Source organism: Schistocerca serialis, chromosome 4 (assembly GCF_023864345.2).
Source record: "Schistocerca serialis cubense isolate TAMUIC-IGC-003099 chromosome 4, iqSchSeri2.2, whole genome shotgun sequence".
NCBI classification, from domain to species: domain Eukaryota; kingdom Metazoa; phylum Arthropoda; class Insecta; order Orthoptera; family Acrididae; genus Schistocerca; species Schistocerca serialis.
Genome location: NC_064641.1, coordinates 544747695 through 545901127, shown reverse-complemented (window position 1 = coordinate 545901127; position 1153433 = coordinate 544747695). Strand labels below are relative to the sequence as shown.

At 42.4% G+C, this 1153433-nt stretch overlaps 2 protein-coding genes across 2 annotated transcripts; one reads left to right on the top strand and one right to left on the bottom strand.

The window, feature by feature from the left end:
- Window positions 1-299536: 299536 nt before the first annotated feature.
- Window positions 299537-992336, top strand: LOC126474601 (uncharacterized). The gene is made up of 14 exons (XM_050102077.1): window positions 299537-299553; window positions 299640-299799; window positions 522889-523060; window positions 552419-552670; window positions 592374-592535; window positions 621309-621383; window positions 623475-623684; window positions 680118-680283; window positions 726944-727098; window positions 772914-772979; window positions 964911-965035; window positions 977373-977485; window positions 989447-989517; window positions 992272-992336. The coding sequence occupies exons 1-14, from the start codon at window positions 299537-299539 to the stop codon at window positions 992334-992336; spliced, it is 1809 nt and encodes a 602-aa protein (XP_049958034.1).
- A 126635-nt stretch (window positions 992337-1118971) lies between these two features.
- LOC126474600 (piggyBac transposable element-derived protein 4-like) lies at window positions 1118972-1120624 on the bottom strand. Its single transcript, XM_050102076.1, has one exon. It carries the CDS (start codon window positions 1120622-1120624, stop codon window positions 1118972-1118974), a length of 1653 nt encoding a protein of 550 aa, XP_049958033.1.
- Between the last annotated feature and the right edge of the window lie 32809 nt (window positions 1120625-1153433).

Sequence of the window (1153433 nt, the reverse complement as noted above, 5' to 3'; positions counted from 1 at the left end):
GCTGAAAATTTTGACGGTATTGATAATTAGAATTTTGCCTGTTATTAAATTTCTGGTAATTGTCGTTCCTAAAACGTCTGTTATCTTTCCGATTGGAATTACGTCCCTGATCATAATTGTAGTACTGTTGTTGACCTTGGTTGTTACTCAAAAAGTTTTTGTTTACAAAAGAATAATCAGATTGCTGTACTTCCAAGAGCTGTAAAAGATCTCTGAATGCTGAAATGTTTTCTTTTTGCTGGCCCGTTAGAAGTGACACTCGTAATGACCGTGGTAATTTAGAGATGCATAGTTGTATAAGTGCGGATTCACTGTACGGTTCACTTAGGTACTGGTTTTGTTGTACCATATGCTCAAAAAATTGCGTTACACTGGGAAAATTTGAGTTTTCATAGTTTGGCAAACTAATTAGTTGGTCTTTAATTCCGCGCTGTGTCGTCTTCGACCAGTACGCTGACAGAAAAGCATTCTGAAATTCCTCTACCGAGTAACACTGTCTCGCGATCGGTCTCATACGAGTTGCCGGTTCGCCTTCCAAAAAACTGCAAATAAATTCAAGTTTATGTGTTACAGGCCAAGTCGGTGGAAGAGCAAAACTAAACTGTTGAATCCAATCCAGTGGGTGAATCTGCGTTCTATCGTTTTTGAAAACCTTAAACTTTCTCACTGACAGAAAATGTTTGTAGTCGAAGTTATCATCTCTGCATGATGGAACAGGTTCAGGATCGTAAGAGTATCTATTGAACTGTGGTTGTTCGGAATCTAAGTCCCGTACTCTCTGCAGATTACCCAAATTATACGCGCTGCGTGAGTCTGACACATGTTCATAAAGTGGCGTCTGTTGCGGCATGTTATTAACTGAAATGTTTTTCATCTCTGTTACTTCTTGTTGTAAATTTGACAACTTCCTACGTAACGTGTTGTTAGACGAATCGATCTCAGTAATTGCCTGCTGTAAATTTTGAAATTCAGGTGTTTGGTTAAATGAAACCGGTGCAGTATCGTCTGATTTATTGTCATTAGTATTTTCGATAACTTCAATACGACTGGCCAATTCATCACATTTTTCAGTCAGTATTTTAACCTGATCATCGGTTTTAGAATCAGACGCATTAATCTGTTTTTGCAACCTGCGCGTAGTTTCGCTCAGTTTTTTAACATCAGCTTTGATGACATCGCAATCCTGTGTTAGATCTAGTTGTTCGAATCTATCTGTCATTGTTTGAATATTTACTGTGTGTGTATCTGTTTTTGCTTTAAGATCAGAAATTTCATCCCGTAATTCCGCGTTCAATTGTTCTATGGTATTAATTTTGTCGGACACTGTAGTAATATTATTGTCTACATACGTCTTCGCTTTCGCGAATATTTTACGTTTGTCCTCTTGTCTCTGTGCAGTGATTGTTTCCAGGACTTGTCGTTTTACTTTGTTTTGATCTTGAATAAATCTGCGGAAACGCGTATTACTGTTCTGTATGTGCTGATTAAAGCGCTCGTTAATCTGAGTGTTCTGCTGTTCGAATTTCGCGTCTATCTTTGCGTCCATAGTGCGCGAAAGTTCTACCGTCATCGCTTTAAACTCGTCCCGTAATTGTGCAGCTTTTTCAGAGCATTGTTTAGCGACTCCGCTAATTTCGTCTCTGAGTGTTTCTGTTGCGGCTGTTTGCATTTCTCTTAATTCTTGCGCAACAGACTTAATTTCTTCGCTATTTTTTTGAGAACAAGCCTCAATTTCTACGCGCAACTGTTCCTTAGTGTCATGGCACTGCGCGGCAACGTCTCTAATTTGTTCACAAAGCTGTCTGTTATCTTCCCTAAGTTGTTTGAAATTTTCACTCTGTTGTTTATTATCTTCCCTAAGTTGTTTGAGATTTTCGTCATTATTGTCAAGTTTCTCATTTAAGTGTTTGGAATCATTATCCTGTTTTTCAGCCATTTGTCGTAAAAATGCCATAACTTGATCCCACCCAAAAGTAGCTGTTGCATTCTCAGTACTGTGTGGTGGTATATGTGCAATTGTCACGTTCTGTGCGACCATTTGGTCATTCTGCATTTTAGAAAAAGGTTTGCCAGTCAAATGTACATTATCAGTCATTGTTTCGGAATTAAATAAATCTGTCCTACTTTGTGTGATCTGTTCATTTTCATTAGACAGATTTGTCTGTACATTACTTGAGTTTTCCGAATCGGGTGTGTTAAGCTGGGCAGCGCTCATTACAATAGAGCGTTCTGCGTCATCAATTGTCGTCAAATTAACAGACGAGACAATTGAGTTTGTTTGTTCATTATCAGGGAAAAAGTCATCACTAGTGGTTGGAATGCATTGATTGTCAGTGAACGCAGGATTGTCATCATTACACTGCGTGTCGCATGTCCTATCGGCAAAGTTGTTTAGGTCGGTAATTTCATTCATAATACCTCGCGATACACTATTCACAGTCTTTCGCGGCATTTTAACAATAGTCAAAATTATTCACAAAACAAATCAACACAATGCAAAAGCAACACGCAAATACAACAAAGCAACAAATTGCCGTTGACCTGTAGAGAGAAAGTCACAATATTATTAAAAGCGTTGCGCTAAATCCTAATTATATCTAAGCAAACAAGAGCAGATATCTGACTGTCGCTCAAAAGACTCTCAACGAAATTCGATCCTGGACTGGGTGTCGCCAAGTGTAACCTCCCCAGTGTAATTTTTTTTTATAAGAAAATAGACAATACTTAATAGAAATGGGGGCCGAGTGTAACCTCCCCACAAAAATTTGAAAGAAAGAAACACGACAATATTTAATTATGAATGCTAATGGACATGGCTCTATGCGTAACCTGCCCACAATGAAATGTACTGACAATGGCAACAAAAATGTGAAATTCGCAATCTGACTCAATTATAAATCCTTCAAAAAATTAAAGTCCATTCAGTGACAAGAAAATTCAATTAAACCGAAATATCGGTTTTTGGCCCTGTATAAAAACAATCAGAATTAAAGTCTTACCTCAGAATAAATGGATGTCACATATCTGCTCTTGTTGTTGCGCACCACTTGGAGGAACTACATTGCAAATAATAATATTCTCCTTTTTTTTGTAATTCTAGTGAAATTTTTCTTCAAAAAGAAGTGGAATGAAATGGGAAGTGCAACGAGATCTTTAGTTCAAAAAAATTAAACTTTTGAGAAAATGCTTTTGAAATAAAAAATTATTATTGGGAGACTTGTTGGAGAATAATTACAATAAATAAAATTTTTCATTATCTAATGATTATATTAATTAACAGTATACCTTATTCCTCATCTTGACCATTGTTGCCGACCGCCTACATCACACAACCGCACTGGGCTGCTACTACTGACCGACCGCTCTGCATGACGACTACAGACTGAGTACTGCTCTCAACTAGACAGAGCTACAGACTCGCAACGACTGACTGACTGCTACTCTGCATAGCGACAACTAACTCGCAAAGACTACTACTGACTGAGAACCGCTCGCAACACTCGCGCGGTCAAGCGCATACTCTCTGGTCACAGATGCTACAATGCCTCGCCATCGCTGCTGCGTTACATACGTGTTTCAACGGTGAAGATCAGTCTGGATTCCGTAGAAATGTTGGAAGACGCGAGGCAATACCGCCCCTATGACTTATCTTAGAAGATAGATTAAGGAAATGAAAACCTACGTTTCTAGCATTTGTAGACCTAGAGAATGCTTTTGACAATGTTGATGCGAATACTCTATTTCAAATCTGAAAGTGTCAGTGGTAAAATACAGGGAGCGAAAGGCTATTTACAATTTGTACAGAAAGCAAATAGCAGTTATAAGAGTCGAGGGGCATGAAAGGGAAGCAGTGGTTAGGGAGGGTGTGAGACAGGGTAGTAGACTATCCCCGATGTTATTCAGTCTGTATATCGAGCAAGCAGTAACGGAGACAAAAGAAAAATTTGGAGTACGAATTAAAATCCGTGGGAAAGAAATAAAAACCTTGAGGTTTGCCAGTGACATTGTAATTCTGTCAGAGACATCAAAGGACCTGGAAGAGCTGTTGAACGGAATGGACAGTGTCTTGAATGGAGGATACAAGATGAACATCAACAAAAGCAAAACGAGGGTAATGGAATGCATTCAAATTAAATCGGGTGATGCTGAGGGTATTAGATTAGGAAATGAGACCCTTGAAGTTGTAGATGAATTTTGCTATTTGGGAAGAAAAATAACTGATGGAGGTGGAAGTAGAGAGTATATAAAATGTAGAATGGCAATGGCAAGGAAAGCCTTATTGAAGAAGAGAAATTTGTTAACATCGAGTATAGATTTGAATATCAGGTCGTCATTTCTGAAAGTATTTGCATGGAGTGTAGCCATATAAGGAAGTGAAACATGGGCGATAACTAGTTGAGACAAGAAGAGAATAGAAGCTTTCGAAATAAGGTGCTGCAGAAGAATGCCGAAGATTAGATGGGTGGATCATGTAACTAATTAGGAGGTGCTGAATAGAATTGGGGAGAAGTGGAATTTGTGGTACAACTTGACTAGAAGAAGGGATCGCTTGGTAGCACATGTTCTGAGGCATCAAGGTATCACCAATTTAGTATTTGAGGGCAGAGAGGTGGGTAAAAATCATAGAGGGAGACCAACAGATGAACACACTAAGGAGATTCAGAAGGATGTAGGTTGCAATAGTTACTTTTAGATGAAGAAGCTTGCGCAGGATAAAGTAGCTTGGAGGGCTGCATCAAACCAGTCACTGGACTGAAGACCACAACAACAACAACAACAAATCCGATGTGAACTTCGGTATAAAATTTATTTCAGCTGTTTGTGTCGTCGTGGGAGTCTTCACCACTCGCTGAGTTGTATTTGCCAATTCGTGCAGACACCAGCCGAGGACCGCTGGATTCAGCTGTCTCGGTCCAGGCCGTGGCACGCTGTTGTCCGCCTTACAGCCCTGAATAGCTGAGGCGTGCGGGGACAATCTGTATGCTAATGCGCGGACACTCACCCAAATCAAATTTGCCGACGGCGGCCGGTGCCGCTGATGGGCTGCTGAGTGCTCCCATCTCTACCGGAAAATCACCGCAAAAAATGTTTTCTTAGCCCTCTGTGAAAGACACTCGCGGTGCTTTGCGTTGCAAAACTCAAGTTTTGGAAATATGCATTACAGTGTTGTCATACTCAAGAAAGAGGAAATCAAGTTTCACAGCGTACGTTTTCCTTCTATTTTTAACATTTATTAAAGAACATTCTCTATACACCATAAGTGGAGCCAGAAATGTTTGTTTCCATAAACCGGTTTTCAGGCTTATAACCCATCAGCAGCAGCATCAAATGCAGCTCATGATGTATTGAAGATGTCTTTTAATAAATATCTGAAAGCTGCGGAACACCAAACATTAAAGATTGTTGTACATTTATTCTTCTTGTATTTAAACAGCGCTAGCCTGCTAACTTGAATCATACTCACATCCTTTGTAGGTAAGATATCTACGCTTTACTGTGACAACAACAGTCCATAGTGAATGCGGTATCTCTGTATTACCTTTTGAGATCGATAGCAATGGGAGAATAAAATCATAATGATAACATTTGGCCCGCATCTCGTGGTCGTGCGGTAGCGTTCTCGCTTCCCACGCCCGGGTTCCCGGGTTCGATTCCCGGCGGGGTCAGGGATTTTCTCTGCCTCGTGATGGCTGGGTGTTGTGTGCTGTCCTTAGGTTAGTTAGGTTTAAGTAGTTCTAAGTTCTAGGGGACTTATGACCACAGCAGTTGAGTCCCATAGTGCTCAGAGCCATTTTTTTGATAACATTTGTGAAATATACTATGTGTCTCAGGAAGTATGGTCAGTATTCAAGGATACGACTTCGAAGCAAATGTCTAGTAACTATGGTCTCTAAAATACATTTCTTAATAGCTATGAGCAGTTTTTCATCTTCGCTACTGTGACACATATTTGTTGTACTTCAAGCTCTTTGATTTCCTTATTTTTGAAAGCTGGATCAAACAAGAAAAAAATTCCGATTTAACATGGGCTCTAAAGAACATACGTTAAGAGCTATGAATACCTAATCGTCTTCGCTATGTGAAGCATCTCTCTTCCACTGAACAAGTTCTCGTAAATCCTAAGGCATGCATTTTACAGTCCACGTTTACTAGACAATTTTTACTTATTTTTTTCCTTATTACTTCCTCCCCAAATATGGAAAGCAAAGAGTAGTAGAACAGACTTTTTTCTTCGAGGTAACGAAAATAAAGTGTTCATAGCTGTTAAGGTAAGGTGTTAGAGACCTTGTTTCTTTTTTTGCTTCGAGTAATCATTCGTGTCATGTCCCAGAATACTGACTATTCCCCCTGAGATATCGTTTATATGCGTGAGTATTTCTTTCGGGTTCCATAAATACGAGCTCTGTTGTTTCCTTCCCATTTCTCAGTCCAACCGAATACTCTTAAAGTTCGTTAAGACATTTTTATCCTTAGTAGAATTATGATACTCTCGAAACATGTTGGTTATATCATGCAATATTTAAACTTCCTTAGTAAGGTGGAGTTCCAGTTGAAACATTGGACACGCACTGGAGACATGGGAATTGTGACTATCGAGATTTAAGTATGTAATATATATTTCCATTACCTAGGCGGAAAAACGAAGACAGTTCCTTTCGAAAGGACAAGATAGATATCCTTTCGTTTATTTTTCCTTTCTTTATTTCCAATAAACAGTTCGGTGGCTGTACCTTACACGTAACAGTTTTCCACATCGATAATTTCGTCGTTGTGGCATTTTTTTTTTTTTTCATTGTACTTTATTCGTGTGACTAGAATTACGGGATCAACGTTTTGATCACGCGCTGCAGAGTTACATATAGATACAATTATGACTAGAACAGTGTTTCAAAAACATCATAGTTCCATTGGACTATAGGATTGGCAATATCCCTTCCAACATCTTATACCTTTCTTTACAAGAATCATCTTATGAAATCTTTGATCAAGTATAAACAGCGAGCAGTAGTATTTATCAACGTGGATACGCATCGAAACAGGACATGGCAAATTAAATTCACCATTGCTTACTTTTTACCGCTTATTTCTGTCGCTTCTTTTATGACGCTATCCCGAATTCCCTTTGTCCTCATAATGACACTTGTTTCGTCGACTAGATTTCGGTGTTGAATTCCTAAAGTATGTTCTGCCACGGCTGATTTTTCAGGATAGCGTAGGCCTGAGCACCTCTCGTTTTCCGCCCGGCGTTCCTCCACACTGCGAACTGTTTGGCCGACGTAGTGGCGGCAACACTGACCGGTATTTTGTCCACTCCAGCCGTTCTAAGCCCTAGATCGTCCTTTACACGCCTCACTGGCTTTCGTACTTTTTTTTCTGCTGGGGGCCTGAACACTGATGAAATGTTTTGTCGCTTCAGGAGCCGGTTAATCTCTCCCAACACTGTGCCAGAGAAAGGCAAAAACCCTAGTTTCTTGTTCCCTTCTTCGATGGTGCTTTTCCTGCGTGTGTCACCAGAAATAGCCTGTAATACCGGGCGTTGATTTTAGTCATTTTCCGGGAAGACTCTTCGGAGGTTTCTTAATTATAGAGGCAGGTATTCAGCATCAGAGACGGCCTTAGCATGGTGGACGAGGGTGTTCAGAACGTCACGTTTTTATGTCAGATGGTGTGTCCTATAATGGTGGCTATGAGCGCGCAGATACCGATCCGTGTGTGTAGGTTTCCTGTACACGCTGTGGGGGAGGTGTCTATTGGTTTTCGGGCCAATGAGGATATCAAGGAAAGGCAATGCAAGATCTGTCTCTACATCCATCGTAAACCTAATGTGGCTATGAATGCCGTTCAGGTGTTGTAAGAATGCTCCCAGTTTTTCACGTCGTTGGAGCTGTTAGGCGGCGGGTGGATTTTTTGTCGCTGTTTTTACAAGAACCTGAAAACTACTTTGGGCTCAGCCAGAAAACGATGGAGAACATACTGATCATAATTTCCAGTCTGCAAGTCCACATTATTCTTGTGCTTACCGAAAGAAAATGTTCCTACTTGCTATCTATGCAACGGATACACGACCTATGACTGTTAATTAAGTTTTGAGTTGGAATTAATTAACATAGCAAAAGTTCCCACGCACGGACATAAAAATATTCCTGACAACAGCAGTAATAATAATAATAATAATAATATAGTCCCTATTAGAAACAGGACTATTAGAAGTTTAGAGATGACCTCTACGTTAAATTCCAAGTAAAATTGTCTGTCACCCTGACTTCTAGCGATCAAAGTTAATTGCTCGGAACGGAGTTGGAAAATAATGCCAACACTTACTACGGTAGACACACAAACTGTTACTTCCATGAAATCTAAACGATCCAGGACGGTGTATAGCCCTCGCGAGTTCACTTCTTACTAATATCGAACACGCGTTTGGCTAGTGCCTAGCTCTGACGTCGTCCGAGGCAGAGCGTACACCGGCCTGTGTCTGACGCGGACGGATTGGTAGCTCGGTTCAGTATCCCATTTGCCTCTCTGTCTGTATTTATATAGGGGCGCAGCGCACCGCCGAGCAGAAAATCTATCAACAGACCTAGGCGCAAGCAGCAGCATCTAAATGGCCCCTTTCTCGGGCACGTATTAGTTAATATCTCTGTCGTGTAACAATTTACAAGCTTCATAATTTTTGTATAAATAAATTTAAGGTTGCTTTAGTTACTGAAAAAGTTTCAGCTCGACTGCGTTTACAATTTGACGGCTGTAATTTTTAGAACCGAATCGACAGTAGAACATTACCTCTCTTGTATTGATTGTTATTTACACTAAAGGGCTGAAACTTGGTATAGCTATGTTCTTCAATCAATTTAACCAAGTGCAGTAATTAGAAATTTCTATCATAAAGACAAATGATACTTAATCTATTATGAAATATGATGTTTTCATTCCAAATTTCGTTTCTGAATTGCTCTATCTGTGAAGCAGAAACTCTTTCTGCTGAATAATACTCTAATATTTCTGAAATTGAAATTGTTTATTTGTACATGTACATGTACACCACATCTATCAACTTCGGTCCCATTCGGATGATTCCTTTGCAGTGTGTCGCTTTTTTCCCTCAGTCAAAACAACCACGTAAAATCTCGTAAGTATGTCTAACTCGTATTTCTTGATAGCTGAATCTCTTTAGTTCAGCACGGTGCAACTTTGTAAAACTGTGGTGATTCACCGATTATATAGGCCCACTGATTAGAAATTTTTATTCATTGTTCACTGCATGTTGTACTCGTCATGGCTTTCTCTGTGTCCCACTGCCTGTTGCTGGTTAATAGAGCTACTGTACACAGCAGAGATGCAGTCTTGAGCCTTCTCTGACCAGTGTGTTTCTGTACGTTTGCAGTGACCAAGATGGCGCCGGGTCGGCAGGCTGCACCCGCTGCTCCTGACGCCTCCGCCGCGACGCCGCCAGACGAGAAGTCCCTCAAGCCAGAGGAGGTCTCCAAGCCGCAGTGAGTACCACCCAATTCGTGTGTGTGTGTGTGTGTGTGTGTGTGTGTGTGTGTGTGTGTGTGGGCGCGCTCCTGCATACACAACACAAGAGATAACGGCAACAATGTTAACATCCTGCCAGTGTCTGGAGCAGTCACAACACAGGGTCTCTCTTAACCTCCCTCGCTGTTCTTTTTCTTGTAATACAAGAAAACAGTTATCCCTTGCACCATTCACTGTCCAGTAGTCTGCTTCCTCCAGTGATCTAGATTGGCAACATTTCGTATCTGTTCTTCAGTTTGCATTGTGAGACATATTCAGGATGCGGCAACAAACTTCAGAATGAAACGGGGTGTTGTTAAAGAAGAGGCTGTATCAAGATTAATAAATGTTTCCTCCGTCGCTTTAGGTAAACACGCCTAACACTAATCGCCACCGAATGAGAAAAGTACCACGCTGTAATGCACTTTTCTAACTCAATAGGTCTTACTCTCAAATCATACCAAGTGCTAAAGTAATCTGTATTTAGATGAGAAACAATGTCTGCCGACCCTACGGGTATTATTCCTTAACGCTGGTTTGCTGCAGAATTCTTGAACTCATTGTGGTTTCGAATACATTTCCTTGGGACAGAAAATCTTTTGCCTATAAATCAGCTCTGATTTAGGAAGCATCGCTCTTGTGAAATCTCAACTTGCCCTTTTTTGTTTTACATGATGCCTTACAAAACACTGAAGAAGGGCGACATGGAGATTCATTATCCCTAGACTTCCCGAAAGTATTTGATGCGGTGCTCCACTGCAGATTGCTGATGACGGTACAAGAATGTGCCGTATATAATGAAATTTTCACTCTACAGCGGAGTGTGCGCTGATATGAAACTTCTTGGCAGATTAAAATTGTGTGCCGGACCGAGACTCGAACTCGGGACTTTGCCTCTGTGAAGTTTGGAAGGTAGGAGAGGGGGTATTGGCGGAATTAAAGCTGTGAGGACGGGTCGTGAGTCGCGGTTGGGTAGCTCAGTTGGTAGAGTACTTGCCCGCGAAAAGCAAAGTCCCGAGTTCCAGTCTCGGTGCGGCACACAGTTTTAATCTTCCAGGGAGTTTCAGTGCCGTTTAGGTTTCCAGATAAGTGAATGGCTTTACGACTATATTTTTAAGATATGGAAACTAGTACGTGGTCGTCGACGGCGAGTGTTTATCAGAGATAAGGTTATCGTCAGCAATGCCCCGAGGAAATGTTATAGGACTGCTCTAATTTTCTATATACGTAAATGACCTGGCATACATGGTGAGAGCCATTTACGGCTGATTGCTGAAGATGCTGTGGTGTGCGGGAAGGTATCGTCAATGAGTAATTGTAGGAATATAGAAGATTACTTAGACAAAATTTATAGTTGTTGTGATGAATGGCAGCTCGCTCTCAACGTAGAAAAATGTAATTTACTGAGGATGAGTAGTAGAAACGTTTCCCTAACGCTCGAATACGATATTCGTAGAGTGGAGCTTGACATAGTCACTTCGATTAAATATCTAGGCTTAATGTTGCAAAACCATATGAAATGGAATGAGCACGTCAAATTGGTAGTAGAGAAAGCGAATGTTCGACTTCATTAACTGGGAACATTTTGAGGTAGTGTAGCACATCCATAAAGAAGACGGCACTAGTGTAACACCTTCTTGGGTAGTGTCCGAGTGTTTGTTATCCCCACTAGGTCAGATTAAAGGAATACATCGAAACGGTTCAAAGTCGGGCTGCTGGATTTGTTATCAGTAGATTCAATCAGCACACAGGTATTACGGAGATGCTTCGTGAACTCAAATGGGAATCCCTGGGGGGAAGATGACGCTCTTCCCGCAAGGCACTGTTCCGCAAATTTAGAGAACAGGTATTTGAAGTCGACTGCAGAGCGATTCTACCATAGCAATGTACATTTCGCGTGGGAACCACAAAGATTAGATAAGAGAATTTTGGGGGCGTTAAGAGGCTTTTAGGTAGTGGTTTTTCCCTCGCTCTATTTGCGAGTGGAATACGAGAAGAAATGACTAGCAGTGGTACAAGGAACCCACCGCCACGCACCATAGTGTGATTTGCGGAGTATATACGTAGATGTAGGTATATGTTATCATTTTATAAATAGAACTCCACATAATAATGTGACGATGATTTATGTCGTTTGTTAACCCAGCTAGTTTTGTTTGTCTATATGTACCTTCACATCAGAGCAAAAACCTGTAACATGCAATCCAGTTCCTCAGAGGCGGCTTCGCCTCGATGTAAAACTACAATGTGTGTGCCGTCGCATCGGGAACAGTTCAGCATCGCGTCCTTGCGCCACTCTTCCATTGTATTCACTGAACCCATACACGAGGTGCATCTCGTCCAACTTATTACCAGTAAACATATCCGTACTGCTACGTATCGTGTAACACACAACTAACACAGCCACAGAAACTAACCCGAGAGACATATCCGTGTAGTACTAAAATCAAGCTTCAGGAGATCAAAAAGTCTACTTCACTATTATCGCCAGAAAGTACTGCAAGTGATAGAAACAAGCTTTTTCCAACATAGACACACAACGTGCACCAGCGACATTTTCACATTTGTGCACGTATACTCATTGCAATGCAATTACAAAGATGAAAGACGGTAAGAAAATCTAAATGCATTTGAGTCGGTTATTTGAGAAAGGACACATGTTCATATTCAACGAAAATGGATTTAATGCATATATGATACTAACAGATGTAGCTTCACGTTTCAGAAAGAAAGCGTACATGTTCGCCTAGTATTAACAGTATTGCCAGACTGGTGAAAATTTTATTCAATTCAGAAGTCATAAATGTCTAGGTCAAAAGTTGTTTCTAAATTAAAAGCTCTGATGATAACCATATGTACCCCTCTCGCATATAGCATATTTTCCCTATGAGGAAGACCTTTACGGAGGGAAGGATTACATATATCATGATGAGAACCATAATTTCAAACAGATGTTTGAGCATTTCAAGGAAATGCATCGTCATAGTTGAATTAAATGTTTCATAGCAGTAATCGTAGACATTCGATCGACCTCAGGTTTTCACCTGTAGTTTCCAAAAGGAAATTTCAAGCATTTTACGTTCAAAGACGATGTAACAGTATTACACTGACAGTGTATGGAATCATACATTTCGGCTGTCTGTAACATATTCTGATGCGTATTACCTGCTATGAAAACTTACTTCGAAGGGCCTGTACCAATCGATCTGAAAAAAATTGAAGATGTGAAAAAAGTAGAATATTATTTACCCAGTGAAGACAATGTCACAAGCTTCTGTGACCAGATATTCTCCTGGCCTGTTGATCGTAAGGAAAATCCACTTGAATATCTTTAATAAAATACTTCGTTAATAAAACTGAATGTTAATACCATCAAAATGTTGACATAATTTTGTTGTGTAATGGACGATTTGAATATAAAATTCAATTACCAATTACGAGATATGTGTTAGACTGGGCTGTGTTTAAAATATTTTGTTTGTACGAATTAAATAGAATATTAATTAATTATTTCATCTTTGCCTAATATATCTTTATTTATTTAAGAAACCACACATGTCTATACATTTCCGAACCGCAAATCACCATTGTATGAAAAAATAATTTAGAAGGAGAAAAGCAGAATCATTATGATGTGCCGCATCCTCCACCGAGGATGACACAGCGGTCGGATGGTCCCGGTAGGCCACTCGTGGCCTGAAGACGAACTGCTTTTTTTTAAGTCACTGGATAAAAATCATAGCAAAATATCAAACGCCATTAGGTGCAGACAGTTGTTTCTACTTTCCTCAAAACTACCGGTAGTGGAATTGTGTTGTTTCCCATATACTCGGTTCAATTATTCTATAACGAGCCACGGAAGTCCACGGGCCCCTGATACTAAAATATTCAGAAAATTTTTCTGGACAACCTCCGAAATTTTGTGTCAGCGGACGTCGGGTTCAACTTTCATATGTACGTGGCGTATGTATGAGTTGCCATATCGGTGGGTTTCCCTACACTCCTTCGTACAGTCATTCTCCGGCAACTAACTACGGCCAAGGATTATGTACTTCTTTTAAATGATCATGCTTATCCTTTTATGCAATAATTTATCATAATAATGAGACTACCATACGACTAAAACTGCCTTAGTCTAATTTTATTACATTTATTCGACATTCGACAGATAAAACGTTAATTTCAGGACTTGTCTAACCCAATTAATTACGGATTACAAAATGTTCATACAGCGGCTATGGATTTTCTTCTCAACCATTGGAGAGAAGACTAATCTCTCTAATGGATGACGAATGCCATAGAAATTCTCTGGTAAGTCTGTTTATGATTTATCCATCATCTTCGCGACGAACTGCAACCATCTAACTGAAAGAAAATCGTCTAAGTTATATTTACAAAATATGTGAAAACACAACGATGCACGTGTTTTCCGTAGATGCACACTACAACAGTTTCAAAGTATGCGTGTCTCTCATGTGAAATAGTCTTCTAAACCTCATACAAACTGAAATATGAAGAAACTCTTACGCAAGGTAGTATATCATACATGTTGCGCTCGATATCGACTTTACTCTGATACGGCTCGTTGTTAGGTGACCGTCTGCTTGCACACTGCGAACATCGTATTTCATGAAACTATATAATTATGTAAATATGTAGTTGGATCATATTTATTGTCTCTACAGCCCAGGGTTGTTGCCAGTAATACTTATTTTTAATATCCAGATGTTACTATAATTTGCTCGGCAACGTGGGTTAACAACAGTATCACATTAGATGTTCTTTCCCGCTGCAGCAGAGTCAACCAGAGATTATTTGTTTTACTCGTCTGCATTTTCGCTCGTTGCCACAGCCTCAACCAGAGCAGAATTTCTCTGCTTCTCGACACTTACTATTCAACTTACACATCTTACTTTCCTAATCTTCGATACAATCACTATTTTCATGTTACATCTTGCTTTCTTTTAATCAAACTTTTGATATTTAGACAACTTATAGGCCTACTTCTTATGTGTGATGGATTTTTGTGAGTATTAATAGTACAGTGATGTGATTTCTTTGCTTTATATGCCTTAACTGTATAAAACACTTTCTTTGATTCATTCATAGTTTCAAAACTTACAATAAAACATGGTCAATCTGTCAATTAAAATATACAGACACTACACCAATTAAACCTTTATTTTCACAATATACACTCAGGTTACAGACGTCACGGTGTACCTCCTAATATCGTGCGGACTTCCTTTTGCTCGACGTAGTGCACAAATTCGACTGCCATGATGACTCAATGAGTCGTTGGAAGTCCACTGCAGAAATAGTGAGCCATGCTGCCTCTGTAGCCGTCCATAATTGCGAAAATGTTTCTGGCGCAGGATTTTGTACGCGATTATGTCCAAAAAATGTTTGATGGGGCTCATGTTGGGCCATATGGGATGTCAAGTCATTAATTCGAAGTGCCCAAAATCTTCTACAAATCAATCGCGAACAACTGAAGGCCACGGTTTTCCAGTCGTTCAAGGTCCAACAAATATGGCTACGATCCAAAGAGAGGCGTTGGGGCGATGTCTTGTTGTTAGCAAAGGTACCCGCGTCGGTCTTCTGCTGCCATAGCCTATTAACACTAAATTTCCGTTGGTTGCTGCGGTTTTTCCCGCTTCGTTGCTCGTCTATTTCTATTGATAACCCTACACCAACGCCGCTGCTCTCGGTCTGTAAGTGAGAAACATCGGTCTCTGCGCTGGCTGCAGGGTCGACACACACGGTGATATCGATGTATGACAGAGCTGCACCGTTGCGGCGTCTATGTAAGATTATTACAGAAAGTGCTGGAGTCCATGATTTGTCAAAGCTGAAGATGCTATCTCTGTTAATTAAATTCGTCGGCAACGGAATTTAAATTGCTTCTTTCACTTTGGAGTCCTAGAAAGATGAAGTTGAGGCTAAAATTTCGACGTTTTCGTACACAATTGAGTGTCCAGTCTCGGTTTAGTGCTCTGCCACTTCCGATTTATTAGGTTGCACTTGCGGTGTTCTGTGCATCTCATGGACCGTACGTGTCATCTGTCCGATGTACGAACGGCCACACTCACAGAGGACATTGTAAATCCCAGACTTCGGAAGCACCAAATCATCTTCAACGGAGCCAAGGAGTGCTGATGTGTTTGGGGAAGAGGAAATATTACCTTAACTTTGCGTTTATTGAGATTCCGTCCTATTTTTGACGACAGGCTTCCCACGTATGACAGAAAAGCCATGGATTTAATCTTCCGTATCTTCTTATGTGTTCCTTCTGCCCATGTTTGGTTCTTTTCATAGTGCCTTACTTATCTGCTGTGGAGAGTACCCGTTGGCTTCAAAATCTCTTCTCAAGTATGGAAGGTCGTCATCTAGACTGCTTTCGTCAGCAATGACATGTGCTCTGTGTACCAGAGTTCTGAAGACACTCATCGCCTGCGAAGAATACTGGTAGCTATTTGCGCCTAAATATAAATCGTTATGAGTTTGTTTCCAATATAGTGCATGTTCAATAGTTACCCCATCTTTGCGTCGTACCACAACATCCAATAACTGAAGGCATCCATTTTCCTGAGACTTCCATTGTGAACTGAATTTGTCTCTGGATGCAATTCAGATAATTTACAAATTCTTTTAATTTATTTTCCCCACGGGACCACACTACAAACATCAACACACCTCCAAAATACTGTGGGCTTCAAGCTGTCAGACTGCACCGCCTTTTCCTCGAAGTCCTCCTTGAAGAAGCCGGCCACCAAAGGCGACAAGGGACCACCCATGACGACACTGTCAGTCGGTTCATAAAATTCGTTATTGAATAAAGAATATGTACAGGTCAAGACATGTTTAAACAAAGCTGAAATCTCTTTATCAAAGGTTGTACCAATGAGATCTAATGAATCTGAAAGAGCAACCCTTGTGAACAACATTACATCGAACCTAACTAATATATCAGAAATGATATACTGGTGACGAATTTAATTATATATTGGCGACGAATTTAATTAACAGAAATAGCGGCATCAGATTGGACCAATAAACTCACAAAGACGTCGCAACGGTGCAGCTCTCAGTGATACACCGATATCAACATGTTGATAGACCGTGCAGCCATAGGTCTAATTCCATGCGTATGTTGTACCTCTTTGCCGCCGATCATCGTCTCTGGCGCCTTGTGTTATCTGTGGCCGCATGCATAGTGGTGCGGTGCGCGGATTTGAAAGGGCTCACTCTGAAGATGGCTGGATAGTATGCAGCGGAAATATCAGAAGAAGAAATTAAATATATGCGTCTGTACACCAGAATCTTTATGAAGTAATCATTGCTCAAGGAAAATATCACAGTGCAAAAAGGCGGAGGCCACTCTATCTCAACGACGTCGCGAATGTCCGCTTATGAGGAAATATGAAAAGCGCTTTTACTCAGATTCCCTTTCGTTCAACACGAAATGTTGGAAACCAATATCACTTAACTATTTGAAAAATCATAATGGTAAAAAGTATGATTTAAAAAGAAATATTTGCCTTACGTCCCTCAGGTGGCAAAGACTGCAGTGTGTTCCAGAAACTTGTTGCAAACTACAGCTGTACAACTTAAAGAAAGTCGTCTACGATGTATTAACATGGTATGTGACAATATGCCTGCGTATGTCTTTTCTGTAACTACACATTAAAACAATTTCAAGAGTAACAACAAGAAAATACGGTTCTTTGCAATGCGTAACATTTTTCTAAATTTTATACGAGAAACTTGAACATGGCAGCAGCTTATATACACTGCATATGTCGAACACTTCATCGAATTTACACTGTACTTGGATAAATAAAACCACTTTCACGTACACTAGGCTTCCCAGTCTTAGTCTGCGACTTATCGTCTCAGAATTAAAAGAAAAAGTAATTTTAATATTGGTCAGGAAAACTGGCAACGGCCGGGAGAGAGATATTATGACCACATGCACTCTCAATATCTGCATCCAGTGACGCCTATTTTCTGAGGATGATATGGCGGTCGGTGGTACCGCTTGGCCTTCCGAAGCCTGTTCAGGCGGAGTCTTATTAATTATAATAAAAAGCATTTCAATATAACAGGTTTGTAAAACATACTAAGAAATATAAAATATTTTTTCCTAGCCCCACATAGATTCCTGACCCCTTAGAGATAGTCCTAAAGTATGGGCTTGTGAATTTTTAGTATCTATGGCAATACTTGGAAAATTAAAAATGTAAAACGTGTAATACATGCAATAATCTGCTGCATGAGCAGTGCACCGTAGTCACCAATAATTTTATTGCACAGCTAATGATATGAAATGCCTTGAAATTTACCTGAGTGACAGCTACTCTCTACACTCCCTACAGCTGTCTATTTAATGTGCCCCACTACTCAGGTTTTAAATCTCACAAGTATTGTCACAGGTATTGAAAATTCATAAGCACATATTTTCAGGAGTATTGAGTGATTTTAGGAGTCTGTATTAGGCTAGGAGAAATTATTATATATTTTTAGTCTGTTTTAATATTGTGTACTGTTTAAAACTTTTATTTGAATAATTATTTTCTGCTGTTTAGTCTTGCGTATGTGTGAAGTTTTTATATGAATTTCAAACATGTTGATATTACAACAGACGTGTGGTAAATTTCAGGTTTTTTATAGATTCCCTTCACCTTAGTCAGCCAATATACTGCTTCCATTAACTCGGATCTTGCGCAAAGATAAAATTAGAGAGAACTGAGCTCACACGGAGGCCTCTTAGCAATTGTTCCTACTGTAAAATATTCGTGAATAGTAGAGGAAAAGGAGAAATAGCATTATTAGACAAAGTACTCTCCGGAAGACACCAGACACGAAAGCAAGTCAATGTTCCATTGTCATCCATTTTTGTCCTATGTCGAAAGTTCGAAGTCCCTAGGTCATCGAGAAGTTAATTTGAAGTCAACTGCAAAATCTATACCGACCAGTCAAACAAAAAAGAAAGCGACGTAATAAAAACTTGATGAAATAGTCGCATCCTCCTGTTCCGATCAAGGTTTTCGAGAGGTTTTCTTTGTTTTTAAAGCAAGTGTCGTAAGTGGTAATCCTCTCACAGTTATCCAATTAGCGTACCCTGACTTCCAGCTTGCACGGAAATTGACTGAAGAGTATCGAGAGTCTCTGATGAGCGGCTCTCAGAGAATCTCCTCTACTCCTTGAAGAAAAGAATGAAAAGTGCAAAAGACTCTTGCTCACAACGGTTGGTAGACAGTTTATTTTGAGGAAGTCATCGACTAACCGAGTTATACGCAAAAGAGAAACTCGAACTCACAGTTTCCATACATTTGTACGGGTCGCATTGTCTAACAAATAGATTAAAAATTATTGTCTAACAAATAGATTAAAAACAGACCCCGTCACTCAGTGTCGGGCTGTAACGGAAATGCTCGATCGTGAAATCTCCTCCCAAATAATAAGAACTGGCATTCCCACTGCCCCACAAGTAGGTGGCCTAGAATTTATCTGCAATGACCAGTGATCTTCACTGTGTCCGACGGCGTACAGCTCGATCTACTCTTCTGCATAAAAGCAGCCTTTTAATTTAATAACAAGAGTTGCTTAAAGCATCAAACTTCGTCGTAGCCCACAAGTAATGCCCCTCTTCGGCATGTAAATAGCCAGGCAGTATTTAAACTTTTGTGCAATTTTACGATGGTTTTATGAGTCAGAACACACAGCATATTTTCGTGTAGAATTTATGCGACATTAAAAAGGAGTGCTTTGGTAAAACGTATCCTTTCTCAGGGCCAAATATCAAGTCATATTCAACAGTAAACATAAACTGACAGAAATGGACTGTGTTACATTAATAAAACCCTTTCCAGTATTTATCAAATTTTGTGGAGGGGACTATTAAACGATAACACTTCCATTCTTTTCGGAATTAATGTCCCTTATCAATGTGAGTAAGAGATGTGACCCTTTCGGGCACAAATACACAGTTTAATTCGTTGTAGCATGGAAGTAGCCACCGAATAGCAAGATGAGGAATTTCTTTCCATACATGAAACACAAGATGTCGCAGTTCATGATGACTGCTCCCGCTGGCTGGCCTGAAAGTATATGTTCTCATGTCGCATCCCTTAAATTCGGGTACTAGGTAGGCCAGTGAAAGAGCAGTATATTCCCCAAGGTTTCTTGTAGTGACAACTTCAATGTGGGGTTCTGAGTTACCAAGCTGGAATATGCCGTGAGGCCTCTGATCGTGAAGGATCTAACATCGGGGTTTACTCTCTCTACCGTATACAGAAGAACAGTCAGTCTACTTTCAACAATTACCAACACAGTCCTGTAAGTGCATTCCACACAACGCTTCCAAGAAGTATAGATCTTGAGAACAACTGCTTCCTGTGACCTATTGTCAGAAAATCTACGGTTGCTTTGGCCTCGATCTTAACATCACAAACAGAAGTTTGACTCAACGTTAGACACCCAGAATGCCATTCAATGGCCCGGTTGAGTATCGATCTCGGTGCTATGCAAGTATCTGTTGTCCGTGGTATAGTGTCAGCATTAAATGATGTATTGGCTACTCGAGAACTCCGATAAGCTGCACGCGGATATCCTATGGGCATCCTGTGTTACAATCTCCGCTTGAGAAGTTCCAGTACCGTTAGACACACCATCAAGTACTCCATACATTCTTCACCTGGAGGAATGGAGTTTTCTGTAACGAAAATTCTGAAAATATGCTCCTATAAGAACGTAATTTTAATCAAAATATCTCATATGCATATGAACCTTTGAATATCTTTTCGTTAGTGTTCGGTCAGAGTCTTCATGGTATGACTCCTTGCATTTCCGTCGGTGTATCTGCTGTTACATATTTTTCTGTCTATTTGTTGCTCAGCAAGCTTCTCATGTTGTACCAAGTGTAGTAGTGCTGTGTTCACAAAACATTGTTACCTGTGAAGACCTTAACATTGCAGAATGACTTGAAAATAGTTGTGCTATGTATGGCAGTATCACCAATATTAGAGTGGAGCTTGGAGGTCTAGTGGGCCAGGGGATACAAGGCATCGAATCAGGGCCATATGTCGAATTTTTTCACTCTGTCTTAACACAGACTTCAGATCTCAATGAGAGCGGATGATCATCCTTCTCGAGAGACCCCAAACAATCATGTCATGCTATTTCACACCATTGCATATCTACCAGTATTCGAACCACAAAACGTATGTCGAAAATTACATGGTGCTACTCTTTGCAACCGTAAAACCAAATCGATACTAACGTATAAACAGGAAAAGTCCTTATCACAAAGCTCAAAAGCTCTTCAGCGATACAAGCTGCGACATTGTCGCGAATTAAACACTGACCAGAATATGGACTAAGTTTCCTTTACTTTACGTTTATGGTCACAAACTTTGTCAATAGATTATCAGTTTCGGTCTATAATGACCATCTTCAGATCCGTTTTATAAAAACAATGTCCTAATGTACTGCAACCTTAGTGGCATCGTCAAATGTTAAAAGCAAAGTCAGCACCACGATCGTAAACTGTATATAATTAACAGCATATGTAAGATTCATCTTGTCTGCAGCACTACCGTTTAAAACAATCAGTGATTTACTTAAAATTTTTACTCGACACTTACATATTTTTTTCAAACTATGCACGGGTTTTTTATTAATGCCAAGTTTGATGAAGCAAATGTGTGCTGTGTAAATATACCACTTCATTTTCTTTCTAGCAGTCGCTTTCAGTTATGATATCAGGGCATTTAAACCGTTAAAAACGGTTCAAATGGCTCCGAGCACTATGAGACTCAACATCTTAGGTCATCAGTCCCCTAGAACTTAGAACTACTTAAACCTAACCAACCTAAGGACATCACACAAATCCATGCCCGATGCAGGATTCGAACCTGCGACCGTAGCGGTCGCGCGGCTCCAGACTGAAGCGCCTAGAACCGCTCGGCCACACCGGCCGGCATTTGAACCGTTAAACAAATTGCTTCTCTCACATATACACATAATTTTAAACAAAAATTTGCTGTTTTTTTTCTCTCGGAGTCGGTTTTAAAGAAAACCTGTGGACATCTTAGAAAAGTTGGGTTTACATCTAATTCGATTGTGAGTAGAATGCTACTACGTAATCTGCACCGTCGGAATCTTTGAAATGCTACCTGTTTGCAGATTAAAAGTATGCGAATAACGTCTATGAAGGTTCTATGCTCTCAGAACGCAGCTGGAAGTTTCCTCTCATTTCTCGTGTAGGAAAGCCGCCAATCGATTTACCCATTCATTTAAAGTGAATCTAGGTTACGTTTGCAGCAACGATAAAGAAGGCTCGAGTTCGGACATTCAGATACTTTGGAATTACATCAAAGACTTTTTTCGACTGGTCAGCTGTACGCTGCCGTTTCACGAACTGATAGTTCAGAAAACGAGTTCGCACAGTCTATCCAAAAAATTAAAAATATATATTCTAATTATTGTAATTGTATTGTGTACAAAGTTCAAAAAGTTCTTGAAAACAATACAAAATGAAAACGAAACTTTTTCACTGGCATTCTATACGGTTTATTGTAATACGGAGTTCCATAACTTCAGACTGGGGCAAGTCGCAAATATGAGTCGAAATGTGCGTACTGACACAATTCGCAGAGATATGCCAGATTATAACGTATATCAAATTACCATTCGTATTTAGCATATACGAAGCATTTGAGGGTAAGCTAGTCTTTGATAAAGTGCCTTTTACATGTTTTTGTCAAACGTTTAAGTTTATTTCAGGTAGTTGATGGCTCGTATCGCACATCGAACTGGTATGCTAATTTGTCCTTATGTAGCTCTCTTACTAAGGTCATCGACACTGTACATCCATTAAATACTGTATTTCCATGGTCCAAATTTAAATTTATTACTATTGAATCTTGGTTCCTTTTCTGCATTGCATTTATATGAGTTGTTTCTGGAAGACAGACCATCCAGAAGGTATTTTTACTTCTAAATCTACGAGGAGAATCAAATGAAATATCGACAACCGCCGCAATGGGCCCACAGAATGGGTCAATATAAAAGTAATCACTACACGCGTTAAAACATAGATCCACAGGGCGTTGAGAGGAATCAATTCGTGTTTCATAGACTGCAGTCGGATTCAACGTACCCACTCTCGCATTCCCTCGTCCGACTGAAACGACGTTCACACACGTCTTTTTTCAGGTCGCCAATGATGTGAAATTCAGGTGAGGAACGATCCGGGCTGTACAGAGGATGTTTGACGACCAATTTCTGAAAAGTAGCCCTAGTCGAATTGGCAGTGTGGGGGCGGTCGTTATCGTGCAACCGGATGATTCCATCCGATAACAATCCTGGGCGTTTGATTTTACGGCTCGTCGTAGTTTCTTTAAAGTGTGTTCAGAGCGCTCCACGTTTATACGCTCGAGGAATTTTACGAATGGAGGGCCCCTGCAGACCTCTTCAGCTGGTAGATCAGTTAGAATAATAACTTCAGTACTATTTCGCGTAGTTTTAATCTGCAAACGGATAGCATTTGGAAGTTTCGGATGGTTCAGATTGCGCATTATTATTCTACAGTATCCTCTATTACCATCACTTCATATGGTACCACCATCTCAAGTCGAAGGGCAAATGGCAAAGCCAACAGTGGGAACCCCACTTCTCCTCCTTCACTGAAGTCCACACCTGTTGAGACAAGTTCTGGTAAGTTGCACGATAACGCACGGCCCCACACTGCCAACCGGACGAAGGCTAAGCTGCAGCTATTTGGTTGGGAAACACTTGAAGATCCTCCGTAGAGCCAAAATCTTTCACCGTGTGATTTTCACATCTTTGGCGACCTGAAGAAAGTCGTGCTTGAACGTCGGTTTCAGTTAGACGGGAAAGTGCAAGAGTGGGTGCGACCTTGGATCCATCAGCGGCCGATCACGTTCTACGAAACGGGAGTTGATCGTCTCGTGTTCCAGTGGAACAAGTGTCTTGACGTGTGCGATCATTACTTCCGGACGGAACCACTCCATGGTCCCGTAGCGGTTGGTGTTCGGATGTCATTTGACTGCCCCTCATTGACTTAGAAGTTAAAATAAGTTTCTGCTTGGTCTGTCTTCGAGGATCAACTGCTGGAAAAGCAAAGAGCATGAAACCACAATGATTGCCCAGCGCTATGAAGACACTTTCCGGAAACTGCGACGAGTCATATAGTCAAAAAACGCCGAGGAGTGCCGTCGCAGGAAAACATCCTGTTGCACGAAATGCCAGCCCCCATACTGCCAGACGGATTAAGGCTACGCCTCGGTGATTTGGTTAGGGAACACTCCTCCATACAGCCCGGACTTTCAGAATGTGTTTTTCACATCGTTAGTGGCCTGAAATGTGTGTGTGCAGTAAGAGCCTATGGGACCAAACTGCTGAGGTCATGGGTCCGCAAGCCTACACACTACTTAATCTAACTTAAGCTAACTTACGCTAAGGAGAACGCACACACCCATTCCCGAGGGACGAATCGAACCTCCGACGGTGGAGCCGAACAGTGCAAGATGCCCCAGACAGAGCGGCTACCCCGTGCGGCTTTAGTGACCTGAAGATATACATGTGTAGATGTCGATTTCAATCGGACGAGGAAGTGGTATCGTGCATGCGTCTGTGGCTCGGCCGACGGAGTTCTATGAAACAGGAATTTATCGCTTCGTCTACCAGTGGGATAAATGTGTTAACGCCTGTGCCGATTGCTTTTGAATGGAATCATTCCATGGTCCCGTTGTCCTGTATATCCGGTTTTTAGGATACTACACATCAGTCAATAAGGAGGGAACCTTTATAGGATAACTTTGTTGTCTATCGGTCTATCTGTCCTTACACCCGATTGTTAAAAACCCTTTTTCTCAGGAAACGGCAAATGTATCAAGCTTATGTTATGTCAGATACTAAGATTTATAGTTTCTTCGTGGTGTAAAAACTTGATGTATATGAAGATGGCATCTGTTCTTTCGGATACTCACACACACACACACACACACACACACACACACACGTGTATGTGTGGTAAGTTCTATGGGACCATAGTTAAGGCTCACCGGCCATTTGACCATCTTCTTCTGTGCGGATGGACCAACAGTGCCCGAACTCTTACGGTAATCGGCAACAAGCCGCGATTAATGAGTATAATGGGCAGGGGAACTATGAATATAGTGCTGGCCAATAAGTTGGGAATGTGGGTCTCACGGGATGGATGCCAGAGATAAGTCCCTGCAGTCGCACTATCCTCTGTGTCCTCGGTGGCTCAGATGGATAGAGCGTCTGTCATGTAAGCAGGAGATCCCGGGTTCGAGCCCCGGTCGGGCACATTTTCTACTGTCCCCATTGACTTATATCAACGCCTGTATGCAGCTAGGGGTATTCATTTCATTGTAAAAACTTAAAGCTACTAAGTCAGTGCATTCAAAGGTACGGCCCTTTTATGTCACATATTATGATACTCCCAAACTCACTCATCGTAATCGATAGGATGCTTTCCGTCTACCTAGAATCATTCAATTTGGCAAGAAGATGAGATTCACAGTACATGTAAAGGAAAAAACCAGAAAATCGTTAATTTGTAATTATATCAAACGAAAAAATAATTTCTTTTGTCATTTGTTCTCCGACTTGAAACGTGAAATCAAAACTTTCTGGAAAGTCTTGAAATCATTGGGATTGAAATTTTTCCGTTGCCAATGTCGGTAACAGGCAAAGATTGTCGAGATTCTCAATTCCCGGAGCGGATGAGCTGTCTGTATACGTAATTAAATTTCTATAGAACGCACAGTGTGTGAGTCGCACTCACAACCGGCCTATTTTTTACTTGAGTGTCTCATAAAAATTTCGCCGAAAAACAGAAATATGCTGAGTTATTCTACGCGTTACATGTCTACGTGAGCCCACCTGCGCGTCACGAATTTCATAGCTACCTACCTAACGTCCGGCCAGCCATTGAGAGCCAGCGAAGCGCCAGCCCCGGGGGCTGCTACCGTCGCTCCCGATGTTACATGCTCGCCGACGGAGGGCGGACAAAAGGGGGTAAAAATCCGAGTGGCCGGCTGGCTGACTGGCCGGAAGGTCGCCGGGACTTTTCCGGCGGGTGGCCGCGCTGGTCGCGCATTGTGCGGCCTCCATTGTGCCCGCGACGGCGGGGTCCCGTCGGGACGCTAACGGCGCGCCCCACTCCCGATAAAGTCGATACCCCGCTGGCCACGGCGGATGCCTCGGGCTCTGCGCTGCTGTACTGCACTCGAGGTCAGTGTCGCACACCATATATAACAATGGCCTGGTTCCTCTACTAGCGTGGCGGCCATAAGCGTACTTTGCCTAGCCCATATAACACTCACTTCTGCTCGTAACCCCCGCCCCTCCCACCCTTTCCCCTCCCACACTCTCCTCCCCCCTTTCTCTCATTTACCCACTCTAATTTTTTCCCTCTCCAGCAAACCCCGATATTTTATATAGACTGATTAAAATTTTCTGTTCGAAGGTTCAAATGGTTCTGAGCACTATGGGACTTAATTTCTAAGGTCATCAGCCCCTAGAACTTAGAACTACTTATACCTAACTAACCTAAGGACATTACACACATCCATGCCCGAGGCAGGATTCGAACCTGCGACCGTATCGGACGCGCGGTTCCAGACTGTAGCGCCTACAACCGCTCGGCCACCTCGGCCAGCCTGTTCGAAGGCCGTACAATCCATGTTCAGGGCCTTGATTAAGGAACTGAAGGCATGATAGTCGTGTGGGCAGAGAGCAGGATCGTAGGAGGATGCTCGAGTGTCTCACACTTGAATTGGCGTAACTTTCGCTTTACGACGTCGGCGATATGGTGACGAACGTTATATGAACTTGATGCACCATTCCATAACGGTGGTTTTCGACATTCTCCTTTCTCCGATGGAAGCCTTCCAGTGTTTCTCCTTCAGCAGCCGAGAAAAGAATAATACGCTGGTCCTGTTTGGAAGCATTTAATAATAAAGTCGCCGTACTTCACGTTTCCGCATTAACCACATGAACACAGGAGGACATGAATGCTTTACTGACGACTTACTTACAAGTCGGTGCATATATACCCGTATCCGATATTAGCTACGTTGGAATTACGCTGGAACAACACCCTGTAACCGAAAACGTTTTGATCGCCTCCTACAATAACAGAAATAAAATAGGTAAAATGTTTTAGTACGGTATAGTCAGGAAGAGTGCTACATATTTTAGGAGCTGATAGCATACAATAATGCCAGATCAGGAGCTACTTGATTGCGAAGTAACTGCTCCAGGTCACGAAAACTGACACTGTCCGAAAGAGCAGTGTGCTCACGACACGCCCATCCATATCCGCATCTTTCGCCTTTGGATGACACGCCGTTCGGTAGGGGCCTTTGCCCCTTCCGAAGCCTTTCCGGGCGGGGTTTAGTATTTTCCAGACAGTATAGGGCACGGTTTCTGAACCAGAGCGTCGCAAACGCCAAGGGCGTCGGGTGATGTTAAATTGAGGGGGGAGGGGGGGTGTCGCGAAATTGCCTAGAAATAATAAAATCATTTTATGAGAAAAAATCATTTATCATAAACATTTTACCTATAGTAAGTACAGGTGAAGAGGAAAGAAATTCATGTGATGACTGGCAATTATTTCTCATTTATAAGTTTCATCATACGCGGATCTATATTAGAAACACACAAAACGAAATTGATTTCGAGTGATAAAAGAGGATTCCTGTATTTAGATTTAGCGCAGTCATAAAAGAAAAACCTTTTCACAAAGATAAGACATGACGAATAGGATTAATTCAATATTTTCAATGCTTCTGTAACTAAATTTCCATATTCATCTAGACGAATAAGAAGAAAGGGATTTAGTTCTACGGATGTAAATTACAGTCGCAGCGTTCTTTCGGGAAATATTTCGACAAGCTAATTCCGAATCTCAGTTGGTAACTTAGCAGCTGCAATAACGTTTTCACTTCAAATACACTTTTGTTCAGATGGCTTGATTTACAGACGGAAGCTTGTTGAATTCTCAAGGTATGCATTTACTTCAGAAAAATTACAATTACGAGCCGGACGTCGAGTTTCTTAGCGTCTAACTAATTTTGATTGCTTTACGCTTCTATCGGAGAAAACTGGGAAGCAAACAACGCACTGCGGCTTTCATCCATTGAGGTAAAACTATAATTAAAATAACTGTCATGGTGATCCTTCTGATCACGAATACCGCTTGGTGACTTTAGCAGAGGTGCAGTTCTGTTTTCAAGATAATTCGAAAGAGCGTTGAAGTCGGACGTGGGATTTACGGAAATCAACTTTAAACTCAATCATTTGCCCTTTTTTCATATGTGTTTGTGATGTATTCTAAAAATTATATCTCTGTAAAAAACAAAAATGGGACACATGTTACATGGAACGTTTTATTTGAAATGCTCTCTTCCGAAGTATGTACTGTTCCTCCTGAATCTAATAGTATTTTGTTTACGTCAGTTTTTACTACTTTGCCGGCCGAAGTGGCCGTGCGGTTAAAGGCGCTGCAGTCTGGAACCGCAAGACCGCTACGGTCGCAAGTTCGAATCCTGCCGCGGGCATGGATGTTTGTGATGTCCTTAGGTTACTTAGGTTTAACTAGTTCTAAGTTCTAGGGGACTAATAACCTCAGTAGTTGAGTCCCATACTGCTCAGAGCCATTTGAACCATTTTTTTAGTACTTTAGCATGACTTTGAAGAAACTGCAGTTCAGAGAAAACATTCGCCCGAAAATGTGAGAAGCGCACCTGTTAGGCAATCTCAATAAAGTCTGTAACGGTACCAAGCATTAACAACTAACAGCTTTCCACTTGGGACTATTGTTGTTAACTCAGGTCTGCAGACCATGACTATGATAAATATATGAACGTGAAGAAAGGAAAAGGGGGGGGGGGGACGGAGGGCTGGGCTGCAGTTTCTTCCAATCGACTGAGGAGGGTGTTCCACTTAAATTCTTCCTGTGGTCTCCTGGTTCTGCCTGTGGTCTTACGATTGGTGTTAGGCTTGCTGTTTGGAACATGTCTGAACACTACGTAGATGTACGCTGTATGGTTAGGCAGCTGGACACCTTCTGTTAGTCGTTCAATAAGTAATGCAACACATTATTTCTCCCACAATTGCGGTTGCAAAAAAGATATGATTTGTTTTGGGACATCGTGAAATATTGCCGCATCAGCCCCTGTAGTTTCATGAAGTTCTTTAAAAAAGGCTTCCGTAAACGAGGTGCGTTCCATGAAGCGAGCTATCATTGAGTTTCTTTCGACGAAAAACCAGAGCATCGCACAGTTTCATAGGCACTGGTGGAATGCCTGCGGAGACCTGGCAGTGAATAAAAGCAAGACGAATCGGTGGGCTGGGTGTCTGTCGTCATCGCAGCAAGGTCGCGCAAACCGTCCAATTTCCCGCTTGCCGACCGGCCTCTCATACCTGCTCTGCCCCTCAGGGAACTAATCAAACTACTTCGACTTGCTCGTCGCCACAAAAATAGAAACGAACTTTTCCGTCTCTATAACAACGCAAGGCCTCACACAAGTCAGCGCACACATCATTGGACTGTTCTTCATTATCCACCTTACAGCCCGGGTCTCACACCTGCGGACTTCGACCTGTTTGAACCAATGAAGGATGCACACTGCAGTAAGTAGTAAGTTGATGATGGGGAGCTTATTGAAGCGGCAAGACGTCGGCTCCAAGGTCGACGAACATAGCTGTACCAGATGGCCATACAGTCTCTGCCAAAAACGTTGCGTAAGGCCATCGCAATGAACGGAGATTTTATTGAAAACAGGATTTTTCAGCCAAAAGAGCGGGGACTGCATGTTGTATTGGAATCCCGAATACAACAAAACTGCTTCCCGAAAAATAATGAAATAATGTATTGCATAATTCATTGAACGTCCCTCGCATTTTGTAACAGTTTTAGAGTTTCCTATTTTAGAGAAGCTTTATTCTCAGAAAGCTAATTGAGAAATCTGGAAATGGGTGTGAAAACATAAGCGGCCCTACAGGAATATTCTTCGTTGAAGGAGGGTTGTGGCCCTCATGATTTTCGTCCCCCTCTTCCCCACGCCCCTCTGCCACCCCTGCGTAAGATAACTATCTTTAGGTATTCACCCAAATAGCCATCAGATTTTTTGTATACCGGAACTTTAAAACTGAGGAGGCAAACTTAATAGTTCTATAAATTGGGGAACTCGACATGTAATGCATGGTAAGATGATATACGGTCCCAAGTTTATGAGTTAAAGTAGTATCACCCACGCTATAATTGCTCCATTACGCAGATAAAGAGGTATATACTGGGAGATCATTCGTCTTTAGGGAGCCTGACTCCTGATTCTTTCGTGACTAAGCCAACAAAAGATGCTTCAAATATTCATCTCCCTCATACTCACATTCATACACACACAGCGAACAGAGAGTAACATTGTATTGTATTGTATTGTATTGTATTTTAACCGGAGATCTAGAAACGACAGAGTGGCTCTGTCCCCGCCGCAGCCGCGGTGGTCCACAACCCCACGACGACTACCGCAGTCCACTTCACCCATCCGCCGCCCCACACGGAACCCAGGGTTATTGTGCTGTTCGGCCCCCGGTGGACCCCCCAGGGAACGTCTCACACCAGACGAGTGTAACCCCTATGTTTTTGCGTGGTAGAGTAATGGTGGTGTACGCGTACGTGGAGAACTTGTTTGCGCAGCATTCGCCGACACAGTGTAACTGAGGCGGAACAAGGGGAACCAGCCCGCATTCGCCGAGGCAGATGGAAAACGCCTAAAAACCATCCAAAGAGTGGCCGGTTCACCTGACCTCGACACAAATCAGCATGGCGGAATCGTGTCGGGGACCAGGCGCTCGTTCCCGCCCGGAAAGCCGTGCGTTAGACCGCACGACCAACCGGGCGGGCATGAGAGTAACACACTTGTAAAATGGGCGATAAGAAAGTTTCATTTCGGAGTCCGTACTGTAGCTGTGAGCACTGAGGCGGTCGTGCCACCGACGCACCAAGTAGAAGATATCCTTCTAGTAAAACACTGTGTCCTGCACCGTGGAGAAGTCCGTAACTGCGTGTTGCACATCCGCGTCCGACAAGACACGTCCACCCTTCATCGCCTTTAAACGACCGAAGGAGTGATGATCGCATTGGGGGAGATCAAGGCTATAGGTCGGGTGCTCCAGTGTCTCCCACATGAGTTGGCGTAACTTCTCCATTATGTCAATTGGGATATGGGGGCATGCGTGTCGAATCGCGTCCAGCACGGAACTTGGTGCACCAGTCCACAACGGAGCTTATCGACAGACGTGCCACCCTCTACACATTCTTCATTCTCCGATGGACGTCCACCGGTGTTAGTGCTTTGCCAGCCAATAAAAAAGCAACAGCACGTTGGTCCTCTTTGGAAGCATTTACTTTCCGCATTTATTGCACGCACGTTGAAAAGAATGTCACACTCATCCATTGCCTAGATGTCGGTGCTTATATTCCCGCACAGAAGTCCTTCAAAAGGAAACTTTTTAATCACCCCTTGTAGGTCCGGTAGAATTGTATGTGGAAGCGCCCACTGAGAGAAACCACGGCGTAGTGTCCACAAAATTTCTATTGTATTCGCTCTTTTCATACCTTGGGTATTCTAGAAGCAATGGTACAGTTCACGTGGCTGACAACGTAAGTCTTCGTGGATGGAATCTCTTTCTTTTACTACCGGTTATATGGGTTAGAGAGAGACGTGTAATACAGATCCAAACCGGTATTGTAAATAAATCACAGTTAGTGAACCAGGCAATGCCTGTGCTTTCCTTCCTTTTTACTGTAGTTACAGAGGTCCAGATCCCCAGAGATCTAATAGGATATCACAAAATAAAACAAAATACCATACAGTTTATGACTGGATTGTGGATTTCTTGGTACAGGGGACTTAGTTTGTTATCTTGTGTAGAAAGGCAACCACATAAGTATCTCAGGAATGTGTTTTGGAATCCTTGCGGTTAATGTCGTATATTAACAATATTAATTGTAGCCTCAGATCTTCTGCGAATTATACATGTATTTATAATGAAGTATTATAGGGAAAAAGCTGTACAAATATCGTCACGAAGTTTCATATCAGTACAGAGACTGGCAAAGTGCTCAAAATGTATAGAAACATAAAATAGTGCCTCTCAGAAAACGCAGAAAAGTAGTGTCTAGTGACTATAGCATTCACGAGACTCAGATGGAGACACTTAATGCATACGAATACCTGACAGCAGTTCATGGGCAGGAAACTAGGAAAATGAAGTTAATCTACAAAGGAGACTGCGCCTAAACTTGAATAATTCTCATGGGTCTGGGATCCATACCAAATAGCAGTAATAGGGGGACACTGAACGAATACAAAGAAGGACGACATTAATGGTATCAGAGACTCACGAGAGAGCATCCGGTACACTCTTGAAGATAGATGTTAATCTTTCCGCAGAGGCCATCTTCCAAAAACTCGAGAACCTGTAGTAAATGAGGAAGTTTGCGAGGTGCTGGGGCTAGCAGTGTATTTAACACTAAATTCTTCTAGAAACCCTTATATGGTACTAATGCTCTAAGCCCCCCCCCCCCTCTTTTCTAACTCCGACTTTTGTTGTTGCCCATGGATTAGGAAGAAACGCGAACTGACTGTAATCGACCCTGCAAGTGGAGTAGAAAAGAGTTTGGCACCTGAAATAATTTAAATTGATAGAAATTAATTTGATAAAGGAAAGTTTCATTAATATAATGAGAAATGAGAGGGTTGCTTTACCGATCCACAGAATGAAAGTTCTGTCCAAAATAACAATTTGATTTATTATGACTGAACTCAAAATAATAAACAAAACACATGAAACATTTACAATACGTCAAATTGGGTACTCAAATAAATGCTGTGAAGGTGAAGTTGTCCATAAACTAGATTGTGACATTTATGACCAAGTGGTATGTGGAGCCAATTCGTTGCAACTCAAATCTTAAGAGAAACACCCAACCAACCCAACATTAATTGCTGCTACAGTAGTGAGAACTCAGACAATGAACACCCAAGAAAGAACCATGTTAGAAAATACGGGAACGGGAGCGCTCTGTTGAGCAAAATTCCTTGACTTGCCGGTGCTGCGGACATACATTACCAAGCTGCCTTCTTAACTGCAAGGACACGATCTGGAATACCGGAGGCGATGGCTGGTTGCTTCGACGTCCGGTCGTGGTGATGATAATGTCGCGAGTATAGCCCGAAACAAATTCTCCTGGTCTGGTTGTTCCAGACTAAAGACTTCCTAACAACACAAATACGCCTCTGAGGGAGACGAATAACGCTCTCTACACAATCACTGACGGCACAGTGAGTGATTTTAACAAGCGAAGTCACACAGTAACTCCGATACAGTCAAGTTTAGCCAAAACTGCTCAAGACGGACAAAATAGGCCGCTTGTACGCAGAACGCTCAATTGCCAACTGTACTCGGTAAGTTAAGTTGAAGTCGAAACTTCAGCAACTTCGTCAAACAGTTACATTTAAGTGAAAGTATAGTAGACAGCCAACGGAAGGCAGGCTATCCAGAGCAGCAAGAGCTCAGTCTTGTAACCTACACCGACCGAAAGGCGAGAGCTGACTCACTCAAGAGCACCTGTACAAGCCGAACATGGAACATTCCCGCCCCCACGACAGTGACCGTGGTTAAAGGTTTCAATCAGCAACTCGAAAACCGGCGGAAAATTCCACTCTATTGCTGAAGCACTACTGTTCCACCAATGGAGATACTTGGCGCCAATTCCTGCGCCGATTTTGCTACGTCACTAAGCTATCCCCTGAGCATGCCAATCACAGTTATGATTTTGAAGAACACGCGAGAATTTGCCTGCCAAGACTGCCTGGGAACCCAGGTCATTCCCACTCCTCACTGGTAGCCCATCAGAAAGTGTTTTCACTATGTTTCTGCGAAGTAACGGAATCTCTAGCCCCAGCTGCTACTTCAGGCCCCTGTGGGCGTGTCGCCCCCGCTCTTATGACAGTGTCGGCGTCTGGACAGCTTCCACTCGACTCTATCACACCCATCAGTATAACCCTTTCAAGATCAGCAGAATTCGCCTGTCACCAGACCACCCGGGTGACGAGAGATGCTGCGTGGGAAATCCGCATGTGAAGGAATAGCAACTTTTCACTGCATGCAATTAGAGAGGAAAATATTCATATCTTATGAGTTCTCAATACTAGCCTTGTAATGACCATACTCGGCTATACTTTCCCAAATCGAATTACTCAGAGTAAGATAGAAATATGGTTCAAATGGCTCTGAGCAGTATGGGACTTAACATCTGTGGTCATCAGTCCCCTAGAACTTAGAACGACTTAAACCTAACTAACCTAAGGACATCACACACATCCATGCCTGAGGCAGAATACGAACCTGCGACCGTAGCAGTCCCGCAGTTCCGGACTGAGCGCCTGAACCGCTACACCACCGCGGCCTGCAAGATAGAAATATGAGAGGGGGCTCATGCCACCTCTCCACCTGGAAATGTACTTCACCACCATAACTCTCAATCCAGTATTGATCGCAATCACAGGGTTACACAAATTACTGCAAGCAAAGAGAACTTGAAGTATTTTTCTCGCGCTCAAAACAATGGTTCAAATGGCTCTGAGCACTATGGGACTTAACATCGGAGGTCATCAGTCCCCTAGAACTTACAACTACTTAAACCTAACTAACCTAAAGACATCAGACACATCCAAGCCTGAGGCAGGATTAGACCCTGCGACCGTAGCGGTCGCGCGGTTCCAGACTGAAGCGCCTAGAAGCGCTCGGCTGCATAAACCGGCTTCTCGCGCTCCATGCGCGAATTAAACTGGGAGAAATCCTCATACCCGTATATTGCTAACCGATTATATCGAAACATGGAACCTAGTTGGTCGCGGTGGACGAACGGTTCTAGGCACTTCAGTCCAGAACCGTGCGACTCCTACGGTCGCTGATTCGAATCCTGCCTCGGGCATGGATGTGTGTGATGTCCTTAGGTTAGTTAGGTTTAAGCAGTTCTAAGTTCTAGGGGACTGATGACCACAGCAGTTAAGTCCCATAGTGCTCAGAGCAATTTCGAACCATGGAACCTAATAACAGCTGCAGGTTGGCTATCTCAAGGCTTCCAGAGACCAGAGTAGATTTGATTTTCAATATTTCATATAATTACTGACCCAATTTAGAAACCGAAATTGTTGTCCTAATCTACTCATTCAGAGATATCGTCTTAAGAGTTAACACAATAAGTCAAGTGTTATAATTAGAAAATGTGTGTGTTTGTCCTGAGGCAGAGTAACAGACGGCGCTCAAATATCCAGAATTTATTCATATCGTATTTGAGTATATGGGCACTTAGTGACATCCAGCAAACTTAACACATACTTCTAAATTTTTATGGAATTTTTGTCGCTGACAGCCCCCACAAAAACAAACTTCAAGCATAATTTCAAATCGTTTGTTTTTTTTCGTTTACATGCTTCAGATATTTAACATACTATCCTATTTGTAAGGTAAGCAGTCGTTCAGACGTTTGAAGCATTTTTATACACAGGAGTTCTATTCTTTAAAGAATCGGGGGGTTTCTGGTGCTTTTGTGTGCCAGATACCGAAGACTTGCTGTAGCAGATGGAGGTGGACGGAAGAACAGCTCATCTTTGTGGCGTCTCTAAATGTTTGCCTGCACTTACATAGAATCATTCTTTTACCACTCAAAGAGTTTATATCGCACACGACGATATAGCAAATAAAGGAATACTAATAACGAAATTTCCACATTCGTCACTGCAGTAGAAGAGTGCTTCTTATAACCTGGATATTAGTTAACGACAATTTCGATATCACTGCTGCGTGTTGTTCCATTATCCAGTGGATAATTAGACCCGATCGTACATTAGAGATTTCCTAAAAGCTATTTTTTTCCTTTCCGGTTACTGCTAAATACAACAATAGATACGTTGCATGACGAACAAAACATGTGTTTTCAGTTTACAGTATTTAACTTCCGCGCTGTCTGAATTTGGTTTATCTTCACTGTGTCCAGTTTACACCAATTTTTGTTCCTTACAATCTGTAAAATAATTTATGTTAAGTGATTTTTATCTAAGGAAAATTAAAATACACTCCTGGAAATGGAAAAAAGAACACATTGACACCGGTGTGTCAGACCCACCATACTTGCTCCGGACACTGCGAGAGGGCTGTACAAGCAATGATCACACGCACGGCACAGCGGACACACCAGGAACCGCGGTGTTGGCCGTCGAATGGCACTAGCTGCGCAGCATTTGTGCACCGCCGCCGTCAGTGTCAGCCAGTTTGCCGTGGCATACGGAGCTCCATCGCAGTCTTTAACACTGGTAGCATGCCGCGACAGCGTGGACGTGAACCGTATGTGCAGTTGACGGACTTTGAGCGAGGGCGTATAGTGGGCATGCGGGAGGCCGGGTGGACGTACCGCCGAATTGCTCAACACGTGGGGCGTGAGGTCTCCACAGTACATCGATGTTGTCGCCAGTGGTCGGCGGAAGGTGCACGTGCCCGTCGACCTGGGACCGGACCGCAGCAACGCACGGATGCACGCCAAGACCGTAGGATCCTACGCAGTGCCGTAGGGGACCGCACCGCCACTTCCCAGCAAATTAGGGACACTGTTGCTCCTGGGGTATCGGCGAGGACCATTCGCAACCGTCTCCATGAAGCTGGGCTACGGTCCCGCACACCGTTAGGCCGTCTTCCGCTCACGCCCCAACATCGTGCAGCCCGCCTCCAGTGGTGTCGCGACAGGCGTGAATGGAGGGAAGAATGGAGGCGTGTCGTCTTCAGCGATGAGAGTCGCTTCTGCCTTGGTGCCAATGATGGTCGTATGCGTGTTTGGCGCCGTGCAGGTGAGCGCCACAATCAGGACTGCATGCGACCGAGGCACACAGGGCCAACACCCGGCATCATGGTGTGGGGAGCGATCTCCTACACTGGCCGTACACCACTGGTGATCGTCGAGGGGACACTGAATAGTGCACGGTACATCCAAACCGTCATCGATCCCATCGTTCTACCATTCCTAGACCGGCAAGGGAACTTGCTGTTCCAACAGGACAATGAACGTCCGCATGTATCCCGTGCCACCCAACGTGCTCTAGAAGGTGTAAGTCAACTACCCTGGCCAGCAAGATCTCCGGATCTGTCCCCCATTGAGCATGTTTGGGACTGGATGAAGCGTCGTCTCACGCGGTCTGCACGTCCAGCACGAACGCTGGTCCAACTGAGGCGCCAGGTGGAAATGGCATGGCAAGCCGTTCCACAGGACTACATCTAGCATCTCTACGATCGTCTCCATGGGAGAATAGCAGCCTGCATTGCTGCGAAAGGTGGATATACACTGTACTAGTGCCGACATTGTGCATGCTATGTTGCCTGTGTCTATGTGCCTGTGGGTCTGTCAGTGTGATCATGTGATGTATCTGACCCCAGGAATGTGTCAATAAAGTTTCCCCTTCCTGGGACAATGAATTCACGGTGTTCTTATTTCAATTTCCAGGAGTGTATATGCACAGTCGATAGGTCGTATTTCTGCCGACACAGAATGTCATATTTTCCAGATCTTAGGTTTACGATAAAGTCAGACGTTAGTCCGATGGTAGCTTGTATGGGACTGGCGATGGGGGACTTTCTGAAGCGAGATGTTGCATTGTTATTTGACGATTTTTTTCCTAAAATATACCAAGAGAATGTTCAGAAAAATTATTTGAGTTCAGAAATAATGTTTTGTTTATTTTCGATCTTTAATGTTAAACTTTTTGTGCCATTGCAACAACACAGTTAGCTTTTGATTTCAAATATATCGTTAACTGGTATGGATTAGGTGTCGTTAAGGCTGATGCAACTAGCTTAACGGAGTTTTCTTCGGGTTAGTATCTTCCGATGCACTGTATAATTTACATGTTTGTTTCGCTAGGTGCTCAAACAGCAAGTCTTGTCCTAGGAAACCACCTCTCTTACTAGGCTGCAGCTGACAAGGACTTCTTTACGAGGATTCTTGATTCAGTTTATGGACAAGTTGACGATCCAGTTGACGCTACCAATCAGGGTCTGAGATAACGTTTTTGGCTGTTTATTGATGAGAAAATATATTGTGACGTAAAAAATGACGAAGTCCTTCATGGACAATTGACGACTTTAGGAAAACGATTTTTTACGCCGTTTCGCCAGTACGAGTGGCTGTTATTCCCAAAGATTCACCATCTATCCTTTGATGAGTAACTGGAGTCGAGTCCATGTGTGGGAGTTCATCGAACAGCATCTCTGTATTTTTAATTGTATCTCCTCATTTCTGACTGAAGGCCTTATGTAACTTTGGTGATCTCTGAGTTCTGTGTAAGTAAAGTTACGTGTTAACTGACTTTAAATCACTTTCTAATTACTCACATACATTTTCTGCTGCCGAAACTGGGGACAATTTTGGATGCCTATGACAAATCTGGTGTACTAGCGAATTGAATTCGAGCTACTGAACGGTGGTCTTTCTTCACGTAAAACAACGAACGCCCTCAGGTAAGTCATCAAAGCAATGCAATGGTCAGCTTAATTTCATTGATTATTTTAACGCATCATCTTTTTACACATACGCTAACTGTTACAGTAATTCTTGATGAGAGGGCATAAGAATAACAAGTACATATCTTTATTTATTTACTTTGCCTTCGGCATTATTGACCACACAGCTTGCAATGGTTGTAGTTGTACAGTGTTAGCTATGTGGATAGTACAATATTATAGGGATATTACATTACGCACAAAGCTATTCTTTCAGCTATTTCCTAAGGATTATTTATTTTATTTATTTATTTATTTATGCATTTATTTTACCTGGCAAGATTAGGGCCTTTAGGCCCTCACTCACACCTAAGCAGGCATACTCAGATTGAACGAATTTCAGTTTGTACAGAACATTATGGACATACCACGTGTTATACAGTATTAATGCTAAAGAAAAAAATAGATATTATAACAGTAATACAAGGATGATTATAAGAATCAAAAAAATAATTATAACAATCAAGAATAATAATAATATTAGTAATGACTATATATACGAAAGTAAACATATTTTTCTTTTATGAATGTCAGTCCTATTGCTAGTTGGGAATTTTCTCGTTATGTTCTTACAGCTTGTGAGTTATTCACATCGAGCAGAGACATAAGACGATAGAATGGGGTGAAAGAGATATAGAACAGGTAACTAGGTTAGAGGAAGAGAAATAGAATGGTAAAATTCGAAGCTATGATGGAAAGGAGAAAGAAAGAGATGAGAGGAATTATCTTCTTCAAGATCATTTGGACTACACATACACACGCAATTTCATTTACTCGTATAATGTACATAGAGGAACAACAAGTTGAGTCTTCGTAGAGAAATAAATCTACAAAAACAATACATTTACAAATACAGAACGCATTAATGTAAACAGACAATCTCCATAACATTACTTGAGCCACGTGGAGTCATATTACTATTTATGAACCTGTATTGCCGATTTTTAAAAATATTTCGCTATCAATTGCTCTTATTTATATCTGATATGTAAAGTAAGGATTGAACACATATTTGTAAGTAGAGGAAAACCCCTTGCGACCAGATTCCCGTACAGTACTGCTTGTGCCCCCTTATACTTAGCTCATGCCAGCATAATTAAAATCAGTCGCACCATTTTTATTGGATCTCAATCTGCGGGGTAACATCTGAGTCCCAGCCCCATAATAGTGATGGGTGTCGACATTTACTTGGGTTTGAAGTGCAAAGCTGAGCACCAGCTATCAGATTTGCCTTTAAGGCTTGTCAAGTCCTGCCACCGTTAACTGCGCTACAATTAGGGCTAAAGATGACCAACGATATTGAAACAGCTGATCGTTTCTTTGTGTTGAAAGGTAAATGAGGAACACAGCGTTCCATACCAACACGCTTTGTTAGTAAAATTACTTCTTTTGACTATTTAACACTCAAGAATGTGCCAGAATAAGTTAGCAAACGATTGCAGGAAACTTTCGCTAGTTTAATGACCTTGGACGATAAAAGCTTATTTCACCTTGCGGAATATGAGGCTGAGTCTTAGCCTTGTGCCCTGTCTGTGAGGCGTTTGATCGTGAATGTAAAATACAGAATTCAGATAAGACTTTCAGACGCAGGGGCCGACAGGACGGCTTCTTGATTTTTATTCAGTCATGCAGTGACAGTATTCGACAGCCACCGATCAAGTTAGAGCCTTTTTCCGATAACAATGACCTAGACTCGTTTACACGAACTTCCTGAATCCTCTGTTGATTCATGCCAGAGCTGACAACAATCAAGTAATGTTCGAAGGTATTTGTAGTGGGAAACTAAGGCTATGGTACAACGTATTGGTTTTACTGCACCTACTTATGGAAAAGAAATAAAAATGCGTGTACGTTACAATGATAGAAACAGAATTGTCCAGGCTCATCTTAACTGTATGGAATAAGTCACAACTGTAACGTCTGATTTCCCGAACTCTCTTAGCATCTATTGAGTGCAACTGGAGCATTAAAGCTCTGCAAACACTAGGGTCTTGTCAGTTCCAAACATACCTTTCGCTTTCCCAGAAGTCATCAATCGATGCTGGATAATTCATATGAAGTAAAAACTACTGTCAGAAGGGAACATTGTGAAACTGATCGAAATCTATTTAGAAAAGGTTGGTGGACCGTTGACGGCAGAAAGAATTCATGGGGATACATTTAAGGTTCTAATGGTTCAAATGGCTCTGAGCACTATGAGCACTATGGGACTTAACTTCTGTGATTTCCCTAAATCACTCCAGGCAAATGCCGGGATGGTTCCTCTGAAAGGGCACGGCCGACTTCCTTCCCCATCCTTCCCTGATCCGATGAGACTGATGACCACGCTGTCTGGTCTCCTTCCCCAAACCAATCAACCAACCAACTTAACTTCTGAGATCATCAGTCCCCTAGAACTTAGAATTACTTAAACCTAACTAACCTAAGGACATCACACATACCCATGCCCGAGGCATGATTCGAACCTGTGACCGTAGCGGTCGCGCGGTTCCAGACTGCAGCGCCTAGAACCGCTCGGCCACCTCGGCCGGCATACTTTTAAAGTCACCAACATTGTAACGTCTACAGCAACTTTCGATCTAAGTCAAGATGTGCAGTACTTAGGTACGCACGGAAGATGTAAGGGCCCCTATTTGCTTTTATACTCTCTTATTCTGGCGTTTTTTATGCCACATGACTTGCGATTATGATCGTAACTTTCTATTCTGTTAGAACCATCCGATTAGTTTTATTTAACTCACTGGTCTCATTTTATTTCTATCTTTATCTAATAAGATTTTTGGAATGAACTTTTATTAGCTATAAAATGATGTTCATGCAATCTATCCCTACTTTATCACAAAATTCAACAAGCTGCCTAGTGAAACAGTTAAAGTCCTTTTAAGCTGTGACCTATTCACCGATGGTAAATCAATAGTAAAGGAATCGAAATCTGAAGATTAATAACATACCTAGCAATGACTGTTCAATTTTTACTTAATGAAATTCATTCATACACAATAAGATACAAATTATAGCTTGGATAATAGGGTATTTTGCAGTCAAATAAACACTCTGGACACGTTACTTTATACATTATCAAGTTCTCGAAAAACAATGCACCATCTGCACATTCTCCTTTCCTACATACTTTTTTACTACAGTTATTATCCCAACAGCTGTAGTTGTTACAGGACACTGTTCCGGGGCTAGTAATCATTATCTTTGGCAGACTGTAGAATAATTGTGTCCGCTATAATATTTCTTCTTGCCTCCCACGCTGCCCAGAATCGCTATGTCTTTACAGACACACACACATTTACCAGTACGGACTGTATGTACTGAACTTCTTGCGCGGTCCCACCTCGTGGGGTGCTTTTCAAATTGTTGCGTTTGTATACATCCAAACATTTGTCCAATTATCTGGCTAACCCGGGTGAGATCGCATACTGTATTTGATAATTACAACTTCTTTTACGTAATTACTACACATTTCTATAGATACAATTTAAGTAAAAATACCATTCGTAGCAAAATAACAATAATCATAAAGAATCAATCTAAATCTACAGCTACACTCCGCTAGCCACCATATGGTGTGTACCAGAGTCACTTCGCCACTTTCCTGTTGCTGCCAAATACGGTTCGCGGGAAGAACATTAGCGGGTAAGCCTCAGTGTGTGTTGGAATCCCTCTAATTTTATATTCGTGGTCTTTTAGGGAGATATACATAAGAGGAAGCAATGTATTGGTTGACTGTTCCAAGAATGTACACTCTCGAAACATCAACAGCTGAACATAAAGTGATGCAGAACGCCTCCCTTGCAGCGTCTGCCTCGGGAGTTGGATGAGCATTTCAGTGACGCCTTTGCACTTACTAAGTGAATCTCTGAATCGTGCTGCTATTCTTTCGTATTCTCTATTTCCTCTATTAGTCTTACCTGGTATGGATATTCAAGTATTGCAATATTCAAGTGTTGCTCGAGCGAGTGATTTGTGGCTACTTCTTTCGCTGCTAGACTACATTTCCAGAGGATTTCTCCAATTAATCTCAGTCTGGCATCTGCCTTACTCGCGATAAAATTTATGCTGTCTTTCCACTTCAAATCGCTCCGTACGCGTACACCTGTACATTTAATGTCACTACTGGCTTCCAGTGTATGTTCTGCAATTTTGTAATCATACAATAAAAGCTATTTCTCACTATGTATTCGCAGAGTTATGGTTGTTGGGTTGTTTGGGGAAGGAGACCAGACAGCGAGGTCATCGGTCTCATCGGATTAGGGAAGGAAGTAAGCCGTGCCCTTTCAAAGGAACCATCCCGGCATTTGCCTGGAGCGATTTAGGGAAATCACGGAAAACCTAAATCAGGATGGCCGGACGCGGGATTGAACCGTCGTCCTCTCTAATGCGAGTCCATTGTCTAACCACTGCGCCACCTCGCTCGGTGTATTCGCAGAGTGTTACATTTGTTGATGCTGATGGTCAGTGGACACTCTCTGCACCAAGTGTGGATCCTCTGCAGGTGTTCCTGCATTTCGTTACAATTTCATAGCTCTGTATTTAACACTATCATCCGCGAAAAGCCTCGTGGAAATTCCGATGTTATCTACTGGGCCATTTACACCTATTGTGAGAAATAATGGTCCTAAAACATTCCCCTACAGCGCACTTACTACCACGTCTGAAGACTTCTCTCCATTCATAATAACATGATGTGTTTTGTTTGCTACAAACGCTTCATTCCAGTCGCACAGTTCATCTAGTATTCCGTACGGTAGTACTTTTTTTTTCACTAGGTGACCGTGCAGAACATAATACAATAAAAATATCAGACAAAAGAAGACAATTGGCAAAACAAATACAAAGCTGTGTTAGATGTGTGGGAGTTTGCTGCATAATTAGCTAGAAAGGCAGAAGTCTACTGTGTATTTTACGAACAGTGTATCATTGGCCGCAAGACTACGAGTAGCTGAATGGTGACCACCTCTTTGGCTCATCTAGGGTCACACAGTAAATGTATACAGCAAAGAAGAAAGTTTTGCAGGGAAAGCCACCGCTAGTCAGTCTGCGGCAATTCGGAATATTTTGCTTCATCAGCTCTTGCTGCCTTGCACAAATCAGTCCGTAGTGTAAATACCAGATGTTTAGCATTCACTTACCTCCAGATAGTGCGTGTGTACATAACAGCACCCGCAAGTGTAAGCAAACCGCTGCATTTTAGGTGGATGCATTTTAGATGGACAGTTCAAAAACGGATGTCGTTGCGGATCACCCAGTGGCAGGCGATGGCCTCGAGTCTGCGTTCAATACGTAACACTCACGTTGGTTGGTCCGCTTGAGTTCGTAAAACACTTGAAACTACACACATGTTACCACTTTCGAGAGTTTTCATTCGTTTTCGAGATAGTGGCAGTACATGAAGAGTTCAAAGATCAAGACAACAGTAATTTACAACCTGCTGGTCTCCAAAAGGATACCATGATTTCAAAAATAAGCTCTTAACTGGAGCGCATTATTAAGAAAAATTGTTGAAGACACTGAGCCGATACCCATCTCTCGATGATATGCTATACTGCCTTCGAAATTCGGTTGGATCTTTTGCGTAAATCACCCAGGAATTTCCATATATCACGATGCCGTTAACCTCATTAAACTACCGTACAATCGAATAACCACCAACGTAATCCGAAACTTCTGGGATTTAGAGACAATAGGAATATAAGAGAATCTGGACCCATAAGTGAAAGCGAAGGATTCACACGCTTCACTATATTACAGAGGTGTCTGGAGAAGAATGGTATCCTCATTGCATCCTGTTGGACATACATGTCAAATTACATCCGAAAGGGACACGTCCAACTGGATCGCCCCCTACTCCTAACCACCTACGCACCCACTCCTCTAAACCCATTTACGAAAAAGTCAGCCGGCAACTTTTATTTGCCCAATTAAACAGCGCTGAGAAAGAGATGGAAGCAATAGGGGCGAGCCATATTCCACCTATATTGTCAGAAAGAGAGTCTGCCTCTGTCTTGATAGAGGACCTAAACTTCTTCCTGAAGTAAGGCTCGGCCTGGAAAAATAATGGACGACGGCCCAACTATAACAATAGGACCACCAGCAGGAAGGTGTACAACTTTTTTGAAAATGTTAAAGAACATGCTTAGGTGAACCAACTAAGTTAAAGGGTTTTTACTCTATACACTTACACAGATGAGGAAGACGGGAAACAGCTCTCTGAGATCGGGAGAAATAGGGACGACTGAACACATGGAGCATCATTGTACGTTGCACCAATAGAAAAGGGGAACATACTGCATGATTTCAACTAGGGACAGAATCGGTCTAGATGCTGAAGGGTGGAAATTACGTACTTCTGCTGGCAACAAAATGCCGAAGGGTGAAAATTTCTTAATTCTGCTGTCAATAAAATATCAAAAATAGTGCAGTATTAGTTTTATAATACAAAAAGTAGGGATATTGATACCGAAGTACAGGACAGCGACCTAGTAACCAAATGGGTGAGATAAATGTGTTTTGGAGCGTATACCTACAAGAAGAATGCAGCAGCGGAACAACCTCGAGTAGGAGTTCAGCAAGGGGACACTGAAGAGGAAAATGGAAATGATCGTATGGAATTGTTAGCGGGGAGGCCCCCATTCGGGGGAGTTCGGCCACCGTATTGCAAATCCTTTTTAGTTGACGCCACGACCTCATCGGGCATTCTAAGTTCAGAAGGACATGATGATGAATAGAAATTGGATGCTGATGAATAGGCTAATCACCGATATCATGTTTTCAATTGGAGTGTACCATTGTTTTAATTGCACTAAATTATTATTTTTATTATTATTATTATTATTATTATTATTATTTAGCGCATGGCTACATCACAGAGAAATGTATATTTGTTTCAAATTACAGACTAATATCCAGATTAAGAGCGTAGTCTGTTGATCCCTCTATCACCACCAACAACTCCCTTGAATCGCCAGGAAAAGCTCCGGCGAACAGTTTGCTTTTCAGCTCCATAGTCACAACTGTGAGAATTTATTTTGTTCCACTCGTACAGAGAGTGGGTACTAATTCGGTTAACGACTGACCAGGACTTACGTGGCACTTCAAAACCAGATGGCTTGGTCGATATGCACAGCAACTTTAGTTGTTCCGTAGTAACATTAAAACATTACTCTTCCATGTGTGTTTCCAGTGGTCATTAATATTAAAGCCGTTGTCAACTAATATCCTCGTTGTTTTCAGAGTAGGGTGTCGAGAACGAAGCCTTCCTTTGCTAATGGGTGGAATGTCTGCGTGAACAGGGGGTTGAAAATTTTTCTGTAGATTTTTCCACTACCGTACAAGTACACTTCCCCGCCACCGAGATTGAGGTGGTATTTCACTATGTATGGGTAGCCAATAATCAGGTGTAGGTCTGATTGTACCTGTTACAAGCATGGTATTACTGAGCTATGTATTGACAAATCTTGTGTGAGTACTATTCATCCAAGACGTGGAGCAATATTCCGCAGCAGAATAAACTAATACCAGAGCTGAAGTACAGAGTGTCGGTACAGACTACCCCATGATGTGCTACAGAGTTTCTAGATAATGTTATATCCGACTTTTGACTGTGACAGCTGTTCTACACACAAGTTGTTATTAACTGAGAGTTCTAACCTGCGTAATCTCTAGATGTTTCGGGGATCTGTTATGTCTAACCAGCATTATTGCAACGTGGGCTCTTTGTTGGGTGACTTATTGTTTAGGTGAAACGACACTTGGCTGCAATATTTATTTTCGCAAAAATTCGTCATTACTTGATAAATCATTGCTCAACACAGACTCGAGTGCTGCCGAGCCACGCAGGATGGCAATAGTTCAACAGAGAGATAAACAAAGATACAGAAAACTGATGATAAGCAAACTTGAGCAGTTGTTGAGTACCATTGTAGTGTAATAGGGGCAGAAAGTCATTTGGTGACTTTCACTTCTACTTCACTCTTTTTGATTTCTATCATTTCTACAATGTTCTATTGATCAGGTTGTCGAATTTCGCTGTAGATGTTAAATATTATATATTTAATGTTGTACTGAATGAACTATAGAATGTGTAGAATATAAAACTGCGCTTTACAGCCACAAGACCGCAGAGTCAGATGTAACACCGATAAATAAAGAAAATAGTAATAAAATAACTGCAGTACTCATATATTTTCTAATGCAACTTTTGCCATCGCTGCAGATATTACCGAGGTCGTTTTGCAGTTAATTCTCCAGACAACCTACAGAGCCTTTATGAGGTTTTTATGGTAAGAGACCATCACCACAGAGGAAATTAAGTAATCAGTATACGAAGAAGAACTACTTACAGATTCAAACGACTTTACTTCGGGATTAAATGCTGTCCGTTTCTCGTTTCAGCTGCACTGGGGGAGTTGGTAGTCAGGTACTCTGCCGTAACACTTTGCAGCAAGAGCTGACGATGAAAATGGCGGGTTAGCTTTTTACTATGAACTGGCTCCACTCAGGAGTTAAATCGATCTGTCTTGGTCGAAATAGGAGACAAACTTCCAGCTACTAGTCGCAATTTGAAGTCAGAACGACGAGAGTTCACGTTAAATTCACACGTTTTACGAGTTCAGCGGAATACAGTAGATGATACATTTTGTGTTTATCTGTATCAAAACGTGCCGAAATGAGACAAACAATTGTCATGAAGAGAAGCTTGATACAAGCAACCATTAGTTTTACCATCCTCTTGGCTTAGTAATCCCACTATCCGTAACCAGGAAAAATTTATTTCCCAGCGCTTGACTAATGGGACTAAGATGTGGCATACTTCTGCCTAAGCACCTTCTCGCTCTGTGGCGCACTTAGATAACAGCCCTTCCAAGTCCATCACGCACTTATACATCGATAAAAACATCCGAAGAGGGAATGTTATGCACCCATGTTTTCTGTGATGCTTCCGAGAGAGCGTAAGTTGCGGTCTTGTACTTCAAGTGCACTGTGAATAGGGTGTCTTACGTTCAGTTGGTGTGTAGCAAAAACACACTAGCAGCCGTGAGGAGGGTTACACTGCCACGGATGGTACTACTGGCAGCGTTAATTGGGTTGAGATTTTTACATCACTACTGCAAGGTTAGCAACGTAGACAACGAGGTCACAGATATTCACAATAACATCTCATCATTCCAGAGCAGACGCTGTCCATGTGGAGAAAATGCTACAGCTCATATGGCAAGAGCAAATATGTCTCTAATTTTCATATAGGGGACATCTGGTGCCATGACCAGCCCTGACTTTCACAACATCCCTGTCGCTGGCCAAATGAATACCATAAGAATATCACACCTCTTTCTCTGCCAGAAATTAAGAACTTGCACCCATATGCACAGATCCTCCTTACAGACACACCTCAGCCGCTAACAGATGCTTAAAGACTTCATTTCTACTGCAAAATGCTGCCGTCCACACGCCCCGATTAGAAAAGAAATCTATTAACTAAATGAACTTGATAGTGAACTTACAGCATAAAAAATATCTGCATCTCGAAGATGCTCTAGAAGAACAATTTTTTTTTTACATGAAATCAACGCTTTGAAGAAAAACACCGCTCTGCCGAATACATCTAAAATAAACCGTCCAAATTCTTCATTGGATGAGGTCCTGTCGCGTTTAGGTGGTCGTCTCCATTAAGCCAAATCACCACTGAAGAACATCTAACTTACAGGGATGGAAACCAGCAGGACATAAATTCTTCTATATCCCCTGTGGAAGAAGATAAGTGTGCTGGACTTGAATGAGACTGATATGGAGCCACACGCACATCCTCAAGGTTAGAATTGTGCTTGTTTATTTTGTTCCTCCTCCTGGATAGTGCACGCCTGCCGCACCATATACGAGGACGTGCTGAAAAGTAAAGCCCCCGAAATCTTTACGTGAACACTTTTAAAGCTTTTTAAATAAAACAATCATTATTAATATTCTACATCTCTAGTCTACATATCTAAATATCTACATATTTTCAGGCCTCTGCCGCTAGAGGACTTCGAACTGTAGTGTGTAACATGGCGGTGTGTAACTTACCTGTCTTTAAGTCAGAAACAGTGTGCTGTAATCGAGTTTAGAGTTCGAAGAGTTCGTCTACACCTGGAGCATCTCTCTTTCAGCATGCCAATGCCAAACCACACACGAGCACTGTAACATCTGCAACTATCCAACGCCTAGGGTTCACTTTCATCGATCACCTCTATACAGTCACGACTTGTCCCCATCTGTTTCCAAAACTTAACGACGACCTTCGACGGCTTCACTTTGACAGTAAGGAAGCAGTGCAATTAGACGTGAGGTTGCGGCTCCGTCTACAAAGTCAAACATTGTATAGTGACACTACCAGCAAACTGCTCTCTCGTTGGGAGAAATTTGTTCGCCGCCAGGGTGACTATGTTAGGAAATACATATGTAGACATGAACAATAAAGATGTAGAATGTTAATAATTTTCGTTTTTTTAAAAAAGATTTAAGAGTTTTTAAATAAAAAATCCGGAGGCCCGCGCTGTAGAAGCTTAGTCATAGCTATCTCTCACGTAAAATAGCACTCCACCTCGCTGCAAGAAAGAGATGTTCCACTGGCAGCCAACAGAGTAACACTGCACACATACCCTTCCAAATAACTGAATTGTTGTTGCAAAGCTGTTTACACCGAAGTAGGAAGTATTACAACTTATTGTTTTATTGCACTGTACAGCTGTGCCATGATTAGTGTGCTCAGCTAGAGACGGACTGCATTCAAACAACAGATCGTTTTTTGTTGGTACCACAAAAATTTATTGGCAGATGAGGCATTCCACATACCACCTATAAAGCCAGTCCCCAAACATCTAAGCATCCAAGAAAAAGGTAATGAAACTGTGTACAGCCATCTCTGCTGATGAAACCGACAATATTTCGCACAAGAAGGCATCACATGGAAGTACACAGTTGTGTGTGCGACTTAGTGGGGACCATGTAGGGCCAGTTTAACCAAAAGATGACTCCGAAATGTACTGTGCCGTTCCATTATGGACGGTCAAGAGCTACAGATTCTGCCCACGTGTAATGAAGCCGCCAGTCATAAGAAGGATGATAGCAGAAATTATAATCCGTCAGAACACAGCAGAAAATTCCTGGACACACTGGAGAAGAGAGTCAAACGCCTAAATGGAAAATCGACGAGATCCAAGTCGGTGACATCGTACTTATGCAAGAATAAATTCTTCCATATCCCCTGTGGAAGAAGACAAGTGTGCTGGACTTGAATGAGACGGATATAGAGCCACACGCACATCCTTGACATTACCGATGGGAAACGTGTCACCAGGCCTCCCTAGCTGATCATATCCCCGGATGTAGACCAGGGAGGTAGAATGTGGGGGATCACAAAATGGCATCTCTGCATTTGTATCTGTATATCTATATTTGTAACTGAGTCATTATGTAACTTTCATGACCTGTAGTAGTACAGTTTTATGCTTACAGAGGTTAATCGATTTCTAATGGCTCACACACACTCATAGGGTGCAAATTTACTCCGCGTAACATCCACTGCATATGTTTTCATAGTGCTTATTGCTGTAACCATTGCTTTATCTTGAGGCTTTCTATTGCATATTTATTGGTTTCTTTGCGTCCCCTGAACAAACGTATGGGGTAGCTCCCCTTCACAGAACCTACGTACCTACGTGATCGCGAAATTTACTATCGAGCACACAGCACATGCTCCTAAACGACCTATTTCCCCACCTGATGTTCAATGATCCTGGTATTAATGGATCGTCCAGACGTTCCAGCTTACACTTTTCCACTTGTCCACAGTATGTGATACAAGCCCGAAATAGTCAATTGGACCCTTTGTCAAGCTGAGATACTCTCTTAACTCCTTGCTTTGTTTGTGTATTGTCCGTATGCCGTATTTGCGGAAAATAGGTCGATTCTGTCCTTCACCCTAGGGATGTATGGCAGAAAGGCCATACAAGACTTTTCTTTTGATGTCTCACTTAGCTGCGTGTTAGCTTAGGTGACATTCCTTATACGTAAGTGTTTCAGTAAGTGTTGTTCAATGGAATCCATTCTGAGGAATAATGAGTACTCTAACAGTAATATATTATATTAACGCACTTGTCATGTGAATTGAGTTTAGAGATTCTGCATATGTTCGATAATTTCACACATTCCGGCATGCCAATTCATCTCTAGGATTCGTAGCGTGAATCACATCCACACATTTTTTAATTTTCTGATGAGTACCATTGATCCATCTCTGTTGGTTACTGAATAAACTGTGCATGCTATTCAGTTCTACATTACATCTCATCTCACTCAGTGAATCAGTATCGCTTCTATTATTAAAAGCAGTTACTAAACTTTTCAGAAGTATCACAGTAATTTTGTGGCTCTAGAAAATATTATCAGTGTTGGTGTAAGAACGTACGATCGGCTCTTCAGAAGACGAGCCACGCGTATTCAGAGATAGTTGCATACTTGACTGATACTTTGGGAGGAATTCCGGTAATATTTCGTTAGTAAAAACCCGAACACATAATGGTTTTGTTTTCACAGATTCTTTCCCTATATTACCCTGTGTCTACGTAGTGACAACCAAATTTGGTGTTAAGTTTTTCGCTACTCTCATTTCTGCTTCTTCTCATTACTTTTGTCCTTTTACGGTTTACTCTCAATCCATATTCTGTATTCATTAAACTGTTCATTCCATTCAATAGATCCTTTAATTCCTTCTCACGTTCACTGTAGACAGCAATATTATTAGCAAATCTTTTCACTGATAGCCTTTCACCCTGAATTTTAATCCCACTTTTGAACCTTTCTTTTATTTCAGTTATTGTTTCTTCGATGTATAAATTCAGCATTATGGGCAAAGACTGCATTTCGGTCTCAACATTTTTTTTTTTTTTTTTTTAAATTCGAGCGCTTCGTTCTTGGTTTTCCAGTCTTATTATTCCCTCTTGGTTCACGTACATATTGTATATTCCTCGTCTTTCCCTAAAGTTTACCCCTAGTTTTACCAGAATATCGAATATCTTGCACTATATTACATTGTCTAACGCTTTTCTCAGGTCGACAAATCCTATGAGCATATCTTGACTTTTCTTCAGTCTTGCGTCCATTATCAATTGCGACGTCAGAGCTGCCTCTTTGGTGCCTTTACCGTTCCTAAAGAGAAACTGATTTTCATCTTACAGATTTTCAATTTTCTTTTCCAATTTCTGCCCATTAGATGTCAGAAACCTTGATGCATGAGCTGTTAAGATGATTGTGCGATAATTCTCGCACTTATCACTTCCAACTTTCGAAATTGTGTGAATGATACTTTTTGGAAAGTCTGATGGTATATTGCGATTCTCCTAGGTTCTAAAAGTTGAATAGCCGTTTGGTAGCCGTTTCCCCAATGATTTTAGAAATTCCAACGGCATGTTATCTACCACTTTCGTTTTATTTGATCTCAAGTCTTCAAGAGCTCTTTTAAATTCTGATCTCCTGTGTCTTCTTTATCGACTCCAGTTTCTTCTTCTGTAATGAGAGAAGTTCTCTACTGTATAGAGGCCTTCAGTGAACTCTTTTCACCCATCTGTTCTTTCCTCTGCCTTTTATAGTGGAATTCCCACTACACTCTTAATGTTACCACCCTTACTTTCAATCTCGCCGGAGTTAACTTTTCCTACATGCTTTGCTAGTGCTTTAGACGACTATTTCTTTTCAATTTCTTTCCTTGTTTTCCCGCAGATATGGCGCCTTGGCTGCCATGCAGTTCCTATTTATTATATTCTACTTTCTCCTCGATCAACTAAAGTATTTCTTCTGTTATGCATGGTTATGCAAAGTATTCGTATGGAGTGTAGCCATGTATGGAAGTGAAACATGGACGATAAATAGTTTGGACAAGAAGAGAATAGAAGCTTTCGAAATGTGGTGCTACAGAAGAATGCTGAAGATTAGATGGGTAGATCACATAACTAATGAGGAAGTATTGAATAGGATTGGGGAGAAGAGAAGTTTGTGGCACAACTTGACCAGAAGAAGGGATCGGTTGGTAGGACATGTTCTGAGGCATCAAGGGATCACCAATTTAGTATTGGAGGGCAGCGTGGAGGGTAAAAATCGTAGAGGGAGACCAAGAGATGAATACACTAAGCAGATTCAGAAGGATGTAGGTTGCAGTAGGTACTGGGAGATGAAGAAGCTTGCACAGGATAGAGTAGCATGGAGAGCTGCATCAAACCAGTCTCAGGACTGAAGACCACAACAACAACAATGCATGGTTTCATCGGAGTTACTTTCCTTGCAGCAATTGCCTATTGTACAATTCGTTATTACAGAATCCACAACGTTAGTAAACTTCAAACGCGTCTCAGCATTTATAAGTGCTTCAGTATATAACTTGCATCCACACTGATTTTTCCAGACGATTCACTTAAATTTCAGTCTACTCTTCATCATTGCTGAAGTGTGATCTGGGTCTACATCTGCTCCTGTGTATGCCATACAATTCAATATCTGACATCGGAATCACTGCACATGGTGTAATCCAGCCGGAACCTTCCCGTGTCTCTGGCTCTTTTCCAATTACACCTCCTCTTATAGTAATTCTTCAGTTGGATAATGCTTACTACCATCTGAAATTTACTGCAAAACTCAATTAGTCTGTCTCCTCTATAATTCCTACCGCTTAGCCTGTATTCTTCAACTCTACAACCCTACAACCCTACAACCGCTTTCCCATGATGAGTATTCTATTTTGTTCTCCCTACACATTCTGAATAACCTGTTCAACAGCCCCGTATACTTACTCTATCTCTTCATCTATTTTTTGCGGCTTCTGCATGCATACATTAACTGTCGTTGTCAGAGCTGGTTTACTGCCGAATATGATAAAAACAACCCTATCACTGAACTGAGTACAGTAGATCAATGCCTAGCCTACGTTCGTATTCATAACGAATCCTACTTCCTTTACACCTTTCTCTGTTGACATTATCTTATACTCATCCGGCCAGATGTCTTTATTTCTTTCCATTTCACTTCACTAATCCTCGCTATATCTAGATTGAGCCTTAGCATTTCCCTTTTCAGATTTTCTAGGTTCCCCATCAAGTTCAAATTTCTGACATTCCACGCCCCGACTCGTGGAATGTTATCCTTTCGTTGTTTAATCATTACTTTTCTCATGCTCACCCTCCCCCTAGCAGTCCCCTCCCGGTGATACTAATGGGAGTCTAATCTGGACTCTTTTCCCAATGGAGAGATCCTCATGGCACTTTTTCAGTTACAGGTCACACGCCCTATCGATATACGTTGTTATGCGTCTTTAATCCAGTGGTTTCCATTACTTTCTGCATCCTCACGCTCTTCATTGGGAAAGAGAATGCCCTGAACCTATGTCCGCTCTTCTGCCTTCTTTGACAAGGCGGCTCGCAGAACGAGGATATCTTCTTATGCCAGATGCCTTCGTCCACCATTGCTGTTGATTTTTTGTCCTAACAGTAGCTGTGTTCGAACCCGGGACTCAGGACGATTTGATTGATGATCTAAGATGCTACTTTTAGACCATGAGTTCTTACTAAGAACGTAAATTAATCGAACTTTTATTCTCCTGAGCTATACGTGGTATTTAGCATGATGCTGATCCAACTATGTTAGGCATAACCGTGCTTACAGCAGTAGAAAATCATATTTTTGAAGCTCAAACCAACACGATGTAGACATGTAGCCTACCACGATATCCATCGGAAACCTTTCCCAGAAACTTCAGTAAACCTTCAACAGGTGTAGTGCGAAATGCAGCGACGAGTCTCAGGCGTACGCTTCGCTGTCTACTGTATCGTCCCGCTCAAGATGAAGGCAATACCCCCAGACAAACAGCGTTGAAAACAGTTACGTGACACGAGCGCAAAACGTGCAGCGGTAATATATAGTCATATAACGATAACAGTGTTCAAACGGCAGTTTCTAGATATGCTGCTCTTTACAGCTATACGCTACGATTTGTTTCTGTCGTGCAGCTAGACGAGCCCGCTGCGCTAAATTGTCATCGCTGCTGTGTCTATTTATTTGTTAACTGACTATAAGTAAACATTATAATGTAGGAACACACAACCGTTCACAAATTCTTTCGGGTGTGGTTCCAATGCATGTTATCCTATTGACTTATTTCCTACAACACCAGTATTCTTTCCGTTTGTTTGTCTTGCCGCGAACGACGCATCTTCTCACGGGGTTACTTTCCGATACGAGTCAACAATTCTTGTAATATGCTTTGCTCGTATTCTCAAGGGGTTTTTCTCTTCGAACCGGTGACCTTTTTCATTCTGTTCTTTCTTCTTAATGTTACTCTAGGAAAAGAAGGGGAATTTGGAGTTCAGCATCCAGTCGATGACGAGGTCGTTCGAGAGGAAGGAGAAGGATGAAAATTGGCCGTGTTCTCTCAAGGAGTTCATACCGGCATTCGCCTTATTCGGTTTAGAGAAATCACGGAACACCTAAATCTGCAGTGTCAGACAGGAATTAGAGCCGGCGCCCCCTTCATCCACCCCCCCCCCCCCACCCCCCCAAATGCGAGTTCCGTGTCGCACCACCATGCCACCTCGCTCAGAGCTTTCCCATAGTTTCACCAGTGATATTTACCGTATCGATGAAGAAAATAAAGTGAGAGTGAACGAGTATAACATACTAGCGAACACAGCACTGCTTGGCTAGTGCTTAATATGTATGGTAATTGGATATACGCTATAATCTCCCTCTCTTTTCTCTCTCCATCCATCTCCTCGCCCCGTCTCTGAGTACCAAACTCTTTCTCCTCTCTTCCGTCTGTATCCACCACCTTCTTTCCCCCTCTTCCCGTCCATCACCTCCCTCTCCACTCTCTCTCCATATCGTCCTCCCGCTTCTCCCTGGCCATCTCCTCCTTCATTCTCTCTATGTCCATTTCCTCTGCCCTTCTGAGTCCATGTCCTCTTCACCTCTCTCTCTGGTCTTGAGATTCGTTTACTGTTATTGCAAATAAAACCTTGATTGGGAACTGAAGTCACTTAAAATAAATCGTTAAATCCGTTGGGAACATTGGTATGTGCTGTATGAGAGAAACTTCTACAGCTGCTGGATCGTGAGGATAGTGGCTTAGAGTATTTCACATAGTTTCCATGTACGAGTAGGTAGGACTTCAAAGGTAGTCACAAATACAACTTCCTGTTTTGTGTTAAACCAACCACGCAGAACGAAACAAAACAACAAATTGTTGTGTATGCAAGTTTTGTGTAATATTATATACAAGGAGAAAGGATATATATGCTGACTAGTTGCACCTACCTATAGATTTCATGTAACTCCTGATATCTTGAAAAACCACAAGCTTGATCTTCATATTCTCTGTCTCGCTATGCTCAAAATGTAAGTCCTAGATAAAAAATCAACAGAAAATTTTGTAGGAAATTTAGTGAAGTTCAATTTTGTACTAGGACCCGTTTTCGTTGCAGGTCATAATTTCGAATTATTCGAGAAAATCGTAAGAAAGTGACCTTCAAACGCGTTTTTCTTCGTTAACTCGAGCACCATAGCCTAATAGTTCATGCGTAGCGAGTGAGAGAATATGAAAATCTCACACATTGGTTTTGAAGACTTACAGGTTTTAAAAGCTCATACATAGGTGCAGCTGAATTATCCTGTATAGGAGAATAGTTGAGTTTACTATAGGAAAAGTAATTTTTATTCCACTATGCACACTAGCCTATTGCCCTCATTGATTTTCAGTTTTTAGAGACTGTTTTGGTATCCTGTTTCTCTTGTGGATGCCATTTGAGTTATATGACAGACATTTGAACAACATACGCATATCCGTTATGTTGCATTAATTCGGCGCAAAGAGTTTGGGCATTAAGCTTATTTCCTGTTCTCCCTCTGCAACCTGCCAATCAGTTTTGCCTTGCTTCTCTCTCTGCTCAAGAGAACGGTACCTATTACACCGATTCATTAGTCGTGGGAACACAGGAACATATCTAGGCTTGTGTACCAGTTGTCAGCTATACAGCAGTGTAGAATAATAAGTACACTTAAAATCCAGTTTCCCATCCCTACAGGAAAAACGTTTCTATACTGAAATGAATTCTTTTCAATGCCAGGCTTTCCTCAAAACATACGTTTAGAATATGGTGGAAGCATAAATTTCCTGTTACGCTTTCACCAACAGATCTTGTCTTGACATTTTTCAGTTCTTGAAACTGATATTGGAAATAAGAAAAACATTTTCTTGAGCTCGAGATGCTTACTGCACAGGATCGTCTGTAGCCACACTATCCTCATCCATAAAATGAAGAAACATTAAATTAATACGTTATACCAATATTCTTAAGTAACGAACTTGCACGTTTAGCACTTTTATATTTTCGAATAGCTTCGTAGCATGCTCTTGCATTGCAATCCCACCAAGAGGATAAAAAAGTTACGATCAACAACTGTACAAACTATTGAACTCACATCATACACTGAAGAGCCCAAGAAACTGGTACACCTGCCTAACATCGTATACGGCGCCCGCGAGCACGCACAAGTGCCACAACATGACGTGGCATGGATTCGACTAAAGTCTGAAGTAGTGCTGGAGGGCTCTGACATAACGAATTCCGCAGGGCTGTCCATAAATCGGCAAGAGTACGAGGGGGGCTGAGATCCCTTCTGAACAGCACGTTGCAATGCATCACAAATATGGTCAATAATGTTCATGTCTGGGAGGTTTGGTGGCCAGCCGAAGTGTTTAAACTCAAACGAATGTTCCTGGAGCCATTCTGTAGCAATTCCTGTCGCTTTGTCCTGCTGGAATTGCCAAAATGGGTCGGAATGTACAGTGGACATGAATGGATGAATGTGTTCAGGGAGGATGCTTACGTACGTGCCACCTGTCACAGTTGTATCTAGACGTAGCACGGGTCCCATATCACTCCAACTGCATACGCTCCACATCATTTGAGAGCCTTCACCAACTTGAACAGTCCCCTGCGTCAGGTAGCGTCCATGGATTCGTGAGGTTGTCTCCATACCCGTACACGTCCATCGCTCAATAAAATTTGAAACGGGACTCGTTCGACCAGGCAATTTGTTTTCAGCCATCAACAGTCCAGTGTCGGTGTTGACGGGCCCAGGTGAGGCGTAAAGATTTGTATCGTGCATCAAGCGTACACGAGTGAACCTTCGGCTCCGAAAGTCTATATCGATGATGCTTCGTTGAATGGTTCGCACGCTGACACTTCTTGATATCCCAGCATTGGAATCTACATTAGTTTGCGGAAGGGCTGCACTTCCGTCACGTTGAACGATTCTCTTCAGTCGTCGTTCGTCCCCTTCTTGTAGGATCTTTTACCGGCCACAGCAATGTCGGAGATATAATGTTCTATCGGATTCCTCATATTGACGGTAAACTCGTGAAATGGTCGTACAGGAAAATCCCCACTTCATCGCTACCTCGAAGATGCTGTATCCCATCGCTCGTGCGCCGACTATAACACCACTTTCAAACTCACTTAAGTCTTGATAACTTGCCATTCCAGCAGTAGTAACCGATCTAACAACTGCGCCAGACACTTGTTGTCTTATATAGGTGCTGCCGACCGCAGAGCCGTATTCTGCCTGTTTACGTATCTCTCATTTGAATACTTACACCTATACTAGTTTCTTTGGCGCTTCCTTGTATATTAATGTTGCGTTATAGCATTGAAAAATCTATATCCAACACTTACGCCTATGGTGGTATTGACACATGTCACATACACTATCTAATCAAAATTATATGGACAGCCGTTAGTGGCCATTAATAAGTGGTGTGTCCCCGCTTAGCCTTTATGACAGCTGGGACGCTTTCAATGAGTCGCTCTTTACAACATATCAATCGTTCCATAGCACTGGATATAGACAATATGGCTTATAAGGAACTTCCTAGCCGTTGTAACGCTTTCTTTTTAATTTCCTAGGCACAGGCTTGTGCTAGTTGGAGTACATGAGGACTGCCTGTTCTTGGTTTAGGCGCGGTTGTTTCTTCGCGTTTCCCCTTCACAATCATATTACCAAAAGTAGATATGGCTAGCTGTAGAAGGGTTGCAATGTCCCTGATGGTTAGTTGCTCACGTGACGTCTTGTAGACAGTCCACACTCAAAGTAAGGGAGCTCGCCTGATCCGTCCATTATGCTGTTACTGCATCTTTACTGACAACACAATACTCTCTTCCTCATTCCATTCTGACGAGTCGACCTCTCGTGACATGTAGTGGTCATTTACACATTATGTATGGATGCCCGGTTACTTTTCATCATAAATAAAAACATCGTTAGCACCTGAAGATTTGGTATTTACAAGCATAATGTGTTACCACCAGACCATGGCAATCTCAAAAGTCACTTAGGATCAACCTACATGAATGTGGTCAGAATTTTGTCTTTCCGGCGGTCCTTGATCAACACTTTTCCAATTTCATGCCTTGCTTCTTCGTCTCAAAGGACTCGTACATAATAGTTAGGACTCTGGACTGGTGCTACAGTTTCGCTGATGGCACCATTCGACGGGTTTCTGAAACAGTTTGTTCAAAGTTGCCGTATTATTAGCACAGAGCATCATTAGACTACAAAGACTAACAGTGTATGCCTACACATATTATTTGTTTGCTAGATATGTTTCGACATTTATGTTCTTCTCAGTAGATTAACAAAATGAAAAACTATACAGAAAGTCAACATTGCATCAAATGAACACTTACGCGAGATAAATAAATTAAAAGTGATACCATATTGCAAATTAGCCTCCACTGGCTATGGGAGAATCTGCAGCAATTGCTCACTGTGTCAGACAATAATACTTAGTCGTCGTACAGTATTAATTAGCTGTTGTGATATTCCACCTTATCAATTAGTTGTACAATTTTGTTCGGCTCCTGTATTGGAGTGCTAGTGTACTGTAGGGCAAGGTACCTGGAGTGCAGTCAAGTACTTGCAAACAAACAGAAAAATTGTTAGGTTACCTCAGTATTTCGAGGTTATAATTGGAACTTTGACTTCCCTTCATACAGCTTGTGCAAAATTTATTTTGGTGGCTGCTAAACCTGGTACTGACTGCTCATTCACGCTAGTCTCAAAGGCCAGAGCAACATGCTCACTTCTTGGATTTGCTCGTTTCTCGCCCCACGTAGCGGCTCGATACTGGAGCAGCGGCCGGGCGGCGCCCCGGGGTGTGTTGCGGGCTGCAGGCTGTCAGCTGTCAGGCGCAGCGCGATTGCCGCAGTCGCGGCTGCCAGTCCAGTCCCGTCCAGCCGGCCTTATCGCCGCCGGTCAGTGCCTCGTGACGTCACCTGTCACCTGGTGCCAGGCGGCAGCCGCGCCCTGATGCCGTAGGCCTCTGCTAGTTCATTCAGCCCGAACGCAAACGTGGCGAACTCTCTGTAGGGGGCGGAGTAAACGATGTGTCCAACAAGTGACGCGTACACCCGACTTTGCTCATCTTTTGTTCGGTTGTAGTAGATTCAGTTACAACCGATGATCTACTGCGATTAATTTACAGCGTTTCCGACAAATAGATTGAATTATGTTAACTGACGTTCATATACTGGCTGAATCACTTAAGACTTGCACCGCAAATATTACGGAAAAGGAAAGTGCTATTAATGTGCGGTTTTCACAGAATCGAGTGGTAGTCAGAGCTTGTATTGTTAGCCAGTGAATAGTGTGAAATAATACTTAGAAAGCGTATTTCTTGCAAACATACACTTATTGAAATTAAACAATGCCTATGGATTTTAAACTAAAATTACGGTACATTACAACGTCAGTGGTGTTGTTTGCAGGGCTCTAGTGCGAGTCGTTTACTAGTTATCGTATTTTAAGAAGTTCTCGCACCGAAACTTGTACAATACTGTACTAGCACACGCTAAAGAACAACACAAGTGCATACACTTTTTGTATGTATTGTGACCAATAACGAGACAACTGACCATCACAAGTCGCATTCATAATGACCACCGACAGCAGCAATAATCACTTCCAGCCTGATGCGGAACGTCTGCTGCTCACATGCTAGCGTTTCAGCGGAGATGTCCTAACAGGCTGCAGTAATAAGTCATTGCATTTCATCAGGTGTGGTTGCTACTCCGTCTTTCAGCCTTACTCAGAGAAAAAGGTCTACAGGTGCCAAACCTGGGGAACGGATCGGCAAAGGCACAGGTCCTCTGCGTCCAATCGAATGATCCGGAAAAAGTTCGTCAAGTCCTGCTGTAGCACGTCGTGCACTATGAGCTGGACAGTCAGCATGTTGATCCACCTAGTCTGAAGAGAAACTTCTTCTAGCATCCACGGAAGGTGGTAAATTAGGAGGGTGAGATGCTCGTAGGCGTTCAGTGTTCCGTCTGTGAAAAACGGGCTTGCGACTTGACGGTTCGCTATTCCTAACCATACGTTTACACCACTTGAAGAAGCCAGTAGCGCATGGTTTGGAGCTTTACCTGGCGGTTAATGGTAAATGTGGTTTCATCACTACACAAGTTACATGTTATATTTGGAGTACCGTCTCTTAATGACCATTTAAGGATGTTAATACGATTCTAATAACTGTTTTCGTGCTGCCTTTGATGGGAGGGATGTCATAGGGATGAAACCTATGTCAATCACGAAAGTATAGGACAATTGCCGACTCAGGGCATTTTCTCGTGCAGTTGCACGGGGACTAACGTGCGGATCAACTGCAACAGCAGGAAGAACGTTAATTTTCCCTCTTCTGTCGTCACTTATTTCTTCGGTTACGTTGTTTAGGTGTTGCACTACCACTTTCAGTAACTAGTTGATGAGATTCATAATTATTTGTACAGATGGTTGGCATCCACTGGGATATCTTGCCGCATACTCTGTACAAGAACGAACTGTATTCTTCCAACATTCTCCATACACCATGAGCATGTCGGATTTATGTGAATTGGTTAATTCCAATCGTCCACTCACGACCTATTGCTTGAGCTGCCACACACACTGACTGGTTTACTAGTCGCAGTGCACTCATGAAACATACAAGCACACTGTTACCAAACATAAGATCGTTTCACAAGCAAGTATCAGTGTCGGAACTTTTTCAAAATTAGATATGTCGTAAACGACTCGCATAAGAATCGTGCAAAAAACGCCACTGACTTTCTAATTTAACCTACTTTTAGTCTGTTAATGTCAATAGGCATTGTTCCAATTAAAAAAGTGTACTCTTCCACAAAAAATGCACTTTTTAAGTACTATGACAGTCTGTTTATTGGCTAACAATACGAGCCCTGACTATCATTCCATTTTATGAACACTGCACATCAATAGCACTCTCTATTCCGTTTCCGCAATATTTGCGGCGCAAGTTTTAGGTGGCTCATCGTATAAGAATATTGTTGATTATTTTTCTGTGTCGTTATGTCTCATGAACGCAACAGGAAATACTCGTGTCCAAATTTATTTCGCTTATCGACCAGCTTCTTTTGACCCTCTCCTCTCCAGTTCCAAAGACCATCTCTGTTTAATTTCTGTGACTGTGTGCCTGATACGACTGTAGGTGGAAGCATGGTCCTCTTGTTTTGTAGTATCGATCCTGTTAGCTTTTTCCAGAAGAGCATCCTAGGTCTCATTATCAACGTATATGAGTGCTTCCCACCTTATATCGACGAATGAGGGTGGTTCCTACTGTTTCGTTACCAAAGTTTTCAGCATTCCAGTCTCTACCCCCATAAAAAAGCATTCTCCGGCTCCTATCACCTCGACTTTGCATCTGAAAACGAAAAAGTGTTCTCCAGACGCTGAAGGGGGTAATACCTGTTGTTTCTTCAGAACGTAGATTAAGATATTCATGCTTAGATTGGGGCAGACGTGTGTTATTTGTACAGTAGAAATTCCTTCCATACTGTTTCTAGAACCTTATGGGGTATTTTTATTTCAGTTAATCGATTTAGTTAATTTGCGAGAGAAACATGTAGACGAACGCTTGTCTTCGTTCATATGGAGTCAATCACGTCCTCTTAGCTGGGATCGTTTACTTGAGTGACCATGTACCACGCTTCCTTCATTATCGCGTATCACCTTAACTCTCACAAAAATTACAACTCGATTGTCTTTCATTTTTCCACGCCTTTGAACGATCTTTAGTTTGTCCATGTCAACCATGTGAAAGTACCACTTCTGGTGTATAAGAATCAATGTGCGATCGCCATTGTGAGTTCGTTGCCATCAGCAATCACTCGAATATACATATATCTGTTATGCTACGTAGCTTGTGGAATGTTGGAGTGTAGTTGCCACCTGAAGCACGATTGTAAGCAGCTTCACTGCTACCTGCCCATGAGGTTTGTGAATTCCTAAACACCCCCACACCCCAACTATTTCCTCTTGGAGATGAATGTAGTGTTTCATGGCTGCTCTGAATCGTTTGTGAATCACTTAGAATATTAATGCAGAGTCATCATTTTCCCATATTTCTAACTCCTCCTCCTCATCCATTCATAAGAGTCGTAAGCCGATTTGTTCTCAGTAATAAATTTTATGAATTAATGAAATCCGATTGTCCAGAGTAACTCTACTTAATGTCATTTACTTTCCTCCCCCCAAAAGTATCTTCTCATGAAAAGAGCAATAGAAAACCTTGTGATAGGAACTAATATAGTGTAAGACCATCTTATACTTAGAAAATCTACGCAACCTATAAGGTCGATCAAAGGTGGATTTGACACTGCACGTAATGTAAATCAGGGCCCTTTTTAATTTCAAAGCCCAATCGACCGGAAACATCCAGGAAAGTGACGTCATGCAATAAAACTTCAAAGTTACTAGAGCCTGTTGAATACCATACGAGAGTGGCAGCTTAGTGCAGCTGGCTAATTAGGCAGGAAATTTTCCTTCTTTTTCCACCCAAACTTAAGCGAACACCTATATCCATACAACGAATCAAGTTTATTCGTAGAGGGACAGTAGTGTGTTGTATGAAGACTCGAAACTGGGATCTCTGCCATTCGCGGGCAAACACACTACTGATGGTGCTATCCAAGCACTACTCACATACCCCACTCACAGCCTCACTTCCTCCAGCAACCATTCGCAGTTGCAGATTATCGCACGCTTCGTTTCACAGTCGAAATTCATTGTCAAATACATTCCTCTAGGCGAGAGGTGCCCGAGAGTTCAGCTCGTGTGCCTTTTCATGACATGAGTGCCACTACGCTCAGCCTCGCTGCACACTTCCCAAACCGCCACGCTATACAACGAGGAGGAAGATGCATGGGGAAACTGCGAATGCGCTGCATTTAAATGGCGTTAAATACAACTAGGTTTTATACTGCACATTTCTAATCAATATACAGGGTGGTCCAGTGATCGTGACCAGGCCAAATATCTCACGAAATAAGCGTCAAACGAAAAAACTACAAAGAACGAAACTTGTCTAGCTTGAAGGGGGAAACCAGATGGCGCTATGCTTGGCCCGCTAAACGGCGCTGCCATAGATCAAACGGATACCAACTGCGTTTTTTCAAATAGGAACCCCCATTTTTTATTACATATTCGTGAAGTACGTAAAGAAATATCAATGTTTTAGTTGGACCACTTTTTCGCTTTGTGATAGCTGGCGCTGTAATAGTCACAGACATATTTCTCACAATTTTAGACGAACGGTTGGTAAAACTTTTTTCCGACACAGTCACAGGCCAATCGCAGTGATGTCGTATAGGGCTCCGAAGAATGTATATTGTATTTGCGATATGCGGATGAATATATTGATTAATGTTTGTTTCATCAAGATTCCCTTCACCAAAATTTGTTTTCTGATTCGCGTCGCCTTCCCTAAATTATTTTTGAACACCTTCGTCCAATTCTAGACTGTCAGTGCGAATTATAATTTCATTCCAAACGCATCCGTGTATTACAAATGAAAAGATTACAATGTAAACGAGTAAACGGACAGTATATAACTGAGATTCCATTTCACAAGTAGTGTAAATATGCTTGTGGGAGACTGAATAAAACAAATGCTTCATATCCAACATTTCATAAAAAGAACGATACTTAAATAATAATGGCAACTAAATCTAAGTGCTCCGTAGAGAACGGTGTAACATTATCGATGCACGAAGTGACCAATTATTTTCTGCGATATTGGGAATACGGCAGTTAATTTACGTAAATATACGTGGGGCTTGTGGCAATGTCATGGAAATGGAATTGATCACATAAATAAAACACGAACTTCATATGTATTAAACTTCATAATTCTATCAATGTTCGAATGTGAAATGTGTATTAGTTTACATGCTCCATCACACTTTGCGGAAGCAAATGTTTGCTCTGACTGTACCAGAAATGCACAATATGAATTCATTTATTTAGTTAAGTCCCTACACTCTGTTGCGCTTTGCATGCGTGCCGGTACCAGCCCAGTCTCCGCTAATGGTTAAAATGTACATTAATGGTCTACTGAACACTGTGGACATTTCTGAAAAAAAAATAGTTTCTTAAGATCGTTTGTACAACATAATAACAGCTAACGGTGCGTGTTGGCACTTCAGAAGGTACTACAAAATGTTGGCAGTGACAAACGTTGCTCTATGTGAAGTGTTTTAGAAACAACATTCCTAATCGGACCTATTACTAAGAAAGAACTTTGGTTTCTTGGACTAAAGGTGACGGCTGGCGAGGTGGAATTCACCTTATGTCGGTATTACGCTCAACAGAATTGAGGTCTGCAGACCTCGCTGATGGTTGTATGAGGTTGCAGTACCGCATCCCCGTATATTTCTGATTCTTCTCGCTTCACCGGCGACCACCGTCAGGGATGAAATTTATGATGGACGACTACCCAAGACGAAACCTCCGTTCAAGAGGATGCACCTAGTGAGAAAGCAGTTTCAGGAGGAGCACTGTTCGAGCTCCCACTCATTCATTCAAATGTAGGTTTCCTGTTTCGCCCTTAAAGGATTAAGGCGATTAATAGAATAGTTCCTTTGCAAACGTTGTTACCGGTTTCATTCCGTATCAAAGTGCTATCCGTGATTTCCTTATGTTTCTAATTATTTCTTCACTGACGAGACTTTAAATCTTGATCTTCCTTTGAGCGGTATTCCACCACCAATACTTCCCACGATCTTCCTCTGATTATGTAGCCGCATTATTACGTCAACACTCGCTAGGCTTCCTGGCAAATAAAAACTCTGTGTCTGACTGGGACTCAAACTTACGTCCATTGTCTTTCGTGACCAAGTGCTCACCGACTGCGATCTCCAAGCACGACCTACAAACTGTCCTCAAAGGTTTACTTCCACCAGTAACTTGTCTCTACATTCCAGTTTCCATCCGCGTAGCCAAAGATCCCAAGTTCGAGTCACGGACCAGCACTCAGTTTTAATCTTCCAGGAAGTTTCAAATCAGTTCACTCTGCGCTGCAGAGTGAAGATTAATTCTGGAAACAACCCCTCAGGCTGTGGCTAAGCCATTTTTCCACGATATCCTTTCTTCCAGGCGTGCTAGTCCCACAAGGACTGCAGGGTAACTTTTGTGAAGTTTGGGCGGTAGGAGATGATGTACAGGGTGATCAAAAAGTCAGTATAAATTTGAAAACTGAATAAATCACGGAGTAATGTAGATAGAGAGGTACAAATTGACACATATGCTGGGAATTACATGGGGTTTTATTAGAACCAAAAAAATACAAAAGTTCAAAAAATGTCCGACAGATGGCGCTTCATCTGATCAGAATAGCAATAATTAGCATAACAAAGTAAGACAAAACAAAGATGATGTTCTTTACAGAAAATGCTCAATATGTCCACCATCATTCCTCGACAATAGCTGTAGTCGAGGAATAATGTTGTGAACTGCACTGTAAAGCATGTCCGGAGTTATGGTGAGGCATAGGCGTCGGATGTTGTCTTTCAGCATCCCTAGAGATGTCGGTCGATCACGATCCACTTGCGACTTCAGGTAACGCCAAAGCCAATAATCGCACGGACTGACGTCTGGGGACCTGGGAGGCCAAGCATGACGATTGACATGCGCTGCCACTGACGATTTGTTGTCCAGCGCCATCTGTCGGACATTTTGTGAACTCTGTATTTTTTGTTTTGTTCTAATAAAACCCCGTGTCATTCCAAGCATGTGTGTCAATTTTTGCCTCTCTATCTACATTATACCGTGGTTTATTAAGTTTTCAAATTTATACTGACTTTTTGATCACCCGGTATTTTGAGATGTAAAGCTGTAAGGGCGGGTCGAGAATCGTGCTTCGCTACTTTAGTTGGTGAACAGATGTCCGCGAAAGGCGAAGCTGTTCGTTTCCGTATGCGGAACACAGTTTTAATCTGAAATTCATCCTGTTTAGGCTCTTGTTCCACGAGAACAATCAGCAAACCCAATAATGTCTGTAGTACCTGAATGTGAAAATCTTGCATTCTGGGTATGGAACTTCAGCATGCCTGCACATTCCTGCTGTCTACATAATCCGCCAAATTGCAGTAAAGCATAAGCTTTCCAGCCGTCTGCTCCTGACAATGGATTATTTATGGTTATGAAAGTCATGTCATTGTTTTAGTGTAACGATGTGAGGCGCAGGGAACTATCAGGTCGTCGCAACATTGCAGTACTTCATTAGAAGGTACCATTTACTCAGAATAATATCTTTCCATAAATCAACTACCAATTTAGAAATCTCTCTTAAGGTTTTGTGCCGGCCGCGGTGGTCTCGCGGTTCTAGGCGCGCAGTCCGGAACCGCGAGACTGCTACGGTCGCAGGTTGGAATCCTGCCTCGGGCATGGATGTGTGTGATGTCCTTAGGTTAGTTAGGTTCAAGTAGTTCTAAGTTCTAGGGGACTGATGACCACAGCTGTTAAGTCCCATAGTGCTCAGAGCCATTTGAACCATTTTTTAAGGTTTTGTTCTTGTAAATGGTAACAAAGTTTAGTGCTTTACAGACATTTCATGTCCTTTTTATGGTCTGTATATCCTGCAGAAAATTGAGAATCACTAGCTACACTACTTTTCATATCCATTGAGAGTTACCTTGTAGTATCTCACTTGCCAAAGCGCACGATTGTTATTTCTCAAAGATGCAGGTCATGGTCCTGAAAATTCGATTTTTTGCCCTGTTGAGTGAAATAAAATCTCTCGTTTCTAGTAAGTCGCTCCTCGACTTTTAATGATATCTTAACGAAGATATATGAATGCGTTTTAAATAACAGAACTCAGTACGTTGTCCTCGTCGACGAGTGTTCACCAAAGACAAGGATATCGTAGGCGTGCCCTAGGAATGTAAGATAAACCTGCTCATATTCGCTGTACAGATAAATTAGCTGACTGGCAGGTTGGCCAACAGTCTTCAGCTGTTTGCTGATGATGCCTTGGTGTACGGGAAGGTCTCGTCATTGAGTGATTGTAGGAGGATACAAAATGATTCAGACAAAATTTCTAATTGATGTGACGAGCATAAGCTTGCTGTAGATTTAGAAAAAATAGAAGTAAATGCAGATGAGTAGGGAAAAGAATCCTGTAATGTTGAAATACATTATTAGTAGTATCTTACTTCATACAGTCATGTCCATTAAATTTCTAAGCGTAACGTAGCAAAGAGGCATGAAATGGAACGAGCGCGTAATGACTGCAGTAGGGAAGACGAATGGTCGATTCGGAGAATTTTGGAAAGTATGGTTCGTCCCTAGCGCCCGCGTATACAATATCAGTGAAACCCACTTTTGAATATTGCTCCAGTGTTTAGGATCCCCGCTACGAACGATTTCAGGAAAACATCAAAACAAATCAGAGGCGGGCTACTAGATCTGTTACCGATAGGTTCGATCAATACCCGAGTATTACGGAAATGTTCCATTCACTCTACTGGAAATAACACTTTCTGAACTTCTCTTCAGCACAGCTCTGTTTACGCTTGTTATTAGTATGTTTCCTTTCAAAAGTCCTGTGTTTTATACTGGAATTCATGACATGCTCTACATATGAAGATGGCAATTATTTAAATGAGAGATATAGTGATGTGGCTTCGACTGTTAACTCTAATCAGTGAAGATGGTCGGTGACTGAAACCGGTCGATATTTGGGTTTAAAATTAAAGGCAGGTGATGGTCAAAGACGCATTTTATACATCAAGTGGGAATCCTTAGTGGAAATACGACATTCTTTCCGCGAAACTCTGTGGGGAAGTGTAGAGAAACGACATTTGAGACTGTCATCAACGTAAACCTCGCGTGGAGTAAGTGAAGATAATGGAAATTAGGGCTCGTATAGAGGCACATGGATAGTCACTTCTCCCACGCTCCATCTGCGAGTAGAAAAGGAATAGGAGTGACTAAAAGTAGCAAACTGTAACGTACACTATGCACCATACGGTGGCTTGCGGGGAATGTATGTAAATGTCTATGTAGATATTCTCAAACGATGGAGTGAAAGAAGTACGTAAAAATTTTAAATACGCATTTTTTATGTACTATCAAGCTATACATGTCATACATTAACTATAAGGTCCGGTCTGCTATTATTTAGGTATATTAAAGAAGCTAAATATCATAGTTTACTTCAGTAATATTCATTTGTTGAGGAGGATATTGCATCATTAACGTTTATTTTCCCTATGTCGCATTAAATGACATGAGAAACATGATGGCCCGCTTGTTTTTGTTGCTAAAACCATCCCGACACGGGAGGTGTTTCTCATCGTGAAACATCCCACACTAGCTCTTCAGTCTGGTTGGTGCACACCAGAAACAAGCTGGTACATCTCACACAACATGCTTCTCATCGTGATTTGCGACCACGACGCTGTCCGTTGTCAGCTACACCTGTTGCGCAAACCGCACAGTATGTTCACGAGAATGGACGCATAGAACTGTAAATTTACTCCCTTGTCCACAAGCTACCCTTGATGTCCTTTCTGTGGTATACAATGAATTTAATTCCTCGGGATCAGCCAGTGACAGAGAGCGATTTTGCAATTTGTACTTTCCAAAACATTGAATTAACTCACTCCTGAACGAACTGTTGTACATAACAGTGCACGTTTCAGAACATCTGTTTAATTAATAAGATAACCTAAGAATCTTTCGGAAAACATGAAGTTAAACAAAAAATGTCTGTATATAACAACACACGAACGGACAACTTTACAATCAACAATTCCGCGTTTGCATCCAGTACACTACAATTAACACGTGCCTCAGAATTCAACGCTTCTGATTTGACAATATCCTGAAGGATTTAACTACTGTTATGTAATTAACTCAAATTACATTACAACAAATCATACCAAAACGACGCGTTTTTGGTAACTCTTCAATACGTGTTTGTCTTGAAACTGCGTACTTTCGTAGCACACAATTTGTAATACGAAAACCACTAAATACAAAAACTCTTCAACCGCCATTATGTCATTTCCTACCGTTTCAGTATTACAAATCGTACCGAAAGGTGCGTTTTCGGGATATTCTCGATGGACGGGTGTTTTGTAACAGCACGTATTCATAGCATGTAAGCTCGATCCTGAAAACGAACAAATATGATGTAATCCTGTACGGCGTCTCCCATGTTTCGGTTGTGACGTAGAAAACAGCGTTTCGTCTCATTAGCATCGTTTCTCTCAACGAAGTAAAAATCTGACGTGCCTGATTCATTCATTCACATTTTTGAGAGCTTTTAAACGTGAATATCCACTTCGTGAGGTCACACAACTTTATAAACTCAACGGCCACAGATGATTTCGCATCTTACGAAATGACGGCTTCAGATAGAATTTCGTTACCTCATATATTGTTCATTTATGGATTACATCTAATCTTCAGTATATTGTTTCGCTCTCGAATATGATACCGATACAGTAACTTAGAATGTGTTAATACACAGATTCGCGGTACAGGTAATCTTTTGTCGCTTATAGAGTGTGTGTTTGCACAGTGTCTGTACCTTGACATTACAATGTACTTCATACATGCCTTCTTGTCTGAAGGGCACTGTAATGTGAACACAGAGTCACTGCATAAACAAAGACACTGTAACCATCAACAATGCCTCAACGGGCTAAAATGACGATGAAATATTGATATCTCTCTGTGCGGGAATCACGACATGTGCGAACGTAATGGTTGTGAACTACGTGACATATGAAAGTTTGGATCGATCCTGGAGGCGTGCTGGAATAGTTGAAGTAGTTAAGGCGACCGCTCGCGATAAGCGGCAAATCCGTGTTCGAATTCCGGTGTGGCACAAATATTCATCTGTCACAAACAGATGACAGCGTAAGAAGTGATCTAGTTATTTACTGTTGTCGGGGCAGAGAGGTTATACGGGCGAAGCTGAGGGCTCAACCTGAATAAATACTACATACGGTAAGCAGTTCGCTTACCTATACTAACTTGTCAGTCACACGTCATATTAGTCTGCTTTAACTGAATATTGTGTTTCCCAAATTCCTCTGGATACGTTTCGACTTCTTATACAGAGTGTGGTAAAAAGATCTTAGTGTTTTTCATTAACATAAGCTTGTTTATTATAAAACATCTCTTGATACAACACATTTAGGTATTAATGCCATTTAGGAGCTGTAAAAGTTAATTTGAATCAATGTATTTCGATCTGAAACTAACATAATTTAATGGTGCTTTCACTTACCGACGTTGTCAAGAACATGCCACAACACGTGGTATAGTATGGTGATATTTTCCTACGAAAACGACCTCTTTATGTTCATTCAGCATGGGTTGCTCACGTACAATCAAGATCTAAGGTACCTACGTTAAAAATCATGCATGCTACAAACTGAGGAATTATCGGCGTAAAGGAAGTCATGAAGAGAAATTAGGTTATCACGTAATTTAATCCTCAATCAATTCATCACTTTGCTAATGGTGTGAGCAATTGTTTCAATCTTCCAGAACATTATGTTGTGCTTTAGGTGTCTGCTTCATTACTTAGGGTACCTGGAAATTTACAAACACCAACAGGTATCGCTCTGCATTTAATATTACTGTACTTCACCATTCCCGCGAAGAAGCATACCGAGGGACGTGGCCCAGTGGTTACGACACTGGACTCGCGTTCGGATGGACGACGGTTCAGATTCGCGTTCGGTCATCTTAATTTCGCTTTTCTGTGATTCCCTAAATCGCGCCAGTTAAGTTCGTGGTTAGTTCCCCATTCTTGAAACAGTACGGGTTTGTGATTCATTTCTAATAACCTCGATGCCGGCGGGACTTTAAACCCTAAACTTGCTTCCTTCCTTTTTGAAGAAATATGACCAAACAACACACTTCTTCAAAGCTCCAAATCTCACTGTGACTGTCGCTGTGAAGAGGATGTTCATGCATGCCTTTAGGGTTTGTGTTTGACAAAAGTGCAAGTTCTAATAGTTAACCATTTAAATGAAAATGAAATTTGTCACTCAACGTGAGAACCAAGTATTCAATCATTTGTTCTGAAACTGTTAAGTGTTTTGCGTATGCTTGCACCTTCAGTTGCTGAACCATAACTATTTTGTAACGACGAACGTGTAAATTACAGTGAGGCATTCGCCTAACGCTACTATCAGAAAGCTGCATAGCAATAGAGTGTTACGAACTAGACAGTATGGAGTGAAATTCCACGTCGCGTCTTACTCACCTAGTGATTTCCTGCGCCGGCCGTTGTGGCCGAGTGGTTCTAGGCGCTTGAGTCTGGAACCGTGCGACCGCTACGGTCGTAGGTTCGAATCCTGCCACGGGCATGGATATGTGTGATGTCCTTGTAGTGTTGACAGATTGCCAACACTACGCACATTATTTAAGGGAGGCGGCCATTAAGCAAGCAGGCGGACTTGATGCTCTGAAACAGGATGCTCAATGAATTGCTATAAAGAAAAGTACGTAGCTACTGGAATACTTAACTTTAATCCACCATTTGTATACAGCGTTCTTGATGAGACATTTCATACGATAACTATCAAACTATGTAAGGCTAATGGCGCCTTGCTAGGTCGTAGCCATGGACTTAGCTGAAGGCTATTCTAACTATCTGCTCGGCTAATGAGCGATGCTTCGTCAGTGTAGTCGCTAGCAATGTCGTCCGTACAACTGGGGCGAGTGCTATTCCATATCTCGAGACCTGCCTTGTGGTGGCGCTCGGTCTGCGATCACACAGTGGCGACACGCGGGTCCGACATGTACTAGTGGACCGCGGCCGATTTAAAGCTACCACCTAGCAAGGGTGGTGTCCGGCGGTGACACCACAGTCCTTATGTTAGTTAGGTTTAAGTAGTTCTTAGTTGTAGGGGACTGATGACCTCAGATGTTAAGTACCATAGCGCTCAGAGCCATTTTAACCATTTTTTTTTCCTGCCTTCCGACTGACAACCGGCTTCCTGTGGAGATTCCTTTTATAACTGACCTCTTTTCCCTGAAGTTGGAACCTATAACAAAAGTTTGTTACATGATGGATCACGATATCTTCGACCATCGTTGCAGTGCTGGTGGAATTGCAAGAACTACCACCTTAAAAAGTTATTACCACGACAAATGCACGGCGCTTACCCGACCACAGCACCATGCTTCCTATAACGACAACGCGTACATAATAACGCGCCGCTATGGGGAAGTGAAATTGTTTTATAATACGAGAGTTGTTTTACACTTCTCTGTACTCAATACACGACAACTCTTTCTCCGTACGCGGGTGTGATAAGGAGCGCAACTTGTGCGTTACCTGCCCTTTCTACCCGATATCCTCTGAGACCTACACATGAACGTATCTTTCTGCTCTCGTCTGTGCCTTTGGCTGTGGACCAAATTTCTTGTACGCCCAGAGGATCTTCATGTTAACTCGCTGACGTGGATGTATGTTACATGGGTATCAACCAAGTGGACTATATCATACGTGAATAACAGATAATCAACAGACCGTTATGTAGGTTTGATAAAGGTTATCTTGCGTAACGTACCTCATTGACAACCAGCAACTTCGTGACATGTGGCAAGAAAACAATATTTTCAACTTTAGGAATACTTCCCACTTCCGAAAAGTTATCAATATCCCTATAAAATCAAGCCAGTGGTCTGGTCTCTTAACGCAGCGAAACTCACTTAATTTTACAATAAAACTAGGATTAATTAAAGTCTTATTTTATTTAATACTTAATTTACGAAAAGATATATGAATTTTGAATTGTGATGGATCTTGATAATATTTGTAAACGAAGAAGTTAGTCAATTTAAACAAAAGTTTTCAAAATTAAGTTCCGACCTTAATTTCTTGTTCTGCTCCCTCCGTACGGAATGTTACATTTCAAAAACAACCATAACTGCTAGAACTTAACGGATGTTTTATTTATTGTTAACACATTTGTGATTAAAATATTTTGGAATAACTTACACTGTCTAAAACAGAAAGGTCGCGTGACATTGGTTTGATACGAGGTATAATAATTTAAACATCGCCGGGAGAGGGGTGTGCTGACCACATGCCCCTCCATATCCGCATCAAGTGACGCCTATACGCTGAGGATAACACGGAGTTCGGTTAGTACCGTTGGGCCTTCATGGACTGTTCGGGAGGAGTTTAATTTAGTTTTATAAAAGTTTAATGATTCGCTAGTTGCCTGCGATATTACTGAATATAGAAGCACGATAAAAATGATCCTTGAATTACCCGTAAAACGGCTCATATTCGACTGTTCTATAACACAGTAATTGTACGTCTACTGAAATGTCAAATTTAACATACGGTTAACTTGCGTAGTTTACCTCATTGGAAACTGCCACGTTCGTGACAGACGCCAACATCTCATTGTTCAAATGTTATGGAATAAATTCAGTTTAGCCTAAAAATTAATAATTATCAGAAAGAGTCAATACTTACTAGGAAATTTAAAGATTGAAATAACACATAATTATCACGTATCAGGAATAAGCAATTCTTCTCACGATATATTGTTTCCAAAATGCCCAGTTCCCCATCGAAATGTTGTCCAGAAAAAATGGATCAAATGGCTCTGAGCACTATGGGACTTAACATCTATGGTCATCAGTGCCCTAGAACTTAGAACTACTTAAACCTAAGTAACCTAAGGACAGCACACAACACCCAGTCATCACGAGGCAGAGAAAATCCCTGACCCCGCCGGGAATCGAACCCGGGAACCCGGGCGCGGGAAGCGAGAACGCTACCGCACGACCACGAGCTGCGGACTGTTGCTCAAAACCGCATACACATACTGCATCAGTGTGGAGATGATCGTCTTTAGCGTTATAAGTTGAACAATATATATCCTACACAGTAATTTGATAGTTGTATTTACGAAGTAGATCAGAAAACGAAACGACGCTTTTTGAGACGATCATCCTATGTCCCTAACTATTATTGATTCTTTGACGTGATACATTGCAAAGCCAAATGTGTTTCGCTGGACTGCAGGATATTGCACCTGGCGACCTCTGACCTTTTTTACGGACCGCCAAGAGGAAAAGAAAGCACTGCAGTTGTGCTCCCTTGGGTTGCCGTGGCAGTTCGTAGAGCGAGCGGTTGTAAGCTTCCCCAGTCTGTTACGAATAAATCTAAGAGTAATGGAGGAAATGCACCAGGCACAGGCGAATACACTGTGTACTGCATCAGACGGAACTACGACACTTGAGTCAAATGCCACTGGCTAACGGAATGAACAGCTATTTTTAACTTGCAGAACGCACTGATTTTTTTCAATTCAAGTATCGTATACCTATCAAAAACGAACTACACTCGTATTCATATACAAGTTAGCTACTTAGTTTCAAGTACAGCAGATTATGTGTACGTTTTGTACAGAAACAACTCAGAAGAAGTAATTCACAAGCTACGTACACCTGATCTGGCTGTGTATGTGTGGCTCTACAACGACTCTGCAAATAACTTAGAGAGCGCAGCCGGATAACGTTTTGACCACCCCGACATTCTCACGGGGGAACTACAGTAAGTAATCGCTGTACAATGAAATTTAGAGCCTTGGGTTGCAGAGCAATTCCCGAAAGAAAACACCTTCCCCCCCCCCCCCCCCACACACACATACACACGCATACACGAATTGTAAACACTAGCGCCACCAAACCAAAGACGCCCTATTTCAGAAGTTATCGGTCTTGAAATTACTAAACAACAAGTGAGGTAACATTAAAATTGTCCCAGTGCTTTTTAATATTGGAGAGAGCAGGATTCCACGCAGAATTATACAAACAAACTCCCTCTCTGTTTTCAAGGTCAGTTGCTAATTTAATTTAAACTACTTCCTTAATAACACTATCCCAATAGCTGGAAGAGCAAGCCAGAATCTCCTTATTGTTAACTTCCATAGGATAACCGGTACCTAGACAATGTCCTGTAATACCAGAAGACTTGCTTGGCTGTTGTAAGAATGTGTCATACTTATGCCCTGTGCGCCGGTCCTCCAAGATCCTGACAAACTCTCATGATCTGAGAACAAAGTTCCTTTCATCAGAACAGTCAGATCAGACATGTGTTGCGCTATCGGTCTACTGTGTATCACGTGAATGACAATAATACCGAGATAGAGGCAAAGGCAGGGAATATTTCCAAAAAGATAGGTCATATTTCGCGGAAACATGATGCTCAATTTGTTTTCTGACCTCTATCTGTGATTAGGGTCGTTTCGATTCCGTTAAGGATGATACTGCTTTGGGTAAGGCAGGTGTCTATCCTATTTCTCACAGTTGTGGCATGCCATGTATTGGTCACACCAGCGCGATCATGGAGGACTGACATACTTGTACGGAGTGTAGGCGGCACACACGCTTATAACAGCCGAGCAAATCTGCTATTGCAGAATATTGCCTTGGGGCAGGTCAATCGGTGGAATATAACAACACGCAGATTATAAAGAAAAGAATCAAATTAAATCAGCAAGTGACGTTGTGAAAAGAGATGGAGGTTTTCGATTAAATTCTGCATGGAATCCAGATCTCTCCGTTGTCAAAAAACAGAAGGACAGAGTTAATAATACCTCACCTTCTGTTCAGTAATTTCACAGGCGTCAACGTCTGGCATCGGTGTCTTTCTGGAGTTGCTCTCCTAACCGAGGTTTTAAATTTCATTGTACAGCTCTTCCTTGCTGCAGTTATGCCTTGAGAATAACAGGCTGGTTACCTGATGAAATATCGAGGTTCACGGCGACATTACCCGACTGCATTCCCGTAAATTATTTGAATATCGTTCACGCTGGAAGAAATGAGGTCTCATGTATAAGAAATATTTGTAATTATAACAATGGCTGAATTTAAGTGAACGTCTTTTATATTACAAGTAACAACACATATCAAAAAAGTTTTGCATCACCTCGGTTCCGAGAGTTCTGGAACCTGTACAGAAAACTGGAACTGAGATCAACATTAACATCATTTCCGACCTTTTTATTGCTAATGAAAACCACACACTGCATGTTGTACCGTCATACAGCGAGACCTACAGAGGTGGTCGTCCAGAATGCTGTACACATTGGTACCTCTAATACCCAACAGCACGTCCTCTTGGAATGATGCATGCCTCTATTCGTCGTGGCATACTATCCACTATTTCATCAAGGACTTTTGTTCCAAATTGTCCGAAACTTCAACGACGATTCGGGGTAGATCCCTCAGAGTGGTTGGTGGGTCACGTCGTCCATAAACAGCGCTTTTCAATTTATCCCAGGCATGTTCGATAGGGTTCATGTCTGCAGAACATGCTGGCCACTCTAGTCGTGCGATATTGTTATCCTGAAGGAATTCATTCACAACATGTGCACTTTGGGGGGGGGGGGGGGGGGCGAATTGTCATCCACGAAGACGAGTGCCACGCCAATATGCTACCGATATGGTTGCACTATCGACACTTTCCATGACCACCAGCGGCGTACGCCGGCCCCACATAGTGCCCCCCCCCCCCCCCCAAAACAGCAGGAACCTCGATCGTCCTGCACTCGCTGGACAGTGTGCTTAAGGCGTTCAGCCTGACCGGGTTGCCTCCAAACACGTCCTCGACGATTGTCTGCTTGAAGGCATATGCGACACTCATCAGTGAAGAGAACGTCGTGCCATTCCTGAGCCGTCCATTCGGCATGTTGCTGGGCCCATCTGTAACGCGCTGCATGGTACCGTGGTTGTAAAGATGGACCTCGCCATGTACGTCGGAAGTGGAGTTGTGCATCATGCAGCCTGTTGTGCACAGTTTGGGTCGCAACACGACTTTCTGCATCTGCACGAAAAGCATCATTCAATATGGTGGCGTTGCTGCCACGGTTCTTCCGAGCCATAATCCGTAGGTAGCGGTCATCCAATGCAGTAGTAGCGCTTGGGCGGCCTGAGCGAGGCATGTCATCGATAGTTCCTGTCTCTCTCTATCTCCTCCATGTCTGAACAACATCGCTCTGGTTCGCTCCGAGACGCCTGAACACTTCCCTTGTTGAGAGCCTTTCCTGGCACAAAATAACAATGCGAATGCGGTCGAACCGTGGTATTGACGGTCTAAGCATGGTTGAACTACAGACAACACGAGTCGTGTACCTCCTTCCTGGTGGAATGACTGATCGGCTGTCGGATCCACTCCGTCTAATAGGCGCTGCTCAAGCATGGTTGTTTACATTTTTGGGCGGGTTTAGTGACATCTCTGAACATTCAAAGAGACTGTGTCTGTGATACAGTACCCGCAGTCAACGTCTACCTTCAGGAGTTCTGGTAACCGGGATGATGCAAAACTTTTTATCATGTTTGTATTGAAACCTAATTTCGAAGGGAAAATTTGGCAAAAAATCTAAAATCTTGAGCAGAATATAGCACGCTTTTTGAAACATTTATCTCTTTCCCCGATAGCTCATTCCCTTTAAAAATTGCAGACAGATTTGCTGTACAAATAAACAATGGATTTGTACACCTAACGGCGTCATGAAGGAGGAAACGGCAGCTGTATTGTAACGTGAAGGACAGTCACAGCCTTATTGTAGAATTTCACTGCATATTATAGTACAAAGTGCTGAAGAATGTGGTAAACCACTGCATTACACCAAGACAAAAAATACTCTCAAAAGACAATAGAAACTATATGGTCAATTGTGATAAAGGTATCGGGGCACAATGCGGATACTGAAACCCTTCTAGCGTCGGAATCGCACTTCAATGATACACCAGAGTGGTGCAAAATATTTAATAACCGCTTGTTTTCCATAGTCGGTAAATCAAATCATCATTTCATTCATACAACTAAATATGTAAGAAAACTATAGGAAACTAGTATTCCTAGAAGTTATATGTCATGCATCTATAGAAAACAAGCGATGGTGTAGTTTAATCAATTACTATGTTGTTCAAAAGTAATATCTCCCACACGTAAGATGAAATTTCAAGAAGGTTTATCAAGAGAAGTGCAAGATTTATTAGTTCTGTACTCAGTCAACCATGAAATGCATCTTTTAGGTGTGATTAATTCCCTGACCGATTAAAATACTCGATAGTGTAATCACTTTATATTAGAAGTTTTTTGAGAACACAATGTTTAGGAAAATTGCGGCATATATCAACGTATATAATTTGCTATCAGACTCTCAGTTTGATTGGAGGGAAACAATACCCACAGAAAATGTAGTGTATTACTCTGTGCGTAAGAAAGTAGCGGGGCTGAACAATAAGTTGAAAACAGTACGAATTTTCTATGCTTTAACGAAGCAAATTTGTTGTGCTCATCATGCACTACTTTTGCTTAAGTTCAAATGTTATGGTTGAAGGGGAAAAGTCCAACAATGGTTCACTTCGTACTTGTAAAGTAGGGAGCAGAAGGTTGTCTTCTATTGTTAAGAAAAAGGGGAAGCATCTGAATCTGACCCAAGCCACATGACGCTGTCGTGCCACAATGTTCTGTTCTGAGCCCTTAAATTTTTCTATGTTTTAAGGCTCTGTCACTAAACATGATGGATGCCACAAAAATGTTATTTTTGAGTGTGACGAAAGTGTTATTGCGAAAGACTTGGAACGTGATATAAATTGTGTAGCTAATGTAGCAATCAATAACGTCATCACATGGCTTTCAGAGAAAGCTCAACTGCAACAAAATGTAGTGCGATACAGAACTGTAGTAAAAGCGAAATTTTACTGTCCCAAGTTCCTCAAACTGTCAGTGAAGTCAACCTTTTTGCATTATTAGGAAAGAGAGTAGTTTTTCTTTCTTGGAAACATCATGTTCAAGACCTCGTGTAGAAACTGAATGCTACTATCCCGAATATAAAAATGATCTTCACTGCCGCTGACAATGACACACGACTGTTTGTTTAGCTTGCTTACTTTCACTCTATTCTGCGTCACCTCTGTGCACGCACTAAGAATATTCTTGGCCCAGAAAAGGGTGGTCTGCACTGATCTGCAATGTCAGTCAGCGAACATCGTGTACGCCGTTGGTCAAGTGTCTCAGAATAATGACTCTGCTAGCCCTGTACAAATACTTCTTCATAGGATTTATGTTGACAATATCGACTCATTTGCAAGGTGCCTCACTGCTGTCAATGTTAAACTGTAGTTTATTGCTCCAACTCAAGCTATCTTGTGGATAATTGTACAAGCTTTGTCAATGACAGGTAAGCGAAAATACTTCTTCCTTCATCTAACTAAAATTGTAAACATATACCCCCTTCATTTCTGGGAGTAAAAATTTCTCATAACTTGAGAGTAGAATTTTTGGTTGAAGACAATCTACATTTCTTTAGAAAAAGGTTGTTTTATGGATAGCGATTACACGTCCACAGTTTATGCAAACGGCTTCAGCACCGAATAAAAGTGTCAGTTTTGCTTCCAGTGTTTCCCTCAAATCTTCTGAGGCAATTCCCATTTGATTGTCTGCATATGCGATGACGCTATCTTCATCATCATACCCATGCAATCTCTGCCATAGAGATCACTTGTTTTTCAGACAATGGCTGTTAATGTATGTTCGCATAAATCTCATGCGTTTATTGTTATTTTTACTATGCCACTGCTTTTAAAGTCTGCTGTTAGCCCACGATAGCCAGTTTTCAACGTGCTCACAGAGCACACTATACAATCGCACGCTGGCTATGGACCCTTTAAGTTCTATAGCCTCAAGGACATCAACCATTACAGCCATTCTTCTGAAACAGGTAATAGCAATATAAAAGAAAATCTTCAGGCCTCTTATTGCCCTAACTTTTATTCGACCCCTTTTACCTGTCAAACAAATCTTTCTGCTTCCATGTTAGAGAAATTATGACGAATAAAAAAACAATTGAAGTTGTATGAGCTATCCGTGTGATATCACACTGACGGGATCTCTTTCTTGAAGCTTAATAACAGACGTAAATTTGGAAATTTTCAAAATTGAAATTTGAGATCCAATAACTTGACAATAATTATACACGGTTATATTGATCGAAAAGAATGAAGTTAACCACGTGGTCAGGAAAGCATACCGCCATATCATCACGAAGAATAGAGTAACTTGGTGCTAGAGTGCGACTAGGCAACGTCTTCTTGCCATCACTGGGGTGCCGAATTTAACTTTGAAAAAGCCCTGTACAAATGGGTACTAACGCACATAAGGTTTCTTCGTCGCTGAATAGCAGCTTGGAGGCGAAATTTCCATCCTCAGGAGCTTTCTGCATTGTGATGCAAAACTGAAGCCGCTGGTCACAACTTTCCATTGTAATTATTGCAGAACCGGCTAAGAGTGCTGGTTTAAAATGTAACAGCCATCGCAAAATCTTCTATGCAGTTTTCCGTGGTGTTCCAAGTTTATGGCTTGTACAGAGCGTAGATATTTTTTGGGCTGCGTACGAAACTTTTCCTATCTTCCTCACAGTTGCATCTGGGACACTGGCTCGAACGGTACTTTTCTGTTTCCAGAAGTAACCAGTGCTCATAAATTGTCGATATCGACGTACAATGCTCTGTTTACCTGACTGTTCTTTTCCATTATGTCTTTTGAATGTACGCTGCACTGTTGTAACAGATACCCATCTCGTATATTCCAACCACAAAAATTCTTATCTTCTTTTGTGGCCGTTTTGACGCAACACTACTCTGATAACGTCAAATGGCGGGCAGAATGCAAACTCGGCGAGTTTACTGTTCTTGTATCAGTCATATTTGTACATGTAACCCTTTGGCAAACACAAAAACTCGAAACCGAATGAATCTATTAGAGACACCCTCTATATACGCCTATTACTAGAAATTAATAATACCGCAATAGTTATATTAATGGCAAAGAGTGTTGGTGGTACAACGTCATCTTCTAGTGGCCGCCAAAGGAACTACTGGACTCATAATTCTATGTGTTTCTTTTTTTTTCTTCTTTTTCTCATGTCTTCCGTTGAATAATGTAATCTGTCATTTTTTTGCAGTTAATCTGGATAATAATTCCTTCGTTTTCAGAAATTTTCCAGCGATTGTCAATCACAGTCACCGACTCTTTTGGAAAATCACTGCTATGTATCAATGGTCTGCCACTAAACATGATGGTTGATTTAAAAAAAAAAAAAAAAAAAAAAAAAAAAACTTCTCTTTCTAACTGAAAAATCGGATGCTACAACTACCACCCCCTCCCCATAAAAATAAATAAATAAAATAAAATAAATGATAGAGCTCTTACAACGCGACGGGATCACTGGCGTACTTTCAAAAAACGAAAGTTCCAATATAAGACACATTTCTACGCGGGAGGATACAGAATCACACAGGCATCTTTTATTAGCGTTTACTCCGCCGTACGGGTTCCGCTGCTGTCATGATTTGGTAAACTTACTTTTCTTTTCACTTTGCCCTTACGTCGCCATGGTCGTCTATTAACGCCATGGGAGAAACTAGTGAGCACCATCTCTTTTTGTAATACCGTGGGTCTTTTGAATATTGTAGTTACAACAGTGTCTACAGTCACGATACATTTTTGAAGTGACATCTCGTTACCGCATTGGCTACTATTTTTAGAATTAAGCCATTTTTCTTCATTTTGTATATCTGAGTACCCGGCGTTGTCCTCCTCCCCCCACTCTCTGCCCATCAGCTGCTGACCCCTGTTCTGCTTCTGTTCATTCTCCCCTCCTTCCTTCACTCTGTGTCTCCATATCCTCCTGGCCCCTACTCTCTCCACGTTACCGCCTCCTGTAAGATGTTGCTGGTTCTTACCCCTCAACAGTATTTCTTCCAGTTAGCAAGTAATATCTATAACAAATTTGACTGAAATCATTGAGGAGATTTGGCACATACATAAGTGGACTTTTATAATATGTATGGACGAGATTATACTATTGATACAAGTGAATATTATTGGTTAAAGCAATAAATTATATTCTTGGGGGTAAAATATATATTTGTAAGAAGAAATGTTAAAATTTATTTATAGCTTTTGTTATGAATCTGTGAAACTTAAATAATACCTGTGCGTTTGACGGGCCATACTTTACATTTGAAAAGGGCTACACAACTGGAACTACATACATTGTCCAGCCACATTAAAGTAACCACCTGTCAAGGCTTGAATGAATACCTTTTGCAGCGCGAACCGCTGCGAGATCTGCGGAATGAAAGTCAACGACTTTCCGGCAGACCTCAGTAGCTGTGCCAGGTTTATCGGTTCAGGGTCGACGGCGCGGGCAACTCGATCGAGGTTGTCCCACAGATTTTCGACTGCGTTTGGATCAGGGGAGTCTGTTGATCCAATGTGCTTTGTAGAATGACGAGACCACCCAGAAACTGCAACGAAAACATTCCCAAACCACAACGCTACCTATTGGTTGCAGGGTGTTCGCTTTCAGACGTTTCACGCTGTACACTCCAAAGGCGATATGTCAGTTCGAGTAATAAACGTGATTCATCTGAAAAGGCCACCTGCTGCTTCCAGTGGTCGTCCAGTTGGGGTAGTTGCGTGCAAATTCCAGCCTTCGTCGCTGATGAACAGCATGGGTGCAACAATCAGGCAGCATCGTTCGCCGAAAAGTCGTTAAGAAGACTGTTGATAGTTCCTTCGTTCATCTGGATGATCACTTGTTCAACAGTAACACGTCTTCTCGCCCATATACATATACGCAGGCGTCGTTTACCCCTGTAATACAAGGCCCATGGTGCACCAAAGTTTCCTTAACGCAATTTTGGATAGCGCCATTTTGCTGTGCACGTTATACTTTAACCACTGCAGCATGCGAACGGTTTACAAACTTAGCCGCTTCGGAAAGGATGAAAGCCAATGACCACGCCCTTCTGGACGTCAGATAAATCGCTCCGTTTCCGGATTGCGAAATCGACTGCACTGTCTTCGCGTCCCCCGGACACGATTTATATAACCACCCCCCCTAGTAGTACTGCCACCTACCGTCTGTGAGCGGTTATTAAATACTGACGTCGAACGTAGGTGGTGGTCACATTAATGTGATTCGACCGTGTATCAGTGAAAAATATAAAACAAAAGTGTGATTTAATCTCAACAATAACAAGCAGCGTGTGTAGTCGTCACCATTCAAGTATTTTTCTATTGTGTGTCGTATTCTATGTGGAAAGAATTGAGAAACAGCTTAGCATTTACCTAAACGAGAGTGGAAATGCAGCTAAAAATCACACACAGGCAGGTTGATGTGTCAGAACAACGGACGTAAATCCGATGCTCGCATTCGAGCGGAGTCTGCCTAAACGTTAAGCAAAATTAGCGCGTTCCTCCATCCAGATTCTTGTAATGTCTTAGAAGCTGCATACAAATTACAGAGCAGCTGTTGCTGTTGCAAGCTCACGGTCGTCATATTGATGTAAGATCACTGTTTATCTGAAACTACTGCCACACAAAATGACGTAAGAAGACTAATAACCCGAGCGGTCTAAGGCGCTGCAGTCAAGGACTGTGCGGCTGGACCCGGTGGAGGTTCAAGCCCTCCCTCGCGCATGGGTGTGTGTGTTTGTCCTTAGGATAATTTAGGCTAAGTAGTGTGTAAGCTTAGGAACTGATGACCTTAGCAGTTAAGTCCCATAAGGTTTCACACACATCTGAACATTTTTTGAACTAATAACAAGGGTGCATTGAAAGACAGAAATGTAATACATTTTCTACACCTATTACAGTTACTGACGTTGTACGATCAGGGTGTTGGCGTTCACTGCCTACAGTTATCCAGCGGCCGCAAACGTAAATGACGTCATGTGGTTGTGTGACGCAGGGATGTACCTCGCCCATCAGCAGCCGGATATTACCGCCCCACTCCACTCCACCTCATTGCAGGAGCGACACCTTCCGAATGCAGTGCGCTCCACTGAGGCACCAAAGGTCTGACAGTACTCTCCCTCTGAAAGGCTCATTATGACCGAAGCACTTTCGCTGTCTCGTCCTGACTCAAAGACGAAAAAGTTTGTTTAGTTACTTGACTATTTGATACATAGCAATTTTTCAGAACGTACGAGGTAATGACACAAATAAGCAATTAATTTGACGTGGAATTTCTATAACATCTTGGATTTTAAACTATTTTGCCTATACGCTTTGAGATTCTAGGTCAACTTGATAAAGTTTTTGCAGTAGTTTATCTTATGTCACTGGAGCAACAAACTGCACCTTGCATTTGCGAAAAAGCACAGGGAACACACGATTTCTAATTACGGTCCTAATTCACTGACGTCAGTACAATATTATGCAACATGATTTATGATCACGTGTTATGACGTTCTTGGAGAACAAAAATCTCTTCCATGAAAATTATCATAGACTCCGCAAGCAGAGACGTGAAAATGAGCTCACTCTGTTAGTTTATGAAATGAACAGTACAGCACATGAAGGAGCTCATGTTGATGCCGTATTCCTAGACTTCCAGAACGTATCCGATGCTGATCTATGCTGTCATTTGTGGAAAACGTGTGTTGCTAACTTAATAAAATCGACAAATATAAAGCTAATTTCGAGAGTACTCCAAGAGTGTGTAACAGAGCAGTTACTATTTACAACTTGCATTAGTCATCTAGTGGGTACCATTGCAAGCCTACAGAGATGCTAAAAACGTGGAAAGACTGCAGCGGAAGACCTGAGCAGAATCCTCATTCTTTGCAGAGATTTTCAGTTGATCCTGAAAGTAAATGTGATGTATTGCTCATAAATAGGCCAAGAGATCAACGACTGCTCCTTTACATAATTGGTGACAAATCACTGGAACTAGTAACTAAGTACTATTAACTAAATACGTAGGAATAACAATTTGGAGCGAACTAAAGTGAAATGATCGCATAAAACTGATTGTAGATAAATCAGGTGCGAGACTGAGAACCATTGGAAAAACCTTAAGGAAATACGATTCATCCACGGAAGAAGTAGTCCACAAACACTCCTTCGTTCGACTTTTGAGTATTGCTCGTCAGTCTGAGGTGAAATAATAGAAACAGAGTAGATCCAATGAAGATAGGTGCGTTTCGACAAGGGATCCTTTGATCGGTGCGACAGCGTTTCGGAGATACTCAACACACTCCAGTAGCAGAAGCTACAAAAGCGGTGCTGTGCATGGCGAAAAGTTTACTGTGAAAGTGTACGTTCCAGAAAGAGTCGGGCAACATATTACTCTCTCCAACAAACGTCTCACGAAATGACCACTGCGAGAAAACCAGAAGAATTAGATGTCGTACTGAGGTTTACTGACAATCGTTCTTCCCACGTGCAACTCGCCTATGAAACACGAGATGCGAAAAATGTGTTACCAGAAGTACCCTCCACCACATACCGTCAGTTGGCTTGCGGAGTATAGATGTAGACGAAGAAATAGCGACCGACATTAACAAGCATGAAACGTGTCTACACAGTGGTGAAGCAGTGAACACAGCGCTGAATTCAAATTTCATATAGTCGATCCGGAGTGCTGTCGTTCACATTTAGTCATTTCTAATAAATTATCTGCTCTGTACATCTGCATATCCGTGATCACTCTGAAATTCATACTGATTTGCTTGGCAAATGGATTTACCGAATCACCTTCAGGCTATTTTCGGTCTCGAGCAGCAGGTGGAAAAGAAGAACGCATGAATCTTTTCACGCGAGCTCCCTCTTGTTGTGTCACGGTGGTCATTTTTCCCTATTTATTAGGCTGGTGCATAACTGAGTAACATTTTTGTTTTGAATGTTGATATGCCGGTTGCTGTGGGTTTATTTATCGACTGCCATTTTTCATTTGTACACTACTAGCCATTAAATTTGCGACACCAAGAAGAAATGCAGATAATAAACGGGTATTCATTGGACAAACTTATTATATTAGAACCGACATGTGATTAAGCTTTCACTCAATTTGGGTGCATAGATCCAGAGAAATCAGTACCCAGAACAACCACCTCTGGCTGTAATAACGGCCTTGATACGCCTGGGCATTGAGCCAAACAGAGCTTGGATGGCGTGTGCAGGTATAGCTGCCCATGCAGCTTCAACACGATACCACAGTTCAGCAATAGTAGTGACTGGCGTATTGTGACGAGCCAGTTGCTGGGCCACCATTGACCAGACGTTTTAATTGGTGAGAGATCTGGAGAATGTGCTGGCCAGGGCAGCAGTCGAACATTTTCTGTATCCAGAAAGGCCCGTACAGGACCTGCAACATGCGTTGACGTGTAACCAATGGCAACCTGTACCACCATGCTGGGTGATACGCCAATATGGCGGTGACGAATACACGCTTCCAATGTGTCATCACCGCGATGTCGCCAAACACGGATGCGGCCATCATGATGCTGTAACCAGAACCTGGATTCATCCGAAAAATTGACGTTTTGCCATTCGCGCAGCCAGGTTCGTCGTTGAGCACACCATCGCAGGCACTCCTATCTGTGATGCAGCGTCAAGGGTAAACGCAGCAATGGTTCCGTGCTGGTAGTCCATGCTGCTGCAAACGTCGTCGAACTGTTCGTGTAGATCGTTGTTGTCTTGTAAACGTCCCCGTCTCTTGACTGAGGGATCGAGACTTGGCTGCACGATCCGTTATAGCCTTGCGGATAAGATGCCTGTCATCTCGACTGCTAGTGATACGAGGCCGTTGGGATCCAGCACGGCGTTCCGTATTACTCTCCTGAACCCACAGATTCCATATTCTGCTAACAGTCATTGGATCTCGAGCAATGCGAGCTGCAATGTCGCGATACGATAAACCGCAATCGCGATAGGCTACAATCCGATCTTTATCAAAGTCGGAAACGTGATGGTACGCATTTCTCCTCCTTACACGAGGCATCACAACAACGTTTCACCAGGCAACGCCGGTCAACTTCTGTTTGTGTATGAGAAATCTGTTGGAAACTTTTCTTATGTCAGCATATTGTAGGTGTCGCCACTGGCCCCAACCTTCTGTGAATGCTCTGTAAAGCTACTCATTTGCATATCACAGCATCATCTTCCTGTCGGTTAAATTTCGCGTCTGTAGCACGTCATCATTGTGGTGTAGGAATTTTAATGCCCAGCAGCGTACTTTTGAGTTGCTATTTGAGTTTGACATTTGGAGATTGTGATTGGACATGTGGCTCTCGAAAATGGAGTGCCGATTGAAGAAATCTGAATATTTCAGAGATATTCTTCTGCTTGAATTCGATAGGGTCACGACAGCAGAGGAAGAATCCAGAAACATCTGCGCCGTGTATGTGGATAATGCCGTCGGACGCGGAACGGCAAGAAAATGGTTTCATCGTTTTAAGGAGGATCGTATTGAGATCAGTGATCCTCCACGTTCAAGAAGACTTTTGGGGTTTTATGAAGATCGTTTAAGCGCGTTAATCCACAATGATCGACGTCATTGTTGGGGAGAACTTGCAAATGTGATGAATTGTTATCATTCCAACATCATACGACATTTGCATACATAGGGGAAGCTTAAAAATCGATGGTTTGGGTACCGCTGCTCTAACCCAAACTCGCAAAAATGCCGTATGAGCATCTGTGCTCATCAGCAACTAACTTGTGAACAACACCAACATTCCTATCTTGCATCGTTACTGCTGACGGTATCACAATGCTAACATCAGGAAAAGAAGGGAATGGTTGAGACCAAACAAAGCAGCAATTCCCCGTACAAAGGCCTGCGAGCATCCACAAATGATAGTGTTATACATCTGAAGTACTACGAGTTGCTTCACGGGGTATAACCATCACTGCTGACATTTACCGTCACCAACTGAGACGTCTTGCAGACGCAGTCGAATAACAATGGCCAGGAAGACTGCATAAACTGACGCTACTCCACGATATGGAAGTTACTCCGCAACCACCTTATTCACGTGATATTTCGCACTCAGATTTTCAACTTTTCCGATCTTTATCGAACAACCTTCGAGGAACTTTCTTTCCGGATGAAAATGCGCTCTTAAGTGACTCGACGAGTTATTTGCGTCAAAACCAATTATTTTACAGTTGCAGCATCGAAAAGTTATTCCAGCGTTGGCAGATTGCTGTAGATACTGAAGGAGAACATGTTATTGACGACTAATGTCTCTGTTACGTTTATCTGTTGTGTTTATTAAGCTTACGAGAAAACGCTGAGAACTTATGCAGCAATCTAATAGTTGCAAGTGCGGAGAGCTCTCTTTTTTTATCAAAAAAAATGTGTGTGAAATTTTATGGGACTTAACTGCTAAGGTCATCAGTCCCTAAGCTTACACACTACTTAACCTAAATCATCCCAAGGACAAACACACACACCCATGGCCGAGGGAGGACTCGAACCACCGCCGGAACCAGCCGCACAGTCCATGACTGTAGCACCTGAGACCGCTCGGCTATTCACGAGCGGCCTTTGCTTTATCACGACGGTCATTTCTCCCTATCAAGTTGCGCGTCAACAAAATATTTTCGCATTCGAAGGAGAAAGTTGATGATTGATAAATACCTCGAGAAGATCTCGCTTCAACGAAAAGCGCCCGGTTCAAATATTGCCACGCCAACACGCGTATCGTATCCTTCACACTCTCTACATTACTTCTCAATAATACAAAACGAGCTGCCCTTCTTGGAAATTTTTCGGTGTCCTACATCAATCCTAGTCGTTTAGGATCCCATACTGCGCATCAGTACTGCAGAGGAGGACAGATGAGGGTAAAGTAGGCAGTCTCTTCATTAAATTTATTGTATCTTCTAATAGTACTGCTTATGAAACTTAATCTGTGGTTCGCTTTCCGTACAACATTTTCTGTGTGACAGTTCCAATTTAAGATGTTCGAAATTGTTATGTCAAAGTTGTTAAATCGACTGATATTAAATTCGTGTTATTTACTGTGTAACCGAAATTTAAGGCATTTGATTAGTACTTATGTGACGTACATTCTTGAGGGCCAATTGTCGCTTTTCTCTCTACACAAATATTACGTCTACAACATTCCTCATTTTATTACATTTCATTGAAAGTTTCACTGAGGTGACAAAAATAATAGGATACCTCCCAATAACGTGTCGAGCCTCCTTTTACCCGGGCGTAATGCAGCAACTCGACGTAGCATGGACTCACCAAGTCGTTGGAAGTAACCTGCAGAAACTTTGAGCTATGCTGTCTCTACAGTTGTTACTATTTGCTGTCAGTGTAGCAATTTTCGCACGAATTGAGCAGCGCGGAGTGGCCGCGTGGTTCGAGGTGCCACGTCAGGGATTGCACGGCCCCTCGGGCATGGGTGTGTGTGTTGCTCTTAGCATAAGTTAGTTTAAGTAGTGTGTAAGTCTAGGGACCGGTGACCTCAGCAGTTTGGTCCATAAGAAATTCAGACACACGCACACACACACACACACACACACACACACACACACACACACACACACAAACACGCACGCACGCACGCGTGAATTGACCTCTCGATTACATACCATAAATATTCGATGGGAATCATGTTGGGCGATCTGGGTGGCCAAATCAATCGCCCGAACTGTCCAGAACGTTTGTCAAACAAATCGCGAAAAGTTGTGACCCGATGATATAGCATATTGTCATCCATAAGTATACCATCGTTATTGGTCTATGAATGGCTGAAAATAGTCTGCTAGTAGCGGAAAATAACCATTTCCAATGAATGATCGGTTCAGTTGGACCAGAAGACCCGGTGCATTTCATGTAAACAAAACCCAAACCACTTTGGAGCCTCCACCAACTTACAGAGTGCCTTGTTGACAACTTGGGTCCATGGCTCCGGGTTGGTGGGGAGGTCGGGGGGGGGGGGGGGGGAGGAGGCTGCGCCACACTCGAACCCGACCACCAGCTGTTACTCATCTGACCAGACCACGGTTTTCCAGTCGTCTAGGGTCCAACTGATGTGATCATGAGCCGAGGAGACTCGCTGTGCAGGCTATGTCGTACTGTTAGCAAAGGCACCCGGTTCGGTTCGCTGCTGCTATAGCCCATTAACGCCAGATTTTACCGTTCTGTCCCAACGCATACGTTCCTAATACATCCGCAGTGATATGTGCGGTTATTTCACGCAGCGTTGCTTGTCTGTTAGCAGTGACAACCCTACGCAGATGCCACTGTTGTCGGTCTTTAAGTGAAGAACGTCGGCCATTGCATAGCCCGTGGTGAGAGATATCTTAGCACTCTCTTGACTCTGTGGATATTTCCTAACGATTTTCAAAACGGAATGTCTCATGCACCTAGCTCCAACTACATTTCCGCATCCAAAGTCTTTTAATTTCGACCATGTGACCATAATCATGTCGGAGACGTTTTCACACGAATCACCTGACTACAGATGACAGCTCCGCTAACGCACTGATACTACCGCCATTTGTATATGTGCACATCGCTATTTCATTAATATACTAGAATAAAAACAGCCGCTAATTGCAGAAGATAGCAGTTAAAAGCTCTTGACCTACGGTTCAACACACATAAATGGGCCTTCTTCACAAGTCTTGTTACGTTTTACATTCTAGCCATAATGTGCCATCAATAGCATGTAAAACATAATATGACTGTTAAAGAAGACTCATTTATATGTGTTGAAGCCTAGGTCAAGCGCTTTTGACCACTACCTTCCGCAGCTGGTGGCTGTTTTTATTGCCATATATTGCATTTGCACAAATGCTGCTGTAGCGATGCTTAAGATGCTAGTCCATTACCTTAGTCATCTCAGTGTATTTCGCCCAACCAAAATCCATTGATTACCATATAGTCACACTGAGGAAGGAAAATTCAGCCAAATTACTCTTATCAAATAGCTCTGAGCACCAAGGGACTTAACTACTGAGGTCATCAGTCCCATAGAACTTATTAGAACTACTTAAACCTAACTAACCTAAGGACATCACACACACCCATGCCCGAGGCAGGATTCGAACCTGCGACCGTAGCGGTCACGCGGTTCCAGACTGAAGTGCCTAGAACCGCACCGGCACACCGGCCGGTAATTGCTCCTATCCTCTGTGTATACTGTTGATGACCATGACAGGACATCGAATGATATACAGCCGTGGTTGTAACTATTCATAATGATGCGAGCTAGGGGTGGATGCACTGCGACAAAAAAGATAGGCAATACTTCAGCGTGGTTTTGGTGGAATCGAAAGTTGAATTTATTTACTGACTGTGGCAATATGGGTAGTATCTGTGTTAAAATCTCACTGGTATGTTTCATGTTAAACACTATACGCCGTCGAAAGTATTAGAAATTAGTTTTTGTTATTGTGTGAATACTGTTTGTCGTATAACTGCAGTACAATACAGAGATTTTTGTTGAAAGATAAAATTTTATGCTGTTATAACTCATCAGCGAGACAACGGCCTTGCCGCAGTGGATACACAGGTTCCCGTGAGATCACCGAAGTTAATCGCTGTTGGGCGTGGCCGGGACTTGGATGGGTGACCATGCAGCCGCCATGTGCTGTTGCCATTTTTCGGGGTGCACTCGGCCTCGTGATGCCAATTGAGGAGCTACTCGACTGAATATTAGGGGGAGAGCGGTGTGCTGACCGCACGTCCTTCCTATCCGCATCCTCCTCTGAGGATGACACGGCGGTCGGAGGGTCCGGTAAGCCACTCGTGGCCTGAAGACGGAGTGCTCTTTTTTATAACTCATCAGCATTATGCTGCGAATATAAATGTAAATATGAAGCTCACCTTAAAGTGATTCGAAAACTGCACTATCTGACGAAAAGTATCTGGACACCGCTATGTAATGCGGATTTGACCACTAGATGTCACGAGAGACGGATCTGCAAGAATAAACGGAGGCGTGAAGTATCGTATTGGCAGTAGAGAAGCAGAAACAGCAGGACGGCGCTGTCAGGAGAGCTGAGTGACTACGGACGTGTATCAGTAATTGGATGTCACATGAATGACAGATCCGTCAGGAATATATCAAGAACTTATAAAGTCGTACCAGTCGACTGTTGACAATGTGATAGTGAAGTGGACACGAGAAGGAAGGAACATAACTGAACAAAGATTGGCCAGACCTCATATAGTGACAGACGAGGACCGTCGGGCATTAGGGAAGGTGGATGTGAAATATCACGTGAGGTCAGCGGAACGAATCACTCGTGAGCCCCTCAGGGCAACCAGCTGCGCAGCTAACACCATGGCTGTGTGCAGAAAATGTGGGTGAAATAATCAAGCAGTCAGTGCTAAACAACGTTTCAGGTGGATTGAAATGCGACGCCACAGGACAGTGAATGACAAGAAACGAGTGGTCTGGAGTGATCAACAGCGCTGTTTCGTGTAGTAATCAGATGGAAGCTGCTGGGTCCGGCGAATACCTGGGAACGTTGCGTGCCATCATGTGTAGTGTCAACAGTAAAGTACGGAGGTTGCAGTGTTACAATAAGGTGTCATTTTTCGTCATTACGGTGTTGTCCCCTTACTGCTCTTAAGGATACGCTAACTGCGGAATGATATGAACGCATTTGACAGCATTGTCTTCTACATACAGTAGAGGAACAACCCGGAAACGATGATGTATTTATCAGCATAACAGTACACTGTAACATAAAACAGCATTCGTGAAACAGTGGTTTCCAAAGATTAGCGCTTTTGAAATGACTGGCCTGACTAGAGTCCCGACGTGAAACCAATGGAACACTTTTGTGATGAATTGAAAAGTCAGCTTCTCTTCTATCGCTAGAGTCCAACATCATTACTTCCTCTGGTTTCGACTTTTGAGGAGGAATGGGCTGTCATTTCTCCACAGACATTAACCCACCTTGTTCAAAATGTACCCAGCAAAGTTCAAGCCATCATAGAAGCGAAGGATGGATGCACCCCAAATTAATGTTCTGTAGTAGTTGTCTTGATATTTTTGATTAGACAGCATAGACGATGAAAAGGAATTGGTATTTAGTAAGTTGCAGCCGTCCGTAGAAATATTTCATACTAGTTTGGTACAGACTGGGAACTAGGGGAAGCGATGATGATGATGGCTGTATGTGATTCCATGCTCTTTATGAAGTTTATTCTACCTGATATTCTGAATATGGGCTGCCCTTAAACGCGTCAGTATAAAAAATCTTGAACGAAAATGAGTAGTTCATTTCTAGCAACCTAATGTGCATTGACATAAGTCCTGTTAAGAAAATCATACACGGCTATAGGTTTTTGCAGTATCTGGGGACAGGCAGAGCTAGGGTCGACGCATGTGGTGTCATTGGTGCTCAAGATGGAGTTGATAATCATAGAGTTCGGAGATTAAATGCATATGAAAAATATAACCATTGAAAAGCGACATAGTGAAGAGCAAATGAAGAACATGTAAAAAAAAAAAAAAGCAACGACCTCATACGATAACGTGGGCAACAACTGCCCCACAATCGCCGAGCCGTGTAGAGGTAACTGAGTTTCGCAGTTGGGTCGCAGCCCTCCACTTGTCGGTATGATCGTGTTAGGCGGCAGTGGCACCGCGGCGTGGCTTTTCTGGGACCGCCACGGCGCGACTTGCCCTCCTGCCGGCGTATCCGCAGGCCGCGCCAGTAATGGAATTAGCCCGGGTCGGCTTCCCCACCGCGACGCGAAGCGTGTGGCGTCTGGTAGCCCGACCCAGCCAATACTGCTCTGTCTGACTCTGCGTGTGCTTCCTCCCTCTGCCTCTGCCTGTGCCTCCCTCACTTCCCCCGACTCCTCCTCCACCACCACCTCCCACACCATCCCGCCGCCTGCCCACGGTACAGGGCAGCAGTCACCAACGCTGTCTGGGAGTTCTTGTAGCCGCTACCATCCTCCCCCTCCCTCATTTTTCTGTCTCCTCTCTCTCACAAGCCAACTGAACCAACAGCAGACGGCTACACTTTTTCTGTTTCCCTAGTATGCAAAACGCTCGGTGTTAAAGCTATTCGAGTATCGGAATTAGTATTACCAAATGCCAAACGGCTGCTTGAAGAGTATTATCTACATCTATATCTGTACTTAATATGATACCTTGTTCTGTGTAACAGGGGGGTACTCTGTGAACGTCACTTTTCCCTTTTAGTGTTCCAGTCCCATTGATACACGGGATGAACGATTGTTGGTAAGTCTCCGTGCTCCTCTCCAGGGGAATCAGTCACAGAGCACAGAAGTAAATGAGTGGCCATCGGATCGCGCACGGTATGTCAGACTTCCTTCTATCTCTGGGTACCCACAACCACAGAGGTGCTGATCGCTCCATGCGACTTACCATGCACAGAGAGTGAAATATCAAGTCACCGGATTTGCCTAAGAAAAATTGTTTCATGTAGATGAATCAAAGATACATCCGCCTCTGTACTTAGTTTCTCAGTAAAAGTTCTAGTTTGCGCGCAAAAAAAAAAAAAAAAATAAAAATCGCTGCTTCGGGATTCGGGCGTGTTCTCTGCTACGTTCATTCGATTCTGAGGAAACTTTACGGTAAGGAAATAAAAATCCTCATCTTGTAGCCGCACATTATAGTCTGATAATAAACTTGTTTTCCTTTCGTTTGTCCACATGGTTACTGTGATACTTCAGAGTAAAGTACATCACCGCGCATGTTTAGAAAACTTTGCATTGGAAAATGTGGTCGCCGGCGTTCTATGCCGTACACTAGTGCAAGCCATATATAGCTAACATATCGAAATTACTTTTAACGGTGGGTAGAGATTCGTACGCCTTTCCACTGCCGCAAAAATACGTGAGATACATTGGAGATGTCCGGGACGACGTCGGCACCTACATTCCACCTACTATGCTGACTGCGAAGCTGCCCCGTGTTTCTCTCCTTCGTACATTGCTAATGCAAACCGAAGCTGAAAATGAAAGAAAAACTTAACGCAATGAAAAGACACCGAGGAGTCATTAGCTCATTATTGTTCAAATGTTCAAATGTGTGTGAAATCTTATGGGACTTAACTGCTAAGGTCATCAGTCCCTAAGCTTACACACTACTTAACCGAAATTATCCTAAGACCAAACACACACACCCATGCCCGAGGGAAGACTCGAACCTCCGCCGGGACCAGCCGCAATGTCCATGACTGCAGCGCCTGAAACCGTTTGGCTAATCCCGCGCTGCAGCTCATGATTCTGACTGCTTGTGTTTAGAGTTCCGAACCTCAATCGGTGAAATGGAAACCTTACAGGCTACGGTATTTCACGTGATTATAATTAAAGTGGGCTGTAACTTTAAGCGTTAATGCGGAATCAGTACTTAACTGAAGTTCACGCATCGAAGCTGAAGTTGCCGCTTCCAAAGGGGGCCCAGATTTCGGCAGAGCGAAACTGGCTTCAACTCTCTCATCGGTGTGTCATGTCGCAGAGCTGGCTGGCCAGCCTAAGGCGCCAGCACAAGTGCTCGCCTTACTTACTGGGAGGACCTCTCACACTGTCCTCGATCCGTCACCACTCTCCAATTCGCCACGTCACAACATGCCTCGTCTCCATCAACAACCTCGAGCAAACACCTTGGTAGCCTCAAACCAGAGCGACATCACACGACAGATCCAGCAAGCGGCGCCAGGAATTCCAAAAGCGACACCAGCAACCCCGCCTCGGCTCATTTATGATGCGAATAATAACAGACAATGGGAACTTTAAGAAACTTCCGCGCAGGATACGTATAGAGAAAGAACCTCTAATACATACTATATGCTGAGGGAGATAAAACGGCATTTAATCTTCCATTGCGTATCGTTCGAGGCCAAAAGACACAAAACACTTGTGTCGTAAATTCCTGAACAGTCTCTGTCACATAAAGAACTAGTAAGGGTCTCATAGTACAATTTAAAAGTACTGTGTGACTTTACTGGAATGACAGAGAGAGAAATCGCAAAATAAATCCATTTTCGGTACCGTAATAACGGGCTAAGAACATTGTTCTTTTGTCTCAGTGTGCAAGTCAGGCACGCCTGAGAATTTACATTGCACACTACACATTAGGACCAGACAAACAAATTTCACACATGCAACATCCATGAATCCAGCCAGACAAATGATAAGACTTGCAGTAAGCAACTGACACTGTATCTCGCATGCTATACTACAAATACGCAGACACAAAACCTTGCATACGAAACAGACAGGTAACCGACCAAGACGAACCTGAAGCATGGGAACGAAAACACAGGTTCAGAATTGAAAAGCAAAATTAATGAGCGACGCAGTGTAAGAAAAGTTGAGTACATAACACTAGATTAATAACAGATTCACAATTAACTACGTGAAAACAGAAGGCACTATGAAGTAACACACGTACAGTAATACTAGCTGTGACGGTAACACACTTTGCCCTAAAAAGACGTGTTGAAACTCTAATAGCTACAGTGTAGAAGTAGTACCACTATATCTAACACGTATGTCAACTAGTTCATAGATACGGAAGTCACATCTGTGCCGGGATACGCGTACAGCAGGAATGTTAAACCAGACATAGGAATGAAATAAACTAACCACATAGAGGGTGACAATTATTGAACTACATGAAATAAAATCATCATAACTTCTGAACGGTTTTCGTTAGGATGTTCAAATTGCACTGTTCGCCGCGGGGCATAATGGAAATTACTATGCCCTATATGGTTTGGTTTAACGACGAAGCCCATTTTCATTTGGATGAGTTCTTCAATAAGCCAAATTGGCGCATTTAAGGGTCTGAGATTCCGCATTTTGCGATGGAGAAGTCTCTTCACCCTCAACGGGTGACTATGTGGTGTGCAGTGTCCAGTTACGGAATAATCGGTACGATATTCCTTGCTGAACTAAAAACAGCCATTCCGGAAGTCATGGACAGCATCGATGTTCCGACACTTCAGTGCGTCATGCAGAATTTCGCTATTCATCTGCACCACATCATCGTCAATGATGGCAGGCATATCGAACATGTAATAACACAAATCAGAGTATCTGTAGTGACCTTTACATGTTGAATAAAGTGTGTGCACGCTGTAGTTTGTAATTAATTTACTTTTTTCTTTCTTTCATGTACTACAATAATTGTCACCCTGTATGTAGAATAATACAAGGACTTAAATTACATTATAATAGCACTCCGTCTGCAGGCCACAAGTGGCCCATCGGGACCATCCGACCGCTGTGTCATCCTCATTGAGGATGCGGATAGGAGGGGCGTGTGGTCAGCACACCGCTCTCCTGGTCGTACATTATAATAGAGCAGAATAGAAATTAGAATGGAATACAACAGTATAGTAGAGAAGCTTAAGGTAGCTACTCCACGTAATTCGGAAATGGTTCCCTCTAGCCAGTCAATTACAATCCTAGCAATCAGCATTGCATACTGCCAGATGAGTACGACCGAGGCCCTTGCATTTGGAATTGAAGTACACATTCTATTCCATTTTTTTCCTACCTAATCAAATAATCTTAAGTTAAATAGTTCCCATTTCACCACAGAACATTATTTTTATCTTTTACTCGTTTGTTAAAGTGATAAGCATACGCTATTTTATGAATTTATTAAAAAAAACAATTAATTACAAAATGTAACGTGAGAAACGATCTTATCTAGTTGATGGCCCGTCAATAAGAGTAAATTTAAATGTAAATGTATCTGTGTCAATCTGAATCTTCGTAACTTTACCTTCACGCTCTTTTTGCGGGACATATATCATATGCCCAAAAAGTTCCGAGGCTGATTTTAATTCCTGGTGTACAAACGACGTCAGTAGTACAGTACCTACTGTGATGGCTTTGGCTAACAATTGTAAACAGCAAATGTGCATTCGATCTGTCAGCTGCGAGTAGGCACTGTTAAGAAGTGTAGTACGATCGCAGTGTGCCAACATTCTGTCACAAATCGCAATGAAGCAACATCTCTAAATCAAGTGTTCAATACATTCTCCAGAATGTTTTGATGAAGGGAAAAGTGTACACAACGTTCACGCCACACACCTTGCCTCCAGAACGGGACAACGACGCCTGGACCCCTGTCCCGATTTGATCTAAGTGCAATTTTTTTCATAAAATATTATCGCTAGTGTAGACACTTGCTATTATAAGTACGATCCAACAAAAAAACGACAAAGTGCAGAAATTCACATGAAGGGGAAACACTTTGACGACTTAATCGACATTCAAGTCAGTCTGAGGCTCAAGATGAACCACATCCCAAACAAGGACTTTCCGGATAATTTAACATGACTGTATGAACGTTATGTCCTTTGTACTCAAGTACGGGGAGACTATGCAGAACGCTTAAACCATTAAAACCACTATCATAACGTGTTCCTAGATATTGATTCTTCTAGGAAACTACTTACACGTAATTATAACGTAAATCAAACCGTGACGCACAACGCCTGTCTTCTAAATTCTGTCATTGGTGGTGGATGAGCTCTCCGTGACACTTTAGTCCTTTGTAAGGGCCCCTGAAACGAAACGCGCTGCTCTTCTTTGGGTATTCTGCGTTTCCTGCATCGAACCTATCTGATACTGGACCCCACACTGAAGAACAAACTTAAGCATTCATACGATGTTGCAGCGCCTGTGTTATTCCGATTTCCGACGTAAAGTTCATTCGGACATGCATTCATGTCCGTAGGAACTTTACATACAAATTCGGAATAACACAGGCACTGCAATCTCGTATTTATCCACCGACACCGGGAAAGCGGCTTTGAAGTAGAATGTTTCCGCTGTACGGGGATATACATAATGGATGTACGAGCATAAGACGTGGACACATAGTTGACATTATGAAGTTTTGGTCTGGTCGTGAGTCGCGTTCGGATAGCCAAATGGTAAGGCGACCACTCGCGATAATCGGGCTATCCGTCTTAGAGTTCCAGTCCGGCACAAATTTTCACTGTCGTCATTAAATTATACAGCTGACGAATGCGGAGACATTTCATGTATTTAAGCATTCAAATTTCAGTTTTCTTAGAACGTATCACACTCAATGAGAATGTTATTCGAGTCTGCTAAACAGTGTTTCATAATTATAACTGTCTAGCTGAATTGATATTATCAGCTTAACCATCTCAAAATTTTAGAAAATATGATGGATACGAACTCTGGCGAGAGATGCACGGGACGTGGAATGTCCCTCTCCATTGCAAAATCAATGTGTGCGCGAGCGTTAGGAGCTTTGAACAGTATGTGGCATAAAGAATTTTGAATGATTCCGGTAGTCCTGCGCTGATAGCCTACATGATTAAGGCGACATGCATGCCTGTCTGAAGGAACATTGTATAATGTGACTTGTAAACACAGACATTTCACAACAAATTAATGACATCACATGCCTATCACACCTATATTAAATGATACATTAATGAGATACCTTTGGACACATTTGCTATTCATTCAAAAGGTTATGGGTCTAGTAGTTGTACAGGATAAAAATTATGGACGAAGAGAGAGACTGGAATACATCCATCAAATAACTGAGAACGTAGGTGGCCGTTGCTGCTCTGAGATGAAAACTTTGGCACAGGGGAGGATTTCGCGGCTGGCCGCATCGAAAACTAATGACTGAAAAAAAAGTTGTACGCATCTTTATTCGTATTAACATAGTGTCGAATCTTCGGAGAATCTGAGATACACGGCAAAATATGTTGCCATTCTTCCTGAAACGTTAGAAATAGCTACTTGCTGACTCGATAGAAACAATTCCATCTTGAGACAGACTAGGATTAATTCCAAACTGTTAACCATTCTATTGTCTAAAATGTTTTTATAAATTATTGCATTCAACTTTCCATGAACCAATAATCAGATTACTTACACCGAATTTTCCGCCAGGACAACACAGTAAGGTAGAAGGCGTTGGTGAGACATTCACCAGGTCTGTACATATATCTGGGTACCCCATGATCACGTTATAACAACATCAAGAGACCATGGACACGTCAAATATTCTAATAAGAGGTAACACCTATTAACTGATTGGTAATGCACACATTAGAATTCAAGAGCGACGATAATGTCCTGTGGTGCCCTGACGTTGCCATTTCCGAACGATGTCACCAAAGGAGGACTGAGTACATGTGATTATGGGGAAACCACCGGGTCGGAATTAAAAATTTGGTGTCTCCGCCATTATTCCCTGTTCAAAGCCAGTGTCGTTCTTTGGTTAATTCACGCAGAATACCTGTCTACGACGAACTATGAGGGGCATTTAATAAGTAACCTAACACATTTTTCCTGAAAGTTGGTTCGTTTTATTCGATTCCAATACAACACTGTTTTTGGTACAAAGCACTATTTTTCAACACAATCTGCGCCCGATGCGACGGACTTACGCCATCCCTTACTGGGAGGGCCTCTATGCACACTTGGTACCACTCTACGGGTCAACGTTGAAGCCAGTATCTTTTTTGTTCTTGTAGCGGTACCATCACCATCATCCACGTACTCCTTTCTGCGGAGTGCATACTTCATTGGGTCAGACAGGTGGATGTCTGAAGTTGCGAGATGTGGGGAGTAGGGTGGCTGAGAAATAACATTCCAATGAAGTTTTGTATGCTCTTCTCGGATGCACAGACTTGTACGAGGCCTTGCATTGTCATGGAAAAGCAGAAGTTCGTTTGCATTCCTGTGACGACGAACATCCTCAAGTTGTCTCCTCATTTTCCTGAGGGTAGCACAGTGCACTACAGAGTTTATCGCTGTACCATAAGAAGGAGATCAAACAGAATAATCAAATGGATGGTTCAAATGGCTCTGAGCACTATGGGACTTATCTTCTGAGGTCATCAGTCCAGACTAATCCCTCCAGGCTCCCAGAAGACAGTCGCCATGACTTTATCAGCTAATGGCATTGCTTTGAACTTTTTCATCGGTGGAGAGGTGGTGTGGTGCTAGTCCCTGGATTGCCGTTTTGTTTCCAGTTTGAATTGATGAACCCATGTTTTATCGCCTGTGACGATGTTCGACAAAAAATTGTCTCGTTCAGCTTCGTAATGCGTCAGCATTTCCCCATAGATGTTCCTTCGTTGCTCTTTATCGTCTTCGGTAAGGCGGCGAGGAACCCAGCAAGCGCCGGCCGGGGTGGTCGAGCGGTTCTAGGCGCTTCAGTCTGGAAACGCGTGACCACTACGGTCGCAGGTTCGGATCCTGCCTCGGGCATGGATGTGTGTGATTTCCTTAGGTTAGTTGGGTTTAAGTAGTTCTAATTTCTAGGGGACTGATGACTTCAGATGTTAAGTCCCATAGTGCTCAGAGCCATTTGAACCCGGAAAGCACACATCTTTGAGCATTCCAGCTGGTGGGCGAATGTGTCAGCACAATAAATAGAGACGTCTAGTTGTACAACGAGATGTTTGATTGTGATCAATCGATTACCTCGATTGCACTGATTCCATGCAACTGTGTGACACATCCGCAACGCTTCACTGTCGTGACTAGCATTAGCGTCGAAGAGTCTCGCGCCAGCCTGTTACCAGATACAACCCATCGACAGCGCTTCAAAACAACCAGTCAGTTCTGTTATGGGTGTGACTAACACTTTCCCAGTGAGTTGTGTTGGTCTGCTATTGCTAGAACAATCTCTGACTTTTAACACTCCCCATTTGGAATCTACAAGATTGTGTTCAGAGTACGTATCCGGGCCTATTACTGGTTCTCAGTTTCGGAAGGTACTATTATTCCAGTTACAAATAATTTTACGATTTACGTTCGCTATTATCGGTATGTCCGTTCAGCGAGTATACGAGGGCGTGCTGGAAAGTAATGTTTCAGAATTTCCTAGGCCGGCCGCGGTGGAAGAGCGGTTCTAGGCGCTTCAGTCCGGAACCGCGCGACCGCTACGGTCGCAGGTTCTAATCCTGCCTCGGGCATGGATGTTTGTGATGTCCTTAGATTAGTTAGGTTTAAGTAGTTCTAAGTTCTAGGGGACTGATGACCTCAGAAGTTTAGTCCCATAGTGCTCAGAGCCATTTGAACCAGAATTTCTTAGGTGAAAAATCTTACTTTTTGAATGAAACAAACATTCTTAACACTCTAGATCTTTACGTCTACATATTTGCAACCCTCTGCCCGCTGAGGGATCCGAATTGTTGCGTATAACATGGCGACGTGCAACGTAACAAAGCAGGTGCGTGAGAAACAGCGTGCTGTAATCGAGTTTCGAATTCGAAGGGTTGGTCCACATGTGAGACACCCACTCTTTCAGCACGACAATGCCAGACCACACACGAGCTCTGCAACGTCTGGAACAATCCTAGGCCTTGGTTTCACTGTCATCAATAGTCCTCCATACAGTCCCGACTTGGCAGCATCCGGTTTTCATCTTTTTACTGAATTTAAAGAACACCTTCGAGGATTCCATTTTAATAGTGATTAAGTGTTGCTAGCATAGGAGAGGTTATGGATTCCCTGAAAAAGACAAACATCCTACAGCGAGGTATCAACAAAATGGTATGTGCTTGGGAGAAATATGTTTTTCGCCATGGTGACTATTTTGAGAAATAAATATGCAGACATGAAGAAAAAAGATGTACAATGTTAATAAGGCCTCCTTTATTTAAAAAGCCCTTACAGTTTTCACAAAAAACATAAGGAGGCATTACTTTTCAGTATTCCCTACATCAGGGGGAACGTAATATGTGCATTTCTACTCCTTTATACCACTTGTAATACAGTCAGAAAATTTCAAGAAGTTGAAAGAAAGAAATAATTTTTCTCTTTACAAAACCAATCGTTACCAAACGTATATCAATATCCTGGATTAAATAGTAGTAATACAGCAGCCAGTCAGATATTTGATTATATCGCATTTCATTTGCTATTCTCATATGAGTTGTGACAATCCATTTGTTGTCATATTATCTGGCCTCTTACTTTTAATTGATGAGTGGTGAAGCTAACGCTGAAATATTGTTCGTTTCTTGTTACGGTCGCACGGCACTGTCAATTTCTGCTAACATTGCGAGCAGAGTAGCAACTCACCATATTTCATAAATTGTAGTGTATCATAAATCTATGTACAATGAAGCAGAAGATAACGGCGTTCTGAAATGCATAGTGTGATGTAAATACAACATTCATGAAAGTTAAAGGCAACATGATTAAAGCAAAGTGAATGAGGTGTGGAGGGAAGCGTAAGACGATATACAATCGCATTTACAATTATCTAAATTGAGGACATTTCTGGTTATCGTAATTTTGTTTCGAAAATCTGATACATGTTATTTTTGGCAAGTGTGATTTGAGATGTATGAGGGGTCTTTGAAGAAAATGTATGAAACAGCGCTACGGTCATAATTGAAGTGTTTATTCAAAATTAATCAAAAGAGGCTTGAGAATAACTATCCTACAGTTTCACGAGTCGAAAGATTGCCTGTTGCAATAATTCATGTGGCTATGAGACGAGCCAGTCCTCCACTGTGTCCTTCTGTCTGTTGTCCGAGTTAAAGCGCTTCCCATTGAGATGCCTTTGAGCAGACCAGATACATGGAAGTCGCATGGCAACAATCAGAGAGTAGAGCGGATGCGCGAGCTGCCGCCGCTTGAGCTTGGCCATTACACTTCGTGTGATCTTGGAGACGTGTGGACGTGCATTATCGTGGAGTAGAATCACTCTCTCCGTGAGCAGTTCTGGCCGTTTGCTCTTCACTGACTGCAGAGACTACGAAGTGTCTCACACTACACGCCACTGTTAATGGTTTTTGCGTGCTGGAGGAATTCTGTGGGTATCGGACATCAGACGTTGAGGAAATGTGGGCGTCGCCTTACTTGCCGGGGGTGCAGCTTTGAATTTCTTAAACGAAGGTGTCGCCGCGTGCTTCACGTCTCTAGATGTCTCACTGCGTTATGTCAAAGAGTGTGGGTATCGGACATCAGACGTTGAGGAAGAATGTGGGCGTCGCCTTACTTGCCGGGGGCGCAGCTTTGAATTTCTTAAACGAAGTTGTCGCCGCGTGCTTCACGTCTCTAGATGTCTCACTGCGTTATGTCAAAGAGGCACATGCAGATATCCGCGGTTTAATTGTTACTTTCATTTCGTACCTTTTCATTTCAACACTCCTTAAAGTCATACGAAGCAGAGGAACATAATGGATATAACGATTACGACACAGTAAGCTTTAGAGCACTGAAAAAAGGACAGCAGCACGTTTCCCAACAGTGCGTAAAACATGAGATGAAAAATGTCTGGCGAAAAACATGGCTTTATTGGCGCATGACGCTGTTACATTGCATGTCTGCATACAGATAACATTTATACAGCACTGTATCTACAACGCATTCACGTTCTCCGAATTCAAATCTGACATTTGACGCTAATTTCAATAACAATAAATGTCATTGTGAATTGACAAACAGCACTAAATAAAAATTTAATTACTGGTGCTATTTCCATTTTTCCTACGTCGCAATAATGAAATATTCAGTTATTGATGCATTCAGTTTTATTTGTTTTTTTCGTCAATTTACTGTATGAAATGCGTAATTTAATAGCGAGATTTGACGTAATACACCTTGTATTTACAATTAGCGCCACGTAAGTATCTTGGAATAATTTCCTCTCTTCCTCTCTCTCTTCTGGTTAATCAAGGTCACGTAAATTATCTTACCTGAAAGAAACATGTTTCTCTTATAAACGACTGACCATTATCTAAGTTTTACCTTGTATTGCACATTCACTGTAATTCGTCTGGTACATTTTATTTGAATAGTATCCAAACCCTTTCTACTGGACGTAATATCGAAATACTGAGTTTTCACGATGTTTAAGTGTGTGTTCTCGGTTATTGTGACGAGTATCTTTACAAGACGATGGGATGGGGTAGTCAGTAAAATCCGTAGCCGGCGCGTAGCTTACTGTTTTCGAAATAAGCCAAGACAGAATTAACAATGTCTCCATTAGACATATCTCCAATATACCCAGGAGACGCCACAGTGAAATCCGGAATTTGACTCAGAATGCTACTGCGTTGTCTGGTTGTCAGAAACTATACCTATGCCGCAAATACTCCTTCTCTGAAAAGCCATTTCTAATCTTTAACGAAGTGTGTCCGGTGTTTGTGGCGTATTAGTCCAACGAACCTGGCCGGAAATCTTCATCTCAACATGCACGTCTTGAAACAGTAACAGTATGCTGCTCCTTCCCTTAGCCTTGTACATGTGAACCAGTTGTCATTCATGAATAATGTGGAAGTTGGAGAGACATTTAAATCTAATCAGTCTTTTTAAGCAACGCCATGAAGGTAGGATGCAAAAAACGTGAAACTGACATTAATTGTTGGCCTACTAAATCCTACTTATATAGTTAATAAACATGCCATCGCGACAACAGAAAGCAGGTAGAAAAGACGCAATCTACACTCTGTATATAAGGAAAGATTACGCAGCCAGTTTTTCGTTCGAAGGGAGAAGGAAGATTACCGTTATTCATTCGAAAGTCCAAGTTCTCATTTCAGTATCGCAGTGGACAAACCCCGGTATGGAGGCTCCGAGGAGAACGAATGCTATCAGATTGCGTTCAACATCGTCGTAGGACCAAAAACATGACGTGATGGTGCGACGTGCCGTTGTGTACACACAACGATTACCGCTTTGCACATTAGCCGTAACATTTCTGACGTCTTAAGACCAGTTGCTATTCCCTTTCTTCATTGGCACTGTGATATTATCTTTCAACAAGATAACGCAAGGTGGCATGTTGACCTTGATGTTCTGACCTATATCGGTATGGAAGGCGTTCAGCTCTTGCTCATGACCAGCATATTCTCGGGATGTGGTACACACTGAGAACGTTCGTCACGGGTTGCTGAGAGTCTGTCATGCCGCCACTCACCAGACATTCCTCTGGCACTGGTCGCCTAGTCTGCCATCAAGCTCACCTCAGCTCGATACAATCAGCTGGGTTAGATGAGCTGGCGCAGCGAGAAGTGACAGCCCCCATACCGGGGGCATTAAATAATAAATGCAACACGGTTTGTTCTCGGCCAGTTTCGGTTGAAAAAATGAGGAACTTGTTGTGGGAAAAGAGGAGTGTTCCCGCTTCAGCCCTCGTAGTTGCATGAAGTTCCGCTAGGTGACGGCGTCGTAGGTAGCCTTCCAAATGGAATCTTTAACGGAGATACGTTCCAAGCAGAGAGCTGTCATTAAGTTTCCTTCGGACGTACTCGTAAACCAGGGCATCGCAGATATTCATAGGCTCTTGTAGAATGTGGGACCTTTCACAGAACAAAAGAACGGTGAGTCTTTTGGCGGGGCGTCTGTCATGATCGCATCAAGGTCACACCAACCTGCACTATCGCCCACGTGCTGGCCAGCCGCACGCATCTGTGACTCCTCCAATCTTGGAACGTGCTCGACGGAGCGCAATCAAACACCTAGCTGATCAACTGGACGTCTCTGTTGGTAGTGCTGACGCACTCATCGACCAGTTGGGGTACGCAAAGGTGCGTATCCGCTGGATTCATCACCGAATAGCAGGAGATCATAAAGGGCAACGAAGGACAATCTGTGCCAAAATGATTGTTCTTTACAAGGTGGATGGCAACAATTTTTTGTCTACCGTTGCCACAGGCGAGGAAATATTTACTGATCACATCGAAGCAGAGACAAAGCGGCAATCCATGGAGTGGCGCCATACCATCTCTTCTCCGAAGGAAAAGTTCAAAGCCACACTGTCAACCAGTAAAGTCATGGTGACGGTTTTGAAGGACAACAAGGGGTTCCTCTATTTGATGTCCTCCCTCATTTCGTACCCTGTGGCTTGCATTTGCTTGGCCCAATGAAGCACACACTCCACGGGAAGCAGTACATGGATGATGGGGATTTAATTGATGCAGCAAGATGTTGTCTTCGTCATGAACCAGTAGCGTGGTACCACGCGGAACTGCAGGCCTGCCAGTCAGGTGGCATGAGGCGGAGATTATGTTCAAAATAGGGTTTTGTAGACAAGAGAGTGCGAAATAATATGGTTTGGTGAAGTCCTGAATAAAACCGACTTGCTTTCAGAAAAAATGTGTTGCGTTGGCCACTGCGTGCATATTTGCCGGCCTGAACACAAGAGTGACCCATATTCTTTGGCTACCGGATGTTGTATTATTAGCAGAGCACGAATGAATGAGTGAGTCAGATGTAGAGAGAAAAAGAGGGAGAAAGAGTGAGAGAGAGGGGGGGGGGGCAGTGGGGAGAGATCTCAATCGTCGGTGAGTGAGGAGCTTTGATGGTGGACGTGCCGTACAGAAAATTTGGGATAGAGAGCGATTTTATAGGGCGACACATCTCAAAAAAGGTTTCATTTGCTGCAAGCACTAGCCAAATAATTTTTGTTGTGTAAGGTTTTATTGCGCTTAACAATACTTACGTATTGGTATCCAGGTCGAATTATCAGTTGTGTGTTCATAATCTAAATTATTATTCTTCGCCGGCCGCTGCGGCCTAGTGGTTCTAGGCGCTTCAGTCTGGAAACGGGCGAGCACTACAGTCGCAGGTTCGAATCCTGACTCGGGCATGGATGTGTGTGATGTCTTTGGGTTTGTTAGGTTTAAGTAGTTCTAAGTTCTAGAGAACTGATGACCTCAGATATTAAGTCCCATAGAGCTCAGAGCCATTTATTATTCTTCACCCATAACTTCAGTTAAAAGATTTCATTAGAAAAGAAAAAGAGTAAGTCCGCCGTAATTTAAATCTTATAAGTAGCGCCACACATTTTTTTTTCTGAAAGTAGGTTGGTTTTATTCTGGATTCCAACAACTATTATTCCCCACTCTCTTGGTTCCAAAAGGCAATTTCTCAATATTATCTCCGTTCAACGCGGCTGCCTTCCGCCACATCTCTGGTAGGGCCTGTAACCCCTCGTTGTACCACTCTACTGGTCGACGTCGAAGCCAACGAGGTCGTCATCCACGTACTGCTTCCAGAGAACTACGTCGTACATTGGCCCCGACAGATGGAAGTTGGAAGGTGCGAAATCTGGGCTGTAGGGCTGATGAGAAAGAACAGCCCATTGAAGTTTTGTGAGATCCTCTCGGGTGCACAAACCTGTTTGAGGCCTGATGTAGCCATGGAGAAGGAGAAGTTCGTTTGAATTTTTTGGCGACAAACACGCTGAGGTCGTTTCATTTTCCTGAGGATAGCATAATACGCTGCAGAGTTAATCGTTGGACCCTGATGGAGGACATCAAACAGAATAACCCCTTCAAAGTCACGGAAGCCCGTCGCCATGACTCACCAGCTGAGGGTGCGGCGCCGGCCGGGGTGGGCAAGCGGTTAAAGACGCTACAGTCTGGAACCGCTCGACCGCTACGGTCGCAGGTTCGAATCCTGCCTCGGGCATGGATGTGTGTGATGTCCTTAGGTTAGTTAGGTTTAAGTAGTTCTAAGTTCTAGGGGACTGATGACCTTAGAAGTTAAGTCCCATGGTGCTCAGAGCCTTTTGAACCATTTTTTTTGAGGGTGCGGCTTTGAACTCTTTTTCTTCGGAGGAGAGGTGGTATGGCTCCATTGTACGAACTGCCGTTTGGTTTCCAGTTCGAAGTGATGGAGCCATGCTATCGCCTGCGATGATGTTCGACAGAAAATTGTCACGATGGGCTGAACTTGCTCTTTGCAGTCTTCTGTTAGGTGGCGAGGAAGCCTGTGAGCACACGCGTTTGAGTAACAAAAGTGGTTGGCGAATATGTCAGCACTACCAACAGAGAGGCCTCGTTGAGCAGCGAGGTGTTTGATTGTGATCCTTCGATCACCTCGACTGAAAGTGTCTGCATGTTGCAAAGTTCTAGGAGTCACAGCTGTGTCTCGCCCGTTAGCACACGGGAGATCAGATAGGTTCGCGCGACCTTAACTCGATGATGAGAGACTTCTAATCCAACGATTCACCGTGCTTTTGTTCACTGACAGGTCTCCATAGACATTCTTCAAGCGACTACGAATATCTGGGACACTTTGGCTTACGGCCAAAGGAAACTGAATGACAGCTGTCTGCCTGACACACACCCCCGTCAGAGATGCCACTTTGAAGGCTACGTATAGCGCCATCACCTATCAGAACTTTATGTAACTATAGGGGCTGAAGCAGGAATATTCTACGATGTCTCAAACCAAATTCCGCATTTTTTTCAACCGAAACACGCCGAGAAAAAAATGCGTTGCATTACTTACTGAACACCCCTCGTATCACGAGAAATTACAGTTTATTTGATACGTTTGTCATTATGAGCATCTTTGAATGCCTGGAAACATGAGTGGTGCGTATTCTTTGGCCACCTGACGTATTATTAGCAGAGAACGAGAGAGTGAGTGAGTCGGCTGTAGAGAGGGAGTGAGGGTGTTGAGTCGTCGCTGAGTGAAGTGTTTCCATGGTGGACGAACCGTCCACAAAACTAATTTTTTTGAGAGGGTCCTTGATGAGTAATTAAGGATAGAAAATGATTCTGGGAAGTTTTCGTACAGAGACGACACTTTTGGAAAAAGGTAATTTTTACTAAGTATTATTGCTGCAAGCACTAACCAAGTAATTATTGAAGCCTAAGGATTTTATTCCGCTTAACAGTGTCTATGTTTCGGTAAGCGGGGCGAATTATCAGTAATATGTTCAAAATCTTAATTATTATTCTTCACCTTCCATCTTCAGTTACAAGTATTATATTAAGAAAACAAAGAGTGAGTCTTATATAATTTAAGTATTAATTGTATTAGTTAATTTTTATAGTGTATGACAATGCTAAGGAAGGCTCATAGTTCATGGTAGTTCGGGTCACTTCTCTGTTATAAAAGTACATTGTATGAAGGCTTTCACGACCGGATGACATATCTTCTGGTAAACCTTCCAGGATGTAAGGTCGTGGTCCATGAAACTCTTCAGCCGATTAGGAAAAACAGATAAATCGGCTGTAGCAGAACACGCTTTTCAGCCAGGAAATCATCAAGTGAAGTTTTCCGAAACAAAAATTTTATCTACGACGACAAACTATTACCCACGGCTTTGTAGAGAAGCAATTGAAATATATAAACATAGGGATAATTTTAATCGGAAAGAAGAGACCATGAAACTTAGTGATATTTGGACAGTAGCACTACAGAATTGCTAGACAGTTTTATCCGTGACGAGATTACGATCGATAGTTAAGTTTTATCTCTGACAAAGGTTATCTCTGCATATCACGTGTAACTCTGGTCACGCCCACTTTCTACGATACATAAGTCGCTCTCAGACGTCCGACCCGTCAGTCGGCAAGACTCTCCGGAGGAGAAACACCCCTCTGAAGATGTCCAGCGCAGCTCTGGACGAAACGTTAGGAGCTGAAGAGTTTCATGGACCACGACCTTACATCCCAGAAGGTTTACCAGAAGATAAAAGTACATTGTTATAACTTGACCAGTTACATCAATTTCACTCAGTTGGTACTTGTATTGTAAAGTATCAGTTTCATTGTGCATGAGAACCAGGAATGTGTCCATGACTAAGTTGTTAAGCATGTAGGTATATCGTGAATCATGGTTAAGGCCGACTACTTAACAACTAATGGTCCTTTTAAGCATACGTCTGCCATATGAACGTTTAGAAATTTCTGTTCACGAGACGCACTGATGAGACTGATCACAGCGGATGCTTAAAGCCATAGGAGGCTACGTGCAACAAGTAGCAGCAACTACCGGTTGATTGAAACGGGCTGGGATACGGCACCGTTATCCGTGACAGACTGGGCTCAGAGGCGGGGATTAGTTGTGGTTGTCCGAGGTGATGAACGGCGGCGGAGCGCCTGCTGGTGGTTTCCCTTGGCTCTTCACGAAAATCAGCCGCCGGCTGCTAGGGCAATATGCGTGCACAGTGGACACGGATAAGTGTTTCTGTATTTCAATTCTTCGGATAGAAGATTTGAGGGACTTCGGCCGTTCACTTATGTATTAAAATGGAACATATGCAGGCGTCTTTTCGATGTTATTTATTAAATACATACCAGTTTCAGTTAAGGCTTGAAGAGGGTGTACTGAATCACCGAAACTGGTAGCAACATAATAATTAACATTTAAAGGACAGCTGCAGGTGAACCATTTTTATTACAAAAGGCTAAATAAGTTCGTACCGTCGATACACGCAAATTTCTCACTGTCAACATGTAAGTGCGCTCCGCTGGCAGCTGCCTGTTAGTAACATCCTAGCAGAACTCACTATATTTCACTATAGAAGTGAAAGAGACGAATTTACCACTATCTTAGAGAGACAGAGCTATAGTCATATGTTATCAAAAATAATATTGTTACGATGTCAATACCAACTCTCATCCCAAGCATTATGAGGTACATATGTTTGTTCGTGTGTGTGATGAAAATGTTTGTGGTCCCACCGGAGAACGTAGCATCAGAACTTCAAATTACTTATACCGTCTATATGGACATATCACTACCCGCTTCCGATTTTGGTCCATCAGCTGATGAGTTATTTGCTTAAGTCTAACACAAACTCTTCTATATACTAAAAAGTAAAATAAAACCTATCCAAAATTAACCTGTTGGAGAAGACTGCTGGTTGTTGCTAAGGTATGTCCTTTCATCAGAAGACAATACTTTCACGAGAACTTAGAATCTCATTAGAACTCACTCGAAATTGCTAGTTATACTGTCCTTTCACTCTACTGGCAAGTAAGGCAGTAATGCGCGGTCACCGTCGAAATATCTTCCTAAAATTTGTGTGTAGATTACAGTTTTGTCTCGTTCAGCCGAATTTGCTATAGTATTAACGCGCTAGATTTGTACTGAGACACGGTAACAACTAATAGTTTTTCTTGTTGTCTGCAGTGCTTATAGTTTAATTTATCCTGTAATAATTTGTTATTCATGTATAACCACAGAGAATTTCATAATAAACATGGATTAATGAAGACCAGAGGTTCATTTCATTGTTAGGTGAACACCCTGTTAGTTATCTTCTGTGAGTTACAGCACCCATCGCTTATGTTTGCTAGGGCGACCACGGTCCTTTGTTAGTTATCCGTTGCACGACACGTTTTTCATTAAGTGCACTTGATTCCATGGGGAGCGATCCGACTATCAGGCGGTCCAACCAATGTGGATAATTTTGCCATCCCCACAAGTATCTCGAAGGCTCAGCCATAACCTGACAAAAGGACAGCTGATTTCAGTAAAATATGGTTTTCAGATGAATATATTGCACATCGAAACGAGGTACAGGTGATGCTAGGGCTAGCAGCCTCCACATCGGTCATCGTACAATGCAATGAAGTGCCTTTATCTGTAGTCTGAGGTCATATCTATTTTTTCCATAATAAATAAATTCTCTTTGAAGTGGATCTTGCATGCACCCACAAAAATTCTTTTGTAATAAGGAAAGAGAGTATTTGAAATAGAAATCGTTAGAAATCCACCTAGCTCACCAAATGATGCAGCAGCTTCCTTTTCCCTATTCTAAAAAATGTTCAGATGTATGTGAAATCTTATGGGACTTAACTGCTAAGGTCATCAGTCCCTAAGCTTACACACTACTTAACCTAAATTACCCTAAGGATAAACACACACACCCATGCCTGAGGGAGGATCAAACCTCTGCCGGGATCAGCCGCACAGTCCATGACTGCAGCGCCTGAGACCGCTCGGCTTTCTCTATTCTACGAATAGCTGTAAAACATATTGTACAGTGAAGAGGGTGACAGTTACAGACGGGCATTTGCGAACCGTTCACAATCGACTTCAGAGATGAAATCTTATAAATTCTATGGGCTGAATGAATTACATAGAAAGCTAAGCCCTTTTGTATCGAAAAAGTTAGGCTTTTCACAATTTTGATTTTTGTCTAGTGAATATGAGTAAGTAAGCAGTAGGTCTGATCTGCCTTTTACACCAATATCATTTATCGAATGAAACAATAAGCTTACTATTACCAGTCACTGTTTATCCACAACACGTTTCGATGGTCTAAACCTCTATCATCAAGTGGATTTACATGTGCGTGTTGTGATACGGCTTTCGGGTAACCTTTGACACTGTCTCCAATGGTCACAGCCTCCTTTCTTTGCCGTAACACATAACATGTGAAGTGTCATTGACAGTTTACATGTCATGTGTGTCACTAGAGGGAACGGAGCCTGTAAGAAATGGAAACAGTGCTACAAGTTATCCGCAAATCCTATGACAAGAAACACACACATGTCGCCGGCCGGAGTGGCCGAGTGGTTCTAGGCACTACAGTCTGGAACCGCGTGACCGCTACTGTCGCAGGTTCGAATTCTGCCTCGGGCATGGATGTGTGTGATGTCCTTAGGTTAGTTAGGTTTAAGTAGTTCTAAGTTCGAGGGGACTGATGACCACAGCTCTTAAGTCCCATAGTGCTCAGAGCCATTTTTGAACACATGTCATAGTAACGCATGTAAGTCCACCTCATGATCGAGGGTTAGATCTTAGACACGTTTTGTGGATGTAAGTTAAGAGTGACTGGTAAAAATAAGCTTTTTCTTTCATTCGATATCAGTAACAGTCACAATAAAGCCTAACCTAAAAATGTTCGCATTTAAAATTATCAGTTATTATTTCTTGGCGTTTTATTTGGGTACAACGTGGCGCTAGTAACTTTTTGAAGTTGGTGCGATTTATTCCACCATTAACTAGCTTTCGAGTCACTGCAGACTCATCATCAAAAGGAGGTGGACCCCAGTGTCTAGCCGGAAATTGTTTCGGTGACACCGCCATCAGACGACGATGCTGAAGTGGCACAAAAACTAGTTGATGGCACGACAAATCGCATGAAATTGGAAAAGCAACTGGTTTAGTACTATGCCCACGTAATCTGCCAATACAGATCTGAACTGCAGTCCATCATGCACAATGGACATCACGAATTTATTATTACAACCAATATTCACTCTAAAAGTTGTGGAGGCCTAAAGCAGAATAAAACGTGTACCAGGCGTGCAGCACAGGAGAAATTTCCTGGAAAAAGATTCAATAGGTATGTAGAGGTGCTTTTGGAGATAACGAGTAGACCGCAGTTCCTTTGTGTCTGGATGAATACATATATTCAAGAAGCCGATAGGCCGCTGGCTGAGCAAGGCAATAGCTCCCACACAGTCCTTTAACCCCCACCGAGGAGAAAGCCGCCTCGAGGGACACACGGTGCACCCCTTTTAGACGGGTACAGTGTTCGCCGTTGCCAGGCAGCGGGTAACAAGCCGCCTCCCTTAACGAGCACGTTTGTCACGTTTCTGGGCGCCCAGCGTAAATAACTCGCGCCGCGTGCGACGATGGCTGGCGGAGCCCGGCTGCTGGTCTGTTCACAGCGGCCGCGCCGGGCACGTGGCAGGGGAGCGCCTTCAGCCGCCACATGCCATCCCGTCCATCGCCTTTAGCCCGGCATGCACGAGCAGCGACGCGTGAAGGGATAATTTGTGTTGGTGCGTAGCGAAGCGCTGTCCGAAACGCCGTGCCGCCAGCTGGCGCCACTTCTACCCGCGGTAGAGGCTGCTTTTTCATCTTTGAACAGGAACGGAACGAGGGAGCAGCCAGTAATAGAACGCTACCTGTTAATGAAGGTGCGGAGGATCTTAATTTGTTCCAGCTACGGAAACACGTATACGGCTTTAGCAAACTTTTTTACGTACCCTTATTAGAGTTACTATAAACGTAAGTAAATAAGGGTAATAATTACTTGAGAAAAAAGTATAACATGGCACAGGAGAAACGGGAAAGCATACGTAAGCGCGTGCGAGCGCGCAGCACACATACATTCATGCACACACACACACACACACACACACACACACACACACACACACACACTTCATTCATAAGGCAAGTTCAATGTTTGCATTAGTGGACCTGAATTTCAGAAAAGGGGCACGGTAGGAAAACCATTCAAGGTGGCCTGGAATATCTTTAGCTTGTATAACTTCACCGAAGATACGCAGAAAGCAAAGGAAAGTACTCGGCGCTTAAAGCTAATAGGAAATTTTTAAAAAAATGTTCAAATGTGTGTGAAATCTTATGGGACTTAAATGCTAAGGTCATCAGTCCCTACGCATACACACAACTTAACCTAAATTATTCTAAGGACAAACACACTCACCCATGCCCGAGGGAGGACTCGAAACACCGCCGGGACCAACCGCACAGTCCATGACTGCAGCGCCGTAGACCGCTCGGCTAAACCCGCGCGGCTATTGGGAATTCAAAACAAACAAAACCTGACCTAATTCATCTATGAAATATCATGTACATCGACAATTTTTGTAAGCACGTTCTTTAGTGAGGGCACTCAAGACACCCAAGAGTACTGCACCACAATCGATAAAGCGCACTCGAAACAGTGCAGCAACTGTTTGGGCAAAAGAACTACACCAAGGTCCACCAGGGAATGCCGCTGCCAACACAAGGGCATCACATCTTTGGATAGCAATTGGTGGATGCCTTGTTAAACACCAGTTTACTGAGCTACGGCGGACACTTCTCTTCAGTGTGCCGAGTCTACAGTTACCGCCGAGTGTACAGGCTGCAGTGTTCATCCGTCGTCTCCGAAACTTTGACTCCGTAGGCAAGCTCTGGGTTCTACGTACGCATCATTCAGAGGCTCAGAGCCAGGATTTTAATATTTTAGGGGACAGTTCTCTTCAGTGTGCCGAGTAGTGTACAGTCTACAGTTACCGCCGAGTGTACAGGCTGCAGTGTTCATCCGTCGTCTCCGAAACTTTGACTCCGTAGGCATCGTAGGCCAGCTCTGGGCTCTACGTACGCATCACTCAGAGGCTCAGAGCCAGGATTTTAATATTTTAGGGGACAGTTCTCTTCATTGTGCCGAGTAGTGTACAGTCTACAGTTACCGCCGAGTGTACAGGCTGCAGTGTCCATCCGTCGTCTCCGAAACTTTGACTCCGTAGGCATCGTAGGCCAGCTCTGGGCTCTACGTACGCATCACTCAGAGGCTCAGAGCCAGGATTTTAATATTTTAGTGGACAGTTCTCTTCAGTGTGCCGAGTAGTGTACAGTCTACAGTTACCGCCGAGTGTACAGGCTGCAGTGTTCATCCGTCGTCTCCGAAACTTTGACTCCTTAGGCATCGTAGGCCAGCTCTGGGCTCTACATACGCATCACTCAGAGGCTCAGAGCCAGGATTTTAATATTTTAGGGGACAGTTCTCTTCAGTGTGCCGAGTAGTGTACAATCTACAGTTACCGCCGAGTGTACAGGCTGCAGTGTTCATCCGTCGTCTCCGAAACTTTGACTCCGTAGGTATCGTAGGCCAGCTCTGGGCTCTACGTACGCATCACTCAGAGGCTCAGAGCCAGGATTTTAATATTTTAGGGGACAGTTCTCTTCAGTGTGCCGAGTAGTGTACAGTCTACAGTTACCGCCGAGTGTACAGGCTGCAGTGTTCATCCGTCGTCTCCGAAACTTTGACTCCGTAGGCATCGTAGGCCAGCTCTGGGCTCTATGTACGCATCATTCAGAGGCTCAGAGCCAGGATTTTAATATTTTAGGGGACAGTTCTCTTCAGTGTGCCGAGTAGTGTACAGTCTACAGTTACCGCCGAGTGTACAGGCTTCAGTGTTCATCCGTCGTCTCCGAAACTTTGACTCCGTAGGCATTGTAGGCCAGCTCTGGGCTCTACGTACGCATCACTCAGAGGCTCAGAGCCAGGATTTTAATATTTTAGGGGACAGTTCTCTTCATTGTGCCGAGTAGTGTACAGTCTACAGTTACCGCCGAGTGTACAGGCTGCAGTGTTCATCCGTCGTCTCCGAAACTTTGACTCCTTAGGCATCGTAGGCCAGCTCTGGGCTCTACGTACGCATCACTCAGAGGCTCAGAGCCAGGATTTTAATATTTTAGGGGACAGTTCTCTTCAGTGTGCCGAGTAGTGTACAGTCTACAGTTACCGCCGAGTGTACAGGCTGCAGTGTTCATCCGTCGTCTCCGAAACTTTGACTCCTTAGGCATCGTAGGCCAGCTCTGGGCTCTACGTACGCATCACTCAGAGGCTCAGAGCCAGGATTTTAATATTTATGGGGACAGTTCTCTTCAGTGTGCCGAGTAGTGTACCGTCTACAGTTACCGCTGAGTGTACAGGCTGCAGTGTTCATCCGTCGTGTCCGAAACTTTGACTCTGTAGGCATCATAGGCCAGCTCTGGGCTCTACGTACGCATCATTCAGAGGCTCAGAGCCAGGATTTTAATATTTTAGGGGACAGTTCTCTTCAGTGTGCCGAGTAGTGTACAGTCTACAGTTACCGCCGAGTGTACAGGCTTCAGTGTTCATCCGTCGTCTCCGAAACTTTGACTCCGTAGGCATCGTAGGCCAGCTCTGGGCTCTACGTACGCATCACTCAGAGGCTCAGAGCCAGGATTTTAATATTTTAGGGGACAGTTCTCTTCATTGTGCCGAGTAGTGTACAGTCTACAGTTACCGCCGAGTGTACAGGCTGCAGTGTTCATCCGTCGTCTCCGAAACTTTGACTCCTTAGGCATCGTAGGCCAGCTCTGGGCTCTACGTACGCATCACTCAGAGGCTCAGAGCCAGGATTTTAATATTTTAGGGGACAGTTCTCTTCAGTGTGCCGAGTAGTGTACAGTCTACAGTTACCGCTGAGTGTACAGGCTGCAGTGTTCATCCGTCGTCTCCGAAACTTTGAGTCCGTAGGCATCATAGGCCAGCTCTGGGCTCTACGTACGCATCATTCAGAGGCTCAGAGCCAGGATTTTAATATTTTAGGGGACAGTTCTCTTCAGTGTGCCGAGTAGTGTACAGTCTACAGTTACAGCCGAGTGTACAGGCTGCAGTGTTCATCCGTCATCTCCGAAACTTTGACTCCGTAGGCATCGTAGGCCAGCTCTGGGCTCTACGTACGCATCATTCAGAGGCTCAGAGCCAGGATTTTAATATTTTAGGGGACAGTTCTCTTCAGTGTGCCGAGTAGTGTACAGTCTACAGTTACCGCCAAGTGTACAGGCTGCAGTGTTCATCCGTCGTCTCCGAAACTTTGACTCCGTAGGCATCGTAGGCCAGCTCTGGGCTCTACGTACGCATCACTCAGAGGCTCAGAGCCAGGATTTTAATATTTTAGGGGACAGTTCTCTTCATTGTGCCGAGTAGTGTACAGTCTACAGTTACCGCCGAGTGTACAGGCTGCAGTGTTCATCCGTCGTCTCCGAAACTTTGACTCCTTAGGCATCGTAGGCCAGCTCTGGGCTCTACGTACGCATCACTCAGAGGCTCAGAGCCAGGATTTTAATATTTTAGGGGACAGTTCTCTTCAGTGTGCCGAGTAGTGTACAGTCTACAGTTACCGCCGAGTGTACAGGCTGCAGTGTTCATCCGTCGTCTCCGAAACTTTGACTCCGTAGGCATCATAGGCCAGCTCTGGGCTCTACGTACGCATCACTCAGAGGCTCAGAGCCAGGATTTTAATATTTTAGGGGACAGTTCTCTTCATTGTGCCGAGTAGTGTACAGTCTACAGTTACCGCCGAGTGTACAGGCTGCAGTGTTCATCCGTCGTCTCCGAAACTTTGACTCCGTAGGCATCGTAGGCCAGCTCTGGGCTCTACGTACGCATCACTCAGAGGCTCAGAGCCAGGATTTTAATATTTTAGGGGACAGTTCTCTTCAGTGTGCCGAGTAGTGTACAGTCTACAGTTACCGCCGAGTGTACAGGCTTCAGTGTTCATCCGTCGTCTCCGAGACTTTGACTCCGTAGGCATCATAGGCCAGCTCTGGGCTCTATGTATGCATCACTCAGAGGCACAGAGCCAGGATTTTAATATTTTAGAGGACAGTTCTCTTCATTGTGCCGAGTAGTGTACAGTCTACAGTTACCGCCGAGTGTACAGGCTGCAGTGTTCGTCCGTCGCCTCCGAAAATTTGACTCCGTAGGCATCGTAGGCCAGCTCTGGACTCTACGTACGCATGACTCAGAGGCACAGAGACAGGATTTTAGTATTTTAGAGGACAATTCTCTTCAGTGTGCCGAGTAGTGTACAATCTACAGTTACCGCCGAGTGTACAGGCCGCAGTGTTCGTCCGTCGCCTCCGAAACTTTGACTCCGTAGGTATCGTAGGCCAGCTCTGTGCTCTATGTACGCATCACTCAGAGGCTCAGAGCCGGGATTTTAATATTTTAGAGGACAGTTCTCTTCAGTGTGACGAGTAGTGTACAGTCTACAGTTACCGCCGAGTGTACAGGCTGCAGTGTTCATCCGTCGTCTCCGAGACTTTGACTCCGTAGGCATCGTAGGCCAGCTCTGGGCTCTACGTGCGCATCACTCAGAGGCACAGAGCCAGGATTTTAATTTTTTTTAGAGGTCAGTTCTCTTCAGTGTGCCGAGTAGAGTACAGTCTACAGTTACCGCCGAGTGTACAGGCTGCAATGTTCGTCCGTCGTCTCCGAAACTTTGACTCCGTAGGCATCGTAGGCCAGCTCAGGACCCAACGTACGCATCACTCAGAGGCATAGAGTCAGGATTTTAATATTTTAGAGGACTTTCAGACGTCTAATTGTGCTGGACATTTCACAGCAAGAAGCATCACTTATGTTGGGTCTTTACTCTTATTTAATAAATATCGTTTTATTACTGATTGTTGGGAATCTGTCTGCTTGAAGATAACCTACACCATTCTCCTGCAGACCCAACTTATTCAATACATTATCATAACGCAACAACAATCCAAATGACAGAAATACTGTGGTCTTCCCCAGAAAATAAAAGATAACGTAATAAATTCTTATACTCAGGCTGCTCAAAATTATGATACAATAAATACAGTGTACAACGTAACAGAAGCAAAGTCAGTTACTTTGGTATCAGATATTGATGGTACCCCATGGGCGTCAAGTGGACAGTGGAATTGCAAGGTTCCATGTGACGCCGATAGTGGCTGCATGATATGTGACAGAGCCAATGGTGCGCACATGCTGAGCCACACGTCCAGTGGTTCTGGACTACTAACGCCTCCTGCTACCGCAATATAGGACGACTGCCGCTCAGCCCCTCTTGCGCTTGGATTCTCATTGCTACAACAGCATCATTTGTGCTTAGTACAGTGCTACTGTACGTGTATGCCTGAAGAAGTACGAGTTAAGTAAATCTTCGGTTTCTTGTGTGTCCGCTATCATTTCTGCCCCTGTCCTGCTTTCTTATGGTGACAAAGGCCATACCACTCTCTAGCCCATCTCACCTTACTCCCTTGTATGAAGTCGTACACGACAGTTGTATTGCCTGAAGAAAACAGTGGAGCACCCATAAGACATGACTGAATGTCAAAGTAAATTTGTACACGTACATACAATTAGATGTTACGTAATGAACTAGAATTGCAAATCTCAGGGAGATGCAGAACAGCCATCAGAGATTATTGATACTGTTCATGTTTAGTATTGTTACCAGATCAGTTGGACTGTAGAGTGTGCATAAGAGCCTATCATATTGAGTTGTCACTGTGAAAGATAGGGAGATACCGCATACTCATGTGAGAGAGCATTATCAGCAGCAAACAGTGAGTATAGGAGACCAATGGCGGTGTCAGTGTGACTGCCTGTGCGAAAGTTCAATATCCACATTTGTGGGACATTCAGATGTGACAGTGGACCAATGATGGACTTCATGGGAATGTAACGTGAAGGCATGCATGCTTGTTGTCAAGGTGCCTGTCAGACCGCAAGGAAGGATCGCTGAATTTTGTACCAAGCACATGGCAACCACTTCACGTCGCTGCCTGCCACCTGAGAACAAACAATGGATCCCTTGCAACATTCTCTGCTATTCAGTACTATTTGTTGGGGACTAACAGCAACCAGAGTAGGTAAGTTTAATACTAAAACACGGACAGTTGCTTTTGGAGCGGTATCGTGACCAGAAGATATGGACTGTTTGTGAATGGCGGCGTAGTGTGTTCGCTGATATATCGGAATTCTACACTTCCTCGGGTGACACCATAGATGGGTACGGTGGTGGCCTAGGGAGAGGTACCATTGTTCCAATGTTTTGGAGCGGCACAGTAGTGTCTCCTTCTGGTATCGTGGTGTAGGGAGCCATCGGGTGTTTCAGATCACGACTGATGGCACAACGGTACGTAACGCACATCCTGCATCCTCAAGTGTTGCCTCTAGTGCGACAGTATTGTGATGTCATTTTTCAACACGATAACGCTCGTCCGCACGTGACACATATCTCTATGAACTACCTGCGTGATGTTGAGGTACTCTCTTGGCGAACACAGCCCACAGATCCGTCTGTGATACAACAAGTGTGGAACCAAATCGTACATAAACTCTGTCCCAGCATCAGTATCCACAATATCAAAGACCAGTTAAAAGAGCTGCGGTCTGGCCAACGTCAAGGGCCTTGACACCATTTCCAGCCGCATCAGTGCATGCGTTCAGGCCAGAGGAGGTACAGCGTCATACTGGTGAGTTCATACTGCCAAGTTATTTGTAAATTTGACTAGTTTTTGTAATCACTGAACTAACATTACAGAACCTCTCAACCAATGAAGTTTCATTTCGTTACATCCTCTCCTTCTGCGTTCTCCGCCTTTTTGTCAGGCATTGTAATATACACCCACTCAAGACACTTGAAAGATATAAAAAACTCCAACGCCACAGAAGCATCTAAAATCAGTTCTTTTTGTCAAATATTCCAGAACCCAGAATGGAATAGTGACGATATTATGAAAAGGATAGATTGGAAATGTTGAGTCGCAGACAGGCACAAAAAATGTCTAACAACTAAGATTTCAGCCAGAAAGCCTTCTTCTAAGTTAGATATCACACGCGTGCGCGTGTACGCGCGCGCACACACTAACACACACACACACACACACACACACACACACACACACACACATTTACACAAATGCAAGTCTCAGACAGATGGGCAGTGTCTCTGGCTGGCCTCGCCATTTATATTCACGTGAATGTACGTGTGGTTTTTGTGTACTTCAGCAGAAGCCTTTTTGGCCAAAAACTTACTTGTTTAGCAGCCTTTCTGTTGAACCACTGTGCGAGTCAACACTTCCACTGCCGGCCGCGGTGGCCGAGCGGTTCTAGGCGCTTCAGTCCATAACTGCGAAACTGCTACGGTCGCAGGTTCGAATCCTGCCACGGGCATGGATGTGTGTGGTGTGCTTGGGTTAGTTAAGATTAAGTAGTTCTAAGTTCTTGGGGACTGGTGCCCTCAGATGTTAAGTCCCATAGTGCTCAGAGCCGTGTGAACCGTATAGTTCATTCAGCCACAGTGACGTAATGAAAAATCATATAGGCCCTATTATTGCTACAACTAAGGAAACTACAACGGAAATACAAAATATTGCCATTACCTCAGTTTTCGCCACGTTTTCTATGACTGCAAATCAGCTGCATGAATGCAAAACACATTTGCACTGCTTTCGACTCTCTCTTCCCTGTGTGAAACTTTTATCACGCAATCGGCAAACATCATTACAATTGTAACTTCCAAATAAGTTTTATCACACCGTTTACAAATAAAAGGAATGACTGCATTCGTAGACAGTCGCATACAATGAACACAGTCAGCACACTGCTAAATACTGTTAATAATTTTGTGAAGTATATGTTGGACTACGATCTTGCTTCATTTTAAAATGACCGGTAAAGTTTCATTGTCATAGATGTTGTATTGTACCTCTTCGAGAAGGCATATTATCATACAAATATCACAGAACTTCTGACGAATGGTTCATCAGTGAACATTATAAGAATCGATATGAATGGCTCTGAGCACTATGCGACTTAACTTCTGAGGTCATCAGTCGCCTAGAACTTAGAACTACTTAAACCTAACTAACCTAAGGACATCACACACACCCATGCCCGAGGCAGGATTCGAACCTGCGACCGTAGCGATCGCTCGGCTCCAGACTGTAGCGCCCAGAACCGCACGGCCACTCCGGCCGGCCTCGATATGAATAAACGTTTTCCAAAACTGTTGCACACATAAAATTCCAACTGCCTCCTTGGGCGTTTCACACAATGGAGTTCGTGCAGACACCTGACAAACTCCTCTGCGCGAGTTCTGCCGTTTTTCAGAGTCGTCGCTGGCTCGGAATGTGAAACGTGCCATCCAACCATCCAGATATCTCACCTTCGCTGCCTCTGAGACGACAGGTTTTCTTATGTGAGCAGGTGATGCCTCGAGGGAATTCTCCAATCCCTTTTGAGAGACTTTCCGCGTGCACTCCACAGTCTTTTTATGATCTTTCCCCTCGGCTGTCGACACCCGTTACGTAAAAAGTGAAAAATGTGTGCGAGGCGCACGCGCCGCCAATCTCCACCTTCCGACGACAGGCATCCGCCATAAGGACGGAAACTACCTACAGTAGCATCATACAGGTTCTCTAAATATTCGGTTTCGCACATGAATTAAGATTTTCGTACCGAAGCTTATCACCTTAATAATTATCTTTCACTGTGGTCCTCTTTCGTCACGGAGGTCTGTCTTTTAATAGTCACTCGTCTTTTGCAAATGATTTTGTGGAGTTAACTACGCATTCTGCTTCGTCACCTTAAGATTTTTCGCCGAAATTTCAGTGTGACGATATAGAATTCGATTATTAGAGAACCACTTTTCTTTCTTCATTGAATGAATTACTTTTATTTTATCGAGAGCTCGAGAGACGCTTTTGCGGTTGTTTTTAAGAGCTTAAGAGAACAAGTCGGCTCAACCACATTTATAATGTTAGACTAAAAATGTGAACACATTAAAACTGTCCGTTTCGGAAGCTGAAGCTCTCATTTTCACACTCAGATAATCACAACACTCAAAACATTAAACATTTTCATTAAAAGTACAGTTCAGTCGTAAACGTTGGTACACTTTTGGAGAAGAAGTTGACTTCGTTTACTCCTCTTATCAGTCGTATTCTCGGTCACCAGCTCCGTTACGAGCGTACAACATGCTGAAATGTATAAATTGTTAGGGGAGCAATACTTGTCACTTCTTCGAAGTAATTGATTCAAAAAAGCAGCAAATATTCGGAGAGCATGTAACGTTGTAACAAATAACAGGTTGGGGTACAAATTACGAAACGTGTAACCATCCAGCCTCTTTCGCTGCTCCAGTATAGAGGTACTGGACTGCATACTCACTACATTTGTTCATTAGGGTACTGTTTAGAGTCTGTTTTTCTGTAAACGTCTCTCATAGTTATGTGACGTATAGTCTTCACCCGTAATCACAAGTTTTCATAGGAATTCCGCTAATGAAAAGACAAAACTTTTTGCCACTGAAAAAAAAAAAGTTCTTGTCTTCGATTCGGAGCTATGTAAACTATTTCAGTTTCCTGACATTGCCGCGTCCTGGATACTCCGTGTAGCGCATACTTCAGCCAACCTCTTACAAATGAATTTTTGATTTACATAAATTTTAAATTTCATTATATGCTTCGTTAGTACTCTCGTAAAACTGAACAGGTACTAATGTATAATTTGGAGCCTTCATTTCGTATCTATGACTGAAATTACTTTCATGTACGCAAAATCCAATTCACTGTGCATTTCAGTTTACGTAAAATCACATCTTCCGAGATATTCATTAATAGTTTCACAGTTATTTCCATAGTAAAATCTTAAGATCGTTTGCCATATCAAATAAGAAAAATCAAGAGTCTAACCTATACTGGGCCCTTCTCAATAAATAACAAGCAGTGTGACAATACCTTGTATCGTGATCAACGGTGAAAGTGTCAAAGTTACGAATACAGTGACAGTTAAAGGTTTATCGGAAGGAGGGTATAGACTGCCTCATTTACAGTATCATGCGTATGATAAAGTTAAAATGAATATTTGCATTTCTTTAATAATCTACAAGAATTAATTATCAGCTATACAAACGAGTGAAGCGGGATCTTCTCCTGTGTCCAGTAAAATATTTTCAGCGACCGTCGCTCTCAGATCCATCACAAACGAATCACGCGTTGCTGGGCTCCTGTGCTATCTCGCTCTGAGACATGAAACGGAAAACATAATCACAGTTATTTAGTTTACTTAACTACTTCGATGGTGATGCATTAAAGACACCAGTGTAAATGTTATAACACGAAATCTCCTAACGTCATCCAGCTTTCCAGGAACATAATTCTCGAGCACCACCCACAACTCGGATAGTGAAACGAACAGATGTGACAGAAGAGGTGTGTGTAAAATCTAGTATTTAGGTTTTGATTCTAAGTACAAGAGGCTTTAAACTTGAGATGTAATCAGCATAAAGGCGCCTTTAGGTTGATTAACCATGTGGCTATCCGATGGAACGGTCTGGATTTGTGGAATACTTGTAGAATGTTTAGCTTCCGCCGTGTGTAGTGCCAAGAGTGAAATAGGGGGGAGATGGTGCTACGGTATGGGGGTGTTTTTCGTGGCCGGCCGCGGTGACCGAGTGGTTCTAGGCGCTTCAGTCCGGAACCGCGCGACTCCTACGGCCGCAGGTTCAAATCCTGCTTCGGGCATGGATGTGTGTGATGTTCTTAGGTTAGTTAGGTTTAAGTAGTTCCAAGTTCTAGGGGACTGATCACCTCAGATGTTAAGTCCCATAGTGCTCAGAACTTTTTGAACCGTTTTGTAGCCGGCCGAAGTGGCCGTGCGGTTAAAGGCGCTGCAGTCTGGGACCGCAAGACCGCTACGGTCGCAGGTTCGAATCCTGCCTCGGGCATGGATGTTTGTGATGTCCTTAGGTTAGTTAGGTTTAACTAGTTCTAAGTTCTAGGGGACTAATGACCTCAGCAGTTGAGTCCCATAGTGCTCAGAGCCATTTGAACCATTTTGAACCGTTTTGTTTTTCGTGATTAGGGAGTGATCCCCTTATTGCGCCTAAGAAAATGCTAAATGTGGAAGTATACGAACACATTTTACATCATTGTGTATTGCTTACAGTAGAACAACCACTGTTCGACAAGGGTTCTACTTCTGGTGTTAAATTGTTTGCTTCTAAACCAGTTTGCCATAGGAAATTCAGATATGTAAGCAAAATATCTTTGTCAGGGATATATATATATATATATATATATATATATATATATATATATATATATATATGACAAACACATGAACGTTATAGAGAAATACGGGTATGTTGCCCCATCCAGTAGTGATGGAACGTGACAATTTTTTGTTCAACAGCAGGTGGGAAGATTCAGGCGTCATTGGGTTATCCCCCGCCACACCTATGTCATTAAGTTCACCTACAACAGCTCATTAACTCGAACGGCGAAAGCCGGTCGCTGCTTCGGCAGTAAACCTTCAGTCTTCCCGGAGGCAGGTGCACAGAGTCTACTACAGTGGTGTTAGCCATAATTTGTGGCAGTCGTAACGAATGGGTGTTTTGGCTGACAAGTAACCGTCTCTGTCATATTTCTGAGCACAGTTGAACTTATAAGTTCCTGTGTTTAAACTGATTTAGCCTGGTGCTGAAGGTAAATCGACTGCTTGTTTTTACAAATCAGCGTTTGTCTAGTTCTCTAGTATTAATGTGATACAGGTGTTATACTGAAAAGGTATTTTTAAATTTTCAGAAATGCCACGTCGTCGTGAATGTCGATGTAATCCAACTTCTGCTATATCTGTGGGAAGTTCGCCATTCCCAGAAATAGAAAAAAAGAAATTCAAATAATAAAGAAAGCATATAAACATTACTTTGGAGTAGAGATAGGAGACCAAGATAAAGAATGGGCACCACATTTGTGTAGTGCTACATGTTACTGCAAATTAATTTAGTGGTGGAGAGGTAAAGAGAATGTGCCGTTGTTCACTGTGCCCGTAGTGTGGAGAGAGCCCAAAGACCCGCGTTACTGATTGTTATTTCTGTCTAACAAAAATTAAGGGCTTTACACACACAAAACTGAAGAGGTACATTGTTTACCCAGACCTGCCTTCTGAGAGAATGCCAATGCGGCATTCTGACAGCTTTCCAGTATCTTCAGGAGCTCCAGGTCAAATTCGGAGTGACAGTGAAGTAAGTAGTAATGAAGAAGTCATAGATGATGATCCTTTATATCATTGCACAAGGGAGTCATCGCCACATTTGTTAACACAAGCAGATTTAAATGACTTAGTACGTGATGCAAGACTAAGTAAACAAAAGGCGCAGCTGCTTGGCTGGCTGGTTCAAATGGCTCTGAGCACTATGGGACTTAACAGCTGTGGTCATCAGTCCCCTAGAACTTAGAACTACTTAAACCTAACTAACCTAAGGACGTCACACACATCCATGCCCGAGGCTGGATTCGAACCTGCGACCGTAGCAATCGCGCGGTTCCGGACTGCGCGCCTAGAACCGCGAGACCACCGCGGCCGTCCAGCTGCTTGGTTCAAGATTACAGGAGCATAATATACTCTACCAAAGTACTAAAATGAGTGTTTTCAGGCACAGAGTCAAGCCTTTATTTCCTATTTTACAACTGACGGAGCACGGACATTTTGCAGTGACGTTGCTGGCCTAACGAAAGTGCGGAACTTCACCTATATTTCACAGGAGTGGAGACTTTTCATAGATGGGTAGAAAACAAGTCTCAAGGCTGTGTTGCTCCATAACGGAAATAAAATACCCTCTGTTCCAGTACCTTACGCCAGCTTGAAGAAAGAGAATTACGAATTCGTACAAAGGATGTTAAATTCATGTCAATGCAATGAATACAAATGAAAAATATGTGCAGGTTTCAAAGTAATTGCCATGGTACTGGGAATGCAACAAGGCTACACGAAGTATGCCTGTTTCCTTTAGGAGAGGGATAGTCGAGACAAATTCTCACTACGTGAAAAAGAAATGGCCTAGGCAGAGATGGAAAGTGGGCGAAAACAATGTACAACGTGAAAGTCTGGTAGCTCCTGAGGATATACTACTCCCACAGCTTCACATCAAACTTGGCCAAATGAAACAATTCGTAAAGGCCATGGATCTAACAGCCAGTAGGTTTGCATGTATAGCTACCAGATTCCCTCGTCTTCCAGTTGCAAAATTAGAGGAAGGTGTATTTGTCGGCGCACAAATGAAGGAGCTGCATAAAAATGCAAATTTCCAAGCAAGTTTAACTGTCAAAGAAAAGACAGCTAGGGACTGTTTCAAGATGATGTCAGAAAACTTCCTCGGAAGATGAGGAGCTACTAACTGCAAGGCAATGGTGAATAACATGATAGAAGCATATCAAGATCTGGGGTTCAATATGTCTTTGAAGGCGTATATGATGGACTCTCATCTTGACTATTTCACAGAGAGTTGTTGCTATGTATCGGATGAACTGGCGAAAGAGTCCATAAAGACATTTATACCATAGAAGGGCGTTATGAGGGAAGTGGGTACCGTCTATGTTAGCAGATTATTGCTGGAACATCATTCCAGAGAAGAAAGATTCACAATACAAGAGAAAAAAGTCATGTGCATTACAATACAGTGGCAAATTTTTTTGTCAACTCTCTGTAATTTCTCATGTCAAATAAATACTACAAAGCGTATACGCAAAGATTACTGTGTTATACGTTACATCTCACCCTTTATTAAAGTGATGAACTTATAACATCTTAAAAACATGAATTTGTTTATCGAATTTCACCTCATGTTTGCTACACTACATTAGAAACAGAAAAGAGAAGTAAAATTGCGAATACTCATAAACCATCCCTAACAGAAAAAAACTGAAAATAGTTTTGAATTCAGCACTCTAAGTACAATTAGGATCACAATCTATTTTTTCTGAAATGGAAAAAAGTTTTTTTTCTGTAGAACAGTGGATTCGGTGACGATGATAGTACCAGCACGACAATGCACCCTGTAATCAAGCAGCCTCCTTGAGGCAATGGTTAATGAACTGTGACAGTCCTGTAGTGGACTGGCGTACCTAGACACATGACCTGTACCCAGTGAAACACATTTGGGATGAGTTAGAACATCGACTTGTCTTCAGGAACCAGAGTCCAACTTCTTAATCAATCCAAATTCTTAACCTTCTGTGGCGTGGAAACTGGATAATTTCTTTTTTTTTTTTTTTTTTTTTTTCGTCTTTCTCAGTTGCACTGATATAAAATTGAGTTGAAGTGGTTACTGGTTTGGAGCTGACAAGCCCATTTTCTAACTACACATCTTGCTCTTAACCGTAATTATTCATGTATTCATGCAATATGGCGCCGAAAAACACAGCAAAGTACCCTCACTGATCTTATAATATGCATCTGTTGCTGCTGACTGATACAACCAGTCTCCAGCAGAGTTCAAGCTGCCGTAAAAGCGAAGAATGGACGCACCTCATATTAAGTCCATTAATACGTGTCTGGATAATTTTTATCAGTTATTGCGTAAAGAGTAAACGTCAAAAACTCGAGAACTTCGAAACGGAAATTTTTGTGAGCAGTACAAAAATTGAGAACTTTTTGAACAAATAGATTGCAGGTCAAGCAAGTTATTTCCTTCAAAGCTTCGTTGAGATGGTAGAAACCGATATTCTGGCCTCAGTGTGAATCAAAAATTGCACCACTACATTATGCAAGGCTCTTAAGTTTAACGAACCTAGGGATTACAACAGTGGCATACGCGGTACGGTTTACAGGTAATCCTTGACTAGTATCGTGTATAAGTCTTTGGGGTAGCTACCGCGTAATTTTGTAAAACATGAAGTGACGTAGTCGAATTGCGGATGTAGGCGTGTAGTGCACAATTTAGTGTGTGTACATTTGGCGCCAGATAAACAAGCTGCTGGAATCCTTGAATTCGTGACAAATGTTACCTACGCAGGACGCTTCACAGTTCATCATCCTGCATTGTCGCAACGTATGCGAAGCGGGCCAAGATGACTGTCACGTGAAGTTAGCGAAAGTAATTTAACCGAAAAGATTTTAGCTTTCCTTAAGAACTGATTTGAACTTTTATTCGTTGATGGTCTAATTCTTGTCATGATTTAAATGTGAAGGAAGGAATTTGTACTTCCAAAACTGATTTGCTCTAATATGTTTCACACAATGAATGCATTTAAGCTGAATTAGACTATTTAATCAAGAAAACTAGTGTGCACTACAGGTGTCAAGAATCTGTCCTAATTCTCAGGTGTTCTGCGATGTACACAGTTCTGTATTTTTGGACATCCGTGCTTCATATCCACAGCAAATTGCAACGACTTTCTGCACACGTGTGTCTCGCATATCTTTGGAAGGGGCGGGGTTTTTGGGTGATGTAGTAAAAATATTCGTCAAAATACGAAGTGATACGCACACACATACGCCTCCCAAAGCACTTGAAAATCAGAATAATTTCTGGAACTACCTCGTGCCTCACACAGAAACTATGAGGAGGATGGGCCACTCTTCTTTACAATCGCGGCGTTTACAGTGTAACAGTCTTCAGGTAACGCATTTACTGGCGAGTTAGGCTACATTTCTTTTACACGCTGAAAACGTAAGTCTTCTACATCCTTATTTTCGTTTAGATTTGCAGGCTACATAACCAGCGTTTGAAGTTCTTTATGACACAAATGGCGTGGGAAACCTTTAACCGCTAAAGCACACATATTCTACTGAAATTTGTAAATGTAAGCATTAGCCTCCTTCTCATGTTTCAGTTTCGAGTATTATACTGTACGTATAACATGGCGCAATGTACAGCAGTATCCGAAATGCTTTTCCCTAGGTTGACGTACTCCAAGACAGTTGGTAATGTATCCAAAACTGTCTACAGTACGGCGTTAGGGTGATTTTACTTTCACGTGTTTAAGAGAATGCTATTTATATCATACACTATTTACAAACAAGAATGTCTTACAGACCCACTCTTTCGTTATTACATCACCAAACTTGATTGAACATAACTTCTTTTTTTTTTTTTTTTTTTCTTCCAAGAGCAATAGTGAGCTACTGACATTAAAATGCCTGCTGGATTAATATGGCGATATCAAATTCATTCCGACGAAGTTAATAGTTGGCACCATTGACGATTGCATGGAGTTCTATTGGCTGAACGTGGTCTCAGAACATATGACAGTCACCAGAGGTCCTACTGTCTCAAAGGACTTTCTATTTCACACCAACATCCACAACGCTATTCCCACTGCTAAGATTGTTAGGAATGTCTAACCCCGACAGTATTTTTCTCCCAGTTACTGTAAGACAGGAATCAAGTTTATTGGAAATTTTCAGTTGCTTCACAATTAAATTTTCAAGTCGCGTACTTGCGAACCATACTCCTTCTCTGTCGACACCATGCGTACCTCACTGCTAAATCGCTTTCTGCCAATTAGTAACTGATGTATAACCCAAATGTCTTTTTCTTTTAAATAGAACACATGTTATTGGTTTTCCTTCTTCATTACAATTAATGGCGGCGTTTAACTCCACACGGTTTATTTTTATTTTTTTTCAGATAGAAAGTCGCATATAAGTTCCTAGGATTCCATTGCCAGTGTCATTATAAATGAAATCATTTTGTGTATTAGGGCGAGTCATTATAAAACACTAAAGCAACTGATTTACCGACCTTTCGACTGATATTGCAGCGTCCTTCTTCGGGACGGGTAATTGGGCCGTTAACTGTCCTAAAGAGGGCACTGAAAAGTAGGTCGAAATGTCGGCAACTCGGCTGCTTCAGAGTTTTATTACGACGCGCCCTAATACCTAAAATTATTTTGCAAGTATTCAGAACCTACAGGCTTTTCAAAATTATAGAGGCACATATTAAAACACTTTTCTTAATTCTTGTAAATATAATTAAATAACTAATTGTACATTTGGATGTCAGTTACTGACTTATTAGTGGTTTATAGCAGGAGGTAATGACAAGGTTGACAGTTGTAAGTAAATAGTACGCAAATATTTTATAAAACGAACGATAGGCGGGACCTCGTACAGTTACGTGATTCTAGCATTTCTGTTCCATCTCGCAATCTATACGTTACATTATCGAAGTAGCAGTATCACTTCAGAGAGTGTCCAGAATGTTAGCTCTTTGAGCTACCCCAAAAGAGTATTGCGAAAGTAACATCGGCTATATTTCATTGGTTCTGATTTAGGATAACACAGTAGGTAAGCTGTTATTGACTAAATTGAATTTATCACAAAATATCCGGATTTCTTCGGCCTCCTTTCGCATCTTCTTAAATTATTAAGGAAATATTTGTTTTATTCGCCAACTGCTAGATCAAGGGTATCATCAGTATTCTCATGATTAAACCATTCAAAAGGAACCGTCTTTTTGAGCTCCATAGTATTATAAATTTTATTGATAAAGGAAGAAAAACAATGTTGGGATAAGCTTCGATAACACTGCATCGTTTCCAGGCTGAAACCCTTGATCAAAGCGACTAAATTCGTCGGTAGAAGCGTGAGATACGCAATAACATTTTGACTGAGGCTCTTGCGCCGAAAGGCACAACACGTTTCAACGCATTCAGTTATTGCATTTCGCTGTCAAAATGACTGACATCGTCAAGCTCACTTCAAATGAAACTAGTTAAACCTCTCTGTTGGCAATACACACTCAAAGACATCAAAAGCTCAGTGGAAAGTTTCGGTTCGGGAAGCATTATAAAAGAACTACGAGAGTTATTATCTGCATCTGACAGATTTGTCACTTCAGCATAGGCATAAGAATGTAGGGGAAATTCTGTTAATTGTAAACGCAACGGCTAGAACTCTGTGGGTATTCACGCACTGTCTATGAAGGTCTTGGAGTAATGTTACGTCCCCAGACAAAAAGTTCCCGTCCTGCTGGTAGTTCTCACGATAGCGATGTTACGAGCGGTGCCTCATTACAGTTTCTTACGATATGAGGCTTTAGCTCGTCCATAGACAACGTTCGTATTTTGTTCCCAGTGACTGTCGCCGCACATTATAATAAAACTCGCACATTGCTCTACTACTGGGCATACATGTGAAGTAAATTATATGAGCCACAGTTTAATCATCGCAATATTAGCCCGGTTCTCTATCCACACTGTTTGAAAATATTGTAATCTATTAAGGTCTTTTCTATTTTAAAATTTTCAAAATAATATTTATTGTCTTAATGCAGTCTCCAACCAGAGTCCATATATGTTTTATATACTTCAATTAAACTTAACCTAGAAACTTAAGTATTTGTAGTACATGTGACTTTTCGAATATAATGACATATTCAGTATTTCAGGGTCACGACCCTACCTACACATTAATAACGTTTCAAAAGATATGTTGTGAATCAAAGTCAACAACAGTGATAAACGTCTGTCCTTTTTTTAAAAAATTCGATATTCATAAACTACGCCTCCCTTGCTAAACCACTTTATTGAAAAGTCGTTGTTATTGCTAGGGTTATAAAGTCCAACGGATACTTAAATAAATCCAGTTGATGTGGCTGTCTGTTCACACTTTAATAAACTGTGACTATTAAAAGTTTTTGTGACTCAGTCAGTGCATTACGCTCTGCTGCACTGTCGGGAGAAGGTGTAATCTAGGAAAATATTTTGGAGAACCCGTTCTTTAATAAAGCTGACTAAAAAGTCACTGGACCCTATTAAATTCACTTTCCAATAATACTTTACGTTGTATTAGTACTATTATTTCAATCCATATCCGAAACTCCGTTACCTATTACTGGTCGTTGGGTATGTATTGTTTCTTTCTGCACTAAATTTCGCCTTCTACATTAGTTTCACGGCACCCCATATGCGCGGACAAAAAAGTTACACTAGTTCATTCTAGTAATACAAAACAGACGTAACTGATGACAGTCCACGTATTTCATCTCGACGCTCAACGCAAGTGGTTTGTCAGTCCATAATTCGTTTGGAGCCAACTAACTTGACTTGACTCAAAGCCCAAAGCTCCTTGCATGCCAATGTCTCAACTCGCAAGGACGATGGGTATTAATACGAATCAATTACAACTCTATCTGTATTTATGGCATCCAACACGAACTAGGGAGACGTAGAGGGATCTGATATATAGATATCTGTGACGTAGAAAATATGTACACGAATATTTTGAATGTAAACATCAGAGTGAACACAGTGCTGTATATTATGTACTCATCCCCCAACCACACAGTCATGTTCTGTTGGATGCAGGAATTGCTCCGGATCTCAGATGAAAGCAATCCGCAACAACAGAGACATGCCGAGTTGTTTGTCCCAGAATCTATTAAGGTATGAGCTTATGTTTCGTGTTCGACAACAGGCCGTTGAACAGTAATCAATCTTTTGGTGTTCCTTGTTTCCCATGCTTCCACCCACTCAGGCTTTTGCACTCACCAGCAAACTTGAAAAGTTTCGAAGATCTTTAATCTGTCACTTTCATCTATAAATTTCAGATTTCATAATCAGTTTAAATACTGCACTTAGCTATCTGTACAGGAATTTCCATTTATCACAATTACCTTGTTTGATAACTGCGTTGTTGGCCTGATTTTTGTGTGTGGGGAGGCATTCTACGTTTCAATCAATAGCTTTTCTTACGTCTTGACCATACTTTTCTCATTTCCTAGTGTGGTCAAGACACAGGAAAAGTTATTAATGTGAATTCAAATGGCCGCTTCGACTCACAACATTTTCATGAAAATTTCAGCTACGTTGTACATGATACGAGTTCCTCCGTAGACCGGATTGAGTTTCCTTGCGCTGATTCTCTGTGCTGTTTTAACTCCTCTAGTAGGATCTCTCAATTAGGTACTTGAAATCTGAAGCTCTCTCAGTTTCACTATACTTCACGAACAGTTCACACAACGTGTGTCAGGTGGTTTTCTCTAGTGTATCAGCAGACATTTACGACTTAGTTTCAGCAAGTGTGCCGATAATACCAAACTTCAGAAATTAACTCTCGCTCCGTACAACATAGGGCCGACGGCCTTCACTTAACGACCGAGAGCAGTGGCTGTAGCAGAGAGGTGTCAGACCTTACAGACAAGCAACACCGCGTGAAATTACTGCAGCAATCAATGCGGGACGTAAAACGAACGTATCCGTTAGGAGAATGTGGTAAAATTTGATGTTGATGAGCTACGGTAGCAGATGAACGACGCGAATGCCTTTCCTTATAGCACGATACCATATGCAGCGCCTCACCTGGCCTCTTGACCATATCGGTTGGATGTTAGACAAATTGAAAACAGTGCGTTGGTCAGATGAGTCCCCTTTTCAGCTGGTAAGAGCTGTAGGATAATCGTCTGTGATTACTAGTAAAATCGTCCTCGGTCCCGCGTCCAAACACCACTTGAATTTTGAATAAAACTCATCAGCAATAGCTTCCGAAAATTTCCAAGGTAAGAAGCCACCCTCGTTCTGCCAACGGTCTTGTCAAAGAGGGTGGTGGAGCGGACGGAGATATGCGGCATCCTTTTGCCCTTGGGGGTCGGAAACTGCCCCTAAAGGTGGAAGAATTAGCAGCGATCAACGGCATGGGGATAGAGAAGGGAATGGAAACCACTACATTAAAGACACGTACAGTGTATCCACAGAAACTGTGCCCTGTAACTGAAAAAGTGTCATGATGACCTCTCCATTAGCAGCAGATTCCGGACTAGGCCCCTATGGCCGACCGCTGTGGCCGAGCGGTTCTAGGCGCTTCAGTCCGGGACCGCGCTGCTGCTACGGTCGCAGGTTCGAATCCTGCCTTGGGCATGGATGTGTATGATGTCCTTAGGTTAGTTAAGATTAAGTAGTTCTAAGTCTAGGGAACTGATGACCTCAGATGTTAAGTCCCATAGTGCTCAGAGCCATTTGAACCATTTTTAGGCCCCCATCCCCATCTCCGGGAGGGGAATGCCAAGGCGGAGCTGACCAATTAAAAAAAATACAAAAATAAAAAGCCAATAACCTACGAAAGGATAATGTTCTGTGAATCGGGGCGTGGAATGTCTGAAGTTTGAACGTGGCAGGGAAATTATAAAATCTGAAAAGGGAAATGCTAAGTCTCGATCTAGATATAATGGAGGTCAGTGAAGTGAAATGGAACGAAAACAAGGATTTCTGGTAGGATGAATATAGGGTAATATCAACAGCAGAAGAAAATGCTATAGCGCGATTGGGATTCGTTATGAATAGAATGTTAGGGCAGAATCGACAGCAGACCTATACCAACAATAATTCAGTATACATGCCGACGTCGCAAGCCAAAGACGATGAGACAGAGAAAGTATATGAGGATATCGAACTAGTAATTCAGTACGTAAAGGAAGATGAAAATTTAATAGACATGGGGAATTGGAATGCGATTGTAGGGTAAGAAGTAGAAGAAAGAGTTACAGAAGAGTATAGGCTTGGTACTAGGAATGAGACAGGACAATGGCTAATTGAGTTCTGCAGTAAATTTCAGAGTGATAGCGAATACCCTGTTCAAGAATCACAAGAGAAGTAGGTGTACTTGGAAAATCCCCAGAGATACAGGAAGATTTCAATCATATTACGTCATGGTTAGGAAGAGATTCCGAAATCAGATAGTGGATTGTAAGGCTTATACAGGAGCAGATATAGACTCGGATCACAATTTACTAATGATAACAGTAGGCTGAAGTTAGATTATTCACGGAACATTATTGCGCGAAGCGGTGGGATACGGAAATACTAAGGAATGAGGAGACACGCTTAAAGTTGACTGAAGCTATAGACCTGCGGTAAGGAATAGCTCAGTTGGGTAGCTCAGTTGAAGAACAGTGAACATCTCTAAAAAGGACAGTTACTGACACTGGAAAGAAGGACATAGGTACAAAGAAGATAACTGCGAAGAAACCATGGGTAACACAAGAAATACTTCAGTCGATCGGTAAGAGAAGGAAGTACAAATCTGTTCAGGGAAATTCAGGAATACAGAAATAAAAGTCACTTAGAAATGAAATAAATAGAAAGGCGAAATGGCTCCAGGAAATATATGAAGAAATTGAAACAGAAATGATTGTCGGAAGGACTGACTCAGTATATAGAAAAATTACCAAGGATGGCAGTATTAAGAGTTAAATGCAGAAGAGAGAGAGCAGATACTTGGGAAGAATACGTTGTAGGCCATATGAGAGGGGAGAGTTGGCTGATGACGTCTTAGAAGAAGAAAGAGGAGTCGATACAGAAGAGATAACGGATCCAGTACCAGAATAAAAATTAAAAAGAGCTTACGATCGAATATGGCACAAGGGATAGATAACATTCCATCAAAATTTCTAAAATCTTCGGGGAAACGACAACAAAACGACTATTCACGTTTTCCTGTAGAATGTATGAGACTGGCGATATACCGTCTGACTTTCCGAAAAATATCATCAACTCAATTCCGTAGATTGCAAAAGCTAACATGTGCGAGAATTATCGCACAAGCAGCTTAACAGCTGATTCACCGAAGTTGCTGACCAGAATTTGACACAGAAGAATGGAATATAAAATTGAGGATGTATTAGATGACAAACAGTTTTTCTTTAGGAAAGGCAATTCTGTTGTTGCCGTTGGTAATGGCAGCGCGACTGAAGAAAACTCAAGACGCATTCATAGGATTTCTCGACCTGGAAAAAGCGTTAGACTATGTAAAGTGGTGCAAGATGTTCGAAATTCACAGAAAAATAGGGGTGAGCTATAAGCAAAGACGAGAAATATACGATATGTACAAGAACCAAGAGGGAACAGTAAGAGTGGAACACCAAGAATGAAGTGCTCGAATGTAAGGCAGGGATGCAGCCTTTCACCCCTACTGTTCAATCTATACATCGAAGAAGCAGCGACAGAAATAAAAGAAAGATTTCAAGAGTGGGATTAAAATTCAATGTGAAAGGATATCAGTGATAAAATTCGCTGACGACATTGTTATTCTCAGTAGAAATGAAGAAGAATTACATGATCTGTTGAATGAAATGAACTGTCGAAAGAGTACAGAGTATGGATTGAGGTAAATCGAAGAAAGACGAAAGTAATGCCAAGTAGCAGAAATTAGATCAGCAATAATCTTAACATCAGGATCGCTGATCACGAAGTAGTTGAAGTTAATTAATTCTGCTACCTAAGTAGCAAAATAACAACGACGGTCGGAGCAACGAGGACACCACAAGCAGACCAGCTCTGGAAAAACAGGTATTATTTTGAGGAATAAATTTCTGACAATGTGTGTTTGGAGGATAGCGTTGTTTGGTTCTGGCACATGGACCGTGGGGAAACCCACACAAGAACGGAATCGAAGTATTTTAGATGTGGTTTATAGAAGAAATTCGAAAATTCTGTGGACTGATGAGGTAAGGAATGAGAAAGTTCTGTGAAGACTCACCAAGGAAACGAATCTATGGGAAACACTGAGAAGAGGGAGGAATAGAATTTAGGTCATCTGTTAAGACATCAATGCTTTTGTAATTATGGACGGATTTACAGGCAGCATGGCTCAATATTTTTGCAGTTGAGTGCTTTTTGCTTGTTGAGTGCATATCACGTCGAGTTCCTGCAAAAGGAGGTCCGACACGATATTAGACCTTTTCCACCTTATTGTAGTAGTGCTTGCCGAATTTACAGGCTGCTTCAAAGTCTTTGAGACAAACATCCATAGGTGTCAGAACGACGTGGCGAACAGCTTTTGTTTGAGATAAAATGTTCACTGACGATTATTGGCGTCTCTTGGCTTCGTGTACGTCTGGTTTGCACCTGGGGGGTGGCAGGGCGTAGGCACTATGTGACGTTCGTAAGCAATGTGTGTTTCTTAACATCCAGTCATCTGCTCCTCGTGAAAGCTGGTAGGCCACGCAAAATCGAAGTTTATGGCTCGCTTCTAAAATAATTTTCTCCCCTTAGAGATACAGAACTCGCTTCTAAAATAATTTTCTCCCGTTAGAGATACGGATTCGTGTTTTCTTGTTGAAAGTTATTCTGTCAGATTACTGGCCTTGGTAGTATAGTGCGCATCTGGTTAAGAGACTTGGTAGTTCGGTGATATCTGGTATCCCATGATTAGTGAATAACAACGGCCATCTAGTGTTGCAGGAGAGCGGCTGCGAACATTTTGTCTCTAGGAAATGTTTTTCCCAATGACGTGATCTATCACTCTTAGACGTTTTTCAGAAAGACTGAAACTCCCTTAATATCCGACATGCAGTGTGTAAGTAGACTGTTTAGGTTTTTATGTTGGTAACGTCAGGTAGCGCTCTGTATGAAAATCACCGGCTGTGCTGTGTGCAGTCTGTGGCTGGTTGGCATTGTTGGAGTATTCACTATTATAGTGTTGGGCAGTTGGATGTGAACAGCGCAAAGCGTTGCGCAGTTGGAGGTGAGCCACCAACAGTGGTGGATGTGGGGAGAGAGATGGCAGAATTTTGAGAGCAGACGATCTGGACGTGTGTCAATCAGAAAGAGTAAATTTGTAATATTAGATATCATGAACTGATAGGTATATGATGACTTTTGAACATTACTAAGGTAAATACATTGTTTGTTCTCTATCAAAATCTTTCATTTGCTAACTATGCCTATCAGTAGTTAGTGCCTTCAGTAGTTAGAATCTTTTATTTAGTTGGCAGTATTGGCGCTCGCTGAATTGTAGTAGTTCGAGTAACGAAGATTTGTGTGAGGTAAGTGATTCATAAAAGTTATACGTTATTGTTAGTCAGGGCCATTCTTTTGTAGGGATTGTTGAAAGTCAGATTGCGTTGCGTTAAAAATATTGTGTGTCAGTTTAGTGTTGATCAGAATAAGTAAAGAGAGAAATGTCTGAGTACGTTCAGTTCTGCTCAGCTGTTTGAAAATCAAATAATGTAAGAGGTTTATCAGCACAGTAACTCATTAATTTTTCGAAGGGGACGTTTCATATGGATCCTGGCAGGGTCGCCAGTGATTTTCATACAGAGCACTACGTGACCTTACCAACATAAAAACCTGAACAGCCTACTTAAAAGTGCAATCTCTTATGAGAACTGTCTGACTCTTGTGTGGTATCGGTAATCCATCCTGCGGAATCCTCGTATGTATACTACTTTTCCAACTCCAGAAGATCGGTTCAAAGTACCCCTTTGTCACAAACATTACACCAGTACGATAGGAACTGCTCGGTCCTGTTACAGGGGCAAAGCTCCTCTGAAGGGAGGCTCGCGTCCATTCCTCATTTTACCCTGGTTCGAATAGAACTGAGCTCGAGTTTCCGGCTGGGCCGCAGAAAGGACTCGTTTCTGTGAAATCGGAACGCGCAGCGGCAAGTTGGGCGGGGGCAGCACAAACACAATGGGCGCTTCCTGCGGCGCGGGGCGCGCCTGTTTGATCTGCTGTCCGGCAAACAAGGGCGGCGCGCTGCCTTCCGCGGTGGCCGGCGGGCCTGCGGGCTGCTCTGCGTCGCGTCGCGTCGCGGCGACCTGTTGTGCGCGGCGTGACGCGAGTCGGCTGGTCACCTTTAGTCTCCTCTCCTCCGGCGTATCGACCTGCGCATTCGATATTAAGTGGGGCGGCACGGCGCGGCCAGGGCGGCGTGTACACTGTGCGCTGAGTGCCTGTCAAAATAATAAACGCCGCACCGCGCGCGCACGTTCGCGTGCGCTCGCGGACTGCCGCTGCCCGCCTGGCCTTAACGAGAACCTCACCTCCCTAAGGGCGCACACCTGCGCACCACACTACCAACGCGAGATACGGCCGCGAAACTCTGTACAACACAAAAAGTTTCTGTAAGCAAATATGTATCACACGTTCCCCTGCAGGGGCTTGTAAACTATAAATAACCGTTGGCAGATAGGCTATGTACTAGAAGAGTGCGATGAAGCCCAAATCTCTATATATGTCCTGACTGACTGGCTCATTCTCTGACTCATCATCGCACAGCCCAAACCGCTGAGAAAAGGAACTTTAAATTTGGAGAGGGCGTTGGCATTATACTGTAGGCATCGTTTAAGAAGGGATTTTTGAAAATTTCTCCCCAAGCAGGGTTAAATAGGAGATCAACGGATTCTTGAAAATATGTCACTACTAAGAAAGTTTAGAAGCTATATCTGTCAAAATTGATATTTGGTTACTCAGTCATTAATAAAGAAAGCACTTGTTTCAGCATTTTTTTAAATTCAACTACTAAGGGGGTAAAAAAATTGGCTGAATTTTTTTTGAAAATAAATTTTTACTAAAACACTACTACAACATTTTTACATCTACATCTATGGCTCAGAAATGGCTCTGAGCACTATGGGACTTAACTTCTGAGGTCATCAGTCCCCTAGAACTTTGAACAACTTAAACCTAACTAACCTAAGGACATCACACACATCCATGCCCGAGGCAGGATTCAAACCTGCGACCGTATCGATCGCGCGGTTCCAGATTGGCGCAACAACATACCGAATCGACCGATCAGGACTGGCATCACGTTTTCTTCACCGATGACTGTTGCATATGCCTTCAACGAGACAATCGTCGGAGACATGTTTGGAGGCAACCTGGTCAACCAGAACGCCTTAGACACACTATTCAGCCAGTGCAGCAACGTGGATGTTTCCTGCTGTTTTGGGGTGGCATTATGTGGTGCCAACGTATGCCGCTGGTGGTCATGGAAGGCGCCGTAAGGGCTGTACGATACGTGAATGCCATCCTCAAACTGATAGTGCAACCATGTCGACAGCATATTGGCGAGGAATTCGTCTTCATGAACGACAAATTTGTCCCCATCGTCCTCATCTACTTAATGACATCCTTCGGGATAGCGACATCGCTTGACTAGAGAGGTCAGTATATTCTCCAGACATGAACCCTATCGAACATGCCTAGGATAGATTGAAAAGAGCTGTTTGTGGACGACGTGACCCACAAACCACTCTGACGAAATGGCAAATTTAGAAATTTGTGATAAGGTCTTATGGGACCAAACTGCTGAGGTCATTGATCCCTAAGCCTAGACACTACTTAATCTGATTTAAACTAACTTATGCTAAGGACGACACACACACCCATGCCCCAGGGAGGACTCGAACCCCCGGTGGGTGGGGGGGAGGGGGGGACGAGCCCCGCGGACCGTGACAAGACGTCAACAGACCGAGCGGCTACACCGAGCTGCCCAGTCTGAGGGATCTACGCCGAATCGCCAGGAAGGACTGGGACAATCTGGACCAACAGTGTCCTGATAACCTTGTGGATAGTATACCACGACTAATGCAGGTATTCATCCATGCAACAGGATGTGCTACTGGGTATTAGAGGCAACGGTGTGTACAACAATCTGGTCTATAACCTCTGAAGGGCCGGCCGTGGTGGCCGAGCGGTTCTAGGCGCCACAAAAATGGTTCAAATGGCTCTGAGCACTATGGGACTTAACAGCTATGGTCATCAGTCCCCTAGAAGAACTTAGAACTACTTAAACCTAACTAACCTAAGGACATCACACAACACCCAGTCATCACGAGGCAGAGAAAATCCCTGACCCCGCCGTAGGCGCCACAGTCTGGAGCCGCGTGACCGCTACGCTCGCAGGTTCGAATTTTGCCTGGGGCATGGATGTGTGTGATGTTCTTAGGTTTGTTAGGTTTAAGTAGTTGTAAGTTCTAGGGGACTGATGACCTCAGAAGTTAAGTCCCATAGTGCTCAGAGCCATTTGAACCATTTTTGAACCTCTGAAGGACTCGCTGTATGGTGGTACAAGATGCAACGTGTGGTTTTCATGATAAATAAAAATGGCGGAAATGATGTTTATGCTTATCTCTACCCCAATTTTCTGTACAGGTTCTGGAACTCTCGGAACCAAGGAGATGCAAAACTTTTTTCGAAGTGTGTATAAAAATTTTTAAACTTCAATTTATGAAAATTGATATTTCACTTCTCGGGTGGATATAAGAAATATATGGTAGGGAGCGAAAGCTTCTGTGGAAATGTTATAAACACACAACAGGCATGATTAACAGAAATCTTGGATTCCAGTAACTATAACCGGTTTTGGCGAGAAGTACATTCGAAAAAAGACCATGCATCTTTGGCCTTAATTAGGGTGAAATTTTCAAAAGGTGTTGCAATTTGTGAACAACATAAAAGTTCAATTAAAGGAAAACAAAAAATGAAAAGAAAAGCCGATGCAGACTATATCGTCTATGCGAGTGAAGCAGCGGGCACTCAGCTAGTGTCTTCTATACATGTAAGAAAAAGCCTATTTTTTTCGTTTAGGTCGCGAAACTGGATTCACAGAGAAAATCCGATGAAGCTTAGCGCTGATGTGTTGCGCAATGTCTCTAGTAGGCCCAGTCGATCACGTCACTTTTCAATTTTGACCACACAGTGAGCAAGCATAGATGCCTAGAACACTAGAGTCTCCCACCAAGTACTCATTCAGTTTCTTCCTGCTAAGGGTGCTGCCCGATTTCATGCAGCCCACATAGCATAACTGTCATGTGTGACAAGAAAACGCGGAAGTGGTGTAGAAGGACGTACAAACGTTCATGATGCAGGTGGTCAGGAAAGGAAGTGATTGTCAACCGACGGTCTTGTTCAGTGAGTCGATCAGGCGACTCGACAAAATCGACCATGAAGGGCAATTCAGAGCAAGTGAAGGGAAATGTTGTCATCAGGCATTGCGCTTCAGGACAATGTTCGGCCGCAGGCTGCAGCTACAACAAAGGCCCTCTTGCTGCGTTCTGATCACACACCTTACAGCGCGGGCTTGCCCTCCTCTGATTTTCATCCATTTATTCACAGGAACCGCTGGCTACGAATGCAGCATTTTGGCACAAACAGCAACCTGCAGATTAAAGTAGGGAATTTGCGAAAATCACACGCGGCTGCATTGTATGACAATGGTGCTGGAAAAGTGGTACAATTCTACGACAAATGTCAAAGTTTAAATGGCGACTATGTTGAAAAGTTACTGGAAAGTTTAGCTGAATGTTGCAAATAAAACACTGTTTATTTTCACTGTGGTTTCTATTTCATGACCGATTGGACGCACCTCGAGTTCTGTGTGTATCTAGAGTTTACCCTCAGGAACTGCTGCAGGGATTTTCACTAACTGATAGGTCAATTCAAGTGGAAAGTCTTTGTATATAATTTATTATCGCTAAGTAGTGATGAATGTATAATATAACTTTTGTTATCTATTCTGTATTTATTTGGAATTTGGGGTGACGTATGGTGGCAATGGTGATAGCTACGAGCTGGGCATCTACGGAGGACGTGGTATATGGCGGAAAAAACAGTAAAATAAACAGCAGCCTCAACTCCAGCGCGCAGTAAACCCTGACCAGAATCAAAGGTTGGCCTGGTGTCCAGCATTTTCGGAAAGGGGCTGACCACCCTTTATAATAAAGAAAGCTGAGTGAAGTTCTGGTCCGGGGAATTTGAAAAATGTCATGTCACATCCCCACAAACATATTTACGAAGAAACGGTGAAGAAACACATCGAACCACTGATCTTTAGCCTGTCTTTTAAGCTAGCACCCACCTCTCAGACAGAAACGATACATGGTTCGGTCTGCGCGTTATACTATAGGTCCACGTCGGTGGATTACTTTACTATGATGGGCTGAGGAACCACAAGTTGCCGATGACGCCTCCAGGTGAAAGACCTGCACCAGGTCGTTGAGCGACGTGAAATGAAAATTTGTAGTAAGTTCCGATGGGACCAAACTACTGAGGTCATCGGCCCCTAGGCTTAAGCACTACTTAATCTAACTTACACTAACTTACGCTAAGGACAACATACACACCCGTGCCCGAGTGAGGACTCGAACCTAAGACGGGGGGAGCCGTGAGAACCGTGGCAAGGCACCTCAGACCTCACGGCTACCCGACGCATCATCGAGCCACATGAAATTAATACTATTATTATTGTACCTCACGAAGTACTTCATGCTTCATGAATTGTGATACAGTTTGCACTATTAGTTACCTGATTCACAAGGAAGTTTTGTTTATATATTTTATTCCTCCTACACCAGAAAAGTCGTCTGACCGTAGATGTGAATGATGATAAAACAGTGTGTTTGAATTACACGACCATAATTTTGTTATGTGTGCGATTCCAGACCAAACACGTCAGTGACGTAAGTTCAAGCGTGGATGGCTGACAACCACACGTATTACACAGATACGCTTTATCACACAGATAAAATCGCGGAAGGTAGCACGAAATCGTTTTTATATGTTTTACGATACATTCCAAACCTAAACTGACCGCGGAGTGCACCAACGTAAACTGCACTGTCAAACGCTGCACTAGATACTGATTGCCGGCCGAAGTGGCCGTGCGGTTAAAGGCGCTGCAGTCTGGAACCGCAAAACCGCTACGGTCGCAGGTTCGAATCCTGCCTCGGGCATGGATGTTTGTGATATCCTTAGGTTAGTTAGGTTTAACTAGTTCTAAGTTCTAGGGGACTAATGACCTCGGCAGTTGAGTCCCATAGTACTCAGAGCCATTTGAACCATTTTTTAGATACTGATTACCTCAGAAGTTAAGTCCCATAGTTCTCAGAGCCATTTGAACCATTTTTTTTTCTCTTCTCGTTTTACCTTTTAATATTCTTCTTACTTTGCCATATGTATGTTGATCAACATCTACATTACACCTTGCAAGCTACCTAACAATGTGTGGCTGTGGGTACTTCTCGTACCACTAACTGATCCCCTTCGTCTTATCCACTCGCGAATGGCGCGTTGGAAGAACCATTGTCGATAAGCTCCAGCATTGACAAAAACTTCATTACGCGAGACATATGTGGGAGGAAATAATATGTTGTTCGACTCCATCCGGAAAGTCTTCTCTCAGAATTTCTATAGCAAACATCTCCGTGATGCACAACGCCTCTGGTAACGCCTGACAATGGATTTTGTTGAGCAACTTAGTAATTCTGTCGCGCCGACTAAACAATGCCGAGACGAAACGCACCGCTCTTCTTTGGATGTTCTCTGTCTCTTCTACCAGTCCTGCCCGTAAGAGTCCCAAAGTGATGAACAATTCTCAATAATCCGTCGAACAAGCGACTCATAACCCATTTCCTTCATGGATGAGTTACATTTCCTTAAGATTCTTTCCACGGAACTCAGTCTACCATCAACTTTTTCTACTACTTGTTTCATGTGGTCATTCCTTTTAAGGTCGATCTAGATAGTTGCCCGCATCTCGTGGTCGTGCGGTAGCGTTCTCGCTTCCCACGCCCGGGTTCCCGGGTTCGATTCCCGGCGGGGTCAGGGATTTTCTCTGCCTCGTGATCGCTGGGTGTTGTGTGCTGTCCTTAGGTTAGTTAGGTTTAAGTAGTTCTAAGTTCTAGGGGACTGATGACCGTAGATGTTAAGTCCCATAGTGCTCAGAGCCATCTGAACCATTTGACCTAGATAGTTACTGCTAGATAATTACGGTAGATTATTTTTTATTTGTGTCTTTCTTTGTTTAAATGTTTTATCGCTTCCTGGATAGTGGAAATGGGGAACCTATTCAATTATTATTCAATACTACTTATATTTAAGAGGATTTTCAATTGCCACCTTTTTCCGGGCAACGACTGACATACCGTCGCTCGTAATAAAGGATGCAGGGCTTTTATATTGGTTTGCAGTGCTGGGTACGTATGTTAAAAGCAGAGGAATGTTCAGGAGAACTGTCGCACGGACAAATTTGGAAAGGACGTGGGATGGAGGAGTAGGGGTGGTGGAAGTTAACCCAAGCATCTAGAAAGTTAGGCAGGAAAGAGGAGAGTAAGAGTGAAGTGTCGTTACTATATGATATGGACAGTGTGCAGATGTAGGATTTAAGGTGGCGGGTGGAGAGGGGCATGATATGTGTTGGTGGAAGTACGGCAGGTTACGAGCGTTGATGACAAAGGGTGAAACATTAGGGTGGCAGGTATCACTTTCTTTAGAAGTGTAGCATATCAGAAGGCGCTCAGCGCTGAAGAAGAGAGTGGGATAACTGTAGAACTGTGTATTCATACGAAGAACTAGATGGAGTTGTGAACAGTTTCCAAAGTGGGACTATGTCGAAACATATGTCGAAGTCCACGCCGGGACGTTTCCAGCGAACCGGCTTATTCCAGGCAATTTGACTCAGTGCTAGAGCTGGAGCTGCAGCTCCTCGGTTATGGCAGAGCGCGACGTGTCGCAGCCTGTTGCTCGCAGCAGCCGTGCTGAGATCGATGAGCCACCTGCTGGAGGCCGGACCGTGGCACTCGCCACCGCCGCGCTCGCCACACCTCGGCTAGACTGCGACTGCCTCGTCCCCCCGCGCCAGGGTCTACATTCTGTCTCATCTGTCTCTTGTAACTTCCCTTCTGTACGACAACTCGCACTTTCTACGACCAAGGAGACGAGAGCTTGTAGTGACACGTGTTCCAAGGCCCACATTTAAAGAATGTAGGGCGTATCATGAAAATTCCTGGCAGATTAAGACTTTGTGCAGAGCCGGAGATCGAACCTGCGACCTTTTCCGAAAAGTGCTAGTTCCGCGAGGTACGCAGGAGAACTTCTGTGACGTCTGGATGGTTGTAAATGAGATATTGGAGGAAGTAAGTCGTGAATGGGTAGCTCTGTCGGTAGAGAACTTACAGAGGTCCCAGGTTCGAGTCCAAATCCGGTAAACAGTTTTAATCTTCCAGGAAGTTTCAAGTCAGCGCACACTCCTCTGCAAAGGGAACATTAGTTCTGGCCTGTGTATTATGAATTAGGGACATTTGATACCAGCTGTATCCTAGGTAATTGCGAGTGTGTGGTTACGAGCCTCCTCCGACATCAATACGAAATATTGTTCTGGTCAGCAAAAACGTATTAGAATGTACTCTATTTGACTAAGCTGTCATTAAATTGGCTCAATTTTCACACATGGCGTACCTTAAAAGCATATGGTACTATCTTAGGACGTTACACCTTAAAAATTAGTGTTCGCTCATGCTTCTTAAACGAGGTGTTCCACAAGTCGTGCTCGCATTTTGATGTAACAATGCAATCATACCTGGAGACTGTTGCGAATTCCTTAAAAAACATCCCGAATCATGTCCCTACTCCAGTTCTTCCAATGCGTCAACATACGTGCCGAGTACATCACTTTTGGGATGACCTCAGACAAAAGTCTCGAGTAGACTGTGGTCAGGTGATTGTGCGGGTGAAGATGCAGGTCCCACCCGATCTACCTATAGTGGGCCATGTGGGTGCGTAGGATCTCGTCTTACATCAGCAGCAAAACGATGCCTTATTACGCACGTCCAGTAACGATGTACAAGTGGAAGATACTGCCAGGAAAATTCTGCCGTAAAATCCGAGAAAACGCTCATACATCGCTTTTAGTTGGAAGAATATGTGGCCAAATAAGACCGACACCTAGCACTGCTAACCGCGCATACAGTGAGGTACGTTGCTGTTGTGGTGACGTATGAACGTACAGTACTTGTCAGTCGCATTAAATGTGATCGTTTCAAATACATTTGTACTGACTAGGACAAAATTCCATACTCATGTCAGTTGCCGCTAGTAAGCATACAGTCGCAAATATTATACAAACAGATTGTTGTAGTACAAGATTCTCTTATTCTGCTCTACTGGCCATTAAAATTGCTGCACCACGAAGATGACGTGCTACAGACGCGAAATTTAACCGACAGGAAGAAGATGCTGGGATATGCAAATGATTAGCTTTTCAGAGCATTCACACAATGTTGGCGCCGGTGTCGACACCTACAACGTGCTGACATGAGGAAAGTTTCCAACCGATTTCTCATACACAAACAGCAGTTGACCGGCGTTGCCTTGTGAAACGTTGTTGTCATGCCTCGTGTAAGGAGGAGAAATGTGTACCATCACGTTTCCGACTTTGATAAAGGTCGGATTGTAGCCTATCGTGATTGCGGTTTATCGTATCGCGAAGTGGTTGCTCTCGTTGGTCGAGATCCAATGACTGTTAGCAGAATATGGAATCTGTGGGTTCAGGAGGGTAATATGAAACGCCGTGCTGGATCCCAACGGCCTCGTATCACTAGCAATCGAGATGACAGGCATCCCTGCGTCACCAGATGCGGAGGTTTCAGCAGCATGGACTATCGGCTCGCAGACCATGGCTGCGGTTACCCTTGACGCTGTATTACAGACAGGAGCTAATGCGATGGTGTACTCAACGACGAACCTGGATGCACGAATGGCTAAGCGTCATTTTTTCGGATGAATCCAGGTTCTATTTACATCATCATGATGGTCGCATCCGTGTTTGGCCACATCGCGGTGAACGCACATTGGAAGCGTGTATTCGTCATCACCATACTGGCGTATCACCCGGCGTGATGGTATAGGGTGCCACTGGTTACACGTCTCGGTCACCTCTTGTTCGCATTGATGGCACTTTGAACAGTGGACGTTACATGTCAGATGTGTTACGACCCGTGGCCCTAACCTTCATTCGATCCCTGCGAAACCCTACAATTCAGCAGGATAATGCACAACCTCATGATGCAGGTCCTGTTCGGGCCTTTCTGGATACAGAAAATGTTCGACTGCTTCCCTGGCCAGCACATTCTCCAGATCTCACACCAACTGAAAACGTTTGGTCAATGGTGGCCGAGCAACTGGCTCGTCACGATACGCCAGTCACTACTCTTGATGAAATGTGGTGTCGTGTTGAAGCTGCATGGGCAGCTGTACCTGTACACGCCATCCAGGCTCTGTTTGACTCAATGCCCAGGCGTATCAAGGCCGTTATTACGGTCAGAGGTGGTTGTTCTGGGTACTGATTTCTCAGGATCTATGCACCCAAATTGCGTGAAAACGTAATCACATGTCAGTTCTAGTATAATGTACTTGTATTTGTCCAATGAGTACCCGTTTATCAACTGCATTTCTTCTTGGTGTAGCAATTTTAATGGCGAATAGTGTACTTTGTTATTAATTCTTGACTTTTTTTCTCTACACAGCTTGTCCACTGCCACATACCTTAGGTTTCGTAGTTGTTTATTAATGGTCGACGAATTGACAGGTACGTCGCAGATATAGTTTATCATACATTTGAAGAAGCTTAACTTAAGTCGGTACAGGTGGCAAGAAGACGCATAAGTTATTGAGTCTCTAGTTGTAGGTTTGCGAAAAATATCAAAATCAATTAAGTTATTAGTAAGCTGAAGTTGCAGGTCAAGCTAATTGAGAATTCCGTTTTGGTTACATAAGGGAAAGGCATTTTTGAATGCAGATCACTGAAGCTGTTAGAAATGGAATACCTTAACATGAATAACTTCAGTTAACCGTTACAATCAACTTGGGGCTTAACGATCGAATGTTACTCCACCAGACACTAAGATAACACAACGAAGATACTGAAAAATCACAACTCACAACCCAGCGTGAAGACTGACAAAAAGTAGAACCAAACCTTCAATAAAGTTGTACATTACTAACGTTTTGGAGAAGAGCAGACACGCGTCTATTAGAACAAGCACTTGAAATTACACGAAAATGCAAAGTAAAGTGGGGTTCTTGATCACTCGACTATCCACCGCAGGCTTAGAAAATGAAATTAATCATAGTATCAAGTTAAATTAAATAAAACAAATAATTTTGTCCATGTTGGAGGATGGCCTGCACCTGTCTCCAGTACATGCAGAGCCCAGTGAAAAAGTGCTGGAAGGCGCTCTCGTTCAAACCATAGTTTCTGTGTTCAGTGGTCGTGGAAGTTCGCGTTACAACATGTAGTTACGACATAGTGAAACGGATACAACTGCCCCTTTCATACCGATTTCGTGTGTTTTTATTACGCTCTCTTTTATTAATGTTCCGTTACAGTTAGATAATTGCTGTGTGCGGTGATCATTGAATACCTTGGCATTAATTCGTAGTTACAGTTATTTTGTGGTATTTTTCGTACGTTAAAATCATTTTTCTTTAACACGCAATGTATTTATTATTGTGCTGACTGTAATCATCACATTCATTAAATGTTGAACATGTTTGATCGCAGTTTATGACAGTTTTCTTTAGGCTTAAGAAGTCTAGAATTCCCTACGACAACATTTACTCGTTTATTATATACTGTACTGCTACCCCTGATTTTAATGTACGATACAGCCATCGCCGACAGACAGAGCTATGCCCCGCTGTGCACCGCATGCCGCATTCGGCGACACACTTGTCACTGAGCAACGCGCCTTCTGGCGGTGAGCTCCCCCACTCTCAGAGTACGAGCTCGCAGGCGGAAGACTCAAATCTTTCTGCTCCTTAGGTTGCTAGCGTGAATTGGCTTAAATAGCAAAAAAATGGTTCAAATGGCTCTGAGCACTATGGGACTTAACATCTATGGTCATCAGTCCCCTAGAACTTAGAACTACTTAAACCTAACTAACCTAAGGACATCACACAACACCCAGCCATCACGAGGCAGAGAAAATCCCTGACCCCGCCGGGAATCGAACCCGGGAACCCGGGCGTGGGAAGCGAGAACGCTACCGCACGACCACGAGATGCGGGCCGCTTAAATAGCAGACAGCAAAATAGTTGTCCAGTCCATATCGAACAGGTTGTCTATATTCACTAAATAGGGTCAGTGGGAACAACATTGTCTTTATATCACCAATTCAAATATAAATTGCTCGAGAGTCTGTGCACATAGTAACGCGAATTCGTCGTTACTAATGAAATTGGTCGGCTGTATTTAATCCTGTCATAGAGACACAGTACATACCGACTGAAGCAAATTCACTAACAAGGCTACTACACTGCAATCGGATATTTGTGTAACTTTATACGGTATTATGGTAAGCGAAATTTAGAACTCAAATATCACTCGCCAAAAGCAATTCGATGCAACTCTCAAAAATTCTGGAAAGAATAGGTTTTCAAGTTTTCCGAGTAGTTTTAACATCCTAAACCAATATTGGATTTTTGATGGCTCTGTCGTAGAATTCTCGCTTACCACCTGGATTAACTGTGTTGACTTCCAAGCTGTGAGAAATTTTTAAACAAATGTGCATGTTCAATCAGGATTTCTGCTAAGTGTAAAATACGTAAGGATGAAAACAGTTTCGTTTGTAATGTTTCTTTTGTCTAAACAATCTTTATTAACAATCTTTTATAAAAGATCGGTAATTAAGAATTAACATTGGAGTGAAAACTTGGTTTCAATGTGTCATATGTAATTACAAATAAGAAGAAATGCATTTTTTATAAAAATTACAGTTACGTATATGTTAACCAGCATTTCTTTGATGGAATTTATATTTAAAAGACGTAGGTATTGGAAATGAACCAAAAATATAAAAAAGTAAAACATTAAAGGTCATTTTAAAAGTCTTTGGGACATCATCAACTGTTAGCCAAAATTATTTTGAGGCAATCATAATAATTATGGTTAAATTTTTTTCGCTCAGTCATTTAGGGGGACGGAACCTACTGGGTGATATCAGGTTTTTTCGAGTAACGCGAAACTTTACACTGACCAGAGATTTCACGTAAAATGTGAACTTAAATACGAAATTTAACAGTTGTTCCAGCAGCGCCTGCCACTCGTTCGCTTTTTAGCGGTTTAACTGCTATTCAGTATCCAGAGTGCTTATTTCGCTATCATATAAAATATAGATTTAAAATTTAGATTTTGTTTGTTGCCCTCTTCAGTTTCAATACGAGAGACCGAGTCAGGGGGTCTGATCCGTTTATTGATCTTACATGGAAGCAGAACTGGGGATTTTTCAGATCCCTGGATAATATCTGCGAGTGGAATTCTTTGTTACCTTCGAGACAGAAGCAAATATATTATTTGGAAATGACCATTAAAAATAAAAGAGACAGGCAATTGTTAAGCTACACTACAGTTGCCAAAAATCTTGCAACATCAGTTGCGCTCGAAACAACAAGTAGAAGATCTTTTCTTCAAGATGAAAGACATGTTTGACAGACCAGTAGTTGTTCCGTGGTGTGTTCTTCTCCGCAGTCGCAATTGGTGGTATCCACAGGGAAGTCTAATTCCTAGGGGTTACTCCTGGCTCTTCCGACTCCACGTCGAAGGCGGTTTTGGACCACCACACGTTCCAATCCTGTTCACGCCCAAGTGGGTTCGTTTCCGAACGGGATTGCCAGGTCAAGGTATTCCGAAGACATGAAATCCACATTGTAAGTCCTTTCTGTCGGTGTCGCTTCTTCTAGAAATTGAAACTGAAATTTTTGGTTGGATGGATTAGATTAGATTAGTTTTTCGTTCCATAGATCCGTGTTGAGGAGATCCTCGTGAATGTGGAACATGTCACTTCTTTTAAGCTGAAATAACAATACTAATAGCATGAATATACACAATACTTCATTTGTTTCTATTAAAAAATTCGTCAATGGAGTAGAAAGAGTTGGCCACTAGTAAGTCTTTCAGGCTCCTTTTAAACTGACCTTTATTTGTAACTAAATTTTTTAAGTTTGCTGGCAAATTATTGAAGATGAGTGTTCCTGAGTAGTGGACCACTTTTTGAACTGAAGTAAGTGCTTTTAAGTCCTTGTGCAGATCATTTTTGTTCCTGGTATTGTATGTATGAACTGAGCTGTTTGTTGGAAAAAGAGATACACTCCTGGAAATGGAAAAAAGAACACATTGACACCGGTGTGTCAGACACACCATACTTGCTCCGGACACTGCGAGAGAGCTGTACAAGCAATGATCACACGCACGGCACAGCGGACACACCAGGAACCGCGGTGTTGGCCGTCGAATGGCGCTAGCTGCGCAGCATTTGTGCACCGCCGCCGTCAGTGTCAGCCAGTTTGCCGTGGCATACGGAGCTCCATCGCAGTCTTTAACACTGGTAGCATGCCGCGACAGCGTGGACGTGAACCGTATGTGCAGTTGACGGACTTTGAGCGAGGGCGTATAGTGGGCATGCGGGAGGCCGGGTGGACGTACCGCCGAATTGCTCAACACGTGGGGCGGGAGGTCTCCACAGTACATCGATGTTGTCGCCAGTGGTCGGCGGAAGGTGCACGTGCCCGTCGACCTGGGACCGGACCGCAGCGACGCACGGATGCACGCCAAGACCGTAGGATCCTACGCAGTGCCGTAGGGGACCGCACCGCCACTTCCCAGCAAATTAGGGACACTGTTGCTCCTGGGGTATCGGCGAGGACCATTCGCAACCGTCTCCATGAAGCTGGGCTACGGTCCCGCACACCGTTAGGCCGTCTTCCGCTCACGCCCCAACATCGTGCAGCCCGCCTCCAGTGGTGTCGCGACAGGCGTGAATGGAGGGACGAATGGAGACGTGTCGTCTTCAGCGATGAGAGTCGCTTCTGCTTGGTGCCAATGATGGTCGTATGCGTGTTTGGCGCCGTGCAGGTGAGCGCCACAATCAGGACTGCATACGAACGAGGCACACAGGGCCAACACCCTGCATCATGGTGTGGGGAGCGATCTCCTACACTGGCCATACACCACTGGTGATCGTTGAGGGGACACTGAATAGTGCACGGTACATCCAAACCGTCATCGAACCCATCGTTCTACCATTCCTAGACCGGCAAGGGAACTTGCTGTTCCGACAGGACAATGCACGTCCGCATGTATCCCGTGCCACCCAACGTGCTCTAGAAGGTGTAATTCAACTACCCTGGCCAGCAAGATCACCGGATCTGTCCCCCATTGAGCATGTTTGGGACTGGATGAAGCGTCGTCTCACGCGGTCTGCACGTCCAGCACGAACGCTGGTCCAACTGAGGCGCCAGGTGGAAATGGCATGGCAAGCCGTTCCACAGGACTACATCCAGCATCTCTACGATCGTCTCCATGGGAGAGTAGCAGCCTGCATTGCTGCGAAAGGTGGATATACACTGTACTAGTTCCGACATTGTGCATGCTCTGTTGCCTGTGTCTATGTGCCTGTGGTTCTGTCAGTGTGATCATGTGATGTATCTGACCCCAGGAATGTGTCAATAAAGTTTCCCCTTCCTGGGACAATGAATTCACGGTGTTCTTATTTCAATTTCCAGGAGTGTATATTATTTAGGACAAATTTCATTAAGGAGTAAATATACTGAGAGGCAGTAGTTAGTATACCAAGTTCTTTGAAGAGGTTTCTACAGGACGTCCGTGAGTTTACTTCACAAATAGTACGTATTACACGCTTCTGGACTCTGAAAACTTTTGTTTGACTTGAAGAGTTACCCCAAAATATTATACCATATGACATTATGGAATGAAAGTAGGCAAAGTATGCAAGCTTTTTAACTTTTATGTCGCCCATGTCTGCTAACACTCGAATTGCAAATACAGATTTGTTAAGGCGTTTCTGCAGTTCTGTAGTGTGCTGCTCCCAACTGAATTTATTATCAAGTTGTAATCCCAGGAATTTAAGACTGTCAACCTCTTCTATCTGCTCTTCTTTGTACTTTATGCATATGCTGAGTGGAGACCTCTTACAGGTTCTGAATTGCATATAGTGAGTCTTTTCGAAGTTTAATGTCAGTGAGTTGGCTTAAAACCATTTATTAATATCCATGAAAATATCATTAGCAGATCTTTCTAGAACTACACTCGACATTCTATTTATTGCAATACTTGTGTCACCTGCAAACAAAACGAACTCCGCTTCTGGCAGTGTAACTGATGAGAGATCATTAATGTACACAAGAAAAAGTAATGGCCCTAAGATGGATCCTTGTGGGACACCACATGTAATTTCTTCCCATTCTGATGATGACTGATGACTTAATTCACTAGTCCCTTGCACTGACACCCTTTGTTTCCTGTTAGGGAGGTATGACTTGAACCATTTTGCAGCACTGCCCGTGACACCATAGAATTCTAATTTATTTAAAAGGATGTTGTGGTTTACACAATCGAATGCCTTTGACAAATCACAGAAAATACCTGCTGCTTGTAACTCGTTATTTAATGAATTAAGTACATTTTCATTGTAGGTGTAAACACCCTTTTCGATATCAGAACGCTTCAGAAATCCAAATTGTGTTCCTGATAATATGTTATTTGTGGTCCGATGGTTGAGAAGCTGCCTGTACATTACTTTTTCTAAAATTTTTGAGAATGCTGGCAAAAGTGAAATCGGTCTGTAGTTTGATGGCATCTCTTTATCCCCTTTCGTGAATAGAGGCTTAACATCTGCATATTTCAGCCAGTCAGGAAATGTCCCAGTTATAATTGACTGGTTACACAAGTAACTTAGAATTGTACTAAACTCACAAGAATATGCCTTAATTAACTTTGTTTATATTTCATCATAACCACTAGAATGCTTTGTTTTTAAAGATTTTATTATGGAAGTTATTTCTTTTGGTGAAGTGAGTGACATATTCATGTACCTGAAGCTATTTGTAAAGGCTAGTTTCAGATATTCAAGTGTATTATTTACTGATCCTGACAATCCCATTCTGTCAGTAACGTATATAAAGTACTTGTTAAATAGATTTGCCACACTATGCCCATCGGTTACTAATGTGTCATCTACCCTTAGTGCTATTTGCTCCTGTTCCTTTATGGTTCTACCAGTCTCCTCTTTCACTATATCCCATATTGTTTTTATTTTGTTCCCTGACAAAAAAATGATTCAAATGGCTCTGAGCACAATGGGACTTACCATCTGAGGTCATCAGTCCCATAAACTTAGAACTACTTAAACCTAACTAACCGCAGGACATCACACACATCCATGCCGGAGGCAGGATTCGAACCTGCGACCGTAGCGGTCGCGCATTACCAGACTGAACCGCCTAGAACCGCTCGACCACACCGGCTGGCTGTTCCCTGACATTGCTATCTTCATCTCGTAGTGCATTTGTTTAGATGTCTGAATTACTTTTTTAATATTTTACAGTATTCCTTGTATTTAGCTAAATCATTAGCATTGGAGCTATTCTTGATCGACAGATACATTTTCCTTTTTGTCTTACAGGAAATCTTTATTCCTTGTGTGATCCATGGTTTTATGATAGACTTCTGTTTAATTTGAGTAACTTCTAGAGGAAAACAGTTTTGAAACATGGTACTGACATTGTTCATGAATGTGTTATATTTTTCATTCATGTCATGAGCACTATAAACAATTTTCCAGTTCATATCTTTGAGCAGTTTTCTAAAACACTGAATTTTTGGTTGATTGAATACTCTCGTTTACTCAGATTTAGCAGTCTTGATAATCTGCTTGGAATTTACATCTAAAACAAGGAGCTGCATATCATGATCTCTCGCTTCCCGCGCCCGGGTTCCCGGGTTCGATTCCGGTGGAATCAGAGATTTTCTCTGCCTCATGATGACTGGGTGTTGTGTGATGTCCTAAGGTTAGTTAGGTTTAAGTAGTTCTAAGTTCTAGGGGACTGATGACCATAGATGTTAAGTCCCATAGTGCTCAGAGCCATATTTTTGTTATGATCTGATAGTCCATTTATTACAGGTTTTATGATATGATTTTGTTCCTTCGATTTGTTTAAAAAATGTTATCAATGGCTGTCCTTGAGGATTTAGTGATCCTAGTTGGAAAGTTTACTGTGTGAGTTAGATTGAAAGACAACATTACTAACTGCAGTAAATGTTTACTGGAAGATTGAATTAGAAAATCTGTATTAAAGTCACTAGCAATCAAAATTTCTTTGTTTCTTCCTGTTAAATAACCCAAAAGAGCTACTAGATAATTTATGAATAGATTATAATTTCCTGCAGGTGCTCGGTAAATAGTTACTATTATATAGGATCTGTTATGGAATTCTACTTCTGTTGCATATGCTTCTAGATGCTGCTCCAAACAGAATTTATTAATGTCAATGTTCTTGAATTTATGGCAATTTTTAATAAATGAACTCCTCCTCCATCCATATCTACTCTGCAGAAGTAGGAAGCTAGCTTGAATCCGGAAATGTCTAACATATCTATACCAGTGGTCACTTGATGTTCAGAGAGGCAGATTATGTCAATTTGGTTAGATGAATTCATTTCATCGATACAAATGAGTAGTTCATCTACTTTATTTCTGAGACCCGGAATATTCTGGTGTAATAAAGATAACTGATACTGCATACTAATAGGATTGTAACTGCTTTGGTGAAGATGAACTGGCAGTTTTTGATTACGTTCTGTTAAACATCGTTTAAATGGAGGCTGTATGCTGAAATCTGACTCCTGTTCATCTGTTTTCTCAAACTGAGTGTGTCTGCCAGTCTCTCTTAAAACTCGTTTTCTATCCCCCTTCCCTATCCTAAAAAGGGCATCCCTCTGACACATGTGACCACTGGTATTTTACCACCTGTGACAGTGTCCCCCCTTAAGTTTTCTGCAATCAACCCAGACAGTTTTCCCTTCCCTTTCCTATGGAGGTGAAGGCCATGCCTAGTGTAGTCCCACCTACCAATAGCATCCACAGGAATCAAACCAATATGGGACCCTATACCCATCCTAAGCAGCCACTTCAACTCCAAGTTCACCCTCCCTACAGAAGAGTTCAAATGAGGCCGATCATGGCGTCTCAACACAGACACAAATCCCACACTCGTATGCTTCGTTGCTGATGCTATCTTCACCAGGTCACTCTCTATGGAATATTCAGAGTCTCTGTCAGTGCTGTTTCCCGGACCACCCACTATAACCACGGCATCCTACTTCGTGAAATCCTTGCATAAAGAATCTATATCCTCTGTTACCTGACCCAGATATGCACTAGGCTTGAAAAAGTTTGTGACCTGGTACTCTGGACCTAGATTTTTTGAGACCTAACTGCTGAGTTCGTCGGTCCCTAGACTTACACACTACTTAATCTAACTTAAACGAACTTAGCCAAGGACAACACACACACACCCCGATGCCCAAGGGAGGACTCGAACATCCGACGGGGAAAGCCGCGATTGCCGCACGGCTACCTAATAAATCTACAAGTTTCGTTCAGTGCCTTGTCAACTTTGTTCACATGGGTAGATTCGTAACAGAATGGACACGCATACCCTGCAGCGCTGTAGCATATTGCTAGTGGCGTCGTTTTGAGGTTTTGTGGTCGAGAGCCCCAAGTGCTACCAGTGATCTTACAGAGGATGTTATTCCTAGCTTCCACCTTCATTTTTGTATACTCACAGTGCTGCTTGTACATCAGAGTATGATCCGGAGTGAATCCCGAATATTTGGGAAGGTCCGTATTTCGTAATAAAATATCCGTGGCCACGTGACAATAAGTGTACCATATGCCCGATTACACTTAAGATGAAGCGCCTACAGTTTCATTTTAGCTGTGTTCGAATGAAGTTAATTGTTAGCTTAATAGTCCCACAACTCTCTCAAAGCATCTGTCAGGTCTTTTTCAACATCTTCAACAGATTTCCCTTGACTCGCAAATGCCAGACAACTACTTGTGTTCGGTGGAAGTGATTAATCATTGATACAGACGTTGAATAACAATGGTGAAAAACATTTACTTGTGCTAAGTCCTCTCTTTGACATCTACATCCATTATGCCGGTCCTAGATTCACACATAGAATCTTCTGTTTTGCTGCAAAACTTTAATAAGCTTGTTGAAACTGTAATCTCTTGTGAATATTCTTTTGTTATCCGATAGATCTTCTGTGACAGTGCACTGTGATAGACAGAGAAATAAGCAGCCGTCAGTTCGATGAAAGCTATTCCTGTAATTTTCCGGATTTCAAAGCCATCCTCAATAATTTGCGTGAAATTGAGGACCTGAAATGTACAGCTATTTCCTGGTCTTAAATCTGCTTGTCTGGCTACATCATTAGTCACACGATTCAGCAAAATTTGCTCGACGATTTTGAGCAGATGCCACAACGATACTGGTCTGTAGTTTTCTTGCTCAGCTGACAATTTCTCTGGTTTTAAGATAGGAATTATTTACATTTGCTCCAGGTTTGGGGGAAAATTCAACTTTTCATACAATCGACATTGGTTTTAATAATCTAGTCCGACACACTGGTCACTACTCTAATCCGCAGATCCAAACGGCCTCTTTTGGCGTGATAGTCGACGGGTGGTACCGCAAGGTGTAGTTTTATTAATAATGAAGCCTAAATGTGATGTTTTTTTCAAATTTTCGTAATGTGCAGAGAACGAAAAAGATTTTTTACCCTATCAAGTATGCTACATGAGTAAATTTAAATCAAGTCAACGGTGAAAAATAAAACAGGAAATATTAAAATACAAATACTCGAAATTCCTGCCACTAACATCGCTACAAAACTGACACGCACAATAACGCAGCGGCCCGACACAGTCAGACAAGTTCACACGCCGGACAAACTTCCTTAGCCGTAGTTCCACAATGGTGGATTTGTGACCTGGTTATTTGCAACATTTGATTCATTTGGCATCGTCCACCCAACTATAGCCTCACCACTACTTTGTTTTTCTCCACACTGTATATGCCGGCAGTATAGCAATGGTATCTTCTTCCAAAGAATCAAGACGCAGTACCTATATCTGTGATGGGTAGAGCTGCATTTATTTGATATACACGTTGAGCTGATCTATCTTTATTCAAATTTCGTAAAAACAGTATGACGTACGTCGAAAATTCTGGAGTATCTTCTTTCCACCAGCAAGGACGTAACTGCCCCATATGAAATCACCTGTTAAAAGATTCTCGCGACAGGAACCAGTAGTGTGTTCTGAAACAAAGATCCGTTTAATTCGCAAGCTCTTAACTGTGAGCGCCAACAACAGCTTATTTTCTGTCACCTTTCTTAGAAGGCAGGAGGCAGCCTAAAGACATCTGCCAAAGATTCTGGAACTTTCAAACGTTCGTTTCAGCTTAAAACATCTCACTACTATAATTATGAAACATTATGTTCCTAAAATGATTGCGATATTTAAATCTGAATTTTTGGACTAAAAAATTTGTTACAGTAAAATGAATTCCAAGTCTACAAATATTTCGATATCTAAAATAGGAGCTCTATGGTTTGAAGGTATATAATAACACGACCTATAAAGCTGATCTGAATTGGCCACAAAAATACAGCACGACGACGTAACACAACGTGACTATACAGGTAAAGAGAGAACCATTTATACCAGCCACTCAAGTGACACCCAGTGTCTAGCTATTATATTTATCAATATGGACCGCTAGTAAACTTAGCCGCATCGCAGAGGCATTACTTACGCTGGATAGTGCGCCTTATGAATAACTTAGTACTAAGCAGCTTCCGGCTTGTGTGGCCGAGCGGTTCTAGGCGCTTCAGTCTGGAACCGCGCGACCGCTACGGTCGCAGGTTCGACTCCTGCCTCGGGCATCGTTGTATGTGATGTCCTTAGGTTAGTTAGCTTTAAGTATTTCTAAGTTCTAGGGGACTGATGACCTCAGATGTTAAGTCCCATACTGCTCAGAGCCATTTGAACCAAACTAAGCAGCTTCAGTTTTTGGCACTAGTTTTGGTACTAATAATCACTTAAGCAGGTAGAGACCCGTCTAGGCTAAGGCGGAAAAATCTCAGTATGTAATCCCTTAATTAGTAATCGGCCTTAGACTAGAACTAAAGAGCCGACTCAATCAATTTTAGGGTGGCCACGCTACTTATTGCTTACTCTAAGGAACCAGAAAGCTGACGCTTTATCACGAGTAACCTAATGCACAACTCCATATCAACGATGTCGTTAATTAATAAGTGATACACAAGTTTTTCTGCGTCGCCCGTGGTCGGCGAGAATTGCAACCTTAACCAGTCACCTAAGTCCGTAGTTACATCGTTGTCTGATTAGGACTAAGCATTATGCAGAACATCAATTCTCGTAGATGCAACATTATTAGCAACCCCATAGTTACCACAAGACTACAGTACTTTGTAGAAGGAAGGTACCGGTACCCAGAGCAAATAAGGTAATTAACAATTAAGTGAACAACATCATAAATTAACTGCAATTACATACATATTAATCAGCCTTTATTTGATGAATTTTATATTTAAAAGACGTAGGTATTGGAATTGAACTGGAAGACAAGAAAAAATAATGGCTGGGAACATTAATGGTCCTTCTAAAAGTCCCTGGGATATCTTTATTTGTTAGCCAAAATCATGTTGAGTCGATAATTATATGGTTATATTATTAACTCCTCAGTGATCTAGGATGACGGAACCTTGTTGATATTCGATTTTTACGAGTCACGCTAAGCTTTTCACTGCCCGAGTGATTCCACATAAATGTAAGCTTCAATACTAAATCTACAATTGTTCTGTTCAAATGGTTCAAATGGCTCTGAGCACTATGCGACTTAACTTCTGAGATCACCAGTCGCCTAGAACTTACAACTAATTAAACCTAACTAACCTAAGGACATCACACACATCCATGCCCGAGGCAGGATTCGAACCTGAGACCGTAGCGATCGCTCGGCTCCAGACTGTAGCGCCTAGAACCGCACGGCCACTTCGGCCGGCAATTGTTCTGTCAGCGCCTGCCACTTCGTTTATTGTTTAGTAGTTTAAATGTTATTCAGTATCAACAGTGCTTATTTGGCTACATCAAAAAAATTTAATTTAAAATTTAGATTTTGTTTGTTGCCCTCTTCAGTTTCAATATGAAAGACGGGGATTTGATCCGTTTATTGATCTTACGTAGATGGGGATTTTCGGTTTTCAGGTTTATGTTTTATATCAGACTTTGGAAAATGCTTTTCACCTCTTTAGCATGTCTCATATGCTGATTCATCAGTGTACTGGAGATACCTCACCGAATATATTGCCAATTTGTACGCCATTGTTAACGTCAAGCGTCACAATGAATAACTAAAGCCAAGAGCACTGCGTGCCTTAGGAGAGTACCTGGGGGGGGGGGGGGGGGCGGGGGGGATAGGCAGACACTGTAAATCCACAGTAAGGAAATGTCTTACAAAAGGCAGGATTGTTCCGTGTATGTGCAATAATAGAGCCTACCCATTACAGTTGTATATGCATCCAGAATATTATTATTTATTAAAGTTACCTGATATTATCATTAAGTTCAGGAGGCGAGCTACACTTTCGTACTGTAGTTTCCTTTAGAAAACCAATTTATTTGCCAAGATCGCTATGTTAATGCAAATACTGGATTACTAGTTTTGGCAATATGCATTCCCATTATCCATCGTTAGATGTATGCCGAATTTACAGGCTTACAATCATATAATAAATGGGATAGAGCGTACATAACAGATCAATAACAAATATTACATACCCATAAAGTTAGGCGGAGGTGATCACATTATATAACGCTTACACGCCAACGTGTCACATGAGGTCTATATAATATATTGAAAAATAGTCTCACAAAATTCCGCTCATATGGACGGATACAATCCAAAGTCAACAGATAATATCGAATACTTATAAGAAATAAAATTTTAAATATAAAAGTATCGTAAAAAGTCAAGTTATTACGCTTGTAATATATTGTATCTGTCCATATGAGCAGAACTTTGTGAGGCAATTTTTCAGTATATTATATAGTCCTCATGTGACTGGTTGGTGTAAGCGTTACATGAAGTAACCACGATTGACCGGATTCTCGGGTGTCTAACATTTATCATTGAGCTGCTATTTATGCGCTACTACATTTTTATATGATTGTAAGCCTACAACCTTGACATATTTTCTTGTCTTAGATCTGAGGTTGGCAATAAATATTGCCGAAAGTAGTAATCCATTACTAGGGGTCTAGTCAATTAATTTGTTTGTAAAACATGACTATGTGTTTTATTACTTGTGGCGCATCCTTAATACCTGTACTACACACACGAAATCAGGTAGGTGTCATTTCCAACACTGAACATGGTGCTTAAAAGACGCTGACAGTTTAAAATGTAGTGCGGGACATCAACTTGATCACTTTCCAAGAGAGTTGCAGGTGTTTTTTATACACCCTTATATTCATTGTTTTACCTGCAAATACGTTGCTTAGAACTCACTTCTAAATAATTTATTTTCCTTTATGTTTCCAGTGAAGAAAACAGTGGTTGAAGATCTTGGTTAACATTTAAGTTTCAATCTACGTATCCTGTAGTGCCGACAAAATTTTGCCATTAAAGAGATGCAGCCATTCAGAATCTACGGCACCGAAAAGAAAGTAAATCCAATTTATAACTTGGAGCATGTGTGTGTGTGTGTGTGTGTGTGTGTGTGTGTGTGTGTGTGTGTGTGTGTGCGCGCGCGTGTGTGTGTGTGTGTGTGTGTGTGTGTGTGTGTGTGTGTGTGTGTGTTTGTTCCTCGGCGTGCTTCCATGCGCCGCGCCCACTGTGAAATGCACGCTTCGAGGTTTCCTCTTTGCTTGGCGAGATTGCGGTAAGAACTCCGAGTTTTTGCTACCTGAAAGTTCCGCTCGTGCAAGAGGAAACTCTAGTGAAACAGTATGAGAAAGAACAACCGCAACCAGGCTCCGGCGCGCTCTCAAACGACGCTTGTTTGCTTCTGTGTAATGGTAGCCCAACGGCAAAACTAAATCATGCATACTCTGGAGATGAAAGGTATCTTATTCCTAGGAAGGGCCAATCGAAGAGGAAAAAGCTAGCCTGGATGCTGTTTTACTGTGAACCTTTCTGAAAGATTAAAGCTGTGTACCGTACTAGGACGCGAACTAGGAAAACAACCTAACATAGTTTTTGCTTATCTTTTATTTAGAACGGACTATACTTCCTTTACAAAAAGAAAGAGTGACTCAGGAATTTTATGGTACTTCGGATGACTGAAAAGTGTAATTATGTGTAACGCACTTAATCGGAACAAACTGACAAGAAAGAGAATAAATGCATGCTCACTACTTCCTAGAAAGTACACACTTAATTCGGACACGTACAGCTAAATAATATTCCCTGGAGAAATGATTTGATGAAAAAGATGCTGAACAAAAGACAATCTGGATTATGGACACATTTCTTACATCAGAGCTTTTCGGTTGGCTCTTCCACAGCTCTCGTAATTGCACTCGTGAGGCGGCCGATGTGGCCGAGCGGTTCTAGGCGCTTCAGTCTGTAACCACGCGACCGATACGGTCGCAGGTTCGAATGGATGTGTTTGATGTCCTTCGGTTAGTCAGGTTTAAGTAGTTCCAAGTTATAGGGGACTGATGACCTCAGATGTTAAGTCCCATAGTGCTCAGAGCCATTTGCACTCGTGAGATCTTTAATATTAGCACCAGCATGTGGTTAATAATTACGTGAACCATGTAAGTCAATTTTTCTACTTGAAAGGACACTAAACGTGACCCCTTTGTATTATTGGTTATAACGGTGCTGTTTTTCATGTTTATATATTGATAATTAGAACTACAACTGCACTTCCCCCATTCAACTCTCTCTGACTACGTACACTTTTTTAGCACATTCTAATGCAAATGCAACTGTGCGGCTAGGCGTTCGAGACTGTTATACTACTTCAGCCATACGTCTGTAGGCTGGAAACAAGGCCGTGGCGAGCAGCGTTGAACGTTGTTTTCCCGTAGTTGACGATACAGAAGTGTCCCGGCACCAAGCGTTTCGACGGGTGCGTGTAACTGGCAAGCGTGCAGCACAAACGACAAACGACTTCATGTTTCTAGTGAGCGCGGCGAGCGGCAAGCCAGGCCAAGAAACGTCAGAAATTTGGCAGTCCAGACATTCTTAGTATAAAAATAGGTCGAATCGAAGGAAGATACGGACTGAAACAGCACTGAAACTTCACACCGACCGTAAGCAAACATTTTTATTGTGTCATTCTCTTTTAACAAAAGTAATGCACGAACATATCTCACCCATTTACTGATACTTTTGATCTCAAAAGCAGTTATTTAAATTGTGTAAGACTATTTTCGTTTAAAATATAAGTAAATAAATTGCTTCGAAACTTAAAATTAAACGTTCCTGTGGCGCGTAAATTCCACGCAGATGACACTTTTTTGAGTGCACTAACTCGTGTTATTAAGGCCGAATTAGACTAGAATCGAACGCTGAAACAGCACTTGGATATCCATTTTAATAGCGTTTCACCACTAAGCGCTTCAGAGATGAAAGAAAATTAGAAGAGTGATACACTATCGCCTTGTGGAATAAGTGAGGTAAACCTTACTTACAAAGGACCTCAGCTCGGTCTCTTGAATTTTAAAGAAACGTAGGAGGGTTCTCTTGGTCGTTAAGGAATTCCTCATTTCTTAAAATTTAAATGTCTGCCCTGATTTCCACCTTGTTTCATTAAGATATATTAGAGAAATTTGATACTACAGCGTATATAATTTGTTACAAAGCAATTACTTTCAGCTGCCAGCTTAATTTCTAACCCTGTTCCCTTCGCAAGTAGTGATACTACCCATTTCCTAGTCAGCAAGTGGTCGCAGCGGAAATGTTCCCTTTATTTAATCATGAGAAATTGCGACAGCATTGACATCTAATCGCTGCAGGAAACCATTGACTGGTTGTGACAGCAGCAGCGGCGAATCCCCTGTGCTTCGTGTCGAGAGTCCATTTTGCAAGCGGCGACTAACAAGGTGTCCGTGACAGTATCGATTGTGTTTTGTGGTCGGCGGGCGAGGCTGCCACTCCGCGAGCTGTATCGAATGACGCCTCGGATCGATACGGCTGCTTGCCGAGGCCAGTAGAACACGTAGGCGCACAGTAGTAGCAGAGACCACCCACACATGTTCCACACATATTACACTGGAGCTATTATCAAGTACTCGGGATAAATGATAAAGTCTATCATCGTCCAGATAATGTTGAAAACAACCGATTTTTAAAAATTACAGCTCAATTAAAACAGAGTAATGTATAGATAGATATTCAGCGATCAAAGGACCTGCAGACCACGCGCTGCTTCCACAAACTGCCTGCATTCCTTCCTTTTTTGTGCCAGGTTCCACCACGTATCTTCAGTTCCGAGGGCTACTAGGTCCTTCGCCAGATCGTCCATCCAGCGTTGCCTTGGTCGTCCAATGGGGCTTTTGGTGTTTGGTTTCCTCTCTAGTGCCATTTTCGCCTGTGTTCCATTTGGCATACAGGCTACATGGTCCACCAATTGTATTCTTTTGCTCTTTGTCTTCAGTAGGATAGTTGGATGTCACATCAGAAGGTAGATTTCCTCGTGTTTCCTCCTCCTACATTCTCCGTTATCTAACACTGGTCCCTATATCTTCTTCATTACTCTTTTTTCAAATATTAATAGTTTCTCGCTTTCTCGCTTAGTCATGCATCATGTTTCTGAACCGGACATTACTGCTGGTCATATCACAATGTTGTAGGTGTTCATCTTAGTGCTTACTGAGATCGATTTAGAGTCAAGCGTCTCTCTGAGGGAATGCATGCATTTCATTCAAACTGCAATTCTTTACTTGATGTCCATTTTTATGTTGTTGTCCGTGGTAAACCAAGAACCCAAGTATTTGAACTGGTGTACCCTCTTGAACCTCCTCCCATCTATCTCAAGAAGTTCTTCCTGCTCTAGTCTTCTCCCTAATTGCATGAACTCTAACCATTCAGTTTGAGCCCTACCTTCTGTGCATAATTGTCCATTTTGTGGTATATTTCTTTCAACTCATGCTTTGATTCACTTAGTACTACTATGTCATCTGCATATGCGAGACAATCGAAGTTACCGTCCATCTCTACTCCAGCCCACTCCTGTTGCCTACACTCTTTAATTGCTTTCTCTAAGGTGACATTGAACAGAACACATGAGAGAGCATCCCCTTGTCTGAGGCCTCTCTCAGTCTCGAATGTTTCTGATGAGGCTCCTCGGAAACGTACTGCTCCCTCTGACCCTTTCATACAAGCTTGCACCATTTTCACTAGCTTCCCAGGGATTCTGAATTCATGAATTGCATTGTATAGGTCAGGCTCATCCAAAAATTGTGTCCGCCAGTGTAGTTCAGCGCCCCGTCCGCGACCGTGTGTCGCTAGTGTCGACATAGGGAGCGAGAGAGACAGCTGCGGAGCGAGTGAGATCGCACAGCACTGCTCTGCGGTGGACTGTCCCGCAGTCAGATCCAACGCAAACAAAATAACAGAGGAAGCACACCTCTGTAAAAGAGGCCGATGAACGGTAAAACAAGCAAACCATTTACCGTTTAGGTAACAACTAGTGTTCGTGTGGCAGAATTACAACGCAAAGCTTTAGACAACAATATCCAAAACAAGAATCGAAGACCGTCTTAGTTGTTTTTTGACCCACAAATGGTTCAAATGCTCTGAGCACTATGAGACTTAACTTCTGAGGTCATCAGTCGCCTAGAACTTAGAACTACTTAAACCCAACTAACCAAAGGACATCACACACATCCATGCCCGAGGCAGGATTCGAACCTGCGACCGAAGCTACCGTAGCGGCTAGAACCGCACGGCCACCTCGGCCGGCTTCTGACCCACAGATTCATTCTATTAGTACTGCACATGCACACTCATCATATGTACAATAGGCGTCTTCTGAAAAATATATCAGTTTCTTAAATGAACTAGAGTCATAAATATTCTATTTTAGAAATAACTTTATGTAAGGGATATAGAGTCTCATTCTTACTGTTAGCAGTTACAAGTAAATATTTTTTGTTATACTTCGGGCTACATCTCTTTGTATCCCTTTTCAGAGTTTAGAAATCGGATCCTTAGTTTGCTGTTTTGTACGCAATAATTTTAACCGAACAAGTTTGAAAATTTAATGAACATAGAATTAAGGTTATAAAGCTCGAATTCTTACAGTCAACATTTTTAAAGAAGACAATTAAGATTTTACAATTTTTTCTTTTTCTAGGAAACGGTTTTGTCAATGTTTGGTACAATATTCCCTGCGACTGATAACCTCAAAGAATTAGTCAAATTTTTATCGCCAAGTAATGAACGGTTCTTAGTTTTAGCAAGCTTTAAAAGAGAGAAAAAGCGCTCACAGATATACGTGGAACCAAACATTGAGAGAACTTATGCTGCGTGCTTGAGCAAAAGAGGATATTTCTATCGTGGAAGACAGCTGTAAAAGTCCTTCAGGCGGATATTGGACTGCAGGTGAATCAGCTCTAGTTGAAGCACTTGTGAGACGTCCTATGCCGAAGGGAAAATGGGTGAACAAATATATCTAAGGCCAATTGAAGCTCACTTATCTCCTAAAATTTGTTTTCAAACCGTTCTTGTTATTCGCAAATGATTGCAACATAATCTGAAGAATCCACATCTTCTTTAACGTTGTCTAGTGCAGGAAAGTGTCCACAATTCTTCTCGCGCAATTGTTTTTCCCACAAAATAAGTTTTTTTTAATGCTTGAATCGTTTGCACTAAATCAACGACATAGTGATTTTCGCGTTGGAGTGAAATGTTCAAAGTATTTAAATGACCAGTAAGGCACTCAAAAAAGCCAAATTCACCACCCACTTAGGATCACAAAATAATTCTTCTGGACGTCCTTTCATTTCCAAAAAGGTATTTATTTCGCCCCTCAAGGAGAAAAACCGATGAAACACCTTTCCTCTGCTCAGCCATCTTACTTCGGTGTGGTAGGGGATGTCCGGGTATTCCGCTTCGATATCAGCCAGAAATTCTTTAAATTGGCGATGTGTGAGTCCATGCGAGCGAAGATAATTAACCGTTAGAGGAACTGTGTCCATAACATTTTTTATGTTGACAATCTTCGCACAAAGTGCCTCCTGGTGTATCAGACAATGGACTGTCGCGAATAAGGAGCAGCCAACTTCAGCGTTTTTACCTCACGTAACTCAGAAATCCTGTGCGCATCTCTCGTAGCGCAGGGGCTCCATCCCTTGTTACACTGGTCAGGCGTTCCCATTTTAAACCCATTGACTGAAACACGTTTTCCACGGCTAGAAAGATTATCCAAACCCGTGGTTGTGTCTTTTAATGGTATAAGATCGAGAAATTCTTCGGTGACACGCAGATTGTCGTCGACAACTCGAATGAATATGACGATCTGAGATATGTCCGCAACGTCCGCGGACTCGTCAAAAGCGACAGAAAGTGAAATGAAGTTTGCCGCTCTCTCCATTAATTGCTGCTCCATATCTGAGACCATATCCTCGACTCTGTGAGTAACAATTTGAGGCGAAAGAGCTATTTTTTTTCAAATTTTTTCGCGAGGTCTGATGGACAAATACAAGCCGCCGTGTCGACCAGGCAAGCCTTGATGAGATTCCCAGCAGCAAAGGGTTTCCCTGCTTTCCCAGCGATCATTTGTAACTTGAGCACAAACTTTACCCACCTGTTTCCTGCTTGTACCACGCCAAAAATAGAACATAGAATTAATTTTGTACAATCCTGTTTTTAAAACACTTTTATCACTTTAACAATTACTTGTTTCATTCATTGAAACTCAGTTCCACTGAAAAGACAGCGATGTGTGGTCGCAAAATAAATTTTTATCTATTGCAATATTTGCGTACAGCGGCATGGCGAGGCTCGGCGGGCGGTCCGCACGGCCAACTAAGCCGCACGGCTCGGCCACTGCAGCAACACACGAAATCTGCCGGGCCGCTGGCCGCGGGCGATCGCGGGCGCTGGCGCCCCAGGGGCACAGTTTGGACGAGCCTGGTATAGGCTATTCCTGTGGATGCTGTCATATACACGTTGAAAATCGACGAACAGGCTGTAGATATCTTTATCACATTACCAATGTTTTTCAAACAATTGTCTTAGTGTGAAAATGTGACCTTTAGTCGATCGGTTTGGTCGAAAGCCAACTTGGTACTCCTGTATGTTGTTCTTTATGAATGATTGCAATTTTCTGAGGATACTGATGGACAGCACCTTATAAGTTACAGTCAACAAGCTGATTCATCTGTAGTTACCGCACTCCACTTTGCTTTCCTTCTTGTATATTGGGAATAATATAGCCAATTTCCATTCTTCTTGCAGTGTCTCCTTCTCCAATAACAACCGGATTAGTTTATATATCTCACCTCCCTCCTTGATTAATTCTGATGTTATTCTGTCCTCCCCTGGGGCTCTGCTGTTTTTGAGTCCTTTGATTGCGATCTTCACGTATTCTCCACTAACTTCCTATTCTTCTTCACCTTTCCTCCGTAGTGTTTTCAGGTAATGTATACGTATTACAATTTCAGCAAAATTAGGTGAGGGAGGGGGGGGGGGGGGGAAAGAAGAAGATTGTGCCATGTATCTTGCTACTGCCTGGGGGTTATACCGTCCCTGAAGATCTGATTCCAACAGTGACTCGCTACAGACCAGATCGCGCGTCAGGATGTGAATCCATCGTAGGAGATAAATGTGCTAACTGTGACTTGCATAGTATTCATGTAGCTGTAAAAACCACAACATAATAGCCAGGATATATTTTACTTGTTGCGAAGAACAGTGAACTACTCTGATGAGCCAGCACATCATGGGGAGTGCCCAACGCGGGACTGTATGCCACCTGATGATGCCGTAGCCCCTGCACGAGGTAGAGAAAGAATAAAAGAGGAGCAGAAACGAGTGGGGCATATTTCTTGTGGGGATAAAGATGGTAAATGGGGAAATCGCCTAACATCAGCAGCAAAGCAAAACTTATGTCACGGCGTCTAAAAACGAGTATCTCGAAAAGGTCGGCTATTGGTGTGTTAGTGTCGCGGTTATATTGGAAAAACTGTTAAGGACCAGTAAAACCAGGAGTCGGCGAGGTGTTAGGCGTTCACGTCTCATCACAGAACTTGGTGGTTGGAGTGTTGCCTGCTTTGTAAAGGAGGATAGACGACGATCTGTAACAGATCCGATGCCAGAGGACAGCGCTGGTGCGAGAGCTTGTGTTTCGGAGCGCACTGTTCAGGACACATTTTTCAACGTCCCCTAACGTGGTCCGAAGTTGACACAACGACATCGTCAGTTATGATTGCAGTAGGTGCGATTCTATCGCGATTTGATGGTGAATCAATGGAAACATTACCTCTGGAGAGATGAACTACGTTTTAGTTACACCAGGTCAACAGACGTGCCTGGATACACGGTCATCCAGGCGAATGACTGCTCGAATCATGCACCGCACCATGGACGCAGGCTGACTGAGGCAGTATTATGCTACGGTAGACATCCATCTGGTTTTCCTTGTTACCTTTGTTTGTAATGGAGGGTGCCATGACAGCTGTGGAATACGTGAACGTTACGGAAGACCATCTGCAGCCGTTCATGCTTGATATGTTCAGTGATGGCGGCGGCGTCTTCCAGCAAGACAGTTGTCCATGCCACAAGGTCAGAACTGTGCTATACTAGTTTGCGAAATATGTTAAATTGGTCGCCAAATTTACCTTATATGACTCCGATGAAACATACGTAGGATGCTGTCGGACCCGTCTCCACGCTGACAGACTACCAGCCCGTAACTTACGGAATTTTATGATCTGTTCGTTGTCATACTACCAGAAAAGCACCAAGGACTTGTCGAGTCCACGCCACACAGGCTCTACCGCTGAGCGTTGCGGAAATGAATCAGCGTGCCAGTGTATTTATTCACATAGATGTTTTTAATTACGTTTATTAATCGCTATCGTTTTGGATGGGTTCAAAAAAGACATACCACGAAGCTATCATCAGAGTTGGACGGAAATAGGGAGATGTGATGCACATGCACAGACAAACAAACGATTACAGTATCACAAAAGCTGCATGAATTGTTCAAGAGAAAGAGTTTCACAAAACTGAGCAAATCACTACCATGTTGGTCCACCTTTAGGACTTATTCAAGCAGGTATTCGTCGTGGCATTGGTTGACAGAGTTACTGCATGCACTCCTCAGAAATATCTTGTCAAATTCTGTCCAATTGTGAAAATCCGTCTGGTTAGAGGGCTTTGCCCATAATGGTCTAAACGTTCTCATCTGGGTTGAGATCCGACGACCTTTCTGGCTCTGAGCACTATGACTCTGAGCACGACGGGAATTAACATCTGAGTTCATCAGTCCCCTAGAACTACTTAAACCTAACTAACCTAAGGACATCACACACATGCATGCCCGAGGCAGGATTTGAACCTGCGACCGTAGCCGTCGAGCGGTTCTGGACTGAAGCGCCTAGAACCGCTCAGCCACAACGACCAGCACCTTTCTGGCCAAGGTAGGGTTTGGAAAGCACGAAGGCAAGCAGAAGAAACTTTCGCCGTGTCCTGACGTGCATTATCTTGCTGAAATGTAGGTCCAGGGTGGCTTTCCACGAATGGCAACGAAACGAAGGCGTAGAATATCTTCGACGTACCGATGTGCTGTAAGGGCATCGCAGATGAGAATCCAAAGGGTTCTGCTATGGAAAGAAACGGCATTCCATACCATTACTCCAGCTTGTCGGGCCGCATGGCGAGCGACAGTCGGGTTGGTATCTAACCGCTGTCCAGACCGTCTCTAGGCATGTCAACAGTCTGGAATGTTATTGACTAAAGTATTGTCTTCAGTGATGGATTCCGCTTCGAATTGAACCGCGATATCCAAAAAAATGTGCATCTTGATACGGTACTGGTTAATGACGAAGCGATTTGTTGACGGTTATGCGAACTTGTTTCATCAAACTTTACCGCTCACATACGATTCAGTTCCGAAAAGGTCTTCACAGAATTATGACAACTCGTCTACATCTACATCGTTGGATCGAATCTCTACAACGTATCGAATGAGGTGGTGTGGTGGTCAAAATCCTGGAACTGTATACGGGAGAAGCTCGCTCCAAATCTCCCTTAAGCCATCTTCTCTTATGCTTCCCATGGTTTTTCTAAATCGGCTTAACGAGGGAGCTGATGCAGCGATGAGACATTGGTTGTATATTGGGGAGAACGGTGGTTTAAATCACCTCTCAACCATCCTCGTTTAGGTCTTCCATAATCTCCATAAATCTCTAAACGAGTACGCAGGATACCTCGTTTGAAAGGCCTCGGTCGATTCCGCTTCGAATTGAATCGCGATATCCACAAAAATGTGCATCTTGATACGGTACTGGTTAATGACGAAGCGATTTGTTGACGGTTATGCGAACTTGTTTCATCAAACTTTACCGCTGACGTACGATTCAGTTCCGAAAAGGTCTTCACAGAATTATGACAACTCGTCTACATCTACATCGTTGGATCGAATCTCTACAACGTATCGAATGAGGTGGTGTGGTGGTCAAAATCCTGGAACTGTATACGGGAGAAGCTCGCTCCAAATCTCCCTCAAGCCATCTTCTCTTATGCTTCCCATGGTTTTTCTAAATCGGCTTAACGAGGGAGCTGATGCAGGGATGAGACATTGGTCATATATTGGGGAGAACGGTGGTTTAAATCACCTCTCAACCATCCTCATTTAGGTCTTCCATAATCTCCATAAATCTCTAAACGAGTACGCAGGATACCTCGTTTGAAAGGCCTCGGTCGATTTGCTTCAACATCCTTCCCAGAACTGAGGTCGTACTCAGTCTCAAATGACCTCGCTGTGACGGGATTTTCTACTATCCTAAGATAATTGAGACGATCGTCAGGATGGATCTATAGGGGAGACAAAAGGTGGTTTCCTGTACCACTCTTTTCCAATCGGAACTAGTTCACTGCCTCTAGCTTTCTTTCTGCCTGGTTGCGTAAGTGTATTTATTAGTTCTTCTTGAGTGGGGTTCACAGTTCAATAGAACTGATAATTAAGTAATTGTCGCCATCAATTGTTAATATTATTTGAAGTGATCTATCTCAGTTTTGGATTTTTACCTATTTTCAGATGAAACAAATCGAATATTTCGTACCTTAACACTTGTCAACATTAAAGTAGCAGACATGTACACACCAGTCTTAGGAAAGTTATTTTAGACATCGTGATTCAGTTTTGACTAAATGAGTTGTAAAAAAGTTTGCTGTAAATAACGCATTGCCTCTTTTAATATCAATATTAACTGCAGTATGTGGATAGATCTGTAGTTGAGCTGGCTAGATCGCATAAAATGTTTGTTATGTACGTAACATAAGATGTCAGACTACCCAGGTACTCTGTCATCCCATATTATGTACACAACTGATAACGCTTTTGTCTTTGTGCTACTTATGCAGATTGTCGTATCGAACTTGCTGAAGTTCTTTTGACTGTTCTGGGCAGCAGTGAAGAAGCCAGGAGTAACATAAATTTTGCGCAAATTCATAAACTGACAGCAAAACCTTGCGGTATTTTTGAATCGACTGTACGCCTAACTGAATGTACAGTAACTTCAACACAGTCACCAGACGTGACCATGTGTTTCTGTCCTCCAAGAATTGTAACAAAAAGTTAATGTCTACAGCTGTACTTTACTACGAAAGAGGAAAGGATCTGACGCCTATAAACAATACAGAGTGAAAAAAAGAAAAAAAATTATCATTCTGGCTTGGACACTTCCGTCCTTTGTCTCGTGCTCACTTGGTTTTGGGAGAGTAACTATGGGCGAAAATTTTTAATGGAATGCAGAGACATTGCAGGAGACGTAACAAACTTTTTAGGTGCAATTCTCTTATTCCGTGTTGAGAACAATTGGTTTGTGCTATATTTAGATACAATTTGATTTCATGAAACCATACGAACAAATATATTTTTCTCGACTTCAACGGACATAATGGCATGAATGTACCTACAATATCTTCAGTATAGTGTATATCGGCGTTTTGGATGATGGATCCAGGGACGAAGGGTCTGTAGCAGCTGCAAACAAAAAATTTTCAGAGTTTCTCCTGGCGTATGCAACTTTCAAATAACTTCCGGGAATTCAGCCAGGTAACACTTTCAGCGACCGCTGATATTCCGTTGCAGTTTGCCTTGAAAATGGCGGGGTGTTCTCCCGCCGAAATATCGGCAGTCGCTGAAAGTGTTACCTGGCTGAATTCCCGGAAGTTATTTGAAAAAAATTTCAGGTGGTACGGAATATTATCGATCCTATTAAGGCGAGTCGTCGGAGAAAAAATCCTGGCGGCAGCCTACAAGTACTCGAGCGCTGCCACGCAAGGGGCCCTTCGTAAGTAAACTGCATTCATAGGTGACTCGATACGATAATGATGTCTCGGATACTACCTAAATTAACGACTTTCTCGCCCGAAGTTTCTACGAAACGCAAATTCGTCATCGAGGTCATTTTTCATTACGCAGGCATATAACCTCAAATATGTTACGGTATTTGTTTTACCTCTCAACACTTTTATGTTTTCAGATAAAGTAAGTACCACATCCCGAGATTGTTCACATATTTATTTCAGTCCAAATACGTAAGTGGTTCTGTTTTTCTCCAAAGGTTGAGGTAAAACATTTTTCTTGGAAATTCCTCGTAACGTTCGTTTCTATTTATTTACTTATTTATTTTTAAGACGACGCGCAAGAACTTTCTTTTGGAAACTACTCCATCATATTCTAGACCACCGGTTCACAACCTGACGTACTTACCCTCTTAGAGGTAAAATGAAATTTTCTGTGGGTAAAAACAAAATGAGTCGAATGTACTTATACAATGAAAGTAAATAGTTTTAAAAGATCATTCCTTTTATCACTAGTTCGTAGGGCTGCAATACTGATTAAATAAGATACAAATAGTAACTTATTTTAAATCTAGTATTAACGCGTGACACAATGTGATAGAGGTACAGAAAGTGAAACGAATTTGTGAACTATATCTTCCTCGCGTATTCCGTCCAGTAGACACATACTTCCTATTTTTTCTGTGCATATACGACAGTAAAACTAAAATATATACATTCATAGGTTTAAATATCTCATGAAAATGCCTTGCAGTTATAATTGTAATTGTCATCAGCGACAGTGGTGAGACACAAAGCATTGGAAGAGTGAAGGCTACCAATTTCTGCCAGTTGTGAAGTAAAGAGTCAAGCAATAAAGAGATCTACAAATAATAAGAGTGATGCGAACATTTTAACTTTGTTACCTTTGGATGGGAGTGGAGGGTATGGGTGAAGCGAGTGTCACCAGGGAAAGGAGTGCAACAAAGGGAGCACGTTTTGTAACAAGTGTCTAGCCTGAATGTACATAGTAAGCTTCCTTTTATGAGAAGGGGTTGTGGGTAGCACTCACTATCCCTGAGAATTGCTTCATAACTGTATAACAAATGTTTGTTAAAAATAAGTCGTACCAACTGTCTCAGTGACTCATTTTTTCGCGGTTTCATAGAACAATAAAAAGCTAAATAAAAATTTATCTTTCGTCATTAAAAAAAGCAGAAATGTTCAAAGAAAATTCTTTTGCATCATGAAGAATTTTAAGATGCTAACGTTGATGAAGCTGCTTGGAAAAAGGGGGGAGAGGAGAGTACCAGCCCATACCTTTTACAGTTGGGGGTAATAGTCTCGAAAAGCTAGAAACCACTACTGTAGACTAAACTATAGATACCTAATATTCTTTTCGGAATTTTTACATACATTTCACATTATCATTAGCTGGCAGTGCTGTGAGACGGCGAGATTATCATTCTGCCTATTTTTGTGACTATTGCTATACCATCGTAATTCTGAAAGAGAGGAATTCAAAGGAGTTTCACTCTCCAACAACCAAGTAATCGTTTCGTAGAAATTGAATTATTTAGAACTTATTTATCTGTTTCGAACTTAACTCATATTACGGTCTTATTTTTAAGTTGCTTATACGGAACTGCTCGGTCAGGCTAATGGAGCGCTCCAGCATAACATAGACAATGGGGTCTAATTACAAAAGTAGCCTAGTGGAAAAATATCTAATTTATTACTTACGCTAGATGCGATTCTACCGAAGCACTAGCTGGAAGGGAAAGAACATGGCACCTAGGATGCCCTTACCTATTAACTACAGCAACTGTCCTTATCTTGTTTCTGTCAGATGCTTAAAGGTGCATGTCAGAATTGAATGGATTTGTAAAGTAGTGCTGAGAAAAAAAAAATTGTTACATAATAATATCATGTCACGAGTTTAATATCAACATAGACACTCTGCAAAATTACTTAAGAGCAACAACAAGGTGATTTGTAAAGAATGTTTAGGTGCCTTCTTTGCCACAAGCCATCAGTGTTCCAGGTACCGACTGTGGTGGTACTACATAGTATTTCAAGTGGTTCTTGCTTCGGGAGATCCAGTAGCACTTTAGTACGAAGTAATGCATATCTTTTACTGGTGCCGTTCCACTAACATTTGTTTACACTTTTCCTGGTCATTCCTTTTGGACACCATCAGTCAGAATACCTACAAGAAATGTTAGAACGCTACGCTGAGCAGAAAGAAAATACTCCTTTTAACATTTTTATTCACTACAGAGGCCACATTTAACATCAACAGTGATGAGCAATATATATATGACACAGGGCTAAGTTTAATAGAAACAGAAACAAATGCGAACCATTAATCTCACGGGAGCACACACATATGCAAATCAAGTTTCAGTTTCCCACAGGAGTCTTTCTTTTTTGTAAACAAAATTAGACACTTTGAACACTACAAATATCGGAGATTCGTCCCACTGGGTCTTACTGGGTCTAACAGTAATTTTGGAAACTTGGAGATCAATATTAAAATAACCACAATAACAACATTTTAAACATTTGTAAAAATTTTCACGATAGCAGACTAGGCAATTTCCACATATGCTTAAAAATAAGAAAGTGAGCATTAGCAAATCGGCACGGATAATCAAGTATTCACAAATGCAACCAAGTTTCAATCCAAACCATATGTGGGGGCTGAAACACCAACTTACGTTAACCAGCTTGAGCTAGGAACATGCCCCAAACAGCTGCTCGTTTCAGTACAGAGATTCTGAAACTTACACACGGAAATTACATTACATGTACATAATATATAAGTGGAAAATGGAAGCTGGGCCTCGAACCACAACGGAGAAAATGAAGGCAGACAGCTGAGTCCCTTTGACCTGCAACTATATGGAGTTAAATGGTTCAAATGGCTCTGAGCGCTATGGGACTTAACTTCTGAGGTCATCAGACCCCTAGGACTTAGAACTACTTAATCATAATTAACCTAAGGACATCACACACCCATACCCGAAGCAGGATTCAAACCTGCGATCGTAGCGGTCACGCGGTTCATATGGAGTTAACAGAATAGAATTTCCATAACTAAATAAGTGACAATATACAGATGCTAATGTTAATCTTAACTGAGAATGAAAAATATTAAAGACAGCTCAACCAGGAGAGAACACACACTAGGAGTGCAGATTAAGACAAAGCTTCCTAGATCAATGTTAACTGACAATGAAAAAATTTTAAAGACGCCTAAACCCAGAAAATTCACGCGCTAGTAGTGCTTTTAATGGCAAATGTTTCTAGATAAAAGTTAACAGACAATAAAAAGATAGATCACTAAACCTAGAAAACACTCGAAACACTAGTGCAGCTAATGACAAAGCTTTCTAGATCAGTGGTTCGCAACCGGTTTTAGACCATTACACCTGAGTACAATCAGATAATGTTCCACCCACCTTACCCTCTTCCTCTCACCACCACTCCCCACCGCCGACCCCTCGGCCCCATCGCCAACTTTGACACCTAAATGAGTTTTAGAATAAACTTTGAACACTTTTATTTTTAAAAAGATGAAAGCTAAAATATGTGCAGTTTCTGTGAGGGTTTTCTTAAGCCACGAACTTATGTGTCAGTAAGACAACTGGTCTTGCTTATGTCTAACAACCTTTTTTATATTTGGTTTGTCCTCAGTCAGTGCATCTACTTTATAGACCTTGACTGGCACATTTCTTTTCCATGTGTTGATTTTGCGTAGAGTGTATGTGTAAGCTATAATGATTGATTAGCAATTCTCCGTGCATCACGAGTGCAATCTACAGCTCCTTCTGAGGTAACAGAACTGTGTATACACCGTGGGACTAAACACTTGCTGCGAAACACCCCTACGCAATACTCGCCTCCCTGGCGGTATTAGTTTTGCCCGCAGCTAGCACCCCCATTTAAAATGACCCAAGTTAATATTGTGAACTATATTTACTGTTTCAACGTCACTTCATTGTTGGGCTCCTCCATCCGAACTGGCAGAAATTGGAAAAATTCAGGCTTTGAATGCTTTGAGGCTGAACTTTCTACTAATCATAATAATAACACTGTGTACAGCACTATAGTAGCCAGCTGGCCGCTGTCGTCGAGCGATTCTAGGCGCTTCAGTCCGGAGCCACGCGGCTACCACGGTTGCAGGTTCGAATCCTGCCCCGGGCATGAATGTGTGTAATGTCCTTAGATTAGTTAGGTTTAATTAGTTCTAAGCCTAAGGGACTGATAACCACAGATGTTAAGTCCCATAGTGCTTAGAGTCATTTGAACCATTTTATAGTAGCTCTTGTGTAGTCACTGTTGTGTCGTGCTGAGAGTTGGTTTATTTATGTTTCCCAAGTGAGTAATGAAGCATTTTCTGCTCCATTGCAGGAACTGTCTAAGACCTGGAGAAGAAATTGTAACTATATATTTATAGTTTGTTACAAATGTTTTGTAACAAAATAAAAATTAAAAGATTAATTTTTAGATTTTACTACTCACTCTTAAATATTGTACGTGGTAGGGATTTATTCAGCTATAACAATCAAATCCTACACGAAGCTAGAATGCGATCGTGCTATATCTTTGGCTCACAAAATGTTATCAAGAAAATTTTTTTATCTATAAAATGCTAAAGAGACTAAATATTATAATATTTCGTAATTTATGTTAATAAATGTCTTTCATAAAATAGTTCCACTTCAAGCCACGGTTCTGTGTGATTTCAACTTGAGAGATTTCAATAAGATCACTCAAATTATTTGAGCATGCTACCTATTAGGAAAATAATCGAACATCTTTAAAACAATGTCGAGAAGCACAGACTGCTTTTTCAGATATTCGGTGCAGTTAAATGCCAGTGAATCCAACTCAGAACTCTCCCACAAAAACCTCGTCTTCAATATATGTCACTTCTCTCACTTTCTTTTTAAATTATATTGTGATTGGGATTGAATTAGTGATACACACGACTTTGAATAACATTCTGCTTCCAAATTATATTTTTAACTTACACTTAATTCATTCAGTGATGAACAGCAGACAGAATCAGTATCAAATCAGAAAAGCAATGTGATATCAGGGCGAGTGAGAATGTTAGTAGTAATGCCAAGCCTACATTGCTTCGTCATTTGTGTATCAGTTGTGAAAAAACATTTGCGTCATGTTATGACATAGTTTGTATTATATCTCTACGATTTAGTTTCTCTTTGCTATTACACAATCTTAGCCACTGCGTTTAAACATTAAGTATTATTACTTATACATAACGAAGAAACCATAAAAAATACATAAAAACTCTCAAACTTAAGAAAAGAGGCGCCACATTGTCTCACTTTCACTGTAATAGATATACAGTATTGTAAGCACACAATAAGTGCGTAATGAGTAGACCATATGAGAAACCTGAAACTTTCAACACATAGTATCACATGTTAATGACATTAACTGAGAAAAAATTATTATTGGTAACTTATATAACCAGTACTAGAGTATTACAATATTGTGATTAAGATAATAATAAAAATAACTTAATTTCATGAGTGAAACACACTCAAACCATCTTGGCTTTTTCCCCCTCAGACAATTTCATATTATTTCTCAGATAGGAATGACCCCTACGCTTGGAACCACTGTTCTAGATCAAAGTTAAAACACAATAAATATATCTGAACATGGCTAAACCTAGGAAATACACACGAGGTGAAAATATGTCTTCCTAGTTCAGGTACTCACAAAAAGAATAATGTACAATGGGCACCCTCCTGCTGATCAGAGTTAAGAGATTCGGCCAAAAAAACGTGCAGCAGTCTACGCCAAATCACCTTAAGGTGAGAATATAAAAGTAAATTCAGTAGCAAAAGCACAGGGTTTTTCACGAACTGACGCAGACGCTTTACCGCACGCAAGAAGAGGTGATCACCGTTATTCCTGCGTGAGGCCTAGGAGAATTAGGAACGGGGATTGTGGCCATGTCTACCACCCAGGACATGATTAGTTCAACTCCAGTCTATGGCCCGCTACCGCAAGGCAGAGGGACGTGCCGACTATTCAGTAAGCATGGGCACGCTTCTCAAAGTAAACATCCGTCATCCGAACGAGGCGAGCTTACAGTTCGCGCAGGATACGGTGGCCGATGCGCAGTTTTCGTCCAAAGAGCTGGGCGCGTTCATTGGCTGGTTCAGAAGGGAAGGCCGACAAGCGTTTGCTACCTTTCGGTCGGTCAGCGATGACACAATCGACGCGCACGCCCTGCACTCTTTCTGAAACGATTTTACACAAACTGTTCCGTAAAATAATTTCATTTTTGTTTTAATTGTAGCTTTATACGTCAGGTTCATTATGATGTGCCTATCGTTACGTTAATGGTCATAGTTATTTTGATATTTACGTGGAAGTAAGACTCTTTGCAAAATTCGAAAATGCTTGCAATGGAAAATAGGGGTCCCTATGATTTTGGGTCTGGTGCATATCACATAATATGTTACTGCGTGTGAAATTTAGCTAACATAGTGAATTTTTCTTTAGACACCAATCATGAGAAAATTGATCTGAGTAAAGCACTCACTTTCAATCGCACCGCGCCAACGATATAGCCAGAGTGAAATATCTAAAACATTCGTCATATTTCATAAAGGGTTTCAGATATCGAGATGAGATTTTGTCAAATGATACCACACCAAGAGGAGAGTTCAGCCGGCCGGAGTGGCCGAGCGGTTCTAGGCGCTACAATCTGGAACCGCTACAGTCGCAGGTTCGAATCCTGCCTCGGGCATGGATGTGTGTGATGTCCTTAGGTTAGTTCTGTTTAAGTAGTTCTGAGTTCTAGGGGACTGATGACCACAGCAGTTGAGTCCCATAGTGCTCAGAGCCATTTGAACCATTTTTTTGAGGAGAGTTCAAATGGCTCTGAGCACTATGGGACTTAACATCTGAGGTCATCAGTCCCCTAGAACTTAGAACTACTTAAGGACACCACAAACACCCATGACCGAGGCAGGATTCGAACCTGCGACCGTAGCGGTCGCGCGGTTCCAGACTGAAGCGCCTAGAACCGCTCGGCCACCCCGGCCGGCCAAGAGGAGAGTATTTTGCTATATAGTTATCACGCAGAACTTCGTTATCTACCGTGTTATTCCACTAACTACAGACTTTTCCGATGAAAGAATGTAATTTTTAAGAGCCTTCGATAGCTCGTAAAACGAGAAATGCTATGGGTCTTAGAACAGCATAATTGAAGTCAATACACATTTATTTTGTACTGAGGATGCCCTTTTTCATAAGATGCTGACCTCACTTTTCCTCCGTTCATCACTCAATAAATTTAATATACCACTGCTTCAGAAATCTCTCGCAATTGAGTCTGCACATCATGTTCGTGAGGTGAGACCTGTATAAACTCCACTGAGATTTGGCAAAAAGAAAAATCTGTGAGTTATACTCAAAATTCCCCAATCGTGACTCTCCTCTAAAAGTTACATATGGTTAACAAATCAGGCGAAAGTTAATCGCTGCACTTTTCGGCAGAATTCCTGTAAATACTAACCAAAGGGGAGGTGACCAATTTCTCTGAATGGTCGCCATGCAAGCTTGGGCCTAGAGGAGCCAGCTTAATTTTTACCAATGTAGTGGCCAAGGCATTTTGCGCTCACTCTATCTCCTGAAAAAAAAATGGTTCAAATGGCTCTGAACACTATGGGGCTTAACATCTGAGGTCAGCAGTCCCCTAGAACGTAGAACTACTTAAACCTAACTAACCTAAGGACATCATACACACCCATGCCCAAGGCAGGATTCGAACCTGCGACCGTAGCGGTCGCCCGGTACCAGACTGAAGCGCCTAGAGCCGCTCGGCCTCACCGGCCGGCTTTACCTCTTGAGTTAGCAAGGTCAGGTCGCGATGCAGAGAGACTCATCCCAAACGGTCAACCCCCTGTAGACAGAACTAGTGTGAACTGCACGTGGCGTTAAATTCCGCTCAAAGCAAGGGCGCCAAATACCAAGGGTGAGTGACCTGCTTCCTCTATGTGCTGCTTGATGTCAACTGGAGATGCTACTTCGCTCTCATAAGCAGGATCTCTTTTTGTGGGGACAAGGAGAAACCTACTGGTGTTAAATATGACAACCGTGAGGGCCATTCCTAAGAACCCTGACGTCGTAACTATCTTCCAGGAAATCTATTATCATGCACAAAATGAGTTTGTTGACTACTGTACTGCATCCACATAAGGCCCCTAGCGTCTAATCTGACATTTTCAGGGAGAAGACCTAGACTGTCGTGTGTGAAATCTCTATACGACACTTGTACTAAAATTTTAAACTGCAAGTTGTGTGATACATACATGTACCTAAATTTTTATTACTCCTTATTGATTTATTTACCTTGTTAATCTTCCCAATCCCGCCAATTTCGAGACGAAGAGAATTACGTATGAAAGAACTTGTAGAATCCATGTAGAAATCGAATACATTTCCTCCGCACCTCAGACAGTTTCCCTAGCCGCTTGGCCAGTGCATCTTTCGTTGAAGGGCGTTCACCTTACGGCACAAAAGCAGCAGTCGTAAAAGTTTATTTTCTCCATTTCTTGATATTTGATCACGCGCCATGGAATTTACGGGTGGTTTTCTGAGAAAAAGATGTGTGGGTGAGCTATGTGTGCGTGTGTGTGGTGGGGGGGGGGGGGGGAGGCGGGGTAGTAACAATGTGACACTGAATATCTTCCTCCTTTATTTTAGCGACAACACAAGCAACCTGGCAAACATGAGCTGAATCGGTAGGCCATTTCTGGGGGTTTCCCTCGTAAGATATTAATCAGGGCAATTCTACTTACACATTTATTTATACACCACTCTAGGAGTTCTGGTATAGGGCAGAGGAGGCTGCGAGAACAAAGCTGATTGCCTGAAATATACTTCAGAAATATTTGTAACTGATTTGTTAAACATTAAACCAAAATAAGATAATTATTGTACTAGCCTTACTTATTCAAAATTCGAATTTAAACCTTTAAACAAATCAAAATATACTAACTCCGAGATAGTTATAAATTTCAATGGGCCGTATGACAACAAAATATCTTGGGCACAAGATCGCGTATGACAAAACATTAGTTACAAATATGCTTTATCTACAACCATGTCAAGGACTGCAGTGCCAATTTCGAAAACCTCATCAGCCGTGTTTTTGACTCTCTCTGTCAGTACCAACCATTGTTCACAAGCAAGGGGTTACCATATTCCACACTGTAGACAGAACCGTAGAACCGGCTGTTGCTGGTATATAACTCGATGACGACACTAGGTACAGCCACGTATAAATTGAAAGTAGGAGGTTTTCTAAGCTCTCAGTGTAAGCACTGATAGTAAGCACGGAAAATGTTTTCATGTCCCGCCGCGATGACCTATTGTTAACGTCATTACATTTGCTGACGGTGAAAGCCATGACAATGCTCACTTAAGTGACGGAACGTGAGAGCAAATGTTGCAAGAAAAAGTTAGGAAGACGGTGTGCAAATTACTGACGGAGAGAGACGAAGTGGAGCTGAACGGGTTTCAGGTATATTCTCCAAAATAAAGGAACGCAAATATTTCGTTGACATAGATAAATAATACGTTACCAGGCAGCAATTTATGCAATATTATGATGAATACACTCAATACCATTCACAGCTTTTGTCGTGAAGAACTGTATTTCCAGGCTAGCAAAGAGCTAAGAGGAACACCGTTCACTCTACGGAATTTGGTTCTGAAAGTTGGTAAAATAAGCGAGAGATTCTTTGCGAACGAGAGACAATAAGTCAGAAAGCAAACACAACAATAAATTTTTACAGAACAATAAAGCATCAGACAGCGGCCCGTGGTTTATTCATTAAAAAACGTGAATTCGTAGTCTTGTCAGCTAACTGACAGTATGAGAGACGTATTGTCAAACAAAATTGCCAGTCAGTGCTCGTTATGTGCAAGCAGGATCCTCTTTAGCAGCAAAACTTCGGTTATCATACAGATATGGATGCAACTTCTCTTTTTCATCTGCTCCAGTTTACTCCACTGACAGAATTCTGCATGAAGATTGTTCTTCTTCTACTTTCCGCCTTAAATTTTACATAACAGATCTGGGATCTTGCGAAGAATAATACTCGTAATCGTTTTTGTCAAGCATCTCGTTCAAAGAGTTGAAAATAATACCGGCTGCTAATAAAAAATTTTCGCTTGTCACTTATCCTGGTAGTAGCTTTCCTAGACGATGTCAATTCGACGATCTCATGCCTTAGTTTCGGTGCTTTTGTATTCAAGTAGTCTTCTGATACGCTAAGACCTTGACCATGTTTATTCTTCTTAATTAAAAATCTCTTATTGTGCTGAAACACAGAGAATTAATACAATGTTGTACAAATGTTAACCATTATCAACACATCTTTCAAATTATTTACATTGAGAAAGGAATTGAAAATATATGTATATGTAATTGTAACTTGCAACCTATATCACAGTAGGTTTTGCTAGTATCAGAAGACCGTCGTAAAACCGTATGCCACATACAAAGCACTAGAGGAGTGATACTTTGACGAACGAAGAAACTGAAAAGATAATAAAATCGGTCTGCATGGATTCTAACAGTCACAGTTATCGTCAACGACTGAAATGCGTATGTTCGGAAGAACGCAGCTGTGGAAGACAGTGTTATCACCGGAGCAGGTTGTTTTACTGCTACTGCCAGCGGGGCATCGTTAGCAACAAAGGTTGTAAATACTGTACGCCCTGTTTCTGTTCTAGTTCTTAATGAACACATGTTCAGACATGTAGCGTGTGGCGGTCCTACAGTTTCAAAAATACCGGAGTGTACGCTGTTACTGCATCCCGTCCCTGTTTCTATGGTGTAAATACGACGGTGCTGAAACGACTGCTAGGTCAGTAGTCAGCTTTGCTAAGTAATACGTCCGCAAATCGATGGTATTTCGAGCAGGAAGAATAGCTGGCACTGTCGTCTGAAACGACGATTCTTGCGTTAGGAGGACACGGACGTTATTACTTACGCGCATGCGAACCCGCAAAAATGAGTCGTGTAAATCACAAAGGAAAGACAGAAAAAGTACGGAAAAGAAAGTAGGGTAACGAGTGGGTGCAACGCTAGGCACAAAGTATCGTTGTTAAATACTCGACAGAGAGAATAGCTTTCGTCCCGCAGCCACCGGTATTATTGGCAGTGCAAAAAGGAGAGCTACCGCTCGAGAGATTTACTTTGCGAGCGTACTTTGCTCTCGCGTTGAACATTGTATAGGTTGCCTCTAACTTGGACTTTCGAAACGCCGCTACTTTTTGACGCGCAGGAAGATAAAAGAGTGAACACACACACATACACACACACACACACACACACACACACACACACACACACAGAAGCGCTGCACCGCAGGGGTTGCACGTCGCAGTGCAGTTGCGACTGCGGTGGCAGTTTAGATGCGCCGCGAGCAAAGCAGAGTAGAGAGGCGTCCCGTGCCTTTCTGTTACTTGTGAGCGGCGCGCATTTAAGCGCCGATATTGTCATTCAGAGGACGCGACGAGGCGAAAGCGACGCGGCTTTTAGCGAGATGATGAGCACGCGATGCCAAAGCGGGCGCGAGGCGCCGTGCTGGCAGCCCACAGGCGTCGTGGGCGCATTACGCGGTCTTCCCCTGGGGGCGGCGCGAGCTTTTGTTGGCCGGAATATAGTGCTGGGCACTAAAACTGTGAAACTATGTAACTAGCATGTAACAAGAGTCAAACCGACATTACATATACTACATGCTAACAATAGCATCTCAGTACAAGCACACAAAGTACGGGACATCCGTCTGTCTAGTCTGGTTGTATTGCACTTGTCCTGTTACCTGACGTGAATTAGACACCATCCAAAACAGTGAATAAGAAATTCAATGACTATTCGATTTATTACGTAAAAGTGGCTCATTCATCACCTGAAAAAACATAAAAATCATAAAATGAAACCTTGGCACACATGAATGAAAGGTCTCACAAGGGTCTAATAATCGTGTATAAAACGAAAGAACTGCAGTCACAAAGTTGTACCACGAATGTCGTGATATTAGTATATAAGATGGGCAATACATGAGTAGGGGATGCGTTGCGTCTGTGGCCGGAACACACTTTTCAAAGAGGTATTGATATCCAATAAGAGCCTTGAACCTGGAAATACTGAAAACGACACTCAGTGAAGTAAGTGACACCTAATACTGAGACCTAAATTTTTTGATTAAGTTTACTTGAAAAATTTAAAACATATTTGCAATCTGGTACAATTCACTAAAAACAAAAATTTTTTCAGAGTTTTGAAATATGAACTATCTGATTACATTACGCTACTTTTAAGAGATGGGCACTTCCTGTCTCTCGTACTGCGAGGGTTAACATATGCGAGGACCTCCGTCGTAGATTCAAGTTACACATACCAGGAAAGTTCTCAGGGGACACGATTTAATTGACAAACAGTATCTCAGTTCAGCCAATTTTCACGAAATATTTACATGGCTCAAATGGCTCTGAGCACTATGGGACTTAACATCTGAGTTCATCAGTCCCCTAGAACTTAGAACTATTTAAACCTAAGTAACATAAGGTCATCACACACATCCATGCCCGAGGCAGGATTCGAACCTGCGACCGTAGCGGTCGAGCGGTTCCAGACTGAAGCGCCTAGAACCGCTTGGCCACACCGGCCGCCAAATATTTATAAATTATACACACAGTCAATCTATCTGTTACTGAAAACTGTGAGAAAATCCTTAAAATAATTCTTTTTATTAAACTGGAAATGCAGAGAGACACTTCATTGAACCTATACACGACTGTTTATTCCAAAACTATCCTGTAACTAATAATGTGTGATGTACATGAAGCCATTTGGAAGCCTACTCGGATGAGCTGCCAGAACCTGAGCAAGTAGGGAGGCTCCATAGCCACAGACAACAGGTCAGTGCCACTCACTTGACAAAACTTTCGCTTTGAGTTGCTGCATCTGGATACCAGGCACCTCACAGACAACATAGATACGGTCTTCCATGGCTCCCATGGCTCCCATGGCCTCCAGTAGTGGCTCGTCTATGACTCGAAGGTGGAAAGAGGAGAAATGCTGCTTTTAGCAAGGTGCAAGAGATGCATTATTTTGGACAGAACGTAGGAAGGTGTGTTTCTTTGGGACGCACTGGATGTCACAGATAACACCTACAATATGCACTATTAGGGACATCTTCTTCAACATGAGACACTGCTAAAAGTTAGGACAACAAAATATAACAACTACCATGATTCACAAACGTAAATAAACTTAAATTTTTCAAGTTAGAGAGGGCAACTCGACAGTACTGCTGAGGTCCCACCCACTTTATTCGGCGTATATATAATGAGATTTTTCGCCACTAAATCGTAGGATGTGCTTAAGTGTTTATTGCCTGAAGGAAAACTCCGGGAAAGGGAGCAGAATCTTTTTACTCATTGGTGCTCAGAATACTCATAGCCAAGTGAATTCAAACAGAGTAAAGGACGGAAGAAGCAGAAATACTTTTCTTTTCTTTTAAGAAGTCGACTGTTCAACTTCTTCGTCACTTGAAAACCGGGACTCATCTCCTCCGCTAGCCTTCGTCGCCACCGTGGTCCATTCCAAGCACACGACCTGAGGGACGTAGAAAGGTTTTGGACTGACTCGAACTTTGCCACAGAGACGAGTAGTTTGTGCACCATCAGCAACTGACTCTATAGCTGTTTCAGCATCCACCTATGGACTAATATGGTGAGGTCGTGCAACGACACTGAGTAGGTCGGTAGGGACAGTAAAAACATTTTTGTAAAGAATTCCAGTAACCTCAAGCTTCACTCTCAAGACTTGGTTTCAGATACGATAATAGTCACTGGTGTGAAGATGATGTTCTTCAAAAAAATTTTTATGATTGTGAATCCCAGCTACAACATGTGTATTAATGCAAACTCATTGAACTATGATACTCATTGTCGACTCAGACGTGCGTCCTGAGAATTTTCATGGTACGCGCGCCTTAAATCGTTGAAGTTATATGAAAGTAATGATCTTTTAATTTTAACTCTACGCAGTGGCAAGTAAACAAAATTACTTCTAAGCCGCACAAGTCATCTGACCATAGATGTTTAATACTACCATTACAAAGCCAAGATAGGTCGCTAGTTCTCTATACGAAAAAATTTCCGAAGACAATCTTTTATTGTGAAATGTTGGTTAGTTGTCGTAAGTCTGAATTTTGCCTGGTGTAAGAAGGGAAAACGTCTACAGGTACCTGTCGGAAAGCAATAGCAGCCAGCCTACTGTCGGAACTGTGGTTTATTCTTCCACGATACTGCCGTACTCAGCACCATGCAGTATCTCTACGACTCCACACAATTAGTGTCCAAGGTGACGGACTAAATATTCAACGACGATGCAGGATCGTACAGCCTTGTCACGTAACTTTACTGACGAAATGGGCTTCTTAGCAGATAGGTAACAACTAATGAGTCTGGAGTCATTGTATCAGACTTTCGAGAAAAAAAGAATCATCCAAATACTTCCGAAAATAGCAAGTGAAAACTAGCGTAATTTCAAAATGAGCTTAACAGTTAATAGGCCAAAGTTGCTGAGAAGAAGAATATACAGAATGTCAATGAAAATTGGGGATATGTAAAATGGCACTAGAACCAGTTCTGATGCTCTTGTTCATGGAACCAAGACTTATGGAAAGTCAAGACATGGTTATACGATTCGTATACCTAGGAAAAGCGTTCGACAGTCTAAAAGTGATGCAAAGTGTTCGAAGTTCTCGGGACACTGCGAGTAAACTACAGAGAAATCGATTAATGTGCAATGTATACAAGAACCAAAGATTAAAAATATGAATTTCGGTCCAAAAACAAGTGCTCGTATTAAAAACATTTAATTCAGGGATGCAGTCTCTGATAATGAATGTTCAGTTTATACGACAAAGAAGCAATTACGAAAATAAAAGGAAGTTTCATGAGACGGGTTGTAATTCGGGGTGAAAGGATATATAAATTTCTGAACCCAGGTTGACGGTCGACGTTGAAGGTAGCTGTGGTTGTATGGCCGTAGGCTCTTAAACAGTAACGAATCAGTTCACTTAAATAAGGAAACAAAAACAAGGAACTGTTGCTCAGTTTATCAAATGATTTTTATACCTAGTGCAAATAAAGTTATGCTGTATTAAATTTTTGTCCCTTGGCAATAATTATTTTTACATAAGGGCCACTTACAAAAATGCAAAATCAGAATTCCTTGACGTAACACATAACATGGTGTAGCAATATTTCAACCCCCTAACATAAAAACCTTACAATAATGGGGTCAATAATTATCGGGTCAAGTATTAACACACTTACTAACAGGTAAACCGAGAAAAGCTAACTAAGGCCGACACAGGCGGACACCAGACAGAACAAATAAATAGACGAACACAACCTACATAAGCAAGTTAACGGTATGCATATCTTGTTGCAAAGACACAAGGAAAAGCAACATCAGTAACAGGCAAACGTGTCCCTAAAATACAGCTGGATTAGAGGAAGAATTGATCTACAATTTCCAGGTCTACACCAGCCTCGCTGTGTTCCACAGGACTCAGTTCAAAGATTTTGTTTTTAAAGGAAATAAACTGCCATTTGACCGTGTATTATTGCATTTATCTTCTGTACTCCCAAAAATTTGGCTTTATCTCGTTATCGAGTACATTGTACTCGACACTGGCATAAAAGCTGAAATCTAGCTAGTACAGAAGATAAATACAATAATACACAGTCAAATCGCGGTTTATTCTCTCAAAAAATATTTGCATGATTGTGGCTCAGTACCATCAAAAAGTTTTTAGAGTACAAAGACATATAGCACTCCCCCAGGCGGAACAGCAACTTTTCCATATCACACTAAAAATTCAATGAGACAAGGTACTGCTCCACAATTTCCTGGCGAAAAGCGGCCTCGTCATGTTTTATCAGCATAAACTTTTCTATCTGCAGTATACTATCTCAGGCTCAACGGAATGCATGACAAGATGGCACAATCACCGCTACAAACTGCCTCACACTTGCAATAGAAAGCACACTTCACTTCGAACTTCCTCGCTCCCAGCTGCACAGTGTCAATTCAAGCTGAACGGTGCCTCCGACTAACAGCAAGCCACACCCAGCCTGAATGTCTTGATGCTCTGCCAAGCTTCCAGCTCCGTCTCAAAATGGCGCCTCTCGAACACTATCTCGCTGGCTAGTTCTGCTTTCGCTGGCCATTTCCGTCTCCTTTGCCTTTCCTTGACGATGGCAGCGGCAGCCGATCCTCTTTCTCCACGGAGCCACCATCACATCGGCAGTTCCCTGGACCATTCATGCCGATACATAACAAACCTGGATAGCGCGTCATATATGGCTCATGTCCCCTGGTGCTGGCTGCCATATGCTGTTGATGTGACAGACACGATTCCGGCACTGAGACTGTCAGGTCTTTGCCTGCACGCCGCTTCTCGCCACCCTGTGGTTCTGTACTCGGCGACTGGAAGATAGGGGCTCCGTCTGTCACTCTGGAAAATATTATCAGCGCTGACACAACTGCCACGTGGGGTAGGAAAAATTGCAAATCATGACAGGGAGAAGGTACAGAATAAATTACAATACCCATTGTATGGAATGAAAAGTGTAATTATTACAGAACAGGGATCGGCTAAACCGAAGAAAGAGGAAAGTAGCGAGGAGTAAAAGAACTGAAATGGTTGATGAATTTAATACCAACATTGGTGATCACAAAGCAGCGGAAGAGAAGAAATTCTGCTACCGTGGAAGAAAATTCACACATGACGAATGGAGCAGATTGTCACATTCAAAGTATACACTCCTAACAAAAAATGTAATATCAAACATAGTGCTTAATTTGAGGAAGAAATTTCTGAGAAGGCACGTTTGAACGACAGCATTGTATGGAAGTGAATCATGGGCTATTACAAAACTGAAAAGAAGAGGAAGCATTAGAAATGCGGCTCACAGGTTAGAGATGCGGAGAGGAACGTGTAGAAAGCATTGACCGAAAGAAGAAACAGGATAAAAAATCAAGGAAATACTTCCTTCGTACTAAAGAGAGTTGAGGGTGAATACATAGATTGAAACAGATCCAGGAAATAACTGGAAACGCTGGACCGTATAAAAGTAGATGTCCCCCCCCCCCCAATACTCCACCAAAGGAAAAGGAAAAGGAATCCACACAGAGAGTGCGAGGAAGTATGGGGCACAACAAATGACACTATGGCAACCACTATTACGACTTCACTTGACACGGAAGGGGAAGGAAAAGCGCAGACAGTGGTGCGGACAACGGAAGCACGGGGGAAAAGAAATGGCACGCACTTGTCATTGCAATAATGTCCTGTTTTGTTGCACAGAAGAACGCACGTTACCTGATAGCACTCGTCATCGTGATACTGTCGCAGCCCCTGACATGGTCGTATGGGATGTCATTTGCTACACATGAGACTGAATTTACATAATTACAAGCGAGTTCGAAGCTGTTTGCAGCAAAATGTAGCACACACAGCTGCAGTCAGAACGGAGTCTAGGAATGGATACTGAGCGACAATTCAATGCTCAAAATACAGCATAAATAATCCTGCGGAGTAGATCGTACGTGATCCAAGCTGCTCAGCTCTATGACTAGGTTCACTGCTCTGTAAGTTTGCTGTTTCATGGCTCATTTGAATTCCTGCCCCACATAGCAGTTGTGACAGCACTGATCATGCAGTCTTGAGACACAGACGGAGAACATCTGCCAGTCGCCGAGAAGTGGCGTCGAGACAGAGCGGTAACAGTCTGGCGGCCGGAATGGAATCGGTGACATCTGCAGGATCTGGGAACCAGCACCTTGAGGCCAATTGGAGTAGCGTGAGCGCTGGCCAGGCTTATTACGTAACGGCGTGGATGACCAAAGAAGCTGTCGGTGATACGGTGGTTCCTTGAGGACAGAGGATGGGCAGCCGCTGTTTCCGTCAAGGAGGAGCAGAGGAGATGGAAATAGTCACTAAAAGCAGAAGAGATGGAACTCGAGAGCGGCCTTCTGGTGGGGCAGCTGGAAGCGTGGCAGAGCAGCGAGGCACTACGGCTCACGGTCGGCCAAGCCTGCGTGTGATTTGTTATCAGTATGAGACAGCGCTCCGATTGGAGCAACGGCTGGTGTTTGTGTTCGTATCTTCAGTAGGTACAGCGTAACTGGGAGTGAGGAAGTGGCAGCTGAAGTGTGCGTTTCGTTACGACAAAGGGAAGTGGTGGTAAATTGTGATACCTTGTAACGCTGTCAGTTGAGCCTGAATTGCTATACTTACGCAACCGAAGCTTTGTGCTGATGAAAGCGAGGCCGCTGTTAGGTCTCGAGTTTGCAGAACAAAATGGTTCAAACGGTTCTGAGCACTATGGGACTTAACATTTGAGGTCATCAGTCCCTTAGATCTTAGAACTACTTAAACCTAACTAACCTAAGGACATCACAAACATCCATGCCCGAGGCAGGATTCGAACCTGTGACCGTAGCGGTCACGCGGTTCCAGACCGAAGCGCCTAGAACCGCTTGGCCACTCCAGCCGGCTTGTAGAACACTAACACTGCCTTGTTCTCATTGGATTGTTTTTATGGTAAGACATGGCAAAGTTGCTGTTATGCCTAAAGATTGTAGAGCAGTGTCGCATCGCATCGAATTTTCATGAGTCGTAGATCAGCGAGCAGGGGCCAGCAGCAGCAATACATATTTCTGTTACGGCTATAAAGCATTCTGGACTTTTCGCTAAAGGCAACGGATTTCGTGTGATTCAGGAAAAACGTTCAAAACTTACATTAAAGGTTTGCTATCAGGGAAACTACACGGAACAGGTCATATGCCTAAATGAAGGTTTTTGGTCAGTATCACCAATAGCATCTGCCCTCAAACCATATTCCCTTCCTCCTGATTAACCCTGTATTTTCTTCTTCCTGAGTGATCCATGGCTTTTTTCTCCACTTTCTTTATGCGCTTGGTGTTGTGTCCTGCTTTAAATATATCCTTCTTCATAATATTCCACTATTCAACTTCTAGTGATCGATTTTCGATTATTTTACTTAGGCTCAGTTGCATCGAGCTGACCCAGAATGACGTACACGAATAAGAAGAAAATAAATGGAAGAAAATAATAATTACTAGTTATTTTAATATATTTAAAAAAGTTATATTGTTAACAGAGACAAATGCAGTTACTGGGCTATACTTATGCTGACGTGCCAACAGAAACTTCTTTCACCGATTGTATCATGTTCATTTAGACGATTTGATGACGTGTCCACTGACAAGTCGAAGCAACTAGCTTCACTTTCAAATGCTTTTACGACTGTTTACATAAACCGGCAATAATATTCCCGACCAATGTGTTTTGCAGCAAAAACATAACACGTGTGTGTGTTTGTGTGTGTGTGTGTGTGTGTGTGTGTGTGTGTGTGTGTGAAAGAGAAAGGCAGACATGTAAGCAAAGTTACAACCAGTACATGCCAAGGAAAAAAAATGTAGCAGCGCTTACACACTGACAAGGTGCGGCATGCACATAAACGACGTTATTATCATCACGTACTGCTGCGTTCCGAGGGGTCAGCGGTGTAATTATGGATACTGCTGTTTTATACGGCAATTGTAGAGCTGTAACGGTGGACGTTGAGTTCTAAAACACTGAAACAGCTGTACAATTGCAACTTTTTGGTCCCCGTATAGCTTTATTTACTCTGGGCTCTCTCGCATTAGGCACGCTCGATATCGAAAGAATTTTTATTGCTACGTGATTATAGCCACGGTTAGGTCTTTCGTTGGACCCTAAAGCCGATTTACTACGATATTGCTCCTGGTCTTACTATCAACGAGGCAATAAGCTCTTGTGGATATAACGTACATGTCACTTTAGTGCTGGAAATACTTCTTTTGTTTCACCAAACGGTTATTTTGAAGTAAGCGTGAAGACAGATTCGATTTACTTGCGATTTTTTTCAAATGGAGCTTGGCGTACTGTCTATTACAGAAAATCTGTGATAACTGAATTATAACAATGTCTTTCGATGCAGCCAATTCTACTTAGGAATGACTGGACCCAAATACCATATTTCATTCATTTAAGACACAGAAACAAGTAATAAAATTTCTTTTTATCATTTACCTAAACCGTACGAAGAGCGAGACTCTCAATATATAACAGCACATTGCAGTGATTCACACAGTCTCAAAAAATCGGTTGATTGAGATGCTGGAGGAGCCGGAAATTTTCGACCACTGCTTGAAATATCTAGATTAACTATTCACTGAAGTTTCAGGTGTACATCTTTTCTGGATTTTAAGAGGCATCTCATACATACCTGTACCCGCCACCACCGATATACACTGGAATCAGTTACGCCGCTACATTCAAACCGGCTAACGGGTCCACACAAGCGGCTATGAGACTCGCACCACTTTTGGAGAGAATTTTGGGCACTGAACTTAACGTGCTCCTGAGCCACAGGAAATATGGTTTCACAACCATGCAAATATACTTTAACTAGTTCTTCATTTATTTATTACTGCGTAAATTTCCCTTATCTCTTACAATTTAAGACGTCAAAGAAAATGTATGTAATGTCTGCATACTTATATATAGATCGTAAGTCTATCAACAAGTAGTTACATGTGGTAAAGTTAAGTAAACGGTAATTTTAAATTCCACATGGTTTCATACCTATTTAAATAGAACCCATTACATTGATAGATTTAATTCGCGTTTGAATGCCTTGGAAATACTTTTTCAGATATTGCATTACAAACTATAAACGTAGACACACAGTAATATAGTCATAATAATTTCACAGTAATTTAAAACTTTATGTAATATGTAGTGCACAAGATTATTGATAGCCCTGTAGATTTTTTTGATAGACAAGGCTGCACAAAGCGTTTGTTGACGCAGAACATGAACTGTTAGCGAATACAAACGCAAAGTCCGCGTAGTGGCGTAGTCGGCGCAGTCCAGAAAAATGTATTCGAAAAGATTTCCACACAAGCATGTAATCACAAGCCACATACACAGCACGCAGATAAACTGACCGATCGACAGTCCAACACTCATATCTCGTTACAACACGGTCCTAGTAGCTCTCCAATCGAGGTTACAGATGTGTCTGATCCAGGTGTTAACTGCAGATGACGGACTAAACGGCTACAGCACTGTTGGAGTACAAATACGGGTGTTATGCCTCCAGTCCCTTTATTAGATGTCCTTGTTTACGAGTGGTCCTATCATTTAGTTGTCTTTAGGTTTCTGAGCCTTCCCTCTAGAGCAAGAATGTGGCTCTTCGCGCTAACTTTGTATAAAACAGGCTCTGACAGATAATAAGCACCTGCAAGACCCTGTGCAGGTTGACGAACAGGAAGTCCCACAGTAGGTGCATCACGTGGCGGAGTGCTCAGTTTTGCAATCGCTGCAGGCGTTGCGTAAGTGTCTCCACTGTGTTGCCCCAAACCACTACTACCGGTATTCTACGAAGTTCCCGGACTGCAGCCAGATGAGAACGAGTTCTTGCCACTACATTTCCACTGACAACCATTCAGCCATCTTGAAGTGAGGGTTTAGCACTGGAGACTGACACTTCAGGTCGTAACTTTAAACCAAAATTTAGTACACAGATCCCTGCGCAAAGGCAGCCGCTACATGGGCGACCTCTGTCGAGTTTCATTCCCTATTCGAATGTAGCTCCAACTATGGCGTGCAGGCGTATAAGTAATAATGTAACACACGCAGGCTCTCTGTCGGAATGCGGGCTCGCGGAGCTAAAATTCAGATGTCAGACTGATAAAATTAACTCTTATTAGAAGTTTCATTATTCATAAAATGCTTTCTTTATGAAGATATTAAAACATTACCGAGTCTCACGCCGTATACAGTTGAAAGACTCCGTCTCCATTGTTCAGATGTTCCGCCATATATATTTCCATCGACTCCTTAATTACTGAATCCCAGAAGGATCCCCCCGAGACCAACATTTCCTTGGCAGAATAATTTGTAGAATTTCCTGTAGATATCTGGGATTTCGGAGGGCTGATATCTACAGAATATCTTGCCAGTGCGGCGTAGCCTACATTAGTCCGGCAACGCACCCAGTGAGTGAAAGACGCCTCGAACATGACCGCCACACTCGCCTTTCGCAGCCCAATAAGTCAGACATATCCGAGCATTGTATATCCACAGGACATTCTGTGGTGTCACCGCCAGACACCACACTTGCTAGGTGGTAGCTTAAATCGGCCGCGGTTCATTTAGTACATGTCGGACCCGCGTGTCGCCACTGTGTGATCGCAGACCTAGCGCCACCACAAGGCAGGTCTCGATATACGATAGAGCACTCGCCCCAGTTGTACGGACGACATTGCTAGCGACAATACGGACGAAGCCTTCCTCTCATTTGCCGAGAGACAGTTAGAATAGCCTTCTGCTAATTCCATGGCTACGAACTAGCAAGGCGCCATTAGCCTTACCTACTTTGAGAGTTATAGTATAAATGTCTCCAGAAGAACGCTGTATTCATCAACGAATAAAGTTAAGTATAAAGCAGCTACGTACTTTTCTTGCTACCATTCAATAGTTATCCTGTTCCAGAATTCACGCCCGTCTTCGTTAGATAGCGTACCTATCGGCCCCCTCAAAATAACACTGTGTCGGCACTTCTGTCGACACATCACATTCCATGGATTATTCTGCCAGGGAAATGTTGGTCTCGAAGCTGTCCTTCTGGGATTCAATAATTAAGGAGTCGATGGAAATACGCTTGGTGCAAGATCTGAATAAACTGTCTAAGGCGTCAGACACGGTGATTTCTTTAACATCTTAAGAAAGAAAACATGTTATGACTAATGACACACCTAATGACAGTTAATTTTACTAATTTGACAACCGAATTTTAGCTCCGCAATCCCGCATTCCAACAGAGAGCGCCCATGTGAACAACCAGTACACATGTGACTGCATGCCCAAGATGAAGCAACATTGGAAGTCGTGGAACACGACAGAGGTCGCTCATATAGAGACTGTTTTGTGCAGGTGTCTCTGTGCCAAATTTTCTTATAGAGGTAGGGAAATGAATTAGCAGTCTCCAATGCTAAGCACCACCTCAAGATGCCTGACTAGCTGTCAGCTGAAATATCGTAGCAAGGAGTCGACGTTATCCAGCTGCAATCCGGAAACTTCAGGTAGCACACTTTACGCCGGGAAAATTTCAAGAATCACGCTATCGCCCTTTCTGTCCGGCGGTTTCGCTTAAATCGATTCAATCGTACCATGGAATCAGGTCACGTGATATGAATGGTGCGCTTTCCGGTGGTGGTGTCGGGTACTAATTTCTCCGTAATATCTACAAGTGTTCCATTGCAGTAACTGCCTCTGGTTCGATGCCTCCTGTGTGAACAGTGAACTGCCTTCATTCTACAGTTTTGATACAAGGACTAAGGCAACAACATGGAATGAGTGTTCCACTACGCAGCACCTCATCGACTGCTGCTCCTTGCTTAATATATGTGTGTGCTGTAAGTTACACAATCAGCAATTTCTTCTTTAAAATTAAGATTGGAAAATGACATACGCCATTGCAAAGCGGTATGTGTGAGCTTCGGACCGCAGTTGGCGATAGCAGAGTTAAATTCGTTGAACTTTGAATGTCTACTTGACTTACGGAAGAAAAGGTCTCGCTTTGGAAGTGGAGTTAAAGGTTGACTGCCAGTCCAGGAGGAACAGTTTGCACGATATGAGTAGGTATCGAAGATACATAATTACGTTGCCTCGGTCTCCCAATAGGTCCGCGTCCTAAGTCTTGTGAAGATGGAGTTCACAGAAACCACTAAATGGAAGCCTTTATTGATTTACAACGGTCATCACTAAGAAGCAGACTATATCAACAAAGAAAACGTAATTTACTGGGGTTGTGTAAGCGTTGTAAAATCACGCAGTTCTGTGCGAAGGTCTTTATGTTTTATTCCACGTGTAGCAGCAAATGAAGCGCGAAAACTTTTTGTAAGCACAAAAAGGCGTGCGATATGAACAGATACTACAGTTTCAGCAATTGACGTTGAAGAATTACAGCAGCTTTTCAATCGAGTTTCCGACTTAGTAACATCGTTGCCATCACACAGAAGTGCTAAAAGGTAGCTGCATAGCATCAGGAGAAAATACAAGTGCTCTGCTCTCGAAGAATATTCTTTAAAGAAAACAATTTACTCATGAATTATGGCAGCAAATTTTTATTTCCAGATTTCAACAAGAGACTGAATGAGAGAACGTTTGTGTTGGTAGGCAAAAAGAGTAAATTATGTTTATTAAGCTGTGAATCGTCGTTTATGCATGGAACGTTCGACAGTTAGATCAATAAATTCAATAGATATTTAAACTTCAGGTCGATTTTACAAGTTATTTGGATGAAACGAACACTATTCCACCAGTCTACGTTTTGCTCAGGAACAAAAAGGAAAAAACTTACCACCTTTCTTTAACTACTAAGACCAATGTGCTTGAATGGAATCCAGCGTCTTTCACGATTAACTTCGAAAATGCTGTCATCGAATCAGTTAGAAGTTTGTTTCCTGAAAGAAAGGGCTTATGGATTGCAATTTTCATTTTAGTCAATGTTTGTGGGAACAAGTTCGATGTTGTAGCCTTGTCCCTGTCTATAAGGAAAACAAAAAAATACAGTGTTACTTAAAAATGTGTTCAGCTCTAGTATGTCTTCGCCTGGTAATAATAGACGACGTTTTGCTGTCTATTCAGGAAAGCGCGTCTGAAAACCAAATGCTTCAAGACTTGTATGACTATTTCTGGACCAGTGACTTGGTAACGACATACACCAAAAGATAAGTTCATTTTCAAAGGAAGAAACCGTAGCACTAGCGACGTCTCTGAAGGGTGGAACCGAAGGGTAAATTCATTAACTTCAGAAGCTCATCATAGTATTTACTCATTGGCAAAAAGGCTTCGAGACGACGCAAAGTACCATGGTCACCGGTTTCATCGATTAATTACAACTTTCGATAGGAAAACAAGGAAGGAGTTATGAGTTAATATTGACGAGACTACTGAGAAGGATTTGAAAAAGACTCCAAACTGACGGCGCCTAAAAATAATTTCTGAATTGTGTGGCCTACGGGCAGAAATTACAGTGAAGAAGGAAATATCACAATCTTGGAAATTATCTAAATATTGAAAAGTAGTTTAATGGATATCACACTCATTGCAGTCTTGAAGAAATTGTAAATATGTTTAGTGGGGGAGCGAAAATTCGTTGGTTCCCTTGAAAGCGGCACAATTCAGCTAAATATCTCTAGCAGTTTATAAAATATTCGCAAACGAAAACGCACAAGACTATTTCAAAGGCTATGCTTCTCGTAGGAAATCATCGCAACACTGGCGTTTGAGAGATTCTTACAATAAAAAACTGAATATGTGGTCACGAATAAAAAGGCGCTGCAGCGGAAACGCACATACAACTATGTCAAGTCATTCTCTACCCGTCTATAGACGTGTCGTAGACTATAGCCCACTGTACTTCTTTCAGAGACTTCTTACTTTGTCTGCACTGGAAAAAATTCGCTTATCCTAGCAAGAGCCTCAGGCTCATTAGAACTGTCACCCCGAAGAAGTGTCATTCCGTGGCCGCGTTGGGTAGCCGTGCGGTCTAGGGGCGTCTTGTCACGGCCCGCGTGGCTCTTCCCGTCGGAGGTTCGAGTCCTCCCTCGGGCTTGGGTGTGTACGTTGTCCTTAGCGTAAGTTAGTTTATGTTAGATTAAGTAGTGCGTAAGCTTAGGGGCCGATGACCTCAGCAGTTTGGTCCCATAACACCTTACCACAAATTTCCAATTTTTTGTCATTCCCTATGTTTCAACCCTGATATTTGAGCCAGCGAACTTGAAGTTGTTTCTCTTTCGTAGATCTATCGCTTACCTCGGCGGTGTCAGTATTATTTGCACTGTTGAAAGGTACTCAGTCTTCTTTGTACTGATCCGTAGTGTAGAACGATCAGGGTGCTTCTTCCATCCTTGCGCTCGTCGTTGAAGTTCGTGCTTTTCTTCATCAGCACACGCCAGTGCACAAGATACTAACGTCTGAAGGTCTCTGGTGACCGTATCCATCATTATGACGAACTGAACGGGAGAAAGAATAAATGCTACTCCCCTTTCAATAGAGTGTTAGGAGCAGCTGGACCCACTCAATTATTTCCTGTTCTCGCAGGGAAAACCGTATGAGATCACATAGTTTTTGGTGCAAATCTTCTTCCATATACAGGAAAACGAAGTGAAGAAGCTTACAATTCACGTACTTTTCTTGAATAAGCAAGCGAATTGTGTGGGAAACATTGGTGGTCCCACGGTCTTTCACAAAACCACATTGATTGGTGGTAATTTTGACAAACTTGTGTAATCTGCTGTCTATGATGGGCTCTAAGATCTTCATTGTACAGGCGGTCGACAAGAATATGGAAACACCAAAGACACGTTACCACGCCTAGCATAGTGTAGGGAAACTGTTGGAATTCAAAGCTACCTTTCGTCTGGATAAATAGAGGCTGCCTTCGGTTTTCATGGAAATCTTACACCATTCTTCCTCCGGTAAAATACTGGCATGTTGAGGTAACGATGATGGAGGTGGACAGCGATCACGCTCTCCTCTCACTAAAGTAGAGCACAAAGGCTCTTTGGTGGCCAGGGTGATGCGACAGTAAACCCTCGTGCTCACAAAACCACTCCTGCACGATGCGAACTGTGTGAGCAGGGTCCATGTATTCCTCGAACACAGCATCACCATTTGGGGACACACATTGTACCATGTGACGGACCTAATCAGTCTCGACCCCATTAGCCAAAATGGTCGCTTAATCATTTGTGGTAATTCGATCTTGCAGACTACCCACGGGAACATGAATTACCACAATATGGCTGCCAAAATAATCTCCGAATCCCCGCCATGTTTCACTCTTGTCACGTAAACTCGGCCATAAGTAGAAAACAGTGTGCTACAAGATTCAGCCGACCAAATAAGTTTTTTCCGTTGCTCCACAGCCCAGTTTCATGGCTTCTGGGCGACGTTTCCCTGTTTCGGCCATTGGGGCTTTTGCATAATTGATTTTAGAATTTCAGCATACCGTGCATTGCCCAACTTATAAAACTCTCTTCCTATTGTTTTGGTACTGAAGGGTGAGACTTTGAGGTCTGCTGTGAATTTTGCATTTGTCGTCCTCTTATTTTTAATCTTGAATGATGTTTGTCACGATCACACAACATACGCTTTGGTCGGCGTTGTGACTTAGCGGATGATATTTTGCCTGAATGCGGTAGAAATCTTAGATATGCTGTCTCTTGAAACACCAAACACTTCGGGCACCCACCATGCGAGTACCAACGATTTTCCCATGTCCGATGTCTCTTAGCTCCGACATAATGCAAGCACAGCCACACGGAAAACTCTTCTGACCGCGACTGACACTTGCAACGTATTGAGAACATTGCACAGGGACATTCGTTCTACAGTACAACAGCGTAACCTGCGGGCTTGGCCAGCATCTGCATATTTTATGTTCAAGCATACATTTCCCGCAGCCTTTCCGTATTTTTGTCCAGCCCCTGAATTCAGAGTGATTCTTGTTAACGTTTAAAAGCACCCGAAGTGACGTAGATTCCGCTGCGTCACACACGGGGCCGCTAATGTCGGGATATACCCCAGAACTGGATGACAAATGGTGAATACGTGTCACCACCAGACGCCGTGCTTCGCCACACGTGCAGCAGTTGCGTTTGTCGGTCCTACTCTCCCTGATACGGAGCAGTGCTAGACATCGCAAATTTGATCTGTTGTAAAAGTAGAAGTTACAAAATTACTGTCCTCGCAGTAACCAAGCAAAGAGGTTCTTATTTTGTGTTTCTTTCCTTCTGTCCATCCATTTTTTGTTTATAGACTTTATTTAGGAAAGAAACCGTAATTTACTGGTAACCGAGAAATTCGGAAGCTTATACTCATTTAATTGCGATGAAATACGGTGTTTTTTCTTTTTTTAGTTTTTTTGTTATAATATACTTTGCGATAAACCAGCGGAGACAGTGACACCGGTAAATAAAATGGTAAGTATTACAATCCAAACACACAATTGTCGAATGCAATGAAAAAAATACTGCCTGTAAGACGCAACACTCGTACCCCAAGACGCACGCACTAAAGATGCGCGCATAGGTTCGGAGCCACATCGACGTGAGTACCTGACTTGGTGCGACAGACCGATATGCTCAACCGCTGCACCTGTAACAACGCATATACGTCATCTGGCAACATCATCCGTTCAGCATATGTCATCCACTTATGGACTGTTTCCTGACTTTTGCGACGTCATGTATCTTATGCACTGAAGCGCTAAAGAAACTGGTGTAGACACGGGTATTAAAGTACAACGATATGTAAACAGGCAGAATACGACGCTGCCGTCGGCAAACCCTGTATAAGACAATAAGTGTCTGCTGCAGTTGTTAATACGGTTACTGCTGCTGAAATGGCAGGTTATCAAGATTTAAGTGTGTTTGAATGTGGTGTTACAGTCGGCGCACGAGCGATGGGACGCAGCATCTGCGAGGTAGCGATAAAGTGGGGATATTCCCGTACGGCCATTTCACGAGTGTATCGTGAATATCAGAAATACTGTAAAACATCAGGTCTCTGACATCAATGTGGCCGGAAAAAGATCCTGCAAGAACGGAACCAACGACAACTGAAGAGAATCGTTCAGCGTGACAGAAGTGCAACCCTTCAGCAAATTGCCTCGTCTGGGCCCGTCAACACCGATATTAGACTGTTGATGACTGGAAAAATGTTGTCTCGTAGGAAGAATCTCGTTAGAAATTGTATTGAGTGGGTGGAGGTGTATGGGTATGGAGACAACCTCATAAATCCATGGACCCTGCATGTCAGCAGGGAACTGTTGAAGATAGTAGAGGTTCTGTAATGGAGTGGGGCGTGTGCAGTTGGAGTCATATAGGACCCCTGGCACGTCTAGATACGATTCTGAAAAGCGACACGTACGTAAGCATCCTGCCTGACCACCTGCATTCATTCACGTCCATTGTGCATTTCGACGGACTTGGGAAATTCCAGGACCAGGCGACACCCCACATGTCCAGAATTGCTACAGAGTAGCTCCAGGAACACTATTCTGAGTTTAAACACTTCCACTGTCCACCAAACTCCAAAGACATGAACATTACTGAGCACATTTGTGATGCTTTGCAACGTGCTGATTGGAAGAGATCTCCACCCCGTCGTAGTCTTACAGAATTATGGACAGCCCTGCAGGATTTATAGTGCCAGTTCTCTCCATCACTACTTCAGACATTAGTCGAGTCCATGCCATGTCGTGTTGCGACACTTCTACGTAATTGTGGGGGTACTTCACGATGCTAGGCAGCTGTACGAGTTCCTTTGGTCCTTCAGTGTATTAATGTACTTGTCTCAGCGTCATCTACGGCGCTTCAGAGGTATTTATGTGTTAATATGTTCATTCTGTATAATAGGCGACTCTGGAGGTTAATGTATAGCTCATCAGTACCATTTACTTATTGAAGCACATATGAAGTGATAAGCTGTTGCTCCTCTGTTATCAGTATTCAGCTTTAACACTGTATTAACGCAAGAAATTTCTGTAGCGCTGTTCTTACATGCAGTTAGTCTACCACATTCATTGCTGTAATTTAACATTTTTTTTCATTTAAATAGATTCACCGACATAAACTCAGTGGTTCTTCTTTCTTAAGTTACTTTAGGTCATGTATGCACTTGCAACTTTGGGGTAGTATACTGTTATGGACACAGGAGTCTATTTGCTCTCGTCATATATTTAAAAAGTCTTGTTTTAGATCCTGATTTTGATTTTTGCTTGAGATACAAACGTGCGATATCGTATAATAGCAATCCGTCGGCCAATTTGATACTTAATTGTAGGTCACAGGCGGAAATTTAGTTTCTTAAATGTTCCATTAGTGGATGCTTTGAGGCGGACGTGCAATGGACGGGAGAAATGAGATTCTGGAGCCATAGTAAGTGCTTCCGCTGCGGGTGCTAAATTTACATCGCCGTCCCCCTGTCCCTGCAGGATAGGTGGCCGGACGGCGGCGTAATGGTCCTATCGGCGCGAAGTGGTGTGAGGGGACGCCAAATGGCCCTCTCGCCGCTGCTCCAAGGCAGGCGGCGGCGAACAACCGTAAACAAATTAGGAGCGCGATAAAAACTTTAGTTACCGCTAAACGACCGGCGGATTGCTGAGGGTGTGCGGAGGGCGGTAGAAGGTGGGAGGGGGAGCTCGGAGAACTGGCGAGGTGGTGCTGGCGACAGCAGAGGCCGCATTGGCACTTACTGGCTCCTTTCCCTACAGCGACAACAAGTGGATTTCCGCCGAAGCGATACACTACACTCTTACAGTGCGTAACTATTGCACCGGTGGACTTAACCGTTAGGGAAAGCTCGTGTAGCATATATAAGCTTTATCGAAATTATATTTTCTGGAGGTTGTATTGGAAGATTATACTATCGTACGTTACTTAACGGACGTATGTAAAAATAATAAATTTTGTTTGATTTCTTCACATTTTTCACCCTTTGCAGTTTGAGTGTTTAAACTGTTGGAAGGTTGTGTCGGAGAGGCAGTCGTAACTTGTAACAAAGGCCGCTCTTATTAAGAATGGGTGTGAACGTGAACTTTTGCATCCGCCCATTCGTCAAAAAAACTATCACTTTGTTTCTTGCTGAAACCTACTACTCGCTGCAAAGTCGAGGATTCAGCTGTCCCTAGTCTTAAGCCTTCATTTCTTTCCATAATATCATAGTAAAAGTCTTTACCCGGTTTCATTTTCGTTATATTGAGTCGGCCTTTATTTTTCACATCTATACAGTAGATATAAAAATTCTCCTTTACTCAAAGGCATACGTTGACTAAATTTTTAACGTCATCGTACCATAATGTTTTCTTTTCGTTATTCAGTGTTACCGGGAAAAACTTATTATTTCCTAACAGGTTTCATGGCCAACTCTTTTTGCTCTGCACAGCTTTGAGACTAACATCTAGCGCATTTCTAGGATATATATTATATTTCTCATCCGCTTTCCTGATTTCCATGTCAAGAATTCTGACTTTTCCTACAGCTTCGTTCATGTTATTTTCATCCCACTTATGTCGTGACCCATCCACATTGCCTGTTAAACATTAAAAACCCGTAAATGTCTGCACCGTACGTTAGAACCCGACCGTACGACTGTGGATATTCCAATAGTTATTACACGTGATAGACGCTGTCGCAAGCTACAGTATAGAGAATAATCTCATACATATGGAAGGACAGAATCAAGGTGTAACATTAATTACTTGAAAACAAAACCCAATACTGCAAAGTTAAACTGATGCACCGAATAGCTCACTAGGAATAAATACCTTGTTACCAGTCTGAAACACATTGCTGTTTTCATTCAAAATCAAATTAGTGGTCTTGTACCTCCATAGTTCACACCTCAGCGGCGTGACTAGCGGAGGAGTGCAGAAACGCCTCTTTGTTCCATATAATCCGCTGTCCGATATACACGACCTTCACCTACTCCCAATATGACAAACAAGACCGGTGCAATTCATTAACGTATCTATGTTGTTCGTTCTGGTTCATATCCGTGACTCAATTTAAACTTTTGCCGCTGTTTTAAAATTTTGTAATGAAAATCCTTATTGGAGTTGCTGCTCCCTCTTTTTGTGATGTTGTTGGTTTGGTTTCCAGTAGGAATTTTTGTACGCTAATCAATATTGTGTAAGTATCTTCCTGTCTGCATGTGTCGTGCTACCTACAGCCATTTGAAGCCCACCTACTGCCAACATTCGCCTCCTTTCACAGGGTTCGCTTCCACTCTTCCTTCCATTACCAAACCGAGTGCTCCTTGATGTCTCTCGATGTTTCGTATAAAATACTCTCTTCTTGTGCTGCAGTTGTGACTGAACTAGGTACAGTACCGCTACGCTGGGCACTCGCTCTACCCACCCCATCTTAAGCGAAATAATAACTGTAAGGCATCATTTTTCATGCTGTACACGCCCGCATCTCGTGGTCGTGCGGTAGCGTTCTCCCTTCCCACGCCCGGGTTCCCGGGTTCGATTCCCGGCGGGGTCAGGGATTTTCTCTGCCTCGTGATGGCTGGGTGTTGTGTGATGTCCTTAGGTTAGTTAGGTGTAAGTAGTTCTAAGTTCTAGGGGACCATAGATGTTAAGTCCCATAGTGCTCAGAGCCATCTGAACCATTTTTTTTTTCATGCTGTACGTACTCTTTGTCAGTCACATTTCACCTCCATACCGTGAAATATTCCATACTAGTACTTTCAGAATAAAATCCAATTCTTCCGTTGTATTCCAAATTTTAAAAAATCAGTTTTTCATAAAGTCCTTTCTTGGCATTGCCACTCTCCGTTTTATACCTTCTTTACTTCGGCCAACGTCACTACTCCTGCTACCCAAGTAGCAAAACCCATCAGCAAGTTTTATTGCCTCATTTTCTAACTTAATTGCCTCACCATTGACCACATTCCGTTACCACTATTGCATTTGTTGACATGTATCTAATAACCCCCATTCAAGACGCTGTCTATTCCGTCCAATTTATCTTCCAAGTCCTTTCAAGAATTAAAATTTCATAGGTAAACCTCACAGAACTTTCCATTTCTTCTCCTTGAACTTCAATTCCTATTCCAAATTTCTCCTCCTTTTCCTTTAGTATTTAGTCCAAGTACAGATGAAATAACATAACAGTTGAACTGCAATGAACTCGCACACCATGTTCAGTTATTGCCTCCCTTTTATACATTTTGGCTCGTTCTTTAACTGGCGTCGGGTTTCTTCCTGAAGACGAAGACTTTTGGTCCGTGTACTTTATACATGAAAACTTCTAAAATCCAGTTGTGATAATGAAGCCATTCTCCCATATTTCTGAGGCTTTCTAAGTGGAGAATATTCCAGCTACGTAAATGACGCTTTTGGTAACAAGTATGTGTTGAAACTGATAATTAATTGCTGATTACGGATGTTTCCAGAACGAATCGCTTCGCGGTGGACTGAGCACTGTTTTGAAGCGTATTGCAAAATGAAAACTGTCAGCCAGAGAGAAACACGAACACGAAATCTCGCATTTTGCAGGTCTTGCGAAATGAGCTATCCAGGGGCGACTAACGACGACCCCTTAAACTGTCACTTCTACCAGTACATGTCACCTACTTTGTGACATCTAAGAAATATTCCATGCCGGCCGCAGTGGTCCAGCGGTTCTAGGCGCTCAGTCAGGAACCGCGCGACCGCTACGGTCGCAGGTTCGAATCCTGCCTCGGGCATGGATGTGTGTGATGTCCTTAGGTTAGTTAGGTTTAAGTAGCTCTAAGTTCTGGGGGACTGATGACCACAGATGTTAAGTCCCATAGTGCTCAGAGCCATTTGAACCATTTGAAATATTCCACGACAACGTGACGGACCGTCTCTCGTGGAAGGAAGGATATTGTCATCAAATAGCTTAGTCACCTCTTCAGGAATGCTTCCAGAATGAATCTATCATCCTGCAATGGCGTGTGCGATATCTTGAAAGTCCTTGGCACATTAAATCTGCAATGCAAGATTCCAGGTCGGATCCCACGATGGTGCACAGTTTCCGTGTGCCCCATGTACAGGAGCCATCGGCGTTCGCTTTCACGCTCTTATGTCGTGTCTAGTGACTAAACTCGATGCTAAATCAACTGTCCCAAGCCGCGTGGAGCGGCCGCGCGGTTTTAGGAGCCACGTTACGAAGCGGGCAGCCACTCCCGCCGGAGATTCGAGTCCTCCCTCGGGAATGGGTATGTGTGTTGTCCTTAGCGTAAGTTAGTTAAAGTAGTGTGACCACAGCAGTTAAGTCCCATAGTGCTCAGAGACATTTGAACCATTTGAAAAGCATACTTACCGAGAACAGCTGAATGAGCCAGGTAGCGTTCGTCGGGCTCGCCGCGTAACAGGAGACGCACGCAGTGCTTGGGCTAAAGCGCACACAACACTACGCCATTTGCTGTAATCTGAGTGCTGTAGCTGTCGAGTTTGTGTCAGAAGTAATTTTTATTCGGTTCTGAGTATGGAGGTTGATGAAACGATGTAACTTTCAGCATCAGTTTCTATTTTTAAAGATAACAAGTAATATTATCGTACTAGTAGTAATATTTAAGTAGTCTAATATGCATGGTATCACAACGTCGAGGGGAGTAGTTCGACAATGCAATGAAGCGAGTGCTTTCAAGTCATTTGGAAGCTGGAACGACCGATAGGACTACTAACGATCGTTTTGACATTCCTAGAACTGCACCGTAAAGCAGACTTAAGTAAATTGTGAGGAATCAGCAAACGTTTATGCCACCTTATTTGGTGTTTTCCAAACCAATACTTTAATAAAATGATGAAGAAATCAAATTTATGGATAAAAATCCTACTCAAAATCGATAGATCACTTTTTTGATGACCCATCTTCAGTAAAAGTTATTATTAAGTTCAGTGTCTATCGTCCACCAAGCTTTAACATGGTCATATCTGTTGAGTTGAATCACTCTTGTTGTCACGTACACATTAAAGTAGGTCTTTATGGCTACATAATTTACAACGTTAGCCATAATCCCGCCAGTGCTCACACTACCACACTTGTGTTCAAATGCGAGGTGACTGGCGGTGGTAACTATCATACAGTCATGTGTGCATGTAAATTTGGCTTCTGACAGCCGTAATGCTGCTACTTCCTTGTTCTTGTAGCTGGCGTTGCGAGTGATATGCCATGTTTACATTCACTCATGGTCAATACGATAGTTGCCACTGTCAGTCACGTTGCTTTTAAATACAAGTGTAGCAGTATCAGCACTGGAGACATAATTATATGACTAACGTTATAAATTATGTAACCGTGACGTCCTATTTTAGCGCGTACATGACAAGAAGAGCGATTCAGCTCAACAGATTATGATGATCTGTAATGCCTGCTGGCTGACACACACTTTTTTGATCTGAAGATGGCTCGTAAATGAGCTTAAACTTACAATCAGTAAAGGAATTTTAGTGGTCTTGACAAAGCATTTTTGTCAGTATATTTTATCATAACAGCTCGAATCTCTTCAGATTTGACAGTGTCAAATAATAACGTACGAGCCGGCCGCTGTGGCCGAGCGGTGGTACGCGCTTCAGTCTGGAGCCACGCGACCGCTACAGTGACAGGTTCGAATCCTGCCTCGGGCATGGATGTGTGTGAAGTCCTTAGGTTAGTTAGGTTTAAGTAGTTCTAAGTTCTAGGGGACTGAGGACCTCAGATGTTAAGTACGACAGTGCTCAGACCTGTTACAACCATAATAACGTACGAATATTTGATTGTAGCACACATGACACAATTAAATTCCAGGTTAATGCAGATAGCTGTATTTGAGTTTCAAAAGTTAGCTTACGTTTTGGAAGAAAATTTAAAGACAAATCTGGTTTAAGTGGACCACACTAGTCGCCGTACCCCTATATAATATTTGAGTGTAGATGAACCAGCAAGAAAGTGCTCCTGTTGGAGAAAAATAAGGCGAATACGTACCATTTTAAAAAAACTTTGCCACAAAATTTGGAAACCAGCTGCGTCAGTCCTCATCCAGACTTCGTCACCAAATATTTTACACGCCAACAAATTCGCGCTCTCTTAACACAGATCATTCTAAATCCTTTTACGCAGTGTCTCTCCGTATTTAAGCCTCCATACAAATCCACTCTCAGTGTCATTATATATATGTCTCTTTCTCACTCACTCCTTTTTCTCCAACTGACTTACCGCATATCTCACTAGCACTGTCTCTTCTCTCACACTGCCTCTTTTTTTTCTCTCTTTCCCACTGCCACTGGTTTTACTATACCTTGGCAGTTCAAAAAGCCTGGGAGACCCTAATTATTCTTTCCCTCGACCAGCGCGTTTAATATTTAGGTCCAAAATGCACCCCTTCCATCTCCCCCATATTACCTATTTGTTAAAGCTCGCCGGATCCGGGCGCCCCAAACCTATGTATGGTCTCCATTCGTCTGCAGTTTCCATATCCACAGCCTCCGCTCACTTTTGTTCCACCTGCTTCTGACTCCATCCACCTCTCTTTCTCGCTGACCACCAATACCTAGTCTTTCTCTGGCTCCCAATGTTATTATCTTCTCTGTTCATCTATCCTTGCCAATTTTTCTCTCCCACTATTATTGTTCCTCCCACTGGAATTCCCTCCCTTCTCTTTTACGGCCACTGTCTCTCTGCTACTCTCTTTTAGCAAAAAAATGTTGCGAATATGTGCGGAACCTAAAGATTTTGTGAGGAAGGTGGATGAAAACTGGGGCAGCTGTTTCCCCACTTCTCTGCCACAGACGAGCATATTTGCCTTTTCTGTGCTCCAAAATGAGCATTATTCCGTTGGTTCCCTTCTTTTCTGAGGTACGACAGGGTGTGCTGGTGGTTACATAAAGCGAATTCTTAAGGTCAGATAATCTTTGAGAGTTTTTGTATATTCCGACACATTTATATAAGTTGACAAACATAAAAAAATAAGCACGCATAATGCAAGACCAACAGTAAATAGTTTGCTTACCATTTTTCTCGATACTTTGCTCGTCGATCGCAATTAATCGAACACGCCTGGCTTATGAGTTGTATCTTATAAGAGTAAAAGTATTATTAAAAACATTTTACCGAATTTGAAACATTTTCAGTTTTAAATATTTTTGGTCGTCATTTTATGTATTTTTCAGTCAAGTCTACGACCCATTTTAGACAATCTTTTTGTTCCTTTATTACAACTTCGTGGTATCTGCAGAGGCACGTAGTGCCCATTATACGGAGACATAGTGTTAGTAAGTTTTGCTGCAGCAAATATACTAACTAAAACCATAATCTAGAACCCTTGTGTTGGCCCTAGAACCGTTTTCATGCGTTCATTACGTCAGTTAAAACTACATTTAACCCTCAGACCGGATACTGCGTTCATATTTTACGTACGTAACGACGATAGCTTTGAACCTCTGGACCTTAGTGACGAATAATGATGGCAAAAAAGTTTCAAGGCTTCCTGAGAACATCATCTTCAGAGGTAATGGTATAGTTTTCGACGATTTACGATGAGAGACGTTACAGATGTGGCCATTCCTCACAAGTGGCAATTTCGGTATCCTAAAATCATGGTTTTTAGAGTGGGTATTGTTAACGTATGCCGGCCGGTGTGGCCGATCGGTTCTAGGCGCTACAGTCTGGAACCGCGCGAACGCTACGGTCGCAGGTTCGAATCCTGCCTCGGGCATGGATATGTGTGATGTCCTTAGGTTAGTTAGGTTTAAGTAGTTCTAAGTTCTAGTGACTGATGTCCTCAGAAGTTAAGTCCCATAGTTCTCAGAACCATTTGAACCATTTTTTGTTAACATATACAGATTTACTAAAACGGGAAACTGTTGTTTCCACATTAATGTCTGAATAATGTGCAGTCAAAATTTGATCCTTTATCTTTAGATGGGTATTTTGATAATTGCGACCCACGGTGCAAAAACGGTTAATAACCGGTTTTTGCGATTTTCTGCGTAAGTACGGTAACTTTGAACTTATGGATCTCGGTAATGGTCAGTGATATCGGAGAAACTTTTCGAAGTTCCCACAGAATATCATCAAAAGAAAATACGGTAAAAATTTTGACGATCTGTCATGAATAGAAACTATAGAACTAGCCATCCCCACAACTGGTACTTTTCGTATGATTTTTCGGGATTTCTCAGCAACTGCCTGCGAAGGAATGGTGCTCTTATAAGCCACCTAAGGTCCACGCTCGACTACATATAATGCAAAAGGCCCGACTGCATTGCTCAATTTTCCTCCGATGGACGAAGTGCGTAGTATTTAAATTTGACCCTTCACTGTGCGATAGCTACATCATGCCTGTTCACCCGAAAGGTGTACAAACTGTCGCTAGATCAAGGGCTGTCCAGAATACTTGGCCACTAATGTAAGTCATCAACAGAAGCCAAGGTATCATCCCCTGAAAAATTACATTCTCTCAAGCAGCTTTTTAGAACATTTTGGTAACGTGCTCTGTCGTGCAGGAACCGATAACCACTCCAGTTGCTAAAGAGTTCTTTATTTGATTCCACGATCTGTTTAGGTTTTTATATTGAAGCCATTTTTTGATGGAATATTTTACTCGGTTTACGATAAATCAGCACAGCAGCTGCGCTCTCCAAACATGGAAAAACTAATATGTATTAGAGTATGTCTTCCCGAAACGTAAACAGTAATCAGTTATACAGGGTGTGGCACGTGTTACTTCAGGAAATGATATTGTCCAAAAGAGAAGAAAAGTTCCTGTGATGATATGTTTAGAAATCAGTACCTACTGAGATATGGAGATATTCCTCTCATTCCAACCTGCCTGTTAATTGGATGTAGACTACTGCAGGCAGTGCTACACGTGGCTACCACGTACCCTTCCACATCCTTCTATGCACTGAATCATGCAGTCTTTCAGATATATGTGGCTCCGTGCGGACTGCGTGACTTGCCTCAGTCACATGCTCCTCTACCAATCCATCACCCATCAAAGTTTGCGATGAGGTGATGTCGTGCTATCCGTATTCATAAAACACAGTCGTAGTCTTTGTGCAAGAGTATCATTCTCCCATAGTGCTGGTAATTCATCGCGCAGGAATCAGTGATACACAGTAGCTGTCAATCTGGTGAAGTGTATGATCCTACGAGTCTGTCATCGACAATCCCTGCGTATTCACTAATTCTGAAGCAGTCTTGCTGTCCCACCTTCATGACTGCTCGAGGATTTAAATCTGTTACTGGTGCTTATTGTGGTCATTTACTATACTATCTCCTCTGAATCCTGCATACACCATCGCCTGCTACACGTTACTCGTCACAAGCAAAACGGCCCATATCTCAACAGCTGTTAGTATCCAGACACATGATTATCGAAACTTTTCTTCTAGGTTTGACTACTAGTTCCTCTTGTAGGAATATGTGAAACTTTTTTTAAACGCCTCGATGAGCCGCATTGATGACAAGTTTTTAAGTTCATGGTGGTGATTGCGGCGATGCTGCTGATTTGTGCACCAGGGTGCTGTTGCCTCAATATTGCACCTGGATTACTCTGAATATTACAGAACATGTGTAGCAGTAAAGTCAAAGCACTTCTAAGAAGGACAAATGCTAGTCAGACAATAGGTTAGAGAGTATGTGGTTTTAATTGACCGAATACAAAACAAGAAATGGATTTTCCCGTGCGACAACAGTTTAAAAGCCGCATAAGGTGTTGCTCAAAAGAAGAAATATACGAGTGCAAAACATTCTTTACTCTAACTTACTGTAGTATAGATATCAATGTAAAGTTTTGTAAATAACAGAAAAGCGTAACTGGTAGGACAACATCAGTTAATTCGGAAAGGCCATCGAATTATTTTATCCATGCACAAATAATCCATTACTTACCGCTAATGAAAATGCGTAGCGCCAGCAGCCAATGCGATTAATAGTGATTTGGATAGGGATTAAACTCATTTTGCCGAGCAATTATGCGCAATGAGTACGTTTTTCAGAGAAGTGAAGATGGAATCTTTGTCTAACCATCCATGATAACTTTGTTCTGGATTTCTGCAACAAAAGCATGAGCGAAATGTAACTTCAATAAGCTGCCGACGCTTTCAATTACTGCTTTAACGTGATTAACTGTTGCCAGATATGCAATTATATCGACGTGAAAAGTGGAGTGAAGTAACACCAAAAATTAGTTAATAATAAAATTGTTATGTGATTTAATACGGATCTTGAAATACTGGTCGTCGATGAGAAAGCACTCAATACCTCCACTCATTTTTCCATTCCATCTTTCAGGAAGAAAATTGTAACGTTTGTGCTACATATGAATATTTTTACTAATTGAAATTTCAAAATTGATAAATTCTTACTGAGGTGTTTAAAATTTTAAATTAATATCGTGTTTTTCGGTAAAAATCTTCTGCGTGTGCGCTTAGCGAGTTTTCTTGGAAAACTTACCTACGTTTCGGCTGTAGTTGCAGATTGCATTCAATGGTCCATGCACGACGTTCCTGAGAGATGTGCGCTAAAATACGGTTTTTCATGGCGTCATAGCTCAGGTTCTATTGATCACAGAGGCAAGGGGTAGATTTTTGGGGATGCTACTTGGCCTAGCCACCCATTGTACACCTACACTGTAGCTGCCCTACAGTAGAGGATCAAAATTTTAACATTACGCACTTCCTCCAGACCATGTAAATTGAGCAAATCGGTTGGTTCTTTTGCGTTAGGTGTGATCTAAAGTGGATCTTAGATGGCTTATAAAAGCACCATTTGTTCATGGGCAGTTCCTGAGGAAAACCCCGAAAAACCACGATTTTTGGGTATGTAGAGAACCAGTTGTGAGAGTGGCTACTTCTGCCATTTCTATTCATGGCATACGATCTAAGTCCTTACCATATGTTCTTAAGATGATATTCTCGGGGAATTTCGAAAATTTTATCGGGGTAAGTAGCCATTACCGAGATCCAGAGGTATAAAGTTACCGTACTTATGCCCGTATAATACGCATGCAGTATCCGAGCTGAGACGTGGTGCACACGCTACAAGGATCCTGCGGTCATCGCAAGGGTTCTGAGGTCATCAAGCTATGTTTTTCGTCGACATTTTTTACCGGTAAAACTTTATGGTGTGCTGACTCTTTATAACTGGCACTTCACGCATATAAAAACGTGTCCAAAGCAGTACTGCACAGACAAACAACGGACTAAAAAAGGATATCAGCATATCTGAAACACACCTAAAATGCCTACCAAAAATTACGTAGTCATTTCTAAAGACATTTTTATTCTTTTAAAACCCAAATCTTAAACTGGGTGTTTTCGATGTACTGCGATTGACTACCAAAGGATCCAGAAAAAAAATGTAAAAGGAATGATTTTGTGTTAACCTCGTATTTTGCATGCTTATTTGTTGTTTATATGTGTCAAAGTATGTAAATGTGTAGTAATGTGTAAACAAGCAGTCATAACTTTACTAACCTATAGACCTCGTTTTGCATAAGCACTACATCTTGCTATAGCAGAGAAAAGAAGGGAATCATCTGAAAGAGCTCCTGTCGGAGCACAAAACGAAGGCGAATATGTTCCTCTTTAAAAGACTCTGAACTAAAAGTGGGAGACCGGCTGCCTCAATCCTCATTCAGTCTTTCTCACCAAAAATGTTGGTATGCGAACATATTGGTCCCTTTACGCGCTGAAAGAGAGTACCAGAGAGATAGTGACGATGGAGAAGACAGGCGACATTATCAGTGGGAGAATAATAATAAATAATAACAACAATAGTAATTTCGTGTGGCTCAATGACCTGGTGCAAGTCTTTCTATTGGACGCCACTTCGCCGGCTTCTGTTTCCGTAACCGACCCCAGTTATTCATCCGTGGAAAGGTAACCTACAGTTTAACGTGGAATCCGAATTATGTGTTGTTGATGGAGACTCCTCACTTCGTTGAGAGGTCGCGGCTAGGGTAAAACGAAGACTGAAAAGTCCATGGTTCAACCAAGATTCGAGTCCACGGCTTCTTGGTTTCCAGACATGTGCTTTACCGTTTTTTGTTTTTTGTTTTTTTTTTGTTTTTTTGCCATATATAGGTAAAAAGACGAGGGCTAATTGAAATCCTTGGGTAACAGAAGAAATATTGAATTTAATTGATGAAAGGAGAAAATATAAAAATGCAGTAAATGAGGCAGGCAAAAAGGAATACAAACGTCTCAAAAATGATATCGTCAGGAAGTGCAAAATGGCTAAGCAGGGATGGCTAGAGGACAAATGTAAGGATGTAAAGCCTTGTCTCACTAGGGGTAAGATAGGTACTGCCTACAGGAAAATTAAAGAGACCTTTGGAGAGAAGAGAACCACTTGTATGAATATCAAGAGCTCAGATGGTAACCCAGCTCTAAGCGAAGAAGGGAAGGCAGAAAGGTGGAACGAGTATATGGAGGGTTTATACAAGGGCGATGTACTTGAGGACAATATTATTGAAATGAAAGAGGATGTAGATGAAGACGAAATGGGAGATAAGATACTGCGTGAAGAGTTTGACAGAGCACTGAAAGACCTGAGTCGAAACAAGGCCCCGGGAGTAGACAACATTCCATTAGAACTACTGTTGGCCTTGGGAGAGCCATTCATGACAAAACTCTACCATCTGGTGAGGAAGATGTATGAGACAGGCGAAATGCCCTCAGACTTCAAGAAGAATATAATAATTCCAATCCCAAAGAAAACAGGTGTTGACAGATGTGAAAACTATCGAACTATCATCAATAAAATTCTTCAGGGTATCAGACCGCATCGTCATAATTTAAAATGCGCCAACGTTTCGGCCAGCGTTGCAGCTAGCCTTCATCAGGGCCTTACGTTAACTGCTAAATGAACACACTTGATTCCATAAATAGCTGCACGAGAAAACCGTGTCGTTACTTGATTGGCTGTAATAGGAGGAGGAGGAGGGGTGAAAGGTATGCTTTATTGGTGTTTCCTTTATTATCTGTCATTGGCTGAAATAGCTGTTTTCTATTGGTCTTTATATTAATCCACCCCATTGGAGGAGACGGACGAATAGCGAACAGGTGATGGCTGTGACGTCACACTGTTTCCATGCTGTCCAGAAGCCGGCTGCGGCGTGCCATTGCTTTGTGTGCTCGCGACCACTACTGCGGCTCTCCGCGTGCCTGCATGGGCCGCCACGGCTCTGCCGCCGCTCCGCAGCCCTGCTATTGCAGGCAGCCAAGACCTCGGAAGCTTGTACCCGTCCTCTCTATTCATGTTGGCGGGTCTTTTGGCTATTTCTATCGCCTCTCTAATCTTTATTTTGAAAGTGAGAGGCTGTTTCGCCAGGACGCGGGCTTCTTGAAAAAATATTGGTTTCCCGCACTCGTCTCGGTGTTCCGCCACTGCTGACTTAGTGTGTTGTTTCAAGCGGATATATCTTTCATGTTCCGAGAGCCTTGTGCTAATCGGACGTCCCGTCTCACCTATGTAGACTAATCCGCACGCACAACCAATTTCATACACGCCAGCTGTGTGTAGTTTGTCAACTGCATCCTTGGTAGAACCGAGCATGTCTGATATTTTGTTTCTGCTTCGGAAAATTGGTTTGATGTCGGCTTTTCGTAGAATTTTGCCAATACGTTCGGTGACCCCTTGTACATACGGTAACACAGCAATGCTCTGTGCCTCCTTCTCCTCTTCCCTATTAGTCTTCTCCCTTATCGACATGGTGCTGTCTATCATCTGCTTCCCATAGCCATTAGTTCCGAAGATGGACCTGAGGCGTTCAAGTTCTGTCTTCAGATGTTCTTTGTCGCTTATCCTGTACGCTCTCTTCGTTAGCGTGTGCAGGGCGGACTTCTTCTGCGTGGGGTGATGGTGGGAGGAGGCGTGAAGGTACCTGTCCGTATTGGTTGGTTTCCTGTACACTTTGTGGCCAAGTTTACCATCAGGTTTTCGATAAACTTCCACGTCGAGAAAAGGCAGCACCCCATTCTTCTCTGTTTCCATTGTAAACTGAATTTTCCTATGCTGTTGGTTAAGGTGCTTGTGGAAGTTCTGTAACTCCTCTTCTCCGTGGGGCCAGATGACGAAAGTATCATCGACATAGCGGAGCCAACAATTTGGGCGTAATGGTGCGGACTGGAGGGCTGTTTCCTCAAATGCCTCCATGAAAATTTCTGCTGCGATAGGCGATAGGCGTGAGCCTACGCAGAAGAAGTCCGCCCTGCACACGCTAACGAAGAGAGCGTACAGGATAAGCGACGAAGAACATCTGAAGACAGAACTTGAACGCCTCAGGTCCATCTTCGGAACTAATTGCTATGGGAAGCAGATGATAGACAGCACCATGTCGACAAGGGAGAAGACTAATAGGGAAGAGGAGAAGGAGGCACAGAGCATTGCTGTGTTACCATATGTACAAGGGGTCACCGAACGTATTGGCAAAATTCTACGAAAAGCCGACATCAAACCAATTTTCCGAAGCAGAAACAAAATATCAGACATGCTCGGTTCTACCAAGGATGCAGTTGACAAACTACACACAGCTGGCGTGTATGAAATTGGTTGTGCGTGCGGATTAGTCTACATAGGTGAGACGGGACGTCCGATTAGCACAAGGCTCTCGGAACATGAAAGATATATCCGCCTGAAACAACACACTAAGTCAGCAGTGGCGGAACACCGAGACGAGTGCGGGAAACCAATATTTTTTCAAGAAGCCCGCGTCCTGGCGAAACAGCCTCTCACTTTCAAAAGAAAGATTAGAGAGGCGATAGAAATAGCCAAAAGACCCGCCAACATGAATAGAGAGGACGGGTACAAGCTTCCGAGGTCTTGGCTGCCTGCAATAGCAGGGCTACGGAGCGGCGGCAGAGCCGTGGCGGCCCATGCAGACACGCGGAGAGCCGCAGTAGTGGTCGCGAGCACACAAAGCAATGGCACGCCGCAGCCGGCTTCTGGACAGCATGGAAACAGTGTGACGTCACAGCCATCACCTGTTCGCTATTCGTCCGTCTCCCCCAATGGGGTGGATTAATATAAAGACCAATAGAAAACAGCTATTTCAGCCAATGACAGATAATAAAGGAAACACCAATAAAGCATACCTTTCACCCCTCCTCCTCCTCCTATTACAGCCAATCAAGTAACGACACGGTTTTCTCGTGCAGCTATTTATGGAATCAAGTGTGTTCATTTAGCAGTTAACGTAAGGCCCTGATGAAGGCTAGCTGTAACGCTGGCCGAAACGTTGGAGCATTTTAAATTATGACGATGCGGTCTGATACCCTGAAGAATTTTATTTAAGAAGACAACGGCCGCGGTAGCCTACGCTTACATTTACCGAACTATCAGTTTAATAAGTCACAGCTGCAAAATACTAACGCGAATTCTTTACAGACGAATGGAAAAACTGGTAGAAGCGGTCCTTGGGGAAGATCAGTTTAGATTCCGTAGAAATGTTGGAACATGTGAGGCAATACTAACCCTGAGACTTATCTTAGAAGAAAGATTAAGAAAAGGCAAACCTACGTTTCTAGCATTTGTAGACTTAGAGAAAGCTTTTGACAATGTTAACTGGAATACTCCCTTTCAAATTGTGCAGGTGGCAGGGGTAAAATACAGGGAGCGAAATGCTATTTACAATTTGTACAGAAACCAGATGGCAGTTATAAGAGTCGAGGGGCATGAAAGGGAAGCAGTGGTTGGGAAAGGAGTGAGACAGGGTTGTGGCCTCTCCCCGATGTTATTCAATCTGTATATTGAGCAAGCAGTAAAGGAAACAAAAGAAAAATTCGGAGTAGGTATTAAAATTCATGTAGAAGAAGTAAAAACTTTGTGTTTCGCCGATGACATTGTAATTCTGTTAGATACAGCAAAGGACTTGGAAGAGCAGTTGAACGGAATGGACAGTGTCTTGAAAGGAGGATATAAGATGAACATCAACAAAAGCGAAACGAGGATAATGGAATGTAGTCAAATTAAATCAGGTGATGCTGAGGGAATTAGATTAGGAAATGAGACACTTAAAGTAGTAAAGGAGTTTTGCTATTTGGGGAGCAAAATAACTGATGATGGTCGAAGTAGAGAGGATATAAAATGTAGACTGGCAATGGGAAGGAAAGCGTTTCTGAAGAAGAGAAATTTGTTAACATCGAGTGTAGATTTAAGTGTCAGGAAGTCGTTTCTGAAAGTATTTGTATGGAGTACAGCCATGTATGGAAGTGAAACATGGACGATAACTAGTTTGGACAAGAAGAGAATAGAAGCTTTCGAAATGTGGTGCTACAGAAGAATGCTGAAGATAAGGTGGCTAGATCACGTAACTAATGAGGAGGTATTGAATAGAATTGGGGAGAAGAGAAGTTTGTGTCACAACTTGACTAGAATAAGGGATCGGTTGGTAGGACATGTTTTGAGGCATCAAGGGATCACAAATTTAGCAATGGAGGGCACCGTGGAGGGTAAAAATCGTAGAGGGAGACCAAGAGATGAATACACTAAACAGATTCAGAAAGATGTAGGTTGCAGTAGGTACTGGGAGATGAAGGAGCTTGCACAGGATAGAGTAGCATGGAGAGCTGCATCAAACCAGTCTCAGGACTGAAGACCGCAACAACAACAACAACCCTCTGACCCAACACATTGATATAACGTGACAACAACCGCTAGACCACCAGGTCCGACCTGATGGGAGAGAAGAAGTAGCCCTGAGAGAAAAAAGGAGTTGGCTGAAGACAGTAACAGTGGGAGCTATAGAGTGGAGATAGTAATAGAGAAACTGTGATAGTAAAAGAGAAAGAGAAATGGATGGAGGTACAAGCTCGATCATATGAGGGATCAAGTTAAATTTCCGACTGGATTTTTTAACATGGAGAGAACAACGTGTTATCTTGGATAGAGTATCGTCATTAGCATCATAAATAGCTTTGGGTGTGCCCAGGGAAGTGACACTTGCTGTTGTGTATTAGCGACCTTCTGGACAATATTAACAGCAACGTCAGATTTTTCGCAGATTATGCAGTTATCTGTAATGAAGTACTGTCTGAATGAAGCTTCATAAATAATCAGTCAGATTTTACTAAAATTTTAAAGTGGTAAAAAGGCTACCAAATTGCTTTAAATATTCAGAAACGTAAAACTGTGTACTTCACAAAAGGAAAAATTGTAGTACCCTGTGACTGTAATGTCAACGAGTCACAGCTGGAATCGACGAAGTCATACAAATGCGTAGTTGTAACACTTCGTAGGAATATGAATAGAGAAAGTTTAGAGAACCGGCATTTGAAGCTGACTGCAAAACGATCCTGCTCCCGCCAACAGACATTTCGCGTAGGAAGCACGAAGTTAAGACACGAGAAACTTAGGGCTCGAAAGGAGGCGTATAGACAGTCGTTTTCCCCTGGCTGTAGCCGTGACTGGAACGGGAAAGGAAACGACTAGCTGTGGTACAGGGTACGCTCCGTGTGTTGGCTTGCGGAGTACGTATGTAGATGTAGATGCAGATGTAGATGACCATATAGGTAGTCCTGGCTAAAGCAGCTGGTAGACTTTGGTTTATTGGTAGAACACTGGGGAAGTGCAATCAATCTACAAAGGAGATAGCTTACGAATCACTCGCTGACTGTCATTTATTGCTTACGAGTCACTCGCTGACAGTCATTTATTGCTTAATATGAATTCGTGTGACCCATTCTAGAATATTTCCCGAGTTGTGGGATGCGTACCTAGTAGCACTGCGAGGGGATATTAAACGTATGTAGAGAGAGGCAGTACGAACGGTCAGATGTTTGTCTGACCAGTGGAAGATTCTCACAGAGATGCTGAAGAAACGGAACTGGCCGACTGTTGATGACAGGCGTGAAAAATCCCATTTATAAAGTCTCAAGAAGCAGCTTTAAATGCTGACAAGGAATATAATACAGCCCTTTACGTGTCGGCCACATAGAGATCGTGAGGACAAGATTAGAATAATCACAGCACGCACAGAGGCATTAAAACCATCATTCTTCCCAAGCTTCATGGGCGAATGGAACGTGGTAGAAAACCTGATAAAATGGAACGCACCATCTGCCGTGAATTCCACGGTGGTTTGTAGACTATAGATACAGATGTGGATCTAACAGCAGTGGGAAAAAACCAGAGAAGAGACAGGGAAAATGAAAAATGAAGGTGAGTGGTGACCACGCATACATTTGGGAGTTGCTTATGGAGTATTGTTCAGTTGAGCGACTGGATTCGTGATTTCCTGTCAGAAAGGTAACAGTGAAACAGAAGTAATATATAGGGTCCGCCAATGAAGTGTTATGCGCGCTCTGCTGTTCTTGATTTGTAGAAACGATTTTGGAGGCAGTCTGAGCATCTCAGAATTGCAGAATGATTTAGACAAGATCCCTATATTGGGCGAAACATGCCAGTTGATATTAAGTAAGGAAAAGTGTGAAGTCATCCAGATGAGTACTAAAACAAAAAAGCCATTAATTTCCGTTACACCGCAAATTACAAATATATAGGTTTCGGTTCAACATCCCTGGGGATTGCAGTTAAGACCATTTTAAATTCTAACCATCACGTAGGCAAAGCTGTGGGGAAGGCGATTCAAGGACTGCGCTTTATTGCTAGGACACTTGGAAAACGTAACATATCTACTAAAGAGGTAGCCTACACTACTCTTATAAGTTCTCTTCTGGAGTATGCATGGTATAGGAACCTTATTAGATAGCTTTGATGAGTGCCATCGAAAAACATGAAAGAAGAGCAGCTAAAATGACAAATATATGATATGCGAGTTGGGGTGGCAGTGATTGAAACAAAGCCGTTTTTCGTTGCGGCACGAAATTTCAGTCACCAACTTTCTCCTCCGAAAGCGAGAATGCTTTTTGAGTCCCACCTATGACCATCGTAATAATACTCATAGCTCGTACGAGAAGATTTAGGTCTTCAGTTTTGCACCGGGCTATTCGAGAGTGGAACGTTAGAGGAATGGTTTGAAAAAGGTTCCATGAATCCTCTGCGAGACACCTAAGTGCGGAGTGAAGAGTTATGTAGATATAGATATTTAAGTAGTGGGTGGCTCCTGACGTTTGCTGATCTCTTAGTAACTCTTTCTGTTCTAATTTTTATGAAAAGGTTCAACGACCTTTTCTCGTAGAGGAATGTTGTTTAGCGGCCCACAATACTCCAGAGTTTAGGAAAGTTGGCCCCTGACATTCGCGGCTATCTCTGTAAGACTTTTTGGTCCGCAGATAACGCGCTGGGAACTGGAGGATTACAGCAGAAGCGATTAACGTCCAAACTCGCACCTGGAGAGCCAGTGAGACCCGGGAGGTGATTTCCCGGTGCCATCTGCCCCTTTTACCGTTACAGTTAACGTGCGCAAGTTAACGTGCCGGAAGCAGCTCCGGGCGGCTTCACGCAATCACGGGTGTAAATCCCATCTGTGACTGTTATGCGATGTTCCCCCTGCAGGCTTCAGCGCAGCACGCGAGCCGTAGCGCGACTGTTATCGTTGGAGTGAGTGTTCTGCAGATTACCCCAGCGCTCTACGTTAGCCGTGCTAGCTGACTGGGCGCCGGTGTTCGACTACAATGCGTGGTAATTAACTTGTCCAAAGAACAAAGAATAGTAGCCCTACGATGACACAGCGTATAGCGCCTACTTTCGGCGTGAAGTCGTCGCCGGCACAACACGATTTCTGCGATACACGGGAGGCCATGCATCCTCACCCATAACCGTTCAAGCGCTACCACTACATCCCCCCTCCCCCTCCCCCCACACAACATCACACACCCCCCCCCCTCTCTCTCTCTCTCACACACACACACACACACACACACACACACTACATCGACATACATAACCCGCCGCAAGCCAACGTATGGTGCAGAGCGGAGGGTGCCTTGCACCGCTACTAGTCGTTTTCTCTCCCGTTTCATTCGCAGATACAGCGAGGGGAAAACACCTGTCTGTATGCCTCTGTACTAGCTCTGATCCCTCTAATCTTATCTTCACGGTCGTCACGCGAAATGAACGTTGGCAGCAGTAGAATCGTATTGCAATCAGTCTCAGATGCTGTTACTCTACATTTCATCAACAGGGCTCCTGGAAAAGAACATTGTCTTCCCTCCAGTGTTTCCTGTCTGAGTTCGTGGAGCATCTCCTTAATACTTCCGCGTTATTCAAACCAACCGGTAACAAACCTAGCAGCCTGCCTCTGAATTGCTTCGGCGCCTTCCTTTACTCTGATGTGATGAGGAAACCAAACACTCCAACAGTATTCAGCAATATGTCGCACTGGCGTCCTACAAGCGATCTCCTTTAAAAATGAGTCACACTTTCCTAAATCCAGTATATATGCATTATACAAGTAAGTGTACAATGTGCGTGCAGCTAAAACTCAGAACGAGTTACAGTAGGATCAAGGGAGTTATTTTGTGTGTTAGCCCTCTATCCCCCATCCGTGAAGAAGGCTCCCGCATCTACTTGAAGGACGCGCTTTTGAAGGAGTAAGGGCAGGGAAGTTACAACCTCTAGAAATTTATAGAACATTCGATAGTATTAGAGAACATTCCAGAACATTCGAGAGTATTCGAGAACATTAAACAATGTTCCAGAAGGCTCCGGAAGGTTCCACAATGATTCAGGATGTTAAGGAATGTTCCGGAATAACCTGCAACGTACGGGAGGGTTCCAGAATGTTCTGGAACATCCTGGAACATTCCAGATCTTGTGGAACATTCAAGAACACTCTCGAATGTTGGGGAATGCTCTGAAGCATTTTGGATCTTTCGAACCCTTGTTGGCTCATTCTGGAATTCCCCACTGGTGGGGCTACCCATTGACAGGGGTGTATAAAGCAAGACCCGTCGTGGGTACGAACGTCAGTTTCTTATCAGTGACGAACGGAGGAACCGAAAAAGTAGTGTAGTAATTGAATTAAAACAAACAGTGAAGTGTGAGTAGTCAAAGTGATACAGTGAATATAAATCGAAAATAAAGAGTGAAAAGTGCGAAAAGAGTATTTAGTCTATTTGTTATTAAAAAAGTTGATTTGATTTATACTGTAGACAATGCCCAAACGTAAAAGAGGATCAGATATTGCCAGTTCTGGAGCAAAACGCTGAAAACAAATAGAACAGCGAAAAAACGAAAGAAACGAAGAGTGGGAAGCACGTTCAAGATCCCAACGAAGGAGTATGAACACAGTGAGAAGCAGAAAAACCGAAGAACAATGAAATGAACGGACCGAGGAATCAAGAATTGTGAAAGAATCTTAAGATAAAAGAGCAAGCCAGCCATGAAGATATTACTCTACGAGAAGCACGGACAAGTAAACAGCAGAGTCTAGCAAATGAAGCATTCCACTACGACCCGACGAAAGAATATAACAAACACAAACACCTCGTAATCGGAAAAATGGATAACATCTGCCAATTTTGCAACGCGAAAAAATTGAGTAGACAAACACGAGGATTCTGTTTTATGAATGGAAGAATTCAGTTGCCACCAGAGGAAGCAACTCCGCAGAAATTTTTACATCACATGACCGAGAACACTCCAGCATCAGAACACTTTCTTCAAAATATAAAAGCGTACAACGCCTCCTTCCAAATCGCTTCTTTCGGTGTCACTGCGCTCAACACTAACACAGATGAAATCCATTATGTCGTTTTCTATCCAAGGACAAATCTGTCACAGCATAGGTTCATTACTACCACTACCCAAGAAGACCATAAGTTTCTGCAATATATTTAACCGGAAATGAAGAAACGAGAAGTAGTCCGAGATATATAGAGGATCATACATGAACAAAATCAAGTGATTCGCATATTCCAAACAGCACTAGACTGAGTGATTTTTTGATGACTATAAATATATAATTAGAACCAACAAAAGACCACGTGGAGAACACGAACAGCGATTTAATGCACCTGAGACAGACGAAGTGGCCATCGTCATTGTGGACAGTGAAAACACAAGCCGTGACAAAATTGTACAATGAAGAAGAGAAGGATGACAACGATTCCACAGATGCACCTTTCATATGATACCCTCCAATATGTAATAATATTTCTCCACGGAGAGGAGAAACGAAGGCAGCGACATGCCAGTATTTCAATTAGTCAAACACAGCGAACAACAAAAGAGAAAGGACTAAATCCTGAGATACCAAATGGGAAGATCCATCAACTGTAACGAAGCAATGTGGCAGATTTTCTATTTTCCCATACACGAACTCGAACCAACTGTATAACATCTAGTAGCACGTTTGGGGAATGGACAAAGAGTGTACTTCACAAAAGACACCACCAAAAAAATTGTAAGCGAACCATCTCGGAGTACAACTTTAACAGCTTTTTACCAACTGTGCCAAACGCATCCATTCGCGAAAACATCTGTCGTCGTCCCTATCTGTTATACATGGAAAACAAAAAAAAAATCTTTCAGTGACGAAAACAAGGAATTCCAGTAGAAGAACATCCAGGAATCACGAAAGCTGGTGCACGAGGCCGAATGTACAACGTAGGTCCGAACAACACCGAAAGTTTCTATATCCGGATGTTGCTACACGAAATACTGGAACTTACAAGTTTAACAGATGTCAAGACTGTTGACTGTTGCCTAAGCCAGACGTAGAGAGAAGTATTCAGTCGCTTAGGACTACCGAAAATGACAACCATTGTGATGTGCCACTACAAGAAAGCCTTACTAACGTCCTCAGCTGAACAAATGAGAGACTCATTTGCCATAATTCTAACAATATGCAAACCATTGAATCCAAAACAGCTGTGTGACTTCTTCAAAGATAGTATGAGTGATCACATACTGTACCAAATCCGACAAGCTCATCCTGAACTGACCATTGAATTCAACGACGACACCTTCATTAAAACACTCATTGGCCTAGAAGATAAATGTTTAGCAATAAACAAATAGTCCTTAGTACAACTTCGGATGCAAACACTACGAATTGATCCTATCAGTGTGCGAAACTCCGAAATTACAAAGGGAAAAAGCTATAACATCTACGAGCTACTTCATTACATTCCACAACAAACCACTTCTCAATCAAAAGGAAAATTACAGTGTTGCCATGGACGGGATCGACAACAGCGCTGGCGATATTATTTACTTGGACGCACCAGGCGGAGCCGAGAGAACATTTTTGATAAATCCATTGCAGATGGGAATACGTGTTGAACAACACATATCGCATTTACACTGGCATCATCCGGCACAGTAACGACACTAATTAAAGGAGGACGAACTGCCCATGCCGTCCTACTACTACAGCTGTATACAGCCGAAGAACAATGCCCAGCACGTAAAATATCAATAGCATCGGGACGGTGTGAACTTCTGAAGGAACCTAAAAGTATATTCTGGGATGAATGCACGAAGTCATATACAAAATCACTCGAGTGTGTGTGTGTGCGTTTGAGGTGTACGGGCGCTAAACAGCGGGGTCATCAGCGCCCAAAAATCACTCGAAGTCATGGACAGAATATTTCAACACATGTGAAAAAACTTATGGGAGGAGCTCTACTCATACTCTCAGGAGCTTTTTGACAAACGCTTCACTATCCTCAAGTCCACACCAGCAGATGAGATCAATGCATGCTTTAAAAAATCGCATCTCTGGGCATACATGCAAATACTACGACTAACAAAAAATATCGAAAGACGGAACAGGAGCACATGTTGCTCAACAGCTTTTACAAACAGGCGAAGGCACATGTCCTACAGACCACAAGCCTAATTTAACTCAGCAGTGATATCTGCAAGACAGCCACTGCTGAAAACACCCTCTTTGACTTTGTTGACGAACCACAACTTAGTCTCTGCTTCCACTGCTTCATCACTATCAAAGATGCGGTTGTCGAAGGTGATATTTAAGTTCCGGAAACAGATCAAAATCGGGTAAGGCTTAGTCGTGACTGTATTCAGATTGATCGATGATAGCCATCTTAAGGGATCGGACTGTTGAAGATGTCACATCGCTCATGTGTGGCCTGACATCGTCGTACTGATGGGGATGGTGCTCCACGTGTGTATGAATTATTCAGGTGCGAAACTCGATTACAGCACTTTGTTTCCCACGCACCGCCACGCTATACACTACAAATCGGAGCCCTCTACTTGTAGAGGGCTGCAAATACGTGGGAGCGAAGAATAAAGGTGTAGAATGTTAATAACATTTGTTTCGTTTAAAAATCTTTGAGAGTTTTCACATAAAAAACTTGGAGGCATTACTTTTCAGCACACACTTCTAAAATTAGGAACCTCGCAGTTGACGCAGTGAAAGGATTCTGCTACCTTGAAAGAAAATAGCTTATAATAAAAAAAGATAGGGAGCAGGAATCGGACCAGCACAAGCAGAGAGACCATTCCCCGCCAAAAGAAATATAGAGATATCAGTCATAGACATCAACAGGGTAAAGAAATTAACGACAATGCATGACTGGAGAACAGAAATATATGGAAATGAATCGTGAAGGGTCGTAAAATTGGAAAGAAAGACATTCAAAGCGTTTGATACATAATATGTATTCGCTGAAGTCTCTGAGGCGGTTATCTACACTACTGGACATTAAAATTACTACACTACGAAGTTGATGTGCTATAGACGCGAAGTTTAACCGATAGGAAGAAGATGCTGTGATACGCAAATCATTAGCTTCTCACAACATTCACACAAGGTTGGCGCCGGTGGCGACACCTACAACGTGCTGACATGAGGAAAGTTTCCAAGCGATTTCTCGTACACAAACAGTAGTTGACCCGCATTGCCTGGTGAAACGTTGTTGTGATGCCTCGTGTAAGGAGGAGAAATGCGTACCATCACGTTTCCGACTTTGATAAAGGTCGGATTGTAGCCTATCGCGACTGCGGTTTATCGTATCGCGACATTGCTGCTCGCGTTGGTCAAGATCCAATGACTGTTAGCAGAATATGGACTCGGTGGGTTCAGGAGAGCAATACGGAACGCCGTGCTGAATCCGAACGACCTCGTATCACTAGCAGTCGAGATGACAGGCATCTTAACCGCATGGCTGTAACGGATCGTTCAGCCACGTCTCAATCCCTCAGTCAACAGATGGGAACGTTTGCAAGACAACAACCATCTGCACGAACAGTTCGACGACGTTTGCAGCAGCATGGACTATCAACTCGGAGACCATAGCTGCGGTTACCCTTGACGCTGCATTACAGACACGACCGTCTGCGATGGTGTACTCAACGACGAACCTGGGTGCACGAATGGCAAAACGTCATTTTTTCGGATGAATCCAGGTTCTGTTTACAGCATCATGATGGTCGCATCCGTTTTTGGCGACATCGCCGTGAACGCACATTTGAAGTGTGTATTCGTCAAGCCGGCCGGGGTGGCCAAGCGGTTAAAGGCGCTACAGTCTGGAACCGCGTGGCCACTACGGTCGCAGGTTCGAATCCTGCCTCGGGCATGGATGTGTGTGATGTCCTTAGGTTAGTTAGATTTAAGTAGTTCTACGTTCTAGGGGACTGATGAACTTAGAAGTTAAGTCCCATAGTGCTCAGAGCCATTTGAACCATTTGTATTCGTCATCGCCATACTGGCGTATCACCCGGCGTGATGGTATGGGGTGCCATTGATTACACGTCTCGGTCACCTGTTGTTCGCAATGACAGCACTTTGAACAGTGGACGGTACATTTCAGATGTGTTACGACCCGTGGCTCTACTCTTAATTCGATCCCTGCGAAACCCTACATTTGAGCAGGATAATGCACGACCGGATGTTGCAGGTCCTGTACGGGCCTTTCTGGATACATAAAATGGTCGACTGCTGCCCTGGCCTGCACATTTTCCAGATCTCTCACTAATTGAAAACGTCTGGTTAATGGTGGCCGAGCAACTGGCTCGTCACAATACGCCAGTCACTACTATTGCTGAACTATGCTATCGTGTTGAAGCTGCATGAGCAGCTGTACCTGTACACGCCATCCAAACCCTGTGTGACTCAATGCCGAGGCTTATCAAGGCTGTTATTACAGCCAGACGTCGTTGTTCTGGGTACTGATTTCTCAGGATCTATGCACCCAAATTGTGTGAAAATAAAACCACATGTCAGTTCTAGCATAATATATTTGTCCAATGAATACCCGTTTATCATCTGCATTTCTTTTTGGTGTAGCAATTTTAATGGCCAGTAGTGTACTATTTCCAGCGCATGTAGTGACGAGGTTTTACAATTCCTCGAAGAATAATTTTCTCTTTATGTTGGTATGCACACTAATTTGCTAGTAGTATAAAAAAATACTTGTGTCATACGTAACATGATTGATGATTCGCTTTTTCCTCAAGTGTAATCCTTATTTCCTCTCCCTTCAAGAAACAATTCCAATGGGATACAGAAAACAATATTGATATCATTTGCAACACAGACTTCTGAACTGTGGACACTTTCATTTCCTGACAGACCACACAGATATTTACTCTTGGTTCTCACTCTCGGGTAATGTTGTTTAGTTTTTATATTTTTCTTACTATACCTAGGGAATTTCACTTTTTAGAAAAATTGTGAATATAAATGAGCTTGTTTTGGCATATGGTCCAAATCAACTGATGGAACCTCCTACTTAGGCAGCATTTTTAATTATTTGATTTATTGTTTGGTAGTGGAAAGTGACTGTAATATCTCAGCATGCGTCTCTTTTCATTGAGGGACTTAAATTCGATCGGAGGTAAGGTAATTTCACGTTACAGTTGTAAATCATTAATGCCGCTAGGAGCAACCCGAAAATAAGGGCTGCCATGTCTGTAAGCTTGGTTAAACAGCCGAAGCACTTCGGCACAATGACAATCGATTCATCACTGATGCGTATTATGACGGATTTTAAGAATTCTTTTGAAGGAAATGATAAGACTTCCTTTTTTGAAGTCCAGTTATCAATACTTTATCCAAGCCTTACGATGTCTTTTTCGATAGTAACACACGCCGAGAAATTGTTCCCTGACAAAGCCCACCCACATACCGTGTGACGTATTTCATCCACATCTATGCTCGGGATCACTCATAGACTAATCAAAACAGCGTACCAACATGGTCAATGCTTTAATTTCACTTTTCTGAGAAGCATCACACTTTCAACACCACATGAGCTGAAGCGGAAGCACGTTCACTGATCAAACAAATTCGATATCGCCCATTTACTCAGAGGTTTTTAATAATGAAAATACTTAATAAGAGAGAATTTCATTAACATCCCGATCTAGCATAGCATTTGAAAAATCTCTACAGTTTGATACAATTGAAGGGACGGTACTTGTGGAGAGAATCAGGGAGATTACATCTGTTAACCAGATCACAAGAACGACCTACCGCTCCTTTTGTCCCTTTCTTCCTCCTTCGTCGGGATAAAATATTGTCCTTTGAAATGGAGTACATGCGAAGAGGGACCGAAAGCAAGACTCATGTTAAATTCTCCGAGGGAAGCGAAGCCAAAGGCTCACTCCCATTTCGTGCCTCTTCAGGAAAGCAACAGGAAGCTAATTCCCCAGCACTCATGAAATAGGATTTCCAACCGACTGCTGGTTTTCTCTTTACTGCGCCAATCCGATGTGTAGGAGCTGCTCAAAACTTATCTCACTTAACGGTTAAACCGTTACTTAGAATCCGTCTTGATTGCAAATTTTTTATTCATATGACCGGTTTCGGTTCATTCAGAACCATCTTTCAGATTTGATATTTCAGTTACAGGAGTAACCCGTCCAAGTCCAGCAACTTTTACATGCTACGTCACATGTGAAAGTTGCTGGATTTGGACGGGTTACTCCTGTAACTGAAATATCAGATATGAAGATGGTTCTGAATGAACCGAAACCGGTCATATGAATAAAAAATTTGCAATCAAGACGGATTTTAAGTAACATTATAAAATCACTGATTGCTGTTATCCCGTAAGACATTATGTCTGTTTTTGTAACGGTTAAACGATTACTGTTTGGCAGTGTAAAAACGACGGCAGTGTATAACATTATTTTTCATTTCAGTAACCACAAATCAGTACTTTGAAATTAGTTCGAGATATGTCCACAAAATTTTGAAATGCTTTTTAAAGCAGCTGAGGCCGTATCTGTTGATTCGTCCATGACGATAATTTGAAATATGTATTCATTAGCAGATAAAGCAGCCGTACATTTATCATAATCAGTGTCACAATGGTTTTAGACTAGCGTTGGATGAGTCAGGCTGATAAACCAAACAGATCAGCCACTAAGTATTTTCTCTCTTCTTTTCCTGATTTCAGCTGCCTACTACGCTGATCTCCTTCGTTTTACATCTGAACTTGTGTTCCTTCTGTAATGATCTAGATATCGATGGGACACGAAACTGAACCTACCCTTTAAGGTCAGCGTTTTCATTGCGTATTGCAACGGTTGCAATAACATTAATGAAAACTTTGGAATGCACTTTATTTCAACAGATTTAATAAGGTAGTCTTCGATGGACCAGGACACACATTTTGCTGCGTACAAAATTAATCCACCAATTCTGAAATGTCTCAAACCCCACAAAAATATACATATTTCTTGGCTTGCCAATCCCATTTCTACTGAAATTGGAATGCCCCATGACAGTTCTAACACGTACTTACATGCAAGTGCGTTACACACACTGCGATGTAGTGTACTTGTAGTCGTGACCCAACACTGAATGGTTCCACAAAATAATGGATCTATACGCTCATGAGCTATTGAATTAGAGGCTGATATTCTGTTGGAAAAATAGAAAAGAAAAGAGAGAATCTCTAACGTGACGCTGAGTAAAGAGACAAGAGAGCCTTGTTGCCACGGCAATGGGAATATTTCGGTTCGCCGTGTGACCTGGATATTTCTCAAACTTTCCCCCCTGGCAGACTGATAACCGGGTGCAATATGGGCACAACGTAAATGATTTCAAAGCATCTGATCGCATCCGTGTGATGGCAGTTTCCGTGTCTGAATTCACACCGTTACTACATTTACTTCTATATTCTGGAAGCTACCATGCGGTGTGTGGTGGAGGAGAGGTGGGTGCCTCATGTACCAGTATCATATCCCCTTTTTCTGTTCACGTCGCGAATGTTTCGCGAGAAGAAAGAGTGCCGGTAAGCCTTCGTGTGGGCTTGAACGTCTTTAATGTTATTTTGACGGTCTTTTCGCGAGATATACGTAGAAGGAAGCAGAATATTTGTTAACTTTTCTAGAAACGTACGCTCTCGGGATAGCGAACCACACCGTGATGCAGAACGCAGTGTCTGCCTCGGGAATTAATTGATCATGTCATTGACGGCTTCGTGGTTACCAAATGCACCTCTGACGAAATGCGCTTCGTTGGATCTTCTCCATTTCCTCTATCAATCCTATCTGGTAGGGCTCCTATACTGATGAGAAATATTTAAGTTTTGGTCGAATGAATGTTTCATAAGTTATCTCGTTTTTCGACCGAGAAAATTTCTTTCGGGTTCTTCCAAATAATCTCAGTCTAGCATCTGACTCTTCGATTGATTTTAGGTGGTCGCTCCACTTCAAATCACTCCGTATGCGTACTCCTAGATATTTTATGGAAGTAAATGGTTCCAGTGATTATTCTCCAATCGTGTAATGATACAATAATGAGTCTTTTTGTCTGTCTGTGGATACACAATACGTTACATTTATTTTTATTGTGATTACCTGATATGGTCATTCAGTGCAGGAGGCGATCTTTAATTTTGTATTGCAGACTTCTTTTGAAAATAAATTTGATTGCTTTGATCACTATGTGTAACAGGATTACGGAGTTACTAGATTCGACAATATGTGTGGCAAATCCTCAGATCCATAAAACACAGTAGTAGTATGTACATCATACAATGCCTACAGCTGTTCGTCACATGAGGACAATACAATATGCACAAAAGAGTCGAGTACACGTGGCACGTTACTGGTGTAATCATTGTACGATGTAGCTTCCACTATCCTGTTTTATAGATCTGAGGATGGCAATACATACTGTCGAAATTAGTAATCCAGTAATTGTGTTCCCATAGCTATCTTGGCAAAAAAATTGGTTTTCAAATCAAGACTACAATAATTTATGTTGAGAATCAATTTCCAATACCTGCACCAAGTGCAGGTGATCTGCAGTTCTTCACGCACTTTCTAGTGTTGCGACTTTTATGTATGCAACACCATCATCCGCGGAAAGTGTTATGCAATTTCCAGTGTTGCCTATCATGTTATTTATATATACTGTCAAAAGTAACCGAACTATAACACTTCCATGAAGTACGCCCGAAATTACACTGGTGTCCAAAATTAAAGCAACAAACTGTTATTTCCCCACTCGTTCGACCTATACTTGAGTATTGCTCATCAGTGTGGGATCCGTACCAGATCGGTCTGACGGAGGAGATAGAGAAGATCCAAAGAAGAGCGGCGCGTTTCGTCACAGGGTTATTTGGTAACCGTGATAGCGTTACGGAGATGTTTAATAAACTCAAGTGGCAGACTCTGCAAGAGAGGCGCTCTGCATCGCGGTGTAGCTTGCTCACCAGGTTTCGAGAGGGTGCGATTCTGGATGAGGTATCGAATATATTGCTTCCCCCTACTTATACCTCCCGAGGAGATCACGAATGTAAAATTAGAGAGATTAGAGCTCGCACGGAGGCTTTCAGACAGTCGTTCTTCCCGCGAACCATACGCGACTGGAACAGGAAAGGGAGGTAATGACAGTGGCACGTAAAGTGCCCTCCGCCACACACCGTTGGGTGGCTTGCGGAGTATAAATGTAGATGTAGATGTAGATGTAGATCCTGTGTGTAATTCACGATATAATCATACGAACTGTCATCAGACGTCGTTACGATCATGTTCTGCACGGAAGATGGAATTCCGACCATCGGACAGCCATTCCAACAACGACGTCAGGGCACCTATTAAGTGGGACAGTGTTTACAGGGTAGTCCCATACCCACAATCGCTGTGTACATAGTCACAGACGGTGCAGTACGGCACAGAGAACGATGCCTGCAGACTCTCTGCTGTGGAGTGCCATAGGAAGAATGGATGCAGGAGAGTTGCTACCTGATGTGGCCCAATGGCTTAATGTGAATCGGTCTGTTGTTTCTCGCATGAGATGACAGATCGAAACTATATCCCAGAGACCAGGACAGGGCCGACTATACGTGACATCAGAAAGAGAGGACCGTTGTTTGGCTGTAAGGACACGACGGTACCGTCTTAGTAGTACACAGCAACTGCCATCTTACCTCTCAGCATCCTCTGGATGTGTTTCATCAAGGCAAGCTTGAGCAGAGTGGTCTTTATTGTTGGAGACCTGCTGTCTGTTTCCCTCTGGCGAGTCTTCACAAAAGGGAAAGTATAGAGTGGATCAGTCAACGTGCCACCTGGACCGTCGAACAGTGGGCCAATGTTCTTTTCACGGATGATTCCCGATTTGCTCTGGAGAGTGATTTTCGGCGGATACGCTTCAGGATGGCACTTGGAACACGATTTCGGCACCCAGACATTGTGGAAAGAGATCTATATCGAGGAGGATTATGTTAACCACTCGAACACGTGTTCGAGAAATTGTACTGGTGAATCGGCAAGATTTAACTGCTGTTAAGTACCTTAAGGAGATCTTGGGATCTCACGCGCGGTTCTTGCGAGGTGCTGTAGACCCTGACTTCGTATTGATGTACAATAATGGATTTTTTTTTTTTGAAAACGGAAGATATAGCACGCGTGGTGTGACCTGCTCACTCTCTCTATTTGAATCACATAGGACATGTCTGAGATGCAGTAGGGAGAAGGGTTGCATCATGTCAGCATCCATCTTAAACTCTCCAAGACTTACGAGCAGCTCTGCAGGAGAATGGGTGCTATTGCCTCAACATGATTGATGACATCATTCACAGCATGTCCCGTCGTTGTCAGGCCTATATTGGTACCAGAGCTGATCTCATCCCATACTTAGTGTATTAACTAGTTGTCAGATCCGTGGGCAAATCCGTTAAGTTCGGAAAAAAATGAATAATATTTTTTTCTAGCGTTATGCATGTTGCAGTTAATTACTTTCTGTATTTTTAAATTGTTTCTACTTTACTATCACCTCTTTATACTGCTTTGTGGGAAAATGAACACATCATTGGAAAATTTCCTTTTGTTGCTTTAATTTTGAACATCAACGTACTTAGAATGGTATCTGTTATTCTGTTTGTTAGAAAATTATCACACTAATCATGCAGTTGGTCTGATATTCCGTATGCTCCCATTTTGTTCATTAGATGGCAATGCGGAATTGTATCGAACGCCTGCCGGAACTCAAGGAACGCCACATCTCGCTCGACGCTGGCTTTCTGGCTCTCGTGGGCAAACCGAGCGAACTGGGCTTCACACGATTGTTGTCTTTGGAATCCAAGTTCGTTTCTACAAACGAGATTTTCGTTGTCCAGAAATGTCGTAGAACATACTCCAAAATTCTACAACAGACTGACACCAGAGCTGTATTTTTTTCCAGTCATCAGGAACAGTTCGCTTTTCCCGAGACATTGGTGCACTGTGTTACAAGAAGGCAAGTTATTTGGCATACTCTATACAGAATTATACTGGTATCCCGTCATATACAGTGATCTTCCCTCTGTTGAGCGATTTCAGTGACTTTCTATAATATGGTCCTTAACACGATACCAGTAATTTTGTCATTCGAGCGACGGTTTAAAGGAGGCAATGTAGTGCGATATTGTTTTGTGAAACATTTTTGAAAAAAGACGTTTAGTATTTCTGCCTCTTCTGTGTCGCCTCCTGTTCACTGCCAGTATGGTCACAGAGTATCTGGTAGATGGCTTCGATCAGTTTAGTGATGTAACAAAAGACCAGGACTTCTTAGGATTTTATGTCCAGTCGGTAGACACAATTTTATTTCCGAAGTTGTTGAACACCTCATGCATGGCTCTCCTTACACTAATTATGGCTTCGATTGATTTGTGTTTGTCTGTGAGGATTTGGCTACATTTAAATTTGCAGTAAAGATCTCTTTGTCTTATGCAGCACCTTTCTAATACACCTTTCTAATACGGCGTATCTTTCTCTTACAAATTTGGTCTGTCTAAAGTTACCCTGTGCCACTGTGGTAATGCTACCCCCGGAGTACCTCGATTCCACTGTCGTGGGTAACAACGCTGTTGCTATTACAGTCGCTGCCGACTGCAGCTTTAATTTAATAGTGGTTACACGGGACATAGCTCGGCGCATCAGCCGTCACGGCAGAGCTGGGCGTACTGCAACTGGTGAACATCGTAGCGACTCCGTGCCAACTCGCCAACTCTTCATTGTGGTGGATACGAAAGCACAGCGAAAACTTCTGTTCGGTGAAAAACCAGGGGCGCAGGTAAAAGAACTGATGTCGGGTCACCGCCGTACGAGACACGAGATACGGAAACAGGTCGCCCTCCGCATCCATTCTAAGATGGGTTGCATAAGTGTTTTTGTTTGAAGTCTTCTTTGTAGACACATTGTGTTTTCCTAGCTCCCTATCAGTTAAACACAGTCTGACCTCGTGCTTTACCTACAACTGCACCCATGTGATGATTCCGTTTCTGACCCCTGGACCCCGATATTTGTACCAGATGACTGATTTCAGTTGTGACTTATTGTGACTGCAATCATAGGTCACGTCGCTTTTTGCGTTTTTCGAAGAGCTTATTCATAAATTTCTGACCAACTGAAGTAAGTAGTCAATTTTTCAGCCACTTCGATTTTTGTCAGGAGAAAATATTTTGGCAGCTTCTATCAGCCAGTGTACCATTACCTGACAAACGTGTGCGTTACTATGAATATCGCGTGCCAGGTTGTTATTACACGTACCGAATACAGGCAGAACTGCACTTGCCTCTACATTGCGCAATTTAGACTGATGAGTCGAAATACTCGTTATCACATGTAGGATACGGAGGCATCGAAAAACACATGAAACCATCCTGCTTACGAACGTCCACCGTTCCCACAGCTGGGAAACGTAGTTTGGTGCAGTGCGAATTTAGATAGGGCGAGTTTAGACAGCCCGAGTTTAGACAGGTAAAAATGCAATTCCTACCATCATCTTACAGCAATGAAAGCTGCAGGAACCTACCTTCTAATTATGAGAATCAGTTTGTACGCACCCTGATGGTGACCTGTACTGTCAGAGAGACGTCCATCGCTGTAGGATTCAGCTAGAACGACTTGAAGTATACTCCAAGACGGAAGTGCTTGCGTGACGGGTTAGGTCACCTGATCTAAATCCTTACGAGTGTGTCAGGGACGCCATCAAGCAAAGTGTGCATACCTCGGACTCAACTACCAGCAAACACTCCTAGCTTTTGGGCTGCCGTTGATCGTCGATGTATCAGAGAGGCTCCATACACTTTTGGCATCTGCAGACCACATCGTGTCGTCGCCATCATCACGTCAATAAGCACAGGATTACTGAAAAGTATCTCCGAGGTTTCAGAAGATGACTACAGGATAAATAAATACGTTTCAGTAAGTAAAGTATCTCTCTAAGCTGGAATTCACATTCCAGGTATTCAATTCCGGCACAATTTGTGGTACTGAAAACGGCACTACGTGCATGAATTTGATTGGAGACGCCATTGCCTCATCCCACAACGATGTTCGGCCAGTGTGGGAATTGGTTCATTGGGTGGCTTATATGAAGGCGTTCACATTTATGTGAATTCATAAGGGACCAAATTGCGGAGGCCATCGGTCCCTAGACTTTCACACTACTTAAACTAACTTACGTTAAGAACAACACACACACACACACACATTCACACACACACACACACACACACACACACACACACACACACACACACACATGCCCGAGGGAGGACTCGAACGTTCGGTGGGAGAGGACGCGCACTCCGTGACATGCCACCTCAAACCGCACGGCCACCCTGCGGCTATAAAGGCGGGAACTTACTCAATGCAATACGGAACGGAAGATTTGTCTATACCGAGCGGGGTGGCGCAGTGGTTAGACACTGGACTCGCATTCGGGAGGACGACGGTTCAATCCCGCGTCCGGCCATCCTGATTTAGGTTTTCCGTGATTTCCCTAAATCGCTCCAGGCAAATGCCGGGATGGTTCCTCTGAAAGGGCACGGCCGACTTCCTTCCCCATCCTTCCCTAATCCGATGAGACCGATGACCACGCTGTCTGGTCTCCTTCCCCAAAACCAACCAACCAACCAAGATTTGTCTACGTGTTGTGAAGCGCCTGCACCATAGCGCCGCGTCTTGCAACTGCGCCACAGTGCTTGTGTAAGTAGTGTGAATATAAGGTCGCTATGCGCAAGAGGCGTTAAGCGCACTTTGAATGTAGCCTGATGGGTAAAAGAGCCATGAGCACTTTGAATAAGAAAATGCTGTCTGACATTGAAATCAGCGTAAAAGAATGGGTCGCCACCAACTCTAGCCACATGACAAGTAAGAGGTTGCGCTGAGTCAGAAAATTACTTAATTTATTCATAAGATAAACTCACAAAACAACATTCATTGTAAAGTCACTGATAAAGAATGGGATTTAATTATTAATATGATCCAGGCATTGTCACGTGAATCAAATATAGAATAAAGTGCGTGAACACTGTGCTAAGTGCAGCTTGCAGCAACATTCCTGAAAACAAGATCTGTTCCAAAGCATTTGTTTTAAATAACAAGGGACACTAATTATTAAACCTGTGCGCATGGAAACGCTATGGATGGTCTAACTAGGAAAACTACAAGGTAAATGGCGTAGGTAACGGAGACGTAACATCGGTACATTGGATAAGATTGGAGACAAAATTATTTATTCCTTAAAACATTGATGTAATGCATCTATAGAACTGCTGTTGCGTGATAACTAAGTATAATGGCTTGTGAAACGCTATACGTTTCACAACAGACTCGTGTGCCCTCGTGGTTGGCGGAGACATAATTTCTAAGTGCCGTGGCCAAATTTTAGTAACATCAAACCATGCAGACGCGAAAAATTAACATTTTACAGAGGACACATTTGAAGAGACAAATGATTATGCAGAGAGCCAACAAACTAATGTTAACACATGTGGATGGTTTCCATCGGAAATAAAGTAATGAGACAAAGAAGCAAAAATTAGCAAGATTCGGAAAAGATTAGAATGCACACACACGCAGTTGCAGGCACACAAACATTCACAGTGAACCGAGGACGCTTCAGCATATACAACACCTTTGTGCTACGTTCTTCTTACGGATCAAAGTCAAGTCTGCATTAGGAATCAAGCTGAAAGTCTGAAAAAACCTTGCATTCCTTGCTGCGACCCTGCAAATCAATCTTTATAAGATGAATCGCGAGGCCAAAAGCTAAAAGCTCCCCTCTTGCTATGAGACAACGCGCCACGCGGTTAAGTCAACTAACACTTCTTCGAAGAGACTTCGTCTGCAGACCCTCGGCGAGCTGGAAGCAGACTGGCCGTCTCACACACTCCAACGTCTGCCACCCGACCCCGTGGCCAGGAAAACCCAGAGATAAGGCTTCCGCCACCAACCTAACAGCGGTAACTTTCACACAAGGGGAGCAAACCTCTTTGCCTACCTGAAAACTGCAAGGGTTGGCCATTCTGTACGACTACCGCTGATTCTCGGCAGCAGACTAAATCGCCGTAAAGCAAAATGAAACACACCCACATTCACTCACTCACGCATGCCAGAGAGTTCTGTATAACTGGAGAGCAAATAAAATGATAATGAAAAGGGACTACAGGACCCTTTCAGTTGTTACAAATCGAAACTTACATGCTCTGTCCACTGATACGTGACAGTTTTCTTTATGTCTTACTGTTTTCGCATAGGCACCTTGCAAAATCACCTCGCACTACGAAACCTCCACACAAGTTTCTCACTTCAATTTTGATTCCGTAGAAAGTGGTAGAAGTAGAGTACAGGTACTGGTCAAGCCTTCCCTCCCGATGCTGTGCTGGTTAAGATGACCGTTTCACGAATTCTCTTGGTGATGTAGCGCAGTGGTTTTCCTCCTATCTGTTTCCTGTCAAGCTCTCGTTGACGTTATCCCTCGAAGCAGCTCTTGCAGCTTACTCGTTTTCTCAGAAGATGCAAGTAGGTGACCTGTCATTCTAAGTAGTGATGCGATGAAATAAGTTTCTGGGTTTATTTAAATACCCCATAATATCGCAAAAGTTTAGTATTATGAAACGATTCCTCGCAAGAAGTTCACAAAATCCAAGAGCATGGTAAAGCTGATCATCACCTAAGAACAAACTCCGATTACGTCCCATTGCCGACTGGCAACAATAGCACACAGCCGAAATCCCTTGCTTATACCGTAAAATTTCGAAACCTTTCGTACATATTCAGTACGTTAGTAATGTTCATTTTATTTTATTTTATTTTATTTTATTTATTTATTTATTTATTTTGCTGTTTAACTGCACAGCGCTATTATTGTAGTGAAGCTCTGATGAACCGAAGGGTTTTTCTAGCATTAGCTCTGTCAAAATCATTAATATTTAATAAACTGAAATCGGTTTTCGTGAAAATTCGGTAGCTACAGACGTGAAATGAAATTTGAGGTAGTTAAAAGCATCACTTGATCTTTTTGGGAGAAAAATACTTTTACACAAATAGCTTCATCGCTTTTGGTATGTTATGACAGTTAATCGATTTCAGTCTAATGAGTCATCATCAGAATGTCTTCTTATGAAAGTAACCCCTCATTTTTTCCTCTGCTTATTGAAAACAAGGGTAAAATCCACTCAGTTTGCGTCTCTGTAAGGAGGGCTAAACGAATTCATCATTTGTAACTGTCGTAATACATTATGATGATGATTAGAGTCGAAATTGGCTAACTTTTATACATAGCAGAAGTGAACTTCTATGATCTTCGACGCCCGCGCCAATTTATTGTAATATATTCCTTGTTGTGGTCATTCTGTTGTTCCCATTATCTTTTATAGACTTTTTTAATGCAAAGACGGTATGTTTCTTTCTTCTAGTCTTCATGGTTATCTGCCTTTTGAGTTTTGTTCTAAACTATTACTCGGTATGAGCAAATCCTTCCTCACTTGGGCTCTACGTTTTTCCTTTCGTGACTTTCATTCTCTGCTTCAAGGAATAGAGCAGGCTGTTTAACATCCTGCTCCTTAAAGCGCAACAATTATTTTCACCCGTACGTCCCAGTAGGCTATAGGTGGAGTGGAGCGAATGTCAAATCGTAATATTTGGGAAGGGACTCTCAGTTCTGGAATTGGCTGATCACCAAGGGAAAGCTAAGCCATGGTCGGATCGGGGGATTGGTTCTATTTCGAATTACTTGCGGGAAGCTTTTATCAGTTGTCCTAGACAAAAATAAGAAAGTGATGCCTTTGTGTGTGTGCTTTTCGGGGGCGCGCGCGGTTGTATGTCAATCAGTGTGGGGCTCTGCAATTTCCCTCTCGCGCCTGAATCTCTTACGCTTATGGGAAACTTTGCACATATGCACTGCAAACAGTAGGTGACTCTAGAAACTCTGTACAGCACACCAACCCGACCATATTGAACCTGCAACCTTAATCAACTATACAGCCACAAGAAACCATCATCCAAGATGTAATCAGAAAAAATGTTTTATCAGAAGTCCATGCTATTACAGACAGATTTAATCTCATTTTAAAATGTAATTTTCCTGTGGAAACATGACAAAATCGATGGCCCTAACGCCGTGCCAGTGACGCTGAATTGCTCCCCCCCCCCCCACCCCCCAACTAGCAGGTGGTGCGGCTCGGCAGCGGCAGTGGCTGCCCCGCTACCTGTTGCTGGTGCGTCACGGCCGCTGTCACCAGAGCAAACAGCTATCAGCCCGCGAGATGCGGGGTCACATCCCGGGCCGGGACAGCAAACACACCGTGTACACACCCAACTCCAATGACACCAGGCGATAGTCGTGCCATTCACGTTTATGTAATGGCGTCGTCAATACGTTACAGTTAACGAACGGCGACCGTTAAATAATGTTGGAGATTACGAATAGCTTTGCAAATGGTTCAAATGGCTCTGAGCACTATGCGACTTAACTTCTGAGGTCATCAGTCGCCTAGAACTTAGAACTAATTAAACCTAACTAACCTAAGGACATCACACACATCCATGCCCGAGGCAGGATTCGAACCTGCGACCGTAGCGTGCTTTGCAAATGTCAGGAGCAAAATTTGAGTAGTAATTATCCTCATACAACAGAGCTGTCTCATAACAATATATATTTTTGCAAACATTAGCTGGCGAAAACCCTTTACAGACTATCTGAACGATAGGGGAGGTGATACTTCACATCGCGTTCCTAATTAAATTTTCATCCAAATAACATCTACATCAACAGCACTAGGATTTGTAGTTATTCATAAGATTAGCATAATATGAAAGTTTAAAATCACCTATATCGGCAGTAAAACCTTCCTTAGATACCCAAGTGGCTTGCGATATACAGGGTGGTCGATTGACAGTGACCGGGCCAAATATCTCACGAAATAAGCATCAAACGAAAAAACTACAAAGAACAAAACTTGTCTAGCTTGAAGGGGGAAACCAGATGGTTCGCTAGATTTCGCTGCAATAGGTCAGACGGATATCAACTGCGTTTTTTTAAATAGGAACCCCCATTTTTATTACATATTCGTGTAGTACGTCAAGAAATGTGAATGTTTTAGTTGGGCCACTTCTTTCGCTTTGTGATAGATGGCGCTATAATAGTCACAAACGTATATGTACGTGGTATCACGTAACATTCCGCCAGTGCGGACGGTATTTGCTTCGTGATACATTATCCGTGTTAAAATGGACCGTTTATCAATTTCGGAAAAGGTCGATATCGTGTTGATGTATGGCTATTGTGATCAGAATGCCCAACGGGCTTGTGCTATGTATGGTGTTCGGTATCCTAGACGACATCATCCAAGTGTCCGGACAGTTCGCTGGATAGTTACGTTACTTAAGGAAACAGGAAGTGTTAAGCCACATGTAAAACGTCAACCAAGACCTGCAACAAATGATGATGCCCAAGTAGGTATTTTAGCTGCTGTCGCGGCTAATGCGTACATCAGTAGCAGACAAATTGCGCGAGAATCGAGAATCTCAAAAACGTCGCTGTTGAGAATCCTACATCAACATCAATTGCACCCGTACCATTTTCTATGCACCAGGCATGCGACGACTCTGAACGTCGTGTACAGTTCTGCCACAAGAAAAATTACGGAACGATGACAGATTTTTTGCACGCGTTCTCTTTAGCAACGAAGCGTCATTCGCCAACAGCGGTTACGTAAACCGTCATAATATGCAGTATTGGGCAACGGAAAATCCACGAAGGCTGCGACAAGTGGACCATCAGTGAACTTGGCGAGTTAATGTATGGTGTAGCATTATGGGAGGAAGGATAATTGGCCCACATTTTATCGATGGCAATATAAATGGTGCAATTTATGCTGATTTCCTACGTAATGTTCTACCGATGTTAGTACAAGATGTTTCACTGCATGACAGAATGGCGATGTACTTCCAACATGATGGATGTCCGGCACATAGCTCGCGTGCGGTTGAAGCGGTATTGAATAGCATATTTCATGACAGGTGGATTGGTCGTCGAAGCACTATACCATGGCCCGCACGTTCACCGGATCTGACGTCTCCGGATTTCTTTCTGTGGGGAAAGTTGAAGGATATTTGCTATCGTGATCCACCGACAACGCCTGATTGCATGCGTCAGCGCATTGTCAATGCATGTGCGTACATTACGGAAGGCGAACTACTCGCTTTTGAGAGGAATGTCGTTACACGTATTGCCAAATGCACTGAGGTAGACGGACGTCATTTTGAGCATTTATTGCATTAATGTGGTATTTACAGGCAATCACGATGTAACAGCATGCGTTCTCAGAAATGATAAGTTCACAAAGCTACATGTATCACATTGGAACAACCGAAATAAAATGTTCAAACGTACCAACGTTGTGCACTTTAATTTAAAAAACCTACCTGTTACCAACTGTTCGTCAAAGCGAAAAAAGTGGTCCAACTAAAACAGTCGTATTTCTTTACGTACTACACGAACATGTAATAGAAAATAGGGGTTCCTATTTAAAAAACGCAGTTGATATCCGTTTGACCTATGGCAGAGCCATCTAGCGGGCCAATCATAGCGCCATCTGGTTTCCCCCTTCAAGCTAGACGAGTTTCGTTCTTTGTAGTTTTTTCGTTTGACGCTTATTCCGTGAAATATTTGGCCCGGTCACGATCAATGGACCACCCTGTATATGTGTAAGGATGCTGTGTTCTTCTTGAACACTGTGAGGCCGCTTTTAGAATCTTCAAATAATTAAATGGAGGCTCTTATCAAATTGGGAATTACTTCAGCTTGTGTTCAGGAACATGAAACTCCCTAAGAAATTAGTGTGTCTGAATGGAACTTGAACGTGGGTTTGTGCCTTTCACAGGCAGTGCGGTTCCAGGTAACTAAACATTCTGCACAATGTGATGGGTACAGAATAGTGAGACGCGCAATAAAAATAAGGTAATTATATTCGATAATGATCAAGTGCACCCACCAAAGCACTCACATTATGAGCAGAATGTTGAAGACTTCTACGAAGTGTGGGAGAAAATGATAAATCATAGCAAATCCCACTGCTCGACGATAATGAAATATTTCAATGAAATGGCAGAGCAAAAACGAGAGAACGGTTCTTAAATAATCACACATTAGTAGAATTTGCCGAAAAGTAGGTATTTATAATCAACACATTCTCTTAGAAAGAAAACAAGATTTATTTACTTGTCAAACGTAAATGACACTAAATCTGAATTATACTACATAGACAAGGTAGAGAGTAAAAATTCATTCGAAGGGAGAAATAAACAGACCTATCAGGCAGGAATTCAGATGTCTAGACTACAGGAATTTATTTATTCCATGCTAAAGAAAGCAAAAAGTTCAACGTCTTACAAAATGAACCTTATGCAAATGAAGTGGAATGGAGGAAATTACTTAAAATGGTAATATGCAAACAGCAAAGAAATTTTGCAGCTAAAGTAAACTAAGGGTCTAAAATGACAAAAATTTTAAAAAATAACATCCCAAATAAATTTTAAAAATATATGAGAACACATAGTGAAACTTTAATAAAATAAACCGATGAAAACATTAACGGCATGAAGAGATCTTAAAATACAGCGTAGAAACTGCAGTTCATTAGGAGAGGTGGCAGATGACTCAATACCCAATAACAGAGAGGAAATCATTCATGCATTCGATTACTTTCTTAAAGTACGTCATTCGAAATATGAAGAAAGTGAAGGCTTTGGAGCTGGTGACGGTTCAATGGCAATGTGGTACAAAAGTGGGATGAATAGCACATGATAAATTATTTATAGAATGTTTTCTCAAAAAGACAGATCTCCCCAACTGTAAAATGCTGTAATTATATTACTTTAGAAAAAGGAGAGTGGCAAGACATGAAATGCTACAGACCTGAAGCTTCCTCTGGCGGTAAGAGCCCACTTATCAGTAAGACGTTTCACCCACTCTAACCTGTAAGCATGCACTGATTAGTTTGGGAAGGGTGTAATAAAAGTGTTGATCGTCTCCAGAGTCAAGCTGGCACACAAGTATTGTAACTGGTCCTTAACATCCTCGATACTGGCATTGGGAGACAGTTGACGTCCGAGCTGGTCCCAAACGTGTTCTATTAGGAACAGATCTTACTGACCACAGGAGTACCTCAACATCACACAGACAGATCACAGAGATGTCCTGTGTAAGGGGGAGTATAGTCCTGTTAAAAAGAGGCACAACGATACTGTCACATGAAGACACATGTAACGACGTAGGGTGTCCATGAAGTGCCGTTGTGTTGTCAGAGTTACCTCAGTCACTGCCAGCCATAACCTGAAGTCGTATCCAATTGTCAGCCACATCATGACGGTGGGAGTCATGGTGTGGCGGATATCACTGCGCGTCTCTCAAACTTTGTAAGAATGAGACCTCTCTCGCCATGCCCGCGGACGATGGCCAACTCGGTTGGCACAGAACCATAACCCATCGCTGCACACAAATCGATGCCATTCATCAGCAGTCCATGCTTCCCGGTCCAAAAGCAGCCGTTTGAGTTGTGGTGTTAACGGCAGCCTCCATATGGAGCTGTGTTCCGTAATCTGGCTGATGGTAGTGTCCGATCAATGGTACAGGATGACACCCAATTGAAAGGGAGCCCACTACCTGTTACCAAGTGACAGGAGCAGATGTGAAGGGGTTAAAATTTACTTGGTGCACAATATGGCGATCCTACTTTGTGGTGACCATACGTAGCGGAATGAAACCTTGACGATGAGTGTATATGCCCTAACATTTCCATGCGGTGCAATATCGAGCCACTGCCACATCCTAATGCCCAAAAAACCTGAAAACCACGACTCAACCAGTCGATCAAATGGAGACGCACAGTGAGGTCCCTTCCAAACAATGAAACACGCTCATGCAGTGTTACAAGAGTGAATGACGTCTAAGTGTTCATGACAATAATCAGTCAACATTCGGCGCCGTTCAGTTCCCTTACATACTCTAACAGGCCTAGTAAAACATTAAACACGAACAGCAGCAACGCTCTCTGATAGCCATTCTACCTGCCAGGGAGAACTGCAAAATCCAATGATTTAGATTTGTTTTTGGAGAGGGTCCACCTAGAGCAAAAACACAATTTTTGGTCTTTTATTTCCCAAGCATGTTTCGCTGAAACTTCAGCATCATCAGAGAGATTTTATTATCTTTCTGATTACACGTATTGTAGATTCCCTGGACTTTAACGGTTTTTTTTTTGCAGCTGTTTTCCTTCACAGTTCGTCATTTTTTCTGGTTTCCTCATTATACTCAATTTGAAGAACTGCACTAAGTAACTTCCACTGGCACTGTCACAATCACTGGCACTGTCACTAATACTGAAAGTTATTTACTGCAGGTCTTCACAGTGAAGGTAATGGGAAAGCCAGAAAAAATGACAAACTATGAAAGAAAACAACCATAACAGAAAAAAATGCAGGAAAACAGCATGTGGTAACCAGAGAGGTAACAAAAGCCCACAGATGATGCCAAAACTACAGCAAAACATGCTGGAAAATACAAGAAAAGATAAAAAATTGTGTTCTCCTCAAGGTGGACCCTCCCCAAAACCAAATCTATTTGTAACCTAACAAGGACAGAAGAGCTTCAACCTCAAGATGATTGTGTAATGATTTACATAGCCGCGGGTGGTTTGTACATGCACAAAGTTGCATTGACCTCCAGCCATGTATTCTGGGTGCTTGTATTTTTTATCTTTTTTTCTTGTTAGGCAATGTGTAAAGACATTTACTGTCCTTGTTACTAACAGACCACACTCGTAGCTGAGTCGTCAGGGTAGCTGACTAATATGTGGAGCTCGTAGGTTAGAACCCCGTTACTGTCAGCGACTTTTCTTTTGTGGGAGAACTAGAACAGGGTGCAGTAATTCTCGTGACGCGAAGTGTGAAGTGACTTGAATATAAAGCAGCAGGTCCAGTGCCAGCAAAACCGCCTATGGCCGTTAAAAGTACTTCCCTTAAGAAAGCCGTCGTATTGAGATCGACACACTGTTTTTAAAACTTATAATTAAATATATCATACAGTGATGCGGTACAACACCAAGAAAACGTCTAAAATTTTGTACGTGGCTGGAGCAGCAGCTGTAGGATGAAATATTCTTGTAGAAATAGCGAACAGCCAATCAGTTGCAAAAGAAATAGTTTATCTATGTTTATAATATGTATATAGGGCGCGGGTTACGTGCGCACCGTTCACTTCCCCGCCTAGCTTTGACGAATGTGCAGAAACATGCTAGGCGGCAATGGTGTATTATCACTGTCACTGACCCTCATTTTATCATGAGGGTTTATGTATACTCATGAAAAAAACTTGAACAACTAGAGATATTCACAGGACATGTACATTATTATGTTCCGCAGAAATGATCAGCATTTCAGTCACCTCGCTTAGACAGACCTCGCCTAGTAGACAGAAGGTCCGCCGAGGGGACTGATAACTTCTTAAACGTGTGATGGCATCGGCACGTGTAAGACGCGAATGGCGTCCTGCGGTACAGCCATCAAATCTGTATTCACCTTGTTCAAAGTTCATCTGTGGTGTTTGGCATTGGGTCACAGCTCTGCACCCGCCATTTCACCGTATCCCACACATTTTCAATTCGCGAAAAGTCCGGTGATCTGGCGCGACAGGGAAAAAGGCCGATATCTTGTGATACCAAAAACAAACGTGTTCATGCAGCAACAAGTGGTAAAGTATTGTCTTGCTAAAAATGGCAGCCGGCCACAGTAGCCGAGCGGTTCTAGGCGCTTCAGTTTGGAACCGCGCGACCGCTACGGTCGGAGATTCGAATGTCCTTAAGTTAGTTAGGTTTAAGCAGTTCTAGGGGACTGATGACTTCAGATGTTAAGTCCCATAGTGCTCAGAGCCATTTGAACCATTTTTGAAGAATGGCATCTGAAGTGTTGTGCAAAAAGGTTATGGTTACTGGTCGCAGCATGTCATTCATTAGGTCAGACTGGTCTTGGACACGCAGCAGGTGTGATTTACGGTTGGACCCAGTTGCACTCAAAACCCTAGGGCCATGAGTTAGCGCTGTATGTCTTGTGCGAATGTAGTCACTGTGATGCCGCTCCCCCACCTGCGGTGAACCAAAATGAGGCCATTATTTTCTTACAAGCAGGATCTGCATTAACCCAAAAACGCTATCTGATGCTATTCCTCTTCCCAGTGAAGTCGATCCAAACAGCATTGCCGCCTAGCATGTTTCTGCACATTCGTCAAAGCGAGGCGGAGAAGTGGACGATGCGCACGTAACCCGTGCCCTAATAAACGGGGACTGACTGTCAACCCTGATAGTGTACGATGTGTTACATTGTTTCCACTGTTGTGCCAGAGCAGAGGAGGAGGCGGATCTGTCTTGGAATGCCATTCGGATGAGATGCCGCGCCGGGTAGCCGTGCGGTCTGTGGATTTTCGTCACGGTTCGCGTGGCTCCACCCGTCGGAGGTTCGAGTCCACTCTCTGGCCTGGGTGTGTGTGTCGTCCTTAGCGTAAGTTACTTTAAGTTACATTAGGTAGTGTGTAAGCCTAGGGACCGATGACCTCAGCAGTTTGGTACCATAGTCCTTACCACAAATTTCCAATTTCTTTCGGATGAGATGCCGATCTTCCCGGGGGAGTGTCGAGGGTGGAGGACTGACTGTCAACCCTGATAGTGTACGATGTGTTACATTGTTTCCACTGTTGTGCCAGAGCAGAGGAGGAGGCGGATCTGTCTTGGAATGCCATTCGGATGAGATGCCGCGCCGGGTAGCCGTGCGGTCTGTGGATTTTCGTCACGGTTCGCGTGGCTCCACCCGTCGGAGGTTCGAGTCCACTCTCTGGCCTGGGTGTGTGTGTCGTCCTTAGCGTAAGTTACTTTAAGTTACATTAGGTAGTGTGCAAGCCTAGGGACCGATGACCTCAGCAGTTTGGTACCATAGTCCTTACCACAAATTTCCAATTTCTTTCGGATGAGATGCCGATCTTCCCGGGGGAGTGTCGAGGGTGGAGGACTGACTGTCAACCCTGATAGTGTACGATGTGTTACATTGTTTCCACTGTTGTGCCAGAGCAGAGGAGGAGGCGGATCTGTCTTGGAATGCCATTCGGATGAGATGCCGCGCCGGGTAGCCGTGCGGTCTGTGGATTTTCGTCACGGTTCGCGTGGCTCCACCCGTCGGAGGTTCGAGTCCACTCTCTGGCCTGGGTGTGTGTGTCGTCCTTAGCGTAAGTTACTTTAAGTTACATTAGGTAGTGTGTAAGCCTAGGGACCGATGACCTCAGCAGTTTGGTACCATAGTCCTTACCACAAATTTCCAATTTCTTTCGGATGAGATGCCGATCTTCCCGGGGGAGTGTCGAGGGTGGAGGACTGACTGTCAACCCTGATAGTGTACGATGTGTTACATTGTTTCCACTGTTGTGCCAGAGCAGAGGAGGAGGCGGACCTGTCTTGGAATGCCATTCGGATGAGATGCCGCGCCGGGTAGCCGTGCGGTCTGTGGATTTTCGTCACGGTTCGCGTGGCTCCACCCGTCGGAGGTTCGAGTCCACTCTCTGGCCTGGGTGTGTGTGTCGTCCTTAGCGTAAGTTACTTTAAGTTACATTAGGTAGTGTGTAAGCCTAGGGACCGATGACCTCAGCAGTTTGGTACCATAGTCCTTACCACAAATTTCCAATTTCTTTCGGATGAGATGCCGATTATCCCGGGGGAGTGTCGAGGGTGGAGGACTGACTGTCAACCCTGATAGTGTACGATGTGTTACATTGTTTCCACTGTTGTGCCAGAGCAGAGGAGGAGGCGGATCTGTCTTGGAATGCCATTCGGATGAGATGCCGCGCCGGGTAGCCGTGCGGTCTGTGGATTTTCGTCACGGTTCGCGTGGCTCCACCCGTCGGAGGTTCGAGTCCACTCTCTGGCCTGGGTGTGTGTGTCGTCCTTAGCGTAAGTTACTTTAAGTTACATTAGGTAGTGTGTAAGCCTAGGGACCGATGACCTCAGCAGTTTGGTACCATAGTCCTTACCACAAATTTCCAATTTCTTTCGGATGAGATGCCGATCTTCCCGGGGGAGTGTCGAGGGTGGAGGACTGACTGTCAACCCTGATAGTGTACGATGTGTTACATTGTTTCCACTGTTGTGCCAGAGCAGAGGAGGAGGCGGATCTGTCTTGGAATGCCATTCGGATGAGATGCCGCGCCGGGTAGCCGTGCGGTCTGTGGATTTTCGTCACGGTTCGCGTGGCTCCACCCGTCGGAGGTTCGAGTCCACTCTCTGGCCTGGGTGTGTGTGTCGTCCTTAGCGTAAGTTACTTTAAGTTACATTAGGTAGTGTGTAAGCCTAGGGACCGATGACCTCAGCAGTTTGGTAACATAGTCCTTACCACAAATTTCTAATTTCTTTCTTATGAGATGCCGATCTTCCCGGGGGAGTGTCGAGGGTGGAGGACTGACTGTCAACCCTGATAGTGTACGATGTGTTACATTGTTTCCACTGTTGTGCCAGAGCAGAGGAGGAGGCGGATCTGTCTTGGAATGCCATTCGGATGAGATGCCGCGCCGGGAAGCCGTGCGGTCTGTGGATATTCGTCACGGTTCGCGTGGCTCCACCCGTCGGAGGTTCGAGTCCACTCTCTGGCCTGGGTGTGTGTGTCGTCCTTAGCGTAAGTTACTTTAAGTTACATTAGGTAGTGTGTAAGCCTAGGGACCGATGACCTCAGCAGTTTGGTACCATAGTCCTTACCACAAATTTCCAATTTCTTTCGGATGAGATGCCGATCTTCCCGGGGGAGTGTCGAGGGTGGAGGACTGACTGTCAACCCTGATAGTGTACGATGTGTTACATTGTTTCCACTGTTGTGCCAGAGCAGAGGAGGAGGCGGATCTGTCTTGGAATGCCATTCGGATGAGATGCCGCGCCGGGTAGCCGTGCGGTCTGTGGATTTTCGTCACGGTTCGCGTGGCTCCACCCGTCGGAGGTTCGAGTCCACTCTCTGGCCTGGGTGTGTGTGTCGTCCTTAGCGTAAGTTACTTTAAGTTACATTAGGTAGTGTGTAAGCCTAGGGACCGATGACCTCAGCAGTTTGGTACCATAGTCCTTACCACAAATTTCCAATTTCTTTCGGATGAGATGCCGATCTTCCCGGGGGAGTGTCGAGGGTGGAGGACTGACTGTCAACCCTGATAGTGTACGATGTGTTACATTGTTTCCACTGTTGTGCCAGAGCAGAGGAGGAGGCGGATCTGTCTTGGAATGCCATTCGGATGAGATGCCGCGCCGGGTAGCCGTGCGGTCTGTGGATTTTCGTCACGGTTCGCGTGGCTCCACCCGTCGGAGGTTCGAGTCCACTCTCTGGCCTGGGTGTGTGTGTCGTCCTTAGCGTAAGTTACTTTAAGTTACATTAGGTAGTGTGTAAGCCTAGGGACCGATGACCTCAGCAGTTTGGTACCATAGTCCTTACCACAAATTTCCAATTTCTTTCGGATGAGATGCCGATCTTCCCGGGGGAGTGTCGAGGGTGGAGGACTGACTGTCAACCCTGATAGTGTACGATGTGTTACATTGTTTCCACTGTTGTGCCAGAGCAGAGGAGGAGGCGGATCTGTCTTGGAATGCCATTCGGATGAGATGCCGCGCCGGGTAGCCGTGCGGTCTGTGGATTTTCGTCACGGTTCGCGTGGCTCCACCCGTCGGAGGTTCGAGTCCACTCTCTGGCCTGGGTGTGTGTGTCGTCCTTAGCGTAAGTTACTTTAAGTTACATTAGGTAGTGTGTAAGCCTAGGGACCGATGACCTCAGCAGTTTGGTACCATAGTCCTTACCACAAATTTCCAATTTCTTTCGGATGAGATGCCGATCTTCCCGGGGGAGTGTCGAGGGTGGAGGACTGACTGTCAACCCTGATAGTGTACGATGTGTTACATTGTTTCCACTGTTGTGCCAGAGCAGAGGAGGAGGCGGATCTGTCTTGGAATGCCATTCGGATGAGATGCCGCGCCGGGTAGCCGTGCGGTCTGTGGATTTTCGTCACGGTTCGCGTGGCTCCACCCGTCGGAGGTTCGAGTCCACTCTCTGGCCTGGGTGTGTGTGTCGTCCTTAGCGTAAGTTACTTTAAGTTACATTAGGTAGTGTGTAAGCCTAGGGACCGATGACCTCAGCAGTTTGGTACCATAGTCCTTACCACAAATTTCCAATTTCTTTCGGATGAGATGCCGATCTTCCCGGGGGAGTGTCGAGGGTGGAGGACTGACTGTCAACCCTGATAGTGTACGATGTGTTACATTGTTTCCACTGTTGTGCCAGAGCAGAGGAGGAGGCGGATCTGTCTTGGAATGCCATTCGGATGAGATGCCGCGCCGGGTAGCCGTGCGGTCTGTGGATTTTCGTCACGGTTCGCGTGGCTCCACCCGTCGGAGGTTCGAGTCCACTCTCTGGCCTGGGTGTGTGTGTCGTCCTTAGCGTAAGTTACTTTAAGTTACATTAGGTAGTGTGTAAGCCTAGGGACCGATGACCTCAGCAGTTTGGTACCATAGTCCTTACCACAAATTTCCAATTTCTTTCGGATGAGATGCCGATCTTCCCGGGGGAGTGTCGAGGGTGGAGGACTGACTGTCAACCCTGATAGTGTACGATGTGTTACATTGTTTCCACTGTTGTGCCAGAGCAGAGGAGGAGGCGGATCTGTCTTGGAATGCCATTCGGATGAGATGCCGCGCCGGGTAGCCGTGCGGTCTGTGGATTTTCGTCACGGTTCGCGTGGCTCCACCCGTCGGAGGTTCGAGTCCACTCTCTGGCCTGGGTGTGTGTGTCGTCCTTAGCGTAAGTTACTTTAAGTTACATTAGGTAGTGTGTAAGCCTAGGGACCGATGACCTCAGCAGTTTGGTACCATAGTCCTTACCACAAATTTCCAATTTCTTTCGGATGAGATGCCGATCTTCCCGGGGGAGTGTCGAGGGTGGAGGACTGACTGTCAACCCTGATAGTGTACGATGTGTTACATTGTTTCCACTGTTGTGCCAGAGCAGAGGAGGAGGCGGATCTGTCTTGGAATGCCATTCGGATGAGATGCCGCGCCGGGTAGCCGTGCGGTCTGTGGATTTTCGTCACGGTTCGCGTGGCTCCACCCGTCGGAGGTTCGAGTCCACTCTCTGGCCTGGGTGTGTGTGTCGTCCTTAGCGTAAGTTACTTTAAGTTACATTAGGTAGTGTGTAAGCCTAGGGACCGATGACCTCAGCAGTTTGGTACCATAGTCCTTACCACAAATTTCCAATTTCTTTCGGATGAGATGCCGATCTTCCCGGGGGAGTGTCGAGGGTGGAGGACTGACTGTCAACCCTGATAGTGTACGATGTGTTACATTGTTTCCACTGTTGTGCCAGAGCAGAGGAGGAGGCGGATCTGTCTTGGAATGCCATTCGGATGAGATGCCGCGCCGGGTAGCCGTGCGGTCTGTGGATTTTCGTCACGGTTCGCGTGGCTCCACCCGTCGGAGGTTCGAGTCCACCCTCTGGCCTGGGTGTGTGTGTCGTCCTTAGTGTAAGTTACTTTAAGTTACATTAGGTAGTGTGTAAGCCTAGGGACCGATGACCTCAGCAGTTTGGTACCATAGTCCTTACCACAAATTTCCAATTTCTTTCGGATGAGATGCCGATCTTCCCGGGGGAGTGTCGAGGGTGGAGGACTGACTGTCAACCCTGATAGTGTACGATGTGTTACATTGTTTCCACTGTTGTGCCAGAGCAGAGGAGGAGGCGGATCTGTCTTGGAATGCCATTCGGATGAGATGCCGCGCCGGGTAGCCGTGCGGTCTGTGGATTTTCGTCACGGTTCGCGTGGCTCCACCCGTCGGAGGTTCGAGTCCACTCTCTGGCCTGGGTGTGTGTGTCGTCCTTAGCGTAAGTTACTTTAAGTTACATTAGGTAGTGTGTAAGCCTAGGGACCGATGACCTCAGCAGTTTGGTACCATAGTCCTTACCACAAATTTCCAATTTCTTTCGGATGAGATGCCGATCTTCCCGGGGGAGTGTCGAGGGTGGAGGACTGACTGTCAACCCTGATAGTGTACGATGTGTTACATTGTTTCCACTGTTGTGCCAGAGCAGAGGAGGAGGCGGATCTGTCTTGGAATGCCATTCGGATGAGATGCCGCGCCGGGTAGCCGTGCGGTCTGTGGATTTTCGTCACGGTTCGCGTGGCTCCACCCGTCGGAGGTTCGAGTCCACCCTCTGGCCTGGGTGTGTGTGTCGTCCTTAGCGTAAGTTACTTTAAGTTACATTAGGTAGTGTGTAAGCCTAGGGACCGATGACCTCAGCAGTTTGGTACCATAGTCCTTACCACAAATTTCCAATTTCTTTCGGATGAGATGCCGATCTTCCCGGGGGAGTGTCGAGGGTGGAGGACTGACTGTCAACCCTGATAGTGTACGATGTGTTACATTGTTTCCACTGTTGTGCCAGAGCAGAGGAGGAGGCGGATCTGTCTTGGAATGCCATTCGGATGAGATGCCGCGCCGGGTAGCCGTGCGGTCTGTGGATTTTCGTCACGGTTCGCGTGGCTCCACCCGTCGGAGGTTCGAGTCCACTCTCTGGCCTGGGTGTGTGTGTCGTCCTTAGCGTAAGTTACTTTAAGTTACATTAGGTAGTGTGTAAGCCTAGGGACCGATGACCTCAGCAGTTTGGTACCATAGTCCTTACCACAAATTTCCAATTTCTTTCGGATGAGATGCCGATCTTCCCGGGGGAGTGTCGAGGGTGGAGGACTGACTGTCAACCCTGATAGTGTACGATGTGTTACATTGTTTCCACTGTTGTGCCAGAGCAGAGGAGGAGGCGGATCTGTCTTGGAATGCCATTCGGATGAGATGCCGCGCCGGGTAGCCGTGCGGTCTGTGGATTTTCGTCACGGTTCGCGTGGCTCCACCCGTCGGAGGTTCGAGTCCACCCTCTGGCCTGGGTGTGTGTGTCGTCCTTAGCGTAAGTTACTTTAAGTTACGTTAGGTAGTGTGTAAGCCTAGGGACCGATGACCTCAGCAGTTTGGTACCATAGTCCTTACCACAAATTTCCAATTTCTTTTGGATGAGATGCCGATCTTCCCGGGGGAGTGTCGAGGGTGGAGGACTGACTGTCAACCCTGATAGTGTACGATGTGTTACATTGTTTCCACTGTTGTGCCAGAGCAGAGGAGGAGGCGGATCTGTCATGGAATGCCATTTGGATGAGATGCCGCGCCGGGTAGCCGTGCGGTCTGTGGATTTTCGTCACGGTTCGCGTGGCTCCACCCGTCGGAGGTTCGAGTCCACTCTCTGGCCTGGGTGTGTGTGTCGTCCTTAGCGTAAGTTACTTTAAGTTACATTAGGTAGTGTGTAAGCCTAGGGACCGATGACCTCAGCAGTTTGGTACCATAGTCCTTACCACAAATTTCCAATTTCTTTCGGATGAGATGCCGATCCTCCCGGGGGAGTGTCGAGGGTGGAGGACTGACTGTCAACCCTGATAGTGTACGATGTGTTACATTGTTTCCACTGTTGTGCCAGAGCAGAGGAGGAGGCGGATCTGTCTTGGAATGCCATTCGGATGAGATGCCGCGCCGGGTAGCCGTGCGGTCTGTGGATTTTCGTCACGGTTCGCGTGGCTCCACCCGTCGGAGGTTCGAGTCCACCCTCTGGCCTGGGTGTGTGTGTCGTCCTTAGCGTAAGTTACTTTAAGTTACATTAGGTAGTGTGTAAGCCTAGGGACCGATGACCTCAGCAGTTTGGTACCATAGTCCTTACCACAAATTTCCAATTTCTTTCGGATGAGATGCCGATCTTCCCGGGGGAGTGTCGAGGGTGGAGGACTGACTGTCAACCCTGATAGTGTACGATGTGTTACATTGTTTCCACTGTTGTGCCAGAGCAGAGGAGGAGGCGGATCTGTCTTGGAATGCCATTCGGATGAGATGCCGCGCCGGGTAGCCGTGCGGTCTGTGGATTTTCGTCACGGTTCGCGTGGCTCCACCCGTCGGAGGTTCGAGTCCACCCTCTGGCCTGGGTGTGTGTGTCGTCCTTAGCGTAAGTTACTTTAAGTTACATTAGGTAGTGTGTAAGCCTAGGGACCGATGACCTCAGCAGTTTGGTACCATAGTCCTTACCACAAATTCCCAATTTCTTTCGGATGAGATGCCGATCTTCCCGGGGGAGTGTCGAGGGTGGAGGACTGACTGTCAACCCTGATAGTGTACGATGTGTTACATTGTTTCCACTGTTGTGCCAGAGCAGAGGAGGAGGCGGATCTGTCTTGGAATGCCATTCGGATGAGATGCCGCGCCGGGTAGCCGTGCGGTCTGTGGATTTTCGTCACGGTTCGCGTGGCTCCACCCGTCGGAGGTTCGAGTCCACTCTCTGGCCTGGGTGTGTGTGTCGTCCTTAGCGTAAGTTACTTTAAGTTACATTAGGTAGTGTGTAAGCCTAGGGACCGATGACCTCAGCAGTTTGGTACCATAGTCCTTACCACAAATTTCCAATTTCTTTCGGATGAGATGCCGATCTTCCCGGGGGAGTGTCGAGGGTGGAGGACTGACTGTCAACCCTGATAGTGTACGATGTGTTACATTGTTTCCACTGTTGTGCCAGAGCAGAGGAGGAGGCGGATCTGTCTTGGAATGCCATTTGGATGAGATGCCGCGCCGGGTAGCCGTGCGGTCTGTGGATTTTCGTCACGGTTCGCGTGGCTCCACCCATCGGAGGTTCGAGTCCACTCTCTGGCCTGGGTGTGTGTGTCGTCCTTAGCGTAAGTTACTTTAAGTTACATTAGGTAGTGTGTAAGCCTAGGGACCGATGACCTCAGCAGTTTGGTACCATAGTCCTTACCACAAATTTCCAATTTCTTTCAGATGAGATGCCGATCTTCCCGGGGGAGTGTCGAGGGTGGAGGACTGACTGTCAACCCTGATAGTGTACGATGTGTTACATTGTTTCCACTGTTGTGCCAGAGCAGAGGAGGAGGCGGATCTGTCTTGGAATGCCATTTGGATGAGATGCCGCGCCGGGTAGCCGTGCGGTCTGTGGATTTTCGTCACGGTTCGCGTGGCTCCACCCGTCGGAGGTTCGAGTCCACCCTCTGGCCTGGGTGTGTGTGTCGTCCTTAGCGTAAATTACTTTAAGTTACATTAGGTAGTGTGTAAGCCTAGGGACCGATGACCTCAGCAGTTTGGTACCATAGTCCTTACCACAAATTTCCAATTTCTTTCGGATGAGATGCCGATCTTCCCGGGGGAGTGTCGAGGGTGGAGGACTGACTGTCAACCCTGATAGTGTACGATGTGTTACATTGTTTCCACTGTTGTGCCAGAGCAGAGGAGGAGGCGGATCTGTCTTGGAATGCCATTCGAATGAGATGCCGCGCCGGGTAGCCGTGCGGTCTGTGGATTTTCGTCACGGTTCGCGTGGCTCCACCTGTCGGAGGTTCGAGTCCACTCTCTGGCCTGGGTGTGTGTGTCGTCCTTAGCGTAAGTTACTTTAAGTTACATTAGGTAGTGTGTAAGCCTAGGGACCGATGACCTCAGCAGTTTGGTACCATAGTCCTTACCACAAATTTCCAATTTCTTTCGGATGAGATGCCGATCTTCCCGGGGGAGTGTCGAGGGTGGAGGACTGACTGTCAACCCTGATAGTGTACGATGTGTTACATTGTTTCCACTGTTGTGCCAGAGCAGAGGAGGAGGCGGATCTGTCTTGGAATGCCATTCGGATGAGATGCCGCGCCGGGTAGCCGTGCGGTCTGTGGATTTTCGTCACGGTTCGCGTGGCTCCACCCGTCGGAGGTTCGAGTCCACTCTCTGGCCTGGGTGTGTGTGTCGTCCTTAGCGTAAGTTACTTTAAGTTACATTAGGTAGTGTGCAAGCCTAGGGACCGATGACCTCAGCAGTTTGGTACCATAGTCCTTACCACAAATTTCCAATTTCTTTCGGATGAGATGCCGATCTTCCCGGGGGAGTGTCGAGGGTGGAGGACTGACTGTCAACCCTGATAGTGTACGATGTGTTACATTGTTTCCACTGTTGTGCCAGAGCAGAGGAGGAGGCGGATCTGTCTTGGAATGCCATTCGGATGAGATGCCGCGCCGGGTAGCCGTGCGGTCTGTGGATTTTCGTCACGGTTCGCGTGGCTCCACCCGTCGGAGGTTCGAGTCCACTCTCTGGCCTGGGTGTGTGTGTCGTCCTTAGCGTAAGTTACTTTAAGTTACATTAGGTCGTGTGTAAGCCTAGTGACCGATGACCTCAGCAGTTTGGTACCATAGTCCTTACCACAAAGTTCCAATTTCTTTCGGATGAGATGCCGATCTTCCCGGGGGAGTGTCGAGGGTGGAGGACTGACTGTCAACCCTGATAGTGTACGATGTGTTACATTGTTTCCACTGTTGTGCCAGAGCAGAGGAGGAGGCGGATCTGTCTTGGAATGCCATTCGGATGAGATGCCGCGCCGGGTAGCCGTGCGGTCTGTGGATTTTCGTCACGGTTCGCGTGGCTCCACCCGTCGGAGGTTCGAGTCCACTCTCTGGCCTGGGTGTGTGTGTCGTCCTTAGCGTAAGTTACTTTAAGTTACATTAGGTAGTGTGTAAGCCTAGGGACCGATGACCTCAGCAGTTTGGTACCATAGTCCTTACCACGAATTTCCAATTTCTTTCGGATGAGATGCCGATCTTCCCGGGGGAGTGTCGAGGGTGGAGGACTGACTGTCAACCCTGATAGTGTACGATGTGTTACATTGTTTCCACTGTTGTGCCAGAGCAGAGGAGGAGGCGGATCTGTCTTGGAATGCCATTCGGATGAGATGCCGCGCCGGGTAGCCGTGCGGTCTGTGGATTTTCGTCACGGTTCGCGTGGCTCCACCCGTCGGAGGTTCGAGTCCACCCTCTGGCCTGGGTGTGTGTGTCGTCCTTAGCGTAAGTTACTTTAAGTTACATTAGGTAGTGTGTAAGCCTAGGGACCGATGACCTCAGCAGTTTGGTACCATAGTCCTTACCACAAATTTCCAATTTCTTTCGGATGAGATGCCGATCTTCCCGGGGGAGTGTCGAGGGTGGAGGACTGACTGTCAACCCTGATAGTGCACGATGTGTTACATTGTTTCCACTGTTGTGCCAGAGCAGAGGAGGAGGCGGATCTGTCTTGGAATGCCATTTGGATGAGATGCCGCGCCGGGTAGCCGTGCGGTCTGTGGATTTTCGTCACGGTTCGCGTGGCTCCACCCGTCGGAGGTTCGAGTCCACCCTCTGGCCTGGGTGTGTGTGTCGTCCTTAGCGTAAGTTACTTTAAGTTACATTAGGTAGTGTGTAAGCCTAGGGACCGATGACCTCAGCAGTTTGGTACCATAGTCCTTACCACAAATTTCCAATTTCTTTCGGATGAGATGCCGATCTTCCCGGGGGATTGTCGAGGGTGGAGGACTGACTGTCAACCCTGATAGTGTACGATGTGTTACATTGTTTCCACTGTTGTGCCAGAGCAGAGGAGGAGGCGGATCTGTCTTGGAATGCCATTCGGATGAGATGCCGCGCCGGGTAGCCGTGCGGTCTGTGGATTTTCGTCACGGTTCGCGTGGCTCCACCCGTCGGAGGTTCGAGTCCACTCTCTGGCCTGGGTGTGTGTGTCGTCCTTAGCGTAAGTTACTTTAAGTTACATTAGGTAGTGTGTAAGCCTAGGGACCGATGACCTCAGCAGTTTGGTACCATAGTCCTTACCACAAATTTCCAATTTCTTTCGGATGAGATGCCGATCTTCCCGGGGGAGTGTCGAGGGTGGAGGACTGACTGTCAACCCTGATAGTGTACGATGTGTTACATTGTTTCCACTGTTGTGCCAGAGCAGAGGAGGAGGCGGATCTCTCTTGGAATGCCATTCGGATGAGATGCCGCGCCGGGTAGCCGTGCGGTCTGTGGATTTTCGTCACGGTTCGCGTGGCTCCACCCGTCGGAGGTTCGAGTCCACCCTCTAGCCTGGGTGTGTGTGTCGTCCTTAGCGTAAGTTACTTTAAGTTACATTAGGTAGTGTGTAAGCCTAGGGACCGATGACCTCAGCAGTTTGGTACCATAGTCCTTACCACAAATTTCCAATTTCTTTCGGATGAGATGCCGATCTTCCCGGGGGAGTGTCGAGGGTGGAGGACTGACTGTCAACCCTGATAGTGCACGATGTGTTACATTGTTTCCACTGTTGTGCCAGAGCAGAGGAGGAGGCGGATCTGTCTTGGAATGCCATTTGGATGAGATGCCGCGCCGGGTAGCCGTGCGGTCTGTGGATTTTCGTCACGGTTCGCGTGGCTCCACCCGTCGGAGGTTCGAGTCCACTCTCTGGCCTGGGTGTGTGTGTCGTCCTTAGCGTAAGTTACTTTAAGTTACATTAGGTAGTGTGTAAGCCTAGGGACCGATGACCTCAGCAGTTTGGTACCATAGTCCTTACCACAAATTTCCAATTTCTTTCGGATGAGATGCCGATCTTCCCGGGGGAGTGTCGAGGGTGGAGGGGGGGTTTCTCTGGGTGATGCGACATGACCCATCTCTTCGTGTTCTGCTGCCTTCCCTGAGCCATTCTGCACACACCCGTTGCACTGCCGATACACTTCGTCCCACACGAGCAGCAGGTTCCCGTATAGATCCATTGCGCCCTTTTTTCAGATTCACTGATTTGACAGAACGGTTAGCGCGTACGTCTGCGAGGCGTTCTGCACGTCTGTTCAAGTCACACTAATCCATTACGCCCGGCTTATAGCGGACAACGAGAGCGACATGCACATTTTACCGATAGCTGGTGTTGCACCGTGATATCAATGTTGAACTTGAGCTGGCGTGGTGACACGGTTCAAATGCTAATCATTTCTGCAGAACATACTAACATACATGTCTGGTGAATAAGGACATCCTGTCTGTAGTCGTTCAAGGCGATTTTTTTTTTCTGAACATGACTGTGTACATAATAATATCTCTTTATAATCTCTTTACCAATAGAAAAAGTTATTCAGACTTACTGGATTACACGTTGTGGCAGAGGCACGTTAAAATATATCCGAAAGGCGCCAGTCAAAAAAAAAAAAAAAATATCACATCCATAATAATTTAAAACATGCACAACATGGCTGTTGTCAATTGGTGTTTCGTCACCAACGTGCAGTAGCGTAACGTGCGCAACGCTTGGGCTAAAGAAAGGTTTTGCCAGAAGATATTAGGTAATTCCCATAGACATAGTGACCGAAATAGTGCTGCAATCCGGAAAACGCCTCGCAATGATCTTTGCTTTTGTTTCACTGTTTTCCATGTTTCGGAACACATTTCACTCATGTTAATATTCAGCACATACCGTATTAATGATAACAAAGCTCATGCTGTCTCCTCTGCAGCAGTCTTTAATCTTCTTGCGTTCTTTGTCCGCGTCACTGTCTCCTCAAACCTCAGAGAAGCTGCCGCGTAAGCGGAACTGCGAGACAAACAATGGGGAGAGGAGTCTTGTGAATTGTGCCAGCTCCGCGGCGCGCCCGTCCGCCCAGGCTCTCTTCGCTGTTTGTTGGTCCCAAACAATAGCAACCGGCGCCAGCCATTAGCCTGTCGTCTCCGCAGAGAGGCTCGTCACCATGGAGACGGCATGGACTCGCTACACCCGCCGAAAGAGCGCTCCGAATCTCGGCAAGATATTTTTCCTTTGCGTTTCGCGTGAATAAGGGCAAATATCTGATGGGAACTACTAGTATTAGTAGTGTGGTTTGCTAATGTGGCATTTGGAGATCAAAATCGCTAGTCGTCATTACTAGAAAGTTACTACAAGCGAACACTATATGATGTTCTTGAGATCAACAGTAAAATTTGTTGCTTCTTACTGTCATAACAATGTCAGATCATAAAATGGCCGATTAGTTTCTCTAGAAACAGTTATAAAAATGGAGACGACTATTTTTTTACCGTTTTCTTAAAGGCATAGCTCCAAAACAATAAATCTACATGTTTACATTTTAGTAATCCTTCAGAAAAACTGTTTACGATACTGTTTTGCAGACTTGCATCGTAGCCGTGATTCATCAGGAATGAACTTCGTGAAGGCCAACCGAATTTGTTGTTGTACCAGACAGACATTGACACTTCGGGCACAATGACTGAGGAGAATCAGCGTATGACTCCCTGCAAGAAAGAAGCGTCCTTATACACACCGAAGACTGCTGCCCGTTCTCTCGCTGCAGGAACGTTTAGCTATGAAAAATATCTGTTCTCCATCTGTTCCGCAGAATTTGACGGAACTTCAAAATTCACACTCGTGTCGATTGCCGTAAGAAAATGCTGATAAGATTCGATCTGGAAATGCAAAATCCTTATACAATATCGTAACAGAAGATGAAACTTAGAGATATACTTGAAACTAACCATCAACAATTTTATTGAGTGTTCTGAGATGAAGATAATTGAACAAATGTGTTTGAGAGTTTCAGGATGGACTTCCGCAAAGTCTCAAAGATTCTTATCATGAGAGACCGGAAGTTTAGACACTATAAAAGAATGAAATAGAATGTCAAGAATAGTTAAACAGCCAAAATAGGTAGTAAAAGGAAATTTACAGAAAAACTTTACACTGTGCTAGATTGCACTATTCAGTCACACGATGAGCGTGTTTGTTTTAACATCAAATGTTCCAATGTGTGTGAAATCTTATGGGACTTAACTGCTAAGGTCGTCAGTCCCTAAGCTTACACACTTCTTAACCTAAATTATCCTAAGGACAAACACACACACCCGTGCCCGAGGGAGGACTCGAACCTAGGCCGGGACCAGCCGCATTTTAACATCGTGTTGTATTTCATTTTTAAAATAACTTCCAGCTTTTAAACTAAATGATGATTGTTGTTTCTTGAAAGCCTATGCTTAATAGCGCATTATCGGGGTATTGGTTGCACTTAACAACCAAACGCCTTTCTAAATTCTCTGCTGTCATGTTGAGTCTCTCGTCATACAACATATTTATCATCTGAGAAAATGACTTCTCAACAACTGCAGAGGTGCTCAGAGCAAATCTAAAAAACTGAGCTATTGGAGACCCATTTCTGTTGCAATACCATTCTCAGCTTTTAGAATTTTTGGAACATTTCTAAGTTTGTAAAGAACAAGATTTTTTGTAACCACCGATCAACACTTTCTCTAACTAATAACTCTCATTTCCTTAGCCCACTCTTCAAGATTTGCGCTATATCATCCACAAATTCCACTGCTTTCGTCAAACGCCGTTCTGTTTCTTGAAGCTGCAGATCAGTTTTGGCATTAAAACAAATTGAGCAGCAATAAAAGTTAACTAATTATTGCCTGTCAAAGATTAGAGAAGTTTCTTTGCTGCCACATTTGAAGATGTTTCAGTCTCCAGACAGATGATCCCTTTAGTTCTACTCGTGAAATTTTAAGCGTGATTAACTGCTGTTGAGATGGACCCCATTTCGTTATGATAGTTTGAAGGGGCAGAGGTACATCGGGAGCAATGTCTTCAAGTATGTAAATCCTTCCCGGGGGCTTCACAAAGATATCTTTTATTACTAGCATTCAGTTTGTCGACATTCAGTTTGTCCACGTCCTCAATCAAACTGCGTATATCTTCTGACACTGTGTGAAAACCACGTGCTATGCAGGTGAAGCATCTTTGAAAATAGCAGTGTTAGCGTTCGAAAACGAAAACATAAACCCTAAAAGTTACTGGAGGTCCAAGAATTTGGAAGGGCATTATAATCGTTCCGTTCTATTCAGACTGTAATGAACGATAATAGGTGTTACTGAATCACTTATTATTCACAAGTAAGTTAATATTAACAAATCAAAATATACATTTTATCTGTTCAGTACATGACGGGCGGGATACGATCTTATGAGAACCGAGACTCCATTCAGTATTGGTCTCAGCCTCACAGCAGCTACAGTGGCGTTAGGCATCGTGGGCTTGTCGCCTGCTGACCAGGCACATGTCACTCCACAGAGGGCAGTACTCTCCAGAGAATCGATCGAATGCAGCGACCGAAAATATCGGACGCTAAAGAAATATTAATTACTTCCCGAAAACAGTGCAAGTAAAAAAGATGAAAGAGAAAGCATTGAAATGCAAGTATCATTCCGTCTCTCGACCAGGTAGTATATCAGCAGATAGAGTCTATGACTGGCACTGGAAAATTACGATCACGTAACCAAAAACAGACTGAAACAAAAAATTTGCCAGGTGTGTGTAACGGTCATGCTCTGAGGGTTCCTTAAAACCTTGGTTATGTATATGGGTAGTTCATCCAACCAGGGAATCGAGAAGCTTGAACTCCAATACTTTCACGATGTTTTAATTATAATTTAGGTTGGATAACAAATGGCCAAAGAAATACGAGGGCTGTACAATTAAGAATGATCATATTTTTTTGACACAATACCTTTACTCATCCTTATAATTTTGATTGTCCTTCTCAAAGTAGTCGCCCATGAATGCGATGCACTTGTCCCAGTCTTCAAATACATGCTGGGAACCATTTTTTGAGAGGTCCTTCAAAATCTCCTCTACAGCCTTCACCATTGAATCTGATGACTGATAATACCTCTCGCGAAGGCGGTTCTTCACGTTAGGGAATAGAAAAAGTCACATGAGGCTAAATCCGGACTATGGGTAGGCTGAGGGATGCACTTCACATTGATTTTTGCAAGATATTCAGCAACAACATTGGCAATATGCGGCCGCGCATTATCATAGTGCAGCATCCAGCCTGCTTCACGGAAATGTGGTTTTCTGATATGGACTTGGAATGTTTTCAAAACATCCCTGCAGTGTTGTCCACTTTCTGATGTGTGTGCAGGTACAACATGCTGATAAACCATTCCATGAAGATAAAAAAATTAGATGACAATAACTTTCCCAGCAGAAGCACCCACTTTTGCTTTTTTGGGGGTTGGAGATGAAGGAGATTTCCGCATTAAGCTTTGCTGTTTTTTATCAGGATCAAAATGATTTTGCCAAGTTTCATCAGCACTGATTACATTTGAAAGAAACTCCGATCTTCCTCTAACATCAACTTTAACTGCATGAAGACCTGCACGCGAATGTCCTTTTGTTCTGGAATAGACAGTCTTGGAACCCATCGCGCACAAACACGTGTCGTGTGTAATTTTTCTGTCACCAACGTGTGGGTGGCACCCAATGAAATGTTCAGCATTTCAGAAAGTGATCTTAAGGTAATTCGTTAATCCTCTCTCACAACGACAGCAACAGTGTCGATGTTTTCTTCCGTAAGAGCAGTAACTGGAGCGCCGGGTCCACCTTCCTTTGAAATTGATTGTCTCCCCTCTTTAAACATTTTAAACCACCCTCGAGCTGTGCTGTAGGGAAGAGCAGACTCTCCATAGTCCTCCTGTAACATTGTATAGGCCTGCGCTGAAGATTCGTTGAGACGAAAGCAGAATGCCAATGCCGCTATCGTTCCTCACATGTCTGACCTTGCCTGCCTCTCACATACGGGAACTAGGAATCCCAAGAATGAAACTACTATGTCGTGTTTGTTCCACATTAAGCTAACAGAATATCATACGATTAAATTTTAGCGTGAGAAATAATGACCATAAAAAATTATGATCATTCTTTATTGAACAGACGTCGTATTTTCGCATGTGATATAATTACAAATTAGCAACTTTTTGTTTTTTTTCCGTTACTTGTACTGCGAAACCTTGCTTCTTGACAAATTTCATGATTGTAGGTCAGTGGAAAGTACCCTATAAGGTTTAATAGTGAGGTTGCGAGTATCAAAATATGTGGCATGAATTCCGGTATCTTTTGATTGTACCGATTTATAACATATTATTTTAGACGTCGGGCAATCGCAGCCAAAATTTCACATGGAGAACAAAATCTATCGTAATGGCTGTTAAAATACTTTTATTAAGAAGTGACAACCGGTTTCGCTTCAGTAGAGATGATTCCTCACATGATAGACTTTTTAAAAGTCACTGCGCGGTGAAGTGTAAATAAAACAGACAGCTCCAAGCAACCACTTTGCGTGGCATGACTTTTTAAAAATCTGTCACGTGAGAATCCATCTGTACTGATGCGAAAACGATAGTCACTTTTTAACACAAATATTTTAACAGCCACAACCGTTCAGTCAGCACTGACTTGAAGCTTCAGTTTGTTTCGTCGCCAAAGAATCGTAGACCTTAGTATATGACATAAATTACAAAGTGACACGGCAACCCGTTCCTGAGTAACAGAGTTTTTAACAGTCAAAGACAGACAGACAGGTAGAAAAGTGATCCCATAAGGGCTCCTTTTTTACCAGTTGAGGTATGGAACATTAAAAACTACGAAATACACTGATTCTGCTGAAAGGTACGCAGCGAACAAGAACAAGAAAACATGAAAGATAAAACACACGAATATATTGTTGACTTTTGTATTACTTAAGACGAGAAAGTACATAGCTTGCAGACTCGTCTCTTATATCTCTTATATGCATCGCGCCCGGGACATACAACTTCACTGATGGCGATCTTCCATAAGGGTGGCAGGTCATCTTCCCTTAATATAACCAATGCACCAGGTTGGGCATTCTGACTGGGACTTCCCGCTCTGCTTGCTGCTGCACATGACGCAGGTAGTCAGATGAGAAGTACCGCCAGAAGATGTGTGAACCCTGCTGCAGCTGTTCCCACCTTCTGAGCAAGCTAAATGGCTTTACCTAGATCTTGCTAAGAGGTATTTGTGACTGAAGTCACAGTCAGGAAACGACCGGGATTGAGGACTTGAACGTCACTAAGACCGCGAGATAATGGTGTGAGATCACGATAATTCAAACAAGGCTCAGCTTGGAAACGAGGTTTGTCAGCTCTTCAATGTCACTTCCCATCGTCCATCATAAGTCGTGCTTGAGGGGACTCACTCCTGTTTCTCATAATACATCTCAGTGTCACACGGTATTAGCACACTTGAATACAATAAAAAAAAATCCTCATATACTGGACATACGATCACGTGCGGCAGAAGATAACAGCCTCGTTGCTCCATCGCTACCAGCAGTTACCTCTCAATGCATCTCGCTACTGGTATTTAATATCAAAACTCGTCTTTACGAAGGAATGATGTGCCAGCCGACGCATTCTTCGTCTTGAATTTCTCTGATAATGTGACATAGAACTTTAACTATTCCCTATCGCATCCTCTGATGTGCAGCAACGTTATAGGTATGTAATACAGGCCATGAAGTGACGTCTTTGATAAGCTAGGCTGTCCTTCCCATCAAAGGCTGTATTCCTTCAAGTTTGCTGGAGACACTTCCCTCCACTGTCAGATCAGCTAGGTTTATCACTCTAGACCATTGTAGACACATGATTCCACATTTCCTAAGTCTTCATTCACCCTCTTATACACTGTGTAGCTTTCCTTAAGCTGCAGTTGTCCTGCTAGTTCCCGGTCAATTTTAGAGAAGAGTGTTTTGGTAGTGTGAAAAGAATAATCACCTGTTTGACTTGGCTCTTCACGAAACGGAAGACGGACAACGAATCTGCCTCTCGAATCTTTCGTTGCGTGTTCGACAAGGTGTGCTTCGTATTGTTCCTCTTCGTTCGCCTTTATAACTTGATGTAGTTCTTCTATCGCCCAAAATTTTTGCAAGTTTTTGAATATCAGTGTCAGCTTTTACAAAATAGGACAGGACCGGATGGCGACTTGGTGTGCTCTACCAGTTGGTACGGCCCTCACATGAGCCAACCTAGTTCTGTCTCTTGGAGCACTGGATGATCCTCTCCTCTGGAGATGACCTTTGACATCTGTACTACGGACAAACTTCTGCTTCTACCAATACGTCGATCTTACCACTACCCACAATTCTGGATTAGCGAATTATACATTCGTCATGTTCATTTATTTGTTCCGGACAGGTGTCTGTTATTATCGGAAAAACTAAACATTCTATATACAATATAAAGTTGTTTATACAGTTGGGCCCACTTGTAGAAAGACGCGATGTTTTGTTTCTGAGAGGATTGGCCTTATTCCCTGAAGCGGTATACTGTTGTGATTCCTTTGAAATATGAAGCATTGTGCACATATCGCCGATAAAAAACATTACTGCAACCCAGAAACTAGAAGAGTACGACATGTCTCCCATTTGCCACAGCTGTCTTGCAGTTTTACTCTTGCTTTCGTAAGGAGTACTTGTCTGCCTGGGCTGTATTCCAGCGCACATTAACTCCATGAACTGGACTGATGTTCGCCAATGTTCCCATATTCCATGTTACTTGGAAAAGCCTTTCTTGTTCCATCTTGTGTTCTTCGTGATTCCAAGTGTAGTAACTTGTGGTATCGTTTCTCACAAGTATCACAGCTAATAGATTTACAGTTAGAAGCCCCGTGACCACTACTCGGATAATTGCAGCACAAACTGCTGCACATCACAACGTATTTGCGTTTGCTACAAGAGATTTTCTTGAATTTACCGCACTTGTATAACGCGTGCGGCTGGTTGCACATGATACATGCAGCAATAACACATAGTAATGTTAGTCTGTCTCGGATACCCAAACTGCTTGGCGTTGGAGACATTTTATTTTTATTAGCGGGTGTACCACGACATGATGGTATTTTAACCTTGACTATTTCTATGCTTTACTTTTGTTTTGGAGAAGAGCACATTTTTCATTGAAAGTTATGGAACTGTTCGAACTCAAAACAGCTTCAGACTTTACTCTTATGCTGTTCACCCCTTTCTGTAAGGAGCTGCGGCGCGGTTATGTCTTGAAAAGACACACCTATATGTTATGCCATCACCGCATGTACTTAGCTTGAAATATCGTTCACTAGAGCTCGGATTTCACTTGCACATGCCATTGTCATTGACGGTAGCGTTAACAGTTATCTAACATCCCGATGCAATCAATGGAGGATTGCTGTTTCTGTTAGAAACTAAAACAAAAGCTATTTTATAAGTTAGTGTAAATTACATTGTGAGCTTCACCTATTAATAAACTAAGCAAATGGTGATACTTAGCAAGTCTTCGAATTCCTCATTATTTACGACGAGACCCACAAATGTGTCGCAAAAATGTCAGAATTGCGATGCGTCACTGTTGAGTCAGTTGAGTGACAGTATTTTTATGGTGGGCTGCCTGATACTACGTTTTGATGCACGTATGACAGATCCAACACATGACGAATATTTATGTGCTGCGTGGCCATGATTCATCCGACGTCCTCTTTCTTTTTACGAAGGTTTCTCTGTCTTCGGCGTTTATTTCTATGTCTTCAAACAGTTCTAACTGTGACTGAGCGTCCTCATACATCTACACGATCTTCGACAGCTCTTCCAGCCTGACAGTAATATCGAAAGTGGGTCGATTTCCTTGTTACGTCGAATTCGTTTGCAAACTTTAACAACTGAGTGAGGCTATCTTTCGCCACCGACGGTGTAGTAACAAGTTTCTTCACTGAAGTTTCGACCATCATGGAAAACTAGATGTTTGTCAGCAACAACAGAAGCAGTGTTTAAAATGGGTAGGTATTATATCAGGGTAGGCAGATAAGGAACTTAGCTTATAGAGGCGCCGTGTCGATGCTGCTGGCTGCATTTACGAGCGTTTTCGTTGTCGCTGCCATTCCATCGATGAATAGCTGCCTCTGCACCTTAATTTATCAAATCCGTCACACTAAGGCCCGGAGGATTAAAATGTCAGCATCCGTAGACGAAACCGTAAACCACAAATGTTACCATGGCATCAGGAATCTCGGTCTGTATACTGTTTCGAATCCATTATGATTCTAATAAATAACGATAGATGTTGTTGAATCACTTATTATTCAGAATTAAGTTAAATTTCAGAACTCAAAATATAAGTATCGCCATTTAGCCTACATAGCGAGCAGGTCATGAGCTTACGACTGCTGAGCGGCTGGTGACCTGCTGGCCATTGTCTCTTACATACATATAATTCCAGAGAGCGCTGCACTCTGTAGTGACTCGGGCGAACGTAGCGAACAATCAAGCACTTTTGAAGTTCTCCCAGCCTTTTTCGAGTACTGTGCAGCACCTGAGATGAAAAGTAATACATTGTATTGGATTTATTCAGGCAACAATAATAACTGCAATGAAATCACAAGTAACTAAAGAGGAACTTTACTCTCTTGTTCGAAGATACAAAATCCATGGGACTACTAATCACTTCTCATCAAGATGCTGTCATAGCACAAGGACTGACTTCTGTGAAATTAATAGGAGAAGAATGAAGACTGATTTCACAGTCATCTGTGTCTGCAGCTTTATCAGAGGGATTTCCACCACATTCTCCGGCACGTAGAAAGTCGGTTAAACAAATATTTCTGTTCTTCTGAAAATGTGGCTATGTCGTTATTAGTACTATTAATCGCACATAGTTACACATTAACGAGATAGGATGCAATTTTAAGGATTGTAAATTCAAGTTATCATTTTTCTTTCCTTATGAAAGAGTATTCCATGGAATTTTTTACTAACAAATAGACACATTTAATTTGCATTCAAGTCAGATTAGCTACTTGCCAAGCGACGTGAGTTCAGTTACGAAAGACGTTTTAAAAGTTTCAGTCATAATTGCCATTCGATAGTATAATTTACTGTCTAATGAGATAAGTACATTCTTGCCGTTTGTGTAGGTAACCTTCTCAGTATCAGAAGCCTTTGGAAATCCGAACTATTATTTTGACAATAAGAATCCGATTGTATATTACCTTCTTGAAAGTTTTCGAGAATTCTGGCAAAACTGAAACTGGAAAGAAATTAGGTGACGTTTCACTATCTCCTTTCTTAAACAAAGACTTAACTTAAGCGTATTTCAACCACTAAAAAACGTTTCACTGCTTACACACATAACTTAATACGTTACTGAATTCAGAAGCTCTTTACTTTGTCGATGTTTTAAAATACCATTAGATTTTTTTTATTTCTAAAGATTTTATGGTGACAGTGCTTTTATTGATGTAGTGTGGGTCATATTCATATTATCGAAGTTATTTTATAATGACTTGTTTGAGATACTCGATGGCAGCATTTACTGAATCTGATAATCCTGTCTTTAAGTAACAGTTATGAAATGCCCGTTAAAATGTTGTGCAGCACTGCACACATCGCTTACCAATGTATTATTTACTCTTGATGCTACGTGCTCCTCTTCATGTCTGGTTCTAACAGCCTCCTCCTTCACATTATCCCATATCATCCTTGTTTTGATGTCCGAGAGCACCAGCAGCAGCGAGTACTGTTTGTATAAAGCGTTTATTTTGCATTTTGTTTACGACCTTCCACTAAGAAAGGGATTCTATTTGTGTTTATCTGCTCTGCATAGTAACTAACAGTTCTTGATAAAACTTTACGTAGTTTTCGTGTTAGATTTCTTAGTGTTTTCTTGATCGTTTAGAACAGAAAGCGCCCTAAAACCGTCTTTTGTTTGTTTCGCGGCCGTTAGCCACTAGTCACTTGAATCAGCAGTTGTCTTGTGACAGCCAGAGCGAGAGCACCAGCAGCGGCGAGTACTGTTTGTATAAAGCGTTTATTTTGCATTTTGTTTACGACCTTCCACTAAGGAAGGGATTCTATTTGTGTTTATCTGCTCTGCATAGTAACTAACAGTTCTTGATAAAACTTTACGTAGTTTTCGTGTTAGATTTCTTAGTGTTTTCTTGATCGTTTAGAACAGAAAGCGCCCTAAAACCGTCTTTTGTTTGTTTCGCGGCCGTTAGCCACTAGTCACTTGAATCAGCAGTTCTCTTGTGACAGCCAGAGCGAGAGCACCAGCAGCAGCGAGTACTGTTTGTATAAAGCGTTTTTGTACTTATTGCTGCGCTTAGCTTTTAAATAGTTTTTCTGGGAAAACCTAGCGTAGTTTTCGCGTCTCGTATTTCAGTGAGTGTTTCTTGATTATCAGAGTAGCTCATCAGAAGATTATCTTGGGAATTTGTCACCGTATAGAGTAGGGTAAACATAGTCATGTGTAGGGACTGTGGTTGTTGTGAGCGGACGCAAGGAGAATTGGCCACTCTTCGGGGGCAGGTGGAGGCTTTGTCTGTTAGGCTCATCGAGCTCGAGGCGCAGGCGTCGGCTCGTAGTGGCGTTGGGGCAACTGTGGTGAGACCTATGCCTACTTCGGTGGCCTTGGAATCACATGGAACCCCTGATGTCGCTGCGTCTTCCAGCAGTGAGCATCTTACCGGTCAGCCATCACTCCAGGGTGAATGGCGGACAGTGGTGGGCTCGCGCGTGCCTGGCCGAAAGGCGAAGGTGGGATCTGGCCGCGTGGCAGCTGCCTTACCCCTTTCCAACAGGTACGGGGTGCTTCCTAGTGGTGATGACATCGTTTCCGAGCCACCACAGGATGCCTCGCCTGTTGGGCCAGTGGCCGATTCTCCGGCAAGGTCCCGACAGTCACAGAGGGCGAGCCTATTAGTTATAGGGAGCTCCAACGTTAGGCGGGTTATGGAGCCCCTCAGGAAAATAGCGGGTAGGTCGGGGAAGAATGCCAGTGTGCACTCGGTGTGCTTGCCGGGGGGTCTCGTCCGTAATGTGGAGGAGGCCCTTCCGGCAGCTATTGAACGCACTGGGTGTGACCGGCTGCAGATAGTAGCACATGTCGGAACGAATGACGCCTGCCGCTTGGGTTCTGAGGCCATCCTTGGTTCCTTCCGGCGGCTGGCTGATTTGGTGAAGACAACCAGCATCGCACGCGGAGTGCAAGCTGAGCTTAATATCTGCAGCATAGTGCCCAGAGTCGATCGCGGTCCTCTGGTTTGGAGCCGTGTGGAGGGTCTGAACCAGAGGCTCAGACGACTCTGCGACTATAATGGTTGCAAATTCATCGACCTCCGTTATTGGGTGGAGAACTGTAAGGCCCCCCTAGACAGGTCAGGCGTGCACTACACACCGGAAGCAGCTACTAGGGTAGCAGAGTACGAGTGGCGTGCACAGGGGGGTTTTTTAGGTTAGAGGGACCCCCCCTTGGGCGAAACGATAAAATACCTGACGGCTTACCAGAGAGGACATTATCATCGTTGATAAAGAACGTCCGTCCTCAGAGACCAAAAACAGGAAAAGTTAACGTAATATTGGTAAACTGCAGGAGTATCCAGGGCAAGGTTCCTGAATTAGTATCTCTTATTGAAGGAAATAGTGCGCATATAGTATTAGGAACGGAAAGTTGGTTAAAACCGGAAGTGAACAGTAACGAAATCCTAGACACAGAATGGAATATATACCGCAAGGATAGGATAAACGCCAATGGTGGAGGAGTATTTATAGCAGTAAAGAATTCAATAATATCCAGTGAAGTTATTAGCGAATGCGAATGTGAAATAATCTGGGTTAAGTTAAGTATCAAAGGTGGGTCAGATATGATAGTCGGATGCTTCTATAGACCACCTGCATCAGCAACCGTAGTAGTTGAGCGCCTCAGAGAGAACCTGCAGAACGTCGTGAAGAAGTTTCGTGATCATACTATTGTAATAGGGGGAGACTTCAATCTACCAGGTATAGAATGGGATAGTCACACAATCAGAACTGGAGCCAGGGACAGAGACTCTTGTGACATTATCCTGACTGCCTTGTCCGAGAATTACTTCGAGCAGATAGTTAGAGAACCAACTCGTGAAGCTAACGTTTTTGACCTCATAGCAACAAATAGACGGGAACTTTTCGACTCCGTGAATGTAGAAGAGGGTATCAGTGATCATAAGTCAGTGGTTGCATCAATGACTACAAGTGTAATAAGAAACGCCAAGAAAGGAAGGAAAATATATTTGCTTAACAAGAGTGATAGGGCACAAATCGCAGAATATCTGAGTGACCACCATCAAACGTTCATTTCTGAGGAAGAGGATGTGGAACAAAAATGGAAAAAATTCAGAAACATCGTCCAGTACGCCTTAGATAAGTTCGTACCGACTAAGGTCCAAAGCGAGGGGAAAGATCCACCGTGGTATAACAATCATGTACGAAAGGTACTACGGAAACAAAGAAAGCTTCATCATAGGTTTAAGAGTAGTCGAATCATAGCTGATAAGGAAAAGCTGAACGAAGCGAAAAAGAGCGTAAAGAGAGCAATGAGAGAAGCATTCAACGAATTCGAACATAAAACATTGGCAAACAATCTAAAGAAGAACCCTAAAAAGTTTTGGTCATATGTAAAATCGGTAAGCGGATCTAAATCCCCTATTCAGTCACTCGTTGACCACGATGGCACCGAAACAGAGGACGACCGAAGAAAGGCAGAAATACTGAATTCAGTGTTCCGAAACTGTTTCACTGCGGAAAATCGTAACACGGTCCCTGACTTAAGCCGTCGCACGGACGCCAAAATGGAAAATATTGAAATAAACGATATCGGAATTGAAAAACAACTGCTATCACTTAGTAGCGGAAAAGCATCCGGACCAGACGAGATACCCTTAAGATTCTACAGTGATTATGCTAAAGAACTTGCCCCCTTTCTATCAGCAATTTATCGTAGATCGCTGGAAGAACGTAAAGTACCTAGCGACTGGAAGAAAGCGCAGGTCGTTCCCATTTTCAAGAAGGGTCATAAATCAGATGTGAATAATTATAGGCCTATTTCGCTTACGTCAATCTGTTGTAGAATAATGGAACATGTTTTGTGTTCTCGTATTATGACGTTCTTAGATAATACAAATCTCCTTCATCATAACCAACATGGATTCCGCAAACAGAGATCATGTGAAACTCAGCTCGCCCTATTTGCCCAAGAAATTCACAGTGCCGTAGACACTGGCGAGCAGATTGATGCCGTATTCCTGGACTTCAGGAAGGCATTTCATACGGTTCCGCACTTACGTTTAGTGAAAAAAATACGAGCTTACGGAATATCGGACCAGGTTTGTGATTGGATTCAGGATTTCCTAGAAGAAAGAACACAACATGTCATTCTTAACGATTCAAAATCTACAGATGTAGAGGTAATTTCGGGAGTACCGCAGGGAAGCGTGATAGGACCTTTACTGTTTACAATATACATAAATGACTTAGTTGACAACATCGGTAGCTCCGTGAGGCTATATGCAGATGACACGGTTGTCTACAAGAAAGTAGCAACATCAGAAGACTCGTACGTACTCCAGGAGGACCTGCAGAGGATTAATGCATGGTGCGACAGCTGGCAGCTTTCCCTAAACATAGATAAATGTAATATAATGCGCATACATAGGGGCAGAAATCCATTCCAGTACGATTATGCCATAGGTGGTAAATCATTGGAAGCGGTAACGACCGTAAAATACTTAGGAGTTACTATCCGGAGCGATCTGAAGTGGAATGATCACATAAAACAAATAGTGGGAAAAGCAGGCGCCAGGTTGAGATTCATAGGAAGAATTCTAAGAAAATGTGACTCATCGACGAAAGAAGTAGCTTACAAAACGCTTGTTCGTCCGATTCTTGAGTATTGCTCATCAGTATGGGACCCTTACCAGGTTGGATTAATAGAAGAGATAGACATGATCCAGCGAAAAGCAGCGCGATTCGTCATGGGGACATTTAGTCAGCGCGAGAGCGTTACGGAGATGCTGAACAAGCTCCAGTGGCGGACACTTCAACAAAGGCATTACGCAATACGGAGAGGTTTATTATCGAAATTACGAGAGAGCACATTCCGGGAAGAGATGGGCAACATATTACTACCGCCCACATATATCTCGCGTAATGATCACAACGAAAAGATCCGAGAAATTAGAGCAAATACGGAGACTTACAAGCAGTCGTTCTTCCCACGCACAATTCGTGAATGGAACAGGGAAGGAGGGATCAGATAGTGGTACAATAAGTACCCTCCGCCACACACCGTAAGGTGGCTCGCGGAGTATAGATGTAGATGTAGATGTAGATGATGGGGCTGCTTTTCCTCGTACTGCATTTCACTGACTTCAATATTTTATATTATGTCTTTTGTTGAGCTATAGCATCAACGAAAGACCTGTTTCTGACAGATAGATACAATTTCCTTAATATTTTAAAAGGTAAATAGAACTCATATAGCTGGCCGATGTGGCGGTGCGGTTCTAGGCGCTTCAGTCTGGAACCTCGTGACCGGTACGGTCACAGGTTCGAATCCTGCCTTGGGCATGGATGTGTGTGATGTCCTTAGGTTAGTTAGGTTTAATTAGTTCTAAGTTCTAGGCGACTGATGACCTCAGAAGTTAAGTCGCATAGTGCTCAGAGCCAGCCAGAACTCAAATTATCCAGATTAATTGGGACTAGACCCATTCAGATAATCGAAATTTCAGTTAATTGGGTGTTTTTCGGAAAAAGGGTCTACGTATTTTATTTACAGTAATTATTTACTGTATGTACAGTACTGTAAGTTGGAAATGCGAGAAAAAAGTGTTTTTAGAGAGAAAAGATTTTAATTATTAAAATAAGAACGTAACAAAATGGTTCAAATGGCTCTGAGCACTATGGGACTTAACATCTGTGGTCATCAGTCCCCTAGAACTTAGAACTACTTAAACCTAAATAACCTAAGGACATCACACACATCCATGCACGAGGCAGGATTTGAATCTGCGACCGTAGCAGTCGCGCGGTTCCGGACTGAGCGCCTAGAACCGCTAGACCACCGCGGCCGGCAAAAACGTAACACTTTTACGTACATGTTATATAGCGGACTGCACTGTACAGGTGCTGAATGTCATTGCTTGCTGAACATCTCAGTCAAAGTAAGCTGTTTGACTGTCTTCATCCGTTTTCGGGCAGCCAAGTCGCGCATCCACTTGACAGTGAGAAGATGCATGTGTTCTCACTCGGGCTGAGGCTTCATCCACTTCAACGCTATTTCGAGGCCGGCAAACGTTTCACTGGCTGATCGTCCCGTGTCTGCTACAGCTTCGACACTAAAGTCATCTCCTTGCTCGACACTTTCTTCTCTCACACTTGCAGTAAGTTCATCATCCTTTAGAATTTGAAACCCACCCATCCATTCTACTGTATCTTAAGCAGTAACTTGTCAACTGGCCATTACCTCTTTCCTACAATACTCCAGTGCGATGAGCTGGTGCATTTTTAAGCAATTTACTGCCTTTTTTCTGTGGTGTCACCTCCAGACACCACAGTTGCTAGGTGGTAGCCTTTAAATCGGCCGCGGTCCGTTAGTATACGTCGGACCCGCGTGTCGCCACTATCAGTGATTGCAGACCGAGCGCCGCCACACGGCAGGTCTAGAGAGACTTCCTAGCACTCGCCCCAGTTGTACAGCCGACTTTGCTAGCGATGGTTCACTGACAAAATAAGCTCTCATTTGCCGAGACGATAGTTAGCATAGCCTTCAGCTACGACATTTGCTACGACCTAGCAAGGCGCCATTACCAGTTACTATTGATGCTGTAAAACATGTACCGTCAAGAGCGATGTTCACCAATTATGGATTAAAGTATTCCAGCAGCTACGTACGTTTTTTGTTAGTCTTATTTCCTTGACCTGTTCCAGACCTCACGCCAGCCTGCGTGAGCTAAAACGCGTTCCTTTCGGCTTCCTCTCATAGTGGGTTGGCTGTCTTGCCAATCCACAACATTTTCCATTAGATTTTTGTTGCTTTCTTTTTCACTTCAGGGATCAAAATTTCGTCGTACGACTCAGTAAACAATGCTGCAGCCGTCCAAGCCTGGGACTGGTTTTTATAAAAGAGGAGGAGCTTTTTCACATTTTGAAATGCTCTTGGGCTCTTTGACTTCCCTGTCAACAGAAAGGGTACTTTCTGGCTTCCTGTAGAGGTCAACAGGTAAGCACCGTAACATGGTCTTCAGTAACTTTATGTCTTGTAGCACTACAATCCCTTTTAGATGCTAATGTTTACGTCCCGTTTTGTTGCGCTTCATGGCAAGCCGTACTTAGCTTATATTTCTGTAAGATAATGCCCGCCCGCACAGTGCAAGAGTTTCTACTGCTGGTAATTCAAGCTTGCCAATCTCTACCTCGACCAGCAAGGTCGCCGTATCTCTCCCAAATGAAGAACGTTTGAGCTATAATGGATAGGGCTTTCCAAACAGCTCGCAGTTTTGGCGATCTAAGACTCCAATTGGACAGATTTTTTCACGATATCCCTCTGGAGGAAGTTCTACAAGTCGAACAAGCTGAGTAACTGCTTGCTTAAGTATGAACTTCCAGCATGCTGGAGTACCTTGGGTCAGCATCTTCTGTTAATCAGTAGAACGAAGAAAAGCCAGTCCAAGTTGCAAATTTTTACTTTTTATTCATTCGATGTCTAGTTTCGGTCCGAGACCCAATTTCAAATCATCATAACAAAGTCGAAAATGGCATTTCTGAAGATGTTAAAAATGTTATTTGGACATTTTTGACGTCTTCGGTAATTCCATTTTCGACTTTTTACGATGATTTGAAAATGAGTCTCGACCTGAAAATAGTCATCGAGCGAATAAGAGGTAGACATTACCAACTTGGAGTGTTTTTTTTTTTTTTCGTTCTTCAGCTTGCTTAAGTGCCAGAGGTGGACCAACTCGTTATGAATTGCTCAAGTTGTGAATCTCTTTCTCTTCAATAAATCGTCACCGAGCGAGGTGGCGCAGTGGTTAGACTCGCATTCGGGAGGACGACGGTTCAATCCCGCGTCCGGCCATCCTGATTTAGGTTTTCCGTGATTTCCCTAAATCGCTCCAGGCAAATGCCGGGATGTTTCCTTTGAAAGGGCATGGCCGACATCCTTCCCTTTCCTTCCCTAATCCGATGAGGCCAATGACCTCGCTGTCTGGTCTCCTTCCCCATACAACCCAACCCAATAAATCATCCAATTTTTCTGAAATTGTAGTCCTTTGTTTGTCTGTACATGCACATCACATTTACTGGTTTCCGTCCCACTCTAATAATTCCTCCGTGATGAGTCGTTTTTTCCTTTGTCTTTGAGTGTATTTTCTGGGCCAGTTTTATTTTCTCAGCCCTGTACGAACATACCTGGAAATATTTGTGGAATATTGCGTCTGTACTTAGAGGTACATAGACATATTAAAAACTGAAATACACGGTATTAACGTTCGACAATAATATTTCTTTTACGCTTCCTTGTGAACCGGCTTTGGCTTTCTAATTCCCATCATATGATGGCCTAGAAAACCAAAAGCCAGTTTACAGCTATACATAGAATAAATATTACTGTGAAATGTTAATGCTGATGTTTTCCAATTTTAACAGCTGAAAATATTAAACAATATTTTCATTATATGCTGAAAACAAACGTGTATTTGAGAAAACTGATGATGCTTCATAAAAAAGATAAAGGGAAGCGATATGCGTAAGTTATATAGAAAACAGCCTCGTAGCTACATAAATGGATGATATCTGGAAGTGGATAATAATAATAATAGTAATAATAATACACAAGCAACAAAGGGAAGACATAAAACCAAAAAAAGACGATAATAATAAGTACTGAAGTCATAAGTTTTGGCACGCATGGTATACCCGAGTTGCCAACCAGGACAATCAGCTAACTGAAAGAGCTTACTGTACAGTGGGGCCAGATGCAAAGCGACACGTGGCAGCGTTTCGTAGTCACATACACGGATCAGAACTTTCTTGCACTGGCGTCGGCTACCTGCTGCAACACGTAAGACACTTTGGATGACAATAGAGTAATCACAGCTACAATAGGCCATGTTACAACCCGATTCACAATTTTAATTATGATATTGTCCCTGTGTTTGCTGCTGCATCCTAAAATCAACATTATTCAATATTTCGGCGATCCAGTTGCCCGCCATCTTCAGGAGAACATTGATGCTGCTGAGTGCCGCTGACAATTGACGCCAAGCCCCCAAATCATCGTCCTATATAGCCCTCCGTACCGTGCACTGCGCATGCGCCGCCCTTCACAGTTGCCACCCTCCAATACTCGACCGCTGGGGCCGCCCTTAGGAGAACACCGGCGGCAACGGTATATCGCACTCAAAGACTGTTTTCAAACACTTGGGATGGCTGCACCGAAGACGTTCCGATTTGATGCGAGGTAGTACGGGGTTCCACGTTCTTGTAAGAGGAGAGCCATTGTGTCTATTTACAAGGTATGCCAACCTCATATCCATAAACACTGTTCCAAAAACAAGAAGTGTTGGCAATTGTCACAATCTAGTCAAATTACATGCCGCTTGTGTAGTTTAGGCAATGTGGAGCTACCGCTGATTTTTATGGCTGTTGTAGTCTCGTATGACGGCGTTGTTTCATGCGTCTCTGGTGAACAGTGCGCATCGAACGTCCAATTTGAGCTTTTCTACACTGACACGGAATTTTATGTTAGGATTCCTGAGCCTAAAATGAGCTCTCACAGAGCCGAGTAGTGCCGTAATCTTGGAAGATGGACACACTCTTAATAGTAAAACGCCTTAATATTCTTCCAGCATAAGAAATAAAGGCCACTGATCTACTCTCCTCTTGATCTACCTTCCCGGATGGTACATACTCCTGGAAGTATCCACTTTCCTTAGAAACAGCTATTAAATATGCAAGTTTTTACATTAAACTATCTGCATCGTAAATGGCAAAGGTTCTGTCTACGAGAGTCTTAACGACGCCATTGTGTAGGTAAGGTGGACGGCAGCTTTTAGCATGTAGATACCGATCTGTACCTGTCGGCCCAATGTCCTGTCTTGTTTTTATAAACTATGACCTCTACAAATGGAAGCTTCCCAGCACTTTCGACGTCCATGCTAGATTTAATGTTGGGATGAAGACGAGATGGTGCAAGACTCTGTTGAGAGCATCTCGTCCATGAGGCCAGACATAAAAGATATCATCTACGTGTCTTCAGAAGCATGTTGGTTGCAAGGCTGGAGTCCTAAGAGCCATATCCTCGAAGTCCTCCATAAGGAAACTGGCGACTATGGGTGATAAACAGACCATGAGTTTGATTAATGAAAAACGAGATGAAGCTTTGTCGTCATGTGCTGACATCCAGGAGTTTTTCGTATAAGGGCAACATTTTCTAACAGAATGGCCCAAAGGCTGTGGGTAGCCTGACAGGGGCGGTTTAATCGAAGATCTTGGACATTTGATGGCTGTTTTTAAGAAAAATGGATACTCTGAGAAGCAGATTCGTCGGCTTATGGAGTTTGGACCGTTCCCGGGGGTACGTGAAGAAGATCTCTAACCTTGATCTTTATTACTTATGCTGGCGCATATTGATTAAGACTGGAAGAATTTTAACGACTTTTAACATTAACAGTGTGTTTCCTTCACCTACCGAGATTAGGCACTAGTCGGCACCTTGAAAGCTGATTTGAGGCTCGGGAAGTTTGGAATATATAAAATTTCATGTCAGTGTGGGAAGGCTTACATTGGCCGTTTGATTCGCACACTTCAGCACATGTGCGTGGAACATCCTCCCATATGCGGCGACAAAAGCCGGAGAAACTGTCGGTAGCAGAACACTGCCTAAACGACGGCCACGGGATGAAATTTGACCACACTGTGATAACTGCCAACAATTCTGGTTTTTAAAACAGTGTTTATAAAAAAAAAGCTATCGAAATTAGGTTGGGAGTCAATTTGATTAATAGACATAATTGTTTTCCTCTTAACAGGGCGCGGAACTCTGTGCTATCCCGGATCAAAACACAACGTTCTTCGTTGCGGCCAGACGAGCGTTTGAAAATAGCATTTGAGTGCGATATATCGTTGCCACTGGCGTTCTACTAAGGGCGGGGTCGCCAGCCTAGTCTTGGAGGGCAGCAGCTGTGATAGGCGGCGCAAGCGCCGTGTACAGTACGGAGACCAGTACAGGACGACGATTTACAGCCATGGCACATCAGTTTTCAGTTGGACTCAGCAGCAACAGCGTTGTCCTGAAGACGGCGGACAGATAGATCGCCAAAACACTGAATCATGTTGATTTTATGACGCGACAGCAAAATCGTGAAAACAATCAAGAATTATTACGCCGGGAAAGCCTACGAAGTCACACACTGTTAACCAATTACGGAGAGTACACCTGAGTGGCGATGGCATTGTTGTGGCGGGAGTAGGTGCGGAGGGTGGGGCAGCCGGTGGCTGGCAGCTCGCAGTGCTCAGACGCCTGGGCGCCGCAGACGTCCAGAGCGTCGGCTTTGTCCCGCGCCGGCCGGACGCACGGTTTAATTCAGCTGAGAGCGCAGCTCGGCGCTGCTGGCTGGCTGGCGTGCCTGCCTGGCCGCGTTAAAAGCTGCGGCCGCGCCTGCGTGGGCTGCCCGCTCCGGCTGATATTAACGGACCTCGGGCGGGCGCCGTCCGCTACCCACTCGCCGCCTATTAAACGCCTCTTGCTCTGCTCTGGCGTGCCGCCGCCGCCGCTGCTGCTGCTGCGACCATCCGCGGATTTCGCAGGCCACTCGTATTTAACTTTCCGAGAGCGTCACGTTTTATTAAACGCAGCTTCATTACTCTCGTCTGTCTTAATTTACACTGCTGTTCTTTTTTTTATTAGAGGCGAAAACAAGAGCGACAATGACGTCAAGTGTGTAGTGTCAACAATTTCAGTACAGATTTGAAAAGAGATCGGTGACGAAACGAAATGCGATAAAGGTCCGTAAGTGAACATCGAGATTTTTCCCAAACTGGAAATAAGTACTTCTGTAGCAGTACCGTTTAGAGGAAAATTAGACGAACATTTTCATAAGGAGCATTAAGACCATGTAAATTTCTTTACCTGTCTTTAAATGGTCTCCGTAGTTTCTATACATTTACTTAAAGTATTGTGCATCTTTCTATACATCTACTTAATTATCACATTACCATTGGAAAGCCGACCGCTGTAGCCGAGCGGTTCAAGTCGCTTCATTTCGGAACCACGCGGCTGCCAGGTTCGAATCATGCCTCTCGGCCATGGATGTGTGTGATGTCCTTAGGTTAGTTAGGTTTAAGTAGTTCTAAGTCTAGGCGACTGATGACCCCAGATGTTAAGTCCCATAGTGCTTAGAGCCATTTGAATTTGAACCATTGGAAAACAAATACGTATATTTTAGGTCGTCAGTCTTTTGAGTGATTTGATATGGACCTTGGTGGACTCATCTCCCGTAGCAACCTCTTCATCTCAGAATAGCACTTGCACCCTACGTCCTCAATTATTTGCTGGATACGTTCCAGTCTTTGTCTTGTACTACATGTTGTTCCTTCTATAGGTGTGAAGGACATTATTCCTTTATCTCTCAATACATGTCTCGTCTCAGAATAGCACTTGCACCCTGCCTTCTCAGTTATCTGTTGGGAGCATTTCAGTCTTTGTCTTTTCTTAGATGTTGTACCTTCTACAGGTACGACGGAAATTATTCCTTTATCTTTCAACACGTTTTGTCATTCTGGCCTTTACTCTGGTTAATATTTTTTTCTTTTTTCCTTGGCGATTTTGTGGCGAACCAGCTCACTTCATTTCTCATCAGTGACCATAATTTTTCAACGTCTTTCTGCAGTACCAAATCTCAAATAGTTCGGTTATCTCCTTATCCAGTATTCCCACAGTATTCACTTACATACAATGTGCTCAAAATGCACTTCTTATAAACATCTCCAAATTAAAGCCGATGTTTCCTACTAGTAGAATTCTTTTGGCGAAGAATTCTCTCTTTGCTTGTGGTAGTCTGCTTTGTATGTCCTCCTAGCTTCATCCGTAGCCTGCGGTTTTCCTTACAAAGAGGCAGAATTCCTTCTCTATCGCTGATCTCATTTCCGCTCCTCCTCTCTATTTTCGTCTTTCTTCGGTTTACTCTTAATCCATAAAGTGTGTTCATTAAACTGTTAATTATGTTCAACAAGTCCTGAAATTTTCCCTGACTTTCACTGAGGCTAGCATGCCAACAATAAATTTTCTCGCTGATACTTTGAACCTTTAATTTATTTCGTCATTTCTTCTTCAATGCAGAGACGGAACAGTTGGGGTGAAAAATTTCATCCCTGTCTTACAGCCTTTCCCTCCTTGGTTCTTACACGTATTACACATTTACCTTTATCTTTTAAGACAATTTCTTTCAGAGTTCACAACTTCTCTACATTGTCGAACACTTTACCTTGATTAACAAGCTCTATGAGCTCTCGGTTTTTCTTAAGTCTTGATTTCGTTGACATACGCAAAATCGGAACTGTCCCTCTTGTGCTTTTACATTCCCTAAAGTAAAACACATCTTCATCTAACATATCCTAAATTTCTTATCCGTTTTTCTGTATATTATTACTGTCAGCAACTTGGATATATGAGCTGTTGAGGTGATTGTCCGATAGTCATCACACTTATCTGCCCCTGCTATCCTCTGGATTGTATGCATAATATTTTTCGAAAGTCTAATGGTATGTCTCCAGATTGATAGATTATACAAACTACCATGCATAGACGCTCACTACCACATACCCAACGACTTCATAAGCTCCAAAAGAATGTTATATATGCCTTTCTCCTTACTTGATCACTAACAGGCAAAATCATTTAACACAGAACCTGGAACTGTTCTCCTCCTCATACTTCATCTCTGCCTCAAAACGTATCCCACAACCACTCCACTTTCCATTCCTCTCTACGTTTATATTCACTGATTATCACCTTCCACTCCACATTAACCCCCCACCTCATATCCTATTCAACTTTCTATCAACAACTGTTCACAACGCACAAACACATATATAAAAACTATACATTAACATGAATAAGAGAACGACGTACTCCGTAAATCAATGTCAAATGCATGTCGTGTTATGTTAGCCTCATATATTGTGGTCTCTACCCCTTCCATTCACTATACAGCGCGGATAGCTTCACTCCGCACGTTGTTATGAGTTATGAGTCGCTGGTGCATTAATCATAAAATATTACGTTTTGCGATTTTGGAGGTGCACAAGTTTACATTTATGATCATTGACAGTAAGTTGCCAATATCTGCACTACTTCGTATTCTTATGACTGGATTTGTAATTGCAGTTTTTTCAGATAGTATTTAACTGCGTACCGCGTCAGTAAATGGATAGTTCTGCAAGTGAAAGTGAAAGTATAGGAGTACCCTGTAAATGTTCATTATCAGTACACACATCCAAGTAAACAGAAAACTTAGAAAATGCAGTAAGTAAAAGAAATCACAAACGTTTTACTAAACGAACTGTTTGCTGGATCTACAAACAAAACAAAATTTTAAATACGTTTGATTCCAGACAACTGACATTTTTTAAATCAATAAATCTGAACTCGTGTTGTACAGTAAATACATAATTTTATTAGACGGGTAGACAGGCTGTTATTTCTTGTTTAATATGTTTCTAACTTGTGCAATACATTTTTATATCTCTGAATATTTGCAGTACTTCTTTTATTTCAGTTAACTCTTTATTATTTGGCAGTTCTACTGTTTCAATTTTTATGATTGATACTAACTGATATACTGTTTTTGTAACATTTAACAGATCAATACATTTCCTCCATTCAAAAAAATTATTGCTGTGATAGTGACTTCACAGCTAACAGTAGTCAGACATCTCCTACCATTACATTTGATTGTATAATGCACCATAATATTTTTTTCGTGACGAATGTGGGAAACATCGTCACTGCAGCATTAAAATGTACGAAATAAACGCAGTCAGTCAGATTTTCTACTGTTTATTTCGATAGCTCATATGACCATCTCGGTTTGTTGTACTCAATCTCATTCACTATTTTATAAACCTATTATACAGGGTGTTACAAAAAGGTACGGCCAAACTTTCAGGAAACATTCCTCTCTCACAAAGAAAGAAAATATGTTATGTGGACATGTGTCCGGAAAAGCTTACTTTCCATGTTAGAGCTAATTTTATTACTTCTCTTCAAATCACATTAATCATGGAATGGAAACACACAGCAACAGAAGGTACCAGCGTGACTTCAAACACTTTGTTACAGGAAATGTTCAAAATGTCCTCCGTTAGCAAGGATACATGCATCCACCCTCCGTCACATGGAATCCCTGATGCGCTGATGCAGCCCTGGAGAATGGCGTATTGTATCACAGCCGTCCACAATACGAGCACGAAGAGTCTCTACATTTGATACCGGGGTTGCGTAGACAATATCTTTCAAATGCTCCCATAAATGAAAGTCAAGAGGTTTGAGGTCATGAGAGCGTGGAGGCCATGGAATTGGTCAGCCTCTACCAATCCATCGGTCACCGAATCTGTTGTTGACAAGCGTACGAACACTTCGACTGAAATGTGCAGGAGCTCCATCGTGCATGAACCACATGTTGTGTCTTACTTGTAAAGGCACATGTTCTAGCAGCACAGGTAGAGTATCCCACATGAAATCATGATAACGTGCTCCATTGAGCGTAGGTGGAAGAACATGCGGCCCATTCAAGACATCACCAACAATGCCTGTCCAAACGTTCACAGAAAATCTGTGTTGATGACGTTATTGCACAATTGCGTGCGGATTCTCGTCAGCCCACACATGTTGATTGTGAAAATTTACAATCTGATCACGTTGGAATGAAGCCTCATCCGTAAAGAGAACATTTGCACTGAAATGAGGATTGACACATTGTTGGATGAACCATTCGCAGAAGCGTACCCGTGGAGGCCAATCAGCTGCTGATAGTGCCTTCATACGCTGTACATGGTACAGAAACAACTGGTTCTCCCGTAGCACTCTCCATGCAGTGACGTGGTCAACGTTACCTTGTACAGCAGCAACTTCTCTGACGCTGACATTAGGGTTATCGTCAACTGCACGAAGAATTGCCTCGTCCATTGCAGGTGTCCTCGTTGTTCTAGGTCTTCCCCAGTGGCGAGTCATAGGCTGGAATGTTCCGTGCTCTCTAAGGCGCCAATCAATTGCTTCGAACGTCTTCCTGTCGGGACACCTTCGTTCTGGAAATCTGTGTCGATACAAACCTACCGCGCCACGGCTATTGCCCCGTGCTAATCCATACATCAAATGGGCATCTGCCAACTCCGCATTTGTAAACATTTCACTGACTGCAAAACCAAGTTCGTGTTGAACACTAACCTGTTGATGCTACGTACTGATGTGCTTGATGCTAGTACTGTAGAGCAATGAGTCCCATGTCAACACAAGCACCGAAGTCAACATTACCTTCCTACAATTGGGCCAACTGGCGGTGAATCGAGGAAGTACAGTACATACTGACGAAACTAAAATGAGCTCTAACATGGAAATTAAGCGTTTCCGGACACATGTTCACATAACATCTTTTCTTTATTTGTGTGCGAGGAATGTTTTCTGAAAGTTTGGCTGTACCTTTTCGTAACACCCTGTATATCAGTGACCATGATTCATTTGTAAGCACCTAATATTAGGTGATGCAGATTCTCATTGAGATTTATGTGGATCATCTTTCAGAGAAATACCTTCCAGTTTCTCGATTCCTGCAAGTGGATGAGCGGACTCTTTGGAAATCATCATCTTTTGATTTATTTACGTTGATACTTCATGTACTGTCGCGATATTATGCGGAAAATTAACAACAGTCACAAGCTGCCACAGAGAATTAAATGTCAGTGTTTTATAAAAAGAAAAAGCCTAGAAATTTCTCAAGGAAATTCCATTTTCCAGTTCAGTGTGACCATTTAGGATAGTCTGTCGTTCCATATCTACATCGATACTCTGAAAACTATTTTGAAGTGCATGGAAATAAGATACCTTCCACTGAAAAGCATACTGGAGTTGAACTGCGTATGTTTCGAGGCCAGAGTTAGTTAACATGAAAGTTTTTCTATGTTCGGTACCGTGTCTTGTTGTAAATAACTACCACTGGTGACACCAACGTTTGGGCCACGGGTAGTAGCCTTCTTCAGGATCTGCTGGTTTCACCAGTAACTGCTTTTTACATTACGATGCTGTATTGTACCAAAAAAACTTCCGTGTTATAGTTTCCTACTGTTCGATTCGCGTATGGAGCGCGATAAGAATGACTTTAAATGGCTCAATGCGAGCTGTAACTAGTCGAGTAATCTGTAGCACATTTCTAGATTCCTCAATACTTGTTCTTGGAACATGATAAACCAGCTGTCAGGGATTCGTTGACTTGTGTCTTCAAGCGTCGACACAATCACCAAGCATTTACCTGACGCTTTCCCGTTGGCTAAATAAAGCACTAACTGCTCATGTTGTTCTCTTTTCTATTCTTTCAATGCCATGTGCTAGTCATACCTGGTGTGGGTCCAAAATACTTGAGTAATATTCTGAGTTGAGATACACGAGTGTTTTGTAAGCATTTTCCTTCGTAGAGCGGTTACATTTTCCAAGTTTCTTCCAACCAATAAACAGAAGTATGGTACTTGCTGTATCTATAACTGAGCCTCTGCTTGGTCGTTATGAAAGAAAAGTTTCAATTCTTTCATTAGGTACAGTTACTGCCTTTGTCTGCAAAATCATTAATATTAAATCGATACAATCCTCTGAACTTCTTGTCTGATAGGAAGGGGAAAATTTCGTGATCGCCTACTGCAAAGAAATATACAAGAAGATACCAATTAAATTATTATGATTTTGGTGCACGATATACCATGACACAAAAAGTTTACTTTTTGACGTTTCATCATCATCGTAAATAAATCAAAAATTTGTAGTTCCACTAGCAACCATTTCATTTGTTTTCAAGAAGATCCATCCAGAGACTGCAGCAACAGATTAAGACACCGAGAAAGTGCCCAGAGTGGCGTAGAACGATAGGTTGGTTGGTTGGTTGGTTGTTTGGGGGAAGAGACCAAACAGCGAGGTTATCGGTCTCATAGGATTAGGGAAGGATGGGGAAGGAAGCCGGCCGTGCCCTTTCAAAGGAGCCATCCTGGCATTTGCCTGGAGCGATTTAGGGAAATCACGGAAAACCTAAATCAGGATGGCCGGACGCGGGATTGAACCATCGTCCTTCCGAATGCGAGTCCAGTGTGCTAACCACTGCGCCACCTCGCTCGGTAGAACGATAGGTGAAAACGGTGGTATGGAGTAGCTTACGCCACAATCGTGCCAGAGGAAATAGTACAGAATATTTTACATGATAAATTAATCACAAATCTCTGTTGGAAATGGGTGCTGCATTTGCAGTATGGTGAAGAGGCGCAAAAACAAAGATGCAATATACCGACTGTTTTAAAAAGGAATAAACAAATTTTGTCAACTGATGTGCTGCTGCGTAAACGAAACAGCAATAACAGCGTAAAGTAGAAACAGGTTAATTGATGCTAATGAAAAAACTAAGTGAACGTCATCTGACGTAAAGCTTTTGTGGAGTGTATTTTCTTGGATCTAAAACCTATTGTTCCGATTAATTAAGTTGTAAAGATATATCATCATTCCTCAACTGCAATAGAAGACAGTATACGTCTAGTATCTTTCCTGTAGCTATACATGGTACTAAATATCTGTCTCTGTCTCCACTTTCCCCATACGAATCTAAAGGAAACCACCCGGTAACGTGTGTATCTTAAAAATAAGATAACGCTTTATGTTTTCTTATTGTGCTAGCCTCTCCCTCTGCATAATCCAACTGTCTTCCTTCTGTATAACACTGTACAAGTAACTCTGTCCTATTGTCAACTTTATTCCCTCTTTTCTCGTCCCATCCATTTCCGTCTTTTTTGTTCTTCCAGTGCATCTGTTAAATTCATCCTATTAAATCTAGTTCTTTCCCAGGTCAGTCTTTTTCTAATGATCTTTGGATTGAAGCTCTTCTGTCCGTGTTTGCTTACAAATAGATTGGTTTTTAGAGGTGATCCACCTCGGGAAAAACACAGTTTTATTCCTTCCTCTATTTCAAAGACATATTTGTGTCTGGTTCTTGAAGAGGGGCAGCAGCCTTTTCAGTAGTTGCAGGGGCAACGGTCTGGATGATCGACTGATCTGGCCCTGTAACACTAACCAAAACGGCCTTGCTGTTGTGGTACTCCGAACGGCTGAAAGCAAGGGGAAAATACAGCCGTAATTTTTCTCGAGGGCATGCAGCTTTACTGTATGATTAAATGATGATGGCGTCCTCTTGGGTAAAATATTTCGGATGTAAAATAGTCCCCCATTCGGATCTCCGGGCGGGGACTACTCAAGAGGACGTCGTTATCATGAGAGAGAGAACTGTCGTTCTACGGATCGGAACGTGGAATGTCAGATCCCTTAATCGGGCAGGTAGGTTAGAAAATTTAAAAAAGGAAATGGATAGGTTAAAGCTACATATAGTGAGAATTAGTGAAGTTCGTTGGCAGGAGGAACAAGACTTTTGGTCAGGTGAATACAGGGTTAGAAATACAAAATCAAATAGGAGTAATGCAGTAGTAGGTTTAATAATGAATAAAAAATAGGAGTGCGGGTAAGCTACTACAAACAGTATAGTAAACGCATTATTGTGGCCAAGATAGACACGAAGCCCATGCCTACTACAGTAGTACAAGTTTATATGCCAACTATCTCTGCAGATGATGAAGAAATTGATGAAATGTATGATGAGATAAAAGAAATTATTCACGTAGTGAAGGGAGACGTAAATAGTCATGGGTGACTCGAATTCGACAGAAGGAAAAGGAAAAGAAGAAAACGTAGTAGGTGAATATGGTTTGGGGCTAAGAAATGAAAGAGGAAGCCGCCTGGTAGAATTTTGCACAGAGCATAACTTAATCATAGCTAACACTTGGTTCAACAATCATGAAAGAAGGTTGTATACATGGAAGAACTCTGGAGATACTAGAAGGTCTCAGATAGATTAGATAATCGTAAGACATAGATTTAGGAACCAGATTTTAAGTTGTAAGACATTTCCAGGGGCAGATGTGGACTCTGACCACTGAAGAAACTGCAAAAAGGTGGCAATTTAAGGAGATGGGACCTGGATAAACTGAAAGAACCAGAGGCTGTACGGAGTGTCAGGGAGAGCAAAAGGGGACAATAAACAGGAATGGGGGAAAGAAATACAGTAGATGAAGAACGGGTAGCTTTGAGGAATGAAAGAGTGAAGGCAGCAGAGGATCAAGTAGGTAAAAAGACGAGGGATAGTAGAAATCCTTAGGTAACAGAAGAGATACTGAATTTAATTGATGAAAGGAGAAAGTACAAAAATTGCAGTAAGTGAAGCAGGCAAAAGGGAATACAAACGTCTCAAAAATGAGATCGACAGGAAGTGCAAAATGGCTAATCAGGGATGGCTAGAGGACAAATGTAAGGATGTAGAGGCTTATCTCACGAGGGGTAAGATAGATACTGCCTACAGGAAAATTAAAGAGACCTCTGGAGAAAGAGAACCACTTGCTTGAATATCAAGATCTCAGATGGAAACCCAGTTCTAAGCAAAGAAGGGAAAGCAGAAATGTGGAAGGAGTATATAGAGGGTCTATACAGGGGCGATGTTCTTGAGGACAATATTACGGAAATGGAAGAGGAGGCAGATGAAGATGAAATGGGAGATATGATACTGTGCGAAGAATCTGACAGTGTACTGGAAGACCTAAGTCGAAACAAGGCCCCGGGAGTAGACAACATTCCATTAGAACTACTGACAGCCTTGCGAGATCCAGGCCTAACAAAACTCTACCATCTAGTGAGGAAGGTATATCAGACAGACGAAATACCTTCAGACTTCAAGAAGAATATAATAAATCAAATCCCGAAGAAAGCAGGTGTTGACAGACGTGAAAAGTACCGAACTATCAGTATAATAAGTCACAGCTGCAAAATACTAACGCGAATTCTTTACAGACGAATGGAGAATCTGGTAGAAGCCGACCTCGGGGAAGATCAGTTTGGATTCCGTAGTAATGTTTTAACACGTGAGGCAATACTGATCCTACGACTTATCTTAGAAGAAAGATGAAGGAAAGGCAAATCTACGTTTCTAGCATTTGTAGACTTAGAGAAAGCTTTTGACAATGTTGACTGGAATACTCTCTTTCAAATTCTGAAGGTGGCAGGGGTAAAATAAAGGGAGCGAAAGGCTATTTACAATTTGTACAGAAAGCAGATGGCAGTTATAAGAGTCGAGGAATACAGAAGGGAAGCAGTGGTTGGGAAGGAAGTGAGACAGAGTTCTAGCCTCTCCCCGATGTTATTCAATCTGTATATTGAGCAAGCAGTGAAGGAAACAACAGAAAAATTTGGAGTAGGTATTAAAATCCATGGAGAAGAAATAAAAACTTTGAGGTTCGCCGATGACATTGTATTTTGTCAGAGACAGCAAAGGACTTGGAAGAGCAGTTGAACGGAATGGACAGTGTCTTGAAAGGAGGATATAAGATGAACATCAACAAAAGCAAAACGAGGATAATGGAATGTAGTCGAATTAAGTCGGGTGATGCTGCGGGAATAAGATTAGGAAATGAGACACTTAAATTAGTAAAGGAGTTTTGCTATTTGTGGAGCAAAATAACTGATAATAGCCGAAGTAGAGAGGATATAAAATGTAGACTGTAGACTGGCAATGGCAAGGAAAGCGTTCCTGAAGAGGAGAAATTTGTGAACATCGAGTATAGATTCAAGTGTCAGGAAGTCGTTTCTGAAAGTATTTGTATGGAGTGTGGCCATGTATGGAAGTGAAACATGGACGATAAATAGTTTAGACAAGAAGAGAATAGAAGTTTTCGAAATGTGGTGCTACAGAATAATTCTGAAGATTAGATGGGTAGATCACATATCTAATTAGGAGGTATTGAATAGAATTGGGGAGAAGAGGAGTTTGTGGCACAACTTGACTAGAAGAAGGGATCGGTTGGTAGGACATGTTCTGAGGCATCAAGGGATCACCAATTTAGTACTGGAGGGCAGCGTGGAGGGTAAAAATCGTAGAGGGAGACCAATAGATGAATACGCTAAGCAGATTCAGAAGGATGTAGGCTGCAGTAGGTACTGGGAGATGAAGAAGTTTGCACAGAATAGAGTAGCATGGGGAGCTGCATCAAACCAGTCTCAGGACTGAAGACCACAAAACAACAACATTTCGCTGAAATTTCAGTATCATCAGTGGGCTTTTATTTTATTTCTATAAAACAGGGAAACGTTCTTTTCTACTTGTACTCACATAAATATGCGTTTTTAATATAGTTTGTCCAAATTTGAAAAACTGGCATAGTTTTCTTTATATAAACATTTTTACCACATGCTGTTGTTTTCCTGCGTTTTTAATCTTGTTATTGCACTTGTATTCTTACACAGTTTGTCATACGCAACTATATAGAACTTAATGTTACATTTTAATGCTCTTCTGTGTTCTATGCATCTGGTATTAAAATTTCTGCTTGTCTGTCGTATATAAGCTGATTTGTGCGCTGGCAAGTCAGTTGGTAAATACCAGACGTGTTCTGTTTGTCTGTTTTTGTATTGGGAACTGGAGGGAAAGATAAAACTGTGGTTTGCTCAAGCCGAATCCCCTCCAATACAAATAAATCTTTTCTTCTTCTGCTCCTCCAAATTTGGTTCCTTATGTATCTAATCTGGAGCAGAAGGAGGAAAAGATTGATTTGTTTTTGAAATGGGTCCCATACATTTATGTTAGTATGTCGTTACTCCAAATTGACAGGAACATATGTGAAGAGCAAGATTGTTTAACGTTATGTTAGTAAGACTTACATTTCTGTAATACCATGTGTCCTGTACTACGACAATCACTGTTAGGTACAGTTCATTTACCTTGCATTGTGATACAACAGCACTGTGAAGGATGTCTAATTAGATGTTGGACAGGTCCTCAACGCCCTAATCTCCTCGCGCGAAACAGTAGCTGATGTATTCTATACTTCGGCTTTGGACCAAGTAGATGATAAAATATGGAAGAATAGTCTTAGACTGCAAATACCTGGAATGTTTTCTCGTAAGAATATGTTCGCTTGCAAGGGTAGGCCCTGTTTAGTTAAGGGATTTGGCTCTTCAGTTTTCACCAGATGTAACACCTCATGACTCTAACTTCATATATAAGACAGGGTGTGGCTTAAGGAGCGTTTAACCCATTGAAGACGTTCCAGCAGTCGTAAACCCATTCTGCAGACCTTCAGGACTCTCTTTAGTAATAAAGTTAATAAACGTGCTATCTCAGACTGCAGCCAATGAGGAAATCTTCCAATAAAGCGCTACAGCTAGCTTAATGTATTTTCATTCATTACGACGTTTCGGTTACTGACATTATCAAAACAAAATATAGATCTCGTAACAGAAAACTCAGTATCTTTTGCAATGAAACTAGGAACTTGGCAGTAAACGCCCTGCCTAATAAGTTTTACTGTAACCGCCTCCAAACTTTATTTTATGAGTTAAGTTTTAATCTGATGATGGCAGTACTTGAAACATCGTAAAAAATTAAAATATATTAAGTCATCTAGATGGATTTTATTCGCAAAACCAAATTTCAGGGACGGACTATACACTTTTTGACTTACTTCATTTAAATAAAAGCAGATCAAGCTGTAAAATAAGATAGTTTCTGACTTGAACATCACGGATTTTCATTACCGGGCCACAACGTCTTGACATTCATCTGCATCTACATGGATATTCTGCAAATCTGCAATCAGAGGGTTCATCGAACCACCTTCACAATTCTCTATTATTCCAGTCTCGTATAGCGAGCGGAAAGAAACGTACACCCATATCTTTCCGTGCGAGCTCTGATTTCCCCATATTTTATTATGGTGTTCGTTTTCCCTATGTAGGTCGGCGCCAACAAAATATTTTCGCATTCGGAGGAGAAAGTTGGTGAATGAAATTTCTTGAGAACACTCCGCCGCAACTAAAAACGCCTTTGTTGTAACGATGTGCACCCTAAATCGTGTATTATTTCAGTTGTATTCTCTCCCATTTTTCGCGATAATACAAAACGTGCTGCCCTTCTTTGAACTTTTTCCATGTAGTCTTCCAATCATATTTGGTAAGGATCCCACTCCGCGTAGCAGTACTCTAAAAGAGGACGGACAAGTGTAGTGTAGGCAATCTCTTTAGTAGATCTGTTACATTTTCTAAGTGCCCTGCCAATAAAACGCAGCCTTTAGTTAGCCCTACCCACGACATTTTGTGTGTGTTCTTTCCAATTCAAGCTGCCCGTCTTTGAACTTTTCCATGTAGTCTTTCAATCATATTTGGTAAGGATCCCACTCCGCGTAGCAGTACTCTAAAAGAGGACGGACAAGTGTAGTGTAGGCAATCTCTTTAGTAGATCTGTTACATTTTCTAAGTGCCCTGCCAATAAAACGCAGCTTTCAGTTAGCCCTACCCACGACCTTTTGTGTGTGTTCTTTCCAATTCAAGCTGTTCGTAATAGTTCTTCCTAGGTATTTAGTTCAATTTACGTCCTTCAGATTTGACTGATTTATCGTTTAACCGAAGTTTAACGAATTCCTATTAGCACTCATGTGGATAAATCGTTTGCCAGTTTGTTTTGATCTTCTGATGACTTTACTAGTCGATAAGCGACAGCGTAATCTGCAAACAGCCTAAGACAGCTGCTCAGATTGTCTACCAAACCGTTAATATAGATAAGGGACAGCAAAGAGCATGCAACACTACCTTGAGAAACGCCAGGAATCACTCCTGTTGTACTTGATTACTTTCCGTCAATTACTACGAACTGTCACCTTTCTAACAGGAAATCAGGAATCCAGTCGCATAACTGAGACGATATTCCATAAGAACGCAATTTCACTACAAACCCCTTGTATGGTACAGTGTCAAAAGCCTCCCGGAAATCCAGATATATATAGAATCTATTTGAAATCCCTTGTCAATAGCACTCAACACTTCCTGTGAGTAAACAGCTAGTTGTGTTTCACAAGGACGATGTTTTCTAAAACCGTGTTCACTGTGTGTTAATAAACCGTTTCCTGCGAGGTACTTCATAATGTTCGAGCACAATATATTTTCCAAAAACCTGCTGCATATCGACGTTAATGATCCGGGCTTGTAATTTAGTGGATTACTCCTACTATTTTTCTTGAATATCGGTGTGACCCGTGCATCTTTCCAGTCTTTATGTAATGGATCATTCGTCGAGCGAACTTCATGTAGTCCAGCCTGAACCAAGTACCACGTAGACTAGCTAGAAAAATTGATTTCCTAAACCGGATGGCGGTAAGGGGGTTGTAAGTGATAAACCTAAGTAAACACGCCAGCGTAGAGCTGTCCTGCCAGTGTCTCACGGGCCTCCGCCGTCCTTGGTGTGTTGCAGGAAACCAGAGCCGGGCAAGCCCGTGTGCCGCGCGGGTGCGTGCCGGGTCTGCCTCAAGAGCTTCAAGCCCGAAGACTTCTTCCGCACGTGCTGCGAGTGCACCCAGAAGGTGTGCGAGGACTGCGCCTCCTACTCCAAGCTCGACGAGAACCAGGACGAGGTGAGCACCGCCACACACTTGTTGTCTACGCTTCCTCCTGTACGCGCAGTTCCACGTTGTTTTCTACACTGTACCACTTTCATGGAAGAAAGAACTCGAGGTAGATGACTCTGCATTGCAGTTGTCCCAAGAAAACCTTATTTCAGAGAGCACAAATTTTAAAGGTAGTTTTTTGGATAATTACAGATAAGACTTTTCAGCTAGTTCGTATTTACCGTGCTACTGGTTGAGTTGACATTATGAGCGAGCACAAAAGTACAGAGTGTTTCAAAAAGAATATACGTATTTCGAATATTTATTAACCTTAAGACATACGAATATGAAACCTTACACACATATTTACGAACCTCTGAAGTTCAGATTACAGATGTTCAATATGTCCTCCATCAGTGACACGAACAATATCATATCGATTCTCAAATTCCTCCCATACTCGGGCAAGCATGTCCTTCGTCACTCATGTTACAGCAGTACGGATCCGGTTCTGCAACTCTTCCACGTTTTATGAGAGTGGTGGTACATAAACGTTGTCTTTAACGAATCCCCACATGAAGAAGACAGAGGGTGTCAAATCCGATGACTGTGAAGCCCAGCTGACACATGCTAAGTCGCCAGCTCCTTGACGACCAATCCAACAGCTCGGTAGAGTTTCATTCAGGTCAATTATTCAAAAACAGTCTTAATCGCATTTATTGTTATTATAGTGCCAACCGGTTTCAACCCGACGTAGGGGTCATCTTCTGGGCGTTTACACTGTGAAATTATAGATATCCATCTGAATGACTCCATTATACAACAGCTAATATTACGTAAATTTAAAATATGTTACCCATTGGTCGACTGCTGGTGGTGTCACCTTGGTTTAACATAAATTTAATTGACAGTAAATAACAGGAAAAGGAACCATTCCATTTAAAAAGATTTACAATTATAGTGTTAATTATAAAATACTAACAAATGTTCCGTAGTCAACTCGTAAAATTCGTAAAAGTATATTACATTATGTGCCATAATATAAAGTAAAACAATTTGTGACTAGTAATTACATATAATAAACTGTATCAAATGCCGTTTATTGCCGTCTATTCACGTGATCTCAGCACACTATTTAAGCCCATACGAAGGGTTAGTCTCGCATAGTTTCCTGCTGTTATGTAGACAGGAGTGACACCACCAGCAGTCAACCAATGGTTAACATATTTTAAATTTACGTAATTTTAGCTGTTGTATAATGGGGTCTTTTTGACGCATATCTATAATTTCACAGTGTAAACGCCCAGAAGATGACCCCTACGTCGGGTTAAAACCGGTTGGCGGTATAATAATAATAAATGCGATGAAGACTGTTTTTGAATAATTCATTAATCATACTAATCGCTGCTTCATCTCCACAACCATGTCGTCCAAATATTTTGTTCAGATATTCACGCACTTGGCGACTCCAGTGACGGGGAGCCCCGTCTTGTTGAAAAATGAAGTTGTCTTCGTTCAGTCTCGGAGACAACCAGTTCTGTAACATAAAAAGATACTGCTGACCGTTAACGTGTTTCCATCAAAGATGAATGGGCGTAACAGATGATCGGGATATCGTACAAAACACATTGACTTTGGGTGAAACTCGTACATGTTCTAAGGCTGTGTTGGGTTCTGTAGGCCCCAAATTCGAACATTGTGTTTGTTTACGTGACCACTAACATTGAAAGTCACGTCATCACTGAACACGATGCGTTGTCCGAAAGTGTTATCATTGTCAATAGCATCAAGAATCTCTTTACAGAATTCCACACGCTTGCGTTTGTCATCAGGCCTCAGAGCTTGTAACAGCTGTAACTTCTACGGCTTCATAACCAACCGACGTCTCAAAACACGCCAAATTGTTGTTGTAGACGATTGTAACTCCCGACTGGCACGACGAGCTGATTTTGAAGGACTACGTTGGAAAGCATTATGAATTAGTGCCATATTTTCTTCAGGAACACGAGGGCGGCCAGAACACTTTCCTGTATCTAGAAACTGCCGATATCATCAGCGAGTGTTCCATCCATTCGGAGGATCAAAATGGTTCAAATGGCTCTGAGCACTATGGGACTCAACTACTGAGGTCATTAGTCCCCTAGAACTTAGAACTAGTTAAACCTAACTAACCTAAGGACATCACAAACATCCATGCCCGAGGCAGGATTCGAACCTGCGACCGTAGCGGTCTTGCGCTTCCAGACTGCAGCGCCTTTAACCACACGGCCACTTCGGCCGGCTCGGAGGATCAATTTGGTACCTCAACTTGAAACGTCTTTGCACTGTAATCACGGAATTGCACTTTGCAAACTCGAGAACACTAAATGATTTCTGCTGCGGAGTGGCCATTTTAAACATACTACGGTTACCAAGAAAAACAGAAGACAACTGACATCTACCGGCTATTAATTAAATTAGATTCTGTATTCGTTTCTCCAATAGCCGATCCGCGGCGCACCGATAGATAATTTGGACTAAATAATACTTTGTAATACTTTGAAACACCCTGTATATTAGAAAGATGACTGTACAAATTTTCTAGATCTCCTCCTAAACCACTGGGTTGATTTCAGCTGAACTTGAGTGACATCGCGCAAACTGTATTGAAACATCCACTTCTTTGTTGAGGGTGGGGGTGAAAAAAACTGAATAACGCCTGAAGCAATTTTAACCAAGTTTTGTATCCACATGGCTCATTACCTATTTGATTATTTGTATAAAAATTACGGCGGGGTAATATGTCTCTGCCACTCCTAGAGGTGAGGTTGGAGGCGAAAAGCTGTGGCATGTAAAGATACTCGACAACGAGCAATATTATATCGAGTACTTAGAGCAGCATCTTCAGGTGCATCTGTAAGTGCTGTGAAACTGGTAGTGTCTCAGAACAAAAGGATTTTACGGGTGAAGTAGTTTTATGTCTCAATTTAATTTTTCGTGGTTGTGTTTAGTTGCTACTTCGGACACTTTTAATCAGGACATTACTTCTTTAACAATTCCCTATGACAGTCTCTTCTCTCAGTACAAAAAAAGAATATTGCTTTTATCACGTTTGCCCTGCTTTAGCCATCTTATAAATTTATCTCGTATTTCGTATCGATTACTATTCCACGTGACCAAGTCAAAATTCATCCCACTTTAACGACTCAGTAACTGCAAAAACCTTGTGTGGTCAATACTACGATGTCCAACCATTGTCTGCGAAGTTACCAATTAACTTTACCTCCACTTACATTTGTTACCGCAAATGAATTTCAATACCAGCTCCCAAATAATATAATGTTTCTAAAGAACCTGGTGTTCCACAGTTCGTAATGAGTACATTATAAAACATTTGATATTGTAACGTAGCTGCAAACGAAAAGTATATCAATTGTAGTATGTAAATACAAAGCGCGAAATAATCTTAGCCTCCTGCAGAACGTCAAGCAGCTGCGAATCTCTGTTCTGATGCCTTGAACCACTTTCAAAGAGACGTTAACGAAGTGGAGAAGTATGCCAGTTGGTATGGTCAAATGTGGCACAGCCAGCCAATAGCGACACACAAACAAACTTTTGATTGGTCAGTATTTGGGCGTCGAACAGCGACACACATCACCACTCAGTTCAACTTCAGAAACAGTTTCTGCGTTGTGACTTCAATAATATTGAAATTGATTTATCACTGGTAGGAAAACAGTGGTAAAAATCACACTCGTCGAAACAGAAAAGATTAAATACATGTATTAAGTTATAGTAATGCAGATTGAAGCATAATTACTCAAATTCATATTTGAGTGAACACCTTCAGAACGCTGTTATATATCGTAATTTCAAATGAATTCAGAATTTCCTATTACGGTTCCGAATCAGTTGCGGAAAATATATCGAATATGTATCGTGATTTGTCTGAACCTGAAACAGTATTCAGAGGATAAATTTAAGTACAGCCTGACGAGTATCCGTACATAGCAACCTCAATAACACAAATAATTAATTTAGTTGCAGATTCAATACGAATGCTGCACCGAACATTTACGATGTGGAAATAGCAGTCAGTTTTATGCAATTGTGAACCGGGAATGAAGGCAACTTGATTTGGACAGCATTGATTATTTTTACGGTACGTTTCCGAAATAGGAACTGCACACAGTAATTCACTTTCGGAGAGGAAATATTTGTGGTATGTAATCGCATGAGAACTTGCTGATGCCTCCAACAGCTCGTCGCTTCCAACGTATTAGGTTGCTACGTTATTTTACAATATGCCCATTATAATGAGCGTATAAACAGTTGGTGGTAATTATTCACGGTTATCCACTTGTCAACTTCAGGTAAACTACCAGGTTCTTTTCCCTCGTCATAGCAGCGGACGTTTCAGCCCACAAATACTATTACGTATATGCTCACAGGTACGTTTCCAATGCACATCAGTTATTGGAGAAGAAAAATAAAATGAAGTGTTTTACTCTATAGAAACGCCGAAAGTGGTTTTCATTTATTACTCCGACCAGTTAACTTTACATTACTCTCATCTAATCTGCTGCTGAACATTTTCTGTAGTCGATAAATGTATTATACACTGAACAGCGCTTCAACGCAAACTTGAGACTCCATGCTACCCAGGTAAGAACATACAGTTTCACACATTCAGCTATAGATGGGTCGTGAAGATCGTTTTTCGGAAAGCAATTATTACTTGCTTGGGAAAAAAGGAGAATTCTCAGCAGTAAAATAACGAATTTAAAATATCTTTATGTCAGAAACTGAAATATTAATAAAGCTCCTAGCTTAGCTTTTGTTATAAAAAATTAGTTCTTCTCTAATCTTTAAGTAGCTGAATAACGTATACCATGCAATATATTCTGTTTTTATCAAGCCAATACATGTAACAGAAATATCAACAGACGCCAGACACGAAGTAAACAGTGTAATTTGGGAAAAACCAGCAACAGACATTACAGTAACACAAGCGGCTCTTAATTTTCTGTCCACTGTGAATCCAAAATTGTGGCAGACACACGTTGTTGCTGGATGCAGATGTTCTAAGTCGAAGCAATTTCTTTAGATATCTTACTGTTCCACGCACCAGAATCCTACAGCTCTCACTGGTTCTGAAATACAGTGCCCTATCCTCTCTACTCTCGCACATCTGCTACTTTTGAAGAAAAGGAAACTCATACGCTTAGAACGTGCATCTTCAGCATGGGCCCAATATGATCGGAACACAGATACTGGAAAAGGAAAAATACTGAGTATTATCTCACCTGCGAAAAAGAAGCGTTTCTATAACTCCTTATTGCATGAAAGTATGAGTAGCACAGAAACGAAGCTGGAAAGCTTTGGATGATAAGCGAGGGGCTGATTTTACCACGATACATTGACGCCAGCATGTATTTTTCAGCCTTCGTCCACGTCACCAAATAATGAATTTCTTTAGCGTTCTGCTGTAGACGAAATAACCAACATTTTTTTTAACTTCAAGATTTTAGTTAGTTTTTAAAGGATCAGGTAAATTATTCGTACAGGTAAATTAATCCCTGTTAAGGCATTAAAAACGCAATCCATAATCCCTATTAGTCTATTTAAATTCTGAATATGCTAAAATTACGTCAGAAATCGCTTGGGAAAATCTATCTAAGAAGAATATTTACCTCTTTTAGGAGAGGTATACTTAGTGTTACGACAAGAGAATTATGTACAGTGTATGCAGGGTGAACCAGAATTCTACCGACAAACTTTCGGAAGTTGTTGAGGAATACCTTCTAAGTATTTTGGTGTAAAGGACACACATTCTCCAGCGGCTCGCTACAGAGCAATAATGCATTCACGGTTTATTCTGTTTGTTAACACAGTCACCCTTGTTTTTGGCAAAATACCTTCTCAGCAGTGAAGAAGCCTGTACTATGCAATAACCGAAACATACAACTCGCAATTCAGAGTAATGCAGAAACCCTCAGAGAAGTGAAGTGCTGCAGTCGGTGCGAAAACAGGTCCGCATTGCGTCGGAGCGCCACTCTTCCATTGCATTCATTGCGCACATCGATCTGTTCTTTATCAGTAAATCTGTCGATAATAATGCTGTTAGCATTTTCACTGTTCTACATAATTTTCAGTGTCATGCAGATACAAAGCGAATTGGGACAAGAAAGCAAACTAAATGCAATTAGTAAACGAAACTACATGGTTTTGCAGACCTTTCCGAGTCTCAGATATCTATGATGTACCCTGATATTCAAAACATTATGACCGTCGTCACCGGGAAGTTGGATGCCGCCCTGTAGCACTGCGGGCACGTAACGCGGTAACAAATTTATGCAATTAGTGCAGAGACGGTCGGAGGATCATCCTAGCCAAGATATAGGTTGCAAAAATGGAAATCCATGGAGAAAGTACCTTTGACAAAGGGCAGATTATTATTACGTGGAGTCTGTTAACGAGTATGTCGAAAACGGCGAAGCGGGTCGAATTTTCACGTGCTACTGTCGAGAGCATCCACGGAAAGAGGTAGGAGGACAGTGGAACTCTCACTAGGCGCTAAATGGTTGGACGTCAATGATTCTTCACAGAACGTGGGGTTTGAACGCTTGTCTGCTCTGTAAAGTATAATAGGTAGCGGTCTGTATCGTCTCGGGCGAAAGAGAACAGTGGTGGTGTTTTTGAGCACATCGTTCATCGTGCATTGTCCAACCTGGATCTCCGAAGTAGACCACCCTTACGTGTTCACATATTGACCCAATGACATCGTCATTTACGATTGCAGTAGACACGACAACACCGAGACTCGACTGTCGATCAATAGAAATGTGTCTGCTCTTCGGGTGAATCACATTTTTGCTACACCACGTCGGTGGCCGTCTCTACAAACACCGCCATAGAGGTGGACGGTGGCTCGAAACGTGCACCGTGCCATTGACGCAGGCCGGTGGGAGCAGTTTCATGCTATGGGAAACATTCTCCTGCGCTTACATGGGACCTGTGGTAGAAGTGGAAGACACGCTGGCAGCTGCGAACAGCCTGCCTATTTTCAAGCTTCATGTCTTTTCCGACGGCGACGTCATCTTTCAGCCAGAACCATACTACAGTGGTTTGATGAGCATAGTAACTGAACTCACGTTGATGTTTCGGCGTCGAAATTTTGCTGATATAAATCCTATGGAACCCATCTCGGTCGCTTTCTGGTGCCATCACCGCGTACGCAAACCAGCGGCCAGTTACTTACGCGAATTACATGATCTGTGCGTAGACATCTAATGCCTGCATAAACCTACCAACAAACTTTCGGATCCCTGAGACGCAGAATCAGTGATGTATATCGTTCCAAAGACGGACAAACAAGATGTGAAGCAAGTAGTCATAATGTTTTGGGTTATCAATGTATAAACACAGACTGAAGCGACATATGAAAATCTGTACCCAGGGTCTCCTGCCCACTACGTGATGTGCTAACTGCAATGTCACCCTGGCACAATTTCTTTGCACAACTGCACTAACAACCCCAGCATGCCTCCCTCTTCAGTCAAAATTCCCTTTTAATGGTGTTCGAGTTTGGAGGGAATGCCAAGTGGTTTGAGACGTGAATGGCAATTTGGATTGAGGTTGGATGGGGTAGTCCGACCAGCGGTTCGAAGGAACAGTGCCAGGGTGGCGCAGCTGTTAATGCATCTGCCGAGTGAGTAGGAGATCCGCGTGAAATCCTGACCTTGGTACAACTTTTCATTTGTCACTTCAGTCTGCATATATACATCATAGATGTTTGAGACTGGAGAAGGTCTCTGGAACCACGTAGTTTCATTTTATAAAAGAACTTATGCCTGGGTTTTAGACAGGATCCCCCGCCTTATTCGAAGCTGAAGTGCCATTCTGATAATGTTAGAGAACCTCTGCAATGTTGTTCGAATTTAAGGGGAATGCCAAGTTGGCTGAGGCGTGAATGGGGATTTGGATTGGGGAGGCAGGCGTGTTAGCATGGACCGGAAGTTGTGCAAAGCCGCTTTACGAAGGTGGTGCAGTGGTTAGTGTATCTCCCTGATGAGCAGTAGACCCAGTTTCGAATCTCGATATTCGTACAAAATTTCATTCGTCGCTGCGTTTATACATCACAAACGCAATTAGTCTGTAACGAGCTGCCTGAAACTGTGGGTCAATTACGTTAAAATAGTCGGAAGTTATCCTTGAACAACCTCTGAAGGTTCATCGACCCAGTACTGGCTCATCCTATATAGTGACAAAAGACTGAATCTAAGAAGTTTGGGATAATTTTTAGTTTTAGTTATTAATCATCCAGATTCAGTAATTACACATCAAATTGACATCATTTATTCCAAATTAACTAAAAGCTGCAGTTCCTGAAAAACATGGAATTAACATGGTGTACAGAGACACACAATAATTTCTCGTTTGTTACACTCCGCATTAAAGCTATTACTCTTTCATATATTAATATGAACAACAACGTGCCCACAATATCGAATTCTATTTTAGAGACGCTTTGTTTGGGGGATAAAGCAAGTTATACAAATAAGTGGTCGATGTACGTGACTTGTACAAGTGGTACCAGCTCAAGTGTAATAGATGTTCTATCAACCTGTTACTGAATGCTACACACAAGCTCGTGCTGTGGATACGCTTAAGAAAACGCTAACAGCGGAAGGACGTGAAAATGTTATCTTTACAGCACAGTGTAGTGCGTACAGTAGAGGAACAGTTCGCAGACGATATTGATTTGTATCAGCTCGACATTTTACCCTGTCATAAAGTAGCATCTTTGGAGCGGTGGGTAGTGGATAATAACATTTCTGAAATTGACTGGCGTGGCCAGAATCCCGACCTGAGCCAAGTAGGAAACGTTCGAGTTAGAATATTTTCTCTGTTGCAGACCCAATTTGCAACGTCACTACTTCTCTGGCTTCTTCTCTTGAGGAAGAGGTGCTGCCATTCCTTCACAGCAATTCAGATACTTCGCTGAAAGCGTTCCCAGAAGAGTTCAAGCGGTAATAAAACTGAAGGGCTGACGCAACGTATATTAATGTCCACTAGTAGGTCTGCGGATTACTTTTGAACAGATAGTGTGGAAGTTCCTTTCTTGAACACAGAACCAAAAGTTCATTTGTAGTCATCGTACAAAACCACGATATCTTAACGCCGCTCATAATTTGTTGAACTAAAATTGGCCAAAAAATATTACGACCTTGAATTGTGCGCTTTATGTTTCCGCCGAGGATGTTAACAGGCCGGCCGCGGTGGCCGAGCGGTTCTAGGCGCTTCAGTCCGGAACCGCGAGACCACTACGGTCGCAGGTTCGAATCCTGCCTCGGGCATGGATGTGTGGATGTCCTTAGGTTTAAGTAGTTCTAAGTCTAGGGGCCTGATGACGACAGATGTTAAGTCCCATAGTGCTCAGAACCATTTGAACCATTTTTTTTTTTTTATGTTAACAAAAACCGGTTTCATTATGAATGTGACAAAAGCATCGCTGGTGGAAGCACAAAGTCACCCACATTTAGTAACTTAAGATGTTTCGTGTTACTGATGTTTAAATCATTATTGTTATATATTTACCCCAACGAAACAGTTTTGAAAAGAAGAAAGAAAAGATATTTACTCCCCATCGACATAGCTAGCACTAGAGGTGGAGAATTAATACAGATAGGACGACAGCAGGGAAGGAAATCTGCTGTGTCCTTTTCAAAGGAACATTGACGTATTCGCCTCAAGTGAACAAAGGGTGATTTGCACTATACTGCTCTTAACGTAGTGTTCAGATTTCCTCTCATATGAGAATACACGTATTTCACATAAAAGAATACCGTAACGTGCACTACCGTGCATTAATTGCCGCCTTGTATGTCTTACCTTTAATTTTTCGTCTTTAATTACTTAGGGGGTCAGAATACACGGTTTACAAATTTGTATGTGCATGCGTAATTGTTTCACCTTAATCCGCACACAGCAGTCGGCAGTGTCAGAACACTGCAGCTGATCGAACACATTTTACGTCTAGTAAGTAATTTGTTGTAGGGAAAAGTTCACCTTCGGAGGACGACGGTTCAATCCCGTCTGCGGCCATCCTGATTTAGGTTTTCCCTAAATCGTATCAGGCAAATTCCGGGATGGTTCCTTTGAAAGGGCACGGACGATTTGCTTCCCCATCCTTCCCTCACCCGAGCTTGCGCTCCGTCTCTAATAATGACCTCGTTGTCGACGGGACTTTAAAACTAATCTTTCACCTTCGGAATAATAAGGAATCCGAATCACGTCTCATATTACAGCCGGGTGATAATCCTACGAGTAATTCTTTTTTTCACATTGTCTGTAGGTCGTGTAAATAACGCACGCTGTAGAAGCATTTACTTCAATCTGCTTGGACGATATAATCTTTTAATAACCAATCTAGGTTGCTTCGTGGTCAAGAAGTTTGATTAACATTTTAGAGGAGTAAAGTTCAATTCCCACACGTTCATCGTGATTTAGGTTTCCCCTGAATTGAAGAAGGCGAATTACGGGATGGTTCCTATAACACGGACGCAAGTGATTCCCTTCCTCTCTGTTTCTAAAGATCTCTTGTCGACTAGTGTTTCATATTTATCAGTTGTCATTGTACTTCCGTGAAAATATAATGAAAGTTTTAAAATAGTTAAAGGATTATTATTCAAGCCTAAATTAAAGCTGTGTATATACGAGGGCAGTTCAATAAGTAATGCAACACATATTTTTTCTCGGCCAATTTTGGTTGAAAAAACCGGAAATTTCTTGTGGAATATTTTCAAACATTCCCGCTTCGTCTCGTATAGTTTCATTGACTTCCGACAGGTGGCAGCGCTGTACGGAGCTGTTAAAATGGCGTCTGTAACGGATGTGCGTTGCAAACAACGGGCAGTGATCGAGTTTCTTTTGGCGGAAAGCCAGGGCATCTCAGATATTCATAGGCGCTTGCAGAATGTCTACGGTGATCTGGCAGTGGACAAAAGCACGGTGAGTCGTTGGGCAAAGCGTGTGTCATCATCGCCGCAAGGTCAAGCAAGACTGTCTGATCTCCCGCGTGCGGGCCTGCCGTGCACAGCTGTGACTCCTGCAATGGCGGAGCGTGCGAACACACTCGTTCGAGATGGTCGACGGATCACCATCAAACAACTCAGTGCTCAACTTGACATCTCTGTTGGTAGTGCTGTCACAATTGTTCACCAGTTTGGACATTCAAAGGTTTGCTCCCGCTGGGTCCCTCGTTGTCTAACCGAACACCATAAAGAGCAAAGGAGAACCATCTGTGCGGAATTGCTTGCTCGTCATGTGGCTGAGGGTGACAATTTCTTGTCAAAGATTGTTACAGGCGATGAAACATGGGTTCATCACTTCGAACCTGAAACAAAACGGCAATCAATGGAGTGGCGCCACACCCACTCACCTACCAAGAAAAAGGTTAAAGCCATACCCTCAGCCGGTAAAGTCATGGTTACAGTCTTCTGGGACGCTGAAGGGGTTATTCTGTTCGATGTCCTTCCCCATGGTCAAACGATCAACTCTGAAGTGTATTGTGCTACTCTTCAGGAATTGAAGAAACGACTTCAGCGTGTTCGTAGGCACAAAAATCTGAAAGAAATTCTCCTTCTTCATGACAACGCAAGACCTCACACAAGTCTTCGCACCAGAGAGGAGCTCACAAAACTTCAGTGGACTGTTCTTCCTCATGCACCCTACAGCCCCGATCTCGCACCGTCGGATTTCCATATGTTTGGCCCAATTAAGGACGCAATCCGTGAGAGGCACTACGCGGATGATGAAGAAGTTATTGATGCAGTACGACGTTGGCTCCGACATCGACCAGTGGAATGGTACCGTGCAGGCATACAGGCCCTCATTTCAAGGTGGCGTAAGGCCGTAGCATTGAATGGAGATTGCGTTGAAAAATAGTGTTGCGTAGCTAAAAGATTGGGGAATAACCTGGTGTATTTCAATGCTGAATAAAGCAACCCCTGTTTCAGAAAAAAAATGTGTTTCATTACTTATTGAACTGCCCTCGTATTTTTGCTGTAAGTTGTTCACCTTAACACTTATGATTTACTCCATTACTCAGAGGGTCATTTGTGTTGAGGAGATGAACAGCATTAGCAGGACTTACAGTTGAATGATTTCACAGTACCTTCGATATTACGGGAATATGCATTTTTCGTGTTTAGAGTTCATAACTATTAGATGACCAAGAAACTCGATGGAAGCAGCAATAAAGCCGCAGTCGTCTTTGTGTTGTCTAATGTTTGTTTGCCCATTATACAACAAGGAAGCAAGGTATCAGTAATATGATGCTTCCTACGGAAATATAGTATTGATAAAAAGAAACTGCGCAAAAGTTTCTCGCTTTTCTTGTCAAAAAACAGTCAATGACATTTGTTCTCCGATGAGGAGGCGTACTGTAAAGACTACCAAAAACTGCTGGTGTACAAATTTAAGCCACAAGACATTAAGTCAAAGACAACAACAAAAATTGACACATATTTCATAGTTTAACCCAAAATCAGATGCTTCGCCGGCAACTTAGTGCTATAATTAATTAAAGATTAGTTTCAGAACCAAAAGATCTAATTGCCCATTTACATTTTATAGTGACTGTGAGTCTTCTAGAAATGTAAATTCTGTGCGGTGTAAAACCGAGAAACAACGACATTACGAAACGCATTGCGGATTGAGTCCTGAGACATCGAACGCCACGTCGAGCTGACTGATTCTTCTTCCTCTGTAGTGCTAGAAGTCTCTTTTTTTCTGCGCAACGCCGGGCCCATTTTGCCAGTAATTTATCTTTCCACCAGGACAGCTGCTCTGCCACATTTTTCGCGCCACTCTTTCAGCAGTTAGAGTCGTTTTTTGGCACGCATTCTCTGGAAGCAGTTCGTTTCATCGGATAAAAGGAGCAAAGTACACCTGTAAAGACTGTTATAGACTGTGAGAAAATGCTTTTGTCGGAACACGAATGTGATAAAGGTTTATTTTGGCGGTATTCTTCCTCTTCTTCTTTTTCTTCTTCTTCCTCTCGTCTCTTCGTTATGCACACTTGAAGAGCGCGTTTGAACTTATTAGCTTGGTCTAACAGCTTCCTATCCTTCTTATCTTCCCAAAACTTCCTCATTGTTTTCCGCTGTTTTCTTTTTATTCATTTCCCTGCCCGCTGTTTTGCAGTGGTCTTTTTATTCTTCTTAGTGAGTGTGTGCTTAGCACTAAGTTTCCAAAGGCTTCTTGTTCTTCTAATTGTGTCTTCTATGGTGTTCATTTCTCGTAAGTCCTGCTTAATTTCTTCCAACCAAGTGGTTTCTTACTATTTTTTAATTTATTATGTTAAATACTTCTTCAGTTAATTTAGTGTTGTCATTCTCCAGATGTGACCACAGAACTTCGATCACCTTCTGCGTACGCCGTCCGTAAACTTGTTTATTGCTTTGTATAGATCTGAAACTGTTCTCTTAATCCATATGCCACTTACATTAATTGGACCATTTGTGGTGTTATTATTAGTTTATTATTATTATCATTATTATTTTAACATGGTCCATTATATTGTAATATTTAAGGTTAAAATAAAATGTTATCTGTAGAATTTTAGATTAACAGCAGGAAGTGCTACTTTCTCATCCTAGAAATAAAGATCTTAGGATACTTAGTTCATAAAAATGCAGTTCATACTGATGAAAGAAAAGTAAGGGCATAAGAGTTCGCCCAACTTCGCGCCACATTTGTGATGTGCGAATCTTTCTCGGAATGTGCTCACACTACATATTCTTCCATATCTTTTGAAACAATGTTCCTGGAAAAACAGCGATCAAAATTAGAATAAAGTTTTTAAAATAAAAATAGTATAGTATCGTGTGTAAGTTGTTAAAATATCAAATTTATTAAACTGGTGTCCGGTTCCGATTCTGTCACGATCATCTTCAACCATTAAATCTCATTCAAAATCGTTACACAAATTTTCAGATAACAAGACCTAGATATAAAATAATTTAAGCAGTGAAACTACTTTAAAGTGCACTTGCTTGTCCACGCATGAACAGGGCTGGAGAGGGTGCGACGAGAAGCAGCCCGCTGTATAGCGCCGAAACACACTGTTGGCTAACGCTTAAGCTCCGCCCATTTTCTCAAGCATAACGTCATTTACAGCCATTGGCTGCAGACGATCACATAATTTTGTAATAACACTGCAATAAACTGTAATTATTGAAGTTTTAGTAGCAGAAATTACAAATATGATACGATGTAATTATGAATTGTGCAACGAAAAGATATTTTATTTACAACAGAAAATCGAAAGAAAGGAACATCCCATAACATACACTGAGGAGACAAAAGTCATGAAATACTCCTTACTACCGTGTCGGACTTCCTTTTTCCTGTCGTAGTGCAGCAGCTCGACGTGGCATGGACTCAAAAATGTCGCTGGAAGTGCCCTGCAGAAATCTCATTCAGATGTGACCACAGAACTTCGATCACCTTCTGCGTACGCCGTCAGTAAACTTGTTTATTGCTTTGTATAGGTCTGAAACTGTTCTCTTAATCCACTGGTATTCTCGGCACACTCTTGACGCTATGGATCTCAGAATATCGAATTCCCAAACGATTTTCTAAATGGAATGTCCCATGCATCTTGCTCCAACTATTATTCAGCGTTCAAAGTATGCTAATTTTCATCATCTGCCCATCATTACAACGAAAGCCTTTTCATACGAATCACCTGAGTACAAATGACAGCTCTGCCAATGCACTTCTCCTTTATACCTTGTGTAATCGATACTACCACGATCTCTTTATGTGAATATCGCTAGCCCACGGCTTTCGTCATCTCAGGGTACGGTGTTTCAACGTGGACTGCTCTCTGTAGGAGACTGCAGTAGCTACACTAGTTCCAATATGGCTCGCAGGCCGCCATGTGATTACCTAGGAGATGGAACCTGGATCAATGTATACTGTTATCGAACAACGAAATTATGTAATTAATGGTGGCCTGTCACAAACTAAAAGGAAGGAAATGCGTCACGATTATACAGGGTGAGTCACTAACTACTGCCACATAGAATAACTCCGAAAGTATGATAATAGCTGAAAAGATTGTTGGACAAAAGTTGCATGGGGCAACGGGGACCGTAATATGACGTGTCAGAGATATGAAGGTCAACTTTTTTTTTTTTTAATGGGATGCTTTAGTTTTGTAGTCGCAGGTTCGAATCCTGCCTCTGGCATGGATGTGTGTGATGCCCTTAGGTTAGTTAGGTTTAAGAAGTTCTAAGTGTAGGGGACTGATGACCTCAGATGTTAAGTCCCATAGTGCTCAGAGCCATTTGAACCATTTAGTTTGGTTGTTATCTTCTGATAGCGGCTATTGAGACGAATCCAATGATGTGTAAGGTCTTTGAAGGTCAACGAAGGTTAAAAGTGTGGCATGAACGTCCATTCACAGAAGGTGTTCGAAGTGATGACCTTTGTTATCAATGTAGTGCTGCAATCTTCATATCATGGATTGAGTGGTATTCCTTATCACATCGGCACTTATCGAAGCACATGCTCTGACAATTCTCTCTGCAAATCGTAAGTATTCGCAGAATACGGCGTATCCATCTAACGTGCCATTGACGTTTAAACTCCATTCGACGGTTTCGCCATACTACATTAATAGGAACGGTAAGACTAGTATCATTGAATGAAGCGAATGTGAATGTGTATTCCTTCGAAGAACAAGTCGATATGCTTCTCATTTACGGAGAATGCCAAGAAATTCGGTGAGAGCTAGAGACTTATACGCTGAAAGATATCCTCAACTTACTCACCCTACATGTCATACGAAAATTATTAACGATGAAACAGTAATTGGTGCACTTGCCACTGTGGTTCGAGATCCTTGTGTTAGTTCGCGTCTAATCGTAAGGGAATCTGGCACGATTCAGAGTAGTGTTATTCGTCTTCTTCATAGCCATAAATGTCAATCTTACCATATCAGTCTCCACCAAGAATTAACTGGTACGCATTGTATGCGTGGCATTGCATTCTGCCGATGGGCTCAACTTCAGATTCAGAGGGATGGCTTTTACTTACTGACGGGGCTACATTCACGAACCATGGAAATGTTAATGTGCATGACTTACATTATTGGGCTGCGGCAAGTTTCACACCAAAAACCGCGGTCGGTGAATGTATGGTGTGGGATTCTGGAGGACACAATTATAAGCCCCTATTTCATCGAAGGAAATCTTAATCGTAGGAAGTACACGACATTTCTGCAAGAAACATTAAGGCCTGTTATTGGAAGAAATACCTTTAGGAACAAGGTACCACTCAATCCATGATAAGAAGATTGCGGCACTGCATTGATACCAATGGTCATCACTTCGAACACCTTCTGTAAATATACTTATGTGGATATGGTGTCTGTTCATTCGGACATGTCCGAAAGAACAGACACCATTGATAACCTGCAGCCGTGTCGAACTAGATTAGAATTATATACCTTCAGCTGCTGACGGGCATTGATATATATCAACGGGGACATGTGAAAATGTGTGCCCCGACCGGGACTCGAACCCGGGATCTCCTTCTTTCATGGCAGACGCTCCATCCATCTGAGCCACCGAGAGCACAGAGAACAGTGCGACTGCAGAGAGTATCTCGCGCACTCCTCCCGCGAGACCCACATTCTCACCTTATATGCCCACACACTACATTCATAGTGTCCCTACCCAACACACGTGGAAGACATTCTGACCAAGTCTCGTAGATTTCGGGTAATATGTGTGCATCCGCACAGAAGAGGAAGGTAATCGCCGGTATTTCCAGAACTATATACTTATATGGACATGGTGTCTGTTCTTTCGGACATGTCCGTTTCGGCCGAAGGTGGAAGCATTTCCGAACTGTTGAGCAACTGCCTGCTGTGTACGGGCCTAAGCAGCAGGCATCTTTCTCGTTCACCCATGCTGTTCATTAACGACGAAGGATGGAATTTGCACGTCAGTATCGCAACTGGACGTCCACTGAGCGACGACAGATGGACTTTTCAGATGAACCACGTTTTATGCTCCATCGACTGAGAACAAACACTCTGCAAGAATCGTTGGAAGCCTCCAGCCCAGAGATGGGAGTATTACGGTCTGCGGAATATTTTCGTGGCGCTCCCGCTATGGTCTCGTCTTTCTGGGAGGCACAACTAATCAGCACAAGGCAGCATCAGTCCTTGAGAATCATTTTCACCACTACATGTACTTTATTTTTCCTCGGTACGATGGCATCTACTTGCAGGACCGTGGAACGGTCACACAACTCGCATTGTATGTGCCCGAGGATGAGTTTATCCGTCCACCCTGGCCGCCAGATTCCCCAGATTTAAACACAGTCGAGAATATCTGGGACCACCTTGATCCGGCTGTTCGCACCATGGATCCTACACAGAGAAACCCAGCGCAGCTGGCCACGGTACCGGAGGCAGGGTGGCTTCACATCCCTGTCCCTTCCATAACCTCAATGACTGTCTTCCTAGACGTCTCGCAGTGTTCCGCTGCAGTAGGTGCCTATTCAAGCTTTTTAAAGATGGTCACATTGATGTTAATAGACAGTGTTTATTCTATCTTTTTTATGTGGCATATCGCAACTGGTTGCGGGCGCGAAAAGGGCACCTACTCTAAGTTCAAGTGAGAAGCCACGCAGTGACACAAGGGGATCCCGCGTTGAGAAGTCTGAGAGTAGAGTCTAGTTTCTAGAAAGTACTTGCTCACACTCGGAGTTAGAAAGTTTTCGGTGAGCTGTAGCTTACCTTGATAGGAAATCGAAGTCTTCCATCTGGCACTGTGCAGAGCAGAGGATTTCGACCATTGGCATCGGTGGCTTGCGGAGGCATACTAAGGTAGCAGCGTATCTGCGTACGCTACTCACAAACGAAGCGAGGGCGCGATCTCCAGCCCCAGCCCGTGTCTACAATCTCAGTCACTGAGCCAGCTGTGGTGGGAACCGCATGCAAGGCTAAATTTGGAGACAGCAACGAGGGGAAGGATGGTAGATTTCAGGTTATGCAACGTGGGGGTTAGATTAACAAGAATGTGTGTTTTGAGCCACTCGTCCGGGTCACTTTTATTTGCTCCACCCTGTATTTCTACAATATTTTCAGTTATTCCAAACGGAAACCGCTGGATGATTAGAGCAAACGTGTAGCGTGAGCATTGGAAAGCTGATAAAGGCTAACACCAGCAACTTCCATATAAACCTCATCTACGGATCCGGATACACCAAAATCAGCAAGCGGCAACCACCGTGCGTCATCAATGTCTCACTGCAGAAAAATACTATCCTGTAAGGAAGCTACAGATTCACTGTTTCCTGTCAGTCATCTGCTGGAATAGCTCGGCCAATAGCTACATTCCGTACAGAGACCCCTTCACAAGCAACGGGACTCACAGCTATCCGATAACATTCAGAGAAATGACATGGATTGTCACGTAAAAACAGAAAGTTCAGTTTAGCCGTCGTGAAGATGATCGTCACAGAAAAGGATGAAACGCTGGTTTTAATAGCGATTTTGGTTTAAAAATGAAGTTGGTAGGGTGCAAAATTATTTTATTCGTATGATCGCGGAAATCTTCACTTTAATACCGCTGATGAACCAAACATTATAATTGCCTTTTTAATAGCGTGTTGGTACACCTTAGGAGCCGAAGTCATAATCGATTCTGCCTGGCATGGATTCGAGAAGTATGCACAGGTACGTGGCCCTAGAAATCTCTACCCAAGTCACGGAATTCCCATAAATTACGGACCAGTGATCTGAGAGCGTGGAGATGGCAGTCACGTCTATCCGATCGGGTTCAGATCAGATAAGTTTGGTACTCAAGGCATGAAAGTAATTTTAGACACTTTGCTACAAATAACCAACAGCTGCTGCCAAGTGTTCCATTTTTATTATCTTTCAAATATTTTCAAGCTACAGAACTCCTAAAAGTCTCATGGTGAATTCCAGTACAATTTTAAAATTTGTAATTCACCATAAAAAATTTAAAAGTTCTACCAGATGATGGCGTCATTACTGACAATAATTGCAGTTCCATAAAAGTAAAACTCTTAGAGTATGGTGGTTATTCACAACAAAATGTCTTTTATGAAAGCTATGAGTTCACTATAATGCTCCTAAAACCACTGCAGAGCACTCTTCTGACCTTGTGACACAATTATCTTTTTGGAAGAAATCAATCCTCAAGCCAAACAGGTGGTCCGCAATAATGCTCACGTACACCACAGTTATCATTCTTTCTTTTTTTACTACCAATGGCCCCATGGAAGCACAAGTGAATGTCCCCTGTAGTATATTACTGTTCACAAAAGCCTGCGCCCGTGGAGTGGAGCACTTTTTCAGCAGCCCTTCACTTGAATGTCGGCGTAACATGACAACATCATCGGCCTTGTGTAAGAAGAAACGAGAAAAATGTGGCTTCGGGCATGATTCCACTGATCAACAGTCCAACCTCGATCAATTCGTGCCAAATGCAATCAACATTGACGATGTTGATAGGACAATCTGCTTTGGACCCCTACATTCAATGACGGCTAAAGATATACGTAAAATAGTTAAGCGAGTCTAAAGCTTCCATCCAGTCACTAGTCGAACAGTCTGGTTTGGTAGTAGAAGATAGCAAAAGGAAGGCTCAAGTTTTAAATTCCACGATTAAGAAATAGTTCACGCAGAAGAATCGCACAAATGTACCGTCGTTTGACCATCGCACAGAGTCCCGTATGGATGACATAGCAATAAGCATCCCTGGCACAGAGAAAAAACTGATAGAGGTGAAAACAAATAAATGGCCAGGTCCAGATGGAAACCCAATATGGTTTTACAAAGAGTACTCTTATTATTAACCCCGAATTTGCATTTATCGCGAATCTCTCGACCAGCGCAAAGTGGCAAGCGACTGGAAAAAAGAGCAGGCGACTTCTATATATATATAGGAGCGGTAAAAGAACGGACTCTCAAAATTACAGACCACTATCCTTAAAATAAGTTTGCTCCATAATTCTAGTTCATATTCTGAGTTCGAATATAATAAACCTCCTCGAAACCGAAAAGCTCATATCCACGAAGCTTTAGAATGCATCGCTCTTGCGAAATCCAGCTTGCTCTTTTCTCACATGATATAATACGAACTATGGATTAACGGCAATAGGCAGATTCCATATTTCCATATTTTCAAATTTCCGAAAAGCATTCGACATGGTACCCCACTGCAGGCTGTTGACGAAGGTACGTGCATATGGAATAGGCTCCCATATATGTGACTTTGTCGTAGACTTCTTAAGTAATAGAAACCAGTACATGGTCCTCGACGGCGATTATTCATTGCAGGCAGGGCTAGCATCAGGTGTGCCCCAGGGAATTGTGACCGGACTTTTGCTATTTTGTGTATTCATAATTGATCTGGCAGGCAAGCTGAGCAGCAATCTGCGGTTGTTCGCTGGTGATGCTATGGTGTACAGGAAGGTGTCGAACATGACTGCAGGTTAGTACAAGACGACATCGACAAAATTTTTTGATGGAGTGATGAATGGCAGCTGGCCCTTTATGTAGAAAATTGTATGTTAATGCGGATGACAGGAAAATCTAATCCTTAGTGTACTGCTTGACACAGTCACGTCGTTTAAATATCTGAGTGTAACGCTCAGAAGCGACATGAAATGGAAGGAGTGTGTCAGGAAAAAAATGTGTATGAAATCTTATGGGACTTAACTGCTAAGGTCATCAGTCCCTAAGCTTACACACTACTTAACCTAAATTATCCTAAGGACAAACACACACACCCACGCCCGAGGGAGGACTCGAACCTCCGCCGGGACCAGCCGCACAGTCCATGACTGCAGCGCCTGAGACCGCTCGGCTAATCCCGCGTGGCAGTATGTGATGACTGTGGTAGGGAAGCCGAATGGTCGACTTCGGTTTATTGGGAGAAATTTAGGAACTTGTATTTCATCTATAAATGAGTGCGACCTAGTAAGTACTGCTCGAGTGTTTGGGATCCACTCCACATCGGAGTGAAAGAATACATCGAAGCAATTCAGAGAAGAGCTGCTAGAATTTTTTCGGCAGGTTCGATCAGCATTCAAGTGTTACAGATATGCTTCGACAGCTCAAGCGGGAATCCCTGGAGGGAAGAAGAAGTTGATTTCAAAGAACACTACTGAGAAAATTTAGAGAATCGGCATTTAAAACTGACTGCCAAAGGATCCTACTGCCGCCAACATACATTTCGTTGAGAGGCCACGAAGATTAGACATGATAAATCAGGGCTCATACGGAGCCATACAAACAGTCGTCTTTCACTCTCTGTGTCTGCGAGCGGATCAGGAAAGGAAACGACTAATTACGGTACAGGGTAGCCTCCGCCACGCACCGTATGGTAGTTTTCGGAGTACTTGTGTAGATGCAGATGTAGACGTAGAATGTCCCTCACCGGTGCGCAGTAAAACACATACGCATGATTCAACACTGCCACAGATTTTCGTTTATACTGCACACATGGTCGAGGAGTAGCATCTTAGATTAGTAATCGAAACATCCTCGGTCCCGGATCAAAAGTCATCAGCAGTGGCAGCTGAAGACTTCAATCAGAAGCAGTTACCTTCATTCTGCCAACGGCCTGGCCAAAGACGGCGTGGGATCTGACAGAGGTTAAGGCACTCGCTTGTCCTTCGGGTGGGAAACTGCTCCGAAAAGGAGGAAGAATCAGCAGAAACGGCATGAGTATGCAGAAGGAATGAAAACCACTGCATTAGAGACACACAAGGTTTTTCCCACAGGATATGTGACCTGAAGTTAAAAAGTGTCGTGATGATCTCTCCATTGGCAAAAGATTCCAGAACAGTCCCTCATTCCGATCTCTAGGAGGGGACTGCCAAGGCGGAGCTCTCTATGAGCAGTGAGAGCATAAAAAGTAATGTTATTTACACTCGTCCACGTATCAGACATAAGGCCTTTGCGGTGGCCAAATCACTTTCAGTTTTATCGAATAACCCATAACACAGACTAGGATTTTGAGAGTTTGATAATGTTAAATTAAAATTTGCGCAAGCATGCTGGGAAAAAGCATAACAAATAAGCTGTACAGCCTGTGCTATAGGAGTTACGAACTTGTCTAGTCATGTTGCCACAGGTTCTACCATTGCGTCTGTACTATTACTGTAGAACATAGTTGGTCATCACTTTCAACTCATTTCGACGAACTCCGCCATACATTTCAGAATATCGACATCCATATCTTTCTTGTAACGAATATGTGCAGTCAAGCCAAGCATTCTCTCCTGGTCTGTAAATATAGACTCCATTGTCCTAAGACAGCAAAGAAGTAACAGATGAAGATGTGGAGTAGTGGAATACAAACGCTTTGACTTATTATCGACAACGCTACTGACATCCAACAGTAATGAAGGCTAACAAGTCGAATATACGTTCGGAAATATCAAATCCTTTAACAAAATTTGCCTAATCTGCGTCCTCCAGAGACCTCCGAAAGTAGGAGCGGTAGCCTGTTTCAAAACCGATCTTTTAAAATTCGTTTCGATTTAGGATTATAAAATTAATGCTAGTAACACATACTCTGCCCCTTTGCCTTGAAATTCATCTGTGTAGTTTCATCTTCAAATGTAACTGTATTTCAGCTTGCACCTAGACATAATGCAGCCTATAGTCACACTCTCATACATGTATTTCCCACGAAATCCACAAGCAAAGAAATTCGTACCTGGAATGATTTAACATCATCGTATTGATGACTTACTCTCTAAAATATCCAGCCACTAAATTGAAAATGAGAACATACAGTAGCATAGAGAAAAAAATGAATAGAATCTTTTTACAAGAAATATAATGTAGTTTAATTTTGTATTGCAACACTTCTTTGCTACAGCCCACGAATTCCGAGTTATTCAAGAAAAACATACAAAAGCAATTGTAAATGGGTTATGTCTCAGAACCTCTTTGGAGTAGGGCATATGTCCATATTTAGTTTTTTGCTTCATTCCTGTCACATCCCTGAATATTGAGGATTCCTCCTGAGACAACCTGTATACATGGATTATCATATGTTTTAAAATAATTATGTTTTACAAATACTGTTATTTTTATAAAAAGCTGAACTTGGATAGAGAGGGGTTCAGTCAGGAAAGCGAGTTGGAAGTTGTACCAACGTGGCAAGAGCACCACGTGACACCTCAAGTCGCTGTATACTCTGCTCCATGCGATCTCATCCGTGTGAGTGGTGAGGAGCAGCGAGCTACCCCGCAATCTGATCCAGAGAGTGGTGGGGAAAACTGAGCTAGCGACCTACCTTGTGGTCTGATCCCTTAGAATGGTGGGGAGCACTGAGCTAATGGACAACACATAATCCAACTGGTGAGAGTGATGGCAGCGCAGAGCTGTTGGAAGGAGAGTTATGCCTGGGTCACATTTCCAACATTCCTGGAATACATTCCTAACGTGTGGTGGCTGAAGAATGCAGCTTATATGATCGCTGACAACATTCAAAAGATAAGAAATAACAACTCAGTCGAAAAGTATGTAAACGCTTATTGAGCTTCTGAAATTTGAGATTTTCTTTTCAAATGAATCATGGAAACATGATGCTGAAAGTGTTTTCATCCTAGATGTAGTGTTCTACAGAAACAACCACTCGTCATTCTCGCACAGCATGGGAATTCACCTTCACGAGACTGAATCTTCATCTGGGCGACGGTCATTATCGCAAGGAGCTGCCCGTAGCCTTGACGTGCCATGAGATGATTATGATTATCCATGAAGACAAAATGAGTAATAAGTGAATGATTGAATATTTAACCTGTAATCAGTTATCTTCTGGTCACAATACAGTTTACATGTATGTTTAGCACTACTGTAAGTTTTGTAATACATGGCATTATTTTGTACTCTGTGTTGACGAATAAACCTGCTTGACACGTTAAAGAGAGAGAAAAAGGTAGCTGCACGGTAAGCGCGGTGGATTGCTAGCTAAAGAGACCGCAGCAAAATTGTCGGCTAGGTTGAAGCTTTTTTTCTCCTGTGGGGGACTAGGTGTTGTGTTGTGCTTACTTTCGTACCGTCATAATTGGCATTACTATTGAGATGGCTGAATGGATACGGCGTGACAGCCAATAAACTGATAAAAACAAACGGAGCTTTCTTTATTTTCTGTTGTTTTCCTGGATGAGAAAAGTTCCATGTACTAACAAGGTACGCAAATCCACATGTGCACATGATCTATAACACATTTTTTCTAGTTTGGGCAACGTTTTCTTGAGGATGTGGTGCGGGTCACCATTGCAGCAGCCTACCAGAGAATTTTCCTCTGCTCCTTACAGCCATCAGAGATGGATTTTGAAATCAGATGAGCTACCATTCACTTTTTTTCTGAATCATCCATCACCCAGCCATTAGAAGGATCTGGTCCTCTGTACCAATTCAGGAGCAGACAGCTCATCTTTAGTTCCCAAGCATTGTGCCGTAAATTATTGGCCTTTTTCGAAATCGGTTAGTGAGTTTCCTCACTTGAGGTTCGTATTGTTTCTAGACTGGTTCCCTGTTCGTCTGTGCTCCGCTTATGTACAACGGTGAGCAAAACTTGAGCTCAAAAGTAACTATCGCCGTATCTGTCAGTGCCAGGTAAGATAGCTAGATGACACTTGTTCCATACATGGAAAGAACTGCTATAGTGTAGTAAAAAAGAAGGTAACTGAAAGAAATACGGAATCAGACGAACAGAAGTATACTCTTACTCAAAGACAATAATGACACTGAAGCCACCACTACCTATGATAGGCTCCTGGACGTTACAAAAGGCGAGAAATAGTCCTCAATAGCGTGTGTGGTGACTATGGATAGCAATGCGTGCTCTTCAGTGTGCCTCCACCCTGGCCGTATGATGATAAGCAATGCTTGTAGCAGAGCGATCCATTCCTCCATCAGCGCAGTTGACAACTGCTGAATGCTCGTTGGTGCATGTGGACGTGCTGCGACACATCTTCCCACCACATCCGATAAGTGCTCAGTGTTTAAGTCAGTAGAATTAGACATTCGCCGTACATCCTCTCGTCTCTATCAGCGCTGTTCGATGCTATCGCGCAATGTCATTCATGAAAATGAAGTCTGGCAGAACTAAACCTTGAAAAGAGGCATATAGGAATGAAGTACATTGTTAAAATAACCCTGTACAGCTCTTAAAGATTTGGAAGACGTTAGGGCTAAGCAACATCACTCTTCCCAACAACGTTACAGCTGTACTTTCGAAACGACCATGTTTGACAATGTACGTTGGTGCATTACGTGTTCACATATGTCACAAGACGAGGGCATGTCCAGAATCACTACAGACTGAATCTGGTCTCTTTCCAGAAGAGCACTCAACCCAAGTAACATTCAGTTTTGTAGTGGGTAGTGGTGGTAATATTTTGGCTTATCACTGTATCCAGTTCGTAGATGTGCTACTGCTACTATGTGCAGTTGCGTTGGCATGTTAATGATATGTATACACAAGCGCGTGGTATAGTTCATTGCAGCTTCACGTTTGTCAGTGTCGCCTTTATAGTGTTGCGGTTTTAATGGCCGGCAGTGCATACGTGTGCCACAGAGCTGGTGGCCAGTACAGCACGTCACAGGAGAGTGGCTGCTCCAGCCTCCCCCGCGTGGTGGGTGGTAGTCAGTGCAGCCGCCTCAGCCGTCGTGTGTGCCGCAGTGCGTGACGGTCAGAGGGCCCTGACAGCGGCCACGCCCATGTCCGCGGGAATTACGTGCAGTGCTGTACAAACTCCGGCCCGGCTCCCACACGCTGTCCTTTCTAATCCAGCAGCGCCGCCCCGTTTAATGGCTACCTACGTTCTGTTAATTGCTTCAGTTGTGTGCCCATTTATCAGTTTATTGCGCTCAGGAATCGTGTAGTGCCTGTTCAAATGCGACGAGACTGTATCGGCATGTAGGCGGACGATGTAGTTTATACCCACAAGCAGCTCTGGAAAATACTGAAAGTCAAACGCACGCATGCATGGAAGAGCGCACACACACACATACACACGAACACAAACACACACGCACGAACGGAGAGAGACGGAGAACGAATTTTGGAGAAGATGGACACGTCACAAGGTTATGTAACTTAGAACTGACGCAAGTCCTCGCAGGTCTGTTGTAAACAAACATTCTGGAAAAAAATTATATAAGAAACTAGCTAATCCCCGGAATGAGGTGCAACACGTTTTCAGTTGTTTTCTAATTAAACGGAGAAAGCTTATTCAAATGCTTTGGGATATACAAAATTTTCGGTCTTTCCCTCCGGCACAAAAACATGGTTTTTGCCTGTCCACTCGTTCGAATGCAACAAATAATTTACCATGGATTTTGCGGAGTTAATCCACACACTTGAAGTGATTGACCTTGTGAAGTGGTGTTGGTCACTAAGAATGGTAAACCCTTGTACTTAGCGGGAGACACTATTGTTCTAGGTATCTTTATGTGCTCTCTGTGTGCTCAGAGCTAAAAAGAACGACGTAACGCGATCGACGGGCATGCTAGAGACACTGCCCAACACAAATGTGCAAAACTTCATCTGATTTTCATTGTGGTTTCCATTCGCGACCGATCGTTCCTTACTTTCTGAGTAACTCTCGTATATATCAACCACGTGATCAAAAACTCAGTATAAATTTGAAAACTGCATTAATCATGGAATAATGTAGACAGAGAGGTACAAATTGACACTCATGCTTGGAATGACATGGGGTTTTATTAGAGCTAAAAAAATACAAAAGTTCAAAAAATTTCCGACACATGGCACTTCATCTGATCATAATAGCAATAATTAGCATAAGAAAGTAAGATAAAGCAAAGTTGATGTTCTTTGCAGGAAATGTTCAATATGTCCACCATCATTCCTCAACAATAGCTGTACTCGAGGAATAATGTTGTGAACAGCACTGTAAAGCATTTCCGGAGTTATGGTGAGGCATTGGCGTCGGATGTTGTCTTTCAGCATCCCTACAGATGTCGGTCGATCACGAAAACCCCAAAGCCAATAATGGCACGGACTGAGGTCTGGGGACATGGGAGGCCAAGCATGACGAAATTGACGGCTGAGCACACGATCATCACCAAATCACGCGCGCAAGAGATCTTTCACGCGTCTGTCAATATGGGGTGGACCGCCATCCTCCATTTTGGTTCTAATAAACCCCATGTAATTCCAAGCATGTGTCTCAATTTTTACCTCTCTATCTACATTATTCTGTGGTTTATTAAGTTTTCAAAGTTATACTGACTTTTTCATCACCCGGTATATATATATATATATATATATATATATATATATATATATATATATATATATATATATATACCGGTCTGTTTATTCTTAAGTAAGACAGGAGGGTACCTGCATAGAGGAAAAATATACCGTAGATTACCTAGCCCTTTATACATTCTCACTCAGTTTCTCGCCAGCCTCCCATAAACCCGTCAGGAAATATTCTACTCAGTAGTTCATCATGATGAAGGGTAAGAGGTTCTTCTTATTACTGATGATTGCGAAAGTTGTTTATGACTAAAAGAAACATGTTTCATACAAGCTCGACGTAGTGTTGAAGCGATGTTTGTTACATTTTTGTTCTGCACTTTTTCTATTGTGCCTTTTTGTTGAGGAAGTCGTGTTTTCTTGCGCTATATGATAAATCTGTATTGCTCTCTTTATTTTTTACAAAAACATCCCTCTGTTTCACTTAAAAAATCACCAATTTTCGAATAAAATCTGGATTAGACCCTGACAATTTCAGTTTTGTTATAGGTACTGTTTATTCTTAAGTAACAGGAGGATACCTATACAGAGCAAAAATATTCCGTAGATTACCTAGCCCTTTATACATTCTCACCTAGTTTCTAGACCAGTTCCTCCGGTTTTTTAGGAGAATCTGGTAAGACGCTCGTCACATACGTTAAGAAAGCGATCGTTATGGGGTAGCACCCAATAGGTAGGCAGCACAACAAACATATAGCTAACACGGGGACGACCTTAACTGGGCAAAGTTACTAGCAAAACGATCATAGTTCACGCTTACTTATGATAGTGTACGGTAGCCTAAGGTAGTTTTGCAGCTCTACAATTTCACACAGCTAAGCGACTAATAAATTAGTCGCCCTATTAAAAGAACTGCGGAACGCTGTAGGTGGTGTAGAAATGGTTCCAGACGGTCATGTGACCGGCCATCGCTGACGTACGTCAAGGCAGTGAAATTGTCACTAAACTATAACAACGTGCAGTCGGATCGCAATGGTGTCACTGTTCACGGCATATCAGTCAAGAAAAAAAGCAGAAATGCAACCCCTGCTTAGAGATACTCACTACCAAAGAAAATATCTTTGAAAATAACTATCTCTCAACAAGCTTCTGCAAATAAAATTTACAAAAGTGCTACCGGTGTTTGCCTCGGCTGCAACGTTTGACGGTCTGTTCTCCTGCTCACCTTCATATAACGTATCGCGTCAAGCCTCACGACGCACCCCTAGAGGAAACGCCAGAGTCCACTGAATTTTTCAGGTGGCTCGCACTTACGGAAAGAACTTGTTGAATAAATGACACGGCCTTAAATAATTGAGGGACCGTTTAGTCAAGTGCTGTAGCACGGCTGCCGAAGAAAAGAAAGTGCCATAGTGCTTACATGTCTTTCCTGGCTCATAACCAATCGAACAAGACACATTATAATTAACTTACTGTCCATGATGGTAGGCCACAGCTAACGCCAGGAGGATATGTGTAACAGAGATGTAACAATTAGTCTACAACATTCCAGCCTAATGTTTCCCATTACACACAGAACATACTGAAGAAGCTTATCGTGTTTAATGTTCGCGTTTTTTAAGCGTAGTCGTAAAAGTGATAACTACCATATCGGAAAAATTCGAACTGTGGTCGTGAAAGCTGTAAAAACACCACGACGATAAGGCATTCGAGTTTCCAGAAAGTATTTATTTGGTTATAAATCCAGTATCGGACAAGAAATATTTAACACTCAGGTTATTAATTTCGGAATCAGGCCTGAAGATGGTCATCGTTGGTCGAAATTACTAACCTGAATGATAAACATTAGTGGTCTGTTACTGCCTCTGTTCATTCACCCATAAACGAAGCCTTTTTTCTCCGAATTGTCGATAACTTGGCAGAGACGTTAGTTGTAGGAATCTGCCTTTTGGGTGGTCAGGAAATGTTTCATCTGCGCAAGGAAAACCTCGTCTCTATTCTGGAAAAGCTTGCACAACAATGATTTCTTCATCCAAGAAAGAATAGGAAATCAGTCACGGGTTGTACTCTGTCGTTAAGGATGATGGGGGGGGGGGGGGGGAAAATTATGCAAAGTTCGGTAGCCCAGGGAAGCAGCATGAACTGGTGGACGTTGCCATGTATCAAAACCACGCCTTTGAACAACTGAACAACTACTCGCAACGCTCCATCTCCCCAGCCGCCCATAAACCTGTCAGGAAATATACTCTGATGGTTTGCCCTTCGAGCATATTCTGCGTAATCTGCTAGCACTATACTATAGCAGTCCTACAGAACAGGATGATGGTTAAGTCTTCATATTTTTCGGTGATGGCAATTCTACATGTTTTCAGAGCTTGGTTTGCTCCTCTCTCTCGGGGTCCGTCTGTACCTCAGCTTTCAAGCTGAGATATGTTCTTTATAACTGGCTACAACCCGGCAAACCAAACGTCAACAACAAACTAAAATAGGATAATTTGCTACTTTTTCCCCATGTACCACCCATTTCTGTTACATATTCTTAAACCCATTCTGTACTTTCTGTACACATGTCGGAGTATTTTGAAGCCTGACACGTGCTGAAGCAAAATGTTCTGCAGTACTAATTGAAAATGGCCGAAAGGTCGAAACTGCAATTGGAAATAAATAATTTTCACAGTAACGGCGAATATGGTGTTCTTTAAAAAATTCTACAACATTGTGAACACCTACCACTAGAAGTTAATCATTTCTGTAATTCGTCGACGGAAACATATATGTCAATATCGAATGATACTTGTTATTCGTTCTAGAAGCAGGTATCCATGCTAAGGTGATGGGTAAATGTAAGGCTAGAGATCTTCTTTTCCTTAGTCGTACGAGTAAATATGATTGTGACAACTATATAAAAACATTCGTCACAGGGGAGACGCTTTCATTTATAAGGCAAAGTGAATGATACCCATTGATACGCAAACAAAAGATTTTTGAGATGTAGAAAAGACTTCAAAGACGTAAATTTTGTTTCAGTACAGTAAAACAGAATGACTTCATAAATGACATTACACAATGTTATTTGGATTGAGACGTAATAGATTAAATTTAAAACTTCCTACGTATAAATACTTCTGAGTTGCAGAAGAAGATACCAAATGCTGATTGCATTAATACACTCTCAAATTCCACTGCATTAGACTCAAGATATTTTATATGGTTTGCCAGGTTACCGAGTACATGTTTACCCATGTACATCAAATATTTTCTGGTAACGTACACTCCTGAACTTTTATAGTGGAGAAAATATTAACTAATGTATGTGGATAGTCGTCAGAATACCAGTTATGTTCATTCCAGATATTCTCTCAGTGGTTATTTCATCAAGCGAATTCGCACAAAGATTAAGTCTGTATGTTAAAACCCAAGATAATTTGGGTTCAGCTTATCTCGTAGGGAACTAGGTTTCATAAGAGAGTGTGAGAGTAAGCTCAGATGTACTGAGGTAGAGCAGCAATAACATAAGGTTGCCAGTACTCTAAAACAATTTAATTCATAACGTATACTACCATTCCGTTAAACGCCATGTGTTACACTAAGTTGAAAATAAAATTTATTACGTTTCATTCTAGATGTGGAGACAGTGATTGAGTATCTTTGTTGACATACCTGTATGTGTGTACTCAAATCAAGAATTATTTCAAAGCAGTTTTCTTACAATTCGTTACACGTTGAAAAAATGCACCAATTACGTTCGGCCCATATGGAAAACATGATTAATATGCTTTCGTTTCAAACCATTTTGCATTTCCTTAATGAAACATTCCAGACGCGAAATAAGGATACGGCTTTTTCGTAATCTCTTATGGCTTCCTAAACAATTTTTTCAGTTCACAGAACTTCTTCAAATAGTGAAGAGTAAACTTCTGGCAAAATGACCAAAAATTCTTACAAGTTCTTGTATTTTTGTTGTTGTTGTCGTTGTTGCTGTTGCTATTGCTGCTCCTGCTGTGCTGGGCTCTCAGACACATAGCAGCGGTCTCATTTCAGATCCATATACCCGATACTATTTCTTCTACAAGTAAGCTAAACGCTACCACCAAAGTTGCAGAGCAGTAACGGGTATTTAATGAAATTTCTACATCCAGATAATATCGTAAACAAATTTAAAGTTCTGAAGGTGCTTCCACATTCAAAAGAATATTGTTTTCTGTCGGTCAAGGGAGATAGTCTTTCTTGTCTCTGTTCCTATTCTCTGCAGGATTTCGAATGTCTTACTAGAGAAGTATTCTGTTTCTTTCTGTATTCCAATGCAAGATCGTAGTTCCTTCTCCAACAAAGTTACTTTTACGAGACGAGGTTTATTTCCAGTGCGTATCCCATTTCTCTTTCTAGTTTTCTGTTTGTTATTACACCCAGCAATTCAACGGCCAAGCTTTTAACCTGTTAATCCAGTTGTTCTGTAGGCTCTCTACTGAAATTTTCTCATCAGCGGTATTATAATGCTATTCTGTAAATATTTTGCTAAGTATCGTGTATCTTTAATTTTGTACACCACTTGAAATAATGTAGCTTCTATAATTTCCATTAACTTAGAAGCTGTGCATAATCGATTGCTGCCCGTTTATTTGGGTTCAGATCATATAATCCCTGTCATAATATAGTCGTAATCCCAGATTACGTTCCCCTTGAATCTTGTTCGTCTCTTCTATTGCGCTGTTTGTCTCCAGTACATGATGACATTCGATGTACACCAGTCGTCAGTCATTACAACTGAAGTTACTCATCATATTTGTTTACTTCATCAAAAAAGTTGCAACCTACGTTTTTATTTCTTATTTCTTTAAAAAAATTTATCTGTTTGGATTTTGGTTCTTTTCGAGTACTGGTCTTTTCTTTCAAAGTGATTTGCATTATTTGCTTTCTTGCTCACTGTAGTTCTTTTTTCCCGATCAATTGATTGAAATACTTGTTGCTTTATTCGTAGCATTTTCGCTTCTTCTTTGGCTATACATGTAATTCTCTCTGAAGGCTTAATTGGCTCCAACCTTATTAGACGGCATGCCAGTTTTGTTCGAATACTCCCAACGTTTTAACTGCACTTAGAACCTGATGCCTCCTGTTACTCAACGTCGGCTGTCTTCTGCTGCTCGCCCCCGATTACAGATTTTCCGTTAGTTTCGTGTAATTTCATTGCATATTCAGAAATAATCTGTGTGCACTTGCTACGTACATGTGTAAGGACGCTACACATAAATTAAGTGTCTTTTTTTGAGAATGAATACCACGTTAACCCGTGTAATGTCTCCCTATTTAGAGCAGCTTCAGTATGACGCAACTTAAAGTATATTCTCTAATTTTTCAGTTCCTCATTCAATTTCTGGAAGATTATTTTAATGCAGATGTGTAACATTCTGGACGATTTTAAAAAGTAAACACAAAATAACTTTACAATCAGCCAGAAATGTTTCAAGAATTGTGGGTTCCTATAGAAAAAGTGAAATATAATCTACATTTCGGGACAAACAACTAAAGAGTGAAAGTGCTGATGTTACTCAAAATAGCACAAATGATATCGGTGAAGTACACGCACAGTGAAAGCATAAAATTACGCGTAAATATTAAATGTCGAGGAACCAGAATACTTCATTAAAATTTGCTAACATTCTATACTAAATCAGGTAAACTGTAAAATTCTATCGTTCCCTCAGAAATGGTACGCGTATTTGCACATTCAGATGAAACTGCAGAGAATTCAAAAAAGAAAAGAAGAAATGAACTAAGTGACATTTAGCACACCATGTGAGGTTCTTGAAGATTTGAAACAACAGACAGCGCTTTTGGTGCGAAATAAGCAATCACAGCAAGACCATCTGTAAAGGGATATGTGTTAGATCATATCAGACACGAGTTTTTTGTTTATCTTTTGTATTTCCTATTTATAGAGGTACGCTCCCGTCGTAAAGTTTCTAGTGCGCGAATGAGTTGTTTTGATCGGCCTGGCTGCTACCGTCAACGAAATTCTTTCCCATGCATTATGCGCAAAGGATACGGATGTGTGATTGCAAGACTATGAAGTAAATCGTCTCACTGACAGTCACAGGTACGCCTAGAAACAGTGATATGCGAATGAAAGAGGCTCGTCGTCGTGAATTCCGAACTGTATGAAACAATATGATTTGATTGTCTTCCTCGGCGAGTTGAACTAATGTGAAGTTCTAGGGAAGCCAGGGGAGTGAGTTTGTTTAAATGGCACGACGTTTCGATATGTTTCATCCCGTCATCTATACCACGAGATGATGGGAATGACAGTATTCTTCTGGTAAAGGTTATGGGAGTGACACACAATGTAATGTCGTGCCATTCCGACCATCGCAACTGTCTGCAAAGCCAAGACCTTTTCATTCATACGAAGAAAGTAACACTGGAAGACAGCAAAGAGAGTGTGTGTACACATGGTGGATACTTTGTGTCTTTTATTTGTTAATAAATGGCTAAATCAAACAAATTATTGTTGCCAGTTTAGGGGTACATGGCCAAAGTTGTCCGACCTTAGACGTAGCCAGATTTATGGGTTCTCCTTCGAACACTATTAGTGGAATACTTTGCTAAGAATACTGCCCGTCACCACCAGGTATGCTCAGTGAAGGGTGTGTAGTTTCCTGAAATACATGTTTATGGATGATCATTAGTTCCTCCGAAACACAGACAAGCAAATCCTGCGGTACAGATAATGAAAAAAAGTCCGAAAGGGACTTGAAAGCCCAACGGCACCGACCGGCCGTCGTGTCATACACAGACCTTATGTGTCACCGGATGCGGATGAGGAGGGGCTTGTGATCAGCACATTGGTCTCCGGACCGTTGTAAGTTTTCGTGACCTGTGCCACTGTTTCTCAATCAAGTAACTTCTCAGTTAGGCTCACAAAGGCTGAGTGCACCATGCCTACCAACAGCAATCAGCAGACCTGACAGTGACCCATCCAAGTTATAGCCATGCCCGTCAACGCTAAACGTCGGTGATCTGACTGGAAATGGTGTTACCAAGGTCGTTGTCACAGATAACAAACCAAAATGTAAATGGCAAAATACAAAATAAAAACTCGTTGCAGCGAGACGCCGCAAACCCTGCGTGTTTGCTGTGATGGCACTTCAGCCGTGATGTGTTCACTCGCATATGTACACTACTGGCCATTCAAATTGCTACACTACGGGGATGACATGCTACAGACGCGAAATTTAACCGACAAGAAGGAGATGCTGTGATATGCAAATTATTAGCTTTTCAGAGCATTCACACAAGGTTGGCGCCGGTGGCGACACCTACAACGTGCTGACATGAGGAAAGTCTCCAACCGATTTCTCATACACAAACAGCAGTTGACCGGCGTTGCCTGGTGAAACGTTGTTGTGTTGCCTCGTGTAAGGAGACGAAATGCGTACCGTCACGTTTCCGACTTTGATAAAGGTCGGATTGTAGCCTATCGCGATTGCCGCTTATCGTATCGCGACATTGCTGCTCGCGTTGGTCGAGATCCAATGACTGTTAGCAGAATATGGAATCGGTGGGTTCAGGAGGGTAATACGGAACGCCGTGCTGGATCCCAACGGCCTCGTATCACTAGCAGTCGAGATGACACGCAACTTATCCGCATGGCTGTAACGGATCGTGCAGCCACGTCTCAATCCCTGAGTCAACAGATGGGGAAGTTTGCAAGACAACAACCATTTGCACGAACAGTTCGACGACGTTTGCAGCATCATGGATTATAAGCTCGGAAACCATGGCTGTGGTTACCCTTGACGCTGCATCACAGATATGAGCACTTGCGATGGTGTACCCAACGACGCACCTGGGTGCACGAATGGCAGAACATCATTTTTTCGGATGAATCCAGGATCTGTTTACAGCATCATGATGGTCGCATCCGAGTTTGCCGACATTGCGGTGAACGCACATTGGAAGCGTGTATTCGTCATCTCCATACTGGCGTATCACCCGGCGTGATGGTATGGGATGCCATTGGTTACAAGTCTCGATCACCTCTTGTTCACATTGACGGCACTTTGAACAGTGGACGTTACATTTCAGATATGTTACGACCCGTGGTTCTGCCCTTCATTCGATCCCTGCAAAACTCTACATTTCAGCAGGATAATGCACGACCGCATGTTGCAGGTCCAGTACGGGCCTTTCTGGATGCAGAAAATGTTCGACTGCTGCCCTGGCAAGCTCATTCTCCAGAACTCTGACCAATTGAAAACGTCTGGTCAATGGTGGCCGAGCAAGGGACGTCTGGTCAATGGTGGCCGAGCAAGTGGATCGTCACAATACTCCAGTCACTACCCTTGATGAACTGTGCTATCGTGTTGAAGCTGCATGGGTAGCTGTACCTGTACACGCCATCCAAGCTCTGTTTGACTCAATGCCCAGGTGTATCAAGGCCGTTATGACGGCCGAGAGGTGGTTGTCCTGGGTACTGATTTCTCTGCACCCAAATTGCGTGAAAATGTAATCACATGTCAGTTCTAGTATAATATGTCTAATTAATACCAGTTTATCATCTGCATTTCTTCTTGGTGTAGCAATTTAATGGCCAGTGGTGTATCACCAGCAGGAGAACTGACCTCAGGTGAACTAAGAAAGGGAAGGAAGATTAGTTTTAATGCCCCGAGTCACAAGTCACTCAACGTAAAGTCAAAACTGGAAAGGCTGGAGAAGGAAAGTACCCGTGTCCTTTTAAAGGGAACCATTTGATATTTGCCTTAAGCGATTTCGAATTTCAAACTCGATGGCCCCTCCTGGATTGGAGCCGCCTGTCTAACCAGTGCCTCAACAACTACGTAATCTCGTTCGGAGATCATGACTGAAAAGTGAAGACGTTTAATCGACTTAACAGACTATGAGAAAGGGGATAAAATAGAAGACTATCCTACCGTAAGAATACATTCGTTGTATATTGTTTTGGAGTGTGTTCCTCGCGACATGTTTATTTAACGTGGGGTCCAACTACATACAATGCTCTACATTCAGATGTGTAGCACGATGAAGCATATCAAATAACGTAGTGTTACTCATTGTGCATATAGAGCAGAGGACAGAGAATACATGATTAAATTTTTAGCTGATCTGGTAGTATACAATGTCCCTCTGCCGGCGGCCACAGCTGCTCTAACTCCGCTGCGTTACGAAACAGATAGCGGCATTCCATTCCCTGCAGCTTCAGCTCAGTGGCAGAATTCATCATTGGTAGCGGCTGGTTTGCGGCAGCGTGCAAGACTTTAACTCATGACTAAATGTTTCCAGTGACAGGTCTGTAGATCCGACAAATAGTCCGACAAATCCTGTGTCAAGAAGGGTCAGGACAGCACGGATATCATACAGCCTGCCTTAATATGTCAATATCGCAACACGTGCAGTCCAAATCATCGGCTGTATGAAACAGAAGTGGTAGTATTGTGCGCTCAACAACACCAACGAGTTGACTGCCAGTCTCACATAACGAATGCAATCTGGCAAGGTTCCTCGGAGCGTTCACACAGAGACGACGCGTTGGGACTCTTTGTGTCTCGCCTCGGCGTTGAGAGCGTCTGTCGGCAGATCTCCCTCTGTTGCCGTGACAGCGGAAGCCGCAGCAATGGTTGCCGTGGTTACAACTGCTGGTGCTCCAGACGTGGTTTTAACATAGATCTGGATGCTTAAACAAGCCCATTTCCTGGCTCAGGGTACGGGATCCTGCACGACCGAGCGGACGTGTATGTCGTCTCAGGCACTAGTCGCATGAGGGCGTTGAGATCCTCTGTGACGTTGACTATGGATCTCGTGAAGACAGCGACTCCGTATCAGGGTAACAGTAGCGGGAACCCACGGGAGAAAAAAAAAGTCTCGATAATCCTCAACCCTTCTGTTTATAATTCCGACCCGCGCTAGTAAAAGCTGCGTCTTTTCTCACGAAGCATGGCACGATCTCTTCAGTAACAAATAAAATACAAATGCGATGCCATAATGAGAAATCAGCTGAGTAATCATTTCTTAATGGTTACAGCGCAGCTTTTCGAGGTGTTGGTGTTTGGATTCTAGTTGACTTTGTAAGTAGGCTGTTTAGTTTTTTTATTGGTAACGCCACCTCTGTATGAAAATCACTGGCTGTGCTGTGTGCAGTCTGTGGCTGCTTCGCATTGTTGTAATACTCGCCATTGTAGTGTTGGGCAGCGGCAGCTGGATGTGAACAGCGCGTAGCGTTGCGCAGTTGGAGGTGAGCCGCCAGCAGTGGTGGATGTGGGGAGAGAGATGGCGGAGTTTTGAAATTTGTCATGAACTGCTATATTTATATATGATGATATCAAGGTAAATACATTGTTTGTTCTCTATTAATATCTTTCATTTGCTAACTATCCCTATCAGTAGTTAGTGCCTTCCATAGTTTGAATCTTTTATTTAGCTGGCAGTAGTGGCGCTCGCTGTATTGCAGTAGCTTGAGCAGCGAAGATTTTTGTGAGGTAAGTGATTTGTGAAAGGTATAGTTTAATGTTAGTCAGGGCCATTCTTTTGTAGGGAATTTTGAAAGTCAGATTGCGTTGCGCTAACAAAATATTGTGTGTCAGTTTAAGCACAGTCATGTATAATTGTTCAAAGGGGACGTTTCAACCTACAAGGTGTATAACTTTTCTTCCGCCGTTTTTTCCCAACATTTGAGGCTTTAATGAACCCAATTGGCAACACATGGATAATTCAAAGGATTTTCCATATCTGGCCACTACTTTCCCCCTTCTTTCGGACAGTGTACGTATCCTGCGTCCATAAAATTGTTCTTCTTTTGAAGCGATCCACAAATCGATCCAATTTGTGACTTCTTCATGAGATCGGAAGTGATTATCAGCCAGGTCATGAGCCATTGATCAAAACAGGTGACAGTCAGAGGGAGCAATGTCTGGAGGAGAATACGGCGGGTTGGATAAGACTTCCCATTTTAACATTTCCAAGTACGTTTTGACCTCTTTTGGAACGTGGGGTCGAGTGTTTCCGTGCTGCAAAATCACTCTACCGTGCGTCTCGCTGTATTGCGGCCGTTTGTCTTTTAATGCTCTGCTCAAACGCATTAATTGCGTTCGATAACGAACACCTGTGATTGTTTCACTATGTTTTAACACCTCATAGTACACGAAGTAGAGCTGGTCCCACCAAATGCAGAGCATGATCTTGAAGCCGTGAATATTCTGTTTGGCCGTCGACGTGGAAGCATGGCCGGGATATCCCCATGATTCTTTGCGTTTGGGGTTATCCTAATGAACCCATTTTTCGTCCTCGGTCACAATGCGATGCAGAAAACCCTTCTGTTCTGTTCACAAACACTCAAACTCCGTTCAACGGAATGTAATGTGTGGACATTAAGTTGGGAATGTGGATCTCACGTGGAGCATGCAAGGGATAAATCCCTGCTGTGGCACTATCTTCTGTGCCCTCGATGGCGCAGATGGATAGAGCGACTGCCATGTAAGCAGAAAATCTCCGGTTCGAGTCCCGCGCGGGGCACACATTTTCAACTGTCCCCGTTGATGTATATCAGCACCTGTCGACAGCTTAGGGTCTTGATTTCATTATCATCTCTTGGTTTCAGCTCACACGGGACCCAAGTTCCTTCTTTCTGAATCATGCGCATACCCTTGAGACGTTTAGAAATTGCTTGCTGTGTCACTCCCACTAATAGTGCCGATTCTTCTTGAGTTTGACGTGAGTCTTTACTCAGCAATGTCTCCAATTCTGCATCTTCGAAAATATTCTCTCTTCCACCGCTATGTCGGACTACGACGTTAAAATCACAGTTCTTGAAGCGTTGAAACACTCACGACACGTTCTTTCACTGAGAGCGCCCTTACCATACGTACCTTAGAGCATTCGATGAGACTCAGCAGCTGTTTTATTCATACTGAAAGAAAACAGTAACACCTCCCGAAAATGACGAGAATTAGGCTCGTAAACTGACATTTTCAATCAAGAACAACTTTATGATGCAGACACAAACCGACTAATGTTTGAATGAGGTTATGCTGACCGAGGTACACCTTAACTGCCTGACGTCGGCGATCTGTTTATTTCGACCGATACTTACCGCTGTCGCCACCTATCGGCAAATGGCGGAAGTAAAGTTGTGCACCTTTTAGGGACATGAGGTAAAATTATTTGTTTTAGTGCGGACCAGCACTGAAAGACCTGAGTCGAAACAAGGCCCCCGGAGTAGACAATATTCCATTGGAACTACTGACGGCCTTGGGATAGCCAGTCCTGACGAAACTCTACCATCTGGTGAGCAAGATGTATGAGAGAGGCGAAATACCCTCAGACTTCAAGAGGAATATAATAATTCCAATCCCAAAGAAGGCAGGTGCTGACAGATGTGAAAATTACCGAACTATCAGTTTAATAAGTCACGGATGCAAAATACTAACGCGTATTCTCTACAGACGAATGGAAAAACTGGTAGAAGCTGACCTCCGGGGAGATCAGTTCTGATTCCGTAGAAATATTGGAACACCTGAGGCAATACTGACCCTACGACGTATCTTAGAAGCTAGATTAAGGAAAGGCAAATCTACATTTCTAGCATTTGTAGACTTAGAGAAAGCTTTTGACAATGTTGACTGGAATACTCTCTTTCAAATTCTGAAGGTGGCAGGGGTAAAATACAGGGAGCGAAAAGCTATTTACAATTTGTACAGAAACCAGATGGCAGTTATAAGAGTCGAGGGGCATGAAAGAGAAGCAGCGGTTGGGAAGGGAGTGAGACAGGGTTGTAGCCTATCCCCGATGTTATTCAATCTGTATATTGAGCGAGCGGTAAAGGAAATAAAAGAAAACTTCGCAGTAGGTATTAAAATCCATGGAGAAGAAATAAAAACTTTGAGGTTCGCCGATGACACTGTAATTCTGTCAGAGACAGCAAACGACTTGGAAGAGCAGTTGAATGGTATGGACAGTGTCATGAAAGGAGGGTATAAGATGAACATCAACAAAACCAAAACGAGGATAATGGAATGTAGTCGAATTAAGTAGGGTGATGCTGCGGGAATAAGATTAGGAAATGAGACACTTAAAGTAGTAAAGGAGTTTTGCTATTTGGGGAGCAAAATAACTGATGATGGTCGAAGCAGAGAGGATATCAGATTTAGACGCAATGGCAAGGAAAGCGTTTCTGAAGAAGAGAAATTTGTTAACATCGAGTATAGATTTAAGTGTCAGGAAGTCGTTTCTGAAAGTATTTGTATGGAGCGTAGCCATGTATGGAAGTGAAACATGGACGATTACTAGTTTGGACAAGAAGAGAATAGAAGCTTTCGAAATGTGGTGGTACAGAAGAATGCTGAAGATTAGATGGGTAGATCATATAACTAATGCGGAGGTATTGAATATAATTGGGGAGAAGATATGTTTGTGGCACAACTTGACTAGAAGAATGGATCGGTTGTAGGACATGTTCTGAGGCATCAAGGGATCACCAATTTAGTATTGGAGGGCAGCGTGGAGGGTAAAAATCGTTGAGGGAGACCAAGAGATGAATACACTAAACAGATTCAGAAGGATGTAGGTTGTAATAGGTACTGGGAGATGAAGAAGCTTGCACAGGATAGAGTAGCATGGAGAGCTGCATCAAACCAGTCTCAGGACTGAAGACCACAACAACAACAAGCGCAGACCAGCGACCATTTGTATAGCCTGTCTCACTGTAACGGCATTACAGTTGTATGAAACAAAGTTTGATCAGCGAACTGGAGCTGGCGTCTAGGCAAATTGTGCGAATTCAATAATTCCTTTTGCAAAAGATGTTAACAACGCTGAAATTAATGCTCAGTTAATGGTACCATTTCTATCTGCACCGTTCGGATTTGATGTGCCAATATGTGGGAGATTTTTTGAAACGCGCCACTTCTATACCTTAAACTTGTACGAATCGATTCAAACTATTCACTAAGTTACATAAACGTATCAAGTCAAAATCAGTTTTTTTTTCATCCAATAATTTCATGTCTTAAGATAGGATGATTTAAATTCGGTGTAAATCTAGTATGAAAAAATCATTTTTATTTGAACTGAATGCAAGATAGCGGTTTAAAGTGATTCGCATAAATAAAAAGAAATATGTTCTTGCGATAACTTTGAAAACTTGCTTTCAAAACTGTAGCTCATTTGGATTTTACGTGCAATAAACACGTTTGTTGTGAGTTTCTTTTAGGTACGCCACTTATGTGATTCATACTTGTGCGTATGAGATCAAATTTTGTAAGAAGGTAGACAAATATATGTAATTAATGGTCATCTTGTTTTGCGAACGCTTTATCCGTTGCCGCGAAATAGGCAACGTGGTCCGAAAGAGAATAAAAACCTTATGCCGTTTGAATTCTCGCCTGAGTCAACAAAAGTTTACATCGGTTGCCAAGCTATGTCGGTCTAATGTCGAAATTGTGGTGGAATAAAACTTAGCATCCAGAATGAAAAATTCTCCGTCATACCACAAGGAAAGGCGAGTAAGTCTTGGGCAGATTTAGAAATGTAAAGGAAGAGAACTACTTATTGGAGTTATCTGGCAGCTTCAGAGACCTTAAATCAAAACAATTGCATATTAGCACCTTTTTACTAGTTAATCCTCCACGCTCTTAGCTCCAAGATGTTGGCACACCTGCATTTTGCAATGTATGGACTGAATTCCCAGATCTTGAGTCCAAAATCCACAATATTCGCCAGCCATAGTTAACAATATATTATATCATATGGCTGAAGAGCATGAATGTAATACCCAAAAATGTTTTTCTGGGGGAGACGGACAAAATTTCTTAAATTTCTTGAATCCTGGGAAGAGGGGAGGGATTATTTCATGAAGCATGTTATGTAGCATATTACATGGATTGAGTGCTGACACTAACACGTAAAGAAGAGCGAACAGAGCACAATGTTGCGATTTAAATATCTTTGAAGCTGCCAGATAAGTTGAAAGGCTAGCTCCTTTCTCTTATATCCCAAGCCTTGTCCAAGACATATTCGCCTCTTTGTGCCAGATAGGAGCATTTTTCATTCTGATACAGAGTGTAGATGACTTTTTTTGTTTTTAAGGTTTCGTTACTCTGTTGGTAAAAACCGAAACCTTACAGGATCACTTTTTTGTCTGTCCAACTGTTAAGACTCCATTTTTGCTGACGAACAAGTTGAAATTTATCTCAGGTACTAAGGTCTATGGTCCCTTGACGGTGTTGACAATTTAATCCTCTAACTCAATGCGATGAAAAGATACAGCCATCTATCTCATATTTTGATACTCGCAAATTCATTCGCCAAAACCTGTAGATAAACTATCAACATACATGCCAGGCCTGGTGATTTAACCGGGAAGTGCGTGCCTGGGATCGAGAGATATTGGTATCAAACAGATTTTACCAAGGATTTTTCAGTCTTTGGTTTAAGCTAGCATTTAACTGTCAGCGATGTGAGGAGTCGCTAGAAATAACACGTGGTTAGGATTTCACGTTAAACTGTACGTCCCCTTCCCAAGGTTGGATAGCCGAGGTTGGTAATGGGCAGGCAAGTTGCCGTCCAATAGAGAGACCCGCACCAAGCCAAGTCACTGTGCCAATCCTCAGACCCTCAGAACACGAGTTATATTCGCACTTGTCTGGCCTTTTTTTTTTCTTTTTTCTATCATCAGTCTTCTAAGTGGTTCGCTTCCTAGGAACAAACAATCGATTGAAATTTAAAAGGGCTGTATGGAGAAAATCTTGGCAGTACTGTATTTAACGGTCTACCTGTTACATAATTACTGTACTACACACAATAAATAGTAAGTGAAAAAGTGAAATCAAACTAAGCAGAAGTATTAACAAAATCCGTTACAAGTTAAGTACCTTTTGATTTTTCTTTTTATGAACGGGAAACTCAAAGTTTTTTTTTCATACCTTTTCATAGTTGTTCAACATGCCCACCTCGAGATGCATGGCATATTCAAATTGTTCCCACACTGCAGCGAGCATGTTTTGAGTTATAGCTTCCACAGCTTCTGTTATGCAATGTCTCAGTTCATTCATTGTTGTTGTAAAGGAGGCACATAAGCAGCGTCTTTTATACACCCGCACAAGAAATAATCACATACCGTCAGGTCTGGTAACTTTGGTGGTCCGTAAGGCTGAATAATTTGGTCCAGAATAACCGACCCATCGTTGAATAATCGTTTGATTTAAAAATTCTCGCGCTCCAAAATGCCAGTGTGGCGGTGCCCCATCCTTGGTAAACGAAGTCGTTCGAATCACCCTCCAACTATAGGAAAAGAAAGTTCTCAAACATGTCGAGATATGTGCTTACTGTTAACAGTGTTCTCGGCCAAGAAAAATGAACCATACATCTTTTCCCGTAAAACTGCAGAAAATATATTCAATTTTGGAGATTCCCTCTCATGTTGTACTACTTCATGTGGCTGTTCCGTACCCCATATTCTCACATTAAGACGTTTCAATTTTCCACTTAAATGAAAGAAGAAAATTACCATCCTCCATCATTCCTAGAACGAAATTACAGAACTCCACACGTTGTTTTTTGTCACCTTCACGAAGACCTTGCAGTAACTGAATGTTGTATGGTTTCATGCGGAAACATCGACGCAACACACGCCAGACGAACATCGGGGGCCTTTTGAGCTGTCGGCCTGCACGGCGAACTCATTTCTGCGAACTCATTGTGAAACTATAGGGGATGCGTTAAACGTCTGTATCAAGAAACTCGGGGACGGTCCGGCGATTTGCCTTCAAACAAACAACCTGTTTCTCAGAATTGTTCATGGCATGGTCTAATGCCCTGTGCTGTCGGAGGATCCACACCATACCTAGTACGAAAGTCAGGCAGAACAGTTATTGGCTCTGAGCACTTTCTGAGGTCATCAATCGGCTAGAACTTAGAACTAATTTAACCTAATTACCCTAAGGACATCACACACATCCATGCCCGAGGCAGGATTCGAACCTGCGACAGTAGCGGTCGCCGGTTCCAGACTGTAGCGCCTAGAACCGCACGGCCACTCCGCCCGGCTGAACAGTTATTACTGACCCGCACTGTGCAAAATGTAGACAACAAAACACCTTTTGTTGTCCCGACACACCATTTTTACTAGAACTGAAGTGGGTGCACATTGCTGCTACCTAGCGGGAACCTTGTAAAACTCAAGAGTTTCCTCGTTCCAACAGTATGTTGTTCATGCACGTAACTCAAATAACATAATAGTTATATTTTTTTTTACATCTGATGATTCTTTTTGATACACCCTGTATTTACAAATGCTGTGCAGAACACAACCTTACAACGACAAAAACTGTAGAAAGTGGCGCAAACTGCTTGCGGCGGTCTCTAGTGCGCTTTTGTTAATGTAATTCTAAAATCAGTCACTAGGCTCAAGTACCGACCGAAACACGTCGTGTATTCCAAGGCATACCATCCTCTACGTACTACACTCTCCTCTGCTACAGAAATTATTCCCAGATGTCTTAACAGATGTTCTATCATCCTGCCCCTTCTCCTAGACAGTGGTTTAAGTACTTTAGTTTCCTCACCGATTCTGCGAATAACATCCTCCTTCGTTATTCTGTCAGTCCAAGTAATTTTCAAGACTCTTCTGCAGCACCTCTTCGCAGACGCTTGGGTTCGGTTCTTTTCCGATTTTACCACGTCCATGTTTCCATACCACACAATGCTGTGCTCCAAATGTACATTTGTAAAATATTTTTTCTCAAGTTAAGGCCGATGTTTGATACCAGTAGATTTCCTCCGGCCAGATATACTCTCTTTGCCTCTGCATGTCAGCTTCTTATGTCCTCCTTGCTTCGTTTTTCATGTGTTATTTTGCTTCCAAGGTAGAAGAATCCCTGCAAATAGAAAACTCCATGGTTACCAGTTTCGTTGCTACGTTTATCTCATTGTCGCCACTGCGCATTACTTTCGTCTTTCTTTGGTTTTCTCTCAATCCACGTTCTGTACTCATTATACTGACGATAGCAATGTCATCAGCGAATCTCTTAGTTTAAATCCTTCCATCCTCCATCTGAATCTCACTCTTGAGCCCATCTAAAGGCAAGTTCTCCTATTGACTGACTCACTGACTCATCATTGCCCAGCCCAAATCTCTGTAGGCAGGAGCTTGAAATTTGCTGAGGATGTTGATCTTATACTGCAGGCGTCGTTTAACAAAGGAATTTTCGAAATTCCACCTCTAAGGGCAGGGGATGAAACAGGCAATCAAAGGTTTTTTTTTCACTCTTAAGGCAATTTTGAAACTATATCACCGACCGCTGTGGGCGAGTGGTTCTAGGTGCTTCAGTGTGGAACCACGGGGCTGCTACGGTCGCAGGTTCGAATCCTGCCTCGGCCATGGATGTGTGTGATGTCCTTAAGTTAGTTAGGTTTAAGTAATTCTAAGTCTAATGGACTGATGACCTCAGACGTTAAGTCCCATGGTGCTTAGAGCCATTTTAAAACTAAACCTACGAAAATAGATTTTGGTATTTCGGTCTGAAATAAAGAAATAGGTGTTTGGCATTCTTGAGAGTTTAACCACTATGGGAGTGAAGCGGAGGTGAAAGGTTTTTAATAAATAATTATTAAACAACTACTGAAGTATTTTTAAAGTTGCATCTGTGATAATTGGTATTTGACTTCTCAGATACAAATAGAGAAATAAATGTTTCAGTATTCTTGGAAACTCAACCCCTGAGGAGATGAAATAGGGGAAAAGCTTTTTAAGAAAATATTTCGTTATGGAAGTAATTTTAAAGCTAAATTTACGAAAATTTAAATCTAGCTTCTCGGTAAGAAAAAGAAATACGTATTTCAATATTCTGGATGTTCGACCTCAATGGGGGTAAAATAGGGGTGAACGTTTTTATGGAAATGATTCAATACGCAAGCATTTTTAAAGCTATATGCATAAAAATGTCTATTTCAATTCCCTGTTAGACATTAAAAAATACGCATTTCACTGTTTTCAGAAATTCAACAACTGAGGTAGTAAAATATTTTTTGAAAGAATATCATCGTGAAAGCATTTTTAAAGCTAAGTCTTTGTTATTTTTGTGTGGCTTGTCGGTTAGAAATTAAAACAATACGTGTTTCATCATGTTTGGAAATTCAGCCGCTTACGGGGTGAAATAGTGCATGAAATTTCTTAAGAAAATATTTCGTTACCGGTATATCAAAACATTTTTTAAAGTTAAATGTATGAAAACTGGTATTTCACTTATCGTTTACATAGATACAAATATTTGACAGTGAATAAAGTATCTTTGGAAATATCTCCACAAGTACGCGAAAGGGACGATCAACAAATCCTCGAACTCCAGATAACAGAAGCCAGCCGCTGTGGCCGCGAGGTTGTAGGCGCTTCAGTCCGGAACCACGCTGTTGCTGCGGTCGCAGGTTCGAATCCTGCCTCGGGCATGGATGTGTGTGACGTCCTTAGGTTAGTTAGGTTTAAGTAGTTCGAAGTCTAGGGGACTGATAATCTCAGATGTTAAGTCCCATAGTGCTTAGAGCCATTTGAACCATTTTTTAGATAACAGAATCACCGTTTTGTCGGGAGGACATTCGGAAAAAACCATGCTTCCACGGCCTTAGTTAGCGTAAAAGTTAAGAAAGTGTTATAGTTTGTGAAGAACATAAAAATTCAATTAAAGACAAAGAAAAAAATCTGTGCAGATAATATACTCTGCGCCAGCGAAGCTTGGTGCCATTGCGCTGAATAATAATCATTTTCATATCCGAGCACGAATACACGTCATGCCAATTCATTATTTTTTCATGCCGTCTTCGTGGTGTAACTTCAGTGGCCGGCATTGTGGACGGATCATCCTCTTCGTAATCATCATCGTCTTCTTTTTTCAAGCTGACTGACGGGGGGAAAAAAGGATAGACATTGTCAGCATTATTGAATGATTTCTCATTCAGGTATTTGGGCCAGCTTCTCCATTGCATGCCATAAGTTTCCTCGCCCTTCAGCTAATTTGCTTCTGGCAGCCTGCAGCAAGTACGCGGGTTATTAAAATTCCAGTGCCGGAACGGGAAGTGGAAGTAATCGGCCCGCGTACAGGCTGGCAAGGCGAGACCGCCCCGTGCCCGGCGTGGCTCGCCTCATTTGCCGGCGTAACAGGCGCATCAGAGGGGTAAGGCAAGCGCGCGGCGGCAAAGGCCCGCAATCTGTGCGCTACAGCCACGCAATTACCCCGGCCTGCTAGCACAGCCTGCGCGCCCTGCCGCCTTTAATTCGGGTGCAGCCGCCGGGATCCCGCCCGGGATTGGGACCCTACGGAGAACGTCTTGCCCTGATTGGCTGCAACTTGCTCTGGTTTTAAGGAACGCCTCTTTTTCCGGCCCAGTAATGACTGATGAAACACTTGTCTCATGCAGTTGTTTCACCAATCACGGAAGAGATGAAACTGGATTACTACGTTAAGGTAGTTACGCGCAGTTATGTTTCATCAGTCACGGAAGAGATGAAACTGATTTACTACGTTAAGGTATATAATGCGCAAAGTTACCCTTTCTGTATACACAAATCATCAGACTGAAGCCAACGTCTTGATGATATCGCCAAAATTCTCTGCCCTCGCCTTTGGTAGTAGTTTCTTCGTTCTACCCATAACATAGGCTGCTGCAAAAGTACGATAAATCCTCAGTGCCTTACTGCACCCACGGTTGGCCTATGTGACCGTTTTTCTTTTTGAATTATCAGTCTTGTGGCCGGCCGTGGTGGCCAAGTGGTACTAGGCGCTTCAGTCCGGAACCGCACGACTGCTACGGTCGCAGGTTTGAGCCCTGCCTAGGGCATGGATGTGTGTGATGTCCTTAGGTTAGTTAGGTTTAAGTAGTTGTAAGTTCTAGGGGACTGATGACCTCAGATGTTAAGTCCCATAGTGCTCAGAGCCATTTAAACCATTTATTTTATCAGTCTTCTGAGTGGTTTGATGCAGCCCACCACGAATTCCTCTCCTGCGCAAACCTCTTCATGTCAAGAGTAGCATCTGCAACGTACGTCCTCACTATTTGCTCTCTTCTTCTACAGATTTTACTCTATGCAGCTCCCTCTAGTACCGTGTAAGTTATTACGTGATGTCTCAACAAGTGTCCTGTGCTCCTGTTCCTTCGTCTTTTAAATGTTTTCCGTATGTTCCTTTCCTCACCGATCCCTTACTTTATGAATCCATCTAATTTTCAACATCCTTTTGTAGCACCACATCTCAAATGCTTCGATTACCTTAGTTTCATGTTTTCCCACAGTCTACGTTTCTCTACCATACAATGCTGGGCTCCAAAAGTGCATCCTCACAAACGTCTTCTTCAAACTAAGGCCTATGTTTCATACTAGTGGACATTCTTGGGCAGTAATCCAGAACTCGTCTGCCTTTTATGTCCTCCTTGCTCCGTCCGACATAGGTTAATTTGCTCAGTGACCGAATGTATAATAACCGAAGAACAATACTCACAAAAAAATCACACACACACACACACACACACACACACACACACACACACACACTTCCTCACTACTCACCCTCACTCCAAACCCATCCCAACACTCGTCTCTACTCTCAGCTTTTGCAGTTCTCATGACCCCACAGGCAACTAGGGATGGGGAAAACTGACCGACTAGAAGCGATACCGATTTTCCAGCGTGTTTTTGTTCTCTATTATAACATTCATTTTATGAAATATTTTTTTACAAATGAGCGAGTAAGAAACTGAAATTTCAGTTAGCCATAGGATCAGTGCTGTAATTTTTTGTTTTAAGTACACCTTTTTTGAAAAAAGGGTAATTTTTATTCGTGCATTGGTATGAAATATTACCTTGTACCAGAAAATGAGAAATGCGATCGGTGCTATTTTAATAACAGTGCCGACAGAAACGAGCAACAGACACCTAGGATAAGAACTGGTACAGCATTGCTGGGACAGTAGTGACCATTTTGCTATGTGTCTTCCCTTAAGGTGCGCTCCTACGCGCGGTGTCCAAGACTTGTCACTACCCGGTCTACACGGCAGTTTCTCGTTATCGTCACCAGACATCCGGTGTACTGCACAGTTTCACCAACCCCAGTCTGGAAACGTCTTTACGAACGAAGTGACGTATCAATGATGTACAACGCTTCATTTGCTTTAAAATTTTTATCTGCTATGTCTCTGGCGAAATAAGTTATGGTAACAGTAGTAAGTTAAAAATTTAACAACAGCTCATTCATAATATTCAATAATAACAGGAATTAGCTGATCTGCTGCCTCTGTCTACATAATATGCCCCGTATCTGCTCGTAGCCCTTCAAAATGGAGAAATTAACATAGAAAACAGAGTTCTTCAACCTTAGTTTTCACCGTTTAGCAATGATTGTTCGTAATGCCCAAACAGAGGTAGGATCCCCGATTACAACATGATTTCGTACAAGAGTTTCACAAACTAAGAATCGGTGGTGCATACTGGTGATTTTTTTGTAGCATTCAATCGCTGATCACTCTTCGAGAAAAGCAGCTTGTGGTGAAGGGATGAAGTCTTCTTTTCTTTGCTTATTTCACTTAATATTTTAATTCTATATTTCTGGAAGCTGATTGAGTCAGCATTTTTCATTCTTTGTTCGATTTCTACGTATATTCCAGGAAATAAAAGGATTAAAAAACCAAAAATGTATTCTTTCCGAATGCAGTTATTTTGAGTGAGTTTAACATTCAGATTGTGGAAAGAAATCGATGTTAGCGACAACCGGTTGTTTCAGAGGTATCCGTCATCCCTACAGTCAATACCTAAAGCACGTAAGCGAGAAAATGTGCAGTGTGCTACAGTACACGTTACGTGCAGGGAAATGTTGAAACGTAACATATCAATTGAAAGTATCTAGCACATAATACAACAACACATGGATGCATGAAAAGGCATAAAATGAATGTACATGTGAAAAAGATCCCCATATATTTGTAAGTATAAATAGAGTTTAAAAAGCTGCCAAGAATCACTACAGATCTCCCACCAATAAATGTATAATTAAATAATTTTCTTTGCATTATAGACCACTGAAAATGTCAAGCCCGATTAGGCAAAATATATTTGATGCACGTAAGTAAAACAGTCCACTGCCAAAGAAGGAATTTCGCTTGTCTCTGTCACGCCTTAATTACTCTGTTTTCTCTTGAACTTCTTTAATATTTTCTCATTTTATTTTGTTTGAGTCCAGGATGTTTTTGTGGCTCAGTTCTTTTACTGTCCCCTCACACTGCGCTCTTCACAACTAGAGCTTGAGATACTCCGAATATACTTCTTGACAAATTTGTTCCTCATTTACATACTAACGTGGTAATTTGTTAATAAACTACTCTTTTTTTGAAAGCCTGTTTAGTCACTGAATTTTTCCTTCTAACATCTACTATATTTCTCTTGTCGTATATTACTCTACTTTCCTAGTAGCAAAATACGTTTATCTGCGTTATTATTGACTTTCCTATCTTAATGGTTGCCCGTTCGAACTATGTATAACCAATAAATTGTCATATTTTTTGTCCTTGATAGGAATTTGTGGTTGTCCAGTCAAAATTTTTAAAAAATATTTCATGTCCTTTTCGGAATCTACTAAGCCTACTACTTCATTTGAAAATCGAATACTATGTATTTGTTTATTTACGCAGCTGCAGAGAATATATTAATCGCAAGTGAACCCTGAAAGAGGTACCAATATGCGTTAATAGAAAAAATAAAGAAGTCCAGTAAAAATGGATCTGGAAGCCAACCGACTGAGGTTACCTGTCACCAGGGACTTCAGCATCAAGAATTTGCCTACTTATCAGTCCCCGCTCTTATCTGAGTGGTCAGTGCCTCTGACTGTCGTGAAGTGGGTCTATGTTCGAATCCCGGCCTGGTCGAAAATCTCCTGTCGGAGACTGAGTGTGGTGTCTTCCTCATCATCGTTTCAATATCATCGACAAGCAAGTCGCCCAATGTGGTGTCAACTGTAAAGACATAAAGACTTGCAACTCGGTGGCCGAACTTCCCCACGTGCGATCATTTCACTTTAATCCTACGTCGTATTAATGTACACGAAATACAAACTCTTCTATTAAGTCACCATATAAATTGGCAAAAGTGTTTTGAGGAGTGTGGCACATTCGTAATGGGACTCTGCACACGTTGCTGCTGATGTAAGAGGTGCCAATATAGTCTAAGGTGGATTACTCTGAACAGCGCGCGAACCTATGCCTCCAAGATCACTTGACTTCTGGATATTTATGTCATGGGTCATTAGAAAGCTGAAGAGTTCAACACTGCAGTTCATACGTTTGAAGTATTGGAGGAGGAAATTATGCATGATTGCCTAGATTCACTTGATGCGAGTGCAGTGTTTTATGGTCTTCAGTCCGAAGATTGGTTTGTTATAGCTCACCCCGCTTCTCTGTCGTGTGCAAGCATGCGCGAATAACTACTGCAATACACATCCATTTGATGCTGCTTACTATACTCCTCTCTTGGTTTCCCTCTGCAATTCACTCCACCCCCTCCCCCGGTCCCTCTATCCCCTTCCACAACTCTCACTCCTCCCCCTCATATACTTCCCTCAAATATTAAATTGACGATTCCTTGATGTCTCAGAATGTGTCCTATAAACCGATCCCCTAACATAAACCTTTTGTTTGTAGTCGGCCTAATAGACATTTGATATTAGTACTTCGTAAATTATAGTCGTGTTATAAAAATGACCATTTGTGCCAAAACAGTCTCGTTTATTTGGTGTGTGTTACAATTGCTGCAATATTAGAAAGGCCTATTTTGTTCTGACAGACAGTGGCAAAATAGACGTAATCACATCGGGAAACCATATCAGTCTTAGATACTATTTGTATTAACAGCTTTTACAGTATTTAGATTTTTCAAGTAGCGAAACGTTTGAGAAACTTTGATAAGGAAATAGATTCTTTCGCAGAAAGGAAAGCACGCCATGTAAAGTTGTAGCAAGATTAGAGAGAAAAAAATGCTAGGAGCTAAGGATTGAAGAAATGTGTACTGTCTTGTTTGTCTCTTGTCATTTCTGGTTTCATGTATCCTATATTTAATTTTATGTCACACAAAACAGCATGTTATTAGCTAATGGGCAATGATGAGTGGAATTTTTCTGAAGAGTTCTTGTTCTCCCGATTACAAATAATCCCATCCACTATTAATTGCAAGTTTTTCTTAAGAGGTCCAGGATGTCAAAGCGGCCGACTGGAAACAGGAGGGACACCACAGGACATTTTAATTTCCACTGTCCTGAATATAGTTTGATGGCATCCATTACAAAATAAACACGTTTCAGTTCCACAGAGCGAAGTACAGTGACTTTCGATAGAAGAATGCTGTGTAAAGAGGCGTGGCACTGCACTTTGACACACTGAAAGCCAAATAATGCGTATTAAGTTTCCTCGAACAAATGGCTCTCAGCACTACGGGACTTAACAGCTGAGGTTATCAGTCCCCTAGAACTACTTAAACCTAACTAACCTAAGGACATCACACACATCCATGCCCGAGGCAGGATTCGAACCTGCGACCGTAGCGGTCGCGCGGTGCCAGACTGTAGCGCCTAGAACCGCTCGGCCACTTCGGCCGGCTTCCTCGAACACCTTTGTTTTATGTATCAGACTCTTTAGAAAGATGTGCGCTATAAAAGGAACATATTTTTAAAAATTCGGCTTTTTTTTAAATTTTTTCGACCTATCTCTAACGCTATATATAAAGCTAACTATATAGTATTGCCCGGCTCGGAAATATAGTAGATCCGGGGTTGATGCGCAGAGCAGTCTGAGTTACAGTGGCGAAGTCGATTGTCTCCACGTGACCCGCGTTTACATTCAGTGATTTTGCTGTTTCCTCTTCGTTTACTGCTCTCAGATCAAATGAAAACAAAACGGATTTCTTTGGCCGCGAGCTATCAAGTAAATTAAAATACATTCACATAATTACGGAAGGCTAAAATTTGTTATTAGTTTCAGATTTTATTTTATTTCCACCTTTCTGATAGTCACGCATTAATCGCCTTGCAGAACAGTCAAGTCATTTTTGTCGATTTTCTGAAGAAATTGGGCTTTTATTAATCTTTTACACTGAAGCAGTTACTGTAATTGAAAGGAAGTGTTTAATTCCACTCTATTGGCTACTTTCAATTGTTCCCTGAATTTCAGGTGCACGTTTCCATCTTCTGGCGCGTACGGCATTACGCCATAATAAATAACCAAACATGAGATAATGCAGTACTGGTACTCCAGAAAAATTTACATCCCGAAAACCACACTGAAAAGCTTAATAACAGGTCGAGGGCTACTTATCAGGGAATCTGGACATACGAATCTACACCTTAAGTATGCACTTTAAGTGTGCACATTTTAGTATGGTTCACGAAATTCCGATGCTCATGGAGTATGTCTGATGTCTTTTTTCTTTTATGATATTTTGTAAGATCTTTTAATGTTTTACACATACGAACGCACGAGCTTTCTACGTCATCGTAACTATGCAAGCGTGGTGGCGCCTGATGTATGGCGCTCTCTGGGAACTACTGAAATGAACCTATTTCTAACAGGTCGCGTGATAATATTGGGAATGGTGGTTTGAAAAGCGTTACTTTCAGAGTAAATTACATTTTGCGCAAGTTGAACTATGAGCGAAAATGTACGATGAATTTCTTAAATCACAGAGCGTTTGACACTCATTTAAAAATCAACTCTTTGATGAAGAACCCTTTAGAAGAATTTCGAGCCCAGAAGACCAGCCATTTATGTCGTTATTAAAAATTTTACTGGCACGTTTGTGTGATATATGAGCACGCGCAAAAATGATCAACATTATATGTGAAAGATTAGCTTGTCTTGCAGCTTGTTAACCTTAGAGACTGGTATTATATGCGAAAGCCTTGCTGTTCTTGTAACAACACTATGTATATTAACTTAAACCATTAACTTTTCCTGTTTGTGTGTTCGAGCTATTTGGTGAGGTTGCTCTTGGCTGATTACATCACTTGTCCTATACTCTGAATATCCGCTGCAATCGGCTTGCGAGATCACTTGCTATGAACTATGACAGGCTTACAGAAGCCCATCGCAATCTCGATTTCGATGCTACCGAAAGAAACGTGTGGTGTTTGGTGGAATTCGAATTTATACTTTCGCAATACGAAAACATGCAGCGTACATTTTGCTGCACTGCAAAGATCTTTCTAAAACGTGTTTTTTCCCTGAGTTTCGTTATCTAAAGTGCCGGTAAATTCTACACCCGTGTATAAAACCATAACTACTCAAAGTATTGATAGGTTTTACAGTTCCGGGGGAAAAGATACTGTAACTTAACACGGAAAAGGTGTGTTTTCACCCAGAAAAAGTGTGTTTTTAACCGGGAAATCCGGGAAAAATCAGGGAATTTTTTTCTTGTCCTCGTATACACCCTGACGTAACACTTCTAGCAGGTGTGTGTGATGTGAGTGTATAGTTAACTGCAACATGCAAAGGGTTCGAAGTAGTAGAAGAGGTGTTTTTTTCAGAAAGCAAGTTGGTTTCATTCAGGAACCAGTACACCATGATATTCATCACTCTTTTGGCTACGAAACCGTATTTTCCAACATAATCTTCACTCAACGCGACGGCCTTACGTCACCTTACTGGGGAGGCCTGTATGCTCGCATGGTGTCACTCTAGTGGTCGACGTGCGTCATTTATCCACCCATCATTCACTTACTGCTTTCCATGGAGTGCATCCTTCATTGGGCCAAACAGATGGAAGGTACGAGATCCGGACTGTCCGGTGGATGAGGAAGACCAGTGCAATGAAGTTTTATTTTCGAGTACGCCGAGTTGTGTGAGGTTGTGCTTTGTCGTGGGAAAGAAGTTCGTTTGCATTCTTGTGGCAACTAACACGCTAAAGACGTTTCTTCAGTTTCCTGAGGGTAGCTTTATGCGGCCAGTCGACATGCTGGAGTTGTATAGGTTTGCGTGACCTTGTTGCGCAAATGACAGACGCCTCGCCCAACGACTCACCCTGCTTTTGTTCAGTGCCAGGTTTCCGTAGACATTCTGCAAGGACTATAAATATCAGCGATGCTCTGATTTTCCGATAACAGAAACTCAATGACAGCTCTCTTCTTGGAACGCATCTCCTCTACCGACCCCAGTTTGAATACTACGCATAGCGCCGCCACCTATCGGAAATTCATGAAACTATAGGGGCTGAAGCGTGAATATTTCACCGTGTCCTACAGCAAATTCCGTAATTTTTCAAAGGAAATTGGCCGAGGAAAATAATGTGTAGCATTGTTTATTCAAAGCCCCTCGTTAGTATATCTTGGTTGAAGACAATACACTGGAAACTTTACATGTGAAGTTTATTTGTACTTACTAGGCAATATTTCATACTGAAGTCAGTGGTGATTTGTAACCACAAATTTACAATACCTCGCGAACAGTTCTTTTGAGGACGCCAGGCCTATTGGAAAGTTTTTTCTCTGTTGTCATATGAGTAGGGACTTCACAAAGTAAGTTGCACGTAACTAAGCCTATTGCGCAACAAGACTGGCGTGCGTTCAGAAGAGAGTTTGTGTTACGGGCTCCTGCTATTTTAGGCATTCTCGGTGCGTCGCAGTGTGCGACTGAAATGGCGCGGGAACTGGAAACGTACCCTAAAGTTCATGTATCCGGAAAATCATCTAAATTGCGCACACGCTCGCCACGAAATTCTGGCAGTATAGGGACCAAAAGCAATGTTGCATCTCACCGTGGTGAAACGAAGCCAACAATTTGAGCCACGCCGCACAGACGTTGATGCTGATCAGGAAGTCCAGATCTTGCACGATATGATTTCTATCTTTTCGGCAAGGCTAAAAGAACATCTGGGGTGAAAGAGATTTTACAACGACGACGTCGTTCACACCGTGCTTATCGAATGGTTCCGTGGCCAGGGACTTTATTTCTGCCACCGACAAAGTGAACCATTGCTAGAATTTCCCACCGTTCTTTACAGGAACTTGGTCAGTATGTTGAAAAACAGGTTCATGTGCCTGTGTCACTTCGAAAGGTAGTGCGGCTCTCAGAATTGCTTGCTCAGTAATAATAACATGTAACTTATGTCCGCTTGTACTACCACCCGTGCCAGTACGGCTTTAGCGGCCGAGCTCAGTGGGCGTGCTGTGTGTTTCCGCCTGCAGCGTGGGCGCGCTCGCCTTTGTTACTTCCTTCAGTCGACAATAAGGTGACGCCGTAGCGTGTCAAGATATTGGCGAATCAACACCGAAAACTGACATTCAGATTCACTATTAGAAACGATTTTGCTAGACCAAAAGCATACGGTGTCGAGCGCTTTTTAAAGGAAGAGGCCAAGATCCAGGCTGCCGAAACCATCGCCATTCACTTTTCGATCGTTAGTAACACGGTCTATGTGAAACTTTCTAACGGCGCTACAGGCGGGAGGGTGCATCGCGACGTAAAACAAGGACTACGGATCTGCCACGCAGACAGAAATGTTGTTAGCGTCGAGGGTTATTCATGCCGGACTGGGATATCGGACTACGCGCATAGTCGAACTGCCCTTCGACATCCCTGCGCTCCTCCCGTATTCCTCGAGTTAAGACTTAAATTGGATACTAGCAGATTTCTCTTGGCCCGGAATGCCTTTTCGCCAGTGCTAGTCTACTTTTTATGTCCTCCTTGCTCCGTCTGTCGTCGATTATTTTGCTGCCGGGGTAGCAGAATTCCTTAACTTCATGTACAGCGCGATTTGGTGAAGACTGCCAGTCTCGCTAGCGGGATGAAAGCAAAGCTCACCATCTGCAGCATCGTCGACAGGACTGACTGCGGACCTTTGGTATAGAGCCGAGTGGAGGGTCTGAATCAGAGGCTGAGACGGTTCTGCGACCGTGTGGGCTGCAGATTCCTCCACTTGCGCCATAGGGTGGTGGGGTTTCGGGTTCCGCTGGATAGGTCAGGAGTCCACTACACGCAACAAGCGGCTACAGGGGTTGTGTGGTGTGGGCTGGCCGGTTTTTTAGGTTAGATGGCCTTGGTCAAGTACAGAAAGGGCAACAGCCACAACGGGTGCAGGGCAAAGTCAGGACATGCGGGGACCAAGCAGCAATCGGTATTGTAATTGTAAACTGTCGAAGCTGCGTTGGTAAAGTACCGGAACTTCAAGCGCTGATAGAAAGCACAGAAGCCGAAATCGTTATAGGTACAGAAAGCTGGTTGAAGCCAGAGATAAATTCTGCCGAAATATTTACAAAGGTACAGACGGTGTTTAGAAAGGATAGATTGCATGCAACCGGTGGTGGAGTGTTCGTCGCTGTTAGTAGTAGTTTATCCTGTAGTGAAATAGAAGTGGATAGTTCCTGTGAATTATTATGGGTGGAGGTTACACTCAACAACCGAGGTAGGTTAATAATTGGCTCCTTTTACCGACCTCCCGACTCAGCAGCATTAATGGCAGAACAACTGAGAGAAAATTTGGAATACATTTCACATAAATTTTCTCAGCATGTTACAGTCTTAGGTGGAGATTTCAATTTACCACATATAGACTGGGACACTCAGATGTTTAGGACGGGTGGTAGGGACAGAGCATCGAGTGACATTATACTGAGTGCACTATCCGAAAATTACCTCTAGCAATTAAACAGAGAACCGACTCGTGGAGATAACATCTTGGACCTACTGATAACAAACAGACCCGAATTTTTCGACTCTGTATGTACAGAACAGGGAATCAGTGATCTTAAGGCCGTTGCAGCATCCATGAATATGGAAGTTAGTAAGAATATAAAAAAAGGGAGGAAGGTTTATCTGTTTAGCAAGAGTAATAGAAGGCAGATTTCAGACTACCTAACAGATCAGAACGAAAATTTCTGTTCCGACACTGACAATGTGGAGTGTTTATGGAAAAAGTTCAAGGCAATCGTAAAATGCGTTTTAGACAGGTACGTGCCGAGTAAAACTGTGAGGGACGGGAAAAACCCACCGTGGTACAACAACAAAGTTAGGAAACTACTACGAAAGCAAAGAGAGCTTCACTCTAAGTTTAAACGCAGCCAAAACCTCTCAGACAAACAGAAGCTAAACGATGTCAAAGTTAGCGTAAGGAGGGCTATGCGTGAAGCGTTCAGTGAATTCGAAAGTGAAATTCTGTGTACCGACTTGACAGAAAATCCTAGGAAGTTCTAGTCTTACGTTAAATCAGTAAGTGGCTCGAAACAGCATATCCAGATACTCCGGGATGATGATGACATTGAAACAGAGGATGACACTCGTAAAGCTGAAATACTAAACACCTTTTTCCAAAGCTGTTTCACAGAGGAAGACCGCACTGCAGTTCCTTCTCTAAATCCTTGCACAAAGGAAAAAATGGCTGACGTCGAAATAAGTGTCCAAGGAATAGAAAAGCAACTGGAATCACTCAACAGAGGAAAGTCCACTGGACCTGACGGGATACCAATTCGAGTCTACACAGAGTACGCGAAAGAACTTGCCCCCATTCTAACAGCCGTGTACCGCAAGTCTCTAGAGGAACGGAAGGTTCCGAATGATTGGAAAAGAGCACAGGTAGTCCCAGTCTTCAAGAAGGGTCGTCGAGCAGATGCGCAAAACTATAGACCTATATCTCTGACGTCGATCTGTTGTAGAATTTTAGAACATCTTTTTTGCTCGAGTATCATGTCGTTTTTGGAAACCCAGAATCTACTATGTAGGAATCAACATGGATTACGGAAACGGCGATCGTGTGAGACCCAACTCGCTTTATTTGTTCATGAGACCCAGAAAATATTAGATACAGGCTCCCAGGTAGATGCTATTTTTCTTGACTTCCGGAAGGTGTTCGATACAGTTCCGCACTGTCGCCTGATAAAGTAAGAGCCTACGGAATATCAGACCAGCTGTGTGGCTGGATTGAAGAGTTTTTAGCAAACAGAACACAGCATGTTGTTATCAATGGAGAGACGTCTACAGTCGTTAAAGTAACCTCTGGCGTGCCGCAGGGGAATGTTATGGGACCATTGCTTTTCACAATATATATAAATGACCTAGTAGATAGTGTCGGAAGTCCCATGCGGCTTTTCGCGGATGATGCTGTAGTATACAGAGAAGTTGCAGCATTAGAAAATTGTAGCGAAATGCAGGAAGATCTGCAGCGGATAGGCACTTGGTGCAGGGAGTGACAACTGACCCTTAACATAGACAAATGTAATGTATTGCGAATACATAAAAAGAAGGATCCTTTATTATATGATTATATGATAGCGGAACAAACACTGGTAGCAGTTACTTCTGTAAAATATCTGGGAGTATGCGTGCGGAACGATCTGAAGTGGAATGATCATATAAAATTAATTGTTGGTAAGGCGGGTTCCAGGTTGAGATTCATTGGGAGAGTGCTTAGAAAATGTAGTCCATCAACAAAGAAGGTGGCTTACAAAACACTCGTTCGACCTATACTTGAGTATTGCTCATCAGTGTGGGATCCGTACCAGATCGGTTTGATGGAGGAGATAGAGAAGATCCAAAGAAGAGCGGCGCGTTTCGTCACAGGGTTATTTGGTAGCCGTGATAGCGTTACGGAGATGTTTAACGAACTCAAGTGGCAGACTCTGCAAGAGAGGCGCTCTGCATCGCGGTGTAGCTTGCTCGCCAGGTTTCGAGAGGGTGCGTTTCTGGATGAGGTATCGAATATATTGCTTCCCCCTACTTATACCTCCCGCGGAGATCACGAATGTAAAATTAGAGAGATTAGAACGCGCACGGAGGCTTTCAGACAGTCGTTCTTCCCGTGAACCATACGCGACTGGAACAGGAAAGGGAGGTAATGACAGTGGCACGTAAAGTGCCCTCCGCCACACACCGTTGGGTGGCTTGCGGAGTACAAATGTAGATGTAGATGTAGATCCTCAAATCCGATGTTTTGTTCCTCACTGTTCTCAGTTCTCCTACTTCTCGTTACTCGATTTACTCTCAATCCACGTTATCTTCGCATAAGACTGTTCATTCCATTCAGCAGATCCTGTAATTCTTCTTCACTTTTGCTGAAGATAGCTGTTTCGTTATCTAATCTTATGATTGACGTTCTTTCACCCTGAATATTAATTCTTGTATTTCCGTCATTGCTTCTGCGATGTGTAGATTGAACTGTAGGGGCGACAAACTACACTCCTGGAAATTGAAATAAGAACACCGTGAATTCATTGTCCCAGGAAGGGGAAACTTTATTGACACATTCCTGGGGTCAGATACATCACATGATCACACTGACAGAACCACAGGCACATAGACACAGGCAACAGAGCATGCACAATGTCGGCACTAGTACAGTGTATATCCACCTTTCGCAGCAATGCAGGCTGCTATTCTCCCATGGAGACGATCGTAGAGATGCTGGATGTAGTCCTGTGGAACGGCTTGCCATGCCATTTCCACCTGGCGCCTCAGTTGGACCAGCGTTCGTGCTGGACGTGCAGACCGCATGAGACGACGCTTCATCCAGTCCCAAACATGCTCAATGGGGGACAGATCCGGAGATCTTGCTGGCCAGGGTAGTTGACTTACACCTTCTAGAGCACGTTGGGTGGCACGGGATACATGCGGACGTGCATTGTCCTGTTGGAACAGCAAGTTCCCTTGCCGGTATAGGAATGGTAGAACGATGGGTTCGATGACGGTTTGGATGTACCGTGCACTATTCAGTGTCGTCTCGACGATCACCAGTGGTGTATGGCCAGTGTAGGAGATCGCTCCCCACACCATGATGCCGGGTGTTGGCCCTGTGTGCCTCGGTCGTATGCAGTCCTGATTGTGGCGCTCACCTGCACGGCGCCAAACACGCATACGACCATCATTGGCACCAAGGTAGAAGCGACTCTCATCGCTGAAGACGACACGTCTCCATTCGTCCCTCCATTCACGCCTGTCGCGACACCACTGGAGGCGGGCTGCACGATGTTGGGGCGTGAGCGGAAGACGGCCTAACGGTGTGCGGGACCGTAGCCCAGCTTCATGGAGACGGTTGCGAATGGTCCTCGCCGATACCCCAGGAGCAACAGTGTCCCTAATTTGCTGGGAAGTGGCGGTGCGGTCCCCTACGGCACTGCGTAGGATCCTACGGTCTTGGCGTGCATCCGTGCGTCGCTGCGGTCCGGTCCCAGGTCGACGGGCACGTGCACCTTCCGCCGACCACTGGCGACAACATCGATGTACTGTGGAGACCTCACGCCTCACGTGTTGAGCAATTCGGCGGTACGTCCACCCGGCCTCCCGCATGCCCACTATACGCCCTCGCTCAAAGTCCGTCAACTGCACATACGGTTCACGTCCACGCTGTCGCGGCATGCTACCAGTGTTAAAAACTGCGATGGAGCTCCGTATGCCACGGCAAACTGGCTGACACTGACGGCGGCGGTGCACAAATGCTGCGCAGCTAGCGCCATTCGACGGCCAACACCGCGGTTCCTGGTGTGTCCGCTGTGCCGTGCGTGTGATCATTGCTTGTACACCCCTCTCGCAGTGTCCGGAGCAAGTATGGTGGGTCTGACACACCGGTGTCAATGTGTTCTTTTTTCCATTTCCAGGAGTGTATATCCCTGTCTTGCACCTTTTTTAATTCGAGCACTTGGTTCTTGATCGTCCACTCTTATTACTCCCTCTTGCTTCCTGTAAATATTGTATATTACCCGTCTCTCCCTTTAGCTTATCCATAGTTGTCTCAGCATTTCGAACATCTTGCACCATTTGACAATGTCGAACACTTTTTCCGGGTCGACAAATCCTATAAACTTGTCTTGATTATTCATTCATTTGCTTTCATTATCAACTGTGTCAGAACTGCCTGCCTTTACCTTTCCGAAGCCAAACTGATTCTTTTCTAACGGATCTTCAATTTTCGTATCTTAGGTGCATGGTGCTCATCTCGTTGTTGCTGTAATCGGAGGTAGACGTTCAGCCGCTGAGTCTGTAATTCTTCCATATTTCGCTAGTAACCTTGATACAGAAATTGTTACTAACGTGGTCATGCGAAGTGCTCAGATTTCGCCCTATTCAAGACCAATTTTATCGGAAAGTCGAAGTCGAGTTTGTTCCATCCAAACTCAATCATTCGGAGTACAGCACAGTACACGGTCATCCATTTCGAGTTTGCGTAGCCGGTACGCCAGACGCAGCGGTAACTTATACACGATATTTCCACTCACCACAGCCAATGTCGACTTGCACTGCTAGGCAATGAGGCGGGTCGCTTCTGAAGACCATTGACTGCCCGAACGGAAGAAAAGACCGAAATAATATCTCAAAATAAGTTGAATCCTGTAGGGCAACTTCTGTGGAACGGTCGTTTCTAGGCAATTCATTAAGCCGAAGCCTACAATTCGGTTTCCCTACAGGTGAGCTTATGTTATCGTACAGGATGGTTTCACTTAAGCTTTCGCTATTTGAGAAGGTCCCCAAGAGAAAAGAGTGCGCAAAGGACAATGAAAAAACATTTTCGTTTCCACTTGAGAGGGTAAAATTTGTTAATTTGCGTACCACGTTTACGTTCCGGGCGCTGCATAATTTGACGACCGTTTGCATCTACGACAGCCTGGGACCGCACTAGAGACTGCTATACTGCTGCCAGGCAGCATCTTAGGTGGGAGGCTAGCTACCTCACTCTCTACACCCATCCTCAACCTCAAACGTGTCTTAGTGTCCCATTGATAAACACTATCCTTCAGACAACCCCACAGCCGAAATCACAAGGGGTTCAATTCTGGCGATATGGGTGGCTGCAGAGTTTGGAACGGTCAGCCAATGATTCGGTTTTCTTCAAATGAGTTAAGTAATAATTGAGTGACCTTACGAACAGTGCGTCGATACTGGCGAAGATTAGCTATACTGTTGCTGTTGTTTTGATAAAACACCTTTACGAGTACGGCCATGTTAACCCTGTTCAGACCTATGCTAACTGACTGCACACTAACACTTGTGTTTGAAGCCTATGTCGACCTATCACTATCGGAGCCTAAAGGCAAATCATGACACTAACAGCACTAAAAACGCAAATCCTGCAGCGCTCAGACTGAACGTCATTCGTATAAAGTTGGGTACCCATATGGTAAACATTTTTCCGTCCACACTGACTCCATTAGAAAAAGTTTAATTATAACCACCTGTACCTCAGTTCCCTATGGAGTCTTCCTTATACATATATTTTATTACATCTGATTTATACACCGTCAAAATAATTATTTTTAAGTAGCTCCGACCAAAGTGTTCACATAGTTTGATTTGTTTATTTGATTTGTTTACGAGGCATATTTGCAAATCTTCCCAAATGCTCGCCTGATATTTGGCTGAAGATAAGTGGGTTATAGACGGGTCCAGAAAGATGTAGGCACTGTTTGATAGTTAATACCTTTGGAAGAAAATGACATAACGTTGCAATTTTGCGTGGTAGGTAGTGTACGACAAATTCTGAAGGCTGAAAAGTGGGAAGTGCACATTTCAAGATCGCTGCACGCTATAAACGAGGAAGATCCGGACTGAAGGATGGAGTACTGCGAGTGGTTTCAAGACATGCTTCGCGAGGATGAACGGTTTGCAAAGATGGTTATCTGGTCTGACGATGCACAATTCAAACTGAGCAGTACTTACAGTGCTTACAACTGCTTATAATTGGCTCACCAGAATCCTCACATTTACGTGGAAAACATGTTAATCTACTGGCTGTTAATGTGTGGTGTGATCTGTCATCGCACAGTTTGATTCATCCATTCTTCTTTGAAGGTACCGCAACTGGTGGGGAGTATCTTCATATGCTGCAAACATCGATTTTTACCTGTTTTCCGAGTGGTGTTTGGAAATGCGAGATTTTATCTACAACAAAATGGCGCTCCGCCTCACTACCACAAAGATGGCCTATGTTGTTATTGTTGTTGTTGTGGTCTTCAGTTCTGAGACTGGTTTGATGCAGCTCTCCATGGCTACCCCATGCTGTGCAAGCTTCTTCATCTCCCAGTACCTACTGCAGCCCACATCCTTCTGAATCATCTCTTGGTCTCCCTCTACGATTTTTACCCTCCACACTGCCCTCCAGTACTAAATTGGTGTTCCCTTGATGCCTCAGAACATGTCCTATCAACCGATCCCTTCTTCTAGTCAAGTTGTGCCACAAACTCCTCTTCTCCCCAATTCTACTCAATATCTCCTCATTAGTTATGTGATCTACCCATCTAAACTTCAGCATTCGTCTGTAGCACCACATTTCAAAAGCTTCTATTATCTTCTTGTCTAAGCTATTTATCGTCCATGTTTCACTTCCATACATGGCTACACTCATACAAATACTTTCAGGAACGACTTCCTCACACTTAAATCAATACTCGATGTTAATAAATTTCTCTTCTTCGGAAACGCTTTCCTTGCCATTGCCAGTCTACATTTTATATCCTCAAACGCTTTCCTTGCCATTGCCAGTCTACATTTTATATCCTCTCTATTTCGACCATCATCAGTTATTTTGCTCCCCAATTAGCAAAACTACTTTAAGTTTCTCATTTCCTAATCTAATTCCCTCAGCATCACCCTACTTGGATGAAATTCTACCTGGACGACGGGTAGCTCGCAGAGGAGCTGTTGAGTACCCACCACGGTCTCCAGACCTTACACCTCTTGACTTCTACTTATGGGGGAACTTGAAAAATAAAATTTATCAACAGAAACCAGCTACACTGATCGAGCTACGAGAAACCATCGCGGCGACCTGTGCAGCTATCATTCTGTTAACACTGAAGCCGTATTTCGGTCTACAATTCACCGTGATTGATGTTGTTCGGATGCTAATGTGAGTTACTTCCAACACATGAGGTAGCCTTCCCCCCACCCAGTGCAAGAACTGTAACAGTATGTCAATTTGTTCCATTAATATTGGCTATCAAAATTGTCTACATTTCTCGGGACCCCTCTGTTTAATGTATTCGCTCACTATTCTGGGTAAAAAATGAAAACTATGAAAGATGATTTTACAACAATAGAAAAGAAGCTTGCGGCTGTAATGTATCATCTAGTCATCGATTGAAAGACTATTTTACTCTCTTCGTATATCTCTCACCACAAAGAAAGATTGTAAGAGCAAGAAAGGTATATAGATATTCCTCAACGTGTGTCGTAAACAGAATGGAAAAGACTATGATAATGTTTGTTTGAAGTGCTCTCTTCAACATGGGTTACTGTGTCTTCACGGGATAGATATAAATGCAGACGAAAGAGCCAATAACAAAGGGAAACTTCACTCTTCATAAAACGAAACTCGTATAGATCTAGGTTTCTGCCGTATAACATTCGCTGTAAAAGAAGCGAACGACCCATGTGTTATTTATGTTGCGACAGTAACGCCGTCCGTCCCACACAACCCCTTTCTCCGACCCCAGCTTCCCATGTTAACAAGTTCCAAGGATCATTCGCTGAGATGCTCACATTCACAGTGGAAACGGAGACGTTTTAATGAAGTCCATCCGTCCACACATGTTTGGCCTATAACTCGTCTTGCAAAGTTCATTGTTTGAAGCCCAAAATATATTTTTTTTAAAAATATTGTTTCCTTTTCGTGGATGTACTTCTAAATTGAAGTCCTACTGTAGGTAATTTTCACTGAAATAGTGTAAAGTACTTTTCCTGTTTTGAAATTTGTTAACCGCATTTGTTTTCTGTATGAGCTCTTCTTCTAGTGGATGTGGCTGCTTCTCGTAAAATATTCATGGAAATTTTCAGACCGCTTTCACTAAGTTCTTGGAGGAGATATTATCATGAAAGCGTTGTTAAAGCACAATTATTGCAGAAAAGCCGGAATTTCTGAAAACTCGTTACCCAGAATAATTGCGCCAGGCTTAACAAAAGCCGCTGATGTAATTATTTCTGCACGAACGGATTAGACTTATGAAGTGCAAACTGCAAACCTGAGAGAAACAGTGTTGTACTATTTAATAAATGCATAAGATTCGAATAAAGTTTATAAGACATTCCTGGAAAATGATCCATTCAAATAAGCCGCTTTTAGTCGCTATGTGTATCGATAAAAACAATTATCCATTAATTCCTGTTCGAGATATTTGTTACGCTTTGAGATGTCACTCCGTCTTCATATTGTTGATTACTTTCATTCATTAAAACAGGCTACAGAAGATAGTCGTTAAATTTCATTCTTCTATATTTTATTGAAGTTTTTTTTTAAATTTTTGTGGAATTCCACACCAAATTTTGGCTACTACTGAAATGTTATTTGTAGTTCACAACATGTAGCATCTCTCCGCATATTGGTGCTTATCTGCCAGTCTCAATCGAAAGTCCTTCCGAAATAAGTGTAGCTCTGTTTTGCCTCCATTTCATTAAGCAGTGTTACATAACACCTCCACTCTGAATATTTTCCTTTCATCTTTGTACTATGCAGTAAAGGAAGCGTGTGTCATCCCTCTGACATCTTCTTATCTTTATTCTCTGTGAAAGTGATCCCCCAGTCGTGACGATGGTTTTCTTTGACCGGAGTCGCTACTGTTCGCTCGAGTAGCTCCTCAGTTGGCATCACGAGGCTGAGTGCACCCCGAAAAATTGCAATAGCACATGGATGGTCACCCATCCAAGTACCGGCCACGCCCGACAGCGCTTAACTTCGGTGATCTGACGGGAACTGGTGTATCCACTGCGGTAAGGCCGTTGCCATGGTTTACGTAACTATGCCAAAATTTCTTCAACAATTTTCGCAACTGCTTGTGTCTAAAAAACTGTTTCACGCTACTTAAGAAGAAAGACGAAACACTGGTGCGCTAAATTTAAGGACGAAAGTAGCTTTCGTGTCATGCGTCACTGTAAAAAATTCAATAAAGTTACGGCGATTCGTAATGATTCCGTGCACATTAAATAAGCAGGATATTATTCTTAACAGGGTGTGTGATCACCACGGACGGCAGTACTTTCTCTATGCATGTGAACATGCTGCAATAGGTCTTCTCAACACATCCCTTACGTTTTCGCTAGGATTTAAGTCATGGGAGCCAAGACGTCATTTACATGCGCTGTAGGATGAGATCGGTCATTGTAATTCCTAAAAAGAAGTCAGGACCGAATGCATCCCCAAAAAGACGCACATGGGGAAGGAGCAAAAATGTTAACCTAGGAGTCTAGCATGTTCAATGATTTGGAGGTGAGTACGCCCATCCAGCATTATGCCTCCCAACACCATAATATCTGGACATAAACGATCGTGTTCGACAATGCTGCACGTACCCGAATATGGCGAGAGGTGGGAACACGTAATACACCCAGGAACATTGTCGAAGGTGATCGTTTTTGTGGTGCAGATGTTATGGGGTGGGCCGACATAATGTTGCAAAGGCATACTCACCTCCAAATCATTGAACACGTTACACTCACCGGTCAACATTACTGCGGCACGGTACTCCTTCCGTGTGCGTCTTTTTAGAGGTGCCTGCGCCACTGACCTCATTTTTACGAATGTCAATGCGCGACTACATCGAACAGTGCTAGAATAGGAGCAGCTCTTGGGGCGAGAGGACATTCAGCGAATGGACTGGTGTGCCCGTCCTCCCAACTTAAATACCGTCGAGCACTTGTGAGATGCGGTACTGAGACGTTGCAGTACGTCCACATGCACCACGGGCTTTCCAGTTGTTGTCAACATCGCTGGCGGAATGGAACGCCGTACCACAGTAAGTCCTTTATCGTCCTTGTTGGGATCATGGGAGCCGTCCGCGGTGATCACACATCCTATTAAGAACTATGTCCAGCCTTTTTTAATGTACAGGGGACCATTATGAATAGCGGTAACTTTAGTGTAATTACGGCAGTGACACATCATACGAAAGTTAGTTTCGTCCTTAAGTTTTTCGTAACAGTGTTATAGATACAAGCTCAACTAGAAAATGATCGTTAGTGCAGAGATGCTTGCGGCTCACATGAAAATAGCTCGCGAAGATTGGATGAATTTTACCTTTGGCACGCTGTTCTTCGAGTGCAGCGCTGTAACGTAGCATATCGTCTACACGTAACACAAGGCGACCGCTCGCGTGACATCTACGACGGGAACTGGTGGCGTGCGTCTGCACGGCGAAAATTATGCAACACGCAACACGCAAAGCGTGACCAGACTCTACGACTGCGGTGACTTTATCAGGTGACTCAGTTCCACGGTCGCCGGACTCGCAGCAATCTTGATATGTGGGAAGCGTTTTCCACCTTCGATGCGTAATCTATCAGCTCATAGGGTGCTGTCTCCTCAGTCGATGTTTTGGAGAATATTACGGCAATATTACACCATTACGTTGTCTTTGTTTTCCAACTTCCTCAATGTTCAGTTACCACCCACTTATTTCGCTCTAATCAACCATTCCGAACGCGTTTAGCTCAAACAAACAACTGGAAAGCGATCGTCAACTGTCAATTTGTTCTGATATTTCCGCGCCATACGTCTTTTTTCAGTTTTCTTTTGTTTTAGTTATTTAGATTTAAATTATTTGTAGATTAATTTAATTAACGTGTGTTGTGTTGCCAGTAGACTGTTATTTACTACTGTTAAGGTAACAAGCTGAAACAGTAAATATTTTCCATACGAACAGTTGACGATTCTCATCAATTACATTAGAAAGGTGTATATTGCTCAGTTAAAACTGTTATTATTATTATTATTATCAAAATAATAATTGTTAATTATATTTTATTATCTCGGTATTTTTAATAAATTTATGTGCTTGGTGCGAAGTGACTTATGTGACATTATGTTCCTACACTAATTCTCTCTTGGTAGCCGAGTTTATAATAAAATCAAGCTCAATGAATATCCCACCAGTTCTTCATACAGTTGCTACTTCTTACAACTACAGCAAGAAATACGGCCAGGCACAGTGACATTTTCCGGTTGTTTCCTTGATAAACTACAGCCAACTGGTGACGTCTTGGTCACCAGTGAATAGTTAGTCCAGACAGTATTTAATACAATATTGCAGAGTTTGTTTGCTGGAAAACATACTATCATATTCAGCAGTGTCTTCGTCAAGAGTGACGCAAATATGACGATCTTATTTGTTGTTGCATCGTTCATCTCATCTTCTTTTTTATTCTCTGGAAAGAAGCATTGATAGCCAAAATGGAAATCAGCTAAAAACTTCAGTTTACGAAAAATGTGTAGATATACAATGAAGTACATCGCTTCTACCAAAAGAACAACCATGACGTGAACCGCAGTTTATAAGTAGCGCCATTCACACTTTTAATCTTTCCCTTTCTTCCTTTATAAGATTTTTCTAGTTTTTTTTTCTTTCTGAATTTCTCCTATTGACTGTCTTCCTGTTAGATATATCCCTGTATATATCGAATATTCATACCTGTGTTAGATAGGTTTTCCTGAAGGTATTTTTCTACACCCTTGTATGCAAGTGCAACATGGGCGGTAAACAGTTCAGACAAGATGAGAATAAAAGGTTTTGAGATGTTGTTCTACAGAATAATGATGAAGATTAGATACGTCGATCAGACAACTAATGAAGAAGTACTGTATCTACCTGGGGATAAAAGCAATTTATAGCATGAGTGAAAGAAGGTATCTGTTGATAAGTTGCATCCTATAGTATCGTCAATTTGGTAATGAAAGGACGTCTGGGAGGGGAGGGGAAGTCAATTTGAGGGACCCAGTTCTTGACAGCAGAAAGCAGATTCAAGTAAATGTATTGTAGAAGCGACGCTTATATAAGTGGCTTGCACAGGATAGACTATATGCATCAAATCAGTCTTCTGACTGAGTACCACACCAACAGCATGAACTTTTTATAAGTTCACATGGCACTATAGAGTTTGTTGTATCAGTAGAAGGCAACATCGATTGGACACCAAAGAATTCCAAATATTAGCATGTATAAACACTTGAATGTATAGCAGCTTTGACTAATCCAGACTTGAGAAATATGATAATTTTGTTATTTACCGTATTTCCCGATGTTATTAAATATGAATACTGAGTAAGCATTGAAGGAAGACAAGGATAAATTTAGAGAGGAAATTAAAGTTCATAGAGAGGCAATGAAAACTTAAGGTTTGCATATAACATTGTAATTCTGTCAGAGACTGAAAATAACTTAGAAGATTAACTGAAAGAAATGGATAACGCCTTGAAAAGAGCTCATAAGACGACGAGCGACAGTAAAACAGAGAAACTTCAACATGATCGAATTAAATCAGAAGGTGCTGGTGGAATTACATTTGGAAATGAGACACTAGAGGTAGTTAATTAAGGCGGCAAAGTAATAGACGATAGCCAAAATAGACAGCATAAATGCACATAGCCAGTAGAGAGAAAAGCACCTATGAAATGAGACATTTCTAAACGTCGAATATACATCCAAGTTTTAAGTCTTTTCTGGTGATATTTGCATGACATGTAGGATGTTCCGAACTGAGCTGGGACAAAAAGTAATTTACCGCACGACTAAAGGAAGGGCACATCGGCTGATGGATCACATCATGTTTGGTAATGGAGGGAACAGTTGGGTGTAAAAATAGTGGAGCTTCCTCTCAAGGTACAATAAGCAGTTTCAAATCGATACATGTTGTATTAGTTATGCAGAGATTTAGAGGCTTACACAAGTTAGTCGACCGCGGAGAGTTGCATGATACTGGTCGTCAGAATGAATACCACAACAAAACAACAAAAGCATAGTTACTGTTTTTTTATAAGATATGATAGTGATTTGGATACATTTTGAGCAACATAGTGAGAATATTAGATTCTGTGGTAGGGGGCAAATTTAAATCAGTTCCAAAAGCACCCATTACGATGCAATGAAAAATTTAATTGTTACAGTAAGGGAGAGAATTGTACTTTCGTACACCTTCCTGATTTTCAGGTCTCTCCAGCCCTATGAGAAAGTTTAATACATTTTGTTATTACGTTTTTAAATGATCCTATTCCCCTTACATTACCAAAATTATTCTGGAAAATTATGATCGTCCTAATTGTGACAACATGTTAGAATGTACAACATTGTAGTACACAAAGAAACAAACATCTGTCTGAAATTTAAAAGTACTGCAGTCTAAAAAATATTGTCAATACTGTATTTATGGTCTACCTGTTACTACTCTACTACACGGTCATATTAGTTCCAGCGAACTAAGAGATTCTGGAGTGCCTGGCCTGATAAATGGTGTCTGAATACGAGATATTTTTGGAGTGCTCAGATGATGATGGCTGTGAATCCAACATCATTACTCAGAACATACAAGATATAACTCAGGATTTTTTTTTTTTTTTTTTTTTTTTGACAGGGGATGAACGCACACATGGATGTGTATCTAAAACAACTGTCATTCAATATCTACATGCCCCAAGTACTTGTAACCATTATGGTGATACTTTGGATGCTATTTCTTTAGCACACATGGTTGGTTTGGCACAGGAAAAGAAGAAACTAGAAGTAGTAAAATAGAAGTAGGACATGATAATGAAATGACACTCATGCAGAATAGTTAGTTAAAATATTGTCATTTAATATGTTTTTTTTTTTATCTGCGTTTCCAGGCTGGGTCCATGAGAATCCGCCTCAACATCTGTCCATAAATTTTAAATATGTAATGAAGTTATTATTTTTTGCTGTTGGGACTATTTGAAAGGGAGAACAACTATGCAAACACTGTTAGTTAGGTAGTTAGCTACTTAAATGTACCTTGGATCATTTGAATGGTTCTTTTAGCGAAATTATGTGTAACGAGTCTGTTTACCGGTTGTGTATATATGATTAGTGTTAACATTAATGAAAGCATTACTATTATAATCCTATTCGTGCAAGTACGATTAAAAAATCTCTTACAGGCCACCAGTTTCCACATGCAAATTTGTCAATGGAATAGAAGGAGTTGTCCAGGAGAAATGATTGTTGGTTTAAAACTTCCTATAGGCAAACATCTTGTGCTATTGACAAAAGAACAATTTTTTTTCCTTCAAATTTAAGTTCTTTCTGACCCACTGACTGCTGTAATAATAGGAAATAAATATCATTTTTTCGTCTGATGTAAGTAATACAGAATTATTTGTCTCAAATTGTGCTCGATTATTTATGAGAAATTTCGTTAGAGAGTACACGTATTGTGATAGAGGTGTTAAAATACCTTGAGGAAATATCTACATGACATTCACATATTATTCTTACTGCCCGTTCCTGTACCATCACTATTTTCTTTCTGTCTGATGATTTTCAGAGGAAATTATTCCATAAGATATTATTGAGCAGAAATATACAAAATATATCAGAAGGCTGATTAGTTTGCTTCCAAGATTAGCAATTATACAAAGAGCAAAAGTAGCTGAACTTAATTGATTGAGAAGCTCATTTTGATTTTTGTTAGATTTTTTTCCTAATTATGTACTCCCAATAATTTGGAGCATTCAACCCCATTTACTAACTATTGTTCCCATGCCACATCAGTTGTTGGTTTGAGTATTTGTTGTACACAACTGAATATAATATATAATCTAAAAATTTAGAGAGTATTTTTTCAGAGAACAATTTAATATTTCTTGAAGAACATCGCCACAACTCGTGGCGATAAGATATTCGACCTTCTGGTGACAAACAGACCCGAACCATTTGAAACAGTTAACGCAGAACAGGGAATCAGCGATCATAAAGCGGTTACTGCATCGATGATTTCAGCCGTAAATAGAAATATTAAAAAAGGTAGGAAGATTTTTCTGTTTAGCGAAAGTGACAAAAAGCAGATTACAAAGTACCTGACGGATCAACACAAAAGTTTTGTCTCAAGTACTGATAGTGTTGAGGATCAGTGGACAAAGTTCAAAACCATCGTACAATATGCGTTAGATGAGTATGTGCCAAACAAGATCGTAAGAGATGGAAAGGAGCCACCGTGGTACAACAACCGATTTAGAAAACTGCTGCGGAAGCAAAGGGAACTTCACAGCAAACATAAACATAGCCAAAGCCTTGCAGACACACAAAAATTACGCGAAGCGAAATGTAGTGTGAGGAGGGCTATGCGAGAGGCTTTCAATGAATTCGAAAGTAAAGTTCTATGTACTGACTTGGCAGAAAATCCTAAGAAATTTTGGTCTTATGTCAAAGCAGTAGGTGGATAAAAACAAAATGTCCAGTCACTCTGTGACCAAAATGGTACTGAAACAGAGGATGACAGACTAAAGGCCGAAATACTAAACGTCTTTTTCCAAAGCCGTTTCACAGAGGAAGACTGCACTGTAGTTCCTTCTCTAGATTGTCGCACAGATGACAAAATATTACATATCGAAATAGGTGACAGAGGGATAGAGAAACAATTAAAATCGCTCAAAAGAGGAAAGGCCGTTGGACCTGATGGGATACCAGTTCGATTTTACATAGAGTACGCGAAGGAACTTGCCCCCCTTCTTGCAGCGGTGTACCGTAGGTCTCTAGAAGAGCGTAGCGTTCCAAAGGATTGGAAAAGGGCGCAGGTCATCCCCGTTTTCAAGAAGGGACGTCGAACAGATGTGCAGAACTATAGACCTATATCTCTAACGTCGATCACTTGTAGAATTTTGGAACACATATTATGTTCGAGTATAATGACTATTCTGGGGACTAGAAATCTACTCTGTAGGAATCAGCGTGGGTTTCGAAAAAGACGGTCGTGTGAAACCCAGCTCGCGCTATTCGTCCACGAGACTCAGAGGGCCATAGATACGGGTTCACAGGTAGATGCCGTGTTTCTTGACTTCCGCAAGGCGTTCGATCCAGTTCCCCACAGTCGTTTAATAAACGAAGTACGAGCATATGGGCTATCAGACCAATTGCGTGATTGGCTTGAAGAGTTCCTAGATATCAGAACGCAGCATAACATTCTCAATGGAGAGAAGTCTTCCGAAGTAAGAGTGATTTCAGGTGTGCCGCAGGGGAGTGTCATAGGACCGTTGCTATTCACAATATACATAAATGTCCTTGTGGATGACATCGGAAGTTCACTGAGGCTTTTTGCAGATGATGCCGTGGTGTATCGAGAGGTTGTAACAATGGAAAATTGTACTGAAATGCAGGAGGATCTGCAGCGAAGTGACGCATGGTGCAAGGAATGGCGATTGAATCTCAATGTAGACAAGTGTAATGTGCTGCGAATACATAGAATGATAGATCCCTTATCATTTAGCTACAAAATAGCGGGTCAGCAACTGGAAGCAGTTAATTCCATAAATTATCTGGGAGTACGCATTAGGAGTGATTGAAAATGGAATGATCATATAAAGCTGATCGTCGGCAAAGCAGATGCCAGACTGAGATTCATTGGAAGAATCCTAAGGAAATGCAATCCGAAAACAAAGGAAGTAGGTTACAGTACGCTTTTTCGCCCACTGCTTGAATACTGCTCAGCAGTGTGGGATCCGTACCAGATAGGGTTGATAGAGATAGAGAAGATCGAACGGAGCAGCGCGCTTCGTTACAGGATCATTTAGTAATCCTGAAAGCGTTACGGAGATGATAGATAAACTCCAGTGGAAGACTCTGCAGGAGAAACGCTCAGTAGCTCGGTACGGGCTTTTGTTAAAGTTTCGAGAACATACCATCACCGAAGAGTCAAGCAGTATATTGCTCCCTCCTACGTATATCTCCCGAAGAGACCATGAGGATAAAATCAGAGAGATTAGAGCCCATACAGAAGCATACCGACAATCCCTCTTTCCACGAACAGTACGAGAATGGAATAGAAGGGAGAACCGATAGAGGTTCTCAAGGTACCCTCCGCCTCCCACCGTCAGGTGGCTTGCGGAATATGGATGCAGATGTAGATGTAGATGTTGTTGATTTCTCCCTAATGAGACTTATTGTGATACTAGACCTAGTATCGTCTGCAAAAAGTACCAGTTCTACTTGTAGAATGTTAGGTGGAATAACATTCACATATACAGTGTTTCAGACGAATGGTCAGTGACATGACAGAAGCGTTCATTTGAAGCAAAAAACTTCGTGTGGATATATACTGTATCCCGAATGGTTTCCGAGATGGAACACAGTATGTAATGTATTTCCTGCATTAATCAACACACTGTCAAGTTTATACATGTACAACAATTAGTAACCATTAAAACATGCGTTTTACAAAGTATAAGATTAAAAAGTACGTATTTTTAACACACCCACCTGCGGAAACTCGTCATGTCCTAGTGGTAGGACTACTCTGCACCATTTCAACACTGTGTCTCTGTTCCTGTACAGGTAATTGAGCTACTCATTCAGAAGGAAAAATGGGAACTTGGAAGAATACCTGTTTCACACAGAGTGATTAAAACTCAGGCAAACATTCAACGGCCAGGACTGCAACCAGTCATAAAATCGCCGACGGTATTCTTCGTCCGCAGCAGAAGCACGACCATCACAGAAACGGCTAACTTGCGCCACATCTGCATATTCTTCAGTAGGGAAGTTGTATGGCATTTTAGCCAGCGCGTATATAAACACAGTTCACCGATACTTAACTCTGATACATTCCAAATCCCTCGAACTACTCAACTCACAAAACACTATGGACACTGCGCGTTCAATTGGCTAGTTTATTGGTAGAAATACATCTCGAGCAAAGAGCTTGAAAACAATGAGGTAGGTTGGCCTACAGTAAAAAGTCAAAGAGATTGGTTGATTAAGACACACTTACTCGTCAGTAGCACCAAAAACAAATGCACATTAAATTTATTCTGGCTCGGCAACATCTCAGTATAGCCTATAACCAGTTGAAGTATTTCGCTTCAAAGGTTGGTTAAGCAAGACACACGTACTCGTCATTAGAGACATAAACAATGCACATTGTATTTATTCTTTCTCGGAACTATTCTCAACATAGTATGTAACCAGTTGAAGTATTTTACTTCAAATCAGCGTTCCTGTCATATCCCTGAATACTGACTGTTGATTTTGGGACACCTTTTAAGAGGAATAGGAGTGAAGCCAAAGCTGAACCCTGTGGCATTCACTTTGTGATTATTATTCTTTTTCCAGTCACCAAAATTGTCTGCCTTTCCAACAATGTTTCAATTATTGAGTTCAACATTTTGCATTACTTGTGTTCGCAGCTGTCTAAGCTGTCTAAAGACAGAATTTGTGACTCCACGTATTGAATACCGAGGATATTTTGTTCAGTGATGTAGCTTATTGCATGGGATTTGTTATAGGTGTGGGGGTGGGCGGAGCAGTCACGCACGACCTCGCGTGTGGCGGCGGCAGCGGCAGCGACTGCACAGCGCGACAGTAAACCCGTGGCGACCACCCACTGACATGCCGCTTCATGCAAAACGTGGCCCGCTGCCCGCTCCCCGTCTGCTATTTGCCTTCCGCCGCAGATTTATGTGACGCCAGCTCGGTCGGGAGAAATGTTCACGCTACGCGGTCGCCTCGTCCCTCTGTTATCTTCATTGCAAATTTCGTGGAACTGTGCTGCGTTGTTCATCCAATCCATTATCCCCCTTTAACCCTCTCACGGTGACCATCGGCACTCTGTGTTTGAATGGGTCAGAACAATTCTTCAGTTTGTCAGTTTCATGTGCGTGGGGGCACGTGCGCACGCGCCTGTGTTGTCCGTGTGTGTATTTTTGTGTGTGTGTGTGTTTGGTTTCTTTTCCTTTCACATATGGCTATGTTCCAAGGGTTCAGCATGGCCTTACATGATCTACAACGGAGAGTAGGCCGATAACGATCATGGTACGAAGGGTGCTTATAAAACCTTATCACCGCTAAAATAAGAAGTAATTATTTTTTGTTGTTTGCAGGTACTTGTCTGCAGTCTACGTACAACTTTTAAATCACGGCCCTATAATATGTGAATGTATTGTTCCTTGGTGTTCTTCTCAAACTTTCGCCTCCTTTCACTTTTCATGTGCTGAATTTTTTTCTGAAACTGCCATCTCCAGAAAATTAAAATTCTGCCATTTATGAAAACATGTTCCAATATCCAACTGATTTTAAAATGTTGCCGTAGAGAATATTTTATCAGCACTACACTCCTGGAAATTGAAATAAGAACACCGTGAATTCATTGTCCCAGGAAGGGGAAACTTTATTGACACATTCCTGGGGTCAGATACATCACATGATCACACTGACAGAACCACAGGCACATAGACACAGGCAACAGAGCATGCACAATGTCGGCACTAGTACAGTGTATATCCACCTTTCGCAGCAATGCAGGCTGCTATTCTCCCATGGAGACGATCGTACAGATGCTGTATGTAGTCCTGTGGAACGGCTTGCCATGCCATTTCCACCTGGCGCCTCAGTTGGACCAGCGTTCGTGCTGGACGTGCAGACCGCGTGAGACGACGCTTCATCCAGTCCCAAACATGCTCAATGGGGGACAGATCCGGAGATCTTGCTGGCCAGGGTAGTTGACTTACACCTTCTAGAGCACGTTGGGTGGCACGGGATACATGCGGACGTGCATTGTCCTGTTGGAACAGCAAGTTCCCTTGCCGGTCTAGGAATGGTAGAACGATGGGTTCGATGACGGTTTGGATGTACCGTGCACTATTCAGTGTCCCCTCGACGATCACCAGTGGTGTACGGCCAGTGTAGGAGATCGCTCCCCACACCATGATGCCGGGTGTTGGCCCTGTGTGCCTCGGTCGTATGCAGTCCTGATTGTGGCGCTCACCTGCACGGCGCCAAACACGCATACGACCATCATTGGCACCAAGGCAGAAGCGACTCTCATCGCTGAAGACGACACGTCTCCATTCGTCCCTCCATTCACGCCTGTCGCGACACCACTGGAGGCGGGCTGCACGATGTTGGGGCGTGAGCGGAAGACGGCCTAACGGTGTGCGGGACCGTAGCGGGACCGTAGCCCAGCTTCATGGAGACGGTTGCGAATGGTCCTTGCCGATACCCCAGGAGCAACAGTGTCCCTAATTTGCTGGGAAGTGGCGGTGCGGTCCCCTACGGCACTGCGTAGGATCCTACGGTCTTGGCGTGCATCCGTGCGTCGCTGCGGTCCGGTCCCAGGTCGACGGGCACGTGCACCTTCCGCCGACCACTGGCGACAACATCGATGTACTGTGGAGACCTCACGCCCCACGTGTTGAGCAATTCGGCGGTACGTCCACCCGGCCTCCCGCATGCCCACTATACGCCCACGCTCAAAGTCCGTCAACTGCACATACGGTTCACGTCCACGCTGTCGCGGCATGCTACCAGTGTTAAAGACTGCGATAGAGCTCCGTATGCCACGGCAAACTGGCTGACACTGACGGCGGCGGTGCACAAATGCTGCGCAGCTAGCGCCATTCGACGGCCAACACCGCGGTTCCTGGTGTGTCCGCTGTGCCGTGCGTGTGATCATTTCTTGTACAGCCCTCTCGCAGTGTCCGGAGCAAGTATGGTGGGTCTGACACACCGGTGTCAATGTGTTCTTTTTTCCATATCCAGGAGTGTATATTTGATATTATTACTCTACTACACACCAATTTCAGATTAAAAATGTAAGTGTAATTGTGGCTTCAATTCAAAGAAATAGTATCGAAAGCAATTGAGAGATTTATATCAAATAAATTAACAAGCGGCGGAGCTGATCCCCTTTGGTACACAAAACGGGCCAGAACACTGTTGCAGCCACAGCGAAAGAGGCATGTCAAATTGAAACGTACGCAAAATCCCCAGGACTGGCGATCTTTTATTCGAAACTTAGCGTTGACTTCAATGCTTGTAATAGTTTCCACAACGAAACTTCGTCTCGACATCACAGAAAATCCAAAGAAATTCTGGTTGTATGTGAAGTATGCTAGTGGCAAGACACAGTCGCTGCCTGTTCTGCGCGTTAGCTATGGAAATACTGTCGACACCAGTGATACTAAGGCAGAGCTACTAAACACAGCCCTCCGAAATTTCTTCACCAAAGAAGACGAAGTAATATGAGTAACTTAGAAGGGGATATCCTCGGCCTAGTGAAGTAATTTAAACTACTTACTAAAAACAAGTCTTCCAGTCCAGACTGTGTACCAATTAGGTTCCTTCCAGAGTATGCTAATACAATTGCTCCGTACTCAACAATAATATACAACCGCTCGCTGGGCGAAAGATCGGTACCAAAAGCTTGGAAAGTTCCACAGGTCACACCAGTTTTCAAGAATGGTAGTAGGAATAATCTGCTCAATTATAGGCCCATATCATCGACGTCAATATGCAGCAGGTTTTTGGAACATTATGGACTACCTCGAAGAGAAGCGTCTATTGACACATAGTCTACACGGACTTAGAAAACGTCATTCTTTTGAAACACAGCTACCTCTGTAATTAGACGGAGTGTTGAGTGCTATTGACAAGGGAATTCAAATTGATTCCATATTTCTAGATTTCCAGAAGGCTTTTGACACTGTACCACACAACCGGATGGTAGTGAAACTGCGTCCTTATGGAATATCGTCTCCGTTGTGTGACTGGATTCGTGATTTCCTGCCAGAGAAAAAACTGGTTCAAATGGCTCTGAGCACTATGGGACTTAACTTCCGAGGTCATCAGTCCTCTGGAACTTAGAACTACTTAAACCTAACTAACCTAAGGACATCACACACATCCATGACCGAGGCAGGATTCGAACCTGCGACCATAGCGGTCTCGCGGTTCCAGACTGCAGCGCCTAGAACCGCACGGCCACTGCGGCCGGCTAATACAATATATTACTGTTAGAATGGATTCCATGGAACAACACGTACTCAAACACTTACGTATAAGGAATGTCACCTAAGCTGACACGCAGCTAAGTGATACATCAAAAGAAAAGTCTTGGATTCGAACCTGCGACCGTATCGGTCGCGTGGTTCCAGACTGTTGCGCCTAGAACCGCTCGGCCACTCCGGTCGGCCCTGTCAGAGAGGTCGCAGTTCGTAGTAATTGACTGAAAAACATCGAGTAAAACGAAAATGATTTCTGGCGTTCCACAACGTAGTATTACAGACCCTCTGCTGTTCTTTATCTACATTAACGATTTACGAAACAATCTGAGCAGCCGTCTTGGGTTGTTTGCAGATGATGCTCACATTTATTGTCTAGCAAAGTCATCAGAAGGTCAAAACAAATTGCAAAACAATTTCAAAAAGAGTTCTGCGTGGAGCAAAAATTGGCAGTTGACTCTAAACAATAACTATCAGATCCTTACCAGATAGGATTAACGGAGTACATCAAGAAAGTTCAAAGAAGAGCAACTTTTTATATTATCTCGAAACAGGGGAGAGTCACTGAAATGATACAGGATTTGGGATGGTCATCATTAAAACAAAGGCGGCGGAACTTCTCACGAATTTTCAATCACCAACTTTCTCCTCTGAATGCGAAAATATTTTATTGACGCCGACCTACATAGGGAGAAACGATCATCATAATAAAATGAGGGAAATCAGAGCTCGCACGGAAAGATATAGGTGTTGGTTTCTTCCGCGCGCCTCTTCCAGGCACTTGAGTGTGATTTTCGGAGTATCCATGTAGATGTAGTTGTAAATAATCAGTACGTGAAATCAAATTACAAGTCAAATACAGTTACCCATAATAAACTGAAAAATATGGTATATTCATTATGAATAGGAAAGTAAAGAAAATGGTGAGTTACTACGAACAGTTCGGTGATGTGCTGGTTCTTATCAGAACCGACAGCAAAGCAAAGCTAACAAATAATAGTTCATGCACACACGGCGACGACACAGAAGAAGAGGAGATAGAGAACTCATATGACAATACTGAACAGACAATTCAGTACGTAAATGAAGATGATTAATAATCGTACGGGACTGGAACGCAGTAGTTTGGGAAGGAATAGAATTACGGGATAGTATGGGCTTCGCAATAGGGAAAAGAGAGGATAAAAATTTAATTCCGTAATAAATTCAGCTAGTAACAGTGAATAGACTGATCCGAAATCACAAGAGGAGGATGGATGCCTGAAAAAAAGCTGGGAAACAGAGGAGTATTCCAGTTGGATTACATTATGGTGAGACAGCGATTCTGAAATCAGATCATGTGTTGTAAAGTGTGCCCAGGAGACGATATAGATTCAGATTTTAAGAAAATCGTCAGGAAGGATCAAAGTGGATGCAAGTGAGATTCTAAAGTAGTAAGGAATGAGATGCGGCTAGCGCTTTAAAATCATTTAAAGACGCTGACCACGCCATCTGTGTTTTCACTTTTATGGTTACACTAACATATTTAGTTTGTTGCTTGATGGCACAGAGACGAAACCTGCATAAGAGAGGTTGTCTATCATTTTGCATGTGAAATTTGTGTCTGATATTGTATTTTGATAACGTCAAAGGGTACGAAATAAGCTAAATTGCTAAATTTGAAGTAAAGTGTTTATTTAATAGGAAAACAAAAGCGTGCGCACCTAAATGTCTTCTCTCATGAAAAAAATAATGTCGGGCTCTTTAATGATATAGTGAAAAGATAGTCTTGCGTTTCAATAAGTTCATGATGGGTGATGGCCAGTTTATAGTATGATGAGCACTAAGTTCTTTCGAGCGCTTCAGAAATGTTTACGCAATGTGAAGTGCACTCAAGCCCTGATTGCCATCGCTTCGCCTCTGTCATCTCTCTTCAGAGAACGGAAAATGGAGAAACACGAATATTCGCGACAGGATAGTAATGAATCTCTTTTCCTCCGACAGCTTAAGTAGAACGACGTGACACTCACCAGTATATTGATCACCAACATTATTGAAAATACATTCAGTTTCATGTGAAAACGCTGAAATAGGTCGAATCTAAGTTACGATAAACGGTGTGATTATACGAGTTCAGCTACGTTGATACTGGTAGGACGATTGTAATGCAAGTTTCTGTCAGAGTCGGGTCAACTGGACCATGTGATGATATAATGTTACGTTTCTACATCACTATTCGATCGAGAACAAAAATTGTCTGTAACTGTTACACGTGTCAGCAATCGTGCTGTATTGGCATTAATTGCCTTCTTCCTCGCTAAGATTCCCTCCCATTTTACAATTCGATTGTTTTATATGTCTAAGTTTTCCACAATAGCCTGTTTTGCTAGTGTGTTTTATAAACAATACAATAAGAGATTGCTGCACGTCATGGATGCATCAGCTGTTTCCCATATAGCCAATTTTGTGAGAGAAGCAGTTTATCGATTCGTCCACGTCACAGTTGACAGTATCGTAAACTTTCAACAGTAGGGTCTTATCTGCTGCTGAATCCTTTCAGCTCCAGACAGCAAATCTGAGAGTGCGTTGGAAGTAACTAGCACAGCTCGACAGCAAATGAAATTTTAGGTTTGTGTTGTACATTAAACACCTAACCAGACAGCAAACATCCGGAACGTATGTTATTAGTTTAAATGAAGGAACGTCATGAAGTAAGCCTGTAGTTGTTCTTAAAAAATTGTGCTTTTCCTAAAATTCCCTGTGTGGTGGGATTTTCGCTGATATTAAATACGTGCCTATAGCAGGAATGATTCTGCAACGTACTGACCTAGTAGATAGTGTCGGAAGTTCCATGCGGCTTTTCGCGGATGATGCTGTAGTATACAGAGAAGTTGCAGCATTAGAAAATTGTAGCGAAATGCAGGAAGGTCTGCAGCGGATAGGCACTTGGTGCAGGGAGTGGCAACCGTCCCTTAACATAGACAAATGTAATGTATTGCGAATACATAGAAAGAAGGATCCTTTATTGTATGATTATATGATAGCGGAACAAACACTGGTAGCAGTTACTTCTGTAAAATATCTGGGAGTATGCGTACGGAACGATTTGAAGTGGAATGATCATATAAAATTAATTGTTGGTAAGGCGGGTACCAGGTTGAGATTCATTGGGAGAGTGCTTAGAAAATGTAGTCCATCAACAAAGGAGGTGGCTTACTAAACACTCGTTCGACCTATACTTGAGTATTGCTCATCAGTGTGGGATCCGTACCAGATCGGTTTGACGGAGGAGATAAAGAAGATCCAAAGAAGAGCGGCGCATTTCGTCACAGGGTTATTTGGTAACCGTGAAAGCGTTACGGAGATGTTTAATAAACTCAAGTGGCAGACTCTGCAAGAGAGGCGCTCTGCATCGCGGTGTAGGTTGCTCGCCAGGTTTCGAGAGGGTGCGTTTCTGGATGAGGTATCGAATATACTGCTTCCCCCTACTTATACCTCCCGAGGAGATCACGAAAGTAAAATTAGAGAGATTAGAGCACGCACGGAGACTTTCAGACAGTCGTTCTTCCCGCGAACCATACGCGACTGGAACAGGAAAGGGAGGTAATGACAGTGGCACGTAAAATGCCCTCCGCCACACACCTTTGGGTGGCTTGCGGAGTATAAATGTAGAAATGTAGATGTAGATAAGTATAAGCTGTAGCTACTGGACAACGGCAGTAGCAGACAACGTCAGAATGAGGCAGAAAGCGATCCAGTGGTCTACATGCCTCATTTGTTTTGAGGATACAGGAAACGTGGCCCTACCTTGTGAGAGCGTCTTAACATAAAGGGAGATTTTCTGCCTTAAGGTGGAGATACTCACTTTTCGTACACAGCAGTTCAGAGCACAGCTAGACACAGTGCGGCGCTATGGTACAAGTTCTCACTCAAAAGACGCGACGAACGTATTCCTAAGTACGTTGGTAAACAAAACAGCAAGAATTAAAAACGGACTTGATGGCAGATGAATGTATTTTGCAAGTTACTAGGTGTTCCAATATAACTGTAAAGGAACAATGAGCTTGAAGAAAGGTTGCCAGAAATAGATTAGATAAAACACTGGTAGGGAGAGGAGATCTTCTGTTCGCATCAGTTTTAAATCTACATCTACATCGAAACACATACTCCGCAAGCCACCGTACGGTGTGTGGCGGAGGGTACTCTGTACCACAACTAGTCGTTCTCTATCTGGTGCCATTCGCTGCTAGGAAGAGGAAAAAACGTCTATCTCTATGCCTTCGTATGAGCATTAATTTCTCGTAACTTCGTGGTCCCTATGCGAAATGTATGTTGGCTAATCTTCAACATTCTCCTAATGCACCACATTCCGAATGCTTCTATTCTCTCCTTGTCTACACTGTTTATCGTTATTGTTTCACTACCATACATGGCTACGCTTCATGTAAATACTTTCATGAAAAACTTCCTGAAACTTTAATCTATTCTTGATATTAATAACTTTCTCTTCTTCAGAAACGCATTCCTTACGATATTTTGCTCCCCAAGTAGCAAAACTCATCTACTACTTTAAGTGTCTTATTTCCTAATCTATTTCCCTCAGTGTCACCTGATATCATCGTTTTGCTTTTCCTGATGTTCATCTTACATTCTCCTTTCAAGACACTGCCAAATCCGTTCAACTGCTCTTCCAGGTCCTTTGCTGTCTCTGACAGAACTACAAGTCCTCGACAAACCTCAAAGTTTTTATTTCTTCTCCATGGATTTTAGTTCGTACTCCAAATTTTTCTTTTGTTTCCTTTACTGCTTGCTCAATACACAGATTGAATAACATTGGGGATAGGCTACAACCCTATCTCACCCCCATTTCCAATCACTGCTTCCCTTTCATGCCCCTCGCCTGGTTTCTGTACAAATGATAAATAGTCTCTGTAAGACCATCTTTTTTGAAATGGTTGCGGAACTTGGCTGTTCGATAGATGATGTCAAATTAAATACCTTTCTGCTGTCAAATTTCAACATTATTTTATTTGGCAACAAGTTTCAACGTTTTACTACGCCATCTTCAGGCCCCTGATCGACGTGTAGGAAAAATCTACCTCGATTGTGATCAAAACAGGGCCAGCAATATTGCTAACAGTAGATACTTGCTACAGTGATCTCTTCAACCTTCACCTGCCGACTATAATAGGCTTTAACTCCCAGTATTTTACATCTGCCACCTTCAGTATTTGAAAGAGAGTATTCCAGTCAACAGTCTCAAAAGCTTTTTCCAAGTCTACAAATGCTAGTAACGTAGGTTTGCCTTTCCTTAATGATACTGGGTACTTTTCTGGCTCAATATTATGTAAAAATCAACACCTGTTCTTACAGGAACTGTTTATAATGTATATCTTTTACAGATTTTTTGTTGATATCAGGTAATGCAGCACGCTTTCTAAACAAATTACAAGTATTTTGAATATTTTTGAACCTGCTTAGGGCTATTAAAAAAATTACAGAGAAACTGATGCCTTTTTTTCCAAAATGCTTCCTCAAATTGAGATACCATTTAATCCAAAGTTATACATTTGAAGGAGACCAAATTATTACCAGATGTGCGTGACATGATGGCTGAGGAACGACATGTTTAATTCCACCTATTATGTATATTACAATTATAAAAAATATCACATTTTACATTTTAATTTTTATAATTTATTTTCTCATAAAAATGTTACTTTATCTATAATTTAGTTGATTCTGAAATAAAGCTTAGGCCTAGTACATAAGTATGGGCTATTGCAAGTTACAGAAAAAATAGCCTAATGCTTTATAAACTTTAGGAAATATTTGTACCTGAATTCTGAAAAATACAATGTGTGGGAAATTGTTAATGAAGAAGAGTCCAATTAAACTGTGCCTCAGAACATTCGTGAAGCATAGTCTTCCTCCTGCAGCATTTCTTCATCTTCACGCTACCTCTTGGCATTCCTTTTGGCACTTATTGCTTGTTTGGTAACGTGAATAGCGAATCTTTCAGCTTCATGCACTCGTTGTCTGTCACATGCAAGCAATTGATCTTCCATATTAGAGCCACATTTTATGCCTAAATTTGTTAGTACGTCCAACCTTCCTATCACTCCATCATTTAAACATGTCACTGCATCTAGTACATCAACTTTTAATGTATCTGTTCCTACAAAAACATTCTTGGGTAATCTTTCCCATTTGCAATGGTTGAATATTTCATTTGTAATCTGAGTGCCCACTAACGAGATTTACTAAGCAAAACAGGGTCACTCAGGTCTCCAAAAATTGGTTTTATTTCATTCAAATCAGGCTCAGGAAGAGGACACTTACGATGGTATACATGTCCACTTTCTTTTGCTTTTTGGAAACCACACCAAGAATTTGCTCCTTCAGGGCAAAGTCTGTGACCAGGGTGGTCATCTGCGGACAACTTATGAAAGCAGGTGGCCCATACAGCCTTTCGCGTTGCTGTAACATCATTCAGAGGTGCAGTATGTGTAATGGCCAGTCCATAATAACTCTGAAGAAGGTCTATTTCAGTTTCTGTCAGTCTGCCTTGACTAGGTATCACCATAAACATTGAACTCATTAATTTTATTGAAAGCTATAGAGTCCTCATCGCCTAGCTACTTCGTAAATCTAACGTTATAAACGGGCACCGACCTCTGAAATATTTATCGTGCACCATAATACTCCGTTCCTTCACTGTACCCATCATAATTCTTAGACCGCTGATGTTCGATATGTTCTTCAGTGTTACCATGGCAGGTGTGGCAGTACTTATATAAGCACTCAACATCAACAACTTTTCCATTCTCCAGAGAAGTAGCACTTACAACACCATTCAAGGAACGATGTCCTCTACTTGGCCATGTCCCATTAAGTGCAACAGCAATGTCCCTCGTTCCACTAATATTTACAATTTCTTCTACGGCACGTTCCTTAGTTGCTTTAGACACAACTGTCAAAGAACCTAAAAGTATTTATATGTACTTGCTGAACCTACTGAGAGGAGGAGGAAGGTCCATCAAGCCACAAAAGTTTTGAGCAGCCTTTTTTCTTTTTCCTATTGCACGTGTTACATACACTAACTTTAAATTCACTTCATATGAATTATGCACAATTTTCGAAGTAATTTTCGAGGTAAAATTATTGCAGGATCTACACAGAATAATTAATTTTGACGCTAAACCCTTCCTGCTACTTCAGCTATTTCCAGACAGCCTACAGCATCACATTATTTACATTTCGCCACATCCTTTGTCAAAGACGATAAGATGCCCACATCATCAACAAAAAATCCACTACAAACAGCATCATTGTTAACAAAAAAATTTGAATCACCAAGAGGCGTGCCATGTGGGAGTTTCTTCCCTGAAGAACTGATTCACAGGTTACTTTCAACAGTGTGGCTTGCTTTGTTTGTGAACTGGTTACCACGGAATTTCCTTTTATTTAATTTCTTAATACGTTTCATAGTTCGTATTTATTGCACACTAAAGGATATGTACTTCCACAAATATATGTAGCACTTGGGCAACAAACATTCAGTAACACTTGAACAAACTGCTTCAGCGAAACGAATGTACGTAAATAATTGCAAAGATAATCATCTACAGACACTAGAAACCTGCACTGTTACAAACATATACAATGTATCATACGTATAATCGCTGGAAACAGATGGTCACAGTTCTTTTCAAAATAATACTGGTTTCTGTAACAGAAATAAAGGGGTCGTCGCAGCATACTTGACCGTAACTTTAAAATTTGAAACACTATTATGTATATATCAATGAAATCATTAAAAAATTTGGATTTTTACACTGTTTATAAGTACCCTGTATCCGTAAACTATCTTCTAAGAAAAGTCGTAGGGTCAGTATTGTCTCACGTGTTCCATCATTTCTACGGAATGGAATCTGATCTTCCTCGAGGTCGGTTTATACCAGTCTTTCCAGTCGTTTGTAAAGAATTCGTGTTAGCATTTTGCAACCATGACATTAAACCGACAGTTCGGTAATTTTCAAACCTGTCAAGACCGCCTTTCTTTGGAATTTGAATTATTATATTCTTCTTCAGGTGTGAAGGTATTTCGCATGTCTCATACATCTTGCTCACCAGATGGAAGAGTTTTGTCAAGGCAGGCTCTCCCAATGCTGTCAGTAGTTCTAATGCAATGTTGTCTAATCCTCAGGCCTCGTTTTGACTTAGATCTTTCAAAGCTCTGTCAAATGCTTCACGCAATATCATAACTCCCATTTCTTCTTCATCTACGTCTCCTTCTGTTTCCATAATATAGCCCTCAAGTCCATCGCCCTTGTATAGAACCTCTATATACTCCTTCCAACTTTCTCCTTTACCTTCGCCAAAAATGGTTCAAATGGCTCTGAGCAGTAAGGGACTTAACATCTAAGGTCATCAGTCCCCTAGAACTTAAGAACTACTTAAACCTAACTAACCTAAGGACATCACACACATCCATGCCCGAGGCAGGATTCGAACCTGCGACTGTAGCAGTCGCGCGGTTCCAGACCGAAGCGCCTAGAACCGCTCGGCCACACCCCCCGGCTTACCTTCTTCCCTTAGGACTTGTTTTCCATCTGAACTCTTGATATTCATACAGGTGGATATTCTTTCTCTAAAGGTCTCTTTCATTTTCCTGAAGGCAGTATCTATCACACCCCTAGTGAAATATGCAGCTACATCCTTACATTTGTCCTCTAGCCATCCCTGCCTAGGCATTTTGCATTTGATCTCATTTTTGAGATGTTAATATTCTTTTTTGCATGCTTCATTTACTGCATTTTTATATTTTCTTCTTTCATCAGTTAAATTCAATACCTCTTCTGTTACTCGAGGATTTCTACTAGCCCTCGTCTTTTCACCTACTTGATCTTCTGCTTCCTTCACTATTTCATGTCTCAAAGCTCCCCATTCTTCTTCTACTGTATATCTTTCCCGTGTTCTTGTCAACTATTCCCTTATGCTCTCTCTCTGAAACTCACTGCAACCTCTGGTTCTTTCAGGTTATCTAAGTACCAACTCCTTAAATTCCTAACTTTTTGCAGTTTCTTCAATTTTAATCTACAGTTCATAACCAATAAATTGTGGTCAGACTCCACATCTGTCCTTGGAAATGTCTTACAATTTAAAACCTGGTTACTAACTCTCTGTCTTACCATTAAATAATCTATCTGAAACCTTCCAGTGTCTCCAGACCTCTTCGACGATTACAACCTTCTTTCAAGCGTTAGCTATGATTATGTCATTCTTTGTGCAAAATTCTACCAAGCGTCTTCCTTTTTCATTCCATAATTGTTTTGGGAATTTATGGTAATTTCCAATGGGACCAAACTGCTGAAGTCATTGGTCCCTAGGCTTACACACTACATTATCTAACTTAAACCAACTTACGCTAAGGACAACACACACAACCATGCCCGAGGCAGGACTCGAACCTCCGACGGAGGGAGCCGTGCGAACCGTGGCAAGGCCCCTAGACCGCTCAGCTACCCTGAGCGTCTTTCATTTCTTAACCTCAGTTTCTATTCGCCTATTACTCTTCTTTCTCTTCCGTTTCCTCTAATCGAATTCCAGTCCCCCATGACTATTAAATTTTCGTCTCCCTTCACCATATGAATAATTTTATTCTTCGCATCATACATTTCTTCAATCTCTTCATCATCATGCGGAGCTAGTTGGCATTTAAACTTTTACTACTACAGTAGGCGTGTGCTTAGTTTCTGTCTTCGCTACAATAATGCGTTCACTATGCTGTTCGTAGTAGTTTATCCGCTTTCCTATTTTTTTATTCATTATTAAACTTACTCCTGCGTTACCGTTATTTGATTTTGTATTTATAATCCTGTATTCATATGATCGGAAGTCTTGCTCTTCCTGCCACCGGAATTCACTAATTCCCATTATATCTAACTTTAATCTATTCATTTCCGTTTTCAACTTTTCCAACCTACCTCCTCGATTGAGGGATCTGACATTCAACGTTCCGATCCGTAGAAAGCCAGTTTTGTTTCTCCTCATGACGACGTCCTCCAGAGTAGTCCCCGCCAGGAAATCCAAATGGGACACTATTTTACCTCTGGAATATTTTACTTAAGAGGCCTCTATCATCAGTTAAGAGTACACTAAAGCTGCTTGCCCTCGGCAAGAATTACGGTTGTAGGTTCCCCTTGCTCTCACCCGTTGGCAGTAACAGGAGAGCAAGATCTATTGGTAGTAGTAGTAGTAGTAGTAGTGGTAGTAGTATTTTAACATGAAACTTTTGTTAATTTTCTTCTTTATTTAAGAGGAGATTTATAACCACACTGAAATGTGTCCCATGCTAAATTTGAAAACCAAACTCTCAAGCATTATCATATAATGGTTACAGTTAAGTCTGTTTCTCACTTCCATTCTGTAATGTAGTCTGTCATCATCTACAGTGTATGTAAAACGACTTATTACGGCACTGTAGTTGTCGATGAGTGAAACGAGTCAGTTTTTCTCTTAAGTGAAGAATATTAACTTCAGTGTGGTAAAACCAAAAAAACTGGAAGTAGGTAATGATCCTTTCTTTACTGAACACAACGGCAAAAGATCCAGTTGCTGCTGTTCAACAAATGCTATTGCAACGCAGTTATACTGAAAGAAAGTTCATTAGTTGTCAGAACTATTTATCTAGCATGCTTCTTTACACCTTAGGCTTTTAGTAAGTTGTTCACGTGTTAAATATCACTGTACATTAATATCACAAATATATATATACTATTTCTCGTGTTTTTGCACCATTAGTTTCATCTGCATTTTCGTCTGAAACAAATGACACTAAACCACATCTATACGTCTCGCTGCTGCCTGCTTTGTATTTAAGTACACTGGTACTTTGGACCGTACTCTGTATTTCGTACGCAAGGACCTTTCCCAAAATTTCATCAGCCCAAATAAATACTTTATGGCTCCCCAATTCATTCCTAGAGAGTATTCCACAGTCTTTCCCACGCTTTAATCAAAAAGCGCTTTCTTTGTGTACTGCCGTAGACCCACGCAACAGCGGGAGCTCTGCTAATGAGTTGCCGGCGATCTCGTTAGGATTATCGTCTCGCCGTGGCGGTAGCGTACCGGTCCTCGGCCCCTCTCCACGGCTTCCTCCCAATTCCCCATTATTAGCTGCGCTGTTAATTAGCCGCAGTTTCCCATTAGCCATTCTCGCCGGCAGAATTGCGTCGCAGGCACCGCCACCGCCGCAGGCGCCTCCACGGCTGCGCGTCCGGAGTAACATGTTCCTTAGGGACGGCTAGCGGGGGACCCCGTGGCGTCCGACAACAGATAGCCGGTATTCATACGGGACATTTGTTCACTTGTGCTGTCAGTCAGTAGGTGAAACCTGAAACTGTCAGCCCATAGTGTATCTCCGAGTTTATACTCCGGTTTAATTGCTTTTTTGTGCAGTATATTTTGAATTCTAATCTGGTAAAATTCTATCTACCGGTCTCACAGAGATTCACAAGAGATTTTATTCTAAAGTTGAATCAGCAAATGGATCAAATTCATCTCTCCAGGCACTCTGTGTCCATAATGCATCGAAACGAACGATGACACAGAGAGAGCCGAAATACTAAACTCCTTTCTCCAAACTGTTTCACTAAGGAAGCAGAATTAGAGAAACTGATGCAGTTCATGTACTTGGGAAACTTGCTGGCAAAATATGCCACTGCACAAACGAATTTCGAGCAAGAATCACTATCACCGAAGTCGCATCAACAAGAAGAGGAATCTACTGACCAGCAAGTTGATCTTGGAATTAAGGAAGAAACTGGTGAAATGCTACATCCGGGGCATTTAACTGTACTGAGAAGTGACATGTAACATGAGTAAGATGGAGAAAATATACCTGGAAGATTTTGACATGTGGTGTCGGAGAAAAATAGAAAAGATGACAAACGGTGGTGTACTGAGAAGAGTAGAGAGAAGAAAACTGCTCTGAATACAGTTCTTCAAACAAAGGTCAGTTCTACCGGACATATAATTAGCTACGAGGGGCTCATAATGATATCATCAAAGGGAAAATGAAAGGACTATAGGACGAGGAAGAAGAAACGTTCAACACCAGTATCACATGAAAGATGAAAGGAAGAACAGAAGACTGAAGAAAGACGTTGAAGACAGGGAATATTGACGTTAGAAATCCCCCGTATGAAGACAGAGCACTCCCCACTAGGCAGAACACTGTATGATAACAAGAATAAGGAAGATAGAGCTACGGTTCCTCCTTTAAGTCGTAGCACTAACGTCAAAATAGAAGGCGTCGAATAAGGGACAAGGGTAGAAAATCAACTTAAATCGCTCAACACAGAAAAGGCCATTGGACCAGACGAGATACCAATTCTAGTTCTACACAGCTTTCGAAAGAATTTGCCATTCTTCTGCCAGCGGTGTACCATAGGTACCTAGAGAAGCAAAGCGTTCCTAATGATTACAACAAAGCACAGACCGTCCCGTATTCAGGGAGAGTCGTAGAACAGACACTCAAAACAATAGGCCCATATATCTCACGTCGGTCTGTTGTAGAATTTAGGAACATGTTTTACGAGTGTTCTCGTATTACGACATTTCTGGAGACATAAAATCTCTTCCACAGGAACTAACATGGGTTCCAAAAACAACACATGTGAAACCCACCTTACTCTGTTCGTCCACGAGACCCAGAAAGCAGTAGATACGGGCACCCGCGTAGATTTTGTGTTCCTTAACTTCCGTAAGGCATTCGATACAGTTTCACATGCCACCTAGTGACCAAAATAGAGTTTCCAGCAAACAGATCATACTATATCATTCTGAAAGAAGAGAAGGCTTCAGTTGTAAAACTAGCTTCGGGCGTGCCAGAGTGGAGTGTTGTAGCATCGTTACTTTTTCACTGTATATACAAATGACCTATTAGATAACGGCGGAATTTCCATGAGACTTTTCAAGGAGGATGTTGTTCTATAAAGAGAAATTACGACACTAGAAAATTGTTGCGAACTCCTGGAAGACGTGTTGAGGATTGATTCTTGGTGCAGCAAGCGGAAATTGACGCTCAACACAATTAAATGTAACGTACTGCGTATACATACACAGAAAAACCCATTATTGTATGATTGGACTATTACAGAACACTCACTGGAAGCACATACTTCCGTAAAATATCCAGGAGTAAGCGTACGGAGCGATTTTAAGTGGATTGACCACACAAAATCAATCGCGAGTAAGTCGGATGGCAGGTTAAGAGTCATTGGAACAAATATCAGGAAGTATAGTACACCTACCATGAGGCACCTTTCGAAACCCTCGTTCAATTAATACTTGAATATTTCTCGTTATTCTAGGGTACGTAACAGATGGAATTTACGTATGAAACAGAGAAGATCAAAAGAACATATCGCTCGCTGTTACATATATCTCACAAAAAGTTCATGACGGTAAAATTATAGAGTTTAGAGTTCACGCAGAGGTGTACCAAAACTCATTCTTCCCGCAGACCATTCGCGACTGGAACAGGAAAGCGGGTCTACCACGGTGGCACAGAAAGCACATTCCGCTACGCAGTATAAGATTGCTTGCGAAATAGTAGATGTTTGATGATGTCTCCGTATATTAGGTTTTGTGTTAAACTTATTTGGAGAGGCTCTGTAATTACACAGTCACATAAACATGCACCATAGCTTTGGTCTTATTCCACGGTTCTTATCAAGGCAGTAATTCATAAAGATGATTCGCTTGACTCAAAGCACGCTTAATTAAGGGATTATCTTCAGTAGTATCTGTCTTAACGCGAGTGTATTACAGAAGACACATTGTTCCCCTAGAACACTAACGATCCCCCAGAGATGGGCAGATGCGCGATTCTCTGTTTTCGTTTCTGATTATCGGGTTTCCATCCACCTCTTTCACAGACGTCGACTTCATCTTAACTGCCCATTCGATTTGTGGATAATGTGCGCTGTCAAACCAGTGACCGACCGCACTTCTCACGAAGCCGCACCCACTGTGTCATTTGTATTCTATTATTAGGCTAAACGGCTCGAATTCGATCGTGGTATAACAGAATGAAGACCATTTAATTGCAGTCTGAGGCAATTTCTTTTTCCCTAATTTACAAGTAATTCTTTCGAAAGACGCCTTACGAGGCGTTTCAGTAACTGCTTATACATACAGAGCAATTTATAAAGGTTTGGATAAGTGGGCTGTTTGGTCGGGCGAATACTTTTCGTACCCGTTTCTTATTGAAGATGCAGACATGGCTACTTACATTCTTTCTTTGAAAGAATGGATGTGAAAAGATCACAGGGCAGATACGAAGCACAGAGAAGGAAACTTAGGTATCACTTATCGCTAATATTATATTTATTCAGAATACTTCGTATGTACCGCTATAGATACAGAAAATCAATAAACGGTAGCTGTATCCAGTACTTTAATGAACGCCAAACAAATTCTATGGAACTGGGATGTAAATACTTACTTGTTTAGTAATGAAGATAGAATACCATTAATTTCTAAGATAGTTCCTATATCTATACACACAGCGGAGGAAAATTTTATAGTGACATTGACGCCCAGAAAACTGTCTCTCAGCGGCACCTGCTTGATGAGAAGATGCCGCAGTGGGACAACATTTTGAAAACCAAAGACGGATCTCGTGCATTAATGGAAAAGAGTAATGTTCTTAAGTTCAGTTAGATCACTGCAAGCTGTAAAGGAATTACGGATATTAACGCAGTGGAATTTAAGGAGGACTGAGAAGTACTAGGAATCACTAAAGTAGGAAACATAATGAGGGTACAGATGCTTTAATTAAATGCCTGTGCACCGGAAACTACTTGCTCGTGTGCAGAAAGAGGCATACACTGAAAGAGTGCACGCCCTTTTTCTACTAGCAGTTTTCTATAGATGGAAATAATAAGATACAATAACTAACAGTAATGAAGCAAATTACATGCACTGAAGCTAAAAAGAGTTTGATCCTCTGCAATCCCCTGCTGTGTTACTTACATTACATCAGTTTTGTAGTAAGCACTTTCTGAAGACAGTGTTTCCTCACAGACTAAAATAACAGAAAACTCCTGCAACAACTGCACCTGAAAGAGCAAGAGGAGCAGGACAGTAAGTATACAAAATATTGCAAAACTGAAATAGGACAAGTTTTTAAGAGTTGACGCGTTGACTTCCGAAAAAGTTTAAATCCGAGAAACTAGATTTTACAGGAGAAACGATAAACTTCGGTGAACGAGTTCGAAAAGGAGTTTTATTTGTGTCATTTGTTACATAAAAACATAAAACTCATATGTAGTAATGGAACTTATCTAAGATAACGTACCCAACAGCATTACGAAAATAATGAAGCGTTCTTTCATGTGGGGAAAATTGGTTTTTGAAATCCTGGTCAAAGGGAGAGCTCCGATTCTCAAAAAGGTTGTGTGAGGAATTGATCTCTTGCCATTATCCCACCATCTGGATACTCGGCATTTATGGAGACAATAAATGAAGCAAAATCGCTCAGGTGTATGCTAGTAGTTTTATTCAACCAATTACAATACATCTGCTGTCTTAACGTCAGCCATCGTTCATATGCTGCTGTGAGCTGTAGGAAACAATGCTTTTTATGTCAGGTTATTCCAAAGCCCAAGTAATAACACAGGACAAGAAAAGTGAGCTACGTTACTCACAATTATTAGTATAAACGAAGGCCATCGATTGTTTTAAAATGTTACTGGTCGTACATTTTAAACAAAACAAAGAAGATGGCAATGATGCGACTTTCAGAGCAGAGTGAAAGTTGTCTCTCAAATATTGTCGCTACTGGTCCGAATTTAATGTGGAATTAAACGTCCCATTTAAGCAGTAACAGTCGTCAGTATATGTACGCAGAATGATTGTTGCAATACACATGTCTCTCAGATTGCGCGAGGGACCTTCAATAAGTAATGCAACAGATTTTTTTGGTTTTTCGGAAAGCAGGTTGCCTTTATTCAGGATTCCAGTACATCATATTTTTTCCATTCCTTTGGCTACAGAATCCCATTTTTGTACATAATCTCCTTTCAATGTGATGGTCACACGCTTTCTTACTGGGAGGATCTGTATCCCGCATGGTGCCACTCTATAGATCGACGTTGGGGCCAAAGTCTTGCTATATGATCTGCCACCCCATCATCCACTTATTGCTTTCCGTGGAGTACATTCTTCATTGTGTCAAACTGATGGAAGTTACGAGATCCAGGCTGTTCGGTGGATGAGGAAGAACAGTCCAATGAAGTTTTCTGAGTTCCTCTCCAGTGCGCATACTTGTGTGAGGCCGTGCGTTATCGCGGAGAAGGAGAACTTCGTCTGCAAACACGCTGAGGCGGTGTCTTCAACTTCCTGAGGGTAGCACAATACACAGGGAGTCAATCGTTGCACCATGAGGGAGGACATCAAACAGAATAGCCCTTTCAGGGTCCCAGAAGACCGTCCCCACGACCTAACTGGTTGAGTGGACGACTTTGAACTTTTTTTTCAGGAAAGAAGTGGTGTGGCGCCACTCCATGTATTGACAATGAAGTGATGAACCCATGTTTCATCAGTTTGACGATGTTGACAAAAATAGTCACAACCAGACTCGCAACGCGAAATCAATTCCGTCCAGATAGTCCTTCGTTGCTCTTCGTGTCCTTCTCTTATGGGGGGAGGAATCTTTACCAAGAGTGACGCCGAGTTTAGCAGCGGGGTGTGTGAATATGACTCGTCGATCATCTCGAATGAGAGCGTCCACACATTGCAACACTGCAGAAGTCAAAACTCCGTGCGGCCGGCTAGCACGACGAGTTTTGACAGTTTCGCGCCACCTTCTTGTGATGATGAAATACGCCTCCCCCAACGTCTCACTGTGCTTTTGTTCACTTTCAAGTCTCCGTAGATATTGCTCGAGCCCCTAAGAGTATCTGCAATGCTCTGGTTTTTCGCCAAAATAAACTCAATGACAGCTCTCTGGGTGGAAAACACTTCCATTACAGTCACCAATTTGAAGGCTGGGCATAGCGCTGCCACCTATGGAAACCTAATAACACTATAGGGTCTGAAGCGGGAATATTCCATGATGCCTCACAACAAATTACGCATTTTTTTTTCAACCGAAACTGGCCGAGAAAAACATCTGCATTTCTTATTGAACGCCCCTTGTACCAAGGTGACCTGAAGCGTAGGTATGGACGACACCAATGTGACACAATTGTGCAAGTCGGCAGCAAGCATTTGATAGGGACAGCTTTATCCTCTCACACTGGCATGCGAAAAACTATTGCCTGTTAATGTTTGTCCGGGATCGGGGAGCGCACTCACTGCGAGAAAAACAGAAGGTGCAGGAAATTACATTTGGCAGACGCCCACGCGCCCACATATTCAGTAGGGCTTAAATCAAGGCAGCTGTAATATGAGCCTCTAGGAGGTTGATCGACCCCTTCCCTGTACCTCTCTCCCCCCCTCTCTCTCTATCTTTCCCCCTCTCCCTCTCCCAACTTTCCGGCCTCCCGTTTTCGCCAGACGCGCACCCTGTGGGGTGCGCGGGCGGCAACCGTCAGTGACCGATATTGCGCCCTGCGGTTCTGACCTGCAGCTAAGTCACTACCCCAGAGTGTGCGAGTAAGCAGAGTAGGGGTCGCTGCCTCTGTGATATACAGCCGCCCCAGCGCATCTCATATTACAGATTACGACCACCGTCAGCCGTGCTGGAGCGACTCCGACCGTTTCCGCTCCGTGTGGGGCACCGCCTGAGCGTTATCCTTGTAACGCTGAGCAAGTAGCTGTTACCTCAGACTCATTGCCAAACTGTCATAGCGGCTGCAGATTTATTAGGTACTTGATATCTTCAATGGATTACTTGCCAGTCCTAAAGTCATAACTTCTACGAATTGCTAAAATTCTTGTAGCATGAAAGCTTTATGAGACATGGCGATCGTCTTCTGTGCTTATATTGAAACTCTCGACGTGACCACAAGACATTTATTTTCTTTCTTCCTTATGCGTTTTGGAATTTCACCATTTGTCAAAATTACAGAGCACTCAATAATATGCTCTTGTTTTGGTTGCTAAATCTTTTTCTTACTACTCCTTCTAATGCGTTTTACTTTACAGTAACGTCAGAGCTTTGGCACAAAGAACTAAGAGTAGAATGGATGTGACACACTTTTATAAAACTACAATATCACAGTAACTGTGGCGATGCATAAATTGTATTACATACCATATGCATACATAGCAGGCCTGAGATTCATTGGAACAATCCTAAGGAAATGCAATCCGAAAACAAGGGAAGAAGGTTACAGTACGTTTTTTCGTCCACTGCTTGAATACTGCTCAGCAGCGTGGGATCCGTACCAGATACGGTTGATAGAAGAGATAGAGAAGATCCAACGGAGAGCAGCGCGCTTCGTTACAGGATCATTTAGTAATCCGAAAGCGTTACGGAGATGATAGATAAACTCCAGTGGAAAACTCTGCAGGTGAGACGCTCAGTAGCTCGGTACGGGCTTTTGTTAAAGTTTCGAGAACATACCTTCACCGAAGAGTCAAGTAGTATATTGCTCCCACCTACGTATATCTCGCGAAGAGACCATGAGGATAAAATCAGAGAGATTAGAGCCCACACAGAAGCATACCGACAATCCTTCTATCCACGAACAATACGAGACTGGAACAGAAGGGAGAACCGATAGAGGTACTCAGGGTACCCTCAGCCACACACCGTTAGATGGCTTGCGGAGTATGGATGTAGATGTAGATGTACATTTAGTCAAAGCTAAATATGTTACTCAACAAGAGAGATCAATCTTGTTCTCGCCATTCGGAGCTTTGCAAAGTAAATATGTTCGGCCGCCAGATGGCTCACGCGAATGGTGTAAATCGAACACGATCTTCTAAACAATTTCAATGTGAGGCACATATACTCTTCCATAAATATTTTAATTTCAGGTTAAAAATATGACGTTATAGAACAGAATATTACTTTCCTATAAACGTTACTATGTATCAAGAAAAGTGTGTCTTGTATAACATTATGCTACATTTAAAATAGAATTTCTGAAAAGTAACCGAAAGTGCCACTGATACATGTGCAGAAGAAACAAAGGTCTTCAATATTAATACCATACTACATAACTAAGGATCTTACATATATATAAAGGAAAGTAACTTTATTTAGAGGCCAGGACAAGAAATAAATTTTATATGACATACTGGATGGAAGGCTGTATTGACCACATGACAGTAAACAACACAGACCTTTGCTATACACAATGTGACAGGGCCGTACGTATTGTGCAAAGACTAACATGCTTGAATGAAATTTATATGCAATAAAAATAACATTCTTACGTGAAAATTATATATAGTTAAATAGTTATTAACACCAGACATAGAAATAGTGTGATATCTGCTCAGATATTCAACGAAAACAAGAACATCAACAGCTATGTACGATGCACTGTGTGAAGTGCGTAATTAGAAGAGTGGTAATCCACAACGAATCGTGCTTGACACTAATGTCCAGCATTACATTTACATGCAAATAAAATAAATTCCGGAGGAAGCGCTGTTGTATGAACGCTACCACAAGTGGCCGCGCGGTTTGAGGCGCCATATCACGGATTGCGCTGCCCCTCCCGCCGGAGCTTCGAGTCATCCCTCAGGTATGGGTGGGTATGTTGTTCTTAGCATAAGCTAGTTTAAGTTAGAGTAAGTAGTGTGAAAGGCTAGGGGCCGATGACCTTCTTCGGAATTAACACACATCAGAATGTTTCAGAAATGGTTCAAATGGCTCTGAGTACTATGCGACTTAACTTCGGAGGTCATTAGTCGCCTAGAACTTAGAACTAACTAACCTAAGGACATCACACACATCCCTGCCCGAGGCAGGATTCGAACCTGCGACCTTAGCAGTCGCTCGGCTCCAGATTGCAGCGCCTGGAACCGCACGGCCACTCCGGCCGGCTCAGAATGTTTCAGTTTTGTTGTATGAACAAAATAATGGCAGCAATATTGCCGAAAGCCTCACCAGCTTTCACTTTAAGTGTAGCTCAATGTCTGAGAACGAATGAAGAACTTTATGTCCAAAGTGACGTTGCAGAACACTGTCGATACAAAGCATCGCGTGTAACTTACTCTTACCGCGTCGCTCTTTTCAGTTCAGAGGGCAAAGTGATCACGTAGAAACGTCTAAAAAACACAGTGTCTCCCGCCGAATATGTGAATCTGGTGAGAGATTTCGCCTAAAGCTATGCAGCTCACATAACATAAGTGTCATGCGTTTCATTCTTCAAGACAATTTTCAGCCACATTCTGCAGGGGCAATGAAGGCTCTCCTGCACCATTTTCGATGAGAAGTGTTTGATCATCCGCAATATAGCCCTTAATTGGCTCCCTCCGTTGTTCATCTCTGCCCACACGGACCGTTGGCTACGGAGACATTTTGGCACAAACAACTAAAGGCACACCAGCGTAGAGAATTGGCGGAAAGCAAAGGCGGCTGCTTTCTGTGACAACGGTACTGGAAAGTTTGTACAACGCCACGACGAAAGTTGGAGCGGCGACTATTTAGAGAGGTAGCTGGAAGGTGTGGCCGTTGCAAATAAAAATGTTTGATTTTAGTTTAGGTTCACATGGCTCTAAGCACTATGGGACTTAACATCTGAGGTCTTCAGTCTCCTAGACTTAGAAACTACTTAAACCTAACTAAGCTAAGGACATCACACACATCCATGCCCGAGGCAGGATTCGAACTTGCTACCGTAGCAGGCGCGCGGTTCCTGCCTGAAGCGCCTAGAACCACTCGGCCACAGCGGCCGGCTTCATATTTAGGAATAATTATCCTGAGCAACCTTAAGTGGAATGACCATATAAAACAAATAGTAGAAAAAGCAGGTGCCAGACTGAGATACAAAGGAACAACCTTAAGGAAGTGAAACTTACCCATAAAGAAACAAGCCGCTTGTTCGGCCGATTCTTCAATATTGGTCACCAATATGGGGTTTTTACCAGATAAGAATGATAGAAGAGACTGAGGTTCCAAAGAAGAGCAGCGCGTTTCGTGACGGAACTGTTTACTCGGCGCGAGAGCATTACTGAGGAGCTCAGCAAATTCCATTGGCAGATGTACAAAGAGAGACATTGGGCATCTTGGAAAGGTTTACTATTGAAATTTCGAGAGATTCCTGGAAGAGTAGGACAATATATTACTTCCTTCCAGATACATTTCCCGGGGCCGCAACGAGAAAATTGGCGAAATTAGAACCAATACAGAGGCTTACCGGCAGTGATTCTTCCCACGCGCCATTCGTGGATGGACTAGGGTAGGGAGGATCACGTAGTGATAGTAAAAGAACCCTCCGCCATACACGGTTAGGTGGCTTTCGAAGTATGATGTCGATGTAGGATTTGTGCTGTTCATTCATCATTAAACCTCGAAAACGACATCGTCATCATTTTGGCAATGCATGTCACGCAATGATTTCTTCTTGGTAGCAAGCTTCTGGAGGCGATATCTGTATAATACTAGGGGTGATACAAAATTTTATAGCACAAAGAAGCAGCATGTAAGGCCGTGTCCTGTGCAGAATGATCCAGGGCGTTTTCATGGAGCTAAAACACACCACAGGACTGTTTCCCACCATGATTTGTCTTGACAGCACTTGCAACCTGCTCATGAGATTTCGGTCATATAATGCTGTGACAGTTTCCTCATTACGAGTGTCAACTGTTACCATCACACCTCGTAAGTTCCAAACAACATTCAGTATTATTTTGCCCGATGACGGTAGGGTCTGTGTCTGTTTCTGTGGGGTGATTCCACATATTTCGAAGGCACGGTGTGCCTCTTTGACTCGGGGTCACAGTGCTGTCCATAGTGATTAAGGATTAAGGAAATAACTAGCGTTGGCCTTGCGTAGCTGTAACATATCCGGTGCGGCCGCAGTTCGGTGGTCTTTTTGCCAACTGACAGCGACTTTTGTCATGTTAAGAATGTCAGTATGTTGAAAACTAATCGGTGACTGATATTCACTGTTTCTGCTGTCATCTCGATTGCGAAAATACGGGCTTCTAACACCATGTCTTCAACTCGTCTTGCATTCATGTTCCTTCACAGAGAGGTGAACTCCATCTTCATTCTTTGACGTTCAGATTCTTGCGACCACACTCGAATCGTCAGCGTCACCTAATCATTTTCTCATGTGATGATGCATTGATGTCCCACACAGTGTCAACTACACAACGATTTTTGCCATGTTGTCCCCATTCAAGTATAGGAAACAACCTAACGTGCTGTACTCCATTTCATCAATGTGCTGTGGCATTTTGTTGTGCAGTCCACGGGACTGTGACATGGGGTTTCAGAATGTACCAGGACTGCGAACCTGTACCTGTAAACAAACAAGATATTAGTATGTAGCTTTTTATTCGACATTATAATTAAAGCGTTATTTCTACCCGTCACAGATATAGTTTACATTCCTCGCGAAGCTAAAGTAGTGGTCGTTGTGGAGCTGTGACATTAAATGAGCTTGTCTCAGACAGTACCTGTTTCGCTAAGGAGTGCGATTACTAATAATGTTAACTGTATATAATAGCTTCAGCAGAACAGTCGGAGCTAGGTACACTTGTTGGGGATTTACAGAAGCTCTGGAATAGTATTTCCTCCACCGAGCGTGATAGCGCAGTGGTTAGCATACTGGACTCTCATTCGTGAAGACGTCGGTTCAAAGCCGTGTCCGGCCATAGGCCATCCTAATTTAGGTGTTCCGTTATTTCCCTAAATCTCTTCAGGCAAATTCCGGAATGGTTCCTCTGCAAGGACATGTCCAATTTCCTTCCACATCCTTCCCTAATCCGATGGGACCTATGACCTCGGTATTTGGTCCCCTTCCCCCCTCCGACTCCCCCAAACAAACTAACCAACTAACCAACCAATAGTAGTCCAGAAATAAGAGCTTTCTATTCCAGTAATATATAAAGAGGGTTTTTATGTCTGTATATATATATATATATATATATATATATATATATATATATATATATATATATGTGTGTGTGTGTGTGTGTGTGTGTGTGTGTGTGTGTGTGTGTGTGTGTGTGTGTGTGTGTGTGTGTGAATTCCTAATGGACCAAACTGCTGAGGTCATCGGTGCCTAGACTTCCACACTAGTTAAAGTAACTTACGCTAAGAACAACACACACACACGTACCCGAGGGAGGACTCGAACCTCCGGCGGGTGGGAGGGCTTTGATGTTGGAATATATAAGAGAGACAAGGAATATAGGTAGTATAGTCAGCAAGATCATTTCCCATAGAAGTCAACCGTCCGGTTTATTATCTCGGCCCAGAACATAGTTTTAATCATGTAATAAAGTTTAACAGATGCGCACATGTCGCCGCAGATTATTTTTATTAATGACATTTATTGTTTGACACCAGCAACATTAGTTTTTAATCTCTGATGATCCATCGTGGATACGGGACAACGCTGATAGTCTCGCCGTTGAGCGCCCATAGGCTCCTTCCTTCCATACGATACAGAGGCTGGTCGAATCGGCAAACAGCGGTATGTGTTCCGAATTTATTTTATTTAGACGACCCATTTAGGCATCTCATTAAAGCTATCTCTAGGCACCTATACTCACCATGTACAGACAATCAGATATATGGATACTTGCATAACTGGAGCCGTCAATACCTGGATTCCGTGAAATTGTTTTCGGAATGTTCACTTTGAAGACTTGACAAGTCTTTCACGGAATCCAGATATTGACGTCTCCAGTTATGCAAGTAATGATATATCTGATTGTCTATAAATGGAGTACATAGGAATCTGAAGATAGCATTAATGACATGTCGAAACTGGTCATATAAATAAAATAAATTCTGGAAACATATATATTCTTTTTTTGCCAGTAGTTTTTTACGGAATAATATCGATCTTCTAGAAGAAAGTTCTTTTTATATATCTTTCGCACCTAATAATAAAATGGAAATAGCTACAACAAATGATCGACATCCAACGACCCTCTTCGCGTCAGCGCACGTCTATATAAATTTGACTGTTGTATGGCAACGAAGGTCATAGTTCCAACAGAAATGTGCAGTCGAGAAGCAGATGAGGGGTGGAATGCGGATGAATAAGAGGCTATTGATTACACGGTTCGAGATCGGCAAGTAAATTTGAATCAGAAGTCTGTTAATGAGAGTGGTGTTGCTCTGCCAGTCCTCAAAACCGAACACCATTGCCTTGAAACCGCTCCTTTATTCAGTTACACTATTTACATATGCAGCTGCTGGCTTCTGAATACTGTCGGTCCGTTAGATTAGGACTACAATTACGCCCGACTAGAATAACAACAGTTGCGGTTCCTACTCATGCTGTTTACTTACTTTTATTTGTTTGTCATTTATTTCATCTGGAAGTGTTACGGCCTTCAGGCATTCGGTTGCATTATAAATGTTTTAAATAGCGGTAATACCAATAACAGTGTAAACGATAATAATCACTATAACACTCATTGTACAGGAGAAATAGGCATTAATACTAGTTTGTACTAGAATATAATTTAATTTTTTATTTTTCTTTACTGAACTGTTGTCTTTGTAGTCATTATCGATTGTGTGGCATAACCGGTCAAGCGAAAACATTTGGTTGAAAATCAAACATTGTGTTAAGCATTTTCCTCGTTAAGCTTTTCTCAATGTGGGTACTAACTTCTAACATAGGAATAAAAACGTGGAGAAGAAGTTGGGTGGGTAAAGGAAGAAAGAGAAACAATAAAGTATGTTTGGGTCATAAGATATAAGTAAGAAATGAACATAGTTAGGGGTGAATAATGTAGACAACGTGACACTGGTACTATTTCGTTTTGGGCCGAAGAACAACAACCGGGGGAAATTAAGCCATTGTTGACTGATAAAACTTCAATTTTCTCTTGAATGCAGAAATATTGTGGATAAGACGGAGATTAATGTGTACTTTGTTCCAGTGTTGTATTGTTGAAATAGAGAAGGAGATGAAGAGAGATGAGGTACTATGCAAAGGTACAGCCAAGGGGCCGGATGTATCCTATTTTGTATTGAGTTATGGACTGTTGGTGGGTATTTGATAGGTAAGGAGGCATACTGACCACACCATTAACTACGAAAACGAAGAAGAAAACGGCGCCTGTGGAAATCGCGTTACCTATCTGGTCGCATCCAAACTAACTGAACGTAGAATGGGGTGACGTGATCAAACAACTGTATTTTACACACAAGAAAGCGCGGTTATCTCTTTTCAACTGATATGTGAGATGAATATCTCGTGTGATATTCCCATTGTGTCATGCTAAACTACACCACATTCGTAAATATTTGGCAGGGCAATCGACGGGACCCTTTTTTCTGCGGTGCAAATATTTTTCGATAGAGATTTTTCTGCATACCGTGACAGTTTGTTCTTCCCAGTTTAGATATTCTTTCAAGACCATGGCGAGATCTCTTACTATTTTTGATAGGGTAATCGGATAACAGCATATACTATTAGAGGTACTGAATCACGAAAATGTCAGCTGATTATCTTTCTGTGCAATATGAGAATGAACTGAGACTTCTCAAGATTTGCTTCAAGGCCCAGGTGTCATTCACAAACGTCGTCATTCATACCTCATTTGGCAGCAGCAATGTATGATCTTGGAGTTGCTAGCTCATAGATACAACTGGTTTTCACCAATATGTAGGTGGCGGATACCAACATGTATATCACGGATATACCAGAAAAGCGATGGTCCAAAAACTGAACCCGACTGGACTCCAGAGAGCGTGTGTTCCAATGGTGACGCCTCCCTCCCGTTCCCTTGGGTTAAAAGTAGAGAGTTTCTTATGTCATCTATAAAACTTGATTATCGTGGCATGACCAACAGAAATGGATAAACTTTTCCTGGTGCCCGTGTTACAACACAAGAAAGACACATTGACGAAACTTTTTAAAGTAGCTGTCGAACAAAAGCACTGAACTCTTTGAGAAATTTAACTGTTTCATTACCATAAATATAAGGGCCTATCACAAAATTTCCCTTCGAGGGCATTGCGTATATGCAACTTAGCGCGACTCCGATTCGGACATACAAACACAAACATGTGGGCAATGGATTAGTGTGTCATTCGTGTCTTTCCGACGTCCTTGCGATAAATGCAGAGAAGTGGACTACGTTGAAATGCTTCCAAACAGGACCAATGCTCTTTTATTCCTCTCTTGACTACCGAAGGACAAACATCGGTAGACATCCATCGGACAATGAAGAATGTGTATGCGACACTATGTCCGTCGAAAACTATCGTTTTGGATGGTGCACCAAGGGGTGCTGCTGCTTCGTGATAATGCATATCCGCATACTGCAAATGTCGTAATGCAGAAGTCACGCCAACTCAAGTAGGAGAAACTCCAGTAACCGTCATAAGGTTCTGATCTCTCCTCACGCGATTAAAATACCTTCGCTCCTTTAAATAAAAGCATTTGAAGGGTCGACGATTCCTGTCGAACGCGGATGTGCAGCAGGAAGATAGTCTTCTTCATGCACTAGCAAGACATGATGTTTTAAAAGACGAGTATCTTCCATCTGGTGCGCAGGTGGGATGAATACTTCAGTGGTTATGGCGATTTTGCCTGATTGCCATACCGATTCTGGACTGTACCACCTTCGAACAGTAACTTTTTGATTGCATCTTATAAAATAATTATATCGAAATCCGTATTCTGTGCTCAGTAGACCGTTCATTCCACACAGTACGTCCTGTAATTTATCCGCTCTTTCACTCAGGTTAGAAAAATCTACAGGAATTCTTTCAATGATATCCGGAACCAATGTTTTATTTCCTTCATGGTCTATTGGATTTAGAACACTACGCTCTACGGGATGGAGACAGTATCCTCATCTTACAGCGTTTCTAAAGCGTACACTTTGTTCTTCGTCTATCTTATTGTTCGTCCTTCGTTCTTATACATATTTTATATTACCATTCATACCATACAGGTTCCACCAATTTTTCTGAGAGATGGAGCAATTTAAATTGTTAAACGATTTTCCTAGGTCGACAAATCCTATGAATGTGTCCTGATTTTTCTTAAGCTTTTCTTCCATTGATAGATGCAACATCACAATTGCCGCCTAGAGCCTTTACGTTTAATAAAGTCGGACTGATAGTCATTTAACATATACATAATTTTCTTGTCCTTTGCTTTGTATATTATTCTTGAGAGTACATTTGATGCATGAGCTGTTAAACTTGTTGTGTGATAGTTCTCGCACTTATCTACTTCAGCTACCTTCAGGAAGGTAGGATGCAATTTTTCCCAGTGTCTGGTGGTATCTCTCCACAATCACAGATTCTAAAAACTTGAATAATCACGTGGTTGATATTTTATCCTACAATTTTAGAAATTCAGAAGTAGTGTTGTCTATCCGTCCCGCCTTAATGTATGGCAAGTCTCCCATAGCGACCTCCCTTTCCTCGTTTTATCATAACATCAGCATAATCCTTCTCCTCGTTGAGGCCTTCAAACGTCTTTTTACCACCCATCTGCTCTCTTTTGTGCATGAAATAGTGGAATTACTCCACTGCTCTTAATGACTTGTATATTCTTACGACTTTTAGTTTTTCGATATCTTCGCATTTTTCCTGGAGCTGTTTCGCTTTGGCTTCCCAGCACTTCCTATTTCTTTTATTCATAATCGGCTTACGTTGTTTGATTCCCTTCTTTTATGAAAATTGATGAACACCCTTCTTTCACCGAGCAAGTTTTCTTCTAAGTTACCTTCCTTGTATCTATACATGTCTGTCCAGCTTCTGGGATTCCCATTTTCAGAGACGTTCATTCATTGAACTGCCTACTGTGACATTCATTATCGCAGTATTTATAGCCTAAGAGAATATCAAAGACATCTCATCATTCCTCAGTACTTCAGCATTCCACTTCTTTCCATGTTGTTTCTTCCGGACGATGTTCTACCTTCAGCCAACACATCATTACTAAACTGTGATCTCATTCTGTATCTGCTTGTCGATCCGCCTTACAATAGCTGTCTGGCCTTGATAGCTGGAATTTTGCCTTGTCAGTGGGTGTTTCTGACCAGACGCCTTTCTCTTGTGATTTGTGAGCACTGTATTCGCCATTACTAGCTGAAATTGCAAAAGTCCTTTCATTCCGTTTCTCTGTCTTCAGTTCTTTCTCATCGTAAAGTACTCCAGTTCCTCATGATTATTAGATTTTCGTCTCCCTTTACATTGGATATAGGCAGCCTTTCGTGATATGCGGACCTGATTCAGACACTTTAGCTCGCGGGCCGTCTTGTCACGTAAACCTACAACAGTGCCGCTAGCGAGTTAAGTCAAAACTGTAGCATCGGTGACGTAAACGGTTATGGGGTGATGCACGGATATAAATAGCATTCCTTTTCCGACACGCCACGTCAAAGAGTTACGCTTCAAAATACGAGTTTTGGGAGGACATTTATTTGCATTCACTCCGTTTTCAGATGTTTTCATTTATTTAAGTGTAGTGAACATGGCACCTTTACTTACTGGATTTTACGATAGCTTTCGAGAAACCTCCGTTGCAAAAAACTGCAACGCCGTTATTAAAGAAACAGTATTTGCAACAAGCAAATAAATGTATACATCTGAATATGCAATGCCAGGCAGTTTGAAATGTAACCATGGACAAATAAACATGAGAACTGACAACACGTAACTAGTTTTTGGCCGCCCGTGCTTTACATAATGAACTACATGTTCAATATCCTCGTAAACTTTCTCTATCACTTCATCTTCTGCTTGTGATGTAGGCAAATATACAGTAAACTACAGTTGTTTGCTGTCGGTTCTGATGATAATAATCCGATCACAGTACTGTTAGTGTAACTCACTCTCTGGCCTACTTCGCCGTTCATGACAAATCGTACTCCTGTTACGCCATTTTCGGCTGCAGTTGGCATTATCTTTTATTCATCTGACCATAAGTCGTTACTTTCTTTGCATTTCACTTCGCTATTCTCTGCTAATCTAGATTCAAGCTATGCCTATCCATTTTTAGTTTTTCTAGTTTACCTACCACGTTGAAACTGACAATCCACACTCCGGCTCGTAGAATGTTACCTTGTTGGTTCTTGATTTTCTCATCGTTATTTGTGCTTTGGCTGTCCGCTCCAGGGTAAGTAGGAGTGAATAATCTGGAATCTTTCGCCTATGGAGACATCATCGTGACTCGTATCCAATCACAAACCACAAGTGGTGTGGACACACATGCAGTTACTTCCATTTTCTTCTGCATCCTCCTGCCGTTGATCACTGTTGATTATTTCCTCTTCTCATTTAGGGACAGTTTACTATTCCACGGCCTAAAGAGTCCCCCGTACTGCTCTGTCTTTTTTCACTAGGCCACTGGCAGAACGAGGCCCACTGCTAATGGTGGAATCCTTCGGGTACTAGTGCTAATGATTTATTCAAAATATGAACATCGACTTGGCTCGAATCCAGGTCCAGGAAGTTTTGATTTCTAGTCAAGACGTTGCCCTAGACGACGGTTAACTTAAATAAGTAACGTATGTGTTATCTGTTCTTTTGGACATGTTCTAAACAACAGACACCACACATAAAGTACAGATGCACACGGCCTGCCGGTGTGTCCGTGCAGTTCTAGGCGCCTCAGTCTAGAACCGCGTGACCGCTACGGTCGCAGGTTCGAATCCTTCCTCGGGCTTTGATGTGTGTGATGTCCTCAGGTTAGTTAGGTTTAAGCAGTTCTAAGTTCTAGGGGACTGATGACCACAGATGTTGTCCCATAGTGCTCAGAGCCATTTGATCCATTTTTGAACAGATGCACGCAAAATTAGAGCTCTTAAGGAGATTGGCGAGATGTGAGGAGCAATGAGGTTAGCCGGGGAACTACATTAGTAGTGTGTGGTATACATTGAGTATTAGTGTCTGACAGGAGGCGTGCTAGGGTAGTCCCTGCGACTGTGGTGGCCACTGTATGGTGTAGCAGTCTGCACATCTGCCTTTTAAGCAGGAGATCTGCTTTCGAATCACAGTCTGGTAAAAATTTTGAACTCTCCTCACTGATATAGACCAGTATTTACTGTCAGTTTACGTCGTTAATTCCTGAACGGAGTTTTTAATATCTCTTTATTGGTTCTAAATACATCTAGCTGCACTGCTCACACAAAGTAAGAAACAGAAACGGAACCCATACACATTTCACAATATATATAAATGACCTAGTAGATAGTGTCGGAAGTTCCACGCGGCTTTTCGTGGATGATGCTGCAGTATACAGAGAAGTTGCAGCATTAGAAAATTGTAGCTAAATGCAGGAAGATCTGCAGTGGATAGGCACTTGGTGAATGGAGTGGCAACTGACCCTTAACATAGACAAATGTAACGCATTGCGAATACATAGAAAGAAGGATCCTTTATTGTATGATTATATGATAGCGGAAGAAACATTGGTAGCAGTTACTTTTGTAAAATATCTGGGAGTATGCGTGCGGGACGATTTGAAGTCGAATGATCATATAAAATTAATTGTTGGTAAGGCGAGTACCAGGTTGAGATTCATTGGGAGAGTCCTTAGAAAATGTAGTCCATCAACAAAGGAGGTGGCTTACAAAACACTCGTTCGCCATACACCTGAGTATTGCTCATCATTGTGGGATCCGTACCAGGGGGAGGAGAGAAGATCCAAAGAAGAGCGACGCGCTTCGTCACAGGGTTATTTGATAAGCGTGATAGCGTTACGGAGATGTTTAGCAAACTCAAGTTGCAGACTCTGCAAGAGAGGCGCTCTGCATCGCGGTATAGGTTGCTGTCCAGGTTTCGAGAGGGTGCGTTTCTGGATGAGGTATCGAATATATTGCTTCCCCCTACTTATACCTCCCGAGGAGGTCACGAATGTAAAATTAGAAAGATTCGAGCGCGCACGGAGGCTTTCCGGCAGTCGTTCTTCCCGCGAACCATACACGACTGGAACCGGAAAGGGAGGTAATGACAGTGGCACGTAAAGTGCCCTCCGCCACACACCTTTGGGTGGCTTGCGGAGTATAAATGTAGATGTAGATGTAGATTCCGTTATCATCCCAAACGACTACACGCGTTTTCACTTCTAGGTTCTTGTCCATCCACGTACTGCTTCCTCCTACACAATCACGTTCGCAAAGACGTTGCTTCTGCACGTTCTAGACTCTCTTGTGATGGAAACTATACATAATGAACGCTTGCAATGTCACACTAAAACAGAAATTGTTCTGAGCCAATCGTGACCCCAGTCGTGCTGGGCCACGCAGCTTTAATATCGATAACCTTACGAGACCGTAACATTTGCACCGTACAGGGAAAGTTGTTTATGTCGACACGCATAGGGCCGGGCTGTTGCTACCGCCGCACCTGCGACGCGCCGCGGCCGCGGTGGACAGGTGCGGCGCGCGTAACTCACTCGCCGCTACAAACGACCCTCCGACCGCCATTCTGCGCGGCCCGCTTCCTTTTTCTGCTTTTGCGGGTCCGTAAATCAGGCCGCGCGGGTGGGCCGCGGGCCGTGACCAGCGCACGCCCGCCGCCCGCCGCACGCCGCCGCCGCCGCCGCCTGCTCGCTCAATATTTACGGGGTCAGCCCGCGCCGCGCCGCTCCGCGCCTCGAGTTAGGCGTCGATATGTCGATACGAGAGGCGGAGCGCGGCCCACTGCCGTGTCACCGGCGTGTCCCGGGAGCGTGTTCGCGTACGCCTGCTGCCTTGTCGACGTACAACGTGGACATTATCGACGTGCGCCCGGGGGGGCGTACACGAATACGTCGCGTGGTGCGTGCGGGCAGTCAACCCAGCTTCGAGCACAGATGGACAAACCTTCACTACATTGCCTCTTCCAGTTGGTTTATTTACCATTCTCACCATACCACCATAATAAAGGCTGCTCGAAAAAGAATATACATATTTGGAAATCACATATTTATTGAGTTGATGCATATGTTCTCACCGTTTTCACATAACTACTCTGTAGGAATCAGCATGGCTTTCGGAAAAGACGATCGTGTGAAACCTAGCTCGCGCTCTTCGTCCACGAGACTCAGAGGGCCATAGACTCGAGTTCCCAGGTAGATGCCGTGTTTCTTGACTTCCGCAAGGCGTTTGATACAGTTCCCACAGTCGTATAATGAGCAAAGTAAGATAATATGGACTATCAGAATAATTGTGTGATTGGATTGAAGAGTTCCTAGATAACAGAACGCAGCATGTCATTCTCAATGGAGAGAAGTCTTCCGAAGTAAGAGTGATTTCATGTGTGCCGCAGGGGAGTGTCGTAGGACCGTTGCTATTCACAATATACATAAATGACGTTGTGGATAACATCGGAAGTGCACTGAGGCTTTTTGCGGATGATGCTGTACTATATCGAGAGGTTGTAACAATGGAAAATTGAACTGGAATGCAGAAGGATCTGCAACGAATTGACGCATGGTGCAGGGAATGGCAATTGAATCTCAATGTAGACAAGTGTAATTTTCTGCGAATACACAGAAGGAAAGATCATTTATCATTTAGCTACAAAATAGCAGGTCATCAACTGGAAGCAGTTAATTCCATAAATTATCTGGAAGTAGGCATTAGGAGTGATTTAAAATAAACTGACCATATAAAATTATCCGTCTGTAAAGCAGATGCCAGACTGAGATTCATCGGAAGAATCCTAAGGAAATGCAGTTCGAAAACAAAGGAAGTAGGTTGCAGTACACTTGTTCGCCCACTGCTTGAATACTGCTCACCGGTGTGGGATCCGTACCAAATAGGGTTCATAGAAGAGATAGAGAAGATCCAACGGAGAGCAGCGCGCTCGTTACAGGACCATTTAATAATCGTGAAATCGTTACGGAGATGATAGATAAACTCCAGTGGAAGACTCCGAGAGAGAGACGCTCAGTAGTTCGGTACGGGCTTTTGTTGAAATTTCGAGAATATACCTTCACCGAAGAGTCAAGCAGTATATTGCTCCCACCTACGTATATCTCGTGAAGAGACCATGAGGATAAAATCAGAGAGATCAGAGCCCACACAGAGACATACCGACAATCTTTCTTTCAACGAACAATACGAGACTGGAATAGAAGGGAGAACCGATAGAGGTACTCAAGGTACCCTCCGCCACCCACCGTCAGGTAGCTTGCGGATTATGGATGTAGATGTAGACCGCCGAGCACCAAAGACTTCAGTCATCGATAATAAACTCTCCTGCACTACTATAAGAGTTTATCAACGCTGGGGTAACTATTCGATTCCACGATTGTAGAAATCACCTGGTTTTGACGCGATAAATCGTCGAGCCACGTTCGGATCACATTTTCATCCGGAAAGGATACTCCTTGAAGGTTGTTCGACAAAGAGCGGAAAAGGCGTAAATCTGATGGCGCAAAATCACATGAATAAAGTGAATGCGGAATGACTTTCCAATCCAACTACTGTATTGTGCTTTTTGTCAGTCTGGCAGAAAGAGCGCGGGCGTTACTGTTTGGTAACATCACTTCACGCAGTCTCCTGACCGTTATTCTTGGACTGCGTCCGCTAGGCGTCTCAGACGATAAATGTCAGCAGCGATGGGTGCATCTCGATGAACATTTCGTAGTACACGCAGCCATTCCTTTCTTTTCCTTATGTTAGGATTAAGACTTATTTATCGTCACGAGTAGCGATAAATTTTAGGAATGGTCGTTGTTGTTCCCGGGCCACCAGATGACGAGCAAGCAGAGATGCACAGATAGCCCACATATAGCCCACATATAGCTACCTGCTCATTTTTGTAATTTTAGCTTAAACCGTATAGTACACATACACCCGATTTTATAACTTCCCCCATTGCATGCAAATGGTGCACTATTGTGGAATGATCACTGTTCGTCACATTTGCCATGTTCTCCAGCACACTAATGCGGATCATTATGGATTAAGCGTTTAAACGCTCTTAGTCAAACCTCAACGTGGAGAATCAACAACATCGATACGCTCCTTCTTAATACAGGGGAACAATTTTCTTGCCGTGCCCCTTCATTGAACTCAAACAGAAGAATATATCGGAACCGTTTCGATTTCTCCACTTGGCGCTCCATTTTCCAGCGTCCGCTGCTCCACTCACTATTTCGAAATGTGTAAGCTCAAATAGCAACAGTGAATCAAAAATAAAGAATGGCAAACGATAAATTAACCATAGCTAAAGGAATACCCACATGTAAAACAGAAACGCTACGAACTTATGCACCAACCCTGTAAAACATACAACTATTAGGCTTCCTATAAATACTTACGAATCTCTCTAGTTTACATTACGGTCGTTTATATATCCTCCACCAGCGTCGCGGACAATATCGTATCGATACTCGAATTCCTCCCATATTTGGGTAAGCATGTCCATCGTAACACAAGTGATGGCATTACGGATCCGATTCTTTAACTCTTCTCGGTTCTCTGGAGGTGCAGTGCATAAACGTTGTCCTTCATGAAACCTCACAGGAAGAATTCACAAGGCGTCAAATCCGGTGAACGTGGAGGCCGGCTGAGAAGTGCCAAGTTACCTGCTGTTTGATGGTCAAACCAACGGCTCGGAGAGCTTCATTCTGATATAAATGCACTTGGTTACTCTAATGAGCGAGTGCCCGATCTTGTTGAAAAATTTTGTTCTTATTCATCCTCGGAAACAACTAGTTTTGTGACATAGGAAGATACTGCTTACCATTAACCATGTTGAAATGAAAGAAGAATGAGATGAGATGAGTGGGATTTCGCACAAAAAACACTGATTTTGGGAGAATCTCGTACATGTTGAATATGTGCTCGTAGGTTCTGTACACTACGTTTGTTTACATTAGAAATCGCTTCATCACAGGACACGATGCCTTGTGGAGAAGTTTTATCATTGTCAATGGCATTCCGTAGCTCGATAGAAAATAACACATTTCTGTTTGTCGTCATGACGTAGACCAAGTAAGAGGTGTAACTTGTACGGCATCATAACCGACTGACCTCTCAATACACGCCAAATTGTTGTTGTAGACAGTTGTAACTCCCGGGTGACACGACGAGTTTGAAAACGGTTTGGATTCGTGTGACATTTTCGTCGGAAACACGAGAGTGGCCAGGACTCATTCCTTTACATAAACGTCCTCTGTCTACAAACAGTCAATACCCTCTGCGAATTGTCCACCAAGGATTAACTTGGTACCTTACTCTGAAACGACTTTGCACTGTAATCACGGATTACATTTCGCAAACTCGAGAACCAAAATGATTTCTGCTGCGGAATAGCCATTTTGTAACATGTGAAGGTGACCAGTCAAACAGAAGACAACCCAGCGGTAATGCATATAAGCTAGACAATGTATTCGTTCCTCCAACAACCGACCCGTGGCACAACGCTCGGTAGTTTGAAAGCAAAAAACTTTGTAAAACGTACAATAGTTTTGGGACATTATCCGATTTTACATGACTATGAGTACAGTTATAATGTTTCCATAATAAACTCGAAAAAGAAAAATTATTTAATATTTTGATTGACTCTTCAGTTTCCCTAGGAGTATTTGTTGATTGGACAATCGATGGGTGTACTGCCGGTTCTTAGTATCAAACTGGCACAATATTTCGGCGCTCAGACATGTCTACTCATCAGATTCGCTGGGGAACTGAGCTCCCGCGAGTCTTTCCAGCCTGTCCGCGCCCGCGGCCGCGCGTCGGCGGTCGTGGAGACGCTAAACTTGGCGTCTGTGGTAGCGTTTTATTGGAAGGAAGCGTCAGTTACTGCCTTTGTATATGATGCACTATCGGGGAAAAAGCAGACGGTTGTCGAAGAAGCGCAGTGTCTTTTGCCCGCCCCCACGAGCACTACTGGGAAGCGTCAAAGATGATCTCGGTTTGCGGAAGTCCGGCGTATATCAGATTCCGTGTCAATTTGGAAAGACACGTATTGAACAGAGTGCACCGTCGAAGATCATTGCCGAGAATACCGGAGGTGCTCTCGACTGACGTGTCCCAAGAAGCCAGCTGTCGCAGAGCACTGTTTGTCTGAGTATCAGGCGATGGAGTACGAACGTACCAGCTTCTTCATACAGCCTTCAATTTACTGGGACAGCGTCGTTAGAAAGGCCACAGACATTCGCACCAGGGACGACCTTAGCAATCGAGATTTCGGCTTTAATTGTAGCAAGGCATGGGAACCAGCACTAAGTTTTATTTAAGACGGCTCTCAACAAACAAAACGGTCTGTTGATCGGAGCGGAAGAGAATACGCATCAACGCTACCACAGCCGCCGACCCTAGCGTCTCCGTGACCGCCGACGTGTAGCCGCGAGCGCGGACCACGGTGGGAACATGCCGCAGAGACGCAGGGAAGGGGCTATAAGTCGGCCGCACTCTTTGTTCCTCAACGCACCTGACGGTGAACCAGCAAAACATTCGTGGGCTTTTCGATCAATGTTTTGGTTGTTTGCGGAGTGGGATCTACAACTCTTGGAACAGCAACATAGCACGTCACGACAGGATCAAAAGAAAAATGGGTCGCTTAATGACCCACCTATCCACTTGTGTAATGGTGCTTTATTGAAGTGTGCTACCAATTCAGCACGTACTGTGGCAGCGTTGTTTCTAACCAATTAAAAAAAAAAAATCCGTGTGTTCAAGTGACCATTTGGGTGACTATTTCATTGTACTACCTTTAGTGACGTGCTGCGGTTACTGGAGGGAACAACCAATTCAGTTAGCTGTTGAAAAACAAGCGATTCAGTAGGTTGCAGTTTCACGTATCAATTGGATTATTCAACAATTCTTCTGAGTGAAACAAATCCTTAGAAGCAACTGGATTGCCGAATGAAAACTATACAGTCAAACAGTTGCAGTTTTGCGTATCACTTGCATTATTATTCATTCATTTCTTTCGAGTGAAACTATTCTGTTGGAGTAACCAAACGTAAACAGTCGACAGATTCCATTGCAGGTAGTTTTGTATACTGACTGAGTTATTCATTCTTTCTTTAAGAGGGAAACAACCTGTGCTTTTTCTGTGAGTCTGAAACCTCTCTTGAGTGTTTTAGCTGATGGGAGTATCCGTGCAGTTTGTACTACAGGAGGGTTATAATTAAACTATCGCTACTTGAGCCAGCGTAGACGGAAAAGTAATGTAGGAAAGGTGTTCAGACAGTGTGCTGCACGCTCGTGTTATTTGGTAGTGTTAGTGTGATGACCTGCCGTTGGCTACTAGTGATGATACGGCTACATAGGGCTAAAAAAAAAAAAAAGCATCAGTGTGCGTTACAGTAGCAGGCGGTGAACGTGGGTCGGCACAGGATGAGCAGAGCCTTACTCATAAAACTGTATTATCGAAACAACAGTGATGCTGCTCTTCACCAATATGGAAGCATTAAAAGAATACGGAGAGTTCCTCTTTCCGCACTGTGGTCGAAGAACATGATTCCGAAGTTCAAGTTAACTGGCGATTTGGGAATTACTTCTTGGAGAAGCAGACCGCCAGTTGCTCCACAAATTACTCATAGGGGGTACTACTGCCATAGCTGAGAATACTGGACGCAGTGTGCGATCTTCAAGCAGTACATTTATCTGCGTCACAACAGATGAAGGTTCCATAGTCCAAAAAGCTGCAAACAATTGTGAAACAGTATCCCTGCGACTTCAATTACTCACCAATTTTTGCCACCTGACCCAGATATTTGAGTAGATATGCTTTTACATTTCCTGCAAGGGGTGAAGTTGGCAACATGTGTCCTTGGATCATTTTGGAACTCGGATCCCAAGGCCCAAGGACATGCTGCGTGAACGGTACACGCTACTGTGATCTGCTTCGCCAACATGTGATCCCTACTCTACGGGAGAGAGGTGCTTTGGACTCAGTTGTTTTCTTGCAGCGTGGAGCTACAACTTGCAATGCTCGTGATACCACTCGGTTGCTCTGTGTCACATTTGGTTAATACCGGATCACTGGCTGAGTCAGTGCCTGATCGTTCCAACTCCGTGGCCACCAAGATCACCACATTTAAACCCGTGTGATTTCCGGCTGTGAGGTTACGTGAACGACAAGTTTTATAGTCGGAAGACTAAAACATTTTGGAGTTTAGCGAGTGAAGTAACCAACATCCCCCTCACACCGAGATGCTCCACGCAGTAGTATAGCAATCTTTAGTGCGGTTCTGGGCTATCGCGAATACATGTGGCCGTCACATTGAGCAACATTTGTAACATAGAATATAAACACGTTACGCAATTAAATAATTTTACCCTAAAATGTGTAAATTAAATGTTTCTCCTCCGCATGTCCTTACAAATGTCTCCACAAAGTTGCTTTGTCCTATAGTCACTCGTTTCTCATGGGGGCCGTCTCACGTAGCATAAGTTCAGTAATAACCGCCCTCCACTTTCATTAGTTAAACTAAAGCAGTGGAGTACAGGTTGGCAGCCCTGTAGCCAGGGTACGTGAAAACTTCTCGAGGGGTTCACCAAAGTTAAGATACACATAAGCATATTCATTTAATTGTGCACTGAATAGACTAGTTCTTCTTTTCATTGATTAAAAAATTGCTGCAGATTAAGTGGTTCCAGATGTGAACTGCTACGTACTGACCGTCTACAAAAGTAAAAACTCAATCAGGAGCCTAATGAAACTTTACAGAATGAGTGAAACCAAAATTGATAGTTTCATGTTGAATGATTGTGTTTCTTTCTACTAATTCCGTATCAATTCTCACAGACAATAAATAGAGTATAGTAAAATTTACGTCATTTATTCGCATATTTAACGCTGAAAAGTATACATAAATCGGTAAGAATAAGTCAAATTATATTCTGTGTATGGCAGATTATTGTCTTTATTGTCCAATACCGTATCACTGATAAAGGTTACTAAAGTATTCCTCAATCGGAGTAATTCCACAATATTACAAACAGATTTAATTAAACTTTGTTCATTTGAAGAAGTAAACTTCGAAAGCAATTAGTGTGCTGTTTCTGATGCAGTACAACAAAAGAAAATAAACGTTTTCAGAAACTCTTTTTGGCGATGTGAAGGAAAAGTTCGTCACGAAGAACTGTTCTTCAACGAAATGAAAATAGATTCTTCAGAGCATAGATTACGTTCATCTGATCAAATAAAAGCCTGTCTTCAAAACAAAGTTCTATCTCACGAGCAGCACGACTGTCCACATTGCAGAACACTGAGACTCAGATCACAGATCGCGTGAGGGCAGTCGTTCGGGTGGCGAAGGCGACGTCCGAGCCGAGGCTAAGTCCAAACGGTGATGACACATCAATCGCTGGCTGGCGAAGACGGAACTGGCTCTAGTCGTCTCCGCTTGGGTAGAAATACTTGCGCAGTGGAAGGTTACAATCTTTCTATTTCCTATCGAAGTTGCGGCGGACGCAGTAAGAGTTGAATCCCAGGAGCGACCCCTATCACTATCTTCTCCGCCCTCTGGCTGCTTCCCTGGAGACCCTCAAAAGGCTGAGCTGGATAACACGGAAACCGGCCTAAGCGCAGGGGTCAATCTGGTGATAACCCGCCAAGTACAGATGCGTTGTGGGTTGGCGGCGTCGCAAGCGAAGCTGAGAGACACGCCACTTACGTCTATTGCAGTTTCCACTACACTCACGGGCCTACAGTAATTTTCTTCCAATTGTTTGGGCTTCCTAGTCACCAGAATTCAATGACGGGAGGAACTCACTTTCAATCTTGCTTTTGGACACGTCCGCAGGAACATTGCGATCTCTAAACAAGCATTTGAGAGTTCCCTATGCCAGTTCTAACATAGTCAAATCATTAAAATACGGTGGAAACCGAACGAACGCGTGGCCTCTCTCTCCGGGCAATTCGTTGGTCACATACGTATTTTTAGCACGGCTATGTTCTCGAACCCCTCAATGAACCATGCACCTTGCCGTTGGTGGCGAGGCTTACGTGCCTCAGCGATACAGATAGCCGTACTGCAGGTGCAACCACAACGGAGTGGTATCTGTTGAGAGGCCAGACAAACTTGTGGCTCCTGAAGACGGACAGCAGCCTTTTCAGCAGTCGCAGGGGCAACAGTCTGGCCTTGACTGATTTGGCCTTGTAACATTGAGCAAAACGACCCTTCTGTGCTAGTCCTTCCAACGGCTGAAAGCAAGGGGAAACTACAGCTGTAATTTTTTCCGAGGGCATGCACCTTTACTGTTTGGTTAAATGATGATGGCATCCTGTTGAGTAAAATATTCCGGTGATAGAACAGTCCTCCATTCAGATCTCCGGGCGGGAACTACTCTGGAGAACATCGTTATCAGGAGAAACAAAACCGGCGTTCTACTGATCGTAGGGGGAATGTCAGCTTAATCGGGAAGGTATGTTAGATTTTTTAGAAAAGGAAATGGATAGGATAAAGTTATATAGTGGAAATTAGTGAAGTTTGGCGGCAGGAGGAACAAAACTTCTGGTCAGGTGAATACAGGGTTACAACTACCAAATCAAATAGAGGTAATGCAGGATTAGGCTAAATAGTGAATAAAAAAACCAGGAGCGCTTGTAAGCTATTACGAACAGCACAGTGAACGCATTATTGTAACCAAGATTGACACGAAGCCCACATCTACCACAGTAGTACAAGTTTATATGCCAACTAGCTACGCACATGATGAAGACATTGAAGAAATATATGATGAGATAAAAGAAATTCTTCAGCTAGTGAAGGGAGACGAAAATTTAATAGTCGTGGGGGACTCGAATTCGATAGTATGAAAAGGAAGAGAAGGAAAAGTAGTAGGTGAATATGGAATGGGGGTAAGGAATGAAAGACCAAGCCGCTTGGTAGAATTTTGCACAGAGCATAACTTAATCATAGAATCATGAAAGAAGGTTGTATGCATGAAGGAGGCCTAGAGACACTGGAAGGTTTCAGTAAGATTACATAATGATAAGACAGACATTTAGGAACCAGTTTTAAATTGTAAGACATTTCCAGGGCCAAGTGTGGGCTCTGTCCACATCTATTGGTTATGAACTACAGATTAAAACGGAAGAGACTGAAAGAATTTCTACAGATGGGATCTGGATATACTAAAAGGACCAGAGGTTGTAGAGAGTTTCAGACAGAGGATTAGGGAAAAATGGACAAGAGGGCAAAGAAATACAGTAAAAGTAGATTGGGGAGAATTGAGAGATGAAACAGTGAAGGCAGCAGAGGATCAAGTAGATAAAAAGACGAGATATTGAATTTAACTGATGAAAGGAGAAAATATAAAAATGCAGTGAATGAAACAGGCATAAGGGAATACAAACATCTCAAAAATGAGATGATACCGCGTGAAGAATTTGACAGAGCACTGAAAGATCTAAGTCGAAACAAGGCCCCGGGAGTAGACAACATTCCATTAGAACTACTGATAGCCTTGGGAGAGCCAGCTCAGTAAAACTCTACCATCTGATGAGCAAAATGTATCAGACAGGAGAAATACCCTCAGACTTCAAGAAGAATATAATAATTCCAATGCCAAAGAACGCCAGTTGTTGACAGATGTGAAAATTACCGAACTCTCACTTTAATAAGTCACAGCCGCAAAATACTAAAGCGAATTCTTTACAGATGAATGGAAAAACTGATAGAATCCGACCTCGGGGAAGATCAGTTTGGATTCCATAGAAATGTTGGCACATGTGAGGCAATACTGATCCTACGACCTGTCTTAGATTAAGGACAGGCAAACCTACGTTTCTAGCATTTGTAGACATAGAGAAAGGTTTTGACGATGTTGACTGGAATATTCTCTGTAAAATTCTGAAGGTGGCAGGGGTAAAATACAGGGAGCGAAAGGCTATTTACAATTTGTAGAGATGGCAGTTTAAGAGCCGAGGAAGCAGCGGTTAGGAAGTAAGTCAGACATGGTTGTAGCCTATCCCCGATGTTATTCAATCTGTATAATGAACAAGCAGTAAAGGAAACAAAAGAAAGAATTTGAGTAGGAATTAAAATCCGTGGAGAAGAAATAAAAACTTTGAGGTTTGAAAATGACATTGTAATTCTGTCAAAGACAGCGAAGGACCTGGAAGAGCAGTTGAACGGAATGGACAGTGTCTTGAAAGGAGGATATAAGATGAACATCAACAAAAGCAAAACTAGGTTAATGGAATGTAGCCAAATTAAACCAGGTGTCGCTGAGGGTATTAGATTAGAAAGTAACACACTTAAAGTTGTAGATGAGTTTTGCTATTTGGGGAGCACAATAACTGATGATGGTCGAAGTAGAGAGGGTATAAAATGTAGACTGGCAATGGCAAGGAAAGCGTTTCTGAAGAAGAGAAATTTATTAACATCTAGTATAGATTTAAGTGTCAGGAAGTCGTTTCTGAAAGTATTCGAGTGGAGTGTAGCCATGAATGGAAGTGAAACATGGTCGATAAATAGTTTAGACAAGAAGACAATAGAAGCTTTCAAAGTGTGGTATTATAGAAGAATGCTGAAGATTAGATAGTAGATCATGTAACTAATGAGGAGGTACTGAATAGAATTGGGGAGAAGAGGAATTTGTGGAACAACTTGACTAGAAGAAGGGATCGGTTGGTAGGATATGGTTTGAGGCATTAAGGGATTACCCATTTAGGACTAGAGGGCAGCGTGGAGGGTAAAAGTCGCAGAGGAAGACCAAGAGATGAATACACTAAGAAGATTCAGAAGGATGTAGGTTGCAGTAGATACCTGTAGATGTAGAAGCTACCACAGGATAGAGTTGCATGGAGAGCTCCATCAGATCAGTCTTTGGACTGAAGTCCACAACAAAATGAACAACACGTTCTCGAATTAAATCGAACATAAGCTGTTTCCTTATGCTCTCATTTCAGGCATCAAAACTGTTTTGCAGCCATTCAAACATTATCGCTTTGGTACTCTACCGTGGCGGAGTTTTGTGCATCTTTTTGGAATGGTATGGAGTGTTTTTCACCGCAATTACTTACCTTGGAGAAGGATGCACCAAATGTTGAAGTCTCAAGACGCCCCTTTTCGCGTCCGTTTCGCTTTTCGTAAAAACTCTTTTCTCTTATTTTGCTTTGTTTTATTATTATCATTTGCGTAACAACGCATATACGAAAAGAGCCGCGAAATACCTTTTCTTAATGCTGTGCCATGAATTTCTTTATAATCATTAATTTTCAACAAAACAGAATATATTGGGTTCTTATTGTTCTGTAACTGGCTTTCTCTTAAAGGAACATTTTTCGTTACTGTAACTCACTATACAGGTCAACATATCTTCCCTACTTTATAGTTATTGACGATGAAAAATTATTTTGTTATGTAATATTTATGTTACAGTTCGCAAAGATTGTTCATCATCAAAATAATTTTGCAGTGGATTTTTGTTAAGAGTAAAACACCAATAATTACCACGACTAGCACAAGAACATGAGACTATTGTCGGAGAAAAATACGTTTTCACTATAAGGTTTGCCAGACAAGAACTAAGCACAGCGAAATTCCTAATATGTTACGAAGGTAAATTATCTTTTTGGTACTGTTAGTAATATATTATCAGCAGCCCGCGTCAACCTGCAAAACACATCATAAAATATGCTGCTCTGCTCTGCAAGTCCGGAAGCTGAAAGAGATGATTTTATTTCACTATTACCTTCCCGCTTCTTTGCGGTATGATCGATTTCTTTTTATGCAGTTTGAATGCGCCGCGGCAGCGGCTCGTTCGTTCGTAGCGCAGCTCTGCACCACGGATAATATTTAAATAACTGAAAATATCTCAAAAGGATGGGATAATATTCCAAGCAAGCTACTACAAATAATAATGCAAGGCTTCATTGAATAACTCTATTCAAAACATTCAAATATGTTAACTAATACACACCTTTTACAATGAGTACGTAATGGCGTACATCTATCGACCTTGACAAAAGAAGACTACGTTAGCATATACTACAGCGTCACAGGCTATCTTACGCGTACAATTCCAACAAGAAGACAGAGAAATTAATGTTCGTTCTGTATTATTTATACTAGTGGTATATTCTTATCTTTGTATGATATTTATCGTCTATGCGGTTTCAGTACTCGCCGACACAGATATTATCTAAAATAAATAATAATAAAAATACATAATTCCATACAATAACAGAATATGATTCACAATGTTCTCTCTTTACTACAAAATATGTCCTTTGCTAATAGACGTTACAATGCCCCCTGGTAGCAATTGACTAACGTTAAGAATGTTCGGCAATATGCTGCCACTAACGTCCGTTTTGTCATTGTCTATCACCTTGTTTGGAATATTCACTGTTCACTTCTTTGCTCTTTTACATTATAGTTTTAATTACACTCTTTATAGTTTTTTCACACTTTGCGAGGTGACCGTAAACCTAGTCCCAGGGTCATTACAATTTTCTGGCTCCCCCATTTGGGCTACGTGCGGTCAGAAAACCTGGGAAAACTGCGCCGGAGCTATGATCATCTCGCATGGTTTGTCTTAACACCCAGTTTGATTGTTCATTAAAAACGGTTGAACTTTATCCACTGTTCACAGATAACAAAATGTTAAACCTTTAGTCTCCTTGTTAAAAATGTAACCACTTACGTAGTGTAGATTATCGTTCCAAGCGTTACATCATGCACCACAATTCCATGAATAAACATAATGATGACAGTCATGTCTGTTACTACGTGAAGGTTATGACAAATCCACTTTGCCATTTCACCTTTACCCACCCGGTAGATGAAACGAAATTTGTTTACACAAACAAAATGACCGCTTTAGTGTATTTCACATTATGAGAAAGGCACTTTCAAAGCACTGTCGAACTGATGAAATTACCTTTTTTGCAGGGACTTTCTGATGCTCATTTTTACAAAATTGCGAGTTCTTTTCGCGGAGCTGAATCTTGTCCCCCTATGTATGTCACTTTTCATCTTGTCGATTGAGAGAGGGGGTGGAGAAACTCTTTATTTTTCCTCTTCTACTGGCAGCATTCAGCGACATTATTATTTTCCTTGCTCCATTGCACAGTATACTAGGCCGAATCCTTCTACTAGGAGCAGAGGGAGTACCCGGCTTTGCTATTATAACAATGAATAGTTTCATCGCTCATCAAGAGATGTATTACTTTATTACGAAACACAACTTAGGACAACCATCACTTCACAGTGGCTACGTAGGGATGATTCTATATTAGATCGCTGAAGTTGGTAGCAGCTGGACGAAGTTCCTGTTAAGGTCTTGAAGAAGAAAGGAATATTGCCAAAATTTAGTGAGTCTTTACATTTCGTTTTACTGAAAAAGTATGACGATATTTATCAATTAGACCATAAACACTTCTTCAGGCACTTACATGTGTTGAAGGTATGATCAAATCATACTCTGGCACACAATCCCGTTTACATTTAATAACTTTTGAAAAGTAGCACTAACAGTGGTCCACGATCATAGTGAAGTGCTACTTATATTCATATTCATACATTCATATATTAGTACTTCAGAATCACTGTTAAGCTTACCACTAGCCACTACTGTAAACAGCCTGACACCACGATTCCGTTAACAGCCGAGCTGATTCCGTCAGATCACCGATGTTGTGCACCACCTGGCATGGCCAGCACTTCAGTGGAGGACCCCCCAGGTATGCTGCACATTGCTGGAAGTTTTTCCTTTGCCTTCAAGGCAGAGGGGTAGGAAGGAGACCCATATCAACTGTCTCGGCGACCATGTCCTGCATTAAATTCCAAACCTCTCTGTAGAATCTCATGAAGCGAGGTTACGCAGCATTCCTCATGGTGATCCGTCTGTCGGACGCGGACATTAAGTTTTAACGGGTTCCTTGGTGCTATTCGAGGGGAGTAGGTTATGTACCGGCACCAGGTTTTGCACTCTCCATTCTCTCAACATCATCCAGCGCGCATTGGGTGGTTATAACAAAACCGACGGTGTTCCGAGTGCTGCAGTGCGGACTGTATACACCAAGGACGCTGAAAAATCGTAGGGATGTTCATTAATTAGTGCGCTTAGCGAGTATGCTGAAAAAAATAATAGTCCTCTTTCTGCCACCACGTTGGAACACGCGCTGTAATCAGTCAGGCTGTGAAATGTTTTCTGTTTGATGTCAGTATGCTGTTTGACGCTTGGCAACACGTCTTGATTTCTTTTGTGAAATAATTGTTGGTGTAAATATTTAAGATGTTTAAGTTTTCCGTACGAAAAACAATGGCTATTGCAAACATAGATCGTGAACTGTTGGTAAAATAGTTTCATCAGAAATCAGAACGGCAGTAAAAGTGGCTCTGAGCACTATGGGACTTAACATCTGAGGTCATCAGTCCCCTAGAACTACTTAAACCTAACTAACCTAAGGGCATCACACACATCCATGCCCGAGGCAGGATTCGAACCTGCGACCATAGCGGTCTCGCGATTCCAGACTGAAGCGGCCACATCGGCCGGTCGAACGTCAGTAACAGTAGAGTTGCGTGAGGGAATATAGCCAAAGAAACAGCTGCGAAGAGGCCCCTAGCTCAGTAAATGGGCTAAAGAAAATTATCGACAAACAGGTGAATTAGATAGTGCTGCACATAGAGGGAGGCGGCCCATTCCCACGTCAGTTGTTCAGGAAGTAGTTTTAGCCGAGGATGCAACACATGCCTGAAATTCTGCAGCCAGTGCTCGAGTTGTGATAAGCCAATTATCTTCATCCTGGTCAAGAGTTGAAAAGATTTTGTGGCGCATTTTACACTGGTATACAAGATCAAATGAAGCCCCCAGATTGGCTACAACGCCGTAATTTTCCTATCCTTTTTTGGCACAAATCGAAACGAATGGCATGTGGCTTTGGAATATTCTTTGGATGGACGTGGCACCTTCTACTCTGGACAGTACCATGATTGTACGGAGCTGTCGCATATGGAGCTCTACTCCGCCACATGTTATTCAGGAACATCCACTATACCCAGCTTACATGACTATGTGGTGCGGTTTCCTAGCTCAATGAAGGAGCTCCCTTTTTCTTTGGAGAGATGACACCTCACGTGCCTATTAGATACATGTTATAAGCACCTCGTTGTGCAACATGTGATTCTAGCTTTGCAAGATCCGAACTGACTATTTTGAATCAAGATTAGGCGACACCACTTGTCTCCTGCTAGGCGAAAGATTTGCTTCGAAACCTTCAGCAACGACATCGTCTTCTCTAGGCAATTTCAAACTGTGTGGCCTTCATGTTTGCCTTCACTTACCATGACATAGTAACTGTAAGTACCAAGGAATGGAATGAAGTGCAGTATATTAGCCGCCGTTGGGGTCATCCACAAGTATGTCAGTTGTCCAGACACTGGACACGTACATCTATTTTCTGCAAATAGGTTGGACAGTGTCACCTGGGCAGGTGCCACCAGATGCTGGGCAAAGTGCTGAGAGCTGACGCTGCGTTCCCTGTGGAAGTCCGCAGACTAATGGCATGTACACACCAGCGAATTCCTCTATTGTCGCCACATGGAACTAACGCCAGACTGAGCATAAACAGGATGGCCAAACAACACGCTAACTGCGTGCAGAGAAAACCTGCATTGGTTACCTTACAACATCCTGCAGGGAAACCAATGTTGAGAGCCTCACAGCCAGCCATGACCAGTTGAGGCACGAGTGGAGGCCTATACATGCATCAACCCCTCTCAAGTGACCGTGTCCTATCAAACAAAGAGTCAGAGGGTGGCAAACCTTTGACATTTGACACCTTGGGAATTCCCACCAAACCACAACTGCTCTTTCTCAGATGGCTACTTCTTGTTTATGGTTGAACCAATGGTCCAAACACGCAGATGGAGGTCTTTATCCCTCCTCAGAATATCATGTACCTGTGGCCTAATCATCAGTGAGGTTATTTAAACCTTACTCCCTTCACTCTTGTCACATTCTGCTATCGTCCACAGTTGCATTACTTTGAACGCCTGTTTCTTGCAAGATGAAGCGTTTTTCAAGCAGCACCACTGGTAGTGCCAATCGCCCAAGGCTAGGAGAGCTACCTGTTATGTACATATTTAATTTAATGACGTGATATTGGACGTCGCAGTGCTCAGATTTCAGTATCTTAGCATTCTTTCAGATTTAGGTTTCATAGCATGAGATCGAATTCTGTACTGTATATTTTCGTAAAAAAAAGTGTCATAGTATCAGATAAGTGTGTGTTTAGATTTCGTAGTGTTTGTTCAGATTTCATAGTATAGAGTTTGTCAGAGTATTCGTAAAACATCTTCCAGACAGTTCCTCTACTGTCCTACTCTCGAACAGCACATGACAAAAGTGAATATCTAAAGTTTTCCTTGTGAGCTCTCACTTTATTGTTGTATTACAAAGGTCATGTCTCCCTGTGTAGGTGGGAGTCAACTAACTGTTTCGTCAAGGCAAGGACGAAATAGGTGAAAGAAACTTTGTATTTTGTGATTATCTCGTCCCATAGCTGAGTGGTCAGCGAGTCTGCCACTCAGGGATTCCAGGTTCGATTTCTGCCCGAGTCGGAGATATTCTGCCTTCGGGGACTGGGTGTAGAGTAGTCCTCATCATCATTTCACCATCAATGACACGCGAGTCGCCCAGAGTAGCGTCAACTGATAAGATTTGCAACACAGAGGCTCTCAATACCGTACAATCATTTATTTACTTATGTACGTTGTGGAAATACCTCACGTCTTTGTTTTAATGGTGCCACCTATACATCACATCCGTGACAATCTCCCCCTGTTTTGCGATGATACAAAACTTGCTGTCTTTCTTTGAACTTTTTCAGTGTCGTCTGCCAGCCCTATCTTGTAAGCAGCACATACAACGCAGCAGTACTCCAGAAGATGATGGACAAGTGTAGTCTAGGCATTCTGTTTATTGCATCATCTAAGAGCACTGTCAATAAAAAGTAGTACACAATTCGCTATCTTCATATCATTTCTCAATTCTTATTGTATAGGTTTTCACATTACTACGGTTTAGGATCCAGGCAACGAGCGCACTGCTCGACACAACAGAATTAGAAGACTAGGTTAGTCAACTAAACACTTTGTGCAGAATGGACGCGTCTCATTTCCATTCAATTTGTTGTATATCAGTATCAGGTACACAACGTTTCTCATGATTTTTGTCTTCAGTGCTGTCAGTCCAGTTATAAATCTTGACCGGCTCGGGGACAGAGACATGTTTACCAACAGCCGACAGCGCACACGGTCTTCGCACAGTAACGAGCAGCTAGGTACGTCGCTCACTAGGGAAGACACTAACAAGCAAGCGGGGTTCGTGCAGCTGCGCGACTTTCGCAAATCGGATGCCTACGGCAGTCCACTCACTACCTGTTGCTGGCCAGCCCCGGCTGCGTGAGCGCGGGTCTGTGCGCGCGCCGGCTCCCGGCGGCCATTCCGGCCGGAAGAAATGCCCTAACTACCCCTTGTGGGCCATCGCCGGAGCGGCAACGGCGCTCCCGTCGTTAGTGGCTGATAGGACGGGACGAGACGGGGGAACTGCGTCGTTATGCGCTCGACGTAGCGCCCCGGGCACGCTGCCTTCCTTTTTCCCTCCTTGCTTGCGCTGCCTTTTACGGTAGAACCCTGTGTCACGGATCTCCACCGCACAAAGATGAGAAGAAGATTCCCTGTAGGGAATCAAATTCCAAACAGATCCCCTTTCACCTCTAAATTAACTGATCAGAGCAATAACGATATTACCACTGTTTGTGTCTTAAAGACACCTGTTTCTACATCCATGGGGACAAAACAACCTATTTAATCACTTATTGGATCTAGGAGCCTGAGCTATCCAGCAAACAGTTCTACAGAAATTTGAAATCGATAAAATATAAAAGGGAAGATAAATACATGACCAAACAGGTAAACACTGACATTTAGAAGAAATAGAGAACGCCCAAATCCATATAAAGTATACGTTAACGAATCAATATACTACAACGGTTGTATCATTGTGAATAAACGATAAACACAAAAACCTTATAACAGCGAAATTCGAAGAGATCAAGATAATGACAAACATCAATAACCCACCAAAATATTTTAAAGAGGGAGAGCACAAAATAGCAGTCGTCAAAGAATTTAAATATCATGGAGAACGGATCAAAAGGACTGACTTCGACAAAAAAGCAATGGAATCCAGATGACGTAAAGATGAACTCGCCTTCCAGCTCATCAAAAAACATATATAAAAGGTCCTTCTCATGGAATGTAGATATTAAGGCTTTTCAGTTTTGTTACTGGGTGGGTGTGGCCCGCCGCGAATTCCTCTCCTGTGCCAAACTTTCCATCTCAGTGTAGCATTTAAATCCTACGTCCCCAATTATTTGCTGGATGTATCCCTATTTCTGACTTCCTCTATATTATTTCTCCTCTACAGCTTCTTTCATTACCATGGAAGTTATCGCATGATGTGTTAACAGAGTCTTGTCATCGTCAGCCTTCTTCTTGTCGGTGTTTTCCATGTCTTCCTTTCCTCCTCGACTCCGCAGGATTCTCCTCATTTCTTACATCATAAGTCAGCCTAATTTTCAATATTCTTCTTTAGTGCCACATCTCAAATGCTTAGATTCTTTTCTCTTCTGGTGTTCCCACAGTCCCTACTTCACTACCATACAATGCTGTACTCGTACATTCTCTGAAATTTCTTCCTCAAATAAAGGTCTATGTTCGAGACTAGTAGATTTCTCTTGGGCAGGAACGCTCTTTTTGCCAGTGCTTTTTGTAACCTCCTCGCTTTGTCCGTTATGGGTAATTTTCGTGCCTAGGTAGCAGATTTCCTTTACTTCATAATCCAAAATTCTTATGTCAGTTTTCTCATTGAGCTCATTTCTGTTACTTCTCTTTACGTTCGTCTTTCTTCAGTTTAGTCAGTCCACATTTGTATCCATTAGACTACTCACCCATTTCAACAGAGCCTGCAATTCTTCTTCAGTTTCACTGAGTACAGCAATGTCATCAGTGAATCTTATCATTGATATTCTTTCACCTTGAATTTTAATTCCACTGTTCGATGTATACAGTAGGAGCAAAAGACTACATCTCTGTCTCACGCCCTCTTTAATCCGAGCATTTCATTCTTGGTTCTCCTGTCTTACTATTGATTCTTGGTTCTTAGACATTCTTTATTACCTGTGAGTGCTGTAGTGACGGCTATATGCATGTTGCATCATTTTACATTGTCGAACGCTTTTCCCAGGGCGACAAGTCCTATGAAAGTATCTTGATTTTTCTACGAGTCTCGCTTCCGTTATCAACCACAAGGTCGGAACTGGCTCTCTGGTGCCTTTATCTCTCCTGCAGCCAAACTGATCGTTATCTAGTAGATACTGATTTTTCTTTCCCATTCTGCTGTATATTGGATGTATGAGCTTTTAAGCTGATTCTGCGATAATTCTCGCACTTGTCGGCTCTTTGTATCTTCCAAATTGTGTTTGTTAAGTTCTTCTGAAAGTCTAAGGGTACACAGTCAGTCTCATACACTAACGTGCCACCTCCCCCAGTCGTTTCGCCGGCCGCTGTGGCCGAGCGGTTCTAGGCGCTTCAGTCTGGAACCGCGCAACCGCTACGGTCGCAGGTTCGAATCCTGCCTCGGGCATGGATGTGTGTGATGTCCTTAGGTTAGTTAGGTTTAAGTAGTTCTAAGTTCTAGGGGACTGATGACCTCAGATGTTAAGTCCCATAGTGCTCAGAGCCATTTGAACCATTTGTACCAGTCGTTTCAAATTCCGACGGAATGTTATCTACCCCTTTGCCTCCCTTATTTGAACTTAAGTCATCCAAAGCTCCTTTACATTCTGATTCTAATACTGGTCCTATAGACTCCTGTTTCTCTTTCTATCACGTCCTTAGACAAGTCTTCCTCCTAATAGAGTGCTTCAATGTACTTTTTGCACCTATCCGCTCTCTCCTGTGCGTCTTACAATGAAACTTCCGTTGTATTCTTAATGTTAATACTTGCTTTTAATTTCACCGATGGTTTTTTGATTGATCTTAGCCAGTCTTTCCAACAGTAATTTCCTCTCCGATTTCTTTACTTTTTTATGTAGCTATTTCGCCTTAGTTTCCGTACACTTCTTATATCTTTCATTCCGAATTGACTTGTATTTCTGTGTTCCTTAATTTCGATGGCCAGTTTTGTAATTCATCGATCAACTGAAGTATTTCTTCTGATACCCATGGTTTATTCGGTTTTGCCTTCCTCTTACCTATATTTCTCTTTCCAACTTTTGTGATTGCCCTTTTCAGAGATGTCCTTTGTCTTCAATAGAACTGTCTACTAAGCTATTCATTATCGCAGTATCTATTGCAGCAGAGTATTTAAGCTGCATCTCTTCATTCCTTTGCACCTCTGTATCCCACATTTTTCTGCACATTGATTCTTCCTTACGTTTTTCTTAAAAGTGCTTTTCATCATTACTAAATTGTGATCTGAGTCTACATCCGCTCATGGGTACGCCTTACAATTCAGTAGTTGATTTTGGAACTCTGCCTGACTGTGATGTAATTTAAATAGAATTTCCTCGTATCTCCTGGCCTTTTCCAAGTATACCTCCGCCTCTTGTGATTCTTGAACAGGGTATTCAGTATTCATTCACGTACAGCCCCATTCCAATGCTCCATGACTTCTAGATTTTCATCTCCTTCTCTCATATACCTTTCAGTCTCTTCATCTTTGGCTCGCGGTATTGGCATGTATACCTGAACTATTGTTGTGGGTGTTTTTTGCTGTCGATTATATTGAGAACAACACTACCACGGAACTGTTCACAGTAACTCACACGCCTTCCTATTCAAAACTAATCCTACTCCCGTTATTTTCTGGTGCTATTGATATTATCCTATACTAACCTGGCCAGAAATCCTTGTCTTCTTTCCATTCCACTTCACTGACCCCCACTATATCTAGAATGAGCCTTGGCATTTCCCTTTTGCGGTTTTATAGCCTCCCTATCACATTCAAGCCTCTGACATTCCACACCCCAATTTGTAGAATGTTATCCCTTCCTTGTCTGTTCCAGTATTTCTTATGGCCACCTCCTCCTTGGCAACCCCCTCCCGGAAATTCGAATGGTTGACTATTCCGGACTCTATTGCCAATGGAGATATCAGCAAGATACTTTCTCAGTTGCAGGCCACTTATCATGTGGATGTGTGTGTGTATGTGTGTGTGTGTGTGTGTGTGTGTGTGTGTGTGTGTGTGTGTGTGTGTGTGTGTTTCATGAATGTGTAAACATGCATGCTCATGCGGCGTAACACACAAATAAAAGCTTAAATGGTGAATACAGCTGAAATACTATCACCAACCCTGGTGAAAGTCTGGTTAACACAGACAGCAAGATATTTTAAGAAACATAATTGGCCCTAGATTTCACTGTAATGAACTAATCAACATCTGAAATGAAACCCTATGCCAAAGTATCAAATAACTCTCACACAGTGAGGAAAAGAACACTTGATTTGTATGCAATAAACCCAGATACATTAACCAAAAATATGTCTGACTACTTCCTCGACAAAAAAATAGTCAAATTGGTTTAAGGAAACGGAGTAAAACTTAAGAGAATCCAAATCACATTAGATACGCTCAGAGATATAAATATACGATAACTAACGAATGGCTAGAAAGACAGGTTCCGAGTCAAAACTAGAACGAAGAAGAAAGGAAAAGATACATACACACACACACACACACACACACACACACACACACACACACAAAACCGTGACTCTTTATCAGTACTTTGAAGAAAGTGTATTACGATACTTGCAGATTTACTTTGGCATGCTTTGAATGTAATACTGTGTTGTAGAGCCATCGTTAGTACTATATATTATCTTCAAAGATCCACCCATCAGGGTCTCTCATCCAGATTCCAGGACATTGTCTTAATGAGAAATGTCTCCGCCAACCTTAAATGGTTTTCGTTTGACTCATGATCTGCCACTGGTGTGTACAAACGCATTCTGCAACTAGTCACCGTAGCTGAGGGCACTAAAGTGCATTTTTGTGGTTGCACCCGACTCGGACGCAGCCGTTTCGAATGCTGGTATGGAAGAAATTTTCACCGCTAGTGTTTGGCCGCAAAGTAAAGAATAGTTCGTTCTGTAAAGTTCTTGATCACCAGACTTTTCGCCAAAATCCTGGATTAAACTCCAGACCTCTCTGCAGTGTCATGAAGTGAGAGCATGCGACACTGTTGATATCTATCCTCCCGATGCGAACATTAAGTCAGTCGACCCTGACAACATACCACACACAACGATTCATCGCAGTTCGCACAGAGCTGTATGATACGACATGTGATGTGACTCGTGATACGACGCAGCAGTTGTGTTGAAGCACATAGAAACCAAGCTGAAGTAAATGAATTGGTTCACACTGGGATGACAGCGATACGACACCGTCACACATGTTACAACCCTTTGCTTGTTTTAATCATAAATATATGTCCAGGTGATGCTAAATGTTATTATCTTTACATAAAGGAAAGTATTATCTTCTCAAAAATCTTCAAATTGTGAGCTACACACTTAATTTTTACCTATGAAATTAGTCAGTTTACTCATGGCACTTTTGTTGCCTATGCCTGCGGTCACTTTCAGACCTCAGATTAATCAACAAACTAACTAATTTAGTACGACTGAATTTGGAATTACTCGTGTTTCCTTGTATCAATAAAATAAAAACAGTGAATGGTTGAAGGAGTATGAACGAGAACAGTGGCGTGTTTAAGTTTACAAAAATAATGACAAGTTTTTATTAATCTTTTTATACTTACGATGATCTGATAAGTCTTACAAATATAAATCAGAAAAGGGGTGGTGTTTTATTGGAAACCATTTATTGGGGTGAAAATTATCTAAATTCTCCGCTGAATTAATCCCTCTTACAATACAATCCTACTTTGTTGACATGAATCCACTGTGAGGCCAAATTCTGTTCAAATGGAATCAACTATGGCCAAGGGCACCACAAATTACGGTTCATGGAGAACGGGATGCCGTGAGTGTCATTTAATAACCCTACGCCGATACAGCAATACTCTACTGCTTCACCTTGATTTAAGCGGCAGCAGAAAACGGCACGATGTCGGCCATGAGCAATGCGCTGCGACAACTGTAACGTTCTGACATATCCACAAAAACTTGCAAACTATGCGGACTGACGTTCTGATTATGCGTTCTGATTATTAGAACGTGGAAAACTTCCCTATGAGTGTCTGAAATCCCGGTAGGTTTCGGTGTGAGGTGGTCTGGCCAATAAATTTGACTCACAGGCACGACGACGTGTGGTGGAATTCTTAAAAGTCAGATGGCTGACTCAGGAGGAATAAGTTCAGCCAAGAGACACATGATATGTCCGAGATGATATGCAGTTCCACTATCGGTACAGTTGGAAACTGCCACTGACTCTTAGTCCACCACAAGTTGCAGAACACAAGACCTACCCACGAGGCAAAAATACCTAAAGTTCTCCTCCAGAGGAGAACCAGAGGGCGAATCAGGCAAATAATTTCAAGCAGCTTCCACCAAGCTTTGGTACGGAACCTGAATTAGCAAAAATAAAATAAAAATACGCCTCCAGGTTCTGCAAACCAATCGAACTGTCCTTGTGGTAGCCAATCTAGACATAGCACCAGGGTTCCTACGCTGAGGAGGGCGCCCCCCGCAAGCCGCTGCTTCGCATATCCTCAGAGGAGCCAATCAGCGACTCCAAATATCTCTTACCTGAAAAAAAAATAGGCTAGGGAAGCGTTAATCTCACGGTAAGCATGGTCATGTTTCGGCAAAAAAAGGTCTGCCTAGATGAGATCACGGTCCCTGATTTACATAGAGATCTAATCTTTCAAGGGCGACCATTTTCAGTTTCTGAAAGAAGGCTGGTAAGCTTCCTAGACAGTCATTCCTGTTAAATACATGTTTTTTCCATTCGCTGAAAGAACCTGGCGACTTCCTGACGTCACGGGAGTTACAGTCTTGCCTCTACTCAACACACGGACCAGCCAGCCTGTTCGTAATCATCCCAGCTTCTAAGGTGAGAATGCTTGTAGTCTTATTACAGCTGTCTCTCAGATTACATCTGTCTCTCTTAAATTGTTTCCTCCAGCCACTTTTTGTCAACTGGACACCTTCATTACAGTCCCTCACCTGGCCCAGGTAAACTGTTTTGCAAACTGGAGCCCTCCTGCTCCAGCCATAAGTGAGAGAGTGGAGTGCCATGGCCCACACTCCCTCTACAGGTACAATTCAGAGAGAACTGTTTCTCTGAATTGCTCACACACCCAGGTCGCTGGACATAACATTTATAGCTCTCAATCGGTCTGTCTCCCGGCTCTCCGTCGCCTCCACTACAGGCCGTCTACAGGCTATACATCCAGTTGTATGAATTTCTTGTCCACAACTTCCTCACGTAAAAATCCATAAACCACACACTAAATATAGTACTGGGGAACACAAACATCATGACCCAATGTCTACTGTGTCGTCTGGAGCAACAAAAAGTTCTGATAGCTCCATGCAACTGTACGCGGAATAGAGCTTGGAGCACCAAATTTTGCGTTATCACTTGTGTTTTATGTAAATGATACAAAACAAAGTCAGTCTCTCTAGATACAACAGTTTTGTAGTAAATCTTTTACATGTTGCATCAAAAAATTGTGAAATGCTGCCTTTGTGCTCAAATGTTTTCTCTACAATGCAGTCTTTCTCACTCGATTCAAAGTAAACTATTCGTAAAAATGATGTTTCACCTATGATAGTCCTACATAGCATCTTGATCATGAAATGATTTTCTTTTGACTATTGCCTGTTGTTACTATGATTCTTCGAAAATGAATAAATCAATATGCATATTTTGAAAAGTTTGCAGTTAAGAATGTAGTCAGTGATCAGTTTGCCTTTGGTGCATTTCTGCAAAAGAAATATATATAACAGGTCGACATTGCTTTCAGCATTGGAAGGAGAGATATATATCTCTTGCTAGTCCTGAGTAAATAAATGTATTTTCACGTTTGGCCACAACAAGCTCCGATGCGCCACACTCGATGATTTGTATGTATGCTATTTGTGGTTTGTCTTTCATAAGTAATTTATGAAGTCAGTTTCAGTTCCATTTTGGTTAACATTGCATTAAGAATTATTTTAATCTTCAAACCACAGATAGACAATGGAGGAGCTAGCATCACGTTTAGCTATACACATTTTTTTCTTGTCCGCTGTTTCATTCACGAAACAATCAGTATGGGTTTCTGTCCACAATTTTTCGAACAAGTAGAATGTTCCAAGTAAGCAACGAAAGTGCAATTATATTTTGCTATTGACATAACTAATGCATACATCGTTCTGGACGTCACCAACTTGAAGACAGCCATACTGCGAAAGGACTTGAATCTGCTAAAAACTTGTATGAAAGAAGAAGAAACATGTTAGTAACAAGAAATAGAGATGCTATACCTAATTATTTCGTAAGAGCGGCTGATAAAGTGGCTTGGCAGGGCAGCGAAATCTGAAGTCTTACGTTGGGGAGAATAATTATGAGCTATTTCATTCATTTCCCTTTAACTGTACAATTTTGTTGATTTTCTTGTTCCATCTGCCTTGCAATTTTACGATGGTTGCGTCTGCAAATTCTTCTGAAACATGATGAAACGAATTAATCTCCTATTGATAACTCTTGCTCACGCTGTGATGCCCTTTATAGGAGTACGTACTGAACATGGTTAGTGTTACATCGGCGAATAGTTTCATACCGGTGCAGAGGTCAGAAAAACAGGAGAGAAACAACGACGGCGCAAGGCGGGAAGACCGCCTGCGGACAGGCGCCGGAGTCCAGCAACAGGGGTGACCGAACGGCGAACCCGACACAACAAGAGCAAGTCAATGGCCGCCTATGCAACAACGAAACGCAACGAAATTTCGACACAGCGCTGTCAACAGGTCAAATACGAGGAACAATGAAAATATAAATCAAAGAGGAAAGCCGATGCAGTTGTCGGCGAGTCCTCAGTAGTACGGCGGAAATTGTAACGAACGCTATCAGACAAAATGCGGCCATGAGGGACAATTTTGGCCCGTGTATTCAAGTGGCAAGAGAGGAGGGAGTGCAGCGCTGGGGCTACACTGCCCTCTATCGTCCATTTACGTCCATTTGCTCCGGCGGGCGCAGTCCGATACCTAAGTTTGTTTAACGGTATATTTTATCGATGTTTCACATTTTCAATTACGTAATTGTCAAGGCGATAATATGCAAAGGAATCGATGCTGTTATTGCTGCTGGTTCACGAAACGAGCCCGGTAATACTATTCTTTGTCGAACCTCTCAAGAAGCTATAATACATCCTGGCACTACCCCTCCTACCTTTTACAAATCCCTTCAAATCCTAGAACGCCATGCTCTCCGCCTCGCCTATCGCATCCGTCTCCCCTCCCCCACCCGGATCCTGTACGACCTTATTCCGCTCCCACACCTCCTCCTTTTCCTCGAACGGATATGGAACCCCTACACCTCCTGTAAACTAGATCCCCCTCACCCGCTTGTCTCTCCCATCCTCTCCCACCCCTGTCCGCTGCCGCGCCTGTATTCCCACGTCCCACCTGCACTCCATCTCTCCACTCTCCTTACCCTCTCCCAAGGTAGCTTCCACCAGCTCCCCCTCCCTGACGATGCCCTCATCCCCTCCATCTACCTGTCCTATCAATTTTGATCCTCCTCTCTCACTTCCTGTGTTTTTTCCTCAGGGCAACCTCTCTCCCTTCTCTCCCTCCTCCCTTCCTCCCCCTTCCTCCCCTTGGACTTCACCTACCCCCCCCCCCATGCCTTCTTTCCTCCCCGCACCTCCCCTGCCACTGGCATCTCCACTCTCCTTCTGGCAGGTCCCCGGACTCGCCGAAGTCTCGTGAACATTAGCGCACCGGAGATCATCGCCATCGGTTTTGTGTGCGTGCGGTCGTGTTTGTGCGTCAGTGTTTTCGCCGCCCACGCTCCTTCGTTCACGTGTACCGTCTCAATCATCAGTGTTTGTGTACAGTGCTGAAAATTTCCTTGTTTTTTCTTCGCGTGTGAACGGCTTCGTGTTTTTTAGTTACTGTGTCTAGTGTTTTTTGAACACCGTTATCTTACTTCTGCGTCATCATTGGTTTTCTCTTTTTGTACTGCCTGTGGCTGAAGACCGGAGTGTAGTTGACGCTGCCAGCCCACCTTGTGTAAGGTGTAAAATGACAATAAAGAAAAAAAAAAAACCTGGCACTAATGAATTCCCGCTGTCTTGTTGCTCTCTCATATTCCCACCATGGTAATACGCACACACAAGCGTCGCATTGCGCAATATTTATTACAACATTCAGTGGGAACATCGCCATACAGTCACATACATTAGATAGACACACTTTAACACAACACAACCGCATTTACGCGCGGCCTGTGTAGGCTGTAGCCTACTGTCCCGGACTATAAAAATTTGAAGTAAAAAACCGTTCGTTTTATTACTGTGTTGTGGAAACACTAATAATAAGAAGATTTAGCTAAATGGAAGTGGCATGTGACTAGGGCCTCCCGTCGGATTGACCAGTCGCCTGGTGCAAGTCTTTCGAGTTGACGCCACTTCGGTGACTTGTGTGTCGATGGGGAAGAAATGATGATGATAAGGACAACACAACACCAAGTTCCTGAGCGGGGAAAATATCCGACCCCGCCGGGAATCTAACCCGGGCCTTCAGGTATGACATTCCGTCGCGCTGACCACTCAGCTACCAGGGGCGGACAAGATATAGGTGTAATTACTTCATCTTTTCATTCGGCCGAATTTTCAGTGGACAGCTGATATGAATTAGCATTCACTTTCAGTTGGAAAAAAATCATTAACTTTTAAAATAATATTTAACGAAATTGTATCACTTATAAGTGAGTTGGGTTCTGCAGAAAGCTGGTTTCTTGCGTGCGCCCCACTTTTCCCTTTTTAAATTCCAGAAGTAGGTTCATAACTATTAAAAATTCATGAGCACAAATTTTCAGGTCTATCTGTAATGGGTTAGGAATCTGTGTGAGGATAAAAGAAATTGTCTTATGCCTTAGTAGTTTGAAAAACGTGTTATACTAAAAATCTTTTATTTAAATAGTTATTTTCTGCTTTTTAGTCTTATGACTGTCAAATTTTTCAATGGATTTCGAACATTTCGATGAGATTGCAGCAGGGACATGTGGCAAAATTTCAGGACTTTCTCTTCACGTGAGTCAACCTAAACATTGCTTCCTTCTACGATTATCTAATGAAAACACCTCGAAGGTAAAAATTAGACAGAATCGAGCTCACGCAAGGACTTACCAGCAACCAATCTTATACCGACACATTCGCAAATGGATCAGCAAAAGGGAGAAATAGCAATGGTACACAAGGTACTCTCTGCTACAAAACAGTCACAAAAGCGGGTTAATACTGCATTGTCGTCTAGTTAGTGTCCTGTTCATCGGGAAATGATAGTGGTGGACAAAGTGCACTCCAACACGTGCTAGACAAGAAAGCGCGTTCATATTGCATTGTCATTCAGTTCTAAGCAATGTAGAAAGTATGAAGTTTTTAGCTCATCTGGAAGTTATTTTAAAATATAATTCAAAATTATTACTGAACGAAAAGACACGAAAATGACCTCATCGTAATAAAAAAAAAAACATAGTGAAAATATTTCCTTTTAGTACCACGGAGGCAAGGCCCTGATGCCTTGACAAATGTCCTATCATCATGCTCCTCCTTCTAACGTTTTCCTCTTCTCGGCAGTTCTGTGGAGAACATCGCCATTTTCAAGCAGGTCAACTAATTTTCAAAATCTTTCTATAGCATCACATCACAAACACTTCCATTCTCCTCTTTTCCAGAGTTTAATATAGCCAGACATACTAAAAAACTAAACTCCGCCCGAACAGGCCTTGAAGACTGTCGTGTCATCCTCAGTCCACAGGCTTCACTGGTTGCCGATATGAAGGGGCATGTGGTCAGCATAGAGCTCTTCCAGCCGCATGTCAATTTACGATATCGAAGCCGCTACTTCTCAATCAACTACCTCCTCAGTTTGCCCCATAAGGGCTGAGTGCACCCCGTTTGTCAACAGCGCTCGGCAGACCGGATGGTCACCCAACAAAGTGCTAACCCAGCCCGACAGTGCTTAACTTCGGTGACCTGACGGGAACAAGTATCAACCCAGAGGCAAGGCTGTTGGCCAACCACATCTATAGAAGTAATAAAAAGTGGTTCAAATGGCTCTGAGCACTTTGAGACTTAACATCTGAGGTCATCAGTCCCATAGACTTAGAACTACTTAAACCTAACTAACCTAAGGACATCACACACGTCCATGCGCGAGGCAGAATTCGGAACTGCCAGCGTAGCAGCAAAAAAAAAAATGGCTCTGAGCACTTTGGGACTCAACTGCTGTGGTCATAAGTCCCCTAGAACTACTTAAACCTAACTAACCTAAGGACAGCACACAACACCCAGCCATCACGAGGCAGAGAAAATCCCTGACCCCGCCGGGAATCGAACCCGGGAACCCGGGCGTGGGAAGCGAGAACGCTACCGCACGACCACGAGATGCGGGCGAGCGTAGCAGCAGCGCGGTTCCAGACTGAAGCGCCTAGAACCGCTCGACCACATGGGCCGACTTAAACATAAGACCCACAGAGTTTATGTACCTCTCACAATAATAAAATTTTTGTGGATAGAATTAGCATGGATCATTTGCTGAACATGCTGGCATTTGCAATGCTATGCTGATTCTTTAGTAAAGTCGTTAATGACATTGCTTTAATAAACTGTAATGCGTGTAATTTCATTTTAATGTAGTTCTCCTTATGACGAGGTTGTAATGCGATTTCGTTATGTAAGTGTCATATTTAGCACTTAATTTTCTCTCGTTGTGCGTTGATCGTTGTGTACAGGAGCCTATGCAGATATGCAGAGACTTTTCTCTCTCAACGCACTACACGGCCAATGTTTTGATGAGGCTTACGATTACACTGCTGGACACCGGGCATTGTGCTTCTCGCGGTCTAGCTGCAACAAATGTGTACAATGTTATTGTGCGACGTTAATGTCGACGTCCAGGGTAAAGTTAGTTCTATGAAGAGGCGAATTAGTTTAATTCCGTCAGTCTCAACCTCCATCTCTGTAGCGATTTCCGTTACTTAAATGTGTAAGAGGTATCGGAACTTACACTACTGTGCATTAAAATTTCTACACCAAGAAGAAATGCAGATGATAAACGGGTATTCATTGGACAAATATATTATACTAGAACTGAGATGTGATTACATTTTCACGCAATTTGGGTGCATAGGTCCTGAGAAATCAGTACCCAGAACAACCACCTATGGCCGTAATAACGGCCTTGATACGCCTGGGCATGGAGTCAAACAGGGCTTGGATGGCGTGTACAGGTACAGCTGCCCATGCAGCTTCAACACGATACCACAGTTCATCAAGAATAGTGACTGGCGTATTGTGACGAGCAAGTTGCTCGGCCACCATTGACCAGACGTGTTCAGTTGGTGAGAGATCTGCAGAATGTGCTGGTCAGGGCAGCAGTCGAACATTTTCTGTATCCAGAAAGGCCCGTACAGGACCTGCAACATGCGGTCGTGCATTATCCTGCTGAAATGTAGGGTTTCGCAGGCATCGAATGAAGGGTAGAACCATGGGTCGTAACACACCTGAAATGTAACGTCCACTGTTCAAAGTGCCGTCAATGCGAACAAGAGGTAACCGAGACGTGTAACCAATGGCACCCCATACCATCACGCCAGGTGATACGCCGGTATGGCGATGACGAATACACGCTTCCAACGTGCGTTCACCGCGATGTCGACAAACTCGTATGCGACAATCAAAATGGTTCAAATGGCTCTGATCACTATGCGACTTAACTTCTGAGGTCATCAGTCGCCTAGAACTTAGAACTAATTAAACCTAACTAACATAAGGACATCACACACATCCATGCCCGAGGCAGGATGCGAACCTGGGACCGGAGCGGTTGCATCGGTTCCAGACTGTGGCGCCTAGAACCGCACAGCCACTCCGGCTGGCGACGCGACCACCATGATGCTGTAAACAGAACCTCGATTCATCTGGAAAACTGACGTTTTGCCATTCGTGCACCCAGTTTCGCCCTTGAGTACACCATCGCAGGCGCTCCTGTCTGTGATGCAGCGTCAAGGGTAACCGCAGACATGGTCTCCGATCTGATAGTCAATGCCGCTGCAAACATCGTCGGACTGTTCGAGCAGATGGTTGTTGTCTTGCAAACTTCCCCATATGTGGACTCAGGAATCTAGATCTGGCTGCACGATCAGTTACAGCCATGCGGATAAGATGCCTGTCATCTCGACTGCTAGTGATACGAGGCCGTTGGGATCCAGCACGGCGTTCTGTATCAATCTCCTGAACCAACCGATTCCATATTCTGCTAACAGCCATTGGATCTCGTCCAACGCGAGTAGCAATGTCGCGATACGATAAACCGCAATCGCGATAGGCTACAATCCGACCTTTGTCAAAGTCGGAAACGTGATGGCACGCATTTCTACTCCTTACACGAGGCATCACAACAACGTTTCACCAGGCAACGCCTGTCAACTGCTGTTTGTGTATGAGAAATCGGTTGGATACTTTCCTCATGTCAGCACGTTGTAGGTGTCGCCACCGGTGAATGCTCTGAAAACCTAATCATTTGCATATCACAGCATCTTCTTCCTGTCGGTTAAATTTCGCGTCTGTAGCACGTCGTCTTCGTGGTGTAGCAGTTTTAATGGCCAGTAGTGTAATTTGTTTCCTCTCTCTGAAATTCTAAAATGAACAGTCAAAGTACCCAGAAGCTACAAATTTTTGAATTTCACACGACATTTTTATTTTTCCAAAATTAGAAATACTCTACACAGATACACAGCCGACCATTAAAGTTCAATATCTTGACTGCGATTCGCAACTTCAGTAGTACTGCGTGTAGTGTACTTCATGGTTGATAAGCAAATTGTTGACATTTCAGCGCAGCCGAACAAATCGTAACGAGCAGTCAAATGAAAACGAGACAAACCATATAAAGAGCACGGTGCGGACGTAGAGAACGCAGGTATGTTTGTGTACAGTAGTGTTCTCTCTCGTGAATCAGGAAGGAAAAGAGTGAACTTTCACTGCTACGCCATTTGTATATTAGACATGCTCGACGTAAAGTCATCAAGTCTTGTGTGTATCCGACTTCACTATGGAGGACGCAGGAAAGAGGAACAGCGAGGTGTAGTGTGGTTTTAGACTTCGAAAGCAGTAGCGGGAAGTGAAATAAATGCCTGAATGTCTGTTGTGTATGGCGAACTCATTACGTCACGTCTACGTGTGTCGGCGTAGAATGAACGGTTTTTAGAAGATCAGCTGTCTTTTAAAGACAGTGGTCGCCTAGGACAGGCTCATAGGGCCATTGCTGCGGTGGATGCTGACGTCAGAAATGACCGGCTCGTGTTGGATATCAGTCACGGTGCCGCCCACACCATCATGACAGGGCATCTCAAGTTCCGGAAAATCTGTTCGCAGTGTGTTCCCCATAACCTACGGTTCCGAACTCTTTCGTGCAATATTCATATTTTCGGAGCCTTGAAGAAAGACATTCGTGACCGTCCATTTGCTTCGGACGACGAGGTGCACACCGAGGTACAATCGTGGTTCCTTAGACAACCACAAACTTATTTCTATGAAAATATATACCGTCTTGACTCATAGTTGGGTAAATGTATTAACAGTTCTCTCGATTACTTTTGAAATAAGCCGGCCGCTGTGGCCGAGTGGTTCTAGGCGCTTCAATACGGAGCCGCGCTTCTGCTACGGTCGCAGGTTCGAATCCTGCCTCGGGAATGGATGTGAGTGATGTCCTTAGTTTAGTTAGGTTTAAGTATTTCTAAGTCTAGGGGACTGATGACCTCAGATGTTAAGTCCCATAGTGCTTAGAGCCATTTGATTTTGAAATAATAAACAGTTTACTTACTTCTTTTCCATTTGTCTCGTTTTAACTTCTCATTATAGGTAGGAATAATGCTGCCCAACTGCTGTATACGAGGAAAGATTATGCACAGCGTTTTTCACTCAGAAATCAGATTTGAATGTGGGTTTTTAGCGAGAAGATTACATAAGAAGTGAAGTGTCTACCGGTACGTGGTGGAATTCTACAGCGACAGTATGGTGGCCTATCGAGACTGTACTTGATTGTTCTGTGGTATTTCAGCTCGAGTCGATCGGGATTCCACGACTGCCATGCGAATATCGAATCCATTGGCTCAGGGAACGACACAGAACATAATCCAGGACCTCAACTGCTCCGTTTGTGCATACAGAATCATGTTTCGTCATCTTTGTATGGACCCAGAAATTAACATAATGGTACATGGGCCATTGGGTGCACAAGACGGTCACCTCTGAGTCGCATGTCGGCAATCTGGACAGTGGCCATTACGTTTATGACGTGCTAATGTCGTTGGCGGTTCCCTGTCTTCCACGTCTCCGTGACGATCTATTTCCTGAAGATAGCACTCCAAATGTCCAAACCAAGCTCCCACTGAGGGAGCTTTCGACTGTTGTCCGAGCCACCATGTTCTTCAGACCTCTTACGCACTGGAAACATCTGGCCATTAGCTGTAGAGAGAATGGCATGCCACCACTCTTTAGCCACTAAGATTGATGAAATCTGCCAAGCTTGAGCAGCACGGAGAGGTAAAGCAGCAGAGGAAGGACATTTCCGTCCTAACTCTGATCGACTCAATACTCATCTGTATCGGTACCAGAGTTAGTTCCTTCCGCTGAACTTCTCACCCTGCATACTTATATTGACCTAAAAATTTACTATATTATGGAATAACTTCGAGAGAACCATCGGTGATGTAATGTTAATTTTCTTTATTGCTTGACGACTAGTGTCGAGCCTAAGATTGTAATCAGATCATCCAATAATCTATGCACTAGCATACATTATGACAACCACATTACTGTTCATTCTAATTGAACACATTTTGTAAAGCTTGTTAGTTTAATTAGGTGAATGAAGTTCAGCCCTGTGTTGCTTTGCAAGACGTATTTAACTAGGATAACTGTCACGTGGTCGTCGTAATGTATTTTATTGCTCAGTTTATTTATTCATTTGATAGTAAACTCATGAAGGTATAAAAAAATTAATATTGCAGCATCGACCGTTCTTTGTAATTTATTGCAGAAGTTCGTAAACCGTACAGTTTCTGAAGTCCTGTCTTCCAGAATGCTGGAAATTCGTAGATAACACAAATTTAAACATGTATATGAGAAGATCGTGAAAACTTAAACATGATCCAGTAAATGATTATCGGTACAATCCGTTCATAAGCCTGCTGTCTTTCAACTTGTTCACGCACTGCTCAAATTTTCAACAGTATGAATTATGGACCGAGGGAGATGTGTAATGCATGGAATCACGTTCAGGAGGACCAGAAGTTATGCTTCTCCAACTATCCAGACTTACGTTTCCCTTGGTCCTATAAAGCAATCAAGAGGAACCCCGGGTGATTCCTTTGAATAAAATAAAGCAATTCATGAACATGCTTTCTAAAAAATTATGAAGGTTTGCATGACAGCAATAATAGTCATTATTATTTAAAGAAGTGTACTTGGAAGTTCTGGCATTCCTTTTAAAAGCACTTTATCAGTAAGCCTCCTAATGCATTTCATGTCCGGGCTAGTTTCTTGTCACTAATGGCTTCGTCGTATTCAGCATTAAACTTTAACCTTCTTTCTTCCCCTGTTGTGCAGTGAACAAGTAGTTGTCGCTCGCGTTGAAAGACTCCCCCCCCCATCTAATACGCAGTCTGCTCCGAAGCTTAGCGTACCCGTGATGGTGCAGGGGGCGTCGTAGTCTGAGGAGCCGCCCTCCTGCTACTTAAGCGCCCTCAGCGACGAGCGCCGCATTTGCTTCAGCCAGCCAACCGGCCAGCCCATTTCCGCTGGCGGAAACTAAGGCCTGACGCAAATACCCTGAAGACAGGAATAGTACGCTTCCTATTCCCAGCCACTGCGGAAAATCTGTCACTGTGCTATATTTAGAACTTCACAATGTTGCTGGGGCAAGAAGATAATTCTCCTTCTGTCAGTGAAAAGCAACATTCTCTTTTATATCAAAAGTCCACCGTAGACACATTTCAGATCAACGCTTTCACTCTCCAATCGCCAGATTCTGGAATTATGAAAAACACCTTGCAGCTACTAAAACCTAATTACTGCACCAAAAACTTTTACAGCCAAAAATGCTAGTCGTATTACTGCAATGGTTAGTAACGTGCCAGTCTTTAACAAAATGCTGCTCACGACATGTGTTAAACTTTTATCTCTGTAAAGCATCCGGTGTCGTTAACAGTGAAAATGACTAGACTGGGGCATCTTCTCCTGTCGTTGCATTAACCATAACCATTTTGAAGTCAATATAAATGACTTTAGACTGCAATGAAACAACCTGAATCAGACTTAAACTTCAATTTTTATTTCTATTACCCCTCTGATTTTTATATATACACTGAGCAGCCACAACATTATTACCACCGACCTACTATCGATATACACCCATCTAGGCGATATCAGTGTCAACTGGCGAGGACTGACTGCTAATAAGACACTCGCGCAGTGCATGTAGTATCAGTGCGTGTGCTGTCCATGCGTAGAATGGGGAGGGCGCGCGATTATTTTTGACCGAGGGCAGCCTCAGCACGAACATTTCGGAAACTGCACGACTTGATGGATGTTCTACGAGTGCTGTGGTGAGTATCTTCAACACAGGAAGAAACCAACGTCAAAGTACGTCCACATGCGATGGGGTTGGGCGGCCACCCCTCATTACAGATGTCGGACGTGATAGGTTGGGCGGACTGGTAAAAAAAAAAAAAGGCAGGTGGAGAACTGTGGCTGAATGAACACCAGAGTTTAATGCTGTGCAGAGTAGTACAAGTGTGTCTGAACACACAGTGCACCTAACACTCCTAACGACGGGTCTCTGCAGCCGATGACCCACGACGTCGGCAACTAGACTGAAATGGGCACATGAGCATCGGCACTGGACGTTGGTGTAGTGGAAGAGCGTGGCATGGTATGATGAATCCCAAAACATTCTTCATCATGCTGATTGGAGGGCTCGAATCCGTCGTCCTCCAGGGAAGCAGCTCCTTAACACATGTACTGCGGGACGGAAACCAGCTGACGGCGGCTCCATTATGTACTTGGGGACGTGGGAATCCATGGGTACAGTGGATCTCCTGAAAGGCACAATGACGGCTGAGGAGTATCGTACACTGGCTGAAGACCGTGTACACCCCTTCATCACGATCAAGTTTTCGACGCCAATGGCATTTTACAGCAAGATAAAGCGCCGTGTCACAATGCCACGAGTTCCAGTTGATATGCTGCCCTCCTCCACCCCCCTCTCCACCCCAACTCACTAAATCTGAACCCGGTCGAACACATCTGTGATGTGATAGATAGTTTAGTGAACTTCCGCTCAATCGAGAAAACATGGAAACTGATGATAATAATTAAATAGAATATCACAACGATAAAAAGTTATTGTTTAAGAGAAGCGATAATGTGCTTTAAAAAAATTGTTTTCACTCCACTGTCTATGACTTTTAATGTTCTTCATTCCCTGCGCCTAGAAAGAGAGCGGGCAGCAATGATCATTGGAGAGTCGGTGACGTTTAAGTTGAATACAATGCCAACTAATAGCGGGGCAAAGGGAATCTCAATTGAGAAGATCTGTAGAGGTTGTAAAATACAATGCGAACTAATAGCGGAGCAAGGGGAATCTCAATTGAGAAGATCTGTAGAGGATGTAAAATACAATGCGAACTAATAGTGGGGCAAAGGGAAACTCAGTTGAGAAGATCTGTAGACGATGTAAAATACAACGCGAACTAATAGCGGGGCAAGGGGAATCCCAAATGGGAACATTAGTAGAGGATGTACAGTTTTCTCGTTTGCTTAACAACAGAGTGACGCGCTCGAAAGACCAAGGAGGGAAATGGCGTATGGAAGATAATATTGAACGTCCACGACTAAATGTCGCAGACTTAATGCATGACGCATAGCGCACGACTAAGCGCATTTGCTCTTTCGTATAGCGTGTAAAAACGTTCGACTTATTAAGTAAAAAAGTTTTTCATTGCACAAACGATTATAATCTTTTAACAGAATCAGGATATTTTACTTAATTATTAGATCAAAAGATTTTCACTAGCTGTTAAAATCTCTGTTTTCGATTTTACAAAACACTCGGAAAATTCACTACGTAAAGGAAGCTGAAAATCTATTAGTCATGGAGTACTGTAATGCGATGGTAGTGGGAGGGAGAGAAGAAACATTTAGAGGCGGAGCTGGTATTGCTAATGTACCCGTGGTCTAGGGGTAGCGTCTTTGATCCATGATCAAAACGTCTTCGGTCCCGGGTTCGATCCCCGCCACTGCCTATATTTTGATAAATAATCAGCATTGGCGGCCGAAGACTTCCGGCATAATTAGTCAGCCGCATTCTGCCAACGGCCTTGTCAAAGAGGGCGGAGGAGCGGATAGAGGTTCAGGGCACTCTCTTGTCTTAGGGGTGGGAAATTGCCCCTAAAGGCGGAAGAATCAGCAATGACCAACGACATGAGGATGCAGAAGGCAATGGGAACCACTGCATTAAACACACGTAACGTGTATCCACAGGACATGTGGCCTGTAATTGAAGAAGTGTCATGATGATCTCTCCATTGGCAAAAGATTCCGGAATAGTCCCTCATTCGGATCTCCGGGAGGGGGGAGGGGACTGCCAAGGGGGAGGTTACCATGAGAAAAAGATTGAATAATCAACGAAAGGATAACGTTCTACGAGTCGGGGCGTGGAATGTCAGAAGCTTGAACGTGGTAGGGAAACTAGAAAATCTGAAAAGGGAAATGCAAAGGTTCAATCTAGATATAGTAGGGGTCAGTGAAGTGAAGTGAAAGGAAGACAAGGATTTCTGGTCAGATGAGTATCGAGTAATATCAACAGCAGCAGAAAATGGTACAACAGGTGTAGGATTCGTTATGAATGGGAAGGTAGGGCTGAGGGTGTGTTACTGTGAACAGTTCAGTGACTGGGTTGTTCTAATCAGAATCGACAGCAGACCAACACCGACAACGATAGTTCAGGTATACATGCCGACGTCGCAAGCTGAAGATGAACAGATAGAGAAAGTGTATGAGGATATTGAAAGGGTAATGCAGTATGTAAAGGGGACGAAAATCTAATAGTCATGGGCGACTGGAATGCAGTTGTAGGGGAGTAGAAGAAAAGGTTACAGGAGAATATGGGCTTGGGACAAGGAATGAAAGAGGAGAAAGACTAATTGAGTTCTGTAACAAGTTTCAGCTACTAATAGCGAATACCCTGTTCAAGAATCACAAGAGGAGGAGGTATACTTGAAAAAGGCCGGAAAATACGGGAAGATTTCAATTAGATTACATCATGGTCAGACAGAGATTCCGAAATCAGATACTGGATTGTAAGGCGTACCCAGGAGCAGATATAGACTCAGATCACAATATAGTAGTGATGAAGAGTAGGCTGAAGTTCAAGACATTAGTCAGGAAGAATCAATACGCAAAGAAGTCGGATACGGAAGTACTAAAGAATGACGAGATACGTTTGAAGTTCTCTAACGCTATAGATACAGCAATAAGGAATAGCGCAGTAGGCAGTACAGTTGAAGAGGAATGGACATCTCTAAAAAGGGCCATCACGGAAGGTGGGAAGGAAAACATAGGTACAAAGAAGGTAGCTGCGAAGAAACCATGGGTAACAGAAGAAATACTTCAGTTGATTGATGAAAGGAGGAAGTACAAACATGTTCCGGGAAAATCAGGAGCAACAGAAATACAAGTCACTGAGGAATGAAATAAATAGAAAGTGCAGGGAAGCTAAGACGAAATGGCTGCAGGAAAAATGTGAAGACATCGAAAAAGATATGATTGTCGGAAGGACAGACTCAGCATACAGGAAAGTCAAAACAACCTTTGGTGACATTAAAAGCAACGGTGGTAACATTAAGAGTGCAACGGGAATTCCACTGTTAAATGCAGAGGAGAGAGCAGAGAGGCGGAAAGAATACGTTGAAAGCCTCTATGGGGGTGAAGATTTGTCTGATGTGATAGAAGAAGAAACAGGAGTCGATTTAGAACAGGTAGGGGATCCAGTATTAGAATCGGAATTTAAAAGAGCTTTCGAGGACTTACGGTCAAATAAGGCAGAAGGGATGGATAACATTCCATCAGAATTTCTAAAATCATTGGGGGAAGTGGTAACAAAACAACTATTCACGTTGGTGTGTAGAATATATGAGTTTGGCGACATACCATCTGACTTTCGGAAAAGCATCATCCACACAATTACGAAGATGGCAAGAGCTGACAAGTGCGAAAATTATCGCACAATCAGCTTAACAGCGCATGCATCTAAGCTGCTTACAAGAATAATATACAGAAGAATGGAAAAGAAAATTGAGAATGCGCTAGGTGACGATCAGTTTGGCTTTAGGAAAAGTAAAGGGACGAGAGAGGCAATTCTGACGTTACGGCTAGTACTGGAAGCAAGGCTAAGAATAATCAAGACACTTTCATAGGATTTGTCGACCTGGAAAAAGCGTTCGACAATATTAAATGGTGCAAGCTGTTCGAGATTCTGAAAAAAGTAGGGGTAAGCCATAGGGAGAGACGGGTCATATACAATATGTAAGAGTACAACAACCAAGAGGGAATAATAAGAGTCGACGATCAAGAACGAAGTGCTCGTATTAAGAAGGGTGTAAGACAAGGCTGTAGCCTTTCGCCCCTATTCTTCAATCTATACATCGAGGAAGCAATGATGGAAATAAAAGAAAGGTTCAGGAGTGGAATTAAAATACAAGGTGAAAGGATATCAATGATACGATTCGCTGATGACATTGCTATCCTGAGTGAAAGTGAAGAAGAATTAAATGATCTGCTGAACGGAATGAACAGTCTAATGAGTACACAGTATGGTTTGAGAGTAAATCGGAGAAAGACGAAGATAATGAGAAGTAGTAGAAATGAGAACAGCGAGAAACTTAACATCAGGATTGATGGTCACGAAGTCAATGAAGTTAAGGAATTCTGCTACCTAGGCAGTAAAATAATCAATGACGGACGGAGCAAGGAGGACATCAAAAGCAGACTCGCAATGGCAAAAAAGGCATTTCTCGCCAAGAGAAGTCTACTAATATCAAATACCAGCCTTAATTTAAGGAAAAATTTCTGAGGATGTACGTCTGGAGTACAGCATTCTATGGTAGTGAAACATGGACTGTGGGAAAACCGGAACAGAAGAGAATCGAAGCATTTGAGATGTGTTGCTATAGACGAATGTTGAAAATTAGGTGGACTGATAAGGTAAGGAATGAGGAGGTTCTATGCAGAATCGGAGAGGAAAGGAATATGTGGAAAACACTGATAAGGAGAAGGGACAGGATGATAGGACATCTGCTAAGACCTGAGGGAATGACTTCCATGGTACTAGAGGGAGCTGTAGAGAGCAAAAACTGTAGAGGAAGACAGAGATTGGAATACGTCAAGCAAATAATTGAGGACGTAGGTTGCAAGTCCTACTCTGAGATGAAGAGGTTAGCACAGGAAAGGAATTCGTGGCGGGCCGCATCAAACCAGTCAGCATACTGATGACCAAAGAAAAAAAAAAATGTTATTGGTAGTAGGAATGAGAGTGGTGGAAGATTAATCGGGTTCCTCAATAAATTTCAGCTAGTAACAGCAAATACTCTGTTCAGGAACCACAGGAGGAGGAGGTATACTTGGAAAAGGACGGGTGATACAGGAAGATTTCAGTTAGATTACATCATGGTCACGCAGAGAGTCCGAAATCACATACCCAGCAGCAGATACAGACTCAGATCAAAATTTAGTCTTCATAAAGAGTAGGCTAAATTTTAAGATAATAGCCAGGAACAATTAATAGGCAAAGAAGAGGAATACGGAAGTACTAATGAAAGAAGAGATACACTTGAAGTTCTCTGAGGATACAAATACTGCGATAATAGATAGCTCAGGAGGCAGTTCAGTTTAAGAAAATAAGACATCTCCAAAGATCCATCACAGAAGAAAAACATAAATATAAAAGGGAACTGCGAAGGAACCATGGGTAACAGAAGAATTACTTTAGTTGAAGGATGAAAGAAGGAAGTACTAAACTGTTCAGGGAAATTCAGAAATATAGAAATACAAATCACTTAGGACTAATAACAGGAAGTGCTGGGAAGCTAAGGCGAAATGGCAATAGGAAAAATGCGAAGAAATCGAAAAAGGAATGATGTCCGAAGGACTGACTCAACTCATAGAGAAATTAAAACAACCTTCGGTGAAAATAAAAGCAAGGTATGTAACATTGAGAGTGCAATGGGAATTCTACTGTTAAACACAGAGGAGCGGATAGGTGGAAAGATCTGTATCAGGGTTAAGACGTATCTCATGACGCGATAGAAGAAGGAACAGGAGTCGATATCGAAGAGAAATGGGATCCAGTATTAGAATCAGAATTTTTCGGAAAAACATCATCTACATAATTTCGAATATTGCAAGATCCAACAAGATCGAGTAATTATCGCACAATCAGCTTAACAGTTCAAGCAGCAAAGTTGCTGACAATAACAGTATACGGAAGAGTGGAAAATAAAATTGGGGATGTGTTACATGATAATCAGTTTGGCTTTAAGTAAGGTAAAGCCACCACAGAGGCTATTCTGACGTTGCGGTTGATAATGAAAGCAATACTGAAGAAAAATCAACACATATTCATAGGTTTTCTCGACCTGAAAAAAGCTTTCGACCATTTAAAATGTTCTACAGTGTAAGATGTTCAAAATTCTGAAAAAATAGGAGTATGCAATAACCAAGAGGGAATAATAATATTCGAAGAACAAGACCGAAGTGTTCGGACTAAAATGGGTGTACGACAGGGGTGTAGTCTTTCGCTCCATTCTTCAGTCTATGCTTCGAAGAAACAATGACGTAAATAAAATAAAAGACTGAAACTTCTCCATTACCGTGACTGTTAATGGAATGTAAATACATAAAAATTGCAACCACCCACTTTTTTGAATAGTTATTTATTATTCCATATCCGGTTCTCGAACCTTTACAGGTTCATCATAAGATGGTTTTCTGGAAGTTACATCACTATTTCTGACATAATGCTGAGTGCTGGGTCTCGACAGTATGTGTGACTTTTTTTCTGTTAGTGTCCCTCTTTCTGCTTCTATTTTGATAGCCAGTTGGTACATCACTTCACACACTTTTGCACATCTACAAGCATGTACACTGTGATAGCGAAACATTGCCAGCATCCAGCCTGTGCTATACAACTGTTACTTGTAAACGGCTTCATGGAATAATAACTACTTAAAAAAGTAACTGGTTGCAATTTTATGTATTTACATTACAATAAAAGAAAAGTTAAAGAATGGGATTAAAATCCAAAATGAAAGAATATCAATGACAAGATTCGCTGATGACATTGGTGCCCTCAGAGAAAGTGAAGAAGAGTTACAGGATTTGCTGAATGGAATGAACAGTCTAATGAGTACAGAATGTGGCTTAAGAGTAAACCGAAGACAGAGGAACGTAATGAGAAGTAGCAGAAATGAGAACAGCGAGAGACTTAACATCAGGATTAGCGATCAAGCGATCACATAGTAGATGTTGTTAAGGAATTCAGCTACCCAGGTAGCAAAATAATCCTTGACGGATGGAGCAAAGAGGACATGAAAAGCAATTATTACTTGCAAAAATGGCATTCCTGGCCAGTATAAGACTACTACTATCAAACATAAGACTTGATTTGAGGAAGGAATTTCTGAGAACGTACGTTTGGTGCACAGAATTGGGTGGGACATAGTCTGTGGGAATACCGGAAAAGAAGAGAACCGAAGCATTTGAAATGGGTTGCTACAGATGAATGTTGAAAATGAGGTGGACTGATGTGGTTAGGAAAGAAGTAGTACTCCGAAGAATCGCCGTGGAGTGATATATGTGGAAAACACTGACACGAAGAAGGGACAACACGATAGGACGTCTGTTAAGACATCAGTGAATAACTTCCCCAGTACCAGGGGGAGCTGTAGAAGGTAAAAACTGTAGAAAAAGTCAGAGATTGGAATAAATCCGGCAGATAATTGAGGACGTAGGTTGCAAGTGCTAATTTGAGAAGAAGATGCTGACACAGGAGAGTAATTTTGACGGGCCGCATCCATCCAGTGGAAGACTGATAACTCAAAAAAAGAAAATAACTCGCTCACTCCTAAGATGTTACTCTTTTGTTGGCACTGCTGGTTCCAGAGAAGTGATCGAACTGCAAAGACATACCCCCAAACTGTGTCTTCTCTGGGCATCCATTCGCTGATGATGCCTAACATCTGCGCCTTGTGCCGGACCGAGGAAGAAGGCGATAGACCACAAAGACGTACTCCCTCTTGCTGTATTAATTATTTGTAAACTTAGTTTAAAGTAAATCAGAGTATGGAGCAAATGGAAATTGACTCGAACCAGTTGTAGAAAGTGAAGAGAAAGACGCAATAACTGTGAACAGAATCAGAGACGTTCTATGAGATGTGAAAAACAGGAAGACACCGGTAAGCAATAACATAAGTACCGATTTAATCAAATATGTATATCATCATAGGAGTCCTCAGATGAAAGAAATTCTGAACTAGTGGAAATTATCCATAGTAACACCAATATTTGAGAAAGGGGTTAGGAAACACAGTAAGAATTATAGGGGAATTTCTTTACGTAACAGTGGATACGAAATACCTTCTCGAAGATAATAACAAAAGGGCCCACAGTAATTTTAGAAAATATCTTGCTGGAGGAGTAAACGGTATTCAGAAAGGATAGGTACTTCAGACAACGCATTCGTCTTCAGACAAATGATTTAAAATAAGATACAATTTAATTGAAGGAAGAACATTTGGTTGATAGAAGAGCATATCTATTACACGCTGAATACAAAAAAAGCCGTTGACAATTTAGCTGGGGGAATACTGTGGGAATTGCTAGGCAGGAAAGGCATACAAAGCCATTTACTAAGAGTATTCCAGAGCATTGACCAAGACTCCAGCAATGCCACTGCCGGAAAAGAGCACGTTAAAATTACGACAAAAAATATAGCCTTAACACAAAGATGTAGTTTTTCCCAATACTTCTTACTATCTTACAACAGCTGAGAGGAAACACAAAGATATTCTGGTGTGCATCTGCATAGAGCAATGTATTTCGTCGATTCTCTCCTGTCTACCATCTTTATGTTTCGCGCAATTGAAGGTGGATGCCCGTGATCGTGAGAGAGTCTAGAAGAGAAAAAGTGCAAATTAAACTTCTGTCCTGTCATCACTGGTAAGTTGTTTTAATTATGTTCGCACTGGGATGATTCAGGCCCAGTTTGCTAACAATACTGTCATTGTTATTTTCACCAGTTTAAGCTGCTACATGAAGTAACGCAGGAGGGATGCGACCATTATGAGAATCTTCCTGCCCCACTTTCTGGCCGCAACTAACAACAGTCGACTTGTCGTTAAGTCTTTATTTACGCTTTTCCGACATAGTCCATTATCGGAATATACGATAAAAATAAATTAATGCATAGTATTGTGTTACGTTATACCAAAGTTATCGTTAGTGTTTGACAGACGGTGGCCCATGCCTGAAAAGAAGTTTTAACAACAAGTGAACTATTGTTATTGCCGGCCAGAGTGGCCGTGCGGTTCTAGGCGCTACAGTCTGGAGCCGAGCGACCGCTCCGGTCGCGGGTTCGAATCCTGCCTCGGGCATGGATGTGTGTGATGTTCTTAGGTTAGTTAGGTTTAATTAGTTCTAAGTTCTAGGCGACTGATGACCTCAGAAGTTAAGTCGCATAGTGCTCAGAGCCATTTGAACCATTTGAACCATTTGAACTATTGTTATTAGCAACCAAAAAGGGGAATAAGAGCTGTTCGTTATTACATTACCACCAATTGAGGAACTTCATGTGAAAAGCATATGCTTAGTTCCACAGTTACTGGGATTCGGAGTCATGGACTCCATTTGTTGCACTAATTTCTAAGATCAGAAATTATTCCAAATAATAGGTGGTACTGAATGTCGTCCCGGAATAAATCATTACAGCACTCAGTGACCGTGCATTCGTTAACTGTTAATTTTCGCTCTGCAATAAGAGAGATAATATGCCATTAATGAGTGGAAGGCTATACAAAAAGAGCCATCAACACCGGCACAGGAAGGACGACGTAATCGTCCCTTGACTAGAAGCTCCCTTTGAGAGCAACGCACGTAGACATGGGTCGTTACTTTTAAAGGCGGGAATGGCTACCCAATTTCCTGCGTTAACGGTGTGACATATAGGAGACCATTCAGCTGGTAGTTTGCCTCTCCGATCCCTGGCTCCGATAACGTCTCAATATTGGCCCCGGGCTACTCGCTGCTATGACTGGCTGCACGTGGCGCTCGAAACAATCCCGCAGCTGTGGCGCAGTCGCCCGGGGACAGTCGTTACTGAATACGCATAGAATCTGGCCTGAAATAGAAGACAAATAACAGAATCCCTTTGACAGAAATTTGTAAAACTATATGCTCTGTTATTCTGCGCTATGTGTTTTTAACTAACGAATTTAATTATGCACTGAAAGCCGTCCTCACGGGCTTTTAAGTGTTTTCGAAGAAGAAATATGTAATTATATTTTATATTTCAGAATTAAAATGCGGTATCTATGAATTTCCGATCATGATCTGTTTCTATAGGAATATGTAGGAAAGGAAAAATTTATGTCAGTTCAAAACATTAATGCCTTTAACGACTCAAACAATTTCGACGTTTCTCCAAATAGTCTATAACGACCGTATACCTTTATTTCCTATATTTTAATATAGTGTTCTCTTTATGTTAGTGTTATCGAGAGTCAGTTAGGTCCGTGAAACAACTCGGCCTTGCTACAACCTTGTCAGATTGTCGTAGTGTCTCAGAGCGCAATCATGAACAAAACCAACTACAGTATTTACACTTAAAAGACTATATTTAACTACAAAGCACTCTGTAACTAATAGTGACCATGTGTTTACAAAGTGAAATTTAATTTGGCTATCGGACTTCTTCTGAAGCGTTTAAAATTCAAACCATTGGGTAGTTATATTTAGCAACAAGGTATTCGATGCACTTCACTGCTCACCAGCATTTCTGTTTTCCACTAAGCACAGCGACTGCAACCACTACTGGAACGGGATCTGTGACTACACTCACCTTGTGAAATTCTTCCTGAAATTCAATGCTGCTATTTATTAAATACGGTAGCCACGTTCTGAAGGAACGATTGTTGAAAATTACATCCGTTCATTCAGTTTGGAACAGTTTTTCAGTTAATTTTTAATAAAGTTAAAATTTGCTTTTGAGAACCAGAATAAAACCGACATACTTATTCTCCTCCTTTCAGTACTTAATGTTTCCCAAATTCAGTTACAGTTAATAATTGTTATTGGGATGAAGAAAATGTACTGTCGTAATTTTAAGACAATTACTTTATGCAAATGAATTTTACTAAAGTAATGTAGAAAAGCGACTCAACAAAAATGCGTAATGTTGCGACCCTTCTGATTTGGAAAACACTGCGGCTGGTGTTAGAAGCACCATCATTACATCTGAACATAAAATTAAAAAAAAAATGAAATGGGTTTTGAAATCAGTCACGCTCTGTACGTCTGGTTACAATATATAGTAAAAAGTACACTTGATCACAAAACGAAGTAGTTAAGACTGTCTCCCCTTTACATTAATGACAATAGAAAGTTCGTAGTTTGCCTTGTTAACTGCAGTGAAGTTGGTGGCGTAGTGTCAAAAAAAACCATTTATCCAAATTTTTTCATGTCTCTGGTTAAAACGATTCACCATACTTTCGCCAATAGTGCACATATTCGGCTTACATGAAGTATAGTTGCGCACCCGCTGAAAACTCATAACAGGCCGTCGTGATTCTTCCAGTGATGACTAATAATTACATAGACGACTTACTAATGCAGAAGTATTGACAAACAACTCCTTGCAATATTTTGTGCAGATGTTGGCACGAAGTGTAAAGTTTTTGGGATCGCAAAAGAAAAGCGTGACAGCTCACTGTCACTGCTGTCGGCCTACTTCTGGCCCGCTCAGTCTGCCTGCGGTAAACGTTCCTCCACGTAAAAAAGTTGTTCCCAAGACAGAGTACGACAATCCCACCCTATACCCCCATCTTTTCGCTTACCGCCGGATCTGCCTATTTCTCTTGTAGTAAAGATGTTCCCGGAATGGAAACGATAAGGGCAAAAGCTGAGCTTCCTTCAAGCCGAATGGCTTCCTTCTTTCTTATGCACGTTTGCCTACATGTTTCCATAATAAATAATATTAAGTTGGGGATTCGGTCAGACCGTACGCCTTTTTAAGTCATCATTCTTCTGGCTGTCTGATGTGGCCCGACACGAATTCCTGCGCTAAACTCTTCACTTCAGAACAGTACTTGCACCATATGTCCTCAATTATTTCGTAGGCATATCCAAATTTCTGTCTTCCCCTGCAGTTTTTACCCTCTACAGTGAAGAATCTGATAATGTATTACAACCCCCTAATGTCGGCCCCAAAGGGATCGCAAACATAAAATTAGAGTAACTATAGCACTCACATAGGCATCTAAGCAATCTTTCTTCCCGGACTCCATGCCTGCATGCAACGAGAAAGATGACTAATACAATTCAGTACACCCTTTGCCAATCACTTTCCAGTGGTTTGCAAAGTATGGATGCAGGTTTATATGAAAGAACAATACGCTGTCCTGGTTGATTAATTTTATGCAGACGCAGTGGGAGGGATCCGTGAAATGGAGTATGATGATGGTACATGACGGTATTGTGTCTAACTACACGTTACATGTTCTACATGAGACCATGGTAAGGGAACATCATTGTTTGAACATCTGATTATCAAAGCAGTACACGTTTTTAGCGTTGTCAGAATGTACAATGTCTACCGCTTCCTTTTCAAGAGAAAGTGAAGATACTGCGCACGTGTAAAAGCATGCATCAAGAGAGAAATATAAATTTTCTCTTCCATTAAGTTCCCAAAGTAAATCTATCGTAAATTTTTAGTGCGAAACATGCATTTATTAACAATTAAATTGTGGTCACTTGTTTATTATGGAGTTATGATTTTAACAGTTAGTGGCATTAAGGCAGGAAGTACAACTTTAAAGGACTCGAACTCCAAAACTTCGCTGTGGGCGTACAAAATGTGAGCTACTGGAACAAAATGCGTTGGCTCCGCATTGGTGGACTTCCTAGAAAATGAGTTAAAAGATGACACATTATTCCCTGTTTCGACTGATTTCTCCAGTAAAGTTTATCTTAAAAACTTTTCTGTGTCGATAAATTTTTTTCTGAGGTATTCTGGGTAAAGGAGAAATTACTAAGCTTCAATGGCGTTAGTATTGAGACAGCTGATGCTATTTTCGGAAAACTAAAATTAATTTTTGATGAACAAAGTAAGGGATTTTCTAAGGTATCAAGTTTCCGTACAGACAATACAACAGTGAACTATGGAAAACATCACACAGTTTTTAAAAATATTAAATCTTTAAATATTAATATGATTGAAGCGAAATGTAACGTGTTTTGGCCAAAAATACATGTGAAATGATTAAATTCCACGTCGCGAATCTATTCTTGAAAGTCTGCAACGAGTTTTCATCCTTTAGTAATAAAACTCATGAACTACAAAAAGTTGTGAATTTGTTGAACAAAATAGTCAATTTTATGGCATAGTCCTGTACGGTGTTTGTTGCTGCCGGCTCTTTAACGTTTACTATGCGACTCGGCAACTATTTAAACGTACTTTCTCTCTCAAACGGAAAAAAAGAGACCAACAGTTTGGTATGGCCTTTCGTGAAAAGCATGAATGACGAAAGCGAATGCGATATTGCAGTGCGGGAACCCGAATAAGGAAAAAAGATCAAACACCATTTTTTTTCCAGCTTATGATATGAATCAGGAATTCTGTGTATCAAAAATCAACACATATTCCTTCTCCAGGTTTTCAAAGCAGACCACCTGTGCTGTGAACAAAGTTCCCTTATCTTTTCTCCGATATTTCTGTATCATCACAAAGACGTTCAAATTTCAGGATCCACAATCCATCAATCGCATTTCAGTTGTAAATTTCATTATTAAAGGGAGAAAAATTTAACTGTGTTACAGTAGAATTAAAGCGATTTTTTTAAACAAGGGCTTTGCTGTTTCTCATATCTGAAACCTACTGAGAAAAACTTTCCTCGTACTTGACACTGTTGTTTCGAAACAGTAAATTTCAGCGCAAGAATAATTGTCTTAGCGGTATTTCAACAGGCTTGGAAAGTGAATAAATGTTTTTGTTTGAGTCTTGAGCAAAAAGAAATACTTTTTTCGAATGAAACATCTTCTTCTAACACTGTAAAAATAGTGTTTATATTCCCCTGTAGCTTCTAAAGAAGATAAGTTAGATGAGACGCAACATCTGCCTTGAAATAAAATTTCAGATGCACTAATCGCTCCTTATTTCTGTATAATGACACACTTCTCAATGATAAATGCTTTAATTTCTATTAATAAGGAAGCGAAACGTTTCTAAACGTTTCGTCTTAATAACGAAAGTAGCTTGTTAAGCAGCAGAGGAACTGCTGCGCACTCACCATTACAACTAAAAGTTCTCTAAATTAGCAATGATCAAGAGCTGTAGCGCTGTAAGTGTGCGCCCGCATGTGGTATTTTGTGGATGAGCCAAGGTCAAGGGGCCTAATAGCCGCATGCAGATCGCGAGCCGCGGTTTGTCGACCACTGAGAAAAATTTTGGTCCTCTGGGGCACGCCCGAAGTTACTCTTACGTCTGAATCCTTCCTTCCGATCGGAACGATATGCTGTGTTCTGTTGGCTAGAAGCTCTTCAGTCCGAACACACATATTATCTGATACTCCGTACGCTGGTATTTTGCCCCTTAGGCTGCAGTAAGGGACTGTATCAAATGCCTTCCCGATGTCAAAGAACGCGTCATTACCTGTGCGCTTGAATCTACTACTTTATGTATCTCGTGGATGAAAAAAGCGAGCTGGATTTCACAGGTTCAGTGTTTCGGAACCCATGTTGGTTTCCACTGAGGAGATTTTCGGCCCCAGAAATTAAATAACATGCGAGGGTAAAACATGTTCCAAAATTCCACAAATGACAGGCATCAGAGGTATAGACCTAAAGTTCTGTGCGTCTGTCCGACGACCCATCTTGAAGACGGAAATTACGTGGACTTTTTCCAATCCTCAGGAAAACTTCGCTCCCCCAAAGATCTATGGTACATTGCTGCTAGAAGACGGGCAAGTTCTTTCGAGTATTTTACGTAGAATCCAGATGAAAGGGCAAAGGAAGATTGGGTTTAACACTCCGTCGATATCGAGGTAATGAAAGGTTGAGCCCAAGCTCGGATTATGTCAAGGATGGAGAAGGAAATCGGCCGTGCCTTTCACAGGAAACATCCAGGCATTTGCCAGGAGTGATTTAGGAAAATCACGGAAATCCTAAATCTCAGTGGCCAGACGCGGGTTTGAAGCGTCGTGCTCCCGAAAGCAAATCCAGTGTGCTAATCAGTACGCCACCTCGCTCAGTCACATCCAGTGGCCTTCCGTCCGTTGAACGGCGATGAATTCGCAGCGTTAAAAAATGTAATTGTAGCTTTTAAAACTTCAGATTTACCAACAGACGAAAAATGGGTTCATTTGTATAATACAACTTCAGCTCAAACTCATTACAGAGACAGAAATTTGTTTCGTTTCTGTGGAACGAGTGTTTTTCCTGACGAAAAAGTTCTGGACTGATGAACAAAAGAAACATAAGGCGAGATCTCTGGATAGTGAATGTCTTATTAAAATAAACTAAATATGAGCTGCTCAGAGTTCTATCAGCATGTTCTACATGAGTAACAAACTTCTTAAAGTCATATAGCAGAGGACAAATACGTCTATAAGTTCCAGCCCCAGCCCCCATAGATTTTCACCGGTAAAGGTGAACACTGTTAGCTTTTAAATATTTTGAGTTTCCTATACAGTATTCATAGTTTAGTTTTAGTCTGCGGATAAGAACCGACGAACGTTAATAAGAACTGGTCATTCAGTATAGCCGATTAAGTGCTACTATTTGTAAAGTGTTCCAAGTTTTGACTTGCCAAAGGTGGCAGTTTCCTGGCTTTTGACTTGTCAGAGATGGCAACTGTGGAAGAAAATTATATACGTTTACAGAATCGGATATAAACGTGAAGTGTTGAAGGCAATGCAACAATTTCCTGATCAAATGTCTAAGTGACTTACAAGACCTTCATATACTGGCTGCCTCTCTAACTCAGATTTTACGTTATGGGTAACAATAATGACGCTACAAGAGTCATATAAAGGCGAACTGTAGGCGCCCCAGTGGTCCCGGTCGCCTACGGTGGACTGGATGGCCGAGCGGTGACCTCTCCAGTTGTCAGGATTCTAGGAAATGACTGTGGACGCGTCAGAAACGCCAAAGAAACATTATTAATTCATAACACCTTTATTCCTGCCGAGTACAATGTGGCTTGGTGATATCAACGACCTTCCCGAGACCTCGCTGACTCGTAGCGATGACACCAGCTCCGGGCCGCACAGTCTTGATAGCGCAGCGTCGCGTGCTGTGGTGTAGCGAAGGAATGTCCTTACTTCGTACTTCAGCCGCGTGTGGCTGGTGGCGCCCGGCTGGCCGGCCGGCTCGGCGTCGGACAGCAGGTGGCTCCGGGTTGGAGTCCCGGCGCTGTAGGCACGAGAGGCGCTCTCGTAGTGCGGAGTGTACTCTATCCCACCCATCTTCTTCCCTGCTCCTCCTGGTGGCTCGTCCGTGGTGGACGGGCGGAATGGGCTGCAGTCCCCCAGCTTTGTTGGCTCACCCGGTTGTGACGGCGGATGCACAGGGCATAGGCCCCGCATGATCTCGACGACGGCTCACTGATGTGGTCAGCATTGGCGGCGAGCGAGTCTGCCGCGATGTCTGCTAATCCTGGGTTGACGATTGACAGTGGCAGCAGAGAGGACCAGAGCTGGTACTGTCCCCTCACGTCTGCTGCTGGATGGGCCACCCTTGCTGCAACATCTCCTTAAGAAAGATTAACATGTCGATCACTGAGCTGAGCGCTACGCAGCGACCCAGTACACATCTAACTGCAAGTCTAACTGCGAGTGCCTTGTTGCTATCAAAGCTGGCATATTAAAAGGAAGCACGAGCGACGTCCTTACGTCATGCTCGTTTGTAATTGACGCATTCGTTCCACTTATATTGCTGATTCATCTGTCGTACTCGCCTCTTAGGTGTTCTTGCGACAGCGTTATGTGTTAATACGGCAGACTTACGCGAAGCTGTGAAATGCGGTACAGCTGACGCTACACCTCTGTCTTGCACTCTACGAAAGTCTCCGTCTAACACAAACCCGCGTGCTAAGCAATTATCTCTCGCCTGTTGCGTGTAACCAGGCCATTTCCCCTGCGTGACAACACATTCCTATAAATGTGCAATCCTCCCACCTCTTGACTAACGTACTGCCTCTGGCTCTCGGCATAGGCAACGAAACTTTGACAATATTCCATGTTTCCAACTCTTTACTATTCCGCGACACTACAGAACAGCGATGTACCGAACACCATTCTGGAAGACACAGTAGAGAAAGCGACAAAAATGTTTACTGTCGAGGAAGTAATATTACCAGAATTGGAAGAAGCATGAACGAGAGCATGATCAAATGAAGAAGGGTACTACTGTTATCATATATACACACTAATTTGAGAAAAAGTACCCGTAAACTAAACGTCTAGAACACATTGTTGCAAATGAGTAAAATTCGGTTTGAAGAAAACACTGAAGTAAAGAGGCTAGAAGCAATTATGACGTAAGGCAACGAAAGTATATAAAGAGATAAAGTTTCGTACCGTAGATGTAAAGCTTTATTGAAGTTGTTGGACATTGTTGATGTTATTTGTTAATAACAACAGAATATGTAATAGTTAACAGAATATATAACATAGCGATACACAGTATGTATTTTCTGCCCTAACATAGGATGAGATTAATGGTTGTCGTAATAGTAAAGCTCTAAGCAGACTGTTCTTAAGTTCTTTGAGTAGGTAATACTTTTCGGCAAGACAGGTCACTGTTGAATGAAGATTAAAAACTGAAAATATTTGCTGTAGCGTACTGGACGGTGATTAATAACTGAAAACATAATTTTGTTAGGATGATGGCGAGTAATCCTACAGCAAGTACGTTCCATTGTAATTGTGCATGATTTTATGCATGAAAAGGACGGTGGATGTCTATCAAAGTTGCATTACTGAATTACGTGTAGTACCAAGTGTAACAACCTAATACTCACGTAATTGCTCATCAGAATTTAGCACAATATATACTCACTTTTAACTGCCAAAAACAAATCGTAAGTACGATCTGTTTTAGCCTTCATTCAGAATCCATGTTCCATGGTGCTAATTGTTACTTTCACTATAAGCGAAGCTTAACAAATATTAGTGTTGAATCATCAGAACTATTCAGTTACAAAGTGCCTTCGAAAAATGTTAACTGTTTTCCTTTGCAATGCACAGAGCATCTGTTTGAGCAGCTCTGCGAAATCTACTCTGTACCAATGTGGTAACGATTTATTGCCTCAGGGTAATAACAATTAATTTGCAAGAATGAGTATTTCTATGGAAATTGAGAATGCACATACTGATACGATAATTGATTTCTCAACATAGCCACGCTGGCAACAAATACATGTCTCCCAACGAGAGACCAGTTTATTGATACCATCACTGTAGAATATTTGACTTTGTTGATGGAGCCACAACTCCACTTCTGCTTTGCCGCATCATCACTATGAAAATGAAGTCCCCTTGAAGACGTTCTTTAAATTTTGGAAACAGATGAAAATCGGAAATTTTAAGATACCGTTTTAAGATTAAGATCCTGTCTTAATGTTTCAAAATGTAACGAAACAAGCACAGTTTTAGAAATCTAGAAATCAGTGGCTCAGAATCTAAAAGTTCCATTAAATTTTAATTTGGGATTTTTCATGCACACAACTACTAGTGTCAGTGACAAAATGTTGTCAAAATCAGAGATGTCAAGAACCAGACCATTGGTTGGTTACACATGGACTGTCCTTTCAATGTACCATGTAGGAGACTTACTTCCATACACATACAAAAGATACTCTTGCAGACTTCCTCATATATGACAAATATTTCATGCAAATATGAAAATATATTTCAGAACATTATCTTGAACAATGAACTTTGCATAGTAACGTAACTTGTTGACTACTGCATCCTAGACGTGAGAAGTCTTATCGGAAAAGTGGTTCATTGTAATATTTTATTATATGCACAAACGATGCTGACATGTTACATTTCCAAAAACTGGCTCTCATGTGAGGGTAATGTAAAACCCTTCTTCTTTATATATTTTTATCACTTGAAATGTTATATTTTTCCGCTGGAAAAATTACTTATATCAGCGATTAAAGCAAGGTCATTTGTGAAGAACTATACCTAGTATTCACAAAAACAGTTTTTTATCAATAACAAATGCTATTTATGACAATTCGAAACGAAAACTAATAATGCCTTCCAGCTGCTAACAGAACTTGAATTTTCTGCGCTTCTCTTTTAAATAATCGAAACAGACCTTACCAAAGCAAGTACTACACAATGACCAATGGTGATGGTCTGTTATGAATGATTGTCATACGATTTGAGATAATTCACCCTTCTTTAATCTTAATACGTATGTAATTGTTTTATACCTTCTTTGAAAAATGAAACCTTTTTACTCTAGAGTCATACATAATCGAGTAATAAACTCACAAAGAAATATTTATTTTGTTCAACTTCATACATTTTATTTTTGTTCATAAAGATAATTTAATTATTAGTTGTAAGCTGCACCATATTAAATATATCACAACGCGTTTGAGAAATGGTCCAAAAATGATGAGTCCTTATCAGAATTATACTTATCTTTGAAAAGCATTTACATACGTCACGATGGACAGTTTTACAACATTCGAAATCACACCCAAGAGAAAAAAAAGTGCAATTCTCTTTAGCATGTCTTACATTTAATTTTCTTGCATTCATCTGTTGCCACTTCGTATTTCATCATCATACTTGCTGAATGCATGGAACTGACTGCTATTTGAATCTCTCTGCTTTTGTGAATTTTCGAAAATACTCAGATGACTAGGAATGATTTTTACATTGAGAATAAGCGACATCATCTTGAAACGGTTTTCCCTTATAAATAAGTTATGATGCGAGACAAGTACTCTTGGATTAAGTGAAATTTAGTTAAGAAAATAAGGCAGCTGAGATTTATATACACGTTGACGATTACCGACTGTCATTTTTAAGATACTTAATCTCCATAAGTTTGCCACTTACTTACTGACACTCCACTCACGCTTCCATTTTTCTGTGTTAGCTCTTTTCTTTGATTGCGAAATTGAAAATCACTCTCTTAATGAAAATGCTCCAGGTAGAAGTTAATGCTTGTAAGATGTTTATCTTTCGTCGGTTTTCCGGTCAGCGTGGATAAAATTCAGCTTCCTGCCATCCATTTGCTCTAAATGTAATTACGTCCGCCACTAAATTTCCTCCGGAACAGAAAAAGTTTCTGCTTGCCTCTTAACTTCTTCTCGCTGCTTGCCAATTAATTTTTATGCTCTCATCGTAACGCTGGTCGTAGGCGGTCCAGAATATTTTTTCCTCCACCCCGCACGCTCGGCGTTAACACAGACTAGCTTTTAATTTATGTTGTTCTTCCACTCCCTCTAATTGAATCCAACAGCAATATTCAATTCAGCAGAGGAAAGTTAATTAACGCAACGCCAGTAACAGCCCTCAGCAGCCATTTCATGCCAGATGGCTGCAGTAACCCGCCATGTTGAAACAGGTAAGTCCTGCTACACCTGGAGAAAAAGCTAAGCAAGACGTATGCTCACACACGCTTATATGCTATGTCGAAGTAATCTGTTCGACAGATAGGTAATGAAGTTTTTAGAAAGCTTATTCCATATCAATTTAAAGTTGTACGCTTTCCGGATTTTTCAACCATTACCCCATTATTTATATCTGTGCCAACTACGTTATAGTATATTTGATCGAATTATGCTTCCTTTCTCATAAAGTAAAATTAAATCTTTGACAATGTATCACTACACCCAGTCAAGAGACACGAATCGCCATTCTTTCCGAACATTTATAAGGCAAATAAGAATCCTTTATTAATCGTCTCAACGAAGTCTGGAAATAATGTTGCTGTCAATTTATATTTTGCCCATATAATGAATTTGAAGAGATACTATGAGAGTTAAGCAAAATGCTTGTTATTAGCACGAAAAAGAAGTAATGGATGAGTGCAAAAGCGCTACCTCACTGTTTCGTTCCTATGAAACTGTACTTCTGCTCATGTACTGTTGTCTGAGCTCTAATGATCAGGCTCAACCCCAAGCAGTTTCAGACAAACGATTAGCATATTCAGTAGCAATTGCGTGGGTTTCGTTTCGTGCGATCACCAATTCTTCATTAAGTGTCAAGGATTTACATTTTCTAAATGTTAAGCCTTGGAACTACTGTAATATACTTCAGCATACATATTTAAGCGTAACCCAAGACTCACTAGGTGCTTTGTAACTGGATCATATTTGAAAATACAGAGACTTCAGAGTGCTAAATTACAAAGAAATCTTGACCTGCAATAGTGAGTGATTACCACCTTCGTCATTTATACGTAAGACTTAGATGTACCTAATTCCACTCAACAAATAAGGCCTCCCCCCATGAAACATAGACCTTGCCGTTGGTGAGGAGGCTTGCATGCCTCAACGATAGAGATAGCCGTACCGTAGGTGCAATCACAACGGAGGGGTATATGTTGAGAGGCCAGACAAACGTATGGTTCCTGAAGAGGGGCAGCAGCCTTTTCAGTAGTTGCAGCAGCAACAGTCTGGATGATTGACTGATCTGGCCTTGCAACACTAACCAAAACGGCCTTGCTGTGCTGGTACTCGAAACGGCTGAAAGCAAGGGGAAACTACGGCCGTAATTTTTCCCGAGGGCATGCAGCTTTACTGTATGGATAAATGATGATGGCGTCATCTTGGGTAAAGTATTCCGGAGATAAAATAGTCCCCCATTGGGATCTCCGGGCGGGGACTACTCAGGACGACGTCGTTATCAGGAGAAAGAAAACTGGCGTTCTACGGATCGTAGCGTGGAATGTCAGATCCCCTAATCGGGCAGGTAGGTTAGAAAATTTAAAAAGGGAAATGGATAGGTTAAACCTAGATATAGTGGGAATTAGTGAAGTTCGGTGGCAGGAGGAAAAAGACTTTTGGTCATGTGAATACAGAGTTATAAATACAAAATCAAATAGGGGTAATGCAGGAGTAGGTTTAATAATGAATAAAAAAAATAGGAGTGCGGGTAAGCTACTACAAACAGCATAGTGAACGCATTATTGTGGCCAAGATAGACACGAAGCCCACGCCTACGACAGAAGTACAAGTTCCTATGCCAACTAGCTCTGCAGATGATGAAGAAATTGGTGAAATGAATGATGAGATAAAATAAATTATTCAGGTAGTAAAGGGAGAGGAAAATTCAAAAGTCATGGGTGACTGGAATTCGGCTGTAGGAAAAGGGAGAGAAGGAAACATAGTAGATGAATATGGATTGGGGGTGAGAAATGGAAGAGGAACCCGTCTGGTAGAATTTTGCACTTGGTTCAAGAATCATAAAAGAAGGTTGTATACATGGAAGAATCGTGGAGATAATAGAAGGTATCAGATAGATTATATAATGGTAATACAGAGATTCAGGAACCGGGTTTTAAATTGACAGACATGTCCAGGGGCAGATGTGGACTCTGACCACAATCTATTGGTAATGAACTGCAGATTAAAACTGAAGAAACTGCAAAAAGGTGGGAATCTAAGGCGATGGGACTTGCATAAATTGACTAAACCAGAGGTTGTACAGAGTTTCAGGGAGAGCATAACGGAACAATAGACAAGAATGGGGGAAAGAAATACAGTAGAAGAACGGGCAGCTTTGAGGGATGAAGTAGTGAAGGCAGCAGAGGATCAAGTAGGTAAAAAGACGAGGGCTCGTAGAAATCCTTGGGTGACCGAAGAAATATTGAATTTAATTGACGAAAGGAGAAAATATAAAAATGCAGTAAATGAAGCAGGAAAAAGGAATACAAACGTCTCAAAAATAAGATCGACAGGAAGTGCAAAATGGCTAATCAGGCATGGCTAGAGCACAAATGTAAGGATGTAGAGGCTTATCTCACTAGGGGTAAGATACATACTGCCTACAGGAAAATTAAAGAGACCTTGGGAGAAAATAGAACCACCTGTATGAATACCAAGAGCTGAGATGGAAACACAGTTCTAAGCAAAGAAGGGAAAGCAGAAAGGTGGAAGGAGTATATAGAGGTTTGATAGAGCACTGAAACCTAAGTCGAGAAAAGGCCCCGGGAGTAGACAACATTACATTAGAACTACTGATAGCCTTGGGGGAGCCAGTCCTGACAAAAATCTACCATCTGGTGAGCAAAATACACTCCTGGAAATTGAAATAAGAACACCGTGAATTCATTGTCCCAGGAAGGGGAAACTTTATTGACACATTCCTGGGGTCAGATACATCACATGATCACACTGACAGAACCACAGGCACATAGACACAGGCAACAGAGCATGCACAATGTCGGCACTAGTACAGTGTATATCCACCTTTCGCAGCAATGCAGGCTGCTATTCTCCCATGGAGACGATCGTAGAGATGCTGGATGTAGTCCTGTGGAACGGCTTGCCATGCCATTTCCACCTGGCGCCTCAGCTGGACCAGCGTTCGTGCTGGACGTGCAGACCGCGTGAGACGACGCTTCATCCAGTCCCAAACATGCTCAATGGGGGACAGATCCGGAGATCTTGCTGGCCAGGGTAGTTGACTTACACCTTCTAGAGCACGTTGGGTGGCACGGGATACATGCGGACGTGCATTGTCCTGTTGGAACAGCAAGTTCCCTTGCCGGTCTAGGAATGGTAGAACGATGGGTTCGATGACGGTTTGGATGTACCGTGCACTATTCAGTGTCCCCTCGACGATCACCAGTGGTGTACGGCCAGTGTAGGAGATCGCTCCCCACACCATGATGCCGGGTGTTGGCCCTGTGTGCCTCGGCCGTATGCAGTCCTGATTGTGGCACTCACCTGCACGGCGCCAAACACGCATACGACCATCATTGGCACCAAGGCAGAAGCGACTCTCATCGCTGAAGACGACACGTCTCCATTCGTCCCTCCATTCACGCCTGTCGCGACACCACTGGAGGTGGGCTGCACGATGTTGGGGCGTGAGCGGAAGACGGCCTAACGGTGTGCGGGACCGTAGCCCAGCTTCATGGAGACGGTTGCGAATGGTCCTCGCCGATACCCCAGGAGCAACAGTGTCCCTAATTTGCTGGGAAGTGGCGGTGCGGTCACCTACGGCACTGCGTAGGATCCTACGGTCTTGGCGTGCATCCGTGCGTCGCTGCGGTCCAGTCCCAGGTCGACGGGCACGTTCACCTCCCGCCGACCACTGGCGACAACATCGATGTACTGTGGAGACCTCACGCCCCACGTGTTGAGCAATTCGGCGGTACGTCCACCCGGCCTCGCGCATGCCCACTATACGCCCTCGCTCAAAGTCCGTCAACTGCACACACGGTTCACGTCCACGCTGTCGCGGCATGCTACCAGTGTTAAAGACTGCGATGGAGCTCCGTATGCCACGGCAAACTGGCTGACACCGACGGCGGCGGTGCACAAATGCTGCGCAGCTTGCGCCATTCGACGGCCAACACCGCGGTTCCTGGTGTGTCCGCTGTGCCGTGCGTGTGATCATTGCTTGTACAGCCCTCTCGTAGTGTCCGTAGCAAGTATGGTGGGTCTGACACACCGGTGTCAATGTGTTCTTTTTTCCATTTCCAGGAGTGTATATGAGACAGGCGAAATACCCTCAGACTTCAAGAAGAATATAATAATTCCAATCCCAAAGAAAGCAGGTGTGACAGATGTGAAAATTACCGAACTATCAGTTTAATAAGTCACGGCTTCAAAATACTAACGCGAATTCTTTACTGACGAATGGAAAAACTGGTAGAAGCCGGCCTCAGGCAAGATCAGTTTGGATTCCGTAGAAATATGGGAACACGTGTGGCAATACTGACCCTACGACTTATTATAGAAGCTAGATTAAGAAAAGGCAAATCTACGTTTCTAGCTTTTGTAGACTTAGAGAAAGCTTTTGACAATGTTGACTGGAATACTCTTTTTCAAATTCAGAAGGTGCAGGTGTAAAATACAGGGAGCGAAAGGCTATTTACAATTTGTACAGAAACCAGATGGCAGTTATAAGAGTCGAGGGACATGAAAGGGAAGCAGTGGTTGAGAAGGGAGTGAGACAGGGTTGCAGCCTCTCCCCGATGTTGTTCAATCTGTATATTGAGGAAGCAGTAAAAGAAACAAAAGAAAAACTCGGAGTAGGCATTAAAATAAATGGAGAAGAAATAAAAACTTTAAGGTTCGCCGATGACATTGTAATTCTGTTAGAGACAACAAAGGACTTGGAAGAGCAGTTGAACGGAATGGACATCAACAAAAGCAAAACGAGGATAATAGAATCTAGTCTAATTAAGTCGTGTGATGCTGAGGGAATTAGATTGGGAAATGAGACACTTAAAGTTGTAAAGGAGTTTTGCTATTTGGGGAGCAAAATAACTAATGATGGTCGAAGTAGAGAGGATATAAAATGTAGACTGGCAATGGCAAGGAAAGCGTTTCTGAATAAGAGAAATTTGTTAACATCAAGTATAGATTTAAGTGTCAGGAGGTCGTTTGCGATAGTATTTGTGTGGAGTGTAGCCATGTATGGAAGTGAAACATGGACAGTAAATAGTTTGGACAAGAAGAGAATAGAAGCTTTCGAAATGTGGTGCTACAGAAAATGCTGAAAATTAGATGGGTAGATCACATAACTAACGAGGTGGTACTGAATAGGATTGGGGAGAAGAGGTGTTTGCGGCACAACTTGACTAGAAAAAGGGATCGGTTGGTTGGACATGTTCTGAGGCATCAAGGGATCACCAATTTAGTATTGGAGGGCAGAGTGGAGGGTATAAATCGTAGAGGGAGACGAAGAGATGAATACACTAAGCAGATTCAGATGGATGTAGGCTGCAGTACGTACTGGGAGATGAAGAAGCTTGCACAGGATAGAGTAGCATGGAGAGCTGCATCAAACCAGTCTCAGGACTGAAGACCACAACAACAACAACAACAAATAAAGCCTATTGGTCAGTGTCCGACACATTTTGCGAAGAACCGTATTATCTATATGAAATTTATATGTCCTGAAACAATCGGGGGGGGGGGGAGGGGGGGGAGAGGGCACATACAGTAATCTGTGTTATTTATCACAAATTTTAATCTCCTTGATCGCAAAAAATGGAGCACTATGATACTTAACTTCTGAGGTGATTAGTCCCCTATAATTAGAACTACTTAAACCTAACTAACCTAAGGACATCACACAGATCCATGCCCGAGGCAGGATTCGAACTTGCGACCGTAGTGGTCGCGCGGTTGCAGATTGTAGCGCCTAGAACCACTCGGCCACGCCGGGCGGCCCTTGATGGCAATGCAAGGCAATAACAACTAGATGAAAACAGGAATCCGCTGACTACCAACTATCTTTAGATCATGCTTACGTTGTAATTGGTACCTAAGTAAAAGTTTAACCACAGCAACATCGCAGATAATCGTAGTTTGGCAACATTCTTTATTGTCAGTGTCAATAAATACTCACGGAGTGAATTTAGTGCCAGACTAACGATTATCCTCATAAAATTCCATTTCACATATTTTGTTTCTAATGAACATCAGATCAACGTTTTCTGTTCCCAATGAACGTCATATGAAACGAACTATAAACTAAGAGGCTTTGCTCTATTATAGAAAATGAACTACCTTCCAGTAAGTCAGAGAGAAATCACCTGACTATTCTTTGGAAAAAAGCTTATAAATTCCAATTTACTTAGAAAAGAACGAAAAAGAGGAAATAGACTGCCTTTGAATTTGTATGATGATACACATTACTTAGAAGCAGTAGAGCAATACGCCGCCAACTAGAACATTATAAGTCCAGAGGTAAGTAAATAGTACAATAATTAAACAATAACTATTTTGTTCTAGAGCAGCGTATCTTACTCTTTTGGATAAGTAGATCACCGCTAATATCTACTTGTATATGGAAGACCACATTTTTTCCATAGTATGTTTTAATGCAACATTCTGTAGATGACTTATTTGTAACAAATGTGAAAATCACTTCATATAGTGGTTAATTGTTTACAGCAAAAATTGGCCTCAAAAGTAACCCAAAAGTTCTTGATCTTAGGTTTAAAATAACTTAATCAACTAGATACGTGGTATTGGTTTTAATTTTGACAGATATATTTAATATACGCTTTAGGGATAACGGTTGATTTCTTGCGAGAGCTTAGGCGCCAAGTCGACTGCGGTATTTATTTATAAAACAGTTACGCACATATATGTAGTGGCAAATGGTAAAAGAACCGAAATGGCCTTTTGAGACGGTACAGGTTATATATCTTTTAACTAGACAAGAGTTATGATAACAGCGCTAGTTTAAATTTTTATTGTAACAATAAATCAGATGTAAGTTAGATATAAATTTGGTATTCTTCTGCTGAGATGGCCTTAGGTTATTTGTTGACAATAAATGAGCTTTTAATCCAAAGTTCCTTTTGATATTTAATCTGCTATTTTTTGGAAAACACTGGTTAAAAGATAACGCAGTCTTATTAGTTGACGGTGTCAAGTTCCTACCGACTATCCAAATTATTAAGTGGAAGCGAGGGTTACTTTTCTTATTATTCTAATTCTTCTTCTTCCTCTGCCAAGCGAGGAGTAGCCATTATAGTCTGTTCCAGTCCAGCTATCTCTTTCTTGTCCTTCCAAACACTTTCTACCGGTGAGATATTATTTCATCTCTTGGTCACTTGTTGAGGATAATCTAAGGTGTCATTCGCAATACATGCTCTTTCTAAGCATGCTTTCGCTACATTATTTACTCAGTTAGTGGCTGTCCCCCAGGTCTTTCCATATTTCTTCATTTCTTGATATTTATTCTCTTATACAACTTTACACAGATCTAATGATCTTAATTTACGATGTTTCAAGTTGTTTTAATGCCTTCTCATTATACAACTTTGTGCTCAAGTAGGACTGTAGACTGCGGCGGGACTTTACAAAATTCCATTTCGGTTTCTATTCTCGTTTCATCTTTCAACATTTTTCTTATTGTGCCACATATACTTTGTCAAAGATTAGTTTTTTTATTTATGTCTTTCTTTTCTTCAAATCTTATGTTACATCCCACATACTACAGTTGGGACAACTGTTCTATTATTAAGTTACTGATAAAAACTAATTCCGCCTGAACAGGCCATGAAGTGCCAACGGTTCGGACCTGCCGCCCTGTCATCCTCAGCCCACGGGCGTCACTGGATGCGGCTAAGGAGGGATATGTGGTCAGCACACCGCTCTCCCGGCCATATGTCAGTTTACGAGACCGTTAAGTTACTAATGATTATTTCGATTTCTATGGGGTACTTGCCCAAAAAGACCATTGATTATATTGGGGTATCAGGTTATAATGTAGGTTTGTATTGTTTAATCTATGTATTGCTATTAGTAATTCATCTTCTCTGTCGTTTACGATTACCTGGTCGTCGGGAAGAGCATACTTAAACACTTATCTGCCCAGTTCTTATACCTTGCTATATCATTGCCACCACCTGAAAGGTTGTGGTATATCGTCAAAGAATTGTTGTTTTTTACGCTTCGGAACCAAAGAGATACAGGAGGTGGTAAACAAAAGAGTACTGTAACGTATACTTACTTCTTACTTACATATTTACATTATGTGACAAGGTCCAGTGGAGCCAGAGGTTCCCCTTCAACTGGTTTCTAGTAATTGCTTTCTGTTGCCAAACACCCTCTGTTCCGATCTGCTTCAAGTCCCAGCTGATGCCGTCTCATCACATTTTTGTTCATTTACTTGATGGTTTTCTTTCGCGAGGAGTCCAATTCATAGGTTTCAGAGGGCATCGATGTTTCTCCCTCCGAGCGACGTGACTTGCCTATACAAATCACTTGTTTCTCATCACGCCCTAAATATCTCGGCTGTATAGACCTCATTGAGGTCAGAACCATGCCAGATTCTCCATTCCCCGTTTATCTCATCTTCCACCAAATCATAGATTTTCCTCAAGACTTCCTGCTCGAAAATGAGATGAACTGTTTTTTCGCAATCATAACAATCATAGAGCTGGAGTTTAAAATTCATTGGCACTCTCCTAGATTTAAAAAGCTGACTGAGAGCGAAGTAACTTTGAAGTGTACTTCATACGACGCATCCTCTGCAAAGATCACACCCACGTATTTAAAATCACGAACCCTTTCCTAGGATCGTGTTCTGACTAACAGTGGTTGCAGTAAGTCACTTCAACTGCACTCCGCAGATACTAGGTCTTGAGCAGAACTCATGTACCACACTGAAAATTTTCCGTCATTCCCACAGGGCAAAGGCACCATTAAGACGGCTTTCCAACACTAACAACCGCGTTGAATGTCGAGAATAATCATGTTATTTTGCCAACATTGGGCACCAAGACTTTTTTCAAAGGACGTATCTGTTGAGCAGCTTCTCGGGAAGCAACAACGACTCTTCACACGGAAACATTCCCCAATATCTACCGGCTAAGTCAATGCGATTTTTATTTTTGTCGACAACGCCGTCTTCATGCTGAAAGAATCTCTTTTCTGGATGAAAAGAAATTTTGAACAAACCTATAGGGCTGCGGTTCCTATCCTCGTGATAATTGTTTTGTGAGGGCTAAAATGAAATTCACTAAAGGGCAAAAACAAAAGGATTCAATTACGTCTCGCGCACGAAAGTAAACTTTTTCAAACGATAACTGCTGCTATCAGTTTTTTGTAAGACTGTCGTACTGATTCTATACGTTGGCAATGATTGCATTTTTTTCTTTCAAATTCTACGAAGGACGTTAAATAAGCAATACAATACAGTTTCCTTCTGAAAGCAGGTTGGTCTTATTCAGGATTCCAATACACTACATCCTTTTCGATACAGAACTCTAATTTTCGACATAATCTCCGTTCAATGCGACGGCCTTACACCACCTGACTAGGAGGGTAACCCCCCTATCATTCACATAGTGCTTCCCGTGAAGTGCATCCTCCATTGAACTTTCATTGCTCCTTATGGTCTTCCGATAGGCAGCGAAGGACCCAGCGGTGATACAATTTGGAGTACATCAACTGATGGACGAGTGTGTCAGCAATACCAACAGAGACGTCCAATTGTGCGGCAAGGTGTTTGATTGTGGTCCCTCGATCACCTAAAGTGGGAGCGACTGCACGTTCCAACAGTCCAGGCATGGAGGTAAGAATAAGGGGAGGTGGCGCTACGTATCCCAGCCGTACTACGTTTTGAAGCCATGGGGGCGTGGCTTGCTGCCATGACACTCTGACCAAAACATTGCCAGTGTGCTGTAGCGCTGCGTGTATTACAGTCGCTAATTGCACCATATACGCATGTAACGTCATCAGATTGGTTGTTTCAAAGTTTTTGTTTAAAATAAAATCTCGTAAAGGCGAAATTCCGCGTCTCTTCTGATTAAAAATAGTTTTTAATGTAATATTACGAATAGCTAGTCTTCAATGTAAACGATACAATTTTGTTAATTCAGTAATAAACGTGTATCACAAACTAAATAATAGAAACTGAAAACTAAGTTAGCTATACCCTCCCTCCAAAGCCCCATAAATACATCTTGTTTGTAATACGTACTGGGACATTTCAGTTACGTTACACTAATGGGAAACACTGTTCATTACCACCAATATTTACTGAAATACGGTACATAGAATGGCAAATCTACACAGTGTCCTGTTTAGGCCTATACTTTACGCCATTTAATGTAGTGTTAGCTTTTAATTTGGTACATGATGAAGACAAAGTGAGTTACTCAACACTTCGATTATCGACGATACGTACGTATTATACGGAAACGTGAACTTGAAAACTAAGAATTTAATTCTTTGAATTAACATACCTTTTGGAAATGTTTTGGGTGTGTAGGGAAAACTACAGCATTTTCTCGGAGCCTTACTGTTGAAAGGGAAGTTCGGTCTATGTCCTCTTCTCGGAAATGCTGAGAACATATAGTGCTCCACGTAGACGCACACCAATTCTTCCTCCTCACGGCATTCTCCCACAGAGTTTTGCGACCTTCATTTTTAGGAAATTAAAGTCATACAGGAGGAAAACACGCTATAGTACAAGTACCGATGTAGCACACGTTCATTCACAATGAAGTTGTAAAATCACACTTAACGAGACAACTTACACATGAAATGTTATTCCCTTCGATTTCGCATCACTATCAGAACGATTCGTACATCCGAACACCACACAAGTCACCATAATAACGAAAAATCCTTCCAAAAGCGAGCGACAAGCCTATGCACACAAGCTTACAGCAGCAATGTTTTGGTCTGACTGAGTTGGCTACCCTCGGCTTCACATAGCTTCACAGCTGTGACGTCACGGCGTCTCCCTCTATTCTTACCTCCATGAGTCCAGGAGACATAGCTGTGTGCGGCACGCCAGCACCTGGGAGATCGGATAGGTTTGCGTGACCTCTTTTCCATGAGTACAGATGCCTCGACCAACGATCCACCGTACTTTTGTTCACTGGCAGGGCTCCGTAGACATTCTGCAAGCGCCTGTGAATATCTATGATATTCTGGTGTTCCGCTAAAAGAAACTCAAAGGCAGTTATGTACTTGGAATCACATCCATTATAGACGCCATTTTGAAGACTTCATATAGCACCGCCAGTTATCGGAACTTCATGGAACTACAGGGGCTGAAGCGGGAATATTCCATAATGTCCCACGACAAATTTCACACTTTTTCAATTAAAACTGGCCCAGAGAAAAAATGTGTTTCATTACTTATTGAATGATCCTCGTGGCATTAATACGCTGCAGAAAGTGGTGAAGGTTACACCTGTGTGAAATGAATGAGGAAATGGCTTCCCCGAGTAGTACAGATTTCTTGCAGTGGATCATAAACTGCTTGAGTATTCACTCACTTCACTAGATAAACCAAGTGACTGACGATCAACAATAACTATATAATGGCTACTATACTGCTGTGCAGCTATATTATTATTATTATTATTATTATTATTATTACCGTCGAGAGTAATAGTAGTAGTGGGCGCCGTCAGACACAGAGAATTGGCAGCCTGCAGTATTCCTGCTTTTGCCAGTCGTAAGAAGTCCAACAATCAAGTGATTTACAAACAGTAGGCACAAAAGTGGAATTGTTTCATTTTCTATGTGAGTGCAGGGTGTGTCGCTAGAGGAAGAGTGGTGCAAAGTCAGTGTGGATAGTTAGCTTTCTTTTCTGAGAAGGGCCTGTAGGTGGCATTCGCGATAAACAGAGAATTGCTTCACCCATTTTATTAAAAAATGTTCTCAGATATAAGCAGGACTCATTAGTCCATGGTTTAATAAATCCCCTACAAAAACTAAATATCATTTACCTTACATCATTTTAAAAATAAAAGTATTTAAAGACAATTTTTTTTAATTGTAAAACTTAGCCATCCACGAATGTTAATGAAGCTGTGTTAAAGTGGCGGTGGGAGAAGGGGGGGGGGGGGGAGAGAGAGAGAGAGCACCTGCTACATCGGGTGCCATTCGGAGGAAATGCTCTCAGAAATTCTCGGAACCACTGGTATATGGGGTAGCGTGACAGCGTGAAATTAAAGCGAAAACAAAGGAGTGTCAGATTTGATCCGTCGCGGCGCCGAATGTCGTCAGCGTAGCCGGCCGCTTCCGCCCGAACGAGCACGTCGGGCGCCCACGGGGCCCCGCACAGTCGATCCCTCGCTCCTGTCGACCGTGCCCCGAGTCGAGGAGAAGCCGGAGCCGGCTTATGCGACCGGCGATGTCATATCCGCTGCTGCCTTCCTCTGCAGAGGTTCCTCCTCGCGACCAGCCGCTCTCCAGGTTTCCTTCTCCCAGCTCCTCCTCCTCCTCCGCGTCTTCTTTGGCTCGCCCACTATGACGCGGGGGAAAACAGCCATCTTTCTAAAACACGGCGGGATTTCCGAGCACGAAAGAACCGGATTACTGTTGCAGCAAAGGACGTCGTCCTCTCGAGGATAATATTACGAGGACAAGAACGAAATCAGAGAACTGCGAAACTACTTTGGGAGATGAGTGTTACAGTACCAACCTGGCCACTGTTCCAGAAATTCACGGACACAAGCCTTTGCAGAATACGAACTAAACTGAAAAATTAGATGTATTCCACAGTAAGATATCACTGAGGATAACTCAAAACCATACTTTGACATTCTAGAGAAGTTTGTAGTCGAAATGTTTTATCACTCCATCGACCACTTTGTCATAAAGTGTCCAATAATTTGAGTTTGTAATTAGTGCTTGTACGATAATTAATGTTGTCATTGGTAAGTAAAGAACAAAAAAGAGGCCATGAGAGCAATAAAACAGTGGCACTCTGATCAGGGAACTGTCGACGCAATTCCCAGAGGTGCTTACTGTGTTTATTTCTTGCCTTTTCCTCGTAACCTGTTAAGACGTGTTACAAATTTCACTTTTATGTTTGTGTTAGTCACTAGTACTTTGCCAATGTGTTACATTTAATTCATTACTACATTATCCTTTGAAATGGCAGTGTTGTTCTTAAAACAACATTGATGCACATTAGCTAATGCAAGTACAAGAAATTTCTGACGTATTATAACTGGTGGTTTTGTTCTCTCTCTCTTTCTCTTTCTCTCTCTTAATGTTATTGTGAATTAGAGAAGAGTCAGTTCACTTTTATGCAACATATCTGGGTACATTGACATTTACGTAATGTAAAATTTACGCGATGTTTTAGCCAATGAAAGCATTTAATTGCTTACAACTAACGTTCAATACTTTTAAACTGGTTTATTACATGTATAACATTTCATTACATTCAAGATTACTCGTTTATTAAAAAACTAAAAATGGTAACTTAATTTTTTCTCCAAATGTTAAAGCAGTGTCAATTAAAGGATTAAAAATTTCAGTAAATGGGGTGAAACTGAATTAGTAGCAAAAGACAAGAGTTCACAATCAAAGCATTTTTGAAGTAACGCTTAAAAGTATTGGATTAAAAATGAGACAAATCTAAAACACAACATGTTTATAATTTACTTTAACTTACATTGCTATTGATAAATATGTATACATTACACAAAGCGAAACAATATGCTGCACAAAAGATACTTCTTATACAAACTGCTGTCGTCTGTCTTAATTCTCCACGGCAGCGCTTTCCTTCTATTCCTACTATTCCATCTATTCTTACCACCGTCAGTATGTCCTGTTCAGCGCTTAAGCCTACCTCCTGTCGATAACAGTAAAACGCTTACCTACATGGCTAAGTGAAGAGTCCCTGTCCAGTCATTCAGTCCCGTGGACTGGCAATTGCTTGAAGAACATTTATTCGTTGAGTAATTTACTTCTGTCCCACTGCACTACACTTCCCATTACTTCAAAATTCTGTCACTTGTCTCAGTCTTAATTCCCTTATCTAGAGCCCTAGATTTGTAGTATTTCCGTGTTCACAGTCAGCTCTGTTTGTTCTTACTGCTGTGTGAATGAGCATTTACACTGAAGAGCAAAGAACCTAGCACACAAGCGCAATATCATGTAGCCCCCCCTGCCCCCCCCCCCCCCCCACCCCCCGAGCACACAGAAGTGGCAGGAATCGATTAATGTCTCAAGTACTGCCGGAGAGAATTGACACCATTAATCCTGCAGCGCTGTCCATAAATCCGTAAGAGAACGAGGGGTAGTAGACCTCTTCTGAACAGCCTGTTGCAAGGCATCACAGATATGCTCAATTGTTCAAATATCTCAAGAGTGTTCCTGGAGCCACAGTGCAGCAATTCTGGAAATCTTGGGTGTCACATTGTCCTGCTGGAATTTCCCACGTCTGTCGGAATGCACAGTGGACTTCAATGGATGCAGGTGATCCGACAGGATGCTCATGTACGTGTGACATCCAAGAGTCGGTGTGACATCCAAGAGTCGTATCTAGACGTGTCAGGGTCCCATATCACTCCAGCTGCACACGTCCCACACCATTACAGAGCCTCCACCCGTTTGAACAGTCCCCTGCTGAAAAGCAGGGCCCAATGATTCATGCGGTTGTCTCCATACCCGTACACGTCCACCTACTCGATACAATTTGAAATGAGACTCGTCCGACCAGGTAACATGTTGAGTCATCAACAGTCCAATGTCGGCGTTGAAGGGCCCAAGCGAGGTTCACAGCTTAGTGTCGTGCAGTCATCAAGAGTACACGAGTGGGCTTTCAGCTCCGAAAGCCCGTATCGATGATGTTTCGTTGAATGGTTCGCACGTTGACACTTGTTGATGGTCCAGCATTTAAATCTGCAGTGATTTGCGAGAGGGCTGCACTTCTCTCACGTTGAACGATTCTCTTCAGTCGTCGTTGTTCCCGTTCTTGCAGGATCTTTTTCTGGCCGCAGCGATGTCGGGAATTTGATATTTTACCAGATTCCTGATTTTCACTGTGCACTCGTGAAATGGTCGTACGGGAAAATCCCCACTTCATCGTTGCCTCGAAGATTATGTGTCCCATCGCTCGTGCGACGAGTATGACACCACGTTCAAACTCACTTAAATCTTGATAACCTGCCATTGTAGCAGCAGTAACCGATCTAACAACGGCGCCAGACACTTGTCTTATATAGGCGCTTCCGACAGCAGCGCCGTACGCTGTCTGTTTACGTATCTCTGTATTATAATATGCATGCCTTCACCAGTTTCTTTGGAGCTTCAGTGTATAATCAACATAGTTAAATACCGGCAATCACAGATACTGATTCATATTTCATTTACCGGCAGGGATTAATTTATTCTGGTTTGATTTGACATTGTCATTCGGGTTTTGTATTAGTTATGTGACAGTTTGGAAGAAACGTGCGCCTGAAAAATTCATTTCTAATTATACATATGTGAGATGTCGTACTCATATACTACTTTTAATGGGAACACCTCTGTTTAAATTTGGATGCTGAATAATTTCCATTGCGCATGATTTTCTTAATGTTTCTCAGGGTCTCATGGGGAGTGGTCTGTTCACTGTGGAGGCGACCAGGTTCAGATCTACTTGTTGTCACAGTGGCACCCTAACCGCTCAGAGATAGTCTCACATCTTAAAGCTGAGGGACTTTTAAAATTTTTTTAATTTTTAATTTTTCGTGTTTTTAAGCTGGATGTTGTATGACGAACGCCTCTCACTCTTTATGTTCCTTAAATCGTAAAAACAGATCCAACGATTTCAGTAGCCAAAATAATATAATAAATAAAGAAATATATTAAGCGTTCTAGACACTTTTATTCACAAAATATTCGTAATAATCGCGGACTTGTACAGGAAATTCATTTCCAGTGTTATTAAATATCTCATATCTGTTGCCGTAATGCTTTCAGATATTCCTTAATTTCTTCTTTACACTCTGTACCTTTCTGGACTATATTCTGCTGTATCAATCAGTTTCCTTCTTGCAACCAGTTGCGTTCATATGCACACACAGGCAAATGAGAAGAATGTCCAATATTACCAAAAGACCTTATCCTGTCTGCCACAGTAGCTACATACTCCAGGAGGTACCAAGTGTGCGACCACATCCTGATCCCAGAAATCATAATAATACAATCCTGGAAATGGAAAAAAGAACACATTGACACCGGTGTGTCAGACCCACCATACTTGCTCCGGACACTGCGAGAGGGCTGTACAAGCAATGATCACAAGCATGGCACAGCGGACACACCAGGAACCGCGGTGTTGGCCGTCGAATGGCGCTAGCTGCGCAGCATTTGTGCACCGCCGCCGTCAGTGTCAGCCAGTTTGCCGTGGCATACGGAGCTCCATCGCAGTCTTTAACACTGGTATCATGCCGCGACAGCGTGGACGTGAACCGTATGTGCAGTTGACGGACTTTGAGCGAGGGCGTATAGTGGGCATGCGGGAGGCCGGGTGGACGTACCACCGAATTGCTCAACACGTGGGGCGTGAGGTCTCCACAGTACATCGATGTTGTCGCCAGTGGTCGGCGGAAGGTGCACGTGCCCGTCGACCTGGGACCGGACCGCAGCGACGCACGGATGCTCGCAACTCTATTGGTGTTTGTGGTTATTTTGTAAGGCGTTCAGGCAAAATGGTCCCGAAAATTATGTTTATCAGCCAGCATGAAGCTCAGATATCTGTATATGACTTTGCTAGTGATAGCTTCTTTGTGCAGTCTGGGTCTGCAGTTTCGTAGTTCTGACAGTTTCAATTTTAGCAATAGTTATGCCTGTAAACAACTGAAAAAATCTGTGGGAAAAGCCGAGTGGGGAATTTGAATCACGCTCTTTCCAAATGTGAACCCACCACGCTGGGAGACTGTGCACATTATTGTCTCTTTACGGATCTATTAGTATATTGATAATACATGAAGTGTAACAGGTTTTTGAGAGCGAATCAGTGAATTTGTATCACCTACACAGTGTGACCACCATGTAGGAAAGCGTGTATCTATTATTTACAGCAATTCACACCTCCTTTTCACTATCTCACTTCAACACGTCTTCCTCAAACTTCCTTACATTCACTGACGCTTTATTTCGGTGGAGGGTTGCCCAGTTTGACACTTACGCCCAGATTTGACATCGCATGAAGAATGGGTTATTTACCCAACAGACTAAATTTTATGAAATCTTTTTGAAAACTAATTACCTCACATTTATAAAATGCATTGTTCTTTTATATAGTAACAATATTTCGTTATTAACCGACAACTTGTCCTACATATAAATACAGAAAATTCTCCATTCGTTGTTTCGCATTTCTTGAACACAAAACACGGGATCCATTCATTTCCATACGGTAAGTAAATGTTTGCCCGTGGTGCATTAATATTTTTTGCCGAACCGGAAAATAAATGCAAATGCTATGAATGGCTAAAAAATGTATTTCCGCTGCGGTAGTGGCATACGTCCGTACTCCATTAAGCAAACAATCCAGTACGTTTCAGATAGCTCCGTTTGGCAGTGCGGAAACGCATTTCTGTTTTCACGCTATAATCACATGCAAATCTGAATGCAAGAGCAGAAATATCTCAGCATTCTTGCTGGATCTCTTGCCACATTCTGGTTGCTACAAGTACATGAGTGGTTTTGTGTCCTGTATGAAATGTGTACAAATACTAACGCCACACATCGCGAGTATACCAATGTTCTTCATCCAAGATTCTTTTCTGTACTTGGCGTTGTGAAGTAACTATGAAGTAGAACTGTTAGTACTGTCATTCACGGAAATGAGTAAGCACGTCGGTCTTCCACACTCAAAGTTTTACGTCCCACACTTACTACAGCGTTAATTCCGTATCTTGCTGGAATCATTTACATCAAAATATCAGTTATTAGTTATCTTCGAAACGGTTAAATTAAAATGTTCTGTGGTCCTTAGCACATCGTAGCACAGATTTGCGTAATCAGACATGTATAGCGTCAAATAATTCTGTAGATTTCGTAGTTGATGTAATTGTGTCCAGTGTAAGGCGGTACTGGGCATTAAGATGAAAGAGCAGGATCGCGTAGTTGAATTGTTACTAATAATAAAATATAAATGAGAAAACATCAAATTTTAGCAAATCGCTCTTTGGAGCGCATTGTAAAATACCTTTGAGTCTCGAGCACAAATAAACAAACAGCTTATAAAACTTAAAAGAACACCAAAAATGTCTTGTGGTAGAAACAAGGTCATCACGTCAACAACTATACTACTAAGCACCGAAAAAAATTTTGCAGCTTCAGAGTAATTTCAAAACCCTGAAAATTTTTTAGAAATTAAAAACAGTAGCTTCCCTTGCAGGGAGAACATCGATGGTGCCAGGTTTTAATCTTCAAGCATGTTCTAGATTGGCTGCTATTAACATCCTTTTGGTTCCATTACATGTGCGGTCTGGTAAACAATCTGTCCTCTTCCCCTTGTATATCTTACATCACAATTAGCCAGTAAAATGTTTACCTGAAATGAATATTAGCCACGAGACATAGCAATGTTTCAAAATTTTTAACATGGCTCAAGCAGCAACTGTTGAAAATCTTCACGGTAAGTGATAACAGCCAAACAGTTGCAGAATAAAGATTTATTGACATCCTTGACCACGATTTCGGTATATCTAAATATACCTTCATCAGAAGCAAAATTACACCTGGACAGGAAGACACCTTCATTAGCAAAAAACTTAGCAACCTAACTGAGATAGAAGAGAAAAACACTTATAGCTTCAAGTAACCATGAAAATTACCAAAGTATTACAAGCACAAAAACTTTTAGTCACTTACTAAAATCACAACCTGCAGTGGAGATGCATAAAACAATCGTGCCAAAGGCGTTGTCAGTAGTAAAAATTAAAATATCACCTCTATCTTTACAGCATAATTATGAAGAGTTGGTCGCTGCGAACACGGCATATTATCAGTACTTAGCCTGTGAACTAGCGTGAACAGGGTGTACAAGCATTAGGGTAGACAGATTCACCGAGTGAGGGCATTGTGGTATGCGCGACACACTCGCGCACATTAAAACCCAGGGATACATACCCATGTGCGTCAAAATTTTAAAGGTTGTGCTACTTAAAACCCTCTGCGCCAACCCTTGCGCTAAGGAACACATCTGATGAATGAGGGCACTAGTGTTATGCGCGAGAATCTCACGCAAATTAAAGACTAGGATACATACTAGCGAAAACGAACAGAATGTTTTACTAAATCGAAACCATCTGTCGTCATGAATAAAAATCATAACAAAATCATTTGAACCACACATACACATCGAGAACAGCGAACAATAATCATCAAAAATACGTAAAATCCCAACAAGACAGCAAAGGAGCATCTCACCAGCATCAACAGACAAGAAAACTAGCTTCAAGTCAGCCAAACTATAGTACGTTAGAGCAAGAAGGGGTTTTAAACTATCCAAAAAATTTTTGTTTCTAAACTACACCTGTTCGTTAAGAATAAATCCGTCTTTCTGAGATAGATGTTTGAAAATGTCTAATTCTTCGAACAGGTCCAGTTCGTAACCCTTATTCACTTCGTGTGTTAATGGTTCAAATGGCTCTGAGCACTATGGTACTTAACATCAATGGTCATCAGTCCCCTAGAACTTAGAACTACTTAAACATAACTAACCTAAGGACAACACACACATCCATGTCCGAGGCAGGATTCGAACCTGCGACAGTTGCGGCCGCGCGGTTCCAGACTTCGTGTAGCAATTCTACGGCATCCTGTTTACGCGGCGTATGCTGTAAGAGCAAACAGATGTTCAGGAAACGTGGAATTGTACAAGTTTTCCCAATTTTTAACTAGTATGTGTTCTTTATATCTTACTTTAAGGGGTCTACCTGTCTGTCCAACGTGAAAGTTGGGGCGTCGTTAGAATTAATTTTGTAAACCCCGGATTTAGTGCCAGTTCTTCCCGTGCAACAATAGTATGAATCACTCTTTGTTTTAAGCTATTATTCACAGAAAAGCAACTCTGTAACTATATTGCTTCTGTAGAAGTCTCCTTATCTTGTATGATACGTTCCCCAAAAATGGAGTAGAAATAAAGTTATTACGCTCATTCTTTATCGCCCTGTTATCACCTAAGGTTGAACATTTTACTGCTCTTTTTTTTCCTAACAGTTTGGTCAATTAACATAGGGTCGTATCCATTGTTAATAGCTATGGATTTTACTAAAGATATTTATTTTTCTAAACAATCCTGTTCTGAAGGTGTGTTCACGGCACGATGAACTGCAGAGTGAAAGAAGGCAATTTTGTGAGTTTGTCGATTACGAGAATCTGCTTGGATGATATTATCAGAAAAAGTATTTTTACGAAAAATGTCGAAGCTAATTGTGTTATCAAATAACTTAAGCTTCAAATCAAGAAAATTGAGTTCTCTCTCATCGTTTTGCATCTCTTTTGTGAAATTCATTTTCTAGTGAAAACTATTAAAAACATGAAACATTAGTTGCAGGTATTGGTCACTTCCTTGAAATATTATGAGTATATCATCAACGTAACGAGCATAGAAAGAAATCATATTACCCAACACAGGATTATTTTTGAAAAAATTTCCTTCTAAAGCATTCACAAATATGTCAGCTAAGACACTACCTAACGGGCAACCCATGGCTAAGCCGAATGGTTTATCATACATTTTGCCATTAAACTGAAAGTAATTATAATCAAGTACAACCTGTAATAGTGACATAAGTTCTGACAGTTGCGACTCACTTAAAGTTTCATGTTGTCAAATGTTATTTTCAATAATTTTATGAGTGAACCTTAGTGTATCAACTTACAACGTCGAACGAAACAAACGGAGAGGAGGTAGTGAAATCTACAGTTTTTAGCTTATTTATTAACTCAGCACTATTTCTAACAGAATAATTACTTTCAAACACAAAGGCTTCTTTAATTTTAGTGTGTAAGAATCTCGGTAATTTATGATGTGAACTCTTTATTCCATTAACGATCGGACGAATTGGGTGTTTACTTTTGTGTACTTTAAATTGACTTGTAAGGGTAGGTGCTCTGGGGTTCATATTAATTGAAGTTTTCTTTTGAAACTCTTTCATAAGATGCTTATTTTTGCCTAAAATATCCTTAATTTGCTTTTACCATGTAGGAGTATGATCCTGCTCGTTTTCGGAGATCCCATTTTCCTCGAAACAAGACAAACGTTTAGCAGTATATTCGATTTTATGGGCTACAACGAGCGAATATCCTTTATCGGATTCCGTGATAAGAGTCTCATTTTTTTATATTTACGTTTAATGCTAGTGATAATGCTCCCCACCCTCTGTTGTAAGTCATTATTTTTTACAGACTTGACCTCTCTTTCTAAAACTGCGCTACATTCATGAGCAATCCTAGTCTTTTGGGATTTTTCTCTTTTTACAGACTCAAGACCAACTTTAAGGTCAACGAAAAAAATTATCCACCACTTTAGGGTCATTAAGACATAAGTTTTCCTCTCCAAGAAAGTACCATGCTAGCAAGACGTTTTAAATTCAATTTTAAGATTACTCTTAATGACAATAAAGTGGAGACATTCATTTAACATTTTGTCTGCTGTTGGATTTTGATTGTGGTTGTGTTTATGATATCGTGGCAATTAATTCTTGTACATCACCTGTAGCGATATACGTAGTCGATAAATAAGCCCACTATTTTGAACTTCATAGGTTACAGCGTGACGTTTTGCTTTGAATGAGGATTGGTGTTCCTAAGAACTAGACTATTTCTCATATAAGAAGTATGTACGCCTTTCATATTTAAAGATACATAAAACATAGAAACACCTATTTAAAAAGTCATAAATTAAGAAAAGGTAGGAAACACATAAGAATGAGAAAGACAGAAAGTGAAGAAAAAAAACACTAGACAAGATTTAATCGTTTGTCCTTCTGATTGTACGAGGGCGGTTCAGAAAGTAACCGGCGATTGGTCACCGGGCGGGTTGTGGGGGGAGTAGCGACGCCATCTGTGCGTTCACGCACTCAACAGGTCAGTCGGCATCAAGCCGTGGTCGAGTGAACGTCGTACCTGCGCTAGTTTAGTTTTTGTGGCAGTTTGAAATGTGTGCTGCAATAGAAAACCCAGCCAAATGTGAAGGGCGTGCTGTCATAAGGTTTTTTACAGCCAAAGGATATTCTGCAGCAGCTATTCATTGTGAGCTTTGTGCCGTGTACGGACCAAGAGTTATGAGTGAAGGAGTTGTCCGTGAATGGGTACGTTTATTTAAAAGTGGACGAGAAGACGTTCATGATGAAGAGAGGAGTGGTAGACCATCATTGGTGACTGACGAACTCGTTCAGACAGTTGATGCAAAAGTTCGTGAAAATCGACGTTTCTCAATGTCGGAGTTGTCTACTGGTTTTCCACAGATTTCTAAGACTCTCTTGTACGAGATAGTGACAGCAAGATTGGGTTACCGTAAGTTCTGTGCACGATGGGTGCCCAAAATTCTTACCGACCACCACAAAACTCAAAGAATGGCCTCTGCATTAGACTTTCTGTCACGTTATGAGGACGAAGGAGCACCATTGTTAAACAGAATCGTGACCAGTGACGAAACTTGGATTAAGTACGTGAACCCTGAGACAAAAGAACAATCAAAGATGTGGGCACATTCAAATTCGCCTACCAAACCAAGAAAAGCCTCGCAAGATTTTTCTGCCAGAAAACTGATGGCAACGGTGTTTTGGGATGCCAAAGGGGTGTTGTTTGTTGAATTCATGGAACGTGGTACGACCATTAATCAAGACGTGTACTGTGAAACAATAAAAAAGTTACGACGGGCTATACAGAACAAACGCCGTGGTATGCCGACTTCCGGTATCGTTTTTTTGCACGAGTCCTTCAAGTGGGACGTTATCAACCATCCACCTTACAGCCCAGACCTGGCGCCAAGTGATTATCACCTCTTCATGCATTTGAAGAAATGGCTCGGGTCACAGCGGTTTGATGACGACGAAGAGCTCAAAGATGCGGTCACAGGCTGACTCCAGGCACAAGCGGGTGATTTTTATGCAGAAGGAATTTCAAAGCTTGTGAAGAGATACGATAAGTGCCTCAATCGCTATGGAGACTATGTAGAAAAATAGTGCAAAGATGTAGTTGTAAGATGTATATATTAAAATATTTTTATTTAACTTGGTGTATTTTTTTAAATCAACCGGAGGTTACTTTCTGAACGGCCCTCGTATATAGTCCTTTTTTTTAATGTTTGAGATGTTCCAAGTCTGTGATGTCAAAATAGTTTTAATAGTAACCAACACTTGTACATATTCTGCTTTGTTGAGCTGCATGTGCACAGGTACTTGTCTTAACGGTGCAAATTGCATTTTGTAGGCGTTTGAAGGACTTTTATTATTACGCTTCATTTTCTGTAAAGTCAGCTGTGATATACTTTGATATATACTACATGTATATTCGTTTTGAATATACATGGACCTCAAGAGAGTATCATTGACACGCCAGAACTGGTTGTCTAAATAAAATAACTTCTCAAAACATACGGTTGTTTCGGGATGTTCTTTGGTAAGTAAGTGTCAGGAATCACAGTTGCAACTGGCCAATCAATCAACATTAACGAGCTACACGTCCCAAAATGCCATCTAGTGACAGTAAGACCATACTGATCCAAGTAAAACTGATTCTTTATTAGAGCTTTCCCCATTGGTGCTTGAGAGAAAATATAAATTTTCATGCGGCATTGCTCCATATGCTAATACCACCATCTTCTGTAAAAACGTCTCACTTTCCCCTCCTAAATCTCCCCCGTTAGAACTGATCTGATTTAGAGCGAAAGCTTAAGTGATCCAAGAGCAAAATATTACTATGATTGTGACTTACAGTTTGATGTTCGTTGAGCTTGTTGTATGAAATTTAAAATAGGTCCAAAAGAAGAGGATAGACATCTTCACGCTTTAGGCATTGATGGGCCTCATTCGTGGCTGCTGGAAGCGTACACCTTTCATAGTTCGTGACATGAATGATAGTTTCCCGGATTTTGAAAGGCTAAAAGATTATTACAAAGACTACCAAACTATTTCCGGAGAGGACGCAAAGATATCACAACTGAGGATCCCAAAGTACACGAAGTCAAGTAATTCTGCCATACAGGGAGCAAAATAACCCATGATAGACGGGACAAGGGGGCACATAAGAAGGAGACTAGCCCTGGAAAAAAGGTCGTTCCTAGCCAAGAGAGGACTACTACTATCAAATATAGGCCTTAATTTGAGGAAGACATTTCTGAGAATGTACCCTAGGAGTACAGCATTGTATGGCAGTGAAATATGCACTGTGGGAAAACCGTAATTTGCCGACTGGAATAAACACCACACTACTGGAAGAAATGTTAGATTGATAAACATAGAGTCACATATTAGTTACATCAATTTGTCCGCCCCGCTGTACCCTAGTAAGCACTACTTTTCATCTGTGACTTTTGATTTCAGCACATGTTAGTTGTACACCTTTCATAACGTAGTTTTCAGCTTAGCAGATATTAGTTAGAGAACCAGTGATAATTGAGTGATATGTTTGGTCGCTTTTTCGGCTTCACTTTCTTCATAAAGGGGCAATTTGGTGTGAAAAAGAGGACACGTGATAAACAAATCTGAACCTATGTACAACCGTATGTCATCAAGGCTCGTTGAAATGTAGGATAATCCCCGTTTTGATCTTGCTCGAAGTAACTTATTTTAGTTAACAGCGATATATAAATTCTGTGACACCATTCATTCTCTTGTCATAGAGGAAAAAGTTACAGACCTTTCAGTTGCAACCAACACACACACACTAGGTTACTGTGAGCTGAATACAGGTTTTGTATCACTTATCGTTAGCCACTGCCGTACTTACCAACGGCTTTCCTGCGAAACTACATCTGCAAATCAGTCTACAAATCACTAATTTTTGTTTTTCTCGGGAACTACAGCGATGGAAAAACCACGGCATCAAAAAGTAATTAATAAAGAACATTGAAAATTCGGGAATAGATTTGTCTAGGTAATATATTTAAGTGATTAACATTGCAAGATGGCAGCTTATTGTAAGTGCTATATAAGTCACTGCAAATGTGAATTCCTGCTACATTGATAACCAATGGAAGCACCACAGTGTTGAATGCACTCGCGCAAAAGTGCACTCATTGTTCTGTACAGGTTTCGGATGCCAATTTTTAGTATGGAGTTCCATGCCTGTTGCATGTGGTCGCTCAAAATAGGGAGAGTTAATGCAGTTTGTGGATGCAGCTAGAACTGTCGTCCGATGATGTCACGTATGTGTTAGATTGGAAACAGATCTGGTGATCTAGCAGGCCAAGACAACATGTCAACGCCCCATAGAGCATGTTGGATTACAATAGTGGTATTTAGGCGAGTGTTGCCCTGTTGAAAATGCTGTTCATGAATGGAGCACGACAGGTCGAATAAACAGACTACCATACAATTTTGCCGTCATGGTGCGTCGGATAACCACGAGAGTGCCCCCGCTGTCATACGAAATCGCACCCCAGACCACAGCACAGTGGAGGTTCAATGTGTCTAGCAAGCAGACAGGCTGATTGCAGGCCATCTCTGGCACCGAGGCAGAAGCAGCTTTCGTTAGAAAGCACAACAGACTTACACCCTGCCCTCCAATGAGCTCTTTGCTTGACACCACTGAAGACGCAAATAGTCGTGGTTTGGGCCGGTAGAATGCAGGCAACAGGGCGTCTGTCTCGGAGATCTCCTTGAAGTAACCGATTTGTACCAGTTCTTTGTTTCACTGTGGTGCCAACTGCTGTTCAAATTACTGCCGGTGCCATACGCCAAACACGGTGGTCTTACCTCTCGTAGTGCTACGTCGCCATCCGGAGCCCAGTCTTCAGTCTTCTGGCTACTGTACATTATCGTGATCATCGCTGTCAACAGTCATGTACAGTGGCGACATTCCTGCAAGTCTTCCTACAGTACCGCTGAAGGATCATCCAGCTTCTCGTAGCCCTATTATAGGGCGTCATTCAAACTCAGTGAGATGTTGATAATTGTGTTTTATCACCTTAAAGGCATTCTTTATTAATATCTCGCCCACCACATCCAGTCTCTGAGGTAACTAACGCTCACGACCGTTACAGAGTGTATTTAAATCGAACCTTATATGCGTCTTCATAGTGGCGCTACCGGCGCTATTCTTTAGCGTGTCCTGCGAAATCTGAATAAACATCATCTCTCAGACGTATAAACACGCCTAACACCTTTCATTTACGTTACACGATCCTTCTTAGTGTTGCGTTTCCTCCCCCCCCCCCCCCTCCCCGCCCCATCAGTGTATTACTTGAGGGGCTAATGTTTATGATTACAGTTTCCTTACTTCGGAACTTCTACAGTTGCCACCTACTTCAAAACATATTTGCCCTCTTCAGGTTTGACCACATCTTAAGCATAGTGACATAAACACTGAAACGGGAGCTGCTTCCGAGTTGCCCTTCATAGTACACCGAAGCTTGTTGAAATCGGTAGGTCGCATGGTTTAGCATCTCCTAGGTTGTTTGACGGCAGTGACGAAATAAATCGACTATAGCCACGTTGAAAACATAATCCTGTCATTAATTTTAAGTGATGTAGGGAAAACGCACGGAAACAAAATAGGAAATGCGGGATGTGAACTAGCCTCCCCAATTTGCAGAAAAACACAGAACAAGTGTCTTAAGCAATACTTAGAGTGATAAACAGAAAAAAGTAAGTTTCCTGTCGAAGCAGCCCTGGTTATGTCCTCGAAGAATCGGTCTCCACGTGATTTGTATGCGCGCCCATAAAGCGTCAATAACGGTTGTGTGAGAACCAACTTTTCTTATGTTTTGGTGTATTATTTTGATCTTTGGCGATATCAACCATACAGCCAGAAATAGCTATAGCTCTGAGGAATTAACATAAAATTCTGCTGTGAAATAAATTGACAAAACTAGTTTACCTTTGTGGATTGAGCAACATACTAACGAGAAAACAGTATGCGGTACTCCATTCTTCTAATGGTTTCGTAAAGATCACGTGATTCAATATAATTTGAGTCTGCATATGCATATACACATGCAAGTTCTTAAATAAAAAATATATAAAGATACAGTAATCTGAGTCATCATATACAAATATAAATTCGTAATTTACAAAATAGAAAATTTTATGTGTATATACACACACTAGCTGAGTACTTGGTGTTGCCTGGGTATGTATTTATCCCAAGCTTCCGTCAGTCTATCTCCTTTTCCCTCTCTGTCCATCTCCCCCTGCCCCCGCTCTCTATCTCAATCTCCCACCTCTCCATGCCCACCTATATAACCCCTCACTCTCTGTCCATTTCCTCCTGCCCCTCTGTCCATCTCCTCCTCCATCCGTTCTCTCTACGTTATCACCCCCCTCTCACCACCACAGTAGGAGGCTGCTGGTTCTTTAGTCTCCACGGTACTTTATCCAGATAGTAGGTAATATGGATGATAGTTGAAATTCAGGTGAAAACCTTCAGCTGTCTTTTATTTTGCAGAGCTGAAGGTTTTCACCATGAATTTCAACGATTTTTCCCACCCATATATATACATAATGCGGGTACCAAGTTTGGTTGAAATCGATCCAGTGGTTTAAGACGTGATGTGGAACATGTATATCAGCTTCTTTTATGTATTCCACTATAAAGTGTACTTATTAACATCCAATCAGGAGAATACTGTGGTAACACTTGCAGGTACGAGAAACCCCTGCAACCAATTTCCTGTACAGTGCTTCTTGTGATTACTTGTACTCTGTGCACTCCAGTACCATGTGGTCCAGATCGGCCACTTCTGTGGGATCTGGATTACAACATCCAGAAAGTGGAATGTTTATGCGTTGTAAACGTGCTGGGTAACATCCACGACCCAGCATTATACCAATCTTGAATGTCACACGACTTTTACTTAGCTCCACAGAGACGAACCACGGTCGAATAGTCGTATTTTATGGCTGCTAGGCATCGGTCCTTATGTTGTTGAGATAGATGGCGTTCACGGCTCCAGTCATGATAACCAACTTCCTTGCTCATAGGTTTGATATCAGTTTGAGGGATCGGTGTTGGACGGAACTGTCCTTCAGTAATGCTCCTTTTTACCCGGTGGTCGACTGCTTGTTTATGTAAAATTCTATCATGTCTCTTTATTCACAGCAAATCGACGTCTGTGTCATTTTTCCTTGCTTCTTTGATGATCTCCAGTCCACCCAAAATATGTCTGTTAGTCTTCTTGTAGAATTTTGATTCTCTAATTTCTGCAAACCGCTCTGGGAAACCGTGAGTATCAATATGAGTTTAAATGTCTGAAATGTCTGTTTTCAATAACAAATTTCCTGCAATATGACCAATAGTTCCCCTGTGTAGATAGATGTTTCAGGTGAAAACGCAATAAGGCGTATCCTACATCTCCTTCTATTTTGGACCCATCTGTGTAAATGCAAGCATACGGTGGCTAAATTCGTTTAGTAAATTACTATTACTCAAGTTCATAATTGTTGCCCTGCCCGTTTCTTGAATCGAGTGGCAAGGATGACACTAAGGCTGTATTGAAGAAGATGTCACATGGGTACGGAAAGAAAGGTAATTTAGCGCCCTGTTGGATTTTTGGTAAGACATTTGACCATTATAGCTCCTTACTATCACAGGAGTTTGAATTCAGTCACTGCCTTTATGGAGTTATGATCAGACATCGATAAACGGCTCTGGAGAAATGAGTCTAACGATATCCGTCTTGTATCTTAAACGGCATTTCGGAAGCTTCCACTAAGAATGTATCGGAAGTCCTCGACCAACTGAAATATCACATGAACATGTAAGTCAGTGAAGCAGTTGCACCTATCTAAGAACGTTTTTATATGTACATCTTCTTGACTGGAGGTCTTGGGGACCATGGCCGTTCACTATTGTAAGAAAATGAAACGCCTACAGCCATCCTTATGTTCTTATTTGTTGTTAACTACCAGTTTCGGCGCATCAGTTCGCCATCTTCACGAAGTAGGTGATGCTGCTGGGGCTATCACGATCCATATATGCCCTGCATCAGTGACCAACATAACTGGTTTACGCAGACTATCTGTAACTGTGGTGTCAGCACTTCAACCATCAACTGCCAACTCAGGAAGGCTTCTAATGTTTAAGACATTCGACTCGCGTCCTTGAGACCGAATGAGGTAGCATAGTGGTAAGACACTGCACTCGCAGTCGGGAGGTCAGCGATTCAGATCCCCATCCGACCATCCATAGTCAGGTTTTCCGTAGATTCCTTAAAGCACTAAAGGCAAATGCTGAGTTAGGTCCTTTGGAAAGGGCATAGCTGGTTTCTTCCCCCAACCTTCCGCCTTTTCATGTCTATAAAGACCTCGTCATCGAAGGGAAAATTCAGTTTTCAAATTAAAATCTATTACCAAATGCAATTCCAGATGCAATTTTCGCGACTTTATATAGTTCGCTAAAGAATGCCGACTAACGCATTGTGCAATTGTAACACAGGTGATCCTTGAGTATTCATTGGCAATCATCGTACCATCTGGTAATTAAGGCAAATAATTCACTATGAGTTTACTGAATGACAACAGAAATGTTTAACTGAAACGTTTCCGAAATCTTGTAAGATATAGTAACTATGTTTCGACCCAGATCCATTGCGGGAAAGACCTCATAAAATAACGTCTGGCATCTTGTAATCCCCTTATCAACTTCGGAAACAGCGGTATTATCTGCTAGTATCGTACATTTGATAGAGACAGATTGAAAGGTGTTTCGCTTACTGCAGTCGGATAAGTACTTTCGGATAAACTGCGGTACTTATAACTTGGAATTCATATGTTTTTAAATATCAAACTGAACTGTGTCTTATTTGAAAATCATAATTTCATTACCCGAATAAAGAAATACATCGCGCTAGCTTTATAGGAAACTACACTCTCAATTGACTCTGCAGTTTCCTGTCTTGTCCATCGGTATTTCCTCTCCCTTTCTTTCCCATCAATCCACAATTTGAGATTACGCTCCATAGCTAATGACCTCGCCGTCACTAGACTTTCACCCCTAAAATTCCTTTCTTCATATTTTGAGGCGCAGGGTTAAATCCACGTTTGTTATGTTTACGCTAAATCGTTGAAGCAATTACCAGGACGTTTATCTTGATATACGGTCGACCAGCATCCACTGTCATTATCCTATCCAAACTGATATTTCCTCATTAATGACCCTGTTGTCGTCGTAATCTAAGCTCTAATTCTGTCAATTATTTTTTATAATCCATCACTACCACTGAAAATTTCTCCTATAGTTCCCTCCACTATCACTATGTTCCACCAGGTATCCCACTGATCTACCCCTTCTTCTGAGGAGTCATCCATATAATACTTTCCTCACCTATTACTCATAGTACTCCCTTTCATACCCTACCTGCTCACTCGTAATTTGTAATCTTCTTCAATAGCACCACATCAAAATGTTTCCATTCTTATCTCTGTTTACTGTTATCTATGAACAAAGTAAATAGTCTATTACGTTCAAGTTGTCTACTTAATTCTTTCTTTTTAATATTTTACTAAAGTTTACACTGCCGAAGGCTTTTTCTAGGTCCCCAAACGCTAGAACGGTATACGAATGTCTACATTTTCTTTCCATAATCAGACGCCTATACTTTCTTTCCATAGCGAAGTGCAATGTCAGAATTTCTTTTGTTTAGATCTTCGTATGCAATTTAAATGCAGTTTTAACAATGTCCAACTACAAATAATAAAATTTATCATGGTCTTACTGAAATGACTATTACCCTCTTTACATCTCTCCCATCCCTTCATCGTACATAAAATTTATTTTGTTATTTCCCTCTGTCTGTGATCTAGTGCGTACTGATGTTCTGGCAAGCTTGTGTCTGAATAAAATCTTCTCGGTTTTTAAGCCGCGTTAATTGGAATAAAGAATTTCAGAGAAATTTATTTGACGTGGCTTGAAAGCGGAGGGGATTTTGTTCAAACACACTGCCGTGAAAGACTCCGAGGATACAACGTTGTCTTTGACGAGTGTTTTCGGCTTGGGCTCAAGGGAACACATAGGCCATTGGTCATTCTGTTCTGTTTTCTGGTTCTGACAATATTGGGAGGTTCCTGAGTAGACAAGCATAGCAGGTTATACCAAAGTATCCAGTTCTATTGTTTCCAGTAGTTTTTGACGTTTTCCAATGCTAGGTAACTATATTCCTTGGAAGACTTAATATCCCTTCTCTTCGTATCTTATTCAAATAAATATTTAATCTCTGTGCTTCAAGTCTCTTTGAAACAAATCGTATTGAATGTCTATTAACCCTTTATCATGCTATGTGGTCTTCACTGTAGGCCTACAGCTGTGCCTAGTTCAGCACCTGTTTGTAAAATCCCAATTTGAACTAATTTTTGTAGTGCTCCAGTACAGAAAATGCCCATATAATATTTTGATTTTTTGCAGTCAGGTTTCCTGATAATGTATCCTTCCGTAGCATCTGCGGCAGTTGCATACTTTTTTAAATTAGGTAGTTACACTCATTTACTGGCCTGCAGCTATCCATTTGATTAAGTTTCATGTACGTCACAGGCAATGAGTAAGATCGGTTGCCTACCACATTCTTTCTTTTCCCATTTCATCAGTTTGTGGATATCTCGAAAATAAAAAAAAGAAGAAACAAGTATCTCAGGGCAGAGATGTAAAAGTACACTGACTGAAAAAAAATCCCAATGTCAAGTAGGAGCTGTGCGTCATGAACGAAAAGTAGTAGTCGTGACTCTACATCTGAAAGTTTATGTCCATCGCACAAGAATGGAGAATCAGGTTTGCTTTAAATATACGCTGTAACGGTCGTGATCATCAGTTACCTTTGAGGCAGCATGTGGTGAGCTGATGTTAGTCAAGACTGCCTTTAAGGCGACCAAGACACTATTATCAATACCTTGAACGAGGTCGTATAACAGGACTGCTAGAAGCTGGATATTCCTTCCGCGATACTGCAGAAACACTTGGCAAGAATGTAGTCACAGTACATGATTGCTGGCAGCGGTGGTCACGAGAAGGTACGATCTCAAGAAGACCGGACTCCGGACGGCCTTGTGACTCTGCCGAGAGGGAAGACCATCGTGTTCGGCGTATGTCTCTGGAGCATTGTACTGAATCTGTCACTGGACTCGCATTCGGGAGGACGACTGTTCAAATCCGTATCCGGCCATCCTGACTTAGGTCTTCCGTGATTCCGCTAAATATCTTCCGCAAATACCGGGTTGGTTCCTTTGAAAGAGCACAGCCGACTTCCTTCCCCATACTTCCTTAACCCGATGGGACCTATAACCTCGCTGTTTGGTCCCCTCCCCCAAATCACTCAAACAACCAAATGCATCTGCAGCAGCAATCTGGACAGCAACTGGCACTACGAGAAACTGTTAGATCGGTTACTTTAGGCTTAGCTCCGAGCCAGACGCACTGTAGCGTGCATTCCAGTCACCCAAACACCACCATTTGCTTCTTCAGTGGCGTCAAGCCAGAGCGCATTGATGGGCAGGTTGAAAGTCTGTTGTATTTTCTGATGAAAGCTGGATTGGCCTTGGTGCTAGTGATGGCCGTGTGTTGGTTAGAAGGAGGCCAGCTGAGGGCCTGCAACCAATCTGCCTGCGTGCAAGAAGCTCTGGGCCTACATGTGGAGTTCGGTCTGGTGTGCGATTTCCTACGACAGCTGGAGAGCTCTATTGGTTACCCCACGCACCGTGATAAATTGCACGCCAGTCTGGTGATTCCATTCGCAAACTGCATTCCAGGGGGTATTTTCCAGCAGTAGAAGGCTCGCCAGATACCACTGTTGTAAGCCAAGATGTTCTACAGAGTGTCGACATGTTCTCACATGATATACCGCGAACTATGGATGAAGGGCAACAGGCGCATCCCACATTTCTAGATATCCGGAAATCGTTTCACGCGGTGCCCCGTTGCAGGCTGTTAAAAAAGGTACGAGCATATGGAATAGGTTCATAGATATGTGAGTGACTCGGGGCTTCTTAAGTTATAGAACCAAGTATTTTGTCCTCGACGGTGAATGTTCATCAGAGACAAGGGTATCGTAAAGAGTGCTGCAGGGAAATCTGATAGGAGTGCTGTTATTCTCTATTTATCATTTGTAGGACAGAATGGGTAGCAATTAGCTGTTGTTAGTTGATAATGGTGTGGTGTCTAGGAAGGGGTCTAAGTTGAGTGACTGTAGGAAGATAAAAGAGTCGGCCGCGGTGGCCGAGCGGTTCTAGGCGCTTCAGCCCGGAGCTGCGCGACTTCTACGCTCGCAGGTTCGAGTCATGCCTCGGGCAGGGGTGTGTGTGATGTCCTTAGGTTAGTTAGGTTTAAATAGTTCTAATTTCTAGGGGACTGATGACGTCAGATGTTAAGTCCCATAGTGCTCAGAGCCATTTGAACCATATGAAGATAAAAGATGGCTTAGACTAAATTTCTGGTTGGTGTGATGTAGGGCAGCTAGCTCTAAACGTAGAAAAATATACGTAAATGCGAACGAGTAGGAAAAAAAAATCCATATTGTCCGGATACAACATTAGCAGTGTCACACTTAACACAGTCACGTCGTTTAAATATCTGGGCGTAACATTGCAAAGCGACATGACATGGAGTGTGTGTGTGTGTGTGTGTGTGTGTGTGTGTGTGTGTGAATTCCTAAGGGGCCAACTGCCGAGTTCATCGGTCACTAGACGTACACACTACTTAAATTAACTTATGCTAAGAACAACACACAAACCCAGGCCCGAGTGCGGAGTCGAACCTCCGGCGGGAGGGGCTGCGCAATCCTTGACTGGCGCCCTAGACTGCGCGGCAACTCCGCGCGGCTATGGTTCAAATGGGTCTAAGCACTATGGGACTTAACATCTGAGGTCATCAGTCCCCTAGACTTGAACTACTTAAACCTAACTGACCTAAGGACCTCACATACATCCATGCCCGAGGCAGGATTCGAACCTGCGACCGTAGCAGCAGCGCGGTTCCGGACTGAAGCGCCTAGAGCCGCTCGGCCATAGCGGCCCGCGAGCGGCTATGACGTGAGGCGAGCATGTAAGGACCGTGGTACTGAAGGCGAGTGGTGACTTAGGTTTTTTTGGGAGAATTCTAGAAAAGTGTGGTTCATAAGTAAAGGAGACCGCATATAGGACGCTAGTGCTACGTAATCCTGAGTACTGCTCGAGTGTTTGGGATGCGTACCAGGTCGGATTCAAGGAAGACATCGAAGCAATTCAGAGGCGGGCTGCTAGATTTGCTACCAATAGTTTCGAACAACACGCAAGTGTTACGGAGATGCATCGGGAACTCAAATGGAATTCCCTGGAGTTAATTGTTTTCAAGCAACATTATTGAGAATATTTGGAGAACTGGCTTTTGAAGCTGCCTACAACATACATTGCACGTTAGGACCACGAATATAAGAGAAGAGAAATTAGGACTCATGCGGAGGCATACGAACAGTCGTTTTTACCTCATTCTTTTTGCGAGTGGAACAGGAAAGGAAATGCGCCATGCGGTGGATTTCGGAGTATCGAAGTAGGTGAAGGGAGATGCCTTGGCCTGCTCGATCACCAGAGCTGTCGAGCATATCGGGTCATTATCGGACGACAAGTCCACAAATGGCATTAACCGACCCTGTATTGATTGACAAAGGGAACTCCGTCCCACAAGCTGACATCCGGCACACGTATAACGCAATGCATGCACGTTTGAATGCTTGCATTCAACATTCTGGCGGTTAAGCTGTTTAAATGAATGTACCCGTATTTCAAATTTGCAACGGCTTATCTCGCTCTTACATTAACCTATGCTCTTGGAATGTTTCATTTAAATATTCATTTATCTAGACAAATGTAATCCCGAAATTTCTCTAATTATTTTATGGTTTTGCCATTTTTTCGGTCAGTGTAGATAGTTCGTTAAAATTCTTCGTATGAACGTAAAGTTTGACACAGTAACGAGGCATTTGAAACCGACAGTCATGAGGATGGTCTCGAAACTATCACATCCATTTACGAGTCGACGACGCCAACCCGAAACCAGGGAAACCGAAAAAAATGTTCAAATGGCTCTGAGCACTATGGAACTTTACATCTAAGGTCATCAGTCCCCTAGAACGTAGAACTACGTAAACCTAAGTAACCTAAGGACATCACACACATCCATGCCCGAGGCAGGATTCGAACCTGCGACCGTAGTGGTCGCGCGGTTCCAAACTGAAGGGCCTAGAACCACTCGGTCACACCGGCCGGTAGGGGAAACTGACGTGAATACGTTTATTTATACGAGTTTCCAACGCTTCGACAAGAAATCCACGAGTAAATAGATAGATGTCGTGTGACTAGGGTCTCCTGTCGGGTAGACCGTTCGCCGGGTGCAAGTCTTTCGATTTCACGCCACTTCGGCGACTTGCGTGTCGATGGGAATGAAATGATGATGATTAGGACAACAAAATACCCAGCCCCTGAGCGGAGAAAAATTAGGATTGACATTCTTTCGTGCTGACCACTCAGGGGCGGACATCCGCGAGTCAAAACTACAGAGCATTTTCATCACATATGCGAACGTTCAAAGGAATGAATTTTTGTGGTAGTTGTCTAGTGCCTATAGTAATTTGAAACACAAATCACAAGTCTACCACGAAGATCAATTAATAATGTAAGTAAGAGGTTTCACTCTGTGAAACGGGTTCCGATGGATTCAGTTAGGGATAGGATAAACTGACCGGTTAACACCGATACTGGCATTTTAGTTCTGAACTACCTGTATTTTTCGGTATTTGTTTTGTATCAGTTATAACAGACTTTTTTTTATTTTTTACTAATAGTCAAATAAGAAATCGAAATATCAATGAACCATAGCAGCAGTGTTAAAATTTTTCGGTTTTCAATTTTCATTGATTTGAAATATAGTTATTATAGAAAGTGGAAGAGGTGATCAGTGCTGGTTTAATAACAATGCCGACAGAAACGAACAACAAACACGTGGCATAAGATTGGAATAGCGTTGTAGCAGTGTGTAGTGGCTTAAAGTACGTGTGTGTTGTGAGTGTGTGTGTGTGTGTGTGTGTGTGTGTGTGTGTGTGTGTGTGTGTGTGCAGTGTGCAGGACATGATCCCAAGTGATTTATTCGTCAGTTTCTCGCTGTCATCGCTGAACATCCGTTGTAGCGCAGAATGACGCCAACCCCAGTTTGTAAATATTTTTTTACGAAGCGACGTAGTGATGAATTACCATGTTTTATTGGTTTTAGAAGATTAAAGAGTAGTCTACTATTTCTACGAAACAATAAAAGAGGATGGAAATTATGGTAACAGTAATCAATTAAAGACTTAACAAAAGGCACAGAAAGTAACTGATCAACTTTCTGTCTACATACTATGCCTTTATGGGCTTGCAGCCCTCGAAACCGGACAGATTAGCGTGAAAAACAGTTCTTCAGTCTCGGTTTTCAACCTTCTGCACAGGTTGTTTGAAATGTCCAACTAGTGACATGTTCCCCGATTACAGCACGATTTTTGAGCAGTTGTGATGTCACAAGTTATCACAGGACAACATTTACTGCAGTAAGATACCTAGACATGGAGCCCGGTGGACATACAGGAGGCTGCAAAATTGTGTCTAACCCATGACTATGACTACACATCTATCGCTACTAGCCATCGTGAGAACGGGCTTCTGTGTCACTTAGAATGGCTGTATATTCATACTCCCTACGAATGTAAATAAATTATATTAAATATTAACTGATTACTTTCAAACTTGGTATACTATTTTTTGTTATTCAAAAGAAGATCTCCTTTAAATTTCAAAGCTGTACATATAATAGTTTCGGAGATTCAGAAAATTACCCAAAACTCACCAAACCGGCATTTAGGGTGAAAAATTCAGTTAGGAACGATTGCAGTTTGTCTTTTGTTGCCACTGAAGTCATTCAGAGTTCTCAATACATCAAATCAATTAGTAGGGATTTTTGTTTTCAAAACTTTCATTATTTTTCATTTCGTAGTACAAAAATTCAGAAAAAAATTAGTGTCTGGTTATTATGTTGTTCTGTGAATAAATGAGATTGAGAGAGTGTTTATGTGGGACATACGAAAAAATTCAATATTATATCATGTACAACATTACGTAATTGGAACGTGGGAAAGATGTAATTTACCCACATTGAAGATGACATGTGTCTAGGGGTGATTGCTTTTGTAAGAAGGCAGCCAGAATATTAGTTTAAAGTGCAATCGTTTTCTAAATTATTTTCAAGATTAATTTTATGTCGTTTTGTTTTATTAAACACTCTGTTAGTATTTGCATTTGGGGATGACGTAAATTACTTTCTGAACAGTGATTTTCTTAGGCGAGTTTTCCCGCGAGAATGATCTCGAAGGATCATTCTGATTGGTATGTCAAACTGATCAGCGAATCAGAATTGACTAGTTACCGCGCACAGCTAGTTAGATATTCTGTGAGTGAGGCAGTATCGAGAGAGTCGCTCGCCAGCTTCGGACACGGAAGGACATGTCAAATGTGGTGATTCTCATTATGTGTAAAATGAAGGAATATTGAGTTCTTCGCATTTAATACTTGTCGTGACTAACGCTGATGTAGTTATGAACAGTCTGATGATAGTTTGGAGTTTCGAGAGTGTTTTGTTGGAAAGTTTGCTGCGTGTGAACTTCTGGCCTTTATCAAAATTCCATGTGGTGTGTTCTGTATTCAGATATGGAGTATTTGGCGATCAGTTTCTTTCAAAGAAACTCACTGAAAAGGACCGAATGTGAAACTCATTTATAGTAGCAGATCTGTGACTGTGACGTCGCGTCATCAATCGGGCGGAGTTGTGTAAATTTCTGGCTGCTTTGCGTGTCAAATTGGGTGTATGAACTGTGCACAGAAAACTATAGATACGTTAGTTAAATGCGGACTTCATAGCCTATTTTCGAGTGTGCTAGAAGCAATATAAAGGCTTTTCTACTATTTTCTTAAACATTTACTGTGAGAAAAAATGCACCATATCACTACCCAAAATCTTGATATATGTGATATTGCAGGAACTGAAATACTACTAGAGTTCACGCGGACTTTGCAGGACAGATATTAGGCGGCGTTTTCTTCAACCAGCCCCGCCGCACAGTTTCAAAAAATTGGAACCTGTAGGAGAAGGATGGTCGTTTTTTGTAATATTTAACCACTTGTCACTTTTCCAATTATCACTTTTCGAGAAAAGCAGCGATCGGTCGACGGATTAAGTATTCTTTTGTTTGCCTATTCAATGTAATATTTTGATGCTATGTATCCTGAAACTCAAAGGTTTTTTTTTAAATCTTTGTTCGATTTCTACGTTTGTTACTAGAACCAATAGGAATAAATAGTAAACCGGTTGTTTTGAGCGGTTTTAGCAGTCAGGAAATACCGGCGAGGAATAAAAAACGATATTACCGAAAACTAGTTGTCTGAGCGATAACCGCCATTCCTAGCTTGAACAGTCAAATGAAGCGGTGAAGGCACGAAGGTGGTGCGGTGCGTCAGTCTCCGCAGATCGGAATGTGGCAGCGAGCGCCTTGTAACGGTCCATTACGGAAGTGGATTGCGGCCGCGAGGACCGCCGAGCGCAGTCCGAGCATTTGCGGCATGCACCGCCGGACACAATGGCCGCGCTGTGTGCCCATTGTGTCGGGGTACGGGCCCGGCGTGCCGTGGCTATCAGGACGCGAGTTGAGGGCCGCCCATCGCCGCCCACACGCGCGGTGCTCTGGGGCCGCTGCTCCGCCGTACGCCGCAAAACGGCCTGGAGGGAAGAGCGCCCAGGGCTGAACCACAACTAAACCCCTCTCGCATTTCTGTATACCGTGTTCCTCTGCACCAACCGACCTGAGGACAGGCAACGAGTTTCATTCAAGTAACATCACTGGAAGAACCTTACTCGAGGGATAATCATAAAGCTTTGATTAATAGTCACGGAGGAGGCTAGCGACCGTTCTAATACATTTTCCTAGATCTGTACTTAAAGCTGGGTGGGTCGCACAAAAAGACATACAGCAGGTGAAGCGATACATTATTGATTAAAAAATATTCATGCCAAGTTTCGGAATTATTTCCATCTTCGGAACTCAAAAACAGAAATACAACAAACGAATTGGTACACAAAAATACAATAACTTTTTTAGATAGTAATACACTGAGGTGAGAAAAGTGATGGGACACCCTCTAACATCGCATCGGACTCCATTTCACAATCGCAGTGCAGAAACTCGATGTGGCACTGACTCAAGTTGTTATAAGTCCCTTGAAAAAAAAAATTTGCCATACTACTCCTACAGCCGTCCATCATTGCGGAAGTGTTGCCACGGAAGCATTTTGTGCACGAGCTGACCACTCACTTACGTCCCATAAATATTCGATAGGATTCTTGTTGGATGATATGGATGGCCAAATCATTCGCTCGAAATGTCCAGAATGTTCTCCTTATCGATCGGCAACAACTGTGGCCCAGTGACACAGTGCATTGTCGTCCTTAAAAGTTCCGTCATTGCTTGGGAATATGAAGCCCATGAATGGTGCAAATATTCTCCAAGCATCCCAACATCCCGAGGACTCAGTCCATCCCATGTAAGCACAGCCCACTCCATTATGGAGCTTCCATCAGCTTGCACTGTGTCTTCGTGACAACTTGGGTCCATGGCTTCGTGGACTGTACCACACTAGTCCATACCATCAACATGAAATCAGGATTTCATGAGACCAGACCATGCTTTTCCAGTCGTCTAGGGTCCAACTGGTATGGTCACGAGCCAAGGAGAGACGCTGCAGGCGATGTGCTGTTCAGCAAAGGCACTCCCGTTATTCGTCTGCTACCATACCGTATGAACACGAAACTTCGTCACACTGTCCTAACGGATACGTTCGTTGCACGTCCCATACTGATTTCTGTGGTTATCTCACGCAATGTTGCTTGCATGTTATCAGACGCCGCTGCTCTCAGTGGTTAAGTGAAGGCCGTCCGTACTGCGTTGTCCGTGCTGAGACGTAATGCCGGAAATGTGAATTTGTCGGCACACTTTTGACGCTGTGGATCTCAGAATACTGAATTCCCTAATGACTTCCGAAATGGAATGTGCCATGGATCAGCCCCAGCTACCATTCCGTGTTCAAAGCCTGTTAAATCCTGGCATGCTGCCATAATCACGTCGGAAACCTTTTCACACGAATCTCCTAAGTGCAAACGACAGCTCCGCGAACGCACTGCCCTTTTATACGTTATATACGCGATACTACGGCCTTCCTTCTGTGTGCATATCGCCAATCCATGACTTTTGTCAACTCATTGTAGCTAAACAACATTAAACAAAACTGGAAACACAATCTATTCCTACCTACCAAAGTGCAAAGTTAGCATAATGCCAAGAGGGTTGCCAGTTGTGTACGTAATTCTGTACGTAACTTAAAATGAAACAATTAGAAGTGGCACGCCAGTGCACATGGAAATAATACAATGTAACGAGCTACTTTAGCAACATAATAAAGGAAACATTAGAAAAAAGTTTCCATATACACTCCTGGAAATGGAAAAAAGAACACATTGACACCGGTGTGTCAGACCCACCATACTTGCTCCGGACACTGCGAGAGGGCTGTACAAGCAATGATCACACGCACGGCACAGCGGACACACCAGGAACCGCGGTGTTGGCCGTCGAATGGCGCTAGCTGCGCAGCATTTGTGCACCGCCGCCGTCAGTGTCAGCCAGTTTGCCGTGGCATACGGAGCTCCATCGCAGTCTTTAACTTTGGTAGCATGCCTCGACAGCGTGGACGTGAACCGTATGTGCAGTTGACGGACTTTGAGCGAGGGCGTATAGTGGGCATGCGGGAGGCCGGGTGGACGTACCGCCGAATTGCTCAACACGTGGGGCGTGAGGTCTCCACAGTACATCGATGTTGTCGCCAGTGGTCGGCGGAAGGTGCACGTGCTCGTCGACCAGGGACCGGACCGCAGCGACATATGGATGCACGCCAAGACCGTAGGATCCTACGCAGTGCCGTAGGGGACCGCACCGCCACTTCCCAGCAAATTAGGGACACTGTTGCTCCTGGGGTATCGGTGAGGACCATTCGCAACCGTCTCCATGAAGCTGGGCTACGGTCCCGCACACCGTTAGGCCGTCTTCCGCTCACGCCCCAACATCGTGCAGCCCGCCTCCAGTGGTGTCGCGACAGGCGTGAATGGAGGGACGAATGGAGACGTGTCGTCTTCAGCGATGAGAGTCGCTTCTGCCTTGGTGCCAATGATGGTCGTATGCGTGTTTGGCGCCGTGCAGGTGAGCGCCACAATCAGGACTGCATACGACCGAGGCACACAGGGCCAACACCCGGCATCATGGTGTGGGGAGCGATCTCCTACACTGGCCGTACACCACTGGTGATCGTCGAGGGAACACTGAATAGTGCACGGTACATCCAAACCGTCATCGAACCCATCGTTCTACCATTCCTAGACCGGCAAGGGAACTTGCTGTTCCAACAGGACAATGCACGTCCGCAAGTATCCCGTGCCACCCAACGTGCTCTAGAAGGTGTAAGTCAACTACCCTGGCCAGCAAGATCTCCGGATGTGTCCCCCATTGAGCATGTTTGGGACTGGATGAAGCGTCGTCTCACGCGGTCTGCACGTCCAGCACGAACGCTGGTCCAACTGAGGCGCCAGGTGGAAATGGCATGGCAAGCCGTTCCACAGGACTACATCCAGCATCTCTACGATCGTCTCCATGGGAGAATAGCAGCCTGCATTGCTGCGAAAGGTGGATATACACTGTACTAGTGCCGACATTGTGCATGCTCGGTTGCCTGTGTCTATGTGCCTGTGGTTCTGTCAGTGTGATCATGTGATGTATCTGACCCCAGGAATGTGTCAATAAAGTTTCCCCTTCCTGGGACAATGAATTCACGGTGTTCTTATTTCAATTTCCAGGAGTGTAGATCACATGGTTTAAGGAAGTGGCGCTATGCGGCCAAAGACATAACTATTTAACTACCAATCGTAAGAATGATATAATTTGTTGTAAAACGATATCAAGCCAACATTAACAATTTGATAACGTCGGAACATAAAGTGGATCAAAACCATTACAATAAAAATGACATTTGCAATACAACAGGCTTATTCCCCAGTACCAAACTAACCCTTGATTGATTCCTCAGGAAGTATCCCATCAGTTGCTCCTTTCTTTTAGTCAAGTTGTGAAATTTCTTTTTTTTCCTCAGATTCGGTACCCCTAAAAGCCGTCCAGTGTTTATCAAATACGGAAATCGCCCAAATTTTTGAACGACGTTCCGCCACGTAACACGGACTTTTTCGTAGCTGCACGACTGCTTTTGAGCAAACAATGCTTATCATTCTGACGCTCCCAGTGAATGCCAATCTGGCTACTGTCACACGATACATTACTTGAATTTCGCCCTAAGCTTTATAGTAAAGTACACAACGGGAATTCTATCAGACTTCAGAAATGTCGATCACGAGATAAAATGTCAGTATGTGCTTTTTACACATTTTTATTATATTACGCTTGGCATTAATGAGCTTAGAAATGCTGAATGGTGTGCCGAAATACACATTATGGAGAAGCTTAGCGTATTAAGCTGATTTCAAGCTACATTTACTGATAAAGTCGGGCGAACTCCTCAACTTCAGTAAGCAATTAACAGAGACAAAATCCTGTCACGATGGCCCATTAACAGGTATCTGTTTTTCGAAAAGATAATCGTCATTATTCAGGACGAACGCAACATGGACACGCGAGTATTACAAAAGTTCACTTAAAGATGACGGAAGGTAAAGTCCATCATCTCTAGAGCAGTTCGAGTTGTGGAAAGTGACTTGATCCACACCGAAGAGATATCGTGCAGTTGAATCGGGATCGTGATGCACGAAGTGAATTTTGACTGTATAAGGAACCAAATGGGCCCTAACTGCAAGTAGTTAAACGATAAGAACATTCTCACACGCAAGAACCCCTTAAAAATGCTTCCGACATGTGACTTTACGATAACAGAAGTATTCTAAATGAAAAACTGACAAGTCCCCATCAAAAATCACATTGCAAGTGTACACAGCACTGGCACCTCATACTCATCAGCCACCTGAACAGCGACTGCTCACTCAGAACGAAATTCTACCTGCAACAATTCCGGGGACAGAGACAGAAAAAAACTTGGCGGTGATGAACTGACTAATCGCCGCAGTGAAACTATAGTGCTACCAGGCGTTCCATACAATCAGGAATCCTGGTGCCACAGATCCAAATTTCCCATCGACTCAACTTCTAAAATTTTAATAACGGTTTTCCTTACGTGTGAGTCTATAGCAAGTAACCACAAGGTCACGCGAATAGAAAGGACGATGAGGCAGATGCACCGCCAAACTGGCACCTCGAATGCTTAAGCCCAACGGACGTTCACAGACTCTGCTACAAGGCGAAGCCGAAACAAGTTCAAATGAATTTACCGATGTACATCCGTTTGCAATTACACTCACATTCATACACTTTTGCAATCATACATGTTTATGAATCGTGAATAAAGATACAAGGGATGCTCAGCATCAAGCATAGGTGATAAAACAAAAATAAGTCAGATCGGTTCCCAGGGCGATCCCTCTCCCTGGCATGATAAGAATCTGAGAAACACAGGCACGGGCAAAACACTTAACATACTTAATAAAATTACAAAATCACATGAAATACGGATTGACTGCCACTCCTCACCTCCTCATTAGTTTTCCAACTACCCATCTAATCTTCAGCATTCTTCTGTAGCATCACTTCATAAAGGCTTCTATTCTCTTCTGTTTTGAACTACTTATTGTCCAAGATTCACTGTCGTACAAGGATATACTTCAAACAGCTACCTTAAAAAACAACTTCTTAATACGTATATGACAACAGATCCCTCTTTTTCAGAAGTCCTTTTCGTGCTATTGCCAGTCTGCATTTTACATCGTCTCCACTTCCTACATCATCAGTTATTTTACTGCCCAAATTGGAAAATTCATCATCTACTACTAGTGTCAGATTTCCTAATACAATTCCCCCAGCATCGCCTGATTTAGTTCAGCTACATTCCTTTCACCATGTTTTACTTTTTTTTATGTGCACCTTATACTCTCTTTACAAGACATTATCCATTCCGTTAAGTCCGTTCCGGTATCTGACAGAATTACAGTCCCATTGGCAAAGCATCAAGGTTATATTTCTTCTCCCTAAACCACGATTCCTTCACCAAATTTTTACTTGGTTTCCATCACGGCTTTGTCAATGTGCAGACTGAATAACGTCGATGTAGGCTGCAACCCAGTCTCACTCCCTTCTCAACCACTGTTCCCACTTCATGTCATTCGGCACTTATAGCTGCTGTCTGGTTTCTGTAAAAGCTATAAATAATCTTTCCATCACGCCGTTTTCCCAGCCTGCCTTCAAACTTCCGAAGTATCTAGTACGGTCAACATTGTCGAAAGCATTCCCAAAAAATGCTAGAAACATAGGTTTCCTTTCTTTTCAACCTTTCTTCCAAGATAAGTCATAGGGTCAGTATTGCATCGCGTGTTCCAGAATACCTCTGGGACACAAACTGATCCTCCCAAAGGTAGGCTTCTGCCATATTTGTTTCATCCCTACTGTAATATCTCATGTCAGTGTATTGCAACCAAAATTTATAAAACTGATGGTTCAGTAGTACTCCCACTAGTCAGCATCTACCTTCTTTGGAATATTGGAATTACAACACTCTTCCGAAAGTCTGAGAGTATTTCCGCTGTCTCATACACACTGCGCACCAAGGTGAATAATTTTGTCACAATTGCCTCTCCTAAAGATCTCAATGACTTTGACGGAACATTGTCCACTGCACTGGTCTTGTTTCCTCTTAGGCCTTTCAGCTCTCCGTCAGCAAATTTTCCTCACTTCCCGTATCGTCTTCAATGATTTCCTCTTCTCTTTCTGTAATATTGCCCTCAAGCTCCTTTCCCTTTTTTAGAGCCTCTACGTGTTCCTTCCACAGTTCGACCTTCCCTTCTGTGTTTACTATTCATTTGACATTTGATCTCTTGATATTCATACAGTTGTTTCTCGTATCTCCAGATCTTACTTTAATTACCCTACAGGCTTCATCTACCTTTCTCCTTGTTATGCATGCTTCTACAATCTTGCATTCGACTTGAAGCCATTCTTTCCTATACAACTTGAATTTACTATTAATCTCATTTTTTTACGTCTGTATTTCCTTTCACTTGTTTGAGTTGCTCGAATTTCATATTTTCCGATCTCGTCAGTTAAATTTAGTATCTCCTGTGTTACCTAGGGATCTCTGCTAGGTTTTGTTTTTTTACCTATAAGGTCCTCGACCGCAGTCGCTCGTTCCAAAACTACCCGTTCGTCTTATACTATATTCCCTTCCCCTGTTTTACTTCAACGTTACCTAATGCTCCTTCTGAAACTCTAGACAACCCCTGGTTCCCTAAAGTTATACAGATTTTATCACTTTAATGTCCTATCTTTCTGCAACTGCTTCACTTTTAATTATGGTCAAAGTCATATAAGGCTCTGAAGGCTCTCACAGTTTCAAATCTGGTTAAGAAATCTCTTTTTTTTGGGGGGTTATCAGTCTCCTCACTGGTTTGATGCGGCCCGCCACGAATTCCTCTCCTATGCTAACCTCAGGATCTCAGAAGAGCACTTGAAAGCTTTGCTGGATGTATCCCAATCTCTGTCTTCCTCTACAAATTTTGCCCTCTACAGCTCCCTCTAGTACTATGGAAGTCATTCCCTCACGTCTTAACAGATGTTCTACCACCGCCGGCCGCTGTGGCCGAGCGGTTCTAGGCGCTTCAGACCGGAACCGCGTGACTGCTACGGTCGCAAGTTCGACTACTGCCTCAGGCATGGATGTGTGTGATGTCCTTAGGTTAGTTAGGTTTAAGTAGTTCTAAGTTCTAGGGGCCTGTGATCTCAGATGTCCAGTATCAGAGTCATTTGAAACATTTTTGTCCTACCACTCTACCCTTCTCTTTATCAGTGTTTTCTACATATTCCTTTCCTCTCCGATTCTACACAGAACCTCCTCATTCCTTACCTTACCAGTCCACCTAATTTTCAACGTTCGACTGTAGCACCACATCTCAAATGCTTCGTTTCTCTTCTATTTCAGTTTTTCCACAGTCCATGTTTCACTACTCCCGACGTACATTCTCAGAAATTTCTTTCTCAAATTAAGGCCGATGTTTAATATTAGTAGACTTCTCTTGGCCAGAAAAGCACTTTGTGCCATTGCTAGTCTGCTTTTGATGTCCTCTTTACTCCGTCCGTCACTCGTTATTTTACTTCCTAGGTAACAGAATTCCTTAACTTCATCAACTTCGTGACCATCGATCCTGATATTAATTTCTCGCTGTTCTCATTTCTACTAGTTCTCATTACCTTCGTCTTTCTTCGATTTTCTCTCAATCTGTACGCTGTACTAATTAGACTGTTCATTCCATTCAGCAGATCACGTAATTATTCTTCACTTTCACTCAGGATAACAATGTCATCAGCGAATCGTATCACTGACATCCTTTCACCTTGAATTTTAATTCCAATCCCGAACCTTTCTTTTATTTCCATCATTTCTTCCTCGATGTACAGATTGAATAGTAGGGGCGAAAGGCTACATCCTTGTCTTACACCCTTTTTAATACGAGCACTTCGTTCTTGGTCCTCCAGCCTTATTATTCAAATGGTTCAAATGGCTCTGAGCACTATGGGACTTAACATCTATGGTCATCAGTCCCCTAGAACTTAGAACTACTTAAACCTAACTAACCTAATGACATCACACAACACCCAGCCATCACGAGGCAGAGATCCCTGACCCCGCCGGGAATCGAACCCGGATCCTGGGCGTGGGAAGCGAGAACGCTACCGCACGACCACGAGCTGCGGGCAGCCTTATTATTCCATCTTGGCTGTTGTACATATTAATATTACCCTTCTCTACCTATTGCTTACCCCTATTTTTCTCAGAATTATAACATCTTGCACTATTTTACACTGTCGAACGCTTTTTCCACATTTTTGACAAATACTATGAATTTGTCTTGATTTTTCTTTATCTTGCTTCCATTTTTAGTCGCAACGTCAGAATTGCCTCTTTCATGCCTTTACCTTTCCTAAAGCCAAACTCATCGTCATCTAGCGCATCCTCAATTTTCTTTTCTATTCTTCTGTATATTATTCTTGTCAGCAACTTGGATGCATGAGCTGTTAAGGTGATAGTGCGATAGTTCTCGTATTTGTCAGCTCCTGCCGTCTTCGGAATTGTGTGAATGATGTTTTTACAAAAGTCGGACTTTATGTCGCCAGGCTCATACATTTTGTTGCCACTTTCGCCAACGATTTTAGAAATTCTGATGGAATATCTATCCCTTTTGCCTTATTTGATCTTAAGTCCTCCAAAGCTCTTTTAAATTCTGATTCTAACACAGGGCCTCCTATCTCTTCTAAATCGACTCCTGTTTCTTCTTCTATCACATCAGACAAATCTTCCCCCTCATAGAGGATTTCAATGTGTTCTTTCCACCTACCCGCGCTCTCGTCTTCATTTAGCAGTGGAATTCCCGTTGCACTCTTAATATTATCACCCTTGCTTTTAATGTCACCAAAGGTTGTTTTGACACTCCTGTATGCTGATTCAGTCCTATCGACACTCACTTCAGTTTCGATTTCTTTACATTTTCCCTGCAGCCACTTCGTCTTAGCTTCCCTGCAGTTCCTATTTATTTTACTCCTCAGCGACTTGTATTTCTGTATTGCTGAGTCTCGCGGAACATTTTTGTAGTTCATCCTTTCAACGATATATTGAATTATTTCTTCTGTTACCCATGGTTTCTTCGCAGTTATCTTCTTTGTACCTTTGTCTTCCTTCCCAACTTCTATTATCGCCCTTTTTACGGACGTCCATTCCTCTTCAACTGTATTTCCTTCTAAGCTATTCCTTATTGCCGTATCTATAACCTTAGAGAACTTCAAGCGTATCTCGTGATTCGTTAGTACTTCCGTATCCCACTTCTTAGCGTATTGATTGTTCCTGACCAATTTCTTAAACTTCGGTCTACTCTTCATTACTAATATGTTGTTATCTGAGTCTATATCTGCTCCTGGGTACGCCTTACAATCCAGTATCTGATTTCGGAATCTCTGTCTGACCATGATGTAATCTAATTGAAATATTCCCATATCACCCGGCCTTTTCCAAATATACCTCCTTCTCTTGTGATTCCTGAACAGAGTATTCGCTATTACTACCTGAAGTTTATCACAGAACTCAATTACTCTTTCTCCTGTCTCATTCCTTGTCCCAATCCCATATTCTCCTGCAACCTTTTCTTCTACTCCTTCCCTACAACTGCATTCCAGTCCCCCATAACTATTAGGTTTTCATCTCCATTTACACACTGTATTACTTTTTCAATATCCTCACACACTTTCTCCATCTCTTCATCTTCGGCTTGCGACGTCGGCATGCACACCTGAACTATCATTGTCGGTGTTAGTTTGCTGTCGATTCTGATGAGAATAACCCTATCATTGAACTGTTCACAGTAACACATTCTCTGCCCCACCTTCCTATTCATAACGAATCCTACTCCCGTTTTACCATTTTCTGCTGGTGTTGATGCTACCATATACTCATCTGACCAGAATTGCTTGTTTTCTTTCCACTTCAATTCACTGACGCCTACCATATCTAGATTGAGCCTTTGCATTTTCCTTTTCAGATTTTCTAGTGTATCTACCACGTTCAAGATTCTGACATTCCATGCTCCGACTCGTAGAATGTTCTTATTTCGTCGATTATTCAAGCCTTTTCTCATGATAACCTCCCCCTTGGCAGTCTCCTCCCGGAGATCCGAATCTTTTGCTATTGGAGAGATCATAATGACACTTCTTCAATTACAAGCCACATGTTCTGTGGATACACGTTACGTGTCTTTAATGCAGTGGTTTCCATTGCCTTCTGCATCCTCATGCTGTTGAACTTTCTTGATTCTTCTGCTCCCAGGGGACAAGAGAGTGCCCTGAACCTCTGTCTGCCCCTCAGCCCTCTTTTGACAAGGCCGTTGGCAGAATGAGGGTGACTTTTTATGCCGGAAGTCTTCGGTCGCCCATAGGACAAGAGAGTGCCCTGAATCTCTGTCCGCCCCTCAGCCCTCTTTTGACAAGGCCGTTGGCAGAATCAGGGTGACTTCTTATGCCGGAAGTCTTCGGTCGCCAATGTTGATTATTAATCAAAATTTACGCAGCGGCAGGATTCTAACTAGGGGCCGACGATGTTTTAATTATTATATAAACATCATAAAATCCCCTATTATCTCCAGGCCTTTTCCACGTGTATAACCCTCTTTCATTATTCCTAAACCAAGTGTTAGCGATGATTAAACTATGCTCTTTGCAAAATTCTACCAAGTGAATTCCTCTTTCATTACTTCTCCCCAGTCTGTGCCATATTACTATTTTTCCTTCTCTTGCTTTTCGATGTCACCTATCATAATTAAATTTTGGTCTAGCTTAAATGTCTGAATAATTTCTTTAACCTCTTTATACGTTCTTCCAATCTCATCATTTGCATAGCCAGTTGGCTTATAAACATGTACTCCGGCAGTGCTTGATGGATTAGTATCTAGCTTGGTTACCATGTATTCACTATTCTGTTCATAGTAATTCATCCGCATTCCTATTTTCTTATTATTAGCCTACTCATCCATCACCATTAACTGATTTTTTTATTGATAACGCTTTACTGATGTGACCAGATAGCCTATTCTTCCTTCCGCCACGCTTCATTTAATTCCCACTATATTTATCTTTACCCTTTCTATTTGTCTTTTTAAGTTCTATAATCTACCCATCCGATTATGTGTTGTAACATTTTACGCTACGACCCACAGAATGCCGGTTTTTCTTTTCCTGATGACGACTGATCTTGGTACATGTTGATTATAACTTCTAAAAATTCAAGGTGTCAATGTCCAGCACGAAGATGGTGCTACTATTTCTGTATTATTCACACTTCAATGCAACATATTTCTGCCAAAGGTGGATCACTTGGCAGACAGCTTAATTGCAGAAGTCTACATTTTGGTCGTTCAATAAAAGTTTCACATCGAAAACGACACGGATGTTGTTGTGGAAATAACTGCCATGCAATGGTGTGTGTTCATCAGAGGGAAGAATAAGAAGATTAGTTTTGTCCATTGTTGTTTTCCTTGGTTCAAAATGGCTCTGAGCACTATGGGACTTAACTGCTGTGGTCATCAGTCCCCTAGAATATAGAACTACGTAAACCTAACTAACCTAAGGACATCACTCACATCCATGCCCGAGGTAGGATTCGAACCTGCGACCGTAGCGGTCGCGCGTCTCCAGACCGTAGCGCCTAGAACCGCTCGGCCACATCGGCCGGCTGTCTTCCTTGTTCCGTGCCTTTATTAAACGGTTCAAATGGCTCTGAGCACTATGGGACTTAACTTCCGAGGTCATCAGTCGCCTAGAACTTAGAACTAATTAAACCTAACTAACCTAAGGACATCACACACATCCATGCCCAAGGCAGGATACGAACCTGCAACCGTAGCGGTCGCTCGGTTCCAGACTGTAGCGCCTGGAACCGCACGGCCACTTCGGCCGGCGTGCCTTTATTACCTTCCTGTACAAAAAAGAAGCCTTCTGTAATTTCTGGTGATGAGATTACCTATTGCTTACTTGATATGACATTAGAGGGAACCTTCCACCAATAATGCAGAATCCAAAGTCCACAATTCGCGTTATCTTGTGGTCTTCTGTTGTCATAGTTGCAGGTCCACGGCTTCGAATGTTTATTGAGGTGTTATTTAAGTTTATAAATATCGAACGATAGCTTTGGATAATGCTGTTTATTTGGATTGCGAAACAAAAGGTACTCACTCATCTATCTCGCAGCGTTAGCGTTTCCATCTTCAAGAAGGACAAAAACAATAAAGCGCCATCTGTAGCTATCAAAGCGTCTGCTTTCACCACTACCGTCCGAGGGCCCTCCCGCCTTCCCCCTTACAGCTAACATAACTGGAAATTCTAAACTTCCAGATGTGGACTGAGACAAATGCGTCGCGCTGTTCTTCCAATCGCAACTACAGCTGTGGAACAGTAAGCAAAACGGATGTGGTAGGCATGAATTGTTAGTCGTTGGCGTCGTCATTCCGTGCTGGGTTGGTTGCGAAGTAACGCTTTACGTGGGCAGCAGTTCGGTCCATTTCGTTGACCTGCGCTGATGCACCTTGTAGTCCAGGACGCGAGTTTTTGTGTTGTTGGCTTCGGTAGTTTGTACGTAGAACTGTCGCGGCGAATTCTTGAAGTACTCGCTGGCGAGCGGCGTAGCAACCACTTCGCGAATCGTTTTAGTGGTATACCAAACATGTAGTTTCTGTGTGATTTTAAGACGCGGTTTTGTATTGTCTGCATCATCCGCGAGTTCCATCCAATTGTGTTGCCTCTTACAACAGCATCATATTCCTTTACTAGGAACACCACAGTTTTACATTGGGTAAGACCTAGGTCACAAGGAAGAAAAGACTTGGGTTTCAACAGGGGGCAAAGTTCTCTCTGTCTCCCGAATGCTTTCCCTCTGACCTGGAGAGCCTGTTGGCTTCACTAAGTCTTCTCCGATGTGATGTCAAGACACTTGGCTCGGATGGGTCCCCCCCGCACAATGACCTTCTTATGAACCTTGGACCGCCACCTTCTGAATAACTGTGATACTTTGGGTTTCAGAGGAGTAATATGAGTGTCGTCATTTCCCAGGCCACTCGTCTAGGTTGTCGGTTACCTGTTGCAGTCGTCGGCGTACCACGTGGCATTCACGCCACGCATGTACTCGTACACAGCGATGCCGGCAGCATAGAAGGCGAGCTGTACGCTCTCCGTCGCAGGTAGGTTAGCCGTGTAGATCGTGTACAACAGCGGGCCGAGGACTGACACTTGGGGAGCTCCTGCTGGTGTGAAACGACGAGTAGAGATTCCTTCATCGAGTCCTTACGTGGAAACTTCCTCCTTGTAAATAACTCTGCATTATCTTGACATATGAGACGGAAATCCCTTGCACAAGTAATTTGTGTGAGAGGCACCCTCCATCAGCTGAGTCTGCAGCTTCTATTATAATGGAAGATGACGTCATTCCCGTGGCATCAAAAATCCCTGCGTCAGAATTACGATGTATCTTATGAATCAAATTAAGTAGCGTGTAATTTTAAGCTCTACTGTTGGCCAGTTATACAGAAAATCAAAGTTCAGTGCATCGAAATGAGACTGAGTCTGCAGGAAGCAGGAAGGACGTATCAACGGATTGTTGCACGTGTTGGGTACGGTGTATCAGTAGTGTGTCACTGCTTTCAAGTGGTCTGTAGAACATTTCCATATTGGGCGTCCGCATAATAGACGCACCACATAATCGACGCACTGAACGGGAGGCAGACACCGACTGAACATCACCCAGGGATGAAAAATGGGCACATGTTGACCCGCCGTGTCATCAGAGACCATTGGGAATCGTTTGCTTGCCGCATGATTAGGACCACATGTGGCTCTGGCCAGGATACCGCTGACACCACGACAGCACCAAGTATGGGTACTCTTGGGACGTGGAAGAGTTGACTGGAGAGTGGAATGGAGCTCTGTTGTCTTCACTAATGAGAGAGGGTCTGTGTGTATGCTATTGATGGAAGTACATGTGTGTGGCGTAGTCGTGGCGAGCTGTCTAGCAGCCCACTCTTCCACGACACCCAACACAAATTCCAGATTAATGCTGTGGGAGACGATTAGTTACAAATCGCGGCCGCATCTGAAGTTTCTACAGATTAAAGTAACCAGTGTCGACTACATTGCACAAGCTGCTATTCCTGTGCTGTTACCTTTTCCTCAAAAGGAAGGAGAAGTGGTCGTTCAGAGGACACTGCACGTCCATATATGGCTTCTGCGACGCCACGTGTTCTTCTGATGTTCAGCAACGTCTTCAGATTTCTCGTCAATTGAAAACGTACAGGACGTTACAAAATGGGAATTTACTCGTTCTCCAAGTCTTGCAAGAACTACTGCCGGATTGCTACAAGAGGAACTAGATGCTGGAGACAATCTATCGCAGGAAGCCATTCAGCACCTATATGATCTTTCGTATGCGAGAATGCAATCCTGCGTTGCTGCCAGATGAGGACACGTTGTGTGCTGATGTAATTGTTTGGGCACTCTTTATCGCGACCTGTGTTTTATATGGTCTGATTACTACCTGTCACCTCACTTGTCAATAAAATGACTTCATACTCGAGAGTGTTGCACGTTTTATTTCCGGCAGTGTATATCACTAAGCGAATATCCCAGGGAACGGCTCCCAGACCGAGTTGCAGTTGCCTGTCCAAAGACCTGCAGGGGCAACAAAGATTTAACCGTCAATAATTCATATAAACAGTCAACAAACTGTAAAATGTAATATACTGACACAGTGCACTCATTAACGTTCAACAAAATAAGACAAATATTACAGTTGTAAAATGTGTATATGTCTCAAGGAGGCGTGACTCAGCCCCTTGCAAATACACAGACTATGTTCCTCCGGTATTTGCAAATGAGAGCACTTAGTGACTTCTGACAATCTCAGAACTTTATCGCTTACTACCTTCTCACTGGTAATACAATAGAACCGCTGCGTCAAGCATGACAATTTAATTAATTTCCTCGTTATTGCTAACTGTATTCACTATTTGACAGACAGTGTCCACACGTAGCACTGAATGTACCTCTAAAATTATATCATTACACGACACTTGGTTCAGGAGATATAACATCATAAGCGTTGAGATGCGTGAAAATCAAGCTTTTGATTATAATGGAGTGCATATTACGCAGAAAAACGCATCCAGAGTTTGATAATGATGCCACTTAGCGACATACAACAAAAATTAAAAGTGACTATTATGTGTGTCCGAAAGAACGTGTCCGAAAGAACAGACACCACACATATTGTAGTAGAACTAAGCCTTGTCGGCATTTGATGGTATCTTCAGTGTTGATGCGCCCTAGGTCCAACGTCTTGTGGGAATCATGCAAGATGCTGCGAGCAGTGAGGAAATAGACATGGTTGGATTGGGGGGGGGGGGGGCGCTATGGAAGTAGTGGGCGACGAGTTTGGTATCTAAATTGGACATGAAGCGTGCTCGGATAGGCGGAGTTCTTGAGTAGACCGCTCGCGTACAGCAGGAAATCGGGGTTAGACTCCCGGTCGTCATTGAATTGTCTCAATGCATTCATGCAGCTGACACTGGTATTTGTCTTTCATCTTATAAGATGCAATTTGAAAACTTTTCTAAACTTTTTCTAGGTTACATGCTTAATGTCAGATACCGCTGTATTTAACACGTTAACTCGTTTGTCAAGTAACTGGACGTTCGAAGCTATTTTATAATGGGAGTTCTGTTCTTAAAAGACTCGGGATTTACTGGTAATTTCGATAAGTCAAAGAAAATACGAAAATTTTAACTAGACGAAAAAAGCTGAAAAGTAAATAAACATAAAAAAACGATATGGAAACGGGCGGATATTTTCAAGCAATTTTATGTAGTGGTGCAAGAGAGTCTCTCAATTTACATCAAAAATAATTACGCAGAATTTTTAGTAATAGTTCACAAAGCAGCTTTCGTCTGAAGGACCCGACATGGAACAAGCGAGTGTTGGCAATGGATATGAAACTTGCAGCGAGTTCAGTGGAGTTATACCACAGTGAGGAGAAACTATTTTCTGTGTCAACACCTCGGTTTTTCTGTTAAGTGTTGCAGTCATTAGTGTGAAAGTTCCTCCGTGTCGTTTATAACGCCTTGTGACGGTCTCTTGTTGCAGAGTACGTGGCGCTGCAGCATCTGCAGGCGAAAGCTGCAGTCGCGTGCGGCGCCGCCCGTCATGACGCAGGAGTCCACGGATAGCCTGCTGGACGTTCCAGTGCTGGAGGCGCTCCAGCGCAGACACTCGGACGTCAAGATCGGCTCCGGCAGCTCGCTTACCGTCAGCGGAGGTCAGTACACGCTGCAGGCTGCTCGCTGACCACCTCCACCTTAGAATCCTAAGGCAGCCGCGAGGAAACGTAGTGAAAACTCACATTACTGATTCCACACATTGAAACACCATAACGGGAGAATGCAGATTAACTTTAATTGAATATTGGTACTTTGCAAAACATGAGATTAATATTTAAGAAATGAAGACTTCTATGATGTTCTGCAAGTCTTATTGAATGTTGGTACTTTGCAGAACATGAGATAAATATTTAAGAAATGAAGACTTCTATGATGTTCTGCAAGTCTTATTTACGCTGTGCAACAAAATTAAAGGATTAGTTTACGAAAACCTCGTTATTGTGTGCTACTCTGACGCATAACTTTGAAATTTGACTCAAAGGTGCCTACAGCCTTCCCCTGCAACAAATCAAAGGCGTGGTGCCCTGCGACGCCACCCTCGGGCTCAGCGACGTTTCAAAGAGTTCAAACAGCGAGGTGTTGACACATGAAGAAAAGAAAAAGAAGAAGAAGAAAAAGACCACGGATGAGAAGTTCATGTGGGCTGTAAGGTAGGTTAATGACGTCGCATTGCCACCACCTTTCCGAAACAATTCTACCCAATGCCGCCGTGGATGTGTCACAAGATAGGAAGGTCTTCACACCCACTCTTACCCACTTTTCACCCCTTCAATTAACTTGCCTGCAATGGAGGTCACAACCGCGACACCCAGTTGAAATAAAGTGGCTTTCTTACGGATGATCGAGGAAGCCATTTAAGATACATGCCGCTCAGAATAGATATGAAAAGGCCTCATAGTGTGGCATAAAGGCCGTCAATGAAACCACCCCTTCCCTTGGAGCGTCGATTGCCACACATTTCTCTGTCGGAAACTACAGTTCGCATTACGATGGACATCAGAACGATGTTCTCCACGAACTTCAACACTGCTATCAAGCCATGGGCAGTTCAAATAGTCGGAGGACAGGATGGGGCTAGAACTCCACTGAATGTAGTCTGGCTCCTTTGGAATGTTATGCTTCTGCTGTTTTTGCTATGGTACACAGTATGAAACACCTGGGGACCATTATAAACCATTCGACAAAATTCGAACATGATTGGATGGAGAGAAGCACATTTATTCTTTTTCATCCTGCATTTGTCGCGACCCTGTGTTCGTGATCACTAAGGGATGTAACATTAACATGAGCAGGACTAAAACGGCGAAGAGTCCCTCTAACAACCACCAGTTCGGCAGCCACGTCGGTGTCACGCAAGCACCTTTGGTGAACACGTTACAAATGTAGCTATCAGAAATTTCGACACACATTCAGCCACAGGGTTGATTCTAGCGCCTGAAGGTAGGCAAACCACACACAAACGATGTCGAAGGGGTTCCCTAAACCATAGGCACTAGAGCAGCGGCTAAGCTGAATGTTTGTCGAAGTTTCTAACAATTACGTGCTCAACAAACATGGGTGGGTGTTGCCGAACTGTGGAATCTTAGAGGGGACCCTTTGCAGTTTCATCCCCACCTATATAAACGTTGCACCCCTCCGTGGTCACGCCACACGACGGAGCGAAAAAAGAAGGATGAAAAAGCATAAAAACGCTCTTCTGCTTCGGACCTCGTACACATTTCTTCGAATGGTTTTGAAACGTCTCTAGTGATTCCACACTGTGTAGTAGGACAACATTCCAAAGGAGTCAGACTACGTTCAGTGAGGCTGTAGCCCCAACATGTCAGTCGAAAAGGGCAGAGGCGCCCAGGGGTTGGTAGAAGAGTCGAACATTGTCAAGAAGAACGTTCAGTTGGACACTGCGCTGCGAACAGTCGTTTTCGACGGATAAATGTCTGGCAATCAACAGCCCAACGTAAGGGAAGATTTCATTGAATCCCTTTGTGCCACACCTTGACACCTTTTCATCACGAGTCCTCGCAGCGGTGTGTCTGAAATATTCGTTTCGGCCATTAATAAGAAAACTGCACGATTTTAGCACGGGGTGTGCGCAGTTCTGACGTCCACTGCAGAGGCAACAGAAGAAGGAGCAAAATGTTTTCAAGTCTGTAACGACGTTGCCATCCTGTGACATGTCCACGACGTTGTTGGCCAGAATTGTGGTGAAATGTTATGCCAACGTGACACCACTAACCCACCTTACAGATCACATGAACTTTTTTTTTTTTTTCGTGTTTCGACCAGCTGCTGTTTGAAGCGTCGCCGAGCCCGTGGGTGACGTCGCAGTTCGCCACGCCTTTGCACCATTACATGGGAAGGGTGTACTGTAGGCACAGTTGAGAAAAAGTTAATCGTCGGAATGGAAGACAATTATGACGTTTCGAAAAAGTGGTCCTTTAATTTTATTGCGCAGTGTATTTAATCACGAAGGGGTATTCGGATTCCTTGAACATCGTCAAATCTCACTGAAGGTAACAACCGCAAATAAAATGACTTGTGACTTCCAGAGATGTGATCGCTTTTATTTGGCATTATACAGCCACCACATTTTTCTGTAAAAATTCAAATCGTAACAGATGTGTATATGATTTTGTCTGGGAATATTCACATGAGTTACACAATTACTCTGTAAGGGCTATAAACAGTTTACAACACATTATTCAAACTGGTTAAAATATTGATGGTACTAAACAAACACTGTTTTTTTGCCTTTTTCACAAATACTATTATTAATGATACTACACAAGCTAGGTTTCGGGTTATATGCCCTTTTTTAAGTACATTACTTATTCCCATAGATGATAATAGGCAGATAAACATGATGATAAGGCAAAGATAGTCGTCTCAACTTCTTAATGTATCGATCCATGGCTTAACGTAAAATTACTTCAGTGATCATTTTTTAACAATTGCATATCGAATTACACAATTCAGCAACCTGACGGAACTAACGCTATGCATTGGCCAAGAACTTTTTACATGCAGATGGACTGAAACTCGAAGTTTTATTTCTATTCTGGAGGTGTAATATCATCTAAAAGAGGTGAGTAATTGAACTGGGTTTGCTCATTTAATAATTGGTCTGGGGATGTCTTCTAATTTCTAAAATTTCTAATTGGTTGAGTTAGGCCCCCTTTTCCAGACTTCTGAATCAGGCTTCTTCAGTCTCCAGATTCTCTGGCTTTCTTTAAGCCTGTAGCAGATTGATCTCCCCGTCTGTCCAATGTAGCAACACTGACGCTCACGGCATCTGATTTCATAAACCCTACATTTTGTGATGGCTGGTTGTTTGTCTTTTGCATTGAACAAGCAACTACCTATTGTCTGAGAAATAATAATAATAATGGCGTGTGACGGGGGCCTCCCGTCAGGTAGACCGCTCGCCTGGTGCAAGTCTTTCGATTTGACGCCAGTTAGGCGACTTGCGCGTCAATGGGGATGAAATGATGATGATTATGACAACACAACACCCAGTCCCTGTGCGGAGAAAATCTCCGACCCAACCGGGAATCGAACCCGGGCCCTTAGGATTGACGGTCCGTCGCGCTGACCATTCAGCTACCGGGGGCGGACGTTGTCTGAGAAACATAGAAAAACATAGAGAAACCATTTGCCTTCAAAATGTTACTTATCCTCCTTCATGTTTTCCCTGAAAAAGGTAATCTGCACCATTTCTTTTCCGGTTTGTCTGTGTTTCTCGTTGGGGACTCTAGGGACCTGGCTTGCTTCTTCATCTTATTACCTAGAATTTTATCAATGATGTCGGCGATAAATTCATTAGTTTGGCAATTGTTTTTATTGTATTCCTGGTCAAAGTCTTCTTGGGACATAGGGTTAGAAAGGAGACGGTTGGTCATTTGGTGGAATTCTGCATGTTTATAGGCTGTAGGATGTGGGAGGAAGCCGTGATGAATGTGTAAGTGAAGAAGTCTTTTCGATAAATTTTAAATTTATGATTACTGTCTTCCATCTTTAAGCTTATGTCCAGGAAATTTATGCTGCCTCCCCCCCCCCCCCCTCTCCAACTCTCTGCTGACCTTTAGTTAGTGTGCCACTGATTCATATTTTCCACAAATATGTGGAGTTCTCTATTGGAGCCTTTCCACATACAAAGAATATCATCTACATATCTGTATTTTGCCAGTGGTTCCCTCTTAAGAAAATCAGTGTCCCACTTGTCCATGTACATTTCTGCTAGCAAGAGGGATAAAGGTGAGCCCATTGCAGTAACATTAGTAAGAAAATTTGTGAAACAAGACAAAAACAGTGTTTGTTTAATTAATTTGCAATGTTTCACAAAGAACCCGCAGTTGATCCAATTAAAATTACATTGATGGTAATCACGTCACACGTATTTAAGAAAATCGTTTCAAACATTCTGCCTAGGGTTATTCGGCAGACGTTTACCCGATGATTTTCCTGAAGTTTCGCCAGCACGAGTGGCTGGCATTGTCAAAGCCTCAACCTCCACTGTTGATCGTAAGCTGGAGCCGAGCTCGCGGTTGCAGGTTCTCGTACCTGGTGCGTCAACATCCAAGGGATTTTTCGCGTTCATTTCCGATCCTGTTCTCCTCTTGCTGCCTGCAACGCTCGTTCGCTGCCGCGCAGAAATTCAGGATCCGTTTACCTTGAAACTTCCTTCTTTCTTGTTGAAGCTATTCTTGTGTTATATTACCCGTTGTAAGAAGCAGAAGATTAAGATACAGAAAATATACGAAAATACTGAACGCGTATTTTAGTGTGTAAAGGGAGATGAAATTCTGGTAATATGGATGATTGCAATGCTATAGAAGAGGAAGGAGTTACTCTAGCTGCATTAACATCATGGTGAGACAGAAGTTTGGAAGTCAGCTACTGGACTGTTAGGCATTCCCAGAAACAGATAAGAACTCAGCTCACAATTTAGTAACGACGAAGAGAAGACTGAAGTTTGGAGGAATCGCCCGGACGAATAAGTGGGAAGAAAGTGGGATACTAAAGTACTGACGAATGATGAGACCCCTTTGAAGGTGGCTGAAGATGGGGATACTCTGATTGGAATGCTTCAATAAGCAGTTCATTTGAAGACAAGTGGACCACAGACACACATTGTTATGAGGTAGATAAGTGCGAAGAAACCTTGGACAACAGAAGAAATACTGCAACTGATCAACGAAAGAAGAAAGGAAAAACTGTTGAGAGTAAGAAAGGAATAGCTGAATGTAAATGACGCAGGACTGAAATAAACAGAAATTTCGGAAAAGCTAAAGCGATGTGGTCTCAGAAAGAAATCGAAAAGCAATGCTCTTCGAAAGGAATAATTCAGAATACAGAAGAATCAAAACAACTATCAAAGAAATTAAAAGCTAAGGCAGCAACATTAAAAACTGAATGAGAAATCCCCAGTTAAACGCAGACAAGAGGACGGAGAGGTAGAAAGAGTTGATTGGAGACCTCTTTGTCAGATGACATGACTGAGGTAGAAGCAGGAGTCGATATGGAAGACGTAGGGAACCCACTATTAGAGTTTATTAGGGCCTTGGACGACTTGCGGTCAATTAAGACAGAAGGGATAGATAACACTGCTTCTGAATTTCTGAAATCATTAGGTAGAGTGGCAAACAAACGACTATTCAAGTTGATGTGTAGATGGCGACGTACACTCAGACTTTCGGAAAAATATCATCAACACAAAAAAATGGTTCAAATGGCTCTGAGCACTATGGGACTTAACATCTGTGGTCATCAGTCCCCTAGAACTTAGAACTACTTAAGCCTAACGAACCTAAGGACATCACACACAGTCATGCCCGAGGCAGGATTCGAACCTGCTACCGTAGCGGTCACGCGATTCCAGACTGAAGCGCCTATAACCGCACGGCCACACCGGCCGGCTATCATCAACACAGTTCGGAAGATAGCAACGGCAAATATGTGCGAGAACTATCGCACAGTCAGCTTAATAGCTCATACATCGAAGCTGCTGACAAGAGTATTATACAGAGGAATGGAAAAGAAATTCAAGGAGCTGTTAAATGTCTATCGCTTCGACAGGCACAAGAGAGGCAGTCCTGACGTTGCGGTGGATAATAGAAGCAAGACTGAAACTAAATTAAGACAGGTTCAAAAGACTTTTCGACCTACAAAAGGCGTTCAGCAGACTAAAATGGTACGAGATGTTCAAATTTCTGATTGCGCTAATGTGCAATGTGTAGAAACACGCCCTTACTGTACAGTCTATCCACCGAAGAAACAATCAAGGAAGTGAAGGATTGAATTAAAAGTCAAGGTGAAAGGATATCAATGATAAGATTCGGTAATTACAGTGCTATACTCAGTCAAAAGGAAGAAGGATCACAGGAATTGAAAGAACTGTCTAATGATTACAGAATATGGATTGACAGTAATCCGAATAAAAGACCGAAGTAATGAGATGTGACATAAATGAGATTCGCAATTGACTTAACAACTAAATTCGTGACCACGAAGCAGTCGACGTGAATAAATGTGCTACCGCGGAAGCGAAATAACACATGACGGGCGAATAAACGGCGACATAAAAAGCAGACTAGCACAGAGAGAGACTGTATTCCTCCCAAAAAATAAAAAATGTGGGAAACACAGCCAAGAGGAAGTAATAGGATGTAGGTCATGCGGTAAGAGATCAGGGAAGAACTTCTATAGTAGTAGAGGGAATTGTTGAGAGTGAAAACAGTAGAGGAAGAGAGAGATTGGAATACATACAGAAAATGACTGAGGACACAGGGTGCAAGTGCTACACTGAGATGAAGAGGTTGCCTTAAGTGAAAAATTCGTGGTGGGCCACATCAGACCAGTCAAAAGACTGATGACTCAAAATAAAAAATTTGAAAACGTCCAAACTGCCTCCCACGTTCACCCTTGCATTACAAAAAACAGCTGATAAACATCTTACGTTTCCTGGACGCCGCAAGTGCAGCTGTCAGAAAGACTTAAGTTCAAATTGTGAAAGTGTTGTGGTAAATAGTAGTGATTAAATAATATACGAGTAGTTGATATGATGGCTTGTGGACGCGCTACTTAGTTATAATGCCAGCGCTGTAGCGTAATGTCTCGTTAGATTCAGACGAACATTCCTCTTTCGATTCATGTCACATTAGCGACACGTGCTGTTTATTAAAGACAATATGGCATTAGTTCCAAAACTAATTACTAAATCTCTACCTTTATTAAAGAGAACATAAAAATTAACTCTACTCTTGCTGTTTCATAATTGAAACTCAGCTTAACAGAGTAGAAAAAAGGAACGCTGTTTGGTCGATTATAAATAACATAGCATTTTGTCACAAACGTTTCTTGATTTCAGGTGTTTGCAGTAGTGATACAGGTTGCTGTTAATAATATTTGATGGTGTGCATCTTAGCTGTGCCGTATGTACGATAGAAGCACTTACAGAGCGTACAGTTTTCTAGATATGCTATAAAAAACAAAATAAATTGAAGATTCCACCTCTACTTAATTTCAAAATGAAAAATTCTCATTCAGTTTGTAAGCGAATATTATGTGAACATTATAGCAGATTTTTCTGTAATTCATAATATATCTCGAACGTTAGTCGCTCAGGGTTTTCCACTTGTGTGGACAAACTCTGAATTTGAGACTCCTTAGCAGCATGCTGTTTCTCACGCACCGACATAGTTGCGTTGCACACTGCCTTGTTTCCGGCTACAGTTTAGAGCCCTCTAGTGGCAGAGGGATGCATATATTTAGACATGCAGAATGAAGATGTAGAATGTTAATGACGTTTGTTTTATTTAAAAACCTTTAAGAGATTTCGAACAACAAATTCTGAGGCATTGCTTTTCAGGATGACCTCGCAGAAACGATGTGATTCAGGCAGTGTCACCGGAATTTATTCGTATTGGTGAAATCAGAAGATTGTTAAATCTTGCATGCAAGACTTTATATTCAGGAAATATATTATAATATTCAACGGAAAACTTTATATCCCTACTGATGTAGAAAGTAATCTCAGATGTATATCGAAACTGTTGCAGTAATATACTTAACGTTCTACGTTTTTATAGTAATGAGTAGAGCAATACATATATGAACAGAAAGATCAGAAATGTTTAACACCAGTTCGTCTTCAGAAGAGAAAAAATAACTGATACTACAGTTCGCAAAGCAGCACATGTCGGATGTTAAAAGGATGACATAAAGAGGAGACTAGAAGAGGTAAAGAGGGCATTCATTGCGAAAAGAAGTCTGCTAGTATCAAAAATAATTCATAATATGAAGAATAAATTTCTGAGAACGTACGTTTGAAGCAGAGCGTTGTTTGGTAGATAATCATGGACGGTGTGAAAACCAGAATAGAAAAAAATCGAAGCATTGGTGTTATAGAAGAATGTTGGAAATCAGTTAGATTAGAAAGATAGGAATCAGGAGGTTCTCTGTAGAACCGGCGAGGAAGGTAACATATAAAAAACACTGACAGGAACAAGAGTCAAGATGATACGACGTGTGTGAATACGTCAGGGAGTAACTTCCATATTGAGGGAACTGTAGAGAGTAAAAATTGTAGGGGAAGTCAGAGATTGGGAACGCATTCAACAAATAACAGAGGACATTGGATGTTAGTACAGTGGTGAGATTAAGACGTTGGCACAGGAGAGGTGGTCATGGTAGGTCGCATCAGATCAGTTAGAAAATTTCATTGGTGGAGAGCTCAAAGCGTAATGAGAGACACTGGATAAAATATTGACTTACAACTGCCGTCTCTCTTAGCCAACGGTATACTAAGATTAGGAGCTGCATCATGTAACAGACAGCTGGCCTACTCTTATTTTGACAATAAATTTAGGTCACATTCTTGCAGTCTCCGGATCATAAAAGACATACGTGTGCATTCCAAAATTATCAGAATGTGAACAAATTTGACTGCAAAATAAAATTAAGACTAAGTAAAGCTGTGCATTGCATGATGCAGTTAGTAGCCTTTCAGAAGGCTGCTCAACACAGAACTGAAACCAAGTTCTGCCGGTCGGTCAGAACGTACGTTCTGTACTTGGTGTACAGTACTTTTCCGTGTTTCTTACTTCTGGCTGGTGGTACTAAAAAAAAAAAAAAAATAGGAAATAACAGGTTTCAAGAACAGAACGAAGTTGCATCATCCGATACTTACCAGACATAACAGCCGTATTCAGAGCATTTCTCAATGAATTTGTCGCTCAAAATACCTTACGAGGGGACCACGTCTACTAATCATTGCCGATTTCGTTCAGATTTATGGTGTACGTAGGGCGTGGCCAGAAATGAGAGTAACAGAAGTAGAGGGTCCGTATGGACAAGCGTTTACAAATAACCGGATTTTTGGCGTTGGTCAGGTAAACCGTGAGCCATTTATGTTAACGTAACTTGCAAGCAGCGGCTGGCACAGTGGAAAAAGAAGGGAAATCTGAGAGTCGTAGGGTCGTGTCTCTACGTGGAAATATTTTTCATTTTTTATTTTCAATTTTAACTTTAATGAAACTGCAAATAAACTGGAATAATTCTCAGTCTGTTGTAATTGCATTTGTTACTCTTTTCATAAAAAGCCTTAACAGAAAATGTAAATGAATGTTTGGGATTTCAAGAGTTACACGAGATCATCGTATATAAAATTAGATAATTTTATTGGTTTACAGTTGATGATTTACACGTGCTAGGATGATAGTCATCGTAAAAACAGGGAAACAGTAGTTTTCTCGGCACCAGGAACCTGTTGTTCGTGTTCACATACCAAGGGTTGCTGGAAGGTCAAGATGAAAGTAACGGAATACATAATCCTGTACGCTTCAATTACATACAACTTCTTTTTCCTTTCCATCATGACAATACTAGACCACATACGAGAGCTACGGCGTCTGCAACAAGCCGACGCCTTGGGTTCACTGTCATCGATCATCCCCTTTACAGTCACGAGTTGGCTGCGTCCGATTTTCAACTCTTTCCCAAAGTTAAAGAACACTTTCGAGTACTTCCCTTATAATGATGAAGTGGCGCAAGTTGAAATACGATTATAGCTCCGCCAAGAAAGTCAAACATTCTACAGTGGCGGTATCAACAATGTGATCTTTCTTTGGAGAAATTTGTTCGTCACCAGGGTGACTATGTTAAGAAATACGAGTAAATACGTAGACGTGAAGAATAAAGTTGTAGAATGTTAAAATTTTATTGTTCAAAAATCTTTAAGGGTTTTCACATAAAAAATTCGGCATTACTTTTCGGCGCGCCTTCGCATGTTCTATCAGTTTCCGATTCAGTACGGATAAGATGTTCGTTGCATATTAGTGACTGGCACCCCTTTCCAAGATTGCTACAGTGAGAAGGAGTCGCTTGTGTATCATTAACTACGGTCTCTACTGTTAGCAGGATACATCACTTCATTGGATTCACCCTTGCTAATGTTCGATCACTACGAATGTTTCAAATATCATCCTCATCATTTTAAATTTTTTTACATGGTCAACAGAAATTTCTCGCATAAACGAAAGGTTCGTCAGGATACAATCTGAAAGTTCGCAAGCGACAGCGAGATAAAGAACCAGCTATTTTTCACATGCTCCAATCTTGGGTGCAGTAAGAAGCAACATTAGTGTATGGTGGAGTAAATGGTTCAAATGGCTCTGAGCACTATGGGACTGAACTGCTGAGTTCATCAGTCCCCTAGAACTTAGAACAAACCTAACTAACCTAAGGACATCTCACACATCCTTGCCCGAGGCAGGATTCGAACCTGCGACCGTAGCAGTCGCGCGGTTCTAGACTGTAGCGCCTAGAACCGTTCGGCCACCCCGGCCGGCCTATGGTGGAGTACAGTGTATCCTCGGCACAGTACTTAACAATTATTTTCGCTTTATGCGTATGGGTACAAGTGTTCGTACAGATTTTTGATGCTAAGTTCGTCGAGTAAGACATTTAATACGACGCGCCTACTGTTAATTGGATTCCAAAAATACAGAAATTTCTGTACATGTTGTCATTCTGCTGCAGAAAACACGAAAAGCCGGAAGGGCGTTAAATAGGGATTGTAAGGGTACTTCTGCTAGATTTTTGATAGTTCATAGCTGTATAATTAGGAAACACATTAATTCGTGCGCTCGTGTTGTAGTGGGACAAGGCAGCCGAGGCCGTGAGGATGACCAGGCCGCGCGATGGCAGAGTAAACATGGAGGCCAGCCGGCAATGAGGGCGTCGTGTTCCGGTCTGTGACGTGGATTGATGACGCACACCGTCTGGCACTGCAGCCCAGAAATCGAATATTGACCGCAGGTGATGCCGAGCTTTGCATTAAAGAGGGCCATCCTCAAGACGCTCACCTCTGCAGGCGACTACTGCATCCCAACTGCAGCAAGATGCACTGTGACCTCGTAGTTGCCGCAACCCACACTCTATACACGAAGGAAAAAACCAACAACTTCCAGACATCCACTCCACATAACAAAAGGTGTTAAGCACACGGTTAGTAACACTTACTCGGGCTAACGCAGCGATAGATTTTTAACATAGAACCGTGACACAAAGAGATGTGTGAGCAGCAGTTTACGGCTGTTTTCTCATGACGTTGAGGTGATACGGGAAGGTGTAATTGTTAGTGATTGTAGCAGTATGCAAGATGACTTGGACAGAATTTCTAGTTGTTGTAATGAATGGCAGCTTGCCCTAAATGAAAAAAAAAAAAACGTAATGTAGGTGAGGACGAAAAACAATCCTGTAGGGTTCTAATACAGCATTAGTAGGGTTTTGCGTGATCCAGTCACACCGATTAAATATGTACGCGCAACGTTGCAAAGCGATATGAAATGGAATGAGCACAGCAGTTGGTAGTAGCAAGGCGAATGTTCGATTTCGTTTCACTGAGGAGCTTTTGGAAAAGGATACGGCGTATAGAACGTTAGTGCGACATTCTTCAGAACTGCTCGAGTGTTCGGGATCCCCACCAGGTCGCACTCAAGGAAAACAATGAAGCGATTCAGAGACGGGTGTCTGGATTTGTTGCCGGTAGGTTTCAGCAGCTTTCAAGTATTATGGAGATGCTTCGAGAACTCAAATGGGAATCCAATGGAGGAGAGGCGACATTCTTTTTGGAAGGCACTATTGCGAAAATTGGGATAACCGGCATTTGAGGACGACTGCAGAACAATTCTACTGACGCCAGATTACACATTGAGTATGGAACACAAAGATAAGATGTGAGAAATTAGGGCTCGTACGAATCTTTTAAACAGTCACTTTCCTTCACTCTATCTGCGAGTGGAACAGGAAATGCAATGAGTAGCAGTGGTACGTTGTACCCTCCACCATGCACCGTACCATAAATTTCGGAGGATGTAAGTAGATCTAGATCTTTATGCTTCATGTCTATATATTTGTTTCTCAACATTGTCACACTGGCAACAAACACATTTATCCCAACAAGAGACCAGTTTGTTGGTACCGTCACAGTATAATGTTCGACTTTCTTGACAGAGCCACAACGTCACCATTGCATGCACTGCTTCATCAGTATCAAAGTGAAGTCTTTGAAGGTGTTCTTTAAGTTAGGGAACAGATGAAAATCGGATAGGATCGAGTCGGGACTGTACGGGAGATAATCAATGACAGTGAATCTAAAGCAACGGCTTGTTGCAGATGTCGCAGCGCTAGTGTTTGTTCTGGCAGTTATGCTGAAGCAGAAGGCGCGTCATGCGTAGACGTCTCTTCGAATTCTAAACTCGAGTACAGTACACTATATCTCACGCACAGACATACATACTTCGGAGCCCTCTAACGGTAGGGGACTGCAAAAACGTAGACATGAGGGATAAAGGTGCAAATTATTGTCAACGTTCGTTTTATTTAAAAAATTTTACAACTTTCACATGTAAAGGAGGAGAAATTACTATTCAGCACACCCTCCTTCAAGAATTCTGTGCAAAAAACTGCAAGTATTGCGTTTTAGCTACACTCTGGCCATTGAAATTGCTACACCAAGAAGAAATGCAGGTGATAAACGGGTATTCATTGGACAAATATATTATACTAGAACTGACATGTGATTACATTTTCACGCAATTTGGGTGCATAGATCCTGAGATATCAGTACCCAGAACAACCACCTGTGGCCTTAATAACGGCCTTGATACGCCTGGGCATTGAGTCAAACAGAACTTGGATGGCGCGTACAGGTACAGCTGCCCATGCAGCTTCAACACGATACCACAGTTCATCGAGAGTAGTGACTGGCGTATTGCGAAGAGCCAGTTGCTCGGCCACCATTGACCAGATGTTTTCAGTTGGTGAGAAATCTGAAGAATGTGCTGGCCAGGGCAGCAGTCGAACATTTTCTGTATCCAGAAAGGCCCGTACAGGACCTGCAACGTGCAGTCATGCATTATCCTGTTGAAATGTAGGGTTCCGCAGGGATCGAGTGAAGGGTAGAGCCACGGGTCATAACACATCTGAAATGTAACGTCCACTGTTCAAAGTGTGAACAAGAGGTGACCCATACCATCACGCCGGGTGATACGCCAGTATAGCGATGACAAATACACGCTTCCAATGTGTGTTCACCGCTATGTCGCCAAACTCGGATGTGACCATCATGATGCTGTAAACAGAACCTGGATTCATCCGAAAAAATGACGTATTGCCATTCGTACAACCAGGTTCGTCGTTGAGTACCCCATCACAGGAGCTCCTGTCTGTGATGCAGCGTCAACGGTAACCGCAGCCATGGTCACCGAGCTGATAGGCCATGGTGCTGCAAATGTCGTCGGACTGTTCATGCTGATGGTTGTTGTCTTGCAAACGTCCCCATCTGTTGACTCAGGGATCGAGACGTGGCTGCACGATCCGTTCCAGCCAAGCGTATAAGATGCCTGTAATCTCAAGTTCTAGTGGTTCGAAGCCGTTGGGATCCAGCACGGCGTTCCGTATTACCCTCCTGAACCCACATTTTCCGTATTCTGCTAACAGTCATTGGATCTCGACCAACGCGAGCCGCAATGTCACGATACTATAAACTGCAATCGCGATAGGCTACAATCCGACCTTTATCAAAGTCGGAAACGTGATGGTGCGCATTTCTCGTCCTTACACGAGGCATCACAACAACGTTTCACAAGGCAACGCCGGTCAGCTGCTGTTTGTGTATGAGAAATCGGTTGAAAACTTTCCTCATGTCAGCACCGGCGCCAACCCTGTGTGAATGCTCTAGAAGCTAATCATTTGCATATCACAGCATCTTCTTCCTGTCGGTTAAATTTGGTGTCTGTAGCACATCATCTTCGTGGTGTTGCAATTTTAATGGCCAGTAGTGTAGATTACTTGTTTTCCGTACTACGTCTTTCACAATTTTTTTTTTTCAGTCATCCCTCACGCTTAGTGGCAGATCATCGACATAAATCAAGAAAAACTACCGACTGATACCAATTCATAGCTACCATTTTCAGCCACAGACCAGTATGCAATAACCTACCACGAAAAGAAAATTATCGCGTAAGCAAATTATCTAGCTGAACTGCAGCTATCCAAGTGCTCAATCTAACTTCTTACGTCATTGTCCTGAATTCATTCACATTAACTCCAGTATAAAAACTGTCTCAGATGAGTAATTATTTAATAGCAATGACTCGTTTCACCCTTTTGGGGCGTCATCAGATTGCTTTAAAATAGCTGAATATGTAACCCATTCGTCATAAAGCCACATAAAACGGAAAATCGGTGTAACAGTAACTGTATATGTAATTCATCTGTCATAAAAACATAAGAGGCCATGTCACAAAGTCTTTGCCCCATTTCTTTTAGCCAAATTACGGCTGTAAATACGAAGTCAACATATTCATTCCCAGCGTTGGAGCATTCTTGATTCGTGCCGGCCTTATCTACCGGTAGCTCCGCCGTAAGGCCATGCTGTCACTTGTTAAAGATGTCGGTTCTGCTTCACACGTCCACGCGCCTTAGAACAACGAAGTGTGATAGTTTTCTGCGGAGCAAGAGACGAAAGCCCATAAAGATCTACAGGGAAGTGGAGCCCACAAATGGGGAAAACTGCCTTACTTTGAGACCTTTGAGGTGGTGGTATCACGAGTTCGACAAAGCCGTGAAGGCTTGCTTGTATGACAATGACCGGTCGGAGAAGCCGCGTTCTTCGCGTGGATACAATGGAGCCGAGGGATTCTCCACGTGGACAATCTGATTCTGCTCCACGACATTGTGAGACCCCATGTGGAAATCAGAACTGCCGACAAGCTCCGTGCATTTGACTGGGAGGTTCTGGACCACCCATCTTATAGTATAGGCTTCACTCCTAGTGATTTCCACGTTTTCGGATGGCTGAAGTTCCTGGCGGGACGGTGATTCACAAGTAACGATGAAGCCAAGACAGCAACCCGACGGTGGTTCCATAATGAGCTGGACGGATTCTACCGCAAGACATCACAAATTTAGTGCTGCGATGGAACAGATCTGTGCTCGGGTGTGGGTACTATGTGGAAAATTAGTGTAAGGTACTTAGAATAGGATGTATATTTGTCATTACCTGTGTGTGCCTTACTTTGGCTAGTAAAAAGTACAGGTAAAGACTTTCTGATTCACCCTCGTATAAAATGCAAGATGGACCGTGAACACACCAGCGGTCTTGGCCATATCAGTACAAAATAGGACCAAGCTTACAAATTCACGCGGTGTGAGCCGCAGTGAGAGCCGCATCTGAATCGACAGCAAACCAACACCGACCACTGTAGTTCATGTACTGGTACCGAACTTGCAACGGAAGATGAAGAGATAGGAAATTATATGAGGATATTGAACCGATAATTCAGTACGGAAAGGGAGATGAAAATCGAATGGTCATGGGGGACTGGAATGCAGTTGTGGGGGAAGGAGTAGAACAAAGGCTTACGGGAGAATATGCTCTTGGTTCTAGGAGTGAGAGGAGAAAGATTAATTGAGTTCTACAATAAATTTCAGCTAGTATAGCAAGAACTCTGTACAAGAAACACAAGAGGAGGGAACACTTCAGTTAGATTACGTAATGGTCAGAGATTCTGAAATCAGATATTAGATTGTAAGGCGTACCCAGGAGCAGATATAGACTCAGATCGCAATTAGATGTGATAAAGAGTAGGCTGAAGTTTAAGCAAAGAAGTGGGATACGGTAGTACTAAGGAATGAAGAGATACACTTGAAGTTCTCTGTGTCTATAGATACTTCAAGAATGAGTAGCTCAGTTGGCAGTTCAGTTGAAGGGAATGGGCATCTCTAAAAAGAGCAATCACAAAAGTTGGAAAGACAACCGTCCGTACAAAAAAGAGTAACTGCGAAGAAACCATTGTTAACAGAAGAAATAATTCAGCTGATCGATGAAATTAGGAAGTACAAAAATGTTCAGAGAAATTCAGGAATACAAAAATACGAGTCCCTAAGGAACGAAATAAATAGGAAGTGCAGGGAATCTAAGGCGAAATGGCTGCATGAAAAATGTGAACAAATCGCGAACTAAATGATTGACTCAGCATATAAGAAAGTCAAAACAATCTTCGCTGAAACTAAAAGTAAGGGCGGATCATTAAGAGTGCAATGGGAATTCCACCGTTAAATGTGACGGAGAGAGCGGATACGTGGAAAAAATACATTGAAGACATCTATGAGGGGGAGGACTTGTCTCATGACATGATAGAAGAAGAAACGCGAGTCGATACAGATGAGACAGGGGATCTAGTATTAGAATCAGGATTTTAAAAAGCTCTGGGCAACTTAAACTCAAATATAACAGAAAGGATAGATAATATTTCATCAATGTTTCTAAAATCATTGGGGGAAGTGGCAAAAAATCGACTATTCACATTGGTGTGTAGAATTTATGCTTTTAGTGACAGACCATTCGACGTTCGGAAAAATGTCATGCACACAATTCCGAAGATTGCAAAAACCGAGGAGAATTATTGTACGACCAGCTGGACACCTCATGCATCCTAGTTTTTGATATAGGATAACTTACGGAAGAATGGGAAACAGAATTCAGGGTATATTAGATGTCCATCAGTTTTCCTTTAGAAAAGAAAAAGGCACCAGAGACGCAATTCTGGCGATTCGGATGATAATGGAAGCAAGATTAAGTAAAAAAATACACGTTCATAGGATTTGTCGACCTGGTAACAGCGTTCGACTATGTAAAATGCTTAAAGACTTTCAAAATCTTGAGAAAAATAGCGGTAAGCTATGGGGGAACAGGTGATATGCAATATATACAAGAACGAAGAGGTATTGATAAGAGTGGAAGACCAAATACGAAGTGCTCAGATTAAAAAGGGTGTAAGACAGTGATGTAGTCTTTCGCCCCTACTGTTCAGTATGTACATCGAAGAAGAAATGACGGAAATAAAGGAAAGGTTTAAGAGTAGAATTGAAATTCAGCGTGACAAGATATTAATGATAAGATTCTTTGATGACATTGCTGTCCTCAGTGAAAGTGAAGAAGAATTACGGGATCTGCTAAATAAAATAAACAATCTAATGAGTACAAAACATGGACTGAGATGAAATGCAAGAAAATGAAAGTAATGAGAAGTAGGAGAAATGAGAACAGTGAGGAACTAAACATCAGGATTTGGGATCACGAAGTAGATGAAGTTACGGAATTCTGCCGCCTAGGCAGCAAAATAATCCTTGACGGACGGAGCAAGGAGAACATCAAAAGCAGACTAGCATGTATCAAAATGGTCATTGCTGTGCAACAAACACAGAATTTAATTCGAGGGATAAATTTCTGAGAATTACATCTTGAGCACAACGTTGTATGGTTGTGAGACATGGACTGAGGGAAAACCAGAACAGAAGAGAATCAAAGCATTTGAGATGTGGTGCTACTGAAGAATGTTGAAAATTAGGTGGACTGGTGAGGTAAGAAACGAGGAGGTTCTAGGCAGAATCAGTGAGAACAGGAATATAAGAAAAACACTGACAGGAAGAAGGAACAGGATGGTAGGCCATTAGTTAAGATGTCTGGGAATAACTTTCATGGTATTAGAGGGATCTCCAGAGAGTAAAAACTGTAGAGGAGGACCCAGATTGCGAGACATCCAGCAAATAAGTGAGGACGTAGGTCATAAGTGCTACTCCGAGATGGGATTGGCACAGGAGGTGAAATCGTGACGGGCCACTTCAAACTAATCAGAAGACTGCACACAGCATATTGTCCGTTTTCGTGCACACAAATATTGGCAGCAATATTTATTCTGTGTACGCCAAACGGAAAGTGTACTGTGTGCTGCTCACACCGCATTTATTTTGTAAGCGTGACGCAGTTTTGTAGTGATATGGCTGAATTTGCTGGTGTGCTCAAAGTCCATCTTCCATTTCATATGATTTTATACCTGATGGATTGCATATCCAGTTACTGTTAAGTCAATTTTCCATTTTATGTGGCCTTATATCTGATGGTTTACGTGTCCAGCTATTTTTACACAATCTAATGATGCCTTAAAAGGGTGAAACGCGTCACTGATATTAAATATTTTCGTAATCAAGACCTTTTTATTCTGCATTGCCAAGGTGGAATGAAATATGTTTCTCATTCACGTTGCTTCCATTTCGCTAAGTTACTAAAACCATACTACACACACAGAATTTTCATTAATCGTATTCAGTGGTCTGCAGACAGAACACCCTGCGTTTTGCAGTCAGTGCTCGTAAAAGAAATCTGGGTTCGTATAACTAATTGGTTGTTGGGACAATTATATCCTAACTGGATCTCAGATGACATAATGCCTTTACTTTGCTGTATTCTGTGGACTTGCTTACGGTTCAGCCATACAGTGTGTTAGAGGTATAAGTGTAGATATTTTTATCGGTGACTGGACACGGTGTACTGAACGACATTACATCAGTATTTACTTCATTTGCAAACTAATAATTATTACTATCAGGAGTAGTATGTTTTTACGTTGGTTAGTACCTCCAAGTACTTCTGGCTAGCGCAAGCCGTTAATGGTTATTTTCCACTAGCCAGCAGGTCAGGTATTGAAGTGTGGTCGCGTGGGCGCAGAATGGTAAGTCCTTAATGACAGTCACAATACACTTAGTTATGTAGTTACGACCGAGCGGAAAACATCAGGTAATTTATTATGTGGCGTTTTTGCGGGAAGACTGTTAGACGCAGTGAAAACGCAACTAACGGACGGAATTAGGTGCATATTAAGGTGCCAATGATCACAATATCTGCGTTTATGTCCCCAATACCTTGTATTACAGCGTTACACATTTAAAAGCTATTTGAGAGTAACGGTACGAGATCTTACTGTCTCTTTCTCTTCCTGTATAACTTTATTTATGTCAAGATGTGTATCGAGTTCTTGCCAATTTTCAGTTGGCATAATACAATCCTTTCTTAATCATTATTTAGTCGACGCCGTCTGAAATTGCAGCTGCCGTGAGCAAAATAACAATTCTTCAAGTACTTTATCTTCACGTCTAATTTAGAGTTAGGTGCACTTTTATTCAGTATATTCTAACCCTCTGTTACGCATTTGTAGCCAATAAACAGACAGACAGTCAAAGTAGTAGCAGTGTGCATCCCAGTACTCCTACTAGCGGAGCGCTGCCACAGGCAAGACATCTGTATGCGTCAACGCTTTGCGTAACACAACTAAACAGTGGCTGGCATTTCTGTTTGCCAATACTTCGCGCACAGTATTACTTTGATAATATTTAGCCACAGTGCTATTGTATTAATCCACGAATCGTCACGATGAACCGGTGGTCACTGTAATCCATCTAATTAATTTTATAGAAGAAGTATAAAGATGAATTACATTTTAAACTATGTCATGGTATCTTTTAAAGCCGAATTACATAGAGAGACAAAATTGCTCTGGAAGTTTTCATTTTTAGCCCAGTTCTATACTACAAAAGTTGTGACGTCCTCACAATTTTCATATACCGTTTCATTATTCATATTCTTGTGGGAATAGCCGCCTATTAATAAGTCTATGCGTACTGCGAATTGGATATAAGGTGTGCGTAATTTGTTTCTTCTACCTTGGGCACTAACTATAAAACCCCACTACAGTCCACGTCTAGTCCTTCCTGCAGCTGGTTGCGCAATGGGACGAAGAGAAATGGCACTTTTATCCCAAGACAATAATTACACTGAAGTAAACACGTTTTGTGTTGGTCCCTTGGGCAGTAAAAAAGGCGGAGCATGGTTCTCAATAGGATGTGTGATGACCACTGATGACAGTACATGCTCTGCAATGTGTTCCAGTTCTGGCCACAAGGTTGGTATGTATTTCTTGTGGTTGGGCTTTCAATTCCTTCACCAGCGAGCCTGATATACGCTGGATGGTCATTGGTGCATGTGACAGTGTTGCACTATGTCTCCCCAATGCATCCCGCACATGCTCGACGGATTCATGCTTGGCGAATGGGCAGGCCAGTCTGTTCGCCGAGTATCCTCTGGTTTCTCCACCTGTTCTGTTTGATGCGGTCATTCATGAAAACGAAGTGAGAGCCGAATGCGCGTCTGAAAAGACGTACATATAGGAGAAGCAAAATGTCACGATAACATTGATTTGTGAGTGTACCGTGCTTGAAGATTTGGAGTACGCAGCATTATACCTCACCACCCACTTCCCCCGCCATAACATCTAGGCTAGCAGAACTATAATGTTTGATAAAGTTTCTGGGTGCGTTATATGTTCCCAGTTCTCGCCATGTGAGAGTACGTCCTGTATCGTCGAATATGATCGTTTTGGTGACCCAGTTGTTATGGTGTGGGGATGCTTAATGTTTCAAGGGCGAATGGACCCTCAATTGTTTCAAACGGTACAGCCGTCAGTCAGCGTCATTGTAACAATGTACTCCTTCGCCATGTGAATCTTTTTCAGGGGTGCATTCGGTCATGAGTAAGTATGGATGAGAATAAGGGAGGGCATCGAACTGCGCAGGTGGTGAAGCTTTTGGAGCAAGAGCATATTCGCCGGAACGACCGGGCTGCCCATTCCCCAACCTAAATCCCATCGAGCACGAGTGAGGTACGTTGGGGGGAAGTATTGCAGGGCGCCCACATGCGCCAACGAGCATACGCCATTTTCAGCTACGCTGGTGGCGGAATGGAACGCCCTACCACAAGATGTTACCAACCTGGTGGCCAGTATGAGACCACGTTTCAGACCATGCACCGTCATCCGTAGTGATCACACATGCTATTAAGAACCATGTCCCGTCTTTTGTAATGTCCAGAGGACCATCATGAATCGCGATACCCTCAGTGTAACTATTTTCTTTGAATGAAAATCTAATTTTTTTTTTTTTGCCTATTTACTTCAGATACTTCCTGTATTGTACTGTTCTGAACTACAGCACTTCTTTAGTGTGTTTTTAAGTTTCTGGCATAGTGTAAATTGTTTTTACAGTGCTCATTCCATCCAGGCGCTAGCATTTTCCACCATTTTCTAGAATCGTTTCGAAGTTCTCAACTGACATCAAGGGGAATCCTTGTGATACTTTGGCGAGCATCATCCACAGTACGTGGTTTGGGACGATATACGTCTATCTTCACCCACCCCCGCAAGATGAAGTCGCACAGTCGCACGCTGTGAGATCAGGGATCCGCGATCCGCGCTGTTCGTTCGTCAGGACCGTGGCGACCTGTCTCACGTCCTGAGAAATGGTCATCGAGCCGTTCTGTTACACTGCCTGCAAAATGTGGCAGGGCACAGTTTTACATAAACATGAGGTCGTTGATACTGATGTACGTCGACACAATTGACCAGCTCATCTAGGTACGGGTGTTAGTATACTGGGGTCCGAAGAAGGGACGGGTCTGTGTGTCGTTTTGATACTGTGTCGATGCGACACTGCACGGTAGCCCTAGTGTCATGGTGGATTTTCTCGACAGTGGGATGTGGAGAATCTTTTACCCAGGAATGTGAATTACTACGGCTTGTAAATCCATTCACATGAGATACAGACCTTATTACTCCACATTATGTTTGAAACTAGCTCGGGGAAGTCTAAGAACTAGCACAGCATGATTTGTACGGTGTCCATCCGACAGTCGCAGTCTTCTGCGGATATTTCTTGGTAGCTCCGCAGTTTCCACTAATGAAATTCCACCTCCTTTTTAATAAAATTTCGGATTCTATACTGCGTTAGATTATTTTCACGGCCTCTCTGGAGTTCACCTTTCAGGTCATCGGGATGAATTGTACATTTTTTTCTTGATGTCGATTACTAGGCAGCTTCTCACAACGTTCATCCCGGATGTCGCAGTCATCAGTTTTAGACGCCAAGTCCTAATGATCTTTGTACGCACAACCCAACACCATCTCTCTGCATCACAGAACGATCTCCCCAAAAGTATCAGGAGACTTGTTAGCTGAAATTAATATGAGGTGCGTTCAATCTTCGCATTTATGGTGGCTTCAACTCTCCTGCGAATGCTTTCAAAGACGTGTCTTTATCTCTGTAGAGCAATGGCAGCCCATTCTTCGTCAAGAGCCAAAGCCAGAGAAAGTAGTGATGTTGGACGCAGGGACTGGAGTGGAGTCGACGTTCTGACTCAGCCCAAAGGTATTTCATTGGTTTCAGGTCGGGACTCTGGACAGTCCAGTCCATTTCGGGAATTTCGTTATCCAAAAATCATTGCTTCACAATTGCTGCTTTATGATGCAGTGCATTGTGCCGCTCATACATTAATCATCTCCGAACTTTGCTCCTACTGTACGCGACATACATAGCTGTAAAATGTGTCTGTATCCTTCCAAATTAACGTTTTCTTGAGGCCAATGAGTTAACTGTCCGTAGCCCCCCCCCCCTTCCCACCCCTCCCGGGAATGGGGCCCGTCCACACCCTGGTGACCAAACAATAAGTTCTACTGTCACCTCCGTATAACACGTTAGTTTTCAAATCGTGAGTCACAGGATGCGGGCTGTGATGTTGTCCATGCGTCTGGGTAGGATTACTCATTGACATGGTCCGTCAGGAGACAGAGAGTGGACGAAAGCGATCGAAGGGTAGCGGTTTGTAATGGCAGAGGGAAAAAAGTGACAAGGCAAGCGCCAAGGGAAAAAAACCTCTGCGACAGTAGGATGGGTAGTAAGGGCTGTAGCGGACTGCTAACTGCGACAGTGCATGCAAAGTGTGGTTATGTTAGTGCGAGGTATCGTGCACGGTTAGCTTTGTCGTTGTGGGTGCTCGTTGTAGGGCCTGCTGCAGCTGCTGCGTCCCTGTAACTATTCAAGGTCGTCATATATTAGTGGGTGATCGGTCATAGATCAGCTCACAGTGTAGGGGGTGTGTGGTTGGTTTGCGTGCTGTTTACAGTATGGTTGTCCCTTCGATTGCCTGTTTTTCGGCGGGCCGAGCATCTGGGGTTGCCAGTAGTAGCTGTGTTGTAGGGGCCAGTCAGTACTGTCGTGTTAGCGTGCTATCGACCATAGATGTTTAGTTTCTTGCTAATAGTGTCTTTGGTCTATTATGTTTCCATCTATTGTTGTGGTCGCAGTTACCCAGAGAAAGGATAAACGGGTTACGCGAGTGTATCGTGTTTCTGTACAGTCGTGTGGAGAGTTTTTGGAATACCTGCAAGATGGTATCTAGCCGATATTCCCGGTGAAGATCCGCGGTGCGTGTTCTCGCGGTAGCGTTCTCGCTTCCCAAGCGCGGGGTCCCGGGTACGATTCCTCGCGGATTCAGGGATTTTCACCTGCCCCGAGATGACTGGGTGTTGTTGTGTCGTCTTCGTCATCATTATTCATAGCCATTACGGTCAGAGGAAGGCAACGTCAAACCACCTCCATTAGGACCTTGTCTTGTACGGCGGTGCGGGTCTCCCGCATCGTTCCCCTACGCTCTGTCAATAATCATGGGATTTCATTTCCATTCCATTCCAATGAGTTGACTACACCATAACCGCGAAAAGTACCCGGTACCCTAACATCACCTACTCCAAATTTCGTTGCTGATATTAAAAATAATGGTAGGTAACATTTTCCGGGCATTCATCAAACCCAAAATCTTCAGGCGAGTTGCCACAGGTACATCACTCCAAATCAATCGTTTCCAGTCGTCAACAACCCAGTGCGTCACTCTTACCATCGATCGATTAGCATTGACTACAGAAATGTTTGACTTATGAGGAGCTGACCGGCCACTGTACCGCAGTGTTTTTAAGTTCCTACGCACATACACTGTGCTAGTTCGACTGCTGGAACTAACGAACAATTTCTTTACCAGATTTTTCAGCTACTCTCAGCATTGCCCCATGGTCCCTGTCCGCCAGAATATGGGGTCTGCGTGGTCTTGGTTTTGCTGCGGCTGTTCCTTCGTGTTTCCACTTCACAGTCACATCACCAACAGACGACTTGCCCAGCTTTCATTTGTCACCAATGAATTCTTTCATTGCCCGAATGCCGCAGAGATAGAAATTTCTCCTTTCTGAAGCTTTCAAAGGGTCGAAATGTCCCTGGTGGATTTGTTACTCTCCTGACATTCGGCGACTAATGTATGTTCGTAGTCACCGAGCCCTCCTGGCCGACCCATCCGGCTGTTATCGTTTATCTACTGCCAAGACAATACTTCCCACCTCCTTTCATATTGGCAGGAGCGCCTCCCATGACATCTCGTGGTCAGTTCCTCACTAGACAGAGTGTCTGGATACTTTTGATCAGATAGCGTACTTCCATCTTTCCAGCCCAACGTCATCCTCTTACTCACAGACCCATTTGTGATTTCCTCTCGTGTCTCCACCATTCCTTTCTTTTCACCCAAAGAGCCTATAGTACTAGATCATATCGAGGGAGTTCCTGAATGCGTGACCGTCGCCTTCCGAGTTCGATAGAAATTCATAAAAGTAATGATTTTTATCGTATTTTAAACCTGTTGTATTACTTTTTAACTTAAAAACATCATGTGTTATAACGGACGTACACTCTCCCATACATAAATGGTTTTACGGTGCGTGTACCTAATGTTCCTTATTTTAAGGCATCAATCCGAAAAACAGTGCTAACAAAGAATGCAGACAGTTACGACGTGATCGCTCCCGCACGGATATTTATCGAGCACAACAACCATCGAATTGAAATTTTGTAATACACTCGTGGAAATGGAAAAAAGAACACATTGACACCGGTGTGTCAGACCCACCATACTTGCTCCGGACACTGCGAGAGGGCTGTACAAGCAATGACCACACGCACGGCACAGCGGACACACCAGGAACCGCGGTGTTGGCCGTCGAATGGCGCTAGCTGCGCAGCATTTGTGCACCGCCGCCGTCAGTGTCAGCCAGTTTTCCGTGGCATACGGAGCTCCATCGCAGTCTTTAACACTGGTAGCATGCCGCGACAGCGTGGACGTGAACCGTATGTGCAGTTGACGGACTTTGAGCGAGGGCGTATAGTGGGCATGCGGGAGGCCGGGTGGACGTACCGCCGAATTGCTCAACACGTGAGGCGTGAGGTCTCCACAGTATATCGATGTTGTCGCCAGTGGTCGGCGGAAGGTGCACGTGCCCGTCGACCTGGGACCGGACCGCAGCGACGCACGGATGCACGCCAAGACCGTAGGATCCTACGCAGTGCCGTAGGGGACCGCACCGCCACTTCCCAGCAAATTAGGGACACTGTTGCTCCTGGGGTATCGGCGAGGACCATTCGCAACCGTCTCCATGAAGCTGGGCTACGGTCCCGCACACCGTTAGGCCGTCTTCCGCTCACGCCCCAACATCGTGCAGCCCGCCTCCAGTGGTGTCGCGACAGGCGTGAATGGAGGGACGAATGGAGACGTGTCGTCTTCAGCGATGAGAGTCGCTTCTGCCTTGGTGCCAATGATGTCGTATGCGTGTTTGGCGCCGTGCAGGTGAGCGCCACAATCAGGACTGCATACGACCGAGGCACACAGGGCCAACACCCGGCATCATGGTGTGGGGAGCGATCTCCTACACTGGCCGTACACCACTGGTGATCGTCGAGGGGACACTGAATAGTGCACGGTACATCCAAACCGTCATCGAACCCATCGTTCTACCATTCCTAGACCGGCAAGGGAACGTGCTGTTCCAACAGGACAATGCACGTCCGCATGTATCCCGTGCCACCCAACGTGCTCTAGAAGGTGTAAGTCAACTACCCTGGCCAGCAAGATATCAGAATCTGTCCCCCATTGAGCATGTTTGGGACTGGATGAAGCGTCGTCTCACGCGGTCTGCACGTCCAGCACGAACGCTGGTCCAACTGAGGCGCCAGGTGGAAATGGCATGGCAAGCCGTTCCACAGGACTACATCCAGCATCTCTACGATCGTCTCCATGGGAGAATAGCAGCCTTCATTGCTGCGAAAGGTGGATATACACTGTACAAGTGCCGACATTGTGCATGCTCTGTTGCCTGTGTCTATGTGCCTGTGGTTCTGTCAGTGTGATCATGTGATGTATCTGACCCCAGGAATGTGTCAATAAAGTTTCCCCTTCCTGGGACAATGAATTCACGGTGTTCTTATTTCAATTTCCAGGAGTGTAGATTAAATGAGTTACTGTAGCCAGCAATAAATGAGAATAAATGAGAATAGGTAAGTGAAACAGTATCAATTTTAGATTGCAGATAACTAATTATGGTCATCAGCCCAAAAACGAGCAAAAGATAAAATTGTTTAGTGACTGAATTGACACTCAAATTACGTAATAATTATAAATGTAAAGGAAGGCAGTAGGGGAACAAAATTGCACACGCGTGAGTTTAATTTAAAAGCCACGCGTATCGTGAACAGTATTAAATTCATTCGAAATGTATTGAAATTACTTGCAGTTAATAAAAACTTATAATAGTTACTAACTATTAAGACGTCCCACGAAATGTACTGCATTACCCACTGTAAACCTACATGTTGTCAGGTTCAGTGAAACAAATACTGAAGACAAGCCAATGCGTCATAAAAAACTAACTCATTAATAACAAGAACTTTGGCAATGCCAGTCTTACGAAAACCAACAGCACCTGATGTAATAGCAAAATGTACAACATAAAATTATGAATCACTTTATTTGAAATAGCATCAGCACTTTTCTGTGAAAGAACTTTTACTTTTCTGATTGGGTACAGTAAAGGCGGTACAACACACAAAAAGCTTTAATTACTACTGAAACTGATTTCATGAATAACTTGATTCAATTAATTTAAAAATTTAATTGCTTTTATCTTCACTTAATTATCTCTTTCTCTTGTGACTGTCTTGGTATTCATTATGAAATTTTAAGGACACTGCTGATGGTTAATGACAAACGAAATAATCCGTATCACTTACAAGGTTTATGGTACAATGAAATATACACTACAATTTTCAAATAATGAAACTACTACGCTGGCAAGCCGACTACGTAACTAAGACGCTATATATCTACGTCTTGGTCTTACTTTGTGGCGAGATGCTGGTGGGAGGCGAGCTGCTGGTGGGACGACGTCATACATTTTCTAATGTCCGTTATTGACACCAGGCTATTCTTTAACAATGAGCAGCTGTTAATAATATTCGGCCACATTAAACTCTTCCTCATGTAACGATTCTTCATACATACCTTGTCTATGCGTAGATATATGGTCTCCCACATTTCCACAATGCGTTGCTATGCTTATGACACCATTTCGAAGACAATCACAATCATGCATTAGAGCGCCCAACCTTACGTCCGTACTTCAGCACACAAGAAGAGTAACTCTCTCTTTCCATTCTCTGCCTGATATTGTGCCTGCGGGTGCACGCGCTCAACGATATTATTGTAAACATGGGCATTGATTTTTTGGATTCCAAACATTACGGAATTCCTTGACTTTGCCAGCATTTCTTCTATAAAGTTTTTACAGTATGATTTTTCAATATTTTTCCATAGTTGTATTACAAGTTTTGAACAGTGATGGCTGTAACAATTAATCAAAAATATATATATATATATACAGTGTGTTGGGGTGCAAGTGCAGATATTTTTGTTCTTCATCCATGACCGTGCGAAGTGGCGTAGTGTTTAGCTCACTGGACTCGCATTCGGAACGACGACGGTTCAAACTCGCGTCCGGTCATCCTGATTTAGATTTTCCGTGGTTTCCCTAAATCTCTCCAGGGAATTTCCGGGATGGTTCCCTTGAAAGGGCACGACCGACTTCCTTCCTCATCTTTCCCTAATCCGAAATGACGGATGACATCGCTGTTTGGTCCCCTATCTCAAATCAACAAACCAACCGACCTCATCCATCCTACAGCCAGGATCTCGCACCTTGTGACTTCCATCTCTTTGGCCTAATGAAGGATGCTCTCCGTGGGAAGCACCACGTGGATGATGTGGAGGTTGTTGATGCAGCAAGACATTGGCTGTGACGTCGAAGCACTAGAGTGGTTCCTTGCGATCATACAAGCCCTCCGAGTAAGGTGGTGTAACGCCAACGCATTGAACGGAGATTACGTATACAAATAGGGTTTTGCAACCAAATGAGTTGGGAATAAAATTATGTACTGGAATATCGAATGAAACCTAGTTGCTTTCATAAAAAAAGTGTTGTATTACTTATTGAACACTCTCTGACATTCGTGTTTATTAAAGGGGGTAGGACGTCAAACGGTCCGACACAGGACATTTTAATTCCCAGTGCCTATACTTTTACAAGTAAATTCATAAAGTTTTGTCAGCACGACCAGGAAGGATTCAAGATTCACACTCATAGCAGTGGAAGTTCAAAAACATAACAAAATAAATTTTTTTTGATATGAAATTTCATCATTTTTTCACTTACTGTTGGCTGCATTTGTTGCTATAGGTACATTTTTCTTCACAAGTAAGAGAGATCCTTTGATGAATTTTGCACAGCATACAAACCATACCTACAGGTTTATGAAACTCTAGAGTTTTCCAAGTGTATTAAAACCTGTGGTAAAAATTGAGATAATTAACTACAAAATTTGATTTTTTTCTAAACATAAAGTTTAAAACGTAACATCCCATTCAATTTTTCATAAGTTAAATAGATTCTAGAGTTTCAGACACCTGTAAGTATGGTTTGTATGCTGTGCAAAATTCATCGAACAGTATCTCTTACTTATGAAGAAAAGTGTACCTATAGCAACAAATGCAGCCAATAGTAAATGAAAAAATGATGAAATTTCACACTTAAGAAAATTTATTTTGTTATGTTTTTGAACTTCCGCTGCTATGACTGTGAATCCTGAATCCCTCCTGGTCATTCTGACAAAATTTTATGAATTTAGTTCTAAAAGTATAGACAGTGGAAATTAAAATGGCCTGTGGTGCCTCTCCTGCTCTAAGTCGACCCGTTTGACGTCCTACCGCCCTTAAAGTTATTACATATTTACAGTAGGCAAGTAGTTCCCATCTACCCTGTGTATTGTATACGACAAGTGGGTATGAGCTTGCGACTGGTTCGCAGGTGGCGGCAGCGGGCTGGCGCCGCCGCGGTCCCCGGAGCTGCGCCGCCACTCCGACGTGTCGCCCGCGTCGCTCAAGGAGCTGGAGAAGGTGGCGGGCGAGCGGCGCGAGGAGCTGCGCTGGGAGCGAGAGCTGGAGTGGCGCCAGCACCGCGTGGGCGGCGCGCCGCCCCCGCAGCCCGGCGGCCAGCCGGGACACTCGCCGCAGGTCGAGCGCCGGCCCTTCCCCTCGCCCGCCAAGCAGGTCGGGCCAGGTCAGTACCCTTCCACCGCCACCACCACCGAAACACTGATTTGGTCCCATTCACCTCAAGCTGTACGACGGGTACGTGTAGAGTTTTAATTGGCACCCAGAAAAAAAACTAGTTTTTTTATTAATTTGTCAACATTAAAGTCTTCACGCAACAGTACCGTACCAAACCTCCACAGGAGAAGAAACAATAGCATGGCAGATCTTCGCTTTACCATTGGGCTGCGTCGTTTTGTTTCGGATCCTCCAGCGGCTTGCTACGGTAGTGTGGCATGGAAGATTTCACTGTGTATTAGTACTAAAGATACGTACCCACAAACAAACAAAAATTTCTTACGTAACTTTGTATTTTCTGGGTGGCAATTAAAACATTTTGAGACACATGCCCAGGTTTGCTCGTCGCCAGAGTTTACATCCTGGCATGCACACAGATTGTTACACATACAGTGTGTTCCATTTATCCTGATCACACCAAGTAATTCTTTCTCCATGTTACGAAAGAACTGAGTGGACATGCATCGAACACTACTGTTGTGACATGAATGACGTTATGCCTAAATCAGATAGAGAGAAGCATTTTTCTTTGCACAAACAACCATCCACATTTATAATCAGCAACAGATATGGCAGCTTAACACAGCCAGCTTGACTTCGGCCAGCAACACCAACGCTACGGTGAATCACGACCAGAGCCTTTCCGGGTAACAAACATGCCACGCAGTCCTCCTGCGCTTCCGTCGATATACACGAGGTTTCACAGTACTGAGCAGGTGACCACTAGCATACTGGATCACCCAACGGTAGGCGCCACCACTGACGAACATTTCCAGTCAGGGCTCCAGCGGGGTGGATTCCGCCGATAGTGTCTTCAGGTTTCCAAGTGATGGCGGAAGAGAGAAAGCGTTGTCACTCCATGGCAGACGGCATGCAGCTTCTTTTAGGAGGCGCCATGGTCGACAGCGCCAACGTCAGAGGTGTACGCCATAGTTCAGATGCATCGGAACAGTGGCGACTTATGTGTTGGCACACTCCAGAAGCAAAATTTTTAAAAAATCAAGCAAATGTTGTTTAGCTACTGTGAGTATATGAACCAGTGTGATTCCCTTTAATGTAACTTCGTTCATTATGAAAATATATACAGCAAAACATCTTCTTTAAATAGCACTCTTCTGTTTTCTTTAATTCAGTAATCGACTTTTTTCCTCAAGACCTGTTCAGAAATGTATCACCCTGTACCATTCAAGTAAACATGATGTAATTAAAAACGCAACACAGAAAAGACTTCAGCTACCTTGTACTAGACGACATAATAAGCAAAGCATCTGATCGCACTTGCATGTGCCTAAGAGTTCTTAATACAATGCAGGAGTTTCGGTATAACTTTCGAGGGAAAGTGTACAGTCAGTTATCCACATATAACTACCATTACATGTGTTATTGAAAAGGGTGTCATACAATAAAGTTCAATTTATATACCACACACAGAGAGGAAAATACCCAAGAAAGATAAGATTGAGTGAGGCACAAGAAAGAGGGGAAATTGTAATAAAAAAGGATCAGCTGCGCGGTAGGTCAAATTAAAACACTTGATTACGCCGACCTCAATTACTATGCAACATGAATAAATCGCAAGCGCTAAAAAGTAATTCACAGCCTAAAAATTGCGTATTGCCGACAATACAGCTTGTGACAAAATATCTATAGGCAGAATTTCAGGAAACGTTCCTCACACGTAAATGAAGAAAATTCATTGTATAGAAACTGGTCCGGAAATACTTCATTTGCATGTTATCATTCAGTTTCCACAACTCTTCAACGCATTAATCGTAGGAAACACACACGAAAAGGACGTATGAGCACATTATGGATCACATCCCTGCATTAAATGTTCAGATTGTTCTCCGTTAGTAAGGATACATTGATCAACCTCCCGTCTCATTGAATTCCTAACTCGCTGAAGCATCCCTGAAGAGAAGCATAATGTTTCACAGCCTTCCACAATACGGGCACGAAGAATCTGTGGATCTCGTACCGGCATTCCACGCACAATATCTTTAAAGTGCATCCACAAATTGGCAAATAATATTCTAATGGATACAGATACGAAATACATGAAGGCTGTGGGCTAGTCCATCTCCACCTTTTCATTTGTCACTGCATCTGTTAGACGTCTACGAAAGTTACCACTGAAATGAGGAGGAGCTCCATCGTGCATGAAGTACATCCTTCGTCGCACTCGTAAAGGCACTTATTCTGGCACAAAAGAAACAATATTTTCTAAGAAAGCATAGTACGTTGCACCGTTAGGAACGGGTGGAACAACGCGAGTCCCTAAGAAAAGAACACCAACAACGCCAGCCCAAACGTTGACATAAAACCTTTATCAGTGACTTTATTACGCAATATCATGACAGTTTACGACAGTGCATAATAAAGAATATGAGTGGACCCAAAACTGAACCTTGAGAGATTCCATTCGTAATTTCTCCCTTGTCACCAATAGCTTTTCTACTTCCAGAATTGATTGAATTATTTAGCGAACCTTTTGCACTCTATTAAATATGATTGAAAGCAGCTGTGTTTCCCATGATTAATGTGATCACGAAGAGACGAGTAAAATGAGCTTCAACATGGAAAAAGCGTTTCTGGACCAGTGTCCATATAATATATTTTCTTTTTCTCTCAGGGACGTGTCGTGGAAGTTTGGCCATACCAATTTGCTACATCTTGTATATACTGACAATTTTTTCTGGAAACTTTTGCGACACACAAGTTGCAGCCGCATGTACATTACAGGCCTCTGTTGCCCAGAAATGTTTGCTGCAGTACAATTACGCGCCAGAAGTATTTACGCATGGCTCCACCACTGCTACGTAAAGGACGAACGCAAGCTAGTGGAGACGATTGTGGATCTCCTTTTACATCTCACAACAAATAAAGAAACAATAAGAGAAATAGGGCTTCGTGAATGCGGTTCTTTATTATTTTTAAGTAAACGGAATGCTGTAGAAAGTTCAACTCGAGAACTGATGTTGCATACATACCTTTCCCAGAATCTTACTAGAATGTCGAAACCCAATTTTGAATATCTCGTAAAAGCAACTAATTGGAGAACTGCTAAAATGATACAAATATGAGACACTGTTCAAATGGTTCAAATGGCTCTGAGCACTACTGGACTTAACGTCTGAGGTCATCAGTTCCCTAGAACTTAGAACTACTTAAACGCAACTAACGTAATGTCAGCACACACACCCATGCGTGAGGAAGGATTCGAACTTGCAACCGTAGCGGTCGCGAGGTTCTAGACTGAAGCGCCTAGAACCGCACGGCCACAACGGCCGGCTGAGACACTATATACAAGTTATAACCCAACTGGTGACCATCCTTCCGTTTCTAGTTACTGGTGATTCGTTCGTACAAAAGTTTACCTAACGCACTTCTTTAAATTGAACTGTTCATCAAAAAGGCTCTTGGTACAGAGGTTGGACGAAAATATCTGAACACAGCCAAAAATGCATGATCGAATATAAATGCAGGTGGCTAGCCAAGCCTGCAAGTTGAGCTATTGTATTTGACCGCAAGCGGCACCCTGTGCAATGTCCTCTATACGTTGTCGTTGCTGCCAGAATAGTGTTCTTTGTAGATGTAAGTGCACTACGCCGGAGCTAAGTGAATTCGAAAATGGGGAAACTGTTGACGCTCGTATGGTGGGTGCTTCTTTTACCAAGTTACCGGAAGTGTTTGATATTTCAAGAGGTACATATCAAAGATTCGTACCACAGACAGACAAAACGGAAAAAAAATATCACCCGATGAATCACAACGCAGTCGAAAGGATGTGGTGAGTCATAGTGACTGGCGGTCATTGAAGAGGAGTGTGACAAGAAAACAGGGTGTGGCTGCAATCGTCACTGCAGAACTAAATGTCGCGCTAGCCAACCCTCTAAGCATCGAAACAAGTAGGAAATTGTAGGACGAACTGGAATCCCAAAACTACTACTCATCAATGATGTAAACGCCACTAAGAGGAAAACTTAATGAGGAAGACATAAAACCAGCAATAAGGAACACGGGGAGAAACTCATTTGATCGGATGAGTCTAGTTTTACACTGCTTCCATCTTCTGGTCAAAAGTACGTCCCAAGAATGAAGGATGACGAAGGTTAGGTGTTGATTTGCACACCGGTGTCGTGGTATTTCATGGGCACTTTGCGCACTCGACAAGGTCGCTTTACCGTCAAGGATTATATGACCATTTTGGTGAAGAGGTCAACGCATGGTACCCACCCCAGTGGTGACGCTGCGTACCAACATGACGGAGCTCCTGTTCGTACAACTGGCATCATCCAGGACTGGGTTTCGGAGAGCGTGGATGAATTGTTGCATTCCCCCTGGCCACTCTGGAGAGAAGAGTGCGTGACCATCTTCCACGTCCATTATCATTACCTGAACTTCCCACTGGTTTTGAGGAATAATGTTATAAGATTACCTTGGCAACTGTACACGACCTGTATTTGTCAATTCCGAGACGAACGGGAGCTGTTTCGAATACCAACAGTTTCCTTCACCGAATTAGGAGTGGTGCCGTGTTGTGATTTTGGTTGTTCCACATTTTTGTCCATTCCCCGTACCATAAGTGTACAATGTTACGGTACACATGTTGAATGATTTCGTGACGGTAAGTTATAAATAATAATGCAGTTTTTTATTTATATTTTATTTTTATTCATCAGTACCAATCGCTGTTCACACCAACTATTCCTGCGTCAGGCCTGTCTTGAGAGATAATATCGGTCTCATGGCGTCAAATGCAATCTATGTGGATGAAGTGTCACCTGCGCTTCCACTGTTACCACAGAACTGTTTTGCCTCTCATTTGGCAAAGATGAGAGGACTCTGGAATTTTTTTTATGCTTCATCAAGTGTGACGTTTCCCCCCGGTAGCTGAGTGGTCAGCGCGACAGAATGTCAATCCTTAGGTCCCGGGTTCGATTCCCGGATGAGTCGGAGATTTTCTTCGCTCAGGGATTGAGTGTTGTGTTGTTCAAATCATCATCATTTCATCCCCATCGACGTGCAAGTCGCCGAAGTGGCGTCAGATCGAAAGACTTCCACCCCCAGAACGGTCTACCCGACGGGAGTCCCTGGTCACACGACATTTACATTTATTTATCAAGTGTGATTCCGACGTGATCGGCAACAACTTGCCAACTATCCTTTCTCAGAATGTGGTCTTAGTATACATTATTTTCGAGTCCCATAGCTCTTGTAAACGCACCTTAACAAACAGGTTTACTTTATGCAAGAACAACGAAAGTTGCTACTTAAGATTTTGAAATATTTAATGATAAAATGCAACAATTTTGAAACACACGGTACACAATAGTTACTGGAGTTATTAAATCAATCCAAGTACATTCCCTCAAGGTTGCGTTTCCTTACAGATTTAGTCTCACAATCCAGTATCCCATTTTCCTCACTAATGACAATAGAAAAGTGACTGTACCAGTTATATCCGGAAACGCATTTGAAGAAGCTTCACAGAGAAATTCATAAACGACACCAGAATATAAAACACCAGACGGACGACAGGACAATTTCCAAACACATTCAATTACATAATGAGATTAAATTTAGTCAGAATAGCAACATTATTGAACACTACTGTTGACACTTGGACACTGATTATTGATGCTCCTTTTTCTGGAATCAGTGATATAGTTAACTACATTTATTTTTGAGTTACTCCGAATGTCAAAGCTACTTCAAACCGAAGAAACCATCATCATCGCAGTTAACCGTTTATTGATTTTGATACATTTCATTTCTTCAATCATTAACGCTCGAGTTTCAGCAAAGGAAATAAGTAGCTTATTCTAAATGCCAGAAGCTTAGAGCAACGCCAAGGTCGAGGAGCAAAAACACTGCATGAAAACAGGGACTATCAAAAATATTCGTCTGATTTCAAAGGGCCATTTCCTAAGACAGAAACTTGGAGTGGATTTTAACTTGCGCCTAGGACTTCGAAGTTTTTGTTTTCAACAGAACCATCCGATTTTACAAGGGTTATCTTTCACATGCAGACACATACGAGCTTGAGGGTAGTGTAACAGTTACCTTTAGTTACAAAGAACTCAGTTACTTTCCACAAATGTTCAACGACCTATCCACCGGCCACACGATAAACCATAGTTCAGACTCGTTCCAAAATTCACGAGCGTGGCTAAAGTTACTGCATTCATTGTGTTTGTCAGGCGGCCTCGAAGTTTCTCAGAGTCATTACATATCATGAGATCAGGTAGCCCAGGAGACAAATGAAAGAGTGGTGGTGCCATTGTCAAGTGCTTTAAACAGTCAGAATTGCAGTGCCGTACTGTTCACCTAATCGCCGCCGCACAGTTGAACGTTGCCGCTGTTAAAACGCAGAACGAAAACAGATTTTTCTGCTTTGTTATCGGCACCTCAACTTGGCTCTCATGGGTAATAAACGAGAGGGCGATCCAGCTTCCTCATAAAAAACCGTACCGGAAGCACTTGAAATGGCGCCTTGTAACATGTGCCAAGGTAATCATTTGGTTTCATTGCGTAAGTATCCGCCCCCGGTAGCTGAGGGGTCAGCGCGACAGAATGTCAATCCTAAGGGCCCGGGTTCGATTCCCGGCTGCGTCAGAGATTTTTCTCCGCTCAGGAACTGGGTGTTGTGTAGTCCTACTCATTATCATTTCATCCCCATCGACGCGCAAGTAGCCAAAGCAGCGTCAAATCAAAAGACTTGCACCCGGCGAACGGTTTAGCCGACGGGAGGGCCTAGTCATACGTCATTTACATTTATTTATTGCGTGAGTGAAAACGTAACCCAAGTTTCTACCTTTATTCGTGCAGAAGATAAATGTTGTGTACTGATGTGCAAAACTAAAGAACGAAAGTAACTTTCCCTTGATATGTCACTGAGAAGTAACATAGCTTTAGAAAGCTTCAATCATACATAGAAAGAACTGCTGTAGTATACTACAATATAGTACAGTACAGTACAGAAGGCAACTGCGTGAAATGTACTATAACACGATCCGAAATGAGACGGCAATCACACTGAATTCACCGCAATTCATAATGGTTCCCTGGACATTACAAAAGCCGGGACAAGGTGCTTAATAGAGTGTAAGATCACCGTAGACGGCAACGTGCTCAAATAACGGCCACATGGTTGGAGTGGAGTTCATGTGGGAGGGCGTTCCACTCCTCCAGCAGCGTGGTTAACTGCTGGATTGTCTTTGGAGCATGTGGAGGTGGTGTGATATGTCTCCACTCCGCATCCCACACATTATCGATGGGGAACGGGTAGGCCAATCCTCTCGCCAAATATTCCCTCTTTCCAAGAGTTCCTCCACCTGCGTAGTTCCATGTGATCGCACGTTGTCGCCCACAAAAATGAAGTCACGGCCAGAAGGTGGAGGTACCTTCATATGGCGAGAGATGGGAGCACTTAATGCTCTCGGAAGTGTTGTCGAACATGGTGGTTCTTGTGACCCAGGTCTTGTAGTGTGGGGAAACATAATGTTGTATAGGCGTACTGACCTCCAGATCAGTACACTTAGTGGCCAATGTTATTGTAACACTGTACTATTTCCCTACGTGCATTCTGCCCTGATTTCACTCTTAAGGATGACAGTGTTAGATGGCATCGAACTGCACAGTTGCAGCAGCTCTTGGAACGACATGATATTGGACGACTTCAGTCACATGGTGCACATGTGTTATGCACTAGAAACACGTATTACAACACGTCCACGTTTACCGAACCCATCGAGCAGTGTCCGCCCCTGGTAGCTAACTGGTCAGCGAGACAGAATGTCATTCCTGACGTCCCGGGTTCGATTACCAGCTGCGTCGGAGATTTTCTCCGCTCAGGGACTGGGTATTGTGTTGTCCTTATCATCATCATTTCATCCCCATCGACAGGCAGGTCGCCGAAGTGGCGTCAACTTGAAAGGCTTGCACCAGGCGAACGATCTACCCGACGGGAGGACCCAGCCATACGGCATTTCCATTTCCATCGAGCAGTTGTCAGTTGTGCTAATGAAGGAATGGAACGTCCTACCACAAGAACTTTGAGCACGTTGCAAAGCATACATTCCCGTCGATGATGGACAGACACCCTATTAAGAACCATGTCCCGCCTTTTGTAATTTGCAGAGGACCATCATAAATGGCGGTGACTTCAGAGTAATTATTATCTTTAAATAAAACTTCGTCCCTGTTTGTCTCATTGTGTATGTCCTTCAGTTACCTACTGTACTGTACAGTAACAGTTCTATATACGTATGGTTCGAGTTGCATCAACTATGTTACTTGGCAATGACAGATCATGCGAAAGTTACTTCGTCCTTAAGTTTTACACATCATTGTGGACACAGGCTTACGAAAAAGGATGATTTTTTTGAAACTTTCTGCATAAAAGCACTAGATATGCATTACTTTATATTCAGAAATAATCGAATCTGGGTGTACAGCTATTCGACACAGCTAATACGTCAGGGCCTACGTCCACTGTGACGTATTATCAGTACCCACTCTCTATTTGCGAGCAGCTAAGTAATACACTTTTGTGGAGTCTAACTGTGATATATTTAGATCAATAAGGAGATTCCTTATTTATTATTACCAACCCACAAATATTCACTCATGATATTCGAATCAGCTCCCAGAGAAGAATCTTCGGTTTAGACGATGTCTGAGGAAATTTCCTAACGTATCCCAACTTCCATGAATCATAAACCTTAGCTGTCTTCACGTTAGCCACAATATATCACGACCGTCAATTCCGTCCTCTGGTTAGGTTGTGAGCGACACTGAACTTCAGAGAGCACCTAAATACAGCTAAAATCCTTACTTCAGAGATAGTACAAACATCACTGCCAACTTTCTGTCGAAGTTTCTGGATGAATTTTTCGTTATCGTCGTTTCTGTCACCAGTTTGATTCAGCGATGCACCTATGACAGCGCGATATTGCGTATTTACAAACTCATGCGAAACGTCATTAGTACATCATTATAATTCTAATTATAGTTTTGATAAGTGGATATTAAAACTGCATCTCCTTATTGTTCAAAAATGTTCGAATGTGTGTGAAATCTTATGGGACTTAACTGCTAAGGTCATCAGTCCCTAAGCTTACACACTACTTAACCTAAATTATCCTAAGGACAAATACACACACCCATGCCCGAGGGAGGAATCGAACCTCCGCGGGGATCAGCCGCACAGTCCCTGGCTGCAGCGCCCTAAACCGCTCCGCTAATCCCGCGCGGCTCCTTATTGTTCCTTGAGTTCATAGGTTAATAGTAGTTCACAACAATAGGTCAAAAGTAGCTGCTGAAAAATGAAGGAGTGTAACGTTGCTATTAGACTATATAGAGTTGACATACTTGAAAAGATTAAAACTATATAAGAAGTCCTGTATAAAAATAAAAACAATATGATAAAACCATAATCAGAATGAGACTATGATACTAAAAGTCGTAAGATCACAAGGATCAATAGGAAAGCATAAAACAAAAGAACAGTAAGAACATTACATTAAATCATCAAATAAATCGTTGAAAATTTTCTCCTTGAAATCGATTTGCTCGTTCAGAAGGCCTTGGGGTCCATTTTTATGCCGACTGTACTTCTTCTAGAGGATCTAATGAAATACCTTCAGGGGCGTTATGAGATATCTTTACATTGAGTACTCTGTAGCACCTGTTGTCCAAGTAAGGATTTACTACATTCAACTCCAGTACTATGTTCCTTAAAGTGAACACTGGAATTACGGCATGTCTGCTATTTACTGTGTACGACATATACCGCACAGAACTTGGTAAACATCAAAGCAGTAAAATCTGTTACAATGATTGCCTGCTATACATTCGTTTCCTCTGAAGGTAATCAATTACCAGTGACGTAATTTGCGTTAATGTTTTTATTTCTAAATGATCTAACATTTTAACTGATACATGACCCATTTGCGTCTTATTGATCAAACTCGGTTCTTCTTTGTTTAATGTATTCAGGGGTCTTTGTTTCAATTTATTCAACCTCGCGAACTTTGTAATCGTTAGTTTTTGCTTCTTGTATCATGCTATAAATTTCTTTTTGAACATTACGCTCTAAGGGTAGCTTTAACATTCTGTGTATCACTTTCTATGAGTCTAATCACTGCATTACCTAAAGAAAGCTGTGGATCCACCCTTTCCTGTCTATTTGACTTAATTACCATGGCTACAGGCGGTCTCACAGGGAGTTAAGCTGATAACTCTAGGGGTAACTAATTTTTTGTCCCCTGTGCTTACTCTAAGAAGAAACGTGACTGTCTTTAGGAATACAAAACACGAGGCCACTGATCATAACTTCTGTAATAATAAAAGTAAGAAGACGCTGCTCTTCCGCAAACACAAGAGCCTACTATTTGTATATCCTCATAGCGAGATAATAAGAATACCAGAAAGGGCACATACCCTTCAAGGTATACTGCATAAAACTCATCACATAGTCTCATTAAGGTCTCGAATGTGAACAAGATTTTTTATGGAAACAGTGCCGTATGTTGATAAGTGGCGGTTCGAATAGTATCAGACATATAAGCTTTTTCTAAATTTCATACTTTCCTGAGGCTTCTATAGAAACATTCATCATACTAATCACTACTATGACATGTTGCTAAATACAATTATAAAACTTAATGTTCTAAAAATAAATATTCCTTGATTTTTATGTTTTTCTCATTCTTTGCATTTTTGGAGGATTGTGTAGGACATGAAACTGTAAGGTGTAAAATAATTATTTTTTTTACAAAAACGTTTAGGTTGGATCGTAAATGATTATGAACATTAAACTGAGTTAATTACAAGTTACACAGTGTTAATTTTCGAGGTCGGAGAAAACTGACTCAAGCAAAACTTCATAATAAAGATATTAAGTTAAATTTTTGAACTCAATAAGCCTCAATCGAAGTTAGTTTGACTTTTAGAAAAACATTTAACAGACATATAGCAAAGATTGTTCAGCTCTCTATGTTGGCACAATTCTCATGGGCTCACGAATTTTTGTGTCGAATTCAGTTTTCTTCTAGCATTTCATTTATCGTACAATGTTGTTTCCTGTTCTTCGATGAATGTGCACGGAAAAAGTATGCTATTTTCTAAAACAGGTTTCATGACCATGTCTTTGTTTTCGATGAAACTGTATTTCTATCACCAAATTAATTCTTAGATGGAAATATTTCCCACAAGCTTCGCCAGTTGTTATGTCAAGAAGTCTCACTTTTCTAAGGTTTCCTCCATGTTCCTTTCACCCTGTTTTCTCGCAAGTGCTGCATATACGCCTGTTGCACTACCAAACAAATTACAACACTCCAAAATTAAGTTCGTGTACCGAAAAAGTAAGTGAAACAGGTAACTTATTGCTTCCCCGAAACGCACTGTAGTTTTGAATCGAAATTCCGTAAGCGCTCTCTATCCCTAGTTTACACTGCAGGAAGCGACAGGTGCTTCCATTAGCGCTAGAGTTTAGAAACAGCTCTTGTCCGATACAATCCTTTGTCTGATACTAGCCGATTTTCTCCTATGATGCCCGCATGTGTACGTGCGCGATCTCCAGTTACGAAGGGAAGGAATAAGTAATATTTTTCGCTGTTTTACAGCTTCCGCTACGCGGTTCATGCACTGTAGGTAATAGCTAAAAGCAACGTTTGACTGTTTCTAAAAGGGAAATACTGACCGATTTATTCCGCTGCGCCACACCGCACGTCGCCTTTGACGCACAGTGAGGCTAGCAAATTGCAGTGCGTTGATTGATAACGCTGTTCCCAGCGGCCATACGCACGGGAAATTGCTTTGCGCGGTGACATCGACACAGAGCTCCATACACATGACACTGCGCCTGCGCGGTCGCGGCCCACCTCTTTGATATACTGCTTCAAAGCGAATCGTAGAGCGACAGAATCAAAACAGACTGCCTTCTCCAGTGTCACCGGAGGACATACATCCCTGCACAGCAGAACAGTAATGACCGCAGCTTTTATAACTGTTAGCGAGGCAAGATTATACTGAAACGGTGTCGGATGTCCTCCAGCGGAGATTAGTGGGTCAGAGTGAATCAAAAGCAGTTCGTTGTCAGAAGAAGCGGTTATTTATTTCCCAACAATGTTTACTGAAGCATCGAGGGCTGTGCTTGTGCTGTGTTGTATATGAAGTACCACTGGGCTGTGGCAGTCAGTTTAGCCTGGTCTGCCCAGATCTCCAGCATTTCGTCATCGTCATTTGTCTCTTTATAGCCCCCTGCGAGACCGTGACAGTGAAATCTCCTAGTACAACTTTAATGTTTTTTGAATGGAAATTTCCAGGCTCCGTAAATTTGAACCTCGCACTGGGTGGTTTGTACACGGATGTTACAGTACATAAATGTAGCTCAATAGTTAAAATTTCTATATTTTCTTCGCAGGTCAAAGCACAGGAGCATACGTCTAAGTTCGGTTTCACAAATATAGCACTTCCGTACCTTTCGTGTGGTCTCTCAAGAACTAATTTTATGCCCTGTATTCTTGGTCTATGGCTAGTTGGTGCTCTGTGTGTTTCTTGTAACACTAAAACATCACAGTTGTTCCGTTTACACATGTCAGATAATAAAATTTCTTTATTTATAGATAAGCCTTCAATATTGCAGGAAGTTGTCACTAGTGATGGTCTTGTTAAAGGCCTTTTTTGGGGCTCTTCGGAGAGCTGTTTTGGCATCTTTAGTTTTGGTGCTCCGGTGTTTGCAGGATTGCTGATTAGGTCGTTTCCAGGGGACGCCCGATTGCTTGTTGTTCGTGTGGTGAACGCAATCTTCGTGGAGGCTCCTACAGTGTCCCGCAAGAGACAGTTGATTTCTCGACAAGCCATTCACTAAAACCGAGCCTGGCTGGACCCCTGCCGCAATCTGCCGTGTATGGCTGGACTTGCCTCGCTTCCTTACGAAGAACTGTCGTCCTGTGAAGAAGGAGTCAGTGAGCCAGGTTATGTGTCCTGGGCACCCTATTTTATCTTGAGGATCATGCCCACGTCAGGGGCGCGCTGGATGGGATTGGTGGGCGTCGTACCCTCGGACGGAGCTGCACCAAATGTGGAGGTGACGCTGATAGCGTGATGACCTTGCACTGTCCGTATAGTCTGCCGGCGATGCTGGCTTCGCTGCTCCACAAGGTACTACTGCCGACTCTACCATAGTCGTAGGTGGCTGGCTCGCGATTGGTTCTGTGGTATCATAGATCGATACCACCCTCATCGGCGCCTCACAGTTGGCAACGGAAACCCACGTTTCCGTCAGGCCCCGACAGTGGTCTGGCGGGGATCCAATGATGCGTGCAAACTGATCCACAACTTCAGCATTTCTAAGTGCGCCCTCTGCCGCCGTGATATACGATAGCCGGCGCAGCTGCAAGGCCCAGTGTGTGTCGCAGTCTGCTTCAGTCTTCAATCTTAGTCAGCCTTTGACACTTCACTCGTACATTAGTAGACGTAGCCCCGCATTATATGACGCCCTTCACTTAGCTTATTTCAACAGCAGAATTTTATTGCTGTTTGTTCTTTTTAATGCTTTTTCGCAACACTTGGAGGACGCAAGTTAAGTGAAACTTCAGTACCATATTTACGTGTTCACCAATCATTTCTGTTCCTTCCCAGCGTCCCTTCGGCGGCAGCTGCCGCACAACACTGTAACTCACCCTCCGTTGTGTACGAAGTAGTGCACAACAGGTCCAGAGTAAGGTGGAGGAGGCAACTAGGTAGAACCTCAGAGCTGCGTCTGGCCGCCGGCGCCTAGCTGTTGCGAACGCCCTGAACCTTCGTGGCTGGAAGGGCTCAATTCGATCCTCGGCCTGGACCCCTGGCAGGCAGATAAAATTACAGCAAACGCCGACTCGATGACTCGCCAATTCGATGAGCGGATGTCTGGGCGGCCAGTATTTATACACACCAAAGCAGGTTTGTTTTGATACGGCTGCCGCAAATTTCACGCACGCCATATGATGAAGGGTCAATGATTTTGGTAACCAGCTGGTCACCGACAGGTAAATTTTGGCGTATAAGCGACGCCGTGGCGTAACGCCACGCCAGCACATTACAGCACATTACAGGTAGTTCCTACCTGTGACAATGAGACCTCTGACTGGGATCACGCTCTTACATTACATACATCGTTATTGGAACCAACAATTCCTTCAATTCTTCGTACAAATATATAAATTATTCACACGTCAGTGATCTGTAACTCCTCTAAAATAAGTCCTGAACTAATAAGTAAGAGGTAAAGTGTCCTCCCTATTGGCCTTATACCATGATAGCATCAAACACTGTACCCCTCGTGCCACTGTGTGAACAAGTACACATAGACAACAGAAGTCGTGGGATACCCTCTAATATCATGTCGGAGTTCCTGTTGGCTGTCGTAGTGCAGCAGCTCGTCGTGGCGTGGACTCAACAAGTCGGTAAAGTCCCCTGCAGAAATACTGAGCAATGCTGCGCCTATAGCAGTCCATAATTGCTAAAGTGTTGCCTGTGCAGGGCTTGCACACCAAATGACTTATCGATTTTGTCCCAAAAATATTCGATGGGATTCGCGTCGGGCGATCTGAGTGGCCTAATCAGTCCCTACAATTGTCCAGAATGTTCATCAAACCATTCACGAACAACTGTTGCCCAGAAGTGTGGAGTACTGTCATCCATAAAAATACCATAAATGTTTGAGAACATGAATTCCATGAATGGCTGCAAATGGTCTTCAAGTAGCCAAACATTATTACTTGTAGCCAATCATCGGTTCAGTTCTATATAAACATAATCCACACCATTGTGGAGCCACCATCCGCTTGCACAGTGCATATCGACAACTTGAGTCCATGGTTTCAAGGAGTCTGCGCCACTCTCGAACCCTACCATCAGCTCTTACCAGATGAAATAGGAGCTCATCTGACTAGGCCACGGTTTCTCAGTAGTCAAGAATCCAACCGCTGTGATCTCAAGCCCAGGAGAGGCACTGGAGGCGATGTCGTGCAGCTATCAGAAAAACTCTTGGGGCTCGTCTGCTCCCATAGCCCATTAACACCAAATTTCGCAGCACTATTCCAGCGGATACACTCTTCGTACGTCTCACATTGATTTCTGCGGTTATTTCACGCAGTGTTGCTTGTCCATTAACAACTCCACTCAAACGCCGCTGCTCTCGATCGTTAGGCCGTCAACCACTGCGATGTCCATGGTGAGAGATAATTCCTCGAAATTTGGTAATCTCTGCTCATTCTTGACACTGTAGGTCACGGAATGTTGCATTCCCTAACGATTTCCCAAATGGAGGGTCTCGCGAGCCTAGTTCCAACTACCTTCTGCGTTCAAGGTCTGTTAATTCCCATCACACGGCCATCATCACGTCGAAAACCATTTGACATGAACTACTTGAGTAAAATGATAGGCCGGCCGCGGTGGTCTAGCGGTTCTAGGCACTCAGTCTACGGTCACAGGTTCAAATCCTGCCTCGGGCATGGATGTGTGTGATGTCCTTAGGTTAGTTAGGTTTAAGTAGTTCTAAGTTCTAGGGGACTGATGACCATAGATGTTAAGTGCCATAGTGTTCAGAGCCATTTGAACAATTTAAAATTATAGCTCCGCCAGTGCACTGCCCGTTTATATCTTGTGCACGCGACACTACCGCCTTCTGTACATATACATATCACTCACTCATGACTTTTGACACTTGCAGAAAGATTGTACGAGTCACCTAAAGAGACACTACAGCAGTTTCTCGTCATAACCTTGTGCACTGGCTGATAGTTGTATGGATGGTATACCTTGTGAAGACATAGAAACTTACGCCCAGACACTTGTGGGAAATGTGCACAAGGTAGATAAGTATTGCGTATGTATCTGTGCACGCCAACAAAATGTCGGCTATTGAAACCTCTTGTCGCAGTGCTGGCCTTTCTAAGCTGTCATCAACCTTCATCAAACTACATTACTTGTATAAACCTTCATCCGGCGTACAAGCAGAAATGAATTTTCCTTATCAATGAAAGTGTGCTGAATACTGACATTTCCCCACCAAGTGAATTAAGTAAGAGAGGCCGTTTGAGATGTTTTATGAATGGAAAAGGGATTCTCTCTTCTGAAAAAATTTCCAATTTACCAAATAACAAATTTCCTTGTAGCTAAGAGAATTTTCGTTAATACATTATTTCCATGCACTGCTCCCTCATAGACAGGAAACCAGAATTCTCATCCACTCTGGTGCACCAGGGTTATGACAAATCATGACTCAGACAAATGTTCCGGGGGCTTGATACTAGGTTAGCAAACGTAGAGTCAGAGTTCGCTGTTACTTCAGGCGAAGAGGTTTTTAATAGGCACAAGTAGATCCTATATACCCCTGATTATGCCAGATGAAGAACACACGATTCCATCGTAGTTTCAAATTCACATTAAGCTTGATGTCCCTTCGCTATCGACGACGGGTTAGGTTGGGCCATGACAGAGGCGTAGATGGAAGCACGTAGAAAGTCTGCCATTAAAAATGGTTCAAATGGCTCTGAGCACTATGGGACTTAACATCTGAGATCATCAGTCCCCTCGAACTTAGAACTACTTAAACATAACTAACCTAAGGACATCACACACATCCATGCCCGAGGCAGGATACGAACCTGCGACCGTAGCGGTCGAGCAGTTCCAGACTGACGCGCCTAGATCCGCTCGGCCACACTGGCCGGCAGTCTGCCATCAGTAACGTTTCTAACACCAGTATTTTGATTTTAGTTGAAGGTTCAAATGGTTCAAATGGCTCTGAGCACTATGGGACTTAACATCTGTGGTCATCAGTCCCCTAGAACATTTTTTTTTTTTTTTTTTGGTCATCAGTCTACCGACTGGTTTGATGCGGCCCGCCACGAATTCCTTTCCTGTGCTAACCTCTTCATCTCTCAGAGTAGTACTTGCAGCCTACGTTCTCAATTATTTGCTTGACGTATTCCAATCTCTGTCTTCCTCTACAGTTTTTGCCCTCTACAGCTCCCTCTAGTACCATGGAAGTCCTTCCATCGTGTCTTAGCAGATGTCCCATCATCCTGTCCCTTCTCCTTATCAGTGTTTTCCACATATTCCTTTCCTCGCCGATTCTGCGTAGAACCTCCTCATTCCTTACCTTATCAGTCCATCTAATTTTCAACATTCGTCTATAGCAACACATCTCAAATGCTTCGATACTCTTCTGTTCCGGTTTTACCATAGTCCATGTTTCACTACCATACAATGCTGTACTCCAGACGTACATCCTCAGAAATTTCTTCCTCAAATTAAGGCCGGTATTTGATATTAGTAAACTTCTCTTGGCCAGAAATGCCTTTTTTGCCATAGCGAGTCTGCTTTTGATGTCCTCCTTGCTCCGTCCGTCATTGGTTATTTTACTGCCTAGGTAGCAGAATTCCTTAACTTCATTGACTTCGTGACCATCAATCCTGATGTTAAGTTTCTCGCTGTTCTCATTTCTACTACTTCTCATTACCTTCGTCTTTCTCCGATTTACTCTCAAACCATAATGTATACTCATTAGACTGTTCATTCCGTTCCGCAGATCATTTAATTCTTCTTCACTTTCACTCAGGATAGCAATGTCATCAGCGAATCGTATCATTGATATCCTTTCACCTTGTATTTTAATTCCACTCTTGAACCTTTCTTTTATTTCCATCATTGCTTCCTCGATGTACAGATTGAAGAGTGGGGGCGAAGGGCTACAGCCTTGTCTTACACCCTTCTTAATACGAGCACTTCGTTCTTGATCGTCCACTCTTATTATTCCCTCCTGGTTGTTGTACATATTGTATATGACCCGTCTCTCCCTATAGCTTACCCCTATTTTTTTCAGAATCTCGAACAGCTTGCACCATTTTATACTGTCGAACGTTTTTTCCAGGTCTACAAATCATATGAAAGTGTCTTCATTTTTCTTTAGGCTTGCTTCCATTATTAGCCGTAACGTCAGAATTGCCTCTCTCGTCCCTTTACTTTTCCTAAAGCCAAACTGATCGTCACCTAGCGCATTCTCAATTTTCTTTTCCATTCTTCTGTATATTACTCCTGTAAGCAGCTTCGATGCATGAGCTGTTAAGCTGATTGTGCGATAATTCTCGCACTTGTCAGCTCTTGCCGTCTTCGTAATTGTGTGGATGATGCTTTTCCGAAAGTCAGATGGTGTATCGCCAGACTCATATATTCTACACATCAACGTGAATAGTTGTTTTGTTGCCACTTCCCCCAATGATTTTAGAAATTCTGATGGAATGTTATCTACCCCTTCTGCCTTATTTGACCGTAAGTCCTCCAAAGCTCTTTTAAATTCCGATTCTAACACTGGATCCCCTATCTCTTCTAAATCGACTCCTGTTTCTTCTTCTATCACATCAGACAAATCTTCACCCTCATAGAGGCTTTCAATGTATTCTTTCCACCTATCTGCTCTCTCCTCTGCATTTAACAGTGGAATTCCCGTTGCACTCTTAATGTTACCACCGTCGCTTTTAAAGTCACCAAAGGTTGTTTTGACTTTCCTGTATGCTGAGTCTGTCCTTCCGACAATCATATCTTTTTCGATGTCTTCACATTTTTCCTGCAGCCATTTCGTCTTAGCTTCCCTGCACTTCCTATTTATTTCATTCCTCAGCGACTTGTATTTCTGTATTCCTGATTTTCCCGGAACATGTTTGTACTTCCTCCTTTCATCGATCAACTGAAGTATTTCGTCTGTTACCTATGGATTCTTCGCAGCTACCTTCTGTGTACCTATGTTTTCCTTCCCAACTTCTGTGATGGCCCTTTCTAGAGATGTCAATTCCTCTTCAACTGTACTGCCTACTGCGCTATTCCTTAATGCTGTATCTATAGCGTTAGAGAACTTCAGACGTATCTCGTCATTCCTTAGTACTTCCGTATCCCACTTCTTTGCGTATTTATTCTTCCTGATTAATGTCTTGAACTTCAGCCTACTCTTCATCACTACTATATTGTGATCTGAGTCTATATCTGCTCCTGGGTAGGCCTTACAATCCAGTACCTGATTTCGGAATATCTGTCTGACCATGATGTAATCTAATTGAAATCTTCCCGTATCTCCCGGCCTTTTCCAAGTATACTCACTCCTCTTGTGATTCTTGAACAGGGTATTCGCTATTACTAGCTGAAACTTTTTACAGAACTCAATTAGTCTTTCTCCTCTTTCATTCCTTGTCCCAAGCCCATATTCTCCTGTAACCTTTTCTTCTACTCCTTCCTCTACAACTGCATTCCAGTCGCCCATGACTATTAGATTTTCGTCCCCCTTTACATACTGCATTACCCTTTCAATATCCTCATACACTTTCTCTATCTGTTCATCTTCAGCTTGTGACGTCGACATGTATACGTGAACTATCGTTGTCGGTGTTGGTCTGCTGTCGATTCTGATTAGAACAACCCGGTCACTGAACTGTTCACAGTAACACACCCTCTGCCCTACCTTCCTATTCATAACGAATCCTACACCTGTTATACCATTTTCTGCTGCCGTTGATATTACCCGATACTCATCTGACCAGAAATCCTTGTCTTCCTTCCACTTCACTTCACTGACCCCTACTATATCTAGATTGAGCCTTTGCATTTTCCTTTTCAGATTTTCTAGTTTCCCTACCACGTTCAAGCTTCTGACATTCCTCGCCCCGACTCGTAGAACGTTATCCTTTCGTTGATTATTCAATCTTTCTGTCACGGTAACCTCCCCCTTGGCAGTCCCCTCCCGGAGATCCGAATGGGGGACTATTCCGGAATCTTTTGCCAATGGAGAGATCATCATGACACTTCTTCAATTACAGGCCACATGTCCCGTGGGTACACGTTACGTGTCTTTAATGCAGTGGTTTCCATTGCCTTCTGCAGCCTCATGTCGTTGATCATTGCTGATTCTTACACCTTTAGGGGCAATTTCCCACCCCTAGGACAAGAGAGTGCCCTGAACCTCTATCCGCTCCTCCACCCTCTTTGACAAGGCCGTTGGCAGAATGAGGCTGACTTCTTATGCCGGAAGTCTTCGGCCGCCAAGTCTGCCATCAAAAATGGTTCAAATGGCTCTGAGCACTATGGGACTTAACATCTGACATCATCAGTCCCCTAGAACTTAGAACTACTTAAACCTAACTAACCTAAGGACATCACATACATCCATGCCCGAGGCAGGATTCGAACCTGCGACAGGAGCGGTCACGCGGTTCCAGACTGAAGCGCCTAGACCGCATGGCCACACCGGCCGGCGTTAGTTGAAGGAAAAAATGCCATGTAAGGTCAGATATCATTTACTGTATCTGTTATTGCACCCTGAGATGTTGAGTACATTGGTTCTGGTTTCACAGGATTTGATCTCTTTGTGGTCACATAGTCCCACCAACTCCTTGTTTGCTCAACGTTCCAGACTCCTCAAATTCTGCACTTTAAGTGCGTGGCAGAGTTCGAATCCCAGTTCGGCACAAAAATTTTCATAATATCTTTTCAGGCTTTAGCATGAGCACACCTGACTGTTGACGGAAATGCACGTGAATAACGGTATATGACGGATTCTACTACCAACGAGCCATAGATCTTTTCATCACATCATTTCAAGTTCAAATATGCCACTCCTAGCTACTGCTAAAAAAGAATTCGATAGATAACGTGTCTTCTTGTGTAGTCAACAACGACATGTGCGGGGTTTGATTCCCAGTCATCACTGTACTCTTCGTGACGTCATGTCCAGTTCTGACATGCTCACATCTCACTTTTAGTGAAAGAAAAATGTATTTAATGTCTATTGGTGCCTAGAAAACAACAGCGATAGATACTGGGTTCGAATCCTGGGAGGGGAGTAACTATTCGTTTTACTCGTCACTGCAGTTTCAAACATCTAGCGACTGCTCAGAAAATTTCGATATATGGTCTTTGTCTGTGCTTAAATACCAACCTGGTTAGGTGCTGTGTTCGAATCACTATCCAACACATGCATTACGTCAATTAATGTTTGTTACTCACGAATGAAACCATATTTAACATCTTTGTGGTTACTTAACAGGGATACAGTTTGCGGATAGTTGCCTGGTCCAATACAGAAATTCTCGTCATTAATTTGAAGTTCAGATTTGCTAAGAGATAGCGGCTAGGAATGTATTGTATCACGTCCTTTCATGGTTAGCCAGCAATGACGATTAGTATTGTGGTGGAGTCTCACGACATATGAATAACTTTCACTTTTAATGTCACTTAATGTTAGATAACAAGCACGATAGGTGGTTTGCGAGATGATGTATTAGAGTTACAGTCATTATTTGTTTCAGATACTAATGACAGTGGTAAACGCAAATGTCACTTCCTGTAACAGTTTTGAGTTTACAAGCGTTAAGGACTGTCTCAGGTGTTCCCCGAAATTTTTTGTATCATGGTATTAATTCACACCTGGAGCAATTGTCATACAGAACAGTGTATTCTAGTGGTAACTAGTCTTAACCATTTGGATAGTCAAATGCCTGTACCGAAACGAGATTAGAAGACCTACAATACAGTTAATTTATGTGGGATGCATTAAACTCAGGTCAAATCTAATTCAGGCCATACCGGGTACTTTTGAGCTTGATAGTACATTTATAACTATGGGAATGACCAAGTGAATCAGATATATCGGAGTTCATGTTTGGGTGGTCCAGTCGGTAAGGGCAAGGCACTGTTAGAGACTCGTGTCCCGCTGTAGCACCCCATTTTCACCCGCCATGAAGTTTCATAACTTCACAGAAGTGTCACAGATTAACTGTGAAAAATAATTAGCTAACTTTTTGTTCTGCCGTTTCTTCACTTAGGGATAGCGTTTTAAAAGTCCTACGTCCCTGGCCACTGCTTAAATTTTGAGTAAAAATCTTCAACAATAGCAGGCGAGGAATTTCAGCACAAAGCGGCACCCTCGCTTTGTCAACGTCTGGACAAAGAGAGCGGGGGAACGGAGAGTGTTTCGTGGAACTCATTTGTTTCTCGAGTGGGAAACTATACTAAAAATCGGAAGAAAGAGCAATGATCAACAGCATGTGGTTACAGATGGCAATGGAAGCCACTGCATTTCAGGAACATAATGTGAGGACTGTAATTCAAAAAGTTTCATGATGATGTCCCATTAAGATTCCATGTTAGTACCCTATTCAGATCTCTCGAAGGAGCCAGCCAATGGGAAGGTAACCATGAGCAAAGCATTGAAAACCAATTAGAGAGTAACGTTTTACGAGTCAGAGCATGGATCCATATCAGTCAGATAATTAAAATGCGAAGAAGATAAGGACATCTGGCTATAGGAGTACACGGTAATATCAATAGCAGCTGAAAATAGTATGACCAGAACACGCTTCGTAATTAATAGGAAGGGAGGTCAGACAAACTGTTACAGTGAACAGTTCTGTTCATGAACAGCTTATTCAGAGCGTCTTATTTAGAGCATTATCTTCGTAAAATACGACAAGGGACTCTCGTGGAAACAATAGTGAAGAATTTTTGGGCTCAAAGTAAGGGTAGTGCAAAAATTACAAGAGGATGCACTAAAGAATTGTGGGGCCCTGTGATGTGATAATGGTATTATCTCCAGTGAGCTGCATTAACCAAGACCGCAGCATGAAGCGAAAAATGAGAGCCAGTTTTATCCATTTAAAACTGGGATCTGGTAACCAGCGTAGGGAAAATTCTCCAGTTACTTAGAACGTTCCCTCTTCCCTTGATGTGGTTTAAAGGGAGCGAGCAATTAAGTCTGTGGTCCGGTCGACGTTGCTCCAGCTTTGATCAGTGTTCGATATCTCACGTTAAATTGCACCTCTGTTATTACAGAAACTCTGGCACATGTAGTCTTAAAATGGTGCGCATGATGGCGAGAGAAGGAGAGAGAGAAAGAGCTCGTCTGCAATGCTTCCTTGCATAGATAAAGAGGAAGCCATAGAGCAGCTATCCACATGAGAGCCACTGTGTGTGGTGCCAAGTGTGGGTGGGTGGCTTTATGTGCCAGCTGGATCCCGCCAAGATGAATGGAGTATGTAATGCTGCAGTGTCTGCAACCGGTATGTGTTAGTGTGGATCAGTTCCACGAGTGGACTGCACTTGCAACAAAGCAGTGCTGTTTATTCCCATTCCAGGCACCATTCCGTAGGCAGCTTGTGTAGCAAGTTGTTGGTCATATTGTGTACAATGTTCTCATTCTCAGATGGGTCTTTTAGTGTGACTAATATATATGAGAATGGTATTCCAGCATTAGTGACAAAGAATGCAGCGCAAGTTTTACATTTGGTAAGCAATTATCCTATTCTACAAAATTTGTATTAAAGCAGACCTGTGTGAAGTTTCTTCGCACTGGATACCAGACATAGATGTAACTCCAGTGCCCACGTAGTGAAATGATGGAAATATCTCTTTAAATTGAAAGAGCGTAGCGCACCAAGCAACTGATGCGCAGTTTATTCATATTTAATTTTTGTCGATTGAGTCTGCCCAGCTTATTCCCTTGTTAATAATTTTTTTGGTAGTTTAAACTGGAAATTGAACCACACTCTGCTGCCAGTTTGGGTCAATACTTAAGAAAGTATTATATAATTTAATTACTCCACACAGTTTTAATTAGACAAATATTAATTAATTTTTGACCATATGCGTAGTTTCAAGCTTATGGAATTAACATACACCACTTCCAGACATGATAAGCACTGATTAAAATAACTTATTTCTTTTACGAGGGTCGTCCACAAAGTAAGTCCCGTTTCTATTTGTATCCACGGCAGCGCTACGATCGCAGCTTCGAGCATGAGTGGCAGTTACTCTGACTCAAGGATAAGACATGTACGCCATTTTCAGATCGCTGCTGCCGATGTGTGCTTTGTAGTGCTTCTTTATAATGTCAGCCGTAATTGAAAATTCCGCCGCGTGTGGAATCAGATATGTGATTCGTTTTCTAAATGCAAAAAAAGTTAAACCAAAGGAAATTCATCGGCAAATCTGCGAGGTTTACGGACAAAATGCTATGAGTGATTCAATGGTTAGAAGATGGGTCAGACTGTTAATGAAGGACGTGATCAAGTGCACGATGAAGAACGAATTGGACGCCCGTCTGTGGTTACTGGGACAGAAAAGGCATTTTGCTGATTGATTTCTTACCACGAGGCCAAACAATCAATGCACATGGTTACTGCGAGAACAATACAGATCAAGCGCCGCGGATTACAGTCAATAGGTGTTTCTTTCCCACGATAATGCTTGACCTCACACGGCGAATATGACCAAATAACTCTTACGGGAATGTCACTGGGACGCGTTTGATCATCCTCCGTACAGCCCGCACCTCTGTCATTGATGGTCAACACTTCAACGATGATGAGGAGCTGAAATAACATGTTACCACATGGTTGAATACACAGGCGGCAACCTTCTGTGAAGAAGGCGTACAAAAACTTGTGCCATGCTATGACAAGTGCCTACAAAATTTCGGAAGCTATGTACAAAAGTAGTTTAACAGTTATAAAGTTTTGTAAAATAAATATTTTTTCTGTATCTGCAAACGTTTGTTCTGTATAACCAAACGGAACTTACTTTGTAGACGACTCTCGTAGTAAATACTGCCATCTGTTGGATTCCAGGCAAAGCCTTTATTTGCAAAACCATTTATTTCTACACACGACCTTGCAATAAGACCAAAACTCAAAAAATTATTAACTTCGCAACACATTAAAACATCCACTTTAAAACTTCCAAAGCTTTCATCAACTTGGAAATTTCTTTAGGTAAACTTTTCAATACCGACGGAGGTTCGAGTCCTCCCTCGGGCACGGGTGTGAGTGTTGCCTTTAGCATTAGTTACTTTAAGTTAGATTAAGTAGAGCGTAAGTCTAGGGACCGATGGCCTCAACAGTTTTGTCCCTTAGTCCTTATCACTAATTTCGAAAAAAAAAAAAAAAAAAACCTTATGAAAACAAATATACACATTTATCAACAGATAAAATCACTTGACAGATTAGAAATGCATTGCCAAATAGGCCAATCCCTTTTCAAATAAGTGAAAATCAAGCACCTCACTTCCAAAAGAACTTAACTTATTGGGCCATCAGCTGATACCACTTGCACATGCCACCTCTATGGTTGTTATTTCGGCCTTTCATCGACATAATTTCTGCACATAGCTATAATACATCCTGCAACTCAACATCTATTAAGCACTTATACCACCAAAGCAATGTAAATAAAATAGCTTGAGCCTTAATAACATCAAAGTTTGGAGTAGTTAGCTAATTTAAGGACCTGGCTTTTAATTTACCCATAAACGATACTTAGCTAGAGAAGGAGCTAGACAAGTTAGTTCCCAAACTAACCGAGAACTCTAAATACAGCACACAGAAACACAACATCTTAAATACGGGCGCAATTTAAATCAAATAATATGAATTACCAAAAACTTTCTTAACCACTTTGTGCCCTTTTAAGACTAACCACATCATAGTTTCTCTAATATCTGAGCTGTAGTTAAGCGCGAGATATTGAACCCCGATCGACGCTGGAGCAAGGTCGACTGTGGGACAGTCCAAATGGATTAAATGTACATGTCGATATCATAAGCAGAATATGAAGAAAAAGAGCTCCAACAGCGACTGAGGAGGGTTGCTGCATTAAGGTAGCAGTCGGTTCAATTCCTGTTGATAGATACCGATTTATTTTTGACCTCTCTATCGAATGAGCACGTTATATTCCATATTAAAAATCAGTTTGTTTGTAACGGGAATTAAACCGGCACTTTCCGCCGACACTCGGCTCGCATGAAAGAAGTGATGAGTAGTGTTTGTGCGGGCTGGCTCCAGATACACATTATGTGATCAAAAGTATCCGTACACCTGGCTGAAAATGACTTCGAAGTTCGTGGCGACCTCCATCGATGATGTTGGGACTCAACATGATGTTGGCCCACCTTTAACTTTGACGACAGGTTCCACTCTCGCAAGCATACGTTCAGTCAGGTGCTGGAAGGTTTCTTGGGGAGTGCTGCACTGAGAAGAGGTATCGTTGTCGGTCGCTGAGACACGGCACGAGGTCGGCGTTCCAAGACATCCCAAAGGTGTTCTATAGGATTCAGGTCAGGACTCTGTGCAGGCCAGTCCATCACAGGGATGTTATTGTAGTGTAACCACTCCGCCACAGACCGTACATAATGAACAGGTGCTCGATCGTGCTGAAAGATGCAATCGCCATCCCCAAACTGCTCTTCAACAGTGGGAAGCAAGAAGGTGCTTAAAACATCAATGTAGGCCTTTGCAAAACAACAAGGTGTGCAAGCGCCCTGCATGAAAAAGATGACCACACCATAACCCCACCGCCTCCTAATTTCATTGTTGGCACTACACACGCAGGCAGATGACGTTCACCGGGCATTCGCTATACCCAAGCCCTGCCATCGGATCGCCACATTGTGTACCGTGATCCGTCACTCCACACAACGTTTTTCCACTGTTCAATCGTCCAATGTTTACGCTCCTTACATCAAGCGAGGCACCGTTTGGCATTTACTGGCGCGATGTGTGGCTTATGAGCAGCTCCTCGACCATGAAATCCAAGTTTTCTCACCTCCCGCCTAATTGTCAGTAGTACTTGCAGTGGATCCTGATGCAGTTTGGAATTCCTGTGAGATGGTCTGGATAGACGTCTGCCTATTACAAATTACGACCCTCTGCAACTGTCGGCGGTCTCTGTCAGTCAACTACGAGGTCGGCCTGTATGCTTTTGTGCTGTACGTGACCTTTCTCGTTTCCACTACACTACCACATCGGAAACAGTGGACCTAAGGACGTTTAGGAGTGTGGAAATCTCGCGTACAGACGTATGACACAAGTGACACCAAATCACCTGACCACATTCGAAGTCCGTGAGTTCTGCAGAGCCCCCCATTCTGCTCTCTCACGATGTCTAGTGACTACTGAGGGCGCTGATAATGGAGTACTTGGCAGTAGGTGGCAGCACAATGCGCATAATATGAAAAATGTATGTTGTTCAAAGATGGTTCAAATGGCTCTAAGCACTATGAGACTTAGCCTCTGAGATCATCAGTCCTCTAGACTTAGAAATACTTAAACGTAACTAACCTAAGGACATCACACACATCCATGCCCGAGTCAGGATTCGAACCTGCGACCGTAGCAGCAGCGCGGTTCCGGACTGAAGCGTCTAGAACCGCTCGGCCACAGCGGCCGGCTAAACGTATGTTGTCCGAATACTTTTGATCACATAGTGTACATTGCAAAAACGAAGCTGCGTATATCTGCTGAAACACCAGATAAAATGAGCTTGACGACTGTTCGGATGGACACCCACAGTATACATGGTGTTTCTAAGTCTTTGCGATAAACGCCTAGGGGTGTTAGATTTTCTCATTAGGAACAACTTTTGTTAGACGCAAAACGCTCGCTGAGACTTCCGAGCGCCGCCAGGTGTCCTTTGGTATTCGCCATCTTTGGGACGACAAGATTTCACAGAACTAGCGGTGTCTACTAGCCTCCTGTGTAGCATACTACCTAACCCAGTAACTTTTAAAGTGATTTTCAGCAAAAAATAGGCATTTCTCTAAGTGGAGAAAGATATTTTAGAATCTAATCAGTAGGTTTAATTTGGCGGAATCTACTGCCTTCCATGCAAAGCAGATGCCTGAATGAAAGAGAATACACATTGCGCATGAACGTTACAGATTGTGTATACCCTGCCACAATACAGGGTCATAACCAAAAGCTATGAATAAAATGGTATACTTTATATACCAGGTATCTCTCCTGAGAGATATCATGCACATCCTCTGGCTTGCGTCAGGCATTTACAGATTCGCTCTTGCTGTGCGTAGCTGGAGTCAGCCCAACCAAGTATTGCACATGAGGTCTTTAAGGTGACGACCAGTGTCGACGGAAAGCATCGTTGTGTGTCCTGTTGTAAACAAAGCGATTATTAAATCGTAATTTCACTTGCCCAGTCGATAGAGAGGCCGAAAATTAGTCAAGTGCGATATTCGTTTTATCGATATGTGTTATCAGGAACAGTAAAGCACTGATCCAGCAGCGACAGCGCCGCCATGATGATGACTGCATACCACCATGCGACAGTGCTGTTCAGTCGTTGCTGGGGAATTTGTTTGTATATGGGGACAAACCCACGCTTTCCGTCGATACTGGGAGACATAGAGAGCATCACACTTCATGTACACTCCTGGAAATGGAAAAAAGAACACATTGACACCGGTGTGTCAGACCCACCATACTTGCTCCGGACACTGCGAGAGGGCTGTACAAGCAATGATCACACGCACGGCACAGCGGACACACCAGGAACCGCGGTGTTGGCCGTCGAATGGTGCTAGCTGCGAAGCATTTGTGCACCGCCGCCGTCAGTGTCAGCCAGTTTGCCGTGGCATACGGAGCTCCATCGCAGTCTTTAACACTGGTAGCATGCCGCGACAGCGTGGACGTGAACCGTATGTGCAGTTGACGGACTTTGAGCTAGGGCGTATAGTGGGCATGCGGGAGGCCGGGTGGACGTACCGCCGAATTGCTCAACACGTGGGGCGTGAGGTCTCCACAGTACATCGATGTTGTCGCCAGTGGTCAGCGGAAGGTGCACGTGCCCGTCGACCTGGGACCGGACCGCAGCGACGCACGGATGCACGCCAAGACCGTAGGATCCTACGCAGTGCCGTAGGGGACAGCACCGCCACTTCCCAGCAAATTAGGGACACTGTTGCTCCTGGGGTATCGGCGAGGACCATTCGCAACCGTCTCCATGAAGCTGGGCTACGGTCCCGCACACCGTTAGGCCGTCTTCCGCTCACGCCCCAACATCGTGCAGCCCGCCTCCAGTGGTGTCGCGACAGGCGTGAATGGAGGGACGAATGGAGACGTGTCGTCTTCAGCGATGAGAGTCGCTTCTGCCTTGGTGCCAATGATGGTCGTATGCGTGTTTGGCGCCGTGCAGGTGAGCGCCACAATCAGGACTGCATACGACCGAGGCACACAGGGCCAACACCCGGCATCATGGTGTGGGGAGCGATCTCCTACACTGGCCGTACACCACTGGTGATCGTCGAGGGGACACTGAATAGTGCACGGTACATCCAAACCGTCATCGAACCCATCGTTCTACCATTCCTAGACCGGCAAGGGAACTTGCTGTTCCAACAGGACTATGCACGTCCGCATGTATCCCGTGCCACCCAACGTGCTCTAGAAGGTGTAAGTCAACTACCCTGGCCAGCAAGATCTCCGAATCTGTCCCCCATTGAGCATGTTTGGGACTGGATGAAGCGTCGTCTCACGCGGTCTGCACGTCCAGCACGAACGCTGGTCCAACTGAGGCGCCAGGTGGAAATGGCATGGCAAGCCGTTTCACAGGACTACATCCAGCATCTCTACGATCGTCTCCATGGGAGAATAGCAGCCTGCATTGCTGCGAAAGGTGGATATACACTGTACTAGTGCCGACATTGTGCATGCTCTGTTGCCTGTGTCTATGTGCCTGTGGTTCTGTTAGTGTGATCATGTGATGTATCTGACCCCAGGAATGTGTCAATAAAGTTTTCCCTTCCTGGGACAATGAATTCACGCTGTTCTTATTTCAATTTCCAGGAGTGTATAAACAGTACAGCGGTATAGGGCTATATCGCCAATGCCCGACATACCAGGCAGGCTGCTTGAATGTCAAAAAGAGGACAAGAAAGAAGACTGAAGCTGATAGAACACGAGGAAGCTGATCTGGCTACGACGCCAATGAATCCGCACAGTGGTGCGACACATATTGTCAAGGAATATGGACTCAGCCAGACGAGTGCCACTCGCATCTTGCATCGACAGAATTTCCATCCCTATCATCTGTCACTACGTCAGGCACTCGACGAATGTGATTTCGAACGTTCTACAGAATTTTGCCGGTTTGTCCTTCAGCAACTGAGAGACGACCTTACCTTTTCCCAAGGTGTACCCTTTACCGATGAAGCAACTTTGCTTCGTCAGGTGCAGCACCAACGGCCATGGAGCGTAACTTTACGGTGCAGCATCATAGGAAATTACAGTGTGGGACCTTATTTCATTATTTCATCTCAGATGTTCTAAATGGACATTCGTACACATACTTTCTGACGAACATTCCGCCGATTCTAGAAAAAAGGGATGGACATAATCCAAACAAAAGCCTTTTTGTTGCGGCGAATTCTTCTTATGAAATTTCAGTCACCAACTTTCTCCTCAGAATGAGAAAATATTTTGCTGACGACGACCTACACAGAGAGAAACAATCATTACAGTAAAGTAAGGGAAATCTAAGCTCGCACAGAAAGATATAGGTATTCGTTTTCTCCGCACGCTGTTCGAGTTTGGAATAACGAAGAATTATTGTGAAGTTGGGTCGATGAACCCTCTGCCACGCACTTAAAAGGAATTTGCGGAGTATGCATGTAGATTTAGATCCATTTAAATGTAAAAGTTCATTTAACTGAGGGTAGAAATTCTCGAAAAATTGATGTTAAACGCCTCTAAAAACACTGGTTACATTTACATAGTCATAAAGGCGAAAACAAGCTTCGTCACTCATAAAATACTTCGTAGAGTCAAGTTTACCGTCCATAATCTTCTTAAGCAATCAGTCGAAATACTTAATCATTATTTTCTCAGTTGGATGTAATGCCGCCAACGGCCTTGCCGCAGTGGTAACACCGGTTGCCGTCAGGTCACCGAAGTTAAGCATTGTCGGGCTGGGATAGCACTTGGATGGGTGACCATCTGGTCTGCAGAGGGCTGTTGGCAAGCGGGGTGCACTCAGCCCTTGTGAGGCAACCTGAGGAGCTACTTGATTGAGAAGTAGCGGCTCTGGTCTCGTAAACTGACATATGGCCGGGAGAGCGGTGTTCCTGCCACATGCCCCTCCATATCCACAGCCAATGACGCCTATGGGTGAGGATGACACGGCGGCCGGTCAGTGTCGTTGGGTCTTCCAAGGCCTGTTCGAACGGAGTTTAGTTTTAGTTTTTAGGATGTAATGCCAGACACATGCATCGTCGTAAGTCTTAAGTATAGAATAACAAGGTTTACAAGTCACCAGATAGTTTGCAACCGCTTGTGGAGTTCGAAAAGGACTATTATGGTTAATCTTAGAATTGAAGACATCGCCACTGAGTCACTATTTCGTCATCGGCTTCTTGTCGTTTCTGTCGCAGCAATGCTGGACTTAGGAAATAGCACTTGAAAAATTCCACGAGTCTACGGTTGTAAGCTTGAACTATGCGCACCCTTCTATTCGCAAAATACAGAGTATTTTAGTTGAATAGCTCACAGGATGCCAAAAAGGAACCATTCACAGCACTTTTCATGCGACAAGCTACAACTGAAACTACGACAATGAATCATGCCCGGTACGTCATGGAAATCCGCCGATCAGGAAACAGTAAAATCATGTGTTGCTTACGGAATGGGGCCAGTTTTATCTTGGGATTAACACTGTAATCAAAATCCACATACGTTTCGTTGCACCAAGATATTTGACGATACTATCCCTACATGAAATATTTTGGTTCTACATCTTGTGACTGTTTTAATTTTGAGCTCTGATGTTGCAAATCATGCTCTCAGATTCCTTTCGTGATTGTGAAGTTCCTCTGTCGGAGATAAGAGTCTACTTTAGTACTTTATTGGCTAACTTTCGTTCCTCCAGTTTGCGTAGACGGAACTTTTCCTTTAAAAATACGGGCTACAATCAGAAAAGTTACAGAAGAAAATTTCTAATCAAAACTGCAAGAGAAAGAGACCTTATCTACACTGATGAGATAACGAACTTTAAAGTTGAATGCGCCATATGGAAACTCCCAAAGTAAAGTAATGCCGAAAATATTTGTGGGGCAGAAGAAATAAGATGTAGCTCAGACAAAGTGTATGTATGAATTCTAAATTTGCGCAGTATTGATGATTCTACTGCTGCTTACGAGTATAAATCGCATAAAGGATCTCTGTTTATTATTTTGGTTGAAGGTAGCCACGTGGAAGTACGCAGTTGCTCGTCATCTCTCTTTGCTTGTACTGTCCTCCCTCATGTCAGCTCCCTTTCCCGTTGCTTCATTGGTAAGGACGGAACAAGTAAATCACGGTCCAGTAAAACTTACTCTAAAGTCGCACAACGGAATATCGACTTATTAGTGAGCAGGTCTCGCAAAGTGACTTGGGGTAGCTCATGTAGTGTTTTGTTACGTAGCACATAAATTAAGTCCGACGTGATTCAATACTGAAAGGATTCTCCATCTCTTGCTTAGTACCGGTATTCAAGTTGTGATGTTTGCAAATTATAAAGAATGCTCCGGATCTCTTAGTATAAATGGTGAGACGTTTCAGTAACTTTCAATGACAGTCTTTTAGCCCTCAAGGCAAAGTTGACTAGTTGAACACGCATTTTTTTACAATCACAATCAGAGCAGTACAATAACTGTGAGTGGTCCCGTAGCACGCCATAGTTTAAGTTTTAGAGATGCTCTGATTGTAATGAAACTAAGGTAATCGTTTATGACAAAGAAAAATATTACTCTCTCGCATTCCCCACAGATACACATGGAAACAGGGAAGTAGCACTGCCTAGTTCGGAGTAGAAAGTCTATGAAACTCATATTAAATTTAAAAATCACTGCGAAACGTTATAACACAAAACAAGTTCCTATCATAACTGAGGTGAATTAAACGCAATTCAAAACGACAAATCGCCGGCAGGTGTGGCCGAGCGGTTCTAGGCGCTTCAGTCTGGAACCGCGCGACCGCTACGGTCGCAGGTTCGAATCGCGCCTCGGGCATGGATGTGTGTAATGTCCGTAGGTTAGTTAGATTTAAGTAGTTTTAAGTTCTAGGGGACTGATGACCTCAGACGCTGAGTTCCATAGTGCTGAGAGCCATTTGAACCATTTGAACCAAAACGACAAATCACCACATTCTGATAACTTTCTCTCAAGGCCTAACAGAAATGTTCTGACAAACACGTTCGATAACTTACCCAGTTCATCCAGAAGTGATTCTAAAACACCACTGCTAGCGAAAAGACTCTTTCGTCCTGAAAAGTTGGGAGGAGGGGTTAGTTATACTTAAAAGAGGTCAGCCAAAATTTCTTCCTCCTTTTCAAACTTTGACTTCCTTATCTAGGCCTGTCTCCTCTGTCGTATCTGCTAACATGATTTATCTTCTCTTTTTAAAAAAAGTAGTGGAGAGGAGGAGATATTCTTTGGCTTTGAAGTGACCAACCGTTATCTCACTTATAGCATCGGTTTTCCTATCTTTCTGACGGCTTTTTTCCTTCTCTATCTTTTCTAAAACGACACTGAATATGGAACGGTCCTTCTCTTTAAAAGTAGAGGGGGAAGAATCGTTGTATTTGAAACTCCCAGCCAGCTTTCTTCTTCCTCCGTACCTATTAAGGCCTGTTATCTTCTCTGTCTTCATGACCTGCTACTTTTCGAACACCCACATGATCATTCAACAACAATCACTCATGGAACACTGGATAAAGGAAATTAAAAAATAGAACCAATAGCATAAACAAAATAAAGCCCCTAGTACGATCCATGTTCTCTCCAGAGGTTTTAGTGCAGTCTGGTCAGGATAAAAATTTTGGTGGCACACTCTATGATGCCGATAGAAACGGGAAGCGCAAGTGACAAATTCAGTCAAGTTATCTGAAACAAAGCGACGGGTATGTTTCACAAGGACGCTATAAGGTTCGTTAAGTAATAGGACATCGGGAGTGAAGAGTACGGTAGCTTCACGCCTTCATGCAAGAGAATTTTCATTTATTATTGTTAGGGAAACGTGTCAGCTGTAGGGTACGACTAGTAATACACAGTATTTAGAAGAACCTAGAGGGAAAAATATGACTGAAAAACCAAGGACGAAGGACTATAAAGAGGTGGAAGATAGAGATGCAGTTTTTCTCCACTACCTTTCAATTTAGACATGGAAGGGACAATGACAAAAGTAAAAAATAGAGTTAAGAGTACCGGTAGCACGGAAATTCAGGATAAAAAAATATCAATTTTCAGGTTCATGAAAACATATCTACCTTTACCGAAAGTGAGGAAGAATTATACGATCTGCTGAACGCAAAAAAAAAAACCGTAATGACTACTGACCAAGGACTGAGACTAAACGGATGAGAGACGAATCTACTAGCGGTATTAGAAACGAGACGTGGGATAAACTTAATATCAAAATTGGGGATCATAAAGTAGATGCAGTGAAGGAAGTTTGCTACCCTGGAAGCAAAATAACTCAAGAGGTCTAAGCAAGGAGGACACAAAGAGCAGATTTGCACAGGGGAAGAGCGTATTCGTGGCCTACAGAAATCTGCTAGTGTCAAATATCTTTCTTAATTTGAGGAAGTAATTTATGAGAATATACTGCATGATATGGGCCGTGGGAAAACGAGAAAAGAAGAGAATTGAAGCGCTGGAGATGTGGTGCTGAAGTAAGATGCTGAAAATTATATGGAGTAATAAGAAAAGGAATGAGGAGGTTCGTCACAGAATCGGTGAAGGGAAGAACATATGGGAAACATTATCAAGACGAAGGTAGTGGATAAAAAAACATGAATTAAGATATTAATGAATAAACTACGTGAGGGAGCTGTAGGAAGTGAAAGTGTAAGAATAGAGTGAGACTGGAATATATAGAACAAATGTTCAAGATGGTACATCGAAGTGCTAATCTGAGATGATGGGGTTAACAGGAGGGGGCTGTATCAAGCCAATCAGAATAATGATGCTCTAAAAACATATTCCAACAACACACTAAATGACGCTAGTTATAGCACTAGTTAGAACACTGACCTTCTTGCACCACCGCCTACTACTTTAACAAATACACTCCTGGAAATTGAAATAAGAACACCGTGAATTCATTGTCCCAGGAAGGGGAAACTTTATTGACACATTCCTGGGGTCAGATACATCACATGATCACACTGACAGAACCACAGGCACATAGACACAGGCAACAGAGCATGCACAATGTCGGCACTAGTACAGTGTATATCCACCTTTCGCAGCAATGCAGGCTGCTATTCTCCCATGGAGACGATCGTAGAGATGCTGGATGTAGTCCTGTGGAACGGCTTGCCATGCCATTTCCACCTGGCGCCTCAGTTGGACCAGCGTTCGTGCTGGACGTGCAGACCGCGTGAGACGACGCTTCATCCAGTCCCAAACATGCTCAATGGGGGACAGATCCGGAGATCTTGCTGGCCAGGGTAGTTGACTTACACCTTCTAGAGCACGTTGGGTGGCACGGGATACATGCGGACGTGCATTGTCCTGTTGGAACAGCAAGTTTCCTTGCCGGTCTAGGAATGGTAGAACGATGGGTTCGATGACGGTTTGGATGTACCGTGCACTATTCAGTGTCCCCTCGACGATCACCAGTGGTGTACGGCCAGTGTAGGAGATCGCTCCCCACACCATGATGCCGGGTGTTGGCCCTGTGTGCCTCGGTCGTATGCAGTCCTGATTGTGGCGCTCACCTGCACGGCGCCAAACACGCATACGACCATCATTGGCACCAAGGCAGAAGCGACTCTCATCGCTGAAGACGACACGTCTCCATTCGTCCCTCCAATCACGCCTGTCGCGACACCACTGGAGGCGGGCTGCACGATGTTGGGGCGTGAGCGGAAGACGGCCTAATGGTGTGCGGGACCGTAGCCCAGCTTCATGGAGACGGTTGCGAATGGTCCTCGCCGATACCCCAGGAGCAACAGTGTCCCTAATTTGCTGGGAAGTGGCGGTGCGGTCCCCTACGGCACTGCGTAGGATCCTACGGTCTTGGCGTGCATCCGTGCGTCGCTGCGGTCCGGTCCCAGGTCGACGGGCACGTGCACCTTCTGCCGACCACTGGCGACAACATCGATGTACTGTGGAGACCTCACGCCCCACGTGTTGAGCAATTCGGCGGTACGTCCACCCGGTCTCCCGCACGCCCACTATACGCCCTCGCTCAAAGTCCGTCAGCTGCACATACGGTTCACGTCCACGCTGTCGCGGCATGCTACCAGTGTTAAAGACTGCGATGGAGCTCCGTATGCCACGGAAAACTGGTTGACACTGACGGCGGCGGTGCACAAATGCTGCGCAGCTAGCGCCATTCGACGGCCAACACCGCGGTTCCTGGTGTGTCCGCTGTGCCGTGCGTGTGATCATTGCTTGTACAGCCCTCTCGCAGTGTCCGGAGCAAGTATGGTGGGTCTGACACACCGGTGTCAATGTGTTCTTTTTTCCATTTCCAGGAGTGTATAAAATGGAAGTTGCGTTTGGCATATTTCGCCGTTAAATCCTATTCTGGGGTGCTCGGCCGCCTCTTGCAATTCTTCTTATCTGACGCCACTTCGGTGGTTCTCAGGTTCATGATGATGAAATGACGATGAGAACAACACAACAGAACAACTAGTCCCCGAGCGGAGGAAATCCCCGACCTGGCAAAGAATCGAAATGGGGACCCCTGATCGGGAGTTAGCAAAGCTAAACACAATACCAGGAGCTGAGATATATCCGACTAATTTATGTCCTTTCCGTCAAATGTTCTTTCAGTAGGGGAAGTAGGAGTAAAGTGACCACTCCAAGGCAAATTGAATTTTCACCAGGTGTTGGTTATTGATAGTAGCTTGCTGCTAGTTCTGATGTCTGGACATATGTTCCATGTATGCTGATAGGACATGTGTTCTATCTATCCTAATACCTTAATATCTGGCACAATACCAAGCATTTCAGCACACTGCTTCCAATCGTATTTTTACATCAGAACAAATATAACAGAAGTGCGACGGTTTTCAATAGTATAATTAATTCGAAATCGTCATAAAGGAATGAGGATAATAGATTTGTATGTAAATAGGCTTCGATGTCATTATAGTCTCTAGTACTATGAGAGATACAAGAAATACCGAATTCTTATTCGTGTTAACTCCTTGGCCACTTTTCTTGACTAGTACTGTGATCATCTCTCCCCATCGGACACCATGCCTGCATTATTAAAATGGTTCAAATGGCTCTGAGCACTATTGGACTTAACATCTGAGATCATCAGTCCTCTAGAACTAAGAACTACTTAAACCTAACTAACCTAAGGACATCACACACATCCATGCACGATGCAGGATTCGAGCCTGCGACCGTAGCGGTCGCGTGGTTCCAGTCTGAAGCGCCTAGAACCACTCGGCCACAACGGCCCGCCCTGAAATAGTAGTCCACAGTTGAAACCATCAGACCGAAATAAACGACAAGGAACTACATTTGTAAACCAACAGAGGTGTTCAAAAACTGATATTGTAAAAAGTATTATTGTACATATAACTGAGGTAAAATGGATAATATAAATGACCTATCTTAAATCGGACGACTAAAAAAAAGGTGTCACTAAATAATATCAGAACAAACTTCCCCTGTCAAACACACTGCCAACAGTTTGGTGCACATTAGCACTATTCTCCTATTAAAATTACTTGTCAGTTGCCATCTGTACTTACCTCTACAGAGTTGCTACACCGGCTGCTGGCTACCCAAACTTGTCACTTGACAAGTGCTGTTCCATAAAGCGTGTAAGGCGGAGCAGTGTTTGGAGCGGCCGTGATGAGGTGTGACTGGAACGCGATATGCTCTATAGACAGCTGATTCTGGTTAGCGGTGGCTGAAACGCGACAGGCGACATGTTTTGTTGCCCTCAATTTAAACACATGTCCTAACCTAAATACTACCTCGTAATGTGTGATGTATCAGAGAAAACGACGATCAACAATCTTCAGTAGAATTATGAACCATGCACGCTTTGTTTACGCCGATTAAAGCTAAGCTCCATGAGCGAACAGAAGACAGAAAAAATTTCAGTTTCATAGCTATAAGGAAACTGTAATTTCTCTATTTTATTAGTTACATGAAACTATCTTCATACTGTCAACACGAGCTGCCACGTTACGAGCCGATGAGCAGTCTCGGTTTGCACCAGTATACAGTTTATAGGCGACAAAGGCAGATTCCAAACGAAAAACAATTATTGTAAGAAAATTTACGAGCAAATAAATAAGTCAATTAGATGATGAAAATGGTACGATAAAGTGTTAGAAATAAAGAAACAAAGCAACCAATTGAATGAAAATAGTTATCAAAGTTATTTTGATAACATTTAGAAATAAAATTTTTCGAGGGATCTCACAATTTTCGAACCCACGACTTTCTACAAACGAGTAAGGTATTTTACCACTTTTTTTCTTTTTTAGAATGCTGTAATCGTTATTGAACAAACTGTCGGTTTATATATATATATATATATATATATATATATATATATATATATATATATATATATATATATATACAATGCAACAGTTTTTCAAGGTACAATTTAAACAAATACAAATGATTGTTAGTTTAACAAAAACATTAGAAAAACATTAAATACAACAAAATATAACATATTCTGTCTTCTTTCGATGCATGAGAACGTGGATAAAGGTGTTGCATCATGTGACGGGTAGGCATGGCACACTCCAACTTTGAGGGGGGTCAAGGAAGTCGCTGCGGAGATAAGCGGCAAAAGTTTGTCAGTAAGATGGTTTTCGGATGAGGTTGCTTTGCGGGGTCACAACTTTGTACCAGAAGTCGAGGACTGTATGCGGACCACTCTGAAAGAGGTATTCTGATGCCTGTCCGCGAAACCAGAGGGTAGTGAAATGTCTGGGGCAACAACAAGAAATCTGGGGCTACCGTCGTTGGCGGGGCACGGGGGTGAAAGCCCAGGATTCGTTGGATGAGGTGCCAAACCGTGCTCGTCGGTGTCTTCAAGCTTACAGTCAGGGCAGAGTGAAGAGGTGACCAGTCCTATGCGATAAAGTCGACTATTAGTCGGGAATTTGCCATAGATTAAAACATACCAGAGTGCAGACACAGACGATGGTAAAAAGGGTGCATGCACACATCCCCAAACCGTTCGCCTGTTAGTGTGCTGTGGCACCATGGGGTCGCAAGGGTTGGACAGTATAGCATCCAATGTCGTACGACTTCTATGATGATGATCATTGCACGCTGAATGGCGTCTTATGCGAAAAGATCCAATGCTGTTTTGGTAGTATTGCGTTGAAACGGCGTATTTATTAGCATCGTTGTGTGTGTGTGTGTGTGTGTCTGGATTGTTTTTGTTGTGATTTACATGTTTGGTTAAATGTGAAATAAAAAAGAAAACCTCAGAATTCGTGTCCCAAGTACATTAAGAAAGAAAGCCGTAAAGTGAGCTGACCAATTGTTGCGGTAGGTTAGTAACAGTGAACAGTTCAAGCGTGATCTTGAGCGCTCTGACTGGCGGAAACTAGCTCCAACGCGTGATGTGGCAAGCAGCAAACGATTTTAACTGACGATTTCTCGGCAGGTTGCAATACTTTTCAGGGGAAAAAATATGCAGCGGCCACGTCTCCCGCCCTGGTCACTTTACCCCACTTTTCGTTATCTAACACAGTAATTTCATTCTGGTTTAGAACGGCGAATTTGTAGCTGATGATCGCTTAGTGCCAACTGGTGGCGTGGAATATTAAAAAAAAAGTTGCTTTCGTTTCAGATAGCGGCATGCCAGAGGACGAGTCAGAGGCGGAGGCTTGGAGGCGGCAGCGCGCGCGGGGGCGGCGCCAGTCGCGCGTGACGCGCCAGCGCAGCTACGACGAGGAACTGAAGGCAGCCACCGCCGCCGCGGCCGCCGGCGCCGGCGGGGAGCCCAGCCTAGGTCAGTGGGGCAAGTAGCGCCGTACACGTAACCAACCGCATGCACCCCGTCCCGCCAAGACACATAACCCTTACAAACTACTCGTTAGCCGTTACTGATGTGGTCATTGCTGATATAGTCATTACATATAAATTCCTTTTGGTGACCTAGCAAATTGTGGGTATGACCGTGCTTTTGAAAGTGTGCTTTGCGTGGGTTGTCTTTTTTGGTCAATTTTTTCCTTTCTTTACGCTGATAAAGCCTCACGCAGGCCACTCGAGACAGAGACCGCAAAATTCTGCCGTATGCCGGCCGGTGTCTGCGTTGGCCAGGCACGGAGGCGCGCTGGACGGCAGCAGCTGTGTTCTGGACACTTGAAACTCTGTAAAAGCTCCGCGAAAAGCAGCAGTTTTGTCGCACTGCGTAAACGTGCAACTTGTAAAACAGAGAAATTGGAACATTAGGAATACTGCCGACTCCTCCCGACATGGGAACGGTACACTACGAGTGTCGTAACGACGTGCTCCGGAGTAAACGAGAAATTATAGGAGTACGAAAACTACCGAATCGGCCAGAACCAGCGGGGACAAAGACAGGTGAGTAAGCTGAAGATAACGAATTGGAGGAAAACAAAAATTACACTCGAGCACGAACTGCGTGCAGGGCGGAAAACAAGCGAGTAATAAAACCTTTCAGACATTAACGAAAAGATACATCGAGTCTCGTGGAATACTTGTTACGCAGTAACCAATGCAAACGACATGCCCTAGTAGCTAGTCTCTAGCCGGCAGCGCCGAGCTACATTCACGTGTCCTAAACAAGCAGTTTCAATGTATCTGAAGTTTTTGAAACAGTCATAACGTGAAAGGAGAGGACAGAAAAACTATGGAGGCCTCCCTCGGTGGGACGACTCTGTTTACAATTTAAGTAATTTGGTATTAAAGGAGACCACTCTCCGAAAGCAGAAGCACTGAGCTGTCGATAGGCACACACAAAACTAGGAAAACATACTAGCTTTTGGAGTCATCCTTTGACAAGCTAGAGAACACAAATACACACGCCCTATCGCACTCCTATGCCCCTAATGGTGCCAGCTAGACGATTTCTCATTTAAAAACATGTCCTTTCACTTGATTGTCTGAACCCACCTATAATTCTTTTTTACCTACTATAATTTATCCTTAACTGTATTCAGTCACACACACACACACACACACACACACACACACACACACAAACACACACACTATATTTACATTTTCGGAGATACTTCTCTGGATTGGAAGAAGTAGTCAAGCAGATATGATTTCACTTTGTATTTAATCCTTGCTTAACAAATCTGAATTAAACACAAGTTATTATACTAAAGCCGACCGGTGTGGCCGTGCGGTTCTAGGCGCTTCAGTCTGGAACCGCGTGATCGCTACGATCGCAGGTTCGAATCCTGCCTCGGGGATGGATGTGTGTGATGTCCTTAGGTTAGTTAGCTTTAAGTAGTTCTAAGTTCTAGGGGACTGATTGTTGTGACTTGGCAAGACAGCCAAGTCACTATGAGAGGAAGCCGAAAGGCACGCGTTTAAGCTCACGCAGGCTGGCGTGAGGTCTTGAACAGTTAAAGGATTTGAGTCTAGCAAATAAAGTACGTAGCTGTTGGAATACTTAACTTTAATCCATAATTGGTAAACATCGGTCTGACGGTACATGCGTCACAAGATAAATAGCAATTGATAATGGCGCCTTGCTAGGTCGTAGCAAATGACGTAGCTGAAGGCTATGCTAACTACCGTCTCGGCAAATGAGAGCGTAATTTGTCAGTGAACCATCGCTAGCAAAGTCGACTGTACAACTGGGGCGAGTGCTAGGACGTCTCTCTAGACCTGCCGTGTGGCGGCGCTCGGTCTGCAATCACTGACAGTGGCGACACGCGGGTCCGACGTATACTACCGGACCGCGGCCGATTTAAAGGCTACCACATAGCAAGTGTGGTGTCTGGCGGTGACACCACTCTGATGACCTCAGATGTCAAGTCCCATAGTGCTCAGAGCCATTTGAACCCTTTTTTTACCATACTAACTATTTTCATTCAGGATATTGCAAATTAAGGAAATTTTTCTTTCCTGAGATTCCCTTCCTTGCGAGGTTGTGTAATGAAACAAGATTCATTTGATGTCGCGATGATAGTGTGGTCAGGACTCTTGCTGTCGCTCTCTGTGATAATCGTGAACAGGACAGGTGAAAGATGGGAGCTCATCAAATTTCATCGTGATCCGAGATACAACACGAGCCTGGGAATTTAATGAACCAATGAAAATATCTTGATCCGCGTTAAACTGCACTTACGAGGTCAACTGTTCAGGGCACTAAACGCGAAGGTTATTAGTAATAAAAAAGAAAAAAAGAAAAATTGCTAATTGTTGTGCGAATGACATGAACCATCACTCACTTGCTCTGCTATCCACGCTGATAAAACTGCACATTTCGCCGATCGCTGTTCCTGAAGGCGAAGCCACGCAGCGAAGTTTTGTTAAGCCATGTGTACGCACGTGTACCCGACTGCTGCTGTAAACAGTTTGTTCGGATAGGAAGACTTAGCACCACGGAACTAAAATTGTAATGAGGTGTAAAGATATAAGGATACCTCACCTATCATGTCTGCCTGAAAGCAGCAGTGTAGAGCATCATGTATGGTACATGTCGAGAGGTAGGTGCACAAATTAAATCAATCTCCAACAATCTCGTCCAGATATTGTATAGTAACGGATCACAACGCTCCCAAAATTGGTCTGCCCTTTTGAGTGCTTTGAGTTAGTGCTATACTGCGGTATGAAATACCTACGTGCCATAACGTGTAACGGTGTTCAGAGGTTTACCAAAATTTGGATCTTTAAAGCAGGGCTTGAAATATTTAACATGGAATAAATTTTTGCGATCCAGAGGCTGCATAAAGAAAAGTGCAAGGCTGTTGCATACTTACATTCGAATTCTTAAGTTCGTCGTTTTGTTATTTTGATTTATTGACATTTGGAGTACATTCCAGTCGACCAGCACCGTCTTACCAAGATGGCACATTTAATGATCAAATAAAATTAAATAAGAATATTATAATATCTCTATTTCGTACAGCTTTTTCGATATAAACGGATTTGAAATTAACATATGCACTCTTCTAACAGTGTATACTACTACTACAGTACATTTCTAATATCGGAAAAGTAGACATTACGCACAGTTCATGGTAAAGTCATTATGCGAGTATAATGTTGCTCTCATCCGTACAATAGTTCCAGATGACAAGTTATTCCTCCGTTATCCACCGATGAAAAAGGAGGCCAGGCTTTACTAATTCATATAAAAGAAGCTTTTCTTCGGTCACAATATTAATTGATTTATTTCACGTTTATTATTCTCGTCGGAATGCCTGCACTTGCAAAGAAAATTTTCTCAATGAAGAGAGCTTCTTTATAATTGCTGCTTTTTCTTGTTAACCATAACTCGCAGAGCACACATATAAACACAAGACGCAATACTTTCACGTACATGTTCCCAATTATCATTTGAGACAAAGCGTAAGTACGTCATCGCAAAAGTTACATAGTAGACGTTATTCCAACAATGACTGTACATCGGCTGCAGACAGTGGAGCGCAGTTTGGTCTACATATTAGGACACAACTTTCTCGAATGTTTCAGAAGCGATAATGATTCAGATTAAGTATTTATTGATTTTTTGTCTTTCAATGTGAATTATTTAAGCGAAAGGATATTTCTTGAAGTTTACGAAAATGTTATGATAACTTTAGTAGCCTACTTTGCTTTAAATAATTGAAAATCATAATTGTTAAAATTTCTAAATATAACAGGAACATTTGGCTTTTTCTACCGTGTAATTATATTTATGGAAACTTAGGACTGTCTCTGATATACAACAACAATTTTCCATTTACTGAATGAATAATTTTCTTGAACAATTAGATAGCTGATCTGTTGGCAATTATCTGATATACGTGGCCTTTTTGATAACACAAGTAAAATGAAATCTATAAGTTAACTAATTTTACAAGCATAAAATTAATCCACAGAAATATAGAAAATTATCATTATGTTGTGTACCGATTCCGAAAGATAGAAAATATAAGCAACTGCTCGGGTGCATAATATAAATACTTGCAAAATATGAATCACATAATTTGTATCTGAAATTTAGCTGAAACATTACTCAAAAGAAGATTACTTTGCAAATTTCGGTTATCTCCCGAAATGACGGTAAATCTTGGTTCATTATAACATACAACGTTCATAATCGCCGATTACACATAATAACAACGCATCATAATGTAAAAGACCATTTAACATAGCAGAACCTGTGTTATCAGAGTTCGTCCGTAAAGGGTACTTTCAAGAGTTTACGTAACCAACAGTCGGATTAATAAAACCGTCGCCTGGATACGAACAGCCAGTTGACCTGTATTCTAGAAATAAATCTTTCTGGCTGAACGTGAAAGAGATCTGAGAAATATTCCGTGATTAATTACGTGACAAATACAACGAACCTAAATTTGCAGAATTATATATTGAAAGAGTCATAAAACAAAGTTCTTAGCTCAGTGACTTTGGTACATAGTCATTTAAATATATGCCAAATAACTCTCCGAGCGTGCAGAATAATACTGTTTACGAAAGTGACTTCGATTTACCTCTAAAGAAATTTACGGACTACAGAAAGCGGGTCGGATGTTCTGCTTAAAGCAAGAACACATCCACTAAAAACCCAACGATCCGTACTAAAATTTTATATTTAGATCAGTCCCTCCAGAAGCCATGTTCCAAGATGGCTAATTCCATTCGTTTCATTCAGACTTCATTCACTCTGCTTACGTGCCGGTGGAAAAAGCTAGCTTATTCTGAGCCCTGCAAGAAAGAATTGTTACGGTCCAATGTGGCGCTGCGATGTACGACTTTCATTTCTGGACAACCCAGAAAGAACCAATGGTAAACCTTGCGTCGAATTCACTCTAATGCAACGTAATGTTCCCACGTGCCAAGAGGACGGACACCTCTCCATGAATACCTCTCCACCAGAAACAATTTCCAATGTAATTGTAACTCACATTTGACTCCGATCCTCAGTTTCACCTCAGTCGTGAAAGAAAATTCACATCAAACAAATTTTACGACAACCATCGTGACATGAAAACAAGTAACTATTTTCTAATTAGGTAGCGGAGGAAGGTAATCAGATTTTACGTGGCGCAATTTTCACTTTGGGTGCATCAACTACAAAAACCCAGCTCTCGGCTTTTGCACTTAAAAATGTGTTGTAGGTAGTACACTACCAATAACGAATAAATATTTTAACATTCACAACTTTCAGTGTGATTTAAACTGAATTATTTCCATTGGGTATTTCATGAAACGTTTATTACTACTTCTTTTTACCACTACACAGAAGCTACTCGGATATTCAAACTGAAATTAATCTTCGACAACAAATATTTTCTGTAACAGGATATGCCTTTCCTTATTTCCTGAGCTTAGACAGCAAAAAATGACAATTTAGTAATCAGTCGTTCCTTAAAATTTCATCAACATCTATGACACTCTTGCAGAAAGTATATTATTTTTTCGCAAACTGGCTTTAACTGAGAGCCACTTCAAAACGCGAACAAAAGTTATCTCTGACCTCTGCCGTTAAATTGTTCACCCACCACGGCTGCTCGGGTAGGCAGTGATCCCGTCGCTCTGCTGTAAGAATGAGTCAGTCGCCACCGTAGTTGGCGTCCTTCGATTTTCCTTTCCGTCCGCCTCGGCAATGTTAAACATGCAACAAAAAGAATTACAAACAAGAAGTTTTACTTCTCTCAATTCCCATTTAATTTATAACAGAGAGACACTCAAACTTCATTCACATTCCTTATTACAGTTCCTGTAATTTAAAAAGAAAAAAATAGCTTGCAAAAGTAACATCTCTCAATACTAACTGGCAAATAATACGAACGGATGTTTATTATATCTGAAGTTTACAATCTCGTATAAAATTCGCAAAAGTTCTATGAGCTGTTTTTTCCCTGATGCGAGGAAAGTCGTAGTACTAATAGCAGCCTTGTTCATCCTATTGCTTAGAGTCACTTGTTGATCACTATATCACACACAAAAATGGCTCTGAGCACTATGGGACTCAACTGCTGTGGTCATAAGTCCCCTAGAACTTAGAACTACTTAAACCTAAGTAACCTAAGGACAGCACACAACACCCAGCCATCACGAGGCAGAGAAAATCCCTGACCCCGCCGGGAATCGAACCCGGGAACCCGGGCGTGGGAAGCGAGAACGCTACCGCACGACCACGAGATGCGGGCCTATATCACACACACACAAAGACAAAGACGCGCATAGGAAAACCATAATTGACGTAAATTATCTACTGTTATTGGCTCGCACAAACAAGTTGTGGAGCAAAATATTTTTGGGAGGTGACTGCCAACAGCATCTAAGTAATACGCATTTCACACAAGTTGTGGAGTCCCTGGTGCCTAACCTGTGAAGCTGCCATATCGGAGTAATTGAGATGAATCCGCTGTTTATTCAGTCAACAGCAGCACAAACTGTTCGTCAACTTTCCTACAACAGTCCAAAAAGAATGTGGTTAAAATGTTAATAACTTGCAGAAGAATAAATCAATTAAAATCACTCACCTTCACAGCAAAGAACATTGTATCACTCAAGCTGCGAAAATTATAAACATAGCCACTATTCTAATGCCTTCATAAAATGTGGATTAACAGAGCAGGCTAAAATAACTTTTCAGGGTTGGAGAGAGCACAAAATTCCTGAAAATCATTCACAGCTAGAGGAGCAATCCATTTAAATTCTTATTGCAGTTAATGCTATTAACGGTAATGGTGAAGAGAGGAATTACACGTACTTCGATGACCCACATCAGCTTCGTATTCAAATCTGCCTTATGGAATTTCTACAGCGTGTTGTCTAAATACGCATTCTGATCGGAAGGACTGAATAAAGTCGCATATGACCACAGCAGCCCCCTTAATGGAGCCGTCCTAGAGTACTGTGCCTCCAAGAACTATCATTCCTCTGTATCAAAAAATATTCCTTCGCAGTCTTATCAGTATAGGAAAGCCTGTTGTTCTTCTGCATTTCTAGAATTCAAACTTTTTCATTTAGGTGCTCGTCTCTAAGCTGAAAATATCAGAAAATGGCCGACATCGGGCGAGTCCGATACTCCCCTATATTAGGCCTCAAATGTAAATGAAATAAATACCCAGATCAGATAACCGTTGATTATTCTGACCTGCACAGCTAGTGAAAGTGACGCTTCGGTAATCATTGGACGTTTCAGTCTGACTAATCACTACACTTGAAGAACGTTCACGTATGACGTATTAGGAAATTGTAATAAGATTTGTTCAATTCACGGACTGCGGAAAAAGCAACACAAGATAAAAATCCACAATGCATCTAACCTGTAACGAGTTATAATGTGGTCACCGTCCAACTTCCCTGAGTAGTATCTTTAGGGAACGTGATTCCCTAACTCACAAGCAATCAACAGTGGAGATTCATTGTGTAAGAGATTTTACCCAAAGGAGCGTTCAGTCTCCCACATCCAAGAAAATGTATGCATTTGTATTCTGGGGGCCTAGGATAACATACATAGAATAAGTCGGAGCATTCTGAAATCTGCTTTAAACAACAAACCCATAAAATCAAGCACAGAAACATAAATTATCTCGCCACATTTAATGTAAATTCGCTCTTAAAAACGGGAAAACTTAAAGCTTTAAAAAACTTTCTAAGGCAAAAAAATACAATGATAACTGCACTGCAAGAAGCAAGATTTACTGATGAACATTTCTTTCGATTCAGAAGGATTCAGGTATTTAAGGAAAAACCTGACAAAACAGTTATGAAGGACGTACCCCAATTTGGAATAGGTTTTATTGTAAACAAAAACATATTAAACTCAATAACAGAATATAATCAATTAATGAAATACTTTTCACACTAACATTTAAATCATCAAATAAAGGTTACCCTATTTTAATTAACTATTCACCAGCAAATGAGAAAAACGGAAAACAGAAAGAGAAAACATAAAATTTTCGTAAACTGTGCCAAACACCCTAGATCACATTCTATGAAAAAAACAATATTAGTACTTCGAGACTTTAGTGCAACAATTGGCAAAGAACATCAAACCGATAAATAGCAGGAAAACTCCATGCACATAAAAGACCCTACGCAAACGGGGAAAGCCTCTTAAGCTTATGCACGCAGCATAACATAGTACGAAAAATCTATGTTCCTCAAAAAACTTCCTAGACAACGAATTACATAGGTTTCACCTAACCTGACTTGTGATGGATAACAACTCGATCACTTTGTTATAAGTAGACACTCTGCAGTGGAGGTACTCAATGCAAAATTTGCCAAGAGAGCCGTTTGTATTCAGACCACTGCTTATCTATCATTAAATTCAAGATTAGAACAATATTTTTCAAGAAGGACCAACACCAACCCAGAAAGTTTTACAAAGAGGAGTTATCTAGAGAAAATTCAACTGGCAAAAAGAATACCTAAATGGTGGGAACAACTTCAAAAAACATTATTCAGAGTGGAGAAAAAACTATCTCTCTTAAAAAGAAACAGAAACATGCTTGATGGAACGATGGTCGTGATGAGTTAATTATAAAGAGACAACGAGCTTGGAATATCTGGAACGAAAATAAAAATTAAAAGAACAGGAAAAAATTTATAGAGCAAGGAAACATGTATCAAAAGGTCTCAAAAAGATCACAATGCATCACATAGAAAATGAACTAACATCAACAGAGACACACTCTAAGCAGAACAACACAAGGAACTTCTATACAACGTTCAAAAACAGTTTAAAGAAGTAAAAGCCACACTTCTTTAAACATCACCAAGTCTGCAGTTATAGATTCTAAAACACAAAAGACTGCATATAGTAACGCAGAGAACTGCACAATACTTGCAGACTACTTGCAGAATTACACAACTATGATTCACCATTTCCATAATGTAATCCAGATACAACCAGACTCAAAGCCACCAACAATAGCGCAAATTAAAGAAATCATAAAACGACTTAAAAATAACAAACCATTAGGAGAACACGGTTTGGTTGCAGAATTATGGAAACACACTACTGACTATATTATTCTATGTCTAACAGAAATCATTAATGAATTTTCGATAGCAAACATCTAAACATCGCAATGGAGATCGTTTTTAATACAATCACTAAATAAAAAAGTAAAGGAAACTGATCCTAACAATTATAGAGGGATATCCCTCTTACCAGTGATATATACGATCTTGTACATGGCACTTTTAAAGATAACTGAAGGAATAGTCGACCCACAACTAGCAGAGTATCAGTGGGATTTAGGTAGGGAAAGTCTTGTGCAGAGAAAATAGTAAATCTCAAGAAAATAATAGAAATTAGGAAAATCAGAACGCTGAAACACTTGATAATTTTCGTAGATTTCAAGAAAGGATATGGCTCAGTTTATAGAAATGCACTGATCAAAATTTTAAAGCAATTAGGATTCTAAAATAAAACAAAATAAATAATTAAAGGAACTTCAATAAACACAACATCAAAAGTAAAATTTATGGAGGACACAAAATCAGGAGTAATACAGGGAGATGTTTTATCAATCCTACTTTTAACTGCACGTCAGAGAAGACAATGAGAGCATGGAGAAAATAAATCAATGCTAAAGACGTTCAACTAGTAAGAAACCCAAATAAAACCACTTTAGATATTCTAGCTTTTGTAGATGATATGGCATTAATTACTGACAGAGTGGATAGTGAGGAAGAACGAATTACAAAACTACAGGAACAAGCAGACAAAATTGGATTAAAAATATCATTTTAAAAAACACATTTCTTAACAAATATCAGTGATACCCCTCCAAATCTTAAAATTAATGGCAACACATTATCTGAAACAAACTGTTTTACATATCAAGGAGAATAGATCACAATCATAAAACAAAAGACATCCGTAGTAAATAGAGTACATGAAATGGGAAGGTCATACCAAATGACAGAAAAACATATGTAACAAAAATACTTTGTCCTGGCACACAGTCAAACAGTGGTGAGGCCTCAAACACTGTATGCATAGAAACACTTAAACTAACAAGATTTTGGGATTTCAAAAACTTGGAAAAAGTTGAAAGAAGAATTCTGAGTAAAATACGGGGACCTGTAAGTAATGCTAATGTTCAATACAAATTAAGATCAATCGGAGATCTCTATGTGAAAATGGGAAACCCAACTGATGTAAATAGTAAAAGAAGACTTCTGTTTTATAGCGACGTATACCGAATGGATAACAGACTAACCAAGCAGATCTTCAATTTACCAAACAGCTACAAAACCAAACCCAAATGGTTCGCCGAAATTGACAAAGACATGAAAAACACAGGAATTAGAATGGGCACAACCAATAACAGAATACCTTTTAGAGAAACAACAGAAAAGGCAGGATTTCAGGAAAGAAAGAAGTCTTCAAAATGAAGAAAGTGGATCCAGGAAGAAAAGGAACGACACTCTCAAAGAATGAAGGAAGTCTGGGAGCAACGGAAGTTAAATACAAAGAAACAAAGCCGAAGTTGATTTAGCTTATCTTCCAAAGAGGTTATTCGGCTAAATACTGTAAATACATAGGCACTGCATGGTGTCCTAGACTTCATAGTGACGAGACTGAATATAACGAGTCTTAGACATTGATGAAAATTTCTCCTACAGGAAAGCGTAGTAGCATAGAAAGTATTTGATCTGGATACATTCACCAGTCTATATGGCCAAAGAGAAGCAGAGGAAAGCTGGAAACTTGCTGACATATGCAGGGGCCATTGCTAAGAGCTCTGCTATTATCTGGACAATGTCTCCTGTTAATATAGGGACACTTCTGCCTCAGTGTATAGTATAAACTGATGAGCCAAAGCACTGAAACCCATGAGGTGAGTTCGGAGGGCGCACCTGATACCAACCCACTGCGTTAGTAAGGTAGGAGCCCATAAGTAAGTCGCTATACAGCACAGTCTTAACTCATCGCAATACGAACATAATTATTTTTAGCATACCTGTACGCCTAAGTCCGAAATTTCCATCGGTTAAGGTGAAACAGTCCTCACTCGCAGTTTAAGAATTTCTAGAGCAGTTATCCTAAGTGTCTGAAATTTCCTAAAGCCACAATTGTATATTCGAAGTACGGAAAATAGGCTTCAACACCGAAGTAATTAGAGACGTAAGAGGAATCCAGATTGTACTGAGAAGAGGCATAAATTAGTAGTGACCTTTACAAAGGAACTGTTCCAGGATGCTCCTTAAGTCACATAGGAAAACCACAGGATACATAAATGTGGATCAGTGGGCAGAAATTTGAACCCTCATCGTCCCATATGAGAATTCAGTGTCGTAACAGCAGATTGCCTAAGTCGTTTTGTTGATATATGTTTTATATACTATTTTAGATGATTAGTCACATTTCAATCATATAACCAACAGAACCAAATTAGATTTAGCATGAGACAACTCTCAGCCAAAATACGTTACAACCTAACTACTGCCCATCCTAATTACAAATACTTCATCTATCAGCATATTTTACTCCTTTCGATTAAATAAACATAGTGTACAATTTAAATTCACTTAGGTTCAATACTGAGGGCCATTATCTTTTGCTTGACTGAAATGTACCATTCCAATATTCTTTCGTATCCATGTTCCTGGTTAAAACTTTTAAATTCTCAGTCGTTCATGCTTTGCGTGTTACGTATTGTGAAGCATTCTTGGTACGAATATGGTTTGGGTTAAAGAAATAAAAATTTCAGCTTGCAGCTAATTCAGAGAGGACATACAAGGTAAAAAATATTCTTAGTGAATGAATTCAGTTCGTAATCCGTAATGCGTAGCAGAACACGCGAGACCGCTCTGTCGTTCACAGCAGATGTTCCTGACGTTACTCCAACGGTGAAATGTTACTGAAAGGCTAGGTAAAGGAATGAAAAAGCGCTTTGAAGCAATGTCTGGCTTCCTCATTTAATTAAAACCAGAGAAGCAGGAAATTAGTCTTCACTCTTTTCTCTTATGAAACGTGGTCGGTAATCTCTCTCTTTCTCTGCCATATCTTTCACTATTATAATGAAGTTCTCAGTAAGCTTCGTTACTTGCTAATTTTAGAAACCATATTCCGCTACCGAGCCTGTCTCTCTGGGAGATAATTGAGTTACGACTGAAATTTAAAACTCAATGAAGGACTAGCCGAAGTGGTATACCCTTAACCGTTCTCCTCCATAAAATGTGTGTAGTAGTGTGCAGTCTCGAGTCTGACCGTGCCCCACAAGAAATGAACGACCTCCTTAAAGGGTGAAAAATTTTGAAATATAAAATATTTCACATAAACTATTTAAACCACTCCCTGTTCAAGTAAAGGTCGTATTTATAATTTGTTTGTTTCTTTATCTTTCTTTTCACAAATAAAAGTGGCACAACGATCTAGTCAGATGCTCAACCGCACGCGGACTGCCTCTACATCAGCATGAGACTGTACCGATCAGTAAAACATCATGCTTCAAGCGAACATGGTGCGCAAAACGTGGTTAAACGTAAGGACGTGGCAGAGTGTTAAAAGCCGGTAATTGTGTTTGGCCGGGTCAATGACCATACAGTTAGTGAAGTTGATGGATTTTTTGCTGTTTCGCGGGGAACTGTCAAAATGTTCAAATCTGTGTGAAATCTTCTGGGACTGAGCTGCTAAGGTCATCAGTCCCTTAGCTTACACACTACATAACCTAAGCTATCCTAAGGACAAACACACACACCCAAGCTCGAGGGAGGACTCGAACCTCCGCCGGGATCAGCCGCACAGTCCATGACTGCAGCGCCTAAGACCGCTCGGCTAATCCCGCGCGGCGCGAACTGTTCAATGAGTAAACAGGCAGTGGTGTAACACACGTGGCCTCTAAATGTGATGTATGAGTTGTGGTCAGGAAATGATCCTGACTGTGAGGGACGGGAGACGCGTTTCCACGGCGTGTGAATCAAAATCGCCTTCAAACCCGACAGGGATTGCTGCAGACAGTGAGTGAACGTCCAGCCAAACCTGTTATCGAGAGAACATTGCGACGGGAACTGCATGTAGTGAACATTCAGAGTCCGTCACCTCGGAAGAGGCCATTGCTCAAATAGGCACATAAAGACCACAACAGCGAAGTCCATCGTACTGGAAGAATGTATAACCAGTTGTTTTAACACTCCTCGACTCTACTAATTCTCGACTGGCCTGCAAAATCACGTGACTTGAGCCTCATAAGAAATATGTGGGACACATTTCCACAGCGTGTGAGACGCCGACATCTGCATCCCCGCAATTTCATAGAGTTGTGAGATAAAATCCTCCACGAATGGCTTAACCTGCGTGCGACATTACTGCACAACCTTTTGGACTCACTTCCTAACCAAATCCAGGCGGTTATCAAGTCCAGGGGCGAAGTTACAGTATAATATACTGACTGACAAAAGTCATGGTATACCTCCTAATATCGTGTAGGACCTCCGTTTGCCCGACTCAGTGCAGCAACTCGACTTGGCATGGACTCAACAAGACTTTGGAAGTCCGCTGCAGAAGTACTGAGCCTTGCTACCTCTACAGCGGTCCATAATAGCGAAAGTGTTGCCGACATAGGATTTTGTGCACGAACTGATCTGTCGATTATGTCCCATAAATGTTCGGTGAGATCCGTGTCGGGCGATTTTGGTGGCTAAATTATTAACTCAAATTTCCCAGGATGTTCTTCAGACCCACCACAAACAACTGTGGCCCGGTGATATGGCCCCATTGTCTTCCATAAAACATACATCGTTGCTTGGGAACATGTAGTTCATCAATGGCTGTAAATGGTCTCTAAATAGCCAAATATAACCATTTTCAGTCAATGATCGGCTCAATTGACAAGAGGATCCCCTCCGTTTCATATAAACACAGCCCACATCATTATGGAGCCAACACCTTGCACACTGCCTTCTTGATGAATTGAGTCCTTGGCTTCATGGGGTCTGCATCACACTCGAACCCTACCACCAGCTCTTACCGACTGAAACTGAGATTCATCTGACCAAGCTGCGGTTTTCCAGTCCTCTAGCGTCCAAACGATATGGTCACGAGCCCAGGAGAGGCGCGTCAAGCAATGTCGTGCAGTTAGCAAATACGCTTGTGTGAGTCATCTTCTGCAATAACCAATTATCGCCAGATTTCGCCGCACTGTCCTACCGGATATGAACGTCGAACATTGATTTCTGCGGTTATTTCACGCAGTGTTGCTTGTATGTTAGTGTTGACAGCTCAACGCAAACGCCTCTGCTCTCGGTCGTTAAGTGTAGGTCGTCGACCACCGTGTTGCCCGTAATGAGAGCTAATGCCCAAAATTTGGTTTTAAAGCCGCACTCTTGACACTCTGCACTCGGAATATTTAATTCCCTAACTATTTCTTAAATTCAATGTCCCATGCGTCTAGCTCCACGTTCAGCGTCTGTTAATTTCCGTCGTGGGGCAATAATCACATCGGAAACGTTTTCACATGAATCACCTGAGTACAAATGAGAGCTCTGCCAACAAATTGCCTTTCATACCTTTTGTACGCGATACTACTGCCATCTGTGTATGTGATATCGGTGAGCTTGGTCTTTAATTACATCGCTTTTGGTAACGCACATACACACACACACACACACACACACACACACACACACACACACTGATGAGCCAAAACTGCCAACCGAAAACCTAAACGCCGCTAGGTGGCACTGCGAGCTAATGAAGTAGTAAGAAAAATATACAATCAGAGCAGAAGCGAATAGGGTATTATTTTAATGAAGACCTAGGCCGTAAATGGGAATATCCACGACATGAACCATTTTGACGAAGGACTGTTAAAGCCAGACGCTTGGGAATGAGCATATCGGAAACTGCGAAGCTGGTCGGCTGTTCGTGTACTATTCTCGTGAGTATCTACGAAAAACTGGTTTAAGAACGATGAAACCATGAGTAGGTGAAAAAACTATTGGAAGACCACGACTTGTCCCAGAACTTGTAGCTCAGGGCCTTGGCCGCTCTCTAAAGCAGGATGGTCGACCATGTGTGGCAGACCCGACGAAGAGTACAGTGCTGGTGCACACACAGGCGTTTCGGAGCACACCTTTTAGAGCGCGTTGTTGAAATTGGAACTCCGCTGCAGACGACCCCTAGGCATTCCCATTTTGACCCAACGAAATCGCTTTACGATTACAGTGGGAATATGATTATGGAGTCCGGACCGTGGATTAATGGAAATGTGCTGTCTGCTTCGATGAATAATTATTTTTCTTTTCTTTTTTCTTTTACGCCAGGTCGATATCTAATCCGGATACGGCGACATTCAGGCGAAAGACTGCGGTGATACGCACCGTTCCACTGAAACTGGCAGGTGGTGGCAGTATTGTGCTGTGTGAGACATTCACGTGTGTTTTCATAGGACTTGCGATGCAGCTGTAAACCACGTGGACATTATTACGGACACTTCATGCTTGACATCTTCCCCGACGGCTATGGCATTTTCCAGCGGCGTCACAATCGTGCATGAATGGTCTGAGGAGTATGATAGCGAAGTCATGTTGATGTCTTGGTCACCAAACCCGCCTGATCTAAAAACGCCCTGTGAAACATAACCAGGGCTGTATTCGGTGCCAGTCCAAAGCCACACAGATAACGTATTGTGTGACCTGTCCTTAGAAATCTGGCGCCACATACCTCCGGAAATCTACCAAGAACTGCCAAGGCGTTCCACGGACGACGTGCAAGTATTTGGCTTTATAGAAAAAATTGCTACCTTCATTACAGATTGTTTGGACGTATTTAGATAATTACGGCTACACTATCTTGCCATACGTTTACGCAGCAAAACACCTGAAACTGCAATGTGCCGAAAATGTATCGGTATCCTATTTCACAGTTTCTCCACAATTTTTGTGAAACGTTTCACGACAACCTATTGCAAAAACCATTTCACTAAACACATCTTTACAAGACCTCATGATCATTTGTTGCTCTTATTCCATCACCTTATCGTTAGCAGCTACAGTGCCTGGGCCTAAAAATCTGCCCAGATAACACATCTTTCCTGTGTCTTATTTTTCTCCACCCATCGAACTTTGCTGTTTCGAAAATGCTTCCCCCTTTGGCTCAAAAGCCAAGGACCATGGCCTGTTGGGTATCAGATAAATCGCATCGTTTCCGCATTACGATATCGACTCAACTGTTTCCGCGTCGTCGTCCCCGTTCCCCGCTCGACATGCTGCTAATACTGCCAGCTACCGTATGGGAGTGTTTATTGCACGTTGACGTTGAAGATAGGTGGTGGTCACATTAATGTGTCTGGACCTTGAACGTACCATGGATTGATACGACGTGAAGATACATATGCATATGTATTAAGGTCGTAAAGAAAGTCATTATCGGATTCGATTGCAATTATTTCCTTAGTGTAAATACGTCTGTGTCCCATTTACTCTAATGCATATGTATGACCATTCAACGAACCTTAGTTCTCCATGCCGTTTGAGACACACGACCAATGGCCAAAGGCTCAACTCACTTAGGTTTACTCAGATACAAAGACATTAATTTTATGTTCTTGCCAGTAAAGATACTTGAAGGGGCTTCACAAAATCTGTGTTTCGATATCTTAGGGTAGTAGCATATTAGCATTAATACTATAACGAACTGAATTGATGGACTTTATTTCATCTTCGCAAACTATCGTGATGTCCCTACTTTAGATTATTAATTATTTATCAGGTCCTGGGACACTTGTCCCTGCATATGCGAGGTCAGAAACGCCATACTTTTAAATTGCAGTGAAAAATTCATCATCTATGACCCACATTTCGCTAATGATTCTTATCCTTCCTTAACGTGAATGGACGTAGAAGGAAATAAATGACACCATGAAGCTACCATACGTATTTATTTTGCAAACCAGTATCAGTGCGTTATAGCTTCATACACTACTTAATATATTTATACTTCGTAATTGACAAGATATGAACACTTCGCCGGCCGGAGTGCGGTTCTAGGCGCTACAGTCTGGAGACGAGCGACCGCTACGGTCGCAGGTTCGAATCCTGCCTCGGGCATGGATGTATGTGATGTCCTTAGGTAAGTTAGGTTTAATTAGTCCTAAGTTCTAGGCGACTGATGACCTCAGACGTTGAGTCGCATGGTGCTCGAGCCATGAACATTTAACAAGATGACACAGTGGTAAGGCATCGGACTCGTTTTTGGGAGTTGGGCCCTTCAAATTCCCGTCTAGCCATAAAGACTAAGTTTTCCTACATTTATCTCCATTGTCGAAGGTGAATGCTGGAATGGATCCTTTGAAAGGGCACAACCAATTTCTTTCTCTGTCCTTCCCCAACTCGAACTTGTGCTGCACCTAGACCTTGTCGGCGACTAAACGTTAAATGCTGATCTTCTTTCCTTCCTTAAATATGAAGGGATTCGAAATAAATATAAAATATATAACTGTTTGGAGAAGATTTTTGTTAGCCTACGCTACAATATTATCAAGAACAGTGTCGGCACATGTATTCCACCGTCAGAGGCATCAGAACAACTTTCACTCGCAAGTTTCGACTCGGTCATTTCCGGACATTTAGCTTTCTCCATCATTCCTGAAAATTTGTAACCATCATAGAATCATTTTGTACATCCATTGGAATTTTTCTCCATGTTTCCAAAATCGTTAAATGGCAGATTTAGACAGACATAAAACACTGACGTCCCAACTCGACCTATAATTCAGTGACACATATGTGTCCTATAAGTCACGAAAGGGTTACGAAAGTGTGACACAGTCTCTCGAGTCTGTGCTCATGACTGCGTCGTAATACGTTGAGCATCATCCACGAGTCTTCTATTAGTAGACTACCCTTAGAGACAAACAAGTCTCCACGGATTTTGATAAAGCAGTACACAGCATTAACAGGCTTCAAGATACCCGTATACTAAGCTCTACCGTATGCAGAATGAAATGTATCTTAGGGATAGCACAAATACATTGTTTACTGGAGACTTCTCTTTACTGATTATTATGTAATACAGACACAGATAAGGAAGATTCAATGTTAGGGTGCCGAGTCTCACTGCTGTAACGGTGAACAAAAAGTTCTCGGGTTTCCTACTGCGTCAAGTGATTGAAATTACAAGAGCTTTCGGACAGGTACTCCTTGCCCTTTGTCTAGTGATATATCACTTGATAATGGCCAAGGAGTCCTTCGTTGAAAGCTCGTGTGATTTGAAACATTTACGCTGCTGGAAACCATGACAACTTTTTATTCATAGAAGATGAAAGTCGCTGGCTTTGACAAACGAAAGAAGATTTATAGACATAGAATATAACAACTTGCAGGTCTTCGATATTAAAAAAGAAAGTTTTGATGGTTGTTAAGTATATAATTACAAGCGACGAAAATATAAATTAAATAAAAATGTCGCTCAGAATAAACGCACCATAAACAAATGTGGTGCTAGTCAACTGACATTTCTCGTTACGAAGAGCAGATATGGTCCCATGTATTAAAGTTTATCGGCAGATATTTGGTCGTGGACAAAGAGGCAATGTGGAAGATTATTCGTATCCGAAACCGACTTCTGCAGAGGAAATGGATGTACCTCTAGAACCGATTATTCTGAAATGGCTGCATGGCAATGAGACAGCTGAAGCGAATGTTTATTTTACCACAGTCAGACAAGGTGAAAAGAAGGTGAATGAAAAATAGACACTAGTCGGTAATGGCTGACCAACGGATGATCACCCTACAGGCTATAGCTTGCTGCGATAAACCGGGAGAGAAGCGACGGTGTGTTTAGAGCAGCCAGTAATGTGCCACTCGCAACAAGCAGCAGTCCGGAAGCGGCAGGTGTGGCAGAATCCTCTAATTAAACGCCGGCTCCACCCTGGTCCGCTACTGCGTGGGTGGCGAGACCCCTGGCTATGGAATTCCAATTATCCACACGAACTAATCCGAATGCGGCGCTGCGAGAAGATAAATTGCCGCTCTAACAGAATCGATTATAAAGCTGCCAGCTTGTCATTCGCTGGATTCGTTACGGTTGGGTAGCGAGGTAGACTACACTTCACATCGTCGATACGAAGATAAGTGGTAATACAAGATTTTTCAACACGGATCCCGCACTAGCGGAAACATTACTACGCTTGTCAATAACAGGCTAATGAGATTCGTGTCCCCCTTTCCTCCCCCCCACCCAATAAAAGAATTCCTTAATTCCATAATTGACCTATCTCTTCTGCTACAGTATGAGTTGGTGCTGTTTTTGTCTAATGTGATTGCTCTTGTCATCGTAAAAGAATCAATCTGGTGCATATATGTTAAACTGGAACTATCATAGCTTTACACTGCAAATTGGATATATGTATCCTTAAGTCATTCGTTGGTCATGAGAGATATCAACAAACAGTGGAGAGTTTTTATATATTATCTCTACTTTGAAATCGGAAACAAAATGTGCCACTGTCAAACTGAAACACTCAATCTGTTTCAGAAACACTCTTTGGTTCACAAATGTCGTGAGCGCATTTGGTTGACTTACGACAGTTAACCTGTTTAGATTCTAATGAGTCATCAACAGCTACAGGTTCAAGATATTTCTAGGCAAAAGAGGCAGCACAGTGTGGAATTGACAATAAGTCTAAATCGTTAATAAAAGTAAACATGTACATATTTCCATCTGAGATCTGCTGTCAGTTTTCGATCTTCTATCAACTCAAAACAACATCTGTTCCTTCCACACAAGTATCCTCTCAACATTCGCACGGTTGCCAGCCAATAGGCTAGCACAGGATGACTTTTAACTTTCTAACTCTCTTTTCATCATTGTTCGAACTGATTTGATGCGACCCGCCATGATTTCCACTGTTGTATAAACTGCCTAATCTCAGAGTGTCACTTACACCCCGTATCCCCAATTATTTTTGGATATATTTCAATTGCTGTCGTCTTTCACAAAATTTTCTTGTGCTGCTCATTATAATGCTATTGAAGTTGTTCCTTGATGTCTTAAGACATGTCGATCTTTCCCGCAGTGTTTCCCAAACATTCATTTGTTCGCCGTTTCCGCGGAGAACCTCCTCATTTCCCGTTTTATCAGCGCACTTTGTCTGTGTCATTAATTAATAATGAACTAGCTTCTAATTAATAATGAGCTAGCTTTAACGATTGACCAGTTTTCTAGCAGCATACTGTGAATTTCGTCTCTCCGAATGGCCTAAAAATTATAAAACACACACACACACACACACACACACACACACACACACACACACACAGAAGCATCAGAAGATCCGAAGTCATCTTTGAGTAAACGATAAGAGAACTCATAACGGTCATAGGCATTCATAACGGTATTTTTTTACAAGTGCTTTACACATTGTAGTAAAACATACAGATTCATGTATTAGTTTGTCGTGGGAACGAAGGCAAATGCATTTCAAAGTGTAAGGAACAAGCCACAGATTCTTCTTTACTTATTCGTTACTCGTCTTTTACATTGGCTACGAAGTTCGGTTATTAACTTGGCGTCAGCGTTGGATGATCACTGTGAAGGATAAGGAGATGCCGAGTATTCGTAAGAGAGATGAAAAACAACAATCAATGATGCTCAATAGAAGAGATGTGTTTTTATATCTGTGCTTCACGCACATTTTACGATGTGCATGGTGTGTAAGACTCATTTTCCTCCCGTTACTTTTCGAGGATGAACAGAGTAAAAAATGTCACTAACCTTCTGTATGCCCAATTTCTCTATTTTTGACCCCGTTGTTATTACCCGAGGTATAGGGGGAGAAAGTACTACGTTTCTTGACTGTGTTGGAACGAAGGGTCTCAAAATTTAGACGTTATAGCTATCAGGAAAGCACACCGCTTTTCTTTTAATGACACCCACTGTAGTAACCAAACTTGCTGTGGATAGTGTAGCTCATATCTACATCGTATCTATCTCTTCCGTTAGTCAAAGTTGGTAGGGAAGCCCCAGGAAACCAACATTGAGACATCGTTTGTGGATAAATTACAGTGATTTAAGATTCTCCCCGTAAAATTTCTCTGGAATTCGACTTCACCGCGGCAGGAACTGTGTATTCCTGTCACCTGAAATCGGTCCTTGCAGATACAGCTGCGTGCTTGACGGCTTTGATTTCAGACTAGTCGCAGATCGGATAATTAAACGATATCGGGTCTTCTTGTCTAGTTATGAGCATTAAGTTTTGTTTATATCTGTCGATTTACTAATACGACTCAGAGAAACTGTAATTTGTCAAGAGCAGATTTCTTAAGGATTAATTATGCGATCTTTATCGAAAAGAAGTTTTTTTTTATTCGGAAATGTGCATCACAACGTAATATGGGAAGAGAAGCCGTTTATTTCGTGTTAACAAAATGCATGACCATGGACAGCACCCAAAAGGCATGTGGAAAGTCTGTTTAAGTTCGTAAACTAACATCCCATCGGCTGGATAACTAAATGATTATACAGTTGCAGTTCTCTGTGGCAGGTGGAACAGCTATAGCATGCATCAGCGTTGTTCGTGTTTAGAGTTGTTACCGGACCTCGTAGGGCACATAGCGGTCGTGAACAGCGTCAACCCTGGATGATCACTGTGAAGGATAAGGAGATGCCGGATATTCGTATGAGACAGCGTTATCAGCACCTGATGCTTTGAAAGTGGCTTCAATTTGTGGGTCTCCACACGGCGGGGTTGTTGAATGGTGCGTTATCCAGATTCATACGGCATTCAAATGTGTGAGTGGCCAGATGATGGACTGCACGGGAACGTGGGGGCAGGCACACTCGTCGTCATGGTTCCGCTCGACCACGACTGACCACCACAAAGTACACTACTGGCCATTAAAATTGCTACACCACGAAGATGACGTGCTACAGACGCGAAATTTAACAGACAGGAAGAAGATGCTGTGATAAGCAAATGATTACCTTTTCAGAGCATTCACCTACAACGTGCTGAAATGAGGAAAGTTACCAGCCGATTTCTCAAACACAAACAGCAGTTGACCGGCGATGCCTGGTGAAACGTTGTTGTGATACCTCGTGTAAGGAGGAGAAATGCATACCATCACGTTTCCGACTTTGATAAAGGTCGGATTGTAGCCTATCACGATTGCGGTTTATCGTATCGCGACATTGCTGCTAGCGTTGGTCGAGATCCAGTGACTGATAGTAGGATATGGAATCGGTGGGTTGAGGAGCGTAATACGGAACGCCGTGCTGGATCCCAACGGCCTCGAATCACTAGCAGTCGAGATGACAGGCATCCGCATGGCTGTAACGGATCGTGCAGCCACGTCTCTATCCCTGAGTTAACAGAGGGGGACGTTTGGAAGATAACAACCATCTGCATGAACAGTCGACGGCGTTTGCAGCAGCATGGACTATCAGCTCGGAGACCATGGCTGCGGTTACCCTTGAGACTGCATCACAGACAGCAGCGCCTGCGATGGTGTACTCAACGACGAACCTGGGTGCACGAATGGCAAAACGTCATTTTTCGGATGAATCCAGGTTCTTTTTACAGCATCGTGATGGTCGCATCCGTGTTTCGCGACATCGCAGTGAACGCACATTGGAAGTGTGCATTCGTCATCGCCATACTGGCTTTATCAACCGGCGTGATGGTATGGGGTGCCATTGGTTACAGGTCTCGGTCACCTCTTGTTCGCATTGACGGCACTTTGAACAGTGGACGCTACATTTCAGATGTGTTACAACACGTGGCTGTACCCTTCATTCTATCCCTGCGAAACACTACGTTTCAGCAGGATAGTGCACGACCGCATGTTGCAGGTCCTGTACGGGCCTTTCTGGATACAGAAAATGTTCGACTTCTGCCCTGGCCACCACATTCTCCAGATCTCTCACCAATTGAAAATGTCTGGTCAATGATGGCCGAGCAACTGGCTCGTCACAGTACGCCAGTCACTACTCTTGATGAACTGTGGTATCGTGTTGAAGCTGCATGGGCAGCTGTACCTGTACACGCCATCCAAGCTCTGTTTGCCCAGGCGTATCAAGGCCGTTATTACGGCCAGAGGTGGTTGTTCTGGGTACTGATTTCTCAGGATCTAGGCACCCAAATTGCGTGAAAATGTAATCACATGTCAGTTATAGTATAATATATTTGTCCAATGAATATCCCTTTTAATCTGAATTTCCTTTTGGTGTAGCTATTTTAATGGCTGGTAGTGTAGGATAGCGTATCATGCACAACGCACATCGTAACCCCTTCATATCTGCACCTGTCGAGAACAAGTAATGGACTGCCGGCAAAATTCTGTCATCCCGCTCTGTTAGTCGGACTAGGAAATTACCGAACCATGCGTAGTCTGCCGTTAACACCATAACACAACGGTGCGTTTGAAGTGTTCTGTGACTCGGAAGCGAGGACTGCTAGTGAATGGCGTCGCATTGTGTTCAGCGATGAGTTACTGTTCTGCAATACCCAGAACGACCATCGTCGGCGAGTGTGGCTACGTCATTCTTCCAATGTTTAGCAGAGGCTCAGCGGCGTTAACTGTTATTTGTGGCGTCAAGGGGAGAAGAGCCATCGCATATGACTTTAGTTAATGGTTGATAGTGATTGAGGGAACTGTGACGACACAACAGTGCGTCGCGACTACCCTGCGTCCTCGTGCGTGCTTCTTCTGCGACAGTTGCGTCGTACCATTTTTCAACAGGACAGGGCTCCAATGCTCGCCCACACACTGTGTGATGTTCTGGTACTCTCGCGACCAGCAAGATACCCAGATCAGCACCCTTCAGGGCGTGTGTGAGACCAGCTCTCGTGTCAACTCCGTCGCAGTGCCAGTATCCAGTATGTCGTTGACCAAATACAACAGTTGTGCGCCAGCTGGGATACAACGGATTTATGACGCCCTTCCCAAGTGAATCCTTGCGTGCTTGTAGGAGAGAGGAGGTGCAGCGTCATACTGACAGACCGACTCATACTGCAGACTTCTTTCTAAATTTGACACGATTTTGTAATCACTGCCACATCAAATAACCTGTCGACGCGTGAAGTTTCATTCCGTTTCCTCCTTCCCGTATGGCTCCTTCACTTTTTTATCAGGCAATATTTTTCTATACTCTTGAAATATCACTTTACCCTTCTTAAACACTCCTACTTTTTTATTCTTGCACACATCATGAAATTCTGATCAGACTACAAACTCAGAGTCGAGTTCATACAATAGTTATTTCCAAGCTTAATGCTGGAACATAAAGGCTAAATATCTTTTCAAACTTTCTCTATCAATCACAATGAACTGCAAAGAACATATGTAAATGTAAATTAAACAGGCAGTAAATGAAAGTGCTTTTAAAACGATTTATACGTACAGCTGGCATGGAAACTTCACAGCTGTAATCTCATTCCAGAACCGGCCTTTCATTACACATTCGCACATTGACTGTTTGTCGAAGTAATGATCAATATATACCAATTAATAGATAGCAGTGCAAACGCTTTCTCATTCAAATTTCGCGTACCGTGGCTACAAACGGACACTGAAACTGTGTCCCTAACCCACTGGACGTAATAGAACTTCCGAACGAATATCAGCGCTGTAATGAACTGCAGGCCGCTAAAATATTGCAGCCTCTGCATTCGGATGAATTACGCTCGAGCTCTATGTTTCATCCGATAATTCCATTTAAATGGCGGTTCAATGCAGGGAAACGGTGAAAGGACACAGAAACAAACGGAGAATTAATGCTACACGCATTGTCGCTATGATTTATACGAGGTGTATTTTTTTTCGAAGGTCCGATCCATCGCGAAATGGAAACTACAGTGAAAATAAAAAGTGTTTTATTTGTAACATTTAGCTATACCTTGCAGCCTCTTCTCTACATAGTCGCCGCTACGATTCAGACACTTGTCGTAGCATGGTGCCATCTTTCCAATACCCTCGTTATGGAAGGCAGCCGTCTGTGGCATCCACCAGTTATCTACAGTAGTCTGCAGCTCACTTTCCGTACTAAAACTCTGTCCTCACAGCCAGTGGTTCCTGTGAGCAAAGAGATGAAAATTGGAGGGAGCCATGTCCGAGCTGGGGCTGTATCGTGGGTGGTCAAACACTTCTCACCGAAAACGCTTCAGGAGCGTCTTTATTGCAGGTGCAGTGTGCGTCCGAGCATTGTCATGAAGAAGGACAGTGCCTGATGAGAACTTTACTCTTCTCTTGCTCTGTTTTTCCTTCGTAGGCGAGTTTCTTAAATCGTCTGGTCTACTCACTGAACAAATTTATCAGCTGCCACTTTCTTCCTTCTCTGACCGCCAGCATTGTGAACGTCATTACGCCCTGCAGCCATAACAGCCACGTTATTTGACATGCTTGAAGTCAGGCGTAACCCCTCAAGACGAAGAAATCGAGTGGCAACACGTACTTTACTTATGGTGTGAGACCCTATTGTCCTAGGCATCTTTACGTGCTTACTGTGAGCTCAGACCTCGAAAGTCTGACATGACGCAGTCGACAGGCATACTAGAGACAATGCGCAATACACCTGCGTCATCACCTTTTCACTGTGCTTTTAATTTCTTGACTAATTGCCGTCGTACATGGTAGAACGAATCATTGATGTCATTGCGGTAGCTCACTGAAGAAACAGCTGTTCTCAGTGTTTGCAAAATTATTCAGTATACAGCTTCATGCCTAACATTTCTACATCTTCTTGCCTTTACCCCGTACCTGCATAGGGTCAGAATGGTTATCATCGGATTTAGCGTGGTTAATGTTGTGTGGTGATCTGATTCCCTGCTTCTCAGTACCCATTAGACCCTCCGCCCCCTATCCCATCCAAGGCATAAATGGCGCACTTCAATAGATCTCGTGTGGCTGTATCGATGTGGAAGCGTGAAAAAGTTCAGTGATCGTCTTACCAAACGTAGTCTAAGCCCATCCCATTCCCAGTCTGAGTTACGTAACAAAAACTAAGACGTCGTTAGTTCCTAAGGCATTCTTAGCTTCTTTTCGCTGATCTACAATAAGCGATCAAAAAGTTTTTGTCCGAAGGCCGTATACTCTAGAGTCGGTATTCCAGTCAGGGAAATTCACAGTGATCATTTTTGAGGCAATCATCCCACCTATGAATTAAGTTGGAGATACCATGTCCGCTGCATGAAGACGTCTGTAGTTGCCTGCTGCACATCCGCATCCGACAGCAAGCGTTGGCCCTTCAAGACCTTTTTAAGGGAGCAATGGGGAGAGATCAAGGCTGTAAGGCGGGTTCTCGTGTATCTCCCTCTCGAGTTTGTGTATCTTCTGCCGCCCTCCAGATCAGTGGGCCTCTTGGGTCGAATGGCGACCAGCGCGAACTTGGCGCACAATTCCACAACGGTGGTCTTTGAGAGACATGCTGCCCTATACACATTCTTGATCCTGCAATAGATATCTACTGGTGTTTGTCTTTCGGCAGTGAAGAAAAAATAACATCACGTTGATTCTGTTTTGACGGTTTTGGTAATAACGTCCTCGTAGTTAGTTTTTCCGCAGTTGCTGCACGCACTTCAGAAAGACACAGACGCCACACTAACCCCTTGCCTACTTGTTAGTGTTTATACACCCGCAACGGAATCACGCTAAGTTGCAGATACACTATAGCAACGCCCTCATACGGAAACTGTTTGATCACTACTTACATTTGTTTGTTTTCTGGTCCCTTCCTTTTGCAGCGACACTTTAACACCATTTTATAAGGTATTTGCGCGACCCGATGCAAAAAGGACTGATGGTTCCGAGCTTTTACATGCTTACATACTTCCTGTATTTTACTGGATAGGTCCCTGACTTGTTCATTGCTCCTGATTCTTGCTGATGCTGCGAAGTCGAACGGCGAGGGCATTCGCCTGCCATAGACAATTTCGTAAGGGCTGAGCTGCGTGCTGGTATGCACCTTCGTGTTGTAAGCACTCAGTACCAATGGAATATAGGTATCCCACGAATCATGTTTGCTGCCCACATAATGACTTACCATTTTCAGAGACTTCGATGAACCCATTCCACTCGGCCATTCTCCTCTGGATGAGCTGGCGTTGTCCTTAGTTTGTCAATCTTCAGTAACTTGCAGACTTGCTGTAGTAAATCGGAAGTAAAATTGGAACCTTGATCAGTTATTATGGATGAGGGTGAGCCATATTTCAATATCCACTCCTTAACAAATACTCGCGCCACCGTCTCAACACTTTGGTCCGGAATTGGTGTCATTAATAGATATCTCGAGAAATGATCCAAAATAGTCCAAATATAGCGATTCCCATCCTTTGTTTTCGGTAGGGGTCCTACGATGTCGAGCCCTACTCGTTCAAAAGTAGTGCTCGTTTCTGGAAGTTCTTGCAGGGGTGCTTTGGTTTTGCCCAGATCATTCCGTTTATTGCATGAGTCACAACATGAAACATAGCTGTATGCATCAGTTTTACTATTTGGCCACCAATAGAGTTGTGCTATTCATAGGTTAGTTGCCCTTTTGCCACTATGTCCTGCCAATGGGCTGTCATGACATTCTTTTAACACTTGTTCCCGTAGTGCTTCAGGTACGACAACGCGGTTCCGTTTTTCAGTCATCTTGTACAGTATCCCATCAACAACTTCAAATTTAGGATCATGTTTCCATGTTTGACACTGCGTGTCAGCATCTTGCGCTTTTATTAATTCCTCTTCCCGGCCGATGGTGAAACATGTTCTGACCTTCCTAGTCAATCCGTCCACATTGCTGTGCAGTTTCCCAGGGCGATGGTCTACCTTGAATTAATACTCACTTAACCGTAAAGCCCATGGAGCTAATCGACTACTGGGGCCTTTTAGGTTGAGTAGCCGCTTCAGTGCTGCATGACCCGTCACTACCGTGAATACTCGGCCCACTAAAAAACATCGTTTGTAGTTTATGCCATAGACAAGTGCACATAACTCCTTTTCTGTTGTCGAATAATTGCACTCTGACTTGTTCAAAAGACGAGAATCAAATGAAATTGGATGCTCTTCTCCGTCAATTTCCTGCGAAAGTACCGCTCCGACAGCGAAATTACTAGCATCAGTTGCTAGGATGAAAGGTTTCGAGAAATCTGGATAAACCAATATGGGATCGGTTGTCAAGCCTGTTTTCAGTGCTTCCATCGCTTGTGAACATTCGGAACTCCACTTGAAAACTGCTCTTTTTTTCAGTAATTGAGTCATTGGCCATGCTATATCAGCATACCCCTTACTAAATCGTCTGTAGTCGTTCGCTGTAACTTCCCATTGTTGGTTGAACAAAGATTAATTTTTAGACTTGTTTGCGCAGTTGATTTGCGTACTTCCGTGCGATAGTACTGGTAGTATAAATGTTTAATTTAAAATTTTCACCAAAGAAATTTGAGTTGGGATAGTTATATAACGTTCCTGCGGTTTATTTATCGTCACGTGGTATGTGCAGGACTGCCGGCACAGCTGCCCCGGCGGGCCTCCGCCTACGACGTGTACGCGACGCGCGGGGGCGAAGGCGGCGGCGGGGGCGGCCTGAACCCGGCGGCTGTGGCGGCGGCGATGGCGGCGGCGCGCCAGCAGCAGGCGCAGGCCGCCTCCGGCGAGCCGCTCGACGTGTCGGTGGGGGTGGCGCCGCCGGGACCCGTAGGCCGCAGGGCGTCCTTCCGCGTCGTGCCGCAGCCGCAGCCGCCGCCGCAGGACAAGGCCGACGACGGCACACAAGGTGAGTGGCGCCGCCCGCCTGTCTCCTGCACACGTCCAGCACACGATAATATTATCCGTAATAAGTTGCTACCTCCAAAAAAATCTGTAAAGAAAATAGTGACATCAATTTGAAAATTTCGTGGTAATATGAGGGGCGCTTCAATACATAAGGCAACACTATTTTTTCTCGGCTAATTTCGGTTGAAAAATTTCGGAATTTGTTGTCGGACACCGTGCAGTATTCCCGCTTCAACCCCTACAGTTTCATGAAGTTCCTACAGGTGACCGCGCTATACGCAGCTTTAAGGTGGTGTCTGTAATGGAAATGGGTTTGCAAGCAGAGAGCTGTCACTGAGTTTCTTTTAGCGGAAAACCGAAGCATCGTAGATATTCATAGACAGAGACCTGGTAGTGAACAAAAGCACGGTGAGTCGTTGGTCGAGGTGTCTGTCATCATCGCAACGAGGTCCCACATACCTGTCTGATCTCCCGAGTGCCGGCAGGCCACACACAGCTGTGGCTCCTGCAATGGTGGAACGTGCGGACACTCTCATCGAGGTGATGGACGGATCAGAATGGAACAGCTAGCTGCACAACTGGATGTCTCTGTTGGTAGTGCTGACACACTCGTCACTAGCTGGGGTACTCAAAGGTATGTCCGTACTGGGTTCCTCGCCACCTAACGTAAAAACGAAGGATTTTCTTGTGCATTATGAGGCTGATAGTGACCATTTTTTGTCGAATGTCGTCACAGGTGATGAGATTGCGCTCTTCACTTCGAACTGAAAACAAAACGGCAATGCATCTGGTAAAGTCGTGACGACGTTCTTCTTGGACTCTGAAGGAGTTATTGTTTTTCAAGTCCTCCATCATTGTGAAACGGCCAGCTCTGAAGTGTATTGTGCAACCCTCAGGAAATAGAAGAATCGACTTCAGCGCGCTTGTCTTCTCAAAGATGCAAACCTACTTCTCCCTCTCCATGACGCTGCAAGGAATCACATAAGTCTGCGGACTCGATAGGAGCTCACAAAACTCCATTCGACTGTTATCCCTCCTCCATTTTACAGCCCGTATCTCGCACATTCCGAATTCCACATGTTTGGCTCAATGAAGGATGCACTCTTTCGGAAGTAGTAGGTGGATGATGGAGAGATAATTTATGCAGCAACTAAGCCCTCGTGAGTTCAACTCGATTTCTAAACTGAAGGAAACACTTCACGGTATTCACTTCAGAACTCCTACAAGTTCGTCAGGCAATAGACCGCGCCGCTCGAACTGACAACACAATTTGCACTGCTAAGAGTATCCTACGACTTCCACATCGCTGGTAACAGGTTATACATAATGCTGGTGACTACTTTGAATGTCCGTAAAACTTTAAAACACTTACCTATTTTGTACGAGCTGTAAATAAATAGTTGCCACTACTAAAGTTCCAACCATCCTATCTGGAAACGTTAATTGGTACATTGTGAGAATTTGGGGCACTGAACATCCTCATGAAATTGTAATGCTTGAGCGTGATTCTCCGGATGTAAATTTTTTTGTGCATTGTCACGGATGAAACACTATAGGCCGGTTTTCTTCTGCGAGAAGACTGTGATGTATACCTCTTACTGTGATACGTTGCAGCTGTAGTTGTTTCCACAACAGACTGCTGGTCCAGAGAATTTCATCTTTCACCAAGACGGGGAACGCCCTCATTGGAGCATCGACGTACGTATTTGCCTAAACCACGAACTTCCACATCGCTGTATTGGGCGTAGTGGTGAAGATGATATTGCTCCCCAGGTTGCTGACCTGTAGCCTTGTGATGTTTTCCTTGGACGTACATTAAGGAACATGCTTGCGTACCGTCACTGCCAAGGACACCCACAGAATGAGTCAGTGCTGCTACTACGACCATTGTTGCCACATAAGATATGGAATTAACTTACCTATCGCTTGGGCGTCTGTTGTATGTCCAGAGGGACACTCAAACAACATACAGATATGTAAAGTGCAAAATACAAAGCTGGTACATATACGGTTCTATTCATACAACAGTCACATTTGTACACGTAATACCTTTGAAAACACAGTGCTTTGAAAACGAATTAATCATTTATAGCAGCCCTGTATATTGAGCCTAAAACAGCAAGTACATTGGAGGGTACCAGTAACAATGTAGGTCACCAGTACATGAAGCGACTGAGAAAGGAAGGAATGGGTCGGCGATCTAAATCGATGATTGGGTGTCCACTGTTGGCAATGCAGTTCCGCACACTACACTACACTACTCTGAAACAACAAACGGCAGTGGCCATATACAGGTGTGGAGGTGAGTAAGTGCTGATGATTGCAATCAAGCATCTTTTTGTTACACTGAGCATGTGCAGTACGATTACAGATCAGAGGATGACGAGTTTGTCCATTGCTATTATACACAACTGAGAAAACTAAGAAAATTTTGCATTCATCTGTACATCAGAAGAATGTTAAACTGCAGGCTATTCGTAGCAGCCAATCAGTTCGAACAGACGGTTTTGAAAGTCATTGTTATTCATGGAATCATCTTTATAAGAATGCCATTTCCTTGCAATAGGATACTTGTTACTATCTGTGTGGTTTTTCCGCCATTTTGTCTGTTCGTTTCCACACAATAACGCAATTGTACGGAACCACATTAATTTTACTTCTATACTTACTTCCATTAGCATATATTTTTCCAAAAATAAATATTGACTATTAAGACCAGAGGAAACTACAACATTTCAGCCTTAAATGTGGGTCCCTTGATTGCTCTGGGAGATGGCTCATTTCAACTACAACATATGAAATATTATTCCACTTTATTACATGAATGATAAAAAGATTTACTTAATTCCCTACAATCCTTTGCCACAGGAGTACTTGATAATTTACAACGGTCACTGACTATTAAAGCATCATTTTATTCACTATTTAACAAATTGTTCTCTTGAAGTACAGTATTCAACATTTTCAAAAGTGCATATCCATCTGAGACTTGAGTAACTCTACAGTCCTACTCAGCAGCACAGACTGCTTCAGCTGAAGCAGAGCGCTTCAATGCTCAGCTCTGTATTGACTTCTGTGTGAGGGTGCTGCTATGCTGACAGAGGGCTTGACTTCTTCAGCCTCTCCCATTCGTCGATGTGGATTGCAGCGGTACCTCGCTAGTGTCTGTGGCATCGATGTGCGTTGCCGACTTTGGTGTGGCATCCCAATCTCTGGACAATACCACATTGCCCATGCTACATACCTGTCGTTTGTACTCTTCTCCCCTTAAACCACTCTTCCTATGTTAAATCCCACCAACAGTAGCCTGGAAGTTTATCGTTATATTAAACGAGAAGGTTTTTTTTCACTTCCCTTAGAAAGCTAACATTCAGAACCTCCTCGAACATTTCCTAGCTAAAACAAAACAGAGCTATACTCGAGGATGCGATGCACGTCAGATCGTATGACAATACATACGCCAAGTCATAGGAAATTGGTTGGTAACGAGTTGCGAATGATTTACTGCTGAGTCACTCCAAAGTCGTGCTTCTGCCCTGTTCAGCTGCACATGGCTTGCTTTTACAGCGACCAGTTACCAAACTCAGGTTTTCATCCAGCCATATAGCAGTTGCTCCGTGTCCGAAACGCCTAATTTTATACATGGGCAAGAAGTACTGGAAGGATATTAATATTTTGCCACGTGCTGCCGAAAGTACGAGCTTCATGAAATCTTACACATTAAAAAAAAGTAAGATTATAAGAGAATATAAATACAGAAAGCAACAACATCCATTGAAACCTGGTAGTCAAGGGAAGGCAGGATTCGGTTACGATTGTGGACGGGGCTGTAATCAGTCACTATTGGTTGCCTTCTACAGTTACACATATTTATTGTTTAACAGTAATTCTAAGATTCAACAATAAATAAAAAATTTAACTTTATTAATGAAGGAATAAACAACTGTGTAAAGAATAGTGTTTTCAGTGCGTTACAATTTAGCAAATCACCATAAAATAGTGATACAGATAAAGCTTTATTCTGAAAAAAAAACAAAAGCCAATGTGATCACGGCTGAAGGCCTTGCACGCCAAGAATAGCAATAAATTAAGAATGTTTAATAACTCGATGCAACTACAGCTTATAGGTACTAAAATATTAAAAGGTAAGTGCCGACAAACACAGCGGAAGGTATATGGCAGTAAATAAGGTTTTAAGGCTTACTGCTAAAACACAAATATCGAATTATTTTTTCAAAGCAAATGACCACAGCGACAGTTGAAGGCCTTACACGCCAGGAACGGAAATTATATAACAAATTTAGAAACCTGCTGTAAAACAGCAAATACAAGCAAAGGTTAATTAAAAGAAACAAGCAACTGACCAACAAACGGGTGAAATAAGAGGATGGTAACCTTGTAACACAACCCTTACACTGCTAGATTTATTCCAGAAGGCGGGTGATCAAAAAGTCAGTATAAATTTGAAAACTGAATAAATCACGGAATAAAGTAGATAGAGAGGTAAAAATTGACACACATACTTGGAATGACATGGGGTTTTATTAGAACAAAAAAAATACAAAAGTTCAAAAAATGTCCTACAGATGGCGCTTCATCTGATCAGAATAGCAATAATTAGCATAAGAAAGTAAGACAAAACAAAGATGATGTTCTTTACAGGAAATGCTCAACATGTCCATCATTCATCAACAATAGCTGTAGTCGAGGATGACGTTGTCAACAGCACTGTAAAGCATGTCCGGAGTTATGGTGAGGCATTGGCGTCGGATGTTGTCTTTCACCATCCCTAGAGATGTCGGTCGATCACGATACACTTGCGACTTCAGGTAACCCTAAAGCCAATAATCGCACGGACTGAGGTCTGGGGACCTGGGAGGCCAAGCACGACGAAAGTGGCGGCTGAGCACAGGATCATCACCAAACGACGTGCCAAGAGACCCTTCACGCGACTAGCAAATATGGGGTGGAGCGCCATCCTGCATAAACATCGTACTTTCCAGCAGGTGTTTATCAGCCAGACTGGGGATGATGCTATTCTGTAATATATCGGCGTACCTCTCACTCGACACGGTGGCAATTACAATACCAGAATCACGCATTTCCTCGAAGAAAAAAGGCCCGATAACGGTAGATGTGGAAAATCCAACCCATACCGTGACCTTGTCGTGCAATGGAGTTTCCACGACAGTTCTGAGATTTTCGGTAGCCCAAATTCTGCTTTTGTGGGCTTTGACAGACCCTCGGAGGGTGAAATGAGCTTCGTCGGTCCACAACACGTTACTCACCCAATCGTCATCTTCCGCCGTCTTTTTAAACGCCCACACCGCAAATGTCCTCCGCTTCACTAAATCGCCAGGTGCCGATGGATTTTGTACGGATAGCATCGGAGGGTACGCCTAAGTGCCAACCAAACAGTAGTGTATGGAATTCCGGTGCGACGTGCGATTGCACTTCCCCGTGTATAGACGAACACGGTACAGTCTCCATTTCTTCCTAAACTGTCTCAGTAGCATTACGCCTTGTGCTCGTTCGGCCACTACGGGGTCTATCGTCTAAACAACCCGTGGCTTCGAACTTCGAAATCATTCTGGCGACAGCTGCATTTGTCAACGGACCTTTACCCGTTCGAATCCCCTTCCTATGGCAATAGGATCGTAACCCTGAACTAGCACATTCCCCATTCTGATAATACAGCTTCACTAAAAGCGCCTTTTCAGGTAACGTCAACATGCTGCAACTGCTGGCGCATCTGACTCTCTCTCTCATTACAGCTCCTTTTATACACGATTGTCATGCGCGGTCACTGATGTTTTTCTGTCCAGCGCCATTTCGGACATTTTGTGAACTTTGTTTTTTTTTGTTCTAATAAAAACCCATGTCATTCCAAGCATGTGTGTCAATTTTTACCTCTCTATCTACATTATTCCGTGGTTTATTAAGTTTTCTTGGTTTCTTCTTGATCACTCGGTATTAACTAGACATACATAACCTTTAATCTAGGCATTACAAGGCATTGTAATAAATAATACAATAATAAAACACAAGGATCAGTCAAAGACGGTGCTCCAGGAGTCGACCTCTGACAAGGTCCGGCAACAAACACTTTCGCGAACGATGAGATAGGCAGCCAAGACTTGCATTCACTTCAGAAGATGGCAACTCAGACTATTGGCCGTCTAACGAATGACTAACGATAATCTTGCTGAAGGTACCTGATGTCCGATAAACCAAATACAACAATGGATCAATACGCCAAAGCCGGAACCGGCGGTCTGCTCTACATCCCCAGAACACTGAGTTTAGAGAGCCCTGAACGAGAAAGGAACCACTTGCAGATTTCCGTCCGATTCGACAAACCCGAAAATCTGAACAAACTAGTCACAATACAGAACACCAGACAAACTAACAGTAACTAAAGCCCCACTCGATTTGTGTGATAGGCAAAGCCGAAATGTAACAAACCAGAATCAGCAACCACACGCCATTGCGGAAACAATCGCAAGGCGAACAAAAACCAAGTACCAAATGAGTGACATCGAGTTAATAAGGCAAAAGAACGCACACTGAACTCACTGTGACAACTCTGACGAGGGTTGGCAGAATGAAACAAATCTCGTCACTGCTTTATTAATTCACAGTTGAGTAACCACACCGCCTAATCACTAAGCCAAGTGCTTTAAACGCAGAGGGTCTTCGAGTACTAAGTGGGACACAGATCCATCAAACTGCACATGACGGCGCGATGATACTTTGTCGCCACATGACATACGTACTACCGGGCCCACACGGATGACTGACCCCGCTCTACTTGATTCAAATGCACTCATCTTAAAGCTTGCTGGATCCGGTTTACGACGAGGTCGTGCACCCTCGCCACCACAGCCCTTACATCCGGCAGTCCATGCTTGCCGCCAGCGGTTCCGGCTTGTGCTCGTACTGCTGGACCTAGCTCCTCTGTCTCCAACCGAACTTGCCACTCACACGACCTGGCAAAACAATCACGTCACCCCAAAGATAGGGCAACAGTTACTACATATCGATAACCGCCGCTGCTGCCACTAGCAGCTAGGCAACGTTTGCGAAATCAAGTGGGGCAGTCAACACGAGAGGAAGACAAACAACTGCAACCATGCGAACTCAACGATACCGTCTGGCCTCAAACAGAAGGCGGAAACCTACAAACAGCACCAACGCGAGCCGCAGTACGTCTCATCCATGTGGGCCAGAACATGTGTCGAATTACCGATTGGTGGTTAAGCACAACAAGATTCACAAAAGCAACTAATTGAAATTTTCCAGCCCTAGCACGCCCAAGATGTGGCTTTACTTTTGTATGTGCCGGTTGGCACGATTCTGTGAATCGACTGAGTTTTGGTATCCATTAGCATCTAGCGTTTTCTTCCTCAGGCGAGCAACGGCGGACTAGTGCTGAGTTCGCCGTTACTCGCCACTGCGCGGCAAACATGCTTTCTGCTTTTGTCACTCGGCGGCTGGTTTCCCAACTGCCGAGCAGTCTCGCGCCTCCATCCCTGAGAAAAAAGACTCTATACGCTAATGGATAGCAAAATCGTGCCAACCGGAACATGCGAAATGTGTATCAGAATAAGAGAAACATCGTTACCTACAGCTAGCAGTGTACTTCGTCCAGAATAGGTCCACTGTGTCGCAGTCACCAGGAAAGTGTGGGTTCAAAATGGTTCAAATGGCTCTGAGCACTATGCGACTTAACTTCTGAGGTCATCAGTCGCCTAGAAATTAGAACTAATTAAACCTAACTAACCTAAGGACATCACACACATCCATGCCTGAGGCAGGATTCGAACCTGCGACTGTAGCGGTCGCTCGGCTCCAGACTGTAGCGCCTAGAACCGAACGGCCACTCCGGCCGGCAGAAAGTATTGGGTCATATGAAGCGTCATACCGGAGACCCATATTTTTTGACCATCTTAGAAACCACGAAAGTGTGCCTGTGTCGAAAGTGTTATCTGCGTCATGAATGTCGATCCTGATACGGTGTCTTTGTGTCAGTTGATATTTCGTCCGCCGAAGGTTGCCGTCTGTGGTTGGAGAAAAACATGAAAACACCGAAGAAATGTGTGCTTGAACGTAAATAGCAGATACTAGCCAATCCCGTAAGTTGCTCTGTTATATTTGACCACTCAGGGCACCTGCTTGGATCAAATTCCGGTGTGATCAGAACAGTGTTGAGAATGAGATTTTCACTCTGCAGCGGAGCATGCGCTGATATGAAACTTCCTGGCAGATTAAAACTGTGAACGGACCGAGACCCGGGACCTTTGCCTTTCTTTCAGGAGTGCTAGTTCTGCAAGGTTCGCAGAAGAGCTTCTGTAAAGTTTGGAAGGAAGGAGACGAGGTACTGGCGGAAATGAAGCTGTGAGGACGGGGCGCGCCGGCACGGTAGCTCAGGGTGTTCGGTCAGAGGGCTTAGTTACCCTCTGTAATAAAAAAAAAAAAGAAACTGAGTAAACGGATCAAGGAACAACCTGAACGAGTGTCATCGGACGTCCGCCACGAACAAATTCAACGAACAATATATAGGGAAAAAAAGGTGGTATAGCACTTTTCCGCGAAAGGCAAAGTACCCGAGTTCCAGTCTCGGTCCGGCACACAGTTTTACTCTGCGAGGAAGTTTCAGAACAGCGCTATTTGTAGTCGTGACTGCATTGCGAGATGCGTTCAATAAGCAAGGCAACACATTTATTTTCTCGGATAATTTCGGTTGAAAAAACGCGAAATTTGTTGTGGAATATCGTGGAATATTCATGCTTCACCTCTAAAGTTCCGATAGGTAGCAACGCTGCACGTAGCCTTGGAAATGGCGTCATTAACGGGGGTTTTGTTCCAAGCAAAGAGCTGTCACTGGTGGGAAACAACAGCATCGCAGACATTCAGAGGCACTTGAAGAACGTCCACAGGGAGCTAGCGCTGAACAAAAGTACGGTGAGTCGTTTGGTGACGCGTCTATCACCATCGCAATAAGGTAGCGCAAACGTGTCCCATCTCCTGCATGCCGGTTGGCCAGATATAGCTGTGACTCTTTCAGTGTTTGAATATACGGATACTCTCATTCGAACTGATCCTCAGACACCTCGCTACAAAACTTGATGACTCTGTTGGTAGTACTGACACTCTCGCCCACTAGTTGGCGTACTCAAAGGCTTCTGCCCGGTTTGTTTCCCGCTGCCTAACACGAGACTATGAGGAGAACTGAAGGACAATCTGCACGAAATTGTTTACGCTTTACGAAACTGGTAGTGACAACTTTTTGTCGAACATCGTTGCAGGCGATGAAACATATGTTCGTTCATCTCTTCGAACCGGGAACGAAACGACAATCCATGGAGTAGCGCCATACCACATCTCCACCGAACGTAAAGATCAAAGCTGATCGCTGAAACGGTAAAGTCGTAGCGACAGTCTTCTGGGATTCTGAAGGGGTTATTCTGTTTGATACCCTCCCTCATGGTGCAACGATCAACTCTGGAGTGTACTGGGCTACCCTCAGGAAACTGTAGAAACCACTCAGTGTGTTCGTCGCTACAAAAATGCAAACGAACTTCTCCATGACAGCACAAGGCCTCACGCGAGAGGAGCGCACAAAACTTCATTGCGCTGTTCTTCCTCATCCACCCTACAGCTTACGTACATTCCTGCTTCCATCTATTTCACCTAATGAAGAATGTGCTCTTGCGGGAAGCAGTACGTGGATGGTCAGGAGGTTACTGATGCAGCAAGACCTTGGCCCTGACGGGGACCTATGGAGCAGTATCATGAGGGCTTACGGGCCCTCCCAGGAAGGTGGCGTAAGGCCGTCGCACTGAACGAAAATTATGTCGAAAAGTAGGTTTTTGTAGCTAAAAGAATGGGGAATAATTTGGTATATTGGAGTACTGAGTAAAACCGGCTTCTCCCAAATGCTCATATGGCATGTACTTCCGTAACCAAGGTAGCTGAAGTGTTTGGTGTTTCAAGACGCACCTTATCAAAAATTTATATCTCATACAGAGAAAGCGGAAGATGGATGAACAGGCACTAATCATGATTGACAGCCGTCAATAAATAAATCATTTGAATGCCAATATCTTTGTATCATCATTTGTGTTTGGAATATACATACTACCTGTTAGTCACATATGAAAGTTTTTGGGGGCCAGGACACGCCCCATTGTAGAGCACTATGGTACAGAAATATAGACAGTGTGACATATGGAAGTTTCGGTTGGTCTAGGAAGCGCGCATAGGTAGCCGATGTCGTTAAGGCGACGGTTCAAGATTAGCAGGAAATGCGAGTTCGATTCCCTGTCTTCCAAAAATACTCGTTTCTGGCTGATAGGTAACACACATCAAAAAATGTTTTGCATCACCTCGGTTCCGAGAGTTCCGGAACCTGTACAGAAAATTGGAATAAGGAGCAACATAAACATCAGTTCCGCCCTTTTTATTGCTCATGAAAACCACGCATTGCATGTTGAACCACCATACAGCGAGACATTCAGAGGTGGTGGTCCAGATTGCTGTGCACACCGGTACCTCTAATACGCAGTAGCATGTCCTCTTGCACTGATGCTTGCCTGTATCCGTCGTGGCATACTGTCCAGAAGTTCATCAAAACACTGTTGGTCCAGATTGTCAAACTCCTCAACGGCGATTCGGCGTAGATCCCTCAGAGTGGTTGGTGGGTCACGTCGTCCATAAACAGCCCTTTTCAATCTATCCCAGGCATGATCGATAGGGTTCATATCTGGAGACCAATTTCGCCACTCTAGTCGAGAGTTGTCGTTATCCTGAACGAAGTCATTCACAAGATGTGTACGATTTCGAATTAACAGCATTCATCTGTAAGGGGAGTTCGCGGCTTACAAACACTGTGTTGATAGGCACAGAGGCAGCACCGGTAAGCCGGTGAATTTATGGTATTGTAATAAATTTCTATATGACCTTGATATACAATTTAAATAAGCCCATGTTTTGGTACAAAATTTATTTTTTATTCTAACCCATTTTATGCATGACAAGCTAGATTCTAGACCCAGAATTATGGATAGGTCTACGGACACCACAAAAATGTGATTTCCTTACAAAGTCGTTTGCAAATGTCAAGCAGACAATCGTATCTTCCACGTGTAATGATGACATAGTACATTGTGATAGGTTCGTCCTTCAGTTTACGAAAACGAGTGTCTAAAGAGTGGGTACTGGACATAATTTCCGTACGTGAATTTTTAATACAGTAAATCAGTTCCTTTTTGTAATCTATGTTTAGGTAATTGTAACCAATACTATAACTAACTCAGTTTTATTTAATTTACAGTTAAATATAAATGATATACACTTTCATAATATGTTGTTTTCGACGGAGCCTCCCAAACGATAAAGATCAAGTTATGGGCATTTTTGTACCAACACTTAACGAATCTACGGTCATTATTTTCTAAAGCATTGCATGTAATGCATGCTTATAATATTAAAATTACCTGTATTTAACTAGTGAAATGTTACGTAGATCTGCCGGCCAGGATCGTCGAGCGGTTCTAGGCGCAACAGTCTGGTACCGCGCGGCTGTTACGGTCACAGGTTCCAATCCTGCCTCGGGCATCGATGTGTGTGATGTCCTTAGGTTAGTTAGGTTTAAGTAGTTTTAAGTTCTAGGGGACTGATGACCTCAGAAGTTAAGTCCCATAGTGTTCAGAGCCATTTGTTGCGTACATCTACAGTCAACAAGAAGCTACAGTTCTTTTATCACAGAACTCTATCGTTTTGCAATACACATTCTTTTGCTGTCAGCTAATCAGGAAAGAGGACTTTTGTACATTTATCAATGAGAAATATTTTTATTCGTTTCCTCTTCTTCTTTTTCTCTTTACTTCATGTGAAATTTCAACGTTATATTCAGTGCCACGTAGACAGCGTATGTGCTTTACTCTCTAGTGCATAGTTACTAAGCATTCTGTCACGTTTACGAACTCTGTAAGCACTCTAATATCTATAATCAGAGCAAATAAATAATTTTTTGATACAGTTATATGAAGTCCGATTTACACGAATCGTTAGCACAACGAACACATAAAACACTTTCATTTAAATACACTATGTACTAAAACGCATAGCGTAAACCAAACACACGGCCAGGATCGCCTTGCGGTTCTAGGCGCTGCAGTCTGGAACGGGACGACCGCTACGGTCGCAGGTTCGAATCCTGCCTCGGGCATGGGTATGTGTGATGTCTTTAGGTTAGTTAGGTTTAATTAGTTCTAAGTTCTAGGCGACTGATGACCTCAGAAGTTAAGTCGCATAGTGCTCAGAGCCAGCCCTTTATTTTAATGTCTAATGGACAAGTCGAGTTTGGTGTAAAAGGCCATTTCAGTTCATCGAAAAAGTTGTTTCTCCTTCATGGCAACATCATGACGGTGTACAACAGCCCATCGTCAGTGATGTACGCAGAACTCACATTATTATTTGTTAAACAGCCTACTTTAACTTACAACCTGAAACTTTTCTCGATCAAATGACTCCTTCATTTCAGTTAAATATCATAAATTACTGCATTTAACGCTAATGTTATTATACCTTGTTTGGAGCCGCAGCGAACATCTCATTTTGACCTTAAGATTCCTACATGATTGTTGCGTCTCCTAGTTTTTCTTTTCTGATAGATTATGTATATGAGCATATCATAATCGCTTGAAATAAGTATATGATATTTACGGGGAATTACAAACTGTATTTGAGATTGTTTTTCTGTCTTTTTCGTTTCCACAGCCCTCTATTTCCAGCAACAACTATTAATTTAGTGTGTAATATGACAACACGTATTGTTACAAGACCATTAACATGGAAACCGCTTTGTTCTGTGCCGTCCAGCGTGCCCTGCAACGTGTTCCGTCATTAAGATTTACGTCCTGTGAGTGTACGAGAGCGACTTTGAAGTTTCTGCCACCAGTCAAGATACGTGTAGTGATACAAAATAGCCACTGTGTGATAAAGCCGTGTTTACTCCGCGCAGTGCGCTCCCGCTTTCAGTAATTTCCGTTTAACTTTTGAACAGTGAGAGAAGTTTCATTACCCAAAGTAACTACTTTATGTGAGTAAAGTTTCATTAGCCCATTTAACTGCTTTACACCAAGTTTTGCTTCATTATCGCGTACATCATTTACGAGCAAACTAAATTCACTTACAACTCTGGGCTTAGTGAACTAGTGTGTGAAGTACCCACGGTGCATATTTCATTTCCCCTGGTGATAAAATTGTTAACATGGCCTGTGCGTGAGATTATGCTTCGCATACGTTTACGGGAAACATCCGTATTGACAATGTATTACACTTAGAATGGTGTGGTTTTCACATCACAGAGTAAGTAGCTAACCCGCTTCTTATCGAGTGAAATTTTTTACTATGTAAATATCTTACTATGAAAAAGAATTAAAGTGTATGCTTGCTCATGCAGAAAAACATTTATACAGCACAGATATTTCCAATAATAGTGTTTAATAAAATTTGTCCTTTGGCGCGCGAGGGGCGTGGAGGGTGTGCGGATATATTATTATTTATTTAACAAGGGGGCATGTCAACAACCAACACCAAGAAGGAGTTGTGCGATATAAAATAATGTTGGTAGGCGAGTTTCCACATCTGAAAGATGAGGTCTATTCAGTTTCACGGCAGTCGCATAACAGAGGCGCTAGTAGCAACACTATGATGAAAACCAGGTTTGCTTTCGATATACGCTAAGGTCCCTAAGCCTTAATTACTTTTGAGGTTAGACTTGGTGAGCTGATGATAATCAAGAATTAAGGTGACAAAGACACCATTATCAACAGGTCACTGAGTTTCAACGAGGTTGTGTAATTGGACTACGAGAAGTTGAATGTTGTTTCTGTGATACTGCAGAGAGACTTGAAAGGAATATAGTCATGATTATGGCAGCGGTGGTCACGGGAATGTACGGTCGCAAGAAGTCTGGATTCCGGCGGGCAACGTGGAAGTACCGATCTGAAGAAGACCACCACATTCGGAGTATGGCTCTGGCACATCGAAATGCGTCTGCACCAGCAATTTGAGCAGCGGTTGGTTCCACTGTTACACAACTAACTGTTACAAATCGGTTAATTCAGGAACAGCTCTGAGTCAGACGCCCTGTAGGTGCATCCCATTGATTACAAACCACCGCAATTCGCGATTTGAGTGGTGTCAAGTGAGAACTCATTCGAGGGAAAGTTGGAGGTGTGTTGTGTTTTCTGATGAAAGCTGGTTCTGCCATGTGTCGCTATGAGGAGGCGTGCAACCAATCCATCTGCTTGCTAGATGCGCTGGACCTACACCTGAAGTTATGGTCTGGGGTGATATTTCGTATGACAGCAGAGATACTCTCGTGGTTATCCCATGCACCCTGAATGCAAAGTTTTACGTCAGTGTGGTGGTTTGACCTGTTGTGCTGTCATTAATGAACAGCATTTGAGGACTGTTTTCCAACAGGATAACGCTCGCCCACATACCGCTTTTGTAATCAAACGTGCTCTACGAGGTGTCGACATATTGCCTTGACCTGCGTGAGCACCAGATCTGTCTCCAGTCAGGCACATGTGGGACATCATTCGACGACAACTCCAGCGGCATCCATTACCAGCATTAACCATCCTTTTACTGACTGACCGAGTGCAGCAGGCATGGAACTCCCTCAGTCCCACAAACTGACATCCAGCACCTATATAACAAAATGCATGCACGTTTGCACGCTTGCACTCAACACTCTGTCGCTTACGCCGTTTATTAATGTACCAGCACATCATATTTGCAGTGACTAATCTTGCTCATACATTAACTCTGATCCTGCAATGTTAATCACTGAAATATGTCACTTAGACAAATGTATTCCCGAAATGTCATTACTCTACATTAATTGTTTTTGGTGTTGCGATTTTTTCCGTCAGTGATACGTAGAAATGACCGACCATAATCAGTACTATCATATCTAAATTGTCTGGTGTAACCTTCGCATTCCCTGGGGGCGTGAATGAGAGGACTGTCCTAGTTTGAGTCAAGATGAAAATTAATAGGTAGCGGTATTCCGGCTTATTAGGGAAGTAATAAAACTAAAAAAATATTTAGAAACTATGAATCAAAGATGTATTCTGAAATTAAAATAGAACAGGGTACTATTTAACCGTTGGAATGCTTTACTGGCATTTGCACATTCACAAACAAACGACGTAGAGAATTAGTATTGACCTATAGCTACACACACCTAACTGTGAAGTCACTGGAGTGAGAATGATGTGTAATGAGAAGCAGATTTGGCAATGAACTGGCTGATACCAATTGCTGCGCTCGCATAACAGTAGTTTCGTGTGATGAGTGATGGTAAACAGCTACTGTATGTACAATAACATCAGCTACCCTCATGTGTCTGCTTGTTCAGGTAAGAATATACCGTGGTCTAGGGATGTCCGGCGTTTGGCGGATGACACAGAAACTCTTGGCTTGTTACTTATGTGTTCCACATGATGTGATTGAGCCACGGTCCTTTCTGTGTCCGAATGTTACTTTCCCCTCCTTAAATACCATGCGCTTACATGGTTCAAGGGAGTGACAATCGGGGTTGGGTTGAGTTCGGTTGTATGGGGTGAGAGACCAAACAGCGAGGTCATCGGTCTCATCGGATTAGCGAAGGACGGGGAAGGAAGTCGGCCGTGCCCTTTCAAAGGAACCATCCCGGCATCTGCCTGGAACGATTTAGGAAAATCACGGAAAACCTAAATGAGAATGACCGGACGTGGGTTTGAATCGTCGTCCTCCCGAATGCGAGTCCAGTGTGCTAATCTATGCGCCACCTTGCTCGGTGGAATGACAATCGATTACATCTTCGGCGAACAGTAGAAAATGGAACTTAATTACTGGTGGTACCTGCAAAACATTCAACCCGCTCTTGCACGCACACCAAGGTACCATAGGCACTTTTCAAATTACACTCCTGGAAATTGAAATAAGAACACCGTGAATTCATTGCCCCAGGAAGGGGAAACTTTATTGACACATTCCTGGGGTCGGATACATCACATGATCACACTGACAGAACCACAGGCACATAGACACAGGCAACAGAGCATGTACAATGTCGGCACTAGTACAGTGTATATCCACCTTTCGCAGCAATGCAGGCTGCTATTCTACCATGGAGACGATCGTAGAGATGCTGGATGTAGTCCTGTGGAACGGCTTGCCATGCCATTTCCACCTGGCGCCTCAGTTGGACCAGCGTTCGTGCTGGACGTGCAGACCGCGTGAGACAACGCTTCATCCAGTCCCAAACATGCTCAATGGGGGACAGATCCGGAGATCTTGCTGGCCAGGGTAGTTGACTTACACCTTCTAGAGCACGTTGGGTGGCACGGGATACATGCGGACGTGCATTGTCCTGTTGGAACAGCAAGTTCCCTTGCCGGTCTAGGAATGGTAGAACGATGGGTTCGATGACGGTTTGGATGTACCGTGCACTATTCAGTGTCCCCTCGACGATCACCAGTGGTGTACGGCCAGTGTAGGAGATCGCTCCCCACACCATGATGCCGGGTGTTGGCCCTGTGTGCCTCGGTCGTATGCAGTCCTGATTGTGGCGCTCGCCTGCACGGCGCCAAACACGCATACGACCATCATTGGCACCAAGGCAGAAGCGACTCTCATCGCTGAAGACGACACGTCTCCATTCGTCCCTCCATTCACGCCTGTCGCGACACCACTGGAGGCGGGCTGCACGATGTTGGGGCGCGAGCGGAAGACGGCCTAACGGTGTGCGGAACCGTAGCCCAGCTTCATGGAGACGGTTGCGAATGGTCCTCGCCGATACCCCAGGAGCAACAGTGTCCCTAATTTGCTGGGAAGTGGCGGTGCGGTCCCCTACAGCACTGCGTAGGATCCTACGGTCTTGGCGCGCATCCGTGCGTCGCTGCGGTCCGGTCCCAGGTCGATGGGCACGTGCACCTTCCGCCGACCACTGGCGACAACATCGATGTACTGTGGAGACCTCACGCCCCACATGTTGAGCAATTCGGCGGTACGTCCACCCGGCCTCCCGCATGCCCACTATACGCCCTCGCTCAAAGTCCGTCAACTGCACATACGGTTCACGTCCACGCTGTCACGGCATGCTACCAGTGTTAAAGACTGCGATAGAGCTCCGTATGCCACGGCAAACTGGCTGACACTGACGGCGGCGGTGCACAAATGCTGCGCAGCTAGCGCCATTCGACGGCCAACACCGCGGTTCCTGGTGTGTCCGCTGTGCCGTGCGTGTGATCATTGCTTGTACAGCCCTCTCGCAGTGTCCGGAGCAAGTATGGTGGGTCTGACACACCGGTGTCAATGTGTTCTTTTTTCCATTTCCAGGAGTGTATTTACACGACGTTAGGGAGTGCCAGGCTCAGTGTAACGTATGTCGCAGCATCTCATTGAAGACAGAATCGCCTGAATAGCAAACAGTGACAAAGGAAAGCGAATATTTGATTCCAGGAGCGCTGCATTCATTTGACTTTAGCAATGCAGCATGATTTTGTTGTAAATATTATAGGCGGAACTGACACACAAAGAAACGCTAGTGGCAATGGACAAGAAAACTTCAGAAGCAACATTTCTTGAAGAAAGAGTCTTTTTACTGAAGTAGGGCAAGCAATATACAAAGTTATTTTACTTTATACTTTGAGTCACATTTTTATTGTAACATTTTGTTTTATGGCATTTTCATTTTGTATACAATTACCATTACACATTGTTGTTGTTGTTGTTGTGGTCTTCAGTCCTGAGACTGGTTTGATGCAGCTCTCCATGCTACTCTATCCTGTGCAAGCTTTTTCATCTCCCAGTACCTACTGCAACCTACATCCTTCTGAATCTGCTTAGTGTATTCATCTCTTGGTCTCCCCCTACGATTTTTACCCTCCACGCTGCCCTCCAATACTAAATTGGTGATCCCTTGATGCCTCAGAACATGTCCTACCAACCGATCCCTTCTTCTGGTCAAGTTGTGCCACAAACTTCTCTTCTCCCCAATCCTATTCAATACTTCCTCATTAGTTATGTGATCTACCCATCTAATCTTCAGCATTCTTCTGTAGCACCACATTTCGAAAGCTTCTATTCTCTTCTTGTCCAAACTATTTATCGTCCATGTTTCACTTCCATACATGGCTACACTCCATACGAATACTTTCAGAAATGACTTCCTGACACTTAAATCAATACTGGATGTTAACAAATTTCTCTTCTTCAGAAACGCTTTCCTTGCCATTGCCAGCCTACATTTTATATCCTCTCTACTTCTACCATCATCAGTTATTTTGCTCCCCAAATAGCAAAACTCCTTTACTACTTTAAGTGCCTCATTTCCTAATCTAATTCCCTCGGCATCACCCGACTTAATTAGACTACATTCCATTATCCTTGTTTTGCTTTTGTTGATGTTCATCTTATATCCTCCTTTCAAGACACTGTCCATTCCATTCAACTGCTCTTCCAAGTCCTTTGCTGTCTCTGACAGAATTACAATGTCATCGGCGAACCTCAAAGTTTTTATTTCTTCTCCATGAATTTTAATACCTACTCCGAATTTTTCTTTTGTTTCCTTTACTGCTTGCTCAATATACAGATTGAACAACATCGGGGACAGGCTACAACCCTGTCTTACTCCCTTCCCAACCACTGCTTCCCTTTCATGTCCCTCGACTCTTATAACTGCCATCTGGTTTCTGTACAAATTGTAAATAGCCTTTCGCTCCCTGTATTTTACCCCTGCCGCCTTTAGAATTTGAAAGAGAGTATTCCAGTCAACATTGTCAAAAGCTTTCTCTAAGTCTACAAATGCTAGAAACGTAGGTTTGCCTTTCCTTAATCTTTCTTCTAAGATAAGTCGTAAGGTCAGTATTGCCTCACGTGTTCCAGTGTTTCTACGGAATCCAAACTGATCTTCCCCGAGGTTGGCTTCTACTAGTTTTTCCATTCGTCTGTAAAGAATTCGTGTTAGTATTTTGCAGCTGTGACTTATTAAGCAGATAGTTCGGTAATTTTCACATCTGTCAACACCTGCTTTCTTTGGGACTGGAATTATTATATTCTTCTTGAAGTCTGAGGGTATTTCGCCTGTTTCATACATCTTGCTCACCAGATGGTAGAGTTTTGTCAGGACTGGCTCTCCCACGGCCGTCAGTAGTTCCAATGGAATATTGTCTACTCCGGGGGCCTTGTTTCGACTCAGGTCTTTCAGTGCTCTGTCAAACTCTTCACGCAGTATCGTATCTCCCATTTCATCTTCATCTACATCCTCTTCCATTTCCATAATATTGTCCTCAAGTACATCGCCCTTGTATAGACCCTCTATATACTCCTTCCACCTTTCTGCTTTCCCTTCTTTGCTTAGAACTGGGTTTCCATCTGAGCTCTTGATATTCATACAAGTCGTTCTCTTATCTCCAAAGGTCTCTTTAATTTTCCTGTAGGCGGTATCTATCTTACCCCTAGTGAGATAGGCCTCTACATCCTTACATTTGTCCTCTAGCCATCCCTGCTTAGCCATTTTGCACTTCCTGTCGATCTCATTTTTAAGACGTTTGTATTCCTTTTTGCCTGTTTCACTTACTGCATTTTTATATTTTCTCCTTTCATCAATTAAATTCAATATTTCTTCTGTTAAACAAGGATTTCTATTAGTCCTCGTCTTTTTACCTACTTGATCCTCTGCTGCCTTCACTACTTCATCCCTCAAAGCTACCCATTCTTCTTCTACTGTATTTATTTCCCCCATTCCTGTCAATTGCTCCCTTATGTTCTCCCTGAATCTCTGTACAACCTCTGGTTCTTTTAGTTTATCCAGGTCCCATCTCCTTAAATTTCCACCTTTTTGCAGTTTCTTCAGTTTTAATCTACAGGTCATAACCAATAGATTGTGGTCAGAGTCCACATCTGCCCCTGGAAATGTCTTACAATTTAAAACCTGGTTCCTAAATCTCTGTCTTACCATTATATAATCTATCTGATACCTTTTAGTATCTCCAGGGTTCTTCCATGTATACAACCTTCTTTCATGATTCTTAAACCAAGTGTTAGTTATGATTATGTTGTGCTCTGTGCAAAATTCTACCCGGCGGCTTCCTCTTTCATTTCTGTCCCCCAATCCATATTCACCTACTATGTTTCCTTCTCTCCCTTTTCCTACACTCGAATTCCAGTCACCCATGACTATTAAATTTTCGTCTCCCTTCACAATCTGAATAATTTCTTTTATTTCATCATACATTTCTTCAATTTCTTCGTCATCTGCAGAACTAGTTGGCATATAAACTTGAACTACTGTAGTAGGTGTGGGCTTCGTATCCATTTGGCCACAATAATGCGTTCACTATGCTGTTTGTAGTAGCTTACCCGCATTCCTATTTTCCTATTCATTATTAAACCTACTCCTGCATTACCCCTATTTGATTTTGTGTTTATAACCCTGTAGTCACCTGACCAGAAGTCTTGTTCCTCCTGCCACCGAACTTCACTAATTCCCACTATATCTAACTTCAACCTATCCATTTCCCTTTTTAAATTTTCTAACCTACCTGCCCGATTAAGGGATCTGACATTCCACGCTCCGATCCGTAGAACGCCAGTTTTCTTTCTCCTGATAACGACATCCTCTTGAGTAGTCCCCGAACGGAGATCCGAATGGGGGACTATTTTACCTCCGGAATATTTTACCCAAGAGGACGCCATCATCATGTAATCATACAGTAAAGCTGCATGCCCTCGGGAAAAATTACGGCTGTAGTTTCCCCTTGCTTTCAGCCGTTCGTAGTACCAGCACAGCAAGGCCGTTTTGGTTATTGTTACAAGACCAGATCAGTCAATCATCCAGACTGTTGCCCTTGCAACTACTGAAAAGGCTGCTGCCCCTCTTCAGGAACCACACGTTTGTCTGGCCTCTCAACAGATACCCCTCCGTTGTGGTTGCACCTACGGTACGGCTATCTGTATCGCTGAGGCACGCAAGCCTCCCCACCAACGGCAAGGTCCATGGTTCATGGGGGGGGCATTACACATTACAGACATGTAATTACAAAATTTAACAAATAAAAAATAAAAATCAAATTATAAACCCGTGGAACATACGCCATGCGAAATTTGTTTTGAGAATAGTTAGGGGCAACGCCTGAAGAGGAATAGTTTATTTCTTTTTTTACAGTAGAGTTAAAGTACGGTTCCAATTAGAGGTACATTTGATTTTTGTTTCTTTTACTTTTGGAGATTAAATTTATATGAGAAGATAGATTCACGAAAACAAGGGGGTAGCGCCTTTGATCAGTAATCAAAACATCCTCGGTCCCGGGTTTGAATCCCGCCACTACATAAATTTTGAATAAAAATCATCAACCCCGGCAGCCGAAGACTTCCGGCATAAAAAGTCACCCCTCATTCTGCCAACGGCCCTGTCAAAGGGGGCGGAGGGACGGATGGAGGTTCAGTGCCCTCCCTTGCCTGTGAGGTGGGGAACTGCCCCCAAAGGCGAAATAATCAGCAATGATCAACGGCATGAGGATGCAGAAGGCAACGGAAAACGCTGCATTAAAGACACAAACTGTATCCATAGGACTTGTGGCCTGTAATTGAAAATCCGTCATCATGACCTCTCCACTGGCAAAATATTTCGGACGTCCCCCTTTCGGATCTCCGTAAAAGGGTCTGCCAAGGGGGAGGTGATCATGAGAAAAGATTGAATAACCAGTGCAAGGATAACTTTCTACGAGTCGGGGCATGGAAAGTCAGAAGTTTGAACATGGTAGAGACGCTAGAAAATCTGAAAACGGAAATGCTAAGACTCAATCCAGGTATAGTGGGAGTCATTGAAGTGAAATGGAAAGAAGATAACGATTTCCAGTCGATTGAGTATAGTGTAATATCAACAGCAGCAGAAAATGGTATAACGAGAGTAGGATTCGTTACGAATAGGAAGGTAGGGCATACAGCGAATTACTGTGAAAACTTCGGTGATAGAGTTATTCTTATCAGAATCGACAGCTAACTAACACCGACAACGACAGTTCAGTTATAAAAACCGACATCGCAAACTGAAGATGAAGCGATAAGAAAGTATATGAGGATACTGAAAGGGTAATATAGCATGTACAGGGATATGAAAATCTAATAGTCTTGGGAGACTGGAAAGCAGTAGTAGGGGAAGGAGTAGAAGAAAAGGGTTACAAGAGAATCTGGGCTTGGGATAAGGAATGAGAGAGGAGAAAGACTGTTGAGTTCTGCAATAAATTTTAGTTCGTAATAGCGAATACTTTGTTCAAGAATACTTGGAAAATGTCGGGAGATATAGGAAACTTTCAATTAGATTACATCGTGGACAGGCAGAGATTCCGAAGTCAGATACTAGATTGTAAGACAAACTATGGAACTTATATAGACTCAGATTACAATTTAGTAGTGATGTACAGTAGGCTGGAATTCAAGAAACCGGTTTGGAAAAATTAGTGAGCAAAAAAGTGAGATACGGAAGTACTAAAGAATGAAGAAACGAGCTTTAAGTTCTCTGAGGCTACAGATACAGCGATAAGGAATAGTTCAGGTGACAGTTCGGCTGAACACGAATGGACGTCTCTAAAAAAGACTCACAGAAGTCAGCAAGAGAATCATAGGTGAAAGAATGTAACTGCGAAGAAATCGTGGGTCACAGGAAAAACACTTCGCTTGATGGATGAAACAAGGATGTACAAGAATACATGAATACAGAAATGAAAGTCTAGTATGATTGCAATATATTAGAAGTGGAGGGAAGCTAAGGCGAAATGGTTGCATTAAAAATGTGAAGAAATCGAAAAAGAAGTGATTGTCGGAAGCACTGGCTCAGCATATAGAAAAGCCAAAATAATCTTCGGTGAAATTAAAATCAGTGGTGGTAATATTAAGAGTACAATCGGAATTCCACTGTTAAATGCAGAGGAGAGAGCGGATAGGTGGAAAGAATACAACGAAGGCCTCTGTGAGGACGAAAACTTGTCTGATGACGGGATAGAAGAAGAAACAAGAGTCATTATAGAAGAGATAAGGGATCCAGTATTAGAATCAAAGTTTAGAAGAGCTTTGGAAGACTTAAGATCGAATAAGGCAGGAAGGATAGACAACTTCCCATGAGAATAAAAATCGTTGGGGGAAGTGGCAACCGAACGACTGCTCACGTTGCTGTGTAGAATTTATGAGTCTGGCGACATACAATCTTCGGAAAAGTGTCATCCGCGCAATTCCGTAATTGCAAGAGACGACAAGCATGAGAATAATCCCACAATCAGATTAAGAGTTCATGCATCCAAGTTGATAATACACAAAAATGGTTCAAATGGCTCTGAGCACTATGGGACTTAACTTCTGAGGTCATCAGTCCCCTAGAACTTAGAACTACTTAAACCTAACTAACCTAAGGACATCATACACATCCATGCCCAAGACAGGATTCGAACCTGCGACCGTAGCGGTCGCGCCGTGCCAGACTGTAGCGCCTAGAACCGCTCGGCCACCCCGGCCGGCGATAATACACAGAAGAACGGAAAAGAAAATTGAGCATGTGTTAGATGAACATGAGTTTGGCTTTAGGAAATATAAAGGCACCCGAGAGGCAATTCTAACGTTGCAGTTGATAATGGAAACAGGACTAAAGAAAATTCAAGCTACCTTCATAGGATTTGTCGACCTTGAAAGAGAATTCGAGAGCTTGAAATGGTGCGTGCAAAATAATCGAAATTCTAAGAAAAATAGGGGTAAGCTGTAGGAAAAGACGGGTAATATACAATATGTACAAGAACCAAGAGGGAACAGTAAGAGTCGACGGCCAAGAACGAAGTGTTCGGACTAAAAACTGTGTGAGACAGGGATGTGGTCTTTCACCCCTGTTGTTCAATCTATACATCGAAGAATCAATGACAGAAACAAAAGAAAATTTCGAGAGTGGAACTAAAAGTCAGGGTTAAAGGATATCAATGATACGATTCATTGAGGGCATTGCTATCCTTAGTAAAATTTACGAATAATTACAGATGTTTTGAGTTGAGTGAACAGCCTAATCAGTGCAGAATGTGGATTGAGAGTAAACCGAAGAAGGACGAAGGTAATGATAAATAGCAGAAATGAGAACTGTGATAAACTTAACATCAGGACTGGCGGTCACGAAGTAGATGAAATTAAGGAATTCTGCTTCCTAAGCAGCAAAATAATCCTGACGGTCGGAGCAGGAAGGACATCAAAAGCAGACTAGTCCTGGCAAAAAGGCATACCTGGCCAAGAGAAGTCTATTAATATCAAACATAGTCCTTAATTTGCGGAAGAAATTTCTGAGAATTTACTTTTCCAGCACACCACAGTATGGAAGTGAAACATGGACTGCGGAAAACCGGAACAGAAAGTAATTAAAGCATTCTAGGTGTCGCTTTACAAAAGAATGTTGAACATTATGTTGATTCATAAGGTAAAAGGAACAGCCTTCGTATGCATTAGTTTGAATCGTACCACGTAGCACATATCAACCGATAAACGCATTTCACAAATATGATGAACATCAAAAGTCGAAGAGTAAATAGTTTTTCAAAGAGTAAATATTTTCCGTAAATATTTAGATATTCTTCAAACCAATAGGTGTCTTGTACTATCCACATTCTAAAGCAGCCTGTGTCCTCCCTTAGGCTTCAAGCTATTTCCATACCAGATCCCATCGAAATCAGTTCAGCAGATAGTCGTGAAAACGTAACAGACAGAATTACTTTTGCCTTTATTAGTGTGGGTAAAACTTAAAATTACGGTATATTTTTCCTGTGATCCGATTTTGATAAAATAAAGCCTATACGATGCCCTAAGATATGCCCTAGTTAGCTGCTAAAACACTAAGAATGTTTTTATATTTTTTGTGAAACCCAGGATCGCTTGATTTTGATACTTTGATACTTGATACTTTACGTACATGTGTAATGCCAATCTGAAGATAGTAGCACGATTCTGCCGAAACAAGTAATTGGAACAAAAGTCTTAAAATCAACCGATCTTAGGTTTCTCAAAAACCGCGCGGGTTTAGCCGAGTGGTCTAGGGCGCTGCAGTCATGGACAGCGCGGCTGATCCCGGCGGAGGTTCGAGTCCTCCCTCGGGCATGGGTGTGTGTATCTGTCCTTAGGATAGTTTAGGTTAAGTAGTGTGTAAGGTTAGGGACTGATGGCCTTAGCAGTTAAGTCCCGTAAGATTTCACATACATTTGAACATTTGTTTCTCAAAAAATATATATAAACAGAGATTGCACCAGCAACATGCGGAAGCCTTGAAAATTTCATCTAGTAGTTTTGGAGAAGCCTGTTAAAACAGACGTACAGAGGACACGACAGACTTACAGATTTATTATTAGTACAGAAATTGGGGGACGACTGCGGTGAGTGTTACCGGAAGGATGGCAATACTGCTCTATTATTGTACCGCGAAATACTAGTGACTGCCAAACGAAAGAAACGACGATCGAAACTGATCGACATTACTAGACTCTGTACAAAGTCATGAAGAGTTACGCTTTATTGCAGCATGGCGATCAATATAGAAAATACGCTCGCGGGCGACGTTGAGTCGGCAACTACCATAGTTGCAGTCACGAACGATGGCGGACGAGTTTAGACTTTTTCTGCACATCTACGTCACGTATTCTCCGAGAACCAATGAGCGCTCAGTAGTGTTTTGAAAGCTGTGCTGTGCATCCCATAGCTAATACTAGCATTAACCGTGAGTGTAGCGAGTTGTTTAGTGAATTTCGATTACATTTGTTGAGAGTTATCATCGCTGCTGACTGTGACGGTAAGCGACAAATTCTGCAGAAGTAAGTGAGAGACATAATTTGCAGGACATACTCTTTCTTCAAGCGGAAAGTATGCGCGTGAGCCTACCGCAACTGTCGCCGCCTGGAATCGTGAACAATTCAATCCCCGTCCGTGCCTCGACATGCGCGAACTGCCATCGTTCGTGGACCGGACTATAATCGTTCCAAGAAGTTCTCACGGAATGAGCAGAAGTGGCGGCGGCCAGTCATTTTAAAGCCCGACTGACGCCACACAATAGTATACTCAGGCTTCAAAAAATAGTGCTGGTGCCAACCTGCTGGCCACACCACCGACTAGTTCCCGCCTGCTGGGCCATAGAAACTTTCCACTTCCTTTTTGCCCCACGGATTCTCTGCCATGACGCCGTCTCATAGGTTGCAAAAAATGGGCTCTTCTGTATTCCTGCGCGTCTCACGGTCAAGAAGACTCTCGATCGAAAATTAAATCTTTTTAACGGTTACCGCAATCTTGAACAAACTATTCTCCAACTGATGGAAGCTGAAAACTGTTTACTAATTTCGGTTCTTCTGCATGTCTGAAATTACTGTCGTGATCCTCCTTTCTTGTATGAAATTTATTAAATGCTTTAATTCGATATTAAATTTCTAGGTACTTCCAAATAAAATTGATATTCGAATTATGAATGTACCAGTTGGCTGCTCGTCATCGAAGGGTCCCGAATCTGTCTCCTGATTTATTACTATAATTACTACTCCAGTAATTCTTTGTTTCCGGCCTTGTGCGACAGCCCACTTCTATTGCCACTGCCACCACTCACTGCAGTAGATGTCTGAGTCATATTTTTCCTTAAGAAGTCAATTTCGAATTCCAGCACAATACAGTTTATATGCAAACAGACAAATACGGCGCCGGCCGAAGTGGCCGTGCAGTTAAAGGCGCTGCAGTCTGGAACCGGAAGACCGCAACGGTCGCAGGTTCGAATCCTGCCTCGGGCATGGATGTTTGTGATGTCCTTAGGTTAGTTAGGTTTAACTAGTTCTAAGCTCTAGGGGACTAATAACCTCAGCAGTTGAGTCCCATAGTGCTCAGAGCCATTTTTTTTTTTACAAATACGGCTACTATTTTTTACACTTACAAACACGTCATTCTTGTATAGCGTATAGCTTTCGTTAAAAAAACGTGTATTTCTGTTTAAACTTAAAGGAAATTTTAAGTGTTTAGGAAAACACAGTACGCTTTCTCAAATTGTATTTTAAAATATGACACTTGTTTACCTATTACGTCGTCATTGATTTGACAGAACGCCGGCAACGTACTCAGAGCAAGAATTATACATTGCTAAAAAAAATATTCGCTCACTCTGACGTCACACCGTGATTCCTTGTCCACTAGCAACATAAAAACGTTTGTAACAAAATTTTATTTTCTGTGCATACTTTCCGCAGAACGTAGATGTCAAAGAAAAGAGAATGGTTCAAATGGCTCTGAGCACTATGGGACTTAAATTCTGAGGTCATCAGTCCCCTAGAACTTAGAACTATTTAAAACTACACCACCCTAAGGATATCACACACATCCATGTGCGAGGCAGGATTCGAACCTGCGACCGTTGTGGTCCCGCGGTTCAAGACTGTAGCACCTAGAACCTCTCGGCAACCCCGGCCGGCTCTAAGAACAAGATTTGGGTAGAATGTAATCTGTAATATGAAGTCCAACAAATAGCTATTTCACTGTAGTGTAGTATTGCTATTCAGAAAAAGGAGCAATTAAAATTTAATGAAGTGATTGGGGTTATGAGTTAGATCTAGGTGTACTTTTTTAAAAATGATTTGCTAGTTTTGTTCTTCTCAATAACGTAGTAATACACTATTCTGTTTCTTAAATACACTCCTGGAAATTGAAATAAGAACACCGTGAATTCAATGTCCCAGGAAGGGGAAACTTTATTGACACATTCCTGGGGTCAGATACATCACATGATCACACTGACAGAACCACAGGCACATAGACACAGGCAACAGAGCATGCACAATGTCGGCACTAGTACAGTGTATATCCACCTTTCGCAGCAATGCAGGCTGCTATTCTCCCATGGAGACGATCGTAGAGATGCTGGATGTAGTCCTGTGGAACGGCTTGCCATGCCATTTCCACCTGGCGCCTCAGTTGGACCAGCGTTCGTGCTGGACGTGCAGACCGCGTGAGACGACGCTTCATCCAGTCCCAAACATGCTCAATGGGGGACAGATCCGGAGATCTTGCTGGCCAGGGTAGTTGACTTACACCTTCTAGAGCACGTTGGGTGGCACGGGATACATGCGGACGTGCATTGTCCTGTTGGAACAGCAAGTTCCCTTGCCGGTCTAGGAATGGTAGAACGATTGGTTCGATGACGGTTTGGATGTACCGTGCACTATTCAGTGTCCCCTCGACGATCACCAGTGGTGTACGGCCAGTGTAGGAGATCGCTCCCCACACCATGATGCCGGGTGTTGGCCCTGTGTGCCTCGGTCGTATGCAGTCCTGATTGTGGCGCTCACCTGCACGGCACCAAACACGCATACGACCATCATTGGCACCAAGGCAGAAGCGACTCTCATCGCTGAAGACGACACGTCTCCATTCGTCCCTCCATTCACGCCTGTCGCGACACCACTGGAGGCGGGCTGCACGATGTTGGGGCGTGAGCGGAAGACGGCCTAACGGTGTGCGGGACCGTAGCCCAGCTTCATGGAGACGGTTGCGAATGGTCCTCGCCGATACCCCAGGAGCAACAGTGTCCCTAATTTGCTGGGAAGTGGCGGTGCGGTCCCCTACGGCACTGCGTAGGATCCTACGGTCTTGGCGTGCATCCGTGCATCGCTGCGGTCCGGTCCCAGGTCGACGGGCACGTGCACCTTCCGCCGACCACTGGCGACAACATCGATGTACTGTGGAGACCTCACGCCCCACGTGTTGAGCAATTCGGCGGTACGTCCACCCGGCCTCCCGCATGCCCACTATACGCCCTCGCTCAAAGTCCGTCAACTGCACATACGGTTCACGTCCACGCTGTCGCGGCATGCTACCAGTGTTAAAGACTGCGATGGAGCTCCGTATGCCACGGCAAACTGGCTGACACTGACGGCGGCGGTGCACAAATGCTGCGCAGCTAGCGCCATTCGACGGCCAACACCGCGGTTCCTGGTGTGTCCGCTGTGCCGTGCGTGTGATCATTGCTTGTACAGCCCTCTCGCAGTGTCCGGAGCAAGTATGGTGGATCTGACTCACCGGTGTCAATGTGTTCTTTTTTCCATTTCCAGGAGTGTATATGCAACCTAGAACTACAACATTCTTTTAAACATGAACAATTTTTGCTGTAGCTTGAGAATTATTAGTTAATAATAATATTCAACTAAACAAAAAACGCCTGGCATAGGACAGAAACAGTTACGAAAGTTATCAACATGCAAATGTCAAACATACATGGTATACTATTGACCACATGTAACACATTAGCCACCTACTAAAATATTACAAATGCACTATCAATGGAACTTTCTCTTCCACAAAACCTACATTGCCCTCAGAGCAAACGCTCGAAACGACTTCCTTGCCTCTCGCATTGATCAATTCGCTGTACAATGTTGCACTAATTTTCTTGCAACATAACTACATCCGCAGTTACAGCAGCAGCATAGACTTACGTTACCGGAGTAGAATGACCGTGTTCCTTCAAGTGCCCCTACAGGAAGAAATCCTGACGATTTAGCTCTGACGAACGTCGAGTTGAACGTAACGTCACGGCAGCCTCAAGTCCTTGGGAAAGGCTTCTTAAATACCGTCGCACATTCCTTCCAAAATGTGCTAGTGTACCATCATGTGTCACTCTTTGCCGAACGTAATTTAGAATATCTTTTGTTGTTTCAGGCAAAATGTTTGTATGATATGCGTGATAGCTTTGTGCAGTCATCCGGCCCTGCAACAAGCAAGGACCCAAAATAATGTATTACAATATTTCTGCGTATACGTTGACGCTAAAGGGTACTTCATATCCGCGATCGTGGAAGACGTGTGGGTAAACTTCACGCCAATGATGTGCCTTGTGCATACTGAAGATAAGCGTAAACGCAACTTAATCAGACCATATTGCAGTGTTCGTTGGATTCTTGTTGTTACTGCAACCACCCACCCGCAGAAGTTACGGAGCAGCTGCTTACTGGGATTGGCAGTGTCGTTAACGTGGTAGTTCAGGTCCGAACTCTGCCGTTATCTTACCACGCAATCTTACTTCAAAACACATTCCACCTAAAACCGCCGCGTTAAAGTTTCCTCGCAATACCCACAAACACACGAGGGAAATTTTTTATAGAAAATTAACTGCTGGCGTAAGACAAAAGTAAAATCTGTGGTTGATACTGATTGTAAGTGATGAATGCTTATAACATTTGAAATTAATTGACTTTATTGTGTTTCTTTAATACATTCGGTTTGCGCAAGCTAAGCAAGAGAAGCTGGTGTTGACTTTCGTTAGTGCTGACATTTCGCTCACAATAAACTTGGATGTTAACCACGTAAAAGAAATTTAACAGTCTACATATATTACTTTATAAAGTTCTACCTGTAAGAAAGTGTTATGTTTCTACTGTATCTGAATAAGCACATCAAAGATGCTGTAGTCCAATTGATTTCAACTGTAAAATCTCTGAAACTAGTTTATTTCGTTAAAGCGCACCCTGTTGTTTTCTTTATTTTTCTAATAATTTAACTGCAATTTTCACTAGAATAATTAACTGCAATGTGTGTGAGAAATTGACGAAGTTTACGTTTCGTGCACTGCGTTTCGTCGTTCTTGATTTTCCATCACCAGCTATATGTTCATCGTCGCTTCCTACCTTTCTGGCGTCACCGACAAGCGTCGGATGTTGCGTGACCTCTGGTCCACCCTGTAGAGAAGAAAAAACTCTGGAGTGAATATTCAGGTGCGCAGAAGAGATTTTGTGTTATCAACATTGCCACACTGGTCACCTGATCTCGGACGCCATAGGTTTTACCGTTACGTTCGCTGTAAATTTTGAATGTCAGTATATCGCTAGTAAAGGCAGATTCCCTTCGTGGGTGCTGTGGATTTGGTAAAGGCGTTTTGTGGACGCTAAAACAATTTTTATTTGATGCCTGGAATAAACTGGGCTCTTAGCTTTGAAGAGGAAACTGAATGAGAGTTTCGCTTCTTCCCGACTAGTGTCATAGCTCAGATATTCCTAATTTTCCGTTTCTGGGACTGCAACTGCTATTTTTGCGTTTTATACAGCACTTTGTCATATTTATTAGTCTGTTATACTATTCTGTGATGACACTCAAAAACGACTTGATATTAACCTAGCGCTTTTCAAAATGTCTCGTTATACGCCGAATTTGCTGCACATTGGCGACGATACAGCCTGCTTCTTTATTACTATTTCTCAATTTTTTGCGTATTTTTGTCTTTTTTGCAAGCTAACAAACAGTATTGCATAATTTGATGTGTTTATTTAGCGCATTAAATGTAAAAAAACACTATTTAACACAATAGGTAAGTAGTGGAACGATCAAATAGCACAATAAATTTAATACAACAAAATAAGTAATTAAAATTTAAAAATATGACATCTCAATTTCCTGACCGCACACAACACACACGACACACGCACACACACATACACACACACACACACACACACACACACACACACACACAGGGCAAGAGACCACCAACGTCTAATACAACTGTCCCTGGTAAAATGTATTTTAGCCCTTCACTGCTCACGGTCGCTTGTTGAGGAGATCATGTAGCAGCAAGGAGTTTAGTGGACACACTGACACACATGAAGAAGTTAGCTGATATTTTATGTACTAACATTTTATGTTCGTTAATCAAATGGTGAAAACAAAGAGGAGAAGGTAAAAACAGCAAAGCCGCAGTTTTTGTACTAAGACAATTACACTCTGTGTGTGCGTACGTGCGTGTGTGTATGTGTGTGTTTGTGTGTGTGTGTGTGTGTGTGTGTTTGTGTGCGTGTGTGTGTATGTGTGTGTGTGTGTGTGTGTGTGTGTGTGTGTGTGTGTGTGTGCTTTTGTTTGTCTTCCTTGTGTTCCCTATTATTATGATACACATTTAATCCCTTATTTCCTTTTGACTTATCGGAAAAACCCAGAATATACAGTTTAGCTCCGTGGATGCCAGAATTGCAACAACAATAGACGAAGTGATCTATACCAGGATAGCGCATAAAATATATTCAATACAAATGCTGAAATTTCCGGTAGCTTTTATTTACTTCACAGATCTTCACTTTGCTATTAGCACATATTTAACTTCTTCTATGCTCCAATGTAAAGAACACACATACGCACACACACACATAACGTTTCTATTCTAATTTGTGCAAAACATCCTTCCAGACAATAGCGAAACATTTCTCAAATCTTTTCCTTTTGAATAAAACACAAAATGATTTTTTCATGTCACAAAATATCATATTGTATATATATATATATATATATATATATATATATATATATATATATATATATATCCAGCTTTCAAACAACCAAATTGATCATACACCATGCAGGTGTGAGCTATCAGTACTGTATCAAGTAAAAAAAGAAGAAAAAATTCTAACTCCACACATTCTTTTTTATGTTCGCCATTATTAAAAGAAAAGGCCATTTTTCAAAGTGTGGATGTCAGTTGTCTTTTATGTGTGTGAACACAGTGATGGAATTCGCCATCTGCAATTATTACAGCAGATGGCCAAAGCCTTTGCCCAACAATCCTACTAACTTACATACATAATAAAAAATTTGAAACATTTATTAAAAATGCAACCAAAGCAGCACAAGGTACTCATACAACACAAATACTTTCTGTTTTCATACATTTCTCTTTGTTCCTATAGCGACAACAGCAGTTCACCATTGTTGTTACGAATTAAAAAATAGTAAAAACGCATCAAATACGTGTGATATTACAAGTTTCAACCTATACGGAATTTTGTTTTTGAAACTCAGATGTCCACCAAAAGTTTTAATCTTCCCGACGACATAGCTCCTTCACATTCCGCAGTCTTTCTCTAATAAGATTATTAACCCCTGGCAGTAACTGTTTCTTTACACCTCTTCCACCTGTGGGGATTAATTCATTGTTCATTAATCAAAGTCGTTACAATTTTCATTTTAAAAAAAAAATGTTCTTCCCTATGAACGCCCTATTCACTTGGTTCAAGAAGCACTTTCCTCAGTGACCGACTAACGATAATTTATTCACCACAACGTAAAACTCACGACCTGGATTCTATTTTACTTCTACGAGAAATATTTTTTTTCATAGTAGAAAAATATAAGCTGAATCCAGGGCAACCTATATTTGAATAGCATCGATAGCTATAGCAATCCCCAGGTAATTAACGCGAAGCGAGAATACTTCCCCCAAGCCGTTAACTGACAATTCAGAATAAAGTAAAAACCATCTAAACTACAAATATACCTTCTGTATGGGAAGCTAAAGAATAGCGTTAATCTCCCTAATTAGTGATGGGTCATAGTAAAAAACGCCTATCACTTAGTTCTTGCTGTAGCCAGCTTCAATGAAGTATAAGATATTTATTTTCTCCTCTGTGACCAGACGTTTGGTGTCTAGGCTTGCGCTCCAGATTGCCACCACCTGTTAAACCACGGTTCAGCAAACACTGTGAGAAAATTCGTGCAATATACAATGCATACAATCTCACGATCAATATAGTCCTTATAGAATATGTGGTATTCTATCTCCACGTAAGTCTAGCATAAGCCGGTGCTATACTTTTCCTAGCTGACGTCCCCATATTCATTTAGGACAGTCACATAGGCAACAATTGTATATGTGGTGTATACACGCAGACCGAAGCGACGAAGGAAAATTTGTACCAAGGCCAGGATTCGAAGCTGGGTTCGACTCCCAGCCTTGGTACAAATTTTCCTTCGTCATTTCAGACTGCATATATACATCATAGATAAACGTGACATGAAAAGGTCTCTCGAATCATACAGTTTCAGTTATGTAAGGAGTAGATGTTACGTCCTTTTATGGTGACGCCTTAGTTACATTTCTAAATAACGTATGATTTTGACAGTCGCATCCGGTGTAAAGTCTGGAAATTTTTCCTTCAAGATGTCAGCCAGGAAAGATGTGTCTGATATCGGTGGTGTCCTGTTTACAATAGACGAGTCACGGTTCAGTCGAAAGGGTAGTTATCACCGTCTGTTCATCTGGTGAGTCGGACGCTGTACACTGCTAGCAGTATTGTGGAAATTAACCGAAATGGCAGCGCCAAAGTTCTCGCCTGGGCTGACGTCATTGCATTTGTTTCTTAGGGACACTGTGAGGCATGCAGTCAACCTACAGTGGTATATTCTTCTCTTTCCTGGTGTGTATAGACGAGGGTGATGGTAACAGCAAAACCACACACGAATATGTGCAACATGTACAACGGGAGGACATTGCGTCTTTGCAGAACCGGGTAGTTACAACTAAGGTACAGATACTCACGGAGGTACAGTTGGACTACAATTACCGGGTGACAGTGAAATTTGGTGGGTATGCTAATGCGCAGATGCGGAACCGATTTCCGCTGAAAATAGATTTGTTCCAATTTTGATAACCCAGCTCCTGGAGCTGTACATCATCTCGTCGACGTACCCAGTGCTCATTTTGAACGAATTGTGTAAGCATCGGTTAACAGTAAAACAACGTTATGTCTTTATCGCTTGCTTGACCTTTCCTGCCGACATTCGATCTTAATCCATTACACACAGAAGCATTTCTGTACATCTTTCTAAATTCACAGGGCCAGATTTGCACCTAGGGGCCGAAATTAGAACTAATTTTTTTCAGCGTAAATTTGTTCCGCATTAACGCATTAGAATATCTACCAAGTATCACTGCCATACCGAAATTACAACCCACACTGGACCTTTGTAAGTAGCTGCACTTTAATTGTAACCACCCGGTACATAGTACACTTTAGGAGAGGAACTGCAATCATACATGAGCCACCATGTCACCTTCATAAATCTCAACAGGCTGTTTTTCAGAACTGAGAGCCGTTGGTGATAGGTGGTATCCCGAAACCCGTTGTAACCGTACCAGTGCGTCATAATTTACCTATTCCATCACTTCGAGCACAGACGATCACCGTATATCAAGTTTCTGCGCGTCTTTGAAAATCGCTTAGCGGGTTGAAAATAACTGTTGCTAGGAAGAAGAATTGCTGGAGACAAAATCTAGTTTTATCATCATCAACCTGAAACTAGAAGTGCGGCAAGGAAGAGTACCGTTGCTTCTTCGTCAAAAATAAATCAATCATACCCATTAATCAAGAAACTCAAATTTCCACGATCTTTATGGGCGAAAGATTTTGTCATTTACAACAAATGAAAACGTGTGTACTGCCTTCCTCCTGTTAAAAACTACTTTTCGCGGATCGTCTTTACACTTATTTTTCGTCATGCGTATTATGCTGATCGCCACAGTCAGGGGGCTCGGTACCTCCAGCATGAAATGAAAAGTGAGCCCGGCTGACCGTAGGAGAGCAGCGCAAGATAAAAGTACTAGAGACCGAACGCTAAGACTCACTGCCGCTTTCCAGTAGAACGCTGTTCTCTCCACGATTAACGAAGACCAGATGGAGACTTACGAGTCTGGCTTCAATAATTTAGTGGTGAACCAGCGTGGTACCAGTTAGCCGTTCGTCAGACGACTGATTGGTACGGAAGGATTCTCCCTGTTCGACGGTCGTAAAAGTGTTTTATGTGAGCCGGTGGTACGGACACGTCGCTCTGAGTAACGGTTGTGGCCGGAGGCCCAACAGGGCGGCGTAGGCCGCGCGGTCAACACAGAGGCCGCCTGTATCGCCACCAAACACGTGCAGCCGCGCACTTATCTACGCGACGCAGGCTCTGCGACGCTCTCGAAGTCTCACGCGGGGCTGACGGGGTCTGCTCAGTAGTGTCACCTTATTTAATGAACAACAGGAGCTGTGGCACGACAGTCGTCTGACGCCAGTAACTTGGTTTACAAATACGTAATGTTTCTCTTAACAAAATGTAGTTTCGTAATATCTTCCTTTTTTTAACAGCTGTTCGTGGGCGCTGCTGTTAGATATGAACATAGGCAACAGCTAGAGGGGGACTGAGGGCGGGGGTACAAGAGAAAGGGCACTTGCCCCTTACTGACATAATGACTGCATATCACTGCAGAATTATCATGCATATTTAGAAATATAAACCAATCAAATCTGAATCGATGAAACCTTTAATGTGATAAAGTCGCTGGTAATTTTATTGTTGTACAGTGGGTCAGCTGTTTCTTACTTCAGTCTGCTTTTGGATATTCTGCGAGGACAAATTTCAAATTTGATGGTGGTGGCATGATACTAAGTGTATGCTCAGTGATTTGTTGTTGACTTCGTGCATATGTTACGTTGTACGTGATTCTCTGAGATGCACAGTACGCGTTTGGTCCCTATTTGATATAGACGACGATAGTGTTTGAAACTGTCTCTACATGTGGGCTAGTGGATTGATTTGCTTGATATGTGTCTTTCAAGTCTTTCAACATGTTACTAAGAGTTTATCTGAGTGTAAGACTAGGTTATGCCCTATGATACGCTGACAATAGTATCATTTGATTTATTTCTTTTGTACACGTTACATTTTTTTTTAATCTGTGATTTGCTATGTTTAATAGGGTGCTTGATAAAGACTAAAAAGTAGAAATTGACGAATAGCAAAGAAATGTGACAACTATGTACTGCCCCTAACGGAAAATATTAATAGTTGAAACATATGTCGAGGCTGTGGAACCATGTGGAAACTACTATCAACGTTTATAGAAATGATTTTCAGTAAGTCTACTAAACGACAGATTTAACAAAGACTATGTTTCCTACATTCATGTACTTGACTACTGTCCTGTGTTACTCTTTAAACTAACAATAAAAAGCAAATATGCAGAATACAAAAGACTTTTTTTAACCATAATTGTGCCAGTCAACAATATATACAGGAGGTATCAAATCGATGGAATAAATCCTTTAATATGATGACGATTTGTAAACAAAGAGTTACAGGTGACATCAAAGTTATGCAGTCTTCTTTTCGTTAATTCACCTCCTGTATTTTCCTTTAAACAGTTTTAATGAAACAAACCCGTGTACAGATGTGCTGCACGCGTGCCACCCAGGGCTCGGTCCGCCTCGCCACTACTCGGCTTTCCTCGGTCTTTCGCGGCACTTCTCGGCACGACGCGACATTAGACTAGCTGTGCGATGCGACATCTTTTCATCCGGCAAGGGTGCATTAGTTGATTCTTAGTGGCAGCCATGTTTATCCTCGCTATTTCTTAGCGATTCGTAGGAAGTTTATAAGTACTGTACAGTGGTTGTTGCAATGGAACACACGCTCACGAAGAGGCGGGATAGTGACACAACGTCACAAGCCTTCAGAGTTGAATGGGAATTGCAATATTTTTTCGAGGAGAAGGATGAAAATTCTCAATGTCTATTATGCAGTCGCATACGGGCCGGGCACCGCAAATTTGCAATAGAACGGCATTATAACACCACACACAAAGGACTTAATGATTTAGTTGGGTTGATAGATCAAACAAGTTGGCGGAATTAAGAAGACGTAGTGTTATTAAGCGAGACGGACCGACGGCGAGTACCACTTACAAATCTTTGTGTTTCTGATGTTTGTATTTGTACATATTTGTCGTTAGAATTCGAATTTAGAGTTCACTCAATTTTTGTTTCCTTTTTTTAAGCCTGCAACCGAACGTAGCGACCTGTCTTTAAGAGCAAGCTACAAAATAGCGCTCAAAATTGCAAGAGCGAATAAGCCTTCCAGTGATGGTGATTTCATCAAGGAGTGTATTGTTGAGGCAGCGGAACTCTTGACGCCACTGGAAGTAAAGAAGTTTAGTGAAATTAGTCTTTCCGGACAGACAATAGTTCGCCGCATAGCTGGTATGGCAGCGGATGTCTACAGGCAGTTAACTGATATTGCCTGCAAGTTTATTGCATTCTCGATTGCTTTGGACGAGTCGACCGACATTTCAGACACAACACAACTAGCGATTTATGTTGGTGGAGTCGACACAAATTTGCACGTGGCGGAAGAACTGTTAGATTTAGTACCAATGAAACACACAACGAGGGGTACCGACTTGCTAAAAGCAGTTGAAGAGGCAGTTGAAGCTATTGGCCTGAATTGGAAAATGTTAGTTTCAGTCACCACGGACGGAGCGCCAGCAATTCGAGGTGCTCAAAATGGGCTTGTAGCATTGTTGGGTAAAAAACTAGGACGATTGACAGAAGATTTGTACGGAATTCATTGTTTTGTACACCAAGAAGCTCTTTGTGCTAAGTATGCAAATTTGGAGCATGTGATGAAGTTGGTAGTCACCATAGTACATTTTTTGACGTCGCATGGCTTAGTACACCGTCAGTTTCAACAGTTTCTCATGGAACTGAAGAGTACGGAGATGTTATTTACCACTGGGAAATACGTTGGTTAAGTCGACGATCATGCCTCGAAAGATTTTTCAATTTAAGACTCGCTATTGTTGAGTTCCTGAAGGAAAAAGGAAGGGCAGAGCCAAAATTAGAAGATCCAAAACGGATTGCAGACCTCACCTTTTTAGTTGATCTGACTGCACACTTGAACGCTCTCAATAAGACTTTGCAAGGTGAGCAGCAGCTTATTTCTGATCTGATGAAAAAAGTGGATGCATTTAATAAGAAACTCGCATTGTGGAAGGAACAACTCATGAAAATGAATACCGCACTTTGTCCCACGGTCTCTAAAGTCAGAGAGAACGCAACTTCTGACGAATTCGTTTCTGTGTTGGAGAAACTACAGGCACAATTGTCTAAACGTTTTCAGGACACTGCCAGTCTGACATCTGTTTTTGAACTATTTTCTAGACCCTTTACCGTTTCATTTGAAAGTACTCCAGTGCATTTGCAAATGGAATTGATCGATCTGCAGTATAATTCCCGTTTAAAGGACAATTTTTTTTTACGTATTAACTGTCCAGGAATTTTACGAAGGTTTTCCTCGGGAAGAGTTTCCCCGTCTCCACAATGAGGCTGCAAAATTTATATCAGTGTTTGGATCGACATACGTGTGCGAAAGGTTTATTTCGATTATGAAACTAAATAAGTCAGGATTACGTGGCAACCTGAGTGACGAAAATATGAGAAACTGTCTGCGTTTGTCCGTGTACCGTCAGTTTGTGCAGGATATGTACTTTATTATGTCTACAGAGAACCAAAAATAATTAAATTAATGGTGATAATTTTGTTGTATTTGTCACATGTTTTGTTGGGAATTGTAGTTATTGAAAATTTTGTACAGTAGTTCCAGAATATAAAATTTGCTTGTTTCACATGTAGTTGGAATCACTTATTCCACATCATACTGCATGCTGTAGACCACTTTCAAGTCTGTTTCTATATCTCAGCTTAAATGTTGTAAGAATTTTACGAGTGACGATGTGAGAAGCACGATTTCGTTGGTGTAATGCAGTTTCAAACCCAGCGTTATTCTTATTTTTCTGCAGGTGTAAGAACAGCCAACAAAGATTCAGTATTGCTCAACATGATGTGTTGTACAGAGCCTAATATTATCAAATGTCGTAATATGAAACTAAGCCACATTCTAGCAGGGCGGAGTTCCTCACGCGAATGCATTGTAGCGTGCGGCGTGTTCGTATTTCCTTGCATGCGCGCGCAGTCAGGTGGTGTGGTAGTGGGGGACGTGTGACGTCAGAAGGGAGCGATCTGCCGCGTTCTTGGCCGTCCCTGTAACTAAACATTTTCTTTGCTATGCTTTATTCTGAAGACTTTTTGGTATAAAACACATCATACTCATAGTACGATACGCGATTGTTATACAACAACAATATGTGCGTCGTAAGATTGCTCTCTTATTGCTTCCTTAATTACCCAATTCCAGTACAGAGAAGCAAGAGGCAACTTTTTAATTTCATCGTACTTCATTCTGCGTTTGTATAGTATGTGAGTCTGTGCTCAGCAACTGCTGATTCCTCAACTTCTCAATTATTAATGTGTGGTTGATGTTCTGCACAGTGGTCGGTAAAGAAAAAGAGAATGTTTTATACCAGGGTATCGTCGCTGTAAATTTCAAGTTAATTCTAGGATCTTGTTTTATTGAGTGCGAGGTGATGATGCGAACTGAGATACAGTAAGGGAACAGTGGCTAGTACGGGACACTTTAGCAAAAATTGGTACAAAACTTTTGTTGTTGCGTTTGAAATAAGATATAACAGCATATACACTTTACCTGAACATTTTTTTCGCTGTAAATTGTGAAAACAAAACAAATGTAAAAGTTAATTGTGAAAAGAATTTATAAACAAAACAACATACAGCAAAATAAGATTTACTAAGACTTACAATTCGAGATCTTAAGAAAAATGTCGGGTAATATGGGCCATGCAAAATACACAGATTCTTAGATACAAAAGGAGTTTTTTGATTCATAAACAAATTCATCTGTTTGTGTACCAAAAGTACAAAGTAATAAGAGACACATGGTTAAAAAGATCTCTAATCTTGTGGTCGACTGAACCTGACCAGTGTATCTTAGGCTTCTGGATTCAAGTTTCCTGTAAGAAAGTTCTGGGTGCTTCTGCATAAATATTAGATAAAAAATTTTACCTGCCATTCTCGTTCCTCTATTGAATCTGTGAGGTACTTTTAAATTTTCTACCAAGTCGTAAGCCAAATTTTGAAACTCAACCTCGGCTATCGGCGTTAACCAAGAATCGAAATCTCTCATGTGTCCTAAAAGCATTTCTTCGTAATTTTCTTCAAATGTAAGTTTCAAAACCAGCATTTGACAAGTAAGGTGTCATAGATGGCCGCTGATTTTCTACAGTTTTTCTCATTTTCAGTGTAGTTCTAGGAACATTAGAACGATCGGCAGCAACTCTTTCGGTCCTTCCGCCTTCCAAAACACTTCGAACCGTTCGCTTCATTGCCCCCCGTTCGTCCACCTTCGCATCGTGATCTTTTTGTATGGTCCATCACCCGACCTTTGAGTGTCCCATACTACACTACTTAAACATTAATACAAATATGAAAACATTACTTCTTTCCCTTCCAGCGTTCACTAGTACCGGCACCCACAAACATATAAGGTTTACTTGAATACGAACGTAGCAGCTACATCTCTAAATTGTAGTAAATCTCAGAGTGATGTTATTCCAAGCATTGCATGCCTTCGCTGTTTGGCGGAAAACCCGGGAAGTACCATGTAGTCAGTACTACCCACCGTCCCACTATAACTACGAAATCTTACTTACAAAACACCGCGAACCGGTTTTCAGGAGGTAAATTACAAATATTCTTCATCTTCTTAAGTAGCGAGTCATTTGCCTTTTAAGAGAGGTTTGATGGTACCGCCAAGTATTCCTCGCTTGTGCCAAGCTTCCGATCTCAGAGTAGCAACCTATTTCCTCAATTAGTTGCTGGATGTATCCCTATCTTTGTGTATTGCCCATATATTTCTTTCCTCGCCTATTCCTCGGAGAACCTCCTCGTTCCTTGTCTTATCAGCTCACCTAATTTTCAACATTCTTCTGTAGTACCATATGTCAAATGCTTCCATTCTCCCCGATTCCGATTTTCCCACAATCCATGTTTCCGGTTTTCCCAAAATCCATGTCACTGAAATACCATGCTGTGCTCTAAGCATACACTCCTCCATCAGATTATGGTCTGTGTTTGATATTAAAGATTTCACTTGGCCAGGAATGCTCTTTTTGCCAGTGCAAGTCTCCTTTTTATGTCCTTCTTGCCCCGCATCTCGATCACCAGTTACGATGTTAAGTTTCTCACTGGTCTCATTTCTGACGCTTCTCATTACTTTCGTCTAGTACTTTTGTATTTCTGAATTTCCCTGAACGTATTTGTACTTTTTTCTTTCGTTGATCAAGTGAAGTATTTCTTCTGTTACACTGGGTTTCTTCGCAGTTGCCTTCCTTGTACCTACTTTTTTCTTCTCATCTTCCGTGATCGCCTTTTTTTAGAGATGTCTATCCTTTTTCAATTCAACTGCTTACTCACGTATTCGTTATTGCAGTATCTATAGCCTCAGAGATCTTCATTCCCTAGTGTTTCCGTATCCCACTTCTTTGAGCATTCATTCTTTCTGACTAGTCTCTTAAAGTTCAGCCTACTCTTCATCATTATTAAATTGTGAAGTGAGCATATATCTTCCTCTGCGTACCTCTTACAATGTAATATCTGATTTCGGCATCTGTGCCTGACCATGATATAATCTAACTGAAATCTTCTTGTATCTATCGGCCTTATCCCGGTATATCTCTATCTCTTGTGAATGAACGGAGCATTTGTTATTACCATCTTATTTTATTTCAGAACTCAGTCAGTGTTTCTCCTCCCTCATTACTACTACCAAGCCCATATCCTCCTACAACGGCATTTCCGGATTACAGAGAATATGGTGTGTAGACGTTTATTTGTGTGACAAACCATAATGAAAGAACTGAATATTCTGAACAGGCATTATATTTTTCAAAAAGGACATTGTTATGAAGATATGTTAACAAAATGTGGTATGCCATTTGCAAGCTAACATCTCATAGATCTTCGGGCTCACATGCGGTTCCTTTTCGTCGAAATGTCGTGGCTCAAACTCGTCTACTGGTTGAATCGCACGTGTCGCATTACACGCCCTAGGTTAGACCCTTGTGACCTTTTGGTTAAATTGTCTGTCTCACGGCATGTTTGCGAAATACAAAGTTAATATAACATGTAATACCAGTAATAATAATATCAGGAACTAGATTAACGAGCCATAAATGATGTAGGCCACACAGTTGCGATTTGGTTAGAATAATGTTTATTCCGAAAGCAAACTAATAGAGAAAGTGGTCGTATTTAGAATTACTATTACACTCGAGCGCATATCCATTTGACACAGTTCGATCATTCACTATCTCATCGTGAATTAAAAGTCTACTACTCCACCTCGTTAACTATGCGAAACATTAGAGTTCACACCAGGCGCACGGCTACTTACCGCTCAGAGACTAAGTCCCGCGATACCACACAAGCTAGCTAAGGACCGACCTTCCGCGTTCGCATCTGCATCCGAACTGTCCCTTTTGAGGCTCCAGCCGAACTGTACTCTTTGGTATCTAGACCAGAACTGTCCTCTGCCCATCTCCGACTGCGTTTCCCGCGTGCCGAACATCTTCGCTCAACTGACTAGCGCAGTTCCCTTTCCTGAAGCCGTCCACCTGATTGGCTACAGCTTATTCTACATTATTTTACATTTTAACATATTTAAATAATCAAAGCTTGAGCACTTTCACGTTCTAAATAAAGTAAGAATAATATCCATTACATAATAAACGTTAAATTCTTTTACATAGAACCAATACAATCTCCTTTTTAACTTTGAATGTCACGGCCAGTAGCTTTGCACCAATGTGCTTTCTGATCGCCCGACATGAATCCAATCTAATGTTAATGGGACATAATCGAGATGTCAGTTCCTGCACAAAATCCTCTACCGCCAACAACACGTCCGCAATTATGGACGGCTGTAGAGGCAGCGAGGTTCAGTATCTCCGCAGGGGCCTTCCAACGACTTGTTGAGTCTATGCCACGACGAGTTGCAACACTACGCCGGGCAATAGAAAGTTCGACATGATGTTAGCAGGTATCAAATGACTTTATCACTTCAGTAGCAATATGCGAGGAAATACTGCTCTCCAGTTTATCTCTGAAAATGGAGCAAAAAACCGTTTACAACACTTGTCGACTTAGAGGAAGATTGGGACAATGTTCACTGGAAATTCTGAACGTAGTATGGATCACGTAAAGTGAGTGAAGATTATGTAGAACTCGCATAAAAATAAGCTACACTTAAAGAATCTAAGAACATGGAAAGGAAGCAATAGCCGGGAAAGGAGTGAGACAGGATTGTAACGTATTCTCCACGTTACTCATTGTGTGCATTGAGCAACAATAAAGGAAACCAAGAACAGATTGGAATAGGTAATTAGAGTTCAGGTACAAGAAATAATAATCCTGAGGTTTGTTAATGGCATCGTGATTCTGTCAGACATATCAAAAGACTTGGAAGAGCAGTTGCATGGAATGAATAGTATCTTGTAAAGGGATTACAGGATTTACATCAACGAAATTGAAACAATCCTAATGGAATGTAGTTGAACTACATTAGGTGTTACTGAAGGAATTAGATTAGGAAATGAAACAGTAAAAGTGACGAGTTTTGCAATTTGGGAAACAAAATAACTGTTGATGGCCGAAGTAGGGAAGACATAAAACGCAGACCGCCAATAGCTAGAAAAACATTTCTGAAAAAAAAAGAGTTTGTTAATATCTAATACAAATTTAAGTGTTAGAAATCGTTTTTTGAGTATATTTGTTTTACTTCTAGCCTTGTACGGGAATGAAATGTGCAGGATAAGCAGTTCTGAAAAGAAGGAACAGAAGCTTTTAAAATGTGGTGCTACAGAAGAATGCTGAAAATTAGATCGGTAGATGTAATGAATAGGTTCTGAATAGAATTGAGGAAACAAATTACTCGACCAATTTGACTAAAAAGAGGGATCCGTTGAAAGGACTCATCCTTGACGCATAAAGCAACGGCAGTTTTGTAATGGAGATAAGTGTGGGGGGTAATTTTGTAAAGGGAGGCCAAGGAGTGAATACATTTAGTAGGTTCAAATGAATGTAGATTCGAGTAGCTATTTGCAGATGAACAGGCTAGTACTGAACAGACTTGCGTATTCGAACTGAAGACCACAACATTATGATAGAACGGGACCCGATTGTTCCACTTTCTAAAACTATAAGTAAATGGCATCAGAATGACATCTGTCGAAATTACCAACAGTTGCAGAGAAGACTCAAACTGTAAGCCTGAGAAGCCAATACTATGTGCTAACGGTGTTGTAATTTCGGAAAGTAAAATACAGATAGGGTACAATAAACTAAATGAGTAGTATATTTTCGCCAGAAGATAAAGGTAGAGGAAACAACGATCATTTTGTATGGTTTCCAATCGCTGAATTCCTCCTGCCAAATATAATTGTGCAATTCCTCGTACTTGCTCCGTAAGAGGTTTGCCAATAAGTCATCTCATTTTTTTTTCCATCAAAAAACCACAGCAACGAGCTTAAGTTCAATTTATAACTACTACAAACGGCTTTTAGACAGATAAATGTGGCTTCTGGTTACAACATTTCCTGCCCACAGGAACTCAAGTTCTCAACGTAGACAGCTTTATTTACTATTTAATTATTATTCATTATATATTATTAACGTACAGAAAGAAATCTAAGCCGTCTTAAAGGGACATGTTGAAGCATCTCATTGATCTACATTTGACAGCTTGATAAACATTTACCCGTAAATGAGAAAAGGACACTGATAAACCATAACACTATGTCCATTGCCCACCGCTACGTTGGCGTTGCGGTCACGTGACGCGGTAACAAAAGTGTGTAAGCGGAGCAGACACGGAAAGGAGATCTCCCTAGCAAAGATATGGCCTGAAAAAGGGAAATCCATTGGTGATAAGCGACTTTGACAAAGGGCAGATTGTTATTATGTAGATCCTTTGAACGAGTATCTCGAAAACGGCGATGCTTGTCGAATGATCACGAGCTACTGTCGTGAACATCTACTGAAAGAGGTAGAAGGACAGTGAAGCTACCGCTAAGAGCTAAATCGTTGATGTCCACGACTCTTTACAGAACATGAGTTCAAACGTTTGTCTGCTCTGTAAAGTAGCACAGAGGGTGATCTGTGGTATCTCTGCAGAAAGAGCACAATGGTAATGCAGGCAGAAGTGTTTCGGAGCACACCGTTCGTCGGACATTGTTGGACGTGGAGCTCCGCAGCAGAACACCCCTACGTGTTCATATGTTGACCGTGCGACATCGTCAGTTACGATTGCAGGAGGCACAGGATCATCGGGATTCGACCGTCGATCAGTCAATCGAGATGAATGGCGGCTCGAAACCTGCAGTCCGCCACGGACGCAGGCTGGTGCGAGCGATATTATGCTGCGGGAGACGTTCTCCTGCGCTTGCAGGGGCCTCTGATAGTAACCGAAGACACGCTAACAGTTGCCAACCACCTGAATCCCTTCATGCTTGATGTCTTCCCTGATAGCGATGTGATCTTTCAGCAGTATTACTGTCCGTGCCTCCGAGCCAAAACTGTCCTGCAGTGGTTTGAGGAGCATGTTGATTCCGCAGTGACCAAATTCGCCTGATGTAAATCCTATGGAACCCATCTGGGTCGCTATCGCGAGCCATCACCGCGTACGCAAATCAGAGTCCCGTTATTTACGCGAATTACTTGACCTGTGCTTAGACATCTGGTGCCACATACCTCCACAAACCTACCAACTGACTATCGGATCCCTGACACGCAGAATCCTTGATGTATTTCGTTCCATAGACGGCGAAACAATCTATTAAGCGGGTGGCCATAACGTTTTGGCTCATCAGTGCATTATTAAATGATAACGTTAAGCAACTGAGATATCTCCTCTGGTAGACAAAAAAAGTGTAATTAATATAAGTAAACCAATGCTATGTCATTTTTTAAATTATGCAATGTAGAAACGACAATAAATTCGCCCAAAGGAACTCAAGCCATGCTACAGCTACGTTGCGCTCTAAGAAATATGTTATAGAAGCATGTCTGCAGAAACACATTATTTCGAGTTCTGAATATTTCTTACGTCTTGATAATATGTAGTAATCTTTCAAACCCCGTAGCAACATTTATTTATTTATTACTATTATACATTTAGATCAGCTATCTACAAACTAAAGCAGACTGTTATTTTTATTGTTCGTCCTAACTGTTAATCTGTAAGTTAATTTGACAACTGTTTTCAAGGGAATAAGTCTCCAGCAAATTCATCTTTGATTAACTAACGTACTAACTTAAATTTAGCAGTTTACTGACTGCTTACTAACTACTAACTAATATCTTAATCTTTCCTTAACTTCACTTTACTTCACGACAGATATCACTACTTTCATGGTCTCCCGCACTAGCAAAGGAACAGAACATACCTGCATACCACTTCAAACAATCTCTTATATTAAAGAAGTCGACAAATATTAATTCTGAAATAAAGAGCTGCAACGTGTACTTCGGAGAACCAATAAATAAAGTGAAAGAAACTTTCTCAGCGGGAATAAAAATTCAAGGAAATAGTTATAAGTGCCACGTTAGCAATAGAATAACCACTCTGGTCGAATTAAGGAATACGAAGAAGCTCGGTTCAAATGAATGAACAACGAACTTAACACGAAATATGGCTTGGGAATTGACAGAAGAAAGACGAAGATGAGAAATAGTAGAAAGAAAATGACTTGCTCAACATTAAAAATCGGAAGGACACAGCAGGCTGACCGGGATAAGGACGACACTAGTGGTAGATTCACATCAGCGAAGACAACATTATTCAATAAAAGACCTCTCGTAATTTCAGATAGTGATATAGAACTGATGAAGAATTTCCTGTAAGTCTGACGCAAACCATCGTATCAAACTGAGTGGTAGACCATAAGACACACCGTCAAGAGGAGACTTAAGCTCTTTGAAATGCGGTCCTGTCGAAGAAGGCTGAGAATTAAGTGGACAGATGAAGTAAGAGAAACTGAAAACAATAGACCCGTGCTACAGCATCGAGAAATAGTTAAGTGGGCGTTGGAAGGAGCACTCAGGTGAAACACACTGACCAACACTAGAACACGCAAAACAGATTACAATAACATCGTTTCGGACCTCCTTTTGCCCAGTGTAGTGCAGTCGCTCAGTGTGGCGTGGACTCAACAAATGTTGGAAGTATCCTGCAGAAACATTAAGCGATGCTGCGTCTGTAGCCTTCCATAATTACGAAAGTGTTACCGGTGAAAGATTTTGAACAGGAACTGACTTCTCAATTATGTCCCGTAAATGTTCGATGGGATTCATGTCGGGAGGTCTGGATGGCCAAATCATTCACTAAAACTGTCTAGAATGTTCTTCAAATCAGTTCAAATGATTTAAATGGCTCTGAGCACTATGAGACTTAACTGCTGAGGTCATCAGTCCCCTAGAACTTAGAACTACATAAACCTAACTAACCTAAGGACATCACACACATCCATGCCCGAGGCAGGATTCGAACCTGCGACAGTAGCAGTTGCGCAGTTCCAGATTGTAGCGCCTAGAACCGCTCGGCCACATCGGCCAGCTTCAAATCAGTCACGAACAACTGTAGCCCGGTGACATGGCAGGTTGTCGTCCATAAAAATAGTTGTTTGAGAACATGAAGTGCATGGATGGCTGCTAATTGTCTCTAAGTAGCCGAAGAGAACCATTTCCAGTCAGTCAATGATCCGTTCAGTTGGACCATGTAAATACAGATCACAATTGCTTGTAGATCACTTAGGTCCATGGTTTCGTGAGGTCTGCACCACACTCGAACCCTACCATCAGCCCTTACCAACAGAAATCGGAATTCGTCTGAGGAGGCCATGGTTTTCCAGTCGTCTGTTAGTATTGACATCTGTACGCTGCTCTCGGCCGTTAAGTGTAGGCAGCGGCCACAGCGTCGTCCGTAATGAGAAACAAAGTAACAAATTTTGATTTTTAGGCACATTCTTGACACTGTGGATCTAGGAAGATTGAGTTCCCTAACGGGTTCCGAAATGGAATGTCCCATACGTCTATGGTAGCTCCAGCTACCACTTCACGTTTGAAATCTGTTAATTCCCGTCTTGCGGCCATAATCACATCGGAAGCCTATCTCATCGATCAGCTGAGTACAAATGACAGCTCCGCCAATGCACTGCCCTTTTATACCTTACGTAGGAGATACTAACGCCATGTGCATATGAGCATATTGCTATCCCAAGAGCCGGCCGGAGTGGCCAAGCGGTTCTAAGCGCTACAGTCTGGAACCGCGCGAACGCTACGGTCGCAGGTTCGAATCCTGCCTCGGGCATGGATGTGTGTGTGATGTCCTTAGGTTAGTTAGGTTTAAGTAGTTCTACGTTCTAGGGGACTAATGACCTCAGCAGTTAAGTCCCATAGTGCTCAGAGCCATTTGAACCATATAACACTTGCATGGAGTACGCGCTGAGGAAAACCTCTCAGATAATAAACCCACATCGTATAGCCATAGTTACTATGTTTAGCCAAACCAGCTTGTAGAGTAATGATTTGTATCCTCACCTTACAAAGGTAATAAGGAAATTACTTAGGAAGCAGATGCGTTTGATCACTGCGGTGATTTGCTGACCTTGACCTTAAACACATTCCTTTGATATTTGTGGACATATACCAAATACTTCTCACGGTCACCAGTACTTGATTTTGGAATCTCCACATCATTAACCTGGTACAGCAACAAACCATGCTTCCGACGTAAGATCAGTCTTTCCACTCAGTTCCTCCGCACAAATTTTCGAATAAAAGCACGCAGTAAGTAAAGATATCCACGCTTCCACTTCCGTCTGTATTCAGAGGCGTACATGTTGATGAGGGGCACTCAGATGGTCCCCCTAAGTCTGCCTTAGCGAAGTCCTCGGCGCCTGTAGCAGCTGTTGAATTATTCACGCCAACTGTGCGCAAGCTACTCTCCCCCCACTCCTGTGTGCGAGCGGCCGGCCGTAGCTTGTCATACCAGCTTAGTACTAAAATAGCGATCTGTGCCTCTAAAGCCGCTTGTCACTCCACGTGACAGCCACTGTCCCTGGTAGAAATTGCCGTGGTACATTTACGGGGTGCTCACCTGATAGCGAGAGGTGATCGCAACAGTTTTGAAAAGCATGGATTGTATCGGTAGTGTAAACCACGCTTCACGTTCACGAAGCACGTTACGATTGTTTAAAAGATTTTCACATCCAGAGACAACGAACTGATACGTCAGTGTGAGACCCTTACACAAACAGGGCATCAGCTAAGTTGACAACAGCGAAGCAACGCAGAATTTATACCACTGGACTTATAGTATATTCGCCAGGAGCGGGAACTATATTACCTTCCGGAAGTCCTGATTTAATTTCCTCGTGGATGACTTCAGCAAGGTCAAGAGCGACTCCCATCATTGGTTGCTGCAACGAAGCTAATGCCGCGTCTCCAGTGATCTCGATAGCAGTGGGAATTAAATAATAACGTTATTTGTTTTTCTTCCCCTGAGGAATCAAGGCACAAGCTTCTGCTGCCATGGTGAAAATGAAACAAGTATATAACAACATTCTTTCATTGCTCCTTCAGTTGATAACCTTGCATGTAACCAGTGTCAACCGTCTTAAAAATACCTCAAGAAAATACATTCAGTTCGATAGTGAAAACGCACGTTCTCGGAAATAAATACGTATAATTTTTCGTAATTTATTTTACCAAGTAAACCGCCGCGTCCGACATTCAAAACTTGTTCCTTTCTCAGATAACAATTATTATACGGGTTGATTCAAAAAGAAAGAAGAAACTTGAGATGCCTATTACAAACTATGAAAGATAGAAACACATTGCGCATTGCACTGGACAGAGGAAGGTTCAAAGTTTTATGTACGTACTGCCACTATACCACACACTCAACATGAGCACATGTTTGAAGAAGTTGAAGTTCCTGGCCTCCCCGTATTGTAGACTTCCGAGGGCCCCGTGTTGAACGTTCGATATTTTCATCAGACAAGCGTGGCCGACCAGTGCTCTTCCCTCTGCATATACAATCAGCTCCCAAGATTTTTGGTTGCGAATCCTAAATTTGCTTGTCCGGAGGTGGCTTCTTGCTGAATCGACTGTGGAATGCACATTGCACTTGAACAATGGACTAACTTCACGCAAATTCTAACACAAAACTCTTGTGGAGTAATCTCCATGTTGCTGCAAACAAACAACAGCGCAGCTGTGTCAGAACTTCGAGCCTTCCTCTATCCAGTGACATGTGCGATGTGTTTCCATCGTTTACAGTTTTTTTGTAACAAACTGAAATTTGTTCTTTCTTTCTAAATCACAGGCTACAGAGGGGATCACACTCTACTGTCATCTAAAATGCACACGAAAAGCAATTATAATAAATGTGGTGAAAGAGAATAAGCAATTGAAACCTATTACTTTCAAAAATAAAGGAAAAATTTACACATAAGCACGTCGGTAAAATACACTGAAACATTTTGGGTAATGTAATTTGCAAACCAAGTAACGGTGCTAGAACAAATCTTAAAAAAGACGGCCCTCATTCGATAAAAATTTAACCCTTGACTATGGTTTGCATAAATAAGGTGTTTTACCAATACTTGGCCGAAATACTAGAGGTAAAAAAAAAGCTTCTGAAAGTGATTTCAGAAGCACCTAGAGGAAAAGGCTAACAATAATCTCTCTCTTTACAAGAAATTACTCTGTAAAGCAATTTAAAATAGTTACAGCTATTTAACGAGAACAAAGGTGTCTGATCATACATAATTTTAATAACACTGAACCAGTTACCACCGAAACGAGTGAGCAAAATGCTTAACAACTGTCAGCCAACGTTAACTACTGAGGAGATCAGTGAACAGTCAGACAATACACGGTACAACTCGCGGTAAGCGACTTAAACGTTAAAACTCACAAACATCAACAATGTATTAAAATGTTAATCAGCAGCGCACATTAATACCAGAAGCTGACAAGCGATTGTGTACATTGCGTACTAAATTATAAAAACCACCGTTTATTACTTTGCGTTCTTCCTTCTTTTCATACTGTAAAAATCCAGAAGCAGTACAACCGAGTCCAGCCGAGTTCCCAAGTGACAATTATTGTACTTGTTGCGCCTGCTGATGTATAGATATACAACACATTCAGCACTGCATAAACGGCTCACAATCGTGACGAAAAACTAGTTGGTCCACCAAGGGTAGCACTTTTACAGCTATGTTCGGTTTAGACTGTAGTAATTTCAATCTCCACTGCCGTGTATTGTGTGTGTGTGTGTGTTTGTGTGTGTGTGTGTGTGTGTGTGTGTGTGTAGTGCGTGAGAGCGCGCATTTTTCACATCTTCCCCTAAACCACTGGACCTATATCAATGAAACTTGGTACAAATATCTCTCCCTTTTGGCAGTAATCGCTGTCACAATAAAAACTACCTACGTATCTTAGTTTAGGAAATATGCTGTCATAAACAATGAGATGCCTGAAAACCTGCTACATCATTTATCACGTTTAAATTTATTACTTCTGTGCTTCTAACTCTATTCGCAACAAATTTCGCTGGCAATATCCACACATGCCGCTAAATGCACATACAAAATTATAACATGGTACTCCAAACAGTTCACGAGACATAACGTCATAAATACTGAGATGTGTGAAAAACTGCTGCAATTGCGCATGGCTTATGTGTATTAATTATTTGCCACCAACTCTATACGCAGACAGTATCCACATATTCTGCTGAATGTACCTACACATATATCATCGTACGAAACATTGTTGAAGAGGTATGACCTCATAAATACTGAGATGCGTGAAAAAAATGCCCCATCGTTCATGAATACAATTTATTCTTTACCGTTCGGACACTCCTACAGTCGAGTCACCTTAAGAAAATCCCTGCCGTCTGGCAGCGCTTTTCACGGTTTTCAACTGCTAAGCGCAAACGAATGTTGGCGAAAACAGTCGCCATCTACAGTATAGAACTATGAAGAGACATTTACAAAGTTTACAAAGTCGCGTTGTAGGCACCCGAAGCAGCTGAGCCCAGCGAACAGAAACCGTCCGGGATATTGCACTACAAACACCGTTCAATTTTTGTTTTCGTTTCTAATAGAAAATGAGCAAAATCAATATCCTAGCAATGCTGTGTTTGTCAGCTAGTACACTATAATTAATGCTATCACCGAACTTTCGTCAAAGGTAACGCTTTACCAGCGACGTAGCATCAGCTCCACATGCAAGCAGTTCTCACGCTGTCCCACAAGACTCACTATGACTTTCATCCGCTGGAGGAGACAAGACCATGAGCCGTCCCACGTACGGTGCATAATAGCCCCATAGCTAGCCTCCATTGCCGCCTAGCAAGACGTTCACGTAAGCACTGCCTAGAGACGCGGCCTCAGTATCTTTGGATGTGGACAGCGGACTGGCTCAGCATGCACGTACCATTTAAAATACAAATTATTGTTCAGGGCGTATAATGAGACAAAGAAACTGGTTCACCTGCCTGACGTCGAGCAGGGCACGCAGAAGTGCCGCAACACGACGTGGCTTGGGCTCGACTAATGTCTGAAGTACTGCTGGAAGAAACTGACACCACTGATCCTGCAGGGCTGTCCATCAATCCGTAAGAGTATGAGGGGTTGATATCTCTTCTGGACAGCACGTTGCAGGGCACGCCAGATATGCTCAATAATGTTCGTGTCTGAGGAATCTGCAGGCCAGGTAGAATGTTTAAACTCAAAAGAGTGTTCCTGGAACCACTCTGTAGCAATTCGGACGTGTGGGGTGTCGCATTGTCCTGCTGGAATTTCCCAAGTTCGCCTGAATGCACAATGAACATGAATGGATGCAGGTGATCAGAATGGATGCTGTCACCTGTTGCAGTCGTATCTAGACGTATCAGGGGTCGTACATCAATCCAACTGCACCGCCCCACACAATTACAGAGCTTCCACCAGCTTGAAAAGTCCCCTGCTGACATGGATTAATTAGGTTGTCTCCATACCCGTACTTGTCCTTCCGCTTAATGCAATTTGAAACGAGACTTCTCCAAACAGGCAACATGTTTCTAGTCATCAACCGTCCAATGTCGGTGTAGACCTTCCCATGCGAGGAGTAAAGCTTTGTGTCATGCAGTCATCAAGACTACACGAGTGGGCCTTCGGCTCCGAAAGCCCATATCGATGATATTTCATTGAATGGATCGCACGCTGATACTTGCTGATGGCCCAGCATTGAAATCTGCAGAAATTTGCGGAAGGGTCGCACTTCTGTCACGTTGAACAATTCTCTTCAGTCGGCTTTGGACCTGTTCCTGCAGGATCTTTTTACAGCCATAGCAATGTCGGAGATTTGATGTTTTACCGGATTCCTGCTATTCACGGTACACTCATGAAATGGTCTTACGGGAAATTCCCCACTTCGTCGCTACATCGGAGATGCTGTGTCCCATCGTTCGTGCGCCGACTAAAACCCCACTTTCAAACTCGCTAAAATCTTGGTAACCTGCCATTGTAGCAGCACGCGTCCGGGGTAACGCTTCTTTGGACTTAAAAAATTTTTCCCAGTCAAACGTCGTTCGCATCAGCCGAGGTCGCTAAGCGCACATCGAGAACCTGGGGCGCAAGGAGGCAACAGTGTAATAGGCCCTCCAACATTGACTGCTGCTTCAGTAGTGGTCGGGCTGCTGCACAGGCAACTGCATTGAACAGAGCCAAGACGTCCTGCATCTACCACCTAACAAATGCGCGCGACAATTGTTGTGTTACACAGGCGTTGCCGACCGCAGCGCCATATTCTCCTTGTTTACATATCTCTGTATTTGAGTACACATGTCTATACCAGTTTATTTGGCGCTTCAGTGTATATATACAATAAGACAGATATTAATAACAACAGTAAGAATTGTCTAAGACGTATTTTGTGCAGTCAAGAAACAGAACTTCAGTATTCCACAGTGATTCTGATTCCCCGCCCAGCCCGAGTATCGTCATGGATAACAGATCAGAGACACTCGGTCTCCATAGTCTAGTCGCTTTTTGCTTCTGCGCGAAATACCATGCAGCCGCCAGAAGCATGTCACGTGGAGCAGACACTACCTGTAAATACCACGGACCGACAGCTGCCACTCAGTCTCTCATTAATCTTTCAAACATTTAGTTGCGGCGCACTAATTACTCGGATCGATGTTTGAACTCTTTAGAGTCTTCTTGAACTGGTCTTCAAAGAGCTTCTGAGGAGCACAACGGGGCCTTCTACCTGTTCTCACCTCACTGTACAACGTATGTCAAGAAAGTCTGTTGTTTCTCATCCGCTGGAGATGCTCAATCCATCTGAATGGGTGATCAATAACGGTAGCTTCTATACTGTAAAATTTTGCCTTCTCAGGAACAGTCTGATACAGTCATCATACTTTATGTTCATGATGTACCTAAGCTTCTACTGGTTGAAGCATTCTAGTTTATTAAGATCACCGCGATGTAGCGTCCAGGTTTGGCAATCAAAGAGCAAGATAGAAACGACAACTGCTTGATACATCATCTGTTTCGTGCTTAGCGTCAGATCTTTATTCAGGAAAATGTCCAAAAGCAATCCTGTTCCCCAAGTCGTTTCCCGATGAGGAATTTGTTGATAATACAGTTCCTACTACTTTTCAATAGCAGATTTGAAAGAAATTAGTCATAAACTACTAGTACTCAAACCTAAAGTGAAAGGTTTCAATGTGGAACACTTGGCAAACTCATATGCTGTACGGGAGTTACTCGCAGTTGTTTATAAATTTTGTCTGTGATGTATTAACTATTCCAATACCCTCTCGCAATTTTTTAAATGTGTTATTGATAGTTTAATGCTTCCGTTACATAAATTTTCTAATCAGAATTACGCATCTATGAACTGACTTGCGCCATGAACAATAGTTATTAGCCAGGTACTTCTTGCAGCTTCACCCGTATACAGTATGTTTATTGGATGGATTACATTACTTCATTATCTTTATTTCCAGCATACCTTTTAAATAAATTTAGTTTATTTACTTATTCATCATGTTCGTGCGACAACGCGAGCCAGAGCTATTGGTCATGGAACAAGTCAGTTCATAGTTATTGAGTTCAAACTAAAAAACTCTTTTCATGGAAGAATCAAAGAACTAATAAAACCTTTAAAATTTATGAGAGGGTGTAGAAATGATTAATACATTACAGAGGAAAGTTCTATACAGCTTGACAAACTCCTGTACAGGGCAGGGGTGTACCAAATGTGCCACAAGGAAATCTTTCAATTTAAGTTTGAACACTTGTAGTTTATAACTAACTTCTTTCAAAATGCTATTGAAAATGTAATCTGTTGACTAGCTGACACCTTTCCATACAATTCTTAATGTATTTTTATCCAACTACATAATGTAGATCCGTCTAGTGCACACTGAATTAATGTTATATTTCTTATGAAGGAGTCGATGTGGTGAACTGCAAACCCCATGACTATGTTGCTTGTTTCCCTGAAAACGTCAAACAATATTGTTGCTAAAAGATACATATGTTTCATGATCATACGAAACTATGCTTGATAATGCTGTCAGGGACGTTGAGTAAGTGCACTCGAGTCGCTGAATGAATTTGATCCTCAGTTTTTCTATGTCAAATGGTAAGACTAATTCAATTACATTGATGGTTCCGTGACGGTATTATTTTTGTAAACAGATGCTGCGTTCGCCTGAATCTCGTGTAGAGATAGTGAAAATAAGGTAATAGGTTAGTGCACACGGAAAGTGATTAGAGATTGTGACATGTAAACACCAATTTCTTACTCTCCCTCTTTACTCGATTGGAGTATTCTTCTAATTGATTGCAAGCTTAGGTTATTAATCACGGGGCTCCATGCTCTCAGAATAGTAGGGAAATATATTAACGCATTCTCTAAAACGTTCAAATGGCTCTGAGCACTATGGGACTTAACTACCGAGGTCATCTGTCCCCTAGAACTTAGAACTACTTAAACCTAACTAACCTAAGGACATCACACTCATCCATGCCCGAGGCAGGATTCGAACCTGCAACCGTAGCGGTCACGCGGTTCCAAACTGAAGCGCTTAGAACCGCACGGCCACACCGGCCGGCCTCTAAAACGTGAACGGTTGTAAAGTAATTGATTAATTACATTTATAACAACTACGTGGTGTTCGTCCTTATAATTCTGTGATATAATTCTAACGATCTGAGACTGATTGTTCGTTCTCGATCTACATCAAGTCCATTACTTCAGACTTACTGGCAATTCCCTTAGGACTCAAGTTTTCGTTTTTAGTTTGCAGAATATCACTAACATCTATTGCAAGACAAACCACCTCTTAAATGCCGTAACTAACGTTTTTTTTTTTGTTTTTTTTTGTGGCAAGTAGTTTCCCAGAACCAATTCTACCAAGCATTTCTACGAGAACTCTGCTCAGCTTACTGTTGACACTTTAATTAAAAAGCTTACTGTTTAACAACTTTTAAAAATCTCTTTTCAAGCATTGAGATATCTCAGTCGAAGCGGACTACTAGTCATTTCAGATAAATAGCTTCACCCAAAAGAAAAATTTAAGTAAAACAATTAAAACATTGACAATCTTCATAATACGTAACCTTGGTAAAATCGTAGTTCAGACTTCTATTCCTCAAATGAGATACAATCATTTGGCACATTATGGGAATATTTTCTTTAGTTTTGTTTTGGCATTTTTGTAGCTATTTTTGCTTGTGCTTGTTCTTTGCCCTTCTCCCCATAAGGGTGATACTAAAATTGAATGAGCTTCGCATATAGTTGGTCTAACTGACTTTAAAACTACGTAGAAATTAAATTCATTAAAAACATTTTATAGTTATGACGTGCTTGCTTGACGTCATAACAACGACGTCACAAGCTGCCAACAAGCCGTCTCATTTGCAGACAGGCATCGAGAGAAAGTCATTGACAGAGAGGGTAATACATGATGTGTGACACTGTACTTACGGTGTCGCGGGGTAGACGCTTGGTCTTAGGTGTCTTGCCACGGTTCGCGCGGCTCCCCGCGTCGGAGGTTCAAGCCCTCCCTCGGACATGAGTGTTCGTATTGTCCTTAGCGTAAGTTAGTTTAAGTTAGATTAAGTAGTGTGTAAGCCTAGAGACCGATGACCTCAGCAGTTTGGTCGCATGGGAACTCGCCACAAATTAAAAAAAAAGGCTGTACTTACCCTGCAATTTATTTTATAATGACAAAATTGTTGGTATATATTTTTATTGATGCTGTAAGTTAAATCAGTAAGCAGATATTCAGTAAGCCACACTAACGGTCCGGACATCAAACGAACCTGTGGACCTGCAGCTCTGGCAAAACATCAGCAGTGTGTGTATCCACGAAATTTGTGGACTTTAATGCCAGTAAACAATCATTGGCGGATTTCACTTTCATCATGGGTCTGTACAAAATACAACAGTCAAATATCTTTTTACAACCAGAATAATACGGAGAAAGAGCTTGGACCTAAAATTGTCTGTCTGTCCTTTTCAGCACTGTCGCTATGCTGCGGGGATCCTTACCAGATAGTTTATACGAAATACATCGATAAAGTTGGAAGAACGGCAGCTAGTTTTTCATTATCATGAAATATGGAAGACAGTGTCCGGGTGTGATAGGCTAGTATGGTCGACAACCATTGTAAGAAAGATGACTGTCTTTCCACCGGGATGTTTTCGCGGAATTAAAATCAGTCACTTGCCAAAACATTACGTTGTCTCTCACCTCTTTCGAGCAAATTACCATAGTGATTGGGAAAAAAAGCAGAGCTCCAATTCGCATATCTTTGCGGCATGTGGAAAGGTAGAGAAATAAGTCTGAAGATTGTGTTATACACCATCTTCCTAGCACGTAAATGTTGACAGCAAAGCAGCAAAGTAATCATGTAGAGGCAGATGTAGCCGATGAAGCAGAAGTTTGTTTAGTCCCAACAAGCAATGTCCTTCGCTGCTAGGTCTAGAAATTTTCGCCTTACCCTCACAGCTGCGCATTTAAGGCAAGTACTAGGCATAGGGCGTTAGATGGCGTAATGGTACTGCAGCTGCAGCGTGGAGCAGCTATCCGCAGCGCACCGTGTTCCAGACCTGCCCACTTGTTGCAGACTCTTCGCCGTCGCCGCTGTCGCCGGACGCCACGGCGCAGGCGCCGGCCGGGCTGTCGCTGGGGGTGGAGGAAGACCGCCGCACCAGGCGCCGCGGCTCACAGCTGTGAGTAGCAGCCAACCACGCAACCTATTTCCTCTGTACCCCGTTTTTCCAAATACAAGCACCTACAACTCCGTCAAATCAGAGTGTCACCACTCGTAAAAATGAACAGGAAACAGACATCTGAAACTTGGAGGAAGGAAAGCGGACTATTGTAGCTGATATTCTGTGATCAAATACCACAGGTCATCAGATAAAACTAAAAGATCATATTGAATCTATGTAACATATTTATTTCCACAGATTTTTCTACCCAAGACTTCCGAACACAGATGCAAGAGGTTTTTCCGACGATGTTCAATAGTGGAAATCAGTATAAAGGCAGGGTTCCACGAAAATATTAACACAATATCTGAAGCATACAGGTATAGAATTTACTATTAAAATAGGAGATACTTGTAAGACATAAGCAATCAGGATGTAATTACAAAGTTTCTTTCGTAACACGAGCGACAGAATGGGGATAATATTCTTCTCGGGTGTACAACCGTATCATAACGTCTTCATGACACAATATTTCCGCGGTCCAACTGGCCGCCATCTTCAGGTGAGAGTACTGGTGGACGATCTCGCCGGAGAGATCGTGCATCAGCACTCTCACCTGAAGATGGCGGCCAGTTGGACCGCGGAAATATTGTGTCATGAAGACGTTATGATCCGGCTGCATACCCGAGAAGAATATTGTCAATTATTACGCCGGGAAAGCCTTCGTAGTCACAACAAAATGAGGAGTTTGCATTTCCTACATGGAAATTGGTTTAACGGCACTCACTGTGCTGTTGTGTTATTGCATTTCCAGTACTTAGTCCAACCTCCATTCTTCAGGATTATCTCAAATATTCTCCTTGGCATTGATTTTGTTAGGGTTTTTAGTTCTAGGAATGATATTGCCACCTACTGATCTCTCTGTTTTCAGCTGTCAATGGCTTCAAATTGCCTTCCACTGCGCTAAACACGCCTTGCAACTATTCCACAAAGGCTTTCCCAGGCTTCAAATCCAGCCTACGTGCAGTCCAGGGCATGAAATCGGTATCTTTATCTTAAAATGACTTTTTGGTTCTCACAGAACCATAAGCGGATGCATTACCTTGTTGAAACATCAGACTTTCATCTCCTAGCTCCTCATTGATTGTAATTAATTCTGTTTCTAACATCATGGTGTACGTAGCGTTCATTCTAGTGTCAAGCCAAGCAATGCGTGGTTTACCTTTAGTACGGAAGGCTGTCCATATCGCAACACTTCCACCACCAAAATATCTCCTTCTTACCTGCTGCTCTGTTCTCACTTCATGCCAATAATATTGAAATCCATTCTGCCCCAGAAAATTAAACTTCTCATTACTGAAGATCGCTTTATCCCATTCTGAAGTATGTTTTTCAGCAAATTCCAATTAGCATATTTATGCATCATTGTTAATGCAGGTTTTTGCAGTCGTTTCTTGAATGCAACGTATTTGTGATGTGACAAAATTTGTCGTACACGTTGGCAGTTACTCACAACTGTAAATCAACAAGAAGTTGAGAAGAATAACGGTTTATGGCCCTTGCATTGCGCAATAGTAACCCTTTCTATGAGTCAAATAATTTTCTACTTTGCCCATATATTCCGTTCTACCCACATCGTACACCCAATCTAAAGAAGATATCAATCACTGTGCTTAACAATTAGAAAGTCTCATTTTCTTGTGCAGTCATGCTCAAAAGTATCCGAACGACCTGAAGTGCATTTCGCCTGCATCGCATGCAACCCACATAACGCAGCTGTCTAGCAGATCCCCTAATCGCTCCTTGGTACAGTCGTTTGACATTGAAAATGGTTCCAACAAGTCACCACCAGAAACCACTGCTCTGTATCGCAATAACTCAAGATGTAAGGTAATACCATGATATTAGAAATATCAGGGACCACCTTATCACAGATAAGACTATGCTTAAGACTTGCAAGCTCACATTTACTGCAATAAATGATATACCTGAAATGTTACCACTCTCATTATTACGTCCGATAGGTAATGCACGTAGTAAGTTCGTCGTATTCATGATTTCCTCTTCAAAGTAACATACCGTACTTGTTATTTAACACAAAATGACATTAAAAATTTAAGTTCTTCACGAGCAGCTAGTTGAGAATATGTATGAACTTCAAATGACACGACGAACCGTCTCGTTCTGCGTATGGATTCAAACCCAGGTCATGAAGACTAGGGTTTCGTGACTGACGGAAACTAACAGTCATTCCTTACTAGACACACAGAGAGTTGGTTGGTTGGTTGCTTGGGGAAGGAGACCAGACAGCGTGGTCATCGGTCTCATCGGATTAGGGAAGGATGGGGAAGGAAGTCGGCCGTGCCCTTTCAGAGGAACCATCCCGGAATTTGCCTGGAATGATTTAGGGAAATCACGGAAAACCTAAATCAGGATGGCCGGACGCGGGATTGAACCGTCGTCCTCCCGAATGCGAGTCCAGTGTGGAACCACTGCGCCACCTCGCTCGGTCACACAGAGAGTGATATGCCTCGCATTTAGATAGTATCAGTTAGCAAATATCAACTTTGAATTACATAATGAAAACATTTTTAACGGACGCGAATTCCTACCCAGTATCTATTGACCCTGTTAACGAACTACGAGAGATGTTAAATATTGCTTCTTCACAAGTAAGTTACTTGAAATGCCGTGAGGTAAAGCTTTTAGTTGGACAGGGATTCGAACCCAGAACCTAATCGGATTGTTATCGAAGCACAAATAAGTGTGACATGTCGGATTTCCTCGGCAGTAGCTAGATGTTTTAACTGCAATGACGAGAAGAAACATTAATTTTTTCCTTCCCAGGACTCCAACCCGGCACCTATCGCTGTTATATTCTAGAGAAGACGAACGTTAAATATGGTTTTGTTACACCAGCAGCGACATGTGAGCATTTCTGAACTAGAAATAATATGACGAAGAGTTCAGTGCTGACTGGGATTCAAGCTCCACACATATCGTTGTTGTTTACACACAAAGAGACGTCAGCTACCGAATTTTTCTCCACTAGCAGCTCGGAATAACATCCTTGAACTTACAGTGATCTCTCAAATAGTTCTCTGTCTCACTGGGAATCAAAAACGTCAGATATCGTTGGTGTTGACAACGAATGAAAGTGCATTAAAAATCAAAATTATTATCCACCAGCAGATAGGTGATTTCATGCAACAGCTTGATTATACGTAATGGAAACTTAAGTGCCAGACCAGGATTCTAACCCATTCACGCGCAGTTTGTGGAGATGTTGATGAATCTGCAGTTTTGAACAAACAACAAATTGTAGTCGAGCTGTATTGTCACGAAGGGATCAAATTCCGCGTTAAGGGCGGTCTGAGTTACATTCCAAGTTCAGAATCAATTTTATCGACATACAGAAGCTCAAATAAAAATGTGTCCTATGATCCTACATAGCGTTTGTTTCGTCACTAGAAATAAATGACTAGTATAAGAAAGGTTACTGGTGATAGTGTTCCCACCCCTGACTTTATTGCAGTTCAACCTAACGTCTACTTGGTAGAGAAGGAATACCATGTTTAATGTGAATTTCAGACCACAATGCCATTATATCTTCTTCACTTGGCGTAGCCAGAAGAGAATAGAATCTGACCCTCCCTATTAAAAATCATCGGCAGAAGCTAGAATCGAACCCAGACACCATAATAGGAACCTATCATCAATCCAACAGGCCCCCAAATCCTTTTCTCTGAGACTCGTTTTTCTATCATAACACCAATGCCGCACAGTCGATGAGAATTCTCACACACAGGTACCCTGTAGTGGTTTGCAGAATGGTCAGTACATTCATTTACTTGGTTCACCGAATCGCCATGAACTAGCTGCCTTGGCTACCCAGTGCATACATTCGATTCTATTTTGTAATCACCGAAATAAAATCACGCAACTGCCACCTACACATAACTGCTAACAGTGTAGGATGCAGAAATTTAAATAGGAAGTGTTCCTTCCCATTTGAGTTAGTCTATTTGGCTATCTGTTTGTTTAAAACGTCGTGCAGTGCAAAAGAAAACATGTAACTGTCTGTCTCTCAAAAGCCTAGAGCCGGCCATATGCATTATCTCACAGCACTCTGGAATGCGGAAGTTGTGGAGGAACTCATCTTTACTTCATGAGGTGCTGTAGCTACATGACAGCGTGTAGCGTAATGGTAAGTGTCGCGCACCGTAAATAAGGCGGCGTGAGTTCAATTACATTCGCTGCTGCATCTTTTAAAACGCAATTCTGCTGTGTGCTGTAGTTATCAATTTAATGGTACTTTGAACATAAGTCCCTTCACTTCTCAACCTAAAATAGTCCCATGTGGAAAAAGGGCTAACGTTCTGCGACATTTTGTTCTTCTCAGGTTTAATAGATGGCCAGGCAGCGGATGCTCCTCGAAGCTTTTGTATTATGTGTGGGGAGACTGCATCGTACCAAAATAGTCACAAAAGTATTTTCTACATTAGCTGTCGTCTGTTAGTGGCATTTTATTCTTGTTAAAACCTTGTTTCACAGCTTTAACTCAGAACAAGTTTTCTACATGCATGTAATCCATAAACTGCATGTGCATTGTCAGATTGTTAGAGATAACATCAGAGAATTCGCATATATCGTTGATGATTAATTTCTCTCTATGTTTAGTAATGTTTTAACAACACTAAAATAAACCTTACGAAAATTGTGCACTGTATTATAAGAAATGAAATAAAACTACCCACGATTACCTTACGACGAAAGTATGTTTTAATAAAACTGAGTATCTGTACACAAGCGTGTCTCTATCAGCACGAATTAGTAAAATACTACATCTACATCTACATCCATACTCCGCAAGCCACCTGACGGTGTGTGGCGGAGGGTACCTTGAGTACCTCCATCGGTTCTCCCTTCTATTCCAGTCTCGTATTGTTCGTGGAAAGCATTGTCGGTATGCCTCTGTGTGGGCTCTAATCTCTCTGATTTTATCCTCATGGTGTCTTCGCGAGATATACGTAGGAGGGAGCAATATACTGCTTGACTCTTCGGTGAAGGTATGTTCTCGAAACTTTGACAAAAGCCCGTACCGAGCTACTGAGCGTCTCTCCTGCAGAGTCTTCCACTGGAGTTTATCTATCATCTCCGTAACGCTTTCGCGATTACTAAATGATCCTGTAACGAAGCGCGCTGCTCTCCGTTGGATCTTCTCTATATCTTCTATCAACCCTATCTGGTACGGATCCCACACGGCTGAGCAGTATTCAAGCAGTGGGCGAACAAGCGTACTGTAACCTACTTTCTTTGTTTTCGGATTGCATTTCCTTAGGATTCTTCCAATGAATCTCAGTCTGGCATCTGCTTTACCGACGATCAACATTATATGATCATTCCATTTTAAAACACTCCTAATACCGTACTCCCAGATAATTTATGGTATTAACTGCTTCCAGTTGCTGACCTGCTATTTTGTAGCTAAATGATAAAGGATCTATCTTTCTGTGTATTCGCAGCACATTACACTTGTCTACATTGAGAACAATTGCCATTCCCTGCACCATGCGTCAATTCGCTGCAGATCCTCCTGCATTTCACTACAATTTTCCATTGTTACAACCTCTGGATACACCACAGCATCATCTGCAAAAAGCCTCAGTGAACTTCCGATGTCATCCACAAGGTCATTTATGTATATTGTGAATAGCAACGGTCCTATGACACTCCCCTGCGGCACACCTGAAATCACTCTTACTTCGGAAGACTTCTCTCCATTGAGAATGACATGCTGCATCCTGTTATCTAGGAACTCCTCAATCCAATCACACAATTGGTCTGATAGTCCATATGCTCTTACTTTGTTCATTAAACGACTGTGGGGAACTGTATCGAACGCCTTGCGGAAGTCAAGAAACACGGCATCTACCTGTGAACCCGTATCTATGGCCCTCTGAGTCTCGTGGACGAATAGCGCGAGCTGGGTTTCACATGACCGTCTTTTTCGAAACCCATGCTGATTCCTACAGAGTAGATTTCTAGTCTCCAGAAAAGTAATTATACTCGAACACAATACGTGTTCCAAAATTCTACAACTGATCGACGTTAGAGATATAGGTCTATAGTTCGGCACATCTGCTCGACGTCCCTTCTTGAAAACGGGGATGACCTGTGCCCTTTTCCAATCCTTTGGAACGCTACGCTCTTCTAGAGACCTACGGCACACCGCTGCAAGAAGGGGGGCAAGTTCCTTCGCGTACTCTGTGTAAAATTGAACTGGTATCCCATCAGGTCCAGAGGCCTTTCCTCTTTTGAGCGATTTTAATTGTTTCTCTATCCCTCTGTCGTCTATTTCGATATCTACCATTTTGTCATCAGTGCGACAATCTAGAGAAGGAACTACAGTGCAATCTTCCTCTGTGAAACAACTTTGGAAAAAGACATTTAGTATTTCGGCCTTTAGTCTGTCATCCTCTGTTTCAGTACCATTTTGGTCACAGAGTGTCTGGACATTTTGTTTTGATCCACCTACCGCTTTGACATAAGACCAAAATTTCTTAGGATTTTCCGCCAAGTCAGTACATAGAACTTTACTTTCGAATTCATTGAACGCCTCTCGCATAGCCCTCCTCACACTACATTTCGCTTCGCGTAATTTTTGTTTGTCTGCAAGGCTTTGGCTATGTTTATGTTTGCTGTGAAGTTCCCTTTGCTTCCGCAGCAGTTTTCTAACTCGGTTGTTGTACCACGGTGGCTCTTTTCCATCTCTTACGATCTTGCTTGGCACATACTCATCTAACGCATTATGTACGACGGTTTTGAACTTTGTCCACTGATCCTCAACACTATCTGTACTTGAGACAAAACTTTTGTGTTGAGCAAACAGGTACTCTGAAATCTGCTTTTTGTCACTTTTTCTAAACAGAAAAATCTTCCTACCCTTTTTAATATTCCTATTTACGGCTGAAATCATCGATGCCGTAACCGCTTTATGATCGCTGATTCCCTGTTCTGCGTTAACTTTTTTCAAATAGTTTTGGTCTGTTTGTCACCAGAAGGTCTAATATGTTATCGCCACGAGTCGGTTCTCTGTTTAACTGCTCAAGGTAGTTTTCAGATAAAGCACTTAAAAAAATTTCACTGGATTCTTTGTCCCTGCCACCCGTTATGAACGTCTGAGTCTCCCAGTCTATATCCGGCAAATAAAAATCTCCACCCAGAACTATAACATGGTGGGGAAAACTACTCGAAATATTTTCCAAATTATCCTTCAGGTGCTCAGCCACAACAGCTGCTGAGCCAGGGGGCCTATAGAGACATCCAATTACCATGTCTGAGCCTGCTTTAACTGTGACCTTCACCCAATTCATTTCACATTTCGGATCTCCGTCAATTTCCTTCGATACTATTGCACTTCTTATCGCTATAAACACGCCTCCCCCTTCACTGTCAGCCTGTCTCTGCGGTATACATTCCAATCTGAGTTTAGGATTTCATTACTATTTACATCTGGTTTCAGCCAACTTTCTGTCCCTAGTACTATATGGGCGTTGTGACCGTTTATTAATGAGAGCAGTTCTGGGACCTTTCTGTAGACGCTCCTGCAGTTTACTATTAGCACATTAATATTGTTATTCCCTGTTGCATTTTGCCTACTCCTACCTTAGATTTCGATTCGGTCTGTGTTTAACTGGTATGCTGTGTCATACTCAACACGTATGCAAATGTGGCATTTCATGAATGAAGTTACGTGTTCCTAGAAACCCAAAATTTGCTTCTCAGCAACGGAAGAGGCGTTACCTGTTGTGCAGCATTGTAAGTTTTTCACCATTTCACTATCGGCTGAAAGTATTTTCTTGCAATTTCCTTATCGATGTTTGTTCTGACTGCTTGTAGCTCTCTCACAAAGGGGAGAAAAACGTTGCAGTCTGCGAGAGTGGAACCGCGAACCGTAACAGACGCTTTTTCACAGGTCAGCACGCACCCACACAGCTGGCGAAGGTGTATGTGTTGGGCTTTCCAGTTACGAGGCCAGTAGTCGCTAGAACTCCTAAACCGCTAATTAAAGGACGAGATTAGTAGCGATTTCCACGTGCAACGACTTTCTTAGGCTGAAAACCGTAAATTTACAGTCTTTTCTTACACCTCAAGCGATAATAACTCAGATTATTAAATGGAAATGACAAGAAAAATCAAATGAACTTTGAGGCTTAATTCCGTACACACCAGGAACTAACTTGTCGATCACAGAGTTGCCAAATATACCTTGCCTTGTTGCCAAATCTCAGTTACAGTACCAGCAGGAAGAAGACGAACCGATGTCATCCTACAGCGGGCTGGGAAGTGACCATATCTGGCGTCTCAAAGACGCGGCTGCTACGGCTTGGAATACGTAATGCGTCTGATTCGCATTTCTGTAACTAGGTTTAGGGACTGGAGTGTAGTTACTAATAATACTCAGAACTGACTGCAAACTAAGAAACATAAATCAGTAACTCTCATAGTTGTTTTTATATTTATTTCGTAACTGTACTCAAAACAAAGAAACTCATTCACGGACGTTTTCGTGCCTCGCCGATAGTCGAGCACACTAAACAAATAAAAATAAAAAAGAATGTGTGTGTGTGTGTGTGTGTGTGTGTGTGTGTGTGTGTGTGTGTGTGTGAGAGAGAGAGAGAGAGAGAGAGAGAGAGAGAGAGAGAGACAGAGAGAGAGAGAGAGAGAGAGAGAGACAGACAGAGAGAGAGAAAAATAAAAAAGAATGAGAGAGAAAATAATAAATTGTTGCAAATAAATTGAATACCGGCATGTAAAGACATCTTTGATTAAAATGACACGTTCCACATCATTAATAAATTTCGTATTCATGATCTACGGAACAAGTATTAATCTAATCTAATCTAATCATATCATATTGCTGACTAGCCGTGAAGAGTCATGAATTACCGAAAGTTTCGCCAATATCAGTAACCAAATCTAAACTTGAAAATAAAAGACGTCAGTTTTTGTAATACACCGGGATTCCTATCAAAACCCTTTCATCCCTGTTAACTAACCACGAAAGATGTCTGATATACCTCCATTCAGAAGTAACGAAGTGTGTATGCATTTAAAGATGAAGCGCATGATGTGAAGTTCTATGACGGAGATACTAACCCAACACGTAATAGGATTGTTAACTAAGTAAAATCAAATTTTATGTATCGGTTTTTCTTACCAGCTGCTAGGTGTTTGAATCTAAAATAAGGATACAAATTTTTGTGCCTGAGCGACAATCGAACCGCACTCCTATCGTTCTCCTTTATCATCCACGAATATAGCTTAAGTATCAATTGCTTACTCACCAACAATCTTGGAAAACGGAACGAAATGATTGAACTATACTGTTCCGAGAGATTCAGATCCCCGAAAGAGAAGATACAAATTCGAATCGCAGTTCAGCACCAAATTTTTCAACGCCTCTAGTTGAATCAAATACAAGTAAATTAGGAGCCCTGTTCCTTTAAATGGCTATCCGTTGAACAAAAAATTTTTTTTCTAATCTAAGTAAGTTTATTGGCGACAGTATTTCTGTTTACCATGACCGCTGCCTATGTCATTTCCCAAAGTAAACCGGCTTTGTCCAGTTGGGAATGAAGGAACGTGATGTTTAATGCAGATTCTGGATTGTAACGTCTTTCTCTTGAGGTTACCAGAGGTAAAGTAAATCTGTTTGTGCCGCTTAAAAGTAAATGCCTGAACCCACGCATTGCACTTGTGATAGTTCGTTCCACCAGACCTTTGTGGCCACATTTCCCAGCCCCAGGAGTGTGCTGTAACGGATGATGTGCTGAGCTTACAAAATTAGTCACGGTAGAAAACATGCGAGTCTATTAAGTGGTTAAGTAGAAGCAAGCTTCCGAAGTGGAGATTATGCTATTCTCACTTATGCAGGATGTAAAGACTCTTCTAGGAATCATAGCCTCCATCTGAAGCCATTTTAAAATTTTCACTAATTCAGGAAATTTCTTAGTTCGAGAAAATCTACTGTGAAGTGTGAAGTTACAGGATAATTCGATTATTACCGTCATTACTACTATCATTTTCTTCATACCGCTGCTGGAACTCATGTGCTTGAAGATCATTTAAGGACTTTTGGTGATTATAAAAGTAGTTGCTTTAATATTTTTTGTGTGGGATCTAAAATTTAAAAAAACCTCTCTCACACCGGCCAGATTTAGCTTCACTGATCAGGATAGTAAAAACATGCGTATGTTAAGGGAATTTTCATTCACAAAGCAGGCTTATCACATTCACACAGTTCAATACTGTTCTATCCTGATTAAATTGAGCTTAACTTAAATTCCATAAGGCAGTGAAGCAATTTCGAAGTCTCAATGCGATGAAAATTGTCAGTCGATCTCCTGGAAACATTTGTAATAATTATTAACTTTCGGTGATCACATGGGGAAGACCGGAGATCTGCTGGTAAGACCGTGATAGCCTATTTATTTGAAGTAACTGGATATCTTGAGCATACAAAACGGCAGGTTCGTCCAGTGTAAATCAGACATTCCCCACTGATCCCGTGCAACACAGCGTAGTAAGCAGACACTGTCAATAATAATCAGTTAAATAACACGCGAACACACTTACTTTAGTTTAGTTCATGTATTAAATTCCTTCTCATACAGAATCTCATCAAGATGGCGACTAGCTCAACAATACATACATATATGCATACATACATATATATATATATATATATATATATATATATATATATATATATCCTCCTTCTTTCACGACTAATCGGCCAGAAGTCCTTCCTTCTTTTCATAAGAGGAAACATAGATAGCAGAGAAGCTATTCCATGGAGTAAATGGACGCTCCAAGGAATAAATGGGCTTGAAACTACTTTGCATACATACGTTCCAACAAATTTTAAGAAGTTAGTAAGATTTTTTTTTGTTTATTACAAGAATTGAAAGAGATTTGGTATCTTCGTTACCTAGATACGTAGTTGTTGCTTTCACGTGTACTGGGGCATACCCGCATCCCACGTACACAACCAGGGAAGATGGACTTATATAGTTGTTAATCAGGTCTACCTATTCAGGAACTGGCCTTCGCAGGGAAACCCCGGAAAACCTGGAGGCTTAGACCCCAACTAGGTATCACAGATGATAGGAAAGACAGAATAATTTAGAAATTTGAGAGATATTCTAGAATTCATAGGAAAGATAAAATCTGCCTCATAGCCAAAAAAAAATCTTTACTCATGCAAATTTTTTACAATCTTCTGAAAAATTTTCTTCATCGATGTCTTGCTGAACTGCGGTGAAACTAATCGAACAGGAACATGGGACACTGCACGGAGGTCAGGCGCCGCATTGGCGTACCGGACAGGAGACGTAACGGATTTGAGAGACCAGAAGGAACCTCAGGAACAGGTACTCAGGATTGTGGCATGAAACAATCGAAATTCGTCTAAGGAATGGTCAACTATTAAAGATTCCTGGAAGAGAAGGGTTAGTCGAATTTCTCCAAATTCATTTTGAACTCAAATATGGACCTGATCCATCCAATCTTCCATCTGAGGAATGGGAAAATCCATTCATCTTATACTTTCCGCACCTAGGTGTCTTAATCGATACTGTAGTTGCACAATATCACAACTCCAAATCGGAAAACAATTTTGAAAACATGGATAATTTCATCCATCTTCTTGAGTAAGCCGAAAGGTTCTAATCCTGGTTTTAATTATTTATTTATTTTTATTTTTTTAATTTTTTAATTTTTATTTTTTTTTTTTCGTTGGCTTTTCTAGGTGGAAGTAGATCTGAATCTTTCCTAATTTGGTTTCAAGTACGAATGTGGAAAGCATGTCAGAATGTTAAAAATTTTATTATTTGAGACAATTTCCAAAAAAAAATTATATCTTACACATACATGATTTAAAATGAAATTTTGCTGAAAGAGAACGTTTAATTAAGTCTTGCTGCATGACCTCTCCACCTGCAATTAATCTTTGTTAGTATTGATTTACGATCAAAATTTTCTCTTTTATACTCCGATTGCCGCATTTTCTCATGAACATATATGACTGCAATATAACAAACAAATCCAACTGGAAAATTACACATTATTATAAATTCAATGAAGAACTTCCTTATTAACTCTAATTTTATAAACACACACTAAGCTAGTTAATTAAATTCTCTTGAATAGAATTTAGCTCGCGCCAAAAAAAAAACCAGCGAGTCTTTATATCTGTGGACAGTAGCAATCGATTCTAATTTCCTAACGCGGTTCATTTGTTCTCCTGTGAACTGTCAGTTTACAAACACTAACTTCACACGCAAGCGCCGTATTCGATCGTATAGTTTCAGTAAACTTATTCTCACTAGAGATTAACACTCCCTGAATGTATATTATTTCACACGCACAAGCTTCTTTGGTGATCATCGTGTAGACAGATAATCCGTAAGTCTTCACAGCAGCAATAGCTACTGTTCCACTTACTTTTCTAAATATTCCTATACTATCACAGAAGCAATCGCTTACTGTTCATTAAACTATCACAGATGCTTGGCATGCTGTCATTTAACCTATCACAGTAGCTGAGGCATACTGTCCTTCGCACTTCAATTTTTTTTTCAACACCCAAATACTTCATACAGACTTTTCATTTAATTTGAAACACTTTCCTTAAAAGTACCTCTTTAGGTCTACACGGGGAAATAATCCTTTTATTCTTCCAGATTCCGGATATGCTAATAAATACGCACCAGGATTCGGTATATCAACTATCATATATGGACCTGTATAAATTAGATTCCATTTTCTGATGGTCTTCTTCAACCTTGATGACTTGATATGTCTTCTTAAAAGAATTTTCTGTCCGATATTGAAAGTCTGAATCCGTTTGATGTTTCTATCATGGATTTCCTTTCGCTGTCTTGCTTTCTCCGTGATATTAACGAGAGCATTGCGAATTTTTTCTTCCCATGACATTTTGGTGTCCTCGAGTTTAGGCATGTTATCTACCCAAAAGTTTCTTTCGTTATCCCTGAACATCAGTTCATTCGGGATAAAGTTTGTAGAACTATGAGGTAAATTATTATAAATCTGCTCAAACTCGGTCAAATAGTTTATCCAGGTAGTTTGTTTATCATGACAGTACGTTCTCATGAATCTGTTAAGTTCTCGAAAAACCCGTTCAATTAAATTCCCTTGTGGATGATAGCAAGATATAAATATCTGTTTTATTCCTAGTTGTGATACTAATTTTCTCCATAAATATCCAGTAAATATCTTCACATTGTCAGAGATTATAGATTTTGGAATCCCTGCATGAGGAATGTAGTCATTTACAAACTTTACTGCGGCAGCTCTTGCAGTTGCTGATTTTATAGGATATAGTTTAACATATTTTGTAAACACATCACAGAATCCAATAATGTACTTAACACCACTTCTGGCTCTAGGAAGTGGTCCACAAATATCACATGATATAAGTGATCTTGGTGCTTCAGATATTATTGAGTGAAGCGCAATTTTATTTCCCTTGTTGTCCGGCTTAGCCTTTTGACAGAGAACACATTTATGTATGACTTTGTGCACTTTTCGCCTTATATTTGGGAAATAACAATAATATCTAATCTTATTAGCACACTTTACAACACCAACATGACCCCAGATCAAATGTGTAAACCAAATTAATCGTTCTTCATATTCTTCCGGTATGCAGACACACCACTTTGGATTCTCAGCCTTCCCAGATTTAAAAAATAAAATATTATTCACAAGCCGGTAGTATTCCAAATTGACCATAGGATTTTGTTGATTGAATTGTGGTATTATAGCATTCCATCGTCGATCCTTCTTCTGAAGCTGAGCCATTGTCTTACATAAATGAATATAATATAACTTGTAATTATTTTCTTGAAGAAGAAGCACTGGAAATTCTGCCTTATTATTTACATCCAGTTCCGGTGTTATTCCTTCTGGAGATCTTGACAACGTGTCTGCTATAATATTTTCTTTTCCGGCTACATGAATAATTTGAAGCTGATATTCTTGCAGCGCTAGCGTCCACCTTGACAAGCGAGGATGCAGCAACTTACAAGTTTGTAAAAAGGCTAGTGATTGGTGGTCACAATAAACGGCTATCCTTGAGCCATATACATAATAATTAAACCTTTTCAAAAACCAAATAACTGCTAAAGCTTCCAATTCCGTAGTGGTATATGCTCTTTCACAGGTGAATAAAACTCTGCTAGCAAATGCAATTGGACAAAAGGTTTTTACACCATCCATGTACCTAATTTGAAATACACAAGATCCTAATCCCACATCTGATGAATCAGTGGCTAAACAGAATCCGACATTCATATCAGGGTGGTATAAAAATGGAGCATTTATCAGTTGATCCTTAATTTCACAAAAAGCCTTTTCACAATCATTAGACCATTGCCATGGTACATCTTTCCTCAGGAGCCGGTTTAGTGATTCAGAGTTCATTGCTTGAGTTTTAATAAATCGACGAAAAAATGAAGCCAAGCCTATAAAGCCTTTCAGTTGTCTTCTGTTTCTTGGAGTTGGAAAATTTTTTATCGCACTAATCTTCGCTTCTGTTGGAAGAATGCCTTTTGCATTAATCATATGTCCTAAGAATTTAATTCTCTGTAGAGAAAATTGGGATTTTTTTAGATTTGAAGTTATACCAGTTTGTTTTAACACAGCAAAAATCCTCCTAATAAGTTGTTCATGTTCCTCTCAAGTTTTAGAGGCAATTAATAGATCGTCCACAAAAACTGTTATACGACTACGTAGTTCTGGCATAGTCCAACGCAGAAATAAAACTCCAGAGCTGATATTGAGACAAAACGGAACGACCTTGAACTGATAGCTTCTCCCTCCATATATAAAAGCAGTATATTTTCTTGAGTCCTTGTCTAACTGGACTTGCCAGAATGAATTTCTCAAATCAATACTGGTTAAATAGGATACATCTTGAAATTTCTGTATTAACTCATCGATGTTCTCCGGACGTGTGTGCACAGGTGCTATAATTTTGTTAATTTCCCTTGCATCTAATACCAATCGAACTTTTCCTCCTGGCTTTGGTACAACAAGCAACGGAGAACAATATGGGCTGTTCGACGGTTCAATAAGATTCCAGTTTAACATTTTTTCTATCTCTTCCTGAACTGGTTGTTTTAATCGCCAGGGAATGGGATAGTGTGTGCGGCAAAATGTCTTATGGGGCTTAATCTGTAATGTACAAACATATCCACTAATAATTCCGGGCTTTTCATCGAAAACTGACTCATATTCTGTTAATATATTGAATAATTGTTCATTCTAACTATCCGTTAGGCAATCTGACTCAGCAATCTTCTGTTCGACTGTTTGTCTGAAATCCTCTACTTGAATTGGCTTGATCGGTAGTCGGTATATATTATTAGTTTCAGCACAAATCAACTGCACAGCAGCACCACGGAAATATCGCTCATACACTGCCTCCTTTCTCAGTAAGATCAGTGTAACAAATTGATCTTCGATTTTAAAATGCACCTTTCCTTCTACCAAGTCCAACTTGCAATTGCAGGCTTGCAAAGTTCCAATGCCAAGAATACAATCTACTAACAACGTTTCCACTACAAGGAATGTGCATTGTTTAGCTACATTTCCCAAGTTTATCTCTATAAGCGTTTGTACCTTGACGTTCCGGGATTTTGCTCCCACTGCACCTATAACTCGGCAATTTTGTACTGGTAGGACAGGGATTTTCTTAATTTTACTAATTCTGCGAAACAAAGTTCCGGATACTACGTCTGTAGATGAAGCTGTGTCCAATACAACATTGATTAAAATTCCTCCCACTTCTGTGATGATCTCATACACAGGAACCCTTTTATATTCGACTACACAGGCCTCTAAGTCTCTCGTCAATTCATCTGTCATTAATTCGCCTTCATTATATCTCAACATTGCCACGGAATTAATTTCGTTTAAAGCAGGTTTGCCCCTTTTGTATTCCCCGGCTAACTTTACGGAGCATAAAGCGGCCCTCTTCAGTTTAAATGTCTATTATCATTTCCTCTTGAATTGTCTACTACTTCTGTTATGACTGGTTGTTGTTGATGACTGGTTGTGTTATTTGCTTCAAATCGAGGGTCAGAATTTCTGTACGTATTATTATTATTTGAAAACTGCTGGTTCTGATAATCTCTTGCATTTCCAAACATTGGGTTGTATCTGCGACCTGTTCGATTGTCTCTGAATCTGCCCCTCGCAGCACTGTTATTGAAATTTCCATTTCCGTTGAATCTCTGACTATTCCTAGTATAATAATTATTAAATCCGTTTCCGTTCCGGTTTCCGTTTGGCGCCTCAATCGCTCTCCTCTGCATAACCGGTTGTCTTGGCCGATGTTCATCTTCCTCGATCATATCTATAGTGTCAAGCGTAGTCATGTAAGAGTCAAGGTCATGCTCATTAATATACAGCATTCTATTTCTGATGCTGGCCGGAAGTCGAGATTTTAATATGCCAATCACGTCTTGTAGAGGCATAGGCTTATCCCAATACCGCGATTTGTTTATATATTTCTCAAGACCCACGTGGAAAGAAAAAAGGTTCCGGGTATAATACCTCCTGCCTTAAACGTTCTTGTACTCCTTCGGACCAGTATTTGGATAAAACTGATCGTTCAAAATCTTCATATGTGTCCCAAGTTGATATCATATCAGATGCCCATATAACTCCTGACCCCTGAATATAACCGGTAATGAAACTAACCTTTTGCCACTCACTCCTATTTTTTTCGCAATACTCCCCTAAAACTTCTTATAAACCCTACGGGATGAACATTTTTCTTGTCTGGGTTGTAGATCTGGAATTGACGTTGTTTCAGCATTTTCTCCTCAGTATTGCTTTTACAATTACAGTCATTATGACTACCCTCATAGTGTTGTGATTCATGTTGATTGCAAAAACGAACGTGTGCATTAATGTCCCTGTCTGTACTTGATCGGTTAAATAACGTAGCTTCATTGATAGATCTTGTTATGGGTTCATTTCCTTGAGTGGAACACAAATCTTCTGAAGATAGATTTAAAGATCTCTCAATGTTTTCTTTCCATTTTTTAAGTTCTTCGCCTAGTTGTTCTCTGGCATCTCGAAAACCTTTATTAAATTAATTTTCTTCAGAACTTTCGGTCATAGATTGTATAGCTGCTCTGACCGTATGTTCAATATTGTCTGAAGAAATGCTTTGCCTTTCCAAACTTAACGGCGAGAATTTTCCCGCGAGAATGTTTACCTTATGATCAACCTCGTCTTGTATCTCCTTTATGTTATTTATGGATTTATCCAAATTTTGGATGTCCTTCGGGATCTTGTCTTGTGATTGTCTCAAATCCTGCATATCTGCTGACATCTCATTTACTTGTTGCTTTAATTCATCTTGAACTTCAACTAATACCGGAATTACCGCCATAGAACATTGCATCTGTTCTTGTGCTTGAACTATCTGTGGAATTGACTCGACCTGCTCTTTAATAGTATCAAGCTTAGTAGCAACATACTCGGTTAGCTCTAGGCGTAACTTCTTCGCATTTTCATTAAACTGCTGAGTGACTTGCTCAATTTGAGCAGCTAATTTCAATTCTGTCTTTTCATTCTGAATTTTCAATTCTTCCGCAGTTTTATTTAATTTATCATCATGTTTCTGAAAACTCTCTACTAATTTATTATTTAATTCCGCTTGATTAGCTTCTAATTGCTCCTGGACTCTCACTTGATTGGCTGCTAATTGTTCATTTATTTCCCTTTTAGTCTGTATTTGAGCTTTAGTTAATTTCCTTTTAGTCTCTATTTGCGCTTTAGTTAAGTCTGTTACATTTTTGGCTAACAGTGTTAACTGCTGCGTGATTACAGACAATGGGTTTATTTCGTCCTGCTCAGATGACATCGAAACACGTAAGCTTTGTTGTGGGGCCTGACTAATGCTGCCACTAGGCACTACCTCAGTTAAGCTAGCGTCTAATGTTTCACTAACCTCAGAAACAGCTGAGGGCTGTTGTGATTCGCTCTCCTGTTGCATTGTCATTTTATAAGCCGCCCTAGTAAGAACCATTAATACACAAACAACAAATATATAAAGTCACTCGCATCTGAGTTAATAATGTCACTGACCGAAACTTTGCATAATACTCACTTATAATAAACACTTCCTATATAAAGTTCAACCCAATCAATCTGATTCAAACCGATAGACATTTAAATAGTTATTCTAAATTTATATCTACAAAAATTTAATTGTATATTGTCTGGCCTGAACGACGTTCTCGTAGGTTGTGGCGAAATTGTGACTTCTGGAACAGGCCTCTTCTTCTTTTCTCTCGTGCACATGCAACATAACATTCACACAATGTTTAAGTAATGCTCAAAAATGTGTCCTGTCACAGTGAAGCCAAATTTAAAATTTTTTGTGTGGGATCTAAAATTTAAAAAAACCTCTCTCACACCGGCCAGATTTAGCTTCACTGATCAGGATAGGAAAAACATGCGTATGTTAAGGGAATTTTCATTCACAAAGCAGGCTTATCACATTCACACAGTTCAATACTGTTCTATCCTGATTAAATTGAGCTTAACTTAAATTCCATAAGGCAGTGAGGCAATTTCGAAGTCTCGGTGCGACGAAAATTGTCAGTCGACCTCCTGGAAACATTTGTAATAATTATTAACTTTCGGTGATCACATGGGGAAGACCGGAGATCTGCTGGTAAGACCGTGTTAGCCTATTTATTTGAAGTAACTGGATATCTTGAGCATACAAAACGGCAGGTTCGTCCAGTGTAAATCAGACATTCCCCACTGATCCCGTGCAACACAGCGTAGTAAGCAGACACTGTCAATAATAATCAGTTAAATAACACGCGAACACACTTACTTTAGTTTAGTTCATGTATTAAATGCCTTCTCATACAGAATCTCATCAAGATGGCGACTACCTCAACAATACATACACACACACACACACACACACACACACACACACACACATATATATATATATATATATATATATATATATATATATATATATATATATATATATATATATCCTCCTCCTTTCACGACTAATCGGCCAGAAGTCCTTCCTTCTTTTCATAAGAGGAAACATAGATAGCAGAGAAGCTATTCCATGGAGTAAATGGACGCTCCAAGGAATACTTGGGCTTGAAACTACTTTGCATTGATAATCGGTAAGATAATAAGAGATATTTCGAGATATGTACTGAGTTATATAATTTATAAAATTTCTGAAAATATCGCGGAGAGACCGCTGCAAGAGACATTACATTGCCCAAGAACTGGTTATTTCCCTGTTTACGGAATCCTTTTCATGTTAATATCAAACATCAGCAAATACTTGTAGATTACATTGAAACTAAAGTAATTGATGAAGACGTTACTTGATAACAAAAACGAGCTGCCTTTCTTCATTTACGTGTGCCTAGAAATGGCTGTCGAATACTGCCAAACTAAAAGCCAAGGGATCTTACTGTCTTCCGATATACGTCGCTGTCAGTTCTTCCATATGATTTGGTCGACGTGACCTGTTTCAAGTTGTGTGCGGCAGATAATGTTTTAGGAAATCAATTGTTTTCCTTTGCAATAAACAGAAAGATTTTCATTCTAAGCTACCCAAGTTCAAAATTTTCGCAATATTAGTTCAAATTTGAAACTAGCTTCTATAATGTAGGAAAGTATTTCACAGTTGCAAACCCGCGTCCGATTTATTGTCCTTACACTTAGTCGCTGACCATAAATTCTAGCTCAGAGTGACACCAGTTTAAGTAACCTAATGTAGTGAAGACTGTTTGCCAGTGCTCTCTCTCACCGGAAAATATGCAATTCACTGATTGGGCTTCATAAGTACACTATAACAATAATTTCTGTGTGTATGCAATGCATACGGATTGTAGAATTTAGTGTGTTCTCTCTTCTACTTATGTATACAATATGCCTGACCTAAACTGCCCCTTTATCATTACATGCCCTGGGTGGTGCAACATTATACTGACAACAGTAATGTGCTTATACTGACAAACTTGTTGTTCGTTTTACCTGATTTTGTTATCATTTAAACAAAACATCATGACCTTCCAGTGGGAGGCCTTTCATCCCCCTTTTCCTTCTGTGAAATTTGTCAGTAAGCTTTTTGCTTTCCAACCAGCAAAATGCGGCATAGTACGGCCGGTAAACGAGTCACAAAACACGATTTAGTGCCGTTAAGACGATTTCTTTAAACATTGGCGTAGCTGAAGGAATTTAGTTTCTTCTTAAATCGTCTTATACAGCAACGTTCACGGATATCTCATATAGGAAAAGCACTTGATCCAGGTACAAAGGTTGTAAAATAAACTTCCCACAGTTTGTGTCGGGTTGATGTTTTCGTCTGATAGCACTGCGTAAGTATTTTTCCTAAGAGGTATCACAAGTAGTGTTCCTGTAGCTGTTGGAATAATTGGTTGAAAACGAGTTTAACACTAGTGGGTACAGTACTGCTAAATATTCAAAATGATTATCAACCTAAGTCTGAGTTCATCCACAAACTGAGGCGCATTTATAATATTGAAGCTAGACTGTGTATCCTTGTCTTCCTTGAGTGGGCATCGGAAGGCGTTTACACACACGTATACGAGGGTAATCCCAAAAGTAAGGCCTCCTAAGGGACACGCAAGTGCCAACGCAGACACAAACGAGAGATCCTTAATTTTAATGGCAAGCAGAAACCACAGTTGTAGCTACATGGTGGCAAAGTGATAAAGAGCGAGACTAGGCCTGTGAATGTCTTATGTTCAATCCCTCGTCATGCCCACGATTTTTATGTGCCATTTTGCGCAAATTTCCCATCGGACAGTGTTTGATGATGTGAAAAATGCCGAGTTTCACTGTGGTCCGAAAGCCACGTTAAACTGTAGGTTCCCCTATTAACTGCCTAGGAAAGTCAACCGAAAGGTTGGAGGAAAGCAACGGCATACCACCTCCAACAAGACCGTGCCTATTAAAGCACTGTGGTGTTCAAACCATTCTTCCGACTGATGGCTGCTTTACATTGTATGCCTTCCAAAGTTAATGATCTTCGGGTTATTAACATTTTTGTGCTTTCATGCTGTAGCTTTGATACCAGTAAACGTAAGTAACCGGCCGAGCACTGTCACTGTTGAAGTTGTCAAGGTGGTAGACGACGATGCTGTCGACTCCAGTTATAATCTTGGTCATGGCTATGTTTCAGTCGAATACCTCTATGTGACTTTCTGCGTATTTGAAGATATACTTTTATACACTTGATACGCATCCAAATTGATATCTGATACAGCTGTATTTAGCAACATGAATCAGATATGTTTTCCGTGCAATATATCGGACAACACGTCAGTGCAGCGAGATTTCGTTTGTGTGTTGCGCATGGGGCAAGAAATATTTATGTCTTGCGTGCTTCTGTGATAGGTTTCACCCCACTGAATGCGAGCAAGCTCACGCATAGACTGTCAATAACTAGAATTAAGCAATAATACACTTAAAAGGTGTATTTTTGCAAAATGTATCCGAATGAAAATAACTGTAAACAGGCTATATGCCTACTTGCTTATTATTCGCGCTTCTCGATGCTTCCATCAAAAAATAAATATAAAAATAAATATAAAAATAAAAAGAGAGAGAAAGACAGAGAGAGAAAACAGAAATGTAGTTAAATATCAGTTCGGTGACGCCATGTTCGTCTCGTGATGTAAAGCAAGGATAGTTGATAGATAATATCTCGTTGTATTAGCGATATGTATGGCTACAGCGTTCTTTCTTTTCTCTCTGCAAGTAACCAGAACAGAATTCAGTTACAAAGTGGTAAGAACACCTATGCAGTGGGCCAATTAAACACTCAGCCTTTCTTGGTTATTTTGTTAATCGTCTGTAATGCAGTAAACATCCTTGATTACTGATTTGTTATTACTATCATTTTTATTGTTATTCGTCACCTCACAACAGCTTTCCTATCACTCCTTGCTGTCGATGCACGTAACGAGTGGATCAGGATGAATGGAATGTGGGATGTTTCGTCACGGAGAATATACACATTTATCATGGCGTCTTGTGTTCAGGGTAATATGAAAATCTCAATAAGAGAAGACGACAACGGGATGCCGGTGACGCAGGGAATAACACCCAACTATTTCTGTCCACTTAACACCATTACGACAGAAAAACTGGCGTCTCACTGTATTTTGTTTATAATTCGTTAGCCTTCTTGCGACCTCGTTTTAATACCTCGTGGGAGCAGGCAGAATATTTTGCTTTTTGAACACCGAACAATAACACAAAAAGATAGTAGATGGAAGGATACAAGGAAACAATCAGATTCATGGGTGTGGATCCAGTTTATCACTAGAAGACTAAACAAGAGGGAAACATAGGGAAAGCAATGAATGCGCTGTTAGTATACACTATTTGTATAGATCTGAAGATGAAAAAGCACAGATCTGCACAGTGCCTGCAACTGCACTTTAGTTTCTGTTTTAATGGGTATAGTTTTTAGTTTCTTCTCTTCTGAATTTTCAAATGAATTGATTATTACGTGGTACAGAATAATTAGTTAACTGTGTTTCTTACGGCTTCCATTCACACCAAAATTTTTCTACATACTAGTGCAATTCACACTGTGGTACCGCCCATGTCTCGTGGCGCAACAGTTCAACAGTTCAAGGAGTTGTCAGTTCTAACTGTGGTAGGGGCAGCATGTGCGAGCTTTTTTTCTGATTTATTCTATGGGGCTGCGAATTTCCAGAAAAAATCTTGTAAGGAAGTGTGGAGAAAACCCTTACACATCAAATCCTCTTGGTAGCTCGACACAGTAAGTTCTGTTACTGGTCATAGATCTCGGCTTTCTGACTGCCAAGCTGCTTCACAATACGAGCGTCTCTGAAGAAATTCGAATCGACCGTCAACGATACGAAATTCAATACTGTTCTTCACTTAAGACTCACACGCCAGGGTGATAAGTATGAAGGAAAGGAACCTCTTGTTTACTACAGGGGCTTTATGCTAAATTTCCACAGTAGCAATTATGCAGACATTTGCTAACATCGGCTCTAGCAACTTACTTTTTCTCGGGGTAGCTTCAAATATGGGCAATTTTGTTGCCTTAAATCAAATTGAATATTTTAAATGTCACCTCTGATCAGCATTCACTTCTCCATTATTAAATGTATGGACTTCGAAACAAGCAATTTGCCTAAGTAGGTATAGAGCAGGTTCTGAAAGGTATTGACACAATGTTTTGCATCCATTTACCATAGGGAACGAAAGAAAGAAATTAAACACATTACATTGCATTTACTCTCTGTGCCTTGACTAACACATATGAATCTATGACAAAAATAAATTATTTGAAGAATCTCCTGTGAAAGAAAAAAGAACAGGATGTGTCACTTTAATCATAGCGCACTGGATCAGAAACAATGAAATTAATTCTGTGCCACATTGATGTATTGCATACTAGTGTCATAAAATACCCATCAAATAAAAACGGTTTTGTGCCTCCATTGCTATCGAGTGTGAAACACAAATCGTAGACATATTTCATGGGTCACCAATCAACAACATTAAAGCTTTTACACCGTCGAGAGTGAGGAGTGTAGCAGACGTTGTCGGCAGAAGGCGAGGCAGCACAGTGCCTCAGCCACCGCCGGTAGGCAACAAATGGGCCCAAAGAACTTAGACGCATGCTGTGTTCAGAGGCAGATGGTCGGACAAGAAATCTATCGCTAAAATATTGTAGAACCAAACTGTTATTACTAATGTGACAGATATATTGTAGATTCCCTTCAATTACACTCATAGCTTCAGCACCGAGAGGAAAGGGGCGATAAAAACTTGGTCGACGTGTGATTTTAGTTACCAGACGTTGTATTAGCTAGTCTCGCTTTTTACCTCAAGACTATGAGTGTAGACAAAAGTGATGTCCTCTGACTGCAGCCAAGGGTTCCTCCGGGAAATGTAGCAGTACACAAAGTTGCTAAATCGAGCATATTGCCGAACACAGAATTCAGAGGGGAGCACTACTGTATAGTCCACCTTATGTGAACGACTCGGCAGTCAGTTTTTTCTCTAAGACTGTATCTACAACACATATTGCACCCTTAAGCACCAGAATGATTAAAAAAACGGAATTAGTTTATGAGAGCAAAAATCAACTATAGCGTTCGAAGTATTCATAGTATTGTATACGTCTGTGTAAACGCCTTCCATGCCCACTCAAGGAAGACAAGGATACACAGTCTAGCTTCAATATAATAAATACGCCTCAGTTTGTGAAGGAACTCAGTCTTAGATTGATAATCATTTTGAATAATTAGCAGTACTGTACCCATTGGTGTTAAACTAGTTTTCAACCAGTGATTCCCACAGCTACAGGAACTTTGTGATACTTCTTAGACAAAACACTTAAGCAGTGCCATACGACGAAAAGTTCAACCTGAAACAACCTGTGGGAAGTTTGTTTAACAACCTTGATGCCTGGAAAAAGAGCTTTTCCTATTTGAGATATCTGTGAACGTTGCGGTATAAGACGATTTAAGAAGAAACTAAATTCCTTCAGCTACGCCAATGTTTAAAGAAATCGTCTTAACGGCACTAAATCGTGTTTTGTGAATCGTTTACCGGCCGTACTATGCCACATTTTGCTGGTTGGAAAGCAAAAAGCTTACTGACAAATTTCACAGAAGGAAAAGGGGGACGAAATGCCTCCCATTGGAAGGTCATGATATTTTGTTTAAATAATAACAAAATCAGGTAAAACGAACAACAAGTTTGTCAGTATAAGCACATTACTGTTGTCAGTATAATGTTGCACCGCCCAGGGCATGTAATGATAAGGGGTGGTTTAGGTCAGGCATATTGTATACAGAAGTAGAAGAGAGAACACACTAAATTCTACACTCCGTATGCATTGCATACACACAGAAATTACTGTTACAGTGTACTTATGAAGCCCAATCAGTGAATTGCATATTTTCCGGTGAGAAAGAGCACTGGCAAACAGTCTTCGCTACATTAGGTTACTTAAACTGGTGTCACTCTGAGCTAGAATTTATGGTCAGCGACTAAGTGTAAGGACAATGAGTCGGATGCGGGTTTTGCAACTGTGAAATTATAGAAGCTAATTTTAAATTTGAACTAATATTGCGAAAATTTTGAACTTGGGTAGCTTAAAATGAAAATCTATATGTTTATTGCAATGGAAAACAATTGCTTTTTCTAAAACATACTCTGTCGTACACAACTTGAAACAGGTCACGTCAACCAAATCATATGGAAGAACTGACAGCGACGTATATCGGAAGGCAGTAAGATCACTTGGCTTTTGGTTTGGCAGTATTCGACAGCCATATCTAGGCGCAAGTAAAAGATGAAAGGCACGTGCTTTCGTTATCAAGTAATGTCTTCATCAATTAGTTTAGTTTTAATGTAATCTACGAGTAATTACTGATGTTTGATATTAACATGAAAAGGATCCCCTAGACAGGGAAAGAATCAGTTCTTGGGCAACTACTTCTATAAAGGCCTTAAATGATCTTCAAGCACATGGGTTCCAGCAGCGGTATGAAGAAAATGATAGTAGTAATGACGGTAATAATCGAATTATCCTGTAACTTCACACTTCACAGTAGATTTTCTCGAAGTAAGAAATTTCCTGAATTAGTGAAAATTTTAAAATGGCTTCAGATGGAGGCTATGATGCCTGGAAGAGCCTTTAAACCCTGCTGACGTGAGAATAGCATACTCTCAGCTCCAGAAGCTTGCTTTCACTTAACCACTTAATAGACTCGCATTTTTTCTACCGTGACTAATTTTGTAAGCTCAGCACATCATCCGTTACAGCACACTCCTGGGGCTGGGAAATGTGGCCACAATGGTCTGGTGGAACGAACTATCACAAGTGCAACGCGTGGGTTCAGGCATTTACTTTTAAGAGTCACAAACGGATTTACTTTACCTCTGGTAACCTCAAGAGAAAGACGTTATAATACAGAATCCGCAATAAACATCCCGTTCGATTGTCGCTCATGCACAAAAATTTGTATCCTTATTTTAGATTCAAACACCTAGCATTTGGGAAGAAAAACCGATAAGTAACATTTGATTTTAGTTAGTTAACAATCCTATTACGTGTTGGGTTCGTAACTCTGTCACAGAACTTCACATCATGCGCTTCATCTTTAAATGCATACAAACTTCGTTACTTCTGAATGGACGTATATCAGACATCTTTCGTCGTTAGTTAACAGGGATGAAAGGGTTTTGATAGGAGTCCCGGTTTATTACAAAAACTGTCGTCTTTTATTTTCAAGTTGAGGTTTGGTTACTGATATTGGCGAAAATTTTGGTAATTCATGACTCTTCACGGCTAGTCACCAATATGATATGTTTAGATCATGAATACGATATTTCTTAATGATGTGGAACGTGTCATTTTAATCAAAGATTTCTTTACATGCCGGTATTCAATTTCTTTACAACAATTTATTACCTTCTTTCTCATTCTTTTTTATTTCTCTCTCTCTCTCTCTCTCTCTCTATCTCTCTCTTTCTCTGTCTCTCTCTCTCTGTCTCTCACTCACTCTCTCTCTCTCTCTCTCTCTCTCTGTCTCTCTCTCTCTCTCTCTCTCTCTCTCTCTCTCTCTCTCTCTGTCTCTCTCTCTCTCTCTCTCTCACACACACACACACACACACACACACATTCTTTTTTTTATTTTTATTTGTTTAGTGCGCTCGACTATCGGCGAAGCACGAAAACGTCCGTGAATGAGTTTCTTTGTTTTGAATACAGTTACGAAATAAATATAAAAACAACTATGAGAGTTACTGATTTATGTTTCTTAGTTTGCAGTCAGTTCTGAGTATTATTAGTAACTACACTTCAGTCCCTAAACCTAGTTACAGAAATGCGAATCAGACGCATTACGTATTCCAAGCCGTAGCAGCCGCGTCTTTGAGACGCAAGATATGGTCACTTCCCAGCCCGCTTTAGGATGACGTCGGTTCGTCTTCTTCCTGCTGGTACTGTAACTGAGATTTGGCAACAAGGCAAGGTATATTTGGCAACTCTGTGATCGACAAGTTAGTTCCTGGTGTGTACGGAATTAAGCCTCAAATTTCATTTGATTTTTCTTGTCATTTCCATTGAATAATCTGAGTTATTTCTAGGAACACGTAACTTCATTCATGAAATGCCACATTAGCAAACGTGTTGAGTATGACACAGCATACCAGTTAAACACAGACCGAATCGAACTCTAAGTGAGTAGTATTTTACTAATTCGTGCTGATAGAGACACGCTTGTGTACAGATACTCAGTTTTATTAAAACAAACTTTCGACGTAAGGTTGTCGTGGGTAGTTTTATTCCATTTCTTATAATACAGTGCACAATTTTCGTAAGGTTTATTTTAGTGTTGTTAAAACATTACTAAACATGAGAGAGAAATTAATCATCAACGATATATGCGAATTCTCTGATGTTATCTCTAACAGTCTGACAATGCACATGCAGTTTATGGATTACATGCATGTAGAAAACTTGTTCTGAGTTAAAGCTGTGAAACAAGGTTTTAACAAGTATAAAATGCCACTAACAGACGACAGCTAATGTAGAAAATACTTTTCTGACTATTTTGGCACGATGCGGTATCCCCACACATAATACAAAAGCTTCGAGGAGCATCCGCTGCCTGGCGATCTATTAAACCTGAGAAGAACAAAATGTCGCAGAACGTTGGATTGATGATAGGTTCCTATTATGGTGTATGGGTTCGATTCTAACTTCTGCCAATGATTTTTGATAGGGAGGGTCAGATTCTGTTCTCTTCTGGCTACGCCAAGTGAAGAAGGTATACTGGCATTGTGGTCTGAAATTCACATTAAACATGGTATTCCTTCTCTACCAAGTAGACGTTAGCTTGAACTACAATAAAGTCAGGAGTGGTAAAATGTGGGAACTCTATCAGCAGTAACCTTTCTTATACTAGTCATTTATTTCTAGTGACGAAACAAACGCTATGTAGGATCACAGGACACATTTTTTATTTGAGCTTCTGTATATCGATAAAATTGGTTCTGAACCGGGAATGCAACTCAGACCACCCGTAACGCGGAATTTGATCCCTTCGTGACAATACAGCTCGACTAAAATTTGTTGTTTGTTCAAAACTGCAGATTCATCAACATCTCCACAAACTGCGCGTGAATGGGTTCGAACCTGGTCTGGCACTTAAGTTTCCATTATGTATAATCAAGCTCTTGCATGACATCACCTATCTGCTGGTGGATAATAATTTTGATTTTTAATGCACTTTCATTCGTTGTCAACACCAACGATATCTGACGTTTTTGACTCCCAGTGAGACAAAGAATTATTTGAGAGATCACTGTAAGTTCAAGGATGTTATTCCGAGCTGCTAGTGGAGAAAAATTCGGTAGCTGACGTCTCTTTGTGTGTAAACAACAACGATATGTGTGGAGCTCGAATCCCAGTCAGCACTGAACTCTTCGTCATATTATTTCTAGTTCAGAAATGCTCACATGTCGCTGCTGGTGTAACAAAACCATATTTAACGTTCGTCTTCTCTAGAATATAACAGCGATAGGTGCCGGGTTGAGTCCTGGGAAGGAAAAAATTAATGTTTCTTCTCGTCATTGCAGTTAAAACATCTAGCTACTGCCGAGAAAATCCGACATGTCACACTTAATAGTGCTTCGATAACAATCCGATTAGGTTCTGGGTTCGAATCCCTGTCCAACAAAAAGCTTTACCTCACGGCATTTCAAGTAAGTTACTTGTGAAGAAGCAATATTTAACATCTCTCGTAGTTCGTTAACAGGGTCAATAGATACTGGGTAGGAATTCGCGTCCGTTAAAAATGTTTTCATTATGTAATTCAAAGTTGATATTTGCTAACTGATACTATCTAAATGCGAGGCATATCACTCTCTGTGTGCCTAGTCAGGAATGACTGTTAGTTTCCGTCAGTCACGAAATCTTAGTCTTCATGGTTCAAATGGCTCTGAGCACTATGGGACTTAACATCTATGGTCATCAGTCCCCTAGAACTTAGAACTACTTAAACCTAACTAACCTAAGGACAGCACACAACACCCAGCCATCACGAGGCAGAGAAAGTCCCTGACCCCGCCGGGAATCGAACCCGGGAACCCGGGCGTGGGAAGCGTGAACGCTACCGCACGACCACGTTAGTCTTCATGATCTGGGTTTGAATCCATATGTAGAACGAGACGGTTCGTCGTGTCATTTGAAGTTCATACATATTCTCAACTAGCTGCTCGTGAAGAACTTAAATTTTTAATGTTAGTTTGTGTCAAATAACAAGTGCGGTATGTTACTTTGAAGAGGAAATCATGAATACGACGAACTTACTACGTGCATTACCTATCGGACGTAATAATGAGAGTGGTAACATTTTAGGTATATCATTTATTGCAATAAATGTGAGCTTACAAGCCTTATGCACAGTCTTATCTGTGATAAGGTGGTCCCTGATATTTCTAGTATCGTGGTATTACCTTACATCTTGAGTTATTGCGATACAGAGCAGTGTTTTCTAGTGGTGACTTGTTGGAACCATTTTCAATAGTCAAACGACTATACTAACAAGGGAACCTCCCCATCGCACCCCCCTCAGATTTAGTTACAAGTTGCCACAGTGGATAGGCCTTGAAAAACTGAACACAGATCAATTGAGAAAACAGGAAGAAGTTGTGTGGAACTGTGAAAAAATAAGCAAAATATACAAACTGAGTAGTCCATGCGCAAGATAAGCAGCATCAAGGAAAGCGGAGTTCAGGAGCGGCGTGGTCCGTGGTTAGCGTGAGCAGCTGCGGAGCGAGAGGTCTTTGGTTCAAGTCTTCCCTCGAGTGAAAAGTTTGCTTTCTTTATTTTCGCAAAGTTATGATCTGTCCGTTCGTTCATTGACGTCTTTGTTCACTGTAATAAGTTTAGTGTCTGTGTTTTGCGACCGCACCGCAAAACCGTGCGATTAGTAGACGAAAGGACGTGGTTCTCCAATGGGAACCGAAAACATTTGATCGCAAAGTCATAGGTCAACCGATTCCTCCACAGGAAAACACGACAGATATATTCTATATGACACTGGTGACGGCATGTGTGTCACATGACAGGAATATGTTGTCGACCCACCTAACTTGTATACTTGGCGAATGGGTAAAAAGATTCTTCTACCTTGCCCGATATAGGTTTTCTTGTGGATGTGATAATCACTCCCAAAAAAGTGATGAAAACATAAGAGTTTGTCACATAAATTGAAAATAAAAAATTAAACTTTTCACTCGATGGAAGATTTGAACCAAGGACCTTTCGTTCCGCAGCTGCTCAAGTTACCACGAGACCACAGCGCTCCTGCGTTTCTAGTGACCTTGATGTTGCCTATCTTACCACGAACTACTCAGTTTGTATATTTTACTTATTTTTTCACAGTTCCACACAACTTCTTCCTGTTTTCTCAATTGATCTGTGTTCAGTTTTTCAAGGCCTATCCACTGTGCCAATTTATAACTAAATCTGAGTGGGGTGCGATGGGGAGGTTCCCTTGTAAGGAGCGATTACAGAACCTGCTAGGCAGCTGTGTTATGCGGGTTGCATGAGAGTCAGGCGAAATTCAATTCAGGTCGTTCGGATACTTTTGACCACAACTGTACATACAGACTTCTGTTTTTTCATCACATGATAACTGTTTCCCGCGTGGCATTGTTACAGTAATGGTTTATGTACTCAACATTCACTGCCAGTAATGGTGTCTCTTTCTATCTGCTGTAAATCTTCGCTGTCCGGAGTGGCCGAGGGGTTCTAGGCGCTACAGTCTGAAACCGCGGGACCGCTTCGGTCGCTGTTTCGAATCCTGCCTCGGGCATAGATGAGTGTGTTGTCCTTAGGTTAGTTAGGTTTAAGCAGTTCGAAGTTCCAGGGGACTGACGACCTCAGGATTAAAGTCCCATATTGCTCAGAGACTTTTTTTTTTAAAAAAAAAAAAAAAAAGCTTTGTACGCTCACACTGACACCACACAGAGCCGATTGCCTTTATACCGATTTCCACCGTCTGTCACCTGAATCGTTGATGTCTTATTATGTACTTCACTACTGACATCCACTGCGATACAGTTTGACTGCATTTGTCGGTATACTGGTACTACTGCATATACGTTTTGCACAACTACTCCAGCTGTCAGTATTAATTTTATTGCAATATCCATGCCTTTATATATATTTCCATTACTGTATATGGGGAATGCATCATCAGGGGGATGGGCATCAAAGGGAAATGTGGTTTACCCTGTCACAGGTGACATAAATGAAATGGATTATATATATATATATATATATATATATATATATATATATATATATATATATATATATATACACTTACTTATCGCGAATGGACCCAGAAGGATCACGCAAAGCTTTCTGACGTCGTTTCTTCCATACTTCTTTCATTCGTTCTCCATGTTTTCTTTTTCTTTTTTCTGTCCATTTTGTTCCTGGTCTCTTTAGTGCTTCCTTCTCCGACAATACAATCCACTTTTCCACCTTATTTCTAAAAGTTTTTCTATCTTTGACATCTTTAAGTTCAATATTTTCTTTTTGTAAATCTAATTTTACTTGGCTAATCCATGGTGTTGTTGATTTGACTTTTTCTATGTAAGTGAGAGTTCTGTTGGTGAGTCGTGTGGGGGAAGTCTAGTGACATGTCCATAAAATTTTAATCTTCGCCTTCTTGTGTCTGCTGCCAGGTTTGATATAGTTTCTGTGGTTCTTCTTGATTGTATCCGGTATCCTTCTTCTGTTAATTTTGGACCTAAAATCTTTCTCATAATTTTGCGTTCTTCTTTTAGTATTTTTTCTAAATCGCATTTTGTGTGGAGTGTGAGCGTTTCACTAGCATATAGTGCTGCTGGCTTAATTACTGCGCAGTAGTGTCTGATTTTTGTGTTCGAGGAGATGCATTTTTTATTGTATATTTCATGTGTCATACCATATGCTCTCTTCATTTTCTGTTGTCTGATCTTCTGTGCAACTTTCTCTCCTCCGGTTGGCTCCAAAATTTCACCTAGGTATTTAAAATGTTTTACTCTATTTATTTTTCCATATTTTGTGTTCAAACTGTGTATATGGAATTTCGTACAGAAAAATTCTGTCTTTTGAAACGAAATTTGTAAACCTACTTTATCCGCGAATTCCTTAAGGATCTCTATTTGTTTGGTGGCGATTTCTTCATCATCTGCAAGTATGGCCAAATCGTCCGCGAATGCTAAACAAGATATCTCCACGTTGTCTTTGGTTCTACCAAGATGGATTGGTTTCCAGTAGGATTGATTTTTTAATTCTTTTTCCCATTCCTTAATGACTTTATCCAGGACTATATTAAACAGAAGTGGAGATAGCCCGTCACCTTGACGTACTCCAGTTTTTATGAGAAAAGGTTCAGAGATTTCTCCCCTGAATTTAACTTTAGATACAGTGTCTGTCAGTGATTCTTTGATAAGCCTTAGTGTTTTGGACTCAAGTCCAAGTTCCTCTAAAATGTTAAACAAAGATTGCCGGTCAATTGAGTCATAGGCTTTCTTAAAATCTACAAATGTACAAATTATGGGGGCATTTCTAATTGCTTTGTGTTTTAATATTGTCTTTAAATTAAATATTTGTTCTATGCATGAGTGACCGGGGCGGAAGCCTGCTAGATAATCACCAATTTGGCGTTCCAGCTGCTCTTGTGTTCTTTTCAGCAGGCATGTTGAGAGAATTTTGTAGGTGACTTGTAAAAGTGAGATTCCCTTGTAGTTATTGACATTTGTTCTGTCTCCTTTTTTATGTAACGGGTGAATAAGGGCACATTTCCAATCCTCTGGTAATTTTTCTGTTTTTGTTATTATTTTTGTGAGCTCTTGCAACGTCTTTGGTCCTACGTTTTTTAATAGCTCTGCAACAATGCCATCTTCGCCAGATGTTCTATTATTTTTTAAGTTTTTAATGTGACATTTGATTTCTTCCTGTGTTGGTGGTAATGAATCCGGTTGAGCGTTGGCACTGATTTCTTTGGGAAACCTTAAACTAGGTTCTGGGCAATTTAGTAGGTTAGAAAAATATTGAGCCAATACTTGACAGTTTTCCTGGTTTGTTAGGGCTAATTTACCATCTGGTTTTCTGAAACATAAATTTTGAGGGATATATCCTCGTATTTTATCTGCGAAAGTTCTGTAGAAGTCTCTTGTATTATAGTTTTGGAAATTTTCTTCTATGGCATCCAGTTGTGCCTTTGTGTACTTCCTTTTTGCTTGCCTAATAGATATTGAAACCTGTTTTCTAACCTCGTTAAATAAATGTAGACTTTCTTGTGATTTTTTTACTGTTATATTCTTGAAATGCCTTTTTTCTCCTTTCCAATGCATTTTCACAGTCTGAATCCCACCAAGGGTGTTCGAATATCTTTTTCAAGGGAATAGTTTCCTTAGCTATTCGCGTGATTTTAGAATGAAATTCTTCCCATGTGTTTGCCTTTTCCTTCTCCCATTCTTATTTTCCTTTAGATTCTTTAATCTTCTTGGTGTCATATTTCTGTATTTCTGTTTTCTTCTGATGACTTCTTCGTGCTGTAAACTTGATTTTAATTCTAGTTAGGTAATGGTCTGAATCAATGTTTGCTCCTCTGCGTACTTGGACGTCGTAAATTTCTTTTTGTACTGGGTATGAAATCGCCACATGATCTATTTGAAACTCGCCAATTTGTTGTATAGGAGATCTCCATGTCTTTTGTTTTCTTGTACATTTTCTTAGAGATGTTGACATTATCTTCAGGTTATTCTGCTTACATAGTTCGACGAGCCTTGTACTATTTTTATTGGTAAATTTATGTGCAGGATATTTGCCTACGGTTTTTTGGTGGATTTTCTCTCTACCAATTTGGGCATTAAAATCGCCGAGTAGAACTTTTTTATCATCTTTTGGAATCTTGGCCATTATATTCTCCAAATTTTCCCAGAACTTTTCTGTTTCTATGGGGTTTTTCTTGTTGTCTCCGTTTGTGGGAGCATGAACATTAACCATTGTGTATGTTTTGTTGGCACATTGTAAGCGCATCGTCATTATCCTATTATTTACGGGAGTAACTTCCTTGATGGAGCTGAGCACGCTCTTGTGTATGATAAACGCCATCCCGAGATGGGGGGCTCCTCTTCCGATTCGTTTATCCGTCTTGCTCTTAAAGATGCGATAGTTGCCATAATCTGATGTTTCTTCATCTGTAAAACGTGTCTCCTGTAAAGCTAGTATTACTATCTTTTGCTTTTCAAGTTCTGTTGTAAGGTTTAGAAGTTTTCCTGGTTGGATTAATGTATTTATGTTAAAGGTTCCAATGTATGTAGGTGTTTTAAGTGGAAGTTTGCCAGAGAGCTCCGACTTTCTCTGATGTAATCGTATAAGTCCAGGTTCCCCAGAATCCGAATTCCTGGTTGCCATCTGTTGATGGGTGGATTGGTTACCACCTGGGGTAATGTTGTTATTACTTGCACGAGTCATACTTGCTTGTAATCAAGTTGGTCCAGTGTTTCCACTGGGTGTTTAGAACCAGGGATTGTTAGTTCCTGGCGCATTATGACCAGCCGCACATTGTGTGAACAGACGCTGACCAGGATGCCGATGGTTCCCACTTCAGACGCGTCCTTGATTTGGGTGTTGACAGTGCTTATTGTAATGGCGGCACTTACTCGCCATGACACAGCAACGTCTTCGGGTTCTGTGGTTTTTGAATGTGTGTGACCCTTGCCAAAAGTCACCCTCCCACACCCTCGTGATGCTGCCGCCTCGGTCCGGGACTGCTTATTTGGGTTTCCCCTTATTCGCAGCTGTCCACCATATCTGATGGATCGTTCGCTATCCGCCACCTGCGACCCGCCCTGTACCTGAGGCTCGGCTAGTGTATATATATATATATATATATATATATATACATATATACATATATATATATATATATATATATATATATATATATATATATATATATATATTCAATGTAATGAGCCTGAAGTAACACGGGACGAAGAGCCAGTTCTGTGCAGGATTGCGTTGGAGTCTTCAGGTCATTGGTATCGCGAGAAAAAGTATCAGAGAACCAAACATTTTATTGACTTTCGTGCTACTATACCGACAGCACAGCGATTCGGTGGCTACGCCCCCTTTAGAGCATGGCATGGATGACTTGTGGTGTGCTGCTGTATGCAACGTTTTCTTTTCTTTTTCTTTTCGTGCGGCACCATTTAGGCGACTTGCATGTTGGAAATGATGCAGACAACACAACACCCAGTCCCAGAGCGGCGAAAATTTCCAATCCGTCGCGGAATCGAACCCGGGTCCCATCGGTTAGTAACATGCCGCACTAATCGCGAAACTACCCATTGGGATTGTGGCCTGCTGTCGGACATGAAGCAGTCATGTCTGAGCCGAGGAGTGCTTACGCCCAAGAGCCCACTCAGTGGCGCATTCCCAAGTAACAGTAATGTCAATACCCAAAAAACTAGAAGAAAAAATTACTTTTAGCGCCTATTATTATAGCTGTCAGTGGCCCAGAAAGGAGTTCGATAAACACCAACAACAATTTTCGATCATTTATCCAGTAATTTCAAATGTTGACAGATGGCAAAGCAAGTCCTAAATCTAAACTAAAATCATTTATACTGGATAACTCCCAGTCCACTGACGACATTTAAAAACTGATAGCCTGTTAAAAACACTAGTTTTCAAGCGTAGTTCTGTGAGTAGGATTGAAACTTAATATGTTCGTTAATGTTGAGGGTAGTTATGTACACATATATTGTAAACTGACATGCTGCACAACATTACGATAAAAAAATTATTCAAATTATCCATGGAATATATAACTAAGTAACTATCTAATAAAATATCATGTAATCCCCGGATCTTTAGACAGAGACTCTTCCAATAGCCCTTCGTCATTCAGACTTGTTTGACCACATGGGAACCATCGACGCACCATAACTACTGTCACCTGAAGTGTGGAAATCACAATCGTCGTAGATGAAAAAGTTCACATTTGTGAGGAGAATAAAAAAACAATGTATAGCATTTTGTGCCTAACTTATTCGTGTCCGTAAAACTGAAAATTATTCTCTTACCAATGAATTACGCTGTTCCCCTTGTCACGGAAAAAAAAAATGAAACAAATTGAAAAATAAGTGGTTTATTAAGAAATACTGGCTCTATTCCGTCATTTGCTATCTAGTAAAGCAACCAGTTATGATACATTTTTGCCGGCCGCGGTGGCCGTGTGGTTCTAGGCACTTCAGTCCGGAACCGCGTGACTGCTACGGTCGCAGGTTCGAATCCTGCCTCGGGCATGGATGTGTGTGATTTCCTTAGGTTAGTTAGGTTTAACTAGTTCTAAGTTCTAGGGGACTGATGACCTCAGATGTTGAGTCCCATAGTGCTCAGAGCCATTTGAACCATTTTGACACATTTTTGAACAAAGGCAGTCCCGGTTGCAAAGTTGTTTTCCTTAATACGTATTACGAGTTTCGCCATATTGAACCATCATCAGATTATCTGAAGAGATTGCATTTTTAATGTTACAAGCGATAACGCAATGAAGCATGATTCTAACAGCCATATGCTGGCAATTTCAACTCTTTCACTGAAAAAATCATACGGCCCCCTACCATACAAAGTCGTTAACTTACCCGAGTGTAACTTGAAACGTATGAGTGGCCATCCACCCGTCCTGCGGTAAAGATGGAGAAGGGCGGCAAGTTACGTTTCTTTGATATGTTGGTCAAACGGAAATAACACGAACGATTCGGCCATTCTGCGTACCGACAACTGGTGCATACGAACCTGTATCTCAACGGTCGTAGCTTTCAAAACCCAACTCAGAAGAGAGTTACGCTGAACACCCTAATACTGAGGCAAGAGCATTTTGAACACGGACGACTTCGGCTCCGAAACTTATCATCCGACGACAGTGTTCATAAGAACGAGTATTCAGTCTGTGACATTAGGTAAAAACCCTGTCGAGGAAACCAAGACGCGATGCAGGTCAACCAAACCAGGGGGGCTAACGTATAACGCGGCGACTTCCATTCTGCCGTGCCACAATGTGTAAGATAGGTAGTGTACTGCATATGTAAGGAGTCAAACCGGTCTTACGCCAGTGCAGTAAAATTACAGAAATCCCAATCTGAGAGTTCCAAGGGCTTATAATATTCCGTGTGGGTGTGGTACCAGTTTCGGTGGCCATCCTACTCCAACTATTAGCGAACGCTGTGTTGTACATCCCTGTCATCTTATGTACAGAAATTTTGAAAAATCGGCTGTGGCAGTTATTAAAACAAAGGCTTTTATTGTTGCACAGAGAGCTTTTAACGAAGTTTCAGTCAGCTACTTTCACGTCCGAATACAAAAATATTTTGTTGTCTGTGACCTATACAGAGTGTATCCATAATATGGTGCAAAAATTTAACAGGGCATAGAGGATGCGCCACTGAACAATTTGAGGTAGAGAATTTGGGGTCGGAGAAGTCTGGTTAAGGAAATAATAGGAATAAAATCACATTTCTGCGTACTTTTTTGTTTACATTAGTTACAGTTAACTGTAAATACCATCACTGACACAACGAACGTACAATTCGTACTGTATCTTACAAAATATGCTGAAACTGACGGCCATCAATCTCAATGCAAGCATGACATCGGCGAACAAGATTCTGACGCACGCTGACAGTATCCCTGGTTTGTTTCGAGTCACATAGAGGAAGCTACAATTTTGGCAACTAATTCCACCTCCGTATCCACTGAGGTCTCATACACAAGTGACTTTAGATATCCGCTTAGTAAATAATCAAGGGGATTCAGCTTAGGTGATCTCGCAAGTAATGAAATAGGATCTCCCCTTTCCACCCAGCGACCAGAAAATATAGCACGGAGATGGTTGCACGCATACATACTGGAGTGAGTTGGTACACCGTTATGTTGTATTCACATCCTGACACGAACAGCCAAGGGTACGTTCTCCAACAACCTTTGCACGAACCTCACGTACAGGTGGCCATTCAGATCCTAGAGGGTGTGGCCCAATAAGGTTGTCGCCTACATTACCAGCCCAGATATTCACAGCAAAACGTACTTGATGATGTGACTCTACTACAATGTGAGGGCTTTCCTCAGCCCACATATGGCAATTCCTGTTGTTCGAAGTACCGTCACAATCACATAAGGCCTCGTCAATAAACAGTACGATTTGGAGGAAATCTGGTTGATCAATCCAATGTTGAAGCAACCACTGCCACAATGCGACCCTTGGTGCAAAGTCAGTCACAACCATTACATGGACTCTTTGTGGGTGATATGTGTGAAATTGTTGTTCGTGGAGTACTCGCCACACACAAGCGCCCATTTCAAGTGTAATATGACGACTGCTTCTACGGGGGTTCCACTGCAAAACGTTTCAGTACCTCCTCATGTTGCCAGGTCCCTCGTTTCTTCTTTCCAATGAACCAGTCTCTCGCATTCGTCGTGACGGATGATGCCTGTTAGAAAATCGTTCTCTGTACTGCCTTTCAGCAGCGAGAGCATTGGAACATATGTCTCCATACACAACGTGAATGTCAGTGAGTTCTGTGAAACTGTACCGTTACTGCTCCATCATATTCTACTGTATGTCTCTGAATAGCACTGAGTAATGAATGGATATGTCGTTTATTCATAGCACTTTCTGTCATTGGACAATGTAAATACGACGCAGCAGAGCCACTTTATGGACAAGTAAAGTAAACAAAACATGCATCATGACTTCCTAGTGATCAGGCTCGTCCTCCCTGTTTCCTTGTAAAAAATAAAGAATGTACAAGTAAATAAACAGCACAGTATGTGTAAACTTGTACGCATGTTAGTTGTAAATGAGCTTGAAGACAGTAATGCTAGACAAAGCGGTAGACAATTTTACTTCCAATCTCCTTATGCTGGCTTCTCCGACCTCAGGTTCATTACCTCAAATTATTCAGTGGAGCATTCTCTGTGTCTCCTTACATTTTTGCACTCTCTTACGGAAATACCCTGTATATGGAGAAGTCACCATCTTAATAAAACAAGAGAAATGAGAGCTCGCACGGAAAGATATTGGTGTTCATTTTTCCCATGCGCTATACGAGAGGGGAATGGTCGAAAAGTAGTTCCACGAACCCTCTGCCAAACATTTAAATGGGAACTACAGAGTAATCACGTGTTCGAGCAGTCTGATAACCAAACGCAAATCATATTGGAATGTAGGAGAATTTTGACTGGCGCTTCTAAATGTTGGTACTCTGTGATTAGGAGACCTATGGAAATCAGACGATGTGATAGCAAGTCCTATAGATACACCAGCTACGCACTTAACAATGCAGGAAGCGTGCACTTGGTAGAGACGCGTCGCAGATTTACGGCCTAATACGAGCAGTAGACCACAGGTACACCTTTTTAGGAAATAGTCTTCGAATAATTCACGACTGGAATAATAAGCAATCTTAATAAATGTGCTGTGGGAAATCCCCTCTGACGTTCCCATCACAGTGGCTTGCAGAGTATAGATACAAATGTAGATGCAGTAGTGAAGTGCAATAACCGAATCTTTGACAGTCGAAAGACTGATTATTAAAAAAAAATTCTTTGTCGAGTTATGATACAATTATGAAGAATTTATGTTCTGTTCAGTATTTTGAGATACAAGGGTGTAAATTTCAGGGAGAAGCGTATAAATCTACACCTTATGGGAAAGCCTAGTCAAAACAGACATCTCCACGTAAAGTCATATCGCCCCTTACTATTTTGCAGAACAGCACCTTAATACAACAGACTTTATCTTTCTCTATAGCTCTTGTTTTCCGCGTTTGATGTGCGGCATAATTCGACTTTTTCACTGGCCGGGCGCTACAGCCATCAAGGAACCAAAACGATTAAAAGGCATGCAGTACTTTCACACCAGTCCCAGAAATCTCTGAGACTAGTAACAGCACCTGCCAAACGACTTCTTCCTTGGACGAGCCACAGATACTTCCGCTTCATAATAAACGTAACATTTTCATACCAATTTCATACCACAAAATACAACCCAACTTTGTTTTGCTCCGCGGTTTATAATCGGACGCCACTTGATTACGCGGCTCTAATCCCGCAAACAACAGCTGCAATTTCACGCTGCTTTAAAGCTCTGATTAAATTTAATACAGCTGCGGCGTTGTTGGTCCTGCCGTGGTACTGCGGCTCGAAAGCAGCCGCATTTGCGGCTGCTAATTTTGAGCTCAACAAGCGCGACCCTAAAACGCCCTCATCCCGACCTTTATACACCCCATCCAATTCGCAATCACACTTTCTTTTTTCAAAATTGTGCTGTTCACTATTCATAATGCTATTGCAGGCTACCCGGAGATTGGAAGCTGTGACTGAAGGATAAATGAAAAGCTCAAAGCTGCTCTTTCGCGTTACTCCACGTGTATAAGAGCATCTGATACTTAACATTTCAGATAGCAAAATTAGTACAGCTTCATGACATCAGTATCCACACTTCTTGTATTATATGGAGTGTCTGTGATTTTTTCTCTGAGTTTTAAGACAAGAATATATCCGTAATCAACAAGATGATTCATGTTTGCCTTTTCTCGTCTTCATGGTGTGATTTTGATTTCCACCTATTAAAGTTCACGTAATGCACAAAGTATTTACGAGTGGAGTTCAATAAGTAACGCAACACGTTTTATTTCTCTCCAAATTTCGGGCGAAAAAATGCAGAATTTGTCGTGGGATATTGTGGAATATTCCCACTTCAGCCCCTATAATTTCATGAAGTTATAGGTGGCGGCGCTGTAGATAGCCTTCGGAGCAGCTTTCCAAGCAGAGAGCTGTCACTGACTTTGACGAAAACCACAGCATCGCATATACTCATAGGCGCTTGCAGAATGTCTACGGACAATTTACAGTGAACAAAAGCAATGTGAATCGTTGGGCGAGTCGATTGTCATCATCACAACAAGGTCGTGTAAACCTGTCTGCTGTGACTCCTACAACGCTCGAACGTTCGGACACTCTCATTGGAGGTGATCGACAGTTCACAATCAAACAAATCTCTGCACAACTGGACGTCTCTCTTGGTAGTGCTGACACAATCGTCCATCAGTGGGGGACTCAAAGATGTGTGCACGCTGGGTTCCCATCCGCCTACACAACTTCCAACTTCCATCTATTCGGCCTATCGAAGGATGCATTCAGCGGGAATCAGTACGTGGATGAAGGGCAGGTTCCTTATGCAGTAAGACGCTGGCTGCGACTTCGATCGGAAGAGTGATGCCATACGAGCATACAGATAATCCCAGTAATATGTCGAATGCCATCGCATTGAGAGAAGATTAAGTTTGAAAATAGGGTAGTGGTTCCAATGTATTTATTTCCTCGTCTGTTCTGCAGAGAACCTCCCTGTTTCTTATACTAAGGTCAACCTAATTATTCGTATCATCCTCGAACACCAAATCTCAGCCCCTTCGATTCTCCTCTTCTCTAGTTTTCCATCATTCAACATTAGGTGCCGTTCCGCTTTGGGTTCCAGACGTACACCTGCCCTATTTTCTTTTGCAGATTAATGCCTGTATTTAATACCAGGAGTCTTCTTTTGGCGACGCCCACTTTAACTTCAACTTGGTAATCATCATTGGGTATCGTGATATGAATATCAAAACGTTAATTAATCGTGTGGAAAAGTTACCGAACTATCAATTTAAATTTAATAAGTCACAGCTGCAAAATACTAACACGAATTCTTTACAGACGAATGGAAAAACTGGTAGAAGCCAACCTTGGGGAAGATCAGTTTGGATTCCATAGAAATATTTGAACACGTGAGGCAATACTAACCTTACGACTTATCTTAGAAGCTAGATTTACGAAAGGCAAACCTACGTTTCTAGCATTTGTAGACTTAGAGAAAGCGTTTGACAATGTTGACAGGAATACTCTCTTTCAAATTCTATAGGTGGCAGGGGTAAAATACAGGGAGCGAAAGTCTATTTACAATTTGTACAGAAACCAGATGGCAGTTATAAGAGTCGAGGGGCATGAAAGGGAAGCAGTGGTTGGGAAGAAAGTGAGACAGGGTTGTAATCTCTCCCCGATGTTATTCAATCTGTATATTGAGCAAGCAGTAAAGGGAACAAAAGAAAAATTCGGAGCAGGTATTAAAATCCATGAAGAAGAAATAAAAACTTTGAGGTTCGCCGATGACATTGTAATTCTGTCAGAGACAGCAAACGACTTGGAAGAGCAGTTGAACGGAATGGACAGTGTCTTGAAAAGAGGATATAAGATGAACATCAATAAAAGCAAAACGAGGATAATGAAATTTAGTCGAATTAAATCGGGTGATGCTGAGGGAATTAGATTAGAGAATGAGACACTTAAAGTTGTAAAGGAGTTTTGCTATTTGGGGAGCAAAATAACTGATGATGGTTGAAGTAGAGAAGATATAAAATGTAGACTGGCAATGGCAAGGAAAGCGTTTCTGAGAAGAGAAAATTGTTAACATCGAGTATAGATTTAAGTGTCAGGAAGTCTTTTCTGAAAGTATTTGTATGGAGTGTAGCCATGTATGGAAGTGAAACATGGACGATAAATAGTTAAGACAAGAAGAGAATAGGAGCTTTCGAAATGTGGTGATACAGAAGAATGCTGAAGATTAGATGGGTAGATCGCATAACTAATGATGAAGTATTAAATGGAATTGGAAGAAGAGGATTTTGTGGCACAACTTGACAAAAAGAAGGGACCGGTTGGTAGGACATGTTGTGAGGCATCAAGAGATCACAAATATAGTATTGGAGGGCAGCGTGGAGGGCAAAAATCGCAGAGGGAGACCAAGAGATGTATACACTAAGCAGATTCAGAAGGATGTAGGTTGCAGTAAGTACTGGGAGATGAAGAAGCTTGCACAGCATGGGGTAGCCATGGAGAGCTGCATCAAACCTGTATCAGGACTGAAGACCACAACAACAACAACAACAATCGTGTGGAATTATTCTCTTGAAATTCAGGGTGCACTGCACATTGTCATCGAATATTAAAGTTAATGGAGTTTTCCGTGGCTGCTTAATAGAACGGTTTCATATTTATCAACGCAAACACAAATTGTCGACAGTCTACGGTATACAGTAGCACACGTGCATATTGGATAAAATATTTTATGCAACTAGAGCAGTAGTATGCTTATTGCAGCTGTATCGGTGCATTGCTTCCTTGTGTGCCGTGGCGAGAATCGGAGCCTGAACTATACCTACCAATTGAGCCCTCTGTACAAAAGTGGACTAAGAGTTTCAGTTTGCCACTTGTCACCCTCCACGCCTCAGAAGCTCAATTCTGTTACTCTTGTAGTGTAGTAATAGTTCCATCTGTAACTAAGTCCAATCACAAAACGCAGTTTCCCTCCGGTTGTGAACACTGTTAAGTATTGTCGGTTCCTCTTAGGTCCGATGGACGGTATGGGTGGAGCTGTAGCGACTAATACTGTGGACATACTCGAAGTTTCTAGCTGCTGCTTGACTCTCCGCTAGATAACATAACACTGTCTGTGTAAGCTGCGGGCGCCACTTAAGTAAGAGCGTGGAGCTACACTACAGCTCCGCTTTATTGGCTCTACGGCACGTGACAAGTAACGTGCAATGCAGTCGCTGACCGTTAGCGGTCTCTGCAAAGGGCCGCTGCAATACCGATGGATTAGTTTCAGCTGGTGTTTATACACTCCCGAGCACCTATCATGGGTGAAGTGTAGCGACTCTCGGTCACACCAGTGGGATTAAAATTCAAGCTAAAAGAACAACAACGACAAGATTCACTTAAGGCGTCGCTGTCCTCTGTGGAAGCAGGAAGAAATACGGGACATACTGAATGGAATGATGTCTACAGAGTATAGAATATGGATTGATAGTAAACCGAAGAAAGACGAAAGTAAAACTGTAGACTTCGAAGTAGACGAACAGAAGGAATCCGGCTACCTTGGAAGCAAAACGACACATGACGGTGAAGCATGGAGGACATATAAAGCAGATTACATGACATACCAGGCCACAATAAGTCTACTGGTAATAATTATTAGCCTTAATTTGAGGAAAACATTTCTGAGAACGAACATTTGTAGCCCAGCATTGCATGTAGGAGAATAGAATGGTTTGATGGTCGTGGTACAGAAAGCTGTTGAAAATTCTGTGGACTGTTAAGATAAGAAATGAAGAAGATCTCTGTTGAATCAGTGAGGAGAGGAAGATGTGGAAAACTTTGACAGGAAGAAATATGAAAGGATATTTGTTAAAGCGCAAAGGAATAACTTCTATGATAGTTGAGAAAGAAATAGAGGGTGAAAACTGTAGGCATGTATTCGACAAATTACTGGGGACTTTCGTTGCAAGTGGCACTCTGAGGTAAAGAGGCTTGTAGGGGAGACTAGGGAGGAACCGCGCGGCTGACGTTTGGAGCACATTTTAGAGGTCTGAATGACGAAAAAACCTTTAGGAAATTTAGGAACCGTTTATTCAAACATTTTTGTAACAGAATTTTCAAAAGAAGATAACATAAAATAATTTGTTTGGCACTTAGCGGAATGGACTCCATTTATCTATTTATTTTTCTCTGTTTTCCGATTTTAAAGTAAGCTGGACTTCATCGTCATCAGTATCTATGTCTTCACACGACCAATGATCCCACTTCTTGTACTTCTTCGTGAAACAAGTCAGATAGTTATCCAGAAATTTTTCTAGCCATTTTCGTTTCGTTGTGGAATAGATGCGGCTATCCGTTTCGTTCTGCGAGATGATACACAGATCTGCTCAGCTCTTCATAGTCATACCAAAGCGTCGCTTTTGCAGATATTTGATAAATTCTAACCCTTGTATCTTATTGAAAACACACTGATATTTTCCGCAGGTTTTGTCAGTTTTTGAACGGGTATTGTCCGTTTTAATTTTTATGTATAGTTTTAAAGTACTCAGAGGCACGACAAATGGTTTCGATGCTTCCTCGTGGGTCATCGTTTTATTATTTACGAATACTACAATTTGTTCCATGTTTCTCGTGGGGCAATTTTGTCTCTCCGTTTTCCGTACATAATGACGTGCCAGCTGCAAATAAGAAAGGCAAACCAAGCGACAGAATTTGTCAAATGAAGAATAAAAGGCGACCGGGGAGGAACGGAGTATACCAGTACACCATTCCGTCGCAAACACATATTTACTGACAAGAAAAAATAGAAATGAGCGTATGGCATCCTGAGACGTACAGCCGCCAAGTGCAAGTCTTATTTCAGTCGACGCCACATTAGGCGACTTGTGCACTGGTGATGAGGCTGAAACGATGACGAGGACGACACAACACCCAGTCCCCGAGTGGAGAAAATCTCCAACCGCCTGGGAATCGAACCCGGGCCCGCTGCATGGGAGGCGAACACGTTACCACCCAGCTAAGCAGGCTGACATCTATTGAGAAAATATTCAGTAAGAATATAAAGAACTATTTTCTAATTGCATTATATCTGAAGATACTTAAGAACAAGCTGATTTCGGCGGACTAAACGTTGATTGTGAACAAAAATGTATGACAGACTTAGCTTAGTTATAAATGGCCCTGAAAATTATAATAGAACAGCGAATTCGCTAACTTTTATAATCAGACTACGTAGCTCGCGCTCTGCAACTGTTGCTAACTTACTAAACCACAACAGACTTCGGTTTGTTAAACACTTGTCAATCTGAGCGCATCCCACCTTTACTGTTAGTCCATTCCGCGCCGGTCTTCCCTACGGGAGAGTAATTCGTGGTAGACCGCATCAACAAGTCAGAAGACTGATGACTCAAAGAGAGACGACAACGTCACTAGAAACACTTCTCATGCTCGGCTTGGGCAAGGTTCCAAGAGACCCTCCCTTAAACGATTTAGTGAATAACCCACAACTCTGGAGAGCCAGACAGGGATCTAACCCATCCCGCTCCGGATAGAGCCCTTCTCTCTTCGTAAGGACCTTTCAAAAAATGTGTGTGGATTTCTAAGGGACCAAACTGCTAAGGTCATCGGTCCCTAGCCTTACACGCTACTTAAACTAACTTACGCTAAAGACAGCCCACAAACCCATGCCTGAGGGACGACTCGAACCTCCGGCGGGAGGGGCTGCGCAGTTAGTGACATGGCGCCTCTAACCGCGCGGCCACTTCGCACGGCTAACGACCTTTCAGAAATTCATCTTAAATGATTTAGTGAAGCAAAGGAAATTGTAAACCTGAATGCCTAGACTAGAATTACAACCGCCTCCTACAGTGCCTCAATCATTGCGCCAGTGCGCTCGATTCTATTTGTCCAGCTACAACAAAATGCCTTGCTACAATAGACTGTATTTTGTCGACAAGGCGTTTTCCTTTGTTCACGCTACAACAATTGCTACGGACTGATTTGTTTGTAGAACACGCCGGTTCGGTCTGCGCTGTTGCCCTGATGGTTATGTCACTTTGCCCGCAGGCCAGATCTGGGGATGCGTGCGCTGCCACAGACGCCGCCTTCTTCCGGGACGCCGACGCCCCGCGGGGAGACGACCGACGCCGTGCGTCGCCAGACGTCCGTCACCGACGGAGAGGCCATCAAGATCGTCATCCATGACGTCGACTGCGACTTCAGTGAGTAGAGCCCCGACGCACAGACGCATTCGTAGCTATCTCGTCACACTGGACTGTTGCTCTCGTTGCAGTGGTTTATCCTCCCGTTCTCCTCGGTGGGGCTATGAAATACTGAGCACTCACAATTTCACATGCGTATCATCATGCAGACGACTAGTACACCAGCTATCTATGAGTCCGGGTAACCACCAGTGTGTATGGTTCAAATGGCTCTGAGCACTATGGGACTTAACTACTGAGGTCATCAGTCCCCTAGAACTTAGAACTACTTAAACCTAACTAACCTAAGGACATCACACACATCCATGCCCGAGGCAGGATTCGAACCTGCGACCGTAGCGGTCATGCGGTTCCAAACTGACACGCTTAGAACCGCACGGCCACACCGGCCGGCCACCAGTGTGTATCTATCTTTCAATTAGCTAGACTAAATAGCTGAGTACTTCCTTAGGCGAATACTGAAATTGCACTTTCTTGTTTCTACACAACTGTATACAGCACCATACAGCTACGCATGTATTCCAAGAATCTTACCGGAAAGTGTGCACAAAGTGAATGTCAAAATGTCTCACAGATGTAATTAAAGTCTGATAATTAAATTGACTAAATAATACTACTGCTCAACAATAAATGTAATCACTGTCACTTGAAATAACTACTTGATCTTCAAACGTTTTTCTTGTTGCTGGTGTATGGCATTACATCCTTTCTCCAACCAGTCATCATGTTCTGAGAACTAATTATCAACATGGCATCTAATATATTATGGAATATATAACATTACCTTTCATCGCTCTCATCCCGATGAATGGAACGTGAATCTGCAAATATGTAACCAAGCAGTTCTTCAGCATATTACAGGCTGACCAGATTCATTGAACAAACTGGGTTACGTGGCGCCAGCAGTAAACGTCACGTTAACCAGTTCAGTAGTTTGACCAGTATGGTAAATTTCTTAGTTATGATTTTAGGTATTGTATTTGCGGCAGTAGTGTATTACATTTCTTTTGAAGTACCGTTTTAATAATTGAAACTTCCTGGCAGATTAAAACAGTGTGCCGGACCGAGACTCGAACTCGGGACCTTTGCCTTTCGCGGGCAAGTGCTCTACCATCTTTTTTTCTTTTTTTTTTTTTTTTTTTTTTTTTTAGAAGTAACTCGTCGAGCACAGAGTTGCCAAACATACCTTGCCTTTTTTTTTAATTTTTTTTATTGACCTTTGACTTTCGCGGGCAGGTGCTCTACCAACTGAGCTACCTTTTTTTTCGTTTTTTTTATTTTATTTTCCTGGACCTCTTCCACTTCAGGCGTTGGCCCTTATCATCCATATCACCCCCAAAATCCTATCTAACCTAAAAAAATTTTAGAAAAAAGAAAATAATGATTAAAAAAAATCTGTTGCCACCGCCACTTTCAGCCTAACTTAACCTACTTTTTTATTTATTTTTTCATTACTTTTTGTAAATAATATATAAAGGAACTGAATAAATCTTCTTGCCGTGACACTCTGTCCAATACCCGTGAAACAGAAGAACAAGAAATCAATCAAGCACTTCTGATTTGTTTTATGTTACGGCTTCTGACAAAATGAGTTTTCCTGAGGCACTTTCACCTGCTGTACTATAAAAATAAATAAATGAATAAATGCCAACTTAATTATAATGAAGCACAATTAGTATCGACTCGCTGTAGTGTTGTGCACCAACCAAAAAAAAAATTTCCGCTTCATTATGGCAAAGTGTGAAGTAAGAAATTTTGAAACAAAGCTTTGTATTTCCGACTCGTTTTAAGGTTGTGGTGCTCTTCCATTATATACTGTATGTACTCGTCTATACTCGCATGTGTATTCGTAACTGCAAAATATGCAAACTGGCCGATAATCCAAGCATAGCTACTGTGCTTTGTTGCAGGAAAGAAATGCCAGTCTGGTTGAAGGACATATTTTAGTGTTATAGCAGAGTCTGTGGTTCTAGTAATTATTGCGAGTTTTTTCCTAGTCCAGTTCCATATGTGGTATTGGTCGCGGCAGATGAGAATGTGTGCCAAGGTATCTACAGTATGGCAATGATCGCAGTACGGACTCTGCTTCATTTTGATATTGTGCAACTTTTCACCTGTGGGGACCTTCTCGTTCACAATGTCATACCATGTGGACACTACTTTGGAGTGGAGGATGGGATTGTTAATGTTTTTCCAGACGTTAGTCCAGTTGACAGCTGGATATTTCGCTTCAATTGGGTTTTGCCTATGGTGTCTCGTGAGGTGGTAATAGGTCCTTCTGGTGTTAAGCAGCTGTGAATTATCTTGAATATAGCTCATTTCCAGGTAATAAGTCCGGAAGTGATCGAGTTGAGCGCTGATGCGACCAACATCGACTGGGGCCTTTTTGCTCGTTGGGGCTAACCTCTTGAATAACGTTTTCGTAATTGTCGGATGGGGTGACTGCAGTATTTGGCGGATTCGCTGGGCTACCCAATCACGACTCACGCCCCGTCCTCACAGCTTTACTTCCGCCAGTACCTCGTCTCCTAGCACTTGCCCGCGAATAGCAAAGCTCCCGAGTTCGAGGCTCGGTCCGGCACACAGTTTTAATCTGCCAGGAAGTTTCATATCAGCGCACACTCCGCTGCAGAGTGAAAATCTCATTCTTTTTAATAATTGTTTATGCCTTTTGTGGTAGAGTGAGTATTGCTGCCATGTGCACTGAGGTACGCTATTTGTCCCACTGATTGTCAGCGCCACTGTTTAATTTTTATTAACCTGTGAAAGAACAATCACACGAAGATTACACGCTCCGTGCGCATAATAATAAATCTGCTAAACGTTTCACCATCACAGGAAATAAAAAAATTCGACACATATCCGTATTAGTAAGTAAGTATGTGCACTTATAACTATGTAATAAGAAGAATGAAATAGAACGATTCTTTCACTTCTAACTGAAGTTCCGACAACTGTCGTGCATACAGTGTCGTGAAATGGAGAAGAGATGTCTCCCTTTCTCCACTGTCGACATCATATAAGCAAGAGCTCGTTAATTTTAGCAATATTCTCTTACAAGAAGCAGTGGAGAGTCGAGGTGAATCAGTGTAAACAACTATGAGCCAGAGCGTCTTTGACTGTCACTAGTAATAAACTATATTACTCTGGTCTGGCGCGAAAAGCGATCAACAATTCTTTAAAGAAACTAATAAGTCCTTTTGTGGTATTGTAACAGGAGCCAATGATAGTACTCCAGCGGTATGGTAAATATTACAGAACTATGGAAGCCCATATAGGGTTTCATGCTGTAACAATGATTAATATGTTGAAGTCATGGATTTATAAGAACAAAGACTACCAAACGCGACGATAACAAGAATTGAAGAGATACATTTGTAGAGCTTCAGCTCGGTGTCGGCCTGGTGCTGAAGTTATCAATCATTTAAAGCCTGTGTGACGACGGTACAAGTAGATTTCCCACGTAAATATTGCTTCACTTCGTGGTCTTCCCCTCTCGGTGCTTCGCACGCCTGTGCGCTGCCATGCACACGCACACATACACACACACACACACACACACACACACACACACACACACACATACACAAACTGCGCCACACAATTAAAAGGTCACTTTTTGGAATCCCCCAGCTTTCTCCAATTTCGACGCAGAAGTTTGATATTTTTCTCAAAGGTGTCTACAACCTTCCTCTCTCATGATGCAAAAGAGTGGCGTCCTGCGACGTCACCTCGGGCTTGGCGACGCCTCATACCGAAAAGTCTTCTAATATCATACATTTTAAGAACCGGCTGTATTGGTTGTTAAGATAATCATTATAAACACTTAAGCATGCAACCATTAATATTAGGAACAAAATCCTCAGCAGCGCTTTTCGTGAGCCAAGCTCCCATCATCTGGCTATCTAAGTTAATCCTACCTAAACATGCACTTGAAAAGCACGTAAGGTCAAAATATCAACTGCGTTTTGTTTCGGCGTGACCCCTCGTCTTACTTTAAAAGCAGCAACACCAAATCTCTGCTCTCTGCCAAAGTGTTCCTTCTGTAAAGCACTAAACAGGGGTTGTATCAGCTGCCTCTCCCTGCATCGTAAGTTCGTAAACGTATGTATAGCTCTGACAGATTTGTGCGGATCGAATGCTTTGGTGGAAGGGAGGAGTAGAGAATCGGGTGTCACCGCTTTTAAAATTAAAGGACTTCATGTATGGTTTTGAAATTCATGCCTATGTAGGATTAACTTAGAAAGTTAGTTGACAGGAGCTTGACACCTAAAACTCGTTGTTGATGGACTTTGATTTCCACACATTTCGCGGTCGAAAACGAGTCCCCAGTGCGGTGAGCAAGAGGACAACCTTTGACACTGGTGACAGCAGCAGGACGATTCACCGTTTCCATAAGGAAATCGTGGACCTGCAACCCCCCACTGAACATGATCGCACCCCTTTGGAGTTTAAAGCGACCTCAAGACATTTGAATGTGATACGAAACAGGAAAGTGTGTGCATGCTTTTTCAGCCCTCCTGTTTGTGCCCTTCTGTGATGTCATAACGGACGTGTGTGTGTGTGTGTGTGTGTGTGTGTGTGTGTGTGTGTGTGTGTATCTGTGACACATGCGTGACTAAAACTGCAAGTGGTCCATCTTAAGATTCCCCCCCTCCCCTCCCCAGTTCGGGAGCACCCTGGGTACCACCCGCCAACCTCTGTTGGTATCTGTACAGAGACAGTCACTGATAACTAAGCACTGGTGTGACAAGTAGTGGTTTCGACATCCTTAAGCTGAACGGTCCTGTGTTGCTGAATAAGCTACTGCTGTGTCACGCCAGCGCCTAGTACTCAGTAACTGACTGTCTGTGTACGGGTACATTATTAAAGTTCTCAGTAAGGATGCGCGGCCGGCACCGACGGTGTTGCCGAACTGCGTAGTATTAGAGCGACCCTTCACGGTTTTGTTAGCGTATGTGTCAATGTCGCGCTCCCGCCCCATTGTCAGGCCACATCGGAATGGCTCACACATAAAAAACCTTTATCGCTTTCGATCACCTTCAAAGTTCGTCGAATAGTTTCGAACATTCAGTAGCGGTTCCACTTCAAATACCAGAGCAAAAATTTCGGTCGCTCTACGCTCCCAACAAGTGCGATCCTGTCAGAGCTATCACAGGCTTAGAGAACAGTTGAATCGGCAGAAGAGGGAGAGGAGGGGTCAGCAGTATCAAAGATTGTGGAGAACGTCGTTTTGTTGCCCATCCCATTGCGAACAGTCGATTTTAACTACAAAATATGAGGTGCGGCTAGAAAAAAACCGGACTGATGCTGGAAAAAACATTTATTTACAATTATTTACAATTTCATGTTATCTCCTTCAGTGTACTCTCCTCCTCGGTCTCTACACCGCTCCATACGAATTTTCCACTGTTCATAGCAATGCTGCAGATCATTTTCGGTAAGTCCATACATTACTTCCGTCGCTTTTTCTTTTACTGCTTCAACAGTCTCAAATCTAGTTCCTTTCAAAGCTGACTTGACTTTAGGGAAAAGAAAAAAGTCACAGGGGGCCAAATCAGGTGAGTAGGGTGGATGATCTAAGATGGGAATGTTGTGTTTTGCCAAAAACGTCTTCACTGACAACGCACTGTGAGCTGGGGCATTGTCTTGGTGAAGGATCCACGACTTTTTTCTCCACAAATCGTTCCGTTTTCTCCGTACTCGCTCACGTAGGGTAGCCAGGACGCTAATGTAGTAATGCTGATTCACTGTTTGTCCCTCTGGTACCCAATCAATGTGCACAATCCCTTTGATGTCAAAAAAAACAATCATCATTGCCTTGAATTTCGATTTTGACATTCGTGCTTTTTTTTGTCGTGGAGAACCAGGAGTTTTCCAATGCATCGATTGGCGTTTAGTTTCGGGATCGTAAGTAAAAAACCACGATTCATCGCAAGTAATAACATTTTGTAAGAAGGTGGGATCACTTTCAATGTTTTCCAGGATGTCAGAACAAATCATTCTTCGGCGTTCCTTCTGTTCAATTGTGAGACACTTTGGAACCATTTTTGAACACACTTTGTTCATGTTGAAACTTTCATGAAGAATCTGCCTAACACTTTCCTTGTCAACTCCTGTTAACTCAAACACTGCTCTGATTGTTAAAAGGCGATCTTGTCGAACAAGTTTACCGATTTTTTCAATGTTTGCATCAGTTTTTGCTGACAATGGTCTGCCAGTGCGATTGTCATCACTGGTGTCTTCGCGGCCATCTTTAAATCGTTTAAACCACTCAAACACTTGTGTTCGCGATAAACAATCATCGCCGTACACTTGTTGTAACATTACAAACGTTTCACTTGCAGATTTTCCTAGTTTGAAACAAAATTTGATGTTAACACGCTGTTCTTTCTGTACACTCAACATTTTCCGACGCACAGACAAAACGTCAACTACTTAAAACAGACGCCATGGGCAGACTGAGTGCAGGAGGCAGATGAAACTCGAGCAGTAGGCGGAGCGAGCGTCACGTGACCGGCCACGCGACTTTCAGTCTTATTGCATTCGTTTTATTGTTTCACCAGTACTAGTCCGGTTTTTTTCTAGCCACACCTCGTATGTGGTATCTACGCCCCAAGGGGAAAGATGATTTCATTGCACCCTATGGCGCCACATCCTGAGACATTCTCCTCTTTATTGTCAGCGGCGAAGTGTCTGTAACGTTTTCCTCGGCCGCCCATATGAAAATCGCGTGATTTAAACGCTGAGCGTTGCCTCAGCTGCAGAAGCGTCAAAAGAAGGGGTGAAATGTCGATATGAGGGAGTCTGACGACCTTCACATCGTGTGACGCGTCGAACACAAATTTGGGAAGAATTGTGGTGAAATGTGTTTCCATTGTGACATCATTAACCACCTTATACCTCACATGAACTTCCTGGTCTACTTTTCGCATGTGTCGACAACTTTCTGTTTGGAGCTTCTCCCAGTACTAGGGTGACGTCGCAGAAAAAAAATGGCTCTGAACACTATGGGACTTAACATCTCTGGTCATCAGTCCCCTAGAACTTAGAACTACTTAAACCTAACTAAACTAAGGACATCACACACATCCATGACCGAGGCAGGATTCGAACCTGCGACCGTATCATTCGCGCGGTTCCGGACTGAGCGCCTAGAACCGCTAGACCACAGCGGCCGGCGACGTCGCAGAGATCCACAGTTTTGCACCATAACAGAGGAAAATTTAAGACACCTCAGAGCCTAACTTCAAACTTTTACGTCGCAATGGGAGACAATTGCTGGGCTTCGAAAATGTAATGTGTTAATTGTGTTACACAGTCAATATATACGCCCGCTGAAACACGCTTTGCTTAGAAAGATTATCTTATTAGTTCCCTTAGGGTTCCTCACCATTAAAAATTTGGGAATAGTTAGAGGTCGTTCCCGACTCCCTTTAGGACAGCAGGTGAGATGCACGTAAATGTCGATCAACTTCATTGTATTGTAGGCTCACGAAACACATTTCGAGCTCGCGCATAACTTTTCTTATACCGAATCATTTATCTGTAGGAGTCATTCAGCTTCGAAACCACCTATTGTCTGAACCCAAGCTATTTATTTACTTTTGTTACAAACATAAGACTGTAGACAGCGTAGCCTACTTCTTCGGCATGTTCCTTGACTTAGGAAAAGTCTACGTTAGATATCCGCACCGTTGATTGGAAACAAAAATCTTCTTTGGATGCGTAATTACCTCCAGGAGTACTTCAAGAACGTGCGATGAGAACATTACCGTTCACTTTACATACATAAATGAGTAGGCGAATGATTTTGTCCATACATTTCGCATACCCCGAAGTTTCAGTTAGGGAGGTGTCAACTGAACTTAGATACTCATATATAAATTAGAAGTATCTTCACCATCTGATTATACAATCGGCGATTAGTCATCAGAAACCCAAAGAAGGTCTACACAGCTCGTCACAGATTTCCTCAATCAGAGCGAAATTGGCACAGAAATACACAACGAACTGTACCGTCATAAAGAAGGCGTTGCGCATCTTGACGAGCTTTAGTTTCCTAGTTCCTACATGCCACGTTTCAATACAAGAAGTCCGCAGACATAGCTGAGTCATCAGTGGCGCAGAATGCAGAATTCCATGCGGGAGGGAGGAGGGTAGGGGGGGGGGGGATGTTCGATTCCCGGCTGGGTCGGAGATTTTCTCTGGTCAGAGATTGGGTGTTGTATTGTGTTCATCATCATATCATCTTCATCGACGCACAAGTCGCCGAAGTAGCGTCACCTGAAAAGACTTGCACCAGGCGACCGGTCTACCCTGCGGGAGGCCATCGCCACACAACATTTTATTTCAGTACAAGAAAGAAACCTATTTCCTCAAATACAATTCTCGCATTGTAATCCGGATGATAAAATTAGGTAAACGCCCCTCGTACTACATGTGACTGAAATAGAAAAGGAAAAGCTACACTACGTACCCTGCAATACACATGTTACGGTAGTTTCCGGTGTAAAAGTCAATAAGTCGAAGACCTAGAAATCATGTACAAACTGTATTACTAATTATAACTGTCGTCCAGGCCCTTGGCTGTAGGTTATCCTACAAGGCACACAACATGTCGCCATACTGACATTAAATATGTTGCTGTATTGAGCCAACTGAGGGCGGTCCAAAACTATACACGAGTCTGGGCATAAATAAAGAGAAAACACTAAATGGTCACTGTATTTCTTCAAGTACTCTGTTAACGTTGCTTTGTAATTGTCTAATTTTTTTCTACAAAGAACTTCAGTACACACCTGCGTTTATAACAGAAGGTGAAAACACGTATGATTTTTTCCTTACATTTACTGGTCTCTGCTTCTTTCATTTCTTGTAGGAGATATCGACCCCCCAGATTTTGGTTTTTCTTGAGGCCTTGAAGGAATTACATCAGTATACTGCTTTATACGTCCTAGGCTTCATCAACAGAAATGTGTTACGCATGCTTGACATTGTCAAGCTAGGGGGCGATCTAGATTAATGCAGAAATAGAAGTACAGCTTCAAACAGCCAAGATCTGTATTGTACAGTCTTTATTGTGATGACCGGTTTCGACAAACTACGTAGCTATCATCAGATCTTCTGCACTGCATTTCACTGACTCTTGATCAAATGCATTTTATATCGTAGCAATACATATAGCGCACATGTGATGACAACAACGTAGTTTGCTAAAATAGTTCATCATAATAAAGGCTGCACAATAGCGATCTTGGCTGTTTGAAATTGTACGTCTTTTTCTGCAGAAATTCGTTATAGACTATCTGACAAAATAATTGTTGCTACCAGAAGAAATGCCCGGATGTGAGTGCAAGTTTGTACCGTACACACTATCGGCGTGTACGTAAATGATCAGAGCTGCAAGTAGCCACCAGAGTCCATTAGCGTTGTTCGTATTTAGTTTTTTTACCAGGCCTGGTAAGGTATACAAGGAGAGCGAACAGCGTCAGATCTCGAGTGATAACTGTGAAAGACATAGAGTTGCCGCATACTCGCGTTCATTGAATTTTCTCATTTTGACAAATCAGAAGGAGCGATCTGCTTTATTTGGTAAAATCTTTCTAAAGCCAAGATCGCGTAAATATTTCTTCATTTACGACTGCCAGTTTCGACACAGTTTGCTGTCATCTTCAGCTCTTCAAAATTTTTGTTGTATAACGCGTTCATTTTTAGTTGGAACTCACGCCAGGTTGTCATGTTAGCGGCTAAAATGTAGCACAGTATACAAAGGTTTGTCATAAATAAAACATTTAAAATCGAAAATCACGTTTTGCACTCGGCAGTGTTCATATACGTATGGTTCACAAATGGCAAATGGGTCAAATGGCTCTGAGCACTGTGGGACTCAACTGCTGTGGTCATAAGTCCCCTAGAACTTAGAACTACTTAAACCTAACTAACCTAAGGACATCATACACATCCATGCCCGAGGCAGGATTCGAACCTGCGACCGTAGTGGTCGTGCGGTTCCAGACTGTAGCGCCTTTAACCGCTCGGCCACTCTGACCGGCTCACAAATGGCAGATACGTCAAAAAAATTACAGTGTCAGTTTTACCTTCAACGCCATCAAACGAGAATCTTCAACGATTAGAACATTTCCTGATGTGCTACTGTGCATTTTATTCTGTACTGTGATTTTTACGATGTAAGGAACAGCCGTGAATGCTACAAATGTGGATATGGTCATGTGCACAGGATGCTTTTTGATTTTAAATGTTTTATTTATGACAGACCTTTGTATAATGTGCTATATTTTTGCAACTGACATAAAAACTGGGGATGAGGTTAAAACTCAGAGTGAACATATGTTACAAAAATTTTCTGGAAGAACTGGAGATGAGTAATAGCTCTGTCGAAACCGGTTGTTGTAAATGAAGAAACATCAATGCGATCTTGGCTTTGGGCAGTTTTTACCAAGACAGCGTTAACATCACCTGACATAGCCTGAGAGCGGTCTCACTTTGTTTCTCCATTTGGCCGTCTGGTCGGACCGCGCACTATCCAGATTTGTCGGGCATTAGGATGTGGCAGGGTCCGATATTGGATTGTATGGGCACGTGACGGCAATCTGAGAACAAGTAATGGACTACTTGCAAAATTCCTTGTTATCCCGCACCATAGATCGGAGACTAACACCAGCCGGACTAGGGAATTACAGTCCTATGCATAGGATGCCACACACATACACAACACATAGGGCTACGTGTCTGCGTTGGCAAAAGATTCCGGAATAGTCTCCATTCGGATCTCAGGAAGGGGACTGCCAAGTGGGGGGTTACCATGACAAAAAGACTGATAATCAATGAAAGGATAAAGTTCTACGAGTCGGGACTTGGAATGTCAGAAGCTTGAATGTTGTAGGGAAGCTAGAAAATCTGAAAATGGAAATGCAAAGCCTCAACCTAGATATAGTAGGGGTGAGTGAAGTGAAATGGAAAGAAGACAAGGATTTCTCGTCAGATGATTATAGAGTAATACCAACTGCAGCAGAAACTGCTATAACGGGGGTATCAATCGTTATGAACAGAAAGGTAGGGCAGAGAGTGTGTTACTCTCAACAGTTAAGTGATAGGATTATTCTTATCAGAATCGACAGCAACCAAAACCGACAACGATAGCTCAGGTATACAAGCCGATTTCGCAAACTGAAGATGAAGAGATAGAGAAAGTGTATGAGGATACTGAAAGGGTAATACAGTACATAAACGGAGATGGAAAATCTAATAGGCTTGGGGGACTGAACTGCAGTTGTAGGGAAGGAGTAGAAGAAGAAGTTACTGCGGAATATGAGCTTTGGACAAGGAATGAGAGAGGGGAAAGACTAATTGAGTTCTGTAATAAACGTCAGCTACTAATAGCGAATACTCTGTTCAAGAATCACAAGAGAAGGCGGCATACTTGGAAAAGACCGAGCGATACTCATAGTTAACACTTGGTTCAAAAATCATAAAAGAAGACTGTATACATGGAAGAAGCCTGGAGATACTGACAGGTTTCAGATAGATTATATAATGGTAAGACAGAGATTTAGGAACTAGGTTTTAAATTGTGAGACATATCAAGGGGCAGATGTCGACTCTGACCAAAATCTATTGGTTATGAACCGTAGATTAAAACTGAAGAAACTGCAAAAAGGTGGGAATTTAAGGAGATGGGACCTGGATAAACAGAAAGAACCAGAGGTTGTAGTGAGTTTCAGGGAGAGCATAAGGGAACAATTGACAAGAATGGGGGAAAGAAATACAGTAGAAGAAGAATGGGTAGCTTTGAGGGATGAAGTAGTGAAGGCAGCAGAGGATCAAGTAGGTAAAAAGACGAGGGCTAACAGAAATCCTTGGGTAACAGAAGAAATTTTGAGTTTAATTGATGAAAGGAGAAAATATAAAAATGCAGTAAATGAAGCAGGCAAAAAGGAATACAAACGTCTCAAAAATGAGATCGACAGGAAGTGCAAAATGGCTAAGCAGGGATGGCTAGAGGACAAATGTAAGGATGTAGAGGCTTATCTCACTAGGGGTAAGATAGATACTGCCTACAGGAAAATTAAAGAGACCTTTGGAGGAAAGAGAACCACTTGTCTGAATATCAAGAGCTCAGATGGAAACCCAGTTCTAAGCAAAGAGGGGAAAGCAGAAAGGTGGAAGGAGTATATAGAGGGTCTATACAAGGGCGATGTACTTGAGGACAATATTTTGGAAATGGAAGAGGATGTAGATGAAGAAAATTGGGAGATATGATACTGCGTGAAGAGTTAGACAGAGCACTGAAAGACCTGAGTCGAAACAAAGCCCCAGGAGTAGACAACATTCCATTAGAACTACTGACAGCCTTGGGATAGCCAGTCCTGACAAAACTTTACCGTCTGGTGAGCAAGATGTATGAGACAGGCGAAATACCCTCAGACTTCAAGAAGAATATAATAATTCCAATCCCAAAGAAAGCAGGTGTTGACAGATGTGAAAATTACCGAACTATCAGTTTAAAAGTCACGGCTGCAAAATAATAGCTAGATTAAGGAAAGGCAAACCTACGTTTCTAGCATTTGTAGACTTAGAGAAAGCGTTTGACAATGTTGACTGGAATACTCTCTTTCAAATTCTGAAGGTGGCAGGGGTAAAATACAGGGAGCGATAGGCTATTTACAATTTGTACAGAAACCAGATGGCAGTTATAAGAGTCGAGGGACATGAAAGGGAAGCAGTGGTTGGGAAGGGAGTGAGACAGGGTTGTAGCCTCTCCCCGATGTTATTCAATCTGTATATTGAGCAAGCAGTGAAGGAAACAAAAGAAAAATTCGGAGTAGGTATTAAAATCCATGGAGAAGAAATAAAAACTTTGAGGTTCGCCGATGACATTGTAATTCTGTCAGAGACAGCAAACGACTTGGAAGAGCTGTTGAACGGAATGGATAGTGTCTTGAAAGGAGGACAGAAAATGAACAGCAACAAAAGCAAAACAAGGATAATGGAATGTAGTCGAATTAAGTCAGGTGATGCTGAGGGAATTAGATTAGAGAAAGAGACACTTAAAGTAGTAAAGGAGTTTTGCTATTTGGGGAGCAAAATAACTGATGATGGTCGAAGTAGAGAGGATATAAAATGTAGACTGGCAATGGCAAGGAAAGCATTTCTGAAGAAGAGAAATTTTTTAACATCGAGTATAGATTTAAGTGTCAGGAAGTCGTTTCTGAAAGTATTTGTGTAGAGTGTAGCCATGTATGGAATTGAAACATGGACGATAAATATTTGGGACGAGAAGAGAATAGAATCTTTCGAAATGTGGTGCTACAGAAGAATGCTGAAGATTAGATGGGTAGATCACATAACTAGTGAGGAAGTGTTGAATAGGATTGGGGAGAAGAGATGTTTGTGGCACAACTTGACTAGAAGAAGGGATCGGTTGGTAGGACATATTCTGAGGCATCAAGGGATCTCCAGTTTAGCATTGGAGGGCAGTGTGGAGGGTAAAAATCGTAGAGGGAGACCAAGAGACGAATACACTAAGCAGATTCAGAAGGATGTAGGTTGCAGTAGTTACTCGGAGATGAAGAAGCTTGCACAGGATAGAGTAGCATGGAGAGGTGCATCAAACCAGTCTCAGGGCTGAAGACCATAACAACAACAACTGGGTATCCTGTATTAGAACCGGAGTATAAGAGAGCTTTGGAGAGCTTAAGATCAAATAAGGAAAAAGGGGTAGATAACATTCCATAAAGATTTCTAAAAACATTGCGGGAAGTGGCAACGAAACGATTCTTCTGCTTGTTGGATAGAGTGTGCGAGTCTGGCGACATACCATCTGACCTTCGGAAAAATATCATTCACCCGGTTCCGAAGACTGCAAGAACAGACAAATGCGAGAATTATCACTTAATCAAGTAAGCAGCTCATGCATCAAAGTTACTTACGAGAATAATGAACAGAAGAATAAAAAAGAAAATTGAGGATCTGTTAGATGAGGATCAGCTAGGTTTTAGGAAAGTTGAAGGAACCATTTAGGGCTATTCTGACGTCGCTGTAGTCAATGGAAGAAAGACTAGAGAAGAATCAAAACACGTTCACAGGATTTGTCTACCTGGAAAAAGGGTTCGATAATATAAAATTATGCAAGATTTTAGAAATCTTGAGAAAAATAGGGGTTAGCTATAGGGAAAGTAGGGTAATATGGAATAAGTACAAGAGCCAAGAGAGAATAATAAGAGCGTGATATTGCTCTACGCCTGATGACCATCGTCGGCTTGCATGGCGGCGATCTGGTGAGAAGTCTTATGCTGTCAGTTTCTGGGGAGGCTCAGCAGTGCTACTTCTGGTCTCATGCAGTGGGGCGGGTCATTGCGTATGACTTCAGGATTGATCGAAATTTGACTGCGAAAGTATCTGGTGCCACTTGCCAACTGGACAATGCTCGCCTACACATGACGTGTACCCTTTTGATCTCTCTGCCTGAAGTTGGATTCTCCCATGACCCGCAAAATCGGTTCTAGACGCTTCAGTCCGGAACTCCGCTGCTGCTACGATCGCAGATTCGAATCCTGCCTCGGGCATGGATGTGTGTGATGTCCTTAGGTTATTTAGGTTTAAGTAGTTCTAAGTCTAGGGGAATGATAACCTCAGATGTTAAGTCCCGTAGTGCTTAGAGCCATTTGAACCATTTGAACCAGCAAAATTCTCAGATCTGTCCCAGATAGAGGATACAACGGCTTTATGTCACCCTTACCAACCGGAACGTTGCTTGCATCCAGACCGGAAAGCCTGTAGACTTCTTACTGGTAGATAGTCTAATACTGCCAAGTTCTTTTTAAATTTGACTCCACTTGTTAATCACTGCAGTAACATTTCATACACTTGTGGAACATAAACTTCTACGACAGGGAATGTCTCAATTAATAAAGTGTTCCAGGTTATTATGTTGTGATGGAATGTTTTTTACATTAAAACCCAGTGCTTCGTCCCCCTCTACGAAGGACATTTTCAAAAGGGATCGTAGCTTCTTCGAGCTTCCCATTCACAGCCAGGCTCGCTACTGACAGCAGCATAATTCCGTTCACGCGTGCTCCGCCTGCTCCACGGCAGTGGCGTTACGTCGCATGCTTTGAATACCCGGCCCCATCTGACTGATGTTGGTTGCAGTCGTCCGCTGTTGCTGTCAACCCTTGCTGGAAGGCCGGTACACATCTTCTTCAACAACTGGATTCAGATGTCATTCAGTTGTACGCACTCCTCCTCCATAATCAAAATCCTGGGGCTTTGAACAGTCTCTAGAGCCTCTATGTATAGCCTTCCATGATTTCTGGTAGTGGCTGCCAATACTTGAGTCCTGTCAAAATGAATTTGGTTCTCTCCTGGCTGCAAAGCATGTTCTGCAACAGCTGGCCCCTCAATTTCCCCCTTCTACTACTACCCTTGTGCTGTTATAGTCATTTTATGACCGTTATATTTGTCCTTGGCTGATCTGAAGTGATCGTGTATCTTACGGGTGGATTCGTAGACTACCGCGATGTTCAGTTTCTTCGAGAATTTTCCTTCACTGTCAGAAACGTCCTCGATGAAGGGCTGGAAAACTTTCAATTTCAGAGGCGCTTGTACATCGCTATGACTCTTGTGCAGTGGTCTTAAAATTCTTTTTACCTCATCGGATGAATAACCATTCTTGGACATTGTATAGGTAACCTGTTTTTAATTCTGTGTCAAGCAGCTCTGGCTCGAAAATGTTCCTTGCGCTATCCACCAACAATTTTATGACAGTCATTGGCGAGCCGGAGTGTTAACAGGACATCCAAAGAAGCTATGATCCCCCTTGAAGATGTTTCCGCATACGGTGACGGAACGTCGGGTTTTATTGTGAAATCTATTCGAGCACGGCATAATAGGAAATTTTTATTAATTGTGATGTCATATACTCTCAACCCGCGAAGTTGCCTTTAACTTCTTACTAACCTTCTGGGTGCTTCCCCTTTAATGTCAGGCAGTGTATATGTGACAGTAATTTTCCAAGGTTTTCACTTGACAAATGTTAGATTAATCACTAAAGTACGTTGCAATGAATGATCTTTCTTATGACGTAGCAGCGAATCAGTTTTTAGATCCGAAAACTCTCATTTTCCCGTTACTCTATCAGTACAAACATAATGAAATCTAATTTGTCGTTACGCAAATAAGTTCTGTCCCCTTACGTGTAGCTACAGTCATGTGGCGACAGATAGTCCGCCTATAGCTTTTGTTCTAAGGCAGAGTGACCACACGTGAGATTCGCGCACGTGCGGTCGCGCCAACTGTACGCTAATAACCCGGCGATGCGAGCAATTAAATGGCGCAGGTAATGCTGCCATAGTCTGTGAATTGGACTGTATCTGGCACTGCGCACCACTACGAATTAATTGATCGTACACTCGCCAATTGCGTTTTCGTTATAACAGCTTTGCACCGGCCTCTCTGCATGTAGTGAGTGGATCACAGGCGCAATTCAGTTATCAGACCGACACACGGTGTGTATGGTACAAGAAAATAGCTCGCCGCCCGTGAATGCCCAACTTCGAATCGAATACACTGTAACTTGTTGGTTCCATTCAACATACTGTACACTAGTTCATGGAACAATGCCAGAGCGTCGGAAACTGGATTGGTACGCCCAATATAAAAAATATGAGGAATTATGCATTGAGAAGTATGGAAGAATACGATTACTAAGCACGGAGTATAAACTGATTTCAGAGATGACGAATAGAAAAGTAAACCAGGGCAGAGCAACATCGTTAATGAATATTAGTGCCGGTTCCTACAAGACAGACGCACCTCACATCTGCTTAAGTAAGCAACACAAGAAATTTTTAATCTGACTTGAATACCGTCAATCCTTGGCAGAACATATAAATAATATTGAACTGGAAAGACTTTCCCAGAGCTATGCGAAATTATACTAGTTCAAATAACTTACGGGAATGCAGCCGGCTGACGTCCTCCACAACCGCCTACATTTCGACAGGTGCAAAGCTTGTCATTGTCAAGGTAAAACTGCAGCAAATAAACACTATGCAAGGGAATTTAAAACATCGGTTTACAGAGCAAAGTTTTCACGAAATTATACTTATTTGGTCACGAAATGAGAAGGCGAAAGCCAGCTGGTGACCAAATAAGCACAACGTTGCAGAACTTTAGGAAAGTTTTTTCCCGTTTAATGTTACAACATAATTCTTTCCTCCCAGTTTTCTTTCGTTCCTTACTCAGAAAATTGAATTAACTGAAACATCTTTAGTTTCCAACAGAGTTTCCATTTTAACTATTTCACCTCTCGGTTCAACCAGTGGCCTCTTCAAATAAACCAGTCAAAACCCGGTAAACACGCTAAAGGACAAAATCACAACAACGAAAAATAATTAATGTAGAATAATGAAATTTCAGGAATACATTTGTCTAGGTAACATATTTAAGTGATTAAAGTTGCAAGATCAGAGGTTGATATAAGCACGACATAAGCTATTGCAAATGCGAAATGCTGATACATTGACATAACCGATGTAACTGTCAGAAAGTTGAATGCCGGCATGAAAACGTGCGTGCATTGTGTTGTACAGGTGCCAAATGTCAGTTTGTCGGAAGGAGTTTAATGTCTATTGCACATGGTCTGTCAATACAGGGTCGGTTAATGCTGTTTGTGGATGACGCTGGAGTTGTCGTCCGATGATGCCCCATATGTACTCGACCGGAGATAGACCTACAAACCGAACAGGCCAAGACAACATACTGACATTATATAGAGCATGTTGTGTTGCAACATTGGTATGTCGGCGAGCTTCAGCCTCTTGGAAAACACCCCCTGAAATGCTCTTCATGAATATAACCAGAGCAGGTCGAATTACCACTACGTTTTGACGTCAGGGTGCGTGGGATAACCGCGAGAGTGCCCCTGTTGTCATACTAAATCGCACCCCAAACCGTAACTTCCGGAGTAGGCCTGGAGTGTACAACACGCAGACAGGTTGCGAGCTGGTCCTCAATTGGCCTCCTTGTAACCAATACACGGCCACCACTGGTACCGAGGCAAAACCTTCAACAGAAAACGCAACAGCCACCAACCTGTTCGTCAATGCGCTCTTGCTTGACACCACTGAAGAAGCAAATGGTCGTGGTTCGGCGTGAGTGGAATGCACGCTACAGAGCGTCTGCGTCATAGTTGTCCTCGAAGTAACCGCTTTGTTCGTTGTGTCACTGTGGTACCAACTGCTGCTCAAATGGCTTCTGCAGATACGGTACGACTCGTCATACCCATACGCCGAACACGATAGTCCTCGCTCTCGATAGTGTAACGTGGCTGTCCTGAGCCGGGTCTTGTTGCGCCCTTACATTCTCGTGTACATCGTTGCCAGCAGTCATGTACGATGGTTACATTCCTGCCAAAACATTCTGCTGTATCGCAGAAGGAACATCCAGTTTCTCGTAGCGCTGTTACACCTCTTAGTTCAAACTCAGTGAGGTGCCCATAATGGCCTCATCGTCGCCTTAAAGGCATTCCTAATTGACGTGACCTCACCACTTCCAATCTCAAGGGTAACATAGATTCACGACCGTTACAGCGTTTATGATCTGCATCATGATAGTGGCGCTACTAGCGCCACTCTTATGCGACTGGCTCTAAATTTGAACATACATCACCTTTCAGATATAGAAACACGCGTACCAACTTTCGTTTATGTCGCACAACTCCTTGGTGTTGCGATTTTGTTTTGCTTCAGTGTACATAGAGAGCGATCCAGCTGTAGCTTCCACTTTCTTAAAGTATCTTAAACATTTAGGACCATCGTATTAAGTCACGTAACACATTAAAATGCCTCAGATCTAGTATCGCCCGTAAATAAACATGGGAATCCTACGTACCCCATCCATCAGGATGTCCATACACTACAATGATTGGCCCAATATGTGGAGTGGCCCAAATTCCGACTGCATTAATGCGCCATCCACGAAACCCAAAAATCTTTAATCCGTCTCATCTGCTCTTATAGCCCAGATGTCCTTCTCACCAAGTTCTGCCACTCTATCCAAATCCTTCACCAGTACTCAAAGCACAAAAATGGTTCAAATGGCTCTGAGCACTATGGGACTTAACTTCTGAGGTCATCAGTCCCCTAGAACTTAGAACTACTTAAACCTAACTAACCTAAGGACACCACACACATCCATGCCCGAGGCAGGATTCGAACCTGCGACCGTAGCGGTCGCGTGGTTCCACACTGTAGCGCCTAGAACCGCTCGGCGACCCCGGCCGGCTTCAAAGCACACCTGTTGACCTTTCTGTAAACGAATTCTCTATCTCTTCATCCCCTCCGTCGACACACACACACACACACACACACACACACACACACACACACACACAAACATACACACCGCAGATTAGTGTTTCGGCTACCACCAACATCAGATAAAAACTTTGTAGAACAACGTTCGGTGTCAGTACCAATAGAAAATATGGGGGTTAAGTGGGGCGTCAATTTAACTTTTATTTGACGCCACGGTAATGCATAGATTTCATTAATCTGACACTGACGCTGCTGTACACCAGGGATGAGCAACTGGCGACCGCGGGCTGGATCCGGCCCGCGGTTGTTCTCGGTATCGCCCGTGGACGAAATTGTTGGAAGACTGACCCAGACACTCGAAATGTATTTATATAGTGTTACAGAGACAACCGATGCGCAATAGATAAGTCAGCACACGTATTTTGGGACAAATATATAAAAAATGTTTGCTAATGGTATTTGTGGATACGAAGACACTAAATTTCAAACACTCGAATGGCCAGTCTGTAGCCAAAAATAGTAAAAACCTAAAGGTATACCATAAAGGCACGCAGGAGGGAGCCGACCATGGTTAATAATTTGCGTAGTCTGCAGTTTGCTTAGTTGGTCGCAAATGGATTAATTGTAGTGCAGTGAAAACTAGAAACCTGTATTCCTTCCATTTACGGTGTTAGCCATCATCAGGTTCCTGGTACAGATAAAAGGACCTTCCCTAGTTTCATGGTTGACTGGCGTGGTTGGCTTCCCATGTTCATTGCAAAAAAATGGTTCAAATGGCTCTGAGCACTATGCGACTTAACTTCTGAGGTCATCAGTCGCCTAGAACTTAGAACTTATTAAACCTAACTAACCTAAGGACATCACAAACATCCATGACCGAGGCAGGATTCGAACCTGCGACCGTAGCGGGCGCCCGATTCCAGACTGTAGCGCCTAGAACCGCACGGCCACTCCGGCCGGCCTGTTCGTTGTCAATCAGCCGTATAACTACGTAATCCTCTGGTTATTTTTCTGAACCAGGATACTAATGATGGCTTTTGCGTATACAGTTATAACTTTGGTTCATCCGAGTGGCCTCAGTGACGATCCATGTTAACGTATGTTTACGGAAACAAAAGAATAACGCAAGTAACATTCATTATGAACAGTAAGACTCGGAAAAGAGAAAGGTACAATGAGAATTTAAGTAATAATATTTTGTCATCAGAATCGACAGCAAACCAACGCCAACAAAAATAGCTTAAATTAGTTTACAAATGATAATCATGATTGGGCTTCTTGGCTGTAATTTAGTTACTTGAAGAAATACAGCAGCCACTCACCTTTCATATAACTTTATTTATACCAAGATACGTTTCGGTTTTCACTCATCTTCAGTTGGCCTAATACAGTCTCCATCAATATTCTGCTTTTGCCAAATGTATTTTGATCACTGCAGCTGCCTTTTAATCTGTAATCTCTTGAGCTTTCTTTCGCGTTAGCGTGCATAACACTCGTACTTCCAGATTCAAGGATGTACTGATGCAGCACAGAATTCGGCATGTTATATCAAAAAGTCGAGGATGAAGAGCGATTCTCTTAATATTATCATCAGGAAATTTTTTTCATGTAGACGTTGTTACACGTTTTCCACTACTACATGGTGTTGATAATATGTGGAAGTAGTAAAATAATGAACATCCCAAAAAAGTACAAAAGGAAGAGGTACCTGTATAATGTTTCTGCAGTAATATTTTACAAGATAAAACTAGTAGTCTGACCAGTGAATATTCGGTACGGCTGCTGTGGAAATTCTTTACAGAGGAAGCTGCAAGCATACACCACTGTTTAACAATCCATTAACTTGTGAACATTTCATAATAAGGTCAAGGTCTTCTCGACTTAACGCTTGGTTCGAACAACATGGTGCCTTCCTTAATTGAGCCGATATTCGCAGCCAGTTATAGGGGGACCTCCAATGTGGGCTCCTTATCATGCTGCAATTTGGGCAATTTTTCGCATTAACACGTCAAGTGACACATGATGGAAAAGAATGGGATGCCGAACATTTGGATTTGTAGTCATATCATTTGGCAATCGAGCTACGCGTATTACACTGTACCGCCTTGAAATAATATCAATGACATTTTTGAATCACTGAAAACGTGGTTGTCAACAGCACTGCTATGAAAAGATAAGTGTGTGAATTCGAGTAGCGGTACAATTCATTGTTTCAATACATGACTAACTTTTACAATCGTACTAAACATGCATGACTCCCATACTTTAAATCAATAACAAAAGTACATCTCACTCTTCGTCGCATTAATCTGTTTTATGTTTACTCATACATTATGTTGTTAGGAACTTCTGTGTATGACAGTTTCTGACTCTAAACCATTATAGTACCGTTCAGGTAGGACACACTAATCATCTTCTGCGAGATCTCGGCCTAGCTCCATTCGATTTAAAATTAATTCCATTTGAGCGTTGCTTCAAATGCTTTATAAACTGCATAAAACCACAATACAGAAAAGAAAGAAATTACTTCCGCTTTGCCGAATAACTCCTGCGGCAATTCGCGTACGTAGTACTGCATTGATTTCTCTCTTTCCGTTAGAGAGAGAGAAGGACGATTAAGCTTGCGTACAACAGGGCTCACCTCCCTCTCTTTGCTTACCCCTTATGAGAAAGTACATGTAGCGCATAAAAGCGGCGGACTGGACGGTATTGTGTGCAACGGACAGCGGCTGCGGTGCGTTATTTTAACGAGGGTCTGCGGAAGGAAATGAAACTCAAGCAGCACTGTGGAACGAAGCACCTGTCATAAAAGTTTTATTTTGAGCGCGGTCGTACTTGAATATTTAGCACAACCGCTGTACTCGTCGAAATTAACTCTCATGTGTGAGCGACTGCTGGCCGCGATAGCCTGAGGCAGGCTGGCTTCATGTTCCACGACTGCTTCTGGGAATACTGGACCGGCGAAGAGAACAGTAATCAGGAAACATCCTGTACAGCTATTGGCGTAATCTGCACAGCTGTTTGCGGTAACTTTGATGGTAGCAGGCATTGAAAGTATCTAACAATTGCTATAAGAAGTAAATTGGTGCAGTTAATGGGAAAAAGTCTCTTTGTATGCTGTCATGAATTTTTATTTATTAGGCTCAAAGTGGTCAAGAATGTGGAAATACGATCTAAGTTTTCAATAGAAACTTCTACAAGATCGCTGGCTTATAAAATAATTTGACTTCTTCCCAGTGTGCTAACTATCACCTTCACATCAAAAAAATTACAGAAAAAATAATGTTCATAAAAATTTCTACTTAATTAGAATATGTACAGTATAAAAAGAAAATAAAGTGACAGAGAACATAAAAATAATAATCAAAATGGTTCAAATGGCTCTGAGTACTATGGGAGTTAACTTCTGAGGTCATCAGTCCCCAAAAATAATAATACTACATAGTGTAACACACCTGTTTTACAATTAAGTACTCAATTTTTAAAACCACTGTGGAGACTGTGATGCTGCTAATTAAGGTAAGATAAAGACAAAAGTAAGTTTCTTAGAGGGCACCACTGTATGGCCAATTATTTAATTAAATTTATCGCATTAAGACAAAGCTAAACAAAATACGCTAGAAAAGAAGTAGATTAACGTAGGATTGTAAAACTGTGAAACAGCTGAAAATAAGAAAATGTGGGGATCGCACATGAGGACATAAAACAAGTGTTCTAAAAAACAGGCTGCTAATTGATAAAGAAAGGTATACTCCAGTAATTTAGGAACTCATGTAATAAGTAATTTTCAAGATACAAAAACAGTAAATGTTGTACTTTCGATAAGTTCATTGCACATCAGTAAATTAAAAAATAGTTTAACAAATAAAATTCAAAGGGCAAATGAGCAGAGGGGAAAATTGTGCCACCGATGAGTTCCTTCCAGGTACCACAGAACACAAAAATACACTGAAACGACAAAGGAACTGGTATAGGCACGCATGTTCAAATACAGAGATATGTAATGAGGCAGACTACGCCGCTGCGGTCTGCAACGCCTGTATACGACAACAAGTGTATGGCGTAGTTGTTAGATCGGTTACTGATGCCACAATGGCAGGCTATCAAGATTTAAGTTAGTTTCAACGTGGCGTTATAGTCGGCACACGAGCGATGGGACACAGCATCTCCGAGGTAGAGAAGAAGTGGGGATTTTCCTGTACGACATTTTCGCGAATGTACCGTGAGTATCGGGAATCCGGTAAAACATCAAATCTCGGGCATTGCTGCGGTCGGAAAAAGATCCTGCAAGAACGGACCAACGACGACTGAAGCGAATCGTTCAACGTGGCAGAAGTGCTGCAGATTTCAGTGCTGGACCAAAAATGAGTGTCAGCGTGAAAACCATTCAACGAAACATCATCGATATGGGTTTTAGGTGCCGAAGACCCACTCGTGTACACTTCATGACTGCACGACACAGAGCTTTACGCCTCGCCTTTTCTCGTCAACACCTACATTGGACTGTTGATGACTGGAAACATGTTGCCTGGTCGGACGATTCAAATTGTGTCGAGTGGATGGACGTGTACGGGTATGGGAACAACCTCATGAATCCAGGAATTTTGTGTGGGACTGTTCAAGTTGGTGGAGGCTCTGTAATGGTGTGAGGTGTTGGAGTGATAGGGGACTCCTGACACGCCAGATACGACTCTGACAGATGACACGTACACAAGCGTCCTGTCTGTTCACCTGCATCCATTCATGTCCATTGTGCATTCTGAGGGACTTGGGCAATTCCAGCAGGACAATTCAACAACCAACACGCCCACAATTGCTAAAAAGTAGCTCCAGGAACATTCTCCTGAGTTAAAACACTTCCGCTGGCCAGCGAACTCCCTAAACAGGAATATTACTGAGCATATCTGAGATGCCTTGCAACGTGCTGTTCAGAAGGGAGCACTCCATCGTACTCTTACGGATTTCTTGGCAGCCCTGCAGGGTTCAAGGTGTCAGCTCCCTCCAGCACTACTTCAGACATTAGTCGAGTCCATGCTAAGTCGTGTTGCGGCACTTCTGCGTATTCGCGGGGGCCCTATTCGATATTAAGCAAATGTATCAGTTTCTTTGGCTCTTCAGCGTATACGATCGTGTAAGACCCATGTTACGATACGGAAACAAAGATCGACAACAGCGCACTTGGTGGGCTGCCGGACGAACTTGGAATACGAGAAAATACGGCGCTAGAGCCCGTATTTTTTAGTTCGAAATACACGAGTTAGAAGACAATATTTTTGATTTGTACTTTGTGGGTGGGCCTTGTAGTCAAGCACTATCGTGCGTGTCTGCAAATAAAGTTTTTGTGTCCTTGTGAAGTAACATATTCGAGAAATCTCACTGACAACTAAAATTAACTTGACGAAATAAATCTCGGGAAAACAGCGTGGTATGAGTGTGCATAGGACATAATATTTCGGCAGTCGACCACGTAGCCATCATCAGGTGCGCTGATGTACAGTACATCAGCGCACCTGATGATGGCAACTTGGTCGATTGCCGAAATATTGTGTCCTATGCACACTCATACCACGATGTTCACCAGAGATTTATTTCGTCATAAAATGCGCCTGGAGAAATTGCAGAATCACATAATATTAACTTCTCGTAGCTAGGATTCACAGACATATACAATTTTGAAAACGACGTCATGGTTGCCTTTAGAATGTAAAAGCGTTCATTTGTAAAAACCAATTTTGCAATTGAAAATAATAGCAACCTAGTAGAAACCAAAACTCATGAGACGCGACATGTCAGAGAAGCTGGTTTCATGACATTGTGTTCGTGATTAAGACTTCTGGTACGTATAGCACTCTTTGAATTGCATTGTCAGCATCTTGCTTATACCCTGCTTCATTTTTGCATGTATCAATAATATTGGATGACGTAAATTGTTTTTGTTTCTTGTAAAAGAGAAGCTGATTGCCTTGCATAGTGTTCTGTGGACATTTGTTCATGTCATCGAGTCCGTGTGTGAACTGCTCGTTTTAAAAACTTTACAAGTATGTGATTTGTATGCTACTTTATTTTAGATCGCATCCAGTTTTTGCACTTTATCGAATTTAATGGCGAAATTCCTCTTAGCAGCTTTTGACGGAATTGGCATTCAGCTTTATTATATCTTGTCATGTTATGAGTATATATTTCTGCTTTTAAAGATAGTTCTTCCTAATATGTGATCTGAGGCCTTGTTTCTGGTTTCGAAGCTTATCCAGTTTCTTCACCAGATGGAACATATCCTCCATACAGAGGTTGCTAATACGTAATCTGAGGCTTTCCCGGCGTATATGCTGTTTGAACGATTCTCGGGTATCCAGCCGGATACAATCGTCGAATGCCCTCGATATTTCGGCGAATAATCGTTCCGCCATCATCAGGTGGTGGTGGCGCAATGGCCTGTCGGCTCTTTGGCGCTAGGATTTATCCCTCGTGGGCTGAGGTGCGATTACGTGCGCTGACGGCGCGCGGCTTTTCCTGTGGTGAGGGAAGCAGTGGTTGCGGTAGGTGGGCAGCGGGTGGGCCCGCCAACAGTTTCCCCCCGGTGGCCGTGGCGGAATGATTTCGTGTTGCTTGCACCGTTGTTCCTCGACAGAGTTTAGTATTGGTTTCCATGCCTTACTGAGTTGGTGACCAGTGTCCCTGTTTACAAGGTTGGCTGTTACGTGAATGGTCACTTTGGAGATGCGTTCCCAGTAGTTATTTGTGGAGGCCAGTACTTTTGTCTCGTTATAATTCGCTATGTGTTCAGTGTTTATGCAATGTTCTAATAGGGCACATTGGTTTGGTTGGCCTAGGCGGGCGTAGCGTTGGTCTTCTTTGCATCGATCTTCCACCAAATGAAATGATTGTCTGATATAGGATTTGCCTCAGCTGCAAGAATTTTGTATACGACCGCTTTCTTGAGGCCTAAATCGTCTTCCACCGTTCCTAGCCAGGTGCGCATAATAGCCGGTGGTTGGAAGGCTGTGTCGATCTAGTTTTGCCTCAGTAGTCTCCCTGTATTGGACGACAAGTTGCCTGCAAAAGGTAGAAACGCAATTGTTCTTCATCTTGGTCTCTACCGAACTTCTGTTGCCGAAAGGCCCTTTGGATTTGGCGGATGCCGCACCCGTTCTTGTGGAACACAGTTTCCAGTGTTCCAAGTCCGTTGATATGTTCTGTTCGTCGAAGATCATATGTGCTCTGTGTATCAAGATGTTAAGTACTCCATTTAGCTGCTCCGGATGGTGGCAGCTGAAAGCATGTAGATATAGATCGGGTCTCCAGCCGAAACTCATCTGGACACAATATTTCAGAAGTCCGCCTGGCCGCCATCTTCAGGTGAGTAGGCCGTCGCACTATTTCGCCGGAACTGAAATCAAACACGCCGCAGTGGCCCCTTCATACACCGACCGTGGGTCCACCTCACGTGAGCGAACATAACTGCGTTCTAGCGACAGGTACACAGCGCTCCGTTGGTGAAAGCCCGCGGAAACAATGAATCGATATCAAACACTATAGACAGCTTTTGAAGACCGACACAAGAATTGTTGTTTCTTAATGTCAAACAGAACAGGTTTCAATTCTTACTTAAAGGATACTCCTTAACTCTGTTTATACGAGTAATATTGCCAGGTAGCCGGGTTTCAATGGTTTCTTTCACTACACAGTCCCAATACCGCGAATTAGGTGCAACCACTTGTGTCTCATCGTACATCATTTATGTCCTTCAATAAGATAATGTTCCGCCAATGCAGATTTTTCCTGGCTGAAATACACGCGTGTGGCAATGATGTTCCACACAACGATCCTGGACCGTGTTAATCGTTTGTCCAATGTAGACTTTCCCGCAATGGCAGGGAATCTTGTAGAACCCGGGCTTTCTCAAACCCAAATCATCCTTCACTGAGCCCAGCAGAGATATGGTCTTAGCTGGTGGACGGAATACAATTTTAAACTACTATCTGTTATTGAGGATATGCTCCCCAAAAAAGGCGGGAATGTCACCAACTTGCTTGTATCATCCGTTGGTTCCAGTGAAGGTCCAAACTGTAGAGCACGACGGATCTGATTTTCAGTATAACCATTCTGCTTGAACACAGCTTTTAGACTGTCCAGTTCTTGTGTCAAACTACCTGCATCCGAGATGGCGTAAGCTCTTTTTACCAAACTACGTAGGACCCCTTTGGGTTGATACGGTGGATGACAGCTTGACGCATGAAGATATCAGTCCGTATGCATTGGCTTACGATAAACACTATGAACTAATGTCCCATCATTGATCCTGTACACTAAGACATTAAAAACGGAAGTTTTACATCCTTTTCAACTTACATTGTGAACTTAATATTGGGATGCAGACAATTCAAATGATCTAGGAAACGCCGGCCTCAGTGGCCGAGAGGTTCTAGGCGCTCAGTCTGGAACCACGCTACCGCTACTGTCGCAGGTTCTAGTCCTGCCTCTGGCATGGATGTGTGTTATGTCCTTAGGTTAGTTAGGTTTAAGTTGTTCTAAGTTCTAGGCGACTGATGACGTCAGATGTTAAGTCCCATAGTGCTCAGAGCCGTGTGAACCAATTTGATCTAGGAAACGATCAAAACCATCCCTCACATGTGGCCATACCATAAAGGTATCGTCGAAGTATCTCCAGAAACAAGTTGGTTTTAAGAACGCCGTCTTCAGTGTCATGTTCTCATGCCGACTGTGGGGGATAATGGACTCCCCATAGCCACTCCGTCAGTTTGTTCAAAGTTTTTTTTTTTTTTGTTATCAGTCTACTGACTGGTTTGATGCGGCCCGCCACGAATTCCTTTCCTGTTCTAACCTCTTCATCTCAGAGTAGCACTTGCAACCTACGTCCTCAATTATTTGCTTGACGTATTCCAATCTCTGTCTTCCTCTACAGTTTTTGCCCTCTACAGCTCCCTCTAGTACCATGGAAGTCATTCCCTCATGTCTTAGCAGATGTCCTATCATCCTGTCCTTTCTCCTTATCAGTGTTTTCCACATATTCCTTTCCTTTCCTCTCCGATTCTGCGTAGAACCTCCTCATTCCTTACCTTATCAGTCCACCTAATTTTCAAAATTCGTCTATAGCACCACATCTCAAATGCTTCGATTCTATTCTGTTCCGGTTTTCCCACAGTCCATGTTTCACTACCATACAATGCTGTACTCCAGACGTACACCCTCAGAAATTTCTTCCTTAAATTAAGGCCGGTATTTGATATTAGTAGACTTCTCTTGGCCAGAAATGCCTTTTTTGCCATAGCGAGTCTGCTTTTGATGTCCTCCTTGCTCCGTCCGTCATTGGTTATTTTACTGCCTAGGTAGCAGAATTCCTTAACTTCATTGACTTCGTGACCATCAATCCTGATGTTAAGTTTCTCACTGTTCTCATTTCTACTACTTCTCATTACCTTCGTCTTTCTCCGATTTACTCTCAACCCATACTGTGTACTCATTAGACTGTTCATTCCGTTCAGCAGATCATTTATTTCTTCTTCACTTTCACTCAGGATAGCAGTGTCATCAGCGAATCGTATCATTGATATCCTTTCACCTTGTATTTTAATTCCACTCCTGAACCTTTCTTTTATTTCCATCATTGCTTCCTCGATGTACAGATTGAAGAGTAGGGGCGAAAGGCTACAGCCTTGTCTTACACCCTTCTTAATACGAGCACTTCGTTCTTGATCGTCCACTCTTATTAGTCCCTCTTGGTTGTTGTACATATTGTATATGACCCGTCTCTCCCTATAGCTTACCCCTAATTTTTTCAGAATCTCGAACAGCTTACACTATTTTATATTGTCGAACGCTTTTTCCAGGTCGACAAATCCTATGAAAGTGTCCTGATTTTTCTTTAGCCTTGCTTCCATTATTAGCCGTAACGTCAGAATTGCCTCTCTGGTCCCTTTACTTTTCCTAAAGCCAAACTGATCGTCACCTAGCGCATTCTCAATTTTATTTTCCATTCTTCTGTATATTATTCTTGTAAGCAGCTTCGATGCATGAGCTGTTAAGCTGATTGTGCTATAATTCTCGCACTTGTCAGCTCTTGCCGTCTTCGGAATTGTGTGGATGATGCTTTTCCGAAAGTCAGATGGTATATCGCAAGACTCATATATTCCACACACCAACGTGAATAGTCGTTTTGTTGCCACTTCCCCCAATGATTTTAGAGATTCTGATGGAATGTTATCCATCCCTTCTGCCTTATTTGACCGTAAGTCCTCCAAAGCTCTTTTAAATTCCGATTCTAATACTGAATCCCCTATCTCTTCTAAATCGACTCCTGTTTCTTCTTCTATCACAACAGACAAATCTTCACCCTTATAGAGGCTTTAAATGTATTCTCTCCACCAATCTGCTCTCTCCTTTGCATTTAACAGTGGAATTCCCATTGCACTCTTAATGTTACCACCGTTGCTTTTAATGTCACCAAAGGTTGTTTTGACTTTCCTGTATGCTGAGTCTGTCCTCCCGACAATCATATCTTTTTCGATGTCTTCACATTTTTCCTGCAGCCATTTCGTCTTAGCTTCCCTGCACTTCCTATTTATTTCATTCCTCAGCGACTTGTATTTCTGTATTCCTGATTTTCCCGGAACATGTTTGTACTTCCTCCTTTCATCAATCAACTGAAGTATTTCTTCTGTTACACATGGCTTCTTCGCAGCTACCTTCTTTGTACCTATGTTTTCCTTCCCAACTTCTGTGATGGCCCGTTTTAGAGATGTCAATTCCTCTTCAACTGTACTGCCTACTGCGCTATTCCTTATTGCTGTATCTATGGCGTTAGAGAACTTCAAACTTATCTCGTCATTCCTTAGTACTTCCGTATCCCACTTCTTTGCGTATTGCTTCTTCCTGACTAATGTCTTGAACTTCAGCCTACTCTTCATCACTACTATATTGTGATCTGAGTCTATATCTGCTCCTGGGTACGCCTTACAATCCAGTATCTGATTTCGGAATCTCTGTCTGACCATGATGTAATCTAGTTGAAATCTTCCGGTATCTCCCGGCCTTTTCCAAGTATACCTCCTCCTCTTGTGATTCTTGAACAGGGTGTTCGCTATTACTAGCTGAAACTTGTTACAGAACTCAATTAGTCTTTCTCCTCTTTCATTCCTTGTCCCAAGCCCATATTCTCCTGTAACCTTTTCTTCTACTCCTTCCCTTACAACTGCATTCCAGTCGCCCATGACTATTAGATTTTCGTCCCCCTTTACATACTGCATTACCCTTTCAATATCCTCATACACTTTCTCTATCTGTTCATCTTCAGCTTGCGATGTCAGCATGTATACCTGAAGTATCGTTGTCGGCGTTGGTCTGCTGTCGATTCTGTTTAGAACAACCCGGTCATTGAACTGTTCACAGTAACACACTCTGCCCTACCTTCCTATTCATAACGAATCCTACACCTGTTATACCATTTTCTGCTGCTGTTGATATTACCCGATACTCATCTGGCCAGAAATCCTTCCATTTCACTTCACTGACCCCTACTATATCTAGATTGAGCCTTTGCATTTCCCTTTTCAGATTTTCTAGTTTCCCTACCACGTTCAAGCTTCTGACATTCCACGCTCCGACTCATAGAACGTTATCCTTTCGTTGATTATTCAATCTTTTTCTCATGGTAACGTCCCCCTTGGCAGTACCCTCCCAGAGATCCGAATGGGGGACTATTCCGGAATCTTTTGCCAATGGAGAGATCATCATGACACTTCTTCAAATACAGGCCACATGTCCTGTGGATACACATTACGTGTCTTTAATGCAGTGGTTTCCATTGCCTTCTGCATCCTCATGTCGTTGATCATTGCTGATTCTTCCACCTTTAGGGGCAATTTCCCACCCCTAGGACAAGAGAGTGCCCTGAATCCCTACACGCTACTCCGCTCTCTTTGACAAGGCCGTTGGCAGAATGAGGCTGACTTCTTATGCCGGAAGTCTTCGGCCGCCAATGCTGAATATTTATCAAAATATAGGCATTGGCGGGGATCCAACCCGGGACCGAAGACGTTCTGATTGTGAATCGAAGACGCTACCCCTAGACCACGGGGTCAATACCTTGTTCCAATTATTTGTTATTAAATAAACAGAAAATACGTCGACGTCAACACATGGCGACAAAGCTTAGTTGTTTCACCACCGGTGCGCTGTTGTGCCTGTCGCTAGAGGGCAGTTACGTTCGCGCTCGCGCAATGAACCACGGTCGGTATATAAAGGAGACGCCGCGGCAATTCACAAGTGGATTCTTAGGCAGTAACAAATGTCCACAGAATCCTATGCGACAAATTCAGCTTATGCTTCATGTGAAACGAAAACAAATAAGGAATCATTGATTCCTCACAATATTACGCATGCGAGCTAAAGTCAAACAGGTTACGAGTAATGCAGTATATCTCCAATGTGAATTAAGGAGTGCAGCACACACGTAGTTGTAATTAGAAAGACAATGCTATGAAAACAGCTTATGTTTTGAACGAAACTAAATCAAATGTGGAAGACTTTAAGTCGCCCAATAAGACAGCGAGGTGAGGGATATATAAATTTGCAGCGCTCCAAGTGTACTGGCAGCGAACCTAGGCCGTATTACCAGAAGTCCCCATATGCGTTTTGCGCTCGTACCAGGCACAGGGAGCCGCTTTAGTAGGTGCACTGTATCCTGTCGTTTCCCCCAGTCGCCGACGTACCGTGAGCGAGTGCAGAATGGCCATGCGGAAGAAGTCTCATCGTTATCCGTCTCCTCACAAGGCAGTAAGCGTCAAAATCACACTTCAAAAATGGTTCAAATGGCTCTGAACACTATGGGACTTAACATCTGAGCTCATCAGTCCCCTAGAACTTAGAACTACTTAAACCTAACTAATCTAAGGACATCACACGCATCCATGCCCGAGGCAGGATTCGAACCTACGACCGTAGCAGTCGCGCGGGTCCAGACTGAAGCACCTAGAACCGCTCGGCCACAACGGCCGGCTAATCACACTTCTTTCTACACGTCATTGTATCACATTCCAACTCACGACATTGAACTACCAGACCGCTAGAGTAGCTTCTCAAAATGTTAAAATACTCATTCTGTTTGAGATTGCACTGTTTGTTTAAAATGTATTCTACTAATGATTTCAATTTCCTCTTGCACATCGAGCAATCATTCTTTAGTTTCTGCATGCAGCAGTTTAATGTTCTGTTGTATGTTTGTTGTGGAGTGCTTGTTTTCTACAATATGTGTACCAAAATCTGTTTAAAACATGTTTTAAACGACCATCCCTTCTGATCACAGACACTGCAATTTGTTTTGTGCACACCTGAATTCAGGAATTTGTCAAGTTTAGGTCCAATTTTATGACAGAGACCTTAAGTATTGTTTGTTTAAAAATTTATTGAATCGTTTGTTTTAGACATTACAGTTCTTGTAATATTCTGCCATCATTGCTATAGCAATTCACTTAGTTTTCTTCTGGGCATTACTCGTGCCCGTTTTTTTGTCTGTTTTAGACCTGGTAAATGACTGCTAGCTTAATCGAAACCGATTGTACCATCTTAGAACTCGTTGTCCACACAAACAATGTTTATATTGAATTTTTGTTTATATAGCTACAACTGTAGCACTTACTCGTGTAGTCACTGTAATTTCATAACACAAATTTATTTAAACTCCCATTTACGGTGTCTACCTTATCATTTGTTTCTGAAGTGGTATTAATTTACCCGATTTTTTTATTTTAATCTTTACAGACGAATGGAAAAACTAGTAGAAGCCAACCTCGGGGAAGATCAGTTTGGATTCCGTAGAAACACTGGAACACGTGAGGCAATACTGACCTTACGACGTATCTTAGAAGAAAGATTAAGAAAAGGCAAACCTACGTTTCTAGCATTTGTAGACTTAGAGAAAGCGTTTGACAATGTTGACTGGAATACTCTCTTTCAAATTCTGAAGGTGGCAGGGGTAAAATACAGGGAGCGAAAGGCTATTTACAATTTGTACAGAAACCAGATGGCAGTTATAAGAGTCGAGGGACATGAAAGGGAAGCAGTGGTTGGGAAGGGAGTAAGACAGGGTTGTAGCCTCTCGCCGATGTTGTTCAATCTGTATATTGAGCAAGCAGTAAAGGAAACAAAAGAAAAATTCGGAGTAGGTATTAAAATTCATGGAGAAGAAATAAAAACTTTGAGGTTCGCCGATGACATTGTAATTCTGTCAGAGACAGCAAAGGACTTGGAAGAGCAGTTGAATGGCATGGACAGTGTCTTGAAAGGAGGATATAAGATGAACATCAACAAAAGCAAAACAAGGATGATGGAATGTAGTCTAATTAAGTCGGGTGATGCTGAGGGAATTAGATTGGGGAATGAGGCACTTAAAGTAGTAAAGGAGTTTTGCTATTTGGGGAGCAAAATAACTGATGATGGTCGAAGTAGAGAGGATATAAAATGTAGGCTGGCAATGGCAAGGAAAGCGTTTCTGAAGAAGAGAAATTTGTTAACATCCAGTATTGATTTAAGTGTCAGGAAGTCATTTCTGAAAGTATTCGTATGGAGTGTAGCCATGTATGGAAGTGAAACATGGACGATAAATAGTTTGGACAAGAAGAGAATAGAAGCTTTCGAAATGTGGTGCTACAGAAGAATGCTGAAGATTAGATGGGTAGATCACATAACTAATGAGGAAGTATTGAATAGGATTGGGGAGAAGAGAAGTTTGTGGCACAACTTGACCAGAAGAAGGGATCGGTTGGTAGGACATGTTCTGAGGCATCAAGGGATCACCAATTTAGTATTGGAGGGCAGCGTGGAGGGTAAAAATCGTAGGGGGAGACCAAGAGATGAATACACTAAGCAGATTCAGAAGGATGTAGGTTGCAGTAGGTACTGGGAGATGAAAAAGCTTGCACAGGATAGAGTAGCATGGAGAGCTGCATCAAACCAGTCTCAGGACTGAAGACCACAACAACAATCGTCTTCTGTCAATATAAGTCCTACTATCATCATATAAATGAGAAAAATAGTAGAAAACAACAATAACTACACAGTAAGATAAATTCGACTAATAAAAAGTGATTATACACAGAAGTCTCAGATTTAATCTAAATAAAAACAAGTAGCTGAATTCCAATATTAATCAGCAGAATGTTTATTTTATCTAAGTGTAGTCTCATGCTCTGGCTCTCCATGGCAAAATATCGGTTGCTCGATGCATATCTGTCACTCCAAAAATTGATTTTCCTATTTATAGAATAATCATTTTCTTGTATTGAGTGTAGTGGTTTTATATACGGGTTTATTCCATGATGATGTTACAAACTTCCAGGGATGATGGAGAAGGGTTAATGTATCAGTGCGAGGTACAGAATTCTGGCCGGGAGAAGACCGAGTCGAAAAATCGTTCTGATACCTCTGACAGTGAACATCTTCTACTGTAAGATCTTTGCTTTACGTAATTTTTGAAGGAAGTAGTAAGGACGAGAACAAAATACGAATAGTATCCAATAAAGATGGGCATTCCTTACCGCATACGTCCACCCAATTTTCAACATCCTGCTGTAGCACCACATCTCAAATGCTTCGATTCTCTTCTGTTATCGCGTTCTCACTGTCGATGCTTCACTAACATACAATGCTATCCTCCAAAAGAAATATTTCCTCAAATTAAGGCCTATGTTCGATACCAAGAGACTTTCTTCGCAGGAACGCCTTTTGTCTGTGTTAGCCTGCTTTTTACGTCTTTACTTCGTCCATCATACGTAATTTTCTTCCAAGTTAGCAGGATTCCTTAACTTCGTCTACTCCGGGGTCAAGATTGATATTAAGTGTCTCGCTGTTCTCATTTCTGCTACTTCTCATTACTTTTTCCTTTTTCTGGTTTACTCTCAGTCCATATCCTACACTGAAGAAAAATGGTTCAAATGGCTCTGAGCACTATGGGACTCAACTTCTAAGGTCATTAGTCCCCTAGAACTTAGAACTAGTTAAACCTAACTAACCTAAGGACATCACACACATCCATGCCCGAGGCAGGATTCGAACCTGCGACCGTAGCGGTCTCGCGGTTCCAGACTGCAGCGCCTAGAACCGCACGACCACTTCTGCTGGCCTACACTGAAGAGCCAAAGAAACTGGTACACCTGCGAGCACGCAGAAGTGTCTCAACACGACGCGGTAAGGACTCGACTAATGTCTGAAATAGTGCTGGAGAGAACAGACACCATTAATCTTGCAGGGTTGCCCATAAATCCGTAAGAATAAGAGGGGGTAAAGATCTCTTCTGAACAGCACGTTGCAAAGTATTCCAGACGTGCTTAATAATGTTCATGTGAGGAGAGTTTGGTGGCCAGCGGAAGTGTTTAAACTCAGAAGAGAGTGTTCCTGGGCCACTCTGTAGAAATTCCGGACGTGTGGGGTGTCGCGTTTTCCTGCTGCAATTGCCCAAGTCCGTCGGAATGCATGAATGGATACAGGTGATCGGACAGGACGCTTACGTACGTGTCACCTGTCAGAGTCGAATCTAGACGTATCAGGGGTCCTGTATCACTCCCACTGCACACGCCCGACAACATTAAAGAGCCTCCGACAGCATGAACAGTCCCCTGCTGACATGCACGGTCCATGGATTCATGACGTTGTCTCCATACCCGTATACGTCATCCACTCGATACAACTTGAAACGAGGTTCGTCTGAACAGGAAACATGTTTCCAGTCATCAACAGTCTAATTTCGGTGCTGACGGCCAAAATCGAGGCGTAAAGCTTTGTGTCGTGCAGTCATCAAGGGTACACGAGTGGGTCTTCGGCTCAGAAAGCAAATATCAATGTTGCTCCGCTGAATGGTTCGCACGCTGACACTTCTTTGAACTTCTGTGACGTTGAACGACTCTCTTCAGTCATCGTTGCTTCCGTTCTTGCAGGATCTTTTATCCGGTCGCATTGATGTCGGAGATATGATGTTTTACCAGATTCCTTATATTCACGGTAGTCTCGCGAAATGGTCGTACGGAAAAATCCCCACATCATCGCTAACTCGGAGATGATGTGTCCCATCGCTCATGTGTCGACTATAACACCATGTTCAGACTAAGGTAAACCTTGATAGGCGCTGCCGACCGCAGTGCCGTATTCTGCTTGCTTAATATCTCCGTATTTTAATACGCATGCCTACAACAGTGGTGGTTTTTTTTTTTTTTTTTTTTGCGCTTCAGTGTATACTCCTTAGACTGTTTCCTCTATACAGCAGGCTCTTTAATTCTTCTTGAGTTTCACTGAGGATAGCAAAGTCGTCATCGAATCTTATCACCGACATCCTTTCATCCTGACTTTTACTCCTCCTCTTGAACCTTTCATTTATTTCCGTCATAGCTTCTTAGATTGCACCGTAGGGGAGAAAGACTACGTCCTTGTCTTACCCCCTTTTTAACCCGAGCAGTTCGTTTTTGATCTTTCAGTTTAGTTGTTCCATCCCTTTTGGTTCTTGTGCACATTGCAAATTACCCATCATCTGCTTACTCCTATTTTTCTCAGAATTTCGGACTAATTGCACCATTTTACAATGCCGACCATTTTTTCTAGTTCGAAAAATTCTGTGAACGTATCCTGATTTTTCTCCAATCCTGCTTTCATGACGAAGATCAACGTCAGGACTAACCAAAGTAAAAGTGATCATCTAACAGATCCTCGATTTATATACTCGATTTTCGTTTCCATTCTTCTGTATGGTCTTCTTGTAAGCACGTTGGATCCTGAGCTGATTGTGCGGTAGTTCCGGCATTTATCTGCTTATGTGCCCTTGCTGTTTCCGGAATTGTACGGTTGATGTTTTTCCGGAAGTGTGATGGTATGTCGCCAGTCTTATAGATTCTGCACACTAACTTCAACAGTCGTCTGGTCGCAACGTCTCCCAATGATTTTAGAAATTCGGATCGAATGTTATTTATTCCTTCTGTGTTATTTGACCTTAAGTCTTCCAAAGCTCTTTTCAAATCTGTTTCTAATACTGGATCCCCTATTTGTTCCACATCGAATCCAGTTTCTTCTTCTCTCACGTCATCCGACAAATCTTCTCCCTCCTAGAGGCCTTCAATGTACTCTTTCTGCCTATCGGTTCTCTCCTCTGCGTTTAACAATGGTATTCCCGTTGCCCTCTTAATGTTAGCACCCTCACCTTTATGACTTTTCTATATGCTAAGTCAGTACTTCCAAAGATCATTTCTTTTTCGTTTTCTCAATTTTTTCTTGTTGCCATTTTGTCTTGGCTCCTATGCACTTTTTGTTTATTTCATTCGTAAGTGCTGTATATATGTATTCCTTTCATTCCCTGAGTAATTTGTACTTCGTGTTTATTCGGTTAAACAAGATTTCTTCACAGTTAGCTTCTTTGTACCAATATTCATCTTTCCAAAATAGGTAACTGTCCTTTTTAGAGGCGTTAACTCCCCTTCAACTGACCTGCCTTGTCTGGTATCTTGCCCACTCTGGTATTCCTTATCGCAGTATCCACATTCTTAGCGAACAACAACCACGTCTCATCATTTCTCAGTACTTCAGTATGCCACATCATTCCACAGCGATTTTTTTTTCAGACGATTCTCTTAGACTTTGATCTACTCTTCACCATTACTACACTGTGATCCGAGTCTATATATGCTCCCGGACACGCTTTACAATCCGATATCTGGTTTTGGAAACTGTATCTGACCTCGATGAAACACAGCTGGAATCTTCCGTTGCCTCCGTCTCTTTTCCAGGTATATCTCCTCTAATTGTGATTCTTAAACTGGGTATTAGCTGTTACAATGTAAAACGTGTTGGAAAACTAAATTAGTTTTCTTTCCCTCTCTCATTCCTACTTCCAAGTTCATATTCTCCCGCAGTCCTTTTTTCTGTTCCTTCCCTTACAATCTGTCACAGTTATAAGTAAGATTGCCGTTTATAGCTTTCAACTTGATCGCTCCATGACTGGGGTCGGTTGCTTTAAATTGATACAACTATCTCTCTTCAGCAGCCCTGAAAGTCTGTGACATCATAGCGGATTCATCCTTTATGCCAGAATGGTTGCATAGTGTGTGGAACATCACTTTTGTGTATCAGCTCGCACACTGCCTCCACTTAGAGACGCCCTCGCGGAGCTCTCTGTTTCCCGCAGCTTCTGCAAGCTGCTTCCAAACGTGTCGCCCCACTCATGCTTCCCTCTTATACATGAAACGTGTAGGGAACTGTGACCTGGAGTGGCCCACAGATAATATGCGTTTACACTCATTCATACATCTACATCTACAGGGCTATTACAAATGATTGAAGCGATTTCATAAATTCACTTTAGCTCCATTCATTGACATATGGTCACGACACACTACAGATACGTAGAAAAACTCATAAAGTTTTGTTCGGCTGAAGCCGCACTTCAGGTTTCTGCCGCCAGAGCGCTCGAGAGCGCAGTGAGACAAAATGGCGACAGGAGCCGAGAAAGCGTATGTCGTGCTTGAAATGCACTCACATCAGTCAGTCATAACAGTGCAACGACACTTCAGGACGAAGTTCAACAAAGATCAACCAACTGCTAACTCCATTCGGCGTTGGTATGCGCAGTTTAAAGCTTCTGGATGCCTCTGTAAGGGGAAATCAACGGGTCGGCCTGCAGTGAGCGAAGAAACGGTTGAACGCGTGCGGGCAAGTTTCACGCGTAGCCCGCGGAAGTCGACGAATAAAGCAAGCAGGGAGCTAAACGTACCACAGCCGACGGTTTGGAAAATCTTACGGAAAAGGCTAAAGCAGAAGCCTTACCGTTTACAATTGCTACAAGCCCTGACACCCGATGACAAAGTCAAACGCTTTGAATTTTCGGCGCGGTTGCAACAGCTCATGGAAGAGGATGCGTTCAGTGCGAAACTTGTTTTCAGTGATGAAGCGTCATTTTTTCTTAATGGTGAAGTGAACAGACACAATGTGCGAATCTGGGCGGTAGAGAATCCTCACGCATTCGTGAAGCAAATTCGCAATTCACCAAAAGTTAACGTGTTTTGTGCAATCTCACGGTTTAAAGTTTACGGCCCCTTTTTCTTCTGCGAAAAAAACGTTACAGGACACGTGTATCTGGACATGCTGGAAAATTGGCTCATGCCACCACTGGAGACCGACAGCGCCGACTTCATCTTTCAACAGGATGGTGCTCCACCGCACTTCCATCATGATGTTCAGCATTTCTTAAACAGGAGATTCGAAAACCGATGGATCGGTCGTGGTGGAGATCATGATCAGCAATTCAAGTCATGGCCTCCACGCTCTCCCGACTTAACCCCATGCGATTTCTTTCTGTGGGGTTATGTGAAAGATTAGTGTTTAAACCTCCTCTACCAAGAAACGTGCCAGAACAGCGACTCGCATCAACGATGCTTTCGAACTCATTGATGGGGACATGCTGCGCCGAGTGTGGGAGGAACTTGCTTATCGGCTTGATGTCTGCCGAATCACTAAAGGGGCACATATCGAACATTTGTGAATGCCTAAAAAAACTTTTTGAGTTTTTGTATGTGTGTGCAAAGCATTGTGAAAATATCTCAAATAATAAAGTTATTGTAGAGCTGTGAAATCGCTTAAATCATTTGTAATAACCCTGTACATACATCCACACGGATTCTCTATAGGTCACAGTTTAGTTCCTGTCAGAGGGTTCATCGAACCACCTTTGCAATAATTCTCTATTACTCCAGTCTCGAACAGCGCTCCGAAAAAACGAATACCTATATATTTCCGTGCGACCTCCTATTTCCCTTGTTTTTATTATGGTGATCGTTTCTCCCTATGTAGGTCGGCGTCAACAAAATGTTTTCGCGTTCGGACGAGAAAGTCGGTGATTGAAATTTCGTGAGAAGATTCCCCCGCAACGGAAAACGCATTTGTTTTATTGACGTCCACTCCAAATCCTGTGTCATGTCAGTGACACTCTCCCCTGTTTCGCGATAGTACAATACGAGCTGCTCTTCTTTAACCTTTCTCGATATACTCCGTTAACCCTATCTGCTAAGGATCCTAGATCGTGCAGCAGTACTCCAAAAGAGGACGGACAAGTTTAGTGTATGAAGTCCCTTTAGATGATCTGTTACATTTTCTAAGTGGTGGTGGTGGTTAGTGTTTAACGTCCCGTCGACAGCGAGGTCATTAGAGACGGAGCGCAAGCTCGGGTTAGGGAAGGATTGGGAAGGAAATCGGCCGTGCCCTTTCAAAGGAACCATCCCGTCATTTGCCTTAAACGATTTAGGGAAATCACGGAAAACCTAAATCAGGATGGCTGGAGACGGGATTGAACCGTCGTCCTCCCGAATGCGAGTCCAGTGCACATTTTCTAAGTCCGCTGCCAATAAAACCCAGTCTTTGATTTGCCTTCCCCACAACATTTTCTATGTGTTCGTCCCAATTTAAGTTATTCGTAATTGTTACTCGTAGGTATTTAGTTGAATTTACGGTCCTTCAATTTGACAGATTTATCGTGTAACCGACGATTAATGGAGTCCCTTTTAGTACTCATGTGGATGACCTCTCACTTTTCATTATTTATGGTCAATTCCCAATTTTTACCCCAGGCAAATATCTTTTCTCAATTGTTTTGCGATTTGTTTTGATCTTCTGAGGACTTTAGTAGACGATAAACGACAGCATCATATGCAAACAACTTAAGACGGCTGCTCATACTGTCTCCTAAATCTCTTTGGATTTTCTGCCTGGTTAGCTTTCCAGTGTAATGGTTCTTTAAGTCTCCTCCAGGCTCCTAAAATCAACGTGACTCGATATTTCGGCGACCCATCTGTCCGCCACGTTTAGGAATATGCTGCTGCCGGGTCGCGCGGAAAACTGATGCCAAAGCTGCAAATCGTCGTCTCTACTGGCTTCATAATGTACACGGAGCATGCGTCGCCCACCACGGTTGCTGCCCCAAGACCGGCATAGTAGCGCTGCCCCTAGTAGAACAATGGTGCTAACGATACATCGCACTCAAAGACTATCTTCAGACTGTCGGGCAAGCCGCACCAAAGAAGGACGTGGTACGTTGCGAGACAATACAGGATTCCACGTCCATCTAAGAGGAAAACCTTTGTCTTTATTATCCAAATTGTCTGTTAACCTAACATCAGTTACCTCTCTATAACCACTGTTTCAGAATCCGGAATTACCCGAATCTACCTGAGTCTCGTCAAACTTCATCCCATAATCATCATTTAAACAATGTTCCACTGCCACCAATTTTACAGAATGTTGTAGCCCCTTGTGTTGGGGATTTTCCATCCACCTGTCCCGAATTGTGCCAATCAAATCGGCGATGTACTTCTTTCCAGTTTGACACTGAGTTTTGTATACACCACGCTTCCCATGTCCGAAATCAACTTTGACAGAGCCGAGTGGTACCCTAATCGTAAGAGGATGATGGAACACATTCATAATGTTAAATCTCCATAACATTCTTCCATTCTTGAACGACACAACCCCAGCATAAGGAATAAAAGTCTCGGACCTATGCTCCTCTTTATACACCTCCAAGAATTGTCTCCTAACTTATCTTCTCGTATAGCCATAATCTCCAGGCATGCATTCTAATCGTAGTGCTAAATGAAGTACTGATACCGGAATTGCACATTACTATTTAGGCTGGGTAAATGATGACATTCTACAAGATGTGAAAGTCTATTGCTTGTATTATTATTAATTAACTGCATGACATATGTATTACTCAATATTTGAACGCATCTTTTCAAGTGGTGTATTTTTCTGAATTGTAATTTTTCGGATGCTGTGCTAAAGCGAAGTATTAAGCTTTGATGTAAACACATCATTACTGTTATCATAACCTTTGATACATTTTATTGTGCATATTAAACAAGAATTAAAAGAGAACCAAAATGCAAGAAGAGAAATAAAAAATTTGAAGTTTGTGAATGACATTTTAATTCTTTCGCAAACACCAAAAGTCTTGGAATAGCTATTAAAAATGATTATAAGACAAAAGTAAAAGAAGGGCAATCGAATATAGCCGAATTAAATGCTGAGGGAATTAGGCACACAAGCCATAGCAAGAAAATCGCTTCAGAAAAATAGAAATTTGTTAACGACATATATAAATTTAAGAGTTAGGAAGTCCTTATAGAAGGTACTTGTCTGGGGTGTAGCTTTGTACGGAAATGGAGCTTCTAGGATAAGCAGTTCACACATGTAGCTAATAGGAGTTCGAAGAATTTTGCTGGAGTAAAATACTGAAGAGTAGATGAGTAGGATGGGTAGATCAAGTAACTAATGAGGAAGTGTTGAATCTAACTGACGAATTGGGAGTGGGGTATGCAGCGCTTGGGATAGCTTGACTAAAAGAAGGGATAGGTTGACAGAACACATCCTGATGCATCAACGAATAGTCAATTTGGTATCGGGTTTGTGTGTGTGTGTGTGTGTGTGTGTGTGTGTGTGTGTGTGTGTGTGTGTGTGTGTGTGTGTATGTGTGTTTGTTTGTTTCTGGAAGAGAGAGAGAGAGAAAGAGAGGGAGAGTGGGAGGGAGTCGTGCCGAGCCTCCTGCCCATCACAGTCTGCCCTTGGCCAAACTCAGATACATCAGACACCTTCCCTTCTCTACCCGCGTACAGCCTGCTCATGCACCATGCGCATGTCTAACCAGCAGTAATTTCTTGCCATGTGATGCTGTTGTCGCCTGTACGGGTTTGTATCGATAGTAAGTCTGAGGTCATAATTTTCTGTCTTATCAGTGTAGATATAGCGCCAAAGGAAGTAGAGGTCGCTGCACAGTGAGGTATAATAAGCACAGAGGGAAAAAGAAAGATAGCCTAGTGTAACTCCGAATATCAACAAACGGAGAAACTAAATATATAAAATCCATCAATGTATTAAATTTAAATAAAATAAATAAGTTATCCAACAGATACAGTAAACTGTAAAATGGTAAATGCCGGGAGAACAAGATTAATATTGGAGTGCGGCAAAACGCAAATAGAAAGAATGTGTAGTCAAAAAAAAAAAAAAAAAAAAAAAAAAAAAAAAAAAAAAAGGTAAAGTAGGAAATAGTTAAAATGAGAGGAAGAAGAAGTAGAAACAAAGTAATGGCGTCTGAAAGAACAGGAACAGACGATGGTAAAAACTAGACTTGGAAATATAGAGAACAACACTTGCACTGTTCTAAATCTATACAACATATTAAATGTAATGCGAATGCACCTATGTGTTTTAAAATATTTTATATACACTGTTATCCAAACGTAAAGCAACAAACAGAAATTTTGCAGGGATACGTTTATTTTGCAGCAAAACAATATAAACAGGTGATAGTAAATCAGAAACAGTGTAATGAATACAGAATGTAATCAACTGCAGCATGCATAAAGGTAGACAAAAATGTTCTTCATTTTCTTGCAACTTAACGGATTTACACACACAATCTGACAACTGGTTAATGTGCTCAGTATTGGTTGTGACAGGCCTGACAACGACGAAGCATGCTATGAATGGTCAATCTCATGATGAGGCAGTAACGCCCATTTTTCCCGGAGAGCTGCTCGTAAATCTTGGAGAGTGGTTGGTGCCATTTGGCAACCCGTCTTCCTACAGCACCTCAGACATGCTCTATGGGTTTCAAATCGGCAGAGCGAACAGGCCACGCCATACACGCCAAATATTCCCTTTCCAAAGAAAATGTCAACCACCCGCGCTCTATGAGGTCGAGCACTATCGTTCATCAATACGGAGTATACGCATGAGATCCCAAGATCTCACGGTACCTGACAGCAGTTAAATCTTGCTGATTCACTCGTACGATTTCATAGAGACGTGTTCGAGTGGTCAACATAATCCCTGCCCACACAGTTAGGGATCCTCCTCAATATCAATCTCTTTCCAAAATGTTTGGGTCCCGAAATGGTGTTCCACATTCCCTCCAAATGCGAATCTGTTGAGAATCACTCTCCACACCAAATCATGACTCATCTGTGGAAAGAACATTGGCCCATCGTTCGACCATCCAGGTGGCATATTGGCGGCTCCACTCCAAACGTTCCCTTCTGTGGAAACACGCCAGACTCCTACAATAAAGCCCACTGTGCAGAATCCTTGTGTACACAGTATTCCTAGACAAATACGTCCAGGAAATGCTGCGAGGTCAGGTGCCAGTTGCAGTGCAGTAGTAAGGTAGTACCGTCGTGCCCTTACAGCCAAATAACGGTCCACTTTTTCTAAAATCGTACATGGTGGGCCCTGCAGTGGTCTCCTGAGTACAGTTTCGGTCTCTATAAACTGTCGCCTCACCCGAGAAACGTTAAGCCTTTGGGCCACATTAGTTTTCGACTCTCCTGCTTCCATTCTTCCTATGGCCCTCCACAACAGAGAGTCTGTGGGCGTCTTCTCTGTGCCCTACTGCAACCGTCTGTGACTGCGTACGCCAGCCAAAGTGGCCGAGCGGTTCTAGGCGTTTCAGTCTGGAACCGCGCAACCGCTACGGTCGCAGGTTCGAATCCTGCCTCGGGCATGGATTTCTGTGATGTACTTAGGTTAGTTAGGTTTAAGTAGTTCTAAGTTCTAGGGGACTGATGACCTCAGATGTTAAGTCCCATAGTGCTCAGAGCCATTTGAACCATTTTTTGTGACTGTGTACACAACGATTGTGGCTGTTGGACTACCCTGTAAACACTACCCCGTTTGACAAGTGAACTGACGTCATTGCTGGCATGGTTGTCCGTTGATTGCCGGCCGCGGTGGTCTAGCGGTTCTAGGAGCTCAGTCCGGAGCCGCGCGACTGCTACGGTCGCAGGTTCGAATCCTGCCTCGGGCATGAATGTGTGTGATGTGTGTGATGTCCTTAGGTTAGTTAGGTTCAAGTAGTTCTAAGTTCTAGGGGACTGATGACCTCAGATGTTAAGTCCCATAGTGCTCAGAGCCTTTTTTTTTTTTTTTGTCCGTTGATCGAAATGCCATCTTCCGTGCAGCACGCCATCGTAACGACATCTGTTGACAGTTTTAAATGATAATATCGTGAATTAGACACAGGACGGGGAAATGGCATTTTTTTGCTTTAATTTTGGACACCACCGTAGTTATTACTATTACAATCGTAGGCATCTGTGGCTCATTAAAAGTACGTGTGTGTGTGTGTATGTGTGTGTGTGTGTTTGTGAGAGAGAGAGAGAGAGAGAGAGAGAGAGAGAGAGAGAGAGCGAGAGAGAGAAAGAGAGAGTGGTGAGGTTTGGGAGGGGGGAGGGGGAGAGAGGAGGAATGGTTGTTTTGCGGGGTGGAAAAGTTATAATCTCCCCCTCAACAAAATGAAACTATGAACGCACGGACGTCTGCTACGAACTGGATTTCACTAATAGAATTTTTGATTTTAGATATTTAGTTCCTGCCTCTGTTCTTGGACTACATAAGCGGCACTCTGCTGACAGTTATGGCCTGTTCCTGTTTCAGGTCCCCGGCCAGGAGCTAAGCGCCGCGTGGTGCTGAGGAGGGACCCAGCCGACAAGGCGCACCGCAGTGAGTACCACAGCACCACTTTACTCTTTGTACTGTATTCTGACTAATTTCTAATCATTGCGTTTCCTCACATTTCTTATTTCTGAGAAATGTGAAAATACGGCATCTTAATTTGTCCAGGAAGGGAATGGAGGAAGGGCCAGACCGGTGGTGATTTGAACACATTGTATAGCATTTACAGATTTACAAAAAGGAGACATATGAACAGAAATTATAATTGAAGGAGAAGAAATAAAAACTTTGTGACCTGCCGACACATTTTAACTGTGTATGAAGTGGCAAAAGACTTGGAAGATCAGCTGAAAGGAATGGATAGTGTCTTGAAAAGAAGCTACAATATGAAAGTGGAGGGTAACGTAATGCAGAGGGAGTTAGGTAAGGAATTGAGGCATTAAAAGCAGTAGATAATCTTTTTGGAAACAAAGTAACTGACTATAGCAGAAGTAGAAAGGATGTGAGATGCAGACTGGCAACAGCGTTTTTTTATACAGAGAAATCTGTTACCTTCGAACATATATTGCTATTTTTTCTAGTTATCTTCTGGATTGTAGCTTTTTACCAAAGTGATATGTTGGCAAAAAATACACTCCTGGAAATGGAAAAAAGAACACATTGACACCGGTGTGTCAGACCCACCATACTTGCTCCGGACACTGCGAGAGGGCTGTACAAGCAATGATCACACGCACGGCACAGTGGACACACCAGGAACCGCGGTGTTGGCCGTCGAATGGCGCTACCTGCGCAGCATTTGTGCACCGCCGCCGTCAGTGTCAGCCAGTTTGCCGTGGCATACGGAGCTCCATCGCAGTCTTTAACACTGGTAGCATGCCGCGACAGCGTGGACGTGAACCGTATGTGCAGTTGACGGACTTTGAGCGAGGGCGTATAGTGGGCATGCGGGAGGCCGGGTGGACGTACCGCCGAATTCCTCAACACGTGGGGCGTGAGGTCTCCACAGTACATCGATGTTGTCGCCAGTGGTCGGCGGAAGGTGCACGTGCCCGTCGACCTGGGACCGGACCGCAGCGACGCACGGATGCACGCCAAGACCGTAGGATCCTACGCAGTGCCGTAGGGGACCGCACCGCCACTTCCCAGCAAATCAGGGACACTGTTGCTCCTGGGGTATCGGCGAGGACCATTCGCAACCGTCTCCATGAAGCTGGGCTACGGTCCCGCACACCGTTAGGCCGTCTTCCGCTCACGCCCCAACATCGTGCAGCCCGCCTCCAGTGGTGTCGCGACAGGCGTGAATGGAGGGACGAATGGAGACGTGTCGTCTTCAGCGATGAGAGTCGCTTCTGCCTTGGTGCCAATGATGGTCGTATGCGTGTTTGGCGCCGTGCAGGTGAGCGCCACAGTCAGGACTGCACACGACCGAGGCACACAGGGCCAACACCCGGCATCATGGTGTGGGGAGCGATCTCCTACACTGGCCGTACACCACTGGTGATCGTCGAGGGGACACTGAATAGTGCACGGTACATCCAAACCGTCATCGAACCCATCGTTCTGCCATTCCTAGACCGGCAAGGGAACTTGCTGTTCCAACAGGACAATGCACGTCCGCATGTATCCCGTGCCACCCAACGTGCTCTAGAAGGTGTAAGTCAACTACCCTGGCCAGCAAGATCTCCGGATCCGTCCCCCATTGAGCATGTTTGGGACTGGATGAAGCGTCGTCTCAGGCGGTCTGCACGTCCAGCACGAACGCTGGTCCAACTGAGGCGCCAGGTGGAAATCGCACGGCAAGCCGTTCCGCAGGACTACATCCAGCATCTCTACGATCGTCTTCATGGGAGAATAGCAGCCTGCATTGCTGCGAAAGGTGGATATACACTGTACTAGTGCCGACATTGTGCATGCTCTGCTGCCCGTGTCTATGTGCCTGTGGTTCTGTCAGTGTAATCATGTGATGTATCTGACCCCAGGAATGTGTCAATAAAGTTTCCCCTTCCTGGGACAATGAATTCACGGTGTTCTTATTCCAATTTCCAGGAGTGTATTTTGGCTGGTCAAACTAAGAAGGGCGAGACTAGACAGTTCTCTGGTGACCTTAAAGAACATCAGCTACCATTAAACAACAGACGCCACAACTGTTGCTTATGTGTGATACACTGCCTATTTGGAAAGGTTATTTTGCCGTACACCCAGCTCCACTGTCTACTTTCAGTAGCTTCTAATCGTAACAATACCGTCACATAGCTTGAGAATATTGAGGCATTCACTTTTTTTCCAAATCTTCCTGGCTATTTCCCTGGCGCTTTATAGAGGCTACAATGTACTCCTAATAAATATGTCGCTACATGGAGACTGCTTTCCTCGTGCTTGATTGACCATAATTTACGGAGGCAGTAACAAAACAGCCGTTCCGTGAAGATCCGTAACATAAAACTCTGCCGCGTCTCATAAATTTGAGCTTAAGATAACGCTAGAACTTCATTTATCTCCAAACAGCAGCTGGCTGTTTCGGCTCAAATAACCATTCTAAATATTTTTTTTTAAGTCTTTGAGGCCGGAATGTCCAATATCGCTCATGGGAGTGATTGGAGGATTACATTTTACTCATTCTGAATCACCTGGGCTGAAACGCAGTCCATAATTCTCATATGGCACAAGTACTCTTCGGTAAAACAAAATGTAATTAAAAGTTCAGTATGACAGAAATTAGAAGCATTACGACTGACAGATATTAAACTTAGTACGTGTAACCACTGGGTGAGGACGCCTAATACTGAAAGTGGTCACAAACATTTAAACTTTAACCTGTGAGTACACAGCATGTCATGACTTTGGTTTTAATGTCTTGAAATAATTCCTCTTTACACGAAAAATTTTACTACTAACAAACACTAATACGATCTGACATTTAATAATGAATGTGCGGCTGCGTAACAACTTTGTCGTAGTGCGAATGAGTAAAAAAGCGTAATTTACCTTTGCAACCGAAACCTCCAACAGATTTTATGCAACCTATCAGTGTTGATGTACCACTCCTTGTCCACTGTTGTGCAAAATTTAAGGACAAAGTAATTTCCATATCACGTGTCATTCGCAAATGACGTATCTCGATGGAACTTGATTAACTGATAGAAATTAGAAATGAGAGAAACATGTACGACACATTATTTCAAAAACAAAATTACACTTCTTAAGAGGATTCTAGATGTACCCTCATATGCCGAGAGATGGGAACACGTAATGTACCCAAGGACAGTGCCGAACATGACCTTTTTGGTGGTCCAGGTGTTATGGCGTGGGGAAACAAAATGTTGCACGTGCATACAGACCAGAAAACTTTTGAACACCGTACATTCACCGGATAATGTTACTGCAAAACAGTACTCCTTCCCAGTGTGCGTCTTTTCTGGGGTGCATTCGGGCATGACTTTATTTTTATGGATTACAATGCGAGAGCTCATCGAACTTCGTTGGTGGAGGACCTCTTGGAACGATAGGATATTCGGCGAATGCGCTGGTCTAACAATTCCCCCTAGTTAAAGCCCAACGAACAATGAGGGATGCACTACAGCACGTCCACATGCACCAGCGACCATCTAGAAGCTGTCATCAGCGCTAGTGGAGAAATGGAACGCCCAACCGTAGCATGGATTGCTATCTGTGGTGATCTCGTGCCCATAAAAAACCACGTCCCGCCTTTTAGATTGTCTAGGAAACAATCATGAATCGCGGTGACTTCAGTGTAATCATTGTCTTTGAGTAAAATTGTCATTTCCGTTCGTCTCATTGCGTATTTCTTCCAGATACCTTCTGTACATACTTCAGCAGCTCGTTCTGTACATGGTCGAGGTTTCATCGAGCTACACTACGTGATCAAAAGTATCCGGACACTCCCAAAAACATACGTTTTTCATATTAGGTGCATTATGCTGCCACCTATTGCCAGGTACTCCATATCAGGGGCCTCAGTAGTCTTTAGACATCGCGAGAGAGCAGAATGTGGCGCTCTGCGGATCTCAAGGACTTCCAACGTGGTCAGGTGATTGGATGCCATTTGTGTCATACGTCTGTATGCGAGATTTCTACACTCCGAAACATCCATAGGTCCACTGTTTCCTATGTGATAGTGTATTGGAAAAATGAAGGTACACGTACAGCACAAAAGCGTACAGGCAGACCTCGCGGCGTGTTGACTGACAGAGACCGCCGGCAGTTGAAGAGGATCGTGATGTGTAATGGGCAGACATCTATCCAGACCATCACACAAGAATTCCAAACTGCATCAGGATCCACTGGAAATACTATGATAGTTAGGCGGGCTGGGAGAAAACGTTGATTTTATGGTCTAGCGGCTGCTCATAAGCCACACATCACGCCAGTAAATGCCAAACGACGCCTCGCTTGGTTTAAGGAGGGTAAACATTGGACGATTGAACGGTGGAAAAACCTTGTGTGGAGTGACGAATCACGGTACACAATGTAGCGATCCGATGGCAGGGGGTGGGTATGGCGAATGCCCAGTGAATGTCATCTGCCAGCGTGTGTAGTGCCAACAGTAAAATTCGGGGTGGTGTTCTTGTGTGATAGTGTTTATCATGGAGGGGCTTGCACCCCTTGTTGTTTTGCCTGGCACTACCACAGCACTGCACAGGTTTTAAGCACCTTCTCGCTTCCCACTGTTGAAGAGTAATTCGGGGATGGCGAGTGCATCTTTCAACACGATCGAGCACCTGTTCATAATGGACGGCCTGTCGCGGAGTGGGTACACGACAATAACATCCCTGTAATGGACTGGCCTGCGCAGAGTCCTGACCTGAATCCTACAGAACACCTTTGAGATGTTTTGGAATGCCGACTTCGTGCCAGGCCTCATCGACCGACCTCCAGCATTACCTATGGAGGGCGCCATGAACTTGAAGTCATTTTAAGCCAGGTGTACGGATATTTTTGATCACATAGTGTACGTTACTTTGCAGTGACACATCGGGCAAAAGTTACTTTCATCCTGTAGTAATGATATGCACAAAGCACAAGAATCTGCACAGTGCGTCTGCAATACTTCAACTGAAAATCACTCATTTAAGCACAAAGTCTCATTCTGCACTGCAACTCACACTCACCTTATGTAGCTGAAACATTAAATGATAATTGAGATACAATGTTTCTGCGGGAGGCGGTTCATACGTTCCCATTACTTAATGTACATCACTCAAATGAGGTTCTTTCATGAAGAAGCTCTAAGTGAGCACATGTGCGAGTCAACATAAGAACAAAACGTTTAAAAATAACGATGATGTAAGAAACCCAGTTTAGATGGAAACTGAAATAATTTATTGTTCAGGAAGTAGATAGAAACCCTCCTTCAATGGACCTCGTGTCGTTACAGACACATTCACAAAAGAGAGAAGAATAACCCCACATTCATACAACCACGTGCAAAATTATTTAATGACTAGGAACATAATGACATAAGGGATTTGTATGCTCGGATGACCGAAGAGAAATTAGATACCTATAATGAAATTACAATTAAATCAATACAATGAAATGAATACCCTTAGTTGCATATAGGCGTTTATATACGTCAACGGGGACAGTTGAAAATGTGTGCCCCGACCGGGACTCGAACCCAGGATCTCCTGGTTAAATGGGACACGCTCTATCCATCTTTTTTTGTTAATCCCGTTTTGTTCATTATTGGTCGTTGTATTTGTTCGAGGCGGAATTCCCACAGCGCATGTTTAAGTTCATCGTGAATGCACTGACTCAGTTTTTTATTACAGAAAGCAGCTAACCTTCTGACCAAACACGCAGAGCTACCGTGCCGGCATCTGAGCCACCGAGGACACAGAGGATAGTGCGACTGCAGGGACTTATCTCTGGCACGCCTCCCGTGAGACCCACATTCCCGACTTATTGTCCCACGGAATATTCGTAAAGCCCCTGCCCATTACACGCATTACTCGTGGCTTTACCGATTACCGTAAGAGTTCGGGCAATGTGTGTGCATCCGCACAGAAGATGGTCAAATGGTCGGTGAGACTTAACTATATATACGAAGATGGTATCTGTTTTTTCGAACATGTCCGTCACCTACAAATGTTAATCGAAACAGGAAAACTCGAGCTGCTGATGGATACCTGCGACAGATAAGGATTTTTTATGCTTACAATGCAAGAACTTATTTTCAAGTTTCTGTCAACATTGATTGAGGCAGATATCGCATATATGAAGAAAAACTCTATTTACACTCACAAAAATTTATTTCCTTTTGTTGGACACTGCATGGTTCAAATGGTTCAAATGGCTCAAAGCACCATTGGGACTTAACATCTGAGGTCATCAGTCCCATAGACTTAGAACTACTTAAACCTAACTAACCTAAGGACATCACACACATCCCTGCCCGAGGCAGGGTTCGAACCTTCGACCGTTGCAGCAGCGCGGTTCCGGACTGAAGCGCCAAGAACCGCTCGGCCACACCGGCCGGCCAAATATTTTCAGTGTTTAAAGAAACCTGTTTTAAAGGTAAACCATAATAGATGTAGTGCAACAAGCATCCACCGCCACAGACATGTTAGGATTAAGATGTAGATATGGGATGCAAATGTATATATAGGCTGCTAGCCCATAAATTTGGTGCACTAAATAGCTTCGTTTCTCAACTAGCGACACGCCCCTGTTTTGCATGGCTAGCGCAGATTATCCACAGCCCGATAACTTGTGTGTCGTGGACCTAACTCTGTAGAAGGAGCCACAGCGTAAAGTTATGATACAAATTGAGAGAACGAAGTTACATAATTGAATACCATCACTTTCGGGTGTAACTTAAACTATTTATGCAATGTCCGCCAGGAAAGTTTTCAGAAGGCAAGAATGTAAACTGTCTCTAATGCATTATCGTCTGAAGAGACATTCATGGCGCCGGCCGCTGTGGTCGAGCGGTTCTAGGCGCTTCAGTCAGGAACCGCGCTGCTGCTACGGTCGCAGGCTCGAATCCTGTCTCGGGCAGGGATGTGTGTGGTGTCCTAAGGTTAGTTAGGTTTAAGTAGTTTAAAGTCTAGGGAACTGACCACCTCAGATGTTAAGTCCCATAGTGCTCAGAGCCATTTTAACCATTTCACATTCATGGCAATGATGAAAGCTGCGATGGAGCGTGACTTGCAGTCTGCCCGACACCATCGTCCGTTTGGCGCAAGCCACATTTTCAGTATGAAGTTTACCTGCATTTCCCGTACAGGTACGAATCACCCTCTGCCGCGCAACACAGATAGGACGCACCTCCTGCCACTAAACATTGGAATGCGTCACTCTTTACCGCATAACATTGATATGAAGCACCCTGTACCAAACAAAATCGGCACAAAACAACTTGTACCATGGAACATTGGTACAAAGCAACCTCTGCCATGCTCAATCGATACAGAGCACCCTTCGCTATGCAACTTTGTTGCGAAGCACTCTCTTCAATGCCACATTGTTGCAAAACAGCCTCTGCACACTACACTGGTACAAAGGACTCTCCGCCACATTTCAGAACGCAACACTATCTGCTACGCGAAATTGTTACGAAGCACCCTCTGGAACGCAACAATGACACGAACTATCCTTCACCACATAACACTGGTCAAGGCATTATTTGCCATGCAGGATCGGCACGCAGCACCGCACGATCCAACGCGATTCCAAGATGTTCTCTGTTCACCACTTGACGGCAATACCATTGTTTCACAGGGGTCGGAGGCTTTAATTCACCGTAGTTCAAACAATTTTCATGTTATATTTATAAATTACTTACAAAAACCTTCCTCGTAAATCATTCTACATATGGGGCTTAGAGGAAAATTGCGCTCACAGTATCTCGTCTGTTAGACCCCTTCAACGCAGATGAAAGCACTAGCGTACTATCGCTAAAAGTGGTTGAAGTTAGAAACAGACGTATGGCTTACCCAGGCATTTTCCACACATCAAAAAAAGTTTTACATCATCTGAGTTCCGAGAGTTCCGGAACCTGTACAGAAAATTGGTATAGAGATCAACATAAACATCATTTCCGCCCTTTTTATTTCTTTTGGGAACCACACATTGCATGTTGTATCACCATACAGCGAGACCATCAGAGGTGGTGGTCCATATTGCTGTACACACCGGTACCTCTAATACCCAGTAGCACGTTCTCTTGCATTGATGCATGCCTGTATTTGTCGTAGCATACTATCCACGAGTTCATCAAGGCACTGTTGGTCCATATTGTCCCACTCCTCCAATTCGGCATAGATCTCTCAGAGTGGATGGCGGGAAACGGCGTCCATAAGTAGCCCTTTTCAATCTATGCCAGGGTTGTTCGAAAGGATTCACGTCTGGAGAACATGCTGGCCACTCTAGTCGAGCGATGTCGTTATTCTGAAGGAAGGCATTCACAAGATGTGCATGATAGAGCTCGAATTGTCATCAAAAAAGACGTGTGCCTCACCAATATGCTGCCGATATGGTTGCACTATCAGTCAGAGGATGGCATTCACGTATCGTACAGCCGTTACGGTGCCTTCCATGACAACCAGCAGCGTACATCGGACCCACATAATGTCACCCCAAAACATCAGGGACCTTCCACCCTACTGCACTCGCTAGACAGTGTGTCTAAGACGTTCAGCCTGATCGGGATGCCTCCAAACACGTCTCCGACGATTCCCTGGTTGAATGCATATGCGACACTCATCGGGGAAGAGAACGTGATGCCAATCCTGAGCGGTCCATTCAGCATGTTGTTGGGCCCATCTGTACCGCGCTGCATGGTGTCGTGGTTGCAAAGATGGACCTCGCCATGGGCGTTGGGAGTGAAGTTGCGCATCATGCAGCCTATTGCGCACTGTTTGAGTCGTAACACGACGTCCTGTAGCTGCACGAAAAGCATTATTCAACATGGTGGCGTTGCTGTCAGGGTTTCTCCGAGCCATAGTCCGTAGGTAACGGTCATCCACTGCAGTAGTAGCCCTTGGGCGGCCTGAGCGAGCTGTGTCATCGACATTCCTGTCTCTCTGTATCCCCTCCATGTCCGAACAACATCGCTTTGGTTCACTCCGAGGCGCCTGGACACTTCCCTTGGCACAAAGTGACAATGCGGACGCGAACGAACCGCGATATTTACCGTCTAGGCATGGCTGAACTACAAACAACACGAGCCGTGCACCTCCTTCCTGATGGAATGACTGGAACTGATGGGCTGTCGAACCCCCTCGATCTAATAGGCACTGCTCACGCATAGTTGTTTATATCTTTGGGCAGGTTTAGTGAAACCTCTGAACAGTCGGAGGGACTGTGTCTGCGATATAGTATCCACAGTCAACATCTATCTTCAGGATTTCTGGGAACCGAGGTGATGTAAAACTTTTTTGATGTATTTTCATGTTACAACTTCTTTTCCGCCCTCTTTCCCACATTCATTCTCGTTTATGTTGATGAGCTTCATAGTCACCGTTTTCTGCCTGTCAACCTTCAAGACCCCTACGACAACAACGCCTTTATTCGTACAGCTCGACTACCATCTCTGCAAGATTAAAATTACAAATCCATTTTCTCGAACTCTTACCGTAGCACCAGATGCCACCAAGAAGATTACTTAATGAAATAGTGAACACATTTATCAACATCATCATCTGACAAAGCATCCCATGATAACAGGGCCACAGATCTGGCTAAACGTCTCATTACGTTGACAACAAAGATTCACAATGGTTATCATCGACACGCAAAGAAGAAGAAGAAGATTGTAGATCAGACTTATTTTTAAAGTTTTGACGGAGGTATGCAGCTATAATCACAATCTGTACAGAAATGACTCCGAAAGTATTTGTTAGGCTGCTGAAATGAAGAGCATCCAGATGGCAGTAAATCCTTTATTGTGCTGACGCATTTCCGTCAAAGCCCATCATCACAGCTCCTAGTAAAAAATTCAAAAAACATTACAAATAATAGTACATACAGTGACATAGCGTTTCAACTTGTTGAAAATGTGTAGAGCAACTAAACAAATGATAATACATGCCGCTTATTACAAAATAAGTTAAAGTGGACGCATAATGACTTCCAAACAAAACTGACAAAAAACATTTGTTCTCGAATACAGTAAGTGACCTAGTCAAGTGAGACTGTTCACTACGGGGCCATAATGAAAACACAGAGTACATGAGCTGAACGGCGTCTACATCGTATGATGCGTTGTAAGTTTAAGAAATAAAATCAGTAAAAACAATTTTCAAGTTTTGTCATTTTTCATTAAAATTATGACAATGTCAACATGTAAAAAGAGCCACCTGAAACTTTCTTGTGTCTCTTTAAACAAATACGCTACAATTGTCAGAGGAAAACTTACGAAACTCACACCAGACGACCTCAAGATTGTTTATAGATTTGTATGCACAAGGGATGAAGCTAATTTATAAGGAATTCCACAATATTTAGATTGCTGCCTTAATATTAAGCAGTTAAAGGTTAACAAGTAGTTAAAAAAGGCATTTTTTATCCATTATTACATCGTGGAAGAAGACAAAAAAATAATTTACGACAGCTCGTGAACTGCTAATTCATCAAAAGATTCGTACCCTCCTGATATCTTACGTAAATTTCAATCTCCTCCAAAATATCTAGAATCGTATCTTTACTACCATAGTGCAGGACAGACAAGTCATCTTTAATGCTTCTTATACTGTGCTTGATTTATCTTAGATGATCCCCTAAGGCACTACCATGACTAGCATCTTCACGCTCACAATACCTGACCAGAAAATCTCTCCCAGTCTGTCCAATGTAATATTTGACACACGAGCGAAGCAGAGGAAACGGTCTAGAGGTACAGTCCTGCCCTCCAAATCTGTTGTATGCACAGTCCACCGCTTCCTTGCATGATCGCACAAAAGCCCAAGAAGGGCTTGAAAGGTTGTGTGATGTGGTTGGTGTCTGTTAGGGCACTTGTTTTGGTATAGCCATGATGCCTGTCCGTTTCCACCTTGGCGGCACACAAACACCATCTCGGCTTGTTCCCGACATGAATACTGGACCATTCTGCCGCTTACAGTATGCTGCGTCAATCACGCAGCCTGCAACACACAAGGAACACGCGGCACATGGTCAGAGGAACTTTCATTCGTCAGCGGCATCTACCGTGGCAACGATGCATTTCCGGACACATGTTCATAGCACATTTTCTCCTCCATCCCCTGTTAAGAATTCGCTTTGCATTTCGTCTGTTTTAATAATGTCCACCCTGCATAACACCAGAAAGTTTGTCAGTGCTTGCTAATACATATCCTTAAATTTAAAATTTTAAACATAGTTCAATAAAATCGATCGAGCACAAATCTCGTACTCGAAATTTTTTCTTCCATCAGTGTACTTTCTTTCTGGCTGCTCGAGGCAGTAGCGAATAAAACACTTCGAATATTGCATTAGCATCTCGTTATAAAATCTTCTTTACAACCGAGTGGCAGTAAGTCACATTCGCAGTGGGCGTGAGAAAAATTTTATGCCCTCTTTTCCCTTGATACATTATTCATTACGACGGATACGGTAGGACGCCGAGATAAGAGACTTCAAAGTAGAAATTCTGAATCTACAATTTTACTACGGAAATTATGGAATAAAACAGACATGCGGAATTGACGTGGGGAAGCCGTTAACCGATTGAATGTTTCGTAACGTAGGCTCTTAATTTTTTTTTTATACATGACCCGAACATGGATGGTATTTTTATTATTTTTTTACAAAGTTACAATTTTGTAATTTGTACGAAACAGTAATATCCTTACCAGGAAGAAACGTGGCACACATTCGCCCTTCCAGAAAGCATATTATTTATACATGTGCAATACACGTATATTCTTTTTAGCGAAACTGCTTATACGAAAGACAACCATCCAGAAGAAAAAGAATATTGTTACATAAAAACCACCGTTCTTCATCTTTTTCTCTTTGTCCGCAAACCGTTGTATCGCTATCACAAATGTTTCAGATTAAGTTTTCGTACCATACAGTTGAGAATCGTAGTGTTCCTGTACGGACACCGTGTTAACGACATCATAAGGCAATCAAAGTTTACAGCTGAACTTTCTGCTCTTTGAACTAGTTGTCTTGGGGCATTCGGAAAGGAAAATATAATGATAGCGTAAAAAAAAATATGAAAAATAATTATCTCCTTGTATGCTGATTTATAAACAAGTGTTAATACATTTATAAAATAAAATAGGGCAGTATGTGAAGTTAAATTCTAGAAATTTTAGAGAACCTAATAGAACGTCAAACAAAAGCAAACAGCTTGTGATTTCTCAATGTCATGTTTATCAATCAAGGAAAAGAGATCAGACAGACACACACATAAGTACGTGTTCTAATGTTCGAATGTGTGTTAAATCTTATGGAACTTGACTGCTAAGGTCATCAGTCCCTAAGCTTACACACTACTTAACCTAAATTATCCTAAGGACAAACACACACAACTATGCCCGAGGGAGGACGCAAACCTCCGCCGGGACCAGCCGACATAAGTACATATTCCTGTATAATACGAATACCACTATATGAACAAATATGTCTGCTGCAGCATTTCGCGTGCAACAACAGTTAATACTATATGATTGACGTCATTTTTATAAAAATGGAAGAGTTACTGTGTCAGCTTAGATTCACTAAACAACGTGTAGATAACCATTTTCATGGATAGTTTTGGCTCTTTTCTTCATACACTGCCGGAAACAAATTCAGTGCCTTTAAGGACTGTGTTCATTGGCACCAGGGTACGTAATACGTGCACGAGTTGTTTGACACAGTCGTTAGCGACCACATGGCGCTCAGGGGGCTTGTCTGTGCGCACTCCTGTTTGATTCTGTTGGCATCAACTGTGCCGAGGTGGACAGTGTTCGCAACGTTTGTTTTTGGAAACAGCTGTGCCCCACCGACGAGTACGTACCTCTGTTGAACAACTTCAGCCGTTTGAACTGGGTTGCATTGTGGGCCAATGGAAAGATGAACGGACATCGATAGATCACTGCACATGTTGGGCACAATGTATCAGCGGTGGGTTGCCGTTCTCAACTGCAGTCTGTGGAACATTCCCACATGTGTAGACCAGGTTCCGGACATCCGCATACTAGAGACACACATCAAGACAGATGCAAGCGACAGTGTCCAACAAACCATCTTCCAGAGGTGAAATCCGGTCGTATGTTGCATTAAATGTGTCATCTGCTTGCAGCGGCATTAAGATCACTTGTGTCACTAGCCAGACTACCACTGACACGAAGAATGGCTACTCTGGTGCTGTGAAAGAGTTGACTGTAAAGTGGAATGGCGTTCTGTTGTCGTCAGTGATGAGAATATGGCCGTCTGAATGTGAGTGAAGGACGTACACGTGTATGGCGTACACCTGGTGAGGTGTCTATTCCAGAGTATATTCGGCCACGACACACAAGTCCCATCCCAGGCTTCATGTACAGGGACCATCAGTGGCAATTCGCAGACACATTTGGTGTTTATGCGGGGTAACGCAACCAGGGCCCGCTACATTGCACAGGCTGTTATCCACCCGTTAGCGTTATTTCTTCAAAAAGGAAGGTAATGTGCTCTTTCAGCAGGACAAAGCACGTCAAAACACGGCAACGTGTTCTATGGGGTGTTCAACAGCTGTCCTGGCCAGCGAGATCACCAGATCTCTCGCCAATTAGACACTTATTGGACATGATAAAGCGGTAACTTACTTGTTCTCAGGGGTCTGCAAGAATCATTGCCGAATTACAACGAAAGGTGCAAGATGCTTGGAGCAATGTAGCACAGGATCCCATTTGGCACTTTATGGTCGTTTTTACACGAGAATACAGACCTGCTTTACAGCCAGAGGGGGTCACTGATTGGGCAGCCTGCGTTACAGCCAGAGAGGGCCACTGATTGGGCACCCTTCACTGTGACGTGTGTGTTTCATTTGGTCTGAATTTGTTAGCATATACTGCTATAATAAGGAACTGTCAGTGCACTTGAAAAGTTATTCATGTTGATAGTGTCTCAATAAGACCGTCTCTTTATCTACCGACCTAAAGAGGGTGTTTTAAAAAGAAGAACGTAAGTTGAAAACTTCATTTTTATTGGTAAAGATATACTACAAACATGGGATGCGTATCAAAATGCTCAAAAAACCTTAAATTTTTAGCTATGCTATTATAAGTTTTCTATGAGTCCACCAACAGTAGCACGAACAACACCTAAACGATAGCTAAAGTCGTCATAAATTTTACACAGTGTATTTGGTTTCGTAGAAGTTATGGCGGCTGTTATGCTGTTCTTCACTTCTTCTATGTCACGAGGTAAGAGGAGATGATCCCCGAAAGAAAAAAATCTCATGGGATAAAGTCTGGCGAATTTGGAGGCCAAGAATGCAGAGCAGTGTCTTGGAGTCCCATAAGCCCTATCCGGCGTTGAGACTAAGAGTCATTGAGAAACTGACGTACGTTATTGTGCCAGAGTGGCGAAGCTCCACCATGTCCTAATCGGAGGTCTCTTGAAATTGCGGAAAAAGCCAGTTCTGCAGCATTAGCTCATTCCTGCCACTGTGTCTTCCTGTGCGAGGTCGACCTGGAGTCTTACCTGTGCATAGGCATCTTTCTCTTCAGACAGGCGATACCAACGACGAATGTTTTTGAGTGCAGGCGGATCATTGCCAAGCCCTGACGAAATGCACGCTTGGATTCAAAACACTGATTCTCTGTTTGCAAACTGCAGCACACAAACCGCCTTCTCTTGAGTGGACGCATCTTACTTCTGACTGACTGCAAACTGAGAAGACGCGTTGACTGACAACTAACGGCGATTTCCTGAAATTGTAGGCTAACACACATTTCCTTGTCGGCACGCCCCATGTTTCGTAATTATTACCGTCGAAAATCAGGTCGTTATTTTTGAAACTCCTTTTATTTTGTCTTCGCTGAAGAGCTGATTTGTTATGATTTTGAGCTTATTATTATAATTTTCTGGTTAAGTTCGCTACGAATCTTAATACCGACAAGGAAAGTATATTTTGTAAGTTCGCGACAGAATTTTCATCGACAACATCCTTATTTCTTTGATTTGCGAAAGTTATTTGGCCATGGCCACGGCCAAACACGATTGCCAGACGATTGTCACTATGTCGCGTCCTTACACTTACCCACATTTACGTACAATGTCCGCATAGAAATCGTAAACGTTTCACTGGTCGCTAGAGACACTTGTGGTTGAGCACGTGACTCGATAGCTGCGCCATCTTTAAAGGCTAAACGATTCATCTGTGCGTGCACACTGGGGTGGGTAATTTTTGGTCCGGTGTTCTTACATATTGTACATCACATGTATTCGTCTACACAGGGTGAAAAGTATTTAAACCGACAAACTCTGGGAGATTGTAGGGGACATCAAAACAAATATTTTTCCCTAATGTCATTTTTTTCCTGTGAGGAGTATTTAAACCGGTAGAGGAAGATTTCTCTGGCGGCAAATTAATTAAACCAACAAACACTTTTCCATTTTTATGACCAAGAGACAACACATTAACACAACCCAATTTCAATTAAAGTTAATTTTCAAAAATGTATCCACTGACATATAAACAAAGGTTACACAGCCGGATCATGTTCTGTCTGACACGGGCAAAAACATCAGGAGTGTCCCGAATTGTTCCCTACACAAAAAAGTGGGGATCGAACAGGCCATGGTACAGGACCACCTCTGCCAATCCACGTGTCTGGGAACCGTCGGTCCAGGAATCGAGGCACACGACGACTGAAATGTGCCGGCGCGCCGTCATGTTGGAACCACATGCGTTGTCTTGTAGGGAGCGGAACGTCTTCCAGCAATTCTGGCAATGCTCTAGCGATAAAATTGTAATAGTACCTGCCATTTAATGGCCTACGTAGCAGATACAGCCCAATTAAATAGTCCCCAACAACACCGACCCACACATTAACGAAGAACCGCACTTGATGAGCGCTAGTAACTGTGACATGCGGGTTATTCTCACGCCAAACATGCGAATTGTGCATGTTGAAGACTCCATCACGTCCGAACGTTGCTTCATCGGTAAACAACACAGAGGATGGAAATGTAGGATGCATTTCACACTGTTCCAGGTACCACTGCGAAAACTGTCCTCTGGATGGATAATCAACTGGTTCAAGGTTGTGAACACGATGTAAGTGAAATGGACGTAACAATTGCTCTCGAAAGATTGTTCTTACACTCGTCTGATTTGTGCCCATTTTACGTGCAATTGCACGAGTGCTCATTGAAGGATCCCGCTTCACATGCTGCAAGACAGTTTCCTCAAATTGCAGCGTTCTTACCGTGCGACGGCGTCCCTGTCCAGGTAATCTGCTAAGTGATCCGGTCTCACGCAGACGTTGGTACACAGCAGCAAAGGTCGTATGATGCGGGCTACGGTGATTAGGATATTGTTGTTTATAAACCCGCTGTGCAGCTCGTCCGTTGTGGTGCGCTACATAGTACGCACCAACCATATCAGTGTACTCACTCCAAGCGTATCGCTCCATTAGTAAACAGAGACAATGCACTACTACACTGGTGGACAGCAGTTTCCTACAACTGAAGAGTGTAATACGCCCTCTAACAACTGAAGATCATAATAAGGCCTCTAACAATTGAAGAGCGTAATACGGCCTCCACTGGCTTAAATAATCCTCATAGGAAAAATGACATTAGGGAAAAATATTTGTTTTGATGTCCCCTACAACCTCCCAAAGTTTGTTGGTATAAATACTTTTCACCCTGTAGATTACACCTGTTTCTCTGTGAATTTTTAACGTACTGTACATGAAACGGAGTCTTTAGTCCGGCACATAAGGTTTTTTTGTCTTTTTAGTAATCGTGTGTGAATTAAGCGGTGAGATTATATTTGGTCAAAGAACCCATTTGCAGAATTTAGTGAGAGAACTCCTCATACGCTGACATCGAACTCCGAAGATGCCTGTATTACCCAGCTGTGTAATTTGGTGCGACCTGATACCGGGGAGCATTTGGGACGCTGACCCCTCTGCGCTGGTGACGCGCGCGCGGCATATTTTAGCGAGAAGTGATCAGAGCGTGCGCGCCTGTCGCCTGCGCCGCGCCGCTTTGCGGAGGCTCTGGAAACTCCTTTGATGCCGCGCCAGCGGCTGGCGCCAGCCTTTGATGCTGCACTCAGCGTGATGGCGGCCACTGGCGCCGTGTTCGCATACTGATGATGCGCTCAGCTCCGACACCACATGTGGCCTGTTGACATTTCCCCTACTCTAGTACTCAAATATATCGCACCGTTGGGCAGAGCATTCGTACTCTCTTCTGGCGTTCTAATACTTTAATAATCTATATCCAAAAAGATTTACACCCATAAGACACCTCACAGCGCGTCCGTACCTCTGTCACTTCCCTTCTTTAATATTCCTGTCCACAATGGTGTGCTTGCAGCGCAATTCTTAGTAAGTTTCATGATCTTCCCGCAAAGAATATCTATATCTACTCTCTGAAAACCTCTGTGAAGTGTAGATCAGAGTGTACGTCCCATTGTACCAGTTGTTAGGATTTCTTCGCGATCCATCACGGGAAGAATGATTGTTTAAACGCTTCTGTATGTTCTGTAATTAATCTAATGGTGTCCTCAAGATCCCTATAGGAGCGATGTGTAGGAGTTGGTATATTCCTAGATTCATCATTCAACTTCTGTTTTTAAAGCACTGTAAGAAGGCTTTCTCGGCATGGTTTACGTACGTACATCTTCAAGAGTCTGCCAGTTCAGTTTCTTCAGCATCTCCCACGGGTCAAACGACGAACCGCAGAGTACAGAATCGTAACCCTGGAGTCGTGGAGTAGAGTCCCTGTGGAGAAACTTCTTTTTTTTCCCGTTACACACGCTTTAATTAAACCGAAATTATGTACTGTATTTATTAATATTATCACTAATGGCATGAAAAGAATAGTAAAGTAAAATTTACAATTGGAAACATTTTCCGGAAGGGATTATGAGGGATACGAGAACTTCGTATATAAAATCAGATGCTTTTATTGTTTTATAATTAATATTTTACGCGTGCTTGGATGATATTCATCGTACAGCAGGTGATGCAGTTATTTTCTCGGAACCTTGCACACGTTACAGACGCCGCATTTTCACGATTACATGGCTTACATAAAGTTTCTATAGAAAAACAAACTTGGTTTACCTTCGTAGAGGTTTCGGTTTCATCGGTCAGTTAGGTAGCAAACCACTTGTAACGTATCATTTCCCCAAATACTGGCGAGGACAACCGCTCACGTACACTTGCATGTATTTTTGATGCAGTCTTCTCCGGATGTTACTTCTTTTTTTCTTTTGATGTGATAAGAGTAGTTTGAAGATTTTGATCTTTTTCTTTACCGGAGGATAAAAACAGATATCTCAGAGTTGCACTAGCGAAGGGAATTTGGGGGCAGTCACTTTTATACTACACGATGACACTCCTTCTTTATCAAGAAAAATCTCGTCTGATTATTCGTTGATTGGTTCTGCAAGAGTCGATTAAGGGAAGAAATTCGTTCTTCTGATCGTAGGACTTTATCACGTCAGTGAAAAAAAATTTTTACATGGTTGTTAGGAGTTTCAGAAATTATCAAGAACTATTGGCAGCATTCCTATATCTTGACGCGTATTTATCCACCATTTTTAGAATCCTCGGTCCAAAAGAGCCAGTACTCTTTTGTAGGGGTGCGCAAACTGTTAAGTAATAATTCTCCAGAAAGGATTATAGCATACTGCGCTGTTAACGAATGGGATACTTAATTCACATTTCGTTTTATTTGTAGTGTAAGCAACACAAAAACTGAAAATAAATAAAAAATGATTATGCCTAGGGACTCGAAGCCACAATCCTCGGATTACCATTTTGCACTCTTTCCGCTGCGCCATCCACTGCCTGGAAACTACAGTATAACACAAATGGTTCGTGCCTCGCCCAACTCGCGCCAAAAATGCTGCTTTTTCTAAACGCTTGGCCATATGGAGCACGCGCTTCTATCAGTTTCATTTTTGGCCAAGTTCTCCACATACCATAAATTTAAAAACATTGTACCAACAGCCGTTACTTGGGTGTAACGCGTGCTGGTACATTTCATCGATCAGCCGTTTGTCCGACGCCCCTGAGCGCAAACTGAGCTCACATTAACCGTAAATTGGGATGAAGTAGGTGATAACGAGAAGGCGCGACCGCCTTGTAACAACATGTTGGTGTAGTTGTACAACAACAAAATGTTCAAGTGTGTGTAAAGTCTTGTGGGACTTAACTGCTAAGGTCATCAGTCCCTAAGCTTACACACTACTTAACCTAAATTATGCTAAGGACAAACACACACACCCATGCCCGAGGGAGGACTCGAACCTCCTCCGGGACCAGCCGCACAGTCCATGACTGCAGCGCTTAGACCGCTAAGCTAATCCCGCGCAGAAATTGTACAACAGTTACCTGACACATCGAATATGTTTTTCAGTTTAGGTTTATCACGATAGTTCATATTATTTATAGGCACTAATGAATTCAGAGCTGCGTATCTTAGTAAAGCACATGGTAAAAAAATTCTATTTTGAGACTCGTTACTCGCGCAGTGCCTTGTCATTGATTTCCCGGCGGTTGCTGCCCGTGACATTTCAATTACCACGGAAAAGGCAGGCACCGGAGGCATAGTCTGGTCCATTTGTCTGCAGTTAGGGCTGGTCATAGCTTCAGGGAAGCACCGGTCATTGGTGTAGAGGAAAGTTGCGAGGGAGGGAGGGAGGGAGGGAGGGTCGCAGAGCAGCTGATCTCCCGTCACATGCAGCCGCAATCGGCGACCGCAGTGCCGCCAGCACCGCACAATCCCGATTTCATTTCTTTTCCTGCTGTTAAATATACGGATGGTCAGCGTTCATGGTCTCGTCGTCGACAAGGCGATTGAGGACGGAGCGTAAGATCAGGGCAGAGGAAGGAAATCAACCGTATCCCTTCCAAAGAACCATCCTATTATTTACGTTAAGCTATTTTTCCCCACTTGTGCCATGTAATCTCCAATACATTTGAATAAATTTTGCAGATTCGACAACAAACCTTTTAACTTGTGCCTACACATTCTTTTCTACTGGCTAGTAATAGTGACTACTGAAGCTAGGTTTTGTTGCGACGGGTTGTCACAAATGAAGTTGGTTTTAAACAGGTGATATATGACATGACTATTGTAAGTATAAAATGTGAGAATTGAATTATATTTACTGTCTAACTGAACGATTTTGTTTTACAAGTTCTTCTTTGGTACTATTATGGGTCAGAGCGTAGTCTAACACTTGTGATGAAATAGATTGTCGATGGTAACACAACGTGAAGCGCTGTTCAGGAGGAACTTTTTCTCTTATCTGTGTTCGTTTAATAGAAACTCTTCCTCGCGGCACTGCTCAAAGACAAAATTCACAAACACATGCAAGGACTTGTAGGTTAACTTGGAGACTCTAATTGGCTGTCTCTAACTCTGTTGTTGCCGGACACGGTACTCCTTTCGCTGCTTGCTATGGGCTAAGCGTTGACTGGACGTAACCTGGCGTAGAACTGCCCTCGTGTCCAGTGTCGCTGTGTTTCAAGACAGGCCGTCGACAGTGGCGCGGAGAACTTCTGTGGGAGTGTCTTGCTAGTTTCGCCTCATTGGTGCACCCACCAATCCATCATTTTGGTGCCTACACCAGGCCTCAGGTCTACGCCCATCGACTACACCACTGGTTACATTTCTAGCATCGCACCCTGATATTGAGTGGGCGATGTACACACAAAGTTCAATTGCAATGCGACCCATAATACTCATAAAGACACTGCAATGCACCATATCTGTTTACCCTGTTGTAATGGGTCCCCAGTCGTAGCTCCAGTATAAAATCATTATATAGCAGTGCCAAGTTATAAATATAATGCCATAAATTTATACTACGTATACGACAAATGACGTCTGAAAAGCATGAAGAGGAGGAGGTTACGAAAACGACTCGGCCACGTCGTGATCAGTAGAAGCAGAACACCCGTTTCACAAATAAGACGAATTTTACTGGCTGTAAACATGTTAATACAACCAAGATAGCACTCGCATGTATTGGCACACGGAAAACCACTGAAAACCTGAAGTAGTATAGCTTGGGCAAGTATGCAAATGCCGGGCCTTACGCTTCTTACATTTATTCAAAATGCAGCAACTTCGCAACAGCTGGTAAACCAAACGGGGGAAAAAAATTTGCGTATTGTCAAGTTCTTACTCTACGGTTTTCGTTCTCTCGTTGTGGCATATTAATGTGAGGAAAAGTATAGCGTTAACAATTGTTGTGCTGAAATACCTAAAACCCAGTGACTGTGAGAAGATTAACACAAATGATGGGTCCTTACTGGAAGACTGAATCTTTTGTTCAGAAAAGAAGTCCAAAGACATTAAATCTCTGAGAAGTTCTAGCCCTTTGTTGGACCACGATCTCTTCGTAAAGGAATTTCTCTCTTTCCCTGAGCGTCACCTAATAACAAAAGCCTTTATTTTCTTTAAACGTTCAATTTTCTAATCTTGCAAATAATTCGAATTGTGAGAGCTTGCTGAAGCCACGAGCCATATCACACTGTACACGCATATCTATGTATTAATCGTCCTGAAACCAAGCACTTCTCTCGACCCGTCACGCTATTAACGCGAGCATCTGCTTGTAATATCTGACTCTGATTTGCAGACTGTCTGGAGATGCCAAACACAAGAAATATTCACGCACTTGTATAAGAGAGAGTTTTGTTGGATTGACATCCGACTGTTGCAGTAATCATGGACTAATATTCATCGTATCACCGGATTGGCACGTCGTATCCGAGTCGACCGCGGCTTCGACTGCACAACCGGTGTCATCGCATTTGACCGCATCCTGACCCATTTTTGCCATGGGGTGTATCTCGAGAACATCGTTTCGCATAAAACTCTAAGTACTAACGTCAGAGTTCACTACCATGCGGAAAGACGTATTGATAACAGACGTTGCAGTGGACCAGTTGTCGCCCAACTTATGAAGCTTCTGAGCTAGCGTACCGTTTTTAAATCCTAATCCTACTGTTAGTAACTAAAAGAAACTAGGAAAGAAAGAAGATAAAGAAAGAAGATTTTTTAAAATCTTACTTTTGCATTTTGTCCTTTTAGTTACATTTTTAGTAAACCTGAAAGTAATTTTTAATTAAACTGCATATAATAAAATGAAATTGAATTGTAAATAAGGAAGAAATTGAAGTATAGGTAGTAACAAATTACAAATATAACATCAGATTTTTTATCAGATTTATTAACGTTAGTGAGAGGAATGGTACTCTTTTTTTGTCAGCAAGTTTTTTGGTGGTCAGAGAGTAGGTAAAGGCTACCATTCGAATACATTTGGCAAAGTGTTCATCAGTCAATGCCTTTCTGTACATTTTTTTATAAATATCTTATTGGAAGAAGAAACCTCACGCCGATATGTAAAACTGAACATTGCCTTCATTTTGAGACCTACCTGGACCAAAATTGAGTAATTTCTTTAGGAGCAAGAGGTAAAATATTTTCAGTGTTTAAAGAAATCTGTTTTAAAGATAAACCATTTTGAAAATCAATCAGTTCCAATTCCACTGCAGTACTCTGTTCTTGAAAATCAAAATACTCCATGACACAAGTGGATAAGTTCTCAGTATCAGACTTTATAAAAGACTAATTGACAAAATGAGCCTCAACTGACATGCTTTTGAACTCATGGAAGTTTTCGCTGAATTGACTTCTCAAATCTGAAAGAATTTCAACGTAATTCTTGTTGTTGCGACGTTGAAGCGCTAAAGAGCCTTCCTTGTCAAGAGTTTGTTTCTAACAGGCAAAGTGTTTGTATGCACCCTAGATGAAATTTTTTTCTTATAGTTCCAGCTTTTATGAGAATGAAGTAACATCTGAAACTGTTTCGACAATGTCTTCGTCCTTACTCTGAAGCTGCAAGTAAAGGATATTTACCTTTCCCTTGATGTGTGTGACAAAAAAAAATTCTTCAACCAAGCCATGTCATCTAGTTCACGGAAGGATTCACCTCGTTCTTTCAAAAATTCTAGTAAGGTAGGAAACAGTGGTTTAAAACGTTGTAAAACTCTGCCTATGCTATGCCAATGAACTTCCTCGTCAAACAATAGTTCACCATAGTGACAACGTTGTTCATCAGTCAGTGCTCTGAACAAATGTCTCTGAATTACATTTGCGCTAACCTTGTTCAGTAGTTTTATGGCTGTTTTCATTGCACTATTCACACTTACAAACTTTCCACACAGCGACTGCTGGTGTATTTCACAACAGTAAGACAGATTTCAGAATTCGGTAGTCTTTACGATACAAGCTCATGAGTTACTAAGCACATCAACTTCTATACTGGGATATTTTCAGAGTTGACAAGATATTTAACTGTTGAAAATGTGTGCTGTCGCCGGCCGGAGTGGCCGTGCTGTTCTAGGCGCTGCAGTCTGGAGCCGAGCGACCGCTACGGTCGCAGGTTCGAATCCTGCCTCGGGCATGGCTGTGTGTGATGTCCTTAGGTTAGTTAGGTTTAACTAGTTCTAAGTTCTAGGCGACTGATGACCTCAGAAGTTAAGTCGCATAGTGCTCAGAGTCATTTGAACCATTTGGTGTGCTGTCCTGTAGAACGTCCTGTTGGTGGTATAATTTTTACTAGCTCCTCTCTCATTTCGTAATTATCAAAAGTAATTCTTACAAAAACGGCCAACTGAGATGCATCAGCTATGTCAGTGGACTCGGCAAGTTGTAGGCAAAAATTAGCTGCAACTAACAGTTTTAAGTCGTGAAGTAAGGTCAGAGCTCATTGCCTCAACCCTTTTTATTACTGAATTTGCAGAAAGCATTACAGATTTAATAATATTACCTCAGTTCTATTTTTGAAATTATTAATGATGATTCTACATCCTGCAAAAATTCACTCCTGATTAACTCACTATCTTCGTAAGGTATCCTATTCTGTGCAATAATTTTTGGAGCATGGAATGACGCCTGAGTTGATGATCTATCATTGTGTAATGGTTTTAAAAAATATGATAGCTGAGCATTAAGTTTGGATTTTAACTGCCTTACCTGAGAGCAGAATCCAAAGGAAAACCTTTCCCAATCACCAAGTGAACGATTTTGAAGTGACGTTTGACGTTCCCCTTCTTCCCAATTGATACAGTTGAAGAGCACAAGAAAACACAAGTTTATCCTTTACCTTAGTAAAGAAGCAATCGGTTTCCCCTTTCGATGAAAGTGATAAGTTTTTTGCTTTTTGCTTGAGCACGCCATCATTAGAACAATTAGCTTAGTACCAATGCGGAAGTTAATCCATGTCAGCAAATGTCTGATATACATGGTGGTCAGAAACAACATGAAAAGCTTGTAAGGGTGTAGCAGGGTAGAGTGTGCTGAGAAATAGTTGTGAAGAAAAAAATTCGATACCTTGCAGCCAATCAGACCGTTGTGCTCGCAGATTCAAGCAGCGCGCCACATTCAATTAGTCTCAGTTGTTCTCATAGCGTAGATGATAGAGCACGAGACTGCTCAGCCTTTGGCTCAGGTGCGATTCTCACTACCCTCCCATGCCCAGTTACTGTATTGCTCTCTACTTCGGTTTTAGGGAACGAAACGGAGAACATGTTTGGTGTCACCGTCTCTGGGACGAAGCTTGAATTTTCGCGCGCAGCGGCTTGATTGACTAATGTTGTTGTTGTTGTGGTCTTCAGTCCTGAGACTGGTTTGATGCAGCTCTCCATGCTACTCTATCCTGTGCAAGCTTCCTCATCTCCCAGTACTTACTGCAACCTACATCCTTCTGAATCTCCTTAGTGTATTCATTTCTTGGTCTCCCTCTACGATTTTTACCCTCCACGCTGCCCTCCAATGCTAAATTTGTGATCCCTTGATGCCTCAGAACATGCCCTAATATCAAATTCAAACAACTCGGAAACGGTGCAAAGTATGTAATGTTTTTCTTAACAACTATTTTTCAGCACAGCCTACCCTATTACACACTTACAAGTTTTCCAGGCAGTTTCTGGCCAAGAAAAACATAATATGCACAACCTCACGCGTGTACAATCAGCTGTAAGGTTGCCAATGTACTATCCTTGACTGGCAATCAAATAGTTATTCTGTTCAGCGTCATCTGATCTCAGCGGAGCAATCCATGTTCGTAAACCTAAGCGATGCCCCAATCTACCGAAAACGTCACTGTGAGCTACTAGCAGCTCGTGATCTACCGTTTGATGATTGCTATCTGAGACAATCATGGTTACAGTAACAAACAGAAAAGCCACAGTGCAGCAAATCACTTACACATTCAGTGCTGCAGAACGACGACGTCTAATTTACACTCATGCACACCAGATGCACCGCGCCACTGCGGCTTAAGCCGTCCTCACACAAGACGAGAAGCTAACGTTGACGTGGGCGCTAATGGGACATCCGGCCTCACGAGAGAGAGAGAGAGAGCCGTGAACACACGGGGCGAGCTGGTTAACGCAATTGCGCTCCCAGCGCTGCCCAGCGGACGTTGCCGGTTTTTTTTTTTTTTTTTTTAGCTCGCAAACCACCCAGTTTCTGTTCGAAAATGTACGCACGTAAATATGTGCTTTAACCTTGTTAGCAATTGTCGAAGAAGACCGGAGAAAACGGTAAACAAGATTTTGGACTTTTCGATGTTTTCAACAGCAACTTGCTGGCGGAAGAACAACACATAATGCTGTACAACGATCTGAGGTACAAATGAATTTTCATCAGATTTTCGGTTTAAAATTGAATACGGTTGAAGTACAGTGTCTAATTTCAGTTTCCACATGCATAAATTCATATTGTCGATGTTGCATTGACTGAAATAATGTATTTCATCACACAGATTTCAAGATCGAGATTCATTTCGTAATTTTTCCCACCATCACTAGAAAAGATATTTACCGACAAGATACACGAGTCAGTCCACAACCCAGAGATCGGGATATATATACTTTAGATACTTTACAGAAAATTTCGTAATAGCAGAAATTCCAGTGTGTAACTTGTGTTTGCCGGCCGGGGTGGCCGAGCGGTTCTAGGCGCTACAGTCTGGAACGGCGCGACCGCTACGGTCGCAAGTTCGAATCCTGCCTCAGGCATGGATGTGTGTGATGTCCTTAGGTTAGTTAGGTTTAATTAGTTCTACGTTCTAGGGGACTGATGACCTCAGAAGTTAAGCCCCATAGTGCTCAGAGCAATTTTTTTTTTTTGTGTGTGTGTGTGTGTTTACTTTCTTACTTTCATACATAGACTGTCAATCACGTCAAGATTTCTGGCCACTGGGGAAACGTTCCAATTGTTGGGCTCTGCAACAAGAACTCCAGGAAATACATGATTTATAAAAAACAACATCAACTTTTAAGATAGTACGTCTATTAAATAAATAAGAAAGACTCAAAATCTTTTAGAAAACAAAAGATGAAAACAATTGCATTGGATACACTGCGCTACGGACTCGACATAGCAACAAGATTTCAGCATATTGCAAAGACTGCGTAAAGACTGTATCTACAAATGTCATCAGTTGAGATTTAAAGTGCTAGTTGTGCCACAGAGATGCGCTTTTGATAGGTCATCATCGTGCTGTAGCATTGAAACGGCATACTTTCGTGGCACGCAAGTCATAACACTAAAAACTTCAGTGCCTTTACTTACCGATATGTAGTTTCCTTGCATTTTGTTATAACAAATCGTAGCTAAATCGACGCGTTTTCAAAGAATCCATAATTTTCTGATGCTTTCAAACAGCTCGTATTCACTTCACATAATCTGTGTGGTAGAGAATCCATCAAATACCATGTCTGACGAATATAATATGCCGTCTTCTATGTTTCGCTTGTGACAAAAAACGATGTCACATCTCACTAGTTACGTTCCATTTCACGAGGCAAAACTCTAATATGACAGATCCTTTATTTCACGCGCTGCCGTGTAGTGGAAGGTTGAATTCCACACTGTGTCGTCATCAGCTCTTTATCCACGTGCGTTCTTACGTCTCTTGAGACAAGCCTTGGTCCCGTACGCGTACCTCCGCTCACCACAAAAAACAGGACACGGAGATTATTATTGGTGCGACATCTAGAGATCAACCACTACTGAATACCTACTCCAGTACGCTGACCTTCCTTGCTGTGCATCCGAGCTTCCATTCATCCCAATGAGTCTTCAAACCCCATATCCACAACTTCATCTCCCGGCGCAAGCAGTGGTACTTCTCTTTCAATCCTGCAGAAACCCAACCATTCTGTCCCAGGAACAGTTACCTGAAACCGAAACCATCCAGTCCATGTAACTACAACACTACAATACCTTCGATTAACACACGAACAAATACTAACACGGAATCCCTCCTATTCACCATCTAAAAAGGAAGCCTACAACAGGCTAAAACTACTACCGCCGATCTTGGAAATGGCAAAGCTGGCTGGACGTTCACGTCTTACTGGCGTGAGCGTCTGTGGAAAGTAGCTGAAGGACGTTGAAGTCAAGAGTAGAAGAAAAGGTGTTGGACGTCCGTGGCCCACCACAGATTGTGGAGTTCCGAGGCTTGCCTGCTCTATGGAGCAGGAAAGGCGGCGATCTGTGGCAGATCTGGTGACCGAGTACAGAGCTGGTGCAGACACAGGTATTCCGGAGCACACCGTTCAGCGCACATTATGGAAGAAAGGGCGCCAAGAAGACAACCGCCAAGTGAAAATACAGGAAAGTAACGAAAACCGTAAGAGAAAATGAAAAGGAAAAAGTCGAATAAATATGTTTTTTAACCTTTATTACTTTCTAGTAGCTAACGCTACGAAACTTGAGACGAATAATGTGAACAGTAATACGTATGCTTTGTGACGTTCATTCACTTGCATTCGAAGTGTGTGTCTCGTAAGTTCTAAGGTATTAGCGTGCGCGTAATCAAAAGGAAGTAGAAATTCATCCCGTAGAAATACCAAGGTGTCTGACGTAATCGCTTAATGAACTGTCTACTTGTTGATAGCGCATGTCTTCATACCGTTACACACATACTTGATAAAACGAACGAGTAAAGGAACCTACCAACGATGTATGTGCTTCCATTGTGTCCTTTTATTTCTACCGTCAGTAAGTTTGTCCTCTAAAAAAAAAAACAGGGAAGACTGGGGCTACTTTTTACAGTTTTTTCAGTATTTTAATGCCAAACATCTTACAAAATAGCAGCAGTATTAAAGATTCATCAATAATTTTTTCCTAATATTTATTTGATACTAGCTTTGACCCCAGTTTACAAACCCAGAAATGTCCTCGTATTCATTTTGATCATTTTGTATCAGAAACGTGCAGTCGTACGCTGGGCCCAGCTGCTTCGCTTATCTACAACACGATGTTGTAAACATTTCTATGGTAACGTCTCTTCATAGCTCTAGAGACTGCTACCGTTTTCGCCTATAGCAGTTTGCGTTTCACTGTTGAAAGTTGTCACGAGCGCTGTCAGGTGTCAGCCATTTCCTTAAGTCGACTAAAATGTGGGAGTGTCTTGGTAGTAAAGAATAAATATGCGGCATACATTATGCGGCATTTTTTCACGCATTTCAATGTTTATGACGTCATATCTCCTGATCCGTGTATTATACAATGATATAATTTTGTAGGTACATTCAGTGGCATGTGTGGATATTGTCTGCAAAATATGTTGCAAGTAGAGTTAGTAGTACAGAAATAATAAATTCAAACGCCATGCATAATGCTGCAGATTTTCACTCATCTCCATGTTTAAAATGTCATATCTCCTTAACTATTTGTGGTACCATGGTACTGTTTCGTTGATACATTTAGTGGTATGTGTGTTTAAAAGGTGCAGATTGTCCTCATCATCAAATGGTTCAAATGGCTCTGAGCACTATGGGACTTAACATCTGTGGTCATCAGTCCCCTAGAACTTAGAACTACTTAAACCTAACTAACCTAAGGACATCACACACATCCATGCCCGAGGCAGGATTCGAACCTGCGACCGTAGCAGCCCCGCGGTTCCGGACTGAGCGCCTAGAACCGCTAGACCACCGCGGCCAGCTCCTCATCATCATTTCATCTTCATCGACACCCAGGTCGCCCAAGTTGCGTCAAATCAAAAGACTTGGATATCAAAAATCCGATATGCAAATTTTATTTTCCGTTATCCACTTTTTCCCCATTATCACTATTCACCTCACGTGACGCTGATATCCAGTTTTCGCTGTATGTAAGATCCAATCTCGTACTGCCTCCGTAACGCCCCCATTGATCACAAACAATCCATATCTTTCCAGGCCTCATTTACTTATTACATTTTGTAAACTTCTGGCGATAGCATACTGTCAAATAGCATACGTGAGCGGGTTTTGACTGTGCAGCACATACGGCGAAATATGTCACGAGCCGCTCCCTGGCGACGTGTAGATATTGCGGGGACTGTCTCAAAAATCGGGTGCAGAAACTAAGTGTATGCTGTCAAGATTTTCTCGTAAGCTTTGTTCGTTGCACGTGTTTGCTCGTCATCAGTACGACAGATAGGATGTCACAGAGACTCACGTTAGTTCACAAAGAGGCTATACTTCTACGGAAGTTCTGGTACGCCATTTTGTGTCAAATATTTCTTAATGCTTCTAAAAGCTAAATATCCTCTGATATTAAAATATATTCATATACTGTTGTATTTCTCTGAGCTTTTAGTTAAAATTCCGTAAGAATCTAACATGATAAGTAATTGGAATCAATATTTTACTCTGTACACACTTTTTACTAATACGTCAGGATTCGAATAATTTAATTATAAAATCTGGAGAAAATTGAATACCCAAGATCACTTTTAGTACCATTTAATCCTGATTACTGATTTTATCAATTAAAACTATCATCTTCTGATCTTTAAAGAAACCTGTTTTTACACGTTCTGGTCCATTAAGACTCTATCACATTTACCATGTTGACGTTCTAGTAGATATTATGCAGGACATTTATTCACTAGAATGCAACACGGTGTGTGTGATACAGTCATAATGGAGCAGAACTTATAAAACACAGCAATTACGGATCGCAATTGTCTCTGAATGTGAGAAATTTAAATTAATGATAAAAAATACGTTACCTGTGAAACTGGAAAAACGATCCCATGAGCCAAAAGTCCCATTACTATGAACGAGAGTCAGTGCATCCCATTTTTCAGTCCTGCTAGCGACAATGGTTATCTGCACTCAGGTAAGAACTGAATGAATGTCGAATTGTGTTTGTTACTTTCCCTTTCCAAATAATACATTTAACCCGTAGTGTATAAGTCTACGAGAATAAACGCTAAGAACGTGTGTATGTACTTCTACACACTGGCTTTTAAGTTGTACGATCAGCATTGTCTCCCATATTTCTACATTTCTCCGTATTCAAAATTAATCATCCCCAGCTACCAGCTGTCGTTCCGTTCTTAGGTAGTGTAACGTTCTTTTAAAATGGTGTATTTGGGATCACCTTAAATGAATGTATGGACCGTGGGCTGTCAGAAAACTCTACATTACTCTGGGAAGCGAAACTCATGTTTTCTGTGGTGCTTCGCAACTGTTGCATCGTAGGGTGGTTACTGTCATCCTCAGTATTGTCGTCAATGATAGCCCAATTGTTAGATTACGCGCCGGAACCGTGACACTTTTGCGAGGCATCTATCAGATACAGAGTACAAATCCAAAGACAAAAATTCAACACTCAACTCAATGGAATAAAAAAAAACAAGGCAGAGTATAAGAATGTCGATGAACTGTGGAAGGAATTTTGCACAAGTTAGTAAATTGCGTTGTGCCAAAAAATATCTAATTACTATTAATGCTATAGAGTGGTAGAGAGAACAAAATATATATACCTAACTATATTAATATCAAAGCAAAACTTTATAAGAATTGATTGGGCAATGCAACTCCCAGTACCAATAAAGAAATACAGTCACTTCAAATCACGTACTGCACCTTAGGCAAGTGAATCCTACGGCCCTGTTCAAAACTAATAGCTTTGGTCCCTGTGTACATAACAAACATTAAACTGTCTTATCTCTAGAGCAGCAACGGTGAACCGCCATATATTCTGATCTCGCATAGAATGCTGGCGATAATACTTTGGAATGCACATGAAATTCTTTTGGCTGATAAACGAGAACACTTAACAAAATCCAACTGCGAGGCGGCACTGATTATAGTGAATTACTGACACTGAGTATTTTTGCAAAATAATATAGCAAGTTAAGTTTGGCTTTTCAAAAACATTTGACAACTGAAGTTACATTACTTACAATTGATTCACAAATAATGAGATTTAAACACCAATTATTATCTAACTTCACTAATCCAACATAAATGCGAATCATCAAATTACATATAGCTCTGTTAACAAATCTTAGAACCATTACAAAAGTGAAATATCTAACTAAACCTTTTTATCAAAACAGTTTGCGTACATTCTGGGGTTACTCAACAGTTAAAAATTATCAGCCAACTCACCTATACTAACGCACTGGCAAAAACAAAAACCATAATTATTTAACATCTTTACCTTGCTTCCATGAAGACTTCTGCTTCCAAGTTCAACAATACTGCCATACCCACATTAATATAACACTTGGTGGCTTCACACAGCACACCACATGCGCCCAGCGCTCTCTTACTCCAACACTACATTAATCTCAGACCAGAAGCAGCATCTCTGGATCTGAGTCAGCGATATAAAGCCTATCAAAGACCTACATCGTTTATAAAATCACATTCGGAGCCACATACAAATGTGCCCCAGTAGCCTCCTTTCAGTAGATAACTCGTGTTAGTATTGTGCAGCCATGACTTATTAACCCGATTTCGAAAAGTCATGGAATATAACACAGAACAGAAACTGCTTTTGCAATGTACTCTGTACAATGTACACAAAAGTTCATGTAATGAAACAGGGGATCGAGAATCCTTAGTATGAATACCACTACAAGTCAAGTTAGATATTACTCTACGAGTCTGAAAGTTCACAGCCTAAAAGTTTATGGTGTCATTGAGACGAAAATCAAGTGACAACTTACAGAAATCTGTGGTCTGAACAATTCGCTACAGATCTTTTGAATTATCATTTTCATTCTCCTTCTTTAATTTACATTGCAGTGTGATTCACCGTGGAATCATCGTGTAATGGCACTTTCACTAAAGCTGCCACATCCAATGCCTATTAGTCACACATGTATTTTGGCACTCAGAGTGGGTGGGGCAGCGAAGTGTTTGTTAAATCACTCAATAATTTCAGGTTTCAGATTTTTAGAGATTGTATGTACTGTTCAGTAACGGCAAAATGAAGATTTTTTTAACATTCACGATTTTGCCGAGACGATCCTTACGTTGGGCATGACATTAAGACACGACTCTTATCCACTGAGTAGCCTCTGAATGAAGTTTCTAAATACTGCCGTCAACGTATTGACTTGTCATTTTCTGGGGGTGGTTTCATAATGTTAGTGTGACCTTTAGCAGCATCATCCTGCGTACACAAATTTAACTTCCAAGTTATGTCTTTTAGAGAAAGGTTAGATAAATGTGTGAAAGACAATTGTTTACAGTCAAATAGTGAAACCTACAAAACTAAGAAATGGACATTATAATGCAGAGCTGTTTGTCTGTAACCCACTTATTAAGAAACTGATAGATAAGAATATAAAATTAACTGCTAGCAAGAACGTGATATCAATGTAGTGGGCACATCTCAGCTTACGCGCATGCGCAACCTACCCAGTACTGCCGACCACGTTTTATAGTCAAATGGTAACAATCTTCTTGTCCGCGTGTATTGTTCTGATGCCTTTGCTTCAAGAGTACGTGTCTGTCAAACAATCCAGTGCCCACTAGTTCAGATATAAAAAACCGATACAAAACTGTGCTTTTACTGACACTTATCAGATATATCGTACGCGACGTAACAGCGTTTTTAAATTTCAAACATAACTCTTTTGTAAAATGTTTTACTTCTGTTTCTAGCTCATTTGAACCGTCATGTGACAGCTTTTCCGATTTAATGCTTCTGATTAAATTTTTTTTTGTTTTCGCTTCCGATGTAATGGACATGTGTTCTATTTGGAGTTCTTCTTTTTCTTTCCATTTGTTTAGCTACTGCCCTGCAGTAGTTTGACAAATATCACTACGACCTCATGATATTTTCATGCGTACGAAAATATTTGAACAAATATCGAGTAGAGAGAATCCAGCAAACGGGCCCGATTTCCGAAAGGCTGCTCTTGCAGTCGAAATGGACCTGTAATGCTTCTGACAGCAGGAATTACTTGTACGCCCACGCATCAGCTTACTGCGCCTGTCACTCGTCGAAGCGCCACTCTGATAATCTGTTCAAACGTCGGTCCCTTTTCGTTTTGACGATGCCAAAATCACACCACTGCTTCGCAGTTTTACCGTTGAAACCAAAAATAAATGTAAAACCACAGTTTCCATATTGTTCGCGATGCATCGACCAAAAAAATCCCGTACAGAGTTATGTTACGTGAGCGCACAATGCGGTTGTGTTCTCTTTGTTCTCTAATTACGTCTGCGGAGCCTTAGGCCACCAAAAAAAACCTGCAGGAATTCCACGGTATATAAAAACAAGAATAAAATGATAAAATAAATTATTTTAAAAGACAATTACAGTAACAGAAATCGATATGTTTCTATAATTTACCTAATTTTGTGCTGTGTCCCAGTGTAAGATCTTCGCTCAAACTGACCAAGTCATGTAGCTCATAGAGAAGACAAAAGACTCGCGCACGGGACCGCGAATTAACGAGTTTAGGAGTTAATGTCTCGTCGACCATGAGGTTATTAGAGACGGAGTACGTGCTGGGATTCGAGGAGAAAATCGAGCCAGCCTGTCATTTGCATGAAAATATTCCGAGGCGTCACGGAAAACATAAATCTAGATTCTCAGACGGGGATCTGAACTGCCTTCCCCCCAAAAGCGAGTCCAGTGTCTTACCGATGCGCTCGCTCGGTATCGGGAGACTTGATGAATTCAGCAACGTCGTATCGATTTGACGTGGCCTAATGCCGCACTGGAACACGTCTAGTTGCAAAATGCCATGCACGATAGAACACTGAGAGATGTTCTTAGATTTTTACACAAAAAAGAAGATTACATGGGTCAGAAGAACACGGTGTGAGACACACATTCTGCGTCAGTCGATTCAGCACTTTGATCCAGAAAAATGTGAAACCCTTGTCAGACGTTACTGATACATACCTAAACAGGAACTAATAGGTCTTTGCGAGTCCTTATACATATTCACGATGACTCTGTGATGGTTACAAATTTTCAGGCATAAAGGAGAAGAGTAAATGTTCGATTTTGAGGTAACGGATCATGGTTTAGAAACAACAGAGTCGAAAATTGTAACGGAAAATCATTCTGACACCTCTGACAGTGGAATCCATGTGAAGTGTTTATCAGAGACATAGTATCCAGGTTTGCAGAACATATCCCACTTGTTATTCGTCAACAGATATCGTTCCAGCATGATGGGGCCCCACATCTCCTGGAGCAAATTCACGTTTCCTGCGACACTGTTCTGACAATACTGGACATAATAGAAAGGGTAACACAGAACTTTGTGTGACGATGCCATGCCTGCAGTAACACCAGGGGACACCATTTTGAACAGCTGTTGTAAATGTAGGAGCTTGTAAAATTTGTATAGGCAAATGGAACTCGTTATTACCATACCGTAGACTTAGGGTTTTCGGTCCCTCTAACATTAAGTTATGTGCGCCGTTGCTGGTCCATCAACAAGGAGAATTATCTGAGCATACCCTGAAGTATTCAGCGGGAATTTTGTACATCGCTAAGGGGTTCAGAAGTTGGCGTCCTAAGTTTGACTATCTGGGAAGTTAAGGGTGACGCTCGATTTTGGAACCAATATTCATTCTTTTTTTCATAAAATAACGAAACTGACTTTAGGCATTTATTGCACCTACACCTTTAATATCGTATTATCTATTTTTTTAGGAAAACGTTTCCCCCCTAGTGGAGACTACACGACATCGACGAAAAGTCTTCGCGGTGTGCGAGGGCTGTTGGTGGGAGCTCTGAACACCACAATTTTCAACCTAGAATAAAATTTAAAAAACTATTTTGAAACAAATGATATTCTCTAACGTAATACTTAGGGATATTTTCAAAAATTAGTCTAAACAAAATGGCAGCACCCTGAAACAAAAGTCAATTTTTTCGACAAAAAAGCCATTATAAAAACGTCCACCAAATTGAAGATTGAAACCTATCCCAAAAAATCATAGGCACTACAGAAAAACAACGCCTACTCACAAATTAAAAAAAAGATATAATGTGATTGCATGCATATTTCATAACTCCCGTCAACTTGAAAAATGATGTTTTGAACAAAATAAAACAAGCGTTTGAACTTTCAACTTGTGTTTTTTAATATTAATATTGAACAAATCCTTATTCACCAATGCCAACATCCTATAGTTGGCCCTTTTTTCGATTATGTCTAAACACTCTAATTTTGAAGAAATTATATCGATTTACAGACTTTCGGTTACCAATCGACGCGTTTTTAGTCTATTGGGATTATTTTTCAAACTTTCCTATCCGAATAAATACGTTCGTCATTTTCAAGCTATTACGTTTTACTACGTACAATCGAAAAAGAATCATGTAACGAAGAGAAATGTTGCTAAGAACAGTATTTTACTTGACACTATCCGAAACTAACGGGACCCTCATTCCGTCGGTAAGTATTACAATATTACGAACATCGGTTGCATTCGAGCGCACGGATGCACCAGACCCCCATGCAGTAAATCGCGGGTTTAACATATTTTAACATCTATGACACGCTTTACATGAATGAATCCTAAAAATAGATTCTCTAAGGAACATTTTCAGCCAGTAAAAAATAACTTCTCCCCTTCTCCCCGCACCCTCCCCGCCACCACCCCTCCTCCCCCCCCCCCCCCCAAAGGCGGAATTTGAGCAGATTTTCACTTATAACTTTCGACTCGATCGTTTCCGACCAGCGTTCTATACCTCAAATTGATACATTAGCCCTTCTCCATCTTCATTTACCCACATCCATCATCCCTGACAGTTCGTAACATCACGGATTCACCCTGTATATTTGCACATATCAACATTGCTTATGTTCTAAGAACGAGAGCTTATTTTTTTATCAGTGGCAAAGATTTTTAGTGTTTTTCAGACCAACTATTAAATTCGGTTTGTATATCTAATTTCGGTTGTTTGGCACTAATTTCATTAAGATTTTCTTCTTTGTTTCTGAAGTCCATCTCTGTGATTAAATGAAACGTTCTTCACTCGTCTACCCCATGCATTTCGTTTCTTTTATTGACGAATCATCGTCAGCAGTGGTTTAGTGTAGTCTTTGCCTCACGTCTGTGTCGCAAGGGAATTGTACTTTCGGGAGTAAACATTCCTCTGTGTCCTATCACGATCACACTTAGCCAGAACGTTATGACCAGCTGCCTAATAGCCGGTATGTCCATATTTGGCACGGGTAACAGCTGTGGAGCGTCGTAGCGCGGAATCATTGAGGCCTGGGTAGGTCGCTGGAGGGAGTTGGCACCACATCTGTACACCCAAGTCACATAATTCCCATAAATTCCGCGGAGAGGGGCGATGAGCCATCACGTTCAGTCACATCCCAGATGTGTTCGATCGGATCCAGATCTGTCGAGTTGGACGCGGGGAGGGAGGGGGGGGGGGGGGCACATCAATTGGAACTCGAACCACTGCATCTCCTGGCATTCTGACATGGCGCATTATCTAGTTGAAAAATGCCACTGCCGTTGGGAAACATCATCGTCATGAAGGGGTATATGTGGTCTGCAACCATTGTACGATTCTCCTTGGCCGCCATGCAGTCTTGAACTAGCTCCACTGGACCACTGGGTGCCCAGGTGCATGTTCCCCAGGGCATAATGGAGCCGCCACCAGCTTGTCTCCCTCCCGCAAGTACAGGTGTCAAGGAGCTGAACCCCACCAGTTCGTACCCAACCGAGTGATGAAGAAGGAATCGGGATTTAACAGACGTGCAACGCTCTGCCACTGCGTCAACGTCAAGTGCTGATGGTCACGTGCCCATTTGTGTAGTAGCCACCGATGTCGCGGTATCAACTTTGGCACATGCAAGGGTCGTCGGCTGCGGAGACACACCCTTAGAAGAGTTCGGTGCACTGTGTTCAAACATACTTGTATACTGCCCAGCATTAAAGTCTGATGTTGGTTCCTCCATACCTCGCCACATGTCCTGTTTAACCAGTCTGCCCAGCCTATGACATCTGTAATGACGGGTGGCAGCCCACGACGTCTGGACGTGGTTCCACCTTGGTTTCACCTCGTGCTGAAGACACTCACCGCAGCACTCCTAAAACACCCGCCAAGTCGTGCAGTTTCCGAAATGCTCGGGCTGAACCACCTGGCAATCACAATCTGTACCTTTGTCAAACTCAGATAGGTCGCGTGCATTCCCCATTCTGTACATGGACAACACTCCCACTGATACTACATGCACATCGTGTGTGTGTGTGTGTGTGTGAGAGAGAGAGAGAGAGAGAGAGAGAGAGAGAGAGAGAGAGAGACTACCAGTCATTCCTCTCCAGGTGACGCTGCTATCACCCGGACGGGTTTATATTGATAGTAGGTCGGTGGTCATAATGTTCTGGCTGATTAGTGTACTTCAAAACTATCACATCGTCTGTCATTTATGTGGTTGCAACTGTGAGTTAAAACTGCATTACATATAAGACAACTGTCTGTTGTCACTCCCTAAAGACAGCTTGGAACGATGTCAGCTAACACCAAGGAATTTTCAACTTTTCATTATTACATTCAGTTTTTGGTGAAGCAGTCAGGATCCAATCTGATAATAAGAGGTCAATGTTCTTTTCTTTCCGTAACCACATGATCGTGTTAGATGTTACCCGAGTGTTTTGAAACTCTGGTACTGCATGTAATTCATATTACTAAAAACAGAACCTCATTCTACAGAAGGATGACTCTAAAGAAGAGAGAAACTTTTCAAAAAGACCCAAAACAGATTAAAGCTTCCTTCGATTTGATTAAATCGGCCACTAATGTATCAAAAACGTTGTAGTCACTAACTGTCAGCCAAGGCGTTTTTTGGTTTCGCTACAACGTCAGAACTAAGAAACTTGCATTAAAAGGGACAGAGATTAACAGCAATGGTGTTTCAAATATTGCCGGACCAAATAATAAACCACACGGCATTTGTAGCAAGGGTAAAGTTCTATGTGCATACGTACTCTTTCGCGATATTGTACATGAAATATTGTTTCTTACGCCCGCATCTTCTACGAAACGACCCTCTTCACCAAGGATATTTTCATACAGCCTGTTCTAGACGCTTCTACATGCATATTCCACACCAAAAGTTTTACAGAAAAAGTTTCTCGCTAGAGACTTTAATTATTTTAGTGGCGTTAACCGTTCAACGGTGCAACTTGAACTCTCATTCAACTTTAACCTTTGCACTGCAGGTGGAAATTTTCTACTCTACCCCCTCTCTTGTTACAAAGAAGCCTGTTCCCGAAACCTTAATGAAGCCGCTTGATGCAGTCTCCCACCTGGAATATTTTTGTCCAAAATGAATACTGGATGAGATCTGATGCAGCGCCGTTAGGTTTTACTGGATGGGAGGCGGAACGAAGCGAGCAACGTCTTAAAGCTGGCCTGTCGTTGTGCTTAGCCTACTAAGCGAAGAAAGCCTCGGTATTCTCATCTCTCGGGCTGGTAAATATGAATAAAAATAGAGAGTTGTTCATTTCTACGATAAAAGCAAGAACTTTTCATAATGCACAGTCGCTAGGAACCGTGGCTCCGAGAATGTCTTTTAAACGAAAGCTACGCTGGAAGTTCTTCTAGCGAAAACTTGATTAATCAATAGGACAACTAGCTCCAAAAATCACATGAATATTGTCCTTTCTCTCTCTCTCTCTCTCTCTCTCTCTCTCTCTCTCTCTCTCCCTCCCTCCCTCCCTCCCTCCCTCCCTCACCCCCACCCCCCCGCCCGTCTCTCTCTCTCTGATTTTATTCCCACCCTTTTCACTACAAAATCCCATTTCTGAACATAATTTTTGTTCAGTTCGGTGGCTTTACGCATGTTACTGGGAAGGTCTGTATGCTCGTATGTTACCACCCTATTGGTCGACGTCGAAGCCAGTGTTTTGCTGCATCAGTAACTTTCTCATCATCTATGTACGCTTCCCCCAGAAGACATCCTTCACTGGGTCAATCAGATTGAAGTCGGAAGGTACGAGATCCAGGCCGTAGGGTGTATGAGTCACGTCACATCCTCTCGGGTGCACAGACTTGTTGAGGCCTTGTCATGGAGAAGGAAAAGTTCGTTCGCATTTTTGTGGCTACGAACACATTGAAATCGTTTCTTCAGTTTCCTCGAGGTAGTTTTGCAGGACTCGCAGCTATGTGCGGCTGGTCAGCATCGGGAGATCCGATAAGTTTGCGCGATCTTGTTGTGACGATGACAGATGCCCCGCCCAATGATTCACCGTGCTGTTTTTCACTGTCACATCTCCATTGACATTCTGCAAGCGCCTATGAATATCTGCGATACTCTGGTTTGCAGCCTAAAGATGCTCAGTGACAGCTCTCGGCTTGGAACGCACTTCAGCTACAGACGCCATTTGAGGTCTACGTACAGCGCCGGCACCTATCGGAGCTTCATGAATCTATGGGATGAAGCAGGAACACTCCATGATGTCCCAAAATACTACATTGTTTGAACCGGAACTGGCCGAGAAAAACCTGTGTTGCATTGCTTATTGAATGCCCATCGTAGGAGTTGCAGTTTACTTGAAGAGTACGGGCTAGGGTGCCTAAACCAAAACGATATGATGATGATTTCTTTGAAGTTACTCATTCTTTATCTCCAGAGCAAAAGTCCTAAATGGGACGAAACAATAGCAACTTTAATTTATTATTTTTTCCCTGTCTGAAGAGTATTGCAAATTTAAATGAGTTTAACACTGAACATGTTGCGCTTTTATTCACAAAGCACCATCAGTAGTGAGTGCGGAAGACAACCATCCAAAAAATATTATCAGAACATTGAATTAATTGCCAATGCTCCTATTACACATCGATCCCATCAACATCGAATTCCGTTTAAGCTTTGGCCTGTAAGTAGACGTCAGAGTGGCCGCCCCGCTGTGTAAACTCTCCACAGGGCCAATAATCCCACGCGGGGTGTCAGCGGTCCTCACGAGGGTTTGCAACGCGCCGATGCTGTCGCCTACAGGTGTTGTTTGCTGATGTGTCATCGCGCCGCCGCCTTCGGCTAAGTGCACTTTACAGCAGATTTCCAAAGTAAACGGCCGGAGAGTGGCTGCGCAGCAAACAAAGCAGTATCCGGTTCGCAGGGGAAGACATCCACACAGCCGATTCCCGAAGCAGACACCTCCCCGGCCGACCACTTAGTTCTAATGCGACCACCATACCGAAAACAACAAAAGTTGGCGACTTCTCCTTACGGCCTTTCCTTCTCCTCTCCATACTACTCATGTAACGACATGATAGCTACTGTTGTAGTGGTTTTCATCTCTTAAATGATATTTCTTTCATACTGTGTGTCATTTGCAATGACTACTTTTCGTTCCATCAAAGAATGTTACGTCTCTGCAGTTAACACAGCACGAAAATATCATCGGATATAAAGAAAAATTAGTCCATTAATACCATTCGGCGAAACAAAAGGAAGTTTGGAATATGTAGATCAACGAAACTATACTACATGCCGTAATCTGGGATCTAATGAAACCGCCACTATCGTGTGGACTCCTTAACATCGTGCCGCCAGTGAAGAGGTTTAGAAGCCTAATGATCATCAGCTGGATCAGCGTCACGAGTATGGAAATGTAAAACGATGTACACGGAATCGTATACATTATGGAGGAATCAAACCGAATCTGGATGATGTAGCATAATGCTGTCAAACACATGCACTGTTTAAACATCTACTGAGTGTGTGCAAAAGTAATGGAACATCAAAAACATATCCCATTACCACGCCTAATAAGGTGCATTCAAAACGGTTTCCAGTGGTCTCAGAATGGATAACAACAGGTCCTGTATGATTTTCAAGCAAATCTTATACAATTCCTCCTGAAACACAGTGGCAAGCTCGGGTAGCAATAACGAAGATGGGCAGCGATCACGCACTCTTGCCTCAAAAGTAGACCACAAACACTGAATAATTTTTAGATCTGGTGACTGCGGTGATCACAAAACAAGTCATGGACGATGTGAGCAGTCCGAGCGTCTTGGAACACAGCGTCACCAATGGGAAACAAATATTGTATCATGAGCTGGACCTGATCAGGCAAAATGGTCTCATAATCCTTGACAGTAATACGATCTTGCTAAGTAACCTAGGGCCCACGGAATATCACAATATGGCTGACCAAATCACTACCGAACCTGCGCCATATGTTACTGCTGGGAGTTGGCCACAAGGTGGAAACAGTGCAAAACCACTCATCCGACCAAAAGACGTTTTCCATTGGTATGTAGTCCAGGTTGCATGGCTTTGGCAGCTTGTTTTCATTTTACAGACATTTGCATCACCGATGAGTAGTTTTGGACTTCCGACTCGCCCCGTAATGCACTGCTTTTGGAGGGCCCTCCGTGTTATTTTAGGGCTAACAAAACTCGCGAGTGCGACATTCAGCTCTGCAGTGACGTTAACAGCTGTCGTCCTCTTGCTTTTCGTCACAGCCCTCTTCAGTGACCGTCCGTCACGGTCGCTCACCACGCCCTATCGTCTGCATTCTAACTCAGCGGATGAGTTTTCCGCCTTCCCTGTACGCTGTAGAAATTTTCGATACGGTGCCTCCCCTGCTTACGGAAGCACCTAGCATACGAGCACCTACCAAACGCCCACGTTCGAATTCATTTATCTGCAGCTTAACTACACGGAACACTGTTCTGACAACGGCTGACACCTGTAACGTACTGAGGACACTGCACGGATGCCTCTCGTGGTCATACACAGCAACGCAAACTGCAGGCTTGCCGGCATCTGCATTTATGTTCAAGCATGCATTTCTGGATGTGTTTCCACATTTTTGTCCAACCCTGTACTTCCTCTAGCGAAGATGCGCTCTCGAGATGGTTCGCCATATACAGATGAGAAGAATATTCCCGCAAAATACATTTACGTTTACTTTCCATGCTTTAATTTATAACTTATTTTAGTTGTGAGAATCAGTAGTCGATGAGAAAACGTTGGACTACACATCAGCCCACTGGAGTAGTGGATATTACCACAGTTGTCAGTGAGATTATTTACCATCTTCTCTCAGTTCATTTCCCGGTATTTCTAACATAAATCTAATAAACGTATTTTGATGAAGATCAACGAAAACTCGCAGCTTACCTCAAGAGAAGAAAAAGAAGGATGAAAAATACGATGGTTTAATAAGCTATCCTAAAAATGCAAAGCTATGAACGAACATAAATTAATTTCTCAGCTATCGAATATTGTAAATATTTTCGACGAGAAAGAATTAACTACTTCCACAGCACCAAATTAATTTAGTCACTAAAGGCAGAATTTCAATAATTTATTACGCTCGTAAAACAATTTTCTAAAGGAAATACCTCGACATTATTTAATGTACACGAGTGCTGTAGCTCTTGTTTCACCCAACATTAACGGATGGCCAATTCCGGAAATTTTGCATATAAAATGTGTATATACAGCTGCGTATTTTTGTTATGAATATGTAATTCTATGCCGACGTACAACATTATAATTAGATTTGCTAATTTTAATGCATAGGTAAACGCATATTAACTTCAATAGCAGTTCACATCGACAAACGAATGCCAATTTTTTAATTGCATAGAACCAATCACTCAACCCAGCTGTCACATTTCAATATAGACGGCATGTTTTCAAGTAAAGACAAGTATTGATTCAGATTTTAGGCGTGGGGTGCTGTTTGTATTGTGAAACACAGATGATGTAGTAATTTATTAATGTCATTGTATTTTATTCTTTCTTATGAGCAGAAAGTACCTACCAAAATGATTCTGTAACACACACGAAATGCATTTAAAGTAAAATAAATGAAGAAATGTTAAAGCTGTAGTTTAAGACCGTATAGGAACACCTTTTTTTTTTTTTTTTTTTTTTTTTGTACGGTTAGGCCACTGCGAAAGTACTGTAAATTACTTAAGATTTATGAAAACATGGATGTACTTTTTGCAGCGATGTTCAATTAAAAGTTGTTGTAAGTGTAATTCAATGCAGCAGCTAACTGCCATAATAGCAACAGTAACAATAATGACAGCACATACCTGAAAGAATGCCACTATCCAGAGATATATACAAACAGTAAAAACTTTCATTAAATTCTCATGACTTAATTCCCTAAAGGACATGGAAATAGTTCCACCTGTTTCATTCAAAAGTACGGAACGACTCCGGGCTGCTCGACTCCTCAGGTAAACATTTCTCTTCCTGCAACTTTGCCAGTTGTTCCACAGTAAGGTCCGATCCCTTGGTCCAAAAATGCTATAACTAATCAATATCCCACGATTAGCTCTTTGTATGCACATGCTGTCAGTACAGAAATAAATACATCTACATCTACATTTACACTCCGCAAGCCACCCAACGGTGTGTGGCGGAGGGCACTTTACGTGCCACTGTTATTACCTCCCTTTTCTGTTCCAGTCGCGTATGGTTCGCTGGAAGAACGATAGCCGGAAAGCCTCCGTCCGTGTTCGAATCTCTCTAATTTTACATTCGTGATCTCCTCGGGAGGTATAAGTAGGGGGAAGCAATATATTCGATACCTCATCCAGAAACGCACCCTCTCGAAACTTGGACAACAAGCTACACCGCGATGCAGAGCGCCTCTCTTGCAGAGTCTGCCACTTGAGTTTGCTAAACATCTCAGTAATGCTATCACGCTTACCAAATAACCCTGTGACGAAACGCGCCGCTCTTCTTTGGATCTTCTCTATCTCCTCCGTCAACCCGAGCTGGTACGGATCCCACACTGATGAGCAATACTCAAGTATAGGTCGAACGAATGTTTTGTAAGCCACGTCCTTTGTTGATGGACTACATTTTCTAAGGACTCTCCCAATGAATCTCAACCTAGTACCCGCCTTACCAACAATTAATTTTATATAATCATTCCACTTCAAATCGTTCCGCACGCATACTCCCAGATATTTTACAGAAGTAACTGCTACCAGTGTTTGTTCCGCTATCATATAATCATACAATAAAGGATCCTTCTTTCTATGTATTCGCAATACATTACATTTGTCTATGTTAAGGGTCAGTTGCCACTCCCTGCACCAAGTGCCTATCCGCTGCAGATCTTCCTGCATTTCACTACAATTTTCTAATGCTGCAACTTCTCTGTATACTACAGCATCATCCGCGAAAACCGCAAGGAACTTCCGACACTATCTACTAGGAAATTCAACACTAAGTATCATCTGACAAGAAAATGCAAATTAACTTATTCACAAAACTAGATAGAGGTACTACAATTTCAGGAAATTGAATGTTTATCCTACGGAAATCGTCTTATAACCCCCACATAGCAATCTTGATAAAAGTTCACAACAATTTTTATCTCTGCTTTCATTTCTCCCGTTATGGAAAAATAGGTAGCCCCTGCAGCAGTCCAACGCGGGTCCGTCCCAACATGTGCGAGTCAGCCAGGCTGAATGTAATGCGCTCCAGCTAAAAATCCACACATATTTTGTATCTCGTAACTGCCAAAGGATTGGTTACACCGGCCACTAAATGAAAATCTTAAATATTAAGTGTGATACGAAAACACATAACCAAAATAATGCAAAACATGATTTGTGTTCTTTTGGAACTAGTAGCGACAAAATTAAATAGCGATAAATAAAAAACTACACCATTAATAACTTACGTGAAATACTTTAAAGTATGACTTGTGTCAACGTTTTTTCGGCCCATTGTCACCTTGGGCATCCAACAACATATTTTCAATTTTTATGCATATGAAACTCTAAAAAATAGATAATGAACTGTGAAAATATGATCATAAAGTAATTCACATATGTTCAGGCTGTTATTATCCCTGGTGAAGAAGACTTAAACTAAATAATGAGGAAACTAATAAAGTACTATTCAACATGGTGGATATTTATAAATATAGGAGGAAAACCACGTACTTGAAATCTGGTGGAAACACTGTAGTTCTGGAGCTAGGAAACGCTGTTCCAAAAGATACAATCAGTATACGTATTTTGAACGCTTGACATCAGAAGGATGAAACATAGCAAATCTTCATATCACTATTCTGATCCAGTAAACATAAAAATAAAATCTATAATTAATTTATACATCGTGACTGCAGAATAATTAAAGCTAAAAAAGCAGAATGGTAGAGACCGAACGCACAGGATAATTAAAATACCGATAATAATGGACACTCTTTGACGAACACATCACGTAGCTTGATTGAAATACATTATGACTGAGAAAACAAGAATCGTAAGAACATAAAAGAACCTGTAACCAAGGACCAAAACAGAGGAATCTGTGCTGCTGTGGACACGTGGTAATAGTGCAAAAAGCCCTCTGGTAAAAATGTTCGGTAACATATGTTCCAAAACTAAGAAGAGAATGACTGCATATTAACAAGAACAGACCTTGTAGTGCAGAAGAGAGAATTAAAGAGTGGTGATTGATAGAACTGAAGAGAGAACTCGTGACAGATTCGAGAAACGGCAAGTACCAGTAAAAATTAGTGATAAACGGGCTGAAAAATTCATGAGAAATGTGCAAAATGCCGTGACTACATCGACGTTGCTTGTCGTCATGCCGTAACTCATTTAAGCCATTAGCCTATTATAACAGTTGTTTCGGGTTAATATTATATACTACAGGTAATGTAATTTTTTTGTTGCATTTCCTAGAAATAAAGATATTTATGATGAACATGACATCATACTCGTATTTTTAATTTCTCATGCAATGATTGGTGTAATACCTTTTATCATTTGTTTCATAAAATTGGGTGGATTGTTTTTTATAATTTTCAGTCTCCAGGATATCACCCTACTTAATTTAGGTCTTTTTTTCAGTTACCGGAAGAGGCAATAATTTGCAGGGTGGTTTCGGACAGAGAAGGTGTTAACGACTGAAGAGCTAAGACGTTGATTCTGCATTGACAAAGTCGAACCGTCAAGAAACTGTCGAACTGTTCTCTGAAAATAGTAATACTAGCACAAACGCTCACCAATTGAGGCAGACGGCTGGCTATCTTCATGCCGTTACTAAATCAAGGCAACTTCCAAATTATCACACTGCAGACAGCAAAAATAAGGCATTTTATCAAAGATTTGGCTACCATTCGTCACTGACATGTCTATCATTATAACTCTGTGTCTTTCTGCGACGTGCTAAATATCAGCGTATAATGGTAAAAGAAACAGGAATACGTCCCGTGTAGCGTGAGGAACGGCGAAGGAGTACGTGAAACTGTGAAGTACTCTTGCAAAGAGAAACTGCGCAATAAGCTCCGCTGGAGGGTGGACGACTTTTTTCCGATGAATACGCGACAGAATTTTTAAAACGGCTTCCGAGAGAGCTCGTTGACTGAAAAGGTTTCCTACTACAGATCTTCAGTGTATCTGAAGCGAGGTCGTCTGAAAGGACTGTGCCTGAAACATCTGCGTCACCCGCCGAAACGAATTCATCGAAATGCGATTTCAGAAATGCGCTCATGTTGCCACGCTGTAGAAGTCTTGGAGTTTCATTGAGAACCAGAGGCCCTGAAACATGCCGCCTGCAGCCGTGTCCCTGTCGGAACCAGTGCTCCTAAAGATGAGTCAGCGAAGGCTTCTTTTACTCTACAGCAGGCACTGTTGTCCATGAATGCAGATGTAATGATGTTATTTTGTGGACAACAAATAGCAATCACTCTTTTAACTTTTTCCAGTAGCTTTCTAGCCCATACACATTGCAAGGCCGGATCGTATAATATCAGTATCTAGTTCTGCTACGTACAGCCGTCTTCATATCTCTAAACGTATAGTTAAATAGGCACATTATCACTGGTTAAGCTTAAATATTTGCTCTGAAATTCTCGGAGCAGTTACAAGGTACATAGATCTAGCGCCTCGTTACGTAATTACAAGTGATTTAGTTCTGAAAATGATGGTATCAAAATGAATCGGGTAAAAAAAACCATGAATCTAGGCCTTTCAGATACACATCGATCTTATCGGAGCTACCTGAAGTCACAACCAACAAACATGATTATTTCGTACCAAAATTGACTTGAAATTGCAAGGATTTAAACGTATTTATCACGAAAATGATGGTATTCAAAAAAATTGTTTCCTACTTGCGAATGAACGCCAGTGCGAATAGTGACTGTAGCCATTACTGTTTTAGGTTCGTTGTGGCCTTGATATCTACAATACCTGAATATTTACACGAGGCTATTCTAACCAGCCAGTTGTTAGCAATGCTGTCTATAGGTAATTTTCCATTGCTTTTTATTTCCAAGCAATTTTCCTGCCGAAAATTAAATGCCCATACAATAAGTCGTTTCCACACAGTGACTGTACGTTATGTTGCAACGTTCAGACGTGGTGAAAAATGATTAATTTGTAATTTTTTAGATAGAGAACCTTGGTCCAGAAACGAGCCATTCGAAATTTATGAAACTAAATGCATTCTGAGACATTCTGTCATGCGAACACAAAAATCTAAGAATCGTTGTCATGGTCCATTTATCATACGTATCTACAAATGCTGCTCGTTTTAAGTTTATTTTACTTATTTATTTTGTGGTAAGTTCCTATGGGACCAAACAACTGAGGTCATCGGTCCCAAGCCTTTTTTTTTTTTTTTTTTTTTTTTTTTTTTTTTTTTTGTCATCAGTCTACTGACTGGTTTGATGCGGCCCGCCACGGCTTCCTTTCCTGTGCTAACCTCTTCATCTCAGAGTAGCACTTGCAACCTACGTCCTCAATTATTTGCTTGACGTATTCCAATCTCTGTCTTCCTCTACAGTTTTTGCCCTCTACAGCTCCCTCTAGTACCATGGAAGTCATTCCCTCATGTCTTATCAGATGTCCCATCATCCTGTCATTTCTCCTTATCAGTGTTTTCCACATATTCCTTTCCTCTCCGATTCTGCGTAGAACCTCCTCATTCCTTACCTTATCAGTCTACCTAATTTTCAACATTCGTCTATAGCACCACATCTCAAATGCTTCGATTCTATTCTGTTACGGTTTTCCCACAGTCCATGTTTCACTACCATACAATGCTGTACTCCAGACGTACATCCTCAGAAATATCTTCCTCAAATTAAGGCCGGTATTTGATATTAGCTGACTTCTCTTGGCCAGAAATGCCTTTTTTGCCATAGCGAGTCTGCTTTTGATGTCCTCCTTGCTCCGTCCGTCATTGGTTATTTTACTGCCTAGGTAGCAGAATTCCTTAACTTCATTGACTTCGTGACCATCAATCCTAATGTTAAGTTTCTCGCTGTTCTCATTTCTACTACTTCTCATTGTCTTCGTCTTTCTCCGATTTACTCTCAAACCATACCGTGTACTCATTAGACTGTTCATTCCGTTCAGCAGATCATTTAATTCTTCTTCACTTTCACTCAGGATAGCAATGTCATCAGCGAATCGTATCATTGATATCCTTTCACCTTGTATTTTTATTCCACTCCTGAACCTTTCTTTTATTTCCATCATTGCTTCCTCGATGTACAGATTGAAGAGTAGGGGCGAAAGGCTACAGCCTTGTCTTACACCCTTCTTAATACGAGCACTTCGTTCTTGATCGTCCACTCTTATTATTCCCTCTTGGTTGTTGTACATATTGTATATGACCCGTCTCTCCCTATAGCTTACACCTACTTTTTTCAGAATCTCGAACAGCTTGCACCATTTTATATTGTTGAACGCTTTTTCCAGGTCGACAAATCCTATGAAAGTGTCTTGATTTTTCTTTAGCCATGCTTTCATTACTAGCCGTAACGTCAGAATTGCCTCTCTCGTCCCTTTACTTTTCCCAAAGCCAAACTGATCGCCACCTAGCGCATTCTCAATTTTCTTTTCCATTCTTCTGTATATTATTCTTGTAAGCAGCTTCGATGTATGAGCCGTTAAGCTGATTGTGCGATAATTCTCGCACTTGTGACTCTTACCGTCTTCGGAATTGTGTGGATGATGCTTTTCTGAAAGTCAGATGGTATGTCGCCAGACTCATACATTCTACACACCAACGTGAATAGTCGTTTTGTTGCCACTTCCCCAAATGATTTTAGAAATTCTGATGGAATGTTATCTATCCCTTCTGCCTTATTTGACCGTAAGTCCGCCAAAGCTCTTTTAAATTCCGATTCTAATACTGGATCCCCTATCTCTTCTAAATCGACTCCTGTTCCTTCTTCTATCACATCAGACAAATCTTCACCCTCATAGAGGCTTTCAATGTATTCTTTCCACCTATCTGCTCTCTCCTCTGCATTTAACAGTGGAATTCCCGTTGCACTCTTAATGTTACCATCGTTGCTTTTAATGTCACCAAAGGTTGTTTTGACTTTCCTGTATGCTGAGTCTGTCCTTCCCACAATCATATCTTTTTCGATGTCTTCACATTTTTCCAGCAGCCATTACGTCTTAGCTTCCCTGCATTTCCTATTTATTTCATTCCTCAGCGACTTGTATTTCTGTATTCCTGATTTTCCCGGAACATGTTTGTACTTCCTCCTTTCATCAATCAACTGAAGTATTTCTTCTGTTACACATGGTTTCTTCGCAGCTACCTTCTTTGTACCTATGTTTTCCTTCCCAACTTCTGTGATGGCCCTTTTTAGAGATGTCCATTCCTCTTCAACTGTACTGCCTGCTGCGCTATTCCTTATTGCTGTATCTATGGCGTTAGAGAACTTCAAACGTATCTCGTCATTCCTTAGTACTTCCATATCCCACTTCTTTGCGTATTGATTCTTCCTGACTAATGTCTTGAACTTCAGCCTACTCTTCATCACTATTATATTGTGATCTGAGTCTATATCTGCTCCTGGGTACGCCTTACAATCCAGTATCTGATTTCGGAATCTCTGTCTGACCATGATATAATCTAATTGAAATCTTCCCGTATCTCCCGGCCTTTTCCAAGTATACCTCCTCCTCTTGTGATTCTTGAACAGGGTATTCGCTATTACTAGCTGAAACTTGTTACAGAACTCAATTAGTCTTTCTCCTCTTTCATTCATTGTCCCAAGCCTATATTCTCCTGTAACCTTTTCTTCTACTCCTTCCCCTACAACGGCATTCCAGTCGCCCGTGACTATTAGATTTTCGTCCCCCTTTACATACTGCATTACCCTTTCAATATCCCCATACACTTTCTCTATCTGTTCATCTTCAGCTTGCGATGTCGGCATGTATACCTGAAGTATCGTTGTCGGTGTTGGTCTGCTGTCGATTCTGATTAGAACAACCCGGTCATTGAACTGTTCACAGTAACACACTCTCTGCCCTACCTTCCTATTCATAACGAATCCTACACCTGTTATACCATTTTCTGCTGCTGTTGATATTACGCGATACTCATCTGACCAGAAATCCTTGTCTTCCTTCCACTTCACTTCACTGACCCCTACTATATCTAGATTGAGCCTTTGCATTTCCCTTTTCAGATTTTCTAGTTTCCCTACCACGTTCAAGCTTCTGACATTCCACGCCCCGACTCGTAGAACTTTATCCTTTCGTTGATTATTCAGTCTTTTTCTCATGGTAACCTCCCCCTTGGCAGTCCCCTCCCGGAGATCCGAATGGGGGACTATTCCGGAATCTTTTGCCAATGCAGAGACCATCATGAGACTTTTTCAATTACAGGCCACATGTCCTGTGGATACATGTAACGTGTCTTTAATGCAGTGGTTTTCATTGCCTTCTGCATCCTCATGTCGTGGATCATTGCTGATTCTTCCGCCTTTAGGGGCAATTTCCCACCCCTAGGACAAGAGAGTGCCCTGAACCTCTATCCGCTCCTCCGCCCTCTTTGACAAGGCCGTTGGCAGAATGAGGCTGACTTCTTATGTCGGAAGTCTTCGGCCGCCAATGCTGATTATTTATCAGAATTTAGGCATTGGCGGGTATCGAAACCGGGACCGAAGACGTTTTAATTATGAATCAAAGACGCTACCCCTTTTTTTTTTTTTTTTTTTTTCCTGTAGTTCGTTGCATCTGCTCGAGGCGGACGTCGTAAGACATCCATTTACGTTCGTTGTTGATGTGTTAACACAGTTTTTTTTTTATTACAGAGGGCGCATTACCCTCCGACCGAACACGCTGAGCTACCGTGCCGTCCCCTAGACCACGGGAGAGGCTTACACACTACTTAATCTAACTTAAACTAACTTCCGCTAAGGACAACAGACACACCCATGCCCAAGGGAGGACTCGAACCTCTGACGGGGGAGCCACGCGAATTGTGGCAAGGAGCCATAGACCGTGTGGCTACCCCGCGCGGCTTTTATTTATTCTTAACAGTTCGCTGCATCAGTTTCGGCGGTTACCGCTCTTCATCAGCAGTTCAAGCACATACAAGGTGAATTCGTACACAACAGACTAAATTTCGTACGCTGTCCAGGGATTTTTTCTGAGTATTTTCGTGAAAGAGACCTGTGGTCTCATTTTCTTTCACGCCATCAATCTTCTGACTGGTTTGATGAGACCGGCCACGAATTCCTCTCTTCTACCAACCCGATCATCTCAAGGTGGAAATTGGAACTTACATCCTCAGTTATTTTCTGGATGTGTTCCTACCTCTGTCTTCCTCTGCAGTGTTTAACCTGTAGTACCATGTTAGTTATTCCTTACTTGATACAAGTCTTTCAAAGCTTTGTTAAATTCTGACTCTAACAGTAAATCTCCTATGTCTTCCATTCTGACCTCCAAACTTTCTATCACGTATCCCCTGAAGAGGCATTAAAGGTACTTTCTCCGCATAGTTGCTCTGTCCTCTGCGCCGCCAGTGGAATCCCCATTGCAGTCTGAATGTTGTCGCCGTCGGTTGTAATTTTAGCGAAGATTGCTTTGATTTTCTATTCACTGAATGAGTACTTTCGACGACCACTTCTTTATCGATTTCTTCACAGTTTTCCTGCAGCCATTTCCTCTTGGTTTTCCTGCACTTTCTACTTTTTCTCATCGCTACATATCATCTTAATTCTGTGTTTCTCTGAACATATTTCTATTTCCTTCTTTCGTCGATTAATTGAAGTATTTCTTCTGTTATGCAAGATTTCTTCACAGTTGCATACCTTCTTCCTTACTCTCTCCAACTTCCCTGTTTGCCACTTTCAGGGCCGTCCACTCCTTTTAGACTGCACTGCCTATAACTTCAAACGCATCTCAATGTCCCTTGGTACTTGAATATCTCACCATTCTGCACATTCCGGACTATTCGCTTAAGCTTCAGTCTATCGCTCATTATTACTAAATTGTGTTGTACAAATGTACTCTTGGGTATCTACTTTTGGGTACCACTGACAACCCAGTATCTGATTTTGGAGTCTCTGCCTGATCATAATGTATTTCAGCTGGGTTCTGCAATATCTCCGGGCCTTTCTCTTGTACTGCTCCTAGTCATGTGTTGTTTGAACAGCTTAATTGCTATTGGTAGTTGAAATTAATTGCAGAAAATTAGTCTTTCTGCTATCGATTCCACATCCCTCCGTAACTCTTTTCTACTCCTTTCCCTACTACGGCGTTCCAACAACCCACATCTCTAGATTAACATCTTCCTTTACAGACTGAATTATCAGTTCAGCATCCACGTATACTATTTCTGCATCTTCATCTTCTGCTTGTGACATCGGCGTGTAACCTGAACTGTCGTTGTTGGCGTTGGTTTGCACCCAGTTGTGATGAGAATAACCTTATCATTGAACGCTTCACAGAAACTCAGTCTCTGCTCTACTCTTTTATTTATAACGAATCCTGCTCCCATTACATCATTTTCTTCTGTTATATCGTGTGACCAGAAATTCTTATCTTCTTTCCATGTCATTACACTGGCCACTCTTATATCTAGACTGATCCTTCCTGTTTCCATTACTAGATTTTCTAGTTTCCTTAACACGTTAAACCGTATGACATTCAACGCTCGGACTCGTGGAATGTTCCCTTTCGTTGGCGATTGTTTGGAAACGTAATTGCTCATTCCCTCTCGGCCCTAGATGTTGACAACCATAATACCTGGGACTATGCGGCTGGTCCCGGCGGAGGTTCGAGTCCTCCCTCGGGCATGCGTGGGTGTGTTTGTCCTTAGAATAACTTAGTTTAAGTAGTGTGAAAGCTTAGGGACAGATGACCTTAGCAGTTCAGTCCCATAAGATTTCACACACATTTCAACAACAAATTAATACCTGGCTTATTTCTCGTCTTCCGAAATTGGCAGTTTGATAAAATGACAGGCACCTGTTGTGCCAAATCATGATGAAAAAACATTTTAAAGCTGTAAATAATCACATTCTTAAAGCAAGACAGACGTAAACCGATTGTCCATACACCGCGGGAAATGAGGCCGTTGTGGGCGAGGAAATATACCCTTTACAATTAGGTGACTCACCTATCGAGTTTCACCAGCCACAATTCCATACGAGTCTTTTTGTTTCCAGGATGTTATGACATACAGTAAATAAGACTTTAATTGAACACATCCAGGTTGGTACAATACTCTTAGTTCGTGACACACTAATTAGTTCTAATTTCATAAATCACTACCACATACCGCTGAATATAATACATAAATGCATTTCTGTTTACACATTAGAAACTTTGCATTCGTACTAAATGAACACTTAAACTGTTTTTAAAATATTCCACCCAGGAAATTTTTCACCGCTTCGCTTGTTATAAAATACAAAATTACTTTCTCGAGTTAAAAGAAAATTGATTCATGTTACCGAATAATCCAGCCTGAGTTTGCTTGACGACCTTTGACAATCTCCAAAGGGTAAAAGCTCCAAATGACATGTCCTCACCGTAAACTAATGTGTGATACACGTGGCCTACACACCACGTCATGATCATACCCATCCTTCAGTGGGGTATTCCGTTAAGCACCAGGGCGCTATTAGCACACACTGTTTCTTTAATCAGTTGCTCAGTATACGATTGCCAGTATCTGTCCTCGATCATTATATTCAAAACACAACAATTTCTTTCTCTTCTTAATTACTTTGCGAGCTTGAGAGCGCAAGTGTTTATGCCGGGTCCTTCAGTTTTGCGTGCACTCTCTTTCTTTCTATTTTGATTGTGGATTGCAACTTTTATTTACATATTCTCATGTGCTACCGTAAATAATTAATAACTTTGTGTTTCGTGTTTCGAATCCTGCCTCGGGCATGGATGTGTGTGATGTACTTAGTTAGGTTTAAGTAGTTCTAAGTTCTAGGGGACTGATGACCTCAGATGTTAAGTGCCATAGTGCTCAGAGCCATTTGAACCATTTTTTTTTCGTGTTTCTGTGATTGTAAACTTCATTCTCGATACTATTTTCACACACAAGACACGTACGTATAGCCAACAGTATAATGTAGTTAAACATATAAAGCTGTATTCTCACTGCAGTTCAGTAGAGAGATCTCTTTCTCTTCAACTAAGGAATTAGACATTGGCTATTAGTGGACATTGATTTAAATCAAAGGGGAAAGTTGAAAATTTGTGCCGGTGATTCGAACCCGGATGTCCTGCTTGCTGGGGAGATGCACTGACCACTGAGCCATTCGGACACAGTGGTCACTGTAACTGCACTGACTGCTTTAGCTCGCCTCGCGTCAGACCCAAATTCTCAGTTTATCTATCCACAATGCACTATAATTAAGGCAAGATGCACTATAATTAAGTGCAGATGCATACCAGGCTCTAACTCTTAAAGGAAACTGCAAAATGCTACGAGTAATGAGGATAATGGGCAAGGGGTACTATATTCGTAGCACGTGGATAAATTGAGAATTTGGATTTGACGGGAGGCGCGCATGGTTAGTTCGTGCAGTTGTGATAATCACTGTGTCCGGATAGCTAAGTGGTCAGATCATCTGCCTGTTAGGCAAGAGATCCAGGTTCGAATCCAGGTCTGGCACAAAATTTCATCTTTCCCCATTGACTTAAATCAACGCTCCACTCGCAGCCAACGTCTAACTCCTTTGCATCTTAGTGCCACTTTTGTTCACCACTCAGGCGATCAGCGTGCCTCGAAGAGTCATTTCAGGTTAAGGTGATGCGTGCGTTGCAATTTATGGCAAGAAGAATTCTCAACGTGACAAGTTGACGGCCAAATGGCGTTCATCATAGCGACATCGTTGGTTGTGACTGTTGTCATGAGATTATTTCGTAGTGGTTGCCGCTGATAGGGGGTTCAACTGTATCGCGCCTTATCACAGTAACCGTTTGCAGCAAGGAAGATTAGGGTTATATAAATAACGGATCAGAACTCGAGCATAAGCTCGGATTAGACAGTATTAGGACAGGAAACAGGCTTGGACGTTTCATAGTAACGTTCTGGTGTTCGACGGCTGACCAGAGTTTTGTGTGCGGGTGTAGGGATTCCCCGCTGCGGCACCTCAAGCGGTAGTGCGCCACGTGGCGGCTTCCCTTCAACAGTGGCGGGCAGATGGGCCGCTCCCAGAGGAGGGGCCTGGGAGTGTAGCTAATGAACTCACGGTCGCCAGCCCGGGCGACATCCGGCCGCTCGCCGAGTTGGCGGCCGCCACTGCATTAGCCGCTCACGCGTCACCTGAGAGCTGACCGCACTTCCCTGCAGCTGCCAGTGGGTAGAGCAAACGCCCGTGTCACCCGAACTACATTCAGTACTAAGCACCAAACGTATCATGAAACATGATATAGTGAAATGGGTCCCTTTAGGCTTATTAAACGCTGATCAATAATAAATAATGCAAGACTTTTCTGAAAGCAGATTGATTTTATTCAAAATTACAGTACACCATGTTATCCCCCACTCTTTGGCTACAAAATCCTGTTTTTCAACATAATCTCTGTTCAGTGCGATGGCCTTACGCCACCTTACTGGGAGGGCCTGTATGGTTGCATCGTAGAACTCTACTGGTCGACGTCGGAACCAACGTCATGCTGCACCAATATTCTCCCGATAATCTATATATGCATCCCATGGAGTACATCCTTCATTGGTGCAAACAGTTTCAAAACCGGAAGGTGCGAGTTCCGAGCTGCAGGGTGGATGAGATAGAATAGTCAATTGAAGTATTGCGAGCTCCTCTCAATGGACGAACGTGTCAGTGTTACTAATAGAGACGTCCAGTTGAGCAGCAAGGTGTTTTATTGTGACCTGTCGACCACTTCGAATGAGAGTGTCCGCACGTTTCAACACCACTGTGTGCCGTCGGCTAGCATCCCTGAGATCGAACACGTTTGAGCGACCTTGTTGCCATGATGACAAACGCATCGCCCAACTACCCACCGCGCTATTGTTCCCTGCCACATCTCCGTAGACTTTCTGCAAGCGTCTGTGAATATCTGGGTAGAACGCACCTCAATTACAGACTCATTTTGAAACCTACGTATAGCACTGCCATCTATCGTAACTTTAAGAAACTGCAGCGGCTAAAGTAGGAATATGCCAGGAGATTCCACAACAAATTCCGCATTTTTTCAATTGAAATTGGCCGAGAAAAGTAATGTGCTGCATTACTTCTTAAACAGTCTTCGTAGTTTAACAATCGATCGTGTGTCGTTCCACCCCCCCACCACAATTTCTTCTGATATTTAAGGCTTTTTTATTGTATGTCAGTGATGACTTGAATCTCTACAGGTTAGCCTCATTTAAGGAATAATGCAGTACGAAAGGAAAATTCTTTTTGTATTGTAATCATTACCAGAAATTATCGAAGTATTCAGGTGTTGGTGTTGTCCGATACCCAGACGAGCGAAAATAAGAGTTAATGAGATACTCAACCAAAATCTGTGAGCCATTGTTCTCTGCACCATTAGTTACATTTGAAAGCAAAAATTTTCAACATTCATACATCCTAACGCTGTTTTCAGGTAATCGGAATATATGTTTTTCAACCACATTCCGATCTTTGAATAACGAAAAACTCTCTTGGAAATACATATCCCTCACGTACTACAAAATCAAATAGATTTTCGTGATTATCACACTTAAAGCAATTGAAACCAGCTGTCAGAAAGGACGACAGTAATTTTCGCATGATTTGTCACTAGCACGTTATGTATCTCGATTAAATTTCGACTACAGGAAGATAAGCTAGAGTACAGTATAGTGTAGTATAGAAGCTAAGTGAAAGAAATACACAATTAGAAGAAAATAAATTACACATTTGTTCAGACAGTAATAACACTGAAGTCACCGCGTATCATGATGATCCGCTAAACATAACAGCATGTGGGACATGGTTCTTGATGCCGTGTGTCGTCACCATGGGCTGCAGTGGTTGTTCTCCAACGTCCTCCCGTGGTGGCCACAATGTTGGTAAGGAGTTCTTGTGACAGGTCGTTCCCTTCCTTCTCCAGTGCGGTTGATCGAGGGGTGTAGATTATTCAGACATTTGGAGATACCAGCACCGTAAGACCTACGCCACCAAAATGACAATGCTATACATACCCTAATATAGCGAAAGGTGACAACACATAATGCACCCAGGAACACTGTCGAATGTGATCTTTCTGGTGGTCCAGGTGTTTTGGTTTGGGGAGGTACGATGTTGCATGGGTGTAATGACCTCCAAATCTTTGAACACGGTACATTTATCGGTCCACTTTAGTGTGACATTGTGCTCCTTCCCCTTAAGCGTCTTTTCTGGGAGCAACCGATCCTGACTGCATTTTTATGGATCACAATGAGGGAAAGCAACGAACAGCGCAGGTGAAGGATCGCTTGGAGCGAGAAGGTATTCGGCGAATGGACTGGCCTGACTGTTAGGCCGACTTAAATCCCATCGAGCACGTGTGGGATGTGTTGGGGAGACGACTGAAGCGCGTCCATATGTACCAACGAGTTTCCAGCAGTTGTTCACTGCGATGGTGGAGGAATGGACGCCCGACCACGAGAACTCCTCTCCAATCTTGTAGCCAGTATGGTAGCAAGTTAGAGAGCGTGCACTGCCGTTCGTGGTCAGCACACGCCGTATTAAAAACTATTTCCTGCGTGCTGCCTGCCGGATAGGAGAACAAACACATACACACACACACACACACACACACACACACACACACATACACACACACACACACTGAAGTATCTGCACTAGCAGAATAGAAAAGCGGAAAACACAAGTAGGAAAACAATTTATTGAAATCACCAAAACGAAACAATAACACAATATCCAAAAGAACAACCGACTCAGTCCCAACTGCGGATCGACACAAATACAAAATAACAAATAATAATAAAAAAGACCAGGCTCTTCATGGAGAGTGAACACAAACAATTCTACAACGTCAAGAGATTCATCGACTATACCAAGGGATTAGCCAGCTAGAACAGGCTCTGTATCCTTCCGATTTTTTTTCCCTTTATTGCATTTCGATTCCCCCCCCCCCCCCCCCCGAGGGGTGGGTGCCTCGCAGCAGCTTAATAGGCCGCTCTACAGCCTACAGAAAGGTTGAAAAACATAATCATACAATAATCAAACAATAAAAACAGGTGATAAAACGGTGACATTGAAAAAAACTGAAAAGTGGTGAAAAGTTATAGAATTTAAAATATAATAACACGGCGTTGACGATGCGGATGAGGACACACAGTAAGTAGACAGGCACAATTAAAAAAAAACACACAGTGACAGTCTGGTTTCTGTTCACACGAGATAACAAGCACAAATACCAACAGTATGGTGGCTGTTTGCAACACTGACAGGGGACGCACAAAACTGAACATTCACTTAAAACAGCACTATAGAAGCGACACGGCAGCAGATGGGGGCAGGAGAGGACTCGGACCGTTGAGGGAGAAAAAAGGGTGGAGGTGGGAAAAAGAAAAAAGGGGGGAGGCGATGGAGGGAGAGGACATAGAAAGAAGGGGACAGGGTGGAAGCGAGAAGGAGTGGGAAAGGCAGTGGAGGGGTAAGCAAAAGGACTCGGGGGAGAGAAGGGAGTCAGAGACAGGGTAGGCAGGGAAAAAATAGGATGGGAGGGGGAAGGGGAGAGAGAGAGGGCAGGAAAAGGACGGAGGGAGGGAGGAGGAGGTGAGGATCAGAGTTGATAGGAGGGATAAATGGAGGGAGAGATGGCATTATCTGGGATGGGGAGTTGATGGAAGCCACCTTGGGAAAGGAGATGATGGGTGTAGAGGTGGAGGGTACAGAGACACAATGATGAAGGCATGGCAGAGGTTGGGGGAGAGAAGCAACCAGGGGATGAGGGGGATCAAGTCAGCATGACATGCAGAGGATGTGGATATGTTCGAGGAAAAGGAGCAGATGGGGGAAAGGAATCAGGTCATAGAGTATCCATCAGGGGGGACAGGAGGTGTATATGGAAGGCGAGGTGGAGTGCATGGAGCTCGAGGATCTGGAGGGACTTACAGAATTTGGGAGGGGAGGGCAGATATACAGGCAGAACTGGCATAACAGAGGATAGAATGGATTAAGGATTTGTAGGTGTGGAGGATGATAGAGGGATTCAACCCCCATGTCAGGCCAGAAAGGAGTTTAAGGAGTCAGAGGTGGTTCTGGGCTTTGGATTGGATAGAGCAGAGATGTGCTGTCCAGGTGAGGTGACGATCAATGGTGAGTCCAAGGTAGGTGAGGGTGGGGGAGAGGTGGATAGGACGGGCGTAGATGGTAAGGGAAAAATCAAGGAGCCGGATGGAGCGACTGGTATGACCTACAATGATTGCCTGGGTCTTGGGGGATTGATTTTTAGGAGCCACTGGTTACACCATGCAGCTAAAAGGTCAAGGTGATAGTCATCTACAAATATTTATCATCTACAACTATTCTGCGTTGTGTGTTATCACCACTGCCTTTGTTTCCCTCTGTGTGCGTAACATTGGTCTTCTTTCTACTCGACAGTGAACCAGTACATCTGTCACATTGACAGTACTATCCAAAATATGTTATTTCCTAAAAGAGTCTCGAACTCTGGATTTAAGCCGTTTGCGGGCATGTGTTCTACGGACTGAGATACTCAAGTACGACTCCTAAACCGTCCTCACAGCTGTACTTCCACCAGTACCTCATCTCCTACCATTCAAACTGCACAGAAGTTCTCCTGCGAAATTTGCAGGACTACCAAAGTTTTTCTCATCCCCAACTACACTGACGGCAAAAAGATCGCAACACCCCGAAGGAGTTGTGCAACATAACCGAAAGTAGGTAAGTGTGTTTCAGCATATGAAAAATGATGTCTCTGCAAATTTCGTGCTAGTCGCATAGTACATAGTACCACTAAGAGGACGCAAATGAAATTGGCTTTAAATACGCTCTTGAACGGTCGTGAGCGTTAGTTACCTTTGAGACTGGAGATGGTGAGTCGATCGTAGTCAATAATGCCTTTAAGGCGACAAAGACTCCATTATCAGAACCTCAGTGAGTTTGAACGACTACTAGAAGCCAGATGTTCCATTTGCGATGTTGCAAAAAGGCTTGGAAGGAATTTAGTCACCGTACGTGATTGCTGTCAGCGGTGGTCACAATAATGTATGGTCGCAAGAAGACCGGGCTCCAAACACCCAAGTGGCACTACAGAGAGGGAAGACCATCGTGTTCGGCGTACGGTTTTGGCACATCGTACTGCATCTGCAGCAGCAGTATCAGCAGTAGTTGGCACCACAGTAACACACCGAACCGTTACAAATCGGTACCCTCAAGGAAAGCCAGGAACCAGAAACCCTTTAACGCTCATTCCACCTACCGAAAATCACATTCGCTTGCGACTTGAGTGGTGTCAAGGGGAGAGCTCACTGGAAGGCGGGGTGGTGGTAGTTGTGTTTTCTGACAAAAGCTGGTTCTGCCTCGCCATTTGAGGGCCTGCAACAACCTATCTTCGTGCTAGACACACTGTACCTACACCTGGAGTTACGGTCCAGGGTAGGATTCTGTATAACATTATGAGCACTCTCGTGATTATCCCACGCACCCTTCATTCTGGTGATTCGACCTGTTGTGCTTCCGTTCATGAAGAGCATTTCCGAAGGTGAAACTTCCTGGCAGATTAAAACTGTGTGCCGGACCGAGACTCGAACTCGGGACCTGCAAGGTTCGCAGGAGAGCTTCTGTAAAGTTTGGAAGGTAGGAGACGAGGTACTGGCAGAAGTAAAGCTGTGAGGACGGGGAGTGACTCGTGTTTGGGTAGCTCAGTTCGTAGAGCACTTGCCCGTGAAAGGCAAAGGTCCCGAGTTCGAGTCTCGGTCCGGCACACAGTTTCAATCTGCCAGTAAGTTTGATATCAGCTCACACCCCGCTACAGAGAGAAAATTTCATTCTGGTTTTGCTTAGTGGATGCAAGCAATGGCTGCCGAATGTACCAGCCTGTTGGGGGAAAGCTACTAACTGAGTAAAACACATAGCACAACAGCTGAAAAGCACTTTTATTTCTCGCTCTTTCTCTAACCAGTTAACTTTGTCTCCACATTCGAGCAATTCTCTAAAAGCGTTAGTATGAAGGGGCTGGCACTGTAAGCGACGGATTGTCAGTATTAAGTATGACGATGGCAGTCAGATATCGTCTACAACAAATACAGTGGTTTGAACTTATTTTCGATAATGCTCTAAGATTATTGTATGAGTTCTGTCTCTGGTTGAGGACATCATCACATGAAATGTATCCTTCGTTTGTCAGTGTCAATAGCATTGTTGAGCGAAGTGATTAAGACACACTCAAATAACATACAAAAAGATAAATAACGAAATAGAGAAGTAGAGAGCAAGATTAAGGTTAACGTGCCGTTGACGAAGAGACTGGCCGAGGGTATCGGCCATGTTCTTTCCAAAGAATCCACACACGCTTATGGCCTCTGCGATTTAGAGAAACACGAGAACGCTAAAACTGACTTTTTTTGTCATCAGTCTTCTGACTATATGAAGTGGCCGGTTACGAATTCCTCTCCGGTGCCCACATTTTCATTTCAGAACAATTATTCGCTGCATGTTTTCCAGTCTGTGTTTCCCTACACTTTTTACCCTCTATAGCTCCATCTAGTAGCACGGGGTTACCCTTTGATACCTTAACAGGTGTCCTATCATCACGTTCCTTCCTCTTGTCAGTGGTTCCTATACGTTCATTCCCCGACAATTCTGCGGAGAACCTCCTCGTTTCTTATCTTACCAGTCCACCTGATTTTCAATATTCTTCTGTAAAGCCACATCTCAAATGCTTCGATTCTGTCTATTCCAGTTCTTCCACAGTCCATAATTCACTACCATACAATGCTGTGCTTCAGATGTATATTCTCAGAAATTTCTTCCTCATGTTGATGCCTATGTTTGATACAAGCAGATTGCTCTTGACCGGGAATGTCTTTTTTTCCAGAGCGTCTGTTTTTGTACGTCCTCCTTGTTCAATTCGTCACGGGTTATTTTGCTGGCTACATAGCAGAATTCCTTGTCTTCGTGTGCTTCGTGATCCCCAGTTCTGATGTTTTCTCGCTGTTCTCATTTGTACTGCATCTCGTTACTTTCATCCTTCTTCGTTTTACTCGCAACTGGTATTCTGTTGCCATTAAACTTGTCATTTCATTCAAGAGATGCTGTAATTATTCTTCACTGTCACTGACGATTGCAGTATCACCAGCGAATCTTATCTTCGATATTTTTTCACCCTGAATTTTAATCCCGCATTTGCATCTTTCTTTTATTTTCGTCATTGCTTCTCCTCTGTACAGACTGAACAAGAAGGACGAAAGACTATTTTTCTGTCTTATACTCTTTTTATGCGAGCACTCCGTTCTTGGCATCCCACTCTTATTATTCCCTCTTTGTTCTTCTACATATTATGTATTTCCCGCCTTTTCCTACAGCTTACCCATACTTTTCTCAGAATTTCAAAAATCTTGCACCACTTTACATTTTCGTACGTTTTTCCCAGGCCGACAAATTCTATGTAAGTGTTTTGATTTACCTTCAGTCTTGCTTCCATTATCAACCGCAAAGTCGTAACTGCTTTACCATTCCTAAAGCCAAACTGATCGTCATCTGACTCATTCTCAGCTTCATTTTCCATTCTTCTGTATATTATTTTTGTCAACAACTTGGTTGCATGAGCCGTTAGGCTGATTGTGCGATAATTCTCACACTTGTAGGTTCTTTCTGTTTTCGGAATAGTGTAGATGATGTTTTACCGAAACGTCCATCGTATATCGCCAACATCATGCATTTTACACACTAACGTGATTAATCGATTTGTTGCCACTTTCCCAAATGTTTTCAGAAATTCTGATGGGATGCTGTATATCTCTTCTGGCTTATTCGATCTTTAACCTTCCAAAGTTCTTTTAAATTCTGATCCTAATACTGGATCCCCTATCTCTTCTATACTGACTTCCATTTCTTCATCTATCACATCATCAAACAAGTCTTCCCCTCATAGACCCCACCAATGTACTCCTTTCAGCTGTTCGCTCTCTTCTGCACTTAGCCGGCCGGTGTGGCCGTGCGGTTCTAGGCGCTTCAGCCTGGAACCGCGTGACCGCTACGGTCACCGGTTCGAATCCTGCCTCGGGCATGGATGTGTGTGATGTCCTTAGGTTAGTTAGGTTTAATTAGTTCTAAGTTCTAGGGGACTGATGACTACAGATGTTAAGTCCCATAGTGCTCAGAGCCATTTGAACCATTTTTTTCTCTTCTGCATTAACAGTGGAATTCCCATTACACTCTTAATGTTACCACCCTTGCTTTTAATTTCATCGAACGTTGTTTTGACTTTTCGATATACTGAATCAGTTCATCTGACAATCCTTGCTTTTGAAATTTCTTCACATTTTTCATGTAGCCATTTCGTTGTAGCTTCCCTGCACTTGCTGTTTATTTCATTCCTGAATTTCCCTGAACATTTTTGTGCTTCCTTCTTTCGTCATTAACTAAAGTATTTCCTCTGTTACCCGCCGTTTCGTCGCCTTGTATCAAAGTTCTTTTTCAGCCTCTGTGATAGCCCTATTTAGAGATGTCGTTTCGTCTGGGCTACTCCTTATCGCAATATTATAGCCTCAGAGAACTTCAAGCGTGTCTCTCCTTTCCTTAGTATTTCTGTGTCCCACTTCTTTGCACTGTGTTTCCACCTAACTAGTGTCTTAAACTTAAGCCTACTCTTCATCATTACTAAATTGTGATCTGAATCTACACTCCTGGAAATGGAAAAAAGAACACATTGACACCGGTGTGTCAGACCCACCATACTTGCTCCGGACACTGCGAGAGGGCTGTACAAGCAATGATCACACGCACGGCACAGCGGACACACCAGGAACCGCGGTGTTGGCCGTCGAATGGCGCTAGCTGCGCAGCATTTGTGCACCGCCGCCGTCAGTGTCAGCCAGTTTGCCGTGGCATACGGAGCTCCATCGCAGTCTTTAACACTGGTAGCATGCCGCGACAGCGTAGACGTGAACCGTATGTGCAGTTGACGGACTTTGAGCGAGGGCGTATAGTGGGCATGCGGGAGGCCGGGTGGACGTACCGCCGAATTGCTCAACACGTGGGGCGTGAGGTCTCCACAGTACATCGATGTTGTCGCCAGTGGTCGGCGGAAGGTGCACGTGCCCGTCGACCTGGGACCGGACCGCAGCGACGCACGGATGCACGCCAAGACCGTAGGATCCTACGCAGTGCCGTAGGGGACCGCACCGCCACTTCCCAGCAAATTAGGGACACTGTTGCTCCTGGGGTATCGGCGAGGACCATTCGCAACCGTCTCCATGAAGCTGGGCTACGGTCCCGCCCACCGTTAGGCCGTCTTCCGCTCACGCCCCAACATCGTGCAGCCCGCCTCCAGTGGTGTCGCGACAGGCGTGAATGGAGGGACGAATGGAGACGTGTCGTCTTCAGCGATGAGAGTCGCTTCTGCCTTGGTGCCAATGATGGTCGTATGCGTGTTTGGCGCCGTGCAGGTGAGCGACACAATCAGGACTGCATACGACCGAGGCACACAGGGCCAACACCCGGCATCATGGTGTGGGGAGCGATCTCCTACACTGGCCGTACACCACTGGTGATCGTCGAGGGGACACTGAATAGTGCACGGTACATCCAAACCGTCATCGAACCCATCGTTCTACCATTCCTAGACCGGCAAGGGAACTTGCTGTTCCAACAGGACAATGCACGTCCGCATGTATCCCGTGCCACCCAACGTGCTCTAGAAGGTGTAAGTCAACTACCCTGGCCGGCAAGATCTCCGGATCTGTCCCCCATTGAGCATGTTTGGGACTGGATGAAGCGTCGTCTCACGCGGTCTGCACGTCCAGCACGAACGCTGGTCCAACTGAGGCGCCAGGTGGAAATGGCATGGCAAGCCGTTCCACAGGACTACATCCAGCATCTCTACGATCGTATCCATGGGAGAATAGCAGCCTGCATTGCTGCGAAAGGTGGATATACACTGTACTAGTGCCGACATTGTGCATGCTCTGTTGCCTGTGTCTATGTGCCTGTGGTTCTGTCAGTGTGATCATGTGATGTATCTGACCCCAGGAATGTGTCAATAAAGTTTCCCCTTCCTGGGACAATGAATTCACGGTGTTCTTATTTCAATTTCCAGGAGTGTATATCTGCTCCTAGGTACGCCTTACGATCCAATATCTGATTTCGGAATCTCTGCCTAACAATGATGTAATCTAACTGAAATCCTCCCGCATCTCCCAGCCTTTTCCAAGTATACCTCCACCTCCTCTGCAGGAATACACGCAGCAAATAATTGTTCTGAGATGAAATTGTTGGCACAGGAGAGGAATTCGTAACTGGCCACTTTATACAGTCAGAAGACTGATGACTCGGAAAAAAACCATATCTAGCTTTCTCGTGTTTCTCTAAATCGCATAGGCCATAAGCCTGTGTGGATTCTTTGGAAACAACATGGCCGATACCCTTGGCCAGTCTCTTCGTCAACGGCACGTCAACCTTAATCTTACTCTCTACTTCTCTATGTCAGAGTTACTTATCGTTTTGTATGTTATTTGAGTGTGTCTTAACCATTTCGTTCAATAATGCTATTGACACTGATTTTCACTACTGAATATGACGATGGCAATCAGATATCGTCCGCCGGCCGCGGTGGTCTCGCGGTTCTAGGCGCGCAGTCCGGAACCGCGCGACTGCTACGGTCACAGGTTCGAATCCTGCCTCGGGCGTGGATGTGTGTGATGTCCTTAGGTTAGTTAGGTTTAACTAGTTCTAAGTTCTAGGGGACTGATGACCTAAGATGTTAAGTCCCATAGTGCTCAGAGCCATTTGAACCATTTTTTCAGATATCGTCCACAACAAATGCAATGGTTTGTATTTATTTTCGATAATGCTGTAAGATTATTGTAAGAGTTCTGTCTCTGGTTGAGGACATCATCCCATGAAACGTAGTCCGCAGCTCGTGGTCGTGCGGTAGCGTTCTCGCTTGCCGCACCCGGGTTCCCGGGTTCGATTTCCGACGGGGTCAGGGATTTTCTCTGCCTCGTGATAACTGGGTGTTGTGTGATGTCCTTCGGTTAGTTAGGTTTAAGTAGTTCTAAGTTGTAGGGGACTGATGACCATAGATGTTAAGTCCCATTAAGCCATTTGAACCATTTTTTGAAACGTATCCTTCGTTTGTCAGTGTCTCTGCCTAACAATGATGGAGCACTTTCAGTTCTTAACACGGTAATTACAACCTTATCACCTGCGTTGTGACTTCTCGTTTTCATGTGACTCATACTTGATGCCTAGTGCTCTTCTTCTGAATCTTAATCTTCTTTGTTTTGCTCTTCCAAACACTACGTTTAAATTTATTAGTTCACGCAATGGTTTTGTCTTCCATTTTTCAATAACTGTTAATGGATGCACTCCGCTGTCTCTTTCGTTTTTTCTGCCAAGATCTTCTTCTGCCTGTCAGTTTTTTTCCTGATTTAAAGAATGTGCACAATACAGGATACAATGAGTTCGTTATTCAAACTGGTATAGGTATAAAATTGATAATCAGATCTTCGATGCAAGAGTTGTGGGAAAAAGATGTATTCACTTAAATCATGATGTCACCTGTTGTTTCTATTGATTAACTCATTTCAGGTGTAATTTAGCTCAGAAATGAATCCACATGAGCGAAATGGAACCTTTGTTATTTTATATTAGGAAGAGATTAAATTCAAAACACAGTTGTCCCGTCCATACCTGTTTTAATCGCCCGAAGCTTCTCCAAATCATTTCAGGTGGATTCCATTACGATAAAATGGAGTCTAAAGTACAAAATTCTCCCAAAATCTTCACCAGATATTACGCATAGTTCCTGGTTTAGACTGTGACGCAGACGCAAAATCGAGCGACTTTGTGAAGCGGTTAGCTTACTGGACACCCGTTGTGCATAAGCGGGCTTCTAATCCCAATGCGGCTTCCAGATTTCGGTTTTCCTGGAATAATCAGAGTGAAAGACGGTGTATTTCTTTTGAAAAGTTCATGACCCATTTAGTGTCATATCGTCAAGTCAGAGGTTAAGTTCCTTCACTGATGTCATAGTCGACGGGACTTTATACAATACTCTTTCATTTCTTCTTCTAAGGCTGCAGTTTATTATGGGTGTAAAATAGTACGGAATTGAAAATAAATGAAGTCACTCGAGAGAGGAAAGACCAATGGACTACTGTAGTACCGGTCACATTCTGTATGGAGTGTGCTAACTAACTGACGTCTCTTCTAGCAATAATGTCTAGTAGAGCACTGTAACATCGTAACAATCTGGAATACTCTAAAGATTACAGGCCGTTCAGGTGTTAAAGCGGGTTGCAGCACGGGGACATAGGACTATGGAGATTTCCCACTGATGATGATGTCTTGTAGTTTTATGGAACAATGTATTTCTCCCAAGTGATGGCCGGGTTTCGAGATTGGATGTCTCCCACTAATGGATCAAAATAGATTTCGCCGGCTTCTATAGTGTGAAACTCAATTCGTTCTCTATAGCCAGAAAAATGCAGACAGGGGAAAGCTTTCTGCTGTATTTATTGGCTATCGAAAATCCTCGAATGAGTTACACAGTGCCACGAAGCAGACAGACTACAGTACATGTTCACATCACATCCTTGAGTGCACAGAAGCCTTCCCAACAAACAGATCTCACTGCATCCTTTTTCTTGGAGAAGCGAAGGTAGCTATACTTCATGGATGTCACCAGAGACGCATAAAATAAAAACAATATCGTTTCGCAATATATTGTCCACTGAGTTGCAGAACTATGTTATTTCTTCCATCTGAGAAATAGCCCTCGCTTAGGCCGCTTCATTGATGAACTTCTTTCGTGTGGCTCTGTGCTCATTTTATTTTGTCGGGAGACTTGTCCTCCTCTGCAGTAAAAATAAATAAATAGATAAAACTGAGTGAAGTTTTCATCGACTGAATTCGAAGGTTCCTATGCACATGCTGAGATTCACAGAATTTTTGAATTGGACGAAATAACACAAAGTGACCAACAAGACCCAAGCATCGGACGATGCCTTAACCTTGATTAGGAATCTCAGACTGGAATTTATTAACTTGTTCTTCTGACAACTGGAAATTTACGACGGTTGTCAGGTAAAATTACGTTGCTGATGAGATAAACTTCATCAGTTGTTCGTTACTGCTTAGTGGATTTGTCGTCCTTCGCGTGGAACCAACGCCGAAAAAAGACCAAGACACATATAGAAAGAAAGAATGAGAAAAGTGTGGTAAAGTACGGGAATCAGATGCAAAAGTCACAGATTCGATCCACAATAAACTCAGGGAATTTTATCGTCCATTTCTAACTTCTTTTACCTCTTGCACTGGCAAACGAACAGCAGTATTCCTCACAGCAGACGCGATCTGCTTAGATAGTCGTTTCGGTACGCTTCAGTCAAATCGTGTAAGGAGCAACGAAAAACATCTGAGATTTATCAGAAAATTCCTAAGCAAGGTTAAGACACCATCCTATACTTGGGTCCTGGTGGTCGCTTTGCTTTATTTCGTCAGATTCAAAAATTCTGTGAAAATTAACATGACACGCCAAGGTTATCTATAATCGCCTCGAGAGCGTCGCAAAAATTATGAACCACCTCCAGTATCATATACTAAATGAACTTTGAGACTTGTACTCTCAAAATTTTTAGAGTTCAACGATTCAATAAAAATGTTACTCTGCCGGTCATTAAAAATGCAACACTAGAAATTACAGTAAATAACGGAATTTTCCTTGTCGCCCGTATAGAGTATGCAGCTGTCCTAAGCTCCGTCCGTTGTATCTAAGGAAGTCAAGACAGTACGGGTAACATGTCGTCCTGCATTGCCTTGTTAAGAGGCAACGCCCCACGTACCACCCAGTGTTGACACGTTCTTCTCCTGCGTGCAGTGCTGGAGCTGGAAGCAGCACTGTCGACGTGCCAGTCTCTGTTGCCACATTAAGCCACATCAGTGGTTTTCATGACAACAAACCGTGAAGCTCCACATGTCGAAGTACTGTCCGCGTAGATACCTCTTTTGTTGCAAACGAGCCCTTTTCGTGACCCAAAACGTGTGACGTAGCTGTACGAAGTGCTCGGCCAAGCGAACTACACAGCGGAACGCAACAAAATTAAATGATCACTTTTTCGAAACCCCGTAATTTTCTACATTTTTTTGGAAATTCCGTAATTGTCTACCATTGTGACGCATAATTTTGAAATTTGGCTCAAAGGTAGGCTATCTACAGCCTTCCACTGTAACGATGCAAAAGTGTCGCGCCCTGCGGCGTCATCCTCCGGCTCTGCGACGCTTCAAACAACGGAAAAAAGTCCACAGCTCAGAAGTTCATGTGAGATTTAAGATGAGTTGAAGATGTCACACGGACACCAAGCTTCGCCACGATTCTGCCCAGCGGCACCATGGACGTGTCAGACGATATAAAGGTTGTCACAGGTCCTATTAGCCAGATTTCACCCTTTCTTCTGCCGCCTCTCCGTAGGAGGTCAGAACCGAGACGCGAAAAGCCCGCAGGGGGTGGCATAAAGGATGTCAATGAAACCGTTTCTTGGAGCGTTGTTTCCTACAAATTTCGCTGTCGAAAACGACAGTGCGCAGAGCAACATGGCAACTTTCTTGACAATGTTCGACGCTGTTGCCCACTGAAAGTGATCTGGCCCCTTTGGAGTTTAGTGCGCGCATAATGTTTGTTCTGTTATACTGAATGGAATCACTAGGGACCGTTAAAAACCATTCGACGAAATTGGAACGTCATAAGAAGCAAAGGGGCTCTATGCTTTCTCAGCCCTCGTCTTTCGTGCCCTGCTGTGGCGTGATCACAGGGAATGCAACAGTAACATGTGGGTGAATGAAACGGCAAAAGTTCCCCCCAAGAGTCGCCAGTTCAGCAACACCCTCGGTGCCAGCCACGCAGCTTTGTTGCGTATTTTAAAACTGTACCTTTCAGAAACTTAAAAGCACCAATTTAGTCTCGCGGCTGCTCTAACGCTTGAAGGCAGGCAAACCCCGTGTAAGCGGTGTCGGAGCGGCGGTAGAAGAAGGGGTGAAATGTGCGTAAAAGGGATTGTGACGAACTTCCTGTCGGGTGACATGTCCGTGGTGGCGCTGGGCAGCATTGTAGTGAAATTCGGTGCCCATGTGACATCATTAACCCACCTTACAGCTGATATGAACTTCTGAGCTGATACTGTTTTAGCATGTCGATACCTCGATGTATGAAGCGTCAACGATCACGAGGGTGACGCCGCAGGACACCATGCTTTTGCATCATTACAGTGGAAGGTCGCAGGTATCTTTGACCCAAATTCAGACTCAAGCGTCGCAATGGGAGACAATTACGTTGTTTCGAAAAAGTGATGCTTGAACTTTATTGCCCAGTGTATATGAGTCTTGGGCGTTAGACACATGGGGCCATTGAGATACCGCATGGTGTTGAGTATGATACTCCTGGTCCTGTTGATTCCATATTCGCATGACGGTCGTGGCATCTCGACCAACATGAGATGACAAACTGCAGTTTCGATAGGCCACGATGTTGTCGTAGTCGAATCGAGGCACATGTTGCTAGACCTTTCTCCATCTTACACGAGCCGTAACGCGATCTTGTCACAAACAATTAACATTCAGATGCGATTTTGAATGAGAAATTCGTTACGAAACATTTCTTACAAATATAATGTACACTACGTTATTACTATCTAATTTGTGCGGTTGCGCTGCAAAGCTAATCATTTGCACATCAAAGCATGTAGTACACTTGATACCAATTTGATTTTTGTTGCTTACTGCCCTTATACTGTTTCAGCTTCAGTGGTCAGCAGTGTACTTCACCAGGCGTAATAATGACAGGAGTTGTTCGGAAAATGAGGTCCAATCGGTCGCGAATTGGAGACCACAGTGAAAATCAAAAATGTTTCATTTGCAACAGTTTGTCAAACCTTCGAGTTGCTTCTCTACATAGTCGCCGCTCCGACGTCGACATTTGTGGTGGGGTTGTACCACCTTTCCAATACCCTGGTCATAGAAGACATTCGCCTGTACTTTCCACCACTTCTCCACACTGGCTGCAGTTCGTTGTATGCGCCAAAATGTTGTCTTCATAGCCAACGGTTCACGTGATCAGAGATGAAATCAGAAGGAGCAAAGTTTGGGCTATATGGTTGGTGATCAAACACTTCCCATCAAAAACGCTGTAAGGGCGCCAAAATCCACCTTCAGTGTGTGACTGAGAACTGTCATGAGGAAGGAAATAAATGATACATTCTACGTTATGTAGGGTTGCATGAAATCAGGCTAAACCTCGCAGCGGGCACCCATAGTTGGTGGGAGATACTATCGTTTGCCCACTGTGTTCTCAGAACGCAAAAGAGCGACGTGACGAGATAGACAGGCGTACTAGAGACACTGCCCAACCCATCTGTGGAAGGACTATCGGATTATCACTGTCGTTTCCATTACGTGACGTATCGGATCTTACTTTCCGAATAGCGCTCGTATAAAGATTGTTGAAAGTATTCTTCCCGCATATCACCCGCGAGTGGAATAGGAGGAGACAATGATTTTGGTTCACTTTGTGCCAACGACGACGCACTGCACTCTTGGTGGCGACATAATATGTAGACGCAGACTCTCATTCCTTTATTTCTCTGTTCTTCTTGAATAGCTTCCTTATTATTATATTATAATAGATGTTGTCCGTCTATGCATCTTAATAAAAAGGCTCTTTGTTTTTATGCCATACATGTTTCGCTTCATTTTATCTACAAACTATCTTCAGTTGCTTGTGATACATGTTGCTTCCATATGAATAAAATACGAGTTTCCCTGATATATGTATTACTTCATTAGTTTTTCCTTAATCTCTTATTCTTACGTTAGAAATAACATACTGCAGCGTAAGGTTCGTAAGATTCACTTACTTCGTAGTTCTACTCGAGATTTTGTGGGATCTTGTTATCAAATACGTGTCGCCATCGAAATGTACCCTGTTGTCCTGCGTACATCAGGATGTCCGATATTCGGCGTTTCCCAGCACAAATTACTCGTACTTCTTCACATTAACTGTGTGCTGCCGGCCGAAGTGGGCGTGCGGTTAAAGGCGCTGCAGTCTGGAACCGCAAGACCGCTACGGTCGCAGGTTCGAATCCTGCCTCGGGCATGGATGTTTGTGATGTCCTTAGGTTAGTTAGGTTTAACTAGTTCTAAGTTCTAGGGGACTAATGACCTCAGAAGTTGAGTCCCATAGTGCTCAGAGCCATTTGAATTTAACTGTGTGCTGTTTTAAAACAAACATGTGTCATAGTTACCTGTGTTTGCTATTTAATGTTATTGTGTCTATATGCATTTATGATTTTCGTTTGATTACTGCACGGGTGCTTGTGTTACTGCGTGTGTCATGGGGTCTGCTCTTGGCAACGGGGGATGAGGAAATTTGAATGAAGAGAATGGCACTTTCTTATGGAAGTGCCTCTGCTGGGGAGTTTGGATAAATTATTATTTAATCTGTTTGTGTCCTGCTTCTCGGTTTGTTATGAAAACAGACCTTCTTTAATTGAGTCGCATGGTTGGACTATATCTCGAAGTAGCTGAAGATAACTGTACATAATTTCTCAAGTACTCGGGACTATAACAATTTAATAGTCCCTCGGAATCTTCCACAGTGAGGCTCACTCATGGCATTTAAAGGGAACTGCTCAGTAAGGAACACAGCTGTGATTGTCAGCGGAGGAGCGCTCTCCTTACGAACAGGCATCCCGCAGCGCACGTCTCTGGCGTGCAGCCGGCAGCATCCGCTGTTGGCAGCTGTCACCGCGCCAAGCCACGGGCCCATCACGGCCCGTTAGCCACCGGTCCGCTAACCCGATTACGGCCTTAGTCGACGAACCGTAAAGTTTTCCACGCTCCGCTACACACCGTTTTCCACAAATTGACGTTATTATTTCTGTTACGCAAATATCCCATTGAAAAATAACAGTATTTGGCCGCGAAGCCCCGATTTTTTATTTAGCTGCCTGGTACATTTAGGTAACAGAACATCGGGGGCTGATGGAACTGAGTGCGTGATTTAATTAGTTGAGCAATAATCACAGAAATTATTAATCGTTCCTGAACACTGGAAAGAGCTTTAGAAAAGAAAGTTAGTCCATACTGAATAGTGCCTCTTTGCATGAAAGAAGAGCTCAAAGTTTTATTTACGTTTCTTTTCTACTGGCTACAAACTGGGAACTGTTTGCGTTCAGACAGAGCAGCAGCAGCCGTCTCTGCAACGGAAGATCCTGACGATTTTTCTAACTATGCTACATTATAAGTCAGCAGACTACCAAGACGAGTCATCATCATCATCTTCTTCTTCTTCTTCTTCTTTTCCTTCTTCACTTCCAGATTTAGGCAATCTGCTGTCCGATTTCAGATGTTTAAGACCTTCTTTTTCTCTGTCTTCCAACGCTTCTTATTTCCTGAGTGCTTGTTTACAATCACTAGAATTCTCTCTCCTTCAATAGGTTTAAAATGTTACCTCCATTTTTCACCATATTCTACCACTTTTTCGATTGTGTTAAGTATTTCTAATTCTTCTAGTGTGTTCTCGTTTCGTGAAACATCGCTCCTTGATCAACATTTGACAAATCTTAAAAATCTCATTTCAGCCGATTCTGTGCGACTTTTGTCTTTCTTTCAAATCTAGATTCATTGCCATAAACGCAAAAGCCACAGCCGTTATTTTTTAAACTTCAATTTTGTGTCTTTCCTATTTTTGTTAAGGTTTTATTTATAGTCCCGCAAATGCGCTTAAATTTATTGATTTTATACTGTACCTCACTATCATTACTTAACTTGATATGGCGCCCTAAATATATAAAACTGTATTGTCTTCAATAGAAAATTTCATGGGACTGTGTGTTTTCCGTAGTGGGCCACAACTTCAGTTATAGTATCTGTTATTTTCAACTTGTAACATTGTCTTACTAGTTCGCCATAATTTAGGGAGATAATCATCGGTTGTTATCTGCATGAATTGCTTCGCTACCTAAACTAGACTAACATAGTTTGGAAAGAAAAAAAATGAAAAAATTTTGGATGAATTTACAGTTTATAAACTGTTTAAATTAATTTAAAATCGATTACCTCTGTATCGTTTTATCGTATTACTGCTGAATATTACAGTGTAGACGTATCTATCCAGATACCTGTAAGTACATTTCATTTACTAGGTAAGGAGAACTAACATCACTCTTCTTCATAAATGAATGAAAAAATAGAGAATAAGGTAGTATATAGTTTTAGTCACTAAGATTGTAATTTTAGTTGTCAGTTCTAAAATACCAAAACCACCTCCGAGAAGTTGAACATCCTGGAACTACTTGTTAATGCATGTTCGGCCAAAATAATATACAATGATAACATGGGATACAGGAACAATAATATTCCTTGCAGGCTAATAGTACTATTCCTTTTAACAAAACTACTCAAAGGCGAATGCGATTTTTAATAAAATGTTGATATTGTTAAAAAATCATGGTTTCAAATAGCTGTGGTAATCAGTTTATTACACACGTAGCTACAGTTATAAACAGACCTCTTCAGGTGTATTGTAACGTCGTACTCAGATTTGCGGCAACTCATTATCACTTTCAAGCATCATGTTACAAATAATATTCAACAATAAATTAGGAGAATATTCATCAAATAGTAATCCTCTGGCAAAGCAATATGTGCTCCTGATTTAGAGTTGGAGGGAGATCTTTGCTTGTAGTATGATGGGTTGTCATACTTCTCACTACGATGTCACAATACATCAAAAGATGTTTTGTTTAAGTCCGATAGCTAATTGTATAATAAACTGATAACTACAGCTGTTGGCGACCATGATTCTTCAACAAAATTTACAAGCAGTAAGTGATCACCTTCTCATCGCAACGTAAATTGATATATTTGTGGAGACCTGGCCTGTACTCCAAGCTGAAGCGTTGCAGATTTTATGTCATAGGTAGTAAGCTTTCGCTACGAAAAATCATTAAAATGGCCATTCATAAAATTTATGGTAACTTTTGATTTGGTTCTTTAATTACAGGTGACAAGAGTGGATAACACTGATTACAGCAAGCAGAAAAGAGTAGTGTACTCACAAAAAAAAACTTCAGTGGGAGTTTGCAAAGGGCCAATTATGTTTACGGCATTCGACGCCCCCACATATTGCCTACCATTCAACCACAGTATTGGCTGCTAATGGCAACAGGGAGCAGGACTGGAGGTATCCAGTGGTGAGCACAGCATGAGGCTACACAGCGTCGTTGAACTGCTTGGTCGACGAGTAATTCATAACAGTGCTACACTGCCAGACGTGTTCAAAGTAGAGCAATGGCGACGGTAATCAGAGCAAACATAAAATTATATCGAAAACAACAGTTGCCGCAGTTGGCATTTCGTCAGAAAGGAAACCAAGCAATTTAGTAGAATCAGAAAGAAGATATAGATGAAATTGTAACATTCTGCGTGGTGTCTGTTTGTTCTAAGTCGTGTCTCCCTACCATCCTCGCGCAACGACGTTCTGAGCGTGTTTTTTAGGGAATTGACTAGTTTGAAACTTGGACCTGTTGCTGGTAAGGAGACGCCAGACCACACATGACATGAACAGTTCAGTGAGACTAGCGATGATATAATCAAATACTTAATGATTTCAGCGTCAGCTCCACTGCACTCCCTGTAAAAGAACCTTAATACTAACTAAATTTAGTGGAAGGGGTTCAAGGCTTTCCTATTTTTAGTTAGCTTGTAAAATAACGTCGAAAAAGCAGTTAAGTTTACCATTGGAAATTTTATTCTACTCACAAAACATTCTTTATTAATTTGCCCTATTGATAAAAGGAAATATTTTAATACAGGATGATAAAAACCAACTGCGTTCAACAAAAATGTGAACGAATATTCCCTGAATGGGTTTCCAAGTTCTACAATGGATCGAAGGATCACCTATGCCATATCACATCTATAATCTAGGTTTAAATTAAGTTTCACAAAAGAGAAAACTATCAAAGTGGTCTACAGTGACCCTCAATTATCTTTAATTACTTATCTAACTTGTCGTAAATTACAGTGGCTGATGTGGCTTCTCAATAATTACAGAACAGAAAAATCATCGCGTTTCAGATTTTTACTTCAAGCAGCAAATATGAACGCCATGAGATTTAATTGACGATCGACACTAATATTACGTAAAAAGGGGGTGTAACAGATGAGACTTCTGCAGTTCTGAGTGAAGCTTTATGCACTGTTATGCGGCATCACGTGCGTTCATTACCTTGTCGTTGGTTCGGCAGCGTCAGAGTGCGGCGGGAGGCGCCGCTCCATACAGCTAGCCGTCTCGGAAGCAACTGTCTCCTAACTTCTCCTTACTACAATTTACCGAAGTTGGTTTAAAAAAAGCTATCTGGCTGTGCTTTCAACTGACCAATCTGGATCTCAATGTTAACCTTAAGCTCTGCCTACAAAATTCTGTCTGTCCAATGAGAAACGTTATACTTTTCGTGGTGGGGCAATGTTTTTAACGTTTGCAACGTAACAGAGACACGAAAAAGTCTCACGCTAAATCTTGCAACTGGTGTGGCCCTTTTAGTGTTATCGTAAGATCTATACTGTTCTTCTGGAGGGCTCTATCTTCTAACATGGGCTGGGGGGTGGTCCTGGTGGTCGGCAGGCGATGTGGGTATCCGTCTCTTATCGTAGGGCCTTCTAGCTTACCACGGTTCTGCTCTTGGCTTCTGTTCTCGTTTCTTCCCTCGGAACTGCCTTTGTTTCATGGTGGGAAGGTACGACACGCATTTAGGCGTTCTTGTGTTAGTCTGTGGTATTCCATTTGCTCACTCGCTTTGATTAATTTAATGTTAGGATTTATTCGGAGCTATGTCACATACTGCCGGATTTGCATATCATGTCAGGGTTTTCATGGAAGGTGTTGGATTTGCCTGACACCTTACATATCACCACCCTCCGAACTTAATTTTTGCACTGAAGTTAGGCAATGATTGAATCGTTGTCTAAGTCAGTCAAAAATTATTCCTTTATCTAAATTTTGTTGCCTACTGTTCAGCCACATTATCCTGGATCAATGCTAGTTTGTATTACTAATTTATATTTTTATATTCTTCCACATTATTCTATATTGACAAGAGAAGAATATTATTATGCTGTTATAATTATTAATTTTCAATTATTTTCTTTCTTTATTTAAGTGTGAAGTTTGTTTTTTAAGAAGTTTGTTATCGTAAGTGAGGAGTCTTTGACATCGATTTTCTTAGAAATATTGTTTTTTTTTATAAATGTAGTAATTAAGTAAAATCTATTCCTAACACATTTTCTAAATATCATGTACAAGTAAAATGTTTTTGTTTCTAGACACTCATTTCAACATTGTTACACTAACAAATAATAATTATTTCCAAGAATTGCCTTGACAAAGAAATACACATACACAAGTATTGAGATATTATCCTAACAAATGGTACAAATGTTAAAGAAATGGGAAAACATTCAAGAAGATAATTTTTTTATTCTTTGTTTTTATAAGGAGAAAATAAGTAAAACATATTTATTCTTTTATTTTTATGAGGAGAAAATAAGTGGCATATAGTTTTAGTGTTTATTATGCCTTACTTTAGTTCTTTATATGCTGTCCATTTCAGAACTAATGACTTATTTTTATCGATAGTCTATTTTTTACTGAAGTCCATAGTCAATGACTGTTATTTTGTAGTTTATTAGCTGTCTGGTGTGCTTAACGTATTTAGTTTTTCACATGTTTCTTTTGCACAATTCCTACCTCACAAAATTTGATTTCACACATTCACACAATCCTATGAATGTTTAAGCATGAGGTTGGCGAATGTTTTTGCACGAAGGTGATGGACTTGAGTGAGTTGGATGTGGGCAAGTATTTGATGTACAGTTTCGTTTGTCGTTCCTTGATGGCTTTGCAATGGTGTGTTGCTGTTGTGGAGGTCCCATAATGGAATGGCGCTGTCAGTGCAGAATCTCGTGGTTTATTGGCTTTGTATGTGTGAAATCCTCGTTATGTGCCGCTGAAAGTGGTCGTCTTTCTTTGTGATACTTCGCAGACCACTAGATTACAATAGGATAGGGATTTGGGAAGGTATGTCGTCTATTCTTCACCCATCTTCTTTCTTGGTCTCAATCTTGCGAACCTTCAACTTCTGCTATCCCTGCTTTTTCCCTGCTTCTTACTTGTATCTTGGTTTTTCTCTGGGCAGGATATGGGAATATTTATTGATAACTAGTCGCTTTGAAGTTCTCCTCTTAGTAACAGTTTGATAAATTGTTCGGACGTGTCATTTTTACTTTGTGGAAGTTTTCTTCAGTTTCGTGCATCAGTGTGCTGTTTAATAGCAGTAGTGTGACTTTTACACTTATTTGTTTTGCCAGTGGTGGCTTGCCCAAGCGATTTTCTCGTTGGGCTGTTTTTTGCTCGCTTCGCTGAGTCGGGGCATCCCGGGGTTTACAAGCAGTGAAAGTCCGGTGTTTGCTTGTCTGTCCCTGCACTGGTCCCTTCAGCAGTAGATTTACAAGTGCCCTTTGTTAGTCTCACTGTCCTTTCCCTTCTCTCGACATGTCTGACTTGTAGGTATCGTGTCTTGCTAATTACATCCTTTTCATTCTTGATACTTCTCACGTTGCAACTTGTGGGTCATTGCATCTGTTCCTTGCTGAAGTTTTTACAATGGTTCTTACAAAAAGTTTTACTTATATTCATCTAACATATGTCTAGTACCTACACTGTTTTACGCCTTTTTAAAAAGGTTTACAAATTTCGGCGCCCTTTCCATGTTACAATTCTAAGATATTTTGAGTCTTAACTTCTACAAGAATCCTCAAATTCGTTTTTTTATTTTTGTGTAGTGTTGTGGTGTATAGCATTTTAGTATTTCATGCTGTTAGACTATCTATGCTTTATCCCTTCACCTTAATCTATGCCACTATTGGTGTTATTTCTATTTTTGTTTTAATTGAAACTACTTTCTTTTTCCCACCTTCCTCTCTCTTCATTCTGCTTTCTCCTGACGATCTTATCTGCAACATACACTTGAAATATTGTGCTAATTATTTACCAGTAATAAAATTAGTCTCCAAACTTTTTGATATGGCTCACATGGTGAAGTCCTAAGGTTTTGCCTGTTTTTGGGTTCATTAGTTCCACAGCATTATTATGAGCAATTCGGCTAATTATGACAGGTCCTTTGTATGCAGCGTAAAACGTATGTATTTTGTGTTTCTGTTTACTGGAGAGATGGTTTTTCTTTTACAAATACTTTCTGGCCTACTGAGAATGTTCTTTTAATTGCTGTTCTATCTCCTCTTTCTTTTCTTTTAATGGCTGCATTTCTGATGTTGGAGAGTGCTGTTGCTATGACTTGTTTGTGCTGTCTACATGGTACAATAGGAAATCTAACATTTTCTCTGGTTATGTTTGGGGGTTCAATATTTTTAAGTACAGTAACTGGAGGTAATAGTATAGTGCTATGTGGCATTTCATTTATTACTTCTTGAAAATCTTTAAGGTATATATCCCAAGTGTTGTGTCTTTTGCCTGCATATAATCGGCATAAAGTGCCTATGTCCTTCATAGATCGTTCTGCTGGATTTACGCTAGGTTTGTACTTACATATGTAGATGGGTTTTATTTTGTGTTGTTTTAATGTGTTCTGCCATTTGTATTGTGGGCCATTATCCGAAATTATTCGTTCCACTCGACCTACTTGCCTGAGAAAATCTTGTCTGAATGCTTTACTTATAGTAAAACCTGTTGCCCGTTTTAATGGTGTCAAGGTAACATATTTAGAAGTAAGTTCCAAAGGACAAATATGAAAATACACTCCTGGAAATTGAAATAAGAACACCGTGAATTCATTGTCTCAGGAAGGGGAAACTTTATTGACACATTCCTGGGGTCAGATACATCACATGATCACACTGACAGAACCACAGGCACATAGACACAGGCAACAGAGCATGCACAATGTCGGCACTAGTACAGTGTATATCCACCTTTCGCAGCAATGCAGGCTGCTATTCTCCCATGGAGACGATAGTAGAGATGCTGGATGTAGTCCTGTGGAACGGCTTGCCATGCCATTTCCACCTGGCGTCTCAGTTGGACCAGCGTTCGTGCTGGACGTGCAGACCGCGTGAGACGACGCTTCATCCAGTCCCAAACATGCTCAATGGGGGACAGATCCGGAGATCTTGCTGGCCAGGGAGTTGACTTACACCTTCTAGAGCACGTTGGGTGGCACGGGATACATGCGGACGTGCATTGTCCTGTTGGAACAGCAAGTTCCCTTGCCGGTCTAGGAATGGTAGAACGATGGGTTCGATGACGGTTTGGATGTACCATGCACTATTCAGTGTCCCCTCGACGATCACCAGTGGTGTACGGCCAGTGTAGGAGATCGCTCCCCACACCATGATGCCAGGTGTTGGCCCGGTGTGCCTTGGTCGTATGCAGTCCTGATTGTGGCGCTCACCTGCACGGCGCCAAACACGCATACGACCATCATTGGCACCAAGGCAGAAGCGACTCTCATCGCTGAAGACGACACGTCTCCATTCGTCCCTCCATTCACGCCTGTCGCGACACCACTGGAGGCGGGCTGCACGATGTTGGGGCTTGAGCGGAAGACGGCCTAACGGTGTGCGGGACCGTAGCCCAGCTTCATGGAGACGGTTGCGAATGGTCCTCGCCGATACCCCAGGAACAACAGTGTCCCTAATTTGCTGGGAAGTGGCGGTGCGGTCCCCTACGGCACTGCGTAGGATCCTACGGTCTTGGCGTGCATCCGTGCGTCGCTGCGGTCCGGTCCCAGGTCGACGGGCACGTGCACCTTCCGCCGACCACTGGCGACAACATCGATGTACTGTGGAGACCTCACGCCCCACGTGTTGAGCAATTCGGCGGTACGTCCACCCGGCCTCCCGCATGCCCACTATACGCCCTCGCTCAAAGTCCGTCAACTGCACATACGGTTCACGTCCATGCTGTCGCCGCATGCTACCAGTGTTAAAGACTGCGATGGAGCTCCGTATACCACGGCAAACTGGCTGACACTGACGGCGGCGGTGCACAAATGCTGCGCAGCTAGCGCCATTCGACGGCCAACACCGCGGTTCCTGGTGTGTCCGCTGTGCCGTGCGTGTGATCATTGCTTGTACAGCCCTCTCGCAGTGTCCGGAGCAAGTATGGTGGGTCTGACACACCGGTGTCAATGTGTTCTTTTTTCCATTTCCAGGAGTGTATATCCATTTTTTGTGCGTGGGAGGTGCCCCATCAAATCTGTTGCAGCTATTTGGTTTAATTTTTTAGGGATTGTTGGAAACATAGGTGGTTTGGTTTGGAAAGTGGCGTGTTTAGCCCTCATACATTTTTTGCATTTGACTCATACTGTTCTAATTCGTCTTTCCATATTAGGAAAATGGCTTGTTTGTTTTATTTTTAAAAAGCATTTCTTTGGTCCAAAGTGGCCATTACTTAAATGTGTATACCATATTTACTTATTAATTAGTTCATCTGGGATATAAATTAACCATTCATTCGTTGCAACATTTCGTCTAAAGAATAAAACATTGTTTTTTACGAGATAGTGCTGTCGAATGTCTGGAAAATCCTTACTTCTCCACTTGTGTTTGATTCCTAGTATTTCGGGATCCTTGCCCTGTTCTTTGCCTATGTTTTTCAATGCTGTCGTAATGTAGTTTTCGAAAGGTACTTGTTTCATATAGTACATTGTAAACTGGTCTTCTGCTGCTTCCAAACCTATGTTATTGGATGCACCCTGTGGACATCGTGATAAAGCATCTGATAATACATTCGCTGGTCCTGGTATGTGTGTAATAGTGAAGTCAAATTCTTGTAGTATTAACATCCATCTGGCTAACCTCCCATGAGTTAGTTTGGCAGATAACAGAAATTCTAATGCTTTGTGGTCAGTGTATACTTTTGTTTTTCTTCCGAATAGGAAGTATCGAAAACGTTGGAAGCCCCATACAATGGCCAATGCTTCCAGCTCCGTGAGTGAATAGTTTTTCTCACTTTTTGTAAGTACCCGACTGGCAAATGCAATTGTTCTATATGATCTTAGCCCTGCCTGTTCGTATTCTTGGAATAAAATAACTCCTAAACCTGTTTCCGCGCTATCAGTGGCCATACAAAAATTTTGTGTTTTATCAGAATATGCTAAAATCGGTGCTGTTGTCAGTGCGTTTTTCACTTTTAAAAATTCTTCGTTGGCTTGTTGATCCCATACCCATGGCTTCTTTTTTCCAGTCAATGCACATAGGCGTGGTGTTGCCAGAGAGTCGATCCAAATAATTTTTTTATAGAATCCTGTGAGACCTAGAAATCCTCTGACAGTTTTCTTATTATATGGAGTACAGAATTCTTTGATTGCCGTTAGTTTTTCTTGCGTCATCTTATGTTCCCTTAGAATTCCTCCGCGACCTACTAATGATTGCTGGTATTTCAATGGTAACTTCATCGCGCATAATTTAATCAACTCTCCGTCACTGTATGGTACATCTAAGCATTGATTTTTCTTTGCCATTACTTCGAAAAATTTCACGGGACTCTTCTCTCCTGAATTTTCAAAATATAGGTTCTGCAATAATTCGTACTTCACTCTTTTTCTGTGCTTCGCTGGACTAACATCGTTAGAGAAATTTCTCTCTGAAATCTTCGTACGATCGGCATGTCGCTGCAACATTCTGCATGGTTTCTGCGACTGTTCCTGACATGTGTGCACATATAAAGTCTAATTTGTGTGCTAGCGTCCAGTTTTCTGGTAATCCTACTCGAAATTGACCAATAAAAGTTCATGGATGTAATGAGTTTCCTTCTCGAAAGTGTTGAAATTTTCTGACTGTGAGGAAATGATCGTCGTCGTACTTCGTCATAGTTCCATATGAAATTCGCGATTCTTCGCCACTTTTGTTTCTGATCATTTCTCCCGTCGTTCTTTCAGGTTGTGGTGGATCCATTGGATATTGTCCACTGTAACTTTCGCCTACCCTTGCGTAGTATCGTTGGAGTGGTACGCAATAATTTTCTTCCATCGGTTGTGAACGTGTAGCTGAATGCATTGCACTGTACTCTTCGCAACCTGGCTTTCCATTGTCACGTATTGGTTCGGTATCTTGTCTGGTTAACCCTGCCGCTTCATTGCACGATCCAGACTGTCTAGAAACATACATTTGTGGTTCTGCAAGTGTTTGTGGTGCCGTTTGTTCATCAAGAATTTCGAAACGTGTTTGTTGGTGTGCAGGCTGTCTGATTTCACGTATGTTACTTTCCGCCTGTGATTGGAATCGCAAATGCATGATATCTTCGTTAATTGCTTGTTTTTCCGGTGCTGTTACAGATACGGATGTGGTTGCAGACTCAGTGCGTGTTCGATCTTGTTCACTACGCTCTTCAATGGTTTGCAACAACTCTGTTCGCAATTTCTGAAATTGTTGCTTCATTTGTGCTTCTATTTTGACTATGCGGTTATCATATCTTTTCAGCGCTGCTTTCGTGATACGTTTGTGTAACACACTGTTTTCAACAATTTCACGCGCTGTACCTGCTGCTAGTCTAGTAATAACGTTTATCTGTTTCTCTAGTTTCTTGACTTCTCCCTGGGTGTTGTTATGTAATGTTTTGATCTCGTCCTGAATGTCACTACGCAATGTTTGTACGTCCGCTTGTACCTTGTCAATGTCTGTTCTCAATTGATTGTGACCTGTTATTAAGTTTCCTATCACTTCTCGATATTCTTTTGCCTCGTCTTCAATATGACTTTGGTGTAATTGAATTTTTTTGTTTTGTTCTTTAATCTCACGCATGTGTCTCGTGGTTTCTGCAATTTGTTTCGTCATTTCTGCATTCTGAATTTTAATTTGGTTCGCAATAACTTTATTTTGTCTTGTCATGGTTTCCGTCATTTGTTGTAATAATTCTGCCAGACTGGTGGGTCCTCTTGCGTTTTCTTCCAACGTCCTACACTCTGAACTTTCGCCCAAGTGTTGGTTTGCAACCGATTGCATTGAACTGTGCGGTGACACGTTTCTGCTCGAATTCCTTGTACTCTGTGGTGAGGGAGCTCTGATTACTTGTACTATGGGTTCCACGTATTCAAGAAGCAAGTTAGAATCTTCATCGACTGTCTCTCTACTTTCCTGCTCCTCTGTCGTATGCTGACTTACGTTTTCTACGCCTTGACGTACAGTCGAGCTCAAAAGTATCCGAACGCCCTGAATTGCATTTAGCCTGATTCGCAAGCAACCCACATAATGCAGCTTTCTAGCAAGTCCTCTAATCGCTCCTTGGTACAGTCGTTTGACTATTGAAAATGGCTCCAACAAGTCACCCCTAGAAAACTCGGCTCCTTAACGCAATAACGCAAAATGTAAAGTAATACCACGATACTGTAAATATCAGGGAACATCTTATCACAGATATGACTGTCCTTAAGGCTTGTGAGCTCACATTTATTGCAATAAATGACATACCTGAAATGTTACCACTCTCATTATTACGTCAGATAGGTAATGCACGTAGTAAGTTCGTCGTATTCATGATTTCTTCTTCAAATTAACATACCGTACTTGTTATTTAACACAAAATGACATTAAAAATTTAAGTTATTCACGAGCAGCTAGTTGAGAATATGTATTAACTTCAAATGATACGACGAACAGTCTCGTTCTGCATATGGATTCAAACCCTGGTCATGCAGACTAATATTTCGTGACTGACGGAATCTAACAGTCATTCCTCACTAGGCATATAGGGAGTGATATACCGTGATTTTAAACAGTATCAGATAGCAAATTACATAACGTAAACATTTTTAACGGACACGAATTCCTACCCAGCATCTATTGTCCCTGTTAACGAACTACGAGAGATGTTAAATATTGCTTCTTCACAAGTAACTTCCTTGAAATGCCGTGAGGTAAAGTTTTGTGTTGGACCGGGATTCGAACCCAGAACCTAATCGGATTGTTATAGAAGCACAATCAACTGTGACATATCGGATTTTCTCGGCAGTAGCTAGATGTTTTAACTGAAATGACGAGACGAAACATCAATTTTTTGCTCCCCAGGACTCCAACACGAAACCTACCGCTGTTATATTCTATATAAAACGAACGTTAAATATGGGTTTGTTACATCAGCAGCGACATGTGAGCATGTTTGAACTAGAAATAATATGACGAAGAGTTCGGTGCTGACTGGGAATCGAACCCCACACATACCGTTGTTGACTGCACACAAAGAGACGTTAGCTACCGCATTTTTCTCCACCAGCAGCTCGGAAAAACATCCTTGAACTTACAGTGATCTCTCAAATAGTCCTGTGCCTCACTGGGAGTCAAAACAGTCAGATATCGTTAATATTGACAACGAATGGAAGTTCATTACAAATCAAAATTATTATCCACCAGCAGACAGGCGTTCTCATGCTAGAGCTTGATAATACATAATGAAAACTTTAGTGCCGTGCCAGGAATCGAACCCATTCACGCGCAAAATTTTAATCGAGCTGTATTGTCACGAAGGGATCAAATTCCGTTCCGCGTTAAGGGCGGTCTGAGTTGCATTCCAAGTTCAGAACCAATTTTATCGACATACAGAAGCTCAAATAAAAGATGAAATAAGGGTCCTGTGACCCTACATAGCGTTTGTTGCGTCACTAGAAATAAATAACTAGTATAAGAAAGGTTACTGGTGATAGAGTTTCCACATTTCACCACTCCTGACTTTATTGTTGTTCAACCTTACGTCTACTTGGTAGAGAAGGAATATCATGTTTAATGTGAATTTCAGACCACAATGCCATTATACCTTCTCCACTTGGCGTAGCCAGAAGATATTAGAATCTGTCTCTTCCTATTAAAAATCATTGGCAGAAGTTGGAATCGAACCCAGACCATCATCATAGGAACCTATCACCAACCCAACAGACCACCAACGCCTGCTCTGTAAGACTCATTTTCTATCGTAACACCACTGCAGCACACTGACACACAGGCTCCCTGTAGTTCAAATGGCTCTAAGCACTATGGGACTTAACATCTATGGTCACCAGTCCCCTAAAACTTAGAACTACTTAAACCTAACTAGCCTAAGGACATCAGACAACACCCAGCCATCACGAGGCAGAGAAAATCCCTGAACCCGCCGGGAATCGAACCCGGGAACCCGGGCGTGGGAAGCGAGAACGCTACCGCACGACCACGAGATGCGGGCCTCCCTGTAGTGGTTTGCAGCATGTTCAGTACGTTCATTTACGTGGTTGAGCGAATCGCCATGAACTAGCTGCCTCGGCTACCCAGTGCATACATTCGATTCTATTTTGTAATCACCGAAATAAAATCACGTTACTGCCACCTGCACAGAACTTCCAACAGTGTAGGATGCAGAAATTTAAATAGGAAGTGTTCCTTTCCAGTTGAGCTACTCTATTGCGCTATCTGTTTCTCGAAAACGTCCTGCAGTCAAAAAGAAAAGCTGTAACTGTCTGTCTCTCAGAAGTCTAGATTCGGCCATATGGATTATATCACTGCACTGTGGAATGCGGAATGTCTGGAGGAACTGTTGTCGACTTCTGGAGGCGCTCTCGCTAGATGACAGCTAGTAGCGTCACGGTAAGTGTCGCGCACTGTAGATAAGATGTCGCGAGTTCAATTTTATTCGCTGCTAAATTTTTTACAACGCAATTCTGCTGTCTGCTGAAGTTACCAATTTAATCTAACTTTGAACATAATTCCCTTCACTTCTCAACCCAAAATAGCCTCAAGTGGAAAAAAGGCTAACTCCTGCGTCACTTGGTTCTTTTCAGGTTTAATAGCGGCCAGGCAGTAGGTGCATGTCGAAGCTTTTGTATTATGTATGGGGAGAGCGCATCGTGCCAAAATACTAAGAAAAGTATTTTCTACATTAGCTGTCGTCTGGTAGTGGCATTTTATTCTCCTTCAAACCTTGTTTGACAGCTTTAACTCAGAACAAGTTTTCTACTTGCATGTAATCAATAAACTGCATGTGCATTGTCAGACTGTTAGAGATAACATCAGAGAATTCGCATTTATCGTTGATGATTAATTTCTTTCTCATGTTTAGTATTGTTTTAACAACACTAAAAGAAACCTTACGGAAATTGTGCACTGTATTACAAGAAATGTAATAAATCTACCTACGATAACCTTACGACGAAAGTCTGTTTTGATAAAACTGACTATCTGTACACAAGCGTGCCTCTATCTGCACGAATTAGTAAAATACTACTCACTTTGATTTCGATTCGGTCTGTGTTTAACTGGTATGCTGTGTCATACTCAACACGTATGCAAATGTGGCATTTCGTGAATAAAGTTATGTATTCCTCTTTTTTTTTTTTTTTTTGTCATTAGTCTACTGACTGGTTTGATGCGGCCCACCACGAATCACGAATTCCTTTCCTGTGCTAACCTCTTCATCTCAGAGTAGCACTTGCAACCTACGTCCTCAATTATTTGCTTGACGTATTCCAATCTCTGTCTTCCTCTACAGTTTTTGCCCTCTACAGCTCCCTCTAGTACCATGGAAGTCATTCCCTCATGTCTTAGCAGATGTCCTGTCATACTGTCCCTTCTCCTTATCAGTGTTTTCCTCATATTCCTTTCCTCTTCGATTCTGCATAGAACCTCCTCATTCCTTACCTTATCAGTCCACCTAATTTTCAACATTCGTCTATAGCACCACATCTCAAATGCTTCTATTCTCTTCTGTTCCGGTTTTCCCACAGTCCATGTTTCACTACCATACAATGCTGTACTCCAGACGTACGTCCTCAGAAATTTCTTCCTCAAATTAAGGCCGGTATTTCATATTAGTAGACTTCTCTTGCCCAGAAATGCCTTTTTTGCCATAGCGAGTCTGCTTTTGATGTCCTCCTTGCTCCGTCCGTCATTGGTTATTTTACTGCCTAGGTAGCAGAATTCCTTAACTTCACTGACTTCGTGACCATCAATCCCGATGTTACGTTTCACGCTGTTCTCATTTCTACTACTTCTCATTACCTTCGTCTTTCTCCGATTTACTCTCAAACCATACTTTGTACTCATTAGATTGTTCATTCCATTCAGCAGATCATTTAATTCTTCTTCACTTTCACTCAGGATAGCAATGTCATCAGCGAATCGTATCATTGATATCCTTTCACCTTGTATTTTAATTCCACTCCTGAACCTTTCTTTTATTTTCATCATTGCTTCCTCGATGTACAGATTGAAGAGTAGGGGCGAAAGACTACAGCCTTGTCTTACACCCATCTTAATACGAGCACTTCGTTCTTGATCGTCCACTCTTATTATTCCCTCTTGGTTGTTGTACATATTGTATATGACCCGTCTCTCCCTATAACTTACCCCTACTTTTTTCAGAATCTCGAACAGCTTGCACCATTTTATATTTTCGAACGCTTTTTCCAGGTCAACAAATCCTATGAAAGTGTCTTGATTTTTCTTTAGCCTTGCTTCCATTATGAGCCGTAACGTCAGAATTGCCTCTCTCGTCCCTTTACTTTTCCTAAAGCCAAACTGATCGTCACCTAGCGCATTCTCAATTTTCTTTGCCAGTCTTCTGTATTTTATTCTTGTAAGCAGCTTCGATGCATGAGCTGTTAAGCTGATTGTGCGATAATTCTCGCACTTGTCAGCTCTTGCCGTCTTCGGAATTGTGTGGATGATGCTTTTCGGAAAGTCAGATGGTATGTCGCCAGACTCATATATTCTACACACCAACGTGAATAGTCGTTTTGTTGCCACTTCCCCCAATGATTTTAGAAATTCTGATGGAATGTTATCTATCCCTTCGGCCTTATTTGACCGTAAGTCCTCCAAAGCTCTTTTAAATTCCGATTCTAATACTGGATCCCCTATCTCTTCTAAATCGACTCCTGTTTCTTCTTCTATCACATCAGACAAATCTTCACCCTCGTAGAGGCTTTCAATGTATTCTTTCCACCTATCTGCTCTCTCCTCTGCATTTAATAGTGGAATTCCCGATGCACTCTTAATGTTACCACCGTTGCTTTTAATGTCACCAAAGGTTGTTTTGACTTTCCTGTATGCTGAGTCTGTCCTTCCGACAATCATATCTTTTTCGATGTCTTCACATTTTTCCTGCAGCCATTTCGTCTTAGCTTCCCTGCACTTCCTATTTATTTCATTCCTCAGCGACTTGTATTTCTGTATTCCTGATTTTCCCGGAACATGTTTGTACTTCCTCCTTTCATCAATCAACTGAAGTATTTCTTCTGTTACCCATGGTTTCTTTGCAGCTACCTTCTTTGTACCTTTGTTTTCCTTCCCAACTTCTGTGATGGCCTCTTCAACTGTACTGCCTACTGCGCTATTCCTTATTGCTGTATCTATGGCGTTAGAGAACTTCAAACGTATCTCGTCATTCCTTAGTACTTCCGTATCCCTTGCCGGCCGCGGTGGTCTAGCGGTTCTGGCGCTGCAGTCCGGAACCGCGGAACTGCTACGGTCGCAGGTTCGAATCCTGCCTCGGGCATGGGTGTGTGTGATGTCCTTAGGTTAGTTAGGTTTAAGTAGTTCTAAGTTCTAGGGGACTTATGACCTAAGATGTTGAGTCCCATAGTGCTCAGAGCCATTTGAACCATTTTTTGAACCGTATCCCACTTCCTTGCGTATTGATTCTTCCTGACTAATGTCTTGAACTTCAGCCTACTCTTCATCACTACTATATTGTGATCTGAGTCTATATCTGCTCCTGGGTACGCCTTACAATCCAGTATCTGATTTCGGAATCTCTGTCTGACCATGATGTAATCTAATTGAAATCTTCCGGTATCTCCCGGCCTTTTCCAAGTATGCCTCCTCCTCTTATGATTCTTGAACAGGGTATTCGCTATTACTATCTGAAACTTCACAGTGGATTTTCTCGAACTACGAAATCTCCTGAATTAGTGAAAATTTCAAAATGGCTTCACAACGAGGCTATGATGCCTAGAAGAGTCTTTACATCCTGCTGACGCGAGAATAGCATAATCTCCGCGTCAGAAACTTGCTTCTACTTAACCATTTAATAGACTCGCATTTTTTCCACCGTGACTAATTTTGTAAGCCAAGCACATCACCCGTTACAGCACACTCCTGGGGCTGGGAAATGTGGCCACAATGGTCTGGTGGAACGAACTATCACAAGTGCAATGCATGGATTCAGGCATTTACTTTTAAGAGGCACAAACAGATTTACTTTACCTCTGGTAACCTCAAGAGAAAGACGTTATAATCCAGAATCCGCAATAAATATCACGTTCCTTCATTCCCAACAGGACAGTGCCGGTTGTTTTGGGAAATGACATAGGCGGAGGTCATTGTAAAAGAAATACTGTCGCCAGTAACCTTACTTACATTACAAAATTTAATTTTAATTGATAAACCAATAGCCATTTAAAGGAACAGGGCTCTTATTTTACTTGTACTTGATTGAACTAGACGTTGAAAAATTTGGTGCTGGACTGTGATTCGAATTCGTATCTCCTCTTTCGAGGATCTGAATCTCCCGGAACAGTATAGTTCAATCACTTCGTTCCTTTTTACAAGACTGCAATCTTCTCTAGGTCTCCTCCAAAGATAAGTATGTGGGTCCGATTCCTGATCCAGTACAAAAATATTCATAATTTCATTTCAAGCCCTATCATGTGCCCACTGGCCCGCTAGTGAAAATTAACGTGTATTTCTAATGTCTGTTCATGTGTTGCAAACAATTTCTGGTCAAACACGCACACATATTACTGTTGGTGAGTAAGCAATTGATACTTGAGCTATATTCGTGGACGATAAAGAAGAACGATAGGAGTGCGGTTCGATTGTCGCTCAGGCACAAAAAATTTGTGTCCTTATTTTAGATTCAAACACCTAGTAACATTTGATTGTACTTAGTTAACAATCCGATTACGTGTTGGGTTCGTACCCCCGTCACAGAACTTCACATCATGCACTTCACCTTTAAATGCATACACACTTTGTTACTTCTGAATGGAGGTATATTAGACATCTTTCGTGGTTAGAAAGGGTCTTGATGGGAGTCCCGGTTTATTACAAAAACTGTCGTCTTTTATTTTCTAGTTTAGATTTGGTTAGTAATATTGGCGAAAATTTCGGTAATTCATGACTCTTCACGAATAGTCAGCAAAAGATATGATTAGATTAGATTAATACTTGTTCCATAGATCATGAATACGACACTTCGTAATGATGTGGAACGTATCATTTTAATGAAAGATTTCTTTACATACCAGCATTCAATTTCTTTACAACAATTTTTTACCCTCTCTCTCATTCTTCTTTATCTCTATTTCTCTCTCTCTCTTTCTTTCTCTCTCTCTCTCTCTCTCTCTCTCTCTCTCTCTCTCTCTCTCTCTCTCTCTCTCTCCCCCATACACACACACACACACACACACACACACACACACACACACACACACACACACACACAGACACACACACATTCGTTTTCTATTTTTATTTGTTTTGTGTGCTCGACCATCGGCGAGGCACGAAAACGTCCGTGAATGAGTTTCTTAGTTTCGAGTACAGTTACGCAAGAAATATAAAAACAACTAGGGGAGTTACTGATTTATGATGCTTAGTTAGCAGTCAGTTCTGAGTATTATTAGTAACTACGCTCCAGTCCCTGAACCTAGTTACAGAAATGCGAATCAGACGCATTACGTATTCCAGGCTGTAGCAGCCGCGCCTTTGAGACGCCAGATATGGTCACTTCCCAGCCCGCTGTAGGATCACATCGGTTCGTCTTCATCCTGCTAGTACTGTAACTGAGATTTGGCAACAAGGCAAGGTATATTTGGCAACTCTGTGATCGACGAGTTACTTCCTGGTGTGCACGGAATTAAGCCTCAAAGTTCACTTGATTTTTCCTGTCATTTCCATTGAATAATCTGAGATATTATCGCTTGAGGTGTAAAAAAAGATTGTAAATTTACGGTTTTCAGCCCAGGAAAGTCGGTGCATGTGGAAATCGCAACTAAACTCGTCCTTTAAATAGCGGTTTACGAGTTCTAAGCACTATTGGCATCGTAAGAGGAATGTGCGACACACCTCTTCGCTAGCTCTGTGGTGACTCGCTGTCCTGTGAAAAAAAGGCTGTTCTGGTTCGCGGTTCCAGTCTCGCTGAACGTAAGGTTTTTATCCCCTGTGTGTCAGAATTCTCATCCAGTGTGGCGCAACGGCATTACAACAGAAAAGTGAGGCACCACGAGGAGAATTTCATGGTGTGTTGGGTTGCTGATAGACTCATATTGTGTTTTATTCAGTTGCTATCAGACGGTGCATAAGTGAAACTTATCAATATACCGTAGTATTACGGGCAACTGAGGAGGACAGGACCACAAAAGTTGAAGATGTCAATACAGCTATGTCAAGCATTCCCTGTCAACGTGTACAACAGGTTATCGTAGGTAGATTTATTAAATTTCTTATAATACAGTGCACAATTTTCGTAAGGTTTCTTTTAGTGTTGTTAAAACAATACTTAACATGAGAAAGAAATTAATCATCAACGATATATGCGAATTCTCTGATGTTATCTCTAACAGTCTGACAATGCACATGCAGTTTATTGATTACATGCAAGTAGACAACTTGTTCTTAGTTAAAGCTGTCAAACAAAGTTTGAAGGAGAATAACATGCCACTACCAGACGACAGCTAATGTAGAAAATACTTTTCTGACTATTTTGGCACGATGCGCTCTCCCCATACATATTACAAAAGCTTCGAGATGCATCTGCTGCCTGGCCGCTATTAAACCTGAAAAGAACAAAGTGACGCAGGAGTTAGCCATTTTTCCACTGAAGGCTATTTTGGGTTGAGAAGTGAAGGGAATTATGTTCAAAGTTAGATTAAATTGGTAACTTCAGCAGACAGCAGAATTGCGTTGTAAAAAATTTAGCAGCTAATAAAATTGAACTCGCGACATCTTATCTACAGTGCGCGACACTTACCGTGACGCTACTAGCTGCCATCTAGCGAGAGCGCCTCCAGAAGTCGACAACAGTTCCTCCAGACATTCCGCATTCCACAGTGCAGTGATATAATCCTTATGTCCGGTTCTAGACTTCTGATAGACAGACAGTTACAGCTTTTCTTTTTCACTGCAGGACGTTTTCGACAAACTGATTGCGCAGTAGAGTAGCTCAACTGGAAAGGAACACTTCCTATTTAAATTTCTGCATCCTACACTGTTGGAAGTTCTGTGCAGGTGGCAGTTACGTGATTTTGTTTCGGTGATTACAAAATAGAGTCGAATGTATGCACTGGGTAGCCGAGGCAGCTAGTTCATGGCGATTCGGTCAACCAAGTAAATAAATGTACTGAACATGCTGCAAACCACTACAAAGAGCCTGTGTGACAGAATTCTCATCCAGTGTGGCGCAACGGCATTACAACAGAAAAGTGAGGCACCGCGAAGAGAATATCATGGTGTGTTGGGTTGCTGATAGACTCATATACTCATGGTCTGGGTTTAATTCCCACTTCTGCCGATGATTTTTGAATGGGAGAGAGAGATTCTAATATCTTCTGGCTACGCCAAGTGAAGAAAGTATAATGGTATTATCGTCTGAAATTCACATTAAGCATGATGTTCCTTCTGTACCAAGTAGACGTAAGGTTGAACCACAATAAAGGCAGGAGTGGTGAAATGTGGGAACTCTATCACCAGTAACCTTTCTTATACTAGTTATTTATTTCTAATGACGAAACAAACGCTATGTAGGGTCACAGGACCCTTATTCCATCTTTTATTTGAGCTTCTGTATGTCGATAAAATTGGTTCTGAATTTCGAATGCTACTCAGACCGGCCTAACGCGGAATTTGATCCCTTCGTGACAATACAGCTCGACTACAATTTGTTGTCTGTTCAAAACTGCTGATTCCTCAACATCTCCACATATTGCGCATAAATCGCTTCGAATGCTGGCCCAGCATTAAAGTATTCATTATGTATTATCAAGCTGTAGCATGAGAACACGTATCTGCTGATGGATAATAATTTTGATTTTTAATGCATTTTCATTCGTTGTCAACACTAACGATATCTGACGTTTTTGACTCCCAGTGAGACACAAAACTATTTGAGATATCACTGTAAGTGCGAGGATGTTATTCCGAGCTGCTGGTGGAGAAAAAATTCGGTAGCTGACGTCTCTTTGCATGTAGTCAACAACGGTATGTGTGGGGTTCGATTCCCAGTCAGCACTGAACTCTTCGTCATATTATTTCTAGTTCAAACATGCTCACGTGTCGCTACTGATGTAACAAACCCATATTCAACGTTCGTTTTCTCTAGAATATAACAACGATAGGTTCCAGTTTGGAGTCGTGGGAAGGAAAAAATTGCTGTTTCGTCTCGTCATTTCAGTTAAAACATCTAGCTACTGCCGAGAAAATCCGATATGTCACAGTTGATTGTGCTTCGGTAACAATCCGGTTACGTTCTGGGTTCGAACCCTGTCTAACACAAAGTTTTACCTCACGGCATTTCAAGTAAGTTACTTGTGAAGAAGCAATATTTAACATCTCTCGTAGTTCATTAACAGGGACAATAGATGATGGGTAGGAATTCGCGTCCGTTAAAAATGTTTACGTTATGTAATTTAAAGTTGATATTTGCTAACTGATACCGTCTAAAATCGAGGTATATCACGCTCTGTATGCCTAGTCAAGAATGACTGTCAGTTTCCGTCAGTCAAGAAATCTGAGTCTGCATGACCTGGGTTTGAATCCATATGCAGAACGAGACGGTTCGTCGTGTCAGTTGAAGTTCATACATACTCTCAACAAGCTGCTCGTGAATTACTTAAATTTTTAATGTAATTTTGTGTTAAATAACAAGTGCGGTACGTTACTTTGAAGAGGAAATCATGAATACGACGAACTTACTACGTGCATTACCTATCTGACGTAATAATGAGAGTGGTAGCATTTCAGGTATGTCATTTATTGCAGTAAATGTGAGCTTACAAGCCTTAAGGACAGTCTTATCTGTGATAAGGTGTTCTCTGATATTTGTAGTATCGTGGTATTACTTTACATCTTGAGTTATTGCGAGACAGAGCAGAGTTTTCTAGTGGTGACTTGTTGGAACCATTTTCAATAGTCAAACGACTGTACTAAGGAGCGATTAGAGGACCTGCTAGACAGCTGCGTTATGTGGGTTGCATGCGAATCAGGCCAAGTGCAATTCTGGTCGTTCGGATACTTTTGAGCACGACTGTACATTATCCTCGTTATGGTGCGTTATCTGTCCTATTTCTCGCGATACTGCATCGTCTGTAGTACTGTCCTCTATTCTGTATCCATATTCATTCTGGGTCTCTACCTCAATTCGGTCAAGGTATCGATCTGCCATTGCTAATCTTTCCGAATCCCTTATTTTCTGTTTTAAAAGCAATTCACGCGCCCTACTTCTCGTCAACATGCTCTCATACGATATCACGCGTTTCATAAACTTTTTGTTCACACGACTTGACACTTATTATACACAAGACTGACAATCCATTCACTTAATTGTTGGATCAGAATCAATTTGTCAACGATGTATCCGCCACCTGTGCGCTTGCATTGGAGAGAAAACTTAATTCTAACAATATTAAAATTCATAACTTAATTATGCTATTGTCTCTGTTAGAATGTCTCACTTTCAATTGAATACTTTATTACTATCTATCGCTGCAGCTACTGTTTTCAACTATATACGCCTTTCAAAAAAAAATTTATTACAAAAATTTTTTAACAGGATATTTTTCTGACTTAGTTGGGCATGTGGTCAACCTTCAATCATGGTATTTTACCATCCTGGCAGGGTCGCCATTCTCTGACATTCTGCGTGGTGTCTGTTTGTTCTAAGTCGTGTCTCCCTACCACTTTCGCGCAACGACGATCTGAGCGTGTTTTTTAGGGAATTTACTGGTTAGAACCTGGGACCTGTTTCTGGTAAGGAGACGCCAGACCACACATAACATGAAGAGTTCAGAAGAGTTCAGTGAGACTAGCGATGATATAATCAAATACTTAATGATTTCAGCGTCAGCTCCACTGCACTCCCTGTAAAAGAATCTTAATACTAACTAAATTTAGTGGAAGGGGTTCAAGGCTTTCCTATTTTTAGTTAGCTGGTAAAATAACGTCGAAAAAGCAGTTCAGTTCACCATTTGAAATTTTATTCTACCCACAAAACATTCTATACAAATTGCACTATTGATAAAAGGAAATATTTTAATACAGGATGATAAAAACCAACTGCGTTCAACAAAAATGTGAATGAATATTCCCTGAATGGGTTTCCAAGTTCTACAATGGATCGAAGGATCACCTATGCCATATCACATCTATAATCTAGGTTTAAATTAAGTTTCACAAGAGAGAAAACTATCAAAATGGTCTACAGTGACCCTCAATTATCTTTAATTACTTATCTAACTTGTCGTAAATTACAGTGGCTGATGTGGCTTCTCAATAATTATAGAACAGAAAAATCATCGCGTTTCAGATTTTTACTTCAAGCAGCAAATGTGGACATCATGAGATTTAATTGACGATCGACACTAGTATTACGTAAAAAGGGGGTGTAACAGATGAGACTTCTGCAGTTCTGAGAGAAGCTTTATGCGCTATTATGCGGCATCACGTGCGTTCATTACCTTGTCGTTGGTTAGGCAGCGTCAGGGGGCTGCGGGCGGCGCCGCTCCATACAGCTAGCCGTCTCGGAAGCAACTCTCTCCTAACTTCTCCTTACTACAATTTACCGAAGTTGGTTTAAAAAAAGCTATCTGGATGTGTTTTCAACTGACCAATCAGAGTCTCAATGTTAACCTTAAGCTCCGCCTACAAAATTCTGTCTATACAATGCGAAACGTTATACTTTTAGTGGTGCGGCAATGTTTTTAACGTTTGCAACGTAACAGAGACGCGAAAAAGTCTCCCGCTAAAACTTGCAGCTGGTGTGGCCCTTTTAGTGTTATCGTAAGATCTATGCTGTTCTTCTAGGGGGCTCTAACTTTTAACATGGGCTGAGAGGTGGTCCTGGTGGTCGGCAGGCGATGTGGGTGTCCGTCCCTTATCGTAGGGCCTTCTAGGTTAACACGGTTCTGCTCTCGGCTTCTGTTCTCGTTTCTTCCGTCGGAATTGCGTTTGTTTCACGGTGGGAAGGTATGACACGCATTTAGGCGTTCTTGTGTTACTCTGTGGTATTCCATTTGCTCACTCGTTGATCTTATTACTTTGATTAATTTAATGTCAGGATTTATTCGGAGCTATGTGACATACTGCCGGATTTGCTTATCATGTCAGGGTTTTCATGGAAGGTGTTGGATTTGCCTGACACCTTACAAAATACTAGTGTTTCTGTAAGATTAGTCAGTGAAATGTGTCGTGTGTACACACAGGACTGTGAGGGCAGTGTACATGAGGAGTACAATGATGACGATACGTGCTTAACACATGAAACTGATACGGAAACAGGTGTCGTGCCGTGCACTTCATCATACTTGTCGAACAAGGAGCCACAAAAACCATCTCAAGTGGACGTCGTAAAGGACAATCGTTGTCCAAGGAGCAGGTACTGAACACAGTTACGTACATGGTAGATAATCCGCAGCATAGCAAAAAACAATTCTAAACAGATTTCTAATAAGTCCGCAGCAATACGTCCGTTTAGCGCATGAGAAAACCTACGGATATTCAAGGGAGGACAAGCCGCACTCATAAAAACTGGCGTCTGCGCGTCTCAAAGATGGTCGATACAATTTCTACGATGTGTATAGGATTGACCTACTACTTTTTTGGGTCATGAGTCTTTTGACTGGTTTGTTGCGGCCCGCCACAAATTCCTCTCCTCTGCCAACCTCTTCATCTCAGAGTAGCACTTGCAACATACGTACTCAGTTATTTGCTGCATGTTTTCTACACCCTCTCTAGGTTTTACCCTCTACAGCTCCCTCTATTACCATGGAAGTCATTCCCTGATCTCTTATCAGGTGTCCTACCACCCAACCTCTTCTCTTTGTCAGTGTTTTCCACATATTCATTTCCTCTCCGGTTCTGCGCTGAACCTCCTTATTCCTTACCTTATCAGTCCACCTAATTTTCAACATTCGTCTGTAGCACCACATCTCAAATGCATCGATTCTCTTCTGTTCCGGTTTTCCCACAGTCCATGTTCCACCATCATACAATGCTGTGCTCCAGACGCACATTCTTAGAAATGTCTTCCTCAAATTAAGGCCTATGTTTGATATTAGGAGACTTCTGTTGGCCAGGAATGCCCTTTCTGCAGTGCTAGTCTGCTTTTGATGTCCTTGCTCCATCCGTCATTGGTTATTTTGCTGCCTAGGTAACAGACTTCCTTAACCTCATCTACTTCGTGATCATGAATCCTAATGTTAATTTTCTCGTTGGTGTATCTCACTACTTTCGTCTTTCTTCAATGTACTCTCAGTATTCTGTACTCATTAGATTGTTCATTCCATTCAAAAGATCATGTAATTTTTCTTCACTTTTACTCAGTATAGCAATGTCATCAGCGAATCATGCCTCTGATATCTTTCACTGTGAATTTTAATTGCATTCCTGAACCTTTCTTTTATTTCCTTCATAGTTTCTTCGAGGTACAGACTAAGCAGTAGGGCAGAAAGACTACATCTCCGCCTTACACCCTTTTTAATCCGATCACTTCGTTCTTTGTCTTCATTATTCCATCTTGGCTCTTGTACATATTGCATATTACCCGTCTATCCCTTTAACTTATTCTTGTTTTCCTTAGAATTTCGAATATCTTACACCATTTTACACTGTCGAAAGCTCTTCCCAGGTCGACAGATCCTATGAACGTGTCTTGATTTTTTTTTCGTCTTGCTTCTATTATCAACCGCAACGTCAGAATTGCCTCTCTGGCACCTTTGTCTTTCCTAAAGCCAAACTGTTCGTCAGTTAGCTGTTAAGCTCATTGTGCGATAGTTCTCGCATTTGTCAGCTCTTGCAGTCTTCGGAATTGTTTGGATGATATTTTTCCGCAAGTCAGATGGTAAGTCGGAAGACTCATTCATTCTAAACATCAACGTGAATAGTCGTTGTTCCCCAATGATTTTAGAAATTCTTGTGGAATATTATCTATACCTTCTGCATTATTTGATCTTAAGTCCTCCAAAGCTCTCTTAAATTCTGAATATAATACTGGATCCCCTATCTCTTCTCAATCGACTCCTCTTTCGTCTTTTATCACATCTGGTAAATCTTCCCCCTCATAGAGGCCTTCAATTTACTCTTCACACCTATCCGCGCTCTCGTCTGCATTTAACAGAGGAATTTCCGTTGCATTCTTTATGCTACCACCCTTGCTTTTAATTTCACCGGAGGTTGTTTTGACTTTCCTGTATGCTGAGTCAGTCCTTCCGACAATCATTTCTTTTTCGATTTCTTCACATTTTTCATGAGGCCGTTTTGGCTTAGCCTCATATTTTCCTATTTACTTCATTCCTCAGCGATTTGCATTTCTGTATTCCTGAATTTCCCTGAACATTTTTGTACTTCCTTCTTTCATCGATCAAATGAAGTATTTCTTCTGTTGCCCATGGTTTCTTCGCAGTTACCTTCCTTGTACCTACGTTTTTCTTTCCAACTTCTGTGGTTGCCCTTTTTAGAGATGATCATTCCTCTTTACTGCCTACTGAACTATTCCTTATTGCTTTATCTACAGCCTTAGATAACTTCAAGCCTACTCGTCACCTCTTAGTATTTCTGTATCCCACTTCTTTGCGTATTGATTCTTTCTGGCTTATCTCTTGAACTTGAGCCTACTCTTCATCACTACTACATTGTGATCTGAGTCTATATATGCTCCTGGGTACGCCTTACAATCCAACATCTTATTTCGGAACCTGTGTCTGACCATGATGTAATCTTCGCGTATCACCCTGTCCTTTCGAAGTATACCTCCTCCTCTTGTGATTATTGAACAGAGTATTTGCTATCACTAGCCGAAATTTATTGCAGAAATCAGTTAGTTTTTCTCCTGTCTCATTACTTGCCCCAAGCCCATATTCTCCTGCAACTTTTTCTTCTACTCCATCCCCTGCAACTGCATTGTAGTCCCCCATTACTATTAGGTTTTCATCTCCCTTTACATACTTTACTACCCTTTCAATATCCTCACATACTTTATCTGTTCACCTTCAGCTTGTGACGTCTGCATGTATACCTGAACTATCGATATCGGCGTTGGTTTGCTGTTGATTCTGATAAGAACAATCCTATCACTGAACTGTCCGCAGTAACACAATCTTTGCCCTACCTTCCTATTCATAACGAATCCTCCTCCCGTTATAACTTTTTCTTCTCTTGCTGATATTACCCTATACTCAACTCACCAGAAATCCTTGTCTTCTTTCTATTTCACTTCACTGACCCGTACTACACCTAGATTGAACCTTTGCATTTCCCTTTTCAGATTTTATAGCTTTCCTACGACATTCAGGCTTCTGACATTCCACGCTCCGACTCATAAAACGTTATCCTTTCTTTTATATTCAATATTTTTCTCATGGTCTCCTAGACTTTGGTAATCCCTTTCCGGAGATCCGAGTGGGGGACTGTTCCGGAACCTTTTGCCAATGGAGAGATTATCACGACACTTTTTCGATTAGAAGCCACATGTCCTATGGATACACGTTATGTGCCTTTAATGCAGTGGTTTCCATTGCCTTCTGCAATCTCACGGCATTGATCATTGCTGATTCTTCGACTTTAGGTGCAGTTTCGAACCCCAAGGACAAGAGAGTGCCCTAAACCTCTGTCCGCTCTTTCGCCCCCTTTGACAAGGCCATTCTCAGAATGAGGATCACTTCTTGTGGCTGAAATTTTCGGCCGCCAATGCTGATTATTAATCAAAATTTAAACGGTAGTGAGTTTTGAACCTGGGATAGAGAACATTAATCAAAGACGCTACTCCTAGACCACGGGTGCATTCCGCTCTGTACTCACATCAAATTCCGTATGACTTAGATTACATTGATTTCAAGGGAAGAAGTGGACGGTTGCACAACGTCAAACAGTGCTACAGAATTGGAAGGCGTAAGGTAACGAGATTTCAAATAAAGCGTCAACTTGACGATGCAAAACAAAAAGCGAAATCGGCCAGAAAATTTGTAGATGAGATTAACGAAGTTCAGTAAGGATCTTTTTTTTTTTTTCAATTGCGACCAATCGGGATTTCAAGAATAAATGCATATGAAAGGCTTAACGCGTTCGTATACAATTATGCCGACTGCTAATCTCGACGGTAAATTGGCTGGAAAGTTATTTATTGTGCTTCGAGAAGTTAGAGGTGCTCTGCCTACCTACAATTCTTTCTTGTGTTCGTGATCTTGCAAGGGCAGTAGGGAATATTTCGTCTCAGCAAGCAAGAGTGGGAAAATGAGCATAAGAGAACTACAACTGTGGTATGAGTACTACCTTTGGCAAATAGCTGGTCAAAATAGCTTGCTCTTGCTTGATTCCTGGACTGAGCATAAAAATCATTCACCTTAAGAGAAAATATCCCACCTGAAAAGTATTTGACATTACAGTTCATACAACCTGAAAGCAGTGTACAAATTCAGCCTCTGGGTGTTTTTTTTCCGTAGCTACTGAACATATTATCGCACTGTCTCCAGCTACGACTTAAAGTATATTTGGTTTCACGATAAAGTGTGTAAATCGTGCACAGGATCAGATAAAGACTCAGATCACAATTTAGCAATGAATAGTTCAGAAGAATCAGTATGGCAATAAGTGGGATACAGAAGTACTTAAGAGTAATGAGACGAATTTGAAATTTGTTAAGGATGTGGATACTGCGATAAGGAATAACAGAGAGGCACTTCAGTTGAAGCACGGTGGCCATCTCTAAAATGGATAGTCACAGATGGACAGGATTAGGAACCTTGGCCGGTGAAAGCCATTAGACAGATTGAAAAATTTAAACATTAACTTGTTGGCACTAGCAATTATTACAGTTGCAACAAATGGTTCAAATGGCTCTGAGCACTATGGGACTCAACTGCTGTGGTCATCAGTCCCCTAGAACTTAGAACTATTTAAACCTAACTAACCTAAGGACATCACACACACCCATGCCCGAGGCAGGATTTGAACCTGCGACCGTAGTAGCAGCGCGGCTCCGGACTGGAGCGCCTAGAACCGCACGGCCGCCGCGGAAGAATATTTGCTCTTGCTTGTCGATATCTATGGACAGAAGCCCTCTTCCCTGTTTTATCTCACTTGCTATTATACACTGTTACTGGATTCACAGATACGGGCGCGTTAATTCTATTATCTAACTTTCCATTCGACTCCTACACGAAGTGTTTAACTGAAGATCATACGTGTGCTACAAATATTTTATTTCGAATGTTACAGCATTGTAGGTCATCTTCAGATAAATCCCGGCAACGTGTCTTCTATTGTGGCAATGCTGCCTGAAAAGAATTCTTAGTGATGTGTGAAGTTCTTCAGTGTAGTTTTCTTGGTTCTCGTTTCCTCTAAACAGGAGAAAAGTATCCGATGACAAATCGCGACACTGGAGAATCTGGGTGTAGCATCAGAATGATGGTTCGAAAAATACTAACAAATAATTCGTGAGCAGGCGCTTATAGGCGATGCATTATTCTCAGTTGGTTTTCCTTACACTTGCTGGCTCTTCTTGTATAGGTTACCGCATACGTGTTCAAAGCTTTTGATAGGATTCTTTGTGTACCGTATGGCCACAAGTTACTATCACGTGACGCACAATGTAGCTGTAATCGACCACAATCGTTTGCACCGCGATGACTTCCCTTATAGTGTGTACACCGTCAGAAATTGGAATTTTGTGGTAAGGTCTTATGGGACCAAAGTGCTGAGGTCATCGGTCTCTAAGCATACGCACTACGTAATCTAACTTAAACTAACTTACGCTAAGGACAACACACACACCCATGCCCGAGGGAGGACTCGAACCTCCAACGGGAGGAGCCGCACGGACCGTGGCAAGGCGCCAGAGAACCCGCGGCTACCCCGCCCGGCTGTACATCGTCATCTCACTTTTACAGCATTTGCTGACAGCGGACAATGGCGTTTCGATTCTCTTATCATTAATAATAGGAATGAATACTTTCTAATTTTCCCCCATGTCTGTCACCTCGCTGATTTGTTTTCCATGTCTTCCTTTCTTCGTCGACTATGCGGAGAATCCCCTCATTCTTCACCTTATTAGTCTAGTCTATATTAACATAAAATTAAAATCTTCTGTTCTCTTGATTCCGGTATTCCCACAGTCCTTGACTCATTACCATACGGTACTGCGCTCCTAATATAGATTCTTATAAATTCCTTCCTCAAATTATGGCCGCAGTTTGATCCGAGTAGACTTCAATTTGCTAGGAATGCCCTCTATGCCTGTGTTACTCTATTTTTATGTCGTCCGTTATGCATTATTTTGCTTCCAGGGTACAAAATTTCTTTACGTCATTAACCTCGCGGTCTTCGATTTTGATATTATGTTTATCGCTAAAATCGTTTGTGCTATTGCTCCTACTTCTCATTACTTTATATCATTTCTAAGTTTATCTTCAGTCGAAATTCTATACTCAATAAACTGTTCATTCCATTCAACAAGCTCCCGTAATTCACTTTCAATGGCGATAGCAGATTCATCAGCGAATTGAATCACCGTTATCCTTTCATTCTGAATTTTAAACGCATTCCTGAACTTTAGTTTTCGATATTGCTTCTTCGGTGTGTAGATTGAACAGTAAGGGCGAAAGACACCATCCCTGTCTTATACCCTTTTTAATTACAGCACTTTGTTCTTGGTGTTCCATTCTTATTTTTCGGGCGTGGTTCTTGTACGTATCATGTAACAACCGTCACATTATACCTTACTTTCATTTTTCACAGAATTTGACCATCTTGCACCATGTACATTGTCGAATGCTTTTTCTAGATCGACAAATTCTATGAAAGTGTAGTGATTTCTCCTAAGTTCTGCTTCCATTACCAAGCGCAGCGTCAGAACTGCCTGTGTAGCGCCTTTTCGTTTCCTAAATCCAAGCTGTTCGCCGTGTAATAGATCTTCAATTTTCTTTTCAGTTGATATCTTTAGGACGCTTGACCTATTCATAGTGTTTCGTATGACTCATTTAATCTTGTATGTATTTTCGTTTAAGTGTTTTGTTCCATTGCATCATAATTCCGTATACTTGCTTTGTTCTTGTGATTCTTTCATCATGAAAGATGAGGCGGATTTCTTGTAGCTAAACACTTTAAGCAGCTGTGTGCTGCAGCGACAGCGACAGAATGTGTGTGTGTGTGTGTGTGTGTGTGTGTGTGTGTGTGTGTGTGTGTGTGTGTGTGTGCCCGCATGTATGTGTGTGTGCGCGAACTTGCGTGTGTGCGTGTAGTGGTAAACGAAGGAGTTGAGTGGTTTGATATACAGGTGAATCTGCTTGCGTCTGATATAATTCCAAGCTTATGTGTTAGCTTAAAGGCAAGTCAGCTTTTCATTGCCCGATACCCCATGTTTCTGTACAATTTTCCCATCGGCTCTCTTTCAGCACTGTATGCACAATGCAGTATGTCTTTACTGACATGCAGTAATCACCCTGATGCTCCGACAGATGAAATAACCGAGCCTCATTAGCCTAAACCAACCCCACATGAACTAATTATACCGGAAACCCAAATAGCAGTCTGCGCTGTATCAGATTAAAATATCATTGCACAGAAAACTCCTCAATAGGCACGTGCTCTGCGTATCACAATAGTACACAAAACAATTTGTTGTCAGCGTTTGGCGGCTGGGAGCGACTGACGACAAGGCAAGAGGACTGTAGTATCCATGTTCCTTATTTGTGTGAGCTATGATCCTTCAGTGACTACAAAGCTTTCGTCATTGTCCGCAACGACACTTTTGTGACTGTCAGTGCATTGCATCAATCACCGTCCAGTGTGCAATAAGAGATCTTCATAAAAAAAATTGATCATCTTATTTCAAGGAGCAGGTAGACTATGCCGTAGAGTTCAGGCATTCAGGTTTGGTACAAATTTCTGGCTATGAAAATACAATATGCTGTACAACTTCTTCTATAGTCGGAAATGCAGCCCTCAGTCATTCTCCTTCCCGCAAACGCTAAACTGCGGTTGCAATACTTTAATAGCTCACGTCGATTTCAGATGTTATCTTTGTCCAGATATTTCACATTACGAGTCTTGGCTCGGGCTATGCTGGATTCATCGACCAGAAAATTTATTCTCCTGGTTCAACCATTTTTGATAGTATAGGCAAAAAATCTTTCTTTCTCAGGACTCTTATCTTTGTGTCTACGTCCCACAAAGCCAGCGGCAGTCGAAATTCTTGTTTTTAAATCAAAAACGATTTTGTGTATTTTCGGTCATTTAATATTTATAATAAAGTTTCGATTAAGCTGAATTATTATTTCATTTCCAGGGAGCTTAAAGCCTCTGAATTGGGGGGGGAGGGGGGGAGGGGGGGAGTGGACAGACAACAAGAGACAGGACCTTCTTTTAGGGAGTCATTCACTGGTTTTAAACCGTCATGCATCTCTTGCTATTCTGCGCTATTATTATAATCATCTCTACATATCTACTAATTCTTGCACAACCATGACGTGCCATTACTTTTTTTCTGGGTACGGTTTTTTTCCAAAGCAAGTAAACTGCTGGAAATCGTTTGTAAAGCGTATGTAAAATGTAGCTGTGTCGACTATATTGGTGTCCTTTTCTTTCTAGTTCGGCCCAATTAATTTTTAACGTCATTTCGTGGAAACAAATTTCATATGCTTTGAATTTTTTCCCCGTTTGTTCTTCGTATAAACCACGTTTCATTTCCTACAATACTGTATTCCACAACATTTATATTTTATAAATTCTGATCGTACGTGACCACTAAAAGTTTTGCGATGTTATAAGTCATTTGTCCAAAAAATCACCTTGTTCACATTAACAAGTGGTTTCCATTGTTTATTGGGGTTATGATTGAGGTTCCTGGCTCAAATTAGAATGTACTGACTGTATGAACATTTCATTTTGCGAGCGCTTTTTTCTCCAGTTGTTTGTCTGCTCGTTCATTATTTGCAGTTCTCCCCTTCCAATGGGTGGTTAATTAGTTATTTGCATTTTCGGTGAATCACACTCGCATTGATAGGGAAAGAGATAATTTACAGTTGTGAAATATTTCACTCACACATTATATTGCTGTGTACTGTGCAGCAGCGGTGGAGTAGTGGATAGCGCCACTTGTTTGCGTGCTGCGTGTCGCCAGTTCGAATCTGATCACTAGCAAATATTTCGTCTTTAGTTTTTATAATTTGTAGAAGGTTCTAGAAATTTCTTATGTTTGAATGGGAATATTCATTCTCCGTTCAGGAGGCAGTTCTGTTCTGTCTCTACGTTATTGTCCATAGTAAACGTGCTATCAATGCTAAGTGCTGTACGTAGGAACTTCAGAAAGTGAGTGACACATATCCTCCCACGCTAAGATCAAGGCGCAGCAACAGTGGCACACTGTCAGAAGAGAGTACTTGTTCCAGATTTTATGCAGACACAGTTCTGCTGCAGTATGGGTAACAGGTGCATAACATCGAGCGAGTGAAGTAGTGCGGCAACCGGCAACTTACCGAAAAAAGGGGTAAATAGAAACGAAACTTCCAAAGAAGTTGTATGACATCGTGTCGGAAGACAAACGGCTATATCATTCAAAGATTTGTTGTCTAGGCTGGTGGTGAACCAGCCTAACAGGAAAATTACGAATTTCCAAGTTGGCGACACAGTTGATGTTTTCTTTTCACTATGGTAAATATCCGATGCCATATTGAATTTCCTCGCTTCTAACCTTATCTGTAGGTACCAATCTCAATTCTGTTGTTTTAATTTAAGTATCTGTGTGGGAAATAGGCAGTTCCGTTTCATTAACTAGCAGTTCAGTTTTAAAGTACACTTTAATCTAACTTTTAGGCTAATTTAAAACGCAGGGCAGTGTTTTCGGTATTTGTGGAGTGAATAGAAATAGTAATTGTCAGTGTTTCTTCAGGAAAAGACCAAGTATTTGACGGGAATGAGGAATCTGGTGGCACTGTTCTCAGACTAGGTGATTACGCTGTGTCTACAGAATATGGAAAAAGTAAGCAGTCATTTAGATTATATGCATGTAAGAGTTGTTATTTTCAAGACAAACGCTCAGTTGAGGGTTTTTTGCTTAAAACATGAAAAAGCACGTCAATTTCAAAAAATGAGGAGTGGTCAAGGGTATGATGTTAGAAAGCTCTCTGTTACTTCTTGGGCTACGACATCTAGATTCAAAGACATGATCGTTATTTAATATGTCAGTGACTTAAAATATTAATGATAAAACGAGTTAATTAATTAAATGTTACAATAAATTAATTAGAGATATAACAGTTTTTATTTTGACAGCAGAATAAAAACCGCAATTAAGGCAATATTTTTAGTTTTTGTACTGAATAAAACTTCCTTGAACAAGATAAAAACAGGTTTTGACAAGTCCCTATTCACCACAAAGACCAATAAATAGTAATAATAATAATAATAATAATAATAAAAGACTAACACTGCTGTTTCTATTTACCGCTCTATGCGGGGTGAATAGTAACACCAGTATTTAATTTTTTTATGTTATACGAGCATGAGCTAAGTTCCATAATTCATTGTAAGTTTAAACTTAAGCGCAAGACCAATAATTCCATATAATTTTGATGTTCATTTTTCTTTTCAAAATTAGCAATTTTTCTTTCAAAAATGAAAACTTTCTCTGTTCATGCATTCTACTGTACGCCTAAGTCGAAGTTCAAGGACGGTACGACTTTTGTGGGCAAAAAGTCTGAATTTCAGGCAGACTCACCGTAAAATTCTGGCGGTATGTGGACCAAATACAAAATCGCGGCCAGCGTTGGTGAAATGGTGCCAGTAATTTGATCAATGGCGCACAAACAAGAGTGGAGTTGATCGTAAAGTCCAGATATTCTTGCAACGTGCGATTTTCATCTTCTCGGCAAGCTGGAAGAATAGGTTGGGGGAAGGGTGCGGAGGAAAGAGACTTACCAACGACGAAGAGGTTCACAGCGCGGTTCCCGAGCGGCTCCGTGGCCAAGCAATGGATTTCTGTCTTCAAGGAATTGGAAGACTGGTAGACAATTTGTGACTATCTTAAAATAGTGTTAGGCATGTTTGTCTCTTTGATATGTAGTGCAGCCCTGAGTAAAAGTTAACTAGCCTGCCACAGTAATGGGATACTTACTTTATGAAGTTCCCCCCCCCCTCCCCCCTACTTCACTGACGAACGGAGTTTCGGATATGGGTTTGATAGTGGTTACGTAGTGACAATATTATCTCACACAAGGGAAATTACCAGTGCACCTCCCTCAGATGTATTGGTAAGGTGGCCCAGTGCATAGTCCGTCAAGGCTGAACACACACCATGCATGAAAAGAGGAAGAAGGTGTACCGAATTGTGAAAAAAGAAGCAAAATAGAAACAGTCAACGGTACAAGCTCAAGATGTGCAATATCGAGTGGATTGCAAGCACTGTGGTGTCGTGGTCGTGTGGTCACAGGATTGGACCGCAGAGTGGGAGATCCGTGTTCAGACGTCTCTTGTGCCCCATCTTTTTTTCACAAAACTATGAACGTCCCGTCCGGTCATTGACGTATCTGTTCTCCTTCTGTAATCTTGGCAGATGTCGTACTAAACATTGGTCATAGAATATGAGTCACTTGGTAAGAATATATTACATTTCCAAGTAATTATGATAAATAATGGCCGGCCGCTGTGGTCGAGCGGTTCTAGGCGCTTCAGTCCGGAGCCACGCGGCTGCTACGGTCGCAGGTTCGAATCCTGCCTCGGGCATGGATGTGTGTCATGTCCTTAGGTTAGTTAGGCTTAAGTAGTTCTAAGTCTAGAGGACTGATGACCTCAGATGTTAAGTCCCGTAGTGCTTAGAGCCATTTGAACAATTTGATAAATAATGAGAACAGGCGAGATTCTGCATAGACCTCTCACAGAATTGAAAAACAACGAATAGACAGGTGTGAACTATGTTATAACAAATGAATTGTAGAGTCAAAACTTCGAAAACGGAACGCATGATTAACGACAAGTGGTACTTGCTTAGAACAAACAGGATGTATGTGTATCTGGAGGTCCGTTCCTTGTACCTCGCTATTGCAAAAGGACGTTACACCACGACACATACACAAATATGAGTACAGCGAACAGAAACGTCAATGCAAGGACGGACGTTTCATAACTTTGTGAAAAAAGATGTATGGGGCACGAGTGAGATTTGAACACGGCCTCTTCGCAGTCCAACACCGTAATCAACTACGACGCCGTGGATATTCCAATAGTCTCGATGTTGCCCATCTTGAGCTTTTATCGTTGACTGTGTCCGCCCCCGGTAGCTGTGTGGTCAGCGCGACAGAATGCCAATCCTAAGGGCCCGGGTTCGGTTCCCGGCTGGGTCGGAGATTTTCTGCGCTCAGGGACTGGGTGTTGTCCTAATCATCATCATTTCATCCCTACCGACGAGCAAGTCGCCGAAGTGACGTCAAATCGAAAGACTTACACCCGACAAACGGTCTACTCGACGGGAGGCCCTAGTCACACGACATTTATCTTTTATCGTTGACTGTTACTATTTTGCTTCTTTTTTCACACTTCAGTACACCTTTCAGTTTCCATACTTGATCTGTGCACTGGGCCATCTTACCATCAAATCAAAAAGGGGGCGGGGGGATAGAGCGGTAGGAACTTTCCCTGGTCAGAAATTCGTCTATGGAGAAAAATGAGTTGTCAAGCAAAAGTGATTCAGTTCTCCTGGAGCATCAGTCCCCAAAGCGGACGACATTTTTCGCGTCTGTGGTTCGATATTGGTCATGACATACTTCACCAAATATCTATTAATTTCCAGTGCCATTTCACGAACGCGGAAACCTCAGTTACACACTTACGGCACGTTACATAATGTGTTAATGACTTTGCTCTCGTGGATTTATCGACAAATCAAACTGATACAGCCCGCTCATCGTACTTTATCTAGTTGATCCGTTAGCTTGTCTCGTATCAGCGAGAATTACAGATTATATGAAAGGCAGCTCCTCATGACATTCCTCCTGCCATTCTCTCCACGTCAGCGCAGAGCTGTCGCTGGGACATCGATCGATCTGCGGCCTTGGCGTAGCCTGAGTCGGCCTGTCGTTCCGACGGAGAACCTTTTTAAAATGTAACGCTTCCCCCCAGCGCTAATAGCGTCCCGTCCTTGGCACCCTGCACAGTGGCTCGCCAACAGTTTTATTCCTGCGAGTAAAGAATGGTAATGCACTTTAACGAAGTGAGTAACGACGCATACATGAATGCATTAGGGCCTTGCAGCCCAAATAAAGGCGCAATATCCATTTTCCTTCCCTTATTATTGTCGGCACGGACACGACTGGCGCCGAATTTCTACCAGAGCGCATTTACTCTGCGGTTTGCGGTGGAGGCTGATGGAGCCGACGTGACGTGGAGGAAGCTTCCTAGATGACTTTTCGCATCAATCTTCGTATTTGTTTTACCATTTCAAAATTATTTCCACGACACTGAACCTATAAATTTGTCCTTAGAGCTCGTGAGACTAGAAAGCTTAGTATTCTATTGAAAGATAGAGCCGCTTCTTAAAATAGGTCTGTAAAGATAACAGTAAATTTTGCATCGTATGTATTCGATATTGTTGCGACAGATACCAGTTACAAAGTATCTGTTACTTGTTAATTTGTTCGTGGATCTCATTACGTGTAAAGCATGCCATTACCGCTGAGCAATGAGTGATCTGCGCTTTTGAATAACTGAATGATGCCACAAGTGACGGTGCGCAAAATTCACGTAGATATGAGCCACACAGCTATTTTTCGAAATCAGAAATTGCGGTTAAAGGTATTTTTCGTTGTGACATTTGAAGGCAAAGGTTCCTATGGGGTGGTTTTTGTGTCGTAGATTCGGTGCCAGGAAAAAATGCTGTTTCAAGTTTCCAGAGCATTAAGAGCTGTCAAAAATGCATCGTTTTACTAGATAACAGAACGCAGCATGTCATTCTCAATGGAAAGAAGTCTTCCGAAGTAAGAGTGATTTCAGGTGTGCCGCAGCCGAGTGTCGTGGGACCGTTGCTATTCACAATATACATAAATGACCTTGTGGATGACATCGGAAGTTCACTGAGTCTTTTTTGCGGATGATGCGGTGGTACATCGAGAGGTTGTAACAATGGAAAATTGTACTGCAATGCAGGAGGATCTGCAGCGAATTGACGCATGGTGCAGGGAATGGCAATTGAATCTCAATGTAGACAAGTGTAATGTGCTGCGAATACATAGAAATAAAGTTCCCTTATCATTTAGCTACAATATAGCAGGTCAGCAACTGGAGGCAGTTAATCCCATAAATTATCTGGGAGTACACATTGGGAGTGATTTAAAATGGAATGATCATATAAAGTTGATCGTCGGTAAAGCAGATGCCAGACTGAGATTCATTGGAAGAATCCTAAGGAAATGCAATCCGTAAACAAAGGAAGTAGGTTACAGTACGCTTGTTCGCCCACTGCTTGAATACTGCTCAGCAGTGTGGGATCCGTACCAGATATGGTTGATGGAAGAGATAGAGAATATCCAACGGAGAGCAGCTTCGTTACAGGATCATTTAGTAATCGCGAAAGCGTTACAGAGATGATAGATAAACTCCAGTGGAAGACTCTGCGGGAGAGACGCTCAGTAGCTCGGTACGGGCTTTTGTTGAAGTTTCGAGAACATACCTTCACCGAGGAGTCAAGCAGTATATTGCTCCCGCCTACGTATATCTCGCGAGGAGACCATGAGGATAAAATCAGAGAGATTGGAGCCCACACAGAGGCATACCGACAATCTTTTTTTCCACGAACAATACGGGACTGGAATAGAAGGGAGAACCGTTAGAGGTACTCAAAAGTACGCTCCGCCACACGCCGTCAGGTGGCTTTCGAAGTATAGATGTAGATGTAGAGTACTTATAATAAAGCGAGGGGAAATGGCATGGTGACATTAATTGAGCATCAAGTAAAAAAGTATTCAGCAAATATCGTGATGGAGTTGCGTAATTAGGTTCCAGATAACGTAGTAGTTCAGTAAAGCTTGAAACTTCTACAAAAAGGATGGAAATCTTTGACAGCTAGTTTTAGGACTAAATCATTTTTTTCGACCACATTCACATGTACCACTACAAAGGCTGAGAATTTGCCTGACTATACGTTTTCAGAGAAGAGCTTTCAGGTCGCACAAAACGCGGACTAACGTGTTTCCTGAGCACTGTATACTGTTGTGTCGAAGACGAGGGAGATGTTCGTACCGAAAATTGTGTCTTATGTAGTTCTGATGGAAATAAACTATATCTACAGTTTATGCGAACTCATTCGAAGAGTGTAGGAAATCTCAAAATAGTACTAATCTCCTCACTCATCTTTGATCACAATACAATTTAATAACCGACTTGAAAACTTGGTTAGAAACATAGATATGTCGAACTAAGTGATGTTGCAGACATTTGGAGACGTAAAGGTCTCGCACAAGTTACTCATTCCCTCTATTGCACGCGCGAAACTTGTCTAAGAGTCTCTTTACATAAAATTAGTGATTGAGACAGTGCAATGGTTTGTACACTCGACCCGCAGTCGGAAAGAATCAAAACTTCTCCCTTGACTCATTTTGTATGCTCTTTCACAAAGCCAAGTAGTATAAAATTCAGGATGATTCTTTGGAAGGTCCCTCTCAGTTTTCTACGCCTCACTTGCATTCTGCGAACTTATGTTCCGTTACAAACGACCTTGCGCCCAAGGTATATTAAATCCTAACTACCTTCATTTCGCGAAAGAAGAAAAGTTACACTGTAAAAGGACAGGTTAAAGTGAGGGAAAGGAAAGGATCTGAGTCGACTGCTTGAAACGAGTCTGTGGACATTTGGACAACATGTAGAGGCGATGATATGAGTATAGAACCAAATGTTGAGGATCGGGGATCAATTGTTTTAAACTGCATTGGAGCCAGGTACTGTTGAGCATGTAAGCTTTCCGAGCATTGAGTGTAGCTGTCTCAGAAATCTGCTTCAATGGGAACAGGGCACATATTCTCTGACATGAATTATCAGTTATGTTGTTATGAATCAATTCTCATTATCCCCCCTTCTTGGATTATTGTATTAATAAATCCAGACATCACTTCCATCAAAGCTACTCACACAGAACAGTGAGTCACTTCTGTTCTTCATCAGTATGTCGAACATGTTGTAGTATCTCATGACTCACTACGTCACCTGCTCGCTCGTCTAAGACAATGGTACTTACAGTGGCAACAGCGTAAAGTAGTAGTAGCAAAAAGAAAATAAATAAGCGAAAATTTGTAGATGGAACAATAAATACTACTCGTTTTGCTCTCTCTAAAATTTTCCTATATATATAGCATTATGTGCCTGATAATAAATGCTAGTAATAATGGTGATATAAACAATAAATACAGAATTTAATGGTAAGTTCACCGAATATTAGTAGTGTTATAATATGGAAAAATAAATTTCATCACCTAACGCAAGACAGTGAAAAAAGATACCCTATTTTGCAGCTTCGCAACTACTTCCAACCGCAAAGTATGGTCTGAATACAGTCTATCTGGCTGTACCGATTATTATAGTTTTCAAACACAACATAGAGTTCAGTTTTGTTGATACGTAAATCTAAACATTTCGAATAAATTCACATGTATTTCAGGTAAGCTAAAAAAATATTTTCAGTTACTATTGGTTTCTTCATATTAAGCTTACTGCAGTTAAGGAATATTTGTCACTAGATGCTTTTCGCTGTTAGTTATAAGGCACCTTCTGTGATCAGTAATCTTGGAGAACATTTCTAGTGGATAACAGAGGTCAGGCAAAAAGCACTATAAAAATGAACAAAAACAGTATTTACCGTGGTAACCGTTTCGGTCAGTTTTTGACTATCTTCAGACGTTCAAACCATAACGGTAACCGGCGGCGGTGAGTCGAGCGGGTGTTATACCTCCACCACCGTCAACTGCTCATTGGTTCCCGTCAGAACATCGAAGTTAAGCAGTTGACGTTCGTGGATTTATAGCACCCACTTCATTCACCGCCATCGCCTACCATTATGGTGAGAGGATCTGAAGGTGGTCAAAAACTCACCGAAAATGGTTACCACGAAATAAATGTTTGTGTTCATTTTTAAAGTATATTTTGTGGTCATTCTGGAAAGAATGTGGATGATGAGTATGTAAACAAACATATTATATGCAGGTTTGTTCCATGAAGGTTGCGATAAACATCGAGCGGTTGTAGAGTGTGTCTTAAAGAACGAACCGAGAATAGAAACCCGTGACTGTAACCGTCCTCCATCGACGCTACAGAGCGTCGAAGTTAAAGGCGCCGGCGCCTGCCACTAGGCTACCCCTTCGACTGCAAAGGTGACTTTGTACGCTGATGGACCATAGGTGGGACGTCTGAGAATGTTGTAAGTTATTCAGTGATGATGACTTAGTGCCTCAATCGCCAGTGGAGAAGATCGAGCAAGCTGCTGCGTACACATGCCTTGTCTCCTATGAAAGCGATGCTCTGTTGCCTTGTAGGGTGACAGTTTCGCACATGGAACTCCATCTGCAGTTTAATTTCTCTTGCACACGGAAAATAACGTTGGAGATTTTGAGGGTCCCAGGGAAAAATAAAGTGCTGATGGAAATCCGTGTCCGAAACTGTCATCCACAGATGCAACAGAGCACTGCATTCATAGAAGACCTTTCTAAGCAGCAGCTAACTCTATCTTCTCCACGGGTGATTCTGGAAATCATTCGAGATCTCTGAATAACAAACAACATTGCTAGGCGTTCCACCTACGATCAGTTAGCATATAAAATTACGTTTGCTGCCGAAGAGGTGGCGCTGGCGTCTATAACTTCGATGCTCTGCAGCGTCTATAGATGAGTTTCCGGACACGGGTTTCTGCCCTCGACTTGTTCTTTCAGACACTCTCTCGAACCCTTCGAAGCTTGTCGCACTGTTTCTGTGATACTCTGTATTTTTGAGGCCAAAGGCCTTGCCGCAGTTAAGAACACCCGTTCCCGTCAGATCACCGAAATTAATCGCTGCTGGGCTTAGGTAGCACCATCCGGGTCTGCCGAGCGCGGTAGGTAAGCGGCATGTACCCAGCCCTTGTGAGGTCAATTGAGGACCCACTTGATTAAGGAGTGGCGGCTCCCGTCACGACATTGACAACGGCAGTGAGAGCGATGTGCTGATCATATTCCCCGCCATATCCACATCCAGTGACACCTGTCGGCTGAGGATGATACGCGCGATTGGTCAGTACTGTCTTGTCTTCCGAAGCCTTTTCAAACGGAGAGAGAGGCCGTATATTTCATATCAGCTTCAATAATTGAGGTAAATAAGCCTATGTTGTACATGCACCCAGGCGTCCTAAGCAATTACTTCGAGTACCCAATATAGTTCTCTCTATACAAACGTGCAAAGCACAACTATATCGTCCACGCGTTCGCATAGTTTACTAGTTTCCGCTTACTCCTCCTCCACTCAAGTGCTCCAAGTGCTCCCTGAGAATATATCCTAACAAAGCCCTAACCCCCGCCCACAAAAAAGTTAAAATATAATAAGATTTTCAGGGATAAAATTTCGTGCTCTTCAACGAGAAGAGGACAGATAATGGTTATAAAAGTGGATGGGAACGCAGATGACAAGTTGACAACATCCAGACACGGAAAACGATACCTAACAGAAAAATGTAGCGTTTAAGAAAAGACTAGATCTTGAATTCGTATAGCTTTTACATTTCAAAAATGTGTGGTAACAAGTTGCTACTTGTTTCTGGCCGAGTTAAAAAGTAGACACTCGAGACCTTCTTCACAACAAGCTTAAGAATCTGAACTGTGGGTTCCTTTCCTTCCCGCAGGTAGATCACAGTCACACAAAATTTCTGAAATGACATCATAACCTCCTTGCACCAAAATTATTGTTTATTTTCCACTATTGGACTATTTTGGCTGTTATTCCATTTCCAAGTTGCATTGATTTGCATGAGGAAAAGGCACCAAGCAATGCCACCACAGGGAAACATAAAACTTACGTACAAATGGTATTGATAAAAAAGTTCACAGGTACTGACAGAAACCAGAACACTTGCCAGTGCGAGTCAACTGTAATAAAGTAGTCATAGCACTGGGAATCGTCAAACAGGTAATAAAGTCAGGAAATTCGTGCATATTGCAGTATTGTTATTATTCGAGTCAAACCAAACACTGACAGTCAATAGCAATAGGTTTAGTATAAAATATAGATTAAATAATCACCATTGTCTGGATGCACACGAAAAAAAGGGACAACATTTTCCTGTGAGGCAAGTTACTTATTGTTCATCTCCCCCTCCATGTTCACCGCACTACGAGCTAAGGATGCCTTACGAGGAATGCTCTCTGGATTGTAACGCGTTTCTGGGATTTCGAAGACTTTGATTTGGCAATCTTTCGTCATCAAATTTTCGACTACGCAAAGTGGGAAACGGAAACGTTAGGTACGTGGACGGTGGAGATATTCACTCGATAACTGACTGCGGATTCGCACATCACCAAGCTAAAATGCTATGAATTTCGATACGTTGATTTAAATTGAAGCGCATGAAATGTTATTCATACTGGATTCGCTTTTAGGTAACAAATTTTAATAATTCCATCACGATGAGCAAATACATTCCATTCATCACGAATTCTCATGCACCAATGCATATGAATGCAATCTAAAGGTGAAAGTTCAGTAACATAAGAAATGCTGCTTATGTTGGACGCGATACTGTATCGACAGCAGCCGGCCGGAGTGGCCGAGCGGTTCTAGGTGCTCCAGTCTGGAGCCGCGAGACCGCTACGGTTGCAGGTTCGAATCCTGCCTCGGGCATGGATGTGTGTAATGTCCTTAGGTTAGTTCGGTTTAAGTAGTTCTAAGTTCTAGGGGACTGATGACCTCAGATGTTAAGTCCCATAGTGCTCAGAGCCATTTTTTTGTATCGACAGCATCAAAATTAATAAAAGAAAGTTCCAAGAAATATTTTTGCATTGTTGTAAGAAAATTAATATTTAGCGCTGTAGTTTATGAAGTTAAAATACTGCTTGAGAACTGGTCAGCTACAAAATTCATTTCCAGTACACATATGACTGTAGTTGTTTCTCGAATTTCTAATTCAACGAAGTGCTCTTGCAATACGCCTCTACTTCTTGCAATGTATTCCAGACAACAGGAATTTATAACCGAACCGGAAAGCGTATGTTCGGTTTCAGCAGCAGAAAGCTATTAACACATTTTCACCGTTACGTGCAACCCAGTAATCCAAAGCCTCTTCCAAACACCTTGTTCGCGACCTTGTAGCTCACGTCTCGTTCAGTTTCCTGGATTGAGCAGGTTCTGTGGGAGAGTTAGGATACCACGGTAATTATCAGCGAGTGTCAGTGAATAGCAGTAAGCAACCAGACAAAGAAAATGAGTAGAATGACAAGTTTCATTTTGACACTTGGCCGGAAAATACATCAAACCTAATGTTTGTAACATTGTTCACAGTAATTGATCTATACCACAGGTGAATGCATCACAAACGTGCCTCTAAACTTTAAAATATTGGTTGAGGCAATTCAGTTGCTTCTGACAGAAAACCACCTTACCTTTATGTCAATACACATATTCCGCAAGCCACCATGCGTTGCATGGCAGAGGGTAACTTGTGTCAGTGCTCGTCATTCCCTTTCCTGTTCCACTCGCAAAGGGAGCGGGGGAAAACCGACTTTCTGTATGCTTCCATGTGAACTGCGATTTCTTTTATCTTGTCTTCGCGATCCTTATGCGAGAGGTGGGTTGAATCGGCAAGATCGTTCTGCGATCTGTCGCAAATGTCGATTCTCTAAACTTTCCCAATACCGTTTCGCGAAAAGAACGTCTTCTTTCCTCCAGGGTTTCCATTTTAGTTCATGGAGTATTAAATAAATGCTCCATGATCGAAGCAATCGGTAACAAATCTAGCAGTGCAACTCTTAATTCCTTCCGCTCTTCCTTAAGTCCGACCCTGTGGGTATTCCAAACACTGCCACGCAAGTATTCTGTATGCGGTCTCCTTTATAGATGAGTTACGCTTCTTTAGAATTCTGCCGATAAACAGACATTACGTTCTCGTCCCATTTCATGTCATTTTGCAACGTTAAGCCGAGACGTTTAATAGATTTGTGTGTGTCAAGCAATACTTTGCTAATACTGTATTCGAGCTTTACAGGATTATTCTTTTTTACTCATTTGCGTTAACTTACATTTTTTCACATTTATAATAAGCTGCCATTCATCACACCCCGTGAAGTGATGACTTGGTCTCTTTGATGTCCGCTGATGTTATACATTATTACAATTACTCCCTACGCCCACAGGAATTGCCACTTACAGCAGTCACGGTACACGATTTACTAACACCGAATGTAGCTCTCCACCTAATCGCTTTAAAGTGCCTGGATGAGAAATTGTGCAGCAAAAGGAACGACCGAAGTATTCTTCCAGAGATGGTCAGTCTTGTTGTGATCCAGTTCATTTTGGAAACAAGGGAAGCTGTTCCAGCAGTTTGGAGGGGAGCTATCGCGTAGAAATATTCAATCCCCAGGGTACAGAATCATCATGTGGGTGAAAACTAATCACAGAAGGAAGGAAGGGAGGAAGGAAGATTAGGACCTAACGTACCGTCGACATTGAGACCATTAAACACAGAGCACAAGCTCGGACTGTTTCAAGGATGGGGAAGGAAATCAGCCGTGTTCTTTCAAAGGGACTATACCAGCAACGGCATGGAGCTATTTACGGAAATCACGAAAAACCTAAATCTCGATAGTCGGACGCGGATGTGAACCGTCGTTCTCCCAAAGGCGAGTCCATTGTGGTAAGAACTGCACCACCTCAAATGGCTCTGAGCACTATGGGACTTAACAGCTGAGCTCATCAGTCCCCTAGAACTTAGAACCACTTAAACCTAACTAACCTAAGGACATTACATACATCCATGCCCGAGGCAGGATTCGAACCTGTGACGGTAGCAGTCGCGCGGTTCTGGACTGAAGCGCCTAGAACCGCTCGGCCACCACGGCCGGCTGCACCACATCGCTCGGTAGTAAACTCCGAGGGTAGAGCAATAATCGCATTAGTCAAGAGCAGCGCTGTCGTCACATCTATGTGTTTGTAAGCCATATGTTCCTACTTTTGATTACCTATAGAGATTTATTTTACATAATCAATCGCGAATTTCAAGATATAATCTGATAATCGTTCTGCGTTCATTGGAACGTTATTTTTGACTATTGATAGGTGCCCAAGGCGCAATGTATTTTTATAAAAACTAATAAAAATAATCACTAAATCCCGCAGAAGCCCAGTGTCAAACTGTTTAGAGCATCGTTCTCCCTTTGGTACCAATTACCTACTACAAAATAAAAAAGAGAAACCTATATATTGGTTACCATTGCTCTGAAACAACAACTTCAATGCTATAGATAAATGCTAAGGCTGTGTTATTTACATTTCTATGTAGTTAGCGCTAGGAATACAGCTATTTTTTTTTTCTTTATTGTTATTTGAATTTCCCAGAAAGGGTCGAGCTAGCAGCGGCTAAAAACTGCTCTTCAGCCAAGGATCATATATATGCCAGAAAAGTTTAAAGCATTAGTTACTTTAAGTTGTTTAAGTAGTGTGTAAGTCTAGGGACCGATGACCTCAGCAGTTTGGTCCCTTAGGAATTTACGCACATTTGAACATAAGTTTAAAATACATACAAATAGAGGATAATAAAAGACATTAAAAAAAGAAGACACGTTGGTCGGCAAATTTTATGGCTTTTAATACTTTTTATATGATTTTTTAATTACAGTTAGAATTTAATCACTGATGGTGATGTTAGAGCTGCTATAGTATAATAGTGACTCTGGAGCAGGGCGAAAACGATCGTGATCATGATGGAGGAGGAATGATGATAACAAATACGGGGCCCTGAGGAGCTGCATTAAGAGTCTAAAAGTCAGCAAGATGAGGCAATGGGGACGGAGGCAAATGGATGGATAGAGTGAGGTGGAAATTTCAATTTTTGTATACATAAACGCTGCACTCGCCTTCGGAACAGACGCAATGTGCCATTGTTGAACATTCTATATCCACTGCATATAAATGGTTCAAGTGGCTCTAAGCACTATGGGACTTAACATCTGAGGTCATCCGTCCCCTAGAACTTAGAACTACTTAAACCTAACCAACCTAAGGACAAAATGGTTCAAATGGCTCTGAGCACTATGGGACTCAACTGCTGTGGTCATAAGTCCCCTAGAACTTAGAACTACTTAAACCTAACTAACCTAAGGACATCACACACATCCATGCCCGAGGCAGGATTCGAACCTGCGACCGTAGCGGTCGTGTGGTTACAGACTGTAGCGCCTTTAACCGCTCGGCCACTCCGGCCGGCACCTAAGGACATCACACACATTCATGCCCGAGGCAGGATTCGAACCTGCGACAGTAGCAGCAGCGCAGTTCCGGGCTGAAACGCCTAGAACCCCTCGGCCACAGCTGACGGCACAGCACTGCATATAAAACGGATTAGAATAAAATAAGAAATTTAGCAGTTGCTGAAACTTCCTGGCAGATTAAAACTGTGTTCCCGACCGAGACTCGAACTCAGGACCTTTGCCTTTCGCGGGCAAGTGCTCTACCAACTGAGTTACCGAAGCACGACTCACGCCGGGTACTCACTGCTTTACTTCTGCCAGTATCTCGTCTCCTACCTTCCAAACTTTGCAGAAGCTCTCCTGCGTACCTTGCAGAACTAGCACTCCTGAAAGAAAGGATATTGCGGAGACATGGCTTAGCCACAGCCTGGGGGATGTTTCCAGAATAAGATTTTCACTCTGCAGCGAAGTGTGCGCTGATATGAAACTTCCTGGCAGATTAGAACTGTGTGCCCGACCGAGACTCGAACTCGGGACCTTTGCCTTTCGCGGGCAAGTGCTCTACCAACTGAGCTACCGAAGCACGACTCACGCCAGATACTCACAGCTTTACTTTTGCCAGTACCTCGTCTCCTACCTTCCAAACTTTGCAGAAGCTCTCCTGCGAACCTTGCAGAACTAGCACTCCTGAAAGAAAGGATATTGCGGAGACATGGCTTAGCCACAGCCTGGGGGATGTTTCCAGAATGAGATTTTCCCTCTGCAGCGGAGTGTGCGCTGATATGAAACTTCTTGGCAGATTAAAACTGTGTGCCCGACCGAGACCCGAACTCGGGACCTTTGCCTTTCGCGGGCAAGTGCTCTACCAACTGAGCTACCGAAGCACGACTCACGGCCGGTACTCACAGCTTTACTTCTGCCAGTACCTCGTCTCCTACCTTCCAAACTTTGCAGAAGCTCTCCTGCGAACCTTACAGAACTAGCACTCCTGAAAGAAAGGATATTGCGGAGACATGGCTTAGCCACAGCCTGGGGGATGTTTCCAGAATGGGAGCATGATGAGGGCCAAGGTGAACGGCGGCCCATCTGTCATCTGATTTCCGAATTTCAGCCTTCGAAGGCGCTAACAGCTGGCAGTGTGGTCGGTCTTCCAATTACGATCTTGACGCATGTGCAAAACATATATAATACGCTAATAAATTGCCCGAGAGTGGTAGCCAATGTCACGCCTACAAAAGAATTATCTGAACCAATCCTAACTTTTTTAACGTAGCCTAAACGTTTGCAACACCAAAATTTTACCATCCTTACATTTCTGTAACTTCATGCACTCCACCACACAGCCGTACGCTCTCCATTACGTACCCACTGCCAATTGAAAAAAATTCTTCGCTCTCCCTAAATTCCTCAAGAAACTTGGTAAACCCTATACATCCCCCAATTCAAATGTCTAGTCGATCCTCTCCAGGGCTGCTGCTGAGGCTATACCTACACGTACCACCTTCCCTCCATCTACACACTCTCATGTCCCACTCCAAGACAACTTCAACAGACTCAAGCTTCCTGAACCAAAAATGTGCCCCCACCGTTCCAATCCCTACCATCAAGAGCCCTAGCCCCTTACCTCTTCCTTCTCCCACCCTGTATATCCACCCTCATTATTACCAGCTCTGGCTTCCATTTCTGATCAAAAGTATCGGGACACCTATTAGTAGACATTAATATCGGGTGTGCTCATCCTTCGCCTTTGTGATGACTTGAACTCTGTCTGTGGACGAATGGTAGCCCAGTCTTCCTCAGGAGCCGAAAGCAGAGAAGGTAGTAGGGCCTGCGACGATGTCGTTGTTCTCATTCCAAAGGCGTTCAGTTTTGTTCAGGTTCGGACTCTGCGCAGATCACTTCATTTCATGAATCTTGTTATCCACAAACCGTTGCATCAACCTGCACCATGGCAGCCGGACCTGCCCCGCAAGGAACCTTCTTGCCAATGACGCCAAACGCTCATTTCTATCTAAATACATGACATATATGACCCTATCTCTTGACTGCATTGACGTAGAAGCTTCAGCTTTTTACATCGCTAAGGAAACGTGAACCTTAGTAAGTAGCATAAATTGCAACTTGATACATCTAACCATTCCTGAGATAAAGGGTTTTTAATAGACGACCCGATAGATATACAAACAGGCGGACGGACAACAAAGTTTTTACAGATTGAGATACGGAACCCTAAGAATACTTTAACCAGTAAGAGACTACAAAGCGTCGAGACAGTAATTCATTTGTCCTGGTCAGCTTCTGAGTAAAGCGTCAAAATTGTTAAACGCCTTTCAGAACAAATCTAAAAAAAAATAATTATAATCCTTTACAATCATATCAATGATTTCATATTATTGCAATTGACTAGATGCCGCAAAATAAGTTCTGCTGTCCCTGTATAGGAATCACGTTAAGCGAAAATGCGAAAATATGATAGTAATTTTGTGATAAAGATGCTTGAGACGAAACACTGAAACAATTATTTCCGTAAAAACTTTCTTATAATACATTAAAAATGTGCCTGATAATTAGCGAATCAAGCAAATATGTTAAAATACAAGTTTGGATTGGTTAGCGTAGCACTGAAACGCTGGTCATTGATTCTGAAAAGAGAAATAAATTACGCTTGGGAGCTAAAACTTAACGAAAAACAAGTTTATTGTTTAAAACAATAAACATTTTCCCTAACGAATAAACATGTTAAAATGTACAATTCAGAAGGTCTGAACTCACAGATCGCACATAACACAATTTACCTAGTAATTCAACATTATCTACTTCTACAACATACATTTTTTCACTTATGTAAGTGTGGTTTTTTCCCGTAAATGCACTTACTCTAATATCGCTCTCAAAAGACGTAGAAAAATCTTTAAAAATGTCTTGCAGTAACTTTGACAAAAATATAATCGTTACTGACATAATGAAAGTAACTCCGTTGCTAGGTTTTCAGGATTAAATCGTTGAACCGAATTAAATGAAATTTGGTATAGGGAGTTTGAAGCCTGAAGATAATCATCGGCCGCTTTAGAAAGTTAAAACAAAAGAAATCCGTAGGATGTTGGAGTTGGAATTGGAACATCTTTCTGTACATCAGTGAACGAACCATGTTTGCCCGCCCGGTTGGCCGTGCGGTCTAACGCACGGCTTTCCGGGTGGGAAGAAGCGCCTGGTCGCCGGCACGAATCCGCCCGGCGGATTTCTGTCGAGGTCCGGTGAGGCGGCTAGTCTGTGGATGGTTTTTAGGCGAATTCGAGCTGGTTATTCCGCCTCAGCTACAGTATGTCGGCGATTGCTGTACAAACAAGTTCTCCACGTACGCGTACACCACCATTACTCTACCACGTAAACATATGGGTTACACTCATCTGGTGTGAGACGTTCCCTGGGGTGTCCACCGGGCGCCAAACCGCACAACCACCCTGGGTTCGGTGTGGGGCGGCGGAGGTGTGAAGTGGACTGCGGTCTTCGTTGTGAGGTTGCGGACCACTGCAGCTGCGGTGGGGACGGAGCCTCTCCGTCGTTTCTAGGTCCCCGGTTAACATAGCATAACATAAACCATGTTTTAAAATACTAAATTTGTCGTGTGATATATGCACCATGTTATGTGCAGTTCTTCAGTAGTACGATGCCTGCGCACATTCCTCCACAGGCACCACTTGGCAGCTACACTGCACGTGCCGCATCGTCATGTGCAGGGGCAGTAGGCGGGGGAGGAGGGAAGGGGCACATCACGACATATGCTTAACCATACCGGCAGACACAAGAGAGCAACTGAAGTTTTCGAACGTGCAAACATTACACAGTTTGTCCTGTAGCGACCTATAAATTATTTATTTTCTTCATTTATCAGTTCAACACTGTTTAATGATTTTAGAAAGCCCATATTTTCCCAATTACATCAATGGATTTGCCTTTTCAATTCAAAATATTACAATTCCCGCTAAAAATTTCTTTTAGAATGCCTATAAACAAATCTCAAGGGCGAACACTCAAAGTTGTCGGTGCGCATTTTGAAAAATCGTGTTTCTCTCACGGACAACTGTATGTGGCGTGCTCTTGTGTATCTAACCCAAAAAAAACTTTATTTCCTTGCAAAAGAAGTCAACACCAAAAACGTTGTTTAAGAGAGTGCAATAAATAACTGATAAGAAAGAATATTTTTATTGTTTGTAGTATTTTTAACTATTGTTTGGCGTGCAGCAAAAAAATAGAAACACATTTATTATGCACCTGTATACTGGCACTACGTACAATTATACATATACACATATATTTTAGGTATCCAGCAAAGGAGTCCTTGATTTCAAAATTAAGTATCGCAGAAAGTAAGCTCAAAAGTGGAGAACAACAGCTGGTATGTTTATTGTGAAAGGTGCAAGAATTTTAAACAAAAGTTTTTAAATAGTTCGATAAGCTGCTTATACAGGGTGTTACAAAAAGGTACGGCCAAACTTTCAGGAAACATTCCTCACACGCAAATAAAGAAAAGATGTTATGTGGACATGTTAGAGCTCATTTTAGTTTCGTCAGTATGTACGCTCAATGGAGCACGTTATCATGATTTCATACGAGGCACTCTACCTGTGCTGCTAGAACATGTGCCTTTACAAGTATGACACAACATGTGGGTCATGCACGATGGAGCTCCTGCACATTTCAGTCGAAGTGTTCGTACGCTTCTCAACAACAGATTCTGTGACCGATGGATTGGTAGAGGCGGACCAATTCCATGGCCTCCACGATCTCCTGACCTCAACCCTCTTGACTTTCATTTACGGGGGCATTTGAAAGCTCTTGTCTACGTAACCCCTGCACCAAATGTAGAGACTCTTCGTGCTCGTATTGTGGACGGCTGTGATACAATACGCCATTCTCCAGGGCTGCATCAGCGCATCAGGGATTCCATGCGACGGAGGGTGGATGCATGTATCCTCGCTAACGGAGGACATTTTGAACATTTCCTGTAACAAAGTGTTTGAAGTCACGCTGGTACTTTCTGTTTCTGTGTGTTTCCATTCCATGATTAATGTGATTTGAAGAGAAGTAATAAAATGAGCTCTAACATGGAAAGTAAGCGTTTCCGAACACATATCCACATAACAAATTTTCTTTCTCTGTGCCTGAGGAATGTTTCCTGAAAGTTTGGCCGTACCTTTTTGTAACACCCTGTAGACGGCGCTGTATCTAGGATGCGTACTGGCCATAAATAGTGCTCACCCGCTCAGTGCGATCAGTTCCGCCGTTCAAAAGTGAAAACAGGTTAGCGCAGGCCTACCGAAGGAAGAGGGTGAAATTATGTATTCCATTCAACAACGTATTTTTCTGGTACTGGAATACTAAAGGATAAAACACAGTCCTATGGCAACAATGCCTAATTTTCAAACACGATTTAATGTTCCAAAAGGACCTGGTGAGAAAACTATTGGCAAGCTCTTCGCAAGATTCCACTGGGCAAGCAGTGTGACTGACGATCTAGCGGGGAATGTTGGTTCCAGGCAAACAGTAGTTACTTCTGTCGCCAAGGTTTCTCGAATTATTCACCACATTCTAAGGAAATCAGTCCGAAGAATTGCAGTAGAGACTGGTCTAAAGCGTTCCACCACGCAGAAAATACTGAGTCAGAGCCTATAAATGTTTACATTGAAAATCCTAAGCCAATGGGCCATACCTGTACGAGTTGTACGAAAATGGGCTGATCTTGTGAACCAGATTCTAAAAGTTGTTTATAATAAAGGGTCTGATATCGGCTGCGTCTGGTACACAGATGAAGTACACTTCCACCTGAATGGAGTCGCGAATAAACAAAAATGGCGTCTTTGGGGTTCCGAAAATCCCCATCTGCGTGACTTGAAACCACTGTATTCTCCCGAAAGTTACTGTTTCGTCTGAGGTGTTCATAAGAGGCATTATTGGCCTTTTTTTCAAAAGAGAAGTGATCGTTATTGAACGTTATGTTACAATTTTGGAACAGTTGTCTTCACACAGCTAGTGTTGGAGGATCAACCAGGCAGCGAGTAGTACACAAGATGGGATCAGAACAAACCGCACCGAACAGGTTTTTCGCTTTCTTGATGAATACTTCGGGACTGGATTATTTCAGATGTACTGGCGCAGGGGTGGTTGGCTCCCATATTCGCCCAATCTGACTCCTTGTGACTACTTTTTGTGGGTCACTTTGAAAGACACTGTCCACCAGAACTATGCCACCACGGACAAACTTGAATCGGTGATCTAAGTGGCATCTGAACCCATTTCTGTTGAGACGCTACAGGATGTGAGGGCAGATTTCATTGCTCGTTTACGCCATCTCCGCACTGCGAGATATTTCGGAAAGATTGTGATGCGAATGCGAAGGATGCTCGCAAAAGACGAGTGAAATTATGAGCTCTGATACTGTACGAGCTGCACAGCGTACTACGCAGGCTCTTAGCAGCTTTTCGAACTATTTCTAAGCTTCTGTATGACTTCTGGATACAATTATTACAGCTGGGAAAAACTCTGCCACGTAATTTGAAGGAGCGTCGACGTAGCATCAACTGCTGCTGCAGAAGGACCTGAAAGAAAAAGTTGCCGACCGACCATATCTCAGACTTATTCGATGAACGACATATCAGGCGATCGGGCAGGGCAGAGAAACAGTGGTACCCGTCTTCTTCGAAGAAGAAAAAAATGGTTCAAATGGCTCTAAGCACTATGGGACATAACTTCTGAGGTCATCAGTCCCCTAAACTTAGAACTACTTAAACCTAACTAACCTAAGGACATCACACACACCCTTGCCCGAGGCAGGATTCGAACCTGCGACCGTAGCAGCCGCGTGGTTCCGGACTGATGCGCCGAGAACCGCTCGTCCACCGCGGCCGGCTCTTCGAAGAAGACTTGCACACTTCTCGTCTCATGCGGCTGGGTTCTGCTGCAATATGGCTTGTAGAACGGCCTGCAGATGAGGCCGTAAAATCCACCAGATGTAGCGATAACTGTTCAGATTGCCCTCAAGACGTAGTAGGCGAGATCGCCTTTTAAGGCAATGGCGCCCCAAACCATCACACTTGCCGTTTGTTGTCTATGCCCCTCAACAAGACATTCTGCCCTATTGGGTTCACTACGGAAGCACCGAATGCGTGTGTGGTCATCCCTGTGGGATAAGCTGAAGTGGGACCCATCCGAAAACACTACACTTTGCTACTCAGCACGCCAGTGTCGGCGTTCACGCGCGTTGTGGCGTTGGTATGTTCTGCTCAATGGAAGCCGACGCAGCGGCATGCATGCAACGAGTCCAGCCCGCAGAAGAAGGCCCAACTCTGAACGAAGCTGTTCTGCCCGTTACAGCTAAGCGGACAAGTTGGCGGTCCTCTCGCGCGGTGGTCACGTTGTGTTGTCCAGTACCCTGCCGGCGTTGTGTACGGCCCTCTTCTCCCCCTTGGCTCCACATAAACCACACTGTTGAAGCAGCGTTCCCAGTACGAGCCGCAATGTCACGGTATGACAGACCCGCCTCCCAGAGACCAGTCAATCTGCTCCTTTCGAGGTATGGTGGTGGCACATGGTTACACGTTTACGGTTCGTGTGAAGACTCTGCACCAGCTGAGCATTGTGTAACACTGACCTCTCTGGTCAAGCAAAAGATGGTGTTACTGGGATTATGTGCATGCCAAATGTCTGCATTTAAATCACTTTTTACGGTTCCGCTGTTCTACACGTCCTCTTAACGTGGAGTGTTCCAGACCATTGCTTCTGAGTGTTTCAATTTTTCAAACAATCCTCTCCTCAAATCTAGAAGTATTCATTAAGTAGATAAATTCTGACGCTGTGTGCGGCGAACGCCTGGTAGACACTGAATATACGCCCCTGCCCTAGATGTGGTAGATGTCGTGACTACTGTCACATACCTCTATGAAATATTACTTCATTTTCTGCGGCTTTTTGGCGATTATTTTAGTGACCATACTGGAGTGGTGCGTTTGCAAAGGCAGCCTTGCGCTCTGTACACTGGGGTGGTGTGACTCGAAACCTCTGTACGGCGTCTTTTGGGAGATACGGGCTGTTTCGTGGAAGTTGGAAAGCGACGTGCTGCGCGGCTGTTGAATGGTTCATGCACCGCCTATGGTCAACAATAGCCGCGGTCGGCCCAGAGTACCGAAAGCGTAACGAAGCATGGCATTTCAGTCTTATGTTATGTTAACCGGAGACCTAGAAACGACGGAGAGGCTCCGTCCCCGCCGCAGCCGCACTGGTCCGCAACCCCACGACGACTATCGCAGTCCACTTCACCCCTCCGCCACCCCACACCGAACCCAGGGTTATTGTGCGGTTCGGTCCCCGGTGGACCGCCCAGTGAACGTCTCATACCAGACGAGTGTAACCCCTATGTCTGCGTGGTAGAGTAATAGTGGTGTACGCGTACGTGGAGAACTTGTTTGTGCAGCAATCGCCGACATATTGTAGCTGAGGCGGAATAAGGGGAACCAGCCCGCATTTGCCGAGGCAGATGGAAAACCGCCTAAAAACCATCCACAGACTGGCCTGCTCACCGGACCTCGACACAAATCCGCACGGCCAACCGGGCGGGCATTTCAGCCTTACTGCGTGTACTTCGAAGAGCCAGACGCCGTGGCACAGCCCGTCGACCGTGGGAGAGTCAGTCGCGGTCACTCCAATAGCCAAAAATATTGCGTCGCTCTGCACAGTGTTCTTGGGGCGCAAGGTTGACCAGTCACAATGTTACTGCTTCGGCATCGTGTTTAAAAATGTGAACTTTCCCCCGTTTGTTCACGAATTTAGTGACAATTCTCGCCCGTCGCAATGGCACGACCATGGAGGATTTTGAAAGTTCAGTGCCGAAGACGGCGAACTTGGATTCCTTTATTTTGCACCGAGCTCTTGCAGAGATGCTGTCATCTCTGGCCACCATTTCGTGCTGACCTGTGAACGCTAGCTGTTTACTGGAATTTAAGTGTCGCAGTTGCGGTAGTGTGATTCATATTTTGTGCAGCTCGTTACTTGCTTACTACGAGAAGCAACTCATGTTGCTTAATTCGGTTATAATTTGTGTTTTCTTGTTGTAACGTTAACTTCGATTTTGCGATCTGTCCAGATAAATAGATCTTGTTGAGCTTACTCCACACCGTTGTCCAAACATTTTTGGCACTCTATGGCTGTGTTAGCGTCATTTTGTAATTTGAGTTGAGTTGTATAGTTCTTTGCTCTCTACTAATTTCATTGTGATTTACGTCAATCATTAGAGTAAGCAAGTAAGATGCTTTAATGTATCATAAAACTTGTCCTAGTTAAGTGACCAATTAAATATAAATATATGCTGCTGTTTACCCAAATGGTACACGTCATCGTGTCAGCAGCACAGTGCGCAATGGTCAGCTACAAGGATATTGTTTAGCGAAAGCAACATGGGTTGCACTTGTTTGTCTTGTATCAGTACGACTGGGTTTTACTTGGTACCCTGTGACAGCAACGATGATTGCACTAATTTGTCTTCTATTGTTAAAAGCTGATTTCATTAACAAAGGGGCAATAACTTTCAGGTTCCTTGTTGCGTCTGAATCTGTACACATCATTTTTCTTGTAATCTTTCTGTCATTTAGTTATAACTTCCTGAGTTCTCTCCTTCTCACAGTGTTCTGTACGTCCCATCAAAAAAGTAAACGTTTGAGTATGTGAAACGAGTCGTGCATTCTAGAAATAAGAGAGTGAGAGAGAGACAGAGAGAGAGACAGAGAGAGAGAGAGAGAGAGAGTAATCTATAGAACTATGGCAAAGGACTATATTAAAAAGGAAGTCTGAGACTTAAAAAAGAAAGAAAAACATTCTGTGCCCTGAGTCACACCAATACCTGATGTTTATCTCATATTGTGAGTCGTACCGTATTAAAGATTTCCCAGCAGTGTAGTTGTGTCGAAGTTTCAGAACGAGGGAAAGATTTAGATCTGTAAGTGAGAGCCAATGCCCATGCCGTTCAGGGCCAGATCCATATTGATTTTTGGTATTATTTGTTCGCTGAGGAAGAAGAAGCTAGTAATCTTAATTACTAAATTATTTAATAGGATCAAGTCGTGTGCATCTCCGATGTTTGCGATGAACTCTGAATGAGATATTGACTTCTACTTCTGCTACTTTGCTATTTTTATGTCATTAGAGAACTTTTTTCTTCTACTTGTCTTAGTTCCAGCAGATACTAACCCGATAAAGTTTCATGTTCCTTTCACTGAAGAGAATTCAGAGGAAACTTAGTATACAATGTAAGATGAAGAAGAACGCTCACTGACGATGCACATAACTGCAGCAAAATATGTGTCAGTAAAAAACACACACAAATCTTTTGTTGTACGATGGTGGAACTGTTAATCAGTTGTTTTATGTTTAGATCAGTTTATTTCCAAGTTTTGCCCTTTTACTTTAGTGCGGCTACTTACTCTAATTTGGAGTTTCATTTTCTTCTTTCACGCAATCTATGTGGAGCCAAGTATGTGCACGCGCAAGCGGTAATGTGCCGGCAACAGCTGCTGGTGGAGGGGTGCTCGGAGAGCTACGGTGGGCGTGGGTCGGAAAGACTCTGAAAGCTACTACTGATAAATTCTCACGTATCAGAAGGCATGTGAGAAAAATAATGAGACTGCCAACACTGCGAGCGATCTGGCAACACTGTGTTATTCTACTTGTGTAGAGCTGTGTGTTCATCCCTTCCAGATGCTCAGTCCGAGTTTCAGCTCCGTTCAGCAATCACGTGATTTTTGAGAGCGCCCTCAGTGAAGTGTTCCTGTTGTGTGTTACGAAAATGGAACGGCGGAACGGCGGAATTTAGAGCAACGTTTTAAACTTCAGGAATCCGCGAGTGTGACCTTATAAAAATTGAAACAGGCAATGGGGAACATTCCTTACCAACAGCACAAGTTTTTCTCTGGCACAAAACATTTTTGGAAGGCTGGGAACACATTGAAGATGAACCTCGCTCAGGGAAAATTTGAAAAACCGACGAAAACGCCGAACGCGTGCGTGCTCTTGTCACATCAAACCAACGTTTAACAATAAGGACGATGGGTGACCCCTTAAATTTAGAACACTTTCACCACACATCAAATTTTCGATTGAAGTTTTGCATATGCGAAAGGTTTCCGACATGTTGCCGAAAAACCTCACAACTGAGCGGAAGGACAATCGCAGAAACGTGTGTGTTGGTCTTCTCGAGAGGATTACCATTGACCACTAATGGTTCAACTGTGTGATCACAAGTGCGGAACACTGGATTTTTCAGTACGATAGTGAGGCGAAGTGGCAAACTGAGCAGTGGCACGCTGAAACACCTCCTCGACCGAAAAAAGTTCGCATGAGCAAATCAGAGATCAAAATCATGCTGCTTTGCTTTTTTGACGGTTAAGATATAGTGACACGTTCACGTGGTTTCCACGTTCGAAGTAAAGGCGATTGGCAGTGGTGACAGTTACATAGTTCATGTGTGGATGTAAATAAGATGTATGCCGGCCGAAGTGGCCATGCGGTTCTAGGCGCTGCAGTCTGGAACCGCGAGACCGCTAAGGTCGCAGGTTCGAATCCTGCCTCGGGCATGGATGTGTGTGATGTCCTTAGGTTAGTTAGGTTTAACTAGTTCTAAGTTCTAGGGGACTAATGACCTCAGAAGTTGAGTCCCATAGTGCTCAGAGCCATTTGAACCATTTTTTGAAATAAGATGTATCACAGGCAACGCTAGCTGCAGGAACAAAGCAGTACCCGTGTTAGGACTGTCAGTAGATCTGAAGATGGCTCGGATTTTTATACACACATTTCCACATAAAAAAATCATCTGTTTCCTATTGACAATGGCAACTGTCAACTAAAATCATCTAATAGTAAATGGGAAACACACAATATTCTGCAAACAATATCAGGAAGTGCTTCCTCTTTCATGTTATTATCATTTTCTGCCGAGGACCGATGGAAAATTCAGTTAATGCTAAAATCATTTGCTTGCGTCTGCTTCGTAGCGCATGTGGCGATGGATACGCTGTTAACCTTTGCCACAACGAGTGACTAATGATTCGAAATGTCTGATCATGTGCTGCTTATAAGGCAATCGTTTCCCAGTTATGGAAACTACCCAGAGTGAAAACAATAGAGCACGTTACAACTGATAACTTCCGCCACACTAACATAGTAAATCAATATGGTAATGTAAATTAATTAGTGCGGTCACGTAACAAATGGGAAGAGAAACATGAAAGTAAATCAGCAGAACTACATCCTTACCAGTCCAATATGACAACACTGTTAATAAACGAGCCGGTCCTTAGAATTGGATTAGTACATGCCTGATCAAGATGATGAAAATCACTTTTTCTCAACATAGTTGAAAAATACACAGATATTTGTAGAGAACTACGCAGGAATACAACACCAAGGTGGCGAAATACCCACACAATAATTTAAGTGAAACATGAATAAATTATACATAATCTCTTTATTCTGCCAGTCTGATCCAAACTTTAAATTAGTCACGGCACTTTTGAAATAGTCAGCCGCATTTGTCCAAATACGATGGAAACAAATGAGCTGCAGGTAATTATTTATTTCAGTCGCATTTGGAATTTAATACATGTGATGATCAGTTTTTCCCTATCGGACGCATTCAGATTCAATGTATATTTAATCAAAAACTTAGATGGTTTGGTTACTTAATATGCCTGTTTTTTTTTTTTTTAATCTGAAAATGACCGACAATGGCCGCACTCATGATCTCCTACATTATTAAATCGTAACTCTAATTGAAATAAACTAATTCTAACAATTTCTTGACTCTACCCAGACATTAATAAAAGAGATCATATTTACGCCAGTGACTGTAACACTTCCTTTATTTCACGATTGCAATTTCGGCCTTAGGCTATTATCAAGTGCAGATTTTTGTGGCTTTACGCCATGTCAACTTAAAATATATGTATTTAATAAAAATATATATAATTATGAATATTCTAATTTTTAAATTACAAATTAATATAATACTTGATTATGAAATTTTCAGGCAGAACTGCCACAAATGTTTTACCATCTTTAGTATTTTTTAATTTAAATTAACAGCAAATAAACGTTCCTCATTATTCATTATTACAAAGTCTGGTGGCCCATTGTGGGACGGGAACGGAGTTTTGCCATACGAATGTAGGATATACGTGTATTCATTATACGAGGGTTCAATGAAAAGTAATGCCTCCACCTTCATTAATTGGGTTTGGATGGGAATATTTTAATAAATCAAACTCAGAAATAATCCTTAGAATGTGATCTTTAATTACCAGTATTCACTTTTCCACATAATCAGCAGCCAATTTGATACATTCCTGCCAACGATGAACAAGTTTTCCGGAGCCATCACGGAAGAAATCGACACTCTGTTTCCGCAACCACAGTCTCACAATTCTCTCAATGTCTTAATCAGAAGCATAATGATGTACCCGCAGATCGTCATTCATTATCGGGAGCAGATGGAAGTAAGACGGTGCTAAATCTGGACGTATGGAGGATGCCGGTGGTGAGATTCAGTCTCTGAATTTCTGCTGTGGTGGCGCGTGAAGTGTGTGGTTCGGCAATGTCAGGCTGCAGGAAAACATTTCCCTTTTTCCTTCGCACCCTTGTTAGCTTTCTCTCTGAGTGATAAGACGATCGTCTTGAATCAATCTGTCAAAAGTTGCTTGTGAAACTCGCTGGTTCTGTCAGAGGACGTCCAACTATTTGTTTGTTACGCAGGTCAGATGTTCCCGCTTCAACATCTTTAAACTTACTCGCCCAACGACGCACAGTACTCACATCAACACAATCACCATAAACTGCTTTCATTTTCTGATGAATCAACTTTGGGGTGACACCTTCTGCTGTCAAGAATTCAATGACAGCACGTAGCTTAAATCGCATTGACCGACCGTCTGCGCAGGGTTCCATACTTTACACTGTAACAACACAATCGTTCAATGCTAAGGCTTCCCGCCAACTGGAGCTGTAGAGAAGAGACTACGGAACAACCAGTACCTGCCGCATACCAATGCTGCCAACTTCTGAAGAGTTACGAAGGTGGAGGCATTATTTTTCAGTCAACACTCGTATTAATTAACGTGAACGCCGCGATAATTCCTTTGTAAAAGAAACACAGTCGATTCACTTCACCTTGCCTCATCTTAGTTTGAAATTAGTATCTAAGGACATTGTTTTCTACGGGACATTGAATCTTAATGTTCCGTTCTTCTGTTTCATTAGGAAAGACGTTTAGGACTGTACTCTGTGTAATGATGATGTAGATTGGAAGGAAGACCAAGATGCATAAAATAAATAATCATCGCTTTAACGCAGAAATACTGGGCATGCCTTGTACGTTGCTGTTGCGCCTTACATCATACGACGTGGAAGATATGACGGTGTCGGGCGTACGCGAGAATATCCAATCGGTTCAGGAACGTGAAGATTCTCATGCTCGATGCAAATAGCTTTCGGAGTTGATTCTGTTTAGCTGTCTGTAGCGACAGGCATCTCTCACTAGCTAATACACCTACAATCGTTGAACTTAGTGCACGTTTAACGATTAGACGTCAGTAGGAGCCAGTTTTAACATTTACTATCGAAGTGAGCGACACGGAGACGACGTGGTAACGCAGGCCTTGCGTTTCATATATGTTCTCCGGAGACAATGAGAAGACTTTCTGATAGCATTTATAAAGATATCTACCTTTAACCCTGATGCTACCCAGAACTATGAATTTTTTCCAATCGTATTAACACGAAACAAGGCTTTCCGTTACACAGTACAGAAACATAAGTGTACATAATAAAAAGGACAAACTGCTACTCACCATATAGCGGAAATGCTGTGTTGCAGACAGGCACAAAGAAAAAGACTGCTAAACACGTACGGTATTGGCGGTAGTAATGTGGGACATGAGATGCTGCACAAACACTCAGCGCGGTCTCGTAGTGTTGAAAGCGGATGAGACGGTTGGTACAGTGTGACTCGTAAGAGCGTGGTGTTGTCATACTTTTAAGTAGTCTTTTGTCTTGGGCCAGTTTGCGACATAACATCTCGGGTATATGGTGATCAGCAATCTATAATTTTCGTAATATTGTCATTATTCCATTCTGGATTTTCCATTGTTACGTATGAATACATTTAAATTAGAATAGGTATCATTAGCCATTAACAAGAGACTCGAAGAAAGTATCATAAATGTTGTATATAAAACTTCCGTCCATAATGACATTTCACTCTGCAGTGGAGTTTGAGCTGGTCTGAAGTTTCAGAGTAACGATTCGAACCTGGGATCTTCTCCTTTCGCTGGCAAATGCTCTGCCGACTGAACCAGTGGCACCTGCAGGTTTCGATATCAGTAGAGGCAACACATTTTCATGTGATTCAGAAGTTATACGAGTATGTAGTACTTTTTACATTCCCATATTTTACGTTTTCCTGCCGTTTACGTTATTTTCTGTTGGTTGCTTCATCAACCCTATTCCATCAATAAATCGTTTCCCTGTCACTAAAAGCTGTTTGGGCACATAAAAACAATTTTTAATGTTTATGCAGTGGACGGGATTGGATTTAAGTTAACAGATATGGAAAAAAGATCATTACAGTCACCTCCATAAGGTTGGTCAAATGTACTTTCATTGCAATGAAAGCTTCGTCTAATGCACCTAACAACAGTGTTCTACAGTTATGTTGTATAGAAACTGCGAATGATTGTTTCAAGCAATATCGCCCCCGTTATGGAGTACGCGTTTCCTGAGTGGGCCTACGCTGCGTCAAACAAGATAAAAATGGTTCAAATTGCTCTGAGCACTATGGGACTTAACTGCTGAGGTCAGTAGTCCCCTAGAACTTAGAACTACTTAAACCTAACTACCCTACGTACCTCACACACATCAATGCCCGCGGCAGGATTCGAACCTGCGACCGTAGCGGTCGCGCGGTTCCGGACTGTAGCGCCTAGAACTGCTCGGCCACACCGGCCGGCCAGACAAGATACAGAAGCCGCAAATGCTGCAGAAAATAACCCTGTGGCGAGCGTTACACGCCACGTACTTCATTAGGGTCGCAGAGTTGTCCAAGAAGTGGGCATCGCACCCTTCCTCCAGCGATACAAGACGCCGGCAAACAATTTTTATCTTTCCTGTGGTACAACTCGAAACTGGCACGTCCAGAACCTGAGGACGTATGGCAGGAACGAAGTCTGGGAGCTCAGGCACACTTGTGGCTGATAAGTGATTGAGATCACTCATTCCCAAGTCATTATCATTTCAGCCTATCACATCAGCTCGCCAATCATCATTCACTGGCAATTACCGTCATATGATGTCAGTCAATGCCTGGATAGTTAACGACATACATTTTAGTGTAATACTGAAATAGATTCCAACCGTAAATCGCTATTTGAGGATTACGAAGATGTGCGAGCCTAGCAGTGTGGGAACTGGGGGGATGACTTTCGTTCCTTAGAGAAGAAACTTTTCCGAGACAGGACTGTTGCCATTGTTATATGCGTACACGTTTGATAGCCTCATCAGTCAGTCGACCAGCAGCTTCGTTATGTTTTACTATAGCTTATGAGTACTGGCCGGAGTTTGTTGACATGTAATATTTCTTTTTTAACGAGCTATGCCTTACTCACGAGTAATAAAATCCCGCATGTGCTGGCTACAGAAACGTAAATTTAGTTTTACATTTCACGTCATGTAACTTCCGTACTGTAAATAATTTTCCAAGGACGTCATTCAAATGATTTTAGACTCTTTTTTACGTGTTTTTATTCAGTGTTCCTTTATTACATAATTGAAATCTTAATGGTGGCAAGAACAAACAAGACACGTTCCTGTAAGGAAAAAAAACATCTGTGCTGCGCAAGAACATATTTCTACTTTGTTACTATACTGGTGAGCAAAACTTAAGCACGAAAGTAACCCTCTCATGAGGTGTCACTGCCAAGTAACATAGCTGAATGAAACTTGGATCAAATGTAGAAACAACTGCTACGGTAAAGTACAAAAGGTAACTGTACGAAATATCTAATGAGACGAACAAGAATTACATTTTCAATCAAACAAATTTTATTACACTGGATGCATCGCGACTCATCGTGGTCCCCTGGGTATTACGAAAGGCAGGACATCGTTCTTAATAGGATGTGTGATCATCACGGACGGCAGTGCATGTTCTACAAAGTGCTGGTAAGGAGTACTTGTGGAAGGGTGGTCCATTCCTCTACCAGAGCGGTTGAAAACTCCTGAATGGTCATTGCAACATGTGGACGTGCTGCTATAAATTGGAAATACTCATCACACACGTGCTCAATCTCAGTACGAAGAGAGGGACGAATTGACCCCCTAAAAAGACGCACATGGGGAATGGGGCAAAGTGTCGCAATAACGTTGATCGTTGAGTGCACCGTGTTCAGAGATTTGGAAGGCAGTACTCCGTGCAACGTTATGCGTCTCTATACCATAACTGCTGAACCACCAAAACGATAACGTTCGACAAATGTGGATGTCCCCTTATAATGACGAAAGCTGGGTAGTCATAATGCACCCGGAATTATCATCTAACACTATCATTTTTCGTGGTCCAAGTATTACGGTGTTGGAAAGCATGATGCTGCGTGGGCGTACTGGCCTTCAGATCTTTGAACACATACCAGTCACCGTTATTGTGAGAACGTACACCTTCCCCATGCGCTTCTTTTCAGAGGTGCATTCGGTCCTCTCTTCAATTTTATGGATGACACTGTACCACAGCGTCGAACAGCGAAGGTGGAGTAGCTCTTGGAACGAGAGGATATTCGGCGAACGTACTGGCCTGCAAGTTCACCCGATTTAAATCACTCCGAGCACATGTGGGGTGCGTTGCACATACGTATTGCAGCACGTCCGTGGGCACCAACGACATCCAATAGTTGTCAACCAAGCTGGCGCAGGAATGGAACGACTTGTCACAGAAATTCCTTTTCAACCTTGTGGCCAGCATGGGAGCACACTGCAGAGTCTGCATTGCCGTTCATGCTGCGGTCGGCAACGCCTCTATAAGACAACAAGTGTCTGGCGTAATAATTGTTATATTGGTTACTGCTGCTACAATAGCACCTTATCAATTTTTAAGTGAGTTTGAGCTTGGTGTTTTAGTCGCGCACGAGCGATGGAGCACACCATCTCCGAGGTAGCGATGAAGTGGGGATTTTCTCGTACGACCAATTCACGAGTGTACCGTGAATATCAGGAGCCTGGTAAAACATCAAATCTCCGACATCGCTGTGTCCGCAAAAAGATCCTGCAACAGGACCAACGACGACTGAAGAGATTTATTCAACGTAACGGAAGTGCAACCCTTCCGCAAACTGCTGCAGATTTCAATGCTGGGTCATCAACAAAATTCAGCGTGCGCACCATTCAACGAAACATCATCAGTATAGGCTTTCGGAGCCGAAGACTTACTCGTGTGCCCTTGATGACTCCACGACACAAAGCTTTACGCCTCGCCTGTGCCCATCAACACCGAAACTGGACTGTTGATGACTTGGAAAGTCATGTCCAATTGTATCGAGCGGATGGACGTGTACGGGTATGGAAACAACCTCATGAATCCATGGACGCCGCATGTCAGCATGGACTGTTCAAGCTGGTGGAGGCTCTGTAATGGTGTGGGGCGTGTGCAAGTGGAGTGATATGGGACCCTTGATACGTCTAGGTACGACTCTGACAGGTGACACGTACGTAAGCATCCTGTCTGATAGCCTGCATCCATTCATGTCCATTGTGCATTCCGACGCACTTGGGCAATTTCAGAAGGACAATGCGACATCCCATACGTCCATACTTGCTACAGAGTGGCTACAGCAACACTCTTTTGAGTTTAAACCCTACCACTGGTCACCCAACTCCCCAGACATGAACATTATTGAGCATACCTGAGATGTCTTGCGACTTGCTGTTTGGGAGAGATCTCCAACCCCTCCCACTCTTACGGATTTTTGGACAGCCCTGCAGGATTTATGGTGTCAGTTCCCTCCAGCACTACTTCAGACATTAGTCGAGTGTATACCACGTCGTGTTGCGGCACTTCTGCGTGCTCACGGTGGCTCCACATGATATTAGACAGGTGTACCAGCTTCTTTGGCTCCTCAGTGTACCATTAACTGACACTTAATTATAACAAACAGTACAAAGAACAATGCCTTTTTGGTGGATCCTCAATGTAACGCTACATTGAAAAGTAATTTCATAATAAGCAAATTGCAATAATTCTTTTATCGCCAATATGTTTCCCCTCGTTTTATTACAAGTCGTTCCCCCTTACTTTACTACAAACAATCGTACAATTTGTTGACGCTTGGAAATGACATATATACATATGGGCTTCAAGTGAATGCTAATGTGGCGTCTTGGGACTGTCTGCTGAGGAAAGGTGGGGTCGTGTGACGTATGTGGCATTCTTTCATCTCAATGGTCTACGTTCAAACACAGTATATCTGACATGCTAGATATTGATCTACACGTTCGAAAAGACTGCCCAACGTGCTTTTCCGTGCTATAGCGTCAGAAACTCGGCATGCTGCACGGCCCGTGTGCAGACGGCTTTACTTACATGTAATGCAAATGAATAAGTGTTCTCGATTACTGAAAATGTATCAGACATAGGAGTTCACTCCCGTAATGATGTAACCTGTCAGTGTAAGAGCAGTAAGAGGAGCTACGCACAAGAGACCCTGGAACGCGGCAGCCGGCAGAGCACTGGCTCGCACCTCCGGGGCGTTTGCCTCCTTTTATTGCCGAGTCATTACATCGACGCAACATTCGATTCGGTCTAATTTCCGCTTCCGTTTCCGCCGCGCCTGGGCCAGCTGCAGTGTCGCTGGGAGTGGCGGGCCGGCAGTTTATTTCCTTTGAGAGGAACAAACAGCGGCCGTGTCTGCAGCAGCTGCGCCCGCAATAACCCGCTTTATGTCCGCGTCGCACTTTCAATTCCGCCTCGTAAACTCCTTAATGTTCCGGGGACGCTCCACACGCAAGTTGCTATCAAAGCGACAGTTGCCCAAGTGTTTCCGAGACCGCGTCTCGGACGACTGCCGGTATATAACAACTGACGGTGTCGTAAACGTTGTCATTTACCTTCCGTTTTCGTCATTAACACTAGATATCTGGGTTCAGAAGCGTTCGGATCAGGGGTACCTTCGGAATTGGGAAGGGGAGTGTTGTGGGAACTGGTGATGATATTGCAATAATCGCTTTACAACAAGCTCACTGACTACACAGCTGTGTATCTAACACAACTTCAATTTAACCCCGCATGAAACTGTGAATGAAGAAATGTTCATAGTGTACAACAATTCTTTCACTCTTCCATTCGAAAATGACACGATAGTTTGTAAAGGCCAAAATTCTGTGATTCTACCGTCGTTGACGTTACACAATGCGTTAAATTCGAAAAAGTAATTTAATTATTGACTGTTAATGTAACTTGAGTTCCAGGAATTTTGAGAGAAAAATTGTCTGAGTTCATAATGACTTTTCTTTTAGTTGACATATTGTCAAATGAAAGCCTAGGATGTTATTAATCATTCTTATAATAAATCATTATTTCAACTTGTCCAAATCTGTGCTAATTATGGCAAATATTCACATTCATGGTTTTGCCAAATTAGTGGCAAACATCATGTGATAATTAACCCACGAACACATCCCCCATGATGGATGAACTGTAGCTACGTGCATCCTGAAACTCATGAAATGTTACAAAATAAGTTAGTAAAATATTCACATGTGTCATATTTTATACCATTTCATGATGTTCAGTATGCATGTAACTGGCTTTCATATACTATAATTAAACTGTTTGTGCATTAATTATCACAGCTGAAGACGGCAATAATTTGCTAAATCAAGTAATGTGAATTCCTATTAATTTTCCAATCTTGGCATGACATTTATTTCATGAACGGGCATAACGACAGCAGCTCCAGTACACAGTACGCGCACCTCCCGCATTAGCGTCAGTAGTTTTTCCGTGTAGTTTAGTGCGATATTATATTCCTTCGTGGCGACATTTTTCGTATAGGATGCTACCTTACAGCAGTTTCATCACTAGTGTTAATTTCTTGTCTTGTCCGATACGGATGAGACAGTCATACAAGAACTATTTACTATGAATAAATGAATGTATCTGTGTGTTGAACAACTTCTAAACCGTTGTTGTTGTGGTCTTCAGTCCTGAGACTGGTTTGATGCAGCTCTCCATGCTGCTCTATCCTGTGCAAGCTCCTTCATCTCCCAGTACCTACTGCAGACTACATCCTTCTCAATCTGCTTAGTGTATTCATCTCTTGGTCTCCCTCTACGATTTTTACCCTCCACGCTCCCCTCCAGTACTAAATTGGTGACCCCTTGATACCTCATAACATGTCCTACCACCCGATCCCTTCTTCTAGTCAAGTTGGGCCACAAGCTCCTCTTCTCCCCAATTCTATTCAATACCTCCTCATTAGTTATGTGACATACCCATCTAATCTTCAGCATTCTTCTGTAGCACCACATTTCGAAAACTTCTATTCTCTTCCTGTCTAAGCTATTTATCGTCCACGTTTCACTTCCATACATGTTTACACTCCATACAAACACTTTCAGAAACGACTTCCTGACACTTAAATCTATACTCGATGTTAACAAATTTTTCTTCTTCAGAAACGCTTTCCTTGCTATTGCCAGTCTCCATTTTATATCCTCTCTACTTCGACCATCATCAGTTATTTTGCTCTCCAAATAGCAAAACTCCTTTACTAAGTGTCTCATTTCCTAATCTAATTCCCTCAGCATCACCCGACTTAATTCGACCACATTCCATTATCCTCGTTTTGCTTTTTTTGATGTTCATCTTATACCCTCCTTTCAAGACACTGTCCATTCCGTTCAACTGCTCTTCCAAGTCCTTTGTTGTCTCTGACAGAATTACAATGTCATCGGCGAACCTCAAGGTTATTATTTCTTCTCCATGGATACATTTCCATCAAATTTGGTACACATAGTACTTATTGTCAGGAAAGAAGTACTATGGGTGTAAGAACCACCTAGCTCCCATAGGAGTGGGCGTGCGAGTGAAAAATATTGTAATGCCTGAAATCTTGGCTGTCCAGCAGAACTGGCATTTGTATCAGAATGCTTTCCACGGAGTATACATGCAGATAGCTGCGCAGAGGAGGGGGAGGGAGGTAGGAGGAAATGGAGTGAGAAAGGGAGAAGGAAGAGAGAGTGAGGAGGAAGGGCCTGATATATAAAAATATTGTAAAGTGACCTGTTTGTATGTTTAACATATATTTAGTAAAATTGTAATATTTTAAAAGTATGAAGCGCAATTTGTCATTTGCGTTGTTCGGTGCTTCAGCTACATCATGAGAACGAATGCTGCATCGAATCGAGAATTTTGTCAGTTTGTTGCGAGACATAAGATCATGCCATAAGACTGAATACCACAGATAAATTTAACATCATCTCTGGAGTCGCGTAAAACAGCACAAAATCAAATATGTATGTGTGCAATGTATGTGACATACGTGTAAGTGAATGAAGTAAATTGTTATGGCCCAATGTCTGCGGACGAGAATTTCGGAAACGACGGAGATGGTCGATTGTTCACGTTGCATTGTCGTGAGAATCTATGAAGAGTAGATGAAGGAAGGTGAAACCACGAACAGGCGACACGCCTCATCACGAACGTATAGAGCGGAGGCTTGCCCGCTCTGTATAACAGGCGGCGATCTGTGGCAGATTTGACGACAGAGTACAAAGCTGGTGAAGACACAAGAACTTCTCACCACACCGTTCGCCGCACATTGTTGAGCACAGAGCTCCGCAGCAGGCGATCCCCTACGCGCTCAGATGTTGACCCAACGACTTCTCCAATTGCAGTTGTCATGGGATTATCGAGACTGGATCAGTGTAAACGTGCTGCGTTGTCAGTTGAATCACGTTTCTTATTACGAGTGGCTGATAGTCGTGTCCAGATATGCCGTCATCCAGGTGGTGGTAATCGAAAGTATCATGACAGCTGTGGACTACAAGAGTATTACTGAGGACTATCTGATTGAAGTCTGCCCCGACGGCGATGGCCTCTTCCAACAGGATAAATACGCATATCGCAAGGCCAGAGTCTTTCTACAGTGGACTCATGCTAATGCCGTGTGCACCCAATTCACCTGATCTGAACCGGATGGAACATACCTAAGGTGCTATCGGGCGCTAGCTCAGGATCACAATCTACTGGCCAACATCTTCCGAAAATTTCGTAACCCGTGAGTAGACATATGGTGCTACACACCTCCTTAAACGCAACAATTACTTACCGAAGCCAAGCCACGCAGAATCGCCGCTATATTGCAGTCCAGTTGTGGGCTGATGCAGTATTAAGCACGTGGACATAATATTTTGGCTCATCAGTGTGTTCTACTACGCGACCGCACGGCACTGTATCTAAAGCTTCGCCAAGTAATAGATCGGACTGAGCTACACATAATCGATGCTTGCTACATTTACAAAGATATTGTCCTCTTGAGCTAGTCCAAAATGTGTTCCGCAATTATGCAACAAACTAACGCCAGTTGTCCGGCATCTGATAACGACATGATTATTACAGTTCATGCACCAAATACCTGCGTATAATCAGTAATCTTTATTTACGACAGACTGTTTCCGTATGTTCGTTTGGTATTTCCTAATGGTATTTTCTCGTGTACATAGATTTCTAATTCTTCAAGAATGCTCATTGCAAAACCTTTTGGCATTCTTTGCAGAATTTGTAGTGCATTTTCGATCGTGTCAGAAGTATGATTTTGATTTTTCAAATGCACTACAGGTCCTGTACAGAATACCAAAATGTTTTGCAATTAACATTCTTGAAGAATTTGAAATGTATATGTACACGAGAAAATACCCACAAAAAATATAAACGTACACACAGAATTTAGACACAAGTACTACATCATAAACTCTATTGAACTCTTAGAACACGAAAAGGAATAAATCAGAAGTAACATATGCAACAATCAAAGACAATTCGTAACAAATTTTAGTTAATAAAATAATATTGCTGTTCATCTGCACAATCTTTGTAAACATATAGTGTCGTAAGAGTGGAACATCTTAATTAACATTTTATTTTCAACATATTGGCATCATTTACCATTTTATTCAAACAGTAACAGTTATAAGACAGTCCACTAAATACGTAATATGGACGTCACATCAGTCTAGACGTGAGTACATTACACCTACTTAAATATTAATGGCACTGACATCCATACATGCTCTTCACAAAAATTGTAATCGCAGCAACTTGAAAATGGCGATAAAGCCCAAACAGTATGTCGTAAATAAAGATTACCAATTGTAAGCAGCTATATGTTGTATTTACTGTAATAATCATGTCGTTATCAGACATATATTATGCTGATGGCCCTAAAGAAGAAAAATTGTCTTGCATCTGTTGTTAAATACTTCAACATTTGTGTGCTTCTCTAAACGTGCGGAGTTCCGTAGTTCAAGTAATAAACTGTTATATGTGGACTGTCAAGTGTTAATCGTTTCAATACTTTATTGGTAATTCGGAATATCTTCTAAGTATAAGTAAGTGGTTTAAATTTAAGTTCTGTTAAATTTGACTCAGTTTGCCGCTAAACAATCACTACGTCTCCGCAAACCGCAATTTTGTCCATAGAGGAAATGACCACCCACTGATTCAAAGGAAATGGAAAGATTTGTATTAGACCCGTAATTTCAAACTCTTGCTCGCATTTTTGTTATGAACAGTGTGTCGATTATAGCTTACGTTTAGAAAATTAATTCATGTAGGTATATTGAGCCCGTTTCTCAGAACAATGTCTTTGGATACCGTGGAGCACTGCTATCACGATTTGGGAGCGGTCAACTGCGGTGTAACATGTCATTTTATTTCATAGTTCCGAAAGATTGGAAATATTCCTCATCGTCCAGTAAAAGGTCGAGCAAGGGTGATTATTCATAATGAGAACGTTGCAATCAGCATCCTCAGTTTTTCAGGCATGCTTATTTTGCAGATGTATTTTGAGACAATACCGATAGTTCCATGCTCGGCGCCATCAAGATGTGGACAGGCTCAAAAAAAAAAAAAAAAAAAAAAAAAAAAAAGAGCTGTATTTCCCCCCCCCCCCCCCCCAAAACTTGCCCCCTTCAGAAGTCGTTAGTTTTGAGTTCAGATTAATTACTTGCGCAGTTGGAAAGATCAACTTTAGTAGCGTCAGATACGCCAAAAAGCAAGTATTTTAGATGTATTTGTAGGCAACGGTTATTTATACTTTTTATCGGGTTACTGGCACAATCAACCGATAGTTTCAAAGAAAGGCCACAGTATATTGCTGAAGGTGAACTGGAAAGTCACCAGTCACAAATAAAAACTTATAGGTATACAGGTTCGGTATAGGGCGCCTTGTCACGGTCCGCACGGCTTCACCCTTCGCAGGTTCGAGTCCTCCCTCGGCATGGGTGTGTGTGTTGTCCTTAATATAAATTAGTTTAAGTTAGATTAAGTACTGCGTAAGCTTAGGGACCGATTACCTCAGCAGTGTGATCCCATTTCCAATCTTACAGGTTCTCTCGACAGCACGAGATTAGCGCGCTCTACATGACAAACAGGGGTTCTTTGATAATTCCAGGACCGTGCAGTAGGCTTTTAGAAAATTACGGGAACCTATAGTAAAGGTCGTTCGTAATACAGCTGGGGACAGTAAGTGTTGCAACGTCTTATGGATGTATTACGAAGTTTGTAACATCTTGAGTGTCAGAAAGTAGCGCGTTGTATATTATGCCGAATTATCTTTATACCCAGAAGTAATATTTGCAGCTTCCTTGCGGAATACGATAAGGATATTACTGTCCATGTCGTTTCTTAATAAATCAGTGGATAACATATACACTTTTAATCTTTTCGTAGATTGCACAAACATTTTAATAAAGTGTGATCCTAGCGATTTTATCTATCATCAGCACTGAATTTACTACATGCCTCCACCAGCACGGGAAAAAGAAGAAGATGGTTGCACTAACGTCCAGCCAGATATGAAAAGAATCAATAAGGACACAGTGTCGGCCGCTATCTTTTAATATAGAGAATTCAGAGTTGTGTAGTTTAATAATCTTAAAACGTAGTACTTTTTACTACGTTCTCAGTCAGTAGTAATTAGAGCCCCCTTGTCACAGATTTCTGGCGTTAATAATATTGTGGTACCTCAGCGATATGTTAGCAATAGCTGCGTGAATTGTCAAATGCTTTTTTAACTTCCGAGACAGACAATTTTTTGCGTAAGACGTCTCATATCTTTCCGAAGACCGGCTTAGAAAAGTTAATTAACGGTTTTAAGATCACAAGTACTCAAATGTTATACAACCTACTTGAGCTCTCTTATGTATAGAGTTGCGCAACTTTGAAAAATTTGTAGTCAGTGCAAGTAATTTTTGAAATTTAGTTATTTATTTTTTCTTAGTCCCAGAGTTCTGTTATTATTCAGCATGTTGTTAAAAAGTTACATAGTTTGTTTTCAGCATAAGTACTGTAACAGGAGGTAGTGTCACATCGGCAGTACTTCAAATGCATTACTTGCTCTGGGATAGTGCTAATCGTATGTATAATTTTGATCGTATACATTTCCGCCGGAGGATTTTGGATTCTGGGTTTCTTATTTTGCCGTTGTAACATACACCGGAATTTCGAATCCTAGTAGCAAAAGCTGATTAACGTACTCGGTGTCTGTACTCAAGCATTTGAAGCTAGTAACAGACCAGCACAGAGAAACACTTCATTATTATAGTACAGGAGGTTACAGAATGTAGAAACCATAATCAGGGAGTTACTAGCCACAGTCAGTTAAGCGATAATGATAAGGCTGACCAACTGGCAAAGAAGGCAGTTTCTAATCGGTTAGGTCTTAATATTGAGCTCCAGCATCATCATCATTATCATCATCGTCGTCGTCTTATCCTTCTTCTTTTTCCCTTCAACGGTTAGGCTACTACCTCTTCCGAACTCACAAACAAAATAATACCCATTTTTCCCGTTGACTTCTAATATCTCTTTTGCCATTCGGTTTGTACTTCATGGTCTTCTGGGGAATTCTACGTCCTGGTATTCTCATGAGATGTTGTCTACAATTCTCACGATACTTCATATTTTTTCATTCACATTGAAAATATTTAATTCTATTCTAATACCTTCATTTCCAATCACGTCTCTTCTTATTCAGCTATTCGGATTTCCTAGGAACCACATCTCTGCTATTCGATTTTTTTTGTTGTTTCTTGTAGTAATTATACTTTCGCTTCCTTACGATAACACAGGACCTTTATATAATTTCGCGATGGTTCGTTTCTACCTCATGGCCCAGTGTTCTGCTGATGGTACCGCAGACAATTTGAAACCTGTGTATTTTACTTTAAATATCAGAGAAAAAAAATCAAAACATATAGCACAGCTTAAGTAAGAGAATTGGGAGACTTGTTCCAAAACTGAATTATATAAAGGATTTTTGATGTGACTGGTTATTTTCCTTGGAATGCCATTATTTTCGTTTTGTTATTAAAAAACTTTAAGTTGTATTTCTTACACATTTTGTTCTGTGGCATACTTGCCTTGGAGGACATCTTCAATCTTTTGCCATTTCGATTAACGAAGAATGAGAATGTAAATACTGTAAAGGGTAGATGATAGTCCACACCCTTGTCTTACAGACTGGTTAATAATTACTTCTTCTAATAGATTTCTACCTATTGCAGTACTTTCCATTACCTCTATTAGGTGACGATGGTATCCACACCTACATATGTTCCATAGGCTATCACGGCTCACATGGACATAAGCCTTCTCAAAGTCGATAAAAACCACATGGGTTTGTATACTAAATTTTCCATTTTCTTCTATATTGTTTTTAATTACAGAAACATTGTGCATGAACGACCTGATCTGAATTCATTTTGTTCCTAGGAAATAACAGCTTCTGTGATATTTTTTATGCAACAAACCATTTTATATTCCGGCCAACCGCAGCTGTTGAAAGGCATGATATTAGAAAGAATTCGACTAACAGCTATTAGCAGAACTCATAAATTTTTCATGCTGTTATTCATTAAATATAGTTTGTAGTAGTGTTTAAGAAGAGTGATATCGCAATAGTTTCTAGTCACTGTGTTTCCGTTTCCTGCAGAGAGAGAGATTATTTTTGCTGTATAGAATTATTCTTATTATTTCCTTCACTTTCTCAGACGTTAAGTCCAGTTAAAAATGGAGTGACGCGGACCTTGATCAAGCGTCACTTCCTTTTAACTGTATGGTATGTGTTATATTGCATTTAGGAACTTTTGGGTAATTGAACATGTATCAATAATTACGGATTTCTGTAGTTGTATATATATGTTTGGATGTAGCTGTATTGCATTGATGTACTGGTGGATATTGTGTGGTATGACTCCTGTATTTGATAGTATAATTGGTATAATGTCAACTTTATCCTGATGCCACATGTCTTTGACTTCCTCAGCCAGTTGTATGTATTTTTCAATTTTTTCTCCTGTTTTCTTTTATATATTTGTTGTATTGGGTATGGATATTTCGATTAGTTGTGTTAATTTCTTCTTTTTATTGGTGAGTATGATGTCAGGTTTGTTATGTGGCGTTGTTTTATCTGTTATAATGGTTCTGTTCCAGTATAATTTGTATTCATCATTCTCCAGTACATTTTGTGGTGTATACTTGTATGTAGGAACGTGTTGTTTTAAAAGTTTATGTTGTAAGGCAAGCTGTTGATGTATTATTTTTGCGACATTGTCATGTCTTCTGGGGTATTCTGTATTTGCTAGTATTGTACATCCGCTTGTGATGTGATCTACTGTTTCTATTTGTTGTTTACAAAGTCTGCATATATCCGTTGTGGTATTGGGATCTTTAATAATATGCTTGCTGTAATACCTGGTGTTTATTGTTTGATCCTGTATTGCAATCATGAATCCTTCTGTCTCACTGTATATATTGCCTTTTCTTAGCCATGTGTTGGATGCGTCTTGATCGATGTGTGGCTGTGTTAGATGATACGGGTGCTTGCCATGAAGTGTTTTCTTTTTCCAATTTACTTTCTTCGTATCTGTTGATGTTATGTGATCTAAAGGGTTGTAGAAGTGGTTATGAAATTGCAGTGGTGTAGCCGATGTATTTATATGAGTGATTGCCTTGTGTATTTTGCTAGTTTCTGCTCGTTCTAGAAAGAATTTTCTTAAATTGTCTACCTGTCCATAATGTAGGTTTTTTATGTCGATAAATCCCCTTCCTCCTTCCTTTCTGCTTAATGTGGATCTTTCTGTTGCTGAATGGATGTGATGTATTCTATATTTGTGGCATTGTGATCGTGTAAGTGTATTGAGTGCTTCTAGGTCTGTGTTACTCCATTTCACTACTCCAAATGAGTAGGTCAATATTGGTATGGCATAAGTATTTATAGCTTTTGTCTTGTTTCTTGCTGTCAATTCTGTTTTCAGTATTTTTGTTAGTCTTTGTCTATATTTTTCTTTTAGTTCTTCTTTAATATTTGTATTATCTATTCCTATTTTTTGTCTGTATGCTAGATATTTATAGGCAGCCGTTTTTTCCATCGCTTCTATGCAGTCGCTGTGGTTATCCAATATGTAATCTTCTTGTTTAGTGTGTTTTCCCTTGACTATGCTATTTTTCTTACATTTGTCTGTTCCAAAAGCCATACTTATATCATTGCTGAATCCTTCTGTTATCTTTAGTAATTGGTCGAGTTGTTGATTTGTTGCTGCCAATAGTTTTAGATCATCCATGTATAGCAAATGTGTGATTTTGTGTGGGTATGTTCCAGTAATATTGTATCCATAATTTGTATTATTTAGCATGTTGGATAGTAGGTTCAGAGCAAGGCAGAACCAGAAAGGACTTAATGAGTCTCCTTGGTATATTCCAAGCTTAATCTGTATTGGCTGTGATGTGATATTATTTGAATTTGTTTGGATATTAAGTGTGGTTTTCCAATTTTTCATTACTATGTTTAGGAACTGTATCAATTTAGGATCTACTTTGTATATTTCCAATATCTGTAGTAACCATGAGTGGGGTACACTATCAAAAGCTTTTTGGTAATCAATGTATGCGTAGTGTAGCGACCTTTGTTTAGTTTTAGCTTGATATGTCACCTCTGCATCTATTATCAGTTGCTCTTTACATCCTCATGCTCCTTTGCAACAGCCTTTTTGTTCTTCATTTATAATTTTGTTCTGTGTTGTATGTGTCATTAATTTCTGTTTAATGACTGAAGTTAATATTTTGTATATTGTTGGTAGGCATGTTATGGGGCGATATTTAGCTGGGTTCGCTGTGTCTGCTTGATCTTTAGGTTTCAGATATGTTATTCCGTGTGTAAGTGTATCAGGGAATGTGTATGGGTCTGCAATGTAACTGTTAAATAATTTAGTTAGATGTGAATGTGTTGAGGTGAACTTCTTTAACCAGAAATTTGCTATTATATCATTTCCAGGGGCTTTCCAATTGTGAGTAGAATTAACTGCTTGGGTGACTTCATGTTGCAAAATTATCACTTCAGGCATTTGTGGTATCATCTTGTATGTGTCTGTTTCTGCTTGTATCCATCGTGCATGCCTGTTATGTTGTACAGGGTTTGACCATATGTTGCTCCAGAAGTGTTCCATGTCTGTTATGTTTGGTGGATTGTTTATTTTAATGTGTGTGTTATCTATTTCTTTTGGTTTGTGTTGAATGTTTGGTTTTGTTTCCTTCTATTTTCACTTTTTTTGTATCTTCTGAGTCGTTTGGCTAATGCTTGTAATTTCTGCTTCTTTTCGTCTAATTGCTCTGTCGCTTCTTGTTGTGAGATTTTACCTAACCTTTTTCGTTTTTTTTCCGAGATTTAATTTCTTATAAATTGTGTTAGCTGTCCGATGTCTTTTCTCAGTTTTTCTATTTTGATCTGTAGCCTGTGTTGCCATGCTGGTTTTGTGGGTTTCTTCTGTGTGTTGGTTGGTTCTGATCTCTGCTTAGTGTGTATATTTAGTGTAGTGAGTGCTCCTATATAAACCAGTAGTTGTAACTCTTCCATAGTTGTGTTTTCATTTATTTTGTTGTGTATGATTGTGTTGATAGTTTTTATTGTTGTTTCGACTTGTGGGTTATTTGGTGGTCTATGCAAGAATGGTATAATGTCTGTATTTGTGTCTTTGTATTCTATATATGTTAGCTGAAATTTTTCTTCTATATCTAACATCTGTGTCACTTCGTGTTCTATTTGTGCTTGTTCTGGTGGCTGTCTTAAGATTTCGTTTTCCTCTGATTGTTTAATTGGTGTGTGTTGTTCTTTGTTTGTTTGCTCTGGGATGTTTGAGTCCATTACTGTATTTTCTTCTTCTTCTGATTGCACATTATTTTGTTCCAGTATTTGTTGTACTTGTTGTTTGATGTTTTCTAATTCTGACTGGGGTATCCTGTTATTTTTTATTATTGCACGGATCTGATCAGCTAGTCGTTGTTCTGTTAAAAATTTTAATTCTGGGTATCTGGTAATAAATGTTGTGTATACTTGTGATCTGTATCCAGTTGTGTTGGTTCCTAGGTTTGTTGCTTGGTAATAACAGAACATGAGGTGTCGATTAACTTCATCTGACCATCTCATCCTCTGTCTTTGTTTTCCTTCTAGGGTGGTTGCAGGAAGCATATACTGCAAAACACCTCTATTTGGATTTAAATCATTTTCCAGTTGGCTAGCAGTGTCGTTACCATTGTGGGCGGGCATAGGGTTCAAGCGTCGTCCCCGACCATGACGGCGCTTGTCCGAGGCTTCTTTAGTTCTGTCCTGAACCAACGAATCACACTAAAAGGGGGGTTAGCCCTATTAGTGGTTTGTTCTTTTCGTCGCCTTTTACGACTGGCAGAACATACCGGAGGCCTATTCTTTTCCCGGGCCTTATTATTATTATTATTTATTTGCTGCTATTTACAAATGACCTACCACATTGTTACTAAGACAGGTCGTAGTTTCACAATACGAAATTGTACTGCACAGAATGTGATACTTATTTGTTATTTCGTATTTTTAATATGGATTAATAATATTGCAGCTTTAAATACTTATAAACTTAAAAGTGATTAAAAAACTAAAATCTTAAAAATATCGATTTATGAATGGAAGATAGGAATTTATGACGTATTATAACCATAAGACATATTACAAATTCGGAAAAAAATTTCTAAAATAAACACGATTCTTGCAATTAAGATGGATACATAAAGGATGACAAACATTTACGAAATTCACAAAATTTTGTAAAATTGAATTATAAACCACAGCCATATTCTTAGGAAGAATAAAAATAGAAGATAGGAAAGATGATACTGGAAGAATGTCCCTTCACCAAGTGAGTATGACGGTCACTGTCTTGGAATTGTCCATCGAGCCACCGACCGCCAATCACAGCCCTTCATCTAAATCTAACATCTACTCTAGTTTTTCTAATAGTCAAACCTTAACCTCTATTTTTTTAGGCTGATGTGTTGTTTATTTAGGGTATTTCTTCATTTTCATTTACGGTCATGTCGGAATCAGTGTCATCACCTGATTCCATGTCGGAGTCAGTGCTGCTTTCCACCCTGCATATTCCTTCCTGTCTTTGCTTATAGGCTAGTTGTCTGACTCGGACATACTCTCTATAGGTCGCTTTGGATATATCGTAAGTGAGTGTGTTTAACATGGTCCATTGGTCTTCATCTCGGAGCGTTGCGTGTATGGTATCTTGAATATTGTTGATGTTTTAGTGTGTTGTGTGCCTGATGTTGGTATATCGTAGGCAGAAAAACACGGTGTGTCCTGAAGTGCCCTCTTCCTCACATGTGCATGCTGGTGCCTGCGTCAGACTCATGCGGTTTAAATGCGTGGGATAAGGGCCGTGTCCTGTTAAGAAGTGGACCATACCGCGACAGGGATCGATATATTGTCCCTCACATCGGGAAAGAACTCGTGTAGTCTGCAGCCCTTATCGCATGTGTCCCACTCACCTTGCCAGGTATCCATCTTCCAATTTTTTAATTGGCGTTTCGTGTCAATTGCTACTCCAGTGATCTTCCGAACCGAGTCGTGCCTTCCCACCTTAAGCCAGTACATAACCGCTCTTATTGTAATTTATATCGGGTAGATTCCGAACACTACACAGAGTGATTGCACTGAGGGGGTGCCGAAAGCTCCCGATTATCTAAGTAAGCCGCTCCCTTGTGCTCGTCAGACCAGGGTCTGGTTTGTTGACAGGCTCATCCTGTGAGCCCATGTGCGGGTGGCGAAGTTAAGTACCGACTCGAAGAGAGCACAATGGTCAGTGTAACTGTCATGGGGAATTTAAATTGTTCTGAATTTAGGTTTGCCAGTTTATGCACTATCTTTTTTGCTTTGTTTGTGACAATGCGTATGTATTCCGGGAAATTTTGCTTTTCGTCTATATTTACCACAAGAAAGCGCGTGGTGACTGCTCTTTTAATGTTTGTATCCCCTATTTTAAGTTCATGTGGAGAGACCCTTTCAGTAATGTGTATGTTGTTCTGTTGTCAGTTATCTTGAGTTAGTTGTTGTGACACCGTTGTGTTAGTGTTTTAAGTGTTCCATTTCCTCTTTCTTCTAGCTGGGACCTGTTGTTAGCAGACACTGCAGCTCAAAGTTCGTCTGCATGTGCGACAACTCTCTCTGTCGTAATTGTTTCCTCCAGCAGTTGCAGGAGGGGCTCAATAATGATGTCCCAGAAAATGGGGCCACAGATCGACCTTTTGGGGCAGCCTTTTGTAATTTGTTTGATTTCATTTCGGCCCTCCATCTGCCATTGAACCACCGTGTTCCTTAGTATACTAGACTGTTGTATAATGCTTTGGGTTCCTCCAGTGTCTGAGCCTCTTGACCATTGCGGGCCATCAGAGATTATCAAAGGTACCTAAAATGTCTATCCTAGCTGCCATTGTATACTTAGCCCTTGTGTTGACAGATTGTAACGCTTGGTTGATGGCATCATCAATCGAATTTCCCTCACTGAAGCCGAACTGGTGTTAGCTTCCGCCCTGGAAAGCTCTGTGCGCCTGTAAGGCGCTTTTCCTGGACTTTGGCAAGTGTACTTATAAGACATATAGGTCTATATGACTTGGGATCTGATGGTTCACCGTCTGCTGCCTTCTTTATTACGATTGCCCTGTAGACCTCCCAAACTGTAGGCACACGACACAGCCGTAGAGAGTCGTTTAGCAGAATTGTAAGGAATGGGGTCATCTGTGGTATTATCTGTTTTAATACTTCTAAATGAATTCCGTCTAGTGCAGATGCTTTCTTGTTTTTAAGCTCTCAGATCGCTATCGCCACTTCTCCTTGAGCAAAAGGACATGGGTGACAGTGGTAGTGTCGAATGGTGTGTTCAGTTCCTCTTGCAGTGCTGCTTGTTTGTGTGTGTCAGTGTTGACGATGTCATCTGGTAGGAGCTTGTGCAGCAGGAATTGTGGTGTTTGTCTCCATCCCTTTGTATCGCGCCGTCATCCTGTCATAGCGTTCCCAAAACTAGTGTGCTCTTTATTTTTTCAGAAGTTATTTTGTATGCAACTACTGCAATACAGCGAGCGCCAATACTGCCAGCTAAATAAAAGATTCTAACTACTGAAGGCGCTAACTACTGATGGGCATACTTAGCAAATGAAAGATTTTGATGGAGAACAATCAATCTATTTACCCTAATAGTGTTCGAAAGTTATATATATATATATATATATATATATATATATATATATATATATATATATATATATATATCAGTTCATGGCATCCAATCTTACAAATTTACTCTCTCTGATGGACACACGTCCAGATCATCCGCTCTCAAAACTCCGCCATCTCTCTCCCGACATCCACCACTGCTGGCGGCTCACCTCTAACTGCGCAACGCTATGCGCTATTCACATCCAACTGCCCAACACTAGAATAGCAAATATTCCAACAATGGAAACGAGCCACAGACTGCACACAGCACAGTCAGTGATTTTCATACAGAGCGCTACGTGGCGTTACCAACATAAAAACCTAAACAGCCTACTTACGTAGCAAACAGCCTACTTACAAACTTAACAAAGTATAGGCCGTTTGGCCTTTGTTATAGTAAGCCACACTTACGTTTTTATAAACCAGTGTCTGTACTCTCCTGCATGTTCATTGCTATCACGTAAAGAAGCATTTAAAAGCAGACCAGTAAGCCAACCCAGAGCCTCATTTGACTATCATCGGCATATCTACTTCCTTTAGCCCGACATCCAATCACAGAGAGGTGAAAAATCTCAGCCTGACTGTTTCTCTCCTGTATAAGCCTCTCTTGTATCAAGAAACGGATGACCTCAAAAGTCTGCGTCACATTTTATTTGGGGGTGAGCTTCTAGAGTAAATATTTCGCGGCCCACATCAGGTTACAAGTTCATTTCATGCACAGTTCCCGTGGAACATTATTTCACAATGAGAAAGTTCTTACAGCTCTCAATGAATTCATATAGAAAAGCAATATTACTATTTCAATTTGATTGTAAATCGTTAATACACTAACCGGAAAAATCAGAACGCTAACAAATCATTAATGTAGAGTAATGAAATTTTGGGAATACATTTGTCTATGTAAATTATTTAAGTGATTAACATTGCAAGATCATGGGTTAAAGTAACTGAGAGATAAGTCATCGCAGATGTGGAATGCTAGTACATTAACAACGTGTGTAGCCGACAGAATGTTAAATGCAAGCATGCATTGTGTTGTACAGGTGCCGGATAACAGCTAAACCTTGGCGATCAATACAGGGACGGTTAATGTTGTACGTAGGTGATGCTGGATTTGTTGTCCGATGGTGTCCCATATGCGCTCGACTGGCCAAGGCAACATGTCAACATTCTGTAGGCCATGTTTGGTTACAACAGTGGTACGTGAGCATGAGTAGAAATATTCAGTGAGCGTGCATGGGAGAATCACGAGACTGCTCCCGTTGCAATACAAAGTCGGACCCCAGACCATAACTCCAGGTGTAGGTAAAATTTGTCTAGCACGCAGACAGGTTGGGGACAGGCCATTAATTGGTCTCTTTCTAACCAACACACGGCCATCAATGGCACTGAGGCAGAACCAGCTTCCATCAGAACATACGAACGATTTGTAACAGTTCGTTGTGTCATTGTGGTGCCAGCTACTGCTCAAATTGCTGCTTCAGATGCAGTACGATGCACCAGAACCATACCCCGAACACATTGGTTTTCCCTCTCCGTAGTGACATCTGGCTGTCTGGTGCCCGGTCTTCTTGCGAGCGTACATTTTCGTGACCACCACTGCCAGCAATCCAGCAAAGAGGCTACATCCCTGTCAAGTTTGGTTGCACTGTCGCAGGAGAAACATCCAACTGCTTGTAGCACTTTTACACGACCTCTTTCAGACTCAATGATGTCTTGATAATGGCGTCTTTCCCGTCTTAAATGCATTCTTGACTGACACCAACTCTTCACGTCTATCCTCAAAGCTAGCTACACTACTGGCCATTAAAATTGCTACACCACGAAGATGACGTGTTACCGACACGAAATTTAACCAACAGGAAGAAGATGCTGTGATATGCAAATGATTAGCTTTTCAGAGCATTCACACAAGGTTGGCGCCGGTCGCGACACCTACAATGAGCTGACATGAGGAAAGTTTCCAACCGATTTCTCATACACAAACAACAGTTGCCCAGCGTTGCCTGGTGAAACGTTGTTGTCATGCCTCGTGTAAGGAGGATAAATGGGTACCATCACGTTTCCGACTTTTATAAAGGTCGGATTGTAGCTTGTCGCTATTGCGGTTTATCGTATCGCGACATTGCTGCTCGCGTTGGTCGAGTTCCAATGACTGTTAGCAGAATATGGAATCGGTGGGTTCAGGAGGATAATACGGAACGCCGTGCTGGATCCCAACGGCCTCGTATCACTAGCAGTTGAGATGACAGGCATCCGCATGGCTGTAAAGGATCGTGTAGCCACATCTCGATCCCTGAGTCAACAGATGGGGACGTTTGCAAGACAACAACCACCTGCACGAACCGTCCGACGACGTTGGCAGCAGCATGGACTATCAGCTCGGAGACCATGGCTGCGGTTACCCTTGAGACTGCATCACAGACACGAGCGCCTGCGATGGTGTACTCAACTACGAACCTGGGTGCACGAATGGCAAAACGTCATTTTTTCGGATGAATCCAGGTTCTTTTTACAGCATCATGATGGTCGCATCCGTGTTTGGCGACATCGCGGTGAATGCACATTGGAAACTTGTATTCGTCATCGCCATACTGGCGTATCATCCGATGTGATGGTATGAGGTGCCATTGGTTACACGTCTCGGTCACATCTTGTTCGCATTGACGGCACTTTGAACAGTGGACGTTACATTTCAGGTGTGTTACGACCCGTGGCTCTACCCTTCATTCGATCTCTGCGAAACCATACATTTCAGCAGGATAACGCACGACCGCATGTTGCAGATCCTGTACGGGCCTTTGTGGATACAGAAAATGTTCGACTGCTGCCCTAACCAGCACATTCTCCAGATCTCTCACCAACTGAAAACATCTGGTCAATTGTGGCCTGCCGGCCGCGGTGGCCGTGCGGTTCTGGCGCTGCAGTCCGGAACCGCGGGCCTGCTACGGTCGCAGGTTCGAATCCTGCCTCGGGCATGGGTGTGTGTGATGTCCTTAGGTTAGTTAGGTTTAAGTAGTTCTACGTTCTAGGGGACTTATGACCTAAGATGTTGAGTCCCATAGTGCTCAGAGCCATTTGAACCAATTGTGGCCTAGCAACTGGCTCATCACAATACGCCAGTCACTACTCTTGATGAACTGTGGTATCGTGTTGAAGCTGCATGGGTAGCTGTACCTGTACGCGCCATCCAAGCTCTGTTTGACTCAATGCCCAAACGTATCAAGACCGTTATTAAGGCCGGCGGTGATTGTTCTGGGTACTGATTTCTCAGGATCTGTGCACCCAAATTGAGTGAAAATGTAATCACATGTCAGTTCTAGTATAATATATTTGTCCAATGAATACCCGTTTATCATCTGCATTTGTTCTTGGTGTAGCAATTTTAATGGACAGTAGTGCAACATTCACGACCGTTACAGTGTTTATTTAAAGCACTCCTGATTTGAATCCTCATAGTGGTGTTGCTAACATTACTTATACGACTGGCGCGAAATCTGGACATCATATTTCAGATGCAGAAATACGCTTACCAAGGTTCGTTTATGTCTCACAATTCCGACTTCTTGTTGTGATCTTTTTCCGACAGTGTATTATAATACGTTGAGAGACGATATTCTATTCTATTTGAATGTGTTTTTCATAAGATATGTATGTATTAACATATCTTGATGCCTGTTGATCATTGTACGTGGTTCACAGAAAGATGTCTGTTCCGAAGACGTGAACTTAAATTTTAAATAACTTTTTTAAACAATGGGAACGATAACTGTAATTTACAGAAAGCAAATAGGATGTGTGTAAGGTCCTATGACCAAATTTTATTAAAACGAAAGAAAACTGATCAGGGAACACGCTTTGGTTTCTTCCAGATGACTAGGTCGTCAGCAAAGAACATTGCAGTGCACCCGTTCGGATCCTGCATTTTTCGGTTTTTGTTGGCCAATGGATGCATCCGCTCTGTCGCTCTGTTCGTTGAGGCAGACTCGACTCATCCGAGGGACCATCCTAAGTGTACAAATTCCTGGTATTACAGATTACAGAGCGACGAGTGACTGTTCCGCCTACAGCCAGAAAATGCTCATTGCATTCCGCCGGTGTGGTAAGCACGGCAGAGCTTAGTTTGACGGAGAGGCCTAACTCGACAGAAGACTCGGTAATTAAGCAGGGGAATCGCCGGCTCGCAGTCGCGTCTCTGCCTTCCTCGGCTTTACTGAGAGATCCGATGGCTGCCGCCGCTCTGCCTGGCTTTCCTCCTCCGAGTCCCCTAGCTTTCCACTATCTGCAGATTCAGAGAACATCGCGATGCGACGCTCGAGACAATTGCAGCGAGAGTTCGGAGCCAGTTGCTTTGGATTCTCTTGCCGATTTTAATCACTAAATTCTTGCCATACTTCTCTTTATCTGAAGCTAAGTCCTATGAAGGCGGCACGCTCTAATGCTGCGGCTCACTGGCTTGGCATTATCTCTTCCGCAAGGGCCAGTAGTTTTTCTGGTGTCCTAAGAGATAGCTCAGAATGAATAAGAATATAACAAGATTCTGAGTTTTATTAACTCTAAAGCCAAGCTTCCAACATAAATAACCATAAACACATTCGAGTGGCCCATATTAGGTTCAAAAATGGTTCAAATGGCTCTGAGCACTATGGGACTTAACTTCTAAGGTCATCGGTCACCTGGAACTTAGAACTACTTAAACCTAACTAACCTTACACACATCCATGCACGAGGCAGGATTCGAATCTGCGACCGTAGCGGTCGCGCGGATCCAGACTGTAGCGCCTAGAACCGCTCGGCCACCGCGGACGGCCCATATTAGGTGATGTGTCCAGTGTAACAGTGCAAACACCTGCATTAAAGGACCATGTATGGGGAGCTGACATCATATTTGCGCAACAGGTAGTTATCTAAGCCGTGAGTTTAATTTTGAGAATTGTGTCTCGGGGGAAGAAAAGTGTGTTAAACAAGCACAAGGCTCGTACATCTACACCAGTGGTAGTCAACCTGATCCTCGACGCCAGCTGATGGGTGGTTCATTTTTCATAGTGGCGGTATGCGCTACTCGTTTAAAAAAAATTTCATTATGTTTTAATAAAATTCTAACATCAAGTACTTATTACAGAGTTACTTCCCTACTTTGTAAATACCATTAACCGATGGGCGTTTAGAAAATTTTGCTACTAGCAGAGGTACAAAAGTGGTTGGTGGGAAAAGAAGGTTGACTACCGCTAATTTACTCTCTACAGTCTCGACGGCCTGCCCCACCATTTTCCATCGATTTTCTGGTGTCACAATATTCTGACCAAGAACAGCAGCGGCTCTGTCCTAGACACATCGGTTGTTGTAGCCGTTGTTGTGGTCTTCAGCCCAAAGACTGGTTTGAAGCAGTTCTCCGTGCTGCTTTATCCTATGCAAGCCCTTCTATCTCAGAGTAACTACTGCAACCTACATCCTTCTGGATCTGCTTACTGCATTCATCTCTTGGTCTTCCTCTACGATTTTTACCACAGACACTTCCCTTCAGTGCTAAGATATTGATCCTTTTGACGTCTTTGAATGTGTTCTATCAAAAGATCCGTTCTTCTAGTCAGGTTTGCCACAAATTTCTCTTCTCTCCAGTTTTATTCAGTGCATCCTCGTTAGTTACGTGATCTTCCCATCTAATCTTCAGCTTTCCTCTGTAGCAGCATATTTCAAAATCTTCTACCCTCTTCTTTTCTAAACTGTTCATCGTCAATGTTTCACATCCATACATGCCTACACTCTATACATATACTTTCAGAAAAGACTTCTTGACACGCAAATCTATACCCGACGATATCTTCTTTAGATACCCTTTTCTTGCCATTGCCAGACTATACTTTATATCCCCCCTTCTTCGACCATCGTCAGTTATTTTGCTGCTCGAATAGCAAAACTCTTCTTCTACTTCTGTCTCATTTCCTGATATAATTCCCTCCCTATCACCTGTTTTAATTCGACTACATTCCATCATCCGTGTTTTGCTTTTGTTTACGATCATTTTATACATCTTGTATCCTCTTTTTAAGATACTGTCCATTGCATTCAACTGCTCTTCCAAGTCCTTTGCTGCCTTTGGCAGAATTACAATGTCATCGGCAAGCTTAAAGTTTTTATTTCTTCTCCATAGATTTTAATTCCTACTCCAAATGTTTCTTTGGTTTCCTTTTTCTGCTTACTCAATGTACAGATTGAATAACATCGGTGATAAGTTACAACGCTGTCTCACTCCCTTCTTAACCACTGCTTCTCTTTCATATCCCTCGACTCTTATTACCGCCATCTTGTTTCTGTACCAATAGTAAATAGCCTTTCGCTCACTGAATTTTACTCCTGACAGATTATGAAAGAGAGTATTCTAGCCAACATTATCAAATGCTTTCTCTAAATCTACAATTGCTATAAACGTAGGTTTGACTTACCTTAACCTATCGTGTACGAAATGTCGTAGGGTTAGTACTGTGTTCCTACATTTCTCCGAAATCCAAGCTGATCTTCCCTGAGGTCGGCTTCTACCAGTTCTTCCATTCTTCTGTAAGGAATTCGTCTTAATATAGGGTGTGGCCGTGCGGTTATAGGCGCTTCAGTCTGGAACCGCGTGACCGCTACGGTCGCAGGTTCGAATCCTGCCTCGGGCATGGATGTGTGTGACGTCCTTAGGTTAGTTAGGTTTAAGTAGTTCTAAGTTCTAGGGGACTGATGACCACAGATGTTAAGTCCCATAGTGCTCAGAGCCATTTGAACCATTTAATATTTTGCAACCATGATTTATTAAACTGATAGTCCGATAATTTCCACACCAGACAGCTCCGTCTTTCTTTGAAATTGGAATTATTATATTTTTCTTGAAGTCTGAGGATATTTCACCTGTATGATACAACTTTCTCATCATCTGGAAGAGTTTTGTCATGAATGGCTCTCCCAGGACTATCAGTAGTTCTGACGGGTTGTTGTCTACTCCCGGGGCCCTTTTTCGAATTAGGTCTTCCGGTGCTCTGTTAATTTCTTCACGCAGTATCATACCTTCCATTTTATCTTCATCTACATCCTCTTCCATTTCGATAACATTGCCCTCAAATATATCATACTTGTATAGACCCTCTAAATACTCCTTCCACTTTTCTGCGTTCCCTTATTTGCATAGGACTGGTTTCCATCTAAGCTCTTGATATTCATTTAGGTGGTTCTCTTACCTCCAAAGGTCTCTTTAATTTTCCTATAGGCGACATCTATTTTACCCCTAGTGAATTATGCTTCTACATCCTTAGATTTGTCCTCTAGCCACTACTGCACTCCCATTTTGCACTTCCTGTCGATTTGATTTTTTATACTTTAGTATTCCATTTAGTCAGCTTCATTTACTGCATTTTTATATTTTCTCCTTTCATCAGTTAAATTCAACATCACTTAAATTCAAGAAAACATTTCTACTAGCCCTCATCTTTTTACCTACTTGATCCTCTGCTGCCTTCACTATTCCACCTTTAAAAGCTACCCATTCTTCTTTTACTGTATTCCTTTACCCTATTCCTCTCAAGTGTTTCCTAATGCTTCCACTGGAACACTCTACAGCCTCTGGTCCATTCAGTTTATCTCCTCAAAATCCCACCTTCTTGCAGTTTCTTCAGCTTTAATCTACAGTTCATACACAAATGGTTCCTAAATCTCTGTCTTACCGTTTTATAATCAATCTGAAACCCCTAGCTATGTTTAAATCATGCTCTGTGTAAAGCTCTAACGGGCGGCTTTGTCTTTCATTCTTTTGCCCCAGTCCATATTCACCTACTACTTTTCCTTCTCTTCCTTTTCCTACCACAGAATTCCACTCTCCCATTACTACTAAATTTTCGTCTCCCTTAAACATCTGAACAATTTATTTTAACTCATTATACATTTCTTCAAACTCTTCATCATCTGCGGAGCCAGTTGGCATATAAACCAGTACTTCTGTGGTGAGTGTGGGCCTCGTGTCTAACTTGGCTACAATGATACGTTCACTAAGCTGTTCGTAGTAGCTTATCAGCGTTCCGATTTTTTATTCATTATTAAATCTATTCCTGCATTACCCCAATTTCACCTTGTGTTTATAACCTTGTATTCACCTGAACAAAAGTTCTGTATCTCCTGCCACTGAACACTAATTCCCATTATATCTAACTTAAACCCATTCATTTCCCTTTTTAAATTTTCTAACCTACCTGCCCGATTAAGAGATCCGACATCCCATGCTCCGATCCGTAGAACGCCAGTGTTATTTCTCTTGATAACGACGTCGTCCTGAGTAGTCCTCGCCCGGAGATCCGAAAGGAGTTCTATTTTGTCGCCGGAGTATTATACCCCAGATGATGCCATAAACCGAAGAAAGGGAAAACGATCTCTTTCCTGGGTAAAATCTTATATACTGAATCTAAAGAGGACAATTTTTTTCTCTTTCTTTTTGCACTAGAAGAGCTTAAAATCCGGCATTGTATTTTTCTTTGAATTTAAAAGGGAAGGAAAGCCATATTTGCTGCCAAAATCGTTAGATATGTTTATACAAGAGTATCAGATATTCGTAAATGTTTCCTAAATTTTAATCCGGTAATTTTCACCTTTTCGACGCCTATCGACCAAGACGTGTAACAACTTTAGACAGTGACATGTTAAGCAAAGAAGTGGAAGCAAATCCGTTTCAGACAATCGAGGAACTGCGAGTCACTCTTAACCAATCATTTTCGATCACCCAAGAATATTTCCAGCAAATTGGCAAAGACAACGCTAATCGACCCTCTACAAGCAACTTACTGCTTCAGCAGCACAATACAGAGGCGTTTTCTGATCGCTTGATTCGTGAAAGTGGAACATTTGTTATGTGCGATAATCCAAAAAGCAAAAGGTGGTGACTCTCTCCGAATAAATCATACAGCTAAACCAGGTTTACACTCCAAAAAGGCGTTTTTGTGGGTCCGGTGGAGTATTCGTTGGGTCGTTAATTTTAAAGTTCTGAAACCTGTACAGACTTTGAATGCAGACCTCTACTGTGAGCAGCTGGATCGAGTAAATCAATCCTTAGTTGAAAAGTGCCCAACGACTGTCAAGAGAAAAGGCGCACGATAATGCAAGATCGCACTTCTCAAAACTAACCCTAGAAAAAAATTGATGAATTGAGATACGAGGTGTTGGCTCAACCGCTATACTCCTCACGATATTCCACCATCGGATTTCCATTTATTCCAATCGCTACAACATTTTGAAAGTGGCAAAACTGAAACTCTGGATGATGCCCAAAATACCATCTCCACATATTTTGCTCAAAAACCAAAACATTTTTATAGTTCCGGCATTGAAAATTCGCACACTAGTTGGCAGGAGGTTGTTGATTGAAAAAAAACTTGTTAATAGTTTATGTGTTTGAATTTAATGTATGGAACCCACTTTATTTTCAGGTCCCCCTAACACTGAAAAGCCAATTAGAAAAACCGATAAATATTATTTCATTTGCAAACTCAGTGAAGAAGAAAGAGATCAGTCTAAATTGTAGTGTTACGAAAGTACCCCAAAAATTAAATGAACAAATTACATCCAAAAGTTGCGGAAAATATCAATTTTAAATACTTACAACTCTCAGACGGATAGGTGCGATATATACATTTTACACGTCGTTCTTTGGTAGCATACTTTTATCATACAGCGTTCGGATGGTTTTCGGCTGGCTGCAGATTGTTTTTCTTCCACACGAACGATTTCAGCTCATATATCTAAAGAGAAAATCAGCATTGTGTGCTTCTCATTCTCGCAAGTCTCCTCAACCCTCTTTCAACCAAGGAAGTAAACATAAGAGCCCAGGTATTCCTCATCTTAATGGCACGCACAACTTCGTTACTTTGGTCTTCAACAGTAAATCTTTCACAATCCGGTTTCAGGGGAAAACACATTATACCAAAAATGTTGCCAAATACTCTCACGACTCATGCCTGGGAGAAGTTATCATCAAGTATTCCAAATTAAAGAGTATAAGAACAGCGTCCACAACAGGTAATTTACAACAAATTCATGGGGCAGTGGAATGACTTCTGACTAGTAACGTTTTATTTTTATGCTGCACAGAATCTAGAAATAGTATGGCAGGGTCTTGCGGTCATGAAAGACTTGCTTTTTCTAAAATTATATTTAAAGGTGAAGATAATTATATTCTTGATTCTAGCCTACAGATCAATAGCCCCTGTACTTCAAACTTGGTGCACGGTGTTTCAAGATTGTTAGCTTTCTTCTTAATTATGGGACTTAACTGCTAAGGTCATCAGTCCCTAAGCTTACGCACTACGTAACCTAAATGACCCTAAGAACAAACACACACACCCCTGCCCGAGGGAGGACTCGAACCTCCGCCGCGACGAGCCGCACAGTGCATGACGGCAGCGCCTCAGACCGCTCGGCTAATCTCGCGCGGCGATTGTTAGCTTACAGAAAATTTTCAGTATTTGTCTGTTATACAGGCCATATTTCCTATTTATTTGAGGTTGTATTGTTACGTAATGAAGTAGGGAAGTACCTATAGGAAATTCCAATCTCTTAAGTCGTTCCATTCGAAACATAAAATTCTCGTTTGAAGACAGGAGAAATGGCTTACGCAACGTAACCGTGGTTGAGTTGGTCAACAGGTCGTCGGTGTGCGCTAGGCAACAGGTGACGCCGAGAATGAGGCCACTAGCCTAGCAACAGGTCCGCGGAACAGGGCCAGGGTCACGAGCCGGCCACGCTCTAGACGCCACGCAGGCTGCGGGCGCGGCGCAGACATGTTGCACCAGGGCATGGAGTCACGTGGAACAGGTGTCGTAGCCACAGAGGGGTTCAAAGGAGAGAGCATTGTGATGTAAGCCAAGTACACTATTGGCTACTACTGTTACAACAGCAGGGAAGACAACACACAACTAGTAACAAAGTTTTGTTTTAATTCTGTTCATGGTAGAAACTTCCTCTAGCCAAGATCTCATAGATATTTCCTTATTTACAAACAACCGGTTTCGACAGACTTTGCTGTCATCTTCAGGTCTTGAAAAATTTATGTTGTAAAATGCGTTCACTTTCAGTTGGATCTCTCGCCAAGTTGGAAATTAAGTGTAAATTGCCGAGTATCCATGTAGATGTAGATGTAGATTGAACTGAAGTCGTAAGTGAACGTAGGAAACAAAGCCTTAGAAGAATCCAAGACTTTAAGAATCACATTCTGCCTTTTTTAAATTCTTCCTTCAGTCTTACATGTTGTGACGGCAAATATTCTTCCCGAAACCTGCGAGTACTTATGCTGCTTTTCGTAAAATTGTGTAGTGATTTCTACTCATATTAATGTTCACATTATGTTTACTGACAAGGGTATTCAGATATCCCCTAGGTTTCCAACCGAGACGCCATCCATGTTATTAAAATACTGTACAGAACTGCTCTCGTAGTTCTTTAATGACTGTTTCAAATTTAAGTAGGCACAGTCTGACGCCATTGTATTCTTTTGGTTGGTGGTAAATATTTTAACCAGACGGACAGCGCGATAGGAAGATTCGCTTCAGGTATGCCGAATGCGTTTAAGAAGAAGATTCAGATAATCAGCTTGGAACGGCTTTTACAGAGCCTAGTTTCTTTTATTGTCAGGTCGACTGGCCTCGCAGATGTGAAAAGCTGGGAGAGTTCATGGGTCACATCAGCAACATCTATGACACCATCTAGGTTCCGATGCTGGTAGAGACGGACGATGCTTTGCCATTTGTTGACTTCCTCTATCGAAAAGGAAATTGGTGTCTCAGCCACTGTGTTTACCGGGAACTGGCCCATACGGACCAGTATCTGCAAGCTGCCTGCTACCACCACCCAGCTCAGAAACGTTATGTTCTGAAGACCTTAGTGCATCGAACGAAGTCAGCTCAGACGCAAGAACTCAAACATTTAAGAAAAATATACAAGGCAAACAGTTGCAGCCATCGGAAAATTTCAAAAGTCAGTTTATATGAAGACACGTAAGCAGACGGCCCCCTAGGAGGACGTGAAACAGCTGGCCTTTTTGCTGTTCTGTGGCTCAGTAACAGGAAATAGGAATAAAATGAGTTTACTCTTCAGGTATCCCACAAAAATTCTATAACTAGTGAAACATGAGCAAGATGATGTAAGCCTCAGAATGACAGGGTATACGAAGTACCGTGTGGCAGTGTACTGTTTTACGAGTATGTCGGTCAAACCGTGCGCACTAATGAACATGAGAGGTGTTTTTGCCTGCGGTGAACTGAGGAATTAGCAGTAGCAGAATATGCTTTGGAAAAACAGACTACGGTCTATGAGACATCTAATATTAAACGGCCAATGGTTTCTGGAACAGCGTTAAAGAACAAGCGACCGAGATGAAAATTCGTCTAACGCCCTCTACAAAAGCGGTCGCCTGCAGCTAAGAGCAGATTGCGACCCTGCCATCGGAAGGGTGCGGGGGCGCACAACAAAATCTTTACATCACGAGTATATGGCGCCGGTTTGTGCATTGGTGACGTAATGGTCGGCAGCGCGGCTATATATGAACAGGAGCAGCAGTGATACAGTCACCACTTGATAATGACTAAGGAACACTCCGCCGAGCCGGCCGTGGTGGCCGTGCGGTTCTAGGCGCTGCAGTCCGGAACAGCGGGACTGCTACGGTCGCAGGTTCGAATCCTGCCTCGGGAATGGATGTGTGTGATGTCCTTAGGTTAGTTAGGTTTAAGTAGTTCTAAGTTCTAGGGGACTGATGACCTAAGATGTTAAGTCCCATAGTGCTCAGAGCCACTCCGCCGAAGGTTCGTGAGCCATCTGACGTGGCTGAAAGCTCGGCAAAATTTTATTATATTTAATTGACATAAAACTATGGATTCGTCCAAATATCGCAATTTTTTTCATGCAGATTTTGTGTATTCCGTTCTCTAGAGACTGGAACAAATAAACGAACACCATACTAACCTAAAATGATTCTATATTGATTATTCACAAACTATCCCTACCGTTATATAAAACTGAAGAAAGAAATTAGTTTTCGCATAGTGTGTCACTGCCAAGCAACATAACTCGATGACACTTGGAACATACATAGAAAGAACTGTTTTAATATAGCACATAAGATAGCTGAAAGAAATAGGCAAACACTTTTACTCAGTGACAATAATTACACTAAAGTCACCGCAATTTATGATGGTCTCCTAGATATTACAAAAGATGGGACATCGATCGTAACATAGGGTGTGATCAGCTCGGACGGCAGTGCATACTCTGCAACGAGCATGCATGCTGGCGACAAGTTCGTAAGGAATTCTTGTAGTAGTGCGTTCCATCACTCCTCCAGTGGTTGTCAACTGCGTAGTGATTGGTGAATATTGACGTGCTGCAGTATGTCTCCCACACAGTATGTATCCCACACATGTTTGATGGGATTTAAGTCGAGGGAATGGGGACACCAGTCCGTTGGTAGAATATCTTCTCGTTCCAAAAACTTCTCCATCTGCTCTCATCCATGCAGTCGTTCGTTCAGCATTATCATCCATAAACACGAAGTCATAGCCGAATGTACCCCTGAAAAGACGCGCAAACAGAAGGGGTACAGTGTCACAATAACTTTCACCGATGATGTGGTGGTGGTGGTAAGTTCCTATGGAACCAGACTGTTGAGGTCATCGATCCCTGGCTTACATATTACTTTATCTAACTTACGCTGATGACTACACACACACACACACACACACACACACACACACACACACACATGCCCGAGGGAGGACCGCATGGCTAACCCGCGCAGCTCTTGTTCAGAGATCTGAATGTCAGTATGTTTGTGCAGCATTACGGATCCCCATACCTTAACCCCCCCCCCCCCCATACCAAAACGATCATGTTCGGCAATGTTCATAGACTGTGCATTACCTATCACCATAAGGGGGGAGGGCGGCTTGTCCAGAATGAGAATAGCTCGCGCAGGATACGGTGACCGATGCACTGTGACCAATTTTGGTCCAAAGCGTTGGCGGGTTCATTCGTTGGTTCGGAAGGGGAGGCTGATAAGAGTTTTCCACCTTTCGGCCAGTCAGCGATTACAGAACCGTAGCGCGCATCCGACAGTCTTTCTCAAACAATTTTACAGAAAATATTTGGTAAAAAAATCATTTTTGCTTTAGTTATATATAGCTTTACACGTCAGGTTTATGACTATGTGCTCATCATTTCGTTAATGGTCATAGTTATTGTGATACTTACTTGAAAATAAGATAGTGCGCGGAATTCGGAGAAGTTTGAAATGAAAAATAGAGGTCACTATGATTTTGTGTTTGGTGCACATTCCCAATAGGTTGTTTAGTATGAAATTTAGCCAACATATTGAATTTTTCTTTAGACTTGGGCAGAGGTGTCTATCTGACACCAATCTCTAAAAAACGGATTTGATGTAGCACACCCAATTGCGATCGCGCATCGCCAGCGATAAAGCCAGAGTGAAATAGGCACAATTTCCTCATATTTCATAAAAGGCTTCAGATATCAAAATGAGATTTTGGCAAAAGACAGCGCGCAATGAGGAAAGTATTTTACCATATAGTTACTACGTAAAACTTCATTATCTACCGTGTTATTCCAATAGTTACAGACTTTTTTGGTGGAAGAATGTAATTTTTAAGGGCCATCGATAGCTGGTAAAACGAGAAAGGCTATTACTCGTTTTTTTGTACCGAGGATGTGCTTTTTCATAAGCTACTGCCTTTTCTTTTCCTCAGTTCCCCACTTCATAAACTGTTGTTTCAGAATTCTCTTGCAGTTGTGTATGCGAAACGTGTTAGTGAGGTGAGACAGTATAAACTCTACTGTGTTTTGGCAAAAGAAGCAAATGTTGACAGCACAACAGGAAAAATGTGTAGGTTTTACTCAAAATTCGCAGCTCATAACGCTTCTCTGAAAGTTAAACATGGTTAAAAACCGAGGTGAAAATAAATCGCTGCATTTTTGGCGAAATTCGTGTTAGGTAATACAAAAAGCAGAGGTCGCAGTAGCTCTTTTTGAACGGTCACCATGCAAGTGTGGGTTTGGAGGGATCCCACTTAATATTAACAAAAAATGTGAGTGTGGGGTTCAGTTTAGGATGGTACTTACCCTCCAGCGCTCAGCGCTTCCCCTACAGCGCTCTGAGCGCCCCCACCACTGCACCTCTCCCCACTCCTCCCCAGCCAGCTGCACATCTAGCAGTCATGGCATTTTGCGCAGCCTATACTCAGGCTGCGCCCCCCTCCACTGCTGCTCTCATGTCAGAAGAGCATAGCACCTGACTTCTCGTTGGTCCAGTCAAAAGAAATGACACCCAAGACCACCTCTCCCAGTTTTAGGCTTTTAGGGTGAGAGATAGTCTTTGTATCCCACTGCTGTGCAAAGTGTCTCGAGACACGCTCACATTTGTTGTTCGGGCTCAGTTCGAAGTGGGACTCATCATTGAATCCAATTCAACTCAAGTCAATGAGTTGCCAGGCCGAAGACTTGTCTGGAGACCACCTGGCCAACGGTGGGATGTAGACATGACTGTCAGCCGCCATATGGCCCAACAACCAGGAGTGATGGTCTGGGGTGCCTTTTCTTTGTATAGCAGGACCGCTTGGTTGTCATTCATGGCATCCTTATAGCATGGTGGCACGTCGACAACAGTCTAAACCCGGTTTTGTTGCCCTTCATGGCAAGCCATCATGGACTTACATTTCAGTAAGCCTATCCCGCCCCCACACTTGTCTCTGTGCTTGCCAATCCCTCATTGGCCAGCAAGGTCGCCGGATCTCTCACCAACTGAGAACCTTTGGAGCATTTTAGACAGAGCGTTTCAACCTGGTGAGATATTCTGACAATATAACGCGTCAATTGGACTGAATTTGGCACAATATCCCTCAGAAGAACATCCAATAACTCTATCAATCAATGCCAAACCGAATAACTGCTTGCATGAAGGCAGGAGTGGACCGACGCATTTTTGACGTGCTGAATTTGTGATGCTCTTTCTCTTGAATAAGTAATCCAATTTTTCTGAAACTGTCAGCATTTGTTTATCTGTTTGCCGGCATTGATTTTCTCGTTCCTGGTATTCAGCATGTACTACTCAGTTGTACAGTCATTTGCGATATCATACCCTGCTCAAAATAATTATGGAAACACATATCAACGTCCTGTATATTAACTCTGTATTGATACGAGTGGTACTTGTTGTCTTGCGTAGCCTGAGAACTTCGCAATCAATGCACGGAACAAGTAACCTCATTCGCCATCTATCAGCTGTGTTAAGCATTACAGTGTCAAGTGACTCCTCTGAAGAAAGTGACTACTGGAGTCCCAGTGTTCTCAAGTGAGCAGCACATATGGCATTTGTCATTTCTGGACGTTTTACTGAACCAAGTACATGTAATGGCACTTCTTAATGCAGTTAAAATTGCAAGGACAGTCTGTTTGATCCAAGAAGCAAGAATTTCCTGTCGTCTTGCTGCAGGTGCGAATGTCCCTCCATCTGTCATCCATAGATTGTGAACACCATATACGGAGAATATCGTCGGACAAAGTTGCCGACACATTAGAACCAAAGTGAAGACCAATATCTGGCTATCTCAGCGTTGGGGCGTCACATGGCTACCGCCAGAGAACTACAAGATAATATCAGAAGGGCCAACGGAACCGCAGTGGCCGATAGTAGTGGAAGGATTGAGTAACGAGAAAGAACCTTACAACTCAGAAGCCCCGTTCTACTACTGCGCTCTACACGATAAAACTGATAGATTCGGTCAAGATTCCTTGATGTTTAGGGAAAAACATCAGTGTTGACACCCGTATGGATCTTCTCGTAGTTCCTGGTCGCATTACGGCGAGGCAGTAAATCGAATAGATACTGTTGGACCATGTGGTGGCTGCTACATAAGGTGGTGGCCCTAAATTCCTTCTCAAGCATGATTTGCCAGGGCCCATTTGGTGGGTGTCACCAGGGACGTCTTTCAAAGCCTGGACATTGAAGCAATGGACTGGCCAGCGGTGAATCCCGATTTAAACCCTATTGAGCATGTGTGGGACGTGCTAGAGAGGCGTGTTCGTGGTCATCCTGCTCCATCACAGACTCTCCAAGAACTTTGAAGAGCTCCCATCGAAGGCGCGGTGTGGCATCACGTGTACTGCACTGCTGTTGAATTTGCTCGTCAATATTTTATAAAGTTTTAGTCTTCAGTTACTTATTTCAAAGTTTATTTGTGTAAATATTTGCTGTAAAAGTAACTTATTAGTGGATTTTCATTAATCTCAGTCTTCCTTCCTGTGTTATTGGCTCGAGTGGTCTGTTATTCTTGAGTGTGCTTTCGTCGTTTGTGCAAGACTCACCCCTCAGTAGTGTGTTTACATGTTGCGGCGTGCAGTTTAAGCAGTAGCGCGTATAAAGCTAAGTACTGACAAAGTTATTTGTGCACTGTTATGCAGTTATTAAATTTAATAGTTTTCAGCGGTGTTTCGTGCTGTTTGAGGCGAAACAACAATTTAATAAACTTTTGGAAACGTTCGCTCGCTGTGTTGTTTAGTTTTTAGTTTTCTCTGCGTTGAAGTCGTTCAGTAAATCACGAGGCCGGCCGAAGTGGTCGTGCGGTTCTAGGCGCCTCAGTCTTGAACCGCGAGACCGCTACGGTCGCAGGTTCGAATCTTGCCTCGGGTATGGATGTATGTGATGTCCTTAGGTTAGTTAGGTTTAACTAGTTCTAAGTTCTAGGGGACTGATGACCTCAGAAGTTGAGTCCCATAGTGCAAAGAACCATTTGAACCAATTTGAAATCACGTGTTTCAGTTTTCAGCTGACGTTTCTTATTGTTTCTAGTGAAATATTTCAGTAAAATTTTTATTCACTGTTTTGACTTCGTTGAGTGTTCCATTTGTCGCTTGAATTTTTGGTTTTAGCTTATAATTTTGTGAAGTTTTGTTGGTATTGGTGTTAGATGTGGTGTAGTAATATTACTACAAGCTGTTGATTTCTTAGTAGTCAGAGAATTTCGAGACCGCTATTGTTAGTTCTATCAATAGTTCTACTGGTGTAACTGAACTTTGGTAACATAGACATATAGTTTTTTTCAGTAACTGTAAAATTTTGCCATGAGTGAGAAGTGTGGGCTCTGTCATAGGTTTGTGAGTAGTGGATTACGGTGTGGGATTTGTTCAAAGTATTTTCATTCATTGGGGGGGGGAGTGGACGCAGTGGGGAAGCCATTGGGCATTCTAGCGAGATCCTCTCCTGGGAATGCAGAATCTGTAGTAAAAATAAGTTGATAGAGGGGCAGGGTCGTAAGACCAGTGAACTTCAGGTGCAGTTACAACGCGCAAAGGAGGAACTAGATAGGTTGAGGAGGGTGGAAGGTGGTGGGGAATAGGAACTGGCAGTTAGCAAGAGGGCAGCTAGGAGGAGGAGGTATTCAGACAGTTATACTTTGCGTATATGCAATAGATTTGACCAACTGTCAGAGTTGAGTGGAGAGGAGCCTCTAATAGCTATATATGTAGGGAACATGCAGCAGTCGTCAGCAGTTAGGAGGCCTAGGTCAGCTGCAAAGTCTAACAGAAAGAAGAAGGTTCTGCTGCTAGGTAGCTCGCACGGTAGAGGTGTGGGCCAACAGTTGCAGGAAGTGTTGGGGAGTGAGTACCAGGTCACCAGCATTGTGAAGCCTAGTACAGGGTTGGCTCAGGTGACTGACAGCATAGGGCACTTACGTAGGAATTTTACAAAGGAGGATCAAGTAGTGATAGTGGGTGGAGCATGGAACAGTCTTGATAGGGACGGGAAATATGATGTAGGTAGTGATCTGGTAAAGGTAGCTACTCAAACTCGTGGCACAAATGGGCATTTCGTGTAACTGTTTCAGCGTCATGATCGACCTGATCTTAATGTGGCTGTCAGGCGCGTTAACATGGGGCTGGAGAGGGCGCTGATGGCAGAGGGCATGGGTCACATTTCAGTGGTGCCAGTTGGGTCTATCAGCAGATCATGTTTCACTATGCATGGCCGGCGCCTCAATAGGTATGGGAAGGGGAGGCTGGCAAAGCTCATAGGTGGCAGTGTGGTGGGTGGTGGTGGGATCACTCCTCGAAAAATTCCTCTAGTCGTTGGGGTTGGAGGTGCACCTTTTTCAGATTGAAGTCCCTCTTACTAAGGGCTCACCATCAGAGGATGTCAAGTTTCCAAGCAGAGAAGGATATAGCATATTTCATCAAAATATAAGAGGTAATCGAAATAAAGTTAGTGAACTGCTTACAGATGTTGATTCTGGAATTAATGGTATGTCGTAGCACCACTTAAATAATTTGATAATTCAGAGGCTTCCTTTACCAGGATACAGATTAGCTAGATGTTTTTCAAGGAGTTCCTTGCGGAGTGGGGGAGTGGCTATGTACGTAAGAAATAGTGGTCCACTTGAGTCCATAAACCTATCACGGCACTGCACTGAACAGATATTTGAATGTTGTGCAGAGGCAGTTGAATTGAATGAAACTAAACTTGTAATTGTTGTTGTTTATAGGTCCCCTAACCCTGACTTCAGATCGTTTCTGCTCAAGCTAGAGAGGGCTCTTGATTAACTTTGTAGGAAGTACCAGAAATTAGTTATATGTGGTGCCTTCAATATAAATTTTGTGTATGATAGTGCAGGAAAAAGAATGTCGGCAGATCTCCTAATTTCATGTGATCTGATGCAGACTGTGTTTTTTCAAACAAGGGTGCAGGGAACAGTAGCACCGCCATAGACAATATTTTTATTCATTCATTACTAGATGGGCATTCTGTTAGTAAAACCATGAATGGCCTTTCAGACCATGATGCACAAATTTTAACACTAAAAAGCTTTTGTACTCATCCAAATGACACTTGTAATTCCAAACTATGTAGGAAAGTTAATCCAGCAGCTATAGAGAGTTTTTTAAACCTTGTAAAGAAACAAGAGTGGCAGGATGTTTGTAGTGACGATAACGTAAATGATAAATATAATGATTGCCTTAATACATTTCTCATGCCCTTTAAGAGTTGCTTTCCATTAGAGCGTTCTAAAAGGGGTACTAGCAGTAATAGGCAGCCCAGGTGGCTGACTAGTGGGATAAGGACATCATGTAGAACAAAGCGGGAATCGTATCAAAATGTTAGAAGTAGTCACAATCAAGCTCCAGTATCCCATTACAGACAGTGTTGTAAGGTGCTTAAAAATGTTATTAGGATGTCAAACAGTATGTGGTATGCAAACAGAATAGCTAATTCACAGATTAAAATTAAAACCATATGGTCGGTTGTGAAGGACGTGTCTGGTCAGCAGCACATGGTCGACGATATAAAGTCAGTTCACAGTAAAAATATTTCTGTTACTGATAAATAAGATATATCTACAGTATTTAACGATCACTTGCTGAGCACTGCTGGTAAATTAAATAAAAATTTAGCTTCTACAGGGAATCATATAACTCTCTTGGCAAATGCCTTTCCGAGACTGATGTCTGAAATACTCCTCTGTGATACCGACAAGGGGGATATTTAATCAATAATTAAATCACTGAAGGCTAAGGACTCTCATGGTTATGATGGAGTGCCTAGCAGAATATTAAAGTACTATGCTGCACACGTTAGCCCCGTATTTAGCCAAATTTTGCTATTTTTCCTTTAGGAATGGTCAGCTTCCTGAACGTTTATAGTACTCGGTAGTGAAGCCGCTTTATAAAAAAAGAGAAAGGGACAATGTAGACCATTTTACACCTATTTCCATGCCATCAGTGTTTGCTAAAATTGTTGAAAAGGTCGTGTCTGTAAGAATAATTGACAATTTTATATCACACGATTTGCTATCAAATGTACAGTTCGACTTTAGAAATCGCTTCACAACTGAGAATGCTGTATTCATTTTTCCCTGTGAGGTACTGGATGGGTTAAACAAAAGGTTTCGTACGCTAGGCATATTTTTTGATTTAACTAAGGCGTTTGATTGTGTTGATCACAAAATATTGCTCCAGAAGTAGGACCATTACGGAATACGAGGAGTATCTCACAATCGGTTCACTTCTTATTTTTGCAACAGACAGCAATAGGTCATTATTCACAATTTTGAGAATGCCTGTGATGTGGGATCTGAGTGGGGTACAGACAAATGGGGGATGCTTCAGGGATCAGTGTTGGGGCCTCTCCCGTTCTTTATTTATACAAATAATATGCATTCTATTATTATGGGTAACTTTAAAATATTTATATTGCTGATGACACTGGGTTGGTTGTAAACAATGTTGTCTGCAACATTGGCTCGGTTTCAAATAGTGCAGTTCATGACCTAAGTTTATGGCTTGTAGAAAATAAACTAACGCTAAATCACAGTAAGACTCAGTTTTTACAGTTTCTAACACACAATTCAACAAATTCTGACGTTTTAATTTCACGGAATGGGCATATGATTAGTGAAACTGAATAGTTCAGATTTCTAGGTGTTCAGATAGATAATAAACTGTCGTAGAAAGCCCAGGTTCAGGATCCTGTTCAAAAACATAATGCTGCCATGTTTACTATTTGAACGGTGTCTGAAGTAGGTGATCGTTCGACACAAAAATTAGTCTACTTTGCTTATTTTCATTCGCTTATGTCGTATGGTATTATATTTTGGGGTAACTCGTCCCATTTTGAAAGGCTATTTTTGGCTCAGAAAGGGGCGGTTCAGGCAATAAGTGATGTAAGTCCACGAACATCTTGACCACCCCTGTTCACGAGGCTGGGTATTTTGACATTGGCCTCTCAATATTCATATTTCCTACTGTCATTTCTTGTTAACAATATTAGCTTAATCCCAAGAATAAGCAGATTTCACTCAGTTAATACTGGGCAGAAATCAAACCTGCATTTGGAGCGGACTTCCTTAACTCATGTGCAGAAAGTTGTGTAGTATACTGCTGCATCCATTTTCAATAAGCTGCCACTCGAATTCAAAAATCTTAGTAGTAATCATCTCGCTTTTCAAATCGAAACTGAAGAGTTTCCTCATGGGTCACTCGTTCTATTCTGTTGAGGAGTTCCTTGAAAAATTAAGCTGATTCTTGTTGTATTGTTGATTGCGTTTACTTAAGCTTAACTACTGACTTTTTTCGGGTTCATAAAAAATTTATTTTTACCTGTTATTACTTTTATGTTGTAATTTCATGTACTGACACAATCAATGACCTTGGAGATTTGCTTCTCAGTTTGATCCTACGGAACTTCACGTGCAAATTAAAAAAATAAAAATAAAATGAATGGGAACGAATACTGCAGGGTAGCTTCGGCAGACTTACACGGAGCGTGCCACGGAGTTTGCAGGCGGTGATAAACGCTCACGGAGAGAATACATATTATTGAAACTCTCAAAGTGCAATTAAGAGCACAAAAGATAATGGGATGAACGATTGCTCCACTTTGTTTTCGACACCTGCACGACATTTCAGTTTTTAGGTTGTTAATGAATGAGAATTAATGAATTTTTATAGTGTAGGATAATTAATATGTGTATTTTGTGATTTAATTTCGAGTCTCATGATTCGGCTAAATGTTTGGAGATAATATTTACATATTGTAGCCATTGTAAAGATAATATTAGCTAATCATTGCATCTCTATATATAATACATTTTCAGCATCAGTTCTATACTGGTCAGTATGTAGTGGCCGAAATAACTCAAAACTGCCATCAACTAAAAGAAAGTTGCTGTTGAGTTGTGATTTTTATCAAAGTGCTTTCGTTTCTAGTATTTTAAATGTGAGAAACTCAGAGTGACGTCTTGGTCTTGAAACTTAGTCTGCGTAGGATCCCGGAACAAGAAGTGGTCATAAATGAGTAGCTGCCTCTTTCCTTCGCGCTTTCCCCCCCTCCCCCCACCCTCTTCCTGCGCTCACTGGGAGCACTTTCTGGGTAGCGGGCAGAGGCCAGTAAATCTAGAGCGACAACGGCCCTGAATTACCACCCGATGCGCGAACCATCTTCTTATTATGTTTCCGCTCGGCGCTCTCTGCTAAAAAAAAGAGGGCGTCTCGTGGCAGGCAGCCCTCGGCTCGCGCCGCTGATTTACGTAACGGGCCACACGGGGGTGGAGACAACTGTCAGCACGAGTTCTCTACAGTTTTAAGTCCTGGCGAAAACTATGGAAGCAGAAGCTCGCTCAGAATATCCTGTGCAGTGCTCAGCACGGAATTAGCTCCCGTCGCTTGGAAACACAAAAGGTGGACTGACAAAACTTCATGTCATAGTATAGTTCAACGAATTTTAATAAACAATTCTATCGGGTCCTGTTGCATCAATTGTTGCATTAGAAATACGGAATAATGTGAGGTTGATTCATTTTGGCTGAAGGAGAGCATACAATACGCCCGGGGATTAAAATAAATGAATTACCAGTCCTTCTTAACCCAAAATAAACCGCACAAGCAGCGCGGGGTAACAGCGTGGTCTTGGGCGCCTTGTCACGGTCCGTGCGCCCCCCCCCCCCCCTCCCCCGTCGGAGGTTCCAGTTCTCCCTCGGGCATGGGTGTGTGAGTTGTCCATAGCGTAAATTAGTTTAAGTTAGCAAGTTAGCTTAAGTAGTGTGTAGGCTTGGGGACCGGTGACCTCAGCAGTTTGGTCCCATAAGACCTTTCCACAAATTTACACTTCAGGAAGTTACATAACACAGGGAAAGGATTAGACATTTCACGAGTAGATCCCTAAACCCTATGTGCCTGGCTTCCCCAACGTCTTGTTTCTCCGACTGGAACTAAAAGTGGAATCCGATAATTTTTATCATTTAAGTGGCTGAGAAAACACACACACACACACACACACACACACACACACACACACACACAATGATATCCAAGTTTACGTGACAAGATCAAAATATATCCTGGTAACCAAATACATTACTTTTGGGCTCCACTGTTCACTACTAACATATTAAGTAAAATATGTAATCATTATTGGTGCCTCTGCCACGTAGTCTGTTGGAATGTCTATTGTCGAAAAGTTAATCATTCAGTACAAATTCCTGGAACACAAACACATGAAATCCACTCTTCAAACAGGATGTTGTAAGTCTAGACGAGTGACACAGGTCTTACAGTTGCATTTATCATTTTTAGTGACGTAGTTAGTTATACTCAAGAGCGAACATGTCACCGATTTGATGGTACAATATCCGAACGAAAAGTAACCACGCTCGTGATATTTGCTGAAACTGATTGTCTCTCTCTCTCGGTCTCTCTCTCTCTCTCTCTCTCTCTCTCTCTCTCTCTCTCTCTCTCTCTTTCCCTCTCTCTCTCTCACACACACACACACACAAACACACTTGCTCACTTTTAATGTTCGACAGGATAATTCCTTGTCCCGCTACCGACACGAGGTGGTTGATTGTTGTTCTTGAGACACGACACCCAATTTCGGGATTATCATTTTCAGACGGATCACCAATACTCAGACGTCAACACTGATACGAAATACACAACATCCGTGGCAAGAATTTTAATTAATTCAACAAAATTACTGTAAACTGCGTTCTGCAGTCATATTAGAAATTAGATTAGTTTTTCGTTCCATAGATCCGTGTTGAGGAGACCCTCGTGGATGTGGAACATGTCAATTTTTTTTATTTTTTATTTTTATTTTTTTAATCTGAAATAACAATACTAATAGTATGAATATATACAATACATCATTTGTTTCTATTAAAAAATTCAACAATGGAGTAGAAGGAGTTGGCCACTAGTAAGTCTTTCAGGCTCCTTTTAAACTGATCTTTATTTGTAACTAAATTTTCAATGTTTGCTGGCAAATTATTGAGGATGAGTGTTCCAGAGTAGTGGACCCCTTTTTGAATTAAAGTAAGTGCTTTTAAGTCCTTGTGCAAATCATTTTTGTTCCTGGTATTGTATGTATGAACTGAGCTGTTTGTAAGAAAAAAGAGATATATTATTTAGGACAATTTTCATTAAGGAGTAAATATACTGAGAGGCAGTAGTTAGTATACCCAGTTCTTTGAACAGGTTTCTACAGGACGTCCGTGAATTTACTCCACAAATAATACGTATTACACGCTTTTGGACTCTGAAAAATTTTGTTTGACTTGAAGACTTACCCCAAAATATTATACCATATCACATTGTGGAATGAAAGTATGCAAAGTATGCAAGCTTTTTCATTTTTATGTCGCCTATGTCTGTTAACACTCGAATTGCAAATACAGATTTGTTAAGGCATTTCTGCAGTTCTGTGGTGTGCTCCTCCCAACTGAATTTATTATCAAGTTGTAATCCCAGGAATTTAAGACTGTCGACCTCTTCTATCTGCTCTTCTTCATACTTTATGCATATGCTGGGTGGAAACCTCTTACAGGTTCTGAATTGCATATAGTGAGTCTTTTCGAAGTTTAATGTCAGTGAATTGGCTTTAAACCATTTATTAATATCCATGAAAATATCATTAGCAGATCTTTCTAGAACTACACTCGACATACTATGTATTGCAATACTTGTGTCATCTGCAAACAAAACGAACTCTGCTTCTGGCAGTGTAACTGATGAGAGATCATTAATGTACACAAGAAAAAGCAATGGCTCTAAAATGGATCCTTGTGGAACACCAAATGTAATTTCTTCCTATTCTGATGATGACTGATGACTTAATTCACTAGTCCCTTGCACTGACACCCTTTGTTTCCTGTTAGTGAGGTATGACTTGAACCATTTTGCAGCTCTGCGTGTGACACCATAGAATTGTAATTTATTTAAAAGGATGTTGTGGTTCACACAATCAAATGCCTTTGACAAATCACAGAAAATACCTGCTGCTTGTAATTTATTATTTATGGAATTAAGTCAATTTTCACTGTAGGTGTAAATAGCCTTCTCGATATCAGAACCTTTCAGAAATCCAAACTGTGTTCTTGATAATATGTTATTTGTGGTCAGATGGCTGAGAAGCTGCCTGTGCTAAAATTTTTAAGAATGCTGGCAAAAGTAAAATCGGTCTGTAGTTTGATGGTATCTCTTTATCCCCTTTCTTGAATAGAGGCTTAACATCTGCATATTTTAGCCAGTCAGGAAATGTCCCAGTTATAATTGACTGGTTACACAAGTAACTTAGAATTGTACTAAACTCACAAGAACATGCCTTAATTAACTTTGTTGATATTTCATCGTAACCACTAGAATGCTTTGTTTTTAAAGATTTTATTATGGAAGTTATTTCTTTTGGTGAAGTGAGTGACATATTCATGTACCTGAAGCTATTTATAAAGGCTAGTTTCAGATATTCAAGGGCATTATTTACTGATCCTGACAATCCCATTCTATCAGTAATGGATATAAAGTACTTGTTAAATAGATTTGCCACACTATGCCCATCAGTTACTAATGTGTCATCTACCCTTAGTGCTATTCGCTCCTGTTACTTTCTGGTTCTACCAGTCTCTTCTTTCACTGTATCCCATATTGTTTTTATTTTGTTGCCTGACATTGCTATCTTCTTCTCGTAGTGCATTTGTTTAGATGTCTGAATTCCTTTTTTTGATATTTTACAGTAATCCTTGTATTTAGCTAAATCGTCAGCATTGGAGCAATTCTTGGTCGATAGATACATTTTCCTTTTTGTCTTACAGGAAATTTTTATTCTTTGTGTAATCCATGGTTTTATTATAGACTTCTGTTTAATTTGAGTAACTTTTAGAGGAAAACAGTTTTCAGACATGGTACTGACACTGTTCATGAATGTGTTATATTTTTCATTCATGTCATGAGCACTATAAACATCCTTCCAGTTCATATCTTTAAGCAGTTTTCTAAAACACTCAATTATTGGTTGATTGACTACTCTCCTGTACTCAGATTTAGCAGTCTTGATAATCTGCTTAGAATTTACATCTAAAACAAGGAGCTGCATGTCATGATCTGTTAGTCCATTTATTGCAAGTTTTATGATATGATTTTGTTCCTTTGATTTGTCTATAAAAATGTTATCAGTGGCTGTCCTTGAGGATATAGTGATCCTAGTTGGAAAGTTTACAGTGTGAGTTAGATTGAAAGACAACATTACTAACTGCAGTAAATGTTTACTGGAAGATTGCATTAGAAAATCTGTATTAAAGTCACCAGCAATCAAAATTTCTTTGTTTCTTCCTGTTAAATAACCGAAAAGAGTTTCTAGATGATTTATGAATAGATTATAATTTCCTGCGATGCTCGGTAAATAGTTACTATTATATAGGATCTGTTATGGAACTCTACTTCTGTTGCATATGCTTCTAGATGTTGCTCTAAACAGAATTTATTAATGTCAATGTTCTTGAATTTATGGCAGTTTTTAATAAATGTGGCAACCCCTCCTTCATCCATATCTACTCTGCAGAAGTAGGAAGCTAGCTTAAATCCTAAAATGTCTAACATATCTATACCAGTGGTCACTTGATGTTCCAAGAGGCTGATTATGTCAATTTGGTTTGACGAATTCATTTCATCGATACAAATGAGTAGTTCATCAACTTCATTTCTGAGTCCTGGAATGTTCTGGTGTAATAAAGATAACTGATACTGCATACTAATGGAATTACAACTGCTTTGGCAAAGATGAACTGGCAGTTTCTGATTACTTTCTGTTAAACATTGTTTAAATGGAGGCTGTATGCTGAAATCTGACTCCTGTTCATCTGTTTTCTCAAACTGAGTGTGTCTGCCAATCTCTCTTAAAACTCGTTTTCTATCCCCCTCCCCTATCCTAAAAAAGGCATCCCTCTGACACCTGTGACCACTGGTATTTTACCACTTGTGACAGTGTCCCCCCTTATGTTTTCTGCAGTCAACCCAGACAGTTTTCCCTTCCCTTTCCTATTGAGGTGAAGGCCATGCCTAGTGTAGTCCCACCGATCGATAGCATCCACAGGAATCAAACCACTATGGGATCCTATATCCGTCCTAAGAAGCCACTCCAACTCCAAGTTCACCCTCCCGACGGAAGAGTTCAAATGAGGCCGACGCTGCATTACACACGCACCACAGAAGTCAAGACACTACTGAGATCGCCAGAGAGGCGACTATCGATACCCGTGGGATAGATAGTAACACTATAGTATGCTTACAACTACCATCATGCTATCTCTTGTAATTTACGCCTTAAAACAACTAAATTAGGTCGAGACATTAAACGCAAGCGCATGACCACAAATCACACAGGCTGTGCTCCGGATATATCTCTCGTCAGATATTTTGTTAATGTAAAACAAACGAGAGTTTTGAGAATTGCAACGTCAGTTGTTGTGCTTTTTCACATACTGCGATAAATCCTGTCAAGATTCGTTAAAATAAATAGCGTTTTGGGATCACTTTTTGTGTCATGCATAGACTGCAATAGCCAGTGACACTACTGACAACGAGCACCGGAGCCCACATTGCTAACCCGGTACAGCACATTATTTTTTAAGGTTGCACTTTAAGGCTGTGTCTGTCTCCGTGAACATCGGGAAATTTTGCGCATAAAGGCAAGTCGACATTTCGCATGCAACTCTGTTCTTGCACAGCCGTTTACAAGAGACATTTGCTCATCCTTTGTATTTATCACAGTAAGTGGAAACTCTATACAACAACAAAAGAAAAAATTCCGATAGTGGATCGCACCGTAAACGAAGATCATGACGTCTGTTGTAAAGAATACACTGCAATTCAAAAGGAATAATGATGCATGTAATTACAACACCAGAAGAAAGAAATGACGATCATTACTACGCATCAAGGTTAACTTTAGCACGAAACGGACGGCGCACAGTGCTACCATAAAACCCTTTAAGCACCTATCCAATGATACAAAATGTGTGAAACCCTAAAGGTACAAAATGTCACACAAACAGCAAAATTAAATTTTAAAACAAACTGAAAAAATTTCTCCTTCTCACAACTCATTATGTTCCGCGTAGAAGAATTTCTATTTTGTTGTATGTAAAAGTTACTGGATAGGAACTACTAATTCACATTGTTTAAAAACAAAAAACAAAAAAAAACTTGTGAATGGTAAACAAGAGGCCAGCTGTACATATTAATGCGTATTGTAAATGTAAAAGTAGTCATTAACATCATTACGATTAATCGTACAAATGAACCATGGAACATGAAACTACTAACTTTCCTCTTCTGTGTTGGCACCGGTTACAAAAGTTGCTGAGTTTGTGTTAAAGCGTTTGACGGATGTTTCGCTTTCAATTTATTTTGAATTACATTTGTTAACGCGGTTGCTATTGTGTTCAAATATTGGATTATTACATTAGGTTGCCCATTTAAATCGTTAAAATGATTTCAGTTATGTGTGCCGGCTGGGGTGGCCGAGCGGTTCTAGGCGCTACAGTCTGGTACCGCACGACCGCTACGGTCGCAGGTTCGAATCCTGCCTCGGGCATGGATGTTTGTGATGTCCTTAGATTAGTTAGGTTTAAGTAGTTCTAAGTTCTAGGGGACTGATGACCTCAGAAGTTAAGTCCCATAGTGTTCAGAGCCATTTAAACCAAGTTATGTGTGTTCATCCCGTATATACACTAATAGCTGCATGCATAATAGCTGTATGCATTGTTGACCAGAATAAGCCATGTTCTTCACTGGCACGCCTACTGCTACATTTATATGGAAATTGTGATCTATTTGTCTATTTCTCGTTTATTTTCAAACATGATGCTTATTTTTAATTATTGTTTCTTATCAGTGGTCTAGAATATTAAAAACAAACGATTTTCCTAATTACACACCTTTTTTCTGTTCTACTTGCGTTTGTTGCAGAAAGAGGTGGCCTGACTTACTCGCTTAATTCGTAAGTCGTAGGTTATCGAGATTTTGAACTATGCTATATTTCGTACCGGAAGGATAGTCATCAACCCTCTATAGCCATCTACGTAATAATACTAAATCACGTTCGGTTTCGACCGCTGAAAGTCTTTTTCAAACCACTATGTTAACGCTTTCTGCCTGCCTGGATGTAGTACACAGCAAGAGAGGCATATCAAATGTAAAACTACATAGGTAAAAAAGGGGATCACATTTAATACACTGATACACGTGAAAATTTATAACGTTCTTTACAACATCAAGTATGAGTCGTTGAAACGCTTTGGAAAGAAAAGTCGGTCAATTTTGGTTCTGAAATTGTCAGTTGATCTACATTTTGTTGCACTCTTTGAATGATGACTGCGACGGCGCGGCATTTGTCTATTGGTCTTTGACCCACGTACCTCCGTGAGTTTCCTTAGAATCACAGACTCTCCTGAAGCGAAGTATAACGTGATCCCAACTGGTTCAGATGGTTCAAATAGCTCTGAGCACAATGGGACTCAACTTCTCGGAGGTCATCAGTCCCCTAGAACTGGGAACTACTTAAACCTAACTGACCTAAGGACATCACACACATCCATGCCCGAGGCAGGATTCGAACCTGCGATCGTAGCGGTAGCGCGGTTCCAGACTGTAGCGCCTACAACCTCTCGGCCACTCCGGCCGGCGATCCCAACTGGAAAATCTGTTTAAAATATTGGCACACTGACGTGTCAGCTGTGTGCATAAAACCTTCAATTTCCTACTGTAAAGAACTTTCTTTACGACAAGTCTAACTGAACCTACTAAGTAATGAAAAAGTTCTTGTGTAAAATGTTTGTTTTGTATTCTCATTTTAACAGTTCATGAGCTGCTACTACGTCCGCCCTAAAACACTGCTCCTGACAAAAAACACATACTTCCTCATAGTTTATGCTATCACGTTCACTCACATGTCACATTCCCTCAGCAGGAGACAGCCCAGCTATAGGATTCGCAACCTGATACGAGTATCTAAAGAACTGCAACTTTTAACGGTCAATAAAGGATTTGAAATTCGTTAATAGTTATCAGTTTTGGTACGCTCGCTCCATTCTGTCCAGATCACCAACATTCAGTAATCAAAAGTATTCGGACCTGCGATAGCGTAGTATGCTGCGCGGAACTTTTTTAACGCAGCAGAACAAGTAACAAAATTCTGTAAAAATCTCAAAACTTTGTGTAAGTGGTTGACAGCTTTGGAGAAAAGAAAAAAGCTCTATGAATATCAAGAGCTCGGATGGAAAGCAGTAGGCTACTAAGCAAAGAACGTGCATAGAAATTCCCAGCTCCGGATATACGAAAAATAGGAAACATTCGGAACAAAAGCAATTTGGAGCGTGATAAGGAATTTAGATTAAACGACGAAGCTGAGTAAATGATAATGGTGTTTTGAGAGCTCACCACGTGCAAAGAACGGACGTGATCTAATTCAGGTAAGATAAGAAACACAACGCAAAACACACAACTCGCCAAAGATGTTCGAATAAAACAAATTCACTCTGATACGGAAGATTATTAAAAGGGCAACAGCAAAAGAGATGAAGAGGATGAATTAGCAGAGCTGAAAGCTCAGTATACAACATGAGAAGCATGTGGTGGCGATTCACTATCTCGCAAGAAAGCCAAACTCGCGAAATGAAAGAGAATCGAACAACAGACAAATAATTCTAGTTCGAATACATATAAAATGCACAATACATTCACAAGAGATCCACATTAACTGAAATGAGATACCCGTGGCTAAGATACGGTAGGACAAAGGATGAGACTAAAGAAACGGAATGTAACACCACTGCCTTACTGAAATGAACTGTACGGTACGCGGGGCGTTTGAAAAGTCCGTGCAAAGTCCGAGGAATGGAACCACCGGCGCGTATCGAGGTCATGTTTAGTTAGTAGCGTCTTTGGAAAGAACGCACACCAAGTTTCAGCCATATTGGTCTATTTCTTTGTGTTTGGCATCCGTGTGAATAAAGGAAGTCAAGTGATTGTCAAAAAATGGACCAAAATGAATTTCGTGTGGTGATTAAACATTACTTTATAAAAGGCAAAACGCCTCAGGAGACTAACGAAAAGCTTGATAACATTAAGGTGACTGTGCACCTTCGACTGGAGCAGTTTATAAATGGTTTCAAAATTTTCGGAGTGGCCATATGGGCACAAGTGATGCTAAACGTTCTGGACGCCCTGTGGAGGTTATAACTCCAGAAATCATTGATAAAATCCATGATATGATGAATGATGACAGAAGAGTTAAGGTGCGTGAGATTGCTAGTGCTGTGGGCACCTCGAATGCACGGGTACATATTATTTTGCATAAATATTTCGACATGAGAAAGCTATCCGCAAGATGGGTTCCAAAACGATTGCAAGTGATGCATGGATGGTTTGCAGCTGTTCAGGAAGAATCCGTAGGACTTTAAGCATTGGTTTCAGAATTCCACTAAACGTTTTGTAAATTAGACGGCAACACTATATTGTAATTACACCGACTTTTGTCCTGTTGCTCGCCGCCGTAGCCGAGGCTGCTAACGTAGGCCTGTGTGGTGGCTCTCGACTCGAAGGGAGCAGCACCTAATCCTGTTGGTGGGAGAAATTTCCACCGCTAGTATTTCGCCGGCAAAGGGGATAAGAGGCGGCGGTGCAAGTTTCCTGACAATAAGACTTTATGTCCTGAAACCAATTCCGAAACTTTACGCAGTTTCTCTTCAAGAAGCGCATGCGACCTTGTATTCGCAGATAGTTCTCCTTCCGTCTGTGGACCCGTTGGTGAAATTCGATAGAAACAGACAATGTCCCGGTACAGTCTTTCATCTTCTCCCTTTTCTCGTTACCATATGACACAAGACTGACATCACTGTATCAGAACACATACAAACATCAATTACCATTACCCACGCTCAACAAATCCGCTTAAGACAAAATTCTCAAACAACTTTTGCAAAAGAGACGTTGTGCGTAGAGGGGGAAAACCTGTCGCAGATAGGCCATCCACAACCGCTTTCGTGTGTCATGAACAGAATCGTATGCAGCGGGCCAAAATTAACTGGATTCCGTACCTTCCGTGGCAATAATAAGCCCAACATGTTAATTTTGGTCCACTGCATACGATTCTGTTCATTGCACATGAAAACGGTTGTGGATGCCAGGTTACGTTCGGGGCCTGAAGATGTGATGTCGAAACTGGTAGAACGTTTTAATAAAGAATAAAGGACTTTAGATAAAAATACAGCAACTTGTTTTGTCATCATTATTCAAGAACCACGGGTCCGGCTGCTGTCCCACTTGATGGATTACCAGAGACTTTTCTTTTCTTTGTCCTATTCTATTACATCTCTAACTTCTACAGGTTCCTAAATACTGTTATAGAAAGTCATATCAACAATCAGTTTAAACTTCACACCCCAAATAAATGCAATACACTGTTGTCTCTCGATAATTTACACTTACGACGTGTCCATATACACATACGGTTATCAATAAAAAATTTGCCGGAGATATCAGTTCGGGTCGCCTTTTCATATCGATTAATCGTAAAAGTTCCATAAGCAATCAAATCATAAGGTGGAAAGTTTTCCAAACTTGTGTCAATGAACGTAATACAGAATCATCACGACCTTAAGCGATGCTGTCCCAGGAACAACTTCGACGCCACTTAAAGTAAAATGTAAACGTCCACCACGAAACACAGTTTGGCCACATAGAACATTAGTATTAATATTACAGGCCTAGTCTTTCTGTGCATCTAAAACAGTCTTGTAAATAGCAGGATGCCAGCAGAATACATGATGAACACAACGTCGAAGCATCTCGGCGAAAGAGTAAGTTGCGCCAGTTCGGTTACATATTCAGCAATGCGCACACCGACAAGAGTGTGAGGTACGCAGATAACGGACTCTATCTCTGGTGGACCTCTGTCTCCTTTTAACGGATAGTGTGGATCTTTGTGGTACCATGAAATGTCCACAATGCAGTGGTAACGGGCGATGGTTCTGTGTGGATATGAAATGTGTCATTCTCACAAGAAGTTTGACTCTGTGTGTTTGGAAAAATCCCTGACAGTCAAGATCGCAATTTTTTTGTTTGATAACTAGTTACTTCTTACGTACAAGCTATCTTCAGATAAAAACAATATACACTGATTAGTAAACCTGCCAAACGTTGGGTACGCCGTCATAAATTGCGTGAGCAGTTTCGTTTGTTGTACAGGCCAGTGGAACAATGATGCGAGATATTCCATAATAATATGTTTTCATATGCAATGTAAACAAATAGAATCAGTCAGTTTACATGTGTGGTCATTGTGATCATACTTACCACACAATATACTCTAAGGTAACGTCAGATGCCTGTTCCACACTAGTAACTAGTGCAGAAATATGATGTGCCCCTGATGACACAAGCCTCAGTAAACATGGAAGTGCCCATGTCGAGGCCTGTCTGCCTTGGTGTACGTGTCCACGTCCGCCACCAAGAGGCACCAGGAAACAGGTCTACCATCAAAGTATGGTTCGGCACAGCACAGACTGAGGAAAGTGCCGACTCTCTAGTAGACCCAAAGTAAATACGATCCAAACAAATTCAGCGTGCGGAAGTCCATGGCTGGCAATAACAGGTCGCGACCCAGGAAGACTGTTTGCGCGTTACTCAACCCCAGCAGACGCACTCTTGTGTGAGTTTCGTGCGCGCTTACAAAAGTCGCTCGAGGCGCCGCAGAGGCGCCACCTCATGAGACGCCACGGAAACCGTAGCTAAACAACGAAATCCAAAGAGGTGCCTCAAGCATAGGTATTGATATGAGTGAGCGCATGGCTCAACTTGTACACAATGAACTCCCCGCCCAAGAGAGAACGTTACCGCCCACCGCGTATTAGCGCTAACACTGAAGTACGGAGGAAATCGTGTAACAGTATGGAGGTGTTTTTCGTGCTCCCTTGTTGCGTTTAGTGAAACGCTAAATGCGGGAGGATATGAATACATTTGACAATATCGTGTACTGCATACAGTAGAGGAACAATTCATAGATGTTGATTGCTAGTATCAGCCTAACAGTGCACCTGCCATAAAGCAGGATCTATGAACCACTGGTTTGTGGATACTAAAATCCCTGAGATGGACTGGTCTCTCCAGAATCCCGACCTGTATCCATGGGAACACGTTTGGCACTGTTTAGAACGGGGACATTGCCCCAGACCCCAGCGCCCAACATCACTGCTTCCGTCTCTTGAAGAAGAATGAGTTCCCATTCTCCCAGCAGAGTTCAAGCTGTAATAAAGGGTACACCATATCTTGATGTCACATTCCCTCGTACAGTAGTGTATCTCAACATATATCAAAATGTGTTGTTACAGATGTGAACCTGTTGTGCTCCAATGTTGTATTACTCCTGTAATTTGTTCTGTAAGCTTTGGTTGTATTTCAGTTTACAATGCGTAATGATCAGTAATTGAAGATGTGTTTTTGATATCAGTATCGATCTGTCATGATTCCAGATACATTACATGCCTTATAGTTGAAACTTTCATTTACTAGTAACGATAGGTTGGATACCACTTGCCAAAAGTCTCTGTCGATAGAATCATATCCAGCCTATGTTTGAGTGGTGCGCTGTACACTTGATGCGCCCGACCCCCTGTCTGCGTCATGGGCTAACGCCATCACACTTGTATGTTGCAGCTCGTGGCTTTGGAATGCGTGTCGTCGGAGGAAAGACGGGAGCCGACGGCCGGCTGTTCGCCTACATCGTGTGGACTGTTCCGGGCGGGCCTGCAGAGAAAGGCGGACTACAGCAAGGTGACAAGGTGAGGCGTCGCTTGTACTGTACCCACATAGTCTTTCAACTTTTCTAGGCTTAATTCACCTGTTGATTTCTGAAACCCTTTTACAATACCGGGAGAAACCTACAGAGATACCTGCGAGAAGATATGGCGACCTGAAAATTGTCGAAACATCAGTGCAGTCACACGATGATGACGATGATTGGTTTGCGGGGAGCTCAACTGCGCGGTCATCAGCACCCTTACAAAGTTCCAATTTTTTCACAGGATCCCGTGATCCAAGGGCAGCAACGCTAGGAAATCACACGAGGAAGTTTGCATTCGCACGTAGAAACTACTACGTGTTTTCAAGTTCACGCAAATAACTTTTTGGACAAAACGTGCTCTACTCTTTGTTAATATCTGGAACACGATCACAAATGGCCATAGAATATCATAATCGAGTTATGACAACTAGCGAATATTCAGGACAACGATGTTATGACACAATCAATCACATATTTGCTGACTAGTGTTTTGCAACTTTTTAGGAGCTACCTCTGTGGTTTTTAATGGATCCACCCTGACACTTTGCCCTCAGACGGCACTGAAGTCACCATAAAGTTTCTCTGGCGAACACATCGCAGTGGGAGCTACAGCTCAGATGTAGTGCATACGACTACCAAACCCTGAGCTGGCGTCAGTGTGGCCTCGGAAAAATAGGTATTACTCAATTTGGTGCAGCTCCTCGTCCCTCACAGATGCAGCACTTATTGTCTACAGGCAACATTTTTTGCATGTCGTTGCCTAAATGAATTGTGTCTTACAGTGCTACTGTCTAAAAAGAATTCGGGCAAGTGAGAGTACGACGAGGTCTGAGAGTTCCGTACAAACTTAATTATCTGTGTAGAAAGTAATAATAATTTCGTGCGGGTCAGCAGCAAGGTGCAAGTATTTCTGTTGGGCACCACTTTGGCCACTTGCGTGTGCCCAACCAATCCCCGTTCTTCAATCAGGGAAAGGGGACCTACAATTTAACGAGGAATCGGAATGACGTCTCATTACTGTCGACTCCTCACGTCGTTGAGACGTGAAGACAAAGTTAAAACGAAGATTGAAAAAATGTGTTGTCCAACCAAGATTCGATCTCGCGACTTCTGCTTTCGAGGAAAGCGCATTACCGCTAAATCAAAATGCCCGACACGCATGTAAATAGTACATCTATAAGTTTTGATGATTGAGGCTCCAAGTATCAAAATGTATGATATAAATGGCCACATTTTTTTTGTTTTATTCAAGTTGAAGATTTTTTTATTTTTTTATTTTTTATTTTTTACACCGCCAAGGAACCGCGTAACTTAGTAATTGACACAAACTTAAACTTCGTGCCTCTACCAGTTTCTGACGAAAAGGGGTCTTCAAAGACGGACAGACAGGCAGTCATAAGGGCAACAAAGCAATCCTATAAGGGTTCCGTTTTTTACCGACTGAGATACGGAGCCCAAAAATGAAGCCGTGTCTTTCCATATAAATTACTTAAAGTCCTGAACCGCGTTTTTCCATATGTTTCCGTACGTCTAGTGTTGGGAACTACTTAACAGAATTTCTAGCGTTTTTCACTAATAGATAGACTGATTGACAGAAATGTCATTGTATGTAACTTATAATTACATTAATGATGAGTGTGCAACATATATATTGTTATCTGCTCCATATTTAATTGGCGTTTAAAGTGATGTCACGTGGCACTGATGGGAGCTACAGAGGAGGGATACCTGGCGGGAAAAGCTGTGAAGTAAACAGTCGCCGCAACTCCAGAGAGCAGAGTGGTATCTGTACATATTATAAATTATAGTCCCCCGCCGTATGTTCTGTGTATGTGTATGTGAAGGCCAATCTCAGGAACTACTGTAGGGATTTAAATATGGTTTCACTGATAGGCCTACTTAGGAGGTAGGATTTAGTGTACTATTTATTAGCGCTAGATCAAACAAGTAGATACTTCGTACTAATCGTGCAAACTCGGAGCATGTCGCTAGTTAATTAATATTTATTCGAAGCTGCTAAATGTGCTGTCCTCTTGAATTGAAGAAAAAGACACCTACAGACTGGCATTACATCATCACTCAGGCTACATAGATTATACAAAATTCACTCTTTATTTCGTATATTTCCTAACTTCCTGTTCTGTATCGCAAATACCGACCAACTTAGCCACACGAGCAATGGAAGAGTAATCTAAAATTCATCTTAAGTAACACATGACATGTCCCAGACCAAATCTGAGCCAAGACTTACTTATTAGTGCTCTAAAATTCAGCACTAAAATTTCGACAACTTTCGGACCGCCTTTGGCTGCTTCCAACTTCACAACACTCCAGAATTTGCTTTATAAATCATTTACTTTTCGATTGGTTGAAAACAGTTTAATGCAAGAAGATTATGAGAATATTGATCCCTTGGTCCAAATCTGTGGCAGATTGCTATATTGTTAATACCTGTAATCAATGTATTCCATTCTGACGTCTAAGCTGCAAGCGTGTTCCGCCGTCTCCTTACTCGATTCAACTAATGTCACGTGGACCAGCATCCCCCACTCCAATATGCGCTGCTGCTGCACATGCGTTGCCACAGACTACGCTTGACATTAAAATTCTCGAATGCCCGACGCTGTGTTACTGGAATCGCCCTTTTCACGGCAGTTCTTGTACATAACGATTCTTCTGCATTTTCGCAATCCATTCACATGATAAAAGTGCAATAAAAGATATGTCTACTTTGGAGCACAGTGGTAATAGTAACGTTGGAAGACCAACGTTGGTATACACACGGTCCAGTCGCATTAATATGACCACCGTCTATGTCGGACGTTAACGTGCCGACGGTAGCTGGCAGCACTAGCAGTGAAGGGTACACAAAGCGAGTATGTGAGAGACGCGACACGGGTGCCGTCGTTGTCACAACGCGGAAAGAGCGATTTATCCGACATCCAAAAAGGGGATGATCATTAGCTTTTGGGCCAAGAGTGGAAGCATTTCTGAAACGGCTAAGTTTGTAGATTGTTCGAGCGCTGCGGTGTTTAAAGTATTCTGTGTACGGAAAAATGATTCTATCAAAATCCGAGGTCGAGGCAATCGTGGTGCACGACGAAGCCATTGAGGACAGGGAGGAACGACAGTTGAGGAGATGTGCTCGGGCCAATAGATGTTCAACAGTTGAGCAGCTGCCGGCCGCTGGTGGCCAAGCGGTTCTAGGCGCTTCAGTCCGGAACCGCGCGACTGCTACGCTCGCAGGTTCGAATCCTACCTCGGGCATGGATGTGTGTGATGTCCTTAGGTTAGTTAGGTTTAAGTAGTTCTAAGTTCTAGGGGACTGATGACCTCAGATGTTAAGTCCCATAGTGCTCATAGCCATTTCATTTTTTTTTTTTTTTTTTTTTTTTTTTTGCACAGCTGAGCGCCTAGGTGAACTAATGGGTTACAACAGTACTTTCTAAACGACTGTACAGCGAATGTTGCTGCGCATGAGCCTCCGCAGCAGGCGCCTGACTCGTGCATCCATGCTTACAGCTGTTCGTTAGCAATGAAGGCTGGAATCTGCTCGCCAATATCATAATTGACCGTCCAATGAGCGGCGACAGGTGTCCTTTTCAGATGAATCACGTTTTACGCTCCATCGGACAGATGGCCGATGGCGTGTACAGCGTAAAACGTCTGAGAACAAACGCGTACAGACCAGAGGTGGAAGTGATCTGGTATGGGAAATGTTTTAACAGCTTTCTCTGAGTGAGCTCGTAATTCTGAAAGGCACAATGCATCAGCACAAGTATGCATCTATCATTGTGGACCATGTCCACCGCTACATGCAGTTTGTTTTCCCTCAGCATTGTGGCATCTACCAGCAGGACAATGCAACGTGTCTCTCAGCTCGCAGTGTATGTGCGTCGTTCGAGGAGCACCAGGACAAGTTTAACGTCTTCCCCTGACCACCAGACTCCCAGGATTTTAACCCAGTCAAGAATCCGTGGGACCATTTCAATGGGGCTGCTCCCGCTATGGATCATGGCCACGTCACTGAAGGGAGTATGGCTCCATATCCCTGTCGGTAGCTTCCAGACTTTTTTCCTGCATGTCTCGCAGCGTCCCGCTCTGCAGAAATTGGTTACTCAGGCTTCTGACAAGTGGTCACATTAATGCGACTGGACAGTGTAATATCCCCTCTCCCAGTTGGAGTTGTTGCGGCATATTCTAAATTCTGTAGAATCCAAGTATGTAGAAGCATAAGACAAGATTTTAGTTTCACCAAATGTTACTTGTGAGATTGTGCTCAGAAACTGAAATTTCTAAGTTCTTAAGCTCTCCATTTTACTGTGCCTTTGGAATTAAGCTCTCGACGTTGAGAAGAAATGCACTGAATTTTCTTACGTTCCTTTGAAAAGCGGAGCTGGCACAAGCAGCTGCATCGGTCCCACGCTCTATTCTCCATTTGGCATCGTAGGAGAAACGAATCGGATTCGCAGTATCAGTAGATTTTTTGCAAACTAAGCACCAGATATTCCGTACAGCTAGTTTCCCAGTCACTCTCCAGTGACGAATACGTTGGCAAACAACGACCTCTGAGACCCTCAACTCACATCTAGAACGTATAATGGGCATCTTGTAAGTGTGCAACCGACTCCAGAGTTGAGGCAAGTAAATTCTCTTACAGCAGGTCGTCTACAGCAGTTCAGTACGCCGTGGCACCACCTCATCTGAATTACAGCAATATTCAAAATACTTTATTTAGATTAATCATATGTTAACGCTCCGTCAGCCTAAAATTTTATTCACACGTCGTTGAAAATCAGTCTTTCGTTCTGAAGTGGAATTTCACCCAAATCTACAGTTTAGAATTTTTGCTCAAGATATTTATGTATCAGACCGGACTCTCAAACATCCTAACTCAACTAAGTTCCAAGCCACTAGTTAGACAACTTCCACTCACGTGAAATTATCATCCGCTTTTACTAACACCAGAGTATTCTTTCGGTTACCTACTGCATCCACTAACCAATCGTACGTCTACAATATCTACACTATAGTTTATGCAACAGTCCCAATTAAATACATTATATATGACTGGCATGAGTCAACCATAGTTTATGTCTTCTTGTTGTACATGGCTCTGCTTCTGGATCTTATTGTTTGTTGTAAGTCGCTCATCTTGTTGCTCCACATTTTTAAGTACTGACTCACTTACCCGAAGGTCACACAACTGTACGTATCATCACATCTCTAACTTCCCTTCCTTATCTGTTACACATGCCGGACCCACTCCTTAGATCTACTTTTAGCTAAGCGAACTACGACTGAACCCACACCCAAACTCAGCTCATTTAAGGAGGCAATACTTCGAGAAATAATACACCTAAATTGCAGCTAGTTTGTAACGTCAAGTGCAGGAACAGAAAATTTCAATCAACTCCCTCTCGTGCTACAACTACATAAAAGAGCGTGACAAGCGAAAAGCCGCAAAACTGCAGGCCCAGAGTCGAAATCAATCACGCAGGCTTACTGTATTGCCCCTGAGTATTCTGATGCCCACTTCATATTTCACCCTGCCATTTTCAGGTAAGACATTGCCTAATGGTGTGCGGCTCCGTCAAGCACCCGTTAATATTCCCAGAGAAAATGCTATACAAACAAAGCCCGATGATTTCACGCGGAAATCAGTCCGCTTATACAGTCTCCTTATCGTTAAAAGTTAATGTCCGTCGATGAAGGTTCCTTAATAGACGTAAGCAACCATTAGATATAAAAATATTAACTTCAGACAGAATTGTATGAGCGTCATCTCGATAGCAATAGGCCCTATAAGTAACAAAAAGAGAAACGTAATCACGAAAACAACAAAATGACACTCCGTCAAATATTAAAACTTTTCATTGCGGTGTAAAAATTGGAAACTTGCTTTTGCATGTTCAGAAATGTAAAATCGTGTACTTCGAACAATGCAGAATAAGACTCTTGCTCTTCTCTGATTAGTATATCAACGAGCCTCAATTGGGCGCTTTCAGTTCATATAGATGTACTGACGAATGAAGATATTCTGAGCACTACCCACCGTGACAGTGAATAGGTTCTTCTCGCGTCACAGGGACGTGACGCTGTAAGGAATGTATATAAATGGTATCAACACAAATGGGGCTCATTATAGCAACTATACGGGACGTAAATGGGGAAATTCACTGACATGAGCGACTTTGAAGGAACTTTGGTATGGACCGGCGCCTGTGAACGACCGTCTCGGAAGCGGCGTAGATGGTTGCCCGTTCACGTGCTACTGTCGTGATAATCTACAAGGCAGGCCAAAAGTCATTACCCATCGTAACCTAATCGAATACATAACAAACAACTCGAATTCTGAAATAACTGAAAGCTTTATTGAAGGTACAACCTAATTTATAACATCCTTGCCCTAATTTTTTTTCCATCCCTGCTGTTACTTTTCGTCAGACGATTTGGGACCCTTAGGCATGATTGTCGCACAGTCATTTATTAGAATAAGGTCTTCAAAAGCGTTGTAAATAGCTTCTTTCAGCTCACAGTTGTCTGTGGTTTTGTAGCATTGTCTTTAACATAACACCAAAAGAAGAAATTTCTTGAGATAAGGTCAGGACATCTGGAAGGCACTACTATTGTCCCTCGTCCTCCAGTAACTATTCCAACAAATTTCTCATCACCGCACTTTCGCACAGCTGTCGCGCAATGTGCGGCATCATCATGTCGAACGTAATGTGAGTTGAAGTAGTAGTAGGTTCTTTGTAGGTTGTCAACATTTCCATGTTTTCGGTGGACTACAATGGGTAACGACTTTTTGTCTCCCTCCCCCCCCCCTCCAAACACACACACACACACACACCGTTTGGTATAAAGTCGTTAAAGGACCGTGACCACGAGTAGGTGACTGGCGTATCACCCGACGTGATGGTATGGGGTGCCATTCGTTACACGACTCGGTCACCTCTTGTTCACATTGATGGCACTTTGAACAGTGGACGTTACATTTCAGATTTGTTACGACCCGTGGCTCTACCCTTCATTCGATCCCTGCGAAACCCTACATTTCAGCAGGATAATGCACAACCGCATGTTGCAGGTCCTGAACGGGCCTTTCTGGATACAGAAAATGTTCGGCTGCTGCTCTGGCCAGCACATTCTCCAGATCTCTCACCAACTGAAAACGTCTGGTCAATGGTGGCCGAGCAACTGGCTCGTCACTATACGCCAGTCACTACTCTTGATGAACTGTGGTATCGTGTTGAAGCTGCATGAGCAGCTGTACCTAGACACGCCATCCAAGCTCTGTTGGACTCAATGCCCAGGCTTATCAAGGCTGTTATTACGGCCAGAGGTGGTTGTTCTGGGTACTGATTTCTCAGGATCTATGCGCCCAAATTACTTGAAAAAGTTCTAGTATAATATATTTTTCCAATGAATACCCGTTTATCATCTGCATTTCTTCTTGGTGTAGAAGTTGTAATGGCCTGTAGTGTACAATGCTAGTGCAGGCACAAGCGTTTCGGAGCGTACAGTGCAGCACATTCTGTGGCGTCGCAACAGATGACCATCTCGTTTTCCCATGTTGGCCCATCGTCAGTTAATATTGCAGCGGGACTGATTGCAGCGGGATCATCATAGATCGACCGTGATTCAAAGGACATGTGTCACTTGAATCACATTTGTTGGTACACCAGGCTGAAGGCAGTGTCCACGCACGCCGCCATCCAGCCTAAAGGCTGCTCGAAACGTGCACCGTGCCACGAAAGCCGCCTGTGGAGGCATCATTGTGTTATGGGGAACATTTACCGGACTTGCGTGGGACGAATGGTAGTAATAGAATGCACTATGACAGCTGTCGACCATTACTGATGATCTCTTGTATCCCGTTATGCTTGATGTCTTCCCCAAAGGCGATGGTATCTTCCATCAGGATACTTGTTGTCCATCTCAAAAGACTGCAATCGTCCTACAACAGACTGAGGAGCATGACAGCGAATTCACGTTGATTTAATGATCACCAGATTCGCTTCATCTGAACGCGACAGAACACAGCTGGGGCGCTATAGGCCGCCATTTCCGCACACACAAACCACAGGCCGGTAATTTAGGCATATTACGTGACATGTGCTTAGATGTCTAGTGCCACATAGTATGGCAACCTACCAAGGACTTGCCACGCAGAATCTCTGCACTACTGCGTTCCACAGCAGTGATATGAAATTTGATGATCACATAGACTCAATCTAAGGTGAACAAAGAGAAACACTTACTTTCGTCGGTGGACACAGGGAAATTAGGACAGTCTGTACAGGAGATTCCCTACAAAACAGTCGTACGCTTTCTTAGAATATTATTACCACACGAAATAGGTTTGATATGGGATACTGAACATATTAAAAGAAGAGAAGCACGAATGGTTTTGTTTGACGCACGGGAGAGCGTCACGGGAATCTTGAAGAACCTGAAATTGCAAACAACTGAAAATAGACAACTAATATTCTTCGAAAATAGACGCACGAAGTTTCAAGAACCGGACTTAAGTCGGAATTATGCTATATGCTATAGTACAACGGTTATGCGGAAACTAAGGAACGATCGGTTGCGAAATGGAAACCACAATGAAAATCCGATGGAGTTTTGCACGGGTGTCTTGGGCAGTATCTCTAGTATGCCCGTCGATCGCGTTACGTCGTTCTTTTTAGTTCTGAGCACACAGGGAGCACATAAGATGCCTAGAACAGTAGTGTCTCCCGCCAAGACGAGGGCCTGCTGAGAAATTTCGCCTCAAGCTATGCAACCAACATTGTACAGGGTGGTCCATTGATAGTGACAGGGACAAATATCTCACGAAAGAAGCATCAAACGAAAATACTACGAACAACAAAACTCGTCTAGCTTGAAGAGGGAAACCAGATGGCTCTATGGTTGGCCCGCTAGATGGGTCAAACGAATATCAACTGTGTCTTTTTAAACAGGAACGCCCATTTTTTATTACATATTCGTGTAGTACGTAGAGAAATATGAATGTTTTAGTTGGACCACTTTTTTCGCTTTGTGATAGATGGCGCTGTAATAGCCACAAACATACGGCTCACAATTTTAGACGAACAGTTGGTAACAGGTAGGTGTTTTAAATTAAAATACAAAACGTAGGTACATTTGAACATTTTATTTCGGTTGTTCCAATGTGATACATGTACCTTTGTGAACTTATCATTTCTGAGAACACATGCTGTTACAGCGTAATTACCTTTAAATACCACATTAATGCAATAAATGCTCAAAATTATGTCCGTCAACCTCAATGCATTTGGCAATACGTGTAACGACATTCCTCCCAACAGCGAGTAGTTCGCCTTCCGTAATTTTCGCACATGCATTTTCAATGCGCTGACGCATGTTGTCAGGCGTTGTCGGTGGATCACGATAGCAAATATTCTTCAACTTTCCCCACAGAAAGAAATCCGGGGACGTCAGATCCGGTGAACGTGCGGGCCACGGTGTGGTGCTTCAACGACCAATCCACCTGTCACGAAATATGCTATTCAATACCGCTTCAACCGTACGCGAGCTATGTGCCGGACATCAATGATGTTGGAAGTACATTGCCATTCTGTCATGCAGTGAAACATCTTGTAGTAACATCGGTAGAACATTACGTAGGAAATCAGCATACATTGCACCATATAGATTGCCATCGATAAAATGGGGGCCAGTTATCCTTCCTCCCATAAGGCCACACCATACATTAACCCGACAAGGTCGGTGATGTTCCACTTGTCGCAGCCATCCTGGATTTTCCGTTGCCCAATAGTGCATATTATGCCAGTTTACGTTACCGCTGTTGGTAAATGACGCTTCATCGCTAAATAGAACGCGTGCAAAAAATCTGTCATCGTTCCGTAATTTCTCTTGTTCCCAGTGGCAGAACTGTACACGACGTTCAAACTCTTCGCCATGCAATTCCAGGTGCATAGAAATATGGTACTGTGGAATCAATGTTGATGCATTCTCAACACCGACGTTTTTGAGATTCCCGATTCTCGCGCAATTTGTCTGCTACTGATGTGCGGATTAGCGACAACAGCACCTAAAACACCTACTTGGGCATCATCGTTTGTTGCAGGTCGTGGTTGACGTTTCACATGTGGGTGAACACTTCCTGTTTCCTTAACTAATGTAACTATCTGGCGAACGGTCCGGACACTTCGATGATGTCGTCCAGGATACCGAGCAGCATACATACCACACGCCGTTGGGCATTTTGATCACAATAGCGATACATCAACACGATATCGACCTTTTCCACAATGGGTAAACGGTCCCCTTTAACACGGGTAATGTATCACGAAGCAAATACCGTCCGCACTGCCGGAATGTAACGTGATACCACGTACTTATATGTTTGTGACTATTACAGCGCTATCTATAACAAAGCAAAAAAGTGGTCCAACTAAAACATTCATATTTCTTTACGTACTACACGAATATGTAATAAAAAATGGAGGTTCCTATTTGAAAGAACGCAGTTGATATCCGTTTGACCTATGGCAGCGCCATCTAGCGGGCCAGCCATAGCGCCATCTGGCTTCCCCCTTCAAGCTAGACAAGTTTCGTTCTTTGTAGTTTTTCCGTTTGACGCTTATTTCGTGAGATATTTGGCCCGGTCACGATCAATGGACCACCCTGTATAATTGTCATGTGCTTTCTTCTTCAAGACAATTCTCAGCCGCACTCTGCAAGGGCAATGAAGATGCTACTGCATCGTTTTCAATTGGAAATGTTAGATTACTCACAATACAGCCCGTAATTGTCTCTCTCTGAGTGTCAGCTCTGCTCACATGAACCACTGGCAATGAAGACGCCGGCTGCTGTGGCCGAGCGGTTCTAGGTGCTTCAGTCCAGAACCACTTGGCTGCTACGGTCGCAGGTTCGAATTCTGCCTCGGGTATGGATGTGTGCCATGTCCTTAGGTTAGTTAGGTTTAAGTATTTCTAAGTCTATGGGACTGATGACCTCAGATGTTAAGTCCCATAGTGCTTATAGCCATTTGAACCAATAAAGACAACATTTTGGCAAAGACAACGAGCTGTAGACCAGCGTAGAGAATTGGCGGAAAGCACTGGCGGCTGGTTTCTTTAACGAGGGTATTGGAAAGTTGGTACAAAACTACGACAAACGTGCAAGTCGGATCGGCGACTAAGGAGATAAGTAGCTGGAAGTTGTAGCTAATTGTTGCAAATAAAACAGTTTTGATTTTCACTGTGGTTTCCATTTCGCAACCTATCGTTCCAAACCTTCCTAATAACCCTCGTATACTATAGTACCCTACCTATTGATGTCATGGGAGTCGCGAATACTAAATTTGACTAATTACAGTGCGCACAGGGGCATCTAAGCAAAAATTATTCTCGCGTTTCACAAGCGAATGGAATCGAAAGAAATCGTAATGTGTTTACAGTGTAAACTACACTACGCCCTGCGCTTCAGTGATTTATAGAGAAAGGTTGTAGATGCTGTACGTTGTACACGCTTGCATTATCCTTGTCTTACTTTCATATATAATTAGCACCGTTGCTGAAACATTATCACTGCACGGAATAAGTTTTTGTATACATCTGTTGCAGAAATATGCCATGGTAAAAGAATGATAATCGCCTAGTTCAGCTGCTTCCACTTCGTTGTTGTCATAAAAGTGCAAGTGCCATCATACTGGACAGTCTCTTCTCTTCAACCATTTCGTCTACGCCCTCCACAATTCCTTAGTCACTCTGAGAGGTGCCCTCTCCCGTCGCCCTTCACCGTGACTATTCTGATATTGCAGTAATATCCTTTCCGCCCTTCTACGAACCACTCACACAGATATTGCTGCGACACGTAAGCAATACAGAAACAAAGCGTCTGCTCAAATCTCACATACCGCAGCGGCTTCCATTCCAAACGTTTTCCTAAACTGGTTAATTACAAATACTTCCCGGCTGGGTCGGAGATTTTCTCCGCTCAGGGACTGTGTGTTGTGTTGTCCTTATCATCGTCATTTCATCCCCATCGACACGCAAGTCGCCGAAGTGACGTCAACTCCAAAGACTTGCACCAGGCTAACGGTCTACCCGACGGGAGACCCTAGCCACACGGCATTTCCATTACAAACACAGTTACTTGTAAATATTGTTATACTCAGCATATACCGAAGAAAATTTTCAGAATTTCATCAACAGAAAAGTCTATCAAGAGATGTCCAGCATAGTGCTGATTACATCATCGCAAAGTTTACAAATATTTTCGTCGTTCGCTTTGTAGATCCGAACGAATCTCAGGTGTACGCATTGCTTTGCCCATAGGTACTGGAGTGGGATGGCGTGTCGCTGGTGGACCGAAGCTTCGAGGAGGTATGCGCCATCATGGACCGTTCCGGAGAATCCGCAGAGCTGCTCGTCGAACACGCCACAGACTTGTGAGTTTGCACCATCATAATACTTCACTCACAAAATTCTGGCTTTTAATAACATGAACGTGCAACAGACCCAACACTCCCGTAAGACTGGTAAATGACACTGATATTTTAAGTAAACAACTCTCTCTGTAGATTTTTATCGTCTGTAATGAGAAAACTTGTGTTTGGTGCAAATTTTTATTTGTGATTCACTGAGTAACCAGGGGATGCAAGAAGACACTAAAGTGCAGCAATTTAGAACTGTTACGTAGCATATAGGCAACAGCCTTGCGCAGTGGATCCACCGGTCCCCGTCAGATCACGGAAGTTAAGCGCTGTCGGGCGTGGCCAGCACTTGGTTAGGTGACCGTCTGGGTCAGCATGCACTGTTACCATTTTTTGGGGCGCACTCAGCCTCGTGATGCCAATTGAGGAACTACTCAACAGAATAATAGCGACTCCAGTCAAACAACACCATCATTATGATGCTGACCACACGCCCCTCCTATCCACATCCTCAGCTGAGAATGACATGGCGGTCGGATGGTCTCGATGGACCACTAGTCGCCTGAAGACAGAGTGCTTGCTACATAGTATATAGCTTCGTAGAAACATCTGTGGGCTCAAAATTTCAACGTTTCTTAGTAGCTCGCAGTTGTATTTGTTGCTTATAACTGTTGGCGTGATTCCGAAAGTGGTAAACTGTATTATATTAGTTACAGATAAGTGACTCAAAAGTAGAGAATTAGCAAAATATCTGTTCTCCTAGTACTGTTTTCATTCTGTGGCTGTAATGATTTTTATAGGATCATGTGCATATTCTCGCTCGAATCATGAATAGCTAAATTTCTCATTTTTGTATTTTTTCATACAGGTAGAATTAAGAAAATCGCCGATACAAGCTTGAATAAGTAGGTTATGTTTTGTTGTTGTTATTTTGTATATTATTACATATTCACTCTCTTAGAAATGCGTCATCCACAACAGTGTTCATTGTAAGCACATTTAAACACGCACAAGTTAAAAAATCCTAATGATTCCATTTGTGCACAACTAAGGAATATTGTTTAGTAGCAGGACTGAAGTGGAATTACATTTGTGTTTCAAACATTAACTTACGATTCTTTCACCATGTTGAGAAACTACTCTCTGTAAAAGTATGAATGCGGCGCCACAAAGTATTTAATCGTTTTAAAAGAATTGCAACGCTTATAAACTATCATTTTCAGAACTTTTTAAAGAAATAACAAGTCAGACTTCGATAACACAGTTCTCTACCATGTGGCACTGTTTAGCTACCTTTTCTTTAATTTATTTCACTATGTTTCGGATATTTGTTTCAAATACTTCTAGGTGTACGACATGTATTACATTGTTGAGAGGAAGCCATATTCCGCTAATAGCTGTAGGTGGAACACGACGTCATTTTGACAATTCATACAGTCTGCGCACTCATTTTACAAGAAGTTAATGTAATATATCCGTGTACTGTAAGTCACTAAATAATGTCTTTTAAATGAAAAGAGATATAAAATCGCAAGGAACAGAATCAATAGAGAGGAAACATAAGCAAGAGAAGAATAACTCAAGTGTACATCTCAAGTGTAGGTAAAGTAAAAAAAGAATACAAAGACAAAGTGTACAAATCAGACAAAAGACAAAAGGAATAGAAGCAGAACACTTATGAATGGAAATAATAATAGATTGGATAATGATGATGATGATGAAAATGCTAGAAGATAGAAACAGTACCTAGGAAAAGAGTATAGCGGAGAAGAAGTGTCTCAAAACACTATTGAGGATGAAACAGAGGTAAATGCAAATAACTTGGGTGAACCTATCTTGGAAAAAGGGTTTTCAGTTAGCTCCGAAGAAACTGAAAAATAGCAATTTCCTGTTACGACAACATTCCAGCTGAACTCGTTAGGTAAGGAGGACTTCAAACGAAAATTGTTATGTTTAACGTCGCATGCAGTATGCATGAACAGGGGAAGCTGATCCCAGATTCAGAGAAATATTTGTTGATACTCATTCTCTAGACAAGAAACGCCAGAAAATTTGAAAATTTTAGAACTCTGAGTCTAGTAATTCATGCTTCTAAATGGTAACCACAGTTGTCCTAAACGGCATATAGCACAAAGCTGAAGCTACAAATCCCTGAAAATGAGTCTCAATTCCGCAAAACAAAAAAAAAAAAAAAAACAAAAAACAGTACAAAGAAGTAGCTCTAAATTCAGCTGCACAGAAACAACTAGTACTAGCTACATACACTCCTGGAAATGGAAAAAAGAACACATTGACACCGGTGTGTCAGACCCACCATACTTGCTCCGGACACTGCGAGAGGGCTGTACAAGCAATGATCACACGCACGGCACAGCGGACACACCAGGAACCGCGGTGTTGGCCGTCGAATGGCGCTAGCTGCGCAGCATTTGTGCACCGCCGCCGTCAGTGTCAGCCAGTTTGCCGTGGCATACGGAGCTCCATCGCAGTCTTTAACACTGGTAGCATGCCGCGACAGCGTGGACGTGAACCGTATGTGCAGTTGACGGACTTTGAGCGAGGGCGTATAGTGGGCATGCGGGAGGCCGGGTGGACGTACCGCCGAATTGCTCAACACGTGGGGCGTGAGGTCTCCACAGTACATCGATGTTGTCGCCAGTGGTCGGCGGAAGGTGCACGTGCCCGTCCACCTGGGACCGGACCGCAGCGACACACGGATGCACGCCAAGACCGTAGGATCCTACGCAGTGCCGTAGGGGACCGCACCGCCACTTCCCAGCAAATTAGGGACACTGTTGCTCCTGGGGTATCGGCGAGGACCATTCGCAACCGTCTCCATGAAGCTGGGCTACGGTCCCGCATACCGTTAGGCCGTCTTCCGCTCACGCCCCAACATCGTGTAGCCCGCCTCCAGTGGTGTCGCGACAGGCGTGAATGGAGGGACGAATGGAGACGTGTCGTCTTTAGCGATGAGAGTCGCTTCTGCCTTGGTGCCAATGATGGTCGTATGCGTGTTTGGCGCCGTGCAGGTGAGCGCCACAATCAGGACTGCATACGACCGAGGCACACAGGGCCAACACCCGGCATCATGGTGTGGGGAGCGATCTCCTACACTGGCCGTACACCACTGGTGATCGTCGAGGGGACACTGAATAGTGCACGGTACATCCAAACCGTCATCGAACCCATCGTTCTACCATTCCTAGACCGGCAAGGGAACTTGCTGTTCCAACAGGACAATGCACGTCCGCATGTATCCCGTGCCACCCAACGTGCTCTAGAAGGTGTAAGTCAACTACCCTGGCCAGCAAGATCTCCGGATCTGTCCCCCATTGAACATGTTTGGGACTGGATGAAGCGTCGTATCACGCGGTCTGCACGTCCAGCACGAACGCTGTTCCAACTGAGGCGCCAGGTGGAAATGGCATGGCAAACCGTTCCACAGGACTACATCCAGCATCTCTACGATCGTCTCCATGGGAGCCTGCATTGCTGCGAAAGGTGGATATACACTGTACTAGTGCCGACATTGTGCATGCTCTGTTGCCTGTGTCTATGTGCCTGTGGTTCTGTCAGTGTGATCATGTGATGTATCTGACCCCAGGAATGTGTCAATAAAGTTTCCCCTTCCTGGGACAATGAATTCACGGTGTTCTTATTTCAATTTCCAGGAGTGTACATTGCTCTCATAGACGTAATAGAAGCCTTCAATAACTAACATGGAGCAAAATGTTTGAAGACTTGAAAAAAGTCGAAACAGACAGTAGTGAACGATGAGACAGCTGTTACTGTTGGAAAAATAAACCAAGAAGTGCCGATACGAAGAAGTGTTCGAGACAAGGTTGTAAATTATCACTGATTACAGTTAACCTCTAAATATAAGGGACATTCAAATGAAAACGAGACCATAGAAAAAGGTGAGTAAGCCTTTTATTATTTCAAAAGTAATCACAATAACTTAATACATTTATCCAACTATGAGATAAGATGATCAATGCCTTCATGGAGAAATGTCTGTGGTTGCCTACGGAACGATTGTAGGCTGACATGCACCTCTTCTTTTGTAGTCTGTCTTCCTCAGTTGCGTGTAATATTACGGTATATTGATAATTTATTGACCGTCTGACAGCAACTGAATGACACACAATAAGGGGGAAACGCGTATGTCACTAAAATTGTGTTTCATTCAGTTGCTGTCAGATGGTCCATAAAGTAAACATTATCAATATGCCGTAATAATGCACCTCTTGGTCCGAAGCAAATTGACGGCCACCAGTGTCTTTCTCCAAGGCTCTAAATATATGGAAATCGAATGGGGAGAGATCGGGAATGCAAGGAGCATGTTTAAAGGCCTTCTCACATTTGCCAAGATTATTTCAAGAACGCTGCAGTAGTTTCCCTTAGAAGTCCTTACACATCCTCCATACAGTACCGATCTCTCCCCATACTATTTCCATATTTTTCAAGCCTTGAAGAATGACACTGATGGCCGTCAATTTGCTTCGGACTAAGAGGAGCACGCCTGGGTACAATCATGTTTCCGTAAGCCATCCGAAACATTTTTCCCATGGAGGCATTGGCCTCCTTGTGTCTCAGTGGGATTAATGATTATGGCTGTTACGGCGATCACTTCTGAAATAATTAATATTCACTTACTTTATTTCCATCTGTCTCGTTTTCATTTTTGTGTCCCTTATGAAAAAGGTACTTAGACAAGACAAGGTGTCCTAATACAGGTCAAAGAACGGATGTTTTAAGCTATGCACATGATGTACCTGCATAGATGAAAGTGCAGAAGACCTTAAAGCAATGCTAATTATGAGGAAGAAAGTAGTATGAAAATAAATATGTCCAAAACAAAAATTATGGTATGTGATAGAGAATAGAAATAAAGTCCGATCTTACGTAGGAGCTACTTGAGCAAGTTATTTCTGTTACTCATTCATTAAGAAAGATCAGCAGGGATGGATGGAACAAGGGAGAAGTCAGAAGCAGAATTTTTCAAGCAAGAACTGTCCTCAAAAACAAGTAAAATATCTTCACTTCAAAAAGCAGGTAAAGGTTTTTGAAAGCAGTCTTACATGTTTTGCCTGTGAAGCCAGGACTCTGGGAACTGAGGAATACAAGAGCCTAAATTCTTTTGCGATGTGGTGTTATAAACGCACGCTTAAAACAAAGTGGACTGACACTGTTAGAGACGAACAGGTCTTCAACACAGAAAGTGAGAAGAGAAGCCTGTGGAGATGCAGTCAAAAGTATAGTACAGCTTACTGCCTCTCTAATGAGACACGAGGGACTTCCGAGCAACTTAATAGAGCAGTATGTTAATGAAAATAGAGCTACAGGAACATTACGATTGAGCCGGCCGCTGTGGCCGAGCGGTTCTGGGCGAGGTACCACGCGACCGCTACGGTCGCAGGTTCGAATCCTGCCTCGGGCATGGACTTGTGTGTTGTCCTTAGGTTAGTTAGGTTTAAGTAGTTCTAAGTTCTAGGGGACTGATGACCTCAGATGTTAAGTCCCATAAGGCTCAGAGCCATTTGAAGACTACGATTATGATACACAGACCAAATTATGCTCACATGAAATTTAATACCTACCGAAAAATAAATATGAAATTCGAAAGACTGAAGACAAGAGATCTGCAGAAAATTTCACTGGTGCAAATCAACCCTCGGATTGATTTCCAAAAAAGAACAGCGGAGTTTGATGATGACTGTCCGCTTCCACTTCCTCAGTAACATGTCTGCAGCCATACATGAGAGTCCCTTAAAAAGTAAGTTATGCATCATGATAGCAGGCCAACTAACTTTCAATAACTGCAGTGACCAAGACCCCTGGCGCTATTTTTAAAAATAGCCACCAGGTCCTTGTCAGAACGTTCTACCAATGTTTTAGTACGTCGGTGATAGAAATCCACTCGTTGGTCAAGGAGCCATTCGAAAACCTGTGTGAAAGTCCTAAACGTTGCAAATCTTTCATCCCCAGATGTTCTTCCAGACTGTCGAAAATACGGCAGGCTTTGGTACTGAAGATCTCATACATCCTTCATGCAGTTAATAAACAAGATTTTTTATTTGTTTATAAAGACAAACCTGCATCCTTTCTACACTGAATAGCCAAATAAACTGGTAAATTTGCCTAATATCGTGTAGGGCCCCCGCGAGCATGCAGAAGTGCCGCAACACGACGTGGCATGGACTCGACTAATGTCGGAAGTAGTGCTGGAGCAAATTGACACCATGAATCCTGCAGGGCTGTCCATAAATCCGTAAGAGTACGAGGTGGTGGATATCTCTTCTGAACAGCACGTTACAAGGCATCACAAATATGCTCAATAATGTTGCTGTTTGGGGAATTCGGTGGCCAGCGGAAGTATTTAAACTCAGAAGAGTGTCCCTGGAGCCACTCTGCAGCAATTCCAGACGTTTGGGATGTCGTATTGTCCTGCTGGAATTGCTCAAGACCGCTGGAATGCACAATAGACATGAATGGATGCAGGTGATCAGAAAGGACGCTTACGTAATTGTCACAGTCGTATCCAGACGTATCAGGCGTCGCATATCACTCCAACTGTACACGCTCCACAACATTGCAGAGCCTCCACTAGCTTGAACGATCCCCTCCTAACATGCAGGGTCCATTGATTCATGAGATTGTCTCCATCTGCTCGATACAATTTGAAACGAGACTCGTCCGACCAGGCAACAAGTTTCCATTCATCAACAGTCCAGTGAGGATACTGACAGGCCCAGGCCAGGCGTAAAAGTTTGTGTCGTGCAGTCATCAAGGGTACATGAGTGGGCCTTCGGCTCCAAAAGCCCATATCGATGATGTTTCGTTGAATGGTTCGCACGCTGATACTTGTTGATGGCCCAGCACTGAAATCTCCAGCAATTTGCAGAAGGTTTCCACTGCTGTCACGTTGAACGATTCTATTCAGTCGTCTTCGTTCCCGTGCTTGCAGGATCTTTTTCAGGCCGCAGCGATGTCAGAGATTTGATGTTTTATGGTATTCCTGATATTCACGGTACACTCGTGAAAGGGTCGTACGGGAGAATCCCCATTTCAATGCTACCTCGGAGATGCTGTGTCCCATCGCTCTTGCGCCGACTATAACACTGTGTAAAAACTCAGTTAAATCTTGATAACCTGCCATTGTAGCAGCACTACCGATCTAACAGCTGCGCCAGACACATATTGTCTTGGATTGACGTTTCCGACAGCAACGCCATATTGTATCTTTTAAATATCTCTGTATTTGAATGCGCATGCCTATACCGGCTCTTTTGGAGCTTCAGTGCATATACATATAAGGCAAGCAGCCTTGAAACACGCGAAGCAGTACTGGTCCTACGACCTATCTTAGAATATAGGTTAAAGAAAGGCTAACGTAGGTTTCAAGCATTTGTAGACTTAGAGAAATCTTTTGACAGTGTTGACTTGAATAAACCCTTTGAAACTCTGAAAGTAGCAGGGGTAAAATACAGGGAGCGAAAGGCTGTTTATCATTTGTACAGAAACCCGACGGTAGTTATAGGAGTCGAGGGGCACGAAAGGGACGGACTGTTTGAGAAGGGAGTGAGACAGGGTAGTAGCCTACCCCTGATGTTATTCAATCTGTACATTGAGCAAGCAGTCAGGGAAACCAAAAAAAAAAAAATTTGTAGAAGGAGTTAAAGTTCAGGGAGAAGATATGCCTACTTGGAGGTTAGCCGACGATGTAATTCTGTCAGAGACAGCAAACGACTTGGAATGCGGATTGAATAGAGCGTACTATTTCTTAAGAGGAAGATATACTGTAAGATGAACATAAACGAAAGTAATATAGGGGTAACAGAATGCAACTGAATTAAATCAGGTGATGCTGAGGGAATTAGATTAGGAAATGAGATACTTAAAGTAGTAGAAGAGTTTTGCTATTAGGGCAGCAAAGTAACTTCTCATGGTCAAAGGAGAGAGTAAATGAAAGGCAATGGCAATGGCAAGAAAAGCGTTTCTGAAGAAGAGAATTTTGTTAACATCGAAAACAGACCTAAGTCTTAGGAAGTCTTTTCTGAAGGTTTTGTCTGGAATTTATGGAACTTAAATGGACGATAAACAGTTTAGACAAGGAGGGCATATAAGCTTTTGAAATATTGTGTTGCAGAAGAATGTTGTAGATTAGGTGAGTAGATCACATAACTAATGAGGAGATAATGGGTAGAATTCGTGAGACAAGAAATTTCTTTCACAGCTGGACTAAAAGAAGGGATCGGTTGATCGGACACATTCTGAGACATAAGGGATGATAAATTTAGCACTGGTGGGAAGTGTTTGGGTGTAAAAACGGTAGATGGAGATGGAGAATTGACCACAGAAAGCAAATTCAGAAGGATGTAGGTTGCAGTAGTTATTAGAAGATGAAGAGGCTTGTACAGGATAGAGTAGCGCGGAGAGCTCCGTCGAACCAGTCTTTGGACTGAAGACGAGAACAACAACATTCCTTATACTAGTCTGTTAAATTTCTTATAGGGGACGCACATCCAATATCAGCTCAAATTTCAGCTTAGAATAGCTATTCGTACTGTTCGCCTTGTATGGCTGGAATGATCTTATATTTTTATTTTAAATTAAATTCTACTACAGTAAGAAATTCGAAATATTTAACCTTTGTAAGTTAACCCTGTGGGGACTGTAAAAATGATTGAGAATGAAGTAAAATTTAGTACAACTTTTATTTTTCAAAAGAAAAAACAGACATAAATTATGCTAAATAATTTTTGATTGAATACCGTAAGCAACTAACAGGTAGTTTAAGACCACAATGGACAAGGATCCTCTGTGGCAGAAGTGAGTCAAGTACTCTGGCCTTAAAATGTGGATAACGCAATCTGAATTGATCTGACGCTGAGCAGATTTTGATTGGTCAAATCTACTGTAGTTTCACTATACAGGTGCAGCTGAGAGCAAGTGGTGATTGAGATCGGTACGCCCTGACAATGACGGAGCGGCGGTAGCTTACGCTGTTTGCTTCGTGAGGCGATCTAACTTGCAGCTGGCGAGATGGGTATGGTGGAAGTGAGACGTAAGGCAGCACCTGTGAATCGATCGCGGCCATGAAAGAAATGCCAAAATCTCATGGTCTAGCGGTCAGGCAGACGGATCGCAGTTCACTCTCTACCAGAGCTCTGAAATCACGGTAGATTTCTGTGTGTGACTCACCTGTTCACTGGTCTTACCAAGACCGATTTGCCTCTCTTATACGACAGTGTGCACAAGGGTACCAAATGTCAAGACTGGTAAATCAAAAACGAATAAGTGTGCCCTCAGCAAATGAGTAGTCCGAGATGTTTGAAGTCACACCATCGGTACACTAAGAACTTCACGCTCCCCAGTCTAAACTATTCACGAGTAAAGTCAGTCTTAGGACAGGTCCCAAGTACCGACCACACATGCCAGAGCTTCGACCAGAAGTGCTCTTACCAAGCCAAAGTCCTGCACCCAAGTGCCTCGCACTTCTCCAGAAAAAAAAAAAAATCCGTTTTCCCACAAAGTGCACAAACGACACCACCTTCACCCCGTCTTGAGCCAATCTCAGGGCTCTAGAAGCGCTAAATATCCCCTCCCAAACAACAGCACAAACTCATGTCAAACCAGGGCAAGAGTTAAGAAACCTGCGTCTCTGGAAAATAATTAAACCGTCAATTACTGGTTTTTTAAAGTTTTTGTGGTGGGGGAAGATGATTTTCTACAAAGTGCTGTCGCTTCCCATGCCAACAAGTGAACAGATACAATCTTAAAGAGATTATCTAAATCGCCTGTGCCTTGGAGCTTGTTAGTCCTAGCTATGAGGTGTAATAAAGATTCTGTTTCTAGACATTTCTCAGACGCTGAAGTTTCTTACACAACCGAGCAGCCGATGGAAGTGGTTCACAGGCCTATTTGCAGTATCGGCAAACATGAAAACTTGTGAATTTTTATTACGCATGGTTCTGCACACAATACCTGATTTACGACTACTGTGTAGACACGCTCCTTGAGTCCGTCGCCCCCAGCCCAGCGTTCCGCTTGTGCTGCTACAGGTAGCTTGGCATTGTTCTGCTGGAGACCTGTCTCAAGGAGGGGCTGCCCTGACTGCCCTGTATGGCTGTGGGCCCATCCGGCACGATTTACCGACGTATGGGCTTGCCGGTAATTGCTTTCAACGCCAAACATGCTGTTTCTACGAGCTAAGAACCATAAAAATACCTCATGCTTTTAGCGCCCTACCAGGCTCCATCAACATCTGCTCAGGTCTTTAACTTTCTACAGTCTCGCTCAAGGTGCATCAGGTTGTAATAAAATCTTTAATAATTGCCTGTTTGCGGAAAATGAGTGAGTAACTTGTCCTCTCTCAACCTGAACATGGAATTTCCAGGAAATATTGTTCTAATATTGGAAGGCTCAGTATTATGAAGTATCCTTCCTGAGCAGAATGTCTAACATGACAGATTCTTATCACAATATCTTTGACATATGACAGTGACTAAAACCTACAACTACAATAATGCTTAACAGGAGATGGACATTCCAATAAATGTAAGTGGACAAACATTTCCACTCTTAATATGGGTTATGGTGAAGGGAGAGTACTGTATTTTGGAAGACTTTTCATGCTTTCCCCTGTAGCCAGCCCTGTAATCGAAGTTTAATATACTTTCTTGTTCCATTTTTAAAAGATGGCATTCACTTTTTATGCGATGCTTTCTGTTTTATAAATTTACAACAAATACCCCAGAAGATTAGGCTTTTATAAACTGAAAACATGTTCAAAGATACAATGTGGTCACATGCCTAGGAAAAATATTCTATAGGAGTTTTAAAGCGTTGCTGTCGAGTAAATCTTGCTGTTACTATTCTGTTACACACCAGTAATCAGTAACTGAAATCAAGCAGAAGTACCTTCAAAAGTGAGCTACAAGTTAAACGTATTTTGAAAAATAGGCTTTTAGATACAACTCAGATTTCCATTTTAAAGATTGTTATGACATTAACGGAACGCAGTTAGTTCACGAGTTCCGTGGTATAAGAGCTCCTTCTGTTTCAAATTGCAAGACAGTGCACGACTGATGAAATAATGTTTAATCGTCTACATGTTATACAACTAATTTCAAAACATATAGACTTTTACTTGCCATAAAATTCAGTAACTGAAGAATTAACAATATATCCAAATAGGTTTAATATATTATATAACACATTATAGAACTCCAAATTTACAAGTGCTTCACAAAACACAACCTTATTTCTGGCACAACAAAAACTGTAGAAAATGGCGGAAAGTGCTTATGGCGGTCTCAAGAGCGAATGCCTTCATCTGATTCTAAAATCATTCCCTAGACTGAAATACCGACAGAAAACATCTTGTGGTCCTAAATACCCAATCCTGTATGTACCATACCCTCCTTACTATTAGCTGTCACCCGTGCTGTAAATATGTTCTCTGTGAAGGGGTCTGGGAACTTTGTTGAACCAAATAATAAGCCCAGTGCGAAATCATATGGTTTTGAACGACAGGAGAAAAGTTAAAGGTTCGATGAAAATCACATCATTATAGACGGAGCACTTTTAGTTCAGTTGGACAATAATGAGGTAAGGAAAAAAACATGACTTTCTGAATAAAGCGTCGCGGCTTTCGCACGATCTCAATTAGAGAAACGGCGTTTACAATCAGGATGTCTGCACGATCATTGAACCCTGATCGTCCCAAATAGGACTCAAGTTGCCTAACTAAAGCAACAGCTCGCTGTGTTCCTGTTTTCAGCTCCCAGGGCTCAGGCCAATCTATGACCTGGACACATCATACTATGTACCATGTTGTTTACTTGTCACATTTCTTTGGTTTAAGTAACAACTTTCTATCACCGTGCTTCCCTGTATGATATTTTCGTAATGTTGTTAGACAACTGCTCTGACACTGAAATATGAAAAATTAGAAGGTTTTTTCTGTTTCAGTCGCATGTGTGACTTGCTGGACGAGCCGATTGCTAGAAAACCAGCTTCTGAGTCACTGGGGTCGCAGCTTGGTAAGTGGGTCTTATGTCTGTGGTACATCACGGAGTTATTTTAATTCTCTCTAATTAGAATTTGAGTAGATGGCAGGTATTTTCAAGCGACTCCGTATGTGTAGTTATTATTCACGACAGATTAGAACACAGTTTGAATACTTAACCCTAATCTGACTGGAAGGTATTGTTTTAATGTCTTACCTGCCTCTAAATTATTATAAACCCTCTGTTGAAGAGATGTGAACTCTCATGTAGTTGTAACAAGCTGTAAATGGTACTACCTGTTCTTTTCAGTGACTTTGCACTTAACTGAATAATCCTTAACCAAGGCCTAGAACTGTTCCAGAGATCAGTCAAGACATAATTTGCGATGTGTTGTAGCTAGTAATCGAATATATTTACATTTCGTATAACCTAGTGAGACTGATTTCCAAACGTATCGTGTAGTTTAGGCAGTATTAAAATCTACAAAATGCACCCAATTAATGGGAACTATAGTGTATGGGTAAGTATTACAGACGAAAGAACTGGTATGATACGCACCTGCCAATCAGGTGTCACATGACTCTTCAGGAAATTAATTCTCTTCAATGTTATTGCAGTAATAGATAACTTCTGAACTAATGGATAAGATAGAAGGTTTGTCGTTAGCTGTATTTAATATGAGCATTAAATTCTCGGCTGGAGTAACTGCTGTTCCGAGTTAGGTGTAATACGTCACATACTTGTTCTCTATAATTAGTTTGAAATCTCTTTAAAGACCATCACTTATGTAAATTGACATATTTTCTGAACTGGAACTGTGGCAATAAGAACGCGGTAGACCATATTATATTTTAACACATAATTATTTTTATTGCTACAAATCGTACAAATATCTTTGTATTAAGACGACTGTAGTCTACCAGAAAGTAAGAATGAGTGGGTTTTTAAAATGACGGTAATTAATTTCATATTATTCTTTAGTAATCAACGAGTCATGGCAGTGTTGGGAAGGATTCATATTGCGCGCCATCGTTTCCTCTGTACTGTTACGTAAACTCTGGCCCAAACCAGAGGTAACGCGAATTTTCTAATATTTCGTTAAGTTATATGTTACAAAACGTCTGTCTCTTGGAACAGAATATCGGAAATTGTAACACTGACATTTCTGGTCGACTGTTACTGCAAGGAAAAAAGATAATTTGCCATATGCTATGTTCTGTATTGCTTATTATGCGGTGTAACTGCTGAATTATTAGACGATCAAAAATGGGAGTTGAGTCTAACTGACCGCGACTGTACTTGGAGCAAGAATAATGGAAACTGACAGAGGATGGATAGCAACATAACTTACATTGACCACAACACTTTCCAAACCTCTGAGACAGTAAGCAGTTATGTGCCTTAATCATTCTGTTATGTTTTCACTATCTTGAAAAATAAACTATCGAAAATAAACTTATATAGTTTCCAACAAGTGTAGTGAACTCTCAAGGAGCAACTTAGTTTGGCCCCTTGAGACATTTCTCTGTACTGTTGTGATCCTATTGTTATATTTGTTTGTCTCCAAGAAATGAGTTACAGCGAAAGTTTATAGTGAAAGTTTAGGTAAGAAGTGCTCCCACTTTGCTTTGAAATGAGCCGTTTCAAATTGCCGATTGTTCTTCGGGCGTGGAACATCTTCAGCAGCCGTGGACCTCAAAGCCACCCGACTAGATAACAACGTAGCATCTGTTATTAGTTTTATCACAAATGATTCAATGCGGATTTCTTCCTTTCTGATGGAATTGTGTAATGGTCGTTATACAATTGTTGTAAACACAAAACATTCATTCCGTAGCGAGTCGTTGTTGTACAATGTAGTAAACGATTGCAACGCTCAATTAATTATCTTGTTTCTTCGTTTTTGTATATCTTGATAGCTATAGTCCGTGTGGCGAAGGAAGTGCCCTGACAGTCAAAGTGGTTGTGCGCGACTGATTCGCGTGCCTGCCACAACTAACCACATCTCTACGGCAAAGCCTCAACGTTGCCGAAGCTCTGTAGAAGGCACTGTTTTGGTCACGTAGCTTCCGCACCACCGTCAGTCTATCCAACTTCGCAGCTGAAAGCTGGCAACAGCGCTGCCACTTGTCAGGGTTCTTCTTTCATCATAATGAGTATAGCTGTATCGTAATGTTCATATATACTGCAATGAATGGCTTGATATAAAGAAAATTTAGCTAATTTAATGCTTACAGAATAATACAATGTTTTATATTAGTCCCACTACAGGGTACTCAGACCGGTGAGTCTTATTCAGTATTTTTTACATGTTGATTATTTTTGGTGAGTTACAAGCACATTTCCCATTGTCAATTTAGAGGTACTGTACTGACAAAGTATCTACAACAAATAAGCATGATATGAAGTGGACCTGCTTTAAGTCCGCTGTAAAGCTATGACAAAATAGGAATTTTCCCAGATGAATTTATGTAGATGTTTCTTATGATTAAAAGCTTTACCAACAGCGAGAAACGTAACAGCTTCAATTATAGTGTATAGTGCTCTAATATGTAACACCCACTTCCGTCCCAGAAAACCGCTAAACACTTTTCTGTATGAGTTCTGTGCAGACAGCAAATCATATGAAATAATAACACGCCTTAAGCTTCGACTGCACACCGTTTTTCAAACTTACCAGTGTTGTAACATGTCTGTCTGCGGCGTGCTCGGTGATGCTTGCACACCGCTGCATTCCTGACAGCAAGACGTATCTTGCGCGCTGAACTTTTGATTTTTGTGTTTCAGAAGGAGACCAGGACAAGACGCCAACCTCACCGACGCGTCGCAAGCTGCCTAAGACCCCGGTATAGACAGTAGCGTAGTTAGCTGGCACACAGCGCACTTTCATAGCTCTCACACACTCAGAGTCGGCCTTTCCCGAGGGAAAGCACTGGCGATGTGCATCTACACGCCCCCACAACACCTCTCGACTCGAGTGCACCAGCATTACAGTCTTTCAATATTTTTCTTAGCTGTTTCATAAGTTTTATAGACTGTTGCCCCCCGCTACAAAAAAAAAAAATGGCAGTTAGAGCACACTCCTCTACTTCCCCTACACGTTTCTTAAGACGTTTACACAATATTTTCACAAAATTCTCTATATCTTATATTTTATGCAAAGTTTGTACAATTGTTTCTTTAATGTGTTCATTAGTCAACATAAAAGTGCAGATGTACCTGTATGTGGAGCTGGCGTGAACAGGCTGTGAGACTGATGCAGAGTCTATATGAAGCACGCGAACATATCTAACGCAGTGCATAATTCTATAGTTTCACAAATGGATATTGCTATTACAGCTTAGCGTATAATTCTTCCACGCACTCAAGCACTTTATCGAGATCTCTCGCAGCAAAGTTCAAGACTCGTCGCACGATAAAACTAACACAAGCACAGTAACCCACTTACGCTGAGTAAAGACAACACCACTTCTGGCTGAGATTACTGTGTGACAGAATGGGAAATTTGTCGCTGTTTGTGCTCTATCCGACAAAGATTTTCCACAAGGAATTTATCACGCACATTAATCTCGAAACTTTCGCTACACACTGTGGTATATATCACAGTAACATTGATACAGGTTTATGTAGTTTCTTGACTGAATCCGTCACCTGCTTACCTATTGGGTACCACGAAAGACATTCGGAAGTAGAGTATACCTTACAATTTCGGTTTCAAAATTTATGATGATCGTTCGGAAAATGTGACAGTGATACATGTAAGTAATAGCATTAACCTGCTGCTTAATTTTAAAGTAATTTTTGCGATTATAAATAATTAACAATTCGCGAACATTATGTGTGTGTTAAGAAGTACTCAGGGAGAAATGCTGTAAAACACATGATGTATGAAAATGGGGGCAAAAAACTCAGAATCTCATTGCTAGTAGGAAAAAGAAATTTTTAAGTTCACATGCTTTTAATGTGGGATAGAATCGCTGCTGTTCACAACATCTTATGGTTTCACTGATTTCCTGCAATGTCTTCATGCTGTCTTTGTAGACCTGGTTCTGAGTCGTGATCTGTTACGAACTGCAGCTATTTGTTACCGCTGTTTACATTAGTATGTGCCGCGCTTACCCTTCGTAGTCACCTTGTTCATCATCTTTTTAATTCAGCTTCCAAAGAAGCAATGTCTACAGCGGTACATTAATCTACTGGTTAAGTTGTTCAGATGCTGATGATTTCTGTAGATTTGTTCAAGTGTTCACTTAATATCTTCGTATTACTTACATGCATCGTATGTCAATAGACTTTTCACAAGAACACCCCTCGAATTCAAATCCACGAGCATAGTGTGAGCTAACTTCGGAGAATCAGGGATCATAGAAAACACGTTTGTTATCTGTTATAAACAACACATATTGCTGAGTATATGATGTATTTGTTGTCATCTCCCGAAGTTTTTGCCTAAAGTAGAAAACCAACCACTATGTTGTATTCCTGCCAGTAAACTTGATGCAGAGACATCTGATAAGTACTACGTATTTAGGAAGACCACCGCCAGCAAGAGTATGAATTAAAAGTTCATTTATTTACCATTATTTGATGCTAAGCGATTCGGTACCATGTCTCGAACCAGGATGTGTGAATACAACTGGCGAATACATTTATACCTTAGACGTTACTTTGTAGAGAATCTTATGGGCCCAGGAAAAGGGGTGTCGACTCTTCAATGGTTTTGTTTCCTGTTACCTCGCCTTACTGAAGTGTATATGTATTGTATACATTCTTTTGCATTTCGGAGTCCTTCTACTGCGCTTTACATTGACGTAATTCTATTAATTACTAGTGCTTTATCTACACATCATCACTGGAACTCCATACACGTAAATATATTTGCTTGAAATGTGATGCTATGCAAATGCAAATGCCATCCCTGAGAAATGTGTCAATGATACTGAACAGAAAGCCATTTTCTCACCCTGCAAATGAAGTTCATTAGGTAACAGCCTTCCAAAATGCCTCCACCTCCATTCCTATGAATTTCGCCAATAACGCCCCACAAGTTCCAACATGAAGATCAAAATAATTCTAGTATTTTACACGCACTTAAAGCAGTTATAGGCACAAACAGTATGACGTATGAATGTAGGCAGGAATAAACCCCAAGAGTGACAAAAACATTAAATAAAACTATAATTAAATTTTGACTGTCAGACATACTCCAGACTGCATTCCAATTACAAAAAGTTAAGGTAGAACAGAAAGCCGTAAGACCAGTATTCGTTATCCATAAATGCTGTTCATCCGATAAAGAAGACTGTCAAAAGAAGGAGAGCTACTAAGAGTTGTCATATATATCCCATTCCTAGGCAAACACTTCATAGCAGGAGTTCGCTATGAAACAAGTTATTCCCCACTGTAAAAAGTTTCAGGTATGAAAGCGAGTCGACAATCATTAATCAGCAGTTAAGTAGTTTCAGAAACCTCTCTCGGGTTTAGTAGGAATACAAATCCGTAAGAGCACTTCTGTCAATCTGCAAAGACTCTTAATGTAAAGCGAAGCTGTACAAAACCCTGAGCTACTTGGATCTACATTACCTTGTTAAATAGAAACATATACGTCATACGGAAACACTTACTGTTTTCACAGATAGTGAGCAGGATAATATCGGTTTTAGGAAAATGTAAAATCAGGTAAAGATCATACATATTGCATAAGTGACGAATGTCTGATCCAAACTTATCATAAGCTTACTAATTACAAATTTTTATAATGAACAAGAACTGTTCAGAAATTCCAGTGCCCTGGTTGGTTTTTCAAATGTTGTAGTTATCTTATTTATCAAATCTGGATTTTTGGTCAGATATTGATAATGTGTGTGCATCAAGAGGTAAGTCTTATTTAATGTATTATGGGTTATAAGTTCAGTAATTGTCAGACCATAGACTCTCACTTGCTTAGGGTTACACAGTGTAGCTCTTCCTCCGTGGAGTGGCAAATTCGCGGTATGATTAGAATTGGTATAGCTTAAATTTTTGTGTATCAGTATCAATCATATCATTTAAATTCAATAATATAGTTATTAATTTTCGATATTCCTTTGGAATTCATGTGTAATGTGCTGGTTGTACAAAAAAGTTGAATTGTCGAGCATGTACATTTATTTACGTACTTGGTGTTACCTGATACGGCAAATTACTTCTAAAAGCATGATTCCCCAAAGTATTTAAGTCCTATGGTAAACAACACCGACAATTTCACTATATGTGAGTTTTCTACGAAAATCAAGATGCAGTGCATATGGTAGATTACAGAGAGCTTTGGATGATTTTGTAAGGAGGATTTACAGCGAATCCCTTTAAAATAATATGCAAAAACGTCAAGGTGACTGTAAGAACTGTCGATATTGTTCGTTCACACAAAGGCCTCAATAAAACTGTGCAAAGAAGAAGCAAGTGAAAGATGATATAAACAGGAAATACGTTTAGAGAAATAAGCCTCATAAATTCTTCCCACAAAGTGTAAAAGGATATACGTCGCAGAATGGTAGTATCACACTGGTATAAATCGTGCATGACTCATACTTTTCGTGAACTATTTAGTAAATGTCGTTTTAAAAGGCTTGCTTTTACGAAAGGAAAAATAGTTTCTTGGGAAACGATTTTCCTGGGTCTACTCTAGGTACTTTAACAACAATAAGTATAACTGGATTGATCATATGAATGTAGTTATCGAAGCCATAAATCCACCGGGAAAGTAGATGGATTGCAGTCTGTTAACATCTATATTCAGCATGAAAATTACCTCATTTTATCCTAGGCTTAAGTGCATCACTAACGTTGAGTAATTGTTGGTTTCTTGTTCTCGTACTGCGAGTCTGTTATGCGGGATGCAGGACTCGTATTATTAATTGAATCTTCATCCAGAGTTTTGCGTGTCTTCTAAAATAACTACTGCTGAATGGAACAGGTTTATCAACCACGTGTGTCCTGCTCAGTCTTCAGAAAGAACAGTCGCTAGATTCTATATATGTCACATTTATGTGAAAGAAAATCCTCTGTGGTTAATGACACATTCAAGTAATGGCTGCCAGTTTTAAAAGAGTTTAAATTAAATACCGTGACAACTAGGTGATGTTACTTCTCAGATCGTGAGAAATTATAAACGATGTTCGTGACTGAATCCTTCGGCATAGACATTCGAAATTCACTTCTCATTTTCCATACGAAACTTTTGTCGTAGACATTCACATATTGTAAGAGTACAGCTGTAGATCATCGACTTCTTTAAAATCACATTTTCGGGTAGCGATCATTGTCGGCTTCGCTATAGCTATGTCTGCGGCGTCCAGAATCCTTCAACATTTTTATTCTAGTTTTACTATGCAGTAGCTTTGATGTTATAACAAGAAATACGCTTAACTGGCTGCGTTTTAGTTGTAAAAATCAATACTCGCCTTCCTATTAAACAGCGTACTAACCGGCAAAACGAACTGAAGACCTGGCCCAGGTGACAGCATCCTCGTGTTTCCACAATGAGATTTTCACTCTGCAGCGGAGTGTGCGCTGATATGAAACTTCCTGGCAGGTTAAAACTGTGTGCCCGACCGAGACTCGAACTCGGGTCCTTTGCCTTTCGCGGGCAAGTGCTCTTGCCCGCGAAAGGCAAAGGTCCTGAGTTCGAGTCTCGGTCGGGCACACAGTTTTAATCTGCCAGGAAGTTTCATCCTCGTGTTTGTTTTTTTCGTACAATTCAGTGTTCCAAGTGGAGAGCTGTCACACGCTACACGTACACATTCCAATGCCCTGCATAGCTAAACAACACTGAACACTGACCGACACTTCTGTCTCATAATACTCCTCGGACACTGTAACTTTGCCAGCATTATTCACAGTGTAATGTGTACTGATCCACATTCCGTCTAAATAAACATCTGTCCCACATAGAGAAATCATTCCTCAGAGTTAGCTAGCCTTGAAGTTTAATTCTGTGCGACAAAAGCTGCGAAGTTTACCAAAAGTTGGTATACCCTTGTATTGCTCATCCTAATAACGCATTTATCCATATCTCCAGTAGGATATTCATAGTGCTTATTCTTACTCAGGACAGATACCTCAGTGTAACCCATTTCAGCGCCTTGTGTCTCTTCTGTCATAATTTGCACACTTTCTCAGCTTTGCCAGTTTTTTTTTCCTTTTTTTTTGCCCGTTCTGTCTCACTTTTCCTGCAGCATTGTCACTTCTTTCTCCTTTCTGTAGTCAACAAGTATAAGGACGCTAGAAGCGAGTCGCTGCGGCTGCCTCGTACGTCATTATCAACGATCACTCTCCTTGCTAGTGCTGCGACGTATCAACACGTACTACTTCGAACTAGACCGTGAGCGTACCTAGTCATGTGACCAACTTATTTCTCACTAGGGCTGGGACTACGATTTGATATGTTGCTTAATATTCGTACATAATGTTTGGAGAAACGCATCTTCAATTAACATTTTCCAATTTGTAGCAGCAAGGCTGACAGACTACATCACAACATTTATCCATCAGTTTCCCGCATTTACACAGCAACTGTTTCCTTCTTTAAAAATCTCGCGGACGTGTGTGTGTGTGTGTGTGTGTGTGTGTGTGTGTGTGTGTGTGTGTGTGTGTGTGAGTGAGTGTGTGGTGTGTGTGTGCGCGCACGCGCGCGTCGTGATACTACTTCTAAATTTCGCCTTTCACAAAGGAGAACTCACACTGTTTCCCCTGTAAACATGTTACTCAACTGCAAGTCTCACTAAAATTCTCCATAGTTACTGAGAAACAAACCTACCCCTTATTTTCTATCCGCTGTCATCTAATTTTCACTAATAATATCTCGTTCTCAAACTTTTAAGAGAACAAAAGCTGATTAATACCTAGCTCTGAGTAGCTTGTCCATTATAATCGACTTTAATGACGAAAAAGGTGCCTTGTACCAAGAGAAATGAGTTGTGATGTATTTGACACGCATCATAGCAGACTATTTTATTTATTTCAGATGATGAACGCGTAAGGCTCTTTTGAAATGAAATAACGGATACATACTGCCGTCGTTGTTTTTGAAATAACAGAAATGCAAGAGAGTTCGAGTAAATGGGGAGGGATCACAGGAAGCTTGTCATAGTCACGCTTTTGCAGTAAGTGTAGGCAAATTGTGATGTTACGCAGATTACGTCAAATATCATAGAATGATGTATCTGCCATTTAGATGTACCAAATTCCTTGAAGACATCTGTAGCAACAGTAAACGTAGAAACTCAGCAGTTTTTCCATTATATCGAGGACATAAATGGCCTCCGTCGAATTTCTTCTGTGATGATTGTCCCATGTAGCTGGGACCCTTAGAATTCTGTAGTGGTAAAATAAATATTCCTGCATTACAGAAGTTAGCAGGAAGGTAAAGTATAACTTAGACATGAAATCTCATTGGTATATAGTTTAATAGAGTTTTCTTTTTACTGGAATTGCATACATTATATAGAATATATATAAATTCTAGATTTCATAGAATTTTGGTGTCCTTTAGGCATTATCAATGGCTTTCTTCTAGACATCCATGTAGTAGCTGTCTCGTGGGCTCTCGTTGCTGGATAAAATGCTTTTGTATTAGTGTCTTTTATAAATCGTAGAATTCACCGCTTGGTCACAACTGATTTTATTTGGGCAGCTTACAGCCATTATCAGACCTTATAGGGCAACGGTAGACAAGACGCGTAGTCGTTAACTGAACTCATAAATAATTCACTTAACAACTGTGCGTCCTCTGTGCCAATGAATTACAAGACCTGATGATGGCCGAAAGCCATCTAAATAGACTCTGTTGTGACCGAGAGGTGAATTTTGCGATTCATATATGTATACCAAGGTCACCGGTCTTCTCCAAAGGTCGAAAGACCTCATTTGATGTCATTGTACTCTTCATCATGAACTCCTGCGGTAGAAGGTTGTAAAACTTGAATTTCCGAGGCGCAAATAAGTTTAGTGACGTATCACTTCGGTAGGAAGACACTCTGGAGGAAACAGCAGAAATGTGTAAGTAATTACGTCGAAAAAAAGATCGGGGTATTGTGCCTTACATCGCAAGAAATAGGTTTGTAATTGAAAAGCAGGTTAATTTTGTAACAAAATTCCACCGAAATATTATGAAGAGTTCATGCTATTTTGAGAGCGTTGTGAAATGAAGTGACATCTGACTGTGGCAAAATTCTTCGCAATTTTAAAATATTAGCGCATGAGCTTAATATACTCATATGTATGTAAAACTGCTGCCTGCTTTTTCTAGTAGCCTTAACTGCGTGCTGTGAAATTTTGTAATAACCTTGCTAAAGAGTACCGCTTTAACTTTTGTAGACAAGTTTCTAGTATTAATAACTGTTACACTTGTTAAATACTCACACTCTCGACAGTGATAGAGCTCCGCTGAACAGGAATCGCTCAGAATGTGAAACTTCGTCGCCCCTGGAGCGAAAGAGTGGCATAGCATATTTTCATATCTCTTATATATTTGTGATTCCGGTAAGATATTTATTCGTAGTTCAGTTTCCTCTCATTGGAGTAAACGACTATAATGTACACCTTTCCTTGTCAGTGTGTTCTGCTCATGGGGAAAGTAAACTTCAAGCTAGAGATGCTATTTTATTTAGTAGACTATGCTTGCTATAGCTAGGCGCACATAGTTCTGTGTATATATACACATTGATTACGCAGCAGTAGTTTGTATGACAAAGTAGGTAAGTTGAAAATAATATATGTTTAGAGAAGTGTGGTCTTTTTTGACCGCATGTGTCAGATGGGACAGTAGCTAGCAGAGTGACGCGGTGTCGGCCTACTTGGTGTTGTAGTGAGCACAACCCGTAGAACTAACAAAACGTATTGTATATATCTCCCTAATGACTCCTTTTGTGTGCTGTCAAGGTGAGACTATCATCCCAGAAATATTTTCTATTTTTATGCTCGATATTTTGTATTTCTATTTACTGACAAATATATTTTGTTTAATTTTGTTTTCGAGGCTATTTTTATATCTACATGGCGCAGCTTTTTAAGTTAATCTACAATTCGAAATCCCTTACATATCCATTTATGACTGACCCCAAAAACCCATAGGATTTTGTATTCACATACACTACTATTTTCTATAATGGAATTATGTGCTGAGAATATTTTCGTGAACAACAAATAATTTTGTATGTAGGCAAAGTGTCGTTCCTCCATGGGTAACTACGCCACAGCCAGTAACGAAGCACCTAAATACTTCCAGTTATCGAGTCACGTACGGTAAAAATAGCAACAGGCAGCTTTCATCGCATCCTGAATCAGTTTTCCTTTCTGGGTTCTAGAACGCAGAATGTTGGCTATATCGTCACGTCTTCAGAATCTGTATTATTACTTTCTTTATTGCACAAGAGAGATATGTTATTATAATAATTCTAAATGTACAGTAGGTGAATCATCCCGATCTCATCATTGTGGTCTTTAGGTTTTCCATTACTTTCGATTCCCGTATGTTGTTTCCATAGGAAAACTCTAAAGCACAACAGCGAGTTACATTTGTTGGAAACTGATCTTCCACAACATTCCTCAACTTTTATTTTTGTGCGACAATCATTTTTCACAGTAGATGTAGAATATTGTCTATTACTAAGATGAAGGTGGTATACGTGAATGATTGTAATGGGCAAAGCTATTTTGTTCTTATTTGATTCTTGGTATTTGAAAGTTGTATAGCAGTTATTTGGCTGAAAGCATTCGTTATTCCGAAATGAATACTATTTTTCTTCAATTACATCTTAAATTTTTTGACAGCTTTCAACTGTCCTTAACGTCTAGACATGGATTTATAATTTTATATTCATCACATTAAGCATTTCTCAAAATTACCCACATTCAGTAAGCATTTTAAGCACTTGGACAACACAGTACAAGTTCATTGAGTTACAGAGTTGTACCGTATATTGTTATTACGTAAAGTGAGTAAAATGCATTAGATACCGAGAATCAATTTCAAAAGGCTTTCTGTAAGAAGAAGATTAATTAAAACTTATTTTGTGTACTAAACTTGTTCCTTGTATTCGGCATGAATCATGTAAGGGTTTCCTATAATTAGAGAAAACAGACCCGTATTTTGTAGATGCAGAAGATATTTAAACTTCAGCGTATAATCAGTTAATACAGTGTAGTCTAATAAATTAATCCCAACATAAACAACTCACGATCGCAGTAGGTAGTCGTTTCTCATATTCTGAAAAACTAACATTGCTTTTGTCCCATTGCGGCAGATATAACTAGTGAATTAGTCTTTGTAGCTTGTAAGAATAAATGAAGTTTTCTTTACCCTAAATTATGTATTTCAATTTAGGATGTTTTATATCCATGGTGATTTTTATCCAAAAAATATTTCTATGTCCTAATAGAATGTATCAAATGGATACATATCCAGGTCCCATTGCAGTTTTCGTTTCTGAAACTGAAAACACGAACTGAATCAGTACCCGCGAAACGATTCCCTGCTCAGTATGTTTGACTACTACCACTACGGCGATGTCCTGTACTAAAGCATCTATTTTATATTATATTTCGAGAAACAAAATTTGGAATCTTTGATGTAGTACCTATATAAAACTGCACAAACATAAAATTCGTACTGCTGTCTTTCAATCTGTATGTCGTGGAGTTAAACTAGTGGACTTTATTCTGAATATTCTATGCATGACTCACTGGTGAATGGATTTCGCATGCCAGGCATGTACGACAAACACACATCCTATTGTAGTAGATAACTGTTCTGTGTTACTGGATTTTTGTCTTGTACGGAGCATACTGGTAATGTAAAAACTAGTAAATTTGATACAAGCTTACGTGAATGGAAGGTAGAGAATTCTTTGACTTTCAGGTACTTGAAATTTATATATAAAAATTAATATATGTACATATTCTATTTATAATAACCGTATAGAAATGTGTATGATTTAATTTCAATGTTAAACTTAATACAAGTAAATCTATCAATATATAATATGCAAAAAAGAAAACTGTATTGAAGTTAGTAACTGCCTTTATTTTGTGATGTAAATATTTAATCAATAAACGCAATTTCTCGTGACCGGAAGTTGCTCTGTTCTTCAGAGGACTGCCCGCTATCCAACTGTCCCATCTGGCACTCGCGTCTCACGTGCTCTATGCGTGGTAACGCTTTTCTGTAGCCCGGGAGAACCGAGGCGTGCTTTTGCTTCGTGAGCACGGCCCTCCAGCAAGGACCACGGGGACAAAAAGTGCCAGAGGTTGTATTTGTTTGTAATGAGGAGGCCCATCCGCATAGAGTATGTGCATCTCGCATCTGCCTTTCGCACCATAAGGTGCTGATGTTCTGTTTGATGTTTTGCATGTGTCGTGCAGTTAGTCGGGTGCCGGACCCGGCCTTTTGATACGTTTGCACTGCATGGAGCATGTCACTCGCTACGTGCCAGAAATCCCATCCCGGACACAACACGAACACACGGCGCACAACGCAAACTCTTCCTTAACTAAATACAGACATTTTCACTACTCAAAACATTTGTTCTGAAACCAACTGTAATGGCACAAAGCCTAGTGTAAAGTAACATTTTCTTCCATGAGTAACAACAAGTTTATTTTTGTCTGTTTGGAGTCTTGCCGTTTTAGCTGCGGTGAACTATGAGCGACTTTATTATTCTTTAGGAACCATCAGCGACTACAGATGACATCTCGTGATGGTAAGAGCTACAGGTAAAAAAAGTAGTTATAGACTGCCATCATAAAGAGCAGAAAACAAGATGGAATAGACATTGCTACAGCGAGAGCAAATTATCGATGGACAAGTGCATATTTAGCACATTTCTAACCTAGTACCTCCATCTAGGAAAAGTATGGCACAGTCTCGACAACAACGGGACAGTATGAAAAGACAGTATTCTTATAATGTACCATTTTTTATTAAGCTGATGTAACTTAACGGGTGCCACTTACAATAATGGTACAGAAAAAGTTAAATATCCACATCATAAGCGTTGGGGACTAAAGCACAGCAGAGATGGGTCTAATTCATACGATTATAACACCATCCAGTTATTCAAAGTCATATATATTGACTATCAAAAGCTCTACCTGAAATTCTGAAAAACTTTGACTTGCCTGGCTGAGACAGAAGAGGAAAATGTGTGATATTAATAATACGTGCTTAATTGAGAAGACCCATTCATCATATCATCTATCGCTGAGGCGGAGTTCTTTCCGTCTGATGGATCTCCTAAAATATTTAGTCTTCTAAATTTTACAGTAACCTGTAGCAGATTATATCAATATCTACAGCTACACCAATACTCCACAAGTATGGCGAAGCTTCCCCTTTCCTATTACAATCACCAATTAGCTTGGAAACAACAATTCTTTGGTACACCTCGACAAGAGCTCTAATTTCTTATAATGTACCATTTTTTATTAAGCTGATGTAACTTAACGGGTTTCTTGATATGTTCCTGATGATTTCTATTCTCCTCTTGTCCAAACTATTTATCGTCCACGTTTCACTTCCATACATGGCTACATATGTGGGAGGAAGCTATAAGTTGCCGGGCTATTTCGGGACGTTGTTGGTGTGTTCTTCAGTCCAGAAACTGGTTTGATGCAGCTCTCCATGCTACTCTATCCTGTGCAAGCTTCTTCATCTCCCAGTACTTACTGCAACCTACATTCTTCTGAATCTGCTTAGTGTATAACTCTTAGTCTCCCTCTATGATTTTTACCCTCCACGCTGCCCTCCAATGCTAAATTTGTGATCCCTTGATGCCTCAGAACATGTCCTACCAACCGGTCCCTTCTTCTTGTCAAGTTGTGCCACAAACTCCTGTTCTCCTCTATTCTGTTCAATACCTCCTCATTAGTTATGTGATCTACCCATCTAATCATCAGCATTCTTCCGTAGCATCACATTTCGAAAGCTTCTATTCTCCTCTTGTCCAAACTATTTATCGTCCACGTTTCACTTCCATACATGGCTACACTCCATACAAATACTTTCAGAAACGACTTCCTTACACTTGAATCTATACACGATGTTAACAAATTTCTCTTCTTCAGAAACGCTTTTCTTGACATTGCCAGTCTACATTTTATATCCTCACTACTTGGACCATCATCAGTTATTTTGCTCTCCAACTAGCAAAACTCATTTACTACTTTAAGCGTCTCATTTCCTAATCTAATTCCCGCACCATCACTCGATTTAATTCTACTACAGTCCATTATCCTCGTTTTGCTTTTGTTGATGTTCATCTTATATCCTCCTTTTAAGACGCTGTCCATTCCGTTCAGCTGCTCTTCCAGGTCCTTTGCTGTCTCTGACAGAATTACAATGTCATCAGCGAACCTCAAAGTTTTTATTTCTTCTCCATGGATTATAATTCATATTACGAATTTTTCTTTTGCTTCCTTTACTGCTTGCTCAATATACAGATTGAATAACATCGGGGATAGGCTACAACCCTGTCTCACTCTCTTCCCAACCAGTGCTTCCCTTTCATGGCCCTCAACTCTTATAACTGCCATCTGGTTTCTGTACAAATTGTAAATAGCCTTTCGCTCCCCGTATTTTACCCTTGCCACCTTCAGAATTTGAATGAGAGTATTCCAGTCAACATTGTCAAAAGCTTTCTCTAAGAGTATTCCAGTCAACATTGTCAAAAGCTTTCTCTAAGAGTATTCCAGTCAACATTGTCAAAAGCTTTCTCTAAGTCTACAAATGCGAGAAATGTAGGATTGTCTTTCCTTAATCTATTTTCTAAGGTAAGTTGTAGGGTCAGTATTGCCTCACGTGTTCCAACATTTCAACATCTTCCCCGCGGTCGGCTTCTACCAGTTTTTCCATTCGTCTGTAAAGAATTCATGTTAGTATTTTGCAGCTGTGGCTTATTAAACTGATAGTTCGGTAATTTTCACATCTGTCAACACCTGCTTTCTTTGGGATTGAAATTATTATATTCTTCTTGATGTCAGATGGTATTTCCCCTGTCTCATACATCTTGCTCACCAGATGGTAGAGTTTTGTCAGGACTGGCTCTCCCAAGGCTGTCAGTAGTTCTAATGGAATGTTGTCTACTCCCGGGACGTATATTTCGAAATTGCAATAGTAAACCACTACGTCATTCGCTACGCCTGTCTTGTAGTCACTGCCACTGGTGTTTGTTGAGCACGTACGTAAAGCCCTCGTGCTTACTCAGCGATACCGCTGCGAAACTCGCCACTCCTCTTTCGATCTTCTCTATCTCTTCTGTTAATTCATCCTGTTAAAGGTGCTAGACTGATGATCAATACTCAAAAATCTGTCGGACAATAGTTTTGTATAGTTTTAAATGGTTATTCCAATTTTGGTCGTTCCAGATGGTTATTTCTTGATATGTTCCTGATGATTTATTACCAATAGCGTAAACGATCAGTAATGGACCTCTTCACCTGTTTACATCCAATATGTTAGCTCCAATCAGTGCACCAATTGTCGTTCCTCTGCTGGCCTTAATGTATTCCTTTACAGGAGTACATCAACAGCGTCGTATGCCAACGCCCTCGCGGAACATGCGACTATATCGATTAGATCATTTATGTATGAGGGTAGGCAAATGAAAATTGAACATCCACCACAATCGGAGCATGGAGTGCAAAAGTAATCAACATACGCGTTATGATGTTTATCCCACTGAGAGACGAGACGATCGATTCTGTGTCGTAGATCGCAGTCGGCCCCTGACGGATCCACAACCGCTCCCACTACTGCACCTCCTAGTCCGAATAGAACCGAAATCCACGCAGATCTTTCTTCCGCTCAACAGAGATGTGAAAATCACACGGTGAAAGATCCGGGCTGTACGGAGGATATTGCTTCGTTTCCCAACCAAATCGCAGAAGCGTAGCCATCGTCCGGTTGGCAGTATGGGGGAGGGCGCTATCGTTAAACAGGATAATTCCGTCCGACAGCGTTCCGGGGCGGTTTGACTTTAAAGCGCTACACAATGAGTGTGGTTCCACGTTCGAGTAACTAAACGAGCAGAGGATCCCAGCGATAGAAAAAGATCATGATGACCTTACGTGGTGCCACTATCGAGCCCGAGGGCAAATGGTGAAGTCAGCAGTGGAAACATCTCACATCTCCCGTGCCAAATAAATCCAGATCTGTTCACAAAAAAGTTCCGGTAAGGTCATGATGACATGCTGGGATCCTCTGCTCGTGGAATTCCTCAAGCGCGTAACCACAATCAGTGCGTGGCGCTATGATAGCACGTCATAAAGTCAAAAGTCGTGAAATGATGTCTGATGGAATCATTCAGTTGCACGATAACGCCCACCCCCACACTGCCAATCGAACGAAGGCTACCCTTCAGCGATTTACTTGGGAAACACACGGCACGCAGCATCCTCCGTACAGCCCTAATAATTCACCGTGTAATTTTCACATCTTTGGCAACCTGAAGAAAGATATACGTGGACATCGGTTTCAGCTGAACTAAAAAGCACTTTTAAAAAAAAGTACAAGTTTGAGTGAGATTGTGAATCTGTCAGAGGCCGACCGCGTTCTCGGAAACAGTAATTGATCGTCGCTTCTCCTAGTGGGATAGATGTCTTAATGCGTGTAGTCATTACTTTTGAATGGAGCTATTCCATCGTCCTATTGCGGCGGGTGTTCAGTTTTCATTTAATTTAATCGTATATATTGGTAACAATAACGGCTTTATAACACTCCATAGGGGAACTTTGAAAATTGTCTTTATACCTGTCCATTTGGTACCGATAAGGACAACGTGTCGATATGTATCCGTCAGGGTGTTTTGAATGAAGTCACATTTGTGCTCGTATATTCAATAAAGTAGTTCACATAACTACGGTACGAAACTATACCTAATGCCTTCTGGAAGTCAAGTAATATGGCATGGACCTGGGTACCGTTCCCTCACTGTGCTTAGGACTTTATTAACGAACACAGCGGACTGAGTTTCTCAAGATCTCTGTTTGCGGGATAAATGATAATTCTTCCCCTAAATCGTTATAGTGTGTGAGCACAAAACATGGTCCATAATTCTACAACAGACTGAAGTCAGCAAAATAGGCTTATCAATATGTGCATCTGTGCAGCGATTCTTCTTAAAACCGAAGCCAACGTGATATAGGCCTGGGCAGATATTTATGTAACATATTTTGTTAACTGCTGATGGCGCAGAGATACTTGAAAAAAGAATGAATGCCGTATTAATTAAACGGTGACCAAAAGAATAGTAAAATCATCTATCTTAACAATATTCGGATCATTTGAAACTGATTTTGTGCGGCACTTTTTACTATGAATAAAAATGCAAACGAAACAGCAATGAACGTGATAGGTCGAAGTCTAAGGCTCTATACAAAAAATGACGATTCAGTTTCATATGACAGGAAGTTTCGGCAATTGTATTCTGATTCTTCACATACCTCTCGGAACAATTTCGCTGCAGCTCCTTCCCACATTTTCTTTTTGAGTGACTTATGTTGTTGCATTTTGTTTTCATGAACAGTTTTGTATTTCCTTCTACCGTTGGTCAGAGGGAGTATTTATTCCACTACCCTAGGTTTTTCCGCAATTATTTTCTTTGTAGCCATTAGTGTCTGCCATCACTCATTGCCGTTTTTAGGGTTGTCCGTTCCCCTTCAGTTAAACTACCTACTGCAGTGTCTGCAGCGCACAGAACTTCAGATCCACACCATCATTCCTCAGTATATTAGTATCCCACTTGTTTACACGTTCATCCTGACAACACAATTAAATATCAGCTTACATTTCATCATTACTAAACTGTGATTTGAGTTCTTCCTGTGTCTCTGGACTTTCTGTGTATCCTCCTTCTCTTCTGATTCTTGAAGAAGTTATTTGCTATTATTAACTGAAATTTATTGTAGAAATCAAGGAGTCATCTTCCTCTCCCATTCCTATTAAATTCCCGATGAGTATTAAATTTTCATCTCCTTTACATTCTAAGTTACTTTCTACGTTACCAGTTCACCGTTTCTGCCTCTCTTCACATTCTGCGTAAGATGTAGTAGCTACGTTCAACTTTAGTATTATTACTGGCGGTGCATTGAAGTCTATTCTGGTGAGTTTATCGAATGACTGAATTGTTCACAGTAACTCACACTGGCCTAGCTACCTATTAATAAGGAATTATACTCTCGTTGTATTATTTTCTTCCTATTACGATGCCGAGCTGAAAAGTAATGCCTCCAATTATTTACGTGAAAGCTCTTAAAGCCTTTTAAATAATACGAACGTTACTAACATACTACATCTGTAGTCTTCATATCTGGTCTTCTGCCACTAAACGGCTCCGAATCGTAGTTGTAACATGCCTGTGTGTTACGCAACTCTGTCGGTGCATGAGAAACAGCGTGCTGTAATCAAGTTTCGAACAGTTCGTCCACACATGGAGTATCCTCTTCTTCGGAATGACAATACCAGATCACACCTGAGGGCAGCGACATCTGCAACAATCCGATGTCTCTGGGTCATTGTCCTCGATCATCCTCCACATAGTACCGACTTGACCCCACCCGGTATTTATCTGTTTCCAAAGATAAACTGATAGTAAAGAAGACGTGAAAGCAGATTTCAGGTTGTGGCTCTGTCAACAATGTCAGACATCCAACAGTGACAGTGCCAACAAACTGATCTCTCGTTGGAAGAAATGTGTGCCACCAAGGTGACTATGTTGAGAAATAAATATGTAGACATTAACAATAAAGAAGTAGAATGCTACTAACGTCTGTTTTATTTAAAAAGCTATAACAGTTTTAAATAAAAAATTCGCGGGCATTACTTTTGAGAACCACCTCGTACGTCTACAAGGTGAGTCATTAACTATTTCCACCTAGAATAACTCCGAAAATATAATAGTAGCTGGAAAGTTGCGGGGCAGATGTAGCATGGGACAACGGGGGCCATCATATAATGTTGGTTTTTTGTTGCTAGGTGGGGTCGCTTCAGAGGTATTAAGGTCAACTTTGTTTTTTTTATGGGATTCTATAGTTTGGTACTTATTTTCTGATTGCGGCTATCGAGACGAATCCAATGATGGGTAACAGTAAGGTATTTGAAGGTAAGCGAAGGTCAAAAAGGTGGCATTTACAGAAAGTTTTCGAAGTGATAGCCATTGCTGCAGTGCTGCAATCTTATCGTGGATTGAGTGGTATTCCATATCACTTCGTCACTTACCGAAGCACATGCTCTAACAATTATTTCTCGTATATCGTGCACATGGTAAATATTCGCCGAATACGGCGTATCCATCTAACGTGCCCTTGACATGTAAACACCATTCGACGGTTTCGCAATACAACACTAATAGGAACGGTAAGACTAGTATCGTCGAATCAAGCGAACGTAAGTGATGTATTCCTTCGAAGAATGAGTCAATGTGCTTCTCATTTACGGAGAATGCCAACGAAATTCAGCGAGAGCTAGAGACTTATACGCTGGAAGATATCCTCAACGTACTCAGCCATACACGTCGTTCATTTAAATATGTGTATCATAAATTGAGAACAACTGGATCTTTAACGCATCGGAAAATATTAGGCAAAAGAAAATTACTAACGAGAAAACGTAAATTGGTACTCTTGCCATTGGTTCGAGATCCTTGTGTAAGTTCGCGTCAAATCGCAAGGGAATCTGGCATGAGCTAGAGTAGTGTTGTTCGTGTCCTGCATCGCCATAAGTATCATCCTTACCATATCATTCTCCACCAAGTATTAACTGGTACGAATTGTATGCGTCGCATTGAATTCTGCCGCTGGGCTTAACTTCAGATTCAGAGTAAAGACACATTTATTAATTTGATATTATTTACTGACGAGGTTACATTCACGAACCATGGAAATGTTAATTTGCGTAACATGCATTATTGGGCAACTGAAAATCCATGTTGGCTGCGGCAAGTTGCACACCAAAAACTATGGTCGGTGAATGTGTGGGTTTCTGGAGGACAAAATTATAGTCGCCTATTTCATCGAAGGAAATCTTAATGGTAGGAAGTACACCACATTTCTGCAAGAAACTTTAGGTCTCTTATTCGAAGAAATACCTTTAGGAATAAGGAACAGCATGTGCTATCAACATGATGGGTGTCTGGCACATTTTTCGCTGATGGCTAGAAATTAGTTGCAAAGCAACTCTCAAATCGTTGGACTGGACGCGGAGGAGATGTGTCGTGGCCGGCTCGTTCGCCAGACTTGACGCCTCTCGACTTTTTCTCGTGGGGATTCGTATAAGACATTTTTTATTAAGACGTTCCAACTACACCTGAAGATATGCGAGAGAAAACTGTCAGAGCATGTGCTTCGATAAGTGTCGATGTGATGAGGAATATCACTCAATCCATGATAAGAAGATTTCAGCACTGCAGTGATACCAATGGTCATCACTTCGAACAGCTTCTGTAAATGGACGTTCATGCCACCTTTGTGACCTACGCTGACCTTCAAAGACCTCACTGTTACACGTAATTGCATTCGTCTCAATAGCCGCTATCAGAAAATGGCTACCAGACTACAGTAACACATTTAAAAAAATAAATTGAACTTCATATATTTGACGCGGCCCCACCTATCAACAAAAAACCAACGTCATATTATGGCCCCCGTTGTCCCATGCAACTTTTGTCCCACAGACATTTCAGCTCCTGTCATACTTTCGGAGTTATTCTTGGTGGCAATAGTTAGTGACTCATCCTGTATATTCAGACTTTTCTTTCGCTTTTCATATTTTCTAGCTTCCTCGAACTTTAAGAAAACTGACAATTTATTCTTCTATTAGTATTCTTTTTAATCTTTTCCTCACTATCAAATCATCTTGGCAGTCCGTCCCGTAAACGCCGATTCGGTACTAGTCCAATGGGGAGTTCGACGTGACACCTTTTCAGTAATAAGTTTTTGTATGTCCATCCTTTTAGTAGGAAGTCTCTGGGACCATGGCCGTTTAATATCGCGATAAAATAAAAACACCTACAGCCGTCCCTGACACATTATCTGCATATCCAGTAATGGTGGCAACTGGTGTGTTATGCATGGGGATCGTATCAACCTATACCGCATCAAAAACAGCCCGAAGGTGACGCAATGAAGTGTTGAAATTGGTAGCAACAAAATAAAATAAAATCATAAGGATGGCTGTAGGTGTTTTTATTTTGTCACGATCTTCAATAATAGGCCTGTACATACGTATTATTCGTCTTCATGCGTTTGCTTCCATTGGCTACTGCATTTGGATAGGGTCTGTTACTGCTGATTCTTCCACCTTTTAGCAGCAGTTTCCACCCAAGACAGAAGGATCCCCTCAACCTCTATCCGTTTCTTTTCCTTCTTTAGGAGTCGGAACGACAGATATAGCATAGAGATAAGTCAAAATAGCTTTCGATGACATTAAAACAAAGGTGTTGACACTAGGAGTGCAAAAGGAATCCCACTGTTAACAGCAGACGACAGGTCGGGTATGTGTAAAGAGTAAACAGAGGGCATCCGCAAGGGGGCAGGAACTGTCTGATTGCATGATAGGAGAAGAAATGGGAATCGATTTGGGAAACGTTGGAGCTCTGAATGATTTACGAACGAACAAGGCATGAGAAACTCATAAACTCCTTCAGAATTCTTAAAATCGACCGGTGAATTGCCAACCAAACCATTATTCAATTAATCATGCTACTGTGTAGATTCTCTGAGACTTATCGCGCGCTCAAGAAGATAAAAAAATGTACATATATACGAGAACTGTCGAAGAATGAGCTTAGCTACTCACGTCATCCATGTTGCTGATAAAAATAATCGCAGATGAACTAAAAAGGAAACATAGGATCTTTTAGATGATGATCAGTATGGTTTTAGAAAAAGATAACACACCAAAGGTAGTTCTGACGTTGCGTTTTCTAATGGAAGCAAGACAAGAAAAATTAAAATGCTTTGCAATGTGTTTGAAATTCTCAGAAAAATAGGATTCATGCTGTAGGTAAAGGTGCGTAAGAGTGCAGAGGGAAAACAATATTTGAAGACAAAGACAGAAGTCCTCGGCCTAAAAATTGCAAGCACGCAGTCCTTCTCCCCTGCTGTTCAATTGGACATCGAAGAGAAAACAGCAGGAATAAAAGAAAGTTTCAGCCGAGTAACCAAAATCCGGAGTGAAAGGATATTCATTATAACATTAGATAATGACATTGCTATCCTCAGTGAAAATGAAGAAAAGTTACCATACATGTCGAATGGCATGAACTGTCTCATGAACACTGAATTTGGACAGAGAATAAACTCTAGAAAGCCGAATGTAAGGGGAGTAGCATAACTGAGATCACCAGTACTTAACTTCAAAATTGGGGCCACATATTAGTACCAAACATAACACTTAATTCTACATCTCTGTACATCATGGTCCTCGACTAGCTGGCAGCCGTAAGGGGAGAGGGGGGGGGGGGGGGCGGAGGCAGTTTATGTGCCTCAGCAATACAAATAGCCGGACCGTAGGTGCAACTACAACGGAGGGTATCAGCGTGAACGGCGGAATAAAATGTGGTCCTTTATGTTGAGCAGCAGACTTCCATTAGTTGCGTGGGCAGCGATTTGGATCATAGACTGATCTGGCATTGTAACGTTAGCCAATACACACTTGCTGCCTTGGTCCTGCGAATTGCTGGCAAGGGGAAACAGCAGCCGTTACTTTGTTCCCCGAGGCCACGCAGCTGCACTGTTATGGTTTGATGATGTCGTTCTCTTGGGTAAAATATTCCGAAAGAAATACAATAATCCATTCGGATAACCAGACGGGAACTACTCGGGAGGATGTCGTCACCCGAAAAACAAAACGGGCATTCTACGGGTTGCAGCGCGGAATGTTAGGCCCCTTGATCGGGTAGGTAGGTTAGAAAATTTAAGGAAAGAAATGGATAGGTTGAATTTATAGTGAAAATTAGTGATGTGTGGAGGCAAAAAGGAAAGTACTTCCGTTCAGGCCAGCACAGGATCCTCAAAATAAAATGAAACAGAGGTAGTGATGAGTTAGGAAGTGGGAATGCAGATAAGCTACTGCACTGAGGAGACAAAAGTTACGGGGTACCTCCTAATAACGCGTCGGACATCCTTTTTCCCGGCGTAATGCAACAACTAGACGAGGCGTGGACTCAACAAGTTACGGGAAGTCCCCTGTAGACATATTGATCCATGCTGCCTCTATAGTCATCCAAAATTCCGAAAGTGCTGCGGGTGCAGGATTTTGTGCACAAACTGACGTCTATATTTTGTCCCATAAAGCTTCGATGAGATTCATGTCGGGCGATCTGGGTGCCAAATCATTAGCTCGAACTGTCCAGAATGTTTTTCAAACCAATTGCGAACAGTTACGCCCCGGTGAGATGACGCACTGTCACCCGCAAAAATTCAATTGTGGTTTCTGAACACGAAGACCGCGAATGGCTGCAAATGGTCTCCAAGTAACCGAATCCAGTCAATGATCACTTCAATTGGATCGAGGGACCCAGACCAATCCATGTAAACAGAGCCCACACCATTAGTGAGTGCACAAACTTACACAGTGCCTTATTGACAACTTGGACCGTACATGAAATACAATCGCAGTTGCAAGTATGGACAATCATAGTTGTATAATGGAATGACGACAATGAAAATTTGTGCCGGATCGGGACTAGAAACCAGGTTTCCCGCTTATCATGAACGGTCAGCCTACCATTTGGCTACCCGAGCACGACTCCCAGCAGATGAAGAGAGCGAAATAATCCATGACGAGATCAAAGAAACTATTCATATAGTGAGAAAACACGAAAATTTAACTATGGTGTTTGAAATTTGGTAGGGGCAAAAGAAAGAGCAGCAAAAACAATAGGTCAAAAGAAAATGGGGGAAAGGAATGAATGGAGAAATTAATCTGTAGAATTTTGGGGGGGTTCATAATTTAATCATCGCTTACTCTTGGTTTAAGAGCCATAAAAGAAGAATGTGTGTGTGGGGCAAGAGACACTGGAAGCTTTCAAATTGATGGTACAATGAAAAGACGAAATTCAGAATTCAGATTTTAATCTGTAAGGCATTTCCAGGAGCAGGTGAGGACTGCAGCCATAATTTACTGCTTATGAACTGCAAATTGAAACTAAAGAAATTGCAAAAAGGTGGGAAGTTAAGAAGATGAGATTCACAGAAAGTGCAAAGTGGCTAAAAAGAATAAGCTAGGGAACGAATGTAGAGGCAGGTACTCGTATTCTCGTATTACTAGCTGAAAGATGATGCCACCTGTAGGAAAATTAAAGGGATCTTTGGTGAAAACAGAAGGAACTACATGAGTATCAAAAGTCCAGATGGCAAGCCAGTACGAAGCAAAGAAGGAAAATTTGGAAGCTGGAAGGAACATATAGAGGGTCCATTTAAGGGGACGAAATTCCATGACAATATTATAGAAAGAGAAGAGAAAGTAAGTGAGAACATTCCCCAGCATTAGGGAGACACTTGGGAGAGCCATCTGCAACACAATTATTCCACCTGTGTGAAAGATATATGAGACTACTGACATACTCTCAGACTTAAAAAAAATTGTAATTCTAATTCCAACGAAAGCAGGTGCTGAAAGTTGTGAAAATTATCGAACTATCTGTTATGTTGCAATATAATGACACGAATTATTTGCAGAAAAATACAAAAAACTGGTAGAAGCTACCTAGTGGAAAATCAGTTTGCAGGGACACGGGAGGCAATACTGACCATGTGACTTAATTTTGAAGATAAAAAAATGTAAATGTCGTCTGACCAGGGCCTCCCACTGGGTAGATTATTCGCTGGATGCAAGTCTTTCGATTTGACGCCACTTCGGCGAGTTGCGTGTTGGTGGGGACGAATGATGATGATTAGGACAACACAACACACAGTCCCTGTTGTTGTTGTTGTGGTCTTCAGTCCTGAGACTGGTTTGATGCAGCTCTCCATGCTACTCTATCGTGTGCAAGCTTTTTCATCTCCCAGTACCTACTGCAACCTACATCCTTCTGAATCTGCTTAGTGTATTCATCTCTTGGTCTCCCTCTACGATTTTTACCCTCCACGCTGCCCTCCAATACTAAATTGGTGATCCCTTCATGCCTCAGAACATGTCCTACCAACCGATCCCTTCTTCTGGTCAAGTTGTGCCACAAACTTCTCTTCTCCCCAATCCTATTCAATACTTCCTCATTAGTTATGTGATCTACCCATCTAATCTTCAGCATTCTTCTGTAGCACCACATTTCGAAAGCTTCTATTCTCTTCTTGTCCAAACTATTTATCGTCCATGTTTCACTTCCATACATGGCTACACTCCATACAAATACTTTCAGAAATGATTTCCTGACACTTAAATCAATACTGGATGTTAACAAATTTCTCTTCTTCAGAAACGCTTTCCTTGCCATTGCCAGCCTACATTTTATATCCTCTCTACTTCGACCATCATCAGTTATTTTGCTCCCCAAATAGCAAAACTCCTTTACTACTTTAAGTGCCTCATTTCCTAATCTAATTCCCTCAGCATCACCTGACTTAATTAGACTACATTCCATTATCCTTGTTTTGCTTTTGTTGATGTTAATCTTATATCCTCCTTTCAAGACACTGTCCATTCCATTCAACTGCTCTTCCAAGTCCTTTGCTGTCTCTGACAGAATTACAATGTCATCGGCGAACCTCAAAGTTTTTATTTCTTCTCCATGAATTTTAATACCTACTCCGAATTTTTCTTTTGTTTCCTTTACTGCTTGCTCAATATACAGATTGAACAACATCGGGGAGAGGCTACAACCCTGTCTTACTCCCTTCCCAACCACTGCTTCCCTTTCATGTCCCTCGACTCTTATAACTGCCATTTGGTTTCTGTACAAATTGTAAATAGCCTTTCGCTCCCTGTATTTTACCCCTGCCACCTTTAGAATTTGAAAGAGAGTATTCCAGTCAACATTGTCAAAAGCTTTCTCTAAGTCTACAAATGCTAGAAACGTAGGTTTGCCTTTCCTTAATCTTTCTTCTAAGATAAGTCGTAAGGTCAGTATTGCCTCACGTGTTCCAGTGTTTCTACGGAATCCAAACTGATCTTCCCCGAGGTTGGCTTCTACTAGTTTTTCCATTCGTCTGTAAAGAATTCGTGTTAGTATTTTGCAGCTGTGACTTATTAAGCTGATAGTTCGGTAATTTTCACATCTGTCAACACCTGCTTTCTTTGGGATTGGAATTATTATATTCTTCTTGAAGTCTGAGGGTATTTCGCCTGTTTCATACATCTTGCTCACCAGATGGTAGAGTTTTGTCAGGACTGGCTCTCCCACGGCCGTCAGTAGTTCCAATGGAATATTGTCTACTCCGGGGGCCTTGTTTCGACTCAGGTCTTTCAGTGCTCTGTCAAACTCTTCACGCAGTATCGTATCTCCCATTTCATCTTCATCTACATCCTCTTCCATTTCCATAATATTGTCCTCAAGTACATCGCCCTTGTATAGACCCTCTATATACTCCTTCCACCTTTCTGCTTTCCCTTCTTTGCTTAGAACTGGGTTTCCGTCTGAGCTCTTGATATTCATACAAGTCGTTCTCTTATCTCCAAAGGTCTCTTTAATTTTCCTGTAGGCGGTATCTATCTTACCCCTAGTGAGATAGGCCTCTACATCCTTACATTTGTCCTCTAGCCATCCCTGCTTAGCCATTTTGCAAGGAGTGAAAGATCATATACAGCTTGTACGGAAACGAGGCTGTAGTTATAAGCGTTGGACATGAAAGGGTATAAGTGGTCTAGATGCGATTCAAACAGTCCCTGAGGGGAGTAAATCTCCGACCCAACCGGGAATCGAACCCGGGCCCTTATGACTGACAGTCTGTCGCGCTGACCACTCGGCTACCGAGGTGGACACTTTCATAGATAGGTTAAAGAAAGGCAACCCCACGTTTATGGAGTTTGTAGACGTGACAAAGCTTCTGACAATGTTGACTGATATATAATCTTCGAAATTCTGTAGTGGGGATAAAATGCAAGGAGTGAAAGATCATATACAGCTTGTACGGAAACGAGGCTGTAGTTATAAGCGTTGGACATGAAAGGGTATAAGTGGTCTAGATGCGATTCAAACAGGGCTGAAACCTAGTGCATCGAGTAAGCAATAAATATAATCAAAGCAAAACGTGGAAAAAAATTAAAATTCAGAGAAAATAAATTTAAACTTTTAGGTTTCTTGATGCCACAGAATTCTGTCAGAGACAGCAGGCGACTCGGAAGAGCACCTGAACATAGTTGGTAGTACGTACAAAAGAGTTTATAAAATGAGCATCATCGAAAGTAAAACAGAGATATTGGAAGGTAGTAGGATTAAATCGGGCCGTACTGAGGCAACTAGATTAGGAAATCAGACACTACATGTAGCGAACGTGCTTTGATAATTGGCCAGCAATGTAACTGATGTAACTCTTCAGGCTTTCCTGGCGAGATCTCGACATGTGGAATAATTGGGTCTACTGCAGGATGTTTGTGTCGCTCTGGCACAGTATTTCGGCCACGTAACTTGTTGCCTTCTTCAGGTGCTACCTGAGACTGACGTATTGGAGGATCTGGTCCAGTATTTATGCCCAGAGGGCCCTGGGCGCTCTGTTTGCCGTCTGCGCCCGCCTGGCGCTGCTTGTAAGGTGTTGTCTCTTCCCCGGTGCTCCCTCAGACGTCCGCGCCCGACTTGGTCGCCATCCGTGGCAGCTCTCTGATGCCCGTCCTGTGTCAGGCATTCCGTTCGCGGTCCGCGCCCACCTGGTGCTGCTCCTGAGGTTTTGGCCCTTCTCTGGCGCTCCCACAAACGTCCGCGCCCAGCTCGTCCACCATCTGTGGTCGTGGCAGCTGTCTGGGGGCGGACCCGCCTTTGGCGTTCCGTTAGTGGTCCGCGCCCGCTTGGCGCTGCTCCCAAGGTGTTGGCACTTCCCTGGTGCTCCGACGGTCGTCCGCGCCCAGCTCTTCCATCATCTGCGGTCGTGGCGGCTGTCGGAGGCCCGTCCCGCGTCGGGAGTTGCGTTCGTGGTCCGTGCCCGCTTGGCGCTGCTCCTGTGGTGTTATTACTTCTTGAGGAGTTTCTTGGTTCCTTTCGTTGGGCTCTGATAAGCTCCAGAGCTAGACTCCACGCCAAGCTGAGCTGGCGACCGCTGTCTCGGTTTATTAGGTCGTCTGTGACCTTGATCTCGATGGCCTCCTTTATGACACTGTCCCAAAATCTTGGCGTCTGTGTCACAATTTTGGTGTTGTTGTAGTCCATTCAGTGACTGAGCTCCAGACAGTGCTCCGCTATGGCAGATTTGGTTGCCTGTCCGATTCTGGTGTGCCTCTGGTGTTCTTTGCACCTGATGTCCACCGTCCTGGTTGTCTGGCCAATGTATGACTTTCCACACTGGAACTTGATGTTGTAAATGCCTGGTTTAGATAGCCCCAGGTCATCCTTCACACTCCCTAACATTGTTACAATTTTGGAGGGTGGACAGAAGATACTCTTTATATCATGTTTTGAAAGAATTCTGCTGATCTTTGCAGAAATAGGTCCAGTATATGTCAGGTATGCCTCCTTCTTCACCTCCTCTTGCTCCTCTTCTGTACCCTGTGGTTGGCTGGTAGCACAAAGTGCCCTTTGGATGTCTGTGGAGGAGTACCCATTTCTGTAGAACACCAGCTGTAGATGTTCTATCTCAGTGGCCAGACTTTCCGCATCCAACAGAGTCCAAGCCCTGTGAACTAATGTTTTTAAGACTCCATTCTTCTGTGCCGGGTGGTGGCAGCTACTGGCTTGAAGGTAGAAGTCAGTGTCGGTGGGCTTACGATACACACAATGCCCCAGAGTGCCATCTGCCTTCCTCTTGATCAGCACATTCAAGAATGGGAGCTGTCCATCCTTCTCTAGCTTTGTAGTAAATTTTATACTTGGGTGGCATAAATTTAGATGTTCCAAAAAGTCATCTAGCTTTTCCCTGCCATGGAGCCAAATGACAAATGTGTCATCGTCATACCTAAGAAAGCACTTGGGTTGGTAAGTGGCTGATCAAGTGCCTCCTCTTCGTACCTTTCTATCAAAAGGTTGGCTACCACTGGTGATAAAGGGCTGCCCATTGCCAAGCCTTCCTTTTGCTCATAAAATTGACCCCCATAAATAAAATATGTTGAGGTCAGTACATGCTTGAACAGATCGAGCAGGGCACCATCGAAGTTCTCTCCAATGATATTGAGTGAATCGGTGAGTGGCACTCGTGTGAAGAGCGACACCACATCGAAACTGACCATGATGTCAGAGTCCACCAGGGAAGAGACAGCAACTTACAAGCAACGCCAGGAGGGCGCGGACGGCAGACAGAGCGCCCAGGGCCCTCTGGGCATAAATACTGGACAAGATCCTCCAATACGTCAGTCTCATATAGCACCTGAAGAAGGCAACGAGTTACGTGGCTGAAATATTGTGCCAGAGTGACACAAACGTCCGGCAATAGACCTGATTATTCCACATGTCAGTGTAACTGATGATGGAGAAATAGAGAGGATATAATGTGGCTATACCAAGGAAAGTATTTATGAAAAAAACAGAATTTGCTAACATTTCCTATAAAATTAAGTGTTAGGGAATCTGTCCTGTAGGTATTTGTCTGGGGTGTAGCTTTGTATGGAAGTAAAACTTGGACTATAAACTGTTCTGACAAGAAGAAAGTAGAGGCTTATGAAACAACTGCTTCACTATTGTGACAGTGCTTTATATAGCTCTGGTGTACATTGTTTTATCTTGCTCTAGAGAGAGCGATAGTTAGTAATTTAACTGCAGTAATGAATCTGCATTGGACGTGAAAGCCTCGTAACCTGTCTTCCTAGATAAGTTCACTGAGCAAAAAAATTAAAGGATCATTTTTTCGAAAGCCCGTAATCGTTTCCCACTGCAACGTATAAGTTCCAAATTTGACTCAAACGTGCCTACAACCTTCCACTGTAACGTTGTAAAAGCGTAGTATCTTACGACGTCTCTCTCTTACTCGGACACGCTTCAGACAGCAAGCTTTCGACACATGCGAATAAAAGGCCAGAGCTCAGAAGCTGTAAGGTCGGTTAATGATGTACGACTGAAACCAAATTTCAAATTGCACCATAATTCTGCCCAATGTCTCACACGATGAGAAGGTCGTGACAGCCCCTGTACCCACATTTTGCCCCTTCTTTTGACGCCTCTCCGATGGAGATCAGAAATGCGATTCCCAGCATTGAAATCACACTGTTTCTTTACAGGTGGCGGACGAAAACATTTCAGGCACGTCGCCGCTCAGAATCAAAAAGAAAAGGCATCAGATTGTGACATAAAGGGCGTCAATGTAGTCACACCTTTACCTGGGGCGTTGCTTTCCACACATTTCGCAGTAGAAAACGACAGGTCGTAATGCGATGATCAGCAGAAAATTGCTCTTGATAACATTTTACACTATTGACAATATCGGACGTTTAAATCCTTCTCTGAGGGCATTGTGGGACTGCATCTACATTGAAAGTGACTACGCCCATTTGAAGTGCAGTGCGCCCACAACTTTTGTTCTCGTGTACAGATTGGAAGCACTAGGGTTCATTCAAAACCATTCAACGAAATTTAAATGTGATCCGAAGCAGCAAACGGTTCATATACATTTTCAGCCGTCATGTTTTCCGCCCCCCTGTGATGTGATTACGCGGGAGTGCAGCATCAACTTGTGCATGAATAAAACGGCAAAGGGCCCCTCTACGACCCCCTCAGCCCCAGTTCGGCAACACCCTTCTGGCTGCCACCCACGCAACTTTGTTGAATAGGTACAAAAGTGCCTCTCAGGAACCTCGACACCGATTCAGGCCACATCTGATTTAGCGCCTGAATGCAGGCAAACCCCGGCCAAAAGGTGTCAAAAGTGTTGCCTGACGCTGTCGTTTTCGGCCGCGAAATGAGTGGGAATCCAATGAAAGGTGTGGTTTCATTGACGCCTCTTCGTGTCGATACTAAGTTGCGGTGTATCTCAAGTGTCTTCCTAGGAAACTCATAAGAAAACCGTATGATTTCAACGCTGGGTGTCGCGGCTCTCACCTTCATCTCAGAGACATCAAAAGAAGGGGTGAAATGTGGTAAGAGGGACTGCGGTGACCTTCTCATCGTGTGTCACGTTCACGGTGGAGTTGAGCAGAATTTTGGTTAAATTTGGTGTCAATGTGACATAATTAACCCACTATACAACTCACATGAACTTCTGAGCTGCATCTTTTCCCTTTGCGCCATTACAAAAGAATGTTGTAGGCACTTTTGATGCAAATTTAAAATTTATGCGTCACAATGGGAGGCAATTATTCGGTTTCTAAAAAGTGGTCCTTTAATTCGGCTGCGCAAAACGGTGTAAGTCACAGTATTAGGGATTTATTTGCCACTATTGCTAGTGCCTGCCGTTGTCGTCGAGCGGTTCTAGGCGCTTCAGTCCGGAACCAAGCGGCTGCTACGGTCGCAGGTTCGAATCCTGCCTCGCATATGAATGTGTGTGACGTCCTTAGGTTAGTTAGGTTTAAGTAGTTTTAAGTCTAGGGGACTGATGACCTCAGATGTTAAATCCCATGGTGCTTAGAGCCATTTGAACCATTTGAAACAGTAGTGACAAGACAGGTAAGTTTTAAAGGATGATTTCCCTAGAAATTAAGTTTAATATCGGTCTTATTTGTACATTGTCACGACATTCTCCATTTTATTTTATGTATCTAACATTCCGTTCATGTTTGCAAAACATAAAATCCTTCATTCTTACTTATCATTTTTTTGCATGTGGCATAACAAATGGTATTATTACACAAATATAAGATACTAGTAATACCGAAAAGTAGACAAAACAGATTGAAATTATCGTATATATACGCTACAGTAGTGTAAGATGTTAAATTTAATTTCTCACTCCAGTCAGCAGCATCTGGTATCAGTGTCCATACAACCTTTCCATTGTTTGGAAATGATGACTTCTGCAAGATATTTTGGATGATCTGGGATTTCTCGTCGCAACTTCAAAATGACTCTAGCACTTTGTTTCCGCTCGATAGATAGTCCCTGGTTGGTTCAAATGGCTCTGAGCACTATGGGACTTAACATCTGTAGTCATCAGTGCCCTATAACTTAGAACTACTTAAACCTAACTAACCTAAGGACATCACACACATCCATGTCCGAGGCAGGATTCGAACCTGCGACCGTAGCAGTCGATAGTCCCTGGGTACACTGTGTTTCGTGCTGATATGATTTGCTGTTTTCCACGTACTTCGGACAAATCAATGCCTGCAAGCTCATATTTGTTTAGATTTATGGCATACATCAAATCATTCATCGAGAAATTCAGCAGACGTTCAGTGAATGCTAGTTTTCTGGATTTTAGCCTGTCGGGTGTAACACGTGGGATATAGCCATGAATGGGAAGCCCATGTAACGAAGCGTAATGTCTTTTGAGTTGAGATGGAGAGGTGTCAGTAGGCTGTTGTAATTTCCAGACAACCTTTGATCGTACGCACTGTTGTATTGAGTGGATGTCGTGCTTGCCGTGCTACGTATTACTCTAACCCCAATGCAGAGCAGCAGAGCGATGGAATGGTACCATACAACTCTTGGAGGATATTGTTCCTAGTGTGAAATTTGTTTCTAGTACTAGTCAAGTGTGATCCACAGGTCAAGAAATAGTGAAATTCGATTTGTGGTAAGATGTATTTTACAGGATTTACTTTAAAACGGATTTTCAGTTAACGGATGGAAGCGGGTGTATTCTGTTTCATTAAGGCTGAGTTTCAATAACTATTTACATTAGTATAGCCACAAGACTGAGAGATTATCTGTCAGTATCACTTCAGCATTCTCTGAGAAATTTCTGTTGATTCCAATGGCTACCCCATCTGCATAAGCGAATTTCCTTCTGACAGTTTGCGGAATATCTGCAATTTGCAGACTGAATAGGCACAAGTACAGAACCCTGAGGCAATTTAGTGTTCAGAGTTAAACGATTGCTGGTTTCCTTACTTAGGATAATTTCTAAGTATCTGTCGCACAGCATATTACTGAACAGTTGAGCTAGACTTCTATAAAGTACTTCAGAAGGTGCCCCTCTCTGCATGTGATATCACAAGTTGCAATTAAATCAAAAAATTCTATTGATTTTTTCAAGTTTTCTTGAAACTGTAATACATTAAAAGTTGTGAGACTGAGGACTTGGTCTCCACAACTCCACCCAGTTAGAAAACCATATTTTTTGACTGGGATTTTCTACCTCTTCGACATAGGATCATTCTTTCCAGTAGTTAATAGCAAAAACTAATAAGAGCTATAGGACGATAGTTTCCTTCTTTGTGTGTTAGTTTTCCTTGTTTGGAGATTCCGATTATTGGTTTCTGTTGACTGTTTAGCCATTTGTCCAGTCTTCAGAATGATACTAAGAACACTACCAGCCACATCTTAGCTCAAAGATCAATCTCCAATAGAAATTTATTGTGTATACCATTAAACACATTTTTTCTGAGCTTTTATGCGCTTTAATGCTATGCTAATATCTTCTTGTATTAATAGGCCTTAATGTACAATGTCTGTTTCTGAATTAGCTTTGACTCTTCTTAGTTCCTACTTTACAGTCCTTGAACGCACTTTATCTCTAGGATTTCTTACAGGGAGAAATTCGGTCAGCAACTTCATTTTGTGTTATTAGACTGTTCTTTTTCTGAGTGGGTGGACTTGTTCCAGCTTCCTTAGTAAGTTTCAAGCTTTTGTTTCCGGGAATTTCCAAACAAAATCTTTTGAAGTTTACATCCATTTTTCTTTGCAAGCTAAATCAAGAGTTCGAAGCAATTTTTCCAAGGAAGCATTGATAACATTGTCGTCAATTCTGAGAAACCCTTCAAACTCTTCTTTGTACCAGTAAGGTACATACTTCTCTCTCGGTATCGTTTTGGGATGTGCTTTTTAGATGTTCGATACAACAGCGTCAACAAACCGGTTGTAGTTGCATGATGTAGGTGATATAAATCTTAAGCACCTGTCTAGTGCTATGGCAAAGTTGCGCCAGTCGGCATTCTGGAAATTCCATCTTCGTGTACGAAAAGATTTGATGATCGGGGCCTGAATATCAATTTCAAAGGTAACTGCCCGACGATAGCTTTTTGAGAAATTATGAAATACCTCTCCGTTGGCGTGATGTGATATTTCCTGTATTCTTCGAGGCGAAAATCAGATCATTGTTGAAATCTTTACTTGAGGCAGCTGATCCGATGATAACTGTGCTTTATCATGAAAAATTAATTGAAGCTTGTTCTCTTCAGCTCACTTGAATAGAAGTTGTCCAGTTCCAAATAAATTATACTTCCAGTCAGAATGATGACTGTTAAAGTCATCACGTAAAGTGAAGGTGCTGATCAACTTGGGGCAAAGAACTGTAGTAGATTTATATACATTCACAATTGTCTCTTCTCCTACTCTGGTTGCTAATCAATGAATGTCATAATCTGTTGATGGTGTTGAAAGTTGCGTCCCTGTTCTGGCGCAGAGTCGAGAAACATATGTGGAATGCTCGTCATAAAACAAATTTTTAATCGTACAAAACAATCGAGGGAGATGTTCATTCTTCCCTCTGAATTCTTAAGAAAATTAATCGTTGAGTTCGGCCATGTGTACAACGATAACGCCGTCACAGTGAGAACAACGAGCTTAGGTGAATCTTCAGGTTTTCGCGGCGCAAAGACTGCTCCATTAAGTTTCGGGAATGCAGCCGCATAAATTCTGCTTCTTCTTCTAATATTTCGGCTGTATACCTTTCAGTCATCTTCAGAGAGAGCCGTACGACTGACGCTCCAGCGCTCGCTCCATCCTTTTAAACTCGCGGACCGCGCCACTGCGCATGCGGCCACAGATAAACAAGGCGCCAGTGATGTTGATCTGCGGCAAAGACGTAACATATGCATGAGTTACGTCTGTGGCTGCGCATTCGATCCATGCTGGGAGGTCGATGTATTACTGGGAGCTGAACTGTAGCGACGTCTTTGTAAGTTCAATATTGAAAGTGCCGGATTCCATGATTTATCTAATGTGAAACCGCTGTCTCTATTAATTATATTCTTCGCCAAGCCGATTTCAATGGCCTCTTTTACTACGGAGTCCCAGAAAGATGAAACAGAAGTCAGAATTTCGACATTTTCATATACCATAGAGTGACCAGAATCAATACAATGCTCTGCCACAGCCGATTTACTGGGTTGTAAGAGCCGAGTGTACCTGCGATGTTCCGTACACCTCTCTTGGACTGTACGATTCGTTTGTCCGATATATGAAAGGCCACATTCACATGGTATCTTGTAAACTCCAGGCTTGCGGAGTAGTAAGTCATCTTTAACGGAACCCAGGAGTACAGCCGTCTTCGCCGGTAGACGAAAAATCACTTTTACTTTATGTTTAGTGAGGATCCGTCCTATTTTGGATGAAAGGCTTCTCACATACGGCAGGACAGCCATGGATTTAAATGTTTCCTCGTCATCTTCTGCATTCCTTACGGACACCTTAGGTTTTATTTGTAGTGCCTTACGTATCTGTTGTGGAAAATACCCGTTGTCCTCAAAAACTCTCTTCAGATTTAAAAGTTCGTCTTTTAAACTACTTTCATCAGATATGACGTGTGCTCGGTGTACCAAAGTTCTTCTTAGAACACTGCTCGTCTGCGAAGGATGGTGACAGCTATTTGCATGTAAATATAAGTCCGTATGGGTCGGTTTCCGATATACTGCATGACCCAGAGTGCCATCTTCTTTGCGCCGAACCAAGACATCCAAAAATGGAAGACATCCCTCCTTTTCCACTTCCATTGTAAACTGAATTTGTCCATGGATGGAATTCAGATGGTTTAAGAAGTCCTGCAATTTGTCCTCGCCATGAGGCCACACTACAAAGGTGTTGTCAACGTACCTCCAAAAAACTGTAGGCTTCAAACTAGCAGACTCCAGGGCCTTCTCCTCGAAGTCCTCCATAAATAAATTGGCCACCAAGGGTGACAAAGGATTACCCATGGCAACACCGTCAGTCTGTTCAAAAAAGTCGTTATTAAATAAAAAGTATGTGGAGGTCATCACATGGTGAAACAAAGCTAAAATCTCCTTATCAAAACTTCTTCTAATGAGATCTAAAGATTCAGAGATAGGTACCTTAGTAAATAGCGACACAACATCAAAGCTAATAGATCAGAGGTGTTCAGTTTCAAAGATTTTAACTTGCCAATGAAATCTGCAGAGTTCCTTATATGATGATCACATTTTCCCACAAGCGGCCTCAATAGTGACGCCAGGTGCTTGGCACAATCATAGTTGGGAGAACCAATATTGCTCACGATAGGACGTAGAGGAACGTCTTTCTTATGGATCTTTGGGAGTCCATAAAGCCTTGGAGGCACTGCACCACTTGGTTTCAGTCTTCGTATGACTTCCGGTGGAAATGGGGAGGCATTCAAAAGCGACGCCGTCTTCCTTACCACCTTGTTGGTGGGGTCCTTACTGATCTTCCGGTACATACTATCATTCAGTAAGCTGTATATCTTATCATGGTAGTCGTCACGTGACATTAAAACAGTGGCATTACCTTTATCAGCAGGGAGAACCACCGTTTCGGTATCTTGGCGGAGCATACGTAGTGCAGTCCTCTCTGCCACAGATATATTGCTTCTTTGTGGGCGAGCCTTCATAACAGCTCGACAAGTTTCGCGTCTTATTTCATCTGCAGAATCCGTAGAGAGTGGTCGAACAGCTTCTTCAACGGCACTGATGAATGCAGGTATAGGCAAAACCTTTGGCGTGGGTGCAAAATTCAGTCCTTTGCTTAAGACCATCATCGTAGCATCGTCCAAATCTCTACCCGTCATATTAATGACGGAGCGTCGAATGATACTTTCTTGGTGTGGAGATGGCTCAAGTCGGCTGAACTTTGCAGTCTGTCTTGATGTCGCTACCTCACGAACCCAGTCAGATTTGGCCCATGTTGTACCCTCTATCCAGTTCCAAGAGTTGCTGGGTAACTCCACAGACATCTTCAGGTGCAGACGATAAAGTTCTTGAGAAACAAGATCCAGCTTCCTTCGTGTAAATCAGATCCTCTCCTTAACGATAGCAGAACCAGCTTTAAATAAAATCTTATTCATGGAAGTCGATTTTATAAAATGAACTAACCTGGCAAACTTCGGAATTATGCCATGGTCACGGCACCTCAGTAAAAAACTTAAAGAGCTCAATAATCTCGCTCTCAAATGTCGTAGCTTGTCCAATCGTCGAAAACATAAAACCATCTCCTCCCCGAAGAGGTACTTGATGTGAATCTTCAGGTTTTCGCAGCGCAAAGACTGCTCCATTAAGTTTCGGGAATGCAGCCGCATAAATTCTGCTTCTTCTTCTAATATTTCGGCTGTATACCTTTCAGCCATCTTCAGAGAGACCCGTACGACTGACGATCCAGCGCTCGCTCCATCCTTTTAAACTCGCGGACCGCGCCACTGCGCATGCGGCCACAGATAAACAAGGCGCCAGTGATGTTGATCGGCGGCAAAGACGTAACATATGCATGAGTTACGTCTGTGGCTGCGCATTCGATCCGTGCTGGGAGGTCGATGTATTACTGGGAGCTGAACTGTAGCGACGTCTTTGTAAATTCAGTTTACAATGGAAGTGGAAAAGGAGGAATGTCTTCCATTTTTGGATGTCTTGGTTCGGCGCAAAGAAGATGGCACTCTGGGTCATGCAGTATATCGGAAACCGACCCATACGGACTTATATTTACATGCAAATAGCTGTCACCATCCTTCGCAGACGAGCAGTGTTCTAAGAACTTTGGTACACCGAGCACACGTCATATCTGATGAAAGTAGTTTAAAAGACGAACTTTTACATCTGAAGAGAGTTTTTGAGGACAACGGGTATTTTCCACAACAGATACGTAAGGCACTACAAATAAAACCTAAGGTGTCCGTAAGCAATGCAGAAGATGACGAGGAAACATTTAAATCCATGGCTGTCCTGCCGTATGTGGGAAGCCTTTCATCCAAAATAGGACGGATCCTCACTAAACATAGAGTAAAAGTGATTTTTCGTCCACCGGCGAAGACGGCTGTACTCCTGGGTTCCGTTAAAGATGACTTACTACTCCGCAAGCCTGGAGTTTACAAGATACCATGTGAATGTGGCCTTTCATATATCGGACAAACGAATCGTACAGTCCAAGAGAGGTGTACGGAACATCGCAGGTACACTCGGCTCTTACAACCCAGTAAATCGGCTGTGGCAGAGCATTGTATTGATTCTGGTCACTCTATGGTATATGAAAATGTCGAAATTCTGACTTCTGTTTCATCTTTCTGGGACTCCGTAGTAAAAGAGGCCATTGAAATCCGCGTGGCGAAGAATATAATTAATAGAGACAGCGGTTTCACATTAGATAAATCATGGAATCCGGCACTTTCAATATTGAACTTACAAAGACGTCGCTACAGTTCAGCTCCCAGTAATACATCGACCTCCCAGCATGGATCGAATGCGCAGCCACAGACGTAACTCATGCATATGTTACGTCTTTGCCGCAGATCAACATCACTGGCGCCTTGTTTATCTGTGGCCGCATGCGCAGTGGCGCGGTCCGCGAGTTTAAAAGGATGGAGCGAGCGCTGGAGCGTCTTCCACCGCCTTACTGGGAACCGCCCCACCCCCCAGTACCCTCTCCTCCTTAATGACCGTCCCTTTCCTGACAACCTCAGTAAGGCCAACCACTTTGCCTCCCACCTCTCTGATGTTTTTTCCATCCCAGATGATCCCCACTTTGATTATTCCCTCTTCCCTGATGTCGTGGACCGTACGGATACCTCTGTTCCTCCCCTTGCTCCTAGCTTCCAGTACTTGGGCCACACCCCACCATCTGCACTTAACAATCCCATCACTACACAGGACATCAGCCTCACACTCCGCACTAAACGCAACACTGCTCCCGGCCACGACTGCGTTACCTACCGCCACCTCAAACACTGCCCTCCCTCCTTCCTTTCCCTCCTTGCCGCCCTCTACAATGTCATCCTTGCCACTGGCTTCTATCCCGACCTGTGGAAAACCTCCCGTATCCTGATGTTCTCCAAACCCAATAAGCCTCCATCTGATGCCTCTTCCTATCGTCCTATCTGTCTCACGTCGGTGTTCAGCAAGCTCTTGGAATCCATCCTTTCCCGGCGCATCCATCTCCACCTCCACCAAAACCACCTCCTCCCAAACACCCAATGTGGCTTTCGACCTTCCTTCTCTGCTGATGACCAACTCCTCCGCCTCACTCATCTCCTCTCCCTCCAGCTTAACTCCCGTCGCTCCGCCATTTTTGTCTCACTTGACCTTGAAAAGGCCTACGACCGTGTCTGGCATCCCGGTCTCCTGTTTAAACTCCAAACCTACGCCCTTCCTATCAACTACATCCGTCTGGTGGCCTCCTTCCTCTCCCGCCGCCCCTCATACGTTACCATCCATCATGCCGATTCCCGCACCTTCTACCCCTCTGCCGGTGTGCCCCAGGGCTCTGTCCTCTCCCCTCTCCTCTACCTCCTGTACACGGCCGATATGCCCCAACCCCCCCCTCCAGTGCACCTCTTGCAATATGCTGATGACACCGCATTCCTCGCCCTCGCTCCTACCCTCCAACGGTCCCAACGCCTTCTCCAGAATCACCTTGACCTTTTTTCTGCATGGTGTAACCAATGGCTCCTGAAACTAAATCCTTCCAAGACCCAGGCAATCATCGTAGGTCGTACCACTCGCTCCTTCCGGCTCCTGGATTTCTCCCTTACTGTCTGCGCACGTCCTGTCCGTCTCACCCCCACCCTCACTTACCTTGGCCTCACCATTGACCGTCACCTCACCTGGATCCCTCATCTCCGATCCATCCAATCCAAAGCCCACAACCGCCTCCGCCTCCTCAAAATCCTCTCTGGCCGGACATGGGGGTTGCACCCCTCCACCATCCTCCACACCTATAAATCCTTAATCCGTCCCATCCTCTGTTATGCCAGTCCTGCCTGGATATCTGCCCCCCCCAAATTCTATCAGTCCCTCCAGATCCTTGAGCGTCATGCACTCCGCCTCGCCTTCCGTATCCGCCTCCCGTCCCCCACGCGGATCCTCTATGATCTCATTCCTTTCCCCCATCTGCTCCTCTTCCTCGAACATATCCGCATCCTCTACACCTCCCGCCGTCTTGAACCCCCTCACCCCCTGGTTGCTCCTCTCCTCTCCCATTCTCACCCCCTGCCACGTCTTCACCGTTGTGTCCCCCCTACCCTCCATCTCTACACCCTCCATCTCCTTTCCCAAGGTGGCTTCCGTCAGCTCCCCCTCCCGGATGATGCCCTCTCTCCCTCCATTTATCCTCCCTATCAACTCTGATCCTCCCTCCCCCTCCTTTCCTCTGTCCTTTCCCTGGGCTCCCTCTTCCCCCCCCCCCTTCCGTCCTGTTTCCTCCCCACTACGGCTCTCCCTACCTCCCCTCTCCCCCCCAGTCCTTTTGTATTCCCCTCCTCTACCTACCCCCCTCCCTGTCGCGTCTGCCCCCTACCCCTCTTATGGGTCCTCATCCTCCATCAGCTCCTTTCCCGGTTCCCCCCCCCCCATCGCTTTTACTCTCCTTTCCCCCCTTTTGTTTTCCCATCTCCTGTCCACTTTCCCCCACCTGCTCTCGACTGTGGTGTCACCTTTGCCGACTTTTTCGTGCTGTGTTCTAGTGCCTATTCAGTGTTGTGTTGCGAACAGAAACCATGCTGTCGCTGGGTGTGAATTTTATATACTTTGCGAACAGAATCCAGACTGTCGCCGTGTTTTTTTAACTGTCTGTTGTTTTCCCTGTCTGCTCCGTATGTATTTTTATTCGCTTCATCATCCCTCTGTTGCTTGTTTTAATTTCCCCATTTTCTTTTCACCTTGTTACTCACTAAGTCCCCGATTTTATCGCCTGTTTTTTATTATTATTATTCTCCTGCTCTTTGTCAGAAAATCTGTAGGCTGCAGAGCGGCGTCCTAAGCTGCTGCCAGCCCGCCCCCTTTGGGGGGAATTGAAATTCAATAAAGAAAAAAGAAAAAAAAAAAAAACTGGAGCGTCAGTCGTACGGCTCTCTCTGAAGATGGCTGAAAGGTATACAGCCGAAATATTAGAAGAAGCAGCAGAATTTATGCGGCTGCATTCCCGAAACTTAATGGAGCAACGAGCTTAGGATTCCCCAAGTAGTATTTATTATTAGTGGGCCGCCTAACCATGAAAAAGTTGTGTAATAATGTAAAAAGTCGTGAAATTAGAGTCAAGACTCAGATTAACAGGTATTTATTTTCTCTAACGACTGACAAAAATCACAATAAAAATTAGCAGAAATGCGTATCAAATTACGAAATGACGCTAATACTAAAAATTGTGGAAGACTGTATGGAGAAAGGGCAAGAATATGTGCTCATCTGGGTGGCTCCCAAAATCAAAGTTAACGGTACGACAAGGTCCCACAAATCATAACCAAACCAAGCAACCCAAGCTGCGTGGAAAACTAAGCAAGTCACGAGCTGCTCAGAACACGAATCATGCTACCACGCGACACTTACATTTCACCAAAATCAACCACAATTGGTGGCTGGGAGAAGAGTGACCCTAACGGCGGGTGGCGACCGAATGACTACGAAGCCTAGATCTCCCTCCACAACTCTCTACTTTCAAAGAAACTCTATATCGGCAGGACGAATTAATGCTGCAGAAACTTCCCTCTCTTGTCATACTAAACGTATCTTACCATATAAGAGGTAGATACTGAACTGGAGTAGCGTCTACCTATTAGTCGGCTTCTTTGCGCCAAGCGCGGTCACGAGGCGACTCAGTTCGATTGGATAAACTAAATTTTGTGGTGACTGCAGCAACCCTTCCCTCGCTGGTCAGGCAGTGTCTTATTGTCTCGTCTTTAGATGTCCAGACAGAATAGGCAAAGTCTCGTGCTCAATTATTCTGTAAGAATGGCAATGGTGGCACAGCGCCTTCTGCTCGGGGCTTGGAGAGCCACCGGTTCTGGTGACGAAAGCATGAGACAGGCTGCAACCTTATTTCTGCGAAAGTTTCCCAGCTCTCGGGGACCTTTGCCTTCTTACGTAGTGAGAGTCACTGACTGCCTCATGCTGACGAAGCGGTCATAGAGACGACGCCAAGACAGCATATTCCCAGTAAGAAAAATGCAAAGACTTCTTCCTCCTAGCAATTGTTTCCAGTACATTCTAGGTAAAATTTCCGAATAAACGGTGGGAAAAATGAATCAGCATCGTGTAGCGATACGTGTCAGTAATGGCAAAGTGTTAATAGCGGAACTTCTTTGAAATCAGTTCATACATACATTGTACTTCGGTAGTATTGAAGGAAGGTTATCATTACGATATCATTCTTCTCTGCATTTCGTTCTCCAAGTAAGGTTCTGGATAAGAAGCATGTCCACTTTATATTGACATACGAGCCTTGAAATGTGTTACGTTTTCTTATGAACTCTATGTTCATTTGACAGGTTCGAATATTTTGTACTATTTCTATTGTCAGATGGTCCTTACCTTCATCTAATGTATTTTCCATGTGTATTATGGCTAAGATGTTGGTAGGTAGCCAATTATTGTTGCTCACTTAGCATCACCGGTGGGACACGAGTAGGGAAATTTCCTTTCTTCTTGTAACAAAGTTTTCTAACAAAAGCCGGCCGCAGTGGCCGTGCGGTTCTATGCGCTTCAGTCTGGAACCGCGCGGCCGCAACGGTCGCAGGTTCGAATCCTGCCTCGGGGATGGATGTGTGTGATGTCCTTAGGTTAGTTAGGTTTAAGTAGTTCTAAGTTCTAGGCGACTGATGACCTCAGATGTTAAGTCCCTTAGTGCTCAGAGCCATTTGATTTTCAAACAAAACTGTGATTAGCATGCTCTTCTGATTCTCTAGTGTACGGTGTAACGTAACTCAATTAAGACCTGTCTTGCAACGCTATTCGAAGCTAGCATCATATTTAAATTTGAGCTTGATCTTCCTCATATCCTCTAACGGAAATAGTCACGACATTTGGTAGGAGATCTAGTACATGGTGTGTTCACATCAGGAAAACATGAACTCATCAGATACACAGTCGTTCGCTATAGTTAAATTTCTGAATGGAAATGAAACATAGATAAAAAGCAGCACACTTGATTCATAATTGGTGTGTGTCAGCTGGTCACCATACTGTTTTCCGCATGATTCTTACTTGCCATAAAGTACTGCAGTGTCGTTTCTAAATTTCAGAAACATATTTAATTTGCAATCATTTTCTTGTAACAAATTAAGGAAGTAAAACTTCGAAACACAAAGAATGGGCCTGCCTAGAGAATAAATTAGCCTTCACACACACAACAATACAACTTTTCCATGCAGCGTAAAGAGGACTTTAGTTTCAGATAGCGAATTTCCTTATTCTACGATAATATTCTACTTATACATCCATCTTCTGTAAGATGGGTGGTATGCTGTAGTTTTCATAGTTTCTTTTGTTAATATTTCTTCGTGCCACAGTCACGGGTGGATTGTTGGATTTATGTCTGTTTATATGACCGAGCGAGTCAATATTCGTCTGTCCCTCACTATGACAGTGTCTGTAAGTTCAGACTTTCCAGCAGGTTTGTATCAGTCTCCTGCTATTCCAAGCTTATAAGGAACTAACAAATTGTCGTTTCATGAACAAAACAAATTTTCTAACTTGAAATTTACAATCTGTCGATTTCGAGCTACTCATACTGTCGCTAGAGTGTGATAGTGCTCCCCCACCCATAACCCCCAACCCTTCCCCTAGATACCTTGGTTTGGTGGCAGACTCATCCACAGCAGAAATGCAGATCTGGGATAAGTTGGAAGGGGACAATGTCGTTGTAAGTTGACGAAACCAAATGATTATACAACTCTTGTGGAAACAGAGTGGGCTGACTACTCAGAGGCACATGGCATCATTTTTCCACACTCGCATGACTGTGAGTTCACTGCCCGGCATGAAAGGACCCCTCCAGCAGTCGCTCTACCAAGACAGCTTCCAGTCTGCCTCTACACGTCGTTATTACAACAAGCAGGAAATCCAATCACAATATAAAAGCAAGAAAGTTAGTACTGCCATTAAAATTGCAGCCATATCCCTCGTTTGAATGCGAAGTGCAATCGTCTTGTTTAATTGTTATGAACATGTAGGAAAGCTTCTGTGAACTTTGGAAGGTAGGAGACGAAGTACTGGCAGTAGTAAAGCTGTGAAATGAGGCGTGAGTCGTGCTTGGGTGGCTCAGTTGGTGGAGCACTTGCCGCGAAAGGCATAGGTTTCGAGTTCGAGTCTCGGTCCGGCACACAGTTTTAATCTGCCAGGAAGTTTCATATCAGCTGACACTCCGCTGCAGAGTGAAAATCTCATGCTGGAAAAATGCTAATTCGTCCCATCGTCTCTTATACAGATGGGATGTGGCTAGCTACAATAATTAACCACCTCTCATGACTCCCTCCTCACAAATGAAATGTTGCACAGGACCTTTCATGCTCGAAAATTGCTGATGTGGTATCTCAAATCCCAAATTTCTTAAGGCCCTTTCCTCCTCATTATCCACTGGTAATCTCTTCCTATACTGGGAGTTTAATTCATACTTATGCACGAGGCTCAAGGCAAATTACGTGATGTTGCGAGAGGACTTCAATCTCACAAATATCAATCACAAAGAATCTAAATAACAAACCAAATAAAACTCTGCCCAGCTCTTTGATAAATACACCCACACATTGATGGAAGGGAAGATATATTATTACAATACATCTGTATATTCCTTTTACTCGAAGCTACTGGTGGCTCCTGGTATAAGGATTCCTTCACCTGTTTCATCATCAATGCACAAAATTACGTGTTTAAACACAAAGAGCCGAATGTAAAATATAATACTATACAAAAATTGTGTAATTGGAGCAGAGTAAGAAACATAGTTTATGTTATCACTGCATGAGTGTCCCTGTTACCATTAGAGACCAGGAGTAATCTAATGACACACACACAAAAAAAATGTACCACCAGTGTGTAATCTGGTGTGATAAGAAATTAAGGTAGCCTAAGAACTTGAGTGCATGAGGCCGTGCAAAACATCTCATTAACCTCCCCTTTCTTTTTATGCTCTTTCCCAATAAAAATTTTAATTCCACAGGCAATTTGAGATTGTTCTAGCTGGGGCAGACTGGGGTGAAAGCCTACTGAAAATTATATGCTTTGAAGTGTATTAACACATAAATGATACCTCAGTCTAAGAAAATCCCTATTACATGAACAATTATAATTAAGCCAACGTTGGCACCATAATTTGAGTGCCACTGCGCCTTTGGCAGTTCACCTATTTAGGCAAAATGTGTCGGATGAGTGAGTGAGTGACTTTTTATTACATACAAGCACACAACAACGAGAAAATATGATAAATACCATATGTTCAAAGTCGTAAGTTCACGAGGAATGCGTAACACACTATCAACAAAAGATCAAAACATTCTCTCTTCACTATGAGTGACATCTGTGTCCATTAGTCAGCGGTTGTGGCATGTTCAAAAGAAAAATTATTCGGCAGTGGTATGAAAATTAATGTGAAGGGACGGGTTCAGTTCGAGGATGAGTGCAGATTCCCATCACTTGTTGTCAGCTGCACTCCTCCAGGCTACTCATCGTGGCAACTTGGATGTGGGCGAGTCATCCTTCCTTCACGGCAAGGTCTGTCTAGCAGTTATTCCTCGTATGTTATATCGACAGCTGGGGAAGTGGGGATAGTGGGGGAAGCATGTGTCCATGTGTGGCGGCACCAGATTTGGTTTTTGCACCTAAGTGTATGGCAAAAAGACTAGGTTCCAACCAGCTTATCATCCCTTGTGTAGTGCGACCATATGTGGAGTCCATCTACGCTCTTTGGCCTGTTTGGGTTTGCACCAACACTGCTTAAATGCAGGGAGATGCAGAATTGCTCATAGAAGAGCCAGTATGACAAGTAATGTCAGACTAGCGTACCTAGCATGGTATTGCCATCGATGTATATCTAGACAGTGTATGAGTTGCTGTACAAAGCCACATTCTGTGGTTAAAAGCACGTGATTCTCTCTCACTAGGTGAAAAACGAATAATGGATGCATTTCCCTTAGAACAGCGCTACCATGGGTTGTGGTCTGGCCAACTTTATGTCCTTCGGAAAGGAATGGTTACTGTCGTTCCCCTGTGGGGTTCCTGAATGTGTATCTGCAAAGCCACAGCCTTGTACCACCCTTCTGTAGTGGAATGCTGTCAGCTCAGAGCGTGTGTTGTTTCATGGGAGCCTGTCGACCCAGATCATCTGTCAACGCTGGCACCTTCCACTCTAGTCTCAAAGAAGTGCCGTCATCAATACGTTGTGCTGTTTGTCCAGCTGATCCCCTCGTAGCGTGTGCCAAACAATGGGGCGTCTGACACCACACTCCACTGCTCACAGAGCCTGTACAGCCTCCTAGGCTGTCAGCTGGTACTCAGTTCGCCTCAGCACATCCTCCACAGGACTCTCCCCTGTGTGCATGCCACTGCTGTACTGACACGTACTGTTCATTGCTCGTCCTTGCCAGCTTGTATCTCCACAGTATTCACGGCACAAATTTTACTTATTCAACTCTACATGTCTATTTTAGTCTCCCTTGATTCTAAACAGGTTTCCATGGTAATGTACCTAAATACATTACATTTATCAAGACACAATTCATTTGAATTATGTTTCCATTCTTCTTTTTTTATTCTTCTGCTTACATTATCTTATAGTGACTTGTTTGGACAAAATGTTCTAACTAATATCATATTATTTGCTTTTCTGTGCATATTCTTAGTATTAGTAGAGCAGTAATTCTTATTGTTCTTATTGATTACAAAACATACTGTTGCACAAATCATTTACATACATTCAACTTCAGCTTCATGCTTATAAGGATAATTTCTCTACACATCTACATTTCAGTTAATTACTACTTGTTCAAACAGAGAGGAGAAGATGCCGTCACCCAACAGAAGTTACTCCTCATTCTCAAGCTTGGCCTTTCTCTCCTGTATGCTTGTCTCCGTACTTCTTTCTCTTTGTGTTCTTTTAACTCTTCTGCCATTCCCACACTCTTTCCGGCACCTTGGGTGATACAACGACCTCGGTTTTGCGAACATATTAAAACACAAAATAACGAAGCAAGATATCCTCTTACTTAATCTTATTGCTTTTTACCTTCACTTTGGACGTGGCGATTAATGGGGACAGTACACATGCTTCTCCCACCTTGATAAGCTCTTCCTTCTCTTTCCACTGTGCGTGCTACCACTTCTACCTACAACTAACAAAAAAAATAATGTGTACATTTATTTTGCAAAATTAGTATCAAGTTTGTTCCCTTGGTCAGATGCACAAGTGTGCACCCTACTATTACTCCACTCATCAGTCAGTATTTCACTCTCATCTACTTCTTTTAAGGCGTAACAGTTGTTCCCTATCCTCAACAATTACTACTGTGCTCCATATGCACTACAAAACTTCACCCTTTCTCTCTGCAATAGATATAAAATATACCACACAATATCTGGACAAGTATCGTTCCACTCAACATCATGTATCACGTTCTGACGCTCGCTTGGTGTGCATACATACAAAATACCTACTACTCCCTTCAAAAGTGTCAAAAATCCAATTTTCACGTATATTGTCTTACATTCGAGTACTGCACATATTCTCATAACGTATCTTTCACCCTTCTATTTGAGTGTTTTGGTCCCCTTGCAGCATATTCACTTGATTAACATTCATCATCCTCATACATTATTCCCACATTTACCATATATCCGAAGCCACACACTGTATTGGCGAGCTGGTCCTCTCTTTTCACATGTCAACATTTATTCCCACTTACATACAATACGATTCGCCTAACTAACTACTGCTTTCATTTTAACCCACTCAATACTATGATTTCTTCTTATCCGAATGCCTTACTCCATTTTTGCATAATTCTCGAAGAGATTTAATGTTTCTAACATGATATTCTCCTCCATATTTGCCTGTCTTGAGCGACTCTACCTCTAGCATATTGGCATGAATAATACGTCAACTCTCCACAGGTCCACAATAAAGTGGGAAGAACCTATGACACTCTGTTTTCTGTCTGCTTGATAGCCTACATGACCATATCAAACACTTCTCACCTGCTTCATCACTCCAGGTCATTGACTTCCTGTCTGTTCTTTCTTTCCTCTTTTCTGCCATTGTTCTTATTTTCTTCATTGGCAATGTAGTCATTACTTTGTGTTGTGCTGATGGTGTCAGTTCAAGAACTCAATTCATCTCTCTAATCTTGTCTGCTGATAGCTTATTCTTCAGTCCTGCCGGATAATTAGTGACGAATACAACCCACGATGCATGATGTTTATTACTGTATAATCAGCAGAGGGATCTAAATTCTCTCATTACACTCTCAGACAGATCTTACAAGGGAGATTAAGCTGATATAAATATCGGCCAGAGCCTGTACTTCTTCAGAACTCCTTTAAAACTTTCCAACTGGAGCTGACGCCAATTATCAGAGATAATCTTTTCCACTCAACCAACCTGCTTCAGAAATACCTTATGGTGCGCATTAGAAAGCGTCCTGGTTGTTGCTTTTCGTTGTGGGACTAAGGCCATGTATTTTGAGGCTATTTCTACCGCCACCAAAATATAATTATATCTCTCTCTCATGAAAGGTAACGATCCCATTAAATCTGTTGCTGCTAGTCTTAATCTGTTTGATGTGATGGGAAATAGTGACACTTGGTTTGTGTCTATAGTGGATTTGACTTCTGGCATGGCCTGCAAACCAGTTGATATTTTTTTGAGTCCTCTTTCCACATTCTTGAAGTAATAAGTCATCTGTAATTTCAAGTTATATTTTCTCAGCCTGTTATGAGCGCAATCCATGTGTGCCTTCCAGTTGAGTTTGTGCCATGACCCAGGTCCTTGTAATTCAGTAATTTCTGCCACTTGTCATGGCTGTGTCTGATGATTCCTCTGCTGGCTATAATCCATATTCCCGTTGCTGGAGAGGTGTAATCATTCCATTCTGACCATCCAGATTATTCCATTTTCCATGGTCCTTTTGATAAGGCATGAATTGGTTTCTGCCATTAGGATGTGCATTATTCTTTCTCCTCTCGTGATGCGGGCACTATGGTCCAGTAAGATTATCTCGCTCATCCACTAGCTGATGTGATCAGTCATCACATAAACAAATACAATTTCCTGCAGAGGATATTAAAATTCATTTTCTTCACCACTGCAGCATTCTATCAGAATATGTTGGTAATGCCTTGGTAATCGTTGGAAACAAAACGTAATCATTTTCTCTGAACTACACACATCAAAAAAAGTTTTGCATCACCTCAGTTCCGAGAGTTGCGGAACCTGTACAGAAAATTGGCATATAGATCAACATTAACATCATTTCAGCCGTTTTTATTGCTCATGAAAACCACGCACTGCATGTTTTACCACCATATAACGAGACCTACAGAGGTGGTGGTCCAGATTGCTGTACCTACCGGTACCTCTAGTACCCGGCAGCACGTCCTCTTGCATTGATGCTTGCCTGTATTTGTCGTGGCATACTACCCACAAGTTCATCAAGGCACTGTTGGTCCAGATTGTCCCACTCAACGGCGATTCGGCGTAGATCCCTCAGAGTGGTTGGTGGGTCAGGTCGTCCATAAACAGCCCTTTTCAATCTATCCCAGGGAAGTTCATGTCTGGAGGACGTGCTGGCCACTCTAGTAGAGAAATGTCGTTATCCTGAAGGAAGTCATTCACAAGATGTGCACGATGGGTGCGCGAATTGTCGTCCATGAAGACGAATGCCTCGCAAATATGCTTTCGGTATGGTTGCACTATTGGTCGGAGGTGGCATTCTCGTATCGTACAGCCGTTACGGCGCCTTCCATGACCACCAGCGGCGTACGTCGACCCCACATAATGCCACCCCAAATCAGCATTGAACATCGACCTTGTTACACTCGCTGGACAGTGTGTCTAAGACTTTGAGCATGACCGGGTTGGCTCCAAACACGTCTCCGACCATTGTCCGGTTGAAGGCATATACGACACTCATCGGTGAATAGAACGTGATGCCAATCCTGAACGGTCGATTCGGCATGTTGTAACGCGCTCCTTGGCGCCTTGGTTGCAAATATGGACCTCGCCATGGACGTCTGGAGTGAAGTTGCGCATCATGCAGGCTATTGTGCACAGTTTGAGTCGTAACACGACCTCCTGTGGCTGCACGAAAAGCATTATTCAACATGGTGGCGTTGTTGTCAGAGTTCCTCAGACCCGTAATCCCCAGGTAGCGGTCATCCATTGCAGCAGTAGTCCATGTGTGGCCTGAGCGAGGCATGTCATCGACAGTTCCTGTCCTTCTGTGTCTCCTCCATGTCCGAACAACATCGCTTTGGTTCATTCCGAGACGCCTGGACACTTCTCTTGCTGAGAGCCCTTCCTGGCACAAAGCAACAAAGCGGACGCGATCGAACGGCGGTATTGACCGTCTAGACATGCTTGAAGTACAGAAAACACGATCCGTGTACCTCCTTCTTGGTGGATTGACTGGAACTGATTGGCTGTCTGACCCCCTCCGTGTAATAGGCGCTGCTCATGCATGGTTGTTTACATCTTTCGTCGGGATTAGTGACATCTCTGAACAGTCAAAGGAATTGTGTCTGTGATGCAATATCCACAGTCAACGTCTATCTTCAGGAGTTCTGGGAACCTGGGTGATGCAAAACTTTTTGATGTGTGTATATGGTACAGCCAACAACTCATTCTTTTTCATCATCTCATGGCAGAATTTTACCCAGCTTCACAGTCCTGACCTTTCTACGACAAGTTCCATAGTAATTTCATTCTTAACCTTGGCTTTATTATGTCTGGACGAGTAATTGGCCAATACCGGCTCCTTGAGCTCGCGATATGCCCTGCACTTTAGTACTATCATTTGCATCTCCACAACAGATCTCCCTTCAATAAACGCCAGATGTATTCAAGTTTGTGTATCATCATCGATGATGATGGATTTAAATAGTCAAACTATTCAATCCACGGCTTGGGGTGGCCCATGTTACCGTTCTCCTTGAACACACGGCACTTATGTATTGACATGTAGTGTGTAGTCAAAAGGCTCGAACGTGCCCAAATACCTCTGCTCTGTGTACATCGTTTTTCCTCAAAACTCTGATCCGACTGATCTTTCCACACCTTAACTCTTCTGTCTTGGCTGTCTTCATAGTCAGTAACTCTTTGAAGTGCCACAGAGTCGTTAATATGCTTCATACTACGGCTTCAGCCCATATCATCCATCCCTCGTTTCTTAAGACCGTTTACTGTTTCTCTACATGCTCTACTTGCTTCTGCTGTGTCTTGTTAATATTTTCTGTCTTCTCTTTGAATTCCAATGCAATTGCACTTCTAATACATCACCTATTGGAACTGGAGGCGTGACTCCTGATTCTTCACGCACTATCTGTTCTTCCAACATAATTTTTCTGTTCTCTATTCGCAGACTATCCGTTTCCTTACACAACCACAGCTCAATATATTCTTCAACTTTCCCTACTCAGTCTTCTGCCGCAATTATACTTCTCTCTTTCCTTTTCCTGATCCTTCTTTCATTAGCTGAGTAACCTTCTGATCTGTTTTTGGAAGTTGCTCCAACAGTTTCTCTAGCTCACCTTCATTATATGTACATCATACTTCTTTATTAGCTCCTGCGTTTCCTGATGCATTTTCCTATGCTGCTCTTTGAATTTCTTAGCCCTTGCTTCTTCCTTTTATTCTCTTTTCTTATTCCATTGGTCTAGGTCTACTATCAACTTATCTTCCCTCGTAGTCAATTCGCTTCTCTCGTGTACCTTTCTAGAAGACGTGCCTGGTACATTCAACTGAGCCTCCGTAGGACTGTTTTCTGCCTCTTACACATATTATCTCACATATTTGGTCGATATCCACCTCCCTCATAATTTCCTGAACTTGCCATCATTTGGCAGGAAGAATGGTATAAGATTCCCCTGAAATACCATACAGGACTTGTATTTATCCACTCCGAGACAACTGTGAGCTGTTTTGAATGCCAAAGATTTTCCTGCACAGTCGTAGACGCGGTAATGCGCTGTATTTTTGGTCTTTCCACATGTGTGTCCTCCCCCTGTAGATACGGCGGAGGCAAGAAAACGAATACTGAAAGATTTATGAGCAATTGAGGAGAGAGTAAGAGACCTACAGGCATAGAAATAAGTCACAAAAAGAAAAATAGTGTTGGGGAAAAAAATAAAAAGAAAATGACACCAAATGTTTCAAAATATTAGTTCACACATTCAAATCTATCAGATTGACGAAGTAAGAATTTCATTAACTCTGAATGCATTAATGATGCAGCTAATCGTTATGGTGTAGAATTTAGTTCGTTTCTTTCTTTTGCATGTGCCGTTTGTCTCGCAGATACGCAGGGTCGGTATGGTTAATCGGATGTGGTAATGTTAGTTGAGGGGGTGGCCGGATGCCCTTCCTGCCACCACCCAGTACCCCCCCCCCCCCCCCCGGGATGGAATTAGAATTAGTGTACCCCAGCTGTCTGCGACTAGTGTAATCCATGGAATAGTGTTCAGATGTCTGCGAGCCGTGTAACTGAGGCGGGACGTGAAGACCAGCCCGGTATTCACCTAAGGGGATGTGGAAAACCGCCTAAAAACCACATCCAGGCTGGCTGGCACACCGGACCTTGTCGTTAATCCTCCAGGCGGATTCGATCCGGGGCCGGCGCGCCTACCCGAGTCCAGGAAGCAGCGCGTTAGCGCTCTCGGCTAACCTGGCGAGTCATCGTGGAGAATTTAGTAAGAGCGTATAATATAGTACCGAGTTAAAGACACTGGACAACCTTTCATGGGAAACAGCGTTGATATCCGTGTAATGTTATCATCTAGATTTTCCGTGGTGTCGCACAATTTCCTAAGAGATTTCATCTCTTGACGCTTGTTCAGTCGAGCTGGTGTAGCGTACCACCTCTGACTTTCATACCTACCAGATATCGAACACTAAATGTCTTTTTTTTTTCAGTATGAAACATTTTACGCTCCAACACAGAACTCCCTCTAAGCAAACCTCAGTATATACGTAGTACTGGAGTAACCTTTAACATTCCGATAATCATACAAGTCAAACAGTGGGTGTACAAATGCTAAAATGCAATGTCCATTTCTTGTATGCAATCAGACATTTCGACTGTAAAGTCACTGTTTTCGATTTCAGGAACCTTGATTATAAAAGAAATTGTTATGAGTATGTCATCCGTTTTTCTAAAGTGCTAAATAGTGATAAAGATTTCCAAATAGATGTCGGAATAAACTTGGTGTTGATAAAAACAGGAAAGGTGAGCATAGTTTATAAAGCGTTTCGGTTGCACATTTTAATCGATTTCAGTTGCCTGCAGAATTTTTATTTCATTCTATCGCTTTAACGCTGATCAGTTTACCAGTTCCTTTCTATCAGTCCATAAGTAACATTGTTACATTAATGTTAAATTTTCCATTGTACAGTTACCACAGATGCATGGTATACAAGAGCTTTATTAAAATTCATTAAATAAGAAAACCTCCTGCTTTTACCACAAGCGATCTTCACTAATAATGGATAAAATAAGAAACATCAACGACAATGTGTAACATAAACGCATTTCGATTCCGCTGAATACTACATTCGTTAATATCCGTACAAGCAATGCGCAACCTCTGTCAGTCGTTATATCCAGAAAGCAATAACGCTAGCAGCCTTAATTTGGTAGCACTGATTTTAAAAAAAATAGAACGTGAAATGAGGTAAAATCGTGTTACCGAGTATCGTATTCATTACGGTTGCCCTCTCAACATTACGATTCAGAATATTCCGAGAAAGTCAAGCAAACGATTGTAAATAAAACTCGACATCAACTCAGTTTCAGATCAAAACTAAAGCAGAAGACCTAGCTGAAATAATAAGAGAAAAGACACAGACTACAGGGTTTACATATGACGCACCTGGGTACAAAAGCTTAGTAGGTGAAGATCATTATAATAAGGAAGTCTACTAAAATTGAAACAATAATTTGTCCAGAATTTAATTTTTTTATTGAATGAAGCGGGTCTGGGTGGGTTGAGGATGAGGAGGGGGATGGAGGATGAGGAGTGGTGGAGGATGGAGGACGGGGGTTAGGGGCGACACACGGACGATATCGGCTACAATTATTCGTTTGTTTTGACTCCGCCACACAATAGCGATTGACCAGGAAATTTCAAAGAGTATTTCGCACAAATGTGTATCAGGAAGTGGTGCTATACAAAATGAACTATGTTTAGTAGTAATCACAGCTTTCCTTTTTTCGGCAAATAATTGCAATTAAAAGAAATAATAAAGTGTAAATTAAATTTATGAAACTTATTTTGGTACGCTTTTCCTGATACCTGTGAGCTGTGCTACAGAATATATTATATTTTTCACTGAAACCAAGTGTATTGTATGCAACTTTCCAGTTTGTATTTCGCAAACGCATCTTAAACTCCTCAAAGAACTTAATAATGTGGGTATGGAATATGAGTGTCTTAAACATTTAAATTATAATGTCCATCTAATATTACCTCATCCTAATTAGAAATTAAAAACGTTAACAAAGTTTCTATTTGTTTCATAAATAACACAAAACCACCCATTGGTGCCTACTTTATTGTGACTTACCATGAATTTCTACTTTACAGCACAAGCTTCGTAATGGTGCACACTGTAAAGGCAAAGACTATAACTGTTTTAAGATTTGTATTCCTACTTAGTATTTAATAGTAACTACTCCTTCAGCTTCACTTTAATAGTTGATCTTGTTCTCTTTATGACTATAAATTCTAAAGTAAAATCCTTACTTCCCTTGGGCACAGCGAAACAAAGCAAAGCAACACATCCGCGCTAAACCTAGAAAAACTAATCCCAGTCATACTGCTACACATAACAGAGAGGTCGCATGCGATTCATCAAATTGCTTGGGGATTGCGATCAGCAATCGATCGTTTGGTTTGCGCTTAGCACAGACATGTACAGTCTATGAACAGATGGCGCCACTTGGTCATGGATTTCTACATAAAGTCGCTCGTGTTTAGGGCCCTTGACATTGTAAAAGTTCATCGAGTGGCATGATCAAATACCTCTGGAGTGAGCAATGCGTTCTGCGCATGCTGTTACATTAAGCTGAAATTGTCACGTGATCCGAGGATGATGCTTTTTATTTAGGGGAAGTCACGTTACGACAAAACATCCCACAATGCATTTCAAATAGCAGCATTCACGCAGATCGTCAACGGATCTTCACGTCACGTCCCGTCAATGTTTCGCGGGAAAAGAGTTTTGACGGTATCGTCGGCAGCTTACATCGTAAGTTAACCTGTGTTTGTCGCGCTCGCTCGTGTTCCAATAGTGGATTTTGTGCTTTTGTGTCTTCGTAATCATTATTATACACTCCTGGAAATTGAAATAAGAACACCGTGAATTCATTGTCCCAGGAAGGGGAAACTTTATTGACACATTCCTGGGGTCAGATACATCACATGATCACACTGTCAGAACCACAGGCACATAGACACAGGCAACAGAGCATGCACAATGTCGGCACTAGTACAGTGTATATCCACCTTTCGCAGCAATGCAGGCTGCTATTCTCCCATGGAGACGATCGTAGAGATGCTGGATGTAGTCCTGTGGAACGGCTTGCCATGCCATTTCCACCTGGCGCCTCAGTTGGACCAGCGTTCGTGCTGGACGTGCAGACCGCGTGAGACGACGCTTCATCCAGTCCCAAACATGCTCAATGGGGGACAGATCCGGAGATCTTGCTGGCCAGGGTAGTTGACTTACACCTTCTAGAGCACGTTGGGTGGCACGGGATACATGCGGACGTGCATTGTCCTGTTGGAACAGCAAGTGCCCTTGCCGGTCTAGGAATGGTAGAACGATGGGTTCGATGACGGTTTGGATGTACCGTGCACTATTCAGTGTCCCCTCGACGATCACCAGTGGTGTACGGCCAGTGTAGGAGATCGCTCCCCACACCATGATGCCGGGTGTTGGCCCTGTGTGCCTCGGTCGTATGCAGTCCTGATTGTGGCGCTCACCTGCACGGCGCCAAACACGCATACGACCATCATTGGCACCAAGGCAGAAGCGACTCTCATCGCTGAAGACGACACGTCTCCATTCGTCCCTCCATTCACGCCTGTCGCGACACCACTGGAGGCGGGCTGCACGATGTTGGGGCGTGAGCGGAAGACGGCCTAACTGTGTGCGGGACCGTAGCCCAGCTTCATGGAGACGGTTGCGAATGGTCCTCACCGATACCCCAGGAGCAACAGTGTCCCTAATTTGCTGGGAAATGGCGGTGCGGTCCCCTACGGCACTGCGTAGGATCCTACGGTCTTGGCGTGCATCCGTGCGTCGCTGCGGTCCGGTCCCAGGTCGACGGGCACGTGCACCTTCCGCCGACCACTGGCGACAACATCGATGTACTGTGGATACCTCACGCCCCACGTGTTGAGCAATTCGGCGGTACGTCCACCCGGCCTCCCGCATGCCCACTATTCGCCCTCGCTCAAAGTCCGTCAACTGCACATACGGTTCACATCCACGCTGTCGCGGCATGCTACCAGTGTTAAAGACTGCGATGGAGCTCCGTATGCCACGGCAAACTGGCTGACACTGACGGCGGCGGTGCACAAATGCTGCGCAGCTAGCGCCATTCGACGGCCAACACCGCGGTTCCTGGTGTGTCCGCTGTGCCGTGCGTGTGATCATTGCTTGTACAGCCCTCTCGCAGTGTCCGGAGCAAGTATGGTGGGTCTGACACACCGGTGTCAATGTGTTCTTTTTTCCATTTCCAGGAGTGTATTTCTTTGTTTTCGTTTCAGATTGCAAATATTCCATGACGACTTGGATATTTTTTCATTGAGTGTTCTGATAAAAGCGAGGTCAGATATCTGGATGGAAAAACTTATTTACGTTTTACAATAACAGAACAAAGCTGACGCCCACAATGTATGTCAATGAGAAAGTAAGTTGACGTGGCAAATTCCATTTCATATCATTTTAATTGAGAAGGTCAGCATTAATGACACCAAAAAAATAGTTGTTCATGAAGTTATTAATTACGTAAGAAGAAACATAATGCAGTAGGTAAACAGGAACCATTTATTACTTTGATGTTTTGAAACGTTGTTTCACTTCTCAGCATTTCACCAAACAAAACTGATAAGGACATACGTTATAAAGCTGTTATGACCCTTAATAACCTCTGTCATTATTTCCTCAATTCCGATACTATATTCTGACAATGGATTAGCAAAATGATGAGACATCACGTGGTGGACAGAACGACTACAAACTGACGTGATGGTGCCGTGACTTCGTGCCTGTTCATTTTGGTTATCAGAGCAGAGAGTCTAGTTTATTCCAGGTATCAGATGGAACTTGTTATGGTGTCTACAAAACACTAATGCCAAATCCACAGCACTTATGAAGGGACTCTGCCTGTACTAGCGATATGACGACATTTAAAATTTGTGGGATGCATTACAGACAATCCTACAGCGTCCTGAGATCACATGCCCACAATGCCAATGTATGTTGACAACAGAAAATCAGTTCTGCGCACCTGAATGCTCACTCCAGAGATATTTATACTCTATGGGTATAGTGTGTCCATCAGAAAAGCAGCATCACAGCGCAGATTCTGCCTTTCCTTTGTGAATAATTAATGACGAACGTTGAACAGCACTCGCTAATCTTTACTGTTATTTAACAATTTCAATGTCATTGTATTTTTATAATTGAATGTTATTGATGTGTTCGTGCCGACACTGTTTATAAAATTAAACAGTATGTCCAATGGAAAATTAAACAAACGTAAGTACAAAATATTGTCAGCTTGGTTGTTCAAACATACTCTGAGTTTTTGAGCTAGATTAGTAATATTTAAATTTGTTCTAAAATGAAGCTATATTCGGAGATTAATTTCTGTAGTATAATTTAACTTCACACCATTACTTTGCCGTTGAATAGTAAGAAATATCAACGCTGTCTGGATTGATAGTTACTTTCGCTGAAACACCATAAAATATGTACTGTAGAAAGCTGGTGTTCATTGAACTAAATGTTCTTTAATTTCGAGGCTTTCTAAACTTTACGCTAAATGAGTAAAGATAACACTCGTTGCACATAAAAAATACAATTCTGTATTTGAAAGTTGTCGTGAAAAAAATGACGAGCCTGCATTTTGATTTGCTGTGGCACGGAGACCGAAAGCCGAAATTGTTTTTGCATTTTAAAGAATTAAACATGCAGAATGGAAAGTATTAATGATAGTTTAACCATAGTAATGTTATGAAAAATGCACATAATAATTGTAACTTTGCTTCCTGCAATGAGAATTAGGCCTGGCGTTCCACTATCCACATAGTAGTTAGATTAATAAACATGGCACATCAGATAACAAAGAGTGTTAAGAATGGATACTTAGAGTGTACTTCATTGTAACTACCAAACTCTAGTTCTGAATCGTTTAACTTCGCTCTGGGAAAGTTCTGTTCGGTCACTGCGAATCTCAACTATCGAACAATACTGTGTGCAGTAACGCTGTAGCCACTATTGTTAATGTATGTGGTCCATTTCACAGATATGTAATTTGTAAATGTGGTGTCCTGAGCACTCGTCTCTCATAGGGTGCCTAAAGGATGCCACTTTCTCGTTTAGCTATACAACAATTCTAGAAATCACATTTATGGTTTTTATTACAATGGAGTAGATTGACAATACTTAACTTTGGTTTACAATGTCGTCTCGCAAGCAATTGGCGACATGCAAATACTCAATGTCTTTCACTATATACAATGCCCATGCAAATACTGGACATGGGTCACACGCGTTCATATGGCTCTTCTAGTTCTATCTTCTATTCCGGGTCTACTAGTGCCCGTCTTCTAATGTCCGGCCGAAGCTGGCAGGAGCGGCGCTTATATTCTTCGGCTAGAGGCCGCTCCAGTCGGGGCCCAGTCCTACTCAGCGTACTATTACATGACGTCGTCTCACAGCCTTTTGTGCTCTTGCGTTCTTCGCCTTGGTGCCAGCGCTTGTCGTTACGCCGAAACATTCCTTCCCCCTCTCCCCCCTCCCCACCCCCAAAAAGGCGTCGGACTGTCGTCGTGTAGGGAGTGCTACCACGGCGGGGAAGGCAGGAGTGTGGACGCATCGCTGGACCGGTAGCTGTGGCTGCAGGGGACGTCCAGCTTCGGGTCGCACTCCGCAATCCTGCCTTTGCTCTGGCGGAAACGTCCCTTGGGAAACGACCAGAGGGGTACGCGTCCACCTTCGGATGCCATAAACCAGATGAAGAAGGCGGCGACTGCTGCGGTTGGGCAGGTCCAGCTCCATCGGTAGGACGAACGGAGGTGGAAGAGGTGAAGGCCCCGTCTCCATGGGGTCGTCCCGCGGTGCCGTGATGACAACCTCTGGCTGCTGCTGTGGCCGCGCTGTCCTCTGGATCCCTGAATCTGCGGGAAGAGACACTGAAAGACCATTGGTGCACATGACAGTGGCGAAGTTGATTTTGATGGCAGCGCTGCAAACCATCTGGACCAGAAATAAAATACATGCAAGCGCCAAGCCAACGGACGATCGCGCCTCACACCCACTGTCTGCTGCCGCTAAAAACCCGGTAAAAGACAATATCATGTGGTTTTGAAGTAATACTTGAGGCCTTCCTTCGGTGCCGGAAGCTGAGGAGGGTGGAGCAGGTGGAACAGTGCCCGATGGCGGCCCTCGTGAAGCAACTCCGTCGGCGATGGTCCGTCTTGTGGGTGCGAACGAGAGGAGGTGAGAAACAGTTGCAATGCTTGATCCCTGGAGTGTGCGGAACGATGTTTGAACATTTGCTGATTGAATGTTCTGACAAAACGTTCCGCTTCGCCGTTTGACTGTGGATGGATCGGTGCGCTAGTTAGACGCTGTATGCCATTGCGTTCACAGAATGTTTCAGATCCATTTGAGGTGAACCCAGGTCCGTTGTCTGACACTATTGCTGCAGGTAAACCTTCGAGGCAAAAAGTCGACGACAACACCTGAATTGTGCTACATGACGCTGTCGAGTTCATTGGCACAGCACGAGGAAACTTTCTATACGGGTCAACCACAATCAATCAAGGGGTGTTCCAAAAAGGTCCTGCAAAATCTATGTGCACACTTTGCCATGGTGATTGCTTAGGCCAAACAGAGAATTTTTGTGGCGGAGCGGACTGATCTTCCGAACATTCGTGACACTGTAACATCACTGTAACTGCCATCTGATTCACGTCTGCTGTACAGCGAGCTACGTAAATTTATGTATTAACTGTTTTTTTCTTACTTGTCACTTCTTTTTCCGTGTGTTTTTGCTTTTAGGAAGCTTTAATTTTCGAGTACTAGTAATAGTGTCCCATGGGTTTCGTGGTTGTTTCAACACAGTCCAGAGACAGATAGTGCTTATTTTCATTGCTTCCAACAAGAAGTAACCACTGTTTAGCCAGCTATCGGCCGCCTTTAGTGCATTAGCAGTCTACTTATATGTTGATTAACTCTCTACAGTAAATTGTTCATTTCCTAGCATGAATAGGGTGTGTGACTGCTGTGAACGGACGCAGGAGGAGCTGGTCACTGTTCGCGAACAGTTGAATGTGTTGATGGCCGCGGTCGGCCGTCTTCAGGCTGCTGCCTCGGAGTGTAGCGGCAGTGGGGAGTCTGGTGCGTGGCATGGTACACCCCAGGTGTTACATGCTTCACCCACTGTCCCTGCTGTCGCGACATCTTCGCGGGTACCGGATGCGGTTGGGCCACCCTCTCCCCAAGGGGAGTGGCGGGTTCAGCGGCGTTCGCGGCGCACGAGGCGGAGCGTCAATGTGGAGGCTGGCCGTGTAGCATCGCCCGCTCTGCCTGTGAGTGGACATGTGCCCGCTCCTTCAGCAAGGTCCGAGCAGGAACACGGGGGGAGGGGTTTATTAGTGATTTGGAGCTCCAACGTTAGGCGGGTGATGGAGTCCCTTAGGGAAATAGCGGAAAGGTCAGGGAAGAAGGCCAGTGTTCACTCTGTCTGCTTGCCAGGAGGTCTCATCCGAGATGTGGAGGAGGCCCTTCCGGCGGCTACAGAGAGCACTGGGTGTACCCGATTGCAAATTGTTGCTCATGTTGGCACCAATGACTCTTGCCGTCTGGATTCAGAGATTATCCTCAGTTCATACAGGCGGTTGGCGGAGTTGGTGATGGCGGAAAGCCTCGCTCGCTGGGTGGAATCTGAGCTAACTATTTGTAGTATCGTTCCCAGAACCGATCTCGGTCCTTTGGTTTGGAGCCGAGTAGAAGGCTTAAACCAGAGCCTCAGACGATTCTGTGGATATCTGGGGTGCAAATTTCTCGAACTCGGCTATCGGGTGGAGAAATATAGCGTCCTCCTAAATAGGTCAGGCGTGCACTACACGCAGGAAGCGGCTACAAGGTTAGCGGAGTACGTTTGGAGTGCACATGTGGGTTTTTTTGGTTAGAGAATTCCCACCCTAGGTCCGACAAGACGCCTCCTGTGACGCGGCAAGGTAGGAGTAGGCAACATGCAACAGGGAATAACAATATTAATGTGCTAATAGTAAACTGCAGGAGAGTCTATAGAAAGATCCCAGAACTGCTCTCATTAATAAACGGTCACAATGCCCACATAGTACTAGGGACAGAAAGTTGGCTGAAACCAGATTTAAACAGTAATGAAATTCTAAAATCAGATTGGAATGTATACCGCAGAGACAGGCTGGACAGTGAAGGGGGAGGCGTGTTTATAGCGATTAGAAGTACAATAGTATCGAAGGAAATTGACGGAGATCCGAAATGTGAAATAATTTGGGTGAGGGTCACGGTTAAAGCAGGCTCAGACATGGTAATTGGATGTCTCTATAGGCCCCCTGGCTCAGCAGCTGTTGTGGCTGAGCACCTGAAGGATAATTTGGAAAATATTTCGAGTAGATTTCAATACCATGTTATAGTTCTGGGAGGAGATTTTAATTTGCTGGATATAGACGGGTGGCAGGGACAAAGAAACCAGCGAAATTTTTTTAAGTGCTTTATCTAAAAACTATCTTTAGCAGTTAAACAGAGAACCGACTCGTGGCGATAACATATTACACCTTCTGGTGACAAACAGACCCGAACTATCTGAAACAGTTAACGCAGAACAGGGAATCAGCGATCATAAAGCGGTTACTGCATCGATGATTTCAGCCGTAAATAGAAATATTAAAAAAGGGCAGGAAGATTTTTCTGATCAGCAAAAGTAACAAAAGCAGATTTCGGAGTACCTGACGGCTCAACACAAAAGTTTTCTTTTAAGTACAGTGTTGAGGATCAGTGGACAAAGCTCAAAACCATCGTACAATATGCGTTAGATGAGGATGTGCCAAGGAAGATCGTAAGAGATGGAAATGAGCCACCGTGGTACAACAACCAAGTTAGAAAACTGCTGCGCAAACAAAGGGAACTTAACAGCAAACATATAGCCAACGCCTTGCCGACAAACAAAAATTACACGAAGCGAAATGTAATGTGAGGAGGGCCATGCGAGAGGCGTTCAATGAATTCGAAAGTAAAGCTCTATGTACTGACTTGGCAGAAAATCCTAAGAAATTTTGGTCTTATGTCAAAGCGGTAGGTGGATCAAAACAAAATGTCCAGACCCTCTGTGACCAAAATGGTAATGAAACAGAGGATGACAGACTAAAGGCCTAAATACTGGCGTTTTCCAGAGATGTTTCACAGAGGAAGACTGCACTGTAGTTCCTTCTCTAGACTGTCGCACAGATGATAAAATGGTAGATATCGAAATAGACGACAGAAGGATAGAGAAACAAAATCGCACAAAAGAGGAAAGGCCCCTGGACCTGATGGGATACCAGTTCGATTTTACACAGAGTACGAGAAGGAATTTGCCCCCCTTCTTGCAACTGTGTACCATAGGTCTCTAGAAGAGCGTAGCGTTCCAAAGGATTGGAAAAGGGCACAGGTCATCCCCGTTTCCTATAAGGGACGTCGAACAGATGTGCAGAACTACAGACCTATATCTCCAACGTCTATCAATTGTAGAATTTTGGAACACGTATAATGTTCGAGTACAATGACTTCTCTGGAAACTAGAAATCTACTCTGTAGGATTCAGCATGGGTATCGAAAAAGACGATCGTGTGAAACCCAGCCCGCGCTATTCGTACACGAGACTCAGAGGGCCAGAGACACGGGTTCCCAGGTAGATGCCGTGTTTCGTGAGTTCCGCAAGGCGTTCGATACAGTTCCCCACAGTCGTTTAATGAACAAAGTAAGAGCATATGGACTATTAGACCAATTGTGTGATTGGATTGAAGAGTTCCTAGATAATAGAACGCAGCATATCATTCTCAATGGAGAGAAGTCTTCCGAAGTAAGAGTGATTTCAGGTGTGCCGCAGGGGAGTGTCGTAGGACAGTTTGCTATTCACAATATACATAAATGACCTTGTGGATGACATCGGAAGTTCACTGAGGCCTTTTGCGGATGATGCTGTGGTACATTGAGAGGTTGTAACAATGGAAAATTGTACTGAAATGCAGGAGGATCTGCAGCGAATTGACGCATGGTGCAGGGAATGGCAATTGAATCTCAATGTAGACAAGTGTAATGTGCTGCGAATACGTAGAAAGAAAGATCCCATATCATTTAGCTACAATATAGCAGGTCAGCAACTGGAGGCAGTTAATCCCATAAATTATCTGGGAGTACACATTAGGAGTGATTTAAAATGGAATGATCATATAAAGTTGATCTTCGGTAAAGCTGATGTCAGACTGAGATTCATTGGAAGAATCCTCAGGAAACGCAATCCGAAAACGTAGGAAGTAGGTAACAGTACGATTGTTGGCCCACTGCTTGAATACTGCTCCGCGGTGTGGGATCCGCACCTGATAGGGTTGATAGAAGAGATAGAGAAGATCCAACGGAGACCAGCGCGCTTCGTACAGGATCATTTAGTAATCGCGAAAGCGTTACGGAGATGGTAGATAAACTCCAGTGGAAGACTCTACAGGAGAGATGCTCAGCAGCTCGGTATGGGCTTTTGTTGAAGTTTCGAGAACATACCTTCACCGAGGTGTCAAGCAGTATATTGCTCCTCCTACGTATACCTCGCGAAGAGACCATGAGGATAAAATCAGAGAGATTAGACCCCACACAGAGGCATTCCGACAATCTTTCTTTCCACGAAATACGTGTCTGGAATAGAAGGGAGAACCGTTAGAGGTACTCAAAGTACCCTCCGCCACACACTGTCAGGTGGCTTGCGGAGTATGGATGGAGATGTAGATGTAGATGTAGATGTAGATCCGAAATGTGAAATAATTTGGGAAAAGGTCATGGTTAAAGCAGGCTCAAACATGGTAACTGGATATCTCTATAGGCCCCGTGGTTCTGCAGCTGTTGTGGCAAAGCACCTGAAGGAAAATTTGGAAAATATTTTCAGTAGATTTCCCGATCATGTTATAGTTTTGGGTGGAGATTTTAATTTGCCAGATATAGACTGGGAGACTCAAACCTTTATAACGGGTGCAGGAACAAAGAATCCAGTCAAATTTTTTTAAATACATTGTCTGAAAACAACCTTGAGCAGTTAAACAGAGAACCGACTCGTGGCGATAACATATTAGAACTTCTGGTGACAAACAGACCCGAGCCATTTGAAACAGTTAACACAGAACAGGGAATAAGCGATCATAAAGTGGTTACTGCATCGATGATTTCAGCCGTAAATAGAAATATTAAAAAAGGTAGGAAAATTTTTCTGTTTAACAAAGATGACAAAAAGCAGATTTCGGAGTACTTGACAGCTCAACACAAGAGTTTTGTCTCAAGTACAGATAGTGTTGAGGATCAGTGGACAAAATTCAAAACAATCATGCAATATGCAATCGATGAGTATGTGCCAAGCAAGATCGTAGGAGATGGAAAAGATCCACCGTGGTACAACAACCGAGTTAGAAAACTGCTGCGGAAGCAAAGGGAACTTCACAGCAAACATAAACATAGCGAAAGCCTTGCAGACATACAAAAATTACACGAAGCGAAATGTAGTGTGAGGAGGCTATGCCTGAGGCGTTCAATGAATTCGATAGTAAAGTTCTATGTTCTGACTTGGCAGAAAATCCTAAGAAATTTTGGTCTTATGTCAAAGCGGTAGGTGGATCAAAACAAAATGTCCAGACACTCTGTGACCAAAATGGTACTGAAACAGAGGATGACAGACTAAAGGCCGAAATACTGACTGTCTTTTTCCAAAGCTGTTTCACAGAGGAAGACTGGACTGTAGTTCCTTCTCTAGATTGTCGCACAGATGACAAAATTTTACACAGAGTACGCAAAGGAATTTGCCCCCATTCTTGCAGCGGTGTACCGTCGGTCTCTAGTACAGCGTAGCGTTCCAAAGGATTGGAAAAGGGCACAGGTCATCCCCGTTTTCAAGAAGGGACGTCGAACAGATGTGCAGAACTATAGACCTATATCTCTAACGTCGATCAGTTGTAGAATTTTGGAACACGTATTATGTTCGAGTATAATGACTTCTCTGGAAACTAGAAATCTAGTCTGTAGGAAACAGCATGGGTTTTGAAAAAGACGATCGTGTGAAACCCAGCTCGCGCTATTCGTACATGAAACTCAGAGGGCCAGAGACACGGGTTCCCAGGTAGATGCCGTATTTCTTGACTTCCGCAAGGCATTCGATACAGCTCCCCACAGTCGTTTAATGAACAAAGTAAGAGCATATGGACTATCAGACCAATTGTGTGATTGGATTAAAGTGTTCCTAGATAACAGAAAGCAGCATGTCATTTTCATGGAGAGAAGTCTTCCGAAGTAAGAGTGATTTCAGGCGTGCCGCAGGGGACTGTCGTAGGACAGTTGCTGTTCATGATATATGTAAATGACCTTTTGGATAATATCGGAAGTTCACTGAGGCTTTTTGCTGATGATGCTGTAGTATATCGAGAGGTTCTAACAAAGGAAAATTGTACTGAAATGCAGGAGGATCTGCAACGAATTGACGCATGGTGCAGGGATAGGCAATTGAATCTCAATGTAGACAAGTGTAATGTGCTGAGAATACATAGAAAGAAAGATCCCATATCATTTAGCTACAATATAGCAGGTCAGCAACTGGAAGCAGTTAATTCCATAAATTATCTGGGAGTAGGCATTAGGAGTGATTTAAAATGGAATGATCATATAAAATTAGTCGTCGGTAAAGCAGATGCCAGACTGAAATTCATCGGAAGAATCCTAAGGAAATCCAGTCCGAAAACATAGGAAGTAGGTTACAGTACACTTGCTCGCCCACTGCTTGAATACTGCTCACCAGCGTGAGATTCATACCAGATAGGGTTGACAGAAATAGAGAAGATCCAACGAGAGCAGCGCGCTTCGTTACAGGATCATTTAGTAGTCGCGAAAGCGTTACGGAGATGATAGATAAACTCCAGTGGAAGAGTCTGCAGGAGATACGCTCAGCAGCTCGGTACGGGCTTTTGTTGAAGTTTCGAGAACATACCTTCACCGAGGAGTCAAGCGGTATATTGCTCTCTCCTACGTATATCAAGCGAAAAGACCATGAGGATAAAATCAGAGAGATTAGAGCCCACATAGAGACATACCGACAATCTTTCTTTCCATGAACGATACGAGACTGGAATAGAAGGGAGAACCGATAGAGGTACTCAAAGTACCCTCCGCCACACACCGTCAGGTGGCTTGCGGAGTACGGATGTAGATGTAGATGTAGATTTGTTCTATTTGGGCGTCCATATCCTGCCAAGTAAAGCGTCCCAGTCCCCCAGTAACTGCAACACTTGTTCTGGCAAAGCTGTAGGGATCAACACACGTGTCTGTCCGTTGTCATTTTGAACAAGAACCACAACTTTCTGTACAGCGAGGCTAGGCCGACGGGCAAAGTATCGGCGCAGTACAGAGTTCGTAATGCTATGCAAGGAACGAGGCCAAGATCTGCGAATGTATTTTAGCAAAATGTTTAAATCTGAATCAGCTTCCGAGACCTGTGCAATTTTATTGTAGTTCAGATTGAAGCAATTCAGGGTCCTGAGCATCGACGTGACAACAAGATGGAGCAGAAGCGTCGAAGTCTGTATCAGGGCCAATCGGAAGACGTGAAAGTGCGTCCGCATTACCATGTTGAGCTGTCGGGAGATACACAGTCTCGTACCGGTGTTGACAGAAGGAAAAAGTCCATTTCTGCGCAGTTGGTACCGGAACCGGTTTCGTCGGATGAAACAAGGACTGCAAAGGCCTGTGATCCGTTACTAAGTAGAATTTTCTGCCATACTAATAATGGTGGAATTTGGTGACACATATACAGTAGCCAAGGCCTCTTTTTCAATTTTTGAATAGTTGCACTGAGCTTTGGATAACACTTTTGATACGAAAGCAAGAGGCCTTTCTTTATCGCCAGTTCTGTGGGAAAGCACTGCACCGATTCCGTAACAGGAAGCGTCAACTCGCATCACAACTGGTTCGTCAGGATCAAAGTGAACTAAGCATCTACCACTGAGCAATGCATCTTTAAGTTTAAAAAAAAAACTACTTGGCACTCCAAACAAAGGGGACATTCTTTCGAAGCAAGCCATGCAATGGAGCGGTGATTTGCACAGCATTTGGTATGAACCGAATATAATAGTTCATTTTTCCTAAGTCTGAGTGCAGTTTTGAGATTTTCGAGGTATTGGCAAGTCTCGTATGGCTAACAAATACTACTGAAGAGGATGTACACCTTGACAGGACCTTCTTTATGACATGACTAGGATACTGCAACTCAGGTTTTTTAAAAAAATCACACTTGACCTGCCTGCACTTTAGTCCTGCATCAGATAACACACGAAACAAAGCAAGTCAATTTGCAATATGTTCTTCAGGTGTACGACCTGCGACGACAATATCGTCCAAATAGTTTGAACAGTTTGGCACTTGTCAGTCAGCTGTTCCAAATACCGTTGGAAAATTGCGGGTTCAGAAGTACTGCCAAAAGGCAAACGCAAATCTTTAAACAAGCTCAAATAAGCATTTACTGCACACAATTTTTGAGATTCTTCATCGAGCAGTATTTGAAGACATGCGTCGCTCAAATCAATTTTTGAAAAGTAGCACCTAATCTGTCCATGAGATCCTCTGGGTGTGTCAATGGGTAAGTGTCAATCACAGTTCTTGGGTTGACTGTAGACTTAAAGTCAACACAGTGGCGAATGCGACCTGATGGTTTGGGGAGCAAAGCCAGTGGACTTGCCCATTGACTAGCTTATATGGACGCAATAGCTCCACTATCTTGCAATTCTTTAAGTTCAATGTTACTTATAATCCGTCTTGATCATAAAATGTTTATTCATATTACCGTTTTCGGTTCCTCTAGAACCATCTTCAGATCTGCAATTTCGGTTACAGGAGTAACCCGTCCACTACACACAGCAACCTTCAGTGGACGGGTTACTCCTGTAACCGAAATTGCAGATCTGAAGATGGTTCTAGAGGAACCGAAGCAGGTCATATGAATAAACATTTTGCAATCAAGACGGATTACAACATTGTAATACTACTGATAGCGTTTATCCCATCAGACATTATGTCTGTTTTTGCAAAATCTTTAAGTTCAGCTGCGACTTTGTCCCATAATGCAATGGCAACAGTTCTGGCCGGCAAAATTACGGCCGAGCGTTGTCTTTCATAGTAATATAAGCAACAAAACTGTTAGCGTTGCCTAAACGTTCGAAAAGAGTTCCAGGAATTCTTTTAGCAAACTAGCTACACTGTCTTTTTCATCGAATGCAGACACTGAGAACACATTGGCCTGAATGTTAAATCCAACAAATCAAAAGAATCAACACCAATATGTTCGCACAATCGCGTGATTGCAGCACTGTAAAAGTCACTGTTAGCGTATGCGAGCGATACATAGCAGGCAATGTACATATTCTGAGAACGGGAGTGTCTACTATAAGCAACCAGTTGCGTACTAGTTTAGCCGGCCGGTGTGGCCGTGCGGTTCTAGGCGCTTCAGTCTGGAACCGCGTGACCGCTACGGTCGCAGGCTCGAATCCTGCCTCGGGCATGGATGTGTGTGATGTCCTTAGGTTAGTTAGGTTTAAGTAGTTTTAAGTTCTAGGGGACTGATGACCACAGATGTTAAGTCCCATAGTGCTCAGAGCCATTTGAACCATTTGCGTGCTAGTTTTAGACAGGCGTGGGGGCCTAACAGTTCATATGTGTGTCGATTTAGCAATGTGACACAGGCACCTGTGTCCAACTGAAATTTCACATGTTTCCCATAAACAAGTAAATGAACAAAAAGTTTGTTTAACTGGTATATCACTGAAGAACTGCACGCTTGCTAGTTTTGCTAATGCCTGTTGCAGACTTGGAATATACTGCATTAATGACATGGGCCTTGTGACTGGATTTTTGTGGGGGGCCGAATTTTTATGTTTGTTCCTTTGCAAACATACGGATTGTTACCACAAGCTTGTGGGAGGGGCAGTCTTGGGGTTTGTGCCATAAATAACACCAGGGGAAGACATAATTTTGTTCACCTCTATCGCTGCCGGCCTGAGTGGCCGAGCGGTTCTAGGTGCTACAGTCTGGAACCGCGCGACCTCTACGGTCGCAGGTTCGAATCCTGCCTCGGGCATGGATGTGTGTGATGTCCTTAGGTTAGTTAGGTTTAAGTAGTTCTAAGTTCTAGGGGACTGATGACATCAGAAGTTAAGTCCCATAGCGCTCAGAGCTATTTGAACATTTTGAACCTGTGTAGCTGCCTTTTTAGTAAGCTGCTTATGCGCAAGCTGCTGCTGAATAGGTCAATCGCAAATAAGGGACTCAACCTGACAAATGACTGGCTGCTCAGATTTATGATGGATCAGACAGTTTCGAAATCTGTTCTCTGAATTTGACATCAGGTAAATTGTACACGACTGCATCACGCAACATAGCATCTGAATATAAAGCAATGTAAGCACATTTGAATTTGCATTTCCTTGCCATACCCTGTAAATCTGTGACCCACACGCGGTAAGTTTGTTCTGACCGATTTTTGCAATTAAAGAATTGGTACCTAGCTATTACCACATTCTCTTGTTCTTCATAATAGTTAGTTAGTGAAGCGCTAACTTGTTCGTAAGCAAGTTCACTTGGAGTGGCGTTAGGAAAAAGTTTGTTGATACGGCGGAACACTGCCCTCCTACCATGGATAGTAGATCTGGGGGTTTCACAGTACCTGGTACGTTGTGAGCGAGTATGTGAGCTTCAAATCGGGACAACCCCTTGAGTTATTCCTCTTCTTGTTCACGAAACTGTCGCAAACGCAGTAGGTGTTGCTGCGGGTGGTGTTCGTTCTGTCGGGCGCGCAGCGTTAGCCAGTAGCTGCTGCCCCGTGTTGAGTAGTATAGATATCTGGTGCATCTGGAACTGAAACATCTGCATTAGCTGTGCAGCATCTAATGCTTGCAGCTGCGGTGCCTGAGTAGGGAGCAGGATAGGTGGGATGGTCATTTCGGAAGAGAGAAATCTACATCTACATCTACATTTATACTCCACAAGCCACCCAACGGTGTGTGGCGGAGGGCACTTTACGTGCCACTGCAGCAAACAGACAAGGCAAGCAAGCAAAATACGAGGATTGGAAATTAAATAGTGGAAACTATTTATTCACAACTGATACAAAACAGTTACATGATTGCACCTGTTACTGTCCTTCAAAGCAATCACCAGCGTTGTGCAGAATCCGTTGCCAGTTGTGTGGAAGATGTAGTATACCGTTAGTAGACCCTGTTCTGTTGATGGTGCGAATGGAGCGGTCTACTGCCTGTCGAGTCTCTGAAACAGTTCTGAAGCGAATGCCACAAAGCCAAAACTGATACGTCAATCCAACGAGTCACCGCGAAAGTCGAAAATGTGTTCGCAGTTTGTCAATGATTTCAGTTGTACACGAAACGTTTAAGCTTTCGTTGTTTCGATGTGTCACTTCTGTATTCATGAACGCTCGCTTTAGCGTACAAAGCATAGATATGGTAGGCACACAGCGCGAGGAAGATGGAACCTGTTCCCATCTGTGTTGTAGTCTTAATTTGGGGAAGTATTTTTGTTTCCTCTTCACTCCGCAAACTCATATACATCAAGGTGCGTTTACACCTGTCCGACTATCGCACTAGGCGCGTGCTGCTCTTGCTCGAAGAGGCAAGGAGGCGCATGCGCCGGTACAGAGTCACACATGCTTCTGAATTGTGCACACGGGCACTATGTGCAGGGCCAGGAGTTTCCCCACACCAAACGGGAGACACGTGCCTTTACTTACGTCTGGGGCAACCACCGCCGCACGATGACTAGGTGCAAAGTGTACAAATGTAAATGATCCTTCCTCTTGAGCACTAGGCATATGCGGCCGTTGTATGTAGAGATAAGTGAGCGCATGTAGTGATCCGAAGTTATGCAAACCTCTTATGTGTGCAAGCAGGCCACCGCGCACAGGTACATACAACAGTCGTGGGGTGTCCATGGTTCTCCCTGTTTGTTGATTTGTTTGACAGTCACTAATAGTTGAAGGATTCAGTTTTTCGTACGCATTTTCGTTAGCACCATGGCCGACTGTACCAATATGAAACAAATAGAACTTATGAAGGATTATCGTTCATCTCCATGCTTGTCGTTCCTCAGTTCTGCCGATTATAAAGACTTAATCAAGAAGAATGACTGTTTGCACTTCCTGACGAATAAATGTAACATGCAAATAAAGAAGCCATCCTGCTCCATGTTCTTTTTATTTACTTTTTTTGTTCGATTTGAATACCTACATCTTTTAAATATAAAATTCACCAAATTTGGTAATTAACATATATCTAACCCTCACTTTCGTGAAAAATACGTGTCTTCTTGTTTCTAATTATATAATGCACACAAAATACCAGAGTTCATTACAAAAATAATTTATCAATTATCGATATTTTATAAAAGACTATTCATAAATTTATGATGTTCTCTTAATGTAAACAATCCTTCATACAATATCGATAGTTAAGAATTTATATTTGTAATTAAATCTAGAAATTTTGTGTGTGATGTGTAATTAAAAACAAGAAAACATGCATTTTTCGTAAAGGTAATGATTAGAAATTTGTTACTTAGCATATATTTAGATTAATTTTATATAAAACGATGTAGGTATTTCAACTGAACGTGAAAAACTAGTTTTTTCTAATATGATATGTGTGGAAGTTTCACACATTAACAAGATTTCAAAACAATCTTCTCTTTGTGTGTTACCACATGCTAAAAACTAGTTTCAGTATCTTGAAGCATTTGTGAAACATGATGGGTATCATGAATAATTCGCTATAGCTGTATCATTGTGTGTGCAGGCGGAAGTGAGTGTGGTACATAAAATCCATTTTCTTGAGATTGGAGACAAATATAGACTTCCTCCCTAGTCCACAGCAAAATTCAATGTGTCAGGTACATTTGAGACACACCAATATATGATCTTATATGCACCAAACGCAAACTTACAGCGCCCTGTACTTTTCATTCTAACTATCCTAATTCGGTGCAGTGACGTACATAATCCCCAAGTATTACAAGAACTGTGACCATTAACGAAAGAATAGTCAGTTTTCTTGAAGATGATATACAACGTTGTAAATAACATAAGAAACAAAATTTTTCATCCTGTAGTTCCTATACTATGGTTAGTGAAAAATTGTAGGGTACCCGATGTGAGCACGCCTTGGCAGTTGCCAACTGTTGATATTGTGGCCATGCCTTGCCACTTACGAGGTCAGCCGCCTTACAGGACACCGCCTTGTGTACACTTCTATCAAAATACCAAAGTGACTGATAATCGAGCATGGGAGGGGTTGATGTTAACTTTTCTGTAGCGAAAACGACGAGGTGCAGTCTCTGGGACCCCTAGGTTTCAAGCGAGATTGAAGACGTAAATCATTTGAAAATTTTAATTAAAGTTACATAACATACATTTTTTACTGCTATTTAAGTGTTGTTTAAAATCAAGCTTACAGTATTTCACTTTTCATCAGACAAATTCATATACTTTTGTGCTGTTCTTTACACAGTGTACCTAAACGAACAGTTACAGAACTGAATTTTACATCATGAAAAATTATGGTACCCCTGTCGCAAGTAAATTATCACATAAATCTAAATTCCATTGTTTAAACTTCAAAAACAGCACTCGTCAGGCACAAAAAGAAAGACTACAAATTTGATATTCAATGCTGGGATCGATAATTTTCTTTACGACTACTCAGAACACTTTAAGTACTTTACTGGAAAAACATAAAGGACCTTATCGCCATTGTCCTGCAATTCTTGCTCTGGATGATCGTCGTGTTCTCTAGCAGGATTGTAATCACTGGCTAATGAAAAATCGTCATCCTTTTTTCTATTTCTTGACCTATATCACTGACATCTTCCTCCATCCACAACTAACAACTTCTTAAAACCTCAGATCGTTAAAATTGACAAGTTTCTGCAATCACATTTTGTACTATACTGAAGAAAACAGATACGTAGTTCATGAGGCGCTGTCTATGGAATCCCAAAGCTTGTCAACAAGATGTGTCAACAACAAACAAAGATGGCAATAATGCAACAGACAGTAAAACATTGCAGGATTGGCGCCTTAAGGATGTTATGGGGATTTAGAAGAACTCCGCTAGAAATGACCTTGGTGTGTGAGCTCGAAAATTCCTGAAAGACCACAGATAGTGAGTTAAGGATTGTAGTACTGGGTTTGTTTATCAGGGTGGTAGTAGCCTTATCACTTTTCTGCTCACTTTCGCAACGATTTAAGGACATTGTATCACATAAAGTAATCACGCAACACCGAGAGTCAGTGCAAGCAATTAAAACGAATCAGTTATTCAAAAGGGGCAGTCAAATGAAACCGAGACACATCGAACAAATTAAGTAAACTGTTTATTATTTCAAAAGTAATCGTAACAGCTGTTAATACATTTATCCCACTGTGAGACAAGACAGTCAATGGCCAGTAGCCTACGGAACCCTGATAGTACCCTGGTGTGCACCTCTTCGTCAAAAGCAAATCGACGGCCACGAATGTCTTTCGTCAGCTTTACAAAAATATGGAAATCCCGCAGAGGAAGATCTGGATTGTATGGAGGATGCGTAAGGGCTGCCCAGCGGAATTTCCGCAGCTTACTCGAAACAATTTCGGCAACATATGGACGGGTATTTTGTTGGCAGGTTGACTTGACAACGCTGTAGATTCCATGGTACATTTTTTGTTTTCTGAGAGGATTATTTTGCACTGTGAGCCCACTGATTTTGGGGAAGTAAGAGAAATAGAATAGGTAAAGAACAAAGGTGTCTAAATTAGTACGTAAGTGTGAAATGCATGGAGATGCACTGAATTGCAGCGCCGCTTTCCTTAGCATTATTCCAAAACTTCACACATACATCGGCTGACACTTTTCGTTAGCCTCTCACTACAACTGACGAGTGTCAGTTTAAAGATTACATACGAAGAAAATAACCTGAAGAAAGGCTAGCATTGACACTGTTTTATTAGAGGTTTGGAAATATTTGGGTTAGCGATGGCCCTGCTTTTCAATATCTGCTGTGTCTCCGATAGTTTCTGATCTCTACAGTGACATATAAGAAGCACTGCAAGCATTTTATTGAAGTACCTGTATGGAAAATAATGTCAATAAAATATGAAAATTGAAGTTTGAGATAACCTCACAACATGTCTCACAGGCTACTTACTAAAATCTGATATGTAGATTGTTACATAGTGTGATCGTAGGAAAACTTCTTTTATTTATCAACAAAAATCTCTGACAGATTTAGATGCATCAGCCATGTAACTACAGTTATCGTGAACATAAGCAACTGAAACGATGATGCCTTTAATATATTTTACATTTTAGTCAGCTTGATACATATTTATCCGCATTTGTTTACTTTCAAGGAAATTTATTGTGTTTGTCTTGTTAATAAAAAGAAATATAAAGTCTTATGAGCTCTGATCCCGCCTGATGCAAGCATCTGGTGAATTTATCGTCTTTTTCACGCTCCCAGTTGGACCACTGCGTGTTTCCGCAATTTTCTGAAAATTACATTCCTTTTCTTTCGACTTTTTTCTGTAGATCTCTTCGGTCCCAAAGGCACCTAAGAATGCTTATTTCTTCTATAAGAAACATTGCATCCTCCTCAGGCCATTCCAGCAATCATGTAACTCAAGTTAACAACAAAAGTGTAGAAGATAGCAAACGAATGCTTCCTGTACTGTACCGAAGCGAAGAGAAGGCGAACTTTTTTTGATGGTTGGCTAAAAGACCAACACCACCGAATGCAAACCGGATACGGTGGAATGCAGTTAGCCTACCGTTTCCACTAGAGAGAATTCTTGTTCTCTAATGACCTTTCGCTTGTGTAAGCTCCGATGAGAACCAGGCTTACGTGAGGCAATGCTCTCGAGCTGAGTTCGAGCAGTACATTCCGCTGCTATTTGCATTCTTTATTGCAGCTTTTTCAGAAAAATGGATGTTGAAATAGGCAGAGAAGTTAAATACTTTGTCACAGGAAAGACAAGACCATAGACATATATACTGACGGAAAAAAAATCGCAACACCAAAACCGAGTTGTGCGACATACATGAAAGTTGGTAGGAATCTTTCTACATGTGAAAAATAATGTATATTCAGATTTTTGCACCAGTCGTGTTAGAGTGGCACTACTATAAGGATGCAAATCGGGTTTGCTTTAAACACACGCTGTAACGGTCGTGAGCGTTAGTTACATTTGACACTGGACGTGGTGAGTTGATGTTAGTCAAGAATGCCTTTCAGGCGACAAAGACGTCATTGTCAACAGCTCAACCATCGCAATTTTCGAGTTTGAACGAGGTCTTTTAATACGGCAACAATAAGCTAGACATTCCTTCTGCGATATTGCAGAAAGACTTGGCAGGGATGTAGCCACCGTAAATTATCGCCGGCATGGGTAGTCACGAGAACGTACAGTCGCAAGACGACCAGGCTCCGGACGGTCACGAGAGACTACCGAGAGGGAAGACCACCGTGTCCGGATTATGGCTCTGGCGATCGTACTGCATCTGCAGCAGCAATCTGAGCAGCACTTGGCACCACAGTGACACAACAAATTGTTGCAAATCGGTTACTTCGAGGACAGCTCCGAGCGGGACGCCCTATAGCGTGCATTCCACCGATTCCAAACCATCGCAATTTTCGAGTTCAGTGTTGTAAGCGAGAGCTCATTGGAGGGCAAGGTGGAGGTCTGTTGTGTTTACTGATGAACACAAGTTCTGTCTCTGTGGCCGTGTATTGGACCTGTTGAGAGCCTACAACCAATCGTCTACGTGCTAGACTCACTGGCCCTACACCTAGAGTTACAGCCTGGGGTTCGATTTCGTATGACGGCAGGACCACCCTCGTGATTGCCCCACGCACCCTGACTGCCAATTTGTACGTCAGTCTGATGATTTGACTGTTGTGTTGCCATTCATGAACGTCATTCCATATGGAATGGTAGAGAGATACTATGATTGTGGTTCGATGAACCCTCTGCCAAGCACTTAAACGTAGATGTAGATATAGATGTAGGTGTAGGTGTAGGTGTTTTCCAACGGGAAAAGGAGTGCCAGAGTGCCAACATGTTGTAATGCTCGATCACCAGATCTGACCCCAATCGAGCACATACGGAAGATCATTGGAGGACAACTCCAGCGTCATCCACAAACAGCTGTACCGTCCCTGTTTTGACCGATAGGTACAACAGGCATCGAACCCTATCCCACAAACTGACATCTGGCACTTGTTCAACACAATGCATACACGTTTGCATGTATGATTTCAACATTTTGGCGTTTACGCCGCTGATTAATGTACCGGCATTTCACATTTGCAATGGCTTATCTCGCGCTTTCGTTAACCTGTGATCTTTCAATGTCAATTGCTTAAATATGTGACCTAGGCAAATGTATCCTCAAAATTTCATTACTCTACATTAACTATTTTTTGGAGTTGCGATATTTTTCTGTCAGTGTATAAAGATCACACTGCCACAATGAAGGCCTCGAGAGAATTGTGTACACCAATCAACAAATAATTTGCGTTCATTGTCGAAGTGTAGAGGGGGGCCGGCCGGAGTGGCCGTGCGGTTCTAGGCGCTACAGTCTGGAACCGAGCGACAGCTACGGTCGCAGGTTCGAATCCTGCCTCGGGCATGAATGTGTGTGATGTCCTTAGGTTAGTTAGGTTTAATTAGTTCTAAGTTCTAGGCGACTGATGACCTCAGAAGTTAAGTCGCATAGTGCTCAGAGCCATTTGAACCATTTTGTAGAGGGGTGGAGGTGAGCTGAGAGTGAAGCCGTTTCACGGTTTGTGGCTGAGGTTATTATGTACATGGTCACTTTTCCATCTTTGCTGTTCCAGTCACGAATGGTTCGCATAAAGAACGATTGTTGGTAAGTCACCGTGTTAGCTCGAATCTCTGAATTGTCCTTCATGGTGTTCTCCCGATCTATATTTTAGAGGAAGCAAAGTAATGGCTGACGCTTTTAGGAATGCGCGCTCTGGGAATTTCAACAGCAAACCGCATCGCGATGCAAAACGCCTCTCATTCAGCACCTGCAACTGGAGTTGGGTGAGCAGCAGCGTGACGCTTTCACGCATACTAGTTGACCCTGTAACGAGACGCGCTGCTCGTCTTTGGATCTTTTCGGTTTCCTCTAGAATCGTGTCTGGTATGGATTACAGACCAAAGAGCATCAGGTAACGGTTTTATAAGTTACCTCCTTTCGGTGGACTACACTTCCTGAGGGTTCTTCCAACGAATCTCCCTCTGCATCTGTTTTCCTCGTGATTAATTTTACGTAGTCGTTCTGCTGCAAACGCGTATGCCTAAATATGTTACAGATGTGGCTGCTTACAGTAATTTCAGTGCAATTCTTTAGCGATACAATAACAGGTCAGCAATTTAGTTCAGTATAGCGTGATAAATGAAGAGAAGGCAGGGAGAAATCGTAGGCTCCAGTAACCTTTCGATGTAGGCACTGCATTACATATGGATTTAATGTGTAGATTTTCTATTTCCTGCTTCCAATAATTAAACCTTTAGTCAAAAATTTCAGTGAGAATGATTATATCAGAATCCTATAGGAGTACTGAGTTTAAGACAAAATATTAGAAGACAAAACTCTTGCCAGGTCAACCAGCTCAGCATTTTATCGCTTGCTTATTCAAGTTGCAAGGAGGAGACGAGGGGCAGAGGCCAGAGGTAGCAGTGGCCCCCTCCTCCAATATAGGGTAAAGACTTTTTTCGGTTCAGAATTCTCAAACGATTCTAGATACTATTATCTGTGTTTGTACTAAAGGACAGATGTAGCGCTGCTGAGTGCGACGGGATGTATTGTAACTTTATTAGCAGTACTTACACTGAAGCGCCAGAGATACTGGTATAGACATGCGTATTCAAACACAGATATATGTAAAAAGAAAGAATACGGCGTTGCTGTCGGCAACGCCCACATAAGACAACAAGTGTCTGGCACAGTTGTTAGATCTGTTACTGCCTCTTCATTGGCAGGTTATCAAAATTTAAATGAGTTTGAACGTGATGTTATAGCCGGCGCACGGGTGATGGGACACGGCTTATCCGAGGTAGTCATGAAGTGTGGATTTTCCCATACGACCTTTACACGAGTGTACCGTGAATATCAGGAATCCTCTAAAATATCAAATCTCCAACATCACTGCGGCCGGAAAAAGATCCTGCAAGAACGGGCCCACTGACGCCTGAAGAGAATCATTCAACGTGACAGAAGTGCAACCCTTCCGCAAATTTCTTCACATTTCACTGTTGAGCCATTAACTCTCTCAGCGTGCGAACCATTCAACGAAGCATCATCGATTTGGTCTTTCGGAGCAGAAGGCCCAGTCTTGTACCCTTGATGACTGCACGACAAAAAGCTTTACGCCTCGTCTGGGACCGTCAACACCGATATTGGACTGTTGATGACTGGAAACATGTTGCGTGATCGGATGACTCTCATTTCAAATTAAATTGAGTGGATGGACGTGTATGGGTATGGAAACAACCTCATGAGTCCGTGGGATCCTGCATGTCAGCAGGGGACCGTTCAAGCTGGTGGAGGCTCTGTAATGGTGTTGGGCGTGTGTAGTTGTAGTGATATCGAACTCCTGATATGTCTAGATACCACTCTGACAGGCGACACGTATGTGAGCATCCTGCATGATCACTTGCATCCATTCATGTCCATTTTGCATCCCAACGGACTTGGGCAATTCTATCAGGACAATGCGACACGCCACACGTCCAGAATTTCTACAGAGTGGCTCCATGAACACTCCTCTGAGTTTAAACGCTTCCACTGGCCATCAAACTCCCCAGACATGACCATTATTGAGCATACCTGGGATGCCTTGCAACCTGCTGTTCAGAAGAGATCTCCAACCCCTTTGTACTCTTACGGATTTATGGGCAACCCTGCAGGATTTATGGTATCAGTACCCTCCAGCTCTACTTCACACGTTAGTCGGGTCCATGCCACGTAGTGTTGTGGCACTTCTGGGCGTTCACGGGGGCCCTACACGATATTAGGCAGGTGTACCAGTTTCTTTCGCTCTCTAGTGTATATTACTAGGGTAGACACAGCCGTTGAAATTCTTGGTAAATTGAATTTGAATAAAACCGCAGGCAAGCATTAATTTATGATTTATTCACGCGATCGGTTTCACTGCGTTAAAGCAGTATCTTCAGGTGATAACTAGTGCCACATAGATTAGCACACGAAGACGGTGTTTCATTCAAGTTCAATTTACCATAACCTGGATTTGTTTGGTTATTAGGCTGCTCAAGGGTGACAGTACCTTTTCCTGTCCGGGACTGTGCTTTCGGTGCTGTCTGCTATCAAGGCAGGTGTGAAGGTTTACACACCATAGCCAGAAAGTTCCCAAAACATTTTCTGCACATTCTTCGTACAGCCCTTATCCAGCTGCAGAAAGGGATAATACTAGCGTCTATTCCTAGCACAAAATAAATATCATTGCAGTATACACGCCCAACATTCGCCCCAACTTCCGCAAGGACAACCGTTCCTGCTACTGCAGAATTAATCGCAACAGTAGTTTATCAATTGTCTGTGGTCAAAAGAGGCCCTTCATGACTTGCTGATACAACATTCAGAGATTGTAGTAGATTCCGAAAAACAAGGTTCTGCAATATCTTAGATACATGCATCTGTAGCTTCATTTACGGACCAAAATATGTCAATCGAATAGGGAACTACCATTTTCTGTGCTAGGAAAGAGCAAAAAATTGTACTGTTAATATATTCTCGAAATATGCTTACGTTTTAGGTATCGAAGTAATCTACCTTAAAAAAATATTGAAGAGAAACTATCGATTGTTTGAGATGCAATACGTTTAGTGTACTTCCTGTCAAATTTATTTCTAGGGTACACGTTCTCAAACTTATCGAATCAGTTATATTAAAATGACAATTGTGAACTATTTCCCCCTCTTGGATAAGTTTCTGCAACTTCCATGCATGTTGCCATGTAGTGACATTGCAAGGGCTGGGAAAAATTGGGCCGGGGGACCGCCTATACATACGTCCGCTTGACTGCTACTCATGTACGTAATCGGGAAGAATGTTTCTTTTAAAGGCGCAGGCCCGGTACTATGCACATTCAACGTGTTCATTAAAATCAATTTAGAAGAGAACGTTATGATTAATCTTTTAACAAAAGAGCTGAGGTGAAACTAAGTCACTTGAAAAGCCAGCCAATATGGCCTATCTGTGCTAGTACTGCGAGGGGCTGATAGTAATTTTTCCCAAGGGCACGCAGCTCTACTTTATGGTTAAATGATGATGGCATCCTCTTGGGTAAAATATTCAGGAGGTAAAATAGTGTCCTATTCGGATATCCATGAAGGGTGTAATCATGAGGATGTCACCAAGAAAAACAAAACTGTGAATCTACTTGGATTGTTAGATCCCTTTGATCAGGCAGGTAGGTTAGAAAATTTAAAAAGGGAAATTGATAGGTTGAAGTTAGATATGTAGGGAATTAGTGGAGTTCAGTGGCAGGATGAGCAGAACTTTAGGTCAGGTGAGTACAGGATTATAAATACAAATTCAAATTGGGGTAATGCAGGAGCAGGCCTAAAAATGAAGAAGGAAATAGAAATGGAATAAGCTTCTGTGAACAGCATGCTGAAGGCATTATCGTAGTCAAAATGGACTTGAAGCCTACACTTACCACAATAATACAAGTTTACATGCCAATGAATTTAATTGTGGTGTGGGACTGGACTTCGATAGTAAGAAGAGGAAGAAATGAAAGAATAGAGAGTGAATTTGGACTTCTGGGAAGGAATGAAAGAGGAAACCACCTGGAAGAATTTTGCACACAGAATAATTCACAGAAAGAAGGTTGTATACATGGAAAAGACTTGCAGACAGAGGTAGGTTTCAGATTGGTTATATGAAGTAAGACAGAGATGTCGGAACCATATTTTAAACTATAAGACATTTGCAGGGCAGATGTGGACTCTGACCACAATTTATTGGTTATGAACTTTAGATTAAAACTGAATAAATTGCAAGAAGTTAGGAAACTAAGATGGAACCTGGGTAAGTTGAAAGAACCGGAGGTTCTTGACAGTTTCAGAGAGAGCAATGGGCATTGATTGACTTAAACAGTGGGAAGGAATACAATACAAGATGAATGGGCAGTTTTGAGAGATGAGATAGTGAAGGTAGCAGCGGATCACGTGGGTAAAAGGACAAGGCCTAGAAGAAATCCTTGGATATAGCAAGAGATAATAAGTTTAATTGATAAAAGGAGAAAATATAAAAATGCAGCAAATGAAGCAGAAAAGGGGAATACAAACGTCTAAAAAATGCGATTTTCAGGAAATGCAAAATGGCTAAGGAGGAATGGCTAGACGACACCTGTAAGGACTTAGAAGCTCACATCACTAAGGGAAAGATTGAAACAGCCTGTAGGAAGCTTGCAGAGACTTTTGGAGAAAAGAAAAGTAGTTCTATGAATATCAAGAATTCAGATGGAAAACCAAAACTAAGGAAAGAAGGGAAAACTGAAAGATGGAAGGAATATATAGAAGACTGTAAAAGGTAAATTTTCCTGAAATCAGTATTGTAAAAAGAGAAGAGAACGTAGATGAGGGTGAGATGGGAGATATGATACTGCGAGAAAAATTTGACACAGCAGTGACAGACCTAATAGGTAACAAGACCACAGGAGTGGACGACATTCCTTCTGAATTACTTCTGAGAACCATCCACGATAAACTTGTTCCTCCTTATGTCCAAGATGTGAGAGACAGGCGAAATACCTCAGACTTCAATAAGGCGGTAATAATTCCAAAGAAAGCAGTTGCTGACAGGTTTGAGTATTGCCGAACCATTAGTTAAATGAGCCACGGTTGCAAAATACAAAATGTTAACTCTAGTTATTTACAGAAGAATGGAAAACTGGTACAATCCCGACTTCCGATTGGAATCCGGAGGAATATAGGATGAAGCTAGGCAATACTAGCCCTACGACTTATCTTAGAAAATAGATTAAGGGAAGGCAAACATACGTTTTTAGTTTTTGTAGTTTTGGAGAAAGCTTTTGACACTATCTGCTGGAATACACTCTGAAGTCTGAAGGTAGAATGCGTAAAATACATGCAGTAAAAGGTTAAAAGAGTCGAAGGGCATGAAAAGAAAGCAGTGGTTGAGAAGGAAGTAAGACAGGATTATCGCCTATCCATAATGTTATTCAATCTGTACGTTGAGCAAGCATTAAGGAAAACCAAAGAAAAATTGGAAGAAGGGTTTACAGCTCAGGAAGAAGAAATAAAAATTTCGAGGTTTGCCGATCACATTGTAATTCTGTCAGAGATAGCAAGGGCCTTGGAAAAGCAGCTGAACGAAATGAACACTGTCTTGAAAGTAGGATATAAATGATCATCAAAAACAGCAAGACAAGTATGTAATATGGTCGAATTAAATCAAGTGAAGCTGAGAGGATTAGGTTATGAAAGGAGACAATAAAAATAGTAAATGTGTTTTTCTATTTGGATAACAAAATAACTTACGATGGTCGAAGTAGAGAAGATATGAAATTTAGGCTGGCAATGACAAAAAAAGCGTTTCTGAAGAAGAGAAATTTATTAATATCTAATATCTCTTGTGGAAATGTTTGTCTGAAGTGTAGCCTTGTATGGAAGTGAAACATGGACGACCAACAGTTCATACAAGAAGAGCGTAAGGCTTTTGAATCGTAATACTACAGAAGAATGCTAAAGATTAGATGGATAAAAATGTAACCACTGACGAGGTACTGAATAGAATGGGGTAGAAATGAAATTTGTGGCGTGACTTCACTAAAAGAAGGGATCGGTTGACAGGATACGTTTTGAGTCATCAAGGAATCATCAATTTAGTATTGGAGGGAAGCGTGGGGGAAGGAGGGGGAGGGAAGATTGTACAGGTAGGCCAAGTGAAGAATACAGTAAGGATTTAAGTTGCAGTAGTTACTTAGAGACGAAGACGTTTGCACAATATACAGTAGCGTAGAGAGCTGCATCAAACCAGTCTTCGGACTGAAGACCACAAGAAAAATAACAACAAAAACATTTATTTGTGTGAATAACGTACACAGAAATATGATTTTAACTCTATATTCATTGAACATAAGGAAACACAATTTTTACAATAACTCATACCAGTCGCTCCTGTTTGGGACAGAAGGACACGGATAGTGAAAATAATCGCTGCACGCCCAGTCGTCTAGTGTATTTTTCGGAGAAATGATTGATCTTACTGTGTTATGAGAATAACTGAAACGTGCAAGAGAAGCAGGGACACAGTACATGGATTAGTTTGGCTAGTAACCAGCTTACATGCAACCACGTGGCTGAATTTACAAAGGAACGCCAATTAAACAGCGTTAACTGTACGCTTGAACGATAGGTAATGACATTACAGTACTACTGTAAGGAAATTCGGAAACAAGAGGAGTATAGTAGTGTACCTACCCAAAAGCCACGCGACATTCATAGGTCTAGCGAGTGTAAAGTGTTTTGACCGGAAAAGAAATCTCGATACCGATTAATAAATGATACATACATATAGAATAATATTTGATCAGAATTTAAACAATTTAAGTAAAAAATAACAATGAGGGGGCCTGTTAATACCATGAGTTGCAAGAAACCCTGCCTGGTTCCCTGTGTTTTCAGTCACAAAGAAAGGTTGGTTTAGCTGTAAACTTATATAGTAAATGAATTCGCAGTTGTATAAGGGATAAGCAACAATGAAAATTCGTACTGCACTGGGGTTCGAACCCGGCTTGGCATCACTTATCTCTAATGGAAACTGTATTCTCCTTTGTGAAAGTCTGATCGCTTTGCAATCATCCTGTCGGTTCGATACAACAGTAGAGCACAGAATAATGGACTACAAGGGTACAGATAAACATACAGATGGTAAAACTGAGTTGTGTGTTTCCTTATATTTGTTGCAGTAAGGCACGTTTATGGGACCTCTTGTGAAGGGCAATGGTTTGCTGCACTGTTGTTTTGTTCTCTTTGATCAGGTTCCACATATAGCGTTGAATACCTCTTCGAAGGCTTTCTCCAATGCCACAGAAAAAGTACATAGTTCGACAGAGACAATAAAGACTCTATCACTTCCAACAGCTGTAAATGTTAAAATTTACTTGCCTACGTGTACATAAGAAAGTCCGCCTTGTTGCCAACTGTGACACAAATGTAGAATTTCACATAGCTCGCATGCCAATCAGACAACAAAACGGTATTACAAGCAAAGTTACTAAGTTAACTGAAGAGCAGTTGAAACGTGGTAAAAATACCAAACGTTGTAGTGCCTATATAAACTAAGCGCTGTAAGTCCTAAATGTAAGTCGAGTCTGCATAATTCACTTACATAAAATCAGATAATCGCAACATGCTAGTCTTTACGGACGGACAAGAATATAACAGCAAGACACAAGAGATTTTTAATAATAATTATAATAAAGTTACAAATCTTAAAAATGATGCAATCAATAAGCTTAATGCAATGATTAAAAGAACCCTAGCAACGTGAAATGATCTTCTCAACACAAGAGATTAGGGACTGTTTAGTAATGAACCCCAAAACTCCTACTCTCACGGGTGAAACAGCAATTTCCACAAGAGTAAAGTTCCCGTTCATTCAGACATTAACTGAATTGACAATCCCAGGTATCTAATTAGCAAAAAAATGAACAATACGATAAAAAGCCTATATACTTTTGAGACAAATTACTCAGTTAAAAATGCTGTGGACTTGACGAATGAAATAATAAATATATGCATCCACAGTCGAGGGAAGTTCATCTCATTTGATGTTGTAAACTAATATTCTAATTTGCCCATGTTGGAAAATATTACTACTATAAAAGATAATGTGCTTCATTACCTAAGGAATAGCGTAACAGAGATAGACGAAATTGTTGGCTTACAACAACTGATCTTATCATTTAACTACATTTTTTAACTTTCAGGTGTCTCGACCACAGTTATTTTTTCCAAAATCGTCTTACGCATTTCGGCGTTACATGATTTTCAAAGACTATGAGATACAACAGTCTCAGAAAATTGTTGAATAGACACATTGTATCTCATAAACATTCTTGGCCACGAGACAAGTGCACTCGCCTCATGATTATGAATGTTGACAAGATACATGTATCTATTGAATTGTTTTCTGTGATTGGCATACATTGTTTAGTATTGTATTTTACAGCCTTTAAAAATAACTGAATGTCCAAACATGCAAGGCGATGTTTGAAATAATAAAAAGTGTAGACAAGACAACTGCAAGTTATTCAAGTGCATCCAAATGCCCGCTTCATCTCACAGCATTTTCATGCAAATTGCAGGTAAGTACTTGTTATTTAATGACAAGTTGTATTCTCAACCTGTTGGAGATACCGTGGGCAACTGTGCAGCTGGCACAATAGCACACACACACACACACACACACACACACACACACACACACACACACACACACAGCTAAACAGATCATTTACTACAAAAGATATGCCGTCCGCTGTGGCCTAGTGATTCCAGGCGTTTCAGTCCTGCGGTCGCAGGTTCGAATCCTGCCTCGGGCATGGATGTTTGTGATGTCCTTAGTTAGGTTTAAGTAGTTCTAAGTTCTAAGGGACTGATGACCTAAGATGTTAAGTCCCATGTTGTTCAGAACCATTTGAACGAAAGATATGTGAACGACACAATAGTCTTATTCATCGGAAGCACAGATGATATCGACGACACGTTGGCTCACCTAAACACTTTATATCCTAAGATAAAATTATTTACAATGGAAGTAGAGCAGCAGTCCAGTATTAGTTCCCTTGTCACGACCATCTTAAACAATAACACTAACCACTACTTCAGTATTAATAGAAAACAAGAGACACGGTCATCCACAGCTCCTCATCCCACCCAGAATCATTCAGAAAGGCTTATCTTAAATTAATGATTACAAAGTGTTGCTGATACTGAAAGACGTTGTTGTTGCGGACGGGTATGAAACAATATAATCGACCAACTGAACAGAAAGAAGAAACATGAGCACAAAAAGCTATAGTCAGACGTAGAAATTACTCCTTGCCGGGAATCTGAGAACAAAGGAAAACCAAAATATGCTGTACTCCTATACTATGGCAAAATATCTGACAGAATAGGTCGTTCGTTAGGAACTCGTTAGGCAAAATAATCAGCCAAGCCACAAAAAGAACATAACCCATTTACACAGTCGGGAATTTTTAAAATAAACTGTGGACAGATCATTTAACATGAGATTCGGGTCACACATTCTTCCTCATCATTAAAGTCTCACATGCATAGTAAGAGTCATGTCACTAAAAATATTAACGACGCTCTACATACGTTGCATAAAGTAGATAAAACAGGTGTCATGAATATTTTAGAAGGGATTGAGATTTATAACCATTTTAATAAAAACCCAGGAAAGATTTTTAACGAACAGACGGAGTTGAGAAATAGACGGTTTTTAGAAATTTTTTTTATAACTTCGATACAGTTACATTTTATACTGTTTGCCCTTGTGCCTGGCATCGCTCTTCGTATGTATAAAAGTGTAAAAGGTGTAACTTTGTATAATATATCGTCCTGCCACAAGTGACTTTAGGCCAATTATGTGGACCTTCCTGCCACGAGTAGTGTGTTATTCCCAGATACAAGAGACAATTTTCTTTTATTATATTGTATACATATCTATATCCATTTTAATAATTTATTTGTTATTTGTACTACTGTTTTAAAAGATCCCATTTTGCAGGATATCAAGCAGTGGTTATTTGAAATGGTTCCACTGGCTGTGAGAGTATCGCATGCAATCTCTCGTTGAGCCAGCAGAAGGCTTCGGGAACACCCTCCTTTGCTTTCATACGTGTATTGTAGCGATTTTATGACGGATCCATGTTCTTGTTTTTACTCTATTTTGGAAGGCTCTTTGCTCCATCACACACGTAATAAAAGTCTTTTACACTCCCCTCTCCCTTCCCTCAAAACGTTTCAAATTCCACGTTTCTCCATTGTAAGCATATTTCAGTTACGATATTTTTTGCACAACTTTTAGTATAGACATATGTAGTGTTGTCCTTTATCAAGCGTTTATTTCTTTTGTTTAAGCTATTTTCATATCTCTGACGATACAATTGTACAGTTAAATTCGTTGACATGTATGCCATTTGATTTTTAATCGTTGACCATGTCCTGTGCAGTTTTATTTTAAATGTGAACTAGTGGATTTGGTGTGACTGACGATGTCACAGCGGGAAGGACCTGCATGATGGTTGCATTTGATCATTTTACATGCGGAATTCACATCCGCGTAAGTAGTTGTAACGTCATTTGACGGTAATATCAAACGAACTCAAATTATTACGTTTTTCATGTGCGGTGTGCTAATTAGTGACATACGTGCAGGTTCTGTCCGTTACCACAACGTTCATGAGTAACCTTTTTCAGAGGTACCATTGTATGCAGATTCCACCACACATATGCTTGGGAAATAACATAGTGATTACAGTTTGTCATCGTGGCAGAGGTGTGTAAAACGTTGTTATATATATTGTGACTTAATTTATCTATTCTTGGAGCTACTAAAATTTTTGTCGTTTGTTTCGCTCCCAGGTCGCTTGAAAATGCGCTAACAGCACAAAAGCATTAAATGAAGCATTTATTTCTAAAATAAAAAACAGTCTATTTCCGTCATTGAAGACGGCACCCCTATCTAACACGTTTTTTTTTGTTTCTTTTTATCCAAGCACTCCGTTCCTAGTCTTCCACTCATTTTTTCTTGTTGGTTCTGGCACATATTATATCTGAGTTTCCCTATAAGCTCACACTCACTTTTTCTCAAAATTTAGAATTTCTTTCAGCATTTTACATTGTCGGACCCTTTCTGTACATCGACAAACACTACAAAGATTTCTTCAATAATTTTTTTAATATTTTTCTTCCGTTATGAAGCCAATCTTCCACTATCAGCCTTTCCTAAAGCCAAACCGATCGTCGTGTAAGACAATATCAATTTTCTTTTAATTCTCCTCTTCATTATCCCTGTCTTCTTCATAGCAGCTCCATTTTAGTAACAGTATCTACACCACACTTACCTGCTGCCACAGCCGGTGGTCTTCCGGCCCACCATCTGAGTGACGTCATCAGGGACGACCTTTGTGAGTGTACGGTGAGCGCTTCATCGCTCCTGGTGCCTTATCTCGTCGTCCTGCTCCAGTACGCCAATAATGGCATCACCAGCTGCTTTGTTGTCGTGCTTTACCGCATGAAGGGACGCCATGAAATTGACGTCCCACTTTAATACCATGTGCTTGGATTCCCAGTGCCTCGTGTTAACGGACAGTATCTACAAACACATTTGAGGCAGTAGAATTCTAAACTTGGATTGAGGAAACGGGGATACTAGTCCACGTAAAGAAAATGATCTGCATTTTTCAACAGGATGTCTACGACGAGTTGGTTTAAGTTACGGGGACAGTAGTCCAAGTAAAGAAAATGATCTGCATTTTTCAACAGGATGTCTACGACGAGTTGGTTTAAGTTTATGTTAATTATTTGCATTCAGAGGAATTTCGTTTCTGTAATAAAATAATAGCAGACGTATAAATAAGATTCCATCGCATATAGGCGCGACAAAAACTAATTTTTATAGGTGACACAAAAAAAACTTACAATATCCTAGAGAACTGATGGTTATCCTCTCATATAAGAATAACATCTCTGTACTCCAGATTGTAGGCGGAGGGAGGGGGGGGGGGGTGCCTCGGCTCTCTTGACAGTTACACTTTTACGTGGGAGAGATGATAAGAAGCGGAACAGGTAAGCGATGTTTTCTCCAACATTCCCAATCCTCTTACCTACTGCATTATTCTGGCAAGATTCATGAATCGCCTCTAAGCTTTAGCCTTCCAGCACCATTCCTCTATTTTCCAAATGTTATATTCGTTGTACTGACGCATTATTAAATGGACGTAAAAACAGTATACAATTGAAAATGCCCTTACTGGATTTAACAGCCCTAGCGTAAAAATATAAGAGCGGAATGGATCATCATTAGTGAGGAATATACACTTCAAAGTGTAGGACGAAACAATGCTACAACCAAGGAACAAGTCTGTAGCAAAGACACAGTGCGAACATGTGCCCAGCGAAGGCACTCCTCTGAGCAAAGTATCGATGCTTCCCCCATTTCTTCACTGGACCTATTGTACGCAAACTCCATACAATCACTGTTACGTACCATTCCTAGGAGAAATGATTTCCTTTATTGGCACCTGAGAGGGAAAAAGGATAGTGAGGAGAAATCGCGATCTCGACATTATATCCAGAATAAATCATTCTCTCTGTAGTGGAGTGTATGACACGGCTACGTTTCCTGACATACGAAACCTGTGTACGAGGTTGGGACTGGAACCTATGTAGCACGAGTGTCACCTACACTAAGGTTGTTTTGAATCACCTCTACATTCTTGTTTTCCTCTTCATTTCAACATAAATGCGGCAACCACCATCACCGATGGTCTGCGATCCTTTCACTCTGCCGTACCTCTAACTGCTACTCAGTAGCGACTCATGTCATAATAAGTGCCCGCCCACTCAACCTCTTCGTTTCATTATCTTTTTTGTTTTACGTTTATTCTCATTGAATCTTTGTATGACGTCATTTGCTTCTTTTTGTATCAATTCTTTTGATTTCTAAGTTTCTTCTGTAACGCCACATTCCAAAGGTATCTAATCGTTTCATTTCTGTCTTTCCCACTCTCCATGTATTGCACCCATACAGAATGGTGCTCCAAAATAGCTTTTCGTGAATCTTTTTATGCTCTCGTGGTTTACAGTTTTGGATGTTAGTAGCTTTTTCTTTGTATTGAAAGCCGTTGTCTCTCTTGTACCTTAATTTTTTATCCACTCCTCTTCTGACATACCAAAATGCGTTCGCACTTTCGAGAGCCACTGGTTCTGATTTCCTTCAGCATGTGCACCTGCTGAACTCCCCCATTGCCTTAGTTCTCTTTTTGTTCATGGCTGTTACAGCTGTCAACTAGCACGCGTTCCATTCTACAAACCACCTGATTTAATTCCTGTTCACTTTTGGAGACCACTGCCATCTCATTAGTCAACCGTATCATGTTGTTGTTGTTGTCTTCAGTCCTGAGACTGGTTTGATGCAGCTCTCCATGCGACTCTATCCTGTGCAAGCTTTTTCATCTCCCAGTACCTACTGCAACCTACATCCTTCTGAATCTGCTTAGTGTATTCATCTCTTGGTCTCCCTCTACGAGTTTTACCCTCCACGCTGCCCTCCAATACTAAATTGGTGATCCCTTGATGCCTCAGAACATGTCCCACCAACCGATCCCTTCTTCTGGTCAAGTTGTGCCACAAACTTCTCTTCTCCCCAATCCTATTCAATACTTCCTCATTAGTTATGTGATCTACCCATCTAATCTTCAGCATTCTTCTGTAGCACCACATTTCTAAAGCTTCTATTCTCTTCTTGTCCAAACTATTTATCGTCCATGTTTCACTTCCATACATGGCTACACTCCATACGAATACTTTCAGAAATGACTTCCTGACACTTAAATCAATACTGGATGTTAACAAATTTCTCTTCTTCAGAAACGCTTTCCTTGCCATTGCCAGCCTACATTTTATATCCTCTCTACTTCGACCATCATCAGTTATTTTGCTCCCCAAATAGCAAAACTCCTTTACTACTTTAAGTGCCTCATTTCCTAATCTAATTCCCTCAGCATCACCCGACTTAATTAGACTACATTCCATTATCCTTGTTTTGCTTTTGTTGATGTTCATCTTATATCCTCCTTTCAAGACACTGTCCATTCCATTCAACTGTTCTTCCAAGTCCTTTGCTGTCTCTGACAGAATTACAATGTCATCGGCGAACCTCAAAGTTTTTATTTCTTCTCCATGAATTTTAATACCTACTCCGAATTTTTCTTTTGTTTCCTTTACTGCTTGCTCAATATACAGATTGAACAACATCGGGGAGAGGCTACAACCCTGTCTTACTCCCTTCCCAACCACTGCTTCCCTTTCATGTCCCTCGACTCTTATAACTGCCATCTGGTTTCCGTACAAATTGTAAGTAGCCTTTCGCTCCCTGTATTTTACCCCTGCCACCTTTAGAATTTGAAAGAGAGTATTCCAGTCAACATTGTCAAAAGCTTTCTCTAAGTCTACAAATGCTAGAAACGTAGGTTTGCCTTTCCTTAATCTTTCTTCTAAGATAAGTCGTAAGGTTAGTATTGCCTCACGTGTTCCAGTGTTTTTACGGAATCCAAACTGATCTTCCCCGAGGTTGGCTTCTACTAGTTTTTCCATTCGTCTGTAAAGAATTCGTGTTAGTATTTTGCAGCTGTGACTTATTAAGCTGATAGTTCGGTAATTTTCACATCTGTCAACACCTGCTTTCTTTGGGATTGGAATTATTATATTCTTCTTGAAGTCTGAGGGTATTTCGCCTGTTCCATACATCTTGCTCACCAGATGGTAGAGTTTTGTCAGGACTGGCTCTCCCACGGCCGTCAGTAGTTCCAATGGAATATTGTCTACTCCGGGGGCCTTGTTTCGACTCAGGTCTTTCAGTGCTCTGTCAAACTCTTCACGCAGTATCATATCTCCCATTTCATCTTCATCTACATCCTGTTCCAGTTCCATAATATTGTCCTCAAGTACATCGCCCTTGTATAGACCCTCTATATACTCCTTCCACCTTTCTGCTTTCCCTTCTTTGCTTAGAACTGGGTTTCCATCTGAGCTCTTGATATTCATACAAGTCGTTCTCTTATCTCCAAAGGTCTCTTTAATTTTCCTGTAGGCGGTATCTATCTTACCCCTAGTGAGATAGGCCTCTACATCATTACATTTGTCCTCTAGCCATCCCTGCTTAGCCATTTTGCACTTCCTGTCGATCTCATTTTTGAGACGTTTGTATTCCTTTTTGCCTGTTTCACTTACTGCATTTTTATATTTTCTCCTTTCATCAATTAAATTCAATATTTCTTCTGTTACCCAAGGATTTCTACTAGCCCTCGTCTTTTTACCTACTTGATCCTCTGCTGCCTTCACTATTTCATCCCTCAAAGCTACCCATTCTTCTTCTACTGTATTTATTTCCCCCATTCCTGTCAATTGCTCCCTTATGCTCTCCCTGAATCTCTGTACAACCTCTGGTTCTTTTAGTTTATCCAGGTCCCATCTCCTTAAATTCCTACCTTTTTGCAGTTTCTTCAGTTTTAATCTACAGGTCATAACCAATAGATTGTGGTCAGAGTCCACATCTGCCCCTGGAAATGTCTTACAATTTAAAACCTGGTTCCTAAATCTCTGTCTTACCATTATATAATCTATCTGATACCTTTTAGTATCTCCAGGGTTCTTCCATGTATACAACCTTCTTTCATGATTCTTAAACCAAGTGTTAGTTATGATTATGTTGTGCTCTGTGCAAAATTCGACCAGGCGGCTTCCTCTTTCATTTCTGTCCCCCAATCCATATTCACCTACTATGTTTCCTTCTCTCCCTTTTCCTACACTCGAATTCCAGTCACCCATGACTATTAAATTTTCGTCTCCCTTCACAATCTGAATAATTTCTTTTATTTCATCATACATTTCTTCAATTTCTTCGTCATCTGCAGAGCTAGTTGGCATATAAACTTGTACTACTGTAGTAGGCGTGGGCTTCGTATCTATCTTGGCCACAATAATGCGTTCACTCTGCTGTTTGTAGTAGCTTACCCGCATTCCTATTTTCCTATTCATTATTAAACCTACTCCTGCATTACCCCTATTTGATTTTGTATTTATAACCCTGTAGTCACCTGACCAGAAGTCTTGTTCCTCCTGCCACCGAACTTCACTAATTCCCACTATATCTAACTTCAACCTATCCATTTCCCTTTTTAAATTTTCTAACCTACCTGCCCGATTAAGGGATCTGACATTCCACGCTCCGATCCGTAGAACGCCAGTTTTCTTCCTCCTGATAACGACATCCTCTTGAGTAGTCCCCGCCCGGAGATCCGAATGGGGGACTATTTTACCTCCGGAATATTTTACCCAAGAGGACGCCATCATCATTTAATCATACAGTAAAGCTGCATGCCCTCGGGAAAAATTACGGCTGTAGTTTCCCCTTGCTTTCAGCCGTTCGCAGTAGCAGCACAGCAAGGCCGTTTTGGTTATTGTTACAAGGCCAGATCAGTCAATCATCCAGACTGTTGCCCTTGCAACTACTGAAAAGGCTGCTGCCGCTCTTCAGGAACCACACGTTTGTCTGGCCTCTCAACAGATACCCCTCCGTTGTGGTTGCACCTACGGTACGGCTATCTGTATCGCTGAGGCACGCAAGCCTCCCCACCAACGGCAAGGTCCATGGTTCATGGGGGGGGGGGGGGGGGTTCAAATGGTTCAAATGGCTCTGAGCACTATGGGACTTAACATCTGTGGTCATCAGTCCCCTAGAACTTAGAACTACTTAAACCTAACTAACCTAAGGACATCACACACTTCCAGGCCCAAGGCAGGATTCGAACCTGCGACCGTAGCAGTCCCGCGTATCATATAAATATTCTGTCTGTGTCAAACAACTCCCACAGCCAGGTAATCCTTTACTTCTCTCATTGCCTGTTTTATACAGGGTGAAGTTACTAAATGGGGACAAACTTCAGGAAACGACCCCTAAGAGGATAATGAGCAAAATACGAGGGCTATTCGGAATGTAAGTTCCGATCGGTCGCGAAATGGAAATCACTATGAAAATGAAAAATATTTTATTTGCAGTAGTTAGCTACACCTTACAGCTACCTCTCTACGTAGTCACCGCTCCGACTTAGACATTTCTCGCATCATTGTACTAACATTCCAATACCCTCGTGATAGATACACCCGCTTGTGCTTTCCGCCAATTCTCTGCGCTCGTCTACGGCTCGTTGTCCATGCCAAAATGTTCTCTTCATAGCCTGAGGTTCATGTGAGCAGAGATGAAACCGAGGACGAGCCAGTTACGGTCTGTGTTAATAATTATCAAACACTTCCAACGAAAACGACGCAGGAGCGTCTTCATTGCCCCTGCAGAGTGCGGCCGAGAATTGGCATGAAAAACGAAACGCATGACAGTTATGTTATGTGGGCTGCACATCATCAGGCGAAATCTCTCACCAGGCTCTCGCACTACGAGGGAGACACTATTTGCGAGGCATCTTTAAGTGCTTACTGTGCACTCCGATTTGAAAAGAGCGACGTGCCGATCGACGGGCATACTAGAGACACTACCCAGCACATTTTTGCAAAACTTCATCGGATTTTCATTGTGGTTTCCATTTCGTGACCGATCGGAATTTACTTTCCGAATAGCCCTCATAGGTCATCTCGGTGTATGGCCGGAAATGCGTATAGCCGCTTAGGAGACAAAACATCTTTGACATTGTAGGTTACCATAATTGAAAGCACATGCGAAAACACAAAAGGTAGGTGGGAATGTCCCGTCTGTGTTAGTGGTCTATTTGCACACTCAAGAGGGCATGAACTGCAGCAGTATTATGTAGTGACCATATTACCCTTCGTACCACTAAAGACACATCTTCCAACAGGGGAGGCAGGGTCACCCCCATAAATTGCAGATATGCCTCGACAGTGATGCTTTACGGAAGGATGACTGGCCCTAAGCCGTCAATAACCCTCGCCCAGAGGGTGAACTGGTGCCGATGGTCCACTGCCACCGTACCAAGGGGTAGGCCACAGGTGATTCTTATGAAGGCTGACGATACCGCCCCATGTAAAAGTAGCCTGTTCTGTGGATGGATGTCAGAGATCCCAGCACAGTGGTGGCCTCTGGGACGAACCAGTAACAAAAGCGTCGTCGCCGAGGCAAGTCTGTAGGTAATAAGGCTTTTACATGTTGTAAGTAACACAGGAAGTGACAGCTGTGAAGAGAGTTCCACACATTCGTCTGGCTTACTCCATGGTAATTGGCCACCTGCCCTGTGCTGATACCTGAGTCACTGTCAAAGATCTTGTATCTTCACCTTCAAGTGAGTGTACATTGCATGGAGCCCATTTCTGGCTCGATGCCCATATGATATTTTTTGCTTCTTATCTCAGGGATCCATTCCTGCAGTATGTCCCCATGTAGCAAAATCACTTTGTATACGGTGTGTTAACTGTAAGTCAGTCGATTGCCAGAGGGGGTTGCGAGGAGCGGAGGAAGCAAACCCAGCCTCCAAATAGGCCGCCATTGAATGAGGAGCTGCATAGGGGGAACAAGCACTGACTGCTTCCCTTAATGCAGACACATTAACCTGTGTTTCATGCTTACGCGAAATCAGAAGTCAGGCACATGGGCAAAAATTAGTGAAACCGTAACCGTAATTCAAACTGAACTCGTCTTATGTATTTTCATGTTTAATAAACATCCTAACTGCAACAGTTACGTACGCTTATTACAAGGAATGGAAACAGCATGAAACAGAGCAAAGTTCAAAACAGTAACACAACAGCTATCTCACATAGTATTTGCAGCTAGGTAATGTTCGCTGTAAGCAAAAAAATGACTACCGGCCGAAGCCATCTGACCTCTGGCGATGCAGGATCAGGGAGTTAAGCGCCCAGCTTACAGTTAATACGTTGTATTAAGTAAATATTTGTGATGACAATGAGCACCTTTGCCACACGTCCTTTCTGATTTTGGCCTCTTGCATCATTCTGTCAGTGCTGACCGTTTCACTCTTCTTCCAAAAAGAATGTAGTTAACTGCCACCCCCCCTCCCTGCCCCCTTCGCAGAATATCACATCTTTTAGTGTTCCCTTATTTCTGCGCAAGCTGACCAAACTCGCTAACCCTATCTTGCTACTCCATGTTGCACATGTGTGAAAGCTTATGTGACACTGCACGAAGGGTGCCGCTAGATACGGAAGCGTTCACGCATATGTGTGCTTTGAAGCAGTGAAGACGACCGCAGTACACGCTGCACATTCGATGAAATGATCTTGAGTAGGAAGAAAGCAGACTATGGCAGCTTGGTGCAAAGAGCAATTGAGTATTTTAATTCAACAAACTGAACTGAAGCCGCATCTTTTTGACGTCAGGAGTAAAGATTATCACAGCAAGCTCAAATGTGATAAGGCATTGAACGAAATATGGTGTACGTTAGAAGATTGTGGGCTGCAGAGAATAGTGTACGAAATAAAAAAAGGAAAATAATAACTCTGTAATCACTGTACGGCTGAGAAAGATATTTCATTTTGACCTCGAATGGAAGTAATTCTGGCAGCCAGGATGTTTACGCACCAAAAGTACAGCTTACCTGTGGCACAGAGTCTTGGAGAAGTAACTGCTTTTCTCGTCACATTGTGCAGCTTTCCTGCTGCACGAAGTCCAGTTAGTATCGGTTATTATTCATTCTCAGTCACTTCCGAAAATTCCTCTAAAAGAAGTCATTTTCGAAAAAAATATAAAGCTTCTCCACTTCTCTCGTCCGCTCATCCAGTTTTCATCCATAATATGTCTACAGCAGTAGCATATAATATAGCGGCCGCAGAATGAGCAAGGATTGTTGCTTTCCTTACACCTCTCGATACCATGACAGTTGCACTCTGTGTGCGCAACATTGAGCTGCGCTCTCTGGCCCGTCTAACCGTACACGACTTTTCCCGTTCGCTTTAGCGTGCTCTTAGTTGTGCGCTTTGACCCTTAACAATTGTAGTCGTTGATCCAGTGGATCATATTCAAAGTGTGAAAAAATCGCATCGGGAGCCACAGTTGCAACCCCCCCCCCCTCAACCTCCAACCCTCTTTAACTCTAAGTACATTCCGGCAGTGAGCTGAAGACGGCGTTGTGTGATGGGTGCGTTTCGCTTGCCTCTTCTAATGCCAGTGTCGGTGTACGCGCGGGTCCATTGGACACACGACTATGTAGACACATTATTTATTTGTTTTTTTTTTCATTTATTCAGTTTTACCACATTATTTCGGTCAAATCTGAATAGAGTTTCTGGAAACAGATATGACGTATTAGGGCAATGGCTGAACGATGAATTATAAAGCAATGAAGACGAAATTGGTGAATATACAATACCTCTGTTATCATCTTCCGACAACCAATTCAAAAAATGAGTTTTCAGACAATGACGAATATGTTTGTGTTAACGAGTGATCATGAATGTACACTTGTGCGCAAATTGCAGGCTGACCATAAGAGTGACTAGTTCTAAACCACTGTGCAGTTCCTGCATCTAACATGGCTTCAATTTGACCATTGTCAACATTTTTATAGAGGGAGATTTTAAATTATTTCTTTGCTGCTTTCAAGAAACGCAGTTTAAAATTTTGGAAAAAGTTTAGCATTTTACCCTTGTTTAGTACTTTATTCGGATTGAATTATGAAAGGGTAAATTAGGTTAAGAATGAGAGGTTCTATCGTTGATTTTGCTAAATACTACTTTTGCATACGTCCAAGTTCAAAGTTTATAGCAAAAATTTTAGGCGTTACAGTCTGGAACCGCGCGACCTCTACGGTCGCAGGTTCGAATCCTGCCTCGGGCATGGATGTGTGTGATGTCCTTCGGCTAGTTAGGTTTAAGTAGTTCTAAGTTCTAAGACCTCAGAAGTAAAGTCCCTTAGTGCTCAGAGCCATTTGAAACATTTGAACCAAAAATTTTAAAAGCACAGTTTTATTTTTATTATGATTTCCAAATAGATGGGACCAGGGGACGGTTATAGAAGTGTTACTATTTTTCACGTTTAAAGTTAGGGGCTAAGAAGTGTGCAAATGGGCACAAAGAGTGGAAAAGTTTCTATTTCATTTCACATTATCAAAAACTTTGGAGATAAGTGCTTGACGTGTTGAACGACATAGGGATAGCACATGTGGTAAAAGCATTGCGCAAAACCACGCAGGTCCAGTTCATAGTTCTCAACTGCGAGATTCATCCTGGATTTTTCCCCACTACCTGTACGTAAATGGAACGTAATATAAGGTAACGGAGTAAACGATCCATCACTATGGTGCGGTGAACGAAATTTGGAGTGGGATTATAAGCAGGAATACGGACTGTCAGATAGTTTAGAATCTATGAGCTTAACATAATAAGAAGAAAATATCAGCTGGTGCATTGTTGGTAAAAACTCTTAACCAGAATCCGTAACAAATCTTTAGAGAAGCAAACATATCTTTGGTTTCCTCCGCATGTTTGAAACACGGAAACAACAAAATTAATTTCAATACGCAAGCTAGCGGTCGTTCGGTCTCGTTGTCTTCATCCTGAGAAAGAACTTCAGCATGGCAGTTACAATTACCTGACTTCTTTCGTGGTTAATATCAACAAAAAGAGCTGTGGATTCCCTGAACAAGACAACAGGCGCTTTTGTTTCTCTGAACACAGAGTCTGTCATAAAAAGGGGGGGGGGGGGGAATCCAGAATACAGCTGCAAAGCCGGATTGTGCCGCTGTTATTTTTAATATTTGCAAGCGACTTCGTACACAATACCAACTGAAAAAGTAATATCAAGCTCGTAGAGGCCGTTACTTTCCGAGAAATCGTCTAAGGAAAATGTTCTGTGCTATAAGCAGAGGCGGAGGACAGCACAATAAGATGTGGTATGTGCTGCTATGTTTAAACTTAGTGGAAAAGCAATTTCCTGCTGTAAGCAATACTCTCTATGTCGTACATTTAACACGGAACTCAAAATTGCACTAGGTCTCCGTACAAGTTTATTATTATAACAGTTGAATTCTCCTTCCCACCGAACATAAAGCACGGCTTGTAGAATAATACGGAAACGTAAAACTATCGGAAACGTAAAACTATAAGGGTACAGTTATGAGTCAGCCTCATGCTTCCACACAGCATAGTGGCGAGGCAAACAATAAAATTTCAAATGACATTTAGTCAAATTTGCAAACCAGATTTCTTAATGAACAAAGGGTAAAACTCGCAGTGTATCAGCCAGAAAGAACTAGGTTGGACAAGAAAAATTAGCTGCAAAATATAGCTTGCATAAACCTAAGATATTTTATATGCATGAAGTATGTGTAATATGAGAACGTATTGTATCGCCATCTCACAGTTAGTAGCAGCCGATTGGGGTGCTGACACGTATGAAAGCGTAAGAGGCAAAAGGCGGGCGAGGGAAGTGCCAATGAAAAGTCACTTCTGTGCAAAAATGTTCTCGAATCTTTGAGTATCGTTCAAGTTACAATGATACGGTAGTAGCCAAAAACAATGTGGCCTGTGGTACTGTCATTTCGTCAAAATGTACTGGTCCACAACGTAGACTGGTCCACAACGTAGACTTCAACCTGATCATGCTATTAGAATCTTACTGCAGTAGGACCGACATTGACACTGTTTTTCTATCGGTTATTCTATAACGTCTTGCTTTCCCCATGATTGTCGTGGTTTGGAATCCACCTCGACGTTACGGTGCGAAGTATTATCCATCATTATAAAGATGGAGCGCTCCAATGTAGACTGAACGTCGCTGAACCACTTTTGAAGACTTCATCATTCAGGTCTTCATGACAGTCTCCAATTGAAAAATCAAATAGGCACCCTGCACAACACGAAAGTTCCTACCTAGTTTGGAGTAATCTCGTACCTTTCCCACTCTACTTCGCCCTATGACAGGACAGCAAGAAACGCAAGTAACTGCATTGCCAGTCCACAGTTTTACATGGCGTTTCCTGCAGTAACCTAATTCTCAGGTAAATAAAAAACAGTTCTTTTTCCGGAATTCTTTGATGCGATGAAGTATAGCACCTCATCTAGAAAGAAATGTTTCCTTTTTTATTACGCTACTTCGTTTCCTATTTTCGTATTGAAAACAAGCACGTTTTCATTACTTCGATATTGCTACACTGTTTAAATTCGGTAAGTTATTATAGTCACTTACCACATGAAATACCTTATTTATTGTACCCATTTCATTTCCGAAGAAAAATGATTGCAACATCGATCTCACCTTTTCACAAAATAATCAAATTTTCTAACATTCACACACATACACACAAACACACACACACACACACACACACACACACACACACACACACACACACACACACACACACATAGAGAGAGAGACAGAGAGAGAGACAGAGAGAGAAGGTGAAGTGTTGCGCCCCGTTTTTCATCTAGTACATTCGATGCAAAAATACTTGTAATCTCAGATGTTATTTCTACATCTACCGCATTGGCAGCAACGCATTTCTTTCTAAAAAATTCTCTAAAACAATGAGCACAATAAGTTTTCCAGTGTTTTTAAGGGTTTCTCCACTATAACGTTTCACTATGGAACACGTAACAGCCATTTTCATAGCACAGGCGAACGAGCATCAACTGAAGGTGGACAAAACTAGGAAACAGTAAAATCACAACAAACAACGCCTAATACACCATTGGCCATTAAAATTGCTACACCACGAAGATGACGTGCTACAGACGCGAAATTTAACCGACAAGATGCTGTTATATGCAAACGATTAGCTTTTCAGTGCATTCACACAAGGTTAGCGCTGATGGCGACACCTACAACGTGCTCATATGAGGAACGTTCCCAATCGATTTCTCATACACAAACAGCAGTTGACGGCGTTGCCTGGTGAACCGTTGTTGTGATGCCCCGTGTAAGGAGGAGAAATGTGAAATGCGTATCATCACGTTTCCGATTTTGATGAAGGTCGGATTGTAGCCTATCGCGATTGCGGTTTATCGTATCGCGACATTGCTGCTCGCGTTGGTCGAGATCCAATGACTTTTAGTAGAATATGGAATCGGTGGGTTCAATAGGGTAATACGGAACGCCGTGCTGGATCCCAACGACCTCGTATCACTAGCAGTCGAGATGACAGGCATTTTATCCGCATGGCTGTAACGGTGCGTGCAGCCACGTCTCGATCCCTGAGTCAATAGATGGGGACGTTTGCAAGACAACAACCATTTGCACGAACAGTTCGATGAAGTTTGCAGCAGCACGGTCTATCAGCTCGGAGATCATGGCTACGGTTACCCTTGACGCTGCATCACAGACAGGAGCGCCTGCCATGGTGTACTCAACGACGAACCTGAGTGCACGAACGGCAAAATGTCATTTTTTCGGATGAATCCAGGTTCTGTTTACAGTATCATGATGGTCGCATCCGTGTTTGGCGACATCGCGGTGAACGCACATTGGAAGCGTGTATTCGTCATCGCCATACTGGCGTATCACCCGGCGTGATGGTATGGGGTGCCATTGGTTACACGTCTCGGTCACCTCTTGTTCGAATTGACGGCACTCTCTCACCAATCGAAAACGTCTGGTCAATGGTGGCCGAGCAACTGGCTCGTCACAATACCCCAGTCACTCCTCTTGATGAACTGTGGTATCGTGTTGAAGCTGCATGGACAGCTGTACCTGTACACGCCATCCAAGCTCTGTTTGACTCAATGCCCACTCGTATCAAGGCCGTTATCACGGCCAGAGGTGGTTGTTCTGGGTACTGATTTCTCAGGATCTATGCACCCAAATTGCGTGAAAATGTAAGCACATGACAGTTCTAGTATAATATGTTTGTCCAATGAATACCCGTTTATCATCTGCATTTCCTCTTGGTGTAGGAGAACCATTGTCAGTCAAAACAGCTTCCTGTCGTCTCGTAATGTACAAACACAGGTCCTGTATGGTTTTCAAAGAAAATGTATATCTTTCTTCGTGCAAAATAGTGACAAGTTCAGTTAACGACGATGGCGGTGATTGGCGATACCGCACTCGTCCCTTCAAAGCAGAGGACATAGGGTCAACAATATTGAGCTCGTATGACTGCGGTGGAAAGTGGATCGGCAACATTTCGTCTTCGTCGTCACAAAAGAAATCCTGAGCGATGCGAGGAGGGCACCTGCCTTCGTGAAACACAACATCAGCATTGGGAAATAAACATTATACCATGGGATGCAGCTGATCACTCAAAATGGTCAGATAATCCATGATAGGAACACTACCCTGCAGAGTGTGCAAGGGCCCCGTGCAGTGCCACGAGGTGGCCGCCCAAATCATCACCGAACCCCTGTTGTGATTCACTCTTGGGACTTAACCTCAGCTAGAAGTTGGAAAATAAATTGAAACAAGACTCATCTGACAAAATTGATTTTTTCCAATACTCTGTAGTCCAGGATTTATGGTTTCTGCATCAACGAACAGTGGTTTGTAAACTCCAGCTCGCCCTGCAATTCTTTGCTTGTGAGACACCCATTGTATTGTTTTGGGGCTGCCAGGTTTCACTGGTGAGACATTTTGTTCTGTAGTGACTTCTACTGTTTCGATGCTCTTATTTTTCGTTACAGCCCTCTTCAACGACCGTCGGTCACGATCAGTCAACATAAGTTTTGTCCGAGTCATGGATGTCAAGGATGTCAAGGATGTTTTTCAGCTTTCTCTGTATGCGGTATAAATCTTTGATAAGCACCACCATATGAACACCAACAATTTTCCCACGTTCGAATTCACTTAGTTCCGATATAATAGACTCACAACTACACGTAACACAGTTCTGACCACGACTGAGTGTTGCAACGTATTGATGACATTGCACAGATGACGTTCATGATTAAATACGTGAGCGCGACATGCAGGCTTGGTTAACATCTGCATTTGCATTCAAGCTTGCATTTCTCTCAGTGTTTCTATATTTTTTTCCACCCCTTGTAAACAAGGCACGAATAGCGCGACCTCTAAAGAGACTATCCAGTAAGATTTTAAACACCTTAATTACTGTGGTTAGCGCAAAACATTGAAAAGAATCTCCTTATTGTACTATTAGCGCTAGAATAACAGAACATCTGATTATATTACGAGCGTTGAATGAAAAGTAATACCTCCACCTTCGTTAATTGTGTTTAGATGGGAATATTTTGCCCGCATCTCGTGGTCGTGCGGTAGCGTTCTCGCTTCCCACGCCCGGGTTCCCGGGTTCGATTCCCGGCGGGGTCAGGGATTTTCTCTGCCTCGTGATGGCTGGGTGTTGTGTGATGTCCTTAGGTTAGTTAGGTTTAAGTAGTTCTAAGTTCTAGGGGACTGATGACCATAGATGTTAAGTCCCATAGTGCTCAGAGCCATTTGAACCATTTTTGGGAATATTTTAATAAATAAAATGCAGAAATAATCCTTAGAATGTGATCTTTAATTACCAATATTCACTTTTCCACATAATCACCAGACAATTGGATACATTTCTGCCAACAATGAACAAGTTTTCTGAAGCCGTCACGGAAGAAGTTTCGCAACCACAGTCTCACAGTTCCCTCAAGGTTTTCATCAGAAGCATAATGACGTCCCCGCAGATCGTCTTTCATTATCGGGAACACATGGAAGTCAGACGGTGCTAAACCTGGACTGTATGGAGGACGCCGAACGGTTATGAGATTCAGTCTCCGAAGTTCTGCTGCGGTATCACCTGAAGTTTGTGATTGGCAATGTCATGTTGCAGGAAAACATTGCCCTTTTCCTTTCGGTCCCTTGTTAGCCGTCATTTCAGAGTTCGCAGCGTTGTGATGTAAAGCTCTGAATGTATTGTTGTTCCACGATCAAGGAAATCAACATGGATAACACCTTCTGCGTCCCAGAACACTGTGGCCATGATTTTTCCTGCTGAGGGCTGCGTCCTGAATTTCTTTTTCTCGGGCGAGTCTTTCTGTCGATATTGTATAGATTTACGTTTCGTCTTCGGGTCGATATGCTGTACCCACGTTCCGTCTCCTGTCACAATTGATTGTAGAAAGGCGTCACCTTCATTCGCGTAACGCGAGATGAGTTCCTGGCAAATCTCAAGTCTGTGTGCTTTCATTTCAGCAGCCAGCATCCGGCGTACCCATCGTCCATAGATCGTCCGATAGCCAAACAAAGCAATAATGTAACCCTCACGTTCTTGTGAAATGCCGATTGTACTTGCAGTTTCTCTCTGAGTGATACGACGATCGTCCTGAATCAATCTGTCAACATTTTGCTTGTGAAACTCGGTGGTTGCTGTCACAGGACGTTCAACTCTTTGTTTGTCACTCAGCTCAGATGTTCCCGCCTCAACATCTTTAAACTTACTCGCTCAACGACGTACAGTAATCACATCAACACAATCACCATAAACTACTTTCATTCTCCTATGAATCTCCTTTGGGGTGAGACCTTCTGCTGCCAAGAATTCAATGACTGCACGTTGCTTAAATCGCATTGACCGATCGTCTGCGTAGGGTTCCATACTTTACACTGTAACAACACAACCGTTCAATGCCAAGGCTTCCCGCCAGCTGGAGCTGTAGAGAAGAGGCTACGGAACAAACCTGTATCTGCCGCATGCTGCCAACTGTTGAAGAGTTACGAAGGTGCAGGCATTATTTTTCAGTCAACCCTCGTATTTTAAGTGGCGCTGCAACATCCAGTGTGTATTGCTAGCGACGGACAATCACTGACCTTGCTCTTCCTTACACTAGGTTTGAATTACGAAGAACAAAATAAAAAATGGAGTAATATTGCTTTGCGGGTGGCAACTGGCGTGAGAGTGTTCCAGCATTACAGAATTCCAAGTAAAAGGATAGTAAATAAAGCATGTTAAAAAAGCACTGCTAACATAAGTACCACATTGTGAAATACTGGCGAAATTCTATGAAAATGTAGTCCGTTAAGTGAGCCTAACGAACTGATGCAGTATCTTGATTTGTCTCAAATTCGCCGGTTCTAGGCGCTTCAGTCCGGAAACTCGCGACTGCTACCGTCGCGGGTTCGAATCCTGCCTCGGGCATGGATGTGTGTGATGTCCTTAGGTTAGTTAGGTCTAAGTAGTTCTAAATTGTAGGGGACTGATGACTTCAGATGTTAAGTCCCATAGTGCTCAGGGCCATTTGAACCATTTGTCTCAAATTCGAAGACTGGTGTTCAAATTCACATCCAACCAATTTTAATCAGATTTTCCATGGTTTGCTCAATTCTCTGAAGTTCTGTTTCAGAATAAAACTATCAACAAGTCTGTCGCCAATCCTTTATCCATCTGTCCAGACGCGAATGTGGCTCGTTTGTATTGACCTCGATGTTCACCGCATGTTGATGTACTACCGTCAGACTTACACAGATAGAATAAAACTAATGTTGCTGCAAAAGAACGTCAAAATTTACACTGTAGACGAATATCAAATATATTCAACTGCCTCTTTTACTGCTTCGTACACGAAATATTAAAATGCTCAACAGAGACTATATTGTCTGTGTAAAATATGACAATTTCCATCGAAGATAAAAGAAAATATGAATTTGTGAAAATGCAAACAGTTCTATTGGACATTATTAGAGGAAACCCACCGTAGATGATAATTTATACATACACATGAAATAAAGAATTATTCTTCTAGTTCCTATTGATATAGCGGTGCTGTTGTTTCATTCATCAACATATGCATTGATCCTTGGTTGATACTTAAAATCGACTGTATTATCTTACTACACCTAGATGTAATTCTGCTCATTTTTAACTGTAGAATTATTACACATCAGTTATTGTTTAGGACCTCTATAGGGGGCACAGTTTATCAAGGGGTTGCCCGACAGGTCAGGTCCCGATATTGTGACGTGTATCGGATAGTCCACTGAATGAACAATGCGGGTTTCGATTTCGTGTGGGCGAGATGGCAGGGTCAAGGTGACCTGTCTGACTGCCTACAACTTTTCTCTGTCGGTCGCCACATGTATCGCTTTGCAACCTCAAAAGCGCACCAGTGAGTGCTGAGGCAGGGAGTGGGGTAACGGTCCTGCCGATCACAGCCATCCGTTAAAAAAAAAGAATTCTCATGTTTTGCAGAACAAAATCACTGTACAGTGGAAACTCATTAATTCAGACAAGGTGCGGCCATACGTGATCCAGATAATCGGAAGTCCGCTTAATCTGGAAATTAAAAAAAAGTTTGAATGACATGCGATAAGCAAACAAATTTATTTTCACATAAGTAGTGTAGCATTGTAAGTTCTGGCAGAGACTGTGCTGACACAGGGGTTTCCTGTTTGTGGTGCCATATTACAACTGAGACAACTGCACATGTCATGTTTTGCTGACAGCAGCATCAGAACTTCCTTATCTCCAACGTCAGTACAGGAATCATGACATTCTGCCACATGCTAAGGTTACTGAGGGAAGGACCTCCCCTCCCCCTATGCTTCTGTAAATTTTGTATAAAGCACTCCCTGCCCCAAGGAACCCTCCCCCTGTCTCTGCGGCCCGTGGCATGCAATCTCAGCTCCCCATTCTTTGAGCATAATGTATAATAATGTGATTGCATGTGCATCATCATTTGTCCAGAACAAAGTATCACCAGCAGCATCGTTCAGCAGTCATGAAGAAGAAGAATATGGGTATGTATTATGCCACCCACCCGTTGTGCTTTGATGAGAAGCCGAACCATTTCACCCATGTCACGTTCCCTCGACATCTTATGACCCACTCTATGTGGAACGAGTTTGGTTCAGGGTTTTCTGTAGTTTCTCTGTGTAACAACTCCCTGCAATTTCTTCAACAACGGTGCCTTTTAATGCAAATGTTCTCGGGTTTGTGTCCTGTATCTTGGAAACAGTAAATATCTCTGTTGAGCAGTTGAGTAGGTATGACTTCCCAAATGCAATTTTCTAAATATACAAGTAGTTACGGTCGCTGAACCTCTGCTTGCAAGGATCCACCATCTTAATACAGTTGTGCACCGTAATTAGGAGTCCATTTTCATGGACATCAATAGGTCTCTTCTTAATTGTATGGTGAGGATTGCAATCACACTCATCAATGATTTATGGTGGGATGTTTAGCCATTTGCACGTACCTTGAATATTAAATTCCTTCCTCATTCGGTTTCTGATCGTCCAGTGCAGTTGTTCGACAGTGCTAGCTCTTAAACTGAAAAATGTTCAGTAATGATTTATCCCATAGCACTCCATTACCGCTTTGAAATTAATATTATAAAATTCACCTCAGTGATTGGTCTGTAGGTTGATGGAACACTGATTCATTCCAGTCTGCAGTAGTTGTCCAGAAACCTCTGAAACCTCCTTCCCCTTCTTTTCCTTCACATGTCGGGTCCAGGTAAATTTTAAATGTATATCTATGACCATTAGAATGTACCTGAAATGGCTATTTGATCGTGAATATTCTCACATATCTACAAGATCAGCCTGTTATAAATCATCCAGCCTCGTATTACCACATGAATGTGCAAAAATATTCTGCACATTAGTCTATGAACCTCGTAAAAACTGTCTCTATAATTACTCGACGATGCGTTAGTAGGACCTATATGCCATGTGGCAGCTAGTGCTGTAAATAGTTACTGATCCATCATTTCATTTGGTTCAACGTAATGTATGTACTGTAGAGGTAGACAGTTCAGTCTTTTATACTGAACTTCAACTCCTTTATCCACGCTATGTGCAGCTGCTACTGCTGGTTTAATTATATTCTTGCATTTGACAATCTTTGATGCTTTCATTCGTCCTTCTGGTCTCCTGTGTGGATTGGTCATGCGTAATATTTGACTGTATGCTTTTGTATCATTCAGGATATAATTCTTGAAATCTTAGATTTTTAAACCTTTAGCTGTCCTGAACTAGGTATTCTTTCAAATTCGTCATCACCAACTCTTATTGCACTCTCAGTTAAACTTACTGGGTGTGAATCTAACATTATGGCTTCATTCTGCTGACCCAATATGTTCTGTCTGTCTCTGCATTACTGTAACGATTAATTAAGTCAGTAATAGCCTTTACTCTATCATATTCTGCTTCTTTACTTCTTCTTTTCTGCTTCCGTCCATAGTGCTTGACAGCCCTTTGAGCCCATCAGTTATGGCTCAAATGTTTCTGAAGGATGTTGATCTCATTGCAACTGCACTAACTTTAACAGTTGTAACTTCCATTGAATAGCGTTCTGCACGTCAATAACTTTATGCTTTTTCGACGACATGCTGCTGTATACCAAGTGGTTTTTGAGAGTTTACAACTTATAAATACTTTGAGACTACTGATGATGATGGTAGTCAAATGCCTTAATTATCGCCTTGATATATCCACACACATCTGTAATTTTTGCGTTGACTTCTTCAATTTTTTCATTGATATAATTTACATTTCTGTGTTCTAATATTCAACACCTTGACATTTGTAGCAGCCATCTCACCAAACTTTCCAGGTTCATTGATTTAGTGTTGATTGCCTCGATTTTTCTGTCAAATACACGTATGTAACTTATGCCCTCTAAACAACTGTGCAACACACATGCAAATTTGTCCATGGTCTACAGTATACTATACAGCTTCGTTTCGATACATGCCTTTTATGCAGAATCTCATTAAAGTTTCGCCTGTATTAGCCCTCTTCCAATGTCCTAGTTTTATCTATAATGCCCCACTCACACAATTGTTTCTGATAAAAGTATGGCGTGCGGTGGGTCACTTCAAATGCATTGCCTTGTCTTTTATTCTTCCCACCTGACATGGCCTCCCTTGCTGTGGATAAAGCTCTGGAACTAACGACATAGGAGTAACTGCACTGAGCGAGGAAACTCGCCAGTCAGCCGTGACACTTAAAATCTCCTTACTTAATTAACTAGATAACTTCTTTTTAAGCTTTAAACATGCAACAATTTTTTAATCAGGTCTGGTTTTAAATTTATATAGCTGTCACTCGGTTAAATCTGCTCTTATCTCAATGGTGCACAAGTCGGTATGCCAGAAATAACCGTGCCAGCCTCCCTTGGCTATTCACTCAGTGACTCTTAACACTGTTTTCCGAACTCGGGTCATGCAATATGTCCTCACAACTGGCATCGACAGTGGTGTCATTACTAGCGACAGTGGCTACAGAGATGGTGATGGCAGAGATGAAGGTGCAAGTCCCACAGCTGGACTACAAGCTGGCAAAGGCTGTAATGTTGGCGACTGCGCTACCCCAGCAGTAGTGACATTATGGATGGTTAGTTGCACGTACACACAGACGTTGTCCCATCGCAGATAGTGGCACTTACTTCATCAGAGACTGCCCTGGAACCAGAGGAGTGAGGATGCACACCAAATGTGTGTCTGGTCTCTCTTTTGCGTTCTTGCTGAGCCACATGCTGTACTTCGCCATCTGTCCCTCTTGGCCTGCTTTGTTGTAGAAGGTAACGAATGTAAAGGAATTTCTCCATCCAAGGGGAGGCAGTCGAGAATACGGTCGCCATGAACTGAATGTGTCTAGCGTGAAAACAGATCATGGCCAAGTTAAGCTAATAGTGACTTGAGGTGAATCGTTTCGCTGCCATTGTGGGCAACTTAACAGCAGGCCTGCCCCACAGATTTGGAAATGAATTACATATTGTTGCTCCTGTCTTGGTCGCCAAGCACGTAGACATTGTGGTGGTTGAGGGTGGTGCCAAATCAGTTAAAGATTGGCTATTTCAAATAGATCAGTGTATATCGTATGTTACTCCACCCTCAATTCTGCATTACTTGGCACACAGCCAACTTGCTGTAGGACGAGTAAAATATAAAAGAAACTACAAGAAACAAATCACAGCTCGTCTAGTCCACAGTGAGTAGTGCTTGGAGAACTGAGATGAACTCTCGGAGGCGAGAATGAGGAAAGAAGGTAGTTAGCCACGAGAAATTACAGATATAAAGAGAGGGGCAGCCTGGGAAAGCTTACTGCATCAGCAAAGCTGAGTCGTGGAGTCTGCTGCTCACGGTGCAAGCAGCGTAACTCGTAATAACAACGATCGAAGTAGTCGCAAACATTCTACCACGAAGCATACCAACTAAAACTGACTGATTCCGCACAAGGCTGCTTGCAGGGTGATGAAAGACAACACACTATAGTAAACTGTCGACAACTACTGCACTACAAACACTAACAGTCTGATACAGATTAAGAACCGTAAAAGAATGGATCTGAGAGAGTTTCGAAACATGAAACAAATCTAAGTAAAATAAATGATTATAACAGTAATGAGTGTATAGATGTTTTAGTTAGGTATGTTGAAAAGACTCCAACAGCACAGCGTGTGCACCTTATTTTCCGAAAATTGTGTTTCTAAAATCAGCTTTATTACACAGGGATGTGTTATTTACGTTGTAACAAAAGTTTTCAGTTTTCAAAATTAATTAATCATGCTGGGGTATTTTTAAAAATTTCAATTTATTACAAAAGTTGATTATACAGTGTTTCAAGAACATTAATTACATACCAACATATCTGTGATTAACATTTTTTATATATCATCGATTCAAAGATATTCCCTGTAAACCCAAGAAGCAAAATTACCTTTAGGGTGCGTCTTGCCCCTTAAAAGTGAAATTGGGCACAAACAAAGAAATACGTATTGCACAATCTTACCCTCTCTACACTCTCGCTAACTTTCATCAAGATCGTTTATTGGCACTTGCGAAAGTTCCCTTGTGAGTGAAAAAGAGAGCTATCCAACTTTACTCAGGTGGCAATGAATACAGTTCCTACTGCTTCTCGCCGGAGGGTGTCTCGTCTTCCTGGCGTTCAAGCTGGGTAGCCTGTCCTGGCGCCAGATCAACGGACATGTTAGAAACTAGTGTTCCTTTGCAGCGGAAATTCGAACGCAACGGTCCTGAACTTAGACTGATATTCGCGATCTTGTGGCTTTTCTTAATCAATTGATCAGTGAACGTGAACATCAATCCACCCATAGTATTCGATAGTCCTCTGCTTGGGCAAGCCTTCAATGCTTTCCGCTGGCTGCGGAAAATTGATTTTAATCCATAAAATTTTATTTACCTTTTAACTAATCAAGCAGTAGGCTCATGATTACTATCGTCGAGGTCTCAGAAAAGCCTCAGGATTACACTTTATTAGTTGCTTTTCATTAATCCGCGCAACGACACAGATTTGTGACAAGACCAACCTTCTTGGGTTTATCATTTATATTTGCGAAAGTATTACCCTTCTGGAAATGTACTAGTATCTCTCGTGCTTCTTAGACATTGATCAATGGAGTAATTGAGTAACTTTCATGCTTCGTCTTCTACACAAGGTTAAATAACTTTGAATGCTAATTTAATTTTACTCCATTCTTTGTGCTTTTGAAAGTGTCTCATTTTCGTGTTACGACACTTTATCGCCTGCTTAATTCTAATCGATGCATTTTCTACCAAACTATTGAATACTTCCTTTTCTTTATACAGGTTCAACTTATTCTTTCTATCTACATTTTCATTCGTTTGTGGGTAACACCGACATACGATTGATACTTCTGACCATGACATGAACAATGCTCATGTTACATTTGCCGTTCAGTCGATTTCGCCTACCCATTTCTGCTATTTAGCTATTACGTACTTGAAATTCGTACAGCTTCGGCTTACTATAATTTCTCTGCACTTTCATGTGTTTTTCTTTTAAGTAGTTAAGATATTTCTTCAGTCATCAGAATTGATCTGAATTTGCATCTTTCTATATACAGCTTAATTTCCAGATCATTTTCTCTTTTGTATGAGTAATTTACTAACCCGGAAAAATTAAAAAGTGCTCTCTATTCTTTCATCTCTGAGTAGTTCATGGTCATATTATGAGGTGAAGAGACAGAGAAAGTATGTGAGGACACTAAATAGGTAATTCCGTACGTAAAAGGAGATGGGGAAATGTAATGCAATTGCAGGGAAAGGAGTAAAAGAAAAGATTGTGGGACAATATGGACTTGGTACCAGAAATGAAACAGGAGAAAGACTAATTGAGTTTTGCAGTAATACTCAGTTCAAGAATCAAAAGAGGAGGCGGCACTCTTGGAGAAGACCCAGAGACAGAGTAGCTTCCAGCTAGATTACATCATGGTCGGACAGACATTTCGAAATCAGATACTGTATTGTAAGGTGTACTCATGTGCAGATGTGGACTCTGATTACAATTTAGTGACGGTGAAGAGAAAATGAAGTTTAAGAGAATCGACCAGAAGAGGCATTGTGGAAGGAAGTGGTATACTGAAGTGCTGAGGAACGGTGAGGCAGGTATGAAGCTCGCTATGGATGAGGATAATGGGATACTGAATACCAGAGTAGGCAGTTCAGCTGAAAAGGAATGGACAACTCTAAAACGGGCAATCACAGATGTTTGACATACAAACATAAGTACAAGGAAGATAACTGCGAAGAAATCTTGGATAAGAAAATAAAACTCAAATTTATGGAAGAAAGAAGGAATACAAAACCCTTCAGGGAAAGACAGGAAAGAAGCCATATAATTCTCTTAGAAATGAAATAAATAGGAAGTGCAGGGCATCAAAGGCGAAATGCCTGTACGAGAGATGTGATGAAACTGAAAAAAAAATCATAGTCGGGAGGACTGACTCAGCATATAGAACAGCCAAAATAGCCTTCAGAGAAATTACGAGTGAGTGTGGTAACATTAAAAGACTGCAACGTGAATTCCACTTTTGAACTCGGTGGAAAGGGCAGATATGTGGAAAGATCGCACTGAAGTCCTCTATGAGGTGGAGGACTTGTCTGATAACGTGATGGAGGAAGAAATTCTAGTCGATAGGGATGCTGTAGGGGATCCAGAATCAGAGTCAGAATTTAAGAGAGCTCTGGAAGACTTGAGATTAATTAAAACAGAATGGATAGATAACATTCCATAGGAATTTCTAAAATAATTGGGAAAAGTGGCAACCAAACGACTATTCAAATTGTTTATAGAATCTATGAGACTAGCGACGCACCATCAGACTTTTAGGAAAACATCATCGAAACAGTGCTGAAGTGAGCAAGAGCTGATGAGTGTAAGACGTATCGTACGATCAGCTTAAGAGTTCATGCATGCAAACTGCTGACAATAATAATACACAGAAGAATGGAAAAGAAAATCGAGGATCTATTAGATAACGATCAACTTGGCTTTATGAAAGGTTAAGGAACAAGGGAGTCAATTACGACACAGTATAGGGTTTGTCGACCTTGAGAAGATCTTGAGAAGATCTGAGAAAAGTAGGAATACACTATAGGGAAAGTCAGGAAATATGTAATATGCAAAAGAACCACGAGGGAACAATAAGAGCCGGCCGGAGTGGCTGAGCAGTTCTAGGTGCTTCAGTCTGGAATCGCGCGACCGCTACGGTCGCAAATTCGAATCCTGCCTCGGGCATGGATGTGTGTGATGTCCTTAGGTTAGTTAGGTTTAAGTAGTTTTAATTCTAGGTGATTGATGACCTTAGCAGTTAAGTCCCATAGTGCTCAGAGCCATTTGAACCATTTGAACAATAAGACTATAACACCAAGAAGTGCTCGGATTAAAAATGGTGTGAGACAGGGATTCATTCTTTCGCCCCTATTGTTCAATCTATACATCGAAGAAGCAGTGATGGACATAGAAAAAAGGTTCAAGAATGCGAATAAAATTCAGGGTGGAAGGATATCAATGATGAGATTCGCTGATGCTATTGATATTCTAAATGAAAGTGAAGTAGAGTTATGAAAGTGTTGAATAGAACGAACAGTCTAATGAGTACAAAATAGGGATTGATAGTAAACCGAATTAAGAATAAAGTAATGAGAAGGAGCGGAAATGAAAATAGCGAGAAATTGAACATCATAATTGGTGATCATGGGGTAGACGAAGTGAAGGAATTGCGGTACCTTGGAAGCAAAATTATTCATGACGGACGGCGCAAGAAGGACATAAAAAGCAGACTAGCACTGACAAAAGGGCATTTCTGGCAAGGGAAGACTGCTAGTATCAGACAAAGGTCTTAATTTGAGGAAAAAATTTTGAGGTTATACGTTCGGAGCACATCATTATATCATAGTGTAACATGGACTGCGGAAAAATTGGAACAGAAGGGAATGGAAGCTACAGATGAATGTTGAAAATTAGGTGGACTGATAAAATGAGGCATGAGTAGGTTCTCCACAGAATCGGCGAAGCAAGAAATATACGGATAACACTGACATGAAAGAGGGACAGGATGATATGACATGAGTTATGACACCAGAGAATAATGTCCATGGTACTAGAGAGACCTGTTCTGGGTAAAATCTATAGGGAAAGGCAGAGGTGCAAATACGAGCCAGAAATAATTAAAGAGAACGTAGGGTGTAAGTGCTTATCCGAGTTAGCGCAGGAGATGAATTCATGGCGATCCGTATCAAACCAGTCAGAAGACTATTAAGGAAAAACAAGACAATCTATCATTACTTCAGTGTTTCCATACTTAAATTTTCTTTATTCCCCATAGCCATATTGAAACGTACTGCTACACTGAAAATAGATATGATTCGCAGTCTAGAACCTTTTTCTGTATTTTGCGCCGTTTTGGTGATACCGTCAAAAAACTCTTCCTGAAGCTCATGATTTCAACAACGCCTGAGAAAATAAAAAGAAATTTCGTAAGATAATGAAAATACATTTTAATGTTGCAGTGAGGGTAAAGTTTTTTCTTGAAGTACAGTTTTGGATAGATAGCAATAAAAATGTATTATGTGGTGAACAGCAAATGGGAGTGGAAAAGCATGTCAGGTACTGTGCAATTAATTACACGACATACAGTATGCCGAACAAGAAAAGCACAGGCAAATTTAAAGAAAGACTTGGCATTCTGGTAAATTATTTTGCAAGCGAGAATTTCCTTTCAAAGTAAAACGAGAATAATGTAGACAGCCGCGCTAACTATTGCAGAGGCACTTCCTCTTTGCAGACGAAATCATTATTTTCTAGTATAATGTGTACGGGAAGCTGGAGCCTTCATTTCTGCTGTTACGTTTAACTCCTTTTGTTTGAGAACACCTCATAAAAGTATTTCGAGCAACCCTTTGAAGACTGAGCTAGTGTATGGAGTCTGACGGCGTTTATAAACTTAAAAAGAAATTAAAAAAACGCTTCAGAACGTTTAAATAAATCCGCGTTACCCTCTGTGACTGAAGATGCCTTGACACAATTGCAGAAGTATTTAAAATTATATCTTAGTGACATAGTACTACTAGCGTCATTCCCCCATCTCGTTCACTTTTTCTATCTATCTCCTCTTTCTTCCACGTCTCCGACTCACTCACTCACACACACACACACACACACACACACACACACACACACACACACACACACACACACACACGGGCGCGCGCGCGCGCAAGCAAGCAAGCACACACTCACATGCGAACTCACGATTACTGAACAAATTACAACAAGAGAATGGGAAAGCAGAACATTAGCATAAGATTTGTGTCAACGTTTTGTACAGGGTGTGATTTGCAAAATTTATAAAATTCATCTGTCTTGAAAACTGACTAGAACTTAGAAATGTAGTATTAAATTGAGACAGATACTTTAATATAATCGCTAGGGGTAAACGGTCACTTCAGGTGATAAGCCATGATTTTACCCCATCATGTTGAATAAAAAGAACGCTACCGCTGCAGCTGTATGATAACTTTATTTCAAAACCATGTCCGATTTCACGTCATCACTCATGAAAGATTTTCTGTTCAGCTGCATCTTATCTGCGGAAATTAGTTTCGCAATCTATCACATACGAATAATCATCATATGATATTGCAGTACCAGTGAGTTAATTTCCTCCTCATCGATATCTAGTGCGCTCAAATGATATCTATCAGTTTTGTTATGCGCTTCATTTTGAATTCATATTCTGAAATTTACTTTTATATGCTAATATATTCATGTATGCTCATTGCTTTTTCGTGTTTTCGTACTTCATGTTTACATAACGAAATGGAATTTTACATTTGCTGTTTCGTTTATTTAATCCCGAATTAATGTTTTCCGACTCGACAATTCGTACCGTACAGTCTTCAGCACTCCAGCGGTAAAACCCGTGGATATCACTGCCGAAGCAGAAGTCCATTAACGATTTCCGGATTTTTTTATCCTACCATCGCTCTTTCACGTTGCGCATCTGATCCGAACACTGTACCTCTTCTATATGAACCCTTTAATCTTTGACGTAATCCCGAAAGAATAATGTTACTTATAATCCGTCTTGATTGCAAAATTTTTCTTTATTCATATGACCGGCACGGTTCATCCAGAACCATCTTCAGATCTCATATTTCAGTTACAGGAGTATCCCGTCCAAATTCAGCACCTTTCACATGCTGCACAAGCGTTGTACTCTGTCATCAAATCTGCTACAGATCGACATCTACGCTGTCATAGTGAAGGAACACAAGACAGCCGATAATCTGTGTACCGACTCGACATACTGTCCAGTGTAGTTATGCATGCCTATGCGTGTACACAGCAGTGCTATTCTGTGTAGAACATTACACAAACTCCATTACCTACATGGGCTTTCTCGCTCTATTTTGAAGAAGCTATTCAGCTAAAAATTTGATTCTTTCGCATATCGTAGGTTTACATGTCAGTTTTGTGGTTAAGTGACTATTATTTCCTTACAGGAAATAGTATGACAATACTTTGACTTTAAGTAGCACACTGCACGAAATTCTAATAGTTTACAGTGAAAAATAGAGGTCATTGTCAGTTAACAATCCGTCTAATAAAAGCCCCGCCTTTCACAGGTTTAATTCATGCTCCAAACTAGTTGCATATGATGGTACATTTCAATTTTGGTCTATTTTCCGGCATTTCAGTAGGCGTCTGCTTTCTGTTTGCCACTTACATCTCAGGTACATGCTAAATGGAAGACTAAATCATAAGCAGCATATCGAAGCGACTATACCACATACATAAGTTTTGTTGTAGATCTAGTAATATCATATACGTCGATATCAGCCACTCTGAAGTGGATTGCCGAGGGTACTTTTTATTGCACCATCTATTGCACTGTATATATGTATCACCACAGTGACGTATGGAGACAGCTGTGCATGGGGTGCCGGCCAGTTTGGCAGAGCGGTTCTAGGTGCTTCAGTCTGGAACCGCGCAACCACTACGGTGGCAGGTTCGAATCCTGCCTCGGGCATGGATGTGTGTGACGCCCTTAGATTAGTTAGGTTTAAGTAGTTCTAAGTTCTAGGGGACTGCTGACCTCAGCAGTTAAGTCCCATAGTGCTCAGAGCCATTTGAACCATTTTTTTGTGCATAGGGTTTGACTTGCTGCCCTCCGGCAAGAATTGAATGGCGGTTGGCACTGCAGTGCCACTAGGAACTCAGCAGCAGCAGCAGCAGCAGTCATGGGTGGCAGGTCAGCATGGCTGTGGCACAAAGTCCTTTGAAGGAATTAGCGCTGGTGGCAGGTGCAGCCCAAACTCGAAACAACAGCTGCTGCTGCTTCAGTCTGGAACCGCGCAATCGCTACGGTCGCAGGTTCGAATCCTGCTTCGGTCATGGATGTGTGTGACGTCCTTAGGTTAGTTAGGTTTACGTATTCTAAGTTCTAGGGGACTGCTGACCTCAGCAGTTAAGTCCCATAGTGCTCAGAGCCATTTCTTCAACGTATAGATTGAACAGCAGGATTGAAAGACTACATCCCTGTCGTACACTCTTTTCAATCCGTGCACTTCGTTTTGTTCTTCTACTATTAATGTTCTCTCTTGGTTCTTGTACATATTCGACCAATGTGCGTTTGTTTCTGTAAAACCAAGCACCTAGTCACGTTGCCAATAACAACAGACTTGCCCTGGTGTGGTGACGTTATCCCACCTGGTCGCTCTGCGGTGCTATTTACTGCTGCACTCAGCTATCTTTGCCTCACAAACAGCTTCCATGTATGTTATATGTATGTTATTGTGACACACATGTAGGCACACTGGCGTCTACCAGCTCGTGGATGCTAAGTAAAACTTCATGGTGGAATCCTCACAACTTGTTATCGTTTTTGCTAAAGACATAATTTTTACTCAAAATCTGTGTAGGGATACTTTTTTTCTTCTTTTTTGAGTCATCAGTCTTCTGACTGGTTTGATGCAGCCTGACACGGATTTCTCTCCTGTGCCAACCTTTCTATCTCGGAGCAGCATTTGCAATCTGTGTCCTCAGTTATTTGCTGAATGTATCCCAATCTTCCTCTACAGCTCGCTCAATTACCATGGAAATTATTCCCTGATGTCTTAACAGATGTCCTGTCACTCTATCTCTTCTTCTTGTCAGTGTTTTCGCTGTAATCCTGCGCCCCTCATTCCTTACGTTATCAGTCCACCTAATTTCGATATTCGTCTGTGTTACCACATCTCAAATGCTTCGATGCTCTTCTATTCAGGTTTTCCCACAGTCAATGTGTCACTGCCGTACAGTGCTGTACTCACAACGTACATTCTGAGAAACTTCTTCCTCAAATTAAGACCTATTCTTGATACCAGTAGACTTCTACTCGCCAGGAATGCCCTTTTTACCATTGCTAATCTGCTTTCTGTCTGTCATGGGTTACTTTGCTGCCTAGGTAGCACAATTCCTTAACTTCATCTACTTCGTGACCACCAATTACGATGTTAAGTTTCTCGTTGTTGTCATTTCCGGTACTTCTCATTACTTTCGTCTTTCTTCGATTCGTTCTCAATCCATATTCTGTACTCATTAGACTGTCCATTCCATTCAACAGATCCTGTAATTCTCTTCACTTTCACTGTGAATATCAATGTCATCACCTTGAATTTTAATCTCACTCTTGAACCTTTCTTCTATTTTCATCACTGCTTCTTCAACGTATAGATTGAACAGCAGGGTTGAATGACTACATCCCTGTCGTACACTCTTTTCAATCCGTGCACTTCGTTTTGGTCTTTTACTATTATTGTTCCCTCTTGGTTCTTGTGCATATTGCATATTACCCGTCTTCCCTATAGTTCACTCCTCTTTTTCTCAGGATTTAGAATACCTTGGACCATTTTACATTGTCGAAGTCTTTCTCCAAATCGACAGATCCTATGGACACGTCCCGATTTTTTTTTTTTTTTTTTTTTTTTGTTTCCATTATCAACCTCAATGTCAGACTACCCCTATCGGCCTTCACCTTTCCTACATCCAAACTAATCATCGTCTAACAGATCCCCAATTTTCTTTTACATTCTTCTGTATATTACTCTTATCAGCAGCGTGGATGCCTCAGCTGTTAAGCTAATTGTGAAATAATTTTCGCACTTCTTCGCTCTTGCAGTCTTGGAAATCATATGGGTGATGTTTTCCCGAAAGTCTGATGGTATATCTCCAGTCTCATACATTGTAAGACCAACGTGAATAATCGTTTTGTTCAAATTCCCACTGATTTTTAGAGATGCCGATTGCATGTTGTCTAACCCTTCTGCCTTATCTGATCTTAAGTCTTCCAAAGCTCTTTTTAATTCTGATTTTAACACTGGATCCGCTATGCATCCCCTATCGCTTCCTGTTGCTTCTTCTATCATGTCATCAAGCAAGTCCTCCCTCTCATAGAAACATCCAGTCCACTCCTTCCACCTATCCGCTCTCTCCTCTGTATTTAACAGTGGAACTTCCATTGCACTCTTAATGTTACCGCCCGTGCTTTTAATTTCCTCAAACATTATTTTGACTTCTCTATATGCTGAGTCAGTCCTTTCGACAATCATTTCTTTTTTCGATTCCTTCACATTTTCCACGTAGCCATTTGGAGTTAGTTTCTCTGCACTTTCTACTTATTTCCTTATTCCTGTATTTCTCTGAACACTTTTGTTCTTACTTCTTTCGTCGATCAACTGAAGTATTTCTTCTGTTACCCACGGTTTCTTTGCAGTTACCTTTCTTGTACCTTCATTTTTCTTTCCAATTTCTGTGACTGCCCTTTTTACAGATGTCCATTCCCCTTCAACGGAACTGCTTGAGATATTCACTGTCGCAGTATATATAATCTCAGAAAACTTCAAGCGTATCTTTTCTTTCCTTACTTCTTCCGTATCGTACTGTTTTGCACACTGAATCTTCCTGACCTTCCTCTTAAGCTCCAGCCAAGCCTGGCCAAGATGTAATCTAACTAAAATCTTCCTTTTTCAAGTATACCTACTCCTCTTGTGATTCTTGAATAGAGTATTCGCTACTATAGTCTCAAATTTATCGCAGAACTCAATCTTTCACCTCTCTCACTCCTACTACCAAGCCCATATTGTCGTGTAACTCTTTCTTCTACTCCTTCCCGTACAACCGCATTCCAATCCCCCGTGACTATTTTCGTCTCCCTTTACGTTCTGAACTACCCGTTGAACATCCTCATATACTTTCTCTATCTCTTCATCTTCTGCTTGCAATTTCGGCTTGTATACCTGAAATAATGTTGTCAGTGTTGATTTGCTGTCGATAGCGATGAGAGTAACCCTGTCACTGAACTGTTCACTGTAACTCACTCTCTATCCTACCTTCCTAGTCACAACAAATCCTAATCCCGTTATACCATTTTCTGCTGCTATTGGTTTTACCCTATACTCTTATGACCATAAATGCTTGTCCTCTCTCTGTTTCACTTCACTCAAGCCCACTGTATATAGATTTAGCCTTAGCATTTCCCTTTTCAGATTTTCTAGGTTCCCTACGACGTTCAAACTTCTGACACTCCATTTCCCAACTCGTAGAACGTTATCCATTCGTTAGTTATCCAGTCTTATTCTCACTACATACCTTTTATTAATCTAACTTCTTCTTCTCACTTTTTTACTCGATATTACCTTGGCGTGGATGGTGGAGATTGAAAGGGAACGATTATATTTCCTCAGTAAAAGGTAAAGGAAACAGCAGGCTACTGTTTATTAGCAGATTATTGGGAACTTTAGATTATCTACAAAAGATTTCGTTTACAGAACACTTGTATTTCGTGACATGTAAGCAATGTATGTGGGAACTGTATCAGTTTGGTCTGTCATCGAGCTTGTATTAAGAGGAGTGCCACAAACAAAAGAGCCAAAAGAGAGACATAAAATTTAGGAGACATAAAATCATTGAAGATACTTAAAATATTAGGTGAAACTTGTTTGATTAAAAAGGAACAGAAATTTCATCTGCAAAAGACTAATGACTGCTAATCTTATCTACACTCTAATCAGTGTTGAAAGAGCAGCCGAAGACGAACGTTTATAAATATTAACAATATCGAATCAAGTAGTTCATTTCGTGAAGTCACAACCTTACACTTCCCTACGTTGTGGACTAGGTTCTAGTCTTCACGACGGACGAATGTTTGCTGACCCGTGACCGATTTGGTTTCATAGGACTCACAGTTGCAAAAAGTGACTTACACTTTCCCTGAGTTTATTCCTCTAGATCTACTGTGATCTGCTGAAGCTGAGCTACCACTAGTTTTTAAACAGGCTCAATGATCTTGGACATGCTTTCAGTTGTCCCTGGAAGCAGTGAGGACTAAATGCTACCCCATACCCCTGTTTTCGATGTTCTTATCGTGTTTCTCCCAATGTTACGTTCTTCAGACATCTTACAATGCCACGTTTTGTCAATATGTATTTCAGTGACTTACTGCGTCATGGGCACAGATGCTCCACTGAATAAAAAAAAATAGCGACTCTGCTCATCACAATTGACGTCAACGTTCTACAATTTATAAAATTTGAAATTTCTAGCGACTTTATTTGAAAAATTTACAAAATCCGCACTGGTAAAATTTGAAACTGCAAGCGGTGTTATTTCAAAAATTTAGAACATCTGCAAACTCGTTTGATTTAAATGGAATTTACAGTTCGATAGCTTTGCTCAGTAGACAGTAGAGAAAAATAGAGAACAAAATTTTATGAAATCTGGTAAACAGAAGAATGCTGAAGACTGGATGGCTGGAATGGGTAACAAATGAAGTGGAAGTTATCGTGTTCTGTCTGTTCAAACTGATTTGATGCAGCTCTCCGCGCTAGTATATATTGCGCAAGTTTCTTCATCTTTACATAACTACTGCAGCCTATACACATTTGAACCTGATCACTGTAGCCAAGTCTTGTTCTCCCTCTACCACTCCATTACCCCCCCCCCCCCCCCCGCACACACACACACACTTCAGTCCATCACCAAATTTACGATTTCGTAATGCCTTATGAGGTGTCGTATCTAGCGATTCTTTTTTTTAGTCTAGTTGTGCCTTAAATTTATTTTCTTCGCAATTCGTTTCTGTCCTCATCATTAATTATCCGATACACTCATGTAATCTTCAGCATTACTTTATAACAAAATATTTTAAAATCTTCTTTCCTCCTCTTGTCTACACTGTTTAGTACCCACGTTTCACTTCTGCACTAGGCTACGCTCCAGACAAACATCTTCAGAAAGTACTTCCAAACATCAAACTTATATTCGACGTTAATAAATTTCTCTTCTTCAAAAACTTTTCTTTCCATTGCCAATCTACATTTTATACTTCCAAACACCCAAACTTATATTCGACGTTAATAAATTTCTCTTCTTCAAAAACTTTTCTTTCCATTGCCAATCTACATTTTATAGCTTCTCTCCTTCGACCATCACCAGTTATTTAAATCCCCAAACAGCAAAACTCATCCACTGCTTTTAGCGTCTCATTTCCTATTTTTATTTTCTCACTACAACCGCATTTAATTATACTACACTCCATTACCCTTTTTTGCTGTTATGTTCATCTAACGTCCGCCTTTCAAGACGCTGTCCATTACATGCAGCTGTTCTATCAAGACCTTTGTCCTCTCTTACAGAATTATTATGTCGCCGTGAAACCTGACTGTTTTATTTCATTTCCCTGAACTTCCATTAACTCTCCAAATTTCTCCTTGGTTTCCTTTACTGATTTCTCAATCTACAACTTGAATAACATTGGGGAGAAGCTACAACCCTGTCCCATTCCCTTCTCAATCTACATCTTCCTTTCCCTGTTCTTCGATTCTTATTACTGGAATCTAGTGTATGTGCAAGCTGTAGATGAGCAGTCGCTCCCTGTACTTTACCCTAAATACTTTCGTAGCTTCAAACAGTTTATTCCAGTCTAAATTGTCAAAAGCTTTCTCTAAATTTGCAAAATACTGTAAATATGGCTTTGGATTTTTTTCTATCCTCTGAAATAATCCGTAGGGGCAGTATTGTAGCGTTCCCTCATTTCTCCCGAACCTAAACTGATCTTTCCCAAAGTTGTCTTATACGAATGTCTCCATTCTTTGTAAGTGTGAACGTAGTGGAATTGAATGTAATAAGGAAGAAAATACCTTAATGGCACAAACTGGTTGAAAGAGAGGATAGTTTCATGAGACACATCCCGATGCATGAAGGAACAACTACCGTGGGAGGTTGCGAGACTTAAAAATGGAGAGGGAGACCAAAACTTGAATACAGCTAGCAAGTTAACTGGGACGCAGGATGAAGTATTTATACAGATATGAAGAGTTCAAAAATGGCTCTGAGCACTATGGGACTTAACATCTTAGGTCATCAGTCCCATAGAACTTAGAACTACTTAAACCTAACTAACCTAAGGACATCACACACATCCATGCCCGAGGCAGGATTCGAACCTGCGACCGTAGCAGTCGCGCGGTTCCGGACTGAGCGCCTAGAACCGCGGATATGAAGAGTCTTGGCCAGTGCAGACTAGTGTAGACAGTTGTGTCAAACCAGTATTTCTACTGACGACCACCATTTGAAAATGACTCTTTCCGTCTTTTTCAGTCATATTTATATCTGCCACAACGTCAAAACTATTACTTACTACGATTTTCTGAGATTATTTTCCTGTAAAATGTTAGCTACAGCTGTGACAACTGCCATAATGAAAACGACAACCGTCCGGACGAATGCGGCCAACGGTATTTTTTTCGCTGGCTGTGTCGTACCGCTCACTTTCTGGCTCGCCCTCGCGCAGCTTTTGTGTCGGCCACTTCGTCTCCAGGCGCGGCGCTGCATTCGCAGGACGACTGCCGCTGGCAGCTACTCCGGCGGTGAGGCGGAAGTGTGCGAGCAGCGCGCCATCCGGCTGTCGCCCGGAAGCGCCGGGAAATAACTCGCCTCACAAGGCCCGCGCGAATATCCGGCAGCAACACTCCTCCGGCTTGCTTGCATTGGAAAAGAGCTCAAATTCCTTAGTAGGAAGGCCCTGCGATGACGTAAATATCACAGTTTGCCACTTGCGTAAGAAAATTCTGCGTCTCAAAATTTCACCAACGAGCCAGAACTTTATGACCATCTGCTTGATGGCGTATTGGTCCACATTTGGAACGAAATGAGGCATCGGTTCTACGTAGCATGGATTCTACAAGTACTGGGTAGGTGTCCAGGTATGTGGCAGTACATGTTTACGCACAGATCAGGCATTCAAGCGCAGAGATGACAACAGATAGCGTCCCAGCTGTGATCCATGGGGTCCCGAACATGCACGTTTGGTGGCCAAGATATCAACGAGACAAGTCATCGTCATGCTGCACAAGCCATTCTAGCGCTATTCTAACCTTGTGACATGGACAGTTATCCTGTTGGAAAATGCTATCGCAGCCAGGGAAGACTGAAGTGTGAAGTGACGTAGATTGTTTGCAATAATGTTCGCGTTGTCCACAGCTTTCCTGGTGTCATAGACTACCGCCACAAGTCTCATGGAAGGCCAGGTGAAAGTCCCCCACAAAATAATACTGGCGACAGCGCATTGCGCCTCCGACGTACTATGTACATTTCGAGAAGCGGCTCACCTGGATGACGTACTCAGACACGACTATCGATCTAGTGTAACAAAGAACGTGATACATTCGACCAAGCGACACGTTTTCATTGATTCACGTCCCAGTCACCATGGTTTCATGTCCACTGCAATCGTTACTGATGATGCCGTTGGCTCGACATGCGAACACGTAAGGGATGTTTCTACATCTACATCTACATGATTACTCTGCAATTCACATTTAAGTGCTTGGCAGAGGGTTCATCGAACCACAATCCTACTATCTCTCTACCATTCTACCCCCGAACAGCGCGCGGGAAAAACGAACACCTAAACCTTTCTATTCGAGCTCTGATTTCTCTTATTTTATTCTGATGATCATTCCTACCTATATGGGTTGGGCTCAACAAAATATTTTCGCAACCGGAAGAGAAAGTTGGTGACTGAAATTTCGTAAATAGATCTCGCCGCGACTTCCATCCCAACTCGCGTATCATGTCTGCCACACTCTCTCCCCTATTACGTGATAATACAAAACGAGCTGCCCTTTTCTGTACCCTTTCGATGTCCTCCGTCAATCTCACCTCGTAAGGATCCCACGCCGCGCAGCAATATTCTAACAGAGGACGAACGATTGTAGTGTAAGCTGTCTCTTTAGTGGACTTGTTGCATCTTCTAAGTGTCCTGCCAATGAAACGCAAAGGCTCGCCTTCCCCACAATATTATCTATGTGGTCTTTCCAACTGAAGTTGTTCGTAATTTTAACACCCAGGTACTTAGTTGAATTGACAGCCTTGACAATTGTACTATATATCGAGTAATCGAATTCCAACGGATTTCTTTTGGAACTCATTTGGATCACCTCACACTTTTCGTTATTTAGCGTCAACTGCCACCTGCCACACCATACAGCAATCTTTTCTAAATCGTTTTGCAACTGATATTGGTCTTCGGATGACCTTACTAGACGATAAATTACAGCATCATCTGCGAACAACCTAAGAGAACTGCTCAGATTGTCACCCAGGTCATTTATATAGATCAGGAACAGCAGAGGTCCCAGGACGCTTCCCTGGGGAACACCTGATATCACTTCAGTTTTAATCGATGATTTGCCGTCTATTACTACGAACTGCGACCTTCCTGACAGGAAATCACGAGTCCAGTCGCACAACTGAGACGATACCCCATAGGCCCGCAACTTGATTAGAAGTCGATTGTGAGGAACGGTGTCAAAAGCATTCCGGAAATCCAAAAATACGGAATCAACTTGAAATACCCTGTCGATAGCGGCCATTACTTCGTTAGCTGCGTTGCACAAGAACTATGTTTTCTGAAACCATGCTGATCACGTATCAATAGATCGTTCCGTTCGAGGTGATTCATAATGTTTGAATACAGTATATGCTCCAAAACCCTACTGCAAACCGACGTCAACGATATAGGTCTGTGGTTCGATGGATTACTCCTACTACCCTTCTTAAACACTGCTGCGGAAATCTATGCTCAGGAATATGCGCTGAACGGTGTGCCCCAAAACACTTGTGGCTGCACCTGTGCCGTACTCTGCCATCAGATCTGCCACAGATCAGTACCATTCACGCTTTACGGAGTGCGCAAGCCTCCGATATCCCATTTCCTGTGCTGCGGCATTGACGCCTGACACCTCCTCACCTATTCGTGCTTTTACGGTCCTTCATCTTCTTTCCATAGGTGCTCACGGCAGAAACACTCGAACAATCGACCAGTTTCTCCGTTCCCGAGATGCTGGCTCCAGACAGCGGGTGGTAACAGTCCGTCCTTTCTCAAAGTCGCTTACGTCAGTGGGTTTCCCCGTTTCGCTAGAATTATTCCCAACTTGTCTCTGCCCCTCTTCTAAGCTTTCACTACAGCGTCAGATGCCCACAACGCGACGAGACATTACTTAATCTTCGTTGATCCATTATGAATCGTGGGACGACGGCTGCATGAACTTCTTGATGCAATAATTTACCAACAGCCGTATGTATTGTAGACATTTATATTATTTTATGAATTTGTGTGTGCTACCAGTTTCGGCATTACATTGATGCCATCTCAGGCCTCTGTACAATGAGTAGAAGAAATGTACTATTATAAAAAATTTATAAGAAATATAGAACATACGTTAACAATTGACAGATATCATGTTAACTGTGTAAGTGGTTCAAAGAGATATATTGTATATCATTAAAACTACACTCCTGGAAATTGAAATAAGAACACCGTGAATTCATTGTCCCAGGAAGGGGAAACTTTATTGACACATTCCTGGGGTCAGATACATCACATGATCACACTGACAGAACCACAGGCACATAGACACAGGCAACAGAGCATGCACAATGTCAGCACTAGTACAGTGTATATCCCCCTTCGCAGCAATGCAGGCTGCTATTCTCCCATGGAGACGATCGTAGAGATGCTGGATGTAGTCCTGTGGAACGGCTTGCCATGCCATTTCCACCTGGCGCCTCAGTTGGACCAGCGTTCGTGCTGGACGTGCAGACCGCGTGAGACGACGCTTCATCCAGTCCCAAACATGCTCAATGAGGGACAGATCCGGAGATCTTGCTGGCCAGGGTAGTTGACTTACATCTTCTAGCACTCTCTGTACCAGGCCTATTTTATGCACCCGTCCCTAGAAACCGGGCAATTTTACCAATATTAAAAAAATTACTGCATCAAATCTACTGTTTGGATTGTGGCAAATTTGGTACCATCTTGAAGCTGCACATTTCTACTTTAATTCTGAGTGAAAGAAACTACTTTACAATGCACAGCTTTAAGGTACAGTTATAGAAATCACTTAGATGTTTTAAGAATTTAGAAAAAGTCATACGAATAAGGGAATACAATTGTGATTTATTTTTAACCAAAATTGTGGCACTACATTACATGTTTCTGATAGTATACAGTATTACATATAAATTTCACACAGAATCATATTGTTTTTTAGTGTGGAAAATTTTAAAGCAAGGTTCCAGGCAGAGTGCAACGCCACACTGTTCACATTCGTATCGTGTCTCTTTGCGAGAAGCCTTGCCACTCTGTTTCTTGCTCCTGGAACTGCACACGTGACACACACGAGCAGCATACTTCTTAGTAGTTGCAGGTATGTGCTGCAAAAAATGTCTCTTTGTTAGCCGACCTACAGTTCCTTCATTTCTTGGAATGAATTCAAGTGTGTCGTCTTCAACAAGCTGAACTGCAAGCACTGTTATAAAGTCTGTTATTGTAATTTTCTTCCTGTGCACTGCATTGTACAGCCAAAATGCATTTGATACTCCCATAAGCAGCAAATGGAAATATAATTTTCGCCACCATTTCACAGTTCTGTGCTGGAACGGATTGTACTGCAGGCGTTGGTCTCCAATATCCACTCCAATTTTATTGAGGTTGTAATCAAGTACCTGAAGTGGTTTCAATACTACAGACCCATTTCTCTTAGTATGCGTACCAAATGTTGCTTGATGCCTTGTAGACAATGTATACACATCTCTCTTATCTTTCCACTTCATTGCCAATACATTATCTTTACGCCGAAAAGACATTTCGCCCTTTTTCAGCTTAGCAGATACTAAATCTTTAGGCAATCCTTTCCTGGATTTGTTCACAGTACCAACAGCTCCAGTGCCTTTCTCTGCCAGTTGCTGAAATAGCTCTGGACTGGAATAAAATCGATCTAAATACACAGTGTGGCCTTTGTTCAGCAAGCTGCTGTCAGACAACAATCGCAAAATAACCGCAGACGAAGAATTGTCAACAATATGCTTACCAGCATAAACTTCAAAATTTACAACATAGCCACTACTGGCTTCAGCAACAGCATATACTTTCAGTCCATACTTATGAGGCTTATTTTGCATGTAAACACGGAAACTCACACGACCTCGAAATGGGCAAATTCCTTCATCAATTGTCACTTTTTCTGAGGGACGATATGCCTGGATACATCGCTCCTTCAAATTATTATAATATGGCAAAACTTTGTAAAGTGGATGAAATCCATCTTCGCCTGGTTTTTTCTGATTTGAATTGTCAACAAGATGCAAGCATGACAGTATCTGAGTGAAACGCAAACGGCTCATGACATGGGGACAAAAGTTACAACTAAGAACAGGATTAGTGCTCCAATGGTCCGCAATTTTTGGCTTTTTCGAAACACACATGTGGAAAATAATACCCAAGAAACGCCTCATCTCACTTATAGTCACTGGCTTCCACGAACTCAAAACTGAATGGGGCTTCAGATTATTTCCTCTTCTTTTCTTCTGTATTGTCTGTGATGCATACAAATTTGTCTGTCTCTTGAGTTCATTTACGTCACTGTCAGTAAGGAACACTTTACTGCAATCCAGTACAGAACTCGACTCATCAATATCCACTAGTATCTGCCTGGGTGTCGTGTTGACAGGCAGAGGTCGGTAGGTGTCAACTGCAGTCCACTCACTGTCTTTCGGATACGGCACAGCTGCTGGATTTGAAGCAACACCTTCAACATCATTCTCGTCTTCATCTGAAGACAAACTGTCATCAATCTCGTCTTCTAAAAAGAATATCACATTATGTGTAACTACATACATCGTTTACACATGTTCAACAGATATGTGCGTACTGCACAATTACGTGGAAAATTCGGAAATACGTACCTTCAAACACACCATTGCATTCAGAATCGTCTGAATCACTCTCTACATTATCCAGAGTGTCGCTATGATTGATCAAATCCGCAATTTCTGCGTCTGATAAACCGCGCCGAAACATGATGACAAACAACTGAATGATATACAGACTGAGAACGCAAAGATAAGTTTTAACATGAATTACAGCGCTGCCGTGACATCTATGGACGCATTTTGTTAATAAACATCTGAAAAACGTATAGCGCTGGCCAAACCCGTAGAAATAACGTTGCAGTGTTTTGAATGAAATTAAATGTAGCGGCCCGTAAATTTTACGGGCTTGGTGATTTTCGCGCGATCCCAGGCCCGTAAATTTTACGGGCTTGGCGCTTAGAGTGCTAGAGCACGTTGGGTGGCACGGGATACATGCTGACGTGCATTGTCCTGTTGGAACAGCAAGTTCCCTTGCCGGTCTAGGAATGGTAGACCGATGGGTTCGATGACGGTTTGGATGTACCGTGCACTATTCAGTGTCCTCTCGACGATCACCAGTGGTGTACGGCCAGTGTAGAAGATCGCTCCCCACACCATGATGCCGGGTGTTGGCCCTGTGTGCCTCGGTCGTATGCAGTCCTGATTGTGGCGCTCACCTGCACGGCGCCAAACACGCATACGACCATCATTGGCACCAAGGCAGAAGCGACTCTCATCGCTGAAGACGACACGTCTCCATTCGTCCCTCCATTCACGCCTGTCGCGACACCACTGGAGGCGGGCTGCACGATGTTGGGGCGTGAGCGGAAGATGGCCTAACGGTATGCGGGACCGTAGCCCAGCTTCATGGAGACGGTTGCGAATGGTCCTCGCCGATACCCCAGGAGCAACAGTGTCCCTAATTTGCTGGGAAGTGGCGGTGCGGTCCCCTACGGCACTGCGTAGGATCCTACGGTCTTGGCGTGCATCCGTGCGTCGCTGCGGTCCGGTCCCAGGTCGACGGGCACGTGCACCTTCCGGCGACCACTGGCGACAACATCGATGTACTGTGGAGACCTCACGCCCCACGTGTTGAGCAATTCGGCGGTACGTCCACCCGGTCTCCCGCATGCCCACTATACGCCCTCGCTCAAAGTCCGTCAACTGCACATACGGTTCACGTCCACGCTGTCGCGGCATGCTACCAGTGTTAAAGACTGCGATGGAGCTCCGTATGCCACGGCAAACTGGCTGACACTGACGGCGGCGGTGCACAAATGCTGCGCAGCTAGCGCCATTCGACGGCCAACACCGCGGTTCCTGGTGTGTCCGCTGTGCCGTGCGTGTGATCATTGCTTGTACAGCCCTCTCGCAGTGTCCGGAGCAAGTATGGTGGGTCTGACACACCGGCGTCAATGTGTTCTTTTTTCCATTTCCAGGAGTGTATATGTAAAATTAGGGCACATATGCTTCTGCCTATGTCATGCTGTTGTTAATATTTTTCCCTATTTTACTCAAATAACGCATGATATATGAGCATATGGGTACGCTATTATTCATAAAACCGTAACACACCGTTGTAATAGGCCATGCAACACATCAGATGTACTGCATACATTCGTATGTCCAGTGGAAAAGTGGAAGAAATTTTTTAATAAATATCAACTAATATAAATGACAATAAAATGAATTAATATACAATAAAATGTGACAAACATGTCAGAATACATAGTTACTTAGGTGTGGTCTAGGTCGTATTATGTGTGGTACCACAAACAGCTGCCGCAATATTAACGATAAAAAGCATAAAAGAGTTTGTCTTAAAACCCAATTGCATTCCCTAAGTAAACCAATGCAATCGTACTATAAAATCATCAAACACCTGGTCATCTTAGACACTTCATTAGGACCCTGATGTAGGACAACCCCACATTGTGCTGAGTGGATTAATGCAATGCCAGTAGCTGCCGCATGTAGTCATGGTCACAAAGAAGTTTCTCAATCTCTGCATATCAAGAAATGTCTATCTCCCTACATATCCTATACAATTATACAGGATTATACCAACAGCATAACATAGGCAGAAGCGTGTGTGCCCTAATGTTACATATAGTTTTAACGATATACAATATATCTCTTTGAGCCACTTACATAGTTAACATGATACCAGTCAATTGTTAACGTATGTTATATATTTTTTATAATAGTACATTTCTTCTACTCATTGTACAGGGGCCTTAAGATGGCATCAATGTAATGCCGAAACTGGTAGCACACAGAAGTTCATAAAATAAAATAAATTTCTACAATACATACGGTAGTTGGTAAATTATCGCATCAAAAAGGCATTACTTAGGCTCACGGTGGGTAGTGGACATAGTGCTTTGGCTCATCAGTGTGTGTCTGTAATGGAACGCGAAGAACTACAAGAACTTCGAATTAAATTCATGTAACAACGTTAAGGCGTTCTCACTGCGATCTCATTTTCTCGATTGTGTGGGAGATTCGAAACATAGTCGATACCTGTATTCTGAATAAGAACTGTATTAGGGACAATCAAAAAGTTAACGTTTCAAGGCGTCGCTGCAGTTTATATTCAACGTAGCGCGACTTCGATACGGGTGTACAAGCACCGACATGTAAGCAAGGGATTAGTGTGGCGTCAGTGGGTTTCCCCGTTTCGCTAGAATTATTCCCAACTTGTCTCTGCTCCTCTTGTAAGCTTTCCCTATAGCGTCAGGCGCCCACAACACGACGAGGCGTTACTTAGTCTCGCGGTGGGTAGTGGTTTTCCGACATGCGTGCGCTATATTCGAGAACATGAAGTAAGGCGACGTTAATATCAGATGCGTCCAAACAGGACTAATATGTCGTTATTCTTTTCTTGGATACCGAATGACAAACACCGGTAGACACCCATCGGAGAATGTACTCTGCTTACCGGGCAGCATATCTGTAAAAAATCGTCTTTGCGGAATGGTGCGCCAAGTTCCGTGCTGGTCGCGATTCGACACAAGACGCCTGTCGATACTGGAGGTAATTCTAATACAAGATGAGGCACTCGAGCAACCAGTCATTTTGCCTGATTAGCATACCGTTTCCAGACTGTACGACATTCTAACGGAAACTTTTTGATCTCCACTTTTGTGACTTTATTTGCTTTCACAGTCGCTGAAATACTGACGTTAGCGCTGCCGCATATCTGAAGTTACTTGTCTACGTATCACGTGATTTTCCAAACATTCTGCCGTTAGTGAACACCCGCGATACACTGAAAATCGTGCACTTTGAATATGTTTATTCTCTAATGTATAAGATATTCTGGGGCCTGTGACTTGAAGAAGGAATACGCGTGTCCCAAAAAGATCCAGTCGATTTGAAAACACTCTGTCTGCTACACGAATGACGATAGAAACTTGAGATGGGTTCTAGCTCACGCATCAAAACCTGAGGTTTACCTTGGCGCCACTTGTAAGTTGTATGTTCGTGTAGACACAGGTAAGGCTGCGGTAGCAGAGTTCTTCCTCGCTCGTTCATGACCCAATGTACGTTGCACTGAGACGGCAAAAACACAACAACAAAAGGTGCCTTTCGTTTCACCAGGTGTAATTCAGTTACAGCTGTGCGGCTTAATTTCGTCGAGAGTGTGGCGCTGCGCCTAGAGCGTAAAAGGGGTACTGATTTCGCATTGCAACGTTGGCTACCTAGGGCACTGGTCTCAACTTACGCGATTTTTTTCTTTTTTTGTGATGTTTATGTTAGACGCCATCTATGTGCCTCCCGTCTCAATAGTTCCCGGTGAGTGAATACCTCAAGAAGTATTTCAAACCACTGGAAAAGATTCTAGGCGCAGACAACAGGAATACCCTACTGGGTCTGTCCACTCACACTGAAGTTCGCCATCTCGTACCAGTTACAATTAACCAACGATGGACTCCAGAACTATTGCAAGTGAAAATTCTCTCATTCTATATACTAACCATATGTCATAAGGCTTTGTCAAATACTTGGTTATCGAAACTGTATTTATATTGAGAAACTCATGGATTCACGCCAGCGATTGACGATAAGATGGCCCCTATAGAAAATCGTTGAGAATTTATTCAAAAGAAAGGTTTATCCACTGAGTTTTCACTTGCAGAAAAGGTCAAATCTCGCATCTTTGCGCTATTTTTTCAAATCAATTTTTCATCAGTTCTTCTTTGGTTCTACATATCATTTCTTTTCACTTTTATAACTCTCATCCATCTGGGCAACATTCTCGATGAAATGAGTTGCTGGTCCAGTAAGGTATGCAATTCTCCGAAATTTGGAACGTGGGAGAAAGGTACTTGCGGAAATAGTTCAGTGCTCGACTCCCGGACCGGCATAGCGTCTTAATGTGCCAGGAAATTTAGTAATATTACTCATTCCAGTGCAGAATAAAAGATTCATTCTGGAATACTGTCAGTGTTTGCCCTGTGTGTGTGGTTCCCGGTTTTCTAATTCTCGATCTGTTTTTGAAGAGTCTTGAACTCACTGTAGCCTAGTTCCATGGATGTGTCATCTGGATACTATTTGTCTCTAGTTTTGTTACAATTTCCAATCGTCGATGTAGGAGTTGTTTTTTGTCGTTTTAATCTGTCGGATGCGATGGAGAAGTTGCCTCCAGATGTTTCTAAGAGAGAACTGAGACGGTTCATACAAACGCCGAACCATGCACAGTAATACTAACTCCTAAAAATATTCCTCACCCGATTATTTGGCTGTATTCTTTTCTTTCAAGGTATATTTTGGTTTTCTATGTCTCGGGAGAAATTTTATTATAATTGTATTAACTCTCTTTCGGCCTCATCTTTTCAGTAGCTATGAATGTGTTACGCTGTCAAACTCCTTTTTGTAATCGACATAAGCTACGTAAATATTTCTTCTATTTATTTTGCTCGGTTTCAGGACAGCAGGGTCAATAGTTGTTCTTCACATACTCTTCTGCTCTTTCTGTTATTCACCAAGTTTATTGCAGATTGCTTAATATTCTTATTAGTTTTTAGGAATTTAGTAGGTAAGGAAATTACCTTTATTTCGATGAGCAGCTAGGGAATGTTCTTTGAATAATTAGATGTGTAGTACATGAACAGGAAAAGAAACACAGACTCTATGCACAAATTTTAATTAATCTGTGGACGTCCAAATTTGGTACGCCGCATCATCTTGTAATAGAGCCACAGGTCATAAGAACGGCGTCTTCGTTAGTCAATTGTCTGTTATCATTCCAACAGTCACCTTTCTTATACTTCGTAACCAAATAAAATCCCGGAAGTCTCCAAAAGATGCAGAATCGGGAATGTTTTTGTCAGAAAATTATTATTATTTTTTAAGGGTTGCATGTGAATTCTTGTTATTATTTTCTTCATTGTCTTATTAATGAGTTTTTTATATCTTTCGAGCTTTGTGGCTACTGTCATCTGCTTCTGCGTTAAAATGTCAAGAAGGTTATTGAAGATTTCTTTGTTGATTTCGTATTTGGTGCGTTTTATTTACATTCTCTCAGTGCACGTTTCACATTTCAGTTGTTGATGAAGAGTTCCTTTACAATCTTTCTCTTTCTTTTTCTTTCTGGATGATTTATTTTCTAGTTTTACGTTTTGGTCTTAGGTATAAATTTCATACTTTTGCAAAAGCTATTTTTAACATAAATATAATTTCTGTTTTTGGTTTGTTCTACTGTCGGAATCAAGAGAGCGAATTAAAAATCAGACAGTTAACTAGATAATAATTACTTAAGTAAACAATTATATTTAACGATGTTAATGTATAGTTGGAGATTTCCTTGAGTTTCTTCCGTCATATCACGGTCGGAGCTCCGGCAGCAGAAGACCAAAACATACTGTTATGGAGCAGTTGAAGATCTTCATAGTTGTCTAGGTAGTGAGTGAGCAACTGGTAGTTAAACAATTTTATTTTGCCGTATGGTTTGATGCAGCACTTAAATTTAAAACTGCTGGATCGATAATTTCAGGCATTTTTCGCATGAATGTGTACATTGTTCAAATACAGACCAGAAACTTATGATCAGAGAATGTGCTAGACACTGGATTCGTCTTGGGGAGGACTTGGGTTCAAAACCCGTCCAGTAATCCAGATTTAGGTGTCCCGTGGTTTTCATAAATCGCTTGCCGCAAATGGCTGCATGTTCCCTTGAAAGGATATGGCCGAAATCCTTCTCCATCCTTCCCCTTTACAAGATCAGCGCTGTACGTTAAACCGTGATCTTCTTTTCTGCTCTGAAGGGACTTACTGTGATGGTCAGCCAGATGTAATTCTTATGATAGACATAGTAGATTGTTCTCACTGTTGCTTTAGTTTTCCTGTTGGCCATGTCTTATTTCAGTGTGGAGTTATGATATTTTCATTACTTCATTTTCTGCGCATGTGCCTGGAGAAGATTCTTTACAATTTATATTTGGTCAGAGAGCATCTGTTGCATTTGATTGACATTTTGAAAACTGAAAAAAAAATCTGTCTGTTGGCCGCGATATTGGTTTACGGTCGACTACTGTTACGGTTAGACAGAAGAATATATTCATTTTTTTGCTCCCTATCAAGGGGAATCGTTGTCTTCCTGGCAGATTTGTGGTAGCGAAGAAAGACACTTTCAGTTTAGTTCCAGTTAGTAAGAAGATGCTGTTGTTTTGAAAGGGACATCAGGCTGGAGGTTACCATCAAGTGCAGAATTCTCTGCAGACTATTCCCGTGTAAATGTTATGAGAGATCAAACTTCCTGGCGGACTGAAACTGAGTGCCGGACCGAGACTCGAACTCGGAACCCTTGCCTTTCGCGGGCAAGTGTTCTACCGACGGAGCTACCCAAGCACGACACACGACCCATCCTCACAGCTTCACTTCCGCCACTGTCTCATCACGTATCTTCCAGACTTTCGCGTAAGAATTTCATGAGACATGTCACGAATAAAATAACAATTTTTTAAAATTACCGTAATTTTCGACACAAGTAGAAAGTGATGTTTGGTCAATGAGAGAAGGACGCCGTACTACTACAGTAAGGCTACTTGACAATAGAACGTCTGTGCAGCATAGACATACATCTCCTGATAGCAACTGCTTATACATTGGGTTTGGGGATTTGTTTTCGTGTTTATTCATCTAGAAACGCTGAGATGTGTTTATAAGTTGGAGTGACTCGTGAAGGCTGTGGCTTTCCACCACACAGATATGTCTTGGGCGTCTATATCGTCTGTCAATTGCCCATGAAAGCGACGTGGCACAGTGTCCATAGTGCCAGATGCTAACTCTTTTAGCCTTATAGCCCCTGTCAGTCATACTGTTCTTATCGTTTCTTTCATCGTTATGTTCGTAATTCTGTGTTGTATTTGCTACGAATGTGTTATGATGTGCCTTATGGAATTGTGTCACTTAAACAGATTTTCAGTTAATTAGAAATTATTTAACTAACTATATGTAAATATGTATCACAACTAAATTACTTTTGGAGTATTTTGCCCACTGGCGTCGAGAACTTTACGAGAGCACAGGAATACTGCATAACAAAGACAAAAGACTGCTAACAAGCCAGATACCGTCCAATGAAGAATTTATTTAACCGATATTTTACTTTTTCGCAAACCAATGTTAACATGCTAGTGTACATTTCTTCTGTCTTCATATATGTACTTCCTACAATATTCTAAAAGAATAAAAACGGTGAATATTGTTTTAGAAAGTAACATACATTTATGCTTTCTTCACGTGAACCCCATAACATGTTGATAAATATAAGTTTGTGCACGTTGATGTACATTTCTTCTGTTGTTTTACAGCTGCCTCCTACAACATTTTAAATAATTAAAAATGATCAATATTTTATCTAATAACATAACGATATGTTTTCTTCACCTGAGCCCCACAACATTACCTTGCGTGTGAACAAACCAGCAAAGGCTCCCGCTTAGACACCCCTTGTTTGGCAACACCCTCGGTGTCACCTAAGCACCTTCGTTGAGCACTTTAAAAGTGTACCTGTCGGAAACTCCGACACCAATTTAATGTCACGACTGCTCTAGCGCCTAATGGTAGCCAGACCCGTCGTAAGGGCCGCTGAAGGGGTTGCCTAGACCTCAGGCGTTAGAGCTGCTATGGGACTGCATCGGTGTCGAAGTTCATGAGGGGTACATTTTTAAGATGTCCAACAAAGGTACGTAGGTAGTACTAACGGTGTTGCCGATATGGGAGTCTTAGAGGGACCCTTAGTCATTTTATTCGAGCGTATGTTAATACAACACTCCCCACTGGAGGGCTTGAAACATAAGCGCTGAAAAAAATATAAAACTCCTTTGCTGTTTCGCATTACATTCAATTTTAGTTTAATGGTTTTGAACGGTCGCTAGTGTTTCCACCCTGTATACCAGACCAAAAATTGCGGTCGCACTACACTACTTTCAATGGGGTTGCAGCCCCATGATGACTTTAGATTAGGGTTGAAAGGCCCATAGAGTGCCAGCAATGTCGAACATTGTCAAGAACGTCGTCCTGTGCTTATCCCACTACAAACTGTCGTTTTCGAAAGCGAAATGTGTGGGAATCAGCGCCCCAAGGGAAGGGATGGATCACTTATACCACATCCTGAGGCCTTTTCGTGTCAATTCTGAGCGGCTGTGGGTCTGAAGTGTTTCCCTCGGCTATTCATAAGAAAACTGCGTGATTTCAGAGCTGGGTTTCGCGGTTCTGACCGCCATCCCAGAGGCTGTAAAAGAAGAGGTGAGTGTGGGCAAGAGGGGTGTAACGACCTTTCCACCGCGTGGCTCGTCCGCGGTGGCATCGTGCGGAATTGTACTGAAATTTAGTGCCAATGCGACAACATTAACCCACCTTAAAGCTAACATGACCTTCTGAGCTGCGACCTTTTTTCTGCATTTGTCGACACCTTACTGTTTGAAACGTCGCTCAGCTGAGGGTGGCGTTACAGATTGCCACGCGTTTGCAACATTACGAAGTAAGGTTGTAGGTACCTTTCAGCCAGATTTCAAACTTAAGCGTTGCAATGGGAGACAATTTCGCGGTTTTGTTGTGCAGTGTATTATCTAGCAGAGCTGTAGTAATACTTGCTTCAAAACTATCAGAAGCGTACATATTGACGGTTGTATATACGGCAGCCTAGTTGATATGTATCTTTATTTTTAAACGCATATTAATTAAACAATTGTTTCGGATCACATTTTCAATGTCTTTCCGGCAAGTCAGTGTTTGAACATCATGTAGTCCCGTCCTCTGTCTAATTTTTCGCAGCCAGACGTCCTTTTTCTTCCAATTCCTCTTCTACATTCAATTTTGCCTCCAGCCTTCAACTGCACAAATGAGTATTTATCGAACATTTTCGTAAATCTAATTCTGAGCCGGTAATCGACATATTACAGTACCATGCATGGCAAAGGTTGAATATCACTAACATTAACCGTTCTGTTTCCTGCTCTAATCACAAATCTCCGACGAAACGAAAACGTCCGTAGTCCACTTTATTCATTATAAACTCTTATTGCATTCATATTAGGACCTACTGGACAAGTAATGGAAAGGAAACAGAAGAAACTGTCTCGGAATTTGCCTTCTGATTACGGGAAACCACGTAGAACTAAACTTGGATGGACGGATGTAAATACTGACTATCAGTTTGCATAAAGTATGATTTAAAGAAGTATGATTTCTTAGCCTGAATATACTTCGTCTGAATTCATAAACTTTTTAGGCTTCGACTACAAGAACCAGTCTCAATACATTCTCTCCAAGATGAAGGCAGTTTGTGATACTTCATAGTCGGATTATTTTAAATCATGACTCAATTACACACGCAAAATTGTTTTATTTTAATTGTGCAAGCTACGGTATCTTCTGCTGCTTATATTTAATCGTGTTGGTGACGACTTATTTTAAGAAATGAAATGAAAAATGTAGTGTGGAATTACATTATTGAAAACATGTGTGTTCACTATTACAAGTCTCCCTGCTCATGGTGCGTCTCCTACAAAGGTTGTTTCAGGAAGAAAAGTAAATATTTTAGGATATGGTAGAGCATACTAATTCGAATAAAACATTGCATGCAATATGTGTGCAATTTTTAGTGGTTACAGAGATACAGCTAGTAGACTGCAACACAAATAAATATTCACAGAAAGTGTCAAACAAGGGCAAATAATTAGTTTCAAACATACTTTCGAAGTCTGTTGGTAAGGCCACGTTCTGGCGTCGTTCAGGTGTTCTTTTATGAGAACGTCACCAGCCATAGTCCGAACGATCGGAATATGGCCCGGGGGCCTGCGTGGCAAAGAAACGTGACTATTTCTGCCGATCCATCTTTTAGAGAAATTTAGGTTTAAGGGATGCGTCACCTGACGACTAGAATTTCCCAGAGTCCAGTGACGGAGGAATAACATAAAGCTCTTGAGCCACTGTAACCACTTCTAATAATGCTGGAAGCTCGTTTACAAGAAAATCTAGATAATGAGGCCCAGTAATACGATGCAATTACACAACAGACCCAGTAAATCAATGCCTCTCACAAAGTTACAGAAAATGGTTCCGGAATATGCGTGTTCCAAATGCACGAGGGCTTTCGTTAGACCAACGACGTTAGCTAAGAGTGCCATTGCTACCGTCGAGAGCGAAAGTGACTCATTCGGCTAACAGTACTTATGCTATTACTCGGTGAAACTATATTAAAACCTTCTAGAATATTTACTGTCCTTCCTAAAACGCACTGTATAGTCAATCATCGTTATAAGAAAACACATTAAAAATGGGGTAAAACCAACATGCTAACTGGCTTTTAGTTCGTCGACCCATTTATCATGTGCTTATGGCTTTAACTGCTACATTAAGATCTCTCTCGTCTCAAGCTGTAACTTTTAACACGTAGACTGTACTTAGTAGTGGTAAAATATTAAAACTGATAGTCACATAAATAAATATTTTCTTTAAACGTTCCGGGATATGATCACTGTGCTGGTGACGTCGTCAGTAATCTATTTATCTCAGAAACTATAGCAGATGCTTGAATAAGACGCGGCCATTACGTGTTATACTTCGGCGCGAACTACACTGTAGACCTTCGAAAAGTATTTCAGTTCAAAGGCGAAAACGGACGCAGAACGATGGCTTTCGAGCTGATTCCTCCTCGTCGTCAATTTTGTCATAAGCGTACCAAAAGTGCTGCACACTCCTAGTTTACAGTCTCACGCTGCTTTCGAAGTAATTCTACCGTCCTGCCTGATGCGGTACAAACAGCGCGACCCGGCAGGCAGCAGTGTCTGCGAGCAGGGAGAGGGAGCGGACCGCTCGCCCATTACTGCCGCGGAGCGTGCAGCCGTGCCGGCCGTGGCTCTGCGTGCGGTGCGTGACGCTCCTCGTGCGTCAGTGCGCGCCGCCGGAACGACGACACGCCCTGTTCGCCGTCCGCTCCACACTTAATGGAAATCCCGTATGCAGGCAGCAAACCCACGTCTCCAAATTAAATACGCTCACGGGGTTTCGTAAGCCCCCACGGGCTCCTGAATGTAGAATATTAAAGCCAAACTCACACCAAAATATGTTAGCCTTTGGGGTTTCTGTACGCAGTTAAGTTAATTTTTGAAAACTGGGTACTACGTCTGACGTCACTAACAATCGCTATATACACTACTGGCCATTAAAATTGCTACACCAAGAAGAAATGCAGATGATAAACGGGTATTCATTGGACAAATACATTATACTAGAACTGACATGTGATTACATTTTCACGCACGTTGGGTGCATAGATCCTGAGAAATCAGTACCCAGAACAACCACCTCTGGCCGTAATAACGGCCTTGATACGCCTGAGCAAACAGAGCTTGCATGGCGTGTACAGGTACAGCTCCCCATGCAGCTTCAACACGATACCACAGTTCATCAAGTGTTGCTCGGCCACCATTGACCAGAAGTTCTCAATTGGTGAGAGATCTGGAGAATGTGCTGTCCAGGGCAGCAGTAGAACATTTTCTGTATCCAGAAAGTCCCGTAAAGGACCTGCAACATGCGGTCGTGCATTATCCTGCTGAAATCCAGGGTTTCGCAGGGATCGAATGAAGGGTAGAGCCACGGGTCGTAACATATCTGAAATGTAACGTTCACTGTTCAAAGCGCCGTCAATGTGATCAAGAGGTGACCGAGACGTGTAACCAATGCCACCCCATACCATCACGCCGGGTGATACGCCAGTAGGGCGACGACGAATACACGCTTCCGATGTGCGTTCACCGTGATGTCCCCAAACACGGATGCGACCATCATGATGCTGTAAACAGAACCTGGATTCTTCTGAAAAAATGACGTTTTGCCATTCGTACACCCAGGTTCGTCGTTGAGTACACCATCGCAGGCGCTCCTGTCTGTCATGCAGCGTCAAGGGGAAAGGTAGCCATGGTCTCCGAGCTGATAGTCCATGCTGCTGCAAACGTCGTCGAACTGTTCGTGCAGATGGTTGTTGTCTTGCAAACGTCCCCATCTGTTGACTCAGGGATCAAGACGAGGCTGCACGATCCGTTACAGCCATGCGGCTAAGATGCCTGTCATCTCGACTGCTAGTGATACGAGGCCGTTGGGACCCAGCACGGCGTACCGTATTGCCCTCCTGAACCCATCGATTCCACATTCTGCTAACAGTCATTGGATCTCCACCAACGCGAGAAGCAATGTCGCGATACGATAAACCGCAATCGCGATAGGATACAATCCGACCTTTATCAAAGTCGGAAACGTGATGGTACGCATTTCTCCTCCTTACACGAGGCACTACGACAACGTTTCACCAGGCAACGCCGGTCAACTGCTGTTTATGTATGAGAAATCGGTTGGAAACATTCCTCATGTCAGTGCGTTGTAGGTGTCGCCACCGGCGACATCCTTGTGTGAGTGCTCTGAAAAGCTAATCATTTGCATATCACAGCATCTTCTTCCTGTCGGTTAAATTTCGCATCTGTAGCACGTCATCTTCGTGGTGTAGCAACTTTAATGGCCAGTAGTGTACATGGCAGGGTAGCAAGTAACTGCTCTTGTGTACACATAGCAGAAATAGGTCATGAATGAATTCTTAGCTCATTTGGGTGTATCGCTCCTTACATATAGAATACAGATAACGTTACTCATACTTAAATTTTGCAGGTGCGCTGAAATGCTAATCGCCTGCAAATCCACGCATTTAGTACACTTGATGGTATTTCGACGTCTGCTGCATGCCATCTTCACCGTGTTGCAGTTTTAACAGACAACAGTGTACACCAGGGGCGGCCAAGATTACAGCTCAAGGGCTGTGCGTTTACACGAGTGAAAAACCGCTCAGACATGCTTCACCACTTCCCCTAACGCCAAGCACACTGTTTGATCGCGAGGAGGGGAAAGATCGGAAACTGCTAACGTGCCGCAATAAAGTGGCACTGCAATCGCACTGCATACTACTTGGTCATATATTTCACATTTCTCAAAAACACAGGCCACAAAGAGCTAATTTTCAGTATTACTTAATTATTTTTGGCACGCTGGCGACATAATATCATTTTTCTCTGGTACAAACTGTCGGCATCCGGACAGACACAGATCATTTCACATACTTTCGCATTCAAGTTGCCTCGTAATCATGACATTTACTTTTATTATCGAACAAAGGTATTTCACACAAATATATCGATCGAAATATTGCAGCCCTTTTGCAGCCTCAGTATGGAGACTTGGAAACTCTACCTGAGTAAAGCAATCCAGACGTCCTGGACAGTTCTAAAGCAAAAAGATTTGTCATTACAACTGGAATTAACTTGTAGGTCACACCCAGTGAGGTCTGCACATGGACAGGGGCGCTTTCAGCTGAAACTGCAAATGGTCTCGAAAACAGCTCGGAAAAAGAAGTATAAAACTATCCTTGTAATTCTTTCAAGGGCACAATGAATTCTTCAAATCTCGCGTTTACTTTAACGCCAATGAGCTTAGGGGATTTGATTATCGTTATCAAAATGTGTCCCTTCTACAACGCGATTTTCTTTTTAAATGCGTCCGTCTCAAATCAGACAGAAGTTACCTTGCAATGTCGTACTGTGGGCACCGTGCAGTCAGGTCCACTTAAAATGCGAAGTCTGCCCTTGATTCTGGCTGCTTTAATTTTCGTTCCTGAACTCTTTTTTCCTCCACAAATTCAACAATAGACAGTTTTATACCGAAAGAGTTTTGAATTGAAAAATCTTTCCGGGCATGCCCCTTGATTTGACCGAAGTACTTCACAATAATATATGAAATCGCAATTCTCTTCATTTAGTTCCATTGAAAATTATTTCAACTGACAATGGAATAATGCATGGCACTTCAGAAATTTTACTATTCGCACTGTCAGTTTCTTTACGCCTGCAGATTTAGCACAGAGTGTTTTTTAATGTACAGAACAATGAATCCTATCTGTCGATGACTGTAATTTTTTGCTCTTTCACTGACAACTAAATATTTAAATTTTTTCTGAATATTTAAATTTTTTCTGCGTGGTATTGTATTGTCGCTTCATAGCAAATATGCAGTACGTGTCGCTTATGCTTAGAGTGCTAATCCCTCTCTTCTGTCATTCCCATTCATTTCAAAGGATTGCGGAAATAGATCGCTGGACTGCCTCTTTTTTGTGCAAACAATTACTGGACCTGTGAACGGCCTTCATACCACGAACAAATAGCGAAGGTTAAACAGCGCTGACAGCAAGACAGACAGTTTCGCCGGCCAAAAATGCCGCACCGCAATGCTAAATGAAATGTCGCGCGGTTCCGTGTACTTCCAATAAGGACCGAGCAAAGCCAGTTGACAGGCCGGGCCTTGGGCAGCCAGCACACCCTGCACGCGTGGTGTTTGACACGCCGTGGCTGCCCCTGGTGTAGGCAGTGACATTCGATGATGCAGCGCAGTGATACGGCACTTCACTCGCATACGGGATGGCAGGAATCCAAAATCCCGTCCTATTTTGGTTTTCCGTGATTGCCTAGAGTCGCTTGACCCAAATGTCGAAATGGTTCCTTTGAAAAAGCATACGCGGTACCTGACAATTTGCCACACGTTAGGCGCCTCTTATCACGGTATAAGTGTATATGTGTGTGTGTGCCCACTTTATCAGGGGATAGTTATATATTTTTATTTTATTTATATTTTATTATATTTTGTGATTTTGGTTGGGGTGGCTTTAAATATTGTGGGCTAGCATGAGACTTTTAATTAACTTATACCGCGATAACACTCGTACGGACATCGGCTGCCCCGAAGTACGTACAATATAATATTTTTTAAACACAACGCGCGACTCACCACCTTGTAATAAATGGTTTGTGTGAGCGCTGCTATTTAGAAAATAAAATATGCGTATTATTACGCAAACTGTAATTATTAATGTGGGTCTCAGGGGCTACCGGTTATTTATGTACCAAATTTCACAAAGATTAACTGAGATATTGCGGAGCTTATTGGGTGTAATGATTTTCAATATTTCTTGTTCATTATTTGCAAGTCAAAACTGGAGACAATCTCGTCTGCCGTTAGGCGGCCAAACTGAAACGTACTGAAGTCATTCAGTGCTGTGGATTTTAGTAAATGAAATTTATAGTAATAAACTTTGAAATTAATGAAAGATCAAAATTGAGAAGTCTCTCGCATTTACATTTAATATTATGACATGAAATTATAATTAAACAATACATTCAGCGTAATGGCCGACTAAATCCTGCTAGGGGAGATGAGCTCCCTGCACCACGAAGTTCTGTAAAAACTTGGTTAATTAGAATTAATGGTTGCGATCATGAAAGGTGACAACTAAGTCAATAATACACAAATTCTAATAACAATTTCTATTATATTTTGCAAAAAAAGCAGAAAAACTTACAATCATTATTATCCTGCTCTACAGTGGCGGCCTACCTATTAATTATTATCCAGTTCTACAATGGCGGCTACCTCTAGACGAAACAAAACAGGAGCACTTTCAATAAAGCAACAGTCTCTGATCATATTCGTTTTCATTACACAGATAAAAAGAATGTTCTTCTTATGGTTCAAATGGCTCTGAGCACGATGGGACTTAATATCTGTGGTCATCAGTCCCCTAGAACTTAGAACTACTTAAACCTAACCAACCTAAGGACATCACACACATCCATGCCCAAGGCAGGATTCGAACCTGCGATCGTAGCAGCCGCGCGGTTCCGGACTGAACACCTAGAACCGCTCGGCCACCGTGGCCGGCAAAAGAATGTTCTCTTTTTTTTATATATCACATCGCTGTTTGTGGTTTTTGGTGGTGTTATTTAACTTTTTTAACCTTTCTTATACATCGCGCACACGTACACAGTCTTGAAATAATATATAATTCACACGTGACACAAGCAAAAACCTTTTTTTCCTTTTCTCCAAATGTCCATTTATGTGACGTACCGTCACACCGATTTCCTCCCCGAACACACCCTAATTCGATCTTGTGTTCCTGTGACTTAATCAGCCACGAATGGTGAAGTCCAATCTTCCTTCATTTCATAATAGTGATAGTCCACTATTCTGAACAACACATTCTGGGAAAAGGACAGAAATGAATAGCATTTTTTTCTTTGGATTACTCAAATCAAACCGATATATTGTGGTAATAAAATGCTATAGTGTCGCTGAAACCAAAAAGGTATCTATTTTCGTTAGTTCCCGTATCCAAAGTAAATCTTTTTCCACTTCGTAGTTACGTCATTCGATTTACTTTTCGACTTTGTATTCAGTGCCCAGATAAACAATAGTACTTAGGTGTTAGATGTAATGCTGTACAACGGAACTAAATAAGTGGAGGAGAGCATGTCGTAGTTTATCGCTGCCCTGTTACGGATAAATATTGTATGCATTGTCGGTTATCGCTACAATAGACTTTAGACTGCAGTCTTTGTAGTGTTTATTAAAATATTTCCGAATTGAGAGTTGCATGTGAAATCTTGAGGTAGCCCCAAAAATTTTACCCAGGAATTATGTACTAGTAAATCATAAATTTAGCCAAATAATTCTCACCCCCAAATAAATAATTCCGAGCGAGATGTTCCAATGGTTAAGGCACTGACCTTGCATTCGACAGAAGTGGAATTCAATTACGCATCCAGTCATCCGTAACTCATTTCGTAAATCAAATGAGGTTAATTCCGGGACAGTTTCTTAGAAAAACAGTTCCTTAGAAAATGTACTAATGATTTATTACAACTTCCCTGCCCAATCCCAAATCTTTCCTATATTCGATTAACTGATTGTCATCCGGAGGTCAAGTACTAATTTTCCGAGCTTTACTTTTGAATAAAAATTTGTTGTTTTTCGTATTCACGGATTATTCCGTCACTTATTGATAAAACAGCTTCATACGTAAGGTAGAAAAACAAACAATTTGTTTTTTGTTCTATTAGTATTTGTTTACGCAAGTTATACATTTTTAATAATGTGTTTTGGATATGTCCTGTGTTTGATACAGCCACACTGACAAATGTAATTTAAACTGCAATTTAACATGCTTGGTGCATAACAGAGTGAGGAACGGGTGGTTCGATATTTCTCACCTAATGTCACGACCAGAGTTTGTATACACGTTGAAAATATCTTTGTTTCCAATTTTGGGTTCCCTACACGATGGCGTCTCTTGTGGACGCAAGTCCGTCGTTTCTTAACGATCCCCCAATAAGCCGAAAAGTCGGTTCGAAATAAACAAGAACTGGCAGAACAGAAATTCAGTTTGTTTCTTTTTAAACAGTAAATTTGTCGATTTCCTTCATTTGTTGTTCTCCTCGGAGCAATCGCTCAATAAAACGAGGTTTCAACCAGTGACGAAATTGACATGGTGACATGCACCACTTCCCAAAATTTTCATTGGTGGGACGGTTCTGAACATACATTGTTCATTCGTTCCTTTCACAAAAAGTTCTGATATTGTGAGGAGTCGTTTGAGCTGTTTTGCATACCCCCATTGTGCCGCAAGTCCGATCTCCAGTGACTTACAAGGAAGGTGGTGGTGGTTAGTGTTTAACGTCCCGTCGACAACGAGGTCATTAGAGACGGAGCGCAAGCTCGGATTAGGGAAGGATTGGGAAGGAAATCGGCCGTGCCCTTTCAAAGGAACCATCCCGGCATTTGCCTGAAACGATTTAGGGAAATCACGGAAAACCTAAATCAGGATGGCCGGAGACGGGATTGAACCGTCGTCCTCCCGAATGCGAGTCCAGTGTGCTAACCACTGCGCCACCTCGCTCGGTTTACAAGGAAGGGAAGGTTCAAATGGTTCAAACGGCTCTGAGCACTATGGGACTTAACATCTATGGTCATCAGTCCCTAGAACTTAGAACTACTTAAACTTAACTAACCTAAGTACATCATACAACACCCAGCCATCACGAGGCAGAGAAAATCCCTGACCCCGCCGGGAATCGAACCCGGGAATCCGGGCGCGGGAAGCGAGAACGCTACCGCACGACCACTAGCTGCGGGCGGAAGGGAAGGTCAACATAACACCAGAAAGAATGTAAGATTAATTGTCACGCAACGAAATTTTTTTTTATTGATGGAGAACTACTAGGAGTGCCCCACTTAAGGATGAAAGTGCAGGCACCATACCACACAAGTATATATTAATGAAGAGGCTCATCTCACTACAAAAGAGTCTACAATTAGATTTGTTACTAAAAAACATCAAAGAAATGAATTACCCACTGAATTAAGTATGTCAACATTTAATAAGTAGACAAAAGAATTTAATCATGAAATATAGCCTTGGCACAGATGGGTGTACACATGAAAGCATGACATGAAACTATATCGTGGACAGCACGCCAGGCAGCCGCGCGGTCTAACGCGCTACTTCCCGAGCGGAAAGGCGTGCCGGTCCCCGATTAGTGTCGAGGTCCGTTGTGCCGGCCAGCCTGTGGATGGTTTTTAAGGCAGTTTTCCAACTAACTCGGCGAATGCAGGCTGGTTTCCCTTATTCCGCCTCCGTTACACTACGTCGGCGATTGTTGTGCAAACACTGTCTCCACATACCCGTAGACCACAATTACTCACCAAGCCAACATTTGGCGTACAATCGTCTGTTATGAGACGTTCCGGGGGGGGGGGGGGGGGGCGGGGGAGGTCCACTGGGGACCGAGCTGCGGAATAACCCTGGGTTCGGGCGTGGGGTGGCGGGACTGCTGTGGCCTGTTGTGGAGTTGTGAACCAACAGGGGCTACGGCGAGATGAAGCCTCTCCGTCGTTTCTAGGTTCCCGGTTTAATACACAGTACCGTGGACACGATCAATGACTGTGAATGTGGTTGGTAGTTTAAAGGAAGAATACGGAAAATCAAGTACGAATAACAGTAAAATCGCCAAAGTGCATTATAGAAGCAACTAGCTGGCTGCGAACGTTAAAATCGCCAATAAAAACCTGATGTAATTCAAGTCGCCTCACGTCCGCCTCTCTTCAGTGACTGTATTGCCGGATCGTTCTTACCACTCTAATATGGTGTTAATGCGGACGACGACCGCCGTAACGGCTGGAAATTCTGAGTCCAGCTCCCCTCTGTACTCTGCCTTTCGATGGAGACATCCCTCTCTACAATACCTCTCTATTCCTAGACCCCTCTGCAGCAAGTATCTACTCTTAGATGCCCCAGCAGCAAGTGTCCTATCACTTAACGCTCCGAAACTGAGCAGGTTCTGCCAGCGTAGGAATCTCGCCGACCAGCTGCAGCAGACATGCAGCAGAAGTTCCAACCAATAATAATGTTATAAATAAGTTTTACAAATTGCTGTTCTCTCTGGTTTTGTCTGGTTAACCAATGATGGCCTGATGCGGGAAGGAAGACAGAATATCTCACTCTCTCCATGACAGATTGCTAAACCAGGCCAATCGAAGGATTTTCATATAGACAAACACGGAAAAAGGCACCTTCTACAGAAATAATTATTGTTAGCCGATCGTAGTCCCTGTTTCATAGATTTAAATGAACATTCTTTCGTGGCATAGCCGTAGAAAAACTATCGATCCCACACTTCCCTGTTACGAGTGCAACACCTGACTTCAGATGTTACCTTTCCAAAAAGGATTCCATCTAGTGTCTCGTATAATGTAGTCTTATTGCTCACAAGTCACCACAACACGCCTGACTTGCGCAGATGGGGCGTAGTGAATTCTTTGTCCTCTACCTTTCTGAGAGGGCTGCTTTCAGGAACGAACAAGTTTATGACTCTAAGGTCCTTTTATGTAAACTTCTATATGTCTCATGCCAGCTAGAAAGAGCTCCCAAGGCTGCAGAAAATGACAGATCTCGCTCACCGTAATAAGAGAAAAGGAAAGGAAGAAGTAATTAGCTTGCAGTCATTGTCGGCAGTGAATATCGTCTCCAGTTGTCATGCAGCGATAAAGGATGAACATATGGAATGTTGGAATGTACATATAACAATAAAAAGTTGGTTGTGTGATTGTTTGGGGATAAACTGTCATGTAACATTAGCTCCTCGTCGTCTTCAAAATGGATGCTGATGAAATTGCACTGAGATTAATTTGTAGCAAAAGTTCAGCAAAGGTATTTTTGCTGGGCTGTGGGTGTTATTCTTATTTTTTGTTTTATATGCTCATCAGCTGAGGATTTTCAGGCCACAGGTGGAGAAGATTAGCCTGGTGCCAAGATGACTAGGTGAAAATAAACAGGTACACTTATTCACAAGTAGCTTGTCCGCGTAACTGATGGACAACTCTGTCGGATTTATGGTCAGGGTAGCATAAAAGTTCATGCCCCTAGCCCGTTGGTGACAACAATTCGTTACTTCTGACAAAATATACTGTGTCCATTATAATAAAGTTCACGAGCTTCCTGCTCTAATGTCTGACCAGTCTTCAATTAGTGACCAACAGTAAAAGATTATGCCATTGACTCACAACGAATCTGACGTTGTGTAGAGTGTCATAATAATGTTCTTTCTGTCACACAATCAACGAAGAAATACACTACTAGCCATCAATATTGCTACATCAAGAAGAAATGCAGATGATAAACGGGTATTCATTGGACAAATATATTATATTAGAACTGACATGTGATTATATTTTCACGAAATTTGGGTGCATAGATCCTGAGAAATCAGTACCCAGAACAACCACCTCTGGCCGTAATAACGGCCTTGATACGCCTCGGCATTGAGTCAAACAGAGCTTGGATAGCTTGCAGAGGTACAGCTGCCCATGCAGCTTCAACACGATACCACAGTTAATCAAGAGTAGTGACTGGCGTATTGTGACTAGCCAGATGCTCGGCCACTATTGACAGACGTTTTCAGTTGGTGAGAGATCTGGAGAATTTGCTGGCCACGGCAGCAGTCGAACATTTTCTATATGCAGAAAGTCCCGTACAGGACCTGCAACATGCGGTCGTGCATTATCCTGCTGAAATGTAGGGTTTCGCAGGGATCGAATGAAGGGTAGAACCACGGGTCGTAACATATCTGAAATGTAAAATCCACTGTTCAAAGCGCCGTCAATGTGAGCAAGAGGTGACCGACACGTATAACCAATGGCACCCCATACCATCACGCCGGGTGATACGCCAGTAGGGCGATGACGAATACACGCTTCCGATGTGCGTTCACCGCGATGTCGCCAAACACGGATGCAACCATCATGATGCTGTAAACAGAACCTGGATTCATCCGAAAAAATGACGTTTTGCCATTCGTGCACCCAGGTTCACCGTTGAGTACACCATCGCAGGCGCTCCTGTCTGTGGTGCAGCGTCAAGGTTAACTGCAGCCGTGGTCTCCGAGCTGATAGTCCATGCTGCTGCAAACGTCGTCGAACTGTTCATGCAGATGGTTGTTGTCTTTCAAACGTCCCCATCTGTTGACTCAGGGATCAAGATGTGACTGCACGATCCGTTACAACCATGCGGATAAGATGCCTGTCATCTCGACTGCTAGTGATACGAGGTCGTTGGGATCCAGCATGACGTTTCGTATTACCCTCCTGAACCCACCGATTCCATATTCTGCTAACAGTCATTGGATCTCGACCAACGCGAGCAGCAATGTCGCCATGCGATAAACGGCAATCGCGATAAGCCTCAATCCGACCTTTATCAAAGTCGGAAACGTGATGGTACGCATTTCTCCCCCTTACACGAGGCATCACAACAACATTTCACCAGGCAATGCCGGTCAACCGCTGTTTGTGTATGAGAAATCGGCTGGAAACTTTCCTCATCTCAGCACGTTGTAGGTGTCGCCACCGGCGCCAACCTAGTGTGATTGCCCTGAAAAACTAATCATTTGCATATCACAGCATCTTCTTCCTGTCGCGTGTGTAGCACGTCATCTTTGTGGTGTAGCAAAAATGGCCAGTAGTGTATGACGTTTTCTGCAATTTCGTCGTGGCTGCGTCTGAATCACCTGAATTAAAGTTAATTGGATAAACCAAGCAAGAGTTCATAGCATGACCTAGTGGACAAACCAATAATGAATTCATAGACCCTTGTGCAGACGTCGCACACAGGTTCACTAATAATTCAGGTCGATTTACTGTCCTCTTGATAATTAATGCCATAGGTGTGGATTAGATGTCCCCAGCAGCCCTGATCCGTGATTAGACTGTCGGCGACATCACGGCTGCTTAAGCCGGTCAGCAGACCATAATCTCCTCTGGCGGCGTCCCTCAGTGAGGGGTCTGGGGTCGCCCAGGGTTAGGAACACGTCAGGCATGGGTACTCCGCTGGCCTGGACAGGCAGCGGGCACAGGTTCCACCCGAGGGGTAGGAGGGGGGGGGGGGGTGTAGAGGCTGGCGCCTCGTCGGCAGGAAACACTCTTCGGAAGCTGCGTCCTCATCTCAGCAGTGCGTCAACGTCTCATCGCTTCCCCAGACAGATTTCTCTGTAGTCAGGTGTCCGCCTCACTATTCTATGCAGCTTGTATTGTTCACGTAACCGCATTGGCCCCAAACAGCATTAATATTAGACATAAGAAAGCAATATTGACGTAATAGCTATTACATGCAATATCCTTCTTTAATACAACTACTGTTAACACATGTGCCGTCAAGATTTATGGCTAACTGACCTCAGGTAGTGAGTAAGTAACAGAATGCTGTGGTCCTTTGGCCTTCAAGAAACTAAAAAGTAAATCCATAAGATAAACTCATTAGGTTACAAATGTGCCAGGGTTCCAAGGACCCTAGAAAATGAAAATACTAAGCTCAGGCTACAGGGCCTCTCAACAAATGAACGTTAATTTAATAATTAACATTTTAAGAACACTTTTCAGTTCATAATGATGTATCAGTTAAACTATCACAATTCCTGATTGCTAATCACTGGAACACAGTCGACAAATTAGTACTTGTCAGCTGGTTAATAGTTAGTGGACATGCCGTTAATATAGATCACATGCGACGCTGGTTATCATTTCTTGAGATGTCCACAGATGTTAAACGGAAACCGCTCTGCTTAGTGGACCATTCACATCGTTTTATTTATTGGCGCGCCCTGCAGCTAACTACTGCGCTGGTAGCGCGCGCTAACATGCTCCTTTATTAATGTCATGATGAGGTTCTTCCCTCTTTCAGATACTTCCTTCTCTTTACAATCCTCAAATAGTGAAAACAATCAGCCATTCAGAAGCTCAGATTACTGTTCTGAAATACATGTAATACACTCGAGCATAACATATGGCTGCCAGCGTAAGAAAACACAAATCATTTTATCATGGCGTTCATTACAACAGTAAAATATTTACGTAGACTAGTTTCCGTACCTGGATTTGTGCTCTCACATTTATTCTATTTTTAAGTTAGAATACTCCTCACCCAATCATTACATTCATAGGTGATATTTGTCTTGCTGTAAAATAGTTTTAACATCACAGTAACGGACTTTTTCCGGATGACAGTCGCATTTCCTGTGAACAGTATATACAAAATTCCCAAAAAATCCTACGTCTTTGGTTGATCGGACTCAAGTATCAGTACCTGACGTGGCTTGTTCGTAATATATCCATTCCTGTATCACCGCTCAGTGCCTCACGCCACGACATACTGAAACAAAATTTTAAAAAATCCTCATAGGCTCGGCACTCCATCAGCCCTACGGCAAAACATAAGAGGCTCGGTGCTCAATCATTACCCGCAATCACCGCTCAGTGCTTCTCGCATCTAATATCTAAAGTATAACCAGCAAAGGACTTTTATAACGTAAATGTATCCAACGTTTCATCCAATGCTTTCATCATTTTCATCTTCTAGTACCGTCTCAATGGTTTAAACCTTACCTGGACGGCGTCCAATACAATTTATAACACCTCATCCAAATCTTTCTCTTGTACACAAGACTACGGCTGCGAGACTGGTTATTTGCTCACTAACGAGGCATATTCGATGAATTTCTTGAGATATGACGTGTGTAGCCAGCCTTTCGATTTGTAACTCCCGAGGGCTCAATCTCAACAACGTTATTGTGTATTATTTTCCTCATTCTGTATGGTCCACAATAGATGTAATGAATTTATGACTTGCTTATATCCTTCTTTTCTTTATGATAATTTCATTGTCTTCAACAAACCTGCTTCATCTCATAGCCCTGTACGGTTTTCAAGACGTCTTACTATTCAATACAATTCAGGCGGTTATCCTGTGCATACATGCATGTCCAAGTTCCTGTAACTCGTAATTAGTCTTATCGTATTTCCAGTGCCTAAAACACCTGGTGCCTACTTAATTCATGGAACTAATATAACTACAGTTTAAGTAAGACTTTCAATGTACAACGAAGGCTCCTAGGGTTGAATTCCATCTCACGGCAAAGTCAGAGTCTTGGCCACTCTCTTCGCTCACCTCATATTTACCCCTTCGCTCTTTTGACGCAGATTCCTACGTGAAACTGGATCGCATGTTTATATGACATCGGCTGTCTCTCGTCTGTAAACATCACGTCCTCCATAATTTCGTCTCTCGTCTGCTCGATATGGAGGCGCCCATGAACCATGAGGATTGTCTCTTTTCCATCTGTTGCCATTTTTGCGCGGTGTGTGCTTGTTTCGCCAGTTCACATTAGATGATCTGTGTGATGGCCCTTAGTGTGTTTGCACAATGTGCACTGTTTCTTTGCGTCTACATCGATACTCTGCAAATCACACTTAAGTGCCTGGCAAAGGGTTCGTCAAACCAGTTTCACAGTATTTCTCTGTTAGTCCACCTCCAACAGCGCCAGGAAAATCAGCTTGACGTTCATAACTAAGCTCGAAAAAGCAAATACAAAGATGGATCTCCATTTCTCATACCACGATCAGCCAACGTAATCTCTTTCTAAATCCTGTTAGGTAATTTTGTTTTGCAGATCCATATCAACTCATGGCCACCACGTACCACTAGCATTGCTTCAACCCACGTAACAACGTCGAACCCGTAGAAGAAAGGCAGAAGGCTGAAGAAGATGAAGTAGCAATTAGCATATCTAGCTAGCTAGCCTAGTTATTCAACTGTTTCCAAACCATCACACTTCGTTCCTTACTGATGCCTCATGGTAGCATTATGTCATCTAGGAACACATTGTTTTCAAATGAGTTTCCTAACTAGGAATGATTTTTATATCCACATTAAATCATTTTATGTCTTTCAAATAAGCACGATCCCTCTACTAAACGACAACACGTATTCTATCCCCCAGTACTTGGGAATACAATGACCAGAAACTTTCCTATTGATTAATCATGTATCACAATACCATCTAAGCACCACAGCTGTAGTAAAATTAGTGTCTGTCATAACAAAAGGCCCTGGCTCAAATGTTATTTATATAAACAGAATACCAGCGATCGTAGGTGGCTATAACGATGCTCTCCCAAGTCGTAAATACAGTCACTAATCTAGACGGTGCCCTTGAAAAGCACGCAGCTGCTACTAAGAAGTGCCAAAATTTGAATCCCAGCCAATAGAGACGGGTCCCTAGGTTATTATTCGCGTTTATTTCCATACTTTTGTAAACTCTGATAAAACTATCGAAAGCCCTCGTTAAATAGGTTCAGTTTTTGTAATCTACTTTCCATGGGTTTTAAGGCTTGTGACTGCCTTTGTCTATAGCTTCCAACGTATGAATACTCAGAAAATCTTCTGAGCCACAGGTTCTTGATGTGGCAGCGTTTATTCTCCTCGTACACTGCACCCCAAGATAAACGAATAGATACAAGAGCGTCGGCGGAAGGGGGTGGGGGAGGGGGCGGGAGGTGGAAAATAATCCGAATTGGTTATGTGAAAAAGCTTTTTAAATAACACAGACGTTATTAACATTCTATGTCTTTACTCCTCGGGTCTACATATTTATTTCTCAGAATCCCTGACGAAGAACACATTTCTCCCAAAGAGAGGCCCATTTGTTGATACCGTCAACGTACATTGTTTGAGTTTATTGACAGGACCACAGCTCACTTGCACCTCTTTATCACTACCAAAGTGAAATCCTTGAAGATTTGGAAACAGATGAAAATCAGATGGGCCAAGTCAGGACTTTATGGAAGAAGGTTGATGACAGTGAACCCAAGACGTCGGATTGTTGCAGATGTCGCAGCGCCCCTCTGTGGTGTAACATTGTCATGGTGACGGAGAGGGTGTTCCACGTATGGACGAGCTCTTTCCGTCTCTTATAATAACTTTGTCAGCGGAAAGTTAAAGACTAATCTCTTCTTCCCTCCCTCTCCGCACTCGAAACTCGATTACAGCACGCTTTCTCACACACTGACGTAGCTACGTTACACACCGTCATGTTACACGCTACAGTTCGAAGCCCTCTGGCGGTAAAAAGATGCAGATAGGTACACATAAGGGATAAAGAGTAGAATCCTAACAACGTGTTTTATTTAGGAATTTTAAAGAGTTCTCAAATAATTCAGAGACATTTCTTTTCAGTATGTCCTCGTAAATGCGAAGGATAAACTCTGTATATAAATTTTACATACGACGCTCCTAGCACCTCCCTCCGCTTGACACCCCAGGCGGTTGCTGTTAACTGTGATACATTCAACATAGAAATCTTACAGGTGTGGCACCTTTGAGCTCGGTGTCTCAGATGTCAGCTTGTGTTGCTTGGGCGTTAAGCCGGTGACGATCACCAGTTGTAAACTACTCTAACAAAGTTTCCACTATCTCAAAATCTGTGAACGTGTCTAAACTTCAGACTTTAAGACCGATGGGGTAGATGTTAGGAGTTGATAGGGAATTAAAGAACAAGCTTCATGAAATTTAAAAAAAGCTCGTGAAAAAAAAAATCAGTAAAAAAGACAGTCTGTCAGATAGTGCACATCTGTGAAACAAAAATCTGCTCCTAAAGGTGCTCGAGACGTAGTTGCTCAAGCCTCTTCGACTCCGCGATGGCTGTTTCCTGAGATAATCCGGTTTGTGAGGGGCGTTCCTGCAATTTTGAACTGTAAATTTAAATCAGTCTCGAGCTTGCACAACTGGGCTCAGGCCAGCAAGTAAAACAGGCCAGTCACTTCGGATGCTTTGATCTCTTGCAAAACAAAGGACCACCATGAGTCCAGCATGATTTGCTCGTATATTATCGTCTTGTAAAACGAATCCACTGTCCAAATGTTGGCTATGGAGTTGCACAATGTGCTGAAGAATACTGTCCCAATACTGCATAGCCCTAAAACTATCCTCGATAGCGACGATAGTCGCCCAACACTCATATACACTCCTGGAAATTGAAATAAGAACACCGTGAAGTCATTGTCCCAGGAAGGGGAAACTTTATTGACACATTCCTGGGGTCAGATACATCACATGATCACACTGACAGAACCACAGGCACATAGACACAGGCAACAGAGCATGCACAATGTCGGCACTAGTACAGTGTATATCCACCTTTCGCAGCAATGCAGGCTGCTATTCTCCCATGGAGACGATCATAGAGATGCTGGATGTAGTCCTGTGGAACGGCTTGCCATGCCATTTCCACCTGGCGCCTCAGTTGGACCAGCGTTCGTGCTGGACGTGCAGACCGCGTGAGACGACGCTTCATCCAGTCCCAAACATGCTCAATGGGGGACAGATCCAGAGATCTTGCTGGCCAGGGTAGTTGACTTACACCTTCTAGAGCACGTTGGGTGGCACGGGATACATGCGGACGTGCATTGTCCTGTTGGAACAGCAAGTTCCCTTGCCGGTCTAGGAATGGCAGAACGATGGGTTCGATGACGGTTTGGATGTACCGTGCACTATTCAGTGTCCCCTCGACGATCACCAGTGGTGTACGCCCAGTGTAGGAGATCGCTCCCCACACCATGATGCCGGGTGTTGGCCCTGTGTGCCTCGGTCGTATGCAGTCCTGATTGTGGCGCTCACCTGCACGGCGCCAAACACGCATACGACCATCATTGGCACCAAGGCAGAAGCGACTCTCATCGCTGAAGACGACACGTCTCCATTCGTCCCTCCATTCACGCCTGTCGCGACACCACTGGAGGCGGGCTGCACGATGTTGGGGCGTGAGCGGAAGACGGCCTAACGGTGTGCGGGACCGTAGCCCAGCTTCATGGAGACGGTTGCGAATGGTCCTCGCCGATACCCCAGGAGCAACAGTGTCCCTAATTTGCTGCGAAGTGGCGATGCGGTCCCCTATGGCACTGCGTAGGATCCTACGGTCTTGGCGTGCATCCGTGCGTCGCTGCGGTCCGGTGCCAGGTCGACGGGCACGTGCACCTTCCGTCGACCACTGGCGACAACATCGATGTACTGTGGAGACCTCACGCCCCACGTGTTGAGCAATTGGGCGGTACGTCCACCCGGTCTCCCGCATGCCCACTATACGACCTCGCTCAAAGTCCGGCAACTGCACATACGGTTCACGTCCACGCTGTCGCGGCATGCTACCAGTGTTAAAGACTGCGATGGAGCTCCGTATGCCACGGCAAACTGGCTGACACTGACAGCGGCGGTGCACAAATGCTGCGCAGCTAGCGCCATTCGACGGCCAACACCGCGGTTCCTGGTGTGTCCGCTGTGCCGTGCGTGTGATCATTGCTTGTACAGCCCTCTCGCAGTGTCCGGAGCAAGTATGTTGGGTCTGACACACCGGTGTCAATGTGTTCTTTTTTCCGTTTCCAGGAGTGTATAATAGCACCCAAAAAGTAACTGACCCACCACATTGCTATACCTACTGGAATCCATGCCAGAGCAGATAACTGGAATCTGACCTCCACCAAATTCTTCTACAACAGTCGTCAGGCGTCAAACAAGTTCTGCACTCATCATTGAATGCTAGCCAGTACCATTATTCCATGTTCTTTTCCAGGTATTCACTCGCTCATCTTCTTCACTCCATATGATGCTGGGGGCAGGGTCTATATTTTTGTTCGCATTGGATGCTAAGGGGCAAGATTGATCACGTGAAGACCATTACTCACTTAAACTTCCTGGCAGATTAAAACTAGGCTACCCTCACAACTTCACTACCGCCTGTACCTCGTCTCCTGCCTTCCATATTTCACATAATATTCCATGCGAAACTTTCAGAGTGAAAATTTCATTCTGAAAACATCCCCTAGACTGTGGCTAAGAAATGTCTCTGGAATATCCTTTCTTCCAGGGGTACTAGTCTCACAAGGTTCGCAACAGAATTTCTGTGAAGTCTGGAAGGAAGGACATGAGATCCTGCGGAAGTGAAACTTTGAGGAGGAGAAGTTAGTCATATTAGGGTATCTCAGTCAGTAGAGCACTTGCACGCGAAAGACAAAGGTTTCGAGTTCGAGTCTCGGTCCAGCACACGTTTTTAATACGCCAGGAATTTTCATATCAGCGCACACCCCGCTGCAGAGAGAAAGTTTTATTCTGGAATCGTTTGTTACTGCCTCAGCTGATAACTCTTCTTCTTGCCTTCGAAAGGGCAGCGGCCCAATTTGGAGGTTCCAGTCATCAGCTGATGCTGCTGTCTGTAGATGGGCACTATGGGATACACCTTTAATATATTGTCTTCCATGACAGCGGCTGTTTTTGTTAGAATGACTTCGTTGTGGTGTACAGTATTTCGACTGCTGACAACCGTTCTCGCCATCAAGCGGCAAATTACACAAGGCCTGAGGTTGAGGTGACCTGTCAAGTCATGTAGACACGCTAACAGTGCACAATATAGATACAGCACACTCTGATGAATCACATTGAGAATGCTGGCACTCTTATCACCATTGCACAGGTATTAAAAGTATTCAGAAAGACGTTTTCAGTACAAAAAAAATCTGTTGTATATATGTCCAAGTTCTAGTCCAAAATCCCTGTGTAGATTTCATCCAAATTTGGCACAGAAACAGCAGGACTCATGAGTATCAACACTCTGTGTTTTATAACGTTCTAGCTCCAATAGGAGTGGAGATGCACGCAAAAATGTGTTTTTTCTAGCCTTCGACAACAGGCGTGTTGTGTGGGAATAGTATCAGCTTGCCATATCAACTTCCCTTGCAGGGCAGTCTACATGTCAGGGGAAAGAAACAGTTTTCTAGGCCCCTGCATAACAGATGTGTTGTATTCGAGTAGTATCAGCCTGCTTTATCAACCTGTTTTACATGGCAACCGCTATGCTAAATGCAAAGAAATCAGTTAAAGCCCCTGAATGTAGTCTGCTGTACATGATAGGAATGTTTTGGGGGTAGCATTGGCCTGTTTTATTGTAGGGGATACATATGCCGATGGACATGGCTGGGGACAGGTTGAGATGGATAGAGAAATGGACAGCCAGAGTGAAGGGAAGGAGGAAATGAACAGAGAAAGGGGAGGAGGAGATTCAGGAGGCAGGTGAAAAATGTGGAGAGTGGTGGAAGGAAGAAAGATTGAGTTTAACATACTGTCAACATCGAGATCATTGGAGACAGAGCACAAACTTGGATTGTGTCAAAGATGGGGAAGGTAATTAGTCATCTCCATTCAAAGGAACCATCCTAGCATTTTCCTGGGGAGATTTAAAGAAATCACAGAAAACCTTAATGTGGATGGCAGGACACAGATTTGAACCACTCTCCACCCAAATGCAAGTCCAGTGTGCTAGCTACTGCACCACCTCTCTTAGTGAGGGGTGAAGGTGCGGGGAAAAGGCTAGTAAACGTGTACAAGTCGTGAGGATGGAGCACCTTACCTCTTTCTGCGCTGAGGGCTAAAAGTGTCGAAAATGACATAGAAATAGTAGTTCGTTATATCATTTAGCTTAATTTTATCTGCATTCCAGAGCTGCAGTATCAAGTGACTGTTATCATAGCCTAACATATATCCCGCATTTCCCATATAAGAATACAGAAATCCCTCTCTGAAATCAGTTCCCATTCCTCCAGGAGAACCTACACCTCTCAGTCACGCTCCAGGCGTGCTCCATGCGATTGAGATCGAAAAATTTCGCTCGTTCCACAATGACAGTCCTATGCAGGATATCCCTGCTGACACCCACTAAATGCTCTTTTGAAAGATAAACACCTGCGTTGAAGCCCCCCCCCCCCCTAGATGGTCTAACACGATATGCCTGAGGGTCTCCCCTACTGAAGGATAACCACTATCAAAGGCAAGCTTTGTATGTTCCTTAGTAATAATGCCGCGCCAGTGGCCTTGCCTCGTTGAGTGCATTGGTTCTCGTCAGGTCACCAAAGTCAGGCAAAATCGTGCGTGGCCATTACTTGGATGGGAGACTGCACAGGTACACTACGTGATGATGACTCTTTTCCCTTTGCCTTTGTACAAAGGGCAAGAAGGGTGGTGGTCTGACCGTCAGACTGTGCCAAACCTCTTCGCAGTGTCTAATGAAGTAAGGGCAATTGCCACTGTTGATAGTGATCTGCCCATCGTATGGGGACTTTAAGCTTGGCGGCCGCCTTGATGCTACTCCAGAGAAGTAGGCTATGCGCTGACACCAGATTTCATCCTATCCCTTTTCGTCACACCACACTACACACATCTGTTACGCTCACCTACACTTGTCAGATACACCTAAAACACACAACCCACACACACCGCGAAGGAAAGGTACAATTCTGCCCCAAGGACAGAAAAACCTTGCCAATTAGGGACTGAACCTGTCCTTCGGGTCTCCCAACCAACAATGCCACACAACTTTACTTTTAATAATAACGCCATTTTATAACTAGTACTTCTCCGGCATTCGCCGTACAATGCCGTAACGCTATTATGAAGTAAATAAAAGGCAGAAAAGGAATTTTGACATACTCGTGGTCTCAGAAACAAAGAATATTATCCACAGAACAAAACTACGCCAGCCTGTGTCTAATATCATTTACTGAAAGAACTCATTACGTTATCTTCAACCAATCTCATAATATTACAGCATGAATGTTTTCGGTGATGCATCCTGTGTACATATAGAAAAATCTGGTATTTCTAACGCCGACAGGTGCTAATAAATATTTCTTTATTTGCAACCGTTTTCGCTCTTCACATAATTTTCGAGTATCTTAAAGCTATACCTCAAGATGATGTGAAGATCAATGCCAGTAATAAATAAAGAATTATTTATCAGCCACTGTTTTTGTTTAAAATATGACGTTTTTCATATATGAGCTGTAGAGGTCCACCGCAACAATATACACTGGGGTGACAAAAGTCATGATATACCTTGTAATACCGTGTAGGACCTCCCTCTGCCCGGTGTTGTGCTGCAGCTTGACGAGGCATGCACTCAACAAGTCGTTAGGAGTCCCTCGGAGAATATTGAGCCACGCTGCCTCTATAGGCATCCATAATAGTGAAAGTGCTGCCGGTGCAGGA

Coding starts and splice junctions, on each gene's coding strand:
- LOC126474600 (XM_050102076.1), bottom strand. CDS start 1,120,624: ATGTATGTAGTTACACATAATGTGATATTCTTTTTAGAAGACGAGATT.
- LOC126474601 (XM_050102077.1), top strand. Junction 523,061..552,418: donor CTCGCTTACCGTCAGCGGAG/GTCAGTACACGC, acceptor ACTGGTTCGCAG/GTGGCGGCAGCGGGCTGGCG. Junction 965,036..977,372: donor GACTACAGCAAGGTGACAAG/GTGAGGCGTCGC, acceptor CTTTGCCCATAG/GTACTGGAGTGGGATGGCGT.